Raw genomic sequence first — 1,153,433 nt, forward strand, 5'->3', positions numbered from 1 at the left:
GTTTCGGGGTGCGCGAGGAGAGGGGATTCAGAGCACCGCCTAAAGAAGCTCCACAGACGGGCGCGAGCCGCAGCTATCAGCGCGTACCCCAGAGACGGGCATGAGACGCTAAGGCTGCTGCAGCCACCAAGAAGCCTGTGAGCAAGCACAGGTCACCATCCACACCTCCGCTCCTGGGAGCCTGTGCAGCCTGCCACTGCCAGGGCCCCGTGATCCAGGGACAACTTCACCAGGAGAACACATGGCCCGCCTCAGGCTGTTGCAATGTCATGCCAGCCACTGCCGCTGCAGGCTTGCCCTGCATCCGTACCCCTCCCTTCCCCCAGCCTGAGTGAGCCAGAGCCCCCCAGTCAGCTGCTCCTTTAACCCCATCCTATCTGGGCCAGAAAGGACGCCCTCAGGTGACCTACACACAGAGGCAAGGCCAAATCCAAAGCTGAACCCAGGAGCTGTGCAAACAAAGAAGAGAAAGGGAAATCTCTCCCAGCAGCCTCAGGAGCAGTGGATTAAATCTTCACAATCAACTTAATATACCCTGCATGTGTGGAATACGTGAATAGACAACAAATTATCCCAAAATTGAGGTGGGGGACGTTGGGAGCAACGATATATATATATTTTTCCTTTTGCTGTTTTTGTGAGTGTGAATGTGTATGCTCCTTTGTGTAATTTTGTCTGTATAGCTTTGCTTTTACCATTTGTCCTAGGGTTCTGTCTGTTTTTGTTTTTTTTTTTAGTATACTTCTTAGCACTTGTTATCATTGGTGGATTCGTTTCTTGGTTTGGTTGCTCTCTTCTTTCTTTCTTGTACCATTTGTCCTAGGGTTCTGTCTGTCCATTTTTTCTTTTTTTTAGTATAATTTTTAGCACTTGTTATCATTGATGGATTTAGTTTTTGATTTGCTTGTTCTCTTCTTTCTTTCTTTTTTTTAATTACTTTTTAATCTTTTTAATTTTTAATAATTATTTTTTATTTTTTATTTTAATAACTTTATTTTATTTGTTTATTTACTTTCTTTCTGATTTTCTCCCTCTTCTTCTGAGCCGTGTGGCTGACAGGGTCTTGGTGTTCTGGCCGCGTATCAGGCCTGTGCCTCTGAGGTGGGAGAGCCGAGTTCAGCACATTGGTCCACTAGAGACCTCCTGGCTCCATGTAATATCAAATGGCAAAAGCTCTCCCAGAGGTCTCCATCTCAACACTAAGACCCAGCTCCACTCAACGACCAGCAAGCTACAGTGCTGGACACCCTATGCCAAACAACAAGCAAGACAGGAACACAACCCCACCCATCAGCTGAGAGCCTGCCTAAAATCATAATAAGGTCACAGAAACCCCAAAACACACAACCAGACGTGGTCCTGCCCACCAGAAAGACAAGATCCAGCCTCATCCACCAGAATACAGGCACCAGTCCCCTCCACCAGGAAGCCTATACAACCCACTGAACCGACCTTAGCCACTGGGTCAGACACCAAAAACAACAGGAACTACAAACCTGCAGTCTGCGAAAAGGAGACCCCAAACACAGTAAGTTAAGCAAAATGAGAAAATAGAGAAACACACAGCAGATGAAGGAGCAAGGTAAAAACCCACCAGACCAAACAAATGAAGAGGAGATAGGCAGTCTACCTGAAAAAGAATACAGAGTAATGATAGGAAAGATGATCCAAAATCTTGGTAATAGAGTGGAGAAAATACAAAAAACGTTTAACAAGGACCTAGAAGAACTAAAGAGCAAACAATGATGAACAACACAATAAATGAAATTAAAAATTCTCTAGAAGGAATCAATAGCAGAATAACTGAGGCAGAAGAACGGATAAGTGACCTGGAAGATAGAATAGTGGAAATAACTACCGCAGAGCAAAATAAAGAAAAAAGAATGAAAAGAATTGAGGACAGTCTCAGAGAATTCTGGGACAATATTAAACACACCAACATTCAAATCATAGGGGTCTCAGAAGAGAAAAAGAAAGAGACTGAGAAAATATTTGAAGAAATTAGAGTTGAAAACTTCCCTAATATGGGAAAGGAAATAGTTAATCAAGTCCAGGAAGTGCAGAGAGTCCCATACAGGATAAATCCAAGGAGAAACACACCAAGACACATATTAATCAAACTATCAAAAATTAAATACAGAGAAAAAATATTAAAAGCAGCAAAGGAAAAACAACAAATGACACATAAGGGAATCCCCATAAGGTTAACAGCTGATCTTTCAGCAGAAACTCTGCAAGCCAGAAGGGAGTGACAGGACATATTTAAAGTGATGAAAGGGAAAAACCTACAACCAATACTACTCTACCCAGCAAGGATCTCGTTCAGATTCAATGGAGAAATTAAAACCTTTACAGACAAGCAAGAGCTAAGAGAATTCAGCACCACCAAACCAACTTTACAACAAATGCTAAAGGAACTTCTCTAGGCAGGAAACATAAGAGAAGGAAAAGACCTACAATAACAAACCCAAAACAATTAAGAAAATGGTAATAGGAACATACATATCGATAATTACCTTAAATGTAAATGGATTAAATGCTCCAACCAAAAGGCATAGACTGGCTGAATGGATACAAAAGCAAGACCCATATATATGCTGTCTACAAGAGACCCACTTCAGACCTAGGGACACATATAGACTGAAAGTGAGGGGATGGAAAAAGATATTGCATGCAAATGGAAATCAAAAGAAAGCTGGAGTAGCAATTCGCATATCAGACAAACTAGACTTTAAAGATTATTACAAGAGACAAAGAAGGACACTGCATAATGATCAAGGGATCAATCCAAGAAGAAGATATAACAATTGTAAATATTTATGCACCCAACATAGGAGCACCTCAATACATAAGGCAAGTGCTAACAGCCATAAAAGGGGAAATCGACAGTAACACAATCATAGTGGGGACTTTAACACCCCAATTTCACCAATGGACAGATCATCCAAAATGAAAATAAAAAAGGAAACACAAGCTTTAACTGAAACATTAAACAAGATGGACTTAATTGATATTTATAGGACATTCCATCCAAAAACAACAGAATACACTTTCTTCTCAAGTGCTCATGGAACATTCTCCAGGATCATATCTTGGGTCACAAATCAAGCCTTGGTAAATTTAAGAAAATTGATATCATATCAAGTATCTTTTCCGACCACAATGCTATAGGACTAAATATCAATTACAGGAAAAAATCTGTGAGAAATACAATACATGGAGGCTAAGCATTACACTACTTAATAACCAAGAGATCACTGAAGAAATCAAAGAGGAAATCAAAAAATTCCTAGAAGCAAATGACAATGAAAACATGATGACCCAAAACCTATGGGATGCAGCAAAAGCAGTTCTAAGAGGGAAATTTATAGCAATACAATCCTACCTCAAGAAAGAAGAAACATCTCAAATAAACAACCTAACCTTATATCTAAGGCAATTAGAGAACAAAGAACAAAAAAAACCCAATGTTAGCAGAAGGAAAGAAATCATAAAGATCAGATCAGAAATAAATGAAAAAGAAATGAAGGAAACAGTAGCAAAGATCAATAAAACTAAAAGCTGTTTTTTTAAGAAGATAAACAAAATTGATAAACCATTAACCAGACTCATCAAGAAAAAAAGGGTCAAGACTCAAATCAATAGAATTAGAAATGAAAAAGGAGAAGTAACAGCTGACATTGCAGAAATACAAAGGCTCATGAGAGATTACTACAAGCAACTATATGCCAATAAAATGGACAACCTGGAAGAAGTGGACAAATTCTTAGAAAAGCACAACCTTCCAAGACTGAACCAGGAAGAAATAGAAAATATAAATAGACCAATCATAAGCACTGAAATTGAAACTGTGATTAAAAATTTTCCAACAAACAAAAGCCTAGGACCAGATGGCTCCACAGGCGAATTCTATCAAACATTTAGAGAAGAGCTAACACTTATCCTTCTCAAACTCTTCCAGAATATAGCAGAGGGAGGAACACTCCCAAACTCATTCTACGAGGTTACCATTGCCCTGATACTAAAACCAGAAAAGGATGTTACAAAGAAAGAAATCTACAGGCCAGTGTCACTGATGAACATAGATTCAAAAGTCCTCAACAAAATGCTAGTAAACAGAATCCAACAGCACATTAAAAGGATCATACACCATGATCAAGTGGGGTTTATCCCAGGAATGCAAGGATTCTTCCATATACGTAAATCAATCAATGTGATACACCATATTAACAAATTGAAAGAGAAAACCATATGATCGTCTCAGTAGATGCAGAGAAGGCTTTCGACAAAATTCAACACCGATTTATGAAAAAAACCCTCCAGAAAAAAACCCTCCAGAAAGTAGGCATAGAGGAAACTTACCTCAACATAATAAAGGCCATATATGACAAACCCACAGCCAACATCGTTCTCAATGGTGAAAAACTGAAACCATTTCCACGAAGATCAGGAGCAAGACAAGGTTGCCCACTCTCACCACTATTATTCAATATAGTTTTGGAAGTTTTAGCCACAGCATTCAGAGAAGAAAAAGAAATAAAAGGAATCCAAATCAGAAAAGAAGACGTAAAACTGTCACTGTTTGCAAATGACATGATACTATACATAGAGAATCTTATGGATGCTACCAGAAAACTACTAGAGCTAATCAATGAATTTGGTAAAGTAGCAGGATACAAAATTAATGCACAGAAATCTCTTGCATTCCTATACACTAATGATGAAAAATCTGAAAGGAAACACTCCCATTTACCATTGCAACAAAAAGAATAAAATACCTAGGAATAAACCTACCTAAGGAGACAAAAGTATGCAGAAAACTATAAGACACCAGTGAAAGAAATTAAAGATGATACAAACAGATGGAGAGATATACCATGTTCTTGGTTTGGAAGACTCCACATTGTGAAAATGACTATACTACCCAAAGCAATCTACAGATTCAATGCAATCCTTATCAAACTACTACTGGCATTTTTCACAGAACTAGAACAAAAAATTACACAATTTGTATGGAAACACAAAAGACCCCGAATAGCCAAAGCATTCTTGAGAAAGAAAAATGGAGCTGGAGTAATCAGGCACCCTGACTTCAGACTATACTACAAAGCTACAGTAATCAAGACAGTATGGTACTGGCACAAAAACAGAAATATAGATCAATGGAATAGGATAGAAAGCCCAGAGATAAACCCACTCTCATATGGTCACATTTTTGATAAAGGAGGCAAGAATATACAATGGAGAAAAGACAGCCTCTTCAATAAAAGGTGCTGGGAAAACTGGACAGCTACATGTAAAAGAATGAAATTAGAACACTCCCTAAGACCATACACAAAAGTAAACTCAAAATGGATTAAATGTGAAGCCAGACACTATCAAACTCTTAGAGGAAAACATAGGCAGAACACTCTATGACATAAATCACAGCAAGATCCTTTTTGACCCACCTCCTAGAGAAATGGAAATACAAACAAAAATAAGCAAATGGGACCTAATGAAACTTAAAAGCTTTTGCATAGCAAAGGAAAACATACACAAGATGAAAGGACAGCCCTCAAAATGGGAGAAAATATTTGCAAGTGAAGCAACTGACAAAGGATTAATCTCCAAAATTTGCAAGCAGCTCAAGCAGCTCAATATCAAAAAAACAACCCAATCCAAAAATGGGCAGAAGTCCTAAATAGACATTTCTCCAAAGAAGATATACAGATTGCCAACAGACACATGAAAGAATGCTCAACATCACTAATCATTAGAGAAATGCAAATCAAAACTACAGTGAGGTATCACCTCACACCAGTCAGAATGGCCATCATCAAAAAATCTACAAACAATAAATGCTGGAGAGTGTGTGGAGAAAAGGGAACCCTCTTGCACTGTTGGTGGGAATGTAAATTGATACTATGGAGAACAGTATGGAAGTTCCTTAAAAAACTAAAAATAGAACTACGAGTAGTCCTGCTACTGGGCATAGACCCTGAGATAACCATAATTCAAAAAGAGTCATGTACCACAGTGTTCATTGCAGTTCTATTTACAATAGCCAGGACATGGATGCAACGTTAAGTGTCCATCGACAGATGAATGGGTAAAGAAGATGTGGCACATATATACAGTGGAATATTACTCAGCCATAAAAAGAAATGAAATTGAGTTATTTGTAGTGAGGTGGATGGACCTAGAGTCTGTCATACAGAGTGAAGTAAGTCAGAAAGAGAAAAACAAATACCGTATGCTAACACATATATATGGAATCTAAAAAAAGAAAAAAAATGGTTCTGAAGAATCTAGGGACAGGATAGGAATAAAGACGCAGAGGTAGAGAATGGACTTGAGGACACGGGGAAGGGGAAGGGGAAGGGGAAGGATAAGCTGGGACGAAGTGAGAGAGTGGCATGGACTTATATATACTACCAAATGTAAAATAGATAGCTAGTGGGAAGCAGCTGCATAGCACAGGGAGATCAGATCAGTGCTTTGTGACCACCTAGAGGGGTGGGATAGTGAGGGTGGGAGGGAGACGCAAAAGGGAGGAGATATGGAGATACATGTATATGTATAGCTGATTCACTTTGTTATAAAGCAGAAACTAACACACCATTGTGGAGCAATTATACTCCAATAAAGATGTTAAAAAAAATAAAAAATTAAAAAAAAACCTCACATCCTCCATAAAGTTTTTATACAATGGAAGAGAATACAATGTGTACAGCATTAATGTAAGTAGTACACGTTTGTATATAATGGGTATACACATAAAACATAAAGAATCATTCATCCACCTTGTCTCTGAATGAGAAACTTGATGGAAGCAATCATTTCTTCTTTACTTTGTGAGATAATTTATTATAAAGAGCTGCACTATTTGCTTTAGGCTTTCCTGAAGAACAAACCCTGTTACAGGATAAAAAGCCGTGTGGAAGCTCTATGTCCCCGAACAAAAATTTTTAACCTGAGTCTCAGTTTTCTCTTATGTCAATACCTATGTCTCATGATTGTCATGGACATCAAGTGAGATACGATTTTATAAAGCTTTTGACATATAGTAGTCGCTCAGTGTATGTTAGGCTTCATATCTGCTAGTTGGAATTAAGTTCAACACAATACTGTATTTTTGAAGCATACAGTATGAAACATACAGTATGTTTCAAAATAATGTCATTAAAAACAGAACAAGTAAAGTTAGATTGAATTTCCAAACATCAAAAGCAATGATCCAACGTTGGTTTCTTATATAGGTTCATAAAACCACAATATCACTGTTAACTGCTTTGTCTTATTTACATTTCCTTAAAGTTATAAAGCATCAAATAAGAAAAATAACCCTTGGTCATAAAAAAAAAGGATCAAGCATTAAGCAACTCTTTATATGCATGTAATTATAACCCCCAACAATCTGTAATAAACACCTGGCAATATTGCTGAAACTTTTAACACAATAGAGTATACCACAGAAGATTCTTCCCTTTCAGTGGGGCTCTGTGTGTTTGAATGAATCACCAAGGAAACAGAGCAGTTTGGGTTAAAGATCAGTTCAAGCAAATAATATCGCTTTGTTACTCTCCCTGAGTGAAATCTGGGCTGAAGTAATCTTAAGTGATATGTACTTTCTAATGAAACAGTGAACGCTTTGGTTCAAAAGAGCTGTTTATAATGACAAGGATGCGTATTGGAATCAAAGTGCAGGAAAGCACAAGGCAATCAGCTTTTTAATGCATTATTTAAAGTGGGATTTTTTCACCCTGCTTTGGAGAAGTGCCTTGGCAACAGGATCTTGAACCTCATTCTCATTATCTCTAATGTCTTCATGTGAGTAGGATGGTTTAAATGGCTAATGGGGATATTTGCAAACTACTTTGAAAATACAGTGCTCTTTCCTTCCCTTTTTCTTTGTCTTTTCTAGGGATTCTAATTAACACCTAAAAGCTCCCCTAACATTTTAAGAGCACGCATGAGAAAGCCTCTCTAATACTAAGTCCAAAATGGGGGACAACCTTCTATGTCCTTTAAGTATTTTTGTAGTCACAAAAGAGGCAACTTCGGCATTTCCATATTAGAGGAATTTAGGGCTGGAATCTGCAGTATAGTTTGAAAGCAGTGCAAGGGATTGTGAAGCTGAGCTAACCTAGCAGGGGGTTTTGTGCTTGTGTATGTGTATCTGTGTGTGAGATAAACTTGAGAAAACCATTCATATCAAATAATTGAGGGGGGGTGTGGAGTTAGAGCTGAGCAAGATTATGGAAGGGTTAAGGCCCCTTCACTCTCATCCTAAACTACCCTTTGGGGGTGTCTGAAAACCATAATTTCATTGTTGGGATCCAAAACGGATTAACATTTTACTAAGTACAGCTCCTTAACAAAGACTATACTAAAGCTTCGGTGTATCTTATTCTGTTTTTTAGGGGTAGCCTAGTTTCATGTGGTGACTTTTATTTAGGAATGTGCCAGTAAAGGAGTTAACTTACATTTTATATGTTAATGATGGGCACAGTAGTACAATGAATTCCAGGAAAGGGAGTGTTCAAAAGTCATTGAATAATTATATTGGATCATATGTATTTTTAATGCTTTAATAATAGCTTTCGGTGAGACTGGTGGGTACTACACAATATTATTCTTTTTTAACAAGAAAGATCAGATTTTATTTGGTATGGCAAGGTACCCAGATAAAAGTTTGCATTTCTACCTCAGTTGCAGCTTGATGTGACCTTGTGATTAAATTCTGGCCAATGAGATGGAAAAGCTGTTGGGTGAGTCTTGAAGGCTTCTTAAAACAAGGCTAAATAGCTGGTGAGGACCCTTTTTAATTTCCCACTTCCTCCTGTTTCCTACTAGAATGAGGATGTGAGGGCTGAAGTTTTAGCTGCTCTCTTGGACCTGGGGCAACCTTGATGAGAAAAGCCACAAATTTGGAGAGTGGAAAAGAAAGAGAGGAATCTCTCTCTCATATCAGACCTGGCATGCCTACCTTCAGACTTCCTTTACATAAGAAAAACATCTTCCGGGACTTCCGTGGTAGCACAGTGGATAAGATTCCGCGCTCCCAATGCAGGGGGCCTGGGTTCAATCCCTGGTCAGGGAACTAGATCCCACATTCATGTCGCAACTAAGAGTTCGCATGCCACAACTAAGGAGCCCGTGTGCTGCAACTAGGAGGCCGTGAGCCACAACTAAGGAATCCTGGAGCCGCAACTAAGATCCAGTGCAACCAAATAAATAAATAAATATTAAAAAAAAAAAAAAGAAAAACATCTTCCATCCTATTTAAGCCACTATTATATCCAGTCTCCGTTATTAGCAGCCACGTATATTTCATAAGTGAGAGATTTTGTTTCACCAAAACTGTTTCGTTTAGTTCACAGGGACCCAGGATAGCAGGTCTGTAAAATGAGAGATGTTGTTATCCAAATCCCTTTGGTTTCTGAATTTTGGATAACAATGAGCGAGAATTTGGTTAGCAAGGGATACATGTAGTTTTAAAGGTGAAATCACAGCTAGTTGGTATTCTACATTCCCTATAATCACAAGATAGAAAGTGTCAAAGTTTTCCTTTAACTTTGCTAAATAAGAGAAACAAATCCTCCTAGACCTAAAAATATTCCTTTGTACAAAAGCAGATAAATATGCATTCTTTATCAAATTTAGAAATACTGTAGATCTTACAAAATATATAAATGTTTCTCTATTCTTTAAAAAACATTTTTAAACTTTAGCAAGACTCACTTCTATAATAACTGAAACATTTGGCATATATTTTTTGAATTTCAGCATTTTCCTAAATATTGACAAAATGGTATTTAGAAATTCAAAGAGTCTTCACTGTCTTGAAAAAATATTTAGGAGTCTGTTTGTTGCCTAGCTTTGCCAAATAGCATTGTAAACAGGTATCAATATTCCCTCTCTGAATTTATGATGTCATCTTACAATCCTGGTTTGTACCTCCTTCTTTGTTACCTACCGCCTTAGATTGGACATTATTTTATCTGTTCTCTCTTAAATGAGTTCTCAGAGACAGCTCCTAAAAGAGAAAACTCTTAGGAACAATTTCTCTCTGGTGTTTCATGTCAGTTATATCTGACCTGTTGTCAGTAGAGAGTCAAGCTTGTTGGAGAATTGAGTGGAATGTGACCAAGGATTCCTCGGGAGCATGGAGACTCGTCTCACCTTTTCTTTCTCTTTATTCACTGCAGTGCAGCACATTTTAATACAAGTCATGTGCACCTTGAATTTACTACCGTAAAAGGAAAGTGAAGGATATGTTGATATACCAGAGAAAGAAATGGCAAATTCTTACTTTTGTGCTTGCTATTCAGTTATCAGGTTGGCAAAGTTTTCTCTAGTTAATGGATTCTTCCATGTACTTCTCATTTCTACCTCCCAATTCATCATTAGCCTTTTCACTTGGCAATTCTGATCAATCCATTTTTTTCTTCTTTTTTCCTGGCCACACCACACGGCTTGTGGGATCTTAGTTCCCCAACCAGGGATTGAACCTGGGCCCTCGGCAGTGAGAGTGCCATGTCCTAACCACTGGACTGCCAGGGAATTCCCTGATTAATCTTATTAAACCAGTTTACTTTGATCCTAGGACTAGGCTGGTCTCTCTCATTAAGAGCAAGCTGAATCTGCCACTCGGCTCCCAGGTCCAGTTCCATTTGGCCTCAGTATTAGAACTGTGCTGCTTGGAGTCACGTGACTCACTGGCTCAGTGGGTCCATCCCACCTACACTCATAATAATACTTTTGGGCTTCCCTGGTGGCGCAGTGGTTGAGAATCTGCCTGCCAATGCAGGGGACACGGGTTCCAGCCCTGGTCTGGGAAGATCCCACATGCCACGGAGCAACTGGGCCCGTGAGCCACAATTACTGAGCCTGCGCGTCTGGAGCCTGTGCTCCGCAACAAGAGAGGCCGCGATGGTGAGAGGCCCGCGCACCGCGATGAAGAGTGGTCCCCGCTTGCCGCAACTAGAGAAAGCCCTCGCACAGAAACGAAGACTCAACACAGTCATAAATAAATAAATAAATAAATAAAAGAACGTGAATTTCTTAAAAAAAAAAATAATAATAATAATACTTTTACCAGTCTTCCCGATGATGCTGGGTGCTGGGTTTCATTCAAGTTTTCTGAACTGTTTTTCCTTGTCACCTTTCACATCCTGAACGCTTCTTTTTTCCCTCCCTCAGAAATAAAGCACAGCTTATTTCTTTATGCAGTAGCCCTCTGCTGTGGCAGCCCACGTCAGTGCATTTCTCTTGCCAGGGTTCATTAGGCTCCCTCTCAAAGAAGCTCATTTCACAGCCCTTACTCACCGGCTGTTGTTTCTTCCTGAACCATTCTTTCACAGGACAACAGCACAGGTCCAGTTAAATCACAGCTCACTTTCCCTGGCTCTAGACACGATAACCTCCAATCCACTTTAACTTTGATCCTGTTTGTTTTTAAAGATTGTTTTTCTTCCCTCCCTCCCTCTAGCCCTTCCATCCCATCTTTCCTCCCTCCTTCCTTCCTTCGCCCCACAGCCATTGTCAGTGCCCTGGTGTTTTCCATGTCGCTATCCTAGCTCGTTAACAGTGAAGTGGAACAGAGGGAGAGACCCCCCAGGGGACCCTCAGGTATGTTCTTATTGTTGCGGCACATCTTAGATGTTTATAATGGGGCTAGAATGAGTGTTGTGGGCTGCACCCCACAGCACTGCAAGCCCTGTACTTGCCCAGCCTCAAGACTGAAGAGCCTAGAGTCAGTGACAGAGCCATCTATGGTTTAACGGATGGTGGGAAGGGGGGCTTACGTGTCTGAGGCGAGCTCCTGAAAACACTGCACCACACATGGCAGGCAGGACATGGCAGCCGTCTTCGCTAGTGGGGAGGGGGCGAAGTTATAGGGGGAACTGACGTCAAGGTGGCTCTTCGGTTACCAGGGAGACCAGCAGAGGAGCGGGCCTCTCACCTCCCCTTTGATAAGCTATCGTAGAGGAGTTGCTCTGATGTAAAGATTAGAACAATCACTAGCTGGGGCGAGGGCAAGTGTGTAGGCATTTACTGATTAGGCTCTATGATTAAGAGAGAAGGTCAGTCATGTGAGTAGCGTGTAGGTGAGGCAGGGACTGGTCGAGCAGGGGATGTACAGAGAGCAAGAGAACAGCCATCTTGGGTGGGCTGATCATACAGTGTTCAAAAGGATGTAGATCTTTCTGTTCTACAGTTCAAGTCTGGATAGAAATACATTTGAGAGAATGGGTAATGTGCCTGAGAAAAATACAGCTCAAAGTGAGGTAAATTGCACTTCTAAGAATTTAAAGTCTGAACGTGCAGATGGGAGGCTGTATTTCCCAGTGGTTCTACTCTCACGTCCGTGACTGCCTAGCTGTGTGACGTCGTATGTGAGATGTTAAAGCGGGTGAAGAAGGGACGAGAGCAGCATAGTCATCTTTGAGCAACAATAGATCCCCGAGGTGTTTTGGTACTTTCTTATCTTGCTGGGTTTCTTCTTTCCATTCTCCTCACTGCTGTCCTTCTAACATTACAGTAATTTTGTGATTCTTCCCTGGTTTCTCCGGGTGGTGTCTCACCCCAGCCTGCTGGTGCCGGGCCCTCTGCTCTAGACTGTGCCTTTCCTTCCTCCTACCACAGCGAACTTGTCCAGGCTCTCACTTGTTCAGGATACCTGCCAGGTAACCGGAAGCCAGTCTGGTAAACTAATTCACCGCAAGGTGCTCATTCACGGATTCATCAAACATTTACGGAGCATCCCAGCTCCTGTGCGCAGTGTGAATGACTGACCAAGGCCATTGCTCTGCATTATCAACATACACGGTGGCAGCCTTGAGCTTTGGGGTCAGACAGTCCTGGGTTTGAATCTCACCCTGTCACTTGCTAGAAAATCTTCCATCCTGAAAAAGTTACCTAGTCCTTCTGGAATCTCACTTTCTTCATCTGTATAATGGATACAAGACAGTAATAACTATTTGCAGGAGTTTTTGAGTTCTAAGGGCAATTACATACAGTGGCTAGCTCAGAGTAGATGTTAAAGATATAGTGACTATTATGGTATTATCGGTTATCCTTTCCGTATATCATTTATGGGGGCCTTTCACATTTTAAGTTTGGATGTAAATTGACAGTGCCTTAACAATAAGAAGAATTACAAGTCATATGCCAGGTTGTGAGAGACATTTAGTGAGTCAGAAGTCTTTCCCGGCCTCTCACCCACACCAGTTGTCTCAGTTCTGACACTAGAATACGCAAGTATCAGCTGTCTGAAGAACGGAAGCAGAGCGAATTGCTGAAGACACAGGAGAGGTGTTAAAAGGATACACAGAGGTATGTTTTCAAATGAGGCAGCCTGGCTCTAAAATGCCAGGAAACAGCGACAGCAGATCATGAAGTGAAAAGTAGGTCACTTGTGTGGAGTCAAGGTGTCAGGTAGCATGCAAGGTGAAGAGCCCAAAGCCATAAACAGTAACACGCTGTGAAGATTGCTGCAACAGCCGTAAACCAAATGGCTGCCTTCCTGCTTATGCCTGATGGATAGAACTGCTGGTCACGCAGCCGTCTTTTTGCCACACTTTCACACATGCAAAACAACACTGTCAGCCATCAGCAGTATCATTTTGAACGTAGAAGACAATGATAAATCAAGAGACCAGATAGCTGGTTATGCACATGGGCAGGAGGGCGACACAAGAGAAAATGGGAATAAAGCTCTCCATTTATTTAGTTTGCCACCTAAATGTGTGTTGTACTTTTCAACTGTTTATGGCTTCAGGTTTTAGGGTGTCAAATTTCAGAGTGCCTAAATGAAACACCTGCTTGTTTGCATATTCTTGTACATTGAGTAGGCCTCCTACTATTGTAGGATGTTTCTGTGTTGTGAAAAATTTTTTTAAAATACTGGTTTTGTGTGCAGGTTATAAAGGATTTTAAACTCAAAGCCTGGGGCTACCACTTCAAATGGCATTTGAGCAGTCATCTGGGACTGTCAGCTTGGGGGGAAGGGAGGAGGGAGACAAAGTGCTGTTGGGATGGTGAGGGACACTAGTGGGCCGTACATTCTGCTCCATTACACGCATTGTCATCCCACAGTTCTCTCTTCTTACATTTGCCTCCTGCGCACTACCCACGACAGTCTAAAACTCGGGAGAGATGATTGAGATAAAAGAGTAGCTGAGGGAACAGGGATTTTGGTGAACCCCGGATTTAGGAACTCGATGCAAAGAAAGAAAAGACTTAGCTACATATGCCAGTGAGTCATTTTGGCCATTTGATTCAAGCAGAATCCTCCACATTTCTTAGGCTCCTGATACTAACTGCATTATGATTATTACTTTTTAAAAATGACTTATCTATCATGAACTAAAGAGTTCTTTACAGTGATGTATTAATATTGTTGAAGTTACTGAAAATAAACTGCTTGAGACCCAAACTGTGATGTGATGCTAGCATTATTTTCTCTGACATCTGATACATATTAATTTTATTGCAAAAGGGTGTAACTAAAATTTCACACAACCTGAAGTCCATGAAGAGTTTAAAATAAATTGAAGTTACTTGGACACTAGGAGCTGTCCAAGCTGAAAGAATACAGAAATATCCTAGCTTCCCTAACCCTTTCAGTTGTCAAGGAGCACACTGGATTCCGGAGCATTCGAGCAGATAAAGGGCCTTCGAAAAGTCAACAAGTAAATGAATACAAATATTGGTTCAAATATGCTCTTTAAAAATAAGAATAAATGATGGAATTGAATAAAACTTCATATAATTTAAATTGCTAGGAAAAGCAATTTGTGTAGAAAGTGTGACTGTTAATCTACTCTCAGAAAGTAATTTTTATGGATCTCTGTCAAAGGCATTGGCCTTACCTGAAAGGATAATAGGCTGTTAAGGGAAATATATATTCCTGTTAGTAAGAGTTATGTTTAAAACTTAATTATTGAATAAAAATTCCTCTTGGGGGAAGACTTGAGGGTGATTTAGGAGATATTCCCTTTGTTGTATGATTGAGAAGAATACATACATTTTTTCATGTATTTATTTTTTTGGAGTCCTGACTTGACAAGAGCAAAATTTGAATTTATGGCCTTAAATGACTGGAATGGGTTTAGGATTTTCATAGATCTAGACAGCAACTAAGGAACGCTTCCACTCTTCCTAAAGGCAGTGGAAACTATTTAAGTATGTTAGAGTCAACTGACAAGGACCTACACCATTCTTTGGAGTTTTTTAAAAAAATGAACTTTTATTTTTCAGACTGTAAATTATGTTAGTATATGAACATCATTGTCCTGGAGTATTTTGGATGGAACACTCATTAAATTGGTTGATTCTACTTAGCATCAATGCAGAATATATAAAAGCACAGTTTTTTTCTAAGCTCAGACTTACACTGAATTATTTCTTTATTTCCCACTAGCATAAAATTTACTTATATCAGCTATATTAATGCAAACATAAGAGCTTTATTCTTCAGAGAGGTTAGTTTCATGATCTAAATTTAGAGCTGCTTCTCAGTTTATCTCATGAGTGATGATGCTATTTAAAAAAAAAAATAGAAGCAAAGAAACTTTATGGCCACTTTTGACTTATCTTCTTGAAAATGTGTTCTAAGTGGTAGAACAGGTATATGCTTGCACTTACTTAGCAGCTCAAAAATATGGGGGAAGAAGGTCTTGCTTTTCAAAGATGCCTCTCTCATGAGTTTGTAGAATCTTAAGCACACCTTCAGAGTGTTATTTTTACAAAGGACTTTGGTTCTTTTCCTATATGCACTTTAAAACTTGCAAGTAAGTTTATACAAATAGATACTCACTTGTACCCATTTATGTATGATTAGTTCTAGGTGTCTGAGTGAATCAAATTTCTTGTGGAGAATAGAAAGTACATAAAAGTAACTGCTGACATTTTTTAAACATTCCATTTACTGGAAAATAAAATGAACTTTTCAACAAATGCTTTTCTAATTTATAAGGAATCTGCACTCCCCCTTCCCCATCTTAGCCTTCCCTTACTTTTTAATTTTTTATCAGTTCTCTTAATCTTAACTTTTTAATATCACCCTTACGGGCTCAGTTCAGATTTTGACATATTTTTTGACGGAGTGAGAAAAAGCGATTAGAGGGATGTGTATGTCCATAATTTGTTAAAGAACTACATATCTTCATAATACCTCTCCACTCTTGATTTCTTTTCATCACTTTCCTTTTCCTTCCTTGTCATTTGTTCTCTCAACTTGAAATTCCTCTCAATATCACATCACTCTAGCGAAACTGATGGGGTTTCCATAATTCTCCACGATGGACTGCATAAATTGAGAACACGGGGTTAACATGAGGCCAAAGATTCTGAATTGTAGAGGGAGAGGCAGCACTAGTTCACAGCTACTGATTAAGTCACTAAATAAGTGGCGGGGAGGAGGCCTTGTTGAACCAGTTGTTTGTTGACCTCATCATTCACTTCCTATGACGTGGTGTAGACACAGTCTATGCCAAGCTTTTACTTGTTTTCTTGCTTCTTAACTTTGGTCAAGGAAAAAAAGAATAGGGGCCTCTACCTGTCTCGGAGTCTTTCTATTTATTGCAGGTTTTTCTGATTTTCAATTCTAAAGCTTGATTGGTGGCAGACTCCACTGTAAGATGAACTTCCCTATCTTGTTTCTCGGAATAGTATTGCATTTCCCCTTATGATATTTCAGAAGGGATGTTTGACCCAACAGCATTGATTTTCTCTATTATCCTAGTTGTGATGGGGCAGTTAAATTGCAATATGCATCGTTACAGCACATAACTCTGTAGGCCGATGCTGAGTTCTAGAAAGAGTTGTATCGCCATTCTAATCATTTTGTGGTCCTTTTCTGTATGGAAAAGATCTAAGCTTATATTTCCCAGATAAAGGCATTTGCATAAATATGGTAAGATAAAATTAGAAAAAAGAAAAAAAGAAGTCTATGTTTTTCAGATATTCCAGCTCTCCAGTCCTTACCAGTATGTAATTAAAGGAATCAATGCAGAATCAATGCATTGCTGTAGAAAAATAAGCAACAAGCATTCTTTATTCTGCAGATGTGCAGAATCTGCATCTTGCCCATGTTATTGTCCTCATAATCAAAAGACATTGGGAGGAAGAGCACTGTTCTCTCATAAGTATAAGACAATTAGTCTCAAACATACAGAGACAAATAAGTGATTTAAATCTTTACCAAACCTGTCAATCTATCTATGAGCAGTTTTAAGACACAAAATGAATAAAATTTGCATTTATTACCACTCGGTATAAATTATTTATAACTAGAATCTTAGGAATTAAATAAACTTAATTATCTGTGTCCAGTACCCTTATTGTTCACATGAAGAAATCTTGTGTATGTGTATTAGTAAAACTACACGTAAGTACATGGAGTATAAACCTTGGGTGCATTAGGCCCTGAAGGCACAGAGATTAATGAATTATCCAAGGTGATACAGATTGGCAGTGGCAGAGCTGACTAAAACCCACCTTTCCTGACTCCGCTTTTAATTCTCCTTTTGTTATATTTCAAATGTGATTATTTGCAGGACTACTGCAAATAATAATTTGCAATATGCATCATTATGCACATAACTGTAATGTGTGTGTAATTTAAATCATTGTGTTTCTTTAGTGGGGAAGGGCAGGGATTTGGACCTCCTCAAGGAAGATACATTTTTATAGTAATTTATTTTATTTTGTGTATTTCTTGAGTGTCAGCCATGAGAGTATAGAAGAAGACCACTCTGGGTGAACAAGCTATAGGTGTGCCCATGTGGGTGTGGGCCTACCATGGTCCTGTTTGTGTCTTTCATGGGGACGACTACAAAGAAGTAAAAGATGATGGGTCTCAGTGTCTTTCCATAAACTTTAGGAGATCTGGGCATTTGTGGATATGGAACTGATATTCAAGATTTCAAGACTTCTCTATGGGCACTCAAGGTTCAACCTACATGCTTATGTGTATCTTTACTAAGGCACAAATGTGAGTTGACTTCTATGAGAGACCAGTTTCAGAAAGATAGTCACTTAGCTATTGTGTGAACCCTGATAACCACACCCACATTAAAACAAGATGTTTATTTTCTTGCTGTTAAATCCTGCAGAGGAACTCATATGAAGTATTAGAAACTCTGGTTTTGCAGATTCAAGTAAATTCATGATTACTGCTTGTTCAGTAATGATAATATTGTAACATAGGTCAGTTACAAGACAAAACTAACTTTAATAATTTTAAAAATGGCTATAACTTAGTATTTATAACATTAAATGTCTAAAGAGCTCTTTAACATTTTTATTATGTTTTACAAATATTTTATGAAAAAGTTATATAATATAATGATATTTTGGAAATGAGGGAATCTTTTTTATAAGTTCCCTGGAGTTCTCTCTCTTAAATGCAGTAAATCTATTTGGGGACAAGGCATTCATACACAAAGCAACCTATGCATTCACAGAGAAGAACGCAAATTAACATAAAATAATATACAAGTAAAATGCCATTAAAACATGCTCTATTTGTAATGATAAAATTCTTTTCATAGTAATCTTATACTATCACCTGTTACTACTTCTGTGGCTCCTTCTATGTCTCCAGGCAAAGCTACTGGTTCATAAGACACTAGTTCCTCAGTTTCTATGTTGTAATAGAATGATACATATACTGGTCTTTTTCTCTGTAAGGTAAGCAAGATAATGCTATCTTAGTTGTTCCTACAGTACACAGTAAATACTTGCTAAACGAATGAATTAAATATTGTTTGAAGTGGCGATCCATTGAAATTTGAAAATCTTCTTCTCTACAGAGAATTCTATTGTACAAATTGAACATATAACATGCATAAGAGGTACTGAGTAAAAGTCATGGACCCAAAGGGGTTCATGAGTTTCTCCATTAAAATTTTGGTAAAATATTCATATAGGAATTTTTTGGTAAAAATGTGAGGCCTTTCACTAAACCTGTTACCCATGGAAATGAAATTTAAAAAGAAGGAATAGAAAATGTACAAGGATAGACCAGATGTTTTACTATTTTGTTTAATCCTTCCTGTGTTTCATAACTTACATATTATTAGCCAAATATTTTAGACAAGGATATCTGTTTTAGAGTTTGTAGCAAAATAAGATTTGAACCCAGGCCTGTCTATCCAACTCCAAAATATCTACTATGTTTTCCTTATACTACACGTTTACTCAAGGTAAGCGATGAGATGGTCAAGAATATTCTTTTGAGTACGGCTGAAAACTATCTCAGACAAAATTGTATGAGTGAGTTTTATTTTTAATTTTTGTGTGCTAATAATAAATTAACTGAAACACTTTCCCCATCAGTTCAAATGCTGATTTTCAAGTTTTCCCCTGTTATTGTAGAGAGAAAACACTTTGTGCCAGCTTAGCAGTTTTAAGTGACAAATTGCTTACATTAATATATATATTCTTCCAGCACTAAAACACTAAAAATTACATGCAAAGGTCTAGCATTGCTATTCTCAAAAATAACGACCAATCCATTAGCTAATATCTGTGGATATAAGGGAAACAAGAGGCTTGAGAAAGTTCATTATTACAGGGAAGAGCATGCTTCTCAAATTCCTCTCACCAAACCCAGCCCTCCACAGACCTAAGGAAGCTCTCTGGTTAAACAAACCAGCGCTGCTACCTCCCAAAGAAGAGTGATTTCACTGAGGTAAGGGGCTTGCCAGGGTTCATTCCGGGGAACCCAGGTGTCCAGCTGATTTGTGGTAGCAGGGAGCTTAGCCCTGCTGGTAGAATGCAATAGTATCCATATCGGTGTCGGACTTCACCTTGGCCTGAGGTGAGCGCTGCTTCCAGGGCAACTGCCCCAGTTCTCGTCATGTGACCTGAGATGTTGGCAACTACAGCTCCAAGAAGTGTGCTTTGAATCAGAGGATAAAACCAGCAGATGAGGTAGGGCCCGTTTCACATGATTTCCCCATCTATGTGCCATGCTCAGGGGGACTTTGAAATCTGTGACAAGAGGCTAGGGAGATTGGGATGCAGGGGGTGGGGGAAGCTGAGAGGATAAAGCCCCTTGATAGAGTGCGTTATAGGCCTCAAATGTCTTCAGAGGTCAGGGGTCCAGGCATGTAACTCAAATGACTGCAGAAGGCCATTTTGGGGCAGCTGTTTTGCCAATCAAGAATGTAGGTCCAGCAAAGCCAGTTCTTCAAGTTTTCATGAGAAGCTAGAAATTCATTTTTTTTTTATGTGAAATCTGTTGGTTTTTAAATATTTGCAACTAAGTTAGAGTTTTTTGTTTGTTTTGTTTTGTTTTTTTGGCCTCGCCACGCGGCACGTGGGATTTTAGTTCCCCAACCAGGGATGAACCTGCACTTCCTACAGTGGAAGCTCGGAGTCCTAACCACTGGACCTCCAGGGAAATCTCCAAGTTAGAGCTTTAAAGTGGTGTGAGGTCAAAGAAAATAATTCCACAGGCCAAATTGCCACCAGTTTGCAAGCTTTGATATAGGGCAGCTATCTGGGACTCTGGAGGGAAAGGACCTGCCTCATTTCCTCAAAGAGAGATGGATTTCATTGGTCTGGGATGAGTCCCAAGCATCAGATTACCCTAATGTGAAGTTGAGGTTGAGCCCTACTCACTTAATAGGTGGCATGAAGTGATGGAATTCCAAGTGCTGCAGGGCCGTATCAACAAGGCTTCCCTGGCTGCCTTTTCTCCTACATTCTCTTATGCAACTTATCAACAGAGCCATAACTTCAATAATTCCCTCAGCCTGTGTTTCTCCAACGTAAATGTGCATAAGAATAACTCAGGAGCTTATTAAAACAGAAATTACTAAACACACTGCAGGAGATTCTGATTCAGTAGATGGGTTCTAGAATTTGCTCTTAACATCCACCTTAGTTTACCGTAACACAGATGGTCTGGAGACCACACTTTAGAAACACTGACTCATGATGGATACTGATGGCTGGCACATCTGTTATTTCAGCCCTAGTTTCTTGCCTAAGTTATATAGATCTGTATACACAACTGCCTGCTGGGAATCTCCACCATCTTTACCTGGATATCTCAAACTTATTGTCTGAGTCCAAGTGTATTATTTTCTTCCAAAGTCTGCATACAGGCATATTTTTTATGTCATTGAAATGCATCATCATCAACTTAGTTTCCCAAGCCAGAAATCTGCATTTGCACCTTTGATGGGTAGGGACTAGCATTCAGGGTGTAAGGGGTATACGGTGGGCACCAGCATGCCCACCAAGCAGCTGCTTTCTTATCCAAGCTTTGCCGTGTCTGCTCAGTTATTCTACTTTGGCTTTCTAAGTGTAATCCAGTTCTTCTGGGACAAGACAATAATAGTAACAGCTTTATTTGTTGAGGTTTACTCTGTACCAGGCACTCTTCTAAGTGTTTCACATGTATTAATTCAATCTTTTCTTGAAGCCACTGAATTCTCTGTCTAGATTTTGCCAGTTCCATACCCCCTGAAGCTAAATCTGCTCCCCATCTTTCCATTTGCCGGCTGCGACCTCTGCTTCAAAATAGATAATGTCATCTTTTCCCCACAATCATACCACCCACCTAACTACAGACCCCGGGATCTAGGATCCCTGCTATTATTTTCTACTCATGATTTCAGGGATATTGATGGCTTCCTGAATTGAAATCATATTTAACTATGGTATGATAAATCAGGTTGCTGCCTACTCTAAAACAATGGAGTGCTAGAGTCAGAAGGGCATTCAGAGATTGTCTAGTCCAATTTCTTTACATTACACACTTGGAAACTGAGGTTTCGAACCACAAAGTGATTTTCTAAGGGTAAGAGAGAAGTAAGAGAGCTGGGGATCAAACCTCAGTTTTCTGTTTTCATGTCTAATGCTGGAATGCAAATCCTATTCTATGGGAGCTACCTGATACTGCGGATTTTTGTTGTGTATTTTCTGTTATCTGCCTGCATATAGAACAGTGCCTGGAACAGTGCAGTGATTGTGAATATATACACCACAGATGCATCGATCTATGCTTGGTTGGCAATACAATGACCAGAAAACCCCTCTGACATGAAGAACTGTGATTACATTGCAGGAATTTTATTATGTTTAAGGTAGTATGTGGACAATTTACCACCTCTAGTAAAAATGCAATGAAGGAAATAGATATAAGAGTGTGGCAGCAAGGAGCTAGCTTAATTATTCTGTACAAGTGTCCCTCAAGAGAAACCTGCCCTGGCCACCCTTTCTAAAATTTCCATATCTTTCTCCATGCTCTGCTTCTACTTACTTTTATTTATTTATTTATTTTTCCTTTTTTTTCATTGAAGTATAGTGGACTTACAATATAATATTAGTTTCAGGTGTACAGCATAATGATTCAGTGTTTTTCTGATTATACTGCATTAAAAGTTATTACAAGATAATGGCTATAATGCCCTGTGCTATACAATATATTCTTGTTGCTTATCTATTTTATACATAGTAGTTTGTATCTCTTAATCCCATACCCCTAATTTGCCCCTCCCGCCTCTACCTACTTTTCTTAATAGCATGTCTCACTGCCAGAAATTATATCATTATGCATTTTGTGTTTACTATCTACACAGTCACTAAAATAAACTATATGAGAGCATGGGCTTTGTTTTTTTCAACACCACATCGCTGGAAGTGTCTGACACAGTAGAACTTCCTGAAAATGATGGTTTTAAGTTTTGGAACGGAAGCTTAAATAACATGCAACACTTCTGCATTCAGAGGCCTAATATACCTCTCCAAATAGAAGCAAAATAAAGACCCAGGGCTGTACAGTGCTGGAGTCATAATGTGAGAGATTTGGATAACATTATTCAGAGGAATATTTGCCAAAAAACACTTTATCATTAAGTAAATGACTTCTCCCATGTGTTTTTTACCCTGTATTGGAGGAGTAACCCAGTACTCTAAGTAAAATCATGACATTTGGACAGGAGATGCTTGCTCATTGGTGAGTGCAAATGTAATGGGTTGAATAGTGTCCCCCCAAAATTCATGTTCCCTTGGTAACTCAGAACATGATTGTATTTGAAAATAAGTTCTTTATAGATGTAACTAGTTAAGGATCTTGAGATGAAATCATGCTGGATTTGCGGTGGGTCCTAAATCCAATGACTGTATCTTTATAAGAAAAAGGAGAGGGAGATTTGGACACAGAGACAGAAGAGAAGGTGATGTGAAGACTGGGGTGATGCACATACCAAGCTGAGGGACACCAGGAGCCTCCAGAAGCTGGAAGGGGCGGGAGAGGGCTCTCTCCTACACTCTTTGCAGGGAGAAGGCCCTGATGTCACCTTGACTTCAGACTTCTGGCCCCCAGAACTGTGAGCAAATCAGTGTCTGTTGTTTTAAGCCACCATTTATGGTGATTTGTCATAGCAGCCTAGGAAACGAACACAGTGAAGACAGGAGATATTTGCTTACTTGTGGATAGGAGGATGTGGATTGTGCCGTAGATAAATTAGTCTACAATATTTTGAAGTTAAGTATTATAATACCTAACTCACTATAAGAAGATAATGCTCTCTGTGAGACTCATCCTTTTTTTAAAATTAATTAATTTTTATTGAAGTATAGTTGATTTACATATTATATTAGTTTCAGGTGCACTACATAGTGATTCAGTATTTTTGCAGATTATACTCCATTATAGGTTATTACAAGATAATGATTATAATTCCCTGTGCTATAAAGAATAGCCTTGTTGCTTATCTATTTTATGTATAGTAGTTTGTATGTTAATCCCATACCCCTAATTTGTCCTTTCCCCTCCCCTCTCCTCTTTGGTGACCACAAGTTTGTTTTCTATGTCTGTGAGTCTGTTTCTGTTTTGCATATATATTCATCTGTATTTTTTTTGATTCCACATATAAGTGATATCATACAGTATTTGTCTTTCTCTGTCTGACTTATTTCACTAAGTATAATATCTTCTAGGTCCATCCACGTTGCTGCAAATGGCAGAATTTCATTCTTTTTTTATGGCTAATATTCCACTGTGTATGTATACCACATCTTCTTAGTCCAATCATCTGTTGATGAACACTAAGTTTGTATCCAAGTCTTGGCTACTATAAATAATGCTGCTATGAACAATGGGGTGCATGTATCTTTTTGAGTTAATGTTTTCATTTTCTTCAGATGTATACCCAGGAGTGGAATTACTGGATCATGTGGTAGTAGTTCTATTTTCAGTTTTTGAGGAACCTCCATACTGTTTTCCATAGCGGCTGCACCAACGGTGTACAAGGATTACTTTTTCTTTGCATCCTCTCCAACAGGTGTTATTTGTTGACTTTTTGATAATAGCCATTCTTACAGGTGTGAGGTGATATCTCTTTGTGGTTTTGATTTGCATTTCTCTAACAATTAGCGATGTTGAACATCTTTTCACGTGCCTGTTAGCAATCTGTATGTCTTCTTTAGAAAATGTCTATTCAGGTCTTCTGCTCATTTTTTGCTTGGGTGGTTTATTTTTTTGATATTGAATTGTGTGAGCTGTCTATATATTTTAGATATTAACCCCTTGTCAGTCACATCATTTGCAAATATTTTCTCCCATTCTGTAGGTTGTCTTTTCATTTTGTCAATGGTTTCCTTTGCTGTGCGAAAGCTTTTAAGTTTAATTAGGTCCCATTTGTTTATTTTTGCTTTTGTTTCCCTTGCCTTAGGAGACTGATTCAAAAAATGTTGCTACAATCTATGACAAAGAATGTTCTGTCTATGTTCTCTCCTAGGAGTTTTATGGTTTTCATTCTTACATTTAGGTCTTTAAACCATTTTGAGTTTATTTTTGTATATGGTGTGAGGGAATGTTCTAATCTCATTGTTTTAGTACATGTGTCTCTCCAGTTTTTCCAGCACCACTTGAAGAGACTGTCTTTTTTCCATTGTATATTCTCACCTCCTTTGTCATAGATAAATTGACATAGGTGTGTGGGTTTATTTCTGGGCTCTCTATTCTGTTTCCTTGATCTACGTATCTGCTTTTGTGCCAATACTACACTGTTTTGATTACTGTAACTTTGCAGTATATTCTGAAGTCTGGGAGTGTTATGCCTCCAGCTTTGTTCTTTTTTCTCAAGATTGCTTTGGCAATTTGAGGTCTTTTGTGGTTCCATATGAATTTTAGGATTATTTGTTCTAGTTCTGTGACAAACGTCATGGGTATTTTGATAGGGATTGCATTAAATCTGTGGATTGCTTTGGGCAATATGGCCATTTCAGCAATATTAATTCCTCCAATCCAAGGGCATAGGATATCTTTAGATTTCTTTGTATCAGCTTCATTATCCTTCATAAATGTTTATAGTTTTCAGAGTATAGATCTTTCATATCCTTGGTTAAGTTTATTATGTTTTTTTTTTTACTTTCTCTTTCTGGTATTTCATTATTGGTGTATAGATATTCAACAGGTTACTGTATATTAATCTCATATCTTGCAAACTTACTGAATTCATTTACTCTAATAGTTTTTGGGTGGAGACTTTAGGGTTCTCTATATAAAATATCATGTCATCTTTATTTTATTTATTTATTTATATTAACTAGACATAGAATTTAGTTAAATATTTAAGAAAACAGAATACAGGGCTACATAAAAATCCCACATGGTAAAACTTAAAAAAACACTTATTCCTTTTAACAAAGGTTTAGGCATATTGTTTAGACTTTCACTTGTCTTCAATAATATTAATAGCATCTAACATAATATTGGATGTTGTATCTGCTACTTCACAGGTAATATTCTATGCCACTTAACATATTTTGACTCATTTATTCCCAACAAATCTATGTCCTAGATACCATTATTATCTTCATTTTACAAATGAGGAAACAGAAACACAAAGATGAGTGAATTGACCAGGGTTAAATGACGATCATGTCATCTTTAAACAGTGACACTTTTCCCTGTCACTATTTGCAGAGACATCTTTTTAATGACTTTCTAAAACTTGGAGGAGTGGGCCAGCCAGGCTTCTGGGTTGAGCAGCTCTGATGGAGGAGGGGGCCCCAGGCACTGAAAAAAAGGCTTTTGAAGCCCTTCCTTATTCTTTCATAAATTGAAGAAGTGGAGGGTGGGGAGGACAGCTCCCCCTAACCCTTATGGGAGGCAGGGAGAACAGCCCTTCTGGTCTACGGGTAGAGTCAGGCTACTGTTTTTTATTTCATGGCTACATAAAAACAGGGCCATTGTCGTCAAACACAGAAGTAAATCATTTTCATTTCTTATTTTTTAAAAAATTCCTAGTGCTAATTATTTCTCTTATTATCCCCCTGCCCTGAGCCCCTTAGTGCTAAAATAGCTAAAACTGAAAAGTCCATTTTCAATAATCTGGCTTTCCTTACTTCTCCAAAGGCATAATTTACTGTCCCCTACAATCTGCTCCTGTGAATGGACCATAACATTCCTGATCCTTCCAGCTTCTTCTCTTCATCCCCTCTTCCCACTTTCTCTCCTACTGGTCTTCCCTCTCTTTCTCCCCTGCTTCAGCGTGTATTGATTGAGAACCTTATGGGGAATGAGCATTGTTTCTGTGCTGCTCCCCTTTGCCTGGAATTTCTTCTTTCTTCCTTTTCTGCTTATCTAAATTCTCCTTATCCTTTAACTTTTGCTTCAAACACCTTCTTCCATTTGGTTAATACAGCAATTACTAAGGATAGTTTTTTGGGTTTTTTTTCTGCATTTCAAATTTCTATAGCTCTTATGGTCAGTAAAATGCATTTGGCCTTGATCACATGTCACCTTTTATTACTGTTTATGGTGATTATAATCCATCTCTTGTCTGCTCATTTGGATCATGAATTTCCTGAGGAAACAGACATGCTGTGTTTGTCTTTGAAACCTCAGTACCTTGCAGTGTTTTGATGGACTAGCTGCTTTGGATATGTTTATAGGTTGGGTGGTATATTTGGTACTTTATATGAAATAAAGAGTTTTGGGGCTTCCCTTGTGGCGCAGTGGTTGAGAATCTGCCTGCCAATGCAGGGGACACGGGTTCGAGCCCTAGTCTGGCAGGATCCCACATGCCGCGGAGCAACTAGGCCCGTGAGCCACAACTACTGAGCCTGCGCGTCTGGAGCCTGTGCTCTGCAACAAGAGAGGCCGCGATAGTGAGAGGCCCGCACGCCGCGATGAAGAGTGACCCCCGCTTGCCGCAACTAGAGAAAGCCCTAGCACAGAAACGAAGACCCAACAAAGCCATAAATAAAAATAAATTAATTAATTAATTAAAAAAAAAAGAGTTTTGAAGGCTCTCAAATCAAGCTTCTCCCCCTTGGGCTAGGTCTATGAAACCTGTCTAAATGGGTCTGTTGGAAACAGTGTGAAGAAGAAAAAAAAAAGACCATTTGTTTTAGGAGAAATCAAGCAGGAAGAAAGCGAAGGTCAGCTCAAAACTGCCCAAAGGCAAATTTGCCATTTAAAACCAGCAGTCGCATTCCTGTGGATGAAGTCATCCCCAATCTCAGTCAAGGACTGCTTCTTGGCAGTGAGGCACTGGTCAGTTCTTAGGGTCTCTTGTATTTGCCAGAGTGGGTGAGAGGCAGAGGAGAGAGCAAGAAGAGGCAGTAAAAAGAGCTGAAGGGAGTGGCCAGTGAAACAATTGCCCCTCTCTGTCATCATAACAGAAATGGTTCTTTGAAGGAACTGTTGCATTTACACAGACTCTTCAGGACGGGTGTGAGTCAGGGCTGATGTGGCCACCAAGTATGTGGCAGCTCTACTTCTGCTATGACTGCTAGTCTGCCCTTTGTTTGCATGACTCCATTGTTTTAAAAACTTTACAGAAAAATCCCTTTGCCCGGCCATTTATAGGCTGAAATGGAGGCTAGGTGAATCAGTCATTTGGTAAAAGAAACTCTGTGGGAATATAAGTAGGGCAGGGAAGAGATAAATAATTATGATAATAAAAAGAACATTTATGGAGAACTTAATATGAACGAGGCCAAATGTTAAAAGTAAAACACACATTATTTAATCCCTCTAACAACCTGTGAGGCAAGTGCTAAGTAATTTGCTTAATATCACATTGCCACTATCTGTGCAGAACCAGGATTTCAGAGTACAGGCTCTAATATTCCAAGCAGTAGACATGTAATGATCTTTTCCCAAGCAAAATTCAGGACATGTGGACTAACTAAAATATATCAGGGACTTGCCTGGTGGCACAGTGGTTAAGAATCTGCATGCCAATGCAGGGGACACGGGTTCGAGCCCTGGTCCGGGAAGATCCCACATGCCACGGAGCAACTAAGCCCGTGCGCCACAACTACTGAGCCTGCACTGTAGAGCCTGCGAGCCACAACTACTGAAGCCCGCGAGCCTAGAGCCCGTGCTCCGCAAGAAGCCACCGCAATGAGAAGCCCACGCACAGCAACGCAACTAGAGAAAGCCCGCGCGCAGCAACGAAGACCCAACGCAGCCAAAAATAAATAAATAAATAAATTTATAAAATACATCAGTGTACGCTGGGTACAGTGGGGCTAGACATCTACAATTATGTCTGCTGAGGAAAATCCTGGCAATAGAGTCATTGACCTTTAAATACCAGAAGAAAATTATGGATCAGTTTCAAATTTCTATTCTTGCCTCTTTGGAAACAAGGGAATTATGCTGTTTATATTTGGAGTGTGCAATAAGCATCATCTTGATTGACCTATTGGAAGTTAAAAATGATTTTGCTTGGAGTACATCAAATCACTGATGAAAGTGTTTCCTGATAGACTTGGTACAGACTACTGATGCTTCCGCCTATAGTTTCCTTTTGCTTTCAAAGGGCCATTTAGAGAGGATACAGTTTGGTCATGATCAAAATTTTTACCAAATTTTGAAATGTATATTGAGCTTGTCTTTTCCTTTTTTAAAAAATACAGAGTATAACTGTATTATTAATCTACTGGGATAGATGAGGCAAACAGAAGAACATCATGTGGTTACTTCTAATTTCTGCCCTCTTGGGTCAGACTATACAAAGGAATTATATGTAAACAAGACATATTTTAAGCCTGTCTGTCTGCAGGGTTGACTCTGTATGTGGAGGTAGAGTAGGCAGAAGACTGGATAGTGGCATTTTAGAGTTTCCTACTTGAACTATTTATACCATTGCCCTGACATTGTCTGAAACTGTGGCCAATTTACTAGCTATAAAGAAAAGAAACGGAGCTGTCTGGGTTAAAATATGGATGGGATGAGTGTGAGATATGCAGCTCTGCCATCTTGGTTTCTTCTTGGGGCTTCTATCTATAATACCATTTTCAAACACTGCTGGCCAACACTAGAGAAATGGTTAATTTCTGTGAATAAACAGTCACCATCTGTGCACTGGACCAAAACATTTTGGTCTGGAGGAAAGTTTTCATAGAACATTAAGGTTTGATGGGAAGGAAGAATGGCCTTTATTGAGAGCCTATCATGTACCTGGCATTCTATATATAGGTGTCTTACACACATTAAGGCATTTAAAACGCCCAGTAGGTCTGTGTGGTAGGTGGCAACTGGGATGGAAAGAGACTGGAGAATAGGGAGAACGGTAGCCTAAATCCTGAATAGGATCTGTCCTTGAACAGGCCAAAAGACCTACCTTGGGCCCATAAGTCCGTGTCCAGATGTAACATCTCACCACTTTAATGGTGAAGAAAAGAAGACCTAGGGATTCTTACGGTCATCTTATAGTAGCAATCTGCTCAGGGTTGCAGCTAGGGTTGTGATGGAACCAGAATTCACACCCATATTCCTTATTCCAGGCCTCCTAACTGTAAAGCCCACATCCCTTTTGAGGTACACAGGGAGGAAGTATAAGATGAGAGGTTAAAATGTGGGCTGGTGAGACACACGGCCTGGTTTCTGATCTTTACTCCACCGCTCTGGCTAGTCCTGAGATCCTGCATGAACTGCTCAGTCTCTGCTTGTCTCTTTCCTCAAAGGCAAACATAGAAGTGAAACTAACAGCAGTATCTCACAGGTCTGTTGCAGAGATTAAACACTTTAATACATGAAATGGGCCTGGTGCACAGTAAGCCTTCAGGAAATCAAGCTTTTATCACTACATGTTATTGTGACAGAGATCAAGTGTAAAGGCTATTCTCCTGTCTGGTTCTTAGATAAGGGTGAACGGGAGATCGTGGATGGCTATCAAAGCAAAGGGCACAAGCTTCTTGGTCAGTGGTAAGAAGCGAGCATTGATATTGAAGAAAATCCTGCTCATTTCAATATTTTGCCTTGAAGTGGTCCTGGAGAACTGTATTCTTTAAAACTTGAGACCTCTCAATTAAGAACAAATAGTAAGCATTGGTTAAGTTTATCTTAAAATTATTATTAAAGGAAGCCAGACCATGAGTTAAGAAGGCAGGGATCTAAAGGTAGGGTAATGAGCACCATGCAACCGAGGCCAGACTTTTCAGTTCTGATTAACTGAAATTCATTCTAGTAGATACCAGAGTAATTCAACCAATCATGGTGTGGAGTGAGTTCTATCTTTCAAGTAGACAGAAGAGAAGCTACTCAATGATTTTTACCCCAATATCCTTTGAAATACAATGTGTTGTACACACTGTCTTTCAGGGATAGGAAAAGTGTCTTTTGTTTTGCTTTGTTTTGTTTTTCTGGGGGAGGGGGTGCTAGTTAAGAACCCACAGGCCTCAGTATTATGCTGCACAATTTTTGAAGCTTTAATATTTTCCAGTTTTAACTGATTGAAGATTCCTTGCTTTAAATGAAGATATAAGGAAAATATAGCACGTGGTGAAGAGGTGGAGAAAAGGAAACCCTAGTACACTGTCAGTGGGAATGTAAATCGGTGCAGCCACTATGGTAAACATTATGGAGGTTCCTCAAAAAACAAAAAATAAAACTACTATATGATCCAGTAATCCCACTCCTGGGTATATATCTGAAGAAAACAAAAACACAAATTTGAAAAGATACATGCACCTCAATGTTCATTGCAGTATTATTTACAATAGCCAAGATATGGAAGCAACCTAAGTGTCCATCAACAGATAAAGAAGATGTAGTATGTGTGTATATATAGAGATATATATATATATATAAAATGGAATACTACTCAGCTATAAAAAAGAATAAAATTCTGCCATTTGCAACAACATGGGTGGACCTGAAAGGGTATTATGTTGAGTGAAATAAGTCAGACAAAGACAAATATTGTATGTTATCCCTTATACATGGAATTTATAAAATTAAGCAAATGGATGAATATAACAAAGACTCACGGATATAGAGAAAAACTACTGGTTACCAGTGGGGAGAGGGGTGGGGGGAGGGGCAACATTGGGTAGGGAATTAAGAGCTACAAACTACTATGTATAAAATAAATAAGCTACAAATATATATTGCACAGCACAGGGAAATATAGCCATTATCTTATAATAACTTTGACTGGAATATAATCTATAAAAATACTGAATCACTATGCTGCACATCTGAAAGTAATATAATATTGTAAATCTATAGTTAAAAAATATATATATATAGCATATGGAACTCATGTTAATTAGTTACATGGTTTAATAATTTTTTGTAAAATAATCCTGATTATAGTTACAAAAGCACAGTAGACTCTAATAGTTAAACTGTGGAATTAATCTGCTATTTATTGAGCCATTACTATAACTCATTATGTTAGGTATTGAGGATGCAATGGTGAGTAAGATTTAGTCTCTGCCCTCAAAGACTTTGTTGTTTAGTGGGGGAGAAAAAGAAGTTGTAAAAAAGTACAGCAAATGTAAGAAATGTCACAGTAAAATGTACAAAGTCCTAGCATAGGAAATAACTCTTTCTGGGAAAACTTGTGAAAGCTTCACTATGCTGAGAGTTCCATAAGATGATCACAAACTGTGACTACAATGTAGATATATGTGATCATTCTTAGAAGTAGAACAGATGTCAGACTAGTGAGAAGTATGGCAGTGGACTCCCAGTGATTCCTGTGTACACTAGCTACACTGCAGGACTTGGGAATGGCTCTCTCTATACCATCTCAAAATCTGCTGACATCTCAGCTCTCCCTGTTGCTACCCAATTTATTCCTGAATCATGCTGCCAGGCCAGGAGAGAGGCTCTTCTCCTCCTAAGTTTGCTACTGTTAAGTAGATATGAATTATCACATTTTCCATTTGACTATACAAACTAGTGGTCACTTCTGTTAGCATGGAATATCAGTATGCCGGATAGCAGTTTTTAATACATTATAAGCAACCTGTAAATTGAGGTAGCAGCTGTTATTGGGTGTGGATGGAAACAAGGCCACACACATATATGATGGAAAAGACGCTACAACAGGAAGAAAGGAACCTGTTAAATGTGGTCAGAGGGTCTTCCTCCTGCATGCTGCAAAGGAATCATTTAAGCACTACAGAATGATAGTTTATTGAGAGCTTCAGGCTGCAAAAAGGTTAAAAATTGTGCTCCTGTGTGCTTCCGTATATATGTGTGCATAAATGCATGTATGCATTTATATATGTGTGTATACATATGCAGCTCACTTCTAAGCGTGTATGAATGTGTTTGTGCTTATAAAAGTGTGTACATGTGTGAACATAGTAGCATATGTTTTGTGTAAGTCAGGCTGGAAAGTAAGTTTCAGACTTCTCAGATCGTCGCGGGCTCTGTCTCTTCCCACCCCCAGCCCTCCACGCCACCAATAGACAAAAGCAGGAAGGATGCCCTGTGACCCGACCGCGTTAGAAAGTTTGCAGCTCTTAGAGGACATTCCACCTGGGAACCTCATTGGTTGCCCGCAGGATGGTGGGTTTTATAAGAAGTCGGCCGATTCCCCCCGGGAAGAAGGGCCTGCTGTTGACAGGCTAGGCTGAAGCCCTGCCGCCCCCGGCCGCTACCCCCTACCCCTCCGGGTACCGAAGTCGGCCCCCGCCCGCCGCCGCCGCCACCGGCTCTGCAGAGGAGGGCCCGGCCCGGGCAGCTCGGCCGCGGCGCACGACCCGCGGGCTGGAGTCGGGCCGCGGCGCGGGCCCGAGGGGAGGGAGCGGGAGGCCAGGGGCGGGGGCGGGGGCGGCGGGAGGGCAGAGGCGGGGGCGGCGGAGGCCATGCCTCCAGCTGCGGAAGCTGCCGCACAGCTGGAGCCGGCGCAGTCTGCGCGGCGCTGTCGCCCTCGCGCTCCCGCTGCCCGGCCGGCGGCCGGCGGTCTTTGCGGAGGGCCCCCGGCGTAGGCGGCGACGGGTGTGGGCCGAGCCGGTATTTATAGCTCGGTGACAGCTGCGGTGGCAGCGACGCCGCCGGCCCGTCTCGCCGCGCTTGCCAGCGAGGCCGCGGGCGCGGCGGAGGGCTGCGCTCCACCGGGTCTCCCGAGTGCGGACGCCCTGAGCCCGCGCGGCCCCCTTGGTGAGTACGCTGCCCGGGCTCCCGGCGCGCCTCCCCCGCCGCTCGGTCCCGCTGCGGCGGAGCCCTCCCGGTCCGGCCGCCCGCAGCCGCGCCGCCTCCTCGTCCTGCCCGCGACTGCGGCCCCGGCCGCGTCCCCCGGCCCGCTGCCCAGCGACTCCTCTTCTCCCTTCCCGGGGTCGGCGCGCCGAGGGGCCGTGCAGTGCCCGGGAGGGGGGCGCGCACCTGCCCTCCAGCAAAAGGAGGAGGAGGAGGAGGGCTAGGGGAGGGCTCGGGGCTCGGGGCGGCGGACCCTCAAACTACCGGGATCCGAGGGTGAGGGTAGTCGCCAGGACGGACGGTGAACTTTCTTCGCTTCAGGGGTTCCTAGGATGCGAACAGAGTAAAAGCCCCAGTATTGTTCGTTAATTAATTTAACAGGTTGTAGTTCAGGAGTGTTCGCCTTAAAAAACAAACCCCTCCATACCCCACAAAACTTCAGTGTTTGGGTGTTTACTGTCTTCATCGTGATTAATAAAGCTATTTGTCGAGTCCTGTTTTTGAAAATGCCCGAGGCCCACAAGTGTGTTTGACTCATGTGGGTCCACTTTGGCTGCCCTTATTCATTCTACTCGCTGTGGAACAATAAACGAGTGTGTGTGTATGAGAGAGAGATGCTAGTAAACATCACATGCTTATTTTAGTATTTATGTGTAGGTAAAAGTCTCATGAACAACATTTTTTTTTTCGAGTAAAAGTGTGTTGAATAAATGTATTTGAATAAACGTATTTCCCCCCTAGTTATAAATGATATGTTGTTTGAAATCCAGAGAAGGACTTCCAGGAAGATTTCAGGGTTTTGTTTTGTCTTCAGAAAAAAAGTTCTTCCAATTTATTGAATGTGAAGTGTAGTAGAATCCCTGTAAAAACAATTTTTGTTGTAAAGTATTGAATTTTTGCCATGCTTATACTTTCTAACTCTATTCCTTCTCCCCCAGTCTTTGTACTTTAAAGGTAATTATGGATTTTGACATTTTGACTCAGATATTTACTCCCACCCCATCCCGCCTTCACCTGATCCTTGTGATCAGAAACCAGTACTTGTTTGTTGTATTTAATTTGCTTCTTAAAACTGTCAGTCAATTAAAAGCAATTTCAGATATGAGTGAATTTTATTTTATTCATTAACTGTTACCTTATTTGATATTGTGTTTGGAATATGATCATGGCAATTAATTTTTTATCATCAACACATGTAATGAAAAGGAAGTCTAAATATTTTTAAAGAATTCATTGGTGATTATTTTTCAACTTTAGGACATGAAAAGGACATTTTGATCAAAATTTTGCCATTTTGATGGAAAGTTGGCTAATGTGTTAGTTCAGAGAGAACCCCAGAGCTGCTTTGCTTTCATGTTTTCTATTTTAAACACTTGCATTGGTTCAGTGCTTTGTTATCCCAAAGACTGAAGGACAATAACAAGGAAAGAACATAATTTAAAGGTTGAAACTATGTGAAGAGAAAGTCTAGGAAGTGATTTATGGATGCAATCCTCTAAATTAGCTAGGGTACCACAAATACAATCCTGGTATTTGTACAGAGTCACTTATGGTGGTTTCATTGATTGACTAAAAGGTTGATTTTTATTTAAAAGGCTGTGTGGTCTCTTGCATTGGACTAAAAGTAAGAAGTTCCAATTTTACTTCTGTTATTTACTGCTGTTTGTATTTTTAAAACCTGTATTAAGCACTTGCATTACGTAAAAATACTGTGTGTCATCTCCTCATGCCTGCCTGCCTTTTCATCTAACAATTCAAGATAGTAAACTAAGACCTATCCTAACCTCAGGACTGGTCCAGGCAAATATATATTTGGTTTTCTCACCTTCTGACGTTTCTCATTTTACAGACTTGGATATTCCATTATCCAGAGTCTGTTCTGTCTGGAATGGAATATTCAGTGCTTTTTTTCTCACCCAAGACTGGCCTGTTATCCAACCGTCATCACACAGTTTTTCATTTACTCATCCATCAGCAAAGATTTATTGGGTGCCTACTAGGTGCACATCATCACCTAATTCTTACCCTTGCTCCCTCCCCATTGGAAGTTTATTAGGTGTTATACTTTTCAGGGTAGGGAATACACAGTAATTAAGAGTATTGACTTTGGGGTAATAAAGAGGTAGTTCTCTCTGCTTCTGCCAGTTGGTAGCTGTATGACCTTGGGCAAATTAGAACCTTTTAAAATCTCTATTTCTTCACTGGTAAATCCAAAGGTTTGGTCTAAATGTTAATTGAAATAATGCATGAAGAATGCTTGCCAAGAGCCCAACACATAAAAAGCACTACAATATGTTAGTTGCTATTATGTTGCCTGTCTGCTCCAACAGTGGTCATCTCAGGAAATGCATTCCCATCTCAGGAAATGGCAAATCCATTCTGGGGTTTGCCAGGCCATGTCCACATCCAGTCTATCAGTACATCTTGTCATCTCTTCTTCTTAAATGTATCCAGAATCTGATAAATTTCCAAGCATCAGGCAGAGTGGTCAGATTGCATCACTCTCTGCTTCCCATCTCCCACAGGGTGAAGCTCACATGGTAGGATGGCCTCAAAGCCTGATGGTGATGCTGCCTCCCAGATCTCTAGTCCTTTCATACTCCTCTGCACCCACACCCTGTCTAGTCACACTAGCCTCCTGGCTGTTCCTTAAATGCACTAATCACGCACCCGGCACAGGCCTTTGCAACTGGGAGTTCCCTCTGTGTGGATCACTCTTTCCCCAGATATCTGCTTGCCTCACTTCCTTCTTTCACGCCTGGGCAATGGTCACCTTATAGTGAGGGCTTCTTCAACTTCCCTCACTCCTGACACCCCCTATTAACTTTCTCCTGTTTTAATTTTCTCCAGCAACTTATAACTTTCTAAAATACCATGTGTTTCATTTTTCTCTGTTTGATGTCTGTTTCCCTCAATTGAGACTCTAAGATGCAAGGCAACAGGGGTGTTGTCTGTTAGTAACCTTCCCACATAGGCCAGTGCCTGGCACAAATAGGCAATTGGTAAATAGTGAACAAATGAATGAAGAAATTATGGAATTAGTATGGAATTAACAAAAAGTGGACTTCACCACTTTCTGTATATGATTTTGGAACAAGTAGCTTGACCTCTCTGAGCCTCATTTTCAATATTTGTAAAATAAGGATGATATTCATCCTTTATGTTGTTATATTAAAATCCTTTGACACTGAGAATAGCATGTGAAAAGCACTCAGTAAATGTAATATAGAGTTGATATTATTTTCATGCTCATGTTTAGTGGGAATGACCAAGAGACACTTGTATTTTAATAGTGGTGCTCAGGGTAGGAAGTTCCTGAAAGTGACCAGGCACTTTACAAATGAAATCTCCTTTTGTCTTCACTACAACCCTATGAGGAAAGTACTTGCATTAGGATTCTGCTGGTGAAGAAATGGAATCTCAGGGCGGTTAGGGATTCCCTCAAGGTCACGGAGCTAGTGAGTAGCAGGGTCAGGTAGAACTGGACCATATTCCTCCCACCGCCATTTGTTTTGCCTTCCTGATTCCTTTGATCATTTCTATAAAGTCATTCTAAAGGTGTGATTTCACCCATTAAGAACACTAAGAGGTAAAATGTGATATAAACATAGGCTATCATTGTTTATCTGTTAAGGAAACAGTATTAAATAATTTAAAGTTCTGTCTGCCCTTTTGATAGGCAATTTTAAAAGCGATGATTTCCTAGGGATTAAATGAAATGATTGTAAAAAATGTTCTGTTAACTGCAAAGAACTTTACATACATTAGCATAATACTATAGCTAGGTAACTGAAGAAAATAGGCTTTAACTTTGTCTTGTACTAATACAGCCAAGAAGTGTCCAAAACACAGCTGTCTGCTACACAAATTGCATACCGCAAAAACTAAAGCACAAGAAGTCTTTTTAAACGTTATTTTTTAGGAAATTAGACTCAAGGTGCTGGAAGAAAGTTCACACTCTTGGCAGAGTACAGGCGCAGTCATCTTTAATAAGCCCTTTGACAAGAGCTAAGAAGGGTTACAGGTGAATTTTCAGACATAAATACCAAGGAGCTTCAAAAATTTTGGAGAAATTCTTTTTTTATCCTAGAATAGTACTCCACAATGAAAATGATGTTATTACCTGGTTAGGTATCACTAGATGCTAAGACCTACGTTAGCAGAGCTGGGCTTTGAGGGAATTTGACTTGGCTAGTAACAATGTCTTTTGTATAGCATATTTTATTAGTTCTTCAAGGACTTTGCCATACGCATTCATAAATTTTTTAAAATAGAAATGATACGCTCTATCTTGATGATACTTGTCATTATGCAAAAAGTATCACCTGAGCCAGGGTTCCTGCTGAGGAAACATGAAATTCATACTCCTGAAGTCCTTGAGTATTTTCACTTATTTGTAAAAATCCTAATAAGTAAGGAAGGCAGGGTACTCTTGGTGTAATCAAACAAATTATTACAACAATTATTAGGGCGTCGATGTTGTCCAGGTCCAGGATCTGCTTATGTTTTACGTAAACTGTTGGAGGTGCCTCCAAACTAGTCTTGCCATTTTCATCATACCTCATACCAGTGGATCATTTTCCAAGCTGGCAGAGAAATCTTTTTAAAACCCTGCTCCAAACAATTGTACTGCTCTTCGGATCTGAAAACTTTGAATCCGTAGTGTCTACTCAGTAAAATACAGAACAGTACTTTTGTATAATCTTCCTTGTATAACTGGCCCCAAATTACCCTCAACTCTCCCAGGATACTCCCAAGTGCTCTATGTTCCAGCCACACAGAACTACTGATACATCTCTGTGCCTGTCCCAGATAGCCTTTCCTGTGCCTTTGCTCAGCTGATCTTCCCAACTTGAGTGTAATTACCCTACCTTCCATTTTTCCATCCTTAGCCTTTAGTACCAGGTGAAATACTGGCTTGTAGTAAAATGCATGACGTTTCTAATATCTACTCTAAACATTAGTCCCTCTAGAGTTGGAAACCATGACTGAAGGCCTATGGATTATCAGACAGTATATAAAGTTTCAGCCTGTAAACCATCATCTTCGTCATTGCTATTATGTGAAAAAGCAGAGGCTTCCAAGGTATTGATGGTGGCATCTACCTAATGATGATATTATCAGGAGAGAGAATTGAATGGTGTGAATTAGTCTAGTTCTCAGAGGTGCAGTGTTCTCCCTAAGCAGAGTTGGAAAATCACAGAATGAATATCAGTGATGCATTGCAAAAGGACACTCAGATCAACTCAACTACTTATACTGATGCTCAAAGGAGAAGGAAGAAATTCGAGGAATCCCAGTTCTTTCTGATCATGCTACCAAGTCAGTTTGAATAGTAATAGTAGACTCATTTATCCTACAAGTACTTTGAATCTTTTATATCAGTGGGCTTTATTATTAGGAACTTTTTAAACAACATGAAAAGGGCAAGATTTTGGAATTTATGTCTTCGCGTGGGGAAGGTGTAGCGTAGAATGTTGAAGCCACGTAGCTTGGATTTGAATGCTGGCTGTGGCATAGGCTTGTTTTGTTCTGTCATGCCAGTTACTAAACTCAGTTTCAACATTGCTTACAATAGATTATCTCTTCATTGGACTGCTATGAAATGTAAATGAGATGTCTGTAAAGCTCATTAGCATAGTGTCGGCTATATGTTAAGTCCTGAATAAATGTTAGCCTTAGTAATAATGATAACAGTGCAGAACCTGGGGCTGAAATGAGATAGTAACTGTAGGGGTGGGCATGGGGTGTGTCAGTGCTTGTTCCTGGCTGAGTCATCCTTGCAGTCTTTGGACTCAGCTGTTCTTCTCTTCCCTTAGTGGAAGGAATGGCAGATTGCTCTGCCTTCTCATCTCGCCTAAATAAGGGGACTGATCTCCGCTCAGCTTATCCACTAGGTGCTTACTGATCACCCACTATGAGCCCCGCACTTTGCTTGCTCTGAAAGTAAAGAGCCCTTTCTCTGGGGACTTTGTGTTCTAGTGAGGGAGACAAACACATAAAAAACAGATCATTTCACTATGATCTGCTAAGAGCTACGATAAAAGCACATTTATTTACAATAAAAGCTCAACTGTGGTAGCAGAATTGAAGTTTAAAAAGTTAAAAAAAATTTTTAGACTGTGTACACAGTGGAGCATTGTCAATTTGAACAACCTCAATCCTGGATTATTAACATTAGAGTCAATTGGTTGTATTGATCATCAGGATGCTTTATGGAAACTACAGAGAGGAAAGCAGTAGTTTTGGTGCTCTGGATAACAGGCCGAGATCACTTGGCAAACTTTTGGCAACCTTGTGTATGAAGTCAGGAAGTGGAGATAAACACAGGTGTTGTTTAAGTTATGATGTAGGTTTGGAAATTTGGGACCCTCTAGAAGACATCACTTCCCCTTTAGAGTATGAGGCAAGAATAAATAACCACATTTAGCATAAAATAAAAAGACCAAATGATCCTGTTCACTAAGCTAATGTCTAAGTCACTGAATCTAGTTAGGGGAGATGAAGACTAAGCTGTAAACACGATGGGAACTATTTATTGGAACAAACACTTCTGGCTTTGTGGTGGTGTATTAGAGAGATCAAGGGCTAGGAATGGATTTTGATTGAAGTGCTGACTCTTCCACTCGCTAGATATGCAAATTAAGTAGGCAGCACCTGCTCTGCTCCTTTGTTTTCTTACCTGTAACATGGGAATGATAGTAGCATTCATAGCATGCTGTGGGAATTAGGATCTCTACTAGGGCAGGATTGTTGTTCAGTACTATAGTTCTCTCTCTTGAAACAATATAAATATTGGAGAGGAACAGCTGTCTCCAAGTTTTTTGAATGTTGTAATTCAGTTTGGACATGTGGACATTACATAGCCCACAAAGCAAGGTTCTGAAGTTAACAACAACAACAATAAAATAAGTATATGCCAACTCTCCACAAAGCATTTATTTAAAAAAACAATCAAGGTTATATGTAATCAGTGTTCTAAATCCTGCTGCCTTGCTTGTGTGTGGGTGGGGAAGGGAGGTGGTGGGACAGTTACACCAGAATTCCCCACTGGTAGGAGAAGCAATGTAGAAACCTGTTAACTTGTGAACTGACACCCCTGTCCAGTTCTGATGGGCATGTAGGAACGATTCCTGCTTCAAGACTCATTGGCCTTGAGGTGTTTCTATATATTCTCTTCTAATAGTGGTCTTTCGACATTTCCAAAGATGTTGCATAAAATCAAATTGACAGCTGACCCATTCTGGCATTCTAGCATATTGAATACTGTGAAAATGCATGATGTGTTTTTTCTTCACCCCTTTCTCTGCTCTCTTTGGTGTGAGAACCACACAGGTGTTTGGGTGATGAACCTCACATTAAAAAAAAAAAAAATCACCATTCCTTAGTGATCTGGGCTACAGATGCTGGGAACAGATATTTTGGAGTATTCATGAAGATCACAAAGGACTTGAAATTGCTTAGAAGGTTTATGAATCCGAGGCACAGTAACTATTTGTTGTGCTAAATTTTACTGCCAGTTGTTTTGTGTGTTTACATAGCTTTTCTAAAATAGCTAAGCCAAGTCTTCATTAGCTTAGATTGTGGGTTGACTTGACATTCATCAGCCCAGAATTCTGGACTGGAACTTGGGAACCAGCCTTGGAGCCTATTCTCAGATCTTCCATTGACTTCAAGTTACTTCAGGTTTGTGACTTGCTCTTTGTATTTTTAGCCACGTGTAAAATGAGAATTTTATTATTATTATTATTATTATTATTACCCCGGATTTAATCAGCTTTCTTGCTGGGAAAAAAAGAGCTATAGCTTAGTCTGAGCACCAAATGGGCTCCCCAGAACTGAACCCCAGAACTAGATAGACTTAATCACCCAGCCCCAGACCTGATGGACCTAGACAGGCTTGTGTTCCTATGGGCAGGCTGGCTCCCAAAGAGGAAAGAGAGAGGAGCCGAGCAAGACTTAGAGGGCGGGGCCTGGACATCAGCATTTTAAGAAAGCTTCTGTACTCAAAGTGTACATCCACGTTAGGGCCCAGCCCTTTAGGCATATCACATCTTTTGCGAGGCTTCTGTGCCTTTGTATACGCCTAAATTGAGCATCCTTGCCTTCTTCACTGGGGAAAAAACCCTGCTGATCCCCCAACCTCCAATTCGGGTATGTCCTCCTCTGTGAAATCTTCCCTTTCCTCTTCACTTCCCACAAGCAGAGTTGCCCAAGCTCTCCTACCTGCAACTACTCTGCCCTAGACTTAACTATTTCATGAACCTTATTCTGTGTTGAAATTATTTGCCAGGTAGACTGTGAACATTTTTGTAAAAGCCCCCCCCCACACACATTTGTCAATGTGAAAAAAAAAAGAAAAGGTCTGAAAGTATATCCATCAAATTATTAAGGGACCTTAACTCTGAGGAGAGGGGTTTGGTCAGAGGAGGATTTTTTTTAAAATAAATAAATAAATACATTGATTTATTTTTAGCTGCGTTGGATCTTCATTGCTGCCCGTGGGCTTTCTCTTGTTGTGGCCGTGGTGCGCGGGCTTCTCCTTGTGGTGGCTTCTCTTGTTGCAGAGCACGGGCTCTAGGGCTCATGGGCTTAGTTGCTCCGCGGCACATGGGTTCTTCCCGGACCAGGACTCGAACCCGTGTCTCCAGAATTGGCAGGTGGATTCTTAACCATTGCGCCACCAGGGAAGCCCAAGAGGTGGTTTATATTTTGTTAATATGTCCTCAGTTTACCTCTACATTGCTTTAATTTTTAAATGATACGTATTATGATTGTAACATAAAAATGATAGTCTAAAAGAGGAAGAGTGTTGCATTATTTTTTTGCTGTATATTGCCTCCTGAGATGATTTTTTTTTAAAATGGTTTTCCTTTTTTAAAAAAATTTTTATTTATTATTTATTTATTATTTATTTTTCGCTGTGTTGTGTCTTCGTTTCTGTGCGAGGGCTTTCTCTAGTTGCGGCAAGCGGGGGCCACTCTTCATCGCGGTGCGCGGGCCTCTCACTATCGCGGCCCCTCTTGTTGCGGAGCACAGGCTCCAGACGCGCAGGCTCAGTAGTTGTGGCGCACGGGCTTAGTTGCTCTGCGGCATGTGGGATCTTCCCAGACCAGGGCTCGAACCCGTGTCCCCTGAGTTGGCAGGCAGATTCTCAACCACTGCGCCAGGAGGGAAGCCCCTGAGATGATTTTTACCTATCATTTCAGTCATCATCCCAATTTTGGACCATGATCTGCCCTCTCATGTCCCTCCCTCTCCCCCTACTCTTTCCAATACTCTCCTTCTTTCCTAAATCCCCATAGATCAGATGAGATGATGGGGAAGGGACAATCCTCAATCTCACTATCTTACTATCCTCAATCTCAGGCTTGTCTTGGTGCCATAAATAGGAATAGGTCTTTTCCAAATACCTCTCTATTGAGCTGTTATAAATCTGAACAGATAACAGGAAGAGAGAGACTACTTGTTTTTCTGCCCTAACCCTGTGTGTATCTTTTCTTATGCAGATAAACTACGGAACTGAAGTTTTGAAGGATGGATAAAGACTTCCGTTATTATTTCCAGCATCCCTGGTCTCGGTTGATTGTGGCTTACTTGGTGATCTTCTTTAACTTCTTAATATTCGCGGAGGACCCGGTTTCTCATAGCCAAACAGAAGCCAACGTTCTTGTTGTTGGGAACTGTTTTTCATTTGTAACAAATAAATACCCTAGAGAAGTTGGCTGGAGGCTTTTGAAGGTGCTTCTATGGCTACTTGCCATTCTCATAGGACTAATAGCTGGCAAGTTTCTGTTCCATCAGCGTCTGTTTGGTAAGTACCCATGAAATGTAATGTAGATAATTATTTAGTTCTATACTCCAAGATAGAACTTTGTTATTTCTAAATGCCAGTTTAGAATGCATTTCAGTTTGCCTTCCAGCCTTAATTAGTTATGTGCTGTTGTAGCTCTGGTTCCTCAACTGTTCTGTGTTTAATGGTGTACTTTTTCTATGGCCTAAGGAATATTAGCATGAGGTAAAATTAGTTCTAAACTTAATTTTAAAAAATGGTGTTACATCTAAAATGATTGTGTGTGTAATCTTATTTAAAGAAGACATGTAAATAGCTCTTTTCCCATAAGTAGTACCTAAGTATGATATCATAAAGGGTTTGTAAATCATAAAGAGAATGCTTCCCTATCACACCACATTCTCATTAAAGTAAGTTAACCATTGCCCATATATTTACACATATTGTTCATTCAGGGAATTAGAACAGGAACTCTTAACTTTTTCCCCTCATTTCTTTCTTTCCTTTTTTTCTTTTTGTTTTTGAACATTGGCTTTAGAATGTTTTTTATAAATTTATTTATTTATTTATTTATTTATTTATTTATATTTGGCTGTGTTGGGTCTTCGTTTCTGTGCGAGGGCTTTCTCCAGTTGCGGAGAGCGGGGGCCTCTCTTCATCGCGGTGCGCGGGCCTCTCACTGTCGCGGCCTCTCCCGTTGCGGAGCACAAGCTCCAGATGCGCAAGCTCAGTAGTTGTGGCTCACGGGCTTAGTTGCTCCGCGGCATGTGGGATCTTCCCAGACCAGGTCTCGAACCCGTGTCCCCTGCATTGGCAGGCAGATTCTTAACCACTGCACCACCAGGGAAGCCCTAGAATGTGTTTTTTGAGCCTGATCAACCACAGAACAGTATTATAGTAAGGAATCTCTTGGTAGTAAGCAGCAGAAAAAGAGACTAAATTTGTTTAAGTTTAAAAGGTAACTTACTATACGGGTATTGGGATATTTCACAGAGACCAAGAGTAGAATTTGTTTTGTTAATTGGGATAATGGAAACGGGGGCTTGAATTCTACCAGGATGTTTTTTGTCTCGACTTCTCTCTCATATCTGCTTTATTCTCCTTTCACACTGAAGATCAGTTTACATCCACTTAGAGAGACTGGCTTGACTCTTGGTCCCAAGTTTAAACTCTTAGATTTAAACGAAGTTGACCCAGGTTGGGTGTGATTCCTACCTCTGGCCCAATCGATTTTGGCCAGGAGGTGGGTGCAATTTATTCAACAAATTCATTGGTTACTTATTATGCCAGGCACTATTCTAGACATCGAATCAAAAAAGCAGGGTATCTGCCCTCATAAACACATCCTACAGGAGGGAGAAATGTTCTAAACAAATAAATGTATAAAATGCAAAGAGGTGATAAATGCTATGGGGGAAAAGAAAGTTTTAAATGCTACTGGGTCAATTAGGGAGAGAACTTAGCAATGAAACTTGGAATTTAGCAATTATAAGATCATAGGTGACCTAGTGTGGGTGTTTTCAGTCTAGAAGTTTGGTTAGAAACAGATGGCAATGGTTCAGGGAATAAACAACAAATATATATGCATACATGCACATAATATTATATATATATTCTTCTCAATCTCTACTCCTCAAACTGTTGCCATCTGTTTCTATTGCATAAACATATAAAATGTACATATTTTATATTATAAAATATGTAGTTTCAAGAAATTTGATGAGGAAATGGAAGAAGGAAATGGGAAGTAGCTATAAATGGAAAAAAGGCTAAGGGGAGACTTTGTTTTTCTTGTTATTTTTGATGATGGTGATTTTATTTGAGCAGTGAGATTAATTGATCTGCTTGTCATGGGGGAAGAAGCTAGACTGAAGTGCAGGTAAAGATATAGAAGGAAGACAGCATCTCTGAAGGTTGCTTTGGTCTGTGACTTAGGACACAGGCCACAAACAGTGGCCTTAGAGACGACAGGAGGAGAGACCCCGGTTCCTCAGAAATAGTCATGAGTGAGATCAAGGTTGGTACTCTAGGAGGTACATTTGAGGTGGAGAAGTAGAGAGGTGAGTGTGCTCCCTCCTGGTGATTTCTATTTCACTACGAGGAAGGAAGAGCTAAAGATAAAGATGGAGGGATTGATGAGCAAGGGGCTTAAGAAAGTGGTCAAACTTCGGAAGAGCTACTGTAGGGAATATGGATGTGAACTGACTAGGACAAATGAAAGGGTTACTGATGACCACCGAGGGCTGAGGTGGTTAGTCACTATAAATTTGAATGATACCAATCTGAATAGTTGACCAGCTTTCTCTGTGAGAGCTTAGTCACCTGGAACAGAATTTGAGTGATTCACCTGGTCGGGGAATACTCAGGCTTGCTGTACTGGAAACAAAGGATGGAAAATCAATGGAGAGTTCTAGTAAAAGAGATATTGATTTGATTAGCAGGGGGTTCTGGCTGGGTGTGGAAAGGAGGTGAGGAAAACAGTGGTTTCGGAGGAGTGGGCAAGGGCCTGAAGATTTGGCTGCAACGGAACAGGTGAAACCGGAGTAAGAGAAGGGAACGGACTGCTGGGTGTGGTTAGATGGCATGTTGTAACAGGAGTATAGCCATTCTTTAGTGGTGATTCCCAACTAGGGTGTGTTCTTTAGAGAGTGGGTGCTAAAGTTAAATGGAGAGATGGGGGTCATTGACACAGGATAACTGGGAACTGGGTGTGAGCTGGGCCATCCACCGAACATTGAACAAGCGTGGTGTTGTTTATAGTAATCATATGGATAGAAGAGGTCAAGGGGAGGGGGTAAGCGAGAGACGGTCAGTTTTCAAAAGCGGGTGAAGGGTGCTGAGCAGGCAAAACAATAGATGTCCATTACAAGCAATGGCTGGATGCATCTGTAATCCACTCCATAAACTTGCTCAGGGTAGAAAGCTAAGGCAAGCTTAGACCAAAATATACAGTTTGGAGAAAAGTTATCAGCCTATATTATAAAAGACTGAATGAAAATCATATGGTGGAGGTAATGATATTAATAATAAGGGCAGATCATTTGGTTTTGTAATTACTACATTTCATTAAGTTATTCTATTGCCGTCCTGTCTCTTATACTAAAATCACATTTAGTCGTGGCTTACTTTTTAATTCTCTTATTGGTATAAATAATTCAGCCCTGAAAAAAAATCATTCTAGATTTCAAGTAGTTTATTGACTACAAATTATTTTAAAACAATGCAAAAGTGTGTCCTTTTTTTTTTTTTTGCTTGCGATAGGTAAAATTTTATAATATAGTGAGCTTTATCACTTCTATTTGGTAAGTTACTTTTTTCTTTTTTTCCTGTTATTGAAAGTCTATGAAATTACATGGGGTATTAGAGAAGGGATGATAATCTGCAAATCTTGGTGATAACTGGCTAAGATAACTGGACTCCCGATTGAATTTTCTAATGAACTCTAAACTGGTCTTCTCCTTCTTTCTTTCTTCATGGCCATTGTTTCTTCCTTCACTCACAAACTGTTATTAGTCGTTTGCTCCTAATAGTTCTCTCCTCCTCCAGTTCATTCTGGATTTTGCTACTGGAATAATTTTTTTACATGGCTAAGTGAAGTGGCTCCTATCACCTACAGAATAAAATCTAAACTCCAAAGCATGTTATGATCTGCTCCTGCCTGCCTTGTAACCTGGTCTCTTAACATTCCATACTCTACAGAATTATTTGCTGGCTCAAACCTGCTGTCTTCTCTTACGCCTCTGTGCCTTTGCATATGTGCTTTCCTATGCCCATCATGCTTGTCCTCTTCTTGTTAACTTGGCCAATTTCTCTTTGTCCTTCATATCCAAGTTCAAGTATTATCTCCTCTGTGGTATTTTCTCTGTCTCCCTCCTGTCAAACTGAAGTTGTCTTTTCTTCAGTTCCCACTTGTGTCCACTTGCACCAAAGCATGTACAGCAGGGTGCTTTGGAACTGACATCCAAGCAACCTTAGGGAAAAGAACCCCAAATTTAATGCAAGCACACACATTGTCCTCACTGGCTTGGAATGTGATAAATGATTCCACCCTTGTCCCCCACAAAGTAGTATTTGTACGTAATTCACTTTTTTAAAAGGCCTTATTTAAACCTTTAACAATTTGTAGATGCAAGCTTGTGGTAGGTGGTGGTAATGGTAATGCTGGTGTATGTAGGTTGAGAGGAGTGGGATTGTTCACTACAAGCACAGAAACTTTTGTTACAGAAATTGGAATGGTTTACAAAATAGTCAGAATCATTTTGTGTGATCAAGTAAACAGTTTCTTTTTTTTTTTTTGTAATTCTCCAATGAAATGCCAAATAAAAATATTAAATAGAGTGCCACTACCGCTTTCATTTCATTAACTTGAGTCTTCCCTCACTTATTTTATTATGGAAAGTCTCTTCTTTGTAGATTCCAAAAAGACGACACAATATTGCCATTTTAAAGCATGCGTGAGGAAGAGTGAATGATTCTGTGATCACATGATTTAATCCAGTTCATTGGTTATAAATTTTATTTTTTATGAGACATGAATATTACAATGCTGTGGCTATTTAGTTAACAACATGAAACCCTCTCATGATTTATAATTTGTAGTGGGATTTGTCCCAAATAAAAATGCTGACTCTTGCAAATTGGAAATTGCTTTTTATCAGAGACAGAAACGATTAAATGCATTTAAAACTATTTCTCTCTCACCTGTGCTGTATGATTGGAATAAAATGAGAGAGTTGGTTTTCCTACATATTAGCACTAAACTTGTAAGATTTCAGGCTGGTCACAAATCCCAAATTTCCCAAATGCAGAGTATAATTTAAGAGCACATGTGAAATGAGAATTAATACATTTCAAAAAAATTTCTTTAGGTTTAACACTGAATCTTGTTGAGGTAAGTATTATATCAGGATTTATGAAAATTGGATTCCATTGGAATATCAGTTTATACTTTTCCAGTGCCTCTCTTTTCAATTTTTTTGGATGATTCCATTGTTTAAAAAAATAAGCGTGTGTTCAAATAATGCATCCTACCCTTTTGGAGGATTATACATTTGGGATATCCATGAATAGAGAAATCAAATTATTATGCTGATAAGGCTTATATAGAAAGGGGAACTTAATTTTTTGAGCTTATTGAAGAAATCATTTTTATTCCAAAAAAAGAATTGAAATGACTTACAAACACATTTATGTTTAATACAATAGGAATAGTAAATAAGTACCACAGAATCAAATATGTTTTGATTTCATGAGTTTTGCTACCTTGTTGGTTTTGAGCTTCCTTGGAGGCTGGGCAAAAGGGGAAATGTGATACATTACATAACTTTGGATATCAGAAATGAAAATTGCAAGTTTCACGGGGGAATTTTTCTTTGCACTAAATTCTGGAATTTCTTGCCCTAAACTCTGGTAAGGAATTTTTTTTTTTTTTTTTTGGTATAGGACACACTGCATGGTGAAGTGGCAAGTGCAGAAATGGATTTCGTATTCTTGTGTTTTAAAGCAAACTTTCATAAAACTTTCAAAAAGCATAAAAGAAATTTGTGATATTGTATTCACTGAAAGTAATTCTATGAAGGGCAAAGTGATCAGGGTCTAAATAATGCCTTCTGATTGAATAGCTTTATCTAGGGATGGATATTAGAAGATCAAGATTATGACAAATGTATTTCTCAAACAGACTGCTCTTGCTATTTGTATTCCTTCATTTCTTTTTGTTTTCTAACATGTGCAGAAAGCCTCTATTAGTTGCACTTTTCTTTTTAACATGGATGAAGGGCAGGCCGACTCAGAATGCTCTGACTGGTATAGTGTATAGAAATGATTCTGGACCTGTTAATATTGCATAGTTCCTTTTTTGAAATGTATATATTCATGTATATAGTTATTTGCCTAATTATTTCATTAATGTTTCATGTCTTAGCCATACTATAAGCCTCACAAGGGCAGGGATTGTGCTGTGTTGCTTATCATTTAATCCTCAGTGCCTAAAACAATGCCCGGAATGTAGTATTATTTGATAAATTTGAATGAATAAATAAATTAATATTCCTTTGTCTTTTACATGTTATCTTTGCCAGTGTTGCCTTTTTATTGTAAGCTATAGAAGAGTATTCATTTGTTCATTTATAAAATATCAGACATGGTCTCCGCTCTCAAGGAATTTAAAATCTGGTTAAAGAGATAAGATGCATATGCATGAAAAATTAATTACTCTGACAATACAAGGAAATGCACATCAAGTATCAAATGTACAGACTGTGAGAGTTGTGGGAATTCAAGAAGGGAGGTCACGGTGGGCCAGGAAGGGGAAAGAAAACTTTGCTGCCAACGTGGGATGTAAAGGAGTCTGAAGCATGAGTGGGATTAAAATAGTCAAATATGATGCAAAGAATTCATTACGAATTTTAAGTCATGAGGTAGGTGGTGTGAGCAAAAGAGATGAGAACAGTTGAGATTTTTTTTAGAGTGGGGGAAAACTGAGGAGGTTGTGCTCATTTTGACTGGAGTGAAAGGTTTGTGTTAGGAAAGAGCAGGAGATGCAATAGCAAGGTAGGCTGAGTCTGAATTCTTTGTCTTTTTATGACGGTCTTGTACTTTGGTCTTTCTCCCTTCTACTGCAGTATTTGGATCAAGGAAAGTATTTGAACAAGATGGGAGATGATGACAGGATTAATCTTGAAGCAGAATCTAGAGGGAATTGGAGAGGGAGAGATTAAGGGAGTAGAAAAGAGTAGGAAAGTATTTTTGGAGCCTTGTGCAGTCATGCAGGCTTGAGATAGTTCAGGCCAATCTGGAATAGGGGTGGTACAGCGGGCATCAGGGTGGGGATTCTCGGAACCTTGTGAAGCTTCAACAGTTGATGAGAAGATAATGAGTTCAGTAAATGATGAGTTGAGGTAATGAGAACATAGGCAATGGCCCATTTACCTTGAATAGTGCTCAGTACAGCACAGTATGGATTTATTTACCTTAATCCAAGCCCACCATTTCTTATCCAAACCTTGAGACCAGACATGTGTCAGACGTCAGTGCATGTGCTTACATTTAGTAGCTTGCCCTATGGGACTGAGGAAATACTCTATCATCAAACACATCGATATATCTGTAGCTGAATGTGTATGTATATGTATATGTATATGTATATGTATATGTATTCACATGAAGTGGTGTAAAGGCTATAAACAGCCTCAGATCAGTTCAGATTAGGTCTTGCTGCTAAATGAATTCAGGTTTGGTCAGGTCTTACCAACACATCAGCTACAAATATAGAGTCTTTCAGATTTCAGAATTACAATAATTGGATAATGGACCTGTACTTGACTATAAGCAACATTTCATGTAAATCTTTGGTCCCCCCAAGATATCCACCTGCATAGAAATCACAATTCTTCTTTTCTTAAATCACAAGGCTGTGATTTAAAAAAAAATTATGGTTTGACTGATAACTAGACATCTACAAAAGAAAAATACATGTTGAAGGTTTTTTTCTTGTTTTTATATTATGCAAAATACTAAAGAGTTTGCTATTTTCTGTGTACCTATGTCTGTTTTAGTTTTAAAAGGAAATTCTAAATAAAGCATTCTCAATACATCTAGAAATCTGAGGAAACAAATTCTAGGGTTTTTTTCTTTCATTTTATTTAAACAAAAAGCTGTTGCCCATAAAATACCAAGTAACTCAACAATGTTTTGTCATTTAATGGATTTAATAAAGGTAAACGCTTGTTTGTTTTCTGTTGTCTTAGCTTTAAGTCTAGTTTGAATTTTTTTCTTTGTGTTTGAGCTACACATGTGATTTTATCATTTCAGAATAGAAAAGTTTCAGATATTCCAGAAAGTGTGAGTAAGATAGTCTTGGGGATACAGGAAGATCAACACATGAAGAAACAGATTTCATCAGATATTTAGGAAGGAAAAACTATTATTTTACTGCAATGATGTGGGTATGATCTGACCTCTTTTGTGTTAATTTAAGATCTGAATACCTGAGTAGTGTAAATGACTCTGATAGTTGATAGTAACTATCCTGATAGTTTATAGTACATTAAAAATAGTATATTTATTATTACCCAGGGTGATTGTCAACAACTGATTATTTTAAATATTGCATTCTCAAGATGGTAAGTACTTCCTTTTGGAGGAATTACTTGAACAAATGCTATATATGTGGTCAAATGATACTTAGATAGAATATCTACAGTTTTAAGCTTTGTCTTCTCAAGATACAGTGTTTGATACTCATGATAGATATTATTTAAATGTTTATTACCATCTTCATTCTCAACCAGTGTATACACCGTGCCAGAATCTTCATTTTTCTAGATGCTTGAATTGTCAACACATAATTCCTTTTTGCGGAGTAAAATAATTTTGAGCTCAGAGTGACCACAGAATTCATGTTAGAGAAAATGTTATACCATTGCTTGGAGTGGACTTTAGCATGGGAGAAAAAAAGCAAGGTTTTTGATATGAGAGGTTAGGAAAGGTAAGCTGGGAAAATGACATTTAGCATTAAAATAATCCCCAAGGAACACCCCTCTTCAAAGGGGAATTTGATGTCTAATAGTTACTGAACTTGGTAGCCCTTTACAAAAAACGTATCCTGTTACTTTAATGTTCTCTCTCATTGAGCAGGAAAGGAAGGTGAAGCTGGAAGCCCCAACTGTACAGCCGCTTCCTCCCATACCTACTTATTAGGTGCCTTCATTAGCTTGCAGTGCAGTCAGCTGTGCACCCATTAACACTACAGGGCCACCAGCTGCAGCTTCCAATGTGCTGGGATTGTCTGGCTGCTTAGTTCCCACAGGACAGAGGATACAAACGCTGTAAAAAGATACCTCGAGGGCTTAATAAAACTAACTCAGGTTAGAGCATTGTAATTAAGCAATTATTAGCCAAGTACCTTTCTCGGTACGCTTTACTGTACTTGGTAGAGATGAGTCATTCAGGGGCCAAGGCACTCTTTCCTTGCCAGGTCCAATCCTGGCCTCCACTTCCTCTTCTCATGTCCCACCTATGGGGGGTAATGGCAGAAATTTCTTACGAAAGCAGCTATCAAATGGAATTGCCGCAACTAGACCCTCACACGCGGTGCTAAGAGAACCCGCTTCACTGATGAGTGAAATATAACTTGCCAGGGTGGAACTAGCCAGCTGGTTAAACAATACATAGTAAAATTGGAAGCGAAGAGTGCTTGATCACTTGTTCATTTAAAACCACACTGATAGAAGTTTTGTTTGTTTTTCAAATGATAGGGTAAATAGTCCTGGGTGGGAGAGGAGTGTGATTTGAAAGGACACTGACAAATAAAAGTTTTCCGTGGTTTGTTTTCTTTTCTCTTTTATTAATGCCCATACCTAGAATCATTTCTTGAAGGTATTTTCACTGGCTTGAAGTCTTGCGCTACTTGGGAGGGTGATGAACTAACAAGGATGCTAACAGTCGGCGTCATCGGGAGATCTGTTTCGAAGTGTGAGTGTTGGTAGATGGGAGAACGCAGGAGAACATTCTGATATGGTAGCTGTGTTGCTGTGCAGGATTCCAGATAGAAGGGGGAAAAAAGGCCATTAGAAGACCTGGGGGTGCACAGGGGCTCAGGCTGGAATACGAGGTGCACAGCCTTGCCAAAGACAAAGTCTAGTTGCTTTCTGGTGGTGGACTTGAAGCTGCATATTTGATTTTGAGTATCAGTGGTAGTCGAAGCAGTTCTGTTGTTTTTGATTTGTATTTTTATTGTGGCTGTGACCCAGACTCATTATTGATGGGTAAACAGAAATGTACAGGGTTGATTTGCCTGGCTCCAAGGTCACAACAATAGCCAGCAGTAAAATTGGAACATAAACTGAAGCCTCCTGGTTCCCAGACAGGTGCCTTTTCAGGCATACCAGATGGGGAAGTGGCAGCCGGCTAGCCTCAGGCCTGGGTTGTGCAAGGCCACTCCCCACGGCTTCGCTACACTTTGCCTGCGTGCAGGGATCTTTTCTGGCACCACCTCCTGCCTGACCAGCCCTCTCTTTTGGACAGAGAGAGTCATTTAGTTGACCCCGCAAGAAGTTGTACAGTTCCCGGACAGAGACTGTCATTGGTGCTGACCCAGAAGATCTCAGCACGGTGCTGTCTGCCCTGGCAGCCATCAGGAATCTCACAGCCTGTGCTGGACTTTACTTCTTCCCTGGATTCCAGAGGAATGTGATGACACTTCAGGATTTCCCTAGGCTTGTCCGTGCTCGTGGTGATTCTTTGTGTGTCCTTGAGGACACGCCCATCGAAATGGATAGACCCGCTAAGAGTACGTGAGTGTGTACACACGTAAACCTGGGAGAGCGAGTTTGAACTTACCTTCCAGCAGCCCGGGGAAGTTAACGTTTGTACTGTAAATTTTAAACTCCATATTTTCCTGCTGCTTCCACATCCCTATAAACAGGCTGTGAGCACCTGACCCAGGTGACCAGGTGCACCTGGTGTGAGGCTGGCCTTTGCCACAAGTTCCCCTTCTTGCCCTCCCCTGACTGTGACCTAGTGACATTCAAACACACCAGTCAAATTCGTCACACCTTTTGCTTATGTGGCCCTGACCCCCTGTAAAGGCACTTGCCCACGGGTCCTTACTTTCTTGCTTCCTGCCTGGCTGGTTGAGCTTGCTCCCTTGGCCCTCCAAGCCTCTGACCCTGTGTGGCCTCCTTGTGGCATGTCTCTCTAGGACCTGTGAGCATAATAAATGTTTTCCTTTGTCTCTCTTTGTGTTTCCTCTTGTGACTGTACCTGACTGACCATCTCATGAGAGAATATAAAACAGTTTCTTGCTGCTTCATGACCTATCTCCCTCTTTTATGTCCTTCCCAATTGATTCCTGTTTGAACTGTACCATTTTTCAGTGTCATCACTGACGAACATCAAGTACCTCTCATTTGCAAGGGACAGTGCTAGGTGCCATGAGACACTGTCTTTCAGGAGGTTGCAGTGAGCTAAGAGATTGGACACATACATGAAAATACAGCTGTGCTATAACTGCAATGCCAGCATATGATAATTGCCATGTAAGCAGGATGGGCAGTCTATTCTGAAGGGGCAAGTGGTCATTCCCAATAGAAATGGTTAAATAAGTCTTCTTAATAGGAGTAGGAATTCATGGGAGCCATAGCATCTCAGTGTGAATGGAGTTGGTGAGAGCATCCTTGTTATATTTTCAGCCAGTATTTGAGCACCTCTAATAATGGTGAACTCACCATCTCCCAAGTACTGTGTATCTGACCACTGTTTCTACAGCAGTTCTTGAGTCTGAATCTGAGCCTTGCCTTGCACTTCCAGTAGAATTCTGTTGGATAGAGAAGGAGGGCATTCCAAGCTGGAGAAATGGCAAGCACAAAGTTGTGGGGAGGAAAAGGACGAATGGTTCTGGGGTACAGTGTGAATCTGCATCAGCAGATTTGAGGCAGGAAAGGGAAGCTGCTAGGCGAATTGTGGAGCGTATTGAATTTCAGGTTCAGGAGCTTAAAGTTTATTTTGGAAACAATAGCAAGCCATGGAGCATGTCTGTCCCTTCCAAATTTTAAATTACAAAAGTAGTACAAGCTTGTTGTGGAAAAAAACCCAAAGACTAAAATATGTGAAATCAAAGAAGAAAATCAAAAGCTTTGACCACAGGATGACAAGATCGAGGTACTGTTGTTGGAAGATGAACGCAGGATGAGTTGACCTTGAGGCAGGAGGTGTGCTTCCGTGGCTGGGGTGCACCTGCCCTCAGGTGACCAAGGCTCGACTTAGCAGAGGCAATGAGGATGCGGTAGCAGGGAAGGAGGGAAGAGAGGGTGTGAAGGAGGTTCAGGCACACTCACTATTCTTCTCCTTTTATTGATAAAAATAAGATCTTGATTTCAAGGACTGCAGTTTCCTGAGTCCATGCCCATCATTTACCGAACATAAGATATATCAATCCATTTCTAAGATTGGAACTTAAATTATCATTAGATCATCCTACCTTCTTTTCTAAGTTTGCTGAAAGAAATGAATGTATTATTCTGGTTACTTGTAACACTAGAAGACACTTTAGGAAAAAGCAGATTTATGCTCGCAGATATAAATAAAGCTGTGAAGACACTGATGGCGCTGAATTTCTGTTTTGAAGCTTAGTGTCTGTTTGCCCTTGTCCACTCTTTTGAATCATGCTCCTTGATTTGTCTCAATTCACTTGCAAAGTATAGGAACCTTAATTATATAGGGCTTTATTTTGTTCATTCAGTCAATATTTACTGAGCATTTTCTAGGCCCTGGGGATCCAGCATTGAACAATACAAAGTCCCTACCCTGATGGAGCTTATATTTTAGTGGGAAAAGATGGACAATAAACAAATAAGTCATTACATGTTATGTCAGAGGGCAATAAATTCTGTCATGACAATAAAGCAGGAAAACTCTAGGGAGGGGTCTGGGAAATTGCTGGAATTCCCTCTCTGAAAAGATGACATTTGAGCAAAGGCCTGAAGGAGATGAAGGAGCAATCCAAGTAGCTTTGTGGGGGGGGAGAGGGGAAACTACAGAAGAGAACAGGGCAAGCCCCAAGGCAGTCGTGTATTTTGTGTTTGATGAACAGCAAAGAGGCCAGTGGCTGATCAGAGTGAGAGGAAAAGAAAATGGAAGTGGGGTTGAGATGTGCTGGCAAGATCACAGGCATTTCATTGTAAACAGTCCTTTTCCCTTAAGTGCAAAAAGGGGAACACCAATGAACAAACACATCAGCGTGACTTTAAGAATGTAGTTTCTAATATAGATATACTGTATTTAAAATTGGTGTTTTAGTGAAGCCCTTGAGTCCTGCTTCTTGGTTTACTCTGAAATAGTGCACAATCAATCATTTTTATTCTGGCAATTTCTTTACTCTTCTGAACTCCCCATTATGGCTCTTTTATGGGGGTTCTTACCTCACCTCCCTCCCTCTAGTGGGGTATAGAAGGGAAGAAAGCTGCTTTTTTAATGGTGGGTGAGTTTTTAAGTGATTTTAAATAATTTTAAAGGTGCTCTACTCTGTGCCTGTTCCCATCCCTGCCGCTAGCAGTATTAACTCTGTAGTGGTATTTTCAGCAGTGGAGGTGGGGAAGACGTTCCTGGGGGGCAGCCCCAATTGTCTGTCCTGACTCTCATATTTCCCCCATAGAGTTTTAAGCATCTTTTCTTTCTCTAGGGATGAATAGATGGTCTGTCCATATAAGGGGGTGGGGTGTTGTAGAGATGGAGGTTCACAGCCCTTCCCAGGTTTTTCCCCCATTATAACCCCAGCCATGAGTCTGTTAGTTTAGCCCCAGGAAAAATGACCCTATTCATTTATTTCTAGGTTGCTGTCCTGCTTCTATTTAGAGCCTAAATAGATTACTAGACTGTTCCCTTCATTAAATTTTGTAAACACAAGCACTTGACAGTCCTTGTTTAAACCAGGACAGAGAATGAATTTAACAGCTGAATTTTAGATGGCAGATCAAATTGAAAATGAAAGGAGAGTATTCTTACTCTTTCTCAGGAAACTATCAGCAGTGGTGGAGGAAGATTTTCAGACAAAATACTTGGAGCAAGTCTAGATTTTCTAGCCCTAGATATACAAGAAAGATTAATGAAAGAGATTCATTCAAGAGGTATTTCTAGAGTGCCTGTTTTATGGGAGACCCACCCAGTTCCAGGCACTGGGGATACAACAGTGAATAATAATAAAAACAAGAAGGCACTCAGGATTCTTTTTCTCATATGTTGTATGCTCTGGTGGGGATATATAAACAATAGTGGTCATTCATGCAGTTCATCAAATATTTCTGTCTCACACATCTCTGGAACATGGTGGGGTTGTACTTTGTGGTCTTGTAATTAATTCTGACTCGTTAGTTGTGAGCAGGAGTGGTGTGTAGCACTTCTGAGCTAGAGCATTTGATTGCACATGCAAGACCCTCCAGTCTTGTTTCCTCGTTTCCTCAGCAACCAGCAATGCTCCAGATAGTTGTTGCTCTATTGACCTGAGACCCAGAGTGAAGGCAGTGTGGAGTAGAGCTCTTAGCTGACCCTTAATGGACATGTAGTATGAGAAAGGAATAAACTTTTGTGCTTTAAAGTCATTGAGATTTTGGAGTTGTTTGTTGTCGTGGCATAACCTGGCTTATCCTGACTGATATAGTAAGTTAAAAATAAACACAATTTTAAAAAGAGATAACTTCAAATAATGCTATATTCTATAAAGAAAACAAGACAGGGAGCTGTGACAGAAAGTGCCTGGAGTACAGTATACAGGCTTCTCTAAATAGGGTGAGGAGGTTAGATTGGAACTAAGACTTGAATGATGAGAGGGAGCTAGCTGAGGGAAAATCTGAAAGAAGTGCACTGCAAATTGAAGGAAAAGCAAATCAAAAATCAAAAAATCAAAAAGCAAACCATTTTGGTATGATTGAGAAACATCAAGGATGTTCATGGAGACTAGAGAGGGCGGAGGAAGAAGAAGTAGGTAAGAGCTAATGTTGTAGGAGTTGGCAGGTCACGGTCAAGAAATTTTGTTTCATTTTAAGACTAAGCTACCATAGGGCTTTGAGCAGAGAAATGACATGATCTGATTTTTATAGTAATTATTCGGGTTGCTCTGAAAAAAATGGCTGTATGGGGGAAATAATGAAAACAGGGAGACTAACTTCTAACTGGTAGTTAGGAGATTGCTGTATTGGTCCTTATCAAAGAGTATGATGGTTTGATTCAGGATGGTAGTATGGAGATGGGGAGAAGTGGATGGAATTAGGATGCATTTTGGAGGTTGATCCTATAGGATTGATGATGGATTGGATGTGGGTGATACACATAAGATTTAAGGATGGATCGTGTGTGTGTGTGTGTGTGTGTGTGTGTGTGTGTGTGTTTGAGCAACTGGGTGGATTGTGTTGCTATTCAATAGAGAGATTGGGGGAATAAAAGATTTAGGTATGAAAAATCAAGTTTCTGTTTTGGACACATTGAGTTTGAAATGCCTATCTATATTCATACTTATTCAATACATGTTGGGTATGTTTGAGATTCCAGTTCTAGTAATATGAAGTAGCTTATATCAGACTAACCTTCCTGCAGATAGAAATTCTAAGTTTTTATCCTTCCTTCTCCCCCAGTACTACTATTTTAAGGCATTGGAGAACGACGAAAATAAGCCAGAAACAGGAGGGGATTCAATCTTGTTAAAAGGGTGCCATACTTGTGAGATCCATATAGCTTTAACCCTGAAGGTACTTCCCAGCCCATTAAGCATGGTAACAGCTAGAACTCCAGTATAAAGCCACAGTTCTTTTGATTTGAGGACTCAGAATATGCAGTTCAGGGCTGATGGAGCAGTAGGAAAGTAATGAGGAAATCCTGGAAAAGTCATATCCACAGAGTGGAGTGCTCCAAATTTTTTGTATAAACTCTGCTTGAATACTTGACTGGCCCTGGGCTGTACATTCTTGGTGGAATCTTCAAGAATCCCAACAAAAGCACTAGCTAGAAGGTTGAAGGAGGTGAACAGAGATTTCACTGGCTGTCTACCACAAGAGAGACAGTTTGGAGTTTGACTCAAACTAAGTTAGAAGGATTGGTAAACACCTTGGGCTTTCCATTGAAACTCCAGAAGGGCTGTCCCTTAGAAGTAAAGGCTATATCCTAGGGCTATGGGATTTGCCCCAGGCCTGAGGAGGAAACCAACAACAGACCCACCCTAACCGAGTATAAACTCAAGCCTACACAAGTTCCAGGTGATTAGCCAATAATTTAAGTGCATGGTAGAACAAGAAATCAACACTCTTTAGAGGAAGATAACAGAATGCAGAGTCTCTACAACGTATCATTCATAATGTCCAGCATAAAATAAAAATTGATTATATTTGCAAAAACAAAACAAAAACAAAACCCCAGGACAATTTGACCCATAGTCCAAAGAAAAAGTAGTTAATAGAAACAGACACCTAGATTACACAGAAGTCAATTAGCAGACAAGGACTTTAAAGTAGTGTTTATACATTGTTCTTAGGCAAGTAGGATAATATGAAGAAGACCACTAACAATTTCATGATCAAACTGCTGAAAATCAAAGACAAAATGATAATGTTGAAAGCAGTTAGAGAATAAAATCACATTTTATGTAGGGGAATAATGGTATGAATGATGGCTAACTTCTTGTTGCAAATAGAAATCATAAATATGGGGATAAGTTAGAAGACTATTTTTTCCTTTTCTTAATTTCTTTAAAAGACAACTGGATGTATAAAGGAAAAATTATAATATTGTATTGTGGAGCTTTATAAAATATGATGATGTAAAATATATGACAATAATAACACAAAGGATGGAGGTAAATGGAATTATACTGTGGTAAGATTCTCATTTTTACGTGAAGTGGCACAATGTTAATCTTAAACTATGATAAGTTAAGGAGTCATGTAGCAATCTTTAGAACAATCTCTGAAAAATAATACAAAGAGGATAGATCAGAAATCTAATAGGAAGGAAGTTAAAATTAACTAAAAAAATATTTGATTATGCCAAAAGAAGACAGGAAAGAAGTAGCAGAGTAGCAGTATACAGATGGAATAAGGATAAATCAAACAGCAGAGTGGTAGACCTAAACCCAAACATATCTATAATTAGATTGTATGCAAAAAACCTAAACATTACAATTAAGAGGCAGAGATTGTCAGACTGAATTTAAAAAGCTTTATCCAAGCATATGCTTACTGTTTGTAAGATATAAACTTTATGAAGACAGAGCAATTGAAGTTGACAGGATGGAAAATGAATATATCACATAACAGTTAGTATAAGAAAACTGGTGTGAATATTTTAATGTCAGACAAAGTAACCAAGGTAGACATATCAAAATGATGAATGGCTCAATTCATGCAGAATATATAGCAGTCATAAATATATATGTACCTGATTATAGAGGTTCAAAACATCTGAAAGTAAAACTGATAGAATTAAAGAGAGGAAAATCAAATCCATAAACATAGTTGTATAATTTTACTGTTTTCCTTTTAGTAATTGATAGAATTAAATTAGACAGAAAAATTAATAAAAATATAGGTTATTTTAAAACTAATATCAAACATCAAACAAAAAACATCAGAATACACATTCTTTTCAAGTGGAATGGAATATTCACCAAGGTTTATTCTTCTCTAAGCAAAAGGGAGAATCAAGGGTTTATTTATTTATTTAATTTACTTACTATGGAACATACAACAAGTCTAAATGAATTTCAGAAGATACTCATACAGAGTATGTTTTCTGATCACAGAGGAATTAAATTAGAAATAAAAAACAAATACACACAACACAGAACACATATACACACACACAGGAAATCCCCAAATATTTGGAAATTTAAAAACATATTTCTAAATACCTATGGTCAAGGAAGAATTTACAAGAGAAATTAGCAAATATTTCTAACTGAATGATGATGAAGATATAACATCAAAATTTATGGGATGTAACAAAAGCAATGCTTAGAGGTAAATTTATATTTTAAATGCTTGTATTAGAAAAGGTGAAAGGTTTTAAATCATTGCTCTAAGTTTCCATCTTCAGAGGTTAGGAAAAGAAAAGCAAATTGAACCAAAAGTAAGTAGAAAGGAGAAAAAATAATGAAGATAAGAGCAGAAAGGAAAGAGAAAAAGGACAAACAATGGAGAGAATTCACAAAGCCAAAGGCTGATTATTTTGAAAAAATTAATAAGACTAGAAATTATACTAAGATTGACCAAGAAGCAAAAATAGAAAACAAATTACCAATACCAAGAATTAAAGAGGGGGTGTCACTGCAGATTCTAAACAGATCAAAAGTGTAGGGAATGCCAATTTATTTATGCCAATAAATTCCCTCAAACCCCACAAGAGACATAGATAAATTTCTTGATAGACATAGTTTAACAAAACCGACATAAGAAGAAATAATCTGGATAGCTTTATATGTATATAATAAATTGAATTCATTATCAAAAATCTATCCACAAAGAAATTTCCTGGCTTAAATGATTCCATTTCTTGTGGCCTTGAGGACTTATAGGTGTTATCCTCTAAGCAAAAGAGAGAATCAAGGATTCATTCGTTTAATTTATTTAATACTTGTATAGTAGTATGTGCCTGGCATTGTTCTAAGCACTTTAGAAATGATAACGTATTTGTCAGATGTTTACGGTGGTAAGGACATGGAGAGATGAAGAAAAATTTCAGGAATGATTACCTCCTACAATATATGCTATATACTGAACAAAACTGAACGCTTCTGGCTGTTTTCTGCCCACAGATGACAGAAATTTGTAGACAAACTGGAACATGCTTTCAAATGTGTACTCTGATGTTGTGATCTATCAGTCGGTGTCGTATTCTCATTTTCTTTCTGCATGCAGAGTAGAATGCAATTGTTAAAATCCAGAATATGAGGCCTAGTTGTGTTGCTTTCTGTTCCCTGTTCTTGCCTCATCATTTTCTGCCTTTCAGATTCATGCCGTCTGTTCCCTTGCATCTCTACATGTCAAATCTTATCTATTCATCACAATTTATTCCAAATGTTGCCCCCTGATTTGTCTTTGTATAAACCCTTTTCATATTGCACATTGTAGGGGTTTCATAAGCATTTTTTGAATTGCATGAATAGAGGAATGAATGAAGGCAGGTGTCTATTATGTTAGATGATGCAAACAAGCCACCTCCTCTTTGCAGCTTCATCCTCACTGGTATCGTGCTTTTATGACTAGAAATTAACTCTGAATAAAATGTCTAGTTTGGCTGCACAACAGTGACTAGCATTTAATACAATTGCTATTACAGAGCAATTTTGCAGCACTTGAGAGTGGATTGCCTTATTGATTTGATTTTGTAATTGATGTATGCCAACAAGAAGTTAACGTTTCACAAAAGATTAATTGGAGGTATTTTTCTAAGCATTTATGAGAGATCTTTTTTTCCTGTGTTTGGAACACAGTACTAGGCCTTACTGGGTCTTCAACAATTCATCCAGGTATTGTTCTGATAGAAAAAAAGCATGCTATCAGTTGATAAGCTTTCTGGGTCCTATCTTAATTCCTCCATTCCTTAGACAACATATTTGTTAATTATTAAATATGTAATTGTGCTAAATCATAAATGGTAATTGCTCAAAGGCTATTGATGTAAATGAGTGCAGTAGTCTCTGCTGTCTCATGGGGTGAGTTGTGACTAAGGCTTTTCAAAGTCCCCTATCTTCAGAACCACCTGCTACCTATACAAACCGGAGGCTCATCATTCTCCCTTTTTGACTTAATATCCTGTAGTTATCAAGGATTGGCTTGGAAACGGTACAGGCACAGACCATCGTTATGAGCACAGATACTATTCTAAAAATAAATGAAAAAATTGTCGTAGAAAACCTATGACTAAAGCATTGTATCTATTTGGCCAATGTAGAATGCAGTGACACAGCAGGTATTAAAAAGCAGGAAAATTTTTTTTTTTTGCAAGATACTTTCTTTTAGGCATCTGATTTGCTAACTTTTAGTTGAGAATTTCTGATTATCTACCTTGTGTGTGTGTTTTAAATGTTTTTCTTGACAATGACCCTGACTTTTTTTAATATTTATATTTATTTATTCATTTATTTATTTATTTATTTATTTTGGCTGTGTCGGGTCTTCGTTGTGGCATGCAGGATCTTTGTTGTGGCATGCGGGATCTTTTTGTTGAGGTACGTGGGCTTCTCTCTAGTTGTGGCGTGTGGGTTTTCTCTCTCTAGTTGTGGCGCCCAGGCTCCAGAGCACATGGGCTCTGTAGTTCGCAGCACACGGGCTCTCTAGTTGAGGCCCGTGGGCTCAGTAGTTGTGGTGCATGGGCTTAGTTACCCTGTGGCATGTGGGATCTTAGTTCCAGGGATCTACAACCAGGGATCGAACCCATGTCCCTGCATTGGAAGGAGGATTCTTTACCACTGGACCACCAGGGAAGTCCCTGTGTGTGTGTTTAAGTGTTACCAGAGAACTAGCTTACTCAAGAATCAAAAATTATAAATCATTATATGACCTACTTGAAGAGGTTGAGCGTGATTTGTTGACAATCCCCCGGTTGCAAAGGTAATTTTGAATCTTTCCATCTTTAAATAATGGCATTTAAGATAATAATGTGCCTCCCCACTCTACCATCAAGTAGTATATGACTTGCTCCATGGTGCAAAGAAATAATGTCATGAAGTAAAATTTAGCCATCTTTGAATTCTTAATACCCTTACAAGCATTATGCAATTTCTATAATATCCATAGATTATAGCCTACTTTTCTTCTTGTGATTCTTTTCTGGCAAAGAGAGAAAGAAAAATGATGATACAAATGAGGTATTTTACTGCAATGGAAAACATATTGAAATAGAATATTATAAAGTCAGAGTCTGAAATGTAGGGACAGTAGTCAAAGAGGATGGAGGAAGACCAGAAGAGAATTCTTCAAAGATGCCATGGGAAACAAAATTTTAAGAAGTGGGTGCTCAGTAGAGATGAATGCTTTAAGAAAGACAGAAAGATGTTGCAAATAGAGAAAGAGTCATCAAATGCGGTGATAGTTAAAATAGCAACAACAGTTTATAATAGAAAACTGCTTCCATTTTGTCCTTCTTTATGGAATGATAATGCTTTATAGATTTAAATTCTTAGAGTGTTATCCCTCAGTTTGAAAAGGAATGAAAATCTTACTTTTCTTTCTCTTAAAAAAGCTTAGTACAGTATAAGATGGCACATTTAACAAGTGCTGTGTAGCATAGGAATTATTTACAAAGTTAATTATCTGTTTAAGAATCTACTTTAATCAAAACCTTTAGTATATGAGAGTATATTTACATATATCTGAAACCTTTTAACTCTAATGTAGGATATAAAGGAATCAAGCTCATCCAGCACATTCACATGTTCACAGCTCTGATGAAGCTCTAATTTATCAGTTATTTTTTGTATCAAATGTAATAAAAAGATTGAATCTGCTATTGTTTTTGCTTGTCATGGATATTAATCAAAATCTGCGACTTATACTGAAGCAGGAAAACATTTTTGTTAATTTTATCTCATTAAAAAAGAAATAGGCTGCTCACTTTCATTTTAATCTTTTAAAGTTTTTTTCTTTCTTTACTGTTTCTACCCATTTTTACTGTATCTTTTTTTGTTAGCTTTTATTTCTTACCTTTTGTTGTCATTTCCTCTTTCATTCTGAGAGTTTGTCTCTTGCCTTTTCCCAACATCAGTACTTGAGTTTTTGCTATTTTGTTTCTTGCATTCTTTTTATTCTAGCTTAAAGTTATCTGCATATACTTGTTTCCTTTTTTATTTCTTTTTATTCTTTCAATCATCTTTTACTTATTTATCATTACAGCCTGTGAGTTATAATTGTTATTTTGTAATAGCTTACTATTAATCTGAACTGAAAAATCCATATATATCTTCACTCACTGTCCTCTAATCTATTTTGACTTCCTGCTTTTCATTTCTTTATTTTACTCTTCTTTTCTTATCCTAGTTTCTCCCACTTTGTAATTGTTGGTGTTTTTTTCTTTGGACTAGTAGAACTAAACTTTCTTACTTTATAACTTTATAGGAGGGAATGAAAATAGTGAAGAGAAGAGAACATTCTGCTTTTCCATCACAATAAATAGGAAGGTATTATGGAACTTTAATTTGTCTCTTCTTTTCGGGGTGAGAGCTTCAAAAAGATGTATAAGCAGTATTAAATCCTGGAAGATAGCATCATCTAGTCTGTCTGTTTTCCCCAATTTCTATTCCCTCTTTTTGTTTTAATCTAAACAGGTTCTTGGATAGTTGATCCCGCATTCTTAGTGTTCTTTTTAATTTGACTTGTTCTTCAGTTAAAGTCCTTTGTTAGTACTTGGCACTCATATAACACGCCGTACATTATCAGTTGAGTTAATTTGAGCTACTATCTAATGTACTGGCTTCATCACACACCCAAACCTGTAATTTCTGGAAGGGTAATGGTGATACCAAATTGGATCTTGTGGAATGGAGTAAAAGCCAGCGTAGCCTAAAACCCTCTGGGGGTGCAGGTGGGAATTACATTTTCTCAGTACTAAATAACATTTGATATTTAATAAGTTTTCTCTCCTAGTTTCTCAAGTAATAGGAGATCCCCAAGGGAACTGAACTGGTTAATACAGACTGTATTAATTCTCCTCTGTGAAATACAAGTTAGCCTCAATCATTCAATAGATGCAAGTTACCCCAAAGTATTTTATAAATGATGCATTTTTTAAAAGTGAAATACAAATAGTTTCTTTGTATCATTAAGATTTGCTAAAACCCAGGACAGGGGTTGAAAAGAACGGTGGGGAACAATATGTGTATGTGTGTGTGTGGGGGGGTATATGTATGTTCGTGTATATATGTGTGTGTGTGTGGTGTGGTAATGAGGTGTGTATAAACAGAGTCAGAGTCTGGTAGGTCAAAATGATAAGCAGAAAGGGCTGAGCCTAAGCTGAGTTTTACAGGAGGTCCAGTAGCTGCATGTCTCCTACTATCCATAGTCCTGGGTGCTCAGACCCCTGGACCAGATGTGACTGAGTTTTTTTTTGTTTTTTTGTTTTTTAATTGGATTAAAATTTCTTTACAATGTTGTGTTAGTTTCTGCTGTACAATGAAGTGAATCAGCTATATGCATACCTATATCCCCTCCCTTTTGGACCTCCCTTCCACATCTGAGCTTCTGAGATATGTTACTGCTTTATGCTTCAGTAGCTCAAGCAATTCAATTTGGCTTCTATGTTTCTCATTTCCATTCTAAAAGTCATGCAAGATCATGTCTAATGGAGTTTCTTTCATAAATTCGTTTCTCAATCTCTTTATTTCCTTTTTCCCCTGACTATGACTTTGGCTGGATTGAGCCTCTATCTGCTTAAAATCCAAAAAGTCTAATTTGGGACAGAACCTAGAACAAAAACATGTTGGGCTGCTTTATTTATTGTTGAAAGGAAGAGTGACAAATTATCACACCATTATTGAGTTTGGCGACCGACAAGCAAGGGAAAAAAATGTGAGGCCATTTTGCCTTGTCTTTATATCTCACCCTTTTCTCTTTCCTATTATGTATTACTTTTTCAGAATGATGTGGGTCCACAGGCCCAATCCACTGTGTAGCTGGAGCCTCTGCCTTTAGTTCCATTTGGTAAATGTACTCATGTGGAATAATTTGAACAGCTTAAAATTTTAGTCTATTCAAACACCAAGACCTTGTTGGGGTAGTTTTGATTGACTTAGTCCCTTTGGGTAAATTACTCATTATTTCAGATTTCCTCTCCAAAATGTCATCTTGAGGTATGTAGAAGAGTGTGCCTTTCATGATCTGCATGGTGTCCAGTGGCTCATCCTGTCTCCATGGCTTTGTCCCTTTCATTCTGGCTCTTGTTTGTCTTACTGGCATTTATGGTAAAGATTGGCAGCTGATAAAACTCCTGATTTGGTTTCTCTTAGATTGTTCAGGTGTGGTGGTGATCCCTGGCTGATTGGGCTCTCTGGGTCTTGACTGGTTCATCTGTTGGCTCCTACCCTAGGTGTTCCACCTCTTCTTTGCCATGGCTGGCCTCAGCCAGGTGTGGGCTCTCCACTCAGTTTCCTTTGGTGGTGTTCTGTCATCTCTAGGCTCATTCAGGAACTTAGGCTGGCCTTCAAGATGTGGTTTTCAAGGGCACCCCTCTCATTAATATCCAGCTGCCAGACAGAGGACAAGAGGATGGAAAAGGCATACTTGCTTCTAACTACCTCTGCTTGGAAGTAGCACACATTATTTCTGGTTATATTCTATTGGTGAGAATGTTGGAATCTTAAGATCTGAGTCTTAATATTCTACTGCTTACTTGCTCAGTAACCCTCACTAGGCATGGTAATAGATTAAATTATACAATTTCAAGTGTTTTCTTGAACCTTTGACCTGCCCTCTCCACCTCCTAAAGACTCTCTCTTTACCCTTTCTGAGTGCGCCTGTTCTCTTTCTGCTTTCACAGACACACAGTAATTTTCATAAAGTTACTGCCTTTATCAACACTGTGCTTAGCATAATGCCTGATATATAGATACACAATAACTATTTTTTGAATAGGTGTTAGACAAGCAAAAATATGAAGTGAAAAATTATACTTAATCTTACCCCAGAGAAATAACTATTTTTAGCATATCTTTTTCCTCAGTATCCCTCTCTTTGAAATTATTTTACAAAAGTGAAATTCAATTAAGTATTTTCTTTCTTATTGAGCAGTATTTTTATAAACATCTTTTCTTGTCAAGAAATATGTATTTTCAAAATTTTTAATGCATAGTATACACTCAATTTTAGTGTGTGCTTAGTGTTCCATTGGGTGTGTCCAACATAATTTAATAGTTTCCTTAAATTTTTGGATATTTCCCATTTTCCTCTTTCATAAAGTTTCAAATAATATTCATGTACATGCATTTTGAAAAAAATCTATGCTCCTTTGTTCAATTATTTCTTTCCTAGAATTGGAATTTGTGAGTCAAAAAATATGCAAATTTTTGAGTTGTTATTTATTGCCAATTTGTCCTATGAACTTTGATTTTCAACTTGAAGAAATATCTGTTTATTAAAAAGCAGCTATAATCTTTGACCCATTAATTGGGAGAATCTATCCTATAGAAATAAAAGTAGTTTTATGTAAATGTATGTGTAAATATTTATGGGACTTGTAGCAGCAAATAGCTGAAATCAATGTGAATGACCACAAATAAGAAAAAGGCTGAATAAAATGTGGACCATCCATGCTACATAGTATTATGTAGCCATTAAAATTTTCTATGTCTATTGACCCATGGTGATGTCCATGATGCTAAGGGAGAAGTACAAGTTCCAGAGTAATGTGCCTGGTATAATTTTGTATTTGTAAAACCAAAAAGCAAAACACATGCACACATATATGCATATAATCACACTTTATATGTGTATATACTTTTTAAATTTGTTTGAACACAGAGAAAGTTGTGAAAATCCTTTCACTCAGGTTTTTAAAACTATATCTCAGGCAGTGTGTGTGAATACATCTTTTTATTGTTTCACATGTTACAGTAGGGAAGTTTTACTTTTGTAATAAAAAGTTAAAAACAAAAATCAAGAAAAACATCACAGCCCTAACAAACCACTCTAACTTTTCTACAAACTGCTTTCTGGACTAGAGAGCTTCCTGCAGTCCCCAGAGGAATTTCAGAGCTTTGAAGCGTGTGCCCTGAAGTTGGGATGACTTTTATAGTTAACTTAATTGGTATATTATTTTATGCAAGGTAACAGCTAAACTATTGGGATTTCTCCAGTTATTGATGTTCTCAGAGGTGATCATCCTTAGAAAGACTGCTGAAAATAATGGTCTGCTTACATCCTGGCCTGGTTCATGTCAAACAACCAATTTTTCAGAAGAGGAAATAGTGAATGAAATAGCAAAAGTGTATCAACTTAGGAAATTATTTTTAGAACTAATCTATAACTTTCAGTAGATAAGAGGAAGGAACAAATTTTGCAGCAGCTAAAAATATAGAATCAAATAGGGTGAAACAATAAGGTGTACTAAATTTTGCTTTTGGCAACTCATCAGATTTATGAAGATTTTGATTGAAATTTCATCTTTGTAAGGGAGAGCAAGCAGTAAGTGTTAAAAGGAAAAAACTTTTGTTATGTTTTAGAAATTTTAAAGTGTGGTACTATAGAAAAATCATTTTATAATGAGACATTTTAGTAATTTAAAGAACAAACATAAAATGAGTACCTTATTTAGAAAGTAAAATTGGTTATTGCTCATGGATAAGAGTTTGATAACTGAAAGCCTCTGAACAGACAACACAGTAACTTAAATATAATAGTTGATCAGTTTATAAATGTGTACCAAGGATATTTTGAAAATATCTATTGAAGTGAGTTCCTGGAAAGCTGTACTTATACTTGATTAGCCAATAAACAAAATATATTTGAGTTAAATTATAAATGATAATCATAAATGCTAGTATACATGCTGATTTGTGAATAAGTTTGTTAAATATTACTAGATTAGGGGTCTGAACACTACAATGTTAATATTATTTTAATATGGTTATATTTCAGCTGCACATATAGTTTTGTCCATGGCATATGTTGAAATTATTCTACTCCTGTAAGAGTTTCAGAATTTAAACTCTGCGATAAATTCAACATAGGTCATAAATGAGTGGTAACAAAAGTTAATGAATAAGGCAGATTTTATCTTATATTTTCTAAAACTTTAAAATCAATAAAATTTAAAGCATTTTTTATTCAAAAAATTTAAAGCATTTATACAACTTTATAAGCAAAGAACTTTAAAGTACTCAATGAAATTGGATAGCAAAATAGAAATGAAAATCTTCTATGGTGGTTATTGGTGACCACCATATGTATCAGTATATAATTCTTTCTATAATCCCATTGCTCCGCATTGGTAAGGTCAGTGGGAGTACCACATCTCTCTGAAGCAAACTTTTTTTTTTTTAACATCTTTATTGGAGTATAATTGCTTTACAGTGGTGTGTTAGTTTCTGCTTTATAACAAAGTGAATCAGCTATACATATACATATATCCCCATATTTCCTCCCTCTTGCATCTCCCTCCCACCCTCCCTATCCCACCCCTCTAGGTGGTCACAAAGCACCGAGTTAATCTCCCTGTGCTATGTGGCTGCTTCCCACTAGCTATCTGTTTTACATTTGGTAGTGTATATATGTCCATGCCACTCTCTCACTTCATCCTAGCTTACCCTTCACCCTCCCCATGTCCTCAAGTCCATTCTCTATGTCTGTGTCTTTATTCTTGTCCTGCCCCTAGGTTCTTCATAACCATTTTTTTTTTTTTTACATTCCATATATATGTGTTAGCATACGGTATTTGTTTTTCGCTTTCTGACTTACTTCACTTTGTATGACAGACTCTAGGTCCATCCACCTCACTACAAATAACTCAATTTCGTTTCTTTTTATGGCTGAGTAACATTCCATTGTATATATGTGACACATCTTCTTTATCCATTCATCATGCGATGGACACTTAGGTTGTTTCCATGTCCTGGCTGTTGTAAATAGAGTTGCAATGAACATTGTGGTACATGACTCTTTTTGAATTATGGTTTTCTCAGGGTACATGCCAGTAGTGTGATTGCTGGGTCGTATGGTAGTTCTACTTTTAGTTTTTTAAGGAACCTCCATACTGTTCTCCATAGTGGCTGTATCAATTTACATTCCTACCAACAGTGCAAGAGGGTTCCCTTTTCTCCACACCCTCTCCAGCATTTATTGTTTGTAGATTTTTTGATGATGGCCATTCTGACTGGTGTGAGGTGATGCCTCACTGTAGTTTTGATTTGCATTTCTCTAATGATTAATGATGTTGAGCATTCTTTCATGTGTTTGTTGGCAGTCTGTATATCTTCTTTGGAGAAATGTCTATTTAGGTCTTCTGTCCATTTCTGGATTGGATTGTTTGTTTTTTTGATATTGAGCTGCATGAGCTGCTTGTAAATTTTGGAGATTAATCCTTTGTCAGTTGCTTCATTTGCAAATATTTTCTCCCATTCTAGGGTTGTCTTTTTGTCTTGTTCATGGTTTCCTTTTCTGTGCAAAAGACTTTAAGTTTCATTAGGTCCCATTTGTTTATTTTTGTTTGTATTTATATTTCTCTAGGAGGTGGGTCAAAAAGGATCTTGCTGTGATTTATGTCATGGAGTGTTCTGCCTATGTTTTCCTCTAAGAGTTTTATAGTGTCTGGCCTTACATTTAGGTCTTTAATCCATTTTGAGTTTATTTTTGTGTATGGTGTTAGGGAGTGTTCTAATTTCATTCTTTTACATGTAGCTGTCCAGTTTTCCCAGCACCACTTATTGAAGAGGCTGTCTTTTCCCCATTGTACATTCTTGCCTCCTTTATCAAAAATAAGGTGACCATATGTGCATGGGTTTATCTCTGGGCTTTCTAGCCTGTTGCATTGATCTATATTTCTGTTTTTGTGCCAGTACCATACTGTCTTGATTACTGTAGCTTGGTAGTATAGTCTGAAGTCAGGGAGCCTGATTCCTCCAGCTCCGTTTTTCTTTCTCAAGATTGCTTTGGCTATTCGGGGTCTTTTTTGTTTCCATACAAATTGTGAAATTTTTTGTTCTAGTTCTGTGAAAAATGACATTGGTAATTTGATAAGGATTGCATTGAGTCTGTAGATTGCTTTTGGTAGTATATATAGTAGGATTACTTTGCTATCAACTTCATTCTTAGGACTGCTTTTGGTGCATCCCATAGGTTTTGGGTCATGTGTTCTCACTGTCATTTGTTTCTATGTGTTTCTTTATTTCATCTTTGATTTCTTTAGTGATCTCTTGGTTATTTAGTAGCATACTGTTTAGCCTTCATGTTTTTGTGTTTTTTACAGTATTTTTCCTGTAATTGCTTTCTAATCTCATAACGTTGTGGTCAGAAAAGATGCTTGATACAATTTCAATTTTCTTAAATTCACCAAGGTGTGATTTGTGACCCAAGATATGATCTATCCTGGAGAATGTTCCATGAGCAGTTGAGAAGAAAGTGTATTCTGTTGTTTTTGGATGGAATGTCCTATAAATATCAGTTAAGTCCATCTTGTTTAATGTATCATTTTTTTTTTTAAACATCTTTATTGAAGTATAATTGCCTTACAATGGTGTGTTAGCTTCTGCTTTATAACAAAGTTAATCAGTTATACATATACAATATGTTCCCATATCCCTTCCCTCTTGCATCTCCCTCCCTCCCACCCTCCCCATCCCACCCCTCTAGGTGGTCACAAAGCACCGAGCTGATCTCCCTGTGCTATGCGGCTGCTTCCCACTAGCTATCTATTTTACATTTGGTAGTGTATATATGTCCATGACACTCTCTCACCCTGTCACATCTCACCCCACCCCCTCCCCATATCCTCAAGTCCATTCTCTAGTAGGTCTGTGTCTTTATTCCCGTCTTGCCACTAGGTTCTTCATGGCTTTTTTTTTCCCCTTAGATTCCGTATATATGTGTTAGCATACTGTATTTGTTTTTCTCTTTCTGACTTACTTCACTCTGTATGACAGACTCTAACTCCATCCACCTCATTACAAATACCTCCATTTCATTTCTTTTTATGGCTGAGTAATATTCCATTGTATATATGTGCCACATCTTCTTTATCCATTCATCTGTCGATGGACATTTAGGTTGCTTCCATGTCCTGGCTATTGTAAATAGAGCTGCAATGAACATTTTGGTACATGACTCTTTTTGAACTATGGTTTTCTCAGGGTATATGCCCAGTAGTGGGATTGCTGGATCGTATGGTAGTTCTATTTGTAGTTTTTTAAGGAACCTCCATACTGTTCTCCATAGTGGCTGTATCAATTTACATTCCCACCAACAGTGCAAGAGAGTTCCCTTTCCTCCACACCCTCTCCAGCATTTATTGTTTGTAGATTTTTTGATGATGGCCATTCTGACCGGTGTGAGATGATATCTCATTGTAGTTTTGATTTGCATTTCTCTAATGATTAATGATGTTGAGCATTCTTTCATGTGTCTGTAGGCCATCTGTATATCTTCTTTGGAGAAATGTCTATTTAGGTCTTCTGCCCATTTTTGGATTGGGTTGTTCATTTTTTTGTTATTGAGCTGCATGAGCTGCTTGTAAATCTTGGAGATTAATCCGTTGTCAGTTGCTTCATTTGCAAATATTTTCTCCCATTCTGATGGTTGTCTTTTCGTCTTGTTTATGGTTTCCTTTGCTGTGCAAAAGCTTTTAAGTTTCATTAGGTCCCATTTGTTTATTTGTGTTCTTATTTCCATTTCTCTGGGAGCTGGGTCAAAAAGAATCTTGCTGTGATGTATGTCATAGACTGTTCTGCCTATGTTTTCCTCTAAGAGTTTGATAGTGTCTGCCCTTACACTTAGGTCTTTAATCCATTTTGAGTTTATTTTTGTGCATGGTGTCAGGGAGTGTTCTAATTTCATACTTTTACATGTACCTGTCCAATTTTCCCAGCACCACTTATTGAAGAGGCTGTCTTTTCTCCACTGTATATGCTTGCCTCCTTTATCAAAGATAAGGTGACCATATGTGTGTGGGTTTATCTCCGGGCTTTCTATCCTGTTCCATTGATCTATATTTCTGTTTTTGTGCCAGTACCAAACTGTCTTGATTACTGAAGCTTTGTAATATAGTCTGAAGTCAGGGAGCCTGATTCCCCCAGCTCCATTTTTCGTTCTCAAGATTGCTTTGGCTATTCGGGGTCTTTTGTGTTTCCATACAAATTGTGAAATTTTTTGTTCTAGTTCTGTGAAAAATGCCAGTGGTAGTTTGATAGGGATTGCATTGAATCTGTAGATTGCTTTGGGTAGTAGAGTCATTTTCACAATGTTGATTCTTCCAATCCAGGAACATGGTATATCTTTCCATCTATTTGTATCATCTTTAATTTCTTTCATCAGTGTCTTATAATTTTCTGCATACAGGTCTTTTGTGTCCTTAGGTAGGTTTATTCCTAGATATTTTATTCTTTTTGCTGCAATGGTAAACGGGAGTGTTTTCTTAATTTCACTTTCAGATTTTTCATCATTAGTGTATAGAAATGCAAGAGATTTCTGTGCATTAATTTTGTATCCTGCTACTTTACCAAATTCATTGATTAGCTCTAGGAGTTTTCTGGTAGCGTATTTAGGATTCTCTATGTATAGCATCATGTCATCTGCAAACAGTGACAGCTTTACTTCTTCTTTTCCGATTTGGATTCCTTTTATTTCTTTTTCTTCTCTGATTGCTGTGGCTAACACTCCCAAAACTATGTTGAATAATAGTGGTGAGAGTGGGCAACCTTGTCTTGTTCCTGATCTTAGTGGAAATGGTTTCACTTTTTCACCATTGAGGACAATGTTGGCTGTGGGTTTGTCATATATGGCCTTTATTATGTTGAGGAAAGTTCCCTCTATGCCTACTTTCTGCAGGGCTTTTATCATAAATGGGTGTTGAATTTTGTCGAAAGCTTTCTCTGCATCTATTGAGATGATCATATGGTTTTTCTCCTTCAATTTGTTAATATGGTGTATCACATTGATTGATTTACGTATATTGAAGAATCCTTGCATTCCTGGGATAAACCCCACTTGATCATGGTGTATGATCCTTTTAATGTGCTGTTGGATTCTATTTGCGAGTATTTTGTTGAGGATTTTTGCATCTATGTTCATCAGTGATATTGGCCTGTAGTTTTCTTTCTTTGTGACATCTTTGTCTGGTTTTGGTATCAGGGTGATGGTGGCCTCGTAGAATGAGTTTGGGAGTGTTCCTCCCTCTGCAATATTTTGGAAGAGTTTGAGAAGGAGAGGTGTTAGCTCTTCTCTAAATGTTTGATAGAATTCACCTGTGAAGCCATCTGGTCCTGGGCTTTTGTTTGTTGGAAGGTTTTTAATCACAGTTTCAATTTCAGTGCTTGTGATTGGTCTGTTCATATTTTCTATTTCTTCCTGGTTCAGTCTCGGCAGTTTGTGCATTTCTAAGAATCTGTCCATTTCTTCCAGGTTGTCCATTTGATTGGCGTAGAGTTGCTTGTAGTAATCTCTCATGATCTTTTGTATTTCTGCAGTGTCAGTGGTTACTTCTCCTTTTTCATTTCTAATTCTATTGATTTGAGTCTTCTCCCTTTTTCTCTTGATGAGTCTGGCTAATGGTTTATCAATTTTGTTTATCTTCTCAAAGAACCAGCTTTTAGTTTTATTGATCTTTGCTATTGTTTCCTTCATTTCTTTTTCACTTATTTCTGACCTGATCTTTATGATTTCTTTCCTTCTGCTAGCTTTGGGGTTTTTTTGTTCTTCTTTCTCTAATTGCTTTAGGTGCAAGGTTAGGTTGTTTATTCGAGATGTTTCCTGTTTCTTGAGGTAGGCTTGTATTGCTATAAACTTCCCTCTTAGCACTGCTTTTGCTGCGTCCCATAGGTTTTGGGTCGTCGTATCTCCATTGTCATTTGTTTCTAGGTATTTTTTGATTTCCCCTTTGATTTCTTCAGTGATCACTTCGTTATTAAGTAGTGTATTGTGTAGCCTCCATGTGTTTGTATTTTTTACACATCTTTTCCTGTAATTGATATCTAGTCTCATAGCGTTGTGGTCGGAAAAGATACTTGATACAATTTCAATTTTCTTAAATTTACCAAGGCTTGATTTGTGACCCAAGATATGATCTATCCTGGAGAATGTTCCATGCGCACTTGAGAAAAATGTGTATTCTGTTGTTTTTGGGTGGAATGTCCTATAAATATCAATTAAGTCCATCTTGTTTAATGTATCATTTAAAGCTTGTGTTTCCTTATTTATTTTCATTTTGGATGATCTGTCCATTGGTGAAAGTGGAGTGTTAAAGTCCCCTACTATGATTGTGTTGCTGTCAATTTCCCCTTTTATGGCTGTTAGTATTTGCCTTATGTATTGAGGTGCTCCTATGTTGGGTGCATAAATATTTACAATTGTTATATCTTCCTCTTGGATCGATCCCTTGATCATTATATAGTGTCCTTCTTTGTCTCTTATAATATTCTTTATTTTAAAGTCTATTTTGTCTGATATGAGAATTGCTACTCCAGCTTTCTTTTGATTTCCATTTGCATGGAATATCTTTTTCCATCCCCTCACTTTCAGTCTGTATGTGTCTCTAGGTCTGAAGTGGGTCTCTTGTAGACAGCATATATATGGGTCTTGTTTTTGTATCCATTCAGCCAGTCTGTGTCTTTTGGTGGGAGCATTTAATCCATTTACATTCAAGGTAATTATCGATATGTATGTTCCTATTCCCATTTTCTTAAATGTTTTGGGTTTGTTATTGTAGGTGTTTTCCTTCTCTTGTGTTTCTTGCCTAGAGAAGTTCCTTTAGCATTTGTTGTAAAGCTGGTTTGGTGGTGCTGAACTCTCTCAGGTTTTGCTTGTCTGTAAAGGTTTTAATTTCTCCATCACATCTGAATGAGATCCTTGCTGGGTAGAGTAATCTTGGTTGTAGGTTTTTCTCCTTCATCACTTTAAGTATATCCTGCCACTCCCTTCTGGCTTGCAGAGTTTCTGCTGAAAGATCAGATGTTAACCTTATGGGGATTCCCTTGTGTATTATTTGTTGTTTTTCCCTTGCTGCTTTTAATACTTTTTCTTTGTATTTAATTTTTGACAGTTTGATTAATATGTGTCTTGGCGTGTTTCTCCTTGGGTTTATCCTGTATGGGACTCTCTGTGCTTCCTGGACTTGATTAACTATTTCCTTTGCCATATTAGGGAAGTTTTCAACTATAATCTCTTCAAATATTTTCTCAGTCCCTTTCTTTTTCTCTTCTTCTTCTGGGACCCCTATAATTCGAATGTTGGTGCGTTTAATGTTGTCCCAGAGGTCTCTGAGACTGTCCTCAGTTCTTTTCATTCTTTTTTCTTTATCCTGCTCTGCAGTAGTTATTTCCACCATTTTATCTTCCAGGTCACTTATCCTTTCTTCTGCCTCAGTTATTCTGCTATTGATCCCATCTAGAGTATTTTTAATTTCATTTATTGTGTTTTTCATCGTTGCTTGGTTCCTCTTTAGTTCTTCTACGTCCTTGTTAAATGTTTCTTGCATTTTGTCTATTCTATTTCCAAGATTTTGGATCATCCTTACTATCATTATTCTGAATTCTTTTTCAGGTAAACTACCTATTTCCTCTTCATTTGTTAGGTCTGGTGTGTTTTGACCCTGCTCCTTCATCTGCTGTGTGTTTTTCTGTCGTCTCATTTTGCTTATCTTACTGTGTTTGGGGTCTCCTTTTCACAGGCTGCAGGTTCGTAGTTCCCGTTGTTTTTGGTATCTGTCCCCAGTGGGTAAGGTTGGTTCAGTGGGTTGTGTAGGCTTCCTGGTGGAGGGGACTATTGCCTGTGTTCTGGTGGATGAGGTTGAATCTTTTCTTTCTGGTGGGCACGTCCACGTCTGGTGGTGTGTTTTGGGGTGTCTGTGGCCTTATGATTTTAGGCAGCCTCCCTGCTAATGGATGGGGCTGTGTTCCTGTCTTGCTAGTTGTTTGGCATAGGGTGTCCAGCCCTGTAGCTTGCTGGTCGTTGAGTGAAGCTGGGTCTTGATGTTGAGATGGAGATCTCTGAGAGATTTTTGCCGTTTGGTATTACGTGGAGCTGGTAGGTCTCTTGTGGACCAGTGTCCTGAAGTTGGCTCTCCCACCTCAGAGGCACAGCCCTGATGCCTGGCTGGAGCACCAAGAGCCTTTCATCCACACAGCTCAGAATATAAGGGAGAAAAAAATAGAAAGATAAAAAGAGGATAAAATAAAATAAAATAAAGCTATTATAATAAAAAATAAGAAAAAAAATTATTAAGAGTAAATGTATTCAGAAAAAATTTTTTTTTAATTTTTAAAAATAGATTTATTAATTTTTTATAGTAAAAAATAAGAAAAAATTTATTAAGAAAAAAATTTTTAATTTTTTAAAATAAAAAATATGAAAAAACTTATTAAAAAATTTTTTAATTTCTAAAAATAGAAAATACGGAAAAAATTATTAAGAAAGCATATATTAGGAAAAAAAATTTTTTTTAAGTAAAAAAAAAAAAAAAAATGGACGGACCTAACCCTAGGACTGATGGTGAAAGCAAAGCTATACAGACAAAATCTCACCCAGAAGCATACACATATACACTCACAAAAAAAGGAAAAGGGGAAATTAATATATCCTGCTCCTAAAGTCCACCTTTTGAATTTGGGATGATTCGTTGTCTATTCAGGTATTCAACAGATGCAGGCACATCAAGTTGTTTGTGGAGCTTTAATCCGCTGCTTCTGAGGCTGCTGGGGGAGATTTCCCTTTCTCTTCTTTGTTCGTACAGCTCCCAGCGTTCAGCTTTGGATTTGGACCCGCCTCTGCATGTACGTCGCCTGAGGGCGTCCGTTCCCTTTTGGGAGGTCTGACGTCTTCTGCCAGCGTTCAGTGGGTGTTCTGTAGGAGCAGTTCCACGTGTAGATGTATTTCTACTGTATCTGTGGGAAGGAAGGTGATCTCCGCGTCTTACTCTTCCGCCATCTTGCCCCTACTCTCTAATGTATCATTTAAAGCTTGTGTTTCCTCATTTATTTTCATTTTGGATGATCTGTCCATTGGTGAAAGTGGGGTGTTAAAGTCCCCTACTATGATTGTGTTACTGTCGACTTCCGCTTTTATGGCTGTTAGCATTTGCCTTATGTATTGAGGTGCTCCTCTGTTGGGTGCATAAATATTTACAATTGTTATATCTTCCTCTTGGATTGATCCCTTGATCATTATGTAGTGTCCTTCTTTGTCTCTTGTAATAGTCATTATTTTAAAGTCTATTTTGTCTGATATGAGGAGTGCTACTCCAGCTTTCTTTTGATTTCCGTTTGCATGGAATATCTTTTCCTATCCCCTCACTTTCAGTCTGTATATGTCCCTAGGTCTGAAGTGGGTCTCTTGTAGATAGCATATATATGGGTCTTGTTTTTGTATCCATTCAGCCAGTCTGTGTCTTATGGTTGGAGCTTTTAATCCATTTACATTTAAGGTAATTATCTATATGTATGTTCCTATTACCATTTTCTTAATTGTTTTGGGTTTGTTATTGTAGGTCTTTTTTTTTCTTGTGTTCCCTGCCTAGAGAAGTTCCTTTAGCATTTGTTGTAAAGCTGGTTTGGTGGTGCTGAATTCTCTTAGCTTTTGCTTGTCTGTAAAGGTTTTAATTTTTCTGTCAAATCTGAATGAGATCCTTGCTGGGTAGAGTAATCTTGGTTGTAGGTTTTTCCCTTTCATCACTTTAAATATGTCCTGCCACTCCCTTTTGGCTTGCAGAGTTTCTGCTGAAAGATCAGCTGTTAACCTTATGGGGATTCCCTTGTATGTTATTTGTTGTTTTTCCCTTGCTGCTTTTAATACTTTTTCTTTGTATTTAATTTTTGATAGTTTGATTAGTATGTGTCTTGGCGCGTTTCTCCTTGGATTTATCCTGTATGGGACTCTCTGCACTTCTTGGACTTGATTAACTATTTCCTTTCCCATATTAGAGAAGTTTTCAATTATAATCTCTTCAAATATTTTCTCAGTCCCTTTCTTTTTCTCTTCTGCTTCTGGGGCCCCTATAATTTGAATGTTCGTGCATTTAATGTTGTCCCAGAGGTCTCTGAGACTGTCCTCAATTCTTTTCATTCTTTTTTCTTTATTCTGCTCTGCAGTAGTTATTTCCACTATTTTATCATCCAGATCACTTATCCATTCTCCTGCCTCGGTTAATCTGCTATTGATTCCTTCTAGAGAATTTTTAATTTAATTTATTGTGTTGTTGATCATTCTTTGTTTGCTCTTTAGTTCTTCTAGGTCCTTGTTAAACATTTCTTGTATTTTCTCCATTCTGTTACCAAGATTTTGGATCATTTTTACTATCATTACGCTGAATTCTTTTTCAGGTAGGCTGCCTATTTCCTCTCCACTTGTTTGGTCTGGTGGGTTTTTGCCTTGCTCCTTCATCTGCTGTGTGTTTCTCTGTCTTCTCATTTTGCTTAACTTACTATGTTTGGGGTCTCCTTTTCACAGGCTGCAGGTTCATAGTTCCCGTTGTTTTTGGTGTCTGCCCCCAGTGGGTAAGGTTGGTTCAGTGGGTTGTGTAGGCTTCCTGGTGGAGGGGACTAGTGCTTGTGTTCTGGTGGATGAGGCTGGATCTTGTCTTTCTGTTGGGCAGGACCACGTCCGGTGGTGTGTTTTGGGGTGTCTGTGACCTTATCATGATTTTAGGCAGGCTCTCTGCTAATGGGCCGGGTTGTGTTCCTGTCTTGCTAGTTGTTTGGCATAGGGTGTCCAGCACTGTAGCTTGCTGCTCGTTGAGTGGAGCTGGGTCTTAGGGTTGAGATGGAGTTCTTTGGGAGAGCTTTTGCTGTGTGATATTATGTGGAGCAGGAGGTCTGTGGTGAACCAGTGTCCTGAACTTGGCTCTCCCACCTCAGAGGCACAGGCCTGAAACGCAGCCGGAGCACCAAGACCCTGTCCACCACATGGCTCAGAAGAAAAGGGAGAAAAAAAGAAAGAAAGAAAAATAAAATAAAATAAAGTTATTAAAATAAAAAAATAATTATTAAAAATAAAAAAATTAAAAAGTAATAAAAAAAGAAAAGAAAGAAAGAAAGAAGAGAGCAACCAAACCAAAAAACACATCCAACAATGATAACAAGCGCTAAAAACTATACTAAGAAAAAGAAAAAACAAAAAAACCGGACAGACAGAACCCTAAGATAAATGGTAAAAGCAAAGCTATACAGAAAAAATCACACAAAGAAGCATACACATACACACTCACAAAAAGAGAAAAAGGAAAAAAAAATATATATCATTGCTCCCAAAGTCCACCTCCTCAATTTGGGATGGTTTGTTGTCTATTCAGGTATTCCACAGATTCAGGTACATCAAGTTGATTGTGGAGATCTAATCCGCTGCTCCTGAGGCTGCTGGGAGAGATTTCCCTTTCTCTTCTTTGTTCGCACAGCTCCCGGGGTTCAGCTTTGGATTTGGCCCCGCCTCTGCATGTAGGTCGCCTGAGGGCGTCTGTTCTTCTCTCAGACACGACAGGGTTTATGTAGCAGCTGATTCGGGGGCTCTGGCTCGCTCAGGCCGGGGGAAGGGAGGGGTACAGAATGAGGGGTGAGCCTGCGGCGGCAGAGGCTGGCGTGACGTTGCAACAGCCTGAGGCGCGCCGTGCGTTCTCCCGGGGAAGTTGTCCCTGGATCACGGGACCCTGGCAGTGGCGGCTGCACAGGCTCCCAGGAGGGGAGGTGTGGATAGTGACCTGTGCTTGCACACAGGCTTCTTGGTGGCTGCAGCAGCAGCCTTAGCGTCTCATGCCCGTCTCTGGGGTCCGCGCTGATAGCCGCGGCTCGCGCCCATCTCTGGAGCTCCTTTAAGCGGTGCTCTGAATCCCCTCTCCTCGCGCACCAGGAAACAAAGAAGGAAGAAAAAGTCTCTTGCCTCCCTCTTCGGCAGCTCCGGACTTTTTCCCGGACTCCCTCCCGGCTAGCTGTGGTGCGCTAACCCCTTCAGGCTGTGTTCACGCAGCCAACCCCAGTCCTCTCCCTGCGATCCGACCGAAGTCCGAGCCTCCACTCCCAGCCCCGCCCGCCCCGGCGGGTGAGCAGACAAGCCTCTCGGGCTGGTGAGTGCTGCTCGGTGCCGCTCCTCTGTGCGAGAATCTCTCCGCTTTGTCCTCCGCACCCCTGTGGCTGCGCTCTCCTCCGTGGCTCCAAAGCTTCCCTCCTGCCCACCCCCTGTCTCCACCAGTGAAGGGGCTTCCTAGTGTGTGGAAACCTTTCCTCCTTCACAGCTCCCTCCCACTGGTGCAGGTCCCGTCCCTATTCTTTTGTCTCTGTTTTTTCTTTTTTCTTTTGCCCTACCCAGGTACGTGGGGAGTTTCTTGCCTTTTGGGAAGTCTGAGGTCTTCTGCCAGCGTTCAGTAGGTGTTCTGTAGGAGTTGTTCCACATGTAGATGTATTTCTGATGTATCTGTGGGGAGGAAGGCGATCTCCACATCTTACTCTTCTGCCATCTTGAAGGTCTCTCTCCTGAAGCAAACTTTTTACAAGCTGTCCTGGTGCAGGACCCAAAGCTGTAAATAAATATAGTTCTGCTATTGGGTGAGGCAAGTGTATCAGTAGTTAACATGCAGAGAGGTGCAGTTCCTGCCTACTCCTCATTATGGGTCTGATGTGGGCTATGACTTTTCCACAGAGAGTTTGGATTCTAAATGATCTTTTACCTACTTGCTGTATTTTAAGGAGAGCCTTCCTCCTCTCTGCAGATTTCATCAATGTATACTTTATCAGAATGCACAGTTTGAAACATTCACTTCTTCAAGTTTATCTAACACAGATAACTGCTAATTTGTTTCTGCTGCATTTGGGATAATCTATCCCGAGGCCTTTCTGTGTTATCTTGAATAATTGAGAGCCTGCTGGTACACAGAGCCGCAGTGCTATAGAAGCGCTGCTGAGCTTCCAAGAGGCTCCCTTCACTGGTGGAAGATTGAGAGTGATTCTGGCTGGCTAGAAAAAATGTCCATGAAGGCCGTAATAGACCTTGAGAAAGGAAATCTGTTTCACCAAGACAGAATAATGATTCATATGTAAGGAAAGTAAATATTTTTCAAGTATCATTTTATTTTTTAACATTCCTTAGTTCATCAACTTTCAGTAGGAGACTTTCTGAGTCTTAGTTTTCTCATTTATAAAATGAAGTAGTAATAACTGCCTTCAATTCTACAGTTTTGTGAAGATCAAGTAGTTAGGGGGATGCAAAAGCTCCTATAAATTATAAATTTGCACACCACTCTAAGGCATTATTTTCTTTCACGGTGTTTTTTTTTTTTTTTGCCTTTTTATTACTTTGATAACTTCCTGAACTAAATACTACTCCTTGAATACAACATATAACTATGTTACATAGTTAGAAGACTATTTAAAAATTTAATTTCTCATTAACTTGAATTTTTATCTTTTATTTTTTTCTGTGCAGAAGGGAAATCAGCCTGCAGTCACTCATGTCCAGTTTCAAAATTATCTTGTAGAATTAAGTAGTTGAGGCTTTGCAGAAACTTAGGGGACATGAGGAATGGCAGGTGAGCGCCCATTCCTTCTGGATGTGCCATTCCTAAGGAAAAAGTTATATCGCCCACTTCCAGTTAGTTGTGCCTTGGAACCGGGTGCAGGGGTCCCTGAAGACGCGCCTGCAGGCCCAGAGGCAGTGCTTTCCTTTAGCCACTTTTCCACTGAGCCAGAGTGTGTGACCTCTTTCTGCTGCAGGTTCTCAAAGTGATTCTATTTCACTGCTCTCATGAACACATTTTGTAAAAGAAACAAGGTTGTCTTTTAAACTTGTGCTCCTGTTGACAAGAAAAATAAAACCCAGTCTACTTTCAGGACCTTAGGTCCTGAAAAGGATTCTTAACAAAAATGAAAACGATTGACTTCTCTTATGTCCTAATGAGAAGTCAATCCTTTTCATTTTTGTTAAGAATGCTTTTGTATCAACTTCCCATTTTTCATGTAGAAGTACAGCATATTATGAAGAAAGAGAATCGGTATTGATAAATAGGCCATTTATGCTTTTTCTATCTGGGACTAGAAAGTTCTAACTAGCAGGGCTGGTTAAATAGAGAATTCTAAAACGCATAATGAGAAGATGCTTGTTAAATCCATTTTTTTTTTAAATCCATTTTTTAATGCTTGTTCTTTGTTTTCATTATTATAATCATGACATGCAATACCCATCTTATGTATGTGACAGCTTGCAACTTTTTGGTCTGCTATACCTTCCTATATATTTTATGCCTGGCTATGTCAGTAACACAGATATTATTAAATAAGGCCAGGATTTATTTTATTTTCCATCCATAGGTTATGCTCCAGTTCAAAGCTTATAGAGATGAAGGGAATTTAGACCAATTATTTTCATATGATTTATGACAAAAAAGCACTTGTGAATTCTTTTGTGTCAGTAGTGAGGGTAAGAAATCTATTTGCATTTTTGCTTATATATATTATTTGACCAAATAAATATAGGCTGAATGTTTAGTTTTTTAATCAGAAATTAAATGTGGTACTAAATGAAGTAGGTTAGATTCTCTAGATTCTCTCTCTCTCTCTCTTTTTTTTTTTTTTTTGGAGCAGAGAAAGTTTTATTGCAGGGCCAAGCAAGGAGAATGGGCAGCTCATGGCTCGTGTCAAAAAACCTGAACTCCCCGATGGTTTTCAGGGAGTAGTTTTTATAGAAAAGATTTGGGGTGAGGGCTACAGGGTATGTGACTTTCTTCTGATTGGTTGGTGGGGAGGTAACAGGGCGGTGCTACAGGAATCTTGTGCTCAGCCTGCAGTTACCATCTTCCACCTGGGTGAGAGCCTTAGTAGCCATTGGCCACATGTGATTATTGAGCACTTGATGTGAGGCTGGTACAAATTGACGTGTGTTGGACAAGTAAAATGCACACCAGGATGAGTACAAAAAAAAGATGTAAAATATTTTACTAATAATTTTTACATTGATTACATGTTGAAATGATATTTTGGATATATTGATTAAGTAAGATAAATTATTAAAATCAATTTCACTCTTTTTTTTCTTTGATTTTTGACTGCAGTTACTAGAACATTTAAAATTGCATGTGAAACTCATTATATGTCAATTGCACAGTACTGCTCTAAACAGTCTTGGTATAGATGTATTGTTTAGATCCTTCTCTTCATCGAGTTCCCTCATTTAACCCCTGATTTTGAGGGCAATTTAGGGAGATGTGCACTTTCTGGAAGCATTAATTTTCATTGTTTCACATCAAAAGTTTCATTAGAATTATTTCAAAAGTTTGCTCATTTCTTAGAGGTTTCATTTATAGAAAGTCGATTTTAAACTCACTTTGGGTCAGTGAACATGAACATTATGCAGTTTAGCTGTGTATATAAAGGAGGCTCTTCTTAGGGAGAGGGCACCGTCTTGTGGAATGTACTGACAATAGCAATTTATTTCAATGATCAGTTGTACTTTTTAAGATCCTGGAATAGGCAAGTAATTTATTTCAGATATTTGGAGAAAGAAACTAAGACTAATGATAAAGCTATTCACTTTTCTGTAGCATCTTCTTTCACAACTAGGTCTCATTTCAGTTCTGGGACTTATTTTTCCTAGTTATGCAATGCTTAGTTTGAGACAGTGTAATAACATGCTGATTTGGTGTGCTTTTTAAAAATAATGAAGCTCCCATTCAAGTTCTTGACCTATTTTTTTCCCTCCCCAAATTTCCAACTGAGACTTTTGTATTTCATTATAAAAAGAGTTCTATATTTTTGTCTTTTTTCTTTGCAAAACATGAGGGTGTTTAAATTATTTGATCCAAACAAGTAAGCTTCATTGGATAAATGAGGGAGAAAAGATATACAAACAAGTCATTAAATTCTCAAGAACTAATTTTAGTTATTTTGTAGATACAAATTTTAAAAAGGGAAACTGTTGAAAGAGTCTGGTTCATGTATTTCTTGGTTTTTTTTAAATGTTTCTTCTTGATGTATTATGTGTACATATAAAGACTAATTATTCAATTTATATCTTTTCATCATCACATTTCATATTCAAAGCCTGTCAAAAGTAACTGCCAAATCACTGAGATCTTAATACTGAGAACAGAATAGATTTCTCATGATTTGGAATTACAAACAAGTCCAGCAAAACAATTAGGATATGAGGCAACATCCAGCCAATCCGTTAACCAAAATTCTCCAAAGCATTTGTTGCCTTTTTAAGCTGATGTAAGAGAGACTAAATATAAAGAACGGCTATGAGGGAATGGGTCAGTTGGATTTTCCTTTCATTTGGAGTCCCTGGCAGCCCATTTCTAAAATTGTGGTTGTTTTATACATATTACCTTCTTCGGAATCCAACAATAATATGAAAAACTATGGAAACATAACACAGATACCAGGACAAGACAAAACCAAGAAACTAGCCAACCAAATCTGTCTTAAGAAGGAAACATGAGATTGGCCTACTGCATTAGAGAAAGGAGCCAAAAGTTACCCATATTGACAGCAAGGAGCTGAAATAATTGTTTCATTCTTATGAAAATATTATTGCTCTCTATTGCTTTTTTAGTTAAAAAGCTTTCATGCATTTCAATGTGGGAACAGACTTTAAAATCACTATTTAATATTACATAGTATTTTATTTATTTATTAGATAAATAAATTCTCGATGAAATAAAAAGTTCATTCAAACTCACTTTACCAAAGAGTCAATTTTTAAATTTACAATATTAGTTTTAGTCATAACTATTGTTCAGTTCTATTTCCAGAAACATATGCTTGTTTCACAGCCTCCAGTAAAGGCTTCTGTTGATGAGAGACCTTGACCCATGTCCTTTCGAGAGGACAACATTTTTTCGGTAGGGCTTATCCATTTAAGTGGAGTCTTTCAAGCAACTGTCTCCACCGTCTCCCTTTGTTCTTGCTCCACTCCTGCTGTTTTCGTTTTTCTGTCCCATCCCATTTGTGAAAGCGAGGCAGTGAGCCAAAAAACACCTCATGGATTAGTAGCAACCGCAGTCACTTGAGAGCAGGGTGGCCACCTGGCCTCTTTTGGTGTGAACAATTCAGCTCCGTGTGTATTGGTCCTAGTCAGGGCGGGCTCTGTAAGGACACTGTTTGAGAACAAGGTGCCCCGTGCCCAGGTAGGCTTGTTGTCAACACGTGAGTGCTTCAAAGAGAACAGGATGCAGCTTCCCCCTTTGCTGTTCTCTTGCTCTTGATAGAGATGGAAGGGCCTCACCTATCTTCAATGAGGTGTTGAATGGTTGCGCCAGCTGTCATTCTTTCCCAAAGTAGGAATCAGGACTTCTGCTTGGAACAAAGCTAGAATCCAGTTCTCAGGAGGAGATTTCCTAGGAGAAAATGTTATTTGGTATCTTGTAAATAGCTGTTCTCTAGGGACAGTAATGATTAATGCAGGCTAAGAATAAAGAATGTACTTTTCTTCCTGCTGTTTCCTGCAATGTACACAAAACTGATTGAAACAAATCGTTGCAGGTTGTTGAAACAGCATCATGAAAAATAGTTGGAAGGCAACCTTTGGTGGCAAATATAGGGGCTTTTACAAGAAGCTAAACTAAATATCCTTTTTAAAAAGGTGCAGCTGGAGTCTGCTTAGGGTTCGGTCTGCTTTGTGACCAGGACTTTGAGCCAGTGTAGACATGAGAGCTCAGAACAGGGGCCCCAACTGCAGGAGGGACAAACACTCAGACTCCAGCAGATCTAATGTGCTGCTTCTCACTGCCAGGCCTGGAGGATGGGAAGGGGTAGCAGAAATTATACTCATTTGGAATCAGAGTGAGGGCTGGTGTAGCCTCAATGCCCAGGAAAAAGTCAATCTACTCAAGGATGACAGGGGTGAGAAGACAGATTCCATAGACTAGGTGTGGAAGCAAAGGGAATGTGGTATTGAAGAGTAGATTGACGATCAAGTCAGGGATTACAGACTCCTTCTTTCTGCTATGCTCTGCAGGCGGTAGTCTCTTAGATGGCTCTGTGTTTCTTTGTATTGCTGGTATGCCAGAGGTAGCCTCTATATGGGGCAAACCTGTAGAAGAGGGGTGAAGCAAAAGAGATCTTATAGAGCAATACACAATATCTATATGCAGAAAAACTAAGTTACATATTGGTTCTACCACTTAACAGATGGGTAGCTTTGAACAAATTGCTTTCTCTGAGCATCACCAGTTTCATATCTGCAAAAGGGCATAATACCTACCTCATAGTGTTTTTATGAGGATTAAATATAATATAGTATATAAAAACACTCCACATTGTACCTGGCATATTGTAAATGCTCAGAAAGTGCTAAGTTACTATTATTTATCAGATTCTATATACTATGAGTACTACTTTCTCATACCTTATTGATCAGATATATCATCCGTTAACCACACACATTTTTCATATTGCATGCTCTTCATTATTAGGACTTTGCATCATCAGTGCAAATGCGTGGCTGTTATGGGAAAGCAACTCTAAACTCCTGCCCCATTGTTAATGAGTGGAGAGAAGAGAAGGGATATTTGTTGGGCTGTTACTGTATGCTTTTGTGTACGTCACCTTAGTTTACCTTTACAACAGCTTTATGAGATAGGTACTATTATCTTTTTGTTAATAAGAAGAAACTGGGAATCAAAGAGTTTAAGTTGTCCAAGCTCACATGGATTAATGGTGGAACTGGAATAGTTTTTTTGAAAGCAGGATGTATGCTTTTTCACTTTTATCCCATTTCACTTTTTTTAAATAAAATGAATTTTGGGGGGAATATACTGTAATAACCACTTTGCTGAAATTGTAAAAAAAAAAAAAAGTAATGCATAGATTCTATTTACATTTCATTCTTAGAACAACGGGTGAATCATTCACCTCCCAGGCAACCATTGGATGCCAGCTGGGAAGGGAGCATGACTCTGGTGATGGGCGAGGCAGCTCTCTTCAGCAAAGGGTCATTCTTGAAGAGGGCTGAAAGCTGAGAGCTGTCAGCTGACAGCATTCCCAACTGACGAGAAAGCAGTTTTGAAGGGGGACTTGGTAGGTGTAGCCCAGCATCCATGACACCTTTGGTGATTGATAGTAATTTAGAAAAAGGAGGAAAGTCACATTTAATATAGGAATACAGATTTATTTTCAGTGTTCTGTTTTCAAAGCAGTTATAAACTGTTTGAAGCTTAATTTTCTGTGTTTTCCTTTCAAATATTAACAATTCCCTTTGCAATTTCTGTACTAGGTTAACTGTTTCCACACGTTGGTTTTGCCTCTAAGACCGCTATTGAAAATCTGTCAATAAATCTCATTCCAAGCAGTGTAAAATAGTGTAAAAGTACTTTTTCTCTCCAGTTCACATGAAGATCATTTGTATGTACAGCCATTCTGGTTGGGTTTAAGATAAAACTAGTGTCTTTTCCTTTTTTCATCAGGTTTTAGGCCTAGAGATAAGGACTTTATCTAAGGATTATTTTCATATGAATATTATTAAAGAAGACACTGATTCAGTTCAATTCAATTAGGTATCATGTTATATATATTCTAAAAGTATTTTAGAAATTCATATTACTTTTTCATCTAAAGAAGAAATCTGGGTAGAAAGACAGTGCTTTCTGTTACTCTTATTGGTTCCTTAATGATTTTTTTCCAGAGAGGTGATCATGGACCTTGCCTCTTCTCTTCCAGGACCTCCTTCTCTGCCCCTCGTAGCCTCTTACTTTACTGAGAGGTATGAGATAATCATATTTGACATCTCTCCATTTCCTTCTTCCGTACTGCAAGCTCTGTGTGTTTTTTATATGACCTTTCTTCTTTCCTTACCATTTGTCGAGTACATACCATGTGATAGGTTCTCTTCTAGGTGCTTAGAATATGCCAAAGAACAAAACACACTGAAGTCCCTGCCCTCACTGAGCTCACAGAATAATGTACATTTATATTAAATAGGTCCTTATTTCCATTCTTAAGTCCATCTCTTAAATGTTTCCTTTGGGAAATTCCTCTTGAATCTATAAACTTTCTAAAAGTATACTCATATTCACTTACTTTAATATATATATATTTTTATAATCAGGCTACCCTAAAACCACCACACTCTTATTTTTCTCCTCCTTTGTCTGAGTAGTCTGCATCTAGTGTCTCATCTTCTTCAGTTCTCCTTCATTCCTTGTAATCTTGTAATACAATGTCTTACCTTGAACGTTTGCAGAATTTTTTCTGGGAAACTATACTCACACATTTACCTCTTTTAGCTTCCACTGCTGCCATCCTGCCTCTCTCGGACCATTGCAACAGACTCTTTCCTAACAGGCCTCTTTGGCAATAATTACTTCAGTCTTCAAGTCTACCTTATAAACTGCTGGCAGAATATGCTTTGTGATGGGAAGTCCCCAACACCAACCCCAGTTTTGATGATTCACCAGGACTCAGAGGCCACAGTATATATTAGTACTCAATGGCTGTGATTATGTCAAAAGGATACAAAGCAAAATCCATGAGAGGAAAAGCTACATGAGGCAGAACCCTGGGGAAACCAGGCACAAGCTTCCAGAGTCCTTTCCCAGTGAAGGCACACAGAACACATGCAATTCTTCCAGAAAGGAGTTGTAACGCCATGTGTGAAATGTTGCCAGCCAAGGAAACACATTAGAGACTCAGTGCACAGAGTTTTTATTGAGGGCTGGTCACACAGGCACCCTCTGCCTCTGGCAGATATCCAAATTCCAGACTCCCAAAAGGGAAGCATGTTTTTATAATTTTTAATTTTTTTTTATTCACAATGAAAGCAAATTTTATTTTACTATCTTTTGTATTTAGTTTCATTTACCATAGCACTAGAGTTTAAATTATATCAATTTGACTCATTTGGCTTAATTTCACACTTAAGAGACAATGCAAATTTGGAAATCACGCTTACACGTAGCATAGAGTTTAAATGTTTTTAGCATGGTCGTATTATTTATACAAACAGTTTAGGCACAACGAGACAGCCTTATTAGTTATAGAATGGTGAGAATTTCCAAATCCAAATTCCCACATGCCAGCCAAGGGCCAGCTTTGCAAGCAGGCCTTTCTAAGGATAGCAGTTTAGGCCCTCTATGTTAACTCTGGTCTGCACACTCCTCTTAAAGAGTAGGTCTGATATTCATTCATTCACTAAATATTTATTAAATATCTACAGTGTATTGAATACAGTGTTAGGTACTAGAGATGCAGTAGTGAGCAAAACAGATAAAATCCCTATCTTGGGTAATACAATTTCAGGTGGTAATCAAGGTTATGAAATAAAATAAAGCAGTTTAATGAGATAAAGAACAGTGAGATGGGGTGGACATTGTTTTAGATGGAGTCACAAGGGAAGGCCTGTCTGAAGAGGTGAAATTGTAGTAGAGACTAAAAAGAGGATTTATGCAGAGGGAATAGCAAGTGAAATGCCCAGAGATGAAAACAGCAAGAAGATTACTATAGCTAAAGTGGAATGTGGAAGATTACTACAGCTAAGAGAGTGGAAGGAGATAAGTTTGGAGAAATTGTCAGAAACTGCACTATTTCTCAAAGCTTTGGGAACAGTGAGTGACATAATCTAACATATTTTTAAATGTTCATATAAGTTGCTGTCAAAAACTAGGGCAAGAGTGGAAGAACACTCTGTTCTAGAAGTCTTAAGATGTCATGGAGGGTTGGACTAGAGTGGGAGCAGTGGAATAATGAGAAGGTATTATGACACTTTACTGCTTAAGAACTCCAGTCACCCAATGGCTACAGTATGTAGTTCTGATACCTTACTCTGACCTTCAGTGCATTTTTGATCTTGAACCAATCTCCTAACCACCCAAAATTTCTCAAAATTTCCTCTTATATACTCAATATTTAAATCAACCTAAGTTTCTAGCCATTAATTAAATATGATATATTTTCCTCACCTCCATAATTCATTTTATACTCGTCTTCTTGTGAAAAATTATGATCCCCTTTAGCTATTCTTTTGCATCCAGATGTTACTTATTCTTCAAAACTCCTTTTCTATGCATCCTTCCCGATTTTCCACTTTGGAATTAATTTCTCTTCCCATGCATTTCACTTCTCTACTGCCACCTAAAACTCTAACTTAAACTTTGTGGCTTAAAATACCAGTTTTAGGGCTTCCCGGGTGGCGCAGTGGTTGAGAATCTGCCTGCCAATGCAGGGGACACGGGTTCGAGCCCTGGTCTGGGAAGATCCCACATGCCGCGGAGCAACTAGGCCCGTGAGCCACAATTGCTGAGCCTGCGCGTCTGGAGCCTGTGCTCCGCAACAAGGGAGGCCACAATAGTGAGAGGCCCGCGCACCGCGATAAAGAGTGGCCCCCACTTGCCGCAACTAGAGAAAGCCCTTGCACAGAAACGAAGACCCAACACAGCCATAAATAAATAAATAAACATTAAAAAAAAAAAAAAAACCAGTTTTACTTTGCTCATGATTTGTGGGTCAGAAATGCAGGAAGGGCTCAGCTACATCGTTCACCTGATGTGTCGTTCGCTAGAGTAGCTGAGACTGGAGGATCCATTTCCAAGATGGCTACTTCACTCACCTCCGTGCTTCTTGGCGTTTCTCCATCTCCACCTGGTGCTTCACCCTTCAGGGCTTTGGTTTCTCGCAGCATGGCAGCCTCTCACATGGAGCCTGAGTCCTCTAAGAGACCAAGATGGAAGCTGCCAGTTGTCCTAAAGGTTAGGCGTGGAACTGACATACCATCACTTTTATCATACTGTACTTCTCACTGCAGTCACAGGCCAGCGCAGATTCAAGGGAACTGGGGAAAGGCTTTATTCCTTGTCAAGAGAATTACATGTGTATACAGGGAGGAAAGGAATTAATAGCAGCCATTTTGGAGACACCTATCACACCATAGTACTTTACTCAAATATCTATTTTCATAGTGTTCCCTGGTATTATATGTATTTGTATAGATGTCTCATATCTCTTATGAGATTGAAAACTCTTTGAGGGAGGAAATAATGGCTGGTTCATCTTTGTATTGCTAGTGTCTAATCTGTTGTCTGATTTTCAATGCTCATTTCTTGAACAGAACTTACATGGCAATATTCTTAGAAAATACATACTGAAATGAAAACATAATTCAGTTCAACAAATAATTATTGAATATCTACTAAATTCAGTAGGTAGATTAATTGTAGGGTTTGAACATTTCTTACATCTGAATAGTTTTACAGTTTATAGGTGAATTAAAGTCTTTAAACATTTACTGGGTAAACTTCTGTGATGTGTGCTATGGGGGATCTGAAGATTAATAACACCTTATTCAACATCCATTTTTAAATTTGATTCTCACAACCATGTTTGAGGTGTGTGGAAAGAATTTGCCAGCCTCATATTACAGATGAGGAACAGTCAAGGGAACTTTTGGCAGATCTGGGCCTGTAATTTAAGTTATTCTCTTTATTTCCAGGGCAATGATATTTCCTACACCATGTGGAGGTCTAATGCTCAGGCATTAGAGGCCCTGCATAATATGGCCATAAACCTACCCTTCCATTTATACCAGTCACTACTCTTAAGTACTGGGTATTCTTGTCCTGTGAACAGACCCAAAACATTCTCATAATTTTGCTGATGTTTCCATCTAGTTTCCCCTTACTTATTTATACTTATTAACATTTAATATTAAAATATTAATATTGATTGAGATGCTACTTGGTGAGATACTGTACTGGGCACTAGAGATACAAAGGTGAGAGGGAAATGTTCCTTACCCTCAAGGGGTTCTCAGCCAGCGTTAGAGACAGTGTCTCCTAGATAGGGCCTCATCCCTCTTCCGCTTCCTTTTCCCATCTCTTGTTGAAATCCTACTCATTTTTCAGATGTCAGAAAAAAATGTCACCTCCTTTAGGAAGTCATTTTTATTTCTCTGGTCATCTTATCACTTTTATATAGTAGTTTTTGTATTGTTCACAGTTTGTAATTGTATGGTTGTCTTCAATTTCTTTGAGTCTCCGACTCTGCTGACATTCAGGAAGAAGCAAAATTTGGGTTCAGTTTATAGGACCTAGTATGATATATGTACCCCCCACAACTTGGAACACTGATTAAATTATAACAGCTACTCCCAGGTTGCCTGAAACAAACACATCTTTTGTGGTTCCCCCCTCCTACACACCCTTTTGGAATTCTGCCTCAGTCCATGGCCTCTGCTAATGGCCTTGGCGACCATGATTATCCCATGTGACTTCCCCTTACTGCTGTTGATTGGACTAGGAGTGTGGACATGACCCAAGGCAATGAACTCATTAGCTGAACCACAGCTTATCAGCTGAAGCTTGTCAGATTCTCTCATGAGTTTGCACTAAGACTGGGAAGTTTCAGTTTGTGGTAGACATTTGCCCTATAATTTAATCTGCTTTTGAGTCAAATGACCGTATTGGTCTGTACACAAAGAGAGAAGACAAAAATTAGAGACTCTTGAGAGGGTGGCTTTGGTTGTAGTTGTTCCCCAGTTCAACTTCCTCTATGTTTGAACTTCACTTTAGTTTCTTTCTTTATGAGATTGCCTCTCAGATGATTAAATAAATCCTCCTTTGCTTGAGTATTTTTTGCAATCCAAAATGCTTTGACCAAAACATTGCCAGATTCAGTCTTTTCTCAGTCCATATCTTCCTGTCTCTGACCACATTTTTAAACTGCTGGACCACATTCTCGAAATGTATGTTTTCCTTGGCTTTTAAGGTATTGATTATTCTAATTCCTCCCTCACCTGACATCTTCTGTGCTTGCCTTTCTTTTTATACTACAAAATATAGGAATTCCCTGTGGTTTTTCTCTTGGCTTTTGTTTCCTTTGCACATACTTCTCTCTTGTTCTTATCTATTCCCATGGTATTAGCTGTCATCTCTATGAAGGTGACTATTAAATATATTTCACACACACACACATGCAGACATGCAAACACAGTCTTCATAGCCTTGACTTCTCTCCTAAATTCCACTGTTTGCTTATTGGCATCTGAAACTCAACAAGTCAAAGCAGAATTCTTTATCTTTCCCTCCAGATGAGTTCATATAGCTACTGTATACTTTTTAAATTAATTCTATTAATCTGAGTCCTCATGACTTTCTTATTTTCTTTTAATAGTGTTATTTTTCTCTTAGTAATATAGCTAGAATTTTATTTATACCCTTCTGGGTACTTTTGGTGTCAATCTAGACTTTGAGGATATATTATGATTAATAATGATTGATAATAGACCCTACTTGAGTCATGATTAATAATAGTGAACCCTACTTGAAGTACACATTTCTAGACCTGGCCTAGATCTGTCTATGGGGTAGGAGGTTGTTTTCATCTCATCTGTAATTCATTTTAGATATCTAGGATGTAGGAAAATAGTGACTCCAGAGTCCCAGCAGTGTGTTGATCTTGACCTAATACGGTGTCCCCTAAACAGTTCTGTATGGGTGAGAGCACCTTGTGATGTTGGTATTGAATAACTTAGTTCACAATGTCCAGCACAGTAGTTATTTGTGCTCTAACAGACTGCTTCTCTTATACAACACTTCTCTTGAAATTCAACTCCTGAACTGATTTGTTAACATTTGCAATAGAACCAGAGAGTCTGAGACCTACAGGAGGTAGGATTGGCTTTAAGATGCAAGTGGCCTTACAGGTAGTTGGAAAAGCAACCTATCTGACTAATTCAAGAACTTTCAGACTCTTAGTCCAGCCAAAGAAGACAGTAATCATCTTCCACTTGGCGTGGAGCAGCTGTCAGTCAATGGGTATATATCAAGTATACGTGATAACCAAGCCTTATGGCAAGATCAAAAAGATCTTGAGAATGAAGCCTCTGCCCCAGGTACTTTTCAGACTAATGAGAATTCAATACAAGGCCTAATTCAACCCTGTGAGAGCAGCTGATTATTATGCTGTTTTGTTTAAACTCATATTCCTTGAAGTCTGGTCCTGAACATGTTTAATAAAGAAACCTAAAATATTTCCTTTGGCTCCAATTGAAGGCATCGTAATAGCAAAGAGCTTTGTAAGGCATGAAGTAAACATCGGATTATCTAGAGCACAGTTTCCTGAATATCTTTACTGATGGGTCCTCCGTCTAGACCACAGTGGCAATTTATATTCACGATTTGTGAAAGATTCCAAACTGTCTCCTGGACTATCAAAAGACAAACTTATTTTCAGTATATGTTAGAGGATTTTATTGTGTAAAACACTGGTGGTCCATACATGCATTTTGAAGTAGCAATGCTAAACAGCCTTATTTCTTGATCATTCTGAATAAACAGAAATGTACTACATAGTAAATTCAGCGTATTGGACTCACGTAGGAAATTGTGCTTTGTTTTCTTAAGGAGCAAATTCAATGAACAGAAAATTCATTTTAGGTGCATTTCCCCCACATTTTAATTCTTTTTGAAGTGAGAATGTACAAAAATCACTAACTTTCAGCAATTGTAAAAATAACTGTCATTATTGAGCACTTGCTCAGTGCCTAGCACAGTGCAAGGTACTTTATGTACATAATTCTCTTTAGTTGTCCTGTCTTGAATTAGCAGAATCATTAGCCCTAAGTAGTGTATTAGAAAGAAAACGAGCTTCGGAGGCCATCAGATCTGGATTTGCCACCACGTAGATTTGCGACCTGTACAAACTAATTTTCTTATCTCTGAAGAGGTTTGTCATAAGGATTCATGTGTACTTGTTTTATCCTCATATGTATATTAATATAAAGCTGGTCAAAATCAGTAGCACTCAGTAAGAGTTTGCACTAATCCCTTGGATGAGAATTGAAAGTGAGTTTTTATTTTGAAACTTGGAGCCCGCCTACAGTTTTCTCAATCTGTTCTCAAACTGTCTGATTCTCCTAACAGCAGTAAAAATCTACTGGTGGGATTAGACAGCTGGAGCTTGCTACCTTGTATTGCATTTGAATAAGATATTTACATACAGTGCTTTTGGTGTATTTGCTTGCATGCGTTTTTCTTAAGATCAGCCTTAGAGATCTGCTGGGGCCGTGTTCTGAGGATAGGAGCAGCCGCCACACAGAGGTAGATTAAGAAGTTGGGGCTTCCCTGGTGGCGCAGTGGTTGGGAATCCGCCTGCCAACGCAGCGGACACGGGTTCGTGCCCCGGTCTGGGAAGATCCCACATGCCGCGGAGCGGCTAGGCCTGTGAGCCACAACTACTGAGCCTGCGCGTCTGGAGCCTGTGCTCCGCAACGGGAGAGGCCGCGGCGGTGAGAGGCCCGCGCACCGCAATGAAGAGTGGCCCCCACTTGCCGCAACTAGAGAAAGCCCTCGCACAGAAACGAAGACCCAACACAGCCAAAAATAAAAATAAATAAAATAAATAAATTAAAAAAAAAAAAAAGAAGTTGTAGCACTGAGTGCAACTCTTTTGGGAAACCATCCCTGTTAATTTATTAACGATTTAAAAAGGGAAATCAATTTGATCCTTTATTATACTTGAAGATACTCTCATGCTTTTAAAGTATTTTATATTCTTTATATTTTTTTCCAGGTTAAGAGCAATGCATACTTAGTATAGAGCATTTGAAAACTATAGAACCAAATGCTCGTGCGAGAGAGAGAGAGGAAAGAAGATTAAAATCATCTGCCATTCCACCACTCTTGACTAACCAGATTACAGTTTTGATTCTGTATTTTGCCCATTTTATTAAGTATTATAAGGCAACATAATTTAAAAAGACTATATGGTTTCCCAACATATATCTATCCTGTAATTTATTAAACCAAATCTCATTGATTACTTAGGTCATTTTTTTTTCTGTTAATATAAATGAAACATTTTTGTGTATAAATCTTTGTCTCAATGTCTGAATTTTTTAAGGGAAGACCACCAGAAAGGGAATTATTGGGTCAAAATAAATTGAATGTTTAAAAAATTCTGGAAACAAATTGTGCAATAGCTTTCTGAAAAGAATGGAACAAGTTACATTTCCACCAGTAGCATGTAAGAGTTCCTTTTTTTCCAGATGCCTTCTTTTTCAACAGTAGAGCATTCATTTGGCCTTCTTTAACTTATTTGCATTTACCATTTTCCTCACCAAGAAAATTAAAGTTAAATTTGTATTAGTGTACAAAATAAGAGAGCAAAGGAATTTCAGAACTACTAACTTTTTAGAAGGATTTATGAGGAATAAGTGAAGCATCTGAAGGCACACTTAAGATTTGTTTCAAAAAGAAAAAAGTGTACATATTCCATGAAATTATTATTAATCCTTTTGCCTAATCATTTTTGGGGGGGAGCCTAGGAGAGAATGGGATTCAATTTTCAGCAAATATTATACCATTTCTTATGTCATTGCCTAAAATTTGTACTTCTTTTTCTGTTATGTGGTTATAATGATGTCATATATAGAGAAAATGATAATGTTAACATTTCATGGCTTTGGTAAGACTATTGATTATTCAACCTACATAAGTTTAGAAATCTATCAAAACTCCTTTTTGATCAATTATGCATTCCGTTGGTATTGGTGAATTTCCAGTTGGTTGTTGTATATCTTGAGACAGAGTCAGGCGAGACAGTGTTCACTCCATTGGAACAGAGGAAGTTTAGGGGATCTGGAAGTTGGAACTAGACATGCCCTTGAGTGGAGGAAGTTGAGGATGGGATAAGATGTGGGACCAGGACATAACTACAGACACTGTGGGGGAATCCATTCAGGAAAGTACTTCGGGGTACACAGAGAACAGATGTAATGGTTTTATCAAGACAGAGAACCAGGCACAGAGGAAGTGAGCAAGAGACCCAGTTACCACAGCTAGAGGATCAATTGGGACTTGGTTTCAGGAACAAGCCAGAAGCCTAGTTGTTAAAACCTTGCCAAAGGATCAGTTATCAGAGTTGGACTAAATAAGTTTGACCTGATATCTAGTGCCCTATATTGAGCCAAAGTTCCTGTCTCATGAGGATGCTATTGGTCCAAAGCCTGAGATAAGACTGAACATCCAGGAGAGATTAAATGGCTCCCAGTGTGGAGAAAGGAGACATGGGGGTAAGAGGGTATTGGAAGGAGACAGACCACAATAGTATCACTGAAAAGTGACTATCAATGTTTTAGAAGAAGTTAGATGGGTATTTGGTGACCCAGAGGAGCCAGGCCTCAATTTAGTGCTATTTAACACTTACATTAAATTGATAAATTAGAGAACAAGCCATTAATTACTCAAATGACATTAAATAAAAATAGTAGCTTGTAATTTGGGAAATAAGATTTCAATATTATCTTGAAAAACTGGATAAATGATTAAAACCCAACAGTAGCTTAGCAAGGACAAATGCCCAACAGTAATTTAAATAGAAAAACAAGTGCTACCAATAAATTATTTCTACTAAATTACAGACTAAAGGATTGAAGACCTTTATTTTATGGTTGATCTTTTCTGGAAAACTAATGAGCTATTAATGGAATTTTTTAATTGTGACATTAGTAATTTTATTCTTACCAGTTTTAATGTCTCTTGAAATTTACTTGATTTTGTAGTGTCCAGTTACATTTAGAACAAGAGTAAAATATATATCAGACCTTTCTCGGTGCTACTTGGCAGGTGCTTTTCAGAATAAGTATTGTGTTTTTTTGGCTCCAAGTTAAAGAAAGTGGATACCATGAAATTATGAAAACGAAAATCTGGTTTCTCTAGTGCTGGTTGGGAAAAGGTCACTAAGCACTACTGATTACTGCTTCTTCTGGTATTTTAATAAGAACTTTTATAAGATACTGAGTTTTGAGGACATGAGGCCAATTGAATACAAAAGGGAGCTATTGAATACAGAACAGAAAAATACAAATTAGCTGAGAAGACATCAGAATGAGTCATCCCACTTTTCTTAAATGGAAATATCAGTGCAGCAGAAAATTTTATTTGAATGATTTTCATGTGTTGCACTAATAATCTGCCTTCAATTTCATTCAATTGTTATAATACTTGAAAAAATATAACCCATTGAAGTGGATTTTTAGGTAAAGACAAGATGAAGAGGTTAGTGATAAGGGAACATTTATAGCCTAAGATGTGGGCTTTTCAGGAGCTCTGACATTAGAGAAAATGTAAAAATGTCTGATATAACTGCACTTTTTAAAAAAAGTTTCTGCCAGTGGGCTCTTTTTCTTGGAGATGATTCAACCCAAGCAACACTCTATCTGGCGGCTCAGCTCAGCCTGGGCTATTTATATGCCGAGCCATGGTTATCTGATTATCTGACCTTTTGGAACAGGAATCCTGTACTTTATAATCTTCCTACCACCAAAAGTGGGTGAGTGAGTGTTTACTTCTGCCTCAATGTCTCCTTTATGTACTCAAGTACCATTCTTCTGATGTCTTAACTTTTTCTTCCACAAAATGAAACAAAGCTCAACTCTTTAACTTTATCATATTTAAAGATCGTGCATTCACAGAGTATTGCGTTTTATCTAAGTCAAAGCATGATCATCTTGTCAGGTGGTATAATTTAAGAAAAGAAACATTTTGATTTTTCTAAAATTGGTTTGCCTGAGCAGTCTTAGCACTGTCACAGATTAAAAAGGATGATTAAAAAAAAATCTTTTCAAAATCACAGGATAAACCAGATTCTTTAAATAATTCACTGAAAGAAATTTTATTTGGGGCTTCCCTGGTGGCGCAGTGGTTGAGAGTCTGCCTGCCAATGCAGGGGACACGGGTTCGAGCCCTGGTCTGGGAAGATCCCGCATGCCGCGCAGCAACTAGGCCCGTGAGCCACAACTACTGAGCCTGCGTGTCTGGAGCCTGTGCTCCGCAACAAGAGAGGCCGCGATAGTGAGAGGCCCGCGCACCGCAATGAAGAGTGGCCCCCGCTTGCCACAACTAGAGAAAGCCCTCGCACAGAAACGAAGACCCAACACAGCCAAAAAAATAAAATTAAATTAAAAAAAATTTTTTTATTTACTTAAAAACAACCGTTTACTTTTAAAATCCTTTATGATATTAGTGTTTTAAATGATAGCTTCATCTTTTAAATGGGAATTTCTCAGTATACCTGGAATTGCTGGCAACCATTTTATAATGTAGACAGTTGGTTTTTAAAAGATTCAGAAACTATTCCTTTCATTTGTGAGTGAAACAAGCATTGAAATTGGTGGGAAAATTCATGGCTAGACAGATGAGGCATTTTTCTGTTTCTAAATCCAAATAGCAGAGAAGAATGTGTTTGAATCAGAGAGATCTGTTGACAATGATTTGATTTTTGAGTTGCCACTGAATCTCCATGGCCTGAAGAAAAATCTTCACCCAGTCCAGGGAAATGTTTACATTTCAGTTCAACATGCATATATTAAAATACACTTAACTTCAGGCCTAAAATTACATGAGTGCATTAGTTGGCCTATAGCATAAATGTTAAAATTGATTTTGATACTACCAGCCCTAGAGTCCTCACCTGCCCTTTCACAGGGGAGTCTTCCTCCCGAGGTCCTGGCCAGCTCTTTTGTACCAGTTGACCATTTATCACCCCCAGGTGAACGCCTTGGCTTCCATCTCTCTGGTCCTCTACCCATCTGAAGAAGGAAAAACAATCATACAGCTAATACTCTCTGTATCCAAGAAAAACAACTCCTCTATGTCATTATACCAAGCAGTTTAGTCCCTTATTGTTCCAGTTTCTTCATTCCAAATAGCATTTGCTTCAATATTTGCATATCAAAAAGTCTGTTTTTTGAGCGCAAGGGTGTGTGTGTGTGTGTGTCTAGTCTCAAGGTTTCTAGTTCCCTAAATTTTGCAGAGAAAGCTTTGAAATGGTGGCTTCGGTTGAAAGGCATCAGATGAGTTTCTTAGTACTTAAGCTAGAACACTTGAAGATTCCTTGTTCTTTCTCTTATCCTCAACATGTACCCAATTGAGTTTTTGAGGCACACAATGGGAGGGCTGGTGGGCAATGCTGATGGGGAGTGGGGAGCAGAGAATAATTTTGCTTCTCTTCCTGACCGACCCCATGGATCCAGACTTTTCTCCCATTACATTTCTCTCATCAACTGTTATATCAATTCACATATACTTTTTAAACCATTTGTAATATTTTATTTGTGTGTGTGGGAAAGAATAATGCCAGAAAAATACCATGTCTGGGCTTTTTATCTGTAGTTTAAGTGTGTTAGAAATAACCTGAAGTGTTCAGATTAGAGAAGGATGAAGACTAACTTATTCATTTAATTTAGGACAGTTATTTAGGCTTGGAGCAAGAACTTTCTTTTTCCATGAACTCCTGGATCTGGCTCTGACATATCCTTATACTTTATAGAGAAGGGAGTAAACTCTGCCCCCAACCTATTCTGTTGACAACCCTATTTTTCATTCCCTACATGTTATCTTATGATCCTGTACTCCCAAATCTCTAAAATTTTTCTGTTGCTTTTGTTTAGATCAGGTGACTGAATATAGTCAAGAAGATATATTTTCTTAGAATTATCAAGCACATAATATCCTTTATTTCTTTATTTATATACAATATGTTGTGGTTACCATGATTCTGTTCATTTTTAGCAAATATCTTTACCAGCATGTTAAGCATTACGTTGTATTTTACCACTAATAGTTTTCTACCCAAACATTATTTTCTCTATAACGTATTTTCTTTTTATTTCTATTTTACTTTTTCTATTTTATTTCTATTCATACTTATTCATAGTTGACCAATATATGTTAGATGAATTATTAAACAAAGATGGTAGAATGGAAGCTCCATGAAGGCAGGGATTTTTGTCTGTATTTTCAACACTTACAAGAATGCCCAGTATATGGTAGACACTCAATAAATATTTGTTCAATGAATGAAGAAAATATGATTCCCCCCCCCCTTGGTTAATATTGTCCTTAAGGTGCTGATGTTTTTATTGGTGATTTTCCATGTGATTTTCAATTAACATGTAGCCTTTAATCCCTTTTATGTCCTTCAAGAAAATTAGTCTCATTACTTTATATTTTCATTTCAACCAGAAATAAACTTCACAGTTTAAGCATTTACCTATCATATTTTTACACTGTGATTTTGGATGACTTTAAAAACCAGAGCCCACTCGAAGGAAGACTTGGCGTCATTGAGATTTTTCACAAAAGATGTCCTAGGCTTTGAAACATTCCAAAGGAAAAGTTCAAAAAATGTTTTGAGCAACTGGAAATATTTTGAGAGATGGAATACTTTTTATAAGCCCCAAGTCAGTGGTTCTTAACCTCATTGGGGCCACCAATCCTTTTGAAAATTTGGTATCTATCAAACATCTGACCCTGCCAAATGGACTTACCAACGTATAACACAGTGTATTTGCTTTAAGAGGTTTATAAGCCTCGGAAAGCTTATTCATGAACTGTCTGTGTGTTCTTGGACTCCTGTTAGATAACCTGACTTTAAGGACATAAATACCAAACTTTAAATCCTTGAGCTGGGTGTCTGATTCTGATTCATCCTCCGCCACGGTAAAGTGCCTTATGCTTAATAAATATTAAGTGAAACGATGTCTAGTAATAAAAAAGTCGTAGTTTTATGATCATATTTTAAACTTTTTACTGCCCACATATTCACATAGGTTAATAAAATTTGTCTTAGGTATCTGTCCTGTCACGTTGTGATATAAAGGACCTAATTATATCCAAGGGGAGGGGAGCTAACTGAGAAGGACTTTTCTTTATAGAAGGCCGGGACTATCTGAATGGCATTTGCACAGGAACTGGACACAGGGGAAGGAGCAGAAGCTATTAGAGGTATACTTGACTGTGTGCAACTGCCACTCTATTTAATCCTAACACCCAGTTCTCTTAAGTTTATGAGTCATTTCCATTTTTGCCACTGTGTGACAAGTTGCCATTACTGCTAGACTGTATTATCTCCAGAAAATCAATATAAATTGGATTTATGCAAGGCACAGTGTCACACAATATACTTTAATACGAGAATAAAGGAGAACTTGATGTCTCCTTTTCATTAAGCACTTTGTTCACTTCCATCTTGGCAAAAAGAAAAATACTTTTTTATTTGTTTATGGAAATACAGTTGAGAGCAGCAATATTACAAGTGAGAGAATGTTAAATATATCTTGTCAAATAGGATAAAAGGTATCATGGGGACTTCCATGTATATTGATGCATTTCAATAGACTTAATTCTCCCATATGTTTTTGGGATGTTAGGTATAAATATCCAGCTGTGAAAGGTAGAAATGCTTTATCCTTTCCACTGTTTCTCTGGTGCATCCTGAGGTAGACAAAGGATCACTGGAGAAGGCTTGGGCTAAAGTCAATTAAGTGCAAGCCCAGATCCTGCAGCCTGATGTATAATCGATGTGTGGAGAGCGGGGGTCAGGAAGCGGGGTAGGGAAAGGATAGGTGTGGAGGGCTTGGTGCTAGCAACACTTGTCTATGGAGAAAAAAATGGAGTTAGTAAACTTGTTCTGATTCTGCGTTGGTTTTTACTCCTCTTCCTCTCTGTCAGTCCTTATTCCCCTCCTCATAGCTGAAGGTGTCTTAAGAATGAACACACTCATTCTTCCTTGAGATTGTGATCACTTCTTATTCTTCCTTATCTTGGCTGCAAGTCTGATATGGTGATTGAATGAACGAATTCATTCATTTCTCAAGTGATTGTAGAGCTCCTACTACGTTCCAAGCACTGTGCTAAGTATTCAGTAGAGAACAGAAGAGACACAGTTCTGGCCATTGGAGCTCTCAGCCTCTGGTTAAATGCGTGATAGAGAAAGATATGGGGAACAGTGGGTTACTCTTACAGTCTCGGACTGATAAATCTCCATATGGAAGGGTGCCAGGATTGATGAAATTGGGCAGTAGCAGTGGCTCATCTTTCTTCTTCTCTCTCTCATTTATGAAATCAATTCAATTTTAAATCGAGGCTCTGTCTAAAATGCATTTGGGTATATGGAAACTTTGGGATCAAAGGGAGAGGAAGCAGGAAGCTTCAGAGGGTAGAGATTTGATCATAGTTGACTTTGTTCATAGTGTAACAGTTATGGATCACTCGATAATACTCAGTGGTGTAAATTCACCACCACCACCTGCCCCAGCCCGCAAATTTGAATTAAAACCAGTTATAGATCTGCATATCAGAAAGTACGCAGTATCTCCTTGGGGATATCCTTCTCCTCTTGATTTGCCCAAGAACCCCAAGCTTATACTCTAAAGGGACGGTCTGGGTGCCTTCATCCCCAAAGCAAAGCACTGATGTTTGAACCGTATTATTGCCGTTTCTTTTTCTGCTTCTACACCCTGTCAGCATTAAGTGATGGTCCCTCTCAGGCCTACAGGTACCCCTGTTCTGCACTGCCCTCAAGGCACAGGTCCTACCCATTGTTCTATGAAGGAGGTTTGGCCCACCCTTCAGTGGCATTTACCAAAGGAGCTTCACACTTAGCTTTCCCCTTCAGTTAATATTCCTGTGACCAGACATTGCCCCCTAGGGTCCAGGCACTGTGACAGGTGGCTGGAAATGGAGGACAGACCAAAGTCATCCCTCTGCTGTGGACCCTGGACATCTTGTTTTGAGTCTGGTTCATCAGCCATAGCTCCCCTTGCCTCAAGGTAATTTTGTTTCTAGACCTTTATTACTCTTCTTTGCCCCGGACCAATAAATCTCCTTAACTTCAAATCTTAGTGGCTCCTTATGCTAATTGATCTACATCCCCTTCAATGATAACTTTGCGTAGCCAAACACTCTTGCTTGATCACAAAAGGGTTTATTGCATCTTATTCCCGGGTAATGGCTGTCTACTAACCCTAGAATTGCGTAATTTAGACGACTGCTCAGGTAAAGGAGGATAGAGAATGTTTGCTTCCATTATTGAAAGAAAGAAGAAGGAAAGAAAGAAAGGAAAGAAAGAAAGAAAGAAAGAAAGAAAGAGAAAAGAAAGAAAGAAAGGAAGGAAGGAAGGAAGGAAGAAAGAAAGAAAGAAAGAAAGAAAGAAAGAAAGAAAGAAAGAAAGAAAGAAAGGAAGAAAGAAAGAAAGAAAGGGAAGGAGGGAAAAATTCAGTAATGTTTACTGAGTATATATTATCCTCATGTAGAGGAGGAAGTGAGGGTAAGGAAAGACTTTTTTTTTTAATGGGAGGATATGACCACATTTCGCTGTTGCTACTATAGACATTGCCACTTCCTGCTCCTAACACTAACAATTCTCCTATTTGATCTAGAAAAAGAACTGCCATGGCCATTATGGTGAAGAGTGGCAGGGAAAGGGTGAGGACTGGATAAGGAAAAAGGGGAGGATAGAGTCATAGCAACTACTAACTCATTCTCCTCTCCCCAGCTATATTTTGGGGCCACCTGATTGTACTGGTCTCTTTGGCCAGCAGAAGAGGGAAAGCATGGAGGGAGACAGGTACAAGGGGAAATGGAATGGAGAGAGGGGAGGGATTCCCTGTCCCAGCTGTTTGCTCTTCACTGCCAAACATTTTCAGTGACTTAATGCAAACCATGTTAACCATTTTTTTTTCTTAAAAAACATCGCTTATATTATTAAGCTAAAATAAGAATATTGTATTGAATTTAGAAAATGTAGCAAGATTCAAAGAAGAAAAACTCTCTTGTAATCCTTTCGTCTAGAGACCACCACTATTAATATTTTGACATGTGTTCTTGGGAATATGTATTTATAAAATATGAACTTAGACTGTGTATTCAATATTTATTATAATTCCATCCCTTCCAGGTCATTAACTATCATTTATAACTGCATCTTAATGGCTGCATGATTTTATCACTTTATTGCACCCTGATATTTGGTTGAACATTTAGGATGTTCATAGGATGCTGCCTTTTTTACTAGTTACAACACTCCAATGTGAACATCTTAGTCCATAAATTTTTCTACATTGTCAGAAAGACAAACACAATGAAGTGCTGTTACATTACTGCTGCTGGAATATGTAACTGCTAGGTCCTGATGGGGCTCTCTCTGCAGCTCCTGGGACTGAAAAATCAAAGATTATCTATTGCAGCTTTCCTACTCCATCACAGGACTCATCTATTCCCTAGGGTTGAAGGGGCTAAACCATAAGCCAGGTAGATATACTGGGCAGAGCCTCTGCTTCCTTCTGATTTCTTGTTGTCCTGAAGTAGATGTAGGCTTCTTCTGGCTGATACAATTTCAGTATTCAATGCCTACACTCCCCTCTGCTATTCCTCCATTGTCCATCCTTCTTTCCTGCTACAGTTAGATCCAGGTTAGGGTTGCAACCTCCTAGAGCATATTCAGATTATCTGACACCACTTAGGTAAGACCCTTCTATGCCCAGTTGTAGATGTGATGAGTTGCATGCAGAGATCAAATGTGATTTACTGATGCAGAGATAAAACAATAATAACAACTCACCTTGAGGGCATGCTTTGTGTCAGGCTCTTGAGTAAGTGATGTATAAATTGCAATACAACCCTAAGAAAAATCCTAAGATGTGGTTAATATTAGTACCCTCACTTGGCATATGAAGAACCAGAGGTGGGGAGGGTTACACAGCTGGCTCTAGGTCATCCCAGTGGGCAGTGGCTAAACCATGATTCGAGCCTTGGTGGTCTGTTTCCCAAGCCCTCACCCTTACTCATTATGTATAGCGTAAACGTAGGTGTATAATTTTTAGCTTAATTTATTTTTTTTAAGTTCCTGGGCTAAAATAAAACCAGGAAGGTTCATAATTCTTACGTGAATTTTCAAACTAATTATTTTATTTATTTCTAACATTAGGTTTCTTTTAGACTTTTATCAGGCAAAAAGCAAGAAATTTTATAAGGATTTATAAACTCACAGAATGTTGCAGCTGGAGTGAGGGATCTCAGCGATGCCCTTTCCCTATGGTCTGGTTGTGTAGACTTAGGTTGTGATTTTAGACCTTGGCTGGTTGAGGTTGATTTAGATTTCTGTTCTGATCTCTATTCCAGTCTCTCAGTCTGTGACATTTAGTCATCCTTACTGGTTTGTTAGATTGATATCTTAGTGTTCTTCTCTAGTGGGTAGGGGAATCCTTCAGTTTCTATTTCCACTCCATCAGAATGCACTTATCATCAAGGACACAGCCTGGGATAGAACATAACTGCCAGACACACTCATATTATTTGACAAAAATATTGCATACATGGTGCTGTAGGACTCCCGGCAGAGTGCTGTGATCACGGTTTTTACCAGAGACCTCAGTCTGTCCTCGCCCAAACATTTCTTTTTTATTTTTATAGTTAGTGACTGTGCACTTTTTGTGTAGGCAGGCTCCATCTGGTGTGGTCCGATGAAAGTTGATGGTTATTTTTATGTCGTCAGCAATCATATTTCTTGGTTCCATTTTTAGAACATCTCTTGCAGGAATTTTGAATACATTTTTTTAAAATTCCTCTTTTTTAACTTGTCACCAAATTCCAGCAAAGTTTTTCAGTGCCAACCTCACCTGAGAATTAATCACTGCCTAAACAAAAGGTTATTTCACCATACTAATCCTTTTGGATGGCTTTGTATAACTGAGTAGTTAGTTAGAAGCTACTTCTGATTCTATATTTCAAGATAAATGCTTTCTGGACTCTAGGCCTGTGAACTTTTTCCCCCTCTCCTTTTCTTTCTTTCTTTCTTTTTTTTTTTTAACTAATTTGATACTTGCTTGGTACAATGCTTGAAGTGGGTCTGGGTTGCTCTTGGCTCTATGCCTGCCTCCTGTACACATTTTTTTTTTTTTTTGGCTGCGCCTCATGGCTCGTGGGGTCTTAGTTCCCCAACCAGGGATTAAACCCATGCTCTCGGCAGTGAAAGCGCGGAGTCCTAACCACTGGACCACCAGAGAATTCCCTCTATGATTGCCTCCTTAACACTGGGAATTACCCTGTGTTCTACTCAGTTCCACAGCTGTCTGCCTTAGCCACCACTCAAAGCCACTTTAACATTCTCACCATGCTTCTGGAAATGTTTTCTTCAGTCTCAAATGACCTGTCTTCATTCTTTTAATCTCTGTAAAATTTGATACTGTTAACTGTACTAGCCTTGAGGTTTTCTTATTTGATTTCCATAGTAAACATTATCTACTATATTACTCTGCTTTTGTTTTTTTTTTTTTTGGTCTCCTTTTTTGGTTTCTTAACTTCCAGTTTCCTACAAGTACTAAGTGAAGCACATGACATAGTTTCTTCTATGATTCAAAAGCTCAAACTTCTATGATTCAAACACTAGAGATAGTGTTGTATCTCCATTCTTTTCTTCCTCGATGGATGCTTTCTCTTTTGGTGACTTTATTTACTCTAAAGAATTCACTGATTAGCTCTGGGTTCGTGCAGTCCAAGTTCATATCTCTAGGTCCAACATCACTCATGATATTTCCATCTCTTTTAGGACCTCTCCATTTTGAGATTTTACTAGAACTCCAGATTCAGATTCGACCTCTGATTCCTTCCCTCCACGGCACCCCAGCTGTCCTTCTCTACATCTTTCCCTTCTCTGTTACCGCCATTACTATTTCCCAGTTTCCTGAGTTTGAAACACTGAAACCATTTTCTGACCTCCCTTTCCTTTACACTCAAGAGGATATCAGTTACCAAATTTTATGGACTTTATCCCTTAAATGTCTTTGTACCTCTTCCTACCCCTCTCCTTTTTTCATTCTTTTTGCCATCATACCACTTCAAACCTGTACTATTTCAATAGCATTTTAAAGTCTATTCTTTACAATGTGGATAACTTTGTATAAATTTATCTTCTGAAGCATAACTCAGAGACTCCCTCTTCTCTGCTTGGAAACCTAATTATTCATTGTGTTCAAAATTAAACATAATACTTAGCCAGATATTTGAAGTTTTCCACAATCTGACCCCAATTTACCTTTTTGCTTTCCCTCCTGCAGTCTGCTTCCTGTATCTTATACTTCATTTACACTATCTATATTTGCTTTGTATATCTTTTACTCATGCTGTCCTCCATAACTGGAGTCTTTGGCTCCAGTTATAATAAACCTGCCCACCTTTCCATCTTTTATTATGCCTTTATTGATTCTCTTAAAATAATGTTATCTACCCTCATTTGAACCCTATAGCATTTTCTGGTTTTTCTGTTGTGCTTTTCCTACTTAGTTCTGTTTATTTGCATTTGTTGGTCTGCCATCTATCTATCTATCTCTGCCTAACTACCTATCTCTAGCCTAGAAGCTTGAAAAATGTAGACACATGATTTTCTTTCTGATCATTTCCCTCCAGCACATGCATGTACTCAGAGAAGGTATTCAATAAATATTTGGTGGATGCATAGATGAATCAATGTGTTTTGCTCCTTTTCCAGCACTTGGTTTCCCTTACATACAGTTTCTTATATTAAAAAATTATTGTTTGGTGGAAAGAGAAAAAGATTTGGAATCTGATAGAGCTAAATTCAGATCCTAGACTTACTAGTTATGTGATCTTGGACAAATTATGTAATTTCACTGAGCCTTTACTTTCTCATCTGTAAATTGGGGGCAATCATACCTAGTGCTTACTGTGACATTTGAATGAGGTATATGTGAAAGACCTTGGCAAAGAGGAAGAGTGAGTAAAAGTTTTATTTTTTCTACTCTCTCTTTCTTCCAGTCTTTCTTCCTTTTTTCTCTATTATCATATATTAAATAACAATGCAAGTGTTATTTAATCATATTTTGTTATTTACATTTTGTTACTGTGTGTCTCATCTCCTCAGCTAATGTCAAGTTCCTTAAGGGAAGTAAGAGTTTTCACATTCATAACAGAAGTTAAGATTAGGCTCTACATAGAGAGTCGCTCAACACATATTCATTGAATAAATGAGTTTCACCTCTTTACTCAGTTGACATTCTTTCCATTCAATGACTTTCTTATATTGGCTGCTTTTCCATCCTTTCCTCTGTTTGGTTGCTTTCCTCTTGTTCTTCACACATCTTCCAAATGCCCGCTCTTATGCTCTTAAGGTGACCTTTCTTCCTGAACTTTACTGTACACAGTCTTAAATCTTTCTTTCTCCAAATTGCCTGCACTAGAGCACCTCTTGTCAGCAGGACCAGAAAAAAGCACAATAGGGAGTATTTTTGTTGGATTTAACACTGAGTCAAATATATCTCACAAACTTTGGTTTCTCTCAACACTTGCCTAGTCATTCCTTCTCTTTGGTGTTAGAAGACAGCGTGCTTGCAATGGCTTCTCTTAATAGGAAGGGCTGTACATTTAGGATTGGAGCAGTAACTTCATTGTCTGTAAAGGTTGATTATGAATCTAATTATTTCTAATTTTTTGTTTGTGCTTAAGGACATTTTAGAAAATAAGACATCCTTGATGACATCCTGATAGTGATGGAAAACAGAGAATGCTACTGAAATTAACAAGCAGGCAAATCTAGCCTTATTTGTGCTTCTGGTTTAATTATACTTAGTGATTTATATGTCTGTTTTTTTTTTTAAAGCAAAGTCATTACACTAAGGTGATGAATTTGGTGAATTTATGTTAGCATGACATCATCTTAATATTATGTTTCAGTTGGCCTGAATATCATCTTTGCTTTGAGGTTTTCTTGGTTAAGCCATGTTAATTTATTAACCTTACCTTTGCCTAAATTCTTTGAATCTCCTTATTGTGACTTCAAACAACTTAGGTAGTTTATATAAGTATAAAAGTTGGAATTCATGTAAATTATTGTCTGGGTGGTTGCATTTTGTCTTTTTGTAGAGTATTTGTTTGTTCTAATCACTGATGATTTTAAGTCCTTTAGGAGACCCAAGAAGAAGCACCCCTCTTCTCTGCCCAAGTTTTAAATAAATTAAGAAGTAAGACAGAAATAAATATTATGGTGACCAAGATATTACCTCTATTCTGACAATGTACTGGAGAATGTAGCTTGTATCTGCAGACAAGAGGACTTCTTAACACTCACCTCCAGAATTAAGTAGGCTTCCCAGTCCCAGGCAACACGGCATGGACACACCTCCCCTGGAGGAGCAGAGCAGAATTTGTCAGGCTCTCTAGGAGAAACTGGGTCTCTAGAGAAAAGATGCTAAGCTACACATGCCAGTTTTCTTCTTCCAGAATGATCAGTCAGATAAGTCACTTCCCTTCTGAAGCGGAGAGAGGCGAGAAGTAATGTACCTGGTGGAGTATTTTCTACCTGGAAGGAAACAACCTGGGGTGGGGAATAGACATTCTCCAACAGTGTTAATCATCTTGTGATAATTTGGTGGTTAGAAAAAATGGTATGAACAGTTATAATGGATTTATCTTGACATATTTAATAAAAGAAATAGCTGAGATTTCAGGTAATACTTTGCATTTAAAAGCTGCCTAAAAATTTTTTTTTCATGTATTTGATGTGCAAATTACGGTGACATCTAGTCACACATTGGCAATTACACAAATGATTCCCAATGTGGTCCTACAATAGGTATCACTGTTTTATCTTATGTCTTAATGATAAACCACTGTAGCATCTAGCCTGTTACAATATCAATATTCATCACCACCAACACATCATAAGTTATTACTTCCCCCAGGCACCGGCAAATAACTATTTCTAACACTGTACAAGAGACTAATTCAAATGAGATTATATTTGGAAAGATTTTCCTACTGATCTCTCTGAAGCTGCTGGTTTGCATACTTGATTGAACAAAACCAAAATTTGTCTGTCATAATTTCAAGTTGGTGTACTACAGAAATAGTCAATTCCATTTTGTATAGTCATGGAACTGCATTGAGGACAAATAGTTCTTTGAATTGAAAGTATTGAAATATACCAATATTCTAACCACAGATTTTTCATGCCCTCTCATACAGAAAATAAATGTCAGTAATATTCAACAGTGATTAAGTCATAGAAGAGAAACAGTTGTGATGTTCAGGATGGGAAAGCAATTTACACTATACAAATATTAAATATTAAATTATAGCCATCAAAGCTTAGAATAAAGCTACATAAGTAACTCTTTAATAAAATACCTATAACACAGCCTAGAAGACCATAACACTACATAAGTGTCTATTATATAAGAACTAAATAAAATAATGGATTCTGTAGGAGTAGGATTTCAAGCAAAAATGGTACAGTAGATTCTAATGGGTTGTATACATTTATCTCTTTTCTGTAAATACAATTTGTAAATGCAGAATGTGGTGTGATTCTTTGTTTTGCTTGTTTATTCTTTTTATATCTGAGATAAATTATAAATATTAGTAGATTAAAAATTGGAAGTACTATTGCTTGCATGCTCAAAGACGAAAAAAAAACCCTAACATCTAAATTATAACGCATTGTTATTCATTCAGTTTGCATAGACACTGATCATCTAAAGTAACTCCTATATTTTTAATTTTATTGGTAATATATGCATCAAAACTCTGACTAATAGTGTATAAAATATAGTAAGAAATATGACACATTATGTGCATTATAGAAGAGATCCAAAGAAAATATTAATGACATTTTCTCCACAAAGGTTGCCCTTTGAAATTCCTCAATTATTTCAAGGCTTTTATGCTATGATGGTTATTTCTACAAAAGTTCTTTTGCTCTGTCACCATAATGTCAAACACTTTATTAAGGTAAAGTAAGCATTTACACTATGAATATTGTACTTTTATTTTCTATTTTGTGATCTCAGGTCTTTCATCATAAAAACCATATATCATATTAGGTTTTGTTATTTCCATGCTTCACATTCTGAAGTGGCTCCTATTAGCTTTTGGAATAATTACAGAGCCTAGAGTTATTTATTGCTGTGTAACAAATTATCCCAAAATTTAGAGGCTTAAACAACGATAAATATTTGTGATCTCACACAGTTTCTCTGGGTGAGGAATTTGGGAACAGTTTGGCGGGTTCTGCCTTGGGAATCTCTCATGAAGTTGCTGTGAATATATCAGCCAGGGCTACAGGCATGTGAAGGCTTGACTGGAGAGTTCTCTTCCAAGATGGCTCTCTCAAGTGGATGGCGAGTTGGTGCTACCTGTTGGCTGGACCCCTCAGTTCCTTACCACGTGGATTTTTTTTCATAGGGCGACTTGATTGTCCCCAAGACATGACAGCTGATTCCCCCAGAGTGAGAAATTCAAGAGAGAAACCAAGGTGGAAACTGCAGTGTCTTTCAAACTTTGTCTTGGAAGTCACTCATTGTCACTTCGACCATATTTTATTGGTCACAGGCCAGTCATAGTTCAGTGTGGGAAGATTCTACACAAGGAGTGACTAGCAAAAGGTGAGACTCAGTAGGAGCCATCTTGGAGTTTGGCTATCACAATTTACAAATGTGTGTTTTGGTTAAAAGTATTGAATTGGGTTAGAGGATCGTATTTATGTGCCTAACCATTTCACTGACTCTTTGCAACCTCTAATTTCTAGCCTTCTTTAAAATCTCAAACACTTATTTCTTTTAGTCCCCAGGGGCATATCATATGGGCTGATGAAGCTATATTCTGTTCTAGTGCCTTCTGTTGATGTCTACTGCCTGGAGGTGGAGTGGGGTTGAAGCTGGTTGAGGCTGGTGCCTCCATTGCTATGGCTTCATGTTTTAACCTACTCAGTTTGAGATCCATGCCTATGCTCTGGTTTCCAAGCGCTCCCAAAATTATAAGCTCTCAAGCTGCTAAAATAAAGATGAACTCCATGAAATCCAAATTATTTTAAATTTGTACCAATTTCCACCCAAGAATAGAAAACAGTTTCTATTTGCATCTCTGAATTATATACTTTATTCCTAAGTACCCAAAGAGTATGCTCTTATGTCTCACAGGGCTCAGACCTTGATCCACAGGCTGAGCTTTACCATAATAGGTACCACCATGCTTTAGAAACAGTGTTGTCTTGCCTGTTTCATTTTATACTCAGCTAGAATATCTCAAGAAAATAAAGTATTTAAATTATTAGGAATTTTTCCTTTCAATTCATCAGACCAGTCTGAATCCCAGCTTTAGGCTCAAACCAGCCATCTGCCACGATCTGCATAACATGGCATGTGTTAAACATATGTATCCCCAGTACTTTTAGTAGCTGTGTAAATAATATTTGTTGGAAAAATATTGAACTTAGAAGATTGTTAACCTATATGCTCATTAAATATATGTTGAGAAATATCCAGATTTGGTTCTGTATGTCTTGGAATTATTTATTGCAAACATCTGTCAAGGTATCTTTGGTACTTTAATGGAATAATTCAACTCAAAATGGGCAGTATGAAACTCAGGAGAAGCACCCTGGCATATCCTTCCCAAATACGGATAATTGATTTTCCTACATTTTATGTAAAGTGCTATGTAACTGTAGATTCAACGCTCTTCTTCCCTCTTCCAACCAGCTGCATCTACTAAACTCCTATCCTATAGAATTTCAGGAACTGTAGTGCTTAAGTTCTTCTGAGAAGTTTTTTTCATAAGCTGTGGAATATGTCTGAGAAAACAAATAACAACATCTGAATTTCAGATTTAAATTAACATTAGCCAACTTAGTCAATATCTATTCTTTTAAATAGACATTTTAATGAATTATAAAATCCTAGAGGAAAGAGTTTTTGAAAGATTGAAATTATGTGTTACTCAAATGTTTAAAAGAACTCCATTATCAAACCATCTAGGCATGATATTCTCTTTATAAAAAGATGTTTGAACTACTGAAGAACTTTTTAGTAGTTTTAGAATAATTCAAGTTTTATGCTTCTTTAATCAGTTTTGGCAAGTTAAATATTTTTCAAGAAATTTGTTTCTTTTGGATCGCTGTTGTGTTTGTGGTTATGTACCTTTTTCATTTCTAGTACTTTTTATTGCCTTCTCCCTTTTTTCTTCATCAATCTAGTAAGACATCTGTGTGTTTTATTAAATTTAAATTTTTTTGGCTTTGTTGATTCTTTGTATTTTATTTATACCTTCAATTTAATTAATAATTGTTCTTGTCTTTAACATCACCTTACAAGTTTATTCTTTTTTCCTTAAGTTGGATATTTAGCTTATAGATGTTCAGGCTTTCTTTTTTAATATAAGCAATAGATGACTAAATTTCCCATTTTGTAATGCTTTCTTTTTTATTCTATATATTTGATATGGAATATTTTAAAAATTGTTTAATTCTAAGTATTTCTTCATTTCCGTTAAAATTTTTGTGTTATGCATGAATTATTCTGAAATACGTTTTAAAATTTCTGAACTGTGAGATATAAAAATCATTAAATTTTTGTTATTGATTGCTAACTGATTGTATTTTGTTTGGAAATGTGGTCTGTGTGATATCTGATCTTTGAATTTTGCTGAGATTTGTTTTGTAGCATAATACATGGTCAATTTGTAAAATTTTCAGTGCATGTTAGAAGAGAATATGTATTCTCTAATTGCTATATGGAGGGTTCAATATAAGTCCATTAAATCACGTTTTAATTTTATTATTCAAATATTCTATTTCTTTGTTAATGTTTGTTGTCTGCATGACCTATCAATAAATAGCAGAGGGATGTTAAAATCTCACACTATGATAGTGGGTTTCTTAATTTCTCCCTCTAGTTCTATCAGACTTTATTTATATATTTTGAATCTATCTCATTTGATGCATTGTGCCAACTTGAAAATCATTGTATTTACCTGGAGAACTTAATGTTTGTCATTATGTAGTTATTCTCTTTGTTCCTAATATTATTTTCTCACTTAAAATCTATTTGTCTAGAATTCATACCCATTCTAGCTTTCTTTTGGTTAGTTTTGTCTGATATATACTTTTACACCCTATTACTTCCAACCTTACTGTATTCTTGCACATGTCTCTTGCAAACACACATCTTTGATTTTATTTTTCTGTCAGTTTTCTATCTTCTATCTAACAATTATTGTACTATGTAAGATCAACATATTACATTTATATTATGATCTGATTCTCCCACTTTTTTGTGTGTTTTCTATTACATAGTTTTTCCTTCTTTTTCTTCTTTCTTTACTTTTTTGGGAAGGGGGGATGAGGGTGATTGTATTTTGTTCATTTGTTTCTTTCACTTTTCTATCCCTCCTCTACCTCTCCATTTGGTTTATAATTTATGCTTTCAATACCTATTCTTTTAGTGGCTATCCTTGAAGTATCACTGTTTCAAGTAAAATTTAAAAACCTAGCAACTGTACAGCTAATCAATGTCTTAGTCATCTCCCGTATGATAAAAATTCTTAAAACATTTTAACTAAGGTCAATGTTTTCTTAGTTACATGGGATTGTTGTTGAGTATTCTGGTTTATTTTTATTTTTTATAAATTTATTTATTTTTGGCTACGTTGGGTCTTCATTGCTGCACGGGCTTTCTCTAGTTGTGGTGAGCAGGGACTACTCTTCATTGTGGTGCACGGGCTTCTCACTGCAGTGGCTTCTCTTGTTGTGGAGCAGGGGCTCAAGGCGCACAGGCTTCAGTAGTTGTGGCACGCGGGCTCAGTAGTTGTGGCTTGCAGGCTCTAGAGCGCAGGTTCAGTAGTTGTGGCACATGGCCTTAGTTGCTCCATGGCATGTGGGATCTTCCCAGACCAGGGCTCCAACCGTGTCCCCTGCATTGGCAGGTGGATTCTTAACCACTGCACCACCAGGGAAGTCCTCTGGTTCTCTTTTTAACCCCATAAAGTAGACAATAATATTTTTATTATTTTATACAAACAGTGTTTGTTTAGATTTGATGAGTGTTGATCAGTTTCTTTTTTCACCGTTCTTTCTTGTCTCAGATATTTCTTTTGAGGTTATTTCTGGAGTCAGGTTCATTTTCCTTGAAGTACAACCCTTAGAAGTTTTTTGAAGGTATATAGAAGATATACTCTCTCAGTTTTTATTTTTCCTTCAATTTTTAAATCCTTGTGACATTTGTCTTTCAATTACAATTTTTAGTCCATTTGTACTTATGTAATTATGAATGTATGCATGTTTAAATCTGTCATTTTGCTACAAACTAGCTTTTGATTTGTCTAATATTTTCTAAGTTCTTTTTTTCCTCCTCTTTGCTTTCCTTTGGATAAATAAAATATTTTTGTATTTTATTTTTTCCCACTCTATTTCTTTGTTGGTTATACATACTTTTATTCTTTCAGTGATCACCCTAGAGCAGTGGTCCCCAACCTTTTTGGCACTGGGGACCGGTTTCGTGGAAGACAGTTTTTCCCCAGACGGGGGAGGGGCGGGGGATGGTTTCGGGATGATTCAAGCACATTACATTTATTGTGCGCTTTATTTCTATTATTATTACATTGTAATATATAATGAAATAATTATACAACTCGCCATAATGCAGAATCAGTGGGAGCCCTGAGCTTGTTTTCCTGCAACTAGATGGTCCCATCTGGGGGTGATGGGAGACAGTGACACCCGACGTGTGTTGCTTATGTCCAGTCTACTCCATAAGATGCAGCTTGTCACTTGCCACTCACTGATAGGGTTTTGATATGAGTCTGCAAGCAATTGATTTATTATGGTCTCTGTGCAGTCAGACCTCTCTGCTAATGATAATCTGTATTTGCAGCCAATCCCCAGCGCTAGCATCACCGCCTCAGCTCCACCTCAGATCATCAGGCGTTAGATTCTCGTAAGGAGCACACGGAACCTAGATCCCTCGCATGCGCAGTTCACAGTTGGGTTCGAGCTCCTATGAGAATCTAATGCCACCGCTGATATGACAGGAGGCGGAGCTCAGGCGGTAATGCGAGCGATGGGGAGCGGATGTAAATACACATGAAGCTTTGCTCGCTTGCCCACCTCTCACCTCCTGTTGTGCGGCCCAGTTCCTAACAGGTCACGGACCAGTACCGGTCCATCGCCTGGGAGTTGGGGACCCCTGCCATAGAGAGTAAAACACATCACTGACTTATCAGAGTCTACCTTTAATTAATATTGCCAACACTTTACAAGACCTTTATAGATTTTAACTCCATTTACTCCCTATTTTTGTCATAACTTAAATTCCACATATGTGTTAAACCAAAAAGATAATATAATTATTGTTTTATTTTAAAACAACTTTATCAAGGCATAATTGGCCTACAATAAAGTACATATATTTAAGTATAATTGGCATACAATAAAGTACATATATTTAAGTGTATAGTTTTGACATATGTATACATCTGTGAAACCATCACCACAATCAAGATTAAAGTTTCTCCATGAGCTTTGGTAATCTCTTTCTCTTATCCCTTCAAACCTCTGGGCAACTACTGTTCTGCTTAGCTTACATTTTCTAAAATTTATATAAGTGAAATCATACAGTATGTACGTATGTAACTGCTGTTAAATTTATCTATTGGTTATTAATTTCAGTTATTATTATTTAGTTCCAGACCGTCCAGTTGATTTCAAAAAATAGATTCCAGTTCTTTGATAAAATTCGTAATCTTTTAATCTATTTCTTGAACATATTAATTATAGTTATTTTGACTTCTATGTGCATCATTAATGAGTTTATATTATCTATTTTTTTCTATTGGGTTTTCAGTAATTTTTCTTGTCTTGTTGTCCTGTGTGCTTATTTTTTTTTTTTTAATTGAACATCAAGGATAATACATGAAGAATTACAGAGGTTCATGATGATATAATCTTTCCTAGGGAAAATTTAATTTTCTTCTGGAATGCATACAGAAAATGAGTTTCAGGCTTTGTTTGGGCTGGTCTGTTTCTGGTTTGCCCTCACTGTTGTGTTATAGCCCTTAATGTACCACATCTGAAATCCTAGACTTCATTCAGAGTTCCTGGTGTATCCTGAATTGGTGTATCCTGGATTCCAATTTTTGTTTCCTCAACATCATGAGACTGCTAAAACCTATGCTTAGGGTTTTTCTCTTAGTTATTCTTTGCTTGGTATTACCTCTTGCCTACATAGTTTAGGTGTCAGCAAATACTCTATAGGAAATTGTGTTAGAATTTTGGGCTTACTTTTGGAGTTTCCCTTTTTCTGGTAGTTGGTCCCTTGTGTCCTTGTGGCATTGGTAGCCCAGAATTCCAATTTCTGTCTCTCTCACCCAGTGAGACTGCCTCAAATTATAAGCCACAGTTTTCCATATGGTCTCTGAAAATCAGCAAATCTCCCAAGGGGAAAAAGCAGCAATAAATGAGAATTTATCTAAATGCATTTTTCTTTCAAGGATCTTGGCCTTCAATCTTGGCTGCCTTGTTTGTTCTTTGGTGCCTTCAAATAGCTGCCTTTGTTACAATAGACACTTTTGCTAGGTTTACAAGTCTAGGTTGACAGTTATTTCCTCTCAGCACTTTGAAACACTGTTTTATGACATCCACTGTTACTGTTAGGATATCTTCTATGGGTATGGTTGTTGTTACTTTGAAGAAATCTGCCTTTACTGACTGATTTTAAGATCTTCTCTTTGTCTTTTTACATAAGTGAGCCCTCCAATTACTCCAGTTTACTTCTTGGAGAGAATTTCCTGGCTTCAATGCAGGAAGAGGGAAATCAGGCAGAACCTGGTGTCTCCTTGAATTGAAGAGACAGAGTTTGGTGTGTGGGGAGGCCAAGACAGCTAGATTTCACAGGGAAGAATACTGGAGAGGAGAGAGGAACACAGCGAAATAACTCCAAAGATTTCTCAGATCTCCCTTGAGTCTTCAATTGAGTCATGATCAGCACATGCATGTGAGGAAACCACCCAAGGTGGGGAAGGAACCATTCAAAATGAGCAGGGGTAAAGTCCTTGGCTCTCACACAGGGCCAGGAATAGTTTGTGTCCCCACAAGTCAGAGGAAAAATCTGCAATTTATGGTGCATCAGGTAGAGTACTCAGAACGATGGTAGTGGGACAAAATTAGCCCTAGATTAAAGACTTCTTTGATCCTACCTAACAAAGTCTAAAAGCAAGACTCAATAGGATCAAACTGTTTAAAAGTAACTTAAATGCATCTCAGAACAAAACTCAAAAGTACTAATAGGAATACAAAAATATCTAGCACCCAAGAAGATGAAAATTCATAATGTCTGGAATTCATTAAAAACTTATCAGGCATGCAAAGATGCAGGAATATATGACCCATGATGGAAAAAAAATTAATCAATAGAACAAAGCCAGAAATGACACCGTTGACATAATTAGTAGACAAAGGTATAAGAAATTATTACTGTAATTCATATGTTTAAGAAGGTAGAGGAATGCTAACATGTGTTGAGACAGCAGATTTTAAATATATTTGGTAATTCCAATATCTGAAGTCCTTGTATGGTCTAAATATTTTATTTGCTGTTTTTGTCAACTCTCACTCATAGTAACATTTCTTTTTGTGTTTAGTGAGTATTAATTTTGAACTAATACTTTAATAATATAATCTATGGGAATTCTGAGGATTTAAATTAGGCTTGTTTTCTTCTAGAATGTATTTGGGTTTGCCAAGTTTGGTATCCAGGAGACACTATTCTTTTAGGACAACTTTAGACTCTTTGGAGGATCGTGATTTACTGTGGAGACTCAGGTTCAGTTCCTAATATGCAGTATCTCCAGGTTTAGTTTTATTTCATTTTCTTAGTGCTCTTATGGGCCTTTGGCCCTAAAGTAACCCTAGATTTTAAATTTGCTCACTAGTACCCTTTAAATTTTAGCTTACTATACTTCTTGCTTCCTGCTCCTTTGCAATACATGAAAATGTATATTTGTTGTATTTTCACAATTATATTTATATTGTATTTACATTATATTTATAGTATATAACACTTGCCAGGCACATAGTAGGTGTTCAACAAATGTGTAAAGTGAATATTTTTATTGTGAAAATATTACCAACAAAATTAAGAATTTTCCATATAAGCTACTATCATAAACATCAAAATCTGTTTTTGCTTTCGAGTATGGCTTGTAAATTTTTTCTTGATAACTGGACGTGATGTACCAGGTATACATAGGCCTTTAGTAATATGGTGGTAAGATGTGGGGGAAGAGGAGGCATTCTATAGTCCTATGATTAGGCCTCAGTGTTTTAGTGAGCCTATGCCTCTGGACTGTGAACTTACACGTGCTTCTTAGTTCCCCCACGGTTCTCTAAGGTGGAAGAGGATGGCTAGAGAGGGCTAGAGTTGGGTATTTCTTTTCCTCCAGATCACTTAGGTTCTGATTGAAATTCAGCAAGTTAGGTCTGGTGAAGTAGCTTCTGCTGAGGCCAGTCCTTGTTAAGAAGAATAGATTCCATATAGGGGCAGGACAGGAATAAAGACGCAGACGTAGAGAATGGACTTGAGGACACAGGGAGGGGGAAGGGTAAGCTGGGAAAAAGTGAGAGAGTAGTATTGACATATATACACTACCAAATGTAAAATAGATAGCTAGTGGGAAGCAGCTGCATAGCACAGGGAGATCAGCTAGGTACTTTGTGTCCCCCTAGAGGGGTGGGATAGGGAGGGTGGGAGAGAGATGAAAGAGGGAGGGGATATGGGGATATATGTATACATATAGCTGATTCCATTTGTTATACAGCAGAAACTAACAGACCATTGTAAAGCAATTATACTCCAATAGAGATGTTTAAAAAAAAAAAAAGAAGAATAGAGTGTTCTGACACATTTTAAAATGAGCACCCCTCCTACCCCTCCTATGGCTAGGTTTCTCTGGAGTTTTTAACTTTAAGTCTTGTACACACTAAGCCCTCCAGCAATTCATTAATTACAGTTCAAGTCTTCCTATGCCAGCACTGGTTCCCAAGGCAGTTTTTTTTCATGAGTTTCTGCTGCAGTCAGCTGTGACTCCCTGTATTCGCCTGTCTGCCTCTCTAATCAAGGGGGCAATGGTTTGACCTCACCTCTGTTACAGAAAAGTTATTGATTTCTTAGAAAAGTTATTGATTTTTCGGTCTGTTCAGATATATGCGGAACTGGGAACCTGTTATGAATTTTTAATATCTTTATTTAGTAAATCTATAAATGGAATGGGTAGAGAAAACAACAAGTTTGCAAATACAAGGAACCAGTCTGAGTTAGAGGACTTGTGGAAAGCTGTGTATGAAAGCCAAGTTCAGGATAGCAGGAAGGAGTCATGTATACATGGATACAGATGATAGGATACTGGAAATGTGGGTGACATGGCAGAATTTTGGCCTGGTTTTGCCTTCCCGGTATTTATGGTTGTGGGAGGACCAGTCCCTCCTGTCCCATCTCCACCTGTGATCAGGGAGCCAGTGTCCAAGCCTTGTGATTGACCAGGATTGCTTGAAACCATGGATCAGCCTTCAAGGGATTAGTTTTGACAACTTAACCTTTATTTTTCAGTTGGATCAGTAGAATGCCCAACACTAAATAAAAACCTATTTTAAAAGTATAAGTAGGAGAGGGTGTGGAGAAAAGGGAACACTCTTGCACTGTTGGTGGGAATGTAAATTGATACAGCCACTATGGAGAACAGCATGGAGTTTCCTTAAAAAACTAAAAATAGAACTACCATACGACCCAGCAATCCCACTACTGGGCATATACCCTGAGAAAACCATAATTCAAAAAGAATCATGTACCACAATGTTCATTGCAGCTCTATTTACAATAGCCAAGACATGGAAGCAACCTAAGTGTCCATCATTGGATGAATGGATAAAGAAGATGTGGCACATATATACAATGGAATATTACTCAGCCATAAAAAGAAACGAAATGGAGTTATTTGTAGTGAGGTGGATGGAGTTAGAGTCTGTCATACAGAGTGAAGTAAGTCAGAAAGAGAAAAACAAATACCGTATGCTAACACATATATATGGAATCTAAGGGGAAAAAAAAAAAGGTCATGAAGAACCTAGTGGCAAGATGGGAATAAAGACACAGACCTACTAGAGAATGGACTTGAGATATGGGGAGGGGGAAGGGTAAGATGTGACAAAGTGAGAGAGTGACATGGACATATATACACTACCAAACGTAAAATAGATAGCTAGTGGGAAGCAGCCGCATAGCACAGGGAGATCAGCTCTGTGCTTTGTGACCACCTAGAGGGGTGGGAAAAGGAGGGTGGGAGGGAGGGAGATGCAAGAGGGAAGAGATATGGGAACATATGTATATGTATAACTGATTCACTTTGTTATAAAGCAGAAACTAACACACCATTGTAAAGCAATTATACTCCAATAAAGATGTTAAAAAAATTTTTTTTTCAAAGAAAAAAAAAAGTATAAGTATTATTATTTTTCAAAGCTGGTATCCATATAATAATGATGATGTAAAAATTTAATAATAATAGTGATGATATTAATGTTTAAAAACAGGAAGCTATACTTTCTATCCCATCGCCCATTTCAAAATACAAAATTGTGATAATAACAACCTGTATCATTTCCAAAAATATTTTATTTTTTACTTTTTTTGGATGGGTTTTGACTCCAAAAATGCTGTTTAATATGATTCCACTTAGTAGATACCCAGAAAAAAAGAACAAATTGATTTCATCAAAATTATAGACTATTATAATATTATATGTGTGCATGAATTAAGTGTGCTGCTAAATCTTATCTTACAATCTTATCTTAGACTACAAGCTAAGATGTAATGTTAATTTAATATTCATTTTATTCAATAGCTCCTTTCTCCTTAAAAGGAAAAGTAACATAATAATAAGTGAATGCCTTTTATTTCCTTTTGGAGTTATGTTTTTTCCTCTTGAGCAATAATAAGCAATTTAAATCAATTAATTCTAAGAATGATCTAATGGAAAGAGCCATATTATAATAGTAAAATATAATATTTGGACTTTCTCAATGAAATGGAAGATTTATTCCTGTTTTTCCTGTGGAGAATAATTTGTCAATATTTGTTTATTTAGTGGATACATATTTTACTCAAAATTATTGTAATACATACATTTTTTAAAATTGACATTAAACCCTAGATCTGAAAATACTATAATTTTTGCTGTTTCTAACCATGGTCTTATTTTCCTTTCTTTCTAGAACCTTTTGAAATACATATTATAATGCATATTTTTAGTATCATATGCAATTATATTTCAATTCTCCATATTTGATTTTCTGTCAAACTCAGTGAATTACAGACATTTTCTGTGTAAGCACCTACTTCTAATAAGGGATGATAGCCATCTGTTCAATGTTTTTAAATTCTCTTTGTACACTGAAATAACAAGATTTGATCTGAATATTAATGAAATGGTGCCCTTATGGTACAAAAGTTTCATCATTTTATACTTATTATGTAAAGCCATGTTTGTCTAACTAGAATATCCTTCATCCCTAATGATATTCTCGTGTGTTTTGTTAGACAATTTTCTTTGTTGGTGTCCCATCCATGGAATAATTCTCTAATTTTAGTTACTTTTATTTTATTGACATTTTAAAATTAGTAAATCTTAAAAAATATCATGTTCTTATAAACTATAAATTTATACAAATCAGTCATGAATTCTTCATATACTTATTTTAGTCTGATTGGAAGTTCAATTAATTTTCAAGTGCTCTGATCCAATTTCACTTTATACTTTACTCTTCTAGATGTAAGAAATAGGACATATCAATTGTCACATATTCTAATATTTAAAATGTTAAATATTAACTTTAAAGAATCTTGTCAGTGTGTTACTTTGGGTTCGTTTTATATATTAGGCATATGATGACAGATAAGACATAAGAAAGAATACTGTTTCTCTTAACGGGTAAGACTAATTTCTTTTTTTTAAAACTAAATGTCTTTTGAGTTAGCAGACTTTGAGCTAGTCTCTCACCAATACAACAAACTCTACAATCCTCAAATTTGACTGGATCATAAAAATCATGTAATACAACCCATTACACTTGGCTTCAGTAGCGCCCTTTCCTCCTTGTTTGCCCTGAAGGGAACTTACTACCTCCTGAGAGAATCAATCCTATAAGCTCTTCTGACGATTACTCCAATATATGAAATATTTAACAGTGAGGATGATTTCCTAGAGGAGATCATCTCTGACTTACATTTTAAGGCCCACAGGAAATATAGGCGTTAGTTGAGCGATGCGAGAAGAAGAGTATCCCAGGCAGAGGGTCAGCATGAACATAGGAAACTGCAACCTGTTTAGTGTTTATGCAACTAGAGTGAAAGGTAGGGAATGGTGAGAGAGGAGAGATAAGCGTGGGTCAAGTCAAGCAATGCCTTGTATACCATGATAAGGAACTTGAATTTTATACTATAGGAGAAGAGTGATCATTGAAAGATTTAAAGTGAAGGGACGATGTGACCATATTTATATTTTAGTTAGATTTGTTGGGGGTGGATTGAGATGGGAAAAGAGGCTGGAGTAAGGAAGACCAGTTAGGTTGTTGCAACAGTCCCATTTAAGAGACAATGGGAATTCAAATTATGAGAGAAGAGCATGCATGGTAGTTTATAAAATAATAAGACTGTTGATTGAAATGGAAGCTGTGTAGGAATCAAGAATCAAGAATGAATCTAACCTTTAGTTATTTTGAAAATGATAAGATGGTGAAGTCAGAAGTAAGGGTGGATTTAGGGATGGAAAAGGTCAGATTGGTGATGTGGGTATACTGAGTGTTGGGACGAGAGGTGGAAATTTTGGATTCTTTTTTGTATACTGAGTTTGAATTGGCAGTAGGACATCGAGGAGGACAGTGGGTAGGTGGCTCTTCCAGTCTGAAGATCAGGAGGAAAAGTCTCTGCTGGAGATATTGGATGTTAAACCCACAGATTGAGTGAGACTGTTACCAAACCCAGGTCCGGCTGCTCACCGCTGGAAAGCCAGTTCTTGAGAGACAAGTGTTGGTAGGAAAGGAAAGGTTGCTTTATTTCGGAGGGTGGCAACCAGGGGGTAGGGCAGATGCCTGTCCAAAGGCCGACTCCCCCGTTGACAATCAGGGGGCAAGAGCTTTTATAGACAGAGGGAGGGGGCTACATGCAGAAACAATATAGTCAGCTCTGACAGTCATCTTGAAATTGGTCATCGGTGGTCTGACCAGCGTTGTCTTGGTTGTTATAAGTACAGTTAATCTTTAGTTCCAGGGTTTGTTCCCATTTCTTTGAGGCCAGTTCTCGGAATTGTGGCAGCTTATGTCATGGCTTCAATTTCATGGCTTCAATTTGGTCATCATGTAGTCATCCTCCTCCACTTGGTGGGGGCTTCAGTATCTGCAAAACAGCTCATGGGATATGGCTCAGAATACTATCTGTAGACCTTAAGGAGGAACTAAAGGTCCTTGACTATGCTTAATGATTAAACTATTATTATTCGGTCTCCTTTGACTGTTTTCCTTTGTTTCTGCATTTTCTCACTTCTCTGATTAACTTTTTTTTATTTTTGGCTGTGTTGGGTCTTCGTTGCTGCACGTGGACTTTCTCTAGTTGTGGCAAGCGGGGGCTACTCTTTGTTGTGGTGTGCAGGCTTCTCATTGCGGTGGCTTCTCTTTGTTGTGGAGCACGGGCTCTAGGCACGTGGGCTTCAGTAGTTGCAGCACGTGGGTTCAGTAGTTGTGGCTCATGAGCTCTAGAGCACAGGCTCAGTAGTTGTGGTACATGGGCTTAGCTGCTCCACAGCATGTGGGATCCTCCCAGGCCAGGGCTCGAACCCGTGTCCTCTGCATTGGCAGGCAGATTCTTAACCACTGCACCACCAGGGAAGCCCTCTCTGATTAAACTTATTCTCTGGCTAAAGTTTTTCCACAGACGAAAGGCAGGCTGAGGACATGGGGGGGGGGCAAGAACCATAGGGTCCTGCTCCATTTCAAGACCACGTAGTGCTATGACAAAGAGAAAGACTGAGGGCAGACCATGGGGAACATTATCGTTTATGTGACAAGCAGAAGAGATGCCCCCCAAAGCGATAAGAATAAACAAAGTGGAAAAAGCACAAGGAGTATTTGGTGTTAGGGAAGCCAAAGAAGTAGAGTGTCAAAAAGGACAGAGTGGATACTGCAGTGTCAGATGCAGCCAAAATGTCCTGTAAGTTAAAGGCCAGTATATTTCTATTGCGTTTGGCAATGGTGGGGGCCATTAACATTTGCCAGAACAATTTCAGTAGAGTGTTTGCATTGCAAGTAAGATCTCAGTGAGTGGGGCTGATGAAGATTACTCTCTCTTGAAGTCTGGATGAGAAGGAAAGTTGAATGGATGGTAGTTCAAGGATATGAGGTCAAGAAAGCCTTGTTTATAGGATGGACCTAAGAGGCTTTAGAGGCAGAGGGAAGAGAACCCGGAGAGTGGGAGAGATTGGAAACACAAAGGAGAGAAAGAATGGATGATGAAGCAAGGCACCAAGAGAGAGGAGGGTATGTTTTTAAAAAGGCACACATGGTCTCTTTTGCGGGAGGAGCACAAAGAAAAACAGAAGAAGAAAGTAAGAATAACAGAGAAAGTAGATAAGTGGATGAATGTGAGTGGGAAGAAGGTTGAAGGAAATCGTATTTAGTAGTAGCAACATTTTCTTGAGCTTGAGACTAAGGTCATATTCTGAGAGTGAAAGAGGCTTAGTAGGAGTTTTGAGATGAAATTTGAAATGGATGTATTAATGTGCAGTGCTGTGGTAGCAGCTGAAGTTGGGGATCATGATTATGTAGTAGCTTATCAACCCATTTGTGTAGCTTTTTCCACAGTTTACTGAAATTGGAGAAAACAAATTGTAGCTCTGAATCAGAGTTGGGGTTTTGAAGGGCAAGTATAAAATAAACCTGGGGTGCACAAGAAACAAGGGTGCTGCGGAAAAGAAAGTGAAAAGGAAACAGGAGCTTCATGCTGAGTAGGAGGGAATAGATCTCAGGAGGTAGTTAATTTATGGGGAGAAAATGAGGAGGAGGCAAAGCTTGAAGAACTGCAGGGCTCCCCAGGGCTCACAGGGCGGGTGCAGTAGGCACCAGATTTATAAAGACAGAGGGCTTTTAGTCATACAGTGGAATATTGTTTGTTCATTTGTTTGTGTGTCCCTTCCTTTTTAATCTATTGGACAAATATTTATTTATTTAAGACATTCTATGTGTCAGTGCCATGGGGACACCAGTGGTGAGGAAGACAAATATGGCCTCACTGTGTTGCAGCTTGTAGACAGGTGTGGTGCACGCACAGTAGACAACAAACTATACAGTCTTGGGCATTAGGTCTTTGAGATTGAGTGGTCTGAGTGATGACTACATCATTGCCAACAAGATGTGTTTTCCTGCATATTTTACTTGTAGAATTTTTCTTTTGGAGGACTTGAGGACAGGTCTTAATTTTCCTTCTAGAATCTGCCCATCAGGATTTCATCCAATATAAATATTTTACCATGTGTTTTGCTGAGTACTAGGGACATAAAAAAGAAAAAGAAGTAAAGATTCCACTTGGGCCATTTTTTTTTTTTTTAATTTTTAATTATTTAATTATTTATTTATTTATTTATGGCTGTGTTGAGTCTTCGTTTCTGTGCGAGGGCTTTCTCTAGTTGTGGCAAGTGGGGGCCACTCTTCATCGCGGTGCGCGGGCCTCTCACTATCGCGGCCTCTCTTGTTGCGGATCACAGGCTCCAGATGCGCAGGCTCAGTAATTGTGGCTCACGGGCCCAGTTGCTCTGCGGCATGTGGGATCTTCCCAGACCAGGGCTCGAACCCGTGTCCCCTGCATTAGCAGGCAGATTCTCAACCACTGCGCACTTGGGCCATTTTTAACCCCATTTTTTCTTACCTTCTCAGGGCCTTTTATTCACTGGTCATCTTGTATCTGGTAAGACAATGCTAGCTGCAGTAATAAAACCCTACAAAACATAGAATGACTACAACTCAATTGAATTTCTCACTCATTTAAGCCCAAAACATGGCAGGCACCTCTGTTCCAAGCAGTGATTCAAGGACCCAGGGACCTTTCATCTTAGGGCTCTACATTTTTCAACTTGTTTGCCATACTTGCCTTGCATTTGTGGATCAATGTAGCGCTAGGGAACTAATTTCATCTGGCTCTAGGACTGGAGCATGTGACATAGACTTAGCTAATCATTGCTTTTCATAACTCTGGCTATGGTGATTGGTTCAGGACCCAAACAAGCCCAAGTGGAGTTAATCACATGACTTCTCAAGAAATGCTAGGGCAAAAGCAGTATGCTTTCCTCCCCAGACAAAAATGAAGACACATTCGTCAGGATTGCTACAGTCATTTTAGGATTACAAAGAGTATGTATGAATGTGCTGGAGGAGCTGGCTAAGATGGGACCCCATCCTGCAGAAACAGAGCTGGGAAATGGAGATAAATCAAACCTTGGTCATATTGTTTGAGTGCTGGATGAAGCCTTTCTTGAAATCATATTATTGTTTAGTTAAACTAAATCTACATTATTTTCTAAACATTTATAGTAAGGAGAAAACTATTTTTTGTTCAGGGAACAAGTATCCTTGTTAGGAAATATGAGAAGCCTATAGACTTATAGTTTAAGCTGGTATTAGTTTTTTGTTTGTTTTATTTTTCATTTTTGTTTTTTAATTTAAAAATGATATTTATTTAACTTATATCTTTTGTAACACCATTTTTGGAGCACATCTGAAGTCCAAGTGTTCCGTAGTGATTAAAAGCAAGGGTTTGGAACCATTGTTTTTGTTATTTGCAACAGAAAATATTCTTACTGGTATGTTAAATGCCTGCTATGCTGATTTTGACTGCTTTTTGACCCCAACAAATTAAATATATTCCTTTAAATAACTGCAGATTACATTTGTTTCTTATGTATATCTATGAATACATTAAGTAGTTGCATGTACACATTATGGATACATTATAATTGGCTGCATCATATGTAGGATATTTTGCAGCAGAAGACTTAATGGATAGTAGTGTTAACTTCAGTTTAGCGTCCTCTTGAGGAAAATGCCTCCTTTCATATTTCCTGGTCAGGGTAGTATGTGTAATGCCATACTTTTCCCTCTAAATTAAATAAATCTTGCTTGAACTTCCCGCTTACCAAGGTGAACAGAGAGTACAAAATTGGTAATTTTTTAGATCATCTTTTTTATATCTAAAGTTTAAAGCAGTCCCAGGGCTTATAGGGGTCCTGGAAACAAATCCTTGAGTCTGCATTTACCTGTCTTCCCCTCTCCCATTGCTGCTTGGGTGATGGTTTTCTGCCTCTTCTTTAGCACAATGGTGCAGTCTCAGAGAGTGTAGGTTTGCAACCTCAGGAGCTTCCTGGGTGAAATCTGAAACTGGCCCCATTCTCGGAGGGAAAGGACAGACCAAAGAATGAGGCAGACTGCTCAAGATTGGTAGGTTTAGCAAGCAAAGGAACTTACGTATGAGGCTTGTCTTGAGCGGCGGCAAGACAAGTAGATCTCTATACCTGCCCACCAGGGTCAAAAGTTTATACAGAGGCCTTAACTGGGTTCGTCACATATTCTGTGCAGATGGTCTCAACAACACATTGCTCTCTCAAGATTGTCTTCTTGAAAATGGTTCCACTGGGGGAACGGTGGGCAGAATGTACATTCCAAGGCCAGGGGAGGGGGTGAGGAACCTCTGATTGCCCAGGTCCAGCTCCTGGGTCAGCCAGCTGTCACATCCTCTCGATGACCTCCAACATCCTAACCAGGTCACTGTGTTCCTAACGAGGGTGGCTGGCTGGCTCCTTCCTTTGGGGCCAGCTCAGTCTCCTTACCTGAATTTCAAGGCCATGACCCTTGATACTTTGGCCTTCACCAACATCCATGGAATCAAACCCAAATGAGGTTCTGTCACCTTGGAGGCCAAAATCTTTGTATCCTCAGTGAATCTAGACACCCTCACTCTAATCTTGCCTTAACAACTTCCCAGGAGTACCTTAATCTCTTACCTGGAAGCACAAACACTTCTACTCCTTCTCCTCTGAGATTGTATAGTCTATTTCTTTGTTCAAGGCCTCTTTGTGAAAACTACTCCTGAAGAAAAGTCACCCAGAACTTAGCATAAAAGTCTGGCTGTGAGGTACAAAGGAAATGTTCCTTTCTATTCTTTTGCTGATGAGAACACAGCAGCAAAAAAGCCAAGAAACCGAGTAGTTTCTCCATAATTCTCTTACACTCATCTACCTCCATCTTCCACAATATATGTGAGCTCATCATATATTTTAAAATATGCTTTTAGGTCATTATCCTTGTTAGAATCTTATGACATCTTAGTGGTTCTAAATCTACTGTATCTCCAGGAAAGATTCTGAGGTTCTAGGCTATTTCAGTTTACTTTAATCAACATTCGTAACAATTAATCCCTGTGCCCTCCAACCCTAACCTCCAACACAGATATAGGCTTGTGTACCACCTTGATGCTTCGGATTGTTTTAAGATTTGTTTTCCAATTACCTTGACCATATCAAAGTAACATAAACATACACTCAGATTTACAAATATATCTATGATTAAAATAAAAGTCATTATCACCTTGTCAGAAATGTACCCCTCCTAGTGATGTCTTTTACCTCTGTTGACCTTTGAAGACTGTTTTCACTCAGTTATCTCCTGAAACTCCTCTGAAGTGTTAAAAAAAACTCTGAATTCTGTGACCTATAGGAAAGCTGGCATATAACTTATTGTCCAAACCAGTGCACTTCAGAAAGGAAGGGGGCACTATTAATAATTATTCCAGGACAACAGTTATAAGCCACTGATGTCCCAGGGAAACCAAATATATGGTCACGTTGCAGCGGGGGGAGATAGTGCATTTTCATGTGACATCCTGGGGTAACTCTGAGGTTCCTGGTTTGATTAGATTGCATGGGGAGTCAGCTGATGGCCGTCTGTGTATACAGGTTTCTATCATTAGGATGGACACTCAATGAGTTAAATTTAAGTAGCTTATGGGGAATTTTTTTAATGTGATTTGACTCAACATTTGGGTCACACCAGTTCTGGCCTTAATATATTGCAGCATTTTTATTGTGTGTTTCAAGTGAATTGCAAGCCGTGTTAACCTGCCATTTTGTTCTAATGACTCTAATAACTGAAATTAGTGCTAGGCAATGAGTTTGGCGATGACAGCATAAATGGTACTGTCACATTTCTCATTTTACTAACTCTGTATTATTTCAGCCAGGTACAGTTAACCCACTGTATTTTATTTGCAAAGCACTCTTAAGTCACCAGCATTATTATTTGACTTTTAAAGTACATCCATTAGTGAATTTTTTGACATATGCTTATGTTAAGAAAGAAATTCACATTTTAATTTTCCAAGAACTCTAATTGCTGGTCTTAGCAGTTCTTCAATATCAACTGCTGAATTAAATAAATAGGTCAAGGCTGAAAGACTTGCAGCAAAGGGAACATTGAGTCAAATCAGTCTAAAATAAGATCACATTTTCATTAAATACCCAAATGATGGTTGACTTTGAACACCTTCCTACCCTGCTCACAGCTGTATCTCCAGCACCTAGAACCACAGCTGGCATGTAATAAGCACACATTAAATATTTGTTCAAAGAATAAATAATATTCTTTACAGCTTGCTTTAAGATATTTGTGGCATGGGTTTTTTACTCTCAAGCATTCTGTGTTAAATATCTATTTATAATATTCCTGTCAATGTGTTGTGTGGAGACTTGCAAATCCCTGGCTTTCTATAATTATTATTATTTTTTTATTTTTTATTTTTTAATTTTTTCTAAAGCCTGCCTTTTTTCTGATTTGCATATTGTCCTTTAAACAAGGCCTGGGAATGCACAGTAAGACTGATTGGCATACTTATACTACTTTATATATTCAAATTTTTACTTTATGATTATACTTGCTGATACTAGGATTTTTAAATAGAAAATATGCTCTATTGTAAATATTTTTGAATATATTAGAATCATAATATCTTGCTAAACATCAAAAAATCACATTTATGGTCAATTAATACTATGGATTATGTATTTCTCATAACTCTAAATCTTTGTTTTGTGTAAGCCATCTCTCTTTGAATTTTTTTTTTCTTTTAACATCTTTATTGGAGTATAATTGCTTTACAATGGTATGTTAGTTGCTGCTTTATAACAAAGTGAATCAGTTATACATATACATATGTTCCCATATCTCTTCCCTCTTGCGTCTCCCTCCCTCCCACCCTCCCTATCCCACCCCTCTAGGTTATTGATTCAGTTAATCAACAAGTTCTGTAAGGCTGTAATATGCAGCGTTAGTATCCTTTGCTTCAGTAGAACATTTTCCACATTCTTCTTTCAGTTATAATTCACATTCCCCCTGACTTTCAGATTTGTCCTTTGCTTCTCTTGTGCAGGCCACGAAACCAGATAATGTAACCAAATCTCCCGTTTTTGCTCCATTTAAAGTTTTAGCTAGGGTAGTGTTTCTGTGAGTCTGGTTTCCAAATGAAATCTGAAGTGCTATGTTAATAAAAGAAAGGGACAAGGGAAAATTAGTAGTTAAATCTTAAAAGATGATTTCTTCCTATGCTCAGTAGCCTACATGAGAGCTACTGTCTGTCCCTAGAGAGATCATTTACAGATGGAAATATACATATTTTCCCCATACCTTTAACATATCATCAAAAAAAGGGAATATTTTCTCTAGTGAGAAATTTTACTGTTAAGGTTTCAGGCCTACCCTATTTGAATTGTAGTTCCTATATGTGAATCATCTCCTTTATCATTATTTAGATAAACTTTCTCTTAGGAGAAGCCAGGGTGACCTATGTTTATTTTTTTCTTAATCCTGTTTTTTTTTTTTTTTTAATCTTCTTCACCTTTCAGGATACTAGTGCTCTCAGTTCTCTTTATCATAAATCAAAATATTTATCTGGACTAATTATGATACTAGTAATTTTTACTTTAGTGTTCATCTTAATACATTTTCCTCTTTGAAGTATTTGCATTTTAACATTCTTTTTTTCTTTTTTTATTGAAGTATAGTTGATGTACAATATTATATGTTACAATATTATACATTGTTTCACAAGGTTTAAAGGTTATACTCCACTTATAGATATTATAAAATATTGGCCCTATTCCCTGTGGTTTACAATATATCTTTGTAGCTTATTTTATACATAATAGTTTGTACCTCTTAATCCCATACCCCTATATTTCCCCTCCTCTTTCCTTCTCCTCATTGGTAACCACTAGTTTGTTCTCTATATCTGAGTCTGCTTTTTTTTTTTTGTTATATTCACTAGGTTGTTTTAGTTTTTAGATTCCACATATAAGTGACATCATACAGTATTTCTCTTTCTGTCTGACTTATTTCACTTAGCATAATACCCTCCGAGTCCATCCATGTTGTTGCAAATGGCAAAATTTCATTCTTTTTTATGGCTGAGTAGTATTCCATTGTGTATATACACCACATCTTCTTTAGCCATTCATCTGTTGATGGACACTTGCTTCCGTACCTTGGCAATTGTAAATAATGCTGCTATGAATATTGGGGTGCATGTATCATTTTTAATTAGGGTTTTTGTTGGGTGTTTTTTTTGATATATACCCAGGAGTGGAATTGCTGGGCCATATGGTAGTTCTATTTTTAGTGTTTTGAGGAACCTCCATACTATTTTCCACAGTGGCTGCACCAATTTACATTCCCACCAATAGTGTACAGGGGTTCCCTTTTCTCTACATCCTCACCGACATTTGTTATTTGTGTTCTTCTTGATGATAGCCATTGTGACAGATGTGAGATAAAATCTCACTGTGGTTTTGATTTGCATTTCCCTGATGATTAGTGACGTTGAGCATCTTTTCATGTGCCTGTTGGCCATCTGCATGTCCTCTTTGGAAAAATGTTTATTCAGGCCTTCTGCCCACTTTGTAATGAGGTTGTTTGTTTTTTTGATGTTGAGTTGTATGAGCTGTTTATATATTTTGGGTGTTGTTAACTTATTGTCAGTCATATCATTTGCAAATATTTTCTCCCATTCAGTAGGTTGTCTTTTCGTTTTGTTGATGGTTACCTTTGCTGTGCAAAAGCTTTTAAGCTTAATTAGGCCCCATTTGTTTATTTTTGCTTTTATTTCCTTTGCTTTAGGAGACAGATCCAAAAAAATATTACTACAATTTTATGTCAAAGAGTATTCTGCCTGTGTTTTCCTCTAAGAGTTTTATAGTGCCTGCTCTTACATTTAGGTCTCTAATCCATTTTGAGTTTATTTTTGTGTATGGTGTTAGAGACTGTTCTAGTTTCATTCTTTTACATGTAGCTGTCCAGTTTTCCCAGCACCACTTATTGAAGAGACTGTCTTTTCTCCATTGTATATTCTTGCCTCCTTTGTCATAGATTAATTGACCATCCTTTCCAATTTTAGCCATTGTCTTTGTGAATGGAATTTTAGGTATCAGCGTAGAAATTATGTTTTGCTAGGAGCCATACCAACTCCATAACACATGCACACGCCACCAGGCCCCACACGCCCCACAGACTTGGGCACCAGCCTGTATGTGGTTATGGATATTTTAGCTAAGAGTAAGGCTAAGCCTTCTGTCTCTTATGACAGAGACTTTATTTTTACTGTTCATGTTTTCATGTACCTTTAACAACTGGATCTTCTTATAAGTGAAGTATGACTTGGTTTTATCATCTGACCAGTATTGGGAATGGGTCTATGGGAGCAAAAGGGAATTATATGGAATTTATGCAACATCGTTACCATTTGCCTTACTTAAGTAGTTTCAGTAAATGAACCAAAAACATATTTGTGAAATAAAAAGTAGCTGGTAATAGTGTTCTAATTAATCTTGTTTTCATGCCAGCCTAATGAGTGATCTCTGTATACCAGATTCTCACACTAGTATTGTTTGCTCTAGGATGATGATATGGGGGTTGTCTTGGACTTCATCATTTATGTGCAAAAGAGCAAAAAGGACATTAGATAGTGGTTTCACCTGTAAGACAAGTGCTAGGGCAAAGGCTTCAGAATATTTGTGAGATAATAGAGATTCACTAAAATAAAGCAAAGCTGTATGGATTTTGAGTTACAGTGTACACTGATTTACAATAATATTTATATTGCAGGTCAGTTGCTTCGGTTAAAAATGTTTCGAGAGGATCATGGATCGTGGATGACAATGTTCTTCAGCACAATTCTCTTTCTCTTCATATTTTCTCACGTATACAACACGGTTCTTCTAATGGATGGGAACATGGGGTAGGTTGTCTTTCCCCTTTCTACTGTGGTGAGTGTTATATTTGAAACTTGTAAGAATTCAATAATTTTTCAGTTTGTAGTAGCCTAAATCTTTGTTACAAATATTCTACCCTAATAAGGATAATCTGTGCATTTTTCTTAAGACATTTAGAGTCTTTTATCCAAGAAGCTTATCGCACTTTGCAATACTTATATAGTGTTCCTTATTCTTTAGGTCTTCTCTGTGGAGTAGTTTGAGAGCAGGTAGTAATTTCATTATAGTGACAGAGAGTATGAGAATCAGGAAATCTTCTTGACTTGTTTATAATCACAAAATCAGTAGAACTGTCCTAAGATGTAGCTCTCCAGGTTTGCAATTACATTGCTCTACAATGCGTGGCTGAATAAAAGTGTTTGATACTGGTGGCATTTTTTTTTTTTTAAACTCTCTTGGCAGTTCCAACAGAGAGACCTTTGTTATAAATGGGCCTTTTTAAAAGTGGGCCACCCTGTATTAAGTCCAAGGTTGTAATCTATACTTATCAAATCACTAATCAAATCACCATGGCATGAAGATGTGCTAACAAGTAGATTGTAGATTTTTTTTTAACTTTCTCCAGTTCTTGGTTTGCTCTTTACAAGTTTTAAGGGCAGAATGTAAGGAGAATGTCTTAACTTACAGCTTTAAGAATTAGATTAGTGACCATAAGAAACCACTTTAGATACTTGTTGTACCCGAAGTAGTTCCTCTAGAAGGTTTTGATCTATCCTCCCCAATAGATTGGAAAGCTAGCTCATATCCTTTTCTTCTAAATGTAGGCCAGGCAAGACTGCCGGCCAGTTCTACAGTGCAATTATTTTGATGTTATGTATAGATTTTATCCACCACTGTTCAGTGCTGAGAGGGATAACTCAATTAAAATTTTATTGTTTTTTTCCCACCATTAAAGAGATGAATAGTAAAAGAAAAGCAGGTACTTCACAAGGTTTATACTTTAGTCCATACTAACAAGTGGTAAATTCAAGAATGTGATTGCAGATCAAATGTTCAGGCTTTAGGAAGTTATTAAAATGCTTTGTCTGTAATTATTTCTTGGGCTTCAAATGACGCCATTCCTACTGGGTCTATTTTTAAATGGTGGAGTTACAGATTCTAACCCATGGCTAGTCAGAATAAGCCTCAGCCTTAGAACAGTGCCTGTATAATGGACCCGGGTAATGGTGTTCTTGGATTTATCTAACACAATCAAAAGTCTCTCTGAGAGGAACTGTGCATTCTCAGCCCTGGGACCAGAAGAGGAAGTGATCGATGTAAAACTTACTCTTTTTAAGCTGTTGCTGGAATTAAAATGTTAAATAGTATATGTACATAAAATATATCCTTTGCTCTGAAGTTGACTTTTCATCTAATTCTACTTTTTTTTTTTTTTTTTTTTTTTTATGGAGCTAATGAGGTCTGTGCTAACCAGAAGTGCTTATTCTGAGGAAGGAAGCAGAATTAAAAATAATAAATTAAATGCAATAATAGATATTCCCTGGCACATTGTAAAACAATCAACAGCTAATAACAGAGCTAACCTTAGTGAGAGCTAATGGTTATTGACCACTCAGTAAGAGACACGAATTGTTTCAAACCTCACAATGACCCTCTGCAATAGGTATTTTTATTATCTCCATTTTACAGATCAAGAAACTGAGGACCAGAGAGCTTTTGTCACTTGCCCAAAGTTACATTATAATTAAATCTCTATTTTAAGCAGTAATAGAGAAGGGGTTGAGCTATTAAGTAGTGAATTCTAGTAATACAGCCTGCTTTTAAGCTAGCACACATTTGATGGATGGTTGATCCTGTTACTCAATCACCATATGCCTATTAGCCTTTCTTTGTATTTTTATCATTCAAGCTGAATTTGAAAATTGAAAGAAGTAGGAGATATGTGCAGGAAATAAGAGAAGGGTTAGTCTAGAATTTATGTGTATCTGTCTTAAGTAAAATTGAAGGTGATTGTCTTTTATTCTCAGACTATATAAATTCCATATTCTTATGTAACTCTTGAACTCTTCACCAATATGCCTCATCTTTGTTGAAAAGGATCTTTGCTTGAGAGGACATCTTTAATGGTGCTACTTTTTAAAGAAAAATCCAAAGCAAGGGGAAAATGGTGTAGTTCTACAGATTAAAAAATTAAATCTCCATTTATAAAAGAAGTATTATCAACAATTACAACACATGCCATTTGAACTAGTGAGCGCTTTAATGTAGGAATGCAAACCTGGAGGAAAATCAGTTCTTAGAGCAGGTGGATACCACTGTGCCTTTGGGGTAGGAGCACCATGTTACCTGAGGCGTTGCCCTATCCTGTTTAGGGCAGGGAATGAGGGAGCCAGAGGGTACAGAAAGGACAACAGGCTCACAGATGTCATGACTGACTGGTTTTCTATCAGAGGATTGCTGGTGGTAGAGAGGAATTCTGGATTCTTTACACTGAATCTGATTTGCATTGGGGATTTCAACCTGTGCTGGTCTGTGGCTCTTTCTAGGAATATTGGTCTAGAACCATTCTGAAAAGGATTTCAAGGATTTTCTATGATGGCTAGACTTGTGTTTATGTATTTTAGAACTCCTTTCCAAAACAGAAGCCGTTAGGCCTACAGAGAGTGGATTTAGGATTTAAGGAAGGAAAAAAAGAAGTTTCCCTAGAATGATTTGCTTTTTTCCCTCCCTTCCCGCCCCCCCACCATGCAATTTTAGAATTGTTTGTAAATTTAGTCTCAACCAGAGTCCCTTGATCCCTTGTTACTGAGAACAAAGTCTCTAGGTTTATCTGATCAGAACTGATAGTTTTAGCCAGAGCTCGCTTGATAAGAGTCAAGTTGCGTGCTCCTGGAGCTCTCCTTACAGCGAGTGCCCTGAAGTGTGCACTCACTCATGGCTTCAGCCATCTGTGGGGAGCCAGGCTGAGAGGCAGTGAGATGGAGAGGGAAAGAGGGGAGTTAGAGATGTGCTGAAGGGACCAAGACAATCCCTATTTCCTACACTCAGGGGAAAGTCTCCTCTCACCTTTGATTCTCCCTCCACACCTCCTGCCACCAAAGTGCTGCTTTATTCTTTAAGTCACCAAGATGAACTCAATTCATCTTCCATAAATGTGTGAGGTCGTAGGTGAGGGTTCTGCTGCAGAGAAGGCTCCCATCCTGGGCAGAGTTTTACATCTAGACATTTTATGAACAACTTCCTTTTTACAAGGTGGCAGACTAGCTAACCTGAAGCCTCTCCTCCTACAAAACCTTCAGGAATGCTGAAAAATACAATGCAGCCTTAGACTTTTTTTCCCTCTTCATTTAATATTATTTGCTTATTTTTATTTTTTAGATGCGATTAACATTGATTGAAATATAGTTGATTGACCATATTATGTCAGTTTCAGGTGTACTGTACAGGGATTTGACATTTGCATACATTATGAAATGATCACTATGATAAGTTTAGTAACCATCTGTCCCCATACAAAGTTATTACAATATTATTGACCATATTCCTTATACTTAATATTACATGCCTGTGGCTTATTTATTTTATAACTGGAAGTTTGTACCTCTTAATCTCCTTCACCTATTTTGCCCCTATCACTTCCCTCCCCTCTGGCAACAACTTGTTTGTTCTCTGTATCTATAACTCTTTTCATTTTGTTTTGTTTGTGTCTTTGTTTTGTTTTTTAGATTGCACATAAAAGTGAGATCATATGGTGTTTGTCTTTCTCTGTCTGACTTATTTCACTTAGTGTAATACCCTCTAGATCCATCCATGTTGTTGCAATGGCAACGTTTCATTTCTTTTTTTTAATGATAATTGTATATGTAATACCACATCTTCTTTATCCATTCATATATGGATGGACACTTAGGTTATTTCCATATATTGGCTATTGTAAATAATGCTACAATGAACATATATCTTTTCAAATTAGTGTTTTTATTTTGGGGGGGTAAATACCCAGAAGTAAAATTGCTAGATCATATGGTAGTTCTATTTTTCTTTTCTTGAGGAGCCTCCATACTGTTTTCTATAGTGGCACCAATTTACATTCCCAGCAACAGTGCACGAGGGTTCCCTTTTCTCCACATCCTCACCAATGCTTGTTATTTGTTGTCTTTTTGATGATAGCCATTCTGACAGGTGTAAGGTGACATCTCATTGTGGTTTTGATTTGTATTTCCCTGATGAGTAGTGATGTTGAACATCTTTTTATGTGCCTATTAGTCATCTGTATGTCTTTGGAGAAATGTGTATTCAGGTCCTCTGCCCTCTTTTTTTTTTTTTTTTTAATTAATTTATTTAATTTTTGGCTGTGTTGGGTCTTCGTTTCTGTGTGAAGGCTTTCTCTAGTTGCGGCGAGCAGGGGCCACTCTTCATCGCGGTGCGCGGGCCTCTCACTGTCGCGGCCTCTCTTGTTGCGGAGCACAGACTCCAGATGCACAGGCTCAGCAGTTGTGGCTCACGGACCCAGTTGCTCCGCAGCATGTGGGATCTTCCCAGACCAGAGCTCGAACCCGTGTCCCCTGCATCGGCAGGCAGACCCTCTGCCCACTTTTAAATCTGGTTGTTCTTTTGATATTGAGCTGTATGAGTTCTTTGTATATGTTGAATATTGACCCCTTATCCAATATATTGTTTACAAATATCTTCTCCTATTCAGTAGGTGACCTTTTCATTTTGTTGATAGTTTCCTTCGCTCTGCAAAAGCTTTTTAGTTTGATGTAGTCCCATTTGTTTATTTTCACTTTTGTTTCCCTTGCCTGAGGAGACAGATCCAAAAAAATATTGCTAAGACTTATGTAAAAGAGCATACTGCCTATGTTTTCTTCAGGGAGTTTTATGGTCTCAGGTCTCACACTTAAGTCTTTAATCCATTTTGAGTTTATTTTTCTATGTGGTGTGAGAAAGTAGTCCAGTTTGATTTTTTTGCTTGTAGCTGTCCAGTTTTCCCCAAACCCTGATGATAGACTTTTTATAAATGCATAGCTGAGCTTACCCAAAGATAAGGAAAAACCCTGAGGCCAAAAATGAAGAAGGATCTGAACACCAAGGCAGTGAGCCTGTGAAGTGACACTCAGGCAGTGACTCAGGAACTTGAGTTTTAACTTTCACATTTGCATCAGAAACAAGGATCCGGGCTTGTATAAGTGAGAAATTGAAACAGAAGCCTCCACATTAGATGGTCCTGCAAACTGCTACTGAGAAAGGATGGACTGGAAAACATATATAACCACTAGCACAGGGAACATCAAGAAGCTTGTCTGACTTAGATTGGGCTTTGGGTAGAACACAAAAATCTTCCAAGAACTCATAGCCACAGGTGTAGTTTTATGGTTTTCATATACATTTTCCTTTGGACTTTAGAACCCTCCATCCCCCCCACCCAAGTCTCCCTGGCTGTTCTCTTCTCCCAGTTTCAAGTTTCTACTTCTCTCTGGAGTACCTCCCCACCCCCAAATAACTTCCAGAATTCCTCTGTTTCCTTATACAGAGCAATTTAGTTCCCTCCAACTTTTGTCCACTTTGATTCATCTGGGGCTTTTCCTTTCATAACCAAAATCATATTAATGCATGTTCCCATCAAAAGGACCAATACTCTAAGATGAATGCTGTTGACTTCTCAGAATATGAAAGGGCTGCTGCCATGGCATTTTGCAGATTTTAAAAATAGCAATTGTCCTTTCTCCGTTCCTTCAGCTGTGTATTTAATTAACTGTCTCTTGGGAGAGAAAAACGAAGATGCTCAAAGAAAAAGGGGCAAAGCAAGTAACCAAGTTAAAATTAGGGTTATGTAATAATCACGGTTCAACAATACAGTGCCTTGTTTACATACAGGACTGAAGCTTCAAGGCAGCGAGACATAAATAGGGAAGAAACACGAAACCATTTTCTCCTACAGTTACAGGACTTGGTTAAAATTGATTCTAAATGAATCTCTCTCCAATTTTTAAAATTTCCTCTGTGTTCACTAGGTGCCTTAAAGCCAATCTATTAGAAGTTCTTTATGGATAGAAATGGAGAGCTCTTCTCCCAAGTCCAGACTGAGGACTTTAGTGACAGAAACTGAGTGAGACACATAGGGCTGGGAAGGGTTTTCAGTGTTTGGACACTTCACACCCCTTTTGACGTTGTCTTTCTGAAGAACTTCTTAGTCATGGAACATTTTAGCACCCATAGTATTACGCCCTAATTCAGGAAAGGCTTGCCTGGTCTTTTCAAATATGCCAGTCTCCCAAAGGATAACACGTGTGTAATGTGTGAGAAATGAAACGGTGGGAAAGAAAAGCGTTTGCACAGTGGTTGAGGCTTATAAAAAGATTCTGAAAGCAGCCACTTGATGGCAGCAAAGGGCATGTTTTCATCACTGATTGTTTCAATGTTATCACTGGCAGGTTTTCTCTCCTTCGAAAAGAAGACTCTTCCCCCTCTGAATTTCTGAAACTTGGTGTTGAAATATTTGCTCTCTTAGTGTTTAATGGCAATCTTTAAGAAATCCACATAGTGAGCTCTCTGACAAGCACCTATTTCGTGATGTGCTTGGCCCCCTTTTACGTTCTAAAACAGGTTTAAATAATAGCACATATAAACATCTGTATGCACACATGCACATCTATATGTTTATAGACTTATTCCAGTGTTACAAGGATAAATATCGTGTTTCTCACTGAGGAAACTAGACATTTGACTCACTGATAAAAATTCCTCTATGAACTAGAATGTGTCCAAAGAGTGCATACTATTTAGAGTAGGATATGAAGAAGCTGATGTTTTCTAGTGTTAATCACAAAGAAAAGTTTTATTTTTTTCCTGATACAAAGCTTTTTCCAGAGGAGTTTTACAAATATTAATTAATATATCAATATGTGTTAAGTATTGCAGGGACAGAATTTGAGAAATTAAGACAAAGTGATTCAGGCAATTTCAAAAAATAAATATTAGTATTCATATTCAGGACCTGAAAAAAAATGTAGGTAAGAATTAGGTGATGAGTGTAATGAAAATGGAGTAAATTCTGTCTCTTCTGTTTTCTTTCTGATAAGTTTTAGTAAGAACTTGTACGGAGCACTCACTGAATGATCGCCGTGAGCACAGTGGGCGCTCGGTTGAGGAGAGGAGACAGGAGGGAATATTTGAAATGGACACTCTCTTAACATCTAAAATGCATGGCTTTTAAGTACAGAAGCGGCAGCAAAAGCAAGCAAGGAAAAATAAGAAAAACAAGTGAGAGACTGGTTTAGACTACTTGTCTATAGGTTGCATGAAATTGTTCAAGATCTAATAATGCTTTGTAAAGTCCATGTGTACAGCTGGCCTAGGCCTTAGCGTGTCACTCTATTATCGTTTTTTTTGTTGTTTTTCTTTTTAAAGAATGACCATAACTCTGGTCCAACAGTGTGTCCATACATTGTATCAGAAAAGACTCTGATTTATAGCTTCAGTTTCTCTTGTCAGGGATGTATGTTTCAGCACGTTATTTTGCCCAAAGCTGAATTATCCTTTAATGGAAAAAAATCAGGTGAAATTATACTCTAGGCAGTACTTTTTTCTTTACTAAATTCACTACTTTTAAAACCTTCACTAATGCTTTCAGATTCCTTAATCAAACTTTTCCTCTTTCTGGTCACCACTGGTCTAGAAATAGGAGCCCTGGTACATGTTTTTATTGTTAAGAACTGTGATTTTCATTTGCTTTTGCTCTTCAGTACAAAGTTGGTTGACCTGCTACCACTGTTTATACTGGTAGCTTCATTCTAAGGAAGGAATGTTTGTGAGTTTTTTTGTTTTTTTGTTTTAAATATTTTAATTAATTAATTAATTTTTATTTTTGGCTGTGCTGGGTCTTGGTTTCTGTGCGAGGGCTTTCTCTAGTTGCGGCAAGCGGGGGCCACTCTTCATCGCGGTGGGCGGTCCTCTCATTACCGCGGCCTCTCTTGTTGCGGAGCACAGGCTCCAGACACGCAGGCTCAGTAGCTGTGGCTCACGGGCCTAGTTGCTCCGCGGCATGTGGGATCTTTCCAGACCAGGGCTCGAACCCGTGTCCCCTGCATTGGCAGGCAGACTCTCAACCACTGCGCCACCAGGGAAGCCCTGTGAGTTTGTTTTGAAAGATGCTAAATTTATTTTGGGAAATGACAAGACAAAATTTAAATTGTCTTTAATAATGTTAAACTATACAGTTTTTGTATGACCTAAACTGACAAAATAACTGAAGTACAAATGTATCCATTTAAATTGTAGTAAATGAAAAAAAGGGATCTGATGTTACTTTCAGTAGCATGTAATAAAACACTGAATTTAGGGATGGGTAAAGGATGGAGGCCTGGGGCAGGGTTCAGGAGCTGGGGTGGGGAGAAAGCCTAGCTGTGTTAGTGAAGCCTGGAAGTACTTGAGTCAATGGCTGAAAAGCTTGATTGGCTGCTAATACAAGGCTGAATGCAAATTTTGCTAGAGTGGTGCTTTAAATAATTTGTTGGCTTCACTCTTAATTAGGCTAAACGTTGACTTGCTTGTACGTTTAATTCACAATAATAGCAGAATTAATTACTAAGGCTGGGAGGAAGGGGCAGAGCTGGTTGCCCAGAATGGGCTCGTGAGAAGAAAAGCTGGAAATGAATAGCTGAGTCTGGTCAAGACAGCTGACCCAGTGGGGTACTGGGGAGAGGGAGGGAAGGAGGGATGCCGGTGAGAAAGAAAGGAAGGGAGAAAGGGAGGCGGGGGGAGAGAGAGACAGACAGACAGACAAACTTATTTAGCCAAAGGCAGTATAGCAACAGGGCTCAGGTGGCTGCTTTTAATACTATTGGTTGCACGTTACTTGGTTTTGATGGTACAAGGGTAAAATAGCGCAGTGTGCCCAAATTGTCACAGGTTTACTGTTAGTGTTGTCTGCATTGATGAAATCTTAAAACATTAATGAAAAACACAATCAATGTTGCATCCTTATTACTCTACGGCGTACATTATCATCTGTCCAGAATCGACATTGATTTGACACACTTTGGAGGTATTCTGTGATCATTGTTCATAGTTGCTTTTTTCAACTCTCTTATTAAATAGTTTATCAGCTTGTTACTGGGGAAGAATTCTGATCCAGGAATCAGATACCTGGGTTGGAGCCCCATCTTAGCTACGTACTGGCAAAAATAACTCAGAAAAGTTAAACAGTTTCCTTTTTTTTTTTTTAGAAATTGGTTGTTGTGATAGGATTCTTATTAGTATTAGTGTTATCAGCATCATCATTATTATTATTAATCTGGGGGAAATGCATGCTTCTAAAGTGGAGAAACAAACTAAATTAAAGATTGCTAAAAATCTTGATTGCCTTTAGTTTTGCTTGGTATGCAAGGCAATGTGGTGTAGTAGAAACAGCATGGACTTCTGTCCTGACACCCTGTATCTGTGTGACCCTAGGGAAACTTTACTTCCTGAGCCTGAGTTCCTCCAGCATACAATGGGGATATTGGTACCTACCTTAGTGTTGTTGTGACAATCAGAGATAACAATGTATGCAAAGCAGTTGATGTGGTTCCTGCCATGCCGTGAGCTCCTGATAAATGCTAGCTGCTGTTATAATAACAAAACATTTTAGCTTCTCAAATCTTTAGCTCTCAATAAATATCAGTTGTTATAGTAACAAGTACTTTGGTTAATGCAATGAAATGACATAATTTATGGCAATGATCTTATTACATTATAATCAATTATAATAATTACTATCAATTTCATAAAAAATGCCCAAATCAATGCCTGGCACCAGTAGGTCTTCAGTAAGTATTAATTTCCTATGCCATGAAACATCATATATAATCTTAAATTTACTTGATTTAGGAGTGAAATTAGTACATGGAATACATAGCACCTGGCTCAAATGCTATTGGAACACATCTTTATGAGTGCGCATAAGCTATTCTTTCTTTTGTTTTTCATCAGTGAAAAGTAAATACAGAAAATGAATATTTCATTAGGATTCAGAAAAGCAAATCAAACACATATTAAGTTACTAAATGATTATTCGCTAATTTTGACCTTTTTGAAAAGAGAGGGAAAATTTGGTGGAATTATGGCTGACATCATGTAAATTAATGACATAGTGGTCTCTGTGTGTGTGCATGTGTGTTGTGTGTGTATCTATTATCTAGAGACTATATAATAATAAGCATCTTTAGGTTCCTTCTCAATTCCTTTTCCTCAGTGGTGAACATGCAGGAAATAAATACTTTCCAGACATAAAAACTGATGTATACGGTAACCCAAGGTTTACCAAAAGTTGTATAGTTAAATAAATTAATAAGAGATGACTCAGCACTAGCTTAGAAGTGACATTTCTGTGACAAGTTATCCCATTTGTAATCTATTAACCCCGTAGTTATTCTTGAGGGATTGATGAAAAGCAGTAAACAGAGTTCTATTGATAAAATATTTCATCATTCAAATAGTTCCTTGTTCTAGTAATGTCAATGGCAGAATAATTATATACACTGCTCTGGCAGCTTGGTTCAGAATGTCTACAACCTCTTTTGCACCAGAGCAGGAGGATAATGACTTTTTCATGAAGCCTGCCTGAGCTCTTCTCAAGGGGAGAATCACATTGGAGCTGATTAACTTCTCTCTATTTCAGTTTCCTTTAGGCTACCATGAGGGTACCCTGACACTCTACATTTTTTTTTTCTAGAGAAGCAAGTGTGCATAATACACTGGATTAAGTTACTGTCAAAAGACACAGAAGAGCATAATAATAATTGCAATATTGAAATTCCTTAGAAATGGGATATGCAAAGACAGATCCTGATTAAAGCAACATATTAAGTGAATATTCTTACCTAGTTAAAAAAAAAACTGTATTACATCCTTTATAATAAAAGATCAAAAATATAAAAAAATTTGAAGAAAGTAAAGAGGTCTTAGATTTTGACTTATATTTTGTAGGCTACATATTTTAATTCTCTCTCCTTAAAATACGTATTTTAAAAGATTAGGAGGATGGTTCTCAGGTATGTTGAAAAGTGTAAAATATTAAACATCATGTGCAGTTAACAGGAAAAAATATATATCACACATAAAATGATTATATCCTTTTAGCAAAAAAATTAATGGATTTGTTTGCTTCAAGACTGTCCATATAATATATTTAATGTGCATTCTGTTATTTTGATATATTATAAAATATACATTATATATAATAGTATATATTATTCAGTATACTGTTATACACATATATGTATATATGTATAAAATGTTAATTATTAGGTAATCAAATCTATTTATTAATTAAGTCATTTACTTTTATTAGAGAGTTTGATGTGTAAACTTAAAGCTAAGCACCCAAAATAATTCACTGATGATAAAGTTATGAGTAACTACCCAGGGAGAAGAAATTGCAGCAGTATGTATGTTCTGAACCTCACAGAGTCATCTTAATTGAATATGTGGATATTCATAAAAATGAGAAATAAGTAAGATTTTGTAGGTGTTAAACGAGTAACAGATGTGATATTTATGTTGGGATTATGTCAAGTTAATGCATACATAGGGTTCAGAAAAAGGAGAAAGCTAAGTCAGCTTCTTAAACAATTTAAGTGTCTGGAGAAGATGGCGTTAATCATCATTTCACTACACCATCTACAGTGGAGTCAGTTTAGGGTAAGTTTATGAAAATTCACTGACCTAAACTAGTGAAGAAGCTAGATTTGTGCACCTATTTGGTGAATTGCTTCTAGGGAATTTACCTATTACTTAGACCCTCAGGCTATGGGACAGTTCTTAATTAAAATTCACAATAGCGGGACTTCCTGATGGTCCAGCGGTTAAGACTCCATGCTTCCATTGCAGGAGGCATGGGTTCAATCCCTAGTCAGGGAAATAAGATCCCGCATGACGCATGGCATGGCCAAAAAATAAGTAAATAAAATAAAATAAAATTCACAATAGCCATTTCTCCTTATGTTTCTTAGGAACAGGGTCTCAGACAAAGTCAGGCTATTGACACTGTTAATTTCTCTGAGCTTGGCCTCATTGATTAAAAAATACACTTTTTGAGTCTTCCTTTGGGTACCAATCACCAGTTATAGTTTAGAGACTCATCTCCCTGAGATCAAAGAAATATCCAGAGCTGGTTCAGGAAGCAGGTTACGGACACATTTAATCATAGCCAGACAATGAGTGATGATGGATTACAAAGATAAGGTAAGAATCTAGGACTAGGATATCCAAGTCAAGGTTGGCAACAAGAGATTATCTGTCATGGTTATAGACTAAATGTATAGATTACTTAAGAGTCAACAACAATTAAAAAAAGAAAAGAATCAGCAACAAGGTAGAGATAACATCAGGAGTTTTGGAGTGTCTAATGATCACTGTGTACCCTCTTTCCCAGCCTCCCAATTTTTGTGTACAATATGAGGAAGTTTATAGACTTCATGTTGAGAGCCGCTGAAGTAGGTATCTCAGAATTAGGACACTAAATAGGAGGCTCCAATGAAAAGATCTTAAAACTAAGATATATCAGTCAGGAGAGGTTAGTGTCTGTCTCTACTTCTACTTCTCAGTAACAAATGTATTGTACTTCTCCTTCCTATGTACATTGCCTTTAATAGCCTTCTCTACCTTCTAACACACAGTGTCTGTCTTCCTATGAAGGGAATAGATATATAAACTTATTTATTTATTTATTTTTAAAATTTTATTTATTTATTTATTTTTGGCTGTGTTGGGTCTTCGTTTCTGTGCGAGGGCTTTCTCTAGTTGCGGCAAGTGGGGGCCACTCTTCATTGTGGTGCACGGGCCTCTCACTATCGCGGCCTCTCTTGTTGTGGAGCACAGGCTCCAGACGCGCAATCTCAGTAGTTGTGACTCACGGGCCTAGTTGCTCTGCGGCATGCGGGATCTTCCCAGACCAGGGCTCGAACCCGTGGCCCCTGCATTGGCAGGCAGATTCTCAACCACTGCGCCACCAGGGAAGCCCTATAAGCTTATTTTTTTTAAAAAAGTCATCATCCTGTGATTTGACATAAAAGGCAAAGATGAATTTTTCATCAGAATCTAATACTTATTCAATTGTATATGGTGATAATATTAGATGGCCGATCAGGATGTTAAGTGTGCCATGACTGATCAGAGGAGAAATCTGTTTGATAGCAGGAAGGAAAGATATCCAGGTTAGTTCGATTGGTGATTAGTATGCCCTTGGTTTGGTTCTTGTCTATAGCTAGTATACATTCTGATTTGGTGAATACATCCATTCTGATAGGTACTTCTCATGCCAAGTCTGTTCTAAACACTTTGAATAGCATCCCTGGTTAATAGAAATAAATGAGTTAATTTAGTGAATTCGGGAGAAAAGACACAGGTCAGTGAGATCTTAGGAAGGTATGGATAAAATGTATAATAAGTCAGAGGAATTATGAAGTGTTTTACCTTATTATGACTACAAAAATGAGATGAGTCAAGAACACAGAATTTGATCAGTTAGAATAAAGGAGCCAACTGAGGCCAAATTTACGCAGTCCTTCTGGTTTCCCTGGCAACAGGGCCCCCTTCCCAAGCAAGTAATGTTATAGTATGAGTGAAGTAATAACTGGAGGTAGGAGAATATGTGTTCAAGTCAACTCCTGCTTCTGGGAAAGTTAGGGGAGGAGTTTGCTAAAGGCAAAGGATGAGGTCATGACAAGGGAAGAATTTAAATTAAAAAAGAAAAATAAAGAATTAAATTAAGGCTGAGCTTGAAAGCTTCTGGGCATAGCACTGCACATAGCAATGTTTCTTCCCTGATTTTGGTTGAAGCCAGGGTAGATAGTAAATCGCATGGCTGTATATCTACATTATCTTTTCCATCATAGCCCAGAAATGGCACTGAGAAATGGTGATCTGTGTAAATTGGCTTGGATTGGAACCATATGCTGTGTGGATAGCTCTGCCTGCTTTTACAGTTACCCAGGAAGTTCTCATTTGCCCAGAAGGATCAAGAGGCAGTCAAAACAGGCTTGCCCATATATTTCTGTGAGTTTAGTTTACTTTGTTTTTAATGTTTCTGTAGGTTTTATTTTTCCATGCTAAATACATCTTTTCAAAATCTGCCCAATGGTCTGAGCATTTTCCACTTTTATTAAATGTATGTCATATGTGCACCACTGCTTGGAGAACCGAGAGGCTGGGAAGAGTCCACAATGGGACAATGAGAACCTCACTTTTTCAATTCTATTTTTCCTTCTCTGAACCTTTCTCACTAGAAAAAGAAGAGGAAAAGAGGTATTCCCTCCATTCCACTCTCTATAGCTCCCTAAACAAATCCCTATAAAAAACAGAATAGAAATAAGGAAAAAAACCCCACACAGTATTACCTAAATATAGGATGATTTTATAATTTATTATCCAAACCAGGACACTATTGGAAATGAAGGGGAGTGCTATTAATAGTAACATGAGAGAAAAGGCATAAACTGTCATGTTCAAGGCTAATTGAAATGTATGGTTACCCTACCTAAAATCAGTAGATGATAACAGAGAGATCAGGAGGGAAAGAAGATCATCCGGGGATATTCTAGAAGAAAGTCTTGGCCTTGATGCACACTGAGTATTTGAGTTCCTGGACAGTTGTAACTAATTTGCAATCAAGTTCTATTCTAATAAGGACCATGAGATTCTTCTTTTTAGCTACACTGTGTCTTATTGTTTTGGATTGGTGCCCACTTTTCATTATTTTATCTTTGCAGTATTTTCTAAAATAGCTTGAGGTATAAAAATTACATACAGTAAATTGCACATACTTAAAGCCTTCAATTTGATACCACCCTCCTGCCTTTTCCTACCCTGACCTTCATCCCCGGGCACCTCTCGTCTTTCTATCATTATAGTTTAGCTTTCTTTTACTAGAATTTTATAAATTGAATCATACAATATGTGCTTTTATTTGGTCAGGATTCTTTCCCTCAGTAAGATTGAGATTCATCTATGTTGTTGCATGCACTGACGGATCTTTCCTTTGAATTTCTGAGTAGTATTTCTTTGTATGAGTATACCACAATTTGTTTATCCATTTGCCTGTTGATGGCTATGTGGGTTGTTCACAATTTTGGGCTATTTGAGATGATTTTAAGATTAAAGATCCTTGGATCTTTTCCAGAAATAACCTGTATCAGGTTAAAATGTAGGAAGAATGAGTTATTAGGGAAAAAAATGAAGTGGTAGGGATCCATATTCATAGTGAAGCCTCAGAAAGGGCCTTAGTGATTGACCAAAGAATGGCCAAGGTTAAGGGCTGATTTCTGCACCCATGGCTATAGTTTAGGAAAATTAAAATCAGTTCCCTTTTGCTTAGGGCAAAGCAATGAAGCACCATTTTCTCATCTTAGATCCCAATAGGAGTGAAGAAGAGTCCCTGTAATGTGAGGAAATGACTGCAACTGTGTGCAGTAGGCAGTGTCTGAGATGGTCCCAATGATCCCCACTCCTGGTGTTCAAGCCCTCGTGCACCCCTCCCCTTGGGTGTAGGTTGAACCTAGTGACTCACTTCTAATGAATTGAATATGGTAAAAGTGATGGGATGTTAATTCCAAGATTAGACTTCTGTCTTGCTTTCCCTTCTGTTCCCTTCCCTTCCCTCCCATCCTCTTACCCGCCCCCCTCCACCCTAACTCTGGAGAACACACTGCCCCATTGGGAGTTGTCTTATGGAGAGGCCCACCTGGCAAAGAACAGTCTGCCAACAACAGCCAGCAAGGACCTGAGGCCTGCCAATAGCCAATAGCAAGCCAAGTGAACTTGCACCCAGATCCTCCCTAAATCAAGCCTGGAGAAGACTATAGCCTCAGCGAACATGGTGATTATAGCCTGTAAGAGGCCGTCAGGCAGAGGACCCAGTTAAACTGTGCTCATATTCCTGAGCCACAGAAACTGTGAGATAATAATTGTTTGCTATTTTAAATTACTTCATTTTGGGATAATTTGTTTTCCAGTAGCAGATACACTGTGCTTAAAATAGTGAGTTCTATGTGATGAAAATGTTCAGAAAGAAGAGCAATATATACATATTTAGACACACACACATCCAGAATGGCCACAAAATCCCTGTGTATGCTGGATGGGAGTTTTTCCTATGTTTTCCTCCACTCTCTGCACTAATTTTTATTTTCAGCTCTGTTTTTCTGGCTGTCTTCTTTCATGTTGATGGTGGAGAGACTTTAGAGCAGTCCCATAGAATATTAGCAAATAATCAACAGATAATATCAGGCACAGAGACCATATATTGTATCATACGGTGAATATTTAGGAGAAGCACTATTGATCTTTCTTATGGAAATGGTAGAGAAAATTTTCCAATGAGTTTTCATAGAGAAGACCCTCTAAAAATATAGAGAATGGCATCCTCAATGACATTTCTAGTAATTTCCTTCCAGTAACTAGAACATTAGTGAATTTTAGTGAACTGATTCTTTTCAAGTGTGTCAATATGGTCTTTATTTCCAGTCTTAAGGACTAACCTAATTGTAGGTATGGCACCCAAGTGGAACTCATTAGTTTCCCAGGAGAGCATCTTACATACTGGGCTTTTTCAACAATATCAAGCATCACAGCAAAGGCGTTTGTCAAATTTTTTCTGCAGATGGTTGGTTTCTTTTATACATAAAGTTCTACTTGTGAGCAAGGAAAAAGTAGTTGGCAGGTAACATCTTAAATTTTTTCTAGTTATATAATTCCATGATTTGTTGTCTAAAACCGATTTTTTTTTCTTTTTTAGTATTTGTTACAAAAAAGGTATATATTCAGCTTGAAAACCTGCTGAAGGAAGGTTAAATCCAGGCGACTTCTCATCCTATTCTGACTATAGGGGTAGCTAAAACTCTGCAGGATTTTTCTATTTCTCTCTTTAGAGCAGTGCAAATTCTTCGAGTCATCAGATTAGAGGTGCCATATACCACTTTAATTTAGGAGTAATTGTGCAATGCTCTTTCAGTTAGGCCTGAGAAAGTACCTGTATTTAAAACGATTTCCAGACTTGGCAGTTTTTACTGCAGCCTGCACAAGAGCAAATAATTCTTACTAAAATCACTTAACACTTTCTCGTGAGCTTTGTGTGACACACTGATTTATATGTATATCCTTTTAGCAGGAAATGAGGTTGAATTTTACTTCAGGAAGTAAGAATGATATTACAAGCAGAAATATAAAAAGATATGATAAAACACTTTCAGCTAGTAATGTCATAGCATCCCTTATCAAAGAAGGCACAACAGAGCCATGGGAACATCCTTTTACTTCGCGGAATGAAGCCGAAAATTCTCTGTAATAGTTTTAAGAAAAGATAGGAGCAATATACTCTTGGTGATAGATGTCTGTTAGTGTGCTGCAGATTTATTATCATCCCTTCAAAAATCAATTTAAAATTATACCCTACTCTCATATAAAAACGCTTGGAGGCTTCCGGCATTCACTTTGTAATTCTTCCGTCCTGTCATCTGGCAACTTGCTGATCATCCTCTCTCACTCACTAAAAGGCTTTAGCACCTGTCTCATAGCCTTGCTCTTTGCTGTAAATCTTGCCATTGTTCTGGATGTATCCAAAATCCACACGGTCACTTACCAACTACTTGTAAAACCATCTAATGTATACTTCTCAGTCTTTATTTTACTTGACCTCTCCTTCTCGCACTTGGCACTTATGATCATTCCTGCCTTCTTGAAATGCTCTATGTTCTTGGTTTCTATGTCCTCCTCCATTCCATACAGTGAATGGCACTATTATCTAACTAGTTTCTAAGGCCAGACACTTGAGTACTGTTCATTCTTTCTTGTCTTTGCTTATTTCATACATGTGATAAATCACAAAGGGTCTGATTCTACCTGTTAAATATCTCTCAAATCCATCTACTTAGGTCTGTCCTTACTGCTACTCCCCTATTGCATTGTTCCTTGGATTTCTGCAACAGCTGCCCCTTCCCATTCATTCTCCACACTATGGTGATTCCTCTAAAACATGGATATCCCTGCTTAAAACTCTTCAGTCGATTTTCATTGTTTTCATAGTAAAGTCCAAGTTCTTCCATGGCTTAAAGGCTCAAAATAATATGGTCCCAGCTTACCTCATTATTTTGCTGTTTTGTTACTTTTGCCCAAAGACTAAGTTCCATCCAAAGGGAACTTTTAGTTCTATGAATAGAACGTTCTCTTTCTCACCTCTGGCTAACTCTATTCAGATCTCTGCTTAGATATCACTTCCTCTGAGAAAATCTTCCTAACGCTTAAAGGTCAGGTAAAATGTTCCTTCTTTATATTCCCATAATTTTATGCATGATCCACATCATAACATTTCCCACACTGTGTTTTTTTTTAATTAATTAATTAATTCATTCATTTTTGGCTGTGTTGGGTCTTCATTTCTGTGCGAGGGCTTTCTCTAGTTGCGGCAAGCGGGGGCCACTCTTCATCACGGTGCGCGGGCCTCTCACTATCGCGGTCTCTCTTGTTGCGGAGCACAGGCTCCAGACGCGCAGGCTCAGTAATTGTGGCTCACGGGCCTAGTTGCTCCGCGGCATGTGGGATCTTCCCAGACCAGGGCTCGAACCCGTGTCCCCTGCATTGGCAGGCAGATTCTCAACCACTGCGCCACCAAGGAAGCCCCACACTGTGTTTTAATCGCCTTTTTACCTGTACATATTTCCAATCAAATTATGGGTTTTATGAAGGCAGTAGTTTTTTTATTTTTGTTTTGTTTTGTTTTTAGGCCAAAATGCACTTTATTGACATTTGTGTACATTATGAAATGATCACCGTGATAAGTCTAGTAACCATCTGTCCCAATGCAAAGTTATTACAATATTATTGATCATATTCCTTATGCTATATATTGCATCCCCATGACTTTTAAAATTTTATAACTAGAGATTTGTACCTCTTAATCCCCTTTAGCTATATCCACCCCTCCTTCTCCTCTGGCAACCAACTGTTTGAGTCTGTTTTCATTTTGTTTTGTTTGTTTGTTTTGTTTTTTAGATTCCACATATAAGAGAGATCATATGGCATTTGTCTTTCTCTGTCTGACTTATTTCACTTAGCATAGTACCCTCTTGATCCATTCATGCTATGACAAATGGAAATACTTCATCTTTTTATGGCTGAGTAATATTCCATTGTGTATATAGATACCATATCGTTTTTATCCATTCATCTCTGGACAGACACTTGGGTTGCTTCCCAGAAGTGAAATTGCTGGATCATATGGAAGTTTTATTTTTCATTTTTTGAGGAACCTCCATACTGTTTTCCATAGCAGCTGCACCAATTTACATTCCCATCAATGAGGGTCCATTTTTCTTTACATTTTCACCAACACTTGTTACTTGTTGCCTTTTAGATAATAGCCATTCTGACACATGTGAGGTGGTATCTCATTGTGGTTTTGATTTGCATTTCCCAGATGATTACTGATTCCTGAGTGAGCATCTTTTCATGTGACTGTTGGCAATCTGTGTGTCTTCTTTGGGAAAAGAGTCTATTCAGGTCCTCTGCCCAATTTTTAATCAGATTTTTAAAAAAATGTTGAGTTGTATGAGTTCTTTGTATACTTTGGACATTAATCCCATATTGAACATTTCATTTGGAAATACCATCTTCCATTCAGTATGTTGTCTTTTGGTTTTGCTGACAGTTTCCTTTACTGTGCAAATTTTTTTGTTCAGTGTAGTCCCATTTGTTTATTTTTGCTTCTGTTTCCCTTGCCTGAGGAGATGGATCACCAAAAATATTACTAAGAGTTTACTGCATAGGTTTTCTTCCGGGAGTTTTATGGTTGCAGGTCTTACGTTTAAATCTTTAATCCATTTTGAGTTTATCTTTGTATATTGTGTGAGAAAGTAGTCCAGTTTGATATTTGCACAAAGCTGTTCAGTTTTACCAGCACATTTATTTAAGAGGCTGTCTTTTTCCCATTATACATTCCTGTCTCCTTTGTTGTAGATTAACTGACCATGTAAGTGTGGGTTTATTTCTGGGTTCTCTATTCTGTCCCATTGATCTGTTTTTTTGTGCCAGTACCATACAGTATAGGTGAAATCAGGGAGTGTGATACCTCTGTTTTTTCTTTCTCAAGATTGCTTTGGCTATTTGGAGTCCTTTGCGGTTCCATACAAATTTTAGAATCCTTTGTTGTAGTTCTGTGAAAAATGTCTCTGGTATTATGATAGGGATTGCATTGAATCTGTAGATTGTCTTGGGTAGTATTGTCATTTTATCAATATTAATTCTTCCAATTCATGAGCACAGTATATCTTACCATTTGTATGTGTTGTCTTCAGTATTTTTCATCAGTGTCTTATAATTTTCAGAGTACAGATCTTTAACCTATTTCATTATATTTGTTCCTAGGTATTTTATTCTTTTTGAAGCAACTGTAAATGGGATTGTTTTCTTATTTTTCTCTTTCTGATAGTTTTTTATTAGTGTATAGAACTGCAACATATTTTTGTGTATTAATTTTGTATTCTGCAATTTTACTGAATTCATTTATTAGTTCTAATAGTTTTTTGGTGGTATCTTTAGGATTTTCTATGTATAGTATTGTGTCATCTACAAGCAGTGACAATTTTACTTCTTCCTTTCCAATTTGGATTTCTTTTATTTCATTTTCTTGTCTGATTGCTGTGGCTAGGACTTCCTATACTGTGTTGAATAAAAGTGGCCAGAGTGGGCACTTTTGTCTTGTTCCTGATATTAGAATAAATGCTTTAGCTGGCTGTGTCATATATAGCCTTTATTATGTCATGGTCCCACTATATCCACTTTATTGAGTGTTTTTATAATAAATGAATATTAAATTTTGTCACAAGCTCTTTTTCTGCATCCATTGAGATGATCATATGATATTTATTCTTTATTTTAAAATTTGGTATATCATATTGATTGATTTGCAGATACTGAACCATCCTTGCATCCCTGGGATAAATCCCACTTGATTATGGTGTATGATCCTTTTAATGTATTGTTGGATTTGGTTTGCTAATATTTTGTTGAAGATTTTTACATCTATGTTCATCAGTGATATTGGTTGTAAATGTGTGTGTGTGTATGTGTGTGTGTGTGTGTGTGTGTGTGTGTGGTGTCTTTGTCTTTAGTATTGGGCTGATGCTACCCTTGAAGAATGAGTTCAGAAGCATTCTTTCCTCTTTAACTTTTTTGAATTGTTTGAGAAAGATAGGTGTTAAGGCTTCTTTAAATGTTTTGTAGAATTGTCCTGTGGAAAAAAAAAAGTCCTGGACTTTTTGGGAGTTTTTTGATTACTGGTTCAATTTCATTACTGGTAAATGGTCTGTTCATATTTTCTTTTTCTTTCTGATTCAGTCTTGGAAAATTGTACATTTCTAGAAACTACTCATTTTTTCTAAGTTGTCTATTTTATTGGAGTATAATTGTTTGTAGTAACCTCTTATGATGCTTTGTATTTTTCTTGTTTTGGTTGTCATGTCTCCTATTTCATTTCTGATGTTATTTCTTTGGGCTCTCTCTCTTGTTTCCTTGATAACTCTGGCTAAAGGCTTATACATTTTGTCTCTTCAAAGAACCAGCTCTTAGTTTCATTGATCTCTTCTGTTTTTTAAAAAAATTCTCTATTTTATTTATTTCCTCTTTGATCTTTATTGTTTCTTTCCTTCTAACTTTGGGTTTTGTTTGTACTTCTCTTTCTAGTTCCTTTAGATGTAAGCTTAGTATGTTTATTCAAGATTTTTCTTGTTCAGAGGTAGGCTTATATTGCTATAACCTTCCCTCTTAGAACTGACTTTAATGTGTCCCATAGATTTTAGAGTGCTGTGTTTTCATTTTCTTTTGTCTCCAGGTATTTTTTGACTTCCTCTTTGATTTCTTGAGTGACCCATTGGTTGTTTATTAGCATATTGTTTAGACTCCATGTTTTTGTGTTTTTTTGCAGTTTTTTCATGTAGTTGATTTCTAGTCTTATACCATTGTGGTCAGAAAAGTTGCTTGATATGATTTTAATCTTCTTAAATTTATTGAGACTTTTTTTTGACAAAGCATGTGATCTATCTTAGAGAATGTTCTATATATACTTGAAAAGAATATGTGGTCTGTTGTTTTAGAATGGAATGTTCTGTATGTACCTATTAATTCAATCAGACCTAACGTGTCATTTAAGACCAATGTTCTTCTGCCTGTTTTCTTTGCTGCAGTATTAACGGCCCCTACTGCGGTGTCTACCTGGCGCATACTAAATAAATATTTGTTGATTGAGTGGACTTATTGGATTTTCTTTCCAAAAGATGTATTATTTAGCAGCCTATAAAGGTGACATTTTAAATGATACTACAGTGAACTGAAAGAATTAATATAATTATCAATTGCCTAAATTGCTACCAGAGAATGACTGTCCAACACATATAGGAAAATCTTATAAATGTGTCAGTGGTATAGTACCATGGCAGTAAATTACCAATCAAAAAATAATAAGCTGATCACATGTTAATGAGATATGTGTTTTGAATGATTTTTCTAGGACTGATGTGTCTCTAGAACTACTGTGTTTACTACTGGCATTTTACTTATTTAGTTCTTTAGCTTCAGTGAGCCTTTCAAAACTTTTCAGCTCACTCATCATATTTTGTCAGCATTCCTCCATGACATGGAGTTTGCAGATAGGACAAAAATATAAAGCTGCTTTACAACCAAAAGGTTTTACCCTAAGTTAAGTGATGGATGCATCCTTTTTTACAACATTGAGAGATTTTTTAACATCAGTACCTTGATATCTGTCTGAAGGTGCCAAATTGCAGACTTAAGACCCCGAATAGCCAAAGCAATCTTGAGAAAGAAAAACGGAGCTGGAGGAGTCAGGCTCCCTGACTTCAGACTATACTACAAAGCTACAGTCATCAAGACAGTATGGTACTGGCACAAAAACAGAAATATAGATCAATGGAACAGGATAGAAAGCCCAGAGATAAACCCACGCACATATGGTCACCTTGTCTTTGATAAAGGAAGCAAGAATATACAATGGAGAAAAGACAGCCTCTTCAATAAATGGTGCTGGGAAAACTGGACAGCTACATGTAAAAGAATGAAATTAGAACACTCCCTAACACCATACACAAAAATAAACTCAAAATGGATTAAAGACCTAAATGTAAGGCCAGACACTATAAAGCTCTTAGAGGAAAACATAGGCAGAACACTCCATGACATAAATCACAGCAAGATCCTGTTTGACACACCTCCTAGAGAAATGGAAATACAAACAAAAATAAACAAATGGGACCTAATGAAACTTAAAAGCTTTTTTACAGCAAAGGAAACCATAAACAAGACAAAAAGACAACCCTCAGAATGGGAGAAGATATTTGCAAATGAAGCAACTGACAAAGGATTAATCTCCAAAATTTACAAGCAGCTCATGCAGCTCAATATCAAAAAACCAAACAACCCAATCCAAAAATGGGCAGAAGACCTAAATAGGCATTTCTACAAAGAAGATATACAGACTGCCAACAAACACATGAAAGAATGCTTAACATCATTAATCATTAGAGAAATGCAAATCAAAACTACAGTGAGATATCATCTCACACCAGTCAGAATGGCCATCATCAAAAAATCTACAAACAATAAATGCTCGAGAGGGTGTGGGGAAAGGGAACTGTCTTGCACTGTTGGTGGGAATGTAAATTGATACAGCCGCTATTGAGAACAGTATGGAGGTTCCTTAAAAATCTAAAAATAGAACCACCATATGACCCAGCAATCCCACTACTGGGCATATACCCTGAGAAAACCATAATTCAAAAAGAGTCATGTACCACAATGTTCATTGCAGCTCTATTTACAATAGCCAGGACATGGAAGCAACCTAAGTGTCCATCAACATATGAATGGATAAAGAAGATGTGGCACATATATACAATGGAATATTACTCAGCCATAAAAAGCTTTTCATTTTGATTTTTGTGTGGCTTTAGCTTGCTTGATCACGGATGGTGTTAATCTGTGCACAGCAAAGGTTCAAACACTGTAAGTGTCAAATAACCACAGCTGGCACTCCTCACCACAGCAGTTCAAAAGAATGGTTGTCTATGGCCATTTTGATCACTATGAGCATGAATATGGCATTTGCTTTGAGTTATTTTCTGTAGTGATTCAAGATTTAAGGCAATCTTCCTGGGCTCTCTTGCATTTTTTTCTTCATGGAGAAATATAATTTTTATTATAAATAAACATGTCTGGGAAGTGTTACATTTTCCTCCATATATTTCTTGCTCTTCTTAAAAAAGGGAAAGCATACGTAGAGGAACCAAGAGGGTAAGACTTTGGAATTGGAATAATGGACAGCCTTTGCTGGTTTAGGAGATTTGGAGACAGTTAATTGGGCAAATATAACTTTCTCAGTAAGGCGGTGGAGGTTTGAGTCTTGATCTGTTTATTAGATGTCAGATCTTAGGCAAACTGTTTATGTCTTTGAGCTTCAATTTCCATATCTATAGATTGAAAAAATAGCTTTTAGACTTGTTTTGAGGAGCATATGAGATGATGATGGTGGACTTGAAAGTGTTCATGCAGTGTAAAGTGATGTAACCCTTTCAATGATGATGTTTTGTTGTTTTCGATTTGTTTTTCTCCACATTAAAAACCAGTTAGTACTTTGGAGTGTATTTAGTGGAAAAATCTGAAACAAGACAGGCTGCCCTTTGCAATGGTATGTACTTTGGGACTGTCATATGCTTACTGCTGCAGAGCTTGGCATTCAAGCCTACTCAGGCAACCTTGGGTCCTTGGTTTGGGATTAGTTTCCAAGATGGTATAATTCTTACTAAGATACTTCTTTGGATGCCTGCTATTTAAAGGAAGCTACAATTGATCTTTGACTATTTCTAAGTCAAGATTATGACCCATTTTTATAAGCCAAATTTTAGTGACTTTCTTATTTTTTAGTAGTGAAGTTTGCTTGAGTACTGAGACATCTGAGAAGCTAAAATAGACAGTTTTGCATAGTTTTGTCAGTTTAGGTATATTAAACAAGAATTCTTATGGATTGTAGTAGAACTGTATGTGACCTAGTCTTTTCCACAGAACTATTCTAGTTGTCAGGCAAGAAAAAGAAGGGCTTAATTAGATCGAATAAATAACTTTTTCTATACCCTTCAGTCATTTGAGTTTAAGCCACAATTGGAAGAGTTTCCTGCCATTGTTATGCTCTGGAAAGATCTGTCTGTGTCATCCTACCTGGCTTTTCACCTGACACAGAACTGTGACATTTCACTATCTTTTGTCATCGATCTCAGTGTCTAGAGAAGCCCTGATTGTACACCTCTGATTGAGTCCTAATATTAGAGACTTTAAGTAAACTTCAGCATTTTAAAATTTGATCTTATTCAGAAAACTTTTTGTTTTATAGGAGAATATTGATGTTATTGTTTGTTTAAAATGAAAGGACATGTAAGTGGGAATTATTCTTTGAAAAGTAAGTTTTATGAAGGACTTACTCTATTTCTGAGTTCTTGATTCTTTAACATATTTTTAAAAGAGTGCTTAGTGCTTAAATACACGTTATACCGACTGATATCTGATAGTGGAAGAATGCTCTTTTCTGTTCTCTCAGAAGAACAGAGTTCTGTCCTTAATTCTCTTTGTCTTCTTAATCTGATAACTAAGGTAAGCAAAATTTGTGATCTGTCCCTCTGTCTTACCTTACCTTGTTCCAGATGTACATTTTTTGTTGTCTTTCATCCCAGTTACCATGTATTTAATACATCCTCCTCAATTTTGTTACAACATGGAGATAGATTTTTTTTAGTAGAAAAGCATAAAGTAGACAATTATGTATTTTTGTATCTTTATATTCTTCCTCCCCAGCTTTACTGAGTTATAACTGACAAAAGTTGTTTATATTTAAGGTGTACAATGTGATGATTTGATATATGTAAACATTGCGCAATGATTCCTAAAATCAAGCTGATTAACATATCCATCCTCTCACATAATTACCTTTTTCCGTGGTGAGAACATTTAAGACATACTCTTTTGGAAAATTCCAAATATACAATACAGTATTATTGATTTTAGTCACCATGCTACACATTAGATCTCTAGACCTTATTCATCTTGCATAACTGAAACTTTGTGCTCTTGGACCAACATCTGCCATTCCCCATCCCCCACCGCCTGCCTCTCAGCCCTTGGTAACGACCTTCTATGAGTTCAACTTTTTAGATCCACATATAGGTGAGATTATGCAGTATTTGTTTTTCTGTTTCTGGCTTATTTCACCTAGTGTACTGTCTTCAAAGTTCACCCCTGACGTTGCATATGACATGATTTCCATCTTTTTAAAGGCTGAATAATATTCAATTGTATATATATACCACATTTTCTTTACCCATTCATCTTTCTATGGACGTTTTGGTTGTTCCCATATCTTGGATACTATGAATAACACTGCAATGAACATGGGTAGCTCTTTGAGATAATGATTTTCTTTCCTTTGGGTATGTACCCAGTCATGGAATTGCTGGATCATTATGGTAGTTCTATCTTTAATTTTTTGAGGAACCTCCATACTGTTTTCCATAATGACTGCACTGATTTGCATTCCTACCACCAGTGTAGGAGGGTTCCTTTTCTTCCATATCCTCACCAACACTTGTTATCCTTTGTCTTTTTGATGACAGCCATCCTAAGAGGTGTGAGGTAATATCTCATTGTGATTTTTTTTTTTTAATTTTTTTTATAGACTTTTTTACTTTTTTTTTTAAAGTATTTGTTTATTTATTTATTTATGGCTGTGTTGGGTCTTCGTTTCTGTGCGAGGGCCTTCTCTAGTTGCGGCAAGCAGGGGCCACTCTTCATCGCGGTGCGCAGGCCTCTCACTATCGCTGCCCCTCTTGTTGTGGAGCACAGGCTCCAGACGCGCAGGCTCAGTAATTGTGGCTCACGGGCCCAGTTGCTCCGCGGCATGTGGGATCTTCCCAGACCAGGGCTCGAACCCGTGTCCCCTGCATTGGCAGGCAGACTCTCAACCACTGCGCCACCAGGGAAGCCCCTCATTGTGATTTTGATTTGCATTTCCCTGATGATTAGTGATGTTGAACGTTTTAAAAATATATCTGCTCAACATGTGTATGTCTTCTTTCAAGATTTATATCCTTAGTAATATTGATGTGTCTGTTAATAATGTGTAATGCTAATGAATAATTTAGCCTCCTGAGTGTAAATTTAGGGGCAATCTAAAGCCCAGGAAGTTCAGGGAGGTATTAAAGACCAGAACAGTTTATATAACCCATCAAAGTCAAAATGCCATTCAGCATTGCCCTCAAATACTTAGCAACAAAGGAATTTGTTGCTACCTCATGAATGTCCTACCTTGAGCTACCGCTTCTCTATCTTGTAACTCATCTTGATCCTGTGACCTAGTTCTTAGCCTGGTTTTTTTCCTTAAGTTGTCACTATAAAATCTCTAACTGGCCTATGTCTTTGGTTCCATTTTTCCTTTTATTAGTCTCAAAATCTTATTTCTATTTTTTATTGCATCAAAGGATATGATCAGGAAGACTAATTGTATTTGCTAATAAGAAAAAATTAGTTCTATATGTCCTTGACAATGCATACTTGTAACAGATTTGGGGTCAAACTCTGCTTCAAATCCTGCCTCTGCCACTTTTCTAACTTTCTTGTCTTTGGCTATAATAATTATAGATAATACTTATCAAAACCTTACTATTTTCCAGGTGCTGTGTTACATGATTTATGTGTATCATTTTATGTAATGCTCATGAAAATCTTAGGAGGAGAGTCCACTAACAAAGGTTAAGTAGCTGATACTGTATTGGACAGAGTCAGAATTCAAATGCAGGCTGTTAGACTCCAGAGAACCTGCAGTTTTTGCCACATTGAGTTTTCCTAGCTATAAAGTAAAAATAGTAATACCTACATTATAGGATTCATTTGGTGATTAGTAATATAATGTGTGAATATGATTCTCTTCTTTTTAAAATCAACCTTTAAACACCAAATATTAGCAGACTCTCAGGGTACATTGCATTCTCCACTAAACAAAGATGATTTTTGCTGGAAACCCAAATGCCTTTGTGATAGCGATTCATTATCTTATAGTGAAAAAATATATATAGAGTGTTTTGGTTTTAGGATGACATGGAGAAGCACATGTTAAAAAGACCAATAGCCAGCTGACCCTCAGCATCTCTAATGGTGTGCCACTGGGCTCTGGATCTGCCCCTGGCCTGTCAGCCTATCAGTAGCGTGGGTGATGGTAAAGAGGCTGAGGAACTTGGCTAAAGGAAATAAGAATCCTTTCTCCATAGACTAGAGTGATGGGTTGAAAGTAACAGGAAAATTAAAGGCAACTTTAGACCCTACTCTTGGACTCTACCAGAAAAATACAGGTTATACTCTTAATGGAAGTTTCTTTAGTAAAACTCTTAAAGTTTTAGCCGACTAGTGTGTCATGACTATTAACAGAGCTAATACCATAATACATAGAGTTGTTTTCCAAAATAAGGAAAAGATTTGTACTCTGCAGTATCAGACCATGTCTCACACATTTTGATCAGGTCTCGGTTCATATGCCCAAAGGTTTATGGGCCATCTGCTTGTATTTGGAGACCAGACCACACTAATAAAGGATTTTCTGACTATTTGATTTGAGGAACTGTTAAATCTGGGTTTTAGTCCCAGGAATGTTATCTCTATTTCAAACACTTGAAGAGCTGTCATGTACAATTGGGAATAGTTTTAATCTTTTAAGTGCCAGAGGGACAGAAAAGAAAGATGAATGAATCACAGTTACAGAGAATCAGTTTGGGCTTAATATAAGAAAGAGCTTTTTAACTATTAAAGCCATCTGAAACTAACGTGACTGTTCTGTTGGTAGAGCAATGAGTTAGTTCCCTGCCAGGATTCAAACAGCTACTAGATAAACCACTTGTCAGGGAGAATACAGAAAAGATTTTTGCTTTGAGTGACTGTTTAAACCTGGTGAACTCTAATGTCTTTTCCAAGTCCAAAATCCTTTATTGTTAAGAAAAAAGGAGACATTAATGTTTGCAACAGAGCAAAATATTGCCTCATAAAATGAAGTCTAAATGAGGAGAAAAATGGGTTCTACTATGAAAAGTAATATCTACTTTTCAAGAGATATTAACTTTTAGTTTTTTTAATTTGTACAATTTTAAAATTTATTTTATATGTATTTAGTTTTACTTGTACAAGTAAATAACACTTTCTTTTTATCTATAAGTAGGAATGTGAATTTATTACTTTAGGACAAAACTCCAAATGTCAGGAAAACTGGGTCAGCTTAAATAGTTTCCTTGAAGAATGCAATATTGGAAGTCAGATTGTCAGAGGGATCCAGGGTGAGTCTGAATCTGAACAAAGGGGAGTATGTGCATAACTGAATGTTTACTCACATCAGGTTCTAATGCCTCCATCTCCACGAAAGGGAGAGGTCTGGTAGACAGACTCAATGGACCCATTGACTTGACAACTACCCTCTTTACTAAGTATAGGAAAGGATAGGTCCAACCAAGAAACCCACACACTCCTGTTTTCTGGCCATTTCCCTTCTAATTAAACACATTAAAAGATAGTACCTTGGATCAAGTTATAGTTAAATCCATAGTCTTGTAGTTAGTTAGTTATTTTAGGATACTTTTATTTTTGCTTGGACCCTATATTTGTGTTTTATTGCCCAAATTTCTCATGAAGTACTTTATTATGACCCATTTTTAAAATTTTTATTTTTTTAATTAATTTTTAAAACTGAAGTATAACTTCAATGTTGTGTTAGTTTCTGGTGTATAGCAAAGTGATTCAGTTATACATATATGTGTATATTCTTTTTCAGATTCTTTTCCATTATAGTTTATTACAAGGTATTGAATGTAGTTCCCTGTGCTATACAGTAGAACCTTGTTGTTTATCTGTTTTATATGTAGTAGTTTGTATCTGCTAATCCCAAACTCCTAATTTATCCCTCCCCCATCCCCTTTCCCCTTTGGTAACCCTAAATTTGTTTTCTATGTCTGTGAGTCTGTTTCTGTTTGGCACATAAGTTCATTTGTATCATTTTTTAGATTACACGTGTGTATGACCCATATTTTAAAATTGCCTATTTTGATCAGGTTTCTATAAAGTATCTAAGAAGCCCAGTGATGAAGTCTCTTTTTAAATTGATGGTGAATTTATTATGATTTAATTTTTTACATTACTATAATTATTTTTTTCCATGCATATACTTGACAAGTTTTTGAAATATCATCGTAATATTTTTCACTTTGCTCATACTAGGGAAAGGTCTCTATTTTCTTTCAAAAGTTATTATGTCTGCCTCTTTCTTTCAGGAAAAATCACACACCGAAATACTCAGTTGCAATCTCTCCTGGGAGTAACCTGGGAATAAAATATTCTTTCTTTTACTTCTCTTGTGATATCACCAATCAGAAAATAGAGAGTATTTATGTATTATATATTTTGTTTAGAAGCTCAGCCATCAAAGACTTGAGCTACATGAATTTTTGGAAAAAAAGTCCTTTGACCCCATTTCCCCTGGTTAAGGATTTTCTTAATATGTGTCTTTTTAAGCAAATTCTTATTTTAAAAATCTTACTACAAAGATGAAAATAACTATGCAGTTGAAAAAGCTGCACAATAAACCACCTCAAAATTGAGTGGCTTAAAGCCAACTTATTTAGTGGCTTAAATGAGATAGCCATTTTATTTGTTCATGTTATCTGTGGGTCAGCAATTGAGGTTGGGTTAGCGGGTGTTCTTTTGCCCATCTCATGCAGCTGTAATCTGACATGTTTTAGGATGACCTTACATGTTTGTCTGTTGGTTCCTGCTGTCGGCTGCACCACAAGTCCCCAGCAGGGTTGTATAGACTTATTCACATGGTGGCAGCATTTCAAAAGTTGCAAGAGAGAGTTCCCAATAGCAGGAAGACAAGCCCAATGAACAAACAATTTTTAAGCCTTTGTTTGTGTCACATTTGCTTATATCTTATTGGTCAAAGAAAGTCACATGCTGGTGATGAAGCACACAGTGCAAGGTCATGGATGCAAGGAGATGTGACCAATTGAGTTGTTACTATAGCCATCTATCATATTTGTGTGTACATTTATTTTAAATTTTTTGATGCATTTTAACTTTTGGTTTTGGTCAACATAAGATGAGCATAGACTCTAAAGAAAGTAAAAGTGGTATGGACAGGAGGGTATAAAATGCATTGAGAGCTCATGGTACCAAGAACTTCACATATGTTATCTCATTTAATTTTGTGAATCAGAGTGAAAAAACTGAGTTTAAGAGAGAGTAAATAACATGTCTAAGGTCACAGTTAACAAGTCTAATGGTCTCAAAATCAGTTTAAAAAAGAAAGAATAGAGTAGAAAATATTAGTAATGATACATATGAATGATATCAACTGTTTTAGAAACTGTCTTTATTTTTATGTGTTGGTTCACAATGCATAATAAAATTCTTACAATGGTTAGCTTTTCAAAAAGCTTTCAAGCCACTCTATTAGCCTGTATGGTTTCCCATGAGCATGTGAAACCAGAATGCTCATAACGAGGGGGGATTAAAAATATACCACTATTTCCCATTCCTGATTTATCTGAAAGGTGTACCTTGACTACTGTATTACATTGACATAGTGTTTTAATCAGGTGATGAGAACCTGACCTTTTCCACTGTAGCTAATCTCTTTTTATCAGCGTCTACTAACATTTCTTTGAGACTTAAAGAAAATCATGACCTTAGGAAAGATTTGATATTCTGGAGTGGAAGAGATTAGAACATAAATTTCCCTTATTGATAGACCCTTTTAGAAACCAATAAAGAGCAAAGCAGGCATTGAAATAGTTTGGATGCAACACTGGTTTGAACTGAAACATTTGTTACTCAGATTTGGTGTCTGAAAGAGGTGAGGGGAAAGCATTCTATCACAATCTATTACTATTTCTTTTAAATCTCATTTTTCTTCAATCATGCAAAATGGAACGTTCATTTTAAAATCAGCCCACATACTGAAATGTCTTCTTTTATTTGCAAAGCGGAACCTTTCCATTAAATGTTGGAGGAGAAAGAGACTTTTAAAGAAATATCAACAAAATAGGAGCATTTCCAATGGAAGTTTCTTTGAACTGAAATAAGTTTCTGCTTGATGGGTTTATTTGAAGCTTCTCCCTTTGAGATTATTTTTTCATATTTACCCAACATGAATAAAGATTGCAAATTAATAAACTGGAAAGCACTTGGTAGAAAACAATAGCAAGAAAAAGTCCATAAATTCCTACAAATCTCTGCATGCAAATAATTCAAACAGTAGCTTGAAATTCACAAGAGTGCTTTATAGATTGAGTAGAGATTTTTTAAAGCTGTCATCTTCTGTGCTCACCAAGTAAAGTGTGGGCTGGAAAGTTATTTTAAAGTTATTTTATTGCAAGGAAAACAGCAGGATTCTGCCAGAGCCCAAATGCTAGTAAAATTTCAATGGAACATTGAAAATTACAAGGTCAAATCTTCATATGAAAGTAATATTCAGACAAAAATGAAACATTGAAAATTACAAGGTCAAATCTTTATATGAAAGTAATATTCACACAAAAAAAGGTGATGATTTTTCTAAAATGTGGCATATTCCAAAGAAGCACTGAGAGACAAAATAGCCAGCTTATTTGTCATGATATATTTTGATAATTACCCCCAGTTTAAGAAATTATAGTGAAGAACATAACTTTAAAGACATGACAGTTTTTCGTTTTAAAAGTGCTTGTGAAATGTAATTGTGGTGTGATTATTTCTTACTGACTTTATTTTCAAATACTGTTTTGTATTTGGAGTATTGTTTTGGAAGGAAAGATTCAGCAACAACAGTCAGCTTGTAATTACTGCCAGATATGTTAAATTAAAAAAAAGATGTTAGTAAACAAATGATAGAAACTGAAAATGAAGGTGATTAAAAGAAGGTAATTTCCCAAACAAAATAAGATTAACTGAGTATGGAACCCCAGCAGGATTCCTACTTTGGTTCATTGGGCCATACTTTTGACTGCTGACATAATAGGCTCATCCATGCTGGAAGAACAAACCATTAGGAGAGACCCAGTGTGGCCACCTTGACTAGAAAGTTCTATAATTTGTTGGTTCAATAATATTTTGTTAGTACAATGTTATAATTCCATTACACCTGAATTCCAATCACCCTCCCACTTCTTGTCTTAAATTGTCATTTTGGGGTCACAAATTTTATTGGAAAAGAATAAAATCCTTTGAATGAATATTTATTTATTTATTTAGGTTTTTGTTTTTTCACTTTGTGAAATTATACTTTTATTAGAAGTACTTTTACTATTTACAGTCAAAGTTATACCAAACAGTAAACAACCCGATACAAAGAATCCCCTTCACTATACATCATTTAAACATGAATGATCAATTCAGTTTTCTATTAAATCCATTTAACATTTTTAAATTGAAGTATAGTTGACGTACAATATTATGCTAGCTTCAGGTGTACAACATAGTGATTTGACATTTAAATACACTATGATACGATTGCCACAATGTCTAGTCACTATACAAAATTATTAGAGTATTATTGACTATATTCCTTATGCTGTATATTACATCCCTGTGGCTTATTTATTTTATAACTGGAAGTTTGTACCTCTTAATCCCCTTCACCTATTTCACCCAACCCCCAAACTCCCTCTGCTCTGGTGACTACCAGTTTGTTTATCGTATCTATGAGTCTGTTTTGTTTTGTTTGTTCATTTGTTTTATTTTTTAGATTCCACATAAAAGTGAAATCATATGGTATTTGTCTGTCTTTGTGTGACTTATTTCACTTAGCGTAATACCCTCTATATCCATCTGTGTTGCCACAAATGGTAAGATTTCATTTTTAATGGCTAAATAATATTCCAGTGTGTGTGTGTGTGTGTGTGTGTGTGTGTGTGTGTGTGTGTACCACATCTTCTTTATCCATTCATCTGTGAATGAACACCTAGGTTGTTCCATATTTTGGCTATTGTAAATAATGCTGCAGTGAACATAGTGGTGCATATATCTTTTCAAATTAGTGTTTTCGTTTTTTTTGGGTAAATACCCAGATGTGGAATTTCTGGATCCTATGGCAATTCTATTTTTCATTTTTTGAGGAACCTCTGTACTGTTTGTTATCCATAGTGACTGTACCAATTTACATTCCCACCAACAGTGCATGAGGGTTCCCTTTTCTCCAGATCCTTGCCAACAATCGTTATTTGTTGTTTTTTTGATGATAGCTATTCTGACAGGTGTAAGGTGATATTGTTATTTTAATTTGCATTTCCCTGATAATTAGTGACATTGAGCATCTTTTCATGTGCCTGTTGCCCATCTGTATGTCTTTTCTGGAGAAATGTCTATTAAGGTCCTCTGCCCATTTTTAAATCAGATTGTCTCTTTTATATTAAGTTTTATGAGTTCTTTGTATATTTTGGATATTAACCTCTTAACATACATACCATTTCCAAATATCTTCTCCCATTCAGTAGGTGGCCTTTTTATTTTTTAATGGTTTCCTTCCCTACGCAAAAGGTTTTTAGTTTGATGTAGTCCCATTTGTTTATTTTTTCATTTGTTTCCCTTGCCTGAGGAGTCAGATCACCAAAAATTATTACTGAGATTGATATCAAAGAGCTTACTGCCTATGTTTTCTTCTAGCAGTTATATGGTTCTAGGTCTTACATTTAAGTCTTTAATCCATTTTGAGTTTACTTTTGTATATGGTGTAAGAAAGTGGTCCAATTTAATTCTTTTGCATACAGCTTTACAGTTTTCCCAGCACCATTTACTGAAGAGGCTGTCTTTCTCCCATTGTATATTCTTGCCTCCTTTGCTGTAGATTAATTGACCATATGAATGTGGGTCTATTTCTGGATTTTCTCATCTGTTCCATTGATCTTTGTGACCATTTTTGTGCCAGTACCATATTGTTTTTTATTACTAAAGCTTGGTAATATAGTTTGAAATCAGGGTTGTGATGCTTCCAGATTTGTTCTTCTTTCTCAAGATTGCTTTAGCTATTCAAGGTTTTTTGTTCTATACAAATTTTAGAATTATTTATTCTAGCTCAGTGACAAATGCCATTGGTATTTTGATAGGGATTGCATTGAATCTGTAGGTTGCCTTGTTTAGCATGGTCATTTTAACAATATTATTTCTTCCAAACCATGAACATGGGATATCTTTCCATTTATTTGTGTTGTCTTCATTTGCTTTCATCATTGTCTGATAGTTTTCAGAGTACAGGTCTTTTTTTTTTTAAATTAATTAATTTATTTATTTATGGCTGTGTTGGGTCTTCGTTTCTGTGCAAGGGCTTTCTCTAGTTGTGGCAAGTGGGGGCCACTCTTCATCACGGTGCGCGGACCTCTCATTATCGCGGCCTCTCTTGTTGCAGAGCACAGGCTCCAGATGCGCAGGCTCAGTAATTGTGGCTCACGGGCCCAGTTGCTCCACGGCATGTGGGATCTTCCTAGACCAGGGCTCGAACCTGCGTCCCCTGCATTGGCAGGCAGACTCTCAACCACTGCGCCACCAGGGAAGCCCCAGAGTACAGGTCTTTTACCTCCTCAGTTACATGTATTCCTAGGTATTTTATGGTTTTGATGCAATTGTAAATTGACTGTTTTGTTAATTTCTCTTTCTGATGGATTGTTATTAGAGTATAGAAATGCAACGGATTTCTCCATATTAATTTTGTGTCCTGCAACTTTACTGAATTCACTGATGAATTCTAGTAATTTTTTGGTGGCATCTGTTGGATTTTCTATGTATACTATCATGTCATATGTAAGCAGTGACAGTTTTACTCCTTCCTTTCCAATTTTGATCCTTTTTGGGTTTTTCTTGTCTGATTGCTGTGGCTAGGGCTTCCAATACTATGTTGAATAAAAATGGCAAGAGTGGTCAACCTTGTCTTGTTTCTTATGTTAGAGGAAACACTTTCAGCTTTTCACTGTTGAGTATTATGTTAGCCTTAAGTTTGTCATAAATGCCCTTTATTATGTTGAGCTATGTTCCCTCTATACCCATTTTATTGAGAGTTTTTAACATAAATGTATATTTAATTTTGTCAAAAGCTTTTTCTGCATCTGTTGAGAGGAACAAATGATTTTTATTCTTCATTTTGTTAATATGGTGTATAACATTGATTGATTGACAGATATTGAACCATCCTTGCATCTGAGATAAATCCCACTTGATCATCATGCACGATCCTTTTAATGTATTGTTGAATTTGTTTTGCTAATATTTTTTTGAAGATTTTTGCATCTATGTTCATCAGTGATATTGGCCTGTAACCTTCTTTCTTTTCTTTTCTTTTTTTTTTCTTTTTTTTTTGTGGTGTCTGTCTGATTTTGTTATCAGACTGATGCTGGCCTTTTAGAATGAGTTTGGAAGCATTACTTCCTCATCAGTTTTTTCTGATAGTTTGAGAAGGATAATTTTTAACTCTTATTTAAATGTTTGGTAGAAGTCATCTATGAATCTGTCTGGTCCTGGGTTTTTTGAGAGTTTTTGAATACTGATTCAATTTCTTTATTAGTTATCAGTCTATTCAAATTTTCTATTTCTTCCAGTTTCAGTCTTAGAAGATTGTATGCTTTTTGGAATTTATCCATTTCTTGTAGGTTGTCCAATTAGTTGGCATATAATTGTTCATAGTAATCTCTTATGATCCTTTGTATTTCTGTGGTGTCAGTTGCCACTTCTTCTCTTTCATTTATGATTTTATTTTGTCTCTATTTCTTGTATTTCTGTTCTGACCTTTATTATTTCCTTCTTTCTACTAACTTTGGATTTTGATTGTTCTTCTTTTTCTAGTTCCTTTAGATGTAAGCTTAGATTGTTTATTTGAGATTTTTCTAGTTTCCTGAGGTAGGTCTGTATTGCTATAAACTTCCCTCTTAGAATTGCCTTTGTTGTGTCCCATAGATTTTGGAATGTTGTGTTTTCATTTTCATTTGTCTCTAGGTACTTTCTGATTTTCTTTTTGATTTCTTCAGTGATCCATTGGTTGTTTCCTAGTATGTTGTTTAGAGTCCACGTGTTTCTATTTTTTTGCCATATTTTTTTCTTGTAGTTGACTTCAAGTTTCATTGCATAGTGGTTGGAAAAGCTGTTTGATATAATTTCAGTCTTCTTAAGTTTATTGAGACTTTTTTGTGGCCTTGCGTGTTATTCATCCTAAAGAATGTTCTATGTGCACTTGAAAAGAATGTGTATTCTGCTGCTTTTGGTTGTAATATTCTGTATATATCTAATAAGTCCAACTAATGTGTCATTTAAGGCTAATGTTTTATTATTGATTTTCTGTCTGGATGATCTGTCCATTGATTTAAGTAGGTATTAAAGTCCCCTACTACTATTGTATTACTGCCAATTTCTCCTTTTATGTCAAGTAAATATTTGCATTATGCATTTAGGTATCTCTCTCTTATCCTTCTGGGACCCCTATAACGCGAACATTAGCATGCTTGATGTCCCAGAGGTCTCTTAAACTGTCCTCATTTCTTTTCATTCTTTTTTCTTTTTTCTGTTCAGTGGTAGTGATTTCCACTACTCTGTCTTCCAGCTCACTGATCCATTCTTCTGCCTTATTTAGTCTACTATTGATTCCTTCTAGTGTATTTTTTATTTAGTTATTGTATTCTTCAATTCTCTTTGCTTGCTTTTTATATTTTCTAATTCTCTGTTAAAAACTACTAATTTCTCGCTCTGTTCATCCATTCTCCTCCCGAGTCCTTTGACCATCTGCCTATCTCCATGGCACTTAGGTTTTCTTCTGGGGTTTTATCTTATTCCTTCATCTGAAACATATTTCTCTGTTGCCTCATTTACTCTAAATTGCTGTTTGTATTTTTATGTATGTGGTAGATTAGCTATGTTTCTTGACCTTGGAGAAGTGGCCTCCTGTAGGAGACATCTTATGCATCCCAGCAGTGCTGTCCCAAGGGCCAGGGGCCAGCTGGTCCCAAGGTAGTGTTTGGCCTATGTTTGCAGACTTGGTCTGTAGGCTGTGGGACTCTAGTTTTCTTGCTTCTGGTGTCTGCCCCCTGGTGGGTGAGGCTGGGTCTTGGACCTCTGGTGGGCAGCACTCTGTCTAGGAGTATGTCTAGAGGCAGCTGAGGGCTCAGAAAGTCTTTAGGCAGTCTATCTACTGATGGGTGGGGCTGTGTCCCCACCCAGTTTTTTGTTTGGCCTGAGGCATCCCAGCATGGGAGCCTACAGGCTGTTGGGTGGGACCAGATCTTGGTGCCAAGATGTCAGCCTCCAGGAGAACTCACGCAGATGAATGCTCCCTGATATGTTCACCACCAGTGTCTGTGTCCCCAGGGTGAATCACAGCTGTCCTAGCCCCTGCCTCCCCAGGAGACCCTCTAAGACCAGCAGGTAGGTCTGGCCCAAGCTCCTATCAAATTACTGTTTTTCTTGTGGGTCTTGGTGCATGTGAGATTTTGTGTGCACCATTTAAGAGTGAAGTCTCTATTTCCCCCAATCGTGTGGCGCTCCTGCAATCAAGTCCCATTGGCCTTCAAAGACAAATGCTCTGGGGGCTCCCCTTCCCAGTGCTGCATCCCTGGGCTGGGAGGCCTGACATGGGGCTCAGAACTTACACTCCTGTGAGTGAACCTCTGTAATATAATTATTCTCCAGTTTGTGGGTCTCCTACCCAGGGTTTATGGGATTTGATTATATCTTTAGTCCACCCCTCTTACCCATCTTGTTGTAGTTCCTTCTTTATGTTTTTAGTTGTAGAAGATATTTTCTGGTATGTTCCAGTCTTTTTCATCAATAGTTCTGCAGTTACTTGTGATTTTTGTGTGCTCATGAGAGGAGGTGACCTTAGGGTCCTTCTACCCCATCATCTTGGCTGCTTCTGTTTAATGTTAATTGTTAATGTTAAAATATTAGATGTTAAAAGCAACATTGGTTCACTGTAGAAGTTTTTAAAACACAAAAAGTATAAAGAAGAAACAAAAATCACCTATAATTCATGTACTTAGAAGTAATTATAATTAACTTTTTGGTATAAATACATGTACTTTTTGTTTGTTTGTTTGCCTTCTTTTTTTGAATGAAGGTGTAGCTGGATATGGAATAACAAATGACTGTTATTTTCCTTTGGCACTTTGAAGATATTATTCTGTTGTCCTATTGCATCTATTGTTGTTGACATCTGTATAATTTTTATTCTTTTATAGATAATAATTGTTCTACTTCCATTACTGCTTTTATGATCATTTTGTGTTTGAAGTTCTGCATTTCCCTGCAATATGTCTAAATGTGGATTTCTTTTCATTTATCTTGTGTAGAATTTTTTTTGATTCCCAAATTTTAGAATTAACATCTTTTGTTATTTTTGGAAAATTCTCAGCTATTATCACTGTAGATATTGCCTCTTCCTCATTTCCATAATATCCTTTCTGGCATTTCAATAAGACATAAATTGTACCATTTCATCTTTTTCTCTTTCCTTCTTAATTATTTCTCCTTAAGAATAAGATCTTCTTTTTCTATCTATCTCTCTGTGCCATATTATATGTTGTCCACAGATGTTTTCCAGTTCACTAATTACCTCTCAAAACTTTGAACTAAACTTCTGCTGTTTAACCTACCACTTGGAGTTTAAATTTTAGATTGTGTTTTTCATTTCCATAAGTTTTATTTTATTTTAAAATCAGTCTTTTTCCTCTTTCCATACTGTTATGGGCTTAACTGTGTCCCCCCATTGAAAGATTTTCATCATGAATTTTGTCAAATGTTTTTTCTCATCTGTTGGGGCAATCATGTGATTTTTATTCTTTACATTTCTTGGTGGCAGTTTTTCTTTTGGCACTTTGAATAGGGTATCCCACTACTGGCCTGCAGTGTTTCTGTTGAAAAATTCACTTATAGTGTTATGGTGGTTCCCTTGTATGTGACAAAGTCACTTTCCTGTTGCTGCTTTCAAAATTCTCTCTTTGTGTTTAACTTTTGACAATTTGATTATATTATGTCTTAGTATGGATATCTTTGGGTTTATCTTTTTCTTCCCCAGACTTGGGACATTTTCAACCATTATTACTTTGAATAAACTTTCTTGTCCTTTCTCTCTTCTCATTACGGGACTCTAATAATGTGTATAACAGTTCACCTGTTGCTGTCCCATAAATCCCTTAAGCTTTCTTCACTCTTTTTCATTCTTTTTTTTTCTTTTTGCTCCTTTGACTTAATTATTTCTAATGATATATCTTTGAGTTCACTAATTCTTTCTTCTGCTTACTCTAGTCTGCTGTTGGATCCTTCTGGTGAATTTTTTAGTTCAATTATTGTGTCCTTCAGCTCTATGATTTCTGTTTGGTTACTTTAAAAAATATTTTCCATCTCTTTGTTAAAATTCTCCCTTTGTTCCTGCACTGTTCTCTTGACCTCAGTGTTTATTTTTATGACAGTTATTTTGAATTATCTGTCAGGTAAATCATACAAGTTTTTTGTTCTCTATGGTCAGTTTCTGAAGCTGTACCTTATTCCTTTGCTTGTGATATTTTTGCCTGATTTCTCATTTTTCTTGACTCTGTGTGTTGGTGTCTGTGCACTGGACAAAGCAGACACCTATTTCAGTCTTCACGGAGCAGCCTTGTACAGAAAAAGACACCCATCAAGCATCCTTGCCAGCAGTTCTGGAGGCCTCTATGAGCTCTTTCCATCTTGAGGGTGAAGTAGGTAGCTTTTGTTTTAGTCTACTTGTTCTGTGGTGAGCTGGGGAGGAGGGAAGAGCTACAGCAACTATCAGTGCAAACTGCTGTCTATTCTCCCTCAGGTAGCTAGACGACGCTTGACCTGTCAGAACTTCAAAACTGGTAAGACAAATGCTAATTATTTAGGCATCCCTGGAACAGTTAGGGCACTGGATGTACGGATCAACTTTTCCTCCCCAAGGGGAATCTGACAGTTGGGATTTTTCATCTGCTTTTGGTATGTTGAGCAAGGGGGAGGATCTGTGGTGTCTATTAGCCCAAGGTGTCACCTTCATTCTCCCCCAAGCTGCTAGACTGTGTCAGACTCCATTGGAGCTCCAAGATTGGCAAGACAGATGCTAGTTCTTTGGGTGGTCCCAGAGAAGTTAGGTCATTGGACATACAGATCACCTCTTTCCCTCCCCAGGGGGAAATAGAGATGGGATTTTTTTCATCCACTCACTTGTGCTTAGCAGGGGGAAGATCTATGGTGTCTACCAGCCCAAGACGCCATCTCTGTTTTCCCCTGGGTGGCTAGTTTGTGCTGAATCCATCAGAGCTCTAACAGTCAAGGCAGAAGCCATTTTTCTGGGGAGGCCCTGCTCGACACATGAACCGATCCCTTTCCTTTCCTGAATGAAGCTGGGTGTTAGGGGGTTTCTTCCTGATCATATGGCATTATACCAGGGACAGGACTCTGACAAGAGGATATCCAGAATCTCCCAACTGGCTTCATTAAGTCTGGTTTTGCATTCTCCAATGTGTAGGAGCCTTCCAATGAGTTTCTTGATTTCTCACAAAGGTAATTTTTCTGGGAATTGTTGCTGAATTAGTGTGTTTGGTGGTGATGGAGGGAGGAAGAAGGATTCAGGGCTTCCTACTCCACTGTCTTACTGATATCACTCCATTTTTCTAGTTAGTTTGTTTCTTGGGAGTCTTGTGTGCCCTAGGTCAGTTTAAAGAATAATGATCGAATGGACAAAAATCGAATCTCATTTTAATTTGTTTTACTTTAGGTACGAATGAGTTAGAACGTTTAATATGCTTACTGACTACATGCGTTTCCTCTTTTGTAAAGTTAGGGTGAGTATACATATTCATCTTCTGGAAACAAAAATGAGTTCATTTATCAGCCTACATTCTGTTCTGATGATTCAGTGTTATCCATTTCTGGGTTCTGCCATATCTGCAAGTTATAAGTCTTTCTTGGCCTCCTCCAGGAAATTGAAAATTAATATTCATTTCTATATTTGACAGAAACACACATGAGTGTTTGCAGATGGGGTGGAATCTTGTTTTTAACTCTATTTAATACCTGCCATTAATCATAGAAAACCACCAATTTCAATCTGTCAGGATATTGTTACCATATTCTAATTTTGTAACAACTAAAATAATACACTCTTTTTGGGTTAAAACCCTTTTAGGATCTTAGGCTTAGGAAAAGACATTAGTGCTTTGGAAAACATGAACAATTGAAACATTGTAATAGAAAAATTTCAGTTAAATATCTTCTTATAAAAGAATAAAATAAGATACTGTGTGGCAATAGATCTCCACAAAAAGGGCACATAAGACTCACCTGTTGATTAAAAAAATATATCAGATGCCTAGCAGCATTTGCAAAAGTGAGGTCTAGATATATATCTTTGTGTTATTTAGCCCTTGGTTTAGAATTACTTTTCACAAGAGATAGCAGAGTGTGAGTTACAAGGTTTAACTTTTATAAATTATATATATGTCATATATTTTTCAATTTTTAATGACTGAAACTTGGCAGTGTTATAATTTATGATTATACTACATTAATATGGTAGTGTTTCATTTGCTGTCATTGTTCTTCTTTAGGAAAGCTATTGTTAAATTGTTGTAAATTAGAATGAAAACATTTAGACTTGAGGAAATATGAGAGATTATAATGCCTTAGGAAATTCTGTAAAGAATTGCACTAAATATTTAACAGTGGTTACCAGTGGGAATTGTATGGGGGGTAGGTTGGGAGGTCAATTAGAGGTTGCTCTGAATGATAACTGGCATTTTTCAAAACTATTGTATGTATTTTAGTGTTTGTTAAGTGTTAACACATAAATGAAAAACCACTACTTTTTATTTATAAGCAACTTTTTTTTCCCATTGAATTTCTAAGTTGGGCATGGGGAAATAGATGTCACCTTAGAACCAACTTCAGTTGATACGTAGTGACTATTTGGGGGCAGTGTTTTAAAGAGGATTCAAAGACCCTCTCTGAGCAAAGGTTCTCAGTGGGAAGTATCATTTTCCAGTAAGCAGTGTTTACGGTGCAAGAGGAAAGGGAGGGATGGTATCAGTGTGGGGTGTTTACTGACACTTCTACAAGTGCTAATAAGATAGAAAATGTAACATCCAATTTTTTATTATTTGGTTCTCATAAAATATTTTAACAATAGATTTACAAATGGCACAACTTTATTCCTTCCAACTTTTTTTTCGTATTTCTGGGACAGGTTTTCGGAATTTGTTATTCTTGGGCATATGTTTATTTTATTCATTGCTTTCCAGTCACTGCTCTTGATTCAGACCTTACTGGAATTGGAATTAGGCTGACTGGCAGTTTTGCAGTTATACTTTCCTGATAACTCATTTGTATTTGAAATTGAGTTCTGGTTTTACAAATGTGAGGCCTAGAATCTCTCTACTGCTACATTTTCTTTAACTGCAGTATTATTCCACATTCTACCATTTATTCTACCCATGGATGGTTTCTCTATCCTTTTGCAAAAACTGGTTGATAGCTGTGAATGTAGCTTAACATTTGGGTATTGGAGATTTCAGCTCTGACTTACAAGATTCCAATCAGATTAATGACCTCTTTTCATCTGAACATATATATTTTTCTGGACAGTTGTCCTCTCTGTTAGGGGATTCTGCAATTAGCTGCTTAAGCCTTCTAAAATGTTAAAGCTCTTTTTAGCAAATTCCGGCTCCATAGAACCTGTTCCTCTATTTCTCAAGTAGGAGTAGTAGTAGTAATAATAACAATAATAATAATAATGACAATTATTATTATTACTTGGTTTCTGCCCAAGATTTCATCCTCAAATGACAACATGGAATGATTTACTTACATTTGTGAGCTTAGATCTTAAAATCTCTTTTATCTTCAGGATCAATGGCATTTTCTGACTGCTAAAGAAAGATTTTTATTTCTGTATTATATCTGAATACCTTAAAGGCAATACATTTGAATGAAACAATGACTATATTATATACTTGCTCTCAGATAGCATTTTAGGCTATATCTCCAAAATGGGAAACATGCCCTTTGGTAAGATTTAACCTAGTACATAAATCAAGCCAGCATTTCCTAATGTAGAAGTTGATCTGCCTTAGGAAATATTAATTGTAAGAAAATTGATTTAAAAAAAGCTCTTAAAGGTAGTTCTTGGAATGGAGAGTATTAGAGCAATGGATCATCACCCCTCAGTCTAGAACTCTAGCATTCCTGGCAGCTGTTAACCCTCTGCCTGCTTTAAACCCACGTTAGAAATGTAGACAAATGTAGGTATTGAGGGTCAAGCGAATATGAGGTCTTTTCTCTTGCAGTTTCAGAAATTAGACTTTAAACCACTTTATCATCCAAAAATGACTTCATGGCAACTGCATTTCCTTTTAAAATGCTATCATGAGATATTTCACTATCCTCTGGAATTTTAGAAGAAGATGAAATTTAGCACTACTGGCTTTTAATCTAAATGGTGAGAGCATTTAGAAAATGATCTTGTATTTAAAAGTTTTTATACTTCACACTGTAGAAGTTTTTGTAAAGTTTATAATATCGCAGTCCATTCCTCTGAAGTGTATACATTAATAGGATTTGTATACATCTTTAATTCATTTAAATTAATTAGGATTTAATGTGTTGGATCTTTGATCCAGAGATCTCAAAGCCTCTTACCTGTCTATATGAGCTCGTTATTTTTTCACTATATCCCTGTGAGGTAGTTGTTAAGCATTATTCCTTATTTTACAAATGAGGTACAGATGAAGCTGAGAGAGGCTTAAGGGACTTGCTTAAAGTCCCAGAGCAAGTTAATAGCAGAAAAGCAATAAAGGCATAGTCCCCGGACTTGAGAGATTTTCAATCTTTCCTCAAAATATATTCCTAATTCCACTCTAAAATGCTACATTGTCCATGAAAATTAGCATATTATTACATGCCCAGTGCTTTAGGAAATTAAAATAGACCTAAGAGGAATTTAATAAAATATCTCTTTCTATTACAATTGTTAGTGTTTCCAAAGAGCTATGTGTGATCGAAGTGTCCTCACTGCACATAAGTAGGTATTTTCTTTTGTCCAGTCATATAAGGAGCCCTGAAAGACGGCATCAGAAATAGTAACCAGAAGAGAACATGGTGACTGTAAGTGTGGTTGAGATTAGTGGTAATTTTCTTACTAATGGAGATTCTACAAACTCAGGGATTTTTCTATTAATTAGCAGGTATTCGTCCTTTAAACTCACTGAATCATACAGTCATTGAAATGTTAGTGTTATTAGGGGCTTTAGAATTTTCTGGAAGCTTACACAAAATGCAGGATTTTGTTCCAAAGCATTCTTGACAAGTCATCACACAGTCTCTGCCTGAGCACTTTGGGAGATGGAAACATCTCTTTCCAAGAGACTTTGTTCCACTGGTGAATAATTGTGATAACCAATGCACAAATATTTATTGGGCACCATATATATTTATATATATTTCTTTTATATATATTATATAATGAAAGAAATATAAGGTAATGTCTCTGATCTTGAGAACCTTGGCCAAGTTAATTTCTGAACCTCAAATTCCTCATCTATATAATGAGGACAAAATGAGTCAACCATAAAACTTTCAGGAGAGAACCTGCTACGTAGTAAGTGTTCAATAAATGTCAGTTCTTATTATTCTCTATGGACGAGATGAGAGAGAGAGAGAAAGTTACTTATTTGTTTATTTGTTCCCCATCCCATTGCCTTAGATCAGCCCATCATCACTTCTTACTTGAATTACTGCAGTAGCCTCCACACTGGTCTCCCTGTTTTCAGCCTCTGCCTTTGCAGTCCATTTTCCCACATCGAAAGAAAAGAGAATTTAAAATACAAATCTGAGCATGTTAATCACCATCTTAAAAGTCGTTGCTCTGTATGTACTTCAGTATGAACTGGTTTATATGACTGACAACGCCCTTGGTGATCCAGCCCCTGACTGCTTCTTCAGGCTTATTTATACTACACCTGTCCTCTAACTTATAATTCCACATTCTGAAATTTAGACAATGTGGCAGCTCTGCATGCTCTCTCAGGTCTGCAGGTCTCCAGGTCTGGCCTGAGCTCCCATTCCACTCCTTGCCTGAGCTGCGGTACACTTCCCATCGTCTGACCCTACTCTTCTGTCAAGTTCAGTTTATACACCTTCACCAAGAAGTAATTTGATCCCTAAGGTGCTCTCAAAGACTTTTATTCCTACATTCCTATCTACTTACCACATGGGGTTACAATAACATTTTTTCACTCTCCACCTCTAAATTCAAGAGCCTTGAGATCAGGGACCATGTCTTACTTGCTGGTCTTTCCCCAGAGTCCAATTCTTGGCACATGGTAGTTACTCAGTAAATGCATGTTGAATGAATAATAATAGGCAACAGTGTGGAACTGTTAAATAATTGCTTCAGAAAAATAGTGTGATAAAAGTTACAGAAAGGGGAGACTGTCCCTGACTATGAAGTCAGAGAAAGGAGCACAGAGATGGAAGTACTTGAGCTAGAATATTTTTCTTTCTGGAGTAAAAGGCATTCAAATAAAACTCTAAGGCATCAGTTACTCAAACTGTAGTCTTTGTGCCAGAATGTAATCCCAATTTAGCTACTGCCTAGCTGTAAGACATTATACATCTATACAATGGATATTATAATGATATCTATTACTATTATATACCTCAGCTCAATTAAACCTATTCTTAACTCTTTTGAGAGATAGACTAAGGAGATGTAAGCTGTCTTCCTAAGCCTGATGATGGGGAACACATATATACTTGGTATATACACTAAAACTTATGTTAAGGATTTGGGATTGAGCAGAGAGCCCTGAAGAAGATGGAAGGGGTGAAAGGTCTGAGGAGAAAATGGAAGGGAAATGAAAACATAAATTACTATATATATGTATATATTTATGTCTCAGAACAGTTATAGAATTATGTATGTGAAATTCTTTTCAAAATACCTATAGTTAAGAAATTTTTTTCTTTTAAAACTCTAGTTTTATCATGAGAATGTTTGAGTTGTTGTATTTTTTCATGACAATGGAGATGTTAATGTAGAATATTTAGATATACTTAATCTAAGCCAGGGATGAACCCGAATCTATTGGGACTCCTATGAATAGGAGTTCTGGATGGGGTTACTCCTGGAAATTAAAAAAAGTGCAAAAGTTTGTTAATGCATTTCTCTTTCTCTGAGGAGAGAGACCATTTTATTCTTAAAAGGTCCCATGGTGTTACAAAAGTCAAGAATCACTGGTATTTCTGTACTTTCTCTAGTCAGAGTCAGGTAATGAGCTGTATCTCTGTATCTCTGAGGAACAGAGGTGTGTTTATTAATAATAGACCCCTCAAAATATTTAGTTACAGTGGAATATCATGATTCAACAGACTTGATATATCTTTATCTTCTAATATTCCTATTTCTCATTATAACAAAAGAAAGCTTACTAGGTCATTTTAAATTTAGCATTTAATGCTGTATAAAAATTCTTTCCATAGCGTAACTTTTGTATAATCATTAAGTTTTGTTATTTTTCAGGATCAGAGCTTGGAAAGCAAGCAGACAAACAAACATACACATAAACAACAGCAACAAAACAGTAGTAAAGTCCAGGATTTTGGCGATTAGGAATAGCTACATGGTCTTGACATTTTGTATTTTTCTTTCTTTTTTATCTAGTAGTACATTTCAGTGCTCCTTTTCCTTTTCAGTAATTGAAAGGCTTCTATTATCCCTTTGTCAGAGTGAATATATATGTTCAAGGGAAATAACATTTGTGTTTATTTACCTGGCACATGATTGTTAGAAAGTGGCCTTTGTTGGGATTGGGAGAGGAGAGAAGGAGAGGGGTTAGGATGGGGGTTGAAGGAGAAAAATGGACTTTTGATCCATGCCCAGTGTGTGCCAGGCCCATCATGTGTATACTGCAAGTGTTAGCTCATTTAATCCATACAGCAATCCTGTTGTATGTTAGAAGCAGCATCTTTGTTATAGGTGAGAAATTTGGGGCTTCAGAAATTAAGGAATTTGCTGAAGGTCACACAGCTTGCAAAATTGGCCTTTAACCTCAACTTTGACTCTGAAGCCTATAAGGTTCCCTCCGCCTCCCCCCGACCCCCAACTAGATACCTTTTGCAAAAACTGGTATCTTCCAAAGGCCTTTTTAGATGCCTTAGTGTTTACACAGGAAATGACATTACTGTTACCAGATAAATTGGAACTATTTTCCCATACTCTTTGGAGAGCTAGAATAGCCCTCAAAGATGAAAGCATCCCCAGTAGTTAGTTGTCTTCTCATTAGCTAGTCTAGCTACTGATCTGGACTTTGTATGATCTGTAGAATACTGAATGATCAGAGGTCACAGGCTATAACAAAGTGAACTATTAAACATCACAGAAATAATAATGGTAATATGATAAACAACCAGATTATGAAATTAGCAACCAATGTGATTTTAATGGGTCATCTCTGAAAACTTCCTCTTGCAGCTCTGTCTTTAAATAAGCACATAATCGCTAGACAACTTTCACAAATCCTATAGAAGTCACAAGAGAGTTTATAAAACTTCTGTCTCAGGCTCAAGGGTTGTTACTAGGGTTATAAACTGAGCTGAGTATGAACCAGAGTCTCAGGTATTGCAGGATTTAATCTGAAACAAGTATTAAAACAACAATAATAACAGAAATCTTTTATTGTTTTCCCTCTGATTGTATAAGTAATAATACAAGCCTGTTTAAGAAAAAAAATGTAATGCAGTAAAACATTTTTATGAAAATGAAAATTATTTATGATTCTATTACCCATGAAAAACACTGTTAATATTTTAGTGTATTTTCTTACAATGATTTTAGTATATATTATTTTCTAAAGTTTAGATTGCACTCTATATGCAGTTTTATATCCATTTTTACTCAAATTTGATGTACCCATTTTCACTGAAACATATTATTAAACTTTTTGTAAACATTATTTTGATATTTAAGTGGTTTAGAAATAGAAATTTAGTGGATATCTATGGGATTTTCTGCCTAGCATCATCTTGTCTCCTGTGTCTGGTCCTCCGCTGCCTGCATGATTGCTGTAGAAGCAACCACGTTATCATTTAACCATATTCCATTGGCTGTATTTGGTTGGATTGGAGGTGGGCACTTGGCCAAACTTAGCTAATTGGAGTGCTTCCCCAGGAAATGTTTAAACGTGGGATTTCTCTGGTAGCTGAAACCCTGGGAGCTTTCGTTGGCTATATTTGTTGGTCCTAGTAAGAAAAAATTAAATTGACAATGCAGAGAGCAGATACAAGAGTTAGAAAAAAGCACCCTGCCAGTGTCTTTAGTTCCAGTTGGTCTTGAAACTCAGCTTCTTCTCTGGCTGCCCATGACTCAAGTTCAAACTTTCTTTCAATATCTTGAGCCAGTAAATTCTCTTCTGTTGAAGCTCGTTTGAGCTGGATTTCTGCTGCTTTCTACAAAATATTTTGACTAGCACGTTAACCTTGGAGGTTATAGATGAGAAAACTGAGGCTGAGAGAAATTAGGTAAGCTGGAAAATGGTAGAACTGTGATAAAACTCAGATATATTTGACTTCAAAATCTGCACACTCAACCATTAAGATACATACTCCTGGAGCAGAGATTTTCTGGGACTTCTATTTCCACGTGGTTCTCTCCAACAAAAATAGCAGCAAGAACGGGAGAAATGATGTATAGGCACCTATTAATTTTAGTTTAGTTTTAATTTTTTATTTTCTTCTTTTCTGGTACAGGGACAGAGAACTGAATATATAACAGTGAAGAGATTCTCTTTCTGCCTTTGTGTTTCTGTGTTTCCCACCTACTACTCTCAGTGTATACCCTGTCCATAAAGTCCAGACTGCTTCTCATACAGTTGGGACTAGTTATCAACTCTTTTGTTAAAGATACCTGGTTTCTTGTTTCTTCCTTTGCCCTCCCCATTACTCCCATTACCCTCAAGGTTTAAAAATAAGAACATCCACATGGAACCTGTGATATTTCATCATCATCATCATTACCATCATCACTGACATTAATATTTACTGAGTGATTGTCATGGGCCTGGAGTGATTTAGGAACTTGATGTGTATTTTCTCATTTAATTTTTACTAATGAGACTTTTTAGGTACTTCTACTATTACTCTTCTTATTGATGCCATTGGTTTTGTTTTCTCCATTTTACATATGAGAAAACTCTAAAGAGATACCTTTTCCAAGGTCGGATACATAATAAGTGATGGAGCCCAGATTTGAATCCAACTCTGTCTTCTCCCAAAGCCCATGCTCATACCCACTCTAATGTTACTGCTTACGACAAATTCAGTGGTAGGCATGGTTCCCTCAACTGCACAGGGCAAGGGAGGTAGATCAGGAGACTGTATTCTTTTTAGTAGTGGGACTGGCTTCTGTGCCAAAGGGTTCAGTGTTTAAAGGGTTGTGGAATGGAGTAGACAAGATAAGATCAACACAAAAATCCATCTCAACTTGTGCAATATGCAGATCACTTTGCAAGGAGGATTGTGGTTCTGCCTCTAAGTGTAGGATGTAAATTACTGCTTAAGAATTACGGAGACAAGGTAATCTAGGCATTGGCAGAGGGAAAGGCAAGGACTGGAAATGTTGTCAGAGCTCCAGCCAAGAGTATAGCTGTCAATGGAGATCTCTGGATTCAGCCAAAGAATTGAAATGCATTAGAAAACAAAGGCAAAGTCTAGTTGTGGAAACTAGCTGATCACAAGCAAGGTTGAATGGGAAAGTTGAAGAAGCATGTCTGTGGGAGCCATGGTGTTATTGCAGCTGTGTTAGCATGTAGGTGTGCTATATTAGTAGGGGTTCTTCAAAGAAACAGAACATTTAGGAAATATATATATGAAAAATATATGAAAACTATATGTAATATATATGAGAAAAATTATATATATGTAAAAAATGAGATTTATTCTAAGGAATTGGCTCATGTAATTAGGAGACTGGGAAGTTTTATGATCTACCATCTATAAGCTGGAAGGCCTTCCATCTAAATTCCAGTCCTAGTCCAAAGACCTGAGAACCAGGAGGGCTGCTGGCACAAGTCTCAGTCCAAGGGCAGCAGCCTGATATCCCAGCTGAAGTAGTTAGGCTGAGAGAACAAATACTCCCTTCTCCTGCCTTTTTTTGTTCTATTCAGGCCCTCAACAGATTGGATGATGTCCACCCACATTGGGGAGGGCCATTTGCTGTACTCAGTTCACCAATTCAGATGCTAGTCTCATCTGGAAACAACCTCACAGACATATCCAGAAATAATGTTTAATCTGAGCACCCCATGATCCAGTCAAGTTGATACATAAAATTATGCCAAGTAACAGCCTTTAGAAAGACTAATTTTAGAGTGTATCAACGAATGGGCAAGACCAACGATTTGGAGATTAGCCAGCACCTGCTTAACCACTTGCTTGCCGACTGTCCTTTAGCAAATTATTTCACCTCTCTAAGCCTGCATTCCCTCATCTGCAAAATGAGGATAAAAGTATCTATCCCATACAGTGGTTAGGAGAACTGAATCAACTTATAATTTATATGTAATGGGATGCTATTTTGAAATATTAAAATAAAAATTCTTTGGTTTAAAGAAGGGAGAGTAGGAGGAGAAATATATTAGTCAGGGCTCTCCATAGAAACAGAACCAGTAGGGGATGGAATGAATACACACACGCACACGCACACACACACACACACACAAAATGATCCAAGGAATTGGCTCATGTGATTGTGAGGGCTGGCAAGTATGAAATCTGTAGTGCAGGCCGGCAGGCTGGAAACTCTTAGGCAAGCGCTGATGCTGCTGTCATGAAGTAGAATTTATTCTTCTTCAGCAAAAATCTCAATTTTGCATTTAAGGCCTTTCAATGGATTAGATGAGGCCACCGTACATTACTGAGACTAATCTCCTTTACTTAAAGTCAACTGATTGTAGATGTTAACCACACTTACAAAATACCTTCACAGCAATGCCTATAATAGTGTGTGAATAACCGGGTTATTCAAGCGACTCATAAAACTAACCATCACTGGAAGTAAGAGAGTAAGACACCTGCTGATGATGGCTACTGAGAATACCCAGCAAGCTTTGCAGGGAAGTGGCACAGGGAGAAAAACTGTCTCCTCAGACACATTTGGGGAAGGGAAGTTCTGTGTCTTGATCATTGTGTACAGCCTGGGAGGTGAGATGCCATGCTCGGTAGCCTCTTCATTCCTAGAGCACAGTGGCCATAGAGCAGAAAATGTTGCAGGTTGATAGGCCAAGGCAGGTGGAAGGGCAAGGCAACCTTACAGAGTTCCAGTGGGAACTCTGATGCAGAGAATAACAAAATCCTTTCCGTCCTTGCCTCTGACAGTGGTATGGACATGTTCTGTCCACAAGTCAGGTGAGATGGGAAAGATGAGAGGATGAAAAAATAAGAAAGGTGGACAGAAGACCTTAGACCCGGGGCACTGAGGAACTGCATTTATTATAACTAACATGAAGTTTCTGCTTCCAGGCAGAATATGAACTAGAGGTGCGAATTTCTATTACAGAGAAAATAAAGTGATATTTTTGCACATATGGGATGATAGACTAAAACATTGTAAGCACAATACTTGGCACAGTGCCTGTCATATAATAAGCACTCAACCAAACAACACTAGCAATAGGAGTAATAGTAGTAGAGTGAGCAGTGGTAATAGCAGAATTGGGCTGCTGGAGATGGTGATGGTGGTAGTAATAGTGGTACATTGACTACCAGTCTCAGGGTGGGCTCAGAGACTAGATGGACCTCAGGCTATGGCTAGAAGGTTCTGAGTGTCTACAACTGTGGTGTTGAAAAATGGCAATGATGTTATAGCACATCTTGGCCTCTAGGATATATCAGTTTTCTGTGGGAATTTTTCAAAAAGACATTCTACCCTTAACCTCCACCTGCAGCCTCATACAATGTTCTAGTGAACTTCTGATACTGATGGAAGCGTACCCCTTCCCTCAGGTGTGTAGATGTCAGCAGGAAGTCTGAGAGCTACACAGACTGTCCCTTATTTATTTACCTAATTTATAGTTGAGGAAACTGACCCTAAGTGCTCAGGGTAAATTAATTGCTAACATTGAACTCAGGTCCTCTGCTACCCGGTGTATATCTACCATACCACCTTTCATCTCCTCAGGAGAAACACACAGCCACTTACATCTTGTAAAGAACATATCAGTGTATGCATTGTAGGAAATCAAAATAATGAAAGCAAATCTAGAAATATACCATTGGAAGAATATAAGGCCCAGTTTCTAAAGCTCAACTCCATGAGATGTAAATATAAAATACAACTTTTCATACTGGTGTCTACATTTGGTTAACAATATTCTTCAGGAAGTCTCTTCCTGTTGAATATTTAAAAAGAGAAACTTGGTAGGAAAGTTTGTTTTTAGGAAAGGTAAGTAATGCGGAGGTGACTATAAACTGTATTCCAGGAAATCAGACTAATGACTAGCAAAGTAGTCATGGTAAAAAAAGACTCCAACATTTCTGTTTTTGTTTCACAGACTATGATATTGATATTTTGATGTCCTGGGGAAATATATGTTGCGTTTAGCAATCCTTGTTTCTCAGACTTTTAGGAAATTGGTAGGGGTGACTTTCAACATAAATCTCCAGATTTTCTTGAAACAAGAGCCTGGGAAAAAATAGCTGGGAGCACTGGCCCCTGGTTATTGAGCCTTATCCCCCATGTAGATTCACTCTGCACAGCACACAGAAGAGAGCTGGAGAGGAGAAAGGGTAATGATGAATCTTAGGCTCCAAGTGGACATAGAAAATCACCTACTGATGCTTGAGTCTCTTCTGTGACATCTCTACTAAGACTTCTTCAAGTCTTTGCTCACATGCCACATGCCCACTGAGACCTGCTCTGGCCTTATTTAAATTCTAATCCCAACTCAACTCCAGTACTCCCAAACCCAAAGATCCTACCTAATTTTTTTTTCCTTAGCATTATTTATCATCTAACTTACTAATAATTTCCTCATTTAATGTGTGTTATGGGTTAAATTATGTCCCTCCCAAAAAAGATATGTTAGAGTCCTAATTGCCAGTAGGATTAAGACCTCAGAATATGACCTTATTTGGAGATAGGGTCTTTATAAGGGTAATTGAGTTAAATGAGATCATTGGGCTGGCACAATCCAGTACAACTGGCATCTGTACAAAAAGGGGAAACAGAGACACAGAGACAGACATACACGGAAAGAAGATGATTTGAAGAGACACAGGGAGAAGACAGACTCCTGCCTTATGGCTCTTAGAAGGAACCCACCATGCTGACATCTTGGTTTCCGACCTCTAACCTCTGGAACTGTGGGAAAATACGTTTCTGTTGTGTAAGCCGTCCAGTTTGCGGTACTTTGTGATAGCAGCCCTAGGAAACATACAATATGTTTACTATTTAAGGTGTGTTTTATTCCACTGGAATTATAAGCTCCAGGAAAGCAGGGATTTTTCAATCTTTTGTTCACTGATAGATCCCAAGCATCTAGAACAGTTCTTGGTAGGTGCTCAATAAATATTTTAAAAAATATGAATGAATGAATAATTAGGCTTAAGCACTAGTGGTCTCAAGGAGCTGGCTACCTGTATCAGGTGGTTATTACGGTCTTCTTTTCAAAGATGAGGAAACTGATGCCCAAGATCAGGCTGTTCAGAATCATCACAGAACTTGAACACAGGTTTTCTGAATTCTGCTTCCAATTAAGGTCAATATTTGATCCATCACAATGGATCTCAAACTGTAGTGTGCAGCAGAATCACCTGCAAGACGTGTGAAGGCCTAGATGTTCAGATTCAGAAGGTCTAGGGTGGGGCTTGAGAATTTGTAGCAAGTTCCCAGATGATGCTGATGCTGGTTCTGGGAGAGTACTTTGGAAACCCCTGTACTATGTTATAGCCAACTTCCTAACCTTATATGATTTGGTAGGTATAAGTAGCTCAATGCATGATCAAAAGCTATGATACACTACTCATTACCATGGGTTGTGTATCTTTTGAAACTTTATGATTAATCACCTAGATGTTGCAAAGAAAATGGGCACTTGTATTTCCATTTCTTGGTTACTACTATTTTTTCTTTCTTTAATGTTGTGCTTTTATGTTGGCTCTTTTCTTTCTTTCTTCATTTTCTTTGTTCTCCTTACTGTGATCTTTCTTTAGAAACTGTGTTTGTTGTATTGTGTTTTTTCCCCATGTTTTGTAAAATACTGTGATAAGTATGTGAAAATAATATAATATAATTAAGCGTAAGGTGAATTATCTTGCATTTAGCCCGAGAACAGCACAAAGCCTGCCATAATTTCTATTATTAACTTTGGAAGTTTTATTTGTTGAGGGGCATCTGAAAAACCTTAGAAACTTAGTTCAGAAAAAACAAATTGGATGACTGCAGTAATAATGTATAAATCAAAGATTTGAGATTTCAGGCACAGATGATGAAGTTACCATGGTAAACATTATTTTCCCCCTCTCTGGCTGTTATCACTCGGTTACTAGCTATAAGATCTGTCCAGGAATAGTGCATTGTCTGGAAGAGGGGAAGCTGGACTTCAAAAAACAAAAAGAAAATAGAAAATTCAAATCAGAAAAAAGGCTGTCTTAAATTGCTCATTATTGTGTCCATATGGATGTCCTTAATTAAAAAGAACAAAACCAAGGGAGGCCTAGATTGATTCCTCAAATAACATATTTTTGTGTCATGACCAAGTGAGCAGTGATTAAATTTTGACTGTATAATAAACTCAATAATATTTACTAGTATTTCCCAGATACAAAATTCTTAGATTGTATATTTCTGAGACTTTTAAATATACACAGTCATTTCAAATATGGAACTTTGTTCTCGGAGCATTTGCTCAGAGGACTCTTTTTGTTGTTGTTGTTGTTTTTGGTTTATCTGTGTTGAAATGACAATTAAAACAGCTAGAGGGCACTATGGATAAACACTTGTACCAAAGATATCTATTCAAGAGATCTAACTTGCCTGAATTTAGTTGTACAGGAAGTTTTCAATTACCCCTATGTACTGTTCCAAAATTTTGTTTTTAAATTACTACTTTGGAACTCAGAATGCATTTTTCTCACAGAACCAATAAAGTAAGTAGTGATATATTCCTAAGTTAACCCCCAAGAGTCTGTTCAATACACATTGTAACTGAGGTTTATTTGCTATATCAAAGTAAAAATAACAAAACAACAGAAAAGCCCCAATAAAATTATACAACTCATTTATGTACAATGGGGTTTAAAAAACGGAATGTAGAGGTTTTTTGAGGGGCGAGGGGGCCAGTTTAATTATAGAAGCCCACTGGCTTAGAAATACTGCAAAACTGCAATCTCTACTTGAAAAACGATAGAACAAAAATACTCAGTCATGAACTGCTAATCCGTGGGTGCCCCCACTAGCTAGATTGCTAGCACTAGCGCCCCCCTCCCTTCTGTTGTTGGTGGGCCGGGTTGACTGCGTTCTGCCTCCCTAGAGCCTGAGTAGCTACTTCGCTTCCTGATGACCACTACTTCTGGCCACCTCTGCTTCCTTACCTGGTACTCTTCAGGAGCCTTTGTTGCTTTTTTTCCTTTACCTTAAAGGGCAGCCAGCTGTCCAGCCAGCAGGATGTGTGCAGTTATTTCCTCCTGGCCTCAAGCTAGCAAGGGTGATTTCCTTTAGCAACCATCTCCTCCAGATCTAGTTTCGGGAATTCCACTCAGCTCTCTTCCCAGAGGGAGCAGGACCACCCCGACAGACACAGCAGTCTCCCCTCTTTCCCTCTGTTCCTCTGCCCCAGGAATGGTTCCCTCTTCGACTTTCGTCCTCCTAGCTTAATGACTGTTTTTGGAATATCCAATTTTTTTTTCTCTAGGGCTTTCACTCCATTAGTCTACATTTCAATCAATGACTATTTTGACCTAGATGGGAAACAACACCATGCTTCCCTTTGCTGTTTAGCCAGAGTTGAAAATCAGTTTTCTTTCTTCTCCTCAGAGCTCATGGAGGTGAAGACGGAGGTGAATGGTGAGCAAAGTGCCTGAAGGTGTGTGGATGAGAGGAATGTCCAGAAGGGTTCTTCCTCTCTGGATGGTAAACACCACAACCGCCCTCATAATTTAGGTTGTATCAGTATCACCTGGGAGTGCTCGTCAAAAATGCAGGTTCCCAGAGGTGTGGAGTGAGACCCAGGAAGCATCCATTCCGAGGAGGGTGGTATTCAGGCCACACACTGATAAATTATGCAATAGGCCTTCCATCCTCAAGCCTCTTTCAGGCGAATGTGTTGTGATTTTAGAGTGCAATCTTTTGTTTATGGGTTTTTGTTTTAAGGCAGCACATGTGTCACTATCACCAAGGAGACAGGAAAGGTATTTAGTTGGTTTGTTTGGTGAGGTTATGAAAAAATAATGTTTAGTAAAGATGGGCATCGATCTGATCTGCCCATTTAGGAGTATGCATGTAAGTATTTCCACCTACACTTTTCACAAAAGGGGAAAACATTGTTCATGAAACCTTCTGTGTGTGTGTTCTTTTTAGATGGTAAATAATTGAAAGTAAAGGTTTGCATCAGTATGCCATGTCAAGCTTTTCTTTTCCTTTCTTTCTTTTTTTTTTTAAGGGTAATGAGGAGACAGATGGTATTTTTTTCTACAGACGCCAAAAAAAAAAACAAAAAACCTCCCAAATCTCACAGTTGTGGAAGCAAGTCTTACACAATTTCTAAAAGCATCTCTCAGATGCTACCGGCCCCTCCTTAGCCCCCAAGGACAGTGAATTTCATGAACGGTACATTCGCCTATCCTGACTGCCTAAATAGAGGGGTTTTGGTTGAAACCAGAGCTTTCTAAATATACAGAAAATAAACATGTAAGAAGTGAGAACCGTGTCCAGCTGATTAGTAGTGGCTAGATTTCAAAGATGCTGGGGTTTAAATGAATAATAGGAACTGCACTATCCCCCTATACACACTTCAAAGTATTGCTTCATTTTAGTATTTATAGCCTTTCACAACATCAAAAGTAACATTATTACTTAAATAGAAGGAGGAAATCAGTTTTAGAAAGAGAAAAGTTTTTCAGTGTGTTTTGGCTTGACAAATGATGGCAAAAAACCCCAACTTTCTGATGCATCGTTTTTATAGATCACTGAAATGACAGAACTTTGATCTTTTTCAGTGTTCTTTTTAACATTTGACAAGTCTAAGTGCTTCTATCTACATAAGTCACATACTAATTAGCAATTAACCACTGTTATTTAATTAGGCTATCTAGTTGGTGGATCATGCATTAATCACTCTCAATTTGGTGTGTGCCGGCTGCTTGTGGTGACTAGACCACTCTGCTGGGCTTCATTTCATGCTGTGTGATATGCAGCCACAACCTTTTGCTTGCCTTTGTCTTGAATTTAGAGAGGAAACATCAAAATGGGTGGAACTGTGCTAACCTTAGCTAGTCAACTAGACTTCCAAAATGGTTACAAAAGACAAAAAGGAGTCTTTGCTGATTGAATGAGGAAAGGACTCTTTCATTTAAGAGATTCATTACATTTTCTTCTTTCTTAAGCTTTGGATTTGCTCTCAGATCATTTGAAAATATGTATGCTTTAAGGAAAGGTCAAAATTGTATCTTAGACCTACTGAATTTGCAGGAACTGTAAGCATGCAATAAAAACTCAAATTTTCAACACTTTTCTAAAGTTTTTGGTAAATAGGTTATATTAGATGAAATACATTTGAAAGAACCTTAATTAGAAATGGCCACGGTAATTTGGAGCCAGTTATTTTAATAAAAATGTTAGCGATTCTTAGAATTTTGAAACTAACTCTTCTTTTATTTTTATTAGTTTATTTTTATTAGTACCTTTTATTCTATTAGTTGTTACGTAAATGGAGACTACTGCTACTATGAATTCTTCTAACTGCATATAATATGTCTTAAACAACAACTCCAAGGACCTTATCAATTATTTTATCCAGAAAGTACTCTTGATAATTAACTCTCCACTCTTGTAGCTGCACTTAACCATAAGTAGACTTCATCTAAGTCAGTGGTTCCCAGCTCTGGGCAGAGGTCAGGGAAGGAGGTGATTCATTTATCCTAATTGCCTGTGGAGGTTTTTTGCTTGCTTAATTGTATTTCTGTATGGAAGACTGTTGTTTCCATGGGGCTTTATGATGAAAGGCAGCCATTTTTTTCCAGATCTTGGGGCAAGCTTATCTGGTGTGACCAGACTCATCATTCCCCCACAATGTGAAACGTGCAAAAACCTGAGGTAAAGATCATTTCAGGCAAATCTGTACAGCAGTCAGACTTCCCTAAATGATCGCATACATGCAGTTCTCTCTGCTGGAAGATCCATTATATTTCCCAAGCATGCTCACCTACAGCAGCCCAGAGACAGAGGCAGCCTAGAAACTGAGGCTCTGAGAGGATATTGACTCATTCACATTTGCACTGTTAATAAGCCCTGGAATCAGGAGCAGGACCCAGATCTTTTGATACCTGGTCTGCATTTCTCTTCAGTGTACATTTCTCCACCTCCTCCTTATCTTCCTTATCTTCCTCTTTTATCTTCTTCTGAATAAAGGCATTTAGACAAAGAAGTTCAAGTTTAATGTGGTCATTATTTTAAGTTTTATGTAATGATTTAGTCCGTAAACATAATTTTGGATTAATTTTTATTTCTCTAAAATGGCAGGTTCATCAATCAGCATAAATATTTATGGATTACCAACTAGTCAAGTGATGCCTTATATACTGCATACATTCCTAATTATTGAAAGATGGAATTATATCTCTGGAAGTGTTTAAATAAAGGTTCTATGAACATGAATAATGAAACCCCCTAAGCTGCTTTGACTTTCCTCATTCCATGTATGATAACCCCTAACTTCAGAAAAAAGCTTCTTTGAACAGAATGAAGGTTCTGTTCTTTGAACAGAATGATTGTTGTCACATTGTGATAGAATCTGATGGTGATAATACTCAGCAAATAGAAATCCTTCATCCCTCTACCACTCTAGCATAGGAAATGTTTTAGTCAGTAATAGCATTTCCTTATAAATTTGCAGGTATTAACTACGCTTATTAAAAGTGAATTAAGAACAAACTGGGAGACTTCCCTGGTGGCACAGTGGTTAAGAACCCGCCTGCCAATGCAGGGAATACAGGTTCAAGCCCTGGTCTGGGAAGATCCCACATGCCGCGGAGCAACTAAGCCAGTGTGACAAAACTACTGAGCCTGTGCTCTAGAGCCCGCGAGCCACAACTACTGAGCCCACGTGCCAGAACTAATGAAGCCCGTGTGCCTAAAGCCCTTGCTCCGCAACAAGAGAAGCCACCTCGATGAGAAGCCTGCGGCGCCGCAATGAAGAGTAACCCCTGCTCGCCGCAACTAGAGGAAGCCCGCACACAGCAACGAAGACCCAACTCAGCCAAAAATAAATAAATAAATTTATATATACACATATAAAAAAGGAAAAAACTGGGATTAAAAAATTCCAGGTCTTTTGGACAAATCCAATGATCAGATCTATGATATCTTTGATAAGAGAAACAGCTTACCTTTTTTAAAAAAAATTTTTAATACAATTTTTAAAGGTTACTTTCCATTTACAGTCATTACAAAATATTGGTTATATTCTCCATGTTGTACAATACATCCTTGAGCCTATCTTATACCCAGTAGTTTATATCTCCCACTCCCCAACCCCTATATTGCCCTTCCCCACCCCCCACCACTGGTAACCACTAGTTTATTCTCTATGTCTGTGAGTCTGCTAGAGAAACAGCTTAACTCTTTCAATGAAAATAGTAAGTTTCTGTGTTAGCAGTATTCAGATATCACAATCAGTGAATCAGAGTTATTTTATGTCTTTAAATTACATGGAGTCCCATCTGACAAGAATCAACATTCTAAAAGAACACATGGTGTTATGCCTCATACTACCTTCTGTATATTCTTCCTCTGGTCAAAGATCAACTGTGAAAGATTTATCAAGTGGTAGCGTGGCATAGTAGAACTCAATAACACATTTTGAATTCAAGACTCCTGACTTCTATCATTGGCTGCCATCTACCGTTGTGATCTTGGGACATCATTAACTCCCATCTATAAATTGAGGGAATTGTCCTAACATTATCATTTATGCCTTTTAATCCTAAAGTTTTATGTGAATATTTAAGTAAATATGCTTCAAATTCTGGGCAAACTCCCCCTCTATGAATGCTGATTGAAACCTGGGACTAGGGAGTTTTCATTTAAACTCCAGTGATTTTACAAACATTCTTGAGTTCTCAATAGTCAGGGTATTTTATGGATATTTTTAAGGGGTTGGCAGTTTGCTAAAATTAGCTAGCAGCTAGAACTTAGTCCACAATCTCTACTCCGTCTAGGAGAATGCTGAAAACACAACGGAGACTATAATACATAGAAATGACAAAATCCAAAATTGTTCTTCAGTATGCTCCTCAGTTTGTTAAACCAAAAATGTATGCCATGATTTCTAGTGCTATTGAGGTTGGTGATAGACATTACAAAGCTTGCAAAACCCAGGTATTTATTTCTTTCTACTCGAAGTCTGAAATCAGAGCAGAACGTATGAGCTTGTTTGTTAAAAATATAAACAGGAGTAAAACTCATGTATTTAACTATTATTCTTTTCCACGGCACAAATTAATTAACATTCAGTCTTTAGAGTGGAGATTTGTATATAATTATGTAAATGACCCAAAGATGGCATCTGTGTACGAATTAGTCTAACAAGGGTTTCTATGTTCACTTCATAGCAGGCTAGGATAGTTAGCTGGCATCAAACAAATTCTCATACATTCAGTTGCTTTTCTATGTGTCTGGTGTGTTCCCCCTTGGGTTTATCCTGCCTGGGACTCTCTGCTTGGTGACTAGGGTGACTGTTTCCTTTCCCATGTTAGGGAAGTTTTCAGCTATTATCTCTTCAAATATTTTCTCAGGTCCTTTCTCTCTTTCTCCTTCTGGGACCCCTATAATGCTAATGTTGGTGCGTTTAATATTGTCCCAGAGGTCTCTTAGGCTGTCTTCACTTGTTTTCATTCTTTTTCCTTTATTCCATTCTGTGGCAGTGATTTCCACCATTCTGTCTTCCAGAGCACTTATTTGTTCTTCTGCCTCAGTTATTCGGCTATTGATTCCTTCCAGTGTATTTTTCATTTCAGTTAAGTATTGTTCATCTCTGTTTGTTTGTTCTTTAGTTCTTCTAGGTCTTTGTTAAACAATTCTTGCATCTTCTCGATCCTTGTCTCCATTCTTTTTCAGAGATCTTGGATCATCTTCACTATCATTATTCTGAATTCTTTTTCTGGTAGGTTGCCTATCTACACTTCACTTAGTTGTTCTTCTGGGGTTTCATCTTGTTCCTCCCTCTGGGACTTATTCCTCTGCCATTTCATTTTGTCTAACTTTCTGTGATTGTGGTTTTAGTTCCGCAGGTTGCAGGGTTGTAATTCTTCTTGCCTCTGCTGTCTGCCCTCGGGTGGATAAGGCTGTCTAAGAGGCTTCTGCAGGCTTCCTGCTGGGAGGGACTCCACTGGTGGGTGGAGGTGGGTATTGTCTGATCCACTGATGGGCAGGGCCATGCTCAAGCAGACTGTCTGCTGATGGGTGGGGCTGTGTTCCCTCCCTGTTGGTTGTTTGGCCTGAGGTGTCCCAGCACTGGAGCCTACAGGCTGTTGGGTGGGGCTAATGGTAGCCTCTGGGAGGGCTCATGCCAATGAATACTCCCCAGAAATGCTGCTGCCAGTGTCTTTGTCCCCACAGTGAGCCAAAGCCACCCACTGCCTCTCCAGGAGATCCTCCAATGCTAGCAGGTAGGTCTGGCCCAGTCTCTTATGGGGTCACTGCTTTTCTTCCCCCTGGGTTTTGGTGCACACAGGACCTTGTATGCACCCTCCAAGAGTAGAGTCTCTGTTTCCCCCAGTCCCATGGATTTCCTGTGATCAAACCCTGCTGGCTTTCAAAGCCAGATTCTCTGGGTGCTCCTCCTCCCATTGCTGGACCCCCAGGATGGGAAGCCTGACATGGGACTCAGGACTTTCTCTCCTGTGGGAGGGCCTCTGTGGTACAATTGCTCTCCAGTCCGTGGGTTGCCTGCCCAGTGGGTATAGGATTTGCTCTTATCATGATTGCGCCCCTCCTACCATCTCCTTGTGGCTTCTTCTTTGTCTTTGGATGTAGGGTATCTTTTTTGGTAGGTTCCAGTGTTTTTCTGTTGATGGCTTTTTAGTTGTGGTTTTGGTGTTTCCGTAAGAAGGGATGTGCCCATGTCCTTCTACTCTGCCATCTTGAGCTCCTCCTGACCAGTACTCTTCCAAAATATCAAGATCTTCAAAAACAAGGAAAGCCTGAGAAACTGTCACAGCCAAGAGAAGCCCAAGAAGACAGGACAGTCAACTTTAATGTGGCATCCTGGAAGGGATCCTGAGATAAATATATTGGGACAGGAAAAACTTGTAGGTGATCCTCAAACCTTATCAGTGCCACACAATCCTTTCTCACCTCAGGGGGCTCAGTGCTCAGTGCTACAGCAAGTTATGAAGACTGAGAAGTCCCACAATCTACTCGGCAGGTTGGAGACCCAGGAGAGCTGATATTTCAGTTCAAGTCCAAAGGCAGGAAAAAAAACTGATGTCCCATTCTGGAGGCTGGAAGTCCAAGATCAAGGCACTGGCAGATTGAGTGTCTGGTAAGGAGAGCCAGCTTCCTGGTTCAGAGGTGGTATCTTCTTGTTTTTCTCACATGATGGAAGCTCAGTTGCTTTAAATATATCCCCAATAAGCATATTTTTAGCCATTTAGAGCCTGCCTACTTTACGTACCCATGAAACTGCACCTAACATCTACTAACTATAGGTAAGACAGACTCTAGCTATGAAAGACCCCCAACTCTTTTGCCCTTTGGAGTCTCTGACCCAGAGACTCTGCCCATTGGTGCTGAGCAACATCATCTAGACACAGAAATCCCCTCTCCAGTTTCTCCTGCCCCATGAGGTCCCTTGCCCTATTCCCCTTCTGAGTGGTGGCCGGTGCTGCTGTCTCTGGAAGGTCTGTAGTTGGGAGGAACTTCCCCTCTTAAGCAACTCTCATGCTGTTCAATAAAGTACGTTGTGTGTTACTGCATCTCATGGCTCTGCCTCTTCCTTGATCAATCCCCAAGTCCTCAAACTTACCACATATGCTCTGATGTATATCTATGAGGATATTTTTTAAAAACAATAAACCAGATAGGCTTGCTTTAGTCTGGGCATGGGGAAAAATGAATCTATATAAATGATGTGCTAATAATTGTTATTCCTTCATGGTGTGAAATAGTAATTTGGTTGATTTATGTGAACAATAAAGGCAGCATGATATAGTGAAAGGAGTTAAAGTCAGAAGCCTTGAGTTTGAACCTTGACTATTTATTACTGGGTGACCTTGGACAAGACACATAGCCTCTCTGAGGTTCAGTTTCAGAGCTATAAAATAATGATGATACTACTTACAATCCTTTTTATTGACCTCACGACAATACAGAGGTGACAAAAAAGGCATAAAATAAGTTGGTAAACTCTAAAGCACTGTGTAATTAAGAGTATAGACTCTATCTTCAGATCTTGACCATACAACTTAGGTGACCTAGGGGAACTTCCCTGAACCTCATTTTCTTTATTGCCAAATAAGGGTAACAATACTACTTCCTTCATAGGGTTGCCCTGAGGATCAAAAGAATTCCCATTCAAATATTTCTAGTGAGCAGACATAAATGTGTATTTATGAGCAGACATAAATGTGTTTCAATGGTAAAAAGAAGTGAAGTACAAGTATCATATAAGACATCTACAGGTGTCATGAGGCATGTGAGCATATTACAGAAGCAAGATGTGTCAGAGTATGTGATACTCAGTTCTAAAAAGCCATTAAGACTTTGGGCAATAATTCTGCATTTATGTGAAAGACAACTCTGAAATGTGAATAGTGTGAAATATTAAAAGGAAATAATATTTAAGAATAAAAATGCCCTCAAATGATCAAAATAATTCTCATATGTCCCTTTCTCATGGTTCATATTTATGTAGTCTTCACATATATTATACTTAAACCACAAAAATATTACCCAAGTACAGAGATGGATTAAAAAAAACAAGTAAGCCTCCTGTTTTAATTTAATTTCCAGACAGTGAATTACATCAATGAGTTCTGGCATCTAATAAAATACTACAAAAAAAGAAGCAGATTAATTATCAGACTACAGTTCAGTGGCTGCAACATGATGCTGAATGCCTTTTGTCATGTTGGATTGATGAAGCCCGTCTTCTTAACAGAAAAAAGTAGAGACTGTGCTTGAACAGCAACAGTAAGGTTACTTAGTCTTCCTGAAACTATCCACATGAGGATGGGAAGCCCTTTCCAGAAGACTAGCATGGTAAAGTGGGATAAGAATACACAATGAACTTCTGACATTTGCTCTTTGTGAGCCAATGCACAATATTGCTAAGTGCAGCTATTAGGTGTGTACACTTGGTCTGGTGCACTGCATTAAGGGGGTTACAGCAAAGACAATGTAGCTAAAATGAAGAAGTCAATTCACACATCTACTTAGACTACATGCTGAGCAACAGAAATGCCTTTGATGGAAAATGAAGAAATAAAAATAAGGTGACCTGGACAATGTATACGATAAAAATATTATTGCTGGATAGGCAGATGGGAAAGGGAGCACTCCTTAACCTTACAGTGTTTATTTCTGTGATGAATGGTTTAGAGTAGGGGTCCCCAACCCCTGGGCCACGGACTGGTACCGGTCCTTGGCTTGTTAGGAACTGGGCTGCACAGCAGGAGGTGAGTGGCAGGCAAGCACACGAAGCTTCATCTGTATTTACAGCTGCTCCCCATCACTAGCATTCCCGCCTGAGCTCCACCTTCTGTCAGATCAGTAGCAGCATTAGATTCTCATAGGAGCACGAACCTGACTCTGAACTGCACATGTGAGGGATCTAGGTTGCGAGTTCCTTATGAGAATCTAATGCCTGATGATGTGAGGTGGAGCTGAGGTGGTGATGCCAGCACTGGGGAGCGGCTGCAAATGCAGATCATCATTAGCAGAGAGGTCTGACTGCACAGAGACTGTAATAAATCAATTGCTTGCAGACTCACAAAACCCTATCAGTGAGTGGCAAGTGAAAACAAGCTCAGGGCTCCCACTGATTCTGCATTATGGTGAGTTGTATAATTATTTCATTATATATTACAATGTAATAATAATAGAAATAAAGTGTACAATAAATGTAATGCACTTGAATCATGCTGAAACCATCCCCCCCCCACCAAGTCCATGGAAAAATTGTCTTCCACAAAACCAGTCCCTGGTGCCATAAAGGCTGGGGACCACTGGTTTAGAGAGCATAGATTGACCACATGCACTGATGAAAACAAGTTATTAAGAAACAAAGCAAGGAGTTTATTTAATGTCTGTTATATGACAGATAGCTATGCTATAAATCTTTTGGGGAAGAAAGCAGGATACAGCTGAATAAATGCAAGGAAGGAAGGGAGGGAGAGAAGGGTAGAGGGAGGGAGGAAGAAAAGGAGGGAGGGAAAACAAATAACAGATGAAAAGAAGTCAAGGGATTATGGTGATTGAGGGACAAATTTACCCAAACATCTCCTGCTTGATTTTTCTTAACATATGGATAAGTACTTTAATCATTAGTCAGTATAGGTATAAAATATTGTATCTTTGAATATATATATATATATACACACACACACACATATATACCTTTGAATATGTATGTGTATATATATATATATATATATATATATATATATATACCCATATTCTTTATCCATTCCTAAATATAGACTGATTAGATTAGTTAGATTTCCAGTTACAACTAAAAGGTGAATAGGTTGCCCCACCACTTATATGATAGGGCTCACTACATAGTAACTAAATGAGTGAATGACCTTAGACAAATAACTTGATTTTGCTAGGCTTTAGTTTCCTATTGTATAGGATGGAGATTGTAATGCTCAAATGGTTGTAAGGAGTAGATGAAGAAATGCCTGTAAAATACTGACTTACATTAAAGACTTAATTTTTCATCATCATCATCATCATCAACATCATCAAACAATGAGGGAGAAGGCAAGTTGAACAGATAAAGCCTAGGAGCATTTGACCATCATAAGCAAGGAGTATGCAACTGTGTAGATTCATGCAATACTGATTTTCATTTAAGAAGGAACTAGGTAAAGTTGAGATTTGTTTAACTTTTCATAAATATACATCCTAGTCAGCCTTCTCCTTCTGCTAATATAGAAATAGGCAGAGTTGAGACTTTAACTCATGTGGAAATTTAGGAAAATAGACTATGAGGGTAAATGAAAGATATGGAGAAATGAGTAAATGTTAGAATTGAATTCACTTATTTAAAGGTAAAAAACAAGAATGCAGAGAGAAATTCCTCTTTTTTTCATTGCTCTATTGATTGGTGTTGAAAGGACTTTTCATGAGTTTAGGAACATTTAGTAATGAAATGCTGGGACAATTTGCGAATTCAGATGTTGTATTTTAGGGAAAAAAATGATGCTGGCAGCCTGTTGGAACACCTCATATTTTATTCTACTAAATTTGTATTAAAGAATCTTCTTTCCTTGAGAAAAGGAACATTTCTAGAGAAGATTTCTGAAGTTTAAATATGATAACAGATGGTATTTCAAATCTTCTGTCAATTACATATGTGATATAATTCCAAATTTAGATTCATTGCACAGCTGCAATTCTTAACTGAAATATTATGAAATTCAGGTACCGTCAAAGGGATATCCATCTCCTCATGGACCACTTATATATCCGTTTGGAGGAAACTTCAGATTGTCCAGGTCACCTGTCCTTCCCTTTCAAAGATGACTCCGAGAGTGATTACTCTTTAGTTGTCAACACAGATCAGTGTGGGACCAAAAGCTTTTCCACCTTTTTCATGGTAAAGCATGTTGACTAGTGTGAGGCTGCAGCAAGTGACCCTGTTCGTCTATAACTTATCACTTCTTGGCCTTGTGATTATTCTAACTCTTTCACTCAGATGAGAAGTACGGGCTTTTTCCTCACTGTGGCTATTTTCTAGATGTCTACAGTGGTATTATCAATACTTTGTTTGACGCATGTCCATATGTCCAGGATAATACCATAGGCTATTCTGATTTTGTACTCCTGCTGCTTTGGCTCCCTGCTGCCATACTTTTTTTCCCCCTGTGTTTCCTTGTAAATTTAGACACTGATTAAAAACCTGAGACCCACTCCATGACCTTAACACATACTATCCCATATGCCTTTGTTGCTTTTCCAGAGGTTTTCATGTGTCTGTGCTTGTATGTCACTTCCTCAGAAAGACATCCCCTGACCTTTATATCATTGGTTCCCACTGGTTCCCACCTTCCACCTACTTCTATTATTTCTTATTTAAGTACTGTGGGTTTTTTTCATAGCACCTACCACAGTTTATAATTATAGTATATTTTACTTTTTAAAAAATCTGTTTCTCCTCTACAGTCATGAAGGTGGGCACCGTGTCTGCCTGAAACATTTTTATATTCCCAGATCCTTGACTGGTTAATAGACATTTAGTTATTTTCTTAGCCATTTATTTGACATAATTTTTTTTAAACATCTTTATTGAAGTATAATTGCTTTACAATGGTGTGTTAGTTTCTGTGACATAATTTAAAACTTGTAAAGAAGTTGCTATAATAGTAGAAGAACTCCCAGATATCTAGATTCACTATTACCATGATTGCCATACTCGCCCAATCATTTTCTCTTTATATATACCTATTGTTATTATGTATAAACCCCTAAATACTTCAGTTTTACATTCTAAAAATGTCCCTTTAAGGACATTTTTTGTTGTTGTTGCTTGTAAACACAAGCCAATTGTAAAGACCAGGACACTTAACACTGATATGATATTAATGGTTAATCCACAGTCCACATCCAAATTTTGACAACAGTTCCATCAATGTCTATCATAGCAATTGTTTCACCAGTCCAAGATGCAAGCCAAGATTACACATTGCATTTAGATATCACATCTCTTTATTCTCCTTTAACATCAAATGAATGCTTAGCTTTTCATAACCTTGACCTTTTAAGAGAGGATAGTTCAATAATATTGTAGATTATCTGTAAATTTGGGTTTATCTGATGTTTCCGCATGATTGGATTCAGGCAGTGCATTGTTGTCAGGAATATTACCTGAGAGATGTTTCCTTCTCACAATATCACATGGGGAGGCACGTGATGTCAACCTGCCATATTTTAATCAAATTTCTTTTTTTGAAAACATTTAAGTTCTGTTCTCTTAGCAAATTTCAATTATACAATACAGTGTTATCAACTATAGTCCCCGATATTGTACATTAGATCTTCAGACCTTATTCATCTTATAGTTGAAAGTTTGTGCCTTTTACCAACCTACTTCCCTCACTTTCTAGCCCCTGGCAACCACTTTTCTACTTTCTGTTTCTATGAGTTTGAGTTTGACTTTCTTTCTTTTTTTTTTTTTTTTAAGGTTCCATATATAAGTGATACCATGCACTATTTGTCTTTATCTCTCTGGTTTATTACTAAGGAGTTTATTACTAAGGAATTTGTTAATCAAATTCCTTAACAGTGACTGACTGAGTGAATGGTAGAGGGTTACATTCTAGAACTTCAAACATACTGTTAGTCAGTATGCCTTACAAGTGGTTTTAATGAAACTGTTCAAATATAGAGATGACTTATGTGTGAATCCGGGCCTCTAGGGTCCTTCTGTCAGGTCTAGAGTTGGATGTTAATGCACTCTTAGGTTTTCTATATGTATTTGAAGTATATACCTGTTATTTACTGTCAATAAGTAGTTTGACAAGGTATAGGTTATTGTTATTTTAAAAAATATTATATATTTCCATACATGCCTGTATGGCTAGAACATAAGCATGAGGTGAATGAATCAATGAATCAATCAGTGTTCACATTTAGATTTATTCCGTGATAACATGCCATTTCTGAAAATTGATCCTTTGATTGTCTCTATAATATGTCCTTGATAGAACCATACTATATCATAGCTGTAGAGCATTTCCCTATTTCCCTCAGCCATTTTCCTCAGCTAACAGATGAAATAACTGAGGTCTTAAAATTATGGAGTGGTTTGCCAAAGTTCACGCAGTGGCGTGATTGGGATCCAAATATTTCCTTAATGGTGGTCTCCAGATTTTAGGGTAATTCTCTTAATCTCTTTACCAGAAAGGATTTTCTAAGTGTAGAAGCATATTTTGACATCAGCTTCCAGTTTTCTTCTTTCTCCTTCAGGGATGACAAGAGAATCTAATAAAAATGCTTTTACTGTAACTCTCCTTGATTGGAGAAGGGTAATGGACTGGATGGGGCTCTGCCAAATGGGTGTTCTCAACTCGCCTCAGCTTAAGGATGCTGGTGATTTTCTCAAGACATAATCAAAGGCCATTAATAGAGCTTGATGTTTTCTTCAGTTCAATGGAGAAAGAAATGTACTGATTTTGTTTTTTGTGATTCTCGTCTACCTTGTCAACAACAAAGATCATTTGTGTCATTATGGTATTATCCATTCATTCTCTGATGCTGTTAATCTTAGAGCACTGTGTGCGTTTTTAAATACCTCAACAAAAGAAAGATGAGAAAAATGAGATGGAAAATTCATTCCTTCTTAGGAAAGAGGTTACACAACTATTTCCTGCTTTTCAAAGCTTTCCTTTACACCACTTCACTTTAATGAAAGACTGATATTGGTACCTGTTTTCACTAACCAAAAAAAATCTTGCTTTTATGAGGAAGGTGAAAGTGAAAATAGGGTTTAGGGTTTGTTTTGTTGCAGTGAGTCATTATGGAGACAGCACACACCCCAAGCAGCAAGAGCGCCACTGCCAAACTCCTTTCCTGGGAACTGCAGGTAGCATCTCAGCATCAAGCCACCATAGCTTTGAAATGTGTCTGTGATCATCAGTGCTTTTTCTTGATTTATTTTGTGCATCCGTTAGCAGGATGTGTCCTAAGGTAACTGCTTCTTCACTTTGCATTTTTTCAGCTTTCGAAAGGTTTCACAGGAATGCTCTACTTTTGGATAGTGGGGGAAACCTGTACTTCCACTTACTACATTATGACAGATTTTACATCGGAGAAACCCTCCTGCTGCAAATGTCTAGAAATGCTAGATAAGAAACAGCAAACATACTCTTACGTTAGTAGCTGAGACCATAAGAAAGTAGAAGAAGTTCACAGGGACCAAACATTGAGAGTGATGAAAACAGGGGTTCTGTCCTGGGTTTTAGTGGCCTCGCAGGTAAATCAGTAACATTTGGCTTTGCATGTTATTGTATTAGTATTAGAGTTAAATAATAGATATAAATAATAAAATAATAGATATAATCAATATAAATAATCGTTGTTAAATTAGTCCAAATAAATTAAAACATACGTGTGACTTTAAGTGCAGTTAGGTTTATGGTGATTGCTCCTAAAGTCATGTTAGAATTCTGCAGATGCATAATTTTGTTTTTGGTAGCTATGGTAGACTTTAGTCTTGGGTTCAAAAACATTGCTAAGAGAGAGGGCTCACATAACATTTTAGTGGTTGAAAACCTACCAGAGCTATCCACTCAACAAATCAAACTAAAATAAAATCAAAATTCAGAAAATTAAAATGAATGATTATTTTACATTTTGAAAAACGTGAACTTTGTAAGAAGGTACTATATTATATACATTTAAAAAAAATAAAGATTCAAACAAAACAACTCTCTAGGTATTTGAGAAGTCTTCATGGTCTCAATTTTCTCACCTGTGAAAACAGAGGAGTTGAGGATATGAATGTTTATGTATTGTGATTAAGATTTTGTTCATTTTGTATTTATTAACTGTTTACTATATGCCTGATGCTGGCATTTGAAGATGAATAAAGTATCGCTCCAGCACTCAAGAAACATGGTCTAGTGAGGGAAACAATCATATGCTAATCATTAAGACACAGTATTATATTTACCTAGAAATATACATAGAATGGACTGATTAAAGAAACTTGAAGCAGGGAGACTGGACAGAAGACAACTGCATTAGTCCAGGGTTAATACTGAACTGATTGTTCTCATTCATTGCTGTTACCTTAACCTAGCATTTTAAACTGAAATATGCTCCTTCTTTAAAGTCCATGGTCTTTATCATTATTCTCAATCTGGGTTAGATTTAGATGACTTTCACCTGCTGGCGGTGCTACAGTGTTGAGACCTTGAAATGAGCTAAACCTGCTATGCCTGATAAAACCTTCGGTGGGTGAGAATGGGATCATTCATTCCCTCTGTGTGAATGTCATTTGATAACAGATGAAAACAACTAGAATCACACTAGAAAGGTAAAGCTGGCAATTGTAGAGACTGCTGAGGGTCTCTTGAGTTTTCTTTTTTTTTTTTAACATCTTCATTGGAGTATACATTGCTTTACAATGTTGTGTTACTTTCTGCTGTATAACAAACTGAATCAGCTATATGTATACATATATCCCCGTATCCCCTCTGTCATCCGTCTCCCTCCCACCCTCCCTATCCCACCCCTCTAGGTGGTCACAAAGCATCGAGCTGATCTCCCTGTGCTATGTGGCTGCTTCCCACTAGCTATCTATTTTACATTTGGTAGTGTATATATGTCCATGCCACTCTCTCACTTCGTCCCAGCTTACCCTTCCCCCTCCCAGTGTCCTCAAGTCCATTCTCTACGTCTGCATCTTTATTCCTGCCTTGCCCCTAGGTTCATCAGAACCATTTTTTTTTTGATTCCATATATATGCGTTAGCACACGGTATTTGTTTTTCTCTTTCTGACTTACTTCACTCTGTATGACAGTCTCTAGGTCCATCCACCTCACTACAAATAACTCAATTTCATTTCTTTTTATGGCTGAGTAGTATTCCATTGTATACATGTGCCACATCTTCTTTATCCATTCATCTGTCGATGGACACTTAGGTTGCTTCCATGTCCTGGCTATTGTAAATAGAGCTGCAATGAACATTTTGGTACATGACACTTTTTGAATTATGGTTTTCTCAGGGTATATGCCCAGTAATGGGATTACTGGGTCATATGGTAGTTCTATTTTTAGTATTTAAAGGAAACTCCATACAGTGAAGAAGGGAGAAGACTCAAATCAACAGAAGTAGAAATGAAAAAGGACAAGTAACAACTGACACAAGAAATACAAAGGATCATGAGAGATTACTACAAGCAACTATATGCCAATAAAATGCACAACCTGGAAGAAATGGACAAACTGTTAGAAAAGCACAACCTTCCGATACTGAATTAGGAAGAAATAGAAAATGTAAACAGAACAATCACAAGCACTGAAATTAACACTGTGATTAAAAATCTTCCAACAAACAAAAGCCCAGGACCAGATGGCTTCACAGGCGAATTCTATCAAACATTTAGAGAAGAGCTAACACCTATCCTTCTCAAACTCTTCCAAAATATAGTAGAGGGAGTAACTCTCCCAAACTCATTCTATGAGGCCACCATCACCCTGATACCAAAACCAGACAAAGATGTCACAAAAAAGAAAACTACAGGCCAATATCACTGATGAACATAGATGCAAAAGTCCTCAACAAAATACTAGCAAACAGAATCCAACAGCACATTAAAAGGATCATATACAATGATCAAGTGGGGTTTATCCCAGGAAGGTAAGGATTCTTCAATATATGCAAATCAATCAATGTGATACACCATATTAAAAACTTGAAGGATAAGAACCATATGATCATCTCAATAGATGCAGAAAAATCTTTCGGCAAAGTTCAACACCCATTTATGATAAACACTCTCCAGAAAGTAGGCATAGAGGGAACCTATCTCAACATATTAAAGGCCATATATGACAAACCCACAGACAACATTGTTCTCAATGGTGAAAAACTGAAAACATTTCCTCTAAGATCAGGAAAAAGACAAGGTTGCCTACTCTTATCACTATTATTCAACTTAATTTTGGAAGTCTTAGCCACAGCATTCAGAGAAGAAAAAGAAATAAAAGGAATCCAAATCAGAAAAGAAGACATAAAACTGTCACTGTTTGATTAATATGTGTCTTGGCGCATTTCTCCTTTGGTTTATCCTGTATGGGACTCTCTGCACTTCCTGGACTTGATTGACTATTTCCTTTCCCATGTTAGGGAAGTTTTTGACTGTAATCTCTTCAAATATTTTCTCAGACACTTTCTCTTTCTCTTCTTTTTCTGGGACCCCTATAATTCGAATGTTGGTGCGTTTAATGTTGTCCCATAGGTCTCTGAGACTGTATTCAATTCTTTTCATTCTTTTTTGTTTATTATGCTCTGCTGCAGTTATTTCCACCATTCTGTCTTCCAGCTCACTTATCCGTTTTTCTGCTTCAGTTATTCTGCTGTTGATTCCTTCTAGAGTATTTTTAATTTCAGTTATTATGTTGTTCATCACTGTTTGTTTGTTCTATAGTTCTTCGAGGTCCTTGTAATGTTTCTTATATTTTCTCCATTCTATTTCCAAGATTTTGGATCATTTTTACTATCATTACTCTGAGTTCTTTTTCAGGTAGATTGCCTATTCCCTCTTCATTTGTTTGGTATGGTGGGTTTTTACCAAGCTCCTTCATCTGCAGGATATTTCTCTGTCTTCTCATTTTGTTTAACCTGCTGTGTTTGGGGTCCCCTTTTCACAGACTGCAGTTTCATAGTTCCTCTTACTTTTGGTGTCTGCCCGCAGTGGGTGAGGTTGGTCCAGTGGCTTGTGTAGGCTTCCTGGGGGGGGGGGGGGGGACTGGTGTCTGCGTTCTGGTGGTTAGAGCTGGATCTTGTCCCTCTAATGGGCAGGATCATGTGATGTGTTTTGGGGTGTTTGTGAGCTTAGTATGCGTTTAGGCAGCCTTTCTGATAATGGATGGGGTTGTGTTCCTGTCTTGCTAGTTGTTTGGCACAGGGTGTCCAGCACTGGAGCTTGCTGGCTGTTGGGTGGAGCCAGGTCTTAGTGTTGAGATGGAGACCTCTGGGAGAGCTCTTGCTGATTAATATTCCCTGGGGCCAGGAGTTCTCTGGTGGTCCAACCTCCTGGACCCAGATTTGCCACCTCAGAGGCTCAAGCCTGACCCCTGTCCAGAGTACCAAGACCCTGAAAGCCACACGGCACAGAAGAAAAGAAAAAAGAAAGAAAGAAAATCAACAGACAAACAAAACCTCAAGACAAATGGTAAATACAAAACCAAACAGACAAAAACACACAAGGAAACACACACACATACAAAAACAGGGGGAAAAAAGAGAAAACAAAAAAGAAGAGAGCAAAAAATGAACGGCCCCCAAAACAAAAACAAACAATAAAACCTAAACTAACAAAAACAAAGAACAAATCGAAAGCAGAAATCAAAGTAAAAAAAGGCAAAGAAAGCATAAAACCAACACACAAAAACAATTAAAAAAAGATAAAAACAAAACAAGAGAAAAGAAAGCAAAAGGAAAAAACACAAAACAACAAAAAAGTGAAGTAAAATAGAAAAATATAAAATATAGTTTAAAACGATAAAGACAAAGCAAAACAAAGGGCAAAAACAAGGAATAAAACACAATATAACCAAAAAAGTAGAGTAGAAATAGAAAAAAACAAAATAAAAATATATTAAAAATAAAAGCATAAAAAAGAAAAGAAAAAAATTTAAAAAGAATTAAAAGAATAATAAAAAACAACAACAGAACAAAACGAAACAAAATACTAATAGTAATAATAATATTTTCCTGGGTCCTCAGCTGTCAGTGTCCTTGCTGCCACATTGAGCCACAGCCATCCCCTGCCTGCCCAGGATGTCCTCCAACACCTCCAGGTAGGTCTCTAGACCTGCTGTGGGGCCAACTCAGACTCTGACCTCACCCAACCACTGTGTATACTTGCCCCCAAAGTCCACAGTTGCCCCCAAAGTCCACAGCCTCAATTGTGGGAACACTCATTGTCTATTCAGATATTCCACAGATGCAGGGTTTACCAATCCTATTGCAGGGATTTAATCTGCTGCTCCTGTGACTGCATGGAGAGATTTCCATTCCTCTTCTTTGGTTGCACCGTCCCCGGGGTTCACCTTTGGTTTTGTCCCCGCCTCTGTGTGTGGGCCACCCTCAGGCAACTGTTCCCCACCCAGGCCCAGGCAAGAGGGGGCAAAAGCAGCAGCTGATTAGGGCACACTTACTCACTCAGGCCGGGGAGAGGGATGAATACGGCAGCCACAACTGGGATATGGGGGAGTGCCTGCAGTGGCAGAGGCTGGCAGGAAGTTGTAACAGCCTGGGGTGTGCCGTGCTGTCTCCCGGGGAAGTTGGCCCTGGATTTGCAGGCCCTTGCAGTGGTGGGCTGCGCAGTCTCCTGGGAAGGTGTGGGCAGTGACCTGCACTTGCTCACAGGACCCCTGGTGGCAGCGGCGGCAGTGGTAAGAGCTGCATCCACCTCTGTGGTCCAAGATAGCAGCTGTGGCTCATGCCCACCCCTACAGCTCATGTAGGCAGTGCCCTGCTGTCTGTGAGCACATGGAGAAAGAAGCTCCTATAGCAGGCCCACCCCTCTCCTCACATACCCCCCAACAATGGTCCCCTGCCTCTGTGGCGGGCCCAGGCTTCTTTCTGGACTCCCTCAGCTGTGGCACGTTAGCCCCCTCAGGCTGTCTTCATGCAGCCAACCCCAGTCCTCTCCCTGGGGTCTGACCTCTGAAGCCGAAGCCTCAGCACCCAGCACCCACCTGCCCCAGCAAGCAGACAAGCGTCTCAGGCTGGGGAGTTCTGGTCAGCACCAATCCTCTGTGCAGGATTCTCCCTGCTTTGCCCTCTGCACCCCTATTGCTGTGCTCTCCTCTGTGGTTCCAAAGTTTCCCCCCACCCAACCCCCATCTCTGCCAGTGAAGGGGCTTCCTAGTGTGTGAAAACTTTTCCTCCTTCACAGCTCCCTGCCAGAGGCACAGTTCCTGTCCCGATTCCTTTGTCTCTTATTTTTCTTTTCTTTTTTCTTTTGCCCTGCCCAGTTACGTGGAGATTTTCTTGCATTTTGGAAGTCTGAGGTCTTCTGCCAGCGTTCAGTAGATGTTTTGTGGGAGTCGTTCCACATGTAGATGCATTTTTGATGTATCTGAGGGGAGAAGGTGAGCTCTGCATCTTACTCCTCCGCTGTCTTGATGATTCTCGAGATGATAATCTCTGAGAACTGCAATGATCCCTATGATCTAGAAACTTTCGACTCTATTATTAGCACACAAAAACCTGTATAGAAGAGTGCAGAGCTAAACCACTGACAGTAAAGAGTTTGAAAACACTCTGTGGGAGAGAATGGGACATGGCCTCCAATTGTGCAGTAAAATACTTGCCATATCTTTCGTTTGATAAAACACATAAAGAAAACTCAAGAGAAAAGATGCTTCAGGCAACTTCCTTTCAAACTCCACTTTTCCCATAAAAAACGTGGTGCCACCACTTCCAGTTTGAGGCGGCTGCTCTTGTGGAGTGGACTATGGCAACTCAGGAAGTCACTCCAGGAAGCCAGTCACAGGAGAGCAATGCTTTGGACCTGCCATCAGCTTATGACGTAAGGGATTATGTGTTGCAGAGACCCAGACAGGTGGCCAACAGTGAGGCTTTTAGTTCTGAGGAACTGCTTTCTATTTCTTGCTCTTTGGATGTGATTCCAGCTGTGTGGCTGACAGGGTCTTGGTGCTCCGGGCTGGTGTCAGGCCTGAGACTCTGAGGGGGGAGAGCCAAGTTCAGGACATGGGACCACCATAGACTTCCACATAATGTCAATCGGCAAGAACTCACCCAGAGACCTCCATCTCAATGCTAAGACCCAGCTCCGCCCAACAACCAGCAAATTCCAGTGCTGGATGCCCCATGCCAATCAACTAGCAAGACAGGAGCACAACCCCACTCATTAACAGAGATGCCGCCTAAAATCATACTAAGTTCACAAACACCCCAAAACACACCACCAGATGCAGCCCTGCCCACCAGAAAGACAAGATCCAGCCCCACCCACCAGAACACAGGCACCAGTCCCCTCCAACAGGAAGCCTACACAAGCCTCTCAACCAACCTCACCCACTGGGGGCAGACAGCAAAAACAATGGGAACAACGAACCTGCAGCCTGAGAAAATGGGACCCCAAACACAGTAAGTTAAACAAAATAAGAAGACACAGAAATATGCAGCAGACGAAGGAGCAAGGTAAAAACCCACCAGACCAAACAAATGAAGAGGAAATAGGCAGTCTATCTGAAAAAGAATTCAGAGTAATGATAATAAAGATGATCCAAAATCTTGGAAATAGAATGGAGAAAATACAAAAAACGTTTAACAAGGACCTAGAAGAACTAGAGAGCAAACAAACAATGATGAACAACAAAACAAATGAAATTTAAAAACCTCTAGAAGGAATCAATAGAAGAATAACTGAGGCAGAAGAACGGATAAGTGACCTGGAAGAAAAAATGATGGAAATAACTACCGAAGAGCAGAATAAGGAAAAAAAGAATGAAAAGGATTGAGGACAGTCTCAGAGATCTCTGGGACAACATTAAACACACCAACATTCAAATTATAGGGGTCCCAGAAGAAGAGAAATAGAAAGGATCTGAGAAAATATTTGAAGAGATTATAGTTGAAAACTTCCCTAATATGGGAAAGGAAATAGTCAAGTCTAGGAAGTGCAGAGAGTGCCATACAGGATAAATCCAAGGAGGAACATGCCAAGACAAATATTAAACAAACTATCAAAAATTAAATACAAAGAAAAAATATTAAAAGTGGCAAGGGAAAAGCAACAAATAACATACAAGGAAATCCCCATATGTTTATCAGCTGATGTTTCAGCAGAAATGCTGCAGGCCGGAAGGGAGTGGCAGGATATATTTAAATTGATGAATGGGAAAAACCTACAGCCAAGATTACCCTACCCAGCAAGGATCTCATTCAGATTCAACGGAGAAATCAAAAGGTTTACAGACAAGCAAAAGTTAAGAGAATTCAGCACCACCAAACCAGCTCTATAACAAATGCTAAAGGAACTAGTTCTCTAAGTGGGAAACACAAGAGAAGAAAAAGTCCTGCAAAAACAAACCCAAAACAGTTAAGAAAATGGTAATAGGAACATACATATTGATAATTACCTTAAATGTGAATGGATTAAATGCTCCAACCGAAAGACACAGACTGGCTGAATGGATACAAAAACAAGACCCGTATATATGCTGTCTACAAGAGACCCACTTCAGACCTAGGGACACATACAGACTGAACATGAGGGGATGGAAAAAGGTATTCCATGCAAATGGAAATCAAAAGAAAGCTGGAGTAGCAATACTCATATCAGATAAGATAGACTTTAAAATAAAGACTGTTACAAGAGACAAGGAAGGACACTACATAATGATCAAGGGATCAATCCAAGAAAAAGATATAACCATTATAAATATATATGCACCCAACATAGGAGCACCTCAATACATAAGCAAATGCTAGCAGTCATACAAGGGGAAATCGACACTAACGCACTAATAGTGGGAGACTTTAATACCCCACTTACACCAATGGACAGATCATCCAGACAGAAAATTCATAAGAAAATACAAGCTTTAAATGACACAATAGACCAGATAGATTTAACTGATATCTATAGGACATTCCATCTGAAAGCAGCAGAATACACTTTCTCCTCAAGTGCACATGGAACATTCTCCAGGAGAGATCACATCTTGGGTCACAAATCAAGACTCGGAAAATTTAAGAAAATTGAAATCATATCAAGCACCTTTTCCAACCACAACACTATGAAATTAGAAATTCATTACAGGAAAAAAAAAGCTATAAAAAACAGAAACACATGGAAACTAATCAATATGCTACTAAATAACCAAGAGATCACTGAAGAAATCAAAGACGAAATCAGAAAATACCTAGAGACAAATGACAATGAAATCACGATGACCCAGACCTATGGGATGCAGCAAAAGCAGTTATAAGAGGGAAGTTTATAGCAATACAATCCTACCTCAAGAAACAAGAAAAATCTGAAATAAACAATCTAACCTTAAACCTAAATGAACTAGAGAAAGAAAAACAAAACAAAACAAAAAAACCCCAAAGTTAGTGGAAAGAAAGAATTCATAAAGATAAGAGCAGAAATAAATGAAATAGAAACAAAGAAAACAATAGCAAAGATAAATAAAACTAAAAGCTGGTTCTTCAAGAAGATAAACAAAATTGATAAACCTTTCATCAGACTAATCAAGAAAAAGAGGGAGAGGACTCAAATCAATAAAATTAGAAATGAAAAAGGAGAAGTAACAACTGACACCACAGAAATACAAAGAATCATAAGACAACTCAAGTAACTATATGCCAATAAAATGGACAACCTGGAAGAAATGGAGAATTTCTTAGAAAGCTATAACCTTCCAATACAGAACAGGAAAAAACCGAAAATATAAATAGACCAATCACAAGCACAGAAATTGAGACTGTGATTAAAAACCTTCCAACAGGGGCTTCCCTGGTGGCACAATGGTTGAGAATCTGCCTGCCAATGCAGGGGACACGGGTTTGAGCCCTGGTCTAGGAAGATCCCACATGCCATGGAGCAACTAGGCCCGTGAGCCACAACTACTGAGCCTGCGCGTCTGGAGCCTGTGCTCCGCAACAAGAGAGGCCACGATAGTGAGAGGCCCGCACACTACGATGAAGAGGGGCCCCCACTTGCCGCAACTGGAGAAAGCCCTCACATAGAAACGAAGACCCAACACAGCCAAAAATAAATAAATAAATAAATAATTTTTAAAAACCTTCCAACAAACAAAAGCCCAGAACCAGATGGCTTCACAGCCGAATTCAATCGAATATTTAGAGAAGAGCTAATACCCATCCTTCTTTTTTTTTTTTTTTTAAAGATTTATTTATTTTATTGATTGATTACTATGTTGGGTCTTCGTTTCTGTGCTAGGGCTTTCTCTAGTTGCGGCAAGCGGGGGCCACTCTTCATCGCGGTGCGCGGGCCTCTCACTATCGCGGCCTCTCTTGTTGCGGAGCACAGGCTCCAGACGCGCAGGCTCAGCAGTTGTGGCTCACGGGCCCACTTGCTCCGCGGCATGTGGGATCCTCCCAGACCAGGGCTCGAACCCGTGTCCCCTGCCTTAGCAGGCAGATTCTCAACCACTGCGCCACCAGGGAAGCCCACCCATCCTTCTTAAACTCTTCCAAAAAACTGCAGAGGAAGGAACACTCCCAAACTCATTCTACGAGGCCACCATCACCCTGATACCGAAACCAGACAAAGATATCATAAAAGGAAATTACAGACCAATATCACTTATGAACATAGACACAAAATCCTCAACAAAATACTAGCAAACAGAATCCAACAGCACGTTAAAAGGATCATACACCACGATCAAGTGGGGTTTATCCCAGGAATGCAGTGATTCTTCAACATATGCAAATCAATCAGTGTGATACACCATATTAAGAAATTAAAGAATAAAAACCATATGATCATCTCAATAGATGCAGAACAAGCTTTTGACAAAATTCCACACCCATTTATTATAAACACTCTCCAGAAAGTGGGCATAGAGGGAACTTACCTCAACATAATAAAGGCCATATATGACAAACCCACAGCAAACCTCCTTCTCAATGGTGAAAAACTGAAAGCATTTTCTCTAAGATCAGGAACCAACCAAGGATGTCCACTCTTGCCACTATTATTCAACATAGTTTTGGAAGTCGTAGGCATGGAAGAGGAGAAAAAGAAATAAAGGAATACAAATTGGAAAACAAGAAGGAAAACTGTCACTGTTCACAAAGGACATGATACTATACATAGAAAATCCTAAAGATGCCACCAGAAAACTACTAGAGCTAATCAATGAATTTGGTAAAGTTTCAGGAAACAAAATTAACTCACAGAAATTTCTTACATTCCTATACACTAACAACAAAATATCAGAGAGAGAAATTAAGAAAATAATCCCATTCACCTTTGCAACAAAAAGAATAAAATACCAAGGAATAAACCTATCTAAGGAGGTAAATGACCTGTACTCAGAAAACTGTAAGACAATGATGAAAGAAATAAAAGATGACACAAACAGATGGAGAGATGTACCATGTTCTATGATTGAAAGACTCAGTATTGTGAAAATGACTATAGTACCCAAAACAATCTACAGATTCAATGTAATCCCTATCAAATTGCCAATGGCATTTTTCACAGAACTAGAACAAAAAATTTTACAATTTGTATGGAAACACAAAAGACCTCGAATAGCAAAAGTAATCTTGAGAAAGCTAAACAGAGGTGGAGAAATCAGGCTCCCTGACTTCAGACTATACTACAGAGCTACAGTAATCAAGACAGTATGGTACTGGCACAAAAACAGAAATATAGATCAATGGGACAGGATAGAAAGTCCAGAGATTAAACCCATGTACCTACAGTCACCTTGTCTTTGACAAAGGAGGCAAGAATATACAAGGAGAAAAGACAACCTCTTCAATAAGTGGTGCTGGGAAAACTGGATAGCTACATGTAAAAGAATGAAATTAGAACACTCCCTAACATGATACACAGAATTAAACTCAAAATGGATTAAAGACCTAAATGTAAGACCGGACACTATAAAACTCTTAGAGGAAAACATAGGAAGAACACTCTTTGACATAAATCACAGCAAGATCTTTTCTGACCCACCTCCTAGAGTAATTAGAATAAAAACAAAAATAAATAAATGGGACCTAATTAAACTTAAAAGCTTTTTCACAACAAAGGAAACCATAAACAAGATGAAAAGACAACCCTCAGAATGGGAGAAAATATTTGCAAATGAAGCCACTGACAGAGGATTAATCTCCAAAATATACATGCAGCTTATGCAGCTCAATATCAAAATAAAAACAAACAACCCAATCACAAAATGGGCAGAAGACCTAAATAGACATTTCTCCAAAGAACACCTACAGATGGCCAAGAGGCACAGGAAAAGATCCTCAATGTCACTAATTATTAGAGAAATGCAAATCAAAACTATAATGAGGTATCACTTCACACTGGTCAGAATGGCCATCCTCAGAAAATCTAGAAACAATTAATGCTGGACAGAGTGCAGACAAAAGGGAATGCTCTTGCACTGTTGGTGGGAATGTAAATTGATACAGCCATTATGGAGAACAGTATGGAGCGTCCTTAGTGCAATCTCACTACTGCACATATACTCAGAGAAAACCATAATTCAAAAAGTGTCATGTACCACAATGTTTATTGCAGCACTATTTACAATAGCCAGGTCATGGAAGCAACCTAAATGCCCATCGACAGAGGAATGGATAAAGAAGATGTGGCACATATATTCAATAGAATATTACTCAGCCATATAAAAGGAACAAAATTGGGTCATTTGTAGAGACGTGGATGGACGTAGAGACTCATACAGAGGGAAGTCAGAAAGAGTAAAACCAATATTGTATATTAACGCATATATGTGGAATCTGAAAAAATTGGTATAGACGATCTTATTTACAAAGCAGTAATAGAGACACAGACATAGAGAACAAAGGTATGGATACCAAGGGGGAAAGGGGTGGTGGTGGGGTGAATTGGGAAATTGGGATTGACATATATACAGTATTGCTACTATATATAAAATAGGTAACTAATGAGAACCTCCTGTAAAGCACAGGAAACTCTACTCAATGCTCTGTGGTGACCTAAATGGGAAGGAAATCCAAAAAAGAGGGGATATATGTATACTATGACTGATTCACTTCACTGTACAGTAGAAACTAACACAGTATGGTAAAACAACTATACCCCAATTAAAAAAAAGATTATCTTCTCACCTTGCAGTGAGAACAACTCTCCCACCAAAATTGCTATATATATTACTCTCTCTAGAATCAATATAGGTATTATAGAACATATCATGTAGCAGAGTATATAAAATATTTGCAAGTTTAAACAATAATAATGAAAGGAACAATCCTCTACTCACCACTCTGCTTAAGCACAAGGACCTTAGCGACATCCTGACGCACTCTCTGGGCACCCCCTTCCCCCCACTCCCTGCTCTGGGGAAATTTCCATAATGAATTTTGTGTTTATAATCGTTTGCTTTTCTTCATATTTTATCACATATAAATGCATTTAAATGAATATACTATTTATTTTTGCATTTCTGGAACTTAATATGAATAATGTATGTTTCCAAGACTTGCTTTCCTTCACTCAACTTATTTTGTCTGAGATGTATATTGTTGTTCATGACTAAGGTTTATTCATTTTCAGTGCTGTATCACATTGAAGGAAAATACCACACATAATTTGTCCTTTCCGTTCTTAGTGGAAATTTTGGTTGTTTGCAGTTTTTTTGCCATTTCAAACATTGTTGATAAGAATATTTTTTTACATGTCTCTTTGTGTACATATGTACAGATAGCAAATATTAGTAGGAGTCAAATTGTAAGTTGTAGGTTATGGGCATCTCCACTTTGTTAGATAACAGCAAATTATTCTCCAAATTGACTGTTCCAATTTACACTCCTATCAGCTGTAGATCAGTTCTTATTTATTCACATTCTCATCATACTTTTAAGTTTTTGCCCACCTGGTAGGTGTAATATGACATCTGCTTGGGGTTTTAATTTTAATTCCCTTGACTATAGATGGAGTTGAGTGTCTCTTTTTATGCTTATTGATATCTCATATTCTTCTGTGGAAAATTTTCATGTCTCTTGCCCCCACCCATTTTTTGTGATTGAATTCTTTATTTTTTTAATTAAAATTTTTAGGAGTTCTTCAAATGCTTTGGAGGTTAATCTTTTTTTTCTAGGTATATGTGTCATTAATAATTTCTTCAAATTTGTGGCCTTTTAGATCTTTTATTATGAAACGTTTCAAACACACTAAAGTAGAGAGGATTGTGCCCTGAGCCCAGGTAACCATTGCCCGCAACAACAGTATCAATTTCCTCCTCAGTATGTGGTTACTCTTGTTTCATCTGTATCTCGGCCCACAATCCACTCCCCATCCATCAAGCAAATCCCAGTTGTCATATAATTTTATTGTGGTTTGGTTTTCACTTTGTTGGTTGTTCTTTTGATGAACAAAAAAGTTCTTAATTTTAATGTTGTTGAGTTTATTAACTATTTTTCTCCACAGATTATGTGTTTATATTTCTTGTTTAAGAAATCCTCTGTAAACTTAGATCATGAAGATATTCTCATGTCTTCTGTATATTTTAAAGCTTTCTTTTTTTTTTAAACATCTTTATTGGAGTATAATTGATTTACAATGGTTTGTTAGTTTCTGCTTTATAACAAAGTGAATCAGCTATACATACACATATATCCCCATATCTCCTCCCTCTTGCATCTCCCTCCCACCGTCCCTATCCCACCCCTCTAGGTGGTCACACAGCACTGAGCTGATCTCCCTGTGCTATGCGACTGCTTCCCACTAACTGTCTATTTTACTTTGGTAGTATATATAAGTCCATGCCACTCTCTCACTTCATCCCAGCTTACCCTTCCCCCTCCCCACGTCCTCAAGTTCATTCTCTACATCTGCGTTAAAGCTTTCTTTTTTCACATTTAAGTTCTTATTACATTTGAAATTAATTTTTATGTATGGCGTGAGATATAGATCCAATTTTCTTTGTTTGCTCATTTTGTTTTTAAATAAGAATACCTCTTCGTCTAAGCACTAGTTATACTAGGTACCCCCTGCCCTTCCCAGCCAATCTTTAATGCTATCTCTGACATGTATGAATTTTCCAAATTTGTGAGGATTTGTTTCTGGACTCTTATTATGACTCTCTGCTAATGCCATGTTATCTTAGTTACTATAACTTTATAATAAATTATTAATAAAGTAAAAGCTCTCAACCTTACTCTTCATCAGAAACCTTGGCTATTCTTGGACCTTTGCTCTTTCTTGTAAATTTTTGAATTAGATTATCAAGTTCTACCAAAAACTTCTGGGATTTTTATTGGTACCACAATCCACATATAGATAAATTTGTGGTGAAATTCTATGTTTCAAATTTTGGGGTTGTAACATGTGAATGTGTTGCTCTTTTCCATTTGTTTAGTTTTTTCCTTTCTTTATTCTGTTCTTTAATTTTCTTCTTCTCAGTGAGGTCTTCCCTGTCCAGCCTACTTAAAATTATAACCCCTGTCCTCTCCTGCAATGCTTTTATTTTACTCCCATAGTGTTTAACCCCATATTACATATTGTTTCTCCTTGATATAATATAAGTGAGAGCAGATTTTTATCTGTTTAGTTACTTCCTGGAATAGTTCCTGGTACACAGTAGGTACTCAATAAATTAATTTTTATAATATCCTCCATGAAGATCTTTAACATCTTTTGAGAGATTTATTCCATGGTTCAGTGATATGCTGGTAAATGTTTAACAATTGGCCTTCTGGTGTAGGGGAGAAGGGGAATGATTTGTAGAGTTTGCTAATTTCCATGGTGTAAATTATCCTACCATGGCCAATTTCAAGCTACTAATGTGAATGCAGAGTTGGGAAGAGATGTGAAGTAGCACACAATTATAGTATTCCCACCAAACAGAAACAATAGATGTAAGTAAACTCAAGCTCATAGATAATTGTAAAAATTTTTTTTGATATCTTTATTGGAGTATAATTGCTTTACAATGGTGTGTTAGTTTCTGCTGTATGACAAAGTGAATCAGCTATACAAATAATTGTAAAATTTAATAATATAACTGAGTATTTAATTGTACATTTATATAATTTAATTTTTAACAATGGCTTTGCTTAACAATTGGCTTGCACAATTCTTGAAAATTTAACAATGAGTTTTTGCAAGCTGTATATACCAACCCCAGAATACCACTGTCTAGGTTCTTTCTGTTTGTGTGACTATTCTAAATATCTTTTCTCACTTTATGAAATTAAGTTTTCTAACACTTTTTTTTTTGTTGGTGTATAGGAATGCATTTAAGTTTTACGTAATGTCCTTATATCTGGCAAACTGGGTAAAATCTGTTCATAGTTTGAATAATTTATATGTACTTCTTCTATGCTTCTTTGTAGACAATCCTATGATCTATAAATAATGACAGTTTTATTTCTTCACCTCCAATCTTTACATATTTTATATCTTATTGCTCTGTTATTGCATTGACATGAACCTCCAGTACAATATTAAATTTTAGTGGTAAGGGAAAACATCTTGCTTCTGATTTTCAATGAGCGATTTAAGATTTTGTTTCTTTTTGATATCTTCTTAGTTAGACAAAAAGTTTTCTTTTATTCATAGCTAGATAAGAATTTGTTTCCTTTTTTCCATTAGTGGGTGTTAAATTTTATGATATGATTATTCTGTATCTATTGAGATGATCATATACTATGTAGCAAAAAATGTTAAACTTGCCAGGAGTATTTTGTCACATACCTAATAACATAGCATCAAAATACAGAGAACAATGATTAACAGAAGTAAAAGGAGACATGGAAAAATAAGTACACCGAAAAAATAAATGTATGTGAACAACATAATTAGATACTTGATCTACTGGAAGAAAACAGATCACTCCATTGAATAATGTAAGAATATATAGTATTCTCAAATCACACGGAATATTTACAAAAATTGGCCATTTAGTAGGTCAGCTATAAAGCAAGTCTCAGAAAACTTCACAGAATCTGTATCATGCAAGCAGTGTTCTCTGACCACATTAAGTTTCTTTACTACCTCTGAGTAATGTCTTCATATTTATATTCCATTTCACTAATTCTCCTTTCAGCTACATATAATTTTCCTTTTAGCCTATTCATTTTTCTTCACATTTATAATTATAGCTTTTGGTTCCTAAAATTCTATTAGTTTTTTGAGGGGAAATCTGCTGTGGTTTATTCACTTATTTTTAATAATCTCTTAAAATCTTTGCAAAAACTTTCTTCAAATATCATTAAACATAGTTATTGTATATTAGATTACATGCTGAATATAATTTCAACAATTTTTGCCTGATTTTGTTGTTGTTTCCTGCTATTTATGTATTCTGGTTGTTTATTTCCTCATGTTAGTATAATATATACACTTGAACTTAGAATCCATGGAATTTTTTGAGCTTTGCATTTAAAGTGCTTTACTGCTGAGAGAATTTGAGTTTGCTTCATGCATAACTATAGCCTCTAGCAACCTTGGATTACTTGATATCAGTATCTCGGCTTGAATTTTTTTTTGACCACACAAATATTGTGAATTCAGTCTCCAAATCCCTCACCTCCATCTGTATTCAAGACAAGTACACTTTTTTCCTCTCGTTCCCTTCTGTAGGGTGTATTTTATTTTCTAGTACATTATTCTGTAGAGGGTATTACTTTTTCAAAATTCTTTGTTCAGGAGTCTAAAGTTTTACTAGCTAATTTTCATAGTCCATAGGCTTTGTCTCCAATCCCTTACATGATTATTGACTATAAAACCCAAAGTGCTAGGCCTTCAGGGAAAAATCCCAAATTGATCAGTGTTCCATTCATTATATGTATTACTGGATATGGTTGGCTGATATTTTGTTTAGGATATTTGTGTTTATGTCCACAGGTGAAACTGACTTCTAATTTTCCTTTTGCATCAATTTCTTATCAGAATTTAGTATCAAGGTTATGCTGACCCAAAATAAGTTGAGAAAAGTTCCCTTTTTACCTATTCTCTGGAAGAGTTTGTATAAAGATGGCTTTACTTTTTTTCTCTAAATGCTAGTGGTATTTCCCAATGAAAGTATCTAGGCTTGAAATTTTGTTGGGAAAAACATTTTAATTACAGATTTAATTTCTTTAGTAGTTATAAGACTGTTGAAAAATTTTTTTCCTTATGTCAGTTTTGTTGTACTGTTCTAGAAGTGTATTAATTTTATCTACATTTTCAAATTCATTATTATAAATGTTCTAATAGTCTTATAATTTTAATATTTATAGATTTTCATAATGATGTCCCTTTTTATTCCTAACATTATTACCTTTGCTTTTTCTCTTTTATTCTTGATTGGTCTTTCCAAGGGATTATCAGTATTATAGTCATTCCAAAGACCCAACATTTGGCTGTGTTGATCCTCTCTAATTTTTCTTTGTTTTCTATTTCTTTAATTTCTTCTCTAACATATGTTAATTTTCTTTTTCCATTTTATTCATATTTATTTTACTGTTTTATAACTTTTTGAGAGGATATTTAGGTCATTAATTTACAGCTTTTTTCTTTTATATACATTAAAGGCTATACACATTCCTATACATTTCTACAACAGTATTAGCAGAATCTGACAAATTTTGGTGTGTAATGTCACTTGCAAATCTTTTTTTTTTCAGCTCTTATGGATTAAAACTGTTTTCATTGTACACAAATACAGGGCAAAACAGTTAAATGAACAATAAATATTTCAAAGCATGTTCAACTCCTAGCAAGGTAGTATGCACATTGGTTAAGAAAATTTTTAGCTTGGTAGAGTAATACCAATTGGCCAAAACCGTGCAAAGTGTATTTGTCACACTAGCTGTCAATGGGTGTGAGCATATTAACATTCAAAGCATAGGAGATATAAACACACATCATTTGGGGTGTTTCTTTATGGAAAAAAATAACACTTTCAGAAACAGTATTACAACAAATCAGTATTTCGTAGGAGTGGCGTTTAATGATGTAATGATGTTTGTCTTTATATTCTTTACAGCTCTTGGCACAGTATTGATATTTGAATGGACAGTATTAGAAAATATATATTAAACAATGAATAATTCCATCCTAATTTTAATGGTGGTTGAAGAATCCCTCAGTTAGCCCCTATACATGTGTTTATTTCTTTGCATGTGATGTTATGTGTGAGTACCAATAGACAAGTTTATATGTATTCATGAATAAAATAATGACTTTTTTATTACTCTACAAAATCATTAATCTAAAATTTCAAATTGCCTGTAAAAATGATTTTTACCCCTGACACATATTCAGAATATAATTTGAAGAATTAAATAAAAATAAATGATTATAGTTTTACAAATTATTATTGTGGGATTCAGATTAGGAAATACCTATTTTTTAAATATTTTTAAGGATTAATCAAAACGTGTGCAAAATTTATAAAATATTTTTAAGACTATTGAAAACAAAGAAAACTGAAACAAAATTTAAATACAGTCAAACCATTTAAGAAACGTGACATCAAACATAATCATTTGTGCCCTCCTTTGAAATGAAAGCCTGGGTTAATGGGCTTTTCAGTTGGAAAGAAAGGCCAAAGAATTAACTTAAGATTTTGCCACCTTGCAAATAAAAAACTTTCCAGAGCAAGTAATGACCACTGCTCAGTGAATAATAAAGCTTTGTTTTATTTGGCAAATGTTACAGAAAAGTTAACTACAGTCAATATTTGGTTAACCAGGGGGGTGGAGGGACAGATAAGGCACAGCAATCATTAATTCACAGTTCTACTGCAGAATGAAGGGAAGTGAGGTGCGGTGGCACCACTGGAAAGCTAGGAGCCCTGCAGGGAAACAAGCTGCTGGATAGTTGGGCAACCCAGACCACAGTCTTTGTTTGCTGGGTGGGACTTTCCAAATGGCAGCTACAGCAGGTCAGAATGTAAAACAGGTCAGTCTACCTAGCAGACTCTAGGTACTGAAAAGTTGATTTGTAGATGAATCTCTTTCCTGGTTGTCTCTCCCAGCCCTTTGCCCCTGTCTCTCTGAATCTGTTTCTGTCTCTCCTTTAAAATCTTTTACAAATCTAATATTGATGGCACAAGCATATTTTGAGGCATCGTACTTGCTAGGTACATGATCTCAAGGAACTATCAATCTGGTAAGAGAACCATTCAGAGATCTCTTGCTAATGATATAGTTCTAAAGAGTGATTTCTTAAACCATTTTTAACCTGTCACCTTTTGTTTCACAAAGAATGTCTTATATTCCCTTGAGTTAAGAATTTACATCAGTAAAGAGTGAAGATTTAATCTTACTGACAGCCCTGAGGACATTCAAGGGCAATATCACCCATGTTCTGGAAAGTTTAGGAGTGAGAGTGATGGCATGTATTAAGGATATTCAGATTGCTACTTCTTCTAAATGAAAATTTATTATTTCATTATTCCTGAGCCTTCATTTATTACGATCCTTGGGATTTGAGATAATTGAAGACAACAATAATAATCCCTTTATATGTTCTATACTGTGGAGTCATTCATTTTGAAGGATTCCCAAGTGTGTCTCAGGCTGCATATAAAGTTCAGGGTGGGCAGCTCTGGAATGGTGAAAGAAATGTACATAGACATACACACGGATGCCCTAGATATCCTGAGGGGAACTTGCAGTCTCAAAATATGATAAATCCTGTGGAATGTCAGAGGTGTTGCAAGCCCTCCCCCCTAATTCACAATAGCTATGGCAATTTGATGCTGGAGGGAGGATAATAATAATGATGATGATGATGATGATAATAATAGATAATATCTACATTTGTTCTAATGAACAACAGTAGCAAAAACCATGCTATATATATATGCAAGAAATGTCAAACCTCTTTTCATTTCTCAAGAAGAAATGAATAATAAAATATACTGGAAGCCTGGGGGAATATAATTAAAAATTATTGTAAAACTAGGCTCTGGAAGGGCTAATGTTGTAAGAGGAAAATTGAGCATTATGTATTCTTTCACTACATATTTCCCCTCCTGTCAAGTGGTAAATCAGGTAACCATTTAGGGGCATTATTTAGATTTTCCATGATCAAGTTGTTTGACAATGCAGATCATATCATCCTGGTAAAGAAGTTGAGATGCATAAAATGGTGTGTGAATGGGAGCAATGGTGAGACAGAGATGGGGACAATATGGGGGCATTAGTTCCTGAATGGCCGTGTCCCACATGCACCCCATTTATTATTCAAGTAAATGGAGAAACAGTTGAACCTGAGTATGTAGTAGCAACTTTAAAAGAAATCATATGGACTTAATCAGCATTATCCATTTTGGCAATATGTTTTTAAAAACCTACATTCAGTTGGCAAGCTAACATGATACATTAATTAACGGCACCATCACTGATGTCAAAACGATCTGGATTCAGATACCAGCTCTACCCCTAAGTAGATGTGGAATATTGGTAAGTTACTTCGTTTTCCCAAGTTTCAGTTTCCTTATCAAATATAAAGATGAAAATAATAGTAACCATAGTTCACAGAGTGATCATGTAGATTAAATGTGTGTGGCACATAATAAAACTCAATAAATACTAGCAATGCTGGTAAAGTTATAGGAAGATATTTATCTCACTGAATGATTGGTTTTCTTCAAAATGTTCGAGGCATTTTTTTTTGCGACGGTTCTGTGGGACTTGTTCACCCTTTCCAATCCCCCTTGATGAAATAAAGGCCATATCACATGACTTCTCTGGCGTCTTTTATGTAAAAATAAATTCACGTGGCTACTTCTAGTCCCCCTTGAAGTAGGCTCAGTACAGTCAGGGGCAGTAATCAAACTTCCCAATGTGCTTAGTGAAAGCCCCTTTCCTTCTGACTCAGGCTGCTTCAGGCTGACTGCATGCAATGGTTGGCCTATTTATTTCATCACCTGGCACTCTGATTTCTTTTCCCAGTTTTCTAGGCTGCCTCTGGCTCCTCCAGCAAGGGAAGGGCCAAGAGGTAAGGGGTAGAAAAAGTCATAGTTGACTGTAACTGTCATGGCCAGCTTTGCTGGCACTCTCCAGGCAGTCGTGGGTGCTTTTGTGAGTTCTTTGGAAATCCTCATGCAGCATAGCTGGGAATTTCTCCCTCCTAGTTCCCTTGATGTGGATCTCTTTGACTATCAATTCTGGTTCCACCCTCATTTTCCAGAATGGTCTCTCCATTGGCTAGAATCTAAGAAAACTCTTGTTGGCCCTCTGAAATGTGGCCCATCCCTGACCCAGGGCAAAGAGTCACAAACACTTTAGCTCAACTCATTCTGCAACTGTGGCCTGTCCCCAGTGCAGGGACCACTCTGGTCAAGGGTGTCGGGTCAGGTAGCCAGCCAGAGTCTCTTCCTTGTTAGGTTTCTCAGGTGTAGACCACATACCAGCTCAGTGTATCATCTTAGTTCTAAAGACACATATGAATCTCTCTGATATTGCTTTCCCAGGGCTTATTGTTCAAGAGCATCACTTCTTAACTGTCAGGAATACCAAGAGCTCTTATAATTTCCAGCCTCTCCTCTCAGTCTCTCCAGCCTCAGATATGGGTATTCAGGTCAGGGTTGTAGAAGGTTCTTGATCACCTCCTTTGTAAGGTGTCTTTAGAGGTCTCTGACACCAACTGGGCATCCTACAATTCAATTCAATTCAATTCAATTCCTAACTACTCTAGTTAGCACACACCCTACAGGTTAAGGGTCTGAGTTCCACATGACTGTTCTCATTTCAGATGCTAGCTGCAAGTCCTCCATTCCAATGCTGCCTGCACTTCCGTCCAACTTGGCTACAAATTCAGGAGTTTCCACAATCCTCCTTCATGTTTGAAAATATACTAGAATGACACAGAACTCAGGAAAGGACTATACTTACAAAGACTGTTTTATTATAAAGGATACAAATGAGCAGCCAGATAGATAGATACTTAGAGTAGCAAGTTCTAGAAGAGTCCTGAGCAGAGCTTCCATGCACCCTCCAGGCACATCACCTACCCAGCACATCAGTATGTTCTCCAACCAGGAAGATCTCCAAGCCTCAGTGTTAAGAGTTATTCTCTAGGTTTTATTTCACAGGCATGGTTGAGTAATTCATTGGCAGCATTATTGAACTCAATTTCTAGTCCCCTTTCCCTCCCTGGAGGTTGTGGTGTGGAGCTGAAAGTTCTAACCTTCTAATCCTGTGGTTGGTTTCTCTGGCAACCAGCCTTTCCTTCCAGAAGCTACCTGGCCACACCCCACCCCTCCCTCTCACCACCATGCGTCACTTCGCAAGCGTAAACTTTGGTATCATCCAGAGTGGCTTGTATGGAAAACAAAGAGACTTAGGAAACCCAAGAATTTCTGAAGATTTTTGTCTGGAACCTGGGACAAAGATCAATATATTTTTTTTTATTACACCACCACCTTGAAATTTGGGAGTGATTGGTACCTACTGTTTAAGGTCCCAGCCAAAAGTGAGACAGAAGAATCCCATTTAATATCCTGTTAACAGTGAAAGTGCAACATAACTATTCTGATGTAAATGTTAGTTCATATAGGACAAGTATGACCTTTAAATTTGGGTGAGATAATTTTAAATGTTCTTGGAATTTTGTAATCATAAGTGAAAGGAAATGATGCAAATCAAAGAACTTGTTGAAAAATGGCATCCCTGATAACTAGTGACATATTTTTAGTGTTTGCTGTAAACACCATGAAGGTCTTACCTTTGGTGGACCAATTTGAATGGAGATCCCCAGGGTACCAAAGCGTATATTGAGAAGGATATTTTCCTATTTTGAAAGGTTTGTATTTAGAAAGAATCTTTGTGCCTGTAAATCTTAATCAAGGATTAGAGAGGAATAATTTATCTGGTAATTTATAAATTTTCAAAGATGTCTGAGGAAACTAAAATGCTTTGACTTTGAAGAATGCCTTGGGGTCATATTGAGACTTCTCAAAAGGCTGCTCTTTTCCAGCATCTGGAAATTGATTTTCTTGCAAATCTCCCTGAATATATGAACAATCAGTTTTGAAATTCCACTGAACTGTGTCAAAGCGTTGGTTATGGTAATTGTGAAAAGCTGCATGGAGAGGTTATCTTAAAAACCATATGTCATATTTCACAAAAGATGTCATAAATAGAATTAGGAAACTTTGGTATTCTTTGCAAAATATGTTTTAAAGATCAGAAGTATCTGTTATCACTTGGAGCACAATTTTCCATTAGCTTTTAAGCTTATGAGTTAGGTCGTGTGATGAATGATATTTTAGTAACATAAGACTGTTGAGGTAGACTTACCCTGTTCTCCAAAAAATGTCCATGCCCCCAAATACCAGCGTAGTCTGCAGACCAGCCACACCATGAGCTAACCTGTGTTAACTCTACTCAGATATTTAGCAGAGAGCTTCATATGAAATCAAGGGTGATCATTAAACAAACCCATTTCATCTGCCATCACTAATCAAGGTTGTTTTAATGGTTGCTACAGAAGAATTGCATGTCCTCAAAAGGGCACATCGCCTACATAATTAGATGTTTGCCTGAGTTATTTTCCAGGAACTTGGAGTCAGCTATGTCTAGTTTGAACTGAGCTGGTTAAGACTGGATAGGACCTCTGACCCTCCAGCTGGGCATGCGCAAGAGTCCGCTCAGTGACCTTTTGAAGTCAGGGGGGTGAAAACTCCGCCCTCAGGTCTTGCTAAGCGCCTTTATTTTTGGACATGTTAGAGGCCTATATCTTAGTTACACCTGCACAGAATGACAATTACCACACCTTTTCCCAATCACCTTTCCCCACGCTCCCCACATTCCCCACACTTTAGACCACCCCGCTTCTTTATTCTTTATCCCATAAATACCCCTAGCCCCTCGCTTTCGGGGAGGCAGATCTGAGACTCGTTCTCCTATCTCCTGGCTTGGCTGCCTTGTGAATAAACCCTCTCTTAGCTGCAAACCTAGGCATCTCAGCGGTTTGGCCTGCTGTACATCAGGCAAATCAAACCTGGTTCAGTAACATATTTATTACTTTATTTATAATAGATAGACAATTGTATGATTCAAATTCATACTGTTAACATAGAAAGCAACTTAGAATAAGGGAAGTATAAATTTGTGGTACAAATTTTAAAAAGTTAGCAGGAAGCTTTTTAGTTTGTTAAGTAGAGACAGGAAAATTCAAATTAGACAAACCTGTATTAAATAAAAACTTTTTATATCTCTACTGATTATTTATACCTATGACTTTTTTTTCATGAAAATAAATACACACTTTGGTGAAGAATAAACATTTAACTGTTGGGAACAGTTTTCCTAAAAATAATACAAATTCACTGTAGAAAAATTTAACATATAGATAGTCAAAAATCAATCTTAGGAAAAAAATTTAGTGAATAAGAGCATGGACTCTGGAGCAGAATCCTTGAGTTCAAATCCTGGCATGTCCACTTCCTAAGTGTGTGACATCAGGAGGATTTGCTTCCCTCTCTGTGCTCAATATTCCCATCTGTAAAGTGGTAACAATAATAACACCTTTCTTATAGGGTAGATATGAATATTAAATTAGTTAATGTTTGTAAAGTGTTTAGAACAGTGTCTGAAACATATTGAGTGCTGTATAAATTTACTTTAAATAAGGTATATACACATGCTCTTTGAGCGAAAATTTTATCCTACTGTACTTGTTCCTGTTTTTTTCATGTATGTTATAATCATTTCCACATCTTTAATATTTTATACAATTTAATTATTAAACTCTTAGAGCAATTTATCACATGTTTAATCCAAAAATTGTATAACCTATTATTATACTTTTGGCTTTGTTGACTGAAAGAAAACACACAATGTAAAAGCTGTGAGACAAGTTTATTCAGTGTCTTAGTGAGGACTGTAGCCCGGGAGACAACCTGTCAGGTAGCTCTCAGAAACTGTCCCGAAGATGTAAGGGGGGAGGTCAGTATAAATGTGATTTTGGTGAAGGGGGTCCATTCAACCATGCACACATGCCAGTAGAAAGTTGCTGCTAGTCATGAGAAATAGATATCTTAGTTAATGATTTTAGTGCTTTTCTAAGTATGGGAAGATGCAAGAATCAGGTTCATAAAAATTTTCTCCTGAAAATATCTATCTGAAGAACTGTTCTGCCAGTTTTCCCAGAGCACAGAGTGCCTCATTCCTGATCTCCACCGTGAACTCCTTTCAGGGTGTGTTGAGGGTCAGCAACTGCAGTGGCTAGTGACTTGATTTGTGTAGAACCACGTGGCCAGTGACATTCTTTAGTTAGCAGCTTGTTTCCAACATTTTATTCTTTAAAACAAAGTCATAATGTGATTCATACATCTAAATTTGTAGCAGTCAGGATTCTAGGATAAACTGTAAGAAGTGGAATTACAAGATATATACATATATACACATTCATAAGCATTTTTAAATAAATTAAAAAAAATTTTTTTAAATGTCCCACTCATTTTTTCCCCAGGATCAGGGAATGAGGATATTGCCACCCCTTTTAAACCTCAGTTCTCAAACTACCTGTTTATACCATATTGGGAAACGTGTTTCCAATAAAAACTTTCTCATTTGTCAAACTAACATTTTAGCTTATATTTTAATCTTTTTTCCTAGAGATTAAGTATTTTAAAGTCTTAATTACACTTACTTGCACAGAGAGTTGGAAGGAATTTTGGAATGTTAATAGCAGTTGTGGGTGTTAGAATACAGCTTTGAAAAAAGTGTGTGGCAACTTTAGCAGATAGCAGGGACTTGAGCTTGACTGCCTCTTTTGTATTTTAACATAGATTTATACTCAGACGACATCTGTGGAAAAGCGCACGACACAGGTGGAAAAATGAATAATAGGTCGTCCATTCAGCCTGATAACAACCACTAACACTATGTGCCGGGCACTGTGCTGAGTGATGTGTGTGTGAATAAGTATAAATATGAATATATATAGCACATGTATTTCACACAATTTCAAGTCTTCATAATACCTTTATCGGACAGGCTGTATTCTTATCCCAGTTTCGAAGACCAAGAAACTGAGATACAGAGAGGTTTTATAACTTGCTCACGTTTCCTTAGCTATAAGTGGTGGAGCCTCACAATTTAAACCGGGCAGTCTGGTTCAGACTCTGTGCGTGACACATATTACCTTTCCAGATTCCTTAATCCAGGAATCAAAGGCAAGAAGAAAGCCACAAATTTGACATTTGGGGAAAATTGCCTTCAGAAAGTGGAGCTATAAGTGGAGCCTACATCACGGTTTCAAGGATAGAGAAGTAGCAGCCTTGTTTAGGTCACCTGAAGGTTTAATGAACCGAGCGTGAAGTGAGGCTTGGGTTGCACTTAAGGCCGGCACAAGCTGTTACATACAGAGCAGACATGAGCAGGTGCCTATGTGCAGGGTGGAGGAAAGGATGCCGGAGCTTGATCAAAGAAAGTCTCATGCCTATGAGTTATCTTGGACTCTCTGGGAGAAAGCCAGAGACCTCGACCTATTTGTGTCTAGGAGTTTTGAAGGAAATTACTTTATATGATGGTTCTCTTCCATTTCTGTAGCTTAAAAATTTATATTTTACTTTGAAGTGTTAAACCTAAGGCAGTGGCTGTGTGGTGTGATTCCCTGACCCCATTAGAAAAGTAAGCTGTGTGTCTAAATCACCAAGGTGGTAAGAGTGTCTTCTGAGTGAATCACTGATTCAACAAAAAATTTCTTGGTCACCTACTATGTGCCAGTTATGGTCCTGAAGTTCTGGAGATTCATGCCTAAATAAGACAGAGATATAAGCCTTGTTCTTAAGGAACTTCTAGTAGGAGGCAAATAATCTGCAAATACACAAGATAATGACAGACCAGAAGGGGAATAAGTGGTCTCAGGAGAAAACAAGGGATATAATCGAATAACTGCTTTGTGAACTCCCCAAACACAAACTGCTTTGTGTATACACTATATACACTACTCGTATCTCTGAAAGAGTAAAAGATTTTCTCCTCTAAGTTAGCATATGGTGGCAGAAAATGTCACAGAAGTTCTGAGAGAAAATTTGCTGTAAAAAGTCAGTGCTATGATTATGTGTTTTGGATAAAAGGCTAGAAACTGTATGGCCAGCTGACAGTTTAGAAAACTGAAGACTTGTCCAAAAATATGTCAATTGCATTTAAATTATTGAGGACAACCTGAAGAACACTATTCAAAGTATTTAGAGATCTAGGCTCTGGGCCTAATTCTGCCATTGATAAGCTGTGTGACTGTGGGGGAAACCATATATTTCTCTGTTCCTTGGTTTATTTATCTAAAAATAAAAATATAAACTATATGTCAGGATAAAATTGGATAACAAAGCTTGCATGAAGCTGACTTGTTTTGCATTAAATGGTGTCTGTATTTTAAGCACTGGTGACTGAATCTGGTCCATCCAGAGCCTATATAGGCTGCAGTTCACAATATCAGGATTTCACCGGTTTTTCCAATTTTATTTAACCAAGGTTATTCTATGTAAAAATAAGTCATTGCTGAAACATTTCTTTCATTCCAGTTATGTTGATAAGAAGCCATTTGAAAGTAGCTGTGTTTCATTATTTATTATTATTCAATATTTAATTTGGAGAAAACCAACAATATAGAGATGTAGGAAATAGAGGTGCTCTTTTCTGGAACAATCATCATACTTGTTATTGACATCAGATACTGGATAATTTAACTTGCTCAAAATAATATATTCGCTAAGAATCTCAGCAGCCTCTAGTCAAAAAGTGAAAGCTCACTTATACAACAAGAGATAGTCAAATCAGTATGACAAAATCTGAAACCTATATTTTCTCGCTGAACATGATCTCCTATAATCACAATAGAAAGCTATTTCACCAGGTGTTACCCAGGAAGGCATTGGTAGGTGATATTACCTGGATCAGTTTTGCTATGCTGTGAATACCAATGTAATCATTTTCTTGGGTTTTTGTATTTTTCTCCACTATCCATTTAAAGATGAACCAAACACTGGATCTTATTTTCGGGATACTTCTTCCTTTACATTGTTTCAAGCAGTTAAATTCATGTACTGAAGGAGTATAAGTTGTCATGGTGATTTTCAAAAAAATCCACATAGATACATTCATTCTAAAAAGTGTTTCTTCTTTAGCAGGGAAGTGGTTTCTGTAATGTACATACAGTTATTGCAGTAAACTGGGGTTGTGGATATGAAGCTGTTGTCGACTCATATGGATTCTGCTTTTAAACCTTTTCTTCAGCTTTTTTTTTTTGGTTCACTGTATTGTCAATGTATTTTGTACATTTTCCTCCGTCAACTTTGCAGATCAGAGAAATCAGTTGTATGAACTAAAGAAGGAAAAAGTGTATTTTAGTTTATTCAGAGCATCTACAGTTTAGAAGGAAATTAGAATAACAGACACATTTATGAACAAATGGCTTATTGACACCCACCTTCTTGTCACTTTATCAAAATCTCTTTAAGATAAAGCCAAAATGTATAAATAAATAAATGTGAAAGAATTATATATCACTTTTTTTTCAGAGTCCCCACTGTTATAAGGAGAGAAGCTCATCTTCTGAGACAATTCTGCCTACCTTTGTGCTAGCAAATGTATTGCAGTAGTTCAAAAACACATGATAATCGGACTCTTTCTGTTTGGGGAGGTGCTTACTTTAAAAAAACAGTGTAAATGGGTTATGGCATCATTTTGTAAGTCATTTACAAAAGTTTGCACCATTTTACCTCTTGTCACATTGAAGAAATAAGGCATAATTTTCATTTTGTCAGCAAATCACTCCGTGACAGGCAAGTACCTACATAGTGTATACAGCAACCTTCTCTAATGGATTGCAAGTCCCACATGAGAACTTGCACTGTGCTCATTAAAATTACAGCAACAGAAAAAGCAGAAAAAATTGCCACCAAGTATTTGACTATGACATTTATATGTACTTCTTCTTAACATGCCTATGGGCATGTCACTGTAAATTGTCCATGAGGATCATAGTGACAGCTTTATGGACTAAAGTTAGAGACCCATCCTCTCACTCAGCTGAATGGTGACAGCCTCAATATGAAGAACATAGTGAAAATAGCTTATATGTAGCTTATAATTCTGTTATGACACATTTTAGGCATAGACTATCCCAAGTACCTTGGGAATTTGAAACAAAAAATGAGAAAGTGAGTATCATCAAATGATTTCCAAATATGACTAATAGAGAGGCTTTTAGCCCTGGGACAATTACACATGCAACAATAGTATCTACCTCTTAGGAGTATTGAGAGGATTAGTGAAAGCTTCTAGCCCAGTGACTAGAATATCTGAGAGACTTCATATATATTTCATTTTTCTTCTCTTGTAGCATTACCCATCTTTTCCTTTACCAAACTATGTAAGGAAACTCATGTGAGGTGCAAAAGGTGTGGTATCAACAACAACCAGTGCAGTCATTCAGGGGGAAAGTTGGAACAACTGAAGAAGAATCAAGGGAGAGGCAGAACATAGTCTAGTCTTTGAAGGGACTTGGAATGTAAGTTAAATTTGGGGGAAATGCAGAGATTATTCTAGACAAGAGGACCTGCAAGAGCAAAGGCTGAGCAGTGGGGGTTCACTTGGTGTTTCTGAGGGTCAGTGGAGGAACAGCTGAGGCTGGAGGCTGATGGCAGAGGGTTCAGCATGATATGCCCAGAAGACTGTGGACTTTGTCTTCTAGGCACTGGGAAGTTGTTGAACAATTTTACTTGCTAGAACAGTAGCAACATTTATAGAGAAAAGTTTGTCTGCAGGGGAGCTGTTTTCAGAGATAAGAAGATGATTCATTTTTAGACATAGGAGATTTTAAGAGAAGAAGGAGTAACAGGAGAAAGTTTAGGGCTGTCTATGTCAAAGCCATAGAGTTGGTGAGTTTTCAGAGACATGCACAGAGATACAGAGAGAGACACACACATAGAGACATACAGAGAGGGAGGGATGAATGGAGGGAGGGAGGGGGAGAGAGAGAGAAAAAGAGAGAGGCTAACAAGAAGATGAAGAAGAGAAGGAGGACAGGACCAAGAGGGGAAAGTACAAGGTCTTGACTAACTTTGGCATATGCTAACATGTAGCAGATCGGAGGAGGCAAAACCAGTAAAAGATAAAAGAATGGTCACTGAGTGAAAAGGAGAAAGGAGAACAGAGAGGATTGTCAAGTGTGCTGGTGGTGGGGGGTGGTGACTTAGCTCCTACTAGGTTCAGTCACTGTATGGTGACTTTAACTCACTTTATTTTTATAACAACCCAACTGTCGCCAAATTCCAGAACAGAAGGGGCGGTTTTGGTTATTTAAATCAGATCATCCATGCAGTTTTTAAGTGGCAAAGTTGGATTTACACCAAGGATTATCTGACTTCAAGCTCTGCTTTTATGATTACATCCCCAAGGCAAGAGTTCATAAAGGAAGGTTTTAAGTGGTTCTGAGAAGATACACAGAAAAGAAAATTAGACAAACCCATTGGCTTTGGTAGTTAAGAGATCTTTGGTGAAGGTCAAGAAAATAGTTTCAATTGAGAGTGGAAAACTTTCACTGCATGGGAATTAAGGAGGAGTTCATGGTTAAAAATCAGAGGCAGAGGTCCTATATTCTCTGGGGAAATTGGGCAGTGCAAAAGAGAAATATGATAGTAGGCCTTTGGTGTCTGAGGTCAGAGGAGGGTTTTGGGTAATAATATGGAGAGCATTTTATCTTCTTAGCAACTCATATGAGAATATCTTTGCAAGATGGGAAGAACTTTTCTGAGAAGATGATTGAGAGGAAGCTGCAGGAGCTTGGCTGAGCTATGTTTTATATTGAAGCAAAAAAGTTTTACTCTGAAAGATAAATGAGGGAGAAAGAGGAAGGGTTGGTCTCAGCTCTTTCTAGTGGGAGGATTTCCAGGCAAGATATAGTGGCTGGGGTCAAGGAAAGAGACTGAGGTAGAGATGTGTTTAATGGAGATTTTTTTTTAGTGAAAATTTATATGTTGTATGACATGACACCTTCTGTTATCCTCACACATTTCAGTAAAACTACAAAATTCAACATATACTTGGTACTATTAGTTGTTTTTTCTTGTAAGATTTATATCAGTGTTGGTGAATTACTGAGATAGTCACTTCATAAGGAGGAAGGCTCATAGTCATAAGCATTTAATTTGTTATGGCTGTTTTATATCACTTTAAGATTAGAATAGTTGAATTAATAAATTTATGGGGTAGATGAAGGAAGTAGTAGAGAGCAAGAGATCAAAGGTACAGTGAGATTAGATGGACTCAAAAATAGGTGTGAGGAAGCACGGTTGAATGTTGGGCTTGAGGAAGGCAAGTGTTTTGGCCCATCTGAGTGAACAAATGAATAAAATGATTGCCAAGCAGCAGAGACAGATAGTTTTCAATGCCATTGCATTAGTTTTATAAATTTTTCTAGCAATGTTGCCATCTGGAGTAGAAATGAATAAAGTCTAGGGATATATTTAAGTAAGAAGGTCTATATGCTTGCTTCAAATTGTATCAGGAGGGCGTATGTCAGTTTTCTTAAAAGAGAAAGTCCCACTAATGAAATGTATATGTCTTAGGGCATCTAATTAAAGTATCTATATAGGTGTCCATATCATCTATAAAATATCTCCATTTTTTTGTCTCTGAGACTCTACCCTTTGTGGAATAATCCAAATGTGGTTAATCCCCCCATTAACTACTTCAGTATTTTTCTCTTACGGGCTATATTAAATGTTTCATGGCATTTTCTCTACCCATTGTCCCTCCTAAGAGGAACGTTCATGTTTAAAGTTCCCACTGAAGGGATGGACCTGGGAGTCATGGTTCTAACCAAATTGTCTGAATCTGCCCTGGACCACAGCTGATTGGAGTATGGGAGTCCCCTGACATGCGACAGCTAAGCGGTACTTACTTAGTGACTTATGGTCCGTGGCTGAGCAAGAAAAGATGAGCTGGGCCAATATGTTTCTCCCTCTAGAGAATCTTATTTGATAAATGCTGTGACAAAAAACTGCAAGTGGTTACTGAAATGGAAAGAATGTCCCGAAGTTTACCTGTGGCCGTAATGGTGGGATAATCGTGATTCTAGATCCAGTTTCTAAAAGGACCTTAAGATGTAATCCTAAAAATATAATTTTAACACTTTGTTTTTAAAAAGCATTAACTCTCCACCTCATGCATAAAAGGGTGCAGTGCCCCTGCTGTTGGAGCTGCGTGATGTCTTCTCACTTGAACAGTCAGAATATTTAGCTGAAACTGAAACAATGCGGTCCCACCTCCGACAGAAAGTGACCGCTCTCAGAACCCGTAAAGAGACTCAGACTTCAAATACTGTCTCCAAGAATCTTTTATCATTTTCTTTACTAAAACATGAGGACTGTACATTAGTATTTCTTCAATATAGAATTATTTCTATTTTGAAGCAAGAAGAAATTTTTAGGAGTATGAAAGAATGTTGAAGATCCATTAAATCCCTCACTGACAGTTTTTAGTCTCTGCATAACCTTGAATATTTTATTAGCAATGCCAGTTTGCTTTTCAATGTGCAACCTTACTGCTCAAAGGAACCTCAATAGACTTGCCAGTTGAAAAAATAAAGTTTCTATGCAGTTAAAGAGGATAAAAACTTGTCACTCCTGGTTTTATTTCTTCACTCTGTACATGGTTCTTACTCCATTTCATCCTTGGGAGATGTAATAAGGCCAATTAAAATTATATGCAATTTTCTGATGTTGTAAAGGATGCATGACTCTGAGGGAAGAAAGTGCCTAACGGTGGTTGCCAGGGGCAACCAACAAAGAGGCTGTAAATTGATAGGCTTGCTCCTTTCAAATATGGCATTAATCGGATGGAAGGAGGGAAGTTTAAAATTGTTTCTTAGGGGAAAAACATCATGCGTTAGGGGGATTCTTAGATTCTTAATATGTTTGCATGTCAAGTTGAATTTATGGGCTTCTTGGGGATCTCCTTGAAGAGATTACTGAGAAGCAATTCTGAAGAGAGACCTATGGTTTGCTGGATCAAAAAAGAAAACCACAGAGCATGAGGTGATTCGCTAAAAAGAGATAATGACAAACTTCGGAAGTCAAGCCAAAATTAAATAGTTTGGGTGGAGGTTTTTCCTTAAAGCCATGGAGACTGTGTCAATCAGTTGACGTTATTTCTGCTTTGCTTTAGAAAAGTTTAAAGAGCATCTGCTTAAATATTGATGCTTATTTTAAGTTAATTTAAACTTTAGCTATTTGCATAATATATGTGCTTTTAATTGCAAAAGGATTTGGAAGCTCATGCTAATTTGTTATTTCAATAAAGTTTAGGGCTTGCAATTTAGACCAAAAACAAATCCATGATTCTGCCACTAATTGGTGCTAAAGTTACTTAAATTGCAAGGGTATTTTGTCAAGTGGCTCCTTGAGGAAGGTGTGTGCATGTTCTGTAAGTCTGTTGGTGAAGACTTTTATGAAATGCTTTGCAGTGTCATATGTATAATGACTCAGGTGATTAATCCATTTTTTAAACAGAATTTTCTCTTCTGAATGGTATGATTCCCAATGTGATATGATAAACTACTGTTTCTCTCTTCAGTAAGCAGTAGGGGGCTTATGCTTAATTTAGTGCACAATTGCAAAGTCCCTATTAGGTTACTTTTAGTAATATGACCTGATAAAATAAAGATTAAAATTAATAATAATAGTAAACTATAAACTCCATGAAGCAGAGGCTTTGGTGATTTTCACCACTATTCTCAGTGCCTAGAATAGTTTCTGGACATATTTGGAGTTCAATAAATATTTATTTATTTATTTGAAGTATAATTGACTTACAACACTATGTTAGTTCCTGGTGCACAATATAGTGATTCCGTATTTCTTTACATTACAAAATGATCACGGTAAGTGTAGCTACCATCTGTCACCATACAAAGTTATTACAATATTACTGATTGTGTTCCTCATGCTGTACATTTCATCCCTGTAATTCATTTATTTTGTAACTGGAAGTTTGTGCCTCTTAATCTCTCTCACCTATTTCACTCAAGCCCCAACCCCCCTCCACTCTGGCAACCACATGTTTGTCCTCTGTATCTTTGTTTCTGTTCTGTTTGTTTACTTATTTTGATTTTTAGAATCCACATATAAGTGAAATCATAAGGTATTTGTCTTTCTCCGTCTTACTTATTTCACTTAATATAATACCCTCTAGGTCCATTTATGTTGTCCCAAATGGCAATATTGCATTCTTTTTATGGCGGAGTAATATTTCATTGTGTATATATATATATACACGCCATGTCTTTTTTGACCATTCATCTATGGATGGACACTTAGGTTGCTTCCATATCTTGGCTATTGTAAATAATTCTACAATGAACATAAGGGTGTATGTATCTTTTCAAATTAGTGTTTTTATTTTATTCAAAAGATGCCCAGAAATGGAATTATTTTTAATTTTTTGAGGAACCTCTGTACTGTTTTCCATAGTGGCTGTACCAAGTTACAATCCCAGAGGCAGTGCACAAGGGTTCCCTTTTCTCCACATCCTTGCCAACACTTGTTAATTGTTGTTTTTTTTTGATAATAACCACTCTGACAGGTGTGAAGTGGTATTTCATTGTGATTTTGATTACATTTACCTGATGATTAGTGATGTTGAGCATGTTTTCATGTGTCTGTGGGCCATCTGTATGTCTTTGAAAAAATGTCTATTCAGGTCCTCTTTAACTCTGGTAGTTTTTTTCATGTTGAGTTGTATAAGTTCTCTGTATATTTTAGATATTAACCCCTTATCAGATAAATTGTTTGCAGATATCTTCTTCCATTCAGTAGGCTGCCTTTTCATTTTGTTGATAGTTTCCTCAGCTGTGAAAAAGCTTTTTAGTTTGATGTAGCCCCATTTGTTTATTTTCAGTTTTGTTTCCCTTGCCTGAGGAGACAGATCCAAAAAAATATTGCTATGACAGATGTCAAAGAGTGTACTCCCTGTGTTTTCTTTTAGGAATATTATGGTTTCAAGACTTACATTTAAATCTTTAATCCATTTTGAGTTTATTTTTGTATATGCTGTGAGAAAGTGGTCCAGTTTTATTCTTTTGCATGTAGCTGTCCAGTTTTCCCAACACCATTTATTGAAGAGGTTGTCTTATTCTCATTGTATATTCTTGACTCTTTTGTAGATTAGTTGATCATATAACTGTAGGTTTATTTCTGAAATTTCTATTCTGTTTCATTGATCTACCTGGCTGTTTTTGTGCCAGTACTATACTTTTTTGATTACTTTAGCTTTGTAGTATACTTTGAGGTCAGGGAGCATGATACCTCCTGCTTTGTTCTTCTTCCTCAACATTGTTTTGGTTATTTGGGATCTTTTGTGTTACCATACAAATTTTAGAATCATTTGTTCTAGTTCTATGAAAAATTCTATTGGTGTTTTGATAGTGATTCCCCTGTATCTGTAAATTGCCATGTGGAGTATAGTTATCTTAGCAATATTAATTCTTCCAATCCATGAGCATGATCTATCTTTCCATTTTTTTGTGTTGTCTTCAATTTCCTTCATCCATGTCTTATAGTTTTCCCAGTATAGGTATTTACCTCCTTGGTTAGATTTATTCTTAGGTATTTTATTCTTTTGGATGCAATTGTAAATGAGATTATTTTAATTTCAATTTCTGATAGTTTGTTGTTAGTGTACAGATTATGTATATTAATTTTGTATCTGGCAAGTTTATTTATTAGTTCTAATTTCTTTTGGTATTGTCTTTAGGATTTTCTATATACAGTATCATGCCATCTGCAAACTGACACTTTTACTTCTTTCTTTCCAATTTGGATTCCTTTTATTTATTTTTTTTCTTGTCTGATTGCTGTGGCTAGGACTTCCAAAACTGTGTTACAAAAAGTGGTGAGAGTGGGCATCCTTTCTTGTTCCTTATGTTAGAGGAAATGCTTTCATCTTTTCACTATTGAGTATAATGTTGGCTGTAGGTTTGTCATATTTAGCTTTTATTGTATTATGTTCCCTCTATACCCACTTTGTTGAGAGTTTTAACATAGATAAATGTTTCATTTTGTCAAAAGCTTTTTTTGCATCTATTGAGATGATCATACAATTTTTATTTTTCAATTTGTTAATGTGGTGTATCACATTGATTGATTTGCAGATATTGAACCATCCTTGTGTCCCTGAAATAAATCCCACTAGGTCATGATGTTATGACCCTTTTTATAATTTTTGAATTTGGTTTCTTAATATTTTGTTGAAGATTTTTGTGTCTATGTTCATCAGTGATATTGACCTATAATTTTTCTTTTGTGGTATGTTTGTCTGATTTTGGTGTCAGGGTGATGCTGGCCTCATAAAGTGAATTTGGAAGCATTCCTTCCTCTTCAATTTTTTTGGAATAGTTTGAGAAGCATAGGTGTTAACTCTTCTTTAAATGTTTGGTAGAATTCACCTGTGAAACTATCTTATCCTGGACTTTTATTTTTGAAAAGTTTTTTGATTACTGATTCAGTTTCATTACTGGTAATTGGTCTGTTCTTTTTTTTCTATTTCTTCATGCTTCAGTCTTAGAGATTGTACATTTCTAGGAATTTATCCATTTCTCTAGGTTGTCCATTTTGTTATCATATAATTGTTCATAGTAATCTCTTATTATCCTTTATATTTCTGTGGTGTCAGTTGTAACTTCTCTCTCATTTCTGATTTTATTTATTTGGGCCCTCTTTTTTTCTTGAGTCTGACTAAAGGTTTATCAAATTTGTTTATCTTTTTAAAGAACAAGACCTTTGTTTCATTGATCTTTTCTATTTTTTTAGTCTCTGTTTCATTTATTCCCACTCTGGTCTTTATTACTTCCTTCCTTCTACTAACTTTCAGTTTTGTAATGTTTTGACATCACATTTTACATCTTTTTATCTTGTGTATCCCTTAACTACTTATTGTGTATGTAGATGATTTTACTACTTTTGTCTTTTAACATTCCTACTAGCTTTATATGTGGTTGATCTACCACCTTTCCTGTATGTTTGCCTTTACCAGTGAGATGTTTCCTTTCATAATTTTCATATTTCTAGTTGTTTTCTTTTCTGCTTAGAGAGGTCACTTGTAAACCTTGTTTAGTAGTGCTAAGCTCATTTAACTTTTGCTTCTCTGTAAAACTCTTTATCTCCCCTTCAAATCTGAATACCCTTGCCTGGTATAGTGTTCTTGGTTATAGGTTTTTTTCCTTTCATCATTTAAAATATATCATTGCCACTTCCTTCTGGCCTGCAGAATTTCTGCTGAAGAGTCAACTGGTGGTCTTATGAGAGTTCCCTTGTATGAAACTAGCTGCTTTCTCCTGCTTCTTTCAAGTTTCAGTTTTTATCTTGAATGTTTGCCATTTTAATCACAATGAGTCTTGGTGTGGATCTCTGTGGGTTCTTCTCAATTGGGACACTGTGCTTCCTGGACCTGGATGTCTGTCTCCTTTCCCAGGTTAGAGAAATTTTTAGAGAACTTCAAAAATTCTCTGCTCTTTTCTCTCTCTCTCTTCTCGTTCTGGGATCCCTATAATGCAAATGTTTTTATGCTTGATGTTGTGCCAAAGGTCCCTTAAACTTTCCTCCTTTTAAAAAACTCTCTTTCTTTTTTTTTCTGTTCAGTTTGGGTGACTTCCACTACTCTATCTTCTGGATTGCTGATCTGTTCCTCTGTATTATCTAATCTGCTATTGATTCCTTCTAGTGTACTTTTTATTTTGGTTATTGTATTCTTCAGCTCTGTTTGGTTCTTCTTTATATTTTCTAACTCTCTGTTAAACTTCTCACCGTATTCATCCATTTTCTCCTAAGTTTGATGAGCATTTTTATTATCATTACTTTGAAGTCTTTACCAGGTAGATAGCTTATTTTCACTTAACTTTGTTCTTCTTCTGGGGTTTTAGATTGTTTCTTTGTTTGGAACATATTCTTCTGTCACCTCATTTAGGCTAATTTTCTATTTTCATTTCTATGTATTAGATAGATTGGTTACCTTTCCTGATTTTGTAGAAGGGGCCTCATGTGGGAGACAGCTTTTGGGGCCCAGCAGTACATTCACCTCTGGTCACTAGAGCTACGTGCTCTCAGGGTGCCCCCTATGTGGACTGTGTGGGCCTCCTGTTGTGGTGGGAATGACTACTATGGGAACGCTGCCCTGCCTGGTTGGCTGTCAGACCCTGTCTTGTGTGGTAGCTCCTGGCCCTCTGGTGGGTGGGTCTGGGTCCTAATGCAGCTGACTGTAGGACCTGGGGGGCCCAGGACTGGAAGTTAGCTGGCTGCTGAGCAGAGCTGTGTCCCAGTTTGATGGCTGCATGGGCCAGGGTGTCCTGGGACTGGTGCTGGCCCACTGGTGGGGGGGACCAGGTCCTGCAGCAGCTGGCAGCAGTTCCCAGGGGGCCCAGAGATGTTGCCAGCCTGCTGGTGGGCAGAGCTGAGTCCCTGCAAGGCTGGCTGCTCAGCCTGTGGGAGTCCCATGACTGGTGCCAACCGGCTGGTGGGTGGGTAAGCCCCCGCACTAATAAGCTAGCGGGAAGATTCCTAAATAGTGCTTACCAGCACCAGTGTCCTCGTGGTAGAAGGAGCTCCCTAAAAGGGCTGTCACCAGTGTCTGTGTCTCCATAGGGAGTCCCAATTGCCTCTTGCCTCTCTGGGAGGCTCTCTAAGATCAGCAATTAGGTCTCACCCAAGCTCCTTTAAGATTACTGCATATGCACTGGGTCTCAGAGTGTGTGAGATTTTCCATGTGCCCTTTAAGAGTAGAGTCTCTGTTTCCTTTAGTCCTCTGGCTCTCCTGTACACAGGTCCCTGCTGTCCTGAGCAGGACCACTAGGCTGGGGAGCCCAATGCAATGCTCAGACAATTTGCACCTTGGGGAAAACCTCAGCAATTGTGATTTTTCTCATGTACATGGGTTGCCTACCTAGGGGTGTGGGTCTTGATTATACTGGGTCTCTGCCCCTGCTGCCAGCTTATTGTGTTTCTTGTTTTTAATCTTTGGTTGTAGAAGACCTTTTCTGCTAAAATTCAGGTCATGCTCATCAGTAGTTATTCTGTAAATAGTGGTAATTTTGGTGAGTCTGTGGGAAGAGTTAAACTTAGGGTCTTCCTACTATATATACCATCTCAGCCACCCAGTCATTATTATTTCTTGAAAAAATTGGATAAAAAATTCATAGAGAAATATATATATGATTATAGGATTATATTTTTTATTTGGAAAATAGAAAACTCCAGAAAATTACAAATTTTATTTTGTAAAAATCCATGTAAATCATTCAGGGTCAGGGGCTTCATAAAAAGTGTTGAACTGAAATTTTCCTTGTAATCAAGAAAGAGTTCATGTGGTGAGCAACAGAAATGAGATAAAGAAGAAATCCCACTCTTGTGCAGATAAATAAATGTAGCTGAAATTCAGTAAAGTTTTTACTGAGTTCAAGTTTGTACTGCTTGCCACATGGTAGACCAGTAAAGTGAGAAACGAGTCGTTGGGGCAAGGAATAGTGACTTTATCTGGAAAGCCAGCAGACTGAGAAGATGGTGGACTAGTGTCCCAAAGAACCATCTTACCTGGTTAGAATTCAGGCTTTTTTTTATACTAGAAGGGGAGGCGGGGTGGTTGGTTGTTGCAGACTTCTTGGTGTCAGAATCCTTTATTCTTGCATCTGTCCAGGTACGTCAGGTCATGATGTTCCTGTAAACCTGCAAGAGGACAAATGTTGTTGATGACAAATGTTATTCTCCGTTCTGCAACTTTTTATCTCTATGTGAATGGGAAAGTGTTATACCTTTAAAGTCAGAGCCTTGAGAATGGGCTATCCTGTATATTTCGTGCTACAGGCAGCATTCTTTTGTAGCAAAAGCAATAGAATACGGAGGTTAAAGTAAAAGAAATGGACCCAATATGGAGTCAGATTTGTTCTTCCCTATTAAAAAGTGGGGCAGTGATTTACATTGTTACCTTTGTAATGTGGTCCCTCTCTACATGTTAATGATGTTATAAGGAGAACATCACATACAAATGAAGTAAACAGTAAATTAGTTTTGAGATCCAATTAGGATCTTTAAGAATGATCAGGTGAGGCATCTGGCAAGGGTTTGAGGGATAAGTAAATGAGATTATGGCTATGGGCCTTAACTTTAGAAGCAAAAGATGGTGTTCTAAGCATTCTCTGGAATTGTTTGTAGAGTTGTTTATCTTCCTGCTGACTTGGTGAGTCAGACAAAACAGGCTAACTGTTTTGAGTTACCTGTGTCACCTGCTCTGATTTGCAGCCATTGCTTAACTGGAGGAAACCCCAGGCCTTGAAGAATATGGACTGTATTTATTTGGTGTAGGCAGCTTTGTAAATTGGCATGGGTATCTAGCAGTGATGAGAGCTGGTTGTCACAATTAATTATTTTTTTGATTCTTACAGAGGAGTTTGAGCCCACCCAAAGGGTTTAGAATAAGTAGAATGGGAAATCGCCATTTAAATCGCTATTCCTTATGACTTTTAATTATGTTTATTTATGTAATGGTTTACTATGCATGTGGCTTGTTATAAAGTGCCTCAAATCTTTGTTTTGGATGTTGTCATGGCATAAATAATAATTTTAAAAAATGGTGTTAATCTTTTTACAGCTCAGAAAAGTATAAGCCCTCAGGTATTAACTCAGCTTTTTGAATGAAACCTATAGTTTTCAGGAAATACAGGGATCTGTATTAATTTTAAAAGTTATGTGGATAAGTAAAACAGGGCTAGGAAGGGGGACTTTTTGCAATTTGATATTGGGTTAGCAGAAAGGCCTCACTGAAAGGTAACATTTTAGCAAAGACCTGGCGAAAGAAAGGGAGTGAGCCTGGCAGATATCGATGGGAGGAACATTCCAGGCTGAGAAAACAGTAAAGAAAATAAAAAAGGCTTGAGGTAGGAGTGTACCTGGTGTGTTAAGTCAAGATCAAGGAGTAGACCTTGATAGGAGTAGTCAGGGGAAGATGGCAGGCGATGAGGTCCAGGCGTTCACAAGAGGCACAGCGTGTAGGGCCTTTTTGGGCCTTGGGAAGAGTGCCTATACTAAGTGAGGTAGGGAGTCATTGGGGGCATTTAGAAACAAAGGAGTGACATGACCCAGCTTCAGTTTTTAAAAGGATTATTCTGGCTTCTATCATTGTCTCAGTTAGGAACACATGTGGCTGCAAGGCACAGAGTATCTAATAGTAGTTTAAATGAATAAGGGATTCATTTTCTTATATTTGTTTTTAATACAGGAGATTTCTGGAATTGGTTCAACACTTCCACTTTGCCATCATAGACTCAGGCTATTTTTATCTTTCTTTTCTACCATCCCCCACCTACTGGCTTTCCTATTGTGCTCTTTGCCTCCTGGTTATAGTGTGGCTGTATAGTACAGCATAGAACAAAGTCATCACATCTTTGTTCAGGGAAAAAAGGAGGAAGGAAAGGCAACACTAGCCACCTCTACCTGGAAATCTCTACCTTTTTTTTTTTTTTAAAGCTTGATGGTATTCACATTGCTTAATTTGTGTCATGCTTTATTGATTTATTTATTTATGGCTGTGTTGGGTCTTCGTTTCTGTGCGAGGGCTTTCTCTAGTTGCGGCAAGTGGGGGCCACTCTTCCTTGCGGTGCGCGGGCCTCTCACTATCGCGGCCTCTCTTGTTGCGGGGCACAGGCTCCAGACGCGCAGGCTCAGTAGTTGTGGCTCACGGGCCCAGCTGCTCCGCGGCAGGTGGGATCTTCCCAGACCAGGGCTCGAACCCGTGTCCCCTGCACTGGCAGGCAGACTCCCAACCACTGCGCCACCAGGGAAGCCACGGAAATCTCTACCTTTGTGTAACAGGCTATTCTTTCTGTAAGACAGGATGAAAAAGTTATAATATTTGTTTTCTTTGCCTCTACGGAGAGGCAGGAAAAGGAGTTGGGGATGGGTGCTAGGTCAGTTAACCTACAGTGTCTGACAATCGCGAAACCATTTTATCTGTGTTGCTTTATCAATTTACCAGGCTCTTTGATGTACATTTTCTCATTTGGGTCCTATAGTAATCCTTTGGGGGAAGGCAAGGAAGGGGTATTAAGCTCCATTGGAAAGATGAGAAAGTCAAGACCCAGAAGTGCCTGCCTCACTGGTAGTTTAGTGACAGGTCAGGGACAAGAAAAGATGTCACTGACTCTCATTCATTATTTCCTGGCACCTAACTTTAGAATCATGTGAAAAGCCTGGCTTCTCTCCCTAGCTGATGCATTACCACATGCATCCAGCCTCCTCCAGTAAATGAGAGGCTACTAGAAGCCTCCTGCTGTCTCGGAAGGCTTGGGGACTACAGTCCTCTGTGGCCTGTTTTCTGGTTACCGGAGGTCTGAGCTCCTTGAGGCAACACAGAAACCAAGGAGTAAAGAAAAGCATTATTCTGGGGATGAAAGAGGCGGAGTCATCCATCGGGCCTGTGACCCGGTGGAAGAGTTGCTGAAAATTCATGGATTGAATGTTTTTCTGGTAGAAACATTTAAAATGCACCAGAAGAGCTCTCTCTGTAAAGGAAGTATATTTTAATTAACATTATGAATTGTATAATTATTTTATAAAAGTAACAATTGCCCTTTGTCTCTTGACTAAATCTGTGGTTTACTATTTCTATAAGATGTGACTGAAGCTGGGTTTCCAAGTGGCTCTGAGAAGCAGAACGGCTGCTCTCTGTGTCAGACGAGATTTTTCCTCCTGTCTCAGAGTGGATGCAGCTAAGAGGGGCTGGTGGGTGTAGCTCTTCAGCTTTAGATCCATCTTCTGTCCAGGTGTGCATTCACCCTTCCCTTTCACAAGACTGATGTTGTTTTATCCAAGCGACCTTGGGACCAAAATAATTAATGCCCTAAGGCTCCGACTTGGCTATGAAAAAACACAGCAAGGCCCTAAGTTTAGGAATAAAAATGTAAAAATTTATAAGGAATGGAAATTTTAACTTATATATGATACTGAGAATGCAAACTGCATTTAATCCTTTCAAAAAAACGTGAAATGTTACTATTTTTATTACTATTTCTGTTTTACAGGTAAAGAAACTGAAATCTAATTAAATTACTTAAAGTTACACCCAATAAGCAATCGAAAACCGGGTTTTAGATCCAAGCATATTTTACTCAGTTAAATACTAACAGCTTTCTGCGTCCTAAACACTCTAGCGAAAAACAAACACACACACACAAAAGAACTCTAGGGAAAAATTAGGAAAGGTGATAAAATTCTAGAAAGTCTCAAGGACTGAATTCAGAAACAGGTAATACCAGAGGTATCCTATAAATGGGATTTGTTATGGCCTGGTTCAAGATCAGTGTGGTTGGTTCTCAAATATCTATGTGCTTGAAAATCGTTGAAGAGTTTCTTTTAAAATGTACGTTCCTGGGCTCCAACCCAGAGGTTCTGGTTAAGTAGGGGTGAGACAGAGTCTGGGAATCCGCACCTGGTAAGTATCCAGATGACTTTAATGCAGGTTCTCTGCAAAAGACATTTAGACAAATATTGCTCAAAATTGAAATTCAGTAGTCAGAACTGCACCAAGAATTCAGGAGGCTTCTGGCTTCACATCCAGGAGTTGGGAGAAAACAGATTGATGCACTGCTCACGAATGAAGATAAACAGATTTTATCCAATAGAGACTTTTCCCATTTATTCCAAGACTTTGAGAACTTAGAGAAGGTATAGAAGAAGCAGAGAAACCCCTTTCTAGGTAAGATTACAGAAATTAAAATATGTATATATAAAGAGGGAAATGTACACCATGTTTATTATTTTTCCCCCTTAATTTGATTCTATAATTTTTTTTTTATTTCCCTCACACAGCCAGACACACTAGAAGAGAGTCTCAGAGGAAGCTAAAAATACTGCTCTTGTCACTAACAGACTTCACATCCCCATTGCTTCTTTCTTTCTGAATCCTTAGTAGAGAAGGTATTTTTTTGTCTCTTGCCTTTTTCTGACAAGAATTAGGTTCCTGGGCTCTGAGTTACTTTTGTGATATGTTCTCACCTCTCTGGCCAAATTCACCAGATCTGCATTGAGACCAAGAGTTCAGTTCCCCTGGATGTCACTCAGACCTGATGTTGGGCTCAGGCTGAGCAGGGGCTTTATTTTAAATAGAGAGCTCAGCCTGGCAACACAAAGAATAAAACAGAATAAAAGTTCCAAGGCTGTAGTCTTGAATATAAGTTTGTTCCTTCATTCAACAAATGTTTATTGAGTGTCTATTGTTTGTCAGGTGTGTGCCAGGTGCTAGGCCGAGAAATAATTTATAGTTAAAAGAACTGATTTAGAAAACCACATTGTCTTTGGTTTCCTGTTGGAAACCTTTAAAATTTGCTTACCTATTCTGTATTATAAGCTTATTTAAACATATGAATAAATAAATTACTCTTGAGAATTTATTAGTATGCCTGTTGCCCAGAAAACTCTGTGTATTTTGAGGTCACGTAAAGAAGAACAGTGCTAACAGCATAGACTTAAGAGTCAAACTGATTTTAGGTCACATCTGGCTTTTGATTCCTGTTAGTGGGGTGAACCCAGGCAAGAGTTACTTCTCTCCTTTGAGCCTCATTTTTAAAAAATCTATAAAGTATACTTTAGAGGCTCTTTCTGAAGAGTAAATAACTAAAGAATGTAAAGCATTTGGCACATATTTAATATTTAGTAAATTTCAGTTACTATTATTGTTGAGGTTTTTCAAATGTGCTCAAGGAGCTTATAGTATAGGTGGGGACACAGATATGTCTTTATATTTAAAGGTGAAAAGCAAGGCAGTGCAATGAGCACCAGATTGGTCAGAGCAGCACCAAGAGCTGTTGGAGATGGGAGCAAGGAGAGTTGTTGCAAGGGGCCTCCCGGGGAGCCACTCCTGACCATGACCATGTGGTGTAGACACAGCCTGACACCACCTTTGACGCCGCCCTCTGACTCTATTTGCAAATCGATCTTCAGTGTGCCGTTCTCTATTTTGAGCTACACGAATCGAGAAATATCGAAAATGTAAGCGATAGAAGAAAAAGAACAATTATTTCTGTAAGGGAAAATGAAAGGATGTGTGATTATTTTAATGTAGGAACATGGTTCTTAATAAAGTTTCTGGTCCATGAGCCATTTTGGAAAGGCAAGAAAAAAAAAATACAAGACAAGAAAAAACTAATGATAGAGCTTTTGTTTTTCATTTTTATTGCCTTCTCATGCCTAACAGGGGTTATAGGAAGCAAGTGCCAATTAAACATGTGTTGAGGAATGAATGTGATTTCTCTATTTTCTGACTGATTTTGCATTCAAAGTCATAAACAAAAATGATTTTTGTTAAAAACAACTTATCTGGAATGGGAGGATGGGTAACTTTTGAAGTTATACCAGTTGCATTATAGCCAGGGTGATCATAAAATCTATCATCCAAAAGGGGACACTTCTGAGAATAAAAAGGGAATTTTTATTAATAACTAAGCTGAGATGAGTGTCAACTTGGGTTGGGTAAATTGGAATATATGGGCAGCATAATGATAGTTCTTATTTATTAAATATACATCATTAGTCATTTCTTAGTTAATATCGGAAATAAATTCATAGATCCTATAAAAACAAGCTTAGAAAGGCTCAGTCATGCAAATGCTATGAGAAAAGTTAAGTGTTTAACATAAAAGAAAGAAATGAAAATAAATAGTTATTGAATGCTTATTTGTTAGGCATCATCTCACTCAGTCCTAGATATAAAGCTCAGAGAGATATAAATTCCTCAAGGCTTCATTGCCAGTAAGTAATAGATATAAATGAGGCTTTAATTCCAGATCCATCTGACTTGGGATTTTATCAGAATATACGTTGACAGTTCTGGTATTAAAGCAGAAAGATATATAATAACTGCATTTAAGTAAAAATTGTGATTCTTAAAATAATTCGCAGTGTCTCAGAAACAGCAAGAGAATTTCAGAGGAAGAGGGAAACTGAACCTCTCCATGAAGGTTGAAGTCTCTCTTCCTGGAATCCTTCAGAACACGGGAGCATCCCTTACTCTGAGTTAATTTAGAACAAAAAATGGAAAGGGATGCAAGCTATTATCCGTGTACACTCATGCATTATTTTTTCTTAGTCCATCTCTTCTTTACTCGAAAGGTCCATTCAATTTTCTCAGAAATTGAGTGTTTTCAATTTACCCTTGCTTTTTCCGTGGTGCTTGTGCTTTTTCCGTGGTGCTTTTTCCTTGGTGATAAAAACCTTGTGCTTTTTCCGTGGTGATAAATGCTGATTTCTTTTTTTTTAATGTGCTAGACCTTTTCCTTTTTCTTTCTTTTTTTTTGTTGGAGTATAATTGCTTTACAGTGTGTGTTAGTTTCTGCTGTACAACGAAGTGAATCAGCTATATGTATACCTAGAGTCTGTCATACAGAGCGAAGTAAGTCAGAAAGAGAAAAATATCGTATATTAATGCATATATGTGGAATCTAGAAATATGGTACAGATGAACCTATTTGCAGAGCAGAAATAGAGACGCAGACGTAGAGAACAGACCTGTGGACATGGTGGGGGGAAGGGAGGGTGGGATAAATTGGGAGATTAGGCTTGACATAAATACACTACCATGTGTAAAATAGATAGCTAGTGGGAACATGTGGTATAGCATAGGGAGCTCAGCTCAGTGCTCTATGATGACCTAGATGGGTGGGATTGGAGGTGGGTAGGAGGAAGGTCCAAGAGGGAGGGGATATATGTATAGGTAATGCTGATTTCTTAAAGTGGCTCACTGGTAACCTTGTCTCTATGTAAGAAACTAGACTAGGGTTACTTTGTGATTCCCATCTTGAACCTAAGCTAAGCTCTCTCATTAGGTTTTGGTCAAGACTGGGCACATCTGAAGAGTGATGGTGATGTTGCATGAGGAATAGGAGAGCTGGTGACCTTGAATCTGGGAACATAGTGCTGGCTATAGTCAGACCTCTGTTTTCAAATCCCTATTCAGGCATGCAGTAGCTGTGTGACTTTGGGCAAGTTACTTCACTTCTCTGTGCAGGGCTGGCTTCAAGGATGTGTGGTCTATGCAGTTACACAGGGCCTGGTGCTCAGGAGGACTCTGCCCTTGGTTTAATGCTCTGCTATCCCTATCTTGAAATTTGTAGTATTTTTTGAACAAGAAGCCTTACATTTTCATTTTGCACTAGGCCTCAAATTATGTAACAGGTCTTGTTTCTAATTTGTTTTATTCATTTATAAAACAGGGATAGTGACATTTTTCTTCATCTTAGGGTGCATAGGATCCTCTTAGGAAAGGATATGCCAGCAGGAAGTTTGAGTCAGGCAATGAGCTTAACCCAAACTGTTTAATTCATTAAAAAGGAAGGTTGAACTTGACCATCATGTGGTATTCACTCCTCTCCGTGTCTGTTGGTTTAGCTAGCGGTGGGCATGTGCCATGGGTGGGAAGTGTGCAAATAAAAGTGCTCTTTTAAATGAGGATATCTAGGAGACATTAGAAGCACAAGGCAAACGTGTATGGAAACACCATCACGTAGTACGACATGAAGATTAGGGAAATTTCTCTTTACTTCAGCAAAGCTGGGCTGTGGTCCCACCATGTTGGTGCTGGCATCATGGCATCGACACCGTAGCTTGGTGGACTGGCATTGGCCGAGTGCCAGTGGCAGTGCCGGCAGTGCTGGCAAAGTTCCCTCTGAGGTTCTAAAGGGCCTCAGAGAGCCAAGCAGCAGATACACCCACCACCACTACCACCACCACAAAAATGAACTGACGTCATCATGGGAGGAAGAGGGGGAGAATGGCGGGCATCAGGTGGTTCCTTAGGCACTGTATTAAAAACACAGGTGAGAAATTTTCTGAACACTCTGAGAAATAATTGGAATGGATTTTGTAAAGGGCTAGAGGTACTTTAAAAGCTAGTGAGGAAGAGGCATCGGAGAAAGGTGGGTTGTTGATAGAATTAAGACCTGTGTTGTATTCTGAGTTAGTGTGGTCTGTGACATAAAGGTTACCTCGACAAATGAGCCTCCTTTATTACTATTAATTAATGTTGGGAATAATTGTATTTCAATTATATATAAGGCAATATAACTTTCTAGCAAATCATAATCTGAACAGCAAAAGCAAGGAAAAACAACAACTCAATAAAAATGTTACTAATTCATCCCTTCTTTATAAAAAATAATAATGGATTATTCCTGTGGTGTTTAGGAAGGTTTTTATTTCTTGCTCACACCTCATGGCTCATGAAGTTGAAGGCCATTTAGTATGCAAGTGAAGGATTCTGTTCATGAGCCTACATTTATACGGTAGAATTAAATATGGATAGCAAATCAGCACATATTCCCAAGTAGCCGATACTCAATGTATTTGAGTAATCAGTGTCCACAAAAATATGTTGATTTTTGGTAAAGCATGGATAAAAAGAGTTGTCTTCTTAGCAGTTGAACTTTGTTATTGAGATGAGTGATGGATAAAGAGCTGACTGTGGATTCACTGTAGCAAGTTGTAAAATGGTTAGCCCAGTGGAGGAGACAATGACAACAAAAATAAAATCCACCACCCACTTCTAGGAACCAAAGTAAAGACGCGACTTAAACTATTGGTTTGACACTTTGTACAATGTACTTTAAAAAACGCAGTACTAAGAAGCAGATTTCTCAGTCTGCAGTGCCTGCCATGGAGAAGAAATATGCCATTTAACAAGTACTTTGCCCAGGTGTTTTTGCTCCTACCAGCTGGCAACTACAGAATGTAGCACTGGCTTATACTCACCAGGAGACATTACAACAAGTTCCCAGGGAGTTAAATAGAAGATATCCAGGCATGCTCAGCAGGAATGAAGCTTTGATATTCTTAACCTGCTGAAGGCAGTGGAAAGTGTTCATTAGAGCAGTTGCTCAAATGAGTCACATTTATATCTCCCTCCTAACCTGTTTCTTTACTAGGCTACTCTGAAGCTGGCATTTCCACAGGTACAACTTGCTGCAAACAGGTCAAGAACTCTGCTCTGAATTTTTGCGAAACTTAGAGAGCTTTGTTTTCATTTAATGTTTGAACCATTTTGGTTTATAGCCTATGTGAGAATATTTACCAAAAGACTTTTTGGGGGGCTTACTTTGGAATGGTCTGAGCTACATTTATTACTTAGAAACGCAGACAATGGCTTGAACTATACACTTTCTAGCCCTTTAAGTGACCAGATACAATGTCACACTTCAGCTCTGAGCTTGGTTAATTCACTGCACCTTTATGTTGATTGGAAGGGAATGACTCCTGTAGGATTTTGCTCTCATTTTCAAATACCATCTGCTAAATTACTAAATTATGTTCTAAGCATTTTTTTTTAAATTAAGGTTTACCTTCTAAGAACAACTTAGAAACATTAAGATAATTTCACTTGCAGTTGTACCTTGAAAAAGAGGCAAAATGTTACTGCTTCATGATTTTGGCAGAGTACTTCAAACTAAACAAACAGCACTATTTCATTTTTATTTTATTTTTTAACATCTTTATTGGAGTATAAGTGCTTTACAATGGTGTGTTAGTTTCTGCTGTATAACAAAGTGAATAAGCTATATGTATACATATATCCCCATATCCTCTCCCTCTTGCATCTCCCTCCCACCCTCCCTATCCCACCCCTCTAGGTGGTCACAAAGCACTGAGCTGATCTCCTGTGCTATGCGGAAACAGCACTATTTTATTATTCCATTTGCCGACAATTCCAGGTTCCTGGTACATATCTTAAATTTATTATTCATAAAAAATATATTCTTCTCAAAGACATAGCTTTAGAAATTCCCTGATACTGAAATATGTTGTTATACTTACAGTACACAAATCCAAAGAAACTTGAGGGACAAAACCCCCAATAATTCCTTGACATTTCCTATAAACAAGTAATTCAAAAGAAATGTAAAATCAAGGGACAAAATTCAGAAAGGAAAATTATAGGAAGTAAATAATCGTAAATTATGTGTTGATAAAAACTCAGAAAAAGTAAATGTAATTATTTGAAATGTTTAATTTTAATAAAGGAAACACCATTTATTTAAAAGACATTTTCATACTATTAGCCCTTTTTTTTTTGCTTCAGCTAATGTTTTGCAGGAGCATTCCTCTGGAGCAGAGAGATCTGCCAACTATCCATAAGCATTTAAGAACCCACAGAATTATCTGATTTCTTGTAGAAGATACTAAAACCATATCAAATAATAGAAAGTGGATGAGCTGGCTGAGAATAGATGTCATGCAACACATATGAAAGAGCTCTTTTTTTTTTAGAACATCTTTATTGGAGTATAATTGCTTTACAATGGCATGTTAGTTTCTGCTTTATAACAAAGTGAATCAGCTATACATATACATATATCCCCATATCTCCTCCCTCTTGCATCTCCCTCCCACCCTCCCTATTCCACCCCTCTAGGTGGTCACAAAGCACCAAGCTGATCTCCCTGTGCTGTGCGGCTGCTTCCCACTAGCTATCTATTTTACATTTGGTAGTGTATATATGTCCATGCCACTCTCTCACTTCATCCCAGCTTACCCTCACCCCTCCCTGTGTCCTCAAGTCCATTCTCTACGTCTGCTTCTTTATTCCTGTCCTGCCCCTAGGTTCTTCAGAACCATTTTTTTTTCTTTTTGATTCCATATATATGTGTTAGCATATGGCATTTGTTTTTCTCTTTCTGACTAACTTTACTCTGTATGACAGACTCTAGGTCCATCCACCTCACTACAAATAACTCAATTTCATTTCTTTTTATGGCTGAGTAGTATTCCATTGAATATATGTGCCACATCTTCTTTATCCATTCGTCTGTCGATGGACACTTAGGTTGCTTCCATGTCCTGGCTATTGTAAATAGAGCTGCAATGAGCATGTGGTACATGACTCTTTTTGAATTATGGTTTTCTCAGGGTATATGCCCAGTAGTGGGATTGCTGGGTCGTACGGTAGTTCTATTTTTAGTTTTTTAAAGAACCTCCATACCGTTCTCCATAGTGGCTGTGTCAATTTACATTCCCACCAACAGTGCAAGAGGGTTCCCTTTTCTCCACACCCTCTCCAGCATTTATTGTATGTAGATATTTTGATGATGGCCATTCTGACTGGTGTGAGGTGATACCTCATTGTAGTTTTGATTTACATTTCTCTAATGATTAGTGATGTTGAACATCCTTTCATGTGTTTGTTGGCAATCTGTATATCTTCTTTGGAGAAATGTCTATTTAAGTCTTCTGCCCATTTCTGGATTGTATTGTTTGTTTTTTTGATATTGAGCTGCGTGAGCTGCTTGTAAATTTTGGAGATTAATCCTTTGTCAGTTGCTTCATTTGCAAATATTTTCTCCCATTCTGAGGCTTTTCTTTTTGTCTTTTTATGTTTTCCTTTGCTGTGCAAAAGATTTTAAGTTTCATTAGGTCCCATTTGTTTATTTTTGTTTTTATTTCTATCTTTGTAGGAGGTGGGTCAAAAAGGATCTTGCTGTAATTTATGTCATAGAGTGTTCTGCCTATGTTTTCCTCTAAGAGTTTTTAGAGAGTCTGGACTTGCATTTAGGCCTTTAATCCATTTTGAGTTTATTTTTGTGTATGGTGTTAGGAAGTGCTCTAATTTCATTCTTTTACATGTAGCTGTCCAGTTTTCCAAGCACCACTTATTGAAGAGGCTGTCTTTTCTCCATTGTATATTCTTGTCTCCTTTATCAAAAAAAAGGTGACCCTATGTGCGTGGGTTTATCTCTGGGCTTTCTATCCTGTTCCATTGATCTATATTTCTGTTTTTGTGCCAGTACCATATTGTCTTGATTACTGTAGCTTTGTAGTATAGTCTGAAGTCCAGGAGCCTGATTTCTCCAGCTCCGATTTTCTTTCTCAACATTGCTTTGGCTATTCGGGGTCTTTTGTGTTTCCATACAGATTGTGAAATTTTTTGTTCTAGTTTTGTGAAAAATGTCAGTGGTAGATTGATAGGGATTGCATTGAATCTGTAGATTGCTTTGGGTAGTACAGTCATTTTCACAATGTTGATTCTTCCAATCCACGAACATGGTATATCTCTCCATCTGTTGGTATCATCTTTAATTTTTTTCCTCAGTGTCTTATAGTTTTCTGCATGCAGGTCTTTTGTCTCCTTAGGGAGGTTTATTCCTAGGTATTTGATTCTTTTTGTTGCAACGGTAAATGGGAGTGTTTCCTTAATTTCTCTTTCAGATTTTTCATCATTAGTGTATTGGAATTCAAGAGATTTCTGTGCATTAATATTGTATCCTGCTACTTTACCAAATTCATTGATTAGCTCTAGTAGTTTTCTTGTTGCATCTTTAGGATTCTCTATGTATAGTATCACGTTATCTGCAAACAGTGACAGCTTTACTTCTTCTTTTCTGATTTGGATTCCTTTTATTTCTTTTTCTTCTCTGATTGCTGTGGCTAAAACTTCCAAAACTATGTTGAATAATAGTGGTGAGAGTGGGCAACCATGTCTTGTTCCTGATCTTAGAGGAAATGGTGTCAGTTTTTCACCATTGAGAACAATGTTGGCTGTGGGTTTGTCATATATGGCCTTTATTATGTTGAGATAGGTTCCCTCTATGCCTGCTTTCTGGAGAGTTTTATCATAAATGGGTGTTGAATTTTGTCAAAAACTTTTTCTGCATCTATTGAGATGATCATATGGTTTTTCTCCTTCATTTTGTTAATATGGTTTATCACATTGATTCATTTGCACATATTGAAGAATCCTTGCATTCCTGGGATAAACCCCACTTGATCATGGAGTATGATCCTTTCAATGTGCTGTTGGATTCTGTTTGCTAGTATTTTGTTGAGGATTTTTGCATCTATGTTCATCAGTGATATTTGCCTATGGTTTTCTTTCTTTGTGACATCTTTTTCTGGTTTTGGTATCAGGGTATTGGTGGCCTCATAGAATGAGTTTGGGAGTGTTCCTCCCTCTGCTATATTGCAAAAGAGTTTGAGAAGGATAGGTGCTAGCTCTTCTCTAAATGTTTGATAGAATTTTCCTGTGAAGACATCTGGTCCTGGGCAATTGTTTGTTGGAAAGTTTTTAATCACAGTCTTAATTTCCATGCTTCTGATTGGTCTGTTTACATTTTCTATTTCTTCCTGGTTCAGTCTCAGAAGGTTGTGCTTTTCTAAGAATTTGTCCATTTCTTCCAGGTTGTCCATTTTATTGGCATATAGTTTCTTGCAGTAATCTCTCATGATCCTTTGTATTTCTGCAGTGTCAGTTGTTACTTGTCCTTTTTCATTTCTAATTCTACTGATTTGAGTCTTCTCCCTTTTTTTCTGATGAGTCTGGTTAATGGTTTATCAATTTTGTTTCTCTTCTCAAAGAACCAGCTTTTAGTTTTATTGATTTTTGCTATTGTTTCCTTCCTTTCTTTTTCATTTATTTCTGATCTGATCTTTATGATTTCTTTCCTTCTGCTAAATTTGGGGGGTTTTTCTTCTTCTTTCTCTAATTGTTTTAGGTGTACAGTTAGGTTCTTTATTTGAGATGTTTCTTTTTTTTGAGGTAGGATTGTATTACTATAGACTTCCCTCTTAGAACTGCTTTTGTTGCATCCCATAGGTTTTGGGTCATCGTGTTTTGATTGTCATTTGTTCCTAGGTATTTTTTGATTTCCTCTTTGATTTCTGCAGTGATCTCTTGGTTATTAAGTAGTGTACTGTTTAGCCTCTATGTGTTTGTATTTTACAAATGTTTTCCTGTATTGATATCTAGTCTCATAGCATTGTGGTTGGAAAAGATACTTGATACGATTTCAATTTTCTTAAATTTACCAAGGCTTTATTTGTTACCCAAGATATGATCTATCCTGGAGAATGTTCCATGAGCACTTGAGAAGAAAGTGTACTCTGTTGTTTTTGGATGGAATGTCCTATAAATATCAATTAAGTTCATCTTTTTTAATGTATCATTTAAAGCTTGTGTTTCTTTATTTATTTTCATTTTGGTTGATCTGTCCATTGGTGAAAGTGGGGTCTTAAAGTCCCCTACTATTACTGTGTTACTGTTGATTTCCCCTTTTATGGCTGTTAGCATTTACCTTATGTATTGAGGTGCTCCTTTGTTGGGTGCATAAATATTTAAAATCGCTGTATCTTCTTCTTGGATTGATCCCTTGATCATTATGTAGTGTCCTTCCTTGTCTCTTGTAACAGTCTTTATTTTAAAGTCTATTTTATCTGATATGAGTATTGCTACTCCAGCTTTCTTTTGATTTCCATTTGCATGGAATATCTTTTCCATCCCCTCACATTCAGTCTGTATGTGTCCCTAGGTCTGAAGTGGATCTCTTGTAGACAGCATATATACAGGTCTTATTTTTGTATCCATTCAGTCAGTCTATGTCTTTTGGCTGGAGCATTTAATCCATTTACATTTAAGGTAATTATCGATATGTCTGTTCTTAATACCATTTTCTTAATTGTTTTGGGTTTGTTATTGTAGGTCTTTTCCTTCTCTTGTGTTTCCTGCCTAGAGAAGTTCCTTTAGCATTTGTTGTAAAGCTGGTTTGGTGGTGCTGAATTCTCTTAGCTTTTGCTTGTCTGTACAGGTTTTAATTTCTCCATTGAATCTGAATGAGATCCTTGCTGGGTTGAGTATTCTTGGTTGTAGGTTTTTCCCTTTCATCACTTTAAATATGTCCTGCCACTCCCTTCTGGATTGCAGAGTTTCTGCTGAAAGATCAGCTGTTAATCTTATGGGGATGCCCTTGTATGTTTTTTGTTGCTTTTCTCTTGCTGCTTTAATATTTTTTCTTTGTATTTAATTTTTGGTAGTTTGATTAATATGTGTCTTTGAGTGTTGCTCCTTGGATATATCCTGTATGGGACTCTCTGTGCTTCCTGGACTTGATTGACTATTTCCTTTCCCTTATTAGGAAAGTTTTCAATTATAATCTCTTCAAATATTTTCTCAGTCCCTTTCTTTTTCTCTTCTTCTTCTCGGACCCCTATAATTCGAATGTTGGTGCATGTAATGTTGTCTCAGAGGTCTCTGAGACTGTCCTCATTTCTTTTCATTCTTTTTTCTTTATTCTGCTCTGCAAGAGTTATTTCCACTATTTTATCTTCCAGGTCACTTATCCATTCTTCTGCCTCAGTTATTCTGCTATTGATTCCTTCTAGAGAATTTTTAATTTCACTTATTGTGTTGTTCATCATTGTTTGTTTGCTCTTTAGTTCTTCTAGGTCCTTGTTAACCATTTCTTGTATTTTCTCCATTCTGTTTCCAAGATTTGGGATCAACTTTACTATCATTACTCTGAATTCTTTTTCAGGTAGACTACCTATTTCCTCTCGATTTGTTTGGTCTGGTGCATTTTTATCTTGCTCCTTCATCTGCTTTGTGTTTCTCTGTCTTCTCATTTTGCTTAACTTACTGTGTTTGGGGTCTCCTTTTCACAGGCTGCAGGTTCATAGTTCCCGTTGTTTTTGGTGTCTGTCCCCAGTGGCTAAGGTTGGTTCAGTGGCTTGTGTAGGTTTCCTGGTGGAGGGGACTAGTGCCTGTGTTCTGGTGGATGAGGCTGGATCTTGTCTTTCTGGTGGGCAGGACGGCATCCGGTGGTGTGTTTTGGGGTGTCTGTGACCTTATTATGATTTTAGGCAGGCTCTCTGCTAATGGGTGGGGTTGTGTTTCTGTCTTGCTAGTTGTTTGGCATAGGGTGTCCTGCACTGTAGCTTGATGGTTGTTGAGTGGAGCTTTGTCTTAGAGTTGAGATGGAGTTCTCTGGGAGAGCTTTTGCTGTTCGATATCATGTGCAGCCAGGAGGTCTCGGGTAGACCAATGTCCTGAACTCGGCTCTCCCACCTCAGAGGCACAGGCCTGACACCCAGCCGGAGCACCAAGACCCTCTCAGCCACATGGCTCAGAAGAAAAGGGAGAATAAATAAATAAATATAATATAATAAAATAAAATAAAGTTATTAAATTTAAAAATTAAAAAATTATTAGAAATAGAAAAATTTAAAAGTAATAAACAAAGAAAAAAAAAAGAGAAAAAAGAGAGCACCGAAACCAAAAAAAAAAAATCCACCAATGAGAACAAGTGCTAAAAACTGTACTAAAAATAAAGAACAGAATGGACAGAGAGAACCCTAGGAGAAATGGCAAAAGCAAAGCTCTACAGACAAAATCACAGAAAGAAGCATACACATACATACTCACAAAAAGAGAAAAATGAAAAAAAAAAAAAAAATATATATATATTAAAAAAAAAGGAAGAAAGCAACCAAATCAGTAAACAAATCTACCAGTGATAATGCACTCTAAATATTAAACTAAAATAAACATAAAACCAGAAACAAATTAGATGCAGGAAGCAAACCCCAACCTACAGTTGCTCCCAAAGTCCACCCCCTCAATTTCGGGATGATTCGTTGTCTATTCCAGTATTCCACAGATGCAGGGTAGATCAAGTTGATTGTGGAGATCTAATCCACTGCTCCTGAGGCTGCTGGGAGAGATCTCCCTTTGTCTTCTTTGTTCGCACAGCTCCTGGGGTTCAGCTTTGGATTTGGCCCTGCCTCTGAATGTAGGTCACCTGAGGGTGTCTGTTTCCATCCAGACAGGATGGGGTTAAAGGAGCAGCTGATTCGGGGGCTCTGGCTCACTCAGACCGGGGGTAGGGAAGGGTACAGAGTGCAGGGCAAACCTTCATCCGCAGAGGCTGGCGTGACTTGCACCAGCCTGAGGCGGGCCGAGTGTTCTCCCAGGGAAGTTGTCCCTGGATCACGGGACCCTGGCAGTGGTGGGCTGCACAGGCTCCCGGGAGGGGAGGTGTGGATAGTGACCTGTGCTGGCACTCAGGCTTCTTGGTGGCGGCAGCAGCAGCCTTAGCATCTCATGCCCGTCTCTGGTGTCTGCGCTGATAGCTGCGCTCACGCCCACCTCTGGAGCTCATTTAGGCAGCACTCTGAATCCCCTCATCTCACGCACCCTGAGACAATGGTCTCTTGACTCTTAGGCCAGTCCAGACTTTTTCCCAGACTCCCTCCCAGCCAGCTGTGGTACACTAGCCCCCTTCAGGCTGTGTTCACGCAGCCAACCCCAGTACTCTCCATGGGATCTGACCTCTGAAGCCCAAGCCTCAGCTCCCAGCCCCCAACCACCCTGGCGGGTGAGCAGACAAGCCTCTCGGGCTGGTGAGTGCTGGTCGGCAGCGATTTTCTGTGTGGGAATCTCTCTGCTTTGCCCTCTGCACCCCTATTGCTGTGTTCTCCTCCGTGGCTCTAAAGCTTCCCCCCCCCCACCCCCGTCACCCCCTGTCTCCACCAGTGAAGGGTCTTCCTAGTGTGTGGAAACTTTTCCTCCTTCACAGCTCCCTCCCAGAGGTGCAGGTCCCGTCCCTATTCTTTTGTCTCTGTTTTTTCTTTTTTCTTTTGCCCTACCCAGATACGTGGAGAGTTTCTTGCCTTTTGGGAAGTCTGAGGTCTTCTACCAGCGTTCAGTAGGTGTTCTGTAGGAGTTGTTCCACGTGTAGATGTATTTCTGATGTATTTGTGGGGAGGAAGGTGATCTCCATTTCCTACTCTTCTGCCATCTTGAAGGTCTCCCCCTCAAAGAGCTCTTTAAGATTGTAGGAAAAGCGACTCTCCTCAGCTGGATATTCCATTTCAACACCATTTATGACACACAGCTGGTTCATCCATGGTCAGTCATTTGTGGCAGAGGGTGTACTCTGTGGGCAACTCAAGAATGTATGAGTGATTGGATGAACCACAGGGAAGGCACTTTTGACTCAACTTACAATATCTTTGCTTTTACATGTTTCAGTTCCAATGTTTAAAGATATATCAATATATTTTGAATAAGGCAGATCTGATGAACTCAACATAAGATTTTATAAGACCAAGGGGAGACACTACAAGATTCTTCATCCTCAGAGAGGTACTTTTAAAAATGAATTCAAATTAAATGCAATAAAAGAGTTCTTCTGTAAGTATAGGCTGGTTTGATAATTCTGTCCAAGGTACCAGTTTTAGAACTTTTAAAGCCATATTAGAAACACAGTAAAGTTTTTTGAATGTCATGCATAAAGATGATAATTTTTAGAAAGAGACTTTTCTGAAAGAGAATAACTTTATATCTAAGCCAGGTTCAGTAAACTATGGCTCATGGGCCAAATCCTACCTGTTTTGGTATGACCCATCAGCTATGAATGGTTTTCTCATTTTTTTAATAAAGTTAACATTTATTGAATACGTATTCCACACCAGGTGCTACATGTCTTAACTTACTTAATCTTCACTATACTCTTATGAGTTTAGCATTATCATAATCTCCATTTATCAATGAGGAAACTGAAACAGAGAGAGCCAGAGTCACCCAGCTAGTAAGTGACAGAGCCAGGAGATGGGCAGTTTGACTCCAGAATCTGTGATTTCAACCAGCATACTATACCACCTCTGAAACCTAAACTCCCTAGTATGCGCTCTATGTTCTTTTACTGCTTGCTTTATCCTTATTCTTCAATAGCTTTCTCTGTATATCTTTGGCTCTAGACAAATGAAACTCTTTTCCATTGCCAACGTGTCTTCTAATCTGTGCAGGCTGTGGATTTCCACTGAGGTTTGTCCCCCTCACTGGAATGCTCTTAACCCATCTCTATCTTTTCAAGTCCTGACAGCCCTTCAAGCACTAGCTGTTGCTAGTAATAACCAACTAAAAGATGCTCTTCATATTAAAGTTAATTAAAAAGTTAATAAAATGTTAAAGTTAATAAAAATTAAACTTTTGGTAAACTTTTAGCAACCAACTAAACAAAGAAGATATTTACAGAATCATAGGAGAAAATTTGAATAACTGGAATGGTATTCACATTTTTAAATGGTTGAAAAAAAAGAAAAATAATATTTCATGACACACAAAGTATATATGAATGAAATTTCAACGTCCATAAATAAAGTGTTATTGGACTACAGCCAGGCTTATTCATTTATGCATTGTCCATTATATATTGTCTGTTGTGTGTGGCTGCTTTTATGCTGAAATAGTGGAGTAGAGGTGCTGCATCAGGGACAATCTGTACAAAACCTAAAATATTTACTATCTGGCCCTTTACAGAAAAAGTTTGCCAACTCCTGTTCTAAATTACTTAGTTTCTGATCTTGACCTGCAATTGTATAATGAAAAGGTAAGTAGTTTTTAATAGTTAAACTGGACTTTATGTCATAATTATTTATGGGCTAACATTATGAATGCATAATTGTAACATGTTTGTGTTGGCATTTTCATGTTATGTAGTAGGTTCCCAGTAAATATATAGTTTTGAAGACTTGTTTAATTTAGTCATATTTGTCATGTCCCTGAAGCAATTAATGGCTATAAATTTGAAAACAATACATTTGTGAAATCACAAACCATATTTGTGCCTGATTTAACCCGGCTAAATGTAATCCTAATTAGATGCATGGTGTTCTAGCATTTCTTGTTCCCAGTTCATTTTCTATGGTTCTTCTGTGCCATGCAGTATTAAAAATATGTGCAAATCTCTATGATAATTCTCGCTGAGAGTCAGAAGCTTCTGTGATCTGTAATCATCCATTTATACATAAAGAAATTGATTTGTAAAGAATCAATAGTTAGATGGCCTTGGAACATAAATCTTAGCTTTCTGCTGTAGAATGGCTTTCTTCTGTTGACACCTCTCTAGGTTCTAATCTGAGGCTTCTATGATTATTGATTATAATTATTTTTAAAGTTAATGACTCCCTTGTGACTTCTTTTGAGGCTGGAGTTAGGTCCAAAATGCAAAACTTCTGACTGAGTTAGTAAACAAATAAATCTCTAATCTTATCAAGCAGGTTCTTTACTGGAAGCTGTGTAAATTAGAAGCACAGTGTCTCACAATTCCATTAATAAAATCACATCAGCATAATATAATAAGTCACATATGTAACAGTGAGGTTTTGGAGCCAGCGCCACCATTACTGTGAGAGGGAGTTAGTTGTATAAATCTTAATCTGAGAAACTATTAAAACCTTTTCAAACAGACAGGGATATGAGAAAAACTTTCCTAGGTAAAGACTATTAAAATATTATTTAATTTCTCTTTATGAAATCTTAAGCTGTATATTTGAGATATAAGATCATTTGAACAAAAATGACTATTTGCTTATATGTAAAATAAATAGAATAATTCTCTTAGAATGGCATTGATACCATATTAATCTTTATTTATGCTGTTTAATATAAAATCAAAACTGTACACATGCTATTTATGGGGTCTCTGGTAATGTAGAAAATTTGAGTAAGTGTTAGAAAAGGATTTAACAATTAACATTTTTAAGGGTCTCTTAGTCTAAATTCAGTTTTTTCACTAGGAATATGTGAAACTTAATTGACACTTCTGACCACTTTAAATGACCTCTAAGTGTGTATGAAGTATTTTCTATAGGTTTTATAGCTACTGTTTTCTATAGGTTTTCTGTTTCAAGTCAATCTTTCTATAGAGCTATAGACATAGATATTATAAAATATTTTTCTTATAAATAAAATAGTAAATATCACATTACCTGCTCTTATGTTTTTTTCACAGCATTTATAGATGATTAATCAATAAAATATAGTTGGGGAAAATGAGTTATGTAAAAGTACTTGTAGGAAGTAAAGGAGGAAAGTTAGAAATAATTACAACTATGAAATGATAATTATGTAACATGGTGTTACATGTAAATCTTTAAAGACATGTAAATATACCAATTTACAAATACAGAATAATGCATTCAACATGCAGGCATGTTATACAGCACAACGATATAGTGAATACTACTGCCCACATCAAGAATCAGAACACCAGTATCCTGGATCCCTTCAGACATTATTTTGAATTTTGTTTTTATTATTCCCATGCTTTTATTTAAAAATAGTTTTATGGGGAATTCCCTGGGGGTCCATGGTTAGGACTCTGTGCTTTCACTGCTGAGGGCCAGGGTTTGATTGCTGGTTGGGGAACTAAGATCTCACAAGTTGCGCAGCTCGGCCAAAAAAAAAACCCCAAAGATTTTATGTATCATAACCCCCCTCCCCCATTGCCAGTATTGCTTATCTTTGAACGTCTTTTGTAATTTGTTTTTTCTATCCCCGATATTGTATCTGGTGTTATTTCATTCATTTTCTCTGCAGCAAAATATTCCATTGTGTGCATATACTACAAATTATTTATCCTTTATCCTATCATTAGACATTTGGGCAAGTTTGTTTTTTCCCCCTATTTTATACTGTGCTGCTATGAATATTAGTGTAAGCACCTTTTGACATTTGCAAAAGTTTCTCTAGGGCATATAATGAAGAAGAGTAGTTTAAGCTATGGAAGATCATAGTTTATCCAAATAATGACTTTACCATATAATGACACATTGTTTTTAAAAATACTTTTGCAAATTTATCACCAGCAACATTCCATTTGATCCACATCCTCACTAGCACTTGGTATTGTCAGAATTCTTAATTTGTGCCCATCTATTGGGTGTAAAATGATCTCATTATAGTCTTAATTTTCATTTCCCTAATTACTAATGAGAGTGAACATCTTTATATTTTTATTACTTTTACATATTTCTTCTTTCATGAAATATCTTCTGTCTTGTCATGTCTTTTGTCTATTTTTTTCCCTCCCTATTGGGTTATTGTCTTTTTTTATTGATTTGTATTAAAATACATTTTCCTAAATAAAATTACCCTTAAGTACAACAAAAGACACCAGCAAAATATTTTGGAATCCAACAGGGCTTCAAAAAATTATGTGGATTCTGTAAAGCAGTGATAATTTCTTTTTCTTTTTTTTTTTAATCAGTCATCAATTTTTTCACATCAGTGTATACATGTCAATCCCAATCGCCCAATTCAGCACACCACCATCCCCACCCCACCACGGTTTTCCCCCCTTGGTGTCCATACGTTTGTTCTCTACATCTGTGTCTCAACTTCTGCCCTGCAAACCGGTTCATCTGTACCATTTTTCTAGGTTCCACATACATGCGTTAATATACGATATTTGTTTTTCTCTTTCTGACTTACTTCACTCTGCATGACAGTCTCTAGATCCATCCACGTCTCAACAAATGACTCAATTTTGTTCCTTTTTATGGCTGAGTAATATTCCATTGTATATATGTACCACATCTTCTTTATCCATTCGTCTGTTGATGGGCATTTAGGTTGCTTCCATGACCTGGCTATTGTAAATAGTGCTGCAATGAACATTGGGGTGCATGTGTCTTTTTGAATTATGGTTTTCTCTGGGTATATGCCTAGTAGTGGGATTGCTGGATCATATGGTAATTCTATTTTTAGTTTTTTAAGAAACCTCCATATTGTTCTCCATAATGGCTGTATCAATTTACATTCCCACCAACAGAAGCAGTGATAATTTTTATTTACATAAAATGGTCTCCAACAAGAGAATGCTCATCTCTGATTAAATGTTATATTCAAGGGTAGATGATAGATTAAACCATATATATATATTAGTTAGAAATATGTTTATGTTTTTTAAACCCAGAGCTAAGAGTGATCTTTCATTCTAAAGCCTTTTAATTCTAATATATATATTATTGGGACAAGCTGAGTCCTAAACTTGGCTTCACACTTTTATTTTATGTTAATTAATTATCATTTTTACTTTGTACTTTGAAAAGTCTTCCAATATCCATTGAATTAAAAAGTTCAGCATGTTAACTACTTAGGTCATAGCTATCATATCTTTAGGTCTTTTTAATTTTTAATGCCTTGCCAGTAGTATATCATCATGCCATTGTCAATGGTAACGTAGTATCAATATAAAAGCTACTTAAACACTATTATATTAATTATTGTAATTATTTAAAATACAACTTTAAAATCCAATTGTGCTCTAAAGTGATATTTCAACTGTAAGAGGAGAGTGTATTCTTTGAAGCATCAGCTTTCCCTGTTAGGTGTTTTTCGTTCTTTCCTTCATCTGTATCAGAAAAGGTCACCAGAACTTGTAAGTAATAAACTTGGTTTACTTGTTTCATAAAAAAAAAAAAAGAAAAGGTCACTATCTGGGGATAATTATTCACTTCACCTTTTCCACCTGGTGATATGGCTTGAATTCCCAAGACCTTTTCTTTTCAGTGCTTCTCACTGGATCTCAGGCCCCCATGCTAAGTTTAATTTATTCATTGACTTCATATGTTTACAGTAGCATAACAATGACTGTGTTGGATTCGGTGCCGAAAATATTCTCCATGCTGTTGCTTCCTATATAAAAGGACACTCTACTTTGCTGGTATCATCAGACATTTAAACCAGTGCTCCCAGATGGGGTGAGAGTTCATCTTAAATCCAGTTTCTGAGGAGTAAGGAAACTTTATATGGGAGAACTTCTCTGAGACTTTTGCTTCTCTGTACCATCTAATATTAACAGAATATCTGAAAATTACATTCAGCAGTTGCTGTGTCTAAGGGGATTGTGAAGATTAAATGATGTCAGTGCCTGACATGGAGTTAGTGTTCATTAAGTATTACCAATGAAGAAAATGATATTGCTTCTATATTATTTACAAATTTGATGTATGCCATGTTTTGCTATTAATTCATAAGCCTGCCTTACTAAATCTCTATTTTAAATATGAGCAGCTCTTATTTTATAGCTTCTGGGGGGCTACCTTTGTACTTGTATTATTACCCATAATCAGCTGAAAACTAATTTGACAGAGACTTTGTCTCATTTCACAGATAATAAATGCTTGATAAATATTGTTTTGGTTAAATAGTAAAGGATCCATGTGTATTTATGTCATAACCACAAATTTAAGAAATGTAGTTAGCCAGTAGAAATATAGCATGTATTCACTTGAACTTTTAAATAAAAATCGTATTTATAAAACCATTATCATTTCAAAGTGGCTAGTGGTTCTGGGGGCTCTGTTATAACCACATTCTCTGGTTCACTATCACTAAATTATCCATGGGGAGCTTGATCTGAGTATACTTTCAAAGGTAGATCACCTCCAGCTTTCTCTTTCAGGGATTCAAGAGTCCATTTTCAACAACACAGAAAATAGAAGGAGAAAGATATATTAGGGGAAAGCAAAATGGTGCTTTCTAACCTGTGAAAGATAGTTGCTAATAGTAAATTTTAGCCCATGTATATTACCTCACTGAATCTGTACTACTTCAAAATTATATAAGTTCTCTTCTCACTGGAAGAGAGAAGTCATCTTCTTTATCCCCATGCCTAATTACTTCCGAATATAACAATTTTAAAGTGTGTAAACATATTTTTGTCCCCTTCCTGTGGCTATCTTTTCCGGAGAGAAGAAATAAAGTAGAGTTTATTTTAAAATTGTAACTTCTTCTGGAGTCACAGTTTTTGGAGCGAGAGAAAGGGAGAGAGAGAGAGTTATTAAATTTTCCCTAAAGCCATTATGGCATGCCCTAATTCTAGCCTGTCTTTTTACTGACCTCATCTTTATCAGACCTAATTTTGCTAAAGTAATCTTTATTATAGTCTTTTCTATGGATTTCAAGATAATCTCTCAGGTTACTCTGCAATATGAAGTTCTAAATTGCATGAATTCTTCTCCTTTACCAAAGTTCCCTTCTATAAGTCATCTAAAGAACAATTTACTCCCAAGCATCAGTTTTAACAAAGAAGAGTGATCCAGAAAGCTAACAGCAGGGGAAGATGGAGCTAGTCTCTGCCATACTTTTATTTCAGTAGGATACTGAATGTTTAAAATGCTTTGGCTTGGGGTATCCTGGATGTTGCTTCCAACTCTTCTGCTTACATCCTACTTTGGTCATGTTTTCCAATCCAAAGCTAGGCTTGTTCTCCATTCTGGCTTCATACTCAGATTCTATTCAAATTCAGACCTGCTTGACTTTCTCTGCTTCTGGCTCAAATCCCAAACAAAAATCTATCTGGATAGATCAGAGGTTCAGATGTTTGAGGGCCATTTGTAGGCAGCTGTGTTGTGTAATTGAGATTTTGGTGAATTCTTACAATATCAAACAAAATGGTGAAGCCCAATTTCCCCCCCCAGTTTTATTGAGAAATAATTGACATACATCACTGTGTAAGTTTAAGGCATACAACATGATGGTTTGATTTACATATATTGTAAAATGATTACCACAGTAGGTTCAGCTATTATCATCTCATCTCATACAGGTACAATAAAAAGAGAAGAAGGAAAAAAAAAAAGAAAAAAAAATTTCTCCTTGTAATGAGAACTCAAGATTTATTCTCTTAACAACTTACCTATATATCATACAGCAGTGTTAACTATAGTCATCATGTTGTACATTACATCCCTAATACTTATTTATTTTATGACTTGGAGTTTGTACCTTTTGACCACCTTTCTCCAGTGCCACTCCCCACTGGTAACCACAAATCTGATCTTTTTTTCTATGAGTTTTTTTTTTTTAATTCCACATATAAGTGAGATCATGCAGTATTTGTCTTTCTCTGTCTGACTTACTTCACTTAGCATAATGCCTTCAAGATCCATCTTTGTTGTCGCAAATGGTAGGATTTCCTCATTTTTTATGGCTCAATAATATTCCATTGTGCATATATATATATATATATATATAAACCCCAGTTTCTTTATCCATTCATCCATCAATGGACACTTAGTTGTTTCCATGTCTTGACTATTGTTAATAATAGAAGGACAATTTTTAAAAATAGTTTTCAGTTTTGTTGTAATGCATGAACACAGTATATGAGGCCAAACAATACTTTTGGGTTATTATTACAACAACCAAGATCAATTCTTGAGTCTTGTTTCCCAAGGCCAACAACTTTTGTCTCGTTTTAATTAAATTAACGTTTATTATTTATATTATCATGACTTTATAAATAATATTGATTGTTAATATAGATCTCTTCCTATTCTCTTTTTACTTTTGTCTGTGCCATACATACCTTTAGTTCCAAATTATGTCTGATTATGTTACTAATTTTACCAACAAAAAGTAACTCAGATTTTTAATCAACATATTATATTTATCTATAAAATACTCTTTTGTTCACTAATTGTCTCAAGGTTTTTGAGCAGGAAGTGTGTTGGACTTTTCTTGTGTGTGCCTTAGAGCAATCTGCTAAATAGTAAAAAGTACTCAGTAAGCATCTTAGTTGATATAACAGAACTTGCAATGTTTTTATTTTCATTCTTATTATTTTTAAACTGATAAGCTCATAAGCGTATAACATTTTTTTAAAATTTATTTATTTTATTTATTTATTTTTGGATCTGTTGGGACTTCGTTGCTGTGCGTGGGCTTTCTCTAGTTGCAGCAAGCAGGGGCTACTCTTCGTTGCGGTGTGCAGGCTTCTTATTGTGGTGGCTTCTCTTGTTGCAGAGCATGGGCTCTAGACACATGGGCTTCAGTAGTTGCAGCACGCAGGCTCGGTAGTTGTGGCTCGTGGGCTCTAGAGCCAGGCTCAGTAGTTGTGGTGCATGGGCTTAGCTGCTCCACGGCATGTGGGATCTTCCCGGAGCAAGGATCGAACCCGTGTCCCCTGCATTGGCTAGCAGATTCTTAACCACTGCACCACCAGGGAAGCCCTAAGTGCATAACATTTAAAGATATTTCTTTCTTCCTCTTTAATCTGCACATATATTTAGCAAAGGAGCAGTGTGCGTTTTATTTGCCTATAAAGTCCATTTAAGCATCTCTAAACCTATATTATAAAACAGTAGTTCTCAAACATTTTAATATCAGAACCCCTTTACATTCTTAACAATTATTGAGGACCCCAAAGGTTTATTTTAGAAAATTCTGGAAAACATAAATGTGCACAAGCACACCATTCCATCAGCTGATAGAGTAATGATGTCACCATATACCACTGAGCCTCAGGAAAACTCCCTGGTACACTTGAGTTAATCAGAGTGAAAAGTCAAATAACAGCTTATTTTAGTTATAAAAATAGTTTTATTGCAGAGCTAAAAGGGTCTTGGTGTTTCCAGGTCCCCCTGGACAATATTTTAGAAACTGCTTGAATAAAATGTGAAGTGGTAGTAACAAGAAATATTTGTAATTAGCTTGAAGTTTGCAATGTGATTTAACAAATGTTTTCTATTTGACTCCCCCCAGTAGCACTGTGAGATTATGATTATGTCATTTTACATATAAGAAAAATTATATTCAGGGAAATTAAGTGATTGGCTCAAGGGAGCTCAACGAGTAAAATTAAACTCAATTCTTCCAATTGCAGAGCCTGTGATTCTTCCATTATAACATATTTCCCCCAAACCTGTGCAACCTGAAAATTCTCCATGTAACTAGGTTAGTTGAGTTAAATCTGGTTCCAGCACAGCCTCTGGAGCATGAGACTGATTAGAATCAGAGCTGAAGTCTCCATTAAACTTTTGAGAGATCCTGTGATGTCTCATCTATCTGGTGCTGGGTGACACCTGAAAGGCAGATTTTGTTCCTGGGTAACCCACAGATTTGGGGGTCTTCATTAGTTGGATCCTGGGATTATATCTATCTCGAGCCTAAATTTTTGCCTTAGAATGTACCTGTACTTTTCAGAGAGTCCTGATAGGCACAAATGGTTTGTAATTGAGCTACCACTCAGAGTCACTGGATACGTGGAGAGACTTGCTAAGATTTTCCTAGACCCCAGCACTAGACTCAAATGGCTGATGGCCAGGAGCAAAAATATCAGATACTGTTCGCCTGGGAGATGGCCCTGATGTATTTATCTCTTTGGAGGACTGCACTTTCTGTACTGTCTTTAAGCGTTAACCTTTGGGCAAATCAAAATGACAGCACCATACACCCTGTAAATCATAAAAGGACAGGATCAAAGACCATTCTTTATCTCTGTTGCTGCTCAGGGCTTTGATTCTTCAAGTAATAAACATGAAGAAAATATGGATCCCAGGTGTAAGGAACACAAGTATGTGCTGGGTAAGAAACTATAAATAACAATGTTAAATTTTCTTTGAAATGAATGAAAAGGAAGGATGGATTTATAGAGATGGTGTAAAAAGCTATTTGACTATTTTCTTTGCTCTGCAGTAAAGTGATCTAGTTAAATGAAACAAAATGTCTGCTTTACTGAGAGAAAAAATGGTAATATTTTCTAGACTGTATCTTTTGTTTGTTTCACTTATCTGCTAAATCAAAGCAAAACACACAAAACAGTAACCATCATAACAAAGCTCTCTTCTGCTGACTGTGAAGAGAAAGTCCCATTTCTTCACTTGGCCTTTAGGTACTTTGTCATTCTGTGCCCAACTCAAAACCACCATTTCCATGTGGTCACCACTTCTTCAAACAATCACCCCACCACTGTAAGCCAGGTGGGTCTCTGCATTGCTCCAGGCCACAGATTCCCACCTCTGCACTTTTGCTTGTTTGGTTCCTTTGGCTCAGAGTACTCCTCCCTCATTTCCTTCCTCCACTGATTTCTACCCATTCTTTGACACCTTCTTTATCAGTCCAGTGCACAGCAATCTCTTCTAGAGCAGGGGTTGGCAAACTTGTTCGGTAAAGACAGTAAATATTTTAGGTTTGATGGGCCATAAGGTCTCTGGTGCAACTACTCAATTCTGCTGTTGTAGCACAAAAGCAGTCTTAGATAATATTTTAAAAAGTGAGTGTGGCTGTGTTCCAATAAAATCACCTACAAATAACTTGTCATAATTATTTATAAAGGAGCCATAGTGTTCCAACTCTTGTCCTTGAGCATCTATTGTGATTAGTGGTCATTTGTCATGTACTTTCTTCTTTTCTTACTGCTTTCATGTATTTATCTGATACTTACTCAACTAGACCATAAGCTCCATGAAGACAACCTTATTCTTTGTATTCCATACATCTTTCCTGGTACCTTAAACATGACATATATTTAGATATTTGTGATTTACTTAAATACCTTTTTAAATCAAGAAAAAAACCTTGATCACTCTTTACTTCCATACTGTTGCCTTTTTGTTTGTGTACTAATTCTTAATGTTGCATTTATGTGTTGGTTCTTTGCTGAGTGCAGGCACCAGCCCGTGCTGAGTTGTAGTGTATTGCCTCTCTATGTTAAGACATATATTAAAGATCAGGATAAATGCTTTGACATGTATCCTAAGAAAAGATTTTATGACTTATTTGCTGACAGAATGGTTATGATGAAACCTCTTGCTTAGCCTGCCAACATAACACTCATTTCTTAGGAGAACAAAGTACCATAGGTTGGCCTCCTGATAGAAAGCCTGCTGAGTTTCACCATTTAATAAAATAGAATACACAGTGTAATTTGTACAATGTCAAACTTCAAAGAACAATTTATAACAAGAATGTTTCTATTTACAGCATGCCACTAAGGAAGGGATAATAAAATGTCAAGTTTGACAATGTCCACTGATTGATATTAAGGTCAGAAAGGAAAATATTTCTACTCTCAGCATCGCAGAGTCAGTTGGCACAACGGAGGGCAGAATACAATCAACTTTGTATTCTTTTCAAAATTCAAGGCTTTGGAATGGGCAGCAGCCTAGATGTTATATTTACCCAAGAGAAGCTTGAGTAGAAAAACAGAAACAATTGAAAATTGCATGTTACCAGTTTTTTTCCCCTCTCTGTTAGCCTGGAAAAAATTCTAATAAATGTAGTCCAGTCATAAGTTTTTGTTCATGCTGTATCATAACAATCTATTTGGATATGTTAGCTGTTCCTTGCAAATACTACACCCACATTCTCTGGCAACAATGATGGGTTATGAGAAGATTAATTATAAGCCATGAGATTTGTAGAACTGATGAGGGGGCAAGTATAGCTGCCCCAGGTACACAGGAGATACTGAGCTCAGATGCCTCATCTTGGAATATGAATAAGCGTGATTCACTGGTAGCAAAGAAAGGTTACTCCAATCACAGTGAAGCATCTGATATGTGTCAGATACTTCTCTTTATAATAAAATAACACAGAGCTAGGTATAGAAATAAGTCATTCTCATATCAGTGTGTGGGATTAGGTGCTCAACTTTGTGAGGCTCTTATTGAATTCTGGATTCTTCACATGTTGATAAAATCATAGAATTTCTGAAAGTATATTTCTCACTCACACCTTCTGTCAAGATGTTGCTGTCTCAGAGCGAAACAGTGAGCAGCTAAGCTCAGCCGCATGGCCCAGGTATGAGGCAGGGCTTGAAACCTAGAACTGGGGGCTTTCCTGAGTGACGTGTGATGAGATCAACTCACCTAGGAGGTGGAGGGTGATGTGCTTTAATGCCGGCTTATGTAGATGACATTATTTTATCACCACCTAGGGAACACCCGGAGGCATTGAACACCCAGAGGCATTGAAATTGCGTCACCTTTCACCCCACACGTAGGAGTGCGGTATTGCCAATAGAATAGCGATTGTGGAAGCCAGTTCACAGGAACAAAAATGTTAAAATCATTCAAAAGTAACCACACACAATAGAAAACCAGAGAATTCAAGCTGTGTGGAAGAGTTTCAGCACTTTCAACGTAGAGACTGAGAGGCTGAGTATTAGTTTCTCACTTTTTTTTCTGCTAATAGTTATTGAACTTGAATGCTAAGCCAGGGGACAGACATGAACAGAATAAGACAGACATAACCCCTGTGCACACAGAGCGTACATTAAAACCAAATAACTTTGTGGTTATGATGTTTTTAGGTGTTGCAAACGAGGAGAAAAGTGCTCTGAAAGTCTATAATAAGGGGAATTGACCTGACCTAGTTTGGAGCAGGGTTGGGGGCAGGAAAGTTATATTGAAGCAGTGACATTTAAATTGCAGTCTGAAAGATGACCAGAAATTAGACTGAGATGGGGATAAGAAGAGAGGGCAAGTGTTCCAGGGAGAGGGAGAGAGCCTTTGAAAATTCAAGATGAGCATGATAAAGTTCTGGATCTACAGGAATGTTCGTATGGCTTCAAGCTGAATTAGGCTAAATTGGTTTTTTCTGAAGAAAGAATAACACGATAGATTTTCTCATATTATTTGAATTAAATTAATTATCCCCAACTCCCTATAGTATAAATCCAAAAAACTCTTTTCTTTCTCATTTTGGTATTTCTAATTATTACCATTTTCATCAATCCCATTTTTATCATTACTCCTATAATTGTACAGTTTTTTTAAGTTTATGAAGCATTTTTACATATTTTTACATGTATCATTCAATTCTCACAATTAATATGAATAAGAATCATAGAGAGCAGAAGCAAGAAGAACTACAATCCTGCAGCCTGTGGAACAAAAAACACATTCACAGAAAGATAGACAAGATGAAAATGCAGAGGGCTATGTACCAGATGAAGGAACAAGATAAAACCCCTGAAAAACAACTAAATGAAATGAAAATAGGCAACCTTCCAGAAAAAGAATTCAGAATAATGATGGTGAAGATGCTACAGAACCTCGGAAAAAGAATGGAGGCAAAGATCGAGAAGATGTAAGAAAAGTTTAACAAATATCTAGAAGAATTAAAGAACAAACAGACAGAGATGAACAATACAATAACTGAAATGAAAAATACACTAGAAAGAATCAATAGCAGAATAACTGAGGCAGAAGAACGAATAAGTGACCTGTAAGACAGAATGGTGGAATTCACTGCTGCAGAACAGAATAAAGAAAAAAGAATGAAAAGAAATGAAGACAGCCTAAGAGACCTCTGGGACAACATTAAATGAAACAACATTCACATTTTAGGGGTCCCAGAAGGAGAAGAGAGAGAGAGACAGGACCTGAGAAAATATTTGAAGAGATTATAGTTGAAAAATTCCCTAACATAAGAAGGGAAATAGCCACTCAAGTTCAGGAAGCACAGAGAGTCCCATACAGGATAAACCCAAGGAGAAACATGCTGAGACACATAGTAATCAAATTGGCAAAAATTAAAGACAAAGAAAAATTATTAAAAGCAGCAAGGGAAAAACGACAAATAACATACAAAGGAGCTCCCATAAGGTTAACAGCTGATTTCTCAGCAGAAACTCTACAAGCCAGAAGGGAGTGGCATGATATATTTAAAGTGATGAATGGAAGAATCTACAACCAAGATTACTCTACCCGGCAAGGATCTCATTCAGATTCGATGGAGAAATCAAAAGCTTTACAGACAAGCAAAAGCCAAAAGAATTCAGCACCACCAAACCAGCTCTACAACAAATGCTAAAGGAACTTCTCTAAGTGGGAAACAAAAGAAGAAAAGGACCTACAAAAACAAACCCAAAACAATTAAGAAAATGGTCACAGGGACATACATATTGATAATTACCTTAAACGTGAATGGATTAAATGCTCCAACCAAAAGACACAGGCTTGCTGAATGGATACTAAAACAAGACCCATATATATGCTGTCTACAAGAGGCCCACTTCAGACCTAGGGACACACACAGACTGAAAGTGAGAGGATGGAAAAAGATATTCCATGCAAATGGAAATCAAAAGAAAGCTGGAGTAGCAATACTCATATCAGATAAAATAGACTTTAAAATAAAGAATGTTACAAGAGACAAGGAAGGACACTACGTAATGATCAAGGGATCAATCCAAGAAGAAGATATAACCATTACACGTATATATGCACCCAACATAGGAGCACCTCAATACATAAGGCAACTGCTAACAGCTCTAAAAGAGGAAATCAACAGTAACACATTAATAGTGGGGGACTTTAACACCTCACTTAAACCAATGGACAGGTCATCCAAACAGAAAATTAATAAGGAAACACAAGCTTTAAATGACACAATAGACCAGGTAGATTTAATTGATATTTATAGGACATTCCATCCCAAAACATCAGATTACACTTTCTTCTCAAGTACACACGGAACATTCTCCAGGATAGATCACATCTTGGGTCACAAATCAAGACTCAGTAAATTTAAGAAAATTGAAATCATATCAACCATCTTTCCTGACCACAGTACTATGAGATTAGAAATCACTTACAGGGAAAAAACGTAAAAAACAAAAACACATGGAGGCTAAACAATATGTTACTAAATAACCAAGAGATCACTGAAGAAATCAAAGAGGAAATAAAAAAAAATACCTAGAGACAAATGACAATGAAAACACGAAGATCCAAAAACCTATGAGATGCAGCAAAAGGAGTTCTAAGAGGGAAGTTTATAGCTATACAAGCCTACCTCAAGAAACAAGAAAAATCTCAAATAAACAATCTAACCTTACACCTAAAGGAACTAGAGAAAGAAGAACAAACAAAACCCAAAATTAGCAGAAGGAAAGAAATCATAAAGATCAGAGCAGAAATAAATGAAATAGAAACAAAGAAAACAATAACAAAGATCAATAAAACTGAAAACTGGTTCTTTGAGACGATAAACAAAATTGATAAACCATTAGCCAGACTCATCAAGAAAAACAGGGAGAGGACTCAAATCAATAAAATTAAAAATGAAAAAGAAGTTACAACAGACACCGCAGAAATACAAATCATTCTAAGAGACTACTACAAGCAACTCTATGCCAATAAAATGGACAACCTGGAAGAAATGGACAAATTCTTAGAAAAGTATAAGCTTCCAAGACTGAACCAGGAAGAAATAGAAAATGTGAACACAGAAATCGCAAATAATGAAATTGAAACTATGATTAAAAATCTTCCAACAAACTAAAGTCCAGGACCAGATGGCTTCACTGGTGAATTCTATCAAACATTTAGAGAAGCGCTAACACCCATCCTTCTCTAACTCTTCCAAAAAATTGCAGAGGAAGGAACACTCCCAAACACATGCTATGAGGCCACCATCACCCTGATACCAAAACCAAAGATACTGAAAAAAGAGAAAAATAGAGATCAATATCACTGATGAATATAGATGCAAAAATCCTCAACAAAATACTAGCAAACAGAATCCAACAACACATTAAAAGGATCATAAACCATGATCAAGTGGGATTTATCCCAGAGATGCAAGGATTCTTCAATATAGGCAAATCAATCAGTGTGATACACCATATTAACATATTGAAGAATAAAAACCGTATGATCATCTCAATAGATACAGAAAAAGCTTTTGACAAAATTCAACACCGATTTATGATAAAAACTCGCCAGAAAGTGGGCATAGAGGGAACCCACCTCAACATAATAAAGGCCATATATGACAAACCCACAGCAAACATCATTCTCAATGGTGAAAAACTGAAAGCATTTCCTCTAAGATCAGGAAAAAGACAAGGATGTCCACTCTCACCACTATTATTCAACATAGTTTTGGAAGTCCTAGCCTTGGCAATCAGAGAAGAAAAAGACATAAAAGGAATACAACTTGGAAAAGAAGAAGTAAAACTGTCACTGTTTGCAGATGACATGATACTATACATAGAGAATCCTAAAGATGCCACCAGAAAACTACTAGAGCTAATCAATGAATTTTGTAAAGTTGCAGGATACAAAATTAATGCACAGAAATCTCTTGCATTCCTATACACTAATGATAAAAAATCTGAAAGAGAAATTAAGGAAACACTCCCATTTACCATTGCAACAAAAAGAATAAAATACCTAGGAATAAACCTACCTAGGGAGAAAAATGACCTGCATGTAGAAAACTATAAGACACTGATGAAAGAAATTAAAGATGATACCAACAGATGAAGAGATGTACCATGTTTTTGGATGGGAAGAATCAATATTGTGAAAATGACTATACTACCCAAAGTAATCTACAGATTCAATGCAATCCCTATCAATCTACCACTGGCATTTTTCACAAAACTAGAAAAAAAAATCTTAAAATTTGTATGGAGACACAAAACACCCCAAATAGCCAAAGCAGTCTTGAGGGAAAAAAACGGAGCTGGAGGAATCAGGCTCCCTGACTTCAGACTATACTACAAAGTTACAGTAATGAAGACAATATGGTACTGGCACAAAACCAGAAATATAGATCAATGGAACAGGATAGAAAGCCCAGAGATAAACCCATGCACCTATGGTCAACTAATCTGTGACAAAGAAAGCAAGGATATACAATGGAGAAAAGACACTCTCTTCAATAAGTGGTGCTGGGAAAACTAGACAGCTACATGTAAAAGAATGAAATTAGAACACTCCCTAACACCATACAAAAAAATAAACTCAAAATTGATTAGAGACCTAAATGTAAGACTGGACACTATAAAACTCTTAGAGGAAAATATAGGAAGAAAACTCTTTTACATAATTCACAGCAAGATGTTTTTTGATCCACCTCCTAGAGTAAGGGAAATAAAAACAAAAATAAACAAATGGGACCTAATGAAACTTAAAAGCTTTTGCACAGCAAAGGAAACCATAAACAAGACAAAAAGACAACCCTCAGAATGGGAGAAAATCTTTGCAAACGAATCAATGGACAAAGGATTAATCTCCAAAATATACAAACAGCTCATGCAGCTCAATATCAAAAAAACAAACACCCCAATCCAAAAATGGGCAGAAGACCTAAATAGACATTTCTCCAAAGAAGACATACAGATGGCCAAGAAGCACATGAAAAGCTGCTCAACATCATTAATTATTAGAGAAATGCAAATCCAAAGTACAATGAGGTATCACCTCACACCAGTTAGAATGGGCATCGTCAGAAAATCTACAAACAACAAATGCTGAAGAGGGTGTGGAGAAAAGGGAACCCTTTTGCACTGTTGTTGGGACGGTAAATTGATACAGCCACTATGGGGAACAGTATGGAGGTTCCTTAAAGAACTAAAAATACAATTACCATATGACCCAGCAATCCCACTCCTGGGCATATACCCTGAGAAAACCACAATTCAAAAAGACACATGCACCCCAATGTTCATTGCAGCACTATTTACAATAGCCAGGTGACGGAAGCAACCTAAATGCCCACTGACAGACGAATGGTTAAAGAAGTTGTGGTACATATATACAATGGAATATTGCTCAGCCAAAAAAAGGAACGAAATTGGGTCATTTGTAGAGAAGTAGATGTATCTAGAGACTGTCATACAGAGTGAAGTTAGTCAGAAAGAGAAAAACAAATATCGTATATTAACGCGTATATGTGGAATCTAGAAAATGGTACAGATGAACTGGTTTGCAGAGCAGAAATTGCGACACAGAAGTAGAGAAGAAACGTATGGACACCAAGGTGTGTAAGCGGCAAGGGGTGGGGGTTTTGGTATGATGAATTGGGAGATTGGGATTGACATGTATATGCTGATGTGCATAAAATGGATAAGTAATAAGAAAAATAAATCAGTAAATAAACAAATAAAAGAATCATAGAGGCCAGGATACTTCTCAAGGGAAATGGAGGATGTCAGCACAGGCTTCACAGTTTTGTTTTAGGTCAGTTCTAATGTTTACAGTGAAAATCAGACAGATATCAACAAAAATTATTTTTTATTTTCAACTCAAGTATAAGAGGTTCCTATTTTTTGCCAGGAAGTTATAAATCAACCACATCACTGAGAATCATCTTTTTTCATTGAATACAATCTTTTAAAAAATGTCACTTCTCTGATGATTAGTGATATTAAACATTTTTTTTTTGGTATACCTGTTGGCTTTTTTTTTGTCTTCTTTAGAGATATATCTGTTCAAGTCCTTTGACCATTTTTTTTTCTCCAGCTTTATTGAGATATAATTGATATATAACATTGGCTAAGTTCAAGGTGAACAACGTATTGATTTGATACACATATTTTTTTTTAACATTTATTTATTTATTTATTTAGGCTGTTCCCAGTCTTAGTTGCTGAATGCAGGATCTTTAGTTGTGGCATGTGGACTCAGTTGTGGCATGCATGAGGGATCTAGTTCCCCGACCAGGGATGGAACTTGGGCCCCCTGCATTGGGAGCTCAGAGTCTCACCCACTGGACCACCAGGGAAGTCCCAATACACATATATGTTGACAAATGATTAGCACCATAGCATTAGCCTTTGCCCATTTTTAAATTAGGATTTTTTTCTATTTAACTGTAAGAGTTTCTTACACATTTTGGAAATAACCCCTTATCAAATATGTGGTTTGTGAATTTTTTCCCCCATTCCTTAGGTTGCCTTTTTACTCTGTTGATTGTTTCCTTTATTGTGCAGAAGCTTTTTAGTTTGATGTAGTCTCATTTGTCTATTTTTGCTTTTGTTGCCTGTGCTTTTGGTATCATATCCAAGACACCATTGCCAAGATCAATGTCATGAAGATTTTCCCCTATGTTTTCTTCTAGCATTTTAGTTTCAGGTCTTCAGTTTCCATTTTAATTTATTTTGAGTTGATTTTTGTGTATGGTGTAAGATATGGTCAAATTTCTTTCTTTCTCTCTCTCTTTCTTTCTTTCTTTCTTTCTTTCTTTCTTTCTTTCTTTCTTTCTTTCTTTCTTTCTTTCTGTCTTTCTCTCTTTCTCTCCTTCCTTCCTTCCTTCCTTCCTCATGTAGAAATCCAGTTTTCCCAACAACATTTGTTGAAGGGACTATCCTTTCCCCGTTGTGTATTCTTGGTGACCTTGTTGAAGGTCAGCTGACCACATATGTGTGGATTTATATCTGGACTCTCTATTCTGTTCCATTTGTCTCTATATCTGTTTTTATGACAGTCCCATTCTGTAAAACCATAGTGAGATATCACCTCATCATAGTTAGGATGACCATTATCAAAAAACAAGAAAAAACAAGTGTTGGTGAGGATGTAAAGAAATTGGAAACCTGTGCACTGTTGATGGAATGTAAAATAGTGGAGCTACTAGGAAACAGTATGGAGGTTTCTCAAAAAATTAAAAATACAACTTACCATATGTTCCAGCAATTCTACTTCTGGGTATATCCAAAAGAAAATCAGGATCTCGAAGAGATATTTGCGCTCTCATGTTCATTGTATCATTATTCATAGTAGCTAAAATGTGGAAGTAATGCAAATGGTCATTGAGATATATATATATATATATATATATATATATACACACACACATATACAGATATGTATATATATATATGTATAATGAAATATTATTCAACCTTTAAAAAAGGAAATCCTATCATGCAGCAACATGGATGTATCTTGAAGGAATTACACCATGTGAAATAAGCTAGTCACAGAAGGAAAAAATACTGCATGACTCTAGTTATATGAAGTATATAAATTAGTCAAACCCATAGAAGCAAGAAGTAGAATGGTGATTACTGGATACTAGGGGTAGGGGGAAAATGGGAGTTAGTGTTCAATGGGTATAAGGTTTCAGTTGTGCAAGATGAAAATATTCTAGACATCTTCTGTACAACATTGTGCTTATAGTTAATGATACGGTATTATACAATGAACAATTTGTTAAGAGGACAGTTCTCATACTATGTGTGTGGTTTTTTACTGAAATATTTTAAAAAAGAAATATCACTAACTCATTACTTTATCTTGGATGCTAGTAAGAGAGAACCATCTGAGGGACAAAGAGGTTTAATACCTGTGAGAAAATGAGTTCTTCTTAAAAGAAGGCATATAGGCTGGATGACCACTTAAGATTCCTTTAGCTATGGGTTTCTATGATATAAGAACACCTCTGTTTGAAGAAGTATGAAGTGGTTTGCATATCATTAGGAATGCTGTTTCTAGTATAGGGGTAATTTAGTAATACTAATTTACTAGCAGAGTATATTAATATACTAATGGTGGCATTTAAAGCACTTGTGGATAAAAAATCAAGGAGAATGAAAAGCAAAGCATAAAAGGATCTACTTTAGCTATGTCATTTATGATGTATTATGGTCCTTGTTTGATACATGACTGTAATAAAGCATTGCCATTCAATTAGAGTAAGTTAACTTTAAAATTAATATTGCGCCTATGCTTGATTCCATTTAAAGGGCTGGAGAAGGGGAAGAGGATTTTGAACCATTCATTATGCATTAGCGTCAATGACAGAATATAAATCATAGTAAGTCATGGGCCTCTGCCGAGTTCTGATCTCTGTGTGGTGCATGTCAATGTCAAACTTTAAAAATGTGTACCTCGGTTAAAACGGCATGCATTTGGTAATTGGACAGAAGTGACTGGAATGAATAGGAGGTTAAAATCTGGCCCTTTGGAAATGTTTTGACACTTTACCCAGGAGCCTGCATTTATTAATAGTGATGGTTCCTAAATTTTTATTTTGACCAGCTTGCTGGTTATATAGAAAGCCCCAGAAGGAGTGATGAAGGAAATACATTAGCGAAAAGTATTAAAAAATTATCTTTGACATCTCTAGCACAAAGAGCAAGATCAGGTGGTTGATAAAAGAGCATAATTCAATCGATAGGAACATCCATTTTAATTTTTCTTTCTTGTTAGATATTTAATTCTTCCCATTCTTGTTATGAAGATACATCAAGAATTCCATTATTACTGAGAAAATCCATCCTGTGGGCATACATTTTGATCTTTGAATTTTGGTCTTTCTCAAAATTCACTCACTATCAACTAATGAACAGAACAATCAGGGAAATAAAACGCACACATGTGGAAGTGTACATATATAGTGTATACTCAATTGAAGAGAAAAAGAGAGAAGGAATTAAAATTTCAAAAATCCCTACTGTGCCAGGGACTCTGTTAGACACTTTAACTAGTTTATAAATAAGTAATAAATATTATTTGTCTGAAAATATGTGACATTCTTTAAGATCTACATACCATCACATTTTTACATCAGTTGTGTGATCTTACCAAGAATAGTTAATTAATTAATTATTATATTACCATGATGATCAACTTTTTTTTGGTGGGGGCTGGTAAGACAAAAAATATATTCTTCAGGCACTGAAGAGATTCACTACATCACTACAACCTGTTCTTTCTGCTTCTATAATGTGGTAATCAGTGTAAAGGAAGAACATCTGTCTATTATATGTTTATCTATTTATTTAACATTTACCTATTGCATGTATATAGGTATATATACATACCTGTTCCACTAAAATAAATATTGCACAAACACATACCAGCATTTTAATGAGAGTCTGATTCTGAAGCATCAACATTTTTACGTGCTTTATTCAGTTTAATTTTTTTTTCTGGCATTTTGTGTATGGACTCTTCAAGACAGACAATTCCTTGGCAATAACATTGAGGAAAAAATAAGCAAACTCATTCAATGACTATGATTGGGAAGTCATCTTGCATGAAGTTCATGCCGAAGATGGTTTTGAATGAAGGGGTGGGTGGTTTGCAGATAGAAATTTGGTGGGACCACATGGAAATAAGTAGGAAAGTGACATGAGAAATAGAAATTATTTCTTAGATGCAGAATGGAATGGAGGTTGGACACTGAGTATATGTCAGTACAGGAGTAGAAATGAGAAATGAAAGTGGGCTCTTAGATTCAAAGGAAAGCTGCGGAGAAGAAGCACTGGGGATAAAGAAGAAAGAAGAAAAGACTCAGCTCACAGTTTCCATTTACTTCCAAGTAGGTGTTAATTCCCAGGACTTAAAGATGGCTTCTCGATCTTCACCAGTGGCCATATTGGAATTATGTCAAACAGAAATAATCTGGACTAGGTCAGAGTGTTTATGGTGCTTGGGGACAGTTCACATATGCAACCATAATGAATTCTGAAATAAGGAATATAGGCTGTCCCTCCTGAGAGTTCATATTTAGTCACAGCAGATGTAGGCCAGCAGGTTCTATGGTAACCTGATTGAATATTAACGAATTTGAAACAGAATATGCATTGGTTAGCCTTGCAAAGATAGAAAAAGGTGAATTGAGTTTGTTCAGCCCACAAATCTATATTGAATGCCTACCAGGTACCAGACATGGGACATGGTGATGAACAAGAAGACAATGTCCTTGACCCTCTCACAGGACTTAGAATCATTGAGGTATGGCCATTAGCATTCTGTGTGTTATATTGGTCTACTGTGAGTCCACCCCTAAGGGATGGAGCCCTTCTTAGAGTGCTACCAAAATCAGGTTGTTGAGTCTTGAGGGCTGGGGCCCAAACCCTATGCTATCATCAATCTCTCAGGCTCTTGAGAAATAGCCAGCTTGACCACTTGGTGATATCCAATATTTTTGATTAGGTGTTCTTGTGCTCTCTTAATACTTCTGGAAGGGATAGGTCTTATTCAGTTCCTCCAAATAATATAGAGCATGGGTCTGAGAGATACTACTTTTAAGTCAGCGACAGAATGAATAAGCTCTTCTTTCTTGCTTCCTTTTAGTGGTTCTCTTGTGTCACTCCTTGATCTCATCTTATCCCAGACATCTCCTGCCTCAGGTATGGCTGGCAAAGGGCCAACCCATCATCTTATGAGATGTCTATCTACTGTTCAGGGGTCAGAGTCACCTCATGATGTGTTAAGTTGCTTTTGACATTTGTTTCCAGTCCATCTGCTTAGAAGTCTGCTGTTATTTGGTTACTGGCAGAGCCAACCTCAGGCTATATCGAAAAAAAAGAAAAAAGAAAACCTGAAGTTACCTGCGGTTTTCTAAAGAGACTGTTAAGTAGAGCAGCAACTAATTATCCTTTCACAAAATGTCTTTTCTTGGTATCAGCATTTCATTTTTCTTTTCTTCTTATTTTTTAGAACTCGTGAGCACAAAATACTTAAATAGATTTGTGCCTGATGACTAATATCTATTTTCACCATTGTCCTATGCAGATCTCAGTGGTATTTTGCTTTTCATGCACCAAATGGTATTATAATTCACAGTGGACTTGGTTGAAGAGATTAGTATTAGCACTGTACTTTTTTCATCCAAATTTGAAATGTGAATGTGAACACTTTTCTTTAGGGTGCTATAAGTACTGGCGTATATGTTTGTTTAATTATTTCACCATTCCTTAGGTTTGTAAAAAACAATAACACAAGAGGATGTTTAAAAATTTAAAAAACAGGGTTTTGATTTTGTTTTGTTTTCAAACTAGCAGTAAACCCTGTTTCCATAAAATATGGTGAACCTGATAAAATTAGAGAGACTCTAGCTAAAGCCTGGGTGGGCAGGTGAATTTGGTGGAATCCTGGCTTAGAACTCTATACAACACCTTTTTAAAATCTGGAGGTTAGAACTGCAATGTTAAATGCTATTGGTGGAGAGAAAGAAACAGAATATTACTTTGCCATGTGTATATATGGAAGAGCACTTTGAAAAAGTCCACCAAGACAAACTGGTATCAGTAGAAAGGCTGAAATGGACCTAGAAGCCATAGCGAATTGGGAGCAGAGCAGGCATATGGCCATGGGAATGCTGAGGACGATGACCTGACACTGAGTTAAGGGGAACGCTAGTTACAGATTGCAGAGGAACATCGCAATCAGACTGCAAAAGCTTTCAGGAAGTGTTTAAAATTGTATTAAAATTTGAATGATTCTTTTTGAGCAAAGGAATCAGGACTCCAAAGATAGTGACAGAGTTTAGTTTAATCCATTTATCCTCTATAATGGTCTGGACACAGTGCTAGGTACTTTCATATTATGTGGTGTACTGAAAATAATGCTGAAGCTAAAAATTAAAAACATGGTTATTTCATGCCTCATAAACATGCCAGATGGGAATCACTAGCATTCTATTACCTACTAATATGTGGGGCAACGATATATAATGATCAATAGTGTTAGAATTAGGATTTATTCTTTGTATTTGCAACACTGGTTAATTTTTTTTTCCATATGGGCAGTGCTAGTAAGAGAGTTTGGAATATATAAAAATATCTATACATGAAGAGACCAATAAATTCCATTTAAATATCCTAATTGTCTCAGATTTAATGTACATATTAATGCTTAGATACTGCATATCGTAGGAGTATTTAGTGCCAGATTCATTCTATTTTTAGCTAAGGCTCACTCATTGCCAAGTACTGATGTGTTTTCATCCATAAAAAGATAATGCTTGATGATACTTTGCTCATATTCTGCTTATTCTCTTCTGTCTATAACCTTTCCCAAAGCAAAACTCCTCTGCCCCTTCAGTTTCCCTCACATTTATCTTATTCCTTGCCACCACCGTAAAGCTCCCAGATAGCACAGTTTTTATCTCTGAGTATTTCCTTCTCAGCCCACTGCAGTTTGTCTCCTGCCCCCACTGCTCAGAACAAGCAGCCCCTCGGGTGACCGTGGCCACCCACCAAGTGCCGGTTCTGGAGCTTCTCGGCAGCCTCTGTGCCACTCTTCCCATCGCTCCTCCGGCTTCTTTGACTGCTTGCTCTCAGTCTCTTTCATGGGCTCTCCTGCTTCTGTTCTTTAATGGCCCCTGAACGTGGGCCCACATCTTCCATTTCTGTAGCGTTTGCCTTGGTTTGGGACTCATCACCTCTCACCTGGTCTGTTTCAAGAGACTCAAAATCCTCACCGATTATTGGGCACAAGCCTCTCCCACCAGCTCCAGATCACACTACAAATGGTGGTCAGAGTAGTCACCCCTTAAAACAAGCCTGATTCTCCACTCGATTGCTCAAAACATCCATTGCCCAGTGGGTAAAACAAAAGTCCTTACCATGGCACACAGACCCCCTGAGTCTGACTTCCCTTCTCCATCCCTGCCTCGTGTCCCTTCTCTCTCCTCCCTAACAGGGGCTGATGCCTCTGAACTGCTCCTGCCCGTGTGTCTGTCCCCCTCCCAGTCTGGGAGTCTCCAACGCCTTTAACCTCTTTATGCCTTTCCTCATCGATAACAATAAGGGTAACTGCAATGTCTGTATTAAGAAGAGATTGTGATGGTTGAAGGAAATGCTGCCTGTGTAACTGGTGAACTTCCTACAAGCACTGTATGATGATCTATACATGTTCATTGTGGCTCCTGTTATTAGATCACTCTGAGGTGGGCTCGAGAGGATTTGTAGAGGATGCTCAGGAAGCCAATAAAGATAATTAAAAGTTTGGAAAATTAGAACCATGGAAAACAGGTAAACGAACAATTATTCAGCCAAGGGAAAAGGGGAGATAGAAGAGTGAAAAATTATTTCCTAGAGGATAAACTCTGACCATCTTCTATTAATATAGAGGAGAAAACACAACAAAGCATGTAGGATTTATATTTGCCATAAGAAATTTATATTTCCCAGATAAGGGATTGGCTATCTAGAATTGTTTATTCATGAAACTCCAAAAATTTGTTTATCTATAGACCTAAAAAGATATATTTTCTTCTGTCTAACCAGTTTAGGTATGAAGTGGCCTGAATGCAGAGAATTGGATTAGGGCAGCGGTCCCCAAGCTTTCTGGCACCAGGGACCGTGGAAGACAATTTTTCCACAGACCTGGGTGGGGGTGATGGTTTCAGGATGATTCAAGCACATTACATTTATTGTGCACTTTATTTCCATTATTATTACATTGTAATATATAATGAAATAACTATACAACTCACCATAATGCTGACAGGAGGCAGAGCTCAGGCGGTAATGTGAGCAATGGGGAGCGGCTGTAAATACAGATGAAGCTTCGCTCGCTCGCCTGCCACTTGCCTCCTGCTGTGCAGCCTGCTTCCTAACAGGCCCAGGGGTTGGGGACCCCTGAATTAGGGGATCTCATGAAGTCCTTTTTCCCTCAGTAAGTCTGTCTCTTTTTGCCCCTATCCAAACCCTCTGAATATCTCTCTCTGGCTTTCTGTCTCTCTGCCTTTGTATTTCTGTTTCTTTCTCTTTGTTCTCTCCTCTTTCTCCCTCCACCCCCCAATATTTCTGCCCCATCCTCCAGCCCCAGTATACAGTATAAGCAAAAGTTTTTCAGAAATGGCCGAAACACTGCTATTCTCCTCTTCTTATCTCAAGTTCATTGTATTTTTTGGTTGGCATTACAAATATTTTGGGTTAAAGGAAAATTTCTATTTCTGTAATGAGTTGAGGGCAGAAAAGTTTTTATGATCACTTTCTTTGACAGTGTTATTTTCTGAGATCTTCTTCCTCCTGCCATATACTTTACTCAGCAAAACTCCCTGTCTCTTCCTTTTGAGAAGATTTTTTCCTATAACTTCTGGACAGTGCATTTGACCAGAGAAGTGTAAAGTTCCTTCATTGCCTGATGTTAGAAGTCCAAGGGAAGGGGCATTAATCGTAGCACTGCTCTGAGGAACACAGAGCCCTGCTCACCTTTGAGCAATATCTTTGAAGGTCCCATTTCTAACCCTGGGATTTTGTAGACTGTAGTTGTTGTATCTTTCTACTTATGTGTGGACTTCCCTTCTTTCTTTTGTTGATGCTGGTGACATTCTTCTTTGTCTTTCTCTCGTTAACATTGCCTCATATTTCTTCTCTATGATTTTTTCTATTCTTTTCATTTCTTTTTAATTTTCAGCCTTCGGGGCAGATTTCCCCCTTATCTTTTTATGAGATTGGCTCTCCATGGATGCAACCTATGCTAGCATCCTATCAATCGGCCTGCTGATGGATTAGCACCTGCTACAGGAATCCACATGGCAATGAGGTGACAGATATTAAAGCTCATGTATATGTGAGAAAGTCATATGGCTGAATTGATACAACCATTTTTCTTTTCTCCTGAGCAGGGACAATATCTCATCCTTAACTTTTTTATTAAATGTTTACTAGATTTTCCCCTTAAGCCCTTTAGAAGTTAAAGGGTAATTTAATTTTGTTCCTTTATTTCTTTTTCTTTTTCTTTTTTTTTTTTACTAACTCTCATGCCATAGTTGAAGAGAACAATCTAGTGTCCATTATCACAGGTTCATTGTGACCCAGCAAACCCCAGAACTAAAGCTTCACAATACAAACTCTAGGGAGAAGAGTGAAATTGACACAGCTCTTGAAGGGTAGAAGAGAGGAAATTAAGATATGAGAAAGGATCAGTGGTCACTGTTAGCAGTGTAAGTTTCCAGTGTATGAATGACCACTCTGGACTACCATTTCAACAGGTGCCTCCAAACATAAGCTTCCCTGGAACAGTTATTGGGAACTGAGTGTAAATAATGCTGCGTAAAGTAGAATTATTTGTCAGTATATTAACTGTAACAGCAAAATCAAGTCACTTAAATCATAGCTTTGTGTTCCCTCCCTCTATCCTTTTCTTCATTTTTGAAAATTATTTTGAGCACACACAATAAATTCAATCGAAATTATATCATTTAAATGTTTTCAATGAAGTAGGGTTTAGGTTGTATTTTTCATGTGTGTCACAAATATTTATTGAGGCAGTACCATTTGCTAAGTGTTACTAAATTATCTTATTTATTAATTCATTTAAGCCCCACAAAGGGCCTATGATTTGTATTATTATCTTCATTTTAAATATATGAAAGCAGACACAGTTTTATAAGAGGGTTAATAACTTTCTTGGGGTCAAACCATGACTATAAGTGACAGAGCCTAAGATATTTGGAAATTGAACTCCAATTTTCTTTCTATTATACCTTAGCTGTTCCAATGGATCTGTTGCTTGGAATGACAATTATATATTGTTATTATGGTGAATAACAATTATATATCCGGGAAAGTACAATTGAAGTATGGAAAATTTCTTCTACAGGTTATTCAAAACAAATTAATACTGACACCAAATTAATAATTGACAAATAATAGATATTGAGTATTTTGTTTTTGGAATAAAAGATGAGTTCTAATTATAGATTGAATATTTCCTATGTCAGCTTTTGAGATTGCTTAGTCCCATTCAAAGAAATGTCGACTTTCTTTTGTAAAACAGAACTTATATGGTAAAAATTTTCTTGTTACTCTTATATCTCTTTTCTCTTTATTAAGCTACTTTACTACTAACACTGCACTCATAATTTAAGGTATCTTCCTTAAATGGCAGTCGGGATGATTGATGACTTGTCTACCTCTCAGTAAAGTTGATGATGGTATAATAAAACGATAACAACAGGGCTTCCCTGGTGGCGCAGTGGTTGAGAGTCTGCCTGCCAATGCAGGGGACACGGGTTCGAGCCCTGGTCTGGGAGGATCCCACATGCCGCGGAGCAACTGGGCCCGTGAGCCACAATTACTGAGCCTGCGCGTCTGGAGCCTGTGCTCCGCAACAAGAGAGGCCGCGATGGTGAGAGGCCCGCGCACCGCGATGAAGAGTGGTCCCCACTTGCCGCAACTGGAGAAAGCCCTCGCACAGAAACGAAGACTCAACACAGTCATAAAAAAATACATAAATAAATAAAAGAACGTGAATTTCTTTAAAAAAAAAACAAACAATAACAACAACAAACAGACATTTATTGAGTAATTTTTAGGAGTCAGAGAAGAAATGTTAAGTAAACTTTCCCCTATTCCCCAGGGCTGGTAAACTGTAGGGTGAGGATTTGAACCCAGGTTTGCGTGATTCCAAAGCTCAGAGTATCAACAGGTACAAAAATTTAAAAAATAAAAGAAACTCAAGAAATACAATAAATTTTTTAAAATTTAATTCAAAAAATACTAGAAATTCAAAAACTCTTCGAACATCTGCCCAATTCACAGTCCCTTTGAAGAAATATTAATATTAATATTAAAATGAATTTCATAAAACAGTCTTGTTTTCTTTGTGGACAGAATTGTATATATGAAACATTTTTTCTTCATATTTTGGAGACAGGGTATGCAATCATTGTAGGATAGAGCTTCTAAAAGTTGCTCATTTCCTACACTGAACCAATTTAATAACATGGCAAAAAATAACATGGCCATTAGTGTCTGACCTGGCTTCTAGGGGCCAAATAAGCCCTTGCAGTATTTGTTTATTTGGGTCTATAACTTTGACTGTTTATTTTTCATTCTGACACTTTCTAGTAAAATAAGTAAAATCTTCTCAACATTTTAAAATGGACTAAATCTTCATTCATAGATGTGTTGAACTATGATCAATGCATCCACCAGATAGAATTTAAAAGGAATAGTTCATCTTCTCTTTCTCCTTACTTGTCCCACTAATCACTTGTGCCAAAGGGAACATATGATTTAGTTAAGTTTCTATTTTAAAGAAAAATGGCAACTTTACTTCCCTATTTCCTTCTTATGTGTCTGCTTAATGGCAGGCAGGAATGAGGTAGCTGCTGGTTCTTGCAAATGAGCGGCTATGGAAATTATACTACTTTGTGGCAAGATAGAAACTCAAAGTAGTGGGCTCACCTCTGCATTTAGGACTGTTTTTTAGCATAGTATTGGGTGAATGTTATAACTCAGGGGTACTGAGTCCAAACCTCAAGGGGACCTTTCTCTGTACAGCTCTCGAATACTTGAGCATATGCCTAAATCAGGTCTTGGATCTGCTTGACCAAAGAAACCATTCTCACATCCACTTCTGGTTTGCTCAGTAGCCCGTGAAAAGTAATTTATTCTCTCTGTGCTTTGTTTCCCCATCTGGTCAGTGAGGCTAATCATACTTACTGCTAACCTCCGTCACAGCAGTCTGCTGAGATTAATAAAAGAATATCCACTGAGCATCATGTGCTACTCCCAGATTCCTACATGGAGATTCGATAGTCTAGCCATGCTAGTTTGGTTTTTACAAAAAAGAATCTGAAACAAGCCATGGATAAAACATCTCTCCAGTCTTCAATTCACTGTAGGATTTTCTTTTTAAAACTTTATTCTGAATGAATTTTCAGAAAAAGACCATAAATCACATATCTTTCTTACCTTTCAGAGCTGGATACATGAACTATTTTAGGGTTGGTCAATAACGTAGCACTTGTGTTACCCACTCCTCTTTCTGTACCCATAGCAGACATTGCCGATCCCTTAAAACCCTCCACTCCCTTGAGTAAAGACAGAACCTTAGACTTCATAACACTGTGCCAGGCAGTTAGGACCAATACATCAGACTCGGGATGAATTAAAGCTTCTGTCATTCCTGATCAACTTTCTAATTCACAGAAAAAGTGTCTGAAGTCCAAATATTATGTATTTTTTTACTAAAGTCATGCAACTTGTTATTTTTTATGTCATATGAACTAAAACTCAGATGTACATGATCCCCTCCAGTTTTATTCTGTGATACGGTTGTTTCTATAAGTTTTAAGTCTGGTTGCATTTATAATATTCCTTATATTCTTCAGATTTTTCTGATTGATTGCCTCATTCATTTACTCCCTGATTAAGTAACATTTATTGAGCCACTACTATGCCTGAGTTAGTGTTTCTGCAGTCAAACAACTTAGAGTTAAGTAGAGAAAATGAGTCATGTACAAAAATAGTCATGATGCATGATAACGTGCATTCTGATTCAGTTCCCTCCGTTAGAAACACAATTGTGTCTCTCTCTTTCCTTAAGCCTATGTGGCCTAATTATCCGTGTGTCTTTCTGTCCCTTTACAGGCAAGCTTTTGGAATTAAAATAAATGCCTGTACTCATTGTCTCCATTTCCTTTCTTCCTAAATATGATCAGACCCCCTGCACTCTAATATTTACCTCTACTCAACTCCTGGCATGTTCTTGCTTAGATCAACAGTGATCTAAATGTTAAATTTAACAGATATATTTCAATTCTTAATTTTTCACCTCAATTAAACATTTCATACTGTCAATCATTTTCACTTTAAAAAGTTTCTTATTATATTCCATTTTCTTGAATTTCTTATTGTATTTCATTCTGATGATACTCCTAATTTTTTCTCTCTCTAGACAGATCCTGTTCCTGGATCAGCCCTCTCTTTAAATAGTGTGGATTCTTTTTCTCCTTACAATTCCTTTGAGGTTGATGTTCTTGGGATTCTGACCTTAGTTCCTTTCTTCTCTGTATGGAACTTTACCCACTTTTATAACTGCGAAGTGCAAACTCCACCTCTTACCTAAGTGCTCTTACATCCTTCTCTGCCTTCCAGTACAGACTCGTATATTCAGCTACCTATTGAGCATGTCTCTAGTGTTCCACAAGCAGATAAATCTCAGCTTTTCCAAAACTGAATGTATTCTTCACATTGGCTTTTTTCCCTGTATTTTCTGATTTGATGAATGGCATCACCACCCACTCAGTTGCTGAAGCAGAAATACAGAAGTTACTCTTAACTCCATCCTTTCTTTTACCATCGTCATCCTACAAATGAGGAAATTCTGTCCCTTATTAGCTTTGACTGTGTCTCCACCTCCTCCTCTCTGCTGCTGGTTCCTTAGTCAGGCCCCTGTCTTTCACCTGACTCATTGCAGCAGCCTCCTAACTGGTCAAATTTCATCTCATTGTGGCCCTATCAATCAAGTCTCCATGCTGCTATCAGCTTAGTATCAATAGAACACAAATTGAATCATTTGACATACAAACCTATGATCATTGAAAGCCCCTTTTACATTCAGGATTCAATTTAAACAATTCCGTCTTCCAGATCTGTTCCTGCCTGCATTTTCAGCTTTGTCACTCATCACTCTGATCCTCTTCATCAATTAACCCTTAGTTTGGGATTCAGTTTCTGAGTACTTTGAGCTCCTTGAATGCATCATGGTTTCTCTTGCCTAGTTATCCTTGCATAGATTGTTTCTTCCACCTGAAATTCCCACTACCCCTCTTGCCTTCCCCAAATTGGCTCATTCATTAAATTCTAGTTCTGATGCCATTTCTACATCGAACCTTTCCTTGAACCATAGTGTATTTTTTTTTTGTTTTTAATTACAGCACTTTCTGCATAGCATTGCAATTGTCCTTTTTGATCTTTAGCTGTCTATCCCAATGCCTTTTACTATTCATAACCCATTAGTTGAATCAAATGCACCATAACTGGTTCTTTCCCCAAAGTCTACCCACTCTGTCCTGGGGCTTCTGGACATACCCTTGACAGAGTTCCTCTGCTGGGGTTTGCCAATGCATTGGCTAACGGTGAACAATACGCAATATCTGATCCTGAAGTCATCAGGGTTTGAGATAAAACCAGGCTATGTCTTGCTTTTGACTAGTGAGGGAGAGAAAAACAAGAGAATTATGGAATAACCTCCCACTTAATTTAGAGCATCATTTTAATATCATCTATATCGGGCATGCAAACTGTTTGTGTTTTTATCTTTTATATTTGTGGTCAGTCAGTACTGTTCGCTTCACAATGATATATGTCAGAATGATACTATTTGACTCTTTCAAGTACCTCCTGTTTCTTCGAGTCAAAAGATCTTATCAGTAAAATGTCTTACTATATGTTTGTGTTATAGATTTATTGGGATGTATTGATTATCAGTTGTCTTGTTTATAATCATTTTATAATTTATTTTTATAAATTATTATCTATCTAGTTATCTATCATCTCTCTAATCTTCTGCCACATTTTGTCCTTACTCACACCTTGATTCTTTTATTTAGAAAATATGTAGAAAATATATTGGAGGAAATTGTAGTAGTTGTTCTGAATGATGGAATGTCAGATGACATCTTCCCTTCAATTGTTAATGCTTTTTCTATTTTAATTGTGAACTTTTTTTTACCTTTATGATTAAGAAAACTTTTTAAAAGAAGAAAAGCAACAAAATAAGGAGGACATATATTCATGAAAAATAATAACATTTTATATTCAGACCAGTTCCTTTCTCATTGAATAATGACCCAAGTTTCCATTTAAGAATTATTCAACCAGCAAAAGTTTATTAAGTACCTAGATTAACCAGGGGAAAAAGTACTGTGATTTAGAAGACAGAAAAACCCAACTCAGCTTTAGAAGGTAGGGGAAGAGGACAAGGAAGGGAAAGTGATACTGGAGCTTTATTTCAAAAGATAAGCAAGGGTCGACTGCTGAAAAAGATAAAGGAAGATATTTCAGGCATAGGAAACAGCAATGTACAAAATCTCACAGACATAGAAAAGCAAGGGGGACTAAGTATGGGTGGAGATTACTATGTGTATGAGAAGGAGAGGAATAGAAAGTTTGTTCGCCATGTTATTTTGTTCATCCATAAATTTTGGTAGGAATTGGTGAAAGGAAGTACTTCTTTTTTTCTTAGCTCTTCAAGTATTATGCAGTATATCATTTTATTAAAATTAATATACATTGCATTTTTTCTTCAGCCTCCGTTTTCCAGGTATCAGTACTTTTTCACTTCTTTAAACATCACAGTTTATTTGTATAACACCCTTTGGACAAAACTCGCTATATTTTTATTTTGTCATAAGTAGTTTCATTTTCATCTATGGTTTTAAAACACAATTCTTGCATTTTATTTTTCCTCTTCTCAGGCATCATTGGGGAATATAACTCAGCCATTAGCAAAGAGACTTTCCCCAAATTTCTAAAGAACCTAAAGTAATACTAAACTGTCCATCTTTACTCATACTTCATGTCCCATAGGTTTTTTGGGGGGGAAACTGACTCCAGAGTGAACAAGAGCAGTTAGGGTGGGGTTATAGTACTTCTGATGCTTCACTTTGAATGCAGTGTGTGCCAGGCACATCCCTTCATGATTGCAGCTCATTTCAACCAGAAGGTCTCTAATTTAAATAAATTCTGGTTTTGTTAATCATCAAAGATATAATTATGTCATCATATGCTTTGTGCTTTTAAATCAATGATTCTGAAGCAGATTGTTCTTTGATATTTCCATCATTTTTTCATGAGCTGGCATCGGGAATTTGGGCAGCTAAAAGAATTTGAGCACGCTGAGCAGAGTTTAGATGTCTCCTGATGGCTGGATGGTCACAGTTTTTCTGAATGAGATTGACTATTAATCTGGTGAACCGTGTCTAATAAATAAATGAAAGTCCTTTGTTGGAAGTAAGGAGGCCGTAAATGTTTCCTTTTCATAAGTCCCAGCTTTGATCATTCCTGATCTACCCAAATGTACTTAAATGTGTCATTTTGGTGCTTATCATTCTTAGGGTGCTTATGATTCTTAGAATGTATTCTGCTTCTTATGGCATATTCTGCTTTACAATGGTCCTTTGTAATGACTCCCGAGACCCTTTGTGGCTCAATGTGGCCATGATGCTCGCTCCAAATTGCCTTCCAGACCACCAGGAGCAGTGTAGCAGTGCCTTAGCTACAGCAGTGGTTCTCAAGTCAGGCTATGTGTTAGCATCACCAGGAGATTTAAAAAAAAATACTGATGTCTGAAGCCCACACCAGCTGAAGTTAGGCTTTTTTGGGAAGGGGTCCAGGCAATGACGTTCTTAAAAGTTCCTCAGGTGAATCTAGATGTAACCAGGACTGAGAATGAGCTGAGCATGGATCAAGACTGAAGGATGGGCAGGGCAGTCTCACCTGTGGACCATGGTGAAGGGAGCTGAGAAGTCTGGGAAGCAGTGTCTTGGAAAGAGAGGAAATGAAATCCAGATAGACTCTTTAAGGTAGCAGTAGTCTGGGTGGAGAGGAAGAGTCAGGCTTAAATTCAACAGAATGACGATTGGAGGGCTTGAAGAGGGAAAACTCAAAGCGGAGGGTAGAAGATGGGGGCCGGAACAGCTGCCGTGCATTACCTGATGTCCTTGAAGTTGTGTGCCCAGATCAGGTAAAGCCATATTGTGAAGAGACAAGTTCAGGGAAAAAGGGACAGTTAGTTAAATAGACAACAAATACTTCAAATTAGTAGACCTTCAAATTAGTAGAAGTAATAATTTTCCTTGTTGCTGTCTTCTGTTCTCAATTTTGAGGGCAGCTGATTTGCATGTGGATTGTTAGACGAACTAAAGCCACTGATGACTTTATCAAGGCAATGTTAAGTAAAAGGTGCCATCTTCCTGGTTTTCCTTACATGTTGGCATTTATGCATGGCCTATAAAAATCAGGTAAGTTTCACCAGGCTCTGATACTGATATTCATCTGGATGCATCCCTTGGGCCTGATCTTCTGCTCATTTGAAGCACTCCTACCATGCCCTTGCTCCAGCTCCAGGAGCTGGATAAAAAGCTAACCATGTGGAGATCAGCTCAGTGCTCTGTGACCACCTAGAGGGGTGGGATAGGGAGTGTGGGAGGGAGACGCAAGAGGGAGGGGATATGGGGATATATGTATACATATAGCTGGTTCACTTTGTTATACAGCAGCAACTAACACACCATTGTAAAGCAATTATCCTCCAGTAAAAGATGTTAAAAAAAAAAAAAAGCTAACCATGTGTATAACCAGAGGGCCTACTTTTAAGCTCAGTAGTTGCTACTAGCTTCCCTTGTGCCTGCCTACGGACATGGTCTGATTTTGTACTTTGGTGCCCGTGTTTCCATTAAATCACCTCCCTGGAGCTGGTGATTTGGTTTCTTCAATTGTCTGAGCATCTTTAAATAGGCCTTAGTTATCTGCTAAGCCTAGATTTGGGATCCCAGTTCAGACTCCGATCGCTCAGGCCCCGTCCTGGTTTCTGGTAGTTGGGACACATACATGGCAACCATTGTCAAGAGGTTGAGAAGTGTGTCCCCATGCCCTCTCCTGCCTTGTAACCCACAATTTCACAGGGAATGAGTCACTTAAGGACTCTATAAAGATGTCTAAAAGTATATTTTTGAGTATGAGTGATCCTCAAATTTATAATGAATATATGCTTTTCTATCAAAAACTGAGCATAAATGTATACAATACTCAGTTTGGTTTGATATCAACTTCCAGGCCTTCCTCACCCATCAGAGGTTGTGTTTCTCCAGAAGATGAAATTTCTCTCCCTTTCTCTTCAGATTTAACATACACTCACTGAACACCCGCAGCATTGGATACTATGTTAGATACTTCTACTTGTGTTTATATAATGCCCTGCAACTCTCGGGATTCCAAAAATAGTTTCTGATCTTCAAGGTTCTGGCTGCCAGTGATTTCATATGCTGTTAAACATTCTATGGTGTTTCTCACAGGCTGATGACTGCTTACTAGAAAGTGCTACTTGTATTATATACAAGGGATAGTGTGTTCAAAGGATAGTCTATTTTTGATGAACAAAATAGGCCATAATGAAAATGACTAATATAACCACAACCTCTATGTTCAAGAGGAATTAAAAATGAATACCTTGGGGTTTCAAAAGAATGCTTTTTATGTTGGACATGAATGTATGTAATTTACCTGTTGCCATGTAGCTGCAAACAGAAGAGTAAGAAGTTGAGACTTGAAGCAAAAATAATTTTAGTGTAAGTACCTCAGAAAGGGACTAGAAGGAAAAGAGCTTACAGAGTCTCGTGCTGAAACAACAAAACATAACTCATTACAGATTAAGGTGCAGGTATGTGTTCATGGAAATTGAATTGCAATTTCAGAAATACTGTGAACTTTCACAGTTTGAAAGATAAAATATTAAGGTGTGACTAAATGAGTATGAACTTCTCAGAGTATTGATGAGAAACATCATCTCTATTTGATGAGGTACTATTTGTGTATTTTGTGTGTACGTGTATTGGGGAAAGTGGAGGCAATGTTACAGGACTTCTGTGTTAAATTCCAAAATTACAATCCTAGGGATTTAAAAATGTTGTAGCAGGTGTTGGTGGGAGTTGTAGTTTTTGGCTGTAAAAACAAGTGTATCTTTAAATGTAAATTGGGAATATGACTTCTGTGCTGGTTTGTTTTATGCGTCAACTTAGCTAAGCTCTAGTACCCAGCTGTTGAATCCAACACTAATCTCGGTGTTGCTGTAAAGGTCTTTTGTAGATATGGTGAACATCTGCAATCAGTTGAGTTGAAGTAAAGGAGCTTACTCTCCATAACGTGGGGCACCTCATCCAGTCAGTAGAAATGCCTTAAGAGCAAAAAACAGGATTTCCAGAGAAAGAAGAAATTCTTCCTGATGATTGCAGAATCAGCTCCTGCCCAAGAAGTTCCAACCTGCTGGCCGGCCCTGCATATCTCAGGCTTGCCAGGCTCCACGACTGCATAAGCTAATTCCTTGAAAGAAATCTTTTTGCTTATGTGAATGTATGTGCGTGTGTATGTACTTGTGCCCATCTTTCTGTATCTATCTGTATATCTACCTATCTACCTATCTATCTATCTATCTCCTACTGGTCTGTTTCTCTGGAGTATACTGACTGATAACAGTTTCCTAAATGGAAAGCATTTTAAAGACATGAAGTCGATAATATTCAGGTAGATGTTGGGATAGTTGAGCGGGGCTTATTGTTCTAATGTTCCCATATCTGTGAGTATTTTAAAAAACAGACTTTGTGAAGGCTCTGCAAAGCCTTCAGTGATGCAGCCCTGGCTTCCTGGCCTCCCTTCCTGTCTCACTGTGCATCTGGACAGCAGCCCTGAACTGCCCCCGCTGCTCCCTTTAACATGCTTGCTGCTTTCAACCCTCTTTGCCTTTGTATGTCTGTTTCGTTCTACTTCAAATGCATTTTCCTTCCTCTGTCCCTCCTCTTGAAGCCTGCTCTTCCCTGGGCCCCTCTCCTTCACGTCAAAAGAATTGGGAATCTCTCATCTCTACTTCTCCCCTGATGTATAGCATTTTCCACATAGGGCACTGTTGGTTTATTTGCATGTCTTTTTTCATTTGCTAAATGGTAATGACTACATCTTGTTCATCTTTGTATTCCCAGCACCTCGCACAGTTCCAGCCGTATGGGAGGTGTTCAGTCAACATTGTTGAAAGAATGAATAAATAAGTGACCCTCTCAAGTTAAATTGCAGACTGAGAGGCGTCTTAAGTGGCTATTCTTTTAGGGTTGGATATGCCCCTTTTATCTGAGGTGCCTGAAGAGAAAGCTCCAGGCAAACAAACCTTTAATTCCTACCCAAGGCCTCTGCTTTCAGTGTTTGTGGAGGATGATATATACGCCAAGCAGATTTAAGCTGATTGTGCAGAAATATCGGGCATCATATGTTGGTGGCCTGATTTATTTTAACCTATCTAATTGATGACTTGAGACTCTGCCTGCATTCATTAGCAAGGAATCCCGTCTCCCTTTTGAAGTTTTACCTACTCAATTGACCTTAAATTCAGTGCCTTACCTAGTCCAATGTGGGGTCACTGGGGTCTTTTTCAAGTATGAGCCATAGAGGAAGCTATTGATTATTCTCCTACTGTCCATGTGTCTCGCTGCCATATAGTGTGGCTTCTGAAGCTTGCACCTGCATAGTTACACGCACTCCTATCCACTCAGCCTTGGTGCCCTCCCTGGCCCAGACCCAGCCTTGGCCATGAGCGTATCCCTCACCTCAGAATGACTGGGTTCAGAAGAGCTCCCATCAGTCACACGGTTGCTGAAAACAGCTCTCCCATCCCTGCCCCTGAGTCAGCAGTTTGGTCACCGCTTTGCTTATGATATTTGTTTGAGGAGACCTCATGATTCTTTCCTGCCACTGGGCTGCAGTCACGTCCTCCACAAGCCTCTGTACCTCCCCTCTTGAGGAGTAGATGGACCCATTTTCTCCCCTGTGACCGTCTCTGCATGTCAGGGATCTTGGAGAGCGTTGCCAGAGTCTCAGAGGTTGAATACACCCTTGCCTATTCCACTTCCCCAGTAACTTTCTTATCCTAATGCATGGAGCTCCTGGGAAATTACCGAAGTGATTCTTCCAGGAACCGAGGGAACAAGTGCTTCTAGGTGACTTTCTGCTTCACCCCTTGAAATCAGTGAAGCAGATATACATTTTTATGGGTCTTTCAAACGGCACTTGATTTAATCTCCACCTTAACAGGCATTACGGATGTCACACTGGTAGTTCTTGCATTTGATAAGGTGATATCACCTCTTTTCCATTAAGAGATACCAAGAAGCATGGTTAGTGAAAAAGCAGAAAGATGTTTAAAATGCAGCGCCTTATGGAAGAAACTCAAGCAATCTAAATTCCAAATGTGGATTGTCCACAGGCTCTGAAACAGGAGCTAAATTACCTTGTGGGTATCAGTAACCTTCCCTACATAATTAGTTTTCAGCTTCATCTTTCATTTTTCTTTTATACTGTGCTTGCTTTAGCCAGCATCCTTCACTAATTGAACTGCTCCCACGCAGCAGGCTTGCTCACCCTTCAGGAAGCTCTCCTGCTCCTCTACGTCCCTTTGTGGTACTCTCCAATCCAACCTAAAAATAATTTTCTCCCAAAAGCTGTGTTGGTCTTTTGCCACCCCAGTGTTTCTCCTATTAGGTGACAGTAATAGCTACCATTTCTTAATATTTTCTATAATAATAAGTACTTTCTTTTTGGTAAATTTTTTGAAAATATGGAAATAACATACCTATACAAAAGCACATAGAGCACGTATGTACAGCTTAATTATTGCAAAGTGAATTATTATCAAATATTTTTAAGTGAACACCCATTACCCGTGTTATTACCATTTGTATTAAACAAACAAATGAACAAAACATTGCCAGCACCCCAGAAACCCTCTGACTGTCTTTCCTTATAATAAAGCTCTCTTTCTCCAAAGTAACCCCTATCTCACTTTTATGCTCTATGCTTTCTTGCTTTTTGTTGTAGTTTTACCACTTATAATACTTTCCTAATCACTGTAGTTTAGTTTTGCCTGTTTCTGAGCTTTATATACTTATAATCATACAATATGTTCTCTTTTATTTTTGTCTGGCTTCTTTTATGTAAGTCTCTGAGCTCCATACAGGCTTTGTATAGCAGTAATTTGTTCACTTTAGTTGTTGAATCGTCTCCATTGTATGGCTGTGCCGTGATATATTTATCCATTCTTCTGTTGCTAGACATTCTGGCTGTTTCCAGTTTCAAGCTATTACAAATAATGATGGTATAAACATTCCTGCACAATTCTCTTTGGCTCATGTGCACATCTGGGCCTGGAACTTTCCTGTGGAGAAGTTTCTAATTATAAATACAAGTTTGTGAATAGATCTATGTTTTAAATTATTTTTTGGTTCCTATGTACATTTTGGTAATTTGTAAATGTTTTTCTAGACATGTGTTGATTTCATCTAAATTTCATCAAATGCACGCTTATTATTTGTTTAATCTCTGCAGGATCTGCAGCGACTCCCCTTTTTCATTTCTGACATGGTTATTTGTCAGAAATTGTTACTTGTACCTTCTCCCTTTATATTTTGATCAGTCTTGCTAGAGAATGATCAATTTTGTGTCTTCACAGAACCAACTTTGTTCATCCTATTGTATAGTTCCATTTTTTCTTCCTACTTGTTTAATTATATTTTATTTTTAAAACTTTTTATTATTTTTATCTTTTTGGGTGTATTTAGCTACTTCTTTAATTTCTTGAGAAAGATTCTTAATTCATTAATTTTTAGCGTTTGTTCTTTTTAAAATATATTTGTTTAAAATTGAAAGTTTAAGCATGATTTTAGGTATATCTAACAATATTTTTATTACTATCCAGTTCAAAATATTTTCTCTGTCCCACGGAGATTTCAATTTTGACTCACATGTTACTTGAAGTGTATTTCTTCATTTCCAAGGATCTGGAGGGATTGTCAAGTTATCTTTTTATTATTGATTTATAGTCTAGTTACATTATGGTCAAAGAATATCCTTTATATAATTCAGTCATTTAAAAAATTTTGAGACTTGCTTTATAGCCTTGTTTATTTTCAAGATGTCTAAATGTTCTCTGTTGCATGAAAAGAATGTGTATTCTGTACATATGGAGTGAGTATATATATATATATACATATATATATATATATATATATATATATATACATACACATTAGAGAGTTTGCTAATCATCTTATTCAAATCCTTTATGTCCTCACTGATATTTTTTTTTGTTTTTTTTTTTGTTTTTCAATAAAACTTTATTTGAAAATGCAGATAGAGGGTTGGATTTGGCTCTCAGGCCTGAGTTTGTACACTCTTGATCTAGATTATCACCTTCTGTTGCAGGTAGAGACTAGAAGATCGCACCTCTGGGTCGTATTCCCACATCACTATAATAGCCCTGAGGCAAATAACAATTGTTCTTTTTAGGCACAGCTGAGCTATACATTTGTCATGGTCCCCACTCCTTCCTATGAAACTCCCAACCCAGTTGGCTTGATTCATGAGCAATGCTTTTCTGGCCTCTGTAGAATTTGGAGTCTTATGACCGGTTTAAGGGATATAAACTGAATCTTGCATATGCAAAAATATTGATGTATAAATAGCAAACAGTATTTTTTTTTAATTAATTAATTTATTTATTTATGGCTGTGTTGGGTCTTCGTTTCTGTGCGAGGGCTTTCTCCAGGCGTGGCAAGCGGGGGCCACTCTTCATCGCGGTGCGTGGGCCTCTCACTGTCGCGGCCTCTCTTGTTGCGGAGCACAGGCTCCAGACGCGCAGGCTCAGTAGTTGTGGCTCATGGGCCCAGTTGCTCCGCGGCATGTGGGATCCTCCGGGATCCTCCCAGACCAGGGATTGAACCCATGTCCCCTGCATTGGCAGGCAGATGCTCAACCACTGTGCCACCAGGGAAGCCCAGCAAACAGTATTTTGAAACTCTGGTGAGCCAAAATATGGATGATGGCAAGACTGCAGTTAGGAAGAAATTTATGTGTACTCAGTGATTAAATTGGCTTTGTTTGATAGAGCATTCCTTTAGAAGCTGTGGCTATAATCTCTGATCTAGAAGTGCTGAGAGTTTAATGTTCGGCACAAATTTGGGAAAACAGAAAGTTGAGTATTGTGTTATATAAAATGAGAGCTAGGTGCTGTTTTTATTCAAATATTTTATGCCAGTGTTTGGAATCAAATGGCAGGACAGAGCTTCTCAAAGTCTGGCCCCTGGACTCTGACATCAGAATTATGAAGGGTGGAAAGGCTGCCTGTTTATAATTGGATAGAAGCTGTAGATTCCGAGGCCCGCCACAGATTTCCTAAATCAACCTTCCAGGATCTGCATTTTTTTTTTTTTTTTTTCTTTTTTACTTTTAATTCTTTTTTTTTTTTTTTTTTTTTTTTTTTTTTAAACATCTTTATTGAAGTATAATTGCCTTACAATGGTGTGTTAGCTTCTGCTTTATAACAAAGTTAATCAGTTATACATATACAATATGTTCCCATATCTCTTCCCTCTTGCATCTCCCTTCCTCCCCCCCCCCCCATCCCACCCCTCTAGGTGGTCACAAAGCACCGAGCTGATCTCCCTGTGCTATGCGGCTGCTTCCCACTAACTATCTATTTTACATTTGGTAGTGTATATATGTCCATGACACTCTCTCACCCTGTCACATCTCACCCCCCCCCCTCCCCATATCCTCAAGTCCATTCTCTAGTAGGTCTGTGTCTTTATTCCCATCTTGCCACTAGGTTCTTCATGGCTTTTTTTTTTTCCCTTAGATTCCGTATATATGTGTTAGCATACTGTATTTGTTTTTCTCTTTCTGACTTACTTCACTCTGTATGACAGACTCTAACTCCATCCACCTCATTACAAATACCTCCATTTCATTTCTTTTTATGGCTGAGTAATATTCCATTGTATATATGTGCCACATCTTCTTTATCCATTCATCTGTCGATGGACATTTAGGTTGCTTCCATGTCCTGGCTATTGTAAATAGAGCTGCAATGAACATTTTGGTACATGACTCTTTTTGACCTATGGCTTTCTCAGGGTATATGCCCAGTAGTGGGATTGCTGGATCGTATGGTAGTTCTATTTGTAGTTTTTTAAGGAACCTCCATACTGTTCTCCACAGTGGCTGTATCAATTTACATTCCCACCAACAGTGCAAGAGAGTTCCCTTTCCTCCACACCCTCTCCAGCATTTATTGTTTCTAGATTTTTTGATGATGGCCATTCTGACCGGTGTGAGATGATATCTCATTGTAGTTTTGATTTGCATTTCTCTAATGATTAATGATGTTGAGCATTCTTTCATGTGTCTGTAGGCCATCTGTATATCTTCTTTGGAGAAATGTCTATTTAGGTCTTCTGCCCATTTTTGGATTGGGTTGTTCGTTTTTTTGTTATTGAGCTGCATGAGCTGCTTGTAAATCTTGGAGATTAATCCTTTGTCAGTTGCTTCATTTGCAAATATTTTCTCCCATTCTGATGGTTGTCTTTTGGTCTTGTTTATGGTTTCCTTTGCTGTGCAAAAGCTTAAAGTTCATTAGGTCCCATTTGTTTATTTGTGTTCTTATTTCCATTTTCTCTGGAGCTGGGGTCAAAAAGAATCTTGCTGTGATGTATGTCATAGAGTGTTCTGCCTATGTTTTCCTCTAAGAGTTTGATAGTGTCTGGTCTTACACTTAGGTCTTTAATCCATTTTGAGTTTATTTTTGTGCATGGTGTCAGGGAGTGTTCTAATTTCATACTTTTACATGTATCTGTCCAATTTTCCCAGCACCACTTATTGAAGAGGCTGTCTTTCTCCACTGTATATGCTTGCCTCCTTTATCAAAGATAAGGTGACCATATGTGCGTGGGTTTATCTCTGGGCTTTCTATCCTGTTCCATTGATCAATATTTCTGTTTTTGTGCCAGTACCAAACTGTCTTGATTACTGTAGCTTTGTAATATAGTCTGAAGTCAGGGAGCCTGATTCCCCCAGCTCCATTTTTCGTTCTCAAGATTGCTTTGGCTATTCGGGGTCTTTTGTGTCTCCATACAAATTGTGAAATTTTTTGTTCTAGTTCTGTGAAAAATGCCAGAGGTAGTTTGATAGGGATTGCATTGAATCTGTAGATTGCTTTGGGTAGTAGAGTCATTTTCACAATGTTGATTCTTCCAATCCAGGAACATGGTATATCTTTCCATCTATTTGTATCATCTTTAATTTCTTTCATCAGTGTCTTATAATTTTCTACATACAGGTCTTTTGTCTCCTTAGGTAGGTTTATTCCTAGATATTTTATTCTTTTTGTTGCAATGGTAAACGGGAGTGTTTTCTTAATTTCACTTTCAGATTTTTCATCATTAGTGTATAGAAATGCAAGAGATTTCTGTGCATTAATTTTGTATCCTGCTACTTTACCAAATTCATTGATTAGCTCTAGGAGTTTTCTGGTAGCATCTTTAGGATTCTCTATGTATAGTATCATGTCATCTGCAAACAGTGACAGCTTACTTCTTCTTTTCCGATTTGGATTCCTTTTATTTCTTTGTCTTCTCTGATTGCTGTGGCTAACACTTCCAAAACTATGTTGAATAATAGTGGTGAGAGTGGGCAACCTTGTCTTGTTCCTGATCTTAGTGGAAATGGTTTCAGTTTTTCACCATTGAGGACAATGTTGGCTGTGGGTTTGTCATATATGGCCTTTATTATGTTGAGGAAAGTTCCCTCTATGCCTACTTTCTGCAGGGCTTTTATCATAAATGGGTGTTGAATTTTGTCGAAAGCTTTCTCTGCATCTATTGAGATGATCATATGGTTTTTTTCTCCTTCAATTTGTTAATATGGTGTATCACATTGATTGATTTGCGTATGTTGAAGAATCCTTGCATTCCTGGGATAAACCCCACTTGATCATGGTGTATGATCCTTTTAATGTGCTGTTTGATTCTGTTTGCGAGTATTTTGTTGAGGATTTTTGCATCTATGTTCATCAGTGATATTGGCCTGTAGTTTTCTTTCTTTGTGACGTCTTTGTCTGGTTTTGGTATCAGGGTGATGGTGGCCTCGTAGAATGAGTTTGGGAGTGTTCCTCCCTCTGCAATATTTTGGAAGAGTTTGAGAAGGATAGGTGTTAGCTCTTCTCTAAATGTTTGATAGAATTCACCTGTGAAGCCATCTGGTCCTGGGCTTTTGTTTGTTGGAAGGTTTTTTAATCACAGTTTCAATTTCAGTGCTTGTGATTGGTCTGTTCATATTTTCTATTCTCTTCCTGGTTCAGTCTCGGCAGTTTGTGCATTTCTAAGAATCTGTCCATTTCTTTCCAGGTTGTCCATTTTATTGGCGTAGAGTTGCTTGTAGTAATCTCTCATGATCTTTTGTATTTCTGCAGTGTCAGTGGTTACTTCTCCTTTTTCATTTCTAATTCTATTGATTTGAGTCTTCTCCCTTTTTCTCTTGATGAGTCTGGCTAATGGTTTATCAATTTTGTTTATCTTCTCAAAGAACCAGCTTTTAGTTTTATTGATTTTTGCTTTTTTTTTCTTTCATTTCTTTTTCATTTATTTCTGACCTGATCTTTATGATTTCTTTCCTTCTGCTAGCTTTGGGGTTTTTTTTGTTCTTCTTTCTCTAATTGCTTTAGGTGCAAGGTTAGGTTGTTTATTCGAGATGTTTCCTGTTTCTTGAGGTAGGCTTGTATTGCTATAAACTTCCTCTTAGCACTGCTTTTGCTGCGTCCCATAGGTTTTGGGTCGTCGTATCTCCATTGTCATTTGTTTCTAGGTATTTTTTGATTTCCCCTTTGATTTCTTCAGTGATCACTTCATTATTAAGTAGTGTATTGTGTAGCCTCCATGTGTTTGTATTTTTACACATCTTTTCCTGTAATTGATATCTAGTCTCATAGCGTTGTGGTCGGAAAAGATACTTGATACGATTTCAATTTTCTTAAATTTACCAAGGCTTGATTTGTGACCCAAGATATGATCTATCCTGGAGAATGTTCCATGCGCACTTGAGAAAAATGTGTATTCTGTTGTTTTTGGGTGGAATGTCCTATAAATATCAATTAAGTCCATCTTGTTTAATGTATCATTTAAAGCTTGTGTTTCCTTATTTATTTTAATTTGGGTGATCTGTCCATTGGTGAAAGTGGGGTGTTAAAGTCCCCTACTATGATTGTGTTGCTGTCAATTTCCCCTTTTATGGCTGTTAGTATTTGCCTTATGTATTGAGGTGCTCCTATGTTGGGTGCATAAATATTTACAATTGTTATACCTTCCTCTTGGATCAATCCCTTGATCATTATATAGTGTCCTTCTTTGTCTCTTATAATATTCTTTATTTTAAAGTCTATTTTGTCTGATATGAGAATTGCTACTCCAGCTTTCTTTTGATTTCCATTTGCATGGAATATCTTTTTCCATCCCCTCACTTTCAGTCTGTATGTGTCTCTAGGTCTGAAGTGGGTCTCTTGTAGACAGCATATATACGGGTCTTGTTTTTGTATCCATTCAGCCAGTCTGTGTCTTTTGGTGGGAGCATTTAATCCATTTACATTCAAGGTAATTATCGATACGTATGTTCTTATTCCCATTTTCCTAAATGTTTTGGGTTTGTTATTGTAGGTGTTTTCCTTCTCTTGTGTTTCTTGCCTAGAGAAGTTCCTTTAGCATTTGTTGTAAAGCTGGTTTGGTGGTGCTGAACTCTCTCAGCTTTTGCTTGTCTGTAAAGGTTTTAATTTCTCCATCACATCTGAATGAGATCCTTGCTGGGTAGAGTAATCTTGGTTGTAGGTTTTTCTCCTTCATCACTTTAAGTATATCCTGCCACTCCCTTCTGGCTTGCAGAGTTTCTGCTGAAAGATCAGATGTTAACCTTATGGGGATTCCCTTGTGTGTTATTTGTTGTTTTTCCCTTGCCGCTTTTAATATGTTTTCTTTATATTTAATTTTTGACATTTTGATTAATATGTGTCTTGGCGTGTTTCTCCTTGGGTTTATCCTGTATGGGACTCTCTGTGCTTCCTGGACTTGATTAACTATTTCCTTTCCCATATTAGGGAAGTTTTCAACTATAATCTCTTCAAATATTTTCTCAGTCCCTTTCTTTTTCTCTTCTTCTTCTGGGACCCCTATAATTCGAATGTTGGTGCGTTTAATGTTGTCCCAGAGGTCTCTGAGACTGTCCTCAGTTCTTTTCATTCTTTTTTCTTTATCCTGCTCTGCAGTAGTTATTTCCACCATTTTATCTTCCAGGTCACTTATCCTTTCTTCTGCCTCAGTTATTCTGCTATTGATCCCATCTAGAGTATTTTTAATTTCATTTATTGTGTTTTTCATCGTTGCTTGGTTCCTCTTTAGTTCTTCTACGTCCTTGTTAAATGTTTCTTGAATTTTGTCTATTCTATTTCCAAGATTTTGGATCATCCTTACTATCATTTTTCTGAATTCTTTTTCAGGTAGACTACCTATTTCCTCTTCATTTGTTAGGTCTGGTGTGTTTTGACCCTGCTCCTTCATCTGCTGTGTGTTTTTCTGTCGTCTCATTTTGCTTATCTTACTGTGTTTGGGGTCTCCTTTTCACAGGCTGCAGGTTCGTAGTTCCCGTTGTTTTTGGTATCTGTCCCCAGTGGCTAAGGTTGGTTCAGTGGGTTGTGTAGGCTTCCTGGTGGAGGGGACTATTGCCTGTGTTCTGGTGGATGAGGTTGAATCTTGTCTTCTGGTGGGCACGTCCACGTCTGGTGGTGTGTTTTGGGGTGTCTGTGGCCTTATGATTTTAGGCAGCCTCCCTGCTAATGGATGGGGCTGTGTTCCTGTCTTGCTAGTTGTTTGGCATAGGGTGTCCAGCCCTGTAGCTTGCTGGTCGTTGAGTGAAGCTGGGTCTTGATGTTGAGATGGAGATCTCTGAGAGATTTTTGCCGTTTGGTATTACGTGGAGCTGGTAGGTCTCTTGTGGACCAGTGTCCTGAAGTTGGCTCTCCCACCTCAGAGGCACAGCCCTGATGCCTGGCTGGAGCACCAAGAGCCTTTCATCCACACAGCTCAGAATATAAGGGAGAAAAAGATAGAAAGAAAAAAAGAGGATAAAATAAAATAAAATAAAGCTATTATAATAAAAAATAAGAAAAAAAGTTATTAAGAGTAAATGTATTCAGAAAAAAAATTTTTTAATTTTTAAAAATAGATTTATTAATTTTTTATAGTAAAAAATAAGAAAAAAATTTTTAAGAAAAAAATTTATTAAGAAAAAAAATTTTAATTTTTTAAAATAAAAAATATGAAAAAACTTATTAAAAAATTTTTAATTTCTAAAAATAGAAAATACGGAAAAAATTATTAAGAAAACATATATTAGGAAAAAAAAATTTTTTTTTGAGTAAAAAAAAAAAAAAAAAAAAAAAAAAAAAGGACGGACCTAACCCTAGGACTGATGGTGAAAGCAAAGCTATACAGACAAAATCTCACCCAGAAGCATACACATATACACTCACAAAAAAAGGAAAAGGGGAAATTAATATATCCTGCTCCTAAAGTCCACCTTTTGAATTTGGGATGATTCGTTGTCTATTCAGGTATTCAACAGATGCAGGCACATCAAGTTGTTTGTGGAGCTTTAATCCGCTGCTTCTGAGGCTGCTGGGGGAGATTTCCCTTTCTCTTCTTTGTTCGTACAGCTCCCAGCGTTCAGCTTTGGATTTGGACCCGCCTCTGCATGTACGTCCCCTGAGGGCGTCCGTTCCCCGCCCAGACAGAACGGGGTTAAAGGAGCAGCTGCTTCGGGGGCTCTGGGTCACTCAGGCCGGGGGAGGGAGCGGTACGGAGGAGGCGGGGCGAGCCTGCGGCGCCAGAGGCGTCGTGACGTTGCAGCAGCCTGAGGCGCGCCGTGTGTTCTCCCGAGGAAGTTGTCCCCGGATCACGGGAGCCTGGCAGTGGCGAGCTGCACCGGCTCCCGGGAGGGGCAGTGTGGAGAGTGACCTGTGCTCGCACACAGGCTTCTTGGTGGCGGCAGCAGCAGCCTTAGCGTTTCCTACCAGTCTCTGGGGTCCGCGCTGATGGCCGCGGCTCGCACCCATCTCTGGGGTCCGCGCTGTTAGCCGCGGCTCGCGCCCGCCTCTGGAGTTCGTCTAGGCAGCGCTCTGAATCCCCTCTCCTTGCGCGCCACGAAACAAAGAGGCAAGAAAAAGTCTATTGCCTCTTCGGCGGCTGCAGACCTCCTCTCCGGCTCCCTCCCGGCTCGCCGCGGCACGCCAACCCCTTCAGGCTGTGTTCACGCCGCCAACCCCAGTCCTCTCCCTGCGATCCGACCGAAGCCCGCGCCTCAGGTCCCAGCCCCGCCTGCCCCAGCGGGTGAGCAGACAAGCCTCTCGGGCTGGTGAGCGCTGCTCGGCGCTGAGCCTCTGTGCGGGAATCTCTCCGTTTTTCCCTCTGCGCCCCTGTTGCTGTAGGATCTGTGCTGATAGCCGCGGCTCGCACCCGTCTCTGGATTTCGTTTAGGCAGCGCTCTGAATCCCCTCTCCTTGCGCGCCGCGAAACAAAGAGGCAAGAAAAAGTCTATTGCCTCTTCAGCAGCTGCAGACTTTTTCCCGGACTCCCTCCCAGCTAGCACCAAAGCCCAAGCCTCAGCTCCCAGCCCCCGCCCGCCCCGGCGGGTGAGCAGACAAGCCTCTCGGGCTGGTGAGTGCTGGTTGGCGCCGAGCCTCTGTGCGGGAGTCTCTCCACTTTGCCCTCCGCACCCCTGTGGCTGCGCTCTCTTCCGCGGCTCCGAAGCTTCCCCCCTCTGCCACCCGCAGTCTCTGCCCGCAAAGGGGCTTCCTAGTGCCTGGAAACCTTTCCTCCTTCACGGCTCCCTCCCACTGGCGCAGGTCCCATCCCTATTCTTTTGTCTCTGTTATTTCTTTTTTTTTTACCCTACCCAAGTACGTGGGGATTTTCTTGCCTTTTGGGAGATCTGACGTCTTCTGCCAGCGTTCAGTGGGTGTTCTGTAGGAGCAGTTCCACGTGTAGATGTATTTCTACTGTATCTGTGGGAAGGAAGGTGATCTCCGCGTCTTACTCTTCCGCCATCTTGCCCCTCCTCTGCTCACTGATATTTTTGTCTGCTTGTTTCATTGGTTATTGAGAGAAATATGTTGATATACATTTTCTATGTGAATTTGTCTATTTTTTCTTACCACTTTATAAATTTACTTTAATTCCTGTATTTTAGTGGCACCTTTTATCTTCCTGATGGGTTGAATCTTTTGTCATTAGTAAGGTTCTCTCAATTTATAATAATACATTTTGCCTTGATTGATATTATTATAGCTATACCACATTTCTTCTTGTTATTGTTTGCATGTTATCTTTTAAACCTTTTTTACTATTCTGCTTTCAACCCTCATGTAGTGTTAGTTTTAGTTGTATTTTTTTATAGACAGCATATAATTGAACTTCGAATTTGCATGTCTGAAAAATATCTTTATTCTCTCTGGACACTTTTTTCTCTGCTCTCTGTATTGTCTGTTTCCTCTGAGTGAGTACCTCATTTTTTTTAGTTTTGAGCTTCTTTTTCTTGTTAGAAATTTACCTCAAATACATGGTAATGTATGAAGTGAGTTCATTTTCAATAGTGGGCTGTAAAAGATGATTGGAAAGTCTCTGTGTATAAAAAGCCTTGTGACCAGTAAGACTTGTATGGAGGGGGATTGTGGTCGATGGGAATTTGCTTATTTCACTGGGTGATCTTCAATTGTTAATGAGTTTTTTGGCGAGGGCAGAGCTGGTCAGTTTTCTTTGAGATGAAACTTCTGTCTTCAACCCATATAAACAGTATTTAGGTAATGGGACTCGTTTAATATAAAAAGTTGTATTTTTATAGCTTTTCTTCTCATTAAGGTGTCTAACTCTCTGCTTGAATTTCTCCAGGTAGCAAATGCTCATCTTAGCTCGTGGGACAAAAGTCATTTTCTGGTTTTATTGGCTGGAAGAGCGTACATGAACTACTCATCATGCAGGATTTCCAACTCCTGTTTTAAGTTCCATCCTTCCTCTCCCTCACAACCAGAAATACTGAGCCTTCAGTCCCTGAGTATTGTTGAGGTTCAGAGGCAGAATTTAGTTCCTTCCTTAATATCCCCAGAAGGATTTCATACAACAGAAAAAGTTGAAACCATCACTATTTCTCAATCTGCTTTGCAAAAAATTTATACTGCTTTGGGTAGTATAGTCATTTTCACAATATTGGTTCTTCCAATCCAAGAACATGGTATATTTCTCCATCTATTTGTGTCATCTTTGATTTCTTTCATCAGTGTTTTATAGTTTTCTGAGTACAAGTCCTTTGCCTCCTTAGGTAAGTTTATTCCTAGGTATTTATTCTTTTTGTTGCGATGGTAAATAGGATTGTTTCCTTAATTCCTCTTTATGATCTTTTGTTGTTAGTGCATAGGAATGCAAGAGATTTCTGTGCATTGATTTTGTATCCTGCTACTTTACCAAATTCATTGATTAGCTCTAGTAGTTTTCTGGTAGCATCTTTATGATTTTCTATGTATAGTATCATGTTCTCTGCAAACAGTGACAGTTTTACTTCTTCTTTTCCAAATTATATTCCTTTTATTTTTTTTCCTTCTCTGATTGCCTTCCAAAACTATTTTGAATAAGAGTGGCGAGACTGGACATCCTTGTCTTGTCTGTTCCTGATCTTAGAGGAAATGCTTTCAGTTTTTCACCATTAAGAATGATGTTTGCTGTGGGTTTGTCATATATGGCCTTTATTGTGTTGAGGTAGGTTCCCCCTATGCCCACTTTCTGGAGAGTTTTGATCATAAATTTGTGTGGACCTTATCTTTGATAAAGGGGGCAAGCATATTCAGTGGAGAAAAGACAGCCTCTTCAATAAGTGGTGCTGGGAAAATTGGACAGGTACATGTAAAAGTATGAAATTAGAACACTCCCTGACACCATGCACAAAAATAAACTCAAAACGGATTAAAGACCTAAGTGTAAGGGCAGACACTATCAAACTCTTAGAGGAAAACATAGGCAGAACACTCTATGACATACATCACAGCAAGATTCTTTTTGACCCAGCTCCCAGAGAAATGGAAATAAGAACACAAATAAACAAATGGGACCTAATGAAACTTAAAAGCTTTTGCACAGCAAAGGAAACCATAAACAAGACCAAAAGACAACCATCAGAATGGGAGAAAATATTTGCAAATGAAGCAACTGACAAAGGATTAATCTCCAAGATTTACAAGCAGCTCATGCAGCTCAATAACAAAAAAACGAACAACCCAATCCAAAAATGGGCAGAAGACCTAAATAGACATTTCTCCAAAGAAGATATACAGATGGCCTACAGACACATGAAAGAATGCTCAACATCATTAATCATTAGAGAAATGCAAATCAAAACTACAATGAGATATCATCTCACACCGGTCAGAATGGCCATCATCAAAAAATCTAGAAACAATAAATGCTGGAGAGGGTGTGGAGGAAAGGGAACACTCTTGCACTGTTGGTGGGAATGTAAATTGATACAGCCACTATGGAGAACAGTATGGAGGTTCCTTAAAAAACTACCAATAGAACTACCATACGACCCAGCAATCCCACTACTGGGCATATACCCTGAGAAAGCCATAGGTCAAAAAGAGTCATGTACCAAAATGTTCATTGCAGCTCTATTTACAATAGCCAGGACCTGGAAGCAACCTAAATGTCCATCGACAGATGAATGGATAAAGAAGATGTGGCACATATATACAATGGAATATTACTCAGCCATAAAAAGAAATGAAATGGAGGTATTTGTAATGAGGTGGATGGAGTTAGAGTCTGTCATACAGAGTGAAGTAAGTCAGAAAGAGAAAAACAAATACAGTATGCTAACACATATATACGGAATCTAAGGAAAAAAAAAAAAAAAAAAGGCCATGAAGAACCTAGTGGCAAGACGGGAATAAAGACACAGACCTACTAGAGAATGGACTTGAGGATATGGGGAGGGGGTGGGGTGAGATGTGACAGGGTAAGAGAGTGTCATGGACATATATACACTACCAAATGTAAAATAGATAACTAGTGGGAAGCAGCCGCATAGCACAGGGAGATCAGCTCGGTGCTTTGTGACCACCTAGAGGGGTGGGATGGGGAGGGTGGGAGGGAGGGAGATGCAAGAGGGAAGAGAAATGGGAACATATTGTATATGTATAACTGTTTCACTTTGTTATAAAGCAGAAGCTAACACACCATTGTAAGGCAATTATACTTCAATAAAGATGTTTAAAAAAAATAAAAAATAAAAAAATAAATTGGTATGGAATTTTGTCAAAAGCTCTTTCTGCATCTGTTGAGATGATCATGTGGTGTTTGTTCTTCAATTTGTTAATATGGTGAACCACATTGATTGATTTGCATATATTGAAGAATCCTTGCATCCCTGGGATAAATCCCACTTGATCATGGTTTATGATGCTTTTAATGTGTTGTTGGATTCTGTATGCTAGTATTTTGTTGAGGATTTTTGTGTATACGTTCATCAGTGATACTGGTCTGTAATTTTCTTTTTCTGTGACATCTTTGTCTGGTTTTGGTATCAGGGTGATGGTGACCTCGTAGAATGAGTTTGGGAGTATTCCTCCCTCTGCAATTTTTTTGGAAGAGTTTGAGAACGATAGGTGTTAGCTCTTCTCTAAACATTTGATAGAATTTGCCTATGAAGCCATCTGGTCCTGGACTTTTGTTTGTTGGAAGGTTTTTAATTACAGTTTCAATTTCATTACTTGTGATTTTTCTGTTTATATTTTATATTTTTTCCTGGTTCAGTCTTGGAAAGTTGTACCTTTCCAAGAATTTGTCCGTTTCTTCCAGGTTGTCCATTTTATTGGCATATAGTTCCTTGTAGCAGTCTCTTATGATACTTTGTATTTCTGCGGTGTCCATTGTAACTTCTCTTTTTCACTTCTAATTTTATTGACTTGAGTCGTCTCCCTCTGTTTCTTGATGAGACTGGCTAAAAGTTTATCAATTTTGTTTATCTTCTCAAAGAACCAGTCTAGTTTTATTGCTCTTTGCTATTGTTTTCTTTGTTTCTAGTTCATTTATTTATGCTCTGATCCTTATGATTTCTTTCCTTCTACTCACTTTGGGTTTTGTTTGTTCTTCTTTCTCTAGTTCCTTTACATGTAAGGTTAGATTGTTTCTTTGAGATTTTTCTTGTTTCTTGAGGTAGGATTGTATTGCTATAAAATTCCCTCTTTTTCGGGTTTTCATTGTCAGTTGTCTCTAGGTGTTTTTTTATTTTCTCTTTGATTTCTTCAGTGATCTCTTGGTTATTTAGAAATATATTGTTTAACCTCCATGTGTTTGTGTTTTTTACTTTTTTTCCCCTGTAATTTATTTCTAATCTCATAGTGTTGTGGTCAGAAAAGATGCTTGATATGATTTAAATTTTCTTAAATTTACCAAGGCTTGATTTGTGACCCAAGATGTGACCGATCGTGGAGAATGTTGTGAGCTATCCTGGAGAACATTCCCTGTACACTTGAGAAGAAAGTATAATCTGCTGTTTTCAGATGGAATGTCCTATAAATATCAATTAAATCTATTGGTCTATTGTGTCATTTAAAGCTTGTGTTTCCTTATTAATTTTCTGTCTGGATGATCCGTCCATTGGTGTGAGGTGTTAAAGTCCCCCACTATTATTGTGTTACTGTCGATTTCCCCTTTCATGGCTGTTAACATTTGCCTTATGTATTGAGGTGCTCCTATGTTGGGCGCATAAATATTTACAATTGTTATATCTTCTTCTTGGATTGATCCCTTGATCATTATGTAGTGTCCTTCCTTTTCTCTTGTAACAGTCTTTATTTTAAAGTCTATTTCATCTGATACGAGTTTTGCTACTCCAGCTTTCTTTTGGTTTCCATTTGCATGAAATATCTTTTTCCATCTCCTCACTTTCAGTCTGTATGTGTCCTTAGGTCTGAAGTGGGTCTCTTGTAGACAGCATACATACAGGTCTTGTTTTTGGACCCATTCAGCCAGTCTGTGTCTTTTGGTTGGAACACTTAATCCACTTACATTTAAGGTAATTATCGATATGTATGTTCCTATTACCATTTTCTTAATTGTTTTGGGTTTGTTTTTGTGGATATTTTTCTTCTCCTGTGTTTCCAGCCTAGAGAAGTTCCTTTAGTATTTGTTGTAAAGCTGGTTTGGCGGTGCTGAATTCTCTTAGCTTTTGCTTGTCTGTAAAGCTTTTGATTTCTCTGTTGAATCTGAATGAGATCCTTCCTGGGTAGAATAACCTTGGTTGTAGTTTTTTCCTTTTCATCACTTTAAATATATCCTGCCACTCCCTTCTGGACTGCTGAGTTTCTGCTGAGAAATCAGCTGATAACCTAATGGGGATTCCCTTCTATGTTATTTGTTGCTTTTCCCTGGCTGCTTTTAATAATTTTTGTCTGAATTTAATTTTTGTTGGTTTGTTTAATATCTGTCTTGGTGTGCTTCTCCTAAGGTTTATCCTGTATGGGATTCTCTGTGCTCCTTGGACTTGAGTGGATGTTTCCTTTCCCATGTTAGGGAAGTTAGGGAAGTTTTCAACTATGATCTCTTCAGATATTTTCTCAAACCCTTTCTCTTTCCCTTCTTCTTCTGGGACCCCTAAATTCGAATGTTGGTGCATTTCATGTTGTCCCAGAGATCTCTGAGACTGTCCTCAATTCTTTTCATTCTTTTCTCTTTATCCTGCTCCTTGGCAGTTATTTTCACCATTGACTTTAAAGGACAAATGACAAATGTAATTTTGCAGTATACATTTGAAGGGTGATGAAATAAATTTTCTTTCTTTTTTCACATGGATAAAATAAATGTATTTTGCTATATAGCTCTTTCACTGTTTGTGCCAGCAAATTGGTGCACGAAGTTATAGATTGATATCTAGCCTCATTTAAAAGGATTGTTTTAAAACAATAAGATTCAGTAGATACCATGCAGAGATTTTACAATATTTCACTTTTTTCATTATTAGCCAACTAACTTATATTCAAATTAAATAAATTTCCAGTGTGTGATTGCAGAAAGTCAAAGATGGGTTCTTTATTTTGATTTGATTATATCCTACCCTCTACTTTTTTATTCTAGAAGAGGTATAAACATAATACAATGATATTCTATTCTAACTTTGTTAGAACATCATAATTAATTACATAGCCCACAATTTATCTGTGGTTTTCTTTTAGTTTTTCTTATATTGCGAATCCTTGTTTTTATCTTTATCCCTTTATTCTCTTCCTAGTTGGCCCTGGTGTCAGATGATCTAAATAAACTTTTTATATTAATTCATTAATTCATTGCTTCATTCATTTAAGTATTTTTGTATTCCTAAATCATACTATACACCAAACCAAAATTTTCAGCTGCCTAGATGAAAAAAATATTTTCTTTACATTTGATGAACTAAGTCTTGTGGTAGAAAGGGGCAATGTGAGACAGTCATTAGAAGACTTTGGGAAATTTGTTTAACATAGAAGTATATTCATAGTGTTACAGTAACACCAGGGAAGGGGTGACTTATAGGAATAATAGCAGTCGATTTCTCAGTGGACAGGCTTAGTTAGTAATCTTAGGCCAGAAGAAAGGTATGGCATTCCAGACAATGGGAGCATTGGATGCAAACATGCTAAGGTACGTCATAGAATGGTGGGATAGTTGGTGAGATTGGTTTCATGGTGGGAAAGAAGACCTAAGAAAAGGAGACTGTGAGATGAAATATGAATCTGAAAAATAAGATAGCTTGGAGAGAGTGAAGGATCTTCTTATCCATGCTTTGCTTTTTGGGAACCACTACATTATTTTGGAAATGTGAGCCCGTATGTCAGAGATCTAACATTTTTTTTCATACCTATTATGAAATAGTTGTGCTAGAAGCTCTATATTCTTTATTTCATGTAATCCTCAAGAAACCCTGTGAAGGGAAGTTATTTTTATCCCCATTCTACAGATAAGGGAATGGATGATTATCAAGTTAATCATTTGTCCCAGGTCATAAAGTGGGGAGGTGTTTTGCAAACCTAATACTTTCTGGTTCTAGGACTCTTGCTCTTCTAGTACACCATATTAATTCTCCAGAAGTTACCATAGTGGCAATAAAGAATCTATAGTGAAGTGAAGATAATCACAGGGAAATAGGAGATTAGATTAATTCATATTAGAGATGGTTATGAACAGAGTTAAGACATTGGTAGTGGTGATAACAGAAAAACAGCATACATTTGAGGCCCTTTCAGAAGTAACCTCAGTGGTTAACCAAATGTTGAGGGTAAAAGACAGGGAGGAATTGATGTTATAGTAAGGTTTCTGTATCTACTACAAACGAATTTCACTGAATGGGCTTAAGCAAGACAAAAATGAAAGGAAGAGTTGATGTGTGTATGTGTCAACAATCAGGATGGATTTGTCCAATGAAAACTCCATCTATAGTCTTATATATATCTTCTTTATAGAAGTTAGAGGGAATGAATGACTAAAGTTGGGGAATTTGCATTGGTATTTTATCTGTATGCATTTTTGGGTCCAGATGCAATTTTGATCACTCCAGCCTCCTTCTAACAATTGTCTGCGACATTTGTCACCTTCCAGTGGATCTTGCTCTGTAGCTTCATACCGTAGGTCTTGCCTGGAAGGTCCATACACATGTATTGAGCTCTATCAAAGTCTTTCAATAGTCAAGAACTAGCTATTTTGAGCAGAAATACTAAAATGTGGTTATTTGGATAACAGTTGAACAAGTGACTGGATTAAAGGCTATTAATCATTTCATTACAAGTGAAAAGACTGAGAAAGGTTAATCCTAGGTTTAATTTCTGGCATTTTATAGTGACAGATTTTCACCTCAAGCCTTAAGAACATTTAGAGTTTTTGCTTGAGTTTCATTGTGTTTAATGCAGGTAAGTCAACTTCTTGTCCATGATTTACTTGTGTATGAAGCCCCCAATCTTGTTTATGTTGCCTGAACATGGCTGAGAGAGACAGCTGTGACATTATGAATCCAGCTGGCCACAGATGGGTCTTCAGTGAAGCATGAATCCATACTGGTTTGGTGATCTATGTTTACTGATTCAGGAGATTCATCTCCTAAATCACCTGGCATTAACTGCATCTACTTACATATAAGTAATAGACTGAAGTAAACTGGAGCCTCTGTTGCTAGTGCTCAAGACTCTCACCGGTAAGGCCAATTCATTATATTATCATTTCATTGACTATTTAGCCCATGTTAGAGTCTGTTTAGTTTATGGCCATTTAGCACATAGGTTTCACTAGGTACAGTAGGCTTAGTAGCTCATGTTTTCAGGTTGTTATGATAATTATGAACCTTTCCAAGATCCTGTTGACGTTTACACACATATGTTATGGATTTGACAGTTAAGCTTGAAATCTCAAGAAAAAAAAACTGAAGTTGTAGCTTGAAAAGAAATTCATTTAGAATCTTTAAAGAAAATATCAACAATAAATACTTACCTGGAAGGCTGGTAAGACTGCAAGCTTTTCTAGATCTAAGCATGGATAGCCAGCTAAAGCTCAAAGCAAAACAAACAAAAGATGTATGAATAGTTGAAATAATTAGCTAAAACTCTGAATGAAACTAAAACTTTAACGGTGCCTCCTAGCAAATAAAATTTAAACTGTTGTGTATATAAACTCCACAACTTCACATTTTCAGAGTCTAATATGACAGTCAAACTGGGAAGAATTGCTGATATAAATATATACACACTCTGTCCTTTACAACCTGAGCAGGAAGTATTGTTAAATGTTAATGAATGTGCAAATCAGTGAAAGTTGAAAGTTTTTATGGCAGGTCTGCATATTTGTAATTCTTCTTTACATTTGTCCAAAACAGCAAAATTAAGAATAACTACTAAATTTTTTGGTACAATATATCTTTAAAAAAATTTTTTTTATTTTATGTGGGACTGTAGTTGATTTACAATATTGTGTTAGTTTCAGGTGTACAGCAAAGTGATTCAGTTATACATATACATTTATCTCTTCCTTTTCAAATTCTTTTCCCAGTTAGGTTATTACAGATTTTTGAGCAGAGTTCCCTGTGCTATACAGTAGGTCCTTGTTGGTTATCTATTTTAAATATAGTAGTGTGTATATGTTAATCCCAAACTCCCAATTTATCCCTCCCCCCCACCTTTCCCCTTTGGTAACCATAAGTTTGTTTTCTATGTCTGTGAGTCTGTTTCTGTTTTGTAAATAAGTTCATTTGTATCAATTTTTTTAGATTCTGCATATAAGTGATGTCCTATTATATTTGTCTTTCTCTGACTTACTTAGCATGATTATCTCCAGGTCCATCCATGTTGCTGCAAATGGCATTATTTCATTCTCTTTAATGGTTGAGTAGTATTCCATTGTGTGTGTGTGTATATATATATATATATATATACATCTTTATCCATTTAGGACATTTAAGTTGCTTCCATGTCTTGGCTATTGTAAATAGCACTGCAGTGAACATAGGGGTGCATGTATCCTTTCGAACCATGTTTTTCTCTGGATATATGCCCAGGAGTGGGATTGCTGCATTATATGGTAGCTCTATTTTTAGTTTTTTAAGGAACCTCCATACTGTTCTCCATAGTGGCTGTACCAATTTACATTCCCACCAACAGTGTAGGAGGGTTCCCTCTTCTCCACACCCCCCTCCAGCATTTATTATTTGTAGACTTTTTGATGATGGCCATTCTGACTGGTGTGAGGTGATACCTCATTGTAGTTTTGATTTGCATTTCTCTAATAATTAGCAATGTTGAGCATCTTTTCATGTACCTGTTGGTCATCTGTATGTCTTCTTTGGAGAAATGTCTAGAATAACTACTAAATTTTATATATCACTCTTCACTTTTAAATATATTAATTAATTCATAAATTCTCTGTGCCATCTCCTCTGCATTTTCATGGCCAGTACTCACCATGTGCCCACAGCCACAGAGGAGGGACATTCCCCTATTTTGTGCTGACATATCTTTCTAGATGAATACAGGACAGTTATTCTGTAATCAAGGAAATGCAAATGTAGTTGGAGAAGTGAAAACACAAAACAATTTAAAAACATATTTAATGGTTTTCTCTGTGGTAAATTCTTCATTATTCAATCTTATTTTATTGTTGTTTCTAGGGTTTAATATACATAGGTTTACCTATGTAATATATGAATAAATATGAATAACTTGGGTCACTTTGTTAATTCATACATTAAGCAGATGTTTGTTGATCACATACTGTTTTCAAGCAGTGCTCTAGGTTCTGGGGAATTAACAGTGAAAAAAATAGCTAAAATAACTCCCAGTCCTCCTGGAGCTTATTATCTAGTTTTAGCTATTTTCTTCTCTCATGGTTTTCAGTGATGGGAACCTGTTTCTTAACATCCTAGTAATTTTTGAATGAATGATGGATTTTATACATAAAAATGTATAGAGGATCTAGATGATACTTTATTCTTCCTGAAAAGGTTCACTCTTTCCTCTGTTAAGTGGAAAGAATAGAAGCTGATCACTTTAATTCAGTCATGGAATGGACTGGGTAAGGACTGATTTACAGTTTCATCAAGGACCCATCCATCTCTGGTTTTCTCTAGCCTGCCATACCCCTGTATATCTTGGGCCATTCTCTCTAGCAGGCTCTAAACTGTAATAGTTTCCTCAGCATGGCGAAGTTGCCAAACCTCTGCTATACTTTACAGAGGCTTTCTGCTTAGTCTCTCAGCATCCCCAGTGTTCAAGTTCATAATTTGGTAAATGTCTTGAAAGGACAACCAACTGTGTATCATGCTCTCTTCTGGGCCTCTCTTTTCTCACAAGAATCTTGGCTCCTTAAATTTCAAATGTTGCCCCTCTAACCCACTGAGACTGCCCTCTGCCCAGGAAAACCCCAGATCCTCCTCCTCTTGCCTTGCACACAGAATCAGTTAATGTCTCCAGAGAAAATATAGTATAGCTAACCTTTACACAATTCTCTCCAATCTGGTATCTTGGTTTTCTTGTCCTCATTGCTTCATCAGCTCTCAGATGCCTTTAAGCAGATTTTGGGAGTGACTTTTATATTTTGTTTAGATCTTTTAGTTGTTCTTGGCTGGATCATTGGTCTGTTGCATGCTTATCATCTCATCCCTATTTTTAGATACTGAAATAGAAGAATGATGCCTTCTCTTACACAAATCTATACAACCACAAAGAATGTAGCTGGAAATTTCTACCCTAGCCCAATGTATTCTAGAATTAATTGGCAGAGTGGACAGGTAGAGATGTATCATTGAACAAAATCTTCAAAATAGGTGTCATTGAAAAAGCTGGACAATTAACAGAGCTAATACTCCATAGTACACTGAGCTCACTGCCCAGGAACTGCTTAGATGGATGAACTCAGTATAAGTGGGAGTCCAAAACCTAATGGTAGCTCTGGGGAGTTGTAGCTTCTGGATGCGACTCTTGACTTCTTATTATGAATTATCTTCACAGGAAGTAATTCTTGATTGTCTGTCTTACTAAAATACTGGGGAACAGAGATATTCTTTGTGTTTTTTATATCTCTACTAACACTTGTAGGAAGAAGGTATAGCACAGTGGTTAAGTGCCTGGATTTGGGAGTCAATCAAATTTAGATTCAAATCTTGTCCATTTACTAGATGCTTGACCTTGAGAAAGTTGCAAAAACTCTCTAAAGCCTTAATTCCATATCTGTGAAACAGGAATAACAATACATTTCACTTTTCTGATATGAAAGTTGATGGAGACTCAGTTTTCAAAGTGCTAATAACAATCTCTAGAACATTGCTAGCATGCAATTTATGGTAGCTAAAAATTTTTTGGCTATTATGGAAGCACATGGAATTAGAGACCCAGAATTTTGAGATGAGACCTTAAGATATTTACGTAGTCCCTCCATAGACTTTAAGATATTTACATAGCCCCTCCAAAGAATGAAGCATGTGGAAAGAGTTGTTTTAAGAATTCATAAGTTTGTTTTTGTTGTTAAAAAACTATGTAAATATCTGTTTATATTATGGATAAAAAACTATATGAAATAACTCTGGGAAAAAATAACTGAATTGGAAAAAGTTTAACTCTCAGTGACTTCAAAAATGTGCTTCTTCATAGTTTCAATAGATAACTAACAAACATATCATTCTCTACTGCATATTGTTTTAAAGTTAATACTCCAATATGAAATAAAAAGTTAAAAAATGGAGTTAATCTAAGAAGAGTCATGTTTAACTGGTACTCTAAGTTGTACAGGTATTATCATGTTTAAGAAAAGGAACAAAATTTAAAGGAAAAGAAACCTAGCAACTAACCCCAATAAATTAAAAAAATATATAGTAAAAGAAATCTGAGTGAAAAACTTAGAGTTAAAAATATAGAGAGAGACAAATTTGGTTCCTAGCTACCATTCATTTGTTATGTGGTATTGATTGAGCAGGTTAAGTGATCTCTTTGAGTCCCATTTTTCTCAGAGAAATTACAAGATGGTAAAAATGATACTTCGAATTTTCTTGACTATCAAACAAGAAAATGAAAATGCTTGATAAACAATAAGCATGGTCTTATTACTTGTATTTAATGATTGGGTGTACCTTTGAATCTCTCTTTGAGCTGTGAGGAATATGAATTGGTGTTACATAGCAAGCAAACAAGAATTCGCTATGCAAAAATAGTGATAAAATGAAATCTTCTGGTTATTGCTACTTAAGTAATAATTTAAACCACGTATATTTGAGTCAATTTTTACATCACTTCACTGTGTGGAAAATTTTCTCTAATCTTGATATTCTTCTGAACATTATTCAGATATGATATTATACCTAAAGCTTATTCCCAGCACCTTTTCAATAGTTCTGACTCGACAGAACTGAAGGAAAGTGAGCTCTTCTCTTCCTTTCAAGTTACTCTAATTCAGGAATTGTTTTCTGTGCTCCTCATACTTGAGTGAGTGTGAAATGATGCCTTTGCTGAGTATTTCTGTTTGATTTTCCAAAAGCTATTGTCAGTCCTATAGCTCAAAAACAAAAGGCACATGGTAATTGGTATAGTCACAGTCAGTCTTCGAATCTAATTGGAACTGACCCAGACACCCGCAGAGCTCCTCCTAGCCTTTCAGATTTGTAAGCATAAATGATGAGACGAAAGCAAGAAAGCTTGTGGAAAGGGGAAAAAGCCCTTTTGCGTGTTGCTGAACTAGAAAGCTTTGACTGTATGGCTCTCTGAGTCCGGACAATGTCTTGTGTGTTTGTTTCCACAGAGCATATATCATTACAGACTATATGGGCATCCGAAATGAAAGTTTCATGAAATTAGCTGCAGTAGGGACCTGGATGGGGGACTTTGTCACAGCTTGGATGGTAAGAAATTTTAACTTCACCCATTTCAAACGTCAGATGGAAGACATGTTCATAATGTTGGATACACACTACTTTTTTTTTTTTTTTTAACAAATAACTTCATGAATTATTTTATTTCATGTTACATGTCAAATAACATTCCAAAGTAAAAAAAAAAGGATCTTGTTTTCGTGGTTAGCATTATTACATTTGTGCAAAGCCCTCAAACATGAGAAAGTCTCATTTATTTCACAAAATTTGAACGTACAGTCATTTAGGTAACTGGTTTGTTAGATAATCCAAGTCCAGTTATCCCTGGTTTTTCAAGCAACAATTCACAGGAAATGCTGAGCTCTAACTGTTTGTGTGCCTGTCAGCCCAGCATCCTGATCTCCAGCCCCTTTTTGACACAGCCGTGCTCTTTGTTTTGTTATATCATTCCTCTGTCCTCCCAAGGATTAGAGATATAGTTTCATTTTCTCAACTAATGTGAATTGGATTTTATTGGATACACACTGCTTTTCATGGTTTAGAGCAAAATAGTTACCTCTGTTTCAAGGGGAACAAATTCATGAATATGGACAAATCTAGAGATTATATGCAATATCTGTTTACCTCAGGAAATAACATCAATACAATTTTAATACTAATGACTGTCCACCAGGATATATTTATTTATAAAATGCATATATATGTGTATGTACAAAAACATATACATATGCACATATGTGTGACATACAAACATATACACATTCATAAAATTAGTGGAAAATTCTTTCCTGTGAAATTCTAAATAATTTTGTGACGATTGTCTGTTTGTTGTTTTTTGACATGTACACTTTTCAGGTAAGAAATGCTGTATGGCCTGTCTCAGAAGACCATATGAAACGTCCTTTAAGGACTTTAAAAATAGTTTTCTACATTTGTTTTCCTCACTGAACCTACTAACTTAATGGTAACTAGGGAGTTCTGAGAGTTGTCTGTTTTAATCTCTTCTGTGCATTATCAGTCTTTATTACTATATGTCTTCAACAATTAGACAAACCATGTTTCATGCTGTGATCATCTGCCAGGAGAGTAACTTCTGTTTCTAACCATTGAGTTAATTAAAGACAATATGTAGCTTAAAGGCCTTAGGTCCTGTAAGTTTACAGGAGAGTCTCAGAGTGCAAAGAGTGTAACTCTCATAAAAAAGGAACACTTTAACCTTCATTGACACCATTCATAAGTGTAGTCAATCCTAATTAGCTTCATTCAAATTCATTCACTTGAAAATGAGAGGATTTATCAAAAGAAAGATGATGCCCAAATTAAGCACGACTTGGCAGGGACATGCAACTACAGATGTGTTCCTGATACTGCAGGGAGGTTCTCACAACAGTTACTGCCACTTCTATTGATAGCTTTGCTTCTTACCTAGAACAGGTGTTTTCAGGGCACAGGAAGCAGTTATATCTTAATTGCTACTACTGTCATCATCCTGGAAGAGTATCAAGTAACCATAAAAGAGTTTGTCTAGCCTGTTTTTGAGCTCCCTCCCACCTCTGTTCAATTTTAGAATGTTACCATAACAAATTACCAGATGCATTCCATTTTGTTAACTTTAAAATCGAAATTTGAAGATGTTATTTATTTGTAATCATTAGAAATAGCAATGAGAATAAGCCAGATGTTAAGACCAGGCTGCCTCATCTATTTCCATTGGGAAAAACTATTTAAAAGGAAATATATGAACTTTAAGCTTGTAATTTCCTTACAATTTGAGGTAATGCCTTTTGGAAATTTCTGCATTAATTGTGGATTATGATTTTGACACCATTTTATGATGGCTCTACTTACTAAAATGGAAAAGAGGACTGGAACAGGAGTTCAGAAATTTGGATTCTCTGACTTGCCACCTACGGTTTGACCTTCCACAAATAGTGTACAATCCTTTGAGCCTTAGTCTGCACATTTCTTAAAAGGGGTTAATAGTTCCTACTGGTGCTACAGGTTTTTTTGTGACGAGTAAACGTGTGGTCCTAGAGCAGGACTTAAAATGCTGACATGTAAGGGAGGTATAAGTGCTTTATCGTTATTGTTCATGTTTTTGGACCCGCATCCTCTTGACTGGGCCCAGTTCCTTGAAGTAATGGCAAAGGCAGGTCATTGATCCAAACCTTAGGCTGCCCAGACTTCCTGTCTCTTCTGTGAAGCTCCAGGAGCATGAGAATCCCACCTTATACCAGGCCTGGGGTTCAGAGCATCTGGAGTTTCCTTCCTATTGCGCATGCTAGAGCAGACAAAAGCAATAGAGTACATTGCTTCCTCACTTCTGCCTGTTACTGGTCCTGATCAAAGTCAGGGGAGAGCTAAGAGCTAAGAGCAAAACCTAAGAGCTGCTCTGGAGTTTTCAGGCTCAAGTCAGCCATTGGATACATAAATCATTTTCTTTCCCATGATGACATCATTATTTATTTGTAACCCAATTCCACCCAACTTCTCCCCAGACTTTGCCACAAAACAGTGTTTCCTAGGCCATATATAGCTCTGCCCCTATTTATTGGTTATATTGTTATTTTTTTTAAATTAGGCTATTTTTCTTTTGAACCATAAGGTGGGGTCCAATGCCTAGGCAGTATTGAGAGGCAAATGCATAGTACAGCTTTGACCAAAGACCTTTAACCCTTAATCCTGGTTGGATTTTTACCATGCACTCTTCTGCCCTACTCTTATGGTTTAGGGGAATACCAATAATTCCACAGTTCAGTCTGTAGTCTTTCTCTCTCTCCATCATCTGTCTGACCTTCAGAGTTTCTCCTAAATTTACTACTTTAATGTCTTCTATTTCTATTAACTAACCTGATAACTTTTTACCTTTTCCTATACCATAGATTACTGCTCCAATCAATACTTCCAATACCACAGAAGTAGGACTAGATTGAGGGTCAAGAAAACTATGTTATAGGTTTAACCCAGCAAACCTTCTGGGGTCTCTCATCTGTTCCTTTCTGAAAACTGAGGAAGAACCAAAATCCCTTTCTGCTTATGTGATCTGAAAAACTGACCTTTCCCCATTAGCCACAGGGGTAGAAATGGCAAAAGAAACAGTTCTCTCCTGATTTGAAAGTACAGTCACACAGGGAGGATTCCCAGAGCACATCATTTCTATTCCCATTTCTATTCACTGACTAGGCAATATGTTTCCATATAAATATTTATATGTCTACATATGTGTCATTGATAACATTTTTTAAAAATAATAGTTTTCCTCATGAGGGGAGTCTAAGGAAGCTTTGACCTTCATTTCTCCATAGAATTCTCATCATGAAATGAATATCAATGATGGTTACCATTATGGAAAACCAACGGACTATTTACATTTCCAATAAAAGCGTGGCTTTCAATGCAGTTCAGAAATAGAGGCTTCTTCTTTGGTGGAAATAATTCAGAACTTTTCCTTGGTTTTAAAAGGCACATCAGGACTGATGTGCTCCACAGGCAAGGCTGATATCAACCAATCTGACAAAAATCTTTGACCCTCACACTACCAAGTGTCAAGCTCTGCTAGGTTCAGTTCCCTGGCAGTCCTGACTTTTCCGGGCTCTGTGGTATGCCTTGTACAGAAGGCTATAAGTATATGTCAGGGTTCAAGTTACTAATTTTTTTGTCAAATAGACTTTTTAAAAATTAGTATAAAAGAAATACATAAAATGACCAGTGATGTAATTCATCACTGAGCTGGCCCTTTATGTTAAAGAGTTGCAGAGACGAGCTCTATCACGAGGGCACGCGGAAAGCAAAAACGCTGGGTGTCTCATGCGACACCATTGCCACGTAGCCCCATGTTTGCCCATGCTCTGTGCCATTAAGCAATGGAGGGTCGGCTGTTCCACAGCACATGTCTCCAGCTTGACCACCTTCCCCATTTGGAAGACAGAGGTCACGACCTCTGCTGAGGTCTAAGGTGGCAGGGGATCCTGAGGACATCATGATGGCCCTTGCTTCTGCCCCTTACTTAATACCAGAGGGAAAAATCACTTCCGGTATATGTATACCTAATTATCATCCCCTTTCTCCAGCTCCTGGTTCCTCCCGCTCTGGTGGCTTTCTCTTACAGCAGTAAGTGGTACATGGCTCATGATGGTGACAGGGACATCAGACTCCAGGTTTGAAGTTCATGGTTGTGGGGAGGTGAAGGAGGTTACAAATAAAGTGAAGACAGTTCTGACGGTAAACACTAAAGTCATCATAAAACTTATACATACACCCTGCATCATAAAACCACATACTGTGTTGTAACTCCCAGTAGTCATGGGACCTTGATTGGCCTTGACATGTCATTCCCAGAATTGTGTGTGGGCCTTTGTGTATATATGCCACGACTGGCAAAGCTTCCACCATGGAGTCATGTCATACACTCATAAAACAATTCACATTTTTGTCAATAGCCTTTGCCTTTATTTCAGGTTATTACAGTTTTTACTGAACCAAACCTGGGTCTGCTTGCCCGCGCACAGTAAAACCAATCTGCTGACACCGGCTTGTGGTGAAGGAGAGTACAGCGTTTATTGCAGGGCGCCAAGCGAGGAGTCCAAACAGCTAGTATTTATAAGGCCCAAACTCCCCGAAGCTTTTCAGGGAAAAGTTTTTAAAGACAGGGTAAGGGAGGGGGGTTATGGGGTGTGTGACCAGCTCATGGACATTATTCTGATTTGTTGGTGGTGAGATAATCAGGAGTCAACATCATCAACTTTCTGGTTCCAACCCGTCTGGGGTCCACATGCTTGTGGGTGGAAGAGTTAAGAAGTTAACTGCTTCCACCTGGTAGGGGTTTTGGGATCTGCAAAGCAGCTCAAAGGACATGGCTCAGAATATTATCTATAGCCCCTGAGGAGGAACTAAAGGTCCTTGACTTTGTTTAATGGCTAAACTGATTATTTTGTCTTTTTGCCTGTTTTCCTTTCTTTCTGCATTTTCTCGCTTCTCTGATTAAATGTACTCTTTGGAACTCAGGGAAGCCTATGAGACTAAAGTCTTTTGACAAACAAGAGGCAGGTGGAGGACATGGTGGGGTTCTGTTCTTGGAAGGTGTCATAGGTTCCTGCTCGGTTACATAGTGATCATTTGTTTTTAAAATTATGCGTGATTTTAACAGGTTTTTCCTTCTTCATGAAATTGGAGATGTATTAGAACCAGACAAGCTCAGTCAATACCTTCATGTGGAAATGCATTTGGATTGATAAAACACAGGCTTTGTAGTTGTATTAGAACAATAAATAAACTTTTAAAATTTGCTTAATTGTTTCTTTCTTTTGAAGCTCTAGTAAGAATATGATTTTAGAAAAAAATAAGTTTTTAAGAGTATATTTTACCCTTCTATTTTATTTATTTATTATTATTATTCTTTAAAATATTTATTTATTTATTTTCTGCCCTGGGTGTCAGTTGCGGCATGTGGAATCTTCATTGCCACGTGCAGCATCTTCGTTGCAGTGTGGGGATCTTTAGTCGCAGCATGCAGGATCTAGTTACCTGGCCAGGAATCGAACCCGGGCCCCCCGCATTGGGAGCATGGAGTCTTAACCACTGGACCACCAGGGAAGTCCCTTACCTCTCTGTTTTAATCCTGCCTGTTTTATGTGTAAATACTACATTATCCCTCTAAATATTTGAGCGAAAAGTTTTGCCTTCCTATTTTTCACACATTTTTCATTTCTTCAGAGACATTTTTTTGATTCATATTTATGTTACTAATATCTTTGCTTCAAAAGGTTGTGTTTATTTAATAGGCAAAGCTGAAAACTCTTTCTACCTTACTTGACTATAAACTTCTTGAGTGGAGTTACAATGTCAATTGTGTTCACAATTGTATTCCTAGCACCCAACACAGTACCAGGCATAAAAAAATAAAAGGTGCTCAAGAAATATTTATTGAAAGAATAAATAGATATATCATAAGAGCACATAAGCAGTAAGTTCTATTTCTTCTTTTCTCATTCAATTTTGTGACTTAGTGTTATAAAATGGACATTCTAGAATATTGAAAATGTGGAGGGATGAGACCTGTACTGTTCCAGGTGCCTAGATATCAACTCCCTTCCTGCGCTCCCCCAATAAAGCTCTGCATTTGCTCTTGCTTAGCTTGTTTCCATAACCAGGAAGACACGTGCTAGGAAACACCCTTGAATGGACGTACTAGATTGTATTTTAAATTTTTATTGAAATTAGTTGATTTACAATGTTGTGTTAGTTTCAGGTGTACAGCAAAGTGATTCAGTTATATATATATATATATATATATATATACATATATACATATATCCACTCTTTTTTAGATTCTTTCCCATATAGGCCATTGCAGAGTATTGAGTAGAGTTCCCTGTGCTATACAGTAGGTCCTTATTAGTTATCTATTTTATATATAGTAGTGTGCATATGTCAATCCCAATCTCCCAATTTATTCCTCCCCCTGCCCCTTATGCCCTTGGTAACCACAAGCTTGTTTTCTAAATCTGTAACTCTATTTCTGTTTTGTAGATAAGTTCATTGGTACCCTTTTTTTAGATTCCACATATAAGTGATATCATGATATTTGTCTTTCTCTGTCTGACTGACTTAGTATGACATATATATTCTTTTTTTAGATTCTTTTCCATTATAAGTTATTACAGCATATTGAATATAATTCCCCGTGCTATACAATAGGGCCTTGTTGGTTATCTTTTTTATATATAGGAGTGTGTGTATGTTAATCCAAAACTCCTGATTTATCCCTCCCCATCCTTTCCCCTTTGGTAACTGTAAAAGTTTGTTTTCTATGTCTGTGAGTCTGTTTCTGTCTTGTAAATAAATTCATTTATATCATTTTTGTTGACGTAATTCTCCTAAATGGTGATGTAACCTTTTGTACAATTTTGCGTTCTTTGGCAAAATAAAGATTGAGACTCTCAGATCCCCCCAGACGATTCCTTGAGTGGTCATTGTTGCTTTCAGGAACATAGTTCTGCTCCTGGGGGCAACAGAAGGAAACTAGGTTGAGATATATCTCTTTAGCCACTTAAGCAGAGAGCTTTTACTGTACTATGTAAGACAGAAAATTGGTTAAACTTCAGTGGACAGAGGCAGAGAGGATTAAAGAATGGTGTATACTTGAGAATAATTTATACTTCTGGGTTAGTATTTATTTACAAATCTAGAACAGAATAGAGAGAGGAACTATTTCTGCAGCATTCAAGAGTAAAGTATTCCTTCTAGCTTAAATATAGAAAATATGAAATACATTTTGTAATTATAAATACGTACCTAAAATTTGATGAGTTTTTCTATTGTCCCATGTTTATTTCACACTTACTAAGGAAGGAGTGTGATTATCTGTGCTATTTTCATTTCACCAAATTAGTAATAGTTCATTTAGTTTAAAGTTTTCTGTTATACATGTCACCATTTTGTGGACTGTTCTGCACATGCTAAGTTTGTCAGTGAACAAAAACCTGGAATATAACTGACATCATATCTAGTTTGTTATTCTGCCTGGAATTGAGTTTTTCAATTCATATTATGATCAATGCCAGTTTTCTAATTATTTCTTTTCCACTGATATTTCAAAATGACAGAATAAAGAGCATAATTGAATTGATTTAATATCTGAAATAAAGTAGCAATAATAGCTTTACTGAAGTTCATAATAAAAGAACATTTAAACTGTGAAATACTGAATGGAAGGATCATAGTTAGCAAACCCATCGAACAAGTGTATGTGACAAGTGGAAGGGGCAAATCAGATATTTAACCATTGGAGCTGGACCCAAGAGCCCAACATTACTTTGAGATGTTCTCTTTTGCTCTCTTTCTCTGCCTGTTCATTGAAGCTATTTTGTGGTTGCAGTCTACTTTCTGATTAGTTAACCCCATGTCTGGTAAATTTATGTTGCATTTCCCTATTTTATACAGTGAAGTTGGAAACTGGATCAAGCATTTAAATAAGTAATATACTATCTTTCTATAACGATTCCCTCTTAAATGAGATACCATAGAAAAAGAGCATGTCTCAGAGATTTGGGGGCACATGGTTTATTGAGGAAATGTTCTTTAGGGAAATCTGTAAGGAGAGGAGAGAAACAAGAGAGAGATGGGGAAGGAGGAGACCAAAGATGTAGTCATATGGTCTCAGGTCGTCTATCCTTGGCTTGACCCACTGGGCAGGTGTTATGTTCTTGGGGAGTGGCATGTACCAGTAAGCGAAGGGGATCTGGGTGGGACACCAACATTGATTACCACATTGAGAAAATCCAAGGACATTAGATTGAGTGGCATCCATAATTGCCAGAAAATATTGTCAGTTTGTTAGATTATTTGATTGAAACAGAGAATGTAAGAGAGGAAATTTTTTTACATTTCTTTTTTATGCATTAGAAAATTTGAGGGAACCAAATGTGGTCATTTTGCTTCTGCGTGTGTAAATATTTTAATGTATCTATAAATATTTTAGCATTGTATTTCATGTTCCTTCAAAATAATAAGTTCTTACTAAAAAATTAATAAGACAGGAGAGTCTAACCTCCTGTTTTCTGATAGCATCACAAATGGTGATCAGGAGTCTTTTAATTTTTAGGAATCTTGGAGTTTTAAAGTCCTAACAGAATATGATATGAAAAAAAGGATTTCTGAGTAAAATAGATTATAGTATAGAATATAGATATTTAGGAATAGAAGCACAAATTCTGTCTCTGCTGTAACTCTCCTAAACTCAATCTCTATCAGAAATTCCATAGTATGTTATAGGTATATTGTATGTAATTTATATTCATTTGTTAAAAATTTATGCAATATATTATTCTAAGTGTATGAAAGGCATCAGGGAAGTGTATTGGATTGAACTGCATTAAGATGTGAAAGACACTAAGCACATCTCTTATAGAAAGACACCCCTACTAGAGGCAGGAATGCTCACTTTTCATCTTTTCCATCCCCAGCTTAGTTTTAACATTTTTCAATTCCATTACACTTTATTCTATTACTTGGTTTATACTTCCTCAAGGCAGGTTTCCTTTTTGTCCACACATTTGTTATGATTTTTCTAACAACATGATGTTCCACACCTTTTAAAGCACCATTTATCAGTCATTTGCCTGAAGTTTAAATAAAAGCTGGGGGACATTGATATTTTTTTCCTCTGAAAGTCAATAATATAATGAAATGAGTACCAGTTGTTAATATTAGCTCAGAACCTCAAAAAAGGAGCTATGTGCTTCTTTTTGTAGTCATTTTAGAAGTAGTTGGATTATTCCCCTTATACATTTTTTTAATGTTTTATTTAGTGCCTATTCCTGTGGGCCAAGCACTATTTTATGTGTGTGTGTGTGTTGTGTGTGTGTGTGTTATGTGTGTTGTGTTGTGTGTGTTGTGTGTGTGTTGTGTGTGTGTGTGTAAAATTTTAATTAGTTTTCAGAGTTTTCAGTGCTTTCAACTACTATGCTATTTTGCCAAGCTAAGTAATTTTCTTGGGAATATTTAATCATAGATATCAACAAGACATGGAATATAGCTGTAGAAGTTGGTTTGATACTTTTTTTCTGCCAGTGTGTCAATAAAATTTGTCAAATTTTGTCATTAGTTGGGAGAGGGGAGTTGCATATCTTTTTAGGTACTAAATGATAGTACATCACATCTTCACCAAACTATTACTTTTAAACTTTAGAAAACTCAGATATTTTTTCCCGTTCCCTTTTGATAAATATAGGTGGTTGAAAGCCTCTTATTTCTGGGACTGGAAGAATGTAAAAAATAGCTTTATATAATCTTTTTAAGATAGATACTTCAATTCCTGGTTTTTTAACTGCTAAGTGTTTTCTTTGTATAAAATTGCTATCCTTTAACAGTTGTTTGCCCCAAGAAAGATTTTTATATTTACAGTGTATGTTGCATTTGTAGTTAAATGTTCTATAAACATCAAAATGAAATTTATAACATGAAGTGCTAGTACTTATGTTTTATTTTTGTTGCTTTATAAAAACTATCACATCATATTTCAAGAGACTGAAATATTTGAGTGAACAGAAGGAATATTTTGATAATGGATGATTAAGTAAAACTATGTTTGGCATATATTCTTCTCTGTTCTTATATATCTGAAGGCTGATTTGGAAATAAAGAACTTCCGTTTGCCTTGACTGACAAAATACGCTTAGGTTTATCCCAGACCTGAGCTTGACTCCAGTATCCTTCACTAGTCTACCAAGTTGCTCAATGAAACATCTTATGTAGCTTTGTGAACATACTATTGCACAAGGAAAGGAGTAAATTGTGCATACAATACTAATGGAACTTATTAATTAAGTATAATATCAAATAAATGACCTTTGCCATTTCTGAAGATATCAAATAGAACAGATGATTAAGTTCACATCAGTAGTTTCTTTATTGAAACAGACCAGGGCTCACAGAAAGAAAGTTAGGACACCACATGTGCCAACTTAAAAATTCCAAATTGTTCTTGACTGCTAAGCAGAGAATATATTTGAGAAGTATTGCCTAAATGAGTCAAGTGCTTGAGATGAAACAGGAAACCTGGAGAGATGCCTTCTGTTTTCACTGAAAAGCATAGCACCTCTCATAAAGGTTTTAAAATATATCATGAAAGATACTGTGAACCTGTAGCTTTGGAAGAAAAATGAAAGCTAATAATTTTCAAGATCTGAGTACTTTTTCCCTCGACTTATAATTATCCTAATTTCTATTTGACATTTTCAATTTCAACTAGAGGTGACAGAATCAATGAAAGATTTTTGACAAATCCAAGTGCTGATTAAAAAAAAAAAAAGCAATGCATCTTATTTCACTTCAATAAAAAATTAGCAAAATGAATCAACTTTCTGTGTAACCATATGCTAGATATCTAAACTCATTTATTCATTAAATGAGTATTTATTTATATAGTGACCTTATATTTTACTTTACAACCTTATTATACAATACTTTTCAGTATTAAAGCAGATTAAGTATAATTAAAATTATAAAATTGTTGAAATATTTATTGACCAACAAATTGGATTTACTATATTGGTAGAGATATAAAATGTCTTTTCAAAGACCATTTAAAAATTCATTTTTTTTCTAAGGTACAAAAATAACATATACCCATGTGTAGTAAAGCAAATATATATTTTACAAATCCTTTATTTTGATTATATGAACACAAATAAACAAGCAGAATAATTATTCTTGGCACCAGTTCATGTACTTTACTTTCCTAGTCCTAAAAGCCTCTAAGGTAGTGTCATTGGTATCTTTCTGAAGTTGTTGACACCTCCAACTGACGATATAGATCAGAATATTTTTGAGAAAATATGTTCTCTAGTGTCAAAAGCCCTGTGAAACTCAGTGTATTCTACTAAATGGATGATTGTACAAATTTATTTTTAGTAGTATTTTAGCCCCAGTATTTCTGCGGATATCATATTTTTGCTTCCATTCAAACTACTTTTTTTTCACAAATATTTTACATGATACAACTCATCAAATAAGTTTTCTCTGTGTCATTTTAAAATATTTTACCAAATTTTGATGCTGCGAAGTTACAGACCTTTAGCAGCCCAAGACAATTCTTGAGGGTCTCCTTCCCTTATTCATTAATCTATTCATTTAATAAATACACACTAAACACCTACAGGATAATAACAAATGAGTGATGGATTAAACATTAGAATATATTAAATATGGTAAAAATGGAGTTCTAATATCATTGCGTTTAATGTTAATTTCCTCTTTTTAAAGGCGTCTCCTAAGTGCCTTGCCCTAGCCAGCCCTTCACAAGACTTGCTGGGTTGGCGAGTGTTCAGGCTGTGTGGGAACTGTTGTCCTACACCATCTTTTGGTCTATTCAGATCTTCCACACCTTCTTTGAGTATCCTCAGTCATCAGTTTGTGGTGAGGTTTTAATGAGTGACGGTGGCTTTCTGTGTTAAACTTGCATAAATAATAAATGCTGGAGTTGCAAATTCCAATGCCCTGAGGGCCAGCCCACTCTAGTACACTGTGAGACATCCTGTATGAGATAAAACGGTGTGCAGTCGGGGGTAGCTGTGTTGAACCAGAGAGCATATTCCCACAAAGAGGCGACAAAAATTCAGTTTTGTGCAAAAATACCAGGAATGAGCTGTAGGCTATAATTTCAACACAGATTCTGCCCGATGTCCACCTGCTTCGTGCTCTCATTAAGTTGCAGACTGACACAGGACATGAACGTGGAGAGATGGGTGTGAGGAGTGAACTTTGGGCAGGTGCCACTTCGGAACATCTCAATCACACCTCTTAAATGTATCCATCCTCTAAGAGTTGGTTCTCCCTTTTTGGTTACGGCCACTGACATGCAGGGGAGACAAGAACTCCCTGTGCTCTAATCACAGCCGATGAGAACACCCCGGGTCCTTGTACCACTTAGTGCTCATCTCACCCAAACAGTGAAGGCTCAAGTGGGCAAAAAACATTTTCACAGTAACACTTTCTGAAGTGTTAATGAAATGCTTGTTATTGAGGTCAAGCTAGCCATTACAAGCATGGGTGCAGAGAGACCCAGAGCTCATGCCAAATTTGTTGACTGACTAGCTTTGGTTCATCATAGGAACATGGTGTGCAGGTGGATACCTAATGACTATGCATTGTGCAGTTCTTAAAGTGAATGCAACTGTCATTAAGGTTTCAACATTTATAAAGCTCTGAAGCAGTTTCTAAATAGGTACAATGAATCAAGCTTATTGTTTAGTTGGTAGCCCCAATCAATTTTTTTATCTGCATTCCATAAGGCAGTGGTTTGCAAATTTGTCTTTACATTGGAATCTCCTGGGGAGCTTCAAAGACCACTGATGCCTATGTCCCACTCCCAGGGATAGGGACTTAAATTGTCTGGACTGTAAACTGGGTGTTGGAATTTTTAAAAGGTTTCCAGAGTTCTAATATGCAGACAAGTTTGGGGCCATTTCTCTTAGGTGATTCCAGGAAGTTTGGTGTGAGAATATTTTGACATATGCTATGCGGTCATAACCATCTGATATTAAGGCTGATGGGAAATCAAAGGAAGGAGTCTTGTGTTGCTGGGAGACTATACAACAGAGAAGCAGGCATGAAGGCAAAAAGGGTGAGAAGAGGGCTGGCCTCATCATTGAGTCTCAGCGCCCCAAAGGCACCTTGCCACAGGGTGATGTAAGTGCTCCGTAAATTTTCCCTCGCCTCCAGTGGTATGTCTAGAACTTGATTTGGGCTTCTTACAGAGCAACTTTGGCCTTGGCTTCCTTCTGATACTCACAGCAGACTCCCCTGGATATATACCAGCCTTGCTAAAAAGCTGACCAATATCATCTGCCTTGGCTTTGGCTCAAATTATTCAAGAAGTCTGCCTCTCTAGATAGCAGGACAGGCCCCCCCCCCCCCCCACCTCCTTCCAGCTCATAAGATGGAGAAGAATAGTCATGCCATCATTTTGCCTATGCTAATAGAGTATCATCTATGTAAACTTCCTTTCAATCCACCCCTACCAGCAAATGACCCACTCCCCCAATTCTCCATGTGCTTTAATTTGATTCTTTACTTCTCATTAAATGTTACTAAGTATTGGTGCCATTCACTCAGAGGGTGGGTTACTTTTAATAATTATTACTTAGAGAATATGGCTGTGAACTGCTGTGAGATAAAGATAAAGCATGTGGAATTATGACTGTTACTATTGTTAGTGTTACTTAATTTAAAAAAATTATAGTGTTTCATAAATGAGAACATCTTAAATTACAGTCTGCAATTTGCATTTTCTGAATGAAGACTTTTTACTAATTTTAACATCTTTTTATTTTTACTATACTGTCCGTCCCACAGCTCAGCCAAACTGAACTAACATCAAGATTGTATAGTCACCATTTTACATGTTTTTTTAAAATGAAGTCAGCTTTAAGTAGATCACTCTAAATTATAAATATGCATGATGTTAATGTTATGTCATTTGCCAGGATCTCCTCTGTTTATAGGAATTAATATATGAATTATATGGATTATGTTTAGTGATGAAAACTCCCAATGAAAAGTTTATATTCTTCAACAAATGCTTATATCTCAGCTATGCTTTCCAAAGGTTGACAAGAGAATCTTGAGTAAATAAATCATAGTTCCCATTTACTAAAATAAGTGATTAAAAAGTAGTATTGAAAAACGCTGAATTTTAAAATATAATCTTGACACAAAGTAGATAATTTAAACTTTTAACTGCCATGAAACTTTATCTCATAATTTTCTCTCCTGATGGGCTCTGAGTTCCAAATAGTATTGAAATTCCTCTACTAAGATTAGAGGCAAAAAAATAGACTCATTTAAAAAGGTTTCTTGCCATTTATTTTTAGTCCTGTTGATTTTAGTAGGGTCCAAGTTACAGGTTTTATTAAAATACTAATTTTATAGTCTCTAAAATGGATTACACACAGAAAAATATGAAGGGAGGGGGTTTGGGCCAAATATGCCATTTAAGAAGCAAAATTGAGAAGCAGATGTGTAAAGATGACATTTTCCCAGTCAATGACAATTATCAAGAGCCTCTCATCTTATTTTCCTGCCGCGTTATGTTTCCACAACAGTTCATTGACTTGTCTCTAAAAGTAAAGCTTGGAGTCAATTAAGGTGTGACAACAAAAGAATTCAATAGAAAACTCAGGGGATTGTAAGATAAGTGTAGATTTTAATTCGGAAGTTTTGAAAAAACAGCTGTGCAAGAACAACAATTTTTGATGCACAGTGGATCTTGACAGAAGCTCAGATCCCTGATATTTCAGTCCTGTTCATTTGTCAACATAAAGGCGAGATAGAGTCTTATGGGATTAAGCAAACTCCACGTCTAAAAATATAGTTTGACATTTCTTGAATGCACTTGACAAGACTCCACATAAAATTATATGAGCATTCTTTCCAGCTAAGAGAAGAATTTTAAGGGAGGCTGAGTTCTTTTATTCAAATTCAAATTTCATCTTTGGTTGCCATGGCATCTTAAAAATTTTAATTTTATATTGTTGAGTTTTAAATGTTAGGTATAGGGTGTTTGAGTATAGATGGAAAATAACAAACTTTAAAAATGTTATTGTAAAAATTAAATCGCATTTGGACACACACAAAAAATGAGCAAGGCCTGAAAAAAGTCAATTACAGAGATTCTACACAATAGGAAAAGTGATTATTGACTGTGTGGTCAATAGCTGTCTGTGACCGCCCTGCTCTCTGGCTTCCTTGCTGTGGTACAGCTGGCTGACAGATTGTGGCTAATGGGCAAGCGGAGAAGAAAGGTGGTGAGGAGTGAGGGTTGCAGGATACAAGATGCCAGCGGCCTGAGAGACTGGGCTGATGCATGTGTGATGGCCAGCGCTGGTGAGGGGCGGGGATCTGCAGGAAAATTCTGTGGTGATTGGGATGATTGGGAGTCAGGGGCGTTAAATGAAAAATATTTAATGGAGAGAGAAGTGGAGGGAATTGTGTAGGTCTTGGAATACCTTTCAGCAGTGGGGGCAGTGAGCGGCAATGATTGCTAACCATCAAATACTACAGCTATGGGAAGTGGAAGGCTGGTACATGTAGCGCCTCAAAATGCTAAGTGCTCCTCTTCAGATATAATGTCTGTTACCACCTTAAAAGCTCTGCCTTCTTCGCTTTTCCTTCCCTTTGAGAAACATTTGCCAGCTTGTTGGACTTGAGCTCTTATTCTCTTTTCCTGCAGGAACAACAGACTGCAGCCTCCAACCACATTATTTACTCTTTAAAAACCTTTCTTTTCTTTTTTTAAGAAACAAAACTAAAGTCAGATGGTTTAGTTTTCTAAAACGAATGCAAAGGTGTGAATGGTTAATGAAGCTGAAACAATTGCGGAGCTGTGCTTTTGAAAGCTTGCCGAATGCCAGCTCCACTTTTGAGGTTAGCATTTTTTTATCCTAAACAGTGGGCCCATAATTTTTAATGGGCTTTGCCCATTCATCCTTGAAATTCCTGAGTATAATGTGCAGCCAGATAATCACAAGATTTGGTGTCAAACTGTGAGGCATATAATTTCTGCATGCCTATGAATTAGCACTTGATACCCTCAAATATATTTCCTGTTCTCCCTAAACATACCGTTAAAAGTAAAAACGCTGACAAAATTATTATTAATTACTTTGTAACTTTGTTGAAATCATCAGCAGAATAAACTTAACTGGGATGGTTCTTGAGGTACTAAAAGTGACTTAAAAAAAGAATCCAAGCTACCAGATTACCTGGTGAGAAACAAAGTGCTGAGGTGGAAATGACAGAGAAGGCAAAGAAACAAATGTAGGCAGTTTACAGTACTGTGCCTCTCCAGTCAGGCTCCGAGTTTCAAATCAGAGAGTGGATGAAAGCACAAAAACCCTGGCCAAACGAAGGCTGAGAGAGAAGCGGCAGATTGTAAATTAGCAGGACCCCGTCACTAACCTGGAAAACAACATGACATTTCCCGAGCTGTTCTGAGGATCAAAATAAAGACTGAGAATGTGTAAATATCCAAGGTACTCCCTGGAATAAGGCTCATGCATTTGTAATCAGTGGTAACTGTCTTAAATCACCAAATTGGCTGTCATTTTAGTGAGCATCTAAATTACTTTAGTCATGTACTTTTTCTCATATATATATGTATATATGTATCCATATACAGATACACATATACATATATATATATATATATATATATGATTCATATGGAGGAAAGTCAATATATAAAAAATCTAAGTTTCTCCATTCTTCCTTACCTTTTAAAATTTTTATTTTAGAAAATAAATGATGAAAGGAATGATTGGTTACAGTGCAAAATAATCCATCAATGAAGCTTATTTTAAGAAAAAAATGCTGTTTATTTTTTAAAAAATGAATTGTACATAATTTTTCAGGAATACTACTATTGAATAGTATTGGATTTCATTTTACTGTTTAAAAAGCTATTCTGTCCGTGCCCTGTTTCAGATTGGTGATTCTAAAGGAATTATTGTAGTTGCCATAGTAACAACAATCACATATAAAATTCATCGAGCCCATGTGCCAGGACCCCTTCTAAATGTTTTAAATCTATTGAATTATTTAGACCCAGTCCTATTAGATGTATTTATTATTACTCCCATTTTACAGTTGAAGAAATGGAGGCATTGTACGCCAAAGATTACACAGTTATTAAGTGATTATAACCAAGAGGTTTCATGAGCCTCGGGCAATGGGGTTATTAATGGATACTGAGTAACATCTCATTTATGTGACACCAAAAATGTTTTTTTCCCACTTAATATTTAATATAAATGCAACTTAATCCCTGGAGGTTTGTGATTGTAATTGTGTTTTGATGAAAATGTTGCTGAAGTTTGTTGTATGTGTCCCTATCTTAATAAGCAAAAAATGATAAAGATAAGTTAACCCTTTTTATTTATGGTGGAAAGAATGTTGAATTTGCCTAGGGCTGGGTTCAGATCTCAATCCTATTTCTTAGGTGTTACATGACCTGGGCCTTAGTTTCAGTATTAGTGAAATGTACTGATACCTACATCCTTGTAAATCACTTAGTGTGGAACTTGGGTCTCAGTAGGCTGTCATAAATGCTAGTGGTTATTACTTTTATTACTTCCATTTCCTTAAAAGGAAAGTGAATATCATGCTCACTTTATAGGGGTTTTGTGAAGTAAATCAGTAGAATTGTATATGCTGTCATTTCTAAATGTGTATGTGTGTGTGATATACCCTAGCACAATGCTTAGTAGTTAAAATTCAATAAGCATATAGATTACATGGGTTAATGCAGACGGAGCACTTAGAAAAATGCCTGGCACATAGGAAGACTGATTGCATGTTAGTTATTGTTATTACTATGGTATCATTGAGTTTCCATCCTTCAGTTTGTTGTCCTGTTATATTTTTTCCCTATTCTTGTTGATTTATGGTTATGGTAGGTTAATTAATTCATTAATTTTTATTGAATGCTTAGTTGTGCCAGGTGATTTGTTAGGTCCTCCTCACCAAGGTCCATAATTTGGGAAGGAGAGAATTAGGTAGTGAGGAAGGTGGTGAGATCAGCTATACGTGTTGGTTTGAGGCATCTATGGGACATCCGGGTACAGGAGCGGAGTCAGCAACTGGATATAGAAATTAAATCGGGCTCTAGACAGTCATTTGGGAATCATCAAAATGTGTCTATTATTTGAAACCATGAAAGAGAATTTAAAGAATAAGAAAGGGAGTTATGATGTATTGGAGCTCCAGAGAACATAGACATTCTAGACAACAATGGATACATATAAAAATAACTAAAAATAAAACAGAGTGAATAGTCAGAGACATAAGAAGAGAACCACAGCAACTTTGGGCACTGCATGTGAGCAGAGCATTCGTGGTCCACCCTGACCTTCAAATGCCTATCCAATTCTTCTATGACAGTTGACATCGTGTCCCTTGTTTAGGCCTTCATACAAACTTTGGGGTTGGTTGCTGCTGCCTGGTCCCACTCTCCCCACTCCCTAAGTGTCCTCTGCATGAAGCAATCTGATATCTCTCCAGGAATGGCAGTTGACACTCTGCCCTCACAGTGCATTTTTTCTCCCTCCCCAGAGCTGAATGGTGTTGGACAAAAGAACTTGAGGCTGATCTTTCCTGTTAGAACTACTCCCTCATCTGTCACTCTCTGTATCTCTTAGGTCCTCAGGATCTGACCTAATGCATAGCCATTAATTGGTTGCTTGAGCTGCCCTGGTCCAGAAGCTTTTGTTGCCAAAACATTACTGCTTTCACAAATCGCTATTATCTCTTCTCCTTTTTTTTTCTTCCTTTCTTCCACTTCTATCTGTTTACTGTAGCATTAAGATGGAATGGTTGAATGCATGGATGAGGTTATGGTAGTTGTCAGATTGAATGAATACTGATCACACAGAGGCCCATGTACTTGTTCCATTGAAAACATCTCTGCTGTCATCTTGCCTCTGTTTCATAAAAGAAGACTAATGTGCATTTAGTTGTGTGGTCATCTCTATGGGTATTATACACTTGCCTTTCTCAAAATTAATTATTGAATCACAGATTTAGAAAAACAAACAAACAGCCTTTTCCAAGATATTTTTGTACCCTAGAAAAATCTTCACTGATGCTATCTGTGTATTTTGACTGGTCAGCAGCACTGGGTAAATACATACGGCTAATTTCTGCTATGCCAGCTTGTGGATCAAAGACACCTCCCGGCCAGCCTCAGCCCTCTTTTCTGGCTCACTTACATGTCTTACAGAAGGCATTTGCCATTTGAAGAAGTCAGCTAAAATACTTTAGAAATGGCTTCCTGCAAAGTTTACATTTTCTTCTTGGGAAGAAAGAGAACAATTTAGCAAATCCATAACGTCTACATTTAAACAGAAGTATAGATACCAGCACACTTAAGAAATAAGATTAAAATTCTTCAGCAGTATGTGCATCATTTTTAAATTGCTCACCAAAGCTGATTTCAAACATTCTTAATAACTTTAATAACAATTATAACTTAATAACCATTTCAAACATTCTTAATAACTTCTGTCCACAAGATGATTCCATAACATAACATCTAGGGATATGGGGAGCTTAAAAATGCTCTAAAACCAATTTTTTTCAGGATGAGCTCTACATTTATCTAGCAATAGTATAGAATTTCTATCTTTAGCTAAGTCTGCATTTCTGAAATGATCTTTCACTGAAGTTACAAGAAGATAAGAGAATCAGTCAGTAAATAAATTCTTACCTTTGCATGCTTTGCCTTAGAAGCAATAGGTAAATGTGTGACACTTTTGAAAGCACAGTGGTAAAGAGTTATGATAGTCATCAGTTTTATTTGTGAGAATTTATAGCATTGAACATGAAAAGAGAAAAACTGGATTTATTTTACTTAAGCTAGAATGATGATTGGAAAAACTATTTCACTGACTCTTCTGAGAAGGAGACGGTGAGCATCACCAAACCCTACTAATTTCAAGCATTGTTGGATTGCCATTGATTTGCTAGCATTCAGAAATGGGAGCTCTAAAATGTAACATTCTAGGTAGCATCCTGATTACTTTTTATGTTTTAAGACAAGCATATCTAATCTTTTAATGGCATTTAGGATTATTGAAGCCACTCATCATAATATGCCAGGTCAACTGGATTTTTTCTGAAGTATTTTCTTGTTTTCATTTAGCATTGAAGCCCTAGATTGGAGCAACCTGTTGTTTTCTTTCTTCCCAAATAAGAGGGATCCCAAGTTAATTGAACTGGCTCCCAAGACTCCTGGGGTCAAGGGCAGGAGCTAGGGTGGTTTTGGGCATAATGTCTTCTCCATCGCCCATGGAATACACAGTGGAATGAAGGAGACCAGAGACACAGCACCAAGGAGTCAAAATGTAAACCAAAGCCACAGAACCATACCACTCTGAGGGGCTAGACGAAAACCCTGGTCAAAGACAACAGGATGGGAATATAGAACAAGAGTTTTGAAAGGGAGAGAATAACCTAGGAAGATTCCTTAAGCTCTAGAACCTAATAAGGGGATTTCTGAATTAAGGGGCTAGCAATCTTAGCTGTGGTCAGGTGGGCAGTTGGAGCAGCAGATAGGAATACAGTGACCCTGTCAATATTCTGAGAATTGCTTAAGCTAAGGTCTGGATGGTACATTTTAACCACATTCATGGTTAGTAGCACTAAGTCCTTCAGTTGAACTTTTTTTTAAAGTGAATCTATAAAAATGAACATTTGGGGGGAGGTATTACCAGTAATTTTGTGGAAGAAATGAAGTTTCACGCTGTGTTTGGACCAGAGTCAACTTGAATCTTCTTACTAAGAAGAGCCTTCCAGGGAGAGCCATTGAAAATGCTTGCATTTAGGGGAGGTGTCTTTATGGGGTGAATTACACAAGACTGGTCTATTTCTAAATGGACAAATCAAATGTTCTAAAATAAATACGTTTTACTACTTAAGTGGTCATGCTGCTACAAGCCTTGCAGTTAAAAGATTATATTTATTAGCCCCCTAGTCAGACTGTTATGTTCACTGATATTTAAGCATTCTGTGAAATCTTCCTTATTGAATGGTTAAGAGCAACTTCTGCACAGAATTCTCCAAGTACTCTGTCTTTGAAATTAGCCTCCTTACCCAGATTTACAAAGCTTCTTATCAAACACAGAAATAACTTAAAATATACCCAGAACCTGTCAAATCTTAAAGCCTATAATTTTTCATTCCATACTAGTATTGTATCTAGCCCCCTGTAGTTGATTGATAAATGTGTGTTGAATGAACACTCTTCTTATAAAAATTGCCACATGTCTTGTAGGACTTTTACATCTTTCTTCTACTTGAGTTTTCCAGAAGTTTGGGATACACTAGGATAGCTCCTAGAGTATTTTTTTCCTTAATGGATTTTTATCTAAAATCATATGCAGTAAAATGTACTTTGTTGTACTAAACATGAATTTGTATATCACAGGAAATATCTCCATGGATGATTCTACTGTCAAATCATGCAGCATAACAATACTGAATGCACTGTAGTCTTGTTGGATTATAGAGTTTGTCTTATATTAAATTCTCCTTCCCCCTAGAGACTAATACAGTTTTTTTTTGGATGCCTAGGCACACTCTTCTTGCCCCTATTGTATTTGAGATTTATAGTGTAGAAAAAATAGAAATTGTGGGATCAGATGATTGGGGTTCTGGCTCCAGTTCTGCCATTTCCAATCTGTGGGACACTAAGTTACATAGCCTTGTTGAATCCTAGTTCCTTTCCCAGGAGGGTAAAGAAAGTGATGTGTACAGATACACAGTTCTGAGGTTGCATTATGTAATATAGGTCATAGTATGCATAATACAGGTGAGTAGTTCAGAGCCCTGCACAGTCAGAGCTAAAAGAAAAGTTATTTAGTCTCCTCTTGAAAATTCCAAACTGTCCTTTTATTTTCTAAGTTCCTATATTTTTAGGTCAGGTGAAAAAATCTTGGATCTGCAGGATTGATAAGTCACCTTGTAGAACCTGCTGCTGTGATGATTATCCTCCCAAGGCATTTTACTTGTACAAGAAATATATGGGTGTTACTGAAGCAATGGAAAAGAAAAGAGAAAAAAGAAAAAAATAATCACTCATTCCAACCACCTGAGAAAACCATGGTTAATATTTTATTTTCTTTAAAAATGTTTATGCCTTTGTAAATTATTATAATTACATTTCAATGTTATATTCTAAATTCTATCATTTAGCACACTAACACTTGCATTTACTCAGTGTTATCAAAATCTTTGTAATGACTGCATCATAACTCTGTATGATTGTAACCTAGTTCGATTAAGATTTTTCATTGTTACGTATTTAGGCTTTTTCTAGTGTTGTGCTATTCTAAATAATGATGCATGTTGTGTATGAAGCTTCTTCAATTTTGTCACATTATTTTCTTGATAGAGATTCCCCAAATTAGAACTTTTGAACCCCCAAATATGTACATAATTTTTTATTGTGGTAATATAAACATAACATAAAATTTACCATTTTAACCTTTTTTTTTCAATGAGATACCATCAGACTGCCACAAGGGCAAAGAGTCATAAAATCTAATGTTGGCAAAGACATGTGGAAATGGTCATTTTCATACATTGTTGGGCATTGTTCAGCATTTCTACAAACTTTTAAGAAAGAAACTATCCCACACCAAAATTTTAAGTGAACTATCTTTTCATTCAACAATTCCACTCCTAGGAATTTAGCCAACAGAAAATACTTGCACATTGCAAAAAAGTGAATATACCAAGAATTTCACTACTATGTTAATTATAAGGGGAAAAAGTGGGAAATAACCCAAGTGTATATCAGTAGTCAAAGAGTTAAATTATGATATGCTCAGATTTTAGAATATAATGCAACCATTAAAAAGAATGAATTAGGGATACATATGCCTTCATGGAAAGTTTTCCATAATGGAAAATGTCTGGAAGCATATACGCTAAACTATTAAAAGTTAACTATTTTTAACTATTTTAACTATTTTAAAAGTTAACTATTTTTAATTATACAGTTCAGTGGCATTAATTCTCATTCTTGTGGAGCCAATGCTACCATTAATCTCTACCACTTTTTCATCTTTCCAAACTGAAACTCTATATCCATTAAATGATAACTTCCATTCTCTCCTTCACCCAGCCCCTGGCAAGAAACGTTCTACCTTCTGTATCTATGAATTTGACTACTCTGGGTACCTTATATAAGTGGGATCATATAATATTTGTCTTTTTGTGACTAGCTTATTTTACCTAGCATAATGTCCTCAAGATTCATCCATGTTGTTGCATCTACCAGAATTTCCTTCATTTTTAAGGCTGAATACTATTCCACTGCATGCATATACTACCTTTTGTGTGTTCATTCATCCAATAGAGGATATTTGGGTTGTTTCCACCTTTTGGCTAATATCTGGCTATGAATATTGATGTACAGATATCTCCTGAAGTCCCTGCTTTCAGTTGTCTCTCCAGAAGTGGAATTACTGTATCATATTGTAATTCTGTGTTTAATTTTTTGAAGAACCACCATACTGTTTTCTGCAACAGCCGTACTATTTCACATTCCCACCAGAAATGCACAAGGGTTCCATTCTCACCAACAGCTGTTATTTTCTCTTTTGCTTTGTTTTGTTTTGTTTTGTTTTTTAGTAATAGTCATCCTATTGAATGTGAAGAGGTATTTCATTGTGGTTTTTATTGGCATTTCCCTAATGATTGGTGATGCTGAGCATCTTTTCATCTGTTTATTGGCTGTATGTATATCTTCTTTGGAAAAATGTCTATTTAAGTCCTTTGACCATTTTTAATCAGATTGTTTGTTTTCTGTTATTTAGTTGTAGGAGTTCTTTATATATTCCAGATATTAACCCTCTATCAGATATATGGTTTACTAATATTTTCTCCCATTCCACGAGTTTCCTTTTCACTGTTGATACTGTCCTTTGATACACAAAAGTTTTTAATTTAATTGGATGAAGTCCAGTTTATCTGTTTTTTGTTTTGTTGTGTGTGCTTTAGGTGTCACATCCAAGAAATCATTGCCAAATCCAATGTCATGAAGCTTTTCCCTTATTTTTTCCTCTAAAAATTTAATAATTTTAACTCTTATATGTTTAGGTCTTTGATTTATTTTGAGTTAATTTTTGTATGTGGTATAAGGAAAGGATCTGACTTCATTCTTCTGCATGTGGCTATCCAGTTTTATCGACACTATTTTGTTGAAAAGACTGTCCTTTACTGTTGAGTGGTCTTGGCTCCCTTGTCAAAAATCACCTGGCCGTATATGCAAGGGTTTATTTCTGAACTCTCTATTCTATTCCACTGGTCTGTATGTCTCTCTTTATGCCAGTATCATATTGTTTTAATTACTATAGTTTTGTAGTAATTTTTGAAATCAGGAAATGTAAGACCTCCAACTCTATTTTTCTTTTTAAGATGAACTTTTTATAAAACTGAATTTTCTATGTAGAAATATGCACATTCATTTTAGGCCAAAGAACCAAGCAAGTTTCTTCCTACCTTCTGGAGGGAGAATCAGTAAATTTTACATCCTGATAGATCAATGCACTCTTTTCCCTGTGACTTAATTTTTTTTATTTTAAACTTTTTTGGGGGAAATAATTTTAGACTGACAAAACCGTTGCAAAAATACAGAGTGTAACTTTGTATCCTCCAACCTACTTCCCCTAATATTAATGTCTTATATAACCATAATTTAATTATATGAAAGAGAAAATTGGCATTGGTACAACACTATTAACTAAATACAGATCTTATTTGAATTTAATCAGTTTCTCTGCCAATGTCTTTTTCTGTTCCAGGATCTGATCCAGAATTCCACATTTTCTCTTTGTAATTGACAAAAAAACCTTTGGAGATATACCTTTGAGATGACACAAATATTCTATTTCTCCCCAGACTTTTGCCACTAACTTTAACATCCATTAGTGAATTTTTCCTGAAACAATTATTACTGTGGTGTTTTCCTAGTGGTGACTTTATATTTCCCTCATTCCTTCTACATTCATTGATTGGACTTCTTCTGAAAGGAAGAACTATCCGTTCTTCCCCATTTATTTATTTAGAGCATATTTTTAAGCCTCTGAATACAGTTAGCCAAATTGATTCCTAAGAGATTTCTCCCAAGTTATGCTTCTTAGCAATAGTATTTAATATTATAGTAAAAATGTTTTGCTCAGTCAGTGGGTCAACATATCACCTTCTCAAAAGGCTCTCTCTGACTACCCTGTCTATGTTAGACTCCCCCCAACTCTAATATTCTCTATTTTATAAACTGAGCACCATGAGAGAGAATATCAGGGGACAGTAACTTAAAGGGGATGGTCAGAGACAGTAAGATTTTTGCTGAGACCAGAAGTGTGAGAAGGAGTCAGGCAGAGAGAAAATGGAGGTAAGAATGTTCCAAGCAGAAGAAACAGTGCGTGTACAGCCCTGAGACAGCTAAGTCATTGGTGTACTCAGGAAACTCAAGGAAGGCTAGTGTGGCTGGAGCATAGTGGGCAAGGCAGAGATGCTTGGGAGATGAAGTTGGGTGGTAAGCAGTGGCCACATCTGGCAGAGTCTTGAAGACTTTGTTAAGAAGGATGGTTTTTATGGTAGGGACAGTGGAAGCCACTGGAGGACAATTTTCATAGGTTGTTTCAACGTTGTCAGTTCTGTTATTTACATCTGAATTTGTTTCCTAGGGCTGCTATAACAAAGTACTACAAAATAACAGGATTAAAAAAAGAGATATTTATTCTCCCACAAGTTAGGAGGCTAAAAGGCCGAAATCAAGGTTTTAGCAGTACCATGCTCCTTTTGAAGACCCTAGGAGAGAATCTTTTCTTGCCTCTTCCCTGATTCTGGTGGCTCCAGGCATTCTTTGGCTTGTGGCAACATCTGTGCCTCCATCTCCACATGGTTGACTTCCCCTCGTGCATCTCTGTATCTTTATATAGTGGCCCTTCTCTGTCTCCCTGTGTCTCCCTGTCTCTCTCCTCTTCTAATGAAAGACACCAGTCATATTGGATTAAGAGCCCACCCTATTCCAGTCGGACATCTTAACCAATTACATCTGCAAAGACCCTATTTCCAAATAAGGTCGCATTCTAAATAAGGTGCTAGGGGGAAGGATTTCAACATATCTTTTAGGAAGACACAATTCAATCCATAACACTGCCTGTATTTTTTTCTTTTACTTTTGCACACCCACCTATATGGTAGGTTTTGGTAATTTTCAAAATCTTCCCTGTTGTCAAATTGTCCCCCTTTTAAGTAGCCTGCTCTTGTTTTATTAATGTAATAACTTCATGTATTTTGCTTAGGCTATAAATTAGAATTGTTTTTGCAATGGAATTTTATAGTTGGGAGCCATTTTCCCTGATATCTAGTTGATTGCCTTCTTTTGAGTTAGAATATTCATTTTTCCATACATTTGTGGGATATGTGTAATTTCATGAATTGTCTGTTTTGACATTTATCCTTTGATCACTTAGAACACTAGAATTTTTCTTGCTATCATCTATAAGTATTTAATATGGAAATTATATTAATGTTTCATCTGTTAAATTTCTGCACAAAACATCCCAATTTGTTTTTGGTACTTTAAATATTTATTTATTTATTTATTTTAATTTTTATTTATTATTTATTTATCTATTCATGGCTGTGTTGGGTCTTCGTTTCTGTGCGAGGGCTTTCTCTAGTTGTGGCAAGCAGGGGCCACTCTTCATCGTGGTGCGCGGGCCTCTCACTATCGCGGCCTCTCCTGTTGCGGAGCACAGGCTCCAGACGCGCAGGCTCAGCAATTGTTGGCTCACGGGCCCAGCCACTCTGCGGCATGTGGGATCTTCCCAGACCAGGGCTCGAACCCGCGTCCCCTAGCATTGGCAGGCAGATTCTCAACCACTGCGCCACCAGGGAAGCCCCTAAATATTTATTTTTATAAAATGTTTAGTTTGGATTTTTTTATATATTTCAGTTTTTTTTCTTTGAAATTTCTTTTATAAATTTTGAGCACAGAAAATTTATTAAGAAGTCAAATAAATATTCTCCCCATTTGATCTTCTAGTTTTTATGGGTGAATTTTCTTTACATTTAAAGATCTTTAATGCTTCTTTTTCCTAATTATTAAAATGATGCACTTCATATCTATTTATAAATGTAAAATAAGTGGTTAATGTTTAAGAAAATTCAGAAAGGTTTGAAGGGAAAACAGTTTCCCATACCTCTATGACTCACTGGTAACTGCTTTTAACATTTGGTTTATTTATTTTCAGGCTTTTTTCCATGCAAATATTTTAACCATATTAATTAAATCTCTGTGTACAATATACAGAGTCTCAGTTTTCTTGACATTATGATCACAGCATGTTATTGAACATACTTTGTAAATATTTTTAAAGATTGCCAAATATACCATCATACAGATACTTTAATAAAGGGGTCAGAGCACTATGGCCCATGGGCCAAATCCAACCTACTGTTGGTTTTTGTAAATAAAGTTTTATTGGAATGCAGCCACACTCATTTGTTTACATATTGTGTGTGGCTGCTTTTATGCTACATTGGCAGAGTTGAGGAGTTGTGACAGAGACTGTATAGACCAAAAATCCTAAATATTTCCTATCCAACCCTCTACAGAAAATGTTTGTAAACTCTGCTCTAATATACTTTAGTATTCTTTGAATTTTGTAATTTAAGTAGTTTACTTCTTTTGACTTAATGTATAACATGGCAATAAAATTTTGCCTGTTATATTTTTCTTTATCTTGAGTTTTCTTAGGCCAGAATTTTGAATATCTTTAATATAGTTATTCGTTTATCCTTTCCTTCATTCAACAAAATGTATTAAGTATGTGTTCTATAACTAATGCTGTATTAGTTTCTGGGGATACACTTGCAAACAAGATACACATGATCTGTTCCTTCATAGAGTTTACAATTTAACAAAAACATATATATTAAAACATGTTGAGCATTTAGACAAGCATTTTGATAAGCATTATACAGAACTTATTTAATGAGATTATCACACATCAGAAAATCCTGGCTTAAACTGAGGAGGTCAGGCCACTTTTTTTTTTTTTTAAAGTGGTGGCATGTGAAGAATGAAAATCAGCCTTCAGGTGGAAGAGTGGCATTGGCAGCAGGAATATGGAATCTCAGGGAGAAGCAACACAATGAAAACATCCAAAGAGAGATTCAGAGAAGTATAAGGACCTCTAAGTCTCAGGATTCTGGCTGAAGCAGCAGGAGTAAGGGGGAGATAGAGCTGGAGAGATTGAAGGACCAGGTTTCAAAGGCTTTTTTAAGGCCGTGGTAATTATCTCGGATTGTAAGTGTTTAAGAAACTACTAAAGCAGATTTGCTCATTACGTTAGCTGGAAAATGGAGACTGTTTTGGAGAAAATGAAGAGTCAATGCAGAAATATCAGTTAGGAGTTCAGGCCAGAGAAGATGGTGGTTATGGTGAAGACAGAAAGAAGGGAACATTATTTGAGGGATATTTTGGAGGTTGGGTTGACAAGATTTTGTGGTAACTAGTGGTAGGCATTGAGAAGAGGGAGAAGCCAAGGATGACCCCTGTTTCTGGCTTATGAAACTGGGAAGACTTTCATGTCGTTCAGTGAGACAAAGAGCATTGGAGAAGAAGGAGTTTCTTGGGAGTGGGGATGGGGATTATGAAGATGAGTTTGAGACGGCTGAAAGACTCCTGAAGGCCCATTACTCAGGAAGAGTATAACGTTGGAGATACGTATTCTGACATCCGTGGCCGACAGGTGATTATAGATGTCATGGGAGTTGGTAGGCTTACCTGAGTATAAAGTGAGGTGAACATGATAGCCTAGGATAAAGGTCCAAGGAACATCACCATTTTTGGTTAGATAAAGGAGGTAGAGCTATAAAAGGTAGAATAATAAAGGCTGACAACACAGATGGGAGTAAATCAGAAGAATGATATAGTAAATCAAAGGACAGAGAGTTTTTAAAGAAAGGAGTGACCAACAGTGACAAATGTTCCTGAGAATCATGCCAGCAAAATACTGGAAAAGGGATTACTGGTTTTATTGAAATGGATGGTCTTTAGTGATATGTATGAAATTAGTTCAGTCGAGTTGTGATGTAGAAATGACTTGGAGATTGTTGGATTAAGTGGGAGGCGAAGGTAAGGAACAGCAAGTGTAAATGATTTATTAAGAAGTTTGTGAAAGAAGAGAGATAACATAGAAGAGCAAGGGTGAGGTAGAGCTAAGGAAGGTTTTTTTGTCTACTTGTTTGATTTTTAAGAAAGAAGCTTAATCTTATACATATTTCCAGAATTCTTCTTGAGCATTATTACTAATTTGTGCTTCCACCATTGGCATGTGAAAGTGCTTGCCTCACTTAGGGCTAACTAGAAGAGTAGAATTTAAGCTCTGCTAGAGCAGGGATTTTTTTTTTTTTTAACATCTTTATTGGAGTATAATTGCTTTACAATGGTGTGTTAGTTTCTGCTTTATAACAAAGTGAATCAGCTACAGATATACACACGTTCCCATATCTCTTCCCTCTTGCATCTCCCTCCTACCCTCCCTATCCCACCCCTCTAGGTGGTCACAAAGCACCAAGCTGATCTCCCTGTGCTATGCAGCTGCTTCCCACTAGCTATCTATTTTACATTTGGTAGTGTATATGTCAATGCCACTCTCTCACTTTGTCCCAGCTTACCCTTCCCCCTCCCCGTGTCCTCAAGTCCATTCTCTACATCTGCATCTTTATTCCTGTCCTGCCCCTAGGTTCTTCAGACCATTTTTTCTCTTTTTTTTAGATTCCGTATATATGTGTTAGCATACGGTATTTGTTTTTCTCTTTCTGACTTACTTCACTCTGTATGACAGTCTCTAGGTCCATCCACCTCACTACAAGTAACTCAATTACGTTTCTTTTTATGGTTGAGTAATATTCCATTGTATATATGTGCCACATCTCCTTTATCCATTCATCTGTCGATGGACACTTAGGTTGCTTCCATGTCTTGGCTATTGTAAATAGAGCTGCAATGAACATTGTGGTACATGTCTCTTTTTGAATTATGGTTTTCTCAGGGTATATGCCCAGTAGTGGGATTGCTGGGTCATATGTTAGTTCTATTTTTAGTTTTTTAAGGAACCTCCATACTGTTCTCCATAGTGGTTGTATCAATTTACATTCCCACCAACAGTGCAAGAGGGTTCCCTTTTCTCCACACCCAGAGCAGGGATTTTTTTTTTAACAATCTTTTTTGTTCTTTGCTGTATACCTAGCACCTAGAACACTGTCACATAGTAGGTGCTCCGTAAATTCACCTGTGGAATGAATGAATGAGTGAACCATACATCCTTGTTAAATTGAGATGTGTAAGTGGTATCTCATTAGTGCTTAAGTGTGGAAGTCTTTGTTAACCAGTAATCGCATGCATAGAGAGATCCCTGTTAAACTGTGAACTCCTCGGTGGAAAGAGCTATGATTTGTTAATATATGTATCTCCACATCTTGTACATATTTTAGCATCTAACAGGCCTTAAACATGTTTGTTCAGAATGACTAAATTTCTGCCTTACATATGTGGGGGAAGGAAGATAGTTTGATTAACAACCTAGACTCCAAGGGATATTGAACAGAGAAATTGTTTTCAGCTTTTTAAGCTTTGGTTTACTAAACCAAAAGCAAGTATTTTCCCTTTTAAAATATTCTGTAGGAAGATTAAAATCGGGTGGTCTTCACTTGACTATGGCCATTTCACTTTCTGCATTGCCCCAGTGCTGGAATTCCAGCTGGTGATGGAGAGAATGTTATGTAATGGTCTTAACATAATTAAAAAGCTGCCCTCAAAGAATTTTATAAAACAACACAGGAAGAGAGGGACCAAGTTAAGAATATGAAAAAAAAATAGCTACTGAGGAGTGGTACGGTATAACGGAAGACCAGCTCAGAAAGGAAAGGGGTAAAGTTATATGTGACTAAGGCCCGTATGTAATGCATGTTGACAACCCTTTATCCCAGCTGCATTTCTCAGATTTAAAAAAATTAAGTTACAAACCATTAAAGAGATACAAGTAGCATTTCCAGCAAAAACTCCATTCCTTGCTGGTTTCTTGTAGGAAAGAACATTCTGTTTACAATGCAGTACAGACCACTTCAGGAGGGAAATAATGCTTTAGAACAGAAAGGTACACAACTATTTTGGGCAAAATGGTCAATACACAACTATTTTGGGCAAAAAAATACTGGGCAAAATGTTGAATGTCTGTCTTCCTTTCCCTCTTTTCACAAAAGATTTACTGTTATAACTCATTTAAAGCTCAATGCCAAATGAACACTCTCTTGGCCGTCCCATCACGTAAATCTTAAAACAATCTACTCTTTCCACATGTATAATCACAAACCTGGACAGTAATTGAAATATTTATTTATTTATAACTTATTTGTATTCTACGTTTGCCTGTGGCTATGATTCTGCAGGTACTGTGAAACGGATTGTTGCAAATTTCATTAAAAGTGGTGAGCTGGGTATACTCAGGCTGAAACCCCTCACACTTCTTTTTCTTAGATCTTTGCCTCACCTGATTCACCATGCCTCAGGAAAGTTATTAATAATTCAGTATTTACAACTTATAAAGTGAGGACTGATTGGGGTATGAGTTGATTAAATTTTACAGTTACAAATTATCCATTTAATTATAGTTTTTCAGTTTTGAAAGAGAATATAATGATTATTTTATTAATGTCAATTATCACTGGATTGTTAACTACAACTTTGCCAATGAATTGTCTAGATAGACTTGGATGCCTCCAGTGACAAAGATCTCATTACCTCAAGGGAAACCTCTTCTAGCTCCTGACAAGTCTGACTATTTGAAAGCTTTTCCTTATAGTGACCTGAAATCACTTCTCTTGAGCTTATATTTTGGGATTGTTGTTCCAACTGTTGCAGACATACCAAAATTTCCTATTATGTATTTAAAGATACATGACATAATTCACCTACATATTTTCTTCTCAGGGCAAGCATCTACAACTTAAGTCATTTCTCAATTGACTTGACTTCAAGATGCCTCAATATCCCAGTCACTACTTTATCAATATTTCTCCTTTTTTTTATTAATTAATTAATTTATTTATTTTTGGCTGTGTTTGGTCTTCGCCTCTGTGGAAGGGCTTTCTCCAGTTGCGGCGAGCGGGGGCCACTCTTCATCGCGGTGCGCGGGCCTCTCACTATCGCGGCGTCTCTTGTTGCGGAGCACGGGCTCCAGACGCGCAGGCTCAGTAATTGTGGCTCACGGGCCCAGTTGCTCCGCGGCATGTGGGATCCTCCCAGACCAGGGCTCGAACCCGTGTCCCCTGCATTGGCAGGCAGATTCTCAACCACTGCGCCACCAGAGAAGACCAATATTTCTCTTAAAATGTGGATTATGCAATATAATTCATTACTCCAGCTATGGCCCAGCCAACCCAGAAAAGAACTATACTATCATCTCTAATGTTTTAGATATACTAGTAATTTAGCCCAAGATTGCATTTGTTTTTGATAATCCCATCAATGTATTCATTCATATTGAATGTACTGACAACTATACTTCGTCACATAGGATACTGCTAAGCCATGCCTCTCCCATTCTGTCTAATTTGTTTATTGGCTATGATGATAGAAATGACATTTGACCTTATTTAATTTTACCTTGTAAGATTCAGGCCATTTCTGCATTCCTTTAATATATGCTTTGATCTTTTTTTCTAATCTAGTCTACTTATTCTGCCAATTCCCTGTCACCCACTGGTTTGAAGCATAGAACTGTATATTATCCAATTCATTTATTGATACATTAAACCTCAGCATTCCCTCTAGGTGGGAATTTTTAATTTAAAATAACTTTCTAGGTCTATTAGTTGCCTTCCCTATCTTGTTATATACCCTTACTTTTTTTTTCATATTTTAGTGTAGTAAAATACTCCTGTGGACATAATTACAACTATTTCAAACCATTAATTGTGTTGTTATTTTTTTTTATATATAGGATTGTAGGATTTAGTATACTCAGAAATACATAATGAAAAAAGCAAAACATTGCCAATAATCCTCAGGTAGAGATAGTAACAGTTTAAATTTTGGTGTATTTATAATATTTTCCCCACTCATATAAGAGAATTGTTGTTAATTGTTATATTACATTATTTGGTTAGTATAAATATGTCATTGTTCATTCAGGCATCCCCTATTATTGGATGCATATCCGCATAGCTGTTGTTGCATGTGCCATTGTATTGCACTCTACTCCCTGAATCAGGTAGAGGGTGTCTGCTGTATGAAATAACGGTTTGGGGGTCATTTATTTAATGGTTTTCCCACTTCTGTGTAACATGATGCACAGGAAAAAAGAATCTGGTTGATGTTTGAGATTAAGCAGTTTATTAGACCTCTTGTTCATTCTCAGACCTACCTAATGTATACATATAAGCTCCTAATTTCTTACAGTGTTATTATTAGTGTCTTTTTTTTTACATGCCACCTACCACCCGTTCTAACACAAAGCAGCAATTTAAAAACAGGTCACCAGAATGTTCTGTAGCAATATGAGCAGAACGTGATACATATCCAGTAGGAACTTCTAAGGGCATTTCGGCAGGAGGAATGCAGAGCGATCAGCAGATGATTTGCCTAGAATCTCTGCCAAAACCCCCACTGTGTGAAAAGGGCCTTTGGGAGTCGTGATAATGAGGTGTGGTTAGGATTCTGACATCTGCTCCTTCAGATATCATGGGAAGCCCTAGCCCTTCCAATACCGACACTGACAGCTGAGTCAAGCAACCCCTGTTGACTTGTCTTCCCACTGAACCTTACGCCTCAATGAAAATAATCAGAACATTTTCTCCTACAGAGACCTAGGGTTGGCAAATCAAGAAAAGTTGGTCCAATGAGAGCAGTATCCTTCGCTTTACAACTTGTTTGTTTAATTGATAGCCAACTTAGCAAATTCTCTCTGAGCTGTTAAAGGCACATGAAAAGATGCAGAGAGAGAGGCTTGCATGTGTGAATTGCTTACCGTCAAACCTCCCCATATGTTGTGTCATACTTACCCAGTTTTCCTGTGGAACAGGGTAGGTGAAAACGAGAATGATTTACTATCATAATAGCCTATAAGAAACTTATGTTTTAAAAACCTAGTAATTTCCAGAACTCTGTTCAGTTGAACATAATTTCGAGTAGCCACGTTGTATATCTAGGAAGATTAATATTACTGTCCCTAATAGAAGGACTACCTTAGCATCCTTCATTTTATAACAACTTTGTAGTAGAAAACCAAGAGGAAAAAGGTTATGAATTTGTAAAAAAAAAAAAAAAATAGATACTTTTACACTAGGCAAGCAAAAGTAATTTCATCTCCAATCTCCCAAATCACTGCTATTCTGTGCTCAGTTCTTTGGAACACATTAAAATTTCAATTCATGAGAGTAAGACTCAGTAATGGTTCTCTGGTGGGCTAAAGGAATTACCCTATCTTTATTTTATTTATTTATTTATTTAACATCTTTATTGGAGTATAATTGCTTTACAATGGTGTGTTAGTTTCTGCTTTATAACAAAGTGAATCAGCTACATATACATATAACCCCATATCTCTTCCCTCTTGCGTCTCCCTCCCTCCCACCATCCCTATCCCACCCCTCTAGGTGGTCACAAAGCACCGAGCTGATCTCCCTGTGCTATGTGGCTGCTTCCCACTAGCTATCTATTTTACATTTGGTAGTGTATATATGTCCATGCCACTCTCTCACTTCGTCCCAGCTTACCTTCCCACTCCCTGTGTACCCTATCTTTAAACATGCCTAACGTTCTCTTCAGGAGCGATTTGAATGGAGAGAACCTGGGAGTATGTAGAAAATAATCTTACATTAAACCAGCAGTAATTTTATATTTAAGCATCCTCCTTATTTAATTCTGAAGGCCGTCAAGTTTTCTAGTACAGATTAGTTTCTTGCACAGATGGACTCTCACTAGGGAGGCTTCTTAAAACTATTTAATGTATATGTGTTTTTTAATTGTATCCAGACTTTTATATTTGCATATTTATTTTCCCCATATCAGTTTAATCCAGATGGACAGAAGTAAATAGGAAAAAATATCAAGGTCATTATGATCTTGACTATTTTCTCTGATTCCTATGATTTGTATGTTTGTCAAAGCAAACTTCTCATTTTTCTGTTTTTCAGAAGTATATTATTTTGTGTTATATGCTTTAAGAGGAATTTTGACTATGTGTAGTTTCTCCTATTATGCCCTTTAGAGCGAGTGGTGTTAACCTAATATTTCTTTTTTCATTTAATCATTTATCAAATATTTGAAAGTCCCTGAAGAGCAAGGGCCATATATTTTTAATGTTTGGCCCTCAGTAATGTTTTTTGAAATAATATAATGTGCCAAAGAAAGGGTGGAGGCATTCAGGTTGAATACATTGGGATCTGTAACCTAGAGGTGCTCACAGTCTAATGGGGGAGATGGGTATATTGTATTTGTGCTGGGTCTTGAGTCATAAACAGAATTAAACCAAAGAAGTGGGTAGGTTCTCAGGCAAAGTACTATGTCCTAATGTTTGAAGATCAATCATCTACTGCCCTTAAGTAATCCCATTTGACCATCAGTATTTGCTTTTTGAGAGAGCTGCTTTATGTAAGGGGTGCAAGTATACACATACTGAGCAGAGAGATGCTTTTTAAGATCCTGACTCATATGGAGCTCTAACCAATGATTTACTTAGTATTGATCTATCCACTAGGTCTAAGGAAGAATCAATATAGCCAACTTTCTATTTCAACAGGCAGCTGATGACATTAAATCCTTGCTTTTAGGTGGCTCTGAGAATGGTTTAAGAGATGAAGTAAAAGAATCCAACCTGGTGTTTGGGAGGAGAACTTGCACATAGTGCCTCTTTCGGAACAAATTTAAAGAGGGATGTAAAATACAGTAAAATAGTTAGGGGCACCTCATGAAGCAGGAAGGCATACATCCAGGCCTCACAGATCACATTAAATTACTTGGACAATGTGAGCTACTTACATCTCCATATCTCATTTTACTTCTTCCTGATTTGGGCTCCTCTTTTAGGCCTGTGGTTCTGTGTTCTCTTTCAGTAACTTTAGTCATCTTCCGTTTGAGCATCTAATAAACGACTTTGGCTTTACTTTTCTGCTGACCCTTTGCTGCTAATCCTGATTCATTTTTCCTTATTGTTTTTCTGCTACTGGTTTTCCGTCTTACTACATCTTAATGCTTAACCGATTCAAGGACCCCTTAACTTGGTAAAGAGAATCTGAGAGTAATGGTAGATTGTCATGGTTTCTAGAGCAACTCAGCCCTAATTGTGCCATTCCTAGTGGCCAGAGGGCCAAAGAACTCATCAGGTACCAGTTACTTCTTGACTCTTGTCTTCAGAGGTCACTGGATAAATAAAGGAGGCCAGCAGACTTTAGTGCCGAGCCTCCTTGCTCCGGGTGCTCTGCATTTAGCATCTTCCACCTGCTGTTCACTTTGCTCAAATGCCACCTTCTTAACGAAGCCCAAGTACAATTGCAGTCATCCCCATCTTCAGCTACTGCTTCCCCCTGGCATGCCCATCTGTCTTACCATGCTCATGTTTTTCTCTTTTCCATGTCACTTATTGCCTTATAATATACTATGTAACCTATTTATGTTTATTGTTTAAATTTTGTTTCTCCTTCTACAATGTTAATACCACAATTTTTGTTTGTTTTCATTGATGTTGCCCAAGAATCTAAACTAGTGCTTTAGCACCTTGAGAATTCTTAATGAATTAAGAATTCATAATAGAATAAGTGAGTGAGTGATTCCCATGTCCAATTCGTTGCCATAATTAGGAATGGATTTAGTTTGCATTCTTAATACTTATTTCAAATATCTATTTGCTGGGAATCTTTCTTTCAGTCAAGTGCTATTGCAGAAAATGGTATTTCTCTGTGTTGTATGAAAGGATTAGTTAGCGCTGTGAAAAATATATAAAGTTTTGTGAGAATGGTTTTGATAAACTAGAGATGCTAAAAGAATGTTAGATTTTCTTCTGTACAATAGTATATTCTGAGACATAAAGGTCTTAGGCTCATTTTATCATAAGCATGAATTTTATTAACTTGTTTGTAATGTACAAAAGGATATGACAGCATGCTATACCTGAAAAAAAAAATAACATATTGTCTTGTTACTCCTCAGAACAACAAAAAAATCTCAGCCACCTGCAATGCTTAAACATCTCTTTTGTAGAAGGGAAAGGGAAAAAGTTTCAGAAACCTTAAATAGGCAAAGAAAAGCAGTAGTGTGTTGCTCTTCTTCAAACTTAAAGGAAAGAACTTAGAAGTGGTATCAAAATTAACTTCTCTGCATCACTATAAGGGGATGTAGAAGTGATTTCAGAAAAATTAGATTTATTTTATGAATAAAAATCCAGAGTTTAAATCATTTCTTCTAAATTCTTGGAGCTATGTGCTAGATGAGACGGCTGAAAATGTGTGAAATTCTGGGGTTACCTGTTTTTAAATGAATAGCAACCAAGCATGATTTTCTGACAGAGCTTCATAGACCTATGCCAAAATAAGCTTCATAGACCTATGCCTACGCCTGATTAAATTGCTCAATTAAAGGAATAGAGATGACAAACAGGACCAGCTCTAGACCAAGGATTGATCCACACCAGCTGTGCACACAGTGTGAACTGTAGAAGTGTCCAGCGAGGGAAAGTAATAATAATGAAAATGGCCACTCAAAATACAGAATTTAATTAAATAGACAACCCACTTTCATGATATTCTAATATCATGAAATTTAATTTAACTTAACATGAAACATTCTTGTTTGTTGATTTTCTTGAGCTATTAAACCAGATATAGAGCAAAGATATTGTCTCTTAAAATCGTGGTTCTCAAAAAAAGGATGTATAGAAAATCATTTGTCGGACTGTGGAAAAAATACTGAGATCTGGATTCAGACAAATGGGATCCGATTGCCCTGGGGTAAAGACTCAGCAACTGAGTGACAGGAATGTTACTTAGGTGATTCTGATGCCTGTTGTGGCTTCTACCAGAAAGAGAATTCATTTACTAGATAACTCTGTGGATAAATGAAAGGAACAGATTGAGTAAGAAACTGATGATAAATAATTGTTTCGGGCTTCCCTGGTGGCGCAGTGGTTGAGAATCTGCCTGCCAATGCAGGGGACACGGGTTCGAGCCCTGGTCTGGGAAGATCCCACATGCCGCGGAGCAACTAGGCCCGTGAGCCACAATTACTGAGCCTGCGCATCTGGAGCCTGTGCTCCGCAACAAGAGAGGCCACGATAGTGGGAGGCCCACGCACCGCGATGAAGAGTGGCCCCCGCTTGCCGTAACTGGAGAAAGCCCTCGCACAGAAACGAAGACCCAACACAGCCATAAATAAATAAATAAAAATTTAAAAAAAAAAAAATAATAATAGTTTCAGTTACATATGCCTGAGATTTATAACTCTTTATCCACAATTCCAAAATCTCAAAAGCTTTGAAAGCCAAAAAAAAAAAAAAAAAAAAAAAAATGATTTTACAACTCACTTCATGGCAAAACCTACCCGGCCTTCATTTTTGGCAAAACCAGATCTGAACTGACACAAGGCTCTTTGTGCTCTTTATTTACCCCAACAAGTGTGAAGACTCACGTGTTTTGTTACAGAAATATGAATATGTTTTATTGTGGAAGTGTTACCTCCTAAACTTATGTCTACTATGTTCCCCTTCTAGAATCTGAAGAATTCTAAATCCTAAAATGTATCTGGTCCCAGTAAATTTTAGATAAGAGTTGGTAGACTTGTAATGGCTTCAACTGACATTTTATTTTGTCTTGAATCGAACTGATTTGAGATTTTCTACTGACTGGTTCTAAACTCCTTGAGGGCAGGGACTCTGATATGCTTGCTTTGTTCAATAATGACCTTACATATTGGATCATTTAATAGTATTTTCTGCTCCAGGCCTGTATTAGTCAAGGCTCACCAGAGAAACAGAACCAATAGGAGATATAGATTTAGATATAGATGTAGATTAGATATAGATATATGTATATATATGAGGATATTTATTATAGGAATTGGTTCCTGGGATTTTGGAGGCCAAGAAATCCCATGATCTGCCATCTGCGAGCTGGAGAGCCAGGAAAGCCGGTGGTATAATTCAGTCTGAGTCCAAGGGCCTAAGAGTAGGGGTTCGTTGATATAAGTCCAAGTCCAAAGGACTTTGAGAACGTGGAGCCCAATGGTATAAGTCCCAGTCCGAGTCCTGAAGGCCCAAGAACCAAGAGCGCTGATGTCCAAGGACAGGGGAAGATGGATGTCCCAGCAGGAGCAAAAAGAACAAATTCACCTTTCCTCCACCTTCTGGTCTATTCAGGGTCTCCATGGATTGAATGATGCCCCTAGTCCAAGGGCTATCTTCTTTACTCAGTCTACCAATTCAAATATTAATCTCTTCTGGAAGCACGCTCACAGACACACTCATAAATAATGTTTCATCAGGTATCTGGGCATCCCGTAGCCCAATCAAGGTAACACATAAAATTAACCACCACAAGGCCCACAACAATCTTTTGAGGGACACAGGGCTTATCATCCCCATTATAAGGATTAACAACCTGAAACAAATCAATGACCTATCATAGTGCTTAGTGGAGGTCACAAGGTTAGTGATCAGTGAGTATTTAGTAAATTGAACATTGCTTTAAATTGAGTTGAAGTAGCAACTTATTTTTTTTCCCCATAAGTAAAGAAGTACTTTAGTGTGTGGTGGTTCAAAACTCTTTAAAAGAAAAATATTTCATAAATACTTATAAAATACGTCAACATTTTCCAAATCCTGTGATAAAACATAAAGGAGTCAATGGAGGCATATTTTATTTGTGTATTTATGATCAGAATAAGCTTTACACGTAAAGAGGAATGTATAAGGGTAAGATTGACACTAAATTGTGGCTCTAAGATGTTTCTTTCTAATTTTTCAGATTTAACGCAGTAATCGCACCCCTTTGTATACCATTGCCTTAAATAATAATTTCAATCTTAGCGGAGTAGACCAGTAGTAGGGGAAGTGGGTTTGGGATAAAACTGTAAAGGATAATCACATGTCAACTCATTCCCACTCCCGCAGTAGAGTCTTCAATAACAGAGCCAGGGGGCCACTCATAGCATCCAAGGTCCTCTGCATCTGAAGCTTGGCCCTTGGCTTCCTGCTCTGACTGTCTCTTAGGACATACTGGATGCCCAGTGTTTTCAGACTTTTCTAAAGGGGGTTGTCATATTCCAAATGTAAGTGTCAGTGAGGGATGAGGATTAAGAACAAGATGGCCTACTTTGGCTGTAAATGCTAAATTACTCTGTGCATGTCATGAAACTCCTCTGTGTCTGCTTCACCATTTGTTAAATGAAGGTTTTCAATTGATGATAAATTATTTCTTGGAATAAAACATCGATAATATTAATGAAGTAGACACAGAGCACACTGGCTCACAGCTTGGGCTTTGGAATCGGGCATACTGGCATTTATTCTGCATCTTGGTTCTGCCACACTCTGACCTTGGACCAGTTATCAAGCCTCCTCTGTCCCAAAACTGGGAAAACAGTAATGCCTAGATCATGGAGAAAATGCATGTGAATTTGCTATCAATAAACATGTGTTAAACTCCCAAAGCTATAAAGTGAAAACTTGATTAGCATCTTCTCTGCTTCAGATTAAGGTAGAAATGAGTTATGTGTGGGGAGGGGAGGCATTTCTCAAGTGCACCCAGCTTTGTACTTGTAGACTGGAAAACAAAACGGAGAACCTATGAGTTTATTTGGCTATGTACCTTTGAAAATTATTGAATATCTTTATTCATTCTAGAATTAATTATTTCTAGACATTAATCTAGCCTTTCTAGGGTTAATGATGAAAACTTGGTATCTTTGTTGAAACATCATGTTCTGTACACTGCTAAAGTGAGCGTGATAGAAAGGGTGTGGAAAAATTGAACTGTTACTGGGAATATGGTGAACTGGATAACTGGGAAAAAGCAAAAACATAACAAAATCAACCACCTTCCAATAACAAACACCTTGACTATATTCATATTTTTAAATCAAACAAATAGAAAATAAAAATAGCAGTCTTTTCAAAACCATGGTCTTTTTCTTTTTGGAAAATAAAGGATATCCTTACAGACCAAAAGTAAAATATGAATCAAACCCAGATAGTTAAGGAGAGGGGCAGTGACTGGCCTGAGGGCATCTGCCAATTGTTAGTGACTTAGAGCTCTTTTTTTTTACACTCATGTGAGGAAAAGAAGACAAAACTGATGGTCCAGACGAGATGTACTGTCAAAGTAGAAACAGTCAACAAAAAGCCAGGAACCTTGAAAAACTTCACTCTCAGTGAGAAAGTTGACTGGTAAAAATTTGCCCTAAATAAGGAAACACCTTAGAAACTTGGCTGCCTTGTCATGGGTTCTGAAGAGAGAAGAAAATGAAGTCTCCCCTGAGAATTTATAACCATAAACTGTCCCCCAAGTGGGTGGATGGCCCAAATTCTCACTTCCTGCAGGTTCATAAACTTTACACTAAGAATTTATTTTAAAGTGATCCCAGGTTGGAAGTTTTCTTAAGCCCTTCACAGAACCAAGCATGAATTCACTCTGAGGGAACATGTTAACAAACCTGTCCTTAAAATATCTCCATAAATAAAATGCCAATAAACATGACTGTATAATCAAAAATTACAAAAGACACAAAAAATAAGTATCATGAGTAACAGCAGTGAATACAACTAGCAGACCCACACAGATTTTAGTTTTTAGAATGTTCTATGTAGCACATTAAAACATATTTTCAAATAATATATTCAAATGAATAAAGAAGGAATAGAAAATATGACTAAGGAGTGAAAGACTGGGTAATTTGAAAATGAGAACTTTTAGGAATAAAAATACATAATGATTGAAGTGAAAAATTATTTGTTGGGTTAAAGAGCATATTAGACAAAGATGGATAATTATGAAAGTATAAAATAAAAAAAGGATAAAAGTATAAAGTATACTTATACTTTATAAAGTATAAAATACATCTGAAATATATCTGAATATATTTTTCCATAGTGATATATAGAGAAATAGAAAATATTTAAAAGAAGGTAAGAGACATGAAGCGACAAGTTCTTATGTGCATCTAATCAAAATTCCAGAAGGTGGAAATAGGACGGGGTGAAGCAATATTTGAAGGAAAAAAAAAAAAGCTTAGATTTTACAAATTTTCAGCTTCCAGAATCACAAAAAATTCAACATAGGAAAAAAATTCCATCCCTAGACAAGTGAGGGTGAAACTACATATCATCAAAGGAAAAATAACCTTAAAAGTAACAAGAAAACAAAACAAGTTACCTATAAAGAAATGACAGATTGACGATTTCTAACCAGCAACAAAAGAGGCCAGGAGAATATCTTCCATATGTTAGAAGAAAATTTTCTTAGAACAGTAAAGCCCATAAAAACTCTTGTGTAACAATAACAGCCAAGTAGAAATTTTCAGAGGAAAGTAAAACAAACTTTATCTTTACAAACTCACTAAAGAAACTTCGCAAGGCAATATTACAATGAAGATACAAGAATAATGATTCTAAAAAGGCAATCTGAGATGCTAGAAGAGATTTGTGGACAAAAAATGTTTAATATGCTTTTAAATATAAGCAAAAAAATGTGAAAAATTAACCGTAATGACTTATTTGTTAAAAATAAGCAGGTGGTAATAAAAGCCAGATGGAACTAAAATTCTAGACAAATTTGCATGTAAGTTGGGAAGGGGTGATCGGAATTCAATCACTATAAGTTCTTTGAATTGTTTGGGACAAGAGTGGTGATAGTGATTAACTATATTTTACTAATTTATGTATACTGAGTAGAATTTCTAGGACAAATTCCTAGTAAATAGAAATAAATACTATAGCATCCAAATCAATACAGAAGAAAGAAAGAAATGAAATGCAAATAAAAACTCAATCAATCTGAAAGAAGGCAAAAATGAAGGAAAAAAAGAAAAGTTGAAGCAATAGAGGTAAAAAATAAAGTGGTAGAAATAAATTATACTAGTAAGCACAGCTAATGTAACTCTCTTCTTAAAAGACAAAGATGGACAGATTAGCTTAAAGCACTTTTAAACTATATGCTGTATATTAGTTTTCTGTTGCTACATAACAAGTTATCACAAATTTGGCAGCTTAACACAAAACCCATTCATTAGCTTACAGTTCTGTAGGTCAGAAGTCTGCATGAGCTCCACTGGGTTCTCTGTTTCAGATCTCACAAGTCTGAAATCAATGTTTTGACCATCCTGGGCTCTTACCTGGAGGGTCTGGGGAAGAATCCCCTTCCAAGCTCATTCAGCTTGTTGGCAGAATTCACTGGATCAATTAGGCAAGGGTCATTTGGGATCATTCTTCGAATTCTGCCAGCCACATGCTGTTTTCAAGACTCATGCCCCAAATATAAAGAAACAGAAATTTTGAAAGTAAAGGAATGGAAAATAGGTACTAGGGGAACAGTACCCAAAATAAAATTGATGAAGTTACATTGATAGCAAGCAAAATAGACCTTTGGGAGGGAAAATAAAGCATTTTTAGGGTTAAAGAGAGTTAACCATGGGTTAAAATGAATTCACCAGGAAGGTGTAACAATTTTAAACTAATATGTACCCTATAACATACCTTTAAAATTTATAAAGGATAAATTGACAGAATTTAATAATTGATAACTCCATCACAATACTTACATTAAAAAAAAGAAACACTGAAAATGAATAAATTAAGTATACAGCATTAAGATCTTAGGGTGAATAAAAACAGGAGAATCACTTAAAAAACAGAAGGAAGGAATAAATATGAGCAGAGATTAATATAATATAAATAAAGGTACTATAGAGAAATTAAAATAACCAAGGAAATTTTGAAAGCCTAATAAAATTGACAAATCTTTACAAGAGTAATCAAAATTAAAAGAAAAAAGGTACAAATAAACCATATGAAAAATGAAAAAGAAATTATCAATACAGATGCAGTGGAGATCAAAGGTATAACTAAATGCTTCATTCTAGATAAATCTCAGAAAAATAATGAGTGAAAAAAGCCAGATGCAGGAAAATCACACTGAATTATTCTGTTTAACTACAAATATGCAAAATATATATAACTAAATAATATTTTATTATATTTGTGGTTACATCCAGATGACATAAAGCCACAAAGAAAAACAAGAAAATGGGAATTATAAAATACAAGATTTAGAATTGTGGTTACCCCAAGGTAATTTGACTGGGGATAAGTACACAGAGGGCTTAAAAGTTTTTGTTTTTATTCTATTTTTTTCAACGTACGTAGTGGAAGATGCTGTACTATTTATTTGTATTCTTTATGCCTTAATATACATTATATGCTCTTTGATATAGACACAATTTTAATAATTTTAATTAAAACATCTTGAATATGTAGATGTCTGTGATATATTAACAAAACAACAGAAAACATATTGATTAAAGCAACTTCCTAGGTTTAATTTTTTAAATATGCTCTAAAACCAATATTTTACTTGTATTTGAAATGAAAATATTTAGTTTTACTTTTAGACACTGAATGCTGAAATAATAATCCTACTGCAAAGATACCTATTTAGGATACAGCTTTTGAATTCTGAGCTTGCTATTATGTCACCCAAACATTTAGTCCATAGTGTTATGATTATATCAGGCACCAATATAACATAGAAATAATGCTTAAATTTATAAGGTATGTTACTTGGTGGTTGCCTTACTTGATAATCTCTCAAATTTTGAAAACAGAACAAAGGTGGTTATGTCAGATGGTTGATTTATCAGCCTTTTCTTGAACTTACTATTTACTAACAGTAGGAATGTCAAGCCAATTCTTTTTAACCCACTGGCCTATAGATTTGGATTTGGCACCTTTCAGAGTTGACTGAAACATTTTAATAAATATCATGCAAGCAATATGGCAGGTTACATAGTGGTGCTGGGTCTGGGAGACTGAGCCAACTCCATTGGTTCTGTCATTAGAGCTAGCATGTTTTAGGCATCTCACTCAGAAACTGGAATGCTGAGATCCTTAAAATGAGATTTATTTTCCCTTTAAGGAGATGTTTGCCCTTTCTGTGTTCTAAGGCTGCTTGGTGAATAATGGTTCTTATAATCACATTTCTGAAAGCATCTTTTATATGTCTTTCTATTGGCCCTCCATTCATATGTACAGTCACAAAGCTATCATATTATGGCCTATTTTGTATAATTAATTTCTCTAGTAGCAATTTCTTATCTATGTTAACAAAATAAGGAAAGTATGGATGCTGAAAACTGCTTATTCCTTCAAGCCACAAAACAAAATAAATGCTTAACCATTTAATATTAAGCTACTATCATTTGATAATTTAGCCACTCATAAGGAATAACATGGCAGAAGATAGTCTAAATATTTTTCTGCTGGCTTCTTGCTCAGCAAAATCAGTAATAATTCTAGTTCTTTCCATTTATTCTATATTATAATTCAAAGTGCTAGACAGCAAATTGTACTGGGGCACATTGTATTTATTCTGCATCTGTTAACACACTATTTGAAACTGTGCAGACCTTGCCTGGGAAGATACTTTTAGATTGTGTATATTTCTGTATTCAGGTAAGTCAGGTATCTTTTTCTTAATGCTTTTATATAATGAAACATGCCCAATCTCCTTACTTAATAATAAAACAGTCCATGACTCTTTGTAAATCAGTAGGGATCCAGCAATAAGGTGCAATATATCACAAAAGCAGTGTAGGCTATCAAAGGAGATAATAAGCAGGTGCATTAATATTCATGCCTATGAAATCCTGGTTGTGCTTCTAAAAAGCTGTAGAATACATTCCAGGTTTAATGTTCACTAGTAGATGTTTGCCAGTGATTTTCAGATATTTCTTGTAGCAATTCATTCAAGGCATCCCTAGGTAATTTAGGAAAATTTCATCCGTATTTTCCATTTACTTAATTGTATACTCAGCTAATATACCTCAGTGAATATGCATAATCCTTTCTGGTTGGCCATTGGCTCTTTCTTTGACTCAGCTGGAAGTGCTGTTCTGTAAGACTGACTGTATGTGTGTGTCCGTGTATGTGGTATGGTGTGTGTAGTGGGGGTCAGGTGGCAGCGATAGGAGAAAAACTACATGCGTTGTCCTGTACAGTACAGTATTTCCTTAGTGTCAAAGAAGTGCATTTAGACTTTGTTTCCATATAGAGTGACCTAAGAGGGAGGATAAGAAAATAATGCTATGCTACAAGGAATGCAGAGATACCAATAAAACAGGACCACTACGTAAAGATGCACAGGCTGGGTACTGTCCAAGTCCAGAGGCCACCACACAGCACCCCCCAGAGTTATACAAGGTATCAACACCACAAAAAAGGCATATGAAAGCATACTACTGTTCAGTCTTTAAAATAGGGGATTGCTATGTGTCCTTATTTAGTTCATCTATAAATAAATTCATAATAAAGCAAATATATTATACACATGGATAATGTGAGTAGCATGCATCTTAGACTTAATATCCTTGTCTGAAATTGTATTTGATTTCTTTATTTTTCCAGACATTGATAAAGACCACTTCTACCTCTTTTGGAATCTTAACTATATACCTCCTGTGTCTTCCTACCTTTCCAAGAGGTGAAGGGGCGGGGTTGGGAGGAAAAGGAATATTCTACCATCCATGTACTACACTCCTACCACCACTACTGCTACTGCCGCTATTAGCACCATCATCACCACTAATTACTGGAGAGGCTTAAACAGAGAATTCTGAAAGAGCTCTTTAGACTAACACTATTTATCCTAGCCTTCCCCACTGGTCTGTTCTGCATTCCATGCTCCTCTTGATTCCCTTTGTTTACTATTCATCCAGTTATCCTTTTATTCATTCATTCAATAAATGTTTACTGAGATCCTACAGTATACTAGATAGAATGCTAGAGGATGGGGACAGAATGTGAACAAAATATACAAAATCTCTGCAATGATGGAGCTTATATTCTGATAATGAGTAGGTTTTCAGGGTTAATTCAACCACTTTAAATCTTTTGCATTTTACAGAGTCTCCCTTTACATTCAGGATATTGTTGCTAGAGCTGGGAGCTTTTACTTCCTCCCTATTTTGTATGAAGGGTTTATACCACATCAGCTTTTTAAAAAATTTTCAATTAACACTTTTATTTTGAGATAACTGAGTCATGTGCTATTGTAAGAAATACTACAGAGAAATCCCATACACCCATTATCCAGATTCCCCCACTGTTACTTCATAGTACAGTATCACAGCCAGGATATTGACATTGGCACAATCCACCAGTCTTATACAGATTTCTCAAGTTTTACTAGTACTTATCTGTACGTGTGTATGTGTGTGTGTGTTTAGTTTTATACCATTTTATCACATATATATGTTTGTGTGTCCATCACCACAGTTAGGATACAGAACAATTCCATCACCACAGGGATCCCTCATGCTGCCTTATAAAACCATATTCACCCCCCGACCTTTGCCACACCTTGTTTCCTAACCCCTGGCAACCTCTAGTCTGTTCTCCAGTTCAAAAATTTTGTCTTTTCAAAATGTAATCTAAATAGATTTAAAAAGTACGTGACCTTTTGGATTGACTTTTTTTTCACTCACCATAATTCTCTGGCAATTCATACAAATTGCTGTATGTATCAGTAGTTTGCTCTTTTTCATTGCTAAGTATTATTCCATGACACAGATGTATAACCATGTATTTATCCACCAACTGAAGGATATCTAGATTGTTTCCAGTTTGGGGCTATTTTTAATAAAGCCCACATGAACATTTGTGTACAGATGTTGGTGTTATCATACATTTATTTTTGTCTAGTAAAAATGCCCAAGGGTGCAACTGTTGTATTGTGTTGAAATTGGTGTATAGTTTCATAACAAACTGCCAAACTGTTTTCCAGAGTTTCTGTAACATTTCACTTTCCCAGAATATATGGGAGATATTCTCCCACAATTTCTCCACACCCTCATCTTCATTTGGTGTTGTTACTGTTTTTCATTTTAGTCACTTAGGTAGGTTTTGTCTTTATATAATATTAACCTTTGATGCATGGAACTAGAGTTTCAAGAATACACTGACATTTCCTTGACAGTCTCTTAGGAGTATCTCAGTTCATTTGAAGCCTTTTGCACTGCTGTTTGGTGATGAGAATATGTTTGTATCAGAAGATGCTAAGATTCCGTAACAAAAAGTTAGGATCTCAAAGAAGACCTGAGAAAAAAATCACAAAGAACTCTCTATTTGTCATGATGATGTCAAGTTGCTATTGTTGTGACCGTTCTGTAGAAGTAGGATGGACCCCATCTCAAATTTGTTCAAGTGTTGACAGTGATGATGCCACACTTGCACCAACAGAGTATGAAAAGGTTTATTCCTCCCATAATGAAGGTTCTCAGAGAGCATGGTGGCTCCCAAACAGGGCCAAAAATGGCTTGAAGGAGTCAGAAAAAGAGACTGACATGGGGTTTTTATGGTGGTTTTGGGGTGGGTCTGGGGTGAGAATTCCTGCTCATGGTTTGGACTTCCTGCTGATGCCAAGGGAAGGAGTACTAGGGTTTTCTCATCAACTTACCCAGATGTGGGGCAAAAGGAGAAGAGTGGATGGTGAAGCTTAAAAGTAGTCAGCAGTCAAATATCAAAAAAAAAAAAAATATGGAGTCAGACTTCTTACTATAATTTTGATGACATTGGGAAGAATTTGGGGATAAATGGCTGCAGCATGAACAAGGACTTTCCATCAATCTGCTTAGAAGCATAGAAGTAAAATGGACAATTTAAAGAAATACGGGAGCCCTGCTCACCATCTTTTCTTCCTCTCCAGCTTAAGTGCTGACATTTCCTGGTTTGTGACCAATGACTTATTACTCACTGTCATGCTCATGTTATTCATAATGATAAGCAATCTCTCCTCTTGGCCTGGGTATGTGAAGATTCACTCATTTTGATATTGGCTTTGGCTATTGGTAAATCAATGTGTCCTGAACCATAATTCTTTGGGCAGCTAAAGCCCTCAAAAGTAAAGTTTGCTATTACAAATTAAAGGAACTTTGTAACTTCCCATCCTGTCCCTGAATGAACACTATAGGGAATTTCAAAACACCTGCCAAAATATGGGTTTGCTTGGTATTGAACATTTGGCATTAATTGCCTATTCATGCTTCTTAAGTGCCAACTACTGGCTTATAATTCCATCTAAAGAATTTTGTACAATTAATGTGTACCTGTGATATGCCTCAATGAAATCTAAATAAAAGTGGCATCAATAAAGTCAGGAAAAGAATATTGCAGCTGTGGGGCAGTACATTACTAATAATCTCAATTTACTTTCTTAACTGGACAAGGAACTAAAAACAAACAAACGAAAAACAAATCTTTGTCATAGTAACAATTATACAAGGACCTTTATCCAAGTGTTTAAAAAGTAATTGTAGAAATCCATGAAAATCATCCATTGCTGATGGCATATTTTGCTCTAATTTTCATGAGATGGAAGACACGATTAAATTGGGAAACTATTAGCACTATTATCTTTAAGAGATGAAAATTATTAATGCTCTTACAGAATACTTATCATTCCATTAACTAAACACTTTTTCAAAATTCACTTATATAATAAATATAGGTAGCCAGATAACCTAATTAAATTTTTATATTACACATATGCTGAATATGAAGCAAAGCTTTTCTTCAGAATAATCTCTCAGAAAATCTGAAACTACCTTATGTTCAAATACCTACAAAATCTCATATTACATTTCATTATTTTATTTTGAATAAAGTTGTATTTGAGGAAGGCATTAATCTAAAACAGTGTTAAATAAAAACTAGCTTTGAATGCTATTTAGGTCATCTGATGGATACCATTAAAACAAGGAGACAAGTGTATCACAGATGTAGTAATTATTTTTGATGGTATAGCCTCGAAATGGCCCAAAATACCTGTCATCATGAATAAGGCTTTTAATAATCATTTTACATAACAATACAGAATTTCCATTTTAAAATAGGAAGATTTGGGCAATGAACTAAAAGAGTGTGGAGTATAAGTGTCAGAGATTCTAACTTTATCTTTATCTAACTTTATCTGATTCTAACTAAATCACATCTCTGAATTAGAAGCATGATCTATGGTGGAGGGTTGCCAAATGTAGTGACTGTCAACTATGTTTCATGACAATGCTAAGAGGACATATGGTGACTACAGATCTCAGGCCAAGTTGGCAAAGAACAGTTCTCCAAAGTAGGTGGCCCTCCCTGAAAGGCCTGGAATAATGGGGATGGGATGTTCTGATTGGGAGTGGGTCCTGTCACCCCTCAACATGAGCCTCTTGCAGAATGCTAGACCAGGGAAAACCTCACATCATTCAGAAGGTGATCCATTCCAAAGGAACCAGTATGAGAATTTTGTCATTAAGAATAAAAGAGGAAGAAAATAACAAGAAAATCCAATAACAGGTTAAGAACCCTCCACCAGAAAAATGATACCACAAGCCAGAGGAAAATTTTGATAAAAATATCCCAGTGAATTTAAAAAATTAGTGAAATCATTGTCTTTATAAAATAAGGTTTCAAAGCAAAGATACAAGAATTTAGAGAGGATGGTGTGAGACAGTAGAAGATGAAACAAGAGATGGTAGGCTCAGGAAAGGAATGCAGAAGAGAAAAATGTAGAGAAAAAATGGTCAGATTGGAATCTCCACAAACATTAGTCAACACACCCAAAATCCTAGTAAGGGATATGATATGACTGAGTGAGTAAAATTAAAAGTTAAAAAGAGGTGTAGACATAGAAGACAGAAAAAAACCCAGAATCTGCATAATTGTCTCTAAAAAATAGAACTAAAAAAATGGATAAGTAAAGTAATGGTTAAGTTTTCCCAAAAGACTTAATAGAATAAAGAAACATGTGACTCTTTAGACTTAAAGGGCAAATTGTACCTAGAAAAGTGACAGACAACAATCAATAAACTTAGCAAAATTATTACACTAAAAAAAATAAAAGAGAGAATACTGTGGGCATCCAAGCAATTAAAATATCAATTCACCTGTAAAGATGGAAAAAAAATTTTCTGGTTCCAGTTTTCTGATACTGCTCCTTGGCATCACTCAACAGTGTTAAGAAAGTAAAACAATGCCTTCAATTCTAAGGAAAAAAATTGTGATTCAGTAACTTTATACTCAGCCTAATTATTGGTCAGGTGTAAAGAAAATAAACAATTTGGTTGTAGGCTGCATTGTTTTCACAAATCTTCCGGAAGAATGTGTTATAGAGAAAAGTTCAGGCATTGGAAGTAGCGGAAAAACTCCAGCAGTAGTACTGGAAAAGATTGTTGAGGCAATTTGATTGAAGAACTAAGGTCAAAAGAAATGCATGGCTTCTGATTATAGACCAGAATATAGAGGTATTCCCAAACCATAACAACATAGAAATGATATATGGTGTAAAAAAGTATAATATTCTGATGTTCACATCTTTTATAGATGAGGGGAAAAGATATCATTTAAAGATGATAAATAAAATAGGGACTTAATATATTCAAAGAGTCAAAAAATTAATAGGAAAAATAATATAATAAGTACAATAGGGTGATGGAGGGGGAGAAGGCAGAGGGAGAAGAAGCAGAAAAATAATTTTGTCAATGCTCATACTAGTGAATAAATAAAATCAAAAGAAATAATAAAATACATCTATTAAATGGAGTTTAATTATAAAGATAATAATCAGAAAAAATAGAAACCTTTTATATTACAGTAAAATGCACATAAGAATGTAGGATAGAAGACGAAAAAAAGAGGAAACTATTTAAATAGTTTTACAGGTACTGATGTAAATATAATAATGTTCAAGATATATTGTTAAATAGAGAAAAGTTGTAAAATAGCATTGCAAAATTGTATGTGTATGTTTGTTCATTAATATCCTTAATGTATATGCTCGTGTATCAATGGCATAGCACTTATTTCTCTTAAATGATACTCCACTGCATAATAGCTATCTCAAGAGAGGCACTATGTAGCTACTGTTATTGTTATTATGTTATGACCTTGTATCCTAATAAATCAGTATTTTTTATTAATATCACATGCTTAACATAAAACTATATGTAGTACCTACATGTGAGTACCTACATGTACAGTCGGGCTAAGAAAATAAGACTGGAAAAATTGGAGAATGGTACAAGATACAAATTAATTCTCAGTTATGTTACACAAATCTACGAAACCTTCTTAGATTATTGCAACCTTTGGTTGCTGACCTCCCTTCCCTTTGATTTTTCACAGCAATTTAATCTGTAATGTATTTTAACATTGTACTGTATCTTTGTCACTTTCTAACGGTTCAATATATGATAGTTTTGTCTTTATGAAAGAGATGAGACTGATTGTCAATCCCTTTGACTCCAAATCCAGTTATTCAACACAGTCACAGGAAGCAGAATGATAGACATCAACAATAAACATCAATAATTACTATAACACCTGCTAACATATACTGTGTGCCCATAGATGATGAATAAGAAACTGAGACACAGAGTGGTTGATTACTTTGCCCCAAATCAAAAAAATAGTAAGAGACAAAACTTGGATTAGAAGCCAGGGAGGCTGGACCTAGAACTGGTGCACATAACAGTACATTAGAAGTGTGACCCTGCTCACTAACTTCTCTTTCTCCATGGGATATAATGACTTATTTTATAAAGTTGCTACAACAATTATTAAGAGGAGTACATCTAAGAGCTTTGTAATCCATGAAGCTCTCTAGCAAATGCAAGATATCACCGATGCCATTGTATCTTCTTGCTGCCCTTGTTACCACCATGTCGTATAGGCTCAACTCACAGAGGGGCAAAGTTTTCACTTAGATTCCTATAGAGATCACTTGCTTTTACGATCATTGACTGACTTTTAAATCTCAACATGCATGTTCTTGCTCAGACTGTACTATACTCAAGCCCCAAAATAAGCTTATATTCTACTGAGAAAGACTACCGACAAGGCATAATGTGATAAGGGGCATAATGAAGTTCTGAGTTCTGTGCAAAGACCTAATAGAGAGGAAAGGAGAAGGGAAGGATTGTGAGACTCAAAGAGTTAGAGAAATGTCTCCCAGCTTAGAAAAAAAGACCAGCAATTTCAAATTCTAATAATCTTCCCTGGAGTGAAGCATCAACAAGTTTCACATTGTATTTATGCTACACAGCAACATTTTTGCATTGTCTTCAGTCCCCCCTTTCCTGCATCTATTCCCACAAAGACTGTCCTTGACCAACACCAGAAATGAATTTGATTTCTCTAATGCAGAAGGTAATTGGATTTTTCTTTATTGAATGCATCCCTTTAATGACTGTCTCTGCTCCTGCCAATTTAGCTGCAAGTGACCTGACATTGATCTGATGATATGACTTAAAGAGTTGGAGCTGGGAGTGGAAAAGACCAGCTGTCTGGCATCAGAAAAAATGTTTTTTGCCTCATCTTGCTATTTTCCTGAGAAAATCCTTTGTCCTTGAATGTCATTTTTACAAAACATGCTGCTGTGATAATTGGTCATATAGCAGCAGATTGCTTCCTTCTAGAAAATATGATAAGTATTTCCCAGAAATTCAAAGGATTGTGAGAGATTACTACAAACAACTATATGCCAATAAAATGGACAACCTGGAAGAAATGGACAAATTCTTAGAAAAGCACAACCTTCCGAGACTGAACCAGGAAGAAATAGAAAATATAAACAGACTAATCACAAGCACTAAATTGAAACTGTGATTAAAAATCTTCCAACAAACAAAAGCCCAGGACCAGATGGCTTCTCAGGCAAATTCTATCAAACATTTAGAAGAGCTAACACTGATCCTTCTCAAACTCTTCCAAAATATAGCAGAGAGAGGAACACTCCCAAACTCATTCTACGAGGCCACCATCATCCTGATACCAAAACCAGACAAAGATGTCACAAAATAAAACTACAGGCCAATATCACTGATGAACATAGATGCAAAAATCCTCAACAAAATACTAGCAAACAGAATCCAACAGCACATTAAAAGGATCATACACTGTGATCAAGTGGGGTTTATCCCAGGAATGCAAGGATTCTTCCATATACGCAAATCAATCAATGTGATACACCATATTAACAAATTGAAGGAGAAAAACCATATGATCATCTCAATAGATGCAGAGAAAGCTTTCGACAAAATTTAACACCCATTTATGATAAAAACCCTCCAGAAAGTAAGCATAGAGGGAAGTTACCTCAACATAATAAAGGCTATATATGACAAACCCACAGCCAACATCATTCTCAATGGTGAAAAACTGAAACCATTTCCACTAAGATCAGGAACAAGACAAGGTTACCCACTCTCACCACTATTATTCAACATAGTTTTGGAAGTTTTAGCCACAGCATTCAGAGAAGAAAAAGAAATAAAAGGAATCCAAATGGGAAAAGAAGAAGTAAAACTGTCACTGTTTGCAGATGACATGATACTATACATAGAGAATCCTGAAGGTGCTACCAGAAAACTACCAGAGCTAATCAATGAATTTAGTAAATTAGCAGGATACAAAATTAATGCACAGAAATCTCTTGCATTCCTACACACTGATGATGAAAAATCTGAAAGAGAAATTAAGGAAACACTGCCATTTACCACTGCAACAAAAAGAATAAAATACCTAGGAATAAACCTACCTAAGGAGACAAAAAACCTGTATGCAGAAAAGTATAAGACACTGATGAAAGAAATTAAAGATGATACAAACAGATGGAGAGATATACCATGTTCTTGGATTGGAAGAATCAACATTGTGAAAATGACTGTACTACCCAAAGCAATCTACAGATTCAATGCAATCCCTGTCAAACTACCAATGGTATTTTTCACAGAACTAGAACAAAAACTTTCACAGTTTGTATGGAAACAAAAAAGACCCCGAATAGCCAAAGCCATCTTGAGAAAGAAAAACTGAGCTGTAGGAATCAGGCTCCCACAGTTGAAGGGAATGGTGAAAACATCACAGTGGTGATGTGATTTACCCAAGACGGGCAGGATTTGTGCACCTGAGAAAAAGAGGTAGAACATTTTTGGAACAATACTGGATAATTAGAATAAATATGCCATAAAAAGGGTTCAAGTCTTATATCTCACATATCATTGAAGGGAAAAAGGGAGAGAAAGGAAGGTAATATTTTGACTAGTGATATAGGTAAGAATCTAGACATAGCAGGAAGTGTTTGAATTTTGGAGTTTCTGATTTAGACAAACTTAAAAAGAATATGACATTTTATTTATTATGATTTTGTTTCTATGAAGAAGTTAATAGTATCTTAAAGATGCCTCATTGGATAAGGCAACCTTGATGTTTTTTAAAAAAATATCACTATTTGATATGTTGAACAGCCTTAAATATGCTCATTCATTATGTGAAGTCAAATGAACTGTTAAAACTTTTAAATGAAGTATAGTCTTATAATTTTTATCTCTGCATATATTCTAATGTTAAAATACATACATATTTTATTCTTAGCAAAATGTGAATTATATACATATTTAAACCTGAATGGAAGATTTCTGAAAGTGCTAAATAAGTTTCTTTCATTGCTTCAGGTCACTGATATGATGCTTCAGGACAAGCCCTATCCTGATTGGGGAAAATCTGCAAGAGCTTTCTGGAAGAAAGGAAATGTTAGGATTATTTTATTCTGGTAAGAGATTGTTTCATTTATTGACATGTGTCTTGCCTCATTCACAAGGACTTGAGTTGGATTTAGTTTTCTTTAGATATATAAAATTCTATCTAGAGAGGCACTTCTAGTGGACACTGTGCTCCATTGAAATGATGAAAACCATTATCCTATTTATCAATTAATTTCTGCTTACACATTATTGCATATACACATTTACAAGAGATACATTTACTAATATAGTAAAGCAAATAAGATTTTACCAGAGGTAAGTAGGTTTTTGAGTCAGCAAAAATAAGCTATAAGTTTCATCAATGGAATCTGGTATAAAAACGTCCCCAGTAAGTACTGAATTTCCAGTGTATTTGATAGGATATAATTTTGCTTTGAAGAAATCATACAGTGAAGGAACCTCTTTACAGATCACATCTGGCTCACTGGCACTTCTTTTTATACCAATAATTTCCTTTAGCTCTCCAGCCCAATCATTGCAATTAAAAAACAATCCATGTCTCATGGAACTTTGTTTTTTGTGGAGTCAACATTATTTATGTATATTTGAAGAAGCTTAGACAGAAATGGTAGGAATATAGAGACAGCAAGAAGGGCACTTCCACCAGGCCGTGTGACAGTGCCCAAACACAGTGATTCAACCCGATGTACGAAAAGTTATCTACATTAACACCCAGAAACCTTGAATTGATGATGACTTGTGCTTCATAAATTGCATTCTGTTCACCTGCCTTTCAAAATGAAAAAAAAAAAGTCTGTTTATTCTTGGATCTAACTCTGAGGGTTGATTTTTTTTCATGTACAAGCTACAGAAATCATGGTCACTAAGTACTTGGGGGAAAATATACACTCTAAGCTATCTTTGTACTTTAGCACTATTACTAAATGTTGCTTCAGATATATGGCATTTTGAACTCAATTAACAGCAAGTAAACAAAAAGTAGATTTTTCAATAACGTTGTAAAAATGAATATGATTTTGTAGATGTTTATTCACAACTTGCCTCTGAGTCAAGTGTGGCCTATTTTATGGCACATTTAACCTTCATATTGTTTCCTGTTTGTAAGCTCCCCATGTAGCTTGACTAAATAATATGTAATATAATAATTTTAGCAAGTATTCATTGAAGATATGTTTTGCTCCAGGCACTATGCTAAGAACTTACTCATTTAATCCTGATAACCCTGTAAGTAAGTGCTATTATTATAAGCATAGGTCTCTGAATTCAGGGCCCCAGTTATTAATCATTACATTAGACTGTCTCTAGAAAAACAAAGGATACATCAGCGTGCAAAGTCCAAATGATTATCCTTAATCCTTGTTTAGGTAATGGTGCTAAATAAGAACGTGAGATTCTGGGAAACCATTCTACCCTATAGAATTCTGTACAGGGGTTTTAGGAATCATAATTTAAAAGGAGATAAACGCTAATATTAAAAGTCTTTATGGGCTATCTCTCTTTTAAAATATCTACTTACTATGTTTACAGATATTTGGTATTATTTAATGTATCTTCAAAGGCAGCCCATTGATTATTGTTCAATGTGGCCAGTTACCAAGGTCACACATATATCATTTGCAAAGGTGAGCCATGCATATCTGAATGCGTCTATTATTGTTGTCATTAGCTACTCTTAGTTGCAATTGTTGTTTCAGAGGAGAGGAATCCATACTAGATTTCTCCTTAATCATCTTAGTACATTTTCCTTGAACGTTATTACTCAAATCTATGTATTACCAATCTCTTTTTATACAAGTGGGTTTATTTTTGACATATGTGATAACACAGTCCCAATGGATAATCTAAAGTGTATTTTGAATATTGTAAAATAATTTAATTAGTCACTGACAAATAGATAATATTCTTAAATGGAGAGCAAATTAAAATTCACGCTTATTCTTGTAGTCATTGTTTCTGTAAAATTATTGATTATTAGGTAATATATTTGAGAGATGATTTTTATTGTTATATTTCAGAAGTAATATTTCAAATCATGGAGAGCATAAAACAACTGGAGGAAAATTTAAATGCCGCTTCGAACATATTTTTTCCTAATTTATCCATTACATACTGTTAGATTATCTTGACAACAGTATTCATGGTTTTAAAAAAGAAAAATCTGATGCAAAATGTTGAATATGGAAATTATGTGGGAAGCAAAAAATCTCCCTTTTTGTTCATACTTTTCAGATAAAAGGGATTTAGCAAGTATAAAGGGCATTTGTTTTTCTAGCTCTAGGAGATAAAAATACAGAAATCATTGGCAAGGTTTTAAATGAAATAAAAGATAGTATTTACATACTATGTGTCACCCACTCAAAAAGAGGTATTTTCTTTTGGTTTTACCCTAGTTAAGGAGAGACATATTCATGTAATAAGTCTGTGGTGAAGAAATTTTGCAAAGGAAAGCTTTTATACATTGCAATGTGATTATTAGTTTAAACAGTACAACATGCAATTTTGTTGTAGTAAACTTACCTTTACCTAAGTGTAGCTGCTTTAACTCACAAATGCCTGTCAGAAACTATTTCATTTACAACTGTGTGGCTAAGTTCTTTCTGATTCTTAGTGATAGATGTCTCTACATTGGAAAGAATGGTTCCTATTTCTTTCTGTAATTGTGCAAACATGAGTCTGCTATAATACATGGGCCTTTATGCCTGGGAGGAGACTAAATTGTAGTTGATTTGAAAATACTAAATGGGAAAGGGCAGACTATTTATAGAACTTCCCTTACAAAGCCCCATTCCCAGCCCTTTTGTTAATTAAAAAGAATAAAAATTTAAAATCAAAATCCTAGATTAATGCCATATACTGTTCTATTTTCCAAAGGGGCTACCAATACCCATTTTCACTCACCTGTGTCTGAAGTAAATGTATACATAAACATAGACATAAAAAAAATAAGTAGTATGATATTTATATTAGCTTCTATCTCCCCGTTTTATTTACTCTCTAGAGACACAATTTATATGCTTTTGAGGGGAAACATCTTGGGATATTTCCCAAAGGCTTAACTTTTTAAAAAATAAGGAAGACACTCTTCTGTGATTAGTAGGGGAATTGGTGGAGGAAGGAGTTGGGAGAGCTGGTGGTCATTAGGGCTTCCCGGATACTTCAATTCCTTGCCTTGGAGACACATGAGAGGTTTGCACCTTTCTGCCCCCTCTGATCACATGACTTGCTTAGACCAATTAAAATGTGAGTGAAAGAGGCTTGTGTCACCTCTAGGTAGAAGCATTTAATTGCCAGCGAGAAGCACTGAAAGGGGCTCCTTTCTAGGTAGCCGTTGTGGAAGTTTGTGTCTAGCTGGAGCACTTGTCATTCATGTTCCCTGAATGACCTGGATAAGCCCAGCATCCTTTACAACACATGTAGTGTGAGCGAGGAATATACCTCTGCAAATGGTAAGCCATTGAGATTTGGGGATTATTTGATACTGCAGCATAAACCAGCCTATCCCGATGTATCCGGTCACTGATCCCTGGAAATGGAGTGCTGTCACAGCAGAAAGCAGAAATTTTAGTCTTGAGGGCTGGACAGCAAATGGCAAGAAAACCAATGAAGGCTGGAACGATAGTAATACAGGTATTATAGTGGCAGAGCATTTGGTAAAAACTGTGGTCTGTGATTACTTAGATGCCTGGAAATTGGAAAACATAGTACATTGCTGTGTGCATCTGTGTAAAACTGTCCACTTCCATTCCACTCTGTTGCACAGAGAAAATTACGTGTGTTTTTTTTTTGATGATTAGTATATTTATGTTTAAAAAAATACTTCATCTAGTGCTCTCATGGTTTGGGCGGGCATCTTTTGATCATGATTAGCTTTATTCTTGACTGAGAAACAAATGAGCTGCTGCTGGTTTTCCTGCTTTGAGTATCATGGTTATTATTCAAGTCTAACAAGGTTGTTTAACTTTGACCATTCAAGAGCTAATCAAGAAACAATTATTGTCTTTTTTTTTTTTTATGGGGAAACTTCTTTATTTTTATTTTTTTAACATCTTTATTGGAGTATAATTGCTTTACAATGGTGTGTTAGTTTCTGCTTTATAACAAAGTGAACCAGCTATACATATACTTATATCCCCATATCTCTTCCCTCTCGCATCTCCCTCTCTCCCACCCTCCCTATCCCACCCCTCTAGGTGGTCACAAAGCACCGAGCTGATCTCCCTGTGCTATGTGGCTGCTTCCCACTAGCTACCTATTTTACATTTGGTGGTGTATATATGTCCATGTCACTCTCTCACTTCATCCCAGCTTACCCTTCCCCCTCCCCGTGTCCTCAAGTCCATTATCTAGTAGGTCTGAGTCTTTATTCCCATCCTGCCCCTAGGTTCTTCATGACCATTTTTTTTTAGATTCCATATATATGTGTTAGCATACGGTATTTGTTTTTCTCTTTCTGACTTACTTCACTCTGTATGACAGACTCTAGGTCCATCCACCTCACTGCAAATAACTCAGTTACGTTTCTTTTTATGGCTGAGTAATATTCCATTGTATATATGTGCCACATCTTCTTTATCCATTCATCTGTCAGTGGACACTTAGGTTGCTTCCATGTCCTGGCTATTGTAAATAGAGCTGCAATGAACATTGTGGTGCATGACTCTTTTTGAATTATGGTTTTCTCAGGGTATATGCCCAGTAGTGGGATTGCTGGGTTGTATGGTAGTTCTATTTTTAGTTTTTTAAGGAACCTCCATACTGTTCTCCATAGTGGCTATATCAATTTACATTCCCACCAACAGTGCAAGAGGGTTCCCTTTTCTCCACACCCTCTCCAGCATTTATTGTTTCTAGATTTTTTGATGATGGCCATTCTGAGTGGTGTGAGGTGATATCTCATTGTAGTTTTGATTTGCATTTCTCTAATGATTAATGATGTTGAGCATTCTTTCATGTGTTTGTTGGCAATCTGTATATATTCTTTGGAGAATTGTCCATTTAGATCTTCTGCCCATTTTTGGATTGGTTTTTTTTTTTTTTTTTTTTTTTTTGGTATTGAGCTGCATGAGCTACTTGTAAAATTTGGAGATTAATCCTTTGTCAGTTGCTTCATTTGCAAATATTTTCTCCCATTCTGAGGGTTGTCTTTTCATCTTGTTTATGGTTTCCTTTGCTGTGCAAAAGCTTTTAAGTTTCATTAGGTCCCATTTGTTTATTTTTATTTTTATTTCCGTTTCTCTAGGAGGTGGGTCAAAAAGGATCTTGCTGTGATTTATGTCATAGAGTGTTCTGCCTATGTTTCCTCTAAGAGTTTTATAGTGTCTGGCCTTACATTTAGGTCTTTAATCCATTTTGAGCTTATTTTTGTGTATGGTGTTAGGGAGTGTTCTAGTTTCCTACTTTTACATGTACCTGTCCAGTTTTCCCAGCACCACTTATTGAAGAGGCTGTCTTTTCTCCATTGTATATTCTTGCCTCCTTTATCAAAAATAAGGTGACACTATGTGCGTGAGTTTATCTCTGGGCTTTCTAGCCTGTTCCATTGATCTATATTTCTGTTTTTGTGCCAGTATCATACTGTCTTGATTACTGTAGCTTTGTAGTATAGTCTGAAGTCAGGGAGCCTGATTCCTCCAGCTCCATTTTTCTTTCTCAGGATTGCTTTGGCTATTCGGGGTCTTTTGCGTTTCCATACAAATTGTGATATTTTTTGTTTTAGTTCTGTAAAAAATGCCATTGGTAGTTTGATAGGGATTGCATTGAATCTGTAGATTGCTCTGGGTAGTTGAGTCATTTTCACAATGTTGATTCTTCCAATCCAAGAACATGGTATATCTCTCCATCTGTTTGTATCATCTTTAATTTCTTTCATCAGTGTCTTATAGTTTTCTGCATACAGGTCTTTTGTCTCCTTAGGTAGGTTTATTCCTAGGTATTTCATTCTTTTTGTTGCAATGGTAAATGGGAGTGTTTCCTTAATTTCACTTTAGGAAACAATTATTGTCTTAACATACATGTGTGGGAGAGTGACATGATAATAATAATAGAAAATGGAATAAAGTAATAAAAAGGACCTAAGAATCAGGGGAAATGTCAGTTAGAAGGGTTTTAGTAATAGCTCTACTAATATCCAACTGTATGACCTGTATGACTACTTTGAGTTTCCATTTTCTTTTCTGTAAAAGGGATGTTTTGTTATTTTTTGTGGTCCTTTTCAGCTCTACAATGCTATTTTCTACTGTAAGATTAAGGTGTGGGCGAGCGAGTAATTCTGTCTGCTTTGCTCCAGAGGCCAGAATATGGACTGCTATAATCTGAATGTTTGTGTCCCTCCAAAATTCCTGTGTTGAAATCCTAATGCCCTATGTGATGGTATTAGGCAGTGGGGCCTTTGGAAGGTGCTTAGGTCATGATGGTGGAGCCCTCAGAAATGGGATAAGTGAGTTTATAAAAAAGGCCTCACAGAGACCCCTAGCCCTTTCCACCATGTGAGGACACAGCAAGAAGGTGCCAGCTGTGAATTAGGAAGGAGGCGCTTACCAAACATAACCATGCTGGTGCCTTCATCTTGGACTTCCAGCCTCCAGAATTGTGAGAAATAAATTACTGTTGTATATAAGCCACCAAGTGTGTGATACTTTGTCATAAAAGCCCAAATGGACTAAGATATGAGTCAAAGAGTGTTAAGTCACATGGAAGCAGCTTTGGATACATGTATGAAAGAATTCCCTAATAATGCGAGTGTCTGAGTGCTGAATGAGCCTGCCTGATGGACTGCTGAATTCCCCGTCAGGGGAAGTATTCCTGCCAAGGCTACATAGTCTTTCAGGGATGCTATACAGGATTTTCACATTGAATGAGAAAAAAGTAAATCACTTTAAATTTTCATGAAACTTGAAGGTTCTGTGACTCGACATTTTTAACTAGAAAAGTACTGCATATTGATTTTATATAGAGAGGATGCTAATTATAATTTAATATGCTCTGTTTAATTCCATCATCATTATGAACAGAATTTTTACATTAGACAATGATTCATGAAAGTTTCCAGGGGCAACTAGAGTATGCACAGCTTTTTGCCTCACTTCCCAAATAATAAATTAGCCCATATCTTTTCTCTGGATGGATTTTGTCTTTTTGCCTTCAGTCTTCCTTCCGTCTCAACATGTCTCTTTACAGAGTTGTCTATCTTTAATTAAAAGCTGCCTCTATGAGGAAAAGCAGAACATTTTTAGCCCAAAGCATGTAACTGTACCTACTGAATCAGTCACCTTAACTTTAAACATTGCACTAAGTTAACAAGCTCCATTTAAATCTGTCTACTTCTCAGCAGAAGAATCCAAGGATATGCTTCACCTGGTTTTCTTGCTAGATGTTGTTCCCTACTTCTGGCTAAAAAGATGATTGATGTTACATTACTGTTTTGTTGAATTAATGTGTTGTCATATTATTTAGAGATTTTCATTTAAAAAGTAAATTATATATTTATGCCTGAGGGATTTAACTCTCAGGTATATATTTATGCCTGGGCATTAACACAATCCCATGCCCTTCGAGACTTAATTTTGCTGAATTAAGAACAAATCTTGTTTGCATTTAACTTATTTAAGTAAATACTTAAGTGCTGAGTACAATATGAAATAGTGTTTAGAAGCAGACTCTGAAGCCAGTTGCCTGGCTTTTGGTCCTGGTTTTACTACTTACTATTGTGTGTTAGTTGTTTTAACTGGTATTATATGTTATGACTGGTATTATGAGCACCAGGTGCTCTCCATGATGCTGAGAATACAACTTTGAGAGAGAAAATAAGGACTCTGGCAGCATAATTTTCTGTCCAGTGAGAAATATGGGGGCAGGAGGTAATACCCGCCAAGGTGTAGGTTCAAGGTGAGCTCTCGGGATGGTTTTGCTAGGGCTGAAGTGTCTTCTCAGGATAAGTAGGAGCCAGAAACATGGTGATTGGTTAGGTATGTGGAGTGAGGCAGAGGGAGAAGTTCAGGGTATCGTTGAGTAGTTAGGCTTGAGCAGCTGAACAGAAGCTTATGTTACTCACTGAGACAGGAGATCCTGGTGGAGAACTGAGTCTTAAATGGAGGCATAATGAATCCAGGCTTGAGCATGCTGAACTTGATGTACTAATTGAGATACCTAGTAAGCAGGTCCTTATACGGGATCTGAAGCTGAGGAGTGAGGGAGTGAGGTCTGAGACAGAAATATAACTAACCTTTATATCTTGGTTTACATTTTTATACTTTTGTAGATGTCATTATCTACATGTATGGGGTGTTTGAGTGGGTGTACAGTGAAAATAAAAGATCTACTAGAGTAAACCTATGGAGCTCTTTTATTTGGGAGCCGGCAGAAGAGGCATCTGGAGAGAAGACAGAGAAAGAGGGGACAAAAAGAATGAAAAGTCCGAAAAGTGTGTGTCATAGATGCCAAGAGAAGAGAGAATATCAAGAGACATAACAATGTCAATAGTCCAATGCTAACGATATATCAAATAAGATCAAAATGCAAAGTGTCTATGGGATTTCACTCTAAGAGGACCATCAGCGATGAGCTTGGCAAGAATGGTTTTCCGGAATGTTGCTGATAGATGCTAGACTTGTACCGGGTCAACCCACGATTAGGACAGGAGGAAATAGGAACAGGGAGGATATTCAGAAGGTGAGAGAGAAGGCTGGAGGGATATCTATATTTAAAAATGAATATTCCCCAGGAAAAATTTATATGTATTTACTGATTTGGCTATTAATTGATATATCTTGTCCAGAGCATATTCATTTTTCTCCCAAGAGATGGAGGTCATTTCAAATTACTTGTTGCCCAGGTACTGAATAAAAGGCTCTTAAATTAAATTTTGTGGTGAAAATTTACTGTTTGTTTTTCTCATTTTTTAGTAGGAAGATAGACAATAAATAGTTCATAGGGTTTTAAATTTAAAAACCTTTAAAAATTTAAAGAAATGCATTAAAATCAAAATGGTGACTAAGTTCTCTACATATTTCTGCTCAGATCATATTACTTCAGAGCAGGATAGCATCTCACTGATCATGTCCCTAGGACTTAGCATAGTGCCTGGCACACAGTAAGCATTAAATACACTCTTGCTGAAATAACTACTTTGGTGAGGACTTTCAAATATATAATACTCTAGGACATTTTTGAAAATTTCTTTAGATAGAGGACTTCACTGAAAATGATAAAAGGACAATTAAAAGTATTTTGACTTTGTGATTAACTGATGCTTTATAAGAAGATTTATAATCCTTATGAATTTTTTTCTGAAAAATTTTTAGAAATATTTATTTTCAGTACTTTAAAAAAATCATCTTGTTTGCAAATTATGTGCTTTACCTACAGCTAGAAGGTGCATTTAAAAATCGTGGGATATGTTTCTACAGTGATGCAATGTCAGCCCCACACTGACCCTGAGGGGTTTTAACTTAGGATCTTTTCCTCATCTCTTAAAGGTGAGTAAGGTTTAAGGAAAAAGGATTAAATAAACAGTGTTAAATTACTTACTAGTAACCTCCCTATTATAGGCCTTCATTCTAATTGCTAAAGCCTGGAATAGCAACTCTGAGTCCAAGAACAATCCTCCAATTTATAAATCTTTGAAAGAAAATGCCCTTTAATAAAGGCTTGGAAATACTGCATAGTTTTTCTGTATAACAGCTGTTGGTAGAACATAGTTATTCCTCTTCAGTCTTAAATTTACTGGTTGAATGGAATACTTCCCTGAGCTGGGAGACCTAAGTCATACTTATTAAATTTCTAAAGTATAGGTCATGTTTTCAAAGGTCCCTGAGTTTGCATATAATAGTATAAATGCACGAAATTAAAATAGAAACAATAAATTCTAGAAGAATAGAAAGCAACATTTAACCAGGTTTAGTGACTCGATCCATTTCAGCAGTGTGGGAACCCCTGCCTGTCTTTTCCTTCTTTGTCATGAGTGTGTGCCCTCTGTCGCACCATCTCTAATAGACAAAAAATGCAAATCTTTCATATTAACAAAACTCCAAGTATTTCTATGACTCCACCTGTTAGAAAGCCCAGATATTATTTTCACTTTTGCTATTTCCCCACATCTCCCAGTAACCATTGGTAGAATTCTTTGAGGTATTTATCTTCATCCTGCAAATATTTACAAAGTGGCCACAATACAAATGTCTTAAAGTGTCTTTGCTAGCATAAAAGTCCTCCTTAAAAACGTGTTTGTTTTTATGTGCTTTGGTCAAACCTGCCTATTAGGATTAAGATTTCCTATTCAGGAGACAATTATCATATCAGAAGAGCTGTCATTCTTTATTTAAATCCCTCCCATCAGCTTTTTGTAGATTGAATGGGCCGAGAAAAACGTCTCAGTGTCACCAAGGTACAGCTGGTTGTTTAGTGCCCATGTTTCACTATGGTTCACATCCAGTGCTGAGATTTGCAAGCCACCAATTCAGTTTTTGTGGTACATTAGTCACTGTTGGAAACTCACAAATGATCGATTTTCAAACCAGAATTGCTGGTAACTAATACTCCGATGTTCTCTGCAAGGCAACTCTTTTACCATTATCAACTGGAAGTGAATCATTGTTTATTTCATGAACCACTGGTCAAAATTAAGGGAGATGAAGAGTACAGGCAGGCTTCATCCAAAACAAGCTGAGGCCTCTATGACAGTCCCCATCAATGTGCAGTTTCTTTCTGCTACCAGACTGCTGCTATCACCCAGATCTAATATGAATTCCCCCCATTCGTGCTGGTCCCAAAATGCCAGCTCTTGTTTTCAGAGTATCCTGTTCCTACATTCCCCCCACCCCTGCCAGCCAGAGCTCCCTGTGCCTTCTCTCTTTAGAAGAAGGGATGGATGCATTAACCATATTAAAGGCTGAAATGCTTTGATGTTTGCTGTTGCACCTAGGAAGCTTTCTGATGAACTAGAGGTAGAATGTATAGGCAGGTGTCAAATCAGATGAGGCACTCTGAGTTTGTCCTCACATGTATATTTATTAGCCTAAAGGTTAAATATAGTCTAATTATAATGGCTGGGCATATGAGTAACCCACATTCTGGAAACCAAACCAGAACCAATGTCCCCATATGTAAGCTGGACGAAGCTTTGCTATTGAGTGAAAAACAAAAATTCAAGCTTGTCTCATTCATTCATTCAATCATTCATATTTGTTGACCGTGTTAGGTATTCTACTGGGAAGGCAACAGTGAATAGGAAACATACCTAGTTCTTGCCCTCATGTAAGACTTACTGTATATCTTACCAACTAGCTTGTTGGTAGGATAGAAAAAAAGAAATAATTAAATAAAAAATTATAAATAACAGTAAGTTCTAGGAAGGAACCAAATATCAGGGACTGTACCCCTTTCCACTTCTCTCCCTCTTCAGGTCACATTTCTTGAAAGACTTGCCCACACTCACTCTCCACCTTGTTATTTGCCAATTACACTGTCATCTCTTCTCCTCTTCTACTCCATGGTGGTTTCTTGCCATCAGTTCTCCTGAATTTCAGCTTGTGTCACATTTCCACTGCACAAACCAGCACTGTTTTGGACGTTAATCAAGCATTGGTGACTTTGGTGGGCCATCTTTTATTTAAAGTGGGCAGTTATGGAAGGACATAGTTGAAAAGTAAAACACTTTGACTTTTTTTTTCCATCATTTTCAAAATCTCAGCTTTATTGAGATATAATTTACATAAAATAAAATTTTATTTACAAAATATTAAGCGTACATGGGAGTTTGGGATTAGGAAAACATTGTGCTAATTAACACAACATTGTAAATCAACTATACTTAAATTTAAGAAAAAACACATGGAGAGGGACTTCCCTGGTGGCGCAGTGGCCAAGAATCTGCCTGCCAATACAGGGGACACGGATTTGATCCCTGGTCCGGGAAGATCCCACATGCTGCGGAGCAACTAAGCCTGTGCACCACAACTACTGAGCCTGTGCTCCAGCGCCCACGAGCCACAACTACTGAAGCCTGCGCACCTAGAGCCCGTGCTCCGCAACAACAGAAGCCACCGCAATGAGAAGCCCGCGCATCGCAACGAAGAGCAACCCCCGCTCGCCACAACGAATACCCAACACAGCCAAAAACAAAATGTAAACAAATAAATAATATCCTGTGATAAACCACAATGGAAAAGAACAGGAAAAATAATGCATATTTATGTATAACCAAATCACCCCTGCACAGCAGAAACCAACACAACACTGCATATCAACTCTACATCAATAAAATAAATTTTTTTAAAAGTGGTGTACCTGATGAAAGGCAAGTACAGTAAGCCATGGGCATAGCAGGTGGACTTAACCCAATCTCAGGAATCAGAAAGTTGCTCAAGCATTCCAGGAGAGGAAAGAACATGTGCCAAGCTCTGAGGGGGCAAGTAGGGTGACCTTGATGAAACAAGTGAAGTCCGATACAGCTAGAGCCTCATAAGCAGCACAGTGGCCCAAGCTCATTACAGTAGGGGAGGGTCTGGGACTTTGTGTTTTTGCCAAGTTCTCCAAGCTCTCCTGACGCCTTGAGAACCACAGGCTTAGAAGAGTATTACATGAGACTCCATTTCCCACACCAGGCCAAACACCACCCCTCACCGGATGGAACTTGCCTCCTAACAGATCTTGTGTCAAGTCTCCACATTGTGCAATCCTCTATCACTTCTTCAATTATTTTGCAGACTGTGGGGTGTTTTTTTTTCATTATTATATGCCTTCATTTTTTATTATTATTTTTTAAATTGATGTATAGTTGACTTACAATGCTGTGCCAGCCTCAGGTGCTCAGCAAAGTGATTCAGTTATACAGATACATATATATATATATATAAACATATATATTCTTTTTCACCCTCTTTTCCAACATGATCCATCACAGGACATTGAACACAGTTCCCCATGCCATCCAGCAGGACCCCATTATCTGCTTTATATATAGTAGTTTTATGCCTTTATTTTAAAAATCAGCTTTGTTCAGGTGCAATTTATATACAACAAATTTTACCAATTTTAAGTAAGAAATTTCAATGAATTTTGACAAATGTATACAGTTGTAAAACCACCATCACCCAAAAAAGTTATTTTGTGCCCTTTGCAGTCAATCCTCTTCCCCATTCCCAGCCGTGGGCAACCACTAATCAGTTTTCTGAAAGAATAGTTTTTGCCTTTTCTGTAATTTCATATAAATGAAATTATACAGTATGTGGTCTTCCATGTCTAAGTTCTTTCATTTGTATAATGCTTTTGAGATTCATCATTTTGATGTGCATATCAGTAGTTCATTCCTTTTAGTTGCTAATTCGTATTCCATTGTGTGGATGACCACGGTTGTTCACCAGTGGATGGACATGTGGTTGTTTCCAGTGTTTATCTATTACAGATAAAAATTCTATTAAAAAAATAGTATGCGTTCTTGTATGAATGTGTTTTCATTTGTCTTCAGTAAATACCCAGGAGAGGGATTGCTGGGTCACACGGTAAATGTATGTTTAACTTTGTAAGAAATGGCCCAACTCCTTTCCAAAGTGGTCATTTTGTGTCCCACCTAAAGTGTGTGAGCATTCCAGTTCCTCCACATCCATGTCAACCCTTGGTCTGTCAGTCATTTTTTAAAAAATTTTTATTGAAGTATAGTTGATTTACAATGTTTTGCTGTTTCAAGTGCACAATAAAGTGATTCAGTTATACTTTTTCAGATTATTTTCCATTATAAGTTATTACAAGATGTTGAATATAGTTCCCTGTTCTACACAGCAGGTCTCTGTTGGTTATCCATTCCACATACAGTAGTGTGTGTATGTTAATCCCAAACTCCCAATCCATCCCTCCCCACCCTCGCTATCCCCATGGGTAACCGTAAGTTTGTTCTCTATGTCTGTGAGTCTGTTTCTGTTTTGTAAATAAGTTCATTTGTATCATATTTTAGATTCCACATATAAGCGATATCATATGATATTTGTCTTTCTCTGACATCAGTCTTTTTAATTTTACCCGTTTCAGATTGTGTTTTAATAAAATCACTCTTCCTGCAGGAGGGAAAATGAGTTTGAAGGGACAAAAGGCCCACTGGGTGGCTCTTGCAGGAGACTCGGTGGGAGGCTCTGAGAGAATTAGAATATCTACGGTCTACTTTCTCATCAGAAGACAGAGGGGCTGCGGGAAAGGAATCATAAAGAAGAAGAATTTACCTTTGAATGTACCGGGCACACTGATTTCACAGAGGAAACATGGACCTGACCAGCATTGAACAGGGAGTTAGTGGCAGGGCCAAAAGGAAATGACTGTCCTGTGGATACCTGCTCCTGACCCTGCTTCGGGGACTGGGGACCCCAGCGGTAGAAGGGCAGGGGCAAGGTAAAGACATAGTTCTTTAGTCCTTGGCTGAGAGGATGAAGTAAATCCTCACAGGAAGGGAGTTGTAAGTAGTGTTTAGTTGTCTTTATAAATAATTCCAACAGTGCTCGATTCATTCAATATTCATTTTCAAAGTGGCTGAACTTGACGGGCACTGCGTCCTGTCTGGGAGCACAGACCTCCTGTCAAGTTGCTCACAGGGGAATTCCCTGGTGGTCCAGCGGCCAGGACTCGGCACTCCCACCGCCAGGGCCCCAGGCCCGATCCCTGGCCAGGGAACCGAGATCCCGCAAGCCGCTTGGTGTGGCCAAAAAAAAAAAAAAACTTACTTGCACACAGGTTACTGAGTGAGTGAAGGGAGCTGACCATCATTTCTAACAGTGTTTCCTCAGGTCTCTCATCTATTTATTTGTAACCCCTTGCTGAGTGGGCCCAGACATGCCCCAGGACAGCCCTGGAGTGAATATCCCTGCAGCATCCCTGTTGGACAAGGTGAAGTTCACTGCACTGTGCAAGGATGAATTAACATAGTTTCTATCTTCTAGGATTCCAGCCCTGAGTGGATACATCCTCAGCTCTGGTTCCCAGAAGCCACCCAAGCACCTGTTTTGCGCTGCCCTCCCCCACAACCTGAGCAAGCTGAGATGGGGGTCGACCCCAGAGAAACATTAGGAAGACAGAGGTTATAGAAGTATACCAATGCCAATCAATGGCACAGCTCGCAGCTCACCAGATTTATCATGAGGCCAATCAGCTCTCAGCATTCCCCGGGGAGAAAAATACTCATTTCTTGGGAGAACAGAAAGTGGAGCTTTGGCTGAAACCACTTTGCCTTCAAGAGCAATTTTTTAATCCCTTTGTCTGGTGCATGAAATCAGTTCCCAGAACACAGGGGTTATTAATAACTGTGGGACATTTTCCCAGTCTCCAGATCAACTGGCAGAAGCCTCTGGTTCCTTCTTTCTGGATGCTTCTATTATTTAGAGCTGGGAAGTGGCCTCCTCCTTGAAATGCGTATAGTTTTTTACGTGACTTGGGAATTGCACAGCCCTCCCCACCAGCCCCCAGCCCAACAAACCCAGTTCACCAGGAGGCCTCACCCGCTTGTCCGTCTTCCCGAGCTGGCTCAGTCTGCTGGCGTCTTTGCTTCCGCCGAGATGGCCTGCTCTCTGCAGAGCGGTGCAGCCTGTACCTCTCCTCCAGGCTGGCTCCTCACGGCCAAGTGCAGGCCCAAGGGCTGACAGGGATCCAACTGCCAGCAGTAGAGCCGGCCGGATGTAGAATAAGGTCACTCTGAGCCGGCTTCTCTCCTGCAGCTGGTGGAGGCCCCAAGGCGGCTGTTGGGTAGGTGCTAAGCTAGGCCCAGATCTCAACCTGGGGACATGGGGGATGCTAGGCCAGCAGCTTCCATGCAAGGGGAGTGTCGTAACATAGGTCTTCCTCCAGAGCTGCCTCTGTCCTCCTCCTCCTCTTCCCCACCCCTCCTGGGGGCCTAGCCATGCCTGTGGCTTTCCCAGGCTCTCAGCTCAGGAAATTTGGATCCTCTGTCTTGCATCCTCCAAGCTCCACACCACCCCCCTGTCTGTTTGCCACCTCCCCAGAGGCGGCTCGCTGGCACCCTAACCCCAGCACAGCACGGGGGAGGGGCAGGCCTGGGGTCACCTCCTGGCTCCACGCCTGTTAGCTCCCTGTGAAGAAGCTAACACAAGAACACCCGCCTTGTGAGGGTGGGTGACAGCGGGCTCAAAGCGCTGCCCACACGCGCACACAGCGGGCACATCCTAAGGGATGCTCAGAGCTTACCGCATCTTCCCACAAATCTGCTCCTTCCCCATTAAACACTAACCCCCCCTTCCCCTCCTCCCAGCCACAGCACCCACCCTTATACTTTCTGTCTCTATGAATGTGACTATTGTAGGTGCCTCATACAGGTGGAATCACACAGTACTTGTCATTTTGTGACTGGTTTATTCCACTGAGCATAATGTCCTCAAAGTTCATCCAGGTTGTAGCCTGTGCCAGGACTTCCCTCCCTTTTTAAGGCTGAATAATATTTCATAGTATGGATATACCACACTGAAAAAAATCCAATCATTGGTCTTTTTTTTTTTCTCTTTTGGCCACACAGCGCGGCCCGCGGAATCCCAGCTTCCCGACCAGGGTCTGAACCCGGCCCCCCACATTGAAAACGCCAAGCCCCAACCACCAGACGGCCAGGGAATTCCTTCCTTGGTCTATTTTTTTTAAAGGGTTTTTGGAAAGGAAATTAACACACAGAATTTTTTTTTAAGCTTTCCAAAGTGGTTTTTTTTTTAATCACCCTTTTTATTTATTTATTTATTTATATTTATTTATTGGCCGCGCACCTCGGCATGCAGGACCTTAATTCCCCAACCAGGGATCGAACCCGGACCCCCTGCACCGGGAGCATGGAATCTCAACCACTGGACCCCAGGGAAGCCCCCAACACACATAGTTTTAAAACCCACACGATACAGAGGACTGTGTAGCGAGAGCGCGTCTCCTCCCAGATCAAGGCAGGGACGTCCCCTCAGCACCAGCCCTCTGACCCTCCCCCAGCAGTGACCATCCCACTGCCTGTCCCTGGTTGCTGCCCGATATTTTCCAGGTCTCACTGGTTTCTCCAACCCAGACTCTGCCTTCTGGGAGCTCTCCTGCCGGGCTGCCAGCGGGGCAGTCTTCAGGCGAGCCCTGGCTGTGGCCCTCACCCACAAGGCATTAAATCTGTGGATCAATTCAAAAAGTGTCTAAAAGTATGAAGCCTTTTGGTCCATGAACACGCCATGTCCTTCCATTTATTTAGGTCTTCCTTAATTTCTTTCAACAACGTTCATTGTACAAATTTTCTACTTCTTTTGTTAGATCTATTCCTAAGTATTTTATTCTTCTTGATGCTGTTAGAAGTGGAATTGTTTTCTTCCTTTTCAGAGCAAATGTCTTTTTGCTTCACTGGGATCCATTGGAATCCTCTCCGGGTTGCTGCTGTTTTACTTAGTGACATTGAGTGATGACAGAGGCCCTGTGTAGGCAGGCATCCAAGGCCTGGATCTCTCGTGGGACACATGTGTGAGCTCTTTGAAGAAGCTTCAGGTCTCCACAGAGCACAGTTCCCTGCTGTGGGATACCGATCTCCAGTTTCAGGATTCCAACCTCGCCACTCAGCTCTGGCCCTAATGACATCCCCCGTAGCCACTTTCTGGGTTTTCCTCCCTTCAGTGTGCATCCTCTTGGGTAGAATTCAAGAGCAATAGCTCAAATGCAGTAGCTCCCACTCTGTTCACCTGACAGGTAGAGGCTGACTTTCCAGATCTTATAACTTATCAGACTGTTGTAAGGGAGCCCAAAGCACAGACGGGAATTCTGGAGTTTCAGGTCTCAGTTGCAGCCTTGGTCCCAATCAGCCATGTGACGTTGGGGAAATCATTTTTCCTTTTGGGTCCTCTATTTACTCATCTGAGTTTTGCTGCAACTCCTCAGGGGGGGCCCAACTCCATTCTCCTGACTTTTTTTGGATGTTCTTTAAGTCAAACAATGAGGTGGAACTTTTTCATATGTGTATTAGACATTATGCTATTTTCTTAAATATAAAATGTCATTTCGATAAAATTAATACTAGTATATGAACATCTTTTCGATTGTTTATTTAGAATCAGAATGATACTCTAGAAAAGCACTTTCTCTTCATTTTTTAATTAACACATATGTGTTACATGATCACTCACTTTGTACAGGCCCTTGTAGTTCAGTATTTGCAAACTTCTGAGTTTTGGAAATGGAATGAGAGGAAGCATAGTTGGGAGGAAGGATCTGGCATGCCTGAACTACCCATCAAAATGTGGAACAAAACATGCCTCAAGAGGTAAAATGGGAATGTTAACTGACTTGAGAGGTAGGAGACATGTATTACATGAGCGTAAACTGTAGACTGAATGTTTGTGTCCCTCTAAAATTCATAGGTTGAAACCTAATCCCCAATGTGACAGTATTTGGAGGTGAGGCCTCTGAGAGGGGATTAGGTCATGAGAGTGGAGGAGTGGAGGCCTCGTGAATGGGGTTAGTGCCCTCATGGAAGAGGCCCCAGATTGCTCCCTCACCTCTTCCACCAAGTAAGGACACAGCAAGAAGATGGCTGGCAGTGAGCCAGGAAGCAGGTTCTCACCAGACACTGAATCTGCTGGTGTCTTGATCTTGGATGTTCCGGACTCCAGAATTGTGAGAAATACATTTCTGTTGTTTGTAAGCCTGTCGATGGTATTTTGTCATAGCAGTCCAAACAGACTAAGACAGCATGTCCAGCATAAATAATACTTTAAATATTTTACTGGTTTGAATGACAAATCTAATGTTCTTATTTTGAAATATTTCCAGCTTACAAAGTTGTAAGAATAGTACAAAGAATTCCTGTATACCTTTCACCCATATTCCCCAGCTGACAAATTTTTAAGACATTTGCTTTATCATTCTTTCTCACTTGCTATATAATTAGGTAAATGTAATGTTTCAATATTAATTTTCTGATTTTGATAATTAGACTGCAGTCATGTGAGATAATGTCCTTCTTTCAGGAAAGGATAAATATTTCACTGTACTTCCTAAAACTCTTTTCTTTTAGCAAAGAATAAATACTTTGTTTTATTTCCTAAAACAAGGATATTTTCTCACACAGTCTAGTTGTCAAAATCAGAATGTTAACATCACTACATTATTTTATTCACAGACCTTATTCAAAGTTCACCAATTGTCTCAATAATGTCCTTTTGGTGAAGAGAGAGAGCAATAATAAAAATTAAAACATTGTTTTGTTTTCATCTAGTTTGGTATTCAGTACAGAAACATGCAACACATTTATATGTCAAGCCTCTTTAGAATTTTTTAGATGCATGTTCTTTTATGGGTGCTGAAATAAAATATTTTCATCAATTGATGAAGATATATGAGAACTCCTTCAAGATTTGATGAGCTTTAGACAACACATCATATACTATGAATATTTTTTTATAATACACGCATTTAGGAATTGAATATATTCTTAGTATAACACATATTCAATTTGGCTCAGTGAACTTTTGAAAAATAAATGTTGCTCTCTGCCATTCTTCTTTAAACCTGTCCTTATATTTGTCTTATGTAGTTCAGAATCAGCAGTACTTTAAGCAAGCATTCAATAAGCTGCTAAAATACACTCCATTTTGGGCTTGAATTGTGGAAGAGAGAGAAAACTTGCATCATGATCTCAGCTCCCAAGATCCATGCAAATGATTTGGGCAAATCAAAACACACATAAATACAATGGATGGCAGGTAACGTGAGATGGTTCGTGAACAAAAATTATCTCATGCTGACTATGAGTTCCATTTGGGAATGGAACATTACCAAAGAGGATTAAGGTTGTCATGGAAATAATCATAGAGGAAGTTGGATCTAATTAGACCCTTGAAGAAAGCAAAGGTTAAGAAGAAGCACAGAGAAATAGAACCTTCAGATAAAGCAAGAAGTAACAAGAACACTCATATAGGAAGATTGGAACAGTCAGTATTCTAGGGTCCAAATGGGTACCAGGCAAAAAGAAAGATTTTTTTTTACATTAAGAATCTTGTCACAGGGCTGGGGTTTCAGAGCAGGAATTGCCCACAGTTCTCGGAGGCACTGGGGTACTGAGAGGTGGGTTACACACATAGACTTATCTGAAAAGATAAGACTGCCTCTTAGGAAATGCCAAAAGCCTATTGACCATAACTAAGCTCCAAACTCAGAACTAGACAAGCAACAGTGTTGGCCCAATGCTGTGTTTCCCCTGGGTTTGAGTCGAAGATACTTAAAGTCCTCTAATCTCCAATGAAAGACTAAGATTTACAGTTTAGGCTTTATTCCCAATTATGCTAAGAAAGTCTGCATTTTTGTGGTTTTCTTACCATGATCTTCCAACTGTGAGTTCAGGGAAGGGACCATGTTTTGTTTTGCTCAGTATTCCCAGGGCCTACTAACCATTTAATAAGTATTTGTTCAACTTCTGATGCCAGAATAAACGAGTACAATCTTCCTTGGTAAACAAAACTAGAACCTTCTGATATTTTTTTTTTCAGTAGAGAGTTGTTCTGGAATGAGGACATCCTTGTGGGGAGGGTTCATCAGTACAAGTAGCTCCAGTTTCGTCCCTTGGGGTCTTGCCCTTCCCTTGGGGTTGTCTCATTTGCATTCCTGCCACCGTCACCAAAACCTGGGCCAAGCATGATAAGAAACACATTCTTCATTTCTCATTATCATAGTTAATAGAGTCCAAAATGTCCCAGAAGACCAGTACTAAACATTAAAAAAGAACGAAAAGAAGTAGTTTCAGAATGTGAAGATGTCATAAACACAGTCTGGTATCCTACATACAGGTCTGTGATCCTCTACCATCTCCTCATTTCAGACATTTGAACAATTTCAGGGACCTTTTACCTTTTTCCACTTGCTGCTCTGCCTGATTCTTTGGGGTTAGGGCCACCATATTTCTGGCTGAAATGGAGTCCTTTCTGAGTGAGTTTGGCACAATGCTACAACTACCTTTCCAGATGTGAGTCTGAGTTATTGACAGACAGTGGTGATCAATCCACCACAGTCTGATCTTGCCCTCCGAGTAGCTATTACTCTACCCAGAGTATTATATGTGAACCATACAGGAGCCCAAACCTCCATAGAAGAATTAGCAGTAGCTTCAAGTCCCTTTTATAAGATTCTCAACCCTATTACCTTTTCAGTCATTGCCTCACTATTGAAATATCCTTATAAGTCTATTCCAAAATGACTGTCATTTGCTGAGTGCTTCCTGCATGCCCAGGACTGGGCTGTTCACAGTCATCGTTTCATTTTATCCACACCACCACTCTGCAAGGTGATTATCATCATTATCTGCAGTTTAAAGAAAACCTGTGGCTTACAGAGGTCACATAGCTGGTGAGTAACAAAGCTGGGATTCGAGTGAGGGCAGGCTGATTTCAGAATCTGCACAATACTGCACTGAGCAGCCTCACTTATTCCAAGATTTTAAGACATTTAGCACAGTTAACAATGATTAGTCACATTTTTCACAAATAAATTGCTATAACCCTTTCTTTCTTCTTGCAAATGAATTTGGGTTGACTAAATAAATAGACAAAGTCCAACAATCCTTTGAGTTTATCTACTTATGTTCTAATACCCTCATATTATTGACAAAGAAATTGAAACAAAAGTCAGTCCAGTGACATATTCAAGGTCACAAAATTAATTAATGTCTCTATGGCAACGAACACTCAGGGCTATTGGTTCCTAGTTTAATATACATTTTTTTCCTGTATCACATTGCTTCCCTATATATATATTTTTAAATCGATATAATTTAGACTAAAAGAACTTCCTGATGATTGGATATGTTAAGGTAACAGGTCTTATAAGCCAATAGTAATAATCAGAACATTCTGTGTAGTTTAAATTAATGTAATTGTATATCATTTTTTTCTCAATTATAAGAATTAGGTAAGAAGAAGTTGCACAATATGTAGTTTAATATGTCAATAAAGCATGATGTATTAACAGAACCTTCACTTAAGTGCTCATATAAAAAGCCAATTGCTGTTTTTCTTATTTTATCTTCAGGAGTTTCAAGGACTTGATTTCTTTAAAGCATATTTGCAAAGTTGAAAATAAAGATTACAGTTGATGTCCTAAAAGCTGGTACTAACAACCACAACAAAAAACACAGCATTTTACTAGGGGACACTAGAAGTGAGAAGATATTAAATATTACAGCCAGTCAAAGGAGGGCCCTTTCTCCTTGGAAAACAGTGAATTTAACATTCCTGCAGAAAATATCTGCCAGAGAGAGAGAATATTTCAGCATTGATTGAAAGAATAGACTAGGTGATAACCAAAGTTTTTGTATTCTAAAATTCTATGATTCTGGGTAGACAATTTTCTTATCTAAGTTTATCTATGTGTTTGGACAGACATGAAGTGCTCAGAACAATAATTAAGCAACTCAAAGTAACACTATAAGGAAATGTTCATTTTAGCTTGCTTATTTTATGGAACACTATCCAACCATTAGAAGCTATGCTTTGGCAGGATATTTAATGACATGAAAGGTGGAGATAAAAAAAGATGCCGATCTAAGTAAATTTGGGAAACTGTTTTGACTGGGAACTGAAAGACCGAGAAAAAGGGAACTAGACATAAAGAACTGTATTTATTTGGTAAAGTTATTTCTCATGGGGACAAGGGTTAATTGTCAGAATTAACAATTCTGAGCCTGCTTCACATGCATACTGGGATTGATCAATGAATAAATGAATGGTGCATAGTTTTAAGCAGATTTCTCACTGTGGAAGAGGAAAGTTAGAAATAAGCAAGGCAGGTTGGGGGGAGGTCACCATGAATAATGTGGTACTAGATTAGACTCAGAAACATCAGTATAAACTCATGTTTAGCTTAATATAGAGACAGATGGATACTTACAGGAATAATTTTAGGTACATTTGTATATATGGGTTAGAATGTATACATATATTCCCTGTTCTGTGTCCTGAGAGGGCTTAGTCAGAATGACACTCTGGTAGCAAATAACACACCCGGGGCCCAAATCTTGGTTTCTAATGTTGTTCTTCAATAAAAGGAACCAGGGCACTTGGGAGAAATGACTGATTCTAGGTCTGGGTCAGAGAATATATAAAATTATCCTGGAGTATCTTGTTGTACCAGAAGTTAAGGAAGTGTTCAAAACCAAAATGATAGAGGCATGTCAAGTATCAAATAAATATTCATGAGTTCATACTAATAGAAATAAATGATTGAGTAAATAAATGGAGAAGAAGATAGAAGTCTCCCATATAGAAGAATTCTGAATAATTTATAGAGAAACTCCTCCCTTCAAGATAGTGAAGCCTAACTCCTCACCCATTGAGCATAGGCTGAAGTTTGTGTCTTGCTTCCAAAGAGTAGAGTAGGGAAAGGGGGAAAAAGTAACCTTACAGTGGAGAAATCTGGAAAATATTACCCCAGCTCTGTGTTCAACCTTAATATCATCAGTGATGAATCATGTTGGTAGTATATAGATTAAGACTCCATACATCTCTAAAATGCTGTCCTATTATATACATTTTATATTTACTTGGGCTCAATTTTTGAACTTCTATATCTTCATTAGATCAGAAAGAGAGAAGAAAAGGCTGTTTATCCCCTTTTCTAACAATTTGAGGGGCCTTCTCCCAAACTGTTAAGTAAACTTTAGTTGTTTATAGGAGGAGATGTCTACTTCTGGATAGACCTCAAGGCGGTAGCAGCCACAGGCTTCATATGGCCAGTGATCTAGTCTTTGAATAAGATTCTAATTATGGGCTTTTTTGTTTTATTTACTGATATCATTCCCATCTCAGTATAGAGATATCTCAAGCATATATGTGTTGTAGGTACGCAAAGAAGTTTGAATATATTGTGATCTCTAACTGATCATGCCTTCCTTACAAGCTGTCACTACTAGGATTTGGAGATATGGGAGATTATCACAAACATTTAAATTAATAGTGATACCTCGGAGGCTTTGGGTCTAAATGGTCACTTTTGGAAGACTCAGTCTTATTTAGTTAAGTCTGTTTATTTTGGGTTAATGTTCAGTTTTTCAGATCTCCTTCCCCCACCCACCCTCTTGACTTTCTTGCCTTACTTGATGACAGAGGAAAGGAAAGTCGCTGTATCTTTGCTGATCTCCACAGTGGAATTGTTGCTTTAGCCTTATCTGTGGACAGTGATGACTGAGGTACAATTGATTCTGTCTGACCTTTTAAGTCCTTTTCTAGTTAGGAATTCCATTTGGCTCTCCTGGCTTAAGTCTCAACAGTCCCTTTGTCTTGACTGCAGGCCTCTGCTGTCCTCTCCAGGAGGTATCTGGAATGGGTTTAATCTTTTGCACCTAGCCCCATCCCTCTACAAATGCCCGAAAGCTGTGATATCATTCTTTTGTGGGAAAGACCTGCCACCTTCCTTGGGCTACAGCCAGAGAAGCCCTGACATGCTTGAGTGCTTTCTTATTCATCTGGACATTTCTACGTGTCACTACTTCCTCCTTAAAGTGGACCCTGGTCGTGTAGGGGAAAAAGATACTTGCAGTCTGGTCTCTTCATCCTTCTTCTATCCCTCTTTTATTTCCAATACTCCATGGCTGGAAGAGCAGATTTCTCCTCTTTCCATAGACAGGAATTTCTCTTATATTATATCCATCCTGTATCCAGTCCTCTTGATAGAAGAGCCCTGAGATATTAGAAACTAGGAATCACCAAGGATACCAAAGATTAAAATATATTGGCTTAACAGTTTCAGAATATAATCCCCATTGCATCTCTGCCCTGGTCTTGCATGCAAGCAGTAATATAACGCCCTATATTACACTTTCTAGGAATTTAAATCTTTTCAGAATACTTCATTCTGTAAACCACATATGGTGGTTGTAGACCCAGGAAGATGTTGAAACTATGAACTTTGGGGAAAAGTCATAAACTGAGAATTTGAAAAATCTCCTTGAACTTTCATTTAGTCCCCAGTCCCTAGGCCACTCCATATGAATTTCTTTGCACTGTTTCCCTTATTCCAGCATTATAATGCCAGTGTTCCTATAGATGACTTGGGCCCTTCACCTGTGTCAAAATCCCCTCAACCTTCACCCCAGACCTTCTCTCCTCGTGGGGGCTTCTACCTAGACCATCATTTGAAGCTCGATCCTTCAGTTTTTATGTGTGTTTGAGAGAGTCTTTCTTACCACCAAAATTAAAATTCATTTATTTTTCATACATGGTTCTAAACAAAGGCTATTAAAAAATATTCTAATTTTCCCCAAATTGACACTTCCTTAGCTGCTAAGAATATGCCACTCACTTTTTTAATCCAAAGCACTCCTTTCTTCATAAACCATGAGTTTTCTACAAGTTTCAGGGTCTTGCCTCTTACTGTCCACACCAGAGTTTCACCGTAATTAACTACGTCAGCAAAGTATAGATTGTATAGGCTGACTTGGGAGGTCCTATAACAAACAGATGCAAAACTAGAAATTTAGGTCAATAATAAACAAAAATGCCATGAGAAGCTTCTGAGAAGTATGATTGTTTGCCTCACTCTGCCAATTGGCTGGGCCTTTTCAGAAGATGAGGACTTCCTGGGATGTGATCCGTCACCCTGGCTGTCAACGCACCTCCCCCATATCTTGATAACTTTGTACTATTTACAAAGTTTAGTGTTCTCTCATCTTTTTTGGTAAATATTCCTTCCCCTATGCCCTAACCCTTATAGACTCCCTTCTTACTCAAGGAAAATACCTGTAAATTCATTCCAATTTCTATCGCCTGTCTTTGCCTTGACCCCCTTACACATACACACACATGTACAATACACCTGCATGTGCATATGCATTCGCACACAAATGCACATAAGCCCACACATACATACACTCAGATGTGCAGGCACACACGATCATATAGTGAACCGATCGCAATCCTTGGTCCATGACAGTTATTTTATTGACCCAGGTAAGACCGTCTTTTTTCTGTACATCTAGATAAAGTCAATCTTGCACTTTATGGATTTCAATCATTGTCAATCTGCCTAAGAACCCACAAAGTACAATACTTTAAATTGGACTCTTTTGTTCCATCCACCTCAAATCTACCTACTCTTCGATAACCTTTCTCTACCCCCTTCACCTGTGTGAAGTCCAAAACAAAGGGGAGCCAGGAATGAGTAATTATTTTTTAAGTATTTATTTTTTTTAATGAAGTCTTAATCTAAACCTTTGGCAAAATTTCAAATATTAGAAAGCATGTGAAGGAGGATTTGGAAGTCATTGGGGACTTCATTTTTGCCTCTGAAATCCTACTGTATAAGTATGATCCCCAGTCCCTTTGTTTGTGAAGCTGGCCTTGCTTCTGAATATTCTTTTAGTAACCAAACCACGCCAGAGGTAATGTGATTCACTATGATAAATCAATGAGTGCAGCTGTCATTGTAGGAAAAATGGAGAATTTCACCATAGCTTTGTTCTCTGTAGGCCCAATGCATTTCAGTCTTCCTCAGCCCTCCTCTGCTTACATCTCCCCAGAGCTTTCTGGAAGCTTAGGGCAGAGCAGTCACCTGTCCCACCAGGCTTCCACCCTTCCCTCCATCCATAAGGGATGGGAATGCTGAGCTCAGTGCCCCAACATATGCATGTTTTATTCATATCTGCAGCTTTGGTAAAGTAGAATCACTACATGCTACGCTTTCTCAGTGCAGCATTTTCATGTGTCTTGGTGTGGAGTGGTAAATTTGAGGTAGGGAAGGGAACAAAGACTATATGTTTAAAGAAACACTTTATTTTACTCAAATGAGAAAGAACACACCGCTTTTAGGTTTTTCCTCACACTTGTAAAATACTGGCTGGGATTCTCTTGTAATGTATCATGAAGCAACTTAGTACTTGATGAAATGAAATTTGAGTACCACGATAAGGAAATGACAGGCTTAAAAACTGCCATGAAACTACATTAAAATATATTTGACGTCCATTTGAATTATCCCAGTCACATTGCAAAAATAGTGCCAAGTTGCCCTTAGGCACTTACTGCAGTCTGTTCAGGTTCCGTGGCCATCTTCTCTATGTCAGTGGACACTGGGCTGAGACGTGGGCTCTGTTTCTGGATAAGAATGGGATGGAGGGCAGAGATAAAGGTCATTGAAATGCCCTTAAAATAGCATTAATAGAATGGGTTTTTTCTAAATAAGATATAATATGCAACCAGCAGACCCCCTGGGTTTAGATTTTCTTCTACGCTGAAGTGGGGAGAGTTTACCTCACTTAAACTGCAGTGAAATCAATAAATATATTGAACTCAAAACATCTTTATATGTGTATATATGCATATATTTAATATAAAATAGATAATACATGTATAATATATGTATATATACACAAATATCATAGACATGTTTTATGGCCTGAATATGTCTCCCCAAATTCATATTTGAAGTCCTAACACCCAATACCTCAAAGTGTGACTGTAATTAAGTAATTAAGTAATTAATAGTAATAAGTTAAAATTAAGTCATTAGGGTGGGCCATATTCCAACATGACTTATGTCCCTATAAGAAGAGGAAATTAAGTCACAGATACACATAGGGAAGATCATGTGAAGACACGGGGAGAAGACAAAGGAGAGAGGCCTCAGAAGAAACCAGCTCTGCTGATACCTTGGTCTTGGACTTCTAGGCTCCAGATTTGAGAGAAAATAAATTTCTGATATTTATGCCACCTGGTCTCTAATGCTTTGTTACGGCAGCCCTAGCAAACTTATACACATGTATAATATAAATATAATAAAAATCAGCCCAACCGATCCCAGTCCTCAAACAATGAATTTTTTTAAAAGTAATAAAGAGTTAAATAATTCAAAAATAACCTTATATCATGGATTTTTGCAAAGGCAGTTTCTCAAGCCTGGATGCCATTGGCTCATTACATGTTATGTCCAGTCTTCCACATATTCAGTATTTGCACTACAGAGTCACAACAGTGGTTGATTTGCAGAAACATGACCCTGGGGCACTTTATTATTTGCAGTCATGAAAGAAAAGATTCAATCATGTTTAGTCTATTACACTTTTGAAAGCAAGCAATGGATTATTTGATTTTTGAAATATTTGCAAGTTGGAACAAAATGGGTTTTCAAGTTAGCTAGAAATTCAGTTCACTCAAACAGCTTTTTCTGCCTAAACACGTGTTAAGGCAGAGCAGACTTTACCGAAAACAAACCTTATACTTACTTCTGTATTTGAACAATAATACGAACTTACACGCTTTGCATTTCTAGTGTGCTTTACAAGCGATAAAGGACCTTTCAAGGCTTGTCTTCTCTTCTGTGAAGCCTTACCAGGCTCTGCCAATAGATTCAGCACCATTTGATCTCATGTCACCCAGCTTTCCCTCTGTTATAGCTTTCACTGCACCATAATGTGGTCTGTTTACTGCCATGTTGATATCCTCAAAGGCAACGACTAAGGCTGTTCACATTTCTGTTCCCAGGGCCCAGCAGAGTTCCTGGCACACAGCAGGTGTCCAGTAAATATTTGTGGAGCTTCTTATGCCTTCCCAGAAATACTATTTTTACAACTGAGGAACCCAACATCCAGAAAGTTTAATTGACATGTCGGGTTAGGGAGAGACACAAAAACCAGAAGTTGGGATAGGCGAGGTATTGATATGGGAGCACTGATAGGCAGTCAGAGGCTGGGTCACCTTAGGTGTTAAGATTTTATTCTAAGGGAGATGGAAAGCCATGGACAGTTTTAAACAGATGCACAATATGATTTCATTTACATTTTTAAAGATTGCTCTGGCTGCTGAGGGAAGCAAGGAGACCAATTAAGAGGACATTACAGGCACCCTTGAGAGAGACATTGGTGGCTTCTCAAGAAGCAGCTGAGATGAAAAGATATAACTTGATTCTAGATATATTTCAGAAGGAGAACTGAAAGGATTTGCTGACATATTAGACACGAGGGGGTTATTTATTAATGTGGCAAATATTTATTACCTGTTGTGTGTTAAGTCACTGTTTTAGAAACTGAACAGATATGGGAAAGATCAGATAAGATACCTGGTGTCAGGACACGCAGTTTACATTCTGGTGGAGTTATACAGGCAAAACCAAACAAACAAGCAAATAATTAAATAAAAAGCCCATAATGGTTTTTGCCATAAAGAAGATAAAACAGGGTGGTGACCCAAAGAGGCCACTTTAAATTGTATGGTCAGGGAAATTCCCATGGAAACTTAATTAGAGAACTGAATGACAAGAAGGAATCAACCATGTGAAGATCCAGGAGAAAGTATTCCATGCAGAGGAAATGGTTCATGCAAAAGCCCTGAGATAGGAACAAGCTTGGCATGTTCCAAGAATAGAAAAAAGGCCAGTGTGGCTTACAGGGAGTGAAAAAGTTGGAGAGTCCTTCGAGATTAGGTAGCTCCAAAAGGCAGTAGAGGGCAAGATGTGGTATGGAGCCTGTGGGTTACCCTAAAGAGTGGAGCAGAAAGCCATTGTGAAATTTTAGTCAGTTTTGAAAAATAGTTACGCTAGTTACTGTGTACAGAACGGATTGTAGGAAGGCAATATGAAAAACAGTGACCTGGGCAAGACATGATGTTAGCTTGCACCAAAATGGTAGTGGTGGAGTTGGAGGGGTGTACCTTGAATCAGAATATATCTTAGAAGAAAAATTGACATGAGGAGTAATAGAAAGAGATGATCCGAAGATGACTTGTAACTTGTGGCCTTGAGCACCTGGGCAGATGATGGTGCCATATAGAGATGGAAAATTGGCAGAGGAGCAGATTTGGAGATGAGAATCAAGATTTCTCTTTGCACGTGTGTCTATTAAACACCCAAGTTATTCTGTCAAAAAAGCTGATTATCAGAGAAAAGAAAGGAAAAGAGATGTTACTTCCAAAGTTTCTGGTTTGAGCAATAAAATATTAAATGTTAAGTTGAGATACCTATTAAACGTCATGTTGGAGATACTAATGAAACAACCTAGCTTATGTAGACCATTCTAGCTTAAATGAATCAATACCAAACAAAACAAAAAACCCAAACTCTGTATTTATGAATGAGTGGAGCCACACCACCATGACCTCCCATAGGTTGAGTCAAGGTCACAGTTCCTAGTACATAGTTGCCAGAGAGGGACATGTGCTTACTGAACCCAGATGGATGTACCACATCAACTCTGTGTAATAGTAATATTACCCTGTTTTGTACATGAGGAAACAAGAGTGGCCCATGACTTGCTTGATATCATGTAGTTAGTAAGTAGAGGATCTGACACCCATACCCTTCTTTTGAATCATGATCAAGTTAACTTGGTTTAAAAATTAATCATACCACATTGCCCTACTATAATTATTCTTTCAGCTTGCTCTTTAACCAACTTATTGAAACACATGCTATGGTTTTATAGAAATATTTACTTTCATTCACTAAATTTTCTTATTCCAAATATACAAAGTGTAAAGCAAATGGTGGTTCTCAATTCTCTTTCTCCACCTGGCTTTTACCTGAGCTTCAGATTTAATAAAGTTTCATAAGAACAGGGCCTGTGTTGTTTCACCCTTATATTCTCAGTGTCTAGAACAGCAGACATCCAATAAATATATACCAAATGGTTGGTTAACCCTATTGTTTACTGAATATCTCATCTTTAATGTCCCAGAGACTCCCAAAGGGAACTAATTGTTTTCTGCTCTATTCTACTTTTTTCTCCTCTCTCCCACCCCACCTCCCATCTCCCTCTCCCTCTCTCCCCCCCATCTCTCTGTTTCTGTCTGTTTCTCTCTCTCTCTCATTCTCTCTCTTTCTATATAAGAATGCCACTATCATCAATTTACTTTTATTTTCTATTCATCACTGCTACATCCAATAATTCAGCAAGTCCTGAAAATTCTTACTTTTCATAGCTGTGGAATCTGTCCAGAATTTGCTATCCTTTCTGCCATTTCCCCAGTTCAGATTATCACCCTTTTTCTTCTGAAATACCACAACAGCTACCTAACTTATTTTCCTGCCTACATTGTTGCCCTTTCTTAACCCATTCTTCACTCAAAAGCCAGAATAAAATGTCTGTCTTGTTTAAAGCCTTTCAGTGGTCCCCCTTAAGATGGCTCTTATGATAACTTCCAAAAATTTTAATAGGATTTCAAAGCAAATCCAACAATACATTAAAAGGATCATACACCATGATCAAGTGAGATTTATCCCAGGGATGCAAGGATTCTTCAGTATATGCAAGTCAATCAGTGTGATACACCATGTTAACAAACTAAAGAATAAACACCATATGATCATCTCAATAAATGCAGAAAAAGCTTTTGACAAAATTCAACACCCATTTATGATAAAAAAACTCTTCAGAAAGTGGGCATAGAGGGAACCTACCTCAACATAATAAATGCCATATATGACAAACCCACAGCAAACATCATTCTCAATGGTGAAAAACTGAAAGGATTTCCTTTAAGGTCAGGAACAAGACAAGGATGTCCATTCTCACCACTATTATTCAACATAGTTTTGGAAGTCCTAGCCACAGCAATCAGAGAAGAAAAAGAAATAAAAGAAATCCAAATCGGAAAAGAAGAAGTAAAACTGTCACTATTTGCAGATGACATGATACTATACATAGAAAATCCTAAAGAGGCTACCAGAAGACAATTAGAGCTCATCAATGAATTTGGTAAAGTTGCAGGATACAAAATTAATACACAATCTTTTGCATTCCTATACACTAACAATGAAAGATCAGAAAAAGAAATCCAGGAAACAATCCCACTTACCATCGCATCAAAAAGAATAAAATACCTAGGAATAAACCTTCCTAAGGGGACAAAATACCTCTACTCTGAAAACTATAAGACAGTGATGAAAGAAATCGGAAATGACACAAACAGATGGAAAGGTATACTATGTTCTTGGATTGGAAGAATCAATATTGTCAAAATGAGTATACTACCCAAGGCAATCTACAGATTTAATGCAATCCCTATCAAATTACCAATGGCATTTTTCACAGAACTAGAACAAAAAATTCTAAAATTTATATGGAAACACAAAAGACCCTGAATAGCCAAAGCCATCCTGATAAAGAAAAACAGAGCTGGAGGAATCAGGCTCCCTGACTTCAGACTATACTAGGATTTCAAAGTCGATTTTATGAAATTGTGTTTGACTTTTTAGCTTCATCCCTTGTCACTTCCCACCTGCAACTCCCTTGGCACTCTTCCCTCTGGCCATAATGAATGTCTGATTTCTACATGGATTGACACTATCGCTTGCCTTTGTATCTTTACACATTTTTTGCCCTCTGCCTGGAGCACTTAAAACTTTTTTTTTTTAAATTGTGGAATAAAACGCACACAGAGAAAAAGACTTAAACATAAGGTACTATACAATGAGTAATTATAAAGTGAAAACGTGTGTATCCTCTGCTAAGTCAAGAAAAAGAAAAAAAAAATCACCAACATCCCAGAGGCTCTCCAATAGCTCTTTTATATTAAACCCTCCTTATCGCCTTCCCTCCGCAGCCAAGTTAGCCACTATTTGGACTTCATTTCCTTGCTTTTTTAAAAAAAAACAGTTTACCAATCACTCGTGAATTCCTAAACAGTATGGTTTAGTTCTTTCCCTTTTAAAAATTTATATAATCATGCTCTATATTTTCCTTCTTTCACACATAATTACATTTGTAAGCCTTATACGTGCTTTAGTGAGTATCTCTAGTTACATCAGCATGTCAATTTCCCCAAGAAAATTGGAATTTGGACTACAACTTCACTGAAACTATAGATCAACTTGTGAAGAATTAACATTTTAACAATTTTGAATTCCAATTCTTGAACATGGATACATTTTCCTTTATTTGGGTCTTTTTAAATGTTTCTCAGTAAATTATATAATTTTGATATGTTACAAAGCACCTGGTATTTTTGGATACTGTTGTAAATTATAGTATTTTTATAGTTTCATTTGACAGCTTTTGCTGGTACATGGAATAAAACTAGATTTTATATATTGATCTTGTATCCATCGAGCTTACTAAGTTCTCTTAGTACATTTTAATGATTTACATTCAATTTATTTGGATTTTCGTGAATAATGATAGTTTTGTTTTTACTTTTTTCAGTCCTTGCACTTTTTATATCTTTTTCTTGCCTTACTGTGATGGCTAACGACACCAGTACAACACTTGAGTAGAAGTGGGAAGAGTTGAGTTGTTCTTGATATTGATAATGTCTTTATTAAGTATGATATTTGCAGTGGGTTTATTTGTAGTTTGCCTTTATTAGATTAATAAATTTTCTTTCCATTCTTAGTTTTCTCAGAATTGTATTATGTATGGATGTTGAATTTCATAAAATGATTTTCTGCCCCTGTGGAGATAATCATATGATTATATATTTTTCCGTTAATGTGGTGCATTACATTAATTTTCTTATATTCTTTTTCTTAAAAGTTTTTTTTTTGAACCTCAGGTACTTGGAATTAGATTAATCATAATTCTTGAGTCAGGACATTATCTCATCTCTGGCTCATTCATGCTCACATTATGTATTCACTTAATTATTTTAGTTAACTTCTTTTAATAATACATTAAGTATGTGTAGCACTACCATGCAAAGCAATACTATGTCACTCACAATAATTGACATTTACTTACATGACCTGCTTCCATCTCATACCCTGCCTACCCAAGAAAAAATAATTCTGAAATCTTTTATTTTCTTTTTAAAACATTTTATTATATCTTTTTTATTTGTTTGTATGAAAAAAGATATCATGGTGGCATTTTTTCACATAATATTTTATTGCTTAAGTTTACCCATATATTGCATGTATATATAATTCTTTTTTTTTTTTTTTTGACTACTGAATGAAGTTCTATTGTGTGAATATAACACAATTTGTTTATTCTCACTTGGAAAAACATTTGGGGGTGCTTCCAAGATTTTTGCACTATTAACAGTGCTTTTATGAACATTCTTGTATGTTGATTAATTTTCTAATATTAAAATAACCTGCATGATCTGATATAAATACAATTTAGTAACAATATATACAATATATGTATAACAATATGTCCTTGTGGCTTATTTTATACCTACTAGTTTGTACCTCTTAATCCCTTACCCCTATATTGTCTTTCCCCCTTCACTCTCCCTGTTGATAACCACTAATTTGTTCTCTGTATTGGTGAGTCTGCTTCTTTTTTTAAAAAAAATTCACTAGTTTGTTGTATTTTTTTAGATTCCACATATAAGTGATATCATACAGTATTTGTTGTTCTCTATCTGACTTATTTCACTTAGCATAATGCCCTCCAGATCCATCTATGTTGCTGCAAAATTTCATTCTTTTTAATGGCTGAATAGTATTTCATTGTACATGTATACCACATCTTCTTTATCCATACATCTATTGATGGATACTTAGGTTGCTTCCATATCTTGGCAATTGTAAAGAATGCTGCTATGAGCATTGGGGTGCATGTATCTTTTCAAATTATTGTTTTTGTTTTTTTGGATATATACCCAGGTGTGGAATTGCTGGGTCATATGGTAGTTCTATTTTTAGTTTTTCAAGAACCCTCTATACTGTTTTCCATAGTAGCTGCATCAATTTACAATCCCACCAACAGTGTACAAGAGTTCCCTTTTCTCCACATCCTCTCCAACATTTGTTATTTGTGTTCTTTTTGATGATGGCCATTCTGATAGGTGTGAGATGATATATCATTGAATTCAGTTGCTAATACTTCTTTAGGGTTTCTGCATCTAGGTTCATATATATTATTGGCCTGTATTTTTCTTTCCTTACCCTGCCCTTGTGTATATTTCCAGGTTATGCTAGCATAGTAGAATAAGATGGGGATTATACACTATTTTTCTGTTCTTGGGAAGCGTTTGTATAAAACTGGAATTATTTATTTCTTGAATGTTTGACAGAACTCAGTGAAGGCATTTGAGTCTAGAGACTTTTCTGCAAGAATATTTCTTTGTAGATAATTCATTTTCTTTAATTGTTATCAGCTGATTTATAGTCACATTCTAATTTTTGTCTTAAGTTTGTTATGATAAATTACACCTATCTCAGCATTTATCCAGTTTGGTCTACATTTTCAAATTTTTCCATAAACTTGTTCTTAATCTTCTGCAGGGTTTGTAGCCATGGATTTTTTTTATTCCTGATACTAGTTATGTGTACCTATTTTTTCTTTATCATTCTTTACAGTTTCTCAATATTAGTCTTTTAAAAGAACTAACCTTGTCTTTGTTGATCTTCTATTTTTACTGCAGTATAGTTGACATACAGTATTATGTTTCAGGAGTACAGCATAGTGATTTGACAATCAAACACATTATGAAATGATCACTGTGAGAAGTCTAGTAATTATCTGTCACCATACAAAATTATTATATTGGCTATATTACTTATACTGTATATTATATCCTCCTGACTTATTTTATAACTGGAAGTTGGTATTTCTTAAGCCTCTTCACCTTTTTCACCCTCCTCTCTTGTAACCACCCATTTGGTCTCTGTATCTATGTCTGTTTCTGTTTTGTTTTGGTTTTTGTTTGTTTTGTTTTTTAGATTCCACATAAGAGTGAGATCATACAGTATTTCTCTTTCTCTGTGTGACTTATTTCACTAAACACAATACATTCTAGGTCCATCCATGTTGTCACAAATGGCAAAATTTCATTCTTTTTTATGGCTTAGTAATAGTCCTACATATATATATATATATATATATGTATATGTACATATACATATATATATATATTGTCCTGTGTGTATATATATATATATTACACCTTCTTTAATCATTCATCTATGGAAGGGCATTTAGGTTGCTCCCATATCTTGGCTACTGTAAATAATGCTGCAATAAGCATAGGGGTGAATATGTCTTTTCAAATCAGTGTTTTTGGTTTTTTTAAATACCCAGACACAGAATTGCTGGATTGTATGGTAGTTTTGTTCTTCATTCTTTCAGGAATCTCCATACTGTTTTTCATAATGGCTGCATCAATTTACATTCCCACCAACAGCATACAAGAGTTCTCTTTTCTCCACATCCTCACCAATATTTGTTATTTGTTGTCTTTTTGATTATAGCCATTCTGACAGGTGTGAGGTTATATCCCGTTGTGGTTTTAATTTGCACTTTCCTGATGAATGGTGATGTTGAGCATCTTTTCCTGTTTCTATTGGCTATTTGTATGTCTTCTCTGGAGAAGTGTCAATTCATGACCTCTGCCCATTTTTATTTTATTTTATTTTATTTATTTATTTTTAAAAATTAATTTATTTATTTATTTTAGCTGTGTTGGGTCTTCGTTTCTGTGCGAGGGCTTTCTCTAGTTGCGGCAAGCGGGGGCCACTCTTCATCACGGTGCACGGGCCTCTCACTATCTCGGCCTCTCCTGTTGCGGAGCACAGGCTCCAGACGCGCAGGCTCAGTAGTTGTGGCTCACGGGCCCAGTTGCTCCGCGGCATGTGGGATCTTCCTAGACCAGGGCTCGAACCCGTGTCCCCTGCATTGGCAGGCAGATTCTCAACTACTGTGCCACCAGGGAAGCCCTGCCCATTTTTAAATCAGTTGGTTTTTTTTGAAATTGAGTTCTATAATTTCTTTATATAATTTGTATATTAATTCTTTATCAGATATATCATTTGCAAATATCTTCTCCCATTCAGTAGGTTGCCTTTTTGTTTTGTTGATAGTTTTCTTCACTGTGTAAAGGATTTTTAGTTTCATGTAGTTTCATTGGTTTACTTTTGCTTTGTTTCCCTTGCCTGAGGAAACAGAGTCAAAAACATATTGCTAAGACCAATGTCAAAGAGCATACCACCTATGTCTTCTTCTAGAAGTTTTATGGTTTCAGGTCTTACATTCAAATCTTTTTTTTTTTTTTCCCACAGCTTTATTGGAGTATAAATGCTTTACAGTGTTGTGTTAGTTTTTGCTGTCCAACAAAGTGAATCAGCTATATGTATACATATATCCCCATTCCCATATCCCCTCCCTCTTGAGCTTCCCTCCCACCCTCCCTAACCCATCCTTCTAGTTGTCACAAAGCATTGAGTTGATCTCCTTGTGCAATGCAGCAGCTTCCCACTAGCCATCCATTTTACATTTGCTAGTGTATATATGTCAGTGCTACTCTCTCACTTCATCCCAGCTTCCCCTTCCCTGCTGTGCCCTCATGTCTGTTCTCTACGTGTGCGTCTTTATTCCTGCCCTGCCACTAAGTTCATCAGTACCACTTTTTAAAATTCCATAATATGCATTAGCAAACGGTATTTGTTTTTCTCTTTCTGACTTACTTCACTCTGTATGACAGATTCTATGTCCATCCACCTCACTGCAAATAACTCAATTTCATTCCTTTTTATGGCTAATATTCCATTGTATACATGTGCCACATCTTCTTTATGCATTCATCTGTCGATGGACATTTAGGTTGGTTCCATGTCCTGGCTATTGTAAACAGAGTTGCAATGAACACTGTAGTACATGTCTCTTTTTGAATTATGGTTTTCTCAGGGTTTATGCCCAGTAGTGGGACTGCTGTGTTATATGGTAGTTCTATTTTTAGTTTTTTAAGGAACCTCCATACTGTTCTCCATAGTGGCTGTATCAATTTACATTCCCACCAACAGTGCAAGAGAGTTCCCTTTTCTCCACACCCCCTCCAGCATTTATTTTTTGTAGATTTTTTGATAATGGCCATTCTAACCAGTGTGAGGTGATACCTCATTGTGGTTTTGATTTGCATTTCTCTAATAATTAGTGATATTTTGCATCTTTTCATGTATTTGTTGGCCATCTGTATATCTTCTTTGGAGAAATGTCTATTTAGGTCTTCTGCCCATTTTTGGATTGGGTTGTTTGTTTTTGTGATGTTGAGTGGCAGATGCTGCTTGTATATTTTGGAGATTAATCCTTTGTCAGTTGCTTCATTTGTAAATATTTATGCACCCCACAAAGGAGCACCTCAATACATAAGGCAAATACTAACAGCCACAGAAGGAGAAATCAACAGTAACACAATAATAGTGAGGGACTTTAACACCCCACTTATACCAGTAGACAGATCATCCAGACAGAAAATTAATAAGGAAACACAAGCTTTAAATGACACAATAGACCAGATAGACTTAATTGATATTTTTAGGACATTCCACCCACCGAATTCCATGTCCTCCTAGTCTGCCATCTTGACTCCACCCCCTCACATTCAAATCTTTAATCCATTTTGAGTTTATTTTTGTGTATGGTGTGAGACAGTAGTCTAGTTTCATTCTTTTGGATGTGGCAATTCAGTTTTCCCAACACCACTGTTTGAAGAGACTGTGTTTTCTGCAGAGTATGTTCTTTCCTCTTTTGTTGTAAATTAATTTTCCATATATGGTTGGGTTTATTCCTGGGCTCTCAGTTCTGTTCCATTGGTTTATGTGGCTGTTTTTCTGCCAATACCATACTGTTTTGATTACTACAGCTTGAGGTAAAATAATTTGAAGTCAGGAAGCATGATACCTCCAGCTTTGTTCTTTTTTCTCAGGATTGCTTTGGTATTCTGGGTCTTTTGTGGTTCCATACAAATTTTAGGATCTTTTGTTTTATTTCTGTAAAAAGTTTCATTGGGATTTTGATAGGGATTGCATTGAATCTGTAGATTGCTATTGGTAATATGGACATTTCAACAATGTTAGTTCTTCCAATACATGAGCTCGGTATATCTTTCCATTTGTGCCTTCTTCAATTTCTTTCAACAATGTCTTTCACTTTTCACAGTACAGGTCTTTCACCTCTTTGGTTAAATTTATTTCTATGTATTTTATTCTTTTTGATGCAATTATCAATAAGATTGTTTTCTTAATTTCTCTTTTTGATAGATCATTATTAGTGTTTAAAAATACTACACACTTTTGTATATTAATTTTTTTATCCTGCAACTTCATTTATGAGTACTAATAGTTTTTTGATAGAGTCTACAGGGTTTTCTATATAGAGCATCATGTAATCTGCAAACGGTGACACTTTTGCTTCTTCCCTTCCAATTTAAATGGCTTTTATTTCATTTTCTTTTCTGATTGCTGTGGTTAGGACTTTCAATACTATGTTGAATGAAAATGGCAAGAGTAGGCATCCTTGTTTTGTTCATAATCTTAGAGGAAATGCTTTTAGTTTTTCACCATTGAGTATGATGTTAGCTGTAGATTTGTCATATATGTCCTTGATTTTGCTAAGATATCTTTCCTCTATACCTACTTTGTTGAGAGTTTTTATTATAAATGGATGTTGAATTTTGTCAAAAGCTTTTTCTGCATCTATTGAGTGATTAAGTGATTTCTATTCTGCATTTTGCTAATGTGCTGAATCACGTTAATTGATCTGCAGATATTCAACCATCTTTGCATCCCTGGAATGAATCCAACTTGATCATAGTGCATAAACCTTTTAATGTATTGTTGAATTCAGTTTGCTAATATGTTGTTGAGGATTTTTACATCTATGTTCATCAGGGATATTGGCCTATAATTTTATTTTTTTTTGTATTGTCTTTGTCTGGTTTTGGTATCAGGGTAGTGGTGATCTCAGAGAATGAATTTCCCCTGCTTTATTTTTTTGGGATAGTTTGAGAAGGATAAATATTAATCTTATTTTAAATATTTGATAGAATTCACCTGTGAAGCCATCTGGTCCTGGACCTTTGTTTGTTGGGAGTTTTTTGATTACTGATTCAATTTCATTACTGGTAACTGGCCTGTTCAAATTTTCTATTTTTTCCAGATTCAGTCTTGGAAGATTGTATGTTTCTAGGAATCTATTGATTTCTTCTAGTTTGTCCAATTTGTTAGTGTATACTTTTTCATAGTAATCTCTTATGATATTTTGTATATCTGTAGTGTCCGTTGTAATTTCTTCTCTTTCCTTCTGTTTTTATTTATCTGGGCCCTCTCTCTTTTTTAATTGATGAGTCTGACTAAAGATTTATCAATTTTGTTTGTCTTTTCAATGAACCAGTTCTTAATTTCATCCATCTCTTCAATTGTCTTTTTGGTCTCTATTTCATTTATTTCTGCTCTGATATTTATGATTTTTTTTCATTCTACTATCTTTGAGTTTTATTTGTCCTTATTTTTCTAGTTCCTATGGTTGGATTGTTTATTTGAGATTTTTCTTATTTCATAAGGTAGGCTCGTGTTGCTATAACCTTCCCTCTTAGAGTTGCCTTTGCTGCATTCCACAGATTTTGGAACATTGTGTTTCCATCTTTATTTGTCTCCAGGTATCTTTTGATTTCCTCTTTGATTTTCTACAGGGACACATTGGTTGCTTAGTAGCATGATGGTCAGATTTGATGTGTTTGTGTTTTTTGCAGTTTTTTCCTTTTTGGTGATTTCTAGTTTCATAGCCTTGTGGTTGGAAAAAATGTTTGACATAATTCCGTGTTCTTAAAGTTATTGCAACTTATTTTGTGCCCTAACATATCATTTATCCTGGAGAAAGTTCCATGTGCACTTGAAAAGAATGTGTATATTACTGGTTTAGGTGAAATGTCCTGTTTATATCTATTAAGTTCATTTGATCTATTGTGTCATTTAATGCCAATATTTCCTTATTGATTTTGTTTGGTTGATCTATTTATTGATAAGTGGGATGTTAAAGTCCCCTACTATTATTGTATTACTGTCAGTTAATATTTGCTTTATGTATTTAGATGCACCTTAGTTAATCTTCTTGATTGTATTTTTTCACTAATTTCTGCTCTTATTTTTTTCTTATTTTGTACAGTTTTTACTGTTTTTTTTCCTAACATCTTGAGATGAATACTTAGTTCATTACTTCACAGGCAAACTTTTCTAATATATGCACTTAGTTATATATAAAGTATTACTTTAGTTACATATGAATATTTTAAATTATCTATTTGTTGATTTTTAGCACCTTTGAATTTTGGTCAGAGTATGTACTTTGTGTAATGTCAACATTTTGAAATATGCCAAGACGTATTTATAGCCATTTGTTTACAGTCACTTTTTGAAAATCTTCTGATGTGTTTAAAAATGTGTATTCTGTATTTTGGAAGTACATAGTTATCCCTATGTCCTTTAGGGCAAGTTTATTCATTGTATTCAATTCTTCTATATTTTTGCTGATTTTTTTTGTCTGCTTGTTTCAGTTACTAAGAGCTATATGTAGGTATTAAGGCTACCCCCCAAAATTATGGGTCTGTTTCTTTACACTGTGTTAATAATTTATTTTAAATTTTGAGACCATCTTAATGATGCATACAATTTAAAAATTCTTATATCTGCTGTCATTTTCTAGTGATTCTCTTTATATCTGAAAATGCTTTTTGCCTTTAAAGTCTGCTTTTTCTGATATTAATATAGAAAACCTGCTCTCTTCTTTTTTTCCATTTGTTTACTTTCAGCATTTTGGATCTTTAGATGTCTCTTAGTGCACATACGTTTTTAAAGTATCATCTATAATTATTTCCTTTTGACTGGAATATTTGGCCCATGAATTTATCAGAAAATACTGATATATTTGAGTTTAAATGTATCATCTAAATTTGTGCTTTAATTTTTACCCTTTTGTCCTTTTTTGGTTGGATCAGTATTTTCCCACTATTTTATTTATTTTCCCATCAATATGAAAGTTATAAACTCAGATTTAAATCTATTAGAATTACTGTAAGAATTTTAAGAAATTAATCCTTATCAAAATATAATGTTAACATCTTTACACTTTTCTCAACTTGTTTTCTTTTTTCTTTTTTTAAATTTTTATTGGAGTCTAGCTGGTTTACAATGTTGTGTTAGTTTCAGGTGTACAGCAAAGTGAATCAGTTATACATATACCAATACATATATCCATTTTTTTCAGATTGTTTTCCACATAGGCCACCACAGAATATTGAGTAGAGTTCCCTGTGATATACAGTAGATCCTTATTAATTATCTATCTTATATATAGTAGTATGTATATGTCAATCCCAATCTCCCAATTTATCACTTCCCCCCAATGTTTCCCCCTTTGGTATCCATAAGTTTGATTTTGAGATCTGTGAGTCTGTTTCTGTTTTATAAACAAGTTCATTGTATCATTTTAAATTAGATTCCACATATAAGGGATATCATATGATATTCAGATACCAACATCCAGCTCATCCTCGTTACAGAGCATCAAAAGGAGCAGCTGTGGTATCATCATGATCCTTTTCTGGATGTCCCAAGTATTCTTGTCCCTGAAGCCTGGTTTGTCCTGCACAATGATTCTTCTGGAAGCACATTTCAGATGTGCACCAGCTCAGAAATGAGTCAATGTTCTCCCACCATCAGTTAATAAAAATCCTTCTTCTGGCATCCCTGTGGGTCTCACTCTCCACTACCCCACTCCACATAGCTTTCACGCCAGCTGTGTGGACAGCCATGGCTTTCCCCAGTGTCTTGAACTTTTCCACCTTCATGCTTTGCTCACACACTTCCTCAGCCTGGGGTGTCCTTTTCCCACTTCTGTTCCCTGGGTTGAAATCAATCCATCTATCCCAGATCTCAGGTTCCTCCCTGGGCTACTGCTACCTCCAACCGGCTAGATCCCATGATCAGAAGTGCTATTCCAGCAAATGTTCTGCACACCTGACCTTTGGGTCAGATGATCATACTCAATCCAATGCCATTTCGTTTGAAAGACATTTGGCACTTGTATAACACACTCAGGAAGAGGCACTGATCATATGAGCAAACTGCCAAGATGAGAGAAAAAGAGAGAACATGCTTCTCCAATGATCCAGAAGTGACGACTTAGGGACAGGTTCCATGAAACACAACTCTGCACCAAAACTTTAAAAATCTTCTCCTGGATGGAAGGATGTGACCACAGAAGGAAAGCACAAGGAGTTTCTAGCAGTGAGGAAACTGTTCTGTAACCTGATGGTGGGGGTGTTAACACAAAAAACCTCTAAATGTGGCAAATTCGTGGAACAGAGCACCAGGAGAAAGAAAAGTCAACTTTCCTATATGACTTTTTTTTAAATTTTAAGTGTTCCACCAGAGAAATGAACTATGCATTAATAATCAGTCATTACTTTTTCTGAAAATAGCTGTCAAGCAGGGTGGAATTAATGAATTTTGGTGTGAGTCCAGCTCCAAGGTGATAAACAGCATTGGCTTTGTGTTTGGGAATGAGGGGAGGCAGCTGAGGAAAGAGAATATTTTGTGCCAAACAATACTGTACAGTTTGAAAACTTTGGCCTTGGTCTATGTAGCACTAGACTTAATTTGCATTTTCCTTTCCCTCAATTTGTTTTCTTTTTTCTTTATTCTTTTCTTCATCTATTATCTTCCACCTGGGATCATTTTCCATCATTACTTCTGTCTGAAGTAAATTCTTTATTATTCCTTTAAACATAGGTCTATTATTAGGTTATAATATTCCCCAGTCATTTTTTGAAAATGTCTTAATTTCACCATAATCTTGAAGAACATTCTTGCTGACCATGGAATTCTAGGTTGGAATTCTTTTTTGCATTTAATATACTGAATCTATCATTCAAATATATCATTTAACTGCCTTTTGGTTTCCATTGTTTCTATTAACGTGGGTGCTGGTCTAAGTATTTCCTTTGTAGGTAACCTGTTCTTTCTCTGTAGCTGCCTTTGAGATTTGCTCTTTGGTTTTATTCTCTTTCTCTTTTTGAAAAATGATATGCCTATGCCTTGATGTGGATTTAAATATCTATATATAAAAAGATGTGTATATCTTGCTTGGAATTCTTGTCATTATTGAATCAGTAGACTGGTTTCATTCCTAAGTTTTCATAATTTCTTAATTTCTATTTTTCTCACATATTGCCACTATGCTATTCTCTTCCACTTCTCTCTCTGGGTTGCCAATTAAATGCATATTAAACGTTCTCACTATATCCTCTATTGTCTTACACTCACCTCTGTTTTTTCAACACCACTTTGTCTCTCCATGCTATGTTCTTAATAGGTTCTTCTAGCCTGTGTCTAGCTAATTAGTTCTCTCTTTAATATTCTGTTAATTCTGTTCTTAATTTCATTCATTATTTTTACATATAGAGTTTGGGTTTTTTTCCCCAAATTTGTCATGTTATTTTACTAGTTTTTACTTCACTCTTGAAATTTTAAGTCTCAAGTTTTATTTTTTGACTTTTATTTCTGGGGACTTAGTAAGCATAGTTGTTTAATGGTCTATGTCTGATACTTCTACTATCTGAATATTTTGAGTGAATGCTTATGTTGTTTCTGTTTGTTCTCACTCTTGGTAACTTGTTTCTTTTCATACCTGGGCATTATTGGCTCTATACTGACATTTTGTATCTTAAGAAAAAAAACAAAATATGCTCTATAGGCATAATTTGAAGCTTAAAATGATGGTTTCTTTCTTCAGAGTAATTTTTTTGTTTCTTCCACAAGGTACTTCAGATCTTCCTCAATATAAGTTCAAGGCTTGAAGTATCCTGAATTACCCATAATGAAGTAATAAAGCTGGGATTAGAGTCCATGCAAGGGCTATGTTATTAACAGTTTACCCTGTCTTTAGAGTGTAGACTTTCATGTTACTAACTTAAAGCCAGGGATGATTTATCAGAGTGCCCACCCTCGTGTGTAACTAGGCTTTCATTTTGAATTACAAACTGCTCAAGGTTGTCAAGTCAGAATTGATTGGAAGACGTCTTCCAAGCAAAACCAACTTTGACTGACAAGAGATTACCTCTCTGGTATATCTTTCTTTTATATTTTATCCCAGTAACTTCTCACTATCTTGTTAGCTCTTTGATACTTTTAAAGAATATGGTTTTTATATCTTATCTAGCCTTTTTAGTTTCTTTCTTTCTTTTTTTTTTAGCCGGGGTTTGATCTGAATTTCCTAGTTCCCTATTTCCTGATTCTGTATTCTCAAATTTTATCTGCCTAGAACACTCACTCTTCATCTGCTTAATTTTTTGTATTCTTTAGGAATTATATAGACATCATTTTTTCAGTAAAGCCTTCCCAGGCCCTCAAATATTGTTTAAATTGCCTTCCTTGCTTTCATAGAATATCTTTCTTCTCTATTACAGCATATATTCTATGTTGTAATTTACAGTTGTTTATATACCCCTGCTAGTCACTAAGCTCCTTGAAGACAGTGAGTATAGCTATTTTTTAATCATTTATTCATCATTATCCAGTACAATTCATGACATACAATATATATTAAGTAGACATCTGTTGAATAAATGAATGAATGTTCATGTTCAGGGCACAGATGAAACACTATAATTTGGAAATAACTTTATGTATTTTAAATACACACATACAGAAATATTATTTCTGTATTCATTGAAACCATACTAAAAAACAATTGTTTCTGCAGATATTTATTGAACACCGATGTATGCAAAATGCTGTATCATAATAGGGCACTCAAACTCATTTACAGACTCAAGAGAAAAAACAGCCGTGAAAGTAATTCTTTATATATGGTCATGGGTTTGAGTTCATCAGTGAAACATGCTTAAACTTTCACATTGCTTTAAAAATAAATGTGAAGAAATTACAGATAGGAAGAAATATGTATATTTTGCAACATAGCATTTAAAAGAAAAGTTGAAAGTGAAGCATAGGCAAGAGGGCGAAGCATTACTTAATTAAGCAGTTCCATGTGGAGTCTATTTGCAAAGATTATAAGTACATGACGGGATTTAAAATTGAGTTTTGTGCCTCAAATGCCAATATAGTTGTACAAATAGTAACAGTAAACATTTGAGGAAGGGAGGATGAAAAGTAAGGTGGGAAGGAGGAAGCAGGCAAGCAGTGGGTTCCAATTTTACTAGATCTAGGCCTTTTATACATATAAGGCTATAAAGGCTCAACCCAATTGCAACTCTATTCTCAACAGTAATTCTCATCATAGCTAAAGACAAAGGTATGTTTTCCTTATCATCTGTGAAGTCACAGGATTTGTTCCATCCCGAATCCTACTGACATACTCAACTGGCTTCAATGTGATTAGGGTATCTTTTAATACAAATACACTCAACTGATCATCATGCACCACATGTGATCTTATCATTTGGATCACTCTTATCCTAGATATTATACTTTTAATTATGCCTGAAGTTACTTTAGATTATTTTGATAGTCATGACCCACTGTGTGTTCAAATAGAGCTTAAAGTCAAACATATCTACATTAATATAGGTCTCTCCCTTTTTAAATCCTAGTGTAGGATTTTTAATTTGCCCTTGTTAAATATATTTTCTTATTTATTTCTAGGTTAAACTATCATTTCCAGCTTGTCATGGTCTTCTTAAATTGTGATTTTGTCATTCAAGGTGTTATATTTCTCAATTTTTTATGAGTCATAAATTTTGTAAGCAAAATCTGTAAATGTTTATCTAAATAATCAATTAAAATGTTGAACAGGATAAGGTTGAACACAGACCTGACAACTTGACACTACTACCCTCTCCCCTCCAGGCAGGCATTATAGCTCTTGCTGTTTATCACTTTTGGGGACTGATAATTCAACGAGCTACAGCTCCACCTGCAGCATTACGGATTGTCCCATCAGAAAATGTTATCAGATACACTGAAGTTGATACTCCCTAGCACTGCACTACTCTTATTTATCAACCCCTCATCAAAACATGAATTGTTCATTTGTATGATTTGTTCTTCTTGAACCCATTTTGGCTCTGTGATTTCCATATTTATCCTAAATAGTTCTGATCTGTTCAATAATCCGTTATAGAAATTTTCCAAAGGGTGGCATAAAATTTACCAATATATTGTTTTCAAAGCTATAAAATGTGACTTTAGAAATTGGGGCATTTGATGCTTTTCACACCTTTAGCTTTTTTTCTTTCATAAGTTTATAAAGCAGGTTAATAATACCAGCATTAACTCATTTGTCAGATGCTTAGTTATCCTGGGATAAAGTCATACACACACACGTGTGTGTATGCACACTCATACTTGGAACTGAGGGCTTTTGTCAAAATTTTAAAGATCTTTATTGAGTCACAAAAGACATAAGCCAAGTAGACACTGATAATTTCTCTTTCCATTTGATAAAATAACATTCTTTCTATGATTTTATTTAAAATAATAACATATAGAAATTATTTTGAATAGGAAATACATCCACATAAAACAAAACTCAAGTTAAGTGAAATATATTTGGGCAAAATGAATCTCCCTCTATATTAGTTAGGATCATGTTAAACTGAGAGTGACAGAAACCTAAGAATAACAGTGGCTTGAAAGACTCCAGAAGTGGGCAATCCAGGGCTGCATGATTTGCAGACTTCCAACCTTTTTATATTTTGCTGCACTGTAATCTTTAGCATTCTAACTCATGAGCCAAGATAGGTGCTGGAAATCCAGTTTGACTCTTCACATTTCAGCCTGTGGGTAAGAGGAAGGGAGTAAGTAAGAGCATGCATCTCTCTCTCTTCTTTTAAGGGCACTTCCCAAGAGTGCACATATGACTCACATTTACATCCTAATGGCCTAACTAGTTACATGCCTACTCTTGGTTTGGCTGCCAAGTGCATATGGAATAGTAACATTTTTATCCCTATGGAAGAAGGGGAACAGCTTTCAACAGCTATGGCCTCTGTCATCCTTTCCAACTCTCATCTCCCAGTCACTCAGTTCTCCCAGAATCTATTGGTAACTATATTTTGTATCATTTTAGAAATGATGTGAGTACATTTATATTTTATACATATACACATGTATATATTTAATTGCTTTTTTGTTTATTGTATAGCAATGTTATCAGAGTATATTATAGACACTGTTCTGCGCAATGCTTTTCATTTAATAGTATGTTTTGTAGATCTTTCCGCATAACATAGATGAACCATAATTTATTTAACCACTCCCCTATCCTTACACATTTATATGTCTTCAAATGTTTTCAGTGAATATCTTTTTAACATATATTATTTCACATTTGTATGAAACTCAGTATATGTTGCTACAAATGTAATTATTGGGCTAACTGGAATGTGCATTTTTAATTTTGATAGGTGTTAATGAAATGATTTTCTTAGAAGTTGTACCAAATTGCACTATCACCAGTAATGCATGAGATTATTTTATAACTTATGTTTTATCAGACATTTTTACCAACACAGCATATTATCAAAAATTTTAACCCTTGCTTTTGATAGATTAAAGAATGGTGAGTCCTTGTAGTTTTGATTTATATTCCTCTTATTTTGAACGGGATTGATAATTTCCTTCTTATTTATTAATGGTGGGTTTTTTGGGGTTTTGAGGGGGGGTTGCCTTACAGAAATATTTTATTTTTATGTAGTTTAACATATCAATCTTTCTGTTTATGACTTCTAGAATTTGTATTACAATTAGAAGTTCTCTCCTGCTCTGAGATTATGAAAAAAATTATTTTTCCTTCTTCTGGTAGTTTTATGACTTCATTTCTTTGTGTTTAAGCCTTTGATCCATCAAGAATTTCTTTTGTTTTAGACTATAAGGTAAGAAATCTACCATTTATTTTTAAGTGGTCAATCTAGTAGTCCTACCATTATTTGTTCACAGAGCCTTCTTTTCTCTCACAGATTTGAAATACCATGGACATTATAGACTAATCTGTGAACTTTTTAAAATTTTCTCTAGTGATGCACACTTTTCATCCTTCTATGAATACTAAACTATTTCAGGTTGTCTATTTTATTGGCATATAGTTACTTGTGGTAGTCTCCTACAGTCCTTTGTATTTCTGTGACATCCGTTGATAACTTCTCCTTTTTCACTTCTAACTTTATTGATTGGGGCCCTCTCCTTTTTTTCTTGATGAGTCTGGTTAAAGGTTTATCAGTTTTGCTTATCTTTTCAAAGAACCAACTTTTAGTTTCATTGATATTTTCTATTGTTTTTTTAGTCTCTATTTCATTTATTTCTGCTCTGAAAAAAACCTAAAATGTTTTAATTAGTGGAACTTTATATTTTAATATCTGGAGGACTGGTTCCCATTTCTTTTCATTTTCATAAGTTTATTGGCTATTCTTTTATATATTTAAGACAAAATTAAAATAGATACTTTAATTTTAGAGTGAAATTATGATACTTAAAAATGCTGTTGACATTTTTGTTAAGAAACTATTCTCTTTTACCAGTGGCTCTCTCCCTTCCTTGCTTTTCTTTCTTTGCATATAGTACAGAAATCCCTTTATTGATATATTTAACATTTTCCTGAAGTCATCTAGTCATTTTTCCAATCAACTCCAGATAATTGTAGAAATTAGAAGTCCTTAATATTCTTGTGTTGACCTTTGATTTTGAATTCTTCTTGTTATCTTTTTGTACATTACCTTTTTTTTTTTAGCATCTTTATTGGAATATAATTGCTTTACAATGGTGTGTTAGTTTCTGCTTTCTAACAAAATGAATCAGCTATACATATACATATATCCCCATATCTCCTCCTTCTTCCGTCTCCCTCCCACCCTCCCTATCCCACCCCTCTAGGTGGTCACAAAGCACCGATCTGATCTCCCTGTGCTATGCGGCTTCTTCCCAATAGCTATCTATTTTACATTTGGTAGTATTTTTAAGTCCATGCCACTCTCTCACTTCGTCCCAGCTTACACGGCCCCTCCTCATCTCCTCAAGTCCATTCTCTACATCTGCGTCTTTAATGCTGTCCTGCCCCTAGGTTCTTCAGAACCACTTTTTTTTTTTTCTTTTTAGATTCCATATATATGTGTTAGCATACGGTGTTTGTTTTTGTCTTTCTGACTTACTTCACTCTGTATGACAGACTCTAGGCCCATCCACCTCACTACAAATAACTCAATTTCGTTTCCTTTTATGGCTGAGTAATATTGCATTGTATAAATGTGCCACAACTTCTTTATCCATTCATCCATTGATGGACACTTAGGTTGTTTCCATGTCCTGGCTATTGTAAATAGAGCTGCAGTGAACATTGTGGTACATGACTCGTTGTGAATTATGGTTTTCTCAGGGTATATGCCCAGTAGTGGGATTTCTGGGTCATATGGTAGTTCTATTTTTAGTGTTCTAAGGAACCTCCATACTGTTCTCCATAGTGGCTGTATCAATTTACATTCCCACCAACAGTGCAAGAGGGTTCCCTTTTCTTCACACCCTCTCCAGCATTTACTGTTTTTAGTTTTTTTGATGATAGCCATTCTGACCGGTGTGAGGTGATACCACATTGTAGTTTAGATTTGTATTTCTCTAATGATTAGTGATGTTGAGCATCCTTTCATGTATTTGTTGGCAATCTGTATATATTCTTTGGAGAATTGTCTATTAAGGTCTTCTGCCCATTTTGGATTGGATTGTTTCTTTTTTTGATATTGAGTTGCATGAACTGCTTGTAAATTTTGGAGGCTAATCCTTTGTCAGTTGCTTCATTTGCAAATATTTTCTCTCATTCTGAGGGTTGTCTTTTCATCTTGTTTATGGTTGTTACCTTTGCTGTGCAAAAGATTCTAAGTATCATTAGGTCCCATTTGTTTATTTTTGTTTTTATTTCCATTTCTCTAGGAGGTGGGTCAAAAAAGATCTTGCTGTGATTTATGTCATAGAGTGTTCTGCCTATGTTTTCCTCTAAGTTTTATAGTGTCTGGCCTTATATTTAGGTCTTTAATTCATTTTGAGTTTATTTTTGTGTATGGTGTTAGGGAGTGTTCTAATTTCATTCTTTTCCATGTAGCTGTCCAGTTTTCCCAGCACCACTTATTGAAGAGACTGTCTTTTCTCCATTGTATATTCTTGCCTCCTTTATCAAGGATAAGGTGACCCTATGTGCGTGGGTTTATCTCTGGGCTTTCTATCCTGTTCCATTGATCTATATTTCTGTTTTTGTGCCAGTACCATATTGTCTTGATTACTGTAGCCCTGTAGTATAGGCTGAAGTCAGGGGGCCTGATTCCTCCTGCTCCGTTTTTCTTTCTCAAGATTGCTTTGGCTATTCAGGGTCTTTTGTGTTTCCATACAAATTGTGAAATTTTTTGTTCTAGTTCTGTGAAAAATGCCATTGGTACTTTGATAGGGATTGCATTGAATCTGTAGATTGCTTTGGGTAATATGGGTCATTGGGTAGTATAGTCATTTCACAATGTTGATTCTTCCAATCCAAGAACATGGTATATCTCTCCATCTGTTGGTATCATCTTTAATTTCTTTCATCAGTGTCTTATATTATTCAGCATACAGGTCTTTTGTCTCCTTAGGTAGGTTTATTCCTAGGTATTTTATTCTTTTTGTTGCAGTGGTAAATGGCAGTGTTTCTGTAATTTCTCTTTCAAATTTCTCATCATTAGTGTATAGGAATTCAAGAGGTTTCTGGGCATTAATTTTGTATCCTGCTACCTTACCAAATTCGTTGATTAGCTCTAGTAGTTTTCTGGTAGCATCTTTAGGATTCTCTATGTATAGTATCATGTCATCTGCAAACAGTGACAGCTTTACTTCTTCTTTTCCAGTTTGGATTCCTTTTATTTCTTTTTCTTCTCTGATTGCTGTGGCTAAAACTTCCATAATTATGTTGAATAATAGTGGTGTGAGTGGACATCCTTGTCTTGTTCCTCATCTTAGTGGAAATGATTTCAACTTTTCACCATTGAGAATGATTTTGGCTGTGGATTTGTGATATAAGACCTTTATTGTGTTAAGTTCCCTCTATGCCTACTTTCTGGAGGGTTTTTATCATAAATCGGTGTTGAATTTTGTCGAAAGCTTTTTCTGCATCTATTGAGGTGATCATATGGTTTTTCTCCTTCAATTTGTTAATATGGTGTATCACGTTGATTCATTTGTGTATATTGAAGAATCCTTGCATTCCCGGGATAAACCCCACTTGATCATGGTGTATCATCCTTTTAATGTGCTGTTGGAGTCTGTTTGCTAGTATTTTGTTGAGGAGTTTTGCATCTATGTTCATCAGTGATATTGGCCTGTAGTTTTCTTTCTTTGTGACATCTTTGTCTGGTTTTGGTATCAGGGTGTTGGTGGCCTCGTAGAATGAGTTTAAGAGTGTTCCTACCTCTGCTATATTTTGGAAGAATTTGGGAAGGATAGGTGTTAGCTCTTCTCTAAATATTTGATAGAATTCACCTGTGAAGACATCTGGTCCTGGGCGTTTGTTTGTTGTAAGATTTTTAATCACAGTCTCAATTTCAGTGCTTGTGATTGGTCTGTTTATATTTTCTATTTCTTCCTGGTTCAGTCTCGGAAGGTTGTGCTTTTCTAAGAATTTGTCCATTTCTTCCAGGTTGTGCATTTTATTGGCATATATTTGCTTATAGTAATCTCTCATGATCCTTTGTACTTCTGCAGTGTCAGTTGTTACTTTTCCTTTTCCATTTCTAATTCTACTGATTTGAATCTTCTCCCTTTTTTTCTTGATGAGTCTGTCTAATGGTTTATCAATTTTGTTTATTATCTTCTCAAAGAACCAGCTTTTTGTTTTATTGATCTTTGCTATCAATTCCTTCATTTCTTTTTCATTTATTTCTGATCTGATCTTTATGATTTCTTTCCTTCTGCTAAATTTGGGTTTTTTTTTTCTTCTTCTTTATCTAATTGCTTTAGGTGTAAAGTTAGGTTGTTTATTTGAGATGTTTCTTGTTTCTTGAGGTAGGATTGTATTGCTATATACTTCCCTCTTAGAACTGCTTTTGCTACTTCCCATAGGTTTTGGGTAATCGTGTTTTCATTGTCATTTGTTTCTAGGTATTTTTTGATTTCCTGTTTGATTTCTTCAGTGATCTCTTGGTTATTTAGTAGTGTATTGTTCAGCCTCCATGTGTTTGTATTTTTTATAGATTTTTTTTCCTGTAATTGATATTTAGTCCTATAGCGTTGTGGTCAGAAAAGATACTTGATCTGATTTCAATTTTCTTAAATTTACCAAGGCTTGATTTGTGACCCAAGATATGGTCTATCCTGGAGAATGTTCCATGAGCACTTGAGAAGAAAATGTATTCTGTCGTTTTTGGATGGAATATCCTATAAATATCAATTAAGTCCATCTTGTTTAATGTATCATTTATAGCTTGTGTTTCCTTTTTTATTTTCATTCTGGATGATCTTTCCATTGGTGAAAGTGGGGTGTTAACATCCTCTAGTATTACTGTGTTACTGTTGATTTCCCCTTTTATGACTGTTAGCATTTTCCTTATGTATTGAGGTACTCCTATGTTGGGTGTATAAATATTTACAATTGTTATATCTTCTTCTTGGATTGATCCCTTGACCATTATGTAGTGTCCTTCTTTGTCTCTTGTAACATTCTTTATTTTCAAGTATTTTGTCTGATATGAGAATTGCTACTCCAGCTTTCTTTTGATTTCCATTTGCATGGAGTATCTTTTTCCATCCCCTCACTTTCAGTCTGTATGTGTCCTTAGGTCTGAAGTGGTTCTCTTGTAGACAGCATATATATGGGTCTTGTTTTTGTATCCATTCAGCAGTCTATGTCTTTTAGTTGGAGAATTTAATCCATTTACATTTAAGGTAATTATCAATATGTATGTTCCTATTCCTATTTTCTTAATTGTGTTCTGTTTCTTATTGTAGGTCTTTTCCTTCTCTTGTGTTTCCTGCCTAGAGTAGTTCCTTTAGCATTTGTTGTAAAGCTGGTTTGGTGGTGCTGAATTCTCTTAGCTTTTGCTTGTCTCTAACGGTTTTTATTTCTCCTTCAAATCTGAATGAGATTCTTGCTAGGTAGAGTACTCTTGGTTGTAGTTTTTTTCCTTTCATCACTTTAAATATGTCCTGCCACTCCCTTCTGGCTTGCAGAGTTTCTGCTGAAAGATCAGCTGTTAACCTTATGGGGATTCCCTTGTATGTCATTTTTCCCTTGTTGCTTTTAATATTTTTTCTTTGTATTTAATTTTTGATAGTTTGATTAATATGTGTCTTGGTGTGTTTCTCCTTGTATTTACTCGTATGAGATGCTCTGTACTTCCTGGACTTGACTGACTATTTCCTTTCCCATATTAAGGAAGTTTTCAACCATAATCTCTTCAAATATTTTCTCAGTCCCTTTCTTTTTCTCTTCCTCTCCTGGGACCCCTGTAATTCGAATGTTGGTGTGTTTAATTTTGTCCCCAAGGTCTCTAAGACTGTCCTCAGTTCTTTTCATTTCTTTTTTCTTTATTCTGCTCTGCAGTAGTTATTTCCACTATTTTATCTTCCAGGTCACTTATCTGTTCTTCTGCCTCAGTTATTCTGCTATTGATTCCTTCTAGAGAATTTTTAATTTCATTTATTGTGTTGTTCATCATTGTTTGTTTGCTCTTTAGTTCTTCTAGGTCCTTGTTAAACGTTTCTTGTATTTTCTCCATTCTATTTCCAAGATTTTGGATCACCTTTACTATCATTATTCTGAATTCTTTTTCAGGTAGACTGCCTATTTCCTCTTCGTTTGTTTGGTCTGGTGGGTTTTTCCCTTTCTCCTTCATCTGGAGTGTGTTTCTCTGTCTTCTCACTTTGCTTCACTTACTGTGTTTGGGGTCTCCTTTTCACAGGCTTCAGGTTCGTAGTTCCCGTTTTTTTTGGTGTCTGCCCCTAGTGGCTAAGGTTGTTTCAGTGGGTTTTGTCAGCTTCCTGGTGGAGGGGACTAGTGCCTGTGTTCTAGTGGATGAGGCTGTATCTTGTCTTTCTGGTGGGCAGGACCATGTCCAGTGGTATGTTTTGGGGTGTCTGTGACTTATTATGATTTTAGGCAGCCTCTCTGTTAATGGGTGCGGTTGTGTTCCTATCTTGCTAGTTTGGCATAGGGTGTCCAGCATTGTAGCTTTCTGGTTGTTGAGTTGAGCTTGGTGTTAGCGTTGAGTGGAGCTTGGTGTTAGCATTGAGATGGAGATCTCTGGGAGAGCTTTTGCCATTTGATATTACGTGGAGCCAGGAGGTCTCTGGTGGACCTGAACTCGGCTCTCCCACCTCAGAGGCACAGGCCTGACACCTGGCTGGAGCACCAAGACCCTGTCAGCCACAAACTCTGAAGAAAACGGAGAAAAAAAGAAAGATAGAAAGAGAAAAATAAAATAAAATAAAGTTATTGAAATTAAAAATTAAAAATAATTATTAAAAATAAAAAATTAAAAGATAATAAAAAAAGAAAGAAAGAAAGAAAGAAGAGAGCAGCAAAACCATAAAGCAAATCCACCAATTATAACAAGTGCTAAAATCTATACTAAAAAAAGAAAAACGGACAGACAGAACCCTAGGACAAATGGTAAAAGCAAAGTTATACAGACAAAATCACACAAAGAAGCATACACATACACAGTCACAAAAAGAGAAAGAGGAACATATATATATATATCTATATGTAAAAAAAAAAAGGAGGAAGAGAGCAACCAAGTCAATAAAGAAATCTACCAATGATAATAAACTATAAATATTAAACTAAGATAAATATAAAACCAGAAACAAATTTGATGCAGAAAGCAAACCCCAAGTCTACAGTTGCTCCCAAAGTCCACCGCCTCAATTTTGGGATGATTCATTGTCTATTCAGGTATTCCACAGATGTAGGGTACATCAAGTTTATTGTGGAGATTTAATCCGCTGTTCCTGAGGCTGCTAGGAGAGATTTCCCTTCTCTTTGTTCGCACAGCTCCTGGGGTTCAGCTCTGATTTGGCCCCGCCTCTGCTTTTAGTTTGCCTGAGGACGTCTGTTCCCGCTCAGACAGGACGGGGTTAAAGTAGCAGCTGATTAGGGGGCTCTGGCTCACTCAGGCTGGAGGGAGGGAGGGGAACGGATGCGGGGCAAGCCTGCGGTAGCAGAGGCCAGTGTGACGTTGCAACAGCCTGAGGCACACCGTGTGTTCTCTGGGGGAAGTTGTCCCTGGATCACGGGACCCTGGCAGTGGCGGGCTGCACAGGCTCCCAGGAGGGGAGGTGTGGGTAGTGACCTGTGCTCGCACACAGGCTTCTTGGTGGAGTCATCAGCAGCCTTAGCATTTCATGCCGTCTCTGGGGTCCATGCTGATAGTTGCGGCTCACGCCCGTCTCTGGAGCTCATTTAGGGGGCTCTCTGAATCCCCTCTCCTTGCACACCCTGAAATAATGGTCTCTTGCCTCTTAGGCATGTCCAGACTTTTTCCCGGACTCCCTCCCGGCTAGCTGTGGTGCACTAGCCCCTTCAGGCTGTGTTCACGACGCCAACCCCAGTCCTCTCCCTGGGATCCGACCCAAGCCCGAGCCTCAGCTCCCAGCCCCCGCCCGCCCCGGCGGGTGAGCAGACAAGCCTCTCAGGCTGGTGAGTGCTGCTCGGCTCCGATCCTCTGTGCGGGAATCTCTCTGCTTTGCCCTCCGCACCCCTGTTGCTGTGCTCTCCTCCGTGGCTCCGAAGCTTCCCCTCTCTGCCACCCGCAGTCTCCGCCCACGAAGAGGCTTCCTAGTGTGTGGAAACCTTTCCTCCTTCACAGCTCCCTCCCACTGGTACAAGTCCCATCCCTATTCTTTTGTCTCTGTTTTTTCTTTTTTCTTTTGCCCTACCCAGGTACGTGGGGAGTTTCTTGCGTTTTGGGAGGTCTGAGATCTTCTGCCAGCATTCAGTAGGTGTTCTGTAGGAGTTGTTCCACATGTAGATGTATTTCTGATGTATTTGTGGGGAGGAAGGTGATCTCCACGTCTTACTCTTCCGCCATCTTGAAGGTCTCCTCCGTCTGTTAGCTTTTGATAAAAAATCGTCCCTTGGTATCTACAGGGGATTGGTTCCAGAATCTACATTACCTTTTCAATGCTGGCATTATCAGATTTAGATCAGATTAGAACTAATGTCTTCACATAATATACAGAAATAGTTCTCTAGGTTAATATCTTGTATGATTTAAGGCCAGGATCAATTAATTAGAGGCTATGCCTGAGAAACCTTGGAGGCAACTCTATTTGTTATTACAATCTAAGAGTTTACATATTTCTCAGGTTAAAAAAATCAGATTAAATACTAAGTATGAATGAATTCAAACCATTTATTCTTTAAATTTAATTATTTAAGGAAAAAATTGGGAGGGGGAACTAAGAGAGTACTACTGAGGTCTCTGGATGGGATAGTTAAGAGGGCTAAAAGGAGCACTTTTGGTGGACATTAGAATGATTATTAGGAAAAAAAGGTGGTAGGATCAGGAAAACAAGACTCTCTATAATCTCAATTTAGCTTACATTCTTAGATGGAAATGACCATTTAAAAGAAATGTATTACAGGTACAGTGGTACATAGCCTTCCTATAACTTCATATGTGCAAGGTCAAAACAATTATTAATGCATCATTTTGTAGAAAGTGCTTTCACTCATTCTATATTAGGCTAGAGGTTTAAGAATTTTAATTTGACCACAGACTGTAGCATAACAAAGAGGTGAATAAATATGAAAATTATGAGGTCAGTTTCTCAAGCTGAACCACATTATGTTAAAATTAATTAGTTATATTTTATCTTTAATGACCCATGTATGAAGGTAGAAATTTTACTTTGTTGGTAGGGTAATGTACACTTCACCATTTTAAGTCTGTTTGTAAAAGAATATTAAGAAACATTTAGCTTTCTCTCTTGAGTAGAACTAAATAATAAGGTATTCTGGGTTTTAGCTTTCTGTTTCTGAGTACAAGATTTATGTTTTCTTTCTATAAATATATTTACCACATGAAGGAGAGCTAGAAGTTGGCAGAATAAGTTATTAATGTATCCACAATGTTTATTCTCCTTTAAAAGAAGACAGTGTGCTTTTGCCTTGAAAAATCTGTTTCAACTTCTTTTTTTTTTTTCCAGCTTCTGTAACTTAGTTTGCTGCACATCATGTTTTAAAAAGCCAATTCAGCTAAGATGTTTAGTGTCATCATTTAGACATGCCGTTTTCTCCTGCTACAAGGACTTTAAATGACAGCAATATATTTTGAACAATTCCTGAAAACACACTTTTTCTTTTAATCTATACACAAACTCAATTAGCGTTCAGGTCAGTTAGTAGGAAGGCATTTATAGAATCAATCATTTTGGGTTAAGGAGTAGACACTCTGAAAGCTTATAAATTAATGGAATGGAAATAATGCCTGGAACTTCTCCAAACAGTAAAAGTCTCAATGGAGCAATTAAATATGTATGAAGAATGTTTGCTGAGAAGTTCAAACACATCAACCTGGGGTTTATATTTTTGGTTTAATTTATTCAGCACCTTCCGGTGAGCTGATGCTTAATGGTCTAAAGACATTTCTGGGGCCTGTATACACTGCATCCTGCACAGAGCTTTGAAGGACAATCACTCAGAAACCGTGGTTATTTTTAATCATCTCAAGAAGTGCAGGAGAGGAGGGAGAATAGGAGTTTGGGATTAGCATTCAGGAACCCAGCACTGCCTCGTGAATAAATTTGGCACTGTTAAGCCTATGCCAGACAGTCTTCAACCCATTTAATTGAAAGTATCAGCATTATCAAAACTCCTGTTTCTGCTCACAGCAGTGGCATTTAGGTCTTCAAATTACAGTTCACTTCTGTTATTGCTGTAATCTGCATCTTCAGATCATTACTTTCCCCTCTCACAAAGAGAAGTCTGTGTGGTAGTGACTCGCTGCACTTTATGCCATTAGTGAATAATGGAGCTATTGTAATATTACTGATTAAATCAACTATAAAAGAGATTTTGTGAAAAAAAGGCAACAGAGTGATAATGCAATATTTTCTTCTATGCGCTAGTCTTTTTTTTAATTACAAAGAACATGAAGATATTTAATAGAGAAAGGTTTTGTTTGTTTTTCTGGGGGTTTATATTCAAATGTATGTGGGGCACTACTGATGGTCTCCAACTGGATAATGGTGCTCATTATGCTAGGCTGAAGTCTGCAGTAAATGAAATTATCAAACAACTAGAATCCATATAGTGGGCAGAATATCCCAAAAAGGTCAGGGTTTTGAGAGGGTTCTCAGTGGAATGATCGCTCTGGTAGATGTCCCTACCCTTTCCCTGTTACATATAATGTCATCCTGGGAAACTGGCATTACAGGGATGAGAGCCCTACAGCAGAGTGAGTGACAACTCTGAGGGATGCACCACAAAGCCCAGGCATTCAACTTTGAAATAGATTTACAACATTATTAAAGGAAAAGGTTGAAGCATCACCATAATTTAACTGGATATAAAATGAAAACAGGCCTTCTAAAATGGAAACCTGAAATCCCAGGGAGGCATTTAAAAGGTGGTTACTGACAGATGTGTCATGGCCAATATATGAGCTGTGAAAGCTCCCTGCTTTCAAGGCTTCTTTTAGGACCCCGACATTTAGAGCGCATAGGCCATTGGTTGGATGCTTTCCTCACCCTGAGAAAATCCTAAAGGTGCTTATAAGATAATTGATTCAGCTTCCCTGAGACCTGGCATTTAATGGTCTGTGATGGCAACATACGGCCAAGTGTAGTTTGACCACTGTCCCAGATCACCGAGGAAATGTTTCACAGCTCCTTCACACATATGTAAGGTAGTTTTTAAAAATGGTGTAATTAACTTGTAACCTTGGCCACTGAATATTTGGAAATATTGAATAATCTTATTAGTTGACACTGAATCTACCAGCAGTGCTAACTAATCTTTTCATTAGTGACTCTTGTACCCTAGGTGGTTAAAGAAAATGATGTTAAAGTCCTTCACCTGTAGGTAAGTCAAGCATGCATTTCTGAGGTCACAGACTAGTAGATAACAAAGTAAAACAGGCAGCACTAGCTTCTGAAAATGCTGATTGGACTGGATCACTCTCAGAAACCTCTCCTCTCTCAGTGGTAAGAACCCAGCCAGAGATCATCCCCACCCCACCCTCACCGCCCCCTGCCTCCAGCTTCATTACTAACAAAAATATAGCTTCTTACCATAGTGTTCAAGGCTTTACATCATCTGGTCCATCTCCATTTGCTGTTTCCATCCTTTGACTTCCTGTACATCAGCTTACCTGCCATCTACTCACAAGCCCACAAGCTCTCCATGCGCATCTTTGGGGAGATATGGACCATGCTCCACCCTTACCTAGAAGGCCTTCCTCCCTTTTCCACTTATTTAACTTTATCCATATCCCAAGATTCAGCTTAAATGCCATTTTTTATGGAGTCCTCCTCCATCTCTATTACATATTCAGGGCTCCTTCTCTTCATTTTATTTCCCTTGGTTCATCCTTACATTATAGAATTGCTTCCTAGTATTGGAGTTGGGTGTTGACACGGGCTTGATTTACACTGGGATGGAATGCCTTTCTCAGCTGAGTGACCTGGAACACCTTATTTAACCTTCTGAGCCTCAGTTTTTCCACAGGGTTGTGGAAAGCACCTAATGGTGTTTGACGCAGAGTAAGCATTAAAGGCATTTAAGGAATGTCAGACCCACCTACCCCTGTCCAGGAAAGAACAATACTTATTGTTCTCCAGCAAAACGAGAACAATAAAGATTATCAACTAGGATTTTATTGTTGTTGTTGTTGTTATAGTAATTACTTAGCTAAGAGAAGAAGACAAAAGCAATGATTAAGAAAGAAGAGAAGGAGAGAGAAAGATAAGAAAACATGCAATCCTCTGTATATTTAGCCTATAATTTAAAAAAAAATCAATGCTTGAAACACAAATGTCTAAGAACCAATGCATTTTTGATCTATGGTTTTAAACGGTATGGCTAAGATTACCTTCCTACTTCTTAGAAAAGTTACCCATCAAAATACAGGAAAGAAATAAATGAATGAGAATATTTTTAAATTATTTTTTATTGAGATAATTATGGCATGTAATATGTGTAAGTTCAAAGTGTACAATGTGTTGGTTTGATGCATTTGTATATTTCAATATGGTTACTTTTTCAAGTTGGTAACCAAACATTAATGAATAGGGTGAGTATCTGTGAGTGGGGGAGGACATATTTGACCTGATTTATTATATTTTTAAATTATACAATTAAAAATTAAAGCATTCTGATATTGGCCCCAGAATCAAAAAGCAGATCAAAATATTAGGGTAGACATTGCTGAAATTTTCACCATATTTGGAAAGGATGTTCAGGAGGATCAACTTAAAATGTGGACTCCTATGATTTATGCACAGCTCAATCTGCCCTAAGGTGGCACCTTAAGGCAAGAAGCAGCCCACACTCAACACACTGAAGCTAGAAAACTGGAGCATAACCACGTCAAGAGATGGAGAAAAGGCTGGAAATGGGGAATGAACCAAGTGCTGTTGTAAATGCTATGCTAAGAAGGCTGCAATTATTTTCTCCTACAAATAATGAGGCAGGGGGTGGTGAAGGTGGGGTGGCAGTAGACCAACATGAACTTCCCCAAATTGAAAGTCAGAAGGTCAGAATTGCTGAATTTCAAGTGTTGGTTGTAAGGAGCTCCTTTTCCCAAAGACAAATCTAAGTAATGGACTCCAGGAGATTAGAAACCGTATTGTTTGATGGCTTGATTGATTCAGCTAGTAAGTCAGTATTCTATAGGTGCTTTATATGCTGACTTCATGCCATTCTCACAGCATCTGTATGAGGCTGACATTGTTACCCACACTTCATACTTAGACCATTTGGGCAGAGAAAGATTAGGTAATTTGTTAAAGGCCACACACTGGTAAGTGGAAGAGCCACACACATCCACTGTGATTTCAGAATGTGCATAAAAGCCACGATGCTATACGGACACCCCTGTAAGCCCTGACAACACACACAAACACACAAGGACACAATCGAAGGCAAACATTACAAAAACATGAAGAAAGGTCTTGTTGTCAGTAGAGAAGCTTAGAAAATGATCTTTTGGGAAAAAAATTGTTTGGTCCTCATTTCTTTCCCTTTACCCCATTTGACAAAAAAAAAGCAGACTAAACAACAATTCAAGCAAAGTAATAATAACCACTATGAAACAAAAAATAAAAAGAAATATTGATTAGAATGGCTTATGTGTGAATAGTTAAGTAAACTCATAACAAATTTATAACCATCAAAAGAAAAAATCACAAATGAAAATATTGTTATATTGACTACATAATATATATGTATGTATATTTGCTTACATATATTTTGGATAGAAAATAGTTATAAAAATGTTTAAATGATTGGCACACTAGAAAACTATTTTCAGAGGAGATGATTAATATTCTTACTAGATAAAAATCAATCAATTTGAAAAACACTGTGAAAATAGACAAAGTTTATAGAAAAGGCATAATTATGACTACTAAAAATGTAAAATTCACAACTTATTATTAGTCACAGAAATTCAAATGAAAACCGCAAGATACCATCTTCACCCATCAAACTGGCCTAGGTATTTTTTAAGTTTCTACTGAGTAAGATAAAAATAGACACTCTCTTACACTGCTGGTGGAGAGTGTAATTTGAATCAAGTTTCCAAGAAACAACTTTTAAAATATGCAAAATACTCATAAAATAATCATACCCTTTGATTCAGTAATTATTCTTCTTGTAAGAGTATAACTTAAGAAAATACTAGATATTGACTAGGATCTATAATACTGACATATTAGAAACAAATAACAAGTCTAAATAAGTTAAATAAGTTTGCGTTTTGGAATATTGTTTAATATTAGCTGTTTAGCTAAGATAATGTTTTTGAAGGATATTAAAGATTTCTGATAAAAAATATCCAATGTAACAAGTTTAGTGTAAAATCAGGATACAAACTTGGAAATGGTAGGATCACAGTTTTGTAGCACACACGTGGGCATGTGTACATGCACACACACGGGCATGCACACATAGCTATAGAGAAAATACTGGAACGAAATACAACTAAAGAATTACAAAGCACTGGCAGGAAATCATCCATCAAATTACTGTAAGAGTAATTTTATTTTCTATTATGTACTTTACTATAACTTTCATGAGTATTAGAACATAATTTTAAAATGGAAAATAAGTTTTGAAAAACAATCTTTACATATTTTACAATTGTCACTCTAAACATTGCTGGATATAGATGATAACTACAGGATTGTTGTTCAGTGAAGTGAACTATTGATCACCTGACTTAGACAATCCAGACAATGCCTCAGATCCCCAAGGGCATTTTATATTAAATTATTCATATCAGTCACTTATAACTCCAGTTACAGTACTGGAAACACTAGTTAGGGACATCATTTGTGGTCAGCAGTTTTGAAAAATCTTTGTTTTCAAATATATACATACACACTATATGCACATATATATATATACACGCATATAAAGATGTATATATAATTTATATATACCTAAGTTGATATATAAATTTTATATATCATGTATGTACATATATAACAAACTACATGTATATTTTGAAAGGAATAGCATACCTTTTTCTGATTTTTTTTATTGCATTTCTGCATTTTTAAAAATTGCAGCCACATCTGACCTATAGTATTTAAAGCTCTGTTGGTCAGATATATAGAATCTCATTATTATACTTAAAGCAGTTAGTATTGAATGTGGACCCAAAATGTCATGTTTTAACCTTTTAAATATGAAAAAGGGAAGAAATATGCAATCATATATTTCACTAAAACTAAATTTCATTTCAGCCTCATCTCATTATTTATGATTTGATCAGAATCACAAGATGAAATTACTCTTATAAATAATACATGGGTGTTTCATGTGGATTTTGATGTAGATTTATACAATGTGGAATTTTACTGCCTTATATTACTATGCATTCTTGGATTTTATACCAAAAGTTATGGCCAGTAGTAATATAATGCATCAGAATTTAGTATGATGTCACAAACCCCAAAAAGAATTTACAGATACAACTATAAAGTGTAAAATAACATGAGCTTTTATTTTATTTGAATTCTGCTTCTGAAAATAGCATTATTGGGGATAATAAAAGAAATGTTTATGTTTTAAAAACTCAGTGCCTTTAAAGCATTTTCATTATCTTAAAAAAATGCACAATTTTTTCTACAAGCTATTGATTTTTACCAATCCCAGTACGTGATGGTAATTTGTTTGGTTTTAAGTCTTTTTCAAAAGGGTTTGTAACTTGGACATTATTTAGATAAACAGCCCAGTTCTATGCTTAGTCTCTTCCATTTTTCCAGGTCTGTGACTGGCTCCTGCTTCCCCTAACAAATGACCTCTACCCGTCCTATTAACCCTTCCTCACATAGAGGAAAAAGGATTTATAAAGTGTCTATTATATACCAGATGCTTATACACATGCTACCTCATTGACCCCTCAAATAGCCCACGTATTAGGTCACTGGAAGAGAGGGGAAGGAGATGTTGCACACCCATGAGACTCTCCTCTTTCTAAAACCAGCCACTCCAATCTGGACGCCACTCGACTCCCAGTCCATTTGTTCTACTCAGTGAAATAAAACACATCATGCAGAAGAAGCTTTTTGTTTTGCATTTCCTTCTCAGAACAAAGAGATATAATATGCAATGAGGAGGAAATCCAGGAGAAAAATATGGTGTTTCTATTTTAAATAAAGTATATGTTGTGCACATATGTTTTTCAGTTGAGCCAAAATTATTTCTGCTATAACATTTCTTAACTCATTGCTGTTCAGTCATAACTTTGGTAGTTTTCATCCTCTTCTTTAGAATAATTTGTATCCCATATCCTTAAAATAAGCAGATTCAGAAAACCTGGAGGTTATTTATATTTATTACCATTATAGAAAGAAAAAACATAATTTGAAATGGAGAGACATTGGTTTTGTCAAAGGGTACAAAGTTTCAGTTAGGCAGAATGAATAAGTTCTGGACCACTAATATACAGCATGGTGACTATAGTTAATTATATTGTATTGTATACTAGAAATTTGCTAAGAGAGTAGATCTTAAATGTTCTCACCACGAAAAAAAGGATAACTATGTGAGGTCAAGGATTTGTTAATTAGCTTGATTGTGGTAATCATTTCACAATTATGTGTTTATCAAAACATCACATTGTACACCATAAATATATACAGTTTTTATCAATTACACCTCAATAAAATAAAAAAAGAAAATAAATAAATTGTATTAATAGTTTGAATATTACTTTTTTTCATGATGAAACTTAATTACCTTTTTACTAGGAATTTTCTTATCTTGGCTTAGCTTTGATTTCAACTCAGTAGGTACTAAAGCGTTAGGTAGAAATTTGTGAACAAAATGCAGCTGTGCCGTAATGTTTGATGTTAGACAGTAGTACAAACCCTTCCAAAGCATAAAAGAAGCTCTCTATTCATTCCATTAAGTTTTTAAAAGTATGTATTTATATTTTTGCTTTGACATTAGCTCTTGTGACCTTAGGCAATTACTGTCTATAATGTATGAACAGGTATGGCCTCGTTGAATAATGGCTGTTCTATTTCTTTCAATAGTTTGAAAGACTTGTCGCCCATATGACTGATTATGAAGTTTCATTCAGTTATGAAAAAAAATTTTTATCTTCTTCCCTGATGACATATGGTGTGTATTCTAGGGAAATATTTTTAACATTAAAGCATCACCAGGGAAAAAAAGATTAGAGTGTTTTGACACTTCTTTTATTTAAACTTTTAGAGGAGAAAAATCAACCTTGTTAGATGAAAGAATCTATATTTATTCAAACTCTTTTGAAGAAACATTAAAGATGGGTTCAAAACATTTGCAATTGCATTTTACCTTGGAAAGCTTTCCACAATTCAATAGTCAATGTTTCTTTTAAGGCATCTCGATGGAGAAGATAGATTTCCTTGAGAATCACATGTAAAACTCAGAATTAGCAAATGTGCAGTAGTGGCTGTGCTCACAGGCTGCTGGAACGTTGAGATTAGTATTGATCAGTTCAGCCCCTCATCCAGGTGTTGCATCAGTCTGCATTTTTCAACAGGGGGCCACCAGCAACAGGTGGCTACTGAGTGTGTGAAATATGGCAGTCTGACCTGAGATGTGCAGTAAGTGTAAAGTACACCATGGATATCTAGGATTTAGTAAGAGAAAAAAGAATGTAAAATATCAAATCCCTAAGTTTACATTGATTATATGTTGTAATGATAATATTTAGATACATTGGGCTAAATACATTATTAAAATAAATGTCACCATTTCTTTTCACTTTTTTTTAATGTGGTTACTAGAAAATTAAATGTTATGTATGTGGCTCACATATGTGGCCTGTGTTATATTTCTGTCTTTGTGTACAAAACATTTGAATGAAAATATGCTTCTCTATTCATGTCCAAGTCACTGTTGCTTACTAAATTACATGTAAGGAGGAACTGCTCTCCTAATGGCCTGAGCTGGGTCCTTCTCTGAGGTGGCAAGTCTTATACTCAATGTTCTAGTTATGCAATATGGCAGCCTACAGTATGAATCCCTACAATATACTGGATGAGTTACATAAATCAACTCATTTACTCTTCTCAACATGCAGTGATGTAGTTATTAACTAACCCCAGGTTCAAAAGGAGGAAACTGAATCTGAGATGGCTTAAAAACTTGTCTGATATTACAGAGTGACTAAGTATCTGAGTCAGGATTCAAAACTAAGAGTCTTTACAACCCATGCTTCTTCTTTTTTTTTTTTACTGTGAACTGCTTTTCTTTCTTCTATTTCAAGGCTTTCCAGGACATCTATTAAGATATTGACTTCTATCAAGGAGTGATGTCAAAGTGTATTGATCTTTGGGGGCGATGATCATGATTAGGATGATTATGGGCAACAGTTATACAAGATTTCTCCAACCTTAGCTGCTCTACAATTAGTATGCAATTAAATATGTAACTTGAGGGACAATAAATCATGGCATTCACTGAAATGGGCACTTTGATATTTCTGTGCACAATTATCAATACAATGATTAAATAATAACAGTGCATATTAAACATATTAAAAATAACATTAGCATCTTGGAACTAAAATGATTTCTTAGAGAAAAAGGCATTGGAAAGCAAATATATGCTATAAAAACTCATTATTAAATTGTTTATACCCTTGCCCATATTTAGTACTACTAATATTTGATGAGTTGAATAATGAAGCCCATTTGTTTATGAAATCATTTTCTTCTTTAAAAAACTAACATGAAAATGATTACGGAGGTACATGATATTTGAGGACATTTAGAATATTGTGTTGATGATACCTGCTTCGACTAGGTTATTCTGGTTCGCTTCACTGCTCAAAATTGGCTGTGGGGCATCTTCCCTATCAGCTTAATAGGCCAAGGTAGGGACTGGTGGTAGCTGAGGTATTTTTCCAGGGCACATAGTTCTCCTGTCCAGAAGACCCGACTTGGCCACCAAAATAATCCCACAAGTATCCATAGGTTAGAGAAAGGTAAGAAAGCATGTTCTTAAGCAATTTGTAGTCACCACTGTGTTTACAAGGGGAATTCCTATGAAATTGTGCCTTATAGATCCACTTGTGATTTTCTGACTTCTTTCCTGGCTAAGAGGGGTCTAAACCTTTCCTCAGATCCTGCCTTGGCAATCAGGTGCACAGATATAAAAACTCCTTTAATGTTAGATGAGAAGCCATGTGATATCAAAAGAAATTGTACCTAAAGGATGCTGTAATTGTTACTTATCCAAAAGAGGTCTTTAGTTAGAAAGAACTTTCCATTTTGTAGGCTTTATCTGATATCCTCTATTTTCAATCCATTGGTCATACCATCCATTATTATCTCCTACAATAAATACAAAAACCAAAAATTTGTACATTATTTCTTACTTGATATTTGGGGAAAATACTATTCAGAGTGAATTTATTTTAAAGCTGGCTACTCCAGTGATCGTTATTTGCCATGACAATATGTACTTCAGGCTATGCAAGTTTAGGAGGAAAAAAAGACAAATATCAATTCATGGATAGAGTTTAGTTTAGTTTTTTTAAACTATCTTCCATATTTCTTTACTCCCCACTAGTTTTACAGTGAGAAACCATATGTATATTATAGATCCTGGCAGCTGGAGAAGAGGCAGATGGGCATAAATCTTGAGGTTAAGCATCTTAATCAGACTCCACAAGTAAAAAGAGGGAGAAAAAATTTAACAAGCTGCTTTAAAAATATTCAAGGTGGTATTTATGAGTTGCATATTAGAATTTATATAGCATACACTTTATTCTACTAGTATCCTTATTAATTGAATAAATAGAGTTCTTCACCATTTGTCGGAATTTTTATATATTTTTGAACAGTAAGTATATACAGGTTATAAAAATATACTATATGCTGTCCTTCTTAAAATATAAATTTAAAAAAATATAAATTAAAAATGCAAAAAAATAAATGAAACACATTTATATTATTTAGTAAGGTTGATCCCCAGCATTTACTATATATTTGCCTATACTGGTGGGATTTTTTTCTTTCCTATAGATACTGACTTCTTCTTGTAGCCTTTTCTCTTCCGTTAGAGAAGACCCTTTAACATTTCTTTTATGGTAGGTTTAATAGTGGTGAACTCTTTTAGATTTCACTGGTCTAAAAAATTCTTTATCTCTCCTTCAGTTCTTGGTGATAATCTTGCTGGGTAGAGTATCCTAGGTTGCAGACTTTTCCCTTTCAGTACTTTAAATATAACATGCCCCTCCTAGGGGTGCAGGTCCCACCTGATTGCTTATCTTGTCTTCCTATCTGATTCTGTGTGATCTTTCTTTCAGCCTTGAGTATTATTTACCAGAGTTTCTCTGCCAGTCTCAAGTCAGTTTTCAGCGAGAATTGCTTCTCATGTAGGCGTATTTTTTATCTGTTCTTGGGGGCACATGAGCTCCACATCCTTCCATCATCTTGTTCTCCCCCATCCCCACTGGAAATCAGGGTAGGTACTATCTTTTTCTCACAGGTGAAGACACTAGGGCTCGAAGACGGTAAATAACTTACTCATTATCACATAATTAGTAAGTAGCAGAGTTGTGATTCAGACATAAGTCTGTCTAACTCAAAAACTAATTTTCCATGCCATTTGATCAAAATATCAAAATATAATATGGAAAGTGCAAAACAGGGGCTTCCCTGGTGGCGCAGTGGTTGAGAGTCTGCCTGCCAATGCAGGGGACACGGGTTCGAGCCCCGGTCTGGGAAGATCCCACATGCCGCGGAGCAACTAAGCCCGTGAGCCACAATTACTGAGCCTGCGCGTCTGGAGCCTGTGCTCCGCAACAAGAGAGGCCGCGATAGTGAGGGGGCCCGCGCACCGCGATGAAGAGTGGCCCCCGCTTGCCACAACTAGAGAAAGCCCTCGCACAGAAACGAAGACCCAACACACACACACAAAAAAAGTGCAAAACATCTGAAGTTTTTGGTCCCTATAGCACCAAAATTATGGATATTTAGTATCTTAGTTAGAAAGCACTTTGATATCATTAAAGATTGGCCTATTTGCATTTACTTAAAGGTTTATATTCAAAAAAGTTGATGCTGCAGATGTTTGTGAGTATTATTGTTTTATGAAAAAGTCATATTAAAAAATAAAGCTTAAGGAAGCAGTCCAATTTAATAATAGGAACATAGATAGAAGATACTGTGATGTTCAATTACTCCTGCTGTTGATATTATGCCATTTAACTAGTAAAGAAAACCGCTGTAATTTTCCCAGTTGAGTGGTAAATTGAAAAGTAAGAGTGTTTGAAAAACCTTTACATGTGCCAGCATTTTGAATGGAGTTTGGAACGATGCATTATAGTAAAGCTCAATTAAAAGCAAATCAGGAAGCCTATCTGAAAGAAGTTCTGGAGTAGCTTTTTTTTTACTTTGCACCCTGTAAAAATCACCTTATTGTAATTCTCTATTGATTTGAGTATAAATTTCAAGATAGTGACCTTTGTTCAAAGTTAGAAAATTACCTTGTTTAAATGAACTGGAATGTAAACAGCCAATGTTTTTGCTATTAAAAGAAAATCCATATGGGCTTTACGTAAAAGAGATACCTGTAAGGATTAATATAGGTGTGTGCCAACTTCTTCAGGGTTTTCCCTGAACATTTTTTATACTAAAGACAAGTTCTGTCTTAAGAGTAAGAAAAAAATATTATACAGACTATATTCAACATTCTAAAATTTGAATTGTACCACAAGTTTTTCAGTTTATCACACATACACGTATTATGCAATGTGTATGTATGTGTGTGTTCCTATTTCTATAAATTTGCAAAAAAACATGATTTATTTGTTTGTAACTGTAATACTATAGAAATAAAAAGAAAACTCACTTTTCCTTTGGCTGAATGTCGATGGCAGGGATCCTTTATTCACTCAATGAAGAAAAAGAAGAACAGGGAATTCTGTTCATTCCTGTTGCTTCCACAAATGCACATGTTTGAGGAAGATGAAGAAGGTAGCTTGTCTGAGGTACAAAAGTAATAGATATGAATACCTTCATACTCAGCCACCTGAGTAAAGTTTCATGTGGCTTGTGTTCCATTTTGTATTATTTTATAGCAGTTAACTTAATATGATATACCACCATTTTCATGGAATGTGATTCATTTTTAATATTACTGTCTTCCTAAATGAAGCAGTTACCTTTAAGAATGGAAGCTAGGTAAGAAAAATCTCTTGACAAGAATTTGTGTTAATCCATGCTCTCTACTTTTTATGTAATATTATTTATTGAAATTGTGCTTTGTATAAACCTCTGATTTTTGCTCTATCACAGAGAGGTAGTAGCATTTATAAGTTAACACTTTAATTTAAATAGGCCAGTGTCATGCTTAAGTGGGGTTTATCCCAGGAATGCAAGGATTCTTCAATATATGCAAATCAATCAATGTGATACACCATATTAATAAATTGAAGGATAAAAACCATATGATAATCTCAATAGATGCAGAAAAAGCTTTCAACAAAATTCAACACCCATTTATGATAAAAACTCTCCAGAAACTAGGCACAGAGGGAAATTACCTCAACATAATAAAGGCCATATATGACAAAACCACAGCCAACATCATTCTCAATGGTGAAAACTGAAACCATTCCATCTAAGATCAGGAACAAGACAAGGATGTCCACTCTCACCACTATTATTCAACATAGTTTTGGAAGTTTTAGCCACAGCAATCAGAGAAGAAAAAGAAATAAAAGGAAGCCAAATCAGAAAAGAAGAAGTAAAGCTGTGACTGTTTGCAGATGACATGATACTATACATAGAGAATCCTAAAGATGCTACCAGAAAACTACTAGAGCTAATAAATGAATCTGGTAAAGTAGCAGGATACAAAATTAATGCACAGAAATCTCTTGCATTCCTATACACTAACAATGAAATCTCAGAAAGAGAAATTAAGGAGACACTCCCATTTACCACTGCAACAAAAAGAATAAAATACCTAGGAATAAACCTACCTAAGGAGGCAAAAGACCTGTATGCAAAAACTATGACACTGATGAAAGAAATCAAAGATGATACAAACAGATGGAAAGCTATATCATGTTCTTGGATTGGAGGAATCAACATTGTGAAAATGACTATACTACCCAAAGCAATCTACAGATTCAATGCAATCCCTATCAAACTACCAATGGCATTTTTCACAGAACTAGAACAAAAAATTTCACAAATTGTATGGAAACACAAGGGACCTCGGATGGCCAGAGCAGTCTTGAGAAAGAAAAATGGAGCTGGAGGAATCAGGCTCCCTGACTTCAGACTATACTACAGGGCTACAGTGATCAAGACAGTATGGTACTGGCACAGAGACAGAAATATAGATCAATAGAACAAGATAGAAAGCCAAGAGATAAACCCGTGCACATATGGTCACCTTATCTTTGATAGAGGAGGCAGGAATGTACAATGGAGAGAAGACACCTTCTTCAATAAGTGGTGCTGGGAAAACTGGACAGCTACATGTGAAGGAGTGGGATTGGAATACTTCCTAACACCATGCACAGCGATAAACTCAAAATGGATTAAAGACCTAAATGTAGGGCCTGATGCTATAAAACTCCTACAGGAAAACATAGGCAGAACACTCTATGACATAAATCACAGCAAGATCCTTTTCAACCCACCTCCTAGAGAAATGGAAATGAAAACAAAAATAAGCACATGAGACCTAATGAAACTTAAAAGCTTTTGCACAGCAAAGGAAACCATAAACAAGATGAAAGCACAACCCTCAGAATGGGAGAAAATATTTGCAAATGAAGCAACTGACAAAGGATTAATCTCCAAAATTTACAGCAGCTCATGCAGCTCAATATCAAAAAAACAAACAACCCAACCCAAAAATGGGCAGAAGACCTAAATAGATATTTCTCCAAAGAAGATATACAGTTGCCAACAAACACATGAAAGGGTGCTGAACATCACTAATCATTAGAGAAATGCAAATCAAAACCACAGTGAGGTATCACCTCACACTGGTCAGAATGGCCATCATCAAAAAATCTACAAACAATAAGTGCTTGAGAGGGTGTGGAGAAAAGGGAACCCTCTTGCACTGTTGCTGGGAATGTAAATTGATACAGCCACTATGGAGAACAGTATGGAGGTTCCTAAAAAAACTAAAAATAGAACTACCATATGACCCAGTAATCCCATTACTGGACACATACCTTGAGAAAACCATAATTGAAAAAGATTCATGTACCACAGTGTTCATTGCAGCACTATTTACAGTAGCCAGGACATGGAAGTAACCTAAGTGTCCATCGAGAGATGAATGGATAAAGAAGATGTGACACATATACACAATGGAATATTACTCGGCCATAAAAAGGAACATAACTGAGTTATTTGTAGTGAGGTGGATGGACCTAGAGTCTGTCATACAGAGTGAAGTAAGTCAGAAAGAGAAAAACAAATACTGTATACTAACACATATATATATGGAATCTAAAAAAAAAAAATGATTCTGATGAACCTAAGGGCAGGACAGGAATAAAGACACAGACATAGAGAATGGACTTGAGGACACGGGGAGGGGGAAGAGTAAGCTGGGATGAAGTGAGAGAGTAGCATTGACATATGTACACTACCAACTGTAAAATAGATAACTAGTGGGAAGCAGCTGCATAGCACAGGGAGATCAGCTCGGTGCTTGTGACCACCTAGAGGGGTGGGATACAGAGGGTGGGAGGGAGACGTAAGGTGGGGATATGGGGATATATGTTTACATATAGCTGAGTCACTTTGTTATAAAGCAGAAACTAACACAACACTGTAAAGCAATTATACTCTAATAAAGATGTTAATAAAATAAAATAAAGTAAAATAAAATAAAATAAAATAAATAGGCTGGTGTTGAAATAGATAATACTTTCAATTTAGGAAGTTAATGATATGGTAAAATAAATTCAGAGTTGCTTTTACCTATAACAAAGTTTTTTTAGAATTCTAATGCTTCTCTGTATGTTTGTTTAATATGATTTCTCATGCCATTTAGAAAAATATGAGATCAGTTCTGCATTTATTATTTTAAGCATTTCTTGCATGATATGACACCTTTAAGGCAAGATATTGCCATCTAGATAAGAGGGCTATCCCTGGAGATAATTGGCTATTTGATTGAGTTGCCATCAATGATGCTATACCTTTTTTGGAGTTATTGGAATTATTTGTCATTATGCCTCTTGTAAGGAAAAATAATGGAAAAATGCTTTACTGTACATGAAAAACACAAATAGAAAATGCACATATTCTTTCACCAGCTAAAACAAAATAGAGTAATCAAGCCATATTCTTATAGTTCATAATTTATTTCATTGAAGGTACATTTTATATCCTGGAGGATCCCATTAACAATTTCAAAGTAATAGAATGGTTTAATGTTTTACAACATTTCAACTTAATAATTAGAATCTCTGTTTTAGGCTCTAAAATGTTACTTACTCAGTTTCATGTCTTTCTAAAGAATTCTCGGTATAGTTACAAACAAGCGAACATTGACTATCTGTATATATGAGGTACAGTTAATATGATAGAACTATCAGTTTAATGGGTGATTAGGAGATAACATATTGTTTTCTGAATAGGTTATTTTTCCTCTGTTTCTTATTCATTATTTCTGTCTCTGTTTTCTGCCTAAAAGATTTCCCACTAGCTGGAAATTCAGAATCCATTCTCAGTGTTCTCTCTCACCTCCTTGATTTTACAACTATTAATTAAGCTTCACCCTATGGCATTTGTTTTCTTCACCAAGCACAAATGTGAACATTGACCTTCAGCATGACCCAGTAGCAGTGCTATTCCCCTGAATATCTGTTATCTTAACTCTGTGGCTCTGGGGACATAGGACAGTGTTTTTGAGAGGAGGGTATGTGTGTGTGTTGGCGGGGGGTGGAGTGAAGAAGCCTACTCAGAGATCCCTCAGATGGGAATGACATTGATGAGGAGGTGTAAGGGAAGGCAAAGGAGAGGGGAGAAGTCTCACCTAACTGAGGCAAGGGAAGTAAATAATAGCATGGGCAACCTTTGTTATTTAGTGCATATGTGTATGTGTGTCAGGTGGGCTAAACTACTCAGAGAACCACAGAAATCTGACAAAACAGATGTTTTTCTAGATACCATAAAACCAACAAAAGGAGAAAAATATAAAGATGTGGTTTGACTACATATATATTATAATAAATATAATATAATATATATTACATTATATTATATATTATAATATGTATATTACATATAATACTGAATTTCACCATGTATACGGTTGTTCACTGAAAGAGCCAAAATAAATAATAGTAACTACCATATATTAAAGCTAGCAACATTTTTGAACATTCTATAAACATTACCTTGTTTAATCCTCACAACAACAAACTGATGAGTTATGTACAGGTAATGTAAGTGGTTCCCAAAGTGACAGAGCTGGAATTAGAAACCAGGCAGTATGATTGCAGAAAATGTGTTGTAGGGATAGTGGATTGATGAACAAACAAATGAAAAACCAGCAAGAGAAAAACTATCAGCTTTGTGAAGATTGCTTGTTGAGAAGTAAAATAAGATGACATGAAAAAGAATGCTTAGGTGACTAGTTTTGATTGGGAGTTCAGAGAACACTTATCTGAGGTTTAAGCTGAATACTACATAAGAAACCAGGAAAGCAAAGATGAGAACAGGAATTCAAAGGCTGCAAAGCAGGAAGGAACTTGGTGTGATCCAGGAACACAAGCCAGGCCAGAGTGAAAGTGGTACCAGATGACATTGAAGATGGGAACAAGGTGAGATCATGTAGGTCTAAGGTAGGGTTTTTGGATTTCATTCCCAGTGCAATTGAGACACCATTGGAGGAAGCGAGTGATACAACCTGGATTATGTTTAACAGGTCATTTTTGTTGCTCTGTGCAGCATATATCATAGGGAATCAAAAACTAGAAACAGTATACCAAGTACCCACTACTTAGGTCAAGAAATAAACAAATATAGGAACACACCACCCACCAGACTCCTAGATTACAGTTCTTTACTCTGTGAGGTAAACAGATTAAGATAACCAGAATTCATGTTTTATAATAATAATTTATTTGATTTTCTTTATTGTTTTATAAACTTACACATACATCCCTAAATAATATATTATGGATTACCCATTTTTGAATTTTATGTGATTGTATATATTCTTTCACATCTTGCTTTTTTTACTCAACATTACATCTGTGAGTTTCCTCTGTGTTGTTGGTGTCCCTGTGGGTTATTCATCTTCATCACTGTGAATATTTCTTTGTATTAATACAAGGCAATTTACTTATCCATTGAATTAATGTTGCTTCCAGTTATCTTTTTGTTAGTCACTATGATCAGTAATGCTAGAAATATTCTAGTGTGCATTGCAAGAACTTCTTTAGAGTATATACCCAGAAGTGGCTTGTATAGTATGTGCATTTTCAATTATATTACATAACACTAAATGGCTTTCCAAAGTGGTCGTAACAGTTTATAAACACTATAATTTAGTTCACACTGTTCCATATCCTCATCACTACTTGGTATTGTCAGACTTACATTTTTGTCACACTAGCAGGTGTGTGGAAGTATTTCTTCGTGGTTTAAATTTTAATTTCCTTGAACTTTAATTAGTAAGAGCACCATTTCATATTAAGATTGACCCATAGTTTTCATTTTGTTACTTTGTCAGACATTAAATGAATTGGGAAACTTTCTCCTATGCTTTGTAATAATATTAACTTTATGGAGGTCTGATACCTAAGACGAGTTTTCTTCTGTCTCTGCTGTCTAACGTTTAAACTAGAATGGCTTTGTGGTTTGTTATGTGATGTTATTACCCTGTAACTAATGTATTATGGTAAAGACAAAAATTCAAGTGGCACCAAAAGACATAAAATAAAAAGCAAACCACTACCACCTCTAGGCCCACTCCCAAGAGTGGCCACTTAAAACTTTTCCTGTATTTAGTTCTTCTTCCTAAACAATTTTTAATTGTATCAAGTTTAAACAGTAATAACAACAAACTATCAAAAATAGGAAATTTACTCTCTTATACTACCTTCTAATGCCCCTCCAGCCCAGTCTTTGCAACGTTTCTTATTTATTCTCTTAGTGTTGGTTCTTCTATTTCTTGCCTTTAAATAATGGCTCCATATTTCTCTGTACCTTTTTTGCCCTTCCACACCCTCCAAGCTTCTATCAGCTATATATTTTTTACACTGTTGAGGTTAATTACACACTTATTGTTGGAAATGTAATTGCCTTCCATGTTTTGTCTATTGATTCAGCCCAACATTTGTAAACCCACTAATGGTTTTTAAATTATACGCTATATTTTTTAATTTGATTCACTGAAGAATCAAATAATATGACTGATCATGCAATTAAGGTGATGACATTAAATCTGACATTAAGAGAAGACCATGTAATCAGTACCAATGTCAGATAGATCCTCTCTTTTCATATTCAAACAGCTGCCCAAAATCATGGATAGTAAGAGAAGAGAATAGAGAGAATTCTACCACGGCACTTCTCTTCCTGTTTTTCATACCTGCCATCTCCTTGCTTTGAGCTCCCCAGAATCTTACTGAAATGAAGGCCTCTCTACTAAGCCTTTGTGTGTGCCTATGCTCCTGCTTCCTTCATTCTGTGTCACATATATCTAAATCCAATTATCCCCTTCTTCTGGAAATTCAAAGTCTTTCTCACTCATGTTCTCCTTGCTATTATGGGTTTACTTCCTTTTATAGATCATCACTAAAACATCAATGGGATTTGGAGAGGTTAACAAAAGAACTCAGTTTATCATCTTGATGTAAAAGATGTTTATCTTAGCTAATTGTGGTTTAACATTTGCTAAAAGTCCATAATTGCACCATGACAAAAAAGGCTATTGGTAGAAAAGAAAAAATTACTTTCCCTAACAAGTATAAACATGTAAGAATTTGAGGCTTGGCACAATCAGGCATAGGGGTCTAGTCAAGGCTTATCTGGAAAAGCAAAGCATAGATTAAGACTATTTGATAACATAGGTTCAGAAAGCTCTTTCAGGATCAAAAGTCATACATTTAAGTACTAGAAAGAAGGGATTTTAAAAGACTAATTTTCTTTTCACATGTTTTTCTCTTTTTTCTTTTTTCTAAAATTTTTTTTTATTGAAGTGTAGTTGATTTACAATATTGTGTTAGTTTCTGTTGTACAGCAAAGTGATTCAGTTATATATAAATATATGACATATATACACACATATTTTTTCAAATTCTTTTCCTTTATGGTTTATTTATAAGATATTGAATATCATTCCCTGTGCTATATAGTAGGACCTTGTTGTTTATCTATTTTATATATAGTAGTTTGTATCTGCTAATATCAAACTACTAATTTATCCCTCCCCCACCTTCTTTCCCTTTTGGTAACCATAAATTTGTTTTCTATATCTGTGAGTCTGTTTCTGTTTTGTAAATAAGTTCATTTGTATCATATTTTAGATTCCACGTATAAGTGATATCATATGGTATTTGTCTTTCTCTTTCTGACTTACTTCACTTAGTATGATAATCTCTAGGTCCATCCATGTCGCTGCAAATGGCATTATTTCATTCTATTTTATGGCTGAGTTTTTTTCTCTCTATGTATTGCATTGTTCTGTAGTTAAGCTTCAGCTCTATGGCAGCATTCCCCACTTCCCCCTCCTATACACATCTCACTTCTCCTTGAGGGTGGTGCATCTGGGGTCTGGAAGGGGAAGAATGTAGGAAGAAAGAGTCCCCACCAGCTAGTACCAACATTTTGGACTCCTATATCCCACAATGAACAGTTCGAACTATTATCACAAGCATAAGAGTAGATGTTTGGCATTTCTTTTGAAGGTTCCCATCCAGTATGCTGTAATAGTGCTTATTAGGCCCATGCAGTCCCAACATCTTGTTACCAAACACGCAGTGAAATTCATGTGGCATCACCAGTGTCAAAAGATCTGTGAACCAGGAAAGAGTATAAACATCTTACAGTGGAAATGAGGAAAAAAGGATGACCTTCTAAAATCCCTCAACTGGAAAGGAAGGCAGAATGGCACTAGAGCTCTTCATTCTTAGATGAGGAATGGATGGTATTAGAACAATAAGGGCCTAAACTGTAGCTCTAGGGAATGGGGCCAGTATACTAAGTATAATAAAATGTACAAGTTTGAACTGGATGAGTTAATTCATCCAAATTTTATTTATTTCAGAAAAGAAAAAAAACCCTCCCTTTGAAAACTACCTACCAGAGAGTCACACACCTTAGATCCTTTAAATGTTCTTGAAATTAATCATAATATGATGATAATTTTTGAAAATCACCTAATTTCATTAAGTTAATGGATGATACTTTCCAAGTCTGCATTGGGCCAAATCAGATATTTCTGTGCCTGTGCAAGCATACAGCCAGCTCCAGAGTGGGTAGTCCTTTTTTAACTTAATGCTACCAATCAAAGCAGAGCAAATTACTACCAATGAGAAATAAGGGTTTGTGTATTAAACACATCACCTCTAATTTTTAAAAAAAACACACAAGTCTTATAATTCAAAAGAAAATCTCCTTAACTACTTGAGAGTGAGATAATTTGTAGTAGCTTTATCCTTGAATACCTGCTGAATAATTTGGAGAAATAAGACTAAAGAATGATTGGATTATTACCTTTAAAATATAAAAACAATATTTAAAATCTTCAGTTATCTCACCTACATTCCTCACAACATCATAAGTAGGTAAGTCAGAACAGCACAGTGGCTAAGAGCTTGGCATTGAAGTCAGAGACACATGGTTTAAAATCTAAGCTCCATATTTAATAGATTTGTGATCTTGGATTGTTTAATTTCTCAAAGTCCAGTGTTCCTTATGCAAAACGAGGTGATTAATTGTACTTACCTCGTATGATTGGTTTGAGAATTGAGTATATGGGTGCAGTAATATAACTACCTAATACTTTACAACTGCTACATCATCATTTACTTCTTCTTCATCATCATCATAATCATTATCACCAGTTCAGAGATAAGAAATTAATCCTGAGAGGGTAACTGACTTTTCTGAGTACACATAAATAAGTACTATAAGCCATGACCAAAAGCCTGTTCTTCTCTTTCCCTTGAGGAGGTTTTCTTTTTAAATATATGAAGAGTTTTTCTCATGGAGTAGATTCTGACTAATAACCTTTTAGTGCAAGGATAGTTAAATTTAACTAAGAGAAATTGCATTTAGGTATTAGGTGGCATTTTAATATGCTTGGATGCACTTTGAAAGCATCGTTTTTTCTTGTTACATTTTAAGAAAAGACATCGATAGAACCTTCCCTGTACAATTATTTATGCACTTGAAGACAAGAAGCTGGACCAAAACTTTTTTTAAAGCTAATTTTGGTTTTTTAATTCAGTGAGCATTTTCCTGTGATTAGATGTTTCACAGAAGCCTGGGTTTATTTTCCAGATTGGATAGGTAATGATTTTAATTGATCTTAATTATCTCAGATTTCAAGAGCTAAGCATTTCTATATGTGGCTTGGAAATATTTCCAATAAGCAATTATTTTAGGATCCCAAGAATCCTAAATTTCTAGAGCTGTATTCATTTTCTATTGCTGTATAACAAATCACCACAAACTTAGTGTTTAAAAAAAAAAAACACTCATTTATTTTCTTATAGTCTGTAGGTCAGGGCTGGCAAGATGTGGCTGGATTCTCTGGCCAGGCTTTAGTCAAGTTGTCAGCTCACTTCTCATCTGGAGCACAGGGTCCTTTCCAAGCTCCTTTCTGTTGCTGGCAGATTACAGTTCCTTGTAGTTAGAGGACTGACATCCCCATTTTCATGCTGTCTGCCAGGGCTGCTTTCAGCTCCTAGAGGGTCTCTCACATTCTTGTCCCATGACCCCCTCCATCTCAACAACAGAGAACCTCCCTCTCACACTGCAAATCTCTCCAACTGCCTCTACTGCTACCAGCCAGAGAAAACTCTCTGTTTTTAAAGAGCTCATGTGATTAGGTTAGGCCCACCCAGATAATCTCCCATTTGATTAACCCAAGGCCAACTGATTAGTAATCTTAATTAAGTCTGCAAATATCCCTCCTGGCATATAAAGTAACATAATCACAGGAATGATACCTCACAGTATTCATAGGTTCTGCCCAGACTCAAGGGGAGGAGATTGTACAAGGTCAAGGATCATTGAAGGTCATCTTAGAATTTTGCCCACTTGCAGGGCCCAGGGTACTACCAGGGCAAATATAGGTTTCTGCAGCTCTCTGAATAGCCATCTCATAGTCTGTTCTCAAACCAACTTTCTTTCCAACTTCCCTATTTCAATAAGTATTATCCAAGTTTAGCATAAGTTCTATTAATTTTGCTTTCAAATATATTTTTTATTTATCCTCTGTATCATTATAACCATATCATTCATGCATTACTGCAATTATCTACATTCTACTCTTTGTCAATCTGTGCTTTAACTTCCCTCCAGGACTGAAGCCATCCTGCAAAACAATGATTTTGCTTGCGATATTTGCATAAACTCTAATAAAATTGTCAATTACTTGGCTAATGGCAACCAAATGGTTTTAAATTGATTACCCAAATAATTTCCTCAGTTGTCTCTTCCTCTTCGCTGGTAGAGATCCTGGGAGCAGAACACAAATTAGGCCCATATCTGAGTTTACAGAGAAAATATCTGAAACTATATTTACATCAAATTTTGCAATTTTCAAAGGAGTCGTGTTAAAGAAAGAAGTGTGCTCAACAGTGGTCCATCTTCAGTCTATATCCCATAAAACCGCTATGTAGTATTTGGGGGTTTTGACCACAGATTCATTCCTGAAATTATCTTTCTCTCTGGCTTCTATAATATTGTTTTATTTTGGATTTCTTCATATATCATGTCATATGTCTATGGCCTTGTCATCCTTCTGCCTTCTCTGGATATACCATAAAAAGAGGTGATCTTCAAGACTCTGTCCTTGATTTTCTCTGTTCTTTTTTTTCCTTTTTCTTTTTTTACCTGAAAAACCTTATTAATCTTCATGTCTTTAACAATTACTTGTATTTAAATGAATCAAAATTCAGGGCCTGATCTTTCCTTGACCCAGATTCCTATCTCCAGTTGACTATATTATTCATTCCTGTATAGATGTCCTACCAGCTCCTTAAACTCAACAAGGTGTTCAAAACAGGATTTGTAATATTTCATTCCTGGTTTCTTTCATATTTCTCACTTCAGTTAGTGACGTCACAATCTTTTTAGTCACACAATCTAGAAACTTTGGAAACATCTGGAACTCTTCCCTAATACTTCACTACCACCCACTACCATTTCCTTATTTTCTTTCAAATTTGTCTTTTGCCTGCAATATCCATTCCACTATTGCAATCTACTCATTTTTTAGGTCTAATTTCATTAAATGTCCTAGCTACTTTTCATACCTGAACAAAAATAAATCAGATATTCCTGAAAACTTCCATAGCATCATGGTTTTTGCTTAACTTCGGGTTTGATTGTTTTGTATATATTGCCATCCTTTAGTTGGTGACAAGTTCCTTAAGGGCAGAGATCATTCCTATGTCCCTTCAATTTATGTCTGTGCCTTATATGCTCAATAAGTGTTTCTTGAATTCTCTGTGCCCTTGCATGCATTACAATATGACTTTCTCTTTCAAAAAGCAGCACTGTTTTTCAATCTTGTACATTACCTGAAATTGCTTTTTCTACCAAGGAGCTATCTAAATTCTTGATAAAATTACACTTTTACGTAGCTTTAAAATTCTCCACTGGGTTGACCAGACAAGGTGGATGATCTGCTTTTAAATTGCCAACAATCTATTCTTAATTAAATCAAATTTATAAGTTGGTCCTCTGATCACTAGTGCCAACATGCTCTTTCCCTATTTTTGAGTGAGGTAGTGTTTTTTTTTCTAGCTGGTCCTAAATTATTTATAAATAAATCAAAGATTCTTCACAGGTTCCCAAGAGAAAACAAATATATATCTGCGGTCATAAAGCTTTAGATGTTTTAAAAACTCTTTTCCATTAGAATTCAAGAATGAATCATGTCCCTTATGAAACCTAATATTAATTTTTTTGATCTTCCATTGTGACATGACATTATTGCCTTTAAATATTTTTGCATAACTTTAGGGAATTTTTCTGTTCCTGGGGTCTATTTTGTAGTCTTCTTTCATAAAAGAAAGTATCTTATGTTCATAATCTCTACTTTCCTAGCCATTATATCATGTCCCCAATGTCTTTCAAAAGATTCTTTCTTCCAGGGATACTTGTGGAGAGTTCTGAAAGCATTCTTCCCAATGGACAGTCTCCTGATGATACATCTTCTTCAAGAGATATTTGAAATGATACTGAAAATATAATTTTGGTCTTGGTTTGACTTATGTAAACACCTTGGCTGGCTTCAACAAAGTCACAAAATTTTACCTGAACCTTTATTTTTAACCCAGTATGTAAATTCATCCTATTTTTTTTTTAAATTTTATTTATTTATTTATTTATTTGTGGCTGTGTTAGGTCTTCGTTTCTGTGCGAGGGCTTTCTCTAGTTGCGGCAAGTGGGGGCCACTCTTCATCACAGTGCGTGGGCCATCCTATTTTTTAAATCAAATAAAGCATACTTTTGTCCTGCTCACCCCAGAATATCCTAGATTTTCTTATTTTTTAAAAAAGCAAATTTAACAGGAAAAAAATGCAGCATGGTATGTTTAACTTAAATTTTCTACTTTGCATTTTGAAAAGTCAAAAGTATGTTTGGAGTATCATAGCTATCATTTTATTTTCATTAAATAAACAATAATGGGTATAGTTCTTGCTGGCATTATCTGTAGTTAATGAGCATTTATTTATAGCCTTATCTTTATTACCACTTTCATTACTGAACTTGTGGTAATATTTTATACCTGGGGTAACAATTAGTAGAGTATATCTCGTATGCTTCATTCTACTGAATTGGTGAATTATTTAGTAATTACAAGGTAATTCACTAGGAAGAAAAATTGGGCTGGTGAGTTTGCTAAGAGACACAGAGGATTAACATGCCCATTAAGTCCATGCAACCTAATTTTGCATTGCACAGTCCTCTTTCTTTGCTCTGTAAATACTGGAGGAAGTGCCATGAGTTGCAGAAGTATCTGAACTTGGTGAAGGGTAAGGGATAAGTATTTCCTACATCAGGTTAAATAGATTGATTTATTCATACTGTTTTTTAAATATCAACAGTGTGCTGGTCATTGATAATCAGTAATGAATGACACAGCCCCAATCCTAAGGACTTTGCAGTCTACTAAGTACTTTTTCCTAGAACATGTGTTTTATTCCACACCTAAAACTATGAAACACAAAGAAACTAAAATGATTTCTCCTGACCAAGACTAACTCTGCTCTGTATCAATAAGCTACGTTTAAGAACCTCTGAGTAAACTAACATCACTCAAACATAGGTAGAAGAATTCAAGCCACTAAAAGAAATGTGGTCATTTCATTTCCACCTCTTATATCAAGATTGCCAATGGCCAGGGCTCTGCATAAAGTTGCAATGGTTGGACACTGCAGAACTCCAAGGGACATTGTTTACATAGATTAGGATGCCAGGACACTGTCCACATAAATTACAATCTGCGTGGCCAAATGGCCCAACCCAGAGGTGCCTTTTTCAGCCACCTCTTTCATGCCCTTTCAGGAGCAAGAGTTACCAAGTTCCTTCTTCATTTCAATTGGCTCAGTGTTTTTTGAGCTCCTGCTGTGTTCAGAGCACTTTCCTTCATGGAATAATAAACAGATATAAAGATAAATAACACATAAATATATACTTTAATGGACAACATTAGAGTCTAATAATTTCCTTTATAGACTCCAGATCCCAATGCAGCCACAAATAAGACAAGTTAATAACTACATCTTCTTTCTCAGGGATCCTATCTTAACAAGTGTGTTCAGGTTGGCCAAGAACTGACTGTGACATTTACTTAATGAAAGCCACATGGAGAAGCTGTGCTCCCTCCCTAGGTCACTTAGCAAGCATCACCTTTGTGTTCCCTTGGTGCTTCCTGATCCCAAGAGTGGGAAACTGGAAGGACACTAAAACCATTTCCTTACAGACTTCTAAGGAGCAATCTTGACTTTGTCAGCTAGGCTACAGTGCTGAGTAAACTCATGAATTTCAGGATGAACTGGCTTGAGGACTCAAGTGGTGATTGTTTTACTAACAGAGTTACAATGGCAACATTGATCATTAAAACAAGCAAACCGGAAAGTGTCAGCATTCTCTCATGGCCATCTGTGACTTCTGTGTGCTGGTAGTTGGTATTCAGAATGGAACTGGTTGCTTGAACTGGCTCTCAGTTTTGCAATGAAAAGTGAAGGAAAGCATTCTTCTGTTTATGCCTGCTTGTTGTATTTTTCCCTCTAAACCACATGGCGAGAAATTATGATATTAAATCATTTAAAATTCTATTGCCATGCCACATTTCATTTCATGTATTTCGTACTGAAATATGAGACTCTATCTGACTTAATTGTGAGATTAAATTTGCTATCTTGATCCGTGCATTCATTCTTTTTTGTAGTGATAACATTAAACCTTTCATTTTTAATAAGATTTGCAGATTTTTATATTGCTATGAGAAAACATGAAACACTATCTGACTTGTTTTGATTGAGTTCCAACATTTTAACACAAGTATTATAGAAAGAAATTAAAGTGATTTTTTCTTCCTTTAGCCATCACAGTAATTGTGCAGCAAGATCAGAAAGGAATATGACATTCATGACTGGAATCAAAGATTATAAACATTTTAGAACATGAATAATGGCTAATATATTAAAACACATAAAAGCATATTTATTATGTTGAATCACATGAAATTGCTATTTTTAGTAGGATAAAACATGGTCAAATTTTGGCAATTTTGTTTGGCTCAACATATATTCTTTTAGTTAGGAGATTCTGTACATTCTTGCGGCCTGGTTTAATCAAAATGAAATCGTGTGATAATTAACACTGAGTTAGCCCTCTGTGGATAATCGAGGCCTAATGCCAGTTCTTCTCTCTCTTGATTTAATCCCTGATTTCAGGCTATTTAACTATGCAATAAGTCTATCTGAAAGTGGTTATGATTCGAAGAAGAAAAGCAATATTAACTTATTTAGTTACTTAAAATAGAAGTTCAGTATTTTTTAAAATCCAGAAATTAGTGTGAAAGAGTGGTTTAGACTATGAATTAAACCAAATTCGGGGATTATCTTGATTCATTTATATGTACTACTCTGTTTCCAGTCAACATACACAATAGATATTTGAGTAGGCTATAAAGTATGTTTCCAGATGAGATCCAGATGATATTAAAATTTCTAGCATATCTGAAGATTTTTAGCGAAAGAGAGAAAGTGGTTTACTACAGGGCAAGTCCTTGCTCAGAGTCAGTTCTCATGGTAGTTCTGTCCCTGGCAGTCTGTGTGACATGAGTGAGTCCCCTAACCTCTCTGGAAACATTTCATTTTTTCACTTTACAGACAACTCATAGTGCACATATAAATTCACACTTCTTAGCAACTCTGTGGTTCCCAGGAGCCCAGCCCAGAGATTGGGAAGCAGCGAATTAAAAAAGCTCTGTTAACGCTTCTTGGTCTCACATTCTAATTCCTATTAATCTAAGAGGAATTAGCAACAATTGAGGAAAAGCAAACAAACTGGAAATCTGAAAACAGGGAAGTGAGACTAACCACTCGAGCTGATAATTATGTATGAGTTCTTTCCCTTTGACTGGTGGCCAGAAACCAGAGACGGTAGAATTGATGAGCCAGGATGTCCTGCTGGTGCTGGCTGCATATTGAAAGGAAATAATCCAGATAATTGTTTAATTGGATGCTATTTAAAAGAGAAGCTGAAACTCCCAAGAATTGTGATCCAGAGTAAACATCTTTTCAACCATACTGGTTAAATAAAAACCCAAGGGTGCTGCATTGAAGATTAGCATCCCTGAGGTTCCATTTTCACTGCCATGAAAATATCTCTTTTAACTGTTTCCTGTCAGTCCTTGTCAGAGTCTCTGTGAGTTTTACTTTTCAATATTAAGTACTCCTGGATGATAATTTTCCAACATTATACTTATAATAAAAATGGAAAATAAGTGAAATCTTAGCTACAGACCTAGTAACAAGAGTGTAAAATCAAGTGCTTCCTATGAGAGACAATACGAACAATGGTTGTGACACCTATTGTCATGAGCCAGCCTAGGTTTGAATCATCTTATATCTTATATAATGTATAAAGTCTTTAACTCAGTTCCAGTTATTTGAACTTTCTGTGACTCAGTCTCTGCACTTGTAAATTGGAGGTAGTGACAGTAGGCTTGTAGTACAGATTATACTATTTTGTGTAAAGCTCTTATACCAGACCCTGACACATTACAAGTGGCATATGACTGTAACAGTAATTTGTAATTGAGTCATGGCTCTTTTAAACTGGTGTTTTAACTGAATTATCATAGCATGGTAAAGTCTATCAATTTTACAAGATGTGGCTCAGAAAAACAAACCACAAGCAATACATTTGCTTCCATACCTATATCTAGATAAGGCATTGAATATAATTTTGGAAGTGGAATGACCAATTAATGTATTTTGGTCCCCCTTCTCCTTTTCTTTTTTCCATTCTCTTGACTTTATTTTTACAGCTCTTTCTCTGAGCTATATGCATTCATATTTAATGATTGCCATTTTTATTCTTTTTGTAGTATTAAATATTAAATATAGGGCAGAATACCTCCTTTAATTTCCCTTTAGAGTAATAAAATATTACCAGTAACTTTTTCTTAAGATCTGTAGCAATACTCTTTGTCAAAACAGAAGTACTTAATAAAGCCAGGAAAACACCTATGAAAAGGTCTTAGGAAGAGTATTATTATATATTGGATAAATGATATGTATCAAATAAAGCAAACATCTAAGACATGAATTGGTGCAGATTTGACCTCAGGAAGCTCTTATACAACAGGCTTTATGATAAATTCTAATTACCAAAGGGTTTTAATGATTAATTTTAATGACTTTATTCACAATGATATTGTTAGCATGAATAAGAATAACTCCTTTGAACAGATTTGTGGTTGCCAAGTGGGAGGGGGTAAGGGAGGGATGAATTGGGAGTTTGAGATTAGCAGATGCAAACAGTTATATATAGCATGGATAAACAACAAGGTCTTACTGAATAGCCCAAGGAACTATATTCAATACCCTGTGATAGACCATAATGGAAAAGGATATGAAAAAGAATGTATATATATATGTATAACTAAATCACTTTGCTGTACAGCAGAAATTAATGCAACATTGTAAATGAACTATTCTTCAATAAAATAGGTTTTAAAAAAAGAATAACTCCTTTATAAATCTTGTAATAGATGAGGTTTGTGATTGCTCAGCAAACACTTATTCCAAAATCTCAGATTTTGTCACCTAAAAATATTCCTCTGCATTAGTATTTAATTTTACAGTATCAGTTTACATATCTAGACCAACAAAGTATCATTAGAGTATGAATTCCAATGTAATCATTTGTCTTCACAAAAAGAAGTTTCCAAGTAGCTCTTGGGGAAAATGCAGGGATGATATTAAAAATACTAACCTGTCGGGACTTCCCTGGCGTTCCGGTGGTTAAGACTTTGCCTTCCAACGCAGGGGGCATGGGTTCATTTTTCCCTGGTTGGGGAACTAAGATTCCACATGCCTCGGGGCCAAAAAACCAAAACATAAAAAAAATAACAGAAGTAATATTGTAACAAATTCAATAAAGACTTTAAAAATGGTCCACATCAAAAATATACTAACCTGTCAACCACAGGCTTGAAACAATAGGATGGATGCTGGCCATAGAGTTGGAGTGAGGTGCTAGAGTACCCATGTTTCACCAAGACTTCACCCTGTAGTGCTAGATAACAGGAAGGTGTGGGGCCTTGTGAAGGAAGCTGGGGAGGAAAAGAAGGGGGAGCTTGAGAGAATTGGGATCCCAACCATTTACCAACCTGTACGGTCATACAGTACATCCTGAAGAATTATATATATTCATAGCATCCTTGTGAAACACACATATGAAAAGCCAAGAGTGATGAGGAAATACCCTTATTACCAAAAGGAGATTCAAAGAATAGTCAATATTTATCTGTTCTTCATGGAAGTTGTTATATTCCTTGTTGACAAAAGAAATTGTGGTAATTGCATTCAAATTTCCTTGAAGTTTATCAAACTCAAAAAGACAAAAACAAATGAATCAACTTAACCTGGAGAAAATTTTGTTTAAAATTCCAATATTCTTATGTTTGACTATATAATATTTGCAATTTCTTTCTATTGTATTTTAATAATTATTTTGGATTTCTCCCATGCTCATTTAATCCATTTGAATTTCTGGAAATGCTCAAAGATACTCTACACAGTAGCAAAGATAATTTTTAATTTATGTTTTGGAGATCATGAGTCAAATTCTTTTGAGAGTCTGCAATTTTAATAAAATAAGTAAATTTTTAAAAACATTTTATTTTCCAAAATTTAAAAAAAATGTATTTTTTCTATTCATGGGGGAAAAATCTAAAGAGGAGCTCATTATACTTATTTTATCAGAGTATAACTTGTTCCAAATAAAAAGTTGTGAAAAGGAAAGCCAAAATTTCAGTTTAGAAATTTGTATTCTGTTCAATTGTTAAGAGAATTCCAGGATGATTCATATTATTCCATTTTTCTTTTCTCTTATTTATTCCTTTACATTAAAATTATTTTCAAAATATTTGTTGTTCTTTATTTTCCTTTTTATAATTTAAAACAATCTCTATATACAAGTATAGCTCTGAAAGCAGAGGCTTTACAACATTATGGACAATTCTCTGACAGATTCAATTTTCACTGCCCGGATTTCCGATTTACTTTGAATGTCAATATTAAAGACTAATTTAAATATTTTTTGATTTCTATAAAAAGCTTAATTGATAATTGTTACAATTTCAACAAACGTTCTTTGAACTCCATCTGCATATAATTATGTAAGATTTTACGGGGGCTACAAAAATAAGTAAGAGAAAAATCTCAGGCCCCTAGTATCTTATAACGACGGATGGAGGACAGGTCACTAGGCCACAGGATATCTATGATATGAGTACCATGAGGAGAAGAGGCTACGTGGTTGGCACGTAGAGGTGGTTCCTCTACAGAGCTCATCAGGCTAGGGAATAATGAAGGGGCCAGTCTATCTTCCCTCTCTTTTGTAGGATAACCATGGAATCCAAAGACTTCCTTACCCATCTGCCTTATGTTCCTATATATGTTTGTTCACCACCCTCAGTAAAACAATGTACGTGTAATGAGAGTTACAACCAATGCTCTCTTTGGGACATATATTGCACTAACCAAGATTATTTGTAATATTTTATTGCTAACTATTTGTTCTATAACCATTACCTTATTGCCCTTTAGGGAAAATCTTGGAAGAGATGCTGTCATACTTTTTTCTAATTGCTTTTGAAAGAAAGCTTTTAATTTGCTTCTTTTTTCATCTTCCTTTGGTGACTATGCCTTAGGATAGGTACTTGGCAAGGGGTAGACTTTTAATACAGGAGATCACATGCACTCTGCACTGTTTATATTATTACATCTAATGTTCTTTACTGAGTGTCTTGTTCCTTGCAGGACGGTTCTTTTCACTCTGACATCTGTGGTTGTACTTGTCATTACAACTGACTGGATCAGCTGGGACAAGCTGAATCGGGGATTTTTGCCCAGTGATGAAGTTTCCAGAGCCTTCCTGGCTTCTTTCATCTTGGTCTTTGACCTCCTTATCGTAATGCAGGTAAGTGGCTTTGTATTTTCCTCCTCTCACTGAAGCCACTCCATGCTTTGTTCTCAGTAAACAAACACTGTACAGTGAAAGGCTCCCTAAAGCTAGAGAAATGCATAGTTTACAGTTGCTGTAAATGGAGTCTTCTCTGATCATATTTTCAGCAATTTTACTGAGAGGATAAACCAACTGGGCTTTTATGAGAAGGGCACCAAAAAGTCATTGTATGACCATTGAAAGGTGGCCCCTAGAAACCATACAGAATAGTTGTGGTATTTTTGCCAAAGCTTCAGGGAAAAAAACAAAACAAAACAAAAATAAGCCTGCCATTTAGTAAATGGAAAGCTGCAAAGATGAGGATGATATAAGCCAGCAAAACAGGGATAAGCAATTGCCAAAGCAACTTAGGGTTTTAGAGCAGTTGAAATGGAATAATAGAAAAATGCTTTTTCTGGTTATGGAAATTATCACTTTCTTTCAGTATTCACCAGAGATCATTCCATTTTCATGTAAACAATATTTCTGCCCTGCTTAGCAACAGATTCTTTGTACAATGGCATCGTGCTCACCAGTGCTACTCGTGTAATCTTCTGCTGTGAATGCTTTGAGGTCTTAGGGGTGTTCCTCTGAATCGAGAGGAAAGAGACATTAACTATTACTTGGCACTTTATCTTGTTCATTAAATGCCCTTCCATTTGCTAGACATTTTCTTATTGCTTTCATAAGGCAATTTTGTGTTTTCCTCTCCAGAGGTATTGTAAATGACCAGAACAAAGGCTCCATGGCTGAAGGGAAAGTAAACTTCATTGTGTTCTGAATTTATGTAGGATTTCACAGGATAGCAGATTGGTTTTCTCATTGCTACAGGCAAAGAGAGGCCTTTATAAGAGATTAAGTGTTTTATAGTGTTAGTGTTTTGAAAGAGAATAACAATCTGGCGTGTTTTTGTTTTGTTTTAGTTTTTGGGTTTTTTTGGTATATAACATAGCCGAGGTGTGAGACTCAAGATGGTTCCTAGAGTATATTATTATTTTAATAGATGATGATTTAAAATACATTATTGTTTTTAAAAATTAAATGAAGTTGAATTCTTTGTCTCAACTAAAAATTGATGTATATCTTTTTTTATTTCCCATGGGATAGTTTAGCATAGTGAAGAAAGACCTGGACTTTGAGTAAGGAAGCATTGGCAAGGTTCCATATCTATCTCTCACTTGCTATAGGACCTCCTCTGGATATTTATAAAATTGAATTTATAGAACTTATGCAATAATGTCGTGCATTACTTTTTAAAGGCTATTTTATCTTTTTTTATCTAGTACTCCTCCTAACTAATATACTATTATATGTAAAATATCTGCTTTGGCCAAGTGGCCTACTGGTACCTCTTTGAACCCATCTTAAAGTCAAAGGTATTAGTAGCCAAGTAGACCGTTATCTTTTAATTTGTTTAAATTTGTATATGTGAGAGCAGAAATTTCCTGATCTCCTACTACCATCCACCGTCTTTTACCCTCGTTATATAGTTTTAATTATTCTTGCAATAGGTTCACTAAAATCAGGGACTTGAAGTGGGAAAATGTAACATTAAAATTTGCAGATATTATGGACTCACTCAAAAAGTACTTCGTAAAGAGAGATGGAAGGAAGGATAGTCAGGATTTATGCAGGCAGAGTCAGCAGGATTTGGAAGGGAAAGGCATTCTAGATGAAGGAAATGGCGTGAAAATGTGGAGTCAGTAAAGTCCTGAAGTGTTTACAGAGTGGCCAGAGCACCAACTGACTGAAGATGGAGGGCCCCTGCTGAGGAATATATCAGTTTGGACCATTTTGGCTACAAGTAACAATAACACTGCCAAGCCAGCTTAATCAAAGAGGGAAATGTATTACTGCCTTATAAGGATGCCCTGCATAATTAAAGTGGAGGAATGCAGTAGCATTTTAGGGACACATGAAAGCAGAGACTAAAGTGTAACAGGGGACCCAGCCTTAGCTCTTATTCTCCATCTCTCATCTTTTTTTCCTTTCACTTCTGCTTTCTTTTTCTCTCTTACTGTAAAGCAGCTTTTTCAGCTTTCCAGTTCACGTAGAAGAAGATGGCCATAGCCAGCACCTCAGAGGGAGACTACTCTTGGCTGTCGGGTCTAATTCTGGATTCTAGGGAAGGAATAGCAGGGACTGGATTGTCCTGTATCCATCTGTGAACTGACTGGGGGTGAAGCAGTCCCAGAGAAAAAGGGGGAGAGGTTGGGCCTCACAAACCAAATTAATACAAGGAGGAGTTGAAAATGGGGCCCCCAAAGTAGGTCTGTTAACTCCTTTTCCTTCTCCCTCAACACCTGGTCAGCCAGCCAGGCCTATCGATTCATCGTTTGTTATGTCTCTTGTAGCCATATCTTTCCTGCTCATTTCTCTGCCACCACTCCAGTCCTGGCTCTCCTCTATACTATTGTAAAATAATTTCCAGTGAAACCTCTGCCTCCAAATGTTGCCTTGTCCCACACGCCCTACACAGCTCACCTTCCTAAGCTTCCAAGCTGAAATGCCATGTTGTATATGTCACTTTTCAACCAAAAATATTGTCAGTGACTCCCATTGTCCGAGAATGAAGTCCAGACTCCAGGAGCTCTCTCTCAGGGCTCTCTGTGGTCTGCCCTTGGCTGTGTTTTCTCCCATATCTTCTGTGCTCTGGCTCTACCCAGCCCTAAGGGCTGTTGCTTGGCCCCAACCACAGCATGCTTATTCCAGGATGTCTGTGAGCCTCTGTTTCCTCCTCAGTTTGTGTCTCTCTCCTGCTCTGCTCATTTAGACTTTACTATTGAAGACCATTGCAATGCCCTCAGTAAAGCCAGGGGATGAATTCCTCCTTGCAAGTCCTGCAGCACATTTTACCTGAACTGCAGATCAGCATTTCACCTTTTCCTGCTCTATAGAGCAGAAACCATAGCTTATAATGATATATCCCTGGAGCCTCTCTAGCACAGAGCCTTACATGCGCGGCAATAGGCCCAGAGTAATAAGTGCTTGATGAGGATAAAGAAGTGGCATTTCAGCACTGAGTCTCATGCAAACTCTGTCCCCCTCTGGGAGCATCATGTTGAAGTGCAAGGAACTAGTGCATGTGGTGAGAGAGTGAATTTAAGGAAACAGCCCCAGATATAGTCAAGCTTTTTAAAAATATCTAATACAAATGTCCTAACAAGTCCATAACCAACTAAACTCTGATATAATCCACTTTATATTCACATATTTTAGACAAAAGAGCAATAGAAAAGTAGCAAAATTGGTGGAAATGGAGGCAGTAGTTTTACTGAAAGGTTTTCCCTCATTAGAATTAAGTGATTTAAAAGCAATAGACCCTAGGCTTTTCTAATGGTAGGAAAATTCAACTTATATGATTGAAAGAGATTTTAATGTTTGGTTAAAAAAAAAAAGAAAAGAAACCATTAGAATATGATTCTACTGCTGTAAAGGTTTTATTTTAACAAAATTAGAAGGCCAATTCTGAATACTTTTAGAGAAAGTGCAATTATTTATTTTTATGAATATTTTAAATAGAATTTTTGTACATTTATTGTGAAAACTGTTGTATTACATATTTCTGTAGTTTTAGGAAATTCACTAGAACTAAGGCATAAACAGATTCCAGTAAAGTATAACATGACTCATATAAATCACACATTACTACAGAACATAAGAAGTAAATTGTAAAGAACACTTCCCTCTGAGGAAATCTTATCTCAAATTTGTTTAATATTTATAATTATGTCATTTAACTTTTATATACTCCTTTAATTCCTTGCATAAGTATTTAATTTGCAGTTCTATCCCACCTACTCATCTTTTCTGCTAGATTGAAGAAAAGATATACCTAAGACATATAAGAATTAAAGATACAACATGTTATAGAGTAAGCAAAGAACAAAAATGTGTCTTAGGAGTTCACCAAAAAAAAAAAAGAGAGAGAGAGAGCAGTGTAGACGTGTAGCCAGGGTAGTAAGGGAAAGCTTCAGAGAAGAGATTAGATTAGAAGGACAGGCAGCTAGAATTTGAAAAAACAGAGCAATGAACAAGAAAAATTTTCTAGCTGGGAGTAGTATCATAATCATCAAGGTAAGAATCAATTTTGTTCCATTAAGTTCAGAAAATGTTCACAGATTCATTTCTAGTATGCACTGCACACGGTGCTGGAGACGGGGGACAGGGGGAAGGGAGATCAAAGATCAGTGACACACCGCACAGGAGTTTGTAGCTGCAGAGAGGAATTCACAGTTTAATAGAATAAATAGGAGTAGAAAAGTAGAGGCATTTGAGAAAGACTATCTTTATTTAGATGAATGGTTCAGGTAGAAAGTAAAAATTCCTACCTCGCACTTTTAAATTCAACTAAACCACGCTGCCAGGATCTGTTTGCTGATATGAAGGCTTTAGAAGAAGGAAGTTTCTCTTCATAAGCTAAAGAAGATTCTGGGCTTTTTACTAGACAAGAAGAGAGAGAGTGAGAGAGGGAAGAGAGAGGAGGAGATGGAGGAGGAGGAGGAGGAGAGGTGAGAAGCCAGAAAGATGGATACAGGCAGGAACGAGTGCAGGAGCCAGTGTGTGTGGGAGGTGGCAGGATTAGGCAGTGGTGATGACCACGGAGGCTGATGAAGTTATATCTATGGTCAAGTCTCTCATAAATGCTTTACGTAACTGAACTGTGGCAGATTGGTGTAAGGAGATTAAAAAACTCTTCAGTTTCACAACTGGACCAATGTGGCCTAGCATCAAGATAGCATCTGCTGAACAAAGTGCCCAGGAGGTGGACACAGTTGTGAGCTAAATTGCTAGAGTTTATAGCTAACTATGGGAAGGTTTTACACATATATATGTATCCTTGAACCTTTCTTTTCTTTAACAGCCTCTCCCCTAGAAAGCTTCTTGCATCATCTTGTGTGTGTGTGTGTGTATCTTAGATTTATGTATATTAAGTATATAAATAGATACATAATAGAGATAAAATACACATCATATATGTAATAGCTTTATGTGCTTCAAGGTGATGAGAGAAATCTTTTAGAAGAGAGGCTTTTAAAGAGAAGAAAAAAGATTCAAGGATCATATTTTGGTGAATATATGTGTGAAAACACTGTGGATACATCTTTTCAATACCTCCCTTGTAATTTATCTATATACCTGCCTATTATCTTTGTACCTACATACCTACCTTCCCCCTGTAACATGTGAGCTCAAGGAGAGGAAATGTATTTTTTCATTCCCACAGCTAACTCATGTTCAGTACATTGCAGCTTTACCATAAATATTTTGCTGAATGAAAGAATAAAGGAATGAACATAACATTATTTCAGGAAAGCCAAAGAACATGAGATTTTTCAAGAAGTAAAGTGTTTACCAACAGCAAGAGAATGAACCATCAATACTATTAGATTAGGTCATATCCGCTGAAGTATGATCCCACAGTAATTAAATATCCAAATAAAAATTTGAATAAAATGCTCAGTTAAGTGTTAAAAAGGACTCTTTGGACTAGTTGGAAAGCATATAGAGAGAAGTGATATTTCCTGAAAAGTCCTGAAAATATTTCAGTGCATTAAGAATTAATGCACTGAAAAAATAATTATGAAAATTACGTTCAACAAACATCTCACTGTGTAACATCTAAAAATCTAAATTGTTTTTTTTCTGTTTCATGACTCATTCTTAGAAGCAGATTGACTAGTTTAAAAAAAAATAGACATTATGCCTCTTGGTAGACTTTAAAACTCTGTTGACCTGACTTTAGTAGGGCACTTCTTTTGAGGTCATAATTTTTGAAAGTGGAATCAGTTCCTTTAGAACGTAGGGCAGAGCAACAAGTGTGAAATTATTTTAATTAAAGAGCCATAGTGTTTTGACCAGTGGTCATATATTTTTAAGATAAGTTATTTCAAGTGTTTTGCTTACAGGTTACTTAGAAAGGGTTGTTTAAATGTCTGTCCACCAGTTTTAACATGTTCTTCAGCTTTGGGCATACTTTATATAGCTTTCTTCAAAGTATTTAAAGTTCCTCTTCACATTTATTTTGCATCTTTATTTTTCTTATGCAAGGTCTACCCTCCTATTTGAAAATGCAGTAATGGTAATTTCTGTTATGGGTCCCACATGACGACATGGAATAAGGGCTAATCCTTTAAATAGTTCCTAGATTAACCATAAATGCCTGTTCTCTTCATGATATGTGTCTAAGAGGTTGAATCGCAACTTTATTTACTGTCACCATTTTGTGCTTCTGACATCATTGTTGGTCCATTGGGTAGACAGACTGTTATATATTTATATATATACACATATAAATCAATATATTTATTAGTGGTCCCAGAAACTGGTCTCCACATAGCAGACAGACTTACCACGATAAGTCATGTTCATGCAGCCTGACGGAGGCCAGCCAAGTGGGCAGGAGATGCCAGAGAACAGAACTTGGCAGGTGACCCAAGGTATCAGGAACATTTGGCAGAAGGTAATAGGTGAGCTGGAAGCACTGGGGTTATCAGGCAAAATAAAATTTAGCATCCAATCATGGGTACTGGTGTGACAAATACACTCACTCAAAAATGAAACTAATAGTCTGCTTAGCCTATGAAATAGATCACAATTTTGAAACAGGCAGTAAGTTCTATGAGGAATTATTGTGAGCAGGAAAGATCACGCAAGTCTTTATGGATAATGTGGGGAGAATGTAGCTTGAAGGAATTATAAGATTTGGTTAAGCGAGCGGAAAACAGAGACATTCAAATTTTAGCCCCATTTAAATGCTTCAAACCCTGAGGTATTTTTTTTAAAACAGAGCTAGAATGTGTTTAAAAAACTGGGAAGATATAAATTCTATACTATTGCACATGAGCAGTAATTTTTTCAAAGCCATGCTGAGGCAGCAAAATAGATCTCCCATAAATTAGTATTTTTCCAGTGGATGCATTGTTTCCAGGTGCTGTGGAATGATCAGTGCTTGCTCATCATCCTGAAAAAGTTTTCCAGCCCTGGCCTCCACCCCATCTTTGTGTGTGTGTATCACGTTTCTCCCTGGATGTCTTGTGTAGTGTTGCCACTTGTCATTGCATCAACAGTACATGACAAAAAAAGTGCAATGTTGAAGACTGACATGGTCGGTCATTTCATCCGGCCCTCAGCTTCACTGGGGCAGGTTTCAAACAGAGTATTATACTTCAGGTCAGAGCTTTATAGGTTTGTTGGAGGAGGTAATGAAGAGGATGTGACCCCACCAGTTGACCCACAAGCAGGACCTGATACTCGAAGACTTCTCCCTGCTCCCCTGTGTTTGGTATACCTGCTGTCCACACTCTTCCCATAGTGGGAGCTGCTTTCAAGGGTGCAGCCTTGAGAGATCAAAATCTAGTGGAGAACATCTGACAGGTAGTTTCTAAGTCAAAGGTCCATTAACTCTGGATTTGAACATTCAAGAAATACTATGCAGCAAGTGGCTCAAAGTGCAGTCTAGTCTAGTTAGACTAGAGATTGGGTCTAATACTAGGAGACCATAGTGAGAACGTTTCATAGTGGAAATGAGGAACAAGCTATGAAGAGGGGCAGAGTGTGCAATGGAAACATAACTGGGCTAAAAAGAAAACAGGGATGGAGGGAGACAAGGAAGCAGGGAGGTAGAAAGAAATGTAAAAGGCTGGCATTCACTGAGCACTTACTATGACCTTGATGCCTAGACACACTATATCTTTTTTAATCTTCTCAAACCCCGCTACAGGATTCATATTGTTATTATCTATAATTTTACAAATGAAGATGGGAATTGCCCAAGGCACACAGATAGAGTCTGGCTTCAGCAGAATGGGGATTAAAAAACAGAACTGTATGACTCCAAAGCCCATACATTTTTCAGACCTTGTAGTATTGTGCATATCAAATTAAGTAATATACACAAGTAATGTCCAAAGCAAAGCACTTGACATGTGGCAGGAAGCTTGGTGAATGAAGGGAACACTCCTGCAATAGGCTAGAGCCAGGACTCTATTTCTTTCCTTTTTTTAAAAAAAATTTTTATTGGAGTATAATTGCTTTACAATGTTGTGTTAGTTTTTACTGTACAGCAATGTGAATCAGCTATATGTATACAGATATTCCCTCTTTTTTTGGATTTCCTTCCCATTTAGGTCACCACAGAAGACTGAGTAGAGTTCCCTGTGCTATACAGTAGGTTCTCATTAGTCATCTATTTTATATATAGTATCAATAGTGTATATATGTCAATCCCAATTTCCCAGTTCATCCCACTCCCCCCCTTCCCCCTTGGTATCCATACTTTTTTCTCTACACCTGTGTCTCTTTTTCTGCTTTGTAGATAAGATCATCTATATCAATTTTTTCAGATTCCACATATATGCGTTAATATACGATATTTGCTTTTCTCTTTCTGTCTTACTTCACTCTGTCTGACAGTCTCTAGGTCCATCCTTGTCTCTACAGATGACCCAATTTCGTTCCTTTTTATGGTTGAGTAATATTCCATTGTATATATGTGCCACATCCTCTTTATCCATTCCTCTGTTGATGGACATTTAGGTTGCTTCAATGTCCTGGCTATTGTAACTAGGTCTGCAGTGAACATTGGGGTGCATTTGTCTTTTTGAATTATGGTTTTTTCTGGGTATATGCCCAGTAATGGGATTGCTGGGTCATATGGTAGTTCTATTTTTAGTTTTTTAAGGAATCTCCATACTGTTCTCTGTAGTGGCTGTATCAATTTACATTCCCACCAGCAATGCATGAGGGTTCCCTTTTCTCCACACCCTCTCCAGCATTTATCATTTGTAGATTTTGTGATGATGGCCATTCTGACCCGTGTGAGGTGATATCTCATTGTAGTTTTGATTTGCCTTTCTCTAATGATTAGTGATGTTAAGCATCTTTTCATGTGTTTGTTGGCAATCTGTATATCTTCTTTGGAGAAATGTCTATTTAGGTCTTCAGCCTATTTTTTGATTGGGTTGTTTTTGTTGTTGTTGTTATCGAGCTGCATGAGCTGCTTGTGTATTTTGGAGATTAATCCTTTGTCAGTTGTTTCATTTGCAACTATTTTCTCTCATCCTGAGGTTTGTCTTTTCGTCTTGCTTATGGTTTCCTTTGCTCTATTTCTTAGAGTGTGATCTTGGTTAAGTCACTTCATGTCTAGGAATCCATTTTCTCATCTCTGGCATGGCAATATTTTCCTGACCCATGTTATTTTTATGATAGTTTTAAAAAGGCCCTTGAAGTGAGATATTTTTGCATATTGAAATTACATAATCTGGATAGAAGAAAATAATTTGGTTGGAAAAAAGTTTCAGAGTTATGCTTTGCATTACAATTAATCATTCAGGCTTCTTTTGATCTTAGCTAAAGAAAACTATAATAATGTGATGGTATATAAAGAAGTTGGAGTCTCAGTGCATTGCAGCCATAATATTCTAAAAGAGATGTATGCTAAGGGGATGATTCAAACCCTTACCTGATCATAAAAATCACCAAAATTCTTACAAAAAATGTGAATTCTCTGGCTATAGGAAGATTGCCAGAAGTTTCTGGCTTTGTATGTGTGCAGTGGTGCCAGGGGATTAGGCATTACAGATGATTCTTGTGACCACGGTCACCTAGAAGCCGGTTTAAAATGCAGATTCTTGGGTCTTCTTCTTACAGCTAGTGGCATCAGAAGTACTAGAGGATTTGGCCTGTGAATATGCGTTTTTATTTAGCCTAAATGTGACTTCTCTGAAGCTCACTGCTCTAAGGTAATGCCCTAGAAATAAGTGAATGTCTATAGTTACTACGATTCAGATGGCTATACATAAAAGAAACCCAAGAAAATTCCAAATTTCCAGATGGTACTTGGAATTTATTGCAGTTGATGAATTGTTCAGAATTTTGCATTTCTCCTATAAAAATACATCATTCCTGTGGTGCATACTGTGAAAAGCTGAACAGTTAACATCAAATATGTACGTGGTACATTTTTCTCTAATTTTTGATGAAAATATATTTTATAAATATCCCTTTGCTGAAAATGTATTTATGTCTGAGATGCTTACCATTTATTTAATCTTTGTTTGATTTCAGTAGCTGTGTACGTTTATTTGGCAAGTTGAGTAAGATCTAAAGTATAGGAATAGCATGAAACCAAAGAGGTATATATTTCTCAGTTTTATAACAAAATTAGTTTCTACACAAAAGTATGTCTGGGAAAAAAAAGAAAATTAGTAAATTAGTTGTTTATAATTCTTTTCATTCCTTCTAAAGTGAATAGGTACCAAGGAATATCCTTTGTTTTAATGAATAGATTGATAGGTATGGATGCAAAATTAGGAAACTCAAGGACATAGAGGCGGTTCCTGCTTATGCAGTAGGACAGTAGGAGCCAGAAGGTTGGAAGGAGTTGTTGTGGGGAAAGAAGGAGAGAATACATAGAGGTGGCAGCTGCTACAGCTAATAGAACTTGGGAGAGAGAGGATTTTCTGAAAAGTTTTGTTCTATCATATGCAATGTTATACCCAGATTCCCAAGAAAATTTCAGTTAAAATATATATTCTCCAATCCTTTTGGCATTATTTTCCCCCAGCCCCATCCTGCTTTTGCAATTCAAGATGGGCTTCTGGACAAGATTCCGGGGAAGGGCAAGGTTGTAGAGGCCAAGGTACGTTTTGATTACACATGTATGAAAATCAGTGGATCTTTACATGTAATGAGTAAGTGTAGAAATAAGATCTCAAGGGGGCATTTGCTTTATCTTATGACTGCCTCAATTATTAAACAATTGAAATTCTTTCGTCTTTTGGTTTCCATGGAACTACCTCTGTATCGGCTCAAAGCCAAACTGTATGTCTCTTTCTTTTCAATCCAATTTGTCAAATCCCCTTCCTCTTACTACCTTTAAACATCAGTATACTCTGAGGTTCTGTCCTAGCTTCTTTATCTTTTCTTCCCAGCTATTTTTCCAAGGCAGTTTCATCCACCACCATGACTTCAAGTCCTTATAGACTGATCTTTCTCTAATATTTCCCAAGTCCAGATGCCCCTGCTGAATTTCAGACCTGGATATCTAACTGCCCACTGGCTATATCTGCCTAGATGTTCCATGGGCTTCTCTGGTTTATCATGTTTAAAACCAACCAATCATGAATCCCTCAGACTGCTATCAACTCAGTCACTCAAATAAAAAAAAAATTGGGAAATATAAAAGATGTCTCTCTCTCTCACATATCTTCCAGCCAACAGTCAAGCTTATGTGTTCTTTTTGCTAAACATCTCTTGAATTTGTTTCTCCTTTAGACCCTTTAATAAACCTCTTCCTCAGTGCAGGGTACCATCAACTTTCACTTACATGAGTACAATAGTATTTTGCTTCTTTTAGGCTAACCCCATTTCTCAAAAATAATCTTTTTAACATAAAAATTTGATCCTCAAAATTCTTCAAATAGAAATTCATTTCCATGCTATACTGGGCCTTTTATCACCTAGTCCATGCCTTGCTGCTTACCTATTCCTGGCTGACACCTTCCCTTTCCTCCCTGATCCCCACCCTTTACATTTTATATTCCGTTAATTCTTAAATATCTATTGATTACCAAATTGGTAAAGTCTTTCCTCATGGCGCAGGCCTTTGCACATGCAATGCAAGAGCCTCTCTTCAATGCACATGCTTGGTTGCCCTTCGCCATCTTTCAACCCTCAGCTTAAATGCTATCTTCTCTGTGAAGCCTCATCTGCCTCTCTCAGATAAACTAAGTGCTTCTTTTCTTATATGTCCATGGAATTTTTTATAAATTTCAGTTACAGTTATTCCCCTATTGCATTACATTTATTCATTTGTATGTATATAACTATTTCACTGAAAATTTGTGAGAACTGTGTGCAATAGTTAGGTCAAACAGAGAATATTCAAAAGATGTTGGTTAAACTTAGACCAGTTCCTTGACCAGTACCTGACAGGTTGCTGGGACTCAATAAACATGTTTTAAATGAAAATTTTTACAATATTTGCAAATAAAAGTAATTTTTTTTTTTAGGCTTTGGCGTCAGTGTACTTGTATGAGCTACTTATAAGTTTTCTAGTGAGAATTGTATTTGTATTGATCAGAAATTGAAACATTTGTTTTTACAGGGCTTATTTAAGGTTTTGTTGATATTAGACAACTTATACATTAAATTTGGTGTAGGTTCTAGAAATATTTATCATCTAATTCAATTTTCTTTATATTTTGCAAGACACAACCATCATAGACCCAGAGTAGAGTCTTAGTTCTGACTATACTGTGTATTTCCCTGAGCCCAGTTTTTGCTCAGGTAAACTCTCCTAGTTGAAACTGGTGTCCTCCATGACTGCTATTAGCGTACCACTTACAGACAGGTACAAAAGAGGCTAAAAGAGTAAGAAATTTGGGGGCTATGATTGCTCCTCCCTGTAATATGAAACAGGCTAGAAAAGTCCTGATTGAAAAGTCATCAGAAAGAGATTCTGAGCATGACAGACCTGGTATATTTTTCCTAATCCCTGAAAGAAGGAAAAGAGATAAGAATATTATGACTGAGCCTTGACTTACCCTGTCACTGTTGTTAGGAGAGACATGGTGACTCCCCCAGAAGGACTTCCTTATGGATGGAGTGATGGAGGACTACAACTGACTTTCACATTAGGAGTAAAACCATCTATTATTATGGGTGAGAAAACTACACCAAATGAATTAACACTTTAAAACTTTAAAAGCTCATAATCCTAAATTCAGTCATAGAGAGTCCATGATACTTTATTAATTTATAAAAATAGCAACCATCTATTTTCAACTCAGAACTATGTAATATTAATAATAACATCAGTCTGTTTTGTATCTTAATATAGAATCACTCAAGGGTTCAAACTTAGTGACAGATATACATTTAAATATATATTACTAAATTTTTATAATAAAATTATAAAAAGTTATGGTTTATTTTGATGAAGAGAGGAAAACATTTGTAGATTTTAACAATGTAAAGTGGGAGAAATTGAAAAAGGGATTCTAATAAAATGAGATGTTCTAACTGGAAAAATCTCTAGCCGTATGATCTGGAGGACAATGAACTATAAAAAGGACATAATTTGATTAGAATAAAATGAGTTGATGATGTTTATCAGACAAGCCTTGTCATGGAGAAGACACTAAACCTATCATCCTCAGCATGGTCCAGGTGTTAGTTCTTTCTGCATTTGTATGGTTAGCAGCTCAAGAACATTTTCTGTTTGACCTCTAGAGTTCTCTTGATAATACAATGTGTGTTTTCTGAGATGGTCCCAATGAGATAAATTCTTAAATGAATAATGGAACTTCTTTTTTAAATTATTAATTCTCAAAGATCTAGAGTGTTTAGCAGTCTCACTCTTTCTGTTCAAATTCATGAGACACTTCATCTCACCACTAAAATGGCTTTCTGACTTCCTCATCTCACAGTAAGAATAAGTCTGTTGTGTTTTTGAATGTCTTAGACAATTATTTCCATCTCTGAATGATTGTAACTTGCTTATGAAGTCAGAAAGGGTAGATCATCCACCACCAAGCTTGATGGAGGTGGGCCAGTGTAAATATTTTCAATACTTCTTTTGAGATCTGTTTTAAAGCTGTGCTATAGGGAATTTGTAAATCGAATTAATATACAACCATAGTCCCATGATGCACAGTAAGCTTCAGGGATATTTTAAAGCCAATCTGCCAGAAAGATTATGACAATATATACACCACCAACAGTGACTAAAAATACCTGGCATGGTAGGCAGAATAATGCCCTCCCACCACTACACACACACACACATGAACATGCACACACACGCACACACACAAAGATATTCACATCCTAATCCCTGGAACCTCCAAATGTGTTAAAGTATATGGAAAAGGGAAGTTAAGTTTGCACTGGAATTAAGGTTTCCAGTCAGCTGACCTTAAAATAGGGAGATTTTCCTAGAACACCCAGGAGGGACCAATGTAATTATAAAGGTCTTTAAAAGAGGAAAACGGAGGCAGAACCAAAGAGATGGTAGCATGAAAAAGGCTTGGCCCAACATTGCTGGCTTTGCAGATAAAGGAAGAGGGCCAATTAGCCAAGCAAGGCAGGCAGCATCTAGAATCAGAAAAGGGCAAGGAAATGGATTTTTCCTAGAGCTTCCAGAACAAAGACAGCCCTTCCAACACCTTGATTTTAGCTCCATACGAACCATTTTGAAATTTTGACCTCCAAAGCTATAAGATAACAAATTTGTGTTGTTTTAAGGCACCAAGTTTGTAGTAATTTTTTATAGCAGTAATAGGAAACTAATATATCTTTCTCCACATCTTTGCTAATATTGGGTATTATTGATCTTTTAAACCTTTTGCTAGTCCAAAGGTCAAAAATATCTTACTGTGTTTCAATTTTTTCATTGTTAGTTAGAGTTTATTTCCTTCTGCTAGATATTTGATGGATATTAAAATTGCTTTATGAACATCCAGCTCATGAGCTGATCCTATTTTATTTATTTATCTATTTTTTTTTAAACATCTTTATTGGAGTACAATTGCTTTACAATGGTGTGTTAGTTTCTGCTTTATAACAAAGTGAATCAGCTATACATATACATATATTCCCATATCTCCTTCCTCTTGCATCTCCCTCCCACCCTCCCTATCCCACCCCTCTAGGTGGACACAAAGCACCGAGCTGATCTCCCTGTGCTATGTGGCTGCTTCCCACTAGCTAGCTATTTTGCATTTGGTAGTGTATGTATGTCCATGCCATTCTTTCACCCAGCAATCCCACTACTGGGCATATACCTTGAGAAAACCATAATTCAAAAAGAGTCATGTACCACAGTGTTCATTGCAGCTCTAGTTACAATAGCCAGGACATGGAAGCAACCTACATGTTCATCAACAGATGAATGGATAAAGAAGATGTGGCACATATATACAATGGAATATTACTCAGCCATAAAAAGAAACGAAATTGAGTTATTTGTAGTGAGGTGGATGGACATAGAGACTGTCATACAGAGTGAAGTAAGTCAGAAAGAGAAAAACAAATACCATATGCTAACACATATATATGGAATCTAAAAACAAACAAACAAAAAGTTCTGAAGAACCTAGGGGCAGGACAAGAATAAAGATACAGATGTAGAGAATGGACTTGAGCACACATGGAGGGGGAAGGGTAAGCTGGGACAAAGTGCTCTTATTTTATTATTGAGGTTCTAGGTTTTTTTCCTTACACATTCATTTGACCATTAAGTTTCATTTTTGCTGTTGGTGTCTAACACATTAAGAAAAGTGTTTTCTAAATTTTGTCAGGAATTTATGGTGAATTTTTATAAAATAAAGCAGCTTTTCAATATCATGGGAGATTATCACAGATGTGTTTTCTTTTAGTATGTTTTACACTTTGAACTCTTAATATAATAAACTGTGAGAATAGATTTCTTACTCTGACCCATCCTTACATCACTAGAGTATATCCCACTTTGTGACAGTGCATTATTTATAATAAACCGCTGAGTCAGTTTTGCAAATGTACTTCTAAGTGAGATGTGTGTCACCTTTTTTCCTGCTAATTTTTATCATCTTTACTTTAGCCCTATAAATGAATTGAAAGCCTCTGACTTTTGCTGTGCTCTGGAACCATAAAGGAGCTATTTGTGTTACACTCTGTATTATTCCATGCCTGGCTGCACATCCTCTTTCTCTACCCCTTTTTTGTGTAAGGTCAGTAATCTCAAAGATGTTTAGAGAGAAAAGGAAAATACCCATATTATCTCGAACTGCTATTTTGAGGTAGTACCTCCTTACCCCCATCTTTTAAAATTAGAGTTTTATTTTTTCACATCCTTCAGCCATTCCTGTCATTATGGAAGAAAAAGAAGGTGAGACATAAGAAAGGACCTCCGTGGAGAAGTGTTTTTGACAACATAGCTTCTCGTTGCCTGTAATGTCATTAGATTTCTTTCCCTATGATGTTTTATTGTTATTACTATGACTGTCTTTATCACTATCATGATTATGCCTTATATGAAAGCCTGTTTGTAGTATACCAAATTATAAATATATTGTTAATTCATCTTTTATTATGTCAACTTGGACTGTACTAATAGAAGTATCCAGGGTAAAAGAGGTAATAGCCCCATGTTATTTTATCATGGTCAGAACATTTCAGCAGAATTGTGTTGCGTTTGGGGTACTATATTAAAAATGTATTGACTTTCTTTAAATTGAAGTATAGTTGATTTCCAATATTGTGTTAGTGGCAGAAAGGCTTTCAGCTTTTCACTGTTGAGTATGCTGGCTGTGGGTTTGTCATAAATGGCTTTTATTATGTTGAGATACGTTCTCTCTATATCCACTTTGGTGAGACTTTTTATCACGAATGGATGTTGAATTTTATCAAATGCTTTTTCTGCATCTATTGAGATGATGTGGGTTTTGTCTTTCCTTTTGTTAATGTGCTGTATCACACTGGTTGATTTGCATATGTGGAACCATCCTTGCAACCCTGGAATGAATCCCACTTGATCGTGGTATATGATCCTTTTTAAGTATTGTTGAATTCAGCTTGCTAACATTTTGTTGAGGATTTTTGCATTTATGTTCACCAAAGATATTGGCTTGTAATTTTGCTTTTTTGTATTGTGTTTGTTTGGTTTTCATATCAGGGTGATGGTGGCTTCATAGAATGACTTTGGGAGTGTTCCCTCCTCTTCAGTCTTTTGGAGTACTTTGAGAAGGATAGGTATAAGTTCTTCTTTGTATGTTTGGTAGAGTTTCCCAGTGAAGCCATCTGGTTCTGGACTTTTGTATGCAAGGAGCTTTTTTTTTTTTTAATTACAGATTCTATTTCACTTCCAGTTATCAGTATGTTCAAATTATCTGTTTCTTCTTGACTCAGTCTTGGCAAGCTGTATGTTTCTAGAAACTTGTCCTTTTCTTCTAGGTTGTCCAATTTGTTGCCATGTAGTTGTTCATAGTATTCTCTTATGATTTTTTATATTTCTCTGGTATTGATTGTTATTTCTCCTCTTTCATTTTTTAGTTTGTTTATTTGGGTCCTCTCTGTTTTCTTCTTGACGAGCCTGGCTAGACATTTGTCAATTTGTTTTTCTTTTCAAAATATCAACTCTTGGTTTTCTTGATCTTTTCTACTGTTTTTTGATCTCTATTTTATTTATTTCCTTTCTGATCTTTATTATAGCCTTCCTTCTGCTTGGGCTTTTTTGTTCCTCTTTTTCTAATTATTTTTGGTGGTAGGGTAGGTTGTTTATTTGAAATTTTTCTTGTTTCTTGAGGAAATCCTGTTATCACTATGAACTTCCCTCTAAAAACTGCTTTATTTGCATCCCATAGATTTTGTATGGTTGTGTTTTCATTGTCATTTGTCTCAAGGTATTTTCTGATTTCCTCTTTGATTTCATCAATGACCCATTGGATTTTTAGTAGCATGTTGTTTAGTCTCCATGTAATCATTTTTTTTTCTTGTTTTTGTTTCTGCAGTTGAGTTCTAGTTTCACACCATTGTGTTCAGAAAAGATGCTTGAAATAATTTCTATCCTCTTAAATTCGTTGAGGCTTGTTTTGTGCCCTAGTATGTGGTCAATGCTAGAGAATGTTCCATGCCCACTTGAAAAAAATCTGTATTCTGGGGTTTTTTTGGATGTAGTGGCATATAGATATCAAGTCCTACTGTTCTATTGTGTCATTTAGGATCTCTGCTGCCTTATTGATTTTCTGTCTGGAAGATCTGTCCATTGATGTCAGTGTGGTGTTAAAGTCTCTTACTTATTATTGTATTCCTGTCAATTTTTCCTTTGAGTCTATTAGTATTTGTTTTATATATTTGGGTGCTCCTATATTGGGTACGTATATGTTAACAAGTGTAATACTCTCTTCTTGTATCATTATATAGTGTCTTTCTTTGCCTTTGTGAACTTTATTTTAAAGTCTATTTTGTCTGATATGATTATTGCTACCCCTGTTTTTTTAGTCATTTCCATTTGCATGAAAAACCTTTTTCATCCCCTCATTTTCAATCTATGCATGTCTTTTGCTCTAACGTGAGTCTCTTATAGGCAGCATATTGCAAGGTCTTGCTTTTTTAATCCAATCTGCCACTCTGTGTCTTTTTTTTGAAACATTTTGTGCATTGACATTTAAAGTAATTATTGATAAGTATGTATTTCTTGTCATTTTAAACATTGTTTTCCAGTTGATTTTGTAGTTGTTCTTTGTTTTTTTCTTCTTTTTTTTCCTTTTGTGGTTTGATGGTTTTATTTTGTATTATGCTTAAGCTCCTTTCTTTTGCATTTTTGTGAATCTATTGTACATTTATGATTTATGGTTACCCTGATTTTCAAGTATGTTAATCCATAACTATATCTACTTGCTTTAGACTGATAGTCATGTGAGTTCAAACACATTCTCAAAGAGCTATATTTTTTACTCCTTGCCCCTACATTTTGTGATTTTGATGTCCTATTTTATATCTTCATGTTTATCCTTTTGCTGTTAATTATAGTTATAATTGCTTTTACACAATTTTTTGATTGTTTTAATCTATGTATGACATTTAAGTGATCTTCAATCCGTTTTTTTTAAATTAATTAATTTATTTATTTTTGGCTGTGTTGGGTCTTCATTGTTGTGTGTGGGCTTTCTCTAGTTGCAGCAAGCGAGGGCTACTCTTCGTTGCAGTGTGCAGGCTTCTCACTGCGGTGGCTTCTCTTGTTGCAGAGCACGGGCTCTAGGTGAGAGGGCTTCAGTAGTTGTAGCAAGCAGGCTCAGTAATTATGGCTTATGAGCTCTAGAGCGCAGGCTCAGCAGTTGTGGCACGCGGGCTTAGTTGCTCTGCCATATGTGGGATCTTCCTGGACCAGGGCTCAAACCCATGTCCCCTGCATTGGCAGGTGGATTCTTAACCACTGCACCACCAGGGAAGTCCCTCAATCCTTTTATATATTTGCTTTTCCTATTGTCTTCTTCCCTTTCCTATAGATTCTTGCTTATTTTCTATTTTGAGAAGACCTTTCAATATTTCTTTTAGGGTAGGTTTAATATTGCTGTGTTCTTTTAGTTTTTGCTTGTCTGAGAAATTCTTAGTTTCTCCTTATATTCTAAATGATGTTATTGCTGGGTAGAGTATCCTAGGTTGCAGGTTTTTCCCTTTCAGGACTTTGAATATATCCTGCCACTCCCTTCTGGCCTGCAAAGTTTCTGTATAGAAATCAGCAAATAGCCTCATGGGGGCTCCCTGGTAACTGACTTTTTGTTTTATCTTGCTGCCTTTAGAATCCTTTCTCTTTTGTGCTTGTTTTTATTTATTTATTTTTTAACTTTTATTTTATACTAGAGAATAGTTGATTTACAATGTTGTGTTAGTTTCAGGTGTACAGCAAAGTGATTAAGTTATACATATATCTATCCTTTCTCAGATTCTTTTCCCATATAGGTTATTACAGAGTATTGAGTAGCATTCCCTGTGCTATACTGTAGGTTCTTGTTGTAGAATCCTCTATTTTTTTTAAAAAATTAATTAATTAATTTATTTATTTTGGCTTCGTCGCGTCTTCACTGTGGTATGTGGGCTCCTCTAGTTGCAGCACACGGGCTTAGTTGCAGTGTGTGAGATCTTAGTTCCTTGACCAGGGATAGAACCCAGGCCTCCTGCATTGGGAGTGTGGAGTCTTAACCACTGGACCACCAGGGAAGTCCCCTTTCTTTATCTTTTACTTTTGCCATTTTAATTATGATATGTCTTGGTGTGGGTCTGTTTGGGTTCATCTTGTTTGGGACAGTATGTGCTTCCTGTACCTGGAAGGAAGGAAGGTTGTTAAGTTTTCAACCATAATTTCTTCAAATGCATTTTTGACCCTCTTTTCTCTTTCTTCTCCTTCTGAAGCCCCTATTATGCATAGATTGGCATGATTTATATTGTCCCATAGCTCTCACATGTTGCTTTCTTTTTTTATAATTTGTCTTTCTGTCTGCTGTTCTGATTGGGTGATTTCCATTATTCTATCTTCCAGATCACTTATTCATCCTTCTGCATTATTTAGTCTGCTAGTCATTGATTTTAGCTCAATTTTTATCTTGGCAATTGAGTTGTCTAATTTTTATTCATTCCTCTTTATAGTTTCTAGTTCCTTGTTACAGTGATCTGCATTTATCCATAATCTTCCTTAATTCCTTTAGCATTTTTATTACCTCCTTTTTAAACTTGGGGTCTAGTAGACAGGTGAGGTCTGTTTCACTCTTTGTTCTCTCAGGGAATTTCTCTTGTTCTTTTGATTGGGAGTAGTTCCTCTGCTTTTTTCATTTTACATAAGTTTCTCTGTCTCTGTGAGTTTAGGAGAAACAGTTATCTACTGTGGTCTTGAAGGACTGTTTTTAGGTGGGAGTATCCCTGTGTAGATTGTGTGAGTCCAATATTTTTGGTGTGAGGGGTGTTTTTGGTATGGATGCCAGCCATGTCTTTCCTCAGTGTGTGCTGGCTGTTATCCCCTTGATAGGGGGTGTGACTTGTGTTGTGGTGACCAGAGCCTGCACTGGGTGTTGGGCACTCTTTGTTCTGTGGTTGTCATAGCTCTGTTGGGGGTAGGATCAGCTGCCCAGTTGGAATAGAAACTCCCAGATCTGGCTCCAAGCTTCAGTGTGAGATAAGTGAGACTGGAGTGCTCCTGTGGGGAAAGAAATGGCTGAGTACTCTTCCACAGGGTCTGTCTGTGGGACGTGGAATTCTGTGATGCTGCCCATCACTTGGTGTGCAAACCAACAAAGTCTGCTGCTGCTGGACCTGCCCTCGGACCTGTCCCCACTGTGGTAGAGCTAAAATGATAGGCTCAGGTGTCAGCCCTGCTCCATCCTGTGTGACATCACAAAGCCTACTGCCACTGGAGCCATGCTCTGTTGAGCACGCTGACAATGGTGTTCTAATGGCAGACCCATGCCCTGTCCTGTGCACAGTGATATTGGGGCCCCTAGAGTGGAACCACACCCTACCCTGTGCACGTTAACAATGGTGGCTGGGGACCACACTCTAGGCCCTTCTGGCTGTCTCTGCACAGCTAGACTGAGTCCTCTCCCAGGGACTGTCACTGGAGCCTGAGTTTCAGCGATTAGATACTGTGCATACCAGCAGCCCCATCCAGCTTTGGTTTCCGGCTGGGAAGTACAGCAACTGACAGCCATCAGTGCCCATCTCTCTCTGTCCTGATTGTGAGCAAGCCAGCACCCGCACTCTCCTGTGAGCAGAATACAGTCCTCTCTAGCTCCCTATCTCTTCCAGGAGACCTCCCAGCTGGCAACGGGGGTTCCCAGAGCAAGGGAACATTTCCTCTTTCACAGATCCCTCCCAGGGGTACAGGTCCTGTCCTGATGGTTTTTTTTTTTTTTTTTTTTTGGTCCTACCCAATGGTAAGGGAATCTTTCTTGCAGCTTTTGTTGTGTAAGAGATCTGCCAGTTTTCAGTTGCTTTTCTGTGAGAATTGTTCCACATGTAGATGTGTTTTCAATGTGTTTGTGGAGGAAAGTGAGCTCCACGTCCTTCTACTCCACTCTCTTGATCTCCACTCCTCATGTATTGACTTTTAAATTACAGAAACTTTATAAGTTTTTGAAAAATATTGGAAAGCATAGAGCTGAATAAGGAAGAAATACAATTATTTATAATATAATATTCCAGATAAATTCATCATTATTTGTAGACTTTAGCTTATGATAATAATTACATTTTTTTTTTCTGAAAACAGAATCATCCTCTACATTATTATTGTTTTATAACCTGATTTTTCACTTCACAATGTCATTAAAATTTTCCACATTATTACACGTTCTTTCACAAAATTATTTTAATAATGTATTATAATTTTAGCAGTGATGGTATTGACAGATTCTCTATTGTTAAACATTTGTTTCCATTTTATCACTATTTGTGGTGCTCCAATGAACATGACACAGTGAATATTTTCTTGAGATAAATTCCTACAAGTTGAATTGCTAGGTAAAAAGGGTTGCATGTTATAATGACTTCTAATATGCTTGGCTTAATTTCCCTCTAGAGGTTGTTTTATTTATAATTCCCACAATAAGTGCTGGAAGGTGACCATCCCCCTCAACAGCAAAGAATATTGGATTTGTATTAATAGTTTCCAACTTGACTGGCAAAAATGGAGTATTTCATTTTGATATACATTTCCTTAATTATACTTATCCATGATCATTTTAATTCAACTCTTCTAAAATTTGGATTTCTTTTTGACTTTTAACAAGATAATACAGATCTGTACATTCTCCAACCACCTCAGGGGACCTGGGGTAGCATAGCCAACTATAAACAAACAAAACCTTCTGCATCCCTCTGCAGTGAAACATGACTATCCACACTAAGTACGACATACAGAGACTATCAATACCCTCTCTTCTTAATGGGTTTTACCACCAAATGAGCTCAAGTCAGATTAAATTTTACTGCTGTATGAATGCTGGAAATATCTTTGTTTTCAGAGCTTTTCTACTTCGAAATTGAGTATAAAGGATGGTAGACATGTAGTGAAGATGGTCATTTTTTTCCTTCTCTATTGTCTATTTATATTTATTCTTTTTATAAATTGGTTGTTCAGCTTTTTATTAGGATGCTTACTATTTTCCTCATGGGCTTGTAATTGCTGTTTACACATTGAAGATCTTACTTCTTTTCCTGTTACATGTATCATAAATATTTGTCCTGAGTTTTGTTATTAAGATTGTTTGCAACAGCTGTTGTCAAGCTTGAGTCTACCCAAGAATCACCTAGCATGTCTGTGTGTGGTGAGGAGAAGCTGTGTATGTGTGCATGCATGTGTGTGTATGTGTATGCACATAAATGTTTGATGCAAATTCCTAAACACTGCTCATAGAAAATATGGTATAAAAGGTCAGGGTAGAATTCTGGAGTCTGAATCTTAGAAGGCCCAAATGTGATTCTGATACAGGTAATCAAAGACTCACATTTCGGTTTGTGGCTGAGTTTGTTCAATATGTAGCTGTTTTCAGTTTCGGTCTGGTGAAATTTATCAATCTTTTCCTCTGTGATTTCTGCCTTTTATGTTAAGCTGTGGGCACTGTGTTTCAAAAGAGACATTGACAAACTAGAGAACATGCCCAAAGGCCAGCAACCAGGATGTTGGCGGAACCAGAATGACAAAGGAATGATGGAGGGAATGAGATATTTAGCTTGAAGCATAGATTTGGGGAAGGAAAATGCTAGCTATCTTCCACTGTTAAGTGGAACAGAGCATGTAACCATTTTCTGCTGTACCAGAAGGCTGTACTAAGAGCAGTGTGTTGAAGTCCAGGGCATCAAATCCATCTTCCACTGTGAATTTCCATTTACAAAATGTCTTTCATCATGTCACTTCTCTGGAATCCTTTATGGCTTTTGTTGTCTCTAGGACAACACTCAGTGTCCTATGAGAGCCCTCACAATCCCAGCCTCATCTGGCAGCCTCACCCCTTCCACACTCACCCAATGTGCTGCCCAAATGAGGCCTTGATGTTTCTTAAAATCTCAACAGGTTCATGAGTCTTTCCTCCTTCTCAAATCTGAGTTTCACAAGCTATCTGATCTGCTAACCCCCCTTCCCTCTGCCCTGAGCCAGATGTTGAGCTCTGGTCAGGCCATAATCCTTGGGAGTTCGTTTCTCACATGATCCTCTTTCTGGAATCTCACCACTGTGACCTTACCCAGAAAAGAAGTCATTGAAAAGCCCAAAGTTGTATTTATATGCATTTACATATATTAATATGTAGTTAATAATTTATAGGCTAGGTATTAGGGCTACGAAGATGAATAAAATACGTATCCTTTTTTCTAAGATTCTCAACATCTCAGAAAAGAAGAATTAAGGAAAATTAAATGGGAAAGTTTAGTGAATATTTAAAAATTGGAGAGGGCATCCCGACTATGTAATTCACATTTCAGCAGTTATCGAAATTCGAGTGATTTATAATGCATTCAGACATAAAACTATGTTTAAGAGAATAAATAAAAAAGAAAAGCATTAAATTTGCCTGATTTATATAGAGGACTAGCAGCATTGCGTTCTGAACCAAATGCATAATTTTTGCCGAGATGATTAAATGGAAGATGTTTATGCTTCTGTTGAAAATTTGATTGGCGTTATACAGCATGTTAACCGAAAGACATGCTCATTTTTACTTGCTTAGGAATCCCTATAATGTTCAATAAAGCGGCTGCATTTTTTGCATAACAAAAGGGAAAGTGCCTAGTTAATCACTGAATGTCTTGGGATAATGAGCCTGTTACACATTTTAGCATCTGTTACATTTATATTTTACTGTGGCCATTAATGGATATTTTTCCTTTCCACTGTATAGTAGAAATGTTTTTTTTCTTATTGTCACACAGCAATTTGAAGTAGGAGTTGTAGTTTTTCTAGAAGCAAATTACTCAAGTATATTATTGTATTTGGAGTCACTCCTTTCAGATATCAGTGTGGTGTGCCACTGAAGTTCCGAGTCAGTAAGAACCCCACAATTGCTAGGTCAGAAGCTCTCAATATTTTAATCCCATATCTCCACACTTCCAGAGTTGGATAGTGAGCTGTCATGGAATGCCCATTAAGGAAAGCATTCCTCAACATTACACACAGTGACTTAAATGGCCAGACCCAAGCCCGAACTTCTGTGACAGATTACAAATGTGTTTTACTCTGTAGAGCAGTGAGCCAGCTAAGTAATTTCTAAATAGTAGACTTGTCATCCAAATGCAGTTTGACATTATCTCTAGTTGATCAAAAACCTGACCTTTTTCTCAAGGAATTAATAGCACTTTTATTCTTTGACTATAGAACATCTTGAGATTTGATACTAACTGTATTAGCTAAGGCTGATTCTCTTTGCAAGTTCCAAAGCAATGCACCATGCACTATATTGTGAGCTCCTTGAAAGCATGAGACATCATATTTATCTTAGCATCACCACCATTTGGCCAGTGTGATGCATTAAGAGTTTCCATAAATATGTATTGAGTTGAATTAACTTCATTTGCCATGGATTATAAAAACTACGAAGAATTTCAGCACTATTAACACTCTCAGTTCTACTTAAGAGTTTGAAGCTTTAAGGAGCAGTGATTTTATTCTGCCAGTAAGTAAACAACTCCATGAGAGAACTATTAGCTCTTATAGTTCATTCATTCAGTTACTTTTGGAAAACTATCATCCCAGACCAGATACAGCAGCAAATTCTAGCCAAGACAAAGCAAATGTTAGAATTGATGTTATAATTTATAACTAAAAGATATCTTTGTTGGGATTTGGACCAATTTTTCCCAATCTTCACCTAAATTTTTTCTACCATTTCAACTCATTTGTTTCTAGAGAATTCTAGAATCTTCCTGCAGCAGAAAGATCTTCTCATTACCAGGGAGTTCAGAGACCATTAAAAAGCCTAGTGATATGAGGTAAAGGGAAAGTCAGAAATAGTTTTTAAAAGATACAGTATATAAACAAAGTCTCCAGTTGCATCAATAACGTCTTCTCTCAATGACTCTTGAAAGCAGGGTGAGTTGCTTAAGGAATTTAGGGAGCTGATATGATGTCAGAAATAAGAAAATACATCTTGATATCTCAAGACACAATTGTATTTCCAGAACCCTAGCTTCTGCAGATATGCCACAGGGGTCATTGAGGGAGAGTCAAAGGCCATAAAAGTGGTAGTGAATGGAAAAGGGATTATCCACCTTCAGAACACCTTCAGTTTTATTGCAGATTCCTATACAATGTCTCTCAGAGTTTCACTGTTCAAAATATTTTGGACACCACCCCTCTAGAACAATGGACAAAAGTAATTTTAAATTACTTATGAAGAAGTGTAAGGGTTTTGAAAAGTCAAGCTGCCAACATACAGAATAGAAGCTTAGTAACAACAGGCATGAAAACATTGCTGAGTATGAACCAACACCATGCTGTGGCTGCCAAATCAAAAAACAAACAAACCAAAAAACTTAATAGGAACTAAGGCTGTATTAAAAGAAATATGGAATTTAAAACACTGAAGGTGATAAATTCAGTTCTGGTCTGAACTGATCAGCCCAACTTACCCAGAACTGTGTTCAGAAAGATCACATAGAGATTGGTTCAAGATGGTGGAGTAGGAGGACATGCGCTCACTCCCTCTTGCGAGAGCACCAGAATCACAACTAACTGCTGAATGATCATCAAGAGGAAGACACTGGAACTCATCAACAGGAAGACACTGGAATGATAAAGCGATCAATGCAAGAAGAGGATATAACAATTATAAATATATATGCACCCAACATAGGAGCACCTCGATACATAAGGCAAATTCTAACAGCTATGAAAGAGGAACTCGACAGTAACACAGTAATAGTGGGGGACTTTAACACCTCACTTACACCAATGGACAGGTCATCCAGACAGAAAATTAATAAGGAAACACAAGCTTTAAATGACACAATAGACCAGATAGATTTAATTGATATTAATAGGACATTCTATCCGAAAACAGCAGATTACACTTTCTTCACACACGGAACATTCTCCAGGAAAGATCACATCTTGGGTCACAAATCAAGCCTCAGTAAATTTAAGAAAATTGAAAACATATCAAGCATCTTTTCTGACTACAATGCTATGAGATTAGAAATCAATTACAGGGAAAAAAACGTAAAAAACACAAACACATGGAGACTAAACAATATGTTACTAAATAACCAAAAGACCACTGGAGAAATCAAAGAGAAAATAAAAAAATACCTAGAGACAAATGACAACAAAAAAAAACGATGATCCAAAACCTATGGGATGCAGCAAAAGCAGTTCTAAGAGGGAAGTTTATAGCAATACAGTCCTACCTCAAGAAACGAGAGAAGGCTCAAATAAACAATCTAACCTTACACCTAAAGGAACTACAGAAAGAAGAACAAACAAAACTCAAGTTAGTAGAAGGAAAGAAATCATAAAGATCAGAGCAGAAATGAATGAAACAGAAACAAAGAAAACAATAGCAAAGATCAATAAAACTAAAAGCTCGTTATTTGAGAAGATAAACAAAATGATAAACCTTTAGCCAGACTCATCAAAAAAAAAAGAGGGAGAGGACTCAAATCAATAAAATTAAAAATGAAAAAAGTTACAACAGACACTGCAGAAATACAAAGCATCCTAATAGACTACTACAAGCAACTCTATGCCAATAAAATGGACAACCTGGAAGAAATGGACAAATTCTTAGAAATGTATAACCTTCCAACACTGAACCAGGAAGAAATAGAAAATATGAACAGACAAATCACAAGCAATGAAATTGAAACTGTGATTAAAAATCTTCCAACAAACAAAAGTCCAGGACCAGATGGCTTCACAGGTGAATTCTCTCAAGCATTTAAAGAAGAGTTAAAACCCATCCTTCTCAAACTCTTCCAAAAAATTGTAGAGGAAGGAGCACTCCCAAACTCATTTTATGAGGCCACCATCACCCTGATACCAAAACCAGACAAAGATACTACAAAAAAAGAAAATTACAGACCAGTATAGCTGATGAATATAGATGCAAAAATCCTCAACAAAATACTAGCAAACAGAATCCAACAACACATTAAAAGGATCATACGCTATGATCAAGTGAGATTTATCCCAGGGATGCAAGGATTCTTCAATATACGCAAATCAATCAATGTGATACACCATATTAACAAATTGAACAATAAAAACCATATTATCATCTCAATAGATGCAGAAAAAGCTTTCAACAAAATTCAACACCAATTTATGATAAAAAACTCTCCAGAAAGTGGGCATAGAGGGAACTTAACATAAGAAAGGCCATATATGACAAATCCACAGCAAACATCATTCTCAATGGTGAAATACTGAACGCATTTCCTCTAAGATCAGGAACAAGACAAGCATGCCCACTCTCACCACTATTATTCAACATAGTTTTGGAAGTCCGTGCCACGGCAATCAGAGAAGCAAAAGAAATAAAAGGAATCCAAATTGGAAAAGAAAAAGTAAAACTGTCACTGTTTGCAGATGACATGACACTATACATAGATAATCCTAAAGATGCCACCAGAAAACTACTAGAGCTAACCAATGAATTTGGTAAAGTAGCAGGATACAAAATTAAGGCACAGAAATCTCTTGCATCCCTATACACTAAAAATGAAAGATCAGAAAGAGATATTAAGGAAACAATACCATTCACCATTGCAACAAAAAGAATAAAATACGTAGGAATAAAGCTACCCAAGGAGGTAAAAGACCTGTAGTCAGAAAACTATTAGACACTGATGAAAGAAATCAAAGATGGCACAGATGGAAAGATATACTATATTCTTGTATTGGAAAAATCAATATTATGAAAATGACTGTATTACCCAAAGCAATCTACAGATGCAATGCAATCCCTATCAAATTACCAATGACATTTTTTTACAAAACTAGAACAAAAAAATCTTGAATTTTGTATGGAGACACAAAAGATCCTGAATATACAAAGCAATCTGAGGGAAAAAACGGAGCTGGAGGAATCAGACTCCCTGACTTCAAACTATACTACATAGCTACAGTAATCAAGACAATATGGTACTGGCACAAAAGCAGAAATATAGATCAATGGAACAGGATATAAAGCTCAGAGATAAACCCACACACCTATGGTCAACTAATCTATGACAAAGGAGGCAAGGATATACAATGGAGAAAAGACAGTCTCTTCAGTAAGTGGTGCTAGGAAAACTTAACAGCTACATGTAAAAGAATGAAATTAGAATACTCCCTAACACCATACACAAAAATAAACTGAAAATGGATTAAAGACCTAAATGTAAAACAGTGACACTATAAAACTCTTAGAGGAAAACATAGGAAGAACACTCTTTGACATAAATCACAGCAAGATCTTTTTTGACCCACCTCCTAGTGTAATGCTAATAAAAACAAAAATAAACAAATGGGACCTAATGAAACTTAAAAGCTTTTGCACAGCAAAGGAAACTATAAACAAGACAAAAAGGCAACCCTTAGAATGGGAGAAAATATTTGCAAACAAATCAACGGACAACAGAGTAATCTCCAAAATATATAAGCAGCACATGCAGCTCAATATTAAAAAAACAAACAACCCAATCAAAAAATGGGCAGAAGACCTAAAAAGACATTTCTCCAAAGAAGACATACAGATGGCCAAGAGGCACACGAAAAGCTGCTCAACATCACTAATTATTAGAGAAACACAAATGAAAACTACAATGCAGTATCACCTCATACCAGTTAGAATGGGCATCATCAGAAAATCTACAAACAACAAATGCTGGAGAGGGTGTGGAGAAAAGGGAACCCTCATGCACTGTGGGTGGGAGTGTAAATTGATACAGTGACTATGGAGAACAGCATGGAGGTTCTTTAAAAAACTAAAAATAGAATTACCATATGGTCCAGCAATCCCACTAATGGGCATATACCCAGAGAAAACTAATTCAAAAAGATACATGTTCATTGCAGCACTACTTACAATAGCCACGTCATGGAAGCAACCTAAATGCCCATCGACAGATGAATGGATATAGATGTGGTACATATATACAATGGAATATTACTCAGCCATAAAAAGGAATGAAATTGGGTCATTTGTAGAGACGTGGATGGACCTAGAGACTGTCATACAGAGTAAAGTCAGAAAGAGAAAAACAAATATCCTATATTAATGCATATATGTGGAATCTAGAAAAATGGTGCAGATGAACCAGTTTGCAAGGCAGAAATAGAGACACAGATGTAGAGAACAAATGTATGGACACCAAGGAGGGAAAGCAGGGGGGGAGGGGGGGGGGATGAACTGGGAGATTGTGATTCACATATATACACTAATATGTATAAAATAGATAACTAATAACAACCTGCTATATAAAAAAATAAAATAAAATTCAAAAAAAAAAGAAAGATCCATGTAAAACTGGACCATTTTCAGAAGAAATTGTCCAGGATAGTGAAGATTACTACAAAATTTGGAAAAGAAAGTTTTCAATAGAAATAAGATAATTTTCTTAAAATACTAAGACGTTGATATAAGACAGAGACTTTGTCCTAAGGATAGAGTCCTTAACATTATTAGGTGATGGAAATGAAGTTTTCAAAATTTAGATTGTGAGAAAAAGAGAAGTATGAAAGGTATGAGCCATAGCTTGGGATTTTTTTTTTTGTAATTTTTTTTTGTGGTAAAATAATGATAACCTAAAATTGACCAACTTAACCATTTTTAAGTGTACAGCTCTGTGGCATGAAGTACATTCACACTGTTGTGCTTTTGACAAAGACTCTCTCCTTGACCAGAGTCTAGTCAGGCTCCTCTGAGTGCTCTTCTCCACTAGGCCTCCTCCTTGGGCCTTGTCCTCAAGCCTGCCTAGCCCAGTTGTAGCAAAAATCATAATAAATCAGCTTAGAGTGACTGCCCAGCCTTGGATATCTGATCACCTGGTGTGCCTTCAGCAAGAATCCTGTTAAGGTGGTATAGTAATAATCCCCTACCCTTGATGTGTCCTTTTAGTAATTTTCCACCCAGGGACACCACCCCCCCCCACCCCCCTTCCCCAGCCACTCCGCTCCTTAGATGTAAATTCCCAGCTGTCTCTACTATGTTTAGAGTTGAGCCCAATCTCTCTCCCGTATTACAGTGGTCTTGACACCTATTGCAATAGTCGTGAATAAAGACTATTTTAACAGTGTCAGAATGATTAACAGTGTCAGAATGATTTCTTACCATTTTAACAGTGTCGAAATGATTTTTTTCTAAACAAAATCATCGCCACCATCCATCTCCAGAATTTTTTCATGTTGAAAAACTGAAACTCTGTACTCATTAAACAGTGACTCCTCATTCTCTCCTCCCCTAGGCCTTGGCAACCACGATGCTACATTCTGTCTCTATGAACTTGACTACTCCACGTATCTCATATAAGTAGAATCACATGGTATTATACCTTTTGTGACTGGCCATTTCACTTAACACAGTATCTTTAAGGTTTATTCATGTTGTAGCATGTGTCAGAATTTCCTTCCATTTTAAGACTGAATGGCGGGGTGGGGGGCGGGTGGTGGGATGAATTGGGAGATTGGGATTGACATATATACACTAATATGTATAAAATGGATAACTAATAAGAACCTGCTGTATAAAAAAATTAATTTAATTTAATTTTTTAAAAAAGACTGAATAATATTCCATTGCTTGGATATACCACATTTCGTTCATGCATTCATCCATCATGGACACTTGGGTTGCTTCTACCTTTTGGATATTGTGAATAGTGCTGCTGTGAACATGGGTGTACAAATATCTACTTGCGCCCCAGCTTTCAATATTTTGTGTATATACTCACAAGTAGAATTGCCGTATCATATTGTAATTCTAATTTAAATTTAATTCTAAGTTTTTGAGGAATTGCCATACCATTTTCCATAGCAACTGCACCATTTTCCATTCCCACCAATAGTGCACAAGGGTTCCAATTTCCCACATCCTCTCAAACACTTGCTATTTTCTGGGGTTTTTTAAAAAATAATACCCATCCTAATGAATGTAAAGTGCTACCTCATTGTAGTTTTCATTTGCATTCCCTAATGATGAGCCATTCTTGTTTTTCTTTAAAATTATAAACTTTTTTGTATTTCTGAGTTATTTGGAGCCCTCTAACCTCCTAAGCTCCCATGTTGTAAGATAGCTCTGTCCAATAGAAATACAATGTGAACTATCTATGTAATTTTAAGTTTTCTAGTAGCCATATTTTAAAAAAGAAATGTATAAAATTAATTTTAATAATATATTTTAATACAATATATCTAGAAAACAATCATTTTACAATGTAATCAATATAAAAATTATTGGGATATTTTACATTCTTTTCCATACTAAGTCATTAGTGTGTGGTTTCTGCTTATAGCATATCTCACTCAATTCTAACTGTCCCCATTTCAAATGCTCAATAGCCACATGTGGCCAGTGGCTACCGTGTTGCACAGGTCTAAGCTCTTGATTCTAACTAAATACTCATTAAAGCTATGAAAAATTATAAGGCAAGAAAAAGCAGTTATCAGTACATGATGTACAGAAATCCTTTGTACACGGGCAGCTTGTGGGTGGATGAGGACACATTGCCGCCTCACCACCATCCACGCATTGAACACACGTGTACACAGACTCACACATGGAAGGAAATCTCCCTCTGGACAGCAGCAGCCAGAGGGTCTCTCCATTTTGTTACATTACTGTTAGGTGATAGTATTGTTTTCCACTAGTTTACATTTTTTAAAAACTCACAGTATTTCAACTAAACTCTAAGTTGTAAAACATGGTTCAGCTAGTCTGAACCACAAATGCTTTGATTGCCCAGGAACCAATATATAAACAAAGTTTGGAATCACATCATTTATGAATTGGTCAGTTTCTGTATAGAGGTGACTTCTTCAATATTTGATTTGTGGATCAAATAAAGGCCTTTTAATCAGCTCTAATATTTCCCCTATTGGCATGCTGATTTTAAGTTTTTCGTTTTCATTTTCTTTGTTCCAGCAGCCCATGAGTCACATAAGTGGTGCCATTCAAACTCCTTGATTATCTAAGTGCCTTTCTAATCTCTGCAGAAGCTAAGGCACTATCCTGTAAATAAGGCACCATGGGTGCCAAATCAGAAATTGTCACATGACATATTAGATTTTCCGAGATCATTGTCGGTTTTAATAACAATTACGTTTCATTAGCCAAGAGTCCCCTTTGGGGCCAACCCGTCACTAATAGCCATTAAGTTCTAGCCCATTTCAGTGCTCCTCAGGGTTTCATATTTGTTTCATCTATGTACAGCCTGCATGCCAAAAAGTTAAAGAGCTTTTAAACAATTAAGAAGGAACCTCTTGTCAATTTAAGCTTAACTGTTGACAGTTTGGATCACAGGGTAATTGCTCATGAATTAGTGATACAGTGAGGTTCATTGAAATTTAATGGACAGTATTGACTACCTTTCTAAGCTTCCTATAGAATTCAACATTTTTTACTACTCAGAGTATTGGATAAATCTTCTTGTACACTGGATTGCTCCCTCTCTTCTAGAGAGTAGCTGTGTGGGGACTGAACCCCTGCCTGCTGCCACTCTTCTGTCCCTCAGGACACCCAGCTCCACCATAATGCTCAGTGACACGTACCCATGGGCTGGCTGGACTGGCAAGGAGAATTTTCATCCTTACACCTTGGGCACAGTGGCTTTACCTATGCTTCCAAAAATAAATTTAGTTCATTAAAGTAATATTTATTCAATAATTATGTCAGTGCCTACCAAGTGCCATCTCTGTGCTGGAGGCATCACACTTATTAATTTATCACATAAATCAAGCACTGATTATTTTTCTCTTATGTGTGTGTAAACTGAGGCCCAGAGGAGACACACCCTGCATGGGTCACTTACCAGCCCTGGTGCACTGGATACGTTATGGAACTTCTCTGAGCTTCAGCTTCCCTTATTTATGCGATGAGATCAGTAATACTGCCATTAAGTGTTGCTGTAAGAAATAAATTATGTAATGCTTTATTTTATCCCTTTTCTTCTTTTCTTCACTTTGCAGAAATGGAATAAGTTTGTACAGAGCATTTCACTTCTTATCAGAAGTGGAAAAAATATCTCCTCATTTAGACTAATGAAACCAGTCTTTCACTGCATTATACCAGATTGTTCTGTATCAGACAAAGAACTGGGCCAAATGAAACAAAAACTAAATCTGCTTATTTAAGGCTACCTTTGAATGTTTTGTAGTAATATGACCACTGGTGAAACTGTTCTGTAGATCCCTGTTTTAGTCTAAGTTAAAAATTATGACCCCAGCATAATTAATATGTAAGTTCTCTAGCACTAATATAATCCTAAGACTTTTTTTAGGCAGTATCAGCTTACATCTGGAGGCTTATAAAAACAAAATTAAACTATACACACACACACACACACACACACACACACACACACACATGCAAATGTAGAATTGTATCACTATGGAAATACTGATATTCAATTTATATTGAATACTGATATTTCTAGTCAAGCATCTGAGTGTGTGTATATACAGTTTTAACTAATACCAGAGGATTTTAAATATTTGTAACTTTAAAATACCTTTAAAATAATTTTATATAAAGCTATACCTATTCAGTTGAAACTGATACTAATAGATTTAAAATAGGTCTTCGTATGTTGACAGTTTTTTTATCATGTTATATATTTTTATTACAATTGATGAGTGATAAATTACTAGAGTGTTTCTTAATATTTTCAAACCAATAAACAACAATTGTGTTGTCAAAAACAACTCAGACAATTTGTACATCTCTCACCTCTCTGAGACTGTGTTGTTCTTATTGGAAGTGTCTTTGATCAACCACTCCCAAGTTTCTTGCTTCAGACTGCAGGGTATAAATGTCATTTGTTTGATAAGTACTTATTAAATGCCAACAGTATTCCATGCCCTGGGCATAAAATGTGGTGGATAAAAATGGTATTGCCCTTTTGGAACCTGGAATCTAGTGGCAGAAGCAGATATTAATCAATGAAGTATAGAAATAAATATGAAAATACAAGCTGTGGTGATTTTTCTTATGGAAAAGTACAAGGAGATATGAGAATATTGAAAAGGGGGGACGTGGCATGGTCTGGAGAGCTTGATTACAGATCACTTCTCTGACCAATCAACTAGGTAAAGAAGGTGATGTAGGGAAAGAAATTGGACTTTGGATGGATATAAGCTTGAGTTTCAAATATGTCTTCTTTGTCCTGACGTAAGTTGCTTAAATTATTTGAAATCTCAGTTTTCTCATTTATAAAAGGACTTTATTGTATTTACCTCAACACAGTTCTTAAAGACTGTAAAACAGATTTGTTAGTGGTTGGCACATAATGTGCATTTAGTAAATGATAGTGTCCTATCTCTCCATTGCTCCTTTGATGACAAACTTTTTCTTAATGTCTAATAAGGTAGCATTCTTCTTCTTAAGTATTATTACAGATTCTATCCAAGTCAAAGACAAGTAGTTACACAATAGTATTGTACCTGCAGTAAATACTGGAATTCAATATAGGGCATTTTATTTCAAGTCAAATGTTTGACCAGGAGTGTAATTAAGGGAATGGATTCATCGACTTTAGGAAAATAGCATGCATTATGCATATCATTAGCTTGACTGAGTAAAACCTTGTGTCTTAATGGAAAACCCACCAAACTAAGAGTTAGGAGAACATGATTGTAAATGAGATGCTTGGAAAGTCAGGGTGCAGCTCTGGGTCTCAGAGCTAAAATTTCAAATCCCTTTTAGCTCAATCATCTTGGGAAGCTGAAAAATTAAATTAGTGCCCATTTCACATGGTTGATTCATATTCTTTCTGGGATTCTTAGCTTGAGGGTCACCTCCTCTGAGAAACCTGCTCTGACTACCTAAGGTTTGGGCTATGGTCACTCCCCTAGGCTCCCTTAAAAGAAGAATCTGGCTACTATTTACTGAATGTGTGTGCATAGGACTGACTCTTCCCCACACTATGCTCTCCATGAGGAGGTGAACAGTGCCCGCCTCACGCCTCAGCTCTTGGTACAGTGCCCAACACTTAATAAGCACCATGCTGCTGAGACAATATTTGGTGCATCATCTAAGTCAGAAGAAAAATCACCAGTTATGTGCTCAGCACCATAAAAATGTTCTGAAAAACCATATAGGCTGAACTTTCACCTTAAGGAGATTATAGTTAAGTGAGCAGTGCAAGACTAAAACACATCACAGATGTAGAGAATAAACTTATGGTTACCAAGGGGTAGGGGGGGTGGTGAATGGGGAGATTGGGCTTGACATATATACACTACTATGTATAAAATAGGTAACTAATGAGAACCTACTGTATAGCACAGGGAACTCTACTCAATAATCTGTGGTGACCAAAATGGGAAGGAAATCTAAAAGAGTGGATATAGGTATACGTATAACTGATTCACTTTGCTGTACAGCAGAAACTAACACAACATTGTAAAGCAACTATACTCCAATTAAAAGAAAAAAAGACTAAAACACAAACAAACAAAAATCAGACAATATAAGAATGGCATCACTGGACTTCCCTAGTGGTGCAGTGGCTAAGAATCCACCTGCCAATGCAGGGGACATGGGTTCGATCCCTGGTCTGGGAAGATCCCACATGCTGCGGAGCAACTAAGCCTGTGCACCACAACTACTGAGCCGGCACTCTAGAGCCTGAGAGCCACAACTACTGAGCCTGTGTGCCAAAACTACTGAAGCCCGTGCACCTACAGCCTGTGCTCTGCAACAAGAGAAGCCACCCAATGAGAAGCCCGCACACTGCAACGAAGAGTATCCCCTGCTCACCGCAACTAGAGAAAGCCCGCACACAGCAACGAAGACCAAACACAGCCAGCCAAAAATAAATAAATAAATAAATACATTTATTTAAAAAAAAAAAAGAAGGGCATCATAAAATGAGGTATGCATCATAAATTCTTCATGGGGTCCAATGATGGTCATGGAAAAGATGGGGTTTTGAAGACTGGAAGAGAATTCACTAAGTAGAAAAGGAATGGACAGGCCATGACTGAAATATGAAACAGTGTGTCAGTCAGGGCTGAAAAGAGCAGCGGGATCCATGGTAGTTAGTGGTGGGAACTGAAGCCGGAAGTCAGGCTGCAGAGGGTCTTGTCTATCAAGAGGAGCCATTTACAATTTTCAGAAGTTTCACACACATGATTTCATATAATTCCATAGTAACCCTCGTTTTTAATCCTCTACTCTTACATTGTTCCTCCCTCCTTCCCTCTCCCCACTGGTAACCACTAGTTTGTTCTCTATACCTGTGAGTCTGCTTCTTTTTTGCTTTATTCACTAGTTTGTTGTATATTTTAGATGCGACATACAGTATTTGTCTTTCTCTGTCTGACTTATTTCACTTAGCACAATGCCCTCCAAGTCCATCCATGTTGCTGCAAATGGCAAAATTTCCTTCTTCTTTATGGCTGAGTAGTATTCCATTGTGTGTGTGTGTGTGTGTGTATATATATATATATATATATATATATATATACACACACACACCCCATATCTTCTTTATCCATTCATCTGTTGATGAACACTTAGGGGCTTCCATACTTTAGCAATTATAAATAACGCTGCTATGAACATTGAGGTTCATGTATCTTTTCCAATTAGTTTTTCTGGTTTTTTCAGATATATACCCAGCAATGGAATTGCTGAGTCATATGGAAATTCTATTTTTAGTTTTTTGAGGAACGTCCATACTGTTTTCCACAGTGGCTGAACCAATTTACATTCCCACCAACAGTATAGGAGGGTTCCCTTTTCTCCACATCCTTGCCAATATTTGTTTTTTGTGTTCTTTTGATGATAGCCATAGTGACGGGTGTGAAGTGATATCTTGTTGTGGTTTTGATTTGCATTTCACTGATGATTAGTGATGTTGAGCGTCTTTTCATGTGCCGAGAATTTAAAGAATCTTTTGTTAAAAAAAAAAAAAACTAATAAAGGCAAGTTAGGAGAAGGATGAGAAAGAAAGTAATCATGCAAATAGTAAGACTGAGTCAATTGTATTTAAGAAACACAACTTATCTTTCTTATTTAGAAAAGATTTTGGCCTAGAATTAAGTAGGTGAGCATTTCCTCTTTAAAGTAGAGCATGGGAATAAAAGAAGAAAATGATTAGGAATGCAAAGAGTTAAGGGATAGAAGGAAAAAAAAGAAAACACCCAACTGATTCAGAATTCATACCAGCTTTGGCACAGACTTCGTCTTTTTTTTTTTTTTTAACTTTATATTTAGCTGTGTTTAAACATTTTAATAATGAAAAAAAATCAAGAGGAGTGTGCACTTGATGGGTTTGGAAATGTGGGCCCCTGATGGCATTGAACATGAAACTAACATGCTCATAATAAAGTTTCTAGAAATTTAGGATAGATTTTTAGGATAGAAGTAAGTCTAAAAGAAGGAAGGGTCTGAACAAAGTCATTTTAAAATAATATTTTATATTTAAATAATGTCCTGAACATCTAACTCATGCCCATTTCTTTTATCTCATTGATCATCATAGCAGTTCAACCAGGTAGGGCAGCATTTACAGAGGAAGAACAGATGCTCAGAGAGGTTAAGTAACATGTTCAGGGTCATCTGGGTAATTAATGGCAGAGTCAGGATTAAAAGGAAGAATTCCTGAATTTCAAATCTATATCATTAAAGTTATAACTAAAATTTATCTAATGGTAGCAATGCTATAGTTCCGTTTTTTAGTATATATTGTCTAAAGACATTTTAACCATAATCTTGGTGAAAACATGTAGAGATTTTTGTTGGTGAGGCTTTTTTGCTTTTAGGTTAAAAACATATGCATGTTTGTAAACCCACAAAACAGCATCGAAGAACATTAGTCAGATTTTGCTGGATAAACCCAAATTTATAATACTTACATGTAATAATACTCAAATAGTAATATATGTTACTTTAGCTTACATACAAAAAGCCAGAAACAATTCTTGCCATTAAAACCACATAGACTTTACACTACAGTTTTAAAGGGAAAATACTTTAAGTATAAGAAATAAAACAAGAAATTAGTATTTACTACAGAGGCTGCTTTTTCCTGTAGAAGAGACATGATATGTGTTCTATAAATAGAGTGAATTTAGGACATGGCAATCAACACGTTTAACGTAATTTCTTGAGTTCTGTTAGCTGATTCATACCCTTTGGCCAGAGAACAATGCATGTGACCATTTACTGCTGAATGCTTTAGGGGAGTCCGCGTAGTATTTGTGCTAAAGAAGACAGATTCTAGAGTCAGATTTGCTGTGGTACAAATCCTGATCCCCCATTTACTAATCTGTTATTTCATGCAAGTTTCTTAACCTCTGTAAGTCTTATTGTCTTTGTCTATAAAATGTGGATAATAGTAATAGTAAATTTTATCTATGAGTCCTTTAAAATAGGATAGGAATAAATAAATGAATTGATGGTGAGGAATAAAAAGTTCTCCTGCAAGCAAAATCACTGCTATGCATATATTTTATACATAGGTACAGACATACATATATTTCCTATTTGCCATGAACTACTAATTTGTATTCTAGGACATGTCTATTCCATTCAATTTTCTAACCATTCACTCCAGAAGTGTCAGCGTTAGGTTTGCAGGAAAATGGAATGGAAGCTTTTATGACATTTTACTGATTTTTTAGTGATCTGTGGTGATTAATGAAGCTTTATTGGAAACCAGAAAAAAATAATTCCTGTATTCCTGGTTTTATGTTTTAAAGCAATCCATTAGGCATTGGAAAAGTGCCTGAAAGTTACATTTTAAAGGCTTTTCTTTTTAAACCAAAGCTTTTTCTTTTTCCCAATAAGGTCTATATGTAAAACATGATATCAGTCATAGGGTAAGTACTTGTTGTTGGTAAGAGTACTTACTCTATGACTGTATTTTATAAATGTTTAAATCTAGATTTTTCTTCCTTGCCCTTCCTCCCCTCTCATGCTGCATTCTACATCTGTTACAAAATTATTCATTCAAAACAACTTGAGTAAACTTCATCAACAAGACCTGCTGTTGGCTAGAGCAGTTCTTGCACACCCAGAAATTGAAGCTGCTGACAGGGTTAGTGCTATGAATTTAAACATGTGAGAAGCAAGACTGATCTTTTAAATATTATTTGAAACTCAATACCTTCAGTAACTGATATTCCTTTCTGCTGTGTGTGATAGCCTTTGTGGTTGTGGAAACTTGTAGAAAATATCTGGTGGCATCTAATAAGGTAAGAATGTAGCAGAGCTGCTGTGAGGGGATAAAGAGGTCCAAGGAGATGGAAGGGTGATCCCAGTTCTGGTCAATCATGCCTTCCATCCTTCAGAGACATCCTCTGCTATGGACTGAAAACCCAACTCCAAAGGAGTTCCAAAGGACCAAATCATATATTTGTCTGAAAAGAAAAATAATGTATCTTCTGACAGAGATGAAGACAACCAGCCTTGCAAGAGATCCTTAGGAGTCAGAGTCACAGCATGCAAGCCGTTCTAACATGCACATTTTCACATCTAAATGCATCTCAAAAGTCAGTGAATAAATTTAATACATTAATTCTATATTCTTTTCATTCAAAATATTGTTATTAAATTAATTGTTAGTGTATCTTACAATAGACTTTATATATTCACTATATATGTAAGTATATTTATTTCATTTATTATATATATATACTTTATATACACACATATACATTCAAAATATTTTGGCATTAAATGAATTAAGAAATGCAAAATATTTACTTTGTGAAAAATTGTATAAAACAAATGTTGATGAAAATATGTACAGTCTAACAATATTTCATTCCTTTGCAAACCACAGAACAGAGAAAGCAGCAGTGAATGATTAAGAACCCCTAATCTATGGTAGGGAAATACTGATAATATTTAAAGTAGAAGGAAAAGCACTGTTGATTTTTGATTTTTTTTTCCATTACTCTAGGGGGTGGATCAAAAAAGATCTTGCTGTGATTTATGTCAAAGGGTGTTCTTCCTATGTTTTCCTCTAGCAGTTTTATAGTGTCCAGTCTTACATTTAGGTCTCTAATCCATTTTGAGTTTATTTTTGTGTATGGTGTTAGGGAGTGTTCTAATTTCATTCTTTTACATGTAGCTGTCCAGTTTTCCCAGCACCACTTTTTGAAGAGACTGTCTTTTCCCCATTGTATATCCTTGCCTACTTTGTCATAGATTAGTTGACCATAGATGCATGGGTTTATCCCTGGGCTTTCTATCCTGTTCCATTGATCTATATTTCTGTTTTTGTGCCACTACCATACTGTCTTGATTACTGTAACTTTGTAGTATAGTCTGAAGTCAAGGAGTCTGATTCCTCCAGCTCCGTTTTTTTCCCTCAAGACTGCTTTGGCTATTCGGGGTCTTTTGTGTCTCCATACAAATTTTAAGATTTTTTTGTTCTAGTTGTGTAAAAAATGCCATTGGTAATTTGATAGGGATTGCATTGAATCTGTAGATTGCTTTGGGTAGTATAACCATTTTCACAATATTGATCCTTCCAATCCAAGAACATGGTATATCTCTCTATCTGTTTGTATCATCTTTAATTTCTTTCATCAGTGTCTTATAGTTTTCTGCATACAGGTTTTTTGTCTCCCTAGGTAGGTTTATTCCTAGGTATTTGATTCTTTTTGTTGCAACGGTAAATGGGAGTGTTTCCTTAATTTCTCTTTCAGATTTTTCATCATTAGTGTATAGGAATGCAAGAGATTTCTGTGCATTAATTTTGTATCCTCCAACTTTACCAAATTCATTGATTAGCTCTAGTCGTTTTCTGGTGGCATCTTTAGGATTCTCTATGTATAGTATCATGTCATCTGCAAACAGTGACAGTGTTAATTCCTCTTTTCCAATTTGTATTCCTTTTATTTCTTTTTTTCTCTGATTGCTGTGGCTAGGACTTCCAAAACTATGTTGAATAATAGTGGTGAGAGTGGACATCCTTGTCTTGTTCCTGATCTGAGAGGAAATGCTTTCAGTTTTTAACCATTGAGAATGATGTTCGCTGTGGGTTTGTCATATATGGCCTTTATTATGTTGAGATAGGTTCCCTCTATGCCCACTTTCTGGAGAGTTTTTATCATAAATGGGTGTTGAATTTTGTTGAAAGCTTTTTCTGCATCTATTGAGATGATCATATGGTTTTTATTCTTCAGTTTGTTAATATGGTGTATCACATTGATTGATTTGTGTATAGTGAAGAATCCTTGCATCCCTGGGATAAATCTCACTTGATCATAGTGTATGATGCTTTTAATGTGTTGTTGGATTCTGTTTGCTAGTATTTTGTTGAGGATTTTTGCATCTATATCCATCAGTGATATTGGTCTGTAATTTTCTTTTTTTGTAGTATCTTTTTCTGGTTTTGGTATCAGGGTGATGGTCGCCTCGTAGAATGAGTTTGGGAGTGTTCCTTTCTCTGCAATTTTTTGGAAGAGTTTGAGAAGGATGGGTGTTAGCTCTTCTCTAAATGTTTGTTAGAATTCACCTGTGAAGCCATCTGGTCCTGGACTTTTGTTTGTTGGAAGATTTTTAATCACAGTTTTAATTTCATTGCTTGTGATTGGTCTGTTTATAGTTTCTATTTCTTCCTGGTTCAGTTTTGGAAGGTTATACCTTTCTAAGTGATTTTTTATTTTAAGGGATATTATAACTGTTACATTGGTACTAAAGTTTGCAGAAATTTGTTATTAAAATATTTTTATAAGAAATATTTTTAAAAATTTATTGAAATAATTATTTCTTAAAAGCAGATCTTGACCGTCTAGGAAATTGATGAATTATTTGAGAAATTTAACACAATGTCCTGATCTAAATTAAGGTGAAGAAATGTGGGATAAATGTGAGCATAATTTGGTGGATTCAGAACTGATTGAAGATTGGACTTAAAAATATATTAATTAAAAAAATCAGTGTCAGTCTTTAATGTGATTTCTAAAGGTTTGCAGCAGGCTTTTATTTTTAGTCCTCTCCTATTTAAATTCTTTCTTTTTAAGTACATTATATAAATTGTATTCTGGTCAAATTTACAGATGAAACAAAGAGGAAAGGTATAGATAATATATTGGATTATAAAATTCTAGGCCAAATCTAAGAAGATGCAGTTTAACAGAAATAAAGTGTGACTTCTATCCTTTAAACACACACATGTGCACGCAAGTGCACACACACACACAGATGAAAAAGATGGTGGAAAATAGTCTTTAAAGTAACATGTATAAAATATTTTTTAAAACAGTGGTTGAAAAGTAGATGTTTATTGACTATAAATTGGCTTTCAAAGCTAGAAACTAAAGGAACCAAGGAGGAAAAAAACCCCATAAAATTATAAATGAGAAGAGTAAATAACCATGAATATAGAGGAAATTAAAGGAATAATTTCAAAAGTATTTCAAAAGCACTATGCAAATATATTTGTACCTGTGTACACAGGCACACACACTTTCAAAAGCCAGCAACATACTTAATGGTTAAATATTAGAACTCTCAATACATTTCCTTTCAACTTAGGAGCAAGATAAGGATGTTCTCTCATTAGTGTTGGTTGGCAGATAACAGAAGGCATTCTAGCTAGTTTAAGTAAATATGGTCACATGGCAGAACTGATTATGAAATTGTTGGAAGAGTTTGTGGAGCAGGCTCTAGGCTTAGCTTCCAAGTGTGTCTCCCAGAATGCCAGTCTAGAACTGGCCTGCCAGGAGAGCTGCCATCGCTGTCATGATTATGAAGTGAGGAAATCTGGCAGCCACTACCGCAGCGGTTGGCTCCGTGACCACACCACCTCAGGTATCACCTATGGCAGCAAAATGAATGTCCTGACCACTACCTCTCAATACCTACAAAAGTAGCCATTAGACAAGGATCTCTGTATGGTTGAGAAAACCTCAAAACCTCTATGACGGTGCTCCTGGCTTGCAGAATCAGCAGACCAGAAGCACAGCCCAGTTTGCCTTACTTCCACCCTCCATATCCCATGAGGAGACATCTGCTCCTTCTCAATGTGAGACAGATTACAGGTAGAATCCAAGCTTGAAGTGACCCTGGGAAATAGTGTCTTAGTTTCCTAGCCTTTAGCAAGTGATAAGTCATTTTAAGAGGAAAATGAAACAGCCATGATTGAAATGACCTAAAACATCTGCCACATTACTACCGCATTGCTCTGGAAGTAGTAGCCAATGAAATTTAAAAAGAGAAAGAAAGCAGAAGTATAAAGTAGGAAGCAGAATTATCATGTTTTTAGTTAATATGGACATATACTCAAAAAACCAAGGGAATCAGCACAAACACTACTAGAAAGTTTTCAGAAAGATATTTGGTTTTAAAATTAATATATAGAAATCAAATAGCTTTTCTATAATCAGTAACCACTTAGACAATACAATGAAAGAAGTTATCCCATTTATAAGCACAACCACAACAACAAAACGTATACCAGCTCCCATAAAGTTAATAAAAATGTGTAAGTTTTATGTGAAGAAGGCCTTGAAAATTCCTGCTAGAGTATATAAGAAAAAACACATGTAAAAACATGCTTTGCTTTGAATAGCAAGATTCAGTGACCAGTATTTTAATTTTCCTTAATATGTAAGATATATATGTATAATATATGTATTATAATATATATTCCCAAGTCAACAAGACTTTTTTTGAACCTGACAATTCCACATTTAAAATCAAAAAATACGTATGCAAAATTAGCCATGAATATCTGAGCCAGATATTAAAATATATCATGAAGCCATAACTAAAATCATTTCTGCATTAGGAAAGAAATAGAAGTTCACTGGATTAGGGTAGAGATTTAGAACACATCTAAAATACATTTAGAAATAATTTAATGTAAAATGAAGGTGATATATCATATCAGTGGGGAAAAGATAGATTATTCAATAACTCCTGAGACAACGGGCTAGGTATTTGGAAAAAAAATAAAGTTGGATCTCAACCTAAATCGTTAACAGCAAAATCACTTCTAGATGAAACAAATATATTAAGGTGAAAAATTAGTAAAAACTATGAAGAGATAGTTGATAAATATAAATGGGTAATAACCATTAAAGGAGGTTCAACCTCACTCATAACTTAAGAAAAACCAATCAAAGTAAAGATGTATCATTTTTTAGCTATCAGATCTAAAGGCCATAGGATTGCATTTGTAAACACTGTGATCTGGCTGTGCTTTCTACTTTTCTGGAAAGGTTAGCCAGCATTACCACAGTTCAGTATTAGAATGTCTGGGGAGCCTGCCTACTCACTTTTTAGCCAGTTTCCAGCTATAAGAGGTCCTTTCCTGTTAAAAACATATGAAGCTTGGGGAAGAAGCATCTCATCCTCTTATCGCTAACCATCTAACTACTTAGCTGTGCATGTAAAGAATTTGTTTTCTCAAGAGATACCACATAGTTGCCTTTGGTGGGGAGGTGGGGAGGCGTGGGCTAGAGGCCTTGGAGGAGGGGGAGACTAGTTTTGAATTAGTGGCATCTATATGCCTATAGGCATGTTGGAATTTCTGACCACATGAACATTTTCATATTTTAAAAGCGCCATAGCATCTAGAATAGGGTTGGTGTTTGTCATGCTCTGTCCTGAGGGGGTGAACTGGGCTAGGATTGGGTTCAGATGTAGACACTACCCTCTAAGATTGGTCTGTGAACCAGCCAGAACGTTTTAGGAAAAGCAACCGTGACATAAGGGAATTTGCAGTCATGCCAGAACAAGCATCCGGATGTGTCATGTAGTTGGATGAGGAACTGGCATAGAAATTAGAGCAGTGTTCATGAAAGAGAGTCTGGGAAACGCAGGAAAACATGTTGGCTGTGGGTTCAAGGGATATGATGGCATCAGGGAGGATATTAAAGGAAACAATTTTGGATTGATGAAAGAAGAGAATGCTAAGCAGTGAGGCTCTCCAAGGAGGCTGCCATGTTCAGTAGTGAGTTCTCCCATTGTGAGAGCTGTTCAGAACTGAGCCTCCTGTCAATCAGGTAAGGGGAGCAAGAGAGATAGAAATCAAACTCGGGATTCTACAGACTCACATACGTAGAGAACAGACTCATGGCTGCCAAGGGGGAGAGGGGGCTGTGGAGGGATGGATTGGGAGTTTGGGGATAGCAGATGCAAACTATTATGTACAGAATGGATAAACAGCAAGGTCCTACTGTATAGTACAGGGAACTAACTATATTCAGTATCCTGTGATAAACCATAATAGAAACGAATATGAAAAAGAATGTGTATATATATATATATATGTCTGAATCACTTTGCTGTACAGCAGACATTAACACAACATTGTAAATCAACTATACGTCAATAAAATAAATAAAAAAAACAAACTCGGAGTTCTTAGAGGCTGTCATAATCCATCTTGTACTCTCTGTTAGTAAGAGTCCCCAGATATTTTAAAAGACAAGAAAGGAATAGTTCTATATAAGAAAACAAACTTAAAATAAGTTTTAAAGCTAGGAGTCAGCCAACTAGTCTCTCAAGAACTATTCTGGGGAACCAGCTCTTTAAAGCAGAACCACAGCAGAATGTTTGTCACGTCTAAAGGCCACAGGACCACTTGTATTACCTTTTAGATTTTGCTTTTGATTTGCTCTCTGATTTTTTCTAAAGATTAGCCAGCTTTACCACATCTCAGCTTCCTGGAAAATCGAGGGAATCAACCCTGTTCTTTTCAGCCAGCTTCCAGCTGATGGATTCCAGACAGCTGCTTGTAGGCAGCAAGAGGAGGTGTGACCTTGGGGCAAAGGTGGTAAAGCAACTTTGGTCTGACCTTCCCTTCATCACAGACCACCAAGCCCTGAAAGTGAATGTTTAATACCCTTGGGAAGATTTCTGGTCTTTGGTCCAAACAATTACTGAACTAATCTAAATTACACAAACACAGACCATTTATCAAGGCCAGCCTGCAACGAGTTGCATATCTAGGCAAAGTGTTCCCAGTACAAAGGGTGAACTCAGGATAAATAAAGCAGAAACGAGGTGCTGATTAGTCAAAAAAAAAAAAAAAAAAAAACTCATTAAATATCTAACAATGGAAGAGTTTGCAGGCTGTTTACCTGAATGATTTTGTTTTATTAGTATGTAGACAAAAAGATGTTTTTCTTCTTTTATAATAACCCAAGAAACAAAACCCTTTGCAAGTTTAGATTGAGACATTTGAATTCAAAGGATTTTAACATTTTTGACAAATAAGGAAGACGTGAAGGAAAAGAGACAGCCAGCTTGAGGGAATTGGTGATAGAGACAATATTTCCAACCCAGAGACCAGATCCAACTCTCCTTTTCAGGCCTTATTTCCTACAGCGATGAGCAACTTCTCTAAAAGTTAGTGGCTGTCTATTAATTGCCCCTAATTAGAACTGGGACTCTCCTTCAGTTCTACACACTCACCTGAAAAATTTACATCAAAAGTTAATATCAAATAAGCCAGTCCCCAAAAGACAAGTGTTGTATTGTTCCACTTATGTGAGACAACTGGAGTAGTCGAATTCATAGAAGCAGAAAGTAGAATGGTGGTTGCCAGGGGCTAAGGGGAGGGGAGAATGGGGAGTTATTGTTTAATGGCTACAGAGTTGCAGTTTGGGCAGATGAAAAAAGTTCAGGAGATGGATGATTATGAGGTTACACAACAGAGTAAATGTACTTAACACTACTGAACTTAAAAATGGTTATGATGGTCAATTTTATGTTATTTAACCACAATTTAAAATAAACAAAAAAGTTAAAGATCAATAAATGATATTCATAGATGAGAATATTATAGTGACTGGCTTAAAAAGTCCACAGTTTTGCATCTGCTGTGTCACTGTCTCTCTGGAATAATATTTTTAGTGGGAAGAGCTTGGCACTAAGCTGATCATCCTTGAGTGTGTTGGGCGGACACTGAAGTGTACCATGAGTCAGGACCATGCCCATGGTCCTGGCAGGGAGTTTGGAAGCCTGATAGGGTCAGACAGGGAGGGCAGCTCAGACTCGTAGGTTAACTGGCTTGGTCGATGCTGAGCTCAAGGGTGATGGGGAGTAAATATTAAAGCAGGTCTTATAATAGTTGAGAAGTAAGTAGGGAGAAGCAGGCTTGCATTCAAAACCACAACTACAATGTCACAGAACTATAGGTAACTAATTAATGCCACCTGAGAACCAAAAGTTATGATGAAAAGCACATGTCTGCTGCTCTACATATTTTTAATTAATAGAGGCATCGTATTGTTCTCATACCCTCAGAGGAAAGCCAGCTGGGAGTATGATTTTCACCACGTAAAGACTGAACAGGCATCCTGGGTCAGCTTCGAAGGCGTGCAGCCTGCGCAATCACACGGGTCCCGTGCTCAGAGGACCTGCGCTTGGTTTAAGGCTCTGCTTCGGGGATCTCGAAATTTTTAATACTTTTTGAACAAGGGACCTGACATTTCACTTTGTGCCGAGCTCCACAAATTATGTAGCCAGTCCTGCTGGCAATAATCAGAACATCAAACGGCTACCTAGGCTAAAATATCATGGTAATGCAAAGAGGTGGGTGCACAAGCCGAATTTGGGCAGATAAGGTGTATTACCAAAAGGACTGAGGTTGGTACAGAATCTGGTGGAGTCAAAACAGGATCACAGACAGGGAAATATGTACTGTTGTATACATATGTGACTCTAAGCGTGCCTGTCGGTCCACTGCTGGGGACAGAGCCCTGTGGGTGGGCAGTGTCATTATGCAGTTCCACGGTTGCAAACCCACATTGTTCCTGCCTTTCTACTCACACCAGGAAGGAGATCCTGGATGGGAAAAGGCCAAGGCTCTGTCTCTGGTTCTCCAAGTGACTTGACCTAGGATTGCAGGGTCCCCCACGCCTCCCACCGGGACGTCTTATTGTTTACATTGCTCTTACAGCTCTTCCTGTCATTTTTCATCTTTAGCCCCCAGCAGGATGGGCCTGCCCAGATTGGGGCGCATTAAACCAGTCATCGGGTTTTAGACCAGAGATTTCAACCAGCTGGGAACTGGGAGGGAATTGGGATTTCCAAGCTGCAAGCTGGGACTGGAGGCCTGGGTGAAGGACAGAAGGGAGAACGGGGGGCTCCTTTGGCGCCTGGCATGGTGGAAAGGAGATGGATCCACGCCCAGGGCTCTCACCAAAGGAGGACTGTTGTCTGGGCGGAGTCACCTGAGCTGAGTCTTCTGGAGGGAATTGTATTAGCTCTGAATTTCAGTTCATTTCATCGGCTCCCTTTCCTTCAGGGCATGTTCCCCTCAGTTCCTTTGTCACGTGGAAAAGCGGACAGCGAACGCAGCACCTTGACTTCAGTCTGACCTGAACTCATTTCCTGGAATTGTCACAGAGCAGATGGGACACTTTGATTAGGTTATTTTACCTCTCAGAGCTGAGTTTACATATTCTTAATTTTATAAAACAGATGAACACACTTTCATAATATTACTGTGAAGATTAAATAACATAAAATATGTCAAATGTAAGAGCACAAAACAGATCCTAAATGACTTGTATCTATTATTAATATTATAGGCATTATAATTATCATGCAGATAGTGAAGGGCTGAAAACATATCAGACAGACTAGTACAAAAGTCTATAGGGATTAAGGTGAACAGAGAGCTATCTGTGATTCATTTACATAGTCAACGTATCATGATTATTACTTTATTTTCTGATTGTTAATGTTATTTTGTAGGTATAGATTTAATTAATTCTACATTTTAAAATTGAAAATATACTGAACAGTGAGCCTGGTACTGTTAGAGTCTCTTTTTTTCTGGTTCTGCAAATAAAATGACAATTAGGGACAGTAGATAGCTGTCCCTACTGTTAGGGATAGCTTCTTATCCTCTACCAAGATTATTTATTTCGTGTGTAGAAAAACAGGATATTTTAAAGGTAAAAGGGACCTTACAGATCATCTACTAAGGTTTCCTCTTTTAACAAATGAAGAAATTGAGATCTGTGAAACTGTGTCTTTTACAGTATTGAATTACTTTCCTCTAAAATTCTATCTGTTCAATAAAAATAGAATCATTTTATTTGTTTAATTCGGTTATCTTTAAATAAGTTAACTTACATCACTTCAATCTAGGCTCTAGCTGGGAAACAAGACTTCTATTATTTGCTACCCCTGCTATCCTTTTATTACGCCCTTGAAATGATTATTTTGGACAAGTGCTTGCCAGCGTATTTAATTTATAAATGGCATGTTGCTTTAGTAATGGTGTATACCACTTGCCGTATTCCACCAGGGTGGATTTACATTATTTTACCCGCACAACTTTCAGTTCCTGCATAATGATGCGTATTCTATGCCCTTCACTCATTCAGTGGGTTAATAGGGTTTTGGTCATTCTGCTTCAAAATACGGAGTGTGGTTGTCCATAATCTCATTTTCAAAATACACAGGCAACATGCAGCACACAAAAAACACAACAGAGTCTCTCTCTCAGTCTCCCTCTCTCTCTCTCTTCCTCTTTTTCCTTTTCTCAACAGTAAAAGGACTCATAAGTCTATTTGGCTCTTAGACTCTTGCACACACTGCATGATAGCCGAGGTCTGAAGCAGCAGAACATGCTTGGTTCCTTGTTTTCTGGGCTGTGTCACTTCAGCATATGTTGCTGAGTTGCTCCTCACTGTGTCAAATGCAGCTTGACCAATTGAGAGTTGAGTGCCTGCTCTGTAGTTGACAGTCTATGTGAATCTTAACTGAGTTTTCCAACACAGGGGAAAAGATGCCATAGGCCAAATATAAGTAAAACCTTCAGCTCACTGAAGTGGTTGTGCCTTTGCAAATGGGTGTATTAAGTAAGCATATCATTGAAAATAATGTCCCTCTGAGGGAAGCCTTGTGAGAAGAAATCATTTTGGGGGTCAATGAATTAATTTTAATTGCTTTTTGCCTGATAAGGACATTGATTTGCCATTTGTTTACACAACTGAATCTAATTTGTTTATTTGTCAGTCTTCTCCATCATGATTTATATCCAGTCTATTTTTACACACACACACACACACACACACACACACACACACTGTGTATGTATGTGTAGTCTTGCAATTAAATCAATCTTACCTATCCTGTAATATTTTATTCCATGGTGAATAGTTTTCTAAATTAAAAGTTTGAAATTTTCCCTACAGTTTACAGATTCTGGAATGATTTCAAAGCCATGCATGTTAAACCTCTACTTAAGGTACAAAGATGTAGAAATAAATTTGAACTCAAAAAAACTCACAACCTGTGATAGACTCATAAAAATCTCTGGTGTGCTCCCAAGAATACTCTTGGGTTCAAAGGAACTTAAGTTTTAAATATTCACAGAGGAAAAAGGTATTAGTTTCTCTGAATGATTCCTATCTTTCAGCATAACCTCGCAGTTTCGATGGTGTGCATTAAGTATGTATTTAGTTGTGAAGGAAATTCTCTCACATAAACTCCAAATCTTCTGTGTATGAGCATAGGAGAGCTCTGAAGAGACAATCATCAAGGTAATTAATTAATTTTCTTATATCTGGCTCTGTTCCCAAAATAATTCAGGGTGGCAACATTCTGCAAGTAAGATGTTGCTTCCATCTTAGGGAACTTGGTGTTTTGCTTAATAATAGAGATCATTTTCTTACAAGAGTTAGTAATCATGGGACCAAAGTGACAGGACAGCATTTTTTAAAACTCAGAGAAATAGTCAGAAACCATTAGCTGTCCCTATCATCAGAATTTTTCCTGTAAATGTTTCCGTATTCAGCTCTTAGAACAATGATTTCAAATTCAGCTGTACATTAGAGTGTCCTGAGCTTTTAACCTAAGTGTCCATCAACAGAAGAATGGATAAAGAAGATGTAGCACATATATACAATGGAATATTAGCCATAAAAAGAAACAAAATTGAGTTATTTGTAGTGAGGTGGATGGATCTAGAGACTGTCATACAGAGTGAACTAAGTCAGAAAGAGAAAAACAAATACCGTATACTAACACATATATATGGAATCTAAAAAAAAAAAATTGTTCTGATGAACCTAGGGGCAGGACAGGAATAAAGACGCAGACATAGAGAATAGACTTGACACGGGGAGGGGAAAGGGTAAACTGCGACGAAGTGAGAGAGTGGCATGGACATATATACACTACCAATTTATAAAATAAATAGCTAGTGGGAAACAGTCTCATAGCACAGGGAGATCAGCTCCGTGCTTTGTGTCCAACTAGAGGGGTGGGATAGGGAGGGTGGGAGGGAGACACAAGAGGGAGGAGATATGGAGATATATGTATACGTATAGCTGATTCACTTTGTTATACAGCAGAAACTAACACACCATTGTAAAGCAATTATACTCCAATAAAGATGTTAAAAAAAAAAAAAGAATGTCCTGAGCTTTTAAAAAATACCTATATCTGAATCTCACTGTCAAGTAATTGAAGTGACTCTGTAAGGGTAGAATCCAGTGAGTCAGGAATGAGCACCATGGCCTCAGAGGGATATATTTATGCTTTATTAAGAGGGTTAATCACAAACAGGGACCAATAGAGTAATAGAAAATACTTGACTTGGCTTCTAGTTAGAATCTTACGTGGGCATTGTGATAACAAAAAAAAACCCAGAGGAATCTTTGGGAGTTGATGTGTTTGGAGGCTATAAAGTGTTTTTAATGGAGATTTTCTTAAAACAAGAACATTATTTAACATAAGGATGGCTCAGAAATTACCAAGGCATGCTTTAAGGTAGAACACACCAGATAAAAAGTTCTTAGTGCCTAGTAGGTCATGGCATTAATTACTGTAGTTTCAGAAACTATATATATAGTTATATATAGAAACTATACATATATATAAACTATTTTTGTATTTTTTATGTTTATATCTCAATTTTTTTCTTAAATTTTCTTTGGAATGTTAATACTAGACCTAGTTACATTTAAAAGAGCAAAGGGAAAAGCATTTTGTTTCAGTTGTGGTTTTTGTTTTTGGATTAAAAAAAGGGGACTTTTTTATCTTTGGGGCAATGTGTGCTGATGGCAGGAAGGACCAAACTAAAAAGCCTCAAGACATAGAAAGAAGCTTGAGGGTAAAGCATTGAGATTATTACTATGGACCTCTTCTTCCACCAGAGTTTATTTTTCTCTACAAAGCTCACTTTTTTCTCATCCTTAAAGTGTGTTGCTTTTGTTAAAGAGATGATTCCTTTACATCCTAGCCTGTATTTCCAGGTTTAAAGTCCTGTGCCAGTGAGATAATTAAAACAAAATTTGCGGTTGAAAGCCTTTCCCAATCACAGTGAGTACTGAAATTATATTATTAATCAAGTATACATTTTTAACACAGATCCACTGGTACAAGAGTTCAAACAAACTGTATGTTTGCCCCTCTTAAAATACTATAGGCTGATATCAATGATATGTTTCCTTATCACTTTCAAAGGCTTAGATCATAAAGTATGATGGAATATCTTCAAACTTTTGCAAATCTATGTTTAATTTTTTTCTGTGAAAGTTAATAGATAATAGATCAATTTAACTCATTCTTCGGGGCCTCTGTTATACAAATTTTCTGTTGTTTAAACAAATAGTAAGTAAATTTCTTTATTACAAACACATGTTAAAAGAAAGCCACCCTTTCAGTAAAATATGAATGAGGTAGTTATTTTAACAGCTATGAAAACTGGAATCAGGTTGTCTGGGTGCTTTGGCAGAATTTGTAATGGAGGAAATGAGGCTCCTTTTCGTGTGTGTTGATTTAAGCAGTGCAAGCTGCTTCTTTCTAAGCTCTTGTAGTATCTCTCCATTATTAATCACAGCATGGCAATTGACATTCCTGTCAGATCAACTTCAGAGTGCTGGGTGCTGGTCTATGTCACTCCATGTGAGAATACATTCTGGAATCTACTCTTTAGGTTCCCAGACAAATGCTGAGCACTCTTTTGGAAGCAGCATCCTTCTCCCCCTGAGGGCTTAATCTGTCATTTTTTTCCTAATTTAGTAAAATGCAGCTGCCTTATGGAATAGATTCACTCAGCCGCTCACTCACTCACCCGTTCTTTCGATTTTTTTTTTTTTTCCCATCCTCTTACTCTGTTCTCAAAACTGTATCAGGCGCTAAGGACATAAAAGATGAATAAGACAAAGTCCTTGCCTTCAAGTTATTACAATGTAGCACAGGAGAAAGACAAAATTAGCCAACTTGCCATATGCAGGGTACTCCTAATTCAGCCAGGAAAAGCAAAGATGGCATCCAAAGAAGGTCATGAGGATCCTGGCTTCAAATGTCAATGAAAGGAAATGAAATACAGGATGGAGAGAAGTAGCCAACCAATGGGTTACGTTTTCAACTGACTCAGTTTTTATCCAAAGAATAAGCTCATATCATTGATATTTTCTTTAAAATCCTCAATATTATTTTCTATTTTTTCTAAAAATAGTTCATTTCTGGGACTGGCCTATCTTCATTGGGAAAGACTTGACATACTTTTTGATTCATTCAAGTTCTACAAATAAATTTTGATTCTGGTACAGAAATCTAATTTGTCACACAGGGAAAATAATAATTACATTTTGCTTGTGTATTTTTAATAAAAATTATTTAAAAATTCAAATCAAACTACTCCATTTGTCAAAATTCAAGTGAGTTTACAGCAATTAGAATATATTTTAGAGTATTTTTGACAACTCATCCCAAGTGATTTCTGAAAACAGAACTGCTTTTAGAATGAAGTTCCTGTTCTCCACACAGCACTGAAATTGGTAGATATATCACCATGGCATAAAAAAAGCTGAAATTGCATTTCACAGCAATCGCCCTCAGTAAAGCCTTTTCTGCATTGGGGTCATATAGGAGGCTAGTGAACAGCTTTATCTTCCCTTCATTTTTATTTACTTTTCTTGCCTTTTCCCCCCTTTCGTTTCTTAAGACAAACATATATGCATGATAACTAAATGGTGTAAAAAGAACATTTTACTGAAAAGAAAGTTAAGTGCTTTTAATTTGAGAATTGATTTTTAGTAGTATTAAGCTGTAAAGAGAATGTCATAGGAAGAAATTTTATGTCTTCTAGTTCTTTTGAAAATTCTGTGCAGAACCATAATCACTGGAAAAAGCATGAAGTTATAATTAATCTGACCAGCATACTTATAATATATAACTTTTTATTAGTATTAAAAATAATAAAATCAGCAGACCCAAAGTAAATGGATATACCGTGCTGTTTTTATTATTATTTCCAAAGGCTGAGGTAACTAAAGGTTCATGCATGATGTTGTAAAAATTAAATGATGCACAATAATTTGAAAAATGAGTTTTTCTTATACAAGTTGGCCTTTTCAGCTCTATATTTTTGTTTAGAAGTCTATATCTTTTGGTTGATATTGCTTTAGAATGATCAAGTTTCTGTTTGAATTTAGTAATGAGATAGTGCTTTGAACTTCTCAAAATGAAAGTCTAAGACATAAATAGATTTAGTTCTGTTTGATTTGACACTTCCTTTCCATTGGCTATTTGGAAATTACATAGACTCTACCTGGTTATTCCATTTGAGACATGTGGCATTACCCATGATCACCCAATCTGTATTTACCTTGAATCAGACATGATCAGATATGTATGGAGAGCCCTAGGGGACTGGCTTGCCAAGAGTTCATTTGCATGATGGATTGAGGAGGATTTGGGGAAATAATCCATCCTATAGGAATAGAGAAGCTTGATAGAGTAGGCTATATATAGCACCAGAAGAATGGAGTGCATAGAACAGAAAGAATGACTACAACAGGAGGCTGGATCAGCCTGATTGATACCTGACCCCAAGAAGAAGTAGAACTGGAAACATCTTCAACAGTCATTGGTTGGAGGCAAAACCAGTAATTCTAGCAGTGGAGGCAGACAGTTTCACAAAGGCTAATCAGAATCTTCAGTGTCTTTCCAGTATTTTCCTATCAAGTTCATGAATAATATCTTTTGTGGTCAATATCTTTGTGAGTCAGAAAAAAATAATGGAAAAGGCAGATGCTACTTGGTAAAAGCAAGAACCAAGTTCATGTGCAATTGTGAGACCCATTGGTCAACTTCCTGGTACTAGCGTATGTGTGGCAGTGTGGGAGGAGGTGATGAGGCAATTTTTTAAGAATAAGAGGTCTTGAAATGCCTTAACTTCCTTTTCCTCTGGAGGTGTCTTGGGGAAGACAAATGAGTAAGATATGATACGAAAAAGAAGGACAGATTACAAGATTATATGTAAAGCAAATAAAGGAAAAGAACTGCACTTGTCAAACAACAACAAAATGAAACCCAAATTAAAATTATAAAGGCGCAAAGTGTAGTTAAATTAAGCTCCTTTCATCCATTTCACATTTATAGTATTGTCTTCTGAATGAGTCTGCGGAGTCAGCAGAATCTTAGGAAGAAATAACAGAATTAACAGAATAAGGGGGATCACAATAGTGCCTCACTAGGTATTCAACTGAATTCCTATAAATTATTTTCTTCCATTTATTATATTTGGAATATTTTTTCCAGTTTCTTTCCAGCTTTGACTTCTTCTCCAAGCTGCAGACCCACATTCCACTTGTCTTCTGGACACTGCCACTTGAATATCTCACAGGAGTCTCATACTTAACAGTCAGAACTTGTTTTATGACCTTACCATTCTCCGCCAAATTGCTCTGCCTCCTATATTTTGTGGTTGTTGTTAATTATGTCACCATCTATTCAGTCTCTCAAGTAAGGAAAATAGATTTGCCTTTTGCTTCTCCCACACCTTTGGTTCTCATATCCAATATATTGACATCAGTGCCATCATTAATTTCTCAAACCTCACTCCTGCCCTCCTAGCAGTGGCCTCATCAAGTCTTCCATAGACTTTTACAGTAACTTCTTATCACAAGACTCTCCCCACTCTAGTCATTAATCTACCTACATTATTACTATAGTCATCTTCCTAAGGACAGCTCTGATCATGTCATTCACCAGCTCCAGAATCTCTTGTTGGCCCCATTGCATGTTGCATAAAGTCCAATCATGGAAGCATTGGAAATAAAACCCTCAGGCTCTGGCCTCTCAGTCTCATTCCTACCACTCAGATTCAACCATACCGAACTTCTCACCCTTCCCTACACAAACCTGGCCCATTCACAACTATTTTATGCTCTTTTGCTTCAGCTGGCAAAACCTTAGCCATCTTAGTCATCTTTTCAACAGGAGGACAAAAATCACCTTCTCTGGGAAGCCTTTTTGAATGCTCTCAGGCAGGATGAATTTCTTCCCCCCTCTCTGTCCTTTGACACTTTACTTCCTACCTGCAACATAGCACTTACCATGTTTATGATGATTTCCCTATCTTGGTGTCTGCACCCCATTAGACTGTGAGATCCTGTAGGACAGAGAAGTATCAAAAATTCTCTGTGTCCCCAGAGCCTCACAGGGAGCCTACACAATGGCTAGAGTAAGTGTTGACTATATGAATGAATAAAAAAGCATAGTGAAACGACTAAGTCAGAGGATGGACACTTAGTGTGGCTTCAGAAAGCAGAACAACAGGAAGGCAGGATCTGGCTAAATGCAGAGTAGAACATTCTAAATGTCAGAGATTTTTTTAGGAAGTAAACGTGTCCCTTCTCTAGAAGTGCTCGGAAGTGGTTGACCACTTATGAGTGGTTGGCTAGGCGATTTGTGCATAAAGTAAGGGGTGGCCATACTATATGCCTCTAATTCAGTTCAGAAGTTGTGTTATTCTTCATTAGTACGCAGTCCTCAGATCATCTGACTATTTCGAGTAATCAGTAATAGCTGAATTTTAACCCTAGCTCTGGAAGCTTACTTCCCATAAATAACTGGGAATGTATTCAGTTGGAACTCAGCAGAAACAGGGAGAGTGGTATATCAAGCAAACACAAATGACACACTGTAATTTTTAGAGGATTGTACATAAAAACCAAAGTATCCTGTTTTTAACCTTGAGAGGAAGTGGGAGTTTGCCTTTTGGTACTCTCAGTGCAGGGAGCAACTTCCTCCCACTCTTGTCTTCTAGCTTGGCATTAAGGGACATTGCCCAGCCAGAACTTGGATTGAGTCCAACCCTGTCTCCTTGTGCTAAATTGTAGGTCTAATATCTCTGTGGTTTTATAATAACATAAATAATTATAATGCATTGTTTTTATATAGCACCTTTCCCTAAGGAACATAAAGTGCTGCATGGACGTTATCTCATTAAATCTCACAGCGCACTGGGGACATTGAGAGAACGCAGGTGATATTGTATCCCCTTTGAACCCAGAGTTGAAAAGGAATTGCTTCAACCAAAGTAAATAAAAGCAAGATTGAATAAAAGCAAGATTTATAAGACAATATAAGGTTAGAGTTTAAAGAAAGAATTGTTGGAATTAAAGAGAGATTTAAAAAAAGAAAGGAATTGCTCTGAAAATGTGAAAGTGTCTAGAGTGTGGTTTATAAATATTTGTAGCTACAAAATTAAAATAATATATGAACACTTAGAAATTTGAAAACAAGGGCTTTTTAAACCATCAGTAATTTTACTGCAATACAGAACAAATTTGGTATATTATCTTCATATCTTTTGCTAGCTTTTGTTTGGTTTGTTTTTAATACTGTGTATATGCAAGATTACTCTTAGAATTATAGTGTATATTCAATTTTATATTATGTACTTTTAACTTAACAATATATCATAAAGTTTGCATAGTTTTAATTCTGAGAAGCTTGTATAATTTTCCATGGAATGATATACCATAATACGTTTCACTCTTCTATCATAAGATTGTTTCCACTTTTTCACTTTATTGAGTAACAATAAATTGAAACTCTATCTTTATTCATAAGGATTTTTATATTTTAAGTTATTCCCTTAGCAGAAAGATTTCCACATGTAGAATTATCAGATTAATATGGATGTATAAGTATGTTAAAACAAGTCTATATAAACATACTCCAAAATTAACAAATAAGTCAGAAAAAGAAATAGTAAGAAAATAAAACTATCTAAAGACTTACTATGTTCATAAGTTGGCAAAGCAGCCACTTTAAAAGTGGAAAAGTAAGGAATATTTGTCTATGCACAAACAAGTGTTTTGATTTTATTTTCCACCATGTCTATATTTAATTACTTTGATAGTGTGAAACCAGATAGAAAAGAGAAAGATGACTCTCATAGAAAACACAGATTTGTACCAGATGTAGGAAAGTAGATTTACTTGGATAGAACAGATAATTTCTCTGCCATTTTAATTTACATGGCCAAATGTTCCTGAAATAATTAGGTATGTGTGCATATACCAATACATGAAGTCCCATTTCAGGAGGTAATAAGATTGTAGTTTTCTTATTAATTATAGAAGCATTGGGGGGAAATGGTATGCACATAGCTGTTTTCAGTGGTGAGCTGTTATATGTTATCTGATTTATGCCATAGTCGTTACCAAAGAATTACCTCAAGACTGAATCAGGAGGAATAGAAAATATGAACAGACCATTGCCATATGAAAATGAAATCATTATTAAAAACAAAACAGAACCTCCCAACAAACAGAAGCCCAGGGCCAGACATTTACAGGTTAGTTCTTCCAAACATTTAGAGAAGAGTCAAACTATTCCGAAAAAATTGTAGAGAAAAGAACACCTCTGAACTCTTTCTACAAGGCCAACATCACTCTGATAATAAAACCAGACAAAGATATCATAAAAAGAGAAAATTATGGGCCAATATCACTGATGAACATAGATACAGAAATCCTCAACAAAATATTAGCAAACCGAATCCAACAATACATGAAAAGGATCATACACTGTGATCAAGTGGGATTTATCCCAGGGATGCAAGGATTTTTCAATATCAACAAATCAATCAATGTGATACACTACCTTAACAAATTAAAGAATAAAAATCATATGATCATCTCAATAGATGCAGAAAAGCATTTAACAAAATTCAACATTTATTTATGATAAATCCTCTAAACAAAGTGTTATAGAGGGAACATACCTTAGCATAATAAAATCCATATATGACAACCTTACAGCTAACATCATAGTCAATGGTGAAAAGCTGAAAGCAGTTCCTGAAGATCAGGAACAAGCTGAAAATGCCCACCCTTGCCACTTTTTATCCAACATAGTATTGGAAGTCCTAGCCACAGCAATGAGACAAGAAAAATAAATAAAAGTAATCAAAATTGGAAAAGAAGTGAAAGTGTCACTGTTTGCAGGCGACATGATACTACACATAGAAAATCCTAAAGACACCAGTAAAAAACTATTAGAACTCACCAATGAATTTGGTAAAATTGCAGGATATAAAATTAATATACAAAAATCTGTTGCATTTCTATACACTAAAAATGAACTATCAGAAAGAGAAATTAAGAAAGTCCCATTCACAATTGCGTCAAAAGGAATAAAATTCCTGGGAATAAATCCTAACGAAGAGGTAAAGATCTGTACTTGGAAAACTGATGAAAGATATGAAAGTGACACAAACAGATGGAAAGATACACTGTGCTATATGGATTGGGAGAATTAATATTGTTAAAATTACCATACTACCCAGACAATCCACAGAGTAAATGCAATCCCTATCAAAATAACCAATGAACTTTTCACAGAACTAGAACAAATTAGTTTAAGACCTCGAATAGCCAAAACAAGCTTGAGAAAGAAGAACAAAGCTGGGTGCTCCCTGGTGGCACAGTGGTTAGAATCTGCCTGCCAATGCAGGGGACACGGGTTCGAGCCCTGGTCTGGGAAGATCCCACATGCCACGGAGCAACTAGGTCCATGAGCCACAATTACTGAGCCTGCGTGTCTGGAGCCTGTGCTCCGCAACGAGAGGCCGCGATGGTGAGAGGCCCGTGCACCGCGATGAAGAGTGGCCCCCGCTTGCCACAACTAGAGAAGCCCTCGCACAGAAACGAAGACCCAACACTGCCAAAAATAAATAAATAATTGATTAATTAATTAAAAAAAAAAAAAAGAACAAGCTGGAAGAAGAACAAAGAGCATTCCCTGATTCAAACTACAGTAGAAAGCTACAGTAGTGAAAACAGTATGTTACTGGCAGGAAAACAGACATACAGATCAATGGAATAGAATAGACAACCCAGAAATGAATTCATACTTATATGGGGCAATTAGTCCTATGACAAAGTATGATTTCACTTATACGCAGAATCTAAAAACAAAACAAATGAACAAGCATAACTTACAGAAGCAGAGGTCATAGATACAGAGAACACATGGGATGATGACTAGACTTACGGTGATCATTTTGAAATGTATAGAAATATGGACGCACTATGTTGTCTGCCAGGAACTAACATAGTTTTGTAGGTCACTACACTTCAAAACAAACAAACAACATAGAAAAAGAGATCAGATTTGTGGCTAGCAAAGGTGGGGATGAGGAGGAATTAGATGAAGGCAGTTAAAAGGTACAAACTTCAGTACAAGAAAAATACATACTAGGGATGCAGTGTACAACATGATAAAGATAATTAATACTGCTGTACATTATATATGAAATTGTTAAGAGAGTAAATCCTAGAGTTCTCTTCACAGGAAAAAGATTTTCTATTTCTTTATTGTTGAATCTATATGAGGTGTTGGATGTTCACTAAATTTGTGGTAATCAAATCATGACATATGTAAATCAAATCATTATGTTGTATACCTTAAACTTATGCAGTGCTATATGTCAATTATATCTTAATAAAACTGGGGGAAAAAGTGGACTTGTGAATGATGATCCTTAGATAACCTAAAGTTAGATAAACCAAAATTATTCACTGGGAAAAGTTCATTTGGTCTGTGTTTGAAACCAGTAACTCCTCAAATTATAGCAAAGGGGAGCAATTTATATGGCTCCATCCTATTCCTACAGCATGGTGATGATCTACACACTCTCAATTAGCCTGTGGTTACTGTGAAAATGGAAGATAGGAAATGATTGGTTAATTCACTTGTTCTCTCTAATGTTTGAATAGAAACTCCTACTGGGACCTGTTTAATGCCTCTGTTATTATGTTTCCATATTTTCCTGCAAGTACTGTTTAACTTGTTTACTTCTTCTCTAGGGAATGAGTTTCTTGAATTTTGATTTATATCTTTGGTATCCACAGCCTTGTACAGTTTCTGGCACACTGTAAGCACTTTGTAAATATTGATGAATAATTAAACCATGAATGGTTTTTACTTCCTACTATGTGTTTAGCATTATGCTGAGGACTGAGAGAAACATAAAGAAGTGTACCTTCAAGAAGCATATAATCAACACATAAATATGAAAAGTTAATGAACGTCATGCAGTAGTATATCATGTAGCTATAACAGAAGATTCTTTGGTGCCAGCACTGAAGAAAATAGCCAAGAGTTACATATACCAAAGACTGTGACATTGCGATGGTTAAGTGAGTGACGGATGGGCATGGCCATGCAAGTTAACCCAGAAGTATCAAGGTCTATTTCCATCATTATGTTATTCATGTCTAAATTGCCCACTAGACTATAAGAGCCAAGAAATCATAGTGCACATAGGCTTTTGTTCACCATTGTATCGCTAGGACCAAGCAGAGTAACTGGCATAAAGTAGAGAATTGAGCACTTGCTTTGCACAATATTCTCTGTTTTTTGTGTGGCTGGATCAGTCCCATCCTCAGTTCTCAGATCAGGTATCACCTCTTCCAAGATGCCTTCCTGAGTGGCCTCTTTGTTATTCTCTTTCTCAGTCTTCAGTTTATTTCCTTCAAAGCACTTATTACTTCTTATTTCATTTAATTGACACTAAGTCTTTCATCTTTTGCTCCCTCTAGACTTAAGCTACTTGAGAGCAGGGACTCTGTTGGTTTGTTTTGGTCCCTGTTGCATCCATAACATATATCACAGTACCTGGTACCTTTCACTGGAGAGGTTTTATCCACCAAAAGATCTTCTCTAACCCTATCTAAAGTAGCTTCTGCTAATCAATCATCCTGACTTATTTTCTCTTTAGCACTAATCATTTTCTGAAATTATTCTGTTTGTGTGTTTATGCTACATTCAAACTGTAAACCTCATGAAGGCAGAGCCTAGAACCAGATCTACCTGGTTCCTTACTGTATTGCCAATGCGGAGAAAAGGGGCTGACACAACCAATTGCCGTGTGTACAAATATTTAGTAAATAAAAGATGTGGCATGAAAGGAAAAGACAAGATACATTTCTTTTAAAAAAGGCAAAAAAAAAAAAAAAAAAGACAGGGATTAGCTTTCAGCCAGGATAGCAAAACAAGTGTTAGCTTAGAAATGGTGGTGGCGGAAGCGAGGTCTACTTTTAATGGAAAATAACGACTGTAGAAATCACAGTAGAGTAGGGAGGGAAAAGAAACAAACAATTGTGGCCAACTCATTGGCTCCCTTAGGATTCAATGAGGGAGACAATAAAACAAAAACAACAACAACAAAAAAACAATGGTTAAACTAAGACAGTAATAGGTCATTTAGAGGCAGGACATGCTAAATTCCTAGTCACCTTCCTGAGTGTGGTATAAAGAACACCGGGTATGAGGCTGGGAAGACCTGGGTTTGGCTCCTACTCTTCCACTTATTACCTGTATGATAGTGGGTAAGTCTGGTACCTTCTCTGAACCTGGGTTTCCGTAACTGCAAAATGGGAAAAGAAAACCTACTTCATACCATTGTTTTAAAGATAAAATAAGGAAATGTATGTAAATAGGTATGCTGGTGCGGAGCCTGTTTCATTTAGCTCATTGAATAGTGGCCGTTGTCATAACAGTTCACCACTTACAGTGCCCAGCTGGAGGTGTGGCAAGCAGAATATTTGATAATATTGTAAAAAGAAATCCATTTCCTTACATTTAAATCACTTTAGAGGGCATATCTTTATTTTGGACCATAGCATGAGTAAACTATTGATCATGCTATATAATTGTCAGTGAAGGAATGCTAAATCATAAACCACTGACTTGAAAAAGAAAAATAGAAAAACTGTTAATTATGCTCATATTTATTCTTTCCCATTGTACGTAATTGAGCCTCAGAAAGTACAATTGAAATCTTTCACTGATTCTGAGTTAATTAGCATCTCTTGCAGGTGCTTACATTAAAACACCCAAACATTCTTCATCTGTATTTTTTCCAAAGAAGAGATATGAAGAAGTCTGCATTTCTGGCTAAGGCAATCCTGTATCTGTACTGAAAAGCAAATGATACATGATTAGTTGAAGTTTTTAATATGGGTGTGTAGTTGTTAAAGAGTGGATTTATTATTTAAAAGAGAAACACAATATTAAAAGTCCTGGTATCTCTGAATTGGAAGTGGGGGTGGGGATCTGTCAGCAAGTCATAACTTTGTAAAACAGTTTGGAACCATTTTCAGAAAACTAATTTCTGAAGATAGTCTATTGCCTGAACAGTTTCATAATGATGTTGATTTGCCAACTTCTCCTTTAGTGAGAGGTAATGAATCAAGTGCACCTGGGTTTATACAGGAAAAATAGCATATTAATTGATTTATGTCTATGTGTTGCAGATATCCATAAAGCAAAGCCTTTGGCAACTGGCAAATGTAATAATTTCAGATTTACGTATGACTCACCAAGTACAATCCAGTGCTTGAAGGCAAAATTTTGTGTTTTATTTTTAGTTTTTATGATTGCTTTCATGTAACTTCTCTGTGCATTAAAAGTCAATTTTCAGAACCATAGGCTTACCAAATTTTACAAATAAAAATATTAGGAGATATTATCCTGAGGTACCATAAAATTATTTTCTGATAATTTTTACCACCTTCCCAAAGTTCACTGTTACTTTGTTTCCACATATGCTTAAGGATAGTTTGTAATATTTCTAAATATGACGCATTTCATTAGAAATCTGATATATTACACAGAGATGTTATATGGAGCTTCATCCTCATAACATTACCAATGTATTTTTCAATGTTGTTTACACGGATAATTCTGTTTAAAATCAAATATCAAGATAGGCTTTGAATAGATTATTAATAATGTTACATTTATGAAAATTGTGTCATCTTCTACCTGTCATAATTATGAGCAAGAAGAATTAATCCTTGAAGTAAGGGGTGCCCAGTAACATAGTAAATTAGTCCACTGATATACAGAACAAGGAAGACTTGAGATAAAATAAAATAGTTTTTTAGATAACTATGCAGAATATATATATTTTATATATACATTGCATAAAATTATACTATACATATGTAGATAAACACAAGAAAGAAAACTATAAGGATAATGTAGGTTATATTTGTTATATTGTCCTTATAGTTCTCTTTCTCATGTTTTTGCACTGCCTCGAGTCACCTACATAATATAAAATTTTATCAGTTAATGATATGTCCAGCCACAATGTGTTAACAGCACAAATCTCACTGTCATACAACTTCCAAAGAAACATATAAGTTTTGTCTTTTTAGGAAGTTGCAACGTTTGATAGCCAACACTAGTGGGCACTAAATCATCCCCAAATCCATCCTGTTTTCCAATGCAGTGATATAGGAGTCTGCCATCAGAGTGCCTATGTATGATGAAAAATTTCCTCAGGTGAGAAAACCGAAGTGCAAAGAAGTTGGGGAGATAGTATTCATTACTAGAAATATTCTAAGTTTAGAGACAAATCTATGCATTGGCAGTAAAAATTCTAAGATGGTCATAAACCATCTAGAGTTAAATGTGCACCTCAACCTGCATATTTTGCAGGATTTGTCAATGACTCGCAGGATAAACGTAGACCCGCTGCCATTATTTCACTTTGCAGTGGCAGTGAGACAGGATTCCTTCTTCGTGTGCTGCAGGTACCAACATTATTTCAAGATGAGCTACAACATACCACTTAAAGGAAAGTTTCCATTACAGATAAGTTAGCATCCAAAGGAAACACATATTGGCATGACAGTTGGCTTTTAGGTGGGAAGATAATTGCAACATTAGAGCTTGAACAAGCTTGGTATGGTATAAAAAATATCTTTGGAGTCAGACTGACCTGGTAACCAATCCTTTTGGTACCCATTGTGCAGCATTGGGCAAGCTACTTGACTGTTCTCTTAGCCTCAGTTTACTTCCTTATAAAATGAGAAAAAGCTTACTTGCCATATATATTTGCATGTGGTTTACAGTGGATCAAATGCTTGACACAGAGCAAGTTTATGATAAATGTTGGTTTGCTTTGTCTGAATAGCATATGAAAATAAAGTCAATCTCCTAAACAGGGTTTGCTTTCTCCTAAATAGGATTCTCAATAAGGGGGGTGCAGTGAAATACAGTTCAAGGTGTACTGATTGAATTTCATCTAATCTTTTCTCTACCAGTTGTCTGTTGGGTAATATGGGAAGAATCTAGTGACCTCACTGACCCTCACTGTCTATATCTGCAAAAGGAAGAGTGTAATTTCTTTCTTTATTAATGCCATTAGATATTCTTTGAGAATAAATGCTTTGCCTATAGTCAGCATTCAATAAGTGTTGAATTAGTTGAATAATAGTGTGATACTATCCTATGTGGAAGTTGCGTGAGTTACTGGAAACTTCTGCAAGAAATATAGACTTCTCATTCGCTCTAAAAGTGCTATGTGGACTCTATAATCCAAACCCACTGTAATCACCTCGGGCTTTTCTGAATGCATCGTGTCAGTATAAGGACAGGGAACTGCTAACATGCGTGTAAGACTTCTTTACCCCAGCTTGGACTTGTTTTCCAAAAGGACCCTGAGGGTGGTAGAATCTCTCTCACATAGGTTCCCAACAAGGAAAACAATGCATTTTAGGTTTTTCTTGGCCATTGACCTCTGGACTAAAAATAGGTTCAGGAAACTTTTCAGTTCACTGAGGGTATAATTCTCCAACAACAAAATGTATTTTATTGTTTCCATCCCTCCACCCTGCCTCTATATATCTTGTTTTCCTAGTCTATCCTCTCTTACTTGAAGGTTGATAATTTTTCTCTAGAGCTCAGAGGATGAACACTCTTGACCTAAAACACATTGAAGAAAGGCGTGTGTCTGGCAGTTCAAATCCATTGCTCTAAAGGTTTTACTTTCTGTTCATGTTATCACCGGGTGGTTCGTGGGGGTCAGAGGCAGACATTCTGTGGTTGTCTTTACTGAGAAAGATGAAACAGAAGGAAATCACATTGGTAGAGCAGCAAGGATCCAGCCTACTGTTTCTAAAAGTCTGCTACATTCCAGATACAATTAACTTAACCTAGCGTTGTTTTGTTTTTTCAGGAAAACAGCCATTTTGACTTCACAGACAGTGATAGTCAAAATATTTAACTACTGATACAGTGGAGGTATTCATCAACCAGAATGGACACCAGCTGTAAACAATCAGCACATCGACCCTGGTGCACACCAGCTTTTAACTTTAGCCATTGCAGAAGCTACTTAAAATATAAAAACGATATTTCAGGTCCCACTCAGAGTCCCTTATCCTGCCAAAATTGACTTTATTTGACACTAACAAATTTATTTGAAATTAACAGAATCATAGTCTCTCTCCAGTTACTGCCTCTTTACTCTGTTCCCACTCACAGCAAAGCTCCTCATAAGAGTTCTGTAATTATTGTCTCTACTTCTCACTTCCCATTTTCTCTTGAACCAGCTGCAGTCAGGGCTTTGTCTCCAACATCAGCTTCCTCTGGAGCTTGGAGGTCTTATCGAGATCAACAACTCCTGGAACTTCCCTGGCGGTCCAGGGGTTAAGATTCCATGCGTGGGGCGCGGGTTCCATCCCTGGTAGGGGAACAAAGATGCCGCACCGTGCAGCCAAAACAAACCCCACAACCGCTCTCCTACAGTACTGAATCCTATGGTTAACTTTCAGTCTTCTTACTTTCAGCTGCATTCAACAAAGTTGACCGCTTCTGCCTTCTTGAGACACTTTTCACCTAGCTTCTAGGATGCACTTTCTCCTGGTCTTCTTCTTTTTTTTTTTTTTTTTAAAGATGTGCTAGAAACTTAAATGATTTTTTTTTCCATATTTTAAATTTATTTATTTATTTGTTTATTTATTTATTTATTTATTTATTTAGGGCTGTGTTGGGTCTTCGTCTCTGCGAGGGCCTTCTCCAGTTGCGGCAAGTTGGGGCCACCCCCCATCGTGGTGCGTGGGCCTCTCACTATCGCGGCCCCTCTTGTTGCGGAGCACAGGCTCCAGACGCGCAGACTCAGCAGTTGTGGCTCACGGGCCTAGTCGCTCCGCGGCATGTGGGATCCTCCCAGACCAGGGCTCGAACCCGTGTTCCCCGCATCAGCAGGCAGACTCTCATCTCCTGTTCTTCTTATACACCATTCTTGCCTTGTTTTCCGTACTGGCTTCTCCTCTTCCAACTTCCAAATGTCAGAGTGCCTCAGCGGTCAGTCCCCAGCTCTCTTCTCTTGGCTTTCTGTACTCCCTTTCTAGATGATTTCATCCAGCTTCGTGGTTTTAGATCAGTAGGTGCACAGGTGACTTCCACACCACATCTCCCGTCTTGATCCCTCCCGTACGCTTCCCAACTGCCTGCGCAATACCTCCACTTGATATATAGCATGTTCTAAATAGACCTCTGGATTTCTTACCCACCTCCCTATCTGCTACAAGTTTATTGGTTCCCCAAATTCTCCCTTCTCAGTAAACGATGCTGTCATTTACCAGTTGCCGGAGCAAGTGGTAAGTTCAGAAGCTCAGCTGGTGACACTTCAAAATACATCTTGATCTGAACACCTGACCACCATTGTTTAACCACCATCATCTCGCACCTAAATTACTACAGTTTTCTTTAAACTGGACTTTATTCCACATACAGCCAACCTCCCACTCTCCACATCACTCACACTCCTATAGCCACTCTATCCTTGCTGTTTCTTGGACATTCCCAGCTCATTTCCTCCTCAGGGCCTTTGCATGTGCTCTTCCTTCTAGCTGATCAGCTCCTCCTCCAGAGATTTACAGAGCTTGTTCTTTCATACCAGTCAGCATTCCATAAAAGGTCATCCTCAAAGAGGCTTTCTTTTGACTAACTAAACTAGCACCCACCCCTAACTCACCACTCTCCATCCCCTTACCCTGTTTTATTTTCTTTAAAGCATTTATCTCTATTTGACACCATATTTTTTGCTATTTGCTGATTGACTGGTCTCTCTTCTATTAGAATATATGCTCCATGAGACATTCTTGACAAAAAATTATGAAAATAGAAATGAACTTATTGCAAGAAACACTAGAGGCCCTTTACCTCAACCACCCATCTGATATTTAGATCAACTTCATACCCTCTCTATTGTTTGTGAAGTGAATATTTTTATATTGAATCACATTTATCCACTGATCTCCACTATTATTAATTTTTCACGGAGAAAAATGACTTCAATATTAAATAAAAATTTTACCAAGGATAATATCTACTCTTTTGACAGTATGCAATTAATTTTCCTATATAGCCTATAGAAGAAATTAGTTATTCAGACAATTGAATGTGACCATTCCTGGCAGCATGCATAGAGCCAGAACAGATACTGGAGCAGTGACATTTTATACCAAATGTCCAAATACAATAAAGCACAGAATAAGCAAGGGCTGTGTGCCATTGGACTGCAGCCAGTGTCTGAAAAATAACATGAAAGTATGCTGTCTAAAAATTTCCTTCCACTAGATTTCACTCTTTCCTCTTTAGGAAAAGAGGAGTTATCAGGAGTTCTCATTTAATTAAAAAAATATCGATTTATTATGTAGCTAATATTCACTCTTCTTAAGAAGTGCAAGTAGGGTCAAGTTGCTGTTTGATGAGGATGGAAGACTTTATCCAAAGGATCTATCATTGAGTTATGCCACTGTGTTCTTTAGACTTTGCACTAGCTTTAGTTGTCAGCAACTTGTCCTAGTCAATGGTTTGTCTACACACCTCCACACACATATACACATAGGAGTCTCTAAAATGTCAAGCACTCTTACCTTGCATATTGGTGAACTCTATTGCCCTAGTGAGGGATATTGATTTCCTATTATTCCTAGATGCCACATGATGAATTTCTATTAGTTGTAAACACTTACAAGACTGACTTTTATTTTCTGCTTCATCGCATCAGTCTGCCAGGGCAGGACATCTGTAAATGAGACCCAGTGCACTTCATCAGACACTCTTCCACCTTGGTGCTTAAAATAATGATGCTTTCAAGCTGTCTAAATATAAAAAACTTGTCTTTAACAACCCACTGCTATCTTGCCAGAGCCTCACGGTAAAGTCTCTTAAAATAACAAACTACACTCACTTCTCAAATCTACTCTGGGCTTGACTTATTGCTTTTCTCTACAGGCCACCAAACTGTTACTTATATCTCATTGATGTACGTTGGCTTCAGAATTAGCCAGGAAAATTCCTATTGGCCTTTGCAAGTAAGAAAGATTACTGATGAAGAAAATACATTAAACCACACTACAAAATAGGCCTTCAGGATGAATTAGATTGTTTGGACAACGACAATTTTGAGAGTTCATTGGTATCTTAGAATGCATAAAAAACACATGTCAACTTCTTTAAACATTTTAAGTAAGGATTTACAGTTTGACTTGGATTTGTTTTAGTGATGAATGAGATCTGCCGTCTCTTCTACTTGTTGAAAAAAGCCTACTTCAACCAGAAAGCCAAGATTTTCCCCAGAGGTTTTAAAATCTTTTAAATAGCATATGCGACTCCTGAGAGAGAACTCCAAAAGGTTATGGAATTCATTGCCATTGAGGGAAAAAAAACCAATAGTGAATATTAAGAGAAAAATAAGAGTATAACTTATAAGAAAAGAATATTTGTCAAAAGATATTTTAGAAGTAACCTTGCTGGTCTTTCTCTTTTAGTACATCCTTCACATTTACTGCAGGGTGTCTCTGATATTCAACATTGCCTTGACAACCTTCCTGGCATTCATCCACTGTGGGAAATGATCCCCCATATTTGTTTAATCACATGTGGTTTACATTCTCTTCTTTGTTCTCTGACTTGGTTGGACGTGTCTCATGAGCTTCTTTACATTATATGATAACTAAAATATGTCTTGGATCATCCCAATGAGCATTTTTACTAATTTTCCAAACATTAACTGCCTCATCTCACAACAGTTACATTTGACCACTTTTCTTCCTCCCATTATCCACTCTCTCTTCTCCTCTGTGATCTTTGGCAAATGGCTTTATCTTTAGGTTACTCTCTGTGTAATTCCAGTATACCTTGTTTATAGGGAAAAAAATAAAGCAACAATTTTCTTCCATAATAAAGAATCTCAGTTTGATGTGTAATATTATTTATAAAAACAAGTATTTTTTGTCTCTGTTTACCTAAATTCCATTTACATGAAACCAAAAGAGATGGTTGTATATCTTTAAATTTCAGAGAGCTCCATTCATCAATTCAACAAATATTTGAGTTCTTACTATATGCTGAGTACTACTTCAGATATGGGGAATATAACAGTGAACAAAACAGGAAAAATTTCTGTATGCTCCTTGGAGTTTACATTCCAATGGGAGAGGCAGGTAATAAACAAACAAATGAGCAACACCTACTATACGTCAAGATATCCAAGGATTTATTCAGCTAAGTGACACCACGGCAGTTTTGCTAATTAGGAGAAGCATAGGGTTACTGAAAGAAATCAGGCACTCGAGATTCTAAATAAGAAACAAAAATATCACCCAAAGCATGAGTACAATTCTTCAGGTCACCACTGCTCACTGTCATCTTAAATCTTGTTGCTAGGACATACTAAGCATAGAAAAGCTAAGGACACTTTACAAGCTGGGGACATTTTTGGTAGAATGATGTTCTGCTATTCATGATCTAAATTCAGTCTGATAGGAGAAATAGAAATTAACAAAGAGAAAGAAGCATATCTGTAAGTTGGTTTTTGAAATTATTTAAAGCTTATAATCTAATTCCTATGAAGAGAGATATACAAATTATTACATTGAAAAATGTTGATATTTTATTGGTATTTAGGAATCTATTGTCATTCTATTCTAAGTGGTTATCAATACCCTTTCGTTAAACTATAATCTAATTTGCATCTTAAATTTCTCAAAAACCAGGGGTGGACAGTCTTTAGCCTTCCAAAATACGACTTTTGCTCTGATACCATGGTTTCATTTTTGCAGGGTAGAGTACTCAGTGTTATTACATTTTTATCCTTTAATGCTTCTCTAATAGAAATGGGGTCCCTTCATTTGATTTGGGAAATGAATGCCCAGTTGGGGAATTCAAAACCATGTTGGTTTCAAGCTTGAGTTCCTCTGCACAGTACCAAGTTCTTTTCCTTGGCCCCAAGGCATGTGTCTCAATGAGAAAATGTGGGGAAATGATGAATCGAGGATATCCTGAGACCATCTTGCCTAGATACTTAACATTGTCCTGAAATTCTGTCTAGATGTGGCCCATGATTAATAGAGCCACACTTGGATGTAATCACATTTGGACACATCCATCCAAATTACATGTCAAATGCAATTTGGACATCAGTGTTCAAATGTGATTTTATTAGCTATAGGCAAAAGGTAAACCATTGTATGTAAGAAATTGGAGTAGATACATACCATTGGTGCTGCTCATTTATTTTATATGGGAAATATACCCTTCTGAATAAAAAATAACTTTTTCTCCTATATGAAGCAAGAGACAAAGTTGGAACTCTGTTCCTCACCATAAACTGATGAAACTACAATAGGGTGCGTGACAACAATGTACCTAAATCATTCTCACATCACTGAGTCACAAATGGGACAGACAGCTGAAGGCATTGTTAGATTTGATAGCAGACTGTAATAAGGAAGCTTTGAATTATTGAATACTGATAACATTTCTTAAAGAACAGAGTAAATGAACGTTTTATAATATACAATCACAGGACCAGACTGTCTCTACCCTGGTCTTAGTAGCCGAACACATCTTGCCTTGTAATTCTCTTAATTCAACACTTTCATCTGGTTTTCAAAATGTAATTTTTAAAACATATGCAGAGGGGAGACCTTCAAGATGGCAGAGGAGTAAGATGTGGAGATCACCTTCCTCCCCACAAATACATCAGAAATACATCTACATATGGAACAACTCCTACAGAACACCTACTGAATGCTGGCAGAAGACCCAGACTTCCCAAAAGGCAAGAAACTCCCCAAGTACATGGGTAGGGCAAAGAATAAAGAAAAAATAGAGACAAAAGAATAAGGATGGGACCTGCACCACTGGGAGGGAGCTGTGAAAGAGGAAAAGTTTCCACACACTAGGAAGCCCCTTCACTGTGGAGATGACAGGGTGACGGAGGGAAGCTTCAGAGCCACAGAGGAGAGCGCAGAAGAAACAGGGGTGCAGAGGGCAAAGCGGAGAGAGATTCCCATACAGAGGATCGGCGCCAACCAGCACTCACCAGCCCGAGAGGCTTGTCCGGTCACCCGCCGGGACTGGTGGGGGCTGGGAGCTGAGGCTCTGGCTTCGGAGGTCGGATCCCAGGGAGAGGACTGGGGCTCGCTGCTTGAACACAGCCTGAAGGGGGCTAGTGCACCACAGCTAGCTGGGAGGGAGTCCGGGAAAAAGTCTGGACCTGGCTAAGAGGCAAGAGAACACTGCTTTGGGGTGTGCAAGGAGAGGGGATTCAGAGCACCGCTTAAATGAGGTCCAGAGACAGGCGCAAGCCACGGGTATCAGCGCAGACAACAGAGACGGGCATGAGACGCTAAGGCTGCTGCTGCCGCCACCAAGAAGCCTGTGTGCAAGCACAGGTCACTATCCACACCTCCCCTAATGGGAGCCTGTGCAGCCCGCCACTGCCAGGGTCCCATGATCCAGGGACAACTTCCCCAAGAAAACACATGGCCCGCCTCAAGCTGTTGCAACATCATGCCGGCCTATGCTGCTGTAGGCTCGCCCCGCATTCCGTACCCCTCCCTCCCCATGGCCTGAGTGATCCAGAGCCCCCTAATCAGCTGCTACTTTAACCCCGTCCTGTCTGGGCGGGAACAGACGCCCTCAGGCAACCTACACGCAGAGGTGTGGCCAAATCCAAAGCTGAACCACAGGAGCTGTGAGAACAAAGGAGAGAAAGGGAAATCTCTCCCAGCAGCCTCAGGAGCAGTGGATTAAATCTCCACAATCAACCTGATGTACCCTGCATCTCTGGAATACCTGAATAGACAATGAATCATCCCAAAATTAAGACAGTGGACTTTGGGAGCAACTGTAGACTTGGGGTTTGCTTTCTTCATCTAATTTGTTTCTGGTTTTATGTTTATCTTAGTTTAGTATTTAGAGCTTATTGTCATTGGTAGATTTATTTATTAATTTGGTTGCTCTATTCCTTTTTTTAAAATATATATAGATATACCTATTTTTTTCCTTTTTCTCTTTTTGTGAGTGTGTATATGTATGCTTCTTTGTATGGTTTTGTCTGTATAGCATTGCTTTTACCATTTGTCCTAGGGTTCTGTCTGTCCATTTTTTTCTTTTTTTAGTATAGTTTTTAGCACTTGTTATCACTGGGGGATTTGTTTTTTGGTTTGGTTGCTCTCTTCTTTCTTTCTTACTTTCTTTCTTTCTTTCTTTTTATTATTTTTAATTTTTTTTAATTTTCAATAACTTTTAGTTTTTATTCTAATAACTCTTTTATTTTATTTTTTTCTTTCTTTTTTTCTCTCTTTTTTTCTGAGCCATGGGTCTTGGTGCTCCGGCCAGGTGTCAGGCCTGTGCCTCTGAGGTGGGAGAGCTGAGATCAGGACATTGATCCACCAGAGACCTCCCGGCTCCACATGATATCAAATGGCAAAAGGTCTCCCAGAAATCTCCATCTCAAAGCTAAGACACAGCTCCACTCAACAACCAGCAAGCTACAATGCTGGACACCCTATGCCAAACAACTAGCAAGACAAGAACACAGCCCCACCCATTAGCAGAGAGGATACCTAAAATCATAAGGTCACGGACACCGGAAAACACACCACAGGACGTGGTCCTGCCCACCAGAAAGACAAGATCCAGTCTCATCCACCAGAACACAGGCACGAGTCCCCTCCACCCAGAAGTCTACACAACCCACTGAACCAACCTTACCCACTGGGGGCAGACACCATAAACAATGGGAACTACGAACCTGCAGCCTGTGAAAAGGAGACCCCAAACACAGTAAGTGAAGCAAAATGAGAAGACACAGAAACACACAGCAGATGAAGGAGCAAGGTAAAAACCCACCAGACCAAACAAATGAAGAGGAAATAGGCATTCTACCTGAAAAAGAATTCAGAGTAATGATAGTAAAAATGATCCAAAATCTTGTAAATAGAATGGAGAAAATAAAAGAAACGATTAACAAGGACCTAGAAGAATTAAAGAGCAGACAAACAATGATGAACCACACAATAAATGAAATTAAAAATTCTCTAGAGGATCAATAGCAGAATAACAGAGGCAGAAAAACAGATAAGTGACCTAGAATATAAAATAGTGGAAATAACTACCACAGAGCAGAATAAAAAAAAAGAATAAAAAGAATTGAGGACAGTCTTATAGACCTCTAGGACAACATTAAAATCACCAACATTCGAATTATAGGGGTCCCAGAAGAAGAAGAGAAAAGAAAGGGACTGAGAAAATATTTGAACAGATTATAGTTGAAAACTTCCCTAATATGGGAAAGGAAATAGTCAAGTCCAGGAAGCGTAGAGAGTCCCATACAGGATAAATCCAAGGAGAAACATGCCAACACACATATTAATCAAACAATCAAAAATTACATACAAAGAAAAAATATTAAAAGCAGCAAGGGAAAAACAACAAATAACATACAAGGGAATCCCCATAAGGTTAACAGCTGATCTTTCAGCAAAAACTCTGCAAGCCAGAAGGGAGTGGCAGGACATACTTAAAGTGATACAAGGGAAAAACCTACAACCAAAATTACTCTAACCAGCAAGGATCTCATTCAGATTTGATGGAGAAATTAAAACCTTTACAGACAAGCAAAAGCTAAGAGAATTCAACACCACCAAACCACCTTTACAACAAATGCTAAAGGAACTTCTCTAGGCAGAAAACACAAGAGAAGGAAAAGACCTAAAATAACAAAACCAACACAGTTCAGAAAATGGTAATAGGAACATACATATCAATAACTACCTTAAATATAAATGGATTAAATGCTCCCACCAAAAGACATAGACTGGCAGAATGGATACAAAAACAAGACCCGTATATATGCTGTCTACAAGAGACCTACTTCAGACCTAGCGACACATACAGACTGAAAGTGAGGGGATGGAAAAAGATATTCCATACAAATGGAAATCAAAAGAAAGCTGGAGTAGCAATTCTCATATCAGACAAAATAGACTTTAAAATAAAGACTGTTACAAGAGACGTAGAAGTACACTACGTAATGATCAAGGCATCAATCCAAGAAGAAGATATAACGCTTGTAAATATTTATGCACCCAACATAGGAGTACCTCAATACATAAGGAAAATGCTAACAGCCATAAAAGGGGAAATCGACAGCAACACTATGATAGTAGGGGACTTTAACACCCCACTTTCATCAATGGACAGATCATCGATAATGAAAATAAATATGGAAACACAACTTTAAATGATACATTAAACAAGATGGACTTAATTGATATTTATAGGACATTCCATCCAAAAACAACAGAATACACTTTCTTCTCAAGTGCTCATGGAACATTCTCCAGGATAGATCATATCTTGGGTCACAAATTAAGCCTTGATAAATTTAAGAAAATTGAAATCATATCAAGTATCTTTTCTGACCACAATGCTATAGGACTAGATATCAATTACAGGAAAAAATCTGTAAAAAATACAAACACCTGGAGGCTAAACAATACACTACTAAATAACCAAGAGATCACTGAAGAAATCAAAGAGGAAATCAAAAAATACCTAGAAACAAATGACAATGAAAACACAACGACCCAAAACCTATGGGATGCAGCAAAAGCAGTTCTAAGAGGGAAGCTTATAGCAATACAATCCTACCTCAAGAAACAAGATATAGCTCAAATAAACAACCTAGCCATACACCTAAAGCAATTAGAGAAAGAAGAACAAAAAAAACCCCAAAGTTAGCAGAAAGAAAGAAATAATAAAGATCAGATTAGAAATACATGAAAAAGAAATGAAGGAAACGATAGCAAAGATCAATAAAATAAAAGTTCGTTCCTTCAGAAGATAAACAAAATTGATAAAACATTAGCCAGACTCATCAAGAAAAAAAGGGAGAAAACTCAAATCAGTAGAATTAGAAATGAAAAAGAAGAAGTAACAACTTACACTGCAGAAATACAAAGGATCATGAGAGATTACTATAAAAAACTACATGCCAATAAATTGGACAACCTGGAAGAAACGGGCAAATACTTAGAAAATCACAACCTTCCAAGACTGAACCAGGAAGAAATAGAAAATATAAACAGACCAATCACAAGCACTGAAATTGAGACTGTGATTAAAAATCTTCCAACAAAAAAAAGCCCAGGACCAGATGGCTTCACAGGTGAGTTCTATCAAACATTTAGAGAAGAGCTATCACCTATCCTTCTCAAACTCTTCCAAAATATTGCAGAGGGAGGAACACTCCCAAACTCATTGTATGAGGCCACCATCACCCTGATACCAAAACCAGGCAAAGATGTCACAAAGAAAAAAAACTACAGGCCAATATCACTGATGAACATAGATGGAATAATCCTCAACAAAATACTAGCAAACAGACTCCAACAGCACATTAAAAGGATGATACATCATGATCAAGTGGGGTTTATCCCAGGAATTCAAGGATTCTTCAACATACGCAAATCAATCAATGTGATACACCATATTAACAAACTGAAGGAAAAAAGCCATATGATCATCTCAATAGATGTAGAAAAAGCTTTTGGCAAAGTTCAACACCCATTTATGATAAAAACCCTCCAGAGAGTAGGCATAGAGGGAACTTACCTCAACATAATAAAGGCCATATATGACAAACACACAGCCAACATCGTTCTCAATGGTGAAAAACTGAAAACATTTCCTCTAAGATCAGGAACAAGACAAGGTTGTCCACTCTCGCCACTGTTATTCAACATAGTTTTGGAAGTTTTTGCCATGGCAATCAGAGAAGAAAAAGAAATAAAAGGAATACAAATCACAGAAGAAGAAGTAAAGCTGTCGCTGTTTGCTGATGACATGATACTATACATAGAGAATCCTAAAGATGCTACCAGAAAACTACTAGAGCTAATCAATGAATTTGGTAAAGTAGTAGGATACAAAATTAATGCACAGAAATCTCTTGCATTCCTATACACTAATGATGAAAATTCTGAAAGAGAAATTAAGGAAACACTCCCATTTACGATTGCAAAAAAAGAATAAAATACCCAGGAATAAACCTACCTAAGGAGGCAAAAGACCTGTATGCAGAAAACTATGAGACACTTATGAAAGAAATTAAACATAATAACAAATGGATGAGAGATATACCATGTTCTTGGATTGGAAGAATCAACATTGTGAAAATGACTATACTATCCAAAGCAACCTGCAGATTCAATGCAATCCCGATCAAACTACCAATGGCATTTTTCACAGAACTAGAACAAAAAATTTCACAATTTTTATGGAAACACAAAAGACCCCGAATAGCCAAAGAAATCTTGAGAAAGAAAAACGGATTTGGAGGAATCAGGCTCCCGGACCTCAGACTACAGTACAAATGTAAAGTAACCAGGACAGTATGGTACTGGCACAAAACAGAAATATAGATCAATGGAACAGGATAGAAAGCCCAGAGGTAAACCCATGCACATATGGTCACCTTATTTTTGATAAAGGATGAAAGAATATACAATGGGGAAAAGACAGCCTCTTCAATAACTGGTGCTGGGAAAACTGGACAGCTACATGTAAAAGAATGAAATTAGAATGCTCCCTAACACCATACACAAGAGTAAACTCAAAACGGCTTAAAGACCTAAATATAAGACCAGACACTTTAAAACTCTTAAAGGAAAACATAGGCAGAACACTCTATGACATAAATCACAGCAAGATCCTTTTTGACCCAGCTCCTAGAGAAATGGAAATAAAAACAAAAATAAACAAATGGGACCTAATGAAACTTAAAAGCTTTTTTACAGCAAAGGAAACCATAAACAAGACGAAAAGAAAACCCTCAGAATGGGAGAAAGTATTTGCAAATGAAGCAACTGACAAAGGATTAATCTCCAAAATTTACAATCAGTCCATGCAGCTCAATATTAAAAAATCAAACAACCCAATCCAAAAATGGGCAGACCTAAACAGACTTTTCTCCAAAGAAGATATACAGATTGCCAACAGACACATGAAAGAATGCTCAACATCATTAATCATTAGAGAAATGCAAATCAAAACTACAATGAGATATCATCTCACACCGGTCAGAATGGCCATCATCAAAAAATCTAGAAACAATAAGTGCTGGAGAGGGTGTGGAGAAAAGGGAACCCTCTTGCACTGTTGGTGGGAATGTCAACTGATACAGCCACTATAGAGAACAGTATGGAGGTTCCTTAAAAAACTAAAAATAGAACTACCATATGACCCATCAATCCCACTACTGGGCATATACTCCAAGAAAACCATAATTCAAAAAGAGTTATGTACCACCATGTTTTTTGCAGCTCTATTTACTATTTACTCTATTTACCACCATGTTTTTTGCAGCTCTATTTTTTGCAGCTCTATTTATAGCAGGACATGGAAGCAACCTAAGTGTCCATGGACAAATGAATGAGTAAAGAAGATGTGAATATACAACGGAATATTACTCAGCCATCAAAAGAAACGAAATTGATTTATTTGTAGTGAGGTGGATGGACCTAGAGTCTGTCACGCAGAGTGAAATAAGTCAGAAAGAGAAAAACAAATACTGTATGCTAACACATATATATGGAATCTAAAAAAAAAAAAAAAATGGTTCTGAAGGACCTAGGGGCAGGACAGGAATAAAGACACAGACATAGAGAATGGACTTGAGGACACGGGTAGGGGAAAGGGTAAGCTGGGATGAAATGAGAGAGTGGCATGGACATATATACACTACCAAATGTAAATAGATAGCTAGTGGGAAGCAGCTGCATAGCACAGGGAGATCAGCTCGGTGTTTTGTGTCCACCCAGAGGGGTGGGATAGGGAGTTTGGGAGGGAGACACAAGAGGGAGGGGATATGGGGATATATGTATATGTATAGCTGATTCACTTTGTTATAAAACAGAAACTAACACACCATTATAAAGCTATTATACTCCAGTAAAAACGTTAAAAAAAAAAAGTATGCAGAAGGAAAGAAAGCCATGTCTCTATAACATGTACATACAATCTGTGCATGAAACTGCTATACATACATAAACTTCATGCCAAGAGAATCTCAGTATTTGCTAGTAATCTCCCGTTCATCAAATCTCCCTACTCAACAATCTGATTGGAAACCAACTATCCCGAGGCAGTTGCTTAGTGGAGAAAAATTTACAGTTGGTCTTCTTGTTCAAATTAGGGTCAGATAAAATGTGAGAACCTTCTGTGGTCGTGGGGAGGGATAGTTTAAAGCCCCTGATGGAGCTGACTTTGAGTGAGAGATGAGCAGGTGATGAGTGTCATCAGTGATTCTCTATTAGAACAGGTACAGCAGGTAAAAATAATTCCAGTACTTAGTCAAAAACAAAAAGGTTGTCACTTTTCACGGTTAGAGGCTGCGTGGCCCAGCAGAAATTATGTATTCTTTAGCCCGGGCTCTGCCACATGACAGCTACATCATTTTGTGACAATTTAACCTTTGTGAAGCAAATTCTTCTCATCCGTAAAATGGGTTAATAAGAGCAACATTTGGGGATGATTTTGTATGTAATGTAACTCTGTAGCTTAGGATGATGCTAGAACACGGCCAGTGCTCGATACTTTATACCGCAAGCATCCGCAGGTTTCCTTTAGCCTCTCATGTTGCTGGCTTACCAGCTCCCGCCTACACAGTAGCAGTGCCAGCCCCACCACACTGCAAGTCCTCCACAGTTATTTCTGTGTCGCCACAGTGTGACCCACATTGCACAGTGTGACCCACAATTTGCTCCTGTTCTTCTATCCTTCTTTGAAGCCACCTCATACGTCTCTATGAGAGAGGTGCCCCTGTCTATGGTCCCGCTCCTGGTACCCTCTGGGAGGACTCGGCTCTGACCCAAGTCCCATCAGAGACCTCAGGAGGCCATTGCTGTGCCATGGATGAGGGCAGAAAGGAGAAGATGGCCGTTTTCCTTTTTCATCTGGACCTTGAGGCAGCCCTGGATGCGATCCTGAAAACAGACCTATCTGCTTCCTCTGCTTCACTCTCAGGATAACCCTGACCTTGGAATCATGCTTGGAAATCAACCATGCTTGCTGGCCTTTCTCTGTCTCTTCCATCTGTCTCCAGCAATGTGCTAATTACTGTCCAGGCATTGTGTCATCCTCGCAAGAAGCCTGTGAGATTGACAGATGAAGATGGGGATTCAGAATATCATCCTCTCTCCTCTTCTATCTCCCATAAATAAATACTTGGGGTATCACCACCCTCAGATGCCCCCATTAAGATGAGTCTAAAACATATTGCAAGTGGTAGCAATGGTTATTATTTTTTTAAAGACTTTTTTGATGTGAACCATTTTTAAAGTCTTTATTGAATTTGTTACAATATTGCTTCTGTTTTATGTTTTGGTTTTTTGGCGGCGAGGCATGTGGGATCTTAGCTCCCTGACCAGGGATTGAACCTACACCCCCTGCACTGGAAGGTGAAGTCTTAACCACTGTCCCACCAGAGAAGTCCCAGCAATGATTATTATTATCATTCCATTCTAAGTCAAGGTCAAAGTTTATGCTGATTCAACGAGTCTGCAGAAATATGCAGAGTAGGAACTGAACTACAGAAATCAGAGTACCAGGGAGAGAATGGGGGTAGGGAGTTAGAAGACTAGGGAAGACAGTTTTGAAAACCAAAATCTGGTCATTATAAAAAATAATGTATAAGTGGGGAATCTAAGAAAATGTACGTATCATCTCTTTTATTAGTTCTCTTTGTTTTTAATTTATTAGATGGCATAAGATACTTCTCTCACACTTTCCCCCAAAATCCCTGCCTTGATCCCTTCTTTAAAAAAATAAAAGGACAAGTAATGCCATCTTCTAGATGAAGAGCAAGACTTTCTCTTCTCTTTCCCCTACTTTCCATTTCCTTAATTCATCTTTCTATCTCCAAGTACAGGTGGGAAATAATTGAGGAACAATTTTGGGGGGAATGAAATTTTGATCCCAGTCTACAAGAAATCTCTAGAGATTACTTTCAAGCTAAAATCTACTTCATACCCAGTAGAAAGCTTTCATTTCATGAAATGAAAAGCTAAATGCTAACAGTCTAAGAACATCTTTCCAAAAGAAGGCACACTAAGTGCACTTGCCCAATTACTACCAAGAAGTATTCTCTTCCTTTTTTTTTTTTTACTTTTATAAAAAAATTGAAGTGTAGTTGATTTACAATGTTGTGTCAGTTTCAGGTGTACAGAAAAGTGATTCAGATATATATAGAGAGAGAGATACAGATATAGGTATTCTTTTTCGGGTTCTTTTCCATCATAGGTTATGACAAGGTAATGAATATAGCTCCCTGTGCTATACACTAGGTCATTATTGTGTATCTATTTTATATAGATAATAGTGTGTATCTGTTAATCCTAAACTCCTCCTTAAACCAAGAAATAAGAGAGAGAATTTCTCTACAGATCATGTTCTGTGTTTTTTAGCCAGGGCTAGTGAAAGATTCTCTGGTTACCATTGCCAAGCATAATTTTTTTTATGACAGATGTCAGTTATATTTTAGCAAAAGACTAAATTCATTTTCAATTCTGTTGCAAGAGTCTTCCAAGTAGCATAGAAAGAACAAGATATTATCAGTGGGGAAAAAAACCCCAAAAACAAATGCACTTTAATAAAATGCAATCGTTCACAAGTATTATTACCGATCCATTTCCTACTAATATTTTAGATCAAAATGTTCCAAATTTATTCAGCTCCAATGCTTTGGGTTTTCTGAATTTCCAAAATTACATGTCTATTTGCTGCTGAAATCTGAAAAACCAGGAGAGGCGAGACCAACAAGAAATTTGCATACACACCAATAGAAAGGGATGATATTGCATCATTTTCTTCTTATATATTTATTTCTTATTAGAGGTTTAAAGTGATCCATAGATCAAGAAATTAATAGACGTTGAAAACTTTCCTGGTTACCACCACTCACACACTCGCCTTTCCTTTAAGGTCTATTCTGCCTTAATCAGAATTTTTAGCGAAGAGGGGAGTGGAATGGAAACTCCTAAAATGTTCAGGCACACTATTATCAGCACACCTCTATTAGCTGCATATAGAGAAATCTTGGAAAAAATTAAGATTTTTATATTGAGATAGCAGATTGAAATCTTAAATTAATATTTTGTTTATTAGTTTTTCATATCCAAGTTTTTAAAAAAATATTCTTTAAGTATAGGACTGTTAATTTAGTGATCATTTCATTACTAGAAATAAAAATATGGATTCAGCTTAAAGGTTTCTTCATTATTTAGTGTATTTCTTCTTCACATGCTAGTTATGAACTTTAATTTGGTACCTCTATCCAAAAACCAAGAGCAGATGAGACACCTAAAAATATCTTCATTTGCATCTGTTTTCCTTCCTTATGAGAAGGAGAGTCATCCCACCTGATTTTGCCTTGACAACAAGGAAATAACTAATGACAATTTGGGAATTAATTCACTGTTCATCTTGCAAGCTAGTAGGTCAGGCCCTCCATCGTTTGGTTCAAATTGATGCTAAATTTCAAGAGAGCAGGACAGGAGTCTTTGGCATTTTTCCATTCCATATAGCTGCTAGCAGAGATGATTAACAATGCTCCCTTGATGTGAATTAAGGAACTCGGTTAAGTGAATTAGATCCTATTTACCTTGTCTTCATACACAAATATGCTGTTATAAGGTTCTTATTTTTAAAAAGTAGTGGAACAAAATATAACTAAATTACCCCATATTTATAAAATATGGATCACTTCCTTCCTATAAAAGTTTAAGACCAGGTCTCCAGAAAGAAAGACAGAAACATGTATTGATGCACATCAAATCTGCATTGGTTTCTTATTATCAGATTAAAGAGACAATCTAAGGATATAAGTTATGACTTAATTTTGATTTTGTTTGCATACCACTACCCAATGTAGATAAAACAACCATCACAGAACAAAACGGATACACCCAACAGCTGGCTGCATTTAAATGATTTTAAAATAGGTGCTTATAAAAAGTCAATTTTGGGTGTTTAGCTGCTTAGGAATGAAACAAATCACAGGTATGTTTTCATGTTGATTTTCTCTGGCAGGACTGGGAATTCCCACATTTCATGGGAGACGTCGATGTAAATCTTCCCGGTTTGCACACGCCTCACATGCAGTTCAAGATTCCTTTCTTCCAGAAGATCTTCAAGGAGGAATACCGTATTCACATAACAGGTATAATTTTGAACACAGTTTGATTGTCTCCTAGTTAGAGTCATGCTAGCTGCTATAAAAGGCAAAGCACATGGTAACATTTTAGAGGCATACAGGAATATGGTTTTATTTTACTCACGTAACAGTGCAAGGCGGTTGCAGATCAGCAGGGGGCTGTGGACCATCCTTCAGGGACTTAGATTCCTGGTGGCTTTAACAATTTCAACTTCAACATCCAGTGGGCAAATGGGAATAATGAGAATGGGGAAAATGACTAAGAGGGTTTGCCTGTTTCTTAACCCCCTGGCCTGGAAATAAAACGTGTCACCTCATGCACATTCCATGGGGAATAACTAGTGAGATAGCCCCACGTAGAGTTGAGGAGAGCAGAGAGATGTGGTCCCCCATTGGGCAGCCACTTGTGATGTCAAGTCTCATGTTCCAGCCTAGGAGTATCAGAGATGAGTCATATCTTTGTTATGGATCGTTTGCTATCTCTGCCACACTCCATAGACCACTACACCTTGGTTTTGTTCATTAGGTGGGTTTCTTTTTCACAACATACAGCTCGGTATATTTTTTTCATCGTGAATACTCTTTACGCTTTGTTCCTCATTTGCTTCTGAGATCAAAACAGTGGTACCCTAGAGCTCCAATCAGACCATGTGCCTTTAGGGAGTTGGACCACTTCTCATTTGATTGAGTGAAACTTACTGCTGTGGCAGGGCTCATGTTTGTCTCAGGCGAATCTCTTGTGGATCCTCAGATTATTCCATTTTCAGATGTGTCCTGCTCTTGAAATAGCTCGAATATGATTTATTATAATTTTCTTTCATGACAACTCAGTCATTCTCATCTAAACAAGGCTTCCCAGAGCTTCGTTTTATACCTCTTTTTCTCTTTATAACAAGAAGCAGTCAGCTGAATGTTCACAGAGAGAGAATGGCATTAGTTCTCAAGCTGTTCAAATGCAGGTAGTGAATGTGTGTGTGTTTTAAGGACAGTGGCCTAGGATCCCACACCTGCTATAATAAAAACTGCTGAAGAAATCTGTGCTTACACGACCGTCTGTGCTGCCGAATAAAAATAGCCTGAGCACAGAAAACGTGAACATCTGAGTACTGCAAAAAAACCTTTGCTCAACTTGAAGGCTGTTTTTTGCTTTGAGCATGAGGCAACCTTCCTAAATTGGAGAATGAGCTCATGAATAGGGAAGATGCAGCAGGTTTCTTTTCCTATTCAAAATGAATGAGGCTCTTCTATTAAATTCACTGGGTAAATCAATCAATTTGAGTTCAGGTCACATAGTGTGGTTTCAGAGTCCCCACTTAATCTCTGCAGCATGCTACCCTCTCGGACTTCTAAAACAGCTATCACACACGTGGTATCATCATATCCCTTTGGGTGGGCTTTTACCGGGACCATCTGTTCTTGCTATCAGCTCTTGTCTCAGACCATCATGGCACTAATATTGTCTCTGACTGAATATCAGAAGCCCTATCAAAAATATACTGTTTGAGTGCAGAATATCAGGTTTAAAAAAGGGGGTAATGGAGGAAGACTCAGAAAATCCACTGGCCAGAAAGAAAAATAAAACTGTTAAAAATATTTAATTTTGGGCACTTTTGCATAGCTTTGTTATATATGCTGTCATTTATAGACAGGGGCAGGGGTAGGTTTTGTGGGTCCCAAAGCTTACACAATTTGGAATGCTTTACTTAAGAATATGAATACAAAATTACAACTAAAACTTGTATTCAGTGTCTGGGAAGGGAGCCAGGCATACAGGAATCTCTGATGATTCAGCATCATTACTTTCAAGGTAAAGCCTCCTGTGCCTTTGAACTAAAACCTTCATCCCACCAAGTATTATTTTCTAAAAACGTAAAAGGAGGAAAGCCTAGCTAAGTTTTTGCAATAGAGACTTCACATTATTAAAGTTTTCCAGAAGATAGAAATATATTATAATTAAGGCTTTGGGGTAGTATTTGTCAAATTATGCTGATTATCATATCATCCAGGAATTTTATAAATATACAGATTGTTGGGCCCCATTCCTAGTGGTCCCAACCCAGTAGGTCTGGGCAAAGGCCAAGGAATGGGACTTTTGTAAAGCTGCCTTGGGTGATGCTGACCATTGAGAACTGCTCCTTTCTGATTGAGAAGACACCGGTGAGGTCAGACTGTCTCCCTGAGAAGAACCATGCAAGTGATTGGGTATCTGGACCTACTAGGAAGGCTTTCGAGGATTCTGGGGCTTAAATTCAAAATAAGATAGGATACATGTGGGCTTTGGGGTGAAGGGCTCCACCATAAACTATTTAAATCCAGTTTGTGGTAAGATGGTCATGTGCGTCCCCAAATCCAAGATAAAAATTTCTAGGAAAATGGTGACAGGTTTGGAGGCTGAAAAAAGAACTTTCCCCTCTTGTTTTGTTCTGTTGCTCTCTTTGTTCTATGAATTGGTGAAGAGGTTGCTGAACCCACTCTGGAGTATCACCCAACTCCCCTGAAAGGCCTTTGACTTTATCTGATGTAAGATAGTTGTTTCTGGGCAAACTCAGGTAAAACCCCCAAAACACAGTGCTACATGTTGTATTTTAACATGCTCAATAATTAGTAGCCCACAAATTTGCAAGTGAACCACAAATGCTAGCTTGATAGGTTCCTTCAAGTTCTACTTCTTTTTGTAAAGAGACCCTAACGCTTTCCTTGTTCAGCAAATCACCCCCGGGAGTATTAAGCATGAAACCCTCTATATCCATTTATGTTTCTCAAACTTTATGTGTATGAGAATCACCTGGAGAGCTTGTATAAAAGATCTATCAGCCACACACCCAGAGTCAGATGCCTGAGGTAGGAGGTGGAGCCCAGAATCTGCCATCCTCTTAAGCACCACCAATGATGCCTATGCAGGCGGCCAGAGAACCACACTTTGAGAAGCACTGCTTCTGAGAAACATTTTCTATAGTTAGAATTCCTCTCATCTCAGCTTTTATTTATTTTCTATGCACTTTTTAAAACAAAAACCAAGGAGCAGAATGCAAATTCAATAGAAATGGGGTAGCCAGTGAGAAAGGCACATGGCAGGGGCCTGGCAGGAGCTAGAAAGTTCAGAGCTGGGGCCAAAAGAGGAGGTCCCAAAGCAGAGCATGACCGACCGGGGAAAGGTCCAGAAGAAGCTGGAGTCAGAGCTAGGAAGGGATCCTACAGACCTCCAGATAACTCTGTCTATTGCTTTCTCTGTCTGTGTTTGTTCTGCACCAGAAGAGCCTAGACAAGGCTGGCTGGGGTTCTCCCAGGGTCAAGGATGGCTTGATGACCTCAACTATTATTTCTCTGTGATCTAGAAAAGATGTTCAGTGCATGCTGAGGCAATGGAATGTAAAGACTTGGTGCATAGGTTCCAGCCCTGCTACTAACTGGTGGCAGGGCCCTTGTCAAGCTCCTTAACCTCTTAGAGGTTCAGTTTTTTCATCTGTTAAATGGGGACAGTAATGGTACTTATCCCATAGGATTGCAGTGAGAATGAAATTAATTAATATGTACAAGGCACTTAAAACACTGCCTGCCATGAAGTAAGCACTCAATAAGCTCTCAGTATTTTTACCTAAAGCTTTTCCTTTCATCCCTCCAGAATCTGGCTTTCCTATTTAATTCACAAACATTAGGTAGCCTGAGAGAGGGCTCTCAAATTATTTTCCCACTATTCTGAGTTCTTTCCTGTTATTTACTGTTCTGAGTCCTCAAGAAAGAGAAATCTAAGAATGAAAAAAAAAATCTCTCTCCCAGTGAAATGCTCTGTATGTAGAGGGTCATCTGACACTGATGAGTTCCCATTGACATTTTAAAAGCCTTTAGGATTTGAGTATTTTTTAATCCTGATTCCTAGCTAGTTTTATTTATGCATGTCAGAAATAACTTGAATTGTTGCATCTGTTTAGCTCATCTGGATCCCCCTTGACAGATGGTTTGCTGCAGTATGTATGAGCTTTCAGTTTATAAGCTGGGCTACAGCTTATAAAAAATAAATCATCTCTATCCAAGGGTGTGTTAAAATATTTTTTTCTGGGAATTTTGACTTCAGTAATAAAGGGGATAAATGGTTAGTAATTCGGTCACATTGGTGTTTTTAGCCCAAGTCCATTGTTCTTCTCCTAAAAGTAAGTGCTAAATGCAACTGTGTAATTATCTCTTTTGCCTTCTTCCCTTTTACCTATAAGGTGAGTGCAAAGATGGATTCAAAATGTGATGTACTAAGTCTCAAGAGAGGAATGGCCTCTCAATTCAGTCTTGGAAGCTCCTCTGAGCCCTATTAATGCCGATCCCGGTGGAAGCTCTGCCATCTGTCATCCCAGCCAGACAAAGGAAGTGCCCCATTGGTGGCCATCATCTGAGTAAATTAGGAGAGGGTTGGGGGAAAGGCCAGAAGGAAGGCCTGTGCATCTGTGAGGCGAGAATTCACACTGCTGGCACGATGATACCCATGGGAAGCCTTTCGGCAAAAATGGAAAATGTAGAAGTAAACAAGCCTCTGTAGGTCTGTGTTCTATTTCAGTTTCCTGAGATGCGTGAGGGCACAGGTGCTTTACAATGGTGAGAATGTGGAAAATAATGCTGAAAACCCCTTCATTTTATTTCCATAGGTGCCTGATTTCTGGCAAATGAGTTCCCAAAGATTGTTTTTTAAAGAGCTCTCCTGTGTCAAACAGATCATGGAAAGTGCTGGCGAGGGCAGGCCAGTGGTCCATCCAGCAGAATATTCTGTCTGGCAAAATTAGCAAGGGACTTGTTATAGGGAATTACAACGCATCCCCTTCACCATGACAGTCCCCAGTGATCGTGAATTTATCCAAAGTACACAAGGATCTCTTGCTATTCTCTCAGTTATGAATTTTTCTAAACCTTTCCTGCAGCAATTTCCATTTTCAACACATTTGTGAAGCTCTAGGAGTTTACTATGTAAGTAAACTATGTTTACTTCTACATAAAGCAGCAATCCCTTTTATTTGTCCCAAACTCATCTTCTTCAAGGCCATGGTTGCTTTGCCCAATGCCTGTCAGTCCTTGCTGTCCCTAAGCTGGTCTGTCTTGTTCAGGCTTAGGTGTTCTGGGTTCACTTATGCATACACAGATGAGGATTTTTGTAATAAAACTCACGTGATTTTCAGGAGTTTGCCTTTATATCCAGAAGAAAGACTTGAAATATATAATTAATCATAATCTTTGAGACAAATATTTTGTTTTTCCCAATTTTCCAGATTTTATCTGATTTTAGCAGTATCCTGGAACTCACCAGATCATGGTGACACGTGTATTTGACTTGAAAGACTAGAACTTCACTCCTCGAAATTTTTCAGTATCTCAGACATTTACCTAATGATTAGTGGACATTTTCTGAGCTAACATGTGTCTAAAACTAAGCTGAGATCTAGGGAATATGGAAATGAGTGGCACAGTTCCCAATCTCAAGAAAGTCAGAGTTTGAGGGTCCTCTAATTCAGTACAACTGCATGGCCTTTTCTTTCACATTTTATCATCATAAGTTTCTACCTCTATTCATCATATTGGATTATGTCCTAAAGGAGTAGTCTCCCACTTATGGAAATGACAATGACAAGAGAGGTACTTTGAGAAGCTATATTCATTTGCTTTTAAGTCTTAAGGAGATAATTTATTAACTCAAGTAACTCCCATTAGTTCATCAATTATTTAGTAATTATCTCTCAATTTGCTAAATGATCTCCTCATGGCCCAAGCACTTAATGTGGTTTCTAGATATCCCTAAAATACCTAGGGGGGACTTAAAGAGATGCTAGCTCAGTGAGCACTGTTTTCACTGATCATGTCTGGAATGAGAGGACATTGAATACGGCCAAGAAGCCTGTTACAGCAAACTGTTATTTATTTAATTATCCGAACGTCGGCTTCTTCAAGGCCATGGTTTCCTGCTATCCCATAATGGACACTAAATGGTTCTGTGGAGCTTGACCACTGGACGCAGGAGTCTGGCTTAGCGGTGACACCCACTTGGTATAGAGGGCGCTCACAGCACAGCTCAACCTCAATGCTAACTGGCAACCCTACTGAGTAAAAGATTTTTCAAAATATTATAATTGCATATTTGAATCATGAAAGGTTCATTATATGGGGGAAATATCAGCACTTATAGTTTTCTTCCCTAGTTGAAAAAATAGTGCTTTCCCCCAAACTGTTGTCATTTCCTATGCTAAGTGAGGGTGATATTTAATGAAGAATTCTTTTAAAATGAACTAGCCCAGGATTCTGTAAACTCCCACAAAGTAAAATGATAAAATTACCACTGTAATATCATTTTTGACAATCAGTAAGATTCATTAAAAGCACAAAACACAAGAAAGAGGTAATCACACCTACACCATGCAGGGATTTCTCATTAAAGGAGACAGTGAGGTATTTCAAGAAGGAGATTAATAGAAATAATGTATGGATTATTACCCTTCCTCCTTGCTGATTTACATTATGCTATGTAGTTGAAACAACAGGGGAAAATGCAAAATCTCTCATGTGATAAATGCCGAAATACCAAACCTCTTGTTATGGTTGATTGTCGGTTCACAACAACACACATGGAAAAGTGACAGTAGAAGTACTTCTAGTCTTTTCTTTTTTGTGTCTTATACCTTGTCATGTGTGTCATTTCAGGGACTCAAATTTATTATTTTATGGTAAACTGCGTTTCTCAAAATATACAATCTTTTTTTTAAGGAAAGCTTTCTCCATCTGAAAATTGTGTATTGCATCTTTTTTTTTTTTGCTCTAATGGTGAGAATTTTCTGGCCAATCATAAAAAATTGAGGTTTAGGTGATGTTTATTTCACAGAATCATCAAAGAGACTTTTAGGACAGGGAAGAAATCTTAAGGATTATATAGCTCAACTCCTTCACTTTATAGGCAAGAACACTAAGGTTGAGTTGTCCCACCTGATTTTGCTTTCTAGTCTGCTGCATCTCATAAAAGTAGTGTTTTAAAGAGGAGAGAGCATTACCAAAGTAATAAAACACTGTATAGGAAAATGAAAGAATGGATGATAGAGAAAGACGAACATCCTTCCTTGTACAAATGGATAAATGGACCAGAAGTTATGTCAGGTGGGCAGGAAACAAACAAAAAGTAAGACGAGCCATTTCTTCTATATTTTCAGCTGTTCCAAGTTTCAACTGAGTGGCCACAGCAGTGGGGGGAAGTACAATGCTACCTTCACAGAGGAGAAAAAGATTCTCTCCTCTCTGCACTTCCCCACCCCCAACATGATCTGTCTGCCGGGGAGGGAAGAACCTATCTGCTTCCAAATTTGTGTATAAAAGACCTTGTCTCTGGACTAATACTACTGCAAGCTGTAGACAAATTACAATTGCTAAGGATTTTTAACAAGTTAAATATGGTGATTCATAAAGCATATTTATATATAGCTATACACTGGATCCTCTTGGATAATTAGTCCAGTGATATCTACCCAGTAATGTCAGTGCTCAGTAATTTATTCTGTTTTATCCAAACTGAAACATTTAGGATATATCTTTCTTACAAATCCTTACACACTCTTCTCTCTCTCTTTTCTATCACTAAGATCTTGTATTAACTGGATTGAAGAAGTAGAAGGAAGAAATGGCAGAAATAACGCTACCCTACATTTTTGGCAAACAATACATTTCAGAGAACTCTCAAATATAACTTCTCATTTTATCCTCACAATAATCCTTTGAAGTGGTTATGTTGGTATTATTCTCCATTTCATAGAACAAAAAATTGAATAGTTAATAAGTAGAAGGATTTGGGGGAAGAGGACAGAATCATAGAACTGGGAGGCATCTAGTTCTGTTTCTTCAATTTGAAAATAAAATTGCTGAGATCTGGAGAGGTTAAACAAGTTACCCAAGGTTGTATTATTTAAGATGAGTATCAGATCTCCACCTGCTGGTGTCCAGCCTGAAGTTTTTGTCAATATGTTACTCTCTCTCACAAATCAGTAAAGATGTGTTAGAGCAGGGTGATGGTATCCATGTCAGGCAACACATTCTTAATGTGTGTCTCCTTCACCCTATCTAAATATTCAGACACCAGGTCATGTGAGAAACAACATACTGTGATCCTTTAGTGTGACAGTTTAGTGGTCAAACTGACCCAGCACCATTCACCTTGGGTAGAGAAAATAATTTGAAAGAATGGGAAAAGGCTCCTTCTATCCTCAGGGTTCCTTCAGTTTGATTGCTGTACATTCACTACCACTTTTATTCTTTGATTTTATTTTTTTCCTTTGACTATTAAACATTCCCTAAGCATCTTCTCCCCACCAGAAAAACACCCTTCTCCAAGCTCCATGAGCATTCCTCTTTTTCCTCGCTGATTCCGTGATGCTGCTTATATTCAGTTTCTGACGTCATTACCCTGGAAACAGGACCCTTTATGAAGGACTGCTCTGTTCATGAGTTTATAAAAGTGACCTAGAAAGGGTACACATTTTTCCAAGGGACCTTTATGAGTCAAGAAGGTGATGGTCAGTCACACAAGTCCAAGGACCTCTTCCCCTCACCATCCAGTCTGGCTTCATAACCCATGTAGTTTACAACAAGGGAATAAGTATGGATCTTCTCAACAAAGACGCATCCAAAGCCCCTCTCCCAACTGCTTCTATCACAGAAGCTACAAATTAGTGCCTCCGAGATACTGAATGATAATCCCTGAACTTTTATATATCACCTGTCTGTCATTCTGGTTGACCTTTTTTTCCTATGATATTCTCCATTCTTTCCCTTTTCTCTCCCCTCAGGCCCTCTCTTCCACATTACCTGATCTTTTTCTGTATGTTATTCTATCTGTAGCATAATAAAAGCATATACTAAAAAGAAACATAACATTTTCCAAACTGTTCCCTGTCTTGCTTTTCTTTCTGGGACCACATGAATTGCTATGTCCTTCAAAATCTTTTCTGCAGAAATTAGTCCTCAGTTTTTATTCCATTTTCTCAACATCTGCAGCATTAATGGTTTGTATCACTCCTTTTGGCACCTCTTAAATGTGGCCTCTTATTATTATTTATCTGTTGATGTCTCTATCCTATTTCCCCCATAAGATGATGAGTTCCTTCCTAGAAGACAGTAACATATGTCTTCAGCATCTACAAAGGTACCCTCCACAGAGTCTATTCTGAGCACAATAAATGTTTGGTAATGATGCTCACCTTTGTATTTGAATTTCTCTGGCTTGAGTTTTCTTAATTTGTTTTATGGTTGATTCTGTTTTCGTTCTGAAGATTCAAGAGGGCAGGAGTGGTTTGAACTTAACAGTACCAGATGTTATAAACATTTTATCATATCTGGAAACGTTTCCAATGTTCTATCTTACTTTGCAGTTTGGGTGTGCCAAATAAATCATTCCGGCAAGAGCTTCCATTACAAATATTATAAACCCTGTATAGTTGAATGATTTCAGGACAGGCAGAGTTATAATTTCCCTTCATATGGTTTACATAAATTCTCTTCATAGAGAAGAAGTTGCACCTTCCCATGCAAATGAAGACATTATCATGACTTAGGCAAGGCTTTGATGATAATAATAGTAACAATTACTGAGTTCCTATAATGTACCAGGCATTGTGCTTAGTATCTAATAATCTCATGAAATGCTAACAGCTTAATAAGTACTCTTATTTTCTGCTTGTAAAGAAATTGGAGTTTAGAGAATTTAAACAACTAACCCAAGGTCACATAGCTAGTAGGTTTGGGAGCCAGCCCCGGATTAAAGTTCTTCAACTTGCATATAATAGGAGATTGAAAATGTGTAATGATGATGATAAAATACTTTCTTTAACTCCTTACAAAGTTATATTTTTATAGAGCTATGTGTTCTATTGGAGTACATATTAAAAAATACATTTTTACCAATCTTAGTTTAAGAAGTTTGCCCAAGATCCTATCTCTCATGTGAAGCAGTAACTTAATAATGTTCACTATCACTATTTTTAAATACAAAATAAAATAATTTTGACATAACACATATAATTATAAATAAAACTTTGAGAACCTGTTATATATATCTGCTAATTTTGCAAAACTATGAGCTGAGTATTACTATATTATTATAATACACTAAAACTTGGAATAAATTATAATAAAAATTATAATGGAATCTAGTATCCCTTGAAATTTTTTCAACATTCTTTCCATTTAAAGATGCAAAGATTTCACTAGGTAGTATGTCTCTAAATAATACCTTATTTAGGTAAGATTCTTAAATACTACAAAGAAGTCATAATAATTACAGTCTCTCCAAATCATGTCTTCTACAGCTTTGGTTATATTTATATGTCTGATAAATGGATTCTGTTCAATGAGAATTTGATGCAATTATTTTTAAAGTCTTGAAATGAATGCTCAGGATTATTGATCTGAATCACATCAACTAATGGTTTAATCAACAGGTCACCTACAAAGAGCAATGTGAATTCAATTGATATACTGCTGTGCTTGCACTGCAAAATGATTTATTTCTTTCCCTGGCTTAATTATAAAACTGTAAGAGATAGTCAATCATACGTTGGACTTTTCTTAAAAATTTCATCAGAACTTTGTTTTTAAACCTTAATTAATTAATTAATTAAATTGTTCTATAGAATAACCTACATGGAACCAAATTTGAGTATAACTGTGGTGCCTTAAAAACCAGGAGATTTAATCTAGAAAGTGTAAATACCATAAATTACTGGCTCTGGGATCTACAGTTACATTTTCACGTGCCTAGACTCCATTTAGGAAATTCCCATTGCCAATTCACTTAATGGCAGCATAACACTCTCAAAAAAATTTTAGCAGGTCTAAAATATTAATAATTTATGCTATGATACCAGTATCTCCATTTTGTAGGAGAAAACTCTATTGCAGTTTTATAGGTCTTTGACTAATATGCAGTATTTCTTTTTTAATGCAGGTAAATGGTTTAACTATGGGATTATCTTTCTCGTCTTGATTTTGGATCTTAATATGTGGAAGAATCAGATATTTTATAAGCCTCATGAATATGGACAGTATATTGGCCCAGGGCAGAAGATATATACAGTGAAAGACTCAGAGAGTCTAAAGGATTTGAACAGAACCAAGCTATCCTGGGAATGGAGGTCCAATCACACCAACCCTCAGACTAATAAAACCTATGTTGAGGGAGACATGTTCTTACACAGCAGGTTCATAGGGGCAAGACTTGATGTCAAGTGTCTGGCTTTTGTGCCAAGTCTGATAGCTTTTGTGTGGTTTGGATTCTTCATTTGGTTCTTTGGACGGTTTTTGAAAAATGAACAAGGCATGGAGAATCCAGACAAAGCTTACACACGCATGAAAAGAAAATCCCCATCAGAACAAAGCAAGGACATGGGAATCACGCGAGAAAACACCCAGGCCTCAGTGGAAGACCCGTTGAATGACCCCCCCTTGGTGTGCATCAGGTCTGACTTCAATGAGATCGTCTACAAGTCTTCCCACCTAACGTCGGACAAGTTGAGCTCGCACTTGAATGAATCGACCAGCACCACAGGGGGCGACACAGATCCAACGACTTCTAAAAGTACACCGACGAATTAGAACTGCTTATTGGGGGATAGCACAAAGAGCAACCCTGGGTGTAACTTTCAAAAGTTAGTCTTTCCTTTTGTAAATGTTAAGGTTTATGTAGCGTTAAGTAAAGAATTACAAACAATGCCACAACGGTGCTCAACATGCTTTTTCTAGGACTCATTGTTTTCTATTTGTATACCTGTGCCTACAGTATATCTAACAGTCCTCTAGAGATTGCTTTTTCACAGTTGCACAAGCTACTTACTGACTTTACAGCCTAGTAGATTAGCTGGTTACCCAAGTATCTGATGTTCAACCTTTGTGGTGCCTTGAGACATTAAACTTTTTAACTGTACCAGAAACGAAGTGTGGAACAGTTCTCTAAACTGCTTCACATGGGTTTTTTTTCATACAATTATTTTGATCTCCACTTGATGTCTGAGCAGGAAACAGATATAGCCAAGATGTGGTTCAGGAAATATGTCTCGGTTTCTTATTCAGCAACGGAGTTGGTGACTTTGACAGCTGGACTGCAGAGAAGCATTGTGATTACCTTTGAATTTTTATTGGCTGTCTGCCAAACACAAATACAGATGCAGAATTCTGTAATAGGGGAGTGATAATCCATCATGGGTCACTACTTGTGAAATGTGACTTTCTCCAACCAGTATTTGCAATTAGATAATAATACCTAATTATGTTTTCCCAATTAAGGTAAATTGCTACCTGATTAAAAATCCTGCCCTTCACCTTTGGGGACAAAGGTTAAGATGCACAGTTAGGTGAACTCTCAAATTTATTGGCATTTACACAAAGCCCTAGAAAACCAAGAAACTGAAGTTTTAATCATGTGAGGGTTGCATAGCCTACCATTCACAATATTTGTACATCTTTCTGTAAATATGGTTGTTGACAGTGAAAATTGAAAAACATATGCCAACCCTGAGCAAGGGAACTCCTCTAAAAAATCATGCTGTGGAACTTTGTAAGGTAGAAAAAAGGATATGCATGAAAAAGTCTGTTTACTGGCTTGTTTTGTGTGTGTGTGTTTTGTTGTTTTTGTTTTGTTTTTTTAAGAACTAAACATCACACATTAATAAATCAGAATTATACATCAGTAATTATGTGATGTAATTTTTTGTTTATAGTAGAAGAGATCAATTGTATCTTAGTTTAACAACAGCTCATTAATTTTTTTTTTTAACTCAAAGCCAAGCAGGCTAAGAAATGGAATGCTCCCAACTTGCTTTAATTTTGTTCCATAAATTGTGGTTACATGTTCCTTGAGGGGGTTGGGGAAGATCACTTTTAAGGTAAAATTATTTTCCTGTCACATACTGACATAGCTGTATTTTGTCTTTATGATTTTTTAAAACCTCTCTTGTTTTGATCTATCTGCTTTTAAGCTTGCAGCATGTTAAATTTAGCATACATAATAGAACTGTGCATTTATCTGTCACTTGAGAGTCAGCTTTAATAAACACCTTTCTATGATTGTTTACTAAGCAACTGGAACCATACCCCTGCTGTTTATTTTACCTTTAATAGCCACACATGGTGTACTTAGAATCGTAAGTATCTCTGACACTAAAATTGCAGAGATCAAGCTCACTATAGTAACCCACTGACCGTTCTGTCCAAAGAAACTTACCATGTTATCCCTGACATGTAGGAACATTGGCCATGACCAAATTTGCATAGTGGAACATTCAACTTTGGGCTCTGGGACAAGTAAATAATGCCACTTAGGACTATATTTTTATTTATTCTGAAAGTCATTGTCTTGTAGAATGAAGAAGAAAGTTGATTTAGAAAGTGGGTGTTATTAACAGTATGTAGTCCTTATGAAAATATTATTTGAGAATCTTTATGTGGCTTTTAATGAAAAAGTGCTTCAATGAAGGAATCTAGTCGGCAGAAGTAAGATAGAAAACAAACCAACCAACCAATCTTAGAGCACTATGCTTATACATTTCAAAGGATTGACTATCAGCTGATATGAATATTTGTCTTTAAAGTTTCCATGAGTTTAGTATCAAATAGAATAATATCCAGGGATGACACTTTAATAGTCAAACAAGATTCGATCCTTCAAAAGCTTCCAATATTCAATTGTATAGACCAATCTTGACCTTTTTATCGGCATGTGGGTCTCCCTCCTTCTTTTGCTACCTCTTTTGTGTATTGCACATTTCACTTGCACCTATTCCAACTAAAGATTAGAAAATGAAATAAAATCTAAGTCAAAATCTCACCCATCCGTGTTTAGTCTCAGATCCTGAGTCATATGTCACTGGACTATGACTCTGCAGAGCTTTATGAATATCAAAATATTTGGACTATGGAGGACATTTAAAAAATGTGTAGTAAATTCAGAGACATTTTAAAAATTCAGAAAAATGGCGAGTTTAAAAGGAGGATTAAAAAATTACTAACCAAAATTCTAAAGAAAGCATAACAAATATGATGCCTTAATTGCAATGATGCTTAAAGACTATAAACAATTATATATCTACTGTTCAGTAACTATAGTATTTTCTTTCATGCAGTTCAGAATTTGTACTTATTTGACACAATTTTAGTATCCTGCATCATAGGGGACTTCATTAGTAGTATAAATTGAAAATTAAATAAACCCTATGACTTTATGCCTGATTATATATGCCTAGACATAAATCTTATCACCATGTGCCCATTTAAATTATATAACCACAGTCAGTTATCTCACCTCCTTATCCCGTTCACTTATCTTCTAGCACATCTAAAATCATCAGTGAATCCTATTAGAAATGCTAAGAATTATTTCTTCCTCATTTGTCCTAAGAGTCAGCCAGGCATAAAATCTCCTGTCACTTTTATACCATCGGATTTCACAAGTAATGTCCAATAGCACTACGGGCTGACAGTACAAGGAAAGAAGTTGTTCAACACAGACACTCATATTTGAAGGTGCGAGTAGCACTGTGGTGTCTCACCACTGGGCTCTGCAGCAATTCTGTTACATTCTTTGGCTGTCCTGTGAGTCCCAACACAACCCAAAACAAAACATGAGAAAGGTAATGCTGACAAGCCTCTTATATACCCTCTTCCACCAGAGGACAGAGAGCAGAAGCAAGAAGAACTACAATCCTACAGCCTGTGGAACAAAAACCACATTCACAGAAAGACAGACAAGATGAAAAAGCAGAAGGCTATGTACCAGATGAAGGAACAAGATAAAACCCCAGAAAAACAACTAAATGGAGTAGAGACAGGCGACCTTCCAGAAAAAGAATTCAGAATAATGATAGTGAAGATGATCCAGGACCTCAGAAAAAGAATGGAGGCAAAGATCAAGAAGATGCAAGAAATGTTTAACAAAGACCTAGAAGAATTAAAGAACAAACAAACAGAGATGAACAATACAATAACTGAAATGAAAACTACACTAGAAGGAATCAATCGCAGAATAACTGTGGCAGAAGAACAGATAAGTGACCTGGAAGACAGAATGGTGGAATTCACTGCTGTGGAACAGAATAGAGAAAAAAGAATGAAAAGAAATGAAGACAGCCTAAGAGACCTCTGGGACAACATTAAACTCAACAACATTCGCATTATATGGGTCCCAGAAGGAGAAGAGAGAGAGAAAGGACCTGAGAAAATATTTGAGGAGATTATAGCCAAAAACTTCCCTAAAACATGGGAAGGGAAATAACCACCCAAGTCCAGGAAGCACACAGAGTCCCATACAGGATAAACCTAAGGAGAAACACGACGAGACACACAGTAATCAAATTGGTAAAAATTAAAGACAAAGAAAAATTATTGAAAACAGCAAGGGAAAAACGACAAATAACATACAAGGGAACTCCCATAAGGTTAACAGCTGATTTCTCAGCAGAAACTCTACAAGCCAGAAGGGAGTGACATGACATATTTAAAGTGATGAAAGGGAAGAACCTACAACCAAGAATTCTCTACCCGGAAAAGATCTCATTCAGATTCAATGGAGAAATCAAAAGCTTTACAGACAAGCAAAAGCTAAGAGAATTCAGCACCACCAAACCATCTCTACAATAAATGCTAAAGGAAGTTCTCTAAGTGGGAAACACAAGAGAAGAAAAGGACTTACAAAAACAAACCCCAAACAATTAAGAAAATGGTCATAGGAACATACATATCGATAATTACCTTCAACGTGAATGGATTAAATGCCCCAACCAAAAGACGTAGACTGGCTGAATGGATACAAAAACAAGACCCATATATATGCTGTCTACAAGAGACCCACTTTAGACCTAGGGACACATACAGACTGAAAGTGAGGGGATGGAAAAAGATATTCCATGCAAATGGAAATCTAAAGAAAGCTGGTGTAGCAATAATCATATCAGATAAAATAGACTTTAAAATAAAGACTGTTACAAGAGACAAGGAAGGACACTACAAAATGATCAAGGGATCAATCCAAGAAGACGATATAGCAATTATAAATATATATGCAACCAACATAGGAGCACCTCAATACATAAAGCAACTGCTAACAGCTATAAAAGAGGAAATTGACAGAAACACAATAATAGTGGGGAACTTTAATACCTCACTTACACCAATGAACAGATCATCCAAACAGAAAATTAATAAGGAAACACAAGCTTTAAATGACACAATAGACCAGATAGATTTAATTGATATTTATATAACATTCCATCCAAAAACAGCAGATTACACTTTCTTCTCAAGTGCTCACAGAACATTCTCCAGGATAGATCACATCTTGGGTCACAAATCAAGCCTCAGTAAATTTAAGAAAATTGAAATCATATCAAGCATCTTTTCTGGCCACAATGCTATGAGATTAGAAATCAATTACTGGGGAAAAAAACGTAAAAAACACAAACATATGGAGGCTAAACAATACGTTACTAAATAACCAAGAGATCACTGAAGAAATCCAAGAGGAAATCAAAAAATACCTAGAGACAAATGACAATGAAAACACTACGATCCAAAACCTATGGGATGCAGCAAAAGCAGTTCTAAGAGGGAAGTTTATAGCAATACAAGCCTACCTCAAGAAACAACAAACATCTCAAATAAACAACCTATCCTTACACCTAAAGGAACTAGAGCAAGAAGAAGAAACAAAACCCAAAGTTAGTAGAAAGAAAGAAATAGCAAAGAACAGAGCAGAAATAAATGAAATAGAAACAAAGAAAACAATAGCAGAGATCAACAGAACTAAAAGCTGTTTCTTTGAGAAGATAAACAAAATTGATAAACCATTAGCCAGACTCATCAAAAAGAAGAGGGAGAGAACTCAAATCAATAAAATTAGAAATGAAAAAGAGAAGTTACAACCGCAGAAATACAAAGCACCCTAAGAGACTACTACAAGCAACTCTATGCCAATAAAATGGAAAACCTGGAAGAAATGGACAAATTCTTAGAAAGGTATAACCTCCCAAGACTGAACCAGGAAGAAATAGAAAATATGAACAGACCAATCACAAGTAATGAAGTTGAAACTGTGATTAAAAATCTTCCAACAAACAAAAGTCCAGGATCAGATGGCTTCACAGGTGAATTCTATCAAACATTTAGAGAAGAGCTAACACCTATCCTTCTCAAACTCTTCCAAAAAATTGCAGAGGAAGGAAAACTCCCAAACTCATTCTATGAGGCCACCATCACCCTGATACAAAAACCAGACAAAGATACTACAAAAAAAGAAAATTATAGACCAATACCGCTCATGAATATAGATGCAAAAATCCTCAACAAAATACTAGCAAACAGAATCCAAAAACACATTAAAAGGATCATACACCATGATCAAATGGGATTTATCCAAGGGATGCAAGGATTCTTCAGTATATGCAAGTCAATCAATGTGACACAGCATATTAACAAATTGAAGAAGAAAAACCATATGATAATCTCAATAGACGTAGAAAAAGCTTTTGACAAAATCCAACACCCATTTATGATAAAAACTCTCCAGAAAGTGGGCATAGAGGGAACCTACCTCAACATAATAAAGGGCATGTACAACAAACCCACAGCAAACATCATTCTCAATGGTGAAAATCTGAAAGCATTTCCTCTAAGATCAGGAACAAGACAAGGATGTCCACTCTCACCACTATTATTCATCATAGTTTTGGAAGTCCTAGCCACAGCCATCAGAGAAGAAAAAGAAATAAAAGGAATCCAAATTGGAAAAGAAGAAGTAAAACTGTCACTGTTCACAGATGACATGGTACTATACATACAGAATCCTAAAGATGCCACCAGAAAACTACTAGAGCTAATCAATGAATTTGGTAAAGTTGCAGGATACAAAATTAAAGCACAGAAATCTCTTCCATTCCTTTACACTAATGATGAAAAATCTGAAAGAGAGATTAAGGAAACACTCCCATTTACCACTGTGACAAAAAGAATCAAATACCTAGGAATAAACATACCTAGGGAGACAAAAGACCTGTATGCAGAAAACTATAAGACACTGATGAAAGAAATTAAAGATGATACCAACAGATGGAGAGATATACCATGTTCTTGGATTGGAAGAATCAATATTGTGAAAATGACTATACTATCCAAAGCAATCTACAGATTCAATGTAATTCCTATCAAATTACCTGGCACCTTTTACAGAAGTAGAACAAAATATCTTAAAATTTGTATGGAAACACAATAGACCCTGAATAGCCAAAGCAGTCTTGAGGGAAAAAACAGAGCTGGAGGAATCAGACTCCCTGACTTCAGACCATACTACAAAACTACAGTAATCAAGACAGTATGGTACTGCCACAAAAACAGAAATATAGATCAATGGAACTGGACAGAAACCTCAGAGAAAAATCCATGCACCTATGGTTAACTAATCTATGACAAAGGAGGCAAGGATATACAATGGAGAAAAGACAGTCTCTTCAATAAGTGGTACTGGGAAAAGTGGACAGCTACATGGAAAAGAATGAAATTAGAACACTCCCTAACACCAAACACAAGAATAAACTCAAAATGGATTAGACACCTAAATGTAACACCAAACACTGTAAAACTCTTAGAGGAAAACATAGGAAGAACACTCTTGACATAAATCACAGCAAGATCTTTTTTGATCCACCTCCTAGAGTAATGGAAATAAAAACAAAAATAAACAAATGGGACCTAATGAAACTTAAAAGCTTTTGCACAGCAAAGGAAACTACAAACAAGATGAAAAGACAACCCTCAGAATGGGAGAAAATATTTGCAAACGAATCAACGGACAAAGGATTAATCTCCAAAATATATAAGCAGCTCATGCAGCTCAATATTAAAAAAACAAACAACTCAATCCAAAAATGGGCAGAAGACCTAAATAGACATTTCTCCAAAGGAGACATACAGATGGCCAAGAAACACATGAAAAGCTGCTCAACATCACTAGTTCTCAGAGAAATGCAAATCAAAACTACAATGAGGTATCACCTCACACCAGTTAGAATGGGCATCATCAGAAAATCTACAAACAACAAAAGCTGGAGAGGGCGTGGAGGAAAGGGAACCCTCTTGCACTGTTGGTGGGAATGTAAATTGATACAGCCACTATGGAGAACAGTATGGAGGTTCCTTAAAAAACTAAAAATAGAATTACCATATGACCCAGCAATCCCACTACTGAGCATATACCCAGAGAAAACCATAAATCAAAAAGACACATGCACCCCAATATTCATTGCAGCACTATTTACAATAGCCAGGTCATGGACGCAACCTAAATGCCCATCAACAGACAAATGGATAAAGAAGTTGTGGTACATATATACAATGGAATATTACTCAGTCAGAAAAAGGAATGAAATTGGGTCATTTGTAGAGACGTGGATGTATCTAGAGACTGTCATACAGAGTGAAGTAACTCAGAAAGAGAAAAACAAATATCGTATATTAACACATATATGTGGAACCTAGAAAAATGGTACAGATGAACCGGTTTGCAGGGCAGAAATTGAGACACAGATGTAGAGAACAAACGTATGGACACCAAGGGGGCAAAGTGGCAGGGGGTGGGTGTGTGACGAATTGGGCGATTGGGATTGACATGTATACACTGATGTGGATAGAATTGATGACTAATATGAAGATGCTGTATAACAAAATAAATAAAATTTAAAAATTTAAAAAAAAAAGTAATGCTAATAAACCACTCTTAGCTGCCCCTATAACTAATGGTTTATGGTGCCCACTGTATTATCTGGCATTCACCCAAAATCTCAGCACCCCACCATTGCTTATCACTTATCTGTCCTCACTGTGAACTGACCCTTATTTTAAATTAACATTCTCGTATACGCAACCCCAATCTGGGTCTTGTGCTTTTGTTGTCTTTTTTTCCCTCAGACAGTGACATGGCTTCTTACTCTAGCTGGCCTGATTTCCTCCAGCTTTGTCTTCCAGGACACAATTCTAACCTATTAGCCAGCCCTGCCCTTAAGAGGGGGAGAGCAATTGAATTTGTTTTGCCACAGATAAACTGGCACTTTTCTCCTTGATCCCTATTTTTATTTTTAAAGACGTTTGTGTGCATGGGGTTGTGATTAATGAGAATAAAAATAGATAAGAGACGCGAGGTCATACATGTTTGGCTTACTACCGTTTCGGCTGGACCAGAACTGTACTATAATTTGAACAATTAGAGAAGTTGAGATGTAGTATTTGTAGCTCACAAGTCACTCTTGTTGAAGAAAATTGGAAAAGCTGTGGATATTTATAATGGAAAGACAAGGTAAGGCAGATGGTGGAGCATGGATTGAAGCAGCAGCAAGACTTGGAAACGAAAAATGACAGCTGTAGTGCAGATGAGCTTTAAAACTTCAGGGAGAGGAGGGAGGCGTTGTCAAAGGAACTTCAACGTAAAGTTATCATGAGTGCAGTACTCCTACCTGTTAGGCAGGAGACTCAAAAACATATGTTCAACACAACTGAGGGGGTTACACAAAAGGTTGGTAGGTTGGTTTCTTAAGCATCCTTGCTTGCACTCAAGTTATGCCACTTCTGCCCCAGGGAGTGTGGTGAGACCCAGGAGAGGAGGCGTGGGACCTGGGAAACAAACTACAGAAGTAGGTGTGGGGAGAGTGGGCAACACGAGAAGAGAAGGACAAAATCAACACTTAACATTTCAGAGAGACTGCAGCATCCTTGACGGGAGAACAAACACGAGGGCAGAGTCTGTCTGTTAACATATTATCAGCAAATAAAAGCTGACATCTTGTAAATAAAAATATCTTGCAGATACTTTGCAATAGACCTTCTGAAAAATTTTAGTGAGAAACAAAATTAGATAGTATTATTACTAATTTAATACGTGTAAAATACCACCGATATTATTTTAATTGTGTGTGAAGTATCAGTTATTTTACTTCAGAGAATATAAAACACATACAATGTATTTCATAGGTTTATTCTAAAGCTCTGTCCTCTAACACAATTTTTCATAAGGTCTTAAGTTTTTTAACACCAAATAATTGTGCTACTGGGCGTTTTGAGGACTTAACCTGCATGATTGAGAAGGACCACTATAATTTATAACTGAGAACTACAGTAATAAAACAAATTTATAGATGTTCCTCATCTTAATAAATATTTTGCTCTATCTAGATCTTTGTTCAATCCTCATATTAATATTATACCATTTTGAGTATTTTCTATGTGCAAACAAATTATCCCACTTAATCCACACATTAACCATTAAAGGTAAGTATGCTTAATTTCACCTTATAGATGATGAAACTGAGATTCAGGGAGGTTTCTTAACTTGCCCAAGGTCACGAAGCTGGCAAATGCAGAGTTAAGATTTGAACCCAAGTTTGTCTGACTCCAAAGCCCCATTATTTTCCATGACAATCCTTCATAAAGATCCATCCAAACTAGAGTGTCCGTTTCAAACAGGATCTTTGCTGAGAATGACCTGAGGAGCAGTTGTAAAACCATAAGATGCTTTATTTCTAGCAATTTTTATCTCTCAAGAATCTAAGTTAAATAATTTCTAACAGCTGTCTGGAAGCAATTTACAAGTTAAATCATATGATCGAAAAGATAAGTTTGAATTAAATGGCAGAAGCATTCCGTTCATTGCCAGGTGTTCTGATTTAAGCTACATTTATAAAACCACAGCACAGATTTGTCCTAATACAATTTCCAGCATTGGAATTGGTTTCTTTCATGTTTCACTTTCCTGGGGGGAGGGGAAAGAATGGACCTCTGCACGTTTTGAATACATCCCCAGGCAGATGTCAGGAAAGTAATAGGTAGTTATGAATATTTAAACTAGGGAAAAAATGATTAGAGATTGGCCAGTTTTAGAAAGCATAATTTGAATATGGGCTCTGGAAACAACTATATTTTGAAGTAATCATCCATAATTTATCTTTTAAAATCTTTACCAAGGTGAGCAAGCTGTACTGTGGTATAAACAAGCACTGATATTGAAAACATGTCCCTTGAACACTATGAACCTTAGTTTCTCATCCCCAAAATGGGAATAGCGCACAGAGCTTTTAAAGAGAATCAGCTTAGACTGTATGTGAATGCATCCTGTGAACTGCAGTGAGCAGTGCAGTTGGAGGGTAATATCACAGACGTGAGCTCTAGTTCCCTCCAGTGCCCCCCCTTTCCAGGGAGCCCACTGGGCTTGCCTTCACCAACAGCTCCAGACACCATTGAACATGGTTAGGCAGTTTGTTCCCAATTTTCTCTCTCCCTGTAGTTGTTTTGAACTCTACAAACTGCAATGTAATCCCTTTTCACTTTTAACAGAAGTTCAGATTCCTTAGTTTAAAGCAAGTGACTAAATTGTCTGAAATCAATGGCCATAATCCCTTGGAGCTGCTGGGCCAAACTTATTCCTCAAGGTTTCCTCTGCTCTACAGTTCTTCAATTATTTCCTTCCTTTTATGATTGCTTTACCAGCTTCTCTTATGGGGACTTTCTCATCATGCCAGTAATCCACCACCTTTCATAAATCCTGAAGTGAAAGTGCTTGTGTCTTCACATTTAAATGAGAGCCGACACACACACCTGAGCCCCTGCCTTCAGCATCTTCCGGCTGTATTTGGATGCAGTTGAGGTAGCCATTTCTGAATCAGGGTGTCACCCCAGCCTTGCCTTTTAGGAAGAGCCCACCTCCATATCCCATGGCATCAAGCTGACACCTCAGCCAAGCCATGGTGCTTTATAGAATGATATTTTCATACAGGATCGTGGTTTTCCATTCAGCTTATAGGCTTATTTGCCTTGAATTCATTATTTTATCTGGATAGTCCGGTTGACTTCAATCTAACCAACACCAGAAAAGATCTGCATTTAAAATAGTCACTCTTGACTGAAACAAAATGTGTAAGATCGGAGAAAGAGCAATAGCCAAATGAGGAACTCTAACAATTACTATTCAGATTTGATAATGATGAAATTACACTAAAATTATCTTTGAACGAATTATAATGTTTCTGAATTTTAAGAGCAGTATTTAGAGCTTGAAATATGCCAGAAAGCTGGGAGATCCTGCCGTTTACATATCCAGATGGCTTCCAGTGGGAATAGATTGTATTTACTTTGTGTCTCACAGGTCTTCTCTCTGGCTGTCTGTCATTATCACATAGTGCCATGCAGAGATCTCATCGTCTCTCCCCAGGATAGCTGCAGTGTTGTCTTAACTGGTCTTCCCAATGCTCCCCTTATCCAGTGTAATCCATTTTCCACACATTTATCAGAACAATCTTTCTAGAGTCTGATCATATTACTTCGCCTTTTCAGTTACCACTGATTGCTCAGTAGTGGTTTTTAGTATTATTGTGCACAATTCCAAATTCCCAATGCCTTCACACAATAAGATTTCATTTCTTGCACATGTTGCCATTGAACTGGGTGTCCACTGGCTGGCCTTCCATTCAGCCATTTGGGGATCCAACCTATTCCAACAAGCAGTTCCTTGACTCTAAGTTTTCTGTGTATCTAGTTGGCTGGTGAGGAAAGAGAGAGGGTGAGGAAAATCTTACAGAAAGTTTTAGGAAGAGACCTGGAAGTGACATACATCACTTTCTGCCTGCCGTTGGCCAGAACTCTGTTGCGGGGTCTGCCTAACTGCATGGGATGCTAGGAAACGCCTTCAGCTCTCTGCCCACAAAGGACAGGGACAATTGGGGTAATTTCTAGTCAGAGAAGCATTTACAAAATATAAACTCAGCCAGGTCTCACATCTGCAAGTTCAAACTCAGTGGCTTTAGGGTAGAACAGCAGCTGAGCTGAGTTTTAAAAGTTCCCTAGGTGACTGTCTCACAAACATCAATTTGGGGATCATTCATAAAATGCAGAATCCTCTCTGGCACTAAGGACTCCCTCTGACTCTTCCATGCCCACAGGGCTCTGATCATCCATCCATGTTGAACTACTTACTGCTTTCCTAATGAGCCACCGTACCACTCAACTCTGCTATTGTCACAGTGTCTCCTGTTTGGAATCCCCTTTTCCACCATGACCCCTAAGATTAACTCAAGTATCATCTCTTTAAGTCTTTCTTCACCTTCCAAAGTGAAAATTACTGCCCGTCCATTGTATTCCTACATGACCTACCTTTTATCTATCAAAGCGTCTTTAACATTCTCTTCCTTTACAGGTTTGCATGTCTGTACCTCCTGTTCAATTATAAACTCCTTGATCTTGCATATAAGGATGACGTGAGGTAAAATTTGATTGAATAACTATGTAGTGAAGCAATGTACTTAGAACTGTCTCATTTGTGTAGCATAATATTCTCAAATTCTCTGATCCCCTTGATGATAAATATTGTAGGGGAATGGACTCTGCCAAACAAACCCTTTCAGTTAGGTAGGAGGCAGGGTCATTATTTACATTTGATCTGGGGAGTGAGGGGTGTACTAGTGAGGGTTCTCTAGAGAAACAGAACCAATAGAATATATAGATATAGATATAGGAGCTACAGATATGTACATATAGATATGCAGATTTATCATGAGGAACTGGTTCAAAAGATAATAGAGGCAAAGATGTCCTGCAGCTGCTCTTGGCAAGCTGGAGACCCAGGAAAGTGGTGATGTAATTCAGTGTGAGTCTGAAGGCCTGAGAACCAACGGAGCTGATGCTACAAATCTCAGTCTGAGGACAGGAGAAGATGAAATGAGACATTCCAGCTCAATCAGTAAAGCAAGGAAGGAAGGACAGATTCCTCCTTCCTTGGCCCTTCCATTCTCTTCAGGCCCTCAGTGGATTGGATGATACCGAACCACACTGGGGAAGGCAATCTACTGAGTCCACCAACTCAAGGCCTTATACCCTCTGGAGACACCCCTACAGATACACCTAGATACAATATTTAACCTGAGCTCCCCAGGCCCCCTCAACTTGACACATAAAGTTAACCAAAATCTAATTGAAAGGGAGTGTCACAGTTGAGCCAAAAAATGTGTACAAACTCTTCCTCAAGTAAAGGAGGCTCAAGAGAGGAGCTAAGAACCAAACCAGGACAAAGCATGAGCGAAGAGAAACAAATCAGAGCGGCGACTGGAAGTCTATCTTCTAATCCTGAGACAGAGGTTCTAGATCCTCACCTGACTACGTATTTCAAATACGTAGTCAGCTGCTTCTACTACACATTAGCATGGGTGAGTTTACTGTGATTGGTTGGGTAGGCAGTGACATGATGACTGACTGTGTGTCCTGAGATGCTGTCTCTTAGAAGAAAGGAAATACACTACTTCATTCTATGTAACTTTGTGAGCAGTCCAGGGGCAGGGCACCACAGAGTGAAGAGAGATGATGAAACAGGTTTGCAGGATTTTACGTGTTGTTCTCTGGAAGCCAAAATTGGAAAATAAACACAAGTCAGGAGCTCTGAAACTCAGATGAACGGTGATTATAGCAGTACTCCTATAACTTGTATCTCAGGATTCCTTAGAAGCCATTTACATATTGAAAACATCAATTATTCCTCCCGTTTGAAATACGTAGTCCTTGTAATCAACTGCTTTGAGTCAATGTTCAGAATTATTCATGAAAGAGTTATATTTTAATGACATTAGATGAGAACCAGCAGCGGCATCCATTAATTTGATTAGTTTTGTATGGGCTGGAAGAGAAAACTGGCACGCAGCCTTAACTGAATCAATAGGGTGGGGTCTAAGTGTAAGTATCCCAGCCAGCCTCACCAGCCTGAGATCCAGCAGAATGATGGCTGTGGTGGAGAGCAAAATGTCAGGGAGGAGATGCCTCATGTCCTCTCCTTCTGCCTCCTTGGTATTTTATCATCAGTCACCTCTTAGTCCCAGGCAGTGAATGTACGCTGTATCCTTCTCCACCCCACCACCAGCCTCACTCCTTGTTGTCTTTTCTAAAGGACAGAGCAGAGAAGTGTTTTTCTAAAACCCAAGGGCTTACATATGTGTCACAGCCCAACCTGAAAAAACAGGGTAATGAGTCTGCACGTTGAGGAAAACAAGAGTCAGGGCCAAGAGTTTCATTTCCCTGCATGGTTCATCCATTTGAAAAGGCGGAGGAGCAGCTGTCCAAAAAGGCAGAAAATGCTCTGTATCCAAGGGATCCAGTGAGGGGGTGGGGTGGCAGCAGACCCTGCTGAAGCTGTCAAGGTGTTGTCATGGTTCCAGAGTAACCTGTCCAGCTTGAAGCAGGAAGCATTCCTGGGAGAGGTCCAAGGAGGGGCACAGGGATGGCCCAGAGCTGGGAGATTGACCAGTTTGCAATTTCTGGGGCACTTGGCCTATATTTAAGTGGTGTGGGATTCAGGGAAGGATACCAGTAGAGCTGGAAGGCAGACAAGAGACCAGGCTGTGTTTTAGCCCTGCCCACCAGACACACCGAGTAGGAGGGAGAAAAGAAATATCTTAACACCCACTGCACCCCAAACAGGAGCTGGCTTATGAGAACAGACCTCACTGCTAAGGATGGCTCTTCCAGGACACTGAGAAATGTTGGTAGGAGTCACACAGTGACTGAACAAAGCTGAATCCACAGATATAAGGACGTTCTTGTGAAATTAAAAACAAAAACAAAAGCCAGAGAATAATGCCATGCTGAGACAGAAAATATTGCATTAGGTTTTACAGCAGGCTATCTTCAAAAAAAACCCAGAAGTAATGGTAGTGCTTCTCGTTAAGTCTGATTAAGTTATTATTTGTGTAATCATGTGATTACCATATATTTCTCTCTCTCACTCTAGTTGTTTTTAAGGCTCACTCCTGTATCTCTAGCTCCTCTCTCAGGTGGGAGAGGTGGGCGGGGCAGATCATGCTTAGGTCTTCTTGACCAAGTTGAGGACTTTGCATGTTTTTCTGAAGATAATGGGAAACCTCTAAAGAATTTTACATAGGAAATAATATCATTAGATATAGCATATTTTAAAAGATCATTCTGACAAAGAAGGGATGTCAAGACCCCATCAGTACAATAAGATAATTAAATAAACCTAGATTTGACTTTGCTGTCTTTAGGTCCCTTCTCTACAATTGGACAAATTACTCATCTCCTGCTTGTGTGAGGATGACACACCAAACAGGCCTTGTTTTAACTAAGATTCTTAGTCTGTGAGTTCACTGTCTGCAACAGGGAAATGGTAACAAATGTGGGTTGGAGCATCCAGTTTAAAGACCCCAGAAGAGGCTCTTGTAACTTAGATCTTCATAAGGACTGAAAGATTACCTGCAAAGATTTCAGCTTATACAATGAAGTGAAATATATACTGTTCTTCAAAAAGTTAACCTAAGCCTAGAGATAGGAAAATAAAGAGGTAGATGTGTCTGGGTTTACATTCAAAGATAACATGCAAGTAGAAATATAATCATGTATCTCAGTTCTAGCTCTGGTCCACTCCTTAAAAAAAAAAACAAAAAACAACAACAACAGCAAAAACACCTCGGTTCTGCAAATAGTTGTCAAAAACACCAACAATGCCAATAAAAAGCCTCTTAATGACTTGTGGTGAACATGGAGATGTGCTGCCCTACAAAGGACTTGCTGCCCAGCTGCAAGGGATGCCGTCAGCGGACACCTCTAACTGTCAGCTCTTCAGGTCAGCCTCAGCTGCAGAGCCACCCTTCCTACAGCAACATAAATACATTGTTTTCTATCTCAGTCAGAAAGGAGTATCAGAAGCCATTTACATTCACATGGATCAAACAAAAATATTTACTTACAGTGTTACCCACGGAGAATTCACCTGCACTTTATAAAAACATCATCCAAAGAAATCTGGATCATCTCGACATCCTACAGAATTTCACACTGACTAATTTCATCAATGATATTATATTTATAGGGCCAAATGAGCAAAAGATGGCTAGCATACAGAAGGTCTTGGTAAGAGATATGATGGGCCCTGAGAAAATTCAGGGGCCTGACACTTTCATAAAATTTTCAGGGGTCCAGTGGTTGAGAACATACTGAGACATCCCCCTCAAAATTAGTGTATCTTGCATCTCCTGCCACAAAAGAAGAAGGAGAAGAGAATTGAAGGAGAAGAAGAAGGAGGAGGAGGGGGGGAGGGGGAGGGGGAGGGAGGAGGGGGAGGGGGAGAAGAAGAAGAAGAAGAACACGGTGATGGAGGAGAAGGAAGAGAAGGAGAAGGAGGAGAAGAAGAACACTGCCTAATGAGCTACATTTCACATATAGAAATATAGCCCCAGTCCACATACCAGGCAATGAGAAAGGCTTCTAGATTTAAGTGGATTTAAGCCTTGATCAGGAAAGGACTGCAGCAGGTTTAAGATGAGGGGCAAGCAACTCTGCCACCACTTGGACCATAAGATCTGCAGACCCTACAGTGTTGGTGGCATCAGTGATGAATAAAGAGGCTGAGTGGAGTTTGTGCCATGCCCCACTGAAAGAATCACAACACAGGCCCCCTGGGTTTCTGGAGCAAGGCCATGCCATCTGAAGCAGAGAATTATATGGGTAAAACATCTCTTGACATGGTATTAGGCTCTGGTAGAGATGGGACACCATCTGACCATACAGCTCAATTGCTTATGGGCCAGTGATAGGTTGGGTAGGCCCAGCAACAGTTCATTGTAAGATGAAAGTGATACATCTGGTATCAAGCACAAGCAGGACCAGAGGGCACAAGTAAGGAACGTAAGAAGGTAGGCCAGACCCCACCCCTCCCTGCCATGGCATCTGCATATGAGTTCCTCAAACTCATATATTGAAGCTTAATCCCCAATATGAAGGCATTTGGAGGTGAGGACTCTGGGAGGCTATCAGATTTGGATGAGGTTTTGGGAGTAGAGACCCCATGGTGGGATATGTGCCTTTATAAGGAGATAAAGAGCCCAGAGTGGAATCTCTCTGCTACATGAGGATCTTACAAGAAGACAGCTGTCTATGAACCTGGAAGCCGGTCCTTAGGAGACACCAAATCTGCTGGTACCTTGATCTTGGACTTCTCAGCCTCCAGAAATGTAAGAAATAAATGCCTGTTGTTTAAGCCATTCAGTCCATGATATTTTTTGTTATAGAAGCCTGAACTGACTAAGACAGCATCCACATCTATCATAATAGCATACTTCCCTCATCTCTTGTATGGATATATGACAGATCCCAAATGACCAACTAATAGGAAAAAACCCAAGCTTGGTTTATGGATGGTTTGACTTGGTATATGAGAGTCAGCTAAATATGAACAGCAAATCTAATATGGCTCATTCAGGGGTGACCTTGAAAGACATGGGAAAGAGAAATTCTTCCCAATGGGCAGTGCTGTGGTCGGTTTACCTTGTCACATACTTTGTGTGGAAGAAAAAAGTAACCCAAGGTTAGAATATATATAGACTTACAGGTTGTGGCATGAGGCCTGGCAGGCTAGTCAGGGGTTGTGGAGGCATATGAAAAGACATAAGGAGAGGGATCACAAAGTGTGAAGGTCTTTGTATCATATGCTAATGCTCACAAGAAAGCATTCACCATGAAAGAGGAATTAAACAGCAAAATAGAAAAAATGACTCAGCAGTTGATGTCAGCCTCTACCACTGGACACCCCAGGTTAAAAAAATATATATGACGTATTCTGCCTTTGCTTTCTAATCTTGCATTTGTGCATTTTGGGGAATTGCTGGGGCTGAGTCATCATGGCAAAAAAATTAACAAGGGTTAAACTAGAACAGGCAAGCTGGATGGGCAGCTTCTACAGGAAGAAACCAGAGCTGCCCACTGAAAACCTATCATGTTGTGAGAGATGTTTTGTCTGTCATAATCCAGAGAGATTTTTCAGCAAAATCAGTTACTTTGTGCTCATTAAAACAGCAAAAACAATATGTCAACCTGACCCTCTCCACCATCTTTCTGTGAGCCTTGGGGCTGTCCAGAAGCGATGGGGAGACCTGCCTGTCCTGGCCCAAGTCCCAGTCAGATTAGCATAAAACCTTACACTAGTTCCTATTATCCTACACATATCCAGCTTTCAACAAAATATTACAAGACATGTTATGAGGCAAGAATAAAACACAGTCTAAGGAGAAAAAGCAAGCATAATAACCAGACTCAGAGATGGCATAGATTTTAGAATTATCAGTTAAGGAATATAAACACTATGATTAATATATCAAGGTCTCTAATGAAAAAGTAGACAACACAGAAGAACAGATATGTACTGTAAACAGAGATATGAAAAATATAATAAAATAAACAGAAAATGCTAAAGATTAAAACCTGTAATTAAAATGAAGAATGCCTTGGTGGGCTCATCAATAGGCTAAACACAGCCAAGGAAAGAATAAGTGGATTTGAAGATATGTCACTAGAAACTTTCTAACTGAAATGCAAAGAGGAAAAAAAAAAAGAATAAAAATTCAAGAACTAGAACATCAAGAACTGTGGGACAATTTCAAAAGATATAACATTTATGTAATTGAAATACCAGAAGGAGAAGAAAGAGAAAACAACACAGAAGAATATTAAAATTTATAATGTCTGAGAATTTTCCAAAATCAGTAACAGACACTAAACTACAGGTAAAGGAAGCTTAGAGAATACCAAGCATGATTAATACCAAATAATCAATACATAGGCATGTCACATTCAAATGGCCGAAAAACCAAAGAAAAAGAGAAAACCGTAAAAAGAAGGCAGAGAAAAAAGTTACGTCTTACCCAAAAAGGAATAAGGATAGGAGTTACATTGGACCTCTTGTCAGAAACCACGCAAGCAAGAAGCGAGTGAAATATTTAAGAGCTGAAAGAAAAAAATCAACTTAGAATTCTCTACTCAGTAAAATTATCATTCAAAAAAGGAAACATAAAGACTATTGTAAACAAAAACTGAAGGAATTCATTGCTGTTACACCTGCCCTATAAGAAGTTAGAAGTTCTTCAGAGAGCAGAAAAATTATATAGGTCAGAAATTTAATCTACGTAAAGAAAGGAAGAGAGTTGGAGAAGGAATAAAGGAAGATAAAATAAAATCTTTTACTTTTCTTCTTCTTAAATGATCTGATACACAACTATTTGTTCAAATTAACAATACTATCATAACAAACAATAATACTTGGGGTGATTATGACTTATGGATGAGTGAAATACAAGGTTATAAGGGATGGGAGGTATTGGTAACACTCTGCTGTAAGGTCACTGCACTACATGTGAAGCAGCACAGCGTTATTTGAAAGTGAACTTAGATTAGTTGGTAGATTGCAAACCTGAGGGCAAGCACTAAAAAGAACTTTAAAAGAAGTATAATTGATATGCTGAAAAAGGAGAGAAAAATAGAATCATATTAAATGACTCAATCCAAACCAGCCAGAGAAGGCAGAAAAAGAGTAAGATTAAAAAAAAGAAAAAGAAAAGAATGAGTACAACAAATAGAAAACAGTTACAAACATGGTAGATAAATCAACTATAACACAGGCTGCCATAACAAAATTCCATAGAGTGGGAGGCTTAAACAACAGAAGTTTATTCAGAAGTTGATTTTCTCACAGTTCTGGAAGTTAAACATTAAAGATGGAGGTACTAGCTGTTTCAGCTTCTGGTGAAGGTTGTTGTCATGGCTTATAGACAGATACTTCCTTACTATGTGTTCCTATGGTCTTCCCTCAGGGCATGCTGAGAGAGGAAAAGAGAAAGAGAGAGAGAGAGAAAGGGAAGAGAGACAGAGAGAGAGCAAGCAAGCGAGCTCTGGTGTCTCTTCTTATAAGCCCACTAATCCTGTTAGATCAGGGCCCCACCCTTATTACTTCTTTTAACCTTGATTGCTTCCTTAGAGGCCACATCTCCAAATACAGCCACCCTGCGGGTCATGTCCAAAAAGTTTGCCTTATATTTCTGAAACAAAACGCTTCAAATAGAAAAATACACATATACAATATGTGCTGCAATATAGTTGTCCTGTTTATCAGATAGTGATGGGATTTCTAAAATATATTAATTGTATTAATTTGTATTATAGACAGTTGAGTCACAAGGTAAAGTTATATGATGAATGCCTTAGCCCATCCTTCTCAGTTTTGGTCTCTGACTGCATATAATAATTATAGTAGCAGCTAACACTTACTGAACACTTACTATGTTCTATCTCAGGACTATTAAAATCTTCTATTGACTATTAAAGTTGATAGTATTATAATCTTCATTTTACAGGTAAGGAAATTAAGGCATAGAGAGATGATACAATGTCCCCAAGTGTCACAGCTGGCAAGAGTGGACCTGGGATCTGAACACTGTTGGTCTGTGTGTATAACCCCACATTCCACAGCCTCTGCCTCTATGCAAGTCAATCAAATCATCTGGAGAAAACAAGAAAAAAAGTTTTAATTGTCTTCTTGTGAGTGTGAGATGCCAATCCCACCCTTGTAGGCACCAGCAAGCTCCTGGAGGGGTCCCAGCCAGTGGGACCACCTCCAGAAGAAGAGGGACCGCATAACTCTCACAGCCCGTGTCAGTCTCTAGGGGAAACGCCATTGGGATTTGCTCTCAGTGGCCACACAAAGAACTAGTGGCTGTGACCAGGTGCTGCAGCTGGTGTGGGCCATTCCTCTCTACCTGGCAGCCCCAGGAGACCTACAAATTCAGTTTAAGACCTCATGTGGCAGAGAGAAGAGGACACATGGCCCACCAGAGAGACACAATCAGTAAGGAATGTCTGGTGAGAGTTTTGCAAATATTGCTCCTCACAAGTGCCTGACCTCGCTGAAGAGCCAAGCACCTAATTCCTTCCCCTCACAGAGAGAATCGGACATCACCATCTCCTGAAAGTCCTCCCTCAGGGTACTGTGTCTGCCCTCTCCTTCAATCTGCCACTTAGAAATGCTTCTTCCCAGTGATCACATTGTTTAATTAAGAAGCTTCATTAAGCTCTGAGACAGGCCTGGGCCTTCCAGGAACAGAGTATTTAAACAGCTTTTATTTAGAGAGAGTAACTTGATTTTCTGTTTTAGAAATAAACAAATAAAAGAAAATCCCTATGTTTCACTCACCTAGTAAAACCACCTCCCTTGTCTCCGTTGCTAAAATGACATTAATTTTTATTTTAGTAACAAAGGGCACAGGCATCAGATTGCTTTTTTTGTAGTTATGTGATGTTGGGCAAGTAAGTTAACTTATTTGTGGCTTGGTTCCCTCATCTACAATAGGTACAATGATAACACCTCCCTTACAGGGACTTTTGAGGATTTATAAGTCAATATAAGCAATTAGCGCGACCATTCTGATTATTATCCATGAGGAATAGAAATCAGTCAATCTACCCAGGGTTGATTGTGCAAACGAATTTTTAACTTATATGTATACTACTCAGGCCAATTCATTTTGTCCTTCTTTTTCATCAATTCTCTTTGTATTAATGATGCCTAATTCTACATTTCTAAGACCTCGCTCCTTAACTTTAGATTTAGATATGTAAATACTTGCCAAATGTATACACTTAGTCACCAAAGGCATTGTACATTTAGTGTGTCTAAGACTTTCCCACAGGCCTTCCTATTATATTGATAATTTACTTTAAAAATTTACATTAAAAATTTACTTCATAAACAGTGTGAAGTATTCTTAAGTTTTAAACAATTATACAAGTTAATTTTATGCTACACCCCCGGGGGGTTAGTTAGTATTAGAAGTACCCCATCAGAATTCAAGCTCCAAGGGTTTTTACTAAATATTTGAATTACCATTATGAAAATCTAAGACCCTCGAGTAAGTAATTAGCCTAAGGGCTATTAGAACTTTTTAAAAAATAATTATTAAAGATATGAATGTGTTCAAGAAAAATGACTGGCTATGTTCTACAGTCTTCATTTGCACAAACACGGAGTAAGAACCCGACAAGAGCCTGAGGCTAACATGCCAGTGGTGGGGCAACCCCCCACTCCACACAGAACTTTGTAACCCAACCAGGCCAGAAGGCTGGCTGCCCCTTTTCTCAGAAAGTTCTGGAATCACTTCTCCTAAGCCTTTTCTGCAAGGTGCTAGTCAGGTGGCCGGTGCAGTGTGGCACTGTTCTTGTGACTTTTGGCTAAGCACATTTGGGCTTTTAGTAGAACTTGGCCTAAGACTGGCTTTCACAGTGGCACACCATCTAGTAGCAAGGTTGTGGGGAAGAGAAAGCTTAGACCCCACCTACCTCTGCTCCACCAGAGGCTACCATATTTACCAAATAAGCTGATGTCTTCTGATCTGCCAAATAGGCTTTAGAACAGTTTGCATCCATTTTTTATTTGATAACTGGCCCTACAGTTCACTCAGATGCTCAAGTCTTGAAAGCAGAAGTTATCCTAGATTATTTGCTTTCCCTAACTTCACCCATTCAATCAGTCCACATACCTAGTCTCTACATCCATATGTTTCTTCAATTACATCCTTGATAAATGTGCCGTAATTCAGACCCTCCCTCTTATTCCTGGAACTCTAGAAATGTTTTTTAACTTTTCCTCCCTCTCATCTTGCCATACCTTCTAACACACTCCCCACTGCAGTCACTCCAACATACTCAAAGTCTCACCATATTCCTTATTCCACTGCCTTACACCATCAGCTTTCCTGGTTGGCCTCTATAATCACCTGAGCCAATCCCGGTAATAAACGTGTATTGCAATATATCGCAACTACTTTGTTACATGGTCTTCTGTCCCCTAGACTGAGGGTTTTGGGGTTTGGGGTTTTTTTTTTTTTGAAGGTAGGGGCAGTGTCACCCTTGTAGCGTAAGCCCTGAACACAGTACCCACTGTACTCTAGTTGCTCTTTGAAGTCTCATTTTCATCTACCAACCCCTTCTACCTCCCCTTTAATCACATCCCCTTTCTTTTTCAAAGAGCATTCAGAGGAAAAAAAAAAAAAAAGAAGGAAGATATTTATCAGCCTGAACATTTTCTGACATCAAACTGATACCACTTTAACCAAAAATAACTAGACATTTGTCACCTTTTCTAGTTGCCTCGATGATGCTGGGGTGAAAGAGGTACAGCTCCTCAGACCTTGCCCTGGACAGCTGGCAGGAGGAAAGTGCTTACCAAGGCACAACAACTCAAGCTTATGTTAAAATCTTCAGCTAATGCCGTTCAGGAAGAAAAGGTTTCTGATGAATTTCTGCTGCCCAATTCATGCACAGAGAAATAAAGAACAGCAGCCAGTGTAATTAGCAAGCAGATCTTCCAGCAACAGGATTTACACCTGGACATAAACATGTTCACTGAGGTTGGGATGAACATTTGCTAAGGTACGCTTTTTGAAAAATTGTAAAGCTAATGATCTTGCACTGACAGCATAACCTTGAGCTTATTGCCAAATAGAATGCCAAGTGTAAACACTTAATGAAAGAAAACAAGGAATGATAATGGTCCTTCTTGTGACCCCCAGATAAGTGACACTTTGAGTGCTTTTGAGGTCAGTGGAAACACTTTCCTACTTGCTGGTAATTTTTTTTGCAGTTTTATGTACTTTTTGATCTGACTTGATACGGATGAGAAGCACTTCCTCAGTCAGTACAAGATGCAATAATTGCTTTTCTTCCTCCGATATCTTATCCCCAGAAGTAGAAATAATCAGCCCTGAACTGCAGTAGAGGCCAGTTATTATTTTGAAATATTGGTGAAGGCCATAGGTAAAATCATTAAGGCTCATTCTGTGGATTAGGGACATTTCTGGATTTTTATCATGTGTGAGGGTCAGGAACGGGAACCACGTGAAGGTAGTAGAACACACAATAAACTTCCTATCATTGGAGCTTCCAATAACCAAACCTCTCTTAACCAGAAAAACAGCATAATGAAAGAAACACAGGGTATAGAATGAAAGGACTTGGGAATTAATTCTGTTGTCCAACCTCAAATAAGCTAGACAACTACTCTGAACTCCCAGTTGCCTTATCTCAAGAAAAGGTGGATAGTAATTTAGAGATTATAAGATAGTTATGAGAATAAAATGAAATAATAATATATGTGAAGCTGACTTGTATGGTACCTGGAACAAAGAGGTCAATAAATATTACTGGGTAAATGTGAAATAATAATAAGTATTCATCCATTCTTTAAATTAAATGATATCCATATTTTAATATTTTTCTTTCTTTCTTTTTGCCTCTCCAACATCCCATTTCTTCCCCACATTGGGAACTGCCCATCTGCATGTATGTGATGAAGTGCCCACTTTGATTATTACAGAAGCTGAAATAGGAGATATGCCCTCTACTTACTTCCAGAAAACCAGTAACAGGCACATCATCCTATTATATATTTGTTTATTTATCATATTTATCGTTACTGTCTGCACTTTCTTCAATACCATAAGCTTCATAAGGGAGAGCACTTTTATATATTTTGTTTGTGAGTACATCCCCAGCACATGGAATGTAACCTGACACACACAAAAATCTCAGTGGATTTGATGCTTCTGTCTATAATATTGAGTTGTGAACAAATAATGCAGAAATTAAGGGAGAGTTAAAATTTATTCCAGCTGGTGGACCATAGAAGTCAAGGTGTTTGGTGGAGGTACTCAACAGAGGTGATGTCCGCAGAACCACTGCACTAGCAGAGGAAGAGTCATGCTAGAATCTTCCTGCCTTTCAGCTTCCAAAGACCTCTGGGTTCCTGCCTGTTTTCAAATCTTGCTTTAGCAGACTCTCCCAAATCTTGTGAGCTACTCAATATCCTTTCTAAAAATCCATTTTTTTCTTAAAGCAGATTTGGTTCCTGTTTCTTGAAGCTATGTGACTGATACGGAACTTATGCTTCTTTGGTGCCTATAGAAGAGTAGCTGCTAAGATCACAGTTAGTGGGAACATTATGACAGATGCAATCCCATTTTGATGGTGTCACGTATGACTTGAACTGACCACCCATATGTTTAATCATCAACTAAACAACTGGGAAGACAATTAGCTGCATTAGATTCATGCCCTTCCAGCTCTAATAATCTTGAATTCAACAATCACATAAACATCACTGAATACCTGCAAACAGTGCCTTGAATTAGAAATAATTCTTGATTTTAAAATGGTGACATAGGTAGGCAAAGATTTTTTTAGGCCATAAATAGTACTAAGAAAAAAAGATATTTAAACTTCTTCTCTTTAAAATATAATTTTAAGAAAATGAAAAGGCAAACATCAATGGGAGAAAATATTTGCAATTTCTAACAAATGATTTCTATCCAGAATATATAAATACATATGAAAATAAATTGATATAAGTATAAATAATATAGAAAGGACTCTTACAACTCAACAATAAGAAGACAAACAAACCAAATTTTTAAATGAGCAAAAGACTTGAATAGATATTTTTCAAAAGAAGATATAGGAACAGCAGTAAGCACATGAAAAGATGTTCAACATCTTTAGTCATCAGGGAAATGAAAAATAAACTCTCACACATTGGTGGTGGGAGTATAAATTATAAAACCACTTTAAAAAACATGTTATCTATTTTATATAGATAAACAATGCTTATCGTAAAATCCACCTCTTCTACCCTGAGGTATTTACACGAAATAAATAAAAACTTTTGTCCACAAAAGGCATCCACATAAATCTTCACTGGAGCTGTATTCAAAATAGCCCAAACTGGAAGTGACCAAATGGTCTATCAGTGGGTGAATGAATAAACAAATTATAGTATATCTATATGACTGAATACTACTCAGCAATAAAAAAAGAAACAACTGATACACACAACAACATGAATGAATTTCAAATATTATGCTGAGTGAAATCAACCAAATTCTAAAGAGTTTGTACTATATGATTTATTCTAGCCCTAGAATTGGCAAAATAAACTCTAATGATACAAATTTGATTAGTCATTGCTTGATGCAGGAATCAGTGGGACAAGGGGGACTGACTGCAAAAGGCATGACAAACATCTCTGTGGTGATGGAAATAGTCTATATCTTGACCGAGTTAGTGGTTAGATGGGGTATACATTTGTCAAACTCCTCAAACTATAAACTTACAATGTGTGTATTTTATCATACGTAATTTTTTTTACCTCAATAAAGCTGATAAAAAAAAGATGGTTGATAATTTGAATATACAAAGCATGAGGCAGGATGTGGTAGGTGCTACCATAACAATAGAAAGTTAAATATCAAAGGAAGAAAGAAAAATTACTTTCACCTGGAGAAGTTAGACAAGGCCTAATGGAAGACAGTGTTTGAGTGGAGGTTTCGGGTCTGGATGGCATTTCAATAGAAGAAGATGGAGGAAGAAGCACCAATAGAGTGTACAGGTGATGGCAAAGAATCGGGTATGACTGGGGTGCATGTTGCACTTATTCATTAATTCATCAATATTTTGTTGATGGCCCACTAGAACCAGACATTCTCACAGCAGACAATATGAAGTTCCTGCTTTCATGGATCTTACATTCTAACGTGGAGAGACATACGAAAAACAAATAAATTTATAATACATCAGCTGTGCAATATATAGCTGAGAAAAGGGAAAAGAGAATTTAGGGGTGGGGGATTGGGTTGCTTTGTTAGATGAGTAGTCAGAAAGGGCCTCTCTGAAAGGGTGACATTTGAGCAGAATCATGAATAAAGATCACTGCCTATATCTGGAGGAAGCACATTTCAGAACAAAGGAAGAGTTAACGTAAAGACCTTGAAGATGCAGCATGACAGGTGCATTCAGAGAACAGCAATGAACAAGGAAGGATGTAGTGACTCCAGGGGCAGGTCAAGGGGGAGCTTGGCAAGAAATCTGGAAAGTGATGGGGATGGTAGGAGAGGGGCAGAACTCACAGGGCTGTGCTTCTCATTAGTGTGCAATACGAACCACCTGAAGATCACATTAAATCTTCAGATTTTGATTCAGTTGGTCTAGGGATAAGACCTGAGATTTTGCATTTCCAACAAGCTCACAGGTGATGTGAGATTACTTTTAAATAAAAAGTATTAGGACCTTGGAGGATATTTTAAGGAGTAGTATCGTCTGCCAGTTGCATCTCGGGGGTCAAAGGCAGATTCAGGGAAAACAGGAGGCATTTGAAATACATTCAAGAGACAATGGTGATTTGGACTAAGATAGCTATGGAGGAGTAACAAGAAACAGTTGAGTTTTTGATATGTTTTTCAAATAAAGCTGAAAGGACTTTTACCGACAAATTAAATTTGTCATGTGAGAGTAAGAGAGAGGTCAAGGATGACTCCAAGGATTTGGTCCTATCAAATGAAATAGTATATGAATCTGTAGTTCAGGGAAAAGGGCCAAGGTTGAGATATAAATTTAGAAGTGGTGAGGGTAGAGATGTTACTTCGTGCCATGAGATGAGATGAGATCACCAAGTGAGTGTAGAGAGATATCCTAGCACTAAGCCTGGGCATACTCTAAAATTTAGAAGTCAGGAGATTAGGTACAACTGGTAAAGGAGGCTGAGTGTAAATGATACTGACCAGGGTTCTTGGCCTTCCCCAATCAATAGAAATTGACTAGAGGCCAGACAAGAAATTCAGGCAAGGCTTTATTGGGGCCAGCTGCAGGAGGGAGAGAAGACAAGCAACAGGTTCCCTTGCTCGCTCTCTGAGGGGAGGCGAGCTGGTTCCTTATGAGGGTAGGGGTGTGCCCAGAGGTCGGGCCAGAGGGGTGGTTTAGGTGTTCTGCCCACCCCTTTGTGGTGTTGAGTGCAGGGGCTTGCGCAGTACCCTGCTTTTGCCCCCGACACCCAGTTTTTGCTCCCGGCTCTTCAGAAATGGCAGTTGGGTTTGTCTTTTTGTATCTTTTGGTCCAGATTTTGACCCAACTGCACATGCACGCAGTTATTTTTAGTCCCATACAGTTTCTTTGTCTTCCGTTCCTCAAAGGGGAGGTGTGTCCAAGTGCAAACACTGCAGCTCTGCAGCAAAGCACCCCAGTCCGCAGGCTTGTCTCATAAATGGTCAGTGAGGTATGAGAATCAAGAGGGTGGTGTCCCAGAAGCTAAACCATGAGAATTTTTCAAGAAACATCGATCAGTGTGTCGAATCTGCCAATTAGTTGGGTAAAATGGAGACTGAGAATGGTCATTGGGTTTAGCAAGGTAGGGTCCATGAATGACCTTGACAAGAGCTATTTTGTTGGAATGGTGAGTTATAAAAGCCTGATTAAAGTGGGTTTTAGAAAGAATGAGAAAGGAGGAAGTGGAAACACTGAGTTTCTGTGGTTCTTTAGTGAAGCTCTGGTATAAGGGAGAACAGAAAAATGAGACATAACTGGAAGAGAAATGAGGGTCATGAGAAGAATTGTTATGATGGGAATTATTACTTTATGCTGTATGTTGATAGGCATGACTTAGTAGAGAAAGAAAGATAAGGGATAATTGCTGGATGAAGTTCTTGAAGAGATGAGAGAGTGAGGTATTTAGAGCACAGTTGGAAAGAGTTACCTCAGAACCATGGTAAAAGGTGGGAGGGCAGAGTATATGGGTTTAGATCTAGTGAAGTAGGTATGTATAGTGTGAGCTGGTGGAAGGCCTCATTGGTTCAGTGCTTTTTCTTTTTTCAATGAAACAGAAAACAGCATCAGGTAAGAGGGGACAAAAGGTGCTAGACTTCTGAAGAGAGAGGGTAAGTTGTGACATAGCTGTCTGAGAGGATGGGAGAAAGGCTAGGGAAATGTTATCAGATTGGCAGACAACAAAATTCAGTTTGAATTTAAGCAGAAAAAGTCAACATATTGACTTCCGTAAGATGTTATGGAAACATCTTACAGAAAAACCCGAACAAATTTTTGGCCAACCCAATGGTTTGTCTTTTCTCCAACCATGACATAAACTGTGAGTATAGATTGGGAATAGGCAGAGAGCTGGAGTTAAACAGACTTCAGCCAGACAAATATGTTGCAGGGAGAAAAAGGCACAAAAGATAAGAGTATACAAAAAGAAAAATTAAAGTGATGGAATATGGGATGTAAGCATATAAGGAAATATAGGATATAAAAAATTGAGAAATACTGTAAAGGTGATCATTTGATTGTACGTCTCTGTGAATAGAGTCACAGAAGTTTTGAAATTTAGATAATAGAGTAAGCCAGTTAATGTATTATAATCGGAGAGAAAGAGTGTTGGAATTTATATTATCAAGGTTGTGCAGTTTTCAGCACTAACATGTCCTAGGATTTCCTATGAAAGGGGAATGTGGCATAAGTACTGATAAGATGAGAATATTGAAGAAGAGATTAAGGTGCCCAGGGGCCAAGACATTGGAAGGATCATCCATATGAACACTGAAATCACCAAGATTTAGGACTAGGTGGAGGAAACTCTTCCCAGTTTCAACAGTTGGTCATATATTTATGGCAAAAGCATCCTTGGAGATAATACAGGGAGCCAAATGCTAAAATAGTCAAGAAATGAGGAAGAATGGCGTATAGAGGACTCTGAAAAAAAAAAATGTTTCAGGATGTCACCTGGGGTTTTTACAGATGTACAGAAGAAGAAGAAATGGTCTAGAAATAACCGTAAAGAGCAAGAAGGACAAGAATTTCTCTTGTCTGAGAGGGAAATGATGATTTAAGAGGAAACCTTAGTTCAATCAGAACACGAAGGCCAAGAGAACATTCAAAGAAGAGGATGATGTGGAAGGGGTTGGTAATTTGCTGAGGATGGGCCATCAGCATGAAGCAGACTAATGCAAGATGCGACTGAAAATGTAGCTAAGGACCAATCATGGAGAACCAGAAATAAGGGGGGTTTAAAAGAACTGTAAAGGAATACTAAATAAAATTCAGAGACAATTATAGAAAACTATCCTAGTAAAATACAAATTTCCCAAGTTTTTCTTCCTTATTTTTTATTTTTTATTTTAAAAAAATTTTTATTGGAGTATAGTTGATTTACAGTGTTGTATTAGTTTCTGTTGGTTAGAAGTCTAACATGGATTTCAAAGGCTTACAATCAAGGTATAAACAGGGCTGTGTTCCTTTCCGGTGGCTCTAGGGAAGAATATATTTCTTTACTTTTTCCAATTTCTAGAGGACTCCCACATTCCTTGGCTTATGGGCCTTTACTCCTTCTTCAAAGCCAGTGAAGTTGCATATTTCTGGCCATTCATCTGTAGTGAAACTTCCTACTGGCCATATCTTGGAAAGTTTCTATGGAAACGACTCATATGCTTAGATTGAGCCCACTCAGACAATCTAGAGTAATTGTCCTATCTCAAGGTTCATAACTTAATCACATTTGCAAAGTCCCTCTTGCCATGTAACACAGCATATTCATAGGGATCAGGACATGGACATCTTTGCGGGGCCATTATTCTCCCCATCACACACCATGGAGGTGCTCTGGGCCACCCAGCCTCTTAGGGATTGTCCTGATTGAAGGGTGTTCCTTCTTTTTAATTATCTTTATTTAGTATTCCTTTTGTGTGTTTCCAATCACTCTATTGTTAACTATTTAGATTTAACTATGCAAATGCAGAACTATTTGCTCATAACCAATGCCTCTCCTCTTACACTTCTCCTATCTTGAAGTTTCTATTCTGATTCATTTATAATGTCTATTATTCTTGAGTGGTTTTTCTCCGACAGGGTGGTATCATGGCATATTCTTTGAATTGTGTATCCTCAAATTTTTCATCATAACTAGTGGAGAATATCATGCTCAGATATGAGATTCCTAGGCTGGAGTCCTCTCTTCTCATCAGTCTGTAAAGTTTTTTTCCCACTGTGTATAGTTTTATTGCTGCTACTGAGAAGTCTGATACAAAATTGCTTTCCTTTTTAAGTGTTTTCATTGTTATTGGAAACTTCTATGTTTTCCTCTTATTCTTAGAGTTCAGAAATTTTACCAGAATATGCCTAGGTGTATGTTATTTTTTTTCAGCCATTCCTTCCTAGAGTTCAGTAAGTCCTTCTAATCTCTAGATTCAAGTCATTCTTTAACTCAGATGAAATTAATTCCCTCTCCTCCTCCTCTTCCTTCTTCTTCTCTTCTTCTTCTTTAAATTATAACCTATCTTCCATATACTCCGTTATCTTCTTCTGGAATTCCCATATGTCTATGTTATGTTTATTAAATCTGTCCTCCAAGTCTTTTACATCTTCCTTGATGGTTTGTATACGTTTGTAATTTTTTTCTGTATTTTGAAATATTTTTTCTACTTAGTTTCTCAAGCTTCAATTTTGGTTCTCAATAATGACAATTCTTTTTTAAAATTCATTTATTAAATATTTAAATTGAAAATCAGTCCTTTGAGAGGCTATAATTGAATGTCTTTAAGGACACTTAGTTTTCCTTAGAGGAGTTGCCACACATAGATATGTTTACAATACAGGCTTAGAAAGAGCTTCTAGTCGTCCTTGAGCAGTAACATTCCCTTGTGTGCTGCTGAGAGTATAGCAGTTTCTGTTGCTGTGGGCTAATTTGGGAAGCTGTCAATCCTGTATCGGGGTTCCAAGAAGAACACTGTGCTCTGTTGCCTCCCAAGCTATGAAGCCTACTAGTCTCTAATTTCAAGAGTAGAGAGGGTTCAGCCCACTGTGAAACTCTGCTGGCTTAGAAAGTGAGACTACCAGCACATCCTTACAAGAACAATCAAGAAGAATGTTACCACTGTTATTTTGTTTTATTCTTTTTGAAAGTCTATGGATCTCTAAGGACCAAGATCAATCAGGATCCAAGAGCCACTTTTCTCTCTCTAAAATGGGAATAATATTCCTGAGAGAAAGAAAACTATATGCGTAAAATGAAAAAATAAAGTTAAATGCAATGTGAAAAATATATGTAGTTGATAGATGAATATATTTCCGTATCTTCCTCTTCCTCCCAGATTAAATTTAAGAAACTGTTAATTATCTTCCAGTTTAAGCCAGACAATCTTATATACATTTTCATGTATATTTATTTTATTTCCACAAAAAGACCCATGAACAAACAGTATTCTTTAGAGATAAGAAAAATGTTGCTCTGAGCTTCTATAAAGTTTTTACAGAATTCAAGCTCAGATCTTTGATTCCAGGTCCAAAGTGTTTTCCACTATTCCACAGAATTGCCCTTACAATGTAATATTATGTGCTCTGGCTTTAAAGAATGTCAATTCAAGGGCTGTCCATTCTGAAAGCATTTATACACCTTTTGCAAGTCATAGCATCTCTTATTTAATGACATGCAATAAATTTATGCTTGAGTTTAGTTTATGAAAAAAGTTTCTCTGTTGACAAATTTAAATATTTTCTTCTGCCAGAACGTCAATGCTTAACTCCCCCATCTTCTCTCTCCCTTTTTTTTTTCCCCTCTAATGCCAGGAAATTTAATTCAGCCAAATTAAGACCTAATTATGGTAATCAAATCATCTTGAGTAACTAATAACACTGGATCCCTTTACTTCCTAAATTTAAGGGATCTTCTTCTCTTTCTAACATTTTTTTCCTGAAATCATCAAATAATTTTGAATAAATAAATTTTAAAAATCCACAATAAATAAAAATGAGTTGTAACTTTCTGCAATTTTGACAGATATTTTAAGTGGTTCTGGGTCCAAAACATTAGAGAACAGCTGGGTTAACTAAATAATTTTGGGGGCAATTTGGGGCATAGATGAGGAGTAAGACAAAGAGAAAACTAAACTGCTCTCCTGAAGAAATTAAGGAAAATTTACTAGGGTTGGAAGAAAGTGATTTCGGGAGGAAAGACAAGGGAGAGGAGACTGAATCAGAGAGAAAAGAGTATAACAAACACTGGAAGTGTAGAGCTCAGATACAAGAGATGACCAGTGAAGATCCCTCAGGAGATCTCATGCATATGTCTAGTCCAATAACCCTTGATGTAGAGCTCAGAAACTGACATGGGGGGTGCACTGGCCAGCTGACCTCCTTTACCTCTCCCTCAGCTCCTGTTGCTAAACTTATATCACTTGGCCTTTCACTAATGAAATCACATCAAGACAGCTATAGCACAGCTACCAGCCACAGCATCCCCCTGGAATATGGAAACTCACACCTCCTTGCCACTGTGACCTGTTACTTCTCTTTTCTCCCTGAAAATACAGGCTGTTTTAACTTCCTGCCTGTTTTGTGCTGGTCTCAGCCTATCAATAACCAATGTCATGATTGGACCAGTCCTTATGCTCTTTATTTTGATTATAAGACATCCTTTAGTAACAACCTTCAGGAAACTTTGAAAAAAATAAAGGTTTATTACTTACAGAATCTGGAAATTATAATAGCACACCTGGGACCACACAGTGAGGTAACAGGCAGGCCTGGGGTTCTGTTTTTATTGGGGGTGAGGATACAGGCCTAAGATTTCAAGGACTCAATCTTTATTGGTGAATTTAAAACGTTAAGAGCACGAATTTAAAGCTTAGGAAGAGAATTTTAAAAAGTGGCCCAAATGGTAAGCTATCAAAATCAACCAAGATGTCTAAAACAAAAGAACCTCAGTTGGGGAGGTAGCCTGGCTCTTCATACAGTTGAATGGTTGGCAGTGTGTTTATTTGAGATAGCTGTCTTTGAAATGGATGCCTTTTTTGAAATGGATACCTGGACAATCAAAGCTTACGTCAAGAACTTGCATTACAAAAAAGAAAAACAACAACTGTCAGGGCTTACACAACACTGCTTAGCTTAAGCTTCTCCAAACCTAGAGGAAGCAGCATGTTAACATATGACCTCAACTTTAGATGATGGCTTGTTCAGCTCTCCCAAGAACTCTCTTATGGTGTTCTGTTGGGACCAAGGTATCCTCATCACCCAGGATTCTGCAGTTCTGGTAATTTCCAACTAGGGAATAAAATGTCTCTCTGTGTAGGCAACCCCAAACTCACTTGAAAACTCTCCTAGGCCCCCTTCTTTGACTTGGAGTAAAAAGCAGGTGTGATCCACAGGGAAGGAGAGCGAAAGTTCCATTATTCCCTCTGTAAGTTTATATCATTCTTCAATTCTTGTTTCAAATAGACTGGAATGTTTGATAAGAGTTCATGGTCACAGACTAGTTCTTCTCCCTTTAAGTATATTCAGCATGGATGTCTCAGCACCTCTTATTAGACTTTGGGAGAAGTTATCACCAATTGTCCTCAGAAAGCCCAGATGTACAATTAGTTCTCTGAGAATAGACTCTGAGACTCTGAGATTCGCATGCAGGAGGTATATGGGGAATGTACTCCAGGCCTACACCTATGAGGGGTGAGTGAAGTGGAATGGGGCACAGGAAGAAATTAAACCGTGAAGAAGTTGCAACAAAAATTACAGCTAATCCTACAGGGAGCTCTGGAGCTGGGAGAGCCCTTCAGAGTTACCCCAGATTGGAACAAGGACTTGAACCCTGCATGAAGGGGACATAACTTTGGGGGATGGAGGAGAAGGAAGTGATAGAAGAATGAGTTACTAATCAATTCAATAACGTCCTCAATCTTTTTGGTCTTTTATCTTTGACTCGCCTTTTTCAATGGCAATTTGCCATGTCATTCCACCCAATTTTAACTGCAGAAAATAAAATATACCATCCTAGGTGAATGCCAAACTGATTTCCTTAAGCCTTAGTGCCACAAATGGAAAAGCGCTCAAAAGGCACACCAAAGTCAGAGAAGAGGAGATTGGTTCAAGATGGCAGAGTAGAAGGTCATGCACTCACCTCTTCTTGTGAGAGCACCGAAATCACAACTAACTGCTGAATAACCATTGACAGAAACATGCTGGAACTCACCAAAAAGATACCCCACATCCAAAGACAAAGGAGAAGCCACAATAAGATGGTACAAGGGGAGCAATCACGATAAAATCAAATCCCATAACTGCCGGGTGGGTGACCCAAAAACTGGAGAATAATTATACCATGGAAGTCCACCCACTGGAGTGAAGGTTCTGAGCCCCACGTCAGGCTTCCCAGACTGGGGGTCCAACAACAGGAGTAGAAATCCCCAGAGAATTTGACTTTGAAGACCAGTGGGATTGGATTGCAAGACTTCCATGGGACTGGGGGAAACAGAGACTCCATTCTTAGAGGGCACACACAAAGTCTTGTGTGCACTAGGACCTGGGGGAAAGGAGCAGTGACCCCATAGGAGACTGAACCAGACCTACCTGCTAGTGTTGGAGGGTCTCCTGCAGAGGTGGGGTGTGGCTGTGGCTCAATGCAGGGGAAAAGGTACTGGCAGCAGCAGTTCTGGGACATACTCACTGGCATGAGCCTTCCCAGAGGCTGCCATTAGTCCCACCATACAGCCTGTAGGCTCCAGGACTAGGTCACCTCAGACCAAACAACTAACAGGGAAGGAACACAGCCCCACCCATCAGCAGACAAGCAGATTAAAGTTTTACTGAGCACTGCCTTGTCCACCAGAGCAAGACCCAGTTCTACCTACCACCAGTCCCTCCCATCAGGAAGCTTGTGCAAGGTTCTTATACAGCCTCATCCACCAGAGGGCAGAGAGCAGAGGCAAGAAGAACTACAATCCTGCAGTATGCAGAACAAAAACCACAATCGCAGAAAGTTAGACAAAGTGAAAAGGCAGAGGATTATGTCCCAGATGAAGGAACAAGATAAAGCCCCAGAAAAACAACTAAATGAAGTGGAGATAGGCAACCTTCCAGAAAAAGAATTCAGAATAATGATAGTGAAGATGATCCAGGTTCTTGGAGAAAGAATGGAGGCAAAGATCAAGAAGATGCAAGAAATGTTTGACAAAGACTTAGAAGGATTAAGAACAAACAAACAGAGATGAACAATACAATAACTGAAATGAAAAATATACTAAAAGGAATCAATAGCAGAATAACTGAGGCAGAAGAACGGATAAGTTACCTGTTAGACAGAATGGTGGAATTCACTGCTGTGGAACAGAATAAAGAAAAAAGAATGAAAAGAAATGGAGACAACCTAAGAGACCTCTGGGACAACATTAAATGCTCCAACATTTGCATTATATGGGTCCCAGAAGGAGAAGAGAGAGAGAAAGGACCCAAGAAAATATTTGAAAAGATAATATCTGAAAAATTCCCTAACATGGGAAAGGCAACAGTCAACCAAGTCCAGGAAGCACAGAGAGTCCCAGGCAGGATAAACCCAAGCAGGAACATGCCAAGACACATAGTAATCAAATTGACAAAAATTAAAGACAAAGAAAAAATATTAAAAGCAACATAGGAAACATGGCAAATAACATACAAGGGAACTCCCATAAGGTTATCAGCTGATTTCTCAGCAGAAACTCTTCAAGCCAGAAAGGAGTGACATGATATATTTAAAGTGATAAAAGGGAAGAAGCTACAACCAAGAATACTCTACCCAGCAAGGCTCTCATTCAGATTTGACAGAGAATTCAAAAGCTTTACAGACAAGCAAAAGCTAAGAGAATTCAGCACCACTAGGCCAGCTTTGCAACAAATGCTAAAGGAACTCCTCTAGGCGGGAAAGAGACTAGCAACTTAAAATAACCTTGTACATATATAGACTGCTATATCAAAACCTCATGGGAATGGCAAACCCCAAAATTACAATAGATACACAAACAAAAAGGAAAAAGCAAGCCAGACACAACACTAAAGATGGTCATCAAACCACAAGAGAAGAGAACAAAAGAGGAAGGGAAGAAAAAAGACCTACAAAAACAAACCCAAAACAATTAAGAAAATGACAAATGAATGTACATATCAATAATTACCTTAAATGTAAATGGATTAAATATGTCAACAAAAGAGATAGACTGGCTGAATGGATACAGAAACAAGACCTGTATATATGCTGTCTACAAGACATCCACTTCAGATCTAGGGACACATACAGACAGAAAATGAGGAGATGGAAGAAGATATTCCATGGAAATGGGAATTAAAAGAAAGCTGGAGTAGCAATATTCATATCAGACGAAACAGACTTCAAAATAAAGACTATTATAAGAGACAAAGATGGACACTACATAATGATCAAGGGATCAATCCAAGAAAAAGATGTAACAATTATAAATATCTATGCACCTAACATAGGAGCACCTCAATATATAAGGCAAATACTAATAACCATAAAGTGAAAAGTCGACAGTAACACAATAATAGAGGGGGAATTTAACACCCCACTTTCATTAATGGACAGATCATCCATACAGAAAATCAATAAGGAAACACAGGCCTTCAATGACACACTAGATCAGATGGATTTAATTGATATTTATAGAGCATTCCATACCAAAGCAGCAGAATACACATTCTTCCCAAGTGCACACAGAACATTCTCCAGGATTGACTACATGCTGGACCACAAGGCAAGCCCTGCTAAATTTAAGAAAACTGAAATCATATCAAGAATCTTTTCCAATCACACTGCTATGAGATTAGAAATAAACTACAAGAAAAAGCTATAAAAAACACAAACACATGGAGTCTAAACAACCAATGGATCACTGAAGAAATCAAAGAGGCAATTAAAAAATACCTAGAGACAAATAAAAATGAAAGCAGAATGATCCAAAACCTATGGGATGCAGCAAAAGCAGTTCTAAGAGGGAAGTTTATAGCAATAAAATATTACCTCAGGAAACAAGAAAAATCACAAATAAACAACCTAACCTTACACCTAAACCAACTAGAGAAAGAAGAATAAACAAAACCTAAAGTTAGTAGAAGGAAAGAAATCATAAATATCAAAGCAGAAATAAATGAAATAGAAACAAAGAAAACAATAGCAAATATGAATGAAACTAAAAGCTAGTTCTTTTAAAAGATAAACAAAATGGACAAACCTTTAGCCAGACTCATCAAGAAAAAAAGGGAGAGGACTCAAATCAATAAAATTATAAATGAAAAAGGAGAAGTTACAACAGACATCACAGAAATACAAAGGATCATAAGAGACCACTACAAACAACTGTATGCCAATAAAATGGACAACCTGGAAGAAATGGACAAATTTTTAGAGAGGTACAGTCTCCCAAGACTGAACCAGGAAGAAATAGAAAACATGAACAGGCCAATGACAAGCAGTGAAATCGAAACTGCGATTAAGAAACTCCCATCAAACAAAAGTCCAGGACCTGATGGCTTCACGGGTGAATTCTATTAAACGTTTAGAGAAGAGCTAACACCTATCCTTCTCAAACTGTTCCAAAAAATGGCAGAGGGAGGAAAACTCCCAAACTCGTTCTATGAGGCCACCATCACCCTGATACCAAAACCAAACAAAGATACCACAAAGAAAGAAAATTACAGGCCAATATCACTGATGAACATAGATGCAAAAATCCTCAACAAAATACTAGTGATCCAAACCAAACAATACCTTAAAATGATCATACACCATGATCAAGTGGGATTTATTCCAGGGATGCAAGGATTCTTCAATATCTGCAAATCAGTGTGATACACCACATCAACAAATTGAAGAATAAAAACCATATGATCATCTCAATAGATGCAGAAAAAGCTTTTGACAAAATTCAACACCCATTTATGATAAAAACTCTCCAGAAAGTGAGCATAGAGGGAACATACTTTAACATAATAAAGGTCATATATGACAAACCTACAGCTAACATAATACTCAATGGTGAAAATCTGAAAGCATTTCCTCTAAGATCAGAAACAAGACAAGGATTTCCACTCTTGCCACCTTTATTCAACATAGTTTTGGAAGTCCTTGCCATGGCAATCAGAGAAGAAAAAGAAATAAAAGGAATCCAAATTGGAAAAGAAGTTAAACTGTCACTGTTTGCAGATGACGTGATATATTACATAGAAAATCCTAAAGATGTTACTGGAAAACTATTAGAGCTCATCAATGAATTTTGTTAAGTTGCAGGTTACAAAATTAATATGCAGAAATCTGTTGCATTTCTATACACTAACAATGAAAGGGCAGAAAGAGAAATTCAAGAAACAATCCCATTTACCATCACATCAAAAAGAATAAAATACCTAGGAATAAACCTACTTAAGGAGACAAAAGACCTGTACTCTGAAAACTATAAGACACTGATGAAAGAAATCGAAGAAGACACAAACAGATGGAAAGATATACCATGTTCGTGGATTGGAAGAATCAGTATTGTCAAAATGACTATACTACCCAAGGCAATCTACAGATTCAATACAATCCCTATCAAATTACCAATGGCATTTTTCACAGAACTAGAACAAAAAAATCTTAAAATTTGTATGGAGACACAAAAGACCCCGAATAGCCAAAACAACCTTGAGAAAGAAAAACCGCTCTGGAGGAATCAGGCTCCCTGACTTCAACTATACTCTAAAGCTAGTCATCTAAGCACTATGGTACTGGCCTAAAAATAGAAATATTGATCAATGGAACAGGATAGAAAACCCAGAAGTAAACCCACTCACCTATGGTCAATTTATCTACAACAAAGGAGGCAAGACCACACAATGGTGGGAAGACAGTCTGTTCAACAAATGGTGCTGGGAAAACTGGACAGCTACATGTTAAAAAAATGAAATTAGATCATTCTTTAACATCATACACAAAAATAAGCTCAAAAATGGATTAAAGACCTAAATGTGAGACAGACATTATAAAAAACTCATAGAGGAAAACATAGGAAGAACACTTTCTACCATAAAGTGCAGCAATATCTTTTTTGATCTCTCTCCCAGAATAATGGAAATAAAAACAAAAATACACAAAAGGGACCCAATTAAACTCAAAAGCTTTTGCACAGCAAAGGAAACCATAAACAAAACAAAAAGACAATCCACAGATTGGGAGAAAATATTTGCAAATGATGTGAACAACAAGGGATTAGTCTCCAAAATTTACATACAGCTCATGAGGCTTAATATCATCAAAACAAACAATCCAATCAAAAAAATGGGCAGAAGACCTAAATAGACATTTCTCCAAACAAGACATGCAGATGGCCAAGAAGCACATGAAAAGAAGTTCAACATCACTAATTATTAGAGAAATGCAAATCAAAACTACAGTGAGGTATCACCTCACACGAGTCAAAATGGCTATCAACAAAAATCCACAAACAATAAATGTTGAAGAGGGTGTGGAGAGAAAGGAACCCTCCTATGCTGTTGGTGGGAATGTAAACTGACACAGCCACTATGGAGAACAGTATGGAGGTTCCTTAAAAACCTAAAAACAGAGCTACCATATGACCTTTCAATCCCATTCCTGGGCATATACCCAGAGAAAACACAATTCAAAAAGACACATACACCACAAGGTTCATTGCAGCACTATTTACAGTAGCCAGGACATGGAAGCAACCTAAATGTCCATCAACAGAGGAATGGATAAAGAAGATGTGGTACATATATACAATGGAATATCACTCAGCCATTAAAAAGAATGAAATAATGCCATTTGCAGCAACATGGATGGACCAAGAGATTGTCACACTGAGTGAAGTCAGACAGAGAAAGAGAAATATTGTATGATATCCCTTATATGCAGAATCTAAAAAGAAATGATACAAATGAACTTATTTACAAAACAGAAACAGACTCACAGACTTATAAAACGAACTTATGGTTACCCAGGGGGAAGGGTGGGGAGAAGGGATAGTTAGGGAGTTTGGGATCAACATGATGTACACACTGCTATATTTTAAATGGATAACCAACCAGGACCTACTGTATAGCACAGGGAACTCTGCTCAATGTTATGTGGCAGCCTGGATGGGAGGGGAGTTTGGGGGAGAATGGAGACATGTATATGTATGGCTGAGTCACTTTGCTGTGTATCTGAAACTATCACAACAGTGTTAATCAGCTATACTCCAATATAAAATGAAAAGTTAAAAAAAAATAAAGCCTTTCATAATCCAAAATAAAAAAAAGTCAGAGAAGACCATTAGTCAATGACCTTGTCTTCCATATTAGTAGGAACATCATTCAATCTAACAGTCACAACCAAAGGGTACATTCCTATTGACCCATTGCAGAGGCTTTGAATTTATTACCTCTGCTTCCTCTAATTAGACCTTTGGAGAGCTAAACAAATAAGATAATCAATTAGAACTTAAAGTAGAAAGTCGCTCTCAAAGGGCAGTGTTACATTTTCTGTCAAGATTTGCTCATTGCTCCTAATTTAAAAAGCTACACTCCATTTTCAGTGTCTGCATGGGCATAGACTACACCACAGAAATGAGCATTACTGAAACGTATTTTCCTCCATAGCACATCTAACATAGATTCACATTAAAAGTCAGTCTTACTCAAATGATTTCTGATAATGGCACTTTATATTTAAATTGCATAAATGCTTTTAAATCTGGGACTTGCTCTGTGGCTTTGGGCAAATCACTTTCCCCCTTGTCTCAGTTTATCTATCTTAAAAGACATTAGGGGAAAGAGAGAGTTGGGAAAATTAATACCTGTTCTGTGCAACAACCAGATTTGTTCTGAGGATGAAATGTGTGAAAGCAAACAAAACAAACAGCAAACAAACAAACAAACATGAAACCATTCAACAGTCTTATTTAGATGATTTGCTCAATGATACTATAGTATGATATAGGGGTTCTTAAACTGCGTATACATTGCATTGGAATTACTTATAGTACTTATTTCAAATGAGATTCAACAGACGCTATTGCAAGAGATTCTGATTCTGTAGTTCTGGGATGGAGCCCAGAAATCACCATTTATAACAGCTACCGAGACAATTCAGATACAAGTGGTTCAGATCCACATGTGCAGAAATACTCAGAGTAGCATAATTATGGCACCCATATTTCCTTTCCTGCTATGCTGGTTATTGGTATGTGGCCATGGACAATGGCACTCAGTGGTCCTGAGCCTCAGTTTCATCACATGAACATCTGGAATTAAATGGATCTTACTTGAAAGAACTTCATTAAGAAATGAAAAGGATATTCTTTGTAAGATGCAAACCACTCTGTAATGATTATTAGTAGAATTTTATGTCCTTATTCCTGGAAAAAGGGAGTTTAGCAGGAATGGGTAGAGATGTGGTTAAAGTGATATAGCTCTGGAAAGGTTAGGTGAGAAAAAGGCAGAAAAAGAACATAGGTGACATTCTTCTTGGAAAGGTAAGAGTGAGTAATGAAATAAAGAACTAAAATGTGGTTCTTCTCAAATCTGCTTACTTCCAGCAGTATTCATTTTAATGACATTCCAGATCAGGGCTACTATTACTACTTCTGTGTAGGAGTCATGATTTTTAATAAAAATGCATCCTACCATGATAAGCAGTATAAAATACAGTTTTTACTCCAAGGCAATTTTCCACTAGTATGTTTTGCCTTAAGTTTAAAAGTAGCAATAGCCATATACTCACCAGAATGTACATATGAATTCATTATGCTCAAGTGCACAAAAATGACTTCCAGCTCTGATTAAACCAACTCTCCATTATTCCTTTCTCTAATAATCAGCAAAATTAAGTAGGTTAAAATTACTACTACATTTGACAGGTATTTAAAATAAAAAACACTATCACACTAACCTTGCACTTTTTGACATGTGGAAAGTGTTCAGATTTCTCTTTGTTCAATCACTACCACACAGCTTTGCAGGTGATGAATAACTTTCTTCCAGTTACTTAGCCAGCCTTAACATTTATTGAGCACATTCAAGGATAGAAAGCTCTATGAAACTGAATTTGACGGGAAAGGGTGGTTATTGATACACTCATAACACCCTCAGTAAGACCTTAAAGAACCATAAGATCTAACCTTGAGAAGTTCTGCAAAACTGTCAATTACTCCTTGTAAACTGTGCATCTAAATAGGAAAAACACGTATTTCACTGTCAGGAGGATGCAGAGCTTGACTGAATCTTTTCCTGGGCTTATTCATCTCACTGAGGTTAAAAATGGGCTGTTGACTTTTCTCACTCCATACAGTCTGTTGAGGAAAACTAGCAGAGGTACCTGCCCAATAAAAAGCAGGCTAAGGTTATTATGCTATAAAAAATGAGATGCTGGAAAAGTTTTGACAACATGTAGCACTAATTAGCGAGCACCACTCAGAATACAAAGCAAGTTACCATTATATGAAACATTTAAAAGTTTGTGTCCCAAATCTCATCTCAGGTTATTCTGTCATTAAGTGCAATGCTGGACTAGCACGTTATTAATAGTACCTCCTTCTCTGCAAATAAATGACATCTTTGAAAACATATTCTTTCAGAAAAAATCACTGAAGACAGTTGGATCATTTTAGGGGCACTGATGTATTACTCATTAGCAGAAAATAGTATCATGATGCAGAGAAAAAAATGAATTGGTTATAAGGCAACTTTTGGTTCTAAAATTGTCATATTAAAATTCAGTCATTATCTTTATACCCCAATCTGGAAACTAAGCCTTGTGTTTATTGAGGAGCAGTTAAAACTGTGAGAGGACCCAATGCTTAGTGCAGTAAGTGGCACAGGATAGGTAATCAATAAATAGTTCTGTACTGAAGAAATAAATTATTTTTTGCTTCTGATTTGTCAGATTGCGATATTTATAGTAATAGATCTGCTGACAGCTTGCACAAACAGGTAAATATTATTAATTGACGTTAATTTAACAGTTCATAGTCAGTAGAATGGATCAAACAGCTTCTAGAGGACAATGATGACCAGTGTTCAAACTCCAGGAGAGAAATTACAGTGCAGAGTCAGTTTTTCTCGTGACCAGTTCATTGGATTGCTCTCAAAATGTCCTTATCGTGTTATAAAGACCTTAAAACACTTGGAAGGGTGCTTTATTGGGGCCTACATGGTACATAAAAGTATCTTTACAAATGTTTTTTTCCAAAATCATTAGTTCTGCAAACAAGTGTATTTGACCCATTAATTGCCCCACCCTCTTTAGTCTTCTTAATCATGAATGAGACACCACAGTGAGGCGGGCTCTGGTTTCAGATTCCTGTGTTTAATCCTGGCTCTGCCCACTCATTAGCTGTGACACCTTATGATGTTCATTTCAGCTAACTGTGCCTCAATTCCACCATCTGTAAAGTGGGCCTAATGAAAGCACTGTTGTAAGGATCAATTAATTGCACTAGTTAATTAATAACATGTGAAGCCCCTAAAAAGTAGAACAAAGTATGCACTTCATAAATATTAGTTATTATGGTTATTCATGGTTTATTTTAATACAAAAATAATTTGTTTCTCACATGGATAGATATCATAAAAGTGAAATAAATATGCAAAAGGCAAATCAAAATGTAATATGTGAATTCATGATCCATGACTTGATTTTGATCTATTCCATCTTTTGGTTTTCATTTTACCAGCCTCAAAGTCTCTGAGACTTATTTTGGATAAGAACTTATTTTGATGATACCTTTATTATATTTCAGAATGATCAACCCATAGCTATATGGGCATCTTTGTAGGATCATTTGCATTAACTATTTACTAATTTTCTGAGTTTATAAAGAGTTGCTTTGCTCTCCTGGGTCATAAGCTCAGAATTCCCTTCTGAGTTAATGTACATCCAAGAGCTCAGGAATCACCTTGATTCCTCCTCTCCCTTATCTTCCACATCTAATCCATAAATCCTGATGGTTCTGTATTACTGATTCATCCACTTCCTTCTCTCTCCAGAGCCTCCAGCCTATTCCAAGCCAAGATCCTCTCTTCCTCATTTGTCTCCAGTCACATCTGCCTTCTATACTCTTTAGATATTCAGGCTTTTGTATTTGCTGTTCTATGTCTGGAATAACTTCTACTTGAACATCTTATAAGGTTGTCAATTTTTCTGCTTTGCTATGGGCTGAATTTTGTCTCCCTAAAATTCATATGTTGAAGCCCTAGTCCCCAGTGTGATGGTATTTGGAGACAAGGCCTTTGGGAGGTAATTAGGTTTACATGAGGTCATGAGGGTGGGTCCCTTATGATTGGATTAGTGCCCTTATTAAGAAGGTACACCAGAAAGTTTGCATGCTCTCTCTCTCTCTCCCCTCTCCCCCTCTTCCTTTCTCCCCCTCTCCCCCCACCATGTGAGGCCATAGCAAAACATCAGCCATCTGCAAGCCAAGAAGAGAGCCCACACTGGAACCTGACCATGCTGGCACTCTGATCTCAGACTTCCAGACTCCAGAACTGTGAAGAAATAAATTTCTCTTGTTTAAGCCATCCAGTCTATGGTATTTTGTCATGACAGCCCAAGATGACTGAAACAATTTCCTATACAGCATATATCACAATCTGGATTTATCTTGTTTATTTGTTTAGCTCCATAAAGGCCAGAGTTTTATCGTCTTATTCACTGCTCTACCCAGCAGCTAGAACATTGACTGACACACACATAGTAGATACTGAACAACAATCTTTGAATACATGAGCAGTGATGCACTGATGAGACCCTTCTTCCAGATGTGATATTTTTTCTTCAAGGAATATTACTTGAGAGGTGAAATACCAAAGTTTTAGTGAAAATCCAGTTTATAGTCCACTGATTGAGTCACAGATTCTACTCCATTCCATTTCTAGGCAAAGAGAAATAAACCTCCGGTAACTAGTTGCATACTCTTTTTAAAAAAATGTCCTAAAGTGTAGAATCTATGTGTGACTCTCAATACTTTATGGCTAGGATACTATGCTTATAGCAGGGAGGCCCAGTTTGCCAGTGTAAGTCTTTTTTATTTTTCTCTGGAATCCAGATTTGACTAAATACTTCTGAAAGACTAATGAGAATGGATATGACATCAGTTTATTTGCTTTGGGAACTGAGAGTAAAGTCCTTGGGGGAAAAATGTTAACCTAAGGGAATAGAGGACTGAGGTTCATAGATTTGGACAAAGGAAAATGGGCCATTATTGAAAGCAAAAGCTAACGACAAAAGGGAAGAGCCATTTTGGGTTGGACATAAAGTTTCTAACCCTGCTCCTAAGGGCAAAGGAAAGGAGAACATATCAAAATTCCAAAGACACCTTAAAGAGCTGTTTCACTAATGTGGAGACAGTGGAGGCACAAGGCAGCTTTTCTCTGTAGCCTATGATGAGTGCAGTTTGCAGGACAGTGAAGGGTGGACTTCCCATTTGTAATTTTTGTTGTAGCACAGTGCAAACCTAGCAGCTCCAACAGCAAAACAGAACAATGAACATCTGGAAAGGAGCCACCACAGAGGAGGACATTCTGTCTTGGTGATTTCATTCATCTCTGGCCTCTATGGCAGCAATCATTGTGTCAATGCCAAACAGGGCACGGCAACTGAGAAATAGTCCCCAAAGACTCTTGGATCATTATGGGTTTAATTAAGGTGATCTGTTAAGAATGGAGAATTGATTCTATTGTTGGAATTCTAATTTTTAGCTCCAGGCTATTGTACTAGATATTGCACTTCTGGTGCATAACATCAATCTTCACTGGGACTTTGGTCCTCAGTCTTGGAAATAAATGGCTGCTTAATAAATCAGCTCTGATATTCTATCTCACGTGATGACTACTCTAAAAATATTCATATAGTGTTTTATACTGTACAAAGCCAATCTGCCCAGCAACTCAATAATGAGAGTAAAGTTTGGGTTTTAGGGAAAGAATTCAGTGAATTCAAAGGGAGAGCCATGAACTTCATTTTAATTCCTGGTTCTTCTTAATCAAAACTTCTCACAGTGCTCAGCAAATGCAAATAATTTTATTCTCAGTTGTTTCTCCCAGTGTCTCAGGACACCATTCAGGACCTCAGGGGAATAGAGAGAATTCAATGAGATACACTAGCATCAATGGGACCCCCTTCCCCCCACTTCATTCAGGCCTGGACCCTGAGCAACCTTAAACAGGTCATTTTGAAGAACCAGCAGGAGAAAGCTGTAATTAGGTACAGAGGACTTCTATGAAAAGGAATCTATGTTCAGGCTCAGGCTGTCTTATCCTGACTTTGTAGAAGTGACATATTTGTAAAATATTAAAACAACCTGCCCTTGATGTTCATACATTATAAAATTGTACAACATATTTTTTTTTAATTCTCACACTAAAAAAATTTAAAGATACACATTTTCACTAATTGAAAGGAGAGAAAATTTATATATCCAATTTATATATCTATATATATACACATATATATTTTGTCCAAGGAAGAGAAATGTAGCATCTAAGTCCATAGTTTTCTCCTTATTCTATTAGGATCTCCCATTTTACAGATGAGAAAATTAAAGATAAAAGAGATTTTATAACCAATAAGTGATAAAACCAGATCTTTATCTCCAGAATTATCATCCTCAGTTTGGGAGGGGGTCCATTTTGGAACTCCAAGCTAACTCCCAGTTATGTAGTTTTCCCTCACACTCTTCCCCAAAGGAATATGACTCTTAGGCATTGAGCTGCTCTCTTCTGAAATTGCCATTAGTCTTTTTTTTTTTTTGAACTAAATATCAGAGCACCAACTGGCCTTTCAGTCCTACTAGTCCATCAATGTGCTCTTATTTCTATAGCAAGGATTTCATCTTTAGTCCAATCTATGTATAGCTGACATTCTGGTAAGTCTAGAAAACTTTGGCATGGCACTGACTGAAGTCTCTTTTCACAGGGTCTGAGAGGCCTCCTGGAAATGTGTTCGCATAAAGGGAAGAAGGAAGTAGGCATGACACACTTGTAACAAAGCCTTTGTCATTGAAAGAGAATGAGCATTTTGAGTACATAATGGCTGTCCCTCAGATCCATCACTAGCTCAGATGCATGTCTAGAGAGACAGAATATGATAACTAAAAACTGAAAGAGCAGTTTTACATAAAAGCTCTGAAAATGTTGGTGTACAGGCAGTGCTGCTTGGGGACCCCTCTGACAAATTATAACACAAGGGAAGAGAGGCGTTCCACCTCCTGCCCATTTATCTACTGTGGACCTGAGTGCATTGGCAGTGGTGCCTGGGGGAGCAATGGCAGAGTTTTCTAGAAGATTATGGTGCCCAGAGGGATCTTTGGAACCTAATGGAGCAATAGCAGAGTCCCAAGGGGGCATAATTGCATGTGAGAACACATTAGATAGCCCTTTGGGTTTCTTAGAACTACTTGGGAGTGAATATTGCAGGAGCTGAATCGACAAGTGGGTGCAAGAGCCAATGAAATTTATTTATAATAATTATATGTTTTAATTATTATAAATAAGAAAGTATAACTTTATAAAGATTAACCTCATTCTCTACTCACAAGTTGGGGATGCCTTGGAAACAAAGATTAAGCTTTTCTCTATTTTAACTTCTGTCAACTGAGCATGTAGCACTATGGAGGGTAGAATGGGGGAAGTACCTTGCCAGCTAAAGAATGTTACTTGCCATCCAGCTCTACAAGGATTGAGTCATTAACCACTGCAGTCATTGACCTTCAACACCCCCTGAAAGGAGTTCAGGGTAGAGATCAGGAATGAGGCACTCCGTGCTCTGGGAAAACTGGCAGAACAGGTCTTCAGATAGATATTTTCAGAAGAAATTTTTTTAAGAACCTGGATTCTTACATCTTCCCATACTTAGAAAAATATTAAAACCATTAACTAAGATGCCTGTTCCTCATGACTAGCAACAACCTTCTCCCAAAATGTGAGTTTGGTTGCATGTACCCTCTTCACCAAAATCACCTATATACTGACCTCCTCCCTTACCTCTTCTGAAGTTTCTCAGAGCTATCTGAGAGGTTGTCTCCCAGGCTATAGTCCTCAGTAATCACTGAATAAACTTGACTCACACCTTTTATGTTTGTTTTTTTGTTTTTCTTTAGTCAACAACCTTTAATTAGGCAACACATTCCCAAGCCAAGACCTTGGGACCTTCCCGGATAAAATCTGAAACTGGTCCCCATATATGGCAGGCAAGGGGAGTCCCAAGAAAAAGGCAGACCATTCCAGACTGGTAGGTGGCAGGTTTAATACTCAAGGGAATTTACAGACAGGACTTGTCCTGGGCAGCCACAAGATGAGTAGGTCTCCACCCTCACCTGCCAGAATTTTAAAAGTTTATATAGAGGTCTTAATTGGGTTCAGTCACATATACCATCCAGATGGTTTCAACAACACCTTACTCTCTCAGGGCTGCGCCCTTGAAAGCAGCTCCCACTGTGGGAATGGTGGACAGAATGTACATTCCAACACCAAGGGAGGTGGTGAGGATCCCGATTGCCCTGCCCAGGTCCAGCTCTTTGGTCAATTGGTGGTTATGTCCTCTTGAGGACCTCCTTCTTCAGCCACAGTTTTCTAAGGTTTTTAATAAGAAAGTAATTGTAATATATGCAATTGCTTACATCCACTGCTTGTCCATGCAATTCCAGGGTTCTATGACACTTGCCAGTTCCTGAGGCCATTTCTTCTACTAACGTTTTAGCCAATTATAAAAATGAGAATTAAATGTAAATATAATAGTAAAGCAATAGGTAGGAGCCTGAGACTCAAAACATTCCATCTTCTAATCTATTACCAAGGAAATCAGTCAACATATTCCCCTTATGCAAGGGGAAATGAGTACTTCTGGCATATTTATATATGTTATGTGATTGTGTTATATATATTTTAGCCTGCATGAACATGTTTAAATGTATTTTTACTTTCATGTATGTGCGCATATATTTTAATGTATTTTTAAAATCATATCCCCATTTTCTGTATCAGCTCTTCAACAGTGACTGTATTTGCCTCTTCAGAAATATTTCCATGGAATGTTATTGTCAGGTTTTTGGGACTTTGTTTTTAATGGATAAACCATTTTTTTCCTAGGTTAATGGAGGACATGCTATCCCACTGATTATTTTTTAAATTCATAAATCTATCAAGTTAGGAAAGTTTAACAATGTCAGAAAGGTTAGAAGAAGAGGTGTAGAGATCATGTGTTTGTTAAAGAAAATAGCTTTAGATATTTTTTAAATGAAAAAAATGCTTAGTTCTGGGCAGTTATACAAGTACAAATATGAAATTATAACGGGCAAGTTGATGTGGTTCAACGTAGGTGCATTAACCAAATCACAAGTCAAAGTTACATTTAGATTGTGCCACCCTTTTGTCTAGTTTCAGGGAAGAAGCATTTTAAGGACCCAGGTCTTCTTATAGGAAACATAAAAAGTAGCTTTGACCTAGGGCTGAAAATGTACATTAGAACAAAAATGTTCTAATTTTACAGGCAAAATTAGAGGGTGAAAACCATTTAAAATATTCTGAATTTTTCTGATTGGGTTTCAGGGGATTCTGTGTTTGGAGACTGGAATTGGTGGAGGGTCTAAGTTTAACTAACATGGAGAGATGCTGGTGTTCTCTTAGCCTCTGAAGACAGAAGAAAGAGTAATGAACTGAGAGGGAAAGAGAGTATTTGCAGGCCGACCAGACTCTGCCATATGTGCACGTGGCATAATCATGAAACATTTAATAGATATTTTATTCTAATTTTATGGCACATAAAGTTGGTTAATATTGGCAAGCATGTTGTAATAGTAGCAATTCCATTACTTAGTAACCATTGATCTTGAGTTGGACCCTTTGCTTTTCTGAAACTTAGGTTCCCATCTGTAAAATGAAAAAAAATCGTTATCTCTAAGTATCATTAAATTCTGAGGATTGAAGGAGAATATATGCAAGTTTTATATGAGTGTAAAATATCTTTGATGAAAACTACATTTAACATTGATGAAAACTACGTTTAACAAACACTTGATCAGTGTGTCCCCACACACAGACAAACAGAAAGGCTCAGGACCTTCCTACAAAGTAGCAGTGAGGAAGGGAAGTAGAGAGAAAGAGAGGAAGGAAGGAAGGAAGGAAGGAAGGAAGAGCCCAGAGACAGTGACAGAGACATCAGTGATTTTTGGACAGGGGATCTTACACATTGGAAGCAAAAGAGTCCTGGAGTGACACCCCATCGTGGATGGCAGGTGGCAGGCAGGACATGGCAGCAGTTTTTGCTACCAGGGGAAGAGAGAGGTTACCAGTTATAGGGGAAATTGATGTCAGGTTGGCTCACTGGTTCCAGTGAAACCAGCAGAGGAGCACGCACCTTACCACCCCTTTGATAAATTATCATAGTGGAGACATTCTGATCTAAAGATTAGAACAGTCACTAGCTGGGTGGGGGGCAAGTAGGCATTTACTGATTAGGCTCTAGGATTAAGATATGGAATCTAGAAAAATGGTACAGATGAACCTATTTACAGGGCAGGAATAGAAACGCAGACATGGAGAATGGACGTGTGGACACGGCAGAGGGTGGGGGGAAGGGGGAGATGAATTGGGAGATTGGGATTGACATATATACACTACCATGTGTAAAACAGATAGCTAGTGGAAACCTGCTGTATAGCACAGGGGTCTCAGCTTGGTGCTCCATGGTGACCTAGATGAGTGGGATGGGGAGGGCGTGGGAGGGAGATCCAAGAGGGAGGGGATATATGTATACATATAGCTGATTCACTTCATTGTACAGCAGAAACTAACACAACTTTGTAAAGCAACTATACCCCAATTAAAAAAAAAAGATGGAAGGTCTGTCATGTGAGTAGGGTGTAGGTGAGGCAGGGGCTTTTGAGCAGAGGATGTACGGAGAGCAAGAGAACAGCTATCTTGGGTGGCTTGATCATAGTGGAAGGAAGGAGGGAAGGAAGGGAGAAAAAAAAGAAGGGAAGGGAAAGAAGAAATCAGCCAATCTAGTTGATGACATATTTCCTCTTAAAAAAGAAAAAAAGAACCAGATTTAAGCTGAATTTAGTCAAACTGTTTCTTGTAAATAGACACAATGCCATCCATTGATGAGCTCCTATTTGAAAGACTAAACTAAATAAAACATAAGAAAATTCTATTAATTACTCGCCATAAGTTTAGAATTTTTTCAAACAAGCGGAGAAAAAAGCTAGTTTATTCTCTGTGAATGTATCTTTCTATGAAAATTAATAATAAATATAAATAAGGTTACAGGTGGAAAGGAGTTTAAGCCTCTTCAGAATAAACTTTTCAAGATGTCCTCAGGCCCTTTAGCAATATAAATAATTGACACCTAATTATAAATCATTTTGATCTGTTCAAAAGTAGGTCCCAAAGGGCTGCCGGTAAGCAATGCTTTTTTGACTACTTCCAATTATTGTATTAATTAAAATTTAATTGGACAACCAAGCTCAATTTCAATTATGTAATTAATTAATTACCTAATATAATAGCAAACCAATTGCATTAATTTTACAATTAATCAGATTAGCTTCCTCAGGAAACATGAATTACTGTGGTGTTAACGGTGTTAACGCAGTTGCATTTACTTTCACATTTTGCCCTTTAATTCTCAAATCTTTCACATTTGTAGTCCTCCCACTTCTTATTTTCTAACTCTGTCAAATCACAGCACTGGCGTTTGTCTTTAGTTTCCACATCCAAGCTCAAAGCAGGTTTGTTCAACCAGCTTATTCATAAATATTTGAACTTCACCGAGATGTGTCATTTTGGTTGAATTATTTACAATAGAGATAGAGACAAGACACACTGTGACTTCTAGGTCATAGTCCTGGTTTTAAGACACAAGAAGAACTAATATGAGGAGCTTGCTTAATTTCCATGGCATTTTGCTAGTCTATTTAACTTTCTAATTCTCTTTCATACTTAGGTAATGTGCTTGGCCTAACAGTTGCTTTCTTCCCAGGAATCCCTGGAAAAAGTCTAAGGTGTAAGCAAAAGTAGTGAAATTGAACAATTTCAGTTCTCTCTTGGATTTAATTAAAGTTTCTGATCTATTAAAATGTCAGGAACAGTGCTGTGTCTTATCTGTGGCCTCATTACAGACATCCACTCATCCGTCAGAGCAGAAGTCTCGCTATGATATTTTGCTTTGGTCACAGTGAAAAGAGAGGTGAAGTAGGAAAAAGGGATTCTCATCCAGGGAGTAGTCCTTCAACACAAAGATAAAACAGTGGAGTGGCAGCTGGGGCTCAGAGTGATCTTGCAGATTAGTTTCCTTGCCCATCCCCATCCCAAACAGCATAGCAGGAAACTCTCCTCCTCCTCCTATTGCCAACTCTTTCTCGCTCCCTTCCCCTAGTCACTGCTCCCAGCACATGGTCACCTCTTGTTGCCATGAGGTGCTAATTTCAGGACCCACTGCAAATATGTTTGGGCAGTAGAACAAATAAAACACTCTTGAATGAGTGTTGGAAAGTTTTGGAATGTTCTTAGAGTAACAGTACATTAAGTAGTTGCTGGAAGGAGAGGAACCATGGCTTTCTTTTTCAATTTTTCTTCCCATTCTCAGAATCCTTATCACACCTGACACACTTTGGAGTTCTGATAAATGCTGGGTGAATTAATGGACAAATAATCTTAAAGTCACCACAGAAAGAAGCCTTGTCCATGGAGTCTGGCCATAATTTGTCCATTTCTTTTCTCCTGTTCACATATCCTGTTGTTTTGATAAGTGGATTCTATGTGGAAACTAAGTTATCACAATGTTAATTCTTTCTCACATGTTATCATACCCAAGATGAAAACAGATTCATTGGGAATGAAGACTGACTTGCATAGAAGTTTAAATCTATTGTTTCACTCTGAAGTTGAGGAGGCACTTGGCTGAACTCTGGAAGCATAGAATCTGGTATTTCATTAACATTTCCTGGTAACTTCCAAAATGTTACCCAGTAGTCAGGCAACAATCCACAGTAGTCAGGCAACAATCCAAGATTCCTGCTATGGTTAATTTAAAATCTGCCAAAGCCAATGGTCATTCTTTAAAAGTTAGAAAAAAGCACTGAGTCAGTTCAACATTGTGGTTTTCAAGATTCAGCATCCAGTAAAGATGGACTAAGTAATTTGGATCGGCTCTGAGGACTGTCACTGAGAACAACTAGGAAAGATGGACACAAGATAAAAATCAGCTGCTTAAAGGTTCAGAGAGATAACAGACAGTGAGGAATATCAGGCCACACTGGCAAGAGAAAGAGATTCCTCCCGAATGGCTGGTTCTGGCCTGGGGACATTTGCTGATCCTGGTAAGACAGCTGAAGACTAAACAAAATTTTCACATCCTTAAAGGTCCACAGCTGGAGTTTGCTAAACCAGCTGTATCTTGGATTGGGACCCCAAAAGGCTATACCTCAGGAGAAAAGGGGACCCAGAAGTACACTAGCCTTTCTCTGACTGAAGCCTGGTTTCAAAATGAAACCAAGCAGGATACTGTGGGACCCTCCTGGGCACAAAATTCTTTCTGTGTCTCTCATTTCTTGTTTGTAGGAAATAGGCTTCATTCAGCCTCCTTGCCCTTCCCTGATTTCCAAAGGGCAGATTCAAACATTTCCTAATCAAGGAAGGGAGGGAATGCAGAAACAAGGGAGGAGAAGTCAAAGAACCATAGTTCAGCCTTGAGGCAGTGTCCTGGTTCCTCCTCAGTGAATATCTTTGAGTTCTTCTGCAGGAACAAAGGGCCCCACAGGGGTGGAGGATGGTAATTTCAGGCTGAGCAGAAGATTCCTGGAAAACCTGCCCTGTTACTTCACCACCAACCAATCAGAAAAAGTCACACACCTTGCAGCCCTCACCCCAAATTTTGCCTATAAAAATTCTCCCCGCAAACCACCAAGGAGTTCACGGTTTTTGAGCACGAGCCACCTGTTCTCCTTGCTTGGCCTTGCAAGAAACCTTTCTTTGCTCCAAAGTCCAATGTTTCGGTTTATTTGGCTTCACTGTGCATTAGGCACACGAACTTTTGTTCGGTAACAGAACCATCTATATCACTCAGAAAATCTCATTCTGAAATTGAAATAAAAGGATCCCTGAATATTAATGCCTCCAGGTACCTGTAGAAGCAAATAAAAATTCTCCTGGAGGAATACATTGTTTTATACCTCAAAGTATTTCTGGAAGTATTTTTTCAAACCAAAGTCACACAGAGAATCAATGATGTAACAAAACCCATGAGGAGATAAGACAACGTGACTTAGACTAGCAGAAGAGAAGAGACAAAGGAGCATCCTGAGGTTCCAGATAGCAAGTGGGAATTATCAGACACCTTGGAATTCAAAATCACTAAAGGTAATTTAAAATTAATTTAATTACAACAAAGAGTTGTTGAGTACTCCTCTAGATAAAATCAGTAGTGTAAGGCATTGTTCCCACTTTCAGGGAATTTACAGTGTAGTCATAGAAAATATGTACAGGCAGACCTTGGACATATTGCAGGTTCTGTTTCTGACCACCACAACAAAGCAAACATCTAAATAAAGCCAGCCACATGAACTTTTTGGTTTCCCAATATATATAAAAGTTATGTTTACACTATACCATAGCCTATTGTATACAATAGAATTATGCCTTAAAAATTCCATAACTTAATTTTGAAATATTTTATTGCTAAAAATTGCTAATTATCATCTTAAAATGCAGGGTTGCCACAGACCTGAAATTTGTAAAAATGCAATATCTGTGAAGCAGTGCAATCAGTCGAAGCACAGTAAAACGAGTTATGCCTGGGTGCAGTTTTTTTCCTTTTATTTAGTATCTTTTTAAACATCTTTATTAGAGTATAATTGCTTTACAATGGTGTGTTAGTTTCTGCTTTATAACAAAGTGAATCAGCTATACATATACATATATCCCCATATCTCTTCCCTCTTCCATCTCCCTCCCACCCACGCTATCCCACACCTCTAGGTGGTCACAAAACACTGAGCTGTTCTCCCTGTGCTATGCGGCTGCTTCCCGCTAGCTATCTATTTTACATTTGGTAGTATATATAAGTTCATGCCACTCTCTAACTTCGTCCCAGCTTACCCTTCCCCCTCCCCGTGTCCTCACGTCCATTCTCTACATCTGCGTCTTCATTCCTGTCCTCCCCCCTAGGTTCTTCAGACCCTTTTTTTTTTTTTTCGTTTCTTTTTATGGCTGAGTAATATTCGACTGTATATATGTGCCACATCTTCTTTATCCATTCATCTGTGGATGGACATTTAACGTTGCTTCCATGTCCTAGCTATTGTAAATAGAGCTCCAATGAACATTGTGGTACATGACACTTTTTGAATTATGGTTTTCTCTGGGTATATGCCCAGTAGTGGGATTGCTGGGTCGTATGGTAGTTCTATTTTTAGTTTTTTGAGGAACCTCTATACTGTTCTCCATAGTGGCTGTATCAATTTACATTCCCACCAACAGTGCAAGAGCGTTCCATTTTCTCCACACCCTCTCCAGCATTTATTGTTTATAGATTTTTTGATGATGGTGATTCTGACTGGTGTGAGGTGATTCCTCACTGTAGTTTTGATTTACATTTCTCTAATGATTAGATGTAGAGCATTCTTTCACGTGTTTGTTGGCAATTTGTATATCTTCTTTGGAGAAATGTCTGTTTAGGTCTTCTGCCCATCTTTGGATTGGGTTGATTGTTTTTTTGATATTGAGCTGCATGAGCTGCTTGTAAATTTTGGAGATTAATCCATTGTCACTTGCTTCATTCGCAAATATTTTCTCCCATTCTGAGGGTTGTCTTTTCGTGTTATTTATGGTTTCCTTTGCTGTGCAAAAGGTTTTATGTTTCATTAGGTCCCATTTGTTTATTTTTGTTTTTATTTATTTATTCTCTAGGAGGTGGGTCAAAAAGAATCTTGCTGTGATTTATGTCATAGAGTGTTCTGCCTAAGTTTTCCTCTAAGAGTTTTACAGTGTCTGGCCCTACATTTAGGTTTTTAATCCATTTTGAGTTTGTTTTTATGTATGGTGTTAGGGAGTATTGTAATTTCATTCTTTTACATGTAGCTGTCCAGTTTTCCCACCACAAATTATTGAAGAGTGTGTCTTTCCTCCATTGTATATTCTTGCCTCCTTTATCAAAGATAAGGTGACCATATGTGTGGGGATTTATCTCTGGGCTTTCTATCCTGTTCCATTGATCTATATTTCTGTTTTTCTGCCAGTACCATACTGTCTTGATTACTGTAGATTTGTAGTATAGTCTGAAGTCTGGGAGTCTGATGCCTCCAGCTCCGTTTTTTTTCTCAAGATTGCATTGGCTATTCAGGATCTTTTGTGTTTCCATACAAATTGTGAAATTTTTTGTTCTAGTTCTGTGAAAAATGCCATTGGTAGTTTGATAGGGATTGCATTGAATCTGTAGATTGCTTTGGGTAGTATAGTCATTTTCACAATAGTGATTCTTCCAATCTAAGAACATGGTATATCTCTCCATCTGTTTGTACAATTTTTAATTTCTTTCATCAGTGCCTTATAGTTTTCTGCATACAGGTCTTTTGTCTCCTTAGGTAGGTTTATTACTAGATATTTATTCTTTTTGTTGCAATGGTAAATGGGAGTGTTTCCTTAATATCTCTTTCAGATTTTTCATCATTACTGTATAGGAATGGAAGAGATTTCTTGTTCATTAATTTTGTATCCTGCTACTTTACCAAATTCATTGATTAGCTCTAGTAGTTTTCTGGTGGCATTTTTAGGATTCTCTATGTATAGCATCATGTCATCTGCAAACAGTGGCAGCTTTACTTCTTGTTTTCTGATTTTGATTCCTTTTATTTCTGTTTCTTCTCTGATTGCTGTGGCTGAAACTTCCAAAACTATGTTGAATAATAGTGGTGACAGTGGGCAACCTTATCATCTTCCTGATCTTAGTGGAAACGGTTTCAGTTTTTCACTGTGGAGGACGATGTTGGCTGTGGGCTTGTCATATATGGCCTGTATTATGTTGAGGTAAGTTCCCTCTATGCCTACTCTCTGGAGGGTTTTTATCATTAATGGGTGTTGAATTTTGTCAAAAGCTTTTTCTGCATCTATTGAGATGATCCTATGGTTTTTAATCCTTCAGTTTGTTAATATGGTGTATCACATTGATTGATTTGTGTATACTGAAGAATCCTTGAATTCCTGGGATAAACCTCACTTGTTCATGATGTATGATCCTTTTAATGTGCTGTTGGATTCTCTTTGCTAGTATTTTGTTGAGGATTTTTGCATCTATGTTCATCCGTGATATTGGCCTGTAGTTTTCTTTCTTTGTGACATCTTTGTCTGGTTTTGGTATAAGGGTGACATTGGCCTCATACAATGAGTTTGGGAGTGTTCCACCCTCTGTTATATTTTGCAAGAGTTTGAGAAGTATAGGTGTTATGTCTTCTCTAAATGTTTGATAGAATTCACCTGCAAAGCCATCTGGTCCTGGGCTTTTGTTTGATGGAAGATTTTTAATCACAGTTTCAATTTCAGTGCTTGTGATTGGTCTGTTTATATTTTCTGTTTCTTCCTGGTTCAGTCTCGGAAGGTTGTGCTTCTCAAAGAATTTACCCATTTATTCCAGGTTGTTCATTTTATTAGCATAGATTTCCTTGTAGTAGTCACTTAGGATGCTTTGTATATCTGCAGTGTCAGTTGTTACTTCTTCTTTTTCATTTCTATTTCTATTGATTTGAATCTTCTCCCTTTTTTTCTTGATGAGTCTGGCTAATGGTTTATCAATTTTGTTTATCTTCTCAAAGAAACAGCTTTTAGTTTTATTGATCTGTGCTATTGTTTCCTTCATGTGTGTTTCATTTATTTCTGATCTAATTTTTATGATTTCTTTCCTTCTGCTACTTTTGGCGGTTTTTTTGTTCTTTCTCTAATTGCTTTAGGTGTAAGGTTAGGTTGTTTATTTGAGATGTTTCTTGTTTCTTGAGGTAGGATTGTATTGCTATAAACTTCCCTCTTAGAACTGCTTTTGCTGCAACCCATAGGTTTTGGGTCGTCGTGTTTTCATTGTCATTTGTTTTTAGGTATATTTTGATTTCTTCAGTGATCTCTTAGTTATTAAGTAGTGTATTGTTTAGCCTCCATGTGTTTGTATTTTTTACAGACTTTTCCCTGTAATTGATATCTCATCTCATAGCATTGTGATCAGAAAAGAAACGTGATACGATTTCAATTTTCTTAAATCTACCAAGGCTTGATTTGTGACCCAAGATATGATCTATCCTGGAGAATGTTCCATGAACACTTGAGAAGAAAGTGTATTCTGTCGTTTTTGGATGGAAGGTCCTATAAATATCAATTAAGTCCATCTTGTTTAATGTATCATTTACAGCTTGTGTTTGTGTTCCCTTATTTATTTTCAGTTTGGATGATCTGTTCATTGGTGAAAGTGGGGTATTAAAGTCTCCTACTACGATTGTGTTATTTTCAATGTCCCCTTTTATGGCTGTTAGCATTTCCCTTATGCATTGAGGTGCTCCTATCTTGGGTGCCTAAATATTTACAATTGTTATATCTTCTTCTTGGATTGATCCCTTGATCAGTATGTAGTGTCCTTCTTTGTCTCTTGTAATAGTTTTTATTTTAAAACTATTTTGTCTGCTATGAGAATTGCTACTCCAGCTTTCTTTTGATTTCCATTGACATGGAATATCTTTTTCTATCCCCTCACTTTCAGTCTGTGTGTGTCCTTAGGTCTGAAGTGGGTCTCTTGTAGACAGCATAAATATGGTTCTTGTTTTTGTATCCATTCAGCCAGTCTATGTCTTTTGGTTGGAGCATTTAATCCATTTACATTTAAGGTAAGTAATGGTATTTATGTTCCTATTAACATTTTGTTTATTGTTTTGGGTTTGTTATTGTAGGTCTTTTCCTTCTCTTGTGTTTCCTGCCTAGAGAAGTTCCTTTAGCATTTGGTGTAAAGCTGGTTTGGTGGTGCTGTATTCTCTTAGCTTTTGCTTGTCTGTAAATTTTTTAATTTCTCCATCGAATCTGAATGAGATCCTTGCTGGGTAGAGTAATCTTGGTTGTAGGTTTTTCCCTTTCATCACTTTAAATATGTCCTGCCACTCCCTTCTGGCTTGCAGAGTTTCTGCTGAAAGATCAGCTGTTAACCTTATGGGGATTCCCTTGTGTGTTATTTGTTATTTTTCCCTTGCTGCTTTTAATATTTTCTCTTTGTATTTAATTTTTGATAGTTTGATTAATATGTGTCTTGGCATGTTTCTCCTTGGATTTATCCTGCATAGGACTCTCTGTGCGTCCTGAACTTGATTAACTATTTCTTTTCCCATATTAGGCAAGTTTTCAAATATAATCTCTTCAAATATTTTCTCAGTCCCTTTCTTTTTCTCTTCTTCTTCTGGAATCCCTATAATTCGAATCTTGGTGTGTTTAATGTTGTCCCAGAGGTCTCTGAGACTGTCCTCAATTCTTTTCATTCTTTTTTCTTTATTCTGCTCTGCAGTAGTTATTTCCATTATTTTATCTTCCAGGTCACTTATCCATTCTTTTGCCTCAGTTATTCTGCTATTCATTCCTTCTATAGAATTTTTAATTTCATTTATTGTGTTGTTTATCATTGTTTGTTTTCTCTTTAGTTCTTCTAGGTCCTTGTTAATCATTTCTTTTATTTTCTCCATTCTATTTCCAAGATTTTGGATCATCTTCACTATCATTACTCTGAATTCTTTTTCAGGTAGACTGCCTATTTCCTCTTCATTTGTTTGTCCCAGTGAGTGTTTACCTTGCTTCTTCATATACTGTGTGTTTCTCTGTCTTCTCATTTTGCTTAACTTACTCTGTTTGGGGTCTCCTTTTCGTAGGTTGCAGGTTCATAGTTTCCGTTGTTTTTGGTGTCTGCCCCCCAGTGGCTAAGGTTGTTTCAGTGGGTTTTGTAGGCTTCCTGGTTGAGGGGACTAGTGTCTGTTTTCTAGTGGTTGAGGCTGGATCTTGTCTTTCTGGTGGGCAGTACCACATCTGGTGGTGTGCTTTGGGGTGTCTCTGACCTTATTATGATTTTAGTCAGACTCTCCACTAATGAGTGGTGTTGTGTTCCTGTCTTGCTAGTTGTTTGGCATTGTGTGTCCAGCACTGTAGCTTGCTTGTAGTTGAGTGGAGCTGGGTCTTATCATTGAGACGGAGATCTCTGGGAGAACTTTCACCGTTTGATATTATGTAGAGCCGGGACATCTCTGGGGGACCAATGTCCTGAACTCGGCTCTCCCACCTCAGAGGCACAGACCTGACACCTGGCTGGAGCATCAAGACCCTGTCAGCCACACAGCTCATATGAAAAGGGAGAAAAAAAGAAAGAAAGAAAGCAAAAAATAAAATAAAGTTATTAAAATAAAAAATAATTATTAAAAATAAAAAACTTTAAAAGTAAATAAAAAAAAAAAAAGAATGGATAGAAGAGAGCAACCAAACCAAAAAACAAATTCACCAATGATAGCAAGTGCTAAAAACTGTAATAAAAAACAAACAAACAAAAAAGGACATACAGAACCCTAGGACAAATGGTAAAAGCAAAGCTATACAGACAAAATCACACAAAGAAGCATACACATACACACTCACAAAAAGAGAAAAAGGAAAAATATATATATATCGTTGCTCCCAAAATCCACCACCTCAATTTTGGGATGATTCGTTGTCTATTCAGGTATTCCACAGATGCAGGGTACATCAAGTTGATTGTAATTCACTGCTCCTGAGGCTCCTGGGTAAATTTCCCTTTCTCTTCTTTGTTCGCACAGCTCCTGTGCTTCTCTGAAAGAGAGCCAAATACTGCTACATGGGTAAATGTTAGAAGTAGGGAGAAGTGACTGAGGTGATGGAGGAGGAGGCTTACCTGAGTCAGTAATAACTGGGCTGTGGAAGAAGTGTAGAATTTTACTGGCATTATCTTTCAGAATGACAACTTGAGTACACATCTCCTTGACTGAAAACATTTAGCATCTTTCCATCCACTGTGAGATAAGGTCTGTGTAACAGGCTTATCCAATGGACTGAATCAGATGATACAACTGATTTGCAGCTCAGATGGAGAAACACATCCAGCCCAGTCTGAATTAAAATTTCAGTTTAGCCTCCAATTCAATGCTAGGGGATCCTGTAGCAGGGAAGGGGTGGGGAAGCACTGTCTCTTCTTTTATTTTTCTCTAATTCTTCCTCTCATTCTGTTGCTTCTAGCTCTAGGATCTGGGCTGGTGAAAAGACTGAGAAAAACAAGGGGTGAAAGTTTCTTAATCACATAGGGATGTATGTAATTCTCTCTTCACCAACAGTGCCCTCCCAGTAGCAGCATCCAGATGCTGGCTGTCTTGTGGAACATTTTTGTGGGCTCCTCAGACGGATCTCCACACTGCATAATTCACACAGTGGGTAAAGCATTCTCTAAGGAACCTGTTTTGGACCCTTCCATGCCCCCCACCCCCCTGCCTGACAGCACTTGCCCTGGAAACTCAACACATGGTGTCTTATCCCTGAGGCACCCTCACCCTGGGAAGCAGCTCTCCCTTGGGTGAGCATCTATGAGGCACCTTTGAAACTGGACACCTCAGATTGGGACTTGAACCCACATGCCAGGACTCGAACCCAGCCAAAACCCACGGTCTTCCAACTGGGATCACACACCTGGTTTCAGGACTTAATGAAGCTCAAATTCTTGATGTCTTATCACAGAAAGAGTTCTGTGAGAGACAAAGTCATAGGTAAGAAGTGGATTTATTTAGAGAGAAACACATTCCACAGACAGAGTGTGGGTCATCTCAGAAGGCGAGAGCGGCACCAGGGTATGGTGTTGTCAGTTTTTATAGGGGTGGGTAATTTCATAGGCTAATGAGTGGGAGGAATATTCTAGCTATTTCAGGAAGGGGCAGGGATTTCCAGGAATTGGGCCACCGCCCACCTTTTGATCCTTATGGTTGGCCTTGGAACTGTCATGGCGCCTGTGGGTGTGTCATTTAGCTTGCTGATGTGTTACAATGAGCAACTTGAGTATACCAAGTCTCAATGTCTAGTGGAAGTCGACTTGTCCACCATCTTGGGCCCATGTGGTTCTGATCAGTTTATGACATGTCATTCTTTCAAAGGTTGTGCCCTGCTTGTTTCCCTCCTGTTTCACCTTTGGTCACCCTGACGCCAGCTGAGAAAAGAGCCCTGACGTTCTCCTTATCCCCAGTCTTGCTGCCTGAATGTGGATCTCTGCCCGACTTCTCATCCTCAGGGTTCTCTGGTCAGGAAATATATACATCCTCCAGGTCTATGTACGTTTCTCAAGAATTCTCTCCCCTCTGGCAGCCCCAATGGGAAGAGCCTAAAAGTTTCTGTAGTTAAACAAGCATTGGCATAGGGGTAAAATGCTGGCTTCTTTTTGCTGGCACCCTCAGCCTCTCTGAATGTCTCTCTCTCATTCATTCTCTCTGTCTCTCTCTCTCTCTCTCTCTCTCTCTCTCCATTTCTCCTAGTTTGGGGAGATGAAGAGAAGAGAGAAATGCAAAATACTTTTCCTCTAAGCATAAGATTCACTGCCTCTATCAATCCTCTCTTCAACAAACTGAATTCTTATATAAGCTGGAAGGAGGGGTGGGGAAAAGAGGAGGAAGAGTGCTTTGGACTCATCTTTTTTTTTTTTTTTTTTTTAATAGGGAGCATTTTCTTTTTTCAAATTTTATTTATTTATTTTATTTATGGCTGTGTTGTGTCTTCGTTTCTGTGCGAGGGCTTTCTCTAGTTGTGGCAAGTGGGGGCCACTCTTCATCGCGGTGCACGGGCCTCTCACTATCGCTGGCCTCTCTTGTTGCGGAGCACAGGCTCCAGACGCGCAGGCTCAGTAATTGTGGCTCACGGGCCCAGTTGCTCCGCGGCATGTGGGATCCTCCCAGACCAGGACTCGAAGCCGTGTGCCCTGCATTGGCAGGCAGACCCCCAACCACTGCGCCACCAGGGAAGCCCTGGACTCATCTTAATAAGATCTAATAAGGTGTCTGTTGCTCCTCTTCACAATGGCCCTCAATTTGGGGGCTTTAGACAAATTTGGAGAGAACAAGAATTGTATTCAAGATTCAGTCACTTCTGATTTCCTAATTATGTCTCAGAAGACACTCAAGATCTGATTCCCTGACTTCTACACTGCCAACGTCCTTGATTTCTGGTAATATCCCAAACATGATTTGTTCTTTCATGCCTCCCCCAAATTATTGCCACTTCGCATGGAAATCTCTATTGTTTCCCACCGGGTCAGCCAAATTTCTATTGACCTTTCCAGAGAAAAGCAAGGCTCCCTTCTGTGAAAACTGCCTCCTTTGTTATACCATTGCCTCTTTATATATATATATCCATCATGGCAATATTAAATCAAAGAGTAATTATTGAAATCAACTAAAGTTTACCAAGAGATTAAAATCTCTGTCCTTCTGGAGTTTAGAATCTCATTATCATTAGTCTAGGAGCTCCAAGAGGGCAGAAGGCATATTTCAGTTACTGCATATTCCCAGAGACAAACTAAACACCCTTAAGAATTGAATGGTAAGTGAATGAGTTAGTGAAATAGGTATTGTCAAAGGAAGAATACAGATATAAAGAAAACATAATGGGAACACAGAAGGGAGAGGGACTCCCACTATAGCATCAGGAAAGCATTTTAGAGGAAGTGATATTTGTTCTAGACTTTGAAGGAAGGTACTATGGGTTGAACTGTATCCCCTAAAAATACATATGTTGGAGTCCTAACCCCCAATACCTCAGAATGTGTCCTTATATGGATATAAGTCACTGCAAATGTAATTAGTTAAGATGAGGTCATACTGGAGTAGGGTGGGCCCCTAACAGATATGATTGATTATATTTATATGATTATAAAAAGAGGAAATTTGGACACAGATATGCACACAGGAAGAACACCAGTAAAGATAAAGGCAGAGATCAGAGCAATATAGCAGAGGCCAAGGAACACCAAAGACTGACAATAAACGACCAGAAGCTAGGAGAGAAGGGCCTGGAACAGACCCTTCCTTACAGCCTTTAAAAGAAACCAATCTTGAGGACACCTGATTTCAGACATGTAGACTCCAAAACTGTGAGACAACAAATTTCTGTTGTTTAAGCCACTGAATTTGTGGTACTTGGTTACAGCAGCCTTAGCAAACTAGCACAGAAGGAAAAGATTTAATCAGGCAAATAAGGAGATGCACAATACACCTGGAAAAAAATCTAGAGTGAGAAGAATGTTGAGTGTATCCTGTGACCAGCTGATATTCCTCAGGAGTGGAACAAATGTTACATGAGCCAAGAGACAAATATACAGTGGAAGTTAAGATTATATCAGGATTTGGGAGCCCAACTGTTGAAAACGTGGAATGTTATGCTGAAAAGCTTGGGGGCATGGAATTTTATGGGGGGTGTTTTTGGTAGATTTTTGTTTTGTTGGGTTGTTTTGCTTTTTGTTTTTGTTTGTTTTAGGTAATAGGAACAATTCACACATTGTTAAGTTGAAGAGAATCTTATCAATCATAATTCAATCACTCATTTAATCAACAAGCACTTATTGAATGACTGCTACATTGTTCTAGGCACTGAGGATACAGTAGAAAGAGAGAGACAAAAAATACATAAAACAAACAAATAGTTTTCTGAGGAACCTCCATACGGTTTTCCACAGTGGCTGCACCAACTTATATTCGAGAGAAAGACAAAGACCATATGACATCACTTATATGTGGAATCTGAAATATGACACAAATGAACCTACCTATGAAACAGAATCACAGACATAGAGAACAGACGGGTGGTTGCCAAGGGGAGGGGGTTGGGGGAGGGATGGAGTGAGAGGTTGGGGTCAGCAGATGTAAGCTTTTATATATAGAATGGACAGACAACAAGGTCCTCCTGTATAGCACAGAACTATATTCAATATCCTATGATAAACCATAAGAGAAAAGAATATTAAAAAAAAGAATGTATATATGCTTGACTGAATCACTTTGCTGTACAGCAGTAATTAATACAACATTGTAAATCAACAATACTTCAATAAAAAATAAATAAATGTCATATTGAGAAAACTGTTGTGGAAGGAAAAGTCAGGATAATAAGTTGGTAAAGATAGATAAATATATGTCAAATAATGTTATCAATTGAAGAAAAATAAACCAGGTTGGGGAGATAATGAGTTTGAGACAAAAGAAGGGGTGGGGGGAGTGGGATTATTGAGGAAGGTGGTCAGGGAAGATGTCTCTGATAAGTGGCATTTGAGATCAGCAGGAAGTCGGGAAGCAAGCTGGGCTGTATTTGGAATGGTAGCAGCCCTGGCCCCAAAGGTGGGGGTGGGAGTGGCTGGCATGTGCCTTACGGTGTCTGGGGGGAACAAGGAAGCCAGTGTAGCTGCCATGCGATGAGCAGAGGGGAAAGTTTTAAGAGATGGAAGTCAGAAAGTTTGGGAGGAAGTGAGTGATAACAGGATGTAATGATGAGAAATAATTAGAGCTTGCTAACTCTTGGTCCTTTTCTCTTGGGATTGCACATGAAAAGGTATGGCCATTCCAAACTGACCACTGTGAATTCAGTCAAGACTGGGTGTACACTTCCTGCCCTGGAATGGCCAAGGAAATATGCTGATATGCCACCGCACGATTGTTACACCCTCAAAGACACAGAGGGTCTGATGACACCTCCAGCTCTTCCAGTGAACAAAAGCAATTTCAACATTGTTGGATGTATGGATAGCACTTCTGAATGTAAGTGTCGGATTTTCACCCCCAGAAGAATGGTGAATTGTTGAAAAGCACCCAGCTTGACTCTTTTTTCCCTGCAACACATCCTTTCTCATAGCATTTAAAGCATAGGAGCCAGGAAACTTTGCCAAATGTTATGTATAGGAAATGTTCTTAACATCTTAAGAGTCGAGTCACCAATAGAGGTGATTGAATATTTACAGAATTAGAAAGTATGGTCAGAATTTAAATAAATCATTATAGGCACTGTCTCCACCAAAAGCCCTAAAGCTCCCACCCAGCTCCAAATTAATGCAAAGGGAAGAATGGCACCGAATACACACCAAACCCCAGCTGTAATCATTACTCAGACCTCAGTCAATAATCTGGCCAATTTTAAATTAGACAGAAACCATACTTTGCAGGTATCCATGCCTATCATTTGATTAACATTTACAAACAAGAATGAGTACTCACAGCTCTCTGGTGAAGCATGAAATATTTATTTTCCTCTCTTTGGAGGCAGAGAAGTTTGCAAGAATAACTTAAGATTTTTTTTTCATGATTACCCAAAAATCTTGGGTAAAGCAGAAAATTGAACTTGGTCTTATGCTCTAGTTGAGAGGACAATACTCATTTCCAACTTCCTGGAGGTTTGAAATCTATCCATGGTGGGAAGACTGACAAACCTTATCTAAATTGCCATTTTTCAAAAGCTTGCTGCCAATGTGGTAGGGAAAAGCTGTTCCCCTCCTTACTCTCACCCATATATAAATAGAACGTACTCTCATTAGGATTTCATTTTAGATTCATTGGAAAATACATGAGTTTCACTTCTGAAGTTTCTATCTTATCAGGTATAAAGAATATCCATGGGGAATTAGAAAACATTTTTGTAAAAAAATGAAACTAAATACTGCTTCAATCTAGGTGTCATTAACATCAGCTTCTCTTTTTCTTTTCATGTATTCTCTTGAATAGGTAAAGCAAACTATCTAAAACTCTTTATGACCACCATTCTCTCTTCTATGTAGAAAGCAGGATTCAACTGTTTGAAAGAGAAAGATGGCACCACTGGAAAGAATCTTAGAGTTTATCTAGTTTAACCCCTTCACTGTAAGAACCGTTGCCCAAGGGGCTAAATAACTTGCCTTAGGTGACATGATAAAAAGAATTGCCCTGATATTAAATACAATTCTGAGATGCGGATTTGAAGTCTTCTGTTCAAAATGAAATATTTAAGCTCCTAGGGACTGAACTAAATTTCAAAACTCCCAATCCTGACTAGCTACAGCATCACGGTTTCAATGAAGTAGGATAATGATGCCTCCAAGAGATCATGTCTGAAATGTTTTGGCATGTATGTTAATAAAAGTTAGCTATTATTATCAAGAAATAGTTTTTGGCTGCCCACGCATATTAGACAGCTCTTATATGTCTCTATGTTTATGATATAAAGATCCTCCAAAGCTCAGTGCCAGGACAAGAACAATTTCTTAGCTATAAAGTCATATGGAGATTTAAGGACACAGAAAATATAAGGTAAGAATGCAACCCCATCATCTTCTACGGACATTAAAACAAGAGCATCTGCCATCTCAGACATCCTTTGCTTGCCTATTGTAAGGATACCTGAGATTCTGGCTCAGAGTATGTTGCCAGGAGCTTCCTGGGGACAGAGGCAACTCAAAGTGGCCGACCACGTGCCCACTCCCTAAGGACACTGGGTGGAACTCAAGGCTTTAGTCTGAGTCTGAGCTGGAGGCAAGGCACAACTTGATATATGTAAACACTGACAGTACTATATCCTATTCTTCCATTCCTGCCCAATTATTTCAGGTGTGGGATCCCTGGCTAAAGAAGGAGGAAGAAAGAAGAAAAGGAGGACTATTTCTAGGTCTGGACATCCTTCCTTTCCACTCCTTGGATTCCGGGTGGTTGTCCCTTTTATCTTCATATCACACATCATGAAGGATGTTAAGTAATCATTGATTTAAAGTTTATGGCTGTGCAAGGCTGTGAGTTCCATAAGAATAAAAACCATGTCTGTTTGGTTTATTGCTTTTTCTCAGTGTCTACCATGGTCCCTGACATATAGCAGCCCCCCAGGAATTGCTGTTGAGTGAGCGATGCATGCATGCATTCCCTCTGCTGATAACGTATGGGGTGGCTTCAGGTCCTCTCCTTGCAAACAAGGAATGAAGGAAGAAAGTGGGTTGGAGGAGGAAAGTGAACTAATATTTATTGATTATCCCTTATGTTCTATGCATTTTCATATGTTGCTTCAGGAAAGCCCTACCTTGCAAATGCTGGGCAAGAAAATTCAGACCAGTTGCTCATTTAACAGCCACATGCATTCCACTTCAGATGCATTAAATGTGTTTCCTGCTTACTTTTCCTACTGTTCATGTGAGAGTGCTCAAATTTGGAGTCGTTTTAGTGAAGGACTAATTAACCAATTAGCAACTGTCAACTTTATTTTCTTTCTTCCTTTTTTTCTTTCTTTCTTTCTTTCTTTTTCTTTCTTTCTTCCTTCCTTCCTCCCTCCCTCCCTCCCACCCTCCCTCCCTCCCTCCCTCCCTCCCTCCCTCCCTCCTTTCTTTCTTTCTTTCTTTCTTTCTTTCTTTCTTTCTTTCTTTCTTTCTTTCTTTCTTTCTTTCTTTCTTTCTTTCTTTCTCTCTCCAGGATTCATGGCTTCTTTTCTATGTTAAGTCTCTGTCTGAGAATTGGTTTATGTACGTGGAAATCCTATCTCTATAAGTACAATATAAGTGGAAAATTCTTCCTACTTCCTCCTGCTCCCTGAAAACGTAGTTCCCAACTGTGTCCTGAAGTCCTTTGTCCTCTTGTAGGTGATAGTATCTGCTCCCTTCAAAACCCTCCCCACCTCACCAAGAGGAAAAAGAAAGGTCTGGGTAGACTGTATAAGAAAATAGATACAGATGGACAGGAAGAAAAAATTTCTAGTGTCTGTTCTGCTCTATTCTATGATACATTTATATTGAATAATAATAAAAGTTATCCCAAAGATGATTGAGCTGAAATTAAACTGGCAATAGTCATTTCTTGGGAGTACAGAGCAGAACACACATTTGAGAAAGTATCCCATTACCCGGCTCACTCTAGATAGACCAGGCTTCTGGGGACTCTGCCATGTATTAGGTCTACAACACTGAACAAGTTACTTAACCTCATTACATTTGTTGCCTCATTTGTAAAATAAGGATAACAATAGCAGCAATTAAATTAGATAATGCAGATAAATTGCTTTCCACAGTGCCTGGTATGTAGCTAAATGCCAAATAAAAGGTGGCTCTTATAAGTATGCATTCAACAAACATTTATCAGGCATTGTTATATAGCAGGCATAATATTCAATGCTGGGGATATAAACACATTTTTCCTCTAGTCTTTGCCATTTAGGCATAGAATTATTTTGAGAAGGAAGTACTCTAACTATTGAGATGATGTCCTGTATGTGTATTTCCGATAGGAAGGCCCTCCATACCCACTTTGGCCAGGACTCACAGACAAATCAGACTGTCATCATTTATCCAGTTAATGTAGGAGTGTAGAAAGTCTGATGGATTCATCAGGATAATGTGAAATTAAGCCAGAATAATTATCTAAGTGAACTGGGAAATTTTTGACTGTCCAAAATGGATTCTTTGGCTACCAAATATTTGAATATCCTTCTGATTGTGGGGACTCTATCTCTGTGTATAAGTGCAGGATCTCCCACTGGAGAAAAGGAAGGAGTCAGATATCTCTACTCACCCTCCAGCAATGAACATATGATGTGAACAATCAGCTGCTCTCACCTTGGACTTTGAATCTTGAGAGAATTGGGCAAAAAGGCAGAGATAATTGATACCATATTTCTAGATGGAAGGTTGTGAGTGTAACGATGATTGTCTAGAAGGTCCAGGTGTGGTCATGGCTGCACAGAAGCTCTAACTGAACTGACTGATGGCACCACCAGGCTGTGTTTCTTGATACCAAGTCTTCTTGATTCTGGTCTGTTTTCCAGGAGTGGTTCTCCATATTTTCCAAGGATTCTATGAGCTCCCAAAATCCTCCCAATAACTTTTTCTGCTTAAGTTAGCTAAAGTTGATTTCTGTTGCTTGCAACCAAAAATTCTAACTGAAATACTCTTATTTTCTTTGACTAATAGTTCTTGGTGCTCTGCTCTGATCTAAACCTAAGGAGAATTGCATTTTCTCCTGCCTCAGGAGTATCCACATATGCCTGGAGGTGAGACACTTGACTAGCTGCAGAAGACGCTTCTGATGAATGCAAGAAGAAAGAAAAAGGAAAAAAAACAAAAGACTAGGAATATTAGATGTTTCTTAAAAAGACTGATAATGATTTCTTTTAGGGCTTGAGTCCAGAGGAGTAATTTTATTTTCATGTCAGCTCTGATGACTTTGGGGCATAAACATGAATCTGCTTAAAAATACATATTCACATTCCAGGAAAGGGCTCCAGGAAAGATTCTAGTTAGTTGTTAATACAGTTAAATTTTAAAGCACAAATGAATAGTTAAAGATGAAAACATAATTATATCAATTAATAGCCAGTAACCGCCATTAGTAGGCCTGCAGACACCACATTTAATTTTTACAGCCTTCACCTTTGCTGTGTCTATTCTACTCTATATAATGGAGACATACCAGAATATGGTTTCATTCCCTCAAGGCATAGGTTAGACCCCTTTAAGAGTGATAGGGTGAGCAAGGCGAGGGGCCCTTTAGACAGCCTTTTTAGCCTGCTGTTTGTGAGGCATTCCATCTTCAGGAATTTTCCTTAAGTACCCTTGAGAGAGAACATACCTTAAGCCCTATGAGCTACCCCATCTTGTCTTAACGAGGTAGCATGTTGCGTGGGGGGAACAGAGCTATGAGTCAGCGGCCTCACCCCAGTCAGCCCCATAGTCTCTTGAGGCCTCAGTTACTGCCCCAACTTCTGCCAGACAAAGAGGTTTGCTCACTTCTCTCTAAAGTCTCCTGTAGCTTTCATTTTGCTAGAGATCACGTGCTACTTTAGCAGTTGAAATTAAGAATTGGGCTCAGAATAGGAGCTAGGAAACAGAGAAAGGAAGAAAAATGGGGACATTGGCAAGGAGGAAAAGAGCTTTACCTTTCCACATGGCACAGCAGAGAGACTCAGGAAGTGCTGAAGAACAGAACAAAGCCTAAACCGAGAAGTTGAGAAAGTCTTCTAGTTCTCACCTACTTCCCATCCTCACTGTCAGGGCTCCCTGGGCTGCATTGCTCAGGTGGAAGCATGGATGGGGCTGGAACCATACCACTTAAATCCTCCCCTACCCTAGGGAGGCTTCTCTGAGCCCAGCTTGAGCACCTGAGATGCAGTGGGAGGAAGGACAGGCAGACCAAGGTGGTCTGCACCCAGGTTCTTCCACTGAAAAGCTGAATGAATATGAGCAAGTCATTTAAGCTCTCTGAAGCCCTGGTTTCTTCATCTGTAGTAAGAGGATAATTGCACTGCCCTGTAAAGTTGTAAATATTAACAATATTTTTTTTAAGCTTCTTGGTGTTGCAAAATGAGCAATCAGTAATTGGTAACCAAAATTATTGTAATTATTGCTGTTACTATAGTTATCATTGTCATATCTGTCCTGAACAACCATGGCATGCCTTGGGTTGGCAAGTCTCTAGAACTGATTTGTGGATGTGGACCTAGGTGACCCAGAGAGATTACACAGAAAGGACTGCCAACTAACCTAATCTTAGTATTAATTGGAATAGAGACATTTCCAGAAAGGAATGCGTGGACTCCAGATTGTACCCAGGGAGTGCATCTTGATAAAATAATATGAAACCAATGCTTCAGCTCAGCTCCAAAGACAGGTGTGTGCCACTATGTGCTGTTACATGGGTTATCTCTTCTAATGCAGACATCATGGAAATGAATACATTCTGTGAAAATGTTCTGTAGGAGGATTAAATGAGATAGTGTATGAGAGGCAGCTGGGATTCTAGAAACAGGGTTACCTGAATGCAGCCTCCTTCCTCTCTAAGCAACTCCAAGCTGTGTAGCTCCAGATTCAAGCAGCTGCTATAAGTTACTGGCAAGTGGGTATAAAGGAAGTCTTGAGTTCTGTTGTGGTCCTAGGAGAAAAAAAAACCCGAGGGGCTTCCTCTCCTGTGGTCTGGGTAAGCAATTGCTTAATGGCATTGAGTCTGAGGGTTAGAACTTTAGCCTATGAATACAGATAAGATCTGTGTATAGATCTCTAGGGTAAGGTCAGTGCCAATCTTACATTACTGGAAAACTACAATGGAACTTCCAAATAAACAGGGAGCAAAAGATGGAATGAATAGCAAATTAAATAAAACAGCAATAATTTTAAAAAAGGAAAAAAGCAAATTATGAGATAAAAGAACCAATAAACTTAAAAGAAAGAAATAATATCAAGTATATTAGTTATTATACTACATGTCAGTGAAAGACTTAGACAGAAATTGTTAGACTTTTATATAGTTTATATATTATTTTACTTATATATTATATTACTTATTATTTCTAAGTAACCTACATAAAATAAAATAATAATGAAATTATTTTATAAAAAAGGACACAGCTGGATAAAGAAATACCAGTCAAATGTAAACAAAAAGAAAGCAGGAGCAGCAATATTAATATCACTCAAAATGGAATTTAAGGTCAAAGGTACTACACAGATTAAAGAAAATAATGATGTTACAGAGTTTCAGTATGAAAGAACCAAGGGAATGGACAAGGGGCAATATTTAAGTAGATGATAGACAAGAATTTTCCAAAATTAATAAAAGACATTTAGCCACTTTTTTAAGAATCTCTATGAACACCCATCAGAATAAATAGGAAACCACATAAAAGTACATCACAATAAAACTGCTTAAAAACAAAGACAAGAGAACAGCAGTTAGACAGCCAGGGCCATATTTTGGCTGTTTTAATACAGCAGAGAAATGATATGGAGTGACATTTTTCACATAAAAAGAGTAACACAAGAAATGGCAAGGGAGGTGGAATGGAGATGAAAAGTTCTAAGGTTGTAATATTACAACTAGCTAGGGGAGTGGGGAAAAGTAATCATTTTTATTATACTGTAATAAGTCAAGTTTTCTCACTGGTTATAAAAGGAAAAAGCAAGTATACACTGCTTACTAGAAATATGCATTAGACATAAGATTGAAAACAAATGGTAGGAAATGATCTATAATACAAACTCTTAAACCACAGCGATGGGGTCACCATCAGATGATGTTAAGACTGTAAAAAAAAAAAGGAGCATTATTAGAGATGAAGAAAGCCATGCCATAAAAACAAAATATTAATTCACAGGAATATATGAATCCGATAATATTGTGAGAAGAGCCACTGCCCCTCCTGATAGAGAACTTGGCTGGACCCCACTAACTAGGAACTGCTGATGGAACCAGGTTACGTATGGAGTGTGGAATCTTACTGCTAGAGGTCTTGCCCTTCCCTACCCCTAATATGAGTTACTTTGACATCTGGGGGTTGGCTAAAGATTATTATGTTTATAGTGACTATTTCTCAAAACCCTGGGTGCTGACTTACACCAGGTAGAGAGTGTTTAGATTGGTGAATGATATGGCCCAAGGTTAAGGAGATGACACAAAAATACCTTCCTTGACTTCAAGCAACTTACACTCTGGGGAAGACCAGCTTATAAAAGAAACTACAATACAAGACATAGCATGATAAATGTGATAAGAATGGTAGAAGCAAAAGTATACAAGGCATAGGATACTAAGTGTCACAAAGAGAGTTACAAATAAAGGCAAAGCTAAAGTATGAAAAAATGAATTAAAAGTCACTAATTCAAATGCAGGGTGATAGAAACCCAGATTTCCACTTCACATCCAGTGCCAGAATTGCCACAAGTTTAAAGTGCAATAGTATCATATCTCCATGGGGGCTATTAGACAGGGCATCACACATCCTTTATTCTTGCATCTAAGAGTAGCTTTAAATCTATTTCTTAAATTACGATTTAACAAAAGAAACATGTAGAAGATTAAACTGCAAAAACCTGGAAGTTCCTGTGAGACCCTCACTTCATGCAGCTTTCTGTAGAAACCATCTTGGTTGGAGGAAGTCTGATTTCTACATTCTCTCCTGAGCCTTCAGTAAGAGTGCATCTCTTTGGAAGGGATGCAGACACAGGGCTCCCACTGCCTTCAAAGGACTGCCATGCTGAGCCAACTCAATAGGATAAAAAGAAAACAGTTGAGATAAGCTGTAGCTTCCCAGATAGCATCCATAGCGCTTCCATGTAAAAATTGCAGGGCAGAAATCGAAGGGAAACATAGGGGCATTCGGAAAACAGACGGTAGAATAATCATTCTACCACAGTGCCTGATGTAAACTAGGACCAACTGATTCCAGCATCCTCCTTTTCCCATTTCCCTCCTTTATATTCCCATCTGAATATAAACCCAGCTCATGGCTCTCAGTTGAAGATATAGCTTCACATTCCCTGCAGAAGTGACAGGCCAATTGAAATTCTTTGACAGCAAAAGTTATGTCCTGAATAAGACCAGGACACAAAGCTAAGGTTTTTTAAAATAATTAATTAATTTATTTATTTTTGGCTGTGTTGGGTTTTCATTGCTGTGCACAGGACTTTCTCTAGTTGCGGCAAGCAGGGACTACTCTTTGTTGAGGTGTGCAGGCTTCTCATTGCAGTGGCTTCTCTTGTTGTGGAGCACCAGCTCCAGGTGCACAGGCTTCCGTAGTTGTGGTGCGTGGTCTCAGTAGTTGTGGCTTGCGGGCTCTAGAGCACAGGCTGAGTAGTTGTGGCACACGGGCTTAGTTGCTCCTTTACTAATAAAGGTCACTTTTGGTCTTTCAATATTATATAATATTTATACTTGGAATGGAAATTGAAATGCAAGGGAAAGAGAGAAGTTAAGGATGATTCCTTCTCTCACTATATCTTGGCAAATAAAAAATTTTAAAGACCAAAAAAATTGGTAAAAAAGTTCTTTTATTTAATCATCGTTTTTTTCCCCCACTTCTATTAATACATTGAAGGTTTTATTTAAAAAAAAAAAAAAGAAACATGATGTCCTTTACTTTTCTTTAATCCTCTCCAACCTCCTCAACCATTTTCCCTGAAAACTAGGACAGTGCTCTGCAAGTAGGCATGTTCAAAAAATACTTATGGATTGAAAATATTTACCGTAATATATTATTAGGTTATTATGTTGACTTAAAACTACATACTTCCTTGCTTATCATTCAAGTCAAACACTGATGTTAAGTGAAAATTTCTTAAATATCCTAAATTATAAAACCGGGACTTTGTATCATTATTTATCACAGATCTATTTAAGTATCTGGGGTATAAAGAATTTTTTACTTACAACTTTTATGTTAAAAGTGACCTTTTATTACTTTATAGTTAATTAAGAAGACAGCTGTGTTATAATAAAAGTGTCCTAAAATAGAAACCTAAATTTCTGGGTTATATTCCCATTGTTGTCATAAACTAAGAAAGTATGTGGTCTTATCTGTGTACATCAGTCCTCTTTTCTGAGTCTCATCAGGAAACTGAGGAAGCAAGATTCAATAATTCCCCTGATTCTTCAGTGATGCTATGTAAGTGCTGATATCAAGTTTAAAAGTTTCAAGAACATTTGAACAATTGTATGGATTCTCACAACTACTTGTAACAAAACCCTTTACCTTTGTCTTGTCAAATACAAGTGAAATGGTTTTATGGTTAGACAAACTGAGAGAAACCATGTAGCTCCCATGTGACGAAAATTTGTAAGAATTATTTTAAAATAAGTTTTTTTAATAAAAAAATGTCTATTGTTGAAAATAAGAAAACTACTAAACAGTGTAGAGAATATTTAATGAAAATTAACAGAATTGACTGTATACTGCATTCCTGATCTCTAGAGATTTAGAAAGAATAAGGTCAGTAGAACCCATTTGTTATTAAAATTTAACTTTCAAATACTTTGTATACCTATAGTCCAGTGTTTTATTGATAGGTCACTCATTTGAAATTAAAGAGATTGTAAAAACTTAAAACAAATGCAAATTATCTAAAATCACCTTGACCCTGGATTATTAATATTAAATATAAAAATATTGATATAACACTATCAAAATTATGACTATATGTTATGTATCCCCTATCAAAAGAAAAGAAAATTTTGTATGTAATTAAGAAAAAAAAAACAATAAAGTTAAAAAGAAGGCTAAAAGGAATATAAACCTATAACTCAATTCCTTTTTTTTTGACAACTAAAGAACCACTTTCATAATTGATATAATCTGATTTAGAAAAAAGTTCTGTCTCACAAATAGTACAGCCCAGTCCCACTGTAATTTAAATGTTGCCAGTGGCTTTTTGCTGTATCCAATGCTCTGTTCTATGAGAAGAATCTCAACCTTCATTTTGCTCAAAACCTGCCATATTTGGTAATTATTCTGATAATTCAGTTTCCAATTCAAGTCATATCATGACTTGCATTTTAGTTGGTTTTTGTGACTCTGTCCATGGTACCACCGGCAGCTTTTTGATGGGAAAGGCAGTGGCCACTCATCTTTGTATGCCTAGAACTTTGCATAATGCTTGGTCCATGAAAAGATTCCAACAAATATTTGCTATATTAAACCAATGGATAAGTTCAAACAGTGATTGGAAGCTGAATCACAAAAATAATATCTAATCTTTTCTTCTGATGTGGGCTAAGTGATTTAGGAAGGCTAATTGAGTTGAAGAGCTAACTGAAGAGCAACTTCAGTATTCACTAGAACAGAAGATATTTTTGCCAAAGAGAAAAGATTGGGAAATTTATCCGTATATCTGAGGACAGAGATGCATTCTGTCTCATGGAAATAAGAAAGAATCAAAGAGGGCTGGAAGCCAAGTTAGACAGGTGAAAATGTATCAGGCCTTTAAAAAGGCTAGAAGGGAGTTTGTTCTTGGGGAATTAGATAGTTTATATGTGGTTTATATTTTCCTCTTGCTTAATTTTATCTATCTTAGAGTCATAGGTAATTTTTTAAATGCCAATATAGCTCAGCTGTGCTGAAAGTTATTAAGTATTTTTGTTTTTTGTTTTTTTTTTCCATTGGTGGATCATGGTTTTAAAGAGTGAATATGGCACGATAATGGGAGTGAGGGAACTCTAGCAGAAAGATACAAGTCATGGAGCTAGACGAAATATTATTTGGGGATTCTTGTCCCAAAGCTCCCCTCTATTCAAACCTTGGGAATTCCATGTTTGATGATAAAGATCAGCAAGTGGGACTGATATAAATGAATAAAATAAAATTTTCCTCAGCAGAGTTTATATCAACTTGTATAACCTACTTCTCATAGCTCTTACACCTCAGTGTCTACCACCAATCATCAGCCATACCATTTCTTAGGGCAATCTTGACCTTAGGCAAGAGGGATGTATGTACTAGTCCAGTGTTCTGGGGCTTAATTTTAAGCCACTTAATGGCAACTTGACTCTAAATGTGAGTGCTGATTTTGATAACGTAGATTTTGTTCTTATTACTAAGACCAAGCTATCACGTCAACACCCACTTAATTGTAAGGGGTTTAGAAAACCAAAACCATGCAAAAGTAGGCTTGGCATTCCAACAGAAGGTAGCAGAGTCGTTTCCAGGACATATCTTGATGGGCTGGCAGTGACCAATACTAGCTCAGAGCAACATTTGAAACACGACATAGGGTCGCAGAGTGGCCAGCCAGTGAGCAAGGCAAAGAGGTGAAAATCATAGTATTCAGAGATTTAAGTTGGTAAGTAAAATTCCAGACTATGTAGGTCCAATGCTTGTTTCTAGACCCTGCATATTCTTTCTTTTTTTTTTTTTTTTTAGCCCTAATATACCATTCAAGCCTTGAGGCAAGACAAGACTCTGGAAGTTTTACCTTGATGAGAAGTAATAACTCCTTTAGACAGTGCTATATTAATTCATTATTCAACAAATATTTACTGACTATTCATCAGTTCATAAAATTCTTTATGTAATTATTATGTAACAGTGCTGTCAGGCACTGTTCTAGGTGTTAGGATTGTAACATTGAACAAAAAAAACAAGCAGAAATTTCTGCCCTTATGAAGTTTATATTCAGATGGTCTTCTTCCCTCATCTGTCACATTTGCCGCTTTTCTAGAAAGGATCTGTGGTCTCAGCCTAAGGGTGGTCCCCACCTGGAGAAGCAATGGTAAAAAGGCTTACTATGATCCTTGATCCTTTGTGTTGGGAAGGGAGGTGGAGTAGAGAATCAGTGGGCAATCATACTTGCTGTCCAAATATCAACCCAGGATCTCAATGGCATCTTGATGCCATTAATGAATCTTCTCACAAACACATTCCTATACAATGAGAAAAGAATAGGTTTCTGAGAGACAGAAACAATGGTACTGGTCTAGAGCCCACTGCGGTATAATGTTAACATTGATGCCATATTCTTTATTAGTCACAGTTTAGTTGAAGAAACAGAAACAACTCTGGGTATTTTAAGCAGGAACTGACATGATGCAGAGAATTAGATGCTTACAGAATAGTTAGAAGTTATATGAAAAGGTACTTTCCTGTTTGAGCCTCCAGGAACATTCTAGAACAATAGGTCATCATTGGAACTATGCCAGAAAGAAGGGACACCGCTACTACCTCTGAAACCGCCACTGTTCAACACACAGAAAACTGGACAACAGATATTGAAATATTACCTGAGAAAACTCATGACCACAGCCATGCCTGAGAGCAGAAATAGCCAAAAAGGGGCAGAAAGGTAGCTTCCACCTTGCTTTCACCTTCCAAATGTTCTGCAAGTGCACTCTAACTAGGGGAATTAATTTGCAGCCAGAACTCTAGCTGCAAGAGAGTCTAAGATGGCAGAATGGAGGCTGAGTGAGCCCCATTCAAAATATGCAGCATCCACTTTAACCTCCAAGGTGAATTTGTGAAAGTACAGAGTCTTAGGCCTTCATTTGATCTAATCAATCAGTTTCTGGGTACAAAAACAGACACGTTAACAAACACCCCGAGGGATTCTCATGCTTAGGAACATTTGGGGAAAAATTCATTAGAATGATTAGGATGAGATCTGGGATACACAGTCATATTAAACACAACCAGAAAATATTTTTAAAATATGTGATTTTAAAAGAAATATTGAGCCATGCTTATATAATTTAATTTTTTGGACCTGATTCTACTCTGAATCAGAAAGTGAAATGCTTATCATCTCAGGTAGTTTTTCACTTCACAATGTGAAATGGGAAAAAAAAAATTTCTCTCCTCAGTGTTTTGCTCTCTCTAGTTCTTCATGCAACTGGGACAAATGCTGACAATTTGGTGGCTGCATTTTATTACAGAACTTTGCCTAGTGCTCTCTCTGGGGGTATTTCAAAGTAATGTCCTATTCAGACCTCAAATTTTACTCTTTTCTAGTTTGCAAGCAAGGAACAGTTTAGCATTATTCCAAGGAATGAGAAATTGCTCATTTAGGAAAGCAAAAATGCATATTCTTTCTTCATCTAGGGGAAGATTTCCATTGAATAAATGATTGCATCTGGCTTCTAAAGATTTATTGATTTAAATGCATTAAATTGCTCAACTCAAAAATAAGTGGGAATTTATAATTCAAAGAGAAACATCAAATCAACCTTGCATATAACCTTCCTCACAGTGCCTTGAACAATGTTGGCTGAATTAATGAAAGATGAATTTCCTGTGCTGATTTACTTTGCTAAGATAATGATGCATCTGTAGCTTTTTCCCAAAGTGACTTAGTACTTCCTGGAAATTTTCATGGTTTTTGAGGTTTCCTTAAATGTGACTTTCAATCATGTAATTAAAAGGTTGTTTTAGTCATGGTAAGTAACACTGGCTGTTGTAACAAACAACCCACAAGTCTTGGTGGCTTAAGACAATGAAGGTTAATTTCTTATTCAGTGATCCAACTGACTGTTGAGTGATCAGCTCTCCATCTAGTGATTAGTATTGTAGTCTGCTGGTATCTAATAGCTCTACCTCTCCTAAATCAGAGTCAAAAAACATTTTGTGTAAAGGGCCAGATAGTAAGTATTTTAGGCTTTGCCAGTCAAGAGGCAAAATCAAAGATATTATGTAGGTACTTACTGAACAAGAGAAAAAACAAATTTCAGCAAATATTATTTTGATGAACTTCAGAATATATGATAACTGAGTGCAGTTATTTGTAATACAAGCTTACCAATGAGAAAAATTGAATTATTTTGTTGGGGGATACAATTTTGCTTGATTGAGGTTTAAATTACTTTTCCTATAGTCAAAATGACTGCAAATGTTCATCAGTTAATGCTAGTCTGTATTGAAATTTTTTCTTATTTCATCTTTTCACGTGGATAAGTTCTGCCAATACTGATATCAGTCCATGAGTGTATGATTTTAATTGACTGTATTCATTTCTTGAAAGGTAGTTTCAGGATTCTATAAGATTCTTCTCTTGCCTTTTAACCTATCATTACATGGCAGACTAATCACTTCCGATTGAAGATTAGAAGGAAGCTCCTCAACTGAACAATTATATGGATTATGAAATGTGAAAATTTTTGTACTTGCATCGAGATACCAGAAATACTGCTGTTACAGTAGTCTGAGCTGGGAAAGCATATCACTGCAAATTTGTGTGGGAATGGAGATTTGGGTTTTTGTTTTAAATTTACAGCATAGAAGGTGTATAAAGCAGCTTGAGGTTACCTGTGGCTCAAACAGAATTAGGTTGTTATGGAAATGACTACAATGTATGTGTTTCACATGTAAGTGCTATTTTGCCTTGAAATTCTAGGTTGAATTCAGTAAGCATTATCAATTCTGTGGAAAAAGATGATTTCCAAAGTCATTCAGTATTTGATGATAGTGGCTGAGCACAGCTTTCCTTGTTCAGAAAAATTTTAATTTTGAGTCTGTTTATTTTGACAATAAATTAACACTGCTAAACCATCAGAGTACTGTGTAGTAGGGCAGGGTAAGAAATCCAGCTTCTATTTCTGATGAAAATTCATGGAACTGGAGATGGATAAATCCATGAAAGCAAATGAAATATGCTGTTGACACTTCTGTTTCAATAACACATGATAGATTCAAATATTTTCTGCAGAGTCTTTGCTCATAAATAAGACAGTTAACAATCATAGGCTTTAAATACCTTATTTTTTCACAAACTTTGTGAATTTGTCCAACAGAACCTTTTTCTGTTCCACACATATTTTTACCACCATCGGTTGCAATACATCTTAGCAGATTCCACTTTATGTTGTACTGAATTAATGTTTTTTTCAACTTCTCTGAAAAGGTACTCACCTGTATTTGTTCCACTCAGATGATTCAGTAACTTAAAACTTGGCATCCAATAAACAACTGAGTGGTATAGGTAACATTTACTCATCAAGAACCAAAACAAACCACTCAAAATCATCTACCTTATGATTAATGTTTTTGTCAACTCTCCATGTTGTTTCCAATATCCTTAACTTTTTGAGCAACTGTTCTCATCAAAAGGGTAATAGTTTTGAATTATTTTTTTCTGGATGCATTTCTTCAGCTGCAATCAAACACAATTTAATTAACTCCTCATAAGTAAACAGCTTTCTTGCTTGGCTGATAAAATGAGCCACTGGAAAATGTATTTAGGTTGCAGCCTTATTTTTTTCTTTACTTTTGTGAAGAAATTCTACTGTGATAAGATATTTTGTTTTAAATTTTCTAATTTTTCTGGACATTGTTTTCCTGTCAGTTGGGAATATTTCAATATGTGCTCTGTTTGGTAATATCAAGACTTATTGTATTAGTTTCTTATTGCTGTTATAACACCACAAACTTAGTGACTTCTTAACACAACACAAACTTATTATCTTACAGTTCTGGAGGTTAAAAATCCAAAGGGAGTCTCACTGGCTAAAATCAAAATATTGGGGAGTCTGTGTTTTTTCTGGAGGATCTATGGGACAATCCAATTCTTGCTTTTTCACAGTCTCTAGAGGGTTCCTAAATTCCTTGGCTTATGGCCCCAGCCAGCAATTACATCACTCCAACATCTGCTTCCATCATCCCATTTCCTCCTCTGACTGACTGTCCCGCTTCTCCCTTTGTAAGGACCATTGTGATTACATTAGAACCACTAGGGTGATAATGGTCTCAGTGCCTTTCTGGAATGATGAGATTCTGAACCAGACAGCCAGAACTGCAGGACTGCTGTTAAGGGATTTTAAATTGTGTGTTTTTAACACTGCCGTGAAATAACTTAAGATATTCTTTGCGTTCTTAGTATGAGGGGCTATTATATGTCATGTTGGCATAAATTGTTTTGTTAAAGGGAATGTGTTTCTAATGGTGTTTCAGTGTTTGTATTGATACAAAGTAAATTATTACTTTGCTCTGGGTGTCTTGGCCACTGAGAAAATACTGTATTGCAAAGGAAACAATCTTATTTCTTAAGACAACAAACATATTTTAACAAGTTCTTCACTTCTGTTCATTGATTTCTAATTGACTTCATGCTTCACGCTGGGAATTGAGAAGTTGTTTGAAGTAGGATAGGTAAACCTCAGCATATAATATAAAATTCATTCAGGTCAGCTGCAGTGTTTAAATTACACATTTCAAATCCCTTTTTACAGACACTAAAGTAAAAAATATGTCTTTCTGGGTTGTAAACATGTGGTAATAGCAGAATATTATACAGTCAATGTTAAATAAAACCCAAAAGTGGAATGTGCAGAAAATAGGATTTGGTTAATTTGTGGAATCATTTTTATGTTTGCCTTTAACTTTTTTAAAAACAAGATTCCTAGAATAGGTTGGTACATTCTGTTAAGACTTACAGCATTCCATTTTGCTTATAGTGTTGTATCACAAGGGACTCCCCCAGGGACCATGACTTGCTGGTGTGTGTATATATGTACAAAAACAAAAGAAAAAGTTACCCATTGGGATACAAGGTAGCAGTCACAACTAAAGACTGTGGCTTTTTGAGGTGCAATTCCCTGATTTACAAAATTATTTACAATGGGTCTTATTGTTTTTGTGACAGGATTTATTCAGACTGCTGTGTTCTACATTTGATGTGCCAAAATGCTATTAATCTAAATATTTGTAAATAAAGTCTTGTATCTAGGCTAAATTTTAAAATCTCTATCTCAAGATCCCTTAAATTAGTTGCACCTGCAAAGTTCCTTTTTTTCCTTAATACTTTTACTTTATGTATGCATAGTTCCTTTTGACATGTAAAATAACATATTCACAGGTTCCAGGAATTAGAATATGGACATCTGGGGGTGGGGAAGGTGGTGGTATTATTTTGCCTACCACAGCTAAAAGGTCATTGCCTAAAAAACACAATGCTTTGCCACCTAATTTGTTAACAAAATAATCCACACTCCAATATGCTTCAAACATGCACCATATGAAGTCCACTTTTTTCTTCCTTTCTTGTTTTGACCTGATGAATATGCACTGATAGTAAAAGGATAAAATAAAATAAAATGTTACAGTACAGTGATATGGATGGCAGTCAAAATGTGGTCAAGTTATAACTGCATCATTGCAATGTAGAATGCACTGAGTCAGCAGGGGGCAGCAGTGAGGGCACCACACATGGTCTCTGCTGTAGCTATTCAACCCTGCCACTTAATATGAAAGCGGGCATAAACAATATAGAAATGAATGTGAATGTGGATGTGTTCCAATAAAACTTTATGACATTGCAAATTAAATTTTAAATAATTTTGAAAGTTGTGGAATATTATTATTCTCATTTTTAAAGGTGATTGAAAAATGTAAAGCCATTTTAGCTCATGGTTGTACAAGAATAGGCAGTGAGGACCACAGGGGTGTTTCCAAAATGGCAGCAGTGATGGATATGGATACCCCACGTGGCACCAACAACAACATGGGCAAGAAGCACATTGAAGAGAAAAAATGAAATGCAGTAGCCCTCTGGGCCTGGGATATTGTGGCTCAAAACTGTGCCATCTGCAGGAACCACATTACGGATCTTTCCATAGGATGTTGAGCTAACCGGGCATCTGCTACTTCTGAAGAGTGCACCGTTGCATGGGGGAGTCTGTGACCGTGCTTTTTCACTTCCACTGCTTCTCCTGCTGGCTCAAAACATGGCAGGTGTGTCTGTTGGACAACAGATAGTGGGAATTCCAAAAGTATGTGCACTAGTAAAAAAGAATTCTTCTATCAAGCTCAGCTGTTCTGTTATTCATTTAATGACTTGCCCTCTTGTTCCTTAATTATAAATTAGATAGACCCGTGTCTTTTACGCTTTGTCTTTCCAGTTTGCTATTCCTGCAGCCATATTGTATTGATATTCTGTGTCAAATGAAATCCAGGTGGATTCTAGAACAGATGCTGTCTGTTGTATATATGTGAAAAAAGTAAACATAAATAAAGAGTCCCCTCTTCCCAGGTTGGAAAGCCAGCTTTTGCAAGAGAGATGTTTGTTCATTAGAGACAGAGCAGAATTGTCCTGTGAGCACATCGCTTGGTCACGAGGAAGCCTGCTTATTGACGGCAATCTTGGGAAAGTTACCTCTCTGCTACAAGCTTTCCTCCTCTATCAAGTGGCTTCTAAGGATTAAATGGCATCAGGTGAACACAGACAGAGTCTTTGTAAACTGTAAAGACACTGTACAAATGTGAACTTTCTGTATGACATGTTGCTTTCTCTTCTTAGTTTGAAAAAGTAAACTTGAAAAAACCTAATATGTAATCTTGGCTGGCTAAGAGCAATTTTTGAACGTAAGTTGAAAATTGACATTTAAAATTGAGTTAATGGGAGAATTCAAGTTTCCTTCCCTACTACCACCCTTTGCAATTTGTTTAAAATGTCTTTTTTTTAAATGATTTTTTTTTTTAAAGAGTTCCTGACTTATTTATTTATTTAATTGTTTTGGCTGTGTTGGGTCTTTGTTTCTATGCGAGGGCCTTCTCCAGTTGTGGTAAGCGGGGGCCACTCTTCATCGCGGTGCACCGGCCTTTCACTGTCGCAGCCTCTCTCGTTGCGGAGCACAGGCTCCAGACGCGCAGGCTCAGTAGTTGTGGTTCACGGGCCTAGTTGCTCTGCAGCATGTGGGATCTTCCCAGACCAGGGCTTGAACCCGTGTCCCCTGCATTGGCAGGCAGATTCTCAACCACTGCGCCACCAGGGAAGCCCCCTAAAATGTCTTTTTTTTTTTTGGCAGTGCATGTGCCATGTGGGATCTTAGTTCCCTGACCAGGGATCGAACCTGTGCCCCCTGCATTGGAAGTGCTGAGTCTTAACCACTGGACCGCCAGCGAAGTCCCTGTTTAAAATATCTTGGTCTAATACTGATTCAATAGCCATATAGTCTCTAACTGAGAAACAGTATAGTTTACTGCAGTGGTTCTCAAAGTATGGTCTGAGGACTCCTGGGGGTACCTGAAACCCTTTCAGAAGTTTCATGAAGTTCCTTTTCCAACTGTATGACCATGAGGCCAGCTTTTCTTTATATGCTTCAACCAAAGCAACATGTTGAATGAAGAAGCTGACATGAGAATCCAGCTGTCTTCTATTGTCAGATATAAAAGAGATTTGCAAAAATGCTGCTCTTCTAATGATTTTTTTTGTTTTGAAAAAGTTACTTTTAATAAAAATATGCCAAAAAAAAAAAAAATAGGCAGTGAGCCAGATTTGGCCTGTGGGCTGTAGTTTTCTACCTACTTCTAGGGCCTTGGAGCCCTCCACTGCAGGAGGCTGTGTGAACTATGCCTAGAGTTAGACTACTTCACTTCTGCCCACCTTCCATTACTTAGAACTCAATTACCTGATCATACTTAACTGCAAAGGAGGCTGGGAAATGTAGTTTTACTATGTGTCCAAGAAAAGGGAATATGTGTATTGCTGAACATTAGCATTTTCACCATTGCCTGCTCTTTCTGGTAACCAAATTTTCATTCTCTCCCCTTTTCCCACATATAGATTACACTCATTTCCAGGATCTCAGATAATGCATGTCCTCTACAATCTATCAGATATAGTTTCTCATAGTCCTGTGACTATGCACTTAGTATCCATCCCCGATATCCACCATAAAGAATAGCTCCGTTTGGAAAGGGTAAAACAGGGAGACACAGCCATTACTGGTCAGAGGTAATCCAGATGGACAAACCCAGAGAGTAGGGGGAGATCTTTGACTCTTCTCTGAATCAGCTCTCTGGAAGGAACTCTTTTGCACATTGTGCTCTGTGGCCCCCTGACTCTATCCTTTGGGAGCTTCCTCCTTGCGCATCTGAAGTGGGCTGTGCCTTCCTGGGGCTGCAGAGTTTTGTCGGCCCACTGTTTGCCTGATGATTATTTTACGATCTTTAATTACAAGCTCCCTGAGACCACCCACGTGGTTTTATGTGATATGCAATTTCTTCATGAGCAAAGCTTCAGGTCTATTTGCTTGCAAGCAGTACCATGTGCCTGTAACCATACCCAGAGATGCTTCCCAGAAATTGATCTCTAATCAGCTTGATTTTATTTCCTGATCCCTCCAATTGTTTTTTCTTAATTTAATGGTGGCTAAAAATGGCTATTAATATGTGTGATCTTTGCTGCAAGACTGAAGTCATTTTGAGCAGCAGAAGTTTTTCGGTTACTCCAAGCCTTTCTCAATCACATCACTTACAGTTTAGGATCTAGAAACAAAGATATTTCCAACACTTTGATGGCCCACATTTTTAGATTTTTTTCTATTCCCTCTCATTTCTGCTTACAAAGTGACCAACTTTTTCCGGAGCTCATTTCATTTCTTTCTTGTGCCAGATGCGGACAAACACTAGTTTGTACGCACTAACATTGTTTTCTAACCTCTTTCCCTAGAGCTACAATTCAGTAAGCGCAAGATCTGCCTACCAAATTATTGCTGGCAACAGATTTTTGCAAACGTCTTTCCCATAACACAATGCTTTCCTGATTTTCAATCTGCTGACTACCTTCCTACTGATAAAGCATAGTCTCCAATTTCCACTGGAAAATTTAAGTGTTATTTAGGCTAAGTGCGGTAGCAAAAAATATTAAAATCTCAATAACTTAAAGCAATTCAATTTTTTTTCTCATTCATATCATGAAACAATTTGGTGTTCATTGGGCAGCTTTCTATGCAGTCATTCAGACTGTAGTCCTTGGGAGGGGATTTGAAAGAGCTATATAAGGTTTCAAACCTAATGGAATAGGAGTTTAGGTATAAGAGAGGAACTTGTACATCTTAGGAAAAAGTAAACCAAAACTTAGGTCCAGATTAGGAGCAAGACTCATTAGCTGCCAAGTGCCAGAGAACTGGGCTAAAGCTCTTAAAATATCTCCTCGGATTCTCCTAGGATTGATCAAGAAATTCCAATCAGCAGGGAGGCATATATTGGCCTCAGCTGTAGGATCTAGAAGGAGACGGGAAAGGAAACCAGAGAGCTGTTACATCTCCCTCCAAAGAGCACCCTAGCATGTCTTGTGAGTTGACCAGGACCTGGGCAGAGCTCCTGCTTTTTTCTTTTTTTTTTAAAAATTTATTTAATTAATTAATTTTTTTTTGGCTGCGTTGGGTCTTCGTTGCTACGTGGGCTTTCTCCAGTTGCGGTGAGCGGGGGCTGCTCTTTGTTGCGGTGCGCAGGCTTCTTATTGCAGTGATTTCTCTTGTTGCCGAACACGGGCTCTAGGCGCATGGGCTTCAGTAGTTGCAGCATGCAGGCTCAGTAGTTGTGGCTCGCGGGCTCTAGAGTGCAGGCTCAGTAGTTTTGGCGCACGGGCTTAGTTGCTCCGTGGCATGTGGGATCTCCTGCTTTTAAAGTGGGAGTTGTCACTCTTTCCTTGTATTGCTCATCATTTGCATTGTAACCGTGGAAGTTGGTTTAAAGCTTAGGAGTACCTTTCAATTTCTTTTGTTTTGTTCTGGAACACACAAAGTTATTTATATCAGGATTAGCTGTGTATTCAGTCCTATGGTGAACCTTCCTTGATTTTCTTTCTTTTCCCAGTTAAAACCACTAATCTCAGTGACTATATAATATAAAACATATAAATAAGTAAAAGAATGTAATCTTCTTGACAACTTTGTATGTTAGATATTATTGTCGATAGGACAATAATGTTAGGATAGATATCCATTTTTTAGAAAGTGAGCTTCACCGTGATTAAGTTAGGAAATGACAGGGCAGGGATGTGAACTCAGGTCCAACACATTCTTGGTTTTTAACGACTTTCAGAATATTTAAGGGAATTTTGGATAACTAGTCTTGCTGCTCCTCCAATAACCCCAAGATTCAGACATCTTTGAGGACATACACTAAAAAAGAGGTCCCTGTAAATGCTGGCACGTCCTTGAGTTGGGGTAATGGCTTGGGATCCTGTATTGATCCTGCTAGATAGTAAATGGACCACTTCAGAGGGCAGTGGGTAGGACTTGCCCTGAGCAGGCAATATTTTCTTAGAGCTTATATTAAAGATATTTAGCCTTCATTTGCTTCAAATGGAGGAACATTCTGATGTTATTTCTAGGGATCTCAAGAAATCTAAATCTATCTATCTCTCTTACAGTTTTGGTAGTTAGAAATTAGGTTGCTCTGCAATCTTTCCCAAACTTTTCTGAACTGAGGAACTGAAGCCTTTCTCTGCAGGGCTTTGGCTAAATTAGAAGCCCTCATGGGACAGCCCTCTGGTACATCTGCCTCATATCCAGAGGAGCCAGGACAAGACTGGGCTTCCCAGAGCCCTGGTGAGCTAGATTTTGCAGCTGCCTCTAGGCTCTGAAAGAAAAATTCTGTGTTTGAATAATAATATATGTAACGGGCTCAGGAAGAGAAGTGTAGAAAGTATGACTTATATTTGCTAACAGGGAAAGATTGACTCATTTGAGGATCTGAATAAATGAATAGCTCTTGGGAAGAAAATTTAACAGAATAATTGGTAGCAAACTAGTGGCTTTAGGTTGCTGTTAGTAGCTTTTTGTAAAGGAGTTAAGAGTGAGATTCTTCTACCAGCCTCTTTGGCACCTGAGAATAATAATAAGTATTAAGAAAAATATACTTACTGCATACTTATATTAAGTACTGGGCTAGATACTTATGAATATTCATTAAATCCTCACAAAAGCCCTACAATGTAGGCAGTATTGTTAACTCCATTTTGTAGGTGAGCATACTTAGGCTGTCAGGCCTAGGGAAGATATCTGAGTCTGCCTCCCTGGGTTCCAAAGTGGTAACTCCACTTAGCCCAAAATTAGGGAAAATAAACTCACTTGCCTCTACATGTCAAATAGGGAAAGAAAATCCTGGGTGCTGGGTTTGGTTGGCTCTGTCCCTTATGCCTGATGAATCCTGATAATCAGTTTCTAGAGCCCTGAGGTCTTCACATGTGCAGCAGTAAGACATTTATAGATCTTTGGAAAGGCAGAAGCCTTTCTGTGGACATAGATCCTCAGCTTTAATTGATTTAGGGTGAAAAGGTAGAGAGTTTGGGGCTAAGGGAAGAGGGAGGCAAGTTTCATTGAGGTGGGTTATGTGTGGATTCAGCAAATGTGATCCCTTCACTTTGGTTTTACTAAAATGCTTTTGGGATTTTGATCATGAATTTTCTCTATGTTTACGTATAAGAAAGAGAACAACTGTTTGGGGCAACAAATTTCTGAATACCCAATGGGCTACATATATTGCTGTTGAAGTTTCCCCTGGTTCATATAGCATAGGGTAGAGGTTGACAAACTATGGGTTATTGGCCAAAAATGGCCACTCATTCACTTATATATTATGCTCTCCAACACATGCTTTACCTTGATATATTAGCTGTACAAAAGCAGACTTGAGCAGTTGCAACAGAGAATGTGTACCTGAACTATTTACTCTCTGGCCCTTAAACGAGACTTTGGTCTCAAACTCACTTTTAGTTAACTCTCTGGACTCTATGTGAGCTGGAAATTCTTTCATTCTTCCTTAGTCTAAGACCTGATGCTATAGGCAGAATCTGGTCCAAGATGGAGATAAGAGCCTCCCGAATTCACATTCTCCCATGGACATACTAAATCTATGGCATAATAGCAGACACATAGATCAATGGAAACAAAATAGAGATCCTACAAAGAAACCCACGGAAGTATGGTCAATTGATACGACAAGGGAGCCAAGAATGTACCATGGGGAAATGATAGTGTCTTTAATAAATGATTTTGGGAAACCTGACAGCCACATGCAAAAGAATGAAACAGGACCACCATCTTATATCATACACAAAAACCAACTCAAAATGGACTAAAGTCTTATATTTAAGACCTGAAACTGTAAAACTCCTAGAAAAACAAAACTGTAAAACTCCTGAAACTGTAAAACTCCTAGAAAAACAAAAGGGGATAAGCTATGACCTTGGTTTTGGCAATGATTTTTTTGGACTTGAAACCAACAGCAAAGACAGTAAAAGGAAAAATAAATAAGTAAGACTACATCAAGCTAAAAAGCATCTGCACAGCAAAGAAACTAATCAACATAATGAAAAGGCAACCTGTGGAATGGGAGGAAATATTTGCACATCCAATATATAATAAGGGGTTCATATCCAAAATATATGAACTCACACAACTCAGTAGCAAAAAACAGAAACATTCTGATTAAAAAAAATGAGCAGATGATCTGTATAGACATTTTTCCAAAGAAGATATACAGATGTCCAACAGGTACACTAAAAGGTGCTCAATATCACTAATAATCAGGGAATTGCAAATCAATTTTACAATGAGATATTACCTCACACCCGTTAGAATAGCTATCATCAGAAAGACAAGAGATAACACGTTTGGGCAAGAATGTGCAGAAAATGAAACTCTTGTGCACTGTTGGGAATGTAAATAGGTGCCATCACTATGGAAAATAGTATAGAGTTTCCTCAAAAAATTAAAAATAGAACAACCATATGGTCCAGAAATCTGACTTCTGGGCATATAGCTGAAGGAAGTGAAATCAGGATCTTAAAGAGATATCTGCATTCCCATGCTCATTGCAGCATTATTCACAGTAGCCAAGATATAGAAACAATCTTCATGTCTGTCAACAGATGAATGAATAGAGATCTTGTGTGTGTGTGTATAATATTCCAATATATATTGGAATATTATTCAGCCATGAAAAAGAAGGAAATCCTGCAGTTTGTGACAACATGGATGGACCTAGAGGGCAGTATGCTAAGTGAAACAAGCCAGACAGAGAAAAACATGTGTACTGCATCGTATCACTTATATATGAAATCTAAAATAAAAAATCAAACTCGTCAAAACATAGAGTAGGGCTTCCCTGGTGGCGCAGTGGTTGAGAATCTGCCTGCTAATGCAGGGGACACGGGTTCGAGCCCTGGTCTGGGGAGATCCCACATGCCACGGAGCAACTGGGCCTGTGAGCCACAATTACTGAGCCTGCACTTCTGGAGCCTGTGCTCCGCAACAAGAGAGGCCGCGATAGTGGGAGGTCCGCGCACCGCGATGAAGAGTGGCCACAACTAGAGAAAGCCCTCGCACAGAAATGAAGACCCAACACAGCCATAAATAAATAAATTTAAAAAAAACAAAAACAAAAAACATAGAGTAGAAAAGTGGTTGCCAGGGGTTAGGGACAGAGGAAATAGGGAGAGGCTGGTAAAAATGTAAAAACTTTCAGCTATAAGATGAATAAGGTCTGAGTATCTAATGTAGAACATGGTGACTATAGTTGATAACACTGTACTGTATAATTGAAATTTGCTAACAGAGTAGAACTTAAATGTACTCTCTCTCTCTCTCTATATATATATATGTAATGAATGTAATGTGTTAATTAACTAGATGGCAGAAATCCTTTCACAATGTATACAAATTGCAATTCATCATGATATACTCTTTAAATATATTACAATTTTTTTGTGGATTATACCTCAATAAAGCTGAAAAAAAATCTAGAACATAAAAGTATTGATAGTCTATTCTGTGCTAGCCATGGGCCAAATATGCCAATGCAGTAACTATCTTTATTGTTAATCATCATTTAATGAAGTGTTTTACTGGTGTCCCGCTCTATGTAGAGTGAGAATTTCACCAAGGTGATATGACTCTGTTTCTATTGGCTTTGCTTCACAGTTAAAATGACTCAAATTACTAAAATAAAATCAAGTTGTTTTCTTCATAACAAGGCAAAGCTATCTTCCTTTGGAATATATTTTAGAGATGATGAAATGATGCACGAAGATCTGCACTGAGAAATGTATTTACTATAGACGAAAAGCCCAAATTACTAGGAAAATTCAATTTGAAGTAGAAAATACATGCTACTAGATTCTTTATGGAATAGTGAAATACCACCGAATACAACACGATTTTATACAGCAATGAATATGCTCTAAGAAAGACGATATCATAAACACACTTGGGAGAATATAATTTGAATATAAATGTTCTCTTATTTAGCATTTTAAAGTTTTTATGAATTTCAAATATATCAGAAGAGCTCAGTTGGTGAATTGGGAGAAAAAAATTTTTTTCTTCTCTGTAAAATAAAGCTCAGTAAAGGAGTCCTTATTTATAGTCTCAGGTCCTAAACCTAGTGTGTCCCTGGCTGGAGATATTTCTCTTGGAATATGGTGTTTAGTTCTAGGCATGACACATACATACACGGGCACATGAACAACAGGAAAACATCTAGAAAGGAACAACTGAGATTTTTTTCTCAAGACAGATTAAAGGAATTAGAGGAATTTAATAGTGGAAGAAGAGGGTTCCAGAAGAATATGTGAAGATGAGTTAATATGTCCCAGCGAATAGAACTAGGACCAACATGACATACATTAAGTTGAAATTTAAGAAAACTAATTTCAGTTGATGTTCAGAAGAACTCAAATAGTTCTTGGATGTTTTCTAGAGGAGGTGACTTTCCCATTTATGGAATATATGTAGGGAACTATTTGGAGATGTAATAATATGAATTTTGAACAAATATAAGAGGTTATAAAAGTAACCATCAGTGATACATATTAAAATTATACTAAAAATGAAAAGAAATAAACTATAAAAAGTAACTTAATATTTTGAGAAAAGATTGGCAAAAATTTGTGGAATGATTTCCAACAATTATACATGAATATCTTTTTACTGTTCATCTCATGTATAATTGATCAAAGGACTAGAGGTATATGAGCAAAGGACATATGTAGAAAATGGCAATGCCTACATAAGTTTAACCTCACAGTTATTTAAAGACATTAAAATTAAAACAGTAATGTACCATTTTACACCTATAAAAAACTACAATGGAGAGCTAAAATTAAATTGATAATATTCAATGGTGACAAGGTTGTTTTAAAAGTAATTGCAGGGCTTCCCTGGTGGTGCAGTGGTTAAGAATCTGCCTGCCAATGCAGGGGACATGGGTTTGAGCCCTGGTCCGGGAAGATTCCACATGCTGCAGAGCAACTAAGCCTGTGTGACACAACTACTGAGCCTGAGCTCTAGAGCCCGCGAGCCACAACTACTGAAGCCCGTGTGCCACAACTACTGAAGCCTGCACGCCTGGAGCCTGTGCTCTGCAACAAGAGAAGCCACCACAATGAGAAGCCCTTGGCAACTAGAGAAAGCCCGGGCACAGCCACAGAAGACCCAACGCAGCCAATAAATAAATAAATAAAATCTATCAAAAAAAAAAAAAAGTAATTGCATACATCACCAGTGGAATGTTCTTTGATACAGCCTTTGGACAAGCAATAAAACACGTTAAATGAAGATAAGGGTAGGGGATTAAGAGGTGAAACTACTATGTATAAAATAAATAAGCTATAAGGATATATTGTACAACACAGGGAATATAGCCAATATGTATAATAACAATAAACGTAATATAACCTTTAAAAATTATGACTCACTATGTTGTATACCTGAAACTTGTATAATATTGTACATCAACTATACCTCAGCTAAATTACATTATTCGAACAGTTCACAACTTGCTTCATTAAATCTACTGTTGATAATATAGTCTAAAAAATAACTTACACCATATGAATTGCAGCAGCACCTATAATAGTGAAAAAGTTAGAAGGAAATAAACTATATTTCTAACAGATCAATGAAATATTTACTAGTCCTTAAAATTTTATAAACTTATAATAATATAAACATTGTTTACAATATTATGCAAAATGTAGAAATAAAAATGATACTGTGATTGCAACAATGTAAAATATGTAAGCATTTGACAAAGAGCAAAGAAAAATAAAACCAGTACCAAAGGTGGTGAGATCATGTGATCATTTTTTTTCTTTTATTACCTGTCTTTAACTAGTATTGTATTTATTTAAAAACATAATTAGGAATGGAAACCTTGTAGGCATTACGGTGTATATTTGTTTAAAGCCTTGCTTCCACAAATCTAGATACTTCCACACGTGCATGTAAGAACTAACTGGCTTAGTTTTGGGTATAGAAATATAAATGAAAACACATTTAGTCGGGACTTCCCTGGCAGTCCAGTGGTTAAGACACCTAGCTTCCACTGCAGGGGGGCACAGTTTCCATCCCTGGTCAGGAACTAATATCCCACATGCTGTGCAGCATGGACCAAAAAAAACCCCAAAACAAGAGAAACCCCACATTTAGTCAATTTGTAAATTCATTTACCTGAATGTCAGCAATAGATAGCATTATTTTGAAATATCTGAAATATACAGAATAAAACGATAAACAGATATTACCAGTTACACACCCTGTGTACCTGGCACCCCTCTTCCACCTCTCAGAGACAGCCATTATCCTAATTTGATATTTATCATTCCCATGCATTTTAATATGCATTTTATGCATATCTGTACTTGCATAAATATAACACAAAGTTTTGCGCATTTAAAAATTTTATGTCAATACTGTAAAAAATGTTCCTTTTTTGCATCTTGTTTTTTACTCAACATGTTTCTGAGATTCATCCATGTTGCTATATGTATTCATTTGCATCCTCTAGAGTAGTCTGTAATATATAAATATACCACATTTTGTTTATTGCTGATCCCACTAATTGACATTTGCATGGTTTCTAGAATTTTGTTACAAATAACGCTATTATGAATATCTCTTGCATGTCTTCTTATACACATTTATGAGCATTCCTATAGATCAGTGCTGTCCATTAGAACTTTCTAGGATAGAAATATCATTGTACTGTCTGTAAAGTAGCCACTAGCCACTAGTCACAGAGTAGCCATTGAGCCCTTGAAATATGCTCATGCAACTGAGGAACTGAATTTTAATTAAATTAAATTAATTTAAATTTAAATAGACACAAATGACCAGTGTCAACTGTATTGGACAGTGCAGCTCTAGATCATAAATGTAGGAGTATGTGCTGGATCATGACAAGGGCATATCCTTGACTTTAGATATTACAGAACTGCCACCCAAAGTGGCGTAGAGGTAAGTGTGATGTATATCCCACTATTGGTGTGCAAGACTTCCTGCTGTTTCACATCTTCACCAACAATTGGTGTTATCCTACTTTTTAATTTTTTTGATTTTTAAAAATATTTTGTCATTATGGTTTTAATATAAACTTACCCGATGACTAGGGAGCCCAAGCAAATGTTCACGTTTATTCGCCATTTTGGGATTTCCTTTCTTGTGAAGCAGCTATGTATGTCTTCTGACCATTTTTCTATTGGGTATTTTGTACTTTTTTCCTTTTTAGGAGTTTTAAATACATATATTCTGGTTACCAATCCTTTGTGAATATATATACCCCAATATCTTTTCTAGTCCATGGCCTGTCTTTTCATCTATTCCATTTAGTAGAATTTAACTATGATTTTATGATATATGCCTTTTGAGTCTATTTTAAACTATCCCCAGGTCAGAAAGCATTCTCCTAAAATGTCTTCATAAATTTATTTTGCTTTTTATATTTAGGTCCTTTATCTATGTGGAATTGATTTGCGTGAAATAAGGACATAATTTTATGTTTTTGCTTTTCCATAAGCAATTTCCACATGTCCAATTCTTCAGTATAACCTCTGTCACATATCAAGTATCCATTTGTCCATGGGATGCTTTCTGAGGTCTTGATGCTATTGTAGATTGATCTGTCATCTATTTTATTTATTCCCATAACAAAGACTCTTAATTCCTATAGCTTTATACCCTCTTGATATATGATAGAATAAGTCTCCCCTGCCCCCAGATATAACTCTTCAAAATATTCTTGGCCATTTGCTTTTCTATAATAGTTCAGGATTTTTTCCTTATTAGCACTAGTGGGGAGATGTGACACTTTTATGACATTTAGTCTTCCTACCCATTTTTTCACGTAAGTGGATCTTCTTTAATGTTAAATGGTCCTCACTTCTCTCCCTCAATGTTGCCATCCTAGTCCAAATTCATTATCATCTTGTTGGAAATTCTGTGGTATAAATGTACCTCTTGCACCAAAGCTCAGCACACACCCCACCTGGCCCCAATCCCGGGTCTATTCTCCATAAAGGGCATAGAAGGATTCTTTAATTGTCATCAGACTATGTCAGAGCTATGCTCAAATCTCTCTAACAACTTCCAAATCACTAAGAATAAAAATGCTAATCTCTAATGATGGCCTAGGAAAACCTATGTGATCTGGTCACCAGCCGCTCCTGTGACCACATCCTCTGTAAGGCTCAGCTTGCTCAGTCCACTCAGGCCACATCTCAGACCTATTCACGCACAGTTCCCTCTGCTTGTTATTCTCTCTCCAGGTGTGTGGATGCCTCACTCCCTCACTTCATTAAATATCTGCTCCAATGTCACTTTATCTTAGAAACGACTTCACCCCCGCCCTATCTAAACTAGCACCCTGGTCCATATCACTACTTCACTCAGCTTAATTTTTCTTCATAACGCCTGACATAGCATCTCTTTATTTGTTAATTTCCTTTTCCCTACATTAGGATGTGAGCTCCATGAGGAAGCAATGTGTGGGTGCTTCCCCTCTGTACGCACTTTATTCACTGCGGTATCTGGACTGTTGCAGTGAAATTGGCTCATTGTATAAACTCTTCACACAGTGCCTAGGTATATTCTAGGACTTCAAAAAAAAATTTGTTCAAGGTGGATTTATATTTTCTCCATAAGACCATGCATCTCTTTTGATAAACTTATTCCTGGATCCCTTATATATAGATATATATTCCTGGATCTGGAAAAATTCAATCTGAACACATTCATTGGTTCAAAGGTCCTTGGAAGAACATAATCTTATTTTTTCCCTCTTTTCTTCTCACTGTTATGAGTTTTCTTTCTTTCAGAAGTCTATGAAAACCAGACTCTGAAAACCACCAGTATGCTCAGAGCCCTACAAAGACAACAGATTGGGAGTATGCAATTCCAGCCTTGCTTCTTCTTCCAGAAGGCATAAAATATCTAAATGATGAATATATACAAATATATGGATGTAGATTGTGAGTATGTGTGTGTATATACACACGCACAGGCACATACTATTTCTCACTCTCCTCATAAAAGCAAATAAAATAGACTTTAGGGAGATTTAATATGAAATCCCAAATCTATATATGGGAGAAATATGTAGAAAAAACTTCAAATTAATACCCTTTTGGAGACTAAATTGCTAGTTACCATAGTAAATAATGCCCAATAAAAATAAACTTAGGATTTCCCTGGTGGCGCAGTGGTTAAGAATCTGCCTGCCAATACAGGTGACACAGGTTTGATCCCTGGTACGGGAAGATCCCACATGCCACTGAGCAACTAAGCCCATGCGCCACAACTACTCAGCCTGTGTTCTAGAGCCCGCGAGCCACAAATACTGAGTCTGTGCACCACAACTACTGAAGCCCACGCACCTAGAGCCCATGCTCCGCAACAAGAAAGGCCACTGCAATGAGCAGCCCGCACACCACAACGAAGAGTAGCCCCCGCTCGCCGCAACTAGAGAAAGCCCGCAAGCAGCAACGAAGACCCAACGCAGCCAAAAAAAAAAATTTTTTTTAAAGTAAAATAAACTTTATGCTCTGCTGAAATTTTAAATTAAATATAAAAAGGCTGCAGAAAAAATCGTTTATGATAAAACCAGGGAATATTGAGATACTTGAATTCACACATTCAATAAATATTACACATGCCAAAGAATTAAGACATTTATAAATGATCCTTTAGCTCAGCTCCTGTTAGGTTGTTCCCATAACAATGCGGAAGGGGTAGTTAAAATGCCACTTTACCATTTCTGTAGCTTGTGGGAGTCATATCCTATTCACTTCCTTTTTTTTTTCTTTAAAGAAGTCTCTAAACTAAAAGTGAATTTAATAATATCTTTATTTCCTTTTTCACCCTAGCACAAAACATATGACTAGGGCAATATTGGATTAACTCCTCTATTGGGCATCAATAAGTTAATTTTTTTCCTCCTTAGATTCTAGTGCATCAAAAATTTTAACATGTAATATCATAATGCCTCCTAAGATTGGGATTCTTTAAATTTTTATATCAAATTGTGAAGGACCAATTCTTGAAGATATTCCCAACCCTCACATACTCCCCTCCTTATGTATATCAGTCAAAGTCCTGGCAGGAAACAGATGGCACACTCGAGCTGGCTAATTAAAGACAGTTTAACAAAGGGATGATTTATAAAGATGCAATAGGAAATAGGGAAAACAACAAGAAATCGATCAGGTACCTGAAAGGACAAAGCAGCCAGAGATGTTATTATCTCTAAGCCAGAAGAAGCAAACAGAAGTTATCAAAAACTGGAGGGGGTAGCTGAACAGAGAGGGTCACCTGTCAGGAGATGTCACATTCAGTAAGTGACACAGCTAATCATAGTAGTAACCTGGCAGGAAAGGAGCCAGCAGAATAAATATCCAAATGTCCTCTTTCTGATATCCTGCCGGTGGTCGCCACTGGTCAAACCGAATCAGAATCCAGAGGACAAGCGAACCTATTAATACAACGTATATAGGTCAGCCCCCAGGATATGAGGCAGGGTAAAAGGTGACTGAGAGGATCCAGAGAGGCAGAACAAAGGTATCCATCACCCATTCCCCCGCCACTTCGGCATGTAATGTAGTGAAAATCACCTTTCAGTTTGGGAATAGCATGGTGGGAGTTTCTCATCAGCAGAACTAGAAAGCAGTTTGTATATTGAGGCATCTGTGGGGGAAAAGGAACACGTTATGCAGACACTCAGACATGTTATAAGGTAAGAGAAATATTTATTTAATTTTACACAAGAACGAGGTTATACTGAACAAATTCAACCAAATAATATTAAGTGCAGTAAAACAAGGAAATAAGGATGACATCTCTTGTTAGAAAATATTAAGTAACCATGCCTGTGCATTATTTTTATCATGACAATAACTCATTTCAGATTTCTTCTCAGAGTGTATACTGTACATATAACATGTTATAGCTTCTTTGCTTTGCTTCGGAAAACAGAATTCGTTCACTGCCTTACATTTTATTTTTTGCAGTGAAGAACTGAACTGATTTGTGAAGATTCTGATCTAGAGGAAAATTTTCTGCACCAGTGAAGCTAGAGCCTTCCAAAGCTCCCGTAAGCTCAGGCTTTACATCCAGAGGTCGTGATGTCATGGTGTGTATTTCACACCCATTCTTCTACATGCCGACGTCAGACGCAGTTGAGGTGGAATTCTGGTCTAGTTTTGCCCCAAGAAGTTTCCTTTTGTGATTTTCTCAAGCTCCACAAATTTCATAATCGAAAGTTTACTCAGCTATTAACAATGCTGCACTTCGCTGCACACAAATCATCCACTTCAACTTTTAATTTTTTTTGGTCTTTTTAATGAAAGAACATTCTTTAAAGAGAAATTTCCAGTGAGACAGTTAACTTCACAGTTCCTGAAGGCACTGTGGATCCACTGAGCAACAGATGTGGCCATTCTAGAGAAAACAGAGGGGGAAAAAAGCATGGTATTACTTTTTCAGCCATTAGTCAATACTCATCGATCGGTACACATAACATAACTGAATGTTTTGTTATTTATGTGCCCCTGAAAGTTCAATAGCTCAATCACTTTTCATGCCTCTACTGTTGCAGAACAAACTATGGCCAGTTATTTGTGGCAAATCATAAGCTAGCTTTATTTACCCCATGGCACTCTCTTAGCTCACATTTGTTGTTTTATTTACTCATTGACAAAATAAGCATTGAGTAAATCGAACCCGAGATATGCTGATGAATGAATAAAGCAGATATGGTCACTACCCTCATAGGACAGGGCTTATAGTTCCGGGGGGGAAAATTAATAAGCAAATGTACAATCAAAAATTGTGAAAAGTGCTAGAAAAGAAACAAACTAGTTGATGTCATGAGATTAATAAATGTCTGGCTACTTAGATTGGGTGGCCAGAGTAGACTTCTCTGTAGAAATGACGTTTAAACCAAGACCTCAAGACAGATCTGTGAAAAGGTAGGCCAAGAGCACAGGGAAGAGCATGAGTAAAAGGCTTTAAAGTGAAAAGAGTTTTGCGTAGTTAAGAAACCTAAAAAGGTTTGGTCTGGGTGAGAATTTTAAGTTGGTGAAGAAAACAGTGTAGAGATGAGGCAGGAAAAATAGTCAAGGAAGAGCCAGATATGCATAATTAGTTTTTATAACAAAGTACCAAAAGAGTATGGTGTATTACAGAAGAGGAAAAAAATTTGTATCTTGTTCTTTTGAATCCTTGGGCTCTTACTTTCTTCCACTGTCTAGCTAGTAATAATGAAAATGTTAGTATTGTTACCACAATCATAAGATGATAATACCCTTCTACTTTTTGAGTGCGTACTCTGTGTCAGATACTTTGCCAGGCACTTTAAATACGTTATCTAATTTCAACCTAAGAGCATTCCCAGTAGGATCACTATTAATAGTCATGTTTTTTTAGGTTTAGAAACTGAAGATCAGAAAGCTTAAATATCATGGCCCAAATCACAAAGCTAATATAATGGTACAGCTGGGATTAAAATTCAGGTTAGTCTGACTCTAAAACTCATCTTCTATTTGATATATTCTCTCAGATAATTGACTTTAGATGATTGAAAATGTATCAGACCTTAATATGATAAAACCAAAAGGGTCTGTTCATGTACGATAAAACTTAAGAAAGGACTTTGGTACTTTAGCCTTTGTTGAAGCTTACCAAATGAGGGAAAAGCCAGTCTATATCCAAGAAGAATATTATCAATTTAACTTAATCCTCTTTCTTTTTAAATTGTTATTAAGCAGAGTTCTTACTCTGACAGCAAAAGAAGGTGACATCCATCTCTTGGATCTCTAGCTGCATTTTAAAGCTTTGTCATTATGTTCAGAGGCAGAGGTTTTCTGGCCAGAACCTGGTCACATGATCTTCCCCAATCCATTGACCCAATGAAGGGAGGGGTGTACCAGTTCCTGAGAATATCAGTTTCTCAAATTGTATGGATTTTGAGTCGAAAGAGAGTTAGGGAATGTTTGGAGTATGAGTATGTTTTAGGAAGAGAAGGTATATTTTCCAAGTCTTCCAGTAGTGTTTTTCTTATTCCATATCAATTCTGCTATAGCAACATAAATGCTCTACAGACCATGTCATTGGAAGCTCCCCAATTAGGGAAACATAGTTCATACAAGAAAGATTGATAAAATATTCCACTGGGGTTCCTGTTTCAGTAATGGCAGTTACTTGTTTAAGACTATCAACTATCCCTCCTATGGATAACTATAAAGTTTGGACAAAATATAAAAACTATTTAAAGCAAAGTGACTAAAAGCAGGTAGACACTGGAGGAGTTTCAATCTTTAAAAGAAGGAAGATGTACTATTTGAGATTCATTTTTACTTGGCATTTTCCCTTAGGGCACTCCCTAGTCTGTGAAGCTTAGGATAACTATAACTCAAGCAGAAAGCCACAATCTGATAGGGCCCACATGTCAGAAGACAACATTTAGGGCTCTGTTGGGCTGCCAGAGTGGCTGGAAATTCAGGAGGAAATGTCTAGAAAGGAAGGAGTGAATCAGCATGTCAACTCCCCTCAAATCTGTGGCGGATCTTTGAATTGCAGAGGAGACTCTAAAGAGACAATCAGAGAGTCACAGCTTGAAGTTTGAAAGATTTGAGCAGATATTTCAGATGCTGCTCACTGTGGGTTTAAAATCTATGTCCTGCCAAGTTAGAAGGGACTGATACAAAATTCAGGCTTTCCATTGAAAGCCCAAAAGGGCCATGATTAGGAAGAAAATGATGTCTCAAGATTAAGAGATTCACCCTAAAACTAAGGGTACACCTGGAATAGACCCACCTAACCAATGTAAAGCCCAGCCTTTCCAACTGCAAGATGACTGGCCAGTAACCTGCAATCTGCTAGAACAAAAATAGTCTTCAGAAGAAGCTAATAGAATGTAGGGTCTATACTATGTATTATCCACAATATCCAGTAAACCATAAACATTACTAGACATGTGAAGAAAAACAGAAAAAAAGTGACTCCTCACCAAGAGAAAAACTAGTGAATAGAAATGACTCAAAGTTAATCCAGATGGTAAAGACTAGAAAGTAGCTATTACTAATACATACAAAGATGTAAAAAAAAAGGATGGTCATAATGAATGATAAAACATGGTAAGTTACAGCAGAGAAATGAAAGTATAAATAGAATTAAATAAAAATTCTGGAACTGAAAAGTGCAATATTCGAAATGAAAAATTCATTGGATGGGTTTAACGGCAGATTAGAGATGGCAGAAGAAATAGTCAATAAATTAAAAAAAAAAGAAATTATCCAATCTTTAAAAAAAAGAGAAAAAGATTGAAATAACAATAGAACCTCAGTGACCTTCAGGATAATATTAAACCATATAATACATGTGTAATTGGAGTCCCAGAAGAATAGGAGGGAAATAATGTGGCAGGCCAAATATCCGAAGAAACAATGGCCAAATTTTTCTCAAATTTGGTGAAAAAAATCTACTTAGATACTCAAAAAGCCCAGCAAACACCAAAGAGGACAAAAAAAAAAAAAAAATCATACTTAAGTTCATCATAGTCAAAATTCTAAAAACCAAAGATAAAGAAAGAATCATGAAAGGAGACAGAGGAGAAAAAAAAGACATATTACATATAAGGGAACAAAAGTACAAATGATAGCTGAATCCTCATCAGAAATAATAGAAACTAGAAAACAGTAGAGTACCACCTTTAAAGTGCTGGGACAAATCTGTCAATCCTGAATTCTATATTTAGTTAAATATCCTTCAAAAATAAGACATTTTCAAATAAATGTAAGTTGAGAGAATTTGTGGCCAGTATATCTGCAATATGGAAAATGCTAAAGGAAGTTATTCAAGATAAAGGGAAATAACACTAGATGGAGATTAACATGTGTGAGAAGAAATGAAGAGCACAAGAAATGGTAAATATGTGGATAATTATAAATATAAAATAAGTATAAAATTTAAAATATAGCATTTTTTCTTCTATTAATTTGCTTCAAAGATATTTGACTTATTAAAGCAAAAATATTGATAGTAATACAGATTTTTAGAGTTTATAGTATACATAGTTATAAATATATGATTATTATAGTGCAAAGGTTAGGGGAATGGGATTATATTGTTCCAAAGTTCTTACATTTTATATGAATTAGTATAATATTAAATCTTATTATACTGTAATAAATGAATGATATATGTTACAACTCCTATACCAACAACTAAAACAATCATAAAAAGAGTTCTAGTGAAGAATTCAAAAGAATAAGTAAAATTGAATAATATAAAAAATATTAACAAACAAAAAGAAGGAAGGAATAGATGATTAAGAATACAAAAAATAGATGGAACAAGTAGAAAACAAATGGCAAAATGGTGGCCCCAAATCCACCAATGTCAAAAACAATATTAAATGTAAATAGACTAACACTTCAATTAAAAGACAGAGATTGTCACACTGGATAAAAAAGTAAGAACTATTTATACATTATCTATAAAAAATGCACTTTAAATATAAAACCATAGATAGGTTGAAAGTGGATGAATCAAAACAATATACTGTGTGGCTACAAATGTACCAGACAATGGACTTCCCTGGTGGTGCAGTGGATAAGCCTCCATGATCCCAATGCAGGGGGCCTGGGTTCAATCCCTGGTGAAGGAACTAGATCCCACATGCATGCTGCAACTAAGAGTTTGCATGCCACAACTAAGGAGCCTGCCTGCCACAACTAAGGAGCCCACGTGTTGCAACTAAGGAGCTGGCAAGCCGCAATTAAGGAGCCTGCCAGCTGCAACTAAGACCCGGTGCAACTAAATAAATAAATGAATATTAAAAAAAAAAAAAGTACCAGTCAAAATTGACTTCAAGTCTAGAAGCCTTGCTAGAGATAAGGAGGGACATTACATAATGATAAACTGGTCAATTCACCATTAGATATAAAAGAATACATACTGTGTGATCCATTTATATGAAAATTTTAAATAGGAAAATAAATTTACTATAATGAAATAAAATTGAGGTTTCCTATGAGAAGTAGGTACTGTCTGGAAGGGGACAAAAAGGTACTTGCTAGGTTGTTGGAAATAGTCTATATTTTGATTCATCAAGCTTATAAAATTATATACAAAATAACTATGCATTTCACCTTAACAAACATTATCTTGATAAAAACTAGAATAAAAGGTGACCCACTGAAACTTAGTCAGGTTGCTAGGAATAGTAACCACCTACTGTCATAACTAATTATAAAATCTATTTTTATGTAGTAACACAGTAAGTTTCCTTAACACCTTGTTATTTCTGGCTATATTTATTGGTAAAGAAGTCATCATCACTCTTTGCATGGTAAACTCTATAACATTAAGATTAGAAGACAGCTGACTTTCAGCTTTCAGTAAAATGTTTATACATGATATATATAATGCATAATATATTTTACTCTTATTTATATTTAAGATATTTATTATTTACTTATCAATCACTATATGGTATTAATATATTAATATGTTTATAAATTATACATACTATAATATAATAAATATATGTAATTATATATTCATATATAATATGTGGCTATAAATAATCTATATAAAAATTAATAATTTTAAATCCCACTATTATCAATATTTTAGTATGTCCTAATAGAATTCACTTCATATTCCTTTATTTTCAACCTTCTTGTAATCAAAGTGCATATGTAATCACACATAGTATTTTTGTCTTAATTTTCATTATAAGCATTGTTAGTACATGAATAATTGAATAATGCAGTCATATAATTACATATTATATAATTATGATATAATGTTATATGTTACAGAGTTCCCATAATTTATTTAACCCATTTTTCCTTTGCTGGATATTTTGATTTCTTCCTTGATTCTGTGTGCCAATTAATGTTGAGGTTAATATTACGATGCATATAGTTTGCTCCACATTTTAGATTATTTCTTTAGGTTGGATTCTCAGACCCAGGATTAGTAGGATCTTCTGGATATTTCTGTGGGGATGGGGAGTGGGCAAAGAGATGTATGTATGGTTCTTGACATGTATTTTTCAATGTCACTAACATTGCATAAGAATTACAATTCCAGTACACCTCTGTCAGCATTGCAAATTATTGTGAAATATTTTTTTAGCATAGTATGTGAAAATAATAATTCATTATGTTAGTTTATATTTAAGTGTCAATTATTTAAAACACTGATTTCCTCTTTTTTGATAGCTGTATTCTTTAGTAAATTGTTTATTCATCCTTTGTTGATTTATTTATGGGGAAATAAGTATTTTAAAATTAATTTTCATATATTTTTAATCTAATAAAGAAATCATATCTGTTGAAAATATTTTTCTAGTTTCTAGTTGTGATCTTCTATTTTGCTAATTTTGTTTATCTACAGAAGCTCTAAATTTTCTTTGAGGTAGATTTTATCACTTTTAAATTAGAAAAGGCATCTTCCTTCAAGAATTTTGATAAATATTTGATTACTTATCTTTGCTTTGATTTATTTTTAATATCTAGCACTTTTTCCACATGGAATTTGTTTTGATACATAATATAACAGTATATACAACTTACATCCTTCAAACTGCTGTCCAGTCATTCCAGTATTTATAGAATAATCCTTTCTTCCTCTTTTGATTTGCGAAGCTCTCCTGATCATATATTAAAGTATTCATTATAATATTGCTCATTTATGGGGTATTTCTTTCCATAGATAGACTTAGTTATCTATTCTAATTTTAGCACAGATGTCCACTTTCCAGACTTTAAGTTTATGGTTTCTAATAGATGAAGGCAACATTTAGAAAGTTAGGAGCTTCATCCTCATAAAACTATTCTTTTCCATACCTCAATTATCTCAGTATTACATCTAGAGTCTCCCCAGGAGTTAAAAGTGGCCCTCTGGCTTCCAATTTCCCAAGTGTCCCACTCAGTGATAATTTATTAAAGGGAATGACCCTCTAATACCTCCTCCCTTTTTATTTCTCAACTGGGTACATCCCTCTTTATCGTCTGGAGCTCAAAACATAATTGCCTGAAAGCTCTCTGACCCATCATAAAGGTGTGTAGTCTCTATTAGATTTAGGAAAGACAAAATTATTAATTCTTTTTTGATGCAAGAATTCAACTTCTAAGTGGAGGAAACATTTTTTTTTTTAACGTAAGCAAATTACATTTGAAGACATCTTTAAAAAGGGAAGGGAAACTCTTAACTCTATTTCTCCCAGCTAACTCTTAATTCCTCAGGAAGTAAAATTGGTTCATGCATTGTACAGCCTCTTAGCACAGTGCAACTTTCCTTTAGAGCATCCATCAGAGTTTGTAATGTTGTCTTTATCTGTTTCATGACTTAATTAATGTTTCTATACTCCACTACCTACAATAATAATAGTCAACATTTATTGAGCGCTTACTCTGAATGCATATGAAATGTGTAGGAAACTTTGTGTGGATCTTCTCACTTAATTCTTATAGCAACTTTCTCAAGTAGGTACTATAATTATTTCTAGGTAAGTAATATTATTATTCCCATTTTTAGATGAGAAAAATGGAGCCACAGAGAGATTAATAAATATCCCTTGAGGTGACATTGCTAGTGAGATTGACCAGGCTTTCAATCCAGGTAGCCTGATTCCAGATGCCACATTCTTCACCTCTAGGCCAGCGCTTTCCAATACAATATTCTGCGATGATAGAAAGGTTCTCTATATGTGCTATCTAATACGATAGCCACTAGCACGTGTGAGCATTTGAAATGTAGCTTGTGTGACTGAGGAATTGGATTTTTAACTTAATTTCAATGAATTTAAATAGCCATGTGTGGTTACTGGCTACTGTACTGGACAGCAGAGCTCTAGAAGCTGCTGGGCAAAAATTTCCAGGAACGATTGTACCCATTTTTGCTTATCATTCTACCCCGGTTCTGGCACAATACCCCACATAATCTGTGTTTATTGACTAAAACAAATAACTCAGAAGCGGTAGGATGGGGAGATGATAAGCGAAAATGGTGCTCTGAAAGCACCAAATTGTGAAGGATGCTCACCTCCAATGAAATCTCTCAAGCCTGTTTGGCATAAGTTTCATTTTTAAAATAGCACAAAATAAACATAATAAGATGAGTATTAGGGATTCATTTGGTAACATTGAGGATATTCTTATAACTCATACTTGATAAGAAGGGAAAAGGGAAATGGCATCAAATAGTAACCTCTGAGAATCGGCACTTATCTGACAAGAAATGAATTTAATGTCAAAATACACTTTCTGGACTATATTTCTACCATGAGCCAAAAAATCCTAGTAGTTGTTTGTAAGGTGGTGAATGACAAGCTCATTCACACTCTTTTCCCCAGAAAACACTCTAATGTTTTTCTGCCTATTACTGAATGTATCTTTCTTGTTGGAAGTATCTGTCTGAGCTATATCTGGTGTTTTACATTCTATCACCCGGTATATGTATTTGTTGTCACTGCTCAGAACAATAATCTAACAGTTAGATTAAGAGTGTAAAGAGACTCAACTCTATTTCGTAATTAAATGTCAGAAAGTATTTCCCTACTGGTCATGAATGCTGAAGTTTCTAGATAATGCACCATTAAATGTACTCATATCAAATGTATATAGGGAGGATGGGAGGGAGGCTCAAGAGGGAGGGGATATGGGGACATATATATGCATGTGGCTGATTCACTTTGGTGTACAACAGAAACTAACACAGTATTGTGAAGCAATTGTACTCCAATAAAGATCTATTTTAAAAAATGTATATTAAAGCAGCACTGCATATACATTATTAGTAACTTTTAGTAGTAAAAGTAACTTCCAAATGTGCTAATGCACTTTTAGAAAACTGCATTAAATGTTCCCCCAAAAAGCTGTGCTTGATTGACAAGCTGTGCTTGATTAAATTGCAATAATTGAAAGAGCTAGAAATTTTGGTTTGAAATAGATAATAATAGCACCTCAAAACTTAAAGCATTTCACATTTCTTTGTCCTGTTACATCAAGCCACTCAAGTAAGAAACTTGTACTATATGAATCTGAATGAAATTGCTCTATTGAAAAAAAAAATTTAAATGGAAATGCTCACTTAAAGAACCAGAGCAGTTATAGATATTTGGCTGTGCTATGGTGGGAAAAATCTGACATCTTTGCTTTCTTGTTGTTGTTAAGCTTTCCAGATTATTTACTTAGTTCTAGTGTTGATTCTAAAATTTTGACTATGAAGTACAATGACCATGAAATCAAATGTTTGTAGGAACAATAATCAAAGTAGAATGTTTTCAACTTTGTCACCATCTGTGAATTCTATATACTCTGTCTACATTACCAGTATTTCTATTCTCAGTGAAGTAAAAGGCACAATGCTCTATTTTCCTATGAGAATAAAAAGAAAAATCTTTATAATGATTTTTCTCCAGCCGTAGGAATAAAATATGGTAAACAACAGATCTTAAATTTTTCAACTCAATGTAACTCACCACCACAAACCAAGAAATATGCCCGTTTTTGCCATATTGATTTTCACTTTGGAAAACGTAATATGTTCACTTTGTTGATATATCTTATCTCATAAAAGGACTAGATAAAAATCAATAAAATAATATTGTCTTCTATCATGAAAGAAACATGAAGTTTGGTGTTGTATTCTTTTATTTTAAGATGTGTACAGTTAGATGCTTTAGGGCAATTTACGTAGGTTCTTTCTGTTCTGGTGATATTAGTAACCCATCATTCTGGTTTCTGACCAAGCACCTCCTTCTCCCTGAATATGCATTAGAGGATGCACAGGACAGTCAGCCTTGGCTCTAATAAAGCTGAGTGGCCCTCCTCCCATCTCTGTTTGAACAGTAAATAGGAAAGAATATGCTTCCCATTGGCCAGGTTAAGCACATTAGTATCTGTGAATCCTGGGTGCAGCTGGCCAGGTGCTCCCTACTTGAATATAATGAATGGGCTTTACCTTGCACTGGCAGAGAGTACACTCAGTGCCATGTTTGATCCAAGAGGACCCAGTGAAGCGAACCACATTCATCTCGTCCAGGCAAGTTTTGGTGATGTCATTACGGATGGTGTCGGCCTGGCAAGGGTCGGTGACACAGCGCGGGCAGCACTCATTCTCTGGGAGGACACTGAATTCACACTCCACCTCTGGGCAAGGCAGGGGCCAACAGTCAACTTCCCCTTGCTATAAGGAAAGCAGATGAACAAGGGCAAAGGGAGGAGGAGGGAGGGAGCACATTGTTTACCGAATACTCAATTTGTTTGATGGACATTTATACTCAGACCTTCACAGCTATGAATCTTGCAGGGAATCCACAAAAGCCCTATCAGAGAGATGAGATCTATACTGCAGATGGATTATAAAACAGTCTTCAGGGTTTAAACAAGAACAACAATAAAGGAAAGCAAAAACTCTTTCTCTTAAAACAAATTTGCATGCCCTTCTCTTTCCCATGACAAAGGAGAATTGTTTACTACAGAAGAGGTTTTTACTTAGTTTCTGCCTATGAGATGGTTTTTTCATTTTTACGATCTTTTCCCCCTACCTTCTCATTTATTCCCTTCTGCAAAAACAAAGTTTTGTCCACTGACAAGAAAGTAAACTGAAATATGAAGGAAATTTGACAGTTTTTCTTTGTTCATTTATACGTTTCTCAATGTAGGGACTTTGGAAAAAACAAAACAAAACAAAACTAGGAGCTGATTTCAGTCATTTTTATTCCACATGAGAAAATTGTGTGAATTGCATCTTTTTAAAATTTAGTTCCCACCTGTTTCTTATTTTCTTCATAATTCTGAGTCTCATGGTCTTGGAGATGAAAGCGGCCTTCAGGCACAGAAACTGACCTTGCTCTTTTAATTGATTTTTGGGTTGAAAGTATAAAAAGGAAGCAATAAAAAAGCATTGCCTTAAAAATATCTTCACACAAATAGAAAGGAAACTAGTCCTAACTTTAAAAGTAGCATCTGTGAAACTTTCTTCTATAAAGACATATAGACCAATTTTCCTTTTTATTTACACCACTAGAAAGAAACAAGAAATTTGGTTAAATGAAAAAATGATTGGTATTTTCTTTATCAAGTCTCATCTTCTTTTTAACCTATTGTTTCCAGTAGAAGTTTCATAAATATATACATTTAATTCTAAGATTCTAGTAAGTATTTATTGCATATCCATATTATGTGTAAAACAGAGTGCCCACCAGAACAGCATTGACAGTAATAATCTTTAGAAAGAAAAAAAAAGTGTGTTTTTTTTGTTTTTGTTTTCTTACATCTAAGCATAATTGACAGAAATGGATTAACAAAAGGTCTATTGGAAAAAGTGATTTTTTTTTTGAATGCCATTATTCTGTTCATAACTGTCTCTAAGTAAACCTAAGCTGAGTGGGATTGGGGAAGCCAGGAGAGCCTTTTCTTCTTTTGAGCTCTGGAGATAGTCCTGAAAGACTGACACGACATGGTGTACCACATCTACCCCCAGATATTCCTTCTCAGGTCCTGAATGCATAACCATCACCTTATCATCCTAACCAGGTTCACTTTTTGTAACTCCCAACACTATGGCCAGGTACCGAGTATCGGTGCAGGGGGCAGGGCAAGGTTGCTTTACGATTTCAGTTCTGGGCTTAAACGTTTCCCTGAACTTCACATAGCTGAACTTACCAAGCAGCGGCACTGCTGGCAATTCTGGACCCAGGTGTCACCACTGTTGTACAAGGTTTCCCCATTTTGATGGAGGCACTGACTGCTTAGCCTTGGGTCACATTCGGGGCAGCAGAAAAGATCAACCGTGGGATTCTCACAGTCACAGACCATCCGTCGACACATTACAAATCCATGCTGTATGACAAGGGAAAAAAAAGCAGTTACCAGAAACCTCCATTTCTCAATATACTAACATCATATGTATGTGTGTATCTGTGTGTGTGTACATGTGTATATACGCACACATATATACATTTTATATATATTACATGCTATGTCTATAATCTCAGATGTTGATTGGGAAGTTGAGGTAATTCACACTGTTTACCCAATATAACTGATTTTCTTTAAAATTCCATTTTGTAGCTAACACCCAGAAAATACTTAAGCTGGAGAACTTCCAATTTTCTTTTCACACATTACTCTTTAAATGACTTGAGTGGAAAGAAAATTTTCAGAAATAACCAGTTAAAATGATAACCACTGCATGGCTCTTAAGTGTAAATAAATTGTGTATGTATATACAAATATACATTTACTTGTTTATTAATATAGTAATTTGAATAGTAACTAAATTTTGTTTTGTGTGAGGGCTTGTATGTTTATATTTGGTATCTAGTCAACAAGTTTTACATATTATTAAGTTTCTAGAATATTTTAACCTTATGATTTGTACAAGCTGTTATCAATTTCTTTAATAATAGTTGAGTCCTTGGTATTATTCATTTAACTATAATTTAAATGTCTATTATCAACTGGGTACACATAATAGAACACCTCTCTAAAACTGAAATATAACCCAAATAGATATTTTTCACTTGCAGGCCATAGCATATTCATTATGGTTTCATTTATGCATTCATTCAAATATGATATTGTGACTATAGAAACATTAGCATAGTTAGAAACAATATTTTACCGTATGAATAAATAAACACATTGTGGCATTTCCATACAATGGAATACTATTCAGTAATAAAAAGGAATGGGTTACTGATACGTGTAATGAATATAAATGAATGTCAAAACATAATGCTGAGAGAAAGAAGTCAGACACAAAAGAGTATGGACAGTCTTCCCTTGGTATCCCTGGGGGAATGGTTTGAGGCCTCCCGTGGATACCAAAATCCGTGGATGCTCAAGTCCCTTATATTAAATGGCACAGTATTTGCATATAACCTATGCACACCCTCTGGTTTACTTTAAATTATCTCTAGATTACTTATAACATCTAATACAATGTAAATATTATGTAAACAGTTGCTGGTGTGGGGGAAATTAAAGTTTTGCTTTTTGGAACTTTCTGGAATTTTTTTTTTCCCAAATATTTTTGATCCACAGTTGGTTGAATCCATGGATGGGGACCCTGCAGATACAGAAGGCCAACTGTGTTATATGATTCCATTTATATGAGGCTCTAGAAAATACAAATCTAATCTATAGAAACTGGAAGCAGTGTTTGCTTGAGGCTAGGGCTATGGGACTAAGAAAGGACCGAGGCAACATTTTGGGTAGGTAAAAATGTTCTGTTATATTAACTGAGTGATGGTTAAATGGGCGTATGAATTTGTCTAAGTTCATCAAGCTGTACACTTGAAATATATGCAAATTACACCTCGATAAAAATGGTTACAATGTTTTGTTTATACTAACCTGACACGAGCACACAGAGCACCGGTCATTTTCCAACACCCAAATCTGACCATTGTGCTTAACTTTTCCATCATGGATGCAGTCCCCTGTGCAGTTCTTTCCGTGAGGACATCGGCAATCATATCCACCATCCAAGTTAAAGCAAATGGTATCATTGGCACAGCTGTGCCTCCCGGTCCCACACTCGTCAATATCTACAGCCAAGAAAAGGCAGCAGGCAATGTGCTTAGAATATGCTCCGTTTCAAACAACTGCAATCAGGCAAGTTGTCTCCTGACATAAAGCATTCAACTGGAAATTAATTTTCATCTTACTGGCATGCATTTCCTATTAATGCTGACTAAAGCAATGTTAATGATCTAGGGATTTCACACAAAAATATTATCATGCTTGATTTCAAACACCAAATAACCTTGGCTAGATTTTTAACTTTTATATCTCTGTAAATACCATTAGGCTTTATGAAACATTTATATTTTTTGAAAGTTAAGAATAGGACTCAATGTTTCAAACACAGTTTGGCAGTGGAAATTCTAAAAGTGCCTATTTTTTTTTTTAATTGGGGAAATCATCCTCAGTGTTAAAATGGTGCTTACACAAAATCCTTTCTTAGTGGGAAATGAAATGTCATGGAAGACCTGAGGCATTTTTATTCAGTTTCAAGCCCTGTTCTCACAGCTATGTCACCCATATGTAACCTCTTTCCAGTGTTCTGCCCAGGTGTTCTTCCCTTAACAGTCCAGGCATTTTCACACTGTCCTTACACCCTGCGTCTCACCCATGGAAGGGCAAGTGACCATAAGCAATTACCATCTCTCGCACAAAGAATCCCCCAGTTCTTAACTTTTACATTTCAGATCGTTTCATCTCCTGCTTGACTCAGTTGGCAACTTCTCATTCTTCACCTGACCCCACCTATTCCATGGCAATCACAACCTAAAGCATTTTCATACAGATGAAAAGCAAACATATGTTGACCCACAGATCAGGTCCATATGAAGATATGAAATTCGTTTTATTTATCCCCATCATTTAAAGGTCACAAGCCAAAATACATTTCAGGGATACTGTATGAGTGGCAGTAAGGAGTTATTTCCTTTTTCACCTGAGTAAAGGTCAAGAAAGAAAGAATTAAATCACAGCAGGAAAAGTGGGTTAGAGAGAGGATGGAATATATAGCTTTTAACTAGGGGAACTGTACACTGATTTCCCTTCAAAATTATAGAGTTTAGTAACTATCTTCCTTAAATCGTTTGATTTCAACATTGTTGGAGACATGCACTGGTCAAGATTATATTTTAGCCACATTTAAATTCTTAAATACTTAAATTCTGTCATATATGCTTTCCTGAAAATAAGTTACATGATTACTTCTCTCTATGTACTTTGATTTTTATTAGTTCCCATATCAATAAAACCAATGAATTGAGATGACAGCTGAAAAGGTTTCTATTATAACTACAGTAAACTTTATTATAGCTTGATTTGTCAAGGATAATACTGCTTAAAATTAAAAACTATTATCAAAAAAATAACTCTTAGCTAGCATGAGGATATATTAAAATTTTAAAAAATACATTGATATATATATATATATGTATACATACATATATATCAGATGAGAAAAAAATTTTCTCTTGGTAATAGAAATGAATTTTGTAAAACACGTCTATATTTGTTCTAATCCGAATAATAAGATGTCTTTGATGAGTTGATATTTGTCTCCCATTAAGTATTTTTGTAATTAGCAATTATAGTAAGCAAGAAAATCATTAACCATAGTTGTTTGGTCTCTTTGACAACAATCTCTACAAATACCTCTTACTACCCTTTTAATACCCACTATATTTATATATATTTTTTATATATTTAACCCTTTAAATATCCACTAATATAAGGACACTATTCCGTTAATGGCAATGGCTGGATTTTTACAATCATTTCATTTTGCCTTACATTTAAAATAAAAGCTCTGCTAACAGGTTTGTTTGCTTGCTTGGTTAAAGGCAGACAGAGTCCTTGGATATGATGCAGAAGACAAAGAAGAGAAGATATACAGGTACGAAGAAAATATGTACCCTTAAATAAAGTACATTAAAAATGAAGAAATAGAATAAAAAGTTGCTTACAACAATGGTTGGCATGTACTTGTCATGCCTGGAGAAATATATAGGCAAAAACATCATAATGGACTATCCTATTAGATTTGAATTAATTTGAACTTAACTTTCCCGCTTGTTATCTATACTGGGTTTCCCAGTGCCGAAACTATTCTCAATTGAATGATAGTATAGAATTTTGGAATTCATTTTTACATATAGTTTTATCATAATATAAGATTCCTGCATTATATACATAATATATACATAAAGAGTATATATTCTGCCTTGAAAAACCTACTAAAGTATACAGAAATTCCAACTTTAAAAATACTGAGAAGCAGAAGCAAGAAGAACTAAAATCCTGCAGCCTGTGGAACAAAAACCACATTCACAGAAAGATAGACAAGACAAAAAGGCAGAGGGCTATGTACCAGATGAAGGAAAAAGATAAAAACCCAGAAAAACAACTAAATGAAGTGGAGATAAGCAACCTTCAAGAAAAATAATTCAGAATAATGAGAGTAAAGATGATCCAGGACCTTGGAAAAAGAATGGAGGCAAAGATTGAGAAGATGCAAGAAATGTTTAACAAAGACCTAGAAGATTAAAGAACAAACACCTAGGAGAATTAAAGAACAAACAAACAGAGATGAACAATACAATAACTGAAAAGAAAAATACACTAGAAGGAATCAATAGCAGAATAACTGAGTCAAAAGAACGGATAAGTGACCTGGAAGACAGAATAGTGGAATTCACTGCTGCAGAACAGAATAAAGAAAAAAGAATGAAAAGAAATGAAGACAGCCTAAGAGACCTCTGGGACAACATTAAATGCAACAACATTCGCATTATAGGGGTCCCAGAAGGAGAAGAGAGAGAGAAAGGACCAGAGGAAATATTTAAAGAGATTATACTCAAAAACTTCCCTAACATGGGAAAGGAAATAGCCGCCCAAGTGCAGGAAGCATAGAGAGTCCAATACAGGATAAACCCAAGGAGAAACACACCAAGACACATAGTAATCAAATTGGCAACAATTAAAGACAAAGGAAAATTATTGAAAGCAGCAAGGGAAAACCGACAAATAATATACAAGGGAATTCCCATAAGGTTAACAGATGATTTCTCAGCAGAAACGCTACCAGCCAGAAGGGAGTGGCATGACATATTTAAAGTGATGAAAGGGAAGAAGCTACAACCAAGATTACTCTACCCAGCAAGGATCTCATTCAGATTCGCTGGAGAAATCAAAAGCTTTACAGACAAGCTAAGAGATTCAGCACCACCAAACCAGCTCTAGAACAAATGACAAAGGAACTTCTCTAAGTGGGAAATACAAGAGAAGAAAAGGACCTACAAAAGCAAACCCAAAACAATTAAGAAAATGGTCATAGGTACATACATATCGGTAATTCCCTTAAACGTGAATGGGTTAAATGCTCCAACCAAAACACACAGGCTCCCTGAATGGACACAAAAACAAGACCCACATATATGCTGTGTACAAGAGACCCACTTCAGACCTAGGGACACATACAGACTGAAAGTGAGGGGATGTAAAAAGATATTCCATGCAAATGGAAATCAAAAGAAAGCTGGAGTAGAAATATTCATATCACATAAAATAGACTTCAAAATAAAGAATGTTACAAGAGATAAGGAAGGACACTGCACAATGATCAAGGGATCAATCCAAGAATAAGATCTAACAATTATAAATATATATGCACCCGACATAGGAGCACCACAGTACATAAGGCAACTGCTAACAGCTATAAAAAAGGAAATCGACAGTAACACAATAATAGTGGGGGACTTTGACACCTCACTTACAACAATAGACAGATAATCCAAACAGAAAATTAATAAGGAAACACAAGCTTTAAATGACACAATAGACCAGATAGACTTAATTGATATTTATAGGACATTCCATCCAAAAACAGCAGATTACACTTTCTTCTCAAGTGCTCACGGAACATTCCCCAGGATAGATGACATCTTGGGTCACAAATCAAGCCTCAATAAATTTAAGAAAATTGAAATTACATCAAGCATCTTTTCTGACCAGAACGCTATGAGATTAGAAATCAGTTACAGGATAAAAAACGTAAAAAACACAAACACATGGAGGCTAAACAATACATTACTAAATAACCAAGACATTACTGAAGAAATCAAAGAGGAAATCAAAAAATACCTAAAGACAAATGACAATGAAAACACGATGATCCAAAACCTATGGGAAGAAGCCAAAGCAGTTCTAAGAGGGAAGGTTACAGCAGTACAATCCTACCTCAAGAAACAACAAACAGCTCAAATAAACAATCTAACCTTACACCTAAAGGAACTAGAGAAAGAAGAACAAACAAAACATTTCTCCAAAGAAGACAAACACATGGCCAAGAAGCACATGAAAAGCTGCTCAACATCACTAATTATTAGAGAAATGCAAATCAAAACTACAATTAGGTATCACCTCACAGCAGTTAGAATGGGCATCATCAGAAAATCTACAAACAACAAATGCTAGAGAGGATGTGGAGAAAACGGAAAGCTCTTGCACTGTTGGTGCAAATGTAAATTGATACAGCCACTATGGAGAACTGTATGGAGGTTCCTTAAAAAACTAAAAATACAATTACCATATGACTTAGCAATCCCACTATTGGGCATATACCCAGAGAAAACTATAATTCAAAAAGACACATGCACCCCAATGTTTATTGCAGCACTATTTACAACAGCCAGGTCATGGAAGCAACCTAAATGCCCATTGACAGATAAATGGATAAAGAAGCTGTAGTACATATATACAATGGAATATTACTCAGCCATAAAAAGGAATGAAGGTAAGAAAATGGCAGCCTCCAGGAGGGCGCACATCGGTGAGTACTCTCCAGAACTGCCGCCGGCCATGTCTTTGTCCCTGCAGTGAGCCATAGCTGTCCCCCACCTCTGCAGGAGACGCTCCAATACTAGCAGGAGAAGAGAGGGAGGATGAATAGAAGAATATAACAAGCTGGCAAGTTCTGGAATGCCATGTGGATGACAGGCTCTTGGTGCTCCAGCCAGGCATCAGGGCTGTGCCTCTGAGGTGGGAGAGCCAAGTTCAGGACTGGTCCACAAGAGACCATCCAGCTCCATGTAATATCAAACAGCGAAAATCTCCCAGAGATCTCCATCTCAATGCCAAGACCCAGCTCCACCCAACGACCAGCAAGCTATAGTGCTGGACACCCTATGACAAACAACTAGCAAGACAGGAACACAACCCCACCCATTAGCAGAGAGGCTGCCTAAAATCATAATAAGGTCAAAGACACCCTAAAACACACCACCAGACGTGGACCTGCCCACCAGAAAGTCAAGATCCAGCCTCATCAACCGGAACACAGTCAATAGTCGCCTCCACGAGGAAGCCAACACAACCCACTGAACCAACCTTAGCCACTGGGGACAGACACCACCACCAAGGGGAACTACGAACCTGGAGCATGTGAAAAGGAGACCCCAAACACAGTAACTTAAGCAAAATGAGAAGACAGAGAAACACACAATAGATGAAGGAGCAAGGCAAAAACCCACCAGACCTAACAAATGAAGAGGAAATAGGCAGTCTACCTGAAAAATAATTCAGAATAATGATAGTAAAGATGATCCAAAATGATCCAAGATGATTTATGTTGGAAATAGAATGGAGAAAATACAAGAAATGTTTAACAAGGACCTAGAAGAACTAAAGAACAAACAAACAGTGATGAACAACACAATAAGTGAAATTAAAAATTCTCTAGAAGGGATCAATAGCAGAATAATTGAGGCAGAAGAACGGATAAGTGACCTGGAAGATAAAATAGTGGAAATAACTACAGCAGAGCAGAATAAAGAAAAAAGAATAAAAAGAATTGAGGACAGTCTCAGAGACCTCTCCGACAATATGAAACGCACCAACATTCGAACCATAGGGGCCCCAGAAGAAGAAGAGAAAAAGAAATGGTCTGAGAAAATATATGAAGAGATTATAGTTGAAAACTTCCCTAATACGGGAAACGAAATAGTTAATCAAGTCCAGGAAGCACAGAGAGTCCCATACAGAATAAATCCAAGGAGAAACACGCCAAGACACAAATTAATCAAACTATCAAAAATTAAATACAAAGAAAAAATATTAAATGCAGCAAGGAAAAAACAACAAATAACACACAAGGGAATCCCCATAAGGTAAACAGCAGATCTTTCAGCAGAAACTCTGCAAGCCAGAAGGGAGTGGCAGGACATGTTTAAAGTGATGAAAGGGAAAAACCTACAACCAAGATTACTCTACCCAGTAAGGATCTCATTCATATTTGACGGAGAAATTAAAACCTTAACATACAAGAAAAAGCTAAGAGAATTCAGCACAACCAAACCAGCTTTACAACAAATGCTAAAGGAATTTCTCTAGGCAGGAAACACAAGAGAAGGAAAAGACCTACAATAACAACCCCAAAACAATTAAGAAAATGGTAATAGGAACGTACATATCAATAATTACCTTAAATGTGAAAGGATTAAATGCTCCAACCAAAAGACATAGACTGGCTGAATGGATACAAAAACAAGACCTGTACGTAAGCTGTCTATAAGAGACCCACTTCAGACCTAGGGACACATACAGACTGAAAGTGAGGGGATGGAAAAAGATATTCCATGCAAATGGAAATCAAAAGAAAGCTGGAGTAGCAATTCTCATATCAGACAAAATAGACTTTAAATCAAGGCTATTACAACATACAAAGAAGGACACTACATAATGATCAAGGGATCAATCCAAGAAGAAGATATCACAATTGTAAATGTTTTTGCACCCAACATTGGAGCACCTCAATACATAAGGCAAATACTAACAGCCATAAAAGGGGAAATCGACAGCAACACAATCATAGTAGGGGACTTTATTTAACACCCCACTTTCACCAATGGACAGATCATCCAAAATGCAAGTAAATAAGGAAACACAAGCTTTAAATGATTCAATAAACAAGATGGACTTAATTGATATTTATTGGACATTCCATCCAAAAACAACAGAATACACATTCTTCTCAAGTGCTCATGGAACATTCTTCAGGAGAGATCATATCTTGGGTCACAAATCAAGCCTTGGTAAATTTAAGAAAACTGAAATCATATCAAGTATCTTTTCCAACCACAACACTATGAGACTTGATATCACTTACAGGAAAAAATCTATAGAAAATACAAACACATGGAGGCTAAACATTATACTACTTAATACCCAAGAGATCACTGAAGAAATCAAAGAGGAAATCAGAAAATACCTAGAAACAAATGACAATGAAAACATGATGACCCAAAACCTATGGAATGCAGCCCAAGAAGTTCTAAGAGGGAAGTTTATAGCAATACAATCCTACCTTAAGAAACAAGAAACATGTCAGATAAACAACTTAACCTTACACCTAAAGCAATTAGAGAAATAAGCACAAAAAAACCCCAAAGTTAGCAGAAGGAAAGAAATCATAAAAATCTGAGCAGAAATAAATGAAAAAGAAATGAAGGAAACGATAGCAAAGATCAATAAAAACTAAAATCTGGTTCTTTGAGAAGATAAACAAAATTGATAAACCATTAGCAAGACTCATCAAGAAAAAAAGGGAGAAGACTCAAATCAATAGAATTAGAAATGAAAAAGGAGAAGTAACAACTGACACTGCAGAAATACAAAGGATCATGAGAGATTACTACAAGTAACTATATGCCAATAAAATGGACAACCTGGAAGAAATGGACAAATTCTTAGAAATGCACAACTTTCCGAGACTGAACCAGGAAGAAATAGAAAATATGAACAGGTCAATCACAAGCACTGAAATTGAAACTGTGATTAAAAATCTTCCAACAAACAAAAGCCCAGGACCAGATGGCTTCACAGTCAAATTCTATCAAATATTTAGAGAAGAGATAACATCTATCCTTCTCAAACTCTTCCAAAATATAGGAGAGGGAGGAACCCTCCCAAACTCATTCTACGAGACCACCATCACTCTGATACCAAAACCAGACAAAAATGTCACAAAGAAAGAAAACTACAGGTCAATATCACTGATGAAGATAGATGGAAAAATCCTCAACAAAATACAAGCAAACAGAATCCAACAGCACATTAAAAGGATCATACACCATGATCAAGTGCGGTTCATCCCAGAAATGCAAGGATTCTTCAATATAGGCAAATCCATCAATATGATACACCATATTAACAAATTTAAGGGGAAAACAATATGATCATCTCAACAGATGCAGAGAAAGCTTTCGACAAAATTCAACACCCATTTATGATAAAAACCCTGCAGAAAGTAGGCATAGAGGGAACTTTCCTCAACATAATAAAGGCCATATATGACAAACCCACAGCCAACATCGTCCTCAATGGTGAAAAACTGAAACCATTTCCACTAAGATCAGGAACAAGACAAGGTTGCCCACTCTCACTACTATATTCAACATAGTTTTGGAAGTTTCAGCCACAGCAATCAGAGAAGAAAAAGAAATAAAAGGAATCCAAATCAGAATAGAAGAAGTAAAGCTGTCACTGTTTGCAGATGACATGATACTATACATAGAGAATCCTAAAGAAGCTATCAGAAAACTACTAGAGCTAATCAATGAATTTGGTAACGTAGCAGGATACAAAATTAATGCACAGAAATCTCTTTCATTCCTATACACTAATGATGAAAAATCTGAAAGTGAAATTAAGAAAACACTCCCATTTACCACTGCAACAAAAAGAATAAAATATCTAGGAATAAACCTACCTACGGAGACAAAAGACCTGTAGGCAGAAAATTATAAGACACTGATGAAAGAAATTAAAGGTGATACAAATAGATGGAGAGATATACCATGTTCTTGGATTGGAAGAATCAACATTGTGAAAATGACTCTACTACCCAAAGCAATCTACAGATTCAATGCAATCCCTATCAAACTACCACTGGCATTTTTCACAGAACTAGAACAAAAAATTTCACAATTTGTATGGAAACGCAAGAGATCCCGAATAGCCAAAGCAATCTTGAGAAAGAAAAACGGAGCTGGAGGAATCAGGCTCCTTGACTTCAGACTATACTACAAAGCTACAGCAATCAAGACAATATGCTACTGGCACAAAACCAGAAATATAGATCAATGGAACAGGATAGAAAGCCCAGAGATAAACCCATGCACATATGGTCACCTTATCTTTGATAAAGGAGACAAGAATTTACAGTGGAGAAAAGACAGCCTCTTCAATAGCTGGTGCTGGGAAAACTGGATAGCTACATGTAAAAGAATGAAATTAGAACACTCTCTAACACCATACGCAAAATAAACTCAAAATGGATTAAAGACCTAAATGTAAGGCCATACACTATCAAACTCTTAGAGGAAAACATAGGCAGAACACTCTTTGACATAAATCACAGCAAGATCCTTTTTGACCAACCTCCTAGAGTAATGGAAATAAAACCAAAAATAAACACATGGGACCTAATGAAACTTAAAAGCTTTTGCACAGCAAAGGAAACCACAAAGAAGACCAAAAGACAACCCTCAGAATGGGAGAAAATATTTGCAAATGAAGCAAATGACAAAGCATTAATCTCCAAAATTTACAAGCAGCTCAATATCAAAAAGACAAACAACCCAACCCAAAAATGAGGAGAAGACCTAAATAGATATTTCTCCAAAGAGATATACAGATTGCCAACAGGGACATGAAAGAATGCTCAACATCATTAATCATTAGAGAAATGCAAATGAAAACTACAATGAGATATCATCTCACACTGGTCAGAATGGCCATCATCAAAAAATCTACAAACAATAAATGCTGGAGAGGGTGTGGAGAAAAGGGAACCCCTTCCACTGTTGGTGGGAATGTAAATTGATACAGCCACTATGGAGAACAGTATGGAGGTTCCTTAGAAATATAAGAATAGAACTACCATACCACCCAGCAATCTCACTATTGGGCGTATACCCTGAGAAAACGATAATTCAAAAAGAGTCATGTACCAAAATGTTCATTGCAGCTCTATTTACAATAGCCAGGACATGGAAGCAACCTAAGTGTCCATCAACAGATGAATGGATAAAGAAGATTGGCACATATATACAATGGAATATTACTCAGCCATAAAAAGAAACGAAATTGAGTTATTTGTAGTGAGGTGGATGGACCTAGAGTCTGTCATACAGAGTGAAGTAAGTCAGAAAGAGAAAAACAAATACCGTATGCTAGCACATACATATGGAATTTAAAAAAGAAAAAATGGTCATGAAGAACCTAGGGAAAAGATGGGAATAAAGACACAGACCTACTAGAGAATGGACTTGAGGATACGGGGAGGGGGAAGGGTAAGCTGGGACAAAGCGAGAGAGTGACATGGACATATATACACTACCAAACGTAAAATAGATAGCTAGTGGGAAGCAATTGCATAACACAGGGAGATCAGCTCGGTCCTTGCGACCACCTAGAGGGGTCGGATAAGGAGGGTGTGAGGGAGGGAGATGCAAGAGGGAAGAGATATGGGTACATATGTATATGTATAACTGATTCACTTTGTTATAAAGCAGAAACTGACATACCATTGTAAAGCAATTATATCCAATAAAGATGTTAAAAAGAAAAAAAAAAAGGAACGAAATTGGGTCACTTGTAGAGACATGGATGCATCTAGAGACTGTCATACAGAGTGAAGTAAGTCAGAAAGAGAAAAACAGATATCACATATTAACGCATATGTTTGGAACCTAGAAAATGGTACAGATGAACCTGTTTGCAGGGCAGAAATTGAGACACAGAAGTAGAGAAAAAACGTATGGACACCAAGGGGGGAAAGCAGCGGTGTGGGGAGAGTGGTGGTGTGATGAATTGGGAGATTGGGATTGACATGTATACACTGTTGTGTATAAAATGGATGACTAATAAGAACGTGCTATATAAAAAAAATTAATTAAAAAAAAAAAAGAGGAAAGCAAAAGTACTGAGAGACAAAGGACAATGAAAACACAATGATCCAAAACCTTTGGGATGCCGCAAAAGCAGTTCTAAGAGGGAAGTTTATAGCAATACAATCCAACCTGAAGAAACAACAAACATCTCAAATAAACAATCTAAACTTACACCTAAAGGAACTAGAGAACGAAGAACAAACAAAACACAAACTTAGTAGAAGGAAAGAAATCATGAAGATCAGAGCAGAAATAAATGAAATAGAAACAAAGAAAACAATCGCAAAGATCAATAAAACTAAAAGCTGTTTCTTTGAGAAGATAAACAAAATTGATAAACCATTAGCCAGACTCATCAAGAAAATGAGGGAGAGGACTCAAATCAATAAAATTTGAAATGAAAAAGGAGAAGTTGCAACAGACACCGCAGAAATACAAAGCATCCTAAGAGACTACTACAAGCAACTCTATGCCAATAAAATGGAAAACCTAGAAGAAATGGACAAATTCTTAGAAAGGTATAATCTTCCAAGGCTGAACCAGGAAGAAATAGAAAATATGAACAGACCAATCAAAATAATGAAATTGAAAATGTGATTAAAAATCTTCCCACAAACAAAAGTCCAGGACCAGATGGCTTCACAGGTGAATTCTTCAAACATTTGGAGAACAGCTAACACCCATCCTTGTCAAACTCTTCCAAAAAATTGCAGAGGAAGGAACACTCCTAAACTCATTCTATGAGGCCACCATCACCCTGATACCAAAACCAGACAAAGTTACTACAAGAAAAGAAAATTACAGACCAATATCACTGATGAATATAGATGCAAAAATCCTCAACAAAATACTAGCAAACAGAATCCAACAGCACATTAAAAGGATCATACACCATGATCAAGTGGGATTTATCCCAAGGATGCAAGGATCCTTCAATATATGCAAATCAATCAATGTGATACACCATATTAACAAATTGAAGAATAAAAACCATATGATCATTTCAATAGATGCAGAAAAAGCTTTTGACAAAATTCAACACCGATTTATGATAAAAACTCTCCAGAAGGTGGGCATAGAGGGAAGCTACTTCAACATAATAGAGGCCATATATGACAACGCCACAGCAAACATTATTCTCAATGGTGAAAAACTGAAAGCATTACCTCTAGGAGGAGGAACAAGATAAGGATGTCCACTCACACCACTATTATTCGACACAGTTTTGGAAATCCTAGCCAAAGCAATCACAGAAGAAAAAGAAATAAAAGGAATACAAATTGGAAAAGAAGAAGTAAAACTGTCACTGTTTGCAGATGAGATGATACTATACATAGAGAATCTTAAAGATGCCGCCAGAAACCTACTAGAGCTAATCAATGAATTTGGTAAAGTTGGAGGATACAAAATTAATGCACAGAAATCTCTTGCATTCCTATACACTAATGATGAAATATCTGAAAGAGAAATTAAGGAAACCCTCCATTTACCATTGCAACAAAAAGAATCAAATACCTAGGAATAAACCTACCTAGGGAGAAAAAAGACCTGTATGCAGAAAACTATAAGACACTGATGAAAGAAATTAAAGATGATATAAACAGATGGAGAGATATACCATGTTCTTGGATTGGAAGAATCAATATTGTGAAAATGACCATACTACTGAAAGCAATCTACAGATTCAATGCAATCCCTATCAAATTACCAATGGCATTTTTTACACAACTAGAACAAAAAATGTTAAAATCTCTATGGAGACACAAAAGACCCTGAATAGCCAAAGCAGTCTTGAAGGAAAAAACCGGAGCTGGAGGAATCAGACTCCCTGACTTCAGACTATACTACAAAGCTACAGTAATCAAGACAATATGCTACTGGCACAAAGACAGAAATATAGATCAATGGAACAGGATAGAAAGCCCAGAGATAAACCCACGCACATATGGTCACCTTATTTTTGATAAAGGAGGCAAGAATATACAATGGAGAAAAGGCAGTCTCTTCAATAAGTGGTGCTGGGAAAACTGGACAGTCACATGTAAAAGAATGAAATTAGAACACTCCCTAACACCATACGCAAAAGTAAACTCAAAATGGATTAGAGAACTAAATGTAAGACCGGACAGTATAAAACTCTTAGAGGAAAACATAGAAGAACACTCTTTGACATAAATCACAGCAAGACCTTTTTTGACCCACCTCCTAGAGTAATGGAAATAAAAACAAAAATAAACAAATGGGACCTAATGAAACTTAAAAGCTTTTGCAAAGCAAAGGAAACTACAAAGAAGACCAAAAGTCAACCCTCAGAATGGGAGAACATATTTGCAAATGAATCAACGGATAAAGGATTAATCTCCAAAATATATATACAGCTCATGCAGCTCAATATTAAAAAAACAAAAAACCCAATCCAAAAATGGGTAGAAGACCTAAATAGACATTTCTCCAAAGAAGACATACAGATGGCCAAGAAGCACATGAAAAGCTGCTCAACATCACTAATTATTAGAGAAATGCAAATCAAAACTGCAATGAGGTATCACCTCACACCAGTTAGAATGGGCTTCATCAGAAAATCTACAAACAACAAATGCTGGAGAGGGTGTGGAGAAAAGGGGACCCTCTTCCACTGTTGGTGGGAATGTAAATTGATACAGCCACTATTGGGAACAGTATGGAGGTTCCTTAAAAACTAAAAATAGAATTACCATATGACCCAGCATCCCACTATTGGGCATATACACAGAGAAAACCATAATTCAAAAAGACACATGCACCCCCCAATGTTCATTGCAGCTCTATTTACAATCACCAGGTCTTGGAAGCAACCTAAATGCCCATTGACAGATAAATGGATAAAGAAGTTGTGGTACATATATACAATGGAAGATTACACAGCCATAAAAAGGAACAAAACTGGGTCATTTGTAGAGACGTAGATGGATCTAGAGACTGTCATACAGAGTGAAGTAAGTCAGAAAGAAAAAAACAAATATCGTATATTAACACATATATGTGGAAGCTAGAAAAATGGTACAGATGAACCAGTGTGCAAGGCAGACACAGATATAGAGAACAAATGTATGGATACCAAGGGGGGAAAGTGGCGGGTGGGGGGTGGTGGGATGAAGTGGGAGATTGGGATTGATATATATACACTAATATGTATAAAATGGAGAACTAATAACCTGCTGTATAAAAAAATAAGTAAAATAAAATTCAAAAAACAAATACTGGTACATGCTTTAGTGAGTGATTGGAGAAATAATGTTGCTGAAGCCAGTGGTCAAGTCTCACTTCCCGTCGAACTTGAGCTAGCAGCAGCTTTTGACACAGGTCCTTCCCTCTCCCTGATAAATTTCCTTGACTTGCTTCCTATCACACTGGTAGCTCTTTTTGGATGTGTCTTCTGCCCACATACACATTCTCCAGGTGTGGCAGTTACAGTATGAATAAGATTTAGCCAAGCAAAGAGGAGGTAAAGACTGGTCTAGTCAGAGGTAAGGGTGTGTTTGAGTCCCAATGTTCAGAGCCATCAAGATGTGTTAGAGGATCAGAAGTATTGGTATGACTTGAATGTCTAGGGAGAGCAGAGTGGGTAGACATGCAGCTGAAGAGGTTCTTAGGGATCAGTTAAAAGTCATGTTGTAAGAAATTTGAACCTTATCTTAAAGACAATAAAATGTCATTTTTGGGAATTGCAAAAAAAAAAAAATCATAATCAGATATCCATTTTTGAAAGGGTCCTTTGGCTTCACTGTGGAAAAGGGATTTAAATGGATTAGAAATTGAAGCTAGGAGACCGATTAATAGACTGTTCAGTATTCCAGGAAAGAGATGGTCATATAATAAAAGGAAACACTTATATAGTGGTTGGTATGTATCAAATTCTAAGTACTTTCATATAATGACTCATTTCATATAATGACTCACAGCAACCGTGAAAGGTACCATCATTATCTCCATTGTATAGATCAGGAAATTGAGGTCTAGACATGTTGAATAACTTTCTCAGGGTCACACAGCTAGTAAGGTATACAGCCCAGATGGGAACCCAAGCTGTCAGGCTCCAAGTCTGTGCTCGTAGGCATAATGCTGTATTGAATAGTAGCAGTGGGGATGCATAGAAAGAAACAACAAAACTAGAATCTTCCAAGATAGAAACAACAAAGATACAGCAACTTCTTAGTGATTTGTTGGCTTCAAAGACTAGGGTGAGAGAAGGGTCATGAATGATTAGATTTCCCGCTTGGAAAATTTGGTTGATGCTATTTATACAAAGAAGAGCAAGATTTTGCTGGAGAGTGGAAGTAGGTGGCAGGGATGAGCAAAGACATGAGTTAGTTTGACATGTTGAAATACACTTTCCTCTGGGCTTCCAGGTAGAGCTATCCAGCTGGATATGTGGGTCTGGAATTCAGAAAATAGGACTGGGCCAAAATATAGATTTGGTGGAGATACACTTTCATCATTCTCTTTCTCAAAAATAGACTTTCAGACTCAAGTTCAAACTTATGAGAAAGGCATTTAAAGCCACTTCCTTTGCTGGCACTCTCTTTCCCTATCTCAATGAGCCAATAATCACATCATACTTAAGTCCTGAAACAATGCTAGATATTCAATCCTTTCTTGATCCCAACAGGAAATAATTTCTCTCTTTGTTTCATTATGGCTCTGAATTCATACTTTTCTTATGTATTCATCATTTTCAACTTTGCAGCTTTCTCCTCTATTGAAAAACTTACTACATTCTATCTTGTATGACAGTTGTTACTGTACATATTTTATCTCGACTGCAAGCTGAGAGCAGTGATCATACCTCCTTTATATTTCTTCACAGCAGGTGCCTGGTAAAGTACCTCAAGGTACCTGTGCATAGATTCAGTAACCACTTCTTGAGTTGAAATAGATTCATTTCATTTTCATACTTTTCCCTGATTTAAGTTTAGAATTTATAGTATTTGGCTTGAACATAATACTCAAAAGATGTTACCCTATAAACATTTTTTTGGGGTCATACAAGTTCAAAAAATCCTCACCAAGCATAAAGATAATCCAGAAATAAAAGCTTTAAATAAAGGGAAATGTGGGCATGAAAATACAATATTCTTACCTGGAAAAAAAAAATACTGGGCTTTATCCTCAGAGAGAGACAAATTTTCAGGCACATTAGGAATGATGATATGGACAAGGAAAATGGTACCCTTGTACATTACCTGGCAATTAAATGTCTACACCTCTGAGGTAAATGGATGAGCAAAACAGTTTACACTTTGTATGAATGCAGTTTATAAACATGTATTTGTAGATTACACAGCCTAAAAAGTAGTGAAACAGTGCAAAGTTATTTATTCACATTTTCAAATATGAATATTATACTTCAGCATAATTGTAAACCCACTGCTGTGGCTTTGTCCACATTGAAATGCTTCTTTTCTTTGCCCCCAGCACAGAAAAATGGAACCTGCTCAGATATAATAACACTCTTAAAATTGCATCCTTCTAAATACTAATATTACAATTCTACAAATCACTGAAATTGCAGTAAATAGATAGTTGTTAAAAAGAAGCACTTTAGTTCTCTCTTGTTTTATACAACATAGGTGGGTTCTTTTAAAAGTATTCTTCAGAGCACACTGTCTTCTGAAAGAGTAGTAGATTTTTATGATAATCATTATAAATTATACTGGAAGATAATAATAGAATCATCTTTCTAGAATTGTGGTTCTTTTTTAAAAAATAAGATTTCCCATTCTTTCTGTATTTACGGAATTTCCTCAAAAAGCCTTTTCTGTGTAGGCATTTCATAGAATCCTTTACTTCCCTATATTCATCTTTATCATGTGTTGTTACTTTTGGACACTAATGAATGCACTAATTATGTTTTGTCATTTTGTCCTGACCGTTACATCTTTACTGTATATCATACCATATGTCTAGTGGAAAAGTGAAGTACTTCTTTTTTCTCAGTTAAATAAGCAGAGTTATCGACAGAGAAAGAAGAGAAAGAAAGTGGTATCTAAGATTTGAGGAGACGGAAGACGGTATGCAGGGGAAAGTAACTAAGTGTTGCAGGGGAAAGTAACTAAAGAAATAAAGTAGGAATACTGCGTGATATCGATGGTCCTCAGAGCAGGTAGTTTACAAGATGGCCTCCAACGATCCTCACCATTTAATATTCACACGCTTGTGTAATCCTCTCCCCTTGGACTTACTGACTGGCTTCTAACAAATAGACTATGGGAGAAGTGATGAAATGTCACATCTGAGATTCAGTTATGGAAAGACTGTGGCTGCCATTTTGGGCACCTCCTTATTCTAGGGGAAGCCAGCCCCCAGCCCTGTGGAGTAGCTTATGTGTTAAGGAAACAAGGCCTGCCAATAGCCACATGAGTGACCTTCATTCTCTCCACTCCTATCCCAGACAAGTCTTCAAGATGAGACCACATTCCTGGGCAACAACTTGATGGTAGTAACCTCATTAGAAACCTTGAACCAGAGGCATTCAGTTAAGCTGTGCATAGATTCCTTACCCACAGAAGTTGTGAGATAACTTTTGTTGTTTTCAGTTTCTAAGTTTTGGGGGTAACTTTTAACGCATCAATAGATAACTAATGCAGCCCTCTTGAGACGTGGTCATAAATTTAAAAGATAGTGAAAGCAGTTGCAAATATAAAGTAAGATAGTCAGCAGAGGTATGTATTTTTTCTAGTTACATTCTGATGCACAGAAAAGGATACCAAGCAAAATTAAACACAGGTTACCCCTAGAGCAGAAGAGGAAGGGATGGGAAAAAGGGGGAGATGAAATAAAGATACATTTTCAGCTTTGCTCTATATATTTCTGTATGATTTGAATTATTTATAATCAGCTTGTATTCATTCTTTATGTATGTAACTTAAAATAAAATAAAAGACAATCTTAAAAAGGTAGCATTGAAGACTTCTTCCTCATAACATACTATAGAAAACAGGCAAAATATTTTATCAGGGAAGGGCAAAATCACACGGTTTGATCGGCTTCTTGAATGGCATTCTCTACAGGGCTGGAAGTACGCATTCTGGAACATTCACAAGTGCCAGGTAGAGCCTTCAGACACAGCTAAGTGGTTATTTGCAAATGCCAGGTTTTAGCCCCTGGTAAGGCAGTACCGTTCCCATTCCGTGTAACAATCCAGATGAACGTTCCGCTCAAGGTCCAGAGCTCTGCAGCTGCTGGCAAAGCACGCTGGGAGCCTTGGCATCTATCATCCAAGTCTGTTTCACTTTTCTCTGTGTGAAAACCTCTTGAGGCCCAAGGATAAAAGACATCTCATCATTTAAGCGTCAAGCACTGCTAAGTCAGATTCTCCAAGGCTTTCATCGACTGTGTCATTTTAGCCACATCATTCTCTTAGGCTGTTACTCTATGAAGGTGTAAACACCAATGGAGAAAATAATGACTTCTTGAGGTTTGTTTTGTTTTCCAATCCTATGCCAAAGCCTTTTAGTATGGGTGGTTTCCCTGACAATTATTCACTGTGCTTTGCTTACTCTGCCTGCCTCCTAACTATCGTGCCCCTTAATAGAGGATATAAGGGAGCAGAGTTGTCAATTCACTGAAAATAAGTCAAAATTCATGGTAAATAACTGAATATAATCTTTTCAAATTTCCACTCTTATTAGATTGACATCTTCTGTGAAGCAGGGACCATATCTTCTGTATCCAACATTCACTAAATATCTCTGACTTTGCCAGGTAAGTGATACATTAGGAATAGCCCAGAGTAGCATGCATTATGTTTCCCTTGGCCATATCATCATTGTATTTCCTCTAGCCTCATTTTCCCTCTATCCTGCTTTCCTCATCTATTTTTTTCTAGCTCTTTTTTGGGTCAGATTTTTACATGCTGCCATTTAAAAAATTTATCTGACATTATGGGTTTATTCATTCTAAAACACCCTTCAACAGTTAAAAGTATCCACAGAAAATTGGTTTACTATTGCAAGTTTTAATTATCTAAAAATCAGTTATCATAATTAGCAAGAGAAAGTTAGATTTTAACATGTTTCTAATCACTGTTGTATAAACACACAGCAAAAATCACCAATACCTTAAATATTAGATCAATGTCTACTATTTACATCTTACTGCATTTTCCTCAATTTTAAGACTTTAAACTTTAGGTCTTCTCCTTGTACTGACCTTCACACGATTCTCCACTTGGTGAAAACATCCCATTGTCATGGTAGCCATCTCTGCACTCACAGTGGTACCATCCAGGCAGGTTGATGCAGTTAGCACGGCTGTCACACTGAACAAAGCCATCAGAGCACTCATCAATGTCTATTTGGGAAAGAAAACAGGAACGGGATGTTATACAATTGCTGCCTTTCTCTCAAAGAAACTAAAATATTCTGTTAGATGGCTACTAAAATATTTAGTGCCAGCAAATCCTTAAAACTGAGAAAACATAAAATCAAGAAAGTCTACTTGGTTGTTGAAAGCTATACAGAAAGAATGTAGTGGTATTAGCAATAGGAGAAACACCTAGACAGCTTCTCTGTTGCAAAAGTCATTCAACTGTAGAAACTGGAAAGAAACCATCTGTGATAGTCATTAGTGCTGCTCACCAAATATTTCCAGCTCTTCTTCTGGACACAAGCTAGGATTGCCGTGTGACTTCCTGAAGTCAATTAGGGAATGACATGTGTCACTTCCAGAGAGAGCCTTAAAGATGCAGTGTGTGATTCACACATACCCTTCCCCCGTCACAATGACCAGCGATTTCCAGAAGCTCTGAAGATCAGCCTGAGTCCTGAGTGAAGACGACATGGGGCACATTCCTCCTCTAGTTGGGGTGGACGTAGAGTATGAGCAAGAAACGTACTTTTTTGCTTTAAGCCACTGAAATTTTAGGGTCTCTTATTACTATCAACATAATCTCCAGTATATGGCAATAGCATTCATGCATCAACATGCTTCAGATTTTTGAGAATATATCCCATCTATGTCACCTTTTAATGTGTTTCACATATATCATTACTTCATTCAACCCTCAAAAAAAAAAACTTGCCATTTAGACAGCATATTGAACATATGAAAAAAAATGAGGCAAAAGGAAATTATGGGATTTAACCAAGGTCACCTAAGAGTTCATGTTTGCCTGACTTTCTGGTGTGTGCTCCTTCATACAAGTAGACACAGGCTGAAATTGGCAAAATTGTCTAAACAGAGCATGTATCTTAGTTTCATATATTTCCTCCAGTGGCTTATTACTATTCCCAAATGTTGTGAGCCTTTTATTCTTCTTAGTCTGTTGATTAATGGGAACATCTGACATCCATCCAAGTCTCTTTAATCAGTCATAGAGGAAAAAGTAATTCCTAGAGTTGCCTTACAGAGTGTCCCCTTCTTCTTAATACCTTCTGGGTTTCTGGGTGCTTTGGGGTTGCCTCAGACCTTGCTAAATGATCTGACGGCACCGTACCATCACAGCTGCCAAAAATATCCATCTTGACAACCCTTTGCCATGACTGCAGATTCCACTCGCCAAGGTAGAATAGCCTTTTCTTATATGTTTTCCACACCTGCATCATATTCCCTGCTGCGGTGACCAGCATGACAAGTCCCTCCTATTGATGGGAAGATCAGATACTTTTTAGAGTCCTTTCCTCCCAGACAATCCACTCCAGCTCAGCAGTATCTACTGCCTTCTTAGTCTCATCTAACTTCAAATTCTTGGAAGTATATATTTCTTTCATTTTCTTTTAAAATTTCCTCTTTTACTATGTTCAATTTTTAAAGAGACAAATTTTTGAATAAGTAAGATTTTTAAAAGAAAAAAAAGTCATCCCTCATATACTTCTTGATAAGCCCAGAGTTCCTTCAGTAAAACAAGGCACAAACCATTCTCTTAGATTAGGTAGTAAGCCAAAATAAATATTTTATATGATTGCAAAATTTTAACATTATTTCTGAACTATGAGTGATTTGCCTCTGTGGTTTCTCTTCTGAAGAGTCAGTTCCTTACCGTTAGTAATTCCTATTGTCAAAATAATTGTTAGTGGCCAAATCAGCTAAGCATTGACTTCCTGACACATAGCTGATGTGGATTGCTTCCATTTACTAAGGCCTCATAGGTTTTATGAAACAGCCCATCTGTACTTCAGGGGCCTCCCTAACTGATGATTTATAAATGGGACTAAAATGCTATGCTCATTTCAGCTTTATATGGGCTTTTCTTCTAACCCAAAAGATGCAGGAAATTGGTTATGTCATTTCTTAAGTGCATGGACAAAAGAAAACAGGTTGGAATTTAAGCTTTAGAAATGAGTTTGTTGGAAGGTCAGGAGGGGGATGTTTAGAGTACCTCATTTTAGAATGATTTGGTCATTAGCATTGGTGATTTGGAAGTAAATATTAATAGAACAGAGCCTTATCCACTGAAGCAACCTTCACATCTCTTATTTACCCTTTAATTTAGTTATTTTTTCTTGCTGCAACACAAGGGTTACCTCAGGTCACATGACACAGATATATCTTTCAATATTTACTCCTCACTCATTTTCTCCTGTCACTCTTTCTAATCACCAGGCCCACTCCTATACTGCTTCATCCCCATTTCTCTTTGTTTATATTACAGCAACCTTCCTTGATCTATATCCACTAAAGTTTAATAGAAATGTTACACAGTATATTAGTGCATATTCCCTGAAGACTGGGGATTGAAACATGTGCTGGCCATAATGTATTGTCCTATACAATCTGAGTATCATTATTTGACTATTAATACTAAGTAGTATTTTAGAGGATAGATATGCAAATATATATGTCACTCACTAATTTATCATTCAATACTTACTGAATACCTGTTATATGCCAAATACTAAGTGCTGGGGAAACAAGGATATATAAAGCAGAAGTAATTTCTGCCCTTACTGGGTTTACTATCTATCTAAAGTGTGTTTTATTTTAAGAAAATTAAATTTATAAAAATCTGAATTTACAATCATGCAGGACAGTGTTTCCCAACATGTTATATATCTGCCGCCACTGGTATGGTATTTAGGTGATAACAGGCAAATATTTTATTTTAATGGCTACATTTTTATATTTCTGAATTATTTCTATTTATAGCAAGTGATACTAATAGTACAGTAGTGAAATTGTATTTAAATTTAAAAAGTGAGAGGGATTCCAGAAACAACAGTAAGTAGATATTGGTATAAACAGTATATGAATATGACAAAACTTATTAAGGTGGCATATGAATGACTGGAGTTTTGAAAACACTAAGATACAGTATGGAGCAATTATCCATATCTCAGAAGGATTTACTGAGTAGTTCATTAGGTAGCGAAATGTCTTAATTCATTTAAAATATTACTCAACTTATAAAATATAGTATAAGTATACATATGTCATGGCTCAAATTATATACTTGCTACCATTTAGGATAGCAAAGTAAAACTAGCCAGATAATATACATTGCTTTGTTTTACACTCTCATGTTCCTGCTAATTTTGATTTGTTTATGAAAACTTCTCTACTTTGGTGAAAGTCGGTAGAAAATGAAAGTGTGCTTGAATTGCCAAAGTATGCACTTTCCACCAGAAGGTATGTTTGTTTGGCTCATGTTCTAATTAAAGTGAAAGATGAAACAAGCAGCCTTATCTGTAAGCTATCTGATGGTATGTATATCTTTAGTTACTCAGTCATCATTAATAAGTAAAGAATTGAAATCTGATCCACAATTTAAGAATTAAGTATATTTTATCTATACACAAATGTAGATATTACTATGAGTTAGAACATATAAATGCACACATATTGTGTGCAATTTCAGATATGCACATATTGTGCTTTACGTATCATATAATAACAGAAAGTAGTAAAAAAAAATCAAATGATTTATTTCTTTGGTACTTTCTCTAGGTCAGTTAAAAGCAAACTTTATATTATCTAATTGAGTTAGAAACACAGAGAACAGCAGACCTAGGGGGGAAAAATGTTGTTATTTTATTCCATATAAGAACTACCAAGTTTGAACAAATTACTTTCCAAACCGAATTAAGAGTATTCAAAAAGGTTAGTACAGGATGTATAAGCTCATATGATTTAGTCTTAATTATAAGGACCTTAATTTTATACTCTGTAGGTACATTATATAAAAAACTAAAAATAAATTTTATGAAAAACTGTGATTTCATTATATATTCTGTCTTAGAAAGGAACTAGTTCCTTAGGGACAATTAGAACTTTTTCACTAGCTACATTTAGAACAGTCAGCTAGTGATGATATTGAGATGCTGTCCCAGAGCACAGAGAATCTAAAATCCAAAAGATATTCAGCCATCCAACAGCAGTCACGAATAGCAGTCAAACTCCAGAGATCAAAATCAACTTAGAAAATGGAAGTGGAGGGGGTTTCCCTGGTGGCGCGGTGGTTGAGAATCTGCCTGCCAATGCAGGGGACACGGGTTCGAGCCCTGGTCTGGGAGGATCCCACATGCTGCGGAGCAGCTGGGCCCGTGAGCCACAACTACTGAGCTTGTGCATCTGGAGCCTGTGCTCCGCAACAAGAGAGGCCGCGATAGTGAGAGGCCCGCACACCACGATGAAGAGTGGCCCCCGCTTGCCGCAACTGGAGAAAGCCCTCGCACAGAAACGAAGACCCAACACAGCCAAAAATAATAAAAAAAATAAATTAATTAAAAAAAAAAAAAAAAAAAAAAAAAGAAAATGGAAGTGGAAGGCACTGTGGGGATAGATTTTCTAGAAAGTACATATGTTTTGAGGTAATCATTGAAAACAAACCAACAAGCAGAAAACAAGAAAGCAAAATGTATGAATTATAAAAAAGCTCACAGATGTCAGTGTCTTGTTTTCTTTGCCTCCCTCAGGTGTGGTGACACAAGACTGCATGCCTCCTACAATGTCACAGACCACTGGCTTCAGAGGAGGCCAAACAAAAATGGCTTTTGACATCAGCATTTAATGGGTCACTTTGGAAAATGACAAATTATTTCTTGGTAAAGTTAAGTGTAGTTATAAAATGAGACACTTGAATGATAAACAAACCCTTTCTCATGCATAGTAACAGTTATTTCTATCATAACAACATAACTAAGAATAATAAAAAGTGTGTAAATATCTAGAACCATCGATACCTAAAACAGACCCTAATCATTAGTTTAACCTGCGACCCTATTCAAAAGAAAAGAAAATACAATTATTTTTTAAAATGAGCATGGTACTTTTAATGGCAAAGTCAAATCATTAGAGTACTGTGTTTCAACGTGTTTATTATTAATAAAAACCCGACATAATTTCTCATTAAAAAAATAGTACTTGGACTATTTATATCACTATCCTATGCACTGGTAGTTAAATTATATTGATAAACAGTAGGCAATTAAACACCCTCAAAACAATTAATCAACTCTTGATCACCCACATGTGGATTATTTGCTTTCTAGATTATCCACAGCATTTTTTTTTTAAAATCACAAGGTCATTTCCCTCTGTCTTTTGTTGAGCTTCTGGGGCTTTCAACATTTAGATGTGAGTGCTCAATGAAAGCAAACTCTTTTGAGCATTACATTGTTTTTTACAACTGTTCCAGACTTGGGTATAAAATATCCAAAATTTCATAAAAAGACTGATTTTCTCATGTGAACTTTTTGAAAGTAAAATGACAATATATGCAAATAAAATTTGAAAATCCTAAAATCCCCTTCACAAGTTGGATGATAACATTGGAGATTTAGTGAAAATTATTTTCACTACTTTATAGTTTATAATTAGGAAGTTAATGACAACTTGGCAAAACTGTCAAATACCTGAAAAAGCTGGATAAAGATATTTTAAGATATATAATTTCTTAGAAAGTTTCTGTGCCATTTACTATTTTAAAAAGACTTTACTGATGATGTAATGCAATAAAATAAAGGACTAAATCCATGTAACGAAACACCTATCAGTAGTTCACCACTCTCTCCTAAAACTCTCCATGTTGCAAGGATATACCACTGTCTTAGTTCTTTTATCTCATTGCCCCTATATCTTGGTCTTCTTCTCAGGTCTTATCTTCTCAATCTCCAAAAGTTTGAGTTCCCTAGGGATCTATATTCAGATATTTTCTTTTCCATCTACTAACTTCTTAATGATTTCATCTAATACTAGGGCTTTAAATACTCAAACTCCATCAATACACTGAAAACTACCTGTAGTGGGTTGAATACTGTTCCCAAAAACTTCATGTCCACTAAGAACTCAGAACATAACTCTATTTGGAAATAGGGAAGCAAGGAAAACTATGTATAGTAGATAAAACAAGAAATGAAGGTGAACACATATATTGGTGAAGGCTAAAAAGGTAACTTACATTAGAAAAGGGAATATGGAAGGGTGGTGGTATAAGGAAGGTAGATCATCATCTATCATAGAAAAAAGTCTACTGGTAATGTCTAAAATTGACCAGTAAACAAAGCATGGTATAAACATATTAGAAGAATTGGAAAGTGGTCCCCCTGGAAAGTGGTCCCCCCTAGCACCTTGTCTCAACTGGACCTTCACAAGAGAAATAAGTTCTAATGCCCTAAGGCATCCTGAGTAAATCATGAATGAACTTCTCTCCTGTGTATCTGGTATGGCACTAGTCATGTACCATCCTTGGGAGATCTGAGAAATTAGTTGCTCGGGTCATTTTCTGGTTTGTAGTTCAGGTGAGGAACTCCTTTTAGAAAAGCTGATAGAAGGTAAGCAGGCAGTGAGTCAGGGGACTATTGCTTTTCATTCCAAGTTCTTCTGTTTTTGATTTTTTAAACGTGTCTAATTTCTTTCATATATGTAAAAATATTTTTAGAAAACATTCAGAAGCCTCATTTTTAAAGTGTTGAGGATAATATGATAGCAATTGGCTAGTAGTGATATCTAGATGAAAAGAAAGATGAGCCAGAAGCTCTGGAAAAAGATATCAGGACCAGAAACATGCGGATAATATAATCAGAACTGATACTACAAGATGCTTCTGAAATTGGAACAGGGGGATGAAACTACTAAAGTTGAGACAACAAAGAGATGAGAAAGAGCCAAGGACAGTCCTTGGGGAAAATGGAGGGAAAGAAAAGGCAGAGGAACTGTAGGAGGAATTGTTAGCAAGGTGGAAAGATCACAAGTGTAACCACAGGAAGCAAGGGAGAAGAGAACCTCGAGGGAGAAGAAAGGACTGTCAACAATGCCAAGGAGTTTTTCCAATGTCCTCTTGTTGTAAATTTAAGAATAAATACTTCTGGTTTAACAGAGAGTTGAAACTCCCTCTGATGTATGAGCAACAAGTTGAACAAAGCGTTTAATAAAATGGAATTCTGGAAACTCCTTAAAACCTAAAAATCTTTGCCATTACAATATCCTTTTTGCAAGGTAGCTTAGCTTAATGTGTAGGATATGAGGCAGAATACTTTTACTCATTCATTCAAGTACATATCAAATGTCTCGCATAGAAAACACACTAGTCATTACGGTGGTATACTCAAGAGTTCACAGTCTAATAAAAAATGCAGCATCAGCACAAGTACCTCAGATGCAAGGTAGATATGAGGCCTGTAGGAATAGTACAGGTGAAGAAATATGTGAATTCAGGAAAGAGACATGACCTCACTCTGAAACTCTGATCACTGAAAACTAGGCCACTGGAGTAAAACATGGCTGAACAAAAACTTCCAGATTTATTCCTGCAAATACTAGAAAATTACTTAAAACGTTTATTCATTTATTACATTGTAATCAAGTACCTACTTTTAAAATTGGCATGCTTTTTTTGTACATTAGATGGTATTATGGTTAGGCTCTCAAGATAATATGAATGTGAAGCACCTGCTGGCTCTGTAATAATAAGTAGACTGGTTTTAATCAGGGTAAAACCAGGAAACTCTTAATTCCTATGCTTCCCTGAGCCACTTTCTAATAGCAAGGATTAGATCGCCTACTTGATATTGAGATTATTTCCGGAAGGAGAAAAAAGAAGCTGATTTCCTCAAACTATCCAGCAAGAATAAGATGGCTAAAGTGCCTCTGTGTAATAATTTAATGCAAACTTTCTAATTATTAATATAGCACTATAAAAGGCTTTTTGCATTTTGATGAGCTCACTTACTGGTTATTCAGGAAAACAAGCTTTGAATGGCACGCCAGGAATGGTAAGATGACAGTCAAAATAGCAACTCTGTATTTATTTGTGAGCTAACTGACAAACTTATATCAGGAGAAATACTGCTTTGAGCAAAATGAGCTCACTGATGACAATAAAAAAAGAAATGGAATACTACAGTTTCCATACGTATCTGAATGAGAAGTCATCGGATAGAGCTTTGAGTGGGTGCTAAGCAAGAAATGTACTGATGAATGGCCTCTGTTAGCTTTGAGCAAGTGTCAGATCTCTGACAGACTATCTACTTTCAGACCACTTTATTATAACCACTGCTTCCATCTCTGCTAAAACACCCATTAGCTTGATACAGGCTTCTCAGCCAGTAATGAAACATCACAGCTCTCCCACTTAGTTAATTGAAGGGGAAAAATACCAAAAAGAAAGCAATTGAGCAAACCAATAACTCCTTCCAATTACAATTAAGTGAAACAGCCTATGGGTTTCTTAAAGACAGGTTTGCTCTTTTATGGTGCTCCCAAACCTCTTAACCACACAGGCTGATGGTCACTGCTTGGCCCTGTCAATATGAGGTCATTTAATCAAACTTCTTCCAGACTGATAATATTTTTTTGTTCACTTTAACAACCTATTTCTTCATGATCAATCAGATCAGTTGTGCAATTAGACTTGATCACTAAGGCAACACCAAATCATACATCAAAGGGTTTCTAATCTTGAATGTTTGAGCTAACAGATTCGGCCTAATTCTGTACTTGAGTAATGTATTTTAAAAAGGAAAAAAATCCTTTAGACAACATTTTTATGATTATCTGATATAAAGAAGGGATGAGGAGAGGGAAGATAACCGACAGTTGTCCGGCTACTAAGTGTCAGATATTTTATCTGGAAATAAAATACCATTACACTACTGTTTACATACACACACATTCAAACTTCTAAAAAAATATTCATATAGTGACTGGAGAAATGATATGAAGGGACCCGAAGGAAAAACAATCCCTATATGAGCAAAGCTGCTGCAACTACTTGTAGTTTTCTATGGAAGCACATGCGTTTCCCAGGAATTCTTCCTGCTGCTCAGAGGCAAGATCCATCCAAAGTGGTTTGGCAAGGTTTGACCTTCTAGTGGTTTCAGTGCATCAGTCAACAACAGAAGCAACGGGAAGTCTAGTTTTATCTACACTATCTCAGTATTAAGCTGCTAGAGCAAAGATAACGATCTAAATGTACAGTGATGAGGGAGTGATTAAATAAATGATGGCACATGCATAAAATGGAACGTTATACAGCTTACTAAAATGAGGTTTCTTTTTTTTTGTTAATAGGGGTATAGTTGCTTTACAATGTTGTGTTAAGTTTCTGCTGTACAGTGAAGTGAATCAACTATATGTATACAGTTATCCCCTCTTTTTTGGATTTCCTTCCCATTTAGGTCGCCACAGAGCACTGAGTAGAGTTCCTTGTGCTATACAGTAGGTTCTCATTAGTTATCTATTTAATATGTAGTAGTGTATATTCTTCTGAAAATTATTAATGACATGCAAAAGCACTTATGATAAATGTCATGTAAAAAAGCAGGATTAAAATTATGAAGAAAGTATTATTCCAGTATGTAAACATGTATTTCATTTTGAATAAGCAGTCATCTTCAGCTGGTGATATTACAGATTATTTTTATTTTGTGTATTTCTTCATTTTTAAATCTTGTCAGATTAAATATACATTGCTTTTATAATTTAAAAAGATTGTTATCTTATAGAATATTGTATCTTATATAATTTTATACAGCAACTATACTTCAATACAAATTTAAGAAATTAGATATACATTGCTTTTATAATTTAAAAAGATTTACAGAAAGGATATGGAGTTTATAAATAAAACCAGGATGGATTAGAAGAGTAGCTCCTATGCACCCTTGTAAAGTAATGTCTCAAGAAGATGGTCAAGGCCATCTACTCTCATCTCCCATGTTACCCTTCCACAGATCCCGTGGTCCAAGACTCATACTGGCCCTCCCCTTCCTTGCACATGAACTGGACTCTTCCATCTCCATGCGCTTGCCTACAAGGTTCCTTTTTCCTAGAATACACATTCTCTTCCTTGGACTCATCAAAATCATATTTGCAAGGCTCTTCTCAGGTCTTATGTATCCAGGATACCACTGCAAAGTCTCTGGGTTCTAGTTCTCCTGCTGTACTTGTTGTTGAGTTTACCACAGTTGGCGGAGAGCCTATTAGACTTTTTTCCCTCCAGGTTTATAGAAATATAATTCGCATATAATATTGTATAAGTTTAAGGTATACACCATGTAGATTTGGTACACTTATATGCTGCAAAATGATTATCACCATTGCTCAGCTAACATCTCCAGCATGTCACATAATTACCATTTCTTTTTTTGTGGTGAGAACACGTAAGATTTACTCTCTTAGCAACTTTCAAGTATATAACACAGTACTGTTAACTATAATCAAAACTCTGTGCATTAGAACCCCAGAACTTATTCATCTTCTAGCTGGAAGTTTGTACTCTTTGACCACCATGTCCCCATTTCTCCCAGCCCTCAGGCCTGCCCCGGTAACCACCATTCTACTCTCTGCCTCTGTGAGTTTGGCTTTTTTAGATTCTACATGTAAGTGACATCATACAGTACTGTCTTTTTCTGTCTGACTTATTTCACTTAGCATAATGCTCTCAAGGTCCATCCATTGTCACAAATGGCAGGATTTCCTTCTTTCTTATGACTGAATAATATTCCACTGTATATATACCACATCTTCTTTATCGATTCATCCATTGATGGACACAGGTTGTTTCTAAATGAGAGTCCTCAGAGGGTCTGAACTTTACATTATTCATCTTTGAGTCTTCTGTTTCTAAGGTAAATATCTGTTGAATTCTGATGAATTCATCCTTAACAAACAGGACTGAGTCCTGAGTAGGAGGCATCTGGATTGACATATGAGTGTTTGAAGGCATTTGAAAGACAATTAATGAAATGAACTTATTTAAGCAATTATATTTCTTCAAAGGAAATAATTCTGTAGTAAATTTAAGAGCACAACTTAATTGTTGTTCTTTTAAACTTTGGCTCACAGTGAGTAAACCAAAAACAAGAAGGATTTTGGGACTTTAAAATCAAAGAAAAAAACAATATCAGTGAGGGAGGCTGACTTAAAAGATTAAGCTGCCTAAGTTTTTTTAACATGGTTTAAAGAATATCATATATACTGAGAACTGTCATTTTATTTTCAATTAACCAACACTTTATTTAAGAACTACACTAACAATATCTGCCCTGAAATTTAAATTTGGGACTGTAAAGCCAAATAATAAATAGTAAATTTGTTTACATTTTAACTGGAACTATTTCAAATATGATGAATAAAAAATAGCTGTAATGCAAACTATAAAATTCAGCAGTCTATGCTTCTAATTTCCTACGGCAGATCATTAAAAAACAGGAAAACCCTCTGTTAATTCACCTTTATTTATGCTCTGGTGGCATGTTCGCCCTGAACTATGAAGATAGCCTCTGGAATTCTTTCCACTCTAATATCTCTTGTGCTTAGAGAACAAAAGAAATTCACTTAACTGGAAAAGCTAAATTTATTAGACAGGCAGGGAAAATAAATTGATGAATTCTACCTCGTTGGCTGTAAATTTTTCTACCCACATATTTAATCTCTTGTTATCTTGAAGAACATAGAGTCATAGTACCTACTAATAAGAGAAATTCCTGGGAAGAATACAAATAGTTATAGTATGCTTACTGTGGCAGATTGCTAGCAGATATCAGAAATCTGTTTCTTCTTCTTCCTTGGCACACAGCTAGACTACCTGAGTTTCAGCCAATGGAACAGGAGTAGCCAAGGCTTTTAGGAAACAGATGTGCCGCCCTCTATCCTCTTTCTTCCCCTTCTGCTGGCTGGATACAGTTAATGAGGTCCCCAGAAACAGGAAAGGAGGGGTGGGAGAGGAAGCAAAAGAGAGAAGGAGTCTGGTTCCCTAAACTTCCTACCAATAAGAAACACTTACTTTGGACAGTTACTTGAGAAATAAACTTCTATTATGATTAAGTCATAATGTATTTGGACTCTTATTTGTTATAGCTAATAGTCCCCTAATTCAATACTATACCCTATATAAACTATCTGAAATCTATCTTTCTAGCTCACATGCATAGGAAATCTAAGTAATGTTTGTCATGTGCCCTGCTTTATGATTTACTTTCCCTTGAATATAGATACTATTTTTTCTAGAAGCATATGTAATATACATAAGACTTGTATGTCCACATTTATATTAATTTAATTTATTCATTCATGCAACAGATTTGACTGAGAACCTACTAATTAGCAGCCCTTGAGGATACAGGAGTAAAAGGAATATGGGACTTTGAGAAGCTCCTAAGGTAGTAAGAAAGACAGATCTGTGCAGCAGGAGTATCACCTGATGTACTAATAGGTGTGCTTCCTGTTTACTCAGCTTTCCCTCTGCGCTATGAATGGTCTTCTCTCCTAAGGGTCCTTCCTCCCTCCTCCAGGACCCATCCCCAGCTCACACAGAGGACACTGAGCTACCTACTTTGTAAACATCAGCAAAGGCTGGAAAATTCAAAGGTGGAAAGATTAGTTAAGGGTGTTTGGAAAAATAGGAAAGGATTTAATGAGGAGATGATGCTAGGTCTGGGGAAGGATCCAGAAGACCATCTGAGGGTAGCATAGATAGGACCTGGTGCCCAACTTGGAGTGGAGAACCTCACAGTGACTGTGAAGTAAGTTTTGATTATTCATACGACGAAGCACCCCTCTGTAACACTGTCTACAGGAATCCCTTCAAAATAAGTGAAATTACCCTGGACACACAAACTGGAGGTGCCCAGGGAAACACGGGTCATACATGTAAGCATCTCCGGGTATACTCTGAAGAGAATGATCCCAGAAATTGACTGGTCTGGTTGCCAATAATAGGGATTCACAGTGCACAGCCTTGGGATATTACTGCTAATACAGTATCCGCGGTGATGTCTGGAATGCAGTTATGCAATTAAAAAAAAATTACCTTGAGATGACTTAGTTAGGTACTTTTCTCACTGCATGTAATTTTTACAGCATTTTTAGATACAGTAAACACAAAATTTTCCAAAAGATTAATGTTATCAAAGGATTAATTGGTAACTTTGACTTGTTTTCATGTCTCTTACTGCTTCAATATTTTGAAGTAGATGAATTATACCCCTTACAGCTTGTTCTTTTTAAAGATGATCCAGAAATTAAAGTCCTATAATTATATCCTAGAGGGGTTTCTAAAAAGTCTCTAAATATTTTCTTCAAAATAATAACTTTTTTCTGACTGATTGACCCAAACTCTCTCTCTACTTAGATTGTGTTTCTGGAATTTCAAAGAAAACTTCGATTATAGGGGTCTCTTACAGTGAAGCTAATTATTCTAAAATTTTACATGTGATTATTGCCTTTTTCTGGTTAAAAAAAAGACTTCTACCAATAGTTATTATTATTACTACTACTAGCTCTCTTCGGATTATACAGAATTCTCCACAAGGAAGACATTTACAAATTGATTTTTGGCATATGATGTTAAGACTATATGAAAACATGAAAAAAGAACAAAAATGAGCCACCTACATTGTACTTACATTGTGAAGAAACCATCCCAAATCCTTGAATTAATAATAGTGCTCTTATCTCAGTGTCTTAAAGTTATTGCTGTGACTTTCAAATTTTATTGTGTCATAGGCCAAGGATCCCAAATGTGCCATATGATATGACCTATAATTTGAGATTCTCATTGCTGAGGCTTCATTTGGTCAGCTTCTATTATCTACTCTATTTATCTCCCTATTTCAATTGGGCCATGGAGGGATGGTTAAAGGTGAACATTTCCTATAAATGAGTCTCTTCACCTCTATTTCCCAGGTTGATTCATGACCTAACATATCCTTTGACCTTAAGAAGTCAGATTTCTAAGAGAATAACTGCTAGTTTTAGACTGTCGTTTGGCTTCATATCCACAGCCAGGGAACCCTATTAAATACACTTGAGAATTGCTCCCTCAGCAAATATATAAAATGTTCTTCCTTCTTCTCAAAATAAAAAAAAAAAATTCTTTAAAAAATGAAGCAACAATTCAACTAAGTGTAAAGGATAAAAAATCCAAATATATAGTGATTTACATACACATTGGGAATACTTAAAGTAAGTAGCATGTTTTAGTCGGTAAATCATGAAATGCAGGACAATGAATTGAACACTGTGAGAAAAAAAGTGGTTAAGTGTTCCAAACTAATGAGAAGGCTGATTTCTATACACATACTAATGTACACACTCACACATTATTACACACACCAGAGCTGTTTTCTTCCAGAACCTAATGCCTATCTTAGCTAATTTACATATACTAGCTCCAACCAAATATGATCTGGCCATGTGCAAAATAGTTTATGGCTTAATCAGACTCTAATATGGCAGAGGTACTAATGTAACAGGACAGACTTCAGATTACAGATATCATGTACTACATGCAGGAAATTACCTTATGTGGTGGTTGCTAAAGGCATGTTACTATATTATCATAGATAATTTTCAGGAAGGACTCCACACTTAAGCTATAAAATAGTGTAACATTCTGATGATAGAAATTTTAGAAGAATTGCACATTTGAAAATTCTGAATTGAGCCATAGTATGTTAAAATATCACTCTTCACATGCCTCTCTCACCAGCCTGGTTGCCGTGTCAACTAATAATAAAGATCAATAAATCAAATATAGAAAAAAGAAATGGTATAGTACACACTGTAGAATTCCATTTCCATAAAATTCTAGGAAATGTAAAGTAACATACAGTGATAGAAAGAAAATCAGTAGCTCCCTGGGGAAGGGGGAGGCATTACAAAGGGGCACATTTTTTGCAAAGGAAAATCTGGGGGGTGATGGATATGTTAACAATTTTGATTGGGGTGATGGTTTCACAGGTGTATGCTATATATCAAAACATCAACTTTCTACATGTGCAGTTTATCGTCTGTTGATTTTAACTCAATAAAACTATTAAAATATGTAATAAAAAGGAATATGTGTTCTCAGCTTGATGCACATACACGATAACAATAATCAGAAATTGGTTTTTAATCTTTTACTGGTGCGTAACTGTCGATGACTAAACAACTTCCAAGTACTCAAGTGAACAAACTGTCCTTAGAAAAGGAGCCAAAATTAGCAATAAAAATAAGGAAATCCATTACAGAAACTGGGGGAAATAGAGAGGGGGAGTTGGTGTAAAGGGAGACTGTGTGAGTTTGGGAACTCAAGTGTAGCAGTAATTAACAGGAAAGCAGCATTTTAGCCTCACATTAAGAAACAGAAATTTTGCAAAGGCACAGGTTCAGGAACACAGGCTGGGAAGCTTCCTTTGCAGAATGGGAAACCAGGTGACAGAGGAAGGAGCACTACAACTCTGAATACTCACTGAACTCAGCAGGTCAGTCTGCCTGGAAGTTCCTCCCAGATGGCGCTGAAAGCAATGATAACTGCATGGGGGTCTAAGGCAGCCCAATCAGCACTGGTTGGGGTTCCCGGGAAGGGTTGGTGGGCAGCAGACTGCCCACCCTGTTTGGAAATCAATGAATCTCGTTGTGGGAAATAGAATCTTGAAAGGGCTAGAAGGGCAGGCCCAGTCTGAGATGGAATCTTTCTTCCCCCTGAGTACTTATAGCACTTGCTGGTTCATCATATGTCTCCTAACATAACTGACTTGCTTTATAGCTATTTTGATGTGTGTCTTACCACCAACAACCCTCTATTTGAGCTCATATTCCCACAGTGGAAAGCATTGTTTATGAATCTTTGATCCCTCATATTACTAACAATAAAATTGGCTGAAGGAATAAAATTAATGTTAGTAGGCTTTCCTAAGGCTCATTAGCACTGTTTCTCAGCCGACACCATCATCGGCTTCAAAGACACTGTGCTACAAATAGAATCAGCTACCTAGTTCACCTAAGTAAAGGAGGGACATCAGAATCCCAGAATTAACGAATGATAAATCTCGGACGTGGTTTATTAATGGTTGCAGAGGCTGCTGTGACAGGAGACCAAGAAATATGAACTCAATTCCCCAATTCAGAGAGTTCCTTGGGCTTGCCTGCTGTATGATTCAACTTGATTGGGGTTCTGAGCAGTCTATCTAAGCAGGAGACAAGTTCAACAGCAAATCTGCCTGGGGGTGGATAACATACTATTTATCTGTCATTGCCACTTCCCTTACTTTATCAGTGGGAGACTGATTGAGGAGAGGATGGCTAGGTACTAGACAGTGGGAATCTGGGGAGATTAAGCCGTCAAGGCGCACACACTTGAGATGCACACGTCCAAATGTGCATGCTGCCTTCAGGTCCACTCTGTCGAGCTCAGCAGTCAGAAAGCACCACACTGCATTATTGAGAATTGACCAAAATAAGCTCTTGAGCTGCTTTGGTCTCCCTGATACATGGAGGGGGAAGGGCACAGTCTCTAATTTGATGATGCTAATCCAGTGTAGCTGGCATGATACAAGGGGAAATACGGTTTCTGTAGTTTCCTTTAGGGCTTTTATGTCCAATTCAATCAGACAGATATTATGAGTCTAAGCTCCAAACACCATGTTGGGTGCTGTGGACGCAGCAACAAAGAAGCTAGTCGTCCCCATTCCAGGCAAGTAAGTGCCTTCCCAGAGGGGCTGGTCTGAAAGCCTAATCAGGACAGAAGGATGGGCAGAGCTTGCCCTTGGAGGTGGTGGGAGTGTGTGAGACCAAAAATTATGAGAAACAGGTAGCAATGAAACAAACACTAAACTTGGCAAGCGGTATTACCAGTCATCAGCCCAAAAGGGTTAGGAGTAGGGGGTGAAGCCAGATGCCAGATCATTGAAACAGAAGAAGCAGAAGTGGGAATCAACCTGGAGGAATTCTTCTACCTAAAGAAACAGATATTGGCTCTTTTATAGCAAGCTGGGGCCTCCTTCAGGATATGAGGAGATTTGTTAAGAGCCCTAACCCAGGCCAGATCCAGCTCTGCAGAAGCTAGATTATGGGTACAAATATGTTAAGAAATCACTAGACATGAATTTGCAAAGGCTATACTAGAGGTATGTGTTCCGCCAGAAAGGCTAGGCAAAGCAAGTGACTTTCAAACTAACTAGAAAGACAAGCTGATGAAGGGACTCCAAACAGAGAGATCAGCCTACTTATAGACATAGGAGGTTGACAGAGTTCAGAGAAGAGAGAGTGGCTCAGTTTGGCAGGGGCATATTCATGTGAGGGGAAGTGGCAAGTGACAAGGTAGAAGATACAGGTTGGGGTCAGATGGTGAAGGGACTTGTTTGTTGGAGCTGCAATTTTGGATACTATCCTGAAAGCAATGTGGAGACAAAGGAGCTTTTGAGTAGAGGGTGTTCACTCATGATTTGTCTCTTGAAGCTTTCTCAGCAGGCTTATGGTGACAAAAAGCAGATAATGAGCTCCCACAAACCCTTGCCCATTCTCCTAGGTAATGTCTTGGTTCCAGCTTTGAACCTGAGTACCTGCTCACTCTCTGCTTTGGGGAGCTTATCCCTTGACTATCCTCTCTGCCTTGCCCCTTTTGGATTACAGATTATCTACCAAACAATAATCTGATTTTCACCCCAAGGGGCCACTGCTCCCACTAACTGCTAAAACAGTTGGCAAAAAGGAAACAAAAAGTACTAATATTCTTTGCCTGGTGCTAGCCTCTGGAATGTTATTAATCAAGGGTAGAGACAGGGCAGTCACATGGCCAGATCTGTTTGGAGGTAGATTAGAAGGGGAAGACGGTAGGAAGTAAGCTAAATTAGAGGAAGGAAGACCAGTAGGGACAACAAATAGAGATAATGACAGTAGCAGCAGAGAGAATCAATGCAGAGATACTGAAGAGGTATAATCTACAAGACCAGGTGTCTCATTGCCTGTTGAGGGAAAGAAAGAGAGAATAACAGAAGACCACTTTGCTGTTGGCCTTTAGGTGCTTATGAGACATCTAGGGAAAGATGTCTAGTTGACCAGTGAAAACACATATCTAGGGTTCAAGAGAGGTTAGAAACAAAGCACAGATTTGGTATTGTTTGCTATATACTGTTGTAAATGAAGCCATAAAAATGAATGAGAAAAAGGGGTTGCTAAAGGAGAGTATTTAAGATAGGAAGTAACACTGAGGAACAGGAATCAAAGGCAGAAGAACAGCCTCAAGCAGTAAGAGGTGGAAAGAATTTCAAGAAAGAGAGAATTTTCAACAGTGTCAAATTGGTTAAATAGAATGAAAATGGAAGAGAGGTCTCTGGGTACAGCAATTCATAAGGAAGCAAAGGGGGTACAAATAGAAATCAGTTGAAAAGTAAATGGAAGATCAATAAAATAAAGAGTGTGTATACAGATTTCATTTTAAAACAGTTTGACTGTGAAAGAAAGGAAAAGGGTATGTTGGTATTCTGAAGGGAAAGGAAAAGCAAGGATTCAAGGAAAATTTTAAGATAATGAAATGAGTATATTTATAGGCTGAGGATATGAGACCAGCAAAAAAAAGAAAGACTGACCAGAGGGCAGACAGCAGAAGCAAGAAGAACTACAATCCTGCAGCCTGTGGAACAAAAACCACATTCACAGAAAGATAGACAAGATGAAAAAGCAGAGGGCTATGTACCAGATGAAGGAACAAGATAAAACCCCAGAAAAACAACTAAATGAAGTGGAGATAGGCAACCTTCCAGAAGAAGAATTCAGAATAATGATAGTGAAGATGATCCAGGACCTCGGAAAAAGAATGGAGGCAAAGATTAAGAAGATGCAAGAAATGTTTAACAAACACCTAGAAGAATTAAAGAACAAACAAACAGAGATGAACAATACAATAACTGAAATGAAAACGACACTAGAAGGAATCAATAGCAGAAGAACGGATAAGTGACTTGGAAGACAGAATGGTGGAATTCACTGCTGTGGAACAGAATAAAGAAAAAAGAATGAAAAGAAATGAAGACAGCCTAAGAGACCTCTGGGACAACATTAAACACAACAACATTTGTATTACTGGGGTCCCAGAAAGAGAAGAGAGAGAGAGAAAGGGCCAGAGAAAATATTTGAAGAGATTATAGTCGAAAAGTTCCCTAACATGGGAAAGGAAATAGCCACCCAACTCCAGGAAGTGCAGTGAGTCCCATACAGGATAAACCCAAGAAGAAACACGCCGAGACACATAGTAATCAAATTGGTAAAAATTAAAGACAAAGAAAAATTATTGAAAGCAGCAAGGTAAAAACAACAAATAACATACAAGGGAACTCCCATAAGGTTAACAGCTGATTTCTCAGCACAAACTCTACAAGCCAGAAGGGAGTGGCATAATATACTTAAAGTGATGAAAGGGAAGAACCTACAACCAAGATTACTTTACCCGGCAAGGATCTCATTCAGATTCAATGGAGAAATCAAAAGCTTTACAGACAAGCAAAAGCTAAGAGAATTCAGCACCACCAAACCAGCTCTACAACAAATGCTAAAGGAACTTCTCTAAGTGGGAAACACAAGAGAAGAAAAGGACCTACAAAAACAAACCCAAAACAATTAAGAAAATGGTCATAGGAGCATACATATTGATAATTACCTTAAACGTGAATGGATTAAATGCTCCAACCAAAACACACAGGCTTGCTGAATGGATACAAAAACAAGAAACATATATATGCTGTCTACAAGAGACCCACTTCAGACCTAGGGACACATACAGACTGAAAGTGAGGGGAAGGAAAAAGATATTCCATGCAAATGGAAATCAAAAGAAAGCTGGAGTAGCAATACTCATATAAGATAAAATAGACTTTAAAATAAAGAATGTTACAAGAGACAAGGAAGGACACTACATAATGATCAAGGGATCAATCCAAGAAGAAGATATAACAATTATAAATATATATGCACCCAACATAGGAGCACCTCAATACATAAGACAACTGCTAACAGCTATAAAAGAGGAAATCGACAGTAACACAATAATAGTGGGGGACTTTAACACCTCACTTACACCAATGGACAGATCATCCAAAATGAAAATAAATAAGGAAACAGAAGCTTTAAATAACACAATAGACCAGATAGATTTAATTGATATTTATAGGACATTCCATCCAAAAACAGCAGATTACACGTTCTTCTCAAGTGTACACGGAACATTCTCCAGGATAGATCACATCTTGGGTCACAAATGAACCATCTGTAAATTTAAGAAAATTGAATCATATCAACTATCTTTTCTGACCACAACGCTATGAGATTAGAAATGAATTACAGGGAAAAAAAAAACGTAAAAAACAAAAACACACGGAGGCTAAACAATATGTTACTAAATAACCAAGAGATCACTGAAGAAATCAAAGAGGAAATCAAAAAATACCTAGAGACAAATGACAATGAAAACACAATGATCCAAAACCTATGGGATGCAGCAAAAGCAGTTCTAAGAGGGAAGTTTATACCTATACAAACCTACCTCAAGAAACAAGAAAAATCTCAGATAAACAATCTAACCTTACACCTAAAGGAACTAGAGAAAGAAGAACAAACAAAACCCAAAGTTAGCAGAAGGAATGAAATCATAATGATCAGAGCAGAAATAAATGAAATAGAAACAAAGAAAACAATAGCAAAGATCAATAAAACTAACAGCTCGTTCTTTGAGAAGATAAACAAAATTGATAAACCATTGGCGAGACTCATCAAGCAAAAGAGGGAGAGGACTCAAATCAATAAAATTAGAAATGAAAAAGGAGAAGTTACAACAGACACCGCAGAAATACAGAGCATCTTAAGAGACTACTACAAGCAACTCTATGCCAATAAAATGGACAACCTGGAAGAAATGGACACATTCTTAGAAAGGTATAACCTTCCAAGACTGAACCAGGAAGAAATAGAAAATATGAGCAGACCAATCACAAGGAATGAAATTGAAACTGTGATTAAAAATCTTCCAACAAACAGAAGTCCAGGACCAGATGGCTACACAGGTGACTTCTATCAAGCATTTAGAGAAGAGTTAACACCCATCCTTCTCAAACTCTTCCAAAACCTTGCAGAGGAAGGAACGCTCCCAAACTCATTCTATGAGGCCACCATCACCGTGATACCAAAACCAGACAAAGATACTACAAAAAAAGAAAATTACTGACCAATATCACTGATGAATATAGATGCAAAAATCCTCAACAAAATATTAGCAAACAGAATCGAACAACACATTAAAAGGATTATACACCATAATCAAGTGGGATTTATCCCAGGGATGCAAGGATTCTTCAATATATCCAAATCAATCAATGTGATACACCATATTAACAAATTGAAGAATAAAAACCATATGATCATCTCAATAGATGCAGAAAAAGCTTTTGACAAAATTCAACACCGATTTATGATAAAAACTCTCCAGAAAGTGGGCATAGAGGGAACCTACCTCGACATAGTAAAGGCCATATACGTCAAACCCACAGCAAACATCATTCTCAATGGTGAAAAACTGAAAGCATTTCCTCTAAGATCAGGAACAAGACAAGGATGTCCACTCTCACCACTATTATTCAACATAGTTTTGGAAGTCTGCGCCATGGCAATCAGAGAAGAAAAAGAATTAAAAGGAATACAAATTGGAAAAGAAGAAGTAAAACTGTCACTGTTTGCAGATGACATGATACTATACATACAGCATCCTAAAGATGCTACCAGAAAACTAATAGAGCTAATCAATGAATTTGGTAAAGTTGCAGGATACAAAATTAATGCACAGAAATCTCTTGCATTCCTACACACTAATGATGAAAAATCTGAAAGTGAAATTAAGGAAACACTCCCATTTACCATTGCAACAAAAAGAATAAAATAACTAGGAATAAACCTACCTAGGGAGACAAAACACCTGTATGCAGAAAATTTTAAGACACTGATGAAAGAAATTAAAGATGATACCAACAGATGGAGAGATATACCATGTTCTTGGATTGGAAGAATCAATATTGTGAAAATGACTATACTACTCAAGGCAATCTACAGATTCAATGCAATCCCTATCAAATTACCAATGGTATTTTTTATGGAACTAGAACAAAAAATCTTAAAATTTGTATGCAGACACAGAAGACCGTGAATAGCCAAAGCAGTCTTGAGGGAAAAAAAATGGAGCTGGAGGAATCAGACTCCCTGACTTCAGACTATACTACAAAGCTACAGTAATCAAGACAATATGCTACTGGCACAAAAACAGAAACATAGATCAATGGAACAAGATAGAAAGCCCAGAGATAAACCCATGCACCTATGGTCAACTAATCTATGACAAAGGAGGCAAAGATATACAATGGAGAAAAGACAGTCTCTTCAATAAGTGGTGTTGGGAAAACTGGATAGCTACATGTAAAAGAATGAAATTAGAACACTCCCTAACACCATACACAAAAATAAACTCAAAATGGATTCAAGACCTAAACGTAAGACCGGACACTATAAAACTCTTAGAGGAAAACATAGGAAGAACACACTTTGACGTAAATCTCAGCAAGATCTTTTTTGATCCACCTCCTAGAGTAATGGAAACAACAACAAAAAAAAAAAACAAATGGGACCTAATGAAACTTAAAAGCTTTTGTATAGCAAAGGAAACCATAAACAAGACGAAAAGAAAACCCTCAGAATGGGAGAAAATATTTGCAAACGAATCAATAGACAAAGGATTAATCTCCAAAATATATAAACAGCTCATGCAACTCAATATTAAAAACACAAACAACCCAATCCGAGAATGGGCAGAAGACCTAAATAGACATTTCTCCAAAGAAGACATACAGATGGCCAAGAAGCACATGAAAAGCTGCTCAACATCACTAATTATTAGAGAAATGCAAATCAAATCTACAATGAGGTATCACCTCACACCAGTTAGAATGGGCATCATCAGAAAATCTACAAACAACAAATGCTGGAGAGGGTGTGGAGAAAAGGGAACCCTCTTGCACTGTTGGTGGGAATGTAAATTGATACAGCCACTATGGAGAACAATATGGAGGTTCCTTAAAAAACTAAAAATAGAATTACCTTATGATCCAGCAATCGCACTACTGGGCATATACCCAGAGAAAACCATGATTCAAAAAGACACATGCACCCCAATGTTCATTGCAGCACTATTTACAATAGCCAGTTCATGGAAGCAAGCTAAATGCCCATCGACAGATGAATGGATAAAGAAGTTGTGGTACATATATACAATGGAATATTACTCAGCCATAAAAAGGAACGAAATTCAGTCATTTGTTGAGACGTGGATGGATGTAGAGACTGTCATACAGAGTGAAGTAAGTCAGAAAGAGAACAAATATCATATATTAATGCATGTATGTGGAACCTAGTAAAATGGTACAGATGAACTGGTTTGCAGGGCAGAAGTTGAGACACAGATATAGAGAACAAACGTATGGACACCAAGGGGGCAAAGCCGTGGGGGGTGAGGATGGTGGTGTGATGAATTGGGCGATTGGGATTGACATGTATACACTGATGTGTATAAAATTAATGACTAATAAAAACCTGCTGTATAAAAAATAAATTAAATAAAATTTAAAAAAAAAAGATTGATGATACAGAACACAGAATGGATAACTGAGCTTTAACCCCATTTCACTACTTCTGCTTGCATGAAAAATAGTTCATAAAACAAATTATTTTATTTTTCTCTGATGTTCAAGATAGAAGGTAAGAAATGGATCTTTAGGAGACGGAAGTTATAGGTGGAATTTTTTTCCTTCTTCTCCTGCTTCTGCCACCAGTAAAATCCTGAGTTCTGAATTTGAAGCACAGAACATCATTTTTAAAGGTGTTTTATTATTTAAATATGCATAAATATACTAATACTAATCCTAGTAAGTCATCATTCATCTTCAATTTTGGGAAAGGGTGACCCTGCTTAACTTGAAGGGTGAGCCTAATTAAGTAGTCTAATCATATATAGCATTCAAGATATATTTCCAAATAATTACAAGATAAGAAAACCCATTAGCTATTAAAAGTATGCTGACATAACTCAGTCTTTCTTTACTGGTTTAGAAGGAACTTACAGTGCCCCAGGGCCATCATTATAAATATTAATTATCCTTGAATATATAGAACTGTCAGTTCTACTGATACTTTCTAGTAGAAATGGCCTTTTCTATTTTCAGACTTGCTAAATACATTGATAGATAGGTTGGAAGAAATAAAAGGTTAATGTCACAGATATTACAAATGTAGAGAACTGCCAGTTTGCTTCTGGTCCCTAAGATGCTATAATTATTTCCTGCTGAAAACTTCCTACCGTGGTTATCAGTAATCCGATTTTAATAAATTCACTACAGGTCAAGAATAGAACACATATTGCTGTATATTCCTAGGACAACTGTTTTGGGAAAAGTACATAAATGAGATGATAACACATTTCTGTGGTTTAATGAACTACTTTGTGATATCACATGATGGAACATTTCTGTTTTCATATTCATCCAGCTGGACCATTTCACTAATAAAAGGGTATGATACTTGACTTACTAATTCCAACTAAAAATCATCCCTGAAGTCGTTAGTATGTTAAGAAATACTCTAGTCAGAAGGCGAATGTTATTAATATATAGGAGTGAGGTGCACCTGCAGAAGAAGTATTAGAAAGCAAAAATATATGTTTCTGGCAAAAGGGCAGCAAAACAAGCTATATTCAGGAAATGAAAATACTAAAAATGAATGAAATACTAAAAACAACTTTGCATCCCTTAAAGCAGCGGTTCTCAAAGTGTGGACCACTTAAGTCAGAATCCTCTGAGGATGCCAGAAAAAATGCAGATTTCTGATCTCTGCCCTAGACTTATGAAGTCAGAATCCCAGGTAATGGAGTCTGGTGATCCGAATTTTCCATTCAGTGCCCAGGTAATCTATGTATGCCTCAAAGTTAGAAATCCACCCACCCACAGAGCCAGGAATGTTCTCCCCTCCAGCATTCAGATCTGTGAAAGTACTCACTTCCTTTTGTTTTAGCCTTCAAGAGACTTAGTATCAAAATTGATCTGGAACTCTAAAAATAACCATATTTTAATCAACTCCAGCTAATTCATTAATCAAAAGTTGCACATTATCTTATGTATCACTCAGAGAAAAATGCTGCCAATTAAACAATGATACACCATCAGTTATAAGATACCTCTTGATTTTGTAAATGTTAAAATAGGATATATGTGTATCTAAGAATTGATGAAAGACTGTTATCCCTAAATAACAGTGAGAGGGCTGTCAAAATTTAAAGTTTTGAGGGATGAGCATAAGTTTGCTAGGAAGCTCTGTGTTGGAGAAGTGTACTTTCAGACAACAGGAAGGGCAGGTGCACAGATACAGGGACATGACATTCACAAGCCTGGTCTAGAGAGGGTTCTCAAATCAGTCTGCTTAAGTTCCAATATCTGCCTTGATATTTTGCAGTTGAGTGATACTAGAGCAGCCTAATTTTAAACGTTTCATACTTCTGTTTTCTTATTTGTAAAAGAGAATTTTAATCTGCTTCATAGGGTTGTAAGGCTTAATTATAGAATACAAATGGAGTGTTGAACATTGTCCAATACATAGAACACATTCTCAATTACAGTTTATTATTATTAATTATTATTATTATTATTATTATTATTATTGCTATAGGGAATGGTCTAGTGGGGCAAGAATGGGAAGAGGGAGAAGCTGAAGCTGAAGTGGTAAGTGGGGATAGTATTTTGATGACTGCATATTCCTAGGGAGTTTAGAATCCTGGAGTCACTGGAAGCAGGAGAGTGGCTGGTCTGATATGCATTTCAGAACAATCACTCTGTCAGTTTGGACAATGCGTTTCAACAGAAGAACCACAGAAACAGGGAGAGCACGTAGGAGGCTCTGGCCATAGCTCAGGCGAGAGCTGATTAGAGTGATGGCAGTGGGGATGGAGGTTGGGAAAGACTCCCTAGACAGACTCAGAAGCTATTTAAAAGGTAAAATTACGTGACTTCTTGACTAATTTGATGTAGTGAGTGAGTGATTAGTGAGGCTATTTCCCAGGTTTTTTTAGTTTACAGAATTATTTATTTATAGACAATAGATGCATAGAGATTTACAACAGCCTTTGTCCTTAAGAAAATTAAAAATGCAAATGGAAAACCTTAGATGTCAACATATAATTAGTACTCACAGATACCACTAAATAAAGAGAAGATAATGTCAGGGAAAAGAAATGGTATGGATGGTAGGTTAATATTATCAGGAATGGATGAAGTTGATTAGGAAAAGAAAACAACACATCAATCACAGAGTTCATATGCCCTTTTTGGCATGTAGCCTAGTAGAGACTTCATGTACACACACAAAAATCTCATGAATAACAATAAGGACTATAATAACATGACATATATCCACAGCTGTGGGGGGGCTGTACCTGGAATCAGAAAATCTGAGTTCAAATCTTAGCATTGATCATTTAATATCTTGTGCTCTAAGGCAAATTAGATAATTTTGCTGATCCAGCATCATAATCTGCTAAAACAGGGACAATTACACCTATTTTGTAGAATTTTTATAAAAGTTTTTTGAAAATTGTGAAGTGCTGTATTTACTATGCTATATACATTTTGTCTGATAGGGAGTTTTACACTTTCAATGAGACATAAAACTCTCTGTTTTAACCAGTCAGGTTAAAAAGTACTTAAATTATTTTTAGTTTTAAAAAAATTAACTCAATCTTCATTTCCCAATGCCATTTACTCTTTAGGAACTGTAATATCTTTCTACTCAGTTTTCAGATACATCAGCCAATGAGATGTAATGTTAATGGAATTCTTTTGTGAAAAAAATACGAGCTAATAGAAAGGGAATGCAGATACTTAACCTACTTTAGGGCAGATTCTGATTTTCAGTTGTCAGGATATTAAAAAAATTGTTCTTGAAATAAGAATCAGAGTTGAATGACCTCTGCACATATAGTTGATTCAGAATTTTTCTAAATAACCCTGGGGTAATGAGAAAGTGACAAAGAGAGGAAACAGTATTAGAAGAAAGACCAAAATAAGGGAGCAAGGAAATGATGATCGTGGCTAGTACCTGAACATAGCCTAGAAATATAAAACAAAAAATAAGGCACTTTTTAAAAATTAAAGGCATTTTAAATGCCTTTTTTAAATTAAAAGGCATTTTAATTTAATTAAAGGCATTAAATGCAGGCATTTTAATTATGTGACATTATTCATATTGCATTTATCCTTAGGTTTTCTTTTTCTTAATTTCCACATCATTACCTTAGGTACAGGAATATCTTTCCTGGGTCTAAATAGGCCTACCTAAGCTACACAGAGTGGCCCATTTGTTCTGATCTAGGCCCATCTTGATAGTATATGAAATGTCTAGTGCCTGTTCCAGCCCTTTTTTAAAAAAGGTAAAAATGTGTTGTTGTTTTTTTTTTCTTTTTTTTCTTCACTTCTGTTAAGAGTGAGTAGATGCTGGCACACACTCTTACTCAATGACTCATGGTCATTTCCATTTTGTCTTTGAATATGTGATTCCCCTCACCTAACAGTTTCTCACATTTCTTATCTAACTCTCCAAAGCCTACCACTTTCAAATAAAAGCCTCTACTATGATCACATTTCTGACCATTCAAACACATATCAATCTCTCATTTATTTTCCACCATTTTCTTCCTAGTCAGTAAAACACTTAGTCATTCACTTTTTCTGATTACTTAATTATATTCCTTGCAAGTGAATGCTACACTTCAGTATGTATGTATATATCACCAGAAAAATGTGTTTTTTAAGAGAGAAAAAAAACTCATTTGGTGCCTGTTCTGTGTTCGGCCCTATACTGAGTATTGGGAATACAACTGTGAATTATGTAGACATGGTCCTCATGAAGTTTATCAGTTTAATAGAGTGAAGGATGATCAAATAGGTACTTACAATGCTGGGTATTATGTGCTATGGTGTAAGAATCTTAGGATATGTGGAGACACTTAAAAATAGTTCCCAGTTTGAACACTGGGGCCCCAGAAGGCTTCCCAGAGGAAGACATATCTAAGTTGAAATAAAAAATACAAAGGAGTTAGACAGAAGACAGATGGCAAAAGACAGAAACATATTAAGGCCAAGAAGCTAGAGAAAAACCTGGCTTTTGTGAGGACCACTTGGCTGGTGTGCGTGTGTTTGTGCTCATGAGCACATGTATGTGTCTTGGGGGTAGAATGAGGGAAACAGCAAGACACAAGGCTGTAGAAGCAAGAGGTGGTCAGAGCGTGAAGGTGCTAAAAGGCCACATCAAACAGCTTGATCTTTACTGTAACATTATTCAGAAACCATTGAAAAGTTTTAGGCCAGGATCCAACATCATCAATAATGCTTTAGAAAGAGCATTCTGACAGCAGTGTGGAAGAGAGATTGGAGGGGCAGCAGGGGCAGACAGGCACACGCGCCAATCAGGCACAGACACCAATTAGCCACTGTCACAATATTCCAGGAGAGAGTCTGACTCAGTGAAGTAGTCACAGGAATGGGTGGCGGGGAAGAGAGTCAAGCAATACATCATCCTGAAGTGAAATCACATCAAGGCCCTTCAGGTGGCTAAAAGTGGACCAGATATAGGATGAATTAGAACACGGAGCACGAAAGAAAAGGACAAAGGCCACAGAAATGAGAAGGATGCCTAAATATGCCTACTGTGTGCTCAGCACTATGCTCTGTGTATGATATCAGTTATCCAATTTAATTTTCACAATAATCTTGTAAGGTACCTGTCACTTTCCTTCACAGTTGAGGATTTTCCCACAATTTTACAGTCATTTAATAAGGAAGGTTGGCCAAGCTAGCAAAATGTATTTGAGAATTTTTAAATCTGAAGGGGACATCCAAGTACACACATAATGCACATAAGTAAACCTATAAAATCACACTGATCAAAAAATAAAGATTTGAATACTAAATACTTACAGAAGTAAACAGGAAAAGCATTTATATCGGGCATAGTTGGCCCGAATGGCAAGACGGGAGTCGTTAAAAGCTTTATGGATGAAAGGAAGGTTGAAAAGGAAAGGGATTTGATTTGATGTATGATTGTAAACTAAGTGATTTGGTGGCAGGAAATGTAGCTCAGTATGTGTACTGAGCTACATTTGCTTGATAAATGCTTGGTAAAAGTGAAAGGCTCAAACCTATTACAATTTCATGAAAGACTACATAATCATATAATTAGGAACCAATCTTAAATAATTTGATTCTACATTGTGGCTTACTTTATAACAAAAACTACGTCTTAGTTTTCATGTAATTGTGTTATTCCCATATTTTCAATGCTTTAGTTCTATTCAGACTGAATTTTGATTTGAGATTTGATATCATGGAAATGAAACACAATAGTGAGAGCATGGAAGCATAAAAGCCTTTAGATCCGATTCATCTAGAATAAGGTATTATATTCTATACTTCCACAGTTCATCATATCATTGCTATAATACTTAAAAGAGAATCACCTAGAAAGGAAATATAAACTGATTCTTAAAAGCTAGAACTTGAGGGATGCATACATAATAATAGCAACATTACTAGAAATTAATGTAATTGTTTTTGACACATAAACCCTGATAGAATTCGCTTTTACAAGGTTAGACTGCCACACGGTCATTTGTGATTCTGAACTATAGCGCGTGCATGTGCGTGATTGTGTGTGTTTGTGTGTACGTAAAGCACACTGTAATATAGCTAGCCTGTTAATTAGAAAGCAGTATCTACAATATGCCTACCATGATGAACTCCTTTCTTTAGCTAAACTAATCACTGCCACTTACACTGAAAATAATCTTAATTTGAATTTATAAATGGCTCTGTTTTAGACCTGGCTAAAGATTTTTAACGTTATGTTTAGATTTCAGTTTGATATAATTTGAACATTATGTCCAAAGGCTTTTATGACTTGGGATCCAGAAATAATATGAAGCTACTGATATACTTATTAAGATACTAAAATTTTGATTTATGAAAATTTTTATGAGAAGACATTCATTGTATTCAGAGAAGCCTTTGATTATCACTCTATTAGGTAGCACTATATAACTCAAAAACATTTTTCTCCTTAAAAAGAACAAGGACTAAGAAATGAGTCACAGTTTCCAACCAGGGATTTAAAGACCAATTTCAAGGCACTACAACAGGTTGAGTTAACACAGCAGATAAGTTCTTCCCTATACATTTCCTATTGATAAGTTTCGTGATAGAACAAGCCTCATCTGCAAAGCAGGTAGCATTTTTTTATCTGAGCAAAAGCATGATTGCATTTTTTAAAAGTACCCTGTCTATGGAAAACCTATTTAGTTCTATTAATGAAAAGGAAGCACAATGTGATTGAGAACGTAATATGGAATTATAGTTCATTAATTCTTCGAGTATGTAATTTTCCAGGCTCCTGATCCCCCAATGATTTCTGCACACCCCCATAGGTCCCACTAAATGTGAGCAAAAGGAAATTTAACTGTGTTGCTATATCATGCGTGGCAATGGTGATGCTCTCAATTAGGTAGAAACATTGTGAAAGGGATTTTTCCAGTGACTGCTTCGACATATAGCCCTGTTAACATTTCTTTGTTGTCAAAAATTGATCAATCACAGGCCCACAGACAACTGGGATGGTAATAGTCTCCTATTAGGTGGCCAATACTATCAAAGGAGATGACACTTGTGACAATCGAAGCTGATAATTCAGAACACTTAATTAGGCATGAGAATTAGTTGTATGTTTCAATCTTTTTTTTTTAAAACTTGTATGCAATGTATTTTCCTATTGGTATCATTGCCATGAAGTATGTCAATGCCCATTAAAATTTAAACTAAAAAAATATGTATACTGAATGATAGAACACAACTGTAATTTTGAGGGCTGGCCCCAAAAGTTACATCCTGATTCTCTATCTTTTATAAGGACTGTCTCTTTAAAATGATAATGCTCTATTTATCTCCCTGCCGGATTGTCCTTGGAACTTAAATTGCTTCATTTACCCACATCTCAGACATTTCAAAATTGTTACCTGTAGCCCGTGAATATGGTGTCAACTAGTGATTGTCACTATATGCCATCTGAAGAACTGGACAGAAATGCATTTTGTCCAAACCAAATGTAGCAAAATGTGTAGTACTGCCTTCTTGCCTTGTAAGGACAGCTAACATTTCAAGCTAGCTGTGGAAGCTGCACTGACAATCCCACTGGGGTTCTTCACCCCCAAGGAATCAAGGTCACAACAACCCTATTGTGCTTTATTAATAGGCTCGCAGCACAGCATATACTTTATATATTAAGAGAAAAAAGCCAGGTGGAATCTTACAAAGAGTATTCTGAAAACAGCTGTTTGAACAAAGGCAATTTTAGCAGCAAAAGGAAAATCCACCATGGAGGTCAGCCTTTAAATAGTCCTTACAATCATTTCTCCTTTTTAGACAGTAGAGTAGTAAATGGGGCAATCTTTAAACAGTTTCAGCTATTCATTCTTCTGTCTTTATATATTTTTATGCATAGTGGTGCCTTTTTGGCTTAGCCCAGAGTATATAGGTCTGTCACTCAGAATACACAATCCAGGCACAAGCCAACAATTAGCCTGCACTGATATATTGATATACTGTCTCTGATCTCAGATCAGCAATGGCTGAGTTTGAAGGGTAAATGGTTAAATTTGAGAATGCTTCTTAAGAACACAATCAGGTAATTATTTATTTTTTCACAGATTGATTGTCCATTTCCTTCATTCTGAAGTAAAGCTATATAAGGGGATGGATTTTATCTTGTTCATCAGAGGATCTCCAGTCTTCAGAAGAGTTCCTGCCACATGGTAAGCATTCAATAAATATTTACCAGATAAATGAAAAAGTTAATTTTCCATATTTGGTAAATATCTTTATTAAGATACCAAAATGAGTTTTGAAGCATTTCAGCACAATACATGGAATATGAGTTCTTACCCTCAGATTTACAAATATTTTGGGGGGCCCCATGACTATAAGACAAATAAACTGCACAAAAAGTTGATTACACAATGTCTTTTCTCTTGGCTCAGGTCTAAAACAGTTTCCAAGTTTTCAACTGTATTTTAGTAGGAACTTATGGCTCAGTATCAACCATAAAAATTTCTTAGTCGGAGTAGGTAGATTACAGCCACCCACATGAACAATAAACATAACAAGAAAAAGAGAAAGATGGGACTTCCTTGGTTGGTGCAGTGGTTAAGTATTTGCCTGCCAATGCAGGGAACACAGGTTCGAGCCCTGGTCTAGGAAGATCCCACATGCCATGGGGCCCGTGCTCCACAACTACTGAGCCTGCACTCTAGAGCGCACGAGCTACAACTTCTGAGCCCACATGCCACAACTACTGAAGCCCGCATGCCTAGAGCCCGTGCTCCACAACAAGAGAAGCCACTGCAATGAGAAGCCTGTGCACTGCAACAAAGAGTAGTCCCTGCTCGCCGCAACTAGAGAAAGCCCGCATGCAGCAACGAAGACCCAACACAGCCAAAAATAATAAATAAAAAAATAAATAAATTTATTTTTAAAACAGGGAGAGAAAGAAAGGGAGACCATAACAAAAGTGTTATGAACTTTTTAATATTACTAGTAAAACAGCACATAGCTCAAAACAGAAATAACTCTGGATGGGTCATGATGGCCATTTCGTATTTTCTTCCTCTCTTTCAAGAAATTTTATTACTCCAAGCCCATCATTACATGTTTTATTTATATCTAATACTTCTAAGATCAAATGACTCAAATGTTTCTTATTTTTGATAAAAAGAATTTGTTTTTCTTAAGAAATATAATAAACACAAAGCTCAGCTAATTAGAAAACACTAGGAATTTCTTTTTAGCAAATATAGAAAGCTTTAATATCTATCTGTTTTAAGATATCTTTTGGACGGCTATGTTTCAGTGTTGTTTGGTTTTGAGTCTGTTTATATACAGGTAAATGAAAGAGCTACAGTAATATAAGAGTGATGGGAGATTTACTGTTTAGATGGTAGAATGGACAACAGCACAGATTTTAGCAGCCACCACGACAAAAATCACCACAAATAACTAACCAAGCAAAAGGGCACAGTGCAATGGCTTACCTAAAGAAACCTAAGTTTCTGCAGCCAACTGCAGCCATTGTGACATGATCAAATTCCTTTTCCCATCCTATTTCCAAGAAGCCATGTGGGAGAATAGACCAGATTCTGAGATTCTCAATAATACTCTCAGATCTGGCAAGAGGAAAACTAAGTGGCTTCTCTCTTCTGTCTAGGGAGTAGGAGAAACAGCAGCAGGGGAAACCAGGTTGAAATAGATGTGCAGGACAGGACTGATTCTCGAAGAGGAAAGTACCAAAGTGACGCATAGAATCAGGGGCTGACCCGAAGCCTGAGGGTGAATCTCTACAGAAATGGGACAGTTCTCTGACTTTCTGGATTGAACTCTGACACCAAACATTTGATGAAATCCTAGAAGTGAAGGTGAAGCTCAGATATCACTCCCTGGGCCGAGCTCTCCCCTCAGCCTAACAGGCCCTCAAATCCAGAGAAAATTATGGATAGAACTCAAAATACTGAGTCCTTAAACCACAACTGAGGAAGGCACAGCAAACAGTTCTCAGATGGCGTGGAAAGAAGTCAAATAGAAAATCTGGACCAAACTGTCCAAGTGTGAGTAAAATATGAGGAAAGGGCATTGAATCCAATGCACAAAAACTGTGGAAAACACACAAAACCATATAGCACAGAAAGACAGAAAATATTCAGCCTAGGAAAAAGCATAACCCTAAAACAGAAGGAAATTTTCCACAGCACTTAATAGGAATATATTGATTTTAAAAAAGCTTTATAAAATGACACAGTAGAAAAAGAAAATAGAAAAAGAAAATTGCAAGCCTAAAGGAAGTAAAATTGAAGACCAAAACAACATCTCTACCGAAGTAATGCATATTAGAAACAGAAACAATGAAACATACATGGCTTAAAGTTTCCAACTTAAAAGAAAGCTTGTCATAATCAGAGAAAATATAGTTGGAAGGAAAAAGAAGATTTAAGTCATTAGGATGAAGCTAATAGATATGGAAGACTGGCAAACATAATTCAGCTAAGGGTAACTGGGGTCTCTGAAATAGAGACCCTAATACATGCAAGAGGAAACTGTTTAAAAATATTTAACACAGTTCTTCACAATGAAGAAAGATTTTAATTATACACAGGAAGACCACACCATTTTCTAGGAAACATGTCACAGAATGTTCACACAGACACACTCTGCACTCAGATCTTTGTTTGGCCGCCATCATGGGAGCCTTCCAGTCTTGGCTCAAGCATTACCCACTAAGAGAGTTCTCCCCTAAACATGCAATCCCTAGTACTTTACTTTTATGTAACCAGAGTTTTGCTTATTTGTTTCCTCATACTTTCACCATCTGAAAAATCTATGCAAGTTATGGTTACAAAAAAACTTAAATTTCACAAACTTTGAAAATGTATAGGGGGACCTTCAAGATGACGGAGGAGTAAGACGTGGAGATCACCTTCCTCCCCACAAATACATCAGAAATACATCTACATGTGGAACAACTCCTACAGAACACCTACTGAATGCTGGCAGAAGACCTCAGATTTCCCAAAAGGCAAGAAACTCCCCACGTACCTGGGTAGGGCAAAAGAAAAAAGAAAAAACTGAGACAAAAGAACAGGGATGGGACGTGCACCTCTGGGAGGGAGCTGTGGAGGAGGAAAAGTTTCCACACACTAGGAAGCCCTTTCGCAGGCGGAGACAGGGGGTGGGCAGGAGGGAAGCTTCGCAGCCACAGAGGAGAGCGCAGCAACAGGGGTGCAGAGGGCAAAGCGGAGAGATTCCCGCACAGAGGATCGGTGCCGATCAGCACTCACCAGCCTGAGAGGCTTGTCTGCTCATCTGCCGGGGTGAGTGGGGGCTGCGAGCTGAGGCTCGGGCTTCGGAGGTCAGCCCCAGGGAGAGGACTAGGGTTGGCTGCGTGAACACAGCCTAAAGGGGGCTAGTGAGCAGCTAGCCAGGAGGGAGTCCGGGAAAAACTTGGACCTGCCTAAGAGGCAAGAGACCATTGTTTTGGGATGCATGAGGAGAGGGGATTCAGAGCACCACCAAAACAAGCTCCAGAGATGGGCACGAGCTGTGGTTATCAGCGAGGACACCAGAGGACGGCAGGAGATACTAAGGCTGCTGCTGCCGCCACCAAAAAGCCTGTGTGCAAGCACAGGTCACTATCCACACCTCCCCTCCTGGGAGCCTGTGCAGCCTGCCACTGCAGGGTCCCGTGATCCAGGGACAACTTCCCCGTGAGAACACACGGCTGTTGCAACGTCATGCTGGCCTCTGCTGCTGCAGGCTCGTGCCGCATCCGTACCCCTCCCTCCCCCCGGCCTGAGTGAGCCAGAGCCCCTGAATTAGCTGCTATTTTAACCCCGTCCTGTCTGAGCGGGGAACAGACACCCTCAGGCGACCTACATGCAGAGGTGTGTAATAATATATACTTTTATTTTTTATTTTAATTATTTTATTTTATTTTTTCATTCATTTTTTTTTTCTCCCTTTTCTTCTGAGCCGTGTGGCTGACAGGGTCTTGGTGCTCCAGCTGGGTGTCAGGCCTGTGCCTCTGAAGTGGGAGAGGCAAATTCAGGACATTGGACCACCAGAGCCCTCCTGGCCCCATATAATATCAAACAGCTAAAGCTCACCCAGAGAACTCCATATCAACGCTAAGACCCAGCTCCACTCAATGACCAGCAAGCTACAGTGCTGGACACCAAATGCCAAATAACTAGCAAGACAGGAACACACTCCCACTCATTAGCAGAGAGGTTGCCTAAAATCATAATAAGTTCACAGACACCCCAAAACACACCACAGGACACAGTACACCCACCAAAAAGACAATATCCAGCCTCATCCACTAGAACAGAGACACTAGTCCCCTCTACCAGGAAGCCTACACAACCCACTGAACCAACCTTACTCACTGAGGGCAGACACCAAAAACAATGGGAACTATGAATCTGCAGCCTGTGAAAAGGAGACCCCAAACACAGTAAGTTAAGCAAAATAAGAAGACAGAGAAATACACAGCAGATAAAGGAGCAAAGTAAAAACCCACAAGACCAAACAAATGAAGAGGAAATAGGCAGTCTACCTGAAAAAGAATTCAGAGTAAAGATAGCAAAGATGATACAAAATCTTGGAAATAGAATGGAGAAAATACAAGAAACGTTTAACAAGGACCTAGAAGAACTAAAGAGCAAACAAACCATGATGAACAACACAAAAAATGAAATTAAAAATTCTATAGAAGGAATGAATAGCCGAATAACTGAGGCAAAAGAATGGATAAGTGACCTGGAAGATAAAATAGTGGAAATAACTACCACAGAGCAGAATAGAGAAAAGAGAATGAAAGGAATTGAGGACAGTCTCAGAGACCTCTGGGACAACATTAAACACACCAAGATTCGAATTATAGGGGTCCCAGAAGAAAAACAGCAAAAGAAAGGGACTGAGAAAATATTTGAAGAGATTAGAGTTGAAATTTTCCCTAATATGGGAAAGGGAATAGTCAATCAAGTCCAGGAAGTGCAGAGGGTCCCATACAGGATAAATCCAAGGAGAAACACACCAAGACACATAATGATCAAACTATCAAAAATTAAACACAAAGAAAAAATATTAAAAGCAGTAAGGGAAAAGCAACAAATAACATACAAGAGAATCCCCATAAGGTTAACAGCTGATTTCTCAGCAGAAACTCTGCAAGTCAGAAGGGTGTGGTAGGACGTATTTAAAGTGATGAAAGGGAAAAACCTACAGCTAAGATTACTCTATCCAGCAAGGATCTCATTCAGATTTGACAGAGAAATGAAAACCTTTACAGACAAGCAAAAGCTAAGAGAATTCAGCACAACCAAACCAGCTTTACAACAAATGCTAAAGGAACTTCTCTAGGCGGGAAACACATAAGAAGGAAAAGACCTACAATAACAAACCCATAACAATTAAGAAAATGGCAATAGGAACATATATATTGATAACTACCTTAAATGTAAATGGTTTAAATGCTCCAACCAAAAGACACAGACTGGCTGAATGGATACAAAAACAAGACCAGTATGTATGTTGTCTACAAGAGACCCACTTCAGACCTAGGGACACATACAGACTGAAAGTGAGGGGATGGAAAAAGATATTCCATGCAAATAGAAATCAAAAGAAAGCTGGAGTAGCAATTCTCATATCAGACAAAATAGACTTTAAAACAAAGACTATTACAACACACAAAGAAGGACACTACATAATGATTACGGGGTATCAATCCAAGAAGAAGATAAAACAATTGTAAATAGTTATGCACCCAACACAAGAGTACCTCAAAACATAAGGCAAATTTTAACAGCCATAAAAGGGGAAATTGACAGTAACACAATAATAATAGGGGACTTTAACACCCCACTTTCACCAATGGACAGATCATCCAAAATGAAAATAAGTAAGGAAATACAAGTTTTAAATGATACATTAAACAAGATGGACTTAATTGATATATATAGGGCTTTCCATCCAAGAACAACAGAATACATTTTCTTCTCAAGTGCTCACAGAACATTCTCCAGAAAGACCATATATTGGGTCACAAATTAAGCCTTGGTAAATTTAAGAAAATTGAAACCGTATCAAGTATCTTTTCCAACCACAATGCTATGAGAGTAGATATCAATTACAGTAAAAAAAAATGTAAAAAATACAAACATATGGAGGCTAAACAATACACTACTAAATAACCAACAGATCACTGAAGAAATCAAACAGGAAATAAAAAATACCTAGAAACAAATGCTAATGAAAACATGACAACCCAAAACCTATGGGATGCAGCAAAAGCAGTTGTAAGAGGGAAGTTTATAAAAATACCACTCTACTTCAAGAAACAAGAAACATCTCAAATAAAAAACCTAACCTTACCCCTAAAGCAATTAGAGAAAGAAGAACAAAAAACCCCCAAAGTTAGCAGAAGGAAAGAAATTATAAAGATCAGATCAGAAATAAATGAAAAAGAAATGAAGGAAATGATAGCAAAGATGAAAGAAAAAAACTAAAAGTTGGTTCTTTGAGAAGATAAACAAAATTGAAAAACCATTAGCCAGACTCATCAAGAACAAAAGGGAGAAGACTCAAATCAATAGAATTAGAAATGAAAAAGAAGTAACAACTGACACTGCAGAAATACAAAGCATCCTAAGAGATTGCTACAAGCAACTATATGCCAAAAAAATGGCAACCTGGAAGAAATGGACAAATCGTTAGAAAAGCACAACCTTCTGAGACTGAACCAGGAAGAAATAGAAAATATAAACAGACCAATCACAAGCACTGAAAATGAAACTGTAATTAAAAATCTTCTAGCAAACAAAAGCCCAGGACCAGATGGCTTCACAGGCGTATTCTATCAAACATTCAGAGAAGAGCTAACATCTATCTGTCTCAAACTGTTCCAAAATAAAGCAGAAGGAGGAACACTCCCAAACTCATTCTACGAGGCCACCATCACCCGGGTACCAACACCAGACAAAGATGTCACAAAAAAAGAAAACTACAGGCTAATATCACTGATGAATACGGATGAAAAAATCCTCAATAAAATACTGGAAAAGAGAATCCAACAGCACACTGAAAGGATCATACACCATGATCAAGTGGGATTATCCCAGGAGTGCAAGGATTCTTCAATATATGCAAATCAATTAATGTGATAAACCATATTAACAAGTTGAAGGAGAAAAACCATATGATCATCTCAATAGATGCCAAAAAAGCTTGTGACAAAATTCAACACTCATTTATGATAAAAATCCTCCAGAAAGTAGGCATAGAGGGAACATACCTCAACTTAATAAAGGCTATATGTGAAAAACCCACAGCCAACATCGTTCTCAATAGTGAAAAACTGAAACCGTTTCCACTAAGATCAGGAATAAGACAAGGTTGCCCACTCTCACCACTATTATTCAACATAGTTTTGGAAGTGTTAGCCACAGCAATCAGAGAAGAAAAAGAAATAAAAGGAATCCAAATCGGAAAAGAAGAAGTAAAACTGTCACTGTTTGCATATGACATGATACTATACATAGAGAATCCTAAAGACGCCACCAGAAAACTACTAGAGCTAATGAATGAATTTGGTAAAGTAGCAGGATACAAAATTAATGCACAGAAATATCTTGCATTCCTATATACTAATGATGAAAAATCTGAAAGGGAAATTAAGGAAACACTGCCATTTACCATTGCAACAAAAAGAATAAAATACCTAGGAATAAACCTACCTAAGGAAACAAAAGACCTGTATGCAGAAAATTATAAGAGACTGATGAAAGAAATTAAAGATGATACAAACAGATGGAGAGATATACCATGTTCTTGGATTGGAAGAATCAACATTGTGAAAATGACTCTACTACCCAAAGCAATCTACAGATTCAATGTAATCCTTATCAAACTACCAAAGGCATTTTTCATAGAACTAGAACAAGAAATTTCACAATTTGTGTGGAAACACAAAAGACCCCGAATAGCCAAAGCAATCTTGAGAAAGAAAAACGGAGCTGGAGGAATGAGGTTCTCGGACTTCAGACTATACTACAAAGCTACAGTTATCAAGACAGTATGATACTGGCACAAAATCAGAAATATAGATCAATGGAATAGGATAGAAAGCCCAGAGATAAACCCATGCACATATGGTCACCTTATCTTTGATAAAGGAGGCAAGGATATACAATGGGGAAAAGACAGCCTCTTCAATAAGTGGTGCTGGGAAAACTGGACAGCTACATGGAAAAGAGTGAAATTAGAACACTCCCTAACACCATACACAAAAATAAACTCAAAATGGATTAAAGACCTAAATGTAAGACCAGACACTATCAAACTCTTAGAGGAAAACACAGGCAGGACACTCTATGACATAAATTACAGCAAGATCCTTTTTGACCCCCTCCTAGAGAAATGGAAATAAAAACAAAAATAAACAAATGGGACCTAATGAAACTTAAAAGCTTTTGCACAACAAAGGAAACCATAAACAACATGAAAAGACAACCCTCAGAATGGGAGAAAATATTTGCAAATGAAGCAACTGACAAAGGATTAATCTCCAAAATATACAAGCAGCTCATGCAGCTCAATATCAAAAAAACAAACAATGTAATCCAAAAATAGGCAGAAGACCTAAGTAGACATTTCTCCAGAGAAGATATACAGATTGCCAACAAACACATTAAAGGATGCTCAATATCACTAATCATTAGAGAAATGCAAATAAAAACCTCAGTGAGGTATCACCTCATACCTGTCAGAATGGCCATCATCAAAAAATCTAGAAACAATAAATGCTGAAGAGGGTGTGGAGAAAAGGGAACACTCTTGCACTGTTGGTGGGAATGTAAATTGATACAGCCACTATGGAGAACAGTATGGAGGTTCCTTAAAAAACTAAAAATAGAACTACCATACGACCCAGCAATCCCACTACTGGGCATATACCCTGAGAAAACCATAATTCAAAAAGAGTCATGTACCAAAATGTTCATTGCAGCTCTATTTACAATAGCCAGGACATGGAAGCAACCTAAGTGTCCATCATCGGATGAATGGATAAAGAAGATGTGGCACATATATAGAATGGAATATTACTCAGCCATAAAAAGAAACGAAATTGAGTTATTCGTAGTGAGGTGGATGGAGTTAAGAGTCTGTCATACAGAGTGAAGTAAGTCAGAAAGAAAAAAACAAATACAGTATGCTAACACATATATATGGAATCTAAGGGGGAAAAAAAAAAAGGTCATGAAGAACCTAGTGGCAAGACGGGAATAAAGACACAGACCTACTAGAGAATGGACTTGAGGATATGGGGATGGGGAAGGGTAAGATGTGACAAAGTGAGAGAGTGGCATGGACATATATACACTACCAAATGTAAAATAGATAGCTAGTGGGAAGTAACCGCATAGCACAGGGAGATCAGCTCGGTGCTTTGTGACCACCTAGAGGGGTGGGATAGGGAGGGTGGGAGGGAGGGAGATGCAAGAGGGTAGAGATACGGGAACATATGTATATGTATAACTAATTCACTTTGTTCTAAAGCAGAAACTAACACACCATTGTAAAGCAATTATACTCCAATAAAGATGTTAAAAAAAAAAAAGCTGTTTGTATGCAACTATTCCCAGTAAATTTATGTCACATAAAAAAATAAAATAAAAGATTTTTCTAACCACTAATATTCGTAGTCTACCACGTTAGTCTATTTATTTTCTTTATAGTATATCACATCACATATCATTTATTTATACGTATGTTTGTCTGGATCCCCACCAAAATGGAAACCTTGTGAGAGCATGACCTTGTCATCCTGGTCACTACGGTCTCCTGGGGGCCTAGGATAGTAACAAGCACATCTTAGGCATTGCTCACTGAGTAAAACAAATGAATAAACTAATGAAACTACTGATTAGGCTTTTTCAGTGTGTCGTGAACTATGCTAATTGTTAATGAAAAGACAAAGATTTATAATAATATTAGTTTTCTTTAGGAAGTTCATTCTATAGGAGGGTTTAGTTCTTGAATGGATGAAAACACTAGGAAATATATGACATGTACCCGAAGTGTGATACAAACTGTTGTAAGTGTTCAAAGGTACAAGTAAGGTGGTTTCTCTGTTTTGGCTCAGATGTCACTTGAAGGATGCCTTCCGCACTCACCCCCTAGACTAGGTCAGGTGCCCTGTTATATCTTTTCATAGCACCTTCAACTCTTATCACAAAGATACTTAAATAACTATATAATTGACTTTTAAATGTGTGTTTCCCCTCTGAAAATGTAAGCTCCATGAGGAGAGGAAGTCTCTACTTTTTCTAACACTGTCACCTCAGAGCCTATTCCCAGATGACCAGAGTGACCATCTTACAGGACAAATAGCCTAATGACAGAGCAACATGCGACAAACGTCATTCAAATGACAGAGATTTCATTAAGATTTGCTGATAAAGCAGGCACGCAATTCCAGATCCCGTGTTACACAACACTCTTTCAGCCAACAAATCTATCACGCTCTATAACCAGCTCTTTCAGTTTCATATGAAAAGTAGTGGCTTGAGTATTATTCCTGTATTATATATCCGGGCCTTATTTATACAGTTGTTTTGTTTGGGAAAGGTTAGGGGAAGAGATTATTTAATTCAGGTTTTACCTCTTCCATTTTTAGCCAACATCTCGTTCTTAGAATTCATTTATTCATGGTTCCTTTTCTAATGATCTCAGTGGATGACTTCTGTTCTGGTTTATTTTTCCTCTGCCTTACTGAAAAGCTAAGTAGCTATAAATCCTGTGGACAATTGCTGTTCCTCCCGCTACCAGGCAGTTAGGTGAAGGCAGATGACACAGTGGATCATATTAACAAGGCAGCCAGAATCCATTAGCTCTTTGGTAACTTTTCCAGCACAATGTGGACAGTGGATACACCTGCTATGGGCTTAGTCCTCTCACTGTTATTGCTTGTGTAACAGGGATTTCTGTGATCATCACAGTCTACTTTCTAGTGACCACTATTATGTCTTTGATACAGCTTATTTATTTATTTAGTAAACACAGTTGCCAAGTTGCAAATATTCCTGTCATTCTCATAGACAATCGGTGGGAATATAACTTGGGCACATCCTTTCTGGAGGGGTTGGTGATACCTACCAAATTTTTCAGTGTTCATACAATTTGACTTTGCAATCTTACTTCGAGGAAATAGTCCTAGAAAAATGCTGTCATGTTTGTACAAAAATGTGCATATGAGGATGTTCACGGCAACCATTTGAAATAGCAAAAAAAAAAAGAACCTAAATGTCTATTCATATGAGAAGAGTTAATTAAGTTATGATACATTTACACATACATAAATGCTATGCAGTCTTCTGGAATGAGACAGAACTAAATGTACTGACTGAAAGACCTCCAACTTGTAGTTAAGTAGAAATAACAAATCACGGGATAATAAGTACAATATTATCCCATTTGCACACCATGAGAGTGTGTATGTTCAGGTGTGTATAAACACACCGAACAGCTAATAGTTGTTACCTCTAATGTAGGGTTTTTAACCTTACGTCCAGTGTCACTTTGCTACGGGGCTCTGTCCTGTGCAGTGTAGCACGGTAGCAACATCCTTGGCCTTTAGTCACATGATACCAGTAGCATTCCCCACCTCCCCAATTATGACTGTGAAAAATGTCTTCAGACATTGCCGTACATTCTGTGGGGGACAAAATCACCTCTGATTGAAACCACTGCTGTAGTGAGTGGGGTAGAAGCAATGGACTTTGAAGAGAGACTAGATAGATAGATAGATATACAGACATATTTATGTGTCATATACATAAACTTTCTTAAAATGAGGATTTATTTTATTGCTGTTAATTTTTATAATGAATTATCATTCTCATAGGCTCTGCTAAGACTAGGATTACCTATGTACCCATCTAATTCTAAAATTTCTCCCCCATTTTGCAAAGATATTTAAAGTAATTATATAGAATTTACCAAATAGCCTGATAAGAAACGCTACAGTTTAACTTGTCTTGCAAGTTTCTTAAGGCAATTTCTTCTCTTCTAAAATAGGGATAATGAAAATTATTTCACAGGGTTTCTATGTCATGTACAATACCAGACACATTGAAGTAGCTAATTTTCCCCCATTTTGTTCTATAGCATATTAGCAACTAAATTATTTAGATATAAGGGTTATGTTTTGTGGAGGTTGAAATAGGCTTTATGAGAGCAAGGATGTGGCCCAGTTTCTCTCCCCACCATATTCCCAGGACCTAGACCAGTGCCCTGCACAAAGCAGGAGCTCAGTACATATATGTTAAGGGACTAAAAGCGTATCCACCTCACATGCAATACAAATAACAACTATCTCTAATCTAAAACACTAGTTGTTGAGTGATGTATGGACTTAAACATTTTAAAATTACATACACAGTTACCCCTAATCAGAATGAAATGAAACTAAAATAATTATCCTAATTATTACTGACAAACAATAGCAGCTTAAAAATAACAAGTTTAATAATCATTTAAACTCAGTAAGTGCATATTTCATTACAAAATTATCACGTGTATTATTTCATATACATTTGCATAGCTTGGTAAAGGAAATGATTTGAAATAGCACTTTTCTTTTCATGACTAGTTATGCTGTGTGGGTACGATTTATAGAATCAGAATCAAAAAGAACTTCTGACGTCATGTAATCTAACCCCATGTGTCAAGTAGGTATCAGATTTTATTTTTAAGTAATTTCAATGTAGCAAAAGAGATGTGTTTATGTAATAACACTAGATTCTCTAAAATCTATCAATTAGTTGGAAGAAATCTCAAGGAAAAATGTCTTGCCTGGGTCTAGTGTTTCTTGATTTTTATGGACCATATAATGAGCCCCCTTGGTGGTCACCAGTCTACTGCTAAATTAGTAAAACCTTCTGTTTCTAAAATGATCAACAATGTTTATGATTCTGTAAGAGTTGGTTTAAATTTGGAATCCATGTGTTTGATTGCTTGACCTAGATGAAGTGGAAAGGAAAATAGCTGGCACAACTGGTGGTGACTGATAAACACCATAACCGAGTTAGTCTCATCAAGCCTCGTCACTCCTTGTGAGGCATCAGGAAAAAGCTCCCAAACCATGCTCCACTGCTGAAGCTGTGGGGATCTGTTAGTGCAAGTGTTTCTTTCCTGACCCTGTGCCCTAGGGGCCCCAAGACTGCCAAGATGAGCTCCTAGCCCCCTTAGGGGACCTCTTGGAGGGCACGCTACCTTGGGGGTCTTCCCTTTTAGATCACAAAACACTAGAGGTGGCAATGAAAGAGTCAGTATGTTAGACCTGAAATTATGTAAAATGTGTGTTTCCTGGAATTAGTCAGAACCAGAAGAAAAGAATCTGAGCCTAAGTGACAGTCATCATTCATAAGCTTTCTTTTTTGTTTTATTGTGTAGATGTTATATGACACAAAATTTTCAATTTTAACCATTTTTAAGTCTACAGCTCAGTGGCATGAATTAAGTCCACAGTGTTGTGCCATTATCACCACTATCTATTTCCAGAATGGTTCATCACCCCAAACACAAACTCTGTACCCTTTATGCAATAACTCCCTATTTCCCCCTCCCCTCACTCCCTAATAGCATCTAATCAAGTTTCTGTCTCTATGCTTTCATTCAGTTAATTTCAATAGAATTAGCTCACTTAATACTCATTACTGCCATAAGGGTACCTGGTTAACTTTCTTACAAAGGAGGAAGCTGAGATTAAGAAGAATGCAGTCACTCACTCAAGTACCACACAGCCTTAAGCGGTGGACCTGGGAGAGTGAACTCCAGCATCCTGACTCCAAAGCTTCCACTTTTGACCGTGATGTTAGTCTTCCTACATTTTGGAACCTCTGAGTTTGTGCTCATTCCTCTCAGTCAGTTCAGTGAAAAACGAACCACTGGACACCAAAATACTCCTTTTATGACATTTAAATTCAAAGAGGAAGATGAAAAAGTTTGCTCCAGGCAGTCTTTTCAAGTCCAAAGAAGCTGTACTTTTAAGCAATACTTGCTAAAAAAGTACTTCCATTAAGGTTCCTCTTAAGTACTATTCTTTTTTTTTTTTTTGTAAGTATCACTTTTTTTTGAGATAGAATTCACGTAACCAAACAACTAATCATTTTGAAGTGTTTGAGTCTGTGGTTTCTCGTATATTTACAATCTTGTGCAATCATCACCACTACCTAATTCCAGAACATTATCATCTCCCCGTTCTCTGCAATTCCCCCAGCCCTTGGCAACCACTAGTCTACTTTCTGCCTCTGTAAATTTGCCTATTCTGGTCATTTCCATGTAAATGGAATCATTAAGTACTATTCTTGATTCTGTTTGTAACAACAAAAGCAAACACAAATTTCTTCAGAATGCCTGTTGATGTCCTTCTCACAGAAACTTTGCACAGACCCGTTCTTTTTCTGGAAATTGCCAATTGGCTCCAACCCACTACATACGTACCTTACCTGTTGCTCAAATGATTGGTGTGCACTTTCAGTCTCACCTTCTTATACCCATTCCATCTGAGAAAGTATCCCTGCCTCCATCTCTTCCTACTCCCCTCGTTGAGTCACATTAATGCCCACTCAACTCATAACTCATAGTTTAAAATATACTCACCCCAATCCAATCTGTAAGTACTGATTTATCCTTTTTATGCATATGTCAGTAGCCAAATTCATCAGACTCAGGTGAGAGCTATTATTAGTAAGTCATTAATTAGGCTTGTAGTTGTTTCCCCTATCAACTAAGAACAACTGATTTCTTTTAACAGATGCCCCCAACTCCTTGTTATAGCCAACATCACCCGTTAGGAAAGATGACACACTGCATTTTCAAGTCCCTGAATGACACAAGTATACATTTTCTATAATGCAGCCCAGGTTCATCACTTAAGGGACGCAAGCCATATAAGTAATACTCTGTTTAAGGTATTAAATGATTTCCCTTTTCAATAGAATTTTTTAAAGTAGCATACTTATGAATTTCATAATAGTCATCTCCTTTATCTAGATAAAACAGAAATGTTTTTTAGCATAAAAGCCAATCCGTAAATTACTGGGTTGATTTCCATGAATCATTGAAACTCCCTAAAAGTTTAAGATAATGTTCTTGTGCTTTAAGACTAATAACAGTACGAGGTAATTTGAGGGAAGTAAAATAAAATTGGCACAAACATCGCTGTTGAGAGGAAGGCAAGAATTCTTCTGGTTGGACAAATCAAGGAGAGTTTCACAAAATAGTGATACTTGGATGGTGAAATGAAGAAGAGGTGATGAGTGCATGTCTGGGGCCAGGTGTAACTAATTAGATCGAGAGCCTACCATATGCTTGCTATGGTGACCTTGGAAGCATTATTTAACCTCATTAAGCATTGTTTTTTAAAATGATCATGGAAATAATTACACATACCTCAGAGTATTGTTTTTATGATTAAATCGAGTTAATAAATGTAAAGCAATTAGCACAATGTTTGGCATATGGTAAGTTTTCAATAATGACTAGCTGATGTGTCAGGAAATTTTAAAAGGCAGTCCAAAATAATGACTGAAATAGTTTTTACATCATAGGACAGTGGCACATGTCATAACAGAGGAAAAAGTCTTGCTTTAGGAAAATATGCTGATGACCCCTTTGGGTATGAAAGGTGTTGCTGCCACTCCCAGAGCATGGGGTGAGGAAAGGGGGTGGAGAGAGGGGAGAGGGAGAGAGAGAGAGAGATTTAAAGGTTTAAATTGAGAGCTACAAAGAGAGGAGAAGGGTCTCAGGAAAAAGAAGGATCTAGAGAGAACAGAAGTATGATGCCAGGGCTTTAGAGTAGGAGATATCCTGCCTGGGAAGAATTACTCTGTAGGAATGAATCTGGGGACCAGAAGCCTTTATAATTCTGAGGGTCCCTTCAGAAAAAAGAGATTACCAAGATATATAACTATTGCTAATTTTACAAAAATATATGACCAGGTGAGCACATTGCTAGGGCTCTTCCTAAGACCTTGAAAGAAGGAAGCACGGTCAGATAAGTAGAGCTTAAGCTTTATTGGCTTAACAGAAATCTGCCTCTGACTCAGGCAAGAAACAGTCAAAGCATTTCAGAAAAATGGCATCTCTATTTGATGTTGGTTTCTGGCCTTTGCTTTGTTCCTATTTAGACCTCAGCCTTTATGCTCAAAACTTTGGTTAAAATTCTACTACAGATTATTGGTGTTGCTTTAGGGGAATGAAGGAAATGAAAGGAGATGGGTGGTTTTTCAGGCCAAGGTGATTCCAATACGGAGGAAGGAAAGCATTCAGGATCCAGGTAACACAAGGGAAGCGAGCTGCTGTGTAGTGCAAAATGTCCAAGTAGAAAGAGATAGTAGCCCCTTGAGGTGTGAGAGTTAAGCTGTGGAGGTGTCTGGACAGGATGATTCCTTTTGAAGACATGAGGGTAGACGAGCTCCACATAGGAGACAGTGTTAAGAAAGAGATCAAGTGTGTAATTTAATCTCCACATTCAGGAGATGAGAAGAAGAAGGAAAGAAACTGCAAACAAAGGCAGTCAGGCAGGAAAGGAAGATCAGTGAGAGCTCACGTGTGTGAGGGCTGTCAAGTTGGGGTACAGGGCAGCATTTGCTGATGGGCTTTAGATTTAGGTCATCCTGTGTTTAACTCCAAGCTCTTCAATTGAATAGCTATGTCACCTGGGGAAATTCACTTACTGCTCTATCTTTTCCCCCAAAATGTGAGTCATAACACCTACAACATAAGGTTGTAGGTGTTACAACAGTCTGGAGGTGTACAGCAGATGTACGACAGTCTGGAGAAAATGTCATGTCAAGGAAACCAATAAAAGGGGTTGCCTGAAAGAATTTGGTGCAGGAAGGTAAAGAAACTTGAAGACTTTAGAGATAGTGATTAAGAAGTTATATTCAATTTCCAAAAGAGTCATTCCAGTAGTGGGGCAAAGTATAAGGTAAATGAGCACAGCAAGTGTACAACAAACATCTCCCTTCTATTTGCCTTTCAGGAATGTAAACTTGAAGGTAAAGATTTGATCTTAGATAATATGGTATTAATATTTATTAATAATTTCAACAAATTCTGATAATTCTCCCCATTCTGCTCCTACATACGCTAAAATTAGTTGATTGACTCTAATCTAATTGATTTTAGACACTTACTAAATATTACCTCTCATTCAGAGTGGGGTGCAAAATTATCTGTGTAACAGAGATTCAGCACCCTTTGGTTTATAATTAAGTTTCGTGACTTATGGAAGGAGTCCCCTTCCCATCATTCACTGAGTAAAGGTTTTGACATCCTGTAATATGAAACTTTTTTTTTAACATCTTTATTGGAGCATAATTGCTTTACAATGGTATGTTAGCTTCTGCTTTATAACAAAGTGAATCAGCTATACATATACATTTATCCCCATATCTCCTCCCTCTTGCGTCTCCCTCCCACCCTCCCTATCCCACCCCTCTAGGTGGTCACAAAGCACCGAGTTGGTCTCCCTGTGCTATGTGGCTGCTTCCCACTAGCTATCTATTTTACGTTTGGTAATGTATATATATCCATGCCACTCTCTCACTTCATCCCAGCTTACCCTTCCCCCTCCCTGTGCCCTCAAGTCCATTCTCTACGCCTGCGTCTTTATTCCTGTCCTGACCCTAGGTTCTTCAGAACCATTTTTTTTTTTTTAGATTCCATATACATGTGTTAGCATACAGTGTTTGTTTTTCTCTTTCTGATTTACTTCACTCTGTATGACAGACTCTAGGTCCACCCACCTCATTACAAGTAACTCAATTTTGTTTCTTTTTATGGCTGAGTAATATTCCACTGTATATATGTACCACATCTTCTTTATCCATTCACCTGTCAATGGACACTTAGGTTGTTTCCATGTCCTGGCTATTGTAAATAGAGCTGCAATGAACATTGTGGTGCATGACTCTTTTTGAATTATGGTTTTCTCAGGGTATATGCCCAGTAGTGGGATTGCTGGGTCATATGGTAAATTGATACAGCCACTATGGAGAACAGTATGGAGGTTCCTTAAAAAACTAAAAATAGAACTACCATATGAAACTTACTTTTGATTCTTGGCTATTCAGGACTGTTTATAGGTCTCTGTGTTTTAATTAATTTCTTTTTGTTATAAATGATCAAAACCAGGAAGATAGTAATGAATAAGTTGTCACGTTTACAGAATCCATCGGGCCGACTGACTTTCAAGCAAAAAGAAATACAGTTGCAGTTAAATGATTTTATTTTCCTTGAATTAAACATTTTTAACAAGAATAATAAGTAGTAAAAATATTCTTGGCTCTATATAAAAAAGGAAAAAAGTAAGGTTCATTTTAAAACCGGGGTTGGGCCTTTTAAAATCTGAAGAAAAAAATACATGCTTAAGCGAGTGATTTATATTTTGAAGGCTTCTCAAGGCAAATGAAAACACCTCATCTAAGAAGGAGTGGAAAGAGTTCCACATCTTAAAAGACTATCAGAGAATTCCTTTCACTTCTTTTGTTAAGGCTTTTGATTAAACAAGAGGTGGAAGTTCACTCTTATTCAGCCTTATAATTACCTTCAGACTGAATATTGAGAAAATCGGCAATAAAAAGCCTGTCTAACAGTTTAGATTGCACTTTTCACACATTTAATCAGCTGTTTGCTTGCCTTCCAGGCCCCACCAATATATGTTTATCATGAAGCTTTCCCCTATAAATTACAACTGCTACGTTACAGCTCCAGAATTCACTCTTCTTGAGAGCAATTTCTTCTGGGGTTACCATATCAGACAAGATTAGTAGCTGGCAATCATGTAACAGGTATTACTATTATTGTTGTTTCCACCTGCTCTTTCTCTGTCATTTAGGTAAAATGCTCCCCTGTGCATTAGACAGAGATATAAACTCCCAAGGGAAAAAGAAACCCTGCCTTTTACTTTCTGCATCTTCATATGCCCAGGAACTTAATAAATGTTTAATTTAGATAATTTGGCACCTGTATTCCACAAAGTTTGTTGCCATTTTCAAAGGCATTTAATCATCTTTATGGTGCAGTAGAGGTCAAATATCAGAACAGAAAGATCACAGATTATTTTAATTTGATCAGCCCTGGGCATGATTCCTTACTTCCCCACTTTACTGGCTATATAGCCCAGAAAAAAATTACTTAATCTTTCTGAATCTTACTTTCCTCATCTGGTAATATTAACTTCTCTAGAGGGTTATTGTAGGGATTAGGGGTAAGGTCATAATAATAACTAACGTGTACCAAGTCAATGCTGTAACTGTTTGTATGTATTAACTACTGTAGCCTTCTCAACAATACAATAAAATAAGGATTATTATTATCGTTCAATTTTAAAACAAGGAAACAGAAACATATAAAAATTCAGTAACTTGCCCCAGTCCACACAGTTATTTAGTGGCAGAGCCTGGATTTGTACCCAGAGAGCCATCTTCCAAACCCACTCTTAACTCTTAATCATCAGGCTACATTGCCTTTTTATTATTTCAGGAAGTACCCTTAGACACACAGTTTGAAGTAACTACTGTTATGAAAAATTGTAACAAGAAGAGTCCTAGATCATTCTAATAAACCAAGGTCAACTAGACCCATGTGAAAATCCTCTAGGCCTTTAGTGCTTCTAACATTTGGTCATCTAGACTCTACTGGAACATGGAGGCTGGGCCATCCCACTTTCATATGATTCTTGAGATCAGCCTATTTCTTATTTGGAGCTCAAACTTGTCTTCTGGTAAATGTACTAGTTTTTCACATTACAGCTACACATAAAATCCTAAATTCACATACTAGTTTAGCTCTCCATGTACTTAAGGATAGTTTGTATGCTATCTTTCAAGTTTCTTATTTTTTTCATCTCTTGGTTAAACATCTAGGGTTTATTCAACAATCCTCTTATATCTGCCAAGGCTTTCATCTCTCAGGTAACTTTTCCCTAATCACACTCCCATTTGCCAATAACCTCTTAAAATCTGTTGGCCAAAGTGAATATAATATTCCACCATGGAATAAGTAATACAGAATTCAGGGAGACTATTCTTTATATTATTTTGTGGACTCTGTTTCTCTTAACACAGACTAAGTATATATTTTCTTTCAGAGCTAGCGCATTATACTTTTGCTCATACTTAACTTGGATCAGCAGTCAAGTAAACCATGAAACTGTTAAGTCGGTTTCCTCTATCCTGTGCAATTGTTTTTTCGAACCCAAATTCAAGAGTGTATTTATATTTTATTAACATTCATTGAATGCCTACTATATGCAAAACATGATGCTGAGCCTTATGAGAAACACAGAATTGTAGGTGTCCTTTCTATTCTCAAGGAACCCATATACCAGTAGGAGGGAATAGGGAAAAGGGGGAGAAGAGAAAGGACAACTAAAGAAAAGAAGACAGTTGAAGGGTAGGGCAAAGGGCACAATGAATGTGGGCCCAAGATGTAAGAGCTCAGAATTAAGAATCTAAAAATGAAACTCTGGTAGAAGCAGTGTGTCCTTATTTGAAAGCTGAAAGTAGGACAACTACAGGAAGTGCTTTTAAATGTTTGTTAAGTGTCATAGGGTTATTTCGATCCTCTTGTTCCTACAGTCTGAATAAATTTGAATCTTGGTTCTGTTTTTTGCCATATTAGCTACCTTCCCCAATCTATGTCATTTGCAAATTGGATTCATCTTCTTTAACTTGAGTGTATACCCATATATTTGATATTAAACTGTCCCTGTGCACCACATTTTAGTCTAAATCTAAAAATAAATTACCTAGAATATATTTTATTCTCTCAAAAACCAGGAGAGTTCTTAAGGAAGAGTCACTTATCAGCTGGATAAAGCTGACCGTTATGGGTTTGTTGTACCTAAGTGCCAGTGGCTTCCTCCAGAAAGCTTACACAAAGAAAGAAACAGAAACTAGCCATGGATATGAACCCTCCAAAAAGAAGTACAGACTCTCTTTGGGAGCATCAGGAATTGAGGGAAAAGAAAGAAGTAGCTGCATCCACAGCTCTGTTCCTAGTATATTCTATTAAGCTGTTCATATTATAATTGTTTCTTCCTGTGTTCCACTCCATTTTCATTCTGCCACCATGAGTGTCACCTCACAGTCTGCAGATTTATTAGCAACCAGAATTCAGAACTCACAGGAGTCACTAAGCATCAATAAAATCACACTTGTGTTTAAAATGAGTGACTTTTTTTCCAATTTCAGTCATACCTAAAACTGCCTCACCTTAAAACCTTCTTTCTACAAACGCATGGCTTCAAAATAATTTTAAATTCATAAGTGAGGTCATTTTTAAAAATGGAAATTCCTATATGGCACAAGAAGAAGCTAAACACCAGATTTGGATTTTATGGCCCACATGGTGACAGCAGGATCCTTGAAGGGCTGCCCTTCAGCTTAAGTGTAGGATAGAAACACACATACACACAAATAAAACATTCACCACCACAGGAGATTAGGAGAAGACACCATTTTGCCTGTACTTCAGTGGGGAGGAAGAAATGTTTGCTCTTACAGAGTTCTGAGCTTTAAAATTATACCATCTCTGTGGTATACCACTTGGCAAAGAAATTAACTCAAATATTGATTGCAATACTCCTGGTATACCTGCAGAAGCAAATGCAAAATTCCTCTGGAGAGAAAAGACCTCAGGTTTCACAGGTAAATCTTCAATGAAGATAAGATCAGACATTAAAAAGAAAAAAAAACAAAAAACACATAAGGCAACACTGTATCATGGGCAAGAGTCAGCAAACACAACAAAAGGCAGATTTAGATCCCCTTAACTTCAGATGATTTAGACCCCCCTGAACTTCAGACAATACAGCAACATGATAAAGATTATAATGTAATATAAGTGTTTTAAAGACATAAAAGAAGGAATCAAAACCACAAGAAATGAATAAGAACTAAGGGAAGAAAAACAAAAGAACTAAATGATTTGAAAAAAATAACTCCTAGGAATAAAAAAGATAGTTATTTAAAAAAAAATTCAGCAGATAAGCTAACAAAGGATTAGACAAAGCTGAGGAGAGGAGATAACTGATAGACTGGGGGACAGATATGAAGAAATCACAAAGGTCACAGCACGAGAGATAAAGAGATGGAAAATACTAAAGAAAGTTGAAGAAACATAGAAAGATAACGGCCAACATACATCCAATAGGAAGTCCAAAAGGAAAGAATAGAGAATGAGAGAGAAGCAATATTCAAGGACATAAAGATGAAGTGTTTTCCAAAACAGATGAAAGAGACGACTCCTCAGATTCAATCATCTAAATGAGCCCCAAACAAGATAAATAAAAATACAGTTATAATGCACTGAAACCACAAACCCCAAGGAAAGGAGGATCTTCAAAGAAAAGATGTATTTTCAAATGAATTATTGATACAATTGAACTGACAGCAGACTTCTAAACACAAATCTCAGAGGCCGGGAAGGCAGTGGTATACTTCCCTCACAGTGCTTAGAGAAAACACCTGGAATTCTACACCTAGCTCACCTAAGACTGAAAATGGCATAAAGCCCATATTAGAGAAAGAGAGTTTGCCATTAATAGACTCACTCTAGGAGAGTACTAAGGTAGGTCCTTCAGGAAGAAAGAAACAAAACATAGAAGAAAGAAATGGAATGCAAGAAGCAAAGATAATTTGACTATAAATTAAATGTGTCCTAGATATATTTTGAATTAGAGAAGACTAAGTCCCAGATAGCTATTCGTGTCTTTACCACTTTCTAAAGTCTCTCCAAGATATCAAGTTTGTACCTCCCCCATTATATTTCTAATGAATAGAAATTCATTGGCTTATGTCTGTAAAAAAAAATTTAGACTATATGAAGGAGAAAGTGGCAGAACATTCCCAACCAAAGTATGGGGGTGCCCAAAGGAAAAGAAAGATCTTGTACCCAAGATGTGCATTCTTATTAGCAACCCCAGAGTTACAAATTAAAAGTCTATTATTTGAGTGGTAGCATGCTCCTATAACACTGACTTTCCTATTTGAATCATTCTGTCTAATGAGAATATATCAATAGTATGATTTCCAAGGCATACTCTTAAGGGGAAAAAAACAGACGTTTAGGGAAGAGATAAAAAGGAAATTTACTTTTCATTGTATGTCCTTTGTCCTTTTAAATTTTATACCATGTACATAAATTGCTTTTTCAAATATTAAGTATTCAGTTAATTAATTTTAGAATAATATCAAAGAAAAATCTAAAAAGTGACTTTATTTGGTTTGCTTTGAATGAAAAGAAGAAGAGGGGATATGGATACTAGGAACTCAAGGGTATAATACAATATAAGTTATATTCAAGGGTGATCCCTTGAAAAAATTAGCAATACTTTTAAAGCAAAAGTGAAGATCTTTTCCAAATTCCCAAATAATCCATTTGGCTTTTTAATTTTTTTTTTCTTTTTTGGAGACCTGCCTTCTAACAGCTTGAAACCTACATTTTTTTCCCTTACATTAAGTCCATGATGTGTCATCATTTCCAGTGTTAATTAGGTAGGCCTTACAATAAAAGAGCCTGAAAAATTTCCCCATCAGAGTTGTTATCTATTATACATGACTGATACATGGAAAGAGTAAGATTTTTTTCCAATTAACCTGAACGACTTGGAAGAATGACTTTGAGATTCAACACTGAGAACTTTTAACTACTTTTTGAATAGTACAAAGACAAATTTCCATAAAACATTAATTTTTAAAGATTTGCATTAGGACTAAAATAAAGCAATTATAAGTAAATGTAAAGAATGCAAATTCCTAAATTAAACATTTTAAACCATTACAGTGTAGTAAAATTATACTTAAAGCAGGTTTATAAATAAATCAAGAAAACTGGAATTATTTCTAATTCCTAACCCTTATTTTATAACATTTCAGGGTACATACTGCTAATTTAAGGACATCTAAAAGCTTCAAACAGCTCTGTATGTACATTTTACTTAAAATATATAATATAATCACATCAAATATCATTTATTGAGTGCTTACCACATCAAAGACATGGTGCTGTGCACCTTGCTAACATTACTTCTTTTAATCTCCAGAACAACCCATGAGGTAGATATTATTATCTTCATTTTATACACATAAAAATTAAGGCATGAAAAAATGAAGTAACATAGAAAAGGTCACACAGCTGGTCAACAGTAGAGCTAGGACTCATGCTGATGTCACTCTGACTTCAATTTCTGTGTTCTTGACCACTCTGTTAAATGCTTCAAGGAGAACCAAGGTTTGGCATAACATTAAGCAATTAAAGGGTTATTTAAAAGAGGTCAAGGATCACCAACATAAAGAGAAGACATGTCTTAAGTACCTAAGTTAACTCATATGCAGGTATGGTCAAAAAGCTTTTGGTGAGAGTTTTTGTTTTTAATTTGGCAACAGGAAAAAGTAACATTGGGATCTAAACACCTAATTCTTCCAAAGTTCATTACTATGCATTCATTCATCAAATGTAATTTATTCACTTTTATGACTAGAGACCAAGTCTGAAGACCAGCAAGTATGACTGGAGTCTCCATCTTAGGCAGAAAATGGCTTTTGTATGTGAAGTTTGTATTTGTTTAGCTAGAGCAAAATGAATTCAAAATAATATTAAAAAAAGATCACCGTTGTTGGTAAAGCGAAGGTATTTAAAGATTTTCTTTCTGATTAAACTATGTTAGCTCAACATTTTTACTCAAATTCTCCTCTTCTCCTCCAAAAAGATATACATTTTGGTAATGGAATTTCACTGTGAGTCATTTTGGTTAAAAAAAACCCCAAAACATTGGTTGCTATGTATACTACGTATGCTATGGCAGAAATGTTTTGAAATTTTTCTTTTGTTTCTGAATTTTTTTCAGTCTATGTAAAATGATATAAAATGATGTAAGCGTCTAAAAAATATGCCTTTTAGAAAAAGTTACATGATCATGAAATTAAATCAATATGTTCCTTTAATGATGAAAAATGTGCTAGTTTAACAATATCAGGAAATGTAATACAGTTCGACATTAATAATAAATGCTAACTATGCATACTACTGGCAAAATAACTTTGTTACTATAAATGAATTGAAGGATTTTTACTACCTATACTGTAACAGTAATAATACAAACTTTTAAAAAATCAATCAACCTCAACCAATTTGAAGTTATCTTGGACGTAAAGCAACGATCACATATGCCTCATGCTTCATTTTATCATCTTGAAACTACAGATATTAAAAAGCTACGAAAACACTTAGGAATGCAACTTAAATTTATATTCATTTAATTACTCACTGTAAATAATTAAAATCTCATCTCATGTTTTGATCTGTGGTCAAGAACACCATTATTTTACACACACACATACACATAGACACAAAGCCATGTATCACTAAAATGTCTGATTTCCTTTTCTTTGATATTGCAGCATATTTTTTTAGCTTTGCCATTTGATATCAACTTTTTCCCAGTTATAAGCATCTCAATTTGATTTAAGTCAGCAGTTACTTATAGGGGACTGTCAAATCTTTTAGAGTTATGCTGTAAATCATGACTGAAAGATTTACTTTCAGTATAATAAGACAGCTTTGCATATTAATTAGATCAGCAGACACATGTTTGCTGAGGTTTAGCAATTGTGCAATAAATATAGCATGGCAGTGATAGAGCTGTTAAACCTCAGCACATAGATTTCTAATACATTTTATTGAGTTTATCCAAGAAATAATCACCTTGCTAAACCCAAGTTAACCACATGATGGAATATTAGGATGTTTAATTAAAAATGAAGTTATGCTGTACAAGTGGGTCACCTTACATAGCGGCTAAAAAAAGAAGGCCATGAAAAATTAATTTTACTCAATAAAAACATACACATAGCCCTTTTGTGACGTTGGTAAATGGATTCAGCCATTTCACTAAGATACACATGATGCAGAAATAGACTAAATAAATTTGGGGGAGGGGGTTCAGAGGAGACTTTTTCAACTAAAGTAACAAGGGTTGGTAAATGTCATGCACATTAGGATTGTCTTTCAAAAAATCAGTAAATCCTTTTACGTCATCCTCAGAGATCCATTGTGAGGGCTCAACAGATGACCACTGGGGCCAGGAATTAATCTCCTCTGTAAGCTATCAGGCAGCATCCAACTCCAGCAGGCCACATTTATGCCATTCCTATACATGGGCAATCTAGGCAATCCTGACGCTTTCCCTACCTTGGGAGAGAAAAACTGCCACAGAAGTCACTGTTAAAGACAACAGGATTATCTGGTAGCTGAAGGGGTGGGCATAACAAAAACACAGACTTCATGAGTGATGATAGTAGGATGAATTCCTCTGAGCATATACCATGGCATAGGCAGAAAGGAAAGAAGGAAGGGAGGAAGGGAGAGAGGGAGGAAGAGAGGGAGGGAGGGAGGAGGGAAGGGAAGGAGGAAGGGAGGGAAGGAGGGGGGAAGGGAGGGAGGGAGGGAGGAAAAAGGAAACACTGGAATAAGAATCAGAAGATGAGTTCTAAATTGCAGATCTGTATCTATAATTAAACACCATATATAAGTAACTTCACCTCTCTGTGCCATAATTACCTCATCTGCCACGTGAAAGTATAAGACCAGATGACCCTGAAGCCCTCTTTAAACTAATATTTTAAAATATCCAGTAAATATGGAAGCAACCACATCATCTCTTTCTTCCTCATTTACACCTTTGTTTATTTATTCAACAAATAGTTGTGGAGCACCTAATAAGGTATAGGCCTTACACTATGTCTCAAAGATTCAAAAGTGAACAAGTTATACCCTTTACCCCCATAAAGCTCCATGCCTGGTGTGGAAGTGAAGAGAGGAGACAGATGGACAAGAAAATGAAAGCTGGGTAGATCAGCAGGGGTCAAATGTTGAAGGTCATGGTAAGACATGTGACCTTTATCCCGAGGGCAATGGGAGGCACTGACTTTTTTCTGTCTGGGGTGATATGATCAGATTTGGGCTTTATAGTCTGTGGAGATTGCACTGGAGAGAGATGCCTGAGAGGCCTGAACTACTGTAGTTGCAGCCAGACTTGAAAGAAAGGGACCCTAGTACCGAGAACATAAAGGACTTGACTGGATGTGGAAGGGGTGTGAGGGGGATGATTCCTTGAGTACTGGTGGGAGGGAGGGAGAGGGGGAGGAAGGGGGCGGGGGCGCGAGGGCAGGAAGAAGGGATTAAACTTGGTGGATACGGCTGCCACTCACTGAAACAGGAAATAGACGTGAAGAACCGGGTTTTGGAAACAGAAGAGGAAGAGGACATGAGGCAGGAGCCATGGAGGCGATGAGAAGCTCAGTTTGGGGTCTCTGGATTTAAGGTTCCCAAAGAAACATTGGACATTTGGGTTTGGATCACGTGCCACAGAATGAAATAGCACTTAGTTCTCTTTATGAATCATTGAAGATTCTCTCTAGAGGTTCTTAACTATTTGGAAATCGTATAACACATATGAAATCTTTAAGAGCCCAGGTTCTCCCTGCAGAAAAATGTACACCTGCACAGATACTCAGGGAATTCATGGACCCCAAAGCCCATCCATAGACCTACAGGGGTCCAGGAATTCCAAGGTGAGAATCCCTGCCAGGGGGATGAGGATAAATATGGCAGTGATCGAAAAAGGAAGTAACTCAGAGTTCCTTGTCCTGATGACATCAGAGAAATGCAGAAAATGTTTTGATTGCTTTGAGTAAATTGCACTAGCAATGACAGACAGCAGATATGGCAAAAGGCTGGCCTGAAGCTCACCAAACCAGTTTCATCTTCCTGGACACTCAGCTCAGCTACATTTTCTTAACCCCTTGAATCCATGTGGTTAGATCTTACCAATGGTATGTGAGGGGAAGGGACACTTCTGACCTGAGGCAGTAACACTGGGTGTGCATTTTCCATGCTTTCTCTGTGGTCCTCTTCTCTAGCAGTTTTAGAGGTCATGTACTGGGCATGGCTTCTTCACTAAATGGCAATAGCCAGGGTCCCTAGTTTGAGGAATCCCAATCCCAATCCCCCTCAACTCTCTCCTCAATACCTCATTCAACATATCAAACTGAGATGTGAATGAGCAATACACCTTTTATATTAACCACTGAAATTTTGGGACTTGATACAGAAGCTGAGGTTAGTTACCTTTATTAATAAAGTAAATATCAATAATAATAATAATAATACCCATCATACGTAAGGTCCATAGGTTAATAAAACAATTTCATACTATCTGCTTTAGTTTTCTTTACAGGACCTATTGTTACCTGACATTTATTTTCCTGTTTAGAGTCCCTCTATTCCACTACAGCATAATTTCCATGCAGACAGGGCCTCAGTTTTGTGCACTGCTATATCCTGTTTCTAGATCAGTGCTCAGCATATAACAGATCCTAATTAAACATCTGTTGAGTAAATGGGTGAATAAATTATTTCAAATGGGTCTCTTCTCATCTGAAGGTATTTTTTTTAAAGGGCACACCTTCTATTTATAACTACATCAACAAAAATGGTGGTGTTGGGAGGTGAGGAATTGGGATCTAACCTGGAGCAATAATTGGGACAGATGCCTTAAGGCAAGCATGGGTATTACATTTTCCCAGATAGGAGGCATTCTCTCTCCTCTGTCATTAGAGTGACTTCAGAAGAAACTTTGAAAAGCAATTATATAGATAAAAACCTGGATTTGGGGGTAGAAAGACCTTAGTATTCAGCTGCTAGCTCTGTGATGTTAGAAAAATTAAATCATGACAAACCCAATATTTTTGTTTGTAAATGGATAATACCTCCAAGATAATACCTATCTTCGAGGAGACCTGTGAAGAGTAAGGTGATGTACAGAGGGTAAAAGACACAGAAGTTATGCACCGTGCCCAAGGCCACATAACAAGGCAAGAGTAAAACTAGATTTTAAACCTACATCTTTCTCAAAGCCCTTGGCTTTTTGTGTTTGTCCTCTTACAGACTGAAAGTTCAAGGATAATTACACAGAGAAAGCTAGATATTCTGCTGGGTTACTTTTAACTCCAGTTTTAAATTTTACATTGCTCAGATTAATCTTATGCCATTCCACACTTTCACAATCTCTCCATATAATTTTTTTTTAGTGGGGAAATGATATGCAGGATTGAGTATGACCATTATTCATCCCAGATTTTCTGGGACAGCCTTTATTTCAAAATTGCACACCACTGAAATTCCCTGAAAAAGCCACTATTTCAGTATCCAGACTTTGTACCAGAAACAGCATAAAATACTGTATTCAGGAAACATAGTTACCATAGGTCTCAATGTACACCTTGTTAGTGTACCTTGATGCATGTGTGGGTACTACTGGAGATCATGGGATAGAAACATTGTAGAACCACTGCACTGGAAGTACCTGATCTTGAGCTACTAAATCCTATGATAGTTAATTATCAGAAATCTGTATTTTTTTAGCAAGTTAACAAGCTCTATGGGTGATTCACATGCATGATGAGTTTTGGAACTCTTGATTTTGGAAATGATCTCCTTAAGAAAGAGGCCCACATATCAAAGGTAGCCACTAGGCATTTTCTGTTAGAGACCTTTGTAACCAGTTAGTCACTGAAGTTTGAAAAGCACCACTTAGAGGTACTTGCAGAAAGAAAGGATGTAGTGATGCTTTTGTGAGCATCCTTCTGTGCTCGGTGGCAGTACTTATTCAGTAAACTTTTCACTTCTCAAATGGACCAGAGCATTTTCTTTCTCACATTCTGATCAGTGTATTTATTAAACCCGATGACTGCAGGTGGGATGGAGACAGGACATTCACTGCATCTACTGCACTGAGATATATGGAAAGCAAGAGGAGGTGGTAACCACTAATCACCGGTGGCAGCAGCTTTCTCTCAGGGAGAATAATCAGACTTTGTGAGGTCATCTGCTATTAGAACCCACTTAACCCAAAGAAACCAAAACTACTACTGATATGATTTTAATTAGGGGCTAATACTCAAGGCACTTTTTAAATTCTCAAGGTGTGTTTTCAATGGACAAAACATCTTACTTTGAGTCATAAGCTATATACAGACTACACACATATATATTTTTTAATATTTTTAAAAGTTTCTAGTATTAGTATCTATCAGAAAGAGTAAGTTCAGAACAGACTTGGATGAGGAATAATTAAGGGGTAGAAAACTTTAAACACTTTGTAAACAGACAACAATGAAAAAATATTAAATGGACCAGGTAAAAATTTATTCAAAATTCTCTAATGTGGATGCAGGAAGTAGTGTGTCCCAGGAAGTGAGTTGGCCATAAGCTTGAACTCTATCCTTTAATATGGGCATATAGATTCCAGGAAAACTGGGCGCCAAATGAGTAAAGTGAATTATGAAGTCATAAAATCCTGGGCGATCCCACATATTTTTCTGAAAAAGTTCAACATACTTCTAGTTATAATAGCTGCAAAACCTCCTTAGAGTGACTTTGGGCAAACACCCAGTGACTACGCCTTACTGAAACTTCCCACCTCCTGCCTCCTAAGCTTCCGTGTTAATAGCGAGCGCCATGCTTTGAGAGCCCACTTGAAACATTACTTTCCTCATTGGTTACTTTATACATTGGCGTAAAAATTCATCTTCTAGAAGATGGTATGATATTCTTACCCGTTTCACAGCTGGGCCCGGTGAAGCCTTGTGGGCAGGCACACACGTTAGCGGCAATACAAGCTCCTCCATTCCTACAGCCATCTTTGCAAAACGCTAAAATAATTCAGATACATAATTTTAGCACTTTAGAAGGAAGTAGTTCAAGATACTCCAAACTAGCTTTTCTTTATTGCCTTTGATATAAATGCTATTATAATTTCATATTCAAATAATACTTTCCATATAGGTAAAAATTTCAACACAATTTGTAGACTAGTACTCTTTCCATTGTTAAGTATTTCACCTGTAAAAGAAAATACTGAGCTTTCTTTTAACAAACAACAGTAGCCTTACAACACAGGAATTAGAAGTAGTATTGCACCTCAGTGTAGCAATCCAGCTTGAAATTAAATCTAAAAAAAATGGCAGCTATCCTAGGCATCTTCTTAAGGAAGAAACCACCACCTAAAGAATAAGATACAGAAATAAGAAATAATTGAATTCTATATGGCTCTGATCATTCTACACACTGTCCAAACTGTCAAAATACTAGAGAAGTGTCCCATCCTTCAAAAACTTCTAAATCAGTCCTGGTGATGAATTAGCCAATAATGAGAATTTGATAAAGGAGTCTTCAAGAAGGGTCTTGAATCCCTCTGCCAAGGATAGGTCAGGATCCAGGATCAAGGGCAAAGGCATTGCACAGCCTGTTGTGTTAAAGTGGGTTTGTGAGTGAGGGGAGTTCTTCTGTGAGTAGAAAAAGAAGCCAAGCTCTGAGCCACTGCAAGGGTGATCTTTTGAGATGCGCTGCCCTCAAAAAAGATGAGAAAAACAAGATGAGCAGGATGGAGTACCCTTAGAAACTTCTGTTTCAGCTTCAACTTATTCTTTGACTCTGTAAGGCAAAGGCTGTTCCCTCAGCCTGGCAAGGCCTGTTGTGGATGAACTCAATCAGCCTGTTCCATGCCTGGGGCAAAAGCTTTTGCTCTAGTTCTCTGGCATGTGCTTCCTCTAATTAGTTAGGATGTACTTTCTCAGAGTGGGAAACTGTAGCAATCTGAGATTCTGCTACTGAATTAAAGGAAGGGGCACAAAGAGGCCATTTGGCTTCTTTGGTTCTAGGTCTTAATCTGTCTTCATCCTAGGCAAAAACAATACCTAGTCACCAAGAACTTGCAAAGAGATTAGGAATTGAAGCCTCATGAAAAGAAAGGGTACACCCACCAGACCATGTGTATATCCTCCTTGGAGTAATTTGCAAGGTTGCAGCCTGTTGCTAGAGAATAGGACTCAATGATTCAGATCCTACAGCTAAACTACTTCTCTCTCAGCTTTTGACGTTCCCAGCAGAGATGCACACAGGAACGGAGAGTCTTTACTCAGGCAACCTATAGTTCTAATTTCCAGAAGAAATTTATAGACGCTGGAAAGTTCTCCTTCCTTCAAAAATAAGAATTATCTGTCTGCATCTTCTCACGGCTTCAAGAATTCTTTACGCTATAAACTTTATTTTTCACATTAATAAGGAGTGAGAGTCAAATGCAAATAAGAATGAGAAGCTGTTGGGCTTCCAGATGAAATCTTAACTCTCAGAACATCCAGATGCTTTGGGGAAGTCCTAAGGGTGCATTTATACCATGCTATGGACTTGAAAGTCTAGCTTTCCTCAGGATCCGTCCAGTTTCTGAGGAAATCTTTGTGGGATTTAGACTCCCAAATGCGTAGGCCTTTAACATTGCTCTAAACTACAGATTTCCATAGACTTTGACAGAGTAATCCTCTGGCCCACCCCTATCTGCATCCACTGTATGATTGTAGACCAGGTCTGAAAGTCATGACCAAAGGACACGGCATTAGTAACAATTCCTTGTTATCTCCTGTCTCCCATATACATGTAACAAAGAAAATTAATTTTGGTAAACTCCAGGATAACGAACACAGTACATTCGAGGAATGGACCAGTTTTGAAGCTTAAAGTGCCTGAATTAGACAAATGATAAATAAATCTATATGACGTAATAAGGAATATGGGCTTTATCCTATGGAAGTTGGTGGAGTTTCCAGGATAGGACCTCCGTTTTCCTTGTGAAGTGGGAGGTAAGCTCATCTGATGAAGGAAAACGAGGGCATGGATAAAAGAGTGAATTAATGGATGGTGGTGCACTATAGCTGGAATATCTGCTGATGGAAATGAAAACCTGAGAATTATTGACTGGTAATGACAAACCAGGTAAAATGGGAAATGGTAACACATAGAAACCTAAAATTCCCAGTTAATTAGTACTCAGCTCAAGAGAGAGACAGCAGAGAAGAAAAGCTCTCAGACTGACCCCAAATAGATATTTCACAGTGGATCATGGTAGTAAAACAAATAGGTTGATAGGGCTGCTGAAAAAAATATAGCTGTAATGTTTGGACTCAAAAAGAAATATCGGAACCTGGGAGGAGACTGGTAATCTGGATGAAAAGGACAGGTCAGAGAGATTAAAGATGAAAAACTGTGGAAAGAACAGAGTGGGCAAACTGGAAGCAGAAGGACGTGGGGTTAGACAATAAAAAGCTAAAGTTTAGATTTCTAGAGTGGAGTAGTTCTGTACAAAAATGCCCAGGATGTGATTATGGCTATGATTCCACTAGAGAGGAAGAGAGGTGGAAATCACTGTAGTTGAGGTCATGGAGCATTAAATCAGAGTTGCTGAACAGTTTGGCCATTTAAACACTGACGTAATCCAAGAGGAAGCCCATGAGCTACACTTCAAAGTTCTCAATGGCTGTGGGAAGTACCCAGAAGGCAGGTAACAGTGATGAGAAAGGGTGGAGGGAGGGAGAGATGGATTGCATGATCTCTAATGGAAGAGGTGCCAGCACTTAATTCTTTTACCTTTGCACATCGTTCCATTCCCGGTATAGCCTGGCTTGCAAACGCAGTTGTGTCCTCCGACAGTATTGAAGCATAAAGCATTTTCATCACAGTTGTGCTGATTTGTGACACATTCATCATGTTCTGAAATGAGGATACGTTTTTGTTACTCAAAGACAGATTTTCAAAACCACCGTGCTTTAAATTGCACCTTCATCTTTGTTACTGTATGCTATTTCTTTCCAACACAGACATACACAAATTACCTATTAAAGAAGAGCTTGTATTTTGAAGTACTGTATACTCCTCTTGAAGTACATACATAGTGTACACACCCACAAACCTTAAACACAGAAGGATTTGGATACAAGGCCCACCAATAGTAGCAAGGAATAGAAGGAGAGGAGAGGGAAGGATGGGGATTAATTCTCAGAAGTAGATCCCAGAGCCAGCTGTTTACAGTCTCAGTGGTTAATATTTGGGGAATTATCTCATTATATAAGTCTGCTACCTAACTCTTTCCTGTAGCATGGAAAGGGTGATAGGAAAGGATGTGTAACTGTATTGCTCCATGAATCCTGACCTGCAGGATAATGGACTTGAAGCCCTGTGGAATTAGATGCAGTTAACATCTACAACCACACTTGCAGGCATAAAGATACACGTGCAAACTGCTGGGGGAATATCTGAGTTTCTTAGTAAGTTCCCTCTTTCTGCAAAGGAAGTATCACACTTTTATTAAATAAGACTAAAACTTGCCTTTATAATATGTGCAAATGCAAACTCTGAGATATACAATCAATATGATACCTCCTTTAACTGTGTGTAACTTGACACTTTCAAAAGCACTGAATCATTTGATTCTCCCAGCCCCGCTGTGAGAGAGGCAGAACCAATGTCATTATCACCATTTTAAAGATGAGTCAGTGGTGGCTCAGAGTGCTTCAGTAGCCTGCCCAAGTTCATGGAAATATTAGGCAACTTCAGAATGCTAGCTCAGTGTTCAGCAAAAATGTAAGTGTGAGGAATAAATACAGTAAATATGAGAAAGAAAACAGATCTAACATCGAAATCAAGATGAGTAGGAAATGAAATACAAGTGAGGAAATGCATACAAGTTAGTTCAGCCATCTAAAATCCCTACAGCCTCACTACTTATTACCCAGTCTCTTACATAAATAGTATTTAGGTCTAAAATTAAATATATATTTTAATACACTTACATTGATCGAGCCATTAATTCACTATGATATAAATAATCAAAGCAAAAAGAAATATTGCTTTTCCACTTTAGAACTTTTTGCATTCCAAACAATATGTATCTATCTATATATTATTCTAGACAACATAATAGTACTGTATCAGTAATTTTGAAAAAAAATTGCCTTTGACATATGTAGTTGAGATTAGACTAAAATCATTTATTTTAACTATAATACTAAAATAGAATGCTCTTTGTTTTATATTTAAAAAATAAAGATTAACATTTCATGATGCTATGTCCTGTGTTATGCAAGCACAAAGTTATGATAGTTTTAGCTATAGACCTACAATAAAATCTATAAAGATTATTCCCAATAACCTTTCAGACAGGTTTCAATCACTAAGGTTTTAGAATTACACAAATAGATATTCTCCAAATTCCTGGCTGAATTTCCCCAAATTATATAAAATTCCACCTTTATTATCTAGAATCAGAATACTCCAGAGTTTTAAATAAATTCATGCATATTGATGATAGCTTAGAAAATGGCTGGATTACACATGGGTGTCCTAATTGGGGATACCCTTGGACACTATTAAATATCGGAGGGACCAGAATGGGCAGCCCACCTCCTTCTGGGTTCAGCTGCCTGAAGCAAAATAAAACCACACTGTGAAGTTTGCAGCTGCTCCCAATTTTCTTCCCACTGCAATTCAAAGTGCTGCAGTTAATCTATAAATCTCTATACAGACAGCCGTGGGGCCCTTTAAAGACAGCTGCTGATTGATTTGATGTTGTTTTCACCCCTGCCTTGGTTGTCCTCTTAATTAGACGGTACTCACTGGGTAGAGGAAGGGCCTAACAAGATTCAGTTTAGCAACCAGTATGATAATGTTCAACAAATGTTAACTAATTACGCAACCTGGAATCTGGTTTGTCCTTTACTCTTGGCGGCCACTGAAATGAATAAGTGGCTTCTAAGCAACTCAAGGGTGAAGACAATTTTCCGGTTTTTAAATGCACTGGCGCGCACCTGTACATATATTGTCCCCTCTGCCTGCAGTGCCTGCCCTATGGATTCTCCTGGAAAACCCTTACTACTTTTAAAGATTACACTAAAATGGCATGTCTTCTGTGAAAATACCTTTCTCTCCCCCTCCCACAGAGCTGGGGCTTCTGTCTGTTTTCCCTAGCATGAGATACAAGGCTGTTTTACTATATTTTATCATAAGTGTCTACTTCTCCTTGGTTCTCTATTTTCATGCCCCACCTGCGAGTGTGAACTTTTGGAGAAGAATTTTATATTTTTCTTTGTATTTCATTTCAACATTCAAAGAAAGTGTCTTGAATAAATGACTGAAAGAATGAGTGACCAGGGACTTCCCTGGTGGTGCAGTGGTTAAGAATCCACCTGCCAATGCAGGGGACACGGGTTCGAGCCCTGGTCCGGGAAGATCCCACATGCCACGGAGCAACTAAGCCTGTGTGCCACAACTACTGAGCCGGCGCTCTAGAGCCTTTGAGCCACAACTACTGAGGCCCGTGTGCCTAGAGCCCGTGCTCCGCAACAAGAAAAGCCACCGCAATGAGAAGCCCACGCACTGCAATGAAGAGTGGCCCCTACTTGCCGCAACTAAAGAAAGTCCACACACAGCAAAGAAGACCCAATGCAGCCAAAGGACATACTTCCTATACCGTTATCATTCAAGTCAATCCCAATTTGTTCAATTGTAGACTAGACACCAAATGGAAAGCTACTGAAACCTAAGCTGTTTTTTACTGATTTTACTATGGTGGTGTTTTACTTGGTTTGGGATATTTCAAATATTAATTAAGATAGCAGGACATATTTTGAAAACAGAAAGTATTAATTCTTTTATATTGTCACTTTAATTTTTTTCAAACTACTTAAAATAAAGTTGGTTATACTCACAGTTATCAACTAAACTGTGATCTTAAGAAAAGCCTTTTAAAAAGCCTGTACTGTAATCTCACAGAAGAATTAACTTTAACTTGACAGCCCTTTAAAAAAGAGAATGTGAATGAAGCAAGGAGCAAATATTCTATAAGGTCATCTCAATAAATAGTTAATTATTGCTGCTCCATATCCACTTTTGGTCAAATGTCAACTTCATACTGTTTCCCTGACTGACATACCCCTAAGGACTCAACCACCAACCCACCAGTCAGCCTATCCATTTTTAATACTTCCTTCAACATTTTTAACATATAATACATAAAATTAAATAAAATAAGGAGGGAAATATTAAGACAGAATTTAAATCCATATTACATTCCAGTGTCTGAGAAGAGCATGTCAGGATATAATTGTGAATAACTTCTAAGTTTTATTTCACGTATATTGAAAAGCAGACACATCAGATCTGATGTTCAGAATATCCAATCCATAAGATCCAACACTATCTTCATATCCTCAGATAAAATGTCATTGTTCATGTGACATGACAGTCCAAACAATAGCTGGGATTGAAACCGAATGCACCCCTTTCTTTTTCTTTTCTTTAAAAATATTAGCACATAATAATTTTAATCAAAATTTAATCACTTTTGTACCTATGAATTTTAAATTTAAATAAAATGGAAAAAAAGGAAAAACATTATAGAAAGAAAACATCACCCCTCAACAGTTCTAAACAAAAGTAGTACGGGTGTCAATTATTACAGTACCTTATATACAGAATAGATAATGTTACAGTGATAGCTAGCAAAGATTTGTCCTGAGTGCCATATTTTGTATGCTCTGCATCTTTACATACTATGTAAAGCTGATTTCATACCAGTGACAAGGGTCAGTATAGTAAAATTCCTCTATGAAAATAAAGTAATAATATACACATTTGGATTTATCTAAATGCAGATGTTACATATAACAATAATACTTCAGTTTCACTGATTAACTCTTAACCTGTTTAAGTTAATGTATCTAAAATCATTTTAAGACTCAACACCCAACAGATCATCAGTCGGAATGACATAGAGTTGGATTCAAATTGGATTTTAAAATTGGTATTCATATTGAGCTGTTTCCAGAATGAATGTACTATCTAGAGACAAGACAGCCATTCTAAAATTCATATAGCTTTTCTCACTATGATTTCAGCACAGACATGCAAAACACAGAGCACATGTTCTATTCAAGAATTTCACTATGATACAAAAGGCAAATACTACAGAAAATAGGAGTGAGAAGTAATTTAAATATATCTACATTTCAATTCAATTAAATACAATTTTCTTCAATGTCTATTGTGTTTTAGGATCTTTTCGGGATTAAAAGTATGATTATAAATAGTAGCTATCCTCACAAAGCTTATAGTTTAGTTGGGGAGATAAGACAAAAACAGTTGCCTTTAGTGCATGGCTTCATTATGAGAAATGCTGAAGCAAGGAAGAAATCTCTGTTTTAAAAGGTCATAGAGATCAAAGGAGGAAGTCATTTCTAGTTGGGTCAGGTGGGAATGCAAGAATAACTTCATGGAGAGCAGAGCATTTGGCATGGATATTTTTTATGCATGTGTGGGGAAGAGGCAGGTTCCAAACTGAAACAGCATTTACATACTTTGCTTCTTTTGTTTTTGGAATCTTGAGTCTCTTACAAATTTGACTGAACCTGAATGACTTGTAATAATCCTAGTTCTATTTCAGTGCTTGCATACCACATACTTTGTAATATACACTATCTCATTTAATCCTCTTATTAATTAGGAAACTTTATTATTTTTCAGAAAATTAAACGTGGCTTATAGAAGCTGAGTATCTCACCTGAGATCACACAGCTGGTAGGTGGTAGAGCTGTGAATCACAACATCTGACTCCAAAAACTAGGTTATTGATTGCTATGCAATAGGGCCTCTTGACATTTAATGCGTAGGTTTTCCCTGATCTATTTTTTTATCCTAGTGTTCTTTTTTGTAATTATCCAGAGGTTTTGAATGTTTACACATTACAAGTCTTCTAATGTTTCACAATTAGGAAGTTATCATCTCTTTATTGTATTTTCTAGTATTTTTTTAACCCTATAGGAGCCTTATTAAAAATTATAGAACTCCTAGGGCAAAGCACTGAGGTACTTTCTGTTCATACTAAAATCTACATTTTCACACAGTTGAGAGACATTTTCAAAAGAAAAGGAAGATATCAATATGGTCAAGTACAAACGCCTGAAAAACAAAGTAACCAGCTCACAGAACTTGGACTCCAGCACTAATTCTCCCAGCTTAAAAATCTCTGGAAACTCAACCGTAATGTAGTTTGGCAACCAGATAACTCCAATGTCCAAGAGTCCTCTCCTCTGATACCAGTGGTCAGGCCCTAGTAACACTGTCCACTGCTTCTCGAGAATTCTGTTTTATATCCCCCAGCAATATACTAGATCCTTGGGCTGACACTTTTACACAGCAAATTCCACTCTTCTGGTAACAGAATGTAATATAGCTTCATAGCTGGCCCAATACCCTCAGAGAATCTTTCTTTTCCTCTGATAGATTTCTCCAGTTACAAGAATTATATTGTCTATGCTGCATCTTCTACTTTCCTTTCCAAATCTAGAAATGTTGGGAAAACAGCAGCTATCAGGGGTAAGGGGTAAGTTCCACAAAGAAAACTGTTTCACTTTCCCTGACCCATGTGTTTCCTGGAATATAAATTTACAGTGAGCAAATTCTCTCTTAGAATGTAGCAGGATATGGCTCTAAACCTCGTGACAATCTACCTCAGGTCTTAACCTGGGAACAAGCTCCCTCAGGCTTAAGACTGAATAAGTCTTGGAGCAAGGAAGCCCATGGAAGTGTAATAATCCTAGTTTATTGATAACACCATCAAACTGGATGCTTAGATGGGTGGTTTATCTCAAAAGTGAAGAGGTGCTTGGTTATTTTCCTCTTATATTTCCAGAGACCAGATTGCTTGCCTTAAGATATCAATGAGGTTTGCAGCAGTTCATCCATGAGTTTCACTCATATGTGTCCCCACCAAAGTCAGTGTGTAGTTATGTGTACTGGCCCGTGAAGAGCTTCAGAACAAGACAGCCCATGGGCCTGCAAATGAGACCTCTTAATTTACTCTGAAAAGAATGATGACAATGGTGAGTCCCCAGACAATATATGCCATCTCTATTTCTCAAATGAAACAACTCTTTGGACTTAACCACAGTTCCTTAGTACATTCACAAGATAATTATTCTATGGCAGGTCTTTTCAAAGTGAGTACAAACTGAAAATAAAGATTGTTTTCTATTACAACTCAACAATTTCTAGATAGTTTGGGGGTATATTGGAAAGAACTGGAATTCCTTCCTTCCTTCTTATCCCTCCTTCCTCCCCCTCCACAGATATTTAGTGGTCTGGTATGTGAACACCAATATTGTGCTCACTGCCACCAGCAAGACGCATCCCTGAAATCAAAACATTTGTCCTAATGATTACTGCTTTGTGAGGATGATTGTTACAATTCATTAGCTTAAAATGTCCTCCATCAACTGTTCTGTACTAGGACCCTAAGTAAATATGAAGACAAAGTAGAAATATGAGAAAATTATGTACTATTTTAATAAGCAATAGCAGGGAAGCAGTGTGATACATATGCTTTCCAGACAGGCTTGGTTGGAGATGCTATTTTATCCTAAGTTCTCAGTGGCCGTGCGAAAGTTAGCCGATCTTTCTAAGTTTAAAATGAGAAAATTAAGACCTATGTTAGAGAACTGTTACAAAGAATAAACTTCAATGATGAATGTAAGCACCCCGGCAAATCACAGACACTCAACAACTATTAGTTACCTTCTCATCTTATTATCTACTTCAGTGGGAAAATTCATTTTGTCGTTATTGGCTAGATGATGTCCTCTATTTCAATTTGCAAAACCTAAATGTCTCACAGAATTTGCTCTCTTCATAATCTTCTCTGAAATCAAATACATTTTGGACATTTTTCTGGTTTCCAAAATGCCACTGAAATAACTTTCAATGGTTATATTAAGGAAAAAGAAACCTCTATCATGCTTACCCAAAGCGATTCATTTTGTTTCTTATGGTTACCTTATTTACTCACTTTATATTACAGAGAAAAATCTATTTAGTACAATGTCATTTTAACAGAAGTCTACTTTTACTTTTAACACTATTCAAGTAACTATAAGAAATTATACTTTAAACTAGCTCAATGCCTACAACAGCAGCAAACCCACTAAAACTCATTTTTAACACCCAAGCATTTCTTGTTCACTACTCAACTTTCCTGTTCATTGACCACACCAATTCAATACTGACTTCTTGTTATTCTTCAGTTTGTTCAGCAACTAGGAATTTGTTCAGATTTCCTTCCTCCGACGTGCTTGGTTTATTTTCTTCTAGTCTTTTCACTGTATGTTCAGCCTCCTTGCCTAATCCCTATTTGATCAAGAATCTTAACAACCAAAGCACACTCAAATTTCCTCTCTACCCTTACAGTAATTTCACAAAGTAATTCAAATTCTATTTTTATGGCAACATCTTGTTTTGTCCTATTTGGTGTTTCAGGAAATAAGCTTTGTCTGAACACATTGTAGGGCAACAAAATACTTTTAACCATCAGTCAGATAGTTTTCATTTGTTCTTTCAACACACATTTATGAAACTTCTGCTGTGTGATTCTAGTGCTCCGGAAGAGGCAAAGATGCATCAAAATGGGATTTGTGACCTCAAGAAACTTTTGAACTACTACAGGATCAGTGATGTGAATAGACAATAACTGTGATATACTGCAGCCATTGTTTAGTGCTGTAAGAGAGAAAATAATAGTAATAATGACAATAGCTAATTTTTAAGTGCTTACTACATGCTCTAAAGAACTGCACTAAGTGTTTTATATGCATTATCCCCTTCAGCCTTCACAAAAACCTTTTCAGGTCGGTACTATTATTACTCTTATTTTACAAATAGGAATAGAGAGCTTTCCCAGAGCAAGGACGCATCTTGCCCAACATCACACAGCCAGGAAGTGACAAGGCCAAGAGTCTTCAATGTTTGAAAAAACTACAACCTATAAACAAAGATTTCAAAAGGCTTAAAGAGGAAGAGATGAAGATCGACTGAGTGGGATTCCCATAATCCTGGGAAAGTGTCATATAACAAATAGGCCAAAAAAGTTAGTCTTAAAAGATAGGAAGGGTTTTAACAGGAAAAGGGTAAAGATGAGAACGAATATTCCATATGGAGAGAGCATGAGTGCAAAAGACAAAAGCATGGGGTATGGTCGGGCTGTTCAGCGGTTGAGCTGGCATAGGTGATGACTGACAGGGGAGAGTAAGGAACAGTGTGAACAGGTCAGGAATACAGCGTGATTTTACCTGGTGGGCAATAAATAGGCACTTCCCCCTGTACCATAAAAGGTGGAATGAGAAAATTAAAGTTGATTTTTAGGGAAATTAACTGTAATATGCAGATGAGGAGAGGCTAACTTTCCTTGACAAAGTAGGAGTCCTGTGTTAGCAAGCCAGCCTCCCTCTCTCTCCTTAATCCTTCTTTCTTCCTTTTACTCTTCTCCTTTGGAATCAGAGTTAGATTATTACTGAGAGTTGAGAAAAGAGTCTGTGCAACACTGAGAGGCGAAACAAAGGGATAAGGAAGAGGAAGGGGAGGAGGAGGGGACGTGGAAATGGAAGAAAGCAAATAGACAGAAACTGAGTGCTTATTATCTGCCCAGCACTGTGTTGGGTAATGTACCTGTACAGCATAAGGAAGTACTACAAGGACATAGGAAGAATAGCTGAGGAGCTAGCCCCCCAAATCATAAGATTCAAATCCCTTTAAGGCAGCAATGATGTCTTACTCATTTTATACAGCCCAGTTCCTATGTTTTGTGGAAGGAAACTGTGTTGAAAAGAGAGCCTGCAATAGAATGGACCACAGCGATGGAGAAAGAGGGGCAGATTTAGACACAGAACTAATGCACCCCACAGTGAATCCATTTTTGAGTCAAAAGAAAGAAAGGTATTAAAAATAGCTCAGGTTTCAAATCTGGGTGACTGGGAAGATGGTGGTGAGATGAATAGAAATGAGGGCTTCTTTAGGGATTCTGTTATTCTTGTTCTTGTCTTAGTTTGGTTTGATTTGTTTTTTTATGGAAAAGAAGAAAATAGAATTAAGAAGTTAAAATATAAAAGCAAAGATCATATTAGGAAATTGAATTTACTCTACTGATGGTGACAAGCAAACCAAGCAAAAATTCCCCACCCCAAATCTGTCAGATAACCACCTAGATGCTAAAGCCTTGGGTCTAACTCATCAATCGCCCCCAACATCCAACAAAATGACTGGCACAAAATTGATCTCCAGTGAGTATTTGTTAATGAGTGAATCAATCACCATAAAGTACGTCTCTAACATGCAAAACATTCAGAGATTTGCTAATGCCAACTATTCAAGGTATGTATCCTGTACTGACAATTCTGTACATCCCTGCTTTCTCTTGCATTCCCCTCAGCAGCTTTGCTGCGTTCTCTTAAAATGCCTGCCCCATCCTCATTCCTTCACTCTTGACACATAACCTCCCAACAACTTCACAGAAAACCACCAGGTCATCGGGAAAGAATATCCTCAGGTTTCCCACCCACAGATGAATCTGTAGCTACGTGTACCAATAAGCCTTTCTTCCTCCCAAACCAGGAATCCGGGAGTCACCACAGACCTCTCTGCACTTCCTCCCACTCACTGCATCCAGGGACCAATTCATCCGGATTCTACTTCCTTGACAATTCTCATCCCTATCTCCCATCACCATACCCACTGCTCTGCAGTTGCCCATATTTGGGCACGAAATATCTCCTTTGGATTATTGCACTAGTCTCATTATGACAACGCTGCCCCCAGTTTTGTACGTTTCCAAAGCATTACCAGAATGACTTTTCTAATAAAAACTGATACTGTCTATCTCTCCCCCATTCTCTTCTTCTCAGTTTTTCTAGTGACATCCCATTATTTTAACTAGCCGTCAAGGCACTGCCTACTCATTAAGAGTTTCATTATGACATTTTGCTCTCACCATACTGCATCATTTATAACTCCCCCATGGCATCTATTTATTAATGATGACATTAATTGAGATTCCACTAAAGGCCAAGGATCATACCAGCCAATCCCTGTATATTTCACACATGCATCCTTGCTTTTTGCCCCAAAGGCCCTTCCCCACTTTCTTTGTCTACCTCTCCTACTCACCTCCCACTCAGATCAAACAATGGTTCCTTCTTCAGAAAACCTTCCTTAAAACTCCGTCAGTCTAATTTAGCTGAGCCCCTTAGGACCCATGGAGCCTTGTGCTTAATCCCATCACAGCATTTAAAAGCCACAATAGTAGTATTAAGAGTAAGGACTTTGGAGTCAGCGTACCTCAGTTCAGATCCCAGCTCTGCCTTTCGCTAGCTGTCAAATCTTACATTAATTACTATTTTTTAAACATCTTTATTAGGGTATAATTGCTTTACAATGTTGTGTTTGTTTCTGTTTTATAACAAAGTGAATCCGCTACACATACACAGTTATCCCCATATCTCCTCCCTCTTGCATCTCCCTCCCACCCTCCTTATCCTACCCCTCTAGGTGGTCACAAAATACCAAGCTGATCTCCCTGTGCTATGTGGCTGATTCCTACTAGCTATTTTACATTCAGTAGTGTATATATGTCCATGCCACTCTCTCACTTCATCCCAGCTTACACTTCCCCCTCCCCATGTCCTCAAGTCCATTCTCTACGTCTGCATCTTTATTCCTGTCCTGCCTCTAGGTTCTTCAGAACTTTTTTTTTTTTCAGATTCCATATATATGTGTTAGCATATGGTATTTGTATTTCTCTTTCTGACTTACTTCACTCTGTATGACAGACTCTAGGTCAATCCACCTCACTACAAATAACTCAATTACATTTCTTTTTATGGCTGAGTAATATTCCATTGTATATATGTGCCACATCTTCTTTATCCATTCATCTGTTGATGGACACTTAGGTTGCTTCCATGTCCTGACTATTGTAAATAGAGCTGCAATGAACATCGTGGTACATGACTCTTCCTGAATTATGGTTTTCTCAGGGTATAGGCTCAGTAGTGGGATTGCTGGGTCATATGGTAGTTCTATTTTTAGTTTTTTAAGGAACCTCCATACTGTTCTCCATAGTGGCTGTATCAATTTACATTCCCACCAACAATGCAAGAGGGTTCCCTTTTGTCCACACCCTCTCCAGCATTTATTGTTTGTAGATTTTTCAATGATGGCCATTCTGACTGGTGTGAGGTGATACCTCATTGTAGTTTTGATTTGCATTTCTCTAATGATTAGTGATGTTGAGTATCCTTTCATGTGTTTGTTGGTAATCTGTATATCTTCTTTAGAGAAATGTCTATTTAGGTCTTCTGCCTATTTTTGGATTGGGTTCTTTGCTTTTTTGATATTGAGTTCCATGAGTTGCTTGTAATTTTGGAGATTAATCCTTTGTCAGCTGCTTCATTTGCAAATATTTTCTCCCATTCTGAGAGTTGTATTTTCGTCTTGTTTATGGTTTCCTTTGCTGTGCAAAAGCTTTGAAGTTTCATTAGGTCCCATTCGTTTATTTTTATTTCCATTTCTCTAGGAGGTGGGTTAAAAAGGATCTTGCTGTGATTTATGTCATAGAGTGTTCTGCCTATGTTTTCCTCTAAGTTTTATAGTGTCTGGCCTTACATTTAGGTCTTTAATCCATTTTGAGTTTATTTTCGTGTATGGTGTTAGGGAGTGTTCTAATTTCATTCTTTTACATGTAGCTGTCCAGTTCTCCCAACACCACTTATTGAAGAGGCTGTGTTTTCTCCATTGTATAGTCTTGCCTTCTTTATCAAAAATAAAGTGACCATATGTGCGTGGGTTTATCTCTGGGCTTTCTATCCTGTTCCATTGATCTATATATCTGTTTTTGTGCCAGTACCAGTCCGGGAGCCTGATTCCTAAAGCTCTGTTTTTCTTTCTCAAGATTGCTTTGGCTATTCGGGATCTTTTGTGTTTCCATACAAATTGTGAAATTTTTTGTTCTAGTTCTGTGAAAAATGCCAGTGGTAGTTTGATAGGGATTGCATTGAATCTGTAGATTGCTTTGGGTAGTAGAGTCATTTTCACAATGTTGATTCTTCCAATCCAAGAACATGGCATATCTCTCTATCTGTTTGTAACATCTTTAATTTCTTTCATGAGTGTCTTATAGTTTTCTGCATACAGGTCTTTTGACTCCTTACGTAGGTTTATTCCTAGGTATTTTATTCTTTTTGTTGCAGTGGTAACTGGCAGTGTTTCCTTAATTTCTCTTTCCGATTTTTCAACATTAGTGTATAGGAATGCAAAAGATTTCTGTGCATTAATTTTGTATCCTGCTACTTTACCAAATTCCTTGATTAGCTCTAGTAGTTTTCTGGAAGCATCTTTAGGATTCTCTATGTATAGTATCATCTCATCTGCCAACAGTGACATCTTTACTTCTTCTTTTCCGATTTGGATTCGTTTTATTTCTAATTCTGCTCAGATTTCTGTGGCTAAAACTTCCAAAACTATGTTGAATAATACTGGTGAGAGTGGACAACCATGTCTTGTTCCTGATCTTAGAGAAATGGTTTCAGTTTTTCACCATTGAGAATGATGTTGGCTGTGGGTTTGTCATATATGGCCTTTATTATATTAAGATAAGTTCTCTCTATGCCTACTTTCTGGAGGGTTTTTATCATAAATGGGTGTTGAATTTTGTCGAAAGCTTTTTCTGCATCTACTGAGATGATCATATGGTTTTTCTCCTTCAATTTGTTAATATGGTTTATCACCTTGATTGATTTGCTTATATTGAAGAATCCTTGCATTCCTGGGATAAACCACACTTGATCGTGGTGTATGATCCTTTTAATGTGTTGTTGGATTCTGTTTTCTAGTATTTTGTTGAGGATTTTTGCATCTATGCTCATCAGTGATATTGGCCTGTAGTTTTCTTTCTTTGTCACATCTTTGTCTGGTTTTGGTATCAGGGTGATGGTGGTCTCGTAGAATGAGTTCGGGAGTGTTCCTCCCTCTGCTATATTTTGGAAGAGTTTGAGATGGATAGGTGTTACCTCTTCTCTAAATGTTTGATAGAATTAGCCTGTGAAGCCATCTGGTCGTGGCCTTTGGTTGTTGGAAGATTTTAAATTACAGTCTCGATTTCAGTGCTTGTGATTCGTCTGTTTATATTTTCTATTTCTTCCTGGTTCAGTCTCAGAAGTTTGTGCTTTTCTAAGAATTTGTCCATTTCTTACAGGTTGTCCATTTTATTGGCATATAGTTGCTTGTAGTAATCTCTCATTATCCTTTGTATTTCTGTAGTGTCAGTTGTTACTTCTCCTTTTTCATTTATAATTCTATTGATTTGAGCCTTCTCCCTTTTTTTCTTGATGAGTCTGGCTAATGGTGTATCAATTTTGTTTATCTCCTTAAAGAACCAGCTTTTAGTTTTTTTGATCTTTGCTATTGTTTTCTTCATTTATTTTGGATCTGATCTTTATGATCTTTCCTTCTGCTAACTTTGGGGTTTTTTTGTTCTTCTTTCTCAAACTGCTTTACATGTAAGGTTAGGTTGTTTATTTGAGATGTTTCTTTTTTCTTGAGGTAGGATTGTATTGCTTTAAGCTTCCCTCTTAGAACTGCTTTTGCTGCATCCTGTAGGTTTTGGGTTGTCGTGTTTTCATTGTCATTTGTTTCTAAGTATTTTTTGATTTCCCCTTTGATTTCTTCAGTGATCTGTTGGTTATTTACTAGTGTATTATTTAGCCTCCGTGTGTTTGTATTTCTTACAGATTTTTTCCTATAATTGATATATAGTCTCATAGCCTTGTGGTCTGAAAAGATACTTGATACAATTTTTATTTACCAAGGCTTGACTTGTGACCCAGTATACAATCCATCCTGGAGAATGTTCCATGAGCACCTGAGAAGAAAGTGTATTTGGTTGTTTTTGGATGGAATGTTCTATAAATACCAATTAAGTCCATCTTGTTTAATGTATCATTTAAAGCTTGTGTTTCCTTATTTATTTTCAGTTTGGATGATCTGTCCATTGGTGAAGGTGGGGTGTTAAAGTCCCCTACTATGATTGTGTTACTGTTGATTTCCCCTTATATGGATGTTAGCATTTTCCTTACGTATTGAGGTGCTCCTATGCTGGGTGCATAAATATCTACAATTGTAATATCTTCTTCTTGGACTGATCCCTTGATCACTATGTAGTGTCCTTCTTTGTCTCTTGTAACATTCTTTACTTTAAAGTCTATTTTGTCTGCTATGAGAATTGCTACTCCAGCTTTCTTTTGATTTCCATTTGCATGGAATATCTTTTTCCATCCCCTCACTTTCAGTCTGTATGTGTCACTAGGTCTGAAGTGGGTCTCTTGTAGACAGCATATATATGGCTCTTGTTTTTGTATCCATTCAGCCAGTCTATGTCTTTTGGTCGGAGCTTTTAATCCATTTACGTTTAAGGTAGTTATCGATATGTATGTTCCTATTATGATTTTCTTAATTGTTTTTGGTTGCTTATTGTAGGTCTTTTCTTCTCTTGTGTTTCCTGCCTCGAGAAGTTCCTTTAGCATTTGTTGTAAAGCTGGTTTGGTGGTGCTGAATTCTTTTAGCTTTTTTTTGTCTGTAAAGGTTTTAATTTCTCCATCGAATCTGAATGAGATCCTTGCTGGTAGAGTGATTTTGGTTGTAGGTTTTACTCTTTCATCACTTTAAATATGTCCTGCCTCTCCCTTCTGGCTTGCAAGATTTCTGCTGAAAGATCAGCTGTTAACCTTATGGGGATTCCCTTTTATGTTATTTGTTGTTTTACCCTTGCTGCTTTTAATATTTTTTCTCTGTATTTAATTTTTGATAGTTTGATTAGTATGTGTCTTGGCATGTTTCTCCTTGGATTTATCCTGTTTGGGACTCTCTGTGCTTCCTGGACTTGACTATTTCCTTTCCCATATTAGGGAAGTTTTCAACTATAATCTCTTCAAATATTTTCTCAGTCCATTTCTTTTTCTCTTCTTCTTCTGGGACCACTATAATTCAAATGTTGGAGCGTTTAATATTTTCCCAGAGGTCTCTAAGACTGTCCTCTATTCTTTTCATTCTTTTTTCTTTATTCTGCTCTGAAGTAGTTATTTCTACTATTTTATATTCCAGGTCACTTATCCGTTCTTCTGCCTCAGTTATTCTGCTATTGATTACTTCTAGAGAATTTGTAATTTCATTTATTGTGTTGTTCATCATTGTTTGTTTGCTCTTTAGTTCTTCTAGGTCCTTGTTAATTGTTTCTTTCATTTTCTCCATTCTATTTCCAAGATTTTGGATCATCTTTACTATCATTGCTCTGAATTATTTTTCAGGTAGACTGCCTATTTCCTCTTCATTTGTTTGTTCTGGTGGGTTTTTACCTTGCTCCTTCATATGCTGTGTGTTTCTCTGTCTTCTCGTTTTGCTTCACTTACTGTGCTTGTGGTCTTCTTTTCACAGGCTGCAGGTTCGTAGTTCCCCTTGTTTTTGGTGTCTGCCCCCAGTGGCTAAGTTTGGTACAGTGGCTTCCTGGTGGAGGGGATTGGTGCCTGTGTTCTGGTGGATGAGGCTGGATCTTGTCTTTCTGGTGGGCAGGACCACATCTGGTGGTGTGTTTTGGGGTGTCTGTGACCTTATTATTATTTTAGGCAGCCTCTCTCCTAATGGGTGGTGTTGTGTTCCTGTCTTGCTAGTTGTTTGGCATAGGGTGTACCAGCACTGTAGCTTGTTGGTCATTGAGTGGAACTGGGTCTTAGCATTGAGATGGAAATCTCTGGGAGAGCTTTAGCTGTTTGATATTACGTGGAGCCAGGAGGTCTCTGGTGGACCAATGTCCTGAACTCGGCTCTCCCACCTTAAGAGGCACAGGCCTGACACCTGGCCGGAGCACCAAGACCCTGTCAGCCACACAGCTCAGAAGAAAAGGGAGGAAAAAAGAAAGAAAGAAAGAAAGAAAGAAAGAAAGAAAGAAAGAAAGAAAGAAAGAAAGAAAGAAAGAAAGAAAGAAAGAAAGAAAGAAAGAAAGAAAGAAAGAAAGAAAGAAAGAAAGAAAGAAAGAAAGAAAACAAAATAAAGTTATTAAAATAAAAATTTTAAAAAATATTAAAAACAGAAAAAAATTTAAATAGTAAAAAAAAGGAAAGAACGAAAGAAAGAAAAGAGCAACCAACCCAAAAACCAAATCCACCAATGATAATAAGCATTAAAAACTGTACAAAAAAAAAAAAAAAAGGACAGACAAAACCCTAGGACAAATGGTGAAAACAAAGCTATACAGACAAAATCACACAAAGAAGCATACACATACACACTCACAAAAAGAGAAAAAGGAAAAATATATATATATCTATATATACTAAAATAAAGGAAGAGAGCAACCAAATCAATAAACAAATCTACCAGTGATAATAAACTCTAAATACTAAACTAAGATAAACATAAAACCACAAACAGATTAGATGCAGAAAGCAAATCCCAAGTCTACAGTTGCTCCCAAAGTCCACCACCTTAATTTTTGGATGTATTGTTATCTATTCAGGTATTCCACAGATGCAGGGTAGATCAAGTTGATTGTGGAGATTTAATCCACTGCTCTTGAGGCTGCTGGGAGAGATTTCCCTTTCTCTTCTTTGTTCTCACAGCTCCTGGGGTTCAGCTTTGGATTTGGCCCCGCCTCTGCATGTAGGTCGCCTGAGGGCATCTGTTCCCGCCCAGACAGGATGGGGTTAAAGGAGCAGCTGATTAGGGGGCTCTGGCTCACTCAGGCCGGGGGGAGGGAGGGGTACGGATGCAGGGCGAGCTTGCGGTGGCAGAGGCTGGCATGTCATTGCAACAGCCTGAGGCGCACTGTGTGTTCTCCCGGGGAAGTTGTCCCTGGATCATGGACCCTGGCAGTGGCGGCTGCAGAGGCTTGCAGGAAGGGAGGTGTGGATAGTGACCTGTGCTCGCACACAGGCTTCTTGGTGGCTGCAGCAGCAGCCTTAGCGTCTCATGCCCGTCTCTGGTGTTAGTGCTGATAGCCGTGGCCCACGCCCATCTCTGGAGCCTGTTTAAGTGGTGCTCTGAATCCCCTCTCCTTGCGCACCCCAAAACAATGGTCTCTTGCCTCTTAGGCAGCTCCAGACATTTTCCCGGACTCCCTTCCAGATAGCTGTGGCGCACTAGCCCCCTTCAGACTGTGTTCTCGCAGCCAACCCCAGTCCTCTCCCTGCAATCCCACCTCCGAAGCCCGAGCCTCAGCTCCCAGCCCCTGCCCACCCCGGCGGGTGAGCAGACAAGCCTCTCGGGCTGGTGAGTGCTGGTCAGCACTGATCCTCTGTGCGGGAATCTCTCTGCTTTGCCCTCTGCACCCGTTGCTGCGCTCTCCTCCATGGCTCTGAAGCTTCCCCCCACCACCCGCCCCCTCGTCTCTGCCAGTGAAGGGGCTTCCTAGTGTGTGGAAACTTTTCCTCCTTCACAGCTCCCTCCCAGAGGTGCAGGTCCCGTCCCTATTCTTTTGCCTCTGTTTTTTCTTTTTTCTTTTGCCCTACCCAGGTACATGGGGAGTTTCTTGCCTTTTGGGAGGTCTGAGGTCTTCTGCCAGCGTTCAGTAGGTGCTCTGTAGGAGTTGTTCCACATGTAGATGTATTTCTGAGGAGGAAGGTGATCTCCGCGTCTTACTCCTCCACCATCTTGAAGGTCTCTCCTTACATAAATTATTTAATCTCTTTTTTTTTTTTTTTTTTGATTTATTTACTGATTGATTGATTACTATATTGGGTCTTCGTTTCTGTGCTAGGGCTTCCTGTAGTTGTGGCAAGCGGGGGCTACTCTTCATCGCGGTGCGCGGGCCTCTCACTGTTGTGGCCTCTCTTGTTGCGGAGCACAGGCTCCAGACGCGCAGGCTCAGCAGTTGTGGCTCACGGGCCTAGTCGCTCCGCGGCATGTGGGATCCTCCCAGACCAGGGCGCGAACCCGTGTCCCCTGCATTGGCAGGCAGACTCTCAACCACTGCGCCACCAAGGAAGCCCTATTTAATCTCTTTACATCAGTTTTCTCCTCTGTTAAATGGACCTAATAATAGTATAGGAGTAAAATCTCCAGGAGGATCTGGGGCAGTACTTGGTAATGAAACAAATATTTCTGTGGTAAAAGTGTGACTATTCATATCAAACTGGATAAATAAAGATGAGAAATAACATGGCATCAGATCAAATTTTGCTGCTAAATGAATTTAAAAAATAAAAACATCCACTGTCCAGAGCTGTCTGCGACTTTTTGGAGTTCAGAACTATAGAGAAGGGATTGTGCATCTGTATTTTCTTCACAAAGTTGCAAGAATTAATTGAGGTAATGTATAAAAGGCACTTAGAACAATCCAGTGTAGGTAAATGTTTCATAAGTTAGCATCACACTGTCAGGGATTGTTAATTCTTTTACCCATCCCCCATTTATCAGCATACGTCCTGAGATAGCAAATTTTTATTATAGATCTTTGAATCCTCAGTTCTTGCCAAAACACCTGCCATGTTTTAAGTTCTTGGTAAATGTGGATGAATAAATATTCGGCTTCAATCTATACAAAATCAGTGTTTTCAATTTCTCAGAGTATTTCACATCTGATACTTTACATTTTACATTGTACTCATTCAAAATCCATGTAACATGCTTGGGATTTATCATTTAGCGCAGTACCTATATATTGCTTAAGAGATCATGGGATGCTTAACTTCACCAAGGTAAAGGTTCAAGCTTGATACTCCTATGTTTTCATGTCGGTGCTGCCTCTAAATGTGGATGGAGGCATGTTTTTTTCCATTTATTAAGATTTATTTGAAAGAAAGGAAAGGTGTTCACTAAGCTAGTGAAAACTTCTACTGCAGGAAAAAATCATCCCCACCTAACGCCATGTGATCTATTCTTTCATTTAAAGCTCTCAGCCCTGCTCTGCTTTAATGCCTACAAAAAATAATAAGAATAGAGAGTGTATTCAACAAACTGCATCAGAAAAAGTATCTCAAAAAATGCAACATAAAAGGGAATTTTTGAAACACAAAATTATCTAAGAAAAGCAACCACAGTATTCCAACCTAGACAAGTCTTTTCAATGCATTTTAAGATGATCTTAGATTTCCACACTTAGATCAGACATCATATTCTGACTCTTTATCTTCCAACTTACAGAAAATAAAATGATTATTCAAATATTAAAGGGTTGGGACTATGGGACAAAGGAGAATCATTGACCTTTTCACTCGGAAACTTAATTTTTAAAATGAGCTTCATTACAAAATTCATCTCTCTTAGAGCAAGTTATTTGAGTCTTTACCACTGCAAAATACAAGATATAAGACTCTTTTCGATTCCAAAGGATTTTATATATATATTTCTTTAGTATCCTTAATAAAACGTAAGATATATGTGAAAGTATTTTTGATACACTTTTATTTCATGCTTCTCTGTGCTTCACAGCATTTAACTATCTCTGATATGTTAGAGCTGGTATCTTTTGATATCTTTTAGTATTTCTAATTGCAATAATGTTTATTGATATTACAAATATGTAAGTTCTACTATGCTTAAGAGTCGTAATTGTTATAAGACGAATAAGGCAGAATACCTGTCCTCAAAATATTTATAGCTGTTGTTTTCCCATAAAATAATACACACAAATGTATCTCTTTATGTGTGTGCAGTATGTGTGTGAATATATTTTGTATGAGTGTGTGTGTGTATATATGTATATGTATGAATGCATATAATTTGTATGCACTAGACATAGAGAGAAGATAGATAGCAAGTTGACGACTAATTTACACCTGTGTTTTTTTAGTTCTTGAGCGGCAGGAATCAACTTAGTAGTATAGTAAAATCTTTTTTTCTGTCATTTAGAATCGATTTCTTAAAATCCAAAAATAATTTTCTCTCCTGATAATATGGTTAGTGTCTCTTCTTTTTATATTATATTCTTTTCAAGAATTTGAGGTGGCTTTTACTCTAAATCTCATTCTGAATCACTCACTTTTACTTGATGAGTTTCCTTCAAATGCAGTAATTCTTTTCTCACTGTTTCTCACAGAGGGGAGCTCTTGCCCTCAGGAATCTCTGAAATTTTTCAGAGGAGTTTAAGAAAGACTTTAACCTGCCATCCCATCATTCACGTTCCCTGAATAGCATACACCCCACCTTAACAAGCTGACAATTCTTCCCTCCTCCTTATGCCCCTCACGGGTCCTCACACCTTTTGGCCTCTGGGATCCCAATCAGATTGCTGTTTGAATGTGAATAGAAACCTGACCTCAAAACCAGAAGATGTGTAGCATAAGGAACAGCTGAATAACAAGTGGGGGCTCTATCTGATCCTAACTTCCTTTTCTTGCCTTCCGGTATCATTACTTGCCTTCTTACCTCTTGGTTTCTTGCCCTTGTTTCCCAGTGCAAGCTTTATTTACATTCCTCCCCAATTTACTCATCCTGCTTTCTTTTATTCTTCCACAGTATCAGTTAAAATTTTTTTTTAAACTGTAACTTGTAATCTTCTCCCTGACTGCAAGTATGCTTTAATTACAATCAGCAATGTCCTGCTCTGGGGAAAACACGTGATCTTTGTATTCACAGATCTTATTCTCCCCTCCTCTAATTACACCCAGCACCCCCCTCATCACTACCTGCTTTCCTCCCCTCCTTTCTCTGGGGGCCCAGATCTAGTACAACTGGCAAGTAAGTGTATTTAAAGGCTCCCTCTTTTAGTTCCACATATCTTTGCACCAATGATAAAATCCATTTGCTCACTCAGAATGTCCCTTTAAGATAAAGTAGGACAAAAGGAAAAAGGCGAGAAGGCAAAATGGGAAATATTTTCAAGTTACCAAAGAATAGGTGGTTCAAGTAGCCTCCTGGGCCTCTATGGCAGATTGACCAAGTAGACTGTGACTTACTTCTCTGTTGGCCAGTTCTGCTTCTGTCTTCTAATCTGGTCTCTGCATTATCCATCCTCCATCCTCAACCCATTGTACCCCAAGACGAAATGATAAACTAAGCGTTATGGACTGGATATTTATGTCTCCCTGAAACTCTTTGGTTGAAGCCTGATCCCCAATGTGATGGTATTTGGAGGTGGGGCCTTAGGGAGGTGATTAGATCATGAGGATGGAGCCCTCATGAATAGGATTAGTGCCTTTACAAAAGAGACCTCAGAAATCTCTCATGCCCCTTCTGCCATCTGAGGACACAAGGAGAAGACTGTCATCTATAAACCAGGAAGCAGGCTGACAACAAACGATCAACATGCCAGCACCCTGATCTTGATCTTCCCAGCCTCCAGAACTGTAATAAATAAATGTTTGCTGTTTAAGCCACCCAGTCTGTTATAGCAGCCTGAACGGACCAAGACACTAAATCAAAATGATTATTTTGAAAATGGGATATGGCCATTCTTAAAAGTCCCAGAGCTAGGAAAAATAAAATGATGGGATCATGGTTGGAAACCTTTGAGAAATAGAATTCTTTAGAAGAGAAGATAGAAATCATTCAGCTATACATATTTCTGAAAAACTGAATGTTAGGAAAAGTACAACATGATGTTAATTATAGATTTATTCTGGGAACAGGAAGGTAGAAGTGCAGAAGTTTATTTGTCCTCTTTCTTTAAATTGCCCTTTCCTTTGTCACTACCTCATCACTTTCATGGCTCAGCATCTGTGCTTAACCTGTTTCCTTAGCTTGCTGTGCTTCCTTCTATTATAGGACTGAAATGCAGTTGTCTATGTACTTACCAATTTTCACTTCTAGGTTATGCTCTCCTAATGACAAGGAAAATGTATTTTGTTTTTATACCCAACTGACATTAAAAAGATCGATTGGAAGGGACATTAGTCCTGCCATAATGGGCAGCAACCAACTTCTAGCCATCGCTGGAAGTAAAGACAGAATGCAGGTTTGAAGTGTAAACACAGCTTTAAGAGATTCTTAGCTCCCTAGTCAAACGTATTTCACCAGCAAACTTTCTGTAGGTACCCTGCTAAATCTCAAGTGTTTGGCAGAGTGTTTGACTAGAACTTAATGTTCCACCTATGTTTGTTGATTAAACGTTTTTATGCATTAAAAAAAATCAGTTTGTCACGATACACCAACAGAAGAAAAAAACCCATCAAGAATGTTCTAAGAAGCTACTGGCCTGTACACTGAATATGTGCAGGCTTTTCTTCATGTCTAATTGGCTCTCTCTGTCCCAATTCAACTATTCTAGAGAAAGATACCTAGAAAAGTGTTCATTATTTTGTGTTTAATCACATCTACTAATACACTACCATATCCCCAAATCTTTCCTGAATTAGGTTGAAAACTAAACATGCCAGCACAAATGAAGTTAACATTTTTCTTCCTTTGTGATTATTCCTACCAAGTCTACATTATCTAAGGTAAAATGAAACTCAAAGGTAATTTCAAAAACATCAAAAGATATCAAAAGAACCTCAACTGTAATCATTAGTCTTCTCTGACATCTCTACAAAAATTTTTCCCTATAAATTTGAAATCACGTGATTTTTTTAAAGTGGCCATTTCTATACCAATATATTTGAGTATATTCTGTTAAAATGCGAATATTCCCACTGGGAGCCTTATTTCATAAGGCAGGCAGAAAGATTCTTTCAAAACTTAAGATGTCCACAACATCTTTCTCCTCTTAACTCTTCCCTGGATTCTCTTCACTCACACTTCGAATAAAATCCAAAGTCCTTGCCATGGCCACAGTGTGCCCCAGTGAAGTCATCTTCTACCTCTCTCCTCCTCCCAGCCACACTGGCCTCTCTGTGTTCCTTGAACAGACAAAACATCTTGCAGTTTCTTCCTCTTGAGATGCTTTTAACCCACACAGTTTCATGGTTCAGTCACTCACTTATTTCAGGCCTCTGCTCAGAGGGCACCTCCTCAGAGAGGCTCTGTCTCACACCTCTGTTTACCTGGATTCCTTCTTCGCAACACCTGCTTTTATCTGATGTTAAACTATATAAAAGTGTTTGCTTATGTGTTTATGGTCTGTCTTCCTCATTCCTCATTAGAATAAAAGTTTCGTAAGGGCAGCAACCCTAATTTGTTCACTGGTATATCTACAACACCTAAAAGAGAATTTATTCCCAGTAGAAACACAGAGAATTTTGAAAAGGAAATTGGACCTTAGTGGGTGTATCCTTCACCAAACTTTTTATCGACCACATGAAGAAACTGAGGCTCTAGAGGATTAAATCACTTATCCAAGGTTAATGGTTAATAAGCAGCAGAATTGGGTCTGAGTAATATTTATTTCCAGCACAACAGCCTTTAACTATATGAAACAAAAATGAAGAAGAGGAATGCCTAGGTCGACTATCAACTTTAGAGAAATTTACACTTTTTGTTTTCTAGAAATTCTCTCTATAAAAGCTGCAATAGTTTTTAATCTCACTTTATTTTTGTTTCCCTTTCATTCACCAAGAGTGAGTCCTAGTGCAATTTTGCAAATCCCAGAACATGAAAGCTAGCGGGGTGTGACAGCTGGTATGTCCCATGCTCGTCACATTCAGTGGTCTGTAACAGGGTAAATGACACAATTACCTGCTGTAATTACTGCTGCTGACAATACAGTCTCCCTGGTGAATGCTTTATGAAATTCAGAACTGCTTTCCCCGTCAATAAAATAAAAATCTTTGCCTACAGATTTCAGGCAGTATTTTGCTAAATACACACTTAAAAGTTAAAACCCAAATCTAAATGGACATTTATTACTTAGCACAATTCAAATATTGTGTATTCATTCTGCTTTAATCTAATTTTTGCATTGGAATGCCAAGTTTTGTAACAAAGTTTTGCTTTAAATCAAGAATGTGTTCTCAATGGTTATAAGGATGCACGGAATACTTCACAGAAAAGCAGATGCACCAAAAAAGTCAGGAGAACTGAATAAATTAAGCTTCCGCCAAAATATTTGTCTAGAGTGGTCTAATGTACACCAAACGTGTTACTTATTTCATTTCAACTATAAAGACACTTGAGAATACATACAGAAACAAATAATTGTAATAGTTGACTGCTCTGAGTTTGGCTGCCAGCCAAAATCCTTCACAAATTACAGGTAGGCTGTCAGAATAAAAAATAAAAATGCACAGGTATATACTTGCCTGTAGAAATAACTTGTTCCCCTTTTCTTTAAAAAAAAAGCTACTATTACCAAATTCCCATTCTAAGACTGGGATTAGCAGATTGAATAGCCTATACATAGTATTAAAAACCAGCACACTTAGGAGAAAGTTGTACAAACTCTTTTTGCAAATACGTTCAATGAACTCACTTTTTTCTCCCTGTGGATAACACCAATATGTTAACAGAAGTATAGGAGTAACCAGATGATTTTGATTTTGCCAATAAGTGGTTCCTGCTTTAATCATGCAATATACTCCTGGAAACCATACCAGAAGACCAATTATCATTAAGTGGAACTAACTGTGTCCTTATTGGGTTCATATGTTCCTAACATAGTTTGGCATCATCAGCAGAAACCGATGCATAAATGGGGGAGGAGATCAAGAGTAAAGGACTTGTACTTGATAATCAGTGTTGAATGTGCCCAGCAGTGAAACACAAAGATGAGAAGAGAGGGCTGATATGGAATTCAAGTACACAGTGACTTGAAACAAACAGAGATCCTCATTCCATAGCGACACAAAAGAATTGGACCCATCTTAACTTTTAAATTTAATATTCTTTGTTTTTTGTAACAAAATGAGGGTTAATAAGTGCTATCCAAATTTCAAGATGGAGATGCTATATGAATATCAAGAAGGAAGAATTAAGATAAGGATACAAATCTCCACATATACCTTATATCTTAATGCACTAAGAGCAGAAAAATTGTACATTTTACGACATAACAACATGCAATGCTAGTTAATAGTACAATGGATATTATAGTGTCACTTTTGAAAGTGGAGGCAATGGTAATTCAGTAAATCCTCTCAATTTTTCAGACTTTGCAGTTTTCCAGTGGTTGCTGAAGAATTGCAGCATACCCACCCACTTATATGGTAGAAAGTGGTAAACCACTTAGCTACTTGCAGTATGGCACAATCCAAGTCAAAATGTGGTCTCATGCAGCTGAGACTGAAGGTGAGTAAATCTGTTATTCCAATATCCAATTCCACTGGGTTCTGTATAACTCTCCCCCCTTGAGACCTACCCTCTGTTATTGGTCAGCATTTTGTTTCACGGTATTTGGACTTGCTGATTTCTCTACCTGTAATGTTCTTCCCCAGGCTCTTCCTCTCTCATGAGCCCAGTGAGACTTTGTCTGATCATATAATCTAAGTAGGTACTCAATGCTGGTCTCTATAGCATTTCTTCATAGCAAATATTTGATAATATTCATCCATTTGCTTGTTTACTAGTCTTCTACCTACTCCTACCCCCCCCCCCCCCAGATGATGATGAAGGCAACCAGAGCAGGAATTGTGTGATTAGCATTGCACCCAGCCCAGAGCAGACTCTCAAAAATTATGAATTGGATCCATTTATCCTTCAGATTAAAGGGCTTCTTTCCCTCTGTATGCCGTTTATTACACTTCAGAACTCTAAACTTGAAGACTAGTAAAATATGCATTGAGGGATAAGACTAACAGCTTCTCTATTCAATGTAAAATAATTGTATACTATCAGGCTTTTATTTGAATGCAGTTACATTTCAAGACATATGGTATTATATAAAGTGTATCTAAATTTGGGTAAAAAGGAGTCCAACAATATAATTTTATTCTACTGTACTAATTTTACTTATGAATGAGAACTATTACTATACAAATGGCCTAAATAGTGACTTTCAAATTGAAGCATGAAAGGGTATAATTTCAGTTCCAGCATATTAACAGAGTCCAATACAAAAGCAAAATATTGGGTTAGTAGAGTTTAATGTATCTGCAAAAACAACAAACAAAAACAAACAAACAAAAAAACAAATCCACTTGGAAATCACCTAAGGAGAATTTTTTTTAAAGTTTACTGAAAATATTTTTTCCTATTTATAAGATTATCTAGTCGATAGAAGTATCTAAAACCAGGTTTAGATATTTTTTTAGTTTTTAGAGGATTTAGATACTTCTTGGTTTTTAGAGGATTAAAACATGAAGACCCCGCTAAAGAAATACTGTGTTTAGCAATAGAATACAGAGTTGTGTTGCCCCTGTAGTAATGAATCAGAGGCAAAAGCATCACAAAGATATTAGAGGCAAGTTGGTATGGAAACGTCCAGGATGTCACCTTCAGACTCACATATTAATACAAGAAGGTCTTCAGTGATGGACTCCACATTTCAGAGGTGAATTGGGCAAATGCAATGAAATAATATTATACATTGGCAACTCTCTCTGTCACTTCTGGGTTAAAATGTTATTTTCCTCATTCATTTTTATGAATATCATGGTAATTGAATCAAAATGCAGACTGAAAATATTTATTAGCAAATCGCTTTCCCCAGACTCCACCGTCAACCACCAAAGCTGGCTTACATTGTTATTTTTGCCGACTCTGTCATAAATTTTCAACTACACTGCAATTGTTATTTCCCAGCTAGATAAGTACATGGAGGGTTTTAGAATATAAGTTTACCCTAGAAATGTCTTTTCTAATCTGCCTTTGTCCTCTGAAAAGATTCCCATAAATAGTGCTGTCTTGACTAAAAACAGCATCATTTAAAGCATAACCTTTTGCTTACATGTTATAATAAATAGTGAAGCACTCACTATTACTTGTTCCTATGTACTAATAGCCCTATTAATCATTGTTCATTATCCATACAGAAGCAAGACCTATATGCATATTTTGCATATTTAACATTCTACCACTTTGGGGATATAAAATTTATACTGGTATAATCGAGTCGAGTTGATGTGAACAGGAAAATGCCTCATTATTTGGCTGACATTTATACCCAGGCCTATATTTAGCTACTACTTGTTGAACATTTACAATGTGCCAAGAACTACACCATGTGGTTTACTTTGTTCTTTGATTTAATTTTCATACCAACCCTATGAAATAGGTGTTGTTATTCTCATTTTATAGATGAGGAAAATGAGGCATAAAGAGGTTAAATAAATTCATCCAAGGTCATAGAATTTTAAGTGGAGCAGCTAGAATTCAAAGTCAGATCTGTTGAATTCCAAGTCTGAACTCTTAAACTTTACAATAAGTTAAGAAGACCTAATCAATCTAACTGATCTTCTTCATTTAAAGTCTTACACCTTATGAAAAGTAAATGAGTTACTCCTTAACTGTCCCAGTCACATGGCCACACTGTGGATTTGACTACTACAAAGCATTATTCCATATTCAAGATTTCACAGTTGGTGTTTTCTTGTGGGTTTCATCCTGGGAACTACCCTTTAAGAAGTCATGGATCATGTCCTGTTATAAGGGTCCCATTTAAGAAGGATTAAGTTTAACTAACATATCAATAAGCAGTCAAAATGAAGAGACTCATTAGGAATAATAACTGAGGGAAGAGTTAGTTAATTCAAAAAGGATACTAGCAGAGACTTAGTAGTTTTATGAACATTATTTTGAGAGCTGTTATATGCAACCAAGATTAGACTTATTTCCTGTGTTCCAAGGGGCAAAATATGGATGGCCTAGTCATTGACCCAAGAACACAGTATTTTTTCCGTGATAACTTCATTTATGTTGGCCTCCTTGCTTGAAATCCCCTTCTTTTACCCTATTCACCCAAATTCTATCCTCCCCATAAGACCTAATTCACATTCCACCATTTTCATGAAAACGTTTCTGATTGAGACAATACCCATTGAATTTCTCATCCTTAGAGCTCCTAGACATTGTTATAATGTTTCCTTTTGATCTTATTTGTTATAAGTTTCTAACTGACTAAACTCTTTGAGAATAGGATCCATATCTTTTATTTATAGCATGTGAAAAAGATGTATAGGAACAATGCTGTGCTACCCTTCTCATTTTCTTAAGAATTACAGCAATAAAATTCAAAACATAATGAATAAAAACAGATGTTTATGCCTATGCACCCCAACATTCACAGCAACACTACTTACAATAGCCAAGATATGGAAGCAACCTAAGTGTCCATCAACAGATGAATGGATAAAGAAGGTGTGATCTATATACACAATGGAATATTAGGCAGCCATAAAAATAAGGAAATCATATGTGCAACAACATGGATGGACCTGGAGGGTATCATGCTTAGTGAAGTAAGTCAGATAGAGAAAGACAAATACCATGTTTTCAATTATATGTGGAATCTAAAAAATAAAACAAATGAATAAATATAACAAAACAGATTCACAGATTCACAGATACAGAGAATAAACTAGTGGTTACCAGTGAAGAGAGGGATAGGGGTAGGGGCAAGATAGGGGAAGGGGATTAAGAGGTACGAACTACTAGGCATAAAATAAATAACATACAAGGATATAATGTGCAGCACAGGGAATATAGCCAATATTTTATATTTTATATTAAATGGAGTATAATCTATAAAAATATCGAATCACTATGTTATACACCTGAAACAAATATGACATTGTAAATAAACTATATTTCAACTAAAAATAGATATCTATAAAAGTTACTTTGGGTAAGTAATTTAATAAAGTAGTAAGCAAAGGTTCCATATGTTGTAGGAAAAACACATCTAAATATTCCAAGTGTTAAAGAGGAATCACAATGGAAATTATGAAATATTTAGATCTAAATGATACAGGGAATACTGCATATTAAAATCTGTGGGATGTAGCTTAAGTAAAGATTAGATAGGAATGTATAGAGTTAAATGTATTCATTAAAAAACATGGCTTTCAAAACGAGTAGACCTGGGCACCAGTATTTATTAGTAGTGAGATTTTAGGCAAGTTATTGAAAATTCCAATGCCTCATACTCCTCACTTATGCAAAGGGGCTAATAATACCAAATGTATGGTATTGTTTTGAAATTTAAAGCATCTAGAACTACACCTGACACATTGGAAGAAATCTTTTTTTAATATTATCTTCATGTCCACTTAAAAAGCTGAAAGAATAAAGTGAAAAAGAGATGTTGACCAACATGTAATCAATGGCATTAACATATTTAAAAGAAGAAGAAAAAGATTGTCTACATAAAGCCTGCAAGTGGGAAACTGAAGGAGGTAGAATTTGATATATTCTTTCTTCAATATCTGGGGAAGGGGTACACTGACAAAATACACCAATATCCCAATTTTCTTAGAAGCATCTCATTAATTCCTTTTGTTCTAATCATGATTCAATTTTCCCTATGGTTTTTATACCAAAGGAGAGTGCTGTAACTAGCTCACAGAGAGCAACAGTCTTCTTGACAACTATGCTCCAATATAAAATAAAAATTTTTTTTAAATGAAGAAAAAATAGTGAATGGGACTCTCAGTGAAAATAGTATGAAGAAAAAAAATCAAAATTGTAAGAATAGGAAACAGGGTAAGAAAAAAGGAAGAAGAAATATAAGTCCATAAAGGAGTAGGAGGGAAAAAAAGCAGGCAGATAGGAAAAAGAAAAGTCAGAATAGTCTGTTTAATATAAGCCAAGAGGAAGACAGGTTTAAGAGGCAAAGGCAACAGTATAAAAGGCTAGAGATACATAAGCAAAGGTGTTTACGAGGTCACTGGTCACTGGTCCATGCAAGCCAATTCAGAGGAGGAGAAAAAGAAGCCAGTGTATAAGATGTGAACAAGTGGTAAAGAAGAGCTGGTGAATCAGAGTATTAAACCATACTCTTCACATATGTTGTGGTAAATGGTGGCTAGATTGAGGTCCTCTCCATGCTATAAAATGTCAAATCCATAGGAAATCTTTTGCCCAGTGTGATTAGAAGTCAGGTGATAGAGGAAGAGAGAAATCACAAAAGGTAATGCATACATAATTTAAACACTTTACTTAAAATATACAAATGAGAATTTATTTGTCAGTCTCTAATGGAGGCCAAGTCTTTTGCCTTGAGTTCCTCAAAGTCTTTCTTTCATAAATCATACTGATTATGCATTCTGTGGAAGTTCCAACTTTAATTTATTTAAAGTGGAATGAGAAATTAAAGATACTTGCAGAGCAATTTGAATGAAGAATAATAGATTTCTACAATTTTTCCAAATATTTTACAATTTTCTTACCCATACCTAATTTGATAACACATTTTTAAGTGACTTGACCTGAATCAAGTTTTTCATACATATTCAACTTATTTTTTGTGTGTGAAACAACACTATTTTTGGAAAATATCAATATATCTGGTGGGTAGGTTAAGTCGTGGTTGGTTAAAAGAGCTTCTACTATGTAGGAAAAAATGCTACCTTTCTTCCTGCACTTATACCATCCCTGTAAAATTCTTTACCCTAAGGGAAAATATATTCAGACATAAAAAAAGGTTGCCAGGTGAAAAGCTCAGCCTTAAATTAAACCTTTATAATTGACCACATATCCTAAATATAACTGACACTGATCCATTTCCATCCAATACTAAACAAGCCTCACAAGTTCAGAAAGAAGCGGGTATAAAACTGAAATACATCTTCATGAGAAAAAAAGAAGTATGTATATAAAAGTGCTCAATATATTTGCATTTTCTATGATGATTAACCTCAGGAAACCACCTGGCCAATGGCAATGAAGTGCACAACATGTAATTCTGAGTGGGAAGAATTGATTAGAGGAAATTCACAGGAAAAGTCTATCAAACAAATCTTGAGGAGAAAGAGCTAAATCTTCTATGGAGGGCAACAAACTATGAGAAGAGAAATCAGCAGAGCTCTGGAATGTTTTGCAGATATCCTGTATTGTGAGTTGTAGAGGGTTAACACTCTGCTGCAGGTAAAGCTATTCTGTAGCTTCACCCAAGGACCCTGGTTAAGTGTTTATTGATAATACATCTTGGAATGACTCATTCACACTATCTCACTTGCTCTACACATCAGGATCACCGCCTTCAAGAAACTATAGACTGGCAATACGGAAACTCACTCTTCAGGTGGCCCACGTAGGTTGGCATGAGTTAGAACCACTCTAGATCAGCACGGCCCAATAGAAACGTAATGTGAGGTGCATGCATAATTTTTCTAATAGAAAAATTAAAAATTTTAATGAAAATGTTAATAATATATCTTATTCAACCCAATCATTTCAAAATATTATTTCAACATATCAATATAAAACTTGTGAGATATTTAAAATCCTTTCTCTTCATATTAAGTCTTCAAAATCTAGTGTTTATTTTACACTTGATCACGTTAATTCAGTTGAGCCACATTTCCAGGGCTGAACAGCCACATGTGGCCAGCGGGTACCCTAGTGGACAGCCAGCTGTTCTTTGTGTTTTTCTCCCTGTCCTCATCACCCTCCATGAGGATCAGGCCTGCCTATAGAGGAAAGCAGAAAAGAAAGTCTACAGAGAGTAGACCTGATTGTAAATAAAGACACAAATGGATAAACGACACACATCCACATATATTTGCTTGACATCTGTGAACCTGTGCCAACTAACCCCTTTCCAACTTTAGCTTGTCCACCCCACCCCATCCCATCCCGGACACACACGTGAATCATCCTGAGCTGAACTGGGCCACTTGCTATTTCCTAACAAGACCTTGAGTTCCTTCATTGCCAATTCCTTTACTTAAAAAGCTACTTCCTCTTCCTTGCTCATCTTGACATTTTACTCATTCTTCACTATCACTATGTACCCAGCTGCTCAATCTAGAAAGATGAATCATGCTTGACTCCTCTCTTGACCTCATTCTGTACAACCCATAGATCACAAGTCCTGATGATTCTCTCTCAAAATGTTTTGAATCCGCTAGCTTTTCTCCATTTCCAGGGCCATCACCCTAGCCTGGGTCACTGCCATCTTTTTTTTTTTTTTTTTGGCTGTGTTGGGTCTTCATTGCTGTGCACAGGCTTTCTCTAGTTGTGGCAAGCGGGGGCTACTCTTCGTTGCAGTGCACAGGCTTCTCATTGCAGTGGCTTCTCTTGTTGTGGAGCACGGGCTCTAGGTGTGCGGGCTTCAGTAGTTGTGGCACACGGGCTCAGTAGTTGTGGCTCATAGGCTCTAGAGGGCAGGCTCAGTAGCTGTGGCACACGGGCTTAGTTGCTCCTCGGCATGTGGGATCTTCCCGGACCAGGGCTCGAACCTGTATCCCCTGCATTGGCAGGCAGATTCTGAACCACTGCACCACCAGGGAAGCCCCGCACTGTCATCTTTAACCTAGACGAGCCTCCTAACTGGTCCTTCCAAGTTCACTCTTACCTCCAACCAAACTGTTCTCCAAACAGTGTCTTTAAAATATAAATCAAATCACATCTCTCCTTTGCTAAAAACACTTCAAAGGTTTACTATGATACCTAGACTAAAATTCAGTGAATGATTTGACTCCATCCCACCCCTTCATTCTCACCTCATGCCACCTTTCCCCTTTGCTCACTATGCTCCAAACCCTAGGCCACTTTTTAGCCCCTCGAACACATTAACTTTTTCTCCTAGCTCAGGGCCTTTGCATATACTGGGCAGTCATTATCTTTTCTCTGGTATATATATATCTCCCAAATGAAACTGTAAATTCTTTTGGCGGCAAGCACTTATTTGTGTAGCTTATTACTCAAGGCTCATGCTCAAGAAGTATTTGTTGATTGCTTCAAAAATACGAAAGGGTTAAAAAATGGTTAGCGTGATCTTTTGAATTACCATCATCATCATGATCATCATACTATTAACTTATTGAACACTTCCTGTGCACCAGGAACTATGTGAAACATTTTTCACTGAATCTTTACGACAACCCCACAGGGTACATGTTATTATCACTACTGTAATAATGACGATAAAACTGAAGCTGAAGGGGTAAATATTTTGCCCACTGTTTCTGGGATTATTTAAATAATAGAGCTGGGATTTGAATCCTGATCTGTCTCTACAAACAATAAATCTGCCTCCTTGAATTTCCAAAAGCTTTAAATTAAGCACTTAATTTTTCTCTAGCTTTGATTAAAAACCATATTAACAAACTCAAAATTTGTAAAAATCATTACATGTGTGATCAGTTTCTATGTTCTACATTGTTCAGATAGCTTAGCTGACATTGCCTGCTTCAGCTGCTATTTTGGGAACATGGTTGCCTAGCAACGAGCATTATTAGACTGAATGAACTTCCATATTATGTTTGTTATAATATAGTTAACATGCTATTCATATAGAAATATCTGAGGAACAAGGTGGGCAAATTTAGTGCAGCATATTATAAAGCAGAAACTCTGCAATAAAGCATAACCAATAAGGTGGATGCTTTTCTGTTTGGGATGCTTTAGTTTCCAAATACTTCTTTCAGTCATCATATGTATTTAGAATCCAAAAGAGTTTGGGGTGATAACATGGAACTGAGGATGTTAAAACTTTAGAATTAAACCAGTTAAGAGGAGTACTGTTGGAGAGAATTATGTTTACTTTATAATGAGGAAAAAAATGTTCCACAAATATCAGATCCTCTCCAGAATTCTCACAGCTACTTTCTTTTGGAACCAGACGTAACTAAGGAGCATATGGGTAGCTGCATACAAAGCCATCACCACTTAAAAAAAAAACAAAACAAAGCACGTATCAGAAAAATGGTGACTAGTACTATCATCTTTATGAAAGATAAATTAGTGGGGAAAATAAGTAAGCACAAAATACACAGCCAAAGCATGAAGCAGAAACAATGCAAAGAGAGTCTTAATTCCTTGTCAGCTAAATCATATCTCTTTTCCTTCAGCCTATTTATTAAAATATTTTCTTTCCAGAAATAAGTAATAAAATTAACTGCAAAATTCAATCAAATTTAGTTCATGATAAAAAGAGATTTGGACAAGATGAACGATAATGAAATGATTCATGTTTTGCAAGGCATCTAGTAATGCCCAGCGCGTGACATAAAGCCAGTCTCCCCTGAGGACTTGAGAGGCAACCTAAAACCACATTGAGGAAAATGCCCCTTTTAGTGCTGATGTGTTGTTAAAAAAAAATAGTGAGGAAAAATAAATTATAATAAAGAGGAAAGGAAAAAGAGGAAATCATAAGCACAAGAAAGGTGATGTAGCAGATTTGGCACCTAAAATCCTAGTCAGGGCCCTGGTATTTAAAAATTGTGACGCCTTGTATCAATTTCTCAATTTTCAGAAGTACAATTTTCTCCTCTGTGAAATGGGAATGGTATTTCCTTCCTTGCAATATTCACAGGATTTTTTTGAAGCTAGAAAATATTGATCAATGAGGTCACTATTGCACTTTCCTGCTACTCAGTTTTTGAGTCTCCTGGGATGGGTATGGGCTGGTAGAAGAAGCTGGTAACTAGATTATCTTCTAGGCAAGAATTTCTAAATGATTCTTAACCTGATAATTGTGCTATCCAACCTGAAGAAGATTTTGAAAACCCATATAATTTTTAGAAATCAATAAGAAAAACATCAACAACCAAAATAGATAAAAGGGTCAAAGGATACGAACACACAACTCACAAAAGGAAAAAAAAAAATACACACATGATAAAACAATGTTCATATTCATTGGTAATAAAAGACATCAAAAACGCCAAGATATATATTTATTTAAATCTTAAAATTGATAGATAGAAGGGACAAAGTACCAGTGCAAAAGAGAGTTCAGGGAACCTTCTTGTATACTGCTGAGTGGGAATACAATTGGTGCAGACTTTCGCAGGACAATTTGATAATATACATCTGAAGTATTAAAATGCACAAAACTTAGGCTTAATGATTCCCTTTATAGAAATGTATCCCAAAGAAATTATTAAAGAGGCTTTCAAAAATTCCCACACCACATATTATCGGTAACAATGAAACTTTTTAAAATTTCAAACATATATGACTGACTAAATAAATTAGAGTTTATCTATTTTGTAGAATGTTAAACAACCATTATAAATAATGCCGTGAAATATTATTGATATGAGAAAATATTCATACCAAATTGATCATTTTAAAAGATTAAAAAACAATATTATAGTATGATTCCAATCTAATTTTAAAAGGTATACATGCATTGCATGCATAGATAAAGGACTATTTCTAAAATATTAACAGCAGTCTCCCTAGGAGATGGGATAGTGGGGGATCTTTATTTCCTTCCTCCTTTTGAGGGCTTTTCTGGATTTATTTTACTGGGCACATCTAATACTTCTGTATCAGAAAGAAAATAAAACATATATAAAAGAAAACATGTAGCAATATGAAAGCAGTAAAATTTAGGGTTTCATGTAAATGTGGTATATTTAAATTCACCAATGTTGAGCTTTTAAAAACATGTGTGTTTGTTTTCTCTTGAATTTCGATAGGGTATTGATAAATATTATCCTAATTCATTTTGGTGGACTGGTTCTGTTATGTGCATATGAGATTTTACAAAATTAAAAAGAAAATACCATACTTTAAAAAATACAAGACTTTAAAAAAAGACTAGAAACATGGGTAAGAGTTTCTACTTGGAACAATATCAATGAAACCACCAAGGAAAATCTAATCTAGTCTAATCAGGGAAATGTTTGATAGGATAAGACAAACTAGAAAGGAATAATAATAGAAGAACATTTGGGTTGAAAGTGCCTCAAATTTACATTTACTACTGTTAACAAAAAGATTCAGCTATTGATAGACTGTGAACACAGAAACCAGTGCAAGCAGATTAACAACGTCATTCTATTCCTCTGCTGGGATAATCTTGGAATAACATATTCAGGTCATTATGTTGCAGTAAAAGAAAAAATACAGACAAAATAGGCTTGGTTTAGCAATAAACATGAGTGAGGGGCTAGTAGGGCTGAGAGAGATGAGCTCATTGTGTGGCATGTAACTGAGTTTAATTTTGCATAATAATCTGAGATAAATTCTATGCAATGTAATTTAGAAATGAAAAAGTCATGGCAACCACCTACTAGTATTTTAGAAGGTATACCCCAAACTTTGCCTCAAATAGAATCAGACAAGCATGGCAACTGGATATGACAAAGGAGAAAAGTCTTAACTTAATTCAGTCTCAGCTTCCTGGTGACATATTTGTCAATCTTTCAAAGGCACTAATAAACTCCGCAGATATGCTATACCAGACAAAGTAAAGTATATACATATACAACATTTCACGTTCCCTAATATATGAATTTTTTATTCTGTAAAATTCTGACGTGATGTGCTTTGATGCTCATGGTAGCTAATCAACAAATATTTGTTGAATGAATTAATGGACCCAAATGTCTACTAATAGTCTTTCATCAAGTACCTCCCAGGAACCGTTCTGGGTATACAGTGATGAACAAAGCAGAAGCAGCAGACATTTTCCCTGCCTTTGTAGAGCTTACAGGAGCTGGAGAACAATAGACGGCAATAAGTAAGAAAAGCACATGGGAGGGTTTGTGTGTATTAAATTTTGAAGGAAACATAGGTGGCATGATTGAGAACCACAGGGGATGGGGAAGAGGCTAATTAGATAAAGTGGACAAGGAAGGTAATATTTAAGTTAAAACCTAAAGGATAGGGAAAGCAACTCTGCAAAAGGAAAAGGAGGAAAAGTGTTCCAAATAAAAGGGACAGAATACAGGAAATCTTTGAAGAAGAGATAGGTTGGGGATTTCTTCCAGGAAATAAGAAGAAGCCAATGAGACCAAACATGAGAAGCAAGGCAGAGTGGAATAAGACAAGGGAGAAGAGGTCAGGAGAAGCTGTATCATAGGTTTGTAAAGGGAGCCACTGAATGGCAATAAGCAATGGCATAACATAGTTCAATTTTTGCTTTTAAATTATTGCTCTGACTGCTGTATGCAAAACAGATTGGAGATAGTAAGAGCAAACATGAAAAACCAATATGGTGGTGACAATAGGGTGACTTAGACTTGTGTAATGGGAGGGAGATGGAGACAAGGGTGTGGATTTGAGCTCTTATTTTGAAAACTAAAACAAAGAACATGTAAAGGAATTGGATGTGGAGGGTGAGTGAGGAATCAGGGCAGCTTAGTTGCCCACGGCTTTAGCAAATGGGTGTTGGCTGAAGCAAAAATGGGTTAGATTGGGAAAGAAATGTTTTCTTATTCTGAATTCCAAATTTCTCCTTGAGTACAATAGTCTCTTTTATAGTTAAATAATAGAATAGAATTCCATATTGTCTGGTTAACCATTATGTTATTTTACAGTCATCTTTTTTTTTTAATTTTTATTGGAGTATAGTTGCTTTACAATATTGTGTTAGTTTATACTGTACAGCAAAGTGAATCAGCTATACGTATACATATATCCTCTCTTTTTTGGATTTCCTTCTCATTTAGGTCACCACAGATCACTGAGTAGAGTTCCCTGTGCTATACAGTAGGTTCTCATTAGTTATCTATTTAATACATAGTATCAGTAGTGTATATATGTCAATCCCAATCTCCCAATTCATCTCCCCCACCCTTTGGTATCCATATGTTTGTTCTCTACTTCTGTGTCTCTATTTCTGCTTTGTAAATAAGATCGTCTATACCAATTTTTGAGATTCTACATATATGTGTTAATATATGATATTACAGTCACCCTTATAATACATTTATAAGGTGGGTATAATTTCTCCATTTTACCAAGAGAGAAAGAGTCTCAGTGAGGTATAGTAACTGTTGAGTTTTCCAGCTAATAAGTGATAAGTCCTTTCATACACCCCTCATTTCCTAATTTCTAGCCAATGTTTTTCCCCTCATTTCTTTTTTCCCTCATTTTGTGTCCATTCTTATAATTTTGTACTAGCAAATGGCCATAGTACATTGCCTGTAACTCTGTTTAGCAATTAATTAATTTGTCTTTTATTAATTTTAGTTAACTGGCTAAATGAATATATTTCTATCTTATCTCATAGATTATAAAGTCCCCAAGGGATAGGTATAGGTATTATTTATATTTTTATCATCCAAAGCAACAAGCACATGTCTTCCAAATTGCAGTTAATAAATATTAAAAAAAATACTTATGCCAAACACTGCAATATATATATATATATATACTGCAATATATATATATATATATATATAGTTTCTAATCCTCACATCAAGTGTAAGGTAAGTATTATTATTTTCATTCCCATTTTATAGAAGAGGAAACAGAGGCACTGACAGTTAAGTACTTGCTAAAGGTCATACAGATAAGCTGCATAGAGAGAACTCAAACCCAGGTGATCTGGCTCCAGAGTGATGCTTGTGTATAGTACTATACTGTCTGCTGAATATGAAGTGAAGAATTCAATTAAGAAAAGAAGTCAGAGAAAAACTTGAACGAATGGAACTTAAAATCACTCTTGATTCACGCAGCCATTTTGATTGATAAATCAAAATACTACTGGGGCACAATTTTTGCCTCCCTGAGTGGCCTTATCACTTAAAAGCTTACAAATTTGGGATGGTACATAAACTTCTTTGGCTTCAGTTCCTTCATATGTAAAATGGGGCTGACAATAGTGCTGATCTAAAAGATGGTTAATAAGATTAAATGAAAAAATGCATATAAAGGGTTTAGCACTGTATCCAGCATATAGTAAGCACAAATAAATGTTAGCGCTTGTTATTATTAGCACAATGTCTTATGTCTAAGTGCTCAATAATTAGTTGTTTAATGAATGCCTGGCTTTATGAGTTCTGCTGGAGAGGACGTAGTGAACTATGACAGTGCACATTCATTCTAATCCTCTAGAAGGAATTTGAGCCTACTAGAAACCAAAGGCATTGAGGAAGACGCCAAGGAGTGGGTAGCAGGTACCTTATACAATGCTACCTGGGACTAGCTCTGATACAAAACCTAATGGCCATGAACTTGAGAACGGTGAGACTCAGAGCCAAAATTCACGAATGCATGTTTGGCTCACATAGTTATGCTCTGGGGACAGTTTTGCTTTCCTTAAAATGAAAGAAGAAGGCTTCCCTGGTGGAGCAGTGGTTGAGAATCTGCCTGCTAATGCAGGGGACACGGGTTCGAGCCCTGTTCTGGGAAGATCCCACATGCCTCGGAGCAACTAGGCCCATGAGCCACAACTACTGAGCCTGCGCATCTGGAGCCTGTGCTCCGCAGCAAGAGAGGCCGCGAGAGTGAGAGGCCCGCGCACCGCGATGAAGAGTGGCCCCCGCTTGCCACAACTAGAGAAAGCCCTCGCACAGAAACGAAGACCCAACACAGCCAAAAATAAATAAATAAATAAATAAATTTTTTTAAAAAAGTTAAAAAAAATTAAAAAATAAAATAAAACCCAAACTTTAAGAAAAAAAGAAAAAGAGACTAGCCAAATGTGCTTTCCTCTCCTTATTTGAATAGGATTCCTCCACTTACAATAAATGAGAACTTGAGCAAGTTACTCAACCTCTCTTCTCATCTATGAACAGGGATATCTCCTGCATGAGATTAAGTTAATTAAAATGTGGAAAGCGTTCACAAGATGATAGCTATACGTTCCATAGAAATGCTATCCAGCTCTAAGACCTATTCTTGAATTCTGTTGATAAAACTACTTCTGAAAACACCAAAGTGCACTGATTGTGTGAATGCTTTAGCCAATCACTTGCTTGCTCTCGTTCTAATGGAGATAGGATACCAACTTTAATTAATTGATTCAAGAAATATTTATTAAATTCACCAAGTTTTACTCTGTGGGTGTGGAGATGAAAAAGACATAAAAGCCTGTCTTCAAATAACATGTATAATTCAATGGGGGAAGACAGATGTGTAAACAACTAATTACAGAAGTAAACAGATATAATTAAGAGCTACAGAAATGCAGATGAAGAAATCTATTAAAATATCATGCTGTGACTAAGAAGGTGAATACTAAATCCACTTGAACTTCATGCCATTAGCTGCTAAATTAACTCACACTTTCTAATGAGAAGACTCAAAGAAACTTCATTCAGGTGAGACCATGTTCACTGACTCACAGAAGGTGAGTAGCATTTCAGTAAGAAAAAGGGAAAGAAAGCTATTTTGGCCAGTAAAAACTACATCAGCAAAGACATTCTTCGAGAATGGTACAATAAAACCTGCCACAATGGGATAAGCGGGGTCTAAAAATCTAATTGAGTAAGACAAAGGTAACAATGAGGTTGATGAAAATACTACTTTTATTTGGTTGCCCAGTTGCTGTGTGATACATTGCGTGGCTGGAAGGGGAGCAGACAGGGGCTGCTACTCCTGGTTCTCAGCAATTTAGCGGGTCAGTTTTCTTGGCTGAGACTAGAAGGGAGCAGGGGAGTCCGCTGTGCAGGTCACTATGTTTGGATGCAACCCTGTTGTGCGGGAGAGGTGTGCAGAAGCAGACAGGGATGGTTATAGGGCTAGACTCTGAGATTGACACATGTTGGGAGCATTGAAGCCTTCTCCTGCTGGAAGGCTTTGGAGCATGCTCTCTGTCGAATCCTTACAAAGTTAAATATGCTTTGAATTGAACTGCTGAAGTCTCAGATGATCATAAATCAGTAACTTCCTACTTCCTTTCTTCCTCCCAATACCCTAAAAAGCTAAGACCTTTGGTTCTTCCAGGTGGAGAACGGGACTGGAGCCAATTACACCACAATTTGTATTATAGTGTAGTACCGTATCAAGTTTTGCGTTACAGTGTGGTACCTTGTCAATTTCTATAGTCGTTTTGCAAAGCAGAAGAAGCCTGTGGCTTGTAGAAGGATATAGTTGGACATGAAGCTGTGAAGACAGACTGCTTTGCTAAGCTGTGTCAGTGTTACCCTCTGAAGAGTGAGAAGTCACTGAAGTTTCTAGAGAAGGAAATGACTGCACAGGATAGGAAGACAAAGCTGGTGACAAAGTTGAGGTAATAGTGGAGAGGCAAAATATTGCAGACAGTGAGATAGCCAGTAGTACATCTAAAACGTCCAGGTGAAAAGCAATGAAGGTTTGAACTGAGATAGTGACAGTGGGAATAATAACAATAACCATACCATGTTATGTTTTTATAATGCTTTGAAAGGTTTTCAGCCTTCTTTTACTTATAGTCTTATCAGAGAACCCACATCAGCTGAGAAGTAAGGACAATATAGACTTCCCTCTCTGTCTCTCTCTCTGTCTCTCCTGTCCTCTCCACCCCTGCCCCACTCTTTGCCTATCCAGCACCTCAACTGCTTGTCTGTTTTGAAAACATCTTCCTCTGTGTGAGTCTAGGTAGGAGGCAGAGCACCTCTCCCACCATGGAAGCCAAAAGAAGGCAAGACATTTATCCCAGCCAACCTCCTGTCGCTTGGCAAATACACGGCCGTGTGACATAAATTAAAACAGCTACATGCTTCTGCCCAGGAAGTCTGAATGTAGAGTGGGTGGCTGGAAAGCAATGGGATAGTTAGCTTTCATGTTCAGTGCTGTGTGTCCCCAGCAGCAGGGGTGACAACATCTTATAATTGCCCCTTCCTGAGAAAACTGTTAGAGCTTCGAAGCCTCCAGAGGTGCCCTGGTCTCTGAACATTTTCCAGACGGCTTCTCCAGCTTTATATGTTTTCTCTGAGCCACTTACACTTTTCCAGGAAATCCCTTTAAGCTTAAGATAGCCAGAGTTTTTCCTATTACTTGCACCTAACAGCGCTGACTACATACAAACAAATCATATTTTCCCTGTTTGCTGACAGGAAACTGAGATGCAGAAAGGCTGACAGCCACCTGTGGTCACAAGGACAGTTGGTAGGTAACCACACAGGGCTCTCTGCCCCTCTGCTCTCTTAGTTGTTTATCACCAGACTCGTCAGATTCTACATAGAAATGTGGAGAGCTTTACTGCTAAAGGAGGGATAATATCACTAATCGTTATGTGTATAAAGAGAAGCCAAACAAAATCAAAAGTATAATTAATATCAACCAAGCTAAAGCCAACAGTCCCTGGCCCAGCTCCTCTAGCAGAGGACTTGCAAATGGTAACAGCCTCTTTCGCTGATTAACTCACAGTGAAATCCTGCAAACTGAATCTAGGTGTTATATTCCCTTAGATAATTACATTCATCTCCTTAGAAGCCATTGACTGCTACCCCCTTTTGTAAAATATTACCTCTATCAGAGAATAGACTGGCCATTAGAAAACAACATTTATTATTCAGAACAGTTTCACTTCCATGGACTTTTTCTAGTTTATCAATAAATTGTTAGTGTTTTTTAGTTCTAAACAATTTGTTCTGTATAAACTTTGCAATGAACTCAATTTTTAGGAGTTTTAAAAATTGGCCAACATTACACTAGAATGGCATATATATTCTGCTTGTGATATTACTATTTAAGGTTATTTAATTTCACAAGGAAAACCAATACAGATGAATTCAAAATTTACTGAAGTGTCTGATGGTTCTCCTGAGGTTTATTTCAAGGTGACTTATGGATTTGGTAGGAACATGACTCATAAAAAAGCCAAACCTTTGACATTATTTCTATATTAAAATCTCTATGGCTTAAGATGACCATATTTATGATCACTTTAATACTATAAATCATAGGTTGCAACTGAAAATACTCTAATTCATGAGTCAGAGAGATAAGGTAAATGGACGAGGCAGACTGGCTATAGGAATTCTGAAAGTCAAACATCAGTTTTCTTACTGGAACTGCTGAGTCTCAGGGGCTGGGAGATGAGGACTTGTGATGAACTAGGGAGACCCTCTTCCCCTAAGAGGGTTGCTACTATTCAGCTGCATTTGACAGCTGAGGTGCAGTGATGCAGAACGAGAATTAATGGGGAACAATCTGGAAATCTGGCTGGAATTCCACATTTTCATAATGAAATCTTTGACTGTTTAAATGTTCAATCATTAAGATGTCCCCAAAGCCAAATATATTGCCTCTGAGAGCCAATTTTGGTCACTCTCAGATATAGTCTTGCTGGCATGGCGCCTTCCTGAATGAAAAGGTCATTCTCGACATCCCTGCATTCCGTCCCGAAGACCTATGGTAGCAGCATTCCCCCAACAACTAAGTCTACACATGCATTTTTAAAAGAGTGTTTTCAAAGTTACCGTCTGCCGACTTTCTTCATATTATGAAGTTCAGAACCTTTTTAAAAGTAGGCAGATGGGAAATGTATTATGTCATCATTGGATTTACTGTGTTTGGGTAAATGTATAGTCTATTTCTGCATAACTTTGTGTGTTTGTATCGATACATGTGTTTGTGTTCATTAGACTAGGAAAATGTTTTTAAAATAACGAGCACCCTAAACTTTTACACCAAAAACCAAATATGAAAAAAGCAACTCAATCATTAAAGTGAGGAATTTGGACATAAATATGAACTGGATCCCCTCTCTATTTAATAGACTATCTTTCTAACTCTCCCCACAAACATCAGACTTGCTCCAGTATTACTGGAACTGAATTGTTGCTCCTCAACAATTAGAAAAGAGATGGGAACTGAGAATCATTTTTTAAATACAGTTTTGGACAATTCAACAGTGTTAGCTAATAATAATATTATATTAGCTTTCTATTATCACCATAACAAATTACTCTCAACTCAATGGCCTGAAATGACATAAATTCATTATCTTATAGTTCTATAGGTCAGAAGTCCGACGAAGCTAAAATCAAGATGTCCAGAGGGCTGCATTCTTTTCTGGAGGCTCTGTTTGTTGATTTTTCCAGCTTCTTCAGGTTGTTCCTCTAGAGGCTATTCCAGTCCAGGGCACCCCCTTCATGTTCAAAGCCAATAATATTGCAACTCTCTGACCATTCTTCCATAGTCACATTTCCCTCTGACAACAGCCGGGAAAAGTTCTTCTCTTTAATGAACTCATGTGATTAGATTGAGCCCACCCAGATGATCCAGGATAATCTCCTCATTTCAAGGTCTTTAACCTTAATCAGATATGCAAAGTCCCTCTTGCCATGTAAGGAAACATATTTAAAGGTTCTGGGGATGAGGATGCGGACATCTTTGGAGGGACATTATTGTGTTTACCACAACTGGTAACGATAATAACTATCACTTCTAAGTGCTTACTATGTCTCAGCTGTCATGCTGATGACTTTGCATGCTTCGTCTCACAAGACGGAGGAGATATGGGGATATATGTGTACATACAGCTGATTCACTTTGTTATACAGCAGCAACTAACACACCATTGTAAAGCAATTATACTCCAATAAAGATGTTAAAAATAAATAAATAAAAATAAAAACAACGTATAAAGTATGTAATATTATTGCATTTTAAAGATGAAGAAACTGAAGCTAAGAGGTTAGATGAATTGCTCAAGATCACAGCTAGTAGACAGCAGAACAAAGATTCAAATCCAAGAAGTCTGAATGAGCTAGTATCCGTACACTAAAACGCCACAAAATATTCATGGAGAAGAGGGGCCCAGGGGGGAGATTAAGATTTGATTTGGACCAGCTAAAGAGAGAAGCTCTATGGAACTCTTAGCCATTTCCTGTCTTTTTGGTTGTTGTTTGCTGTTGTTGCATTTCCTAACATTTAATGGATATGTATGTGCAAATCTATTGTATAAAAATGTCTCAGGTAGTGACTTAATGGTTATGATTTTGTTCTAGAAAAATTCTAAATTCGGTTCTCATTAGGACACACTGAAATTATTCTTTCATGGGGTTCCAAGAACACCGACAAAGCATTCTGTCTTCTTTGAAATGAAATATCCTATCACCTTGATTCTAGCTCTGCATTGATTGTTAGAAGTATCATCAGTTTAATAATCAACTTTTCAGCAAAAAAGAAAAGTAACATAAAACAAAAACAAAGCAAAACATGGACACTTCAACATGCACATCTCAATTAGAAGGTGCACAGACTGAGTGAAATGTTTTAGAAACCATAAAATCTTAGGTTTATCATAAATTTATCATAAAATCATAAAACCATAAATTCTTATCTTAGAATTTCCACAGGGTTTTCTGGCTTTATCTCTAACAATTCCATTCACACTAAACTTGCTATTATACAACAACCCATACTTTTGTACCTACTCTTCCTTCTTCCTGAAATGCCTTCTCTCATTTCTTCCTCTCCTGAAATGTCTGTTCATCCTTAAAAACCTCAATTTAAATGTCACTTAGTGATGCCTGCCCAAAATTGGGCTTAAACCAGATTACTCACTGCCTCTTCTGGGGTGGCCACAGCTCTCTGCACATTCCTTTGTTACAGAATGTACCACAGTGTACAGTAATGATCTATTTATACCATCTCCATGTATTAAATCAGACAATAACCCTACTATGCACCCAGATCAAAGCTCTGGTGTCAAGAAAAGTGAAAGAAACGTGTGACATATCATGAATTTTTCACAATCACACACAGTTCTTACACAATGAATTTTTACTACTCTTTCATTACTCTTAACCTGGTGCTCTTTATCAGTCCTTAGCTGAAGCAGGTTAGTTAACTACTGATAATATTTAATGTCTGTCGTAGGCAGCCTTTAAGATGGTTCCCAGTGATCTCCACCTCATGATAGACATGCCTTTGGGTAATCCCCCTCTTTAGTATGGGCTGGACCTAAGTGATTTTCTTCTAACCAATATACTACAGCATAGGCAATAGGATGTCATTTCTGTGGTTAGGTTACAAAAGATGTTGGTTCTGTCCTGCCAGCAGGCTCTCTCTCTGACTGGCTTTGATGAAGCGAGCTGCCATTTTGGAAAGGACCACATGGCAAGGAGCTGAGGGCAATCAACAGTCAACAGCCAGTAAGGAACTGAATCCACCAACAACTACAAAGGTAAGGTTAGAGAAAAACCCTTCCCCAGCCCTGGTGGACACCTTGATTGTAGCCTTCTGAGAGACCCTGCAGGAGAGGACCCAGCTATTCTATGCCCAGACACCTGACCCACAGGCTGTGAGACAATAAATGCATGCTGTTTTAAGCTGTTTAATTTGGGGGTTATTTGTTATGCAGTAGTAGATAACTAATACAATGTTAGTCCCTCTGATAAAAGAAATTAGTTTAAGCAACCTCTTATTTGGTATCAGAAGTTATCTGAAGAAAGTACCAATCACTGAAATACGTGGCAACAGATAGACTAGTGAAGGCACTACCCAAACAACGAGTGAGGCTCTGCCATTCCCCAGCAGAGGCACACAGGAGAGAGGAGGCTCTGGATTTGAGAGAGGAAACTCACCCTCTGAGCCCAAACCCATGACCTGAATGTGACACTGCAAAGGCACCTTGGGCTGGGGAGAAAAGGGGAACACCAAGACAGGGCGATGTCACCAGGTGGATACACATCCACTGCAAGATTAGATCAGCAGTAGAGCCAGACGATGAACTCTGTTGCATGGAGCACACAGTGAAGAGGCACAAGGAAAGCCAAACTTCCATTCCGGCTAACATGTCAAAGCCAACAATAAAGGAAGAAAGTCAAAGGCATCTATTAAACCTCCACTTCAATAATCCTGTCCTCCACAGGTGTCTGTTGCTAAGACACCACTATTATTACACTCCTGGCATGTATAATCTTTTTATTCCCCTATGTGAGTTTTCAGCTCTGTGCTCTTCACATAAAAATCTCATAATAAAACTCAAACAAGAATCCATTTGGGACAAAGGTGAATTCAAGTTTACCAACCAAGTCAAAGCAAGTGAGGCTGCCTAATGAGGCGGCTCCCGTCAACTCAGTGCTCACATGAGCTTGCACAGAGGCAAGCTTGTGTGGACACACGCCACCGGGTGCTTGGATCAAACCACGGCCGGGCTGGAGGTCAGACATGGATACGAGGGCTGCGCTGAGATGCTGCATAAAGGCTTTGACAAGCCTGGAAACTGCTACATGGGTGCTGGTGTGTGACCCCCACTCACTGACAGATTCAGATAGCACAGGCTCTTTTCCAAGCTTTTCATCTTGAAAAAGGGAATTCGGCTCCCTAAGCCTTTGAGCCTGTTCCATTTTGAGCTGACTGCTAATTGTATGCGTGCATATATGTGTTTCAGAAAAGAGATAAGCACATTGCCTTGGCCTCCACACTCACTGTGCAGACGGGTCTCACTTCTGTTCTCTGCAAGTTTTCCAAACATGGTCTGAAGTTTTCTAAACATTAACCCTTCCTGGTAACCACAGTACACATTCTTCTAGAGAGGTTTTCTTGATTATGTTTGCTTAAAAACTGCTTTTCATTATTAATTCTTTGAGTCCTAAGGCTTGGTATTTTAATTTGCCTTTGTGATCATGTTTAGATGTTCAAGTTACTCAATAATAATTACACAGCATAATAATACATAGCAAACTACAGGAGATGAATGACACAGCTTTTAGCATTAGAGGCCGTATTTAAAACCCCAAATCTGACTTTTCATATTTTATGAAATATGCCACAGTTGTATCATATTTTGTAATGCTGATTCCAGAAAAAGAAAATTTGGAGTGATTGCTCATAAAAATGCAAAAGTCTTTCCCAACTGTCATGGCAACTAGTAGCCAGATGGTAGGATTGTCTGATTGCTGATTGTGATTCTTTAGAAAAGAAATCCACATAGAAGCAGCCAGGCTCATAAAATCTGCCCTGCTTGAGAACTGACCAGACTCACTAATTCTTTAGAGGCCATAGACTCTACTCTGGGTAGATTAGTGTCCACAGTAGGGCCTGGATGCAGATATCTAGCTCCAAGCCTCCCCATCTAACACTCATTCTCAAGAATAGGAGGAACCTCCCTGATCCCAGGAAGTACAACAAATCCTCCTATGGAAGGATTTTTTCCAACTTCCAGAGAGAGTGCTATTCAGTTACACCAAGGTTTCTCTTTCTTTTTTAAGCCCCTATTCACAGGTACATAATAAGTCAGTTGACTAAATAAAAACACGTTGAATCCATTGCTCCAGCAAGGCTATCTAGTTATAATAATAATAAAACTAACTCCATTGAAAAGTAACCAGAGAGAAGTGCCCAGTTGAAAAAATCCTAGGGAAAGAAGACATTTCCTCAAGAGGATCACTTCTCTAATCACAATAGAAACAACAACAATAATTGTAGCTAATGTTTATTAAAGAGTTCTTCTGTGCTAGGCATTTTACTACAGATAAAGAGACAAGGCTTTTTATAACTAAAATGACTTTGTTTATTTAGGAGTTTTGTGAGTGCTGATATGCATATTTTCACTTCCTCTTCTTTACCATTGTTCTCTCTGATCTGTGCCTCTCCTGGCCCCCTACCCTCTCTGCCGTTGTCCACAATATTCTTACTTCCTTCACTATTTATATACCGGTAATTATCATGGTACACACACAATGAATTATCTACCTTCTTCCGTACTTGTGATTTTGATAAACCCACCGAGAGCTATTTTTAAACAGTTGATAATAAAGTTATTGTACATCCATACAATAAATTACCAGCTTCAATTTCAATTCTTTTTGGAAGACTGCAGAATGAAAAAGTATACTGTTATGCTGCCTTTCCAAAATATCATCTCTTTAAGAACTTTAAGCAAATTACCTTTTCTAGCATTAATTAATAGGGAACTTCAAAGAAACACACAAAAAGGAGACAGCTATTTGAGAAAAGGCCACGCCTGGTTTACAACGGACTTAAAATCTTTGCTCTGGTTGCCCAGTAGTAAATCCTCTGCAACCTTCTGTGCATGTCAATAGCATCCAAAATTCTTGAAAACGCTAGAAAACCAACAGTAAAAAAGCTCGACAAATAGGATGGTAATGATGATTTTTTTTAAAAAGTCAGTATTGACCTTGTTAGAGAAAAAGAAGTAACTACAACGAGAACATAAAATGTAAGTGCTAGGAGTATTCGATGCTGTAAAAAGTTAAGTACTTTAAGAAGTAAAACTCCTTGGGGAACACCAGAGGAGGCTCTTTGTTTAACAACAAAAATCAAGTATCCAGAAGGATTTCTTGTGCTCAGATACTTTGTGGACCTTCTGTGATATGTGACATGGGCCAAAGCCTGCATTAGAAGCTCTGGAAAAACGGAAGCAGTCAGGGTCAATGGAAAGCATACTGGGAAGGCATCAGGATAGCATAATTTGAGAGGCCCTAAGAAATCCCCTCTGCCACCTCTGTGAGGTCTGCGATTTTTCCACCTGTTAAGCTAAGAACAGGTTCTTTTTTTTTTTTTTAATTTATTTTATTGAAGTATAGTTGACTTACAATGTTGTGTTAATTTCTGCTGTACAGCAAAGTTATTCAGTTATCTATCTGTCTATCTATCTACACATTCTTTTCCATCCTGGTTTATTTCAGGATATTGAATATAGTTCCCTGTGCTATACAGTAGGACCGTGTTGTTTATCCGTTCTATATATAATAGTTCACATCTGCTAACCCCAAACTCCCAATCCATCCCTCCCCCACCTCCCTTTCCCGTTGGCAACCACAAGTCTGTTCTCTATGTCTGCGAGTCTTAAGAACAGGTTTTTGATAAGAGAAAGGAGAGGAAAGAACTTGGGGGAAAGTGGGCCTTACTGAGAAGGGGTCCCTTTTGTGGCCAAAGGCCAATAGAAGGACACTGGGTATACCTCAAGAACTGAGAGAAGACATCACTATACAAGGCCTAAAAGAAACCTGGAGAGGAAAAGGGAAATTAAAAAGAAAGTGTACATCCTACAGTTTTGAGTGGGTGACCCTAACTTCTCAACCTTGGCACCACTGACATTTTGTGTCATATAATTCTTTATTATGGGGAGGCTGTCTTATACTGGATGCCCTGTGCAGGATAAAGATTAATGACTCAGTTGGAAAGTAACCAGAGAAAAGCTCCCAGTTGAAAGGGTTCCAGAAAAATAAGACATTTCCTCAAGAGGACAGCTAGTCTAACAATATTATAGGATGTTTAGCATGTCTCTGGCTTCTACCTATCAAATGCCAGTAGCAACCCCCTTTCCCCACAGCTGTGATAACCAACAGTGTGTCCAGACATTGTCAAATAACCTCTGGCAGGTAGGAAGGCAAAATCGCCCCTGTTGGACAACCAGTACCCTAAAGGATGAATTTTCTCCCTAAGTTGGGCAAGACCTTTTCCATTCCTTGGTGGTAGACTGGTCCACCCTTCCCATTCTCCTGTTCCCACTCTAAAAAACTACACAAGAGGGGAAGATTACAAGCTCATCAACACAAAAAAAGAATGAGAATTCTGTTTTTTAGTTGTAATACTCAAAGCAGAGAGATATATCGGGAAGATCTGAAATGAATGCCTTTTCCTTCAGAATATTTTTATCCTTTGATAATTCCAAAATTCTTGATCCCATCTTTATTTCCAGAGCTATCTTATTCTTTGTCCATTACACAAGACTAGTTTCAATATGAGCTGTCTAGTGAGACTCAGAAAGATTTGCCCAATTTAATCAGTGCTTATGTGAGTGAACCAAGAAAGGCATTAGTCTAGATAAATAATAAAGACACTGTTATGCATGAAAATTAAGTTATTTTTGAAATCAGAGAGATGGAAGAATGGGCTTCTAACATCTTGGCTCATATAAACCAAACCCTTTTCCTTCCCTTCCCTCTGCCTTTTCTATCCTTTCTTTCCTTCTTTCCTTCCTCCTTCCCTCCCTCTCTGCCTCCCTCCCTTCCTTCCTTTCTCTTTTCTTGTAGGTATAACCATGCTTTCCTCTAGAATAGGACAGGATGTGAGAAGGACAGAGATGATGAAGTATTAACTAGAAAAAAAACACCATCACTGGAAGGAAAATTATATTAATGAGTTCAGAAGAATATAAAGTGCTGCATCAACACTTTATCAAGAGTATAAACTATGCAAATGGTGCAACTGAGTCATCAGTGAAACTGCATAATAGAGTCAGAGGCCCAGAAAATGGCAATGTCTATTTTTTCTACTGACTTCTGATTTAGAATTATTACTATATGATCTGTAGGGGAAAAATTCCTCTTGGAGTTGAAGCTAATGAAGTGAAACTATAGAAACGCAGTTTAACTACTGAATATTATAAATTGAATAATGCAGTTCTGGATAAAGTATGAATCTTTTCCCCTTACTTATTTTTGTGTGGTTGCAAATTAAACCAACGGTGACTAATGTAAGAGCTAAGAATAAAAAGTCTTATCCTCTGTCCCCCTTTTGCTTCTCACTAACTGTATGCCCATAGGTAAGGCAATTAATCTCTCTGAGCCTCAATTTCCTCATTTGTAGAAGTTAGGAAATTGGATTAGATTATCTGTAAGAATTCTTCCATTCCAAAATTTTCTCATCATGGGAAAAATATAACTCAAATTATCTGAAAGTGAAAGAAAAAAAAAAAAAACTGTGCAATTCTACCAGCTGTGGAAGGTGATTACCCTACAGCATACATAATTTCTATGCCAGACTACAGGGTTATAAAAGCAAAAAAAAGGCTTCTTTTATTGATCAAAGTTCTTAACTATAAAGTAACATGTATTGCCTTGGATTCTTCCTTAAATTAGAATGTCTATGATTAATTTTCAGATGGGGTAAGCATGTTTGAGAGTCTGCTGGGTACAGTGTTGACAATGTCACTTGTGACGCTATGGCAGGGTGCTCTTCAATAGCAAAGAGGGGCAGGGATACAGAAGCAAAGCAAATTCAGAACTTCAAGAGCTCAGTCACAAACATCAGAGAATGGCTCTGCAGTGGTGTTTTGACATTTATTCTGGAAGGCCTACTCCTGCAAGTATGTAAATGTCCGTTTCTAAAATTCAGAGAAAATAAATCCCAATCTTTATCAGAGATATAAAGTCCTACTCTGGTCTTATGAGAGCTCTTGAAAAGGTACAGCCTAGATGCCTTCAGCCATAAGGCAAACCCACATCATAGAGGAGCCAAGCCTTCTTCAAGCCTTCTGTGCAGATGCTAATGCTAAAGGGTAGAGGAAAAGATTCAAAGAGGGAAAATTTAAACATTCATTGCCTTTACAGGAACCTTAAATATGTGCTGGCCCTGCAGGGTTTAGCATAAAATGTTGTGTCAAAGATCACCTGACTCTGGAGGACAAAGTAAAATTCACTCATATTCCCAAGAAAATCCAACTTTTATGTACAGACGGAAATTCTCAAATTTGCAGACCTACTCAGAGTAGGTAGAAAATTTCAGGGCAAGAAAGTCTCTCTTCTTTAAATGGAAGCATAGAAATAGTGGTGCTAGTTGGAAATGCTGGTGCATCATTAAGGAAACACATTCCATCATCTGCCAGATCATGAAATTCCTGGCTCTGGCTCCTTAGGCAAAAAATCATGGCCTGAACAGCTTTTCTTAAGATGATTTTGGCCTTCCTTGGTATTCCTACAAAGGGACACTTCATTTTTATCATTAGATACTTTGAAATCTTAAGGGGAAATTCTCCGTAAGTAGTCCAAAAAAAAACCCCCCAGCAATTTGTGGGATTTTATTTGGAAAGAAAATACACTGGGAGAGGTAAAGCCAAAGCAGAAGATGCTCTGTAAGGGATGACAGCTAAACTAGTCCTTGGATTTATAGCCAACAGACAGGCTCAGGATGGAAATGAACCTCTTGAAAATACCCTCCCCCAAGAAACACTCCTCATTCAACACTAGGCCAAATCTTGTGTTGTGTACTCTTCCTTACTCGTCTCTAACACTTTTTAAGATTGTAAGAAAAACAAAAAGAATCACTAGGAAGTACAAAAATATACAAAGCTTTTTAAGTCTCTAATGCCGAAGAATTAGCAGACTCCTTGAAAATTGCTAGCACTCTTATTTTTAATGAGTACATCTCGAAATATCACTCAAGTAGTTTTATCTTAGTTTTTTTGTTTTGTTCTGTTAACCATTACATTGGAATGCAGATTTATTGATATTACCAATACTACAGCAAACTGTTTATTTTATTCTTCATGTATTCATTAAGACGTGTTCTTTTATATTCCTTTTTTATGTTGAAAAATATCTCCATAGTGCTCTGTCAGGATACTTTGCCACTCAGTGTGATTACATTTTTTCTAAAGAAAAAGTGCAGAATTGTTCCCATAATGTGGAAATGTTTAGGATGAACTGACAAAAAAGCAAGAATCTGTAAACCCATTGGCAACTCTATGTTAAATATATTTTCTACCTTCAGAATATCTTTGGTTATTCTCCATAGACTGAGAAGGCAATTCTCATTACATTTTATTTTCATCATTCTGTTTTTATATAAATGCTACACTTGAGTTTAGAGGAAGGACGGTCCCTTTGCTCTAACTAATAAACAGGATATCAAGTCTAGACAGTCCCCACTTAGAATGGTTCGACTTATGACTTTTCAGCTTCATGATGGTACGAAACTGATAAACATTCTGTAGTAAATGTACTTCGAATTCTGAATTTTTATCTTTTTCCAGGCTAGTGATATGCAGTATGATACCTTCTTGCGATGCTGGGCAGCAGCAGCAAACCAAGTGTAAACAACCGATACACTTAGAACCATTCTGTTTTTCACTTTCACTACAGTATTCAATAAATTACATGAGGTATTCAACACGTTATTATAAAATAGGCTTTGTGTTAGTTGATTTTTTCCAACTGTAGGCTAATGTGAGTGTCCTGAGCACGTTTAAGGTAGGCTAGGCTAAGCTATGATGTTTAGTAGGCTAGGTGCATTAAATGCATTTTCAACTTATGATATTTTCAACTTATGATGGGGACATAACAGTAAAAATGACAAGATAACACTTTAAGTGCTCTCCAGTTTTATGATTTTACATGTTTTTCTAAAATATCGTACGTATATGTTTCTTCTATTTAAAAAAAAGCCAAAAGAATGTTGTATTTCACACCCACATTTCTTCAATCCCCATAGGCTGCAAGCTACTCTGTTAGCACCATTTTCTTTCATATTCTACAGAATATGAAGTGAATAGGTTGTTTTATCCTAGGACCAACTACAGACATGACTAACACTCGAGATATCCCTGAGGAGGACTCTGGATGGTACTGACGGGAGTGATATTTCATAGCACAAACATAAGCAAAACTTCTTTGATGTAGATACTCCACTGTACTCCCCAGAGGCATGAAGAAGATTTTCCCATTTCCTAGCACTCCACGGATCTATTTCTGAAAACATTACATTATTTATGTCATTATTCCTCTATTCAAAAGTCAACTGTCATGTAAAGGAAATATTATTTAAGGGTGTTTCTCAGATTTGCCATAGAATTCACACAACTTTTGAGTATAAATACTATTTAAGTATAAAATTAGTAAAATATTGATTTTGTTCCTCAGTTTATATTTCTAATAGGAATTTCTTATCCAGAGCAAGGAGCTAGCCCTTTCCTTAGAACAAATTCAGAATTAACTACCAAATCAAGAAGATATGCTTTTGCTTATAACTTGTTTTGTTGTAAGGGGGTATTTATGGCACACTTCTCCAAACACTTAGAGTTAAAAAGGAACTTTTAAAAGTAAATTTAAGGCATAGAAAGATTTTATTTCACAAATAGTCACTGTTTACCTGTGCATGAATAGTCATCAATTCGGATGTATCCCGTTTTGCAGATGCACATGAAGGAACCTGGGGTGTTGACACACATCGTGTTCTCACGGCAGTAATGGCGCCCGTCAGCACACTCATCAACGTCTGTGAAGAAAAAGTAGGGCAAAGAGGTCAACAGTGGCCAGTATTCTAGAGTTTCTCTATAATTTTCTTTGGTGGGGAGAGGGCAAAAGTTACTAATTGAAAAGCATTTTTAAAATGTATTCAAAGTATCTCCTTTAGTAGAAACATTTGAGGTTCAAATGACAGAAATTATACCATTTTTTCCTAAAAGCTCTTGCTGGAGTTTCAAAGATGTCTTTATATTTCAACTTGCATCATTCTAAAATACATCTGAAAATATCAGTCCATTCATCTACCTTAGATAGAATGTTTGATAAAACGAATCAGAAAGTAGAGACTGGGCTGCCTTAGAATCATGGACGTTTCAATCACTGAGCCGACCACATATTATTTTTTGATTCACTGGCTATTCTGTACACTTGGGGAGACCCTACAAGAGGTAAATAGAATATTCAATACACACCAGAACTTGAAAAACTTCACTTAAAGATATGAAACCAAGAACATGTAGTTTATTAGAGATACGAGTAGAGATATAGCTATACCAGTAAGTGTTGAACAGAGATGAAATTACAATCTAGAGCCTGATAGAAATGAGAAGCTGTAAAATAGCAAAACAAGATATCATATTGAAGAGCTTCCACAGTAATTCACACACCAAGTTTTGAGTGTAGAGACTTGCAAATGCTAAGCCATAATAAGCACTAGTACTAATTGGGAAGAATGTGAATTTTAACAATAAAACTGTCCCCATTTTATAGCCCCTCTCTGCCTGAAACATAAAGTATTTCACAGGTATTTTATCATTATGTTATACTCTTCATTAAGGGCCTTAATGCATTGACCAGGCAAGGTGCTTCTCCTCCAGAAGTCTGCTTTCTCAAATCCTTGTGGTAAATCCACAAAGTAGCATTGACCTCATTTGTACTATTAAAAGAAAGGGATCAATTACAGGAGATAGCCAGGTGACCCAATACTACAAAAGTCATGCCATTCATATAAACTCAACTATGTTCTCAGTCCTGAGAGTGTCAAAAGAAATAGCTGACACAGTCTCTCGGGGGGCTATACTTTAGAGCTAGAGGGACGGATGAAAATACTGAGATTTAGAGAGACTCAATTTTCCATTCAACTTCTAAATGAAAGTCAACACAGTAAATTACAAACATCTTAGCATACAAAGCCCCTCCCAGTTTGGCCATTACTTTCTGGCTTTATATTCTATGGCCTCACTCCCTCTTCCCTCTCAGTGTTCTGGCCACACTGAGCTTCTGGTCATTTCTTGAATGGGCCACACTCTTTCTTACTTATGTGCTTTTGCATATGCTGTTCTCTCTTCTATTTCTCTCCCTATCACCACCCACAGTGGATCTTGTCTACCAGTAGATTCACCCTTCAAGAATCTGTTTAAATGTCTCTCTGAGAAAACTTCCCTAATGAAGTAAAATGCTCCCTATGCTGTGCTCCCTTGGAACTTTGTAAATGCTTCCATTATAGATATATCCATTGTACCTTTATTAATTTTTGTAAGTTTCTTTTTCCAATAAGTCAAATATACTCTTGAAGGGTAGGGATCATCTATTTGTGTTTCTTAATTCTGGCTACACATTATATTCATGTGAGATGCTTTTTAAAAAATTAGTTTTTGTGCCAACTCCCCAAATCCCACTCCAAATTCTTATTTAATTATCTGTGGTGCAACACAGACATAATATTATTTTTAATCTTCTCTATGAAGAGTCTAATGCAGGGGTCAGCAAAAATTTTCAATAAAGAGCCAGATAGTAAATATTTTAGGCTTTGGGGGCCATAAGTTCTCCACTGCAACTACTTAACTCTTGTTGTAGCATGAAGGCAACCATAGACAATATGTAAATGAATGAGCCTGACGATGTTCCAATAAAGCTTTATTTACAAAATAAGAAGTTGAATCAGATTTAGCCTAAAGGCCATAATTTGATGACCCCTTGTCTAATGCATAATCAGAGTTAAGAATCACTCAGAAGGACCAAAATGGAGGAGTAGGAGGACGTGAGGCTCACCTTCCCGCAACATCAAAAATACATCTACATGTGAGACAATTCTCATAGAAAATCAACTGGAAGCTGTAGAAGATCTCTTATACAACCAAAGCTGCAAGAAAGATCTCCACATAAGCAGGTTGGAAATTTAAAAAAAAGAAAGAGAGAAAAAGGCATCAGGACGGAACCAGCACCACGGAGAAGGATCTGTGAAGGAGAGAAAGTCCACACATAGACCCTTGTCCTGGGGAACCTCCTTTCCTGCTAAGAGGTCAGCTGGGATGGGTGGGGCTTGGACTTTGCTCCAGAGGAGTGTGTGCATGCTGGCTTGCTAGTAATCATGGAGGAGAGAGAGGGGATCTGACGGCTGCCACCTTACCACACTCCCAAAAGTCTGAAATGCGTGCTGGGCAGGGCCACTAGCGCTCGGTGGCTAGGTGCTAAATCTCGGGCAGAAGGGCCCTCACAGGGGACTCGTTCTAGCTGCGTGGAGACAGCCCAGATGGCCTAGGGAGTGGTCCATGCCAAATCTCAAAGCCCACTGTCAGCACAGCACACACACGGCAACCGTGGGTCTGGCATTGGAGCCATGATCAGTGCTCGCACAGGCGGAGGTGGGTCCAGACGTGGCAGACATTGTGGGCTCACAAGTGAAGGCGGCGGGTCTGGCCTCGAAGCCCATTTTCAGAGCTCACAGGGTAGGGGCAGTCTTTGTCAAGTGGCACCACAGAAATGCATGTCTTAGGCGGACAGCCCCTGGGGAGGAGGATACAGCCGTTCATTTCCAGAGGGAGCCCTCTGGTTCCACCCACCCCACACCACAGCTTGGAGCCAGATCTGGGGCACACAGGTCTTGGGAGAGGCCTGCCACAGAGGCAGCCCAGGCCCCAGGAAGCAGCATAACCATCTCGATTCCTGCAGCCACAGCACTCCAGCCCCCAGCACCAGCCCACTCCACACTGCAGCCTAGCACTAGGTCTGGGACAAACACAGTGGAGAAAGGGACGCACACAACCTTGGGCTGCTTCTGGGCAAAACCACAGATGCCTGCAGGGACAGCACATATGTTCCCTGGGCCTCACTTGCTTCACTGGTCACAACCTTTGGGACAGAGCAGGCAGGCGTTCAAGGGCAACAGAGCCTTATAGAACCTGGATCTCAGGGCTTCTAGTCCAAGAACTGTGGAGCAGACCCCACCCCTGACAGGGCTGTGACAGCCACAGAGTAAAGAGGAGGCCCTGTCCAACACTGCTGTGCAGTCTCTGGACACCACAATGCCAGTCACACTCCCTATCAAGGGGCTAAGAGCCAGCATTCTCTGAGGAAAGACGTGGCTGGCATCCAGATAAAAAACAGCCCTTGCAACAAAAATATTGGACTCACACAGTCTACACAGGGATGCTCCCACATGAAAACAGCCCTTTTAGATCACGGTAGATAATGGTTTCTCCTAAATTCATAGAGACAGAGAAAGTTAAGTAAAATGAAACAGCAAAGAAACTACTGCCAGTTGAAAGAAGAGAAATCCTCTGAAAGAACAAATAATGAAGCAGACCTCACCAGTCTACTAGACCCTGAGTTCAAAAAGGAGGTAACAAAAATGCTAAAGGAATTAAAAAAGATTATCAATAGAAATGCAGATCACTGTAACAAGGAACTAGAAACTATAAAGAGGAACCAATAAAAATTAGACAATTACTCAGCTAAAGACCTATCTAGAAGCAATGAATAGCTGACTAAATAACATAGAAGAACAAATAAGTGATCTGGAAGACAGAATAATGGAAATCACTGAATCAGAACAGCAGACAGAAAGACAAAGGAAAAAAAAATAAAAGCAACATACGAGATCTATGGGATAATATAAACTGTGGCAACGTACGCATAACAGGGGTTCCAGAAACAGAAGAGAGAGAAAAGGAGATCGAAAATTTGAAGAAATTATGGCTGAATACTTCCCAAATCTAAAGAATAAGACAGATTTCAAGGAATAGGAAGCACAGAGGGTCCCAAACAAGATGAACCCAAACAGACCCACACTAAGACATATCTTAATTAAAATGGAAAGAGCTAAAGATGAAGAGAGGATTCTAAAGGCAGCAAGAGAAAAACAAAGAGTCAGTTACAAAGGTACCCCTATAAGGCTTTCAGCTGATTTCTCTGCAGAAACTGCAGGCCAGAAGGAAGTGGCATGATACATTCAAAGTCCTGAAAGGAAAAAACCTGCAACCTAGGATACTCTACCCAACAAGATTATCACTTCAAATAAAAGGAGAGATAAAGAATTTCTCAGACATGCAAAAATTAAAAGAATACAGCAATTCCATACCTACCCTAAATAAATATTGAAAGGTCTTCTCTAAATAGAAAAGAAGCAAGAATCTACAGGAAAGGAAAAATCACAATAGGAAAGACAAATATATAAAAGGATTGAAGGTCACTTAAATAAGCCATTATATAAATTAGAGAAAAAAATTTTTTGTAAAAGCAATTATAACTACAATTAACTGCAAAAGGATAAACATGAAGACGTAAAATAGGACATCAAAATCACAAAACACTGTGGAAGGGTGTAAAAAAAATGTAGATCTTTTAGAATGTGTTTGAACTTATACGACTATCAGTCTAAAGCAAGTAGATATAGTTATGGATCAACATACTTGAAAACCAGGGTAACCACAAATCGAAAACATACAATAGATTGACAAAAATCAAACAGAAAAGAACTCAAGCATAATACAAAAGAAAACCATCAAACCGCAAAAGCAAAAACAAAAACAAAAAGAAAGGAAAAAAGAACTACAAAATCAACTGGAAAACCAGGTTTAAAATGGAAATAAGTACATTACTTTAACTGTTAATGGACTAAATTCTGTAATCAAACGACACAGAGTGGGGCTTCCCTGGTGGTGCAGTGGTTGAGAATCTGCCTGCCAATGCAGGGGACACGGGTTTGAACCCTGGTCTGGGAAGATCCCACATGCCGCGGAGCAACTAGGCCCGTGAGCCACAACTACTGAGCCTGCGCATCTGGAGCCTGTGCTCCACAACAAGAGAGGCCGCGATAATGAGAAGCCCGCGCACCGCGATGAAGAGTGGCCCCCACTTGCCCCAACTAGAGAAAGCCCTCGCACAGAAATGAAGACCCAACACAGCCATAAATAAATAAATAAATAAAAATTAAAATTAAACTTAAAAAAAAAGAAAAGACAGAGTGGCAGATTGGATAAAAAGCAAGAACCTACAACATGCTGCCTACAAGAGACTCACTTCAGGGCAAAAGACACACATGGATTGAAAGTGAGGGGATGGAAAAAGATATTTCATGCAAATGGAAATGACAAAAAAGCAGGGATAGCAATACTCATACCAGACAAAATAGACTTTAAAACAAATTCCATAAAGAAAGGTAAAGAAGGACATTATTTAATGATAAGAGGATCAATACAAGAAGAGGATATTACACTCATTAACACATATGCACCCAATATAGGAGCACCTAAATACATAAAACAAATACCAACAGACATAAAGGGAGAAACAGAGGAATACAATAATAGTAGGAGACTTTATTTAACATATCACTTATATCAATGGACAGATCTTCCAGACAGAAAATTAATAAGGCAAGAGAGGTCCTAAATGACTCAATAGACCAGTTGGACTTAATTCATATTTACAGGACACTACATCCAAAAAAAAACAGAATATACATTCTTCTCAAGCATGCATGGAGCATTATCTACTCCTGCTACTTCTGTATGTTTGCACTGGTCTGTAAGGAAAGTATCACAATCAATTACAGCCTAAAAAAAATCAAACTACAAGCACCCTGGTGGAATATGATGAAAACTCATTTGCTTCCAGAGTCTTAAGATCATAATAGGAATTATATGGGATTATTAAGGTGTTCAGCTGGATCAAAGGACTTTAACCCTGCCCTTCTGAGAGGGTAATGAGGAGAAGTCAATGTTACTGAAAACCACTGTATAAGCCCCCTGGGCTTAAGCTGTGAGCTGGAGGAATGGCCACAAAGAAGTGCGTGTACACAAAAGCATGAAGAATTTATCTTTGGAGATGAAAGAGCCAAGAATAATGAACATAACCCAGGGACAGCATCTTGGTTATCAAAAGGAAACACCACTGAGTACACTGTGACATCACCTCAAAACAAGAGTAGTTCCTAGTGAGAGATCATAGTTCCTGGTAGAGTCAAGGAAGTAGCTTCAGTGCCTGCAGCAGGACTGAGTCCAGCTGAAACAAGCATTAAGTACAGAAGACACTGTGCCTCTCTCCAAACACTACCCTAGAGAAGAAAGCCTACCCCAGCAGGAGTAGCCACCAAACCTGCCAAATCCAACTCATAAGTACGTATGAAGTAACCTAGACCCTTCCCAAGAACACTTAAGGAATGGGAACTTTGAGAATACTAAAGTCCTATGGGATGGGATGGAGAAAAGAGACAGTAAATTGGGGTAATTTCTGTTAATGTGGCTCTATTTACAGCTACAAGCTATGGAATATCTTGATTTGTAAGATGAATAAAGGATAATTTGTGAAAGGGTATGTTGGCCTTCTAAATACTGTCTCTAACAATTGCTCATTGTTAGGTCTACATCCCAGACTGTTGGGGGACATCAGCCTGTCCAATTTTCTCTTGCAGATGTTTCCTTTTTAAGCTGTCATATAGTCAGAGAAAATATATTCCGTAACATCTTACAGAAAGACCCAAGGGAACTTTTTGGCCAACCCAATTCAACATAGGGTTGTAAAGCAAAAATGAGGAACCTATTTAATATGAAGCCTTTTAGGAATTTGAGTGATTTGGATCACATAGGAATATAGGATTCACGACAAAGAGATATGAAGTGTCAGACCTATTTCCTGGAGCAGTGTTGTGAGGGGAAAAGAAGTAAAATGCCAAAAAACTATCATCGCAATACTGTATACCTAATTGCCAATTGCCTTTTTAAATTTCTCATGCCCCATCTTCAGGAAAGGAACTCTCCAAAGAGTCGCATTTACATACTAGAACTACAAAGCTACATAAACGTCATTTCCGTTTACATCTGCAGATACTCACAGGCACAAAAATGGCACAACTAAAAAGTAATCTGATGAAAAACATATTCAATCTTAATGCAAGGTATGTTTTAGTTCCAAATCCCAATTCAAAAACTCAATGAGTCAAATTCTTACAATTCAGTTCAATTCTCTATATATTTATTGAATGTTTTCTATGTCCAAGTCACTTTACTGGAGTTTCAGTCATACTGATAACCCTAAGGGGTAAAACAACAACCATAGGTGGATAGTACCATGGACAGAGTATGCTTCAATAGAATTCTCTATTAAGTGGGGAGAACAGCACAATATTAGAAAGGGCTGCTAGAAGGTAGCTTCCGGCCAGATGGAAAAATTCAAACATGGCTGGACACACTGTAGAGATTCAAGCAAAGGGTACATTGCTGAACCATGGGGCTTTTAACATCCTTTCCAAAATTCAGTACAAAGGGCGTTAAAGCATAAACCCTGCCTTAAAAGGACTTACAATCCAGGAAATAGTAATATCATCATCATTATCATCATTATCCTTTTAGGTGCCTTCTATGTTTTAAGCCTACATTTTAGAGAGTACTATCTCTAAGAGATTCATGGTTGTTTGAAAAGACAGTAGTGCATGGTCAAATAATTTCAGAACCATTATATTACTATCCTGTCCCCATTCCCCTCCTTAAAAATCACAATGTACATGAGCAAAGTACAGACTTTGAAATATCTAGTTGTTTTTAAAAAATCTTCATTCATTTATTCAACAAGTATATAATGGACATGAAACATGTCTATATACTGCATGAGGCAAAAAAGACAAACTCTAGCTGAAGAAATAATACTTAAATGATAATGTTATGAAGTGACACATACTGTCTATCTGAAACATACACCATGTGCATTAAATAGGGAGCAACCAACTTTTTTTTCTTAACACAGTGCCTATTTCTTCTGAGCACCATTTAATTCAGAACAGATTAGGGAATTTATATTTGGTGATACAAATGATTTTATAACTCTTCCCTCCCCCAACTTGAGGAGCTTATAATGAAATTAAGAAGCCAGGACATACTTACGTGAATAACAACATGAGGTCTTATATGCTAAGTGCCAAAAGAAAAAAAAAAGAGGAAGGTTGATGACTAAGGACAGAGGCAACCAAGGAATATGTGATGGTGTGGCAGGACTGAAAGTGGCTTTTGAAGAAGTAGGCTTAAAGTGACTGACTTGCACAAAGTTGGAAGGCGCTGCCAAAGAAGAGAGTTTCCTGTCAAACAGAGGTATTCAAAAAACAGTACTGTAAAGATTGAAGTCTGGTGTAGGCAGCAGAGATGGCAAAAATATGAAATATTGAGGAATGATGAACATTCCATTTGAATGAAGTTTGTGCAGGAAAAAACCGGAAACACTGTTATGGGATAGAAGACACATGCAAATGCACTTAAATGCCCAACAAATAGAAGAAAGGTATCTTCTTTGTTGTGATATGAAGACATTAAAGCATTTGGAAGGAGGAGGTTGGGGAAGCAGCATAGAAAAATACATCTCACAGGAGTTGGTAAGGTGCAATTGTGGAATTAATTTAAAAAGGTACAATCAAGGTGAAGGAGAATGTTCATGAATTAATAGAAGTCAGAGTCTTAGGTAGTTACTAAATCTAAAGTAACCTTCCCAGCCCCAGTTGCTCCACGTTACTTATCAGTGTCTGAAAGCATCTTATTAAGTTATTTGTTAGTATGTCTGTTGTCTACTTCTATTGGAATATAAGATTCTGGAGGGTAGAGACCTTGTTCTAGAATAATGGCTGGCCCTCACTAAATATCTGCTGAAGGAATCAATGGACCCTTTCATGGCTTTTCATCGGAAGGAGAAAAGATAAGTATCCTCATTCACACTGGCCTGACCTGGAGCTCAACTTGGCAGAGTGAATCCTTTGTCTTCCCAGGATACTGCCCAGGCATTCACTTAGACGTGGGCTTTTTTGTATGAACAGTGAACATAAGCCACGGTGGTGAAATTGTCTTGTGTCACGGAAAAACACTGCGGTGGGAATAAAGAAGGCTGGAGTCTAGTCTTTGGCTCTATTATAAACCTGACAGGCATTTCATCTCTCTGGACCTTAATTTAATCATCTGTAAAGACAAAGGCTAGAGGTTTCCAAGTCGTTACCAGCCCTCATAATTTACAGTTCTAACAAAGAGAACATGATCTATATGATTGCACTGAAGAATCTGATTCTCTAGGATTTTGTAGGACACACAATCCTACTCTACCAAACTTAAAAAGCAGAAGTAAACTGTGTTTCTTATACTTGAACAGCTTCCCTTGCCCCAGGATAATTCAAGCTGATATATTTTAGAAACAGGAATTTATAAATTCCCTTTTACCCTATCTGAAAGCTGAGGCCGACTATGTAACTATTCAGAATCATAGATTTTTAGACCCGAAAGGAATTTTAGAAATCATCTAAACTAATCCCAGTCATTTACTATCGAAGAAATGGAGGCACAGGGATGCCAGAGACAAATTAAAAAGGTGGCAGGGATCAGTCAGATCATGAAACTTTCGTGAGCCCCATTAAAAAATTTGGACTTCATCCTATACAAAATGGGAAAGGTTTCAGGAGAGGATTAATTGAATCCGATCTGTGTTTTTGGACGATCACTCTGATACAAGTTTACACGGTTAATGAGTGATAATCAAAATGAGAACACTGCTTCCAAACCCCAGGTCCCAAGTTAATGTTCCTTTTGGCCATAGACTGGTCTCCACACTAACCTTGGAGGCAGTGTGCACCCAGGCATGCTGCCCCCTCACCTATGTGCTTCTGCCATGCAACCCAGCTACCCCCATCTTATGCCTTGCATGTCACTGGTGCCATTTTTTTAAAAGCATGGTGTATTTCTTTTTTTTTTTTTTTTTTTTTAATTATTAGCACCTTTAATTATTTATTTATTTATTTTTTGGCTGTGTTGGGTCTTCGTTTCTGTGCCAGGGCTTCCTCTAGTTGCGGCAAGCGGGGGCCACTCACTATCGCGGCCACTCTTGTTGCGGAGCACGGGCTCCAGACGCGCAGGCTCAGTAGTTGTGGCTCACGGGCCTAGTTGCTCCGCAGCATGTGGGATCCTCCCAGACCAGGGCTCGAACCCATGTCCCCTGCATTAGCAGGCAGATTCTCAACCACTGCGCCACCAGGGAAGCCCAGCATGGTGTATTTCTAAGGCAACAGCATTTTCAACACTGTCCTGTAAAAAGATTATATTAGCATGGTAATGAACACTAATGCCTTCTTGCTCAGCCAGTAAGGTCTTAAGTCATACAGCTCAACAGCAAGGACTCCTCATACTGAAGAATGATACAGATCAGTATGGGTTATTACTAAATCTTGGCCCACCAGCTGTGAAAAACTGGCTTGGGAAAGTTGGCAAAGAGATCAAAAATTTAATTCATAAATCAAGAAAAAGAGGAAGTTCTGAGAAATGTAATTCTGGAAGGAGAATTGAGAGTCACATTTGGGAAGATAAGAGTATTTTTAAGAATAAAAAATTTGCAAGTCAAAGTAGGCTGCTCAGTGAAAAATCAGTAAAGAATAAATTAAACTGTCATTTACAAATAAGCTAGCATTTAAAGGAATTGCCAGCAATCATGTTTTAAAGTCAGTGGCACTAATGAGTTTGTTTACCAAATATTAATTTTTATGTATTAAAAACTATAGCTATCATACGCTACTTAAACATATGATTTTTTTGACATCTCACATGAAATTAAGCAAAGGGTACATTGAACATATTTCCTTCATTTATTTTTTAAAAATTCATTCATTGTAAATTGTACGGTACATTCTTCAAGAAGAGTGAAACCATTAGCATTATATCAGTTTCTTGCTACTCTTAACAGACTATATTATTCCTAGCTTTAGGATTCCTGACTTAAATATATATATATATATATATATATATAAATAAAGAGACAGAGACAGAGAGACAGAGACAGAAAGAGAGACAGAGACAGAGAGAGATAGAGAAAGACATGCAGTAGGAAAATTTGAGACAGGGTTGAGAGTGGATCATCAACTAATACCTATGGGGCAAAGTGAGATAATTTGAAATATTAAGGGGCAGAGGAAACAAATGCATGAGTAGTTTATCCATATGTAAGTAATATTTATTGATTTCTTACTATGTCCAAAGTGCTAACATGGAAACCAATGGCATAGCCTTGAATAAGCCAGATGTATCTGTCCTTGCAGAGCTTGTGGTCTTTCTGACAAAGAGACACAATTAATAATAATGATAATAATAATAATAATGATGATGATGATGATGTTATGAGTCTGATAAGGATAGTACTACCTAGAAAAAAACTGAGGGCTCAAAATCTAGTCAAACAGGCTTCCCAGAAGCTGTGACATCTGAGCAGAGGACTAAAGGAGATGGGAAAGAAGAGAGCATTTCAAACAAGGGAACTATGTGCAAATGCTGGAAAGTGAGAGAATTTCACATATTCAAAGAATAGCAAGACATTCAATGTGGCTCACGAAACAAGCAGGAGCAGTTTTGTGTTGAGGTCTTGCAAACCACATGAAAGAGTTTGACGTTATCTTGCGATCAATGGAAATCTACTGGTTTTTTCAGTCAATTTTCGAATACATCATACGTGCACGTGGTATAAAAATTTTAAAGATACAATAGAGTGAACAATAAAAGTAAGTCTGACCTTCAGCCACTCAGTTCTCCCATCCAAATCCCCAAGACAGCCACGGTTACTAAGTTCTGGTGCAACTTTCCAGAGATATCCTAGGACCACATAAGCACATGCATGGGCGGGGGGGAGGGGCGAGGGGCGGGGCGGTGTGTGCTTCTCCGAAGGGCATTAAGCAGGGGAATGAGATGACATGAGTTGCTCAGCAAGATCTTTTTAACTGCAAGGTAGAGGATGGATTACAGAAGAGCAAAACTGGAAGCTAGGAGGAAGCTCTCCTAGTAGTTTGGGTTCCTGTGACTGTGACAGTCTATTCTAGTTGAATATGGAGAGAGTGTGGCAGATTCAAAACAATATATATGGGATCTAAAAGTGACTGCACTCTGGGACTGACTGTATACCTGCAGATGAGAGAGGGAAGCTCTCAAGGATAACATCTTCCTTCTCAGCAACTAGATGGACCTGTGCTGTGGGGAACTGGAGGAATGCATTTGGGTTACAGAGGAGTATGGCTTTAGACAGGTTGATTTGAGGTGCTTAAGACACATCCAAGTAGAAATGTCCAAAAGGCAGTCAGATATGTGGCCCTAGAACTCAAAACTGGAGATCAAGATTTGGGGGTCCTAAGCACAGAGAAGGTAATTAAAGCCATGATGTTAGACATCACCACCCAGGGAGAGGGTTCAGAATGAGGAGAGAAAAATTAAGATGGAGCCCTGGGGAACTTCAACATTCCAGGAGCAAGTCAAGAAAGGGGACTGAGAAAGACCGCTCAGGGATGTAGCAGCGAAATTAGAAGCATATTGGAGGTAGATGAATGTTGAAATAGTGGTAGCTACCACCTCTTCAACGCACCTTCTCTATTTGGGGCATCTCCATCTCCCCAAGAGAGAAGTCACAACTCTAGTTTTCAGTGTAATTGGCAGCTAGAATATAGACCTATGGCCTAGGATGGCCAATCAGGGGCACTCATGCCAAACCTCAATTCAGAAGAGAACTCCTGACTAAGCAGGTTGTGAGATCTTCTAGCAAGCATGGTGGAGAAGGCAGTGGTACAACTTCCAGAGTCCAGTCCTGGGTGTCAGCAGTGAAAAGTGTGCAGTATTTGTGTGAGTTGCAGTGCTGACACCAAGAGGCGGAGAGAGTGGGATCTGTACCCAGATGTGACAGGTGTTGTTGTAGCTTAACATCATCTAAAGCTGTCCTCCCACATATATTGTGAGCCACCTAACATCCTTCACTATATTCCTCTTCTGTTTAAACTGCCAGAGTGGATTCTGTTGTTTGCAACTCTGACACCCGATCAATACAATCTGCTTTCATGAAGACAAGGTAAATAAGTGTTTGAAGGCCGGAGTGATCAGTAGAATTAATTGCTGCCTAGAGGTCAAGCAAGGTACGCACTGAAAGATGTCTGATTTAACAATATAGAAGTCATCAGTGACCCTGGTGAGAGCAGTTTGGAGGGGATATGGGATGAAAAATCTCGACTGAAGTGGTTTAAGGAGAGCACCTGACATGAAGAAATAAAGACAGTGAAATCAGATCACGTCTTTAAGAAATTTGCCTATAAAGAGGAAGGGGGGCAATAACACAAAAGCTAGAAGGGGAGGTGGGGTTAATGGAGAAATTTAAGGATATTTAAATGCTGATGGGAAGGAGCAACTAGAAAGAAGTTGAAAACTGAGTTTGAGAGGAACGGATGGAGAAAGTTTCCTCTGAAGACAGGAAGAGATGAGATTCAGCACTGAGATGAACTCATGACTCCTGGGAGGAAGGGTATCTACTCCACTGAGACTAAGGAAAGGAAGAAAGGGTGGGTGTGAAGCATGTGCGTTTATGTAATGACAGCAGGAGGATGAGGAATTACGTTTCCATTTTCTGTTTTGTTGGTAAAGAAGTTATCTGCTGAGAATAAGAGAATGGGTAGACTCAAAGGTTTGTAGGGAATGGTGAAGGTCTGAAATAATCATTATAAGAAATGAGAGGAATCTGAGCTGGGGTGCAGAGCAAAATCACCAAGCAGAGTACAGCACACAGCTCGGGCTGGTAACCTCACACACACAGTTGTAAAGATCGACCACCTGACATTTTTTGTAACACCTTGATTCTTACAGTTCATGCTCATAGGCATTATATGTTCATTCTCACAATAACCCTGTGACCTAGGGAGAGCATATAGAGGTACCCACTTTTCACAGCCAAGGAACACGTGTGAAGTTGAGAAGCTTCTCAGATGTTTGCTCTAAGTCAGTGGTTGGCAAATCTAGAGCAGAATCACTACATGTAACCCACTGTTCCTCCACAATCTGGTCTCTATTGTTACAGTGTAACCTGCTAACACACCTGGATATAAGCCTCCTGTTGCAAAAAAATTCCGAGACATGTCTTGCTCTTTCTCTTTACTTACTTCTCTCTACCAATCTAAATTGCATTCACCCTTCAGGGCCCAGATGAAGCCCCAATTCCTCCACAGTGTCTCCCAAACCTCTTTGCCACAAGGAGTCCATCTGTCTCTACTTCTGCACTTTTTATCTGTGCGTATGCATGACTAGTTAGTAGCTGTTTTGGCTGAATCCAACTTGCTTGAAACTAAGGAACAGACAGGCTCATTTGGAAGATTGCCTTGCCACGTTGGATGTGAAAATTCATCAAGTTGAACCACATTCATTCCAAGAAGGCAGATTAGTATTTTTAATATTAAAAATTAACTTAACACATATATATTTATTTTACCCAAAACAAGTCATTACAATATCCAAATTGCTGCCCATTCAGAGTTATTAGATTAATCTAAATATTACAACAGTGCTTTCGTGAAAGATATGAAGCCGCTCCAATTTCCAATTATTTGTTTACACATAAATCACTGACTAAATTGCATTGCTAAATTTGACAGTTTTAATCAATGTTTAATGCTGATTAGGAAGTATGACCTCACAACAACTCAGTATAAACAAACGTATGTGTTCTACAATTTCAGTCCCATTTCTTTACCATCACTTTCTTATTTAAGGATATGAACAATTTGTAAAAATCTGTTTAAAAGCATATTCTTCATATTAAAGTAAAATTACTTGGAAGAAATTTAAAATGGAATTAAAAGTAAAAATGAAAATATTTTTATGTATTATCGAAATCCTAGGGATCTATTTTTATACCACACCAATGAATATGAGATCCAAATTAGAGCCATAGTATCTTTGCCTTTTTACCAATATTTCACCTTCATTAAGGGTAGCACCAGTTTCCTAACTATCCCTTCTGTCCAAACACATACAGCTATTTTTGCTCTGGAATTGTCATTTGCCCAAAAAAGACAAGTCCTTCTCCACATAATTCAAATTTCTCACTCTTCTCTGACATTTAATTTGTGCTTCTCACAATCTACAGATATTGTCTCCTTAAAACTTATTCCTATTTCTATTCATAATATTAATAATGAGACTAATATTTATTCCAATGTCTGTTGCTTTCACCATGCCATTTCATTTTTCTTCACAGCATCACATGTTGTCACAACTGATCCCAAACATAATTTTACATCTTGAATCAAAGTTAGATTTATTTCATTTGTGCAATTCTTAGGTATTTGTAGCTATATTGTTTTGCTGCCATTAACCATGCTCAAACTTCCATCTCCTATCTCCAAGCCTTTTTTCCCCAATGTCCTTTCTGCTCATGATAATCTTATTTTATATTGGAGTTGTTCTTCTTTTTGAAGCTAAAGAATATATAATGAGAGGAAGAGAATTGTAAGAGGAATGCTAATAGTTGTGTTTCACTTCAAGCAAGCATTTGCTAACTGGCTTCGACACTTTTAACAAATATAACTAGAACATATGACTTGGATTTCTTGAAAGGCAAGATAGAGCTGGTATTTGTAATTATAATCTCTAAGTTATATCTGACCTTAAACTTCATGAAGTTGCAAAAAGGACTTTTTCCATCAATTTAAATTTAAACCCTCCTACACTGTTGATGGGAATGTAAGTTGGTAAAGACACTATGGAGAACAGTATGGAGGTTCCTTAAAAAGCTGAAAATAGAGATACCATATAATCCAGCAATCCCACTCCTGGGCGGATATCTGGAAAAAACTATAATTCAAAATGATACATGCACCCCAATGTTCATTGCGACTCTATTTACAATAGCCAGGACATGGAAGCAACCTAAATGTCCATCAACAGAGGAATGAATAAATAAGATGTGGTACACATATACAATGGAATATTACTCAGCCATAAAAAAGAATGAAATAATGCCATTTGCAGCAATATGGATGGACCTAGAGATTGTCATACTGAGTGAAGTAAGTCAGACAGAGAAAGACAAATATCATATGATATTGCTTATATGTGAAATCTAAAAAAAAGGGTACAAATGAACTTATCTACAAAACAGAAATAGAGTTACAGATGTAGAAAAAAAACTTATGGTTACCAGGGGATAAGGGGGTGGGGAGGGATAAACTGGGAGAATGGGATTGACATATACACACTACTATATACAAAATAGATAAAACTGATAAAACCTATTGTATAGCACAGGGAACTCTATTCAATACCCTGTAATGGCCTATATGGGAAAAGAATTTAAAAGAGAGTGGATATATGTATATGTATGGCTGATTCACTTTGTTGTACACATGAAACTGACAAAACATTGTAAATCGACTATACTCCAATAAAAATTATAAAAAAATAAATTAGAGGCCTGAATCAAGATGGCAGAGTAGAAGGACGTGCTCTCACTCCCTCTTATAAGAACACCAGAATCACAACTAGCTGCTGGACAATCATCGACAGGAAGACACTGGAACTCACCAAAAAAGACACCCCACATCGAAAGAAAAAGAAGCCACAATGAGACAGTAGAAGGGTCACAATCACAGTAAAATCAAATCCCATAACTGCTGGGTGGGTGACTCACAGACTGGAGAACACTTATACCACAGAAGTCCACCCACTGGAGTGAAGGTTCTGGGCCCCACGTCAGGCTTCCCAACCTGGGGGTCTGGCAACAGGAGGAGAAATTCCTAGAGAATCAGACTTTGAAGCCTAGTGGGATTTGTTTGCAAGACTTCGACAGAACTGGGGGAAAAAGAGATTTCACTCTTGGAAGACACAAACAGAGTAGTGTGTGAATCGGGACCCAGGGGAAGGAGCAGTGACCCCAGGGGAGACTGAACCAGACATACCTGCTAGTGTTGGAGGGTTTCTAGCAGAGGTGGGGGTGGCTGTGGCTCACCATGGGGACAAGGACACTGGCAGCAGAAGTTCTGGGAAGTACTCCTATGCATGAGCCCTCCCAGAGTCTGCCATTAGCCCCAATAAAGAGCCCAGGTAGGCTCCAGTGTTGGGTTGCCTCATGTCAAACAACCAACAGGGAGGGAACCCAGCCCCACCCATCAGCAGTCAAGTGGATTAAAGTCTTACTGAGCTCTGCCAACCAGAGCAACAGGCAGCTCTACCCACCACCAGACCCTCCCATCAGGAAACCTGCACAAGCATCTTAGATAGCCTCATCCACCAGAGGTCAGAGAGCAGAAGCAAGAAGAGCTACAATCCTGCAGCCTGTGGAACAAAAACCACATTCACAGGAAGATAGACAAGATGAAAAGGCAGGTACCAGATGAAGGAACAAGATAAAACCCCAGGAAAACAACTAAATGAAGTGGAGATAGGCAACCTTCCAGAAAAAGAATTCAGAGTAATGATAGTGAAGATGACCCAGGACCTCAGAAAAAGAATGGAGGCAAAGATCGAGAAGATGCAAGAAATGTTTAACAAATACCTAGAAGAATTAAAGAACAAACAAACAGAGATGAACAATACAATAACTAAAATGAAAAATACCCTAGAAGGACTCAATAGCAGAATAACTGAGGCAGTAGAACGGATAAGTGACCTAGAGGACAGAATGGTGGAATTCACTGCTGTGGAAGAGAATAAAGAAAAAGACTGAAAGAAATGAAGACAGCCTAAGAGACCTCTGGGACAACATTAAGTGCAACAACATTTGCTTTATACGGGTCCCAGAAGGAGAAGAGAGAGAGAAAGGACCAGAGAAAATATTTGAAGAGATTATAGTCGAATACTTCCTTAACATGGGAAAGGAAGTAGCCACCCAAGTGCAGGAAGTGCAGAGTTCCATACAGGATAAACCCAAGAAGAAACACGCCGAGACACAGAGTAATCAAATTGGCAAAAATTAAAGACAAAGAAAAATCATTGAAAGCATCAAGGGAAAAATGACAAATAACATACAAGGGAAGTCCCAAATGTTAACAGCTGATTTATCAGCAGAAACTCTGCAAGCCAGAAGGGAGTGGCATGATATACCTAACGTGATGAAAGGGAAGAACCTACAACCAAGATTACTCTACTCGGCAAGGATCTCATTCAGATTTGATGGAGAAGTTAAAAGCTTTACAGACAAGCAAAAGCTAAGAGAATTCAGCACCACCAAACCAGCTCTACAACAAATGCTAAAGGAACTTCTCTAAGTGGGAAACACAAGAGAAGAAAAGGACCTACAAAAACAAACCCAAAACAGTTAAGAAAATGGTCATAGGAACATACATATCGATAATTACCTTAAACGTGAATGGATTAAATGCTCCAACCAAAAGACAAAGGCTTGCTTAATGGATACAAAAACAAGACCCATATATATGCTGTCTACAAGAGACCCACTTCAGACCTAGGGACACATACAGACTGAAAGAGAGTAGATGGAAAAAGATGTTCCATGCAGATGGAAATCAAAAGAAAGCTGGAGTAGCAATACTCATATCAGATAAAATAGACTTTAAAATAAAGAATATTACTAGAGACAAGGAAGGACACTACATAATGATCAAGGGATCAATCCAAGAAGAAGATATAACAATTATAAATATATATGCACCCAACATAGGAGCACCTCAATACATAAGGCAACTGCTAACAGCTGTAAAACAGGAAATCGACAGTAACAAAATAATAGTGCGGGACTTTAACACCTCACTTACACCAATGGACAGATCATCCAAAATGAAAATAAATGAGGAAACAGAAGCTTTAAATGACACAATAGACTGGATATATTTAAATGATATTTATAGGACATTCCATCGAGAAACAGCAGATTACACTTTTTTCTCAAGTGCGCACGGAACATTCTGCAGGATAGATCAAATCTTGGGTCACAAATCAAGCCTCAGTAAATTTAAGAAAACTGAAATCATATGAAGCATCTTTTCTGACCACAATGCTATTAGATCAGAAATGAATTACAGGGAAAAAAACGTAAAAAACACAAACACATGGATGCTAAACAATACATTACTAAATAATCGAGAGATCACTGAGGAAATCAAAAAATTCCTAGAGACAAATGACAATGGAAACACGACGAACCAAATCCTATGGGATGCGGCAAAAGCACTTCTAAGAGGGAAGTTTATAGCTATACAAGCCTACCTCAAGAAACAAGAAAAATCTCAAATAAACAATCTAACCTTACACCTAAAGGAACTAGAGAAAGAGGAACAAACAAAACCCAAAGTTAGCACAAGGAAAGAAATCATAAAGATCAGAGCAGAAATAAATGAAATAGAAACAAAGAAAACAATAGCAAAGATCAATAAAACTAAAGCCTGGTTCTTTGAGAAGTTAAACAAAATTGATAAACCATTAGCCAGACTCATCAAGAAAAAGAGGGAGGGCTTCCCTGGTGGTGCAGTGGTTGAGAATCCGCCTGCCAATGCAGGGGACACGGGTTCGAGCCCTGGTCTGGTAGGATCCCACATGCTGCGGAGCAACTAGGCCCGTGAGCCACAACTACTGAGCCTGCGTGTCTGGAGCCTGTGCTCCGCAACGAGAGGCCGCGATAGTGAGAGGCCCGCGCACCGCGATGAAGAATGGCCCCCACTTGCCACAACTAGAGAAAGCCCTCGCACAGAAACGAAGAACCAACAGAGCCATAAATAAATAAAGAATTTAAAAAAAGAAAAGAAAAAGAAAAAGAGGGAGAGGACTCAAATCAATAAAATTAAAAATGAAAAAGGAGAAGTTACAACAGAAACCAGAGAAATACAAAGCATCCTAAGAGAAGACTAAAACCAACTCTATGCCAATAAAATGGACAACCTGGAAGAAATGGACAAATTCTTAGAAAGGTATAACCTTCCAAGACTGAACCAGTAAGAAATAGAAAATATGAACAGACCAAGCACAAGTAATGAAATTGAAACTGTGATTAAAAATCTTCCAACAAACAAAAGTCCAGGACCAGATGGCTTGACAGGTGAATTCTATCAAACATTTAGAGAAGCGCCAACACCCATCCTTCTCAAACTCTTCCAAAAAATTGCGGAGGAAGTAACACTCCCAAACTCATTTTATGAGGCCACCATCACCCTGATACCAAAACCAGACAAAGATACTACTAAAAAAGAAAATTACACACCAATATCACTGATGAATATAGATGCAAAAATCCTCAACAAAATACTAGCAAACAGAATCCAACAACACATTAAAAGGATCATACACCATGATCAAGTGGGATTTAAACCAGGAATGCAAGGATTCTTCAATATACACAAACCAATCAATGTGATACACCATATTAACAAATTGAAGAATAAAAACCATATGATCATCTCGATAGACGCAGAAAAAGCTCTTGACAAAATTCAACACCCATTTATGATAAAAACTCTCCAGGAAGTGGGCATAGATGGAACCTACCTCAACATAATAAAGGCCATATATGACAAACCCACAGCAAACATCATTCTCCATGGTGAAAATCTGAAAGCATTTCCTCTAAGATCAGGAATAAGACAAGGATGTCCATTCTCACCACTATTATTCAACATAGTTTTGGAAGTCCTAGCCACGGCAATCAGAGAAGAAAAAGAAATAAAAGGAATACAAATTGGAAAAGAAGAAGTAAAAGTGTCACTGTTTGCAGATGACATGATACTATACACAGAGAAACATAAAGCTGCCACCAGAAAAGTATTAGAGCTAATCAATGAATTTAGTAAAGTTGCAGGATACAAAATTAATGCACAGAAATCTCTTGTATTTCTATACACTAATGATGAAAAATCTGAAAGAGAAATTAAGGAAACACTCCCATTTACCATCGCAACAAAAAGAATAAAATACCTAGGAATAAACCTACTTAGGGAGACAAAAGACCTGTATGAAGAAAACTATAAGACACTGATGAAAGAAATTAATGATGATACAAACAGATGGAGAGATATACCATGTTCTTGGATTGGAAGAATCAATACTGTGAAAATGACTATACTACCCAAAGCAATCTACAGATTCAATGCAATCCCTATCAAATTACCAATGGCATTTTTTACAAAACTAGAACAAAAAAAATCTTAAAATCTGTATGGAGGCACAAAAGACCCTGAACAGCCAAAGCAGTCTTGAGGGAAAAACACGGAACTGGAGGAATCAGACTCCCTGACTTCAGACTATACTACAAAGCTACAGTAATCAAGACAATATGCTACCGGCACAGAAACAGAAACATAGATCAATGGAACAAGATAGAAAGCCCAGAGATAAACCCATGCACCTATGGTCAACTAATCTATGACAAAGGAGGCAAGGATATACAATGGAGAAAAGACAGTCTCTTCAATAAGTGGTGCTGGGAAAACTGGACAGCTACATGGAAAAGAATGAAATTAGAAAACTCCCTAACACCATACAGAAAAATAAACTCAAAATTGATTCAAGACCTAAATGTAAGACCAGACACTCTAAAACTCTTAGAGGAAAACATAGGAAGAACACTCTTTGATATAAATCACAGCAAGATCTTTTTTGATGCGCCTCCTAGAGTTATGGAAATAAAAACAAAAATAAACAAATGGGACCTAATGAAACTTCAAAGCTTTTGCACAGCAAAGGAAACCATAAACAAGACGAAAAGACAACCCTCAGAATGGGAGAAAATATTTGCAAATGAATCAATGGACAAAGAATTAATCTCTAAAATATATAAACAGCTCATGCAGCTCAATATTAAAAAAACAAACAACCCAATCCGAAAATGTGCAGAAGACCTAAATAGACATTTCTCCAAAGAAGACATACAGATGGCCAAAAAGCACATGAAAATCTGCTCAACATTACTAATTATTAGAGAAATGCAAATCAAAATTACAATGAAGTATCACCTTACACCAGTTAGAATGGGCATCATCAGAAAATCTACAAACAACAAATGCTGGAGAGGGTGTGGAGAAAAGGGAACCCTCTTGCACTGTTGGTGGGAATGTAAATTGATACAGCCACTATGGAGAACAGTATGGAAGTTCCTTTAAAAACTAAAAATAGAATTACCATATGATCCAGCAATCCCACTACTGGGCATATACCCAGAGAAAACCATAATTCAAAAAGACACATGCACCCCAATGTTCATTGCAGCACTATTTACAATAGCCAGGTTGGAAGCAACCTAAATGCCCATTGACAGATGAATGGATAAAGAAGATGTGGTACATATATACAATGGAATATTACTCAGCCATAAAAAGGAATGAAATTGGGTCATGTATTGAGACGTGGATGGATCTAGTGACTGTCATACAGAGTGAAGTAAGTCAGAAAGAGAAAAACAAATATCGTATATTAACGCATATATGTGGAACCTAGAAAAATGGTACAGATGAACTGGTTTGCAGGGCAGAAATTGAGACACAGATGTAGAGAACAAACGTATGGACACCAAGGGGTGAAAGCGGTGGGGGGGGTGGTGGTGGTGGTGTGATGAATTGGGCGATTGGGATTGACATGTATACACTGATGTGGATAAAATTGATGACTAATAAGGACCTGCTGTATAAAAATAAAATAAAATAAAATTCAAAAATCAAAATAATTAATTAATTAAAAATTATTAATCATGTATGCTTTACATATCAGTTCAAATGGATACTTTTCCAGGGTGGTGCCTTTTTTAAAAAATGACTTTTTTTTATCTAATAAAAAACTGATAGAGAACCACTGCTTCACATAAGACACCTGTAGCTGATTTTGCTTAATTCAACACAGACATTTTCTCCCTAACATTAATAAACAAGTACATATACATGTAATTATCAAGTACTTTAACCTGCTACTCATTTATAGAAAAATAACATGAATTCCCATGGTTACATTTAAAGTTTTATCATATAATTTACAAAATGAGGACAAATTATACATACTTTATATCCAAGAACTGGTTAGAATATTATTCATTTGGCATAAAGTGGTTTGGTTCTAGAAATAATCCATGATAAGTTAGTTACTGAAGTAGCTAAAGATCTCATTATAAGTGGCTTAAAATATGACATTATCATATTGACTCTGAGTATTGCTGCCTCAAGTTTCCAATAAACTAATAGTATAATATCTTAGTTCCCAAAATAAATTCATGTTGCATGAATTGACTGACACACTGGTAGTAATAAATATATGTGTAAAACACAAGTTCAATGGCACACTCTTACCAAAGACTTATTTTTCTGGAAGGCATTTTCACCTACTTAATCTTGTTTAACCTCCCCTCCCACAGCAACCTCATGAAACAATTTCTCCCTGTTTAATAGGTGAGGAGACTGAGGCTCAGATATATTAAGTGATTTGTACAAGTTCCCACAGTTAGTAAATGGAAAGATTTTGATTTGATCATATAAACATTTTACATTCATTTGTCTATTAAATCCCCAAATTTCTTCTAACATATATTTAAAAAAAAATAATTACGGGTAGACGTACATCTAAATCTGCAACGTATCCATCTGGGTACCAGAATACCTCCTTATGCACAAGGAGTTGTACAAAATAAGTATTTGTTCTAATTGACTTTTCAGCATCGACTAGTAAAAGGGTAATGGTTATAAATGCTTGTTTAACACTGGCAGGTAGTAAATGTCTCCATCATATTACAGAGAAATGAAAAGGTAAGCATTCTGTTGAGAATAGCAGGTCAAACAAAACCCAAAACCATACCTACCAGAAGGTCAATAATGTTATAGGCTATGGATACAAACTTCCTTGGCTGCTGATGAATCTGAGTCCTCCCTTGAAAGTCTCTTCAGTTACCCTGAGTGTTTCTATGGATTCTAGAATAAGTCAGCGCATACCATCACTGCCCAATACCCTGCCCCTGGGCATCCTCTAGGCCTTTTCCCTGTCCTCTGAGTCTCTGCCAAAGCTAGTACATATCCCTGTGTCCCTAATTTTGCCCCTTTAAAAAAAGCTCCCATCCCCAAACGAAAAAACTTTTGAGTTTTTTTAAACTCATAGCGTCTTTTTCAGTCTTCACAGCATGAAAAAACAAAAAAAAGGTTCTTTTACCTAACTTTGTTTTGTTCTTTGGAACCTAGGCCCTACAGTAGCCTTGTTTATGTCTTACATATGAGAGTTTATCCCCTTTCCCATCATCACATTATGTCTCTCCCACCATTCAGTGTTAAACCAGCCCAAAGGTCCAGGCAGCCCTCACAAGCTTGTACATAAACCCCTCTTCACCTTTGGCATAAATCCAAAAGCCCTCAAGAAAATCCAATAATATAAACAGACACTGGGGGTAGGCATCATGCTCACATATAGCCATGTTCCTATTCTTTACTTAATTCAAACCAATGGTTCTCAACTGGGAGCAATTTTGCCCTCCCAGGGAAATTTGGCAATGTCTGGAGACATTTTTGTTTATCACAGCTGGAAGTGGGGAGATGGACATAGGTGTGCTACTGGCATCTAATGGGTAGAGGCCAGGGGACAGCACCCACAACAAAGAATTATCCAGTCCAAAATGTCAATAGTACCAACGTTGAGAAATACTGGTTTAAACTAACACCACTGTGATACACAGGGATATATGACTACACAGGCTCAACAATTCATCTTTCTAGAGAGGAATAGATTAATTAAAGGCTCAAAAGTAATCACAATTTTGAATCCATCCTGAGAAGGATGTCAATATAGAACTAGTTTAGAATAATCCTTTTCAAACTTGAACGTGCATGAGAATCACCTGTGAAGCTTGTAAAAATGCAGATTTTTGAGACCCAACCCAGGATAAAGGCTGCATCCAGGAATGTGTATTTTTAACAAGCTCTTTGGGTGAATTTGATGCAGCTTGAACCTCTAAACTCTGAGCACTCTAAGAAACTAAGCTGAGGAAGTGAAACTGTATACTGATGAAAATAAACTGAGTTTGTGAACACTAAACTTTTCCTCCAGTTGAACATATGGCTAAAAAACACTGGATAGCTGCCAAATCATTGAGATTATAAATTAATAAACTTTATGCCTTAAACCAGTGCTCTTCAAATTTTCATATGCATAGGAATCACCTGGAGATCTTGTTAACATGCAGATCTGATTCAGTAGGTCTTAGATACAGTATGAGATTCTGCATTTTTAACCAGCTCCCAGGTAATGGCCTATATTTTTAGTCCTTGGACCAGCATGTTGAATAATAAGGTCTTAAAAAACAACTGCCAAAAGAATACAAAGACAGGACTACTTATTTCAAAAGCGCAAAACCATCAATCACAATTCTCATCTCCATCTGCATCTGGAAAATGGACATAGACTTTAGATGTTACCTCCACTACAAAGTCAGCTCCACAAGAGCAGAAGTGTAATTGGTTTTACCCATGACTTTATGGCCAGCACCCATTCAAGACCTGGCACATAGTTTGTACTCAACAAATCCTGCGAATAAATGAATGCTAACAGAGAGTCTCTATACGAAGTCTAGTGATAAAAGCCAATCGTAAATCAATATGCCAAAAAAAGCCTAGAGATCCACCTCAGAAAGAAGAAAATACTTGTTCTTAATCCTATTTAATACATAGATATATCATTAATTGATAACTGATTTATGATTTCTCCTCTATATAGTATCCAAAGTGATCATGAACTCAGACTTAACTATGAGTGTTTTCTAGAGATGTGCATTCTTTGGGGGAAAAAATCAGCTGACCATAAAAATCACACAAGTATGGTATTTTGTTTCAAAAGAATAGTATATAGGTAGCATTGACAGCTTCTTCAACTTCCTTTGCATGAGAAACTATGCTTAAGAAGAAATTCAGAGAAGTTTAATCTTTATTAGGTTTGATTTAAAAAATTTAAAGTCCTCCCTTCATATCAGAGGAGGCCTTGGCTTCAAAGAAAAAATGCCCTTTTCCTTTGATTTGAGTATCTTAATGTAAACTTAATCAAGTTTACAAATGAACAGAAATTGAGTTCAAGAAAGCTGAAATTAAGTATCACAGACAGTAAATGATGAATGAGGCCAGAAAAACCACTGATGCAAGTTCAAATTTTGTTATGTCACTTGATAGGGATTTTCGAAAGTTTTGCACCAAAACTCCTTAATTGGAGAAGGAATGATTTTCATGAAAACACAAAACAATACAAAACAGTATTTCCTCAGCACTGTAAACATGTTAAATAGATATTCCTCAATGCCTAAAAACACTTTAATACTTCCATATATCATATTAATTCTAAAATCTGTTTTATGTGGTAACTTTTTCACTTAATTAGATGGATAGATGATGCTTTTAAAAGGTTAATTCATATTTGGAAACATCAGAAATACTTTTTCTCATCTCCTTTTTTTGTTGTTGCTAATTTGTAACTGTGTTGGTTAAGTTTATTCGTCAACATGACTAGGCCATGGGGTGACCAGGCATTTGATCAAACATTATTCTGGGTGTATCCATCTGTGACGGTGCTTCTGGATGAGATTTACATATGACTTGGAATAAAGCAGATTGCCCTCCCTAATGTGGGTGGGCCTCATCCAATCAATTAAAGACTTGAATAGAACAAAAAGGCTGAGTAGGAGGGAGACTTTGCCTGTCTGACTGATGAACTAGGACACTGGTCTTCTCCCGCCCTTGGAATCGAACTTACACCATTGGCTCTCCTGGTTCTCAGGTCTTTAGACTTGGACTAAAACTACACTATCAACTCTGCTAGGTATCTGGCTTGCTGACTGTAGATCTTGAGACTCTTCAGCCTCCATAATCACATGAGTCAATTCCTTATACTTTCTCTCCCTCTCTCTCTCTCTCTCTCTCTCTCTCTCCTCTCTTATCTATTGACATACATGTCCTATTGGTTCTGTTTTTCTGAAGAACGCTGACTCACACAGTAACCTTGGACCTTTTTATTTAAGAAACTCTACTGTAATACTCAGTAGAGCATGTATCATTAACCATAGTTTTGAAAGCTAAAATCTGTTAGAATTTCCTAATTAATCCCATAGGGCTTGGTCCTCTGGTTATTTATCCCTACTCTGTTAGCAGGCCTCCCATTAGCTCCAGTGGAGAGTTGTGTGCTAGTTTACAATCAGAGAATTGAGGTCATTCTGCATCTTTTCCTTCATATCTCTTGGAGCAACTCTGTGAGGCTATCACTCATCTTACTGTTAAAGAAATCCTCTCAGATTGGCTCTATATTCCATAATTAATGAAATGCAGATACTGACTGTGTCAGGAATTCATTACTAAATGAATTAGATGTGAAGCTGAGAAAGAAAAAAAAGAAGGAAGGAAGGGAGGGAAGGAGGGAGGGAGGAAGAAAGGAGGGACAGAGTAAGGGAAGGGAGGGAAGGAAAGGGCAAGAAAGAATGAGAGAGAGTTTGTTTTCCCATTGTCTTCCAGTGTGGATTATTTACCATGGTCCCATCTCATTACAGTTTCTCTAATGCCAAGAAGCTGCTTTTCAGATGGACTACAGTTTTTTTTTTTTTTTCCTTTTCAGAAACATTCAATTTTTAAAGCCAGTTAACTGCTTTTAAAAGAAAGTCTTTCTGAAGAAAAATCTGTATGGTATTCTTACCCATAAAAATAAGAATTAGATTAGGTATCTAATAAGTAAATTAAAAGTAGTAAAAGTTTAAAAACACCAAATTTGAAGATAGGTGACATGAATTTGAACCCTCGGTTTACTGTTTGCTATCTAAATAAGTGATTTTGGGGAAAATCATTTTATTTCCAAGCTCTTCAGTTTTCTCAACTACAAAACAGGAGATTATAATGATGCCTGCATCATAGGACTGCTGGATGAAATAAATTGTTGTATGTGGAAAGCTTTCTAAATGTCTCTAAAGAGCAATATGGTTATTATGTTGGTTTTGTTTTTTTATATTAGCCTTAGTGGCAAACAGTATAATAAGAAAAAAGAATACAACATAGGAAAAAAACTGAGAAATTACTTGTTTTCATTAAGATTTATGCTCACATTATTTTGTACATGGGCCAGAATTTACTGAAATGCATAACAAAAAAGAAGGTAGAAAAGGTATCATTAGCCAAAGGAATGAATTAAAAAGACAGGAATGGGGTGAGAGGAGACAGTGTTTCTTTTGGTGTGACTGGTGAAAAAAAACAAACAGGTATTTAAACTGGATATCTAAATATAGTGGTTTATAGTTTATGTTTGAAGGTGTGCCATGCCTGGTGCATAGCAAGTGCTAACCAAATGTTTATTAAGATTCCAATCTTCACGTTCAACTAGCATTTAGTTAAGCAACTTCTACATACCAAACATTTGATGTTCAAGTCAGTTGCTTTGCAAATTGTAGCTAGAATTCAAATCTTAGGTGAAAACTTAGATGGTTCAGTAAAAGCAATGGTGGATATGGGAAAATTTCTGGGATTTGTAGTCCTTTAAGTATGTATGCCATTTATCAGTACAATGAGTGATATAAACGAATAAATTCCTTTCCTTGCACTACTCAAAATATTTTTCAAAAGAAAATGCATATCAATCTAAAACAACTGAATCCATTTTTAGCTATAAAAATCTATATGACAATTAGACTTTCTTCCACAATATAAGCACAATTTAATAAGTTCAATACTTATCCTGAATAATTCTTTAGTGATGAGGTAGCCTAAAGGTGCCCATCTGTTCAGCATATCTAAGCATTTCAAACGATCAATAAACAAATATGTCTTAAACTCTAAATTGTCTATCTCTATTTTAGAAGTTTTGGAAAATTCAAGGAAAGTAAACAGCCTGTGACCACGAAACACTTATATTATAGGTGGTAGGAATATATACAAATGCACATGTATGAATCCCTTAATAAATAATATAGTAGATAATAAAGTATATTACAACCAGACAGTTGGATATAAATTAGTACAGAACAATGTATTAATTCTTCAGTCAGATAAAATAAAAAATAGATTTGAGAAATTAAATTTATGTGCACCTAATTCATCAAGAAAATCTTTTAAAAAAATTAAGCAGTCTCGAACAATAATTAAATCATAGATAGTTAGAACAAAAAGCAGAAGGTATACCTGTCAGACTGTATTAGTTTTCTAGGGCTACTATAATAAAGCATCACAAACTGGTGACTTAAGCAACAGAGATTTATTGTCTTACGGTTTTATAGCCTAACAGTCCAAAATCAAGGTGTCAGCCTTTCTAAGGGCTGAGAAGGACAATTTGCTCCATGCTCCTCACCTTGCTTCTGGTACTTTGCTGGAAATCTTTGGTATCCCTTGGCTTGTAGGTGCATCACCCCAATCTCTGCCTGCATGTTCACATGACATTCTCCCCGTGTGTCCGTGTCAAAATTTCTCCGCTTTATAAGGACAACAGTCATATTGGAGTAGGGTCCCAGCATTTTCCAGTATGACTTCATCTAAACTAACTACACTTGCAACAGCCCTATTTCCAAATAAGTTCCCATTCTGTGGTAACAGGTTAGGACTTTAACATATGACTTCTTGAGAGGCACAACTCAACCCATAACACAGACGAACTATCGTGAGCAAAGAAAACGATGAAAATACTGGAAGAGACTTGCTATGGATTAATGGATAAATAGTTATGTAGGGCCAGGCAACAGAAAGGCTTGGAACCTTGGCAAAGGAGTTTGAGCTTGATGTGTTGAGCAACAAAAAGGCACCATGGGCTCTCAAGCAGAAGAAATGGGTTTTGTAAACATTAATCCAGAGAATGGGTCCTGGTTGGGTAGGAGGGAGCGAGACACTAGAGACAGAATGACTAAACAGAAGGTGACATGAAGTAAAAAAAATGATATCTGGCAGCAGCAGTCAGAATGAAAGAGATAAGATGAATCCAGGAAAAACTGGTCCATCAGCAAGGGATTATTCTTTTAGGGGGTTCAGATTTTCTATATTCTCATTAATTTGAAGAAATGCCTCACAAACTTCCTTTCATTAATAAGGCATCCATTACCAATTTTGGTAAACAAATGTGATATGCAACTATATAAATGACTCACCTATGCAGAATTATTTTCCAGTTCTTAGTGTACTGCCAAAAGCTTGGATAGCAACAATGCCAGCAATTTTAAGGTGTTTGGGAAACAGGAACAAGCTTCTTCATCATAATGCACTATGGGGCTGACACAGCTGTAATCCCTGGCACCTATTATGCACTGAAGAGAGAAACTTACCAAATGACTTCTGAAGACACTATCTAAAATGGAATGCCAAGATGGTCCTAAAATAGTACTCAATAGTGTAAGGAAGTGTCAAGAGGAAGTATAGTCAAAACATCAGAAGCTCCTACCATTTTCAGTTTAAAGTCAAGACATGTAGCAAAGGATCATTCTTTAAAACACAATGTCCAATGTAATTTTTGACAACTTTTATAGGCTGTATGTATTGCAAGAGACCAAATGAAGGGGAAAGTATTAAAAAATTTGGTAACACTCTGTAAGGAATGAGGAACATTGAATGGATGGAGATGGACAAATAATTTTTAAAAGAGAAATATGATAAACATATAGTTCATAAGAAACATAAAGTAGGGCAATATACTCTCAGATATTTTAGAACTTTAATATCTAAAAGCTGGACAGGTCATCTAGTTATAAAATCCTAATTTAAGTCATGTTTATAAATATCTAAGGAGTCACAAAACTCTTTCAAAAACACGAAGCTATCATCTGCATGGCTGAGTCACTGGGGGTGAGGCCAGACAGAACCGAAAAGGAAAAAACAGGTGGGAAAGAAACACCCTTCCTTAGCCCCACTTTGCCTTAAGCTACTGCTTTCTCTTTCTCCTTCCCTTCATAAGCAAACATCTGGAAGGAGTTCTCTTCCTTCATCAGAACCACTTTTCCCATTATGCAATACTGAATGTACTCCAAACTGGCTTTTGTCATCACTTTGCAACAAAATCGCCATGGCTGGCCCTCAGTGTCATCCATAAAGTTCAACACAAAGGACATTTTTCAGTCTTCATCATTCTCGATCTCTCAGAAGCATTGTACTTTTTTTGAAATCCTCTCTTTTCCTTGGTTTCTGTGACACCACCTCCTCTTCTCTTCCTAATTGTCAGCCACGACTTTCCTCTCTCCATCACCAAATCATCTTCTTTATAAAACACTCAAATACCAGAGTTTTTCAAAACTCTCTAGGTAATTTCTTCCATTTTCTCAACTACCATTTATATGCCAAAGAATCCCAAATGTTACGTACAACTTAAACTTCTCTGAACCCCACACTGAAGTATATTCAACTGGCTACTCAACTGGCTACTCAACTGTCCCTCAAGCACAACCCAACATGATGATTTTCCCACCGAATCTGTTTCCTAAGTGAGCAGCACTAACACCTGCCTGTTTCTCAGGACAGAAACCTGAGTATCACCCTTGAAACCTCTCTATTCATCATCTACAAGCACCAATTAATCATCAGGATTGGTTTTACCTCACTAATGCTCTCACATACACCCATATCTCCATCCCCCTTTCTTCTGTAGGCCACCGCTGTCTCCCATCCACTGGTTTCCCACATCCAGTCTTCCCTTCATTCAGCCTGAAGCAGAAGTGATTATTTAAAACACCAATGTGATCAGGGCATTCCTCTGCAAAACTTTTCATTGGCTCTCCCTTGTTCTTAGCACAAAACCCTTAGTCTTTACTGTGCCCTTCAAGGCCCTGCTTCCCATCATTAATCTCATTGGGCACCTCTCCCCTGTTCTCTGCCTTCCTTCAGTTATTACAAAGTGCTTCTTTTCACCTTAAGGCCTTTAGACATGGTGATTCCTCCAAAGGAAATTCCCTTCTTTCCCACACTTAACTTCTATGCATAGCTGATTTTTACTTAATCTTCAGATTACAGAGAAAAACTCTTTTATTCAAGCACTACCACCCACACAGATCAGAACCCCTGTTAACCTATTTCTCTTTTAGCCACTTGCCACATGTGCAATTAAATGCTCTTTGGTGCAATGATCTTCCTTGCCTGAGAGAACATCAGTCATGTACACCTTATTTACTGCTTCACCTCTAGCCTAGCCTGAAACAAAACAAGCATTCAATAAATACTTGTCAAATGAATAAATAAACTCCAAATTTTACCAGTGCTATTTTAACTCTGATCAAGAAAATTATAGTAAAATAAATAATCTCAATTATAGTTATATCATTAAAACAACCCCACAGATTTAGTAAATAAAATTTATTTTATATCACTTGCTTACTTGTGTATATAATGACAAGTCTAATGTCTTAGAGGACCAGAACTCTATAAGACCAGCTGATAGACAACATGTACAATTGCATAAAAAATTTTAAATGCTGCTTCTAGTGAGTCAAACTATCCTTAATGGGATAGCCCTGGCCCCAGAGGCAGCTACAATGGGAGTCGGCCCACACAGCAGCAGGCTGAACCAGTCCCAAGATACCCCAGCTCCTGTAGCCAGCCATGCCAGGACTCAGCCTCACCCACCAGTGGGAAGCAGCCATGGCACAGGCAAGAACTAGCAGCTGACTGGGCAAGGGGCCAGGCTTGCCTAACACTGTGCCAACAGTTGTTGCATTGTCACAACAGAATGGCCAATACAATCCACATAGGGGACACCCCTAGAACAGATAGCTCTGGAACCCAGAGGGTAGTGTGCTGCTGGGACCCATATGATGTATCCTACATAAGGCCACTTCTACAAGATCAGGAAGCATAACTGATCTACCTAATACTTAGAAATAAACAAAGGGAATTTGGCAGAATGAGGAGACAAATGAATATATTCCAAAGGAACAAGACAAAAACCCAGAAGAACTAAATGAAGTGAAGATAAGTCATCTATCCAAAAAAGAGTTCAAGGTAATGATTATAAAGATGATCAGTGAACTGAGGTGAAGAATGGATGAACACAGTGAAAAGGTTAACAAAGAGTTAGAAAATATGAAGAACCAAACAGAGCTGAAGAATACAATAGCTGAAATAAAAAATACACTAGAAGGAATCTAGGAATACACAATATATTAGATGATACAGAGGAATAGATCAGTGAACTGGAAGACAGAGCAGGGGAAATTACACAAACTGAAGAGAAAAAAAGAAAGAAGAATTTTTTTTTTTTTAATGAGGATAGTTGAAGAGACTTCTAGGACAACATCAAGTGTTCTAACATTTGCATTACAGGGGTTGTAGAAGGTGAAGAGAGAAAGAAAGGGACAGAGAATTTGTTTGAGGAAATAACAGTTGAAAACTTCCCTAACCTTAAAAAGGATATAGACATCCAGGTCCAAGAAGCAAAGAGAGTCCCAAATAAGATGAACCCAAAGAGGTCCACACAAATATACATTATAATTAAAATGGCAAAAATTAAAGATAAAGAGTGAATCTTAATAACAGTAAAGGAAAAGCTACTAGTTAGCTTTTCCTAACTAGTAGCTTTCCATACCATAAGAGTATGTGCTGACTTCCCAGCAGAAATTTTGCAGGCCACAAGGTGAGTGGCACAATATATTCAAAGTGATAAAAAGAAGAAATCTACAACCCAGAACACTCTACCCAGCAAGGCTATCAAGCAAAAGCTAAAATACTTCAACACCACTAACTGGCTTTACAAGAAATGTTAAAGGGACTACCCTACGCAGAAAGGAAGATTATACAACTAGAAATATGTAAATTATTTTTAAAATAGTCTCATTACTAAAGGCAAATATACAATAAAGGTAGTATATCATCCACTTATAAAGCTAATATAAAGGTTAAAAGACAAAAGTAGTAAAATCATCTGTAGCCCCCAAAGTAATTAAGGGATACACAAAACAAAAAGATGGAAAATACAATGTCAAAAACATTAAACAGAAAAAAAAAAAACATTAAACAGGGTGCGAAGAGTAAAAATGCAGGGTTGTTAGAATGTGTTCATACTTAAGAGATCAACTTAAAATAATCAATATATATACATACATATATAGTGTTATATATGAACCTCATGATAACCACAAATTAAAAATCTATAATAGATACACACATTCAAAAAAGAAAGAATCCAAACATAACTAAAGACAGTCATCAAATCACAAGGGAAGAGAGCAAAAGTAGAAGAAAGAACAAAAAAGAACTACAAAAACAGCAAGAAAACAATTAACAAAATGTCAGTAAGTACATACCTATTAATAATTATGTCAAATGTAAATGGACTAAGTGCTCCAATCAAAAGTCATAAAGTGACCAAATGCATAAAATAGCAAGACTCATATATATGCTACCTATTTAAGATCTAAAGTCACACACAGACTGAAAATGAAGGGATAGAAAAAGGTATTCCATGCAAATGGAAACAAAAAGAAAGGGGGGTAGTAGTACTTATATAAGGCAAAACAGACTTTAAAACAAAGCCTGTAACAAGAGACAAAGAAGGACATTACTTAATGATAATGGGATCGATTCAACAAGATATAACATGTATAGCTGATTCACTTTGTTGTAGAGCAGAAACTAACACACCATTGTGCAGCAATTCTACTCCAATGAAAATGTTTAAAAAAAAAAGAAGATATAACAATTATAAATATTTATAGGCCCAACACAGGAACATCTAAATACATAAAGCAAATGTTAACGAACATAAAAGAAGAAATTAACAGTAACACAATAATTGTAGCAGAATTTCACACTGCAATTAAATCAATGGACACATCATCTAGACAGAAAATCAGTAAGGAAACACTGGCCTTCAAGGACACATTAGACCAGATGGACTTAATAGACATATATATATATATATATATATATATATATATATATATATAACATTCCATCCAAAGCAGCAGAATACGCATTCTTTTCAAGTGCACATGGAACATTTTCCTGGATAGAGCACATACTAAGCCACTAAACAAGTCTCAAATAAATTTAGGAAGACTAAAATCACATCAAGCAACTTTTCTGACCAAAGGGTCTGAGACTAAAAATCGACAAGAAAAAAACTGCAAAACACAAGCACATGAATGCTAAAAGATACGTTACAAAAAAAACCAATGGGTCACAAAAAAAAAAAAAAAATCAACAAGGAAATCAAAAAATACCTGGAGACAAATGAAAGTGGAAACACAACAATCCGAAATCTATGGAACCCAGCAAAAGCAGTTCTAAGAGGGAAGTTTATGGCAATACAAGCTTATCTCAGAAAACAAGAAAAATTTCAAATAAACAACCTAACCTTATACCTACAGGAACTAGAGAAAGAAGAACAAACAAAACCCAAGGGTAGTAGAAGGAGAGAAATCATAAAGATCAGGGCAGAAATAAATGAAATAAAAACTAAAAAAAAATAATAGAAAAGATCAATGAAACTAGAGATGGTTCTTTGAAAAGATAAACAAAATCAATAAAAAAAAATCAAGAGAGAGGGTCCAAATCAATAAAAGGAGAAATGTAACAGAAGTTACAACTAACACCACAGATAAATAGGATCACAAGTGATAACTACAACAACTATATGCCAACAAAATGGACAACACAGAAGAAATGAATAAATTCATAGAAACTTACAATCTTCCAAGACTGAATTAGGAAGAAATAGAAAATATGAACAGACCAATTACCAGTAATGAAATTGAATCAGTAGTAAAAAGAACTCCCAACAAACAAAAGTCTAAGACCAGATAGCTTCACAGGTGAATTCTACCAACCACTTAAAGAAGAGTTAATGCCTAGATTCCTCAAACCATTCCAAAAAACTGAAGAGAAAGGAACACTTCCACACTTGTTCTATGAAGCCAGCATCATCATCATACCAAAATGAGACAAAGACATCACAAAAAGAAAATTACAGGCCAACATCACTGATGAACATAGATGCAAAAATCCTCAAAAAATATTAGCAAACCGAATTCAACAATGCATTAAAAGGATCATATGTTATGATCAAATGGGATTTATCATCAGGATGAAAGGATGGCTCCATATCAACAAATCAATCAATGTGATAAATCATACTAACAAATTGAAGAATAAAAATTATATGATCATCTCAATAGATTCAGAAAAATCTTATGACAAAATTCAACATGCATTTATGATAAAAACTCTCAACAAAGTCAGTATAGAGGGAATATACTTCAACATAATGGAGGCCATATATGACAACACACAGCTAATATAACACTCAATGGCGAAAAGCTGAAAGCTTTTCCTCTAAGATCAAGAATAAGACAAGGGAGCTCACTATTGTCACTTTTATTCAACATAGTATTTAATGTCCTAGCCCTAGCAAGCAGACAAGAAAAAGAGATAAAAGACATCCAAATTGGAAAGGAAAAAATAAAGCTTTTAATATTTTCAGATGACATGATACTATATATAGAAAATACTAAGGATTCAACAAAAAAAAAACCAAAACTAATAAATGAATTCCATAAAGTTGCAGGATACAAAATTAATATACAGAAATTTGGTGTGTTTCTATACACTAGAAATTATAAGAAAGAGAAATCAAGAAAAAATCCCATTTAATGTTGCATCAGACAGAACAAAATACATAGGATTAAATCTAGCCAAGGAAGTAAAAGACCTGTACTCAGAAAACTATAAGACATGATGAAGACTATAAGACTGAAGATGACACAAACAAATGGAAAAATGTGCTGTGCTGATGGATTGGAAGAATTAATGTTGTTAAAATGACCATACTCCCCAAGGCAGTATACAAATTCAATGCAATCCCTATCAAAATACCAATGATATTTTTCACAGAACTAGAACAAATAATTCTAAAATTTGTATGGAAACAGAAAAGACACCAAATTTCCAAGGCAATCTTGAAAAAGCTGGAGGTATCATGCTCCCTGATTTCAAACAATACTACAAGCTACAGTCATCAAAACAATATGATACTGGCACAAAAACAGACACATAGATCAATGGAACAAAAGAGAAAGCACAGGAGGAGCTTCAAGATGGCAGAAGAGTAAGACATGGAGATCACCTTGCTCCCCACAAATACATCAGAAATACATCTACATGTGGAACAGCTCCTACAGAACACCTACTAAACACTGGCAGAAGACCTCAGACCTCCCAAAATGCAAGAAACTCCCCACGTTCCTGGGTAGGGCAAAAGAAAAAAGAAAAAACAAAGACAAAAGAATAGGGATGGGACCTGCACCAGTGGGAGGGACCTGTGAAGGAAGAAAGGTTTCCACACACTAGGAAGCCCCTTCGCGGGCGGAGACGGTGAGTGGTGGAGGGGGAAGCTTTGGAGCCACAGAGGAGAGTGCAGCAACAGGGGTGCGGAGGGCAAAGCAGAGAGATTCCCACACAGAGGATCAGTGCCGACCAGCACTCACCAGCCTGAGAGGCTTGCCTGCTCACCCGCTGGGGCAGGGAGGGGCTGGGAGCTGAGGCTCAGGCTTCAGTGGGATCCCAGGGAGAGGACTGGGGTTGGCTGCATGAATACAGCCTGAAGGGGGCTAGTGCACCACAACTAGGTGGGAAGGAGTCTGGGAAAAAGTCTGGAGGTGCCGAAGAGGCAAGAGACTTTTTCTTGCCTCTTTGTTTCCTGGTGCGCGAGAAGAGGGGATTAAAAGCGCCACTTAAAGGAGCTCCAGAGACGGGCTATCAGCGCGGACCCCAGAGACAGGCATGAGACGCTAAGGCTGCTGCTGCCGCCACCAAGAAGCCTGTGTGCAAGCACAGGTCACTATCCACACCTTCCCTCCTGGGAGCCTGTGCAGCCCACCACTGCCAGGGTCCCGGGATCCAGGGACAACTTTCCCGGGAGAACACAGGGCACACCTCAGTCTGTGGCAACGTCACGCCAGCCTCTGTCGCCACAGGCTCGACCCGCACCCGTACCCCTCCCTCCCCCCACCCTGAGTGAGCCAGAGCCCCTGAATCAGCTGCTCCTTTAACCCTGTCCTGCCTGAGCGAAGACACTTGCCCTCAGGCAACCTACACGCAGAGGCGGGACCAAATCCAAAGCTGAATCCCAGGAGCTGTGCGAACAAAGAAGAGAAAGAGAAATTTCTTGCAGCAGCCACAGGAGCAGGGGATTAAAGCTTCACAATCAACTTGATGTACCCTGCATCTGTGGAATATCTGAATAGACAACGAATCATCCCAAATTGGGGAGGTGGACTTTGGGAGCAACGAAATATATATATTTTTTCCCTTCTTCTCTTTTTGTGAGTGTGTATGTGTATGCTTCTGTGTGTGATTTTGTCTGTATAGCTTTGCTTTTACCATTTGTCCTAGGGTCTGTCTGTCCGTTTTTTTGTTGTTTATTTTTTTTTTGTATAATTTTTAGAACTAGTTATCATTGGTGGATTTGTGTTTTTTTTGGTTTGGTTGCTCTCTTCTTTCTTTCTTTCTTTCTTTTTTTTTGTTTTTTTATTAGCTAAAAAAATTTTCTTTTAATAATTATTTTTATTTTTTATTTTAATAATTTTATTTTATTTTACTTTATTTTATTTTATTGTATCTTCCTCTTTCTTTCTCTCTCTCTCCCTCCCTCCCTCTCTCTCTCTCTTTCTTTCTCTCTTTCTTTTCACCCTTTTATTCTGAGCCATGGGGATGACAGACTCTTGCTGCTCCAGCCAGGCATCAGGGCTGTGCTTCTGAGGTGGGAGCGCAAAGTTGAGGACATTGGTCCACAAGAGACCTCCCAGCTCCACGTAGTATCAAACAGCGAAAATCTCCCAGAGATGTCCATCTCAACGCCAAGACTCTGCTCCACTCAATGAACAGCAAGCTACAGTGCTGGACACGCTATGCCAGACAACTAGCAAGACAGGAACAGAACCCCATCCATTAGCAGAGAGGCTGCCTAAAATCATAATAAGGCCACAGACACCCCAAAACACACCATCAGACGTGGACCTGCCCACCAGAAAGACAAGATCCAGCCTCATCCACCAGAACACAGGCACCAGTCCCCTCCACCAGGAAGCCTACACAACCCACTGAACCAACCTTAGCGACTGGGGGCAGACAACAAAAACAACAGGAACTAGGAACCTGCAGCCGGCAAAAAGGAGACCCCAAACACAGTAAGATAAGCAAAATGAGAAGACAGAGAAACACACAGCAGATGAAGGAGCAAGGCAGAAACCCACCAGACCAAACAAATGAAGAGGAAATAGGCAGTCTACCTGAAAAAGAGATCAGAATAATGATAGTAAGGATGGTCCAAAATCTTAGAAATAAAATGGAGAAAATACAAGAAAGGTTTAACAAGGACCTAGAAGAACTAAAGACCAAACAAATAGTGATGAACAACACACTAAATGAAATTAAAAATTATCTAGAAGGGATCAATAGCAGAATAACTGAGGCAGAAGAACGGATAAGTGACCTGGAAGATAAAATAGTGTAAATAACTACTGCAGAGCAGAATAAAGAAAAAAGAATGAAAAGAACTGAGGACAGTCTCAGAGACCACTGGGACAACATTAAATGCACCAACATTCGAATTATAGGGGTCCCAGAAGAAGAAGAAAAAAAGAAAGGGACTGAGAAAATATTTGAAGAGATTATAGTTGAAAACTTCCCTGATATGGGAAAGGAAATAGTTAATCAAGTCCAGGAAGCACAGACAGTCCCATACAGGATAAATCCAAGGAGAAACATGCCAAGACACATATTAATCGAACTATCAAAAATTAAATACAAAGAAAAAATATTAAAAGCAGCAAGGGAAAAAAAAACAAATAACACACAAGGGAATCCCCATAAGCTTAACAGCTGATCTTTCAGCAGAAACTCTGCAAGCCAGAAGGGAGTGGCAGGACATATTTAAAGTGATGAAGGAGAAAAACCTACAACCAACATTACTCTACTGAGCAAGGATCTCATTCAGATTTGACGGAGAAATCAAAACCTTTACAGACAAGCAAAAGCTAAGAATTCAGCACCACCAAACCAGCTCTACAACAAATGCTAAAGGAACTTCTCTAGGCAGGAAACACAAGAGAAGGAAAAGACCTACAATAACAAACCCAAAACAATTAAGAAAATGATAATAGGAACATACATATCAATAATTGACTTAAATGTAAATGGAATAAATGCTCAAACCAAAAGACACAGACTGGCTGAATGACTACAAAAACAAGACCCGTATATATGCTGTCTACAAGAGACCCACTTCAGACCTAGGGACACATAAGACTGAATGTGAGGGGATAGAAAAAGATATTGCATACAAATGGAAATCAAAAGAAAGCTGGAGTCACAATTCTCATATCAGACAAAATAAACTTCAAAATAAAGAATGTTACAAGAGACAAAGAAGGACACTACATAATGATTACGGGGTATCAATCCAAGAAGAAGATATAATAATTGTAAATAGTTATGCACCCAACACAGGAGTACCTCAAAACATAAGGCAAATTTTAACAGCCATAAAAGGGGAAATCGACAGTAACACAATAATAATAGGGGACTTTAACACCCCACTATCACCAATGGACAGATCATCCAAAATGAAAATAAATAAGGAAACACAAGCTTTAAATGATACATTAAACAAGATGGACTTAATTGATATATATAGGACATTCCATCCAAAAACAACAGAATACACATTCTTCTCAAGTGCTCATGGAACATTCTCCAGGAAAGATCATATCTTGGGTCACAAATCAAGCCTTGGTAAATTTAAGAAAATTGAAATCATATCAAGTATCTTTTCGGACCACAACGCTATGAGACCAGATATCAACTACAGGAAAAATGTGTAAAAAATACAAACACATGGAGGCTAAACAATACACTACTTAATAACCAAGAGATCACTGAAGAAATCAAAGAGGAAATCAGAAAATATCTAGAAATAAATGACAATGAAAACACGATGACCCAACACCTATGGGATGCAGCATAAACAGTTCTAAGATGGAAGTTTATATCAATACAATCCTACGTTAAGAAACAAGAAACATCTCAAATAAACAACCTAACCTTACACCTAAAGCAATTAGAGAAATAAGAACAAAAATAAAACCCAAAGTTAACAGAAGGAAAGAAATCATAAAGATCTGAGCAGAAATAAATGAAAAAGAAATGAAGGAAATGAGAGCAAAGATAAATAAAACTAAAAGCTGGTTCTTTGAGAAGATAAACAAAATCAATAAACCATTAGCCAGACTCATCAAGAAAAAAAGGGAGAAGACTCAAATCAACAGAATTAGAAATGAAAAAGGAGAAGTAACAACTGACACTGCAGAAATACAAAGGCTCATGAGAGATTACTACATGCCAATAAAATGGAAAACTTGGAAGAAATGGACAAATTCTTAGAAATGCACAAGCTTCCAAGACTGAACCAGGAAGAAAGAGAAAATATGAACAGAACAATCACAAGCACTGAAATTGAAACCGTGGTTAAAAATCTTCCAACAGGGGCTTACCTGGTGGCGCAGTGGTTGAGAATCTGCCTGCCAATGCAGGGGACACAGGTTCAAGCCCTGGTCTGGGAAGATCCCACATGCCGTGGAGCAACTAGGCCCGTGAGCCACAACTACTGAGCCTGCGTGTCTGGAGCCTGTGCTAAGCAACAAGAGAGACCGCGATAGTGAGAGGCCTGCGCACGGCGATGAAGAGTGGCCCCCACTCGCCGCAACTGGAGAAAGCCCTCGCACAGAAACAAAGACCCAACACAGCCAAAACTAAATCAGTAAATTAAAAATAAAAAAATCTTCCAACAAACGAAAGCCCAGGACCAGATGGCTTCACAGGTGAATTCTATCAAACATTTAGAGAAGAGCTATCACCTATGCTTCTCAAACTCTTCCAAAATATAGCAGAGGGAGGAACACTCCCAAACTCGTTCTATGAGGCCACCATCACCCTGATCCCAAAACCAGACAAAGATGTCACAAAAAAAGAAAACTACAGGCCAATATCACTGATGAGCATAGATGCAAAAATCCTCAACAAAATACTAGCAAACAGAATCCAAAGGCACATTAAAAGGATCATACACCACGATCAAGTACGCTTTATCCCAGGAATGCAAAGATTCTTCAATATACACAAATCAACCAACATGATACACCATATTAACAATTTGAAGGAGAAAAACCATATGATCATCTCAATAGATTCAGAGAAAGCTTTCGACAAAATTCAACACCCATGTATGATAAAAACTCTCTAGAAAGTAGGCATAGCGGGAACTTTCCTCAACATAATAAAGGCCATATATGACAAACCCACAACCAACATTGTCCTCAATGGTGAAAAACTGAAACCATTTCCACTAAGATCAGGAACAAGACAAGGTTGCCCACTCTCACCACTATTATTCAACATAGTTTTGGAAGTGTTAGCCACAGAAATCAGAGAAGAAAAAGAAATAAAAGGAATCCAAATCGGAAAAGAAGTAAAGCTGTCACTGTTTGCAGATGACATGACATCTCTACTATACATAGAGAATCCTAAAGATGCCACCAGAAAACTACTAGAGCTAATCAATGAATTTGGTAAAGTAGCAGGATACAAAATTAATGCACAGAAATCTCTTGCATTTCTATACACTAATGATGAAAAATCTGAAAGTGAAATTAAGAAAACACTCCCATTTACCATTGCAACGAAAAGAGTAAAATATCTAGGAATAAACCTACCTAAGGAGACAAAAGACCTGTACGCAGAAAATTATAAGACACTGATGAAAGAAATTAAAGATGATACAAATAGATGGAGAGATATACCATGTTCTTGGATTGGAAGAATCAACATTGTAAAAATGACTCTACTACCCAAAGCAATCTACAGATTCAATGCAATCCCTATCAAACTACCACAGGCATTTTTCACAGAACTAGAACAAAAAATTTCACAATTTGTATGGAAACACAAAAGACCCCGAATAGCCAAAGCAATCTTGAGAAAGAAAAACGGAGCTGGAGTAATCAGGCTCCCTGACTTCATACTATACTACAAAGCAACAGTAATCAAGACAGTATGGTAGTGGCACAAAAATAGAAATATAGATCAATGGAACAGGATAGAAAGCCCAGAAATGAACCCACACACATATGGTCACCTTATCTTTGATAAAGGAGGCAAGAATATAGAGTGGAGAAATGACAACCTCTTCACTAAGTGGTGCTGGGAAAACTGGACTGCTACATGGAAAAGAATGAAATTAGAACACTCCCTAACACCATACAGAAAAATAAACTCAAAATGGATTAGAGACCTAAATGTAAGGCCAGACACTATCAAACTCTTAGAGGAAAACATAGGCAGAACACTCTATGACATATATCACTGCAAGATCCTTTTTGACCCACCTCCAAGAGAAATGGAAATAAAAACAAAAATAAACAAATGGGATCTAATGAAACCTAAAAGCTTTTGCACAGCAAAGGAAACCATAAACAAGACGAAAAGACAACCCTCAGAATAGGAGCAAATATTTGCTAATGAAGCAACTGACAAAGGATTAATCTCCAAAATTTACAAGCAGCTCATGCAGCTCAATATCAAAAAGACAAACAACCCAATCCAAAAATGGGCAGAAGACCTAAATAGACATTTCTCCAAAGAAGACATACAGATGGCCAACAAACACATGAAAGAATGCTCAACATCATTAATCATTAGAGAAAGGCAAATCAAAACTACATTGAGATATCATCTCACAGTAGTCAGAATGGCCATCATCAAAAAATCCACAAACAATAAATGCTGGAGAGGGTGTGGAGAAAAAGGAACCCTCTTGCACTGTTGGGGGGAATGTAAATTGATACAGCCAGTATGAAGAACAATATGTAGGTTCCTTAAAAAACTAAAAATAGAACTACCATACGACCCAGCAATCCCACTACTGGGAATATACCCTGAGAAAACCATAATTCAAAAACAGTCATGCATGACAATGTTCATCGCAGCTCTATTTACAATAGCCAGGACATGGAAGCAACCTAAGTGTCCATCAACAGATAAATGGGTAAAGAAGATGTGGCACATACATACAATGGAATATTACTCAGCTATAAAAGGAAACGAAATTGAGTTATTTGTAGTGAGGTGGATGGACTTAGAGTTTGTCATACAGAGTGCCGTAAGTCAGAAAGAGAAAAACAAATACCGTATACTAACACATATATATGGAATCTAGAAAAAAAAAAAGTGGTCATGAAGAACCTAGGGGCGAGCCAGGTATAAAGACACAGACCTACTAGAGAATGGACTTGAGGATATGGGGAGGGGGAAGGGTAAGCTGGGACAAAGAGAGTGGCATGGGCATATATACACTACCAAATTTAAAATAGATAGCTAGTGTGAAGCAGCCGCATAGCACAGGGAGATCAGTTCGGTGCTTTGTGACCACCTAGAGGGGTGGGATAGGGAGGGTGGGAGGGAGGGAGATGCAAGAGGGAAGAGATATGGGAACATATGTGTATGTATAACTGATTCACTTTGTTATAAAGCAGAAACTAACACACCATTGTAAAGCAATTATACTCCAATAAAGATGTTAAAAAAAAAAAAAAGAGAGAAAGCCCAGAAATAAAACCAAACTTATGTGGTCAATTAATCTATGAAAAAGGAGGCAAGAATATACAAAGGGGAAGGATAGCCTCTTCAATACATGGTGTTGGGAAAACTGGATAGCTACATGCAAAAGAATCAAACTGAGTACTTTCTCACACCATATAAAAATAAACTCAAAATGGATTAAAGATTTAAATGTAATATCTGAAACCATAAAACTCCTAGAAGAAAACATAAGGAGTACACTCTTTGACATCAGTCTTTGAAATAATTTTTTGGATCTGTCTTCTTAGGCAAGAGAAAGAAAAGCAAAAACATACAAATGGGACTGCATCAAACTAAAAAGCTTTTGCAGAGCAAAGGAAACTATCAATAAAAGAAAAGGCAGCCTACTTAATGGGAGAAGATATTTTCAAATGATATATCTAGTGAGAGGTTAATATCCAAAATATACAAAGAACTTATAACGACATCAAGAAAACTAACAACCTGATTAAAAAATGGGCAAAGGATCTGAATAGACATTTTTCTAAAGAAGACACACATATGACCAAGACGCACATGAAAAGATGCTCAACATCACTAGTCATCAGGGAAACGCAAATCAAAACTACAATGAAATATCACCTCACACCTGTTAGAATGGCTATCATCAAAAAGACAACATATAACAAGTGTTGGCAAGGGTGTGGATAAACGGGAATGCCTGTGCACTGTTGGTGGGAATCTAAATTGATATAGTCACTATGGATGACAGTATGGAGGTTCCTCAGAAAATTAAAAATAGAACTACCATAACATCCATCAATCCCACTTCTGGGTATTTTTCCAAAGAAAACAAAAACACTAATTCAAAAAGATATATGCACCCCTATGTTCATTGCAGCATTATTCAAAATAGCTGAGATATGAAAGCACCCTAAGGGCCCATCGATAGATGAAAGGATATATAAGATGTGGTATATATATACAATGGAATATTACTCTGCCATAAAAAGAATGAAATCTTGAATTTGTGAGAACATGGATGGACCAAGAGGGAATTATGCTAATTGAAATAAGTCAGACAAAGAAATAGAAATACCATATGATTTCACTTATATGTCAAATCTAAAAAACAAAACAAGTGAACAAATATAATGAAAGAGAAACAGAGTCAGATAAACAGAGAACAAACTGGTGGGTGCCAGAGGGGAAGGGGGTTGGTGGATTAGTGAAATAGGTGACAGTTATTTAGAGGTACAAACCTCCAGTTATAAAATAAATAAGTCTTGGGATGTAACACAAAGCATAGGTAATATAGTCAATAATATTGTAATAACTTTATATTGTGACAGATGGTAACTAGACTTATCATGCTGATCATTTTGTAATGTATCCAAATATCAAATTACTATGTTGTACATCTGAAACTAATATAATATGTAAGTCAATTATATTTCAATAAAAAATTATTAGCAACAACAATAAAACAAAATGAAAAAGAAAATCAAATTTGATCAGAATACTGCAGAATCTGTTAACATGAATAACAAAAGATACACTAGAAGTACTCATGTATAAAAAATTCAAGATCCCTATAATAGACCAACAAGTTTTTCCATTATTTTAACTTTTGAAGATTACTTCCTTAAATGAAAAATAAATAACATGAGGAAATTTACAAACCATTTTTCAGTATGATCCATTCAGAATAGAAAACAGCTGCCAATTTGCACTACAGATAAATGTGTAGATAAAAACAGAGATCTAGTCTTTACAATTAAATCAATTTTCAACAGGTTGTATTGATAAATAATCTAAATTTCTGGCCTCTTGCCTTGAACTCTTTCCTGTCTCAATAAATGGCAACATCATCCATGTGCCGCTCAAAATCAAAACCTTGACTCCCATTTATCACTCTTTAATTCTCCTCTACAGTAAATTATCAGCAAGCATTGTTGGCTCTACTTCCAAAACATACGTAAATATGCTCCTTCTCTTTATCTCTCTTACCACTCTCTTAATTCAGGCCATCAACAGCTTTGCTTAGGCTTCTGCAATAGCCTTCCAACTGGTCTTCCTGTTTACACTTCTGTTCTTCTGACCACATCCAACCCCAGAGTTCAACTAACACCTTGCAGCCACAGCTATCTTTTTTGATACAAGTCTGTACATATCACTCCCCTACTAGATGAATCTAAAATACTTACAGCCTCCCTACATTACCTGGCCCCTACCTAATTCTCCAATTGCATCTTAACTGACTCATCTGCTCCATCACATTATCCTTTTTTCTGTTTCTAGAACATCCAAGCTAGTTACCACTTAGGGACTATCTACTTGCTATTCCTTCTAGTTGGAATGCTCTGTTGCAGATCTTTCCATGTTACTTCCCTATCATCAAGTCTCAATTCAACTGTCAATCCCCTCCCAACCCCAAACCCAGAGGCTTTCCTTGACCATCTCATCTAAATTAATCCCCAATCGATTTCTATCACATCATCCTGTGTAACTTTCTTCCTATTATTCATTACTACCTTAAATTGCCTTCTCTACTTCTAAGTTACCCATTTATTCTCTGTCTTCTCCCTTGAATGTTAGCTCCTGAGCACTGGAACCTTATCAGTCTTATTCACCATTTACTACCCAGTGCCTAGAAAAGTGCTTGGTACACAGTAGGTGCTCACTAAATATTTATTACAAGAGTGAATATACTTAACAACAACAAAAAGAAGCAGCTCAAAATATGAATAATTATCGTAAGATTAAGATTCAAGAAGAGGTATCGTATGAATTTATATCATGTGATTTCATGTTACACACATTAACAATATCAGTGGAACTTATTACATATTAGAGATCCCAAATATTAATGAAAAATACATTATTTTACTGTTACTTTAAATTCATTTCTAATATAAAACCTTTCAAAATGAGGAATTTTAAATAAAATCTGCTTATGAATGGGGAAGGGAAGCTATATGTCTTTCTTTTGGCAAAAATAGAATGGTCTCTTTAGGACTGAATCAGAAGCATTTAAAGGAATACGCTGAGAAAAAAAAGGTCAATTTAAAAAGTGAATACCAATTTTTAAGGCAGAGAAAATCTATTGAAACCTGAGGGAAACAAAAGAAATGGGTTTCCCAAGGGCCAGTAAATCATCATGTAGCTAAACACGATCTCTAAGGACTGATGCCACATTCTTGACATCTGGAAAGGGTAAGTCCAAAACTGTCCAAGTGCCCAAATACCACCATATCAGTGTTCTTACTTGCAAGACCCACTAGCTAGTCACACAATGAATGAGAATGATTCAAATGTGTGCCTTGGGGAAATTATAAATTACTACATCTCATGGACTTCTAGGGTCTTCCCGAACAGTCAAAGCCACAGTATTTGTGAATGCCGGGGTCTCATCACTGTATTTGGACTGTTTCAATGAGACCATAAACTACCTGGGATATTAGTTAAGATTTTAAAAATAACTAGGAAACTATTTTCTCCACTGGAGCTATTTACTAAATACCACAGAGCGTGAATACAACCACTGAGATTACTGACAGTAGCAAACAGAAATGGTGCTGGGCACTTTATCTTCCTGTTAATTGACTGTCTTTGTTATACAACATTGTCGGAAAAAATGTGACTACAATTCTTACTGCAAGCCACAGTAATCATGTCAACGTGTGAACTACCTGAATATCTAATTATGAAAAAAAGAAGGCAATTTCACAGTGGAAGCATTGTCCTAATTCAAGAAACCCAGCCATATTAACTGATTAGTCTGACATGTAGCAGATAGCTGAAAAACTTTAATTTGAAAGATAATTATTTTTAGCTGATTAATATGCTTCAGATTAAATTCACTGCTTTTAATGGGCCCATCAACTTGACGACCTGGGAAATTAATAAATTTTGCATGCAGTAATCCTAGGAAATTTATACAGCCAAGCTACACATCATTACAAGGATTACCTTCACAGTAGGCATTGTCCTCTCGAAGAGCTCTAAAACCATCTCGACAGCTACAAACGGCCCTGTCATTCAGATTTCTGCAGACAGAATTCTCCATGCAGTTATGCCTTTCAGAACAAAAGTCATAACCTACAAGAAAAAAGAAACTTATTAGGGTAAATAAAATCATAACAAAGCAAATAAACTTTGTCTCCTTAAAATCTTTCTTTGATTTAGAAGCTATATTTCTCTAAACAATTAAGTGGATATCTTCATCCAATGTTTATAGGACCATATGTTATGTGTACTAAAAAGTTTTTGAGTGTGTTTAACTCAATTAATTCCTTCTTGAAGTTAACTCAGTTAATTCCTTCTTGAAGTCTCCTCTATTTCTGACTTTATAAATGCTATCTCTAGTCCCTAATATTCCAATTACAGCCCTCCAAATATTGGAAACAAAGAAAGATTCTTGGAGTACAAAATGAAGATTTACAATATAGAAGACAACAGAGTGAGGAAGGAAAGTGATCTGAGAATTAGTGATTGAACACTGTCAATAACTATGAGTAATACAGACCAAGCCAGATGGGATGTGCACATTATGTATTTAAGAAATGAAACAGACAACTTGGCATCCTTAAAAAACCCCACAAAACTCTAAATGTGTAAAAAAAATCACATCACTTTAATCTAATTTTCTCAGGAAATCTGCAAGACAAAGTATGTCCACTCAAAAGAAAAAGAAAGTTTTTATGAATTATGAAGATTTCACAGATTCCAGAGTCTTTATGTAGAGGAAAGAAAAATGGAACATTTCATAAACAGTGACACCAATCGTGTAATTTCTCAAATCTCTTTTTCCTGTGTGAATCCCTGTTCAAAGATCATCTAAGATGCTGAAATAAAAAACTGGAACACTGGAATCCATATTTAATGGAAATTATATGATTATACATCATTCAAACAATTTTCAAATTGCTTGATGCATAAATTTTCTGTCTCGTTTTACACCGTCTAATGAATTACTTTTCACCATGCATAAAAGGAAAGAGGTCTAGAAGAATACACTTCATGTAGCTCAGAATAAACTCATCTGCTTACATGCAAGAAAAGACTTTTACTTGAGCAAATCATGAAGATGTAAGTTCTACACTCATCTTGTTATCAAATTAGCATACAGTGCTGTGATTCAGTGAAAGGGTGAACTAAGCTATACCACAGCCAAAAGGTATACTCTGGTTCAGCACAATGGTTGATGTCCATTCCAATTGGTTTGTGCCCATAAGGACTATGTTGAATATTGACCCAGAGTTAAAACAAATATCCCATGAAATGCAACTACAATGTATAGTAAAATAGTGTTTGTACAATTTAATAAGCCTTAGGAAGGGTGAGGCTCTCAAAATACAGTGATGCATTTAAAAAGGATAGGAAAAATTAAAAGAATTAGTGATTTCTACAGAAATAAAATAAAATAGAACAGAGTGTATGAAGATTGGAAAAATATATAGTCAATAACAGCACTGAAATCACTTGACAACTTTTCTTGACAAGATTCTTCACAATCTAAATTCTCATGATTAAGGCTGAAATTTTAGAAGTAAAAGGTTCACTCTTAAGGAAAGGAAAAGTGAAAAATGTTTTCTCCTTGGGTCTTTTTATTTCCTTCTTTAAGTAGCTAAATTGAGACCATATTTCTTAAAATGTATTCCAGTGTCTTTTTACAATGCCTGACGAGGGATAATTTCAGCTAAAAAGTCATCCTCATTCTCTATCCCAGTAGCTCAGCACATCATCAACCTAAAATGAAAATGATCCAAAAAATCACTTTATATTTATTCTAAATTAAAACAATGTTACTAAAAAAAACTGGCCCACTCCTTAAGATACACAGAGAATTAAGAGACCATGTTTTAACACAGTGCTAAATCTGTAGAATTTTACCTGTAATGCTTCAAACAACTTTTAGAGAGCAGTGACTAAGAACAGGAACTGTTCCTGAGGCACTTTTACTTTCCTTCCGTAAGTTTATATTTTTCAAAACTATCTTTCAACCCTTCATTTTGATGCATTTTCTCTTCTCCTGTTTTTCAGACTCTGTCCAGTCCATGCTGTCACTGTCTATGCCATAAGCCTCCTCTATTACAATCCATTTCCGGTCACTATAAGTAATGGTAAGACCCCCTCATCTCAGCATCAAATATCATGCACACGCTCACCATGCAGTGTTTAATTGCTGCAAGAATTTCCTAACTATAAGATAACAGTATGATTCTACTTTTCATTGTTTTAGGTTCAGTTAGGGAGTACTTCACTTTTCATCAGATGAGTTTTTTAAGTTAACCTGGAGACTTGAAAACTGAAAATTGTGTCAAATACTAATTTACTCTAAACAATGTCAGATAGCTATTTTGATTTAGCCTTTCAACAAATAAGTTGATTGACTCTATTGGTTGTTTTACTGCTTAGATTCAAAAATGCCAAGGTTAAAAGGTTAACTACTGATGGTTAGAAAATTCAGACTCAGTTAAAGGGGCTTGTTTCCAATCTATAGGGAAGAACTTCAAAAAAAATCAGAGTATGAGTGGGCAATAAACCATAGTCCTACCACCATTATAGCTGCATTCCTACTCATCTGTGCTTGGTTTTTGGAGTTGAAAGACCTGGATTTACATCTGATCTCTAGCACTTACTGGCTGTGTAAATTACTAGCTGTGTAAGTTAATTAACCTTTCTAAACCTTCAGCTTTTCTCACCTGTAAAATTAGGATAATATCTACCTTGCAAAAGGTTCAAATGAGATCATCTATGTAAAAGTGTAATAGTATAGCATTTGTTAATAATTAAAGCAATTAGAGTATTACTGATAAGCCACAAACCAAATGTGTTGAGATACCTATCATAGGAGAAAATTCAAATATTTGCTATAAATGGATAGATTAATGATCTAATACAATCAGGTCTTTCTTTTATTTCCTCCTTTGGGTTTTAACCTCAAGGATACCAAGTTTTCTATTCCTTTTAAGCTTTCCAAATTTACATGAGATTCTTTCATTAAGTGTACTAGATCTTTCCATAAAATATTAATAAGCATTTCTCTATGACTGAGGATACAAAAGGGTAAGGAAGGGTCAGATACAAAAGATTATGCATAAGAACAATATAAATAAATGTTATTCATAATAACCAGGAGAAAGAGAATGCAATAGTTTTGAGGTGAATATTTGTTGGTTTTGCCTTACAGGTGTCTATTCCTCCTTTTTGTGGAAAAAACCAAAACAAAACAAAAACCTAGTCATACCTGGGATGAACTCTTCACGTCTACTGTTAGCCTAGGTGCTTACAGGAAAATGGACTACACTGCCCACTGGTTAAGGCCACACCAATCAATGCATCCCACTGGCTTGGACATAGTAATTTCTTCAGGTCTGAGCAAATGATGCAGTTCAGGTTAATGCAGATAACTGAAACTCAATTCTGGGACCTTTGTTCAACTCACGAGGATATTGAACTTTCTCTTCCACCTACTTGAGTATCATAATAACGTGCACATAAGAATGTCAGGGAACACATAGAGTCTGAAAATAAGGCCACCTCAGAGGAGACAAACAGAAAGATGCATCTAAGCAAAGGGGCGAGATTTGAGATCTGAGTCAAGCCACTCACTGGGGCCATGTATTCCACTGTTTGCTTAAGTCAGTCGGATTGGGTGTTCTATCACTTGTACCTGAAAGAATACTAACTCATATCAGTATCATCTGAGAGATGATGGATAATCCTGATTTTTCCCAAAAGGTAGTTCACGTGCATGGATGAACATTTGAAAAAAAAGTACTGATAGCAATGGAATTCTTTAAATGTGTATACAAAAATACATGAATCTAACAAATAATCCCATTATTTCATGGATACCACTGCTTAGGAATAAAACTCAATTTTCACAAAATGAGTTGACTAACAGTAGACATTAAAACATTAACTAAATAATGTTATTTGTGGTACACAGATAACAAGAATCATGAAGGTGTAATTGAATGATGTGGGAAACTATGAATTGTCCAGAAGTTGGGTGCAAACAATCTACACCCACTCAGCCTTATGCACACGGTGCCTCTATCACTTCTAATTTTAAGGCACGACAAAGTCAATGCTAAATTAAAGTTGGGCATCCAGTGAATAGGACTTGATGGTCTGTAAGCAGAGAAAGGGGCGGCCAAGGGAGGAGAAGAAGAATGGGAAGGGCTGAGATATGAAAACATATAGTTTCATGGTATTTCTGTACCTTTCTAAGTCAGAGTCCTCGCTGTATCATGAAGTCTCTGTCATATTGTAATTTGTCATAAGCTTCCTTGAAAGAGCTCTCAGATATGAAAAAAGTGAGAAGAACATTCCTGCTACACTGTTCCTGAGCTGCTACAATGGAAGACAGCAGGGTACCTAGAAAACAGCCCTGGCTGGATTTGACTTGGTGCCTAGAAATCTGGAGCCTTATTTCGGTGCACAGCTTGGTTTCCAACCACTGGCCGAGCCTCCAGTGGAAAGGTCAACAATTTAATCTCATGCTCTGCCCTCAGGGAATATTTACTAACTGTTGTGGAACAACTTAGTTTTTCAGATGTGAACACGGCATCTTTAGCACTAGGCAGACAGGCTTGGAAACTGGAGGCCAACCTTACTACAAATGAATTTGTCACAATATGTGTGTAGGAGTTGACTCAAAATTTAAGCCTTTAAAAACTTGACGTTTTTTAGTTTAAAAGTCAGAGAATGCCAGGAGGACTCATTTGTTTATTTATTTGAAGTCAGAAATGGAAGTCACCTTTATTTTAAATGGTGCTAAATGTTTCAAGAAAGGCCAACTTGTCCAATTTCAGTTCCAGTTCTAAACCAGAGGTTCTCAATCCAGGCTGAGTAAAATAATTTATTGAAGAGTGTTTTTTAAGGTGATACCAAGGCTCCATCCCATGTATCTGAAATCTGGCTCTGAAACACTTATTCAGGAATTAGGAAAAGGGATTTGAGCTTCTGCCTTAGCGAAGGCAACTCCATATTGGAAGCCCCAGTTCCATTTTGAGAAAAACCTATGACCTAGGCCTGAATAAGCTATAATATGATTAAATGCTTAAAGAATAACCTTCTGCATGCTTGAGAAATTCCAGGAACTACAGGACATTTCAAGCCTGCAGCTACAGATTAACTGCTCTCCCTACATCATCAAGGTGACTCGGACCAGACCACCGCACCACCAATTTCAAGGTGATTATCGAAGCAGATTGTGCTGCTCCACACATAGCCCCCTACTGCACACCTCTGAAACTTTTCCTTTACAAACTCTTGTCCCCTAACTGGCAACTCGGAGATGGTTTTGGAGACCCTAGTCCACCATCTTCCCAGGTTGCCGGCTTCCTGAATAATACATCTTTCTTTTTCCACCAATCCTTGTCTCTAGAACATTGACTTTTGAGCAATGAGAAGCCAAACCTGAGTTTGGTTCTGGCTCTGGCCAGCCACATATCAATGATATCAGGATATCAGGTGGAGGGGGTGTAGGTCACGGTATATTTTGTCATTGTATTGATATTTTGAGTGGGCTGTGTAAACATATTAATTTTTAAAACTACAGGCAATTTAAATGTAACCAGTTTTGTAGCTAGCTTTTCCGTTCTTAACTTGCTTTTGGTAATGTATTAAGGCTCTTTAAAAAGAAATGGATGCAATCAGGCCGTCTTAATTGAATGGATGGAAGAAGTAGCTAAAAAGAAAATGAAAAAACTGTACCACCCTCCTAAAAATGGGAGAGAGGGATCTTCTGTTTCCTTTTTAATAGATGAGATTAAAAGGAAACAAAATGTTATATGTTTTATAAAGTTTCTTTTTCTTACTTTTTTCCATTTAAGTTTTATTTTGCACCAATAAAGGCTATTATTAAAACAAGTGCTAGTAGCTCATTTAAGGCACTGTTATACAGTACCAACTACATGAGTTATGAGCCTCAACTACATCCCAGGTGTCATACTAGGTATTAAGAATATAGAGATGAATATAAAGACCCAGCCCTGCCCTCAAGGTGCAAAATCCAATGAAGGAGATAGATTCACAAACACATAATTTCAGGATAACACAAGAAGGCACATATAATTTCATGATTGGTAGGGAACATAAAAATTCCATATAATTAATCCTTTAGTTTAATACTTAAATCTATAACAAAATACCAAGTTTAAGAATCTTTAGTGATGGGCAACTCACTGCCTCCTGGGCAGTCCACTGCATTTCTGAATACCTCAAGTTTTACTGTTTTCTTATATTGAACTAAAAATCTAAGTTCCTTCTACTTATTGGTCATAAGCTTATCATCACAGAGGCAACACAGAACAAGCAATGCACGTCTGATGGCCTCTCTCTTCTTGGTAGTATAGAAGCCTATCAGTGAAGGAGAGTGGAATTGTGAAGAGAGGGATTTGAACAACATGGGAGTTATGCTCAGACAATTATAAAAACAGACTGAAGAGAAAAAAAGGAAATCCCCCCCACCCCCGGCAAAAAAAAGAAACAATAAAATAACTCAACACTGTTGTGTAAATGTTTTCAACAATGCCATGCTGACTCAGAACAAGTACACAGAGAGAAGTATAGAAACCCAGAGCTTGAGACAGGTACAATACACCCTGCAGAAATGCATGGGAGCATCTCGATTTTAATTCGATAGTCTTTGCAAATAACTTGATTATAAAAAGTTCTATTTCCTATCAGTTGAACTAGCCTCTTAGAATGACTCATGCACAGACATTTTATTTTACAGAAAAGCCTTACCTTTACAAACTTTGCAACAGCTATGAGACAAGGTAATCTGATGAGACTCTGGACAATCCAGGGCTGGACAGCCTGAACTCTCAACCAGCTTCATGGTCTGGTCCTGTCAGACAACAGAAAATAAAAGCTTCAAACCTCTTAATTAGGAATAACTCAGAAGTTTCCAGATCCGGCATCCAAGAAATTTCTTCGAACATGAGAGTAAAATTTTCACCCTGAGAACCTCTGCACAGGTCACACACTCACTTGCAAAATGACATTAAATGACAACTGGAAAGCCTTTCAAATGGGCAAGCAGCTCTGGGAACGGAAGCAAGCCACACTGCAGCCATGCCTTCAATTTCCAAACACCAGAGTGATCCTGAAGATTCTGGTAGTTTACAACATATTTGCACATCCAGATGACAACTGTGGCAAAGACACGGCTTGAATTCCATCAATAGCTCACTTTGGAAAAAACAATAAATAAAACCCGGGCTTTTTTAACATTCTCATTTCAAAGTTTCCTAAACTATTATAGATTACCCCAAGTGAGTGTGGTGAGGAATATTGGGGATCTCTCACGAAACTATAAGGAAAATGAGGGCAGGATTTATGTCTCTTGAGCATGAATGTCTTGCATTTTTCCTAGCATATAATAAGCAATCGAAAAATTTTCCTGAATGAATAAGTCAATGTAAAACGATTATAGTTCTAGCCACCAAAGTAGATAAAACCCTTCTCAAAGAGAAACCAAAATACAGAACAGAACACTTTTCTGATAAATGTAACAGCACTGCCCTTGAAGCAAACATTTTGCTTCTATACTGTCAACCTCCAGTCTCTTTAAGAGCGAGGGTCATTAACTCTTATACTATGCTTACCAATACATAAGTAATAAAATAACCGTTGGAACTTGAAGGCTTCCATTTTAATACTGCTCAATAGCTTAGCTTTTTAGATATCATTTCTATAAGTTCTGCTTTTATTGAAGAAATCGTAATTTCAATATCTCCCTCTTCCTGGCTTATCGATGGAAAGGACTTTCTCCAAGTCACCATAGTGGCAGGAAAAAAAAGAAAGAAAGTGTCAGGAGACATGTATACTGTGGAGTGATATTTCAAAGTTAGAGTTTACTTAGAAACCAGCTGACAAAAGTTTTCCACCTTCCCTGAAGTAAAATTTCTCTGATTTCCTTGGTGTTGCTAGATCTCACTCCAAGCCTTCCAATCTTTATATCTGCAGTGGGACCTGCTCCACTCAAAACAGCATTGGTAAAGGGATGCTGACAGAGAAAAATCCATCTTGAAATACAGCTTCAGCAATTGTGTTAATGTTCCTATGCCCCAGCTCCCTTAACTTTAAGATGGTAACCTACATCATGGGAGAGCTGATTTAAAGCCAAAAGAAGCAGCTAGAATACCTAATAATGGACATGAACAAATCAGAGCTTCTATGTTCTAGAAACCAAATCTGTCACAGTTTTGCATCTTTATGTCTCTTCCTTGCTTATCCCAAATGTCTTCCAACTTAAGATGCATGAGGTATACAGCTGGATTTTTCAGATTCAACTTATCTTGGCAAAATTCTGAGGATTTTCCTTTCCCCAACACTTAATCATATGAATGCTCACAGTTTATTGCCAGCAGAGTAAATCACTTATCTTAATTTTCTAAATAATCTATACATACTAAATCATCCCCACAAAACATGTACAGGAGGCATTTGAAGAAGAAAATTAAGGATCAAATGTAAATGAACCCTAAAGCAGAAACTTTATATGTAGACAGTTTCCTTTAGATAGAATATGGCTTGAAATATAACATTATGGTCAAGGAATATAAAATCATAGTTTATAAAAGGTAAATGTGAAAAGTGTTATGAAACATATTTAGTTTAGTAGGTCAAGAAGCAGACTTAAAATGAATCATGTTTGCTTCAGAAGCATACGTCAAGAGCACATTTATAAAGCATTCCCCTTAAAATTATTTAAAAGATTCCTCCCAAAGGAATTAAGATCAATATCAGTCTCATCTCCATCCAACAGCTGATTTTTATTAGGTAAATTTTGTTCTGATTTTAATTGGACTGAGTGATATTTATTACGAGTCAAAAGCAAGAGTGAGAACAGGCTGAGTCTAATTTTATCTAATACATTTCCTTCAAAACAGCAAACAAGGAGTTGATTTGTATTTGGAAAATATAAGACAACTTCATAAAACTTTAATTTGACAAAAGAGTGTTTTTATTTGTTGGGAAAATTATTTTACAACCACTAATTTACATGATTGCAAAAACAATGAGAATTTCTATACATTTGAGCTATAATTATCATCTTAAATTTCTTAAATTTTCTCTTTGCCTTAGAAGTTTTAAAGGTATTACAAGGGTGAGATTTTTAAAGGAACATTTACTGTGTTCATGTAACTGTAAGAATTTTGAAACACACATGAAGAGCTTCCTTACCTTGCACTCATAGAGAACACATACTCCAGAAGAGGAGTAGACTGTATTTCTTTCTCCTTCAAAGTAGGTTCGTCCATGAAATTGGCATATAGCTTTGGAGTAAAAAAATATATATATTTTTTAAATGTTTCATTAAGAAAAATAGCTTACAGGTGTTCAGATCATTTTGCCACAATATTTCACATGTCCTTGTGACTTTTCAAGGTGTTTGAGTAACTGTAAACCTAAATTCAACCCAATATAAGGCACATGTAGGCTCAAGTTATTTTCATTCCCATTAAGTTCAGAGAGTAAAATAAGGTACAAAAAGGATAAGGGGCAATGGCAAGTCAGAATTAAACTCTGAAAAAGGAGTGCTGATAAGCAGACTCAAAGCCAATTACTTGCCTGTTAGATGATGTCCCACTTCAGGGCATATTAAGCAGGTGCTCAAAGCAGCTACAAATCAGGGGCAACACAAATATGAGAAAAGTTCATTTTTATATACCATTACAGAATTTTAAAACAGAAAATTAGAAAGAAACTATTTTAATTCCAGTACATACATGTAAATGTTATGTTTTATGGGTTAGTATCATTTTATTTGTAAGTACATGTGGGTTAAGGCACCCTATTTAAGATGTTGAAAGGTCTTAATCTGGGCCTGCCTTGCTTCCATCACAATTAAATAAAATTTTAAGATGGAACTTCAGACTCAGTGGCAAAAACATTTTTAATGAGTGAAAATGCATACAAAGTATCAAAGAATTTTTTTGAGACTTTCAAAATATTTACAATTCACAGCAAACATTTATGGAAATATATGGAAACATATAATGGAAACTGCTTGCTTGTTTTGAAATGAATGTTTCCCACTACCCATGTTGACTCATCACCTAAACAGAGACAGATTTACCCTGAAGCTAATTAAGCTTAACTTTCAGTATCCTTCTAGGGCTTATTAGCCCTCCATTCTAAGACTCTGAACCAACTTTTGTTTTCACAGATTTGTACGGTTTTCCTTTTAAAGGACACTCAATATTGTAGATCTTTGGAGCTCCATTACATCTAGATCAACCCAAGCTAATCATTTCAAAAGACCAGAAGAAGCAGTCATCTGATAGGAAAAAAACTCAAGCAGTTTGTTAGCCCTATTTACTAAATCCAATTTTTAATTTTAACTACATGGATTTTACAAAAGGGGTATGTACATTTCCTTTTAATTCCATTGTGTGAGTTAGAATAAAGTCCTTCTTCAGAATTTATATATCCCATTATCTTTAAAAGTATCACATTGCCTAAAAAAATTTATAACAAAGAAATTAGACATACTTCTATTAATAATATTGAATATACATATGGTTGTACAAATATTCATATTTAAGCCAACTTTCATCTTTGCACAAAAGTTAACTGATTATTTAAAAGGTGCACATTTAAATAATGGAAAGCATGCACATTTTTAAAATGCCATCCTTCAACTGATCTCCTTACTCAGCTTTTATTAACAAATTTCACTACATAATATATATTACTGGCAAATTGATTTTAAAGTTTTGGAGGTTGTTGGAAGGGAATACAACTTACTTGCATAAATTATATTACTTAAAAGCTGGTTGAAGCTTGCTCACTCATGAATATTCAAAATGAAACTAGGGAGTTGTCAGTTGCATACTATCTATCATATATGAATTACAATAGCATGTGCATTTACTTAATGAACCTGATTGATTGTAAAATGTCTCTCTCCAACGTGTAATTTTTAAGATTGTGCTTTGTTTTTCCTTATGAGATTCAATAACCTCAAAATACCAAGATCTGGCTTATGGCGTGTTCAATTATACTTAAGTACCACATTTTATGAGATAAGGAGAATAAATAAAACCTTCTTCTATTCAGCACCTGCCATTCAAAGGTTCCTAAGCCTATTATATTATACAACTCGATAACTGTAGTCTATTCAAGTCCAAGGGTATGTTGAAGCAAAAAAACTGATGTTCCAAGTCTTTCCTAGAGCAGAGGGAAAAGGAAACACTGTAAAAACACAAGGGTAAATTCTCCTTATACAAAGTCTTATGATAACTTAATATTCATGCAGAGCAGATGGACCTTCTTCTCTAAACTCTTAATTCCAAAGACTCAAATAGGCAACTTGTGAGACAATAGGGCACCAAATGGAGCTTGGCAGAGCGAGAAACACAAAACGAATGAGATCACAATTGCTTCATTTCCTTTCAAGCAATCAGCACAAACAGGGTGAATTTGGCTTAGAGAGAACCCAAAGTGAGTGATTTTTGTCTCGTTTCTTTTTTGATCAGTTGCTGTGATTCTCCATAATTCTGAAGTTTACTCTAAATACCTAGTAATGCCATCAGGGTATGCCTTCCCTAGGTTTTTAGGGGAAAAATGTTAAGAAACTCAGAAATATATAGATATATACATACATATATATGTATATATTCCTAATCATTCCTAAAAAATACTACAAGGAATCTTGAAAATCCATAAGGATGGCTCTGGGACGTAGAAGCAGACTGCAGGAGTAAAAGTCGTATTACTTTGTTGATACATTTAACAAATATGTACTGAGCTCCTGCTAACATGCCAGGTAGTCTGCTAGGTACTAGGATTCAAAGATGAAAGAGACATGTTTCGACCCCTCACTACTGAGATGGGAAGACAGACTCGTACACAATTAACTATACTAAAAGCCAAGCTTAAGTGCTATAACTGAGAAATTCATAAGTGACATGTAAACACAGGAGACCAAGTGGTAAACTGGGGGGGGGGGGGCACTGGATCAAAGGTGAGGAAACAAGGGCTGGAGAAGGACCCAGACTCTGGCAATAGCGACAAGTCATCGTCACCCTAGGGTTAAGGAACAGGGAGAGGAAATGGTTTTATTGGAGCCCACAGTGAGCCAGAGTTATGAAGGAGAGGCAGCCCAGTGGGAGCCGAAATCATGAGAGACACAGGTACCACCAGAAACCCAGCCTGGTGCAGGGAAGGAGCAGGGAAGAAATGCGGCCAACTCTCTCTCCTCTGGCCTTCCGATTTCCTGCCAGTGCATCTCATTGGCAAACCCTACCCAAAGCCATCTGGCAAGGAGACCAGGGTGATACAGTCTGCAGAAGTCCAGCTCCTGGGGTACAGAGTAGGGCAGAGAAGGACAGGTGGGGTGCGTGCGGTGCCCAGGAGAAAGAATAACCAACCCCCAGCACTGTTGGCTATCACAGTAATTCAATTTAGACCATGAAGAGAAATAGTTTACAAGGATAGGTTGCTTAGAAGAGCATGAGAGAATGGAACACAATACAAATAAATTTTGAAGAGGGAAAATTGAGACATTTACAAAATACAACTCTATCTTAAAGAAAAATCCAGATAGCTTATCAAAATCAGATCCATAAGCAAGGAGAAGGCAAAATGAAGGAACTGGGCAGATCAAGTGTTAAAACAGAGGAGAGGAAGCAGATTAGGTGTTGCCCTGATTTTAACCAAGGCTAGCCCCTGCAGGTATCAGGGACAAAGCCTCAGAGATAATAATGATCACTGTGGCTACCACACTGACTGCAAGAAAGTCTCTAGAATTCCCTAACTGAACTGCACCTCCCTGCTTACCCTTCCCCAGCAGAGTATAAGAAATCACTTCCTCAACAAAACAACAAAGGAATAATCATTTTGCTGTATTGATTTCTTCTTCAACTCAGCTGCATTCACAAGTTCATAGACAGAAGCTTCATTTCTTTCCTATTTTTGGGGTCTGTGTCTGTGTTTGCTGGTGTGTGCATATATAGCAATAAGTTTCTTGTGACATAACTCTGGATTCCTATGTCCAAATCATTTACCAGCTTAAAGCAGAATTATGCCAACTAGGCTGCATTTTCAGAGATCTACGCTAAGTGATTTATTGAGTATATTACATGTACATATTCGAAGGTAATGAAGCCTCTAGGGGGAAGGATATTAATTCATTGATACAGTCTTATGCCCTTGCAGGCTAAGAAGCAAAAGCCCCCATGCAGTCAGACTAACCCATAGCACTACTGCTACTCTTAAGTTATTAATATTAACCAATGTCAAATGCATATTCACTATGACTCTCATATACACATATACACACACACACACTCACAAACACACACACCAGGGGGTACCGTTCATATCGTGTGAATTATGTCACTCAGAGCTGTCCAATGAACAGCCTATTCAGCCAGAGGGAGAGAAATTAACTAGAACTTGGGGAAATTCAATAGGATGCTATAACAATTGGTATATATGTTTTACCAAGGCTATATTAAATATCACTAATTACATAGTTAATAGCACCATAATTATGAGAAATCTGCAAAAGCAATTAATGTGAATTATTTTCACTTAACCTCTCCTCTACTTTAACAATTAACAAGAAATAAGAAGACAGAAAATGCTACAGATGCAAATTTGAGTCTTCAGTTGTAAAAAAGTGAAAAGGAATTTATAGAACAGATTGAGAAATGGATAAGGGAAAGAAGCCAGTAAAACTCTAAAAGCTGTAAGTTACACATTAAAATCATGATTTATTGCTCATTAATGCAAAGATAGAAAATGGAGATCCCTCTAATGAGATCTAAATCAACTTCTGCAAACCTTTGTAGAAAAAATTATCCAAATCTATCTAACAATATTTTAGAATATAAAACCAAAAAGACATATATTTCACTTCTAAACATTTCCTCAGTCACTACATATTTAGATTCTTTTTATTACTGGATTGAAAATACATGAGTCTACACTAAATTTCCTGACTGGTATCAACACCTTTAAAAATGATACAACACAGAGGGCAGACAGCAGAGCAAGAAGAACTACAATCCTGTAGCCTGTGGAACAAAAACCACATTCACAGAAAGATAGACAAGACGAAAAGGCAGAGAGTTATGTACCAAATAAAGGAATAAGATAAAACCCCAGGATAACAACTAAATGAAGTGGAGATAGGCAACCTTCCAGAAAAAGATTCAGAATAATGATAGTGAAGATGAGATGATCCAGGACCTCGGAAAAAGAATGGAGGCAAAGATCAAGAAGATGCAATAAATGTTTAACAAAGACCTAGAAGAATTAAAGAACAAACAAACACAGATGAACAATACAATAACTGAAATGAAAACTACACTAGAAGGAATCAATAGCAGAATAACTGAGGCAGAAGAACGGATAAGTGATCTGGAAGACAGAATGGTGGAATTCACTGCTGCCGAACAGAATAAAGAAAAAAGAATGAAAAGAAATGAAGACAGCCTAAGAGACCTCTGGGACAACATTAAACGCAACAACATTCGCATTATAGGGGTTCCAGAAGGAGAAGAGAGAGAGAAAGGACCAGAGAAAATATTTGAAGTGATTATGGTCAAAAACTTCCCTAACATGGGAAAGGAAATAGCCACCCAAGTGTCAGAAATGCAGAGAGTCCCATACAGGAAAAACCCAAGGAGAAACACGCCGAGACACATATCAATCAAATTGGCAAAAATGAAAGACAAAGAAAAATTATTGAAAGCAGCAAGGGAAAAACGACAAATAACATACAAAGGAACTCCCATAAGGTTAACAGCTGATTTCTCACCAGAAACACTGAAAGCCAGAAGGGAGTGTCATGATATAATTAAAGTGATGAAAGGGAAGAACCTACAACCAAGATTACTCTACCTGATAAGGATCTCATTCGTATTCAATAGAGAAATTAAAAGCTTTACAGAAAAGCAAAAGCTAAGAGAATTCCACACCACCAAACCAGCTCTACAACAAATGCTAAAGGAACTTCTCTAAGTGGCAAACACAAGAGAAGAAAAGGACATACAAAAACAAACCCAAATCAATTAAGAAAATGGTAATAGAAACATACATATGGATAATTACCCTAAATGTGAATGGGTTAAATGCTCCAACCAAAAGACACAGGCTTGCTGAATGGATACAAAAAAAAGACATATATATGCTGTCTACAAGAGACCCACTTCAGACCTAGGGACACATTCAGATTGAAAGTGAGGGGATGGAAAAGATATTCCATGCAAATGGAAATCAAAAGAAAGGTGGAGTAGCAATACTCATACGAGATAAAATAGACTTTAAAATAAAGAATGTTACAAGACACAAGGAAGGACACTACATAATGATCAAGGGATCAATCCAAGAAGAAGATATAACAACTATAAATATATATGCACCCAACATAGGAGCATCTCAATACATAAGGCAACTGCTAACAGCTATAAAATAGGAAATCGACAGTAACACAGTAATAGTGGGGGACTTTAATACCTCACTTAAACCAATGGACAGATCATCCAAAGTGAAAATAAATGAGGAAACAGAAGCTTTAAATGACACAATAGACCAGATAGATTTAATTCATATTTATAGGACATTCCATCCAAAAACAGCAGATTACACTTTATTCTCAAGTGCGCACGGAACATTCTCCAGGATAGATCACATCTTGGGTCACAAATCAAGCCTCAGTAAATTTAAGAAAATTGAAATTATATCAACCACCTTTTCTGACCACAACGCTATGAGATTAGAAATGAATTACAGAGAAATAAATGTAAAAAACACAAACACATGGAGGCTAAACAGTACGTTACTAATAACGAAGAGGTCACTGAAGAAATCAAAGAGGAAATCAAAAAATACCTAGAGACAAATGACAATGAAAACATGACGATCCAAAACCTATGGGATGCAGCAAAAGCAGTTCTAAGAGGCAAGTTTATAGCTATACGAGCCTACCTCAAGAAACAAGAAAAAACTCAAATAAGCAATCTAACTATACACCTAAAGGAATTAGAGAAAGAAGAAAAAACAAAACCCAAAGTTAGCAGAAGGAAAGAAATCATAAAGATCTGAGCAGAAATAAATGAAATAGAAACAAAGAAAAAAATAGCAAAAGATCAATAAAACTAACAACTCGTTCTTTGAAAAGATAAACAAAATTGATAAACCATTAGCGACACTCATCAAGAAAAAGAGGGAGAGGACTCAAATCAATAAAATTAGAAACGAAAAAGGAGAAGTTACAACAGACAGTGCAGAAATACAAAGCATCCTAAGAGACTACTAAAACCAACTCTATGCCAATAAAATGGACAACCTGAAAGAAATGGACAAATTCTTAGAAACGTATAACCTTCCAATACTGAACCAGCAAGAAATAGAAAATATGAACAGACCAGTCACAAGTAATGAAATGGAAACTGTGATTACAAATCTTCCAACAAACAAAAGTCCAGGACTAGAGGGCTTCACAGGTGAATTCTATCAAACATTTAGAGAAGACCTAACACCCATCCTTCTCAAACTCTTCCAAAAAATTGCAGAGGAAGGAACACTCCCAAACTCATTCTATGAGGCCACCATCACCCTGATACCAAAACCAGACAAAGATACTACAAAAAAAGAAAATTACAGACCAATATCACTGATGAATATAGATGCAAAAATCCTCATCAAAATACTAGCAAACAGAATCCAACAACACATTAAAAGGATCATACACCATGATCAAGTGGGATTTATCCCAGGGATGCAAGGATTCTTCAATATATGCAAATCAATCAATGTGATACACCATATTAACAAATTGAAGAAGAAAAACCATATGATCATCTCAATAGATGCAGAAAAAGCTCTTGAAAAAATTCAATGCCCATTTATGATAAAAACTCTGCAGAAAGTGGGCATAGAGGGAACATACCTCAACATAACAAACGCCATGTACGACAAACCCACAGCACACATCATTTTCAGTGGTGAAAAACTGAAAGCATTTCCCCTAAGATCAGGAACAAGACAAGGATGTCCACTCTCGCCACTATTATTCAACATAGTTTTGGAAGTCCATGCCACGGCAATCAGAGAAGAAAAAGAAATAAAAGGAATACAAATTGGAAAAGAAGAGGTTAAAGTGTCACTCTTTGCAGACGACATGATACTATACATAGAGAATCCTAAAGATGCCACTAGACAACTACTAGAGATAATCAATGAATTTGGTAAAGTTGCAGGATACAAAATTAATGCACAGAAATCTCTTGCATTACTATACACTAATGATGAAAAATCTGAAAGAGAAATTAAGGAAACACTCCCATTTGCCATCGCAACAAAAAGAATAAAATACCTAGGTATAAACCTACCTAGGGAGACAAAAGACCTGTATGCAGAAAACTATAAGACACTGATGAAAGAAATTAAAGATGATACCAACAGATGGAGAGATAAACCATGTTCTTGGATTCGAAGAATCAATATTGTGAAAATGACTATACTACCCAAAGCAATCTACAGATTCAATGCAATCCCTATCAAATTACCAATGGCATTTTTTACACAACTAGAACAAAAAATATTAAAATTTGTATGGAGACAAAAGAGACCCCGAATAGACAAAGCAGTCTTGCGGGAAAAAAACGGAGCTGGAGGCATCAGAATCCCTGACTTCAGACTATACTACAAAGCTACAGTAATCAAGACAATATGGTACTGGCACAGAAACAGAAACACAGATCAATGGAACAAGATAGAAAGCCCAGAGATAAACCCACACACCTATGGTCAACTAATCTATGGCAAAGAAAGCAAAGATATACAATGGAGAAGAGACAGTCTCTTCAATACGTGGTGCTGGGAAAACTGGACAGCTACATGTAAAAGAATGAAATTAGAACACTCCCTAACACCATACACAAAAATAGACTCAAAATGGAATCGAGACCTAAATGTAAGACCGGACACTATAAGAGGAAAACATAGGAAGAACACTCTTTGACATAAATCACAGCAAGATCTTTCTTGATCCACCTCCTAGAATAATGGAAATAAAAACAAAAATAAACAAATGGGACCTAATGAAACGTCAAAGGTTTTGCACAGCAAAGGAAACCATAAACAAGACGAAAAGACAACCCTCAGAATGGGAGAAAATATTTGCAAATGAATCAACGGACAAAGGATTAATCTCCAAAATATATAAACAGCTCATGCAGCTCAATATTAAAAAAACAAACAACCCAATCAAAAAATGGGCAGAAGACCTAAATAGACATTTCTCCAAAGAAGACATACAGATGGCCAAGAAGCACATGAAAAGATGCTCAACATCACTAATTATTAGAGAAATGCAAATCAAAACTACAATGAGGTATCACCTCACACCTGTTAGAATGGGCATCATCAGAAAATCTGCAAACAACAAATGCTGGAGAGGGTGTGGAGAAAAGGGAACCCTCTTGCACTGTTCGTGGGAATGTAAATTGATAAAGCCACTATGGAGAACAGTATGGAGGTTCCTGAAAAAACTAAAAATAGAATTACCATATGATCCAGCAATCCCACTACTGGGCATATACCCAGAGAAAACCATAATTCAAAAAGACACATGCACCCCAATGTTCATTGCAGCACTATTTACAATAGCCAGGTCATGGAAGCAACCTAAATGCCCATCAACAGACGAATGGATAAAGAAGATATGGTACATATATACAATGGAATATTACTCAGCCATAAAAAGGAACGAAATTGGGTCATTTGTTGAGATGTGGATGGATCTAGAGACTGTCATACAGAGTGAAGTAAGGCAGAAAGAGAAAAACAAATATCGTATATTAACGCATATATGTGGAACCTAGAAAAGTGGTACAGATGAACTGGTTTGCAGGGCAGAAATAGAGACACAGATGTAGAGAACAAACGTATGGACATCAAGTGGAGAAAGCGGCGGGGGTGGCGGTGGTGGTGTGATGAATTGGGTGATTGGGATTGACATGTATACACTGATGTGGATAAAATTGATGAGTAATAAGAACCTGCTGTATAAAAAAATAAATAAAATAATATTCAAAAATTTAAAAAAAAGTTTTTAAATGAAATAAATTCATTTAAAAATAATAATAATGCATTTTGGAAAAATAAAAAATAAATAAAAATAAATAAAAATGATACAACACAAAATTAAAGGTTTTAGATACCAAGAAGAAAACCAGTATAATTCACTTAGTGCGAAATGGGATTTATAATTTCTTTTAAATTCTCTTTGAAAACACCAGGTATCAGTGATCTTTAAATTGTTTAAGCTGTCTGTTAAGGGCAGAGTTGTATAAAGTAGTGGCTTTTACATGGTGTTCTTTCTAATCTTGATTTCCACTGGGAGGGCTCTTAAAAACCCCATGTACAATGGCAATTATTTCATTTTGAGTCAACATGATACTTATTTGTTAGTGATATACAAATCAAAAATGTTGGATGGGAAAATATCTCATTAACTGTAATTATATATAAGTATATTTTTATTATAGCTTTTAAAAAAGAATGCACAATAAATGTATTCATGAAACAGGCTAAGATTCTGTGGAGTCAAACAAAAAAATCTGAAAGTGTTTCAATATTCTTAGAAGACTCCAATCAGTCATGCTGCATTTATCCAGCCCACATTCTTTTTTGAAATCTGGACTCACTTGGAGTCAATTCTTAACAATATGGTTGTAATAAAAGTTTTGAGCACTAAGTGCTATAAATTAATTTTCCCTCTTTCTACAATGCTTAAATTTCTATTAGAGCACTGAACCCATTTTTCCTTTCCTCTATTTAGTTGTACACTTTTTTTATCTTTCCTACATGAGATGGGGGCAGTGTCTTAATTTGTCTTTGGATCTTGTACTCAGCACCCAGCACTGGCCATAAATAATAAATTCTAAAGGTTTGTTGAATTTTTTTTTGTAAGTTCTCTTCCAGCTTCCTATTTGATGAAAAGCCTGAAAACAAGAAAATTGGCCTCTCTGATCTTCATGTGTCCCTTTATAATTGGCCCTATCCTTTGATTTTGCCTCTTATAATAAAGGTCCTATAAGTTGGGTCTCACAGAAATATTTTACCTTTTCTGTTAAATGGCAGCTTATTTTCCACTGAAGTAGAGCTGGAGCACTTGAACTGGGAGCAGATCTATCAGTTACTGAAAAAGTAGCTGGCTACTGTCAGAGCAGTATGAATAATACAAGGCAACACATACAACGGAAGTCTGCTTGGACAATCTGATGACCAAACTTTCTCCTTTCTCTATGTAAAACCAATTTTTATGAGTCAATGCTGTTTAAATGATCAAAATTTCAGAGTGTTTAAATAATTCACAAATTCATTAATTATACATGATCGCTTCCTTTAACTAAATCTCATTAATTGTTTGGAAATTTGGTTGTTTGCAAAACTAATATCAGAGTTTAGGAAATGAGAGCATGAAAGTAGATGCACAAACCTCCTTTCTCATCCTATATATATCATGTCCTTGCACTTCTAAAGGACCAAAGAGTGCTTCTCCTAGGGGGCCTTAATTTAGGTCAGTAGCCTATTCTTCCAAAACGAGAACAGGCCCTGAAACACCATAAATCTAGCAGTAGTGAGGGGTTAGGAGGCAAAGGAGGATAAAAATAACTTCCAGAATACAACGAAAGCATAAATTCTAACACCCTATCCAGATCAGCCTTTGGTTAGAAGGCTAGATACTGGGAAAGCAAGAATTGGATATTTAGAAGATCATAGCAAGATGGCCAATTCTATAGCTGGAAGGAGGAATTCAGTACTTTCTTTTGCCCCTAGTTTGATTCTACCCATTTAAATTGTAACTAAGATAGATCCTGAAATTCTTTTCATTTAGCTACCTTTCTACCACTGGCCTTATTCTTGACCCTACCTCATATACCATGGGATGGATTCTTTAAAAAAAACAATGTAATCAATTCATTTAGCCTCCTGGGGATAAGAAAAATAAATTTAATGAGTGAAGGTAAAGATTTGGAGAAAAACATAATATTCATGTCAGTACATGAACACGTTTAAAGTGACAACATGAACATACATGAGGTGACAGCTTTTACAAAAAAAACATAATATATAATATAATATGGAAACTGCCACACACTGCTAGTTTCAAAGCCAGAACTAGAACTCCTCTGAAAAAAACTTCTGCATATATTTTCTTACCACTAAGAATCCAGCGACCTCAGTCAAAATTTAAATGCCTAATCTTTAGTTTAACTTTGAGGAACATATTTCCAAAGTGACTGGCACCTTTTAGACATATGCTGTTTCATTATTATATTGACAAAGATATTGAATGTTTTGTGAATTGTAAAGCATGATCCTTTTCATTATAAACCACACACTAGTGCTGAACTAAGAGATTACAAGTAAAGCCCCTGAAAGAGTGATTGTGCAATTTTAAAATAGCATCTGTGTACAGGCAAAACAAAGAAGAAAGTATGGTAGGGGGTGGGGCCTGGGGAAGGTAGCTGTCTTAGGAGGACATATTTTAAATGCAGTTGTCTGAGTGGTATATTAATAACGCCTTCTATTATGCAAAGCATATGAGCCAAGGGAAGAGAAGAAGCACAAGGTTAAGGGGGGCCAGCTCCGTGTAGAATAAGACATGCAGACGGACAGCACACTGAGGAGGGAGGGGAGAGCAGAGGAAGCAACGGAGGACAAAAAAATTATAAAGCATAAATTGAGATGGAGCCGGAGAAAGGAAAGCAGAAAGCAACGAAAGGTTAAACAAAAGGAGCAAAATAATTTCACAGAAACTTGCAGCAAGAGTGGCAACACCTGGTGGAAATAAGAAGCATTTACGATAACCTCCTGTCCACCAGGCACTGTCCTAGGAAGGCGCCTTCCTGCCTTCAAGGAGCATTCAGTCTAGTGTGGGAAACAGAGGAGCACACGTACGAGGAACTCCACACAACTCAAAGGAAGAAAAACATCTTACGAGAGTGAACTGGAAATGCTTTCCTGAGGAGGGACATTTGAAAATGACCACTGAAGGAGAATCACTCTAATGTGATTTAAATCAGAGACAGAGTACTCACGATACAGTCAGAGACCAGAATAGAATAACAATCATAATAATAGACTTTGGACCCAGATCCTAAAGAACATCTCATCAGGATACCTTTATAAGCTGGAATTCATTTACGATCAGTTGATTTTATAACCAATTTATATACTCCCAATCTACTGGGCCAACAGTTCTCAACTGTGGATGCATATTAAAATCACTTGAAGAACATTTAAAACTCTATGCCCAGCTGCATAATAATAAGAATCTCAGAGGGTAGGACTTGGGCTTCTTTATTTTTTAAAGCTGCCCACGTATACAGCTAAGCTTGAAAACTATATTACTATGCAGAGGAAAAAGAACTAGGAAAAGAGAAAATTAGAATTAACATTTAAATAAGGACAGTCACATAGATATTCAGTAGAAGACTCTTTATTCCATGTTATCTGGATAGGTATTTGGTCCATTGTTTGAAAAAAGTCAGTTAAAGTGAGAAATCATAGGCAACAAAAAATATGTACCCTAAACATTTTAATTAAAAACACATCCTCACACATTCAACGTTTTGAGGTAGAACACTTTCCTTCAGTATGGATTCTTTGATTGTGCTTCATTGTAATCTTGATTATATAAATAAAATTTATAATGTGTTGCTCATAATTTCTAAGTTTTTGTTTGTTTTAAGGGAAACAAGATAGATACACACGAAGCAATCTGAAGAGAGATCATTCTTATCCTATGTTTTCTTTCACGTTTTACAACTGTCTTACTGACACCTAGTTCAAGAGGATATTTTTTAGCAGTATGAGTTTATCATCTTTTTCCAAAGCACTCAACTTAACTTTTATTAAAAGAAAATTTATTTCTTTTCACATTCATATTTCATTGGCTTGCATATTATGTTATGCATATGTATTTACAGCATCTCAATGGTATTAGAATTACAATACAAATACAGTTGCCATAAACAGGTTTGGGAACAAACATCTACCTCCTGGTTAGCATGCAAATCTAACTTATGCTGTCACGGCAGCGCCAATGGAATCACAGAGGAGTGTTTCTCAGATCACCTGGAGATCTTATTTAAATAAAGATCCTCGTTAGGTAGATCTGGAATGGGGCCTGAGATTCTGCATGTCTCACCAGCTCCCCAGTGATACTGATGCCGCCGGTCCAGTGATCCCATTTTGGGTAGCGAAGTTGTAGACCATTGATTATTAACCCAGCTTGCTCATAAGAATCACCCAGGGAGTTTGTTGAAACTACCAATTTGTGGCACCCAGACCAATTAAATCAGAATCTCCGGGGGAGGGGTCTGGGCATCAGTATTTTGTAAGAGCATTCAGGTGATTCCAGTGTATGGCCTGTGTTGAGAATCACCTGTGTAGATTAATCCATCTAGTCAATTCAGTGATCTTTTAATATACATCTCCATTCTGGATAATATCAGAGAGTAACTGATAGGATGTTACTAAAAGACTTTGGCCAAAATTATTTTAGTCTTATGCTATAGTTAAGGATAACATCATAAACCTAAAGTTCTATTTCCAGTGGCAGCTTAACTTCTAAATCATTTTCTTATGTTTATAACTACAAAAAAGTAAATGGAAGTGGAAGACAAGGGAGAGGGTGAAGGAGAGGGAGGGATGCCAGGGAGAGACAGAAAGAGAGAGAATTCATACACCCTGTAAGACTAAAGATTAAGCCTCGTTAAATACAGCTGTACTTGTATTTTGGGACAAAATATTTGTTAAAATACATCACTTTTTCCTATTTTCAGGCAATTTTCCCCCTTAGGGGGCCAATTAAGCAAAATTTTCTACAGCTATGCTAAATGAAACATTGAGGTTAAAATGTTAAACACATTAAGTCTGGAAATTAAGAATTAAATTACCCCCAAATTTAACACTTCTCATAATAATACATCAAAATGTGATTACATTCCCCCAAAGCCTCTGGAATTAAGAAGTGAGAGGGCTTCCCACAATTTTTTATGCCTTTGAAGATACTATCACATGTATTGCTGCATTTCTCCTCACCTCCATTTATTAAGAAGAAAATTATAGAAACGTTCATTCTCATCATCTCGATAAATACTTCTTGAATGGCCACTATACACCACACACTGTGCTCAGCACTGGGGACACAGATGTGAACAGGAAGAATGAACTTTGCCCTCATAGAATCTGCAATATGGAGGAGGATTCAAAGACAACTAACCAGGCAGATATGCAATAATTGCAGGTTAACACTAAGTAAAGAAAACAAACAAGAATCAGGCACTGAATAGCTAGGAGGGTATTTTAGATGTGACCAGGGAATACTACTTTGGGTTGATCAGGGAATACCTCTCTGAGGAGATGAAATTTCAGCTGAGACTGAAGGCTGAGAGGACCTAATGTGGGGAAAATGACAGGAAAAATATTCCAGGCAGAGGGGCAAATTAGCTTGGCTTATTTGAGAAACAATGAGTTCCAGCATAGGATTTTTTATTTACCTATTGTTACTGATTTCTAGCTTATTTGCATGTGGTCAGATAGTATACCCTATATAATTTAATTCTATGAAATTTGTTGAGATGAGCTTCATCATCCAGTACATAATCAATATTTGTGAATGTTCCATGGGTGCTTAAAGGAACACATAAAGTGCACTTTGGGAGCATAATGGTCTGTATAGGTTCTTTAGGTGTGGATTGTTAATCACATTCAAGTGCTCTGTATTCTTAATGATTTTTTGTGTGCTTGTATTCTGTCCATTCCTGCAACTTCATTCTGACTGTGAATTCATCTCTTGCTCCATATAGTTCTGTCAATTTTGTTTCATATATATTGAGGCTACATTATTAGGTGTATACAAATTTAAATTGCTATGTCTTATGTATGGAATCTAAAAAAAAAAAAATGGTTATGAAGAACCTAGGGGCAGGACAGGAATAAAGCCACAGACATAGAGAATGGACTTGAGGATACGGGGAGGGGGAAGGGTAAGCTGGGACGAAGTGAGGGAGTAGCATGGACTTATATATACTACCAAATGTAAAATAGATAGCTAGTGGGAAGCAGCCACATAGCACAGGGAGATCAGCTCAGTGCTTGTGACCACCTAGAGGGGTGGGATAGGGAGGGTGGGAGGGAGACACAAGAGGGAGGAGATATGGGGATATATGTATATGTATAGATTATTCACTCTGTTATAAAGCAGAAACTAACACAACATTGTAAAGCAATTATACTCCAATAAAGATGTTCAAAAAAATTTTTTTAATTAAAAAATTTGCTATGTCTTCCCTGTGATTTGAAATGTTATCATTACGAAGTAACTGGTAATACTTTTTGCCTTAATGTCTACATTGTCTGATATTAATTGGGAGAAACTAGCTTTCTTTTCCATGGGCTTTTACTATTCTTTCACTTTTAAACTTTCTGTATCCTTATGTTTTAGATGTGCATCTTTTAAACAGTAGAGCTGGATTTCATTAATTCAGTTTCAAAATATTTATTTTTTAAATGGGATCATTTAGCCCATTTACATTTAATGTAATTAATTTTTAAATCTACTATCTTGTGTTTTTTCCCTCTGCCTATGCTGTTTCTTTTTCTCCCTGTTTTATAATTTATTTTCTATTGTTTTTTTTCATTCTATTTTCCCTTACACTCAATGACACATTTTAACACATTTTACTCCCTGCTATACTATAATGTTATTGTTGTATTTTAAAATTCTATATATTCTTAAATAAGATCTTATGAGAATGATGATAATTATCTTATTCTATCAATATTCATTTAGGTTTACTCACATGAACTTCATTTTTTCAGCTTTTTATATTTCTGAAACATTTTTACTTCATCTATGAAATTATTCTTATTAAAAACAGGATTCCAGTCAAGAACTCTTCTCCTTCTGTATATTGAAGATACCATTTCACTCCCTTTTGGCTTCAACTGTTGTTATTGAGAAGTCAGTGGACACAATTTGGAAGGAGAATAAAGTTAGAGGACTGACTCTACCCAACTTCAAGACTTACTATTAAGCTACAGTAATCAAGAGAATGTGATACCGGCAGAAAGAATAGACAAATATATCAATGAAACAGAATAGAGAGCCCACAAATAGACTCCCCATAAATCTAGTCACCTGATCTTTGAAAAAGGAGCAAAGGAAATACAATGAATCAAAAGCAGTCTCTTCAACAAATTCTGCTGGAACAACTGGACGTGCAAAAAAATAAATCTCGATCCATCACAAAAATTAATTCAAAATGGATCATAGAACTAAATATAAAACACAAAATTATAAAACTCCTAGAAAATAACAGAGGAGAAAACCTAGATGACCTTGGGTATGGTGATGCCTTTTTAGATACAACACCAAAGGCAAGATTCATGAAAGAAATAATTGATAGATAGACTTCATTAAAATTTAAAACTTCTGCTCTGCAAAAGACAATGTCAAGAGAACTAGAAGATAAGCCACGGATTGGAAGAAAATATTGGCAAAAGATACATCTTGATAAAGGACTGTTATCCAAAATATACAAAGAACTATTAAAACTCAACAGCAAGAAAACAATCCAATTTAAAAATGGACCAAAGACCTTAACAGACACTTTGCCAAAGAAGATTCTCAGATGTCAAATAAACATCTGAAAAGATGCTCCACATCATATGTCATGAGGGAAATTCAAATTAAAACAATGAGATACCACTACACACCTATTAGAATGGCCAAGATCCAGAGCACTAATAATACCAAATGCTGGAGAGGATGTAGAACAATAGGAACTCTCATATATTGCTGATGGCAATGAAAAATGTTAGAGTCACTTTGGAAGACAGTTCAGCAGTTTCTTATAAAACTAAACAAACTCTTACTATGGGATCCAGCAACTGCTCTCCTTGATATTTATCCAAAGTAGTTGAAAACTAATGTCCACACAAAAACCTGCACACAGATGAATGTTGCAGCTTTATTCAAAACGTCCAAAACTTGGAAGCAACCAAGATGTCCTTCCATAAGTGAATGGATAAATAAACTGTGGTGCAGCCTGACAATGAAATATTATTCAGTGCTAAATTGAAATGAGCTATAAAACTATGAAAAGACACAGAAGAACCTTAAATGCCTATTACTAAGTGAAAGGAGCCATCTGAAAGGCTACATACTGTATGATTCCAAATATATGACATTCTGGAAAAAACAAAACTAAGGAGACAATAAAAAGATCAGTGGTTGCCATCAGCTTGGGGAAAAGGGATGAATAGGCAGAGCACAGAAGATTTTTAGGGCAGTGAAAATACTCTGTATGATATCATAATAACAGATATATGTCATTACACATTTATCCAAACCCATAGAATGTATAAGCCAAGAGTAAACCCTAAGATAAATTATGGACTTTGGGTGATTATGATGTTCAGTTGGTTCATCCTTGGTAACAAATGTACCATTCTGGTGAGAGATGTTGATAATGGGGGAAGCTATGCATGTGTGGGGTGACAGAGTATATGAGAAATCTCTGTATCTTCCTCTCAATTTGGTTGTGAACATAAAATCCTCTAAAAAATTGTCTCTAAAAAAGTCAGTGTGATCAGTCTATTCATTACTGCTTTAAAAGTAATATTGTTATTGACTCCTTTTTAGAATTTTTCTTTGTCTTCAATTTTCTGAAGTTTCACCATATTGTGTCTAGATGAGGATTTACGTTTATTTATCTTTTATGGGATTCACTTGGGTATTTGAATCTGTAGATTGGTGTCTTTTATCAATTCCAGAAAATTCTCAGCCATTTCCCCTCCCTTCTCCTTTTGGGACTCAGAGGAAACGTATATTAAACATTCTCCTACATCTTCCCTGTCTTCTTCCTTCTCTTTAGTATGTTCCATCTTTTAAAAAAAATCTTTGTTCTGACCTCTGGATAATTTCTTATGATCTATTTTTTAGTTCTTTAATTCTCTATGTATCTCTGTCTACTCTGCTATTAAGTCCATCTGTTGAGGTTGTACTTTTTCCCAGTTATTGCATTTTTCATTTCTAGAGTTTGTTTCTGTTTTTCAAATTAGTTGTTTTCCTGTTCCCTGAAAATAAATCCAGACTTACCTTGTTATTTCTTTAAACATATGAGCATGCTTGTATTACATTAAATGTTGGTTAATTCTAATCTGACCTCTCTGCAGTCTGCAGTTTCTGTTGTCTGTTGTTTCTGCCAGTTCTTATTCTCAGTGTTTTGTTTCCTTAGGTGTCTAGTAGTACTTGAAAAAAATATTTCTAAGAATAACTTGAAGTCTAAGATGAAGGCAGATTGCTCCAGAAAGGAGGTTCATTTTCTTTCGCCAAGTGCATTATATACGACTTTAAACTAAATCCAAGGCCTGAGGCCCCCTGAACAACCAAGATGACTGCAACTCAGGTTTCATGTCCTGAAGGTGCAGTCTTTAGGATGCCAGCTTATTGTGATGAGGGTATCCTGTATACTCCCACCTTATACATCTATTGGGCTTTTATTTCTGTCCCCTTTGTCTCATAAGGCTATAGGGAGGAAAGCTCAAAATAAATAAATATCAAGATTAGAATTTCTTTGGTCAAAATAGCTTGTAATGGTCCTGAGGGTTGACTCAGTGTTGACAAACTATGGCCCACAGGTCAAATACATCTGCCATTCATTTTTTTTTCCAGTATCGTCATTTTTCATTATTTTTTAAATTGAACTATAGTTGATATACAATTTTACATAAGTTATAGGTGTACAATATTGTACAGCCTGGGAGCTAATACTAGTTTTCACATCTTTAAAGGGCTGGGGGAAAAAAAAGAAGAATATTTTATGACATGTGAAAATTATATGAAATTCAAGTTTCAATGTCAATAAGCATGGTTGTACTGGAATATAGCCATGCTGGTTCACTTACACGTTGTTTATATGTAGAGACAGAGTTTAGTAGCTGCAAAAGAGAACATGTGACCTGCAAAACAGAAATACTTACTGTCTGGTCCTTTACAGAAAACAATTTTCCATCCTCTATTCCACCCAAATTGTTATTCTAGGCCAAACATGGTAATCCAATTGCCTTTGCTAATGATAAGTTGAGTTATGAGATGTGACACAATTCTGGCCAATGAGAAATGGGGAAACCTGTGAGGAGACTTCTGGGAAAGATTTTCTTGCTCTTAAGAATGTTATACAGACACAGACCAGCTGATGTTTCCCTTATTTCTCTGGATGCACTTTGTCTGGATGTAATGCCTGGAATTGTTATAATCATCTTGCTATGATCTTGAAGATCAAGCCAATACACAAAGGAGGGTAGAAAAAAGAAGCAAAGAGAAACAGAGGTGAGACTGTGGCATACCTTTCCCTAATTTGCCCTGTCTGTGAAGTGCTTTTTGCATGATACGATAAATTTTCTCTTTTATTTTCAGTCCACTTGCATCAGAGTTTTCTGTAACTTGCATTTAAAGACATACAAAGCTAAACCCAAAACTGTATGGCATGGTATTGGACTGTGAACAAGTGAAAAAAAGAAAACTTGCTACAGCATTTAGTATAGGAAAAGACATTTTTACAGTTTAAAATGCAAGATAAAAAGCTAAGAAATAGAGCCTAGAATGGGGGATGGTGTGAGGTTTAACAAAGCGGCAAAATGAGAAAAAAAAAGTGTGTGTATATAGATAGATAGATAGATAGATAGAATATATAAATTCTAATGAATGTGAACTAAGCATTCTTTAGTTTTGGACTTGGTTTCTTCTGTACCAGTTACCAGTTGACATGCAGGTAACCTCTGTGCTGTACCAAGGAAAGGTCTAAAATTCACATATGCCCATTTTTCAGCATGTGGTCTTTGAATTTCAGATAGAGGTAAGATACAGTACAACATAGCATACTAGGAGGGCAGCATGTGTCATGGCAATAGCATATGGACAAGAGATAAAAACTCTGACCCAGGACCAATATGGACAATCAATGTGGTCACATAGTAATAAAAATGATAGTAGCAATAATAGCTAACACTTTTTGGAGCATATTACATACCAGGTAATGTTGCAAAGTTCTCTCTCTCTCTCTCACTATATACATATATATAATATTATATTATAATATATATATTATGTATATGTATATGTATGTATATATATATATGTATCTCAACTCTAATTCTACCAGTAAATCCACTTGAGTAACCAAAGTCACTCACATGGTAATTAGCAATGTCAGGATTTGAAACCAGGTGGTCTTGCTCCAAAGTCCAGGCTTTTAATCACTATGTTACACCATCCTTTGTCTGACTCTCAATTTTCTCATCTATAAAATGAGGATTCTTCATCAGAGGAGCAATATACTCTATAAAATGTGGGCAGAGCAAATTACCAGCACTTAGTGACAGCAGAAGATTAGAAGTCACAAAGGCGTTTTTCAGAAATTTCAAACTGATGGACACATTTGTCAATATTGTCATCTTAGAATACAAATAACATTAACATTCATACAGGCTAACAGATAATATGTAGATAAAAGTGTCCCTTTATACTTCTTTGTGTCTTAAATGTAGTCAACAACAACAAAAAACCCCAGCTGTTTCACAGTACATACGCTTTCATAAATCATTGGTTAGAGTATTATTTGCTCTATCCCTTAATCTCTATAGACAAAGAAGCACTCCTTATTTTGCATTTCCTCATCATCTTCTGCTTTATAGAAATAATATAATTAAATCTTATCAAGTGTATTCAACAGACTTTTTCTCTTCTTTAATACTTAAAATACTAAATATTACTCATGCCAAGGAAACAAACGTAAACACATCAGTATTGCTATTATTATCCTCACTATACCTATAATGTGGCTTGAAAGGGATCATATAAGAGACTGAACATTGACAAATACTTAGTTTCCATGGCACTGTAATTAAATAGAGCATACTTCGTTTATTGAATAGGATTGGAAACATCCAGCAGCTTTGGCTTACACAAACCAAATTCTTCAAACTTGGACCATGTGAAAGCAATGAAAAGGTCTATCCATTTAGCGAATTAAAACAGTCAGAATTTAAGATCAGCTTTCCAAATTAAGTATTCATGCAATAAAATCAAATGCCAAAGAGGGAATATTAAAGACTAGCAAAGAGAGAGGAAGAGACCAGAAAAAAAAAAAAAAATTAAAGTTACTATTACTCCACTTTATAGGATTTGTATTATGGTAAATTTGCACACACATAAATAATTTAGAGATTGTGAGAGGCAAAATTGTTCTGATAGAAGCAGAGCTCTCAGCATTAACTTAATATCACTCATGCCACATCAACCTTGCATGATGAAATCAGTCCTCTAAACAAAAAGACGACTCCAAAAGGACTGATATTTTGCTAGCATTGACAAGGGTTTAAATCAAAGATTAATAGGTAATGAACCTCCTGAAGCTCCCTGTTACTTTAGTTCAGTCTCTCGCAACAGGTTTAGCTAAAGGCAAACTGCAAAAGAAATTTCCCTGGAGGATTCAGGATAGCAGGAGCTACTATAAAGGTGAGAAGATGAGTAATGCATTATAAGCTCTTTTAAAAAATTATTTATTACACGTATTTAATATTTTTCAATGCTATCTCAATTTCCCTCTATATTTCCTTGCTCTTTTTCTCAAGTGTACTGACATATGGGGAAAAAAGAATATAAATTTTTGTCATCGTCCTACTATATTTCCTGATTCTATTTTAATATACTTTCGGCCACTTTTCTTTCCTTCTGGCTTTCCCCAGCTAGGGCATATGTAGCCCACATCAAAAATTACCGCAGCACTGAACATTTCCATCCCTTAGAGAAGAAACTATTTAGTCACCTCTTTAGAAAAGAGAGTAAGAAGAATTTATGGCATCTGAGGATTATTGCATGTATTTCCAAGATGCCATTATGCTTAGCTAACGAGAGAGAGGTGATGGATACCTCATAGGAGTAGAGAAGGAGAGGGGAGTAGTGAGGGCGTTCTTAGAACAACTGCAGATCGTGGTTGGAGAAGAGGAGAGGTGAGGCCATCATCCAGAATGTAGTTATGCAGAAACGCAAATTGATGCCAGAGCCAAGAAATGGCCATAGCATAAGAAGCACACTATCTTGCACATTCTGTCACTTGGTGAGTATACCTGGCACTGAAACGGCAGGACAGATTCTCAAGCAACAACATTATCACCACAAAAGGGGCACAGAAAGTATGTGAACCATGAAAATCAGCCTAGGAAACTAGAAGGAAGAGAAAATTAGAAACTACAGAGGGGATTCCAAGTACATATATCCGGCTCTATGTAATGTGCATTGCAAGAAAAGACCTCTCCTCCACAGGGGGTTGGAACTAGAAAGGTGTCCTTTTTCAAAGGGAAAGAAGTCACCCAAAGGAGATTATTTTTTCCTTTTTTACATTTTTTCAAAAACAAAACAGAGTTAACAAATGCATATTGCTAAAGATCAATTGAAAAGGGGAGGTATGTTTCTTTACAGCCTGTACAGCAGATGGTATTCAGAGAAGCCCATAATTGCCTAGCAGAGCTAAATAGATAAGAAGGGAAATTTATTAAAATTTTCTGTTAGGACAAATTATTTTGAGGCTTTTATGAGAAGGTAGATATTTCCTAATACATTTATGCTACAGGGTTCACTGACAGGAAACAAGAAGCCTTAGGGGGCTTATAAGCTTGTATTCTTTTATGTGACTATATTGTATAATGCAAGCAAAATCAAGCAACTCGAAAAATCCATTTATTCTATTAACAGTTCTGGATTACCAAGGCTAAACATCACTAATAGAAAATAGAGTAATCAGAAACTTGCATTACTAGAAAATTCGCTGCATTCAGGTGAATATTACCCATGGAAAAGCCTCCTTCTCATTCTTTTCTCAGTTGCCCCTCTCCCAGGCGCCATAACAGCCAAAGCAACATGGCTGACTAAAGCTTTCAGGCAAGCCTACTTCTTTCTATTATGTTTCTATACATCCAGGCTTGGATAAATCACACACATCCAGAGAGATAAGGCTAGATAACAAGCACTAAAATATTTTAAATGGAAAAATGAAGATTAACAGGTTATGAATGCAATTAATCAGATGATTTAATTGGAATTCTGCATTTCTAAAAGTGATCCAATTATCAAAAGAAAATTATAATAAGAATAATTGTAAAAGCAGAGTGGACAATATTTGAGTTATCTTTAAAATACTACTAACAGGAGGAAAAATAAAAATCATGACTTGGCAACAGCCTTTCACTCCTAAAGTTAGAGAACAGAAACAAAGCTCCCAAAAGGGCCTCGCAGAGCAGATTAAATGACCACAGAATTTCATAAAGAACTCATTGAATGCTTAAGCAGGCTTCTGTGTAGGTCAAAGAGGACCAGTCAGAAAATTGAGGTCATTAAGGTATGAGAGACAGGGAAATAGAAAATAAAATACAATTACAAAGTAAGTGAAAAGGGGAAGGAAGGAATAGCAAAGGTATTATTACTGTTTTGGTTTCAGATGAATCATTTTTTCTTAAATACATTCAAAGACGAACTTAGATTTTTTTTCTATTCAAGTATATTTTATTCTTTATATTCTGTTTTAGATAGAGATCCTAATGGTCTCAAGGGGGCGGCTCAGGTGCTGGGAGCAGCTGAGCCTCTGAGATAACTATATTTCACATACATCTCATTGAAAATGTGAAGCACATTTTATCTTCCTTTTAAAAATAATCATTAAAATTAACTATTAGCTACACATATTTCATTTTAATTTTGTTTTCAAGAAACAAATCCGTGAAAGATAAAACCAGAAGCTATTGGTAAGATTCAATACCTACTTCTATGGCCAAGACTTCATTTCATATTTTTCCTACATTTACTTTTGACTCCCTGATTCCAAAGCTACATACATTATAAAAACATTATTACTTCAACTTTTACACAAGTCTTCCTTAATTTGCTGAAATTTACGGGCAAAATAATGAGGTCATCAAAATTTTCAATATGTGAACTTGTAATTTTACTATAAAACTACAAAATTACATTATTCTGAGCTTCAATTAATTATCTAAGCCTGCAATTTGAACATTTTTGCAAAAAGGTAATGCCACCATTTTGCTTTACATACATTTCTATAAAACGTTGACTACTCTACGATTGTCTAAAGTTATAAAATTAGTACAGGAGTTACTACAGTTAGAAAGCAGTACAGAAAAGACCAAGAACTCAGTTCTATCGACATCATTAATACCTCATACATAGTTTCTTTCATCTCATGAAGTTACTTCATATACATTATGCAAAATAATCACCCAGTATTGATTAGTTATCATAACAGCACCATTTAATAAGGGTTTATTTTGTTCCAGCAGTATAGCTGACATACAGTGTCTCATTTAAGCTCACAACAAATATAGAAATAAATAAACAAAAAAATTAAACTTAAATGACTTAACCAGGTTCACAATGTTTATACATGACAGAGACTGGACTCTAATCCAGACCTGACTTCAGCTGCAGTTAATGACAACCACACTATAGCTTTTGGTTCCCAGCAAAGGTAGTGCATTATTAGAAGACCACTAAATCTCCACTCAGAAAGTCCTGGAAACTGTCCTGTGACTCAGCCCAGGGGACTCAGCTCTACCTCAGTTTCCTTCTTATGTCTCTAATCCTTCCTGGCCCACTTGCCATTCCCTAAATGTATACGTTCCCAACTTCCTACCTTCAGACTGTATCCTCTTCTCCTGAAAATCATCTTTTCCTCTCTACACAGCACCATCATTCTCAGTCACTTCAACTGTGCCTCATCAGGCCTCAAAATGTTGGTGTCATTGACCCCTCCGCCAACCACATTCAGTCAACTGCCGAGTCATGCGCTGCCACAGGGGCGCCCCACTCACTGCGACCACCAGGCTTGAGTCCTCATTACTAGCCCCTAAATCACTGGGCAGGCTGAGAATAACATCCCAGGTCCTTACCACAGTTTGCAAGGTCCGGTGGGATCTTGTAAGCCAGGCCTCCTTTCCCACCATGCCTCTCAGGCTTCCCCACCCCAGCCCTGGGCTTTTCACAGTTCACTGATCACATGGGGCCGAGCACACGCCTGCCCTAGAGCCTCTGCACATCCTGCGTCCCAAATAACCACATGGCTGGCTCCTCCGCTTATGTCAGGTCTCCGCTCCAATGCCACCTCCTCGACAGACCACAGCGCCCTGCCCCATCCTGCTCCATACCCTTATCCTGACGGTTCTTTCATGGTACCTTGAGTCTCACATCACTATTTATTTTGTGTTTATTGCCTCTCTCCCTCCCACAAACAGTAAGTTCTACTCATGCCAGAGAGAGATTTCTGTCTCTATAATTCCTTATTCAAAGGTCCCCTACCCTTCGACCTCTGCCTGAAAGATGCAAACACTGAGTTATTCAATCAGTTGATGAATGAATGACTGGATGAATTTCTACTCTTTTCCCTCTTTGACTTTACCATTAACAGTGCAGTCAATGTGCCTCAAATCACATCAAAACAAAACACGGAGTTGTAAAATATATGGTATTTTTAGGGAAGAGTGAGTAGGTTGGTAAAATGTAGCCTAGGACTTGGCTGTGTGACCTGTATACATTACTTAACCTTTTAACACTGTGTTTCCTCAGGAAATAATAATAATGCTTACCACATAGGACCATTTCAGGGATTTAATGAGGTAATGTATATAATAAGCGTATATAAAATGGTAGATGCAACAAGGGCTGGTACACAATAAGCGTTCAGTAAATATTAGCTAGTATTATAATGGCTTGCTTGCTGCCAGTTTTCCACTGCTGGTTTAGGGCTTTAAACATCATGTTGAGGAGTTTGCACCTAATGTATTACTAGTTAATATTTTTTGTTAAATTTATTCCTAATAAATTAATTTTTCTAATAAATAAGTTTTGGTTTAATGCTATTCCCTTCATATGGAGTTCCCAGGCCACATTTCCCTCTTTCAAAATGCTATCCATCTGGAGTTATGAAAACTAGGTCACTCTTTGGAGGAAAAGAATCATATCTGTACCTCACACCACATACAAAGATAAACCCCAAATGTATTTAAATATTAAAATCATACCAGTAGAAAAACTAACGTAATATTTGTCAGACCTCAAATTAGGGAAGGCCATTTTAAGAATTCATAAAGGAACAATGAGATACCACATTCCTCCTTTGGATCTAACAACAAAATTCTAAATGATGACAATGGTATTGGTGAAGGAGCATGTTAACATAGCTGGTATCCAGTCTAGTAGTTTGTGGCTAAAAGTATTAAAATGATAAATAGTCTTTGGCCCAGTTATTACCCTTCCAAACACTAACCATAAGGAAATAATCCTATACTTAATAGTGAAACACGAGCGGCATCCACCTTGTGTTTCTCTGTTATCTAAGTGGAACTGTTGAAATCATCTTTACCTCTCTTCTGCCAGACTCTATATTCAGTCAAAAGCTAAGTATCGTATTTTGAAAACTATTCCTTTTCCTTCAAGTTCACTGTCACCCACTCTGGCTTAAATTCCACTAACTTTTAACTAGACTATTGCATACATTTTCTACAAATAAAATCTAGTCCTTACCATAGGCCAATATCTGATAAGGATTTCCAGAGCCACCACTACTATTAGAATTAATGTGATTAGAAGTATATTGGAAAAGGGACAAAATGATCCCTATTTATGAAAGACATGAATGATTACCCAGAAAAAAAAGAGAATCCTTGAGAAACTATTTGAAACAATAACTGAGTTATAAAATAAGTAGACCAAAATCAATAGTTTTCCTTTATAGAAATAATAAAGTATAAAATAAAAAAAAAAGAAAATCTATTCACTTAGCAGCAGAAAATAATGTAAAATACCGCGAAAAGCACGGCAAACCCACAATTTTTCCAACAGGATATAATATTGACAACACTATGAGACAATTAATTCAACAAAAAGTCAAATGTCTCCTTTTTTTTTCCCCTCTGTGAACCAACCAGGTGAACTCTATTCATTCACTCTTCCTGAATACCAATCTTTATACTGCGTATGATTCTTCTCTTATACCCCAAAAGTCTCACTGCCAAACTCACCTAGTCCTCTGGAATTCTAATTCTATCTCTTTTGTAGCTTCATCCCCTTGGCTTTTGGCCTTAACTGAATTCTGGTTTCCCCACAAGATTACCACTTGCCTAATGGACCTCTCAAGGGATAACTGTATGCTCTTTTACCAACACGGATACTTCACTGTTATGAGCTGATCCCCCTAAAATTCAGATGTTGAAATTCTAACCTCCAGTACCTCACAATGTATCCACAGATGGAGGTAAGGCCTTTGAAGAGGTGATAAAGTTAAAATGAGGCCATTAGCGTGGGCCCTAATCCAACTTGGCTAGCGTCCTTATAAAAAGAGGAAGTTTGGACACAACAGGAATGTGCAGGCACAGAGGAGAGGCCGTGTGAGAACACAGTGAGGAGGCAGTCGTCCGGAAGCCAAGGAGAAGGGCTTAAGCGAAATCAAACGTTCCAACACCTTGGTCTTGGACTTCTAGCCTCCAGAACTCTGAGAAAATAAATTTCTGTTGCTTAAGCCACCCAGTCTGTGGTATTTTGTTACGGAGCCCCAGTAAAATAATACATTCATGTACACTGTGAAGTTCACATTCCATACTTCAGAGTAAGAAGATATAGTTTGTGTCACTTCTCTACTCTCATAAAAAAATATCTGCTGTTTGAGGCTCACGTCACCAACTTTCCTACCATTTTATACACGTGCACGCACACACACACAGTATTGGACACTCCCCTTCTTTCACTGCTGACTTTGAAACCTGGGTCTCCATCCAATCTTTCTCCATCCAAATGTCTGCAACATTCTGGAAGAGTTTGGCATCCATGTGATTGACCCATCCAGCACCCCACCTCATGGCTCCTTTTGACACCACCCTCACCTCTACCTCGCCTGCACGTTCGTATTCTGCCCTGTCTCCTCAAAATGGCTCTGCCTCCAAAATCTCTAAACCGGATGTTCTACTTACTCTCCAACTCAAATGCTTCATGCTTCCAAGTTGCCTCCTCAGCTGCTCTCACTGCATTTACTCTTCAACTCTATGAGTTTTTGCTGTTCAATATGAACCCACTCTCTCCCTATTGACTAGCCCTCAACTGTCCTTACCTTCTTGTCTATCTACCTTAAATCTTGTGAGTCTCTAGTTCTGATCCATTTTTGGCCAACATCATAATCTTCTTTATGGGATTTTTGTCCAGAAAGCAAAATCCCAACCATGGATAAATCAATCTACTTTCCTCATGCCTACGTCTGGGTTGTCAAATGGTTAAGGAAAGATTTTATAAACTGATGGAGGAATAGCAGCCTCTAGTTAGCAACTTTAACATTTCTTAGCCAAATATCTTTCAACCCATCTCTACTCAATCTGTGACTCTGCTTCTTCTCCCCAATAATTCACCTTGGGTCTCACTTCACGGAGAAAATAAAAGCTGTCAGATGCCACTCCTTCAACTTCCTTTCCACCAAATCAATACATTTAGCTGTATCTGTATCCACCCACTCTCCTTTCCCTCTTGCTCTACATACTGAGTATCTCTCCACCCAGCAGAGGCAAAACCCTCTAATTATGCTCTGAACCCCATCCTTTCTGCTCAGTTTATACCATAAATTAATTCCTCCCTTCTATTTTCAATCCCACTCTCTCTCTTTCTCTCATGCCACCAATATTTAAATATTATCTATTCCTATTCCCTGCCATCTTAAAAAAAAAAATCCCTGGACCCTACCATGTGCTCCCAGTAAATTCTCCATATCTCTTCCTATCCACACACAAATTTATTATTACAAAAAGCATCACCACTTTTCCTCCTATCCATTCCCCATAGCCCACTGTAATCTGGCTTCCTTTCTGGTCCACCAAAATGCTCTCACAATGTCAGTCACCTCCAGATGTTGAATCTGATGAAAAATGTTGGTTATCTTCATTCCTGTCCTCTCAGCTTATTCTGTTGTTGTATACCACTCCCTCCTTCCAAAAACATTCTGCCCTTAGCTTCCCTGGTACAAAAGTGCTTCTGATCTTCCATGTAAATCTCTGGCAACAATTTCTCAGACTATTTTACAGGCTCATCCACCTCTTATAAATTTTAAATGTTAGAATACCTGAAGGATTGGTCCCTGTCCTCATTTTCTCTCACTATAGTCTCTCCCTAAATAACTCTAACCATGCCCATGGCTTCAATTATCATCTATGTACAGATGAATTCCATATTTGTGTCTCCTGTTCAGACTTTTCTTCTAAACTAAAAATTTATACATCAAACTTCATTATTTTCTCTTAAATATCCATGGGCATCTCAAACTCAATATGATCAAAGTAAACTCATAATCTCCCCAAACCTGCTTCTACTCCAGTGCTCTCTACTTCAGTAAGCAGCATAATCATACACCTACTTGCATCAATCTGAAATATAAAATTTATTTGTAATACACCTCTCTCCTTCATTCTCTGAAATCCAATCAGCATAAACAATCTATCTACTTCCTACATATTCAAATCCATTCACTTCTTTCCAATTCCATAGCCATTATCCTACCCCAGACTGCAACCTCTCTCAGTGGGACTAGTGTTTATGTTTCCTAATGTCCCCACATCCCCTCCTGCTCCTTTAAATCCAGTTTTCATACTGCTGCAGAGTAATCTATCTAAAATGTAATACTTTATCACACTTTACTATTTTAAACCCTTCAAATGCTTCCTAGTGCTTTAGAGTTAAATATCAAGATCTTTCAAAGGACTAGAATGAATAATTCTGTATCTGCAAATTTGATGACTTAGATGAAATGAATCATATATGGATGGTAGCAGATTTAAATGGATGTATAAATTTGTCAAAACTCATTAAAATTTATACTTAAAATGTGTACATTTCATTACATGTAAATTGTACCTAAATAAAGTAGATTTTTTCAGAAGACTAAATAAATATCAAGATCTTTCATATCACCTGAAAGACCCTGTATCATCTGCCATTGCATCTTTCTCCACCTTCATCACAAAATACTCAACTTACACAGTCACACCATTCACTATACTTGAGTCACACTGAACGAAGTACCATATACTATACATCAAATTAGAAAATATTTTCTTTCTAATATAATGATAACAATATCTTGTGCTGGAGTGGCATATAGAAACAGGCAGTCATATATTACTGAAGTATAAATTAATAAAACCTTTGAGAACAATTCAACAACCTGTGTCAAAATTCTACAAATTTTGTTCAATGTTTGACCTATAAATTCCTGTTCTTTTAGATTCAACCTGATATAATAATTATGGCAATATTTTTACAATAGTGAAAGCTGGAAACAAAATGAACATCAAGCTTTGTTTATCTGGTATAACGTATTTTCTTTTATGTATGGGAAAGGTCTCTTTTGATACAGGAGAAATGTTGACCCAACATTAATACTGCATATATGCAAACTCATCACTGTTTTTAGCATAATCTAAAGAGACTATCCCAGATAAATGTTTTTAGTTTTCTGATATGTTATCTGTGATCACTGAATTATTGGGGAATTTTTTCTTATCCTCAAAGCATTCAAAATCAGGAAATGGTTTTAACTTGCCCTGAATGAAAGTCTGCAACATTCATGACAAAGTAAAGAATTTAGAAAAGACAATTCCTTCTATTCTTTTCTTTTAATATTTATTTATTTGGCTGCACCCGGTCTTTGTTGCAGCACACGGGATCTTAGTTGAGGCACACGGGATTTTCATTGCGGTGCGCGGGCTCTTATTTGTGGCACGTGGGATCTAGTTCCTTGACCAGGGATCGAACCCGGACCCCCCGCATTGGGAGTGTGGACTCTTAACAACTGGACCGCCAGGGAAGTCCCATCCTTCTATTCTTTTCAGGATGAATGTTTTTCTAAATGCTATTAGGTTTGTCAATTGCTGCCACACATAACCCCTGGTTACTCTGCTTTATTAAAGCCCCGCTTCAAAATATAGAAAGAATAAACTTGACCCAGTGAAGAAAAGTACAATCAATTATTCTTTTTGCAGAAGATGCACAAATATAATGATCTAAACCTACTGTTAATATGTATAGAAGAGCTAGAGTACAATAAAAAATTCTCAGAAAAGGGGCCAAAATATGGAATACCTCATTCAATAAATGATGCAAAAACATTTATTGAGCATCTACTGTGCATTAGATACCGTGTCAAGTGATGGAGATACAGCGATAAATGACAAATAAACCCTGCCATGTGTGAAACAGAGCAACAATTCATTCTATATAAACCTGCGTTAGAATTTCTTCAGAAGCCTCACTCCTTATTTGTCTCACCCACTGTTATTTCTACCTTGAAAATGAACTTCTGGGAGTTACCTACTTCTGATCCTTGCCTTTCTGGGACAGTATTCTTTAAAAGCACCATACTACATTTCTCTTCTCTTCTATTTGAATCACTACCCAAAAAGTAAAACTTCATGCCTCTAACATACCATCTGTTACTTCAATCAGGAATGGCCTCAGCCATGGTGGTTGACAACTAGATTCACCAAGTTCCTGTTACCACTGAGAATTCAAGCTGCACCAGTGTTGAAAGTTAGCCCCAGGGTAAGAATCGAGTTCTTGAGGTCAGTGAAGCCCACCATACTTCATATCCCGTCATTCTTGACCACAACTCCACAGTCTGAAAGCAGCAACCAGATACATCTCTCCTGCTTTCATCCTCATATCTCTCTGGATTTCCTTCCCTCTGAAACATCCTCCCAAGGTCCTGAAGATCGTGGAAATGGCTACCGCTTTCTACTCCCTGTTTCTATGCCCCTTTCAAAGTGACTTTAGAGGTCCTCCATCATCGCACTGGCCTTGTGACTTGACTTGGCCAAAAGAACATGGTGGAAGTAACAATGTTTGACTCAGTTCGTAGCCTAGGTCTCAAGAAATTTGCAAGCTTGGACTTTCTTAGGAATCTGTAGTTAAACAAGCCTGGACTAACCTGCTAGTTTGAAAGAAGATATGGAAAGAGACTCCTGTTATCCCAGCCACAAAATGTGAGGCTGTCCTAAAACATCCGAGTTAACCCACCAGCTAACTAAAGATGCATGCGCAAGTCCTGCCAAGACTAGACCAACCAAATCAAGACTGAAAAAAAAAATTCCCAGGTGCTCAATCCAAATTTCCAACCTGCCAAACTACTGTTTTAGGCTACTGAGTTTGGGGATGTTTTGCTACAAAGCAAGAGCCAACTGATCCACAGGGCTTCCAACCCTCCATCACAACCATTGTCCATATATATCCTCCACAATCTAACACCTTACAGAATGCTCCCTTCACTTCCCTGCTTTGATTGAAACTTAGATTTTCAGTGAGGATAATGTTTCTTTCTCTGAAACCATGCCGTTTAGATTTTTCATTTTCCCATACCACATTTATGTCTGTGATAGGAGGGAAGTGTCACTTCCAAAACACCATTCTTTCATCCTTATGGAAGAATCCATCCTCCTTTGATTTCCATCCCTTCCCCACTACTACCTCTCCTTATTAATATCATCTATCTATGACCGAGTCACTGGAACCTAAAAAACAATCTTCCTTTCCACTTTGTCTTGGGAAACTTCGAAAGGTTTTTGGAAATTTTATTCAACACCTAGAACCTAAGTTTCCTTGCCTCCTGGTATACAGCGAATTTCATTCCTTCACCACTTAAGCATCCTATTTCCATAGCCATACCCTTGAACTTGTCAACACCCAGAATTACTCCACCCTGAAATACTGCAAATCTTAAACCATGAAACTGATTTCAGTAATACATTCAAAATAACAAACAAAAATAACCACAGAAACATTTTCTGTGTTATCCATCAAAGAATTATCACAAAAAAAGGTACCAGAATCAGACACACATATGACTGAGCTTTGAAAACCGTTTAGGAACAGATAATTCTCATGATATGTAAAAGTCATCTGGAAGCATAAATGAGAGAAAATAACCCAAGGAAGTTTTTAGAAAGAAAAATGATGGTTTTTCCAGATAATAACTCATACTAAAAGGCTAAAATAATTCAAATACTGTAGAATCAGTACTATAAGAGACAAATAGATTAATAGAAAATAAGAGAAATCTGGGACTTCCTGGTGGTCCAGTCGTAAAGAATCCATATTCCAATGCAGGGGACACGGGTTCGATCCCTTATCAGGGAACTAAGATCTCACATGCTGGGGCAACTAAACCCACACACTGCAACTTCTGAGCCCGTGCGCCTCTACTAGAGAGCCCACGTGCCACAAACTACAGAGCCCACGCACTCTGGAGCCCGTGTGCCACAACTAGAGAGAGAAAACCCTCACGCCACAACTAGAGAGAAGTCCACGCGCTACAACAAAGAGCCCATGCACTGCAATGAAGATAACACGTGCCCCACCTAAGACCAAAGCAGCCCAAAAAAAATATTTAAAAAAGAAGTCTTGTGGTTGAACTGTATTTCCTAAACACCATCTTACAGACTGATCAAATAGAATAAAATAAAAATAGTACAGTAAAATCTTTAAAAAAAAGAAAAAGAAGAGAAATCCTAGAAACAAACCTAAATACATGTAAATACGTAAATATTTAATATAAGATAAAGTGGCATGTTAATCAGTGAACGAAAGAGCTAGTCAACAAATGATACTGGAATTATTGGTAACTTGTTTGGCAAAAAAAAAAGTTAGCTAGAATTATTATCTCAGGTATGCAAACTAAATCCCAGATTGTTTAAACTTAAAATGAAAAGGGAGGGGCCATTCAGAAATTAGAAGGTAATATTTTTATGAATAAAAAGAGGAAAAGGGGGCTTCCCTGGTGGCGCAGTGGTTGAGAGTCTGCCTGCCAATGCGGGGGACACGGGTTCGAGCCCTGGTCTGGGAAGATCCCACATGCCGCGGAGCAACTAGGCCCGTGAGCCACAACTACTGAGCCTGCGCGTCTGGAGCCTGTGCTCCGCAACAAGAGAGGCCGCGATAGTGAGAGGGCAGCGCACCGCGATGAAGAGTGGCCCCCACTTGCCGCAATTAGAGAAAGCCCTCGCGCAGAAACGAAGACCCAACACAGCCATAAATAAATTAATTTAATTTAATTTAATTTAATTTAAAAAAAAAAAGAGGAAAAGGTCTTTTTTAGCATGACTCAAAGACTCCATTACATAAAATTTTGAATCTTCTTTATGTTGGAAAATACTAAATAGAAGGAGTAACATTATGAAAATATATTTGCAACATACATAACAGATGAGTTTTAGTATAAAAAGAGCTCTTATGAATCAAAAAGCAAAAATACAAGGAATTAAATTTTAAAGTGGACAATGTAGATAAAAAATTAAATTAAAAAATAAATACAAATTTCCAAGGAACACAGGAAAAAAATTCCACAATTCAGATCCTTAGCTCTACTTTTGACCTCTGTCCCAGACTCCAGACTCAAATATATAACTACTTGCCTACATTTCCATTTAAGTGGCTAATACACCTGTCAAACAGAACATATCTAAACTGAACTCTTATCTTAGCCACCCTCCCAAATCCGGTTCAATTATCCATTTTCTCATCTTAGTAGCAACTCCATCCTTCTACTTCTTCAATCCAAAAACTTTGGAGTCATCCTGACTCTTCTCTTTTAACTCATACCCATATCAAGCCATCAGAAAATCCTGTTGGCTCTACCTTAAATATATATCTCTTCTACTTAATGAAGCTACCATCATCTTTTCTCTGGATAACTGCAAAAAAAAAGACCTGCCTTGTTTAAAATGTGCAACTTGCATCCCATTGCCCTTAGGATGAAAATAAAACTCCTTAATCTGACCCCTTCTTATCTCTCCAGCTGCATCTCACATTGTGCCCTTGACTCTCTGCACATCAACCACATCAGCTTCCTTTCACAACATCCTACCTTCCTACACAAAGCCTTTGTATATTAAATTCTCTCAGCCTGAACATTTCTTCCTTCTTCTTTTTACTAGTGTAATGCTATTTATTTATCAGATCTCAACTCAACATCATTTTCTAAAGGATGCCTTCTCTGATCTCCACGCTAGATGAATTTCACTTACTACAGGTGCTTTATCAACATCTTACTGCTGCAACATTCCACTGCATACTTGATTATAATATGATCAATGCTTGTCTCCCTGACTTGATTATTAGGCTCATGAGGGCAGAGAAAAATCTTATTTTGTTCACCACTGTATCCCCAGCGTGTAGCAGAGACTAATTCACAGGAGGTGCTTAATAACTATTTTTCAAATTAATGAAAATTATAGGAAAGAGACACAGTGGCAAGATACATGATTTCACCTTTATTTCCCTCAATTTCCATATGCATAGGACAATCATCCCCCTACTACTATTTCCAGTATTATTCCAAGCTCTCCAGCTCCTAAGCTCATTCCTAGGCCTATGGCAAACTCAGCCAGGAGAGTTCATCCAATTGCATTTCACATTCAGCTGATTGTCTCCCCCAGCTCCAAGTCCTACAGCATTTAGAAATCCTGGTCTGAAGGGACATTAATAGATGAAATAAACCAGTGAACAAGTACAATGTTCATCTTGTTCTATACAAGCCCACCCCCTCCCTCTTTCCCGACTAACAAAAGTGACCTTTCTGAGATTCAGGGCCTGAGAAACGCTGGGGGTAAACCATAGGCATCAACACAAATGAGAAATTCTTAACACTGCTTGCTGTGAGATAAACTCATTTGTGCTCAGAAAAGTGCAAATTTTTATTGGTTTAAGGACATGATACTTACCCACAAAATAGTGTGAGAAGAATGTGTTACCCACTGCTCTTTTATTCTCTTCCTCCAAACGTAATAAAGAATTAGCTTCCCAAATCTAACAATAACAACTCAGGGAAAAAAAAGTTCCTCTTTCATGTCTTCTTATAAATGATTCTACAATAAACTATGAGGAATAGGTTGAATAAAAACTTGAATCGGTTGAATAGCTAACTCTTTGCTAATCAAAGTGTGTTCAGTGTGTTCCACAAAACAGCATCACCCAGGAGCTGGTTAGAAATGCAAACTTTCAGGCCCCACCCCAGAACCACGGAATCATAATTTTCATTTTAACAAGATCCCCAGGTGATTCATATTCCCATTAAAATCTGAGAAGCATGGAGCTAAGCGATGTGCTCCTGCGTACAGGCCTCACAGCTTGTTCAATGAAAATTCAGGTCTCAGGAAACTTACGAATATATGGATCACGGATCATTGGGTTAAAATCATAAATATTATATCTGTATATGATCTATTACGCTCTGGAGACTTAAAATTCGCTCCTAAGTTTCTGAGTTTGTTGCACAAGTGTTTGTGAGACGTGCCTTTACAATCCGAATTAATATTTATAAGTGAGGGCCACTCTGAAGTCAGCCAGCTCAGAAATGTTTTTATACCAACAATGTAATTAAAGTGTAAAACAAACAATAAGACCAAGATCTGAACATCAAATCCTAAAAACCCGGTGTGGTCCAAAGTCCAGAGATCATATAGCCAGTTCCCCAATAGAGGCAACATTCCAGCAACTGGGGTGAAGAGGGTGTAAATAGCAGCTGCTGTGATTTAGAAGCAAAATCTAGGCAAAGATTCTAGTATGTAATGTGGATAGAATATTCTAGTAGTAGGACATGGGATTATAGCAGCCATTCCAAAGAAGAGATATTTTACAAGTTTAACATTCCTGAGTTGGATGCAGCTCCATTCTTAACCACCACCAACTCCAGTAATGACTTTTAAAGCAATTTCATGTGATTTCATATGTATTTTTTATAGTTAAATAGTTCTGAACTGGAGGCCAGCTTTTGTATAAAAAGAAATGTGCCTGAATTGTACTCTATCACAAGCATCTCTAAACTGAAAAAGAGAATGCTTTTCTGATCCTTCCTCACACTGAACTCCTATATCATTATGTTTTCTTCATCTAATTTTTAATCTATACTAATTTTACACAGTCTGTAAATATGTACCAGAGAGCACAGGCCACACACAGGCATCCAGAGGGGAGGCTGGTGATGCTGAATTGCTATTTCATCCGTCCTGTTGGGGACGGTGGGAGCCATGGCTTTATTCTCCAATGGGCACTATGACGTCCATTTACCTTTACTATGCAGTTGGTCTTCCTGACTCACTACTTTCCACAAAATTGCCAAAATCAACTTGTAAGATGCTTTAAATTGCATATGTCTATTTTTCCCTATTCCTAATTTCAAAATGCCATTTTGTCTGATCTCTATTGAGAAGAAAATAAGCTCATTTTTAAAACAATTACCTAACAACACGGCAAATAAGAAGCTGCATTTTCTGTCTAAGATAAATATTTCTTCTTCTCTCAAATTGTGTCTCCCATGAATTATCGCTCTTTTGCTTTGGTATAAATCTCAAATCCTCTCACTCGTTTCAAAGCCTTACACTACTAAGAAGGACTAGCTTTCTGATCACCTAAAGCGTCCCATTTTTAGTCTCCTAGAACTGTGCTAGACAGTTTGATTTAATTATTATTAAAGACAAATTTGCATAAAGCTTTCTTCTGAAGAGTTTGAGGCCATTTAAGCAATGTCATTAGATGGGCAGAGATATTCTTTTGAGAAAATGTAATGGGGCATGAAAAATAATAAAATCCACAAAATACATTTATTCAAGTATCTTAATAATTAAGAGAAATTACAATTCACAGTAAAGAACTAGAGGCTGAGGACTCTCTATTATTTTAAAATAAAACATGATTAAATAGGCATAGCAGGGTGCATCAAAATCAGAGGGCAGTACCCGTGTTATGTCTTCTGGAAAGCCACTTTCATTTCAGAAAAAAATAAATTCAATATATTCTCATGCCATCTATGGAATTTACCAAAGATGCAGAACAGCAATTAATTTTAATAATAATTTCCTATGAGCTCACCAGACAATACTCTTTGAGGTAAAACAAGAAAGTTCAGACTTCCATAGACTTATCTTTCATGGAGGGATCTCCCATGAATTGATATTACCTTGTCAAAGTCGCTTGGGAAAAAGAAAAATGCCCCTGGTGCTCTTTTTAAAGACCTCATGAAACTGAGAAAAAAGTGGTGTTTTCAGTTTTCCCTCAGCACTGCCACCAAGTGCTCCTCACTAGAAGGGAAAAACACCCAGCTTTTTGTAATTTAGAGCAAGAAAATAATTGTAGAGCAAAAGCTGACAATATTTAAAAGTGCCACAGTCTCTGACCCAGCAATTCCACCCTCAGCATTTTACTGTATAAAGCCATATAAAAGTGCACCAAGATTATGCAGGAATGACATCCCACAATATTGATTTTCATAAGCAAAACTACAACAACAAATCAGAAACAACAAAAATATCCTTTGAGGGGGAAGAAATAACATTATGATAAATTATACAGTGGAGTACTATGCAGCCGTTTTTAAAAGTTTGTTGATGCAGAAATATCTCCAAGATAAAAGTACAGGAAGATGTATGACATCATTTACTGTACATGAAAAGCCTACACACGCATATGTGAGTGGACGCATTGAAAATCACCTGGAAGGATACACAAGAACTAGAAGTTCAGGGGATTTCATGGTGAAAAAAAAAAAAAAAAGTTCAGGGGAGGGAGGAGAAGGGAGATTTTTTACTTTTTATTTTATATCTTTTTGGATGGATGAATGTTTAACGTATGCAGGCATTATTTTTAGTTAAAACATTAAAAATGCTGGTTGCCAAGGGTGGGTGGGAGGGGTGGCTTGGGAGTTTGGGATTAGCAGATGCAAACTATTATATATAAGATGGATAAACAACAAGGTCCTACTGTATAGCACAGGGAACTATATTCAATATCCTGTTATAAACCATAATGGAAAAGAATATGAAAAAGAATGTTTTATATATATATATATATAAAAAACTGAATCACTTTGCTGTACAGTAGAAATTAACACAACATTGTAAATCAACTATACTTGAGTAAAATAAATTTTTTAAAATGCTGTAGTAGGATTAGGAAGAAAGAATGATAGAGTCAAACATCTCAGAACTGTGGAGTACAGGACACAGCAGCAAATCATTGTGACATTGCCATCGTCCTGTAATTCTGCCCTGCCTTTGCCTGGTATCTCAGCTCTGCTACAAGCTGACAAATTAACAATAGATTTTTTTATTTTGCTAAAAGATCATTAAAATGTATCATGCAGTGTCTCATACAGTCATTAATCCAAAGGCTATATTGTTAATTATTCTTGCTTATTAATATATTGCCAGTTCAGTGTTTTTTCCTCTGATTTGACATTTATCAGTTTTCATAATGCTTAAAAGATAGCAGTATGCCAAATGCCTGTTTGAAGAGTTTATGAAAAAAATCAGCACAAAATTAATGATAGTGTTCAGGAAGCCTACAGGATTATCTCGACGAAACCTCTCTTTAATAAAACTTAGCTATTTGTCTTTAGTGAAAATACTCCCTATCACAAGTTCAATGACCTTAACTAATACACACGTGAACTATTTTCTCACCCATTTCTTCATATTTACCTATAGAATTAGAAAAGTGTCATAATTCTGTGATTTATCCAGTATTATTTTGAATACTAAATTAAGGTAATTTTGGTGAGAAAAGACAATCCAAACCAAGGCCATGCACTTGATTTACACCAACACCATGAGCGCTCAGCTCATTCAATTGTTTGCTGACATAATATTCCTTAATAACCACAGACATTCAGGAAACTTCCCCAAAATATTGTGTTTGATATGTAACACAACACACCTTCCTTTTGATTGCTATTTCTACCTTTTTCATTATTGCATAGATCCCCCCGAGTCAGCATTAACATTCTGGTCATGTAGCCCCTCGTGTCTCTATAAAGCCAAATAATTTATAATCGTTTTCATGCATGAGAACCTCCAGTGCATACTGCATATTTCCCATGCTTCCAGAATTACTGTAGAGACAGCTAAGTTTATTGGTTATGTTGCTCCAAGATTATTTTCTTTTTTAATGTAGCCTATATAAATTATGCGTTTCTTTTTTTTAAGAAAAGAGATTCTTGGTGAACTATATCCCATTGCTTTTTCTTCCTCCTCCCTATATTCACAGGTTTAAAAGTCTCTGAGTCAGTTTCATTACTGCCATTCCTTTCTTTAAAAAATCCCCAAATTACTTGAGTGACTGTCATTTAATCTCTGTCCCTACTTTGCTATGCATTTTAAGTGACAGGGCTAGGTCATCCATATTTGCATGCTAACATGAAAATAAAAGAATCAAACCTCCAAAACTAAAAAACCAAGAAAAATGCTTTTGGGGGAAATGTTTGTATTTAAAAATCTACTCTTATTTTCTATTATTTAAAATTAGGGAAATTGGTCCATAAATGTATGAAAAAGTGCTCATCTTCATTAGTCATCAGGGGAATGCAAATTTGAACTACAGTACAATATGATGTACCAATATAATTTATCATAATGCCTAAAATTAAAAAGACCAAAAATGCCAAGTGTGGGTGAGATTGTGGAGCGACTGGAATGTTCATACACCACTGGTGGGAGGCCAAACTGGAATAAGCACTTTGGAAAACTGTTTTGCTATAGAATAAAACAGTTTTTACCCTGTGGCCAAATAATTCTAAGGTATATACCCATCAGGCATGCATAACACCAAAAAAGATGTAAAGAACATTTATAGAAGGACTATTTATAGAGCCAAAAACTGGAAACCACCTAACTCACTCTTCAATAATAGATTGGATTGTGATACATTAACACAAATGGAACATATACAGCAATAAGTATGAATAAACGACGTCTACATGCAAAAATATGGATGAATCTCACAAACATGATTTTGAATGAAAGAAGCCAGACTCAAAAGAATATATAAAGCATGATAAATTGGTTCCACGTGTAAACCTTGGTCAAGACCTATCCAAAATATTGAAGGTGGAATGGCCTTAAAAAAGAGTAGTACTGTATATCAGAACAGAATTTGAAAAAAAAAATTACCTTGCATTACAAACTAACTGTTTGATCTTAGAAAAGCAATTTAACCTCCCAGGCTTCATTATTCCTATGTAAAATAGGGGTACTGAAGCTTTACCTCCTCAAAAGCAAATTGCTATTCTGAAGATCTCTAGGTCCTATGTAGCTTTAAGATCTATGACCAAATGAGTTTCACTAGTTTGTATTTTCATCAATAAAAACAAAAATGATTCTTTTAATAAAAACAGTAATAATAGGTAACTTCGTTCTAAGCACTTTACATATATTACTCATTCAGTCCTCACACCAACCCTTACATATAACATCACGGATGAGGAAACTGAGACTCTGAGAGGTTAAGTAACTTGACCGAAGTTGCACAGCTAATAAGCTAATAAGCAGTAGAACCAGAATTCAAACCCAGAAAATCTAACTCTATAACCCACATGCTTAACCACTCAATATGCAAAGATATCAAAAGTCCATTTTATCTAAGCTAAGAGGGTTTTTAAATTAAGTTTAAAACAATATGATATCTAATCAGCACAAAGCATATTAAAATGTAATCTATATTACATATTAAAACCCTGATTTTGTTCAGCCAAAATAATGATTTTAACTTATTCATATAAATCTGGCCTCTTTGAGAAAACACCAGTTAAAATAACTATGGCTACTAGGCAAGCACCAACCAATTCTGACGGTCACATTCACATTTCCTGTATTTGATGCTTTTCTAGAAATGGAAAGGAAATCTGCCTTCCTTGTTGTTGTTTATTAAAACATAGCTTTTTCTGCAAAAGTCATTAGACCATTAGTTCAGATTTGCTTCAGATTCCCTATTTTCATGAATCACTTTTTCTGTGAAGCAGAGCTCTGTGCTCAAACTTGAATCTACAGTCCACTGAAAGAAAATAAATGAATTCACTGAATACTTTAAAAATGTTTTCTAAGTTCAGTGATTTTAGTAACTTTCTATTTCCTAGAACTTTAGTTGATTATTTTCTGACAATTTTTTAAACTGGGTTGAGATTTTATGTACTGTAATTAGTTTGACTTCATCCTATTTCAGATCTAATGTCACCCAAAATACTTATACTTTACATTTTCTAGAGCTGCCTTGAATTTGCGTCAGTCAGTCTTGCTGTTGGCTAGTTGAGAGCCCTGGGACTGGAATAAAGGGTATGGCAGTGGTGGCTGAAAAGTAAGCAGAGTGGTACTCTGCGTACTTCGTAATTTCACCTAGACTTAGCCAGAACCCCAAATGGCTTTGTATGGTAAGCTTAGTTACCGATTGATGAAAGTAGATCACTGAGATTAATTATAGCAGGTGGTTTTTAAAGAGGAAAGTAGGCTGGCAAAGCACAGCACTTTCAGATAGAATTTCTCTGGCACATCGAACTAAATGTGTGTTCTTGGGCAAGTCACATAATCCCTCTAATGAGGAAGACGGAGACAATGCCTACCTTATACAGTTACTGTGAAGTTCACCTGAGGAGCAAAGTATGTGCCTTCTAATCTGAGGAAGTGATGTGACTTCATTATAGTTGTGACTATTATTACCTTAATGATTTGACACTGGTGCATTCCTGCCTTTGGATTTCATCCTCTGTTTAACTCCACCACGGGGGCTCAACGGTTGAGGCATAAAAGGTTTAGCCCCTCCTCCCAACACTTTGCTTATGTCGAGTCAAATAAAGAAAAGTGACAGGCTTGGTTCTCTCTGACTTCTTTCCCAGAATAACAACCTTCTTACTATTCAACAGTATTTATATTTGGATAAAGGGCTAGAGTTGAAGTTACAGAGGGAAAATATAAAGCAGGCTGCAAAATAGGGCTGCTCAGAGTTGCACAAACAACTCTGACGCAACAAGGCTGAAAACAGTAAATAAAGAACACCAGAAAGGACTGGCCGCGTGCACGTGCTTTGTTCCTTTCAGCCTTGGCAGAGTAATAGTTCAGCGGTTCGGTTACATGTTTTCCCTTCCGAGGGCTTTAGAAACAATAAATGATTAATCTCTTTAAATAGTTCTCACTAAAGAATATACTTTGTTAACTTTATGTCATTAAAAAGGCTATGGAGCCAAAGAGTTTCAAAGATCAAATGAGTGCAGCGTGTAAGAGGAAGGCTGTGGTGAAATGTCTATTTAGGTCTTCCGCCCATTTTTTATGCTGGAGAGGGTGTGGAGAAAAGGGAACCCTCCTGCACTATTGATGGGAATGTAAATTGATACAGCCACTATGGAGAACAGTGTGAAGGTTCCTTAAAAAACTAAAAATAGAACTACCATATGACCCAGCAAGCCCACTCCTGGGCATATACCCTGAGAAAACTATAATTCAAAAGGACACATGTACCCCAATGTTCACTGTAGCACTATTTACAATAGCCAGGACATGGAAGCAGCCTAAATGTCCAACGATAGATGAATGGATAAAGAAGATGTGGTACATATATACAATGGAATATTACTCAGCCATAAAAAGGAACAAAACTGGGTCATTTGTAGAGATGTGGATGGACCTAGAGTACTTCATACAGAGTGAAGCCAGCCAGAAAGAGAAAAACAAATATCGTATATTAACGTATATATGTGGAATCTAGAAAAATGGTACAGATGAATCTACTTATAGGGCAGGAATAGAGACGCAGATGTAGAGAACAGACATGTGGACACAGAGGGGGAAGGGGAGGGTGGGATGAATTGGGAGATTAGGTTTGACATAAATACACTACCATGTGTAAAACAGATAGCTAGTGGGAACCTGTTGTATAGCACAGGGAGCTCAGTTCGGTGCTCTGTGACGACCTAGATGGGTGGGATGGGGGTGGGAGGGAGGTCCAAGAGAGGGGATATAGGTATACATATAGCTGATTCACTTCATTGTATAGCGGAAACTAACACAACATTGTAAAGCAATTTTACTCCAATAATAATAATAATAATAATAATAATAAAGAGGAAGGCTTATGTTTGTGTTTTAAAAAGTAAAACACATCGAAATTATATTCCACTGAAATTAAGTTCTCGTAAATTATAACACTGATACTACTGGGGAAATTTACAGAGGAAAATGATACTGTTTCCTTCCCCTCATATGTAACAGTGAAACACACACACACACACACACACACACACACACACACACACACACATATATACAAACACACAGAACATCATGGATCTGTATAACTATTAGCTTCTCCCACTTTCAGCACATATGAAAATCTGAACTATCTAAACAAGTCGGCTAATGATTGTTAAATTTATTGTAAATATTATTTATCCTTTATAAAATATTTTTTGCAAAACTTTTCAGAAGCACATTTCCTGAAATACTTCTAGTGACTGTTTTTAAATTTATGCATGTGGATATTGTATATTGCGTTTATATGAAATGCCCAGAATAAGCAAACACATAGGAACAGAAAGTAGATTAGCAGTTGCCAGGGGTTGGCAGGAGAGGGGAGGGCAGAATGATTCTTAATGGTTATGGGGTATCTTTCTGGCATAATGAAAATGTCCTGGAATTAGGTAGTGATGATGGTTGAACAACCTTACAAATATACTAAAATATACTGAATTGTACACTTTTTTAATGGGTAAATTACATAGTATATAAATTATACTCAATAAAAAGTTATGTTATTTCTTTTCTGCATAAAAAATTTTGTGCATGAGACACATTCCCAAATAATCTCTAATAATATTTACCATATGAACTAAATACTTATTTCTTGTAGGAAAAAAAAAATCTATGGGTGTTTACTGAAAATATCATGTTAGCCCTCATAAAATGTTGAATTCATCAGAACCAGAGGTTCAAATACTCGAAATACAACCAACTATAGGACACAAATCCTCTATATTCCATGGCACTCATATCTCTGAATATGACCAGAAAGACAAAGTCACTTAATCCTTATTATTTTTTAACTGCATGAAATGAAAGACTCAAATGAATTATTGTGATACCTCTCCAGTGATGCTATGGTCCCCTCATTGATCACTTACTTGCAGCTTTCACTATTTTATGTATGAGATACAGTTGATTTCCAATCATTAACACCAAAGTCTGCCAGAAGCACTTTGCATTAATGAATTTCAAAATATTTTACCATTTCATTAAGTCTAACTACATGCTTTCTGGGAAGATTTCAAGCACAGTCTGATTTAATAGGCAGCTTACTGTTGGTAACAGAGACAAATGGTAAAAGCAGAACTGAAATTCACAACTTCTGACTAATCCATCTATCATGATGGTCCATTATTTCAATCAGCCTGTCTCTAATAAAATCAACATCACTTAATGTAAATGTGAATGTAAATATTCACAGGTAACAATGTAGAAGTATCAGTGGAAAGGATGAAAGAAATAAAAGCCAAAAGTATGATTCCTGCTACTGTTGTGTTATGACTATAAAGTCCTAGAGAGGGACCTTCTTCCTCCTACCTCCAAGCATCTACAAAGAAAACTACAGAATATCGTCACGAGCTTTTTATTATTAATACAAGTTCAAGGAAGAACTCAGATTACCCCTCACCAAGGAAATTAGCTGGTGACATCTGTGAGAACGACCGCATTCAACCTTTCCTGGTTCAGCCAAATCTACTTGACTAGGCTAATACACTCTCATGAAATGGATTGGCTTCAAGGTAAAGTCTAACAAAATTAAATATACATGAGCTCCTGAGGGAATTACATCAATGGACTACAAAGCGACTTCCTGATTTTTCTCTGAGAACTTGTCACTCTCACCAGAAGGAGCACCTTGCACACTGTGCAGGCAAGAGGAAGGTACGGCAGTGGTAACGGAGACCAGTGAGTATCAAATCCCTAGAAAGAGCAGCTGTTACTTGCGTTTCCCTCTCCCTTGCCCTCCCCCTTTTCTGTCTTGTGGGCGTGCGCGTGCATGTGAGTGTATGCTTATACTGCACTTACACAGCCCTAGATAGTCTGCAAACTTTGTAACAACCCAGTTTTCATATATGTTACTATTGCATGGTAAAAAAATTAATAATAATAGCTAAATTTTAAATGCTACTTTTAACATGGACTTAAGGCAATCTTTTAAAGTGTAAGTAATAGAGATGCGATGATTTATGTTATTAAATAAATGATTTAGAACCCATCTGAGGATAGCTATCGATTAAAAGAGCATTTCCAGACATCAGAAGTGAACTGCATACAACAGCTGCTAAAAGGCAGACGGCTTCCTCATTCAGTGGCATGAGCCTCTTTTTATGAATTAAGACCATGGCCCTGCCCTGTCCACACTGGACAGTCCTATAACAATGAGCACTTCTGTGGTTTGGACTAATAGAGTTTTGTATCTTCTGCTGTTGAAGGTCACTTGTATCTTGGATTTTCTTGTTTATCTTGACTGAGTGTGGACTATTCTCAACCTAGTTGAGAGGTATTTGTATCAGGCAGTGTTAATGAGAGAAAAGCCTTCCACTAAGTTTCTTACATATCTGTGCTACTACTGTCACTATACAGAATAGATTCCTCCAAGAAAAACTTTCTTGCTAAAATACAAGTATAGCACCTTTAAGTGGAAAAGAACTGCTCAACCAAAATAGAGAAGGTATTTCCATCATTTCTAAAAGCTATTTAGCTTACCCAGATTAAACCCATGAGGGGTGAATATTTATTAATACAAAGCTTTAGTTTTGCCAAAAAAGCATTCATCATAAAAGTTATGCTCACATTTGCATTCCTTACAGCACTTGCCATCCACGTATGCAGGAGCCGACTTGAGGGGGCAGTCAGGATCTGGGCAAATCAGAGTCTCACACTGGATGGTTCCATTCTGAGAAGAAAACAGTATTTTAAAGAATTTCCAAGTTGCAGCTTGGTAGCTTTCAAGTATTGTTTAATATATTTCTTAAATTTCAAACTCTTCATGTAAAATGTCATAAATACCACTATTCTCTTTGGTTATTATACAGCAAAACCCATAATAATACAGTAAAACCCACAGTAATACAAGTCGGGTCATAACACAGATGGTGATTGGCTCCATCTTCTGTCCAGCAACTGAACTAGAGTTCTCACCTCCTCTTGTGAAGTGGATGAGGACAGGTGTGGAGGGAAGGGCACCTGCTGACAGGGAAACAGCAGGCTGAGGGTCAGCCTGGGGCACTCGTGTCTCCCCAGATGACTCACAAAATGAGCATCAACAAAGGAGAAGATTTTTGGAAGAGCTGCTGCCGCGCTGGAGACCCAGTCTCAGGATGCCGAAATCTTCCCAAGGATATTTAAGCTTGGACAGGCCACCACCATGAATTGATGCTGACAATCATCACAAGAGGTGCCACACTGCAAAGGGGACCTCAAGGAATTTGATTCCCAAAGGTCACCCAGAACTCCCAGGTAGGTTAGCTGCTTTTCTAGTCGCTTTATTGACTTCACCATACCACATCTTGTATTTTACTCAATTTGATTTTTGGCGCCCATTTAACAAGTTGGGAAGGTTTTACTGTATTTGTAAAATGCTATGACTTTAATAGGAATATATGTTCCTGAACAGAAATCATACAAAGCAGGCACACACGTACACACATGTACAGTTATTTCACAGCTAACTTTGACCTTCTTACATCATGATGTTCCACTTTTGAATAAACTGGATGAACTTGGGAAAAAATTTTTTAGACCTCTGACTTCTTTCCAGTCAATGAGTTTTAACAGATAATTCATGTGGAATTTAAAAGTTCAAAACTAAACTCATTTTGAACTTTTCTTTGAAAATGAACTTACATGTGTGAAATAATAATGCACTAAATATTCTACTTAATTAGTGAGCAGTTAAAGAACTCAAACTTATTTATACTCTATAATTTGTATTCCACTGTATTAGTAAACTTTTAAAGATTATTTAAACTCCATTATTTGTTTGTACAGCCCAATCTGGACACAGTATTTCCTGTTGCACTTAATTTAGTTTTATCAAAATGCATTAATAAAACATGAGGGGAAAATCCCTGAAAAAGTTACGGATAACAGGATAGAATCCTTTGGGAATCCCTTTACTCACCCAATTTAAATTGTTAACTTCATGTGTGGACGAATAAACTTAAAACTTTATAGCATTCTTAAACCCTAATCATCTTTATAGGCTAGAAAGTGTCTTTAATAATGCAACACACAGTTCTTTAGATTTGACTGGGTTTACTGGCACTTTAGTGTTGTGTCTTGAGGAAATGGGTCTTGAACTTTTCATGATGACATTGTTTTAATAAATTTTTAAAGAGTGGGGACATCTGAGTTCCCTTAGTCTGAACTCCAGCAAAAGCCATACCAGGCATGTGCAGTTCTTACAGCCGTCTGTCCACGACTCGAATTCTCGGTAGGTGGTTCCCTTCATGGTGCAAGTCCTTTCACAATAGCACTGGTCCAATCTATTCATTCGCTGTTCGGCTCGAGACAGCTGTGGCACAAAGGAAGGGGTTCATATTGTTCACCATTCCAGCAATGCAGAAAGGCAAAATACTCCAACAGGCATCTGACTGTTTTTCAGGTGAATAGCTGTAATGATGGCTGTGTCCATCAACTATTTATTATAAATATACGTAAGCCTTTATTTTTTTCATTTTATTCTTTTCCATTGTGATCTATTACAGGATATTGAATATAGTTTCCTGTGCTATACAGTAGGCCCTTATTGTTTATCCACTCTATATATAATAGTTTGCATCTGCTAATCCCAAACTCCCAATCCATCCCTCCCTCACCCACCTCCCCCTTGGCAACCACAAGTCTGTTCTCTATGTGTGTGAGTCTTTTTCTGTTTCATAGGTAAGTTCATTTGTGTCATATTTTAGATTCTACATATAAATGATATCGTATGGTATTTGTCTTTCTCTTTCTGACTTACTTAATTAGTATGATAATCTCTAGGTCCACCCATGTTGCTGCAAATGACTTAAGCCTTTAATTTAAAAGAAAGGATTTTTTCCCCTCTTCTTTTTGTAGTAAACTTGTCCCCTGCCTTTGGGGGGAAAAAAGCAGGATTTATATGATGCAAAAGAAGGCTAAGTCAAAATAGCATCATCCACAATGCAGAGAAGCATTTTCCATTTTTAAAAATGTTTAATTTCATGACTATGTTTGCTCGAGTGCAAACATAAATTTTAGAATATATATTGGGTCAGAAACAAATCACTGATATACAACACAACTTTCAGGTCATAAGTAACTGCTATGCAACATGACAACAGCCTGGTGAAACTATAGGTAAACTTGATACAGGCTTAAGACAGCCAATATTCTTACAACTGTAACAGAGTGGTAGAAAGATTTTGTGGGACCATTTCCTTGACATAATTCTAGTGCTCATATTCTTTACAATGTCCTCTGGGCTCCTTCCTTGCAAAGAAAAACTAAATAATAATAAAAACTAAATTAAACAATAAATCCTACTGTCGTAATAAGCAGGGGAGTAATCTGCCTCATTCTTGATTTACTGAATCATTTGTTATACAGATGGCAAGGGTTTGAATATTTATAAGCCCCTTTCTTGAGCAGGGATTTCAGTTCAGTCCTGGTACATGGTAGGGTATAAGAAAAGTCTCAAAGGTGAACAACTGTGGTTATAAAAGGAATTGTAAGGAACCTCAAGGATTTTTGAGCTCCCCCAGACTCTATTTCTAAGGAGCTTTTACCTTGGCTGATGTTTTGGCTAAAATGTCCTGCAGCTCCATGATTTTCTGCACGAGTCCATGAAAGTCATTGCAAGTTGGACAGGCTAGAATTACAAACACCACATTGGTCAAGTTATATTTATAAGGAGTTCAATCTGGTTAAGTCTATGCTGACAACTAATATATGAGAACTCCAATTTCAAACTGACATTTTGGACAAAACTAAGCAAGAAGCATACTTTTCATTACACGGTGCAAGAACTAATGGACTTACTGCGATTAAGATCTGGGCACTGAGCAATAAATCCTTGGGGCATGACAAGTAATTGCACGTCTTGCATTATACCCTGTGTGAGAAAAAATTTTGAAAAAGACGTATTACTTTCATCTACCCAAATTATGTTCAACAGTCAAGTTCATGAAGGGAAACATTACAGGATAGACTCACCAAAATCCCTGAATAAAATCTTTTTGAATACATTGCTTTGACTTCAAACCAAAGGGAAAGAAAAAATCAGGCAGGCAAAATAGATGATTACCTACGTACTTTCTTATTGATAATATTTTCAAAGCCTTAAGATTAAATGTCAAGATATAATTAAGAGGCAATAGTATGTGTTTGGGGAAGTTATTTTTAGTTAGCCACTGAAGAAAGGCTTGAAAATGACCTTTAAAAATCAACCTGAAAATCACTTTGGGTTTCAACAACAGTGAAACTGATACCAGTTTTAAGTTAACTGCAATCATCAAACAGAAAACAAGAGAAAAGCTAAGTCACAAGAGCAATGTTTATTTGAGCATTTCTTGTTTCTCGGTTGGATATTTTAAAGTGAATTTCTCAATTTAAAAAGGACAAGAGATTTATTAAACAGCTACAGCAAGACTTAGTGATGAGTCCTTAGGAGTACAGAAAGTTTAGCCTAAAATTTTTTAAAATGCCAACTGGAAATGACCCATTTTATACAGAAGGTCACATCACATGTTTACATGTGAAGTTTACATGCATCCTTCGGCATTAAGATATAATTAGCTTCCAGCTTATAAGGCTCTTAAAGCAATGGCCAAATGGTAGCTCAGAAATGACTTCATCAGACACACTCCAGCTGTCCCTTTCATTCACCACCCCTCTCTCTTCCTTCAACATCTTTATATATTTTCTTTAAGTAATATTTCACTTTATCCCTTTGAAAAATGGAAATAGAACATTTAATGACAGAGGTGACATACCAATGTATTATTAAGACAATTTTGAATGTACCTACAAAGATTTACCAGTCAAATCCTGGCCTATATATCTTCTACATATTTAATCTCATTAGTAGCATGGTACAAAAACAGTGTCAGTGTAAATGATAAATATTTAAGTATACTATGTGGCAATTGCTGGATCTGCTGTTTGCTTGGGGTTTGGATCAGGGAAGCAACTTGTATACAACAAAATCCTATCACTTGGTAGCAGCAACATGAAAGCAAAGCTACCATGTAGAGTTCTATAGTTTGTGCACTGCCCAAATCTAGTGAGCACCATTTACAGTCTACAGTAAAAATTATGGCCCCTAGAGTAGTACACATAACAGACGTGTGAGAAGGTTTCTGACAGGACATCTGGGCTCCAAGGGGAAGAGTGCCATGATTAAATAGAGGAGAGACTTGGCACCTGTAGCACAAATTTGCTATCCCTTATGTGGGAAAAGAGCACTGATTTTTCAGGACTCACAAGCATGGGATCAATTCCCCATGACTGGCTTTGGATAAGTTGTTTAACCTCTCTGAACAGGTTTATGCATATGTAAAAGAGATTTTAAAAAAATATAAAAGGCCCTGCACCAAGGCTAGCAAGACTAGGATTCGATGAAATAACATATTCAAAGCACTTGGTTTCCAGGTGGCAGTTTAAGTAAGTTTTAAAAATACCTTTTCCGGGAATACAAACCTTTCTTTGAACACAATTTTAAAGTTACTGGTACCTACTCTAGCTAGAACTCCATGAGTTAGACACATCACCTATCATTCTTTCATTTAACAACCATCGGTCGATCCTCTTCTGTATGACAGGCGGTGTCAGAGTCATTGGGGGGAAAATGATTACACTATGGGCTTGTAGTCAAGCAATTTTCTGGACTTTATTTCCTCAGCCTTAAAATACTGAAAGTTAAATGGTATGTCTTTTAGATCCCATGATGCAATTCCATGGAGTGTGTCTCTAAATAGACAATAAGAAAAAGATATAAATTATAACTGCTTTCTAGCTTTGATGGATTTGTGCATATATATGTATTCCTTTCTCACTTTCAGAAGTACAAAGAGACCATGAATAATGAATATTGAAAAGTTTTAATCCTCTATTATTAACACCCCTATAAAAGTATCATCAAAGGTTATATTTCAAAGGTAGAGAGTTTATTTGTATATTAACATTTTAGATTTTTATTACTTTGAGTGCCTGATTTCAAGAAGATGTTAACTGCCCTGATTGAGCCTTGTGATTGTCTCTGTTATGTCTAAAGTTCAAACTCATTCAGGAAAAAAAAGAGAAAATAGTGCTGACCGGCTAAATTAAACACCGGTGTAAAAAAAAAAACTAAAACAGAAATAGACACAAATAGAAAAAAAACTATACACATCAAATTATTTTGCTTTACACCATAAAAAGCAAAACGTACTTTTCCGAATTCATTAAAAAGCATTTATATTTACACTTTACGCTCAGAGTTTAGTCAGGAGATACCTTAAAATATCCGTGTGCATTATTTCTCTGTCCCAGCCAAAATGATGTGCCCACAGGCAAGTCTGTGGAAGGCTTTTCCACGACTCTTTCATATATTCTGCAAAGAAGCATCAGGTAAGTAATGTGCATTAACCATCGTTTCTTAGAATCTTCCATTACCTGAACTGAGAACATTTCACTCACTTATTGCAGTCGACGTGTAAAATCAAGTGGGAGGCACTGATGGCTAAGGAGAGCTTGTGCCACTTATCATCAGCCAAAATGTAGGGAAACACTTCTGTGTGAGGATGGTGGCTGCCGGAGCGGTAGTGCAGTCTGACTTCATTCCCATGGCCGTTGCTTTCCAGTTCCAGGTACCTGCACAGGGAAGAAGAACCACACGAGGCCCATTGAAAATAAAGCTCAAAAATGATGTACATGACCTCTGTCTCCAGAAAGATGGACTAGACATACTTTTCCTATTCCTCCCAGTAAGTACAACTAAACAGTATATTATAAAACAAACAATAAGAGTCTGAAAGATGGAGAAAAGTTTTTAAAATGCAAGGGCACTCAGGGCCCGAGTAACAACAGAATGGTGAGTGAAGTGGGTTTTCTTTTTGCCTCATATATGCCAGTCTTGGAGCTGGAGAAGCCAGCAACCTGGAAATACCAATGGATGCAGACAGAACAATTCCCCTCAAAAGCCTGCTCACTCCAGCTAAAGTACCAAAAAAGGAGAAGCCCAGAAAGGCAAAAACTTTTAGAGAACAACCACTCTATTCCAGCCAAGCACCACAGGAAAAACTGTGATTCCATCCCCAAACATGTCAGCAAAGGCTAAGTGGGGAGTCTAGATTTCCACTCTCTTGAGGCAGAAATCAGGTACCCAACACCTCTGCCAGGGTGGTGCCAGCAAAGGCCAACTAGAGAGCCAAGAATTGTAACCCTGTCAGCCAGTAATGAGATGAACGATGGCATCAGTGGAGACCATGTTCCATCCCTAGTAACAAAGCACACTGCCTTCTCAGAGGAGGCCTAGTGGAGAGTCAGAACTTTCACCATCACCCTGCAGTAATGACACCATCCCTACCAGAGTGTCTGGTAGAGACTGTGTGGGCAGTTGGAACTTCCACCCCCTCACCCAGAAATAGTAAAAGTTCTCACTTAATTGTCAACTGAAGGCCTAGTAGGGAACATGGATTTCTAGTTCCACCTGGAAATAACAAGATGACACCCCCTCATCCTCTGCCAGTGCATTGTCAGAGAAAGTCACATAAAATATGGAGTTTAAATGAGATCCAAGTCTTAGAACATCATACAAATATATCCATGTTTCAAACCAAGTCTCAAAACATTATACAAAAATATCCAAGTTTCAATCAAAAATCAAACACCATACCAAGAATCAGAAAGATCTCAAATATAATGAAAAAAGACAATCAATAGATATCAACATCACAAGATGACAGAGATGTGAAAATTACCTGACAAAGATTTTAAAGAAGCATTGATTAAAATGAGCAATTACAAACATATTTGAACACACTTGAAACAAATGAAAAAAAGTTAGAGGCTGAGATTGGTTCAAGATGGTGGAGTACAAGGATGTGTTCTCCTTCTTGCAAGAGCACTGGAATCACAACTAACTGCTAAACAATCATCAACAGGAAGACACTGGAACTCACCAAAAAAGATACCCCACATCCAAAGATAAAGGAGAAGCCACAATGAGATGGTAGGAGGGGCACAAGCACAATAAAATCAAATCCCATAATGGCCAGATGGGTGACTCACAAACTGGAGAACACTTATACCACTGAACTCCACCCACTGGAGTGAAGGTTCTGAGCCCCACATCAGGCTTCCCAACCTGGGGGTCCAGCAATGGGAGGAGGAACTCCGAGAGAATCAGACTTTGAAGGATAGCAGGATTTGATGGCAGGGCTTCGACAGGACTGGAGGAAACAAAGACTCCACTCTTGGAGGGCACACACAAAGTAGTGTGCACATCAGGACCCAGGGTAAGAAGCAGTGACCCCACAGGAGACTGGACCAGAACTACCTGCTAGTGTTGGAGGTTCTCCTGCAGAGGTGGGGGTGGCGCTGTCCCACTGTAAGGACAAGGACACTGGCAGCAGAAGTTCTGGAAAGTACTCCTTGGCGTGAGCCCTCCCAGAATCTGCCATTACCCCCACCAAAGAGCCCGGGTAGTCTCCAGTGTTGGGTTGCCTCAGGCCAAACAACCAACAGGGAGGGAACCCAGCCCCACCCATCAGCACACATGTGGATTAAAGTTTTACTGAACTCTGCCACCAGAGCAACACCCAGCTCTACCTACCACCAGTCCCTCCTATCGGGAAGCTTGCACAAGCCTCTTAGATAGTCTCATCCACCAGAGGGCAGACAGCAGAATCAAGAAGGACTACAATCCTACAGCCTGTAGAACAAAAACCACATTCACAGAAAGATAGACAAGATGAAAAGGCAGAGGGCTATATACCAGATGAAGGAACAAGATAAAACCACAGGAAAACAACTAAATGAAGTGGAGATAGGCAACCTTCCAGAAAAAGAATTCAGAATAATGATAGTGAAGATGACCCAGGACCTCGGAATAAGAATGGAGGCAAAGATCGAGAAGATGCAAGAAATGTTTAACAAAGACCTAGAAGAATTAAAGAACAAACAAACAGAGATGAACAATACAGTAACTGAAATGAAAAACACACTAGAAGGACTAGAAGGAATCAATAGCAGAATAACTGAGGCAGAAGAACGGATAAATGACCTGGAAGACAGAATGGTGGAATTCACTGCTGTGGAACTGAATAAAGAAAAAGGAATGAAAAGAAATGAAGACAGCCTAAGAGACCCCTGGGACACCATGAAATGCAACAACATTCGTATTACAGGGGTCCCAGGGGAGAAGGGAGAGAGAAAGGACCAGAGAAAATATTTGAAGAGATTATAGTCAAAAACTTCCCTAACATGGGAAAGGAAATAGTCACCCAAGTCCAGGAAACACAGAGAGTCCCAAGCAGGATGAACCCAAGGAGAAACACGCCGAGACACATAGTAATCAAACTGACAAAAATTAAAGAAAAATAAAAATTATTGACAGCAACAAGGGAAAACGACAAATATCATACTAGAGAACGCCCATAAGGTTAACATCTGATTTCTCAGCAGAAGCTCTACAAGCCACAAGGGGGTGGCATAATGTATTTAAAGTGATGAAAGGGAAAAACGTACAACCAACATTACTCTACCCAGCAAGTATCTCATTCAGCATTGATGGAGAAATCAAAAGCTTTACAGACAAGCAAAAGCTAAGAGAATTCAGCACCAACAAACCAGCTTTACAACAAATGCTAAAGGAACTTCTCTAAGTGAGAAACACAAGAGAAGAAAAGGACCTACAAAAACAAACCCATAACAATTAAGAAAATGGTAATAGGAACATACATATCAATAATTACCTTAAACGTTAATGGATTAAATGCTCCAACCAGAAGACACAGGCTCACTGAATGGATACAAAAACAAGACCCACATATATGCTGTCTACAACAGACCCACTTCAGACCTAGGGACACATACAGACTGAAAGTGAGGGGATGGAAAAAGATATTCCATGGAAATTCAAATCAAAATAAAGCTGGAGAAGCAGTACTCATAACAGATAAAGTAGACTTTAAAATAAAGAATGTTACAAGAGACAAGGGAGGACACTACATAATGTCCAAAAAGAAGATATAACAATTGTAAATATATATACACCCAACATAGGAGCACCTCAATACATAAGGCAACTGCTAACAGCTATAAAAGAGGAAGTCGAAGTAACACAATAATAGTGGGGGACTTTAACACCTCACTTACAACAATGGACAGATCATCCAAACAGAAAATTAATAAGGACACACAAGCTTTAAATGACACAATAGACCAGATAGATTTAATTGATATTTATAGGACATTCCATCCAAAAACAGCAGATTACACTTTCTTCTCAAGTGCACATGGAACATTCTCCAGGATAGATCACATCTTGGGTCACAAATCAAGCCTTAGTAAATTTAAGAAGATTGAAATCATATCAAGCATCTTTTCTGACCACAATGCTATGAGATTAGAAATGAATTACAGGGAAAAAATGTAAAAAACACAAACACATGGAGGTTATTTTATACGTTACTAAATAACCAAGAGATAACTGAAGAAATCAGAGAGGAAATCAAAAAATACCTAGAGACAAATGACAATGAACACAAGACAATCCAAAACCTATGGAATGCAGCAAAAGCAGTTCTAAGATGGAAGTTTATAGCACTACAAGCCTACCTCAAGAAACAAGAAAAATCTCAAATAAACAATCTAACCTTACACCTAAAGGAACTAGAGAAAGAAGAACAAACAAAACCCAAAGCTAGTAGAAGGAAAGAAATCATAAAGATCAGAGCAGAAATAAATGAAATAGAAACAAAGAAAACAACACCAAAGATCAATAAAACTAAAAGCTGGTTCTTGAGAAGATAAACAAAATTGATAAACCATTAGCCAGACTCATCAAGAAAAAGAGAGAGAGGACTAAAATCAATAAAATTAGAAATGAAAAAGGAGAAGTTACAACAGACACCACAGAAATACAAAGCATCCTAAGAGAATACTACAAGCAACTCTATGCTAATAAAATGGACAACCTGGAAGAAATGGACAAATTCTTAGAAAGGTATAACCTTCCAAGACTGAACCAGCAAGAAATAGAAAATATGAACAGACCAATCACAAGTAATGAAATGGAAACTGTGATTAAAAATCTTCCAACAAACAACAGTCCAGGACCAGATGGCTTCACAAGTGAAATCTATCAAACATTTAGAGAAGAGCTAACACCCATCCTTCTCAAACTCTTCCAAAAAATTGCAGAGGAAGGAACACTCCCAAACTCATTCTATGAGGCCACCATCACCCTGATACCAAAACCAGACAAAAATACTACAAAAAAAAGAAAATTACAGACCAATATCACTGATGAATATAGTTGCAAAAATCCTCAAGAAAATACTAGCAAACAATCCAACAACACATTAAAAGGATCATACACCATGATCAAGTGGGATTTATCTCAGGGATGCAAGGATTCTTCAATATATGCAAATCAATCAATGTGATACACCATATTAACAAACTGAAGAATAAAAACCATATGATCTTCTCAATAGATGGAGAAAAAGCTTTTCACAAAATTCAATGCCCATTTATGATAAAAACTCTCCAGAAAGTGGGCATAGAGGGAACCTACCTCAACATAATAAAGACCGTATATGACAAACCCACAGCAAACATCATTCTCAAAGGTGAAAAACTGAAAGCATTTCCTCTAAGATCAGGAACAAGACAGGACATCTACTCTCGCCACTATTATTCAACATAATTTTGGAAGTCCTAGCCATGGCAATCAGAGATGAAAAAGAAGTAAATGGAATACAAATTGGAAAAGAAGAAGTAAAACTGTCACTGTTTGCAGATGACATGATATTATACATAGAGAATCCTAAACATGCCACCAGAAAAGTACTAGAGCTAATCAATGAATTTGGTAAAGTTGGAGGCTACAAAATTAATGCACAGTAATCTCTTGCTTTCCTATACACTAACAACAAAAGATCAGAAAGAGAAATTAAGGAAACACTCCCAATTACCATTGCAACAAAAAGAATAAAATACCTAGGAATAAACCTACCTAGGGAGACAAAAGACCTGTATGCAGAAAACTATAAGACACTGATGAAAGAAATCAAAGATGACACAAACAGATGAAGAGATATACCATGTTCTTGGTTTGGAAGAATCAATATTGTGAAGATGACTATACTACACAAAGCAATATACAGATTCAATGCAATCCCTATCAAATTACCAATGGCATTTTTTACAGAACTAGAACAAATCATCTTAAAATTTGTATGGAGACACAAAAGACCCTGAATAGCCAAAGCAGTCTTGAGGGAAAAAAAGGGAATCAGACCCCCTGACTTCAGACTATACTACAAAGCTACAGTAGTCAAGACAATATGATACTGGCACAAAAACAGAAATATAGTTCAATGGAACAGGATAGAAAACCCAGAGATAAACCCACACACCTATTGTCAACTAATCTATGACAAAGGAGGCAAGGATATACAATGGAGTAAAGACAGTCTCTTCAATAAGTGGTGCTGGGAAAACTGGACAGCTACTTGGAAAAGAATGCAATTAGAACACTCCCTAACACCATACAGAAAAATAAACTCAAAATGGATTATAGACCTAAATGCAATACCGGACACTATAAAACTCTTAGAGGAAAACATAGGAAGAACACTCTTTGACATAAATCACAGCAAGATCTTTTTTGACCCATCTCCTAGAGTAATGAAAATAAAAACAAAAATAAACAAATGGGACCTAATTAAACTTTATACCTTTTGCACAGCAAAGGAAACCATAAGACGAAAGGACAACCCTCAGAATGGGAGAAAATACTTGCAAACAAATAAACAGACAAAGGATTAATCTCCAAAATATATAAACAGCTCATGCAGCTCAATATTAAAAGAACAAACAACCCAATGAGAAAATGGGCAGAAGACCTAAATAGACATTTCTCCAAAGAAGACATACAGATGGCCAAGAAGCACATGAAAATCTGCTCAACATTACTAATTATTAGAGAAATGCAAATCAAAACTACAATGAGGTATCACCTCACACCAGTCAGAATGGACATCATCAGAAAATCTACAAGCAACAAATGCTGGAGAGGATGTGGAGAAAAGGGAACCCTCTTGCACTCTTGGTGGGAATGTAAATTGATACAGCCACTATGGAGAACAGTATGGAGGTTCCTTAAAAAACTATAAATAGAATTACCATATGATCCAGCAATCCCACTGCTGGGCATATACCCAGAGAAAACCATAATTCAAAAAGACACATGCACCCCAATGTTCACTGCAGCACTATTTACAATAACCAGGTCATGGAAGCAACCTAAATGCCCACTGACAGACCAATGGATAAAGAAGTTGTGGTACATATATACAATGGAATATTACTCAGCCATAAAAAGGAACGAAATTGGGTCATTTGTAGAGACGTGGATGGATCTAGAGACTGTCATACAGAGTGAAGTAAGTCAGAAAGAGAAAAACAAATACCGTATATTAATGCATATATGTGGAACCTAGAGAAATGGTACAGATGAACGGGTTTGCAGGGCAAAAATAGAGACACAGATATAGAGAACAAACGTATGGACACCAAGAGGAGAAAGTGGCTGGGGGGGTGGTGGTGTCATGAACTGGGAGATTGGGATTGACATATATACACTAATATGTATAAAATGGATAACTAATAAGAACCTGCTGTATAAAAAAATAAATAAAATAAAATTCAAAAATTAAAAAAAAAAGTTAGAAACCTCAGCAAAGAAATAGAAGGACCAAATAAATAAAGAAGAACCAAATGGAAATTTTAAAACTGAAAAATACAATAACTGAAATAAAAAGCTCAACAGCAAAATGGAGGGGACCAAAAAAGAGTCAGTTAACTAGAAGACAGAACAAAAATTGTTCAATTTGAACAGTAGAGACAAAACAGACTGAAAGAAAATGAACAGTCTCAGAGCCCTGGGAGATTATAACAAAAGTTCTAACATTTTTATAATCAGAGCCCATAAAAGAGGAGAAAGAGGGTGAACTAAAAAAGTACTTGAAGAAATAATGGCTGTAAGCTCCCCAAATCTGGTCAGAGACATAAACTCACAGATTCAAGAATCTGTGCAAACCCCAAACAAGACAAACTCAAAGAAATACTGATCATAATGAAACTTCTGAAAACGAAGAATAAAGAAAAAAATATTGAAAGCAGTGAGAAAAAAAATTGACACATTATGTATAGGAAAAAACAATTCGAATGGTAGTGAATTCCCCAGAAGAAACAATGAAAGCCAGAAGGAAGTGGAAAAATATTTTTGATGTGATGAAAGAAAAAGCTATCAGGCCAGAATCCTATACCCAGCGAAAATATCCTTCAGAGATGAAGAAATCAAGGCATTCTTAAATTAAGAAAAACAAGGATAATTTGAACCAAGTTTTAAACTTAGATATGTTATGTTTAAAGTACCTAATGAGCATTCAAGAGGACATGTAGAGAGGTCAGCTAGATCTAGCAGTCTGAGATGGAGAGAGGTCCGTTATGGAAATAGGACTTGGGAGTCATAGACATAGAGATTGTATTGAAAGCCATGAAGGCATAGGGATTACCCAGGGAATTATTATTTTTTTTTAAACATCTTTATTGAAGTATAATTGTGTTACAATGGTGTGTTAGCTTCTGCTTTATAACAAAGTGAATCAGTTATACATATACAATATGTTCCCATTTCTCTTCCCTCTTGCATCTCCCTCCCTCCCACCCTCCCCATCCCACCCCTCTAGGTGGTCACAAAGCACCAAGCTGATCTCCCTGTGCTATGCGGCTGCTTCCCACTAGTTATCTATTTTACATTTGGTAGTGTATATATGTCCATGACACTCTCTCACCCTGTCACATCTCACCTCACCCCCTACCCATATCCTCAAGTCCATTCTCTAGTAGGTCTGTGTCTTTATTCCCGTCTTGCCACTAGGTTCTTCATGGCCTTTTTTTTTTTTTTCCTTAGGTTCCGTATATATGTGTTAGCATACTGTATTTGTTTTTCTCTTTCTGACTTACTTCACTCTGTATGACAGTCTCTAACTCCATCCACCTCATTACAAATACCTCCATTTCATTTCTTTTTATGGCTGAGTAATATTCCATTGTATATATGTGCCACATCTTCTTTATCCATTCATCTGTCGATGGACATTTAGGTTGCTTCCATGTCCTGGCTATTGTAAATAGAGCTGCAATGAACATTTTGGTACATGACTCTTTTTGACCTATGGTTTTCTCAGGGTATATGCCCAGTAGTGAGATTGCTGGGTCGTATGGTAGTTCTATTGGTAGTTTTTTAAGGAACCTCCATACTGTTCTCCATAGTGGCTGTATCAATTTACATTCCCACCAACAGTGCAAGAGTGTTCCCTTTCCTCCACACCCTCTCCAGCATTTATTGTTTCTAGATTTTCTGATGATGGCCATTCTGACCGGTGTGAGATGATATCTCATTGTAGTTTTGATTTGCATTTCTCTAATGATTAATGATGTTGAGCATACTTTCATGTGTGTGTAGCCCATCTGTATATCTTCTTTGGAGAAATGTCTATTTAGGTCTTCTGCCCATTTTTGGATTGGGTTGTTCGTTTTTTTGTTATTGAGCTGCATGAGCTGCTTGTAAATCTTGGAGATTAATCCTTTGTCAGTTGCTTCATTTGCAAATATTTTCTCCCATTCTGATGGTTGTCTTTTGGTCTTGTTTATGGTTTCCTTTGCTGTGCAAAAGCTTTTAAGTTTCATTAGGTCCCATTTGTTTATTTGTGTTCTTATTTCCATTTCTCTGGGAGCTGGGTCAAAAAGAATCTTACTGTGATGTATGTCATAGAGTGTTCTGCCTATGTTTTCCTCTAAGAGTTTGATAGTGTCTGCCCTTACACTTAGGTCTTTAATCCATTTTGAGTTTATTTTTGTGCATGGTGTCAGGGAGTGTTCTAATTTCATACTTTTACATGTACCTGTCCAATTTTCCCAGCACCACTTATTGAAGAGGCTGTCTTTTCTCCACTGTATATGCTTGCCTCCTTTATCAAAGATAAGGTGACCATATCTGTGTGGGTTTATCTCTGGGCTTTCTATCCTGTTCCATTGATCTATATTTCTGTTTTTGTGCCAGTACCAAACTGTCTTGATTACTGAAGCTTTGTAATAGAGTCTGAAGTCAGGGAGCCTGATTCCCCCAGCTCCATTTTTTGTTCTCAAGATTGCTTTGGCTATTCAGGGTCTTTTGTGTTTCCATACAAATTGTGAAATTTTTTGTTCTAGTTCTGTGAAAAATGCCAGTGGCAGTTTGATAGGGATTGCATTGAATCTGTAGATTGCTTTGGGTAGTAGAGTCATTTTCACAATGTTGATTCTTCCAATCCAGGAACATGGTATATCTCTCCATCTATTTGTATCATCTTTAATTTCTTTCATCAGTGTCTTATAATTTTCTGCATACAGGTCTTTTATCTCCTTAGGTAGGTTTATTCCTAGATATTTTATTCTTTTTGTTGCAATGGTAAACGGGAGTGTTTTCTTAATTTCACTTTCAGATTTTTCGTCATTAGTGTATAGAAATGCAAGACATTTCTGTGCATTAATTTTGTATCCTGCTACTTTACCAAATTCATTGATTAGCTCTAGGAGTTTTCTGGTAGCATCTTTAGGATTCTCTATGTATAGTATCATGTCATCTGCAAATAGTGACAGCTTTACTTCTTCTTTTCCGATTTGGATTCCTTTTATTTCTTTCTCTTCTCTGATTGCTGTGGCTAACACTTCCAAAGCTACGTTGAATAATAGTGGTGAGAGTGGGCAACCTTGTGTTGTTCCTGATCTTAGTGGAAATGGTTTCAGTTTTTCACCATTGAGGACAATGTTGGCTGTGGGTTTGTCATATATGGCCTTTATTATGTTGAGGAAAGTTCCCTCTATGCCTACTTTCTGCAGGGCTTTTATCATAAATGGGTGTTGAATTTTGTCGAAAGCTTTCTCTGCATCTATTGAGATGATCATATGGTTTTTCTCCTGCAATTTGTTAATATGGTGTATCACATTGATTGATTTGCGTATGTTGAAGAATCCTTGCATTCCTGGGATAAACCCCACTTGATCATGGTGTATGATCCTTTTAATGTGCTGTTGGATTCTGTTTGCTAGTATTTTGTTGAGGATTTTTGCATCTATGTTCATCAGTGATATTGGCCTGTAGTTTTCTTTCTTTGTGACATCTTTGTCTGGTTTTGGTATCAGGGTGATGGTGGCCTCGTAGAATGAGTTGGGGAGTGTTCCTCCCTCTGCAATATTTTGGAAGAGTTTGAGAAGGATAGGTGTTAGCTCTTCTCTAAATGTTTGATAGAATTCGCCTGTGAAGCCATCTGGTCCTGGGCTTTTGTTTGTTGGAAGGTTTTTAATCACAGTTTCAATTTCAGTGCTTGTGATTGGTCTGTTCATATTTTCTATTTCTTCCTGGTTCAGTCTCGGCAGTTTGTGCATTTCTAAGAATCTGTCCATTTCTTCCAGGTTGTCCATTTTATTGGCATAGAGTTGCTTGTAGTAATCTCTCATGGTCTTTTGTATTTCTGCAGTGTCAGTGGTTACTTCTCCTTTTTCATTTCTAATTCTATTGATTTGAACCTTCTCCCTTTTTCTCTTGATGAGTCTGGCTAATGGTTTATCAATTTTATTTATCTTCTCAAAGAACCAGCTTTTAGTTTCATTGATTTTTGCTATTGTTTCCTTCATTTCTTTTTCATTTATTTCTGATCTGATCTTTATGATTTCTTTCCTTCTGCTGGCTTTGGGGTTTTTTTGTTCTTCTTACGCTAATTGCTTTAGGTGCAAGGTTAGGTTGTTTATTCGAGATGTTTCCTGTTTCTTGAGGTAGGCTTGTATTGCTATAAACTTCCCTCTTAGCACCGCTTTTGCTGCGTCCCATAGGTTTTGGGTCGTCGTATCTCCATTGTCATTTGTTTCTAGGTATTTTTTGATTTCCCCTTTGATTTCTTCAGTGATCACTTCGTTATTAAGTAGTGTATTGTGTAGCCTCCATGTGTTTGTATTTTTTACAGATCTTTTCCTGTAATTGATATCTAGTCTCATAGCGTTGTGGTTGGAAAAGATACTTGATACGATTTCAATTTTCTTAAATTTACCAAGGCTTGATTTCTGACCCAAGATATGATCTATCCTGGAGAATGTTCCATGAGCACTTGAGAAAAATGTGTATTCTGTTGTTTTGGGGTGGAATGTCCTATAAATATCAATTAAGTCCATCTTGTTTAATGTATCATTTAAAGCTTGTGTTTCCTTATTTATTTTCATTTTGGATGATCTGTCCATTGGTGAAAGTGGGGTGTTAAAGTCCCCTACTATGATTGTGTTGCTGTCGATTTCCCCTTTTATGGCTGTTAGTATTTGCCTTATGTATTGAGGTGCTCCTATTTTGGGTGCATAAATATTTACAATTGTTATACCTTCCTCTTGGATCGATCCTTTGATCATTATATAGTGTCCTTCTTTGTCTCTTGTAATAGTCTTTATTTTAAAGTCTATTTTGTCTGATATGAGAATTGTTACTCCAGCTTTCTTTTGATTTCCATTTGCATGGAATATCTTTTTCCATCCCCTCACTTTCAGTCTGTATGTGTCTCTAGGTGTGAAGTGGGTCTCTTGTAGACAGCATATATATGGGTCTTGTTTTTGTATCCATTCAGCCAGCCTGTGTCTTTTGGTGGGAGCATTTAATCCATTTACATTCAAGGTAATAATCGATATGTATGTTCCTATTCCCATTTTCTTAAATGTTTTGGGTTTGTTATTGTAGGTGTTTTCCTTCTCTTGTGTTTCTTGCCTAGAGAAGTTCCTTTAGCATTTGTTGTAAAGCTGGTTTGGTGGTGCTGAACTCTCTCAGCTTTTGCTTGTCTGTAAAGGTTTTAATTTCTCCATCACATCTGAATGAGATCCTTGCTGGGTAGAGTAATCTTGGTTGTAGGTTTTTCTCCTTCATCACTTTAAGTATATCTTGCCACTCCCTTCTGGCTTCCAGAGTTTCTGCTGAAAGATCAGATGTTAACCTTATGGGGATTCCCTTGTGTGTTATTTGTTGTTTTTCCCTTGCTGCTTTTAATATGTTTTCCTTATATTTAATTTTTGACAATTTGATTAATATGTGTCTTGGCGTGTTTCTCCTTGGGTTTATCCTGTATGGGACTCTCTGTGCTTCCAGGACTTGATTAACTATTTCCTTTCCCATATTAGGGAAGTTTTCAACTATAATCTCTTCAAATATTTTCTCAGTCCCTTTCTTTTTCTCTTCTTCTTCTGGGACCCCTATAATTCGAATGTTGGTGCGTTTAATATTGTCCCAGAGGTCTCTGAGACTGTCCTCAGTTCTTTTCATTCTTTTTTCTTTATCCTGCTCTGCAGTAGTTATTTCCAGCATTTTATCTTCCAGGTCACTTATCCTTTCTTCTGCCTCAGTTATTCTGCTATTGATCCCATCTAGAGTATTTTTAATTTCATTTATTGTGTTTTTCATCGTTGCTTGGTTCCTCTTTAGTTCTTCTACGTCCTTGTTAAATGTTTCTTGCATTTTGTCTATTCTATTTCCCAGATTTTGGATCATCCTTACTATCATTATTCTGAATTCTTTTTCAGGTAGACTACCTATTTCCTCTTCATTTGTTAAGTCTGGTGTGTTTTGACCCTGCTCCTTCATCTGCTGTGTGTTTTTCTGTCGTCTCATTTTGCTTATCTTACTGTGTTTGGGGTCTCCTTTTCACAGGCTGCAGGTTCATAGTTCCCATTGTTTTTGGTATCTGTCCCCAGTGGCTAAGGTTGGTTCAGTGGGTTGTGTAGGCTTCCTGGTGGAGGGAACTAGTGCCTACCCAGGGAATTATTATAGGTGAAATGACACATTAACATTTTGAGGAGGAACTAGCAAATGAAACCAAAGGCCAATGAGAGTAGAGGAGAAAACAGTGATTGTGGTGTCACTGTCACTAAAAAAAAATCTGATAAAATACCAACTATCCACTCATAGGGGAATTATACCTCCATATTCTGGAACACTGTGCCACTCTCTGAAAGCATGAGGTTCTGACTTGAAATAATGCCATAGTTAATTATCAATATTAAAATAAAAAAAGCTCTATAGAATCCCATTTAGTTTGAGAAAACTGTGTGTGTGTGTGTGTGTGTGTGTGTGTGTGTGTGTGTGTGTGTTTAGAGAAAAAAAGATCAAGAAGGATATATGCCAAAATGTTAACAGTAGTTACCTCAGGGGAGTACAATTTGGGGGAAAGGATGCAAGAACCTTCTCAAATATTTTTATAACCTTGAATTTTCTCCATTAATTATGTATTACTTCTTTAATATAATACATACATACACACCTATATAGTAAAATTCTATTTTAAGATAAAAAATAAACTAAGTAATCCAGAATATAAATCATGTGTAAACTTATTAAGCATAAATAAAACACCAAGTTGTTTGGTCTTTGATCCAGAAGATATCAATCAGAGAGTCCCTTCTATCTTATTATTTGATAACAAGTATTCATTATTTAATCAACTAGTGAGTTCTATAATGATAGAGAGATATTTGCATTTAAAAAAAATAACATCACCCCATTGCTATATACCTTCAGTTCTTTTACCACATGGAGGCAAGCACCCTACCACTGCTGTCGGTCTGGTCTCTTCCTCTAGATATTATTGTCACCTGTATTGAATTCCTAAATTTGAGGCACCAGAATTATCCTTAATAGCACGGAGGCTGACACTATGCTCCACAAACAAGAACAACCCGTCAGTAGTTAAATATTTTACCAAAAATTACATTTTTATCAGCATCATTCACTCAGTTTTTTTAAATGAAATAGATATATAATACACAAAAAACATCTAGTGAAAAGAAAAATAAATAATGATGTAAAACACTTAGAAGTGTGCCTGGCACGTGGTGAGTATTCAATAAATATTATTCATTTCCAGAACTCCACCTGTCCCCCATTGGGTGGCATCTAAGTGGGAGGTGGCCTCCCCTCGCCTCTCCTCCCACCCCAAGGCTCAGCAGACCAGTGTGGTTAAACACCCAAGCCCTAAAGCCTGACCTCCGTTTCACATCCTGGTAGCAGTAAGCTACTTCGTCTCTCTGTGCCTCATCTGGTTACCCAACTATAAAACAAAGATACAAATTGCACTTGCCTCAAAGGACTTCCGTGAGGATTGGAATGAGTTAATATAAGAAAGCACTCAGAACACTGTTGGGCACGACCAAAACACCTTAGATATTTTTTTCATTTCAAAAAGAAAAGGTCAAATCCTCTGTCTTCCTCCCCGTGGTACAGCCAGGGACAGGTCCATGACACATCTTAGCAATCTGACACTCTTCCCTGGGACTGGGTATCTGGATGAAGCACAGCAAGGAAGAGAGGGAGGAGGGACCCCTACATTGCGATAGGGCAGCAGCAACCCAGCCAGCTATATTAAGGTCACTCTGCATCTTGCTTCCTGTTCGCTGACCTGCCAGGGTACTTTTGATTATTGCCTCCTCCAAATTCTGGTGCCTCAGCCTCCCATCACCTCCCAGTACTATAAGCTGCCCTGCCTGTCCACCACCCCCAAAGTCACCTTACAAGCAAGAACCCTAATTAATACATTACAATTGTGACCATGGGGAAAATATATAATTGGAATAAAATGTATCAACATTTTTAAAAGCAACTGAGTGATAGAACTATGTATGAAGTTTAACCTTCTTTGTATTGTCCTTTATTTTCCCTTTTATGTTTAATGAGCATTTACTACCTTAAATTGAAATCACATTTTAAATCCCAAGAAGGTAATTTGTCACACTTCAACATATCATGTCTCCCTGATTTGTTATTCATAATCTTGAGAAGTAACTAAAATCAGAAATGAAGTTCACCCTTTATAATAATTTATGCCCTTGTTAATCAAATATCCTTTGCAATGGCAGAAATATAAACTAAGACTAGGCTTTGGAGAAATAGGCAACAGTGGCAGGACATCATTCATTTTAACAACCTCCTTCATAACTCAAGATCAAAGGATAAAACTAAGGTCATGTCTCATCCGACAAAAAGGTTGCACACAACATGAAATGAGAATTTTTCTGCCGCCTTAAATTAAACCTAAATAGAAAAATGATCAGATCATCTCAGAACATTAAGCTACAACCCAGTTGTAAATCAGTCACTTGAAGAAAAGCCACAGGCACTTCTAGTGCCAACTATATCATTAGTGTGGTTCATGGATGGTACAACTGCAAAGGAGCTATGTGCACAGGCTTTGGAATTGAAAACCAGCTCTGCCTCTCACTACCATCTATGACCTGACCTCTCACTGCCTCAGTTTCCTCATCTGTAAAATAAGGATTCAATGGGATAAGCCATATAAAGCCTGGCATCTGAAACATAGGAAGCACTCAATAAATGGTAACTATTTTAATTATTTGTCAATAGTCCCAATTAGTCATCATTTATAAAGTTCAGCTTTTTATAGCCAATTCTGTGAATAACAAACAATTTGAACACATTTTTTTGAAATTTTTTTGAGACAAAATTCTCATAACATAAAACTTACTGTTTTAAAGCATACAATTCAGTGTGCTGAATACATTTTTAATTGAAATAATGCAGAAACCAGGAGGCATAACTTGTAGATAAAAACAGAAAATTAATCCACTCTCACAGAAACTAAATGGACAGCACTGGTATTATGGGGGCTCTAGTGTAACCAGTAAAATATGAAACATGAAGTCCAGTGGTAGGGCCAAATTTACTGTAAGTTAGGCTGCTGCGTTCACTTATTAAAAAGAAAACGGCTGCTTCACTTCGCCTCTTCCAATGATTCCCTCAAGTATTGAGGGAGATGGGAGAGTGGGAGTAAAAGGTGTACTTTTTGGCATTCTTCATTAGAATCATATTGATTCTATTTTTATTAGTTTTTAACAGTATTTGGTCATCAGCAAGGCAGTATAATGCAGCAATTTAAAAGACCTCAGAGTCTTAATCCTGTCTCCATAGTTCACAACTGGACAAGTTAAAAATCTTCTCCAAGCCTCAGTTTCCTTCCCTATCAAATAAGGGTAATAAGAGTTGTGAACTTATATGGTTGTTTTGTAATGAAATAAGTTATAAGGACTTACTTTACACAGTTCCTGATAAAGAGTAAGCACTCCATACACATCATGATTATGATTTATATTTCCTATGACATATTTATGCATGTTATTTAAACATCAGCAAATTTTCAGGGCTGATTTTAACTTAAACATGAATATCAGACAGAAAGTAATTTAGTGAGAATCTACCCAAATAATGATGTTTGCATCTCATCTACGATATTCCCATCAAATGGTCATCCAGTTTGTTTGAATTCATCCAGTGACCAATAATTCATGACTTCCTAAGGCCAATCATTTCATTTTTATAAAACAAAGACCTTGCTTATATTAAAACATAAAGGGAAGATGGTTTTTTAAACTATGATTTATTTGTTCATTTATTCCAGCAAATATTTACTATGGGAACTGAGAATATGGCAATGAATAAGGCCAAACAACGGTGAAGCTTGGAGATCCTCAATAGTAAACACATTATTAACTGAAAAATAAGTTTAGCCATTTCAAAACTAATAATAATAATACTATAAAAATCTTGCTGCAAGAAGAGGAATGTAGCTAGATCAGTGAGGGTAACAAAGCTGCTTCATGAATAATATAGCCAGGAAGCAAATTTATATCACCAAAGGGAAAGAGCAGTAGCAAATGGAATTGTTTCATGATTGAAGCCCTAGCACCATACATGACGGCTTGAATAACAATCTCTCCATCTTATTACCCCACATAACTGAGTTTACAATAAAATAAAGGGAAAGTGGCCATTCATGAAATGGAGGTAATTTATTACTAGCATGACACAAAAAAATCTAAGAAACCACACTTTGAGCTATGATCCTGGAGGGGAGGAGAATTTAGTGGCATCATGAGTACTTTTTAAATATCACTTTGAGAATGGTCTTATACAAGGATGGAGAAAGAACAGATATGATAAAGCACTGGTAATAAGTGGGTACTCAGTCCACAGCACAGGGTATGCACGAAAGTCGAGTTGAAATGTTGTTGGATAAAGGGTAGTACCTACAGAATGTTATGCCCTCTCATAACCTCCATTCACTTAGTTGTGACGGAGACGAATCAGGTGGAAATTAATGAAAGACTGAAGAGAAAGGGTTCAAAGAAGAGGCAGCCTCAAAGAAGATGAGTCTTCCCTACTTTATCAAGAATGAACCCAGGAACACACTGCTGTAAGGTTGAGGAAGATCAACTAGGGAATACGGATTGCTGTGATGATCTGAAAATGCACATATGCAAGTTCGTAGACAATCTGGCTTACACATTTGACAAGGGGTTCACAGATCCCATGAGGTCCATTCATGGACTCCAAGCTAAGCATTCCTGCCTTGTGGGAAGACCAAGCAGAATATGGCTACTTGTGAAAGATTTGACAACTTGGTTTTATATATGTATACAATTGTTCTGATATAAAATAATTGGTTATAATAATACAAGAATTCAGAAAATACACAAAACATGAAGAAGATAAGTAAGATCACTAATGGTCCTGCTGGCAAGAGATGATCAATATAATATTTTTGCATGTATCCTTTGCAGTCTTTCACTTAACCATACACTGTGAATATCTTTCCAAGTCAATAAAAGTAAAGCTACATCCTTTTTAATGGAAGCATGGTATTTCATAGTATAGCTGTGTCATGATCTAGTTAATATCCAATTTCTTATTACTGTTTCTGATTTTTCTTTTTCTTTTTTTTTTTTGGCCGTGCCATGTGGCTTGTGGGATTTCAGTTCCCTGATCAGGGATCGAACCCAGGCCACGGCAATGAAAGCACTGAGTCCTAACCACTGGACCGCCAGGGAATTCCCCAGTTTTTCATTCTTAATAAAAATATTTCAATACATGTTTCTTTGTGTACCTGCACAATTTCCTTCTTGGAATAAATTATTATAAATAAATTGCTGATTCAAATGGCATACACATTTCAAAGGGATTTGTTATATTCATTCACTACTCACTCATTTATTCATTCAACAAATATTTTCTGAATGTCTATTTGTCCTAGGCTCTGTTCTAGGTTCTGGGGATACAGAAGAGAACCAAAGAGATAAAAATACCAGTTCTCCTTGAATTTATATTAAAATAAAGTAAATTAATAAAATATATCAAATAAACAGGTTACATGGTGATAAAATCTATGAAGAAAATTAAAGTGGGGAAGGAGGCTAAGGAGTATGGTAAGATGATATCTAAAACAGGATGTTCAGAGAAAGCCTTATTGAAGAAGTGACATATAGTGAAACCCTAAAGAAGAGCAATGACCCTGAGGCAGGAGCCTGCCTGGCAAATTCAAGGAATATCACTGAAGCCTGTGTGGCTAGAGTGGAATGAAGAAGGGAGAAATAGGAAGAAAATTAGGTCAAAAAGGCATCAGAAAGCAGAAAGGCAGACTATTTAGGGGCTAAGGGTCTAAAAAATAACTTTGGCTGCTGTAGGTAGAAAGTCATGGGAGGGTTTTTTGAACAGAGTTTTAATATAATCATTTTGGCTGCAGTGTTGGAAATAAACTGTATGAAGGGTGGGAGATTACAAGGGCTAAATCAAGGAGATGAGTTTGAACATTATTGCTAGAGGTACCTTGGACCAGGGAAGGTGGTGAAAAGGGTGAAAAGATTTTCTTAGGATTAAATGTGCAGTGTGAGAGAAATCAAGAAACACTTCAGGGTTTTTAGCCTGAACAACTAGAAGAATGCAGTTACCATTTACTGAGATGGGGAACACTGAATGAAGAGCAAGTTTAAGGAAGAGGACGATGAGTTTGACTTCTGACATGCACAGTTTGATATTCCAACTTATGCAAGTGAAGATGCAGGTGAGCTGTTGGATATACAAGTCTGGAGTCCAAGAGCAAAGGTCAAGATAAGAGAAAAAATTAATAATCCATTGTTTCATAGAGATGGGATTTAAAGCCCTTACACAGTATGAGATCACTTAGGAATTAAGTGAACATGGGGAAGAAGTCTGGGCATCAAGCCTTAGAACAGTCCTACATCCAGATGTCAGGATTGTGAGGAGGAAGGAGCCAGGAAACCGAGGAATAAAACCAGAGAAGTGGGAGCTCAAGAAAAGAGTTTGGAAGGATGGAATAATCAAAGTCCAATACGATGAGGACTCTGAATTGGAGAATGGACTTTGCAAGATGGACATCAGTGGTAACCGTTACAAATACATTTTCAGTGAAGCAGAGAGTAGGGTCCAATAAAGAGTGAGAGGAGGGGAACTGGAGACAACCAAAGGGAAACAGAGGAACAGCAGTTGAATAGGTAAGGGCAATAGAGGGTTTTACATTTGGCTTGCTTTTCAGACTATAAATATTATAGCATATTTATATGTTTATGGAAATATCCAATAGAGAACGTACAAAGTAATAGTGCAAAACAAGAAGTGAATTCTTGAAGCAATGCCCTGAGAGGAAATGCAATTTAATACGCAGTTTGGAGTGCTGGCCTTTGTTAGGGTTAGGACACTAAACGTAGAAAGAAGGATAATTGTAATTAAAATCATCCCACAAACATTACTCCAGTCTCAGATGACTAGATCAGTGAATTCTTTTGAATACTTTAAGGAGAAAGTAACAGCAATCTTTCACAAGTTCTTCCAGATTACCAAAAAGGGAACACATCCTAACATATTCTATGAGGCAAAAAACTGACAAAGACATTACAAGAAAGGGAAACTACAAACCAATTTATTTCATAAGAATAGACATAAAAGGCCTGAACAAACATTAGCAAATATAATCTAGTAATACAAAATAAGAATAATACATCATAACTAAATGGGACTTATATCAGAAATTTAAGGTTGGTTTAACATTTTAGAAATCAATCAAAATAATTCACTACATATTAACAAAATAAAGGGAGGAGGAACAAAGATGGCAGAGTAGAAGGATGTGTGCTCACTCTCTCTTGCGAGAACACCAGAATCACAACTAGCTGCTGGACAATCATCGAAAGGAAGACACTGTAACTCATCAAAAAAGATACCCCACAACCAAAGACAAAGGAGAAGCCACAATGAGACAGTAGGAGGGGCACAATAACAGTAAAATCAAATCCCATAACTGGTGGGTGGGTGACTCACAGGCTGGAGAACACTTATACCACAGAAGTCCATCCACTGGTTCTCAGCCCCACGTCAGGCATCCCAATCTGGGGGTCCGGCAAGAGGAGGAGGAATTCCTAGAGAATCAGACTTTGAAGTCTAGTGGGAATTGACTGCAGGACTTTGACAGGAGTAGGGGAAACAGAGACTCCACTCTTGGAGGGCACACACAAAGTAGTGTGCACATCAGGACCCAGGGGAAGGAGCAGTGACCCCACAGGAGACTGAACCAGACCTACCTGCTAGTGTTGGAGGTTCTCCTGCAGAGGCAGGGGGTGGCTGTGGCTCACTGTGGGGACAAGGACACTGGCAGCAGAAGTTCTGGGAAGTACTCCTTGGTGTGAGTCCTCGGAGAGTCTGACATTACCCCAGCAAAGAGCCCAGGTAGGCTCCTGTGTTGGGTTGCCTCAGGCCAAACAACGAACAGGGAGGGAACCCAGCCCCACACATCAGCAGTCAGGTGGATTAAAGTTTTACTGAGCTCTGCTCACCAGAGCAACAGTCAGCTCTACCCACCACCAGAGTTTCCCATCAAGCCTCTTAGATAGCCTCATCCACCAGAGGGCAGACAGCAGAAGCAAGAAGAACTACAATCCTGCAGCCTGTGGAACAAAAACCACATTCACAGAAAGATAGACAAGATGAAAAGGCAGAGGGCTATATACCAGATGAAGGAACAAGATAAAACCCCAGAAAAACAACTAAATGAAGTGGAGATAGGCAACCTTCCAGAAAAAGAATTCAGAATAATGATAGTGAAGATGATCCAGGACCTCGGAATAAGAATGGAGGCAAAGATCGAGAAGATACAAGGAATGTTTAACAAAGACCTAGAAGAATTAAAGAACAAACAAACAGAGATAAACAATACAATAACTGAAATGAAAACTACACTAGAAGGAATCAATAGCAGAATAACTGAGGCAGAAGAATGGATACGTGACCTGGAAAACAGAATGGTGGAATTCACTGCTGCAGAACAGAATAAAGAAAAAAGGAAGAAAAGAAATGAAGACAGCCTAAGAGACCTCTGGGACAACATTAAACACAACAACATTCGCATTATAGGGGTTCCAGAAGGAGAAGAGAGAAAGGACCCGAGAAAATACTTGAAGAGATTATAATCGAAAACTTCCCTAACAAGGGAAAGGAAATAGCCACCCAAGTCCAGGAAGCACAGAGAGTCCCATACAGGATAAACCCAAGGAGAAACACGCTGAGACACATAGTAATCAAATTGGCAACAATTAAAGACAAAGGAAAATTATTGAAAGCAGCAAGGGAAAAAACGACAAATAACATGCAAGGGAACTCCCATAAGGTTAACAGCTGATTTCTCAGCAGAAACTCTACAAGCCAGAAGGGAGTGGCATGATATACTTAAAGTGATGAAAGGGAAGAACCTACAACCAAGATTACTCTAGCCAGCAAGGACCTCATTCAGATTCGATGGAGAAATCAAAAGCTTTACAGGCAAGCAAAAGTTAAGAGAATTCAGCACCACAAAACCAGCTCTACAACAAAGGCTAAAGGAACTTCTCTAAGTGGGAAACACAAGAGAAGAAAAGGACCTACAAAAACAAACGCAAAACAATTAAGAAAATGGTCACAGGAACATACATATCGATAATTACCTTACACGTGAATGGATTAAATGCTCCAACCAAAAGACACAGGCTCGCTGAATGGATACAAAAACAAAACCTATATATATGCTGTCTACAAGAGACCCACTTCAGACCTAGGGACACATACAGACTGAAAGTGAGGGGATGGAAAAAGATATTCCATGCAAATGGAAATCTAAAGAAAGCTGGAGTAGCTATACTCATATCAGATAAAATAGACTTTAAAATAAAGAATGTTACAAGAGACAAGGAAGGACACTACATAATGATCAAGGGATCAATCCAAGAAGAAGATGTAACAATTATAAATACATATGCACCCAACATAGGAGCACTTCAATACATAAGGCAACTGCTAACAGCTACAAAAGAGGAAGTCGACAGTAACACATTCATTGTGGGGGACTTGAACACCTCACTTACACCAATGGACAGATCATCCAAAATGAAAATAAATAAGGAAACAGAAGCTTTAAATGACACAAGAGACCAGATAGATTTAATTGATATTTATTGGACATTCCATCCAAAAACAGCAGATTACACTTTCTTCTCAAGTGCACACGGAACATTCTCCAGGATATATCACATCTTGTGTCACAAATCAAGCCTCAGTAAATTGAAGAAAACTGAAATCTTATCAAGCATCTTTTCTGACCACAATGCTATTAGCTTAGAAACGAATTACAGGGAAAAAAACGTAAAAAACACAAACACATAGAGGCTAAACAATACATTACTAAATACCCAAGTGATCACAGAATAAATCAAAGAGGAAATTAAAAAATTCCTAGAGACAAATGATAATGAAAACAAAACAATCCAAAACCTATAGGATGCAGCAAAAGCAGTTCTAAGAGGGAAGTTTATAGCTATACAGTCCTACCTCAAGAAACAAGAAAAATCTCAACTAAACAATCTAACCTTACACCTAAAGGAACTAGAGAAAGAAGAACAAACAAAACCCAAAGTTAGCAGAAGGAACGAAATCATAAAGACCAGAGCAGAAATAAATGAAATAGAAACAAAGAAAACAATAGCAAAGATCAATAAAACTAAAAGCTGGTTCTTTGAGAAGAAAAACAAAATTGACAAACCCTTAGACAGATTCATCAAGAAAAAGAGGGAGAGGACTCAAATCAATAAAATTAGAAATGAAAAAGGAGAAGTTACAACAGACACCTCAGATATACAAAGCATCCTAAGAGACCACTACAAACAACTCTCTAATAAAATGGACAACCTGGAGGAATGGACAAATCCTTAGAAAGGAATAACCTTCCAAGACTGAACGAGGAAGAAACAGAAAATATGAACAGACCAATCACAAGTAATGAAATGGAAACTGTGATTAAAAATCTTTCAACTAACAAAAGTCCAGGACCAGATGGCTTCACAGGTGAATTCTATCAAACATTTAGAGAAGAGCTAACACCCATCCTTCTCAAGCTCTTCCAAAAAATTGCAGAGGAAGGAACACTCCCAAACTCATTCTATGAGGCCACCATCACCCTGATACCAAAACCAGACAAAGATACTACAAAAAAAGAAAATTACAGACCAATATCACTGATGAATATAGATGCAAAAATCCTCATCAAAATACTAGCAAACAGAATCCAGCAACACATTAAAAGGATCATACACCATGATCAAGTGGGATTTATCCCAGGGATGCAAGGATTCTTCAATATACGCAAATCAATCAATGGGATACACCATATTAACAAATTGAAGAATAAAAGCCATATGATCTTCTCAATAGATGCAGAAAAAGCTTTTGACAAAATTCAACACCAATTTATGATAAAAACTCTGCAGAAAGTGGGCATAGAGGGAACATAACTCAACATAATAAAGTCCATGTACGACAAACCCACATCAAACATCATTCTCAATGGTGAAAAACTGAAAGCATTTCCTCTAAGATCAGGAACAAGACAAGGATGTCCACTCTCACCACTATTATTCAACACAGTTTTGGAAGTCATAGCCATGGCAATCAGAGAAGAAAAATAAATAAAAGGAATACAAATTGGAAACGAAGAATTAAAACTGTCACTGTTTGCAGATGACATGATACTATACATAGAGAATCCTAAAAATGCCAGCAGAAAACTACTAGAGCTAATCAATGAATTTGGTAAAGTTGGAGGATACAAAATTAATGCACAGAAATCTCTTGCATTCCTATATACTAATGATGAAAAATCTGAAAGAGAAATTATGGAAACACTCCCATTTACCATTGCAACAAAAAGAATAAAATACCTAGGAATAAACCTACCTAGGGAGACAAAAGACCTTAATGCAGAAAACTATAAGACACTGATGAAAGAAATTAAAAATGATACCAACAGATGGAGAGATATACCATGTTCTTGGATTGGAAGAATCAATATTGTGAAAATGACTATACTACCCAAAGCAATCTACAGATTCAATGCAATCCCTATCAAATTACCAATGGCATTTTTTACAGAACTAGAACAAATCATCTTAAAATTTGTATGGAGACACAAAGGACCGCCAGTAGCCAAATCAGTCTTGAAGGATAAAAACGGAGCTGGAGGAATCAGACTCCCTGACTTCAGACTATACTACAAAGCTACAGTAATCAAGACAATATGGTACTGGCACAAAAACAGAAACATAGATCAATGGAACAAGTTAGAAAGCCCAGAGATAAACCCAGGTACCTATGAGCAACTAATCTATGACAAAGGAGGCAAAGATATACAGTGGAGAAAAGTCTCTTCAATAAGTGGTGCTGGGAAAACTGGACAGCTACATGTAAAAGAATGAAATTAGAACACTCACTAACACCATACACAAAAATAAACTCAAAATGGATTCGAGACCTAAATGTAAGACTGGACACTATAAAACTGTTAGAGGAAAACATAGGAAGAACACTCTTTGACATAACTCACAGCAAGATCTTTTTTGATCCAACTCCTAGAGAAATGGAAATAAAAACAAAAATAAACAAATGGGACCTAATGAAACTTCAAAGCTTTTGCACAGCAAAGGAAACCATAAACAAGATGAAAAGACAACCCTCAGAATGGGAGAAAATATTTGCCAATGAATCAACGGACAAAGGATTAATCTCCATAATATATAAACGCCTCATGCAGCTCAATATTAAAAAAACAAACAACCCAATCTAAAAATGGGCAGAAAGCCTAAATAGACATTTCTCCAAAGAAGACATACAGATGGCCAAGAAGCACATGAAAAGCTGCTCAGCATCACTAATTATAGAGAAATGCAAATCAAAACTACAATGAGGTATCACCTCACACCAGTTAGAATGGGCATCATCAGAAAATCTACAAACAACAAATGCTGGAGAGGGTGTGGAGAAAAGGGAACCCTCTTGCACTGTTGGTGGGAATGTAAATTGATACAGCCACTATGGAGAACAGTATGGAAGTTCCTTAAAAACTAAAAATAGAATTACCATATGATCCAGCAATCCCACTGCTGGGCATATACCCAGAGAAAACCATAATTCAAAAAGACACATGCAGGGCTTCCCTGGTGGTGCAGTGGTTGAGAGTCTGCCTGCCAATGCAGGGGACACAGGTTCGAGCCCTGGTCTGGGAGGATCCTGCATGCCGCGGAGCAACTAGGCCCGTGAGCCACAGTTGCTGAGCCTGCGCGTCTGGAGCCTGTGCTCCGCAACGGGAGAGGCCACGACAGTGAGAGGCCTGCGCACCGCGATGAAGAGTGGCCCCCACTTGCCGCAGCTGGAGAAAGCCCTCGCACAGAAATGAAGACCCAACACAGCCATAAATAAATAAATAAATAAATAAATAAAATTAGAAAAAAAAAAAAAAAAGACACATGCACCCCAATGTTCATTGCTGCACTATTTACAATAGCCAGGTCATGGAAGCAACCTAAATGCTCATTGACAGACGAATGGATAAAGAAGTTGTGGTACATATATACAATGGAATATTACTCAGCCATAAAAAGGAACGAAATTGGTTCATTTGTTGAGACGTGGATGGATCTAGAGACTGTCATACAGAGTGAAGTAAGTTAGAAAGAGAAAAACAAATATCGTATATTAACGCATGTATGTGGAACCTAGAAAAATGGTACAGATGAACCAGTTTACAGAGCAGAAGTTGAGACACAGATGTAGAGAACAAACATATGGACACCAAGGGGGGAAAACCGCAGTGGGGTGGGGATGGTGGTGTGCTGAATTGGGAGATTGGGATTGACAGGTATACATTGATGTGTATAAAACTGATGACTAATAAGGACCTGCAGTATAAAAGAACAAACAAACAAAAACAACTAATACTAAACTTTCTTTGGGTTATTTGTATGGAAATATGTTAATATAAATGTTTCAGACATTACATGAAATTTCTAAAAATCTTATATGTTCTGGTATAATGTTATAAGTCATAATTCTAGTTATTACTTTAAAATGTATTTCTCAGAAATAACTAAATTTCCTTGTCAATTGCATTATTATGGACTTTCATCAAATCTTTAACCGTGGCAATTTTTAAGTCTTTTGTCGTTTACAGACAGTTCTGGGTGTACTCTGATGCTTTTGCAAAAATGTTCCTATAAAAGGGTTTCATCTTCAAGGAATTCATGGAAGACTCTGACAGGTACAGGTTTCTGGTAAATGACTATACTGCTGAACTGAATGAATAAGCATTTTCAGAACTCTAATGGGAAACTGATGAATTCATAAAAGTGCTAACAAAAGATCAAGCTGAAAAAAAAAATTAATTACATGGGACTGAGTGAACTGATGAGGATGATTATAATTTTTGTGACTTTCTGTTTGAATTAAAAAAAAAATCCCCCCAAAAAAATAAATAAATAAATGAGAAAAATTAAATATTTAGCAGTTGCAGAAAATGCATTCGAGAAAATTTAGCATCAATTCTTTTTCTCAATTCTGAGGAATAAAACTGAAGTTGCTTTATATAAGATGAAGAATCTACAAATAAACAAAAATAACAATAATAACTATGAAAAACATCATACTTAATAATGGAATATCAAAAGCTTTCCCCATGAGATTGGGAAGATAAAAATATCAGCCAGCACACTTTTATTCCATATTTATTGCATATTGAATAGCCAATGTAATAAGATAGAAAAATGTATTAAAGTTATGAGAATTGAAAAGAAAGAAATATCACTGTTATTGGTAGTCAATATTATAATGAATAGCAAATAAATTAATGAATAAATGAGTAATAATAAATTATAAATTAATGTAACAAAGGTCACTGGAAGATCAATGTACAAAACTCACTTGTATTGCTAACGAATATAAAACAAAATTTTAAATGTGCCAGTTAAATTAACATCAAAACATCACATACCCCAGAGTTTAACAGAAAATGTGCGATAACCTTACAAAACAAATGAAATAAAATGTTATATGAAAATGTTACTGAGAAAAATTTTTAAATCTCTAATGCAAATACGTAAATCATCGGTCAAATTTACGTAGAGATTTAATGAGATCCCAACCAAAAATCAAGCTGATTCTAAAATTACAAGGAAATGTGAAAAAGACAAGTATACCCAAGATAACCTTGAAGTAGAACAACAAAATTTGGAAGGTTTACACTACTATATCTAAAATTATTATGAAACCACGGTAGCTAAAGCTCTGCAATGTTGGCACATGAATAGAAATATAGACTAATGGAACCATACAGATAGTTTAAAAACAGGCCCATACATATCAGGTTCAGCTGATTATAGCAAAGGTGACTGCAATTTTAAAAGAAAATAATCGTTCTTTCAAAAAACTGGGGAGAATCAATTAGACATTCATATAAGGAAAAAGAAGATTTCTGCAATGATTCCCAACTTATATTTATCACCTACAAGTACAGGCCATGTACAATAAGATCCCCACTTGCTGAAAACTCAAGGAATCTATTTGGAGACTGTATTCATCCCATGCCACTCCTGATGGCATCACCAAAGCTATTCTGCCTCTAGTCCTTACTCCAATGTAGAAATGCTAATGATATTGGAAAGGAAGTTAGAAGTATAACCTTTCACTAACTCTCCAACAGGGCTTACACTGAAGAGTGGTAGGCTGAGAAAGGGTCAGTGCATTCTTTCCTTTTTTCTAAACTTTTTCCAGCTCACTATCCCTTTATAATATATAGCATTGTTCTAATTTCAGAAATGGTCATCATTTTTTCTATACAACTCAGATTAACATATTAGAGAGGAAAATTTAAAGATTTGGTCATTAAAAATAAGCACTAGCTGTTCTGTTTTGAAAGACTCTGAGGTGCGAATATTTGTGTGTGTGTGCACACGCATGCGCACACACAAGGGTATATTTAATATAGTTAAGTAATAAAATACAGTTGGTTCCAAGGGATTTATTAACTGAGGTATCACTTCATTTGAATTTAAAGATGAAACTCCTATTGAAAAGTTATTTTATAGTTATCTCTTTTTTTTTAACATCTTTATTGGAGTATAATTGCTTTACAATGGTGTGTTAGTTTCTGCTTTATAACAAAGTGAATCAGCTATACATATACATATATCCCCATATCTCCTCCCTCTTGCGTCTCCCTCCCTGAAAAGTTATTTTTAAAGACCTATATAAAACGTGAATTTCTTTTTTCCACTGAGTGTATGTAATGCTATTTCTGCAGAAAGAAGTGGAGTAAATTATCCCTGGATCTGTGAAACCATCTGTGATGTGTGTTAATGGTCAAGTAGGGTTCAAAAACTATAGAAATGATATTTTATACATCAAATTCTCATAACATCCACTTTGATATGAAAGGATCTAAAAATATACATACATAGAAAAGTAGAGCACAGTCAGGGAGGGAATAACATACTCATTGAGGAATCATTAGTTACTTGATCCTTTAGTATATAAGACACTATGTACTTAATTTTACATTAAAAAATCCATAATACATCATTTTTTAATTTCTGAATTTGGTTACTAAAGTCAATCTCTTTTGTGAAAAAAATTCACAAAACAAAACATCACAAAACAAAACATCTTTTCTGGATGTAGTTTTACCTGTTAGAATCATTTAAGTCAGCTCTGCCTCAAGGAAAGAACTTGGTGATCTCTTAAAATCCATACATTTATATACATAATTTAAACATTATTGTAGTTTTGGATGAATTGGAATTTGTGTGTATGTGTGTGTGTGCATGTGTAATTCCAAGAGAATACAGCAATGGTCTCTTCAATTTCGAGATACTTAAGTGGCTTTACAAGTGTATTAAAATGTGCATGCAATCGTGCTATCTCAAAGTATAAACAACAAACAATATTTCTGGAAGAAAATTATGTTCTCAAGATGGTAACTTTTCATCATCACCTTCACCTAAAACAATGATTCATGATGCTTTTAGGAACACATCCATCTGGAGTGACTAAGTGACTCCCAAAGACCCTCGATGCCCTTTGATTCCAGGAAGTATTTTATCTGGTTTCAAATCTTCCTCTTAAGTTAACATTTTGCTTTCCTAAGGTCCTAAAAAATCGATAGGACTTCCTTAGGCCAATAGAGGTTGGTCTGTGCAGGAATTTCTGGCAGCTTTACACGTAACACATTCTGAAACTACGGGCAGACAATAAAGGAAAAGCATTGATGCATGTAAGGCAGCTAGAAGTTCTAGGGAGGCTGTATTTGAAAGAAAGGAATTAGTCACAGGGGAGAGTAAGCTGTCAACACTGCAGCATCTGTTTTCTGACATGCTTCATGGTCGTCATGTCTCCTCTATTGTTCAGAATAGATAAAAGCCAAGGAAGAAGGCAGCAGGATTCATGGGTCATCCACCGAGGTGACATTTTGCTCTTAGTGAGCCTATTACTTCAAGCGTTCCCAATCGAAATGGCTACTGGACCCCCCTAACTAAAGAAAATAGATCCAACTGGGCCCCAAATTCTAGTAGGGAAATGCCAGAAATGTAGGAATCTTATTTTTAAGTTTTAGCACAAACTTTTTATGGAGAGGCAATTAAAAAAAATGAAAAGACAAAATATTTTCCCAATCATGCAGACCACGACAGCTTTATTTATACTGTTATCAACTTCAACAAGCCATGATGATGCTATTGAAATAAAGAAATAAATTGCAAGAAAGAAAACTTCCGGATAAAAATTTTTACTATAACAAAAAAGCTTAATAGAAGAAAAATATATGATTGTTGTCTTCAAAAGCAATAGAAAGCAAGAGTATTAACCCTGTCAATAGAGTTCTTGGGTTTTGAGGAAGTACAAAGGCCATGGTGCTGCTCTAAAACAGGTAGAGAGAGAAGCTGTCAGGATGGTGGTTACAGGAGAATGGGCTCTGGTGTCAGGCAGCCTGGTTCAAATGTTGATTCTGCCATTTACTGTAACCTTGGACTTGAGACTTAACCTCTCCAGGCCCCATTTTCTTATCTGGAAAATAAGGATAAGAATGGTATCTACCTCCAAGATTGTGTTGCACATTTAATGAGATTAATCCATGTAAGGTGTTTAGAAGACTACATGACACAGAGTAAGAACTTAATAAAGTGTTAATCCTTATAATGCAGAGACAACATTGCAATGAACCTAAGAAATCAGCCAACTACCATACACTGGATATCAGCAGATTCTCTGCACTTCTTGTTCAGTCATTCCTCAAACATCTACCAGCCATCTTTACAGCAGGCACTATACCAGGCACAGAGAATACTGGGAAAAAGAGACAAAAGTCCAGGCCCTCAAAGAGTTCCCATTTCATCATTTTCCTGAATTGACACTCCCCGGGATGATGATTTGCTATAAATGTAGGCCTTCCTTTTTCGTGTCCAGAATTTTTATATTTCTGCCATATCTTTATTTTACATGACCAGACATTTTTATACTGTCTTATTACTCTACATTCTCAAATCTAGTTAGAAATGGAGAGATTAAAAATAAGCACAACTTTTCTTAATGTGATTGAACAAAACTCCTGCAATAGATCCTGAATTCTGACAAACTGGAGGATAGAAAGATTTTGACATATATTTATTTCAGTTACTGGCTGATGAATAACAATCAGAATTATTTTTTAAATGTAGAAAACATGCATTTTTAACCTATTAGAAATGTCAAAATATGAAAATCCAATAATCAGATGTCATAGAAGGCTAAATGTATTTCCAGCAAAATTTGCCTGGAAATATATCTTATATACACTTTGATCTTGTTTTCACAAAGGTCTTTGAGTTTAGTTCAATGAATGCAATACTGTATATAAAGCTATCAAGAAAAAGGTAGAAAAGTTGGGCAAATCAACTTTATGGAAATAACATATTATTTTCTCTGAATTTCATTCAGTATAAATGAAAACTTTTCATGAAAGAAAAATACAGTAGTTAATTTAAAGATACCTTGCATAGTGAATGGAGATATGCACTTAAGATGAGATACAAAGTCTGAATTACCATTTTTTAGGAATATATTTTTACATGACACATATTCCTTAAGTTTTTGACAGTATAAAAAATGAATTTGAGTTAGAATGAGTTCAATTTTCCATTTTATCATTTTATTTGTGTCACTAAGAAGCAATCGTATCTTATACAGGTGGGAACAGTCAATGGATGTTAAGGCAGGTGGGTGAAGGTCTGATGAGGAACAGGATATTGGAATGAAATTGAATTATCTCCCCATAAAATACTGATCAAAATCAAAGGGAAAAAATGGTGTAGACCTGGCAGATCACTAACTTGACCAGCTGATCAAGGTTAATATCATCAGCAGTAGAACAGACTGACACAGTGTACCTCCAGATGTGGTCAGCATCATTTCTGTGGTATTCCTAACAAGAATGCATAGCCTGAGTGTGATGAGGAAAGATCAGAAGGACCCAGGTTGAGGGTGATAATATGGAATGAAATGCCTATACTTCTGAGACTCTAAAGGATACCCAAAACAGGGAAAGACTGGAACTGCTCCAGATTGAAGGAAATTATAAGATATGACAACCAAATGAAACATGTGTTCTAGAATGGAATTATGGCCCAAGAAGGAAAAAGAGACATTGTTTAGATAGTTGGTGAAATTTAAGCGGGGTCTGAGATTGGATGATATTGTGCTGTCAATGTTGATTTCTTGATTGTATTGTGTATGTTGGTTATACAGGGAGTGTCCTTGTTTTAATAAAATATATACTAGAGTATTTAAGGGTAATGGAGTATATTGTCAGTAAAAGGCATACTGGACAGAGATAGAGGGTGATGGAGCAAATGAGCTAAAAATATTACCAATTAGGAATCTGGTGAGAGAAGAGGTAGGAGTTCTTTGTACTGTCTTTGTAACTTTTCTGTAGGTTTGAAATGATTTCAAAAAACATTTTTCAATTAAAAGCAATCATTAACCTGGGAACTCTCCTGCATATATAACTGACAGTGAGTTGACATTCTTAACATATAAAGAATTTTACAAATAAACAAGAAAAATGACAAGACTCTGGTATAAAAATGGCAAAGGATATTTAGAAACTATTCATCTAATCAGAGACACCAACAACTTACTAATAAATATATGAAAATGTACAAATTCACTAATATTCAAAAACAGTAAATTTTAGAAATGACAGTCATTTCTCAGATATCATATTAGCAAAAAGTATTTTAAATATAGTGCTCAGTGCTTCAAAGTGTATAGTTCAAGTCATCTGCAAAGTAAATTGTTTCCTCAAAACACATATCTTACTTTCTTTTCGGTGCTGTTCAGGGTATTTTTACTGGTTAAATTAAATGGATTTAAGCTGAAATATTCACTGATTCATGTATTCTCTAGTGCACTCACATCCTCAATAATAATCAAACATAATTTTTACACCACCTAGAGTTTTAAATAACCAAAGGTTAAAATACAAAGGAAAGATGACAGCATGCCAATCATCTCCCTCTTTAAATGCTCAATGGGTAAAATCACTGAAAAGAAGAGGCAAAATTTGAATGACTTTCATTCAACTATTATGAAATACATCAATATATGGTTTCAAAAATATGACTCCTTGCCAAGATCAATGGAATGCAAGTGTATATAACAGCTAGGGAAATAAGATTTCTTAAGTAATGGAGATAACATAAACTCCATGTCAATAAGGACACCAAAATAATATTTTGCATGGACTTTTTTAAAAGGTACATGCTTCACCACACTACAGGAGATGACAAAACAAGTTACAAATAAGCTCAATTTTATTTCCTATCACTTCATAATAAACTGCAGGAAGATCATTTTAATTTGTTAAATGAGTCTTTTGAAAAATGATTTTAAGTGATTGACCAAAGGCCTAAACAGCATTTGGGAAGTTTCTCAACGACATTGTTAAGACTAAAAGGAGAAGAGTCTTAAGGCCAAAGAATTAAAATATATTACAACAATTCCTCAACATTCATCTTGGAAAAGATCATTGAAATGTCAGCGCATATCAATGTATGGCAGATTAAGAAAAGAGAATTAAATGAGCTTTGATGGCACCTTGAAAATTTTCTTATAATACTTGAGTTGCATCCAAATAATCCAACTTTCCTCTAGAGACAAAAGAGAAAGCAAGTTAAATACTATAGAAGATGTTACTTTTGATACAAATCAGAATCCATTTTTCTGGTAATATAGTAACTTAAGTCTTTTACAAATTAGAAAATATAATGGAAAAATAAAGATCCCACTTGAGTAACAGAATAGCCTATAAGGTTCCTAGGAAAAAATCTAACAAAATATGTGTATGCCCTTTATAGAGATAATTATAAAAAAGAAATGAAAGAAAATGGCGAGATAAGTCATATCCCTGGATTTTAAAAAATGAATATCAGAAAAATGTTAGCACATTAATCTATAAATATGATATAATTCCAATACAAATCCCAATGGCATTTTTTTCATAAAACTTATCAAATTGATTCTAAAGTTTATACCAAAGAATAAAGTTTCAAGCATAGCAAAAGAATCTGAACAGGAAGAACAGAGACCTGAACTATGAGTTAGCAATCTTATAAAACTACAGTAATCAGAGTAGTGTGGTCTTCCTGCAGGAGCCACAGGCAATCAGTAGAGCAGAATACAAGGCCCAGAAAGAGACCTCTGAATTGATAGAGATTTGGTACTGCATTTGACATTACAAATATGTGAGAAAAGAATGGGCTTCTGGGTACCTGGCATTGGGACCACCAGCTTCACCTATTAGATATTACACTAGATAAGTATACCTAGATCTAAGTTCAAGATGTCCATTTCTTTTCTTTGTTAGGCAGGACAAAACGATCATTCATTGAATACAGCGGGGCAGATTAAGATGGAAAGTTAAATACAGATGTACCATTGTCCCCTTTCCAGATCTTCAATTAAAAGATCAATAGTAAACTAATCAACAGTATTTGCATTAATGCCTATGTATCAGTATTCATTGCAGAGTCAAATATTGGCTGAGATAATCTCTCCATTGTCACAAATTCTTCAACATCCATAGAAGAAAGTTAGGTAGCATCAGGGACAGATGAACTTTTTTCTTACTTCCCCCAAACTGCCCAAAATCATGCCAAATTTTCTATTCTGTAGAGTAGACCATAAACTTCTCATAAAGGAAATTTTAAACCACAGAATATAATCTAGGGGACTGTACCAAAGCTACACCAAGGGACAGCAAAAGGATTTTATGTATCCTGAAGAAAGTGCAGTTTTGCAAAACATGGAAAAAGGGAACAGAGTCCTTTTGGAATTCAGGGAAATTTTCTCATTCATTTTCACTTACAAATATACTTTCACTTTTCAATTAGCCTTTACTGTTTTCATATTTCTCTTCTATATTTCTTGTACAAATAGATAAGTGAATAATATCTTAGAATGATTTCTCTAGTCTTTGTTTTTTTCCTTTCAAAACACAATAGCCAGAAAACTGTAATGATGAGAAAACTCCTTTGATCTGCCTAAGTGTCTTAGTTCTTTCATACATAAAGTACCATATATTATTGTCTGTTGTTTTTAGGTAATACTGATGTTGGCTAAACATACACAGAAATGCCAGAAGAGCCAACAATCTTTTTACACTGTGCTCACGTGAAGTTTGTGGTCCAATTTTTAACAGCAGCCCCTACTTGAAAAACATCATTGGAAACCAGCATCTCAGGTTGGGAGGCCAAATGAGACTGCTCACGGCGCACCAGGGCACTGCTTATAAGGTTCCCAGTAGCTTCATAATGATGTCACTTTGTTTGAAGCTGCCTTTCAGTACCAAGATGTGACTTAAGCGCACTTCCAGTCCCAAGATACTGTGATGTCTGCCTTTCCCACTTCCATCTTGCTCTTAGCTCACTTCAGACACCCCAAGACCCAGAGCGCGTCCATTAGTCTCATATGTCCAAACCAACAGAGTTGTGTGATTAGGTTTCCAGCTTTCACACAGTGGCTGAGATGTTGCTATATAGCTCATTACAGGTGTCGTTATTCTCTAAGAACTTGACCTACAGTCATTTGGAAGCAGTGTCTGCCAGTTAGTGAAATCCTCACGCCTAGAGCTAATGGCATTTCAGGATAGATAAGGCACCCTGCATCAATAGAGCAATTTGAACATTCTCCAGATCCTTTACCCTAGCCTAGAGAAAACTTTGATGTCATTTGTGATTCCTGGTGTACTCATGATGATCTTTCGCTCGATCTTTCACTCATTTTTTCATCCACCAAATATTTATTTAGCATCTAACTTTGTATGACAGCATGGCAGGTAAAATGGAGTATGCAAGTTTAATGCATAATCCTTTACAGCAAAAAAAACAAATCTAATCAAAAATCATTGTCAGCTACATAAAATTTCAGGCAAACACAGAAGTACTCCTGGGAAAAGGATTCGAAAGCTACATCCTGGAGTCTTATGGTGGTTGTCTACAACCACCGCAGGCATGGTGCTGATAAATGTTTAACATTCGGCTCTCTGTTCTCTAGAGAAATAATTCTAAGATATTGGTTCATTTATCCATTTGTTTAGGGAAGATAGAAGAAAAGAAATATGAAAAAAGTAGACTCATTGAAAAAAGAATATTTATCAACAAAAATACATTTTTTAAAAATAGCTCTACTCTGTAGCACTTGCTTTTTCTATAGTCTACTTCAAGCTACAACAGTAACGTCAGCCAGCTCACAAAGTTTCAACTCTTATCAGCCAGTAGGAGCCCGCTCCAGTGCACCACTGACTGGCTGAGAAACATTTACTTCTTTTAACTTTTCTTATTTTCAAAATGTCTTTAATGATAATAGTGGCTGCCCCCAGGGACAGAAATCAGGTGGCCGGGGAGGGATGAAGGTAGACTTTTTTCTCTATATCTTATTGTGCCTTTTAAATTTTGAACCATGGAATATATTACCAATTTTTTTTTAATTACAATTACAATTTAAATTTTAAAAATCTTAAGTAAATATTTGTTACCAAATAGATTTAGATTTTTAAAATTTAAATTGTGATCAAAGGCAGTAAATGATACTTTTTACCATCTCATATGCAATTAATACATATGTATATATGTGAAATATTGAAACAACAAGATGTTATATGTTAGAATGCCAAAAGGAGTGGCCCAGATTTAAAAACCTGAAGAAAGAAATTAATGTAAACTGGGAAGTTCGCGGTCAAGGTAAAAGCTTCACGGAGGGGCTTCCCTGGTGGCGCAGTGGTTGAGAATCTGCCTGCCAATGCAGGGGACACGTGTTCGAGCCCTGGTCTGGGAGGATCCCACATGCCGCGGAGCAACTAGGCCCGTGAGCCACAACTACTGAGCCTGCGTGTCTGGAGCCTGTGCTCCGCAACAAGAGAGGCCGCGACAGTGAGAGGCCCGCGCACCGCGATGAAGAGTGGCCCCCGCTTGCCGCAACTGGAGAAAGCCCTCGCACAGAAACGAAGACCCAGCACAGCCAAAAATAAAAATATATAAATAAATAAATAAATAAAATTTTTTAAAAAAAAGCTTCACGGAGCTGTGAGTGAAGTTCTGAAGTGTGAACCGGACTTGGATGAGAAGAAAGAAGGAGATCTACACATAAACGATGAGCAGACTGGCCACTGCACCTGGCATTTATACTCCTACTAAATGGTACCACTTTTCTCCGTCCCTGCCAGTGCCGGAGCTGACATTCCTCGCAGCCTCTACTTCTCACTGACCTCCCCCTACTTCATCTGGAGTCAGAGCAAGATGCACAATAGCCAGATATCTCAGGATAGCTCACTGCCATCAACCCGCATGGAGATGAGAGTGAAGTCAGGGACTGACACGAGAAACAGGGAAGCCGCTTCACATCATCTCTAGTAATAACATTCATGTTTATTTAGTGTTTGCTCTGCAGCAGGCACTCTATGGTCAAACTCACGAAGCCTAACTCACGGGGGAATAACTCAACCTCTCGCCTTCTACCATGCAGGCAAGAACCTGCGGTCAGCGGAGCACCACGACCTCACCCCACCCACTCCCAAAAGCAACTAGGAAATGAGCTTCTTTCCTCATGAGGAAGAGCTCTTCTGTGAGCTAGGACAGACCTGACAGAAAGCTGGATCCACATCGAATCACTGCCAGTTAAAGGATGACAGATCACCTGTTTATTTTGATGAGCATTTTTCAACATTTAACTGGTTTACAGCTAACCATTCTTTGAAGCACACAAATGTATTCACTTATCCAGGACCATATTTTGCAAGCTAGTCATCTTAATGGATACCTCAGATAGTTCCACTGAGCAAAATTTGACATTTTTTGGATAGTTTGGCTTTTTTAATGACAAAATTAAAATTTTGTGAGAATTTGATTTCCCTGATTTAATTTGCACCCAGTAATGGAATACTCTTTGGTCATTAACGAACAGATTATAAATGAATATCTATTGGCATAGGAAAATCCTCAAAAAATTTTGCTAAATTATAAAAAGTTATAAAATATTATGTACAGTGTGATTTAATTTTTTTAAAAAATAGTATATCTATACATTTTAAGTAGACATTTATAACTGAAAGTATTAGTAGAAACTATCCCCAGGGGGATAAAATTACAGATGATTTTTGCTTCCTTCTTTGTGATTTTCCTAAGTTGTAAAATTCACTATAAGCATTAATATTATATGTAATGTTTGAAATTTGTAGCGTAGTTAAAATTTCGACATTCTAGAGGATCCATCCATCAGTACGCGAGAGTAGAATCCACACTACTTATCCAGAAAAAGCCTGGCCCTGCCCTTGGGAACTGTCTACTTCAGCCACCACAGGAGGATGTGGGTACCTTCTGTTCAGGCACGGCCTTATTTGGCTCCTCAATTTTTATAATAAAATGTCAGTATTTCCTCCAACTCAACTGCTGCTGAGGCTCAACACTTAACCCTCATTTAACTGTCAACAAAGAATAGCTGCAATTTGGGTATTTATCAGAGAAGTCTAACTCGAATTCAGTATTATGCTCAAGACACTGGGAAAAGCAATTGGTATGGAATATTGCCTAGAAGACATGGTATTTTATCAGGATTTCATATAGGAGGTGCTATTGGCATTCTGAGCAGTAAAACTTGGTTGCACAGAACTTTTGTGCACACTACCAAGGACCTCGAAGACAGCACAACTTCAAACACCTTTACACCTAGATGCACGTTACTGGCATCGTTATAGATTTGCTTTTTCTGAAGCGCGCTGGGGCTTGATGCCACCAGCTGACACGAGGTCCTCTGAACTTGTTCCTCTAAAGGCACTCACTATATTTGACCATAAAAGGTCGTAGGAGAAATAAGTCTCTGGTCTCAGAACCAAGAATAGTTGCATTCCCTTATCATCTAAGTGGTTGTCTATTTCTTCTTTGCCTTGGTTTGCATATTTCATTTTATTTTTGTCTTATTGTCCTGTAGATATCTCTATAAACCTCCTTAATTTTTTTGTGAAAATAAGCAGAGAATAAATAAGTGTTCAGGAAATGATGACACTAAAGAGATGGGTGAGAATAAGACTAAGGAAAGAAAAATACCTTCAGCAACAACAACAGGAAAAAAAACAATACAAACCAAAGCACAAGGTCTGTGAGGGTGATGGGAGGTTAGGAGATATCACAGTGGATGCGTAAAAATACCGGACTCGGGAATCAGAATTATGCTGAGTGTAAAATAAGTCAGACAGAAAAAGACAAATACTGTATGATTTCATTCATATGTGGAACCTAAAAACCAAAACAAATGAACAAACATAACAAAACAGAAAGAGAGTTACAGATACAGAGACAAACAGGTGATGGCCACAGGAGAGAGGGTTTGGGGCGAGGAGAGAAATAAGTGAGGGAGACTCAGAGGTACAAACTTCCAGTTATAAAATACACGAGTCACAGGTATGAAATGTACAGTGTGGGGAAGATAGTCAATAACTACGTATGTGTGTATGTATGGTGCCACCTTAACTTACTGTGGTGATCATTTTGAAATATATAGAAATACGTTGCGTAACAGGAACTAATAGTGCTGTAGGTCAATTATGCTTCAAAAACAAACAAACAAACTCATAGAAAAAAAATCAGATTTGTGGTTCCCAGAGGCAGGGGATGGAGGAAGAGGGCATTGGATGAAGGCTGTCAAAAGGTACAAACTTCCAGTTATAAGATAAATAAGTACTAGGGATGTAATGTACAACATGGTAAAGATAATTAACTCTGCTGTGTGTTATACATGAAAGTTGTTAAGAGAGTAAGTCCTAAGAGTTCTCAGCAGAAGGAAAATTATTTTTCTATTTCTTTGATGTTGTATCTATATGAGATGAGGGGTGCTCACTAAACTTACTGTGATAACCACTTCATGATGTATGTAAGTCAAATTATTATGCTGTACACCTTAAACTTATACAGTGCTGCATGTCAATTCTTGATATATCTCAATAAAACTGGAATAAAAAAAATCAGAAGAGGTGGGTTTGGGTGCCGACTCTGTCACCATCTAGATAAGTGACACTGTGAAAAAACAGGCAGAAGAGAAGCTAGTCTAACAACTTCAGACACTGAGAGAAGGCACAGCACAGAGGTGCAGGAGACCAGCTCTATAATCACACTACCTGAGTTTAAACCCTACCTGCATTTACTCTTGGGAGCCTTTAACAACTTAACCTCTCTAAGACTTGTTTTTCTTATCTGTAAAATGATAATGAGAATAATGACCTTGCAATATGATGGGACTTTTGTGGATTTTTTTCTCTAGTATCATCAAGCACTTTATACGGATTTACAGATGAGGAACCTGAGGTTCAGAAGAGGTAAGTGATTTACCCAAGGTCACAAAGCCAGTAAGTCTTCGAGCTATGAGTGGAATGCACGCAGTCCTTCTCCAGATCTGCACTCTGAACCAACATCTAATATTGACGTAAAAGGAACTAACCCATGGAATGCACTGAGAACTGCGCCTAGCACACGGTAAGCCTTTAATAATTGTTGGCTTCCCAAGCAAATGAAAAGTGCCTTCCAAATAGACATGATTTTAAATATCATAGAAAAATATCTTATATCTCAAATATGGTATTTGTTTAGGTAAATGTTATCAAATTTAAAGATGATACAAAGGAAGAATGAAGAATTAATAATCAATTTAACAAGAATAACTGGAAAGCATGAGAGCGGAGCCCAAAGATTTATGTATAAATATGTTCATCATGGTGTTATTTATTAAAGTTAAAAAAGGAAATGAGTTCAGTATCCAAAAGTAAGAAGACACAGACAAAAAACTGGATTAAAATATGACAGAATTTCAACATCAGTCTTCTTCTGGTGACATGATTTGTATGAGTTTTCCTATTTCTTTATTACACTAGTCAGTTGTCCACATTTTCTACAATGAAAATATATTGCTATGCTAATTTGAAAAACACAAATATTATTTTTAATTGAAATAAGTCAATCTAAAGCCCTACACATAACTTTAACAAACCTACTTCATAGGAATAGTAAGATAGGATCTGTCTGACAGCAAATCTTCCTTCAAGGACCTACCTGATAAAAGTTGGGTATTTCGGTGGTCCATACCCTTACTATGTCTAAGGTGCTAAAAAAAATTTTCAAACTATTTTAATATGTATCAGTTGGAAAGTGCATAGATTATAAGAAATCCATGCTGGTCAAACATTTGTAGAGTTAATGTATTCAACTCTAGGGACCAACAAAAACACTGACCATCTGGATGGGATGGTCGTGAGGGATGTCATCTGGAAGAAGGTTAGGCGAGTTCCATGCCTCTACAAATGGGGCAGTAGGAAGCCACAGGGCTTAGAAAAATCTAGTGCCCAAGATACAGGGGAAATTTTCTTAGCAAACAGAAATAATCAGCAATAAATCAGGCTGCTCTGTGAAGGAACAATATCTTTCGCTGTATGTGAATCATGTTGCCTAAAGCCCACTGGAGAAGGGCAGGGTCGCAGTGTTACAAACGAGGAGCTCCCCTCATATCAATCACCTGAAGACGAGGACCAGGAACATACCAAGGCGAAGAGCCCTGGTGAACCCTGGGAGATGGACCTCTCCCTTTCTTGCTCAGTCTTAAGAAGCCCAAGCCAATTACCTGGTGAATGTTAGGATGGCACCCTCCTTTCAAACACAGGCCAAAACCTGGGAGGAAAGAAACCCAAGTGAGGGGCCTGGGAAGTTATGCCAATCCTTTGGGACTAAAGATAGAATTAGATGGGGCCTTAAATCCCTGAGAGTAATCCAGGTAGAATATGATCAGGAACCCTGCTCTCTGTGTCAATTTTCTATATTTTGTTCTCCACATATATTTGCTTCTGTTTGCCCTTTAGTATTTAGCAAAGATTTGCCAAGTCCCAGGCTGCCCCATCTCTCATAAGAGAAACCAGGAAAAGAGGTTTCTGCCCACATCTGAACAGGATTATTAAATCCATTATATATGTAAAACACTTTACATATATAAACTCTTTGAGCCTCACAACTACCTATGAAGGAGGTACTATTTCTATCCTCATATTTCAGATGAGGAAATTGAGGCACAGAGAGGTTATGTGACTTGCCCAACGTCCCCAGAGAGTCATAAAGTGGGCATTCAAAATATGAATACAAGGGCTTCCCTGGTGGCGCAGTGGTTAAGAATCCGCCTGCCAATGCAGGGGACACGGGGTCGAGCCCTGGTCTGGGAAGATCCCACATGCCGCGGAGCAACTGGGCCCGTAAGCCACAATTACTGAGCCTGCGCGTCTGGAGCCTGTGCTCCGCAACAAGAGAGGCCGCGACAGTGAGAGGTCCGCACACCGCGATGAAGAGTGGCCCCCGCTCGCCGCAACTAGAGAAAGCCCTCGCACAGAAATAAGACCCAACACAGCCATAAATAAATAAATTAATTAATTTAAAAAAAAAAAAGGATTGCTCTTTAAAAAAAAGAACTATATAAACACAAAAGAACTTTCATTATCAGAACTGTGGTTATTCTTTCAGGAAGGAATCACTTTAAGCTGTTTGATATTACTTAGTAGCAATTTATGTATATGCTAAGTGTCATGAATGAATTTCTTCTTCCCCCTCTCCCCTCTTCCTCACTACTCCCACCAGCTCTCCTAATCATGCTTCTATGCATGCGAGAAGCTAGGAAATACTAGACAGCATTTTGATTCAACACACATCCAAGAATACAGCTGTAACTGCCACAGTCTAAGAAGTGCGCTGAAAAAGAATTTATCTGTCTGTGATTAAAATTACAAGACTATTAAACTCTAAACCCAGGCAATATCCTAAAGAAACAGAATACGATATTTTTGCGGCTAACTGTTCACCAATTAAGAGAAAGTATGTTTGACTTTAACATTGAGGAAGATAACTCATGAGGAAGTTAGTAATTAATAAATGGGTTTTAGGAATGGTGACTTCCGTGCGCTCTTAGCAACATCAGAAGCAATAGCTCCTTCTGCTTTTAGGCTGATCTCAATTACTTGTGTTTCTGATTTTGCATAATGTAGCAAAATTATTCTTGCTGTTTTAAACCAATCATGAATATCTTGCTTTTGTTTACTTCTCTTTAATGTGTTAATTTCACCATATATAATGAAAACACAGGAAACTCCAGCAGCTGCACGTACCTGTGATCCAAGTGGTGAATGGAGAGAATCACTCCGGAATTTAAATGGGTCTGTTTTAGGGTCACCAGAACAGTAAATTCATGTTTATTTCTCAGCTTCTGAAAAAACTGTTCAGCTGTAGCAGTGGATGCTTTTATACTTCTGGGAGTATCTAAAAAAAGAAACATACAGTAAAGAGACTAGAACTTGGCTTTATAAAGCATCCTTTGCAGGCAACATCTTTCAGAAAACATTACCAAGCAACTGCTGATAAATACCAAGCTCCAGACACTCCTGGTAAATTGGTTCAAAAATACTTTTTGCTACACATAACACAGGACAGTAAACCACATGAATGACTGAGCTTGTGTTTCAGAGATCTTTTTTCAAAAATGTCTTTGAGGTGAAGAATCAAAGAGCCCTGTTTGAAGAACTGAGCTCCCAAGTTTTCTCCTCACACTCTTCCTAAATCCTGGATACCACAGCCACGTCAGTGTCAACATTGAACAAAAGGATGTCCTTCCGAGAAAAGGACCTAAAAAACCATGATAGAGCCATTTAGCTTTTCTGACACCTCGTGACAGAAAACTGGATTTAAATCAATGTGCCACCTTCCACGTTGATATCTGTAGCCAGAAGGCTTGCTATAAATAGATTTTTTAAAAGATCATTAAAATTAGTCACTCTCAGCCTTCTGTGCAGTGGATGAAACACTAAGATCATATTATCGTGCCGTATTTTTGAAAGAAATGCACAGAACTCAATTCCCACGTCCCTCTCCCCAAGCATAGAGAACACCTAGACATGAGAGATTTGAGTGGGAGAGCAGATTTTTATCTGGCGCTTTCCTGTGGTTTAGTCGTGCACTCCAACCTCAGGACCCAGAGGACATGGGAGAAATAGCCAGGGGTAGAAATGGATTTAGTGGACAGGAAAAACCTATCATTCAAGCCATCCGCTCACAGAGCATAATGCTCTCCTATTCACAGTGTGTGCAGAGGGTTGATGGGAGCCAGAAACACAGTTTCTGTAGCTATCAAATCGTTCTCCTCTTTTCTGTGCTTTACACTAGATAGACTAGATAAGGAGTTCTCAATGGGGAAGTTACTGGCATTTGGAGAGAATAACCTTTCCTGTGGAAGACTGTCCTATGCACTACAGAACATTTAGCACCCCTGGTCCTGGCCCAGTGAATGCCAGTGGCACTCAGTCCTAGTCATTGTGACAACCCAAAGTTCTCCCACACATTTCCAAGCATTCCCTTTCGAACAGTGCAGCAGAAATCAGGCTGAGAACCACAACCTTGATGAAACAGAGATTATGAGATTAATCTAAAGTTCCCCACCTTTCCAGCCACACAAATTTATGGAATTAACAATGTAATCACCAGGTCTGTGTCCATCACTGGGGATGCATAGACATGGAGAAGCCCTTGAGATACCCATAAAATGGAGGAGGGGACAAATAATCCCAATAAAATAAAAGAAACGCTGTCATACACGTAAGTACAAAGTGGTGTTGGACCACAGAGGGAAAAGTAGCCAACATCATCTGGAGGGAAGGATCTCAAAACAGAAGGCATTTGGTCAGGAGCTCACCAGGTAGAGAAGAGAGGGAAAAGCATCCCAGTCATAGAAATAGCTTATGAAAAAGCAAAGTGATGTGAAAGGGCATGACATGGCTGAAACAGCAAGTAGCAGCCATTGCAGGATGGGGCTGGGTAGGAAAGCTGGAGAGGAGAGGCAGGGCCTTGTGTGCCAATGTAATAGACACTTGTTTCTGTCACCATCCTCAATTTACTCTCTGGGTAAAAAATAAATAATAATAACTCTTATCTGCCACTGCAAAACGATCCCTCCCCACTCTTTTTTTTTTTTTAATTTTATTTATTTATTTATTTTTGGCTGTGTTGGGTCTTCGTTTCTGTGCGTAGGCTTTCTCTAGTTGTGGCGAGCGGGGGCCACTCTTCATCGTGGTGCGCGGGCCTCTCACTGTCGCGGCCTCTCTTTGTTGCGGAGCACAGGCTCCAGACGCGCAGGCTCAGTAATTGTGGCTCACGGGCCCAGTTGCTCCGCGGCATGTGGGATCTTCCCAGACCAAGGCTCGAACCCGTGTCCCCCTGCATTGGCAGGCAGATTCTCAACCACTGCGCCAGCAGGGAAGCCCCCCCTCCCCACTCTTAACCCATGGCTTCCTCTGTGCTAAAAGTACCCAATCAGAGTGTCGCCTATTCCTGTACACAGTAATTGATTCAGAAACAGGCACCTAATCCAGGGCAATGAAGTCAGGCCCAGGATACTGGTTCCAGGTTTTAGGAAAAAGAAACTTCCTAGTTTCCAAAAAGAAACTTCCTCAGTTCTAGTCAATAATCACAGTTCAAAAGCGTAATAATAATCCGCAATTTCAGCCATGGTAAATGTAATAGTTTCTCCCTAGATTCCACTAGAGAGAAGACAGGCTTTGCAGAGATGCCATCCAATTCCTCTGAGATCCAAAACCGTCTGCTTCCCAAGGAGGCACAGAAAATGAGACTCTGTGAGAAAGATTTATCTAGTGTTAACTTTTAATCCACTCCAATTTATATACAAGTGAATCATTCACAAACTTCATGACTTCATTTCAATTTGCCAGATAAAAACAAATTAAAATTGAATTACAACTATTACACTCCCCCCCCCCACACCGCCCCGCCCCGCTCCGACCCTTTTCAGGCAGGTAGAGCTTGAGCAGCGTCCTTTGCCTTGCTGAACAGGGTGATAGATGGGGACATAAATGAAGGAAACTGAGGAAGGACTACATTAAATACAGGAATGATGATCAGAGCCACAGAGAGATGGGAAGGTGTAGCTCAGGAAGCTTGAGCTCTTATAGTGAGAGAAAAGAAATTGAGAAAAGTGTGGCAGCTGCCTGACAAGGTGGAACTTTAGAGAAGAGATGCTTGAAGAGGATTTTTAGAAAGCTTTGTCATTTGGTACGCAAAGAAAACCTTCACTAAATATATTATTCTCCACTGCTTTTGGAGTCAGATTTGTGAGAAGGGTTGAGAGGCTATATTATTTGTGTGGGTTTTTATTTGTTTTGTTTTCAGATGAAATGTGAAGACTGACCTTATGATGAAAGGAAGAAGGACCTAAAAAATGGATTACATTTGAGTATTGTTGGTAAAAATGTAAACCACCATGGTTGAAAACATGAGGAAGGCAAGTGTAGTTGAAGGGAAACCATTTTTTTAAAGATCTGTCAATCTGCATTTTGGAAAAATGTCTCTGGTAGCCATGTGGAATATTTGAAGAAAGAAAAAAAGTTGAACATTGGGAAAACTCTTGAGAAACTGGCAATTCAGGTGACTACTGACTTTTTGTTAAATTTCACATATTTTAAATATCACATTTTGACATCCCTAAACCACCTTTTCTAAATCAAATTGATGTTTTTGGCTTTCACCAGGAATCGTGATACAGAACTACTTACTGGTTCTTTCACTGCCTGTCAGGCATGTTGATGTGAGAAGGGCCAAGTGAACCCCAGATGGATATCTGCATTGAGATGTTTAAGGAAGTGTTTAAGGAGACCTGCGGGGCAGAACCATCCTCTATCCTGCCAGGGTGGTAAGTGTGGTCCCAGAGGGTCTCCTCCATCCAGCTTGGACTTAAGCCTATTCACTTACGCGGGTCACAATTCAGGACACGCTCTCTCGCCCTGTCTAGGCTCTCCTCCCAGCCCATTACCTTTGTTTTGCTCCCTCTGTGGCGGTTAGAGTGACTTGCAGGAAGAAGGGACCCTCCAATACCAAACATGTCCTGCAGAAGCTCCATTCAGCCTATGCTTTAGGGACAGGAAAAATGAAATTCTTTTTTTTCCATCCTGATTAACCAAGTTCACTTGTATAGTGGTTTAAAAACTGGGTCTTGCATGAATCTATAATCCCCAGGTGAAGACAAATTACTGAATGAGGCAGAGAGAGCACCTCTAGGAAGTATACTAATTTTCAGCTTTCTGTCAACAGAACACCATCTCCCACCAATCCTTACCTCACCTTAATGATATTTAAATCTATTGTTCCCCCTTAAAAACATGTGTTTCAAAAATTTATTATGCCTGAGTCCGGGAAGGATTTGATGGGAACCTGAACTCTGTGAGTAGCTCAAAACAATTAGGGAGTATAATAATTTTATTATTATAGAATTCAAGAGATTTTTAGAAAGCAGAATCTAAAGAATTTGGTCACTGATAAAACACAAGCAAAAGGCAAAAGAACAGGAGAAAATTGAATCCAATTGAATCCAAAGCTTCTAGCTTGAGAGACAGAATGAAAGGAAAATGCAGTAGGAGCATGATGGTACCCAAATGGGATTTCAGTTTTAGAAACGGTCGTTCTGAGGTGTTCTGGAATGTGCATGTGGACATGTCCGGTAGGAGGCTGGCACTACAGAATTTGATCTCAAGAGAGAGGTCAAGGTCAGCAGTATAAATGTAGAGGTCATCAGAATACAGTATCTAAAGTCATAGGCATGCCTGAGTAAATCATAGGAATCACAGGAATGAGAAGAGGATAAAAGGATGGACCACAAAAACACTAAATCTGTAGCACAGCAGGGACAACATATATAACTTTGTACACGTACTATACAATGCTGCACGTCTGGCACCATACAACATTTGTCCTTCAAAAATGTATAAATAATATATTTTCCCCTTTGAACCCACATTCCATTTTATTCTCACAACGCTTAACAAGGACAACTATCACAATTCTGTGATTCACCCAAAGGCACCAGGCATGCTAGAGGTGTAATGGGGATGACAATTTCTGGTCCAGTATTCCTTCCACTAAATTGCCCTGCCTCCTGAATGTGGCATCCTTACTCATGCTTAACTGCCACTCACAAACAGAAAGGCAAATTCGGGAGCATCAACATAGAAAATAATCCAGAAAGAAGTAATTATATAACATAACATTTTTAGTTCCTTAAGGGACTCGCTTAGTAGTGATTTTAAGAAAGGTCACTTTCCCCATTTGCATTTCTGTTTCCCAATTTGTAAAATTAGCATCCCTGCCGTCTATTTTCATCTCAAAGATTATATACCGTTCAGAGAGACTTCTGAGTTCCTGTGATTATTACTCTAAGATCCAACTCTAGTCCTCACCAGAAAGTCAAGTCAAAGAAACCACCATGTGAGAATAATTTTACTTTATTTTTGTTATCATTTCAGTTTTCAGAATTCATAATTAAATTCAGGTATGTATTAAGCAATTTCTCAACAAGGTCTCCTGTTAGGAACCACACATAAAAAAATAGATGGTTATGAGAACAAATTCTCAACCCAGAAAAATAAGTTTCCAATGCCAGCTATGCAGATGACTAGCTGTGCTTGGCATGTAGCAACACCACGTGTTGGCTTTTAGAATTATGATACATATTATTATTACTCTCACAAGCAATGAGACTGTGGAACCCACTAAAACTACCAAGAGCCATTATACCCTTGTGGTGATTTTCTGAGCTTACTTTCATTCCAAGCATCTCAAACTCAGCCACAAAATACCAGTTCTCACATATGAAAATTAACATAAAAGTTTCTGGCAATGAAATTATTCTTAAGATAAATCCTGCCTACCACCCCCTGTTTCTAGAGAACTGTGAATGATCATTCTTTTATGGACAAAAATCAAAGTAAGCTGAATTTCTTTTCAAAGAAGGGCTGACGACCATCATTTGAACTGCCTCTTCAGAGAAAAACAGGCTGAGACAAGGGGCCCTTAATTGCTACTAGGAAGCCTTACAGAAGAACTTACCAGCACGCCCATGCTGTATTAGGTCTTTTTAATTGGAGAGCTGCTTGAGTTTAAAACAAAACTTTCTTTCCAAGTTTTCCATTTTTATTGCGTGCAGAAGCCTAAAAATCCCACTAAGAACACAACGGGTGGCATTTTCAAGCAATTATTAATAAATAATGAAGCAGGTCAGAAGCAATTACATCAAAATATTCATTTTTAGTCATGGGACAACCAGGATGGAGTTTGGATGCAGTGTATCCTATCCTCCACACACATAGTTAATGGGAGAGAGGAGAGTGAGGGCGAGATGGAGAGACAGAAACTGGTTTCTTTCTATATAAAATAGACTGTAGCTTAATGCAAGTGTATCTGTGGTAGCAAATATGGATGTTTACTGAAAAAGAATCAGACTAGAGCTTCTTTAAGTATGTTTAGTGCATTAGTAGTAAAAGTAAAGAGAAGGGATCTGTCCGTCTCCCAATAACAAAGCAATCGGTAAGAATTCTTTTCTTCTTTTGCACTTAAACTGCATCACTATAATTGCCATCATGAATCAAATGAGTCTCTGGCCCCTGACAGGTGTCTATCCTGTCTGCAGTGTCTATCCTGTCTGCAGTGTCTAGAAACCTAAATTGATTTCCCGCCACATAAGCAGACTAATAAAAATACCACGTGCAGATTCAATTATAAAAACGGTCTAATCTCAGGCATCGAGTGGTTGACTTAGAATGTTCCAAAACTCACCAAATTACCCTTTTGTTCAGTCTCTAACTATGAAAGGTTGTTGTCTTCTAAATTCAGGTTAGAAATATATGAAATTAGAACTATTATTATATCAATAGTTGTTGTTCATTGCTCTTACTCTTCTTTCAGTATATCCATGCCTTTACAGTACAAAACTTTAAAGGCAAAAATAATAACAATTTTAAAAGCCATTAAAATTTGACTAACACAATATATGCAGTTTGCAAAGTCCTTAAACATCAACAATCTCATTTAAGCCTAGAGCAACTTTGAATAAATGAGATTATCAGCTCCACAGTAATAGAAATAACAGATGAGGAAAGAGAGGCACAGAGAAACCAAGACACTTGTGATTATCTCTGTAAGTGGCTCAAAATCAGAGCTGATTTCCATCAACTTACTGTTTTAGGAACTTGTTGGTTCAAAACTTCGGGAGCTTCCTGAGTGAAATCTGAAACTGAGCACGTACACGAAGGGCAAGGAGAGACCACAGGAAGAGGCAGATGGCTCTGGATTGGTAGGTGGCAGGTTTAACAAACAAAGGAACTTACACACCAGGCTTGTCTTGGGCGTTCACAAGACAAGTACATCTCTGCACTCGCCTACCAGAATTTTAAAAGTTTATATAGAAGCCTTAACTGGGTTCAGTCACCAATGCCATCCAGATGGTCTCAACAACACATTGCTTTCTCAAGGCAGTTGCTTCCTTGAAAAGAGCTCCCACTGTGGGAACAGTGGAATGTACATTTCAAGGATGGGAGGGGGTGAGGAGCCTCTGATTGCCCTGGTCCGGCTTGTGGGTCAACTGGCGGTCATGTCCTCTCAATGACCTCCTCCAACAGCACTGCCCAAGGCAATTATGAGAGGATATAGGAATAAACCTACCAAATTCAAGCGGCAGAGCCTGGATTCCAACCCAGGCCAAGGTGCTTCCTATCATTACAGGAGCACAATGCATACTCTAGAGAGTAGATAAACCCTCATTTTTAGTTAACTTTTATAAAAAATATATTCTGAAGATAAATAAATACATTTTTCTTGATCTTTGGATCAATTTAGGTTTTTCAGATCTACAAAACTATTCATATCACATAATCTCTCAGCGGATACTTGAAACTATTAAGATGTAAACAATACTAAATTTTAAAACCAAAAGCTTTTTAAAAAGACAATTTTAAATAATCCTCCTCAAAAAAGTTATTGGGCAAAATGTATGAGTAATCCACAACTTTTTTTCATCAGCAAACTCACATCTAAGGATGTCACATCCTCACCCTTTAGACATCTATATGCCCTTTACATTCCTAGGTTCAGGGAGTTCAAGGACATACTCTTGGGATGTCAACATGGAAATATCCCTTCATTTAACCCCAAAACAATCTCAAAAGTTTCTTTCAAATCTACAGCTAATTATAATTTGATTCAATGCATAATAAACATATGTACCTTCATGTATTATTTACAAAAAATGTTTGTTGGCTTAATGTTGTGAATATCTAACAACATAAAAATATACATACATAAGTGAATATAATCAGAAATCAGAAACAAAAGCATCCACTAACTAGTCAAAGAAACAAAAACAAATAGCAGATTATACTCCTGGATTTAGCAACTAACTGATTGACTTTAAATAAATCATTGGAATTTTCACTAGTAAAGTAGAACAAAATGTAGTCAGGGTGCAGGGGGGGCTACAAATAATAAAACACCTCTGTATTTTGAAGCTTAAAATTAAAGTATTAAAATTATATGCATAACAGACATAAGACAAGATGTTAAAGTTATTCCATTTTGTTTGTTTTTATTCCATGGTAACAAACAACTTTCTGATAATAATTGGCTTCCAAGGTACATTTTCCTTCGGACACAGCAGTAGTGATCAAACAGTATGAGTATTCTGATTTCATTCATTATTATAATCCTCATTGTAGATTAAAATTAAAATTGGTACTTGAGTTTATAATCAGATTAATGCTTTTAGCTAGTGTTTAGCTGCCCCTCAGAAATTCACCAGTGAAATTAGCAGCTCTTTTGTTACCAGCAAAATTAAGAAGGTAAACGAGCCGAAACAGTATTCCTCTTTATCATCTCTTCTCTCAACTGCAATACTGCTCAAGAAGACCAAATAGGCAGAAATACTAAGCAAATAAAAGGGAATATGATGATCGATGACAATGACAATGACAATGCCAATAATGATGATGATGATAATGACGACATCATTCACAACTTCAATAGACTGGTTGCATTCCTCTGTTGATCCTGCCTCACTACTTATGGATAGCAGTCTCAACAACCTCATTTGAACATATGTAGCAGATCTGAGAATTAGTAATTTGCTAGACCTTTATTTAAAGTAGTCCAAAATATTATATCCAATTGAACCTAAACTGTGTACAATGTGTTGGCTAATATCATGAGCCAATGTCTTAAATACATAAGGAAAACTAAATTCATGGACTGCCATAATTTACAAAACATGTTTTTGCCTTGACTAAAGCCACTGAAAACTTGAATAAATGTTTGAATTTCTTTAAAAAAAAGAAAAAACTTGAGTTTTCGCTGGTCCTACCATTAATAGTAGATGAAAAGGCTCAACTGCACCTTCCTATACTGATACAGTTATGATGGATGAGGTATTGCTTAAATTAACAAACTACTCATCTTAATAGTGAAGGGTACAAATTCATCAATTATGTAATCTTTCTTTTCTCTTGTAAACTATCCCATATACAGTACCTAGCTATACCTTAAATACACATATAATTACTCTTTGTAAAATGTTCATCTATTAAGAGAGTAACTATAAATTCAAAAGAAATATATATAAATTAGTTTTTTAAGTGAAAAGTGAATCATAAGTCATTCCTTTATTTTCTTTGAAGTCTGATCAAATATTCATACAGTCCCTGAGAAGGATAAGAGAGAAAAAAAATATGTGCATTCACAAAGCTGGCTATCATTTTATCCACATGCATGTTAGTGTTTGGTTTAGCTTAGTAGATTTATTAGTGTAAAAAGAAGGAAGAAAACATACAGGATCAAGGTGAGATTTTCATTATATATCTTCAACATTCAATTGAACCTATTAATTGACAAGAATAAAGAATAGGTATCTCTAAGATAGTTTTACGTCTATAAAATTATGAAGGTTATAAATTGTGTAACCTCAAATTACACAAGCAGATTCTAACAGAATCTCTGCTGAATAGCCAAAGAGATACTAAGTAGTGCCCCATCAATTATGCAGAGCTGAAGTGCTGAAATACACGATTTCATCTTCTACCTAATAGGCCAATTTGACCTGAGACATCAATTTTTGGAGTTCTGCTTTTATCCTTCTTTAATTACAATAATCAGATTATTTTAGAATAACAAGACACCAAAATATCTGTTATCATGATTTATCACCCTATTGAAATTGTGCCATATTTTACGATTATTCTTTTCACTGCAAGAAAGAAAACAGCATTATAAAGTACCAAAGGACACGGGGCATAGTATAATCAGTTTCTCAGTTCAGAGTCTCAGACACCAGCCCTTATGTCAACCTCTGCCCTTGTTCCCCAGGCCCTGTATCTGTCTCCTCTCCATTTCTGAAGCAGTTACGATAAAGATGCCAGAAAATTAGAAATGATGCTAAGAATTAAGTCTTACTGCTCAGAGATTCAACAAAAAAATTAGCTCTGAGAATCTGTGCAGCCTCTAAAATGAATCATTTCCCAGACCTGCTATGTTGGCCCAATATACAAAGTTGAGCTGCTGCTTCAGTTTCCCAGCCTAGAACTCAAAACCCTGCCCTGCCCCCACCCCCATCTGCTTGGTTGAGGCTCTAATGCCCAGTCAGGATCTTGCCAATTCTCTCTGCTGATCCTCAGGAATGGATGAATCCTGCTAAAAAGTGTCAGAATGCTAGATCCATCAAACGGTGCCTGCCTGCCTTTGGACTGTGGAGGCTACTGGACTTTCCCCATTAGCAGACTGGGTACCACCCCAACTCCCACTCATTCTCATACCCTCCCCTCATCCCACCTTACCATCCTTATGGAGTTTTTCCTGCTCCTATGAGTTTTTCTAAATTACATTCTCTATTTAAGTGAGGATACTCTCCCTGGATAAAGCACAGAAGATTCACTTACTGTCTAAGCTCATCTCTGGACTTCACTTTACTAGAAGCTATATAATCTCCACTACTGATTCATCCATTCCCAGGAGGCTTACATCTAATCCTACCAAGCTTATGTCTCTCCCATTTCAAGACCTGGATTTCTCTTTAAGTGCTCATTCCTGGCCTAAGGATTGGCTCTAGTTTCCCGCTCACTTTCATTAATTCAACAAATATATATTGAGCACTTGCTATGTGCTGAGCATTCAGCAACGAAGATCAGGAATAATTCAATACGATGAACTGTCTACTGTGGCAGACACTGCTTGCTGTCCTCCAGTAGCAATAATTACCTTCTTTTTAGTAATAAAACTCCCTACTTTCACCTGGGCACATGGCTGTCCAGCTAGAAACTACATTCCAGCTAAAGAGGCCAGGTGACTTCAGTTCTGGCAAAAAGGATGTGAGCAGAAGTGATATGTGCTATGATCCAGATTTTATTATTGAAAAGGAAACTGACTGCTCTCCACTCTCCTTTCCCTCAGGCTGGAATCAGGATATTGCAGTAGCAGGCCAAGTTCTTCCATGAGGACAAGGGCATTGTGGGGCCTTGAATAATCTCACGTGGCAGAACTACCCATCAGCCGTGGAACACCTGCCTACCTCTAGATTGTTAGGTGAGAGAGAAATAAACTCCTTTCTTTTTTTTAATTTTTAGTGGAGTATAGTCTATTTACAATGTTGTGTTAGTTGCTTCTGTACAGCACAGTGAATCAGTTATACATATACATATATCCACTCTTTTTTAGATTCTTTTCCCATGTAGGTCATTAGAGAGTACTGTGTAGAGTTCCCTGTGCTATACAGTAGATGCTTATTAGTTATCTATTTTATATATAGTAGTGTGCATATGTGAATCCCAATCTCCCAATTTATCCCTCCCTCTTCCCCCCCGCCCGGTTACCATAAGATTGCTTTCTACATCTGTAAGTCTATTTCTGTTTTGTAAATAAGTTCATTTGTACCATTTTTTTAGATTCCACATATAAACGATATCATATGATATTTGTCCTTCTCTGTCTGACTCAACTTTACTCAGTATGACAATCTCTAGGTCCATCCATGTTGCTGCAAATGGCATTATTTCATTCTTTTTATGGCTGTAAACTCATTTATTAATTAAACACTGCATTTGAGGGTCTCTTTGTCACAGGAGCTTAGCCTATTCCCTAGGTAATATGTCTCCCCAACTCTCCTATGACTCACTCAGATGGTCCCTGAGGTATCATTCTTTAAAACAAGTATCATCAGATGTGAGGTGGTATCTCATTTTGGTTTTGGTTTGCATGTCCCTTATGATTAGTGATGTTGAGCACCTTTCCATTTGCCTGTTGGCCATCTGTATGTATTCTTTCAAAAAATGTCTGTTGAGGTCCTCTGCCCATTTTTTAACTGGGTTATTTGCTATTTTGACTTTGAGTTTTATGGGTTCTTTATATATTTTGGATATCAACCCCTTACCGGATATATTGTTTACAAATATCCTCTCCCATTCAGTAGATTGCCTTTCATTTTGTTCATGGTTTCTTTTGTTGTGCAAAAGCTTTTTGGTTTGATGTAGTCCCACCTCACATCTGTCAGAATGGCTATTACCAAAAAAACAAGGAACAGTCTACTGACCCCTGGAAGCAACAAATGTAGATATAATTTCCCTTAGATAAAAAGCAATACTTTTAGAATAAAATTCTTTTAGAATAAAATAATACCACTTGCAGCAAAATGGAGGGACCTTGAGATTATCATACTAAGTGAAGTAGTCAGAAAGAGAAAGACAAATACCATATGATATCACTTATATGTGGAATCTAAAATATGACACAAATGAACTTATCTACAAATCAGAAACAGACTCAAAGACATAGAAAACAGGTTGCCAAAGGAGAGGGAGGATGGGGGAGGGATGGATTGGGAGTTTGGGATTAGTAGATGCAAACTATTATATATAGAATGGATAAACAACAAGGTCCTACTGTATAGCACAGGGAACTATATTCAGTATCCTGTGATAAACCACAGTGGAAAAGAATATGAAAAAGATATATGTATAACTGAATCACTTTGCTGTACAGCAGAAATTAACACAACATTGTAAATCAACTACACTTCAATAAAATAATTTTTTTTTAAAAGCAATTTTTTTATATCTTTAGTTATGTTTATGTCTAGAAAGTAAGACTAAAACAATGTGATGATCTGCTTAGTTAGAGCAAGTCTAGATGCTATAGAATCAGAAAAGAGACAAAGAATTCCTGTTACCTTGCCTTCATCACTGCTGTTGATATGTATATTGGGGGCATATCCTATCTTCTCTCATTCTGTGATAGGTTTTCCAAGTGCAGGGATCAATTCTGTAATTCTCCTTCTTGGCACAGCCCATGTAGAAAATCAATATGCGGCCAATTGTCTTGTTCATTGATGACTTCCCCACCTACTTCTATGCCTTTTCATAACAGTGTTCGTTGTTTGCTCAAATAACTAAGTAAAGGCTAGAGGTTTATTTTGCCTTCAAATACTCCTTTGCATTGCCACCCAGTTTAAAATTTATGATATAAAAGGTAGAATAGATGATAACCCCAATGAACTAAACTAGAATACGTACAAAAAATTTTACAATAATGTTTTATATTGTTATCTATTAAGAACTAAGGCTCTCTCCTTTCCCCTTGCAATACAAACTGGCAAGTCTGCAGAGGGACTCTAGATTTACGAAAAGAACTTAATCCTTTGTAGTACTCTGAGAAGAGCATGTTCCTAGAAAAAGGAATAATAGAGGTCTCAGTTAATGACAGGTTCAAAACTTTCCCCTCAGATGATTACACTGCGGGTTGAGTAGTTTCTTAGAAATGTTACAAATTTCCAGAAAGTCAGAGAAAATAATTTCTAATTGAATGGCAAGAAACACCTTCCAGAACCAAATGAAAGCACTGGACTTGTCTTCTCTCAGCTCCACCATCAGTTTTGGGATAGTTGTGAGCTGACCTACATAGAATATTCAGAACACTTAACAAATTAATGTTCTTGGGGTTTTTTTCTTTTGAAAAAACTATTCAGGCAAAAAGTCTACACAGTGGTCTACAGATAGTTTTCCTCACTATATTTTACACCCTTTAAAACAGAGGAGAACTCAGGCATGAAAATAATCCTGGAATTATACTGCAATCAGGATTTAACATGTCACATCCCACCTTCTTGACAATTCTTTTCTCTTACGATGGTCTATAGCTCTGATTGTTTATTACGCACTTTCATTATTTTTCAGTATAGCACTTTGTGCTGTCTTATGTCTTTGTCTGTTTCTTATGTAATTTCTTTATACGCCAATCTTAAATCCTCAGAAGGGCTGATTTTAATCTCCTTGAAGGCAACGAGTGTACATTTTAGTTCTCTTCTATTCCTAACTACCAGCAATTATGGTCCAAGACAGAGAGAAGGAGTTGTTTGATAAATATTTGTTGAATAGAGTTGAATTAATTTTCCTTTTTAAGGTCTGGAAGATAAAACAACATACCCACCTTGGTTGTGTAAGGATGTCATTCCCCTCCCCTCTTAATTCTCCACTGAAGCAAGGTTTACAACCCTGAACTCGCTGTACAGCTATAGGCAATGCCTGATAAGCTCACAGACAAACACAACTGACCCTGAACGCAGGTTTATGCAGAGGTCCTGGGTGGCATGGCCCATACTAAGTACCAGTCCCACTATCTTATTAGTCCAGGCTAGGAAAATTGCTAGAGTTTAAAATTCTTTTGAAACCATAATGTCTGAGTGTATCTTAAAACAAGCTGCTTCCTTTCATCCCAGAATTTCCTGTTTGAATGCTATCCCAAGTCATGTATTTCTTCCTCTTTAGTTCATATTCCAATTCCACAAACTTGTTTTCTTTCTAGAATTTGGAAGATAAAATGGGTATTTCCACCTTAATGCCATATTTAGATATGGCTCTGAATTACATACAGATATGTGAAAGATATATTTCCGTTTCTAATTTAGGAAATTAGGACCAAACATCAACAATAATATTCCCTATTTAAATACCAACATCTAATGATTCATTCACATATTTCCTCATTTGCATAGCTCCTCTCCCTTATCTGCACACCCTCACATTCACTCACTAGAAATATACTCTAATTTTGTTTTACTTCTGAATTCTTATTTTCAGTATTCTTATCCATTCTTCCCTCTTGTTTCATAAAGTATGAGCATAAATGCAGAAGATATAGTATATGTTAACACGTGTGTGTGTATATATGTGTGTGTGCACACATACATACATACACTCACACACATTTTTGCTATGGTCAATCTACAATTTATAAATGGGGCTGTTTCTAAACCATCATTGATTGATCAGTTTTTAGGACTCTGGCCTGCATTTTTACACAGAAGCAACACTTTACATGATGGTTAGGTCCTGAGAAGACTCAATCTACTACAATATGCTGTGGCTGACTTAAATCCAATAGATTCTGGTTTCATAAATCCAGGATGCTGAACTCAGAACACCTGGAACCTCGATGGGCAAGGGAGAAATCTGGACACCAAGATGAGGTAAAGGGATGGCATAACTGAACAAGCTGCAGACTAGATCCTGAAGAAGGGAGCCGGGAGTTCAATATCTAACAGTCAGAGAAGTAAATGTGAACCCTGGCTTGGTTCAAGCTGGAAAATTCAGGCAGAGAAAGCAATCTGTGCAAAGCACGTGGTATGCAGAAGCACAGTACCTTCATGGACCCACCAGTATTCTAAACCGTTTATACTGCTGGAGCATAAGGCGTGTAGGAGGGAGGGAGGTGGGAAATGGAAGGAGTTGAGACGGGTGGTCAGGAACAGACCATGGTTTTGTGATCAGCCTTTGCAGAGACACTGTGTTACTCAGAGAACGGTAGGGCTAAGACAGAACCAAAGCAGAAGCCCAGTTATCTGAACTGGACCAGCAGAGTGAGGCGGAAGGAGAAGGGATGGCTTAGCAGGCATACAGCAGCACAGCACCAGGCACCAGTCATTAGCACAGTGAATTTTAATGAGTTGTACGCCCACACTAGTGGGGTGAGGTCCCAGTAAACTCCCTGTCCTGGCCAGAACTGGCTCAGGAACTGGGAATGTTTGGCATACAAGGCCTCGTTACGCAAGCCTAAAAGTGCTGAAACAGACCACCCTTTACAGCTTGGCCTCTAGGTGAAACCACATTCAAACTTCACACTTAGGACCCTAAGAATGTCTTCTCCCTAAACAGCCCCGTAAAGGGAATGGAGATTCACCATCCCTGAGCCACATTAGGCAACAAGAGCAAAAGCAGGAGCCTGAGGTGCCCCTGGCAGCTCCGAGGGAATAAGGGAAGGAGGGGAGAGAAGAAACTCAGGGATCCCAGCACTGATGGAGAACGACTAAGATACCCAAAGCCAGTATGTCGAAACTGAAGTCCAAGTGGTTTAATTTCAAATCCTTCTACCTGTCTTTAGTATTTAGAATACGTAGGATGAAAATATCCTTTATTAAAGGTAATAAAACCCACTGAGTAATACAGTATCAGAATTTGGTATCATGGTGCTTCCCAGAGCACAAAAAGGATGTCTGAAATTATGTCGACAGAGGATACCTTGAAAGGTCAGTAAGAACTCTTATGTCGTTGACTACAGTGAAAACCCAACAACAACCACTCATCTGGAACAAGTGTGAAAAACGTTTTTTGTAAGTAATGTCAATATGAGTTACGTAGGTAATTTACAAATTGTGAGCACCAATCTTTCACTGCAGAAATGGACCTACACTTTGAATTATCATTTTTGAATATGTGTGTGCACTCTGGACTAAGTGTTCACTGAATGTCTATGCTATTCCCATCATTTTTTAGCTTAATCAAGCTGTTTAACCTCTCTGGGCCTCAGTTACTTTGGCTCCCATGCGTAAAATGGGAATAATAATAGTACATAGGGTATTTGTCAGGATTTACATATATATATGTGTATATATATATATATATATATATATATATACACATATATATACCACTTAGAACAGTGCTTGGCTATTAATAAGTGATATTAATAAGTGCCCAATTAATATCACACACACTTTGATATTCAAAGAATTCAAACTGATGTGTGTAAATGGATAAATAAATACATAAAACACTTCTCTAACAGATGTAGATATGAACAGTCATTTCAACATGCACATCAACAGCTTTTAGCAGCCACAACTGTAAATGAGTTCATCAACTAAATGGGAATATGTTGAACTATGAAATTTTCTTCTGCTGGTCTGGGAGCATAGCTTCAACATCTGAGAAGGAGGAGGACCTGATGACTGTAAGATGGCAATTTTCAGAGTGTGATGAGGGGATTTAATTTTGTGCAGCTCCCACACCTCCCCACACACGCTTCAATCTGTGCCACATGAGTGAATTTATGTTACACTACTTCCTGTTCTCGTTATGATCTTTGTAAAATTTTTCTCTCATTCCTTTATACCATCTGTGAAGGATTATTCTGTACCATTGTACTAATTATGCTTCTGCAGAATATTTATGTGCCCCTTTGGTAACCTTGGTAACTCCGAACAAACATTTTAAAGACAGCTAAGACACTTTAATCATTTTTAGAAAAAACAGCCTATGTTTATGTTTTCATGTTACTTATGTATAACAATGGTACTAAAGAAAAAGAAAATTGTACTAGAGAAAACAGAGATGATCAATTATATATAAATTATATGCAACATGTCATAAAAACAGAATTATTTGCAACAATCACCCAGATCAATGCTTTAAGCATCCATAAGATCTCTCTTCGTAAATATCGATTAAGAACATGAGCACTAGTAATTAAACCAAAAAAATCCTGCATTACCTTAAGAATAATATCAGCATTTGAATAGTGAATAATATCACAACAAAAATACTTTCCAAAAGGCCCTTCAGTTCTATGCAGAGATACTAATATGAAATGGGTACTGGTAATATTCTACTTCAAGTTCTTTCCATTACTGGAATTTTTTTTCAAACTTCTAACACAACTTACTCAATGAAGATTTCACTTGAAAACTATCATTCCCTCAGTGTGCTGTCAGGACTCTGATGATGGTGAAAAGTTTTCCTAATGACTCCACTGAAAAGGACCATAATAATTCTGCTCTTCTCGCCCAGGATGACACGATTTGCCTGCCATCTGGGGACACAGCTTTGGATTGCTTTTCTGGCAGCTGGGCTTGGCTGCACTGCTTAAGTCAGGCTTTTTCAGTTCCTCCCATAACCAATGGCACACACTTGCAAGACAGACGTCACAGGTCAGGTTTCCATTGTGATTCTCAGAATTCAACACTGCCTTACTGTCACTACCTTTCCAACCGCATCTCAGCCCATGCGCCCACATTCCATCCACACCGAACTACTTGCACGCCTCCAAGCGCACAGGTTCTTGGACTCCCCGTATCTTTGCCAATGCTATGCCTCTGCCTGGAACGTCCTTCCTTACCTCTTGGTCTGTCAAACGAGCACCTAAATGCTTTCCAAGTTCCAGCTTAATCAAGCACCCTGCTCCAGGAGGCAGTCCTGAAGACCCGGCTACAGTTGGTGGAGGAGGTGATTTATTCCTCAGAAGGCCAGTCCAGTGAGTGCTGGAGAGTTTACCACTGCAGAGCTTGCCAAACTACAGTGTCCTTCACTACACTGTGAACGCCTTGAAAACAGAACTCAGGCCTCATCTATCCCAATTTAGTCTACTTCCTGACATAACTTAAATCTCAATAAATGTGAATGGATTAATAATAACCCTCATTTATCAAGAACTTACGTTCCAAGATCTTACCTTTTTTAATCTCACTCAACAATCCCATGAGGAAATGACAGATGACAAAAAAAAAGATTTTTCGTCATCATAGAAGACAGTCTCCCCAGTGATGAATGCCCAAATGAAGAAATGAATGACTGAATGAATAAATAAATCTTTCAAATAAACTAGAATATTGGGGCTAGTGATCATCACCACCCATTGACTCTCTTCCATTTCCATCACTTCCACTCGAGGTCAAGCTCTTGATATCCCACTTCTGGACTGCTGCAATCGTCTTCTAGTCTCCCTGGGTCTAATCTTCACCTCTTCAAATCCATTCTACCAGATGGTTTATTAAACTGTATGTGCATGGATGCATTCCTTAACAGTCCGTAGGTTGCCTATAAGAATTACATCATTTTGTGGGACTTCCCTGGCTGTCCAGTGGTTAAGACTTTGCCTTCCACTGCAGGGGGTACAGGTTCTATCCCTGGTCGAGGAGCTAAGATCCCACATGCCTCGCAGCCAAAAAACCAAAACATAAAACAGAAGCAACATTGTAACAAATTCAATAAAGACTTTTAAAAAATGGTCCACATCAAAAAAAAAAAAATCTTAAAAAAAAAAGAATTGCATCATTTTGTGACTTGTTTTGATACTAAAATTTAACATTTGTATTAATACACTCTTGAACATCTGGAAAACCACCTTCTGGAGCACTCTCATGAAATTTCAGTGACTGCCTTAGTATTTTTGTTTATAACTGCATTGACCCAAGCAGTACTATTATAATTCACAGAGACAACTATGAAAAGATACATGTAAGTAACATGACGGCTTTCAGGCCAAGAGATGGCCAAGTTACAATACTGGATAAATACTAGGAAAGGTTTTACAGTATCCAGAGCAAAATGATGAGAGAATTGAGCCATCCCACAGCACATGAATCGGGCTTAAAAGAACCTGCATCCTAGCAGTCATATTTATGTTGTAAATAAGGAACATATTTGGTATCATATTTACGTTGTAAACAGCAAAATATTACCTATCATGTTAAACTAATGTTGTTAATTTGTATTTACAGCTTTGTTTGTATTTAAATTGTAAATGTGTTTTGATTAAAGTATAGTGTTATTAGTATAAATGTTATTAGCACAAGGAATTTATACTCTGTTTTATATTTACATACATTTAAGGAACAATACAAATAATTTAGGTACATAATGGGAGTCAGAAAGAATTATCTTTTCCTTTGGAAAAGGTTTATACAATACCCGTGGTTGAGAAATACTGACTAAATCATCCCAGTCATTCTATATAGTGGCCTTTTTTTTTAGTAACGTCTCTCCATAACCCAAAAGTCAAAATCCAAACTGGCCCAGTAGGTTCAAAATGCATATCTATTGCTTTGATGTTGAAATGTACTTTCCTAAACAAGGCTCTTTACTTTTCTTTCTAAATGGCATAATATATATTGCATCTGCTCTTAACAAACAGTAATTAAACAATGTGTAATAAAGGTTCCCTGACCAACAGAAATTTCTACCACTTTTTTATAGATCTCTAGCTTAAAACAAATTGTACTATGTATAAGTCAAAGGTGCTACAGTAAGCGTAGCAATTCATTTTCTCTCCTTTTTTCCAAGGCAGAAATAGGTCAAATACATGGGAAAGAGATATCTTTTAAAATGCTAAAAATGTCTTTCTAAGGCAACTGTTTATGTGTCTGAATTGAGGAGATAACAAGTAGTTTTGCAAAACACTGCAAGCAGGCAGACCCCTAAGCTTGATATTTTTAATATTCTGAAAGTAGTGTTTTGTTGTTGGCATAACTACCTATTGGGGGGAAACCATAATAATTTTATTAAAATTCAACAGTTTAAAACAAATAGCCCAGTGAACACTTGTGCACTGGGCAATGCCTCAGAAATCTATTAGCAGAAAGTACAATGGATAGAAGAGAACAGAAATTGGCAAGCTTTATGGTATGACATTTCAAAATGATTGCAATCCCCCTGACTGCCCAGAGTAATTGAACTTCTTTAAGTGTACCCCATGGTCTTTTTCACATCCCTTACTTCTATATCATGTACTTGCCTCAATTTTCTATAGATCAAACCTTTAAAATTAGATATCATCAAGAATCGAACTGACTGGTAATAATATTTACATTTCTCTTTCTGAAAGGATAGCACATGCTTCTTGTCTCAGCCATAATGCAGGAATGGCTATCAGACTTACCCACTACTATCTAAAACTATAACATTAGACAAAATGTAGAAAGCAACTATTTTTAGTCACTGGACAACAGATGCCACAGGGTTGTGATCCTTGCGAGAACCTTGGCTTTCTGCCTAGGTGTATCCTCCTAACTGAGGCATAGGCACAGGGAAACAGATGGAGCTCAAAGAGACAGCCACAGTCTTCGCTGCACAGAGGCGGAAGACAGATGTGCTGGCGAAGAGCTCCAGGAATCTGCATGGGGTTCCCAAGAACCAGCTTTAGCCAATTATTAAGCTGTGCACGCACTGAGAGAAACTCCAAAAGATTGGCAGAGAACAGCTCCTGGGGAGCAGGAGCCAGACTGAGATGCCAGAGGTCACACACAAGCCACTGGATTATGACCGTCCAGAGTAGAGAGATCTCTTCAAGCACCAACAGCATTCAAGCCAGAAAGGCCATGCCTTAGGAAGTGGATCCATTCTAGCTATAGAGTAATGGCTACTCTAGCGCCACCTTAACAAATCTTAAAACTAAGCCTTAACAGACTAATGATAATCCTCCAGTATCTGCCTGATTAAAACAAAACAAAACAAAAAAACACACAAAAAAACAAAAAAACACACAAAAAAACAAAAAAACTCAGCATTCTTTAAAAGAAGACAACAAAATCCAACAAAATGCAAAAAGCCTGCAATAGTCAAAACAATCCTGAAAAAGAGGAAGGGCGGGAGGAAGACGCAAGACTTATACGACCTGATTTCAACACTTACCATAAGTCACAGTAATCAGAACAGTGTGGTATAAGAATAGCTCAGACAATCTAGAAAAAGAGGTCTGTTCAATAAATTTTGACAAAAGCACCAAAGAAATTCAAAGGGGAAAAGGTAATATTTCAATAAATCATGCTGAAAAAATTGGATGTCCATATGGAAAAGAAAATCATCTTTGAATTCCATCTCATGCTATAAAAACAAAAACAAATTCAAAAGGCATTATAGACCTCAATGTAAAAGGTAAAAACTACAAAACTTCTGGAAGAAAGCACAAGAGGGTATCTCTGAGAACTTGAGTTGGCAAAGATTTACTATACAGAGCACAGAAAGCATCAGCCATTAAAGAAAAAATAAATAAGTTGGATTTCATCAAAGTGAAAAACTTCTGTTTACCAAAAGACTTCATTAAGAAAATAAATAGGCAAGTCTATTGTTTTGAATAGTGTCTCCCGAAAATTCATGTTCACTGGAACTTCAGAATGTGACCTTATTTGGAATTAGTTGATAAGATCATACTTTAGTGTTTAGGGTGGGCCTAAATCCAATGACTGATATCCTTATAAAAAGGCCATGTAACACATGGAGACACAGAAACACAGACACACACACAGAAGGAAAAACGCCATGTGAAGACAGAGGCAGAAATTGGAATAATGCAGGTACAAACCAAGGAACACCTAGGATTGCTGGGAGCTACCAGAAGGTAGGAAGAGGCAAGAAAGGATTCTTCAGCGGGAGCTTTGCTAACGTCATGATTTCTTCTGGCCTTCAGAGCTGTGAGAGGATAAATTTCCATTGTTTTAAGCCCCCAAATTGTCAAATTGTGGTAATTTGTTACAGCCACCCTAGGAAACTGAAACTTCTCCTCATCAAAAGACTTCATTAAAAAAACAGGCAAGCTACAGATGAAAGAAATGATTATAAATATATACAAACTATATATATATAAACAATAAAAATCCAGTAAAAGAATTGAACAGAAACTTCATTAAAGAAGATATATGAATGACCAATAAGCACATGAAATATTGCTCAGCATTATTCGTCATTAGGGAATGTAAATTCAAGCCAGAGATACCACTGTATACTCATTAGAATGGCTAAAATTAACAACACCCTTACAAAACCAAACATAAGAGAAAACGTTGAACAACTGGAATGCTCAGACATTGCTGGAGGGAATATAAAATGGTACAAGTGCTTAGAAAAACAGTTTAATAGTTTCTTATTAAGTTAAACATACACCAACCCTATGAGCCAGCAATTCCACTCCTCCATATTTACCAACTAAAATGGAATCATACATACAAAAAAGGCTTGTACAGGAATTTTCACAGCAGCTTCAGTAATAGCTAAAAATGGGAAACAACCCAAATATCTATCAACAAAAGAATGTAAAAACAAGTTGTGATACATGTATGTAATGACAATAAAAAAAGACAAACTTCAGATGTACAATGTGAATGAACCTCAAAAACATTATGCTGAACAAAGAAATCTAGACACAGGAAATAGAACAAGCAAAACTGAGCTATGGTTATGGAAATCAGAGTTTCCTCAGAAGTGGGGGTGGCAGAAGGGGACTGGCAGGGATCACCTGGAAAGAGATACAGGGATGCTTGAATTTGTTTTACATGAGAAATGTTGGAGTACCTGGAATCATGAGATACAGGATACATAGGTACACGTATTTGTCAGACTCACTGAGCTGTACACTTAGTGTCTGTGCATTTCACTGTGTATAAATTAGAATCTGAAAAATATTTTTAAAGATGAGCACAAGTCTACTCAATTTTAAAATTCAGTCCATAACTTAAATAAATCATTATTGTAGTAGGAAGTATTCACTTCTGATGATCTGGTCACAGCAAACCTCTATTTTCCATATCTCATATTAGTAAAGAAAAACGCCTTAGAGAGTGTTTATGAAGGTGCACAAGTGATATAAAAGGAATCTAATTTTTAAAAATTACAATTGGTACCCATTCTATTATTTTAATTCTAGCAAGCCATGAACTGCCAGATAATTCCAACCTGTCCCTTACTGAATATTTTGGACATAGCTCTTAATCAGCTATATTTTCCATTCAAAAATGGGAATAATGAGAGTCCCAAAGTTCCAATAAATTTCCTAAATGTAAGATGAGTCTCCTTTTCTATACAAACTAGAAAAATTCAAAGTATTTGATCACTTTCTAACTTGACAAAATGAGATTAAATAACACAGACTCCAAATTGTATTCTAAAAAGCCAGCTGTCCTATTAATTGTTGTACATGTCAAACCAAAGACCTTCCCCATCATAAATGAGTGATAAAGGAATAAAGACTATTAATTTAGTAAAAATACCTTTCTTTTTTTTAACATCTTTATTGGAGTATAATTGCTTTACAATGGTGTGTTAGTTTCTGCTTTATAACAAACTGAATCAGCTATACATATACATATATCCCCATATCTCCTCCCTCTTGCATCTCCCTCCCACCCTCCCTATTCCACCCCTCTAGGTGGACACAAATCACCAAGCTGATCTCCCTGTGCTATGCGGCTGCTTCCCACTAGCTATCTGTTTTACATTTGGTAGTGTATATATGTCCATGCCACTCTCTCACTTTGTCCCAGCTTACCCTTCCCCCTCCCCATATCCTCAAGTCCATTCTCTAGTAGGTCTGCGTCTTTATTCCCGTCCTGCCCCTAGGTTCTTCATAACTTTTTTTTTTTTTAGATTCCATATATATGTGTTAGCATACGGTATTTGTTTTTCTCTTTCTGACTTACTTCACTCTGTATGTCAGATTCTAGGTCCACCCACCTCACTACAAATAACTCAATTTCGTTTCTTTTTATGGCTGAGTAATATTCCATTGTATATATGTGCCACATCTTCTTTATCCATTCATCTGTGGATGGACACTTAGGTTGCTTCCATGTCCTGGCTATTGTAAATAGAGCTGCAATGAACATTGTGGTACATGACTCTTTTTGAATTATAGTTTTCTCAGGGTATATGCCCAGTAGTGGGATTGCTGTGTTGTATGGTAATTCTATTTTTAGTTTTTTAAGTAACCTCCATGCTGTTCTCCGTAGTGGCTTTATCAATTTACATTCCCACCAACAGTGCAAGAGGGTTCCCTTTTATCCACACCCTCTCCAGCATTTACTGTAAAAAACCTTTCTTAATCAAATGTTATGATTACTGACCTAAGGTCCACCAAGCATAGGGAAGGTGACAGGAATGAGGAACAGTATTTAGAGCTATGCTATTCAGTATAGTACAGAGTCGTGTACTCTGTGGCCTGCAGTGTGGTGTGCAGTGGCTGTATCAGTACACTAGCCATGTAAGCCTATTTAACTTTAAGCTATTACATTTTTTATAATTAATTTTTATTGGAGTATAGTTGTTTTAGAATGTTGTGTTAGTTTCTGCTGTACAGCAAAGTGAATCAGCTACATATATACATATATCCCCTCTTTATTGGATTTTCTTCCCATTTAGGTCACCACAGAGCACTGAGTAGAGTTCCCTGTGCTTTACAGTAGGTTCCCATTAGTTATCTATTTTATACATAGTAGTGTATATATATCAATCCCATTCTCCCAATTCATCCCACTCCCCCTTCCCTCCCTGGTATCCATATGTCCGTTCTCTACATCTGTGTCTCTATTTCTGCTTTGAAAATAAGTTTTTATCTGTATCGTTTTTCTAGATTGCACATATAAGCGATATTATACAATATTTGTTTTTCTCTTCCTAACTTACTTCACTCTGCATGACAGTCTCTAGGTCTATCCATGTCTCTGCAAATTGCATAATTTCGTTCCTTTTTATGGCTGAGTAATATTCCATTGTATCTGTGTACCACATCTTCTTTAACCATTCTTCTGTTGATGGACATTTAGGTTGCTTCCATGTCCTGGCTATTGTAAATAGTGCTGCAATGAACATTAGGGTGCATGTATCTTTCTGAATTATGGTTTTCTCCGGGTATATGCCCAGGAGTGGGATTGCTGGGTCATACAGTACTCTATTTTTAGTTTTTTAAGGACCCTCCATACTGTTCTCCATAGTGGCTGTATCAAGTTACCTTTCCACCAACAGCGTAAGAGGGTTCACTTTTCCCCACACCCTCTCCAGCATTTATTGTTTGTGGATTTTTGGATGATGGTCATTCTGACTGGTGTGAGGTGATACCTCACTGTAGTTTTGATTGGCATTTCTCTAATAATTAGTGATGTTGAGCATCTTTTCATGTGTTTGTTGGCCATCTGTATGTCTTCTTTGGAGAAATGTCTATTTAGATATGGAAACACAAAAGACCCCGAATAGCCACAGCAATCTTGAAAAAGAAAAATGGAGCTGGAGAAATCAGGCTCCCTGACCTCAAACTATACTACAAAGTTACAGTCATCAAGACAGTATGGTACTGGCACAAAAACAGAAATATAGATCAATGGAACAGGATAGAAAGCCCAGAGATAAACCCACGCACCTACGGTCACCTAATCTATGACAAAGGAGGCAAGAATATACAATGCAGCAAAGACAGCCTCTTCAATAAGTGGTGCTGGGAAAACTGGACAGCTACATGGAAAAGAATGAAATTAGAACACTCCCTAATGCCATACACAAAAATAAACTCAAAATGTATTAAAGACCTAAACGTAAGGCCAGACACTATAAAACTCTTAGAGGAAAACATAGGAAGAACACTCTTTGACATAAATCACAGCAAGATCTTTTTTGACCCATCTCCTAGAGTAATGAAAATAAAAACAAAAATAAACAAATGGGACCTAATTAAATTTAAAACCTTTTGCACAGCAAAGGAAACCATAAATAAGATGAAAAGACAACCCTCAGAATCGGAGAAAATATTTACAAATGAAACAACTGACAAGGGACTAATCTCCAAAATATACAAACAGCTCATGCAGCTCAATACCAAAAAAACAAACAACCCAATCAAAAAATAAGCTATTAAATTTAAATAAAAATTTAAATGCTCAGTTCCTCATTCACACTAGCCACATTTCAAGTGTGCAATACCACACGTAGCTAATGGTTACCATATTGGACATTTCCACACATTACACCTTTCTATTGGACAACTCCAATTTAGAAAGCAAGCTGGGGCCAAGAAACAGTCCTTAAGGTAAAAGCTACATTTTAAATTCAATGGAAACTTGGTATTCTGAGGCAAAGGAATGGCCCAATACTAAGGATTAAGATTTGTAACCTTGTGAACCAGAGATTTTTTCATAAACACACACACACACACACACACACACATGCACGCACGTACACAACCCTAAAGCAAAAACTAGAGGTCAATCAGTCTTATTTCAGTTCACATGAGAGTCACCCCAAAGATCTTGTAACAGCAAATTCAATTTGCCTCCATTTCCAAGGAAAGTTTTTGAGCCAAGATGTATTTTTCTTTGTCTGGTTATTCTCTATTTATGTCAAGGATTTAATCCTGAAGGCTTTTAAAATTCAAGACTTTAGATTAGAAAATGACTTGAGCTCCATGCTAAGGCAGTGCTGATTCTGGACCTATAAAAATGCTAATATAATAAAAATGGAGTTGGAACATTTACACCAAGAGCACTAATCACCATATGGACTAATGATCGGAGTGGATCCACTGAAGTCACTGACTTGGCCATGTACATGGTTTAAGGCCATTTAAGAGACAACTTACAGGCCAGATGTCTATAAAAGTGCTCTCATAGCATCTGTGGTTTGTTACGCAAGTATATATTTAGAGATTTTTGACCCCCAAAGACCACAAAAGTTCCTTTGGAGCCATCACAGTTAACGATGGATTTATCTTAAGGGAAAATTCCAGCACTGCCAGGCAGTCTATAGTGTCAGCATCCACATGGACAGTCTGCTTTTATGAAGATTCTTAATGCCACAGATGGGGATGGCTTCTTTAGCGCCACTGTGGTCTAATCATACCAAAGCCCGCTAAGAGAGTCCGCAGTTTATGGATCACTTAACAATATTGATCAGCACAGCTCCTCTGGAAGCATTATCATTTATCATGTTGATGTTACTCCTGCTGCCATCTATTGTATTTTAAGTTGCCACAATAGTAGAATAGCCTGCGTTCCAGGTGAAAAAATAATCTAATTTTTCTTACATACTCTCCCCTTCCAGACAATGTGCCAAAGCGTTATGACATTCTATTGTAAGCAATGGAACCCATCTAAGATGATCGATGCAAAATAAATCCTAAAACATATTTTTTCTGGTTTTTCTCAGGCCAATAACTTTTAAATTCTCTAAATGATCTTTCCATTTCCATTTGAGCTCTATATGTATGATATATACAGATGTGACTTGGGATTTTTCAGTTACACCACTTTGCAGAATTAAAAACAATCCATCTCTCTCTCATGGCATTCTGACATCTCACAAACAATAATGTTCTGAAGCCAGTATTAGCCACAGGTCTTTGGAAAGTGGCTTTTTAGTCTCAGGATATCTTGTAGGGACATAGAGAGAGCAGCTGATTATCACCAGGCAAAGTTTTCCCCCATACTACATAATGCCAGATACCAGAACTCAGAATATTATGTAACATTCTATGCTTCTAATAGCTTCAGGCAAGCCAGAACAGAAAAAGAACCACAGTAATGGCTAGATACTCAGCTGTACAGTCACCACCATCACTAGTATTACTATTGGCAGGGCAGTTAGTGACCCCATGCCAATCTCACTGGTACAGTAAGGATGCAAACAGGGTTAAGAATGGGATATGTAAATCATCATTCTTATAAAGTAAGTGCATTGGATTAGTATCTTATTCATATACGTATTTTACTTCTATTAATCCTCTCTTCCAAACTAAGGCGCATGTTCCTGAAGCACTATAATCATATATCCTATTACTATTTACTGTTTAACTCCACTGAGACTAATATAGTAGATTTAACACAGTGGACTTATTTCTATTTCTTATGTGTAACAGGGATAATATTTTATAAATTATTAATATGCCTTTCTGAATGCATTCACCTTAGCTAGCCTAAGCATCCTTCTGCCTAGGAGGAAAATTTTGGCTCAGTACAGAAGGAATGCAAAGAAGAAAAGCCTAAGTAATATTCAACTTCTGTAATTCAAAAATAGGATTTTGCAGAAAGACTACAGCCTTGCAAGCCTGCTACTATCTCCAGAGAGGGTTTTATAAATTTCTCAAGTCCTTCCTTGTATATACCAAGAGCCAAGCTTCTAGAACACAGCTCTTAGAGATGCCTAGTAGTGTACTAACGATAACCCTTCCACCAGAGTAAACTCAGAAGTGCAATGGGCTAAGGAGGAGGGATGTCTTGAGATTTACCTTTCCCAAGGTCTGGTTCGGGACCTTGCCAGAGAAAAGACCAGAGAAACAGTGAGGTGGCTTTAACAAAGAGCGAAGCAGAGGGGTCAGCCATCCAGACTAGGGTCAAGTGGGAGTTAGAGCCAGACCTCGTGAGGCTCTAGAGCATCAGCAGGACCAAGATAAGGCAGTCAGCCAGGTGATACCACTGGCTCTGACCGAGTGCACAAGTACAAAAGCCAGTGTACAAGTAACAACAGCCATAGACTTGAGCCACAACTGCCAGCACAAGTAGCAATAGGTGGGCATGGGACATCACCCCAGAGAGTAGCAGAGAGATGGACATCAACACACACACACACACACACACACACACACACACCCTGCAGATAGTGGAACCAGAGGATAAGCCTCCCAAAGATCTCAAGTCTTTCCTTTGGGTATGAGGTCACCAAAGCCATATCCTCCTTATGAACCATCATCATTGTAGAAAAAAGCAGAAGGCACAGACTATCTGAGAGACTGGGGCTTTTTAATCAACAGACTGATCACTCCTTCTCACCTGAAAAGAGCTCAGGCTTTAAGCAGCGGTCACTGGACAAAAATCATTTAATAAGAATCTATTTCAATAGTTCTTTAAGGTAGGGATTACAAACCCCCCAACTGGCCCATCCATTTCCAGACACATAAATTTGAATTTGAATAGCTTTAAAGGAAACTTGAACTTTCCATTTAGCTATTGACCTCACTACTCCTTATAATCTCATAGCTGGTTCAGTGAGCTTATTTCTGTTACTTACCCTGACCATGTAAGCAATAATTTTGTGATGGTCTGCTTTAAAATTTTTAAGATGATATAGGTCTGTTTCTTTCTGCTGAATTTACATGTTGGTAAGAAGGAACGCACAAATTAAGAAGTTTTTAAAATTAGATGAACATCAGATTTCTTGGACAGGACACAAAATGCACAAACCATAGAAGAAAAAAATGATATATTGGACTTCATCAAAAGTAAATATCCCTGTTCATCAAAGGACTCCATTAAGAAAATGAATAAACAAGCCACAACTGGGAGAAAATATTCATGAGGTATATATCTGATAAATAACTCATATCTACAATATATTGGGTTGGCCGAAAAGTTTGTTCGGGTTTTTACATAAGAGCGTACGGAAAACCCCGAACGAACTTTTTGGCCAACCCAATACGAAGAAATTCTATGAGAACCAACAATAAAAAGATTTTTATTTTAAATGGACAGAACAATTGAGCAGATATTTCACAAAAAGAAATAACTGAATAGTATATTATGCTATAGCAGGAAAATGCAAATTAAATCCAAAATGAGATACCCGTTCATACCCACAAAACTGGCTAAAATCAAAAAGACTACAAAAACAAATGTTGGTAAGGATGTGGAGCATTTCTATAGGAGCACAGAGTGATACAAAACAGTACAACCACTTTGAAGAACTGATTGGCAGTTTCTTAAGAAGTTAAATATACATCTACACAGCAACTTCTAACGTAGATATTTACCCAAGAGAAATAAAGCATATTATTCACATAGCCAAAAACTAGAAAAATACCAAATGTTTATCAACAGGAAAATAATCAAATTGTGGTACATTCATACAATGGAATAAACTCAGCAATAAAAAGAAACGCATTACTGGTACATACAACATGGAGAAAACTCAAAAACACTGTGTTAAGTGAAAGAAGCCAGACACAAAAGAATACTTACTGCATTATTCCAAAATATAACAGGGAGATCAGCTTGGTGTTTTGTATCCACCTAGAGGGGTGGCATAGGGAGGGTGGGAGGGAGACGCAAGAGGGAGGAGATATGGGGATATATGTATATGTATAGCTGATTCACTTTGTTATAAAGCAGAAACTAACACACCATTGTAAAGCAATTATACTCCAATAAGGATGTTAAAAAAAAAAAAAAAAAAAAATATATATATATATATATATATGGGCAAACTTCATCTATCACATAAGAAATCAGAGCATAGTTGTGGGGGACGGAGTGGAAGACAGACTGCAAAGGAGCCCAGGGAACTTTCTGGGCGAATGGCAATGTTCTATACCTTGTTCTGGATGGTAGACACACAATTGTATACAATTATCAAAACATATCAAACTGGGGCTTCCCTGGTGGCACAGTGGTTGAGAATCTGCCTGCCAATGCAGGGGACACGGGGTCGAGCCCTGGTCTGGGAAGATCCCACATGCCGCAGAGCAACTAGGCCCGTGAGCCACAATTACTGAGCCTGCGCGTCTGAAGCCTGTGTGGCCGCGATAGTGAGAGGCCCGCGCACTGCGATGAAGAGTGGCCCCCACTTGCCGCAACTAGAGAAAGCCCTCGCACAGAAACGAAGACCCAACACAGCCATAAATAAAATAAAAAATAAAAAAAAATTTTTTTTTGAGTGACGAGGATGTCTATTCTGCGCACTTGGTCATTTTTTTAATGGTATCAGGAGAGTCATTTCAAAAATACTTTGATTTGCTCTAAAACCATAATATATTCATGGTTTTATTAATAAATTGTTATTAAAGATTATTTTTTATAATATTTTTGAAGATTACATTTAATTAGAGCGTGAGGCTTCTCTCATCAAAGAAAGAGGGTATCGATACAAAATCGTAATTTTTTCTTCTGTAAAAAATTAATATCAGAGGTGTACACAAAAACAATGGAGTACAGCTCATTGAATAAAGTAAATTTATGAAACAAGTTTCTCACAGTTGTTGCAAAATTTACCAACTTGAAGTATATGATAAACAGTAATAAAATGAATAAATAATTTGAAATGATAGGGACTTGCAACATAGCCCTGGCAACATTGTTAAATGGAGCCCACAGGGACTGTATAAACCTTTGGCAACAACTACAACAATGTAGATGTTAATGAAATAGAACAGCCAAAGAGATCAGGAAGGAGAAAGTGCAATTTAGGAAGAAAGTGGTGAATCCAGATGAAGGGATTAGATGAAACAGACAAATACGATTTTGCTCTTGGGGGTTATCCAGAGGCTCTGGGAGCCTGATAATCTTACATACAGTATGCTTAAAATACCTATACTGTAGGTACATATTTATATAATTATGAATAAAATTTGGCTAGAATGCTATCCATATTGTGTTAATCAAGTAATTCATCATTCCCTTTTTTGTTCAAAGAATTAGCAAGAGAACCCTAGACAGTTATTGTTTATAATAGAAATACCTTAATCCATCTGGTCAGCACACTACTGTCTTGGAAAGATCTGACTAGGTTAGTCTGACAAACTCACACACCCACCACCACAAATCAAGAGGAATAAAGAATCCACATTCATAAATAAATATTAATGGTAAACTTCAGGAAAAATTTGGTAAGGGATTTCGTAAAGTCATTTCTATGCATTTTCTATAAGAAAAATACTGAAACATTAAATGGGCTAAAACTCCAGACAAGTCCAAATTTGGGTTTTTTTGCTTATGATTGCATGTCGATAACAATATATGTACATATTAAGAAAAGATACCCCACCACTGTTAGTTCATGGTAATACTAAACAGAATGATATAAAGTCAAGTATTATCTTTTTTTCAGTCTTTTTTAGCATCCTGCTAAATCTTCACTTTTCACCAGCAATTTGTTTATTTACTGCTATAGCTATAGACAGAATTAAACTATAGCTCCAAAGATATAGTGCTTTCAAAATCAAAATGCAAAAAAGCTTCACGGGTCTATCTGGAGGACAGAATAGTGGCTAACACTTGTTATAAACCCCATTCCTCCCACAGAGGGAGGATGTGCCATGTGCAAAATGGCCTATTTCAGTTCCAAATGTTGGCAGCAATCTGGACCAGTGAGACCCAATTCCAGAGCCAGCAGTACCCAGGTCTTTTCACGCATCACATACTGACAGCTGAATCTGCTTGTGGTGCCTTATGCCATACCGTGTTCTTCCTCAATACCTACAATGCCACAAAGACGGATTTTGTCCTTCAAAAACATTTGATCTTTTCTTTGAAAGTGCATTCCGTTCTACTTTCTCTAATTAAAAATAAGTCTCTCTGCAGCAAGAATGTAGAACATTCATTCTACACTTCCCATCGTCCTCTCTCATATTTTTATAGATTTATTTTACAAGTTCTCTCCATTTAATCCACTAAAATCTAAATGTATTCACTGTCCAATGGTCATCAATATCAACAGAGCATTTGATTTACTATTTTTCCTTGAATAGAGAGCCTTGTACCTGAAATTCTACATCTCAATTTAATGATTTGAACATTTCCTTCTGTGGAGTCATATCCCAACATACACTGTTGGAAAAAAAAAAAATAATAAATTATATTTTCCTTACCTACTTCTTCTACTAAGATAGTGTGGAAAGAAAACAAAGCCTCCGGATATCTCCCAGTAGTACACATTTGTTGCAGGGTTATATAATAACTTCAGAAAGTCTAAAAAGAGGTAGTTCTGCATTTGCACCTCTATTCTGTTTTCTTCCCATGAGAGGAAAGCTTTGTTACACACAGATGGCTACAGTTTAAACATTCCGTCTAGTTTCTTCATGACAGCTAGGATAGTGTTTACTTAAAAGCAGGCCTTTTCTTGTCCGATGCCTGTGTAACTAACATCAGTCCCGGAAAGTTTCAGAAATAAGACTGAGCCTGCAACTTTCCACAGCCTATCTGGCCTTTCCCCAACTTCACCCTCTGACTTTACTAATTTGCTGACCAAAATAACAAAAAGTAATCATCCATTAAATAGGTGGGTTCTCCCCACTGGACACTTTCCTGCCTGGTCAATGATTCACAGAGTGAACACTCATTTTTTTTCCATTAGTCTCTGAAACATGTTCTAATTTGGAAGTGTGTTATCAAAGAACAATTTAAATTACACTATTGTCACTGGAAATGCAACTCAATTATTAAAAAGTAGACCCACAGCAGCAAAAGGATGAAAGGTACTATGAGATACTTTGTTGTAGAGAGGCATCTATGATAAGGCTAATGAAATTTTTGCAGCAACTTGAAAAAAATTGACCTTTGCATCAGAGTCAGTGTTTCAGGTGAGTAGCAGTAAATACACATTTATTCTGAGCTCTTTTCTTTCCCTTTATAGGCCTGATTTCTTGCAAATTCCCATACTGCAACTTCACATTCCAACTCAAGTGCTTATATCCAATTCATTTCAACCTCAAAGAATTCTTAATTTTAACCCATAATAGCCTATGAAAAGTATAATTTAAAAACAATGCCCTGTCTCTTCAGGATTATTTTTTATCACAGAAATTAGTGATGAACTTCAGGAAGAATTTGGTAGGGGTTATGGTAAAGGCAACTCAGATTTGAGTTTGAAATGTTAAAAGTCCAATTAAAATGACTTCCAACTTCTGACCCTCGAATTTTAAGTTAAAGAAATTTGGTAAAGTCATGTCCACATGTTTTCTTTCAGAATAGTAATGAAACATGAAGTGTTCTAAAACCCCAGACAAGCCCCAAGTTTGGATTCTTTGGTCTCAAATTTGGATGCAACAATCCCCCCTTTGAGACATCTTAAAGCAAATCTCCCCTTTACTTGGGGTATGATGTTTCCTCTCCTGTAGTGAAAAATCTCCTTGTTTTCATTTGAAAGGCAAAAACAGAAAGCCTAGAGTCACAGTGCTTTTCTAAGATGTTTGAATTAAATTATCTATTAAGTATCCTATAAAAATTCAGTCTGAACATCAGGGGATAGGAAGTATTAACAGAAGCAAAGTATTTACATTTCAACTGAACTTTTGAAAATGTCTCAGAAGGAAGGACAAACATGAATGATGGTAACATAAAATAAGCTGCCTCTCAGGAGTACTCAAACACTTTCAACAAATCTGTATTTATAGTATAATTAGCAATTTGATGAAATGTAGTAAGAATACACCAAAGTATATCAGTGAACATGTCCTCCTCCAAAATCGACAGGCTCTCAGGAAACATCCAGGTTCAACATTCAGTTACTAGGAGCACTGCCTCTCGTTGGTAGCATGCAGCAACCGTTTTTATGTGTCTTTTTTTTTTAACAATCTGTTAGTCTCCAGGAAGAACTCTGCTCAGTTACAAGTATATGTCAACACACACAACTCATAGTGAGGGTGTTCAGCTACCAATTACTGCCGGAAATTTAAATGAGTTCTAAAAATATAGGTTATATTCTGCTCTAAAATACTTAATCTATTTGGCACTTTTTCTGGGACATTTAATGGTCCATCAGTACAATGTGTTAGACTATAAGAACATAGAATTAGACATACTGCTTGCCTAGGGGATTCTCTATTTAAATAGACAAGCAAAATAGATCAAACACTAAAACACCAGTGAATGGAAGAAATAAAGTGGATCACTACCATTAAGAAGGAATATTCATATGACACAAATGAACCTATCTACAAAACAGAAACAGACTCACAGGCATAGAGAACAGACTTGTGGTTGCCGGGAGGCATGGGGGTGGAGGGAGGGATGGATTGGGAGTTTGGGGTTAGCACACACAAACTATTATATATAGAATGGATAAACCACAAGGTCCTACTGTGTAACACAGGGTACTATATTCAATATCCTGTGATAAACCATAATGGAAAAGAATATAAAAAAGAATGTTCATATACGTATAATTGAATCATTTTGCTGTACAGCAGAATTAACACAGCATTGTAAATCAACTATATTTCAATTTTAAAAAAGAAGGAATATTTATAAATCAGATACAAAATGCACAGCACAGTAGTAAATGAGAGGATACCTCTCAGTAGCAAACTTCAGAGTACTAGAACTTCAAGATGCTTTTTAAAAGGGAACTGTTTTGAAGAGAGAGTCAAGGATTGTCAGACAGATGAAAAAGAAGATGTCCTGGACACCCGTGGTTACAATAAAAAGTTAATTAAAAGGGAAAAGATAGTAATTTACTTTTAGCTGGAACTAAAGTAATCTTAGAAATCATTTAGTCTAATCCCCACCCCATACCCATTGAAACATCTTCCCTGAAATAGGTCATTTAATCTCTATTTGAGTATTATTAGAAGCATGTTTATTGGATGGATGGATGGACAAATACTGTTTAAAATAAGCCTCTTAATTTTTGAATTTATTTGTTGAAAATGCTTTTCTTACATTGACTCAAAAATTTCCTCTTCCTAACTTTCTATGCAGATCCTAGTTTTGCCCTCTATAACAGTTCTGCCCAGTAGAAGTATGAGAGCCACAAATGTGAGTCACATAAATAATCTTAAGTTTCTATTAGCCACATTAAAAAATAAAGGAACAGGTGATTTTAATTTTAATAATGTATCTATTTGACCAAATATATCCAAAATATTATTACAACATATAATCAACATTAAAATATTAAGATTTTACATTCTTTTTTTAGACTGTCTTCAGAACCCCATGTGTATTTTGATACTTACACTGCATCTCAGTCTGTACGAGGCACATTTCCAGTGCTCAAGAGCCACATGTGGCCAGTGGCTGCTATATTGGACAGCTTAGTTCTAGACAATGGTTCACAAATTTGGCTGAACATCAAAATCACAGGAAGATTTTTCAAAATATAGATTCCTAGGATTCACCCCCAGAAATACAAACTTAGTTAGTTTAGGAAGGCCAGAGAGTATTTTTAACAAGGCAGTCAATTAACCACTGATCATCAGGCTGACATTTGGGCATTACTGCTCTAGAACAACACAAAATAAATCTAAGTCCTCCCGTACATGACTGTCCTTCAAATAACTAAAATATAGGGTCATATCTCCACTGTCTTTTATTCTCCAGACTAAAAATTCCAAGCTCTTTCAACTGTTCCTCATCTGACATGGTTTCCAAACCTTTCAATTCTCGGGTTGCTGTCCTCTGGATACACTCCAGTTTGCTTGCTCGATTTGCAATAGTGGAGAAGTACCATAGCATAGATAATCCAAATCAATCCTATCTGCCTTGGACATCTTTCTTAGTACGTTCATATGAATATGAGCGTCTCTCCTAAATGGTGAATTCACAATACTTCAAACTAAAATTTTAAACTCTCATTGTCAACAAGTGTTCAGGATGTCCAGGTTCTTCACCATGCTGCTGTTTCCTCTGTGGCACACTTCATCTTGGGATAGAGAAGAGCTCTCTCAGAATAATGCAGAGACTAAGTTAAGCAGAACTACCCTTTTTCAATGCCTCTCAACCCTCTTACCTTTTCTTATGACTGGAGAAGAACGTAGGTGTTTTGATTTAGTACAAGAGCTCTTCAGCCTTCTTTAAGATTACATAAATATAAAATATAATAATGTCACCAAAAAAAAAAAAAGATTTCTCACGACTAAATGGACTCAATTCTACATTACAAATATTCACTTACTGATGGTTTACTGAGCATATTATGTGTGCCACCACAACAGGCCAGGAGGCCACAAGAAGGAACAAGGCAGTCCCAAGCCTCAAGGAGATCACAATCTAGTTAACAAGACAAGTAGATTCATGTGACAAATATTTATGGAGTTCTTACTATATGCTAGACACTTGGGTGATATATTAGTTAATAAAACATCCAAGAAGCCCTGCTCTTATGGAGCTTACTCTCCAGAGGGAAGAAAGAGGATAAACAATTCAAATGACAAATAAGTGCATTACATAGCATGTTAGATGGTAAATGTTATGGAAATTAACAGATCAGAATAAAGGGTATCAAGAATACTTGTGGGATAGAAGACAAGTTGAAATTTTACTCAGTGGTCAGGGTAGGCCTCATTAACAAACTGATATTTGAGAAAACATCTGAAGAAAGTTAGTGGGAAAACATGTAGATATCTGGGAGAGTAGGATTCCAGGCAGAACAAATAGCCAGTGCAAAGTCCCTGAGTCAAGAGAGTGCCAGGCCTATTTAAGGAACAGCAAGAAGGTCAGTAGAGTTAAAGCCAAGAGCAAGGCGGAGAGCAGCAAATTAGGCCAGAAAGTAATGCGGTGGGGTGGGAGTGTTCATGTAGGTCTTTGTAGGGCATAATAAGAACTTTATCTTTGACTTTGAGTGAAATGGGGAACCACTGAATGTTTGGGGCAAAGCAGTGACATGATGTGAATTATGTTTTGCAAAGATCACTCTGACAACTACGTTGAGAACAGACTGCAGGGGAGCAAGAGGGTAAACAGGAAGACTGCTTAGGAGGCTATTGCAATAATCCAGGCAAAAGATGACGATGGTGTGGATCGGGGAAGTAGCAGCAAGGAAAATAAAAGTGGTCAGAGTTTTTATGTTAAAAAGAAAACCCTAGCTATAATACAGTGGGGTGGTTGTTTCAGTAAAGAAAGCTTAGAGAACACAGAAGAAGAAACAACAATTCTACCAAAGGAAAGATTAGTATCTTAGGTGAGTCCTGAATAATATGTAAAAGTTCACCAGGAAAAAGAAAGAGGAAAAACAATGCAGAGACGGAACTGGCACAGAGTTGTTAGTGGCCAGGAAAAATATATGGCATGATCCTTTCCCTGGGGAACTTATAGTCTCAATAGAGAGACAAGACAGTAAATCACTTAAGACCAGAGTCCCAGGTGCCACTGGAATGAAAATTGGCAGAGGGACTATAGAGAGAAACAATCATGCCAGCAAGATATTCAAGAAAAGCCAAAGACGTAAGCAGGAAATGTAGGGAAAGTGACTCTGATTCATAAAGGACCCAAAGGACCACCCCCAAAGGTTCTGTCAACATTACCCTGGCCCCTAAACCACCATTCAAGGTTCCCTGGAATCTTATGCTCTACCACCAGCTCCCACCAGCAGACCAAGCTGGTACCTTGTCAAGGAAAGCCAAGGTGACCCAGACAGAGCCAGGGAAAACAACTGTGTTGTTTTTCAAAACTTCTAACACTTCTCCCCACAATACATGACTCAAAATCTAAGCTAAACCTTTAATACACTTAAAAAGTAATGTGTGTTGGGGTGACTGTAGAGGAGCTATGTTCTGAATCTTCTTTTGCTGGTTTTCTCTATGCCCCCCCCCCACTTCTGAGCAGTGGTACAACAGGGCGGATTTTGCCCCTTCCTCTCCAAACTGACCATTTGTTCTCATTTCTCTCTACCCAAAACCGCGTGTCCTCTTCTCCCAAGTAAAGCCCAAACAACAAAAATAGAACAGGAGATGCTTCAGGGCCAGTTTCTCCCCGACTCCACTCTACCTTCACCTTCATCCCTGCATCACATGAAAGTCACCTTAGGTTAGCTCCTCCACAAAATCCAGCATTTCTACCAGAGAGCCCCTAAAACAATCCAAGGGAGCTTGATCTGCTGCTAAGCTAATTCCAAATAAAAACAGTATTTAACGTGTACTGAATGTTTAGTAAATGCCATACACAGTTTTATTCATATAATCTACACATCAACTCTAAGAAATAGTACTGTCATTATCTCAATTGAAGCAGAGATACGTTAAATAACAAGTTCAAGTTCGCACTAGTGAACAAAGGCACCAAGATTTGAACCCAAGATACCTAGCTCTGGAGTCCATGTTCCTAATTACTACTGCACATCAATTTGAACTTGGAATTGTATCTATCATTTCTTCCCTTTGTCTAGACAGGTAGAGCGTGACCTTCCGAGCACTGGTTTGTTGTCCTCATTCTAAATTTTCTCTTTGAAGGGAGAGACACCTGGTTGTCTGGGTTCCCCATCCCTTCCCCAGAATGAAGACTGTCAGGAGGGTTGCCATCAAGAACAACTCAGCAAATACTTGTCCAAGGGCCCATGTCCAGTTCCTGGCAGCAGCCCTAATGGGAAAGGGAAGAGCTGTGCTCCACTTTTCTTCCCATCTATTCTCGCCCTAATTCTTCTTAATTACAGTGGTTTATATCTGAGTTTCAACAAATGTGAAGCAAAAGTTACCATAACAAAAATTATCCCCTAAAAAATGAGTTTCCACATGACTGGCATCTTTCTTCAATGTCATTTCTAAACTAAAACTAGCAAAAGATGAAAAGTTTCATAAAATTGATAAAAACAATGTAAGAGGAATGCTCAAATGACACACAAAGGCACTAACTTATTATGATCTGATATAGGTAGATAAATATTTAATGAGAAAAATAAAAATTTGACCAAAATGATAAATACCTCAAAATAAATGATTTCTTATTAAAAGGTTAAGAGACAGTCCTCAGATATTTTTGCAAAACTAAGCAAACAAAAAACCCCAACACTTGATTTTATTTACTTGTTCTTATAATTGGCTAATAGTTAAATGATTACCTACATTTTGTCAAATGTAGACTAGGACAAATAATTTTCATAGTTTCTATCTTCTTTAAGATAAAGTCCCAAATTTACTTTTTCACTATTTACAATTAAATTTTGGTTCCTGCTTTACCTCCCATAATAACTTATGTAGACATCTTCTTTCCTCCATTATACTGTATGTCCTATCCTTATACATAATAGCAGTGCAATAAATATTTGTTAAATTGAATTAAAGTAAAATCAACAGGAGACATCACACCATAAGGCCTTAACATCTAATACCAAAGTTACCAGTTAGCATATGGACAATAATTATCTGAATTATGGACAGATAATAACAAGGACTCAGAAAAGCATAGGTGTCTGCAAGAACGGGGTCTGGGACCAGCATGAGATGAATGAGCTAGTGGGAGATGGAATAAAGCCACAGAAAGGCCCTTCACTTCAGTTATTATCCAGGGTGCACTTTAGCCATGACATTCTAGATCATTCACCAGTCAGAGCCTGTCAAGACTGCTCCAGCTCCTCCCAAATCAAACCTAGTTGGCATCCTACAGATATCCCTGGCACTTTTGATAGAGAACTCCAGTAATCCTTGCCCCTGTCCATAGTTCTCACTACCATAGTGACTGGGTGCCAAACACCATGCTAAGTGCTATCCATTCTACTTCCAACATATGCATGCTTTCTAATTTTCCCCCTCAACCTCTGGATGAAACTTTTGGGGGAAGAAGGGGTGCATTTTTGAAAAAGAAGCACAATTGAAAAAACCCACAACTTGGTTTTACTCTGTTTGTTCTCAGAATGTTCTCAGAATGATGAAGAGAATCCCTTAAAGACTCATCATTTAGTATGAAGACTCTGAATTTACACTTAAAAAACTTTCAAGTCCCAAATGACTAAGATAACTTTAACTGGCTAGTTCAAGCTTCCAACCACTGAACAAATTTACTCTCATGCATAGTAGAAGGAGGGCTCAAAAGAAAGCTTAATTCAGTTACAAAATAAATGAATGTTAACGTTTAACATATACATCAGTTTCCTATCGCTGCTGTAGCAAATCACCACAAACTTAATGGCTAAATCAAAGCAAATTTATTATCTCGCAGTTCTAGAGGTTCAGAAGTCCAAAATGAATCCCACTGGGCTAAAATCAAGGTGTCTGTGAGGCTGAGCTCCTCCTGGAGGTTCTAGGGGAAAATCCATTTCCTCACTTTTTACAACTTCTAGAAGCTGCCCACATTCCTTGGCTCAAGACCACCTTCCAAGTGCAAAGTCAGCAAGGACCAATCAAGTCTTTCTCACGTTACATTACATTGACACTGACTCTTCTACCTCCCTCCTCCATATTTAAAGGAGTGCCATGGCCATGGACCTGGGTACATGGCCCTGTGGGCATCCCCCGAGTGATTCCATGAAGTCCACCCAAATAATCCAAAATAATCTCCATATTTTAAAGTCCACTGATTAGCAACCTTAATTCCTTCAGCAACTGTAATCCCCCCTTACCCCATAACATAACATATTTACAGGTTCTTAGGATTTAGTATGTGGACAGTTGGAGGACCATTATTCAGCCTACCATAATCTGTCCTTCAGCAAGATTTATAACCATCCCACAGGCAAAACACATTTACTCTATCCCAAAGTCCCCCAAAGTCTCAACCCGTTAGAATATCAACCCAAAGTTTAAAATCTAGTCTAAATCTTATCAATTCAAAAGCCCTAAATCTCATCATCTAAATCAGGTATAAATGAGACTTTGGGTATTGTCCATCCTGGGACACAATTTCTCTCACCTGTGAACCTGTAAAACTCAAGAAACAAGTTATCTGCTCCCAAAATAAAATGGTGGGATAGAAATAGGATAACAGTTATAGACATCCACACTCAAAAAGGGAGAAAATGCAAGTTAAAAAAGTTAGACGCCAGATCCATGCAATTTTGAAATCCAGCCAGGTAAACTGCATTTGGTTTTAAGATCTGCGAATAATCCTCTGTGATTCTTGGCTCCACCCTCTAGGCTCTAAGCTCTGTCTTCTGGCCCATGAAAGGTGGCCCATGTTTGCAGCTGAGTAGTTTAACCAGCCTGTTTCTTGCTTGTAGAATTTTGGGGACCCAACAACCTTCTTTCATTACATCTTCTCAGTTGCCCTTTCAGGTTAAGCCAGGAGTGTTATTGCTGGTATGGTTTTCTCAAGAACCCTGTGGGTCTCCCACATGTGTCATAGAGATTTACTCCATTAAAGAACAGGTTCCTCCACAAATATTTCCTGGATAAATCCATCTCTATTACAGGTTTCCACTGAGATGTCTGAGGGAATACATGAGTCACAGGTTCAATTTCTTCAAAGTGCCCTCTATGTGACTGAATACTCTGACCTTACTTCTAAGGCACTAGCAAAAGGTTTTTAGGCCACACTATTGGCTTTCTCTCCTGAGTAGGCTCTCCTGCCAGTGAATCTCCTAATTTTAGCATATTTTGCAATTTGGATACGTTAAGAATTTCTCAAATATCAAGTTCTGGTTCCTTTTTGCCTAACAGTTCTTCTCTCAATCTATCTCTCTCCTTTCACATTTTACTATAAGCAGCAAGAAAAAGCCAGGCTGCACCTTTAAAACTTTGCAGATATATCACCTCAGCTACATATCTAAACTCATGTTTACAGGTTTTGCTTTCTACATAACTGCAGGGCAGAATTCAGCTAAGCTTTCTGCCACTATATAACAAGGATATCCTTTCCTCTAGTTTCCAATAACATGTTCCTGATTTCTATCTGAGCCCTCACTAGCATTGCCTTTAATGTCCATATTTCTACAAATAGTCTGTTCATGACAGTTTAGGTATTCTCAAAGGTGATTTGGGTTTTCTTTACCATGTTCCATTTTCTCCTGAATCTTCACTAGTAGAATTGCCAACGTCCATAGTTCTACTAACAGTCTATTCAAGGCAATCTAGCCTTTTTTATCATGTTCCTCAAAATTCTTCCAGCTTATGCCTATTGCCCAATTTCAAAGCCACTTCCACAGTTTTAGGTATTTCTTACAGCATGCCAACTTCCATGAATCAAAATCTGTATTAGTTTCCTATTGCTGCTGTAACAAATCACCACACACATAGTGGCTTAAATCAACACAAATTTATTATCTCACATCTCTGGAGGTCAGAAGTTCAAATTGAATCTCACTGGGCTAAAATCAAGGTGTCAGCTATGCTGTGTTCCTTCTGGACACACTAAATGAAAATCTGTTTCCTTGCTTTTCTAAATTTTGGAGACTGCCCACATTCTTTGGTCATGGCCCACTTTTATCTTCAAAGCCAGCAATGACAGGTCTAGTCATTCTTCTCTGCTTCACTCTGACACTGACTCTTCTATATCCCTCTTCCAGATTTAAAGGACCTTTGTGATTACATGAGGCCTACCCAGATCATCCAAGATTTGCAACCTTAATTCCCCCTTGACATGTAACACAACATATTCTCCGTTCCTAGGCTTAGGGTGTGAACATCTTTGAGGGACTATTATTCTGCCCACCACAATATATCTTGTATAATGATAAATTTTCAATTCTTCTGTATAAATATGATCTACTGTGTAAACTGATCCGTGCTTTCTTTGTTCACTTCATTTCATATCATAACGCTTACATTTCCACTACTCTGGATTTCTTCCATTTTCTCAAATGCACCATGCTCATTTCAGGTCAGGATCTTTGCTCATGCTATTTCCTTTGCCTGTGTTACTCTTCCTTTCTGAATCCCCACAGCTCCTCTTCCCCAGACTACTCTTATTTATCCTTTGGCTATCAGCTTAAATGACTCTCCTTCAAAGACAGTTTCCTTGATCCTGTGGCTCCCTAAACAAGAATGTAGATTCCCATTACATCCTTAGTTTCTCTTCATATCATTTATCTTAATAGTGATTAAATTATTATCTGCGTAATTGTTTGTTTAATGTCTATTTTTAAGGCACTATGAAAGTAAAGTTCTAACTTCATTTGTTATAGGCCTAACACCTAGCAGAATAGGTGCACAAAAAAATTCTTCATAACATTAATTTTATAATTTAGGGTACTGAAGCTCATAGAAATTAAGTAACTTCACCATAGAAACACAACTAATGAAATTCCACTTGGGTCGAACTGGTTTCAAAGCCTGTCTCTTAGTCATTGTGTTATTCTATTCTAATGCGGCATCAAAATGACCATTGTCTCTAAGTCCACAGATACTCTCTGATTTTCATACTGAAGAAAAGTACTCACTGCCACCTCACTTTCCTTAATGCAGTTACCGTTGCCTAGTGAAGCCAATGACTCACCACCAAATGCCCAATTTCATTCCTGTTTTCAAATACTGGCATAAAGTAGACTTGTGAACATTTTTTTTTCCTTTAAAATCTTAAAGTTCTTTAAAAATAATTACTAAATATTTATTTCCCAATGACCAACTCAGGGAAAAAAAATATGCTTTGATTTTATCTACTTCTCTCGTGGGGATTAGTGACATTATAAAATCTGTGAACACCTTAGAAGAAACTTTATTAAACCAACAGAGGAAACTATCTAGTTTGGGAACCTGGTCAGACAAAATGTTAAAACCAAAGATCTAAAAATCATGTTAGAAAGTCCTAGAACTATGCTTCTGTATACTCTCATTCTTGGTGTCTCATGTACAAAGAGGAAAGATTATTATAATCATTAACTTGAAGAATATTCCCTAGACTTTAAACAAGGTTGATAGAATTCTATTTATAATTGCACTAGCCCTTAACATTTCAGAATTCTTTACAACCTTTCATAGGTCTTTTGACTGTCAGCACCTGGTCCTCTATTTTTTAAAACCATAAGTGTATTTTTGTGGCTATCAGTCAGATTGTAGCTAGAAATACATGGAAGATCTTGATATGGATTCCAAACTGTTGCCTGGTCACTTTTTTCTTTTGAAAAGTATTATAATTGGCACAGATCAAAAGCCGCATATATCAACAGATGATCTAATTTAGCATCTTATTACTTCAATTTCCAAAGCAACTATAAACCAAATTTCAACAACAACAAAACAATTTTAGTGATGCTATATATGATAAAAATCAGGTATGACTTTGAAATACATTTCTACTTGCTTTTATTATACATATGTAATAAATATAATAGTTATTAAGTAATAGTAGATTCTTAGTGCACAATAATTTACAAAAACTATTTAGTTTCTAAAAGTACTGAATTATAAACATATTAACGAAAAATAAAGAGAAGAATGAACTAGCCAAATGGAGAAGCAATATTAAATGAGCAAAAATCATTGGGAAATTGTATGTTGAGATTTCTTTAATTTAAAGATAAGAGACAAAAGAAGATAGTTATATTACTGCACAAGAGATTTGATGGTTCAAAAAGCTCTTCCATCTATTTGGAACATATCTGATAGTACAAAGTAACTTATCTGATAGGTTTATGTGAAATCTGAGAGCACCTCACAGGTTTGTAATGTGTTACTATTCCTGCTATGCCATTTTGAAGACTATACAAAAATATCCGCAGCACCCTCAATTCACTATAAAGCGAATCCATAAAATCTTCAGAGGCTGAAAGCTTTTGTCTCTCTAAAATCCATGTAATCCCAGTGAAGCCCAGAACTGACTTCTTAAAAACAGTTTCCACATTCTAATAGCAGAGAAAAGACCTTTCCAAGGTAATGCAAAACTATCAAGCAGGGCCAAAGGTCTACCTGTTGTCAATTTTATAATCTAAATCTGAGAATAAGAGAAATCATTAGAGCATAATAAACACATCAGTAATACATGCCTACTGAGAACACAGCAGGTAGCAAATACTGGCTGATTGATTGGCTATATGAAATAAGGTGCATAATTTGGCAAGAAATAAAACTTTACATCTCCAAGTCTCGTAAACTATATTTGTCAGGTATTTACTCTGTCTAAATATTGTGCTTGGTACCAACAAGGAAACAAAACAATTCATCAATGTGCACTGATATGTAGTAAGAATGGCCAATTCATTCGCAGCACAATGCCTACCTTGAAGAACTGGCAATTTAAATAAAAATGAATACTAAACATTTCTTATAAAAATTTAACCAGGAAAAGATATTGGTGCCTTGACACTATTTCCTAGAAATTGTCGAGCATCAGAGCATAAAATGCACAGTCCTGAAGGTTTCTATTTGTGACAGCTCAGACGGTCTTCAGAGAAAGGCAAGAAGAACACCAATATAATTTAAAGGACCTTTGGAAATTTTAAGGGCACTTCAACGCCATTTGTTTATCAGGAGCTTTAGCTTCTGTAAAGCTTTCCAGTTAATCAAATTGGCAGCCCTGAAATAATTTTCTTTCCAGCTCACAGGGATTGAAAAATCAGAGATTGAAAAAAAAGGAGAAGAAGAAAAAGAGAAAAACAGAAGCTTAACTCTAATGACACTTTTATTCCGCTCTGTGAATTTTGCTGACAGTCTAAGTCTTATTTCCTTTATTGGATTTGGTCATTGTTTTTAAAGGAGTCAATATCCAAATCACACCCCCACTCCCCACCAAAAAAAAGAACTTTAAGTAAATAAAATATTATCACGAATATCCCTCACAATAAAAGCATTTAGTGGGCTCACCATAATTAAAACAGAAAATTGCATTTAACTTATTGTAAGAGTAAACTTGCTTTAAATAAATGCAACACATGTCAATTTCCTCCTTTTCCAACCGTAAGCTTTGGTGTTACTGCCCATGGTGACACATACTGGCTATACCACGCAACAACACCACTACAGAAACACTCAAGTTTTATTTTATGCCTATTTCTTGGTGGCAACTTTGCTGAAGTGGTTTTATTTTGCATATCCAACTCTTTAGTAATTATGAGTTGCAATTTTTTTGAAGCCACAGCACCGAAATCACAAAAGAAAAACTGGGTGGGGTGGGGAGAAGATGCTTTAGTCAGTCCGTCAAATATGTTAAACCAAATTCCATTTCTCTTTTGCCTTCATCTGTACTTTACCATATGTGAAACTAGTCTTTCTGTATGTGTTTAGCTACCTTTTAGAAGCTCATGTTACAGCACCTTCCCACAAACCAAGCAATCTTCAAAAGGGTTGGTAAATCAAAGCTGAAGGATCGATGCATTGGAATTTGCTTTGACTACATAACACACCTAAATATAAATTTAAATGTAGACACTTGTGCATAGCCAAAGTCCACTGACTTCAAAAAAAAGTTTTAAAATCCTAAGTACACGATTAATGGTGAGACAAAGTATACTTCTGAATTAACATTTATTTGAAATATTTTCAAAATAATTTTTAAGAGAATATTATTTCCTTTCTCCTGTCATTGATGGAGAAGAATCATTATCTTTCAGTGAGGAATCTTGTCTCAAATATAGTGTTTGTGACATACAGTAGTTAAAACTATTGAAAGATATTAATTTTTCCACAAAGCTACCCACATGAAGAAATTCCTCTGCAACTGGACACCACTGTACCTGAAACTTTCAGAGAGCAGTGTCTTAACTAAGATTAAGCTACCCTATTCCCTACCTAAATCAAGTTCACCCAAATGAGGCGTTTGTGTTATAATTCATTGTTACCCAGGCTCCAAAATCAACCATCTGCCATCGGAGTTTCTGTACAGTAATTAAGGGACTATCCATTAGAACTGGCAAGAGTACAAAGTAAGAAAGAGGAGGGGGCGGGGGAAGAGAGAAACCAAGCCACTTAAAAAGAGATGGAAGGTGTGTGTATTTCACACTGACCCCTCCACATCTCAGATGTGGATGTCATCCATGAGGCAAAACAGAAGTTTGGAGGAGGGGTCAGGCCAGCTCCTCCAGGGGTTATCCGAACTGAAACCGCACTGGGGACTGAGCACGCGCCTCTTACCTTGGAAAAGAAAGGCTTTCGTCCCATTATGTAGCCCGGGGACCTGGCGCACTCCGGTCGTGGACTCCCCAAGTCCTAACTCCGTTAAGACGTCAATCTGTTGGGAGGGGTCCACACCAAGCCCCCAGACTGGTGGGAGTGGGGGAGGGAGGAGGAAAGAAAGAAAAACCTCCATCAAAATACAAGTCTCTTCCTCCAAGGCAGCAAAGAATCGCGTCTTAGAGACAATATTGGAAACGGACAAGGGGCGACTCCCTCCGCTGCCTTACCTGAGATCAGCAATCAAGCTTTAAAGAGCGGAGCACCCAGTCCCATGTCCGTGACCTACTTTAAACCCCTCTCGGTGCAAAGTTCCCCTTGGCCCTCAGACCCTGGACTAGGGGTGTGACCCGCCCTGCGGTCTCCAAGACAAGCACAGAAAAAAATCCAAATCCAAGCCCACCCCACCCCTACTCCAAGCTTCCCACTCCAGAACTACTTCAGGCGGAGGAAGAGCGAGGCGTCCCCAGGCAGCTCGGGCTGCCCCGAGGCGGGGGCCATCCCTTCTCCCGCCCCAGCTCTAAGGCCACTCACCTGCTCCGAGACCGAAGAGCAAACAGAATGTTCTCAGTAAGACCCGAGACTCCATGGCGTGGATCTGCTCAGTCCATCGTCTCCCTCTTTAAAAATAAAAATCGAAGAGGTTCTTGGAATCAAGCGGGGAAAAGAGCGTTTGTCTTTCCTGCCGCTGCCTTGGATTTACTGATTAGTAAGAGGAGTACGATTTGGCTGCCTAAGAAAAAAAAGGGAGGACCCCCCAGGCGCGTGCAGAACTTAGACCCTCCAACGCGCACATCATTCCCCCACACAGAACCCAGGCGGCGGGGCGCGGGCTGGGAGGGGGCCGGGAGGGAGGGGTCGGACTCGCCGGGGGCTGCTCCGCCGGGGAATTAGCTCCGGAGCCGAATCAAAGCAGTCGAAGGCACGCACACCCGGAGGAAGGGAGGCCGCCCCAAGAAAGCCGGGGCTGGGGCGGCCCCGCACCCGCCTGTCTTCCCCCGCGCCCGAACCTGTTGTAAAGGCAGAGACAATGGAGAGAGCGCTCGGAGACACGCGGAGGAGAGACGGCTCCTCGGAGAGGGAGGGGCGGGCCGGGAGGCGGGGAGAGAAGGAGAAGGGAGGGAGCCCGAGGGCGAGGCGCCGCGCCCCGTGTCCCTCTCCCGCACGGACTCCTCGGTCTCCAAGCCCCGTCTAGCGAGCCCCGGAGCCGTTGCAGCCTCCGCCCTCCTTCTCCCTCTCTCGCCGACCCCGGCAATTCCAACCTCCTTCGGGATCGAAAGATTCTATTTCAAGGTGCTAAGTTGATGGGCGGTCTTTGCTCTCACCCCGCGATTTCGGGCGCCTGTCTAGAAAGACGGAGAGAGAAAGGACCATCCAGTCGCAGAAGGCGAGGCTAGAAGGAGACGCACTCGCCCGCCCTTAAGGAAAGGAGGGAAGCCCGCGTACAATCGCGCAACCCCGGGGACTAGAGAGGGGACTCCCTCTCGGGGGGTTGCGGAGGAAGACTACTAAGGCAAGCTAGACTCCCGTGGTGGGGCTGGAAGTAGAGAGAAACTGGCGGAGACGGTTGGCGAGCCTGGGAAGCCCTGGGAGCTCTGCGGGAGAGGTTCCCTAGCCGGGGCGGGGCGCTGGAGAGCTTCCCCCGCGCGGAGAGCGCAGGGGAGAACTTAGTCAGGAACTGCTGGACAGCTCCGGGACCTCGCGCGCCCCCTGCCAAACACAGCGCCCAGACCCGGGCTCTGGTTCTCCAGGACAGCAGGAGGCAAGGCCAACAGAGTCAGCGTGCCTGCCCATGCCGAAAAGAAGAGATAAAAGATGATGATAGATAGATAGATGATGATAGATGATAGATAGATAGATAGATAGATAGATAGATAGATAGATAGATAGATAGATAGATAGATAGATAGATAGATAGATAGATAGATAGATAGATAGGTAGATAGGTAGATAGATAGATAGATATAGTTAGATAGATGATAGATAATGACACACAAGGGGGATGGGGTCGAGGGGAGGAGAAACGAGCAGAAGACTACTACGGAGCCTGGGCAAGAGAGAAGAGCCACCCCATCGTTGACCACACTCATGCAGGCTATACCCACCCTTCACCATATGCACCGAAACCATAACAGTGAGGTCATTTGAGATCTAATTCTCAGCAGGCAAAAAGTATACTTGAGGTTAACAGCATATAGTATTCTATAGCCCTTAAATTTTGAGGTAAATTTTGAATAATGACATTAAAGTCCCATATTGAAAAAGTAAGTTTCAAAAACGATTAAATTGTTAATTTGTACAAAGATCAACTGAGTTTCTTAACTTTCCATCCAAACAAGTAGATGCTGAATTCTCCAAAAGGATCCTACACAGCTAGTTACCAAAATACCTACTGGGTAGAGTCTGAGGCTCCAGTAGAGCAATATGTACTATATTATACTATGATGGGATGAGGGGAACATATTTAGCTCTGTCCTTGGAATGTTTAAGGGAAAAAAATTAGAATCTGGAAGCTTTTCCAAATTAAGTTTTAATGCTCTCTCCTTGTCAGTTTTTCCATTTGATTCTATCTGTAATTTTGTAAACTTTGAGAAATATTCCAGTATATATATATGTGATGAAATATTGTTTTATGTAACTTTGTAAATTTGCAAAACTACACAAAATGAAATTAATGTAATTGAATTGAATTAATTCAAAGGAAATTATTCACCATGAAATTAAAGATCTTTCTATAGCAGTACAACCAAAATAATGAACTGTAATAAGTATCTACAAAAGTTACATTAAAAATTGAAACATAAAATGAGAGGGAAAAGTAAATATACATATGCACACATATTTACATGTAGAAGTTCTCCTAACCTACTTGCACTCAACCAAATCATAGAATCAGGGGTACTCGCCAATCTCTGACTCTCACCTATGACATGCTGAAAGCTGGGAGTTAGTAAACTTGTCACATATGCTTATGCTCCCTCCAGAAGAGTAGTATTTTGTATCCAGAATTATTCCAGTTGAACCTGCTATGGTAAATATGTGACCTAATTAAATTTATGGAAACCATTAAAATATGAGTACAGAGAAGAGCTGTTTCCATACAATGGAAATGCAAAGCTTTAGAAAACCATAATAAAGGTGAATCTTTGTATTATTTAGGGCAGAGGTTCTCAACCTTAGAGCTATTGACATTTTAAGGTTGGATAGCTCTTTGTTAGGATTGTCCTGTGCCTTGTAGGATAATTAAAAGCATCCCTGGTCTTTACCCACTAAATGCCAGTATTTTTAATATTCCATTTTATTTATATGTCTTATAACTATATCATTTTGTGTAGCTTTTTAAATTTCTGTTGTAGGGAATACAATATACATACTTTTCACCATTTACTCTAAAGTCCATGTGTTACTTCTTGAACTGGAATGTAGAAATTTTACCACCATATTGGTCCCTTTATCCTCACCCCTTTAAGTTGTGATTGTCTTATGTACTAAACAGGTCCTTTATACAACGTTAAAATTTTTGCTTTCAATCATTGTGATAGGTATAATAATGCTCTCTCCCCCAGCACACACACACACACACACACACACACACACACACACAAAGGAACACAACCTTGCCAATACCTTGATTTTAGCCCAGTGAAATCTGCTTTAGACTTCTGAACTACAGAACTGTAAGATAATAAATTTCTGTTGTTTTAATCACTAAATTTGTGGTAATTCATTTCAGCATTCACAGAAAACTAATATAAATACTAACCACATAAAGTTCAGTCAATATGGTAGACTCTACTGACCCTGAAAGAATCCTCTTCTATTCATAAATACATCACAAAGCTAAATAAAATTTTCAAGATTTTTGTATTCATAGATGAACTTTAAATAAAAAATGAAAGAAAAAAATTTCCAGATGCTAGGGGAAAACAGAGATAGCTGAAAATTGGCAGAAAAAGGAGTAACTCATGCAATGATTGGGAGAGGGTAGGACACAGGGTTTCGGACACAGTAGGGGCCTTAAGACAATGGGGTAGGATTTTAACATCCACACAAGAACTGGAAACAATGAATTATGGCCAAAGCCAGAAGATGTGAAGATGTTACTGATCCCTCCAATAAAAATAGGGAGATATGAATGATTATATTACACATACATACACATATATTTTGCACAAATTGGCCCAAGAATTGACAAGAATGCTTGCCAGCTGTGCATGATCATAGGTGGAAAACAAAGTCACCTGTAATAAATGTCAAATCTCAAGCCTTGGCACTTATAAGCACATGGTCCAAAATTACATCTGCACTGGTATAAGAAATTATAAAATCAGAAATGAGAATAAAACCCCTAGAGTCTTCTGAAGAAGCAAATGTAAAAATTCCATTAAGGGAGCTTCCACAACTTCTGGCATATAAGAGAAAAAATTCTGATGAAGATATAATAACAATAATTTCAATAGCAATAATAAATTGCATTGAAGTAAAATACCATGAAAACGAGTCAGGAGACAAACATACAAAAAAGAAAAAAGAGAATTAGAATCTCATGAACTCAGAATATCAGAAAAATGTGATCAAAAAGTATTAAAAAATATATTTTAAATGATTGGAGTTTTTTAAGGAATAGAAAAAAATAATGAAGGAACAGAACTGTATGAGGAAATATTAGGCAGATTTCAAAGGAAACCAAAAGGAACTTCTAGACACAAAAGAATATTTAAAAAAAAAAATTTTTTAAACACTGGCTAGAAAAAGCAGCAGATAAAATAGAGCTGAAAATTAGAGAACAAAAAAATCTGGGAATAAAAAATGAGATCTGAAGATATTATTGAAAATCTGGCAAGAATGATACAAAGATGGAAAATGTGAACAGTGTTACAATTAGAAGATCCAAACACAATTACTTAGAGATGTAAAATAAGAGACTAGAGAGAATGGAAGTAGATAGTGTTATTGGAAATATTTAAACAAATAAGAGTGAAAAGCTTTCAAGAATTAAAGCATGCATGAGAATCTAATCCTGGGTGAGATGGAATAAGCACACCCCAGCCTCTCTCTCCCACTTAATGCTACCAAACCTGGACAGAATGCATGGAGTATTTGAGGACTCTGAAAATTAAGTAGTAGCAGGCAAATTGAGAAAGAAGACCAGAGTTTGAAGTACCACCATAGTGACAGTGAGTAATTCTAAGAAATACACCATCACCCAAGTCACAGACTGCCTCTGGGTGGTACGCACATGAGATAAATCTGAATACACTACAAAGTCTTTGAAATCTCTCCAAAGAAGGCTAGTCAAAGCTGACAGTCTATACACAACTGGGCCAATTGCCTGCTTTTTTAAAATAAATTGACATTCTCCCTGGTACTTAAAATTCATAGTGCTTACCATAGTCAAATGTTCAAGATATAATCTGAAATTATTTGGCATATGAAAAACCAGGGAAACTTCAACTTACATAAGAAAAATAAAATCAACAGATACCAATGCCAGGATGACAAAGATGTTGGAATTATCTGAAAAAGACATTTAAAAAGCTATTAAATACTCCATAAAACAAGGGCAAACACTCTTGAAACAAATAAAAAGATAGAAAGTGGCAGCAACTAAATAAAAGATATAAAAAAAGAACAAAGTGGAAATTTTAGAACTGGAAAGCATAATAACAGAAATTTTTTTTTAAATCCGAAACATTTATATTAACATATTTCCATACAGATAACCCAATGAAAGTTTAGTATTAGTCGTTTTCTTTGTTTTTTTATACTGCAGGTTCTTATTAGTCATCAATTTTATACACATCAGTGTATACATGTCAATCCCAATCGACCAATTCAGCACACCACCATCCCCACCCCACCGCAATTTTCCTCCCTTGGTGTCCATATGTCTGTTCTCTACATCTGTGTCTCAACTTCTGCCCTGCAAACCGGCTCATCTGTACCATTTTTCTAGGTTCCACATACATGCGTTAATATACGATACTTGTTTTTCTCTTTCTGACTTACTTCACTCTGTATGACAGTCTCTACATCCATCCACGTCTCAATACATGACCCAATTTCATTCCTTTTTATGGCTGAGTAATATTCCATTGTATATATGTACCACAGCTTCTTTATCCATTCATCTGTCGATGGGCATTTAGCTTGCTTCCATGAACTGGCTATTGTAAATAGTGCTGCAATGAACATTGGAGTGCATGTGTCTTTTTGAATTATGGTTTTCTCTAGGTATACACCCAGTAGTGGGATTGCTGGATCATATGGTAATTCTATTTTTAGTTTTTAAAGGAACTTCCATACTGTTCTCCATAGTGGCTGTATCAATTTACATTCCCACCAACAGTGCAAGAGGGTTCCCTTTTCTCCACACCCTCTCCAGCATTTGTTGTTTGTAGGTTTTCTGATGATGCCCATTCTAACTGGTGTGAGGTGATACCTCATTGTAGTTTTGATTTGCATTCCTCTAATAATTAGTGACGTTGAGCAGCTTTTCATGTGCTTCTTGGCCATCTGTATGTCTTCTTTGGAGAAATGTCTATTTAGGTCTTCTGCCCATTTTTGGATTGGGTTGTTTGTTTCTTTAATATTGAGCTGAATGAGCTGTTTATATATTTTGGAGATTAATCCTTTGTCCATTGATTCATTTGCAAATATTTTCTCCCATTCTGAGGGTTGTCTTTTCGTCTTGTTTATGGTTTCCTTTGCTGTGCAAAAGTGTTGAAGTTTCATTAGGTCCCATTTGTTTATTTTTGTTTTTATTTCCATTACTCTAGGAGGTGGATCAAAAAAGATCTTGCTGTGATTTATGTCAAAGAGTGTTCTTCCTATATTTTCCTCTAAGAGTTTTATAGTGTCCGGTCTTACATTTAGGTCTCGAATCCATTTGGAGTTTATTTTTGTGTATGGTGTTAGGGAGGGTTCTAATTTCATTCTTTTCCATGTAGCTGTCCAGTTTTCCCAGCACCACTTATTGAAGAGACTGTCTTTTCTCCACTGTATATCTTTGCCTCCTTTGTCATAGATTAGTTGACCATAGGTGCGTGGGTTTATCTCTGGGCTTTCTATATTGTTCCATTGATCTATGTTTCTGTTTTGGTGCCAGTACCATATTGTCTTGATTACTGTACCTTTGTAGTATAGTCTGAAGTCAGGGAGTCTGATTCCTCCAGCTCCATTTTTTTCCCTCAAGACTGCTTTGGCTATTCGGGGTCTTTTGTGTCTCCAAACAAATTTTAAGATGATTTGTTCTAGTTCCATAAAAAATGCCATTGGTAATTTAATAGGGATTGCATTCAATCTGTAGATTGCTTTGGGTAGTATAGTCAATTTCACAATATTGATTCTTCCAATCCAAGAACATGGTATATCTCTCCACCTGTTGGTATCATCTTTAATTTCTTTCATCAGTGTCTTATAGTTTTCTGCATACAGGTCTTTTGTCTCCCTAGGTAGGTTTATTCCTAGGTATTTTATTCTTTTTGTTACAATGGTAAATGGGAGTGTTTCCTTAATTTCTCTTTCAGATTTTTCATCATTAGTGTATAGGAATGCAAGAGATTTCTGTGCATTAATTTTGTATCCTGCAACTTTACCAAATTCATTGATTAGCTCTAATACTTTTCTGGTGGCATCTTTATGATTCCCTATGTATAATATCATGTCATCTGCAAACAGTGACAGTTTTACTTCTTTTCTAATTTGTATTCCTTTTATTTCTTTTTCTTCTCTGATTGCCATGGCTAGGACTTCCAAAACTATGTTGAATAATAGTGGTGAGAGTGGAAATCTTTGTCTCGTTCCTGATCTTAGAGGAAATGCTTCCAGTTTTTCACCATTGAGAATGATGTTTGCTGTGGGTTTGTCATATATGGCCTTTATTATGTTGAGGTAGGTTCCCTCTATGCCCACTTTCTGGCGAGTTTTTATCATAAATGGGTGTTGAATTTTGTCAAAAGCTTTTTCTGCATCTATTGAGATGATCATATGGTTTTTATTCTTCAATTTGTTAATATAGTGTATCACATTGATTGATTTGCGTATATTGAAGAATCCTTGTATCCTTGGGATAAATCCCACTTGATCATGGTGTATGATCCTTTTAATGTGTTGTTGGATTCTGTTTGCTAGTATTTTGTTGAGGATTTTTGCATCTATATTCATCAGTGATATTGGTCTGTAATTTTCTTTTTTTGTAGTATCTTTGTCTGGTTTTGGTATCAGGGTGATGGTGGCCTCATAGAATGAGTTTGGGAGTGTTCCTTCCTCTGCAATTTTTTGGAAGAGTTTGAGAAGGATGGGTGTTAGCTCTTCTCTAAATGTTTGATAGAGTTCACCTGTGAAGCCATCTGGTCCTGGACTTTTGTTTGTTGGAAGATTTTTAATCACAGTTTCAGTTTCATTGCTTGTGATTGGTCTGTTCATATTTTCTGTTTCTTCCTGGTTCAGTCTTGGAAGGTTATACCTTTCTAAGAATTTGTCCATTTCTTCCAGGTTGTCCACTTTATTGTCATAAAGTTGCTTGTAGTAGTCTCTTAGGATGCTTTGTATTTCTGCGGTGTCTGTTGTAACTTCTCCTTTTTCATTTCTAATTTTATTGATTTGAGTCGTCTCCCTCTTTTTCTTGATGAGTGTGGCTAATGGTTTATCAATTTTGTTTATCTTCTCAAAGAACTAGCTTTTAGTTTTATTGATCTTTGCTATTGTTTTCTTTGTTTCTATTTCATTTATTTCTGCTCTGATCTTTATGATTTCTTTCCTTCTGCTAACTTTGGGGTTTCTTTGTTCTTCTTTCTCTAGTTCCTTTAGGTGTAAGGTTAGATTGTTTACTTGAGATTTTTCTTGTTTCTTGAGGTAGGCTTGCATAGCTATAAACTTCCCTCTTAGAACTGCTTTTGCTGCATCCCATAGGTTTTGGATCGTCGTGTTTTCATTGTCATTTGTCTCTAGGTATTTTCTGATTTCCTCTTTGATTTCTTCAGTGATCTCTTGGTTATTTAGTAATGTATTGTTTAGCCTCCATGTGTTTTTGTTTTTTACGTTTTTTTCCCTGTAATTCATTTCTAATCTCATAGTGTTGTGGTCAGAAAAGATACTTGATATGATTTCAATTTTCTTAAATTTACTGAGGCTTCATTTGTGACCCAAGATGTGATCTATCCTGGAGAACGTTCCATGCGCACTTGAGAAGAAAGTGTAATCTGCTGTTTTTGGATGGAATGTTATATAAATATCAATTAAATCTATCTGGTCTATAGTGTCATTTAAAGCTTCTCTTTCCTTATTTATTTTCATTTTGGATGATCTGTCCATTGGTGTAAGAGGTGTTAAAGTCCCCCACTATTATTGTGTTACTGTCGATTTCCTCTTTTATAGCTGTTAGCAGTTGCCTTATATATTGAGGTGCTCCTATGTTGGGTGCATATATATTTATAATTGTTATATCTTCTTCTTGGATTGATCCCTTGATCATTATGTAGTGTCCTTCCTTGTCTCCTGTAACATTCTTTATTTTAAAGTCTATTTTATCTGATATGAGTATTGCTACTCCAGCTTTCTTTTGATTTCCATTTGCATGGAATATCTTTTTCCATCCCCTCACTTTCAGTCTGTATTTGTCCCTAGGTCTGAAGTGGGTCTCTTGTAGACAGCATATATATGGGTCTTGTTTTTGTATCCATTCAGCAAGCCTGTGTCTTTTGGTTGGAGCATTTAATCCATTCACGTTTAAGGTAATTATCAATATGTATGTTCTTATGAACATTTTCTTAGTTGTTTTGCGTTTGTTTTTGTAGGTCCTTTTCTTCTCTTGTGTTTCCCACTTAGAGAACTTCCTTTAGCATTTGTTGTAGAGCTGGTTTGGTGGTGCTGAATTCTCTTAGCTTTTGCTTGTCTGTAAAGCTTTTGATTTCTCCATCAAATCTGAATGAGATCCTTGCTGGGTAGAGTAATCTTGGTTGTAGGTTCTTCCCTTTCATCACTTTAAGTATATCATGCCACTCCCTTCTGGCTTGTAGAGTTTCTGCTGAGAAATCAGCTGTTAACCTTATGGGAGTTCCCTTGTATGTTATTTGTCGTTTTTCCCTTGCTGCTTTCAATAATTTTTCTTTGTGTTTAATTATTGCCAATTTGATTTCTATGTGTCTCGGCGTGTTTCTCCTTCGGTTTATCCTGTATGGGACTCGCTGCGCTTCCTGGACTTGGGTGGCTATTTCCTTTCCCATGTTAGGGAAGTTTTCAACTATAATCTCTTCAAATATTTTCTCGGGTCCTTTCTCTCTCTCTTCTCCTTCTGTGACCCCTATAATGCGAATGTTTTTGCGTTTAATGTTGTCCCAGAGGTCTCTTAGGTTGTCTTCATTTCTTTTCATTCTTTTTTCTTTAGTCTGTTCCGCAGCAGTTAATTCCACCATTCTGTCTCCCAGGTCACTTGTCCATTCTTCTGCCTCAGTTATTCTGCTATTGATTCCTTCTAGTGTAGTTTTCATTTCAGTTATTGTATTGTTCATCTCTGTTTGTTTGTTCTTTAATTCTTCTAGGTCTTTGTTAAACATTTCTTGCATCTTCTCGATCTTTGCCTCCATTCTTATTCCGAGGTCCTGGATCATCTTCACTATCATTATTCTGAATTCTTTTTCTGGAAGGTTGCCTATCTCCACTTCATTTAGTTGTTTTTCTGGGGTTTTATCTTGTTCCTTCATCTGGTATATAGCCCTCTGCCTTTTCATATTGTCGGTCTTTCTGTGAATGTGGTTTTTGTTCCACAGGCTGCAGGATTATAGTTTTTCTTGCTTCTGCTGTCTGCCCTCTGGTGGTTGAGGCGATCCAAGAGGCTTGATGGGAGGCTCTGGTGGTGGGTAGAGCTGACTGTTGTTGTGGTGGTCAGAGCTCAGTAAAACTTTAATCCACTTGACTTGATGGGTGGGGCTGGGTTCCCTCCCTGTTGGTTGTTTTGCCTGAGGCAATCCAACACTGGAGCCTACCTGGGCTCTTTGGTGGGGCTAATAACAGACTCTGGGAGAGCTCATGCCAAGGAGTACTTCCCAGAACTTCTGCTGCCAGGGTACTTGTCCCCACGGTGAAACAGAGCCACCCCCGTCTCTGCAGGAGACCTTCCAACACTAGCAGGTAGGTCTGGTTCAGTCTCCCCCGGGGTCACTGCTCCTTCCCCTGGGTCCCGATGCACACACTATTTTGTGTGCACCCTCCAAGAGTGGGGTCTCTGTTTCCCCCAGTCCTGTCGAAGTCCTGCAATCAATTCCCACTAGGATTCAAAGTCTGATTCCCTATGAATTCCTCCTCCCATTGCCGGACCCCAGGTTGGGAAGCCTGACGTGGGGCTCAGAACCTTCACTCCAGTGGGTGGACTTCTGTGGTATAAGTATTCACCAGTCTGTGAGTCACTCACCCACCAGATATGGGATTTGATTTTACTCTGATTGCCCCCCTCCTACCATTTCATTGTGGCTTCTCCTTTGTCTTTGAATGTGGGGTATCTTTTTTGGTGAGTTCCAGTGTCTTCCTGTCGATGATTGTCCAGCAGCTAGTTGTGATTCTGGTGTTCTTGCAAGAGGGAGTGATAGCACGTCCTTCTACTCCGCCATCTTCCTTAATCAATAACTGAAATTTAACAACTCATTAGAATGGGCTCAGTAGCAGAATGGAGATAACAGAGGAAATAGTCAGTGAGCTTGAAGACAGATCAATTGAAATGATCCAATCTGAACAACAGAGAGTGTTATTTGTTTGGTTGATTTCTGTTTTTGCTTTTATACTGTTTTTGTTGTTGTTGTTGCTTATTTTTAAGTGAATATAGCAAAAGAAATCTATGAGACAAAATCAAAGTAACCTTAATGCTATTAGGGTTCCAGGAGAGGAAAAAGAGTTCAATAGCAAAAAAAGTATTTCAAGAAATAATGGCCTAGAGGTGGAGTCAAGATGGCAGTGTGGGAAGACGCAGAGTTAGCTTCTCCCCACAGCTAGGGTGCCTGCCAGCCACTGGTGGGGGACTTTGGTGCCCAAGGAGATGGGAGGAACCCTAAGGTGGACCGGTAGGACATAGGGGGACTGAGTGGGGAGGAGAGGTGGAGGTCAGACAGGATTGATGCCCTTGAGGTCGGGGAAATCAGGACAGGAAGGCGGCAGGAACTCGCTGGGAAGAGTGGGAGAGGAGCTGAGGATGATCACCTGGCCCACTTGGGCTGGGAGCCTGCTGAGCTCCCAAGCCAGTACCCCCCTCCAAAGCCCCATCCATGCTGCGTGGGTCCTGGGGGCATAGGAGGGAGGCCGGGGAGATCAGGAGAGGCAGGCAGGAGAGGCCTGTGGGAGGGGCCCTCCAGGAAGTGGGAAAGGAGCCGAGGGCATTTGTCTCACCCACTCAGGTCCAAGGAGCCTGCTGAGCTCCCAGGCCAATCCCCTGCCCTCCAAAGCCCCTTCCAGGTCGCATGGGTCTTTGGGGGCATAGGAAGGAGGCTGAGGGGAGAACAGAAGATGCAGGTGGGAGGGGCCCTCTGGGAGGAGCAGGAGAATAGCAGAGGGTAATTGCCCCTCCCACTTGGGAATGGGAGCCTGCTGGGCTCCCAGGTGAGGTCCCCTGCCCTCTGAGACCGGGGTGGGGGGCACGACTGGGCCCTTTCTGTTGCTTGAGCCTAAGCCCCAAGCCCCACAGCCCCTAGGGTCTTTTCCAGCCCTGTGGGTCCTGAGTATTGGCCCCGCCCACTGCCCAAACCTCGCCTTTGCTAAGGCCCTGCCCTCGACAGCCAAGGACTTTACCCCCCACTTTTTTTTTTTCACTCCTCTTTTTTACTATTGTGGTACTGATGTACCTTCTGGTTGTTGATTCATCTACATTTTTATTTTTATATTCTTTCTAACATATCTGTTAGTTTCCTAGTCTAATTTTAGATTTTACTTTGTTATTGTTCTTTTCTTTTTTTTTTTTGCTGCTCCATGGGGCTTGCAGGATCGTCATTCACGAGCCCAGGGTCGGGCCAAAGCTCACGCAGTGGGAGTTTCGAGTCCAAACCACTCTAACAGAGAACCTCAGACCCCAGGGAATATTCATTGGAGTGAGGACTCACGGAGTTCCTCATATCAGCACCGAGACCCAGCTCTACAAAATAGCCTACAAACTCCAGTGCTGGAAGCCTCAGGCCAAACAACCAGTAAGACAGGAACACAATCCCACTCATAAAAAAAAAAAAATGAGATGGCAAAAAAATAAGTCACAGATGAAGGAGCAAGGTAAAAACCTACAAGACCAAATAAATGAAGAGGAAATAGGCAATCAACCTGAAACAGAATTCAGAGTAATTATAGTAAAGATGATCCAGAATCTCGGACATAAAATGGAGGCACGGATTGAGAAAATACAAGAAATGTTTAACAAAGATCTAGACGAATTAAAGAACAAACAAACAGAGACGAACACAATAACTGAAATGAAAAATACACTAGAAGGAATCAATAACAGAATAACTGAGGCAGAAGAACAAATAAGTAAGCTTGAAGACAAAATGGTGTAAATAACTGCTGAGGAGCAGAATAAAGAAAAAAGAATGAAAAGAACTGAAGACAATCTCAGAGACCTCTGGGACAACACTAGATGCACCAACATTGGAATTATAGGGGTCTCAGAAGAAGAAGAGAAAAAGAAAGGGTCTGAGAAAATATTTGAAGAGATTATAGTTGAAAACTTCCCTAACATGGGAAAGGAAATGTCACCCAAATCCAAGAAGCACAGAGAGTCCCATACAGGATAAACTCTAGGAAAAACACACCAAGACACATATTAATAAAACTAACAAAAATTAAATTCAAAGAAAAAATATTAAAAGCAGCAAGGGAAAAACAAAAAATAACATACAAAAGAATCCCCATAATGTTATCAGCTGATTTTTCAGCGGAAACTCTGCAGGCCAGACGGGAGTGGCAGGATATATTTAAAGTGATGAAAGAGAAAAACCTACAACCAAGATTACTCTACCCAGCAAGGATCTCTACCCATTCAGATTTGATGGAGAGGTCAAAACCTTTAAGGACAAGCAAAAGCTAATAGAATTCAATACCACCAAACCAGCTTTACAACAAATGCTAAAGAAACTTCTCTAAGTGGGAAACACAAGAGAAGAAAAAGACCCACAAAACAAACCCAAAACAATTAAGAAAATGGTAATAGGAACATACATAACGATAATAAACTTGAATGTAAATGGATTAAATGCCCTAACCAAAAGACACAGGCTTGCTGAATGGATACAAAAACAAGACCCATATATATGCTGTCTACAAGAGACCCACTTCAGACCTAGGGATACATACAGACTTAAAGTGAAGGGATGGAAAAAGATATTCCATGCAAATGGAAATCAAAAGAAAGCTGAAGTGGCAATACTCGTATCAGATAAAATAGACTTTAAAATAAAGTCTATTACATGAGATAAGGAGGGACACTACATAATGATCAATCCAAGAAGATATAACAATTATAAATGTTAATGCACCCAATATAGGAGGACCTCAATACATAAGGCAAACGCTAACGACCAGGAAAGGAGAAATGGACAGTAACACAATAATAGTAGGGGACTTTAACACCCCACTTACACCAATGGACAGATTATCCAAACAGAAAATAAATAAGGAAACACTAGCTTTAAATGACACAAGAGACCAGATAGATCTAATTGATATTTATAGAACATTCCACCCAAAAGTGGCAGAATGCACTTTCTTCTCAAGTGCACATGGAACATTCTTCAGGATAGAGCACATCTTGGGTCACAAATAAAGCCTCAGAAAATTTAAGAAAATTGAAATCATATCAAGCATCTTTTCTGACCACAATGCTATGAGATTGGAAATCAATTACAGGGAAAAAAACTGTAAAAAACACAAATACATGGAGGCTAAACAGTGTGCTACTAAATAACCAATAGATCACTGAAGAAATCAAGAAGAAAATTTAAAAATACATCAAAACAAATGACAATGAAAACACGACAACCCAAAACCTATGGGACACGGCAAAAGCAGTTTTAAGAGGGAAGTTTATAGCAATTCAATCTCACCTCAAGAAACAAGAAAAATCTCAAATAAACAATCTAACCCTACACTTAAAACAACTAGAGAAAGAAGAACAAAGAAAACCCAAAGTCAGTAGAAGGAAAGAAATCATAAAGATCAGAGCAGAAATAAATGAAATAGAAATGAAGAAAACAATAGCAAAGAGAAATAAAACTAAAAGCTGGTTCTTTGAGAAAATAAACAAAATTAATAAACCATTAGCCAGGCTCATCACGAGAAACAGGGAGAGTACGCAAATCAATAAAATTAGAAATGAAAAACGAGAAATCACAACTGACACTGCAGAAATACAAATGTAAGAGACTACTACAGACAACTATATTCCAATTAAATGGACAACCACGAAGAAATTGACAAATTCTTGGAAAGGTACAATTTTCCAAGACTGAACCAGGAAGAATTAGAAAATATAAACAGACCTATCACAAATAATGAAATTGAAACTGTGATTAAAAATCTTCCAACAAACAAAAGTCCAGGACCAGATGGCTTCACAGGCGAATTTTATCAAATATTTAGAGAAGAGCTAACACCTATCCTTCTAAAACTCTTCCAAAATATATCAGAGGGAGGAACACTCCCAAACTCATTCTACAAGGCCACCACCACCCTGATACCAAAACCAGACAAAAATATCACAAAAAAAGAAAATTATAGACCAATATCACTGATGAACATAGATGCAAAAATCCTGAACAAAATACTAGCAAACAGAATCCAACAGCATATTAAAAGATCATACACCATGATCAAGTGGGATTTATCCCAGGGATGCAAGGATTCTTCAGTATACGCAAATCAATCAATGTGATACACCACATTAACAAATTAAGGAATAAAAACCACATGATCATCTCAATAGATGCAGAAAAAGCTTTTGACAAAATTCAATACCCATTTATGATAAAAACTCTCCAGAAAATGGGCATAGAGGGAACCTACCTCAACATAATAAAGGCCATATATGACAAACGCACAGCAAACATCATACTCAATGGTGAAAAACTGAAAGCATTTCCTCTAAGATCAGGAACAAGACAAGATGTCCACTCTCGCCACTCTTATTCAACATAGTTTTGGGAGTCCTAGCCATGGCAATCAGAGACGAAAAAGAAATAAAAGGAATCCAAATTGGAAAAGAAGAAGTAAAACTGTCACAGTTTGCAAATGACATGATACTGTACATAGAAAATGCTAAAGATGCCACCAGAAAACTACTAGAGCTAATCAATGAATTTGGTAACATTGCAGGTTACAAAATTAATGCACAGAAATCTCTGGCATTCCTATACACGAACAATGAAAAATCAGAAAGAAAAATTAAGGAAACACTCCCATTTACCATTGAAAAGAAAGAATAAAATACCTAGGCATAAACCTGCCTACGGAGGCAAAAGACTCAGAAAACTATAAAACACTGATGAAAGAAATCAAAGGTGACATAAACAGATGGAGAAATATACCATGTTCTTGGATTGGAAGAACCAATATTGTGAAAATGACTATACTACCCAAAGCAATCTACAGATTCAATGCAATCCCCATCAAACTACGAATGGCATTCTTCACAGAATTAGAACAAAAAATTTTAATTTGTATGGAAACACAGAAGATCCCGAATAGCCAAAGCAATCTTGAGAAAGAAAAATGGAGTTGGAGGAATCAGGCGCCCAGACTTCAAACTATACCACAAAGCTACAGTAATCAAGACAGTATGGTACTGGTACAAACACAGAAATATAGATCAATGGTACAGGATAGAATGCCCAGAGATAAACCCACACACATATGGGCACCTAATTTACAACAAAGGAGGCAAGAACATACGAAGGAGAAAAGACAGGCTCTTCAAAAAGTGGTGCTGGGAAAACTGGACAGCTACATGTAAAAGAATGATATTAGAACACTACCTAACAACACACACAAAAATAAACTCCAAATGGAGTAAAGACTTAAATGTAAGACCACACACTATAAAGCTCTTAGAGGAAAACATAGGAAGAACACTATTTGACATAAACTACAGCAAGATCTTTTTTGACCCACCTCCTAGAGTAACAGAAATAAAAACAAAAATAAACAAATGGGACTTAATTAAACTTAAAAGCTTTTGCACAGCAAAGGAAACCACAAACAAGACAAAAAGACAACCCTCAGAATGGGAGAAAATATTTGCAAATGAAACAGACAAAGGATTAATCTCCAAAATATACAAACAGCTCATGGAGCTCAACATCAAAAAAACAAACAATCCAGTTAAAAAATGGGTGGAAGACCTAAATAGACATTTCAGCAAGGAAGACATACAGGTGGCCAAGAGGCACATGAAAAGATGCTCAACATCACTAATTATTAGAGAAATGCAAATCAAAACTACAATAAGTATCACCTCACGCCAGTTAGAATGGCTGTTATCAAAATATCTAGGAACAATAAATGCTGAAAAGGGTGTGGTGAAAAGGGAACCCTCTTGCACTGTTGGTGGGAATGTAAATTGATACAACCACTATGGAAAACAGTATGTAGGTTCCTTAAAAAATTAAAAATAGAACTACCATATGACACAGCAATCCCACTACTGGGCATATACCCAGAGAAAACCATAATTCAGAAAGAGTCATGTACCACAATGTTCATTGCAGCACTATTTACAATAGCCAGGACATGGAACCAACCTAAATGTCCATCCACAGATGAATGGATAAAGAAGATGTGGCACATATATACAATGGAATATTACTCAGCCATAAAAAGAAATGAAATTGAGTTATTTGTAGTGAGGTGGATGGACCTAGAGTCTGTCATACAAGGTGAAGAAAGTCAGAAAGAGAAAAACAACTACCTTATGCTAACGCATATATATGGAATCTAAAAAAAGAAGAAAAAAGGTACTGATGAAGCTAGTTGTAGGGCAGGAATAAAGAGGTAGACATAGAGAATGGACTTGACACGGGGTGGGAGGGCACAGCTGGGGTGAAGTGAGAGTAGCATCGACATATATACACTACTGAATGTAAAAGAGTTGGCTGGTGGGAAACAGCAGCATAGCACGGGGAGATTGGCTTGGTGCTTTGCAATGACCTAGAGTGGTGGGATATGGAGGATAGGAGGGAGGCTCAAGAGGGAGGGGATATGGGGACACGTGTATGCATATGGTTGATTGGCTTTGTCGTGCAGCAGAAACTAACACAGTATTGTGAAGCAATTATACTCCTATAAAAATTGATTAAAAAAAAAATATATATATATACATTAAGAAAAAAGAAATAATTGCCTTAGACTTCCTTAATCTGGAGAAAGACATAAACTTAGCAGATTCAAGGAGCTCAGTGAATTCCAAATAGGATAAATGCAAAGGAATCCATGGCCAACCATATCATAATCAAACTGCTGAAAACAATAGAAAAACAAAACTATCACAAAGAAAAAATTTTGAAAGCAACCAGAGAAAAATTATACTTTACTTATAGGGAAGCAACAGTTTAAATGAATGCAGGTTTCTCATCAGAAGCCATGCAGGCCAGAAGGAAGGGAACAACATTTTTTAAAGTGCAGAAAAGAATTCTGTCATCCCAGAATTCAATATCTGGTGAAACTATCCTTCAGGAATAAAGATGAAGGGAAAGTACTCTCAGATTAAGAAAATCTATAAGAACTGGTTGCCAAAAAACCTGTTCTAAAAGAATTGCTAAAGGAAATCCTTCAGACAGAAGGGAAATGATAATATAAAGGCAACCAGCATATCAGTAATGAAGAAATAGGAATAGAAATGGTAAATATCTGGGTAAACATAATAGATTATTCTTCTCTTGAGTCTTATAAAATATGTTTGATGGTTTTATTAGTTGTCTATTGATGCTATAACAAATTACCACAAACTTAGTGACTTAAAATAACACAAATTTATGATCTTACAGTATTGTAGGTCATAAATCTGACACTAGTCAATAGGCTAAGCTCAAAGCATTGACAAGGCTGTATTCCTTTCTACAAGGAGAATCAATTTCCATACGTTTTGCAACTTTTAGAGAGTGTCTGTGCTCCTTGGCTCATTTCCCCCTTCTCCTATCCTCAAAGCCAGCAACAGCAGGCTAAGTCCTTCGCACAGTGGATTCTCTCTGATTCTCTGACTACAGTTCAGAAAGGTCCTTAACTTCTAGGGATATATATGATGACATTGGGGCTACCTCATAATCTAGGATAATTTCTCCATCTCAAGGCTCTTAACCTTAATCACCTGTGCAAAGTTCCTTTGCCATAGTCGTAGGTTCTGGGGATTAGAGTATGGACCTCTTTGGGGAGCCATTCTTCTGGCTACCATAATGATTGAAAGAAAATATTTTAAAGTATGCCAAAGGGGTTTCAATGTTTGTAGATTTAATACATAAGACAACCACAACATAAAGAGATGAGGATAAAGTTACCAATATAGTGGAAAAGTTTCTATATTCCAACTGAAGTGGTACCATATGGACTCTAAGTAGACAGTGAAAAGTTAAATATGTATATTGTATTCTCCAGAACACTAATTTTAAAAGCTATACAAAGAGATATAGTTAAAAGACAGAATAGATAAAATAAAATGGAATATTAAAAAATGTTCAGATAACTTGAAAGAAGACAGGAAAAGGATTAAGAGAGGAACAGATAAAAGAAGGAACAAAGAGAAAAGAAATAAAAACATGGAAAACCAAAATCCAAACATATCCATATTGCATTAAATGTAAATGGACTGAAAAACCAACAATTAAAATTAAAAGACCAAGACTGTCAGAATGGACTTGAAAAATGTACCCCAACTATGGGCTGTTAAAAGATACTCATTTCAAATATAATGTGGTAAATTTAAGGTAAAAGTATTAAGAAAAGATATACAACGTAAACGTGAATCAAAAGAAAGTTGGAGTCACTATTAATAACAAAAAAAGTAAATCTAGAGCAAAGAAAATTATCAGGAGAAAGGGGTACATTACCTAAAAATAAAATGGTCAATTCCCAAAGAAGACATAACTGTCCTACATGTGTATGCTCCTAATAGCAAAACTTCAAAATACTTGAAGCCCTAGAGAAATGGTGAACAGAACTGAAGGAAGAAATAAGAAAATCCACAATTATATTTAGAAACTCCCCATATTCCTCTCTCATAATCAATGGAAATCTCCAGTCCCAGATAGTTTCCATGCCAAATGCCACCAAATATTTAAAAAAAAAATAATATCACATAAACCTTCCAGAAAATAGAAGAGGAGGTAATATTTCCCAACTCTTTTTATGAGACTAGCATTACTCATACCAAAACCAGACAAAGACAATACAAAACAAAAAAAGGAAACTAGAACATAGATACAAAATATACCTTTTGAACATGGATACTAAATATATCTTTTGAACATACATGTAAAATCCTCTATAAAATATTAATAAATCAAATCTGGCAAAATATAAAAAAGAGTAATAAACTGCAATGAAGTAGGGTTCATCCCAGGAATGCAAGGTTGAGTCAATATTTTAATCAGTCAATGTAATCCATCACATTTACAATCTAAAGAGGATAAATTATGTGATCATATCAATTGATGCAAGAAAAGTATTTGACAAAATTCAACAACTATTGATGATAAAATAAATAACTCACTACAAAGTAAAAGTAGGAGGAAACCTCCTCAGTATAATAAAGTATATTTTAAAAGATTCTACATTAACAAGACAACAATATGTTGAAGTTTCTAATCAATGCAATGAGCCAAGAAATAAAAGCCATTCAGATTGTAAAGGAAGAAATAATTTTTTCCCTAGATGGTTTGGTCATCTGCATTTAAAAATTCCCAAAGCATCTATGAAAAAAAGCTACTAGAATTAGTAAGAGAGTTTAGCAATGTTACAATGCCAACATACGGAAACCAATTATGTTTCTATATGCAAGCAAGGAATAACTGAAAATATAAATAAAAAGCAACACCATTTTATAATAGCATGAAAATGGATAAATCTAAATATAGACAAGATTTTACACTGAAGACTACAAAATATTGCTGAGTGAAATTAAAGAAGACCTAAATGGATGAAAAGATTTACCATGCTCATTAATAAGAAGATTTAATATTTTTAAGGTATCAATTATACTCATATTTATCTACAGATTCAAGACAATCAAAATCTCAGTAGGCTTTTTGGCAGCAATTGACAAGCCAATTATAAAATTTATATGGAACATACAATGGAATACTACTCAGCCATAAAAAAGAACAAAATAATGCCATTTGCAGCAACATGTATGCAACTAGAGATTATCATATTAAGTGAAGTAAATCAGAAAGAGAAAGACAAATACTATATGATATCACTTATATGTAAAATCTACAATATGACACAAATGAACTTATCTATGAAACAGAAACAGACTCACAAACATAGAGAACAGACTTGTGGTTGCCAAGGGGGAGGGGTTGGGGGACAGACAAGTGGGAGGTTGGGGTTAGCAGGTGTAAGCTTTTATATATATAATATATAAACAAAACGTCCTACTGTATAGCACATAGAACTATATTCAGTATCCTATAATAAACCATAATGGAAGAGAATATAAAAAAAGAAAGTGTATTTTATATATATGTATATATATATATATATATACACATATATGTATATATATATAACTGAGTCACCTTGCTGTACAGCAGTAATTACCACAACATTGTAAATCAACTATACTTCAATAAAAAAATAAATTTAAAAAATAAAAAAAATAAAATTTATATGTAAAGGCAAGGAAAATTAAAAAGCCTGAAAAAGCACAAAATTGGAGTATTTATACTATCTCATTTCAAAGTTGCAGGACATTCTGTCCTGTCTAAAATGTTCATAAGACATTTGGTCCATGCCAAAAGGTCCTTGATATTTGGTCATATTTGGTCCTGTCCAAAATGACCACGGAGACATTTGGTTCATGCCAAAAGGAAAGTTTCTCAATATTTGGTGCTATTCCAAAACCATCTGACATGAACCAAATATGCTCATGGATATTTTGGATAGGACCAAATATCAAGGACCCTTTGGCATGGAACAAATTTCTTATGGATGTTTTGGACAGGACCAAATGTCTGCTAACTGACTTCAAGATTATACTATAAAGCTACAGTAATCAAGATGGCGTGGTATTGGGATAAGGATAGACATATCCACCAAAGGAATAAAATAAAGAGTACAGGAATAGACTCACATATGTGTGATTAATTGATTTTTTACAAAGGCACCTAGATATTTCAATTGATAAAGGATAATTTCTTTAACAATGACTCGAACAACTGGACATCCATATGGGAAAGAAGGAAGGAAGGAAGGAAGGAGGGGAGGGAGGAAGGGAGGGAGGGAGGAAGGAAGGAAGGAAGGAAGGAAGGAAGAAAGGAAGGAGATAAGGGAGGGAGGGAAGAAGGGAGGAGAGAAAGAAGGAGGAAGGGAGATAATTCTTATTTGTAACCTTTATCTTGCACCGTATACAATAATTTACCTGAAGTGGATCAAAGCTTAAGTATAAAAGCTAAAACTTTAAAACTTTTAGAAGAAAACATAGGTAAAAATCTTGTGACTTGGGTTAGGCAAAGATTTCTTAACCAGGGCACAAAATTCACATAAATTAAAAGAAAAAATTGATAAATAGTACTTCAAAATTAAAAACTAGGTTTTTGGAAGGCACCATTAAGAAAATTAAGACAGGGACTTCCCTGGTGGCACAGTGGTTAAGAATCTGCCTGGCAATGCAGGGCACATGGGTTCGAGCAAAAGCCCATGCATCACAACTACTGAGCCCATGTGCCACAACTACTGAAACCTGCGGGCCTAGAGCCCATGCTCTGCAACAAGAGAAGCCACTGCAATGAGAAACCCTCACACCGCAACAAAGAGTAGCCCCCACTTGCCGCAACTAGAGAAAGCCCGTGCGCAGCAACGAAGACCCAACGCAGCCAAAAATAAATTTAAAAAAGAAAAAAAAGAAAATTAAGACAAAATACAGAATAGGAGAAAATATTTACAAAACATGTATCTAATAAAGGACTTGTTTCCTATTATATAAAGAAGTCATACTTCAGTAAGACAAAAGGTTTTTAATTTAAAAAGAAAACAGACAAAATATTTAAACAGACTTAAAAAAAGATATAAAGATGGCAAAAATATTCATGAAAATTGCAACATCAGTAGTCATTAAAGAAACCCAAATTAAAACCACAAGGAGATGCACACATATTAGAATGGTTAAACTTGTAAAAACTGACAATTCCAAGTGCCAGTAAGATACAAAATGACATGAACTCTTATTCTGTGCTGGAGGGAATGAACATGGTACAGGCCCTTCAGAAAACCGTTTGGAAGCTTCTTATAAAGTAAAATATTCACTCCTAGGTATTTATTTACCCTAGAGAAATGAAAACAGATTTCTTCACAAAGACTCATAGTAGCTTTATGCATTTTAACCAAACGTAGAAACAATCCAAATGTCCACAGACTGATAAATGGAAAAATAAATTGTGGTAAATAAATACAATGGAACACTATTCAGCAATGAAAAGCAATGAACTACTAATACATGCAGCAATACACTGCTTTCACATGTTGTTGACTGTGACAAAACCTGGGATGATGAGAGGGTGATTCCTGACTCATTTTGTCGTTTCCTTCATTTTATACTAACAATCATCAGAGTACCTTGGTTTCTTTCCCAGGGCTCAAGGCAGAGTGGCTCAGATTTATTTAACCAACTACAGAGTCGAATACCTCCCTTACCCCACATGTCTTTTGAAAGAGCCCAACACTCCAATAACATTAAAATATCAAAAAGAAAAAGTATAAAAGAAAAAAGATTAGAAGAAGCAGTATCTCAAAATGAAAATGATTATGTACATTATGAAAAAAAGAATGGTAAGTGGGAGAAGAGAATTTATTTAACAAAGATGCTTTTCCTTCCAAAGCACACTCACTCGTGACAGTAGAAGGTAAAAGAGGTGCCCGTTTGGAACATGGAAGAAGGTTAGGTTTCAGTCAACATTCTTTATATTCTCCCCATACTTTGAACTACTCACACAAATCAACTGAAACGCTCTAAGAAAAATAAGGGAAGTAGTGCTTCAAACCCAGTACCAGGGGCAGTCTGGCAAAAAGGAACAAGCTTGGAACTTGGTCAGGAGCTCGGGGTCAAGGCCCTGGCCCACCTCCTCTTACCTGAGCCAAACACAACCTCCCTGCACCTGTCATCAGGATAGCATAATAATGAATGCCTAGCTATTCCAGGGCTGCGGAGGGTCAAGTCTACTTTGAAAATTGCCAGGCAGTATATAAATGCTAGTTCTTCCTGTTGTTGTCACATTAAACTGTGCCACATCAAGGTTGGCCTGTTTCTGTCACTCCCCTTTGTGATTCAATTACCGTAATGCAAAATATTGGTTATTAAAATCAGTGCATGAGAATAGGAAAGGAAAAGAGAACTGAAATATGTAAATGGTTAACCAAATAGCACTGTTAGCTAGTGAGCCTTGTTGGTTGAAAAATATATGTATATTTTTAAATTACATATATATAACTATATATATAGTTATAATATAACTATATATATATAACTATAACTATATATATATATAGTTAACTATATATAGTTCTGAGGACAGGACTGACTTACTGGCTTATCAAATGTTACCAGTCTGCAAGAGCCACGAGTCATCAGTTTAAAAACGTATCCCACCAGGCAACCCTTATTTTTAACTGCCAATAGACAAGCAGATTGAGCATTGGCTGCTTTTGCCAATACACTGCAGGACTTAGTGTTCATATGAATAGAATAAAGCATCCATGTGGACCCAGCTGGTCTGCTGGCTTCTGGCCTTGCTCAAGGTTTTCTATTAAAGGACAGGGTTTTGCCTAGCATTCAGAGACAAAGTAACCCTCCCCAGAAGGGCTAAAGGTCAGAATATTCTCAATGATATCCAGAAACCAGCTTTACTTATATCAGATTTCCCCCTCATCTTGTAAACTTAACTCCAGAAATGGTAAATATAGAAGTTATTAAAAATTCCATTTTAAGAGGAAGATTTTGATTTGATTCTGCCTCTGCTATCATCAAAAATCATTCTCTTTTTCTAAGGCTATTCATAGCCCACATCGTAAAGGAAATTGATTAAGTTCAGGCCTCAAGACACAATAATTCATAATCTTTCCTGACTCATCACATTATTCTTAGTGCTTAGCTATTGACATTAGAATCTTCTTTTTGATGAACATGTAGTTACTAGATGGGAAGTCCAGACCAGGTTTCCCAAATTCACAGCTTGAGAACAAGGATAAATTTATGTTAGTATCTTAAAGAGGCTGGCAGGGACCCAGATTCAGCATGAGCCTGGCCAAAGTATCCATTCACACATATCATCAAATCCTCTGACAGAAAGAAAAGCCTCAAGAGTTATGTCACCCTGCCAGAGCCAGACTCTATCTCCAGCTTTACTGTCTTGGCCAAAGGCTGGAGCTGAGAAGGCAAACAGAACGACATAGCTGCTGAGTGAGCAGGTAAATAAATGTGTTAGTGGTACAGGGGGTCTTCAGGTCATCCTCATCCTTTCCCTGAGCTGACTCTAACATTCACAGAGTTAAGTCAGGGACTTGCTGGGAAGACTGGCCATCACTCACGATCACTTAATACGAAAGCTTGAAAAGTTCTCATTTTGCAAGCTAAGACTCAGACAAGTCAAGCAATTTGTTCAAAATCACACAAATAATTAATTTCAGAGCTAGCTCATAAGCCTTGTTTGCCTAATTTAGTCATTTATACAACAGATATTTATGGAGATCCAACTATCAGCACCATGCTCCGTGCTTCAGATCAGCATATCTCAACTAGGGCCCAGGCACCACTTTGGACAAAGGGCCCTTATAAAGAGTGACAGATTAATCTAAAAATATAACTGCTGCTTCTTGATGTTCCAAGAAAATCAAGACGCACCACCCACATGGATTTTCATGAACAGCTACATGAAATCCCACCTATATCTCTCTGACCAAATCTCTCATTAACTACCCCTGAACTAACTCTGCTCTAGCACTTCTTGGGTGTTCCTTGAACCATCCAAGCACACTCCTGACCCAGGAACTTTGCACATCCAGTTTTCTCTGTCTGGAACACTCTTCTCCCACACAGCTGCTTCACTTCTTTCAAGTGTCACCTTCTCAGTGAAGTCATTCCCAAATGGCCCTATTCAAAATTGCACCCCCTATACATTTCTAGTACTTCCTACCCCCCTTATTTGCTTAATTTTACTTATTTATACATTTATTATTTACTTGCTTATTTGTTTACTGTCTATTTTCCCCCACCCAAGGATGTAATCTCCATTTTCCACAGGTTTTTTTCACGGATTTATTTAATTTTTTAAAATTTTTATTGGAGTATAGTTGATTTACAATGTTGTGTTAGCTTCTCTATACAACAAGGTGAATCAGTTATACATATACATATATCCACTCCTTTTTAGATTCTTTTCCCATATAGGCCATTACAGAGAATTGAGTAGAGTTCCCTGTGCTATACAGTGGTCCTTATTAGTTATCTATTTTATATACAGTAGTGTGTATATGTCAATCCCAAACCCCCAATTTATCCCTCCCCTCTTTTTCCCTGCTGGTAACCATAAGCTTGTTTTCTACACCTGTGAGTCTATTTCTGTTTTGTAAATAAGTTCATTTGTACCATTTTTTAGGATTTCACATGTGAGCGATAACATATAATATTTGTCTTTCTCTGTCTGACTTACTTCGCTCAATATGACAATCTCTAGATCCATCCAGGTTGCTGCAAATGGCATTATTTTGTTCTTTTTTATGGCTGAGTAATATTCCATTATATATATGTACCACATCTTCTTTATCCATTCATCCACTGATGGACATTTAGGTTGCTTCCATGTCTTGGCTATTGTAAATAGTGCTGCAGTGAACATTGGGGTACATGTACCTTTTCGAAGTATGGTTTTCTCCAGATATATGCCCAGGAGAGGGATTCCTGGGTCATATGGTAGCTCTATTTTTAGATTTTAAGGAACCTCCATACAATTCTCTATAGTGGATGTGCCAATTTACATTCCCACAAACAGTGTAGGAGGAATCCCTTTTCTCCACCCCCTGTCCAGCATTTATTGTTTGTAGATTTTTTTTGATGATGGCCATTCTGACCTGGGTAAGGTGATACCTCATTGTAGTTTTGATTTGCATGTCTCTAATAATTAGTGATGTTGATCATCTTTTGCATTTCTCTAATAATTAGTGATGTTGATCATCTTTTCATGTGTTTTTTGGCCATCTGTATGTCTTCTTTGGAGAAATGTCTATATAGATCTTCTGCCCATTTTTTGATTGGGTTATTTTTTTTTTGATATTGAGCTGCATGAGCTGTTTGTATATTCTGGAAATTAATCCCTTGTCAGTTGCTTCTTTTGCAATTATTTTCTCTATTCTGAGGGTTGTCTTGTTTATGGTTTCCTTTGTTGTGCAAAGGTTTCAAGTTTAATTAGGTCCCATTTTTTATTTTTGTTTTTATTTTCATTAATCTAGGAGGTGTATTGAAAAAGATCTTGTTGCGATTTATGTCAGAGAGTGTTGTGTTTATGTTTTCCTGTAAGAGTTTTATAGTATCTGGCCTTACATTTAGGTCTTTAATACATTTTGAGTTTATTTTTGTGTATGATGTTAGGGAGTGTTCTAATTTCATTCTTTGACATGTAGCTGTCCAGTTTTCCCAGCACCACTTATTGAAGAGACTGTCTTTTCTCCATTGTATATTCTTGCCTCCTTTGTCATAGACTAGGTGACCATAGGTACATGGGTTTCTCTCTGGACATTCTATCCTGTTCCACTGATCTATATATCTGTTTTTGTGCCAGTACCATACTGTTTTGATGACTGTAGCTTTGTAGCATAGTTTGAAGTCAGGGAGCCTGATTCCTCGAGCTCCATTTTTCTTTCTCAAGATTGCTTTGGTTATTTGGGGTCCTTTGAGTTCACATACAAATTGTAAAATTTTTGTTCTTGTGAAAAATGCCATTGGTAATTTGATAGGGATTGCACTGAATCTGTAGATTGCCTTGGGTAGTACAGTCATTTTGATAATATTGATTCTTCCAATCCAAGAACATGGTATATCTTTCCATCTGTTTGTGTCATCTTCGATTTCTTTCATCAGGGTCTTATAGTTTTCAGAGTACAGGTATTTTGCCTACTTAGGTAAGTTTATTTCTAGTTATTTTATTCTTTTTGATGCAATGGTAAATGGGATTGTTTCCTTAATTTCTCTTTCTGATCTTTTATTGTTAGTGTATAGAAATGTAGCAGATTTCTGTGTATTTATTTTGTATCCAGCAACTTTACCAAATTCACTGATGAGCTCTAGTAGTTTTCTGGTGGCATCTTTAGGATTTTCTATGTATAGTATCATGTTATCTGCAAACAGTGACAGTTTAACTTCTTTTCCAATTTGGATTCCTTTTATTTCTTTTTCTTCTCTGATTGCCATGGCTAGGACTTCCAAAACTATGTTGAAAAAAAGTGGCAAGATTGACATCCTTGTCTTGTTCCTGATCTTAGAGGAAATGTTTTCAGCTTTTCACCATTGACTATGATGTTAGCTATGGGTTTGTCATACAATACATGACCTTTATTATGTTGGCCATGTATGTAGCCATACATGTAGATTCCCTCTATGCCAACTTTCTGGAGAGTTTTTAATCATAAATTGGTGTTAAATTTTCTCAAAAGTTTTTTCTGCATATATGGATGTGATCATATGGTTTTTCTTTTTCAATTTGTTAATCTGCTGTATCACATTGACTGATTTGCATATACTGAAGAATCCTTGCATCCCTGGGATGAATCCCACTTGACCATGGTGTATGATCCCTTAAATGTGTTGTTGGGTTTGGTTTGCTAATATTTTGTTGAGGATTTTTGCATCTATGTTCATCAGTGATGCTGGCCTGTAATTTTCTTTTTTTGTGGTATCTTTGTCTGGTTTTGGTATCAAGGTGATGGTGGCCTCAGAATGAGCTTGGGAGTGTTCTTTCCTTGGTAATTTTTTGGAAGAGTTTCAGAAGAGTAGGTGTTAACTCTTCCCTAAATGTTTGATAGAATTAGCCTGTGAAGCCATCTGGTCCTGGATTTTTCTTTGTTAGGAGTTTTTTAATCACAGTTTCAATACTTGTGATTTGTCTGTTCATATTTTCCATTTCTTCCAGGTTCAGTCTTGGGAGATTGTACCTTTTTAAGAATTTGTCCATTTCTTCCAGGTTGTCTATTTGATTGGCATATAATTGCTTATAGTAGTCTCTTATGACCCTTTGTATTTCTGTGGTGTCAGTTGTAACATCTCCTTTTTCATTTCTAATTTTATTGATTTGAGCCCTCTCCCTTTTTTTCTTGATGAGTCTCACTAAAGGTTTTTCAATTTTGTTTATCTTCTCAAAGAACCAGCTTTTAGTTTCATTGGTCTTTGCTATTGTTTTCTTCATCTCTATTTCATTTATTTCTGCTCTGATCTTTATGATTTCTTTCCTTCTACTAACTTTGGGTTTTATTTGTTCTTCTTTCTCTAGTTGCTTTAGGTGTAACGTTAGGTTGTTTGAGATTTTTTTTTGTTTCCTGAGGTAAGATTGTATTGCTATAAACTTCCCTCTTAGAACTCCTTTTGCTGTGTCCCATAGGTTTTCAATCATCATGTTTTCACTGTCATTTGTCTCTAGGTTTCTTTTAAATTTCTTCTTTGATTTAATCAGTAATCCATTGGTTGTTTAGTAAAATATTGTTTAGCCTCCATATGTTTGTGTTTTTTACAGTTTTTTTTTCCTATAATTGATTTCTAATCTCATAGCAGTGTGGTCTGCTCTCCAAACTCCATGTTCCACCATCCAGCCCCCATGCATACTGGTGGACACCCACCTCAGGCTGGGGCAAACAGGGCTGTGGTATGGAATATCTGTGTAGGTCTCACTCTGTCCTGCCTGTCACAGACCAGTTGCTGAGCCCTCCTGAGCCCCTGAAGTTCCCCTTCTGTCCCAGCCGATCTCCCTGCTGGTGAGGGGGCTTCCCGAGATGTGAGATCTCTCCTCAACTTCAGCTCCCCCTAGGGGCGAAGGTCCCATCCTGCTTCCTCTCCTCTTCCTTTTCCTTTCTTCTTTCTTCCATCTGACCCAGTTACATGGGGATCTTTCTTGTTTTGGTTTTTTTCTTAATTAATTAATTAATTAATTTATGGCTGTGTTGGGTCTTTGTTTCTGTGCGAGGGCTTTCTCTAGTTGTCGCAAGCGGGGGCCACTCTTCATCGCGGTGCGCGGGCCTCTCACTATCGTGGTCTCTCTTGTTGCGGAGCACAGGCTCCAGACGCGCAGGCTCAGTAATTGTGGCTCATGGGCCCAGTTGCTCCACGGCATGTGGGATCTTCCCAGACCAGGGCTCGAACCCGTGTCCCCTGCATTGGCAGGCAGATTCTCAACCACTTTGCCACCAGGGAAGCCCCTCTTTCTTGTTCTTTTAGGTGTCCGAGGTCCTCTGCTAGTGTTCAGCACGTGCTCTGTGAGAATTGTTACATTTGTATATGTATTCTTGATGCATTTGTGGGGAGAAATGAACTTGTCCCCCTACTCCTCTGCCATCTTCCGAGACCTCTCACTGATTTATTCTTAATACCTACAACAGTGCCTGGCACATTGTAAATATGTCGAATACAAGAATAATGTATACAAACACATCTAGTATGTGTTGAGCCTATAGTAGGCATTAAATAAATGGTAGCTATTACTACTTAGAATTTACTAGAATATGTTAACTTTTGATCAACAGGACATAATCCTCTAGGGTATGTAAAGCCTCCTCATTAACTTCTACAGATCGTTCTACATAGTTGCTGAGATATAGCAAAAGCCCATCTTGTTCATGTCTAGATCACTACTATACATTCAAAATGGGTTCAACAAGTGATTTTTGATGGAGGTCTAAGTTTCTAAGCAAAACCTCTTGTGTAAAATTAGCTGCAGTTTTGTAACATAAATTTTTTTAGCAACAAAAAGAAACTGACAACTTATTTTCATTTTTTATTTATCTCAGTACTTCAGGCTCTTATTGGCTCTTATTGATTATACACAAGAATGCGCCTCAAAATGCCTTCAACTTAGGATGAAGCACAGATATTCATTTCATTTCCTTTAGTTCCCTCCCTCTCCCCCAGCAAATTGCATCAATGTGACTGACAACTATTTTTCCAACATTACAGGCATATTTTTCACCTTATTGCCTGTCTACTCCCTTTATTCACACATGAAATTATCTTTTTCCTTTGGCTTAACTATTGTAGCACCTTGTTTCCTCCTATAAGGTAAATACTACTACTACTACTACTACTACTACTACTACTACTACTACTATTATTATTATTATTATTATTACCAAACTATTACAGACGAAGAAACCAAAGCATAAAGAAATTAATAAACTACCTAAGGTCAATGTTAAGTAAGGGGCACAGTTGGGATATGAATCATAACTATTTGATTCCATACCCAAACTCTTTTTATAAAACATTGTAATTCTAGAGGGGATGTTAGTTTAAGTCTTTGGAAATTCATGTACCAAAAAACTGTTATTCATGACACTTTATCAGCACATGTACTAGTTTGCTAGGGATGACATAAGAAATTACCATAAACTGGGTGGCTTAAGACACAGAAATTTCTTCCCTCACAGGTCTGGAAGGTAGAAGTCTGAAATCAAGGTGATGGTCTGAAGCCTCTAGAGGAGGATCCTTTCTTGCCTTTTCTAGCTTCTGGTAGCCTCAGGTCTTCCTTAGTTTGTGGCTGCATAACTCCAATCTCTGTGTCTGAGACCAAACTCTTAATCAGTCCTCTCTATAGAACTTCTCTGAGCCTAAGTTAAATACATCAAGTCCTTTTCAGCTCCAAGATTCTATTATTCGAAATAAAAAATAGCTAAAGTAACCCTTCACATACTAATTGTACATAATCATATAATCATGATTTTGCTAATAATAATTTAGCAGCAAAGGTCATCTATCACTTAAATGACAATTGTTAACATTATTTTAATGCAATTAAATCAAGTATTTCTGGGATCTAATTGGTACCTCTTCCTGAGCAGAGTGGGTAGAAGTTGCACATCAGGAGTGATTGCAGAGCAGCACTTGTACTATCTTAAATCGAGTTGGCAAATGTTTGAGACTAGCTGTGTTCTTGTTCTGAGCACCTACGCAAGCCCGACAGCTGGGGTCTCCCAAGCCTCCTAATTGTGAATATCCAGATAGCATCCTAAATAATGGGAATAGCAGCTATCCTTGAACATTCAAAGGCTTCTTCCTGCCCTTGGAACAGTGTCCACAATCCTCAACCTGCCTACAGAAGTGTTTCTCAAACTAACTGTAGTGACAGACTAATTTTTTCCCCCAGTTTTATGGAAGTGATGAACAAATTTTTAATCTCTAAGCCATCGTGAATCAACAGATTAGAGATTCAAAATTTTATGTTTGTAAAGTATAATAAAATGAACTTCCAGAAAAATAAATTTTAAAAGACATAGAAACTCGACAGACCTAAAATTACATTTCAATAAATCTAATCAGAACAAACATAACAGGAAAAAAATATAGAAACTATATACATTGCTTATTGAAAGCTTGCATGTAGGAGAATAAAATGGAGAATTGCTGAATGTGCTCACATCTTTCGTCATTCACAATCATAAAGAAAAAAGTTATAAAGAAAATAGATATCCCCTGTATTAAATTGCTTTACACACACTTTGAATGAACACCGTGTATATCAACAGTTGAGCTTGTTTTCTGCTTGTTAACTTATCTGAGTTGGATTGATGACATTGCTGCTCTCAGGGGATAACATACATCTATGTCTTGTTTTATTAACACTCATCATAGAGAAATCAGTCTCACAAGGTATATTGTCAGGAATGGAAGAAAATGAATTACTGTAAGCTCAGGGTATATGTTCTTAATTTTTATCTAAAGTGAAGCAAATGATGCCGTATTTTCAAAATCCATCTTTAATCCTTTATCAGTAAATAGTTACAATAATTTATCATGTAAAGTCTTGGTTAAATCTACATTATCTTTCAAAAATTAAAAGGAATGCTGGATCCACTATTTTTTATGCATAGATCTTCTTTTGATACAAAGTAAAATTCCAAAACTTCTGTCAAATTTGTAAGGTACTCACAGATGTCAAAATTCTAAGATCATAAATTACCCCATTGATATTTTTCATTAAATTATGGAACATGTCATAACAATCCATAGAAACTGTTCTTCCAAGCTTCTAACTCTCAATTTTACCCTTCAGTGTTATCTATTAATGAAATATAGTTTGCATTCCGTCCTTGAATGAATGTATTTAGATAATTTAAAATACCAAAGATGTCAAATATATAACCAAATCTATGCTGTCCAATTCACAACTTTAAAATGTTGAGATAAAACTGATTTCTTATCTTGCAGAAAGACTAAGAGTTTCTTTTGTGGTTTATACGTTCTCAACTGAACATTTTCCCTCTATAATCATCATAACTCAGCCTGCAAAAACAGCTGCTTATGGCCAGCTTTCGTGTCCTTCACATCATCACAAAGAGAATAAGGTAGTAGAATTTAACACATTAGCCTTACCATACCTCACAATTTTTGCTACATCGCTAAACACGCTGTCTGTTCAGCTAACTTTTTTTCTCATAATAAGACTGTCTTGATAAAGAAAGTAGTGTGTTACAGGGAACTATATTCAATATCCTGTAATAAACCATAATGGAAAGAATATGAAAGAGAATATATATATAATATGTATAACTATCACTTTGCTGTATAGCAGAAATTAACACAACATTGTAAATCAAGTAGACTTCAATAAAATAAAATTTTTTAAAAACTAGTGTGTTAGGGCTTCCCTGGTGGCACAGTGGTTGAGAATCTGTCTGCCAATGCAGGGGACACGGGTTCGAGCCCTGGTCTGGGAAGATCCCACATGCCGCGGAAAAACTAGGCCAGTGAGCCACAATTACTGAGCCTGCGCGTCTGGAGCCTGTGCTCCGCAACAAGAGAGGCCGCGATAATGAGAGGCCCGCGCACCGCGATGAAGAGTGGCCCCCACTTGCCACAACTAGAGAAAGCCCTCGCACAGAAACGAAGACCCAACACAGCCATAAATAAATAAATAAATAAATCCAAAGTTTAAAAAAAAAAAAAAAGTAGTGTGTTAAATTATAAGCTTCTTAATCTGGGTATTTATTCCAGAATGCTTTTCTGTTATTACAGTTGGACCACGGGAGGACACTTCTACATAAAACTTAAACTGCAAACCACCTGCTTAGATATTGTGGTAATGTCAAAATGCAATCAGAGTTTCTAAACATTTCCTCTTCAGTTATCTCATGAGGACCCATTATAAACAATTTAAAACTAGCATCACGCTTTGAGTAACTATGGTCTATAAGACTCTACATAATTCATCCTCACTCAGATCTCCAGCTTCATCTCCTGCCACTTTGCCTCTCACTCTCTATACTCTGGTCATATATAAATACCCCATGCTCTCTCCCACTTCACACTCCATACTTCCCCTAGTATAGATGCATAGTATAGACAAGATGAGCTTGTCATTTTTATAATCATTTTTTTTAATATCTGTGCTCCCTTCTAGAATGTAACCACCATAGGGACAGAGATTATGTCTACCTTCTTTTATCATCAAATCCCAAATGCCAGGAAAATTGCAGGTGTACAATAAATATGCACTGAACAGAATTTTTCTACAGCAGTTTACAGGGTGCAGCAAACAAAAATGTCTCATATCTTTAGAAAAAAATATAAAATACCATTTTCAGACTCATTGGGTAGCAAAAGTGAAAAATGATCCCTCACCTTGATAGTACGACTGCATCCTTCTAGGAACTATTTAGCCCCTGAGTCTTCTGGAGGCAGAAGAAGAAAAGGAATTAAGGGGAGGTGGGGTAAGATGGAATAGGAGGGAGGGAAGAAAAAAATTCAGAAGAGGGGTAAGTACAAAAGCAGCTAAGTTTTCTGTATTATGCTGTTTGCTTTGTCTGGAATAGCTTTCCATATTTCACTTTGCATTGCCAGTCTCATCCCGCACCCTATCTGATGAACTTCCATCCAGCCACAAGACTCATGTGATTATCACCTTACTTACACACACACACACACACACACACACACACACACACACACACATACACCCCCACACACAGTAGGGGTTGGACGCTCCCGGTTCTCTACTGTATTCTTCAAATCCATAACACTCAGCATTCACCTCTGTTGTAACAAATATCCCATCATTTCTACAAAGTTGTTTACTTATCTATCTTCCATCTACCTAGAATATATCTTCCTTGAGGGCAAGAATTCCTGTTCACCTCTGAGGTGCCAGAACCTAGTTTAATGCCTGACCCAATGTAGATTTCAATATGTTTGCTGATATAATGAGTGAATAAGGTTTATGTCCATAAGAAGTCAGAAGGATGGGGGTAAGGGGTGGGGAACAGGGGAGTAGGGAAAGGGGAAAAAAGGAATTAGGTATGGAGTGGGGGATGGAAATTAGGCCAAATGACAATAAAAGTAATTCTTAAGGATAAAGTAAATGAGGATAGATAGGTGGGAGAAAAATTAGATAAGGACAAAAAGGCACAACAGACCATTTTGAGTTATTACAAAAATGCCCTAATAGTCTACGAAATTTTATCTTTTTATTTGCCTTTTTTCTTTTTACTTGAGTATCTTTGTTCTTTTGTTTATTCATTGTTGTTGTTGTTTTTTTCCCAACAGTGATTTACTGAGAATCTACTTTATAGAAAGCATTGTGCTAGGTTCTAGGATATGAAGCTAGAGACTGAGCTGGTAAGCATGATAAGAGCAAGGACAGAGATTTACATAGACTAGAATAAGGTCAGGGAAGAAGGAGATCTCACCACCAGACCCTGCATATTTCCCATATGGATGCTTTCAGCCCTTCAGTCGAAGAATGGACTCATAATGTATTAGTCTTTTTGAGATGAGTTCCCAGTGCTTTGCCCAGATGACAAAACATTCTGACCTAGAATTTCTTTTCATATTTCTCAGTGTCCAAACTTAGAATTTGGCCTTTAATCAGTATTAATAACAACAAAAAATATACAAGGCTTCTCTGCTTTAAGGTATCTTCTTAAGCTAACCAAATAAGTAAATGATTTTTCATATTTTATGGATTATTTTTTCATTCCCACTTTTCTGCAGCAAAGAGATCAATTTTGCCCTAATTTATCTCTAATGTAACAGGGAAGGTACTGATTTTCTGAATTTGTTAATTTCACTTTGGTGACATTTTGCCTTGAATTTATGACATAGATTCATAATAGCCTAATGGAATATATCCATTTCGACCTGGTTTAGTAGCAACAATATTTGCATTATTGCCATTTCTGTAAAACCTCAAAATTGATATCTGACGCCTGCAGCTATGTCTGGGATTTTTAAATTGGTAATCTGATGATAATATATGATAATTATAATTTTTGAACCCTATTCACTTAAAATCCTTTAGTGCATGCCAGGCAATAAATATTTATTTAAGTAAATAAGTAAATGTGAAAATAAATAAAATAAATACTTATCTAAGTTTATCTTTATACAAGTAAAATAAATGTTTATCTAAGTTCATCTTTATACAAAAAGTTTTGATTAAAAAATTTAAACTTCAGTTATATTCTGGTTTCTAAACAGCATGGTAACATGGTGTAGAAGTAGAAACTGAGTGTGACGCATACTGAATTTTCAATTAACTATTGATTCTGCTTGCTACGTTTTCATAAATCAAAGAGAATGTGAGAAGGGTTGGTAAACTCCCTTTCCATAAGAAATTCTAGCTAGGATGCAGTCTAGAAGCTGTGATGACAGACAAAAAAGAGACAAGGAGATGGGAGCTAAAAGATATAGTGAGCAGTAAACACATGGGTGAGAGGTATAAATCACAAGGGAGGAGATAGGAAAACAGGTGATATTTGTTTTCACATTTGACTGGTTGGAGTTGGCCAGGAGAAAAGACAGGAAGTAGAGAAAGTAGAAAGGAAGTCTCCTCCTGCGGTCTTTCCCCTTGGCACTTAGAGAAGAGTAGCAGATTGGTTCCTTGCTTTGGTGCTAGAAGAGCATATATTTATCAGGATGAGTGAGTGTCAACCCTGGTTAAAGTATGATATGATAACATGACAGCAATTTAGTAAGGAGCCATAAGTTCAGTTAGAGGAAACAAAGCAGAACAGTTGAAATGTAAAGAGGAATTCCCAATTTGGTTCTAAGATTCCTATTTAACTTAGCCGTGCTTAATTGATTAGTATTCATACTGATGATTAAATAAAAATATATTGTTTCAGATACATGCAAAATCACAGTTTGGTCTAAATCTCCATTACAAACAAATAAAGGAAAAGTTTGTCTTGCAACTGTCACCATCCCATGTAGTTGAGTGAGAAGACCTAAAGCCATAATTTTCAAACTCTCTCTCTTTTTTTTTAACACCTTTATTGGAGTATAATTGCTTTACAATGGTGTGTTAGTTTCTGCTTTATAACAAACTGAATCATCTATACATATACATATATCCCCATATCTCCTCCCTCTTGCGTCTCCCTCCCACCCTCCCTATCCCACCCCTCTAGGTGGTCACAAAGCACCAAGCTGATCTCCCTGTCCTATGTGGTTGCTTCCCACTAGCTATCTATTTTACATTTGGTAGTGCATATAAGTCCATGTCACACTCTCACTTCGTCCCAGCTTACCTTTCCCCCTCCCCGTGTCCTCAAGTCCATTCTCTATGTCTGCGTCTTTATTCCTGTCCTGCCCCTAGGTTCTTCAGAACCATTTTTTTTTAGATTCCATATATATGTGTTAGCATACGGTATTTGTTTTTCTCTTTCTGACTTACTTCACTCTGTATGACAGACTCTAGGTCCATCCACCTCACTACAAATAACTCAATTTCGTTTCTTTTTATGGCTGAGTAATATTCCATTATATATATGTGCCACATCTTCTTTATCCATTCCTCTGTCAATGGACACTTAGGTTGCTTCCATGTCCTGGCTATTGTAAATAGAGCTGCAGTGAACATTGTGGTACGTGACTCTTTTTGAATTATGGTTTTCTCAGGGTATATGCCCAGTAGTGGGATAGCTGGGTCGTATGGTAGTTCTATTTTTAGTTTTTTAAGGAACCTCCATACTGTTCTCCATAGTGGCTGTATCAATTTACATTCCCACCAACAGTGCAAGAGGGCTCCCTTTTCTCCACACCTTCTCCAGCATTTATCATTTGTAGATTTTTTGATGATGGCCATTCTGACAGGTGCGAGGTGATACCTCATTGTAGTTTTGATTTGCATTTCTCTAATGATTAACGATGTTGAGCATCCTCAAACTCTTTTAAACTCACGTTCCCTTTATAAACATAACCCCAGGGGATTCTGATCTGTATCCATACCACTCAATAAAATTTTTGTTGAGTTTTTTTTGTTTTTTTTAAAATTTATTTACTTTATTTTTGGCTGCATTGGGTATTTGTTGCTGCACACGGGCTTTCTCTAGTGGTGAGCAGGGGCTACTCTTCATTGCCATGCGCGGGCTTCTCACTGCAGTGGCTTCTCTTGTTGCAGAGCATGGGCTCTAGGCGCGCAGGCTTCAGTAGTTGTGGCACGCAGGCTCAGTAGCTGTGGCTCACGGGCTTAGTTGCTCTGCGGCATATGGGATCTTCCCGGACCAGGGCTCAAACCCGTGTCCCCTGCATTGGCAGGTGGATTCTTAACCACTGCGCCACCAGGGAAGTCCTGTTGAGTTTTTTTTTTAATTTTTATTTTATATTGGAGTGTAGTTGATTAACAATGTTGTGTAATTGATTTTCATTTTCTACAGTTTATGTTATGAAATAATATAGCACTCCCCTACCTTTGATACCAACACCACCACCCTACGGCATATCCTTCCCCCTTGAGAGTCACAGCCTTAAAGGAATCACTCAACATTTCTTTGGTGGCATTATACTGCCAACATAAATAGAGATGGAATAGACAACTGGGTTACATTATCATCTAACATGTCTACACTGGTAACCACTGAACTCGACAATTAATAAAACATAATACATACATCTATAAATAGAAAATATTTTGCTATATTTGGTTTTATAAAGTGCTATAGTCTGATTACAAAACCTATCTTCTTTTGGTTGCTATTTCTCTGATTAGGCTAGAGAAAATAAATCATTCAATGTGTTATGAAGAAAGAAAAAAACAAGAGTCTGAGATTTCCATTTAGGTCAAAGTAGTTAGAAGAGTAATTACTATTCAGTAAGACAGGGAGAGGGACTATCAGGGCAGGTCTTAGTTTGGCTAAATCAGAAAGCAAGATGTCATGTTTTAAAGGCTAGAAGTTGTGCCACTTCACAAAAATCATCCAGCTAAGCAATTCTTGTTGGTTGCTAAATATATTTGCTAGTGTAAGCTAATATGAAATACACAGCAAAGTTTAAAAAAAGAAGAAAATGTATATTTTAGTTCAGGATATCCAGCTGAGGTTAGCTCTACAGGCTTCCTTAAAAAAGCTGTCAGAAGATTTCTAACACCTCCATCTTTTAGTTAACTGTCCTTTGTTAATAAATGACAGAAATTAACATAATTTCACAATTTTAATCAAAATCAACTAACATTCCTTAAAGGAATTACATGGCTAAGGTATACACAGGAGTGGTTAAAAACTACAATGTAGTCTATTTCTAAGGGCATGTGCCCTTAAGGAATGTATAGTCTAGCCTCAGGGATATAGATGTATACACATGAAAACTGTTGGGCAAAATAAAACGTAATTGGTTTTATGAGAGAGAAATTACTTAGAGTATTAGAGGAACACAGAGGACAAAGACAATAGATTAATTGGTAGACCAGTGGAGTTTTCTTGAAGAACGGAGAGTTTGATCTGGGCTTCAAAAACTTGGTTTTTAAAGGGTTTAAGAGAGAATGAGGGACACTCCAGACAGATGGTACATCATAGGCAAATGTTTCCTCCCCGTCTGAAAAATAAAAATCTAGTTTAGATGCATAAAGTGGATAAGTAGGAGATAAGGATAGAAGGTAAGTGAAGCCCACAGCTTTGAAAGCCATAATGAGTCTGGATTTTATTTCGTAGACGATAGGAAACTGCTGAAGGCTTTTAAGCACCAGAGTGACTCAATCAGAGAACTTTAAAATGTCCTTTGTTCTTTTGTACAAATGAATATTAAATACATTACTGACATGCTTTTATAAAAAGGCTCATCTATACAGTACTGGTGAAATCAGAATCTTAAAAAGAAGCTGTGAATCCTCTCAAATTTGACAAGATAATATGAGTAAAAATTACCTACCAAGGTTGGTCAAATACCTGTCGGGATTGCCAGATTACAGAACACAGTGCAGAAATTGATCGCAACATTCTCAGAAACAACAGAAAACCAATGAAGGTTCACACTTACAAAATATGATGTGGAAAAGAGGAGTGTTTTCCAGTGTTAAAACTTAGCATCTTTAAAATCTAGGCAAATTAGTAAGCATGGTCAGGAGCACCCAGAGCAAAGCTATCAAATGTCTAGGACTCTTTTGGACTCTTTTGCTTATAAAGATAGCAAATTTAAAAACTAAATGTTACTTTAGAAATACTGTACTTTATTTCACTGCATTAAATATCTCAAATATGGGGGGAAATGGGAAAAAGCTAAATCAGACACTATGATAGAAATAATGCTATATGTTCAACAAACTCTATTTTCTTTTAGTCTAAAGACACAGCAAGAATAGATTTCCCAAGCTCCCTTGTTTAGCACATGCTCTTGACTGAGTTGTGGCCAATAGAATATGGGTAGAAGGGATATTCAACACTCCCAAGACTGGCTCCTAAAACCTCCATACTCTCTCTTTCCTCGTATGCTGGCCAGGTGCAAAAATATAGAGTGCGATGCTCTGAGACTCTTGAAGATTTAAAAAGACAAAATACAACAAAACCACATGATGGAAGGAGATTAAATCTATGAATGTGTGGAAGAGGAGGCCTGCTCCTACTTCCCAACGACCCTCACTGGATTGTGATATGAACTAGAATATAAGCTACCGAGATGGGGGATTGTTTGTTATAGTCAGCTCATCCTGACTAATACAGATTCCCAAAACTTTATTCCTGTTTAAAAATCAGAAGAATTATACAACATACATTCTAATTCTCCTCAAATCACTTCAAAGTATTTCAAAGCAATAAATACACCAAAACATTATGTTATAAGTATAATCAAATATTGAGAATACTAAAAAGTAAAATTGAAGAGAAAGGATTTAAGGGAAAGGGATAGAACCAGTAGTCATTATATTTTGAAGTGAGGTAGCCTGATAATTCATTAAGGATTTACTTATTTCTTGGTGATTCTCCAGTGGGCATGTCCAGTGAGGATCAGACACAGTTTGAGGAGGAGACAAAAGAACCCTGAACACTAAACTACTAAACCAAATTTTCTTCAGCTTTATGTGTTTAAAAAGAAAATTCTTACATGTAAGAGTTCTGATGATGTAGATTTTTTTCTTGTATGTTTATTTTTTATTTTTCTAGGATATTCTTTATTCTTTCTTCTAATGTAGTTGTATTTGTCAGCTGGAATTTCTCATTATCTATTTTTAATATATTTTTCATTTTTTGGCAATTTACTATTTTACATGGCATTCTTATACTTTAAATTTTTCCCTTTTGATAATATTCTAAGCATAAATTCTCATGACTGTTTATAAATCTTATCTAAGATGACTTTAATTTCCAAGTATGTTCCTTCTGTAAGATATGCTTTCTTTCAGTAGCATAGGTTTTTAAAGTGAGATTTCAGTGAGACCAGACTGACCAAGCAAAACATAGGGATCGGAAAATAGGTAAGAAATCGATTAATATAAATTCCTTCTTTAATATCTGGTCATTTGAGCACTGACAGATCCTTAATGTCTCTTCCCAAATCATTTTTTAAAATAAACTGAATTATTTGATATCCTCTTCTGGCCAATATCATCATCAAAGTATCCTGTAATCCTCAGGTAGACCATGCATTACCTGACTGGCACTCAAAGCCCCAGAGGGGGCCGTTTGGTTTGAATCCTCACAAATAGACATCCCTTTGGTACGACTATCATACATATATTCATTTATCAAACGTTTAATGAAGGTCTACTATGCACCAGAAATTGGTGATACATTAATGAACAAAACAGACAAAAATTGCTACCCTCTCAGAGGCTTATTCTGAGGAAAAGAAGAGATACAAATAATAAACTAAATTAACTACAATTAATTATACAGTATGTTGGATGGTTATAAGCACTATGGAAATAATAAAGTAAGAAAGTGAAATAGGCAGTTTAGAGAGAGGTTAAAATTTTAAATAGGGTGTTTAGTAAAGGTCTCACAAAGATGGTGAAATGAATACTCAGAATTGCCTACGAAATTTACACAAAGTAAAGACTTGAGGCAGTTGTCACAATGATTAAATAAAACCAAAGCAGAACCCCCAAAATATTTTCTTCTATAAAAACTAGAGTTGAAACAACTTTTTGCTTTAATAATGTAGATATTTTGAAAAAATTGGGAGGAAAAACCATTAGTATTTATTTTTTAGATAATTATCTCAAATATCTCCATTACTTCACATATGTAACTAAATGTAACAAGAAAAACAATGAAAGTTGAACATCTGTCCTCCTTCTTCACTCACTCATTCAATATCAGCAAGTCTGCAAGATTCTCTGCTGGGCACTTTAGAAACTGCAATAATGAGTCATACAGGATCCTAGCTTAGTAATGTGATTTATGAATATACTCAATTCTAATGTATACTGAATTAAATAAAAAGTGGAGCAATAATGTAAAAAAAAAAAAGGGCATTGGGGTCAAGGAGGTAAGCTGTGACAGTATCTTAGGGAAGAGGGTTTCTAAACAGAAGGAACAGCAAATGCCTTGAGGCAGGAATGTTCTAGGCATACTTGAGGAACAGAAGGAGAATAGTGTGCCTGGGGCAGCAGCTGTACGGCTGGGATTAGGGGGACAGTAAGAGGAGAGGAGGTCAAAGATGTAACAGGGCGCCAAGTCACCTGAGCCTGTGAATCACTGTAAGAATGCTGGCTTTTCCTTTAAGTGAAATGGAAAATCACTGAAGGATTTTGAACAGAGAATGATATTAAATGACTTATATTTAAAATGTTTAATTCTGGATGCTCTGACAATGACTGAAGGAGAAAAGGGTAGAGGAGCTAGGAGACTACTGCAATAATCCAGAGGAGAATGATGAAGCTCAAACCAGGGAAATAGTGGTTAAGTACAGCGAGAAGTGGTGAGACTGTGAATATATACTGAATTCAGAGCAGATAGAACTTACCAACAGATTGGATGTGGAATATGAGAAAAAGAGAGGAATCAAGGGGAACACTAAGAACACTAAGATATGAACAACTAAGAGAGATAAAATTGACATTTATTGAGATGGAAAATCTAGAAGAAGAACTGGGTAGGAGAAGAGAAGCGAGAATCAGAAGGTAAGTCTGGAACACATTAAACTTGAGATGACTATTAGACGTCCAAATGGAGATACTAAGCTGGCAGCTGGAGTTTCATGATGCAGATTCAGAGGAAAGGCACGCAGAGGAAATATAAATCTGGGCGTCATTGGCATGTAGATGACTTTTAAAGCCATAAGACCAAATGAGATCGCAAAAACTGTGAGAAAAGACAGACGGAAAATAATAAGAGTTCTGGGGCACTCCAACATTAAGAGTTCTGAAAGAACAGAAAGACATAGCAAAGGACTGAGAACAATAAGCCAGTGAATTAGGAGTAAAACTAAAAGAAGGCAGTGTCATGGAAGTGTCAAGTGCTGCTTGTAGGTCAAGAGAAATGAAGATTGATATTTGATCTTTGGATTTAGCAACATGGAGGTCATTAGTAACCCTGGCCAGAGCTATTTCAGTTGAATGATGGAGGCAGAGCCAGTTTGGAATGCTTCAAGAGAAAAATGAGAAAAATGAAATTAGAGACAGTGAGGATAGACAACTTTTTGGAACAATTTTGCTATAAAGGGGAGGAGAAAAATGCAATGGTAAGCAGGAGAGAAAGAAGAGTAGGATCAAAGGAGGTTGTCTTTGTTCTTGTTTTAAGATAGAAGATGTAACAATATGTTTATAAGATGGAGAGAAAGAACCACTAGGGAGGAGAAAGCTGATGACTGAGAGAAAAAAGGGAGAATCACTGGAATGATGTTCTTGAGTACATTCTAGAAATGGAATCAAATACACAAGTAGAGGGTTGGCATTTGCTGAAAACTTGGATAGTTCTTCATCCATACTAACAAGAGAAGATGGAGCTGAGGCACACAAAGGCAGAGGCGGTTAAATGTGATGGTACAAGCTTAAGGATGGTCTCTTCTGGTTGCTTCTATTTTCTCAGTGGAAGTTAGGATGGGGCAGAGATGTTGACGGTTTGGGGAAAGAGGGGAAGGTGTGAAATAGACATGTAGAAGTATAGAAGTATGAGTGGCATGGGGAAGTATGATTGCAAGGTAGCATGATAAGTCTACTTGAGTTCAGTGATCAAAACTCTTGCCAGTCTTATGATGGCAAAAGATTAGAGGGTATGTACAAGAGAGTTATATAGCGATTAATTATGAAATTTAAGCTAGGTTAAAACGGTGGTAAAATATGAAGAAATGAGGGATAGTAAATAGGTAGGGGTCAAATGATTGTTCAATCAGGGTATTAGGAAATAAACTGGAGATAAATAGTCAGGGAAGGATGCTTGGAATCAAGATTATGGCAAGGCTGCAGTTATTAGTTAGGATGTGGTCTTGAATGAACATAGGTTGTATTTGAGGAATAATGGAGGACAAGATCTCTGAAGGACAGGATGTCAAGGAACCAAGTGTCTAGAGTAGTAGAAGCATGATTCACATGGATATTAAAATCTTTAAGAATTGTGGCAGGAGAAATGTTGGGAGAAGTAAAGTAAGCCAGGAGCTAAAATATTCAATTAATAAGGTTATATTCAACAAGGAATCTAAAGTAAATGAATTGAAGAACCTTTGTGCTGCTAAAGATGGGTATTCATCATAAGGAATGGGAACCTGCTTTTGCCTTCTACAGAATATTAATGACCACACTAGAAAGACAGATAATTGAAAGCTATTTCAACCATCAAGACTAAAAAGAAATCTATTATGTATTGGGTAAATCATCTGGACATCTTTAAGGTTGGCTCATGTCTTTCCATTCTATAGGAGGAGTCCTTTAGAAAAGATCCCCTATGACTAATGTACTTCAACTTTCACCGAAAGAAGAGTCAGCTGACATAATTTATTTAGATTTACTTTTAAAGTATTTGACCTTTAAAAAATACCTATACACAGAGCACATAAGAACAGAGAAATTATGAAATCAATACAATGCTCTAGTAAGTTTAAAAAGGAAAATGTAGTTACATTTAAAAATAAAGTACTGGGCTTCCCTGGTGGCGCAGTGGTTGAGAATCTGCCTGCCAATGCAGGGGACAGGGGTTCGAGCCCTGGTCTGGGAAGATCCCACATGCCGCGGAGCCACTAAGCCCGTGAGCCACAACTACTGAGCCTGCGCGTCTGGAGCCTGTGCTCCGCAACAAGAGAGGCCGCGATAGTGAGAGGCCCGCGCACCGCGATGAAGAGTGGCCCCCGCTTGCCACAACTAGAGAAAGCCCTCGCACAGAAACGAAGACCCAACACAGCCATAAATAAATTAATTAAAAAAAAAAATAAAGTACTATTTTTCAAATATGGGGGCAGGAGGAATGCTAAGGAAGGAAACATTTGAGCCATTTAACATGAGATTATCTCCTCCCTGAGTATTCTAACTACTGTACATCAGCAGGGAAAGCTGCAGGTTTCAGACGAGTGCTGCGATCACTCTGACCATTGATTACATTTGTTCAAACTTAAGGAGACTATAAGAAATAACATATATTTCTACTGGTGACCATTTAGCTATATGATGGCATTGTGATTCAGCAGCAGTTAAACACTAAGTATTCCCAGTTAGATTTTAAATTATACTCACATAGTATAATCTTTCACAAAGATAAATAGATGAAACATCATCAAAAAGTAAATGTATCTCTTTAATCTTTGCCACTCCCGAAAGGAAATCTACAAAGCTCTTATGGGCAACCTGGTTTGGGTGAATGTATCAAAATCAAAAGTACAGTTTACCCTTGAAATATACCCTGAGAAAACCATAATTCAAAAAGAGTCATGTACCACAATGTTCACTGCAGCTCTATTTACAATAGCCAGGAAATGGAAGCAACCTAAGTGTCCATCCACAGATGAATGGATAAAGAAGATGTGGCACATATATACAATGGAATATTACTCAGCCATAAAAAGAAACGAAATTGAGTTATTTGTAGTGAGGTGGATGGACCTAGAGTCTGTCATACAGAGTGAAGTAAGTCAGAAAGAGAAAAACAAATACTGTATGCTAACACATATATATGGAATCAAAAAAAAAAAAAAAAGGTTCTGAAGAACCTAGGGACAGGACAGGAATAAAGACGCAGACATAGAGAATGGACTTGAGGACACGGGGAGGGAGAAGGGTAAGCTGGGATGAAGTGAGAGAGTGGCATGGACTTATATACACTACCAAATGTAAAACAGATAGCTAGTGGGAAGCAGCCGCATAGCACAGGGAGATCAGCTCGGTGCTTTGTGACCACCTAGAGGGGTGGGATAGGGAGGGTGGGAGGGAGACGCAAGAGGGAGGAGATATGGGGATATATGTATATGTATAGCTGATTCACTTTGTTATAAAGCAGAAACTAACACACCATTGTAAAGCAATTACACTCCAATAAAGATGCTAAAAAAAAAAAGAAAAAGAAAAAAATCCAGGTATAACTCATAGTCAGCCCTCCATATCCACAGTTCCTCTGTATCTGTGGTTCCACATCTGTGGGTTCGACCAACGGCAGATGGTGTACTGCTGTAGTATTTATTATTGAAAAAAAATCATGTATACGTGGACCGGCGCAGTTTGAACCCATGTTGTTCAAGGGTCAACTGAAAATGAAAACTAAAGAAGCTTTTCAAGATAGTTCTCTGTCATGACAATATTTACTATGTGACAAGCAAACAAAAACTAGTACAAGACACATCCCTGCCTTCAAGTCATCCGTAAACTAGAGAGAAAGACACACACATAAGAAAACTATATAGGTACAATATACATTTGCATACCAAATGCTAAGGGACCAAAAAGGAAGGGAGATTAAGTCTTTCTGAGTCAAGAGAGGGCCATAGGTGGTATCTGAACTGGGCCTGGAGAACTGAGTTAAGGCTCAGATTGAAGGAGGTTTATGAAGGTCTGTGTTCTGGAAGAAAGTGGTATTGGGAAGCAAGAAGGTCATGCAGATGGAAAAGCATCAGCAAAATGTAGAGGAATAAATGCAAAGGACATTTACATTAATTGTGAAGAGAGGTGTGGTTCATGAGGAGAAACAATGGAAATGTTTTGTACAATGAAATTAGAAATGTAGCCTTGTAAGTAATTTATTTTTAGATAGTTAAGTAGTCTGTTAGACTAAGCAGTCTGTTTTTACTCCTGTTAAGTAGTTATTTGCCAAAGTGTGTTCCATAAATATTAGTTCTATGGAATGTTGTCAGATATGACATGAAAAATGGCTCTCTGATCAAATAAGGTTAAACAAAATTTAAAGGATTTTTTTACTTTAGACTTTTCTGCACTTCTTAATACACATTGTGAATCTCAAAAAGAAAAGAAAATATATAGTTTTACAAATTAATTTGACCACAGGAACCCCGCCCCCACTTTTTTAAGGAGCATATTAGAAGACTAATGTTTTATGGGAATATATTCTGCAAAATGCTACTGGGCCAGTGAGGACATCACTACAATATAAACTGGCTTCCTACCACTTGACATCATACATATCTATTCCTCACCCAATAAAATTTTTTTAGTACCTTCTACATGCCAAGCCTAATCATGCATAAAAATACATGAACCTTACAAATGCAAATTATGGTCATAGGAATAAAAATATTAAATTCTTACTGGGTTCATCTGAACAAAACAATAATGAACTTGGATTCTTATTATAAAGGACACAAAATCATCAGGGTATAGTGGCAGTTAGAACTGAGATTCAGGAGCCGAACTGTCTAAATTTAAATCCTAGCTATTCCACTTACTGTGTGAGCTCAGACAAATGACTTGACCAATCTGTGCTGATTTTCTCCTGTGTAAAATGGGAACTGTAACGGTACGTAACTCAGGGGTTGTTCTGATGATTAGATAAATTTAATAAGTTAATATTTATAAAGTGCTTGGAACAATGCTAGGTATATAATAAGCACAATGTGTTTTTCTGTTATGTAAATAAAATAGATATGCTAGGGTCAGAGGGAGTGTTTTCCTTTCACAAAGTACTTTATTGCACATTTATTCTGGGAAATTTTCGTAATAAGTCCTTAGCCTGTTTAGAGATTGGTGAAAATGAGATAAAACAAGGCCATTTGGGCTCTTCCCTTAAGTAGGAACTTTACTGAGACATCAATCTTTACCCTAGATAGTGAGCCAGTCTCCTAGCTCTCATTATTTTCTCCCCACACCTGGTTGAAAAACTCACGCTATAAAAATGTAACAGAAGGATGAAGGAATAAAGTCGATTGCTAGTTTCTTTATAGTACTTCTTCCTATTTTTCAAACTGTCCAAAATCAGTATGCATTATTTTTATATTCAGAAAAAAAAAGTTACTTTAAAAAGTTAGCTTTCAAACTAGAGTTAGAAACAAAGACGAACATAATATAGTAATTTTTCTCCTTTTCAATCCAAAAAATAGTGGCCAGCAATAATTGGGAGCTCAAGGTAGGAGTAAGCATTATGTTTCAAATTAGAAATAGTTGTGAATTTACCAAAGAAATCCCAAAACTCTTAATATAATTAAAAAATTCATGAACATTAATATATTTTAAAGAAAACAATATGATTCACATTGAATTCTTAGCTGCTTAAAAATTCAGGTCACTGTACTTCTCTACAAAAAACAAAGTGTTCAGAATTACCTTAAAAGTAAAATTGTAAGAAAGAGTTTAAGAACTCAAATTCTGAGGATTAAAACTAAGAAGGCTTCTTATAGACATTTCATAATAACAAGGTCTAAAAGGTTTCTTTTTCTTCCGGATTGAATAAAAGAATATTCCCCATTGCAGCAAGTGTTGGATGGATCATCCTGATTACTCAGGTCAAAAATCTTGGAACCATTGCTCTCATGTTCCACACCCAACCGTCCAATATATCCTTTCTGCTCCTCTTCAGTATATATCCTGAGGCTGGCCACTTACCACCTCTACCCACAACCATCTTGGTTCAAGCCAGCATCCTAATTGCTCTCCCTGCTACCATCCTTCCCCTTAGTCTGTGCTCCAAACAGCATGCAAAGCAATGATCCCATTACAACACAGGTCAGATGGCATCACTCCTTGGCCCAAAACCCTCAGTGTTTTTCCATCTTGCTTGAAGTAAAAGCAAAAGTCCCTGCTGAGTCTTCCATGATCTGATTCATGTCACCCCTCTGGCCACACTCTTCCTCCCCTGTTCCATTTCAGTCTCCTCAGCCTCCTTACTGTTTCCATAACAAGCCAGTCAGACTGTTACTGACCAGGGTTCTTGGCCTCCTTAAGCAATAGAAATTGATCAGAGGCCAGACAACAAATTCAGGCAAGGATTTACTGGGGCCCCTGCTGCAGCAGTGGGGATGGAGAACAAACAACAGGTTCCCTTGCTCGCTTGTTCCCCAAGGTGGGGGGCAAGCTTGTTTCTTACATGGTGTGAGGGTAGGGGTGTGTCCAGGGGTCAGGCCGGAGGGGTGGCTTAGGTGTTTTTCCCGCCCCTTAGGTGGTGTTGCGTGCAGGGGGCATGCTCAGTACCCTGCTTTTGCTCCCAACCCCCTGCTTTTGCTCCAGGCTCTTCAAATGTGGCAGTTGGGTTTTTTGGTCTCTGTGTCTTTTGTCCAGAATTTGCCCTAAATGCACATGCATGCTGTTATTTTTAGTCCCTTACAGTTTCTTAATATTTTGTTGCTTGAGGAGAGGTGTGTCCAGGTGCAAACCCTGTAGCACTGCAGCAAAGGGGCCCAGGTCCCAGCCTGTCTCAAGTCCTGTGCCCATACTGTTCTTTCTGCCTGAAATGCTCTTCCTGCAGTTATTCATGTGGCTCAAATGTCACCATATCAATAAGGTTTTCCTGGACCACCTCTTTTTTTTTATAAGAAAGTTTTTTTTTAACTGAAGTATAGTTAATTTACAATGTTGTAAATGTACAGCAAAGTGATTTCAGTTATACATAATGAATATATATATATTTTAAAGATTCTTTTCCATTATAGGTTATTACAAGATACTTAGTATAGCTCCCTGTGCTATACAGTAGGTCCCTGTTGTTTACCTATTTTGTATATAGTAGTGTGTATATTTTAATCCCAAACTCCTAATTTATCTCTCCCCTCCCCATCCCCTTTGGTAACCATAAATTTGTTTTCTATGTCTGTGAGTCTATTTCTGTTTTGTAAATAAATTCATTTGTATCATATTTAGATTCCACTTATAAGTGATGTCATATAATATTGGTCTTTGTCTGCCTTAATTCACTTAGTATGACAATCTCTAGGACCATTCATCTTGCTGCAAATGGCATTATTTCATTCTTTTTGGTGACTGAGTAATATTCCATTATATATATATACATTTACCTGTCACTGGATATTTAAGTTGCTTCTACGTCTTGGCTATCGTAAATAGTTCTGCTATGAACATTGGGGTGCGTGCATCTTTTTTAATTAGAGCTTTCTTCTTTTCTGGATATATGCCCAGGAGTGGGATTGCAGGATCATATGGTAACTCTATTTTTAGTTTTTTAAGGAACCTCCATACTGTTCTCCAGAGTGGCTGCACCAATTTACATTCCTACCAACAGTGTAGGAGGGTTCCCTTTTCTCCACACCCTCTCCAACATTTATTTATAGACTTTTTAATGATGGCTGTTCTGACTCATGTGAGGTGATACCTCACTGTAGTTTTGATTTGCATTTCTCTAATAATTGGCAATACTGAACATCTTTTCATGTGCTTGCTGGCCATCTGTATGTTTTCTTTGGAGACCTGAGCACCTCTTTTAAAATTGCAAACCACCCCATACACATATTTTCTATCGTCCTTCCCAGAATTTTCTCTACATAGCACTTAACACCATCTAACATCCTATATATTTTCCTTATTTATTTCATTGTCTCTCCTTAATGGAATGAAAGCTTCATGAAGGCAAGATTTTTCTGGTTTGTTCCCTGGGGTATTATTCCCAGAGGCTAGAACGGTGCTTAGCACATAAATAAGTGCTCAATAAATATCTGGTGAATGTTAAATGAAAGTGGAGTTATTGAGTAGGCAATTGAATATACACTCCTGGAATTTGGAGAGATGCCTGAGCTGGAGATGTAATTTTAGGAGTCATCAGTGAAGATGGCACCAAAAATAAAGCCTGGATAGACTCAGTAAAAAGGAAACTTTCAAGAGAACTCATTTTCATATCTGTTGGAAAAGTATAAAGATAAAAAATAATGCACTTTTTGCAAATTTCAAATTAGCAAAATTTACAAAACTGGAAGCAATTAAGATGATACAAAATATGCAACTAATTGCAGGAGTCTGAGTCAATTTTTAATTGCTTTCTAATTGCATTTCGCTTTATTTCATATTCAAGGTTATCTTACCTTCTCAGTAAATGAAGAACATGGATGTCTTCTCATCCCTCTGTTTACCATCTGATCTTAAACAACAACCATGGAGCACTAATAAGGAAATGAAACACATGTAATGTGTTCCTAAAGAATTCGCATTTTAGTCTGCATCTTCTGTGACCTTTTAACTGTAGTGGTGACTGACAGGACATGTGGGAATTGAAAGTAATATACTTGGAAGTAAATGGAGATTGCAATTCTCTTTCCAATAATTTGAAACTTACACTGAAGCTTCTTCAAAATATAAATGCAGAGTCCAAGGTCAGACAACACTTTACTGAGAATCAGCCATTAGAATCCCAAATGGTCCCCTCAAAGACTCTGCTGTCTGCATGTAGTGGAAACAGATGCGTAAAGTGCGAAAGTATTATAAAATAACCACCACCACTGCTTGGTAATTTGTGTTAATTAAATGTATGAAGTTGTCAGCCCACTGTACTTCTTAAATGATATCACTCATCAGTCTTTGCAATTTGTTTCAACATGATGCAAATACAGTCGGAAGTTGCCTAGCTGCAGAATAATCTAAAAGCTTTTCCAAACACCTTTAATGAATATTCACAACCACCACTTTCCAAAATGCAATATTTCATCACCTCCTATATTTAAATTTCTAAAATGTGCATTATATATTTCAAGTATGTTTAAATCAAAGTTAAAGTATTGGAAAAGCCTACATAATTTAACAAGTAACATGTATCAGAGGGTGCTGACTCAGCAGATGATAGGCAATCAATGGGCCACCCTTACCTGTATAAAAACTGCAAATAACTGCAGGCTTAAAGTTATGAAGATGAAGAAGCTGAGAAAGAAATTAAAATTGTATAAAAGAAATAGACAAGGGAAATCAAATGAAAAGAAAATGTACAAAGGCAAGAGAGTTGAAAATATAAAAACAACCTGAACAGTTGGTAAAATAGAAATCAAGTAAATGAAATGGGTTCAGGATCTGGGCTAAAAAGAAATTGGTATTACTCAACCATCATATAAAACTCACATTTTAAAAAACAGAAATTATTATAACCAAGGTGGGAGTAAAAGAAGCAAGAGAATCCTGGAATACTGTGGAAACTGATATGAAATAGGTCATGGCTGTGAATTTTTCTTAGTCTCCTTTCCAACAGAATCTCTAGAGCCTTCTCTTCTCTATCACATCTCTCTAGCGCTCCTCACTGCATAAAGCATTACACTGCCTTCCTGACCACAGCACACCCATTTTTCAAAAGAGATTTATATGGAGTATGGAAGTCAAGAAAATGACAAAATTTGAGACCCTTCTGGTCGACTCATTATAAGTCATATTTAACACTCATTAAATGTCAGTGTCCTAGAATCACAGACTCTCAAGGTCAAAAGAGATTTTAAAGGTCTTCCAGTCCAACCAAGTATCCATTCTCAAATTCCCTCTGTAACATTCCTGCCACACAGCTGTATTATTTTTACTGAAACATGTTGATTGATAGAGAATCCACCATCTTCCAAAATGGTCCATTTCACCTTCAGCCTGTTATTCATCCCATTCTTATGTCACCCAAACTAAATACTTTACCTGGGACATTTATTGATAAGAAAACATAAAAAAATCACAGTGACTGGGGCCTACCTCAGAGAGACTCTGATTTAGAATCAGTATATTGTCAAAGCTCCCGAAGTGATTCTAATATGCAGCTAGGACTGAGAAACATTGCACTAGACTAGTTCACGCCACATCAGGATGATTATAAAGACTGATATACAGATGATGATACACTCCTTGCTGATTATACAGAAGAATTAGGCCACATGATAGCATGGAAAGAGTACAAGGTTTGAATTCAGACAGGCCTGGCCCAACCACTTCCTAAGTGAGTGACCTCAGCCAAGTTGCCTAGCTGTCCTGAGTCTCAGTTTCCACATCTGCAAATAGAGTATAGTAGTAACTACTGGGGAGTTTGAGGAGATACTATACTCCACATGACCAGTTCGGTGCTATCATGTCCACCCGAGCCTTCTCCAGGTAAACGTGGTGGACAGACCCCAGGGTGGTCCCACAATTCCCACTCCTCGGTGTTCATACCCTGTCAAATGCTCTCCCCTTGAGTGTATGTGGGACCTGTGACTTCCTTCTAACCAACAGAATATTCAAAGATGAGGTGATTTTGCAGATTATTAAGGTTCCAAATCAGTTGATTGTGAGTTAATCAAGGGGATGAGTCTCCTGGGTGGGCCTGACTTAATCAGGTGAATGCCCTTTAAAAGAGAGACTGGGTCCCCCCTGAAGGCACAGACAAGCAGGAGAGACTCTCTCTTACAAGGCAAGGAACTGTGGATGGGTCACTAGAAACTGCAGGTGCCTCTAGAGCCTGAGGGCGGCCTCCAGCCATAGCCAGTAAAAAAATCAGAGTTCTCAGCCATATAGCTTCAAATGAATTCTGCCCACAACCTGAGTGAACTCAGAAGCAGACCCTCTCTCAGTCAAGTCTCTAAATAAAGATGTAGCTTGTGAGACCCTGGACAGAGGACCCAGTTAAGCTGTGCCCAGACTACTAAGCCATGGAAACTTTGAGATAATTAATAGCGTGTTGTTTTGAGCCACTAAGTTTGTGGTAGTTTGGTCTGCAGTATAAAACTAATACCATTTTGTTTGAATGTTTTCAGTCTTTTCATGGCTCTGGTAAGTCTATCCCAAACATCTCCACTTTAGCTAAATTTCCTTTGAAATGTGGCTTGCAAAAGTGGATGCAACCATCACAGAAAAAATTTATTCAGGCAGAAAGCATTAATGGATGCTAAATCTGGGGTTGTGGCAGTGGCCTAAATTTCATGAGAAGCATGATATTTACAATTAAATTTGATTATGCCCTGTTTTTATATTTATATATAATAATTTATATTAATCTATTCTAGTTTGTATTAATCACTTGAGTTGCATAACGACCTCACTAGCTTTACGTTATTTTGGGATACAGCCATGTACATGCATGTGCACACACACCTGTGTAGATTCTCCTGCCAATCAGGAAAAATCTCAGAACCTTAGTATTCCTCTTTTCATATTTGCACAGGCAAAGTACATTTAGAAGTACCTCTAGCCACTGCATATCCAAACACATCATGAAGCCTCATACTTCCACCCTTGCTCACGAATGATTTTATGTTAGGTTATATGAAATTATCTATCTTTAACTTCCAAAAGGAGCCTTCCTATTAATAGCCTTCGTAAGGGAAAATGAAGAAAAAATTAACAGCATCTCTCCTATGACAGACACTACCCAACAGTCATTCACTGCTTCCCTTTCCCCCTACAGGCAGTTCCTAATTCCCAATGTAGATGTGGTCCCAATAAGACCACATATGCAGTTTTCCACCTTCCTTATTGAGGTCATGAGCATATGACCCTAAAGAGACCTGACAAAGACAATCAACGTGCCGAGAATGACAAAGTGAAAAGAGAGAAAGAGCTTGAGCTTCAGCACTGCTCAGCCAATGAATTAACTAGACCTTCAACCACCCTGCTGGTTCAGATCTCTTCAAACATGAAAAAATGAATTCTTTGTGTAAGCCACTTTCTGGGAATTCAGTTCCTTGTAGCTACAAACATCCTAAATGATACAGTTGCCTATCTCTAACAAGTTTTTAACCTCTCTAATCCTCAGTTTTCTCGGCAATGGAAAAAGAAAGCATGGAAATATGGTCTTTGAAGATGATCAAGTTAAAATGAAGTACACAGATGCTGATACCAATTCCAATACGTGGAGGGTGGGGCAGGGAGAAGGTGTTCCCCACATCAGTAAGCAATTCTTGGGACACTAGGTGGGTGTCCTACAATTCAAATTGATTCTTACACTATCTACCCAGAGTCAGCACCAGATTCCACAAGTTAAGGGATCAGTCCTATAAGACTCCACCAGCACTTCAGATGCCAGTCACAAGCTCAGGTTACCTGTGCTTCCAACCAACTGGCTATAAATCAGAGGATCATAAGACCCCCTCCATTTTCACTTACTAGATTGCCTGTTTATTATAAAAGGATACAACTCAGGAAGGGCCAGACTGAAGAGATGTAGAGGGCAAGGCAGGGGGAAAAGGGGTGGAGTTTCCATGCCCTCTCCAGGAGCACTGCTTTCCTGGCACCCCCATGTGTTCACCAACCTGAAGCTCTCCAAACCCTGTGCACTTTGGGGTTTTATAGAGGCCTATTCCATAGGCATGACTGATTCACTCATTGGTCACTGGTGATTGATTCAACCTCCAGCCCCTCTCCCCTCCCTGGAAGTTGAGGGGTGGGACTGAAAGTTGCAACCCTCTAATCACCTGTTTGGCTCCACTGGCAACCAGCCCCCTTCCTCAGGTGCTTTCCAAAAGTCACATCGTTAACATAACAAAAGACATCTTTATTACACTTAGGAAATTCCAAGGTTTTTAGGAGATCTATGCTGGAAATGGGGATAAAGAACAAATATATATTTCTTATCATACATCACAATATCACATGCAGTCAGTAGGGTGAGCCCTAATCCAATATGACTCTATCCTTAAAAAAAGGTGAAATTTGGACACAGAGGCACGCACACAGAAAAAAAATGTCATGTGTACATGAAGGTAAGATAGACTGGGACCTGGGAACCTTTACTGCAGTGCTTGCACCTGGACAAATGTCTCATTGAGCAACAAAACACAAAGAAACTATAAGGGACTAAAAATAACTGCACGCATGCGCAGCTGGGTCAAATTGTGAACAATAAGATACAAAAAGGCCGAAAAACAACTGCCACTTCTGAGGTGCTGGGAGCAAAAGCAGGGTACTGTGCGTGATCCCTGCACCCAGCATCACCAAGGGGGTGGGCAGACCACCTAAGCCGCCCCTCCACCCAACCCACCGATACGCTCCTACCGTCAACCCATTTAAAGAACGAGCTAGCCACCCCCCTCAGAGATTGACCAAGGGACACCTGTTACTTGTTTTCACTCCCTTGGGCTGCAGCATGAGTCTCAATAAAGCCTTGCCTGAATTTCTCCTCTGGCCTCTTATCAATTTCTATTGATTAAAGAATCCAAGAACAGGTAGGTAACAGGTAGAGATCGGGGTGATGCGTATACAAGACAAGGAACACCAAAGATGGCCAGAAAACCATCAGAAGCTAGGTGAGAGGCTTGAAACAGCTCTCAGAGGAATCCAATTCTACCATTGCCTTGGTTTTGGACTTGTAGCCTCCAGAACTGTGAGACAATAAATTCCTATTGTACAAACATCCAGCGTGTGGTACTTTGTTACAGCCACCTGTTTAAAACAAAAGAGACAACAGGCCTAAAATGGGGTAACTTGTGCTAAGCCCCAAGTCAGCAAACCAAGACTTAAAACCTAATCTAACTGCAGTTTCAGCCTCTCCTAGGAATATAATCTTAACCAGTCATCCTGGAACTTCCTGGCCAGCACTAGTGAGAGAATCTGCCTTCCTCCAAAAGGAAGGTGATCTTGTCAGAAATAATCCTTTCTTTTATTTATGATTTCCTATCCCACTCATTTCTGACTTTAAAAGCCATTCCTTCTTTGCAGTTCTTTGGAGTTCCTTCCTATTTGCTAGATGAGATGTTGCCTCATTCATGAATCATTGAATAAAGCCAATTAGATCTTCAAATTTACTCAGGTGAATTTTGTTTTTTAACAAGCCCTAGCAAACTAATACATAATTCAGTGTTAAAAATAAACCCAAATTCCAAAGGAAACCAAAAAAAAAGAAACCCACAGAAAATGAGTGTTCACTTTCTTGATAGTCATACATTCATAAGGTGATGTTTATTTTCATGGATAATGGTAGTACAAAAAAATGATTCTCAAAGTAAAGTCTTTACACATGGATTAACCTTAGGTCGGAAACTGAAGAGATTCTTAAAAGAAAGAGGAATATTCTACAGAGAAAGAAAAAGGAATAATTTAGAGTGCATGTATTTTAATAGAAACTAAGGAAGAATTTTCAAATATACAAATGGAACAGAACAATAAAGAGGGTTAAGAGACACGTGCACTTTCTTAATAAAATGATGAAATCACAAATGCTAGAATAGATTAAGAAGATAATAATGAGTTGTCGAAGAGAATCCATTTGGACATATCTTTTAAATTTTAATTCTTTCCAAAGAACTATAAATTGTTCTATTTGCATATTTAATCATTACTTTTTAAGTCTTTCAGTTCCTTGAAACTTCCTACTAAAGAATTGTCAGTAAAAAGATGTGGAAAAAGATGTTTTGTGTTGAAGTTGAATATATTATTCACTTAATTACAACCTTCATGTAACAAAGGTTTCTTAATGTAGTCTCATCTAAAATTAATAGATAAATACTCAGTGAATCCAAATGTTTAATGAGCTACAAGGTTTATTAACATTCCCATTTTATTTATTTTTAGCTTTATTAAAGCTCATCTATTGCCCACAGGCTTGTGATGCACATATCACATAATAAAAAGGCAAAATTAAATTTGAATTCTTAAGTAGCAGAATGAATATGAACATGGCTACATTATTTCAGAACTGCCAAATTTAAAATTGAAGATTAAAGTTTTTATTTGCTATTAATTAATATTATATTTATACATGAAGAGTGCAAACAAGTGCAAAAGTTACCAACAGACTTATAAAACGATATTTTACATGAAAATTGATATAATTTGTAGCTTAGGGGTAGCGCTACTGCTCAAATAAATACCTCCCTCACCTACTGATGATGGCAGAAATTATTACAGTGATTGATTCCTGAGTAATATAAATATGTTTAAAGAGGGCAACATTTTAAGCTATCCTCAGTGAAAACACTTGAGATCTCAACCTAAGTGCACATTTTTATAGCTGGCAGGTGGGGGCTTAGGGAGGGAGTGAAGGAAAGAAGCATCTGGAGGCTGGAAGCACCAAAAGCGGCATTTGTCAGTGTCCTTATTTTATTTATATCACCTATTCCGGATTCTATTTTTCCAAATGAACGTCTTCATGTTTTGGAAGTCATAGCCCCAGACACTGGATAGACTTGTGCAAACCATGGTCTAACTTCAATTTTTTTTTTTTTTTTTTTTTTATAAACTTGTCTTTTATTTATATTTATTTTTTTATTTATGGCTGTGTTGGGTCTTCGTTTCTGTGCGAGGGCGTTTCTCTAGTTGCGGCAAGTGGAGGCCACTCTTCATCACGGTGCGCGGGCCTCTCACTGTCGCAGCCTCTCTTGTTGCGGAGCACAGGCTCCAGACGCGCAGGCTCAGTAATTGTGGCTCACGGGCCTAGCCGCTCCGCGGCATGTGGGATCTTCCCAGACCAGGGCTCGAACCCGTGTCCCCTGCATTGGCAGGCAGATTCCCAACCACTGCGCCACCAGGGAAGCCCCTAACTTCAATTTATTTGCAAACATTTATTGAGTATCTATTACGCCCAAGATACTGAGCTAGGTTTTATGGCAGATACAAACATAAGAAAGATATAGTCACCAAGTCTTTGGAAGCTTACAATCTGCAGGGGTATAAAATAAGTTTAAAATTTACTAACAACACAAGCAGTATAGCATGATGGGTAAGAACAAAGACCCAAGAATTACACTGGGTTGAATTGTGGCTCCCACCTAATGAGTCATGTAACTTCTCTGTGCTTCAGTTCCTCAGCTGTGCAATGGGAATAGGTTGTTATGAAGACTAACTGAGTTAATAAATGCAAAGCACCTAGAGCAGTGTAAGCCATAAGTATGAGGTAAGGGTCATTTGAGAAAACTAAAAACAAAGTGCTAATGGAATTCAAGGGAGGGCAAATGGCATTTGGTGGGAAAATCAGGAATACTTTCCTAAGATAGAGAGCATAAGGCAGCAATATTAGTCATTCCCCCTCCCCCTTCATACGCAAAAGAACTTCTCCACATTTGTAGAAAGTACCTCTGCCATTCTGTTGCCTGACAGGTTCACTTCATGTGTGGGTAGTACTGTAACATATACTTTTTCTTTAGTTTTCTCTTTCTCCTTGGTCACAGTGAGAATAACTTGTGCTAAAACTGTCATTTTATAGCAAAAATATGTCAACATTCCACACACAGTCTTTGCAAGAATGTCAGGGTGAAATTTTATGATGTGAGTGTCATGAATATCCTTCCACATTCATTTATTTTTAATATATGAAGAAGTAAGTGCTTGTCTGCTAAGGGAATAGAGAACACGAGATGAATTTGGTTCACATCATGGTATTGATTTTTTAGGATGGCACAGATATTGGTGTGGTTAGGACTCAACCAATAGTCTAGAACAAATCAAAAATAATTTATCATGCTTATCCAAAGTAAAATAGTAATGCCTTTACAAATATTTGTACATGATATACAACTTCCTTAAAAATAAGTCTTAAAAACTATATGAACTTTTAAAATGTTAACTTTTTCGATTTTCCTTTAACTTAGGGATATAGGTATTGTGGGTTGAATTATGTCCCCCCAAAAGATATACTGTAGTCCTAATCCCCACTCACATACCTGTAAATATTACCTTACTTAGAAATAGGGTCTTAGCAGATTTTATCAAGTGATTAAATCATCGTAGATTTCAGTGGACCCTGATCAAACTACAGTATCCTTATAAGAAGAGGTAAATTTGGACACAGAGATAGAGCACATAGACCCAAAGAGAAGAAGATCATGTGATGAAGAAGGAAGATTTGAGTGATGCACCTTTAAACCAAGGAATGCCAAGGATTGCGGGCAAACACCAGAAACTAGGAAGAGGTGAGGAAGGATTCTTTCCCAGAGACTTCAGAGGGAGCAAGGCCCTGCTGACACCTTGATTTTAGGCTTCTAGTCTCCAGAACTGTGACAGAATAAACATCCGCTGTTTTAAGCCACCCCATCTATATACTTTGTTATGGCAACCGCAAGAAACGAATACAGTAGGTTAGTTCATTCACTCAGCAATACTTATTGCGTCTGCCATGTGTTGAGCACTGTATCAAGTGCTGCAGATACTGTGAGCAAGGGCAACAAAGTCCCAGTTCTTGGGCACTTGTGTTCTTGCAGAGAAGACAAACATTAAGCAAACTAACATTCATGAAACTGAATGCAAACATTCTACGCAAAGCACCTCTCTCAAGTCATTCTCTAACACATTAGTTTGTTTAACATTCTTTATAATCTTCATCAAGATAATGAAATTATCTCGCTTGTTTTGTCCTATGACTGTGGTCAGTCTTCTCTCATTCTATCTCCGGTTTTTAGAAGAGTACGCGACATTGTAGACACCCAATAATTGCTGAAAGAAAGAATGAATGAGGGACTTCCCTGGCGGTCCAGTGGGTAAGACTTCATGCTCCCAATGCAGGGGGGCCGGGGTTTGATCCTTGGTCGGAGAACTAGATCCCGCATGCAGGCCACAACTAAGAGTCCACATGCCGCAACGAAGATCCCATGTGTCGCAACTAAGACAGGGCACAGCCAAAAAAAAAAAAAAAAAAAAGGAATGAATGAATGAATGAAAGAGAAAAGGTACAGAATAAGAGTATTTATTAAGGAGATGTGACCTCTTCTAAAAGATCAAAACAGCCTTCCCTGTAGAAGTGATATTTGGGCAGAGTTATAAATAGAAGTTAACCGCTCACCAGGGACTGATGTGAGTTAATTTGAAGAATAGGCAGGAAAGAATGTTTCAAGCAAAGAAACGAGCACTTATGAAGGCCCTGAGGCTTTAGAGAAAAGACTACAATACATTTTAGAAATTCAAAGGTCAAGGTGGCTAAGGCCCAAAAAGTGAAATGGAGGCTCCATCAAGGTGAGTCTGGTGAAGCAGGCAGTGACCAGATCATTGAGGCCAGTTAAGCATTTTGACCTTCTCCTAGTAGAGAGTGGGAAATCTTCGCAGGGTTTTCAGAAGGAGAGTGAATAATCATGTTTGCCTTTCAAAAACTTCTCTCTGGCTCCAGACTAGGTACTGAAAGCCGACAAGAGCGGACATGGAGGGGGGTGACTCAGGGGCTGTTACAGCAGTCTGGATGAGAGATAAGACTAGCTCAGAGCAGAAAACTAGCTACAGAGAAACAGATTCAAAGACTGTATAAGTATCAAAAAAAAAAAAAAAAAACAAGCAGAAGATTGTAGTTGATTAGATGTGAAGGAGCAAAGGATGAAAACAAGGGTTCTGGTTTGTGCTGCTGGGTCAATGGGGTATCATTTTTTTCTGATAAGGAACTAGAAAAGAATCAGAAAGCAAAGGATGGGTAAGAGTTTAGTTTTGACCATGTTGAATTGAGGTTCTAATGACACATCCACATGCAGATGTTGAGTAGGCAGGGTCACAGATGAGTCTAGATCTTGGCAGAGAGGCCTGGGCCAGAGACATCAATGAAAGGAATCACAGACCTAGAGATGGTAATTGATCAAAATACTTAAAGAGAAGAGAAAAAGGTTTTGGATTATGTCTTGAGAAACTAAAGCACTTGGATATATCCTTAATTTCTTTACAATCTAGAGTAAATCATTTTTATTCTCTTGAATACAAGCTCTCCATTGCTTAATTTGTTTTAAAAAATTAAACACGTACTGAAAAACATCAAATCTTCTGAATTTTATTCTTAACATTGAGATCTTAAATTTTACTAAATGGTGATGATAAAATTTAATTTGCTTCAAATATCTATCAACGATAAACCTATAGCAATTAAACCACTTGCATTTACTTTGTACATCTGTCAATCCCAAGTAAATTTTGGATAAATATTCTTCATATAAGACATTAACTTGCCTTGCAATATTCAAGCTTCCTGTATAAACATCTACATACAAACCCAAACCCAAGAGAAGTATTGTCATCAGATTGAATTCTCATTTCCTTCTCAACTTTGAACTACTCTTCCATTTTCAATATGCCTTTGGATTATTGAGAACTTGACCAGAAGAGAGGCAAGAAACAGAGCAATGACATAATACCATGACTAACTCACAAAACTAACTTTGGGTTATAAGAGTGTGAAAACACATGCAGGAAGCCATAACACATACAGAGTTTTCTTTCCAGAAACTGCTTTTGAAATGGGCAACATTAGGGAATGTTTATAGAATTCAATTTCCACTTAATTCAGAAGGAAAAATGCAAATTTTAAGATGCCTTCCTATTATTTACAAAACAAAGTTTATTTATAACCAACCCATCCTTGAAGAGCCTTTCATGTTAAAATTTATCTATTCTGTCCCTTTTCATCATCCTTGACTCAAAACTTGATTATAAAGACATAAAAACTCTCTCCTCTTCTCCCCTTATTATTTACATAATTAACTTATCAGTGTCGATTGCACAGAATCCTTTTTAGAAATCATTTGGTTCAATTTTATTTTCATAGGTGAGGAAACAGAAGCTCAAAGACATTAATCAACTTCTCCCAAAATACACACTACTTTTACTTTTCTTTGGTTCAAACCTGTACATTACCATTTATATGTAATAAGTCGCCTTTCCATATTTTGGAGGGAAACACTGTGCTGAACTAGACACTGTCTATCATTACACCCAAGTTTTACCCCACTATAAGTAAACTTCACTCTAACAGTAGATGAATCAACTTCCCAATTATCTTTTAATGGTTACTGGCATCCCATATTATATCAAATAAAACTCTTATGAAAGAATATCATGTACTTCAGTTTGAGCTGTCCTTCTCTCTATTGCATTATGAGGTATTTAGAATGCTCCTTTGCCCCAGTATAAAGTAAAATCTGCATTTCCATGATGAGTATATTTGTACTGTACTTTACTTCATAATATGAAGGGGAATCTTAAGGGGAAATCACAAATCTTAACTCCTTATCACAAAAATAGGAATTTGACTCCCACTGTTCCAGAAATCTCACAAAATAAAAAGGGTTTGTAAATGCTGAATTTTCTTTAAAAAAAAAAAAGATTACAAATATATTTTTATCTCCTCTTGAAGTTTACCCCATTTGCTTCTCATTTCTCAAAGTGGCCTTTGGAAACATTTCAATCCTCAATTCATGAGCAGGGAAAAACATTCATTCCTGATTTAATGAAGTAATTTTAGAAAGGAGTTTCTAAAGAGAGTAATAGGGTATCGCTATGGACACAAGGGAGGAAAAGGAAATTTTTGGCCAAATATGACTCAACATCCACAATCTCAGAATATACATTTATGTAATGGGAGAATTAGGTATACACTTAAGACTTTCTCATGTTCTCACTGCAACTGAATAAAATCCAAACTCCTTACTAAGTCCTAGAAGACCCGTCACCATCTTGATATTGCCTAACTCCAGCCTCATCTCAGAACACTTCCTCGCTCTTTACCTATCCACCACGTGTCCCTTGAAGATGACAACCTACATCTGACTTCAAGACCCTTGCTTTAGATTTTCCCAGTGCCTGGAATATTCTTACTCTTGATCTTTACATAGCAGAATGGCCTTCCCTGACCATCCTGTCTATACACACCTGCCCACCTCAGGTCTTCCCCATTATCCTGCAGGGCATTTGTTACTATCTGAAATCATTGCTATTTTAAGGTTTATTATCCATTTTTCCCCACTAGATTGTAAACTAAATAAGAAAAGGGAATTTAATCCTAATTTACTGCTTGGTTCTTAGGCATGTAGATCAGCTCATAGCTGATGCTCAGTTAATAGGTATTAAATAAGTGTAACATTGATATTGGTCTAATGATATCTTTTATTCACTCAACTACTATGTGTAAGATAACTTGCTAGGTGTTACCTAACAATAAAATTTTTAAAAAAATTCTTCAAATTTCTAAAATCACTGCTAAAGGGGATGGTGGGGGAGGGATAAATTAGGAGTTTGGGATTAACATATACATGCTACTATGTGTGAAACAGGTAAACGGTACGGACCTTCTGTCTAGTACAGGGAATTATAGTCAGTATCTTGTAATAATGTATAATAGAAAAGAATCTGAAAAGGAATACATATGTATATATATGTGTGTGTGTGTATGTGTATAGCGAATCACTTTGCTGTACATCTGAAACTAACACAACATTGTAAATTAACTATACTTCAATTTAAAAAAGCAAACAAAAAATAAAAACAAAACAAACAAAAAAAAACAGGTGCCAAGAAAAAAATTTCTGAAATCAGAAGGAAAATCACAACACACAAGGGATTAATCTCCAAAATATACAAACAGGTCATTTAGCTCAATATCAAAAAAACAAACAACCCAGTCAAAAAATGGGTGGAAAATCTAAATAGACATTTCTCCAAAGAAGACCTGCAGATGGCTAAAAAGCACATGAAAAGATGCTCAGCATCACTAATTATTAGAGAAATGCAAATCAAAACTGCAATGAGGTGTAACTTCCACTGTCAGAATGGCCATCACCAAAAAATCTACAAACAATAAATGCTGGAGAGGGTGTGGAGAAAAGGGATCGCTCCTACACTGTTGGTGGGAAAGTAAATTGATACAGCCACTATGGAGAACAGTATGGAAGTTCCTTAAAAAACTAAAAATGGAGTTACTATATGATCCAGCAATCCCATTCCTGGGCATATATGTGGAGAAAACAATAATTCAAAAAGATACATGCACCCCAATGTTAATTGAAGCACTATTTACAATAGCCAGGACACGGAAGCAACCTAAATGTCCATTGACAGAGGAATGGATAGAGAAGACATGGTACATATATAAAATGGAATATTACTCATCCACATAAAAGAACAAAATAATGCCATTTGCAGCAACATGGATGGACCTAGAGATTGTCATACTGAGTGAATTAAGTCAGACATAGGGAGACAAATATCATATGATATCAGTTATATGTGGAATCTAAAAAAAAGGGTACAAATGAACTTATCTACAAAACAGAAACAGAGTTACAGATGTAGAAAAACTTATGATTACCAGGGGTAAGAGGGGGGAGGGATAAAGTGAGAGTTTGGGATTGACATATACACACTACTCTATATAAAATAGATAACTAATAAGGACCTACTGTATAGAACAGGGAACTCTACTCAATACTCTGTAATGGCCTATACGGGAAAAGAATCTAAAAAAAGAGTGGATATATGTATATGTATAACTGATTCACTTTGCTATACACCTGAAACTAACACAACATTGTAAATCAACTGCACTCCAATAAAATTTTTTTAACAAAAGAAGGAAAATCAAATCCTAAAATTATAAAACTTTAGTATTGAACTTTAACTTAGAGATCACCTTGTGCAGCTTCTTTATCCTACAAAGGAGGGAACTAAGGGATAGAGATAACAGTGTCTTGCCGAAGATGACACATGTTTTCTCTATGTTTCTTGGAATGAAGTTGCTAAGTCAGATCCTCAATAGAATATTTATAGTGCTAACATATGAAGTTGCTTCCCACCAATGAAGTAAAATTTACTATTATAAACATTATTACTATGATTCTTACTACTACTTCTACTAAACTATGGTGTAGATTTGACATAGCATTTTATTTCCTAAACATGTGAATGACTATGTCTAAAACACACGCCAAATCCTTCAAACACCAAATAATTAGATCAATTCATCACCCAAATACATAAATTCCATCAACTCTTTATCAATGAACAGACTATCTCCTGCTTAAACAAGCTGACAATAAAAATCAAGGACTACAGCCCACAAATGGTTGAATCAGCAGTCCTGTAAAAGATACAATCACACACTGAGGCAAACATATTGAACTGATGATTTAATTCTGTCAGTAAGTTAAGGCTTGCAGTACCTCACACAGTGCCTGTAACAGCGGGGTCAGTAACTACAGAATTGACTATGTTACAAATACTAAGTAACCATCAAATAGCGGCCAGACAGATGGATGAAGGGAAGAATGATTTGATTCCTGAAACCTTCCATCACCAGGTGTGTGCTATCTGCTTCATACCTGTCATTGTGCTTGGAGCAGTTGATCTTTCTGGCATCATTTAGGGAAGCAAAGAATCCTCAGGGTTGGGGTTAATTTAGTACTAAAATAAGCTTTTTAAAGTTTATTTTATTTCTCTATGAAGACTTCACTTTACCCACATCCATCTCATCTAAATGACCATTTAGCTACTTTTTAGAGATATTCACAGCTGTGCTTCCTTTAATAACTTTTACATACTTTGCAACAGAATATGTAGAAAATCTGGTCCAATAACTAACACAAAAAGCCCTTCAACTGTCATTTTAACTTACCAAGTATTTTTTAAAACTCATATCTTTTCTTTCAAGAAAACATTTTGGAATAGAAACATTTCATCTTTTCACTCTGTTGGAAGGTAATGCATTTGGTGCGTTTTAAGTAATTTTTAAATTAATACAATCAGGTCTGCCCATTAGAGCCATGATAGCTTGTATTGTACATTGACAAAGTGACATGGGGGAAAGTTAAGGGGCGAGAGGAAGGAGGAAAACGGAGCTTCCTTTTCACCCCAGAGATGCTCTGCTTGCTGCCTCTATCATAATAACTTAACAAATCCCCTTTGCAAAAGCCCTTATTGTGCCCTAAATAGCATAGAAAGCCTAAGTTATTCCTTACACATTAAGAACGTAGTATTTCACATTAAATTTGTAGACTTCACCAAGAGCTACACGACATGGTAATTACTTACACAATATAAGTAAGCGGTTGAAATGGTTAACAGGCTCTGGAGTCATAGAAACTTGCATTTAGATCCTGGCCTACACTCACCAGCTGCCTGACCCTTGGAACATTATCTAATTTCTCTAAGCCTCAGTGTCTTCATCTGTGAAATCAGAATAACGGTACCTGTTCCAAACCATTATTGTGAGTTAAATAAATGCTTGATGTCCCTGACACACAGTAGACCTTCCGGAAAAGTAATTAGTAGTAGTAATAATGAGAGTATAAATGGCTTAAATACTTCAATCACCAACTAAAAGCACAAACATATCTGTTAATGTGAATTCAGTCGTTTTAAACTTAACCATAGTGTTTCCACCCACTCACCACTACAAGATCCAAATGGGAATAAATGGACAGAAGTGAGTCACACAACCTGTATTCTCTTTTATGAGAGTTTTCTAATTAGCACACTAACGAATTCACTCCTTAACAAATGTGCAATTTGTAAACACAAACTGTTGTCTCAGACATTGATAACTTAAGTGATTTTATAAATGGAAATGCATTACAAACTCGCAATTAGACATAATTAAGAATTGCACACAGTTATTTGTTTTCTCTTCATGTTGGACTTTTTAAATTTAATAAATTTATGATTCTAACAAGGAGATTATGTCAGGCATTAATTAAAATCTTTAGTATTTGGGGTCAATATGTAACTTTCATTAAATGGATCCAGCATTGTCAAAATAAATCTCAAAAATAATTCACTCCCAAAATATTAATATATTAAATCTAAGCCTTCTGCATTGACATATATACACTACCAAATGTAAAATAGATAGCTAGTGGGAAGCAGCCGCATAGCACAGGGAGATCAGCTTGGTGCTTTGTGACCACCTAGAGGGGTGGGATAGGGAGGGTGGGAGGGAGATGCAAGAGGGAGGAGATATGGGGATATATGTATACGTACAGCTGATTCACTTTGTTATACAGCAGAAACTAACACACCATTGTAAAGCAATTATACTCCAATAAAGATGTTAAAAAAAGTTTTTTAATAAAATAAAATAAGTCTAAGCCTTCTAAACATATTTTTAGCAGTAATCTTTTTTCTTTTACTTTTCAGATTGAGTGGATTATATGAAAGTAGCAGTGAAGTTTTGTTTTCCTGCTTAGATCCTATCTAAAACTGTGCTTTGCACATAAAAGGGGCTCAACATCACTATTATAAATGGGATTCACCTGCAAATTTGTATGCAAATTTGGGGAAGACAACTTCAAAACAATCAAAAAATATTTAGAACAAACCTGAGAATGCGATTAACACCAAAATATTTAGTAAAAAAAAATTAGTCCTCTATATAAGATGTTTTTCTACATGAGGACAAACAAAAAAAATTGCCCAGTGAATTCAACAACTCATTCTGAACACCCAAACTACAAGTAGTACCAAAGAACATTAAAATTGTATCTATAATGCTTTAAAAATTAAATTCCTAATTCATATTTGAGTTACACTATGTTTAACAATTTTCCTTTCTCTTGATAAACAATTGTTCAAAGAAAAAATAGTGCAAAAAAACACCCTATTAAATCAGGTCTAGTAATTATTCATCTTGTACTAATGCCTGTTATTAGCTATTCTATGGTTATTCCTATGGACCTCTTTAAAATCAGATAGTAAATCTGGCCTTTTATGAGTGACAATCTTACATTCTTTCTTATATGTCACTTTTATATGTAAAGAATTAGAGGGAGGGGGAGTTACTTTAAAAAATAAAATAAAACCCTGGGCTCATAAACTCCAAATAATCAAAAGGGCTACAGCGCCATCTTGTGGAAAAACATATCTAATTAGTAAAATGCTTTGATTCCATTAGGAAAAAAAAAAATGTAATTGAATTCCTTGGCCACCAGCTGTAGTTTCTTTTAATGATATATTATTTTAAAACGCTTTAATCTGGAATGTCTGTCAAACAGCAAAGGATGGTATTATCCTAGAGGATTAACATATATAATGCAGAAACCAGGTGATTTATGTCCATGCTTTGGATAAAGAGAAATACAAGGTTAATATCTTTATTAGAGGTTGCTCTGGAACCAAAGAAGGAATCTGAAAAGAGTGAGAAAGAGAAAAGGGGTGGGGGGGAAAGAATAAAGCTGCAGCTCTTGGCTTTTCTACCCTTCTTTTCAAATTGAAAGGAAATAGGAAAACCCTTAATATGGCTGCAGCAGTTTCCGAAGGAATTATTAAGGGGGCATTTTCTTAATTTCCATAATCAGAAATAAGGGAATTGGTCAAAGAGGTGGGAGGGAAAATTAGGTTGGTTGAGTGAGATCAGAGAAGTACACATCTCTTTCTTTCTTCCTTTAGTTCAATTAACCAAAAATGTGTTGGGAGGTTACAGTGTGCCAAGCACTTGCTAGGCACCGGAAGTGAAAGAGGACTAATATGCACAGTCCCTCCCTGAACACACTTAGGGGACTAGTGAAGCACACAGATCATTTCAAGGTGGAGGGAATACTGAGGAACGCCACTCTGGGAATTATGCTGTCTGTAGGACATTGAACAGAACCTTGAGGGGTAAGAGAAAGAAGAGAAGATTTTTCACTCATTCTCCCAAATCAGTGGGTAGAACCAAATGCCGAAACCCTGGGCGAACCCTATCCTCCAATGTACTTTTCAAAGTACTTTACAGACGACTGTGCATCCCATACAAACCCTAAGAAAGCATAGAGTGCAGAATGTCCCTTCTATAGAATTAAACAACCTCTCTTTCCTCTGTGCTCCCATAACAATTTGCTCATAACCTAATATGGAACTTAGCTCTTTATGAATAACTCTGAACAATATTTACCTGCCTGCTTCTCTTAAGACTGTGAGTTCTTTGAAAATCAAGACTGTCTTACTCATCCTATTATGCTTAACACCAACCACAGTGCATATTCAGCACTCAACACGTTTGTTGAATTGAATCAGTTATATTTTATGATAGTGTTTGTCTCTGGCCACAGTGATAAGCTCCTAGGTAAGAATGATTCAGGTATTCCTTAAGTCACCAAGAGCAGCAGTAACCAATAGTGGTGCTGATTCGTTTCTAAGGCTGTCATTTACCAAGCTCTTGTTTTGGGGTTTTCAGCCCTGAATCCATTTTTAAAACTCCATCTCCTGAACAAACAAGGGCGGGGAATAAAAGAAAAATTGTCTCTGTATCTTTATCTATGTTTTTAATTTATGGGTGGGGGACTTGAGGGTGACTTTCTTCTAAAATGTTCTAAATTTTCTTTCTTTAATCAAATAAACATCGAAAAATGTAGCTTACTTACCTGCTAGAGAACTAAAAGAAAAAAAGCAAGAAAAAATAATACTATCTAAGAAAATGACAAATCTTAGTGTGGTACATTTCCCTCCTCCTCACCTCTGTCCTCTCCCAACTCTTAGCTCTCACTCCCCTGCCCCAAACCCTCACCTGGACTCTATTTCTTACCTAAAATATTAACACAGGATTACAGAAGAGTTAGCAGCAGCCACAGAAAGAGACTTTGTTATATTTAATAAATCATTAACACAGAGCGATCTGGAATCCAATTTTTGTCTTATGTGACTAACTTTTATTTCTGCTTTATTTGGTCACACTTAGGCACTCACCTCAAGATATTCACAGTGCGCTTGATGTCAACAAGAAACAAAACTCACTTACCAACTTTTAACCAGCAAATGGAAGTAAAGATCTCTAGAGAAACCACTGTTAAACAAGTTCAACTTCTTGCTTCAGAAGTGTCCTACATTTGCTGTGTGCCTGGATACTAAAATAGGGAGGGCTATACAATGGAGAAAAAGCAGTCTCTTTAATAAGGGGTGCTGGGAAAACTGGACAGCTACATGTAAAAGAATGAAATTAGAACATTCTCTAACACCATACACAAAAATAAACTCCAAATGGATTAAAGACCTAAATGTAAGACCGGACACTACAAAACTCTTAGAGGGAAACATAGGCAGAACACTCTTTGACATAAATCACAGCAAGACCTCTTTCAATCTGTCTCCTAGAGTAACAGAGATAAAAACAAAAATAAACAAATGGGACCTATTAAACTCAAAAGCTTTTGCACAGCAAAGGGAACCATAAACAAAACGAAAAGACAACCACAGAATGGGAGAAAATATTTGTAAACGATGTGATTGACAAGGGCTTAATTTCCAAAAACAAATATCAAAAAAACAAACAACCCAATTAAAAAATGGGCAGAAGACCTAAATAGACATTTCTCCAAAGAAGACATATAGATGGCCAAGAGGCACATGAAAAGCTGCTCAACATCGCTAATTATTAGAGAAATGCAGATCAAAACTACAATGAAGGGACTTCCCTGGCAGCCCAGTAGTTAAGACTCTGTACTTCCATGTATGGAATGGGGATTAATTTGTAGAATAAAGTATGAACGCTGTTAAAAAAAAAAAGAAGAAGAAGAAGACTCTGTGCTGCCAATGTAGGGGGCACAGGTTCAATCCCTGGTCAGGGAACTAAGATCCCACATGCCTCGTGGCATAGCAAAAAAAAAACAACAAAAAAAAAACAAACTACAATGAGGTATCACCTCATACCAGTCATAATGACCATCATCAAAAAGTCTGCAAACAATGCTGGAGAGGGTGTGGAGAAAAGGGAACCTTCCAACACTGTTGTTGGTAATGTAAATTGGTGCAGCCACTATGAAAAACAGTATGGAGGTTCCTTAAAAAACTAAAAATAGAGCTACCATATGATCCAGCAATCCTAATCCCAGGCACATATCCAGAGAAAACCATGATTCAAAAGGATACATGCACTCCAATATTCATAGCAGCACTATTTAAAATAGCCAAGACATGGAAGCAACCTAAATGTCCATCAACAGAAGAATGAATAAAGAAGATGTGGTACATATATACAATGGAATATTACTCAGCCATTAAAAAGAATGAAACAATGCCATTTGCAGCAACATGAATGGCCCTGGAGATTATCATACTGAGTGAAGTAAGTCAGACATAGAAAGACAAATATCATATGATATCGCTTATATGCAGAATCTTAAAAAAATGATAAAAATGAACTTCTCAGACAGAAAACAAACCTATGGTTACCAAAGGGGAAAGGTGGGGGGGGGGTAAATTGGGAGTTTGAGATTGACATATACACACTACTATATTTAAAATAGATAACCAACAAGGTCCTACTGTGTAGCAAAGGGAACTCTGTTCAATATTCTGTTATAACCTAAATGGGAAAAGAATTTGAAAAAGAATAGATACATGTATATGTATAACTGAATTACTTTGCTTTACACCTGAAATTAACACAACATTGTAAATAAACTATAGTCCAGTATAAAATGAAAACTAAAAACATAAAAATAAGACAGGGGGCTTCCCTGGTGGCGCAGTGGTTGAGAGTCTGCCTGCCAATGCAGGGGACACGGGTTCGAGCCCTGGTCTGGGAAGATCCCACATGCCGCGGAGCAACTGGACCCGTGAGCCACAACTACTGAGCCTGCGCGTCTGGAGCCTGTGCTCCGCAACAAGAGAGGCCGTGATAGTGAGAGGCCCATGCACCGCGATGAAGAGTGGCCCCCGCTCGCCGCAACTAGAGAAAGCCCTCGCACAGAAACGAAGACCCAACACAGCCATAAATAAATTAATTAATTAATTAATTAATTTTTAAAAAAAGAGAAGAAATATTTATATAATTGACTATACTACAATTAAAATGTATGTATGTATGCCATAAAGGTAATGAAATTCAACCCATCTTCTAAAATATATTTTAAAAAAATAATAATAATAAGACAGGGAAGGCTGTAATTATGATTGTTCTATATGTATGCAGATCAAGTACCTAATTCCCAACAACTATTTTTAAGCGAGGGCTAACAGTATTATAAGCTGGTTTGCAAGAGGAAATGCTTCAGCAATCATTAAATGAGAAGAAAAATCTTGATGTAAAATAATAATTCTTTAGCTTTCTATAGGGTCAAGAATTTAAGCATCCACATATAAAATGCAATGCTGAAACGGGGAACAGTCATGATAATTCACTGCAAATCTCTCTAAAATGTATTCAAACTGTACTCTTGTAACACAAAGTGCTAAGTGTTACAAATGTTCATATTAAAATCTATTTTTAACTCCTACTTTTGATTAAACAACAGAGTAACACAAAAGGTCCAGGCATGGTATCTGGTATTTAATTGTTTCCTTCTTTTTTCCCTTTAGAAGTAAGAGCACTGAGAGCATATTTCTCATTTTCTTGGAAAAATTATGGAACCTATCTGAATCTCTGCTTCTTCTTGGGAAGGATAATAACACGGCCTCATCCAGTCATTGTAAGGGATAAAAGATGTAACAGATGTAAATAGCTAATTGTAAATAGTTGCTCAGTAGAAAATAGTTATCACTATTAGCACTGTTATTATTTTTTAGAGTGGTTTGTTATAAACTGCATATCCAAACTTCTAATCTTTACAATATTCACCAAAATTCAAATCTAAATAGACAAACTGCTCAAATCTTTTAGGTGCTATACAGAAAACCTCACAGGTGATTAGGCAACTTTATGATTACATGTTTCTAAAATATGTGTTTGTTCAAAGCTTCAGCTTTGGGATTTTAATAATGAAGTAGAATTATCCATTTATATTCTGGTTCGTTCTTCATCAAAAATCAGTTTCCAAAAAGAAAATCCAATTTTACCAATACAAGAATCCTAGTAGTGGCTGGTTGAAAAATTTGAGATCTTGTTGAAAAAGACAAGAATATGTTGTTTTAGCAGCTCTGGGGTAGTTAAGCTGAAAATGCCAAGGAAAGTTATATTTTCCTGGTTGTTATTTTATTACTTTTTCCAGCAATTTTCCATTTTAATACCTTTTAAAACTGTAATTTAGCTACACTTTATTCTTTATTGTATTTCAATCTGGGAAGCAGATTGAAATTAATCAACCTAATCAAAGACCTGAAACCACCAAGAATTCTGATTCTAGTTCTAGTATTGATTTAGCTCTTAAATTTCCATTAATTAAATTAGGATAATAACCTAACTGCTTTCAGGACCATGGTGGCAAGGACTCTTCTGCTTCATCTTTGAGTCTCCCCTCTCCTTTCCACTGCCAGTGCTCAGAAAACATTTGTGGAACTGAATTTATCACAGTAAAATTGCTTCCATCAAACAATCAGATATTAATAAAATTCAACAAAAAAACATAAATGACTTTCCTCTTTCCTACAAACTATGCTTATATTCTTTTTCCCAACACAGTTCTAACTGCCTCATATGAAGCCTATGAAATTAATTTCTCCTGATTTCGGTCACTCCAATCACTTCAGCAAGCCCAAGAGAGCCAAGGGCTGAGCTCTGGGGCATTCTGTTGTTTAAGACACAATTAAATGTCTAAAGAAGAATCCAGTCAAGGACACTGAGAAGAAAGGTAGATGATAAATCAAAATAGTATGGTGTCCTAAAACCAAGTTAAAATTTAAAAAAGTTTCAATAAAGTGGATGTGGTCAATTGTGTTAAACGCTGGTGACAAACAGAGTAAGATGAGGACTGAGAATGGATCATCCAATTTGACAAGATGGAAGTTGCCATTGGCCCACAAAGGTGAGGGTTTTGGTAGAATAGGGGAATGAAAGCCTGATTAGAATTGTCATGAGGATGGGAGCTGAGACTGTGGAAACATTAAGGTTTGCTATAAAGGATAGTAAATAAGTTGATAGCCATAGAGAGCATAGAAACAAGGGAGGTTTCTTTTCTCCTTTTGTTTAATATTGTTAATTAATAATAGAGCATATTATAGCAGAGAAGAAAGATGTGTAACGATGCAAGACAGAAAAGAGGTCATTATAGCAGTAAAGTTCTTGAAAAAGTGGAAAGAGATGGAATCCAGTGCACAAGTAGAGGATTTTCCTAAAATAAGGAGACACTTTCATTGTAACAGAAGGCTATAGATGAGGGTAGGCTGGTTGGTGGGAAAATAGCTTTATCTTCTGATTGCTTCTGCTTTTTCAGTGAGATTAGAAGGAAAATCATCCACTGACAGTGAGGAGCAGGGAAGAGGAGTTGGAAATTTGAGAAGAAGGTGTAAGATAGTAATCTCTGAGAGAGAAAATAAATCAATAAGGAGATGGGAACTATGGTCGACTGAATTGTAGAGACTGCATTAAGGCCCACTTGAGACACCGTCATAAAATTTAAAAGAGATCAGTCAGAATAGTTAGGAGTTTTTCTCCAGCCATGAACTGCAAGCTTGGGAAACATTTACTGAATGTTTATCATGTGCCAAGAACTGTCTAAGCATTTTACTTTTATTAATACTGTGAGCCCACAACAACCCTATGAGTTGGGCACACATGAGGAAATTGAGGCACAGAGATGTTCAGAAACTTTTCCAAGGCCACCTAGCTAATAAATATTGGACCCAGGATTCAAGGAGCTCACACCTTTAGCCACTAAATTATACTATCTTTCTATAAACTGTTGGGATTAATCAGTATTGATTTCTACCATGTGAGTAAGGCAGAGAGTGAGGCAAGGAAGGCATGGATTGGAAGCCCCAGTGTAATCAAAGAATTATCATAGAGGCAGTGAGCTGAAAAGAGAGGAGAGGTGGCTGGTGACCGGAATGTTAGAAATTGAGATTTTGAGTGTAGTATCGTTAGTTATTCATAATTGACAAAATCTGAGGTGTGACCATAAGAACTGGCAGCGAAAGTCAGGGAGAAGGGTAAGGAAAAGATTGTAAGAGAAAAGGTCAAGGAACTAAAAAAATCAGGCATTGGATGGATTATCCACATGAACAGCAGCAGTGATGGAAAGAAGGATGTAAGTAAGTTGGATCTTAAACTCTTCACCAAATGAGGAAGATTGACCGGGAGATTGGGAGATTACTGCAGGAAGTAAGGATGTGTACAGTCAGGTAGCCTTGCTCCAAATAGAGGTTACCAACCTGTCCCAGTTTGCAAAGAACTTTCCCAATTTTAACACTGAAAGTCCTACATCCTGGTCCTCCATTAGCTGAAGATTTTGAGAGAGAAGAAAGAATGGGCTATTCTCGGAAAGATGCAAAAAAATATCATACCTGCTCCACCCCCAGGCTCTATGTGATACGGATTTTTAAATTTTAACTTAAAAAAAACTGTCATGTGGCAGGTATTACTACTCTATTTAACTCCTCATCTCAGAATAGGATGCTTTGCTCACATTGGCTGATTTGTTTGAGGCAAACATTTCCAATACATTTTCCTCCCATTTTGTCTGACTTGTTCCCTTAAGGGTAGTGATCGTGTTTCCTATCTCATTAAACCTAATATGCTCTAAAAGCTATAGCTAATTTTCTATGATCAACAAGTGTTGTAAGTGCCTGAATGGGCCCGATGGTAAATATTGCTGAGTTGAGAAAATCATATCCCACTAAAGAGCCTGAGAACTCAGGAAAGGATCAGTATTGCAATATCGCCCTAATCCCACATGTCTGAAATGAGAAATATCTCTGCCACAGAAACATCTGCATCTCCCACCCCACAGTTTCAAAGACTTCTTTTCTGCGCTAGGGAATGGAGAATCATAGTATTTCACAGATAGGAGAAACCCTAATGACACTTTAGAAGTTATTAAAGAGTCATGGAAACCATCTTCTTTGATTGAACACTTGCATGATCTTTCCACTCAGATCATGCACTAATTGTAGTTTCACCTGGCAACAAATGCTGTATGATATTTTCCAATTTGTTTTAGTACGTGGACAAAATCTGTGGCATATTAAATGATTTCAAAATAGTACATGCATAGAGAAAGGCTGAAAGAATAACTGAAAAATAATCCAAAAGCTGCAATGAGACCATCAGGCTGGTCTGAGCTGTCTTCCAGGTCTTTCCTGCCTTTTAACCCTACTCCTCTCTCTCCTTGCTCCTATCACTAAATTTCTCAAAATATTTCTTCAACTCCAACTCATTCCTTGGCTTGTAATCTGATATCAGCCCACACTCTCTAAAAAGGTCACTAATTACTACTTTGATAGTCATTTCAGGGAAAACCCCAGTTTCTTATATTTCTACGATTTTGAGCATATAAAGAATGAACGATGTAACTAAATATGAACTAATTTTTGTAGTACACATGTTAGTCACACAAATTTATAAATCAGGAAAAATTCCTTTGATAGACACAACATATCTTAATTTGGGGTTTAAACTTTGATCTCTCCAAATTCAGTAACAACCCTCCTTGAAATTTCAGTAACACTTAAAATCATTTGTTACCTCTTCTTCCTGAAATTGTCTCACCCTGTCCTATGTTTCAAACATCTGTTCTCTTATTATTTTCTTTTCTTCCTTCTACCTTCAAAATTAGTCCATTAGACTAATTTTCGTCCATTAGAATTTGTACAATTCTTGAACTTTTAGCAACACTTTATGTCATCTCCTTTTAAAATTCTGTTTCCCTGAATATATTTTCTGAATGTTCCTTCTCTGGCTCCCTTAGTGGCTTTTTGTCTTCTTCCTCTGGTCTCCAAAGGCAGGTAATTACCAAGAACCTATACTTGAACTTTTCCTTTCATTCTACAGGGTTGATCTTCATTAGTCATGTTGTCTATTCTTGTGATTTCAACTGCCATTTCTAAACAGAATGTACCCCAAACCCAAACATTTTTAGAATGCTCTCCTGTAGGAGTTCCAATCTGTTGCTGAACACCACCTGGATGTCCCATAATCACTTCACACTCCGTCTAAAATAACACTCATCCTCCTAGCCATGATCAGTTCTTCCAATTTCCCTAATTCTGGTTAAGGAAGCCACCAATGTTATGGTCCCAAAAACTTCAAAGCTATATTTTTAACCCATCCTAGTCAGTTAAAATGGTCAACTTATTATACCTCCACCATCGGTCTGACAATCATTCCTTCTCATTCACTTCTACCATCATAGTAGCCTTCAACTGCCTCAATTGCCAACTTCCAATTTATCTAGAATATTACTACCTAATTAATCTCCCAAATCCAATGTTATGACATCCTTATCCAGAAACATTTAAGAGTCTCCCACTGTGTGGCAAAATGTATGTATTTCTCTGATGATACTTATCTTACAATCGAGTCACACCCCTTAGATTCTAAAATCAGAAATAAGAAAGTCATGAATCATCAAAAATAATCAAAATTACCCTGGAAAACTCCTTCGACAGGATCTCCACTGGAGACCACGAGTTGGTTCAGCCCGGCCAGTTTTTCCTCCAGCATTAGAACAGGTTCCTGTTTCTTTGGTTGAGCACCAGATGAAGTAGTTGGCTTGCTTTTAGGGTCCATTTTATATGAAAAATGCATATATGCATATCTTTAAAAATTAGAATCACACTCATCTCAGTGACATGCTCAAACTTGAGAGGCCCCCAGAACAGAGACAACTGAGGAACCAAACTCTGAGGTTAGGAATAATGGCATATTCTTATTGCATCTTCTACAGCACTTAACACTATTAATTGGTCTATTTTAGATAAAAGAATAAAATAATATCAATAAACTCCAGTGGAAGCAGTGGAATAGACATATACTTGCTATCTGTATTTGATAACCAAAATACACATGTTAAAGTATGTGTATATTTAAATACATTTATTTATGTTCCAAAATAATAAGAATAATCTAGAGTTATTGTATTAAATCAATAATAAGGAAATTACTGTAATATGTCATCATAATTATATTAAAATCAAGGGAAAAAATGATTTCCCTACATTACAGCATGTAAGGCTTGCCAATATTATTTAAATATACCCTGTAAATATACCCCCAAAACATCCCAGAAAATCATAATTATACTACCCCATGTAATCTAAGAGTGTTACTAGAGCTATTCAAGTATTTACCTTGGGGAAGTATAAGATATCCAGAGCTGCTTCTGGGAGTCAATTTGAATAAACAACCCTGTGCATTTTGAGGGACACACGAAAATAAATTTTGGACTTGCTGCCGCATCCTCTAGATACCTGTATTTGATCGTTCCTGAGATTTAGTGATAGAATCTACCCTGTAGCATCCAAGAGTGCACACTTGGCAGGTTTGAGAAGTCATCTTGAGTTGGGGCAGTGCTAGTGGACATGGCCCAGAAGCACACAAAGGGAAGCTATGAGGGTGACTCCAGGTGGTGTCACACAGTCTTGCTTCCCTGGGCAACACCCGCGGGGCTTTGACAATGTTCCTGGGAACGTTGATCTCCGAGGCACGGTTAGAGTTTCCTACTGACCACTAGAGGGCTCCGGGGGATCATTTCTGCCGGCGGCCCTCTGGGGGCCGCGGAAGGAAACAGCCAACCAGCACAGGGCACTAAAGCTGAAATATATGAACGTAGGGAGATGGACCTCAGGTATTTGAAGTTAGATGAAGATGCTTTCTGGGGCATTGATGCCTTGGCATGCTTAGTAGAGAAAGATCTTCCCACCTAGAACTTTTCACTCATATCCAAAGATGTTGCCCTGAAGGAGAAAAGTTACATGTCGGAATTAGAAAATAATAAAATATATACAAGCTTCGGGATCAGACAGACGTATTCAAATTCCAGCTTTGTCTTTTATTAGCATGCTATAATGAATAATGTGTTTAATCTCTCATCAGTTTCCTTATCTGGAAAATGTAAAGTGCTTGGTATAGACGGTACTTCAAAAACAGAATGTATTCAATAAGAGGAAGTTGTATTTGTTTTTTTCTTAATTTTTATTTAATCTAATACAATTGGAATCTCTGAGACTATGGATGTATCATTCCGTGCTGTCCTCAGCTACCTTTAATAAAATCTGGCATCTCTGTCAAAACCCACCTAGACTCCAGACCAATAAGAGCCAGACCTGGTGAAACGTGAGGTGCCCCAGAAGTCTACTGCTCTTAAACCTGCTGTTTTGTACTTTGGGCATAAATTTTTAATAGTTCTCATGAACATCAGAGTGTAGGCTATCTAACGCCCCACCTGGTATAGCCAATACGGTTTACATGGAACTTTCAGCTGCATGTCTGGTACCTTTGGTTCCCCAAGGGCCCAGGAGCTTCATCTGGAATTACAGTCGCCGAGTCACCGGAACCAGCTCTGCGGGGAGGAATATAGTGGGAGGGGCCAACTTACCTAACTAACCCCTGCCAGACCTTTTGCCTGTTATTGGTCTCTGTATCCAGGCTCCACTTGTTAAACACCGTCCGGCACAATGGCTCCCTGTTTAATGATTCTAATCCCACCTGATGCTGACACCCAGAAGTTTCCCCTGTCCCATCTGTCTTTGCATTCAACTCTTGGACACTGACTTCAGCCTAGGTTTAAACTGTTAAACCCTCAGCTTAGATTTTAAACTTTAGGTCTCTTTAGAGTCCATTTTCCTCAAGCCTTCACCACACAAATACCCCACCTTAGTCTCAGGTTGTTCCTATCTCCCTAACAGCTATCTGCAAACCGTACAGTTATGGCTGCGTTTTTTAACAGGAAAGATGAGGACTATAGTTATTGTCTTGAGACAATGGACTAGCACGAAAATTCTTTTTTTTTTTTAACATCTTTATTGGAGTATAATTGCTTTACAATGGTGTGTTAGTTTAGTTTTTGCTTTATAACAAAGTGAATCAGCTATACGTATACATATATCCCCATTACTCCTCCCTCTTGCGTCTCCCTCCCACCCTCCCTATCCCACCCCTCCAGGTGGTCACAAAGCTCCGAGCTGATCTTCCTGTGCTATGCAGCTGCTTCCCACTAGCTATCTATTTTACATTTAGCACTAAAATTCTTAACAGACGACATGGCTATAGAAATAGGGTCGGGGACTTCCCTGGCGGTCCAGTGGTTAAGACTCTGCCCTTCCGCTGCAGGCGGCCTGGGTTCCATCCCTGGTTGGGGAACTAAGATCCCGCATGCCAGGCTGTGTGGCCAAAAAAAAAAAAAAAGTCAATTGATCCCACCAGTTAGTTTATATTCTTATCAAGGGAAAACCCAGAAACACACAAAAATGGCTATTAAAAGAGTTCTCCATCCTCAAAAATGTAGTTAATGCACAATAACTGTATATTATTAACTAATATGATGGCTTTTGTCTAAACCTCTTTATGCAGGAATGTGCCTGGAGTTTTGCACTTAGTTTTTTTTCTTTCGTCTTTTTTTTTCTTTTTCCTGTAATAATGATGGATTTCCACTGGTCCATCTGTTTTACTCCTCTGAAACTCCTTATAACCAAGAGCATGTATTTTCAAAATAGCTAGATGGGAGGTGAGTGGTGTAGGAATTAATTAGTGGCCCAAGAATTGCAAGGAATAATAAATGGTCCACAAAATATTATACAGAATTTAGACCTCGTTAGACCTCAACGTGTCTAATAGATGGACACTGATATTCATCTTAAAGTATTATAGAGTACCTCCATCTCCTCTCTGGTCTCAGTTTAGTATTCTACTTTTTATGCAAATCAATAAGATTTGTAAATTAATGAATTTGTTGAGGAGGTAAAATTAATTTATTTGACTGGATGTTTGTCAATATAGCTGCGAAAAAACTGTTCAAATGCTGTACTGGTACATTCTGTCCTACAAAAACAAGCACTGTCTCTATCCATATGTGAAACAGAGAGTTCGCCACAGCAGTCAATTACAAAAACTAACCTTTGAATTACGTTGAATTAAACATCAATGGATTAGATGCCTAAAAATGTAACAACGGATTTTTTTTTCCATATCCACATTATAAAACTGCAATTCTGAAAAATGTTTTTCTAGGAGTTTACTGCTTTCTCAAGTCACTGGCATCAGATTTTGACATAAACTATTTCAGGCACCCAATTTAGAAAACAAACAGCTATTAAATGTCTAAAATGTCTATCACCATAGATGTTAATGTGTTTCTCTCTGTCTCTTTCTCAAAAAGTAGTCAGTTCAAGGTGTGTTTATTCATTCTTACAAATATATTTCCCCACTCTGTAAAACAGGGAAGCATAATTCAATTGAAGTAGATCAGAACTGTGCTTCCTTACACCATATAACGTGACAAGCTGTAAATAAAATGAACTTTTTATGAATACATTATGCATGGGATATGTTCCCGGGGTTGCATATAAAGAGCATTTTAATGACATACATTTCTCTAGGTAACCAAAAGCGAGCTGCTATGTCACCAACCCATGGACTGAATATAAAGCAATTTTAAAGTGTCCTACCACAAACTCGGTAGTCCTGGCACCTAAAATATTGACATGCCAGCACAGTAGGTTTCATCTAGAAAATTATCCCCTTAGAAAATTATGTTGGCCACCATGGATTTCTTTTTAATGCTTCAAGTATTTATTATCATATGAGTAGAATGTTTTGTTTATTTCAAATTTCTTCATGTGGTGTCTATCACTGTATATCCTTTAGATATAAATAAGCATGGACAATTATTATTTTATAAAGTTATATGAACAATTGGAAAACACATAATAGAACCAAAAATTGTATAATTTAGCAGGGAAAATAACAAACCAAAATCATGCATAATGTAAAAATGCTCACAATATATTATATTAAAAGGCTGGATATAAACTTTATATAGACAATAATCTTGATTTCACAAAAAGAAAAAATATATTTTTAGAAAAACCTGGAAGAAATTCAATGGAATGTTAATAATAGATATCTTTTGGGAGGTACATGTTCTTTCTTTGTATCTTCCTGTATTTTTCCATTCTCTACAATGAATGTTCATTGTTTTGGGGGAAAAAATAACATTCTTTTATTAAACAAATGTTTATTGAGCACCTACCAAATGCCAGGCGCCATTCTTGGCACTGGGTGTGCAGTAGGAAACAAAGAACTAATTCACGGCCCTATTTGTAGAGCTTATGTTCTTCAAGGAGCATGGGGGTGGGGCAGGGAATGGCAGATAATAACCAAATAAATGTGTAAGTAAATAGAATATTAGTGTTATGGAGGGGGAAAAAAAAGCAGGTTAAGGAGATAGGGAAATACAGGGAATGGGAAAGTGTGATTTTATACAGGGTGGTCAGGGAAGGCATTACTGATGAGACAACGCAGGGAGGGAAAGAGGAGCAGGAAGTGAAAGAGTGCAGAGCGATCTAGGCAGAAAAAACTGCAAGTGAAAATCTCTGATGCAGAAGTGTGCTTGGCATATCTGAGGAAGGGTGAGAGTTGGAGCTGGGAGTGAGCTGGTATGTGATGGTACGTGATGAGCTCAGAGGAGGAGCCCAGAATCAGGGCTTGAGACATTGGCAAGACATCAGCTTAGGGAGATGATTGGGGGGCTTTAAGGAGAGGGGTGCCATGACGTGACTTACATTTAAAGGGGACACTCTAGCAACTGTGTGCAGAATAGGCTGCAGAAAGCAGAGGTGGAAGCTGGGAGACAAGTCAGAAGCTGGAACAGGGATCCAGGGAGAGATGAAGGTGGTTTGGATAAGAACGGTACCTGCAGGGTGGTGAGAAGTGATCAGATACCAAAGTGCACTCTACACTAAGGGTGAACGAGTGAGGATTTGGAGATTGTTCACGATGAAGTTAAAGGATATATTTGCATAGCGGATGGCTAATTTTACATGTCAACTTGACTAGGTTAGGGGAAGTGCAGACAGCTGGTAAAACATTTCCGGGTGTGTCTGTGCGAGTGTTTCCAGAAGACATTAGCATTTGGATCTGTAGACTGAATGATGCATAAATGGCCCTCACATGATCTAGTCATTTGAGGGCCTGAATAGAACAAAAAGGCAGAGGAAAGGCTAATTTGCTACCTCTGCTTGAACTGGGACATCCATCTTCTCCAGCCCTTTGTCATCAGTGTTCCTGGTTCTCAGGCCTTCAGACTCAACTGCGTACACCACTGACTTTCCTGGTTCGCCAGCTTGCTGATTGCAGATTATGAGACTTCTCAGCCTTCATGATTGCATGAGCCAATTCCTATAATATATCTCCTCCTATAAGGTATATATATACTCTATTGGTTCTCTCTCTCTGGAGAAATACAGCATACTTCCTTTGATGAAAGGTCTAATGTTTAATAACTAAATGTTTCAGTTTTTCTAGCTTTTTCCAGGTTTTCTAGGTTTTAGTTTCAACAACTTTCTGCAAAAATATATTGAGTTCTTATTTTAGCACAGAAAGAATTAGTAAAATTTTACTTTTTTCAATCATTCATAGGACGACTTTAAACAGGTACAGTTAATTTTTCACACTAACTACATTCTTGCTAGTTCTTGAAGAATTAGTGTCAGGCATCCAGGGAAGACTCAATAGACAAGTTTTTCTAAAATACAATAGAGTCATCTTTTAAACATTCTAGGATTCTAAAGTGAGGAAATGGGTTTATTGCATCTTTAATAAATGCCATGCCTGTTTTCAGAGAGCTAGCTTTAGAGAATGGCCACGTGTTGACCCCAAGGGATAGGTTTTATTAATAGAGTGATTTAAATCTCCAGTTCTTCAAAAACTAATTTCAAAGGATATTAAAAAAAATAAGTCACCGTTGTAAAAACGCTATGTTTTTAATGTCGGCTTCAAAATATGGAATAAAAGAGTCCAAGAGCTGAAAATTCAGACTTTAAAGCAGATAGTTGGGTTTGAGTCCCTGCTTACCCTTTACCAGCTCTGTGACCTTGAGCAAGTTAATTAAGCTCTTTGAGCCTCAGTTTTCTCAACTGTAAAATGTAACAAAAGTGCATACCTCAAAAATCATTCTGAAAGATTTATGAATTCCAAAAGCCTCCTGGATATCACGGTCTGTGCTTTCCTTTAACCCCAGACTCTCCACTCCAGCCAAGTTTCCACCTTTCAGTCTCCCAAATGTGACAGCCCCTGATTACTATGTCTAGATGATTTCTACTGCAGCAGAAAAAAGAAATACAAGAGGCATCCTTTGAAAGCAGATACTACCCTCATTTCTAGGTCTCCTTAGTGCTACTAAGTTTCAGATACACCTTCACAGTTACCTAGTTATTGAACTGTTTTCATTGTTAACTACATTTATTCAGTTTCTCCTTTATGCCAGGTACATTTTTGAAGCACTTTCATTAATTTATCTCATTTAATTTTAACAGACACCTTAAATGACTAGTGTCATTTTTCAAAATTAGGCAGATTAGTGGTCCCCAAAGATGCCCATGCTCTAATTATCAGGCCCTGTGATTATGTTATTTTACATGGCAAAGAAGACTGGCAGATGCGATTAAGGTTAAGGATCTTGAGATGCGGAGATTATCCTGGATTATCCATTAGGTCCAATCTAATTACATGGGTCCTTAAAAGAGGAGAACATTTCCCGGCTGATGTCAGAAAACCAGAGAGATGACAGTGTAAGAAGGATGGGACCCACCGTTACTGGGGGTGACAAGCCAGGAAATGCAGTTGCCCCCCAGAGGCTGGAAAAGGTGAGGAGATGTTTTGTCCCCTACAGCCTCCGGAAAGGAGCACAGCCCTGCCGACCCCCTGGTGTTAGCCCAGTGAGACTCTTGTCAGACTTCTCACCTCCAGAACTCTTAAGATAACAAATTTGTGTTATTTTAAGCCATTAAGTTTGTGGTAGGTTGTTATAGCAGTAATAGAAGTCAATATACACCCTTTCCCACATAATTTGAAAACTCTATGTATGGTCAGGCCACTCAAGATGGTTGTTCTCTTGCTCTCTGTACACCCCCTGCTCGACCAGTGCCTGCTTCCCCTACACGCTACTCACATGACTGACCTTCCTACATACTTGCCCCAGGCCCCAGCTAGTGACTGTCCTTATCAAAGGGCCAGTAAGGGCTGTGCCCCTCTGCTAGTTTCCCTGGTAACCAACCAGCCAACCTGATGTCAATTTCCCCTATAACTGGTAATCTCCCCTTCCCTCTGGGAGTAAAGACTGCCGCCATGTCTGCTGCACACAGTGGGGTGTCGCTCCAGGATCTTGCTTCAGATATGTAAGCTCCCCCCATTCATTAAGCCGTTGACGTCTCTGTCGCTGACTCTGGGCTCTTTCTTCGATCTTGAAGCTGGGCAAGTACAGGCCTTGCAAGCCTGTGTGCTACAGCCCAACACTCTAGAGAAATAAATTCTTCCATTCTAACTTTCACTCAGCCTTACCTTCTGGGTCCCCTCTCCCTTCACTTTGTCATCAGCCTTTGTTGTCCCAGCTCTAGCCACTACCTTTTCTCTAATGCTGTATCACACACATTTCAAGCATAGACTATCACTTCTTTTATGTTGATATCAAAGTATCTCATCTTTTATCTATCCCTCATGCAGTGGCATATATGCAGATATTAACAGTACAGAAAAAATATCATCATAGACTTTAGCTAAAAGGTAAATATGTAGAACCTTAAATATGCAACCATAATAAATTAAAATCTGGTTGATTTGTAAAGGCCTTAATTAAGACTTAAATAAATAGACCAGCTCTACCAGACTTCAGGTAATAAGCCCTCCAAGTTGGACACATGATTTGATATGTCTGGCTTTTCCATCTGGGTCTGGAAGATGTCAACATCGCCGTTCACTACAAGAAACCCAGGTTGGAAAGATCCATTCTGGTCTCAGGCCTAAAATCACATTCTGTCATTCTTGATTCACCTGAAAGCCCTGTACTTGGGGAATTACTGATTTGTCATTATGAAAGATGAAATCTTGATTCTCCCAGTATATGAATAAGAGAAATCAAATACTGTATCTAGTCTGTGAACACATCATACTGGATTATAATTGTATGGGTATCTGTCTATCCTTTAAATTGAACCTTGAGCTCCCTGAGTGCCCTGTTCAATGCTGTGTTCTCAGCACCCAACACAGTCCATATCACTGTGAGCAGACTCTCAGCAAATCTTGAATAATTAATTAATTAATTAATTAATTAATTAATTAATTAAACAATAGGACAAATGAGGGAGTAGGTCAAGTTTGTGAGGTTGTCTTTGTTCCTTCCCTGGCAATGCCTTTCTTCTACATGTGGGTACTAGTTTCCTTTTCCTACCTCCAAATACAACCCCAGACTGGTCCTTGGTCCCCTCATGCTATTCCCTTTGTATGCCCCCCTGCCTCCAGCTCATTTCAATCCTGTACTTTCCCACCTAGGGAGAATGAGGGATACAATGTTTGATTTTGAACTGACTCTGTTGCCAAATGGCTTTAATTCTCTGGACCAGACAAATGTTTAAAGATGACCCATTTACTTCTGAGTGCTTTTGAGACTTTATCAGAAGTGCTTCTGCTGGGCCCCTTGAGCTGTAACTTCAGTGAAGGAAACAATACCTCTCGTTCACCTGATCCCTTTCCCCTCAGTCCCTGGATTTTGGTTTTATCCTCCATGCAGAGTCTCTTCCAGGAAATTCTCGTGGACAGGACTTCCAGTGGCTCTAGACAGCTCTCTTTGTCCTGTGGACCATATCTAGTCTACAAGGAACAGTCACACATCTAACCCACAGCTAGAGGGGAGTGCACTTGCTTCCTGGACACAGCAACTTGTGTTCACTCTCCCACAAAGTGGTTCACAGCCAGTGTCTCCTGCACAATCAGACCTCAGTCTCTGGGTCTCCCAGAATCCAGGAGACACATCTCAAGCTCCTGGAATAGCTGAACTGAAACCCCCTTGCTCTAGGCTTAAGATAAAGGTAATAAAAATCTCCATTCTACTTCCTTAAAAGGGGGTTATTGAAAAAACAACTTGACAGAATTTCTCTCCCAAGAAATCTTTTCACAAATATTTCCTTTTTTCAGTTTTCCCCTTTTATGTCAATAGGATGATCAACCTTACCACTTTGCCTGGGACTGTTCCAGTTTTAGCACTGAAAGTCCGGCATCCTGGTAAGCCCCTCAGTCCCAGGCAAAGTGTAACAGTTGATAACTCTACCTCTAGATGAAAGGTCCAAGAGTCATAAAACCGATTTTTGTTCACATGCTTTCAGAATCTGCATTTTGATGTGCCGCCTCAGTTCAGTATGTAGTACGTATCAATATTATTTTATTGTCTCAAATTTTCAACTTAATATCCCATTACTTATATACAGACACACATATACATGTATGCCAGACAGAATTGTTGTGATTATCTCCACTTTACAGAAGAATAAATGGAAGATTGCAGGATTCAGTAACTTGTGCAAAGTCTCACTGTTGTTGAGAGCAAGGAACAACTAGAATCCTTTTATGTTGCTGGTGGGAATGTAAAACAGTACATTTAGAAAACAGTTTGGCAGTTTTTTCTAAAGTTAAATGTATACTTTTCATATGACCCAGCAAACCCACCTCTATGAATTTACCCAAGAGGAATTAAAATATTTGTTCACGCAAAGTTTTGTACATAAATATTCATAGCAGCTTCAGTCATAATAGCCAAAATTAGAAAGAACCTAAATGTCCATTAACAGAATAGATTTTTTTAAATTGTGGTATATCTGTGCAATGGCACATTGCTCAGTAATAAAAGGAAACAAGATATTGATACATTCAACAACATGGAAGAATCTCACAAACATGCAGTTGAGCAAAAGAAGCCAGGCACAAAAGACTACATGAGGTATTAGGAAACTCTAAACAAACGTCATCTATACTGACAGAAAGAAGAGAAGTGGTTTCCTGAAGCCAGGAGTGGGGAAAAGGTGTTATCTTGGAAGGTGCACAAAGGAATATTTTATAGTGATGGATATGTACTATATCTTGATTGTGGTGGAAGTTCCTCAGGTGTATACGTTTGTCATAACTTATCAAACTGTATACATAAAACTATACCTCAGTAAAATTATTTTTAAAACTTAAGGAAATAGAAAAAGAAGAACAAACTAAACCCACAGCTAGCAGAAGGAAGGAAATAATAAAAATTAGAGCAGAGATAAATGAAATAGAGAATAGAAAAACAATAGAGAAAATCAATGAAATGAAAAGTTGGTTCTTTGAAAATCTCAACAAAATTTACAAACCTTTAGTTAGATGTACTTAGAAAAAAGATTCAAATCACTAAAATCAGAAATGAAGGTGGAGACATTACTACTGATTCTACAGAAATAAAAAGAATTATAAAGAAGTAGTCTGAATAACTGTAGTCAAACAAACTGGATAACTTAGATAAAATGGACAAATTCCTACAAATACAAAACTTACTAAGACAAAATTATCAATAAACATAAAATCTGAATAGACCTATAACTATCAAGGAGATTATATCAGTAATTATAAATCTCTCAACAAAAAAAGCCCTGAACCTGACGAATTCTACTAAACATTTAAATTAGAGCTATTACCAGTACTTCTCAAATTTTTCCAAAAAATTAAAGAGGAGGGAACACTTTTCAACTCATTTTTTGAGGCCAGCATTACCTTGATACAAAAGCCAGACAAAGACACTACAAGAAAAGAAAACTACAGCCCAATATCCCTTATCAACATTGATGCAAAAATCCTAAGCAAAATGCTAGTAAACTGAATTCAGCAGCATATTAAAAGGATTATACACCATGACCAAGTGGGATTTATTCCCAGAATGCAAGGATGGTTCAACATAAGAAAATCAATCATTGTAATACACCACATTAACAGAATGAAGGGGAAAAAACCCACATGATTATCTCAATTGATGCAGAAAAGGCATTTGACAAAATTCAACATACTTTCATCATAAAAACACTCACAAACTAGCAATAGAAAGAAACTACCTCAACATAGTTAAGTCATATATGAAAACACACACACACACACACACAAAATCGTACTCAATGGTGAAAGACTGAAACCTTTTCCTCTAAGATCAGGAACAAGGCAATGATGCCCACATTCACCATCTCTATCCAACATAGTACTGGAACTTATATCCAGAGCACTTAGGTAAGGAAAAGATATACTCCAAATTGGAAAGAAAGAAGTAAAATTACCTCTGCAGATGATATGAACTTATATGTAAAAACCCTAAAGATTCCATGAAAACATTATTAGAACTAATAAATGAATTTAGTAAGATACAAAATTAACACACAAAAATCAAATGCATTTCAATACCCTAACAGTGAACAATCCCAAAAGGAAATTAAGAAAACAATTCCATTTACAACAGCCTCAAAAAGAAGAAAATACTTAGAAATTAGCTTAACCAAGGCTTTTACAATGAAAATGATGACATTTCTGAAAGAATTAAAGGAAGACAAATAAATAGAAACACAGTCCATGTTCATGAATTAGAAGACTTCATGTTGTTAAGATGTCATTACTACCCAATGTGATCAATGGATTCAATGCAATCCCTATCAAAATCCCAATGATTTTGACAGAAATAGAAAAAAACCCATCCTAAAATTCGTATGGAATCTTAATGGGCCCCAAATAATCAAAACAATCTTGAAAAAGAAGAACAAAGCTGGAGGACTCACACTTTTTGATTTCAAAACTTTCTACAAATCTATGGTAATAGAAACAATGTGGTATTAGCATAAAGACAGAAATATAAACCAATGGAGTAAAATAGAAAGCCCAGAAATAAACACTCACATATATCTATCTAAATGATTTTTGACAAGGGTGCCAGGACTATTCAATGGAAAAAATCTAATCAACAAATGGTGCTGGGAAAACTAGATATTCACTTGCAAAATAATGAAGTTGGGCCCTTACGTAATACCATATACAGAAATAAACTCAAAATCAATCAAATAAGCTGAAAATCAATACAAGACCTAAATATAAGACTTAAAACTACAATACTCTTAGAAGAAAACATAAGGGTAAAGCTTCACAAGATTGGATTTGCCAATGGTTTTCTTAGACATGATACCAAAGGCACAGACAATTAAAGAAAAAGTAGACAAACGGGACTTCATGAAATTTTCAAAAATTAGTGCATCAAAAGATGCCATCGGGGCTTCCCTGGTGGCGCAGTGGTTGAGAGTCTGCCTGCCGATGCAGGGGACATGGGTTCGTGCCCCGGTCCGGGAAGATCCCACATGCTGCGGAGCGGCTGGGCCGGTGAGCCACAACTACTGAGCCTGCGCGTCTGGAGCCTATGCTCCGCAACAAGAGAGGCCTCGACAGTGAGAGGCCCGTGCACCGCGATGAGGAGTGGCCCCCGCTCGCCGCAACTGGAGAAAGCCCTCGCACAGAAACGAAGACCCAACACAGCCAAAAATAAATAAATAAATAAATTTATAAAAAAAAAAAAAAAAAAAAAGATGCCATCAACAGAGTAAAAAGGAAGCCCACAGAATGAAAGAAAATATTTGAAAAGCATATATCTGATAAGGGATTAATATCCAAAAACATATGGAAAACTACTAAAACTCAACAACAAAACAAAAACTGGATTCAAAAATGGGTAAAGGATCTAAATAGGTATGTCTCCAAAGAAGACATACAAATGGCCAATAAGCACATGAAAAGATGCTCAACATCACTAATCATTAGAGAAATGCAGATCAAAACTACAATGAGATACCAGCTCACATCTATTAGGATGGCTACTATCCCAAACAATTTTAAAAACAAAATAACAAGTGTTGGTGAAAACGTGGAAAAATTGGAACCCTTGTGCATAGTTTGTAGGAATGTAAAATGGTACAGCTTCTGTGGAAAACAATATGGTCATTCCTTAAAAAATTAAAAATGGAATTATCCCATGATAATTCTATTTTCATCTCCAAACCAGTTCATCTCCAAACCAGTTCAGGCTCACCTTATCACCTGCCAATTCCAAAAAATTCACAGATGGCCATTATATAAACCCAGGTGATGAATTTCATGACCTTTGCTCCTAAGACACACTCCCTCTCAGAAAAAAAAAATGGAGACTCAATGGTGGCTTAATACTTCTCCTTCAAGCAAGGTAGCATGTGGCGGTCATCTCTACCAGTAGAGGTGGCAGAGAGAAGCAGAGCAAGGAGACAGAAGAAGAGGAGAAGGAAGTAGATGAGAATGAGACTAAAAAGAAGAAGAAAGGATTTGGGGAACTAACAGTCCACATTAATTGTCCATCTTGACCTTTTCACTCTTTTTGCTTCTTTTCACAAACCCAGTGTCTTAGTTCAGCCTGCTGTAACAAAATACCATACACCTGGTAGCTAAAACAACAGACACTTATTTCTCATGATCTGTAGGCTGGAAGTCCAAGATGAGAGTGCCAGCATGGTCAGGTTCTTGGTGAGGGCCCTCTTCTTGGTTATGCCTTCACATTGTCATTCCTTGGTACACGAACACAGAGAAAGATCTTGCGTCTCTTCCTCTTTTTAGAAGAACACTAATCCACCATGGGGACTTCACCCTCGTGACCTCATCTAAACCTAATCACCTCCCAAACAGTTTGGAGGTGGCTCCAAATACCATCACATTGGGGATTATGGTTTCAACATACGAACTTTGGGGAGACACAGTCAGTCTATGGAACCCAGTCAGAATTACAAGTTCAATAAAGTAACAATAATTAAACTCCATGACTGATATTCAGTGTTTACTTTTAAATTATTATATGGCTTGAAATACAAATACCTGTAAAATTGATTTAATTTTAGGTCAAGCAATAAACTAACATCTATTGCCCAAAATAACAGAATTATGTTAATTATACTAACAACTTTAGTGAACACAAGATTACAAATTTCCAAGTGCCAAGTTTCATAAGATCTAAAAGTAAATTTTTCCAAATGACTTTAATGTGGAATTTAATGCTATTTATTGGCACTTATAAAAGATTTCAAATAAAAGACATAAAATGTTAGTGTTTATCTAAATGGTGGAATAATGAGTGACTATTTCTTGCTGCCTCTTTTCACTTCTCTGTATTGTCCAAATTTCCTAAAATGTGTATTTATCAGTTTTATAGTTAAAAGAAAATTACCAGACTTCTGACTTTTAATACTACGTCTGGTAGCAGCGCATGAAATATTCTTTCCTCACCCAGATAATAAATATGAAAATGCTGAGAAAAATAGATGAAGGAATAATACTGTAAATTAAGTTTGAGATTCAAGCATGACACAAGGCAGTTTCCCAGGCATCAACCTCCTGGTCATCAGAGTGTAATAGTGACCTGGACAGGTATTCTGAAGTCACACTCTCTGAATTTAGGTATTTTCTAAGTGTACCCTAAATTTCTAAGTGAAATCATGGTGGGAGGAAGTCAGTTAACATCACAGAGGGAAAAACAGTAAAAGATTATTAGCATTTCAGTCACAATAGAAATTATCAGCCCTGTTTAAGAGAAAAAGAGTCAATCTTAATAATTATTATATATTTCTTGATGTTATACTAATGTTTCATTGTTGATAAACAATATTCAGAAAATAACAATGTTTCCTTCAGATATATCAACAGGGAAGGGGTCAAAAATAGATAGGGATATAGATGAAGCAACATTGGCTACCAGTAGATAATCATTAAAACTGTGTGATGGAAATATGAGATTTCATAATACCCTGCTCCTTACACTCTTATTTGCTCAAAGTTTTCCTCAATAAAATGTTTCACATTTCTCATTTAAAAAAAAAAGTCGCTGGCAAGGCTTCCTTGGTGGCGCAGTGGTTGAGAATCTGCCTGCCAATGCAGGGGACACGGGTTCGAGCCCTGGTCTGGGAAGATCCCACATGCTGCGGAGCAACTGGGCCCGTGAGGCACAACTACTGAGCCTGCGCGTCTGGAGCCTGTGCTCCGCAACAAGAGAGGCCGCGATAGTGGGAGGCCCGCGCACTGCGATGAAGAGTGGCCCCCGCTTGCCACAACTAGAGAAACGCCCTCGCACAGAAACGAAGACCCAACACAGCCAAAAATTAAATAATTAATTAATTAATTAATTTTTTAAAAAAATTAAAAAAAAAAAGTCGCCGACATTGGTCACTTTTCACTCTAGTAAAAGAATAATCAAGAAAATGTAACAATGCCACCAGAATTAAATAGCACTGAGCCTATAACATCATCAAGCATGACAGTGACCTTGAATGCAATAACCTGCATAAAGAAAAAGAAAATAATATATTATACCCAATTGCTATTGACATTTACATTCAATTTGACATTTTCTGTTCCTTTTATTAATTCATAGATAACCTTTTTATATATTTGTTTTTCCCCATAAATGATTTTAATGTTCTTTATATTAATACAATATGGCAAAAAAGTGTGTTAGGACTAACTTTTTTAGTCTAGTAGAACAAATCTTCTAATTTTCATTTCTTATAAGAGAGTAATTGGTGTTTAAGTTGTTTTGGATTATCCTCTGCTTTTCAAAAACTTTATTGTCAGTTAGATCAAAAGACAGGTGGCCCGTCTACAAAGCTAGAAATGTATGGATGTCAAGGACTACAAATAATTATTTTACTTTATGTATTTTTAAAACCCAAATTGGATAATCTGAGTATTTTCTAATTAGGAAATATTAGTAAGAAATGTAAGGAAGATAAGGTCTTACCAAGCACCTGTTCCTATTGTCTTTCATCTAAGACTTAGAATAGTCCTATGCTATTATGTTGTACACACACACACACACGCTCGTATACATATAATGTTGGGAAAATGTAATTTAAAAAAATCTTCTACCCGCAAAAATCTTCTCCACAAAAGTAGTAAAGGAAGAAAACACTTTCATTATTGAATAAAAATTAAAGCAGAATGGGATGTACATCACTGGCAACACACTAAGAGATTACAAAGACTCACCCTCTTATACAGCCAAGCAGACACAACCCATTACATACATGTTCTTAAGGTAAACAATAACTAGTCCTCAAGTAAGAGGACATGACAGTACCATTTGTCACACATAGTATATCCTAATTTACCTGGTAATTAGGGTGACCATCTGGGTTGGTTAGATAATTGGCTTATCCAGAGGAGAAACAAACTTCTCATATCTTTATGGCAGGAGGAAGTTTTGCAATGTGGAGCAAGGCACCAAACAAAGATAGGCTTCTACCTTCCCAGAGACTAGAGAAAGGGGTGCTGTCCCCCTCAATGTCTACATTCAAAGAGGCGGCTCCCAGGTCCCCAAAGGAAGACATCCTGGGTCAGAAAGTGACAAAATGCCTTTCTAGTCTTCCAAAGAATTTATATACATTTCAGAGAAGAGAAAGTACTTAAAAATACAAGTTTTCTAAAGTAAATGCTCTAAGAAAAAGGAGAATTCTCTTCCCTTATTTGCAACAGGGAACATTCAGCCTGCTATTTTTATTTTTATTTGTCCTTACAATAACTGTACATAAAAACTATATACACATATATGTGTGTTTGTATATGCATGTAAACTACATAAAAACTATCTTTATATATGTGTGTATAAATATATGGTATGATATTAACTATGTATTTAAAAATGATGACAAAAAGATCATATGGTAAATAATGGTATGAAAATAGACTAGATGGTAAAAATACACCAAAATTTAACATCAGTTATGTCTGTGTAATAAAGTTGTGTGTCATTTTTCTTTCTTTCTTTCTACTTTAATGTATGTTAAATGATTTTATCACAAGCATATACTCTGTTTTTACTTGAAAAATAAAAGGTAAAAACATAGTTTAAAAAAACATTGAGGCTTCCCTGGTGGCGCAGTGGTTGAGAATCTGCCTGCTAATGCAGGGGACACGGGTTCGAGCCCTGGTCTGGGAAGATCCCACATGCCACGGAGCAGCTGGGCCCGTGAGCCACAACTACTGAGCCTGCGCGTCTGGAGCCTGTGCCCCGCAACGGGAGGGGCTGCGATAGTGAAAGGCCCGCGCACCGCGATGAAGAGTGGCCCCTGCTTGCCGCAACTACAGAAAGCCCTCGCACGAACCGAAGACCCAACACAGCCAAAAATAAATAATAAAAAATAAATAAATTTAAAAAAAATTAAAAAAAAAAAAAACATTGAAAAGTATTTCCCAGAAATTCTCTGCAAAACTTCCCCGTATGTGTGGGGAAACAAGATGCCAATATCTTTTTAATTAAAAATAATGTGAGACACCGGTCAGAATGGCCATCATCAAAAAATCTACAAACAATAAATGCTGGAGAGGGTGTGGAGGAAAGGGAACCCTCTTGCACTGTTGGTGGGAATGTAAATTGATACAGCCACTATGGAGAACAGTATGGAGGTTCCTTAAAAAACTAAAAATAGAACTACCATACGACCCAGCAATCCCACTACTGGGCATATACCCTGAGAAAACCATAATTCAAAAAGAGTCATGTACCAAAATGTTCATTGCAGCTCTATTTACAATAGCCAGGACATGGAAGCAACCTAAGTGTCCATCATCTGATGAATGGATAAAGAAGATGTGGCACATATATACAATGGAATATTACTCAGCCATAAAAAGAAATGAAATGGAGGTATTTGTAATGAGGTGGATGGAGTTAGAGTCTGTCATACAGAGTGAAGTAAGTCAGAAAGAGAAAAACAAATACAGTATGCTAACACATATATATGGAATCTAAGGAAAAAAAAAAAGGTCATGAAGAACCTAGTGGCAAGATGGGAATAAAGACACAGACATACTAAAGAATGGACTTGAGGATATGGGGAGGGGGAGGGGTGAGATGTGACAGGGTGAGAGAGTGTCATGGACATATATACACTACCAAATGTAAAATAGATAGCTAGTGGGAAGCAGCCAAATAGCAAAGGGAGATCAGCTCGGTGCTTTGTGACCGCCTGGCAGGGTGGGATGGGGAGGGTGGGAGGGAGGGAGATGTGGGAGGGAGGAGATATGGGAACGTGTGTATATGTGTAGCTGATTCACTTTGTTATAAAGCAGAAACTAACACACCACTGTGAAGCAATTATACTTCAATAAAGATGTTTTTAAAAAAAAAAGAATAAATATACTGAAACAGAAAAAAAAAAGATAATAATGTGAGATATTCAGCACACAGTTCCATACTATGCTTTGTTTTCTTGGTTTCAGAGTGGTTTACTGTTCAGTAAGGCAAAGATCAGTGGTGAGTTTCTCTGAACTCGGTTTCTACAGCTGGCAGCGTTCACATATCAGTGGAGGAGAGAAGTTGATTTGTTGTTAGCATGATGAGGGCAGAGAGCCAGACACAGGCTCAGTGGCAGAGTGGATGGGGAATAAAAGCATTTCATAACAACAGTGATTCAAGTAACAGTAACTAAGCTATTTTCAGAATAGTTCCCTCTTCTGAGATGTAAGACACTAGTACTGTTTCCCAATCTTAGGAATTCTTTTCTCACAAGAGAAATGGACTTCTCTCCATTATGTAGCTCAACCCTTGCAAGTGGACACAAAAGCTCAAGATATTTCCCCAAAAGCTTCTCAGCCTCCATGCAAATAAACTGCTCTGTGAATTGTCTCACCGGATCAACAAACAGATGGCAAAAGATCTGAAGGCAGAAATAAAAACAATCTTGGCTCAGGTTGACTATTCCAACACGAAGGAACAGAGCACGGAAGTCAGAATGTGCAAGACCAACGTTCTGCTGAGATCTTTGCCATCGAGAGTGCTTGGAACACCAGAAGCCTCAGGATGGGAAGCTCTGGGGGACAAAGCCCTCTAAAGCAGGGGTCCCCAACCCCTGGGCCAAGGACTGGTACTGGTCCACGGCCTGTTAGGAACCAGGCTGCACAGCAGAAGGTGAGCGGCGGGTGAGTGAGCAAAGCTTCTTCTGACGCTCCCCATGGCTCGCATTACCGCCTGAACCATCCCCCACTTCCACCCTTGTCCGTGGAAAAATTGTCTTCCATGAAACCGGTCCCTGGTGCCAAAAAGGTTGGGGACTGCTGTTCTAAAGCATAGTGTAACATGCAGGAATAAATCCAGGCCTGGAAGCCAGGCAGAACTGACTTCAAATCCCTGCTTACCTACTAACTAGTTATACACCTATAGGTAAGTTACACCTATCGACCTTTGTTCCTCATCTGGAAAATGGGGATGTTAATACATTCATTAAAGAGGCACTATAAAAAGAAAAAAATATATGTAAAATTCTCAGCATAATGTAAGCACTCAATAACTGATAGCTCTGTAATATTCCCATAGTACTGCTGTGATGTGACTGGACATTGAGACTTGCTTGATTTGGTTATGAATCAGCCTACATATGCAATTTTATTTTATTTATTTATTTTTTAAATTTATTTTTGGCTGCATTGGGTCTTCGTGGCTGCGCACGGGCTTTCTCTAGTTGCAGCAAGCGGGGGCTACTCTGCCTTGCAGTGCGCGGGCTTCTCATTGTGGTGGCTTCTATTGTTGCGGAGCACGGGCTCTCGGCATGAGGGCTTTAGTAGTTGTGGCTCGCGGGCTCTAGAGCGCAGGCTCAGTAGTTGTGGCACACGGGCTTAGTTGCTCCGCAGCATGTGGGATCTTCCCAGACCAGGGCTCGAACCCGTGTCCCCTGCATTGGCAGGCAGATTCTTAACCACTGCACCACCAGGGAAGCCCGCATATGCAATTTTAGACTCAGCCCACAGTGATCTCTCTTTTGCATATTCTTTCAATACTTGTATCCATATTATGCCTCAAAGCTATCATGTTCACCTTGTATTTCTAAATTTATTATATCCCACGCTAGAGTTCAGCTCTTTGAAAACAGTAACCATTGGATTTATGATGGATTAATGTTTCATACTTCAAGCATATTTATCTACCTTGCGATAGGAACAGATAACAAAGAAGTAAGTTGTATTTTCTGAAAGAGAAAAAAATCTATGTATATTGCCTATACATCTGTGTTTACAACTAACCATTCAATGAAGAAGGCAAGCAAAAAAATAATTTAATTCAATGGTTTGCGAATTTTTTGCTTGTATTTTTCACATTAAGCCACATGAAGTGCTTTAAAGAGCTACTAAGTAAACAACATAGTATTTAAATGGGTGTATGTATGGATGTAAACATTATTACACAGATTTGGTTTGAAAGAAAAGGCAAAGATATTCATACTCCAATAAAAAAAATTAAAAGATAAATAAAAATAATAAAATAGACATCACATATATGCCACCCAAACCATTTTTACCCAAAAGAGTTTATTAAATGGGGAAGGGGAGGGCGGGACAAATTGGGAGATTAGGATTGACATATATACACTACCATGCGTAAAATAGATAGCTAGCAGGAACCTTTTATAAAGTACAGGAAGCTCAGCTCAGTGTTCAGTGGTGACCTAGATGGGTAGGATGGGGGTTGGGGTGGGAGGGAGGTCCAAGAGGGAGGGGAATAGGTATACATATAGCTGATTCACTTCATTGTCCAGCAGAAACTAACACAACATTGTAAAGCAATTATACTCCAATTAAAAAAAAAAAAGTCGTTCAACAAAAAATAATAAAAAAACTAGTTAGCCCTCCCTTCCTTCCCTCCCTCCCTTTCTTCCTTTCTCCCTTCCTTCCTCCCTTCCTCCCTCCCTTCCTTCCTTCCCTCCCTTCCTCCCTTCCTTTCTTCCTTCCCTCCCTTCCTCCCCTCCCTTCCTTCCCTCCCTTCCTTCCCTCTCTCCCTTCCTTCCTCCCTTCTTTCCTTCCTTCCTTCCTTCCTCCCTTCTTTCCTTCCTTCCTTCCTTCCTCCCTTCCTGCCCTCCCTTCCTTCCTTCCTTCCTCCCTTCCTGCCCTCCCTTCCTTCCTTCCTTTCTTCCTCCCTTCCTTCTTTCCTTCTTTCCTTCCTTCCTTCCTTCCTTCCCTCTTTTTCTTGATGGTTCAGTGGTGAAACCACTAGGTAGGACCAAGCAAAACCAGCTCCAATCTGCCTCTCCATCTGCATGCACCACTACTCCTTTTTATGCTCTGCTCCAGCTAAATGAAACCACTTGCTCTCTCCACCTTGTACTTTTGTTCACCCTGATGATTCTTCTGCCTAGCACGTCCATGATTCACTCCCAGCATCCTGCCCCACCATTCAGGGCCAATGTTTGAACCAGTTCCATCCACCCTTCAAGGCATAATATCTCAAGGGCTACCACCACCACCAAACAATATTTTCCTCCTCTCAACTTTCTCAGAACTTTCGCTGTATCTCTCTTGTGGCATATCACTTCCTCTGCTGTCTTTTTATTATTTGAATATATCTTATCATCTCAACTAGTCTGTAAATTCATTCAGAGCAGAAAGGGAAGAAGTTATATCTAATAAATCTTGTCATTCCCTAAAGTACAGAGAACAGTCCCTGTAACACATGACTTGACATTTAATCAGAATCTGTTAATGATTTGTTGGAAGACAAAAAGAAGAAGGGCCATTCCAGGTGATAAAAGCAAAGAAATGAAGAAGGAACTTAACGCATTCACTCATTCATTCAACATGTACTGAGTTCCTACCCTACATCAGGCACAGTGGAAAAAAAAAAAAATACCATGATAGATGGAAATAGTGGAAGACAAAGATATATGGTCGTGATGGAGATCATATGGCTATATGGTGATCACCAAAGACCAGACTGAAGAGTAGGGATTTCAGACTAGAGATGATAAGAAGCCAGTATAATGGTTTATAATTATTCATGATTTATTATATCATTAATAAATTACTATTTATAATTCTTCGTTATTTATTAAGTCTCTTAATACACATTATTTTATTCAACCATCACAATAATCTTGTGATATTTACAGATGAAGAAACACGTTTTAAAGAGATTAAGAAATTTGCCTAAGGTTAGTAAGATTAATACTTGCTGCGTTAAAACAGGACAGGTCTGGGATTCAAACCTAGGGCAGTGTGGCTCAGAGCACTTAAACACTATGTTATATACCTACCAGGTTCTTAGGTAGAGGAAAGACTGGAAGAAAGAATGTAATTGTAGGGAAATTCCTATGACAGTGACTTATTGGATTAACTGTGTTTGGAAGGAACCAAGGAGACAAACTGAAGATACATCCAGTGACTCCCTACCTTCATCCTCTAAGCCAGGTTCTCAGATGTCTCCAGAAAATAACGCTAATCCACTTCTCATCCAAATCTGTTGTAGACGATGTGCAACATCAGAAATGTACAGGTGGCTATAAAGTCTTAATATAAATGCTTATTTGTTCAGAAAAGGAACCTAATTAATTAGCATTGTTTATGTGAAAAGATCATTACCCTACCAGGTCGAGGGACATTCTCCAAGACAATTGATCGTGACTGTTCAAAAATGTCACAGTATGAAAGACAAAACAAAGGCCTGTGAACTCATTTAGATTAAAGAGATTCAAGAGGCAAGACAACTAAATGAAATGTGTGACCCTGGATTGATTGCTGGATTTTTTTGAAAGGGGGTATAAGGAACATTATCAGCACAACTGAGGAAATTTGAGTACTGACTGTATATTAGATAATAATATTGTATAAATGTTAAAACCGTAGGTGTAATAAAGTCATTGCAGTATGTAGGAAAACATCCTAGTTTTTAGGAGATAATGCTGACATATCTAGGAATGCAGTGGCCCGGTGCTTGCTACTTATTTTTAAATGATTCTGCACACTGAACAAACACACACATACACATATGTGAAGTGAAACAGAAAATAAAAGTAGCAATTCTAACAACTGATATACTTACAAGGTATTCTATAGGTGTTCATTTTTTTCAACTTCGAATTTTTCAAAATAAAAAGTTAAAAAAAATATGTCATCTTCCCAGAAAAGTAGGGCTCCATTTCCAGATCTATATGACTGTTAAAATATAAACAGACTAAAAAAAAAATATATATATATATATATATAAACAGACTAACACTAACAGAAATATCTATTTGCTAAATTATCATCCACTTGGAAAGTTCTTGTAAACAGTATGGAAATATCCAACACCATCACTGGCTCTCATAAATCTTGAGGCAAACTGTATCCTTTAACATTTGTGTGAACTTTCAAAGCAGAAGTAAACCTCAGTTAAATTTTCAAACTGAAATAATTAGGTAACTAAACAGTGAATGTTCAAAGCACTCTAACAGTTTCCTGCATTAATAGAAGAGCTTTCAAATGCTTAGCCGTAATAGTCCTGTGGCTTTTTACAAGGATTAAAGTTAATTTTTTTTTTTTTTAGTAATCTCTGCAACAGTGGAGTGAGAGGGGTAATTTGTATAAAAATAATTAAGCAGAAAATCTTCAAGAATTACAGTCTTTAGAAATTCATTTCTGTTATTTTCTCCCTACAGCACTCCTGCACAAGAAAGGACTGAGGTGGTGCCAGGAATTTTTTACTACAAAACATTTTGATGCCCGTGTGGCTTATACATCCAGGCAACACCTGGCACACCCAGTAAAGAGGACTACAATTAGTGAAGGGCCTGCTAAATATATGACACATTGAATAGTTAAATCATGAGTTCTTTTAATGATGATGAACTCAATTTGGAGATAGGAAAGTATAATTTCAGGTCTTTATTACTTATATTCTCTGAAGAGTGGAAAGAGAAACAAAAAACTATTTTTCCCCCACACTGGAATTCTCAAAATCATTATTGAATTTCTACTTCATTGTGTGACTTCAAAATATATCTGAAAGCTAGTTTTGCTCTATCACTGTAGATGAACTTATCATAATTTCTATAGATCTTCACATGGTAGAAATGTTTTTCAAAATGTTTAAATATATGATACTTTCTATGAAGTATCTGCTTAAATCTAGAGTGACCCAACAATTCTTCAAGATGTAGTTTATAAAGTGCTAAATGAATGCTAGGTTTTTTGAGGGAGAGAATCACATCCCCTTTGAATTGGTGTTTCCTTTTAACCATAACTCCTAGTTATAGCCACTATGCTTCAAAACCTTTAGGCTTCAAAACCTAAAGTTCATCAAGCATTAACTTAAAATCTATCATACACAGGTCATTGAACTAGGAAGATAGACCACAACTACATGGTCACACTTTTTCTAATATTCCACAGCAAATGTTCCTTGGTCCCCTAGAAATGGGATGTTATCCAAGAAAGCTTAGTCATAAATTGCCTTGCAAAAAACTGTCCTAATACAAGTACTGTTTCAAGAAAAATAACTCTATATGGCAAAAAGTTCTCCAAACCATAGTACAAATGGTCCACTTTTTTGAATGACTATTCAAGGTGGTAATATTGCTTTGCTTCAAAATCACAGAAATCCTGTTTTATCTAGATGTCTCCTTCCTTCTCCTGTCATCATTGGTGCTGTCCACAACATATTTGGCACCTAATAGGATGCACTTCTGGGCCAGTTTGAAGTTACATGTGACCATGTGACTTACTTTGGCCAATGAAATGTGAGCATAAGTTCCTGGCAGATACTGTATGGAGCCAGTGAAAAATAATAAGGAGTGTCTGGCTCTCTTTCCCTTTGCCACAGTGAGCAGCAACCTCCACCTGGAGCAGCTTCATCAGACTGAGTCCTGAAGAGAGCACACTGGAGAATATAACCCTCAGATTGCCCACTATGGGCATCCACAAGAAATAAACCCTGTAGTTTTAAGCTACTGAGGTTTGGGGGTTGTATATCAGTTACTACAGCATAACCAGGCCTATCCTGACTAGTCAACCTCCCATAGTTTATTAAAGATGGCTGTGTTAAGCTCCTGAAGTTTGCAAAGAATAGAGAGAGATGTTCTGGTGTTTATTATACTGGTATGTATAGAAGGAAGTAAGGAGTTAGAGAAGACAGTCCAAGTAGCAGCAAACCAAGCCTTAAATATACAGTATACAAGGCAGCGCTTTGTTTCACCTGTTGAATGATAGTCAAGTGCTTTCAGATTATAGAGACTCAATTATCCCACCTCTCTCCTCTTCTACTAGCCTACAACTGTCGACCTATAAGGTTTCTGTAACAATGACAGTGGGTCTACCATTGCCACAGAATTTAGGGAAATTCTCAGTTGCCTGGTTCAGTTCCATCATAGTGTGCCCCCATTCACATGTAAGAAGTGCAAGCTCCCAACTTCTGAAGGCCTAACAAGTGGCCAAGATCCTTGAACCTTAATTTGACCTCAAGCCACAGGCCAGCGAGGCACCTACACTCAATGCCAGCTTGGCTGGAGTCTCTTCTACTTTACAATATATTCCTTGTGACCTTCCTTTTCCTTCTCAATTGAAGAAACCCACTCCCTACTGTTCCCCTATCCTCCCAGCCACCCTCCTGCACCCTTTCCTCTCTTCTCCCCTTCTTCAGACTTAGTTATTTTTTTCAGAGTAGAAAAACAAATGATTTTTGTGCAAGCATTGGAAACTTTGGTCTCAAACTTGGTGAGCAGTTTCTTAAATCTCTATTTCTGTTTCTGGTGTGGGGTAGGGTACCTTAAAGATACAAGGAAGCAGGGCTAGAGAGCAAACAATGAATATGTTGGGATATAATGCTTCTTATTTGCATTTGAATTCTCCAAGAATAAGAATCTGATTAAGCCCCCACCTGCCAATCAATAAATATATGGGCACTCCATATGCCATGCTTAGCCTATGAAGGCTTGACTCCAGGTCAGATATTGATCCTTGGGCTTATCATTGAAGCCAGAGTGTCAGGATCACCGGAACATACGAGGGCATTCTATGTTTAAAAGTATGGCTATAGCCGCCATTGTCAAAAAGGCAGATTTCCTCAGAAAATGCCTGTAGATAAGCTAGTCAGCTGACACTGCTGTCATCTGAAACCTCATTTTAAAAACATAGTTATTTTATCTCCATGTATAATTCAAAATTTCATTTCATTGACTTGAAAATCTATTGCCTTTTGCTTGGTAGGGATTCTTCACCTCATGTAATGTGTGGTGAATTTGCAATGTTTGTCAAAGTGGGCAGAGTGAACTCTTTATACTCTACGAAGTGCCAGAAAAGAGGGTGACAAAATACGCAAGCAAACAGAAGCAGAAGGAAAATATAAAGTAATACAATGCATAAGCCTGATACGTATGCATGTCCTTTACAGCTTACAAAGAACTTTTGTATAACTTACAAAAAATACTGGTCTTATGATTAGGGATTTTCCTTGTTTAGTCTATTGCTAATTTTATGAGTCTCTTTTTTCTCTATAAAGTTAAAATAATAACAGGACCTAGATGTTATAGTTGGTGTGAAGGTTAAATAAAATAAGGATGTGAAAATTTTTCATGAACTTCATGGTATTATACTATATATAAAGTAATATAACTTTATAAAATTATCCATTTCAATTATTGTTGAGACCAATTATCACTGATTAAGAATTTTTTATGTTCCAGACAATATGTTATGTGTTACAAATACAAAGATAAATAACACATTGCTCTTACCCTCAAAGAGCTTACAGTTTCCTGGATAAGAGAAACATGGGGAAAATAATTTAACTAACATATGGAAATTTGTGATAAATGTATGCATAGACTCGTAGGGTACAGAGCTGAAGCCACTAGTCCAATCTTGAGGTACAAGAAAACATCCTGGAGGAAGCAGTGTCTTGAAGCTTAAGGGACAATCTGGAAGAATTGAGTTGAAAAGTTCCTAGTTTTTAATTTACCACATTATACAGAAATTGCCCTACTAAGTGTAAGCTATTCATACATTGTTAGTTCCCCTATTGGACTGATAATATCTTTAGGAAGGGACCATGTATCATTTATCTTTTTGTGTCCCCTGATTCTACTTGAATGTTGTAAGGGATTGGATACAAGTTCTCTGAATACAAATGAAGGTACAGACAACTGTGCATATAATTACAAAGATTTTATTATTACTATAATGTTATAGAATTATGAAATTTTAGAGCTGGAATTAGAATTGATCTTGAGGGCATTTAATCCACCATGCAGAGAGCTCTCTCACCTGCCCACTTGCATCTCTTACAAGCGTCCTACATTAATAAATCTACTTCTTGCCTATCACTTTGCCTCTCGCTGAATTCCTTCTGCACTGAGACACAAAGAAACTGAGCCTCAGTAAGTCCAGACACCAGCTCAGCCAGCGAGGAGGAGTGCCCATCCATCCCATCCCCTGTCCTCCTTCCTTTTCTGCTCCTCGGTCAGAATGCTTCATCTGCTACCAACTCTAAGTCCAAACCTGGGAGACCCGTTTCCGCATCCATTCTTGCCTGGCAATGTACAGAGATTGGTTCAAGATGGCGGAGTAGAAGAACGTCCGCTCACTCCCTCTTGCGAGAGCACCAGAATCACAGCTAACTGCTGAACAATCATTGACAGGAAGACACTGGAACTCACCAAAAAAGATACCCCACATTCAAAGACAAAGGAGAAGCTGCCATGAGGCGGTAGGAGGGGCACAATCACAATGAAATAAAATCCCATAACCACTGGGTGGATGACTCACAAACTGGAGAAAAATTATACCACAGAAGTCCACCCACTGGAGTGAAGGTTCTGAGCCCCACGTCAGGCTTCCCAACCTGGGGGTCCAGAAACAGGAGGAGGAATTCCCAGAGAATCAGACTTTGAAGGCTAGTGGAATTTGATTGCAGGACTTCAACAGGACTGGGGGAAACAGAGGTTCCTCTCTTGAGGGCACACACAAAGTAGTGTGCACATCAGGACCCAGGGAAAGGAGCAGTGACCCCATAGGAGACTGAACCAGACCTACCTGCTAATGTTGGAGGGGCTCCTGCAGAGGCGGGGGGTGGCTGTGGCTCACCGTGGGGACAGGGACATTGGCAGCAGAAGTTCTGGGAAATACTCCTTGGCATGAGCCCTCCCAGAATCTGCCATTAACCACACCAAAGAGCCTGTACCCTCCAGAGCTGGGTCACCTCAGGCCAAACAACCAACAGGGAGGGACCTCAGCCCCTCCCATCAGCATACAAGTGGATTAAAGTTTTACTGAGCTCTGCCTACCAGAGCAACACTGAGCTCTACCCACCACCACTCCCTCCCATCAGGAGGCTTGCACAAGTGTCTTAGATAGCCTCATCCACCAGAGGGCAGACAGCAGAAGCAAGAACTACAATCCTGCAGTCTGTGGAACAAAAACCACATTCACAGAAAGACAGACAAAATGAAAAGGCAGAGGGCTATGTACCACTTGAAAGAACAAGATAAAACCCAGAAAAACAACTAAATGAAGTGGAGAAAAACAACTAAATGAAGTGGAGATAGGCAACCAGAAAAAGAATTCAGAATAATGATAGTGAAGATGATCCAGGACCTCGGAGAAAGAATGGAGGCAAAGATCGAGAAGATGCAAGAAATGTTTAACAAAGACCTAGAAGAATTAAAGAACAAACAAACAGAGATGAACAATACAATAACTGAAATGAAAACTACACTAGAAGGAATCAATAGGAGAATAACTGAGGCAGAAGAACGGATAAGTGACCTGGAATACAGAATGGTGGAATTCACTGCTGCGGAACAGAATAAAGAAAAAAGAATGAAAAGAAATGAAGACAGCCTAAGAGATCTCTGGGACAACATTAAACGCAACAACATTTGCATTATAGGGGTCCCAGAAGGAGAAGAGAGAGAGAAAGGACCCGAGAAAATATTTGAAAAGATTATAGTCTAAAACTTCCCTAACATGGGAAAGAACCTATGAGCTTTCCTTGGCTTACAACCAACATTTCTTAAGGGGTTCAACAGAAAAATTCTGAACAACCAACTTTGAAATGTTGAACTTTTGTGGACATAAGCACACAGACAAAAGAATCATGTACATAAAATCAAAATGCTAAAACACCGAAATGTCAAATGGATAAGTCAAGCAATTGATCTTTTCAATATTAAATCGTAACCAGAACATCTATTCATGCTTATACTCTTCCTCTGAGTATATTAAACTCAACTCTTCTACCCTTGATATATTAACATTTTCTTCTTGGTGGCTCTTCATATACTTCTTTGTTTGTTTGTTTGTTTTATATACTTTTTAATATACAAGGTGAATAGACTTTGTGTCGTTGTTTTGTGCTTTTTTTGTTGTTGAAGTCTAGTTGATTTACAGTGTTGTGCCGATCTCTGCTATACAGCAAAGTGACTCAGTTATACACGTAGAGGTATTCTTTTATACATATAGTCTTTTCCATTTTGGTTTATCACAGGATGTTGAGTATAGTTCCCTGTGCTGTACAGTAGGACCTTGTTGTTTATCCACCCTGTATATATCGTTTACATCTGCTAATCCCACGTTCCCTTTCCTTCCCTCCCCCACCCCCCTTGCCGTTGGCAACCACAAGTCTGTTCTCTATGTCTGTGAGCCTGTTTCTGTTTTGTTCACAGATAGGTTCATTTGTGCCATATTTTAGATTCCACATATAAGTGATTATCATGTGGTATTTGTCTTTCTCTTTCTGACTTACTTCACTTTGTATGATAATCTCTAGTTGCACCCATGTTGCTGCAAATGGCATTATTTCATCGCTTTTTATGGTTGAGTAGTATTTCATTGTGTGTGTATATATATACCACATCTTCTTTATCCATTCATCTGTCAATGGACATTTAGGTCCATGACTTGGCTACTATGAATAGTGTTGCTATGAACATAGGGGTGCATGTATCTTTTTGAATTATAGTTTTGTCTGGGTATATGCCCAGGAGTGGGATTGCTGGATCATATGGTAATTCTATTTTTCGTTTTCTGAGGAACCTCCACACTGTTTTGTATAGTGGCTGCACCACCTTACATTCCCCCCAGTAGTGTAGGAGGGCCCCCTGTCTCCACACCCTCTCCAGCACTTGTTATTTGTAGACTATTTAATGATGGCCATTTTGACTGGTGTGAGGTGGTACCTCATTGTAATTTTGATTTGCATTTCTCTAATAATTAGTGATGCTGAGCATCTTTTCATGTGCTTACTGGCCATCTGTATGTCTTCTTTGGAGAAATGTCTATTAAGATCTTCTGTCCATTTTTCAATTGGGTTGTTTGTTTTTTTGTTGTTGAGTTGTATGAGCTGTTTGTATATTTTGGAGATTAAGCTCTTGTCTGTCGCATCATTTGCAAATATTTTCTCCCATTCTGTAGGTTGTCTGTTTTCTACTTTTTAATGATTATTATATCTTTCTAAAAATCACACCAGAATACACTCATTCATACAGAAAATTCATTTATAAAATAGCAACTTTAGGTATGATAATAATGGCAAAATTACCAAAATGTTCTTTAAACTTCTTTTTTTAGTCTTTTCTTCTTGATGGCTCTTCATATACTTTTTCATATACATTACTCATCCCACCTTTCCTACCCTCCTACTTTGCCAAGTGTACTGCTAAACCATTAAAACACCTACAGTGGTTGCATTTGTATTACTTATTGTTACAATAACCCAGGGGGTCTCTCTATGTGTTGCACTTTGCCAGCCAGGGTAGAAGCAATGTGGTCAAAGTGTAGTGCTCTTCTTACCTTTCTAATGTGGTCCTTCCTGGTCTCTGTTGTCCAGAAGGGTGCTTCAGCCTCATCCTCAGGTTCTGGGATTTTCATAACTGTGTCTTGTCTCTGGATAGTTGCTAGTTGGTCTTCTTGTGAGTGAGACTGAGGTCAGGAACAACATATGTCACCATTTTGATGACATCATCCCCTAATATTTTTAGGTTTAATATTTAGGTCTGTGATCTATTTGAGTTATTTTTATATATTATGCATGGGATGAATCAAAGTTAGTACTTTTTTGCATGTGGATATCCAATTGTTCAAGCATAATTTACTGAAAAGACTATCTTTTCTCCACTTAAATGCCTTTGCATCTCTGTAGAATTCCACATTTTCTTCATTATTCCAGTTTTGTAAGTCTTGAAATTAGCTACTGTTTATCTTCTAACTTTGGTCTTCTATTTCAGAACTATTTTTGCTATACTAGGTCCTTTGCATTTCCATACGAATTTTAGAACTAAAAGTCTTGTCAATTTCTGACTAAAAGCCTTCTGGGATTTTGATTGAGCTTGCATTGAATCTAAAAATCAATTTGAGTCAAATTTACGTCTGCTGTCTCTGAACATGTATATTTTTCCATTTATTGAGGTCTTTTAAAATGTCTCTCAGCAATGTTTTGCAGGTTTCAGCTTACAGATCTTTCACATATTTTATCAGAATTGTCCCTGTGATGGGATTTATAGTAAGAACTGTATATTTGGTCTTTGTCCTGGCTCCTAGCACCCTTGGTGCTAAAACCCTTGGAATTTCCTAAGTGGTAAGAGTGATAAAGTTATCTTGATATTCATAACAAACCCCTTTCAACCACACCTGAGTTTATGTTAATGAGGTGACTTCTTGAAAGCACTTAAGGATGGGGGCTGGTTACCAAGGGAATCAACCATGTGATTGGAGAATTAGACTTTCAGTCTCATCCCCCTGACCTCTAGGAATGGGAGAGGGGCTGGAGGTTGAATTGGTGACCAATGGCCAATAATGTAATCAATTATGCCATGTAATGAAGCCTCCATAACGACCCCAAAAGATGGGGTTTGGACAGCTTCTGGGTTGGTGATCACGTGGAGATCTTGGGAGAGTGGTGCACTCAGAGAGGGCATGGAAGCTCCCCACCCTTTCCCCACACTTTGCCCTAAGCATCTTTTCTGTCTGGCCGTTCCTGAGTTAGTTACATCCTTTTATAATAAACTGGTGATCTAGTAAGTAAAATGTTTCTCTGAGTTTTGTGAGCTGCTCTAGCAAATTAATCAAACTCAAGGAAGGGGTAGAAGGAACCTCCTGTTTATAGCCAGTCAGTAAGAAGCACAGGTGACAACCTGGGCTTGCAACTGGCATCCACAGTTGGGTGGGGTGGGCAGTCTTGTAGGACAGTGCCCTTAACTCCTGAGATATGATGCGTCCTCCAGGTAGATAGGGGCAGAATTAAGTTGAACTGTAGGACATAAATGAATGGTATATGAGAATTGCTTGGTGGTGTGGGGTAATAGACTCATTTTAGTCTAAGTTTTTAATAATTTTAAATACTATTGTAAATGGTATTTTTTAAACTTCAATTTCTGATTATCTCATACCAGTATATAGAAATACAATTTTTTTTGCATATTGATCTTGTATCCTGAAATCTTGTTAAACTAATATATTAGATCTAATAGATTTTTGTACATTCAATTGAATTTTCTACTTAAAAGATCATGTCTTTTGTAAATAAAGACAGTTTTACTTCTTTCTTTCCAATCTGGGTGGCTTTTATTTCTTCTTCTTGCCACATTGAAGAAGCTAGAATCTCCAGTATAATGTTGAAGAGAAGTGCTATGATTCACCATCCTGCTTCTAAGTATTTACTCAAAAAAAATTAAAGTATATATTCATATGAACATTTGTACACAAATGTTTTAGTAGCTTTATTTGTCATAGCTAAAAAGTGAAATAATACAAGTAGGCTATCAACAGATGAATGAAAAATAATAAACTGTAGTAAGTCCATACAGTGGAATATTATGCAGCAATATAAAAGAACGAACTATTGATTTGCTACGTGGATGAATCTCAAAATAATTATGATGAGTAAAAGAAGCCATACATTACAATGCTTGGTGTCAGTTTATTTATCTCTTGTAAAAATAAAATGCAGTGTGTGTGTGTGAAAAAATAAAAAAATTTTTAAAAAAAGGAAGCCATACAGAAGAGTACATACTGTATGGTTTCAGGTTATATAAAATTCTGGGAAATGAAAATGTAAATTAAAGGAAAGCAGAACAGTGGTTATTTAGTCATGGGGTTGAGAAAGAGTGGAGAGAAACTGGAAAAAGAGATTACAAATGGGCATGAGGGAACTTTGAGAGGTGATTCATATTTTAATTATCTTGATTGTGGTTATGTTTCACAGGTGCATAAATATGTCAGAATTTATCATTTATATCATAAATGATATAAATCATTTATATCATTTTATACACTTTAAATATGTGTAGTTTATTATATATAAATTATACCTTAATAAAGCTATTAAAAATAGCATTAAAAAAAGCACACTACAGGCAATGAATGAAGTCAGGTCCAGGATTATCTGGCTGGAAGTACATATAAAATGTTAAGTCTATCGTATAACCCCACTGCCAAAAACTCCCTAAATGTAGCCCAAACTCTGAGACATCTGAAGAGCAATTTTAAGGCCTGCTTACATTAGGTGACTGAGTGGCAAAGATGGATATATTATCAATTGAAGTGAGAAATAAATACGGAGAAGAGGCAGTTCTCAGAGAAAAGTTCCTAATATTTCTATTGGATTTAAACTGGGAGTGAGAAATAAATTTAAGGTATCTAAAGCATGGGATACCAATAGCTATCATGATTATCTTAGGAATAATATGTCACTGGCATGCAGCATGGTTTGGGGATGGAATAAATGAGAGAAAAAACTGGATATAATTAGCATATAATTAGTACTAAGCAAATACTGCTGACTGCTTATATACTGGTAATAAGTGGAGGAAATTTCTGCTCTTTTTCCAGGAAAATGAGGAAAGCGTCTATTGGTGACCTCCCGCTCTCAGTTACAAAGCCATGAGCCATAGTTTCTGACTTCATGGAAACTTTCTTGAACTCATTTGTGGAGATCATTCAGTCCTACTAAGACCCTGGGATATTTGTTCAATTTCTCACACTTATAGCAAAAATCCTCTAATAGATTTTACCCGATGCTCATCCTGCTGTGCATGTCACAAGGCAACGGTTTTATGCAAATATGACTCAACTTCCATTGCTGTCTCCATCCATTGCTTCATCCCAGAGTATCATCAGCTAATTAATTCAGTATCCCAGCTTGATCCTTCACCAGTCTTCATGATTTTTGAAATTTCCACAAGGTTTCTGGTTCATGAGATATTATTAATTTCTTTGCCTCAAATGAAAATGTTGTTCTGTGATCCAAAACCTGAATACCCTAAGCTGCTTCTCATAAACCTAATTTCTGTTGTTTCTATCAAGCTTCTAATATGTATATCTGAATTGCTGGATTTCCCTTGGAAAACTGTATTACAAGTAACCTCAAAAAGCCAAAGGTCAGAATTCTATTTAAAAGCAAAATTCTACTACAATGTCCCATGTATTACTTGGGAATTTTGAGATGCAATATCTTCCCTTGAGATAGAAGTAAGTATTGATAGTTAACTAAGACAGTAAGTATTTTGCATTTTTGTCTATGTATTCCTAATTGTTTGAATTCAGTAAGTTTGGGGCTCACCAAGTTAGTATTTTATAGTCAAGGCACAATGAATGATACAAAAGAAATCAATGTCATGTCATTCTACTAGTCAGGGCTCTTTCAATTGCTAGTGATAAAACCCAATCTCAGACCAAGTTGAACAAAACAGGCTTTTCATTAGCTTACATAAACAAAAAGCTCACAGGTTTCTAGCTTCAAGCATAGTGGAATCCAGGTGCTCATATATGCTCATTCTTCCTATCTTGTACAGATCTTCCAGGCACGATGAATACCTGCAGCCCCAAAGACCCACACCCTGCTATCTTAGCAACCGCCACAGAAGGAAAGCAACTTTCCCAGTAGTTCTAGCAGACAATTACCAGGGACAACTCTTCCTGAACTAAGCACTATGGCCAGGGGACTGGGGTGCTCAAATTAGGCCAGGGACATGGGTCCTCTTTTGCATCTGAAACATGGAGTCACCCATGCTCAAATCATACGGCATGGGTTCTCCTCAGCAATGGAGGGGATTTGTAAACAGATATGATGAACAGATCTTTTCTACAGTTTTCAAGAAGATGATAATATCCTCAAAGACATATCTACAAGGCACTGTAAAATACAAAATCAAATATAATCAAGTGCCACACGTAGAAGGCAAACTGTATTTGTGCCATAGATTGTCAGACATCTCTCTTGCAGAGAGTCATCAAGAAAAACTTTCAGAGGCAGTGATTTTACAATATTCTTGCATCCTTCTTTGATATTCGTACTATATATACTGCCAAATCAAACTTCCTAAAGCACTGCTAAAGAGCCTTTGGTAGCTCCTCAATACTTACATAATAAGGCACAGGCATCTCAGTCTGAAGATAATCTACGCAAATTCAATCAATAGTACACATAGATTCTGACCTTGAATGAAATAACTAGTCTCTTTAAGCCTCAGTTTACTCATTTTATATAATGCCTACTTCAATGGATGTTGGAGGATTGCATGAGCCTATCACAGTATCTGGCTCACAATAGACTCAACAAGTAGAGGAGATACTGTCATTAATATTATTGCTCATATTCCTCCACAGGAACGGCCTTCTTCCTATTATTTTCTTATCAGATCTTCCCAATACTTTCCTCACACAGTGTAAGCTTGAAAAAGACAGAAACCCTGGCTTAAAACTACACCTGTAACATAGTAAGTGTTCAGTACACATTTGTTGAATGAATGAATGAATGAATGAATGAATGTCCTACCTTGTCTCCCACCTCGAATAGTGAACTCATTGAGGAGATGATCCCTGCTCAATTCATTTTTATATTACCCCAAATTCCTAGTTCTGAGCCTGGAACAAATAAATATTTGTCAAATGAATGACTGAATGGATAAAAACCAAACAATTGCCTCAGTTCTTCATTTCTCCCTTCTCAAACATTAATATAATCAATGAACATTTTTAACTGCAATCATAATCATCATTCTTAGCATTTTAAGCTTCATATTCAGAGGGAAAATAATGCTACAAATACTATGCCTTTGTGTTCAATCAAACAGACATACAAACTAAAGTTAAAAGCATAAGGACTGACATTTATGTTGTTCAATGACATTAAAAATGTAAAGATTGCTCAGCGATTTGGAGTGCTTTTTCTTAAACCTGTTTGCTTTTCAATCCCAGATAATGAATAGTAAATAGCATATATTTAATAAAACATTTCTGAAGTCAGAGCCTACTATTGAATGATCAGTAAAATGTGCCTTTCAACATATATGCAGGACTGATATAATCAGCTTTTTAATGAATCCCTAGACGGCAGCAGAAAGTTTTATAAATTCCAAATAGTGAGATTTTTATGAAAGTTATTAGCACACTGTTCACCAAAGAATTTTACGTCATTTCCTGGGATTTTTAACTGTTTTAACGAGGCAACAGTTACAAAAAGACTTAAAGCCTAAACTTCACTGGTGATATGATAGAACAAAGATCCATTTAGCCATTTCTTAAGTCATTCCCCAAGCATTTGCATACTGCATAAGCATGATAAAATAAAGAAGAGATGACTTGTTTTTTCCAAATTCTAATGGGACTGTGTGCTTGAACATGATTTGAACCCATGTTAGTGAATTTTCTAATGGAAAAATATGACCTCCTGCCTTTAAAATTAAATGACCCTTTGGAGATTTTGCTAACATTAAATGATCCATTCAAACATCTTGATGTATTAATATATGAATCAAAAACATCTGTATCATGTTTGGCTTAAAATATACATTGATTTGAAAATAAAATGGAAAGTTTTTGTTAAAATGTGTGCTTTATTTCGAAGACTGTAAACCATTAAACATATTTTTGATACTATTCTAAAATTTAATTCAGTTGTTTGAAATAATGCTCAGAGAAGTCTATCTTTCTTCCTGATATGGGACTACATAGAACCTTCCAGCAGAGGGTTTTGACCTGAGATCAGTTGACTTGGAGTTGGTCTATTGATAGGCTTCAGGAAGTCCTTGAAACCCCTGAAATTTTGTTCAAAATTCCGTGTATATATGTAGACATGTCTTTATTTAAATTGTGTTCAAAGTTTCGTGGGTCTATGCAGACATGTCTTTATCTAGAGCAGAGTTTCTCAATCTTGGCATTATTGAGATTGTGGGCCAGATAACTCTTTGCTGTGGGAGATGTCCTATGAACTATAAGATGTTTAGCATTATCCCTGGCCTCTACCCACAAGATGCCACCAACACAGCCCCAATCATGACTATCAAAAAGACTTCAGACATTACAATGTCCCTGGAGAACCACTGATCTAGAGAGTCCACTGCTCTCATCATATCTTATTCCCAAACAAATCAAGAGCCACTGCTTTAGCGTATAGAACGAGAGTTCTAGTCACTTCCCCATTGGGCCCCATAGATAAGCATGCTGGTCATAAGCATGATTCCCCCCAAAATGAAATCCATTGCCATTACTTTTGTGGCAGGCAGAGTGATGGACCCCCTATGACCATCCTTCCCCCTGCAAAGTGCAAACCCCTCAAGCTCTATTTTTTCCAAAACCTTTGACTAAGCTCTCCTAATTGCTGGATGGTTTCAGAAAAATCTAAGGATAGGGACTCCCTGGTGGCACAGTGGTTAAGAATCCGCCTGCCAATGCAGGGGACACGGGTTCGAGCCCTGGTCCGGGAAGATCCCACATGCTGCGGAGCAACGAAGTCCGTGTGCCACAACTATTGAGCCTGCGCTGTAGAGCCCGCGTGCCACAACTACTGAAGCCTGCACGCCTAGAGCCCGTGCTCCGCAACAAGAGAAGCCACGGCAATGAGAAGCCTGTGCACCTCAACGAAGAATAGCCCCCACTCACCGCAACTAGAGAAAGCCTGCGCGCAGCAATGAAGACCCAACACAACCAAAAATAAATAAATTAAATAAATAAATTTATTTAAAAAAAAAAAAAAGAAAATCTAAGGATTATGTTTCAAGAGTCATAAATCTCCTAGGTTTGTTGCTCACCTTGTTTTGATTCCCCACCACACAGCCCAGTGCTTGACTCAAGTAATAGATACATAGTTGGTTAATGATTGGATAATTGCATTATAAAAGCCATGGCATCTATTAAAGCCTATTCTTAATTAAAAGACCCATAGTACGAGGTGGTTCTGGAGTCACTTCCTCCCAAGGTTCTGATTTTCTCTGCCTGCCAACTGTAAATTTGTTGCCTCAGAGATCCTCTCCAGGGAGAACAGAGGCCAGTGAGCCCATTCCACACCACTAACCTGGACCCGCTGGCGGCGGACTCTCTCTCTGCTCCATATAGGTTTGGCCCCATGTGCAGCTCACAGGTATCCCTGCAGACATCTAATATTCAAAGTATCCTTCTCACCTCTACTGGAACCCTTGTAGGGTACAGGGTAGCTCTCATGCTCTGCTTTCCTGTTGCCAACAAGCGCATGGATTTTAACCTGCTTTCCTTTTCTCTTTCAGATTGCCACCACCCCTTCACTGTCCTTGATGTTCTTTTCCAAATCCAATTCTGAAGTGGAATACGATGTCTCTAGCACTCCTCCCTTCCCCCACAACTTTCTTGTCTACCTCACACAGATTGTATTAAACAAAACCAAATTCAGCTACATACTGTTTCATGCACCCGAAACATAAGGACATAAAAAGGCTAAAACTACAAGTGTGAAATACCACCCAAAAGAAAGCTAATGTAGCCAAAGAAACTCCAAGTATAAGAGCATCACCAAAGTTAAAGAGGTTTGCTGCATGACAAAAGGTTTGATTCACTGAGAATATAAATCTAAACTTAAATGTACTAATAAAATAACTTCAAACTATGTGAAGCAGAATTTGACAGACCTACCTGAGCAACTTGACAAATCCTCTATTACAATGAGATTTTAATATTAACTTTCTCAGTGATTGGATCAAACAAACCCTAAATTAATAAGTATATAAATATTTGGCAATACTGCTACAAGATTGATCTAATATACATATGTATTTCAAACCTTGTCCATGTAATGCACTCTCTAATAAAATATTTCATACCAATTTCTCTACATAAACCTATACTATCTCCTTTCTATCCTCTCTCGGCTGAGTTCTTTGCTACTTTGAGAAATTTTAAGCAGTAAGAATTTCTGCCTCTACCACATCTGCCCACTTAGCAGTATCTTCACCTTTACTCTACCTTCTCACATTTGCTACAGATGAAGTATCTGTGCTCCTATGTAAAAGCCAGCCCCTGCCCTTGTGCTTTAGACCCCATCCCTTCTACCCTCCTTCCTCCAACTGTCCTCCTTTCCCTCCTGTTTCGTTCTTCCAGATTATTCCTATTGGCATTCCCATTAGCATAATCCTACCTCCTGGAAATACTGCTCTGCTCCCATTTGCTAGTAACGACTGTCTCCTAACCCTCTCCTCTGATATCTAGTCTGGTTTTCACACCCATCACTCCACTGAAACTCTTCCTGTCAAGGTTTCCAACGCTAAACAGTGGTCTTTTCTGAGTTCCCATCTTACTATGCTATTGTCAGCATTGACCCACTCTCCCCTTCTTTATTCCCTTTCTTCATTAGCTTCTAGGACACCCATCCCCTTGGCTTTCCTCCCACTTCAGAGTTTGGTCCTCAGTCTCTTTTACTGGTTCCTCATCTTCTCTCAGATGTCTTAACATTGGAGAGTCTCAGGGCCCAGTCTCTTTGGTCCTGTCCTCTTCCCTACTCACTCCCTTGGCAACCTCATCCAGTCAGGGTTTAAGTACTGTCTATATACTAATGTACGTCCCAAATGTACATCTCCAGCCCAAGCTTAGCTCCTGAAATCTAAGTTTGTTTATCAAATTACAAGTTCTCCACTTGAAGAGCTCATTCACATCACGAACTCAAGATGTTTAAAACTTAACGTCTGATCTTCCCCCAAGAACCTAACTCACCCACAGACTTCCTACCTCAGTTAATGATGATCTCATCCCTCCGCGAGCCCAGACAAAAACCTTGGAGTCATCCTTATTCCCTCTGTCTCATACCACCTTTATTCTGTCAGGAAATCCATTTGGCTCTATCTTTAAAAGATATCCAGAATTCAACCACTTGTCTTTACCACCATGCTACTACCATGGGCCAAGCCACCATTATCTCCTCCAAGGATTGTTACACTACCCTCTTGACTTTCCTGCTTCTATCCTTCTCCTTTAGTCTATTCTCAACACAGTGGCCACAATGACCCTTTGACAGTGTAAATCACATTATATCACTTGCCTGTTCCCCCTGTCACTCAGAGTAAACGCCAAAGACCTTACAATGAAATACACCTCATTATCTGACCTCTTCTGTCACTATTCTGTTTACACCCCTCCGGTCACACTGCCTCCTTGCTGTCCTTTGAACATACCACTCAAGTTCCCACTTACCAGTATCTCCATCTATGTGCTCTGTCTTCCTGCTTAGATCCTTTGCATTCCCTTTTCCAGCGGCCTAAAATGCTCTCCCCACGGATACCCACATGACTAATTTCCTCACCTTCTTCAGATCTTTGCTCAGATGTCATCTTTTTAGTGAAGTCTTCCAGGACCCCTTTATTTATAATAGCAAAAATCACCTCCAGTCCTCCTGTATTACATTCCCCCCACAGCCTTTATCAGATTCTTACACTCTTCTAATACACTTACATACTACACTCATGATTTGTTATCTGTCTTCTTCCACTAGAATGTTAGCTCTTAAGGGCAAAGATTTCTGTCTGTTTTGTTCACTGGTGTATCTCAGGCACTTCAAAGAGTTCCTGGCGCACATTCCTCTCTTTGCACGTGCTTAGTAGAAATTTGTTAAATGAAAGAACTTCTCCCCAAAAACCATCAGGGAGTTTGGGGGTTTTGAGCCACTCATTCTCCTTGCGTGGCGCTTGCAATAAACGTTTCTCTGCTCCAAACTCCAACATTAAGGTTTGTTTGGCCTCACTGTGCACATGAACCTGGGTTTGGCAACATCTTCAATGGGCTCCAATCTGGCTTTCACTTACATTTAAGACTATTTTTGTCAATGTCATTTTCATTCTCTCTGTTGTCAAATTCAAAGAGCTTTTCTCTGTCCTTATCTCTCAGCAGCATTCCAGAAGGAGGTTAACCTTTTCTTCTTTGTTATAATCTTCTCTTGGCTTCCTGACACAATGCATTCTTGCTTTTCCTCTTACCTCACTGCCTGCTCCTTCTCAGAGAGGGTACCTCCTTCACAAACTCTCTTTGCTGGTGTTCCTCAGAGTCATTCCAGGCCCCTCTTCTTCTGTTTTCTCTCTACACCTTTTCTTACGTGATCCCATCCAATAGTTTTAAATACCACCTATATTTTGATGATTCCCAAATTGGTATCTCCAGTATGGATGTCTCCTCTCAACCCCAGGTACTCATAACCAACTTTAACCAATGTCCATTGAGTGACTCAACAGCTTCATGAACCCAAAATTGAATTTCCAGTTCAAACTCATTCCCCATACCTTCACCGTCTTAGTAAATGTCTTCTTTGCTCATCTTACTGCTCAACCCACAAGGCTCAGAATCTTTGTGATCCCTTCATTTCCGTCATTCATCACATTTAATCCATCAGAAAGCCCCACTGATTCTAGCTTTACAGCCTATCTCAAATATATCCATTTCTTTCCATTTAAACTGCCATCAACTTTGTCCATGCCACCATCATTTCCTCATTTCCCCTCTAGTCTACTGAATAGTCTTTTCCTCCCTCCCTCCCTCCCTTCATTCCTTCCTTCCTTCCTTCTTTCCTTCCTTCCCTCCTTCCTTCCTTCTATTACAGAGCAACGTGCCCACAGTGCAGAAAGCCAAACTCTGACGCAGGTGTTTGCAGCAAAGTAAGAATTTATTTGCAGGAAGTCAAGCAAGGAGGATGGGCAGCTCATGCTCAAAAGACTCAACTTCCCAATGGCTTTCAGGCAAGGGTGTTTAAAGACAGTATTAGGGGAGAGGTTCGTAGAATGCATGAGCACCTCTTGGACCTTCTTCTGATTGGTTAGAGGTGAAGTAACAGGGTAATGTTTCAGGAATCTCAACCTTCTGGTTCCAACCAGTCTGGGGTCTACGTCTTGTGGTCAAAATGTAGTCATCATCCTCCACCTAGTTGGGGGAGGGGGGGGGTCTTAGTTTCTACAGAACGACTCAAAGATATGCATCAGATTGTTATATATACCCCTTCAGGAGGATTTAGGAGTCCTGTGACCCTATTGTCCTAATCATTAACTGCTTGAGCCTGCGCTCTGGAATGCAGGGAAGGCCTAGGAGAATAAGGCCTTTTCTCTACAAACAAGAAACAGGGAACACAGAGGGGCTTTTACCTGGGAAGGACCCCCCAGGGTCCTGCTTGGTTTCAGTCTCCCCTTTTCATTGATACTCCTCAATCCTGAGAGGAACAGGGGCAGGACAAGAAAGGGAATAAAGTTTTGGATAGAGAGATTAATCATAAACTCAGCAAGGGAACTCAGCTTTAGGGGGACTCGGTTTCCCTTCCTTCTCTTTCTCTCTCTCTTTCTCCTTCCTTCCTCTTTCTGCTTACTTTGTAATCTCTTGCCTATCCCTTCCTACTCCATTCCTCGCAACAAGAAAGTGATTTTAAAAAATAATAAGAAGATTACTCCCTCACCCTTCCCTGGGTTCTATTGCACTTATAATAAAATCCAAACCACTTACCATGTTTTATACGACTGGGCTTCATCTAGTCCCTGCCCAATGCTACAGCCCCTTCCCCTTTGCTGAACAATGCTTATCCCCATAGATTCTGCCCCAGTTCCACAGACATAGCATGTTTTCCTGTTTCAAAGCATCTGCACATGATCTTTCCTCTGCTGGGAACCTTCCTCCCGCCACTCCTGCACATCCAGCTTCTTCCCATCCTTCACGACATGCCTGAAATGTTACCACCCAGGGTAAAGTTTGCCTCATCTCTACCTTGTTTCTTTTCTAGAACTTATTATAATTTACACTTTTTTTATTGACTTAGATTGTCTGTTCAGCAAAACTGAACATAAGCTGTGTGGGCAATGACCACATTGAACTTGTTCACCATGATATTCTTATAGTCTAGGACAGAGCCTTGCAAACACGTATTTCTTGAATGAATTAAATACCGAATCAATGACATACCTGGAGGGGAGTGACATGATCAAATCCATGTTTTAGGGCAGTGGCTCTTAACTGGAGGCAATCCTCCCTCTCCCCCAGGGATGTTTGGATGTTTTGTATTGTCATGACTGGAGTGAAGGAGGACTTGCTAGTGAGTAGAGGCTAGGGTTGCTGATAAGCATCCTATAAGGCACAGGACAGCCCTACACAACAAAGAATGATCTGGCCCCAAATGCCCACAGTGTCCAGGTTAAGAGATCCTGCTTTAGAGAGATCAAGGTAAAATTTAAAGAATAGATTATTGTTAATCTCTTCCTCAGTTGGCAGTGGGGAGACCAATTAGAAGGTCGTTCCAGGTAAGAGAGGATGTCCTATAATGGAAAAAAGTATGTGGTAAGGAGAGAAGTAAATACACGTTTAGGATGTTTGGATATAGGGTAAATGTTTAGAGCTGACTATACTTTGTAAATAACCATTGGAGGAGAGAGAGAGTCAGACAGACAGACAAAGATACCCAGGATTACCCACATGTTTCTTGTTTAGATGTCTAGATAAAAGCAGTGCATTCACTGAGTCTGAAGATATAGGAAGCTGAGCTCACTTGGAGAGGAAGATGCAATCAGTCTTGAATGAAACATGAAGTTAATAAATGGTTGGGGAACTCACAATTCGAACCTAACAAATTCCATCGCTGAAGTAAAAAAAAAAACAAAAAACAAAAACACCAGGGCTTCCCTGGTGGCGCAGTGGTTGAGAATCTGCCTGCCAATGCAGGGGACACGGGTTCGAGCCCTGGTCTGGGAAGATCCCACATGCCGCGGAGCAACTAAGCCCGTGAGCCACAATTACTGAGCCTGTGCGTCTGGAGCCTGTGCTCCACAACAAGAGAGGCCGCGATAGTGAGAGGCCCGCGCACCGCGATGAAGAGTGGCCCCCGCTTGCCGCAACTGGAGAAAGCCCTCGCACAGAAACAAAGACCCAACACAGCCATAAATTAAAAAAATAATAAATAAATAAAATAAAATAAATAAATTTTAAAAAAAAACAAAAGAAAAAAAAAAAAACCCAAAAACCCAAGATATAAATTCTCAGAGATAAATCAAGACAAATCTTATAAAGGTGAAAACATTATGGTATGAATAAATAGCATACAGTACAATTACTATAGATATTTCACAAAAGGAAAGAAAAGAGAATAACATGAAATAAGGTAAAAAGGAATACAAACTTCAGAAATGCAATGATTCAAAATATCTAGAGAAATCATTGAGAGCATACAATAAAGCAGAAACTGAACTTACAATAAGATGATAATGAGAGTAGAAAACCTTTAAACTGATGTATAATCCCTTTTAGCACAAGTGAGCAATTAAATGGCCAGTTTGGATTACTCATGTGAAAGGAATTTAAAAGTTTTATAATATATGTAGAAAAGGTCTTTTCTATATATATCCCCTTTAAAACAATGGTGTTAAGGCTTCTGATTTTATTTCTGACCTTTATGACTTGAAGATTTATATATGTTTATAGAACCACAACATAAAAATATACTTTTGACTAAAAGAAATTATACATTAAGATCAAGGCTTAATTGTAAAAGACTACAATATTTTAAAATAGTGGCTGTGGGACTTTCCTGGTGGCCCAGTGGTAAAGAATCTGCCTTACAATGCAGGAGGCACAGGTTCAATCCCTGGTCAGGGAACTAAGATCCCACATGCTGCGGGGCAACTAAGCCTGCGCCACAACTACTGAGCTCACGCACCTCAACTAGAGCCCACGTGCCGCAAACTACAGAGCCCAACACACTCTGGAACCTGTGCGCCACAACGAGAGAGAAAACCTGCATGCTACAACTAGAGAGAAGCCCACGCACCACAAGGAAGAGCCCGCACACTGTAAGGAAAGATCCCGTATGCCTCAATGAAGATCCCCGTGTCGCAACTAAGACCCAACGCAGCCAAAAATAAATTAAATAAGTAAATAAACAATAAATAAATTTAAAAACAAACAAATAAATTAATTAAATTAAATACTGGGTTGTGGTAGGCTGAGATATCTTCCCTCCAAAGATATCAGATCTTAATCCCTGGCACCTGTAAATTTTACCTTATCTGGAAAAAGGGTCTTTGCAGATGTGATTAAGTTAAGGGTCTTGAGATGGGGAGATTATTCTGGATTATCTGACTGGACACTAAATGCAATCACATGTAATCTTATAAGAGGGAGGCAGAGGGAGATTTGATACAGGCAGAAGTAGAGAAAACATAGACAGAAGAGGAGGCCATGTGACTATGGAGATGAATTGGAGTGATACAGCCCCAAGCCAAGGAATGCTGGCAGCCAGCAAAAGCTGGAAGGGGAAAGGAATAGATTCTCCTCTAGAAGTTTCAGAAGAAGCTAGCCCTGCCAACACCTTCATTTCAGCCCATTAATATTGATTTTGGACTTCTTGCCTCCAGAACTATGAAAGAATACATTTCTGTTGTTTTAGGACACCAGTTTGCAGTAATTTGTTATTATAGCAGCCATAGGAAACTAATACAAAAGAATATTTTAAATACTTGTATATTTAAAAAACAAGAAGGAAAGTAGGGAGAGATGAGACGAGAGATGTGCAGATATCTGATCTCAGAGGACATTGTAAACTATATGAGGGAGGTTGGTCTTGATCTTAGCTTAGGGAAGAACCACGGAAAGATTTTAATTAGAAGAATGGTCTGATCACATTTGCATTTAAAAAGGATCCTGGGCTTCCCTGGTGGCGCAGTGGTTAAGAATCCGCCTGCCAATGCGGGGGACACAGGTTCAAGCCCTGGTCCGGGAAGATCTCACATGCCGCGGAGCAACTAAGCCCGTGAGCCACAACCACTGAGCCTGCGCTCTAGAGTCCGCGAGCCACAACTACTGAGCCCACGTGCCACAACTACCGAAGCCCGCGTGCCTAGAGCCCGTGCTCCGCAACAAGAGAAGCCACCGCAATGAGAAGCCCGCGCACCGCAACGAAGAGTAGCCCCAACTCGACGCAACTAGAGAAAGCCCACGCGCAGCAATGAAGACCCAGCGCAGCCAAAACTAAATAAATAAAATAAATTTTTTAAAAAATAAAAAGGATCTTTCTGACTACAGCCTGGAGAAGGAGTTGGAAGGAAGCTAGAAGGAAGAATGCAAAGAGACTTCTAGGAAACAAGAAGGGGTTGCAAACCAGAGGGATTGGTGATCTGGAATGCATTAGTGGCTGTGGGGATGGTTAGAAGGGGCCAGATTGAAGAGATGTTTAGGAGAATGCATAGACAAGACTCAGTAATTAATTATATATGAGGGGAGCAGGGAAGAAAGAGTCAAGCTGACTCCTATGTTGCTGACTTCAGCCAACTGTTTGTCCTATTTTACTATTACCAAAAGAAGGAAATACTGCTAAAGATTTGAGGTGAAAGAAGAGCTCATTTGAATTTGAGATGTCTGTGAGACATACAAGTCAATGCGTGTTTTCTAATTTTAAAAGTAATATGATTTGTAGTAGATTATTTGGGAAATGGAGGGGAAAAAAGAAAGCAAACATCATCTTTAACCCCACTACTCAGAGACAGTTACAGTTAATACATGGGCATATAGTCTTTTCTTTAAACCTGTATACACACACACACACACACACACACACACAAGCAATATTAGGTGATTAAAATATTGTTTTGTAATCTGTTTTTCCCTTTAACAATGAATCATGGCCATTTTTATCAATCATCATTCTTCTACAGTACTTTCAACGGCTGCTTAGGATTTCATTATATAAATTTGCGACGACTGATTTTAGCAGTCCCCTATTGTTATCAACCCCCTTTTGTCATCAAAATATATAATGAGAGGACTTTTAGGGCAGTGAAACTATTCTGTAGTTAAATGTCATTATACGTTTGTTTTCTTTTTTAAATTTATTTATTTATGGCTGTGTTGGGTCTTCGTTTCTGTGCGAGGGCTTTCTCTAGT

General features: G+C 37.3%; 2 protein-coding genes, 1 non-coding gene and 1 pseudogene across 7 annotated transcripts; 2 read left to right on the forward strand and 2 right to left on the reverse strand.

Annotated features, from left to right (window-relative positions):
* Nucleotides 1-10,475: 10,475 nt before the first annotated feature.
* TRNAE-CUC lies at nucleotides 10,476-10,548 on the reverse strand. The gene has a single exon. It is a non-coding gene; the product is annotated as a tRNA-Glu (tRNA).
* Nucleotides 10,549-33,076: 22,528 nt separating this feature from the next.
* On the forward strand, nucleotides 33,077-573,264 carry TMEM117 (transmembrane protein 117). 3 transcript variants are annotated; one of them, XM_036866945.1, is made up of 8 exons: nucleotides 33,077-33,373; nucleotides 42,919-43,223; nucleotides 136,141-136,273; nucleotides 329,768-329,867; nucleotides 385,669-385,766; nucleotides 475,776-475,935; nucleotides 560,055-560,184; nucleotides 571,130-572,104. In XM_036866945.1, the coding sequence occupies exons 2-8, from the start codon at nucleotides 42,947-42,949 to the stop codon at nucleotides 571,774-571,776; spliced, it is 1,545 nt and encodes a 514-aa protein (XP_036722840.1). In that variant the 5' UTR covers nucleotides 33,077-33,373; nucleotides 42,919-42,946; the 3' UTR covers nucleotides 571,777-572,104. The 3 variants fall into 3 exon arrangements, with proteins under 3 accessions (XP_036722840.1, XP_036722842.1, XP_036722841.1); XM_036866947.1 differs by lacking the exons at nucleotides 560,055-560,184; nucleotides 571,130-572,104 and adding an exon at nucleotides 533,754-534,135; XM_036866946.1 differs by lacking the exons at nucleotides 33,077-33,373; nucleotides 329,768-329,867 and having other exon boundaries at nucleotides 43,021-43,223; nucleotides 571,130-573,264.
* Nucleotides 573,265-656,341: 83,077 nt separating this feature from the next.
* Nucleotides 656,342-656,772, forward strand: LOC118902575 (annotated as a pseudogene).
* Nucleotides 656,773-671,690: 14,918 nt separating this feature from the next.
* On the reverse strand, nucleotides 671,691-1,028,791 carry NELL2 (neural EGFL like 2). 3 transcript variants are annotated; one of them, XM_036866747.1, is made up of 21 exons: nucleotides 1,028,312-1,028,386; nucleotides 1,027,836-1,027,921; nucleotides 1,027,263-1,027,391; nucleotides 979,352-979,502; nucleotides 935,832-936,005; nucleotides 935,649-935,745; nucleotides 933,195-933,267; nucleotides 932,942-933,024; nucleotides 931,579-931,707; nucleotides 929,985-930,087; nucleotides 882,411-882,502; nucleotides 879,966-880,068; nucleotides 873,174-873,302; nucleotides 824,556-824,681; nucleotides 769,914-770,036; nucleotides 767,051-767,146; nucleotides 704,644-704,784; nucleotides 685,340-685,533; nucleotides 683,645-683,821; nucleotides 681,939-682,163; nucleotides 671,695-672,401 (listed from the first exon to the last, which is right to left on the reverse strand). In XM_036866747.1, the coding sequence occupies exons 2-21, from the start codon at nucleotides 1,027,888-1,027,890 to the stop codon at nucleotides 672,351-672,353; spliced, it is 2,451 nt and encodes an 816-aa protein (XP_036722642.1). In that variant the 5' UTR covers nucleotides 1,027,891-1,027,921; nucleotides 1,028,312-1,028,386; the 3' UTR covers nucleotides 671,695-672,350. The 3 variants fall into 3 exon arrangements, with proteins under 3 accessions (XP_036722643.1, XP_036722642.1, XP_036722644.1); XM_036866749.1 differs by lacking the exon at nucleotides 1,028,312-1,028,386 and adding an exon at nucleotides 1,028,627-1,028,791 and having other exon boundaries at nucleotides 671,703-672,401; XM_036866748.1 differs by having other exon boundaries at nucleotides 671,691-672,401; nucleotides 1,027,836-1,028,332.
* Between the last annotated feature and the right edge of the window lie 124,642 nt (nucleotides 1,028,792-1,153,433).

This window comes from Balaenoptera musculus, chromosome 10, assembly GCF_009873245.2.
Source record: "Balaenoptera musculus isolate JJ_BM4_2016_0621 chromosome 10, mBalMus1.pri.v3, whole genome shotgun sequence".
Lineage (NCBI taxonomy): Eukaryota > Metazoa > Chordata > Mammalia > Artiodactyla > Balaenopteridae > Balaenoptera > Balaenoptera musculus.

Excerpts from the sequence above, each read along its gene's own strand:
- TMEM117 (XM_036866945.1), top strand. The coding sequence starts at position 42,947 with ATGGATAAAGACTTCCGTTATTATTTCCAGCATCCCTGGTCTCGGTTG. Across the intron at positions 329,868-385,668 it reads ACTTTGTCACAGCTTGGATG|GTCACTGATATGATGCTTCA; the intron begins GTAAGAAATTTT and ends TCATTGCTTCAG. Across the intron at positions 560,185-571,129 it reads ATACCGTATTCACATAACAG|GTAAATGGTTTAACTATGGG; the intron begins GTATAATTTTGA and ends TTTTTAATGCAG.
- NELL2 (XM_036866748.1), bottom strand. The coding sequence starts at position 1,027,890 with ATGGAGTCTCGGGTCTTACTGAGAACATTCTGTTTGCTCTTCGGTCTC. Across the intron at positions 882,503-929,984 it reads GTGCTGTAAGGAATGCAAAT|CTATATGCCAATTTCATGGA; the intron begins GTGAGCATAACT and ends TTTACTCCAAAG. Across the intron at positions 682,164-683,644 it reads GCCAGCAGTGCCGCTGCTTG|CAAGGGGAAGTTGACTGTTG; the intron begins GTAAGTTCAGCT and ends CTTTCCTTATAG.